The following is a 1153433-nucleotide window of genomic DNA, read 5'->3' on the forward strand; positions in this document are numbered from 1 at the left end:
ACAGCTTTCAGTCTTTGTTTTCAATGAACATATACGATTTATTGTTATAATAGCGTTTCTTGGTCATTAACAATGCATTTTTATTTGATTACGTATTTGTATAGGTATAAGTAGTTTGTATAGTAATTTTTTTCTATACTAAAAATTCGTTATATAATACTCACTTGTATGAATGCCGATGTGTAGTGCTTTTGTAGTAATATAACAGTACATTTATAATTAGACATCTGATATTGTTATTTTAATTGAGTTTATAAATAAAAAAGGTATAGAATAGCTATTTTTATAACGGATATACGTTTATTTTAATTGAATACCACAGTTGAGGAGCGATCACACAAAACCAGATAAATCCATTTTTGGACAAAAATGAGTTAGATATTGATTCCTATTTCCTCTAGTGAGATAAATCCAGTGGTGAAGTCAGATTTAAGCCAAACTCTATAAATCATATTTAAAATCGACCCCAAAGTCAGGCTAATCAAGCCAAACCAGATAAATCCACAAAATAAAATTGCATATGAATGATTCAGGATAAAGCAGATAAATCCGTTTACGAGTTTAGTAGGTATTTAAAAAACATGGTCAAAGTACAATGTCATCAGAATTTTAGAATGGCATTTTTAAATGAAACACCGCAACAGATTCTTAAAGCACGAAAGGAAGTTCCAGTGGTATCAGAGGAAATTCTTTAACGCGATCTCTTCCTGATCAAAAGAAAAAATCCCTAGCTCCTCTGATGGCTGAACAATTTGGTCCAAGCTGGAAAGATGATGAGAGCTTAGCGTGGTACAAAAATATGCAGGGAATAACCAAGATAGACCGTAAAATAATAGAGTGGATACGGTAAAAGATCCAGGTAATGGATGTCATCCACAGAGTTAAATCCTTCAAGTGGTAATAGGCATGCAGGACACCTGGCAAGAAGGACGGACAACAGATGGACCTTAAAAATTACAGCATGGTACCCACGACGAATTAAGAGACCTAGAGGAAGGCCAAACCTGAGATGGAAACGTGATATTAGAAAATTAGCAGGGTTAACTTGGGCCCGCATAGCCAACTATGGTCCAACTACAACATAGAGGTGGGCAAAGATTGAACGAGTCGTTCATTTGAACGAGTATTAAAAATGAATCGTGAGATTCGATTCATTGCTTGCAATCCGGTTCGTTCGATTGAATCGTGGCCAGCACGAATCCATAACATTTGAACGATGAGCCGTAAAAAAGAATTGTGAGAATTGAATCGGATCACAATGCGATCGTGCGTTCAAAGGGTCGTGATAATTGATTCATTGCTTACAATACGATTTGTTTAATTGAATCGCGGCCAGCGCGGATCTATAAGATTTTAACGATGAGCCGTAAAAAAGAATCGTGAGAATTGAATCGGATCACAATGCGATCGTGCTTTCAAAGAGTCGTGAGAATCGATTCATTGCTTGCAATCCGGTTCGTTCAACTGAATCGTGGCCAGCACGGATTCATAACATTTGAACGATGAGCCGTGAAAAGAATTGTGAGAATTGAATCGGATCACAATGCGATCGTGCGTTCAAAGAGCCGTGAGAATTGATTCATTTCTTACAATACGGTTCGTTCAGTTGAATCGTGGCCAGTACGGATTCATAAGACTTGAACGATGAGCCGTAAAAAGAATCATGAGAATCGAATCGGATCACAATGCTTACAATACGATTCGTTCAATTGAATCGCGGCCAGCGCGGATCTATAAGATTTTAACGATGAGCCGTAAAAAAGAATCGTGAGTATTGAATCGGATCACAATGCGATCGTGCGTTCAAAGGGTCGTGATAATTGATTCATTGCTTACAATACGATTTGTTTAATTGAATCGCGGCCAGCGCGGATCTATAAGATTTTAACGATGAGCCGTAAAAAAGAATCGTGAGAATTGAATCGGATCACAATGCGATCGTGCTTTCAAAGAGTCGTGAGAATCGATTCATTGCTTGCAATCCGGTTCGTTCAACTGAATCGTGGTCAGCACGGATTCATAACATTTGAACGATGAGCCGTAAAAAAGAATTGTAAAAATTGAATCGGATCACAATGCGATCGTGCGTTCAAAGAGCCGTGAGAATTGATTCATTTCTTACAATACGGTTCGTTCAGTTGAATCGTAGCCAGTACGGATTCATAAGACTTGAACGATGAGCCGTAAAAAGAATCATGAGAATCGAATCGGATCACAATGCTTACAATACGATTCGTTCAATTGAATCGCGGCCAGCGCGGATCTATAAGATTTTAACGATGAGCCGTAAAAAAGAATCGTGAGTATTGAATCGGAACACAATGCGATCGTGCGTTCAAAGGGTCGTGATAATTGATTCATTGCTTACAATACGATTTGTTTAATTGAATCGCGGCCAGCGCGGATCTATAAGATTTTAGCGATGAGCCGTAAAAAAGAATTGTGAGAATTGAATCGGATCACAATGCGATCGTGCTTTTAAAGAGTCGTGAGAATCGATTCATTGCTTGCAATCCGGTTCGTTCAACTGAATCGTGGTCAGCACGGATTCATAACATTTGAACGATGAGCCGTAAAAAAGAATTGTGAGAATTGAATCGGACCACAATGCGATCGTGCGTTCAAAGAGCCGTGAGAATTGATTCATTTCTTACAATACGGTTTGTTCAGTTGAATCGTGGCCAGTAGGGATTCATAAGATTTGAACGATGAGCCGTAAAAAGAATCATGAGAATCGAATCGGATCACAATGCAATCGCGCGTTCAGAGTCGTGAGAATTGATTCATTGCTTACAATACAATTCGTTCAATTGAACGCGGCCATCACAGATCTATAAGATTTTAACAATGAGCCGTAAAAAAGAATCGTGAGAATTGAATCGGATCACAATGCGATCGTGCGTTCAAAGAGTCATGAGAATTGATTCATTGCTTACGATACGATTCGTTCAATTGAATCGCGGCCAGCGCGGATCTATAAGATTTTAGCGATGAGCCGTAAAAAAGAATTGTGAGAATTGAATCGGATCACAATGCGATCGTGCTTTCAAAGAGTCGTGAGAATCGATTCATTGCTTGCAATCCGGTTCGTTCAACTGAATCGTGGTCAGCACGGATTCATAAGATTTGAACGATGAGCCGTAAAAAGAATCGTGAGAATTGAATCGGATCACAATGCGATCGTTCGTTTTTACGGCGCGGCGCGGCGGTGATATAGGCATAAATGCAGGCACCAATTTTCCGGCTTGAACAAAAGCCCTAAATAAACATCATGGGCATAAAATGCAAACGATTAGAAAGATATTTACAAGAAAAAAACTTATTTATACTGTGCTTAGTACGGGAGTATCTTTAAGGTATTTAATTTTCACGTTAATATTTTTCTTAAAATAATATAACCGACTATTAAATGTCGGACTAAAAGACGAAATCGTGTTTTTATGCAACTCTAAATAAATACTGTTGGCCTCTGCAACTCTATAGCCTCTGCTCAATGTGATAAAAAAACGACGTCAGCGATGGTTATAAAATGAAGATCCCTGTCATTTTATATCTAAAATTATATGGGGAATGTCATCGGTATTAATTTCCAAGCCAACTGGACGCCAATTTTTTTTTCGATAATGCGGTATTATATACCATTTATTGTGGGTGTTTGGGAAGGGCTCGAAAGGAAAAGTTTCTGTTCCTTCGTCTGTATGTGTCTTAGTGTTGGCGGTGGGAATCGCCATGAATGTTTGTAGGCATTTGGATTAATATACAGGGTGGCGCACCTCATTCGCCTCGGTTGATTATACAAAAACGGAAAGATGTAGAAACAAAATATTTATCGGTATATGTGGGAAGGCAATGTGCACAATTGAAAATTATTTTCAAATATACAGGGTGTCTCAGAACTAAGATCCATACCAAAGTTAAATTTTTTCTTATGGTACACCCGGTATTTTATTTCATTTTTGGATTCTTGGGCCCAAAAAAAGGCATTTATTATAAGGGTTAAATATGTTTAAAATCTTTGGTTTTTGAGATATTTAAAGATATTTAAATATGCATGCTACAAAAGAATTGATTATTAACACCCTGTACATTACTTTTTAGAATTAATTACTGTGCTGAGGTTAAAGGTAAAGAAATCAAATTTACTGAAAAATGTTACTGCTTCCTTAAATTTATACAGGGGTACCAAAAATTGGTGATCTATTTTAAGGATTTATTTTACATAAAAACTTTGTTATTTTAAATGCAACACCCTGTATTTTTTTAAACAAGTCGAAGCAGATGCTCTTTCCAAATATATTAAGGTTTCCTATACCTATCTATCTCAGATTTTGAATAAAAAGCGATTTTGTATAAAATGGCAATCAGGGTGGCTGGTATCACCATTGCAATTTTCTAGTGACAGTTAGTAACTATTTTCAAAATCGACATTAGTTTATGGACATTATTATTTAAACAGTTTACTAAAATTTATCCACAATAGTTTAATAAGTAAGTATTCTTTATTTTATGAAGAAAAATAAAACCGTATCTGCTGGCGGAACGAATGGATATGTTACTAGTGATTTTATTTTGTGAGGAAAATTATTTCTTAGGAGTACAAATAGGAATCTTCCTGATAAGTGTTCCTTTGAAAAACTACTTGTCCTATTTCCTATTTCGCAGAGCTGGTAGTGTGGTTTATAAAAAACCTATTAGCACCTATTAGGCAGAAACCTGTCGTTGGAAGTGAAGAAAATGAATTTGCCGTAATTGGCTCTTTTATAGAAAATCCATATATCTACAAGTTATCGTAAAATAAAACAAAGAACTACTTCTTCGTTTTTTTTATAGAATAATAAATACATATTAATACATATAATTTATTAAACTATTGCAGGTAAATTAAATAAAAGTAAATTGGTATAAATTTAAATCAAGTTTATATATTAACTAGTGTGTACCCGCGACTTCGTTCGCGTCGGATTAATCATTTGTAATGGTGATGATCAAGCAAAGCAAGAATTTCCATTAACATACAAACTAAGATAAAATTTTCTTACATTTATGTCAGCATGAGAAAAAACAATATGGCGATATTATTATATAACTTGGTATAATATTTGAGGGGTAGTTTCATCTCGTTGGAATTTGACTTTCGAAAAATCCGTTTGCCAAAAATAAGCTTTTTACGTCAAGCAGTTTAAGCAGAATCGTGATTAATCAATTACCCAACTTTTTGGAACACCCTGTATGATTTTTTAAAAAATTTCAAAATATGTAAAAAAAACAAAATCAATTATGCGTGTCCAGTGTTTTCCCGAAAGGCTCGCCGTATTTAAAAACAAATATTGTAATATTTGTGGGTCGTTTTCACCCGCTTGGAATTTGAAATTCAAAAACCCCTCTTTATCGAACCTCTACACCCCACAGTCAATCCGTTTGCCAAAAAATCAGCTTTAAACGTCAAGCAGTTTAAGTAGAATCGTAATTACTCAATGGTTATATTTTATGAAACACCCTATATAAATTTAAAAAACCTTAAAATATGTAAAACAACAAAATAAAATATACATGTTTAAGAGTTTTTCCGAAAAACTCACCGGTTTTTAAATAAAAAATATTCTAATATTTGAGGGGTGGTTTCACCACCTTAGAATTCGAGTTTCGAAAAATCCCTTCTTATCGAACCTCTACACCCTAAAGTCAATCCCTTTTCCAAAAATCAGCTTTTTACGTCAAGCGCTTTAAGCAGGATCGTGATTAATCAATGACCAATTAATCAATTTTTCGAAACACCCTGTATACATTTTAAAAAAATCTTAAAATATGTAAAAAAGAAAATAAAATATACGTGTTCAAGCGTTTTTTCGAAACTTGACCGTTTTTTAAATAAAAATATTCTAATATTTGAGGGCGGTTTCACCCCTTAGAATTCGAGTTTCGAAAAATCCCTTCTTATCGAACCTCTACACCCTAAAGTCAATCCGTTTTCCAAAAATCAGCTTTTTACGTCAAGCGCTTTAAGCAGGATCGTGATTAATCAATGACCAGATTTTTCGAAACACCCTGTATACATTTTTAAAAATCTTAAAATATGTAAAAAAGAAAATAAAATATACGTGTTTAAGCGTTTTTCGGAAACTTGATCGTTTTTAAATAAAAAATATTCTAATATTTGAGGGGCGGTTTCATCCCTTAGAATTCGAGTTTCGAAAAATCCCTTCTTATCGAACCTCTACACCCTAAAGTCAATCCGTTTTCCAAAAATCAGCTTTTTTTACGTCAAGCGCTTTAAGCAGGATCGTGATTAATCAATGACCAGATTTTTCGAAACACCCTGTATACATTTTCAAAAATCTGAAAATATGTAAAAAAAAGAAAATAAAATATACGTGTTTCAGCGTTTTTCGGAAACTTGACCGTTTTTTAAATAAAAAATATTGTAATATTCCACCCCCCTTTTTACCCCCTTAGGGGATGAATTTTTAAAAATCCTTTCTTATCTTACGTAAACATCATAAAAGGAACCCCTGTGCAAAATTTCAGCTTTCTAGGGTCAAGGGTTTGGTCTGGGCGTTGATGAGTCAGTATCAGTCAGGACAGTCAAATTTATATATATAGATTTCGATTTTGAAAATAGTTACTGTCACTAGAAAATTGCCATGGCGATACCAGCAGTGGGATTATGTAAGCTCCGTAGCAAGAAATTTCCTGTCTAGCCTATGCTATTTGTATACGATTGATGAGTCACTAGACAAGAGAAGTGTTTACAGAATCGGGCCTCAGCAATCTTGATTGCCATTTTATTTAAAAATCGCTTTTTATTAAAAATCTGAGATAGATAGGTATAGGAAACCCTAATATAGTTTGAAAGAGCATTTGAATCTGCTTCGATTTATTTAAAAAAATACAGGGTGTTGCATTTGAAATAACATAGTTTTTATGTAAAATATATCCTTAAAATAGATCACCAATTTTTGGTACCCTTGTATAAATTTAAGGAAGCAATAACGTTTTTCAGTAAAGTTTATTTCTTTACCTTTAAACTGAGCACAAGAATTAATTCTGAAAAGTAATGTACAGGGTGTTAATAATCAATTCTATTGTAGCATGCATATTTAAATATCTTTAAATATCTCATAAACCGAAGATTTTAAACATATTTAACCCTTATAATAAATGCCTTTTTTTGGACCCAAGAATCCAAAAATGAAATAAAATACTGGATGTTCCATAAGAAAAAATATAACTTTGGTATGGATCTTAGTTCTGAGACAACCTGTATATTTCAAAATAATTTCACATTGCCTCCCCACATATACCCATAAAATATTTTGTTTCTACATTTTTCCGTTTTCGTATAATCAACCGAGGCGAATGAGGTGCGCCACCCTGTATGTTTTGGTGCCTGGAGAAGCGACAATAAAGTCGCGAAACGTCGCAAAAACATTTTTCCTTTCGAGCCTTCCCAAACACCCACGATTTTTTTTTCTGCGTACTAACTACTGGGAACTAACAATAATCATACTACTATTTATTATGATTATTAAATCGGAATTAAAATATGGGTCTAAAAATTATTAAATTGGTATTAAGAAGTCTTTAATAAATAGTATACAGGGTGTCCCAGAAATAAGTGCAAATATTTTAAGGGGTGGTAGATCTCGATAAAAGAAACATATTTTCTCTTTATTGTTTTCCAAATAAGTCCAAAATAACGGAGTTATTTTACTTTGAAAATTTCCAAAATAAATGATTTTTTGCTAAAATTTTGAGAACCACTGGATCTTTTCTGGATTTTCTTTCTTGTAAATTTAATCTAATACCTATGTTGACATATTATCAACAAATTATGTTTTTTAACTAAAAACTAAAAAAAAAATCCAAAAAAAATTTCAAAAAATTTCGAATTTTCAAAATTTCTTTTCGCGAAAAAAAACTTCATAGGCGTGTTTCTGGGATTGAATTATACTACCAGTTAAAATATTTGCACTTATTTCTGGGACACCCTGTATATAAATTGGATTAATAATTTAATATTATTGTGTCATTGTGTGAGTGTGTGTGTGTGTGGTAAAATAATCAATCCAATTACGCCAGTGTCATAAAGTGTTGAAAAACAAATGAAAGAACTGTATATTTCTTTTTCTGGTCCCTTAAGTATAGTGTGACCAACGGATCTGTAGCTACGGGGTATCGGCAGGGGAACGCAGTTGTAAACAAAACACGCCCAATTTCATTCATAAAATAGGCATGGGCGTACGGTGTTTTATGAAAATAATGTGTATCATAAATATAATATTCATATTAATAATTTTTTCAAAAAACTTTATGCTGTCTGAATCGTTACTGTTGAGTTAGCAGATAAACACACTAAAAGCTTTTATTAAAGCTCCCTTAAATATTTTGAATCATTTTATTATTATGTGTTGTTAATATAATAGAAGAAATAATTACAGCTGGGGGTTGGAACCTTTGGTCTTACACAGCAAAATAAAACACTAAATCAGTACAATACACCAAAACACTTTTAATTTTACACTCAACGCACGTTTCGCTAACCATGTCTGCCATCAGCAGATGATCAAGACTGAGTCTTGAGGTATATTTATTTATATATCTGTACTAACTATATTTTTTTCTATAATACATAATTTTAGATATAACTATTTCCAGCAAAAAAAAATCTTGAAAATAGTTAACTTTGGAAGCGCAAACAAAACATAATTTTACTCACCAGTAGATCCAATATTGTCTATTACACCAGATATGGTATCGCTCCGCCAGCACTTTTTAAAGGTTAGGTCATTGTCGACCCATATATGTTTCATCCAAATAGATAATACTTGGCTATATTTTCGAATTTCGCGTATATATTTATATCTCTCTCTGCAATTTAATGGGCCGCTCCATTAATATTTATCTGTTATTTTGACATTTACGCCAAAAAAAATCATTTGATTTTAATAACCCCCTTAGCGTTTCCCTGCCAAAGGAAAATTCGATTCTTCCTGCAATTTTTGCAAAAGCTTTCTAATTGTGGGGACGAGTTTGAATTCGAGATAAAATCTATTTATCAAATTCCTGACCACTTGGAAAAAGTCGTCGAGCGTTTCAACAGCAGTCTCACGTGGTCGTTTCTTTCCAGGGCTGGATATCATTTTATCGGGGTTAGTTTCCAGCTTTTTGTTTATCTTTTGTGTGAATTTTTTTATAGTCTATACGCTAACTCCGGTATAAAGAAATATCCGCTCAAGTTTACGTTTGAGCGGCAACTTAAGCGAACTCTCTGTAGCTTCTTCGTCGCAAACCCTATTATGAACACAAGGAAATAAACCAAATGAGATTTCATCCACGTTTATTTATATTTAACTATCAAATATACGAAAAATATAGAAATAAAGTTTAGGATAACCGGTATAAAATAATGAAATAAAGTAATAATGATCAAAAGAATGACACCGCCACTGGGTATTTCAATAGTATTCAATATTCCTACTCTTTTCAGAAGAGACCGTGAAGTTGGGGATAAAGCAAGCGAATAGGAAAGGCGTAAAAGCCATGGCAACCGCGTGGTAACAAATCCTGTGACGTACTCTCGCCAATCATGTTCGATGAATAGGCGGCCATGCGCGGCGATGCCGGTTTGCCAATGATATCGTTGAAAAATCTTCAACTTTCATAATAAGCAGATTATACAGAATGAAAGAAATAAGTTATTAAATAAAACATATCGAACAATATGAACTACGTTAAAATTCCTTAGTAATATACGTCAGAATATATGCTAAACACATTACATATAATACAAATATATTAAATTTATAGTTCATGTCTGGCAATTTTGCAATTTTATAGATAAACGTGGCAATGTCGATTTTTTTTCTCGCATTCCTTCCGTAGCTTCAGATCCGCTGGTCAAACAGTAATTGCCCTACCAAATTATCGCCGGTAGTGCCAGTTACGATTCTTGTTTTTATGAAAAAGAGTCAATTGTGCATGTGGTTCGTTCAAATGAACGAATCGTAGGACTCGATTCAATATGAGAAATTGAATCTTGTGATTCGATTCACTAAAAAGAATCCTAATGCCCATCACTGCTACAAAGCGAGTATCTAAATATGTGAGGGAGGCTACACCATAATTGGAAATGGTTGAATAAGCTGAGAATGATGATGATGATGACGTATAAGAATTGTTTTTATTTGCTGCCTTTTAATTAATTATCCAACATTAATTTTAATTCTATAAGATAAAATTAACTTTTTATGATTATTAAGTAATTTCTATAATTCATATATAACAGTACTAATATTTATTTCTGTAATTTGTAAAAAATATATAATGAACCTACATAGTCAATTATCCACCTTTGGCATGTAGCCTTGACATTCTAAATAAAATTCCAAAGCGACGGCGACGGGTTAAATACTTATTATCTTATTAATTTTTACAATAAAACAAAGTGGATTTTAATTTGAATATAATACGTCTGAAGACACTGAAATTTATTACCCGTTAATTAATAAATTTTAAAATACGTCCAAGGTAACGGTCCAGTGAATCTCGTCCAACTGTGTAACGTTGTAACTAAAGAGCATCACATACGTTAAAATTTACATTATAAAACTTAAAAATACATTTTTTAAATGACAGTAGGTTTAAATAAATAAATAAATAAATAAATAAATGCCTTTATTGTCAAAAATTTTTACAATTTGTAGACAAAGGTAAAGTAAACAAACAAACAAAAGAGAATACAAAACAAGTATACAAATTACACTGTCAGTCTTATTGTTTAAAATAAACATTTATAAATGTTTACAATGTCAAAGAATAAAAAAATAAAAATAAGATTCAAAAATATTTAGTAAGTTTATAGTAAATATAGTAATAGCAAACATTAGACCAGTGTTTATAAGATCAAATTCGATTATCAAAATATAACATTTACGGCGTAGAAAGCCTTGTCTAGTAAATAAGATTTCAATGCTTTGCGAAATGAAGAAAATGATGTTATGGATTTAATTTCAAATGGCAGGTGACTGTGCATTTTTTTTTTCGAGTTTTATAATATTGAACTTTTAACTAGCTCTGAGCGTGGGGTAGGTAGATAAAGATCTTGCTCCGCGTTCCTGAGTGGATAAGTGTGAGATGGCCTTTCTTGAGAAGCTGATACATGCTTACGTATTAGGCAAACAGATTCAAATATAAATAAGGAAGGAAGAGTTAATATTTTCAATTTTTTAATAAAGTCCTGGCAATGAGTTTTGCTGTTTAGTCCCAGTGTTTATCGAACAGCTCTCTTCTGGGGCTTGAAAATACGGTCAAATTGAGTCGCACAAGAATAGAAGGGCATATCTGAGGTGCGACTCAAAAAGTGCATAATAAACAGTTCTAGCCACTGATAAGTTAAGCTCTTTAGAAACAGATCTTAATGCAAAACAGGCAGAGCTTAATTTTTTCGACAAAGCGTCGATATGCATGTCCCATTTAAGAGAATTGCAACAAGCCCTAAGAATTTTACAGATTTTACGACGTCAATGGTGGTGTTGTTAAGTACAAAAGGCTGCAGCGAGTTTTTATACGACAAAGCTTTAGTTTTAGAAATCTTGAGACTGAGGAGGTTCGAAACGCACCAAGATTTAATGGCGATTAAGTCATTTGATATAATCCTATGAAGTGCCGTGACGTCCTTGTTGCTCCAAGTGAAGCTAGTATCGTCCGCAAAAAAACATATTTTACCACTGATGTTTATGTTAGCAATGTCGTTGATAAAAAGAAGAAACAAAATAGGGCCTAGTACTGAGCCTTGAGGTACTCCACATTCTATTGGCTTGCTAGAAGACAACGTGGTATCTACCCTCACAAGTTGACTTCTGTTGCTCAGATACGACTTAAACCGAACTTAAACCATTGGAGATATGTTCCCCTGAACCCATAGTATGCATATAATATTAATTAGGATCTTATGATTTACACAGTCCAACGCCTTAGGAAATTGTTGCTGTAGAATGATAGTTATTTAGGCTGGAGTGAACTTTATTAAGGATAGAAAATATAGAGTAAATATGTGACTTCTTTTAACTAACCTTTCTGCTAACTGATCTTAGCTTAGATAGCGTTGGAAGGAGCGCAATTGGGCGATAGTTACCAGCTTGATCTTTTAGGATCCACAGACTTGAACTTCAGCGTTTAATAACATCATTGTTAATTCACAATCAATCAAGGTAGTTTAAAAAACTATCATTATTTTATTTAATTTAATTTAAGCATATACTGTTGCTGTTCATCGTGATATCTTAATAAGCTGCACGTAGTCAGTCAGAGTTATTGATATTTCTGATGCATTTGTACAATAATTTCATACACAGCAGCTAGCGTGGAATAACCTATAATCAAAATTTAACGTGGCATAATTTTTCAATTGTTTGATTACCTAATTTAAACCGGCCACCTATAATGAATGATTATGAAAATAAGTATAGAGTATATTGTTATTCTTAGAAAGCTCATAACAAGGCGAATAAAATAAAATCAATAGTATACAAAGTGTCCCAGTTAAAAAAACATAAGTTTGCATCATATTTCAAAATGATAGATCCCAGCAATAAAATAATTACGGTCACTGATTATTAAGTGAAAATATCTATTGGACTCAGTTTTCACCTTTTCCTGTTATAAGGTCTGTATATCAAGAACCCAGAGGGCTAGAACAATGTATGTTTGTAGCATCTTTTGTTTCATAAAAAGGTGCAGTTTTCGCAGTAATGTGAAAACTGTATCTTTGTAGGTCTGCTGATAAACGAAAAACCATGCAAAACACGAAATACAACACGAAAAAATAGGACATTCTGTACATGTGCTTGGGTTGACTCATAACATTCATCTCTAGGATTACCATAGGGGGCAATATTATTAGCCTATACAGGGTCCGACAATAGTGTGTCGGGCATCTGTAGCTCCTAGAATAAAAAACTTGGCAATTTTGTTTGGCAATATTTTAACTTCTATAAGGTGGCTCAATAAAGTGTGAGTGGATCGGGACGATTTTTTTTTTAATGACACACCCTGGATATTATTGCATTTTTGGCTTCCTTTCAGATCACTTTACACAATCCTAAGATATGAGTAAATCTATTTCGATGGTATCAGAGATATTAATAAACAAATAAAAAATATACCAGGTGCGTCTCAAAAGTGGCTCAACCCGAGAACTTTTTTATTTTTATAAAAAAAAAGAGATTTGGCATGTAAGTATATGACATAAATTAGGACTGATTGAAGTATTTAATTGTTTTTGGTCACTTCCTGTTTAACAGGAAATTACTATAACTTTCGATTTTTAAATGGCACCCCTGGTATATTTTTACTTTATTCAATAGGAAATGACACTCTGAATAGAATTACATATCATATATCAACTTTTGATATTTTGACTTAAAATATTGTATTTTAAATTTTAATCTAGAGATGGCTGTGTTAAAAACGATAATTTTTAATCAATGAGCCTTTCAAAAATATATTCCATCGTCTAATGTTTTTAGTGTCTTGTCCAGGCCGGCTAGAAGATGCCCAAATCGTATTCTTAATCATATACAGGGTGTTTCAAAACAAATGCGAAAAACTTCAGGGGGTAATTCTTTGTTCAAAATAAAGGGTAGTTTGCTTCATAAACGTTGGGTCAAAAGTCAACCATTAGGGAGATATCGCGGTACAAAGATGGCGGAAAAATAATGTTTTTATTTTTTATCTAGAAAACGAAAAGAGATAGACTAATAATATTTTATGGAAGCATTACTGTTATGAAAACACACTTTCTGGTAATTTTTTCACTTTTTTAAAATGAGTGGAAGGGGTTGAAATAAACTACCCCTATCATTCTTGTTAACGAAATTTAAAGAAAAATCTTATCAAACACATGCAAAAAAATTAATTTGGATAGTCTAGTTTGTTTAGAAACTTTTTTATCTCTTGTGTTTTTTTGATAAAACTCACCGATTTGAAATTAAAAAATAAAATGTAAAGCATTACATGTCAGGACAAAAAACATTTTCTGATAAAGAATCTAGTGGGCTGCTGTAATTTTTTTAGGGAAAAATCTAGTCGGCCGCTGTTACTTTTTAGGATGTTCCTAATATTATTTTATTTGACATTACTCTACTGCAATACGTTATTATCTAGATGATTATTATTATCGTTATTATCACTAGATTCTTAATCTAAAAATGTTTTTTGTCCTGACATGTAATGCTTAACATTTTATTTTTTAATTTCAAATCGGTGAGTTTTATCAAAAAAACACAAGAGATAAAAAAGTTTCTAAACAAACTAGACTATCCAAATTAATTTTTTTGCATGTGTTTGATAAGATTTTTCTTTAAATTTTTTAACAAGAATGATAGGGTAGTTTATTTCAACCCCTTCCACTCATTTTAAAAAGTGAAAAATTACCAGAAAGTATGTTTTCATAACAGTAATGTTTCCATAAAATTTCATTAGTCTATCTCTTTTCGTTTTCAAGATAAAAAATAAAAACATTATTTTTCCGCCATCTTTGTACCGCGATATCTCCCTAATGGTTGACTTTTGACCCAACGTTTATAAAGCAAACTACCCTTTATTTTGAACAAGGAATCACCCCCCAAAGTTTTTCGCATTTGTTTTGAAACATCCTGTATAATAATATATCATGTTTTTCCAATGGAACAAGGGTGGCCCATTAGCATATTTGGAAAAAGCATATTTTTACGAATAATTTATACCACAGACTTAGTATTTCGAGTCAAATTTTCGTTATGAACAGCATGACAATTTCAAATAAACAATATGCGAAATTGTCAGAAGTTGACGTATGTAATGTCATTCTATTCAAAGTGTCATTTTCTATCGAATAAAGTAAAAAATATACCGGGGGTGCCAATTAAAAGTCAAAAGTTGTAGTCATTTCCGGTGAAACAGGAGGTGACCAAAAACAATTCAATACGTCAATCAATTCTAATTTATGTCATATACTAACATACCAAATCTGTTTTTTTATCTGATAAAATTAAAACGTTATAGGTTTGAGCTGCTTTTGAGACGCACCCGGTATATTTTTCAGCTTTTTAAAAAAAAATATTAAAAATACAATAACTGCCCTAAAATCAAAACTATATTATGATTATGATTTACTTTAGATGGTCTGTAATTATTTTGCTATAAGTATCACAATCTTAAATCATACAGGGTGTTCAAAATTCTAAGCCAAACTTTGTCAAATATATAATAAAATAATTTATACAATAATATGGATTTTTTATTTAGATGGGGAATTAAAAAATGATTTTTTTGTATTTAGAGTACTTAAAATTTTTTAACGGTTTCGCAGATATTCGCGGTTTTATATGTCATATGCTATTCAGGCATCGTCAGACCTTATGATGATGGCTGTATAGCCGAAACCCGTTCACAAAAAAAATATTTTTGATAGTGGTTTGACACTGATTTGGTTTATCACGTTAAGAATTTAGTAAATAGTCGTTGGAACATTTTGATACCACCCTGTATAGTTGCTATTAATATTTAAATACCTTTCAGTTCTGCTGCGATTGTTTTATCTCTCATTTTCATATGGTTTTCGTCGTTCTTTTCCTTGAGCCATAAAAAATCACTATCAAGGTGTTTCGCAATTAAATATTATTAACGATCGCTTTTGGTTGTAATTAAATACAATCATCAACATTGCTAGCGAGAAAAAAATAAAAAGCATAATTTTTTAAGTATTTGTTACTCATAGTTTCTTTTTTTATTGTTTTATTTATATGTTCAAAAATTCTTGAGATTTCCCACAAGATAAAAATATTATTTTTATTTATTTAGAACGAATTAAATTAGCACGAAAAGTTAGCAAGCAGGCAAAAAAATTAGATAAAAATCCTTCAAATATAATTAAGCAAAAATTCTACATTTTTTCTGATTGTGTTTTTTTTAAGCATTTCCTGTTTCATTAATAATCTTTCCTGGTTATTTATTATTTTTTCTGTTTTTTCAGCCATCCAAAAAGTCCAGTTATTCCAAACCACAGACGAGTAAAAAGATGAATAATAGAAGTGAAGGGTACGTGAAAAACACCGTCAGTGCATAAAAGTTGAAAAATACAAATTAAAGTTTATCAATTAAAATCGGAAGTATAATGCCGGGTCTAGACCAAGGCGACAAAAAATAAACACGATTTTGAGACAAAAACAAGACAAACTTGTCACAAAAAATGGTGACTTTTGACTAGACAAACTTGAGACAAATTGTCCACACCGCAATGACAAAAGTACAACAAAGTCAAAAGTTTAGTTGTTGCGAATGAGTTTTATTAACCATGTGTGATTTCACTGGTCTCCAACTGTTGGTAGCACACGCCATCCACACTGCGCCGACAACTTGTCGCAAAATATACGAACAAAACATAGACACTTTGATCTTTACCGACTTGAGACGGGACATTGAAAAGTCTCCGAATTTTGAAACAACAAAAATGAGACAAAAATGTCGCAGAAATGTGTTGGATTTGTCACAACTTTGTCGTAAAACATGAATGTTTCTATCTTGTCACTGTTTTGTCTGCTTGGTCTGGACCCGGCACACAGTGGAACGAGATTATGGGAGTGGATGGACATGAGGTTTGCTTCTCAACACTTTTAATCCAAAAGACGAAAAAAATATTTTTATATACCGTAATAATGTATAGACAGAACAATTTTAAATTTTAATGAAAGAAAGTGGTTGACTCATTACAAACCATCTACAGGGTGACCTAAAAATATAGTATGTTTTGGAAAAATTTTTAAATGCTTATAAACTTTGCCAAACTGTCGTGGAATGTTTTAGTTTTGATCCTTTTAAAAATAAATATCTTTAGATTTTACCACTGAAATCTAGGACTACTGATACCGTGTTATAAAAATATGGTAATTAAGGGCTTATATTTTCCTATTTGATATAATTTTGTTCGGTTTGAAAGAAGATACCAAGATGCGGTTTTCACTGACTTTTTAAGCTTTCATTACTCTTTACTATCAGCTAAAATTGCATATATATACCATCGCGTTTATTTTTTTTGAAAAAACGCGCAATGTTTGTTAAATTGTAAGACAGCGCCTCCTAGCGTCTACGTTCAAAAGCTTACTATTATTGTTTATATGGTATAATATAGAGTAAGAAACGCTCTTTTAAACGAGCCTCCCTTAGTTGGATTCCGTCCATCCAGTCCGGAGTTATTAATATTTAAATAAAAACAGATCTAACCTTCCCCCACCACTTTATTTTGGCAGATAGGGGAAAATGGTTCTAATAAAAAATATTCAGAATTTACTGAAGATGATGAAGCTATTATTTATAGTACCCCTTATCTAGGCAAAATTGTGTAAAAACTCCATTTCTTATTTTTTTATAGCAGTTGCGCCCTCTAGCGGCCATTCTACAAACTTGAAAATAATTTCCAGCAATTTCTCATGGCCTCTTTAATTACGAATATTTTTTTCAGCAGGCCTCACGGCTAATACTTTCCGAGATATAGCCGAGAGCTATTCTTAGTTGGACACCTTGTACAATAACTTTATTATAAGCAAAGAATATAACAGTAAATCAACGCACAGAATATTTTTATTACAAACAAAAAAGCTCAACAATGCACTTTAACCCTCTTTCTTTTTCCAATAGTTTATAAGTTTTCCATATATTTGTAGCACCCTGTATCTGTTTTTGATTTAAGCGTCATTTTGTATTTATCCAATTAATAATTAAATATTAATAAATTTATGAAAAAATAAAGATAATTTAACTCTAAAAATTTTTTAAATTAATTTATTGGAATTGAAAAGGTTTGTGATTTTAGTATAGCATGTATTAGTAATATATTAAATGGAAATTTTTGGAGGGGGGCAAGCTGGGGCAAGATGTTAAATTAGTTTCGTTATTAGAAAGGTTTAATCTACCTTGTGACATATATAAAGTCTTGGCCTACTTTGGCCATTTTTTTATTTTTCTACATACACATTTTTTGCTACTATATATTATAATATATAGTAGCAAAAAAATGTTTATGTGTCTCTTATATACAATTGTTCTCCCAAACTTTTGTGACTATATATATCTTTTATTTTAAAGTGAAAACAATCGTTTGAACTAATATATATTTATGGTTAAAAAAATGATTAATGTCTTTGCCACTTTTTATAAAACTAGGTTGTTTCACAAGAAATGAATACCATATAATTAAGTCAGTGTAATATCTTCATTTGAAACTTTTCAAACAGACATATAATTAAAAATATTTTTTTGAGTTGGATAAAATATAACGGTCTGGACTTTAAGTAGATAATTAAAATCTTCTACCAAAATTATTTAATTTAAAATTTTATTTTTAAGTCAATATCCAACATTTCATATTGGGTCTTTCCACCGTACGGCATAAGAATTCTTACCGGTGCAGTTGACCAAACTTTAACCCATGGCCCGTGGTAGGACTCTTATGTAAAGGTAGAGTGGTCAACGACCAAATAACACAAAATTGCTTCTTGTCGACATTTCAGAGTCTCCACCTCAGAGCTGTTTTAGAAGATAAAAAAGATGGCTTGTTAGTCATAATAGCCAAAAATTATTTTAAAAAATTTTAGCGCATTTTTATGTAACGATAGAGCCTCGAAGATGGACTAAACATAGACCGAAGCTTTGCTAAGAAGTTTATATTTAAGAGTCTTTCATCCTTGACCACTACGTTATGTTCATCCCTCAGAAAATATAAACACATATAATGAAACAATGAAATCACTAATAAATATATTAAAAGTAATCCATGAATGTGCCAGCTAACTGTCTTCTACACCTCACTGGTATTGAACAATAAAAAGAATTGGAAGAAAGCAACGTATACTCAGCAGGTAAAAGACCGTATCATAACGTGATATACTGGATGCGAATAGGAGTATTTAGGCCGAAAACTAAATACTCCGAACCAATAGGCACCTACCCCAGCTTCAGGCAGAAATCTACACTATCGAAAGATGCGTACATCTTACCTTAGATAGGAATTATCGGAATCAAGAAATACCAATCTTATCCGATAGTCAAGCATCATTAAAAGCGATCAACTCAGTAACCTGAGGAGAGAGACTTCCGAAGGAATAGACTTCACCCACTCAAGCAGGAAGGGTTGGAACCTCCTTAGACGCCTTGGAGCTGCTGCCTCTCCACCCTTAAAAACACTAAGCATTCATCCAAACACAATTGCAGACCGGCTCGAGAAAGTATCCAAGATCAAGCAAGAAGATAAGGAATTTTCCAGAGAAATCAAAAAAGCTGTAACCACAACATCTCGCTCAATACCTTCCGTGTCTCAGTGGTCGCATGATTTCTCCATGGATGACCTAAATAGCGCCTTAAAGAAACTGAAACAGGGGAAGGCTCCTGGCCCGGATGGCGTGTTTCCGGAGTTCCTAAAAAATCTCGGAAATTTAGCTAAACAATGGCTCTTGGACTTCTTTAATGACCTCCTTCGGACCGGCGAGATCTCCAATGTTTTCAGACATTCGAAGATCCTTGCCATACTTAAACCAGGAAAACCGGCTGATGTCTCTTCAAGCTATAGACCCATTGCATTACTTAGCATGACCTATAAACTGCTGGAGAGACTACTTTATAACAGAATCTCGCCATCAGTCGAAGACGTTCTTATCCAACAACAGGCAGGTTTCAAAGCCAAGCGCAACTGCACTGATCAAGTTCTTGCTCTTTCCACTTTCATCGAAGCAGGTTTCCAGACGGGGATGAAAACTGCATGCGCATTCGTTGATTTATCATCAGCCTACGACACAGTGTGGAGAAAGGGTATGATGTACAAGCTCCAACAAATAATTCCCTGCAGAAAGATCACAAACCTCATACAGAACATGCTGAGCAACGAAGAATAACAGTATATTTGAACGATAAAACTAGCTCCCCTCGCACATTTAATAATGGTCTCCTACAGGGGTCAGTACTCGCTCCACTTCTTTTCAACGTATATACAAATGACGTCCCGCCAACTACGGCTCATAAATTTATATACGCAGATGACATGGCACTGGCTACACAACATCAGTCCTTGGAAACAGGTGGCAACCAGCTTACGCGAGATCTTGAAATACTGCATGCATATTCAAGAAATGGTGCCTTAAGCCCAACCCGCTAAAATCGGAAACTGGGGCATTTCACTTGTCGAATAGGTTAGCTAAAGAAGAACTGAATGTATATTTTGGGGGAGAAAGAATTAGACACAACCAATGCCCAACATATCTGGGTGTCACGTTGGACAGGACTTTATCCTATAATCAGCACATTACAAAAACCGCACAGAAAATTAAATCCAGAAATAATATCTTGAGTAAACTCGCAGGAACTTCATGGGGTGCGGATGGAAACACACTTAGAACTGCCGCGCCGGCTCTAACTTACTCGGCGGCACAGTACTGTGCCACCGGTATGGTACAAAAGTCACCACACGTATAAAATCGACGTGCAGCTCAATGAAGCTATGAGAGTTGTAAGTGGGACATTAAGATTAACCCCAATAGTATGGCTCCCGATCCTGGCGAATATTGCCCCCCCCCCGTCAAACTGTCTATCAATCCTCCTCCTTCTAAGCGCCTCAAATCTCGCAACCCAATCTGGATGGACAACGAACTTAGGAGCGAGTACAATATGCACTCCAAATGGAACGAGCTTGTGGCTAGCAGTCTGGGAACACGCCACTTGAACTTACCCATATAACACAACACAATCCTATAGATATCTTGAGGATATCCACCAAGGATATAGTAAATATCTTAGGGATATCCAAAAACCAGAGGAGGATATTTATGGGATATCCAAGTGGGACAAAAAAAGTCATCTTCAAGACATCCCTAGGCAAGCCTTTTACGATTATTTGGAATATTTCTAGGATAATACAAGGATGATGTTGGGAGCATTATAGAATATTTTTAGGACATTATATGAGGACTGTTATTTGACAATACTTACTTCATCCTTAGTTTATAGTAAAAACGTTCGCGATTTAGTTTTATTTAGCCACATTTTGACGATATTCATTGGATATTTTTATTAACAGCTCGAAAATACACCTGCATATTATGTCAATGAATTTTGCGTCAAAATTTATAAGTTTATTTGTATGAGTTAAGAGCTTTCAATTTATACTGTACCATCGAAAAAAAACGGCGTTCAATTGGCTTGAAAATTACGATCGATGCCATTCCCCATATAATTTTACGTACAAAATAACAGCAATTTTCATTTCCAAGCCACCTCTGACGCCGTTTTTTTCGATCGTATGGTATTATACCAGATTATACTACCCTTTATGGAGTCTAACAGTTTATGTCTAGCAGCAACAGTTTACATCAAAGTTAGCACACAGGATACAGGTATAATTTCAAACACCACACGTTCCAGAAATTCACAATTTAAACCCAAAAATAGGATTTCTGTTTGAATAGAGCAAACACGAAAATGGGTTTAGGGATAAAGAACAAGCGATTTTCAACAAATTTTCACCTATAATTTTGTCACAAATTCTTCATTGTGAGACCCTGAGTTCGTCCCATTGCTGCCAAAAGACACTAACTTACTTTTTATTACTTCCGAGAAAAATGCGTCTAAAGATGAATTGCATTGCATAAAGATGTTATAGTTAGTAACTATTCAGTATTAAAATAAAACATAAATAGCCAGAAATCGTAGTTAATGACTTTTGTAATCGATTCTCCGCTTCAAAACATAGTTAGTGATTGAATTTGGTTGTTCGGAAAAATGTTAGTTAGTGACTTTTGGCAGCAGTAGGACGAGTTGTTCGTCGTTTTTCGACATTAGTTGAGGTTAGGATAGAATTTCTGCTAGAACAAGGTTAGAACTATGAGTATAAGAAAAAACTAAGTCAAACTCAACCAGTTTTGTTAGTTTCAGTCATTTTTAAGCCCATCCAATATCGACAAACGACCGAATTCACCTCGAATTTCACTAACTCCAGAGCTAACTCAAAGAACTGAATAATACAGGATGCAAAAACAGAAGTGTCTAGCCCTAGCAGTCAACTTTTAAGCTTCTAAACGTGATTGGTCGGGCTTAATAGTTGCCTGCTAGGGCTAGACACAAGTTGCAAAAACCATAAAAAATAAACAACTGTCGAGATGGATTGTGGGAAATTTTTTGCGCGGGCGTTTTAAATTCTCTGTATTACTAAGAGTGGCCAAGTTCATAAATATCCAGATTATCCAAAATATACCAACAGGATATTTTGTTGCCTTGACGTAATATATATCTATCTGTATGGTTTATTGCATTTTATGTAATATAAAAAGTAGTACATTATTTATTTTTCCTAAATATCTAGACGATATTGTTAGGATATTTTATTATCATGAGCATGTTTGGATATCTCAGCTGGATGTACATTAGATATACGACAGAGATATCCATAGGATATTCTATTCTGAGACATCTACAGGATTTCAGGATGTCTGGAGGATATCCTATAGCTGTCTTTATAAGATGATTTTATAATGGGACATTCCGACATTCTATGAATATCCTGCGGATATTGTGTGTTATATGGGTAGTTGCCGATGTATCGGGTGCCCTCCCGGGCATGGACCTTCCTCGTCATACCTGGAGTCGTCTAAATCGTTTTAGGGTGGGTCATGGCAGATGCCGTGATATGCTTCATAAATGGGAAATTGAAGACTCACCAGCGTGCGACTGTGGCGCTCCACGACAAACGATGGAACACATTTTGACCGAATGTCCACCCAGAGCCTTTCACGGGGGCATCCAGAACTTATTTTGCGCTACTTCTTCGGCAATTGACTGGATAAATGACCTCAATATAAATGTTTAATGTAAATTTTGTCCCTGACTACATATATGTTTTATATATACTTGTAATATTATTAAGTCCTTATATTTCTCATGCATGTTTTCTTTTTTTCTTTTACAACTATTTGTTTGTTTATATATGCTTATCTCTGCGTATGTTTATAGAATGTATTCACATATCCTGTATTTGTGCTTCTCATACGAAATAAATAAACTCAGTAACCATCAATTCGACGTTGGTCAAAGAATGCCTAGAAAAGAAGATAGAAGTCATTGAAAAAATATTCAAACGATCTAGTTAAAAAAGGAACAAACACTCTATTAACTGGACCAGAACCGTTCTGCTTCCTGAGTGGAAACCAACTTAAAACGGAACTCAAGAACCTGGACTCAATCATCCAAGAGGGGCACAATAGATCTGTCATGGTGTTTAACCCCTCCCCCCCTCCCCCTCCGTACATTATTATCTACCTTTCCTCTTCTGAAACCTCTGTGTCAGTGGGCCGGTAGTCGATGTAGTTATCACCTCTATTCTCCTGAAGGTTATTAGAGGTTAGATTTTGGTAAGACAACTTTGCCTATGGGTTTTCCAGGAATTTTATGATACGAAGTAAGCCCCTGTATTTTATGGTGTTTAAAGGCAGTTTTCCATTGTAAGCATTCTGCTTTCCTGGTGGGAGTTGCTGTGTCTGGTTTCCTCGTTAGGTTTTCTTGGACCTTTTTGGTGGTTGTTTTGCAATTGGAGAAAAATAGTAGACCTCAAAGTATGATGGTTTGTGGTTAATTAATCGCTTGACGGTTTTTTACGGAGGCGATCGAACAATAAAATATGACCATTAAGTAATCACGATTTTGCCTAAACTGCTTGACGTTTAAAGCTGATTTTTGGCAAACGGATTGTCTGTGGGGTGTAGAGGTTCGATAAGGAGGGGTTTCTTAAATATCAAATTCTATGAGGGTGAAAATGCATCTCAAATATTACAATCTTTGTTATTTAAAAAACGATTAGTCTTTCGGGAAAACGCTTGGACACGCATAATTTATTTTGTTTTTTTTACATATTTTGAAATTTTTTAAAAAATCATACAGTGTGTTCCAAAAAGTTGGGTAATTTCTTAACCACGATTCTGTGTAAACTGCTTGGCGCAAAAAGCTTATTTTTGGCAAACCAAGTTATATAATAATATCGCCATATTGTTTTTCCTCATGCTGACATAAATGTGAGAAAATTTTATCCAGTTTCTATGTTAATGGAAATTCTTGCTTTGCTTTATCATCACCATTACAAATGATTAATTCGACGCGAACGAAGTCGCTGGTACACGCTAGTAATACAATAAAATACAATAAAAAATCTTTATTCACATTTTCTGCGATAACAATATCTTCTGGTTATAATGTATAATACCTATATTTAATTACAAAAATATAAAATACATTGAAATTCAACCACCAAGACTTAATAACAAAAATAAATCTATATAAATATGTCTATTCTTACGCAGTCTAAGTGAATAACAAGTCTATTACCAAAAAAAAAAACAACTAAAAAAAACGGTGTCGGATCTAGTAGGCCTTGGTATCAGGAAATTTACAAAATAATACTTAACAGTGATAAAAAAGATTGGTTAAAAATAAAGAACATTCAGTGTGATGGAATAAAAATGATGGAACAGAAAACGCGTAAAAAGTGATTTCTAGATCTACCATGTATATATTGTATACAGGGTTGTTCACCACATACGACGCGGAGTATTGTAGCTAAACGATTAGATTTTAACAAATTGTAATTTTTGGGTTCGTTGAAGGACTATTAGAGCTACAATTTAAAAATATTTTTACAAGATACAGAGTGTCCCAAATAAATAAAAAATATCAAAGTTGTATTTTTTTAAACCGAACACCCTGTATATTATACATTTTTAGTTTCTACGATTAAAATAAAGGTAAATTTGATAAAGATTTATTGCACTTAAACCTTACCGTTTTTGAAATATTTTCAATTTTGTGAAATTGCAGTCAAAATTTTAAGGCTTCATTTCTCCAAGGGTATCAAAGTTTTTAATACTAAAGATTTACTGAAGTTTATTTATTGATCAGTTATTGTGTTGCAGTAATAAAAATTATACTATCTTATACAGAGTGTCTAAAATTTTATTTTAAATAATTACTAGCTTCAAACGGCAATAACTTGTTTAATTTAAATGGAACACCCTGTATATTTTATGAGAATCAGATGCACAATTTAATTGTCTATCAAATTGTATTATACCATTTTTTACCTATAGCTTCAAGTTTCCGTAGAAAATGCATTTTCTTGTAATTTTAAATTCATTTATCAATATACCCATGGAATACTGACATTTTAGATTATTTTTAAAGATGTACCAAATTTTTAAAGAGTATAGATACTAATATTGTCGATATAGTTTGTTTACTTCATTAAAAATTAAAAAAACTGTTTAAATATTTGTTAAAGAGGACCAATTAATATGATTCCAGTATTCAAACTACATTAATTGACTGTTTGCGTTGATTAATCATAATTGCTCCAAAAACTAAAAAACTAAATTTTTTATGTGTATTAGACAGTGTGGTAAAAAGTAACACCTTAAAAATGATATTTCATTTTTTGACAAATGCTTATTTGTAACAACAGAGACATTCATTTTTATAACTTATTATTATATTGATTTCTCATTCAAATCCGCATTTATTTAGAATAATTTATTCACGAACATAATTAAGTATGTAATTAATTAGTATTTGGGCGGAAATAATGGTAGTATATTTAATTAATAGTATACACTTTTATGAAGATTTAAATAGTTTTCTTTTTGCATACAAATGGGCTAGTAATATTATCATTTTGTTAAAAACGATAATATTACTAGCCTGTACATTTTGTATATTTGTTGCTTTAAAAACAATCTAAAATGTCAATATTCCATGGGTATATTGATAAATGAGGTATAAATTATAAGAAAATGCATTTTCTACGAAAACTTGAAGGGATAGGTAAAAAGTGGTATAATACAATTTGATAGACAATTAAATTATGCATCTGATTCTCCTAAAATATACAGGGCGTTCCATTTAAATTAAAGAAGTTATTGCCGTTTAAAGCTAGTAATTATTTAAAATAAAATTTTAGACACTCTGTATAAGGTAGTATAATTTTTATTATTGCAACACAATAACTGATCAATAAATAAACTTCAGTAAATATTTAGTATTAAAAACTTTGATACCCTTGGAGAAATAAATCCTTAAAATTTTTACTGCAATTTCACAAAATTGAAAATATTTCAAAAACGGTAAGGTTTAAGTGTGATAAACCTTAATAAAATTTACCTTTATTTCAATCGTAGAATCTAAAAATAGAATAATATACAGGGTGTTCCATTTAAAAAATACAACCATAGCGTTTTTTACTTATTTGGGACACTCTGTATCTTGTAAAATTATTTCTAATTGTAGCTCTAATAGTCCTTCAACGAACCCAAAACTTAAAATTTATAAAAATCTAATCGTTTAGCTACAATACTCCGTGTCGTATGTGGTGAACAACCCTGTATATATACCGGGGGCGTCTCAAAAGTCACTCATCCCTATAACATTTTTATTTTTCTCAGATAAAAAAACAAGATTTGGTATGTTAGTATGTGACATAAATTAGGATTAATTGACGTATTCAATTGTTTTTGGTCACTTCCTGTTTCACCGGAAATGACTACAACTTTTGATTTTTAAATGATACCCTCGGTATATTTCTACTTTATTCGATAGAAAATGACGCTCTGAATAGAATGACATATCATATGTCATCTTTTGACATTTTCACATAATATGGTTTATTTGAAATTGTAACATGCGGTTCATAACGACAATTTGACTCGAAATACCAAGTGTGTAGTACCAAATTATTCGTAAAAAAATGCGTTTCCAAATATGCTAATGAGCTACCCTTGTTCCATTTGACAAAAATTGAGATATGATTAAAAATACTCGGGCATCTTTTAACCTGCCAGGACAAGACACGAAAAACATTTTTATTTTTTTTACAACAAATCTATTTTTCCAAGGCTCCTTGATTAAAAATTAGTGTTTTTAACACATTTAAATTTAAAATACGATTTTTTTTAAGCGAAAATGTCAAAAGTTGACATATGATATGTCATTCTACTGAAAGTGTCATTTTCTATTGAATAAAGTAGAAATATACCGAGAGTGCCATTTAAAAATCAAAAGTTATAGTCATTTCCGGTGAAATAGGAAGTAACAAAAAAGAATGGAATACGTCAATCAATCCCAATTTATGCCATATAGTAACATACCAAATCTCGTTTTTTGTCTGAACAAATAAGAAAGTTATAGGGGTGAGCCACTTTCGAGACGCACCCAGTATAACTTAAATTCCTTAAAAATATATACCAATAGTTTTCAAATAATAAACAAAACAAGTATTTAAGAAACATTGTTTATAGTTTAACAGAAATTTGACAGATATAGTAAAACTCAAACTGAAGTTTTATTTCTACGTATTCTGTTACGTCGTTTTTATCACAGGCGGTATTATACAATGTTGCGTTTTAATCATATACATATAACTTTATATACTCAGCCTAATCTCTAAAAAGTGAAGCCCAAACAGTGAAAGAGAAATATGGAATTCTGCATAAGTCAATTTCACCCGGATAGTCACTTAATTGCGCATGCCTTACCTGAAGAAGTTTTCATTGGTCCGTGTTTTTAAAGGGAAGTGGTTGACTGACATTTCACCTAACCTTCAATTTTATTTATATTTTTATTATTTATAACACATTATCATGGAGTTGGAAAAATATCAAAAAATAGTTGGAAACAATAAACTAAACAAAATCACTCTTTTACACGCACAAATAAAAAGTAATCCAAACAGAACTAAAACAACAATCAATCGGAGTTTGGCGCAATCGCAGTTCAATCGATATCCGGGTGAAATAGACTTATGCAGCATTAATATGGAGCTGAGTTATGTTGTCTTTTTCTTACTTCACGGAAACAGCACACGGGGTTAAATAGGGAACACTGAGTATATATAGTTATATGTATATGGTTTTAATATGTAACAATTCTGTAACATCACGAAAATAGACGGATTATATAATCCCTTTTTTTTCTAAAATATACGGGGTTAACATTTATATTTTGCATATAGAAACATAGTAGGTGCCTTTTAACATACAGCGTGGCCAACCTCATTCACCTCGGTTGATTATACGAAAACGGAAAAATGTAGAAACAAAATATTTTATGGGTATATGTGGACAGACAATGTGCACAATTTAAAATTATTTTGAAATATATAGAGTGTCTCAGAACTAAGATCCATACCAAAGTTATATTTTTTCTTATGGAACACCCAGTATTTTATTTCATTCTTGGATTCTTGGACCAAAAAAAAAAGCATTTATTATAAGGGTTAAATATGTCTAAAATCTTTTGTTTTTAAAATATTTAAAGATATTTAAATTTGCATGCTACAATACAATAGACTATTAACACCCTGTAGATTACTTTTCAGAATTAATTCTTATGCTGAGTTTAAAGGTAAAGAAATAAACTTTACTGAAAAATTGTCTGGGTTCCTTAAATTTATACAGGGCTATCAAAAATTGCTGAGCTATTTTAAGGATATATTTTATATAAAAACTTTGTTATTTCAAATATAACACTCTATATTTTTTTAAATAAATCGAAGCAGATTCAAATGCTCTTTCAAACTATATTAGGGTATCCTATACCTATCTAGCTCAGATTTTGAATAAAAATCGATTTTTAAATAAAATTGCAATCAAGATGGCTGGCGTCATGGCAATTTTCTAGTGACAGTTTTAAAAGTAACTATTTTCAAAATCGACATTAGCTTATGGACATTATTATTTATAATTAATTTATAACAGTTTACTCAAATTTACCTATAATAGTTCAATAAGTAAGTATTCGTTATTTTATCAAGAAAATTAAAGCAATATCTGCTGGCGGAACGAATAGATATGTTACTAGTGATATTATTTTGAGGAAAATTGCTTCTTCACCTCAAGGGCTTATGCTCAAAGATATCCAAATAGGAATCTTCCTGATAAGCGTTTGTTTGAAAAACTACCTACTTGTCCTATTTCGCAGAGCTGGTAGTGTGGTTTATAAAAAACCTATTAGGCAGAAACCTGTCGTTGGAAGTGAAGAAAATGAATTTGCCGTAATTGACTCTTTTATAGAAAATCCATATATCTACAAGTCATCGTAAAATAATTCAAAGAACTACTTCTTCCTTTTTCTTGATAGAATCATAAATACATATTTAATAAATATTATTTATTAAACTATTGTAGGTAAATTAAATAAAAGTAAACTGGTATAAAATTAAATAAGTCCATAAACTAATTTCGATTTTGAAAATAGCTACTAACTGTCACTAGAAACTTGCCATGACGACACTAGCCATCTGGATTACAATTTTATTGAAAAATCGCTTTTTATTCAAAATCTGAGTCAGATAGGTATAGAAAACCCTAATATAGTTTGAAAGAGCATTTAAATCTGCTTCGACTTATTTAAAAAAATACATGGTGTTGCATTTGAAATAACGAAGTTTTTATATAAAATAAATATTTAAAATAGACCAGCAATTTTTGATACTCCTGTATACATTTAAGGTAGCAATATCAATTTTCTCTAAAGTTTATTTCTCTGCCTTTAAACTCAGCACAAGAATTAATTTTGAAAAGTAAAGTACAGAGTGTTAATAATCTATTCTATTGTAGCTTGCAAATTTAAATATCTTTAAATATCTCAAAAACCAAAGATTTTAAACATATTCAACTCTTATAATAAATACTTCTTTTTGGGCCCAAGAATCCAAAAATGAAATAAAATACCGGGTGTGTGTTCCATAAGAAAAAATATAACTTTTTGGTATGGATCTTAATTCTGAAACACCCTGTATATTCCAAAATAATTTTAAATTGTGCACATTGCCCAAGGACTGTATATATTCTAAAGGACTTTTCGATCGCGTCAAATCGCCGCTGTCGTAGTCGCCGTGGAATGCTACGTCACGTGCTGACCAGCGCTCCACAATGCGGCGGATGGTTATTCTAGCGGGACAAAATCTCAAGAGCAATGTTTGGGACTTAAAATCTAAGAACGTAGCAAATGGTCTAATATATAGCAACTATATGGTTAAATTTATTTATTTATTAACAACTTATTTATTAACAATCATATTATTCGTACATGATACACAAAAACGGTGTTGTAAACTATTGCCAAATACATAAAATTATGATATCAAAAAACTCTTTAGCAGTTTTTTTTAATTAATTTGTAATCTTGTGACACCCTCTATAATTTATTTTAAAAAAATATATTTTATTTTGAAAATAATAAATAAGATAGATATTTTAATTTTAATTTTAACACTCGGTAATTGTAAATTCATATATAGTAAGTATCTAAGACAATTTTTTAAACTCAGTGCCTTTTGATGGAGTTGTTTTGTTTTTATACTATCCGATTGAAATGAATCTTTTTGGGCATTCACCTGTTAAGCTTGAACTCCCTTCCTGTGACTACCTGTGTTAGTAACTATTGGTAACTCAAAAGATCTACATCATTCAATATATTGATATTTGCAAAAAAAGTGAAAGTTTGATATCTGCAGAACAAAGGCACGAAGGATTTTAACAAATAATATACGTACAGTAGAAAAGTACATACCTTTGGCAATCTTCAACATAATTTGGCTTTCTAATAAAATGTATAAGCACTTGTAAATATTTTGTTTTCGTATGATCTCTGCCTTGCTGAGCAGAAAACGACCAAATTTGGTTGATAAAAATGTATCGAAATGCAAAGAATATTCATGCATTTTTGTATCAATTGGAATGTCTACTATTTATTCTTATCAGTACACATTTTTTGGCTTATTTCTAACCAAACGCTTTTGTCCCGCGTTCCGTGTTTAAATTTATCTTCCAACGCACTGTGCGCTCGTCCGTCAAATGCAAAAATAACTGTCACTGTCTAAAATCTTTAGCGCCAACTTCAACTCGGTCAGTAGATGACGTAAAAAAACTGACAGTACAGGAAGATAGGAATCGAACTATCCTTATCTCTATAGTATCCTTGCACATTGCCTCCCACATATACCCAAAAAATATTTTGTTTCTACATCTTTCCGTTTTCGTATAATCAACCGAGGCGAATGAGGTGCGCCACTGTATATCAAATGTAAAAAATAACTGTCATCTTTAGTTAACTTGACACGAAAGTGTGTTTTAGACAGCTCGTTTGGAGCTGTACCTAAACTGAGTTTTGAAGTTGACGAGCCAGTCGAAAAATGGAATTAAGCCGAGAAAATTTTCGCGCAATGATTTTTTACATTTTTGTCTCAACAAGAATGCCTCGCGGAGTTGGTTTCTGTTTTCGACAATGAAGCACCACATCAGTCAACAATTTTTCGTTGGTATGGAGAATTTTAACGTATAATTAAACGAAAAAATGTGTTTTTGTTTTTAAAGTTTCATGCCCTCTAGCGGACAAACGAAGCACTTTTGCATAGAGGTAAATAGTGTCCAATGAACATATTTCGATTCTAAAAATACGTAGTAGTTCTATTTCTACGAAATATTGGGACACCCTGTTGATAGCTCCCTTTGAAAACATCTTTAGTTTCCAGTTACCTCCGTAGTCTAGATTTTTTAATTACTGCAATTTTTCGAAAGTTATGGTGCGTTTAGATTTGAACACGCACGCACTGATCCTCCGCGAATGCTCAAGTGTAAACGGCTGTGCGCGCACGCTCACTCTGAATCTGTCTGTGCGCGAGCAGCCGCGAACGTGAGCCGTCTGGTGTCGGTTGTGATCCGCGCTCAAAGGGATTTTATGTGTGCGCGAACGCTCAGTTTGGACCGGCAATTTGTTTTGTCTGCGTTCGTGCGTGCGTGCGTGATTTTTTCCGTTTTCTTTATTAAAATTATGGAGTGGATCAATGAATCTTCGTTATTATTAATTGAAGAATATGAAAAGTTGCCTATATGATGGGATGTTAAACATTCTTTGTATTATTAAAAAATAAAAAAAACGCATGGCAAGATCTTGTAAATAAAATTAATATTGAATATGTCGATATTAATGAAATTGCTATTCTAAAATTTGTATCTTTTGTTCGTAATTTTTGGTGTTATTAAATTTCGTAAATATTCAAAGTCGAGTCTGGTCATTCTTGTAAAGTTTTTGAACTGATCATAGTCCTCCTCAGACACGAAGTTGTTGCAGTAAATTATATCGATTTCTAAAAATTTGGGTTTGCCACCAGCGACGATGTTTTCGATTTTTCTCCTTTTTAATAATTAAGCTGTGCATAACAATGACTGCAGCCTCGACTATTTCTTGGTCGTTCATTATTTTCGCCAACACAACTCTGCTGTGCGTGCACAAATGGATCACTTCATTCGTCGAAAAATAAGTTTTTAATTTGATTGAGCTGAGAGCGCAAACGAATGCCGTGCGCGCAAGCTCAGCTCGTGCGTGCTCAAGTCTAAACGCACGATTACAGAATTATTCACCGTCAAAACGCAACACTGCTTAAAACGCATCAACTGATTAGTTAAAACACTCAAAGAAGAAAAAACAAATTGTAAAATATATTTCATGATACCTAAATACAAAAGTCAGTGCAGTCCGTGGTAACCTAAAAGTGCAAATATCTTTCTAACAACTAGATTGCTTATTTTGGAATACTTTGAAAATCTCTAACTTCTTTAAAATGCAGGGTTGTTCACCACACCGAGTATTGTAGCTAAACGACACGGAGTATTGTAGCTAAACGATTAGATTTTTACAAATTATAAGTTTTGGGTTCATTGAAGGACTATTAGAGCTACAATTTAAAAATAATTTTACACGATACAGTGTCCCAAATAAGTAAAAAATATTATAGTATTTTTTTTAAATAGTATATTAACCCTGTATATTATTTTATTTTTAGATTCTACGACTGAAATAAAGGTAAAAATTTGATTAGGTTTATCACACTTAAAACCTTACCGTTTTTGAAATATTTTCAATTTTGTGAAATTGCAGTAAAAAATTTAAGGCTTCATTTCTCCAAGGGTACCAAAGTTTTTAATACTAAATATTTACTGAAGATTTTTTATTGATCACATATTGTGTTGCAATAATAAAAATTATACTACTTTATACAGAGCGTCCAAAAATTTATATTAAATAATTACTTCTAGCTTTAAACGGCAATAACTTGTTTAATTTAAATAGAACACCCTATATATTTTACGTGAATCAGATGCACAATTTAATTGTAACAAATTGTATTATACTATTTTTTACTCATCTCATCAGTTTTCGTAGAAAATGAATTTTCTTATAATTTAGACCTCATTTATCACTATACCCATGAAATATTGACATTTTAGTTTTTTTTTAAAGCAACATACAGTGTGTACATAAAGTATGGAATAAATTAATTTTCTCAAACTGGGATTTTAGTAAAAAAAATGCTCGAACGCGTCGGTGTATTTTTAAAAGGTGTACATTTTACGCATATTATCTTGACTCTAGCTTCACCCCCCGAGCGGGGGTGAGTGGCACCCCTAGTTTTTGTAATAGGAAGGGGGGTCGAGTGATACCTTATTTTAAAGGTCACTTTCTCCAGATTATAGCCCTAGAGTTTGAAGTTGCTAGTGTCATCTTTGTTAACATGACAGCTTGTCAAAATTCCTAATTTTATTAGTTTTGTCAAGCTGCCATATTAACAGAAATTACGGTAGCAACTTCAAATTTTGTTTATGATATAAATAGGCATATTACCATATTACCTTGCCTTTAGCTTCACCCACCGAGTGGGGGTGAGTGGCCCCTCTAGTTTTTGTAATGGAAAGGGGGGTCGAAAGATACCTTATTTTAAAGGTCTCTCGCTAGAGATTATAACCCTAGAGTTTGAAGTTACTACCATAATTTCTGTTAATATGGCAGCATGACAAAACTAAGAAAATTAGGAATTTTGACAAGCTGTCATGTTAACAAAGATGACACTAGCAACTTCAAACTCTAGGACTATAATCTGGAGCGAGAGACCTTTAAAATAAGGTATCACTCGACCCCCTTCCCATTACAAAAACTAGGGGTGCCACTCACCCCCCTCTCAGGGGGTGGAGCTGGAGGCAAGGTAATATGACTAAAGTGTGCCCCTTTTATAAAATAGATTGACGTGTTCGAGTATTTTTTTTAATAAAATCCCTGTTCAAGAAAATGAATTTATTCCATACTTTATGTACACACTGTATGTACAAAATGTACACATGGTAAAAATAATAATATTGCAAACCCATTTGTTTACAAAAAGAAAACAATTTAAATCTTTGTAAAAGACTATACCTGTTAAATATACCACCATTATGCAACGAAATGCAACCACACTGTGTAATACATATTCAAAATTCAGTCTTTTAGTATTTGGAGCAATTATTATTAATCAACGTAAACAATCAATTGATTTAGTTTGAATACTGGTATACTGGGATCATATTAATTGGTCTTCTTTACCAAAAAATATTTAAACAATTTTTTTTTATTTTTTAATGAAATAAACGAATTATATCGACAATATTAGAATCTGTACTCTTTGAAAATTTTTAAAAATAATCTAAAATGTCAATATTCCATGGGTATAGTGATAAATGAGGTCTAAATTATAAGAAAATGCATTTTCTACGAAAAGTTGAAGAGAAAGGTAAAACATCGTATAATACAATTTGATAGACAATTAAATTGTGCGCCTGATTCTCGTAAAATATATAGGGTGCTCCATTTAAAATTAAACAAGTTATAGCCGTTTAAAGCTAGTAATTATTTAATATAAATTTTTAGACACTCTGTATAAGGTAGTATTTTTTTTTATTATTGCAGCACAATATCTGATCTATAAATAAACTTCAGTAAATATTTAGTATTAAAAACTTTGATACCCTTGGAGAAATGGAGCCTTAACATTTTTACTGCAATTTCATAAAATTGAAAATATTTCAAAAACGGTAAGGTTTAAGTGTGGTAAATCTTAATCAAATTTACCTTTACTTCAATCGTAGAATCTAAAAATATAATAAAATACAGGGTGTTCCATAAAAAAACAACTATAATATTTTTAACTTATTTGGGACACACTGTATCTTGTAAAAATATTTTTAAATTGTAGCCCTAATAGTCCTTCGACAAATCCAAAACTTACAATTTATAAAAATCTAAACGTTTAGCTACAATACTCCGTGTCGTATGTGGTGAACAACCCTGTATAATTTTCCTTAGAAAATTTTTTTCTTAAAAAATTGAACAAAAATCACAGTTCCCTTTATGAATAACACAAAAAATATTTAAAATACTATTAGGTGAATGAATTTAACATTGAAATTGTCCTGTAATGAATAATTTTGTTCCATATTTCTTAATGTTAAGTTTGTGATGATAACGGTACAGAGAGCTTAAGATGTGACTATTGATGATTTGGAATTTATCATGTATCACAAGTACTTTTTCATTTAAAAAATCCCGCTTAAAATGATCTAATGAAATGTTATTATCGATGATTAAAAGTAAACTATAGGTACTGTTTTCGTTGATTTCAAAACCTTTGCTAGAGATTCTGTTGTGTTCAAACCGAACGCATCGAGCGGTTCACGTGCCATACAAGCTATCCTGAAAAAGAAAAATATTCAAAATTATACCAATCCAATACTTCAATCAAGCCATATATCACAGACAAATACACATCGATTTACAAAATATGATTGTATCATATGTACAGGGTGAGTCAACGATAAAGTCCATTATCTCATTTGTATCGGGATTGACAAAAAAAATTAAATATAAAAATTATAGGGAAGGTTAAGATACATATCTTAAAATTATTATAGAGTATACAAGGTGCTTCAAAAGAGTGTGGCGGATATAACATATGTTTTTTTTAAATGCAACACCCTAATTTTAGGGTTCCATACCCAAAGGGTAAAAACGGGAACCCTATTACGAAGACTTCGCTGTCCGTCCGTCCGTCCGTCCGTCCGTCTGGCACAAAGGTCTATCTCATCAACCGTTATAGCTAGACAGTTGAAATTTTTACAGATAATGTATCTATGTTGCCGCTATAAGAACAAATGCTAAAAACAGAATTAAATAAATGTTTATAAATAAAAAAGTACTTTCACTAAACATTATCTTTTAAGTAAGAATTTTACATAGAATCTTTCAAGTCCTCGGTGGCCGCGTGGTTAAAGCTAGCTATGGGAACTATCGAATGAATTAGACTATCGAATGGTTAATGAATGAATGATTTCAACTATCGAATGGTTTTATTCGAATAAAATCATTCATTCATTTGTATACTAAAGCATATGTGACAACCTCGCCGTGCGACTAAATGGTTATCGTTGAGCCACGACTATCGAATGCTTTTGATAAATGAAATTTAGTATTCGTTTGATTTTTGTATGCGTCAGTGCATTATTAGTTCTTCCAAATTTTTATAACTTCGCTGTATAAATACTGTGCTATTTTTGCGTTTATTAACATAGTTAAAATACTAAAATAGTAGATATTTTTTAATTTTATTTATTGACGATTGTGTGCATGTGCAGGTGGTCAAAATTTTTCCGAAAATTTGTGTGGTTTTCCGTAGTCCGATCTTTCAATTATTTAATTTTATATGGTATATGGTCTATTTTTTAATGGGAAATTTTGAGAAGTAGCAATTTTTAAGAGAGATGCGATGAACTTACAATTAATTTTAAAAATACATATTTGTATTTTAGATGTTTTAATAATATGAATTAGTTGAACTTAATAATCATATTTAAGTAATGTGGTTAAGTAAATGGTTATCGAACTCAAACTATGGGGTGAGAAAATTAAAATGAAAGTTTTATACGTGCCAATTTAAAAAAAAAAGTTAACGATGTTTGTATTTTGTTTATGCTAATTCTCTTATATGTAGTATTTTGCGACGAAATATTTCATTTATTTTTTAAAGTAAATACCAGTAAAAGTAAATATAATTTTTAAATAGTAATATAAAGCACCTAATATAAATAATTTTGATTTCTAATTTTTTATTTATATTTTCCTTCCATTACACTGCATGCTTAGAAAATTAATAAATGTTTATATTTCATGATTTTAAAATTTGTTGTTAATATAACAAATTAGTTCTGTAATTATTATTATTTAATAAACCAACGTTGCCACACACAAAAAATTTAGAGACTATATTATTTTTAAATAGGATCTAATATAAATAATTTTGACATCTAATTTGTTGTTTATATTTTGCTACTACTTAAAAAAAATATTTATATTAAATGATTTTAAATTTTGTTGTTAATAGGTATAACAAATTTATTAAACCAGTATTTGCTTAAAAACATTCAAAATCATTTTCCTACATCCAAAATAACAATTATTATGGCAGTGTAACAACAGAATATTAATAAAAAAAATGCAGACTATATAGACATACTATCCCTAACTAACTAAAGCCAAACAATAATATTCTTTGCTAATATCAACTAATACCACAATATGGCAACAGCGCCCTTCATAATGTATTTTCTGTGTAAATACTAGCACCTCAATAAAAAAAATAATGTGCCCTTATCTACATCTGACTCCGCAAAAAATCAAAGATGCCGGCTGCTATGAAAGAGCATTGGTCGCGTTCATCAGGACAAGTTGATCAGTGAGCGATGTACCGTCGATTGGTTGTCCTGCTGAACGTGCTTTTTAGATCAAAATCATAAGTAATGCATATTAAATTGTTTTCACCCATTTTTGGCACAAATCGAGAGGATTAGTCAACCGAGAACAATAAACAAAATGCTTTGTTTTCGTTTTCCAAAACATTTTGTGACATTTGGCGTATGTGACGTTTAATCCATCATGCATCGGTAGCGTAGCGTATTTTAAATCTGATGGAAAAAATGGCGACTGATCCCAGAGCGCTCACAACTAATCGGCGCGTTCAGCAGAAAATTAGTGATCGCTGCGGTAGCGCTACGTCCTGATGAACGCGACCATTGCCACCGACCGCTGTCGGGTTTCTCGGAAAAAAACCTACGTCGCCGGGCGACAACTAAAATTCAGTTAATATTTTATTATAATCGATCCTGACGAATAAATGAATTTCATAAATGAATGAATTTTATAAATGAATGGTTTTTGCTGCCGAATTACTAGAATACAATATTTCAAGGCAGATGACGGATCTATTCGATAATTTTTATTCGAATAGTTTTCCACGAATGTTTTCTTACTAACTATCGAATGTTTCGATAGTATTCATTCGATAGTTCCCACTACTAGTTAAAGCGTTAGGACTTTACGCTGCTATGACGTTGGAGCCGTAGTAAGGCAGGTTCGAATTCTAGTCAAGGCGACTTAATCGTTTTTTTTTTTAATTTTTACATATTTATTTTTACTTTTTACATATTTATTATTGATTAATACAATTTTTAGTAATGTGTTTCTTTATTTTTTTTTAAATTACTTATACGCGGATTCAAAATTTCAGCTAAATCGGAAAAAAAGTTTTTATAATAATATAGTGGTCTAATGTTGTATAGATAATGAATGGTACGGAACCCTTCGTGCGCGAGTCCGACTCGCACTTTTCCATAACTTTTCTATATATAATATTATATACCTAAAATTAATAGTTTTTGTAATATTTCAATCTGTTTAAACAAATGTTAAATTGCAGTGTGGTAAAAAATTGTCAGTTGTACCATTGTTTCTGAAGTTGGAGTACCAAAATTTGGTAGGCGAGTTTTATAGAGATCAAGAAAAGATATATGTAAAGATATTTTAGTTAAATGATACGGCGTGTTCAAAATGTATTTATGAATTTCAACTACTTAAAATTAAAAAATCTCAATTTTCACTACAGGATAGTCCGAACTGTATTCCGGAAACTTCAGCAGCATATTTTACTGATAAAAATAAGCAAAAGAGTTCATATAAATGTATGTCCTAAAATGCGTAGTTTCGGAGATACAGGGTGTAGAAGTTTCATCTTTATTTCGATTTTTTACAAATAATTTCTGAAGTAACGTCAATATTTGGATGAAAATTGGTGTCTGGTAGTTTTTTGAGATGAGAAATTTGATTTTGATGTCAATATGACTCCTATTTGTAGGGGGCGCCACCTACATGTGTTTTAACTGTTTTGAGGAGTAATAACTTTTTGTCCGTACCTGTACAAAATGACTGAGTGAAAAAATATATACATTTCCGTGATTTTCTACGTAAAAAAATGTTCTTGGTAGAAATCGCTACGAGCAACCGTTCACAAGATATTTACAATGAAAATAGTCAATACATGTCAGTACTGACTAAAAATAAACATGTTGAGTAGATAAAGTAAACGCCAGGAATGTTTGGGAGTGATTTATCGCTTGATGAAGTTAGAATCGACACGCGCGCTATCATTTTTACATTAAAAACGTAAATTTGACTGCAGACGTAGGTTTTTAAAGCCCCGGTCTAATCATCTGCCTGCGCTCCTCCTACTTATTCTAAAATGTTAACGTGATTGACAAAGACGATACTATATCGCGTTTCTTTGATTGATTCGTTTTTGTGCAGTCAGTCCATTGTGCTTGCAGTGCGACCAATGGGGCATTCCATTTTATATTTATAACCAAATATATGTTTTGACAAGACTTTGACAGTTAAAACAACAAATTACAACAATATATTGATTATTATATGACTTGAAACACCACGGCACTGGAATGAAGTTTTATGTGACCTTGAACAGATTAGTTCACATGGTAGCGACCGATGAATCACTCCCAAACATTCGTGGCCTTTACTATAGTTATTTGACTGAAATGAGAAATTTGGGAACTTTTTGTTTTTTTAAACTAATCATAAATTTTTCTTCTAAAAATGATGATAAAACAGTTTCTGTTGAACTTTTGCCATAAAAACATTTCAAATTTATGATTTTAGTCGCCTAACTAATTAGTCAACATGTTTAATTTATGTCAATGATGACAGGCATTGGTAATTTCGATTCCAAATATCTCGAGAACCATTAATCGTAGCGATTTTTACCAAGATACCTTTTTTACGTAAAAAACGTCGTAAATCTATATTTTTTAACTAGCTAGTTTTATACAGGTACGGACGAAAAGTTATTACTCTTCAAACCAGTTAAAAAATACGTAGGTGGCGCCCTCCACAAGTAGGAGCCATATTGACATCGAAATCAAATTTCTCATGTCAAAAACCTCCCAGACACCAATTTTCATCCAAATATTGACGTTACTTCAAAAATTATTTGGAAAAAATCGAAATAAAAATGAAACTTCTACACCCCGTATCTCCAAAACTAAGCATTTTAGGACATATATTTCTATGAACTTTTTTACTTATTTTTATCTGTAGAACATGTTGCCGAAGTTTCCGGAATACAGTTCGGACCACCCTGTATATTATCATTTTTTCTGATAGATTTTACAAAACTCTTCAGCTTTTAGTATGTACTGTGTCATATACCTATTTTTAATAGTTTACGATTTATTCCAATTTAACTATTTTTACCCATCTTTTTAATACGCAATTACGCTATAACAGTGAATTTTTGAAATTGTCTCCGCATATCAAAATAACTACTAAAATTAGACATACAATGTCTAATCTTAAATTTAATTAGATGAGTGTTATTTTAAACCGACTTTTTTATAAAATGGAAATATACATTAGGTGATTCCAGCTTCCCGACTCTCCCCTAATATATAGAGAAGCACAACTTTGATGTGTAGTTTTCTTGAAGTCACCCTGTAGAACTCTATTTATTTTTAAAAAATGCTCTAGCTAACATACATAGGCTCACATACGTAACATACATATGCATAATATAATTATTTCAATATAAACTGTCGTTTTCCTTGGAGCCTCGTATGAGAGGCTCCGCCTTGTATACTAGTATACTCTTAGTATACTGTAGAAAGGCACTATTTTAATTTTAATTTTAAATTTACTAAAATCTTCTATATGTATAGGTAAATATTCCTGTTGTTTTAAGAATTTTTAAAATGTACCAAGGTCGTAATCAAATAATGTTTAAACGTAATGAGACCACAAAAGTCTATTTACAATATCTAATTATGTTCCTGTGGTGACACATTACAACCTATTTCCTATTCCAAACAAATTTAATTTTGTAACCATAAAATATATAAATATTTACAATTAGATATTTAAACAAAACGGTAAATATTTCCAGTGATTTTTTTGCAAAATTATAATATAATCTTAATAATATAATTATTAAGATTATATTACTAAGATTATTTTATAATTAAGATTATATAATATAATATAATATATCTTATAATATAATCTAAACAGTTGCTCTTTTTGTAGAGTATACAAGGTGTTCCAATATTCCGTGGACATAGAACTACTACGAGTACGTATTTTACGAATCAAAATAAGTTCGTTGGATACAATTTACCTCTAGACAAAAGTGCTTCGTTTGTCCGTTAGAGTGCATCAAACTTTAAAAAGATAAACACATTTTTTCAGATATTTTAAGAACCATTATTCCGATTTAAATAAGATTTTGAGACATAGACACCAAAAATCTCACTCAAATCGGAATAACGGTTTTTAAAATATCTGAAAAAATGTGTTTATTTTGTTAAAGTTTGATGCCCTCTACCGGACAAGCGAAGCACTTTTGTATAAAGATAAATTGTGTTCAATAAACTTATTTTGATTCCCAAAATACCTAGTAGTTCCATGTCCACGGAATATTGGGACATTGGACAGTTATGTCTGCCATTTTAAGTCACAGGTAAATTGTATTTTCTGTCATTTTGTGGATATCATTATTTGTCTAAATCTTTTTTTTACTTTTCAGAAGTATCCGACATATAATATCTATATTGATAAAAATAAACCAAATTTATTATGTGTTTGTTATCTTTGACAATTCTAAATTACATAAACTTCTTCATATCAATTATATTAATTTATAAAACCAAGCTGCTATTTGATCGGATTAAAGAATCATTAATAAAAGTAATACCGGGTGCGTCTCAAAAGTGGCTCACCCCTATAACTTTTTTATTTTTTTCCGGTAAAAAAAACAGATTTGGTATGTTAGTATTTGACATAATTTAGATTGATTGGTGTATTCAATTGTTTTTGGTCACTTCCTGTTTCACCGGAAATGACTACAACTTTTGATTTTTAAATGGCACCCTCGGTATTTTTTTTACTTTATTCGATAGAAAATGACATTTTGAATAGAATGGCATATGATATGCCAACTTTTGACATTCTCGCTTAATAAAAAATTGTATTTTAAAATTCAATCTAGAGTTCCATGGATATGTTAAAAACACTAATTCTTCATCAAGGAGCCTTGGAAAAATAGATTTGATCGTCTAATGTTTTTAGTGTCATGTCCTGGCCAGTTAGAAAATGTTCAAATCATATTTTTAATCATATCTCAATTTTTTCAACTGGAACAAGGGTGGCTCGTTAGCACATTTGGAAAAAGCATTTTTTTACGAATAATTTGATCCCACACACTTAATATTTCCAGTCAAATTTTTGTTACGAACCGCAAGTTATAATTTCAAACAAACCATATGCGAAAATGTCAAAAGTTGACATATGATATGTCATTCTATTCAGAGTGACGTTTTCTACCGAATAAAGTAAAAAAATACCGGGGGTGTCATTTAAAAACCAAAAGTTGTATTCATTTCCGGTGAAACCGGAAGGGACCGAAAACAATTGAATATGTTAATCAATCCAAATTTATGTCATATACTAACATACCAAATCTCGTTTTTTTAACTAACAAAATAAAAAAGTGATAGGGGTGAGCCACTTTTGAGACGCACCCGGTATACCTCAATAGAAAAAAAGGTAGAAAAGCAAATACTTTTTAATACGTTTTGACAAGATATACAAAATTTGATAGACAGAATTTGATATATAAAAAACTATGAGATTAATATTTATAGGACTATATTTTACCCATAGACTTAAAATAAAATATAGACTGAGCATCTCATTCATAAATAGCTGGAACATGCGGTCAGACACTGTCTTGTTATTGTTGTGTTATTGTTTTAGGTTATAACGAGTGCGACACGAGCGATAGATAGGTTGTCTCTGTCGTAACGGTCGTTCCCTGACGACTCTGCCGAGAAACACAACACTGTCTTTCGTTTCTCAAGTACACCTGAGTATCATAGCCGGGTAATTTTTTTATTTTAATGAAGCTATAATTAAATTAAAAATATATCGTATTTAAACTTTTTTATATTTTATTAAGATTTTTTAAATAAAAGTTTAGAAAAAACAATTTAGAGTCCAAAAAGGATAAAAATAATAAAATACACGTTATAGAAGAAATTTTATCATCGAAATTAGGTAATTTTTGAAATTAATAATAAATTATTAATTTTAGTCAAACATTTACAACCCCTAATATTAATCAAAACAGGATCTATTCCACAGATATAATAGAATCGGCAACAGGGAGAGAAAAAAAATATGATTGTTGTAATTTTTTTTCTGGTTAAGTGATGTCTTATTATGTAAATTAGAGCAAACATAAATCTGTTCCATTAAAGCAAGGAAGGTGATAGGAAGTGGATAAAATAAAAACTACATTTATAACTCGGTACTGTCTTTATTATACCGGGTGCGTCTCAAAAGTGGCTCATCCCCATAATTTTTTTATATTTTCAAATAAAAAAAACAAGATTTAGTATGTTAGTATATGAAATAAATTAGGATTGATTGACGCATTCAATTGTTTTTGGTCACTTCCTGTTTCACCGGAAATGACTATAACTTTTAATTTTTAAACGGCACCCTCGGTATATTTCTACTTTATTCGATAGAAAATGACACTCTGAATAGAATGACATATCATATGTCAACTTTGACATTTTCGCATATGGTTTAATTGTAATTGTAACACGCGGTTCATAACGACAATTTGACTCGAAATACCAAGTGTGTGGTATCAATATATTCCTAAAAAATGCTTTTTCCAAATATGCTAATGAGTCACCCTTGTTCCATTTGAAAAAATTGACATATGTATGATTAAAAATACGATTTGTACATCTTTTAACCGGCCTAGACAAGACACGAAACCTATTAGACGATCAAAACTATTTTTCCAAGGCTCCTTGATTAAAACTTAGTGGATTGAAAAAACTGGATTGAAATTTAAAATAGGATATGTTTTTAAGCGACAATGTCAAAGTTGACATATGATATGTCATTCTATTCAGAGTGTCATTTTTTATCGAATAAAGTAGCAATATACTGAGGGTGCCTTTAAAAAATCAAAAGATGTAATCATTTCGGTGAAACAGGAAGAGACCAAAAACAATTGAATACGTCAATAAATCCTAATTTATGTCATATACCTACTAACATACAAATCTTTTTTTTTTTTTTTTATCTGAAAAATAAAAAAAGTTATAGGGTTGAGCCACTTTTTGAGACGACCCGTATATTAAAAAATATTGTTTCATAATGTAATATCATTTTAAAATTCTTGTATGTTATTTTAGATTCTGAAGATAATTTTAGAATAAACCGGAATATATTTTTAATAAAAACATTATTTATTATTAACAGGGTTATAATTATGATTTTGTTACAATGTAAGTAAGTAAATAATGTAATGTAAGAGAAAAAAATCAGATTTTACATTTTACTAAAATATTATCTAAATAAGCGCCTTTCTACAACAACGCCACTGACTCCCAATGGGTAAATTGAGAGTTGCCTACCGGTCAAAAGTCGTTTCAAGACTTAAATGGATTATTAAAGTCAAATTTCTTGCAAATTTGGCACTGGCGAACCATATTTTATAGTTTTTGAACAGAAAAAGTCAATAAAATAAACAATTAAGGACTACAAGCTAAGAAAATGCGTTAATACAGCCGCGGAGATAGCGGCAACAAAGCTTTACCGCACACGTGCGACACGTACTACAAGGTAATAAATGAATGAATAGGCTCCCTCGCCTCTAATCGGTGTTGTCATATTGTAAAGAACTTATCCTTATTAAACAGTATCCGACTTATAATTTAGTAGTATAAGGACTATTTAATACATCTATGGAATATTAAAACCTACTTTATTAAACTGTAGTATTAATATCTCAATATATGTGTATAACAAGAAAAAAAATATTGATAATATTAAAGACGTGACAACATAGGCTGGATGAGGAAGGCTCTGTCGACTGTACCCAGAAGTAAACATGTGTACAAAAAAGGTTGTTTGTCCGCGTTGAGATGTAAATAGTGTAGTCTATATTTTATTTTAAGTCTATGATTTTACCTATCAATGATAGAAAAATATGAACTAGTTTATTACGAAATTTTTTGGTAGTTTATTTTGAAACTCATATAAAAATATAACAAATAAGTGGGACTTTAATATTTTTAAAAACGCTTAAACTATAAAATTTAAGCACTCTAAATAGCGAAATTTCACTGGCTTGGCCGCAAGAATAATCACACTGAAAAAGCTATATCGGATATTCTTGTAGTAAACATTTTTTTACTAAAATTATTTAAAGAGATAAATGTTGACAGACTTTATACAATTTGTCATCCAACTCCGCTTATTTAGATAAAATTTGGTCGACAGTTGTCCATTATAAGTTCGTACTATCCATATACAGGGTGGTCCGAACTGTACATATACTGCAGATATAAATAATTTAAAAACTTTGTATAAATGGATGCCCTAAAATGGGCTTAGTTTCGGTGATACACCAATTTTCATCGAAATATTGACGTCAATTCAGAAATTATTTGAAAAAAATTGAAATAAAAATGAAACTTCTACATTCTGTATCTTCGAAAATAAGCATTTTAGGACATACATTTATACAAACTTTTTTACTTATTTTTAGGTGCAGAATACGCTGCTCTAGTTTCGGGAATACAATTCGGACCACCCTGTATAAAACAAATATAAATTAGGTACAAATAACTGAGTACTATTTACCTTCCTCCAGAAATGGAATGCAAGAATTTCCAATAGCTTGGCCTCAAATTGGTGGGTTCGACCAAAGCCGCATGGAACAGAATACCGGTACTCAGGCAATACAGGAATTCCGTGAAACCAGGCACTTTAGGTAAATATCCTTTTTGTATCCCCAAGTTGTACGTTATCTAGTAATAAAAATAAGTAATTAAAGAGTTTGATTAAAACTAATATGGATTAAGACAACCTGTGCAGCCTTCCACATGACGTAAAGCGCCACTGTTGTGTCTGGATATTTCTTAAAAGATATAGCAGCAAGAAGACTGGCTGGGAAAGCAAAAGCAGGGTCGTCTTTTCCGAATATCCGCCTCAGTACACACAAAGAACCCTAAAAATTAATATACAAAAAAAATATACAGGGTGTTTCAAAAGACATGTGCCATCTCTCGTGGGGAGATTCCTCACGTAAAAATAAGATTTATTTTTTATATCAACATAGGCCCGATTCTGCTTTTTTTCGTAACTACGGGGTGTTTAAGTTTTAATAATCTTTCGATTTAATATAATTTTCTTTCAATTACTTTTAGTGATTTGAATGGAATTTTGAGGGTAAAAGTTACTATAAGTGTTACATATTTTAATGATAAAAAATTGTCAATAAATGCACCAGGGGCGTGCATATGGGTTACCACTGCGATATTTTTCAAAGAAAAAATGCGCCACTGACTTTTTTCTTTTGATATCAAAATTATGTAGACCGTTTAATGTCAATTAAAAGCTATCTCTTGATATTTTGCCCAATTCGGCCTCCTTGATGAGATAAACGCAATTTTATTAATCACAATTAATATTAAATTAATCACAATTAATAAAATTAAAATAAAAATAAAATTACTAAATTATATATTTTACCTAATTTATTATTAAATACTATTACTGTTTGTTATTATTACTATTAGTCCAATATACAGCAATTTCAAATAAAAAAATAATGGTATTTAAGATAATTACAAAAAACCTAATTTTAAAAAGTTTTAACATCCTGTAACTCTAAAATTATGCATTTCCATACCCATGTTTATAAGAACTTTTTTCATATTTTTTGATGCGTAATCAATGAGTACTTATTTAAAACTTTTGCAAGTAAACGATATTAATTTTTTTAAAGGTTGCTATTAGACTTGAATCTAGGCTAATAATAAAATTGCGTTTACCTCATCAAGGAAGCCGAAATGGACAAAATATCAAGAGACAACTTTTAATCGGCATTAAATGGCTTAAACTATTTCGCTAACAAGAGAAAAAAGGTCTGTAAAAAAAGGCGTACATGTTTTTTTTAGAAAAATATTCCAGAGAAAACCCATACGCACGTCCCTGGTGAATATGTTGACACTTTTTTAGCGTTAAAATATGTCGCATTTATAGTAACATTTACCCTCAAAATTTCATTCGAGTCGCTAAAAGTACTTGGAAAAAAATTAAAATAAATCATGAAAATATTAAGACTTTAACACCCTGTAGCTACGAAACAAAGCAGAATCGGACCTACGTTGATTTGAAAAATAAATAACGTAAGGAATGTTACCACGAGAGATAGCACATATTTTTTGAAACACTCTGTATAGGAAAATTAAGGTATAGGCGTCGTCTAGGGGATCCATTCAAAAAAATTCAGAAATTATTAAGTCTCCTCGTGCATATAACGTAGACAAAAAGGAGTTGTCTAGCCCAGACAAACACATAATTTCTTTTTTATGTCGTTATATTATAGCTCATTACTAATCTAACAAAAATTCGCAATAAATTTGTAAAAAATAAAAATTGTAAAAAATAATAAAAAACCATTATTTAAACTTTTATTTAACTTTATAATCAATTATTCATCAGGAATTAATTACTATAAGTATTTATGTATGTAGGTGATAATGATCTTTTAAAAACAGAAAATTACTTTAAAATACAAATATCGATGTTTTACTTCTTACTGTGAAATACAAAGTATAGTATTTCTTTGAAATAGTGCCAAACAACCAATCTTTTTATAAAAAAACTATTTTTTTAAAATTATAGACAGAGCTACAAGCTCACAGAAACCTCAAGTCATTTTTTGATTTAAATCATTTTAATGACTGAAGTCATTTGATTTTAACTCATTTTTCGAAAGCTGAAAAAAAATTAAATCTTTTTATAAAGGACTTATTAAGTCGTCAAAAAGATTTAAGCCGTAAGGTTTTATAAAAGGCTTACGTCAGATTTTTATATTTAACAAACAGCAGTATTTCTTTTTCACACACCTAGTATAGTACACACCTAGTCTTCTTAGTTCATGAAATACTAGGCGAATTTTAAATTACATTTTTCGACCCCCTTCGTATCTTGGTTTTAGTTGCGCCACTGAATTTTACTTGGAAATCTCTATGGAACTCGATTTTCGATAAGTTATAATAGCCGAGATATGAAAGGAGTCGAAAAATGCAATTTTTACTCTCATCTGTATCTACAATAAATTAATAATATGATACTTAGTAAGAAAATCGCCTAATTGGTAGTACAAGAAAATTAATATTAAAATTTAAAAAAGGTACTTAAATTGAATTCTGGTTGTCTTAATTTGAGGGTAATTATATTGATTTGTCATTTTACTGACTTAACTTGCATATCATCATGATTTAAGTCAAAAATATAGACTTAAGTCACAAAAACGACTTAGATAACGTTATATTGATTTAAATCTTTACAAAAATGCCTTGACTTGAAATAAAATCATTTAAGTCAAAGACTTAAGACTCATCAAGAAATCATTTGAACTTTATGTTGAATTTAACTTGGAAGATTTAATTCATTTTGATATTAGAAATGATGATGCCTTCTCAAAATTGACTTGTGTCAGCTCTGATTTATAGGCCTATAATTTTATTAATTTTTCCCACATATTCTCTGTTATTGATTTAATAAGTAAATAATTATATGAAGAATTCAAGCTTACAGCTTACCCTAAATAATCCGGAGTATAATCCTAAGAACAGTCCTAAATTCACTATGTCCTTCCTCAAAAAGATCTGTTTCATATTTTTTGGTGATGCAAATATCCTCTTCATATTTAGCACCAGTTTCAATGTTATCTGTATTCCCAAGCCTATGCTAAACATTTTTGTGGTGCCCTGTATTAAAAAAAAAATATTACTTATGATTTAACATTTTATGTATTGTAATCGCAAAACATTTTCCGATGCACGTCATCAATCATATCGACATTGACACTAATGTTTATAAACCTGACTAAATGAATATTTGGCAAAAATGTTTAAATTTGTTGTATAATTTAAGATACCGAGCATCTCTTCATTTGACTTTATAGAGCAAATGATTGTAGCAGATATTTTATTTAGATTAAAGCTGCAAAAATTAGTTTAAACCGAATTTTATTATCGCTATGTTGGTCACATTGCGCCGTTTTCAGCAAGGTTGTCGTTTATTATTTACCAATTATCTTTAATGTCAGTCATTATTTTATTTACCAATTAGTCTAATGTCAGTCGCTTTTTTGCCTATTTTTATAGTGTTTTTAATTGTACTTTTAAGCACAAAGAGTTCTTTGAAGAACTAAATTTTCGAGATTTTGTATTGCATTTCTTGAAATTGTGTGTTGAAAATATGCCGAAGCATTTAAAAAGTCGACGCAAAGAGCTTGTAGCTTCCCTGTTTTTTGAAAACTATTTTGAACGAGAACGTGACAATAAAAGTCCTTTATTACCCTTGACTGCAGTCAGAGAAGTAAGTTTGATTGATAAGCACAGTACACCACTTTCAAAGTTATTTCTACGTTAGTTTTATTAAATTCTGATTATTAGTTTGTTCATTAATAGCACCCTCTCACTTTTTATTACCACTTATGGCGTTGTAAGATGTACATCAATAAATAAATAAATAACCCATAATAATGCTTAGAATAATCTTCATAATGGATTGGTTTTTGCCAATATATAATAAGTAAAATAAGCTATAAAACAAAAAAATCAATTAATTACTAAAATATTAGTTACTAGCGTGTAGCGACTTCGTTCGCGTCGAATTAATCATTTGTAATGGTGATGATAAAGCAAAGCAAGAATTTCCATAACATATAAACTGGATAAAATTTTCTCACATTTATGCCAGCATGAGAAAAAACAATATGGCGATATTATTATACAGGGTATCTCAGATTTTAATCGGGAAAATTTAATAGACGATAGAACTTGCAAAAATAAAACAAAAAGTTCATATCAACTTGTAAGATTTAAAGCTTCCTTTTTGAGATACAGGGTGTTAAAGTTACTTAAAAAAGAAAAAAAAATTGAGATATTTGAAAAACTATTTAATCGATTTTGATATAACTTGACCCGTTTATAATACTTACTATGGGACTTAATTTGATGTAATTAGATTTAGGTTTAATGGCCAGGGGCGGCAGTGGGGCATCACTGTTAAATTATTTTAAAGGAAAAAATAGGCACGCCACTGCTTTTTTAGAAGTTTAATATTATTTTTGGATTTAGTAATTAAAAATATTATTTTTTTGTCTCCTGACTTTTTTGTCTATCTTGCTTACTTCTTGCAAAAAAAAATTCTAATTGGTAATTAATATTATAATTGGTATTCTAATGGTACTCTGTATCTCGAAAAGGAAGCTTTAAATCTTACAAGTTGATATGAACTTTTTGTTTTATTTTTGCAAGTTCTATCGTCTATTAAATTTTCCCGATTAAAATCTGAGACACCCTGTATAACTTGGTAATATTTGAGAGGTAGTTTCATCTCATTGAAATTTGACTTTCGAAAAATCCGTTTGCCAAAAATATGCTTTTTACGTCAAGCAGTTTAAGCAGAATCGTGGTTAAGAAATTACCCAACTTTTTGGAACACCCTGTATGATTTTTTTAAAAAATTTCAAAATATGTAAAAAACCAAATAAAATATGCTTGTCCTAGCGTTTTCCCGAAAGACTAACCGTTTTTTAAATAACAAATATTGTAATATTTGAGGGGCGTTTTCACCCTCTTGGAATTTGAGATTCGAGAAACCCCTCCTTATCGAACCTCTACACCCCACATTCAATCCGTTTACCAAAAATCAGCTTTAAACTTCAAGCAGTTTAAGCAGAATCGTGATTACTCAATGGTCATATTTTATGAAACACCCTGTATAAATTTATAAAAAATCTTAAAATATGTAAAACAACAAAATAAAATATACGTGTTTAAGAGCTTTTCCGAAAAACTCACCGGTTTTTAAATAAAAAATATTTTAATATTTGAGGGATTAGTTTCACCCCCTTATAATTCGAGTTTCGAAAAATCTCTTCTTATCGAACCTTTACACCCTAAAGTCAATCTGTTTTCAAAAAATCAGCTTTTTACGTCAAGCGCTTTAAGCAGGATCATGATTAATCAATGACCAGATTTTTCGAAACACCCTGTAAACATTTGTAAAAAATCTTAAAATATGTAAAAAAACAAAATAAAATATACGTGTTTAAGCGTTTTTTCGGAAACTTGGCCGTTTTTTAAATAAAAAATATTGTAATATTTGAGGGGTGGTTTCACCCTCTTGGAACTGGAATTTCGAAAAATCCCTTCTTATCGAACCTCTACACCCTAGAATCAACCTGTATGCCAAAATTGAGCTTCTTACGTTGAGTGGTTTGAGCAGGATCGTGATTAATCAGTATGTCAGTCACTTAAGGATTTTATATATTAGTAGAGATTAAATTAGTAGAGTAATAAATTAAATAAAAAAAAAAAAATAAAAAATAAAACGTAAAAATCTTTAAAAAATGATAATAATATAATATGAATAATAAATATATTGCTTGTTACTTTTAAATTAAGATTCATCTCATAAATCCATCACAATCTGGCAGCGCTGTCGCCATCGCTTGTCACTCAAAGTTGATCACGTGCATCGGAAATAGTTTTGCGATTACCATATGTATATGTCACTCACGCCTGCGACGTAATAAAGACAGCTGAATGGATGAGGACAACTGGTATGTCTACCCTGACACTTTACCCTGTGTATGATTTTCTTGTAAATTCGCAGCATCTGAGTAATAAGGTGATATACAACGTTCTTGGGACGCCGAGTATGTTGTGACGGATCGTTGTTTATGTTTGCCACTCTTTGCCGGTAGAATGCGCTTGGTGGTTCAACGGGATGTCTGACGCCATAGTCCTTGTCTTCGTAGGGACCTACAACAAATCTGCCAAAAATTAAATTTTGTTATAACTTGTCTCGACAAATCAAGACAACTAAAGCTTTTTTTAATATACTGTATGTCCCAATATTCCATTAGGGTACACCAAAAAAATATTTTTAGGGTTCCGTACCTAAAGGGAAAAACCGGGAACCCTAAAAGCTCCGCGCGCACTGAAGGGGTATCGGCGCGAGCGAGCGGCGCGACCGACACGACCGGTCGGAAAGTCGATTGTAGCCGCGCATTGGAGTCGCACGATCGACGGTCGAGAGTACGTCACCAGCATAAATTTGAGCATAGACGAGGAGAAGTTTATTCAAATTTAGTCAAATTCATTGGCATTTCAAAAAATTATAAAGTATTATTACTGTAGCGTTTTTTTATAAACATTACCACTGCGAACGGCAGCTTTTCGTTGGTAGAGCAGTCGTGGATAAGGTATTTCACTGGAAAGAACTAATTAACAATAATAACTCAAAATTATAAATATTGGGCGCCAGGCATGAACAGAGAAAGAAAACACAGTTGTATACTTAAAACTAATGACTATATTTATTCAAGACGGACTTTGATGGTAAATAGCATTGTACAATTTTAATAATTATTATAGTGGTTATATGTCAAAGAAAGTGGTGTTAAGAGTTGTACTAAATATATATAAAAGTAATACCATTACAAGACATAACGTAATGAAACCTAAGATCTAAATCATATTTTAAATACTAAATCGACGTAAATGTTCTTAATAATCTAACCACTAAATATACTCTGTACGATATTACTTAAAATGTACGTTATTAAGTTAAGACTGAAAATCAACTGAAAACCAGAACCTAAATCTACACTTAGCTGTTCTTGAGGCAATCCTGTTTCAAAGAGTAGCAGCGTGAGGTGGGCTCATATCTCTGTACTGTTTCTCGGCTATCCTGTTGGCCAATACAACAAAAGGGGCCAGGATGAGGACACCCTGAATTGATACAGCCGTAACTACTAACTGGCTTATAGATGGGAACGAAGCAGCATGGGGCTCAAGCTACATCCACGCTGGGGCACTTTATATGTAAGATAAAGATCACTCCTACTGGGGACACTCGTCCAGGGGACATCCGTCCATAAGATAATGGTACAAGGGAACACTACCCGTACCTTGGAACACTACTAGGACCTTGGATAATGCCTGTACCTTGTAAATAGTCAGTACCTTGGACCCTAAAAATACGAAACTCTTGTTTAAAATCAAACAAGGTCTAATAAACAAAATGAACCTACCTCGAATTACTTCCGAGGGCTCACTAAATAATAAAGATGTCCTTTCTTCCATGTGACATTCTGGAGGACAAAAGAAAAGGGACGCCAACGTGCCAGCAAAATACAAATACAAGTTAGGTTGGGACATCCAAAACTCTACCCTAAAAATACGCAGTAATAATAACGAATCAAAAAAGATAATATCTCATTTTTACCTGTAACTTCGAAATAGCAGCTGATTCAAATTATACAGCAAGATTTTTATAATTGCAGTTTCTCGAAGCAAGGATTTTTTGACGGTGACAGTCGGACGCTCAAAGCCAAGTGAAGTTAAGCACGGAGAGAGTTGACAGAAGCGACGTTGACAGCGCCTCCACAGAACAGTGAAACGATAGCAGGGTTGCCGACTAGAGAACGTAAAAATTACGCGTCAAATAAACTATCCGGCCTGAACGAGAGGGAATCCGGTGATGATAGGCCCCAGACATCATATATTATATATAAAAAAGACATGTAACGAACTAAAAACGTTACATTACTATTTATATTTTTATGCAACTTTTTATATTTTATGCTTTGTGATGGAAATTAATATTATTTAGATCTTAACCAAACACACATTAATATATTTATATCTTAACAAACCACATAAAATTAGTGAAATAGAGTGGAAGATGGGGATAAAATATACTATATGACTCTTAGCTTAACCGATTTTAACAAATTTGGTATCATTCAAAAGGGTTTAATTTGTTCTTTAAAAACAAAGCTAGATATGAAAAATAGTCAAATAAAACTTCTATTTTTAGTTTTTTAATCTAAATAAGTGTCATTACAAACATTTATATGTAGCTTTTATTTTAAGTTTTTAAAATCTTTATTTTAAGTCAGTAGTAAATAAAACGAAACTTGTGTTTACATTTTGTTTGATTGACGTTTCGACCAATTTTAATTCCGTCTTCTTCAGAATCTATAATATACGTATAAATAATTTTCTACGTTTGTGGTAAGAAAAAATTACATATTAAACACATTTTTAGTGATAGAATTGTATTGTATATTATAGATTCTGGTCGAAACATCAATGATTAAACAAAATGTAAACACAAGTTTAGATTTATTCACTACTGACTTAAAGCCAAGATTTTAAAAACTTAAAATATAATAAAAAAGTCAAAGAAAATTGAAAAAAGAAAAAATATAAATAGTTTTTATAGTACCGTATTATCGAAAAGGAACGGCATCAGCGATGGGCATGAAATGAAGGTCGGTGCCATTTTATATGTAAATTTATATAGGAAATGTCATCAATCGTCATTTCCCATCCAACTGGACGCCGTTTTTTTCTATCATACGGTAGATATATGTACAACTATTTTATTCAAACATAAATATTATTTTCTCTATTTGTACCCTGTACGGAGCGATCAACATAGTAACATAGGATGACTATTTATCAGCTGTTATTACTAACGTCAAAACAAACCAAAAATTAAATAATATGATAAGTTTTTTGACGATATTTAAATTCGATTTCCATAATAATGTGAAATAATCAAAACGAGATGAGAAATAAATGGGTTTAATCGGAAGGTTTTCCAATTCAGTTATTGAATAAATGTAGTAAACAATATAGGTTACGTGCTTGTAAGAAATTTTTATAAAAAACCGCATATTAAGTATGATATGGTCTCGTACACTTTCGAATAATAATTCATCGGACATGTTTAATGTAAAACCGCTGCACTAAAAACAGTCGCTCGGCGTAGACTGTTAGTCCCCCTCCCATGCATTCTCTGATTTCGCCTGATGGCGCGAGTACCGCCGATAGCTCGAAGCGCACCGATCGCACCGATCTAATGCGGTGTGCGGGCTTACATTTATTTCAACGTAAACTGAAAATTACGTGCCGCTCGCTCGCGCCGATACCCCTGCAGTGCGCGCGGAGCTTAGACTTCGCTGTCCGTCCATCCGTCTGTCACAAAGGTCTATCTTATGAACCGTTATAGCTAGACAGTTGAAATTTTTACAGATAATGTATCTATAGGTCTGTTCTCAGAAGAATCCCTGACTAGTCAGCACGTTTCTCATTGGTTAAAATGCGTAGAAACCTAATTGTTAGTCTGGTTTCTACACATTTCAACCAATAAGAAACGCGCTGACTAGTCAGGGATTCTTCTGAGAACAGAGCCTATGTTGCCGCTATAAGAACAAATACTAAAAACAGAATTAAATAAATGTTTATAAATAAAAAAGTACTTTCACTAAACATTATCTTTTAAGTAAAAATTTTACATAGAATCTTTCAAGTCCTCGGTGGACGCGTGGTTAAAGCGTTAGGACTTTACGCTGCTATGACGTTCGAGCCGTGGTAAGGCAGGTTCGAATCCTAGTCAAGGCGACTTTTTTTTAATAGTTTTTTGTTATTTTTACATATTTTTATATATTTATTTTTACTTTTTACATATTTATTATTGATTAATACAATTTTTAGTAATGTGTTTCTTCATTTCTTTTAAATTACATAAGTAATTGACCGTATAAACGCGCATTCAAAATTTCAGCTAAATGGGAAAAAAAGTTTATAATAATACAGTATCTAATGTTGTATAGATAATGAATGGTACGGAACCCTTCGTGCGCGAGTCCGACTCGCACTTGACCATTTTTTTTTTCTTTTTAGTTAGTTTAGAAAATAGGGTTCAGAATGTTGAAAACAAAATTATTCTGGTAAAGTTTGAGCTTTTAATATTAATATTAAGAGGTGTCTCATCGTGATTTTCTATTTCCCATTTAAATAACACGGGAAAACATTTTTTTTATTTGGAATTGTATTGCGTTCTAACGAATCAGCGATTTGTAAAAATCAATACATATTCTTGTAGGAAATTGAACGGTCTTCAAAAAAGGTCTGATATAAATTTTCATTTAATCGACATATTTGAGAGTTACTGAAGGTTAAAGTTCAACTTCAAATCGTATATAGTGGCTCAAAAAATAAAATATGACATTTTATGTTTTTTTTTCTTTTGTCCTCCAGAAGGTGACATGGAAGAAAGGACAGGTTGTTTATTATTTATTGAGCCCTCGGAAGTATTTCGAGGTAGGTTTATTTTGTTTATTAGACCTTGTTTAGTTTTAAACAAGAGTTTCATATTTTTAGGGTCCAAGGTACGGGTAGTGTCTTATGTACGGACATTATCTTATGTACGGATGTCCTGTGGACGAGTGTCCCCAGTAAAAATGATTTTTTCTTACATATAAGTGCCACAGCGTGGATGTAGCTTGAGTCCCATGCTGCTTCGTTCCCAGCTATAAGCTAGTTAGTTACGGCTGTATCAATTCATGGTGTCCTCATTCTGGCCCCTTTGGTTGTGTTGGATGGCTGAGTACAGAGATGCGAGACCACCTCACGCTGTTACTGTTTAAAGCAAGATTACATAAAGAACAGCTAAGTGTAGATTTAAGTTCTAGTTTTACATTTAACATTTAAAACATTTACAGTCTTAAACAATAACGTACATCTTAAATAATATCGTACAGACTATGTTTAGTGGTTAGATTGTTAAGAACATTCATGTCGATTTAATATTTAATATAATAATTAATACTAAATATAATTTAGATCTTAGGTTTCATTGCATTACATCTTGTAATGGTATTACTTTTATAGATATTATTATCGCACTATTTTAACAGATGAATAACCAAACATAGATTCTAGAATCTACAGGTTGCAACATCTTCGATTTAGCATCATATGGAATATATCAAATTAATTAAAGTAATGCTACATTTCATATATTCTCTTAAACTTTACATGTCTTGTATTTTATCGTAGTTGTTTTCATTGATATTTAGTACGACTCTTACCACCACTTTCTTTGACATATAACCACTATATATTTATTAGAACTCTACAATGTCATGTACCATCTAAGAACATCATGAATAAATATAGTCATTAGTTTTAAGTAATATACAACTGTGTTTTCTTTCTCTGTACATGCCTGGCGCCCAATATTTATAATTTCGAGTTATTATTGTTAATTAGTTTCTTTCCAGTGAAATACCTTATCCACGACTGCTCTACCAACGAAAAGCTACCGTTCGCAGTGATGTTTTAAAAAAACGCTACAACTTTAACCTTCAATAACTTCCAAACGAGTTGATTAAATGAAAATTCATATCAGACCTTTTTTGAAGACCGTTCAATATGCTACAAGAATATGTACTGATTTTTACAAAACGCTAATTTGTTAGAAGGCAATAAAATTCCAAAAAAAAAAGAATTTGTTTCCCCGTGTTATTTAAATATCAAATAGAAAATAGCGATGAGGCACCTCTTAATATTAATATTAAAAGCTCAAACTTTACCAGAATTTTTTTATCATCCTGAACGATATTTTCACGGTAATTAAAAAAGAAAAATATATATTTTTTTGGTGCACCCTAATGGACATTTAATTAATTTATAATTAGAGTTAGTTTAATTCATTTTTCCATATAGTAGGCACCACAAATGTCTTTCAAATAGGAAGAACGGTTCTTAAAATATCTGTTTGTTTTTTTAAATTTTGACTCCATCTAACGGACAAACGAAGCACTTTTGTATAGAGGCAAATTGTGTCCGATAAACTTATTTCGATTGCAAAAATATGTAATAGTTCTATGTCCACGGAATATTGGGACACCCCTATGTTCTTAACCAGAGTTCTAAACATTTTGTTTAAAAACAAGTGTTTTTTAATATGATTAAAACATCATTACTTGTTTTGAATATTTGTGTAAAGCTGTTTAAAATATGTTTTAAACTCTGTTTTTACCATGTTTGGTGTGTGTGTTTTCAATGAAAAAATAGAAGAATCGAAATCTCGCTTGGTATTCGCTTAGGATGTCCCAGAAATAAGTGGAAGTATTTTAACTGGTATTATAGTTCAACCCCAGAAACACGCCTATAAGGTTTTTTTCGCGAAAATTTTCTAAAAAATTTTGTGGAAATTTTTTTAGTTTTTAGTTAAAAAACATAATTTCTGGATAATATGGCAACATAGGTGTTGGATTAAATTTACAAGAAAGAAAATCCAGAAAAGATCCAGTGGTTCTCAAAATTTTAGCAAAAAATATTTTTTTTTGGAAATTTTCAAAGTAAAATAACTCGGTTATTTTGGACTTATTTGAAAAACGATAAAGGGAAAATATGTTTCTTTTATCTACCAGCCCTTAAAATACTTGCCCCTATTTCTGGGACACCCTGTATACAAACAAGGGTATTACTCTAACAACTTCAATTAATTTAAGGAATTCAATCAGTGGCGCACAAAAATAAAATATGATCCAATAAAAACGGCGTCCAGTTGGCTTGGAAATGAACATCGATGAAATTCCCCATATAATTTTACGTATTATAAAATAAAAGCGATCGTCATTATACAGCGTGGTCCGAATTGTATTACGGAAAACTTCGGCAGCGTATTCTGCAGATAAAAATAAATAAAATAGTTCGTATAAATATATATCCTAAAATGCTTAGTTTCGGAGATACAGAGTGAAACAGTATCATTTTTATTTCGATTTTTTCTAAAATAATTTCTGAAGTAACGTCAATATTTGGATGAAAATTGGTGTCTGGGAGATTTTTTTTTTGACATGAGAAATTTGAGTTTGATGTCAATATGACTCCTATTTGTAGGGGGCGCCACCTACATGTGTTTTAACGGTTTTAAAGAGTAATAACTTTTCGTTCGTACCTGTATAAAACTACTGAGTGAAAAAATATACATTTTCGTGACTTCTTACGTAAAAAATGTCTCTAGGTAAAAATCGCTACGAGCAACCGTTCTCAAGATATTTAGAACGGAAAGAGTCAATACATGTCATTCTTGACAAAAAATAAACACGTTGAGTACTAGTCAGTGGCGGCTCGTCAGGGTAGGCAAGGTAGGCGGCGCCTACCCTAAGATTTTGGCAGAATTTAAGCGATTTACATTACTTACTATTAATATTGCCAATACATAAAAATACTGTTAATACACGTAAGTGTGTTTTAATAATCAATATTATTTTAATATTTGTGGTCTTGTATATTAACATATTGACTACCGCTGGCGTACGCTGACCGCTGACTGTTGACTGTGCCGCTGCCTTAGAAAACAAAATAATTTTGACCGTTCAAAATTATTTTTGAACGGTCAAAAACGCGAAGTTTTTCTACATCGCCTACTATCAGAGTCGATGCACGACGTATGGCAGTCTTCTGTCTCTGTCTAACTCATCGTGCGGTAGCGACGCGACGTAAGTCGGAGTTGTATCGTATTAAGGCGGGGCTTAGGCGAAATCTCCGGTCGCCTTCGCATGAAGTCGTGGAGGCTGGGTAGGCTGAGATGTTAAGGGGATATTCCCGCTATTTCATAATGAGATATTTTATCACATTTCGTTAAGAGGATATTTCATATGATTCATTATACGTAGCATCTAGAACTTTTATATGAAAATTCAAAAAACTTTTAAAGCAAATTGGAAACATTTTTCGGGCTTGTTCGAGATTATTAAAAATGATATAACCCGGTGTATTTCAGAACACGCTACAGAAATAAAAGAATCCGAAATAAAAAAAGCGCGTTATTTTATTCGGTGCAAGAAGACGATACAACAGATATTACAGAAAAGTCTCTGTGCTATTTCAATTCGATATGTTAATAAAAGCGGCTAAGTCAAATATCTTTGCACATTTTATTTTTATGAAATATTAGATAACATTTTTATACATTTAGAAATAAGGTTAGCAGATAAGTACTCGTATGTCTCAATTATTTTTATTTATCTCTTGCGGATTCGAAATTTAAAGAATCCTATAAAAAATTTCCAACGAATTTAACATCTGATTTAACAAACTCGTTATATTGATACATTTCCAACTTCCGACGCGTTTAATAGTGATTTAACAAACAAAAAATGTTATTGATCAACATAAATTAATGAATAAATTGCAGGTATTAATAATAGATGTAATAATTTCGATTATAAAATAATTTAAGGAGAATAATCCTGGAAATATATTTCCAGAGGCTTTCAAATTGTTTGTTTTGTTTGTTACTACACCATTTACAAGGACTTAGGTTGAGAGACATTTTTCATGTTTGAAATGCATTAAAATTTATAGTAGAGATTCCATAAAAAATAAACGTTTATCGCTACTTCCCTTACTTTCAATCTAAAAAGATCTGTTCACAGCTCTTCAACAGATGATTTTGCTGATATAATAATAAATAACTTTCCTTTATTAAGAGACCGACTCATCAATTTAATATATAAAACCCTTGTTTATATATTCTTAAAGTTGTTCAACCGACTAGACAAAATGTGCTGCCAACTGGAGGACAAATAAATGTGAACCTTTCGGGGCGGAGTCAAAAATATCGATTATTTTCGTTATTTTCCTCAGAGTAATGTAATAATATAGCCCCGGGTATCTGCGAACTTTAATAGTGATCAGCTGATTAAGAAATTTAAACAAAACTTTTATTTCATTGTAAATTGTGGATTATTTTTGCCTGTTATTTTAAGAATTCTAAACCGTATTAACAAAGAAATTATTGTTTCGATATGTTGGTACATTATTTATAATAATTAATGATAATGCTAATTACTATTAATTAATATTTAAAAAAAGTTACATACCTATTTTAATTTGATTTAATGCAGGTTTATAAAAGAATCATTTCATTCTTAGATTATTTTATTCTAAATTAAGTGCTTTACGAATTTTACGATATTTTTTTTGAAAACATAAAACTTTTTACATTCTTGATGCCAACTAATTGGCATGGTATATTATTGGTATGGAAATTAGCCAAAAAAGAAAAGAATTGGCTATAACTTGTAATTTTTAAATAATGTAAAATACCGTATGATCGAATAAAAACGGCGTCAGCGATGGCTATGAAATGACGATCGATGATATTTCCCATATAATTTTACATAAAAAATGACAGCGATCTTCATTTCATAGACATCGTTGACGCCGTTTTTATTCGATCATACGGTAGATTATAATGAAATTAGAGACAAAAGTTTTAAAAGAACCAAAATTTGTTTTTTTTTTCGAAATATCTAGTAAGCCTTGAACTTCTCCGAAAAATCCGAAAGGCGCATATTTATGACCCCACAAAACTGCAATTCTTTCCCCATTTAACCGACTCTCTATCTCCAGTCTCCAGTAGTTTCCGAGATACCCATAGAGAACATCGTAGGAAACTCACCCTGTGTAGTATTTAGAAACTAACTATTATTATTATTTGACTAAATTAATTTGATTAATAAGACTCGATTAATTTAATTTAAAATAAATTTGATCAGATTTTTTTTTCGTATATTCTACTACCAGAAAACCAAAATTATATGATAATGCACAACGAAGTTGAAGGAAGATATAGTGTATCTATCACAATACTTAATAGAATTACTACAATTAGAAGAAAAACAAAAAGAAAAAATACCCAAATACCTTCACCTACTACTCATCTACAAAATAAACTAATATAATCTCTTATAAAAACACTACACTGCTACTTCTTGTATTCTACACTGAAAAAATTATCAATTATCCCTTCACCTACTACTTAACTACAAAATAATAAACAATAAAAACACTACTAAACTATTTGTGGTATTCTACACTAAACATTATAATTAAATTTAATAAAATTAATCTAATTTTACACTACAACCACTACAAAGAAATAAGAACATTTTTTAAAACTAGAAGAAACAGAACTTCGATACGTGCGACCAGTATAATAGATCAAGCGGACAAAGAATATAAAATACTTTAAAAATGTGCATTCAGAAAGAAAAAATATCTCGAAAAATATCTAAACAAACATTTTTTTTCTTATCAGTGAAAAGCATCGGCCTCGTCGGCCTTGCGGAATTTGTCGGGTATTTACAATGGTCGAATTGTATAATTACCAGCTTTTATAGCATATCTAATAGATAAAAAGTATCTGGTCGATTGGCACAGTCCGAAAATTATCGATTTTTATTTTCTCTGTTTTTATTGGTCGCGTCAAAATTCAGAGTAACAAAAAATATTTTTCTGTAGTAAAAGACCGTGAAATACGCCCCGCCATCTGGTGCTTTACATCCATAAACGTCTTAGGTTGAGCTACTTTAAAAATCCATATACAAGGATAAAACATAATTATTCTTTCTCTCAATACTACCAATTTTTAAGTTTGCGTAAATAAATAAAAATAAAATAAAATTCTATGATGTACTCCATGGTAATAGATAAAAAATAATAGATAAAATAGATTAATAAAAACTATACTGGTACATTATGTCAATCATTATGTCATTACGTTGAATGCTGTTATTTTTGCTTTAGTTTTGTCCTAAATATTTTTGGGCTATGTTTTAACCCACCCAGAGATAACATATCTTTACAAACTGGGCTAGAGTATTATGTAAATTAGGGGGGGGGGGGCAAATAGACGCAACTAAAATTTTGTCGCCTACCCAGTCACACGGGTCACGAGCCGCCACTGGTAGTAGTTATTTGACTGACATAATAAATTTGGGAAATTTTAAATTTTTTATATAAATCATAAATTTTTCTGCGAAAAAATGATGATAAAACTTTTTGTTGCACTTTTGGTATAAAAACATTTCAAATTTATGATTTCACTCTAATAACTATTATTACTACTACTACTAACTTATGATTAGGTATGCTATGAACACTTACTACTAATTTATCTCAGTGATGACAGATACTGATAATTTTAATTCCAAATATCTCAAGAACCATTATTCGAAGCGATTTTTACCAAGAGACCTTTCTTAGGTAAAAACGTCGTAAATGTATATTTTTTTTACTCAGTAGTTTTATACAGGTACGGACGAAAAGTTATTACTCTTCAAACCAGTTAAAAAATATGTAGGTGGCGCCCGCTAGAAGTAGGAGTCATATTGACATCAAAATCAAATTTCTCGTGTCATAAAACTCCCAGACACCAATTTTCATCCAAATATTGACGTTACTTCATAAATTATATGGAAAAAATCGAAATAAAAATGAAACTTCTACACCCTGTATCTCCAAAACTAAGCATTTTAGGACATCGCTGACGACATTTTTTTCTTAATCAAATTGTATATATTTGAAGGGGACCAGAGCATACAGAAAAGTACTGCTACACCTATTTATTCCTAATAGATATTCAATCATTGGCAAATAAAAGTGAAATGTGTACACATTTCCGAACTCAATTGGACTTTATACAGACAAATTAGTCTCAAGCCAAGACCCAAACCGGTCCAATTGACTTTGAAAATACTATAATTATAAAGTTAAATAAATAAAACTAATGGTTTATCAATAACATTGCCTAAATACTTACCTTAAAACCTTAAACATGGAATCTGGCACTTCTTTTTGATTCCCCTTTTTGTAATAAGTAAGTAATAGAGCCATACTAATACCGAAGAGCGCTACATCACCGTGACGAATATTTCTGACCAAGTTTCTCGAGACCAACATGTTCCATACCTTGCAATTAATTGTAGATATTTTATATTATTCTAAATAATCAAAATTAAAAACTTACGGTTTCAGTAGCTACATTACTAACATATAAACAAAGCAAAACTCTTCGAGAAGGTCTTTCAATTAAAATGGAAAATACACTTGATAAGAATGCAGGTAAGAATGAAACAGTGAGTATATTAAAATTGCCTAATAGCCTCCTAAAAACAATTACCAATAATTTTTAAAATTGTTTTACTCATAATATATTCTTTGTTATATACAAATGTTCTTTGTTAGCATAAGTGTATTTTTATTACCAATATTAAGTGTAAAATAAATATAGAAATTTTACCTAAGACTGCATAAAAATAGACTGTATCCAAAACCAGTAAAACTAAGAAAAGCTGTCGATTGTACAATACCCTGGAGAGTCCTTTTGATGTCCTGTTTTGTGGGTATTCTTCCTTTCATTAAAAGGGTGCACTAAAAAAATAATATAAATCTACTCTATTCTACAATAAATATATTAATTAGCACCAAGTGAGTAATGGTATAGATTCTAAGACTGCCAATCATAACAGCAAAGGAAAGTGATAATAAGAAAAACTGGCACGAAGTCCAATGATGTATATTGGCACAATCAGTATTTATCGATAAAAATTTACTTTGTTCTGCCATTTTCAGTGTTTCTTTATGGGCTACTCAAACTGAACTGAGCTAAAAAGCCTAGGTTGGCACACTAGACACATACTTCAAATAAAAAAAACAAAAACACCTGTTTATGTCTAGCAAAAACATGTATTTATCAACAACAACACCTTTAATCTTAATATGTAAATATGTATTATGTATCTATTTTACAATGGACTTAAGTTAGGCTCAATTTCCTTTTATTCTGATAAGAATTTAATTAAATACTTAATAAATATATGCGTAATATACTTACAAGATAAACTGTGCCATAGATTCTTAAGGAATCAAATATGCAATATAAAAAACAACCTGCAATAGCTGTACTACACGATTCTTTCCATGGGTGGACATAGGTATAACAAGAAACATCTAAAGGAGGCCCCAACAATTTGCTTAGAACAACAGACATCTTGTTTGTAAATTGCTCAAGAGAAAAAGAGGACACTTGCACTACACTCACTAAAATGTATTGGCAACCACAATTACTTTAATTAAAAACAAATGTGGCGACTTATGTAACTTAAACATATACGAATTAAGAACATTAACTATCACAAATGTTTTCTTCGACTTTGATCTTATCACCAATTCATTTCGTTTTATTGCATTTATTTTTATTACTTGACATTAATAACTAACCTATTACAACATCGATCAGCTGATTGTCAAAGTGTTTGAGCCAGAGACTACGAGATGGCACCAGTGTGTATTATATTTTTTTAAACTGCAATTATTTTTAATTATATATTAGTTATTTGGACTTATATGACAAAAGCATGTTTAATCCTATCTTTTTTTATAAGTCCGTAGCGTTTTTAAACACAATATTTAGCAATCTCGCTAATGAAATGACGATTTTGACAATATAGGATTTCGGTCATCTTAAACGTTTACCGTGCATGGTTTCTGGTTTCTGGCTAACTTCGTGACCATTTCGCTGTCAATTTACGTTTTTGTCAAGTTTTTGTTTTGTCAGTGAATCGATAACAAAACTATACCGGATTTATTGAAGAAAATGAGTGATTTGTGTTAGATATTGGGAAAAATTCCCTTATCAATTCATACGAATAATGTCGGAGCACCTTTTAGACTCGCAAGGTTGGCAGGAAGAAGCCCAAGCCATAATAAACGACGTGAAAGACCATGTCAAGTTGATCGAAGTATCCAAACAACTTCAAAGTACCGATTCGACGATCTATCTGAATGTGGAAACCTTGGAACACGCAAAATACACCTTCGAATTAACTGTGCACGGATTCAGATTCTGCGGCAATAATTTTGACGAGAACACTTTACAAAACAACGAGTACTTCGAGACGCCGTACGCTTTATTGAATTCGGTCAGTCCCGGCTTCAAGAACTCATTTCTGGACGTACTTTTTCAAAAATTAAACTACTGCAAATAAACCCTTTGGAATACCAATTACGTTAAACTTTTTAACAGGTATATTTTTGGCAGAGGTTATTTCTTGTATAGCAAATTTTGTTATAGTCATGTTTTTTCGTCGAAAGTTCCAGTGCTGCTTATAAATAAGTTTTTACAGACTAAATTAGACGAAATCCGTTTGCCAGAAAATTATCTATTGGCACATCTACGATAACAACGAAAAAATAATAAAAAATGTATTAAAGTGACATTCGCGACTAACTTCGCGATAGTGTAGTCGCCTGTAACAAAAAAGATGTCAGGTTGTGTGTGCTTTTCTCAGTAAAACGGTGTGACAAATTTTTCGTAGTGTTTTCGATGAATTGGACACGTAAAAATAATCCACAGTAGCCTAGAATTGATTCCAGTATTAATCGTGAAAAATATACGGCCAGGGTGTGATATGACAGTGCTGACGAACAATTATAAACTTTAAAATGGGTTGGTTGTACATTGTAGGTACTCAGTGATCTAGAAAAGGTAAACTTAAACTAGTTTTATACAGTAGCTATATTATTTACCTATGCCTTAGATTTAAAAGTATATTTTTCGGTTTATGTGAACACATAGTTCCTGGTGTTAGCTAACATTTCCCACATTAAATTCCACAAAAAATGATACAAAGGTTAATGCTTTCATTCATTTTAATGATTGCTCAATACCTTTAAAAAATAAGAGTTCAAGGTACGCCTTGAATCGAATTAATATCGTTTTTTTGCGTACAGTAGATCGGTCTTTTTGTTAACAATAGTGTTATGAAAAATAATGTGAAATTCAATATTTTATTCCTTTGTCTAAAAGGAAGGAAATAAATGTAAGTAGATAGTTTTATTTTTTTTATATGAATTCAGCAATATTAATTTTTATACCTATTATTTTTATAAGTTACTGCATTTCTGAGAAGTCATTCTATTAAAGTTTCACTCTTTCGGTGTTTTAGAGTGTTCTTTTTAAATATTTCTTAGCCAAGTTTACCTAATATGGTATAGTAATAGGTACCTACATACTGTCCTAAGTAGCCATAAAATTAATACCTATAATTAATCTCTACAAGTTACCACTATTTGTTTCTTATTTAAATACTCCAATTACAACAGATTTTTATATTATATTCCATCTCATAGCAATCATTCACACCTGTATAAATAAGTAAGCAGATGAAAGATAAACATGATAAAATATTTGAAAGTTGCGATAAGTCAAAAGTTATACCTATGTATAGAAAGTGTATGTTGTTGGAGAGAATTAAATAATAAATATATCATTTTTTATCTAAAAATATTTATGTTTAATCCCGAATAAATAAAAAAAATTGTGCCAGAGGTGATAAAATTTTTTCGGTCTATTCTGAGGTCACTTTATATATATTTTTTTTTTATACATAATATAGAAAATTAAGCTTGGAATTAGATAGTGTCATTTTTTATATTATTAATGGTATATCTATTTAACTTAATGGATCGCATAATAAGCACACCCTTTAAGAATACAATGCCTAATAATAAACCTAGACATTTGAAATGGGTGTAGCCGTTCACGACTTTTATTTTGCATCATGGGCTTTGTTTAAGCCTGAAAAATTAATAATATTTGAAAGTAGACCTTCACGTATACCGTATACAGTGTGATCAAAGTTACAAAGAATTTGAAACGCGACAAAATTCTTGACAGTACCTAATAGACGTGTCTGTCATTGTAATTTCAAAGTAGTTTAATATTTTATTTTACAAAGAAATTGTTGATACAATTGGAACGCATAGCAGAAATGACAGATACCTAGCACAGGAGTGACATGTGATTACCTACTTCAAAATATTGTGAAAACTGTATAAAACTGAAAAAGTCTAATCTAGTTATTTTATTTCAAAAATATTACGGTATGTGCGAGGGTATGTGTTAATACAAAACAGACAAGGGGTGTATTTTAAACAAAACACCACATACCAAAAATAAATATAAAAAATTACTATTTCTTACTTTCAAATTTACAATGTGTGTACCGGGTGCGTCTCAAAAGTGGCTCACCCCTATAACTTTTTAATTTTTTTTTTCGGATAAAAAACGAGATTTGATATTTTAGTATTCCGGGTGCGTCTCAAAAGTGGCTCAACCTTATAACTTTTTTATTTTTTCAGATAAAACAACGATATTTGGTATGTTAGTATATGACATAAATTGGGATTGATTGACTTATTCAATTGTTATCGATCACTTCCGGTTTCACCGGAAATGACTACAACTTTTGATTTTTAAATGGCACCCTCGGTATTTTTTTACTTTATTCGATAGAAAATGACACTCTGAATCGAATGACATATCATATATCAACTTTTGACATTTTGGCATATGGTTTATTTGAAATTGTAACATGCGGTTCATAACGAGAATTTGACTCAAAATACCAAATGTGTGGTATCAAATTATTCGTAAAAAAATGCTTCTTCCAAATATGCTAATGAGCCACCCTCGTTCCATTTGAAAAAATTGAGATATGATTAAAAATACGATTCGAGCATCTTTTAACCGGTCAGGATAAGACACTAAAAATATTAGACGATCAAATCTATTTTTCCAAGGCTCCTTGATTAAAACTTAGTGTTTTTAACACAGCCATGGCACTCTAGATTGAAATTTAAAATAGAATTTGTTTTTGAGCGACTATGTCAAAAATTGACATATGATATGTCATTCGATTCAGAGTGTCATTTTCTAACGAATAAATTAAAAAATTACGGAGGGTGCCATTTAAAAATCAAAAGTTGTACTCATTTCCGGTGAAACCGGAAGTGACCGAAAACAATTGAATACGTCAATCAGTCCCAATTTATGTCATATACTCACGTACCAAATCTCGTTGTTTTATCTGAAAAAATAAACAAGTTATGGGGTGAGCCACTTTTGAGACGCACCCGGTATATAGTATGACATTAATTAGGATTGATTGACGTTTTCAATTCTTTTCAGTGACTTTTTGTTTCACGAAATAACTACAACTTTTGATTTTTGAATAGCACCATCGGTATTTTTTACTTAATCCGACAGAAAATGACACTCTGAATAAGAATGACATATCATAATAAATATGTCAACTTTTGATATATTGGCTTAAAAAAAATCGTATTTTAAATTTTAATCTAGAATGAATATCCACAGTTAATTTAAAAGTTATTAGAAATATTTTTTAGTAAAATAAATGGATTGGTATGGACGTCATCTGCCTTTTTTCTATCATCGTCTGTCGAAATCTTACCGTAAAAAAAAACAAGAGTATACTCCCGTATTGAGGGACTCCTGTATTAATTGATATTAATTATGCTACTTGGAATTTATAGTATTGTACTAGCTATTTTTTGATTCTAAAATAAATTAATATGTAGAATTCTTGCATATTAAGAATAAATAAACGAGGGTATAATTAAGTAGGACATGAACTCGCCTTTTTCTTTCGACATTAACCTATTTTATTTTTGTATTGTCTATTATTTCATTTAAATTAATAATTGAAAACAGTTAAGTTTTATAGTTAAAATAATCGATTAAATATATTTTTTTACTCTTTCCTTATTGACTTGGAAACGTACAAGTATTTTTGTCGGCTTGGTTATTTAATATCAAATTTTTAAATTCAATATTTGACAAGAAGGTCAAATAAATCACAATGAATAAATTACGATAGATTTAAACTCATCGTGTCATTAAATTTCAAAGACAACTATGAGTATTAAGTAATATTTTCAATCATATACGGTGTATATTTTAATTTGCCATCAATAAATTATTTCAATTTATTAATGGCATAGGCCTAATTTGCCTAATTTTACGAGGGATTTCTTCAATAACAACAAATATATGTTAATGACGACCTTTTTCGAAATATGGAATAAAATATTCGTATCCATAATAATTGCCGAGATAATTGCAAAATCTTTGTGTTTTGCTATTGAGACAGCAAAGTGTATAAACTTTCATTCAAAGGCAGTTGATAGTTCGCTACCTTCATTAAATGTGTAAACCTGTTGCGGTGCGATAAAAAATAAAAAAGACCAGAGATAAAGAATATTAGAGCTAGCCCTTAGAGCAGCCAATGGCCCAATGTTCCAATGTATTTCTCTACTGTTGGTGTGATAATTTTAGGCTCACTGTAATTCAGGTGCATAGTCAGTATATCCAATTAAATAAATAATAAAATGTGAATGAAAATCAGGGATAGCTATAATAATGAGGTAAGACCAAAAAGTTTTAAAGTGTCTACAGGGTTGTTCACCACTTACGACACGGAATATTGTAGTTAAACGATTGGATTTTTACAAATTGTAAGTTTTGGGTTCGTGGAGGGACTATTTCAATTTAAAAATATTTTTACAAGATACAGGGTATCCCAAACTCGATCCCAAATAAGTAAAAATTATTATAGTTGTATTTTTTAAATGGAACATCCTGTATATTATTCTATTTTTAGATTCTACTATTGAAATAAAGGTAAATTTCATTGTTTATCACACTAATATTTTCAATTTTATAAAATTGCAGTAAAAATTTTAAGGCTTCATTTCTCCAAGGGTATCGAAGTTTTTAATACTAAATATTTACTGAAGTTTATTTATTGATCAGATATTGTTTTGCAATAATAACCATACTATTACTTTATACAGAGAGTTTAAAAATTTATATTAAATAATTACTAGCTTTAAACGGCAATAAGTTGTTTAATTTAAATGGAACACCCTGTATATTTTAAGAGAATCAGATGCACAATTTAAATGTCTATCAAATTGTATTATTCCATTTATTACCTATCTCTTTAAGTTTTCGTAGAAAATGCATTTTCTTATAATTTAGACCTCCAGTTATCACTATATCCATGGAATATCGACATTTTAGATTATTAAAGATGTAACAAATTTTCAAAAAGTACAGATACTAATATTGTCGATATAGTTCGCTTATTTCATTAAAAGATAAAAAATTGTTTAAATATTTTTTGTTAAAGAGGACCAATTAATATGATCCCAGTATTCAAACTACATTAATTGACCGTTTACGTTGATTAATAATAATTACTCCAAATACTAAAAAACTGAATTTTGTATTTGCATTGTGTGGTAAAAAGTAACAGCAAGTAAAAGTAGTATAAATTTTATTTCATTTTTTGACAAATGCTTGTTTATACCACCTAATCTAACAATAGAGACGTTCATTTTCATAACTTATTATTGTATTGATTTCTGAGTGAAATCCACATTTATTTAGAATAATTTATTAATTTAAACAATTAAGTATGCAATTAACATTATTTTTGAGCGGAAATAATGGTGGTATATTAATAATTCTAATAAATTGTAAACTCTTTTACAAAGATTTGAATAATTTTCTTTTTGTTAACAAATGGGCTTGCAATATTATTATTTTTACCACCTGTAAGTTTTGTACATATGTTGCTTTAAAAAAATCTAAAATATCAATATTCCATGGGGATAGTGATAAATGAGGTCTAAATTATAAGAAAATACATTTTCTACGAAAACGTGAAGAGGTAGGTAAAAAATGGTATAAGACAATTTGATACACAATTAAATTGTGCATCTGATTCACGTAAAATATACAGGGTGTTCCATTTAAATTAAACAAGTTATTGCCGTTTAAAACTAGTAATTATTTAAAATAAAATTTTAGACACTCTGTATAAGGTAGTATTTTGTTTATTATTGCAACACAATATTATATTATGACATTCGAACAATCTAATTTTTGAAATAGATAGCCATATGTCTTATCTTTATGTGATACTGGCTGTGGTAATCACTATTTGATGTTTAAGCCCCATACTCACGGTAGCCCCACTCATAAGGTAGTATAATTTTTATTATTACAACACAATATATGATCAACATATATTTTTCAGTAAATATTTAATATTAAAACCTTTAATACCCTTGGAGAAATGAAGCCTTAAATATTTGACTGCAATTTCACAAAATTGAAAATATTTCAAAAACGGTAAGGTTTAAGTGCGATAAACCTTAATCAAATTTACCTTTATTTCAACCGCAGAATCTAAAAATAGAATAGAGTACAGGGTGTTCCATTTAAAAAAATACAACTATAATAATTTTTACTTATTTGGGACACTCTGTATCTTTTAAAATTATTTTTAAATTGTAGCTCTAATAGTTCTTCAACGAACCCCAAAACTTGTGAGGATACTTGTCAATGATTGTTGTGTCTGTCATTTTAATTCACAGGTAAATTGTATTTTCTGTCATTTTTGGAGGTCTTCTTCCGAAACTCGTTGGAACAAACTATTATTAAAGACTAAGGTACATACCCGAAGTTTTACTTGTGCTTTTAGATCAGTTTTTGGTAAGGGCCATGAAGGAAGCACTGTAATAAACGTCTTGTCTCGGGCTTTTTGCTGTTTCTAGGTGCTCCTTCAAAAATCCGTTTTTTCACTTCTATCTTCTTCAAAAAAAAATGACAGGTTCTCTGCTGCGTCCGGCGTTCCTTCGGGAAACCGTAGCAACAAATGCTATAAACTTTGGTAGTAGTATTCCACCGCTGACACCAATTTTAACGTGGTTCCCCAGTAGGCCTATTCCACATGTTTATTGTGATTCTGTTTAATTGAAAACTATTTCAGAATAAAAGATATTAGTAAGGATTGGAAATTATAAAAGCGATGGAAATAAAAAAAATCAGAAATTTACTAGTCTGATTCATAACCTCCTCATAATGCTTCTTCTTGTCGTTCTTCTTGATCTTCTTCTTCTTCTTGATGTTCGTCTTGTTCGTTTTCTTCATCCTGGATGTAAGTAAATTGCGTCAATAGTGATGTATCGCATGTTTCTTCGTTGGTATCAAACGAATCCTCTACTATTGGTGATTGCCAAAGAACAAAACAGTCCAACCAGTTTTGCAAAGAGTAAAAATCATATACTATTTTTACACGCAATAACTGGCTGTGACACGATGTCTGTATATTACAGGAGGGGTGAAACAACAGTCTTTAAAATTTTTAAAAACAAGAAAAAAAATAAAAAAAATTTTAAATTCAGACTTTACTTCCACCTGCGCCGGAAAAACTGCTAAACACAATTTTTTGCAACTGTAAAAAGGGATGCAGTGCTAAATGTAGTTGTAAAAAAGTTGTTGACTGTTTTGTTCTCTCTCCTGTCATGTACAAATTGTCAAGGCCGGTCATGTTCTAATGTTGAATCACCAACAGTAGAGGATTCGTTTGATACCAACGAAGAAACATGCGATACATCACTATTGATGCAATTTACTTACATCCAGGATGAAGAAAACGAACAAAACGAAGATCAAGAAGAAGAAAAAGATCAAGAAGAACAACAAGAAGAAGTATTTGAAGGTTATGAATCAGACTAGTAAATTTCTATTTTTTAAATTTCCATCGCTTTTATAATTTCCAATACTTACGAAGCGTGTACATATTAGGACGATTACAACTCTTTGACTCGTCATATCTCAGAAACAGTGGCTCGAAGGAAAAATAGTACTGATACATTATTTTTTATAGAGAATTTTATGATCTATAATTTTTGTCTGAGGTAAAAGTTTGCTGAAAATCACGAAAAAAACATTTTTTTTCAAAATTTTTGACCTTTGACCTCGCATAAATTTTTTTTCAGGCTCCGGAATGATTCGAAATTTTAAAATGTTATTTTTAATTATGTTTTAAATCATTACACGCATTTTCAGCTTGTTGTGAATTCATGTACCTTCGAATGTCTAAATTGACCGGACTATGAGGTCGCGGTGATTTACTTTCACCCTCCCATATAATCTACAATCTTTTACTTGAAAACGGTTTGACTGAACAGGTAAAACGTTCTGTCTAGGCGGGGCTTTACATATGCAAATATTATTTAAACGTGTGTTATTCTGCGATCTTTTTTTTCCAATACCTTCATTGTTTTGATTTATTCAGTCGTTAAAAACCTAATGAACGAGTTTATAACCCAATGACTCAACTTTAAACGTTTGTTTGTTTACATAATTTTATTGGTATTATTATTATTTATTTCCTACTACAAATATTTACGTGTGCGATAATAGCATAATTGTTTTATAAACGATAAAACTCTTATAGCGTTCGGGTACAGACGTACCGAAAATCAGCTGAACGGTATTTTTGGACCGGTGCCCAAAAATAAACTAGACGTAATTTTATTTATAGCTCCACTCTGGAAATTGTTCCTTCTAAAAGGAATGAATCGGGATTATTCTTAGGAAGTTATTTGTGTAATACCGAGATCGCGTACTCCAGTGAAGTTGGCACACTTTTTGGAGAAAGAAATTGGGAGTTGGGAGCTTAGAATAGATTTTTTTTAGTTTTAATTCTGTGATGCTGAATTTTTTAGTTGTGAGGGTTGCCAGTTGATAGTGGAAGGTTCGATAACAGATATGTCATGTCGTCTAGTAAAATTATTGTATTTTTGGTAGGAATGTTTTGGGGTAGTTTGAATTTATATTCATTCTTCGTGCTTTTGAGGCGCTGAATCTGAATCTGAAATTTGGCAACAAAAGTTAATGAAAAAAATTCACAGATTTTGCAACATGCGCAACCATCATAGGCGTATTGAAAATACCACACAAGTCGGCGGTTGTCGAAGAAAAAAAACTTTTTTTTACACACCCTTTAATTTTAAATGAACTTATTCGATACTTTACGGTTACCCTTATAATGTTTACTACTGAACTGTAATATTTATTTCTTGGTTACAGAAACCATGCAATGTAAGGTCGTGGCGGTAAGCAGCAAAATAAATTACATTAATAAAAATTAATGTAAAAAATAAAATTTGGTCACAAAAAGTTTTTATTATTTTTCTAAAGTAATAACCATAAATATAAAATCTTGACACTTAGTGATGGTGGTTTCATTATGTTGTTTCTTTCATTGGACTTTATTAATTAAATATAAATCTGAAACAAAATTTCTGATTTTAACGATAGGTACCTATAATTTTTTAATATTAATTCTAAAAAATAAGAAAGTAAACGTAATAATAATTAATATCGGTTTAAAGGTCGGAACTACCAGTTTGATTAGATTATCGATGTATACTCTGTTTTTTTTTCTCAGGTAAGATAGACGATGAAAAGAAAAGCAGATGTCATCCCATACCAATCTATTTATTTTACTAAAAAAAGTTTCCAATATTTTTTAAGTTAGCTATGGATGGGTTTAAATATAAATCCGTCATGCGTCGTCTCTTGTTGTTTTTAACCAGTTTTATTAGTTTATTTCAAAAATGACAGATAATATTTCAATTTTACTGGTTTGACGGAACGATGAACGACAAACGGACGCCGGATTAGGATTCTAAGCCCCTCAGTTTTAATATCTTTGACATGTGTGCCTGTCCAGAGGCCTGTCATAAAATATTTTTGAAATGCTGCGAATAAGAAACTTCTTATTTCTTATGAAAATCATTTTTTATTATCTTGGCTCTCCGAGACGTTTTCCATATCCGTATATACACCAGTGGTAAGTCACGGTAATATTTATTAACCATATTCATATTAGATATTATTACTTACCTTCCTGATTTATATTTCCTGTTGTCTCTGATGATCCTTCAAAATCTTCCAAGGTCGAAGAAGAAGTACCGTTTGTAGTTACTGATAAAACTTTAGCAATTTTCTTGCGATTTGTATAGGCTCGACAACGTTCGACGTTTAATTTAAGTTTTCTAGCCTTTTTTTCATCTTCTGTAGTATTTAAGATTTTTTTTAACGAAGATTCAGTTAATGAACGATGAACTGTTTCGCTTATCCGCCATTTTTTAAAAGGTACCACAGACCACTTGATTCGAGTCATCACGTAAACCATGGTACAAAGAATACAAGGTATGATCGATAGCGGCTCCAATTTCGTTCAGTTCGCGCATACCACCTGTGACGTCACTAGGAAAATGAGGAATAAATAAAAAATAAAGAAAGTTGACAGGAGATCTGCATTTTTTGGGGTTATGGTTAGGAATTGTTTATTTTTAAGACTTTTTAGTTCGTTTAATTTAATAATTACTAAAACCAGAAGTTCCAAAAAAATATATTTAAAAATAATAATTATCTATTAACATGGATTTGGACTTTGGACCAAAATAGGTAAGAATACTAAATTTATTTCTATATTTGGTACCTATAAAATTTTTTATTAGGTTTTTAGTTTGCGATGTTTATGGTAAATAATTTTCATGTTAATTGCCTCTGATTTCACATAAGGACAGAGATGAGGATATAATATATGGAAAAGTAACCACAAGAGGAATTGTTACATCATTTAAAAAATGTTGGGAATTTTATTGTTTCCCATCGAAAAGTAGAAAATGCCAATTCAGATAAATGTATTGTAATTGTGATAGAAGTAATTCCAAGGGTGAAGTTTATTATAATTAGTGGAAGTAATTCCAAGGGTGAAGTTTATTATAATTAGTGACCTCTGCTTCTTTTTATATGTAGATGTTTCAGGTTTTGAGAATAAATCGGTTGAACGAAACCCAAAATTTAGAGAAAGTATTTGCATACCCAGAATATGCCCATCAAGGATTATATAGCTCAAATTTCCTTTAATGGTAGGCAATTATTCAATGCAAATTAACTTTTTAAGTGACTGAAATATTAAATAGTTTACAATATGGTATATCATTAAAAATATATTACTTTTAGGTACAATTAGGGCCCGATAATTTCAAAAAGTAGAATATTGTTTTATATTAAATGAGGTATTGTACCAATAATCAATTTATATTAATACCGGAGATTAAAAAATAACAGAATAAATAGTTCTTCTTTTATACTACAAAAATAAACTATAGAATACAACAGTATTTAAAAAATAAATAAAAGTTATGTCCCGGCCGAGATTCGAACTCCGGTCTCTCGCTTCCTAGCCCGACTCCTTAAGGCGGGTTCTCACTTGTCAGTTTCGCTGACGCAGTCTGACTGATTCAGTGATACTGAACAAACAATGAACGTCAGAACACATTTTCATGTTAAATGATCAGTACATTCGTACTTTCAATTAAAGTGAAAACCAGTTCTACTTTTTTTCATTTTGACTGATCATTATCGAATAATGAATAGAAACTGAAGCGTGAGAACTACATTTTCGTGATTTGTGCAGTTTACAAGTTAAGTTAATTAATTCTTTTAATATAGTTTCACTAGCACCCAATTTATTTCTTCGCAATATCCAGGACCTGACCACCTACTACGTTTTTTTTTCTTTTCTGATTCACCAGAATATTCTGTAATTCATTTGCTAATTGTAAACAAACTTCGCGAACACCTGGTTTCAATTTTGTTTTAACCATTTTCATGTCTATACGAAATCACAACATTAGAATGTTTGGACCAACTGAATACTGAATGTAGCAAAACATGAAACGTGTGAATACAATCGTTGTTTTTTATTTTTCATTGATAATGAATCAGTCAGACTGCGTCAGCGAAACTGACAAGTGAGAACCCGCCTTTACGCACTGTTCCACAGTAACTTGCTTAGCGATAATTCAATGACGGTATATAAACAAAAAACAGGTTTATAACAATATCTTGACGATTTGAACTGGCGCGCGGAGCGTGCTGACCAATAGCGCCTGTTATCACCTATGACGTAGCGACCAACCTGCGCAATATCATACCTTGTATTCTTTGTACCATGACGTAAACTATTGGATTTTATATTTATATATTATATTTGCATTTTATATCCGATTCAACTTATGACTTCCGATCTGATTACTCCTACACTGATATAATCTGTATTACGACTTATGCTAGGTTAATTAATGAAATTTGCGACCAATTTTGAATTAAGTTATACTGCAAAGACTAGCATAGCCTATGATTTGTCGTTGTCAATTATAATTTAAAAGTAAAAATACGTAAAAATATTATTTTTATAAAGCCACAAAGGAGAACAACAAATTTATAATGATTAAATAGACCACCCAAGAGATAATGAAATTAAAAAAAAATAATTAAGTTTTAACTATCATAATTTACAAGGAAAAAGCAATTCTAGCATAATTCAATAGGTTCAAAATTTACACGACCATTAGTTTTTACCTTTTCGATAAGTTATGAGATCGGTGGGATACGAGAGGTGCTTAGACATTTTCATTTTCAAAAACGTCTTGTATTTCGAAAATGAATTTTACTTCGAAGTGCAAGTAAATTAGTGGATATACCTAAATAAGCCAAATAATATCTTTTTTTCAAGTAATGATGTTTATAAAATAGGCGAGTATTGTTTTAACAAATACTTATACGTATATTACGTCAAAGTGCAGAGACAACATTATTTTTGATGTCGACTGTAAAATAATGTGAAAATTTCGGGAGTTATAAAAAATGATATACAAATACATAAAACATGATAGAAAGTTTAGCAAATATTATATTACAATCAAAAATAACATACATGCATACATATAAATTTAAAATGTGGTATAATACAAATATGAGGTATGGGTGCAAAATATGACATGTGCATTGGTGGCTTACACACTGGATAAAATCAAAAAAATTGCTAATCAATTAAAAATGCAATAAAGAAGTTAGCGTCTTTTTAACTTATATTAATAACAACTAAAGTATACTAGAATCAATAAATTTTACAACTAGACAATTCCATAATTTCGGAGAAAAAAGAATATTATCATATGTATCCATTTAAAGTCTAAAGTACTTCGCTATTAAACTCTTAAGAAAATCAAGAAATTAAATTTAATTAACTAACCCAATCCCGTAAGGACGCAACTGAAATAAAAATTACAGAACTTTTTTTATATGAAAAAATACATCTTGATACATGGAAGACGTGTACTAAATTTTATAAAGATATTTAAAATAGTATCAGTGTTATTATAAAAAAAACTGATTTTCCTGAAAACTTTACCGCCCTGTATAAAAATACTTTTGATACTGTTAAATAATATGATAATTAAGAAATATATAAAAAAATTGTGCACAAATACATTAAACAGAGAATACAAAATTATATACAAACATATAAAATTAAGCGTAAGTACCATAATAAGGATAATACCTTATTGTTTACGAATACAGTGTGAGCTTACAAGACTTACAGTTACGAACAAAATAAAATGAAATATTCATGAAATATAACACACACCCTATTAGCTTCACGGCTTATACAATCGAATAAATCACATAATATTTCTCTCACCTACATACTTGACTTAACACTCAAAAAGTACTCACCAATATCCTAAACCTAACAGATTTTAATCAATTTTCAACACTTTTAACACTTCGAAGCGTATTTTGACATTATGGATCATTTTATTTACGACCTCTACCTCATTTCGGCCTTCGAACGACCTTGCCCTATTCCATATTCCTATAACGCCGGCTAAACTATCAACGTGTTGACAGGCAGGTTATCGAACCCATGCGGCTCTAGCATGTCGTTTTTTCAAAGATGGGTCCCATATAAACGCGGCCAGAAGTATTTTCAATACTAAAAATAGTACTAGAAACGTATAAAATTGTATTTTCTTTTGTTTAACTCCGAGACTATGAACTATTCGGAAATATCTACAGGGTTGTTCACCACATACGACACGGAGTATTGTAGCTAAACGATTAGATTTTTACAAATTTTAAGTTTTGGGTTCGTTGAAGGACTATTAGAGCTACAATTTAGAAATAATTTTAGAAGATACAGAGTGTCCCAAATAAGTAAAAAATGCTATAGTTGTATTTTTTTAAATGGAACACCCTGTATATTATTCTATTTTTAGATTCTACGACTGAAATAAAGGTAAATTTTATTAAGGTTTATCACACTTAAACCTTACCGTTTTTAAAATATTTTCAATTTTGTGAAATTGCAGTCAAAATTTTAAGGCTTCATTTCTCCAAGGGTATCAAAGTTTTTAATACTAAATATTTACCGAGGTTTATTTATTGATCAGTTATTGTGTTGCAATAATAAAAATTATACTACCTTATACAGAGTGTCGAAAATTTTATTTTAAATAATTACTAGCTTTAAACGGCAATAACTTGTTTAATTTAAATGGAACACCCTGTATATTTTCGGAGAGTTAACTGCATAATTTAATTGTCTATCAAATTGTATTATACCACTTTTTACCTATTCCTTCAAGTTTTCGTAGAAAATGCATTTTCTTATAATTTAGACCTCATTTATCACTATACCCATGGAATATTGACATTTTAGATTGTTTTTAAAGCAACAAATGTACAAAATGTACAGGCTAGTAATATTACCGTTTTTAACAAAATGATAATATTACTAGCCCATTTGTATGCAAAAAGAAAACTATTTAAATCTTCATAAAAGAGTATACCATTAAGTAAATATACCACCATTATTTCCGCCCAAATACTAATTAATTACATACTTAATTATGTTCGTGAATAAATTATTCTAAATAAATGTGGATTTGAATCAGAAATCAATATAATAATAAGTTATAAAAATAAATGTCTCTGTTGTTACAAATATGCATTTGTCAAAAAATGAAATATCATTTTTAAGGTGTTACTTTTTACCACACTGTCTAATACACATAAAAAATTCAGTTTTTTAGTTTTTGGAGCAATTATTATTAATCAACGCAAACAGTCAATTCATGTAGTTTGAATACTGGAATCATATTAATTGGTCCTCTTTAACAAATATTTAAACAGTTTTTTTTTTATTTTTCAATGAAATAAACAAACTATATCGACAATATTAGTATCTGTACTCTAAATTTGGTACATCTTTAAAAATAATCTAAAATGTCAGTATTCCATGGGTATATTGATAAATGAATTTAAAATTACAAGAAAATGCATTTTCTACGGAAACTTGAAGCTATAGGTAAAAAATGGTATAACACAATTTGATAGACAATTAAATTGTGCATCTGATTCTCATAAAATATACAGGGTGTTCCATTTAAATTAAACAAGTTATTGCCGTTTAAAGCTAGAAGTAATTATTTAATATAAATTTTTGGACGCTCTGTATAAAGTAGTATAATTTTTATTATTGCAACACAATATGTGATTCACAAAATTGAAAATATTTCAAAAACGGTAAGGTTTAAGTGTAATAAACCTTTATCAAATTTACCTTTATTTTAATCCTAGAAACTAAAAATGTAATAATGTACAGGGTGTTCCATTTAAAAAATACAAGTTTGATATTTTTTATTTATTTGGGACACTCTGTATCTTGTAAAAATATTTTTAAATTGTAGCTCTAATAGTCCTTCAACGAACCCAAAACTTACAATTTGTAAAAATTTAATCGTTTAGCTACAATACTCCGTGTCGTAGGTATGTGGTGAACAACCCTGTATATGCAAAAAAAATAACATCAAATTTGAGTTCTAGGTTACTAGGTTCTAACTCCTACTTCTCTTTAAAAAAAGAGACCTTTATTTTCTAAACGAATCATATAACAGAAAACCTTTATTTAATAGAAAAAATTATTTTACTTAATAATGATAAATACCTATCCTATAAGCAATACCAAATAAACTTTTAGTTACGTCATCGAAGGCTTGATTATTAAATTCAACCATGGACATATTCGGCGTCGGGCTAACTAATTGGAATTTAAATTTCCCGCTGGCCATTCAGGTGGTACTTGTGCTGTAAAATAGGTCAAGTTGACACGTTTATTTTTATTATTTCTTTACCTAAAATCCTCTACTGAGGGAAAAGGAGACTCAAACTCTCAGTCTTGTATAAAAAAAATGTTTTAATTTTTTACTATTTAAATAAGGAGGAACAATATGTTTCGGGAATCAAATCCCATCCTCAGGCTCAAAAGACAAAAAGTCACTCCGCCAGTTATACCAAAAAATCAGAAACGCTATCTCAACAAAAATGCATTTTAGGAAATTCCTCTGTTTTTAGTAATGATAGCCTCTATAATAGTTCCACCGCTTCTATCCTTAACTAAATGCTATTTTCAATTTATAGTAACAGAATGACACTGCTCTAGCGTAGGTCCTAGTGATGGGGAAACTCGTATTGTTTCAATAATCGAATTCTCAGGTTATGAGTGATTTTAATAATCGGATTATAATTCGAATTATAAATCACTCATATTATAATCAATTCTTATAAGTGCACTTGCAACGTCATCCATAGATCGCCATAGCCATAGATCGTTACCTATAATTTGTCACTCAGTCAACCTTATATGTAATCTTTGGCGTCGTCATAACCTCGTAGTTAAATTAAAAGAGGTTAAACCTTTGAATAAGAAGACTAAGGAAGGAGCATATCAAAAATCTTAGGTACACCGCGATGGGCCTCAAATATGGCCGACTTAAATTCCGGTTTAGCAGTGTCGTTCTAATTTTATTTAAAAAATGTAAAACTATGATGTAGGGTAGACGTGGGGTAGACACAATAATTTGTTGTTTTATTTTACGTTGTGAATGAATGTTGGTAGTTATTAAAATTGTTATAAAAATATATAATTCTAATAAAAATAGATAAGTTATAATAAGTATTTATTAACACAAACATCCGATACGCTACTGAAGCAGGTAAGTCAAATTAACGTATCTAAATTCTTTGACATCTAATCTTTGACAAGTAATAAATAAAAGCTAAAATGCAAGAAAAATAAATAATTTAGTTAATTTAAGTGAATTTCATAAATGATCGGTTTACTACACGTATGTATATTATATAGTCACTTACTAGCGAAAGTTGTTCCATTATTTCACTCGATTTTTGCCGAGATCTACCGCACGCTACACAACCAACTATTTTAGAGTCTTTTTCGATAAATCGCGATAGTGTCACTGTTAATTTAAGTTCTGCCACAATTTCCATCTAGATTTACTACCTTTACTACCTACTATCAGTAGTAGAATAAATAATAAATAACATAAAATAAGCTCCATAAAGACTGAGAAATCCACAAAATTTCAAATCAAATTCAAATGTGTCAAATGAATCGTCAAACAGAACTGTCAAGGATCCCCACCCTAGAGAGCTTTTATGGAACCTTTTCCGCCCACCATGCATGAATACATGGATAGCATTATGCTCCTTCCTTAGTCTTCTTATTCAAAGGGTTAAACAAACACTCAAATTATTCATAGCCAGGGGCGGGAAAGTGAAATAGCAAAAGCGGTTCCACCGTTTCCACGGAAATTTCAAATAAAATAGTTCCAGCCTCAGGCGCTAGGTGGTAGTGCAATTAATTTTTAGGTTAAGAAGTTGCTACTAGTTATTGCCAGATGGCGTTAAATCAGAATTTTTTTGTAGTTTCCATAGTTTCCAACGGCCATTGTCATACTATTGTCAAATTCTCAAAAATATTGTCGTTGTCATAGCGCCAATCATAATATTATCAAATGATTATCAAAACGTTTTTCAAACTATAATTTGTTATATGTGTTTTAATTAGACAATGCCTTTTGTTTGTGGCCCTAAAGATATAATGTAAGTCTTTTATTTTTGCCATCATTTAAGTACCTATTTATATTTGCTCCATTTAAAAAAACTTTGGGCGTATTACGTTGGTCTTGTTTTATTATAATAAACGATGTTTAAATATTTGACTTATAAATAAAAACTTTAAGTAAATAAATAATATTTACACATGTTGTAAATTGTGTGGCTTTAATTTTATTTAATAATTGTATAAATTATACTGTTAAAACCTTATTTTTTACACATCACAACGATACTTGTTATTAGTATTGTTGAATTTGTGTAAAAAACATAGATAAAAGAAAATAATCTTCTTGGTAAAAAATAAGATTTAATAATCAAATTTAATTATTTTAGAGAAAAATTTAATAAATACGCTCATTTAAAAAGCCCGCGCTTCGATCCATTTAAAACAAGCCCTACTCAATAGATGGCGCCACTTCTGTAGGACCATTTTTCAGTATGGCAGAGTCCATTCTTTTTCTAGCTAGATATATTCTTTGTTCATAGCGAATTGGGTTGTGTCTCTCTCTCAGTTTCAATTAGTTTCTCGACAACGATAAAGAAAGAGATTACGCCGAAACATCGACTACTCGTATTTGTGAGTCATTGTAAAAACGGTGCGATTATATTTTTTTTATCCTTCATTAAAATAATTTGAATTATTTTTCCATAATCGAATTATGAATGAATTTTAATTTGAATTATCCCATTTTTAACTCTATGATCCCATCACTATAGTAGATACCCACCGTAAATAAATCTAATATAAGATGTAAAATTAAAAATTAGAGACAAACTAAAGACAAAGGATTTGTTTAACATTTGGCACATTAAATTGCAGCAAATTCATTTTTTTGTTGAAATATCTTTTAATCCTTGATGACCTACTGGTTTCTGATTCCATTTGAAAAAATGAGATATGATTAAAAATACTATTTGGGCATTTTTTAACCCGCCAAGACAAGACACGAAAAACATTAGACGATGAAATCTATTTTTACAAGGCTCCTTGATTAAAAATTAGTGTTTTTAACATAGCCATGGCCACTCTGGATTGAAATTTAAAATACGATTACTTTTTCATTTTGTCGTTCTATTCAGAGTGTCATTTTCTATCGAATAAAGTGGAAATATACCGAGGATGTCATTTAAAAATCAAAATCGAAAGTAGTAGTCGTTTCCGGTGAAACAGGAAGTGATCAAAAACAATTGAATACGTCAATCTATCCTAATTTATGTGATATACTAACATACCAAATCTCGTTTTTTTATCTGAAAAAATAAAAAAGTTATAGGGGGTCTCCTGGACTAGAAGGAATTAATTTATCTAGGCGAAATTATATCAGATATAGCCTAAAATATGTTTCCAACGGCGATACACTCGGTATATATTTTTAAAATTTTTAACAACTTTAGCATTTAATGAATTACTCAAATAAACTAAATTGTTTTGGGCTGTGAATATCTTTCATTGACCCTAACCTTATAATCGTTTACATAAGCTTTTTATAGTGTAAATATATTGGTCGTTTACACTCCCAAACACAAACTAGAAATAGAACAAATGATTCCCCAAAGCATACAAAGCTTATTTGTACTGAGGTTTAATCTAAGTAGCGCAGCTTCATAAAAAATGCCACTTTACTTTGTTGATATTACAAAGTTTGTTTTTTATCTGTGAAATATTTTCAAACTAACCGAAAGAGAGTGCAATGGATAGAAACCGTTCTCAGTAAATAGACTATTATAATTTTCATACTCTTTATTAAACCCTGATTTTTAATGAAATTGTTAGAATATTTTAACTGGAATTCAGCGAGCTATAAAAAACTTGAAAATACTCTTATTTTTCGTTAAGCGGCTCTTTTAGCTCTTTTATTACAATTTTGTTATTATTAAAGTCTATTTTATATACCCGTTTTACTAACTTTCTGAAATAGAATTTTCCACGGAGACAATCAAAATTTCACGTTTTTTTTTAAATATTCCTACGAGTTCTCAAATCCAATATCGTCAGTGATAACCTGATAACTCCATTTTTTACGTTAATAAGTTTTTTTATACCATTAGAAAGAGAAAAAAATACTCTATAAGTAGGGAAAGCAAATACATTTTTTCCCATTAAAGAAAATTTGTTAAAAGTAATATATTTGTAATTTTTTTTTTGAAAATTTGGAATTTTTTAAAAAAAAATTTTGGATTTGTTTTATTTTTTAGTTTAAAAACATACTTTGTTTGTAATATGGCAACATAGGTAGTAGATTAAATTTACAAGAAAGAAAATCCAATGCTTCTCAAAATTATAGCAAAAAATTAATTGGAAATTTTAAAAGTGAAATAACTCGGTTGTTTTAGATTTATTTGAAAAAACGGTAAAGAGAAAATATTATGTTTCTTTTATCGAGATTTGCCAGCGCTGAAAATATTTGCACTTATTTAAGATTCACTCTGTATAGAAATCAGGGAACAACCCTAATGCAAGGTAAACCAATGCAATGCAAATGCCATAATGCAATGCTAAAGCAAATATTGTTAAGAATAAATAATGAACTATAAAGGGGGCCCGCGAAGGCTGGGCCCCCCTAATAGTTATACATATACAGTGGTGGCCAAAAGTATGGAAACTTTTTACTTTTTAAAATATCACAGAAAATATTGCTATGCTTAAACTCTCAGGAATATAAATGAACAGCTTATCAGCAAATAAAAGTATTCCAAAAATTACACAGCGAAAAAAATCTGTTTAGCAGTTTTTGTAGGAGAACAATAGATTTCTTGTGGCCAAAAGTATGGAAACCATAAATAAATACATTAAAATTATTTAGTTTAAGCTGATAAACGGTACGTTTTGCTTCAGGTAAATATAAACATCATGCCCAAGTCTAAATATTTCTCTACGGATTTAAAAAATAAAATAGTTGAATTATACAAGAGCGGTTATAAACAAATTCAAATAAGTAAAAATTTAAACATTTTATAAGGCACCGTTTCGAAAATAATTCGTAAATTTAATAAAACAGGGAACGTTTCAACAGCTTTTAAGTCAGGAAGACCAAGAAAGTTGTGCAACAGGACAATGAAAGTAATGAAGAGAATATCAATGGGAAATCCAAGAAAAACATCTACAGACATTTCTCGAGAAATGGGTGAAAGGGGAATATCGGTGTCTGCACGCACGGTGAGAAGAAGGTTGGATGACATGGGAGTCTTTGGAAGAGTTGCGGTGAAGAAACCACTAATATCAAAGAAAAATAGGATGGCCCGCTTTAAATTTGCTCAAGATCATCTCACCTGGTCTTATCAGAAATGGAATACTGTACTGTTTAGCGACGAAGGCAAGTTTCAACTGTTTGGTAGTGACAGGAGACGTTATGTCCGAAGACCAAAAGGTACACGGTACAGCCATAAGTACCAGATGCCCACAGTAAAACATGGGGGGTGGGAGTATAATGGTATGGGGGTGTTTTTCTCGCTCAGGTGTTGGTCCTCTTGTTAAAATTGATGGGATAATGGACCGTTTTTTGTACAAAGACATATTGGAGAATAATATGCTGCTTCATGCTGATGAAGAAATGCCACTCAGATGGTTGGTCCAGCAAGACAATGATCCCAAGCACAAATCTCGGTTTGTTCAAAATTGGTTAAATGAACATAATGTTCCACTAATGGATTGGCCCTCGCAGTCTCCGGATCTTAACCCCCTAGAAAATGTATGGGACCATTTGGATAGCAAAATTCGAAGCCATTCTATTTCAAATAAAAATGAATTATGGGAAGTGCTAAAAACTGAATGGGCGGCCATTTCCAGTAAAGATTGTACGAGATTGATCGATTTGATGCCACGAAGATGTAGAGAAGTAATTAATTCAAAGGGATATTCCACTAAATATTAGTAATTTTTATATTATCTTGAATTTTAATAAACATTCTTCTTAAGTTTCCATACTTTTGACCAAGAAAATATTCATAATTTTTTATATATTTTTTGATAGCTGGTAATTTTTTATTTAATTGTATTAGATTTTGTAGGAAATTATTTGTAGGTCACGATTATATTAATTCACGATTTAATTAAGTCGTTTTATTTCATATTTTAATTTCTCAGCATAAATGACAAATTAAAAAAGTTTCCTTACTTTTGACCACCACTGTATATAATATGGCCAGTCCGACCCTGCGTCGATTCGTTCTGTAAATACGGGGTATCCGTAAAGGGTAAGGGGAAAAACGAAATTCTCTATATTATACGAGCAATACATCGATCGGCGTTGTATAAAAATTAGGATACCATTGTATAAAAATTAGGATAAGCATGGAAGGATTCTACCATATCTTCTAAGAATTATAAGTTTAATTTTTAAATTATTTTCATATTCATGAAGTCAAAAATGCTGCTGCTTCAGTTCTTTAAAAATACATTAAAAATTTATTCGTTTTTGAACTTGTATGTTTTGCTTCTAGACCGACGATATTATAAATATATGGTTATTATCATATTTTTTAAATTTAATTGATTATTTCTAAATCTGTTTGGGTAATATTCAATTCCATTTTCAAAATTTCAAACAATAAAGGTTGCTACCTCCAGAAGTGTATTTTTATTTCTTATTTCCGCAAGACGAATATCTGCTAGCTCTCTATTGTGTCCGAAAAAAATGATGTAACACAAAATATTGAGTTTTATTATTCCCCAGCAAATAAAATTCTTATCTCTTTATCATATTAACGCATAAAAATACTTCCTACATGTGTACATATTTTTTTTGTACCGTTTTTTTGCTCTCCTGTAAAATTAGGAATAATGGAGTTAGCAGTTTATCATATTTCACCGACGATATACTGTCAACACAATACAAATATTATGTTTTTTAACTGAAAATTTAAACATTTTCCAAACAAATTTCCAAATATACCTACGTTTCAATTTTTTTCGCGAAATAAAACTTTTTTCAAAACAAAAACGCGTGTTCCTGGGATCGAAATATACCGTCCCTAGAAATATTCGCCCTATGGAGGGTAGATATCTCTATCCTCCATAATTTGCACTTATTTCAAATTCACCATGTATTCGAGATGAGAGAATACAAGAATGTCTGATGCCAACCGAAAATGTGTATTTCGTTGCGATAATGCAGGTAATGCTAGTTTGAATTTACTCACTTTGCTGAGAAATGCATATGCCATAACTATTTTTTTAAGAAATTATTCTTGTATTTTTATTCAGTCTAATAACTATTTAGTCAACGTGCTTAATTTATGTCAGTGATGACAGGTATTGATAATATCGATTCAAAATGCCTCGAGAACCATTACTCTTAGCCATTTTTACCAAGACACCTTTTTTATGGCGCGTTCTCACGACTCGTGTACTTGGCTAGTATTTTTAATAAAACTTCTACTCGTACACCCTGTATCTCCGAAACTAAGCATTTTAGGACATAGATACATTTATACCAACTTTTTTACTTATTTTTATAGCTGTAGAATATGCTGCCGAAGTTTCCGGATACAGTTCGGACCATCGGACCACCCTGTATATGGAATTGTTAATTATACAGAGTAGTCCGAACTATATTCCGGAAACTTCGGTAGCATATTCTGCAGATAAAAATAAGTGAAAGAGTTTGTATAAATGTATGTCCTAAAATGCTTAGTTTCGGAGATACAGGATGTAGAAGTTTCATATTTATTTCGATTTTTTTTTCAAATAATTTCGGAAGTAACGTCAATATTTGGATGAAAATTGGTGTCTGGGAGTTTTTTAACATGATAAATTTGATTTTGATGTCAATATGACTCCTACTTGTAGGGGGCTACATGTGTTTTAACTAGCGATGGGAACTATCGAATGAATTAGACTATCGAATGTTTAATGAATGAATAATTTCAACTATCGAATAGTTTTATTCGAATAAAATCATTCATTCATTTGTATACGAAAGCATATGTGACAACCTCGCCGTGCGACTAAATGGTTATCGTTGAGCCACGACTATCGAATGCTTTTGATAAATGAAATTTAGTATTCGTTTGATTTTTGTATGCGTCAGTGGCATTATTAGTTCTTCCAAATTTTTATAACTTAGCCGTATAAATACTGTACTATTTTTGCGTTTATTAAAATAGTTAAAATACTAAAATAGTAGTTATTTTTTAATTTTATTTATTGACGATTGTGTGCATGTGCAGGTGGTCAAAATTTTTCCGAAAATTTGTGTGGCTTTCCGTAGTCTGATCTTTCAATTATTTAATTTTATATGATATATGGTCTATTTGTTAATGGGAAATTTTGAGAAGTAGCAATTTTTAAGAGAGATGAGATGAACTTACAATTAATTTTAAAAATACGTATTTGTATTTTAGATGTTTTAATAATATGAATTAGTTGAACTTAATAATCATATTTAAGTAATGTGGTTAAGTAAATGGTTATCGAACTCAAACTATGGGGTGAGAAAATTAAAATAAAAGTTTTACACGTGCCAATTTAAAAAAAAAGTTAACGATGTTTGTATTTTTTTATGCTAATTCTCTTACATGTAGTTTTTTGCGAAGAAATATTTCATTTTTTTTTTAAAGTAAATGCCAGTAAAAGTAAATATAATTTTTAAACAGTAATATAAAGCACCTAATATAAATAATTTTGATTTCTAATTTTTATTTATATTTTTGTCCATTACACTGTATGCTTAGAAGATTAATAAATGTTTATATTTCATGATTTTAAAATTTGTTGTTAATATAACAAATTAGTTCTGTAATTATTATTATTATTTAATAAACCAACGTTGCCCCCCAAAAAATTTAGAGACTATATTATTTTTACTGTTATTATTATTTATTAAACCAGTCTTTGCTTAAAACATTAAAAATAATTTTCCTACATCCAAAATAACAAGTATTATTGCAGTGTAACAACAGAATATTAATAAAAAAAATGCAGAATATATAGACATACTATCCCTAACTAACTAAAGTCAAACAATAATATTCTTTGCTAATATCAACTAATACCAAAATCTGGCAACAGCGCCCTTCATAATGTATTTTCTGTGTAAATACTAGCACCTCAATAAAAAAAAATAATGTGTCCTAATCTATATCTGACTCCGCAAAAAATCAAAGATGCCGGCTTCTTTCATAGCATTGCCACCGACCGCTGTCGGGTTTCTCGGAAAGAAACCTACGTCGCCGGGCGACAACTAAAATTCAGTTAATATTTTATTATAATCGATCCTGACGAATAAATGAATTTCATAAATGAATGAATTTTATAAATGAATGGTTTTTGCTGCCGAATTACTAGAATACAATATTTCAAGGCAGATGACGGATCTATACTCTGTTTTTTTTCTCAGGTAAGATTTCGACAGACGATGACAGAAGAAAAGCAGATGACGTCCCATACCAATCTATTTATTTTACTAAAAAAAGTTTCTAATAATTTTTAAGTAATCTATGGATGGGTTTAAATATAAATCCGTCATGCGTCGTGTCTTGTTGTTTTTAACCAGTTTTATTGGTTTATTTAAAAATGACAGATCGTATTTCAATTTTATTGGTTTGACGGAATGATGAACGACAAACGGACGCCGATGCGTATAAACTCGCCTTTAGATTTTTGTCATTTTTGACGCTTGTCAAAGTCTTGCCAGATTATAGGTTATAATTTTGTGTCAACTTTTGTTTTTGTTAAATACCCTGCGTTTTGGAAGATGATGCATTTTGATTCGTATTATTACGTGTGTTTTGTGTCTTTTGAAGTCAAGTGGAGGAAAATCGAGTGAAAATTAACTGTAGACCCAGAGCACAGTTTATGGTTAATACTCGCTGCCCAGGCAGAAAGTCTTATACACCAATGAAGTTGCCATCGATAAAGTTTGTATACCATTTCGTCGTAGATAAGTGCATCTCGTATATGGTAGAAGGATCAAACTAAACACATACTAAAAACTGGAGTAGCTGTAAAATATCGACATCACACGATAGGTAAATAATGGATTTTAGTACTGCAGAAAATAATGTCAAAAGGTACTGGTTTAAAAAATTAAGATTAAAGTTAATTAATCAACCTTTAAGGTATAAAATTTGGTAGGTGTTATTATTAATAAAATAGTTTGTTTTATTTACCTATGTTGTTTTATTTATTCCTGTGGAATATTACAAAATGCAGGTAGTTTCATAAAGCTTGAAAGTAAATAATAGTTCTTTTTATATTTTTTGGTATGTAGTGTCTTGTTCTTGTTTGTTTTGTATTAACACATACCGTTTTTATTAAATAAAATAACTCGATTACATTTTTTCAGTTTCATACAGTTTTTTTCACAATATTTTGAAGTAATCACTTGTCATCTTGTCAATCAAATTTTAAATATTTCCTGCTATGCGTTCCAGTTGTACCAACTTATTTCTTTGTAAAATAAAATAAACTACTTTGAAATTAAAATGACAGACACATCTATCACTGTCAAGGATCTTCTCGTTGGACCGACTATATTCGATAATTTTTATTCGAATAGTTTTCAACGAATGTTTTCTTACTACGAACGTTTTCTTTTAACTATCGAATTATTCGAATGAATTGCAACTATCGAATGTTTCGATAGTATTCATTCGATAGTTCCCACTACTAGTTTTAACTGGTTTGAAGAGTAATAACTTTTCGTCCGTACCTGTATAAAACTACTGAGCGAAAAAATATACATTTCCCTTATTTTTTACGTAAAAAATGTCTCTTGATAAATATCTTACGAGCGTTCTCAAACTATTTAGAATGGAAATAGTCAATACATATCATTATTGACAAAAAAATAAACATTTTGTGTAGATAGTTACTTGACTGAATAGATTAATTTTGGAATTTTTAATTTTTTTAAATTAATCATAATTTTTTTTTTCGAAGAAATGATGATTTGAAATGTTTTTGTTAAACTTTTGACACAAAAACATTTCAAATTTATGATTTCAGTCTAATAACTACCGTATGATCGAATAAAAACGGCGTCAGCGATGGCTATGAAATGAAGATTGTTGTCATTTTATATGTAAAATTATATGGGAAATGTCATGGAATGGTCATTTCATAGCCATCGCTGACGCCGTTTTTATTCGGTCATATTTATATTTTTTTACTCAGTAGTTTTATACAGGTACGGACAAAAAGTTATTACTCTTCAAACCATTTAAAAAATGTATCGGTGGCGCCCTCTACAAGTAGGACTCATATTAACATCAAAATCAAATTTCTCACGTCGAAAACCCCCAGAAACCAATTCTCATCTAAATATTGACGTTACTACAGAAATTATTTGAAACAAATCGAAATAAAAATGAAACTTCTACACCCTGTATCTCCAAAACTAAGCATTTTAGGACATATATTTATACCAACTTTTTTACTTATTTTTATCTGCAGAATATGCTGCCGAAGTTTCCGGAATACAGTTCGGACCACCCTGTATATTGTGTTTAATTTCTTCATTAATTTTTTTCTTCATTAATTATTAATTATTATTGTCTGTGGTTTGTGTTTTCGATTTTCTTTCAAATTTTTTCAATAAATGCTTGGGTCAATATTTTTTTATAAATTATTTTTTGTATCTCGTTGTTTAGTTAATTATTATTAGTAATAAAATTATTAAAACCAACAATTAAAATCATAATGACCATAATGAAGGTGTGTCATATTCATAAAGAAATTATAAATTCATCTTTTCAAATTATAAGAAAGAGAAATTTTATGACGCACTACTTCTGATAATTTTAAGTCTACTAAAACGCGAGGTACGTGTTAAGTATTTTGGTTTTCATCAGTATAAATGATTCAGGCTCCGTTACAGTGATTCATTGCGAAACAAGTTATACCTTTTGAGATGATTTTATTTTCTTGATTTCCTCTTCCCGATGTTTGTTTTTGGCTTGGACTTGGAGATGAAAGTATTTTTAGAGCCTTGAACCTTTTGTGTAATTTAAGTTGTTCATTTAACTTGATAGTAAAATAGGCTAATAAAAAAGCGCGGCAACTAGAGTAATTACGTTTGTTATAATTCATACACGGAATTTTTCGTTTAATCTTTCGAATGAACAATGGATCTAATTGTTTTCAAAATAGAATACTTTGTTATTTAGGTATCTTTAAGAAACGAACATTCCGCTCTAGATTAATTGGAAAAAATAAGAATCATTTCCAGAGTGTGTAATTTTTTACATCCACGTAAACATCCGAATTCCTTAGCAAACTAATACTAAATTGTATTTTCTGTACATTTGTGGTGGGTTTGTGTTTGTAGTCTTTTGGGAATATACTCGTAAACATTTACAACATAACTTTTAATGAAATTAAATAACTTCCTTTTAATTTTGAAAATTTACACGTTTCAAGCAGATATAGATAGATAGATACATAATAGTTTATTAGTTCTAAGTATAATAACAGATGTTACATACAAATACCCCGAAGTGTGTAGAACATGTCAAAAATGTTCACTATTACATTACTATGAATAATAAAACATAAATGAATTAACAGAGAAGTAAGAAAAAATATATAATCATATACGTGATATACGATTAGTAGTTAACAAACAAAAAATACAAAAAAGGAGAAAAAATATATAGGTATATACAAAATTCTATATTTATACTAATAACAAATTAATCCTGTCATTGTCGTGGTAAAATTCGTCAACTGAATAAAACGCTTTACTTATCAAGTACTTTTTTTACAGCTGTTTTTGATAAGTTTATAGGAAGCAAGCGAACAGTTTCAAGAAGACTGTTATATAGAGATATTGAGGAGTTCTTAACATTTTTCTGAATATAAAGTTACACCTCTCATCCATTACTATTAGCTTGTTCCTTGTATCATAATCATGCTCTAGCTTATTATGATTGAAAAGGTCTTTATTTTCATGAACAAACAGTATTGCATTCAATATGTAAAGGCACACTACAGTTAAAATGTTGTTTTCAATAAATGTTTTCTTACAACTTTCTCGATATTGAAGCTTGAAAATATTTCTGATGCATCGCTTCTGTATCACCAAAACTCTCGAAATGTCAGTTGAATTTCTCCAAAAAAATGATCCCATATTTTAATGTAGACTATACATAGGCATGATATGCAGTTATAGCTGCTTCCGTTCCAACATTTTCCGCAATTATTTTGAGGGCATAACTACGAGCCCTAACAACTATATGTTGGGTTAAGGTCATATTTTGGAATTATTGCCCTGGTTTTTCAAAATGACTGAAAAATATATGTTTAATTTTTTAAATATAAACATAGCCATATATTCTAAACAACTTAACAATATTTTTATGAATTTGTAAATCAATCCATATTTACAGTAGCGGATTTTGTTCATGAAAGGACAAATTTGCTGACAACTAAATGTTGGGACAAGTACTTATTTTTAAATAATTAATATCATAGGCGGCATTGCTATAAACGTCACAAATGTCGCAAACTGTTTACTTCAGCATTGACAGCTTGTAAGTGACTCGATACTTTGAGTAGTGAGATTTACTGTAAGAAATTTTAATTTTTTTAATTTTCAATTTTGTTAATTTAATCCAAAGTAATGGTCCGTGGAAAAGCTACCAATCAAAAACTACGCGAAATTATCAATCGTCAATACAGTACGGGAAAAACAATTCGAAAAATTTCTGATGATTTAAGTATTCCAAAAACCACGGTCTTTAAATATAATAAAAAATACGGCGAATCTGCCAATGTAGACGTTAGAGGTAAAAGTTCGGGAAGGCCAAAAAGTTGTATCTCAGAGAGATTTACGAAATTTAGTTAAAATTTGCAAGTCTGTGAGAAGAAGTACTCTTCGCGAAGTAACAGTTAAATGGAATACTGTAACTGGTTTAAATATATCAAGAGAATGTTGCCGAAAATGTATCCGTAAATGCGGTCTGGGGTTTTACAAGGTAAACTTTATTTTGTGTCACACACAGACCACACAAAATAAGTGTGGATAATCAATTATCTGAAGATTATTGATACAAATTCTTATTTAGGCCAAAGAAAAACCGACAGAAAACAACAAACCGAAAAAAAACAGAAATTCAAAAGAAAAATCGGTACAATTAGGCAAAATCTAAATTATCGTGGACACAAAATGATTGGAATAAGGTCATATTTAGCGATGAGTCTAAATTTGATGTTTGCGTTGGAGATCATCGAAAACGAATAATACGAAATAAAGCAGAAGCCTTTCATAAAGATTGCTTAAAGAGGGTTGTTAAATTTCCTAAGGGGATTATGGTTTGGGATTGCATGTCAGCAAGAGGTTTGGGCAAAAAAAAATATAGATGGCACTGTTAACGCCCAAAAATATCAACATATACTTGAGACCTCAGTTTTGCCTAGTGCTCAAGAATTGCTTCCAAACGAAGACTATATTTTCCAACAAGATGGAGCATTGTGCCATTCAGCAAAATCAACTAAAAATTGGTTCGGTAATAATAATATATAAAAGTTCTACCCCATCCTGCAAGTAGTCCGGACCTCAATGTTAGAAACTGTGTGGCATAAAATTATCAATATTTAAGAAACCACACTCAACGAACAATTTTTGATTTGCGGACAAAACTGCAGGAAATTTGGGATAATTTTTCTCCTCAAATGTGCCAATCTTTGGTAAATACAGTGCCATTAAGAATTCAGGCAGTTGTTAAGGCGAAAGGTGATGTAACTCCGTATTAAACAAATTTCTTGTTATGCTGTCCCAATATATAGTTGTCAGCAAATTTGGCTTGATTTTGGCAAAATAAGCTATTATCAAAAGTGATTTGTTTGCAAAGTTATAAAAATATAGTAAAATTGTCTAGATAATATTGTAATGTTTGAATTTAGAATAATAAACAAAATAAATTGAGTCGTTTTAACAAATTACTATTTTTATTGCAAACAAGATCTTGTCCCAACATATAGTTGTTAGGGCTCGTATATCTGGCAATCCCCACAGAGACATTAGATACATGAGCCTTCCAATCCAATTTTTTGTCCACAAGCACACCCAAAAACTTTACCGTGTCTGTAGAAACAATTTTATGTCCATTGTACGTCATTTCAAATGAACTGCTACCTCGTTTTTCATAAAGCATTAACTGTGTTTTTGCAACATTTAATGATAAATAATTTGCTACAAAGTACTCTTGCAAGGCATGTAGCAAATCTGTAGCTTTACACAACAATAATTTATCATCGTCCTCACTAAAAACTATAGAGGTATCGGCATATAGGACGGTATACTCTTTTGTAACAAAAGGAATTTCATTGTTGTATAGTACGTATAACAATGGCCCCAGTATAGAGCCTTGTGGGACACCACGCTCAGTTACAACCCTGTTAGACTTCGAAACATTCCCAAAACTATCTTTCTCTACTACTTGTTGATTTCGACCCTCCAAGTAGGATTCTACTAAATTTAAAGCCATACCTCTCACACCATACGTTTCCGGCGAAGTATTTGATGGTTGACACTGTCAAATGCTTTGGACAAATCCAAATACATGGCCAGCGTCCTGTTTTTGTTGTTTAATGAGTAAATGACGATTTCAAGTGACTGATATATGTATAGCACGAATTGTGTATTTGTGTTTTCTAGTAGTAGTGATATATCACATCACTGACCGTTATCAGGTGTGAACCAATCAATTGTGAATCCAGTAATTCGGTGGTAGTATGACTTTGAACATCAGAAAACAAAATATAACACTAATTAACCACAATACACCAAAACACTTTACCTTTGCATTGGACGCGCATTTCGCTAACCATGTGAGCATCATCAGCGAATGATTAAAACTCTCATTCTGGGTTTTGGAATGGAAATATAGCCTAACCGTTGATTAAAGAAATAAGAATATGCGCAACCTTATGGGCGATTTTGTTCGAGATTTAGTTAAACTCGCGCTGCGCGCCGATCATTGAGTCGTTTACAGCGCAGCGGATAAAGAATACTGTATCGTAGTTCTGCTTTCAGTCGACAGAGTGAGTGGTTGTCGGAGAGATCAAGAGATTTTGGGTACAGTATATGATTAAACAAAGAACGGCGCCACAGTTGGAAATGATCGATCTGTTATTTCATATGTAAATATTATGGTAAATGTCAATAATCGTCATTTCCAAGCCAACTACTTTTTTCGATCATACGACATATTCAGTACCTATAAAAGAATTTTTATTTTTGTTGTTTATTCTATGTTTAACACGAATAAATTTTCAATACGTAAACGCGGATTTTTCATCCGAAGATATTTTCGTCAAACGTATTACATACCGATTTGGTCATTTTAGAAGTGTGATCTGGATTTTAACGTGCAAGACAGAGAATAATACAAATGACCGGTTGATAGGCAGAGAGACAAAATCAAAAGCGGCATACACTGTTGCCGGTTTTTGCGTTTGTAGGAAAATTTGTGTAGAAAATAATAAACTGTTTTAAAAACTTTCGTATATACTACTGAAATGAAGATAATATATCTAAGCTAAATATAATCTATTACATCTGTAGTAAAATGAGTAACTAATTGTGAAAAATAAGGTTCCAACCCTAGTTTTCAAAAATATAATAATATACAGGGTTGTTCACCACATACGACCCGGAGTTTTGTAGCTAAACGACTAGATTTAGCACTATTTGAGCTACAATTTAAAAATATTTTTACAAGAGACAGAGTGTCCCAAATAAATAAAAAAATATCATAGTTGTAATGTTTTAAATGGAACACCCTATATATTATTCCATTTTTAGTTTCTACGATTAAAAGAAAGGCAAATTTGATTAAGGTTTATCACCCTAAAACCTTTACGTTTTTGAAATATTTTCAATTTGGTGAAATTGCAGTAAAAATTTTAAGGTTTCATTCCTCCAAGGGTAACAAAGTTTTTAATACTAAATATTTACTGAAGTTTATTTATCGATCAGTTATTGTGTTGCGATAATAAAAATAATACTACCTCATACAGAGTGTCTAAAAATATATTTTAAATAATTTCTAGCTTTAAACGGCAATAACTTGTTTAATTTACATTATCTAATACACATACAAAATTCAGTTTTTTAGTATTTGGAGCAATTATTATTAATCAACGCAAACAGTCAATTAATGTAGTTTGAATACTGTAATCATACATATTAATTGGTCCTCTTTAACAAACATATATTTAAACGGTTTTTTTTTTTATTTTTTAATTAAATAAACAAACTATATCGACAATATTAGTATCTGTACTCTTTAAAAATTTGTTACATCTTTAAAAATATTCTAAAATCTCAATATTCCATGGGTATATTGATAAATGAGGTCTAAATTATAAGAAGAAGAAATCTACGAAAACTTGAAGAAACAGGTATAAAATGAAATAATACAATTTGATAGACAATTAAACTGTACATCTGATTCTCGTACAATATACAGGATGTTCCATTTAAATTAAACAAGTTATTGCCGTTTAAAACTAGTAATTATTGAAAATTAATTTTTAGACACTGTATAAGGTAGGATAATTTTTATTACTGTTGCAAACCAAACACAAAATTTAGTAAATAGAAATACTTCAGTACAATATTTGGTTTTAAAAACTTAAATACGCCTAGAAAAATGAAGCATTAAAATTATTACTGTATTTTGAACTCAAAACTTATTGCAAAAATCTAATCGTTTAGCTACAATAATCCGTGTCGTATGTGGTGAACAACCCTGTAGTGAGTGTTCCATTTAAAATAAGAAAGATGCTACAACTTTTAGAATGATGCGGCAACATTGTAATGCTGAAAATATTGTAGAAAGATGGAGCAGGTGCCGTTATGTAAAAATCAAAATTTTCAAAAAAGATCTATCACCGGTTCTTCATAAACGTGACACGTCTAACCTGATTTAAACTTCTTCATAAACGTCTAACCAACATTTTTGGCTACGAACCATCGCCGTGAATCACCCTATACGTATCTCAATAATGGGGCTCGTATTTGGGACACTCTGTACAGTGGTATCTAGGAAGGGTATATGATTTAGTGCTTTATGGGGGTTAAACGGCAGGGTGATTACTGGAATACAATAAATTTGGATATTAAATTGGCATTAGGAGTATTAGCACATTCTTCATTTCTTACATTCCTGTTATTTTTAGACTTTAATCCTATGACCCTAGTAGGTTCTAAGGCGCCACCGATCTCTTCATCCATTTAATTTTAGATTTCTGCGTCTAACATTACTCAAACGCCAGTCATTTTTAAATCGGGCAGTGTAGCTTCTCCCATTTATTACGATAGTACGTTTCTGTGTCTTTAAGCCGCGTTTATCTATCGAGTTCAGCGTGGTTTATCTTTAGTAGTGGCTTCCTTAAGTGTGCTAGTGCCAGTATTGTACTTTGCCTAGTTGTGGTGTTTGAGGTTTTTCAACCTTTCTATCAGTTACTTTGGTGGACGGAATTAATGGTTTTGTAAGAGACATGCAGCTGACTAGTTTCAACATTTTTGGGTATGTTCCTTGTGATTTTTAAACCTTTCTATAGGTATAGAACCATTATAGAAATATTATAAGAATTTGATTTTATACAACGCGTGATACTGCGAGTGAACTAGGTATGCTGTGGTCTCAGAAATAGTCTTTCAGTTCCAGCTTTAACTTCAGTAGTCTTTAGTAGTTGTCATTTTTATGTACTTTTTTTCTGTTCACTTTTAGTCTTCTTATTGGGTTAATCGTTAGGTATACAGGGTGTCCCAATATTCCGTGGACATAGAACTACTACGTATTTTTGCTATCAAAATTAGTTAATTGTATACAATTTACCTCTATACAAAAGTGTTTCGTTTATCCGCTAGAGGGCATTAAAATTTAAAAAGTAAACACATTTTTTCAGATATTTTAAGAACCGTTACTCCGATTTGAATGAGATTTTAGGTGTCTATGTTTTGCCAAGTGCTCTAACATTCAACTTTCCCAAAAATTCAATAAAAAGTACGGAAAGGGTGAAAACTACCCTCACCCCTACATAAATTTTAGCTGTAATACTTTAGTTGGCGAAAATATGGAATTTTATGTTAGTATTACAAATTATATTTGACAATAAGCTTCATAAAAAGCTTAAAAAATAATAATTTTTAGATTAATTAACGTTCGGGTTTATTTTTGATTGATGTCCTCTAACAAACATACGAAGCGCTTTTGTATAAAAGTAAATTATGTACAGGCTGGGTCAAATTCGACGCTTTTAAATGGAAACACCCTTTTCTATAAGAGATAGACGAAAACTAATATCGGTGTCTGGAGCTCAATTTTCATCAAAAACATGATGGTGAAAACCGCACATTAATATCTGTTACCGTTTCGGAGTTACGGGGTGTTTTTCAAAAATGTGCATTTTTAACAAATCGCTGTAACTTTTTTGCTATGGAAAATTTTGTATTTCTATGAAAACATTTCCAAAGCACCTTTTTACCTAGAATTTAATGGTTTAAGTATATTTTTTTTTTAAATTAATAATTTAAGAGTTATCAACAGAAAAATTGATTTTTTATTTGGGACACCCACTATATTTTTAATTAACTGAAAAGAATTTAAAATTACCATTCCAAAAATATAGCACATTTGATATTTTGTTATAATCCCCTTCGAAATACAGAATTTTTAAAAGTTCTCCACTTTTAACTAGTAGGCTTTGGACCTCTTATCGGATATGCCCTTAATGGAACTCGAAAACATATTTTTTTCAGCAAGACGACGCACCGCCTCTGAACGCTGAAGTTATCAGCAAATTTTTGCAGCCAATTTCAAAAATAATTGAATAGCTAACTAAGATCCCAGCCGTTGGCCGTCGAGGCCGCCTGACTTAGTGTCCATAGGTCTAATCCTATGGATATATTTGCGGAAGAATAAAGGTTCTTTATTCTTCCGTATAATCTAGACAAGAATTAGAAATAATTAGCAGTTATGAGAGGGTATGTTTCACTCCTACTGAGTTAATGAATTCCGCGAGAAATGTTCAAAACAGAAGACGGTCGATATGTCGAACACCTATGCAAAATCTCATGTCTTGGTTTGCTATTTATTTTTTTTGTTATTAGGTATAGTTTAAATATGTTGATGTAGGTTAAATATATTTTAAATTGTTATAAAACTCTGCATCTCTCAGCAAATATTATTTTCGTTTTAATTGATGCTCGCAGCTAGAATTTTTTTGCATTACAGCCGGTGCCGTTCGAAGCCTACTTATTTAAAGCGGGCAAATTTTTACATACTCTATATCTCGAAGAGGAATCGAGCAAAATATCAAGTGTGTTATATTTTTGGAAAGGTAATTTTAAATTATTTTCAATAAATTAAAAATATACAGGGTGTCCCATATAAAAAATCAAATTTTCTGTTGAGAATTCTTAAATTATTAATTTTAAAAAAATTATACTTAAACCATTAAATTCTACGTAAAAAGGTGCTTTGGAAATGTTTTCATAAAAATACAAAATTTTCCATAGCAAAAATGTTACAGCGATTTGTTAATAATGCATATTTTTGAAAAACACCCCGTAACTCTGAAACGGTAACAGATATCGATATGCGGTTTTCACTATCATGTTTTTGACAAAAATTGAGCTCCAGACACCGATATTAGTTTTTGTCTATCTCCTATAGAAAAGGGTGTTTCCATTTAAAAGCGTCGAATTTGACCCACCCTGTACAATTATCTTATATTGATCCAAAAAATACGTAGTCATTCTAGGTTCACGGAATATTGGAACTCCCTGTATAGTTTGTTTCTCCTTTGGAAAAATACATTTTCCAAAAAATATTTTTACAAAAGACAATAAGATAGAAACTAGTGAATTAAGATCTGAATCTTCTTAAAAATGCAAATGAATGCCAAGTTTTTGAAATTTTTGATCCTGACCTTTATGAAAAGTTTTTTTTGTCAAATATTTAACATGGTTATGTTGTAATGCTGTGATATTAATTTACGAATTTTATAACCTGTCGAAAAATTACACTTTTTTACTTTGCATATACATACAATATTTAATAATAACAAATTTTATGATATTTGCTAATAAAAATTAAGTATAGCTTTGGTATAGCTATAAGGAATGTCGCGCCGAATTAATATTTTTTCTTTTTTATATAAATAATATCTTTATACCAATCATTATATTAATCTGCAAATAAATTTTAAAATTTATTTGTCAGCATTAACCTTCAATGGATAGCTTACACACTTTTTCAAAAAAATGCCCATGTCAGATTTCCTATTTGATCTTTTAATTTTATTTATATACCAAGTGTGTCGGTGTCGGCAATGATTACGGACACTTAAAATATTTATAATTATAATATACAGAGTGATTCAAACTTATTTTCAAAAGTTGTAAGTTGTAATTTTTAAAAATAATTTATTACCACCTATTTTACACAAACTGTTCTGGACATTTAAGGATATAAGTACGAGTAGGTCATATACCGGGTGCGTCTCAAAGTGGCTCACCCCTATAGGTAGCTTTTTATTTTTTTCAGATAAAAAATCCAGATTTGGTATGTTAGTATGTATATGACATAAATTAGGATTGATTGACGCATTCAATTGTTTTTGATCGCTTCCTGTTTCACCGGAAATGACTACAACTTTTGATTTTTAATTGACACCCTCTGTATTTTTTTTTACTTGACAGATATCGCAAATTTGTACCGACGACTCTCGGTATCTCTACCGTGAGGTTGACAAGGGTACGGTAGAGATACCGATTTTTGTCGGTACAAAAATCGGTATCTCTACCGTGCCCTTGTTAACCTCACGGTAGAGATACCGAGAGTCGTCGGTACAAATTTGCGATATCTGCCATAGGGCCGATCGGTAACTATGACAACAACAATCAACACGACGCTCATTGGCCGTACGTACCGATAGCTGTCGGTAACTTACCGATACCGACGATTATACAGAATAGCGCCCCAGGACAAGACACGACAAACATTAGACGATCAAATATATTTTTCCAAGGCTCCTTGATTAAAAATTAGTGTTTTTAACACATCCATGTCACTCTAGATTAAAATTTAAAAAAAAAAATTTTTTCTTTTAAGCGAAAATCTCAAAAGTTGAAGTATGGATATATCATTCTATTCAGAGTGTAATTTTCTATTGAATAAAGTAAAATATACCAAGGGTGCTATTTAAAAATCAAAAGTTGTAGTTATTTCCGGTGAAACAGGAAGTGACCAAAAACAATCGAATACGTCAATCAATCCTAACTTATGTCATATACTAACATACCAAATCTCGTTTTTTTTTCTGAAAAAATAGAAAAGTTATAGGGGTGAGCCACTTTGGGACGCACTAGGTATAGGTACTGATGATGCTAACGTGATTAGTGAAAAGCTTGTCCAGTGTTGTTAAATAAAGTGTGTTGATGTATTGTGCCAGACGCCAGAGGTTCCAACCTCAACTAAATTCTACTAATAAAAAATAATCTTTTACTTGCTCTGTATATCAAAGCCATCATTCTATACTAATATATAAAATCCTTAAGCGACTGACATACTGATTAATCACGATCCTGCTCAAACCACTCAACGTAAGAAGCTCAATTTGGCATACAGGTTGATTCTAGGGTGTAGAGGTTCGATAAGAAGAGATTTTTCCAAATTCCAGTTCCAAGAGGGTGAAACCACCCCTCAAATATTACAATATTTTTTATTTAAAAAACGGTCAAGTTTCCGAAAAAACGCTTAAACACGTATATTTTATTTTGTTTTTTTACATATTTTAAGATTTTTTAAAAATGTATACAGGGTGTTTTGAAAAATCTGGTCATTGATTAATCACGATCCTGCTTAAAGAGCTTGACGTAAAAAGCTGATTTTTGGAAAACAGATTGACTTTAGGGTGTAGAGGTTCGATAAGAAGGGATTTTTCGAAACTCGAATTCTAAGGAGGTGAAACTATCCCTCAAATATTAGAAAAAAATTTATTTAAAAACCGGTGAGTTTTTCGGAAAAACTCTTAAACACGTATATTTTATTTTGTTGTTTTACATATTTTAAGATTTTTTATAAATTTATACAGGGTGTTTCATAAAATATGACCATTGAGTAATCACGATTCTGCTTAAACTGCTTGACATTTAAAGCTGATTTTTGGCAAACGGATTGACTGTGGGGTACAGAGGTTCGATAATGAGGGGTTTCTCGAATCTCAAATTCCAAGAGGGTGAAAACGCCCCTCAAATATTACAATATTTGTTATTTAAAAAACGGTTAGTCTTTCGGGAAAACGCTTGGACAAGCATAATTTATTTGTTTTTTTTACATATTTTGAATTTTTTTAAAAAATCATACAGGGTGTTCCAAAAAATTGGGCAATATCTTAACTACGATTCTGCTTAAACTGCTTGACGTAAAAAGCTTATTTTTGGCAAACGGATTTTTCGAAAGTCAAATTCCAATGAGATGAAACTACCCCTCAAATATTACCAGGTTATATAATAATGTCGCCATATTGTTTTTTCTCATGCTGACATAAATGTGAGAAAATTTTATCCAGTTTGTATGTTAATGGAAATTCTTGCTTTGCTTTATCATCACCATTACAAATGATTAATTCGACGCGAACGAAGTCGCTGGTACACGCTAGTAAAGATTATACAGCTGACAATTTTTATCCATAATTTAAATAATAGAACATAAATAAATTTTAATAACCTAGCGATAATCTAACATACTGACACTTGTTATTTGAATAGTCGATAACGAATTGAACCAACTCATCAATATGGGATTTATGTATACAGGGTGGTCCGAATTGTATTCCGGAAACTCCGGCAGCATATTCTGCAGATAAAAATAAGTAAAAAAGTTGGTATAAATGTATATCCAAAATTGCTTAGCTTCGGAGATACAGGGTGTAGAAGTTTCATTTTTATTTCGTTTTTTTCCAAAAAATTTCTGAAGTAACTTCAATATTTGGATGAAAATTGGTGTCTGGGAGTTTTTTGACATGAGAAATTTGGGGATTTTGATGTCCATATGACTACTATTTGTAGGGGGCGCCACCTACAGTGGTGGCCAAAAGTATGGAAACTTGTTTAATTTGTCATTTATGCTGAGAAATTAAAATATGAAATAAAACGACTTATATAATCGTGACCTACAAATAATTTCCTACAAAACCTAATACATTTAAATAAAAAATTACAGCTATCAAAAAATATAAAAAATTATAAATATTTTCTTGGTCAAAAGTATGGAAACTTAAGAAGAATGTTTATTAAAATTCAAGATAATATAAAAATTACTAATATTTAGTGGAATATCCCTTTGAATTAATTACTTCTCTACATCTTCGTGGTATCGAATCGATCTATATCGTACAATCTTTACTGGAAAATGGCCGCCCATTTAGTTTTTAGCACTTCCCATAATTCATTTTTATTTGAAATAGAATGGCTTCGAATTTTGCTATCCAAATGGTCCCATAAATTTTCTATGGGGTTAAGAACCGGAGACTGTGAGGGCCAATCCATTAGTAGAACATTATGTTCATTTAACCAATTTTGAACAAACCGAGATTTGTGCTTGGAATCATGGTCTTGCTGGAACAACCATCTGAATGGCATTTCTTCATCAGCATGAGGCAGCATATTATTCTCCAATTATGTCTTTGTACAAAAAACGGTCCATTATCCCATCAATTTTAACAAGAGGACCAACACCTGAGAGAGAAAAACACCCCCATACCATTATACTCCCACCCTCATGTTTTACTGTGGGCAACTGTGGGCATCTGGTACTTATGGCTGTACCGTGTACCTTTTGGTCTTCGGACATAACGTCTCCCGTCACTACCAAACAGTTGTAACTTGCTTTCGTCGCTAAACAGTACAGCATTCCATTTCTGATAAGACCAGGTGAGATGATCTTGAGCAAATTTAAATCGGGCCATCCCATTTTTCTTTGATATTAGTGGTTTCTTCACCGCAACTCTTCCAAAAAGTCCCATGTCATCCAACCTTCTTCTCACCGTGCGTGCAGACACCGATATTCCTCTTTCACCCATTTCTCGAGAAATGTCTGTGGATGTTTTTCTTGGATCTCCCATTGATATTCTCTTCATTACTTTCATTGTCCTGTTGCACAACTTTCTTCCTGACTTAAAAGCTGTTGAAACGTTCCCTGTTTTATTAAATTTACGAATTATTTTCGAAACGGTGCCTTTTAAAATGTTTAAATTTTTACTTATTTGAATTTGTTTATAACCGCTCTTGTATAATTCAACTATTATATTTTTTAAATCCGTAGAGAAATATTTAGACTTGGGCATGATGTTTATATTTATCTGAAGCAAATCGTACCGTTTATCAGCTTAAACTAAATAATTTTAATGTATTTATTTATGGTTTCCATACTTTTGGCCACAAGAAATCTATTGTTCTCCTACAAAAACTGCTAAAAAGATTTTTTTCGCTGTGTAATTTTTGGAATACTTTTATTTGCTGATAAGCTGTTCATTTATATTCCTGAGAGTTTAAGCATAGCAATATTTTCTGTGATATTTTAAAAAGTAAAAAGTTTCCATACTTTTGGCCATCACTGTACATGTGTTTTAACGGTTTTGAAGACTAATAACTTTTCGTCCGTACCTGAATCAAACTACTGAGTGAAAAAATATTCATTTCCGTGATTTTTTACATAAAAAATATCTCTTGGTAAAAATCGCTACGAGCAACTTTACTCAAGATATTTAGAATGGAAATAGTCAATACATATCCATTATTGGCAAAAAATAAACACGTTATGAGTAGATAGTTATTCGACTGAAATTATAAATTTGGGAAATTTTTATTTTTTTAAATTACCCATAAATTTTTCTGCAAAAAATGATGATAAAACAGTTTCTGTTGAACTTTTGGCACCAAAACATTTCAAATTTATGATTTCAGTCTAGTAACTATTTAGTCATCATGTTTAATTTATGTCAATGATGACAGGTTTTATAATTTCGATTCCAAATATCTCGAGAACTATTACTCGTAGCGATTTTTACCAAGAGACCTTTATTACGTAGAAAACGTCTTAAATGTATATTTTTTACTCAGTAATTTTATACAGGTACGGACAACCTTATTACTTTTCAAACCAGTTAAAAACTATGAAGGTGGCGCCCTGTACAAGTATGAGTCATATTGACATCAAAATCAAATTTCTCATGTCAAAAAACTCCCAGACACCAATTTTTATCCAAATATGGCGTTACTTCATAAATTATTTGGAAAAAATAGAAATAAAAATGAAACTTCTACACTCTGTATCTCCGAAACTAAGCATTTTAGGACATACATTTATAAGAACTTTTTTATTTATTTTTTTCTGCAAAATATACTGCTGAAGTTTCCGGAGTACAGTTCGGACTACCCTGTATATAAACCAGTAATTACATATTCAATCGTATTTTAAATGACATTCTGAACTTTTTGCCGATAAACATTGAATAGATTTCTAGTTCATGCTAACAAACCATTTATTTATCTGTTAAATCTTGTCTATTTTTCGCGTTAACAGTATTTAATAAATTGTCAAATTGAGTAACGTTGCAATACCGAGCTTGGTAATGAAAACAATGGATGTACAAGATTTTCTCTTATCTTATGTTTTTATCTAATGATAAATAAAAATAGGTCAGATATAATTAGCAATGCTTGGATTAAAATTAAGCATAATTTGCCTTATTATAAAATATTTTTGTTTATGTGTGTAACAAAACAAAGACGATCCTAATAAAAATAAGTATTATGATTTTTAATTTTTATTTTCTATTAGTTATACAGGGTGTCCCAGGCTGAGCGTGCATTAGAAGTTTCTAGAGAACTACAATATCTAGATCGGAGATTTGTGCACATCATTGTTTTACAATAAGATCTATCGATTACAAATATTTTCAATATGGCGACACTTCCGGAAGTACTTGAAGTTGACAGCAACTTTCTTATTTTAAATGGGTGCTCCCATTTTTTATTACATACTTTAATTCTCTGTAAAATTTTATGAATTTTGATATTAAATACTCTATACCTAACATTAACCGTTTTTCAGAAAAAACTATTTAAAATTTTTGGACGAAAAAAAGTACCTGTCAAAAAAATTTGTATAGCTTAAAAGTCAAATTTAGTAATTACCACAGCCACTGTGTCATAAAGAGAAGATATGTGGCTATCTATTTCAAAAATTAAATTGTTCAAATGTCATACAATAATGGCCGCAGCTGTCATGGAATTAAGATTATATATAAATTATCATAAATCATTTTTTTCAAATGGAAACCCACTTTTTTATTTCGCTAGTAAAAAGGTTCGTCGTTACTTTTTGACTATACATGTTCCTATACCTAAAATAAATCGTTTTTAAGTTATTTAAGATTTAGTTTTAAAGAGTATATTTTTCTTGGTTTAACAATTAGCCTATGATTAACGTCATTAAACGTCAAGACAAGTGATGTAAAACAATAGATCTGGTTATGTCATATTGTGACACTTTGTTCAAAAAGCAGTATGTTATCGATCATCATATATTATTAATAATTAATTAATAATATCAACTATTAGATATCACTAAAGAGCGAAAATACGAGGTATATTTTTATAAATACACTTCTTAAACTCTTAAGGGGCCGGCAGTATTTATAGTATAGGAAATTCAAATAATTTGTTTTCTGACAGATGGAAATAAATTATTGTCTGACTGTTTGACACTTACTGTCAAAGGAAACTAGATAAAATCAAGAAAAATATACGTTTTCAAACTAAATCTTAAATAACTTAAAAACGATTTATTTTAGGTATAGGAACATGTATAGTTAAAAAGTAAGGAAATTAAAAACTTTTTCACTAGTGAAATATAAAAAGTGGGTTTCCATTTGAAAAAAATGATTTATGATAATTTTTTAATCGCTTAATTCCATAGACTTAAAATAAAATATAGACTACACTATTTACATCTCAACGCGGTCAAACAATATTTTTTGTACACATGTTTACTTCTGGTTACAGTCGACCGAGCCTTCCTCATCCAGCCTATGTTGTCACCTCTTTAATATTATCAATATTTTTTTTCTTGTTATACACATATATTGAGATATTAATACTACAGTTTAATAAAGTAGGTTTTAATATTCCATAGATGTATTAAATAGTCCTTATACTACTAAATTATAATCGGATACTATTTAAAAAGGATAAGTTCTTTACAATATGACAACACCGATTAGAGGCGAGGGAGCCTATTCATTCATTCATTTATTACCTTGTAGTACGCGTCGCACGTGTGCGGTAAAGCTTTGTTGCCGCTATGTCCCCGGCTGTATTAACGCATTTTCTTAGCTTGTAGTCCTTAAGTGTTTATTTTATTGACTTTTTCTGTTCAAGAACTATAAAATATGGTTCGCCAGTGCCAAATTTGCAAGAAATTTGACTTAAATAATCTATTTAAGTCTTGAAACGACTTTCGACCGGTAGGCAACTCTCAATTTACCCATTGGGAGTCAGTGGCGTTGTTGTAGAAAGGCGCTTATTTGATAATATTTTAGCAAAATGTAAAATCTGAATTTTTTCTCTTACATTACATTATTTACTTACTTACATTGTAACAAAATCATAATTATAACCCTGTTAATAATTAATAATGTTTTTATTAAAAATATATTCCGGTTTATTCTAAAATTATCTTCAGAATCTAAAATAACATACAAAAATTTTAAAATCATATTACATTATGAAACAATATTTTTTAATATACCGGGTCGTCTCAAATTATGGGGATGAGCCACTTTTGGGACTCACCCGGTATAATAAAGACAGTACCGAGTTAAATAAATGTAGTTTTCATTTTATCCACTTCCTATCACCTTCCTTGCTTTAATGGAACAGATATATGTTTTCTCTAATTTACACAATAAGACATCACTTAACCAGAAAAAAAATTACAACAATCATATTTTTTTTCTCTCCCTGTCGCCGATTCTATTATATCTGTGGAATAGATCCTGTTTTGATTAATATTAGGGGTTGTAAATGTTTGACTAAAATTAATAATTTATTATTAATTTCAAAAATTACGTAATTTCGATTATAAAAATTCTTCTATAACGTGTATTTTATTATTTTTATCCATTTTGGACTCTAAGACGTTTTTTCTAAACTTTTATTTAAAAAACCTGTCCTAAATCTTAATAAAATATAAAAAAGTTTAAATACGATATATTTTTAATTTAATTATAGCTTCATTAAAATAAAAAAATTACCCGGCTATGATACGGAGAGTTCAGGTGTACTTGAGGAACGAAAGACAGTGTTGTGTTTCTCGGCAGAGTCGTCAGGGAACGACCGTTACGACAGAGACAACCTATCTATCGCTCGTGTCGCACTCGTTATAACCTAAAACAATAACAAGATATTGTCTGACCGCATGTTTCAGCTATTTATGAATGAGATGCTCAGTCTATATTTTATTTTAAGTCTATGCTTAATTCCATGACAGCCACCGCTATTATGATATGATATGACATTTGAACAATTTAATTTTTGAAATAGATATTTTCACGTCTTCTCTTTATGTAACAGTAGCTCTAGTAATCACTAAATTTGATTTTAGGCTATACAAATTTTTTCGATAGGTGGTTTTTTCGTCTAAAAATTTTAAATATTTTTTTTCTCGAAACCGGTTAATGTTAGGTATGGAGTGTTTAATATCAAAATTCATACTCATTCATAAATTTTACAAAGAATTTAAATATGTAATAAAAAATGGGGGCACCCATTTAAAATAAGAAAGTTGCTGTCAGTGGCGATATTTCTGGAAGTGCCGCCATATTGAAAATGTTTTAATCGATAGATCTCGTTGTGAAACTATAATGTGCAAAAAATCTCCGATCTAGATATTGTAGTTTTTTAGAAACTTCTGATGCACGCTCAGCCTGGGACACCCTGTATGTCGTGCTGATTTAGCTGCAGTCTGTTTATAAAGTCTATCCAACGTCAGAGAAAATTTCGACAAATGACACCCAAAAAAATGACAGAAAATACTATTTTCCTGCGAATCAAAATGATGGAGACAACTGTCACTGTCATGGATTTTCTCTTTCTCTTTTTAAAATTTTGACGAAGTATTTTTAGCTTATTATCAGTTCAAACATTCAAATTTGAAATGCGTATTTAGGAGTAAAAGTCAGACTTCTAGAAAAATATTTACTTAAATTCTAAGATGGTTTAGTTAGACACACATAAATTTAATTAAGTCTATTTCATCATGATGACATACATTTAATGCTAAAAAAAATTAACCAACTTGCATAAGTTGCAACCTGCATCGTATTATATTTTTAATTCAATAATAGACCAAGAAAACCTCACTTAATCAGAGAAATTATTCAAGGAATGTGTCTGACTCACGTTTAATAGACCTTTAAATTGCTATAAGCATTCTTCGAACATAGTACAATGTTACACGTTGTTTACTAAGTCATGCCTGTTTAGTTACCATAGTAGTAGCATATAGAAAATTGCAATAATTAGCATATTTATTATATATTAAATGATTCAAACTAACACCCGCTAGATTATTTATTTGTATGTTGGTGACACATAAAGTGATAACTTCGTAGTGACGTCACCAAACCAGTTTTTTTCACTAATTTTTAACGTATCGAACAGGTTAGTTTATATTTATCGAATCAGATTAGAATTTCAATTGGTTCCAATGTGGATAACGAACTTTTTTAGTTTACAGTGTTGTTAGAAACTTTAAACGTTGTTTAAATGTTTTAAATATGATTTATGTTATGTGCTTGATGTGATTGGCTTTGAAATAGATGAGGGTTAAATAATATGTAAGTGATTATAAATTAACTATTATTAATTAATGTCTATACCCCTTTAATAAAGCCCTAAATCGATAATAAAATAAAAAAGAATCTAAGAGGAAGCCAATTTGTCCGTGGCTTTTTAATAATAAATCAACTTTGGCTAACGTACACAAAATGCTTAAAGTTTTCATTAAATACTTAATCGTTTTTCTTTATTCTGTTTTTTTTGCTTCTAAAGACCGGGAGATAATTGCCCCTTCAACGGTTAAGCGTTTTTTTTTTGTTTAAAACAGACTTTTAAAGATGTCTTCACAACCTTCGCCTATATTTTCCACCCATTAACTTTTGTCCTTCTCAAGTTTTCTTCATCTTTTCCATCTTGTTCTGGGTCTGCCCCTTCTCTTTCCAGCTAGTTCATGTTTCATTATCATTTTATGATCTCTTGACTCTCTTATTTCAGCCATTCTTTCAATATGTCCTAGCCATCTCAGTCTTTATGCTCTTGATAGTCCCGTTATACTCGGTGCACGATATAGTTGCTTTATTTCTTCGTTTGTTCTTTTGGTCCAAAAATGTTGTCTATCTTCTTTCCTCCAAAAATTTTCATCAGTGATGTCCTTTTCCAAATCTCTAGCTTCGAATCATCCGTTGCATTGAACATCCACGTTTCACATGCATATAGTACTATTGGTCGTATCATTCTTTGGTACATTCTGGCTAACTAAAACTTCTAGAGATGTTCTTGCTCTTAATAATTCTTTTTAGTGCGTTTACACATTCATTTCCTGCCATTATTGTTGACGTAATTTCCTGGGTTACATTTGGTTTCTTTATAAATACGGTTCCTAGATATGTGAATGTGTGAATGTATCTATATACTTCCTCAAACTTGTATCGTTTGTCTCTCTCAGAATTTATTTGCAGACTTCTCTTCTCAAAATCCCTTTCTAACCACTCCATAAACTTAGTTTTCTTCTCATTAAACGCCAAGCCTACTTTTTCTTCAAGTTTTTTGGTCGCCGATATCAGGTCTATTCGATGTCTTGCTATAGGATAACTAAATCGTCTGCAAAGGTTAGACATTGGTGTCTTTTTGTTTACTAAAGGTCCCCTCTGTTAATTTTCGTATCTCTTATGTTTTTTCTAATACTACACTAAACAGTTCTCGAGATAGTGATTCCCCCTGTCTTAATCTGTCCCTGATTATAGTTTTTTCCGTTGTTTTCTTGTTTATTTTCACTTCGTTTACCTCATAGATAAAAGAAAATAATCTTCTATTAAGATAGATATGAAACTTAATAGTAAAATTTTGGGTCAAAGCGCCCCTCCGTGTTCTTAGTAGAGACTACGTTTAACCCAGCGCCTTCGCCTTTTCTGCTGTAAATATTTTTTATGTTTATATTTGATTTCAAAGGATTTAGTTTTAAAGTTACACAGCTATATTAGTATATCAGAGTAACTTTAATAAAGCATAAGATATATATATATATATATATATATATATATATATATATATATATATATATATATATATATATATATATATATATATATATATATATATATATATATATATATATATATATATATATATATTTTACAGTTTATTAAATATAAATTTTGACTACAAGGTAGAAAGTAAATCACAATATTTGATAAAACTTATAGGTATACCATTTTTACAGTTAATAAATAATAAAACTATTTCTGACTATGATATTTAATATTTAGATAGATAGAATATTAAAAAACATACCGGTATTTGCAGACGCAGGCCCAAATTCAATAAAAACCAAAATTTTTTCTGCGAAAATCGGGCTTTTTTCACAGAAAAGGTATTTTTTGATTTATCAACAATCATTGTCAAGTTGACAATATACAGGGTGTTTTCTAATTAGTCTAAAAAATTGTGGTGTGATTCCTCATGTGTTCTTAAAACAATTTTTATATAACCATTAGGTCTAAAGTACTTCCTTTCTGATCTACAGTTGCCGAGAAAAAAATAAATATACTTATTAAGACCCGCCTTAAGCCGTTTTCTAACGATGTTTTATTTTTTAGATTAATTAGGAAACACCCTGTATATGCATATCACAGGCAACCAAATAAACTATTAACCTCTAAAAATTTTTTTTTCCTACCACTAACGACATACCGTGTTTTTTGTGAGTACTAAATTATTTTATCAAAATTTCACCATATAAGTTTCCAGGCAATGGTTTACCTGCTGTCTCTTGAAATGTCAATTTGATCAAAGAATATACCTAGCAAGAAAAAGAATGGACTCTGCCATACTGAAAAATGGTCCTACAGAAGTGGTGCCATCTATTGAGTAGGGCTTGTTTTAAATGGATCAAAGCGCGGGCTTTTTAAATGAGAGAATTTATTGAATTTTACTCTAAAATAATTAAATTTGATTATTAAATCTTATTTTTTACACGAATTCAACAATACTAATAACAAGTATCTTTGTGATGTGTAAAAAATAAGATTTAACAGTATAATTTATACAATTATTAAATAAAATTAAAGCCAAACATGTGTAAATATTATTTATTATTTAAAGTTTTTATTTTTAAGTCAAATATTTAAACATCGTTTATTATAATAAAACAAGACCAACGTAATACGCCCAAAGTTTTGTAAATGGAGTAAATATAAATAGGTACTTAAATGATGGCAAAAATAAAAGACTTACATTATATTTTTAGGGCCACAAACAAAAGGAATGGTCTAATAAAAACACATATAACAAATTATAGTTTGAAAAACGTTTTGATAATAATTTTTGATAATATTATGATTGGCGCTATGACAACGACAATATTTTTTGAGAATTTGCCAATAGTATGACAATGGCCGTAGGAAACTATGGAAACTACAAAAAAAATCTGATTGAACGCCATCTGGCAATAACTAGTAGCAACTTCTTAACCTAAAAATTAATTGCACTACCACCTAGCGCCCGAGGCTGGAACTATTTTATTTGAAATTTCCGTGGAAACGGTGGAACCGCTTTTGCCTAGCTAGGTATATTCTTTGGCTTTTGCTATTTCACTTTCTGGCCCCTGAATTTGATCATCTTAAGTCAATTTCTTGCTAACCGCTAATTCTGTTCAAGCAGAAAACTTTTACTTTTATTGCATTTTCTTGAAATGAAGGAAAACGCATAGTCTCTAGTAATGAACTTTCAATGTCCATAGATTTTAATTTTTCTGAATTCTTTTAATAGTTTTTGATTTTTCTGAATACACCATAGAACTGAAGGATGATTGCAAAATTATTTCTATTTTACAGCCGCACTCAGAATCGGTCATCGACGCGCGACGATATTTTTTATTTTATATCGCGAACGAGATCTGTTATGTGTTCAATCTTTTTTGATCTTTTTAAACCGCATCTCTCTCTTTCAATCCACTAAAAAAGCGAACATGAGACGTCATCGCAGCCGGAAAGTTCGCTGACCTCGGCTCGCGTTCGGCGGCATTCAAGATGTAACGAGGACAGTCGCATCATCGCGCTGTCGATATATTTTTATTTTTAACGTTTAGCTTAGGTCTTTTTAGCGTTATCTATAAAGCTCGACCAATACAGACATTAAATAATTGAAATTGAATTTAATTATTTGAATAAATTTACTGAATTACAATATTGTGAAGGGATGGGACACATCACCCGCATCCATGGAAACTTTGCCGCTACTCTAAACACCTCATTCGACTTTGTCTAAGGATATATATTTGGTTAACGGTACTTCTTCCTTTCCTAAATCCACATTGGTACTCTCCAATTTTCTCATCAATATCCTCCACTAATTAAGTTACTTTTTTTAATAACTATTCTCGTCTGGCTCATAACATTTTATTCTCTGAAACAAAAGCAAAGGTATTATTAATAAGAATGTTGTATACAAAATGGTTTGCAATTGCAATGCTTTTATTATTTTCATATGCATACTATTCCTGATAAAACGCGCAACGTAGCAAGCCACTTAAAAATAATTTTCTTATAATGATTAACAAACATCTGATTTTATCTGAATACCTTGATGCACTTAAAAAACCGTATCAATTCAATAGAGTGCAATTTTTTTCGTAATGAAAAATCCATTTTTTGTGATATTACGAAACGATTAATATAATCGTATATGCTGTAGTGCTTCTATAAGCATAGATAATATATAGAGGTATATTTATATTAATCTGGTATTTTGCCAATTATGATTAATATGAAATAGTTTACTATATTAAATCATTCCAGATAAACTAAATCAACAAACACTTCAGTGGAGACATGTTTAATATACAGGGTGGTCCGAACTGTATTCCGGAAACTTCTGCAAGTAAAAATGAGTAAAAAAGTCCATATAAATGTATATCCTAAAAAGCTTAATTTCGGTGGTACAGGGTGTAAAAGTTTAATTTTTATTTCAATTTTTTCCAAATAATTTCTGCAGTAACGTCAATATTTGGACAAAAATTGGTGCCTGGGAGTTTTTTGGCATGAGAAGTTTGATTATGATTTGTCAATATGACTCCTCTTTGTAGGGGGCGCCACCTATATATGTGTTTTAACTATTTTGAAGCGTAATAATTTTTCGTCCGTACCCGTACAAAGCTACTGAGAAAAAAATGTCTCGAAAAATGTACATTTTCATGATTTTTTACATAAAAATTGTCTCTTGCTAAAACGTGCTCATTACGAGAAACCGTTTTCAAGATATTTAGGATGGAAATAGTGAATACATAGTAGAGTAGATAGTTATTTGACTGAAATGATAAATTTGGGAGCTTTTATTTTTTTTAATCATAATTTTTTTTCGAAAAAAAATTATAAAACAGTTTCTGTTGAACTTTTGACACAAAAACATTTCAAATTTATGATTTCAGTCTAATAACTATTCAGTCAACATGTTTATGTCAATGATGACAGGTATTGATAATTTTGATTCCAAATATCCCGAGAACCATTACTCGTAGCGATTTTTACCAATACACCTTTTTTACGTAAAAATATCTCAAATGTATATTTTTTTACTCAGTAGTTTTATACAGGTACGGACGAAAAGTTATTACTCTTCAAACCGGTCAAAAAATATGTAGGTGGGACCTTCTACAAGTAGGAGTCATATTGACATCAAAATCAAATTTCTCATGTCAAAAAAAACTCTCAGACACGAATTTTCATTCAAATATTAACGTTACTTCAGGAATTATTTGGAAAAAAATCCATATAAAAATGAAATTTCTACACCCTGTATTTCCGAAACTAAGCATTTCAGAACATACGTCTAACGATTTTTTTACTTATTTTTATCTGCAGGATATGCTGCCGAAGTTTTCGGAATACAGTTCAGACCACCCTGTATATTTAATATAATATTAATTTATTAATACATCACAGTTTTTTTTATTAACTAGACCATTTCAAAGTTAGTACGAAAATATTTTAATACATAATATCTTAAAAAATATGTTTTAAGGTTTTATATTAATACCTAATAATAAAAACTATTTTTATAAACAATTCTTTATTAAATTGTTTTTGTTTTTGAAATTGCAGCTTAGCAGCCATGGATAGCTTACAAGTTGCCGCTACTCAAGCGGCAGCTAGTAGCAAAACGTCCAGTCGCAGCACGTCTCCATGCCGTCATAAAGCTGACCACACCCCCAGCGCAGAAAGAGAAAAAGGCTACCATCCCCATCACGTCAAAACACTAAGTCATGGGTCAGCTGACAGTGCAAAGGTAAAATGATTCTACTTCTAAATACATCCTTTTAACTAAATACACGTAATTCAAATAGAGTCAGGAAGGCGGAGCCTCACACATACGCCCATCACGTCACAAAAGTCCTACCCAACTGACCCGAAACCACGCCCACGAGCACGGACACGCCCCCGAGGGCGTGGCTATGGACGATTCGATTGCGCATATAATGAACGCGTCGCTGCAGGATCTGGAGATGTCGCAAACTTATCCGTCGTCGTACATTTCGAACGGCAGTGGCGAAGCGAAGGATGATGAGGCCGATTGTATCCCCTTGGACTCCAAGACGAACACCATTTTGGAACATTTAGGCAACAAAATTGTCAGAGTGCGAGATTTAATTAGGACGGAACAAAAATTAAGAGACGGTAAATATTTATAAGTTAAAAAAAGTTAATAGTCTCTTAAATAGTGTTAAAATATCTTTTTGTGAAAGCGTTTCGAAATTGACAGTTTTTGATATTTATTTGAGATTCGAAATGACATTTTTTTAGACACTAGTATCTAAAAGTGACACTTGTTTAGACACTAGTGCCTAAAAGTAAAAAATGAAACGTTAGAAACAATGAAAATATTTATTTAATATAAATCTTTAAGGTACAATTATTTAAATTAAGGTAGTGGAAAACTTCAGGAAATAGGCTATATAGCAATACTTTTTCTGTGAAATCTCAACATGTTTTTCTTTGACCCAGGTTTCAAAGTTTTTGTAGGTGGTCTCGTATAAGTTTTTCGACTTCTCGGGCACTAACGTGGATAGCACAGTTTTAGCAGCTTGTGGAATATCGAAAGACTCGTCATTATCACTCATATTTTCACAAAACTTTGTAGGAAATACGGCGACGTTTGAACCTGACAGAACTTTGTTATTAAACAATGCATAAACAAAAACGATGCCTTAGAAACCTATTACCAGAACATTTTAAAAAATGTTTAAAAGTAAATAATAATAGTATGAAAATCTCAAATTATCCGCTTTCATAAAAAATCTTGTGTGAAATTCGTTGCGAAAAGAGGGTTTTAAGCATTCGACGCTTTGTCCAACTCGGCTTCATATACATTCATTTCGCAACTATTTTGGACAAATAGCTATTTTGGACGTCATTATCACTCATATTTTCACAAAACTTTGTAGGAAATACGGCGACGTTTGAACCTGACAGAACTTTGTTATTAAACAATGCATAAACAAAAACGATGCCTTAGAAACCTATTACCAGAACATTTTAAAAAATGTTAAAAAGTAAATAATAATAGTATGAAAATCTCAAATTATCCGCTTTCATAAAAAATCTTGTGTGAAATTCGTTGCGAAAAGAGGGTTTTAAGCATTCGACGCTTTGTCCAACTCGGCTTCATATACATTCATTTCGCAACTATTTTGGACAAATAGCTATTTTGGACTGACATTATCTAAACAAAGTTTTGACTTTTCTACATATCACTAGTCGTTATTAATGTTACTAAAGGCTGGCAAAGGTTAGTCTTGGGTCGAGATTTCCGTATGTAAGAAGAGTACAATGGCGTTTATAATGTACTGAACAAAGAGAGGACAGTAAACACGTTGCCAAACGTATGAAATAAACCGAGAAACTGTGCAGATCGCTAAGAGACGTGGAAGGGGATATAGCAGATTTGTCGCAGTTGACCGGTCGACCAAATCAATACCTCTGTCAGTACTTAAAGTTCTAGGGAAAGGTGTACGTCTTGCGTTCAGCTTCACGATTTAATTACGTCTCGTGATACTTAATTTGTTTATTTACTAACGAGTCGTAATTTTCCCTACAGCTTGAATTTTTTTAAGTGCAAGCTAGAAACACTTGCATTTTTGGTAAAAATAAGTGGAATTGAGTGGGTGTTCGATAGTGGTCGCGCTATTAGAACTCTGAATTCAAAAATCGATATCTCGAGATCTATTAGAAATAATAGATTGTAGTTTTTTCAAGAACTTTGTTAATATTCCTGGCTGTATTTTCTTTGTAGACAATATGTGAAAATCTTTATCAATAAAAAAATTACACGATTTCTGAAAATTGCTATGCTCTAAAAGTAAATGGATGGATTGTTTACAATTTTTGAATGGAAAAAACAAAAAAAAAAAAAAAAAAAAAAAAAAAAAAAAAAAAAAAAAAAAAAAAAAAAAAAAAAAAAAAAAAAAAAAAAAAAAAAAAAAAAAAAAAAAAAAAAAAAAAAAAAAAAAAAAAAAAAAAAAAAAAAAAAAAAAAAAAAAAAAAAAAAAAAAAAAAAAAAAAAAAAAAAAAAAAAAAAAAAAAAAAAAAAAAAAAAAAAAAAAAAAAAAAAAAAAAAAAAAAAAAAAAAAAAAAAAAAAAAAAAAAAAAAAAAAAAAAAAAAAAAAAAAAAAAAAAAAAAAAAAAAAAAAAAAAAAAAAAAAAAAAAAAAAAAAAAAAAAAAAAAAAAAAAAAAAAAAAAAAAAAAAAAAAAAAAAAAAAAAAAAAAAAAAAAAAAAAAAAAAAAAAAAAAAAAAAAAAAAAAAAAAAAAAAAAAAAAAAAAAAAAAAAAAAAAAAAAAAAAAAAAAAAAAAAAAAAAAAAAAAAAAAAAAAAAAAAAAAAAAAAAAAAAAAAAAAAAAAAAAAAAAAAAAAAAAAAAAAAAAAAAAAAAAAAAAAAAAAAAAAAAAAAAAAAAAAAAAAAAAAAAAAAAAAAAAAAAAAAAAAAAAAAAAAAAAAAAAAAAAAAAAAAAAAAAAAAAAAAAAAAAAAAAAAAAAAAAAAAAAAAAAAAAAAAAAAAAAAAAAAAAAAAAAAAAAAAAAAAAAAAAAAAAAAAAAAAAAAAAAAAAAAAAAAAAAAAAAAAAAAAAAAAAAAAAAAAAAAAAAAAAAAAAAAAAAATTCAAAATCGATATCTCGAGATCTATTAGAAATAATAGATTGTAGTTTTTTCAAGAACTTTGTTAATATTCCTGGCTGTATTTTCTTTGTAGACAATATGTGAAAATCTTTATCAATAAAAAAATTACACGATTTCTGAAAATTGCTATGCTCTAAAAGTAAATGGATGGATTGTTTACAATTTTTGAATGGAAAAAACAACCTTATCGAATTTTTCTTATGTAAACATACTGTAAAATATCCGATCTTGAAAGTAAAAAAAGTTTCAATATCTAAAGTGGTTCTTGAGTTATGGCTTGTTATGTGTTAAAAAGTTGAGTTTTTAAATTATCGCGATTACTGACGTTTTCTCGTTATAAAAAAATGACACCTTAACGATATCCTTATAATTCCATTTCAGATGCTCAGAAACATGTCTAATGATTTTATCTAGCTATCTCTTGAAAAAAAAGTATTTTAAAAATAAGCGGTTTGCGATCGTGATTTTACTTTACTTGGTAGGGAAAGGCGTATAGGCAACGCCGCAACAGCACACCGTCGCGCGTCGCGTCTGTCGGTCGCATTTCTCTCACTCCGACTTAATAAGATCCCTATGCAATTTACTTCCACACATGTAAATGCCCACCCAAAAGTAACAGTTGCCAGCACGGTATGTAAGTACCGTATGATCGAGAAAAAAAGGCGGTTAGAGAATGACAATCGATGATAATTTTGGCGAGGTCAATCTCTAGACGTCATTTATTAAAAATTGACATAAAACTTGTCAAAAATTATCACTAATTATACAGGCTCCGGCAATAATAGTGCGTCGGGCATCTGTAGCTCGTAGAATAAGAAACTTGAGAGTTTTGTTGAAGTGCAAACAAAAAGTATGTACGAGGGTGTATTTTCTCAAGAAATTATTTTAACTTCTATAGGAAAAATAGTTTGGGTACCTAGGTCGACTCAGCCTTGAATGAGTACTTGGGATTCACAATCCTGAGGTAATAATAGGTGGTTGAAGCGTAATGAAGCCCCGTTACCTTCCTTGTATACCGAACGGCTCTAGTATGGCAAGCTGTACCTTACTCTCAAGGCGTTAATCGCTATGTACGGGAGCTATTATTATTATTATAATCTAATATCAAAACACTGTTGTCTGGTCTCTGTACGCTTACATCCATGAAATTACATAAAAAATTTCACCAATAAAGGTAGCGTGAACTTAAGAGATTTTATTTAATAGTTTTGACACTTTAATACTTTAATATATCTTATATTTTTTAGATAACGTAAATGAGTATTTAAAGTTAGCCGCCAACGCTGACAAACAACAAGTGCAAAGAATCAAAGCTGTGTTCGAAAAGAAGAATCAAAAGAGTGCGCAGATTATCGCGCAGTTACAAAAGAAACTAGACTCCTACCAAAAAAGGGTTCACGAGTTGGAGAAACACGGTATTCAAAGTCACAGGCCGCCTAGAGAGGTACTGAGAGATATGGGACAAGGTTTAAAGTGAGTACTTTGAATGAAATTATATATTTTTTTATAACTTACTGTTTTTATTTTATTCTAGAAATGTTGGTGGTAATATTAGAGACGGCATCACTGGATTTAGTGGGTCAGTCATGTCCAAACCTAGAGAGTTCGCCCATTTGATCAAGAACAAATTTGGCAGTGCGGACAACATCAGTCAACTCTCAAGTAAGTTTTGTTTGTGTTTAATCGATCTAGTTTTCACGCAAAATTGCAACAAAAGTCCAACAAAGACATTTTTTAATGCAACATTTGTATTGTGGATTCTAACACATAGCAGACGAAGGTAATTTGTAAATATATTAATAAGATTAGGTGTTTAGTTAATGGCTGCTTCTTTTTTTTCTCCAATAATTGTTTATAAAGTGGACCAATATAACAATGTTACTGCCCAAGCAACACACAATGGTATATTATACGTTTAAACTGATCTAATACCGTCCGTCTTATCTAGGTATACGACAAAGAATGTGAAACGTATAATAAACTGCAAAATGTCCGCGACTTCAACGTATATATTTAAGGTTTTTATATTCCTTTTATAATCGTATATACATATACCAAAATTATACAAGTTGCTAAACGTATATTAGCAATTTATGATATACTAGGATTACACGTAGACTAAATACGTGTATTAAATGCTATTTGTCTTTATAAATTTATACTTGAAACAGAACCGTTTATTAAATGTTATTTTTACACACAAATTTATACGTATCCAGGAAATGAAATTTAGTTGAAATTACAATAACCACCTAGCATTATTGTTTTTCATTAATATGAAGGATTTTTGAACTAGTAAAACAAACCTTAGGTTACTTAAGAAATGCTACATAATGGTGACATAAATTATACCCTATAACCCCTTTATATAACATAATATTGCAACCTTTAAGTAACCTAAAATTAAAAAGTTTGTTTTTACTACTTCAAAAAAATTCTTCCTATAAATAAAAACAATAATGCTTGGTGGTTAAATTACTAAATTTAATTTCCTAATACATTTTTTGTTGTTAATGGTTTGGAATGAATAAGTATAAAAAACTTAATTGGAAATCTTCTAATAATATTTTAAAAATTGGAGACATATACCGTACATTACTGAAATAAAAATAAACAAAACATATCATAATTCTTAAAATAAGAAAACTGACAATGCATAAATATAACTAAACATAAAATATAAAGAATAATATATACATACGTTCACATTTTTTCTCTGTTATACGAGTAGTATATTATTTTACAAAATCGTTTAAATCAATCCAGTTGTCTACCAGAATAAGAAAGTTTGACAGCTTCTAAAAAATGGAGAAAGGGCAAGCAATATATTATACAATTACTGATAGGGTGTAATAAAGAACTTTCTAACAACAAGTTTTTATTTAATCCATGTACTAAAAGCTAAAAGTAATAAAAAAGCGTTTTCGCGAATTGTTTTTTTACTTTGCAACAGGGGTATGTAAGCGGTATACAGTATACGTTTACAAAACCTATGCTCAGCACTGCAAAAACTTGTAATTGAACACAAACATATTCATGCATATAAAAATTTACATAAATACATACATGCGAAGTTAAGTAAAAGCTTATATTTGATAAATTTAAAACTTACTCTCAATTCCGTTTCCAAAGGAAAAAATTACGAAAAAAAAATCCTCAAAACGCTACAACACGTAATACGTAAGTAACAAAGCCTAAGTGTACGTTCTCTTTCTTCTGCAATTGAACTATATATTGTGTAAAAGGAGTAGCTGGATATACCATATTTATGTCTTTAGGAAAAGTATTATATTAAATAACGCACCTTATATTGATATCAAACAAACAATGTGTGGACACAAAGGCGTCTTTACCCTTGATTACCCTTACTCTGAGCCTAGATGTTTCATAGAAGACGCAACGTGATTGGGTAGATTTGATCATGTGACAAGATTTTGTAGTGTCGAGTATGGGCTTCATATCCGTATACCATATTCCATTTAGATTCCATCTGCTGTAAAAAGTCTAACAATATGATTGGTAGATCTAATCACGTGACTAGATTTTATAGTGTCGAATAAACATTTCGTATATGTAGTCTATATACCATTTCTATACATTTTATTGATACTGGTTATATACGTTTTTGACATTCAGTTCTTTTCAATATTTTTATATTGGAGTTCAAATTTATCAAAAAATCACAAAAAACAGTTTGATAATGACTTACTATGCCCTTTGTGTCTGAACTTTTCAAAAATTACGAATATACAGTTTGACCAGCGGATCTGAAGCTACGGAAGGAATGCGACAAAAAAAATCGATATTGCCACGTTTATCTATAAAATTGCAAAATTGCCAGACGTGAACTATAAATTTAATATATTTTTATTATATTATATAATGTGTTTAGCATATATTCTTACGTATATTACTAAGGAATTTTAACGTAGTTCATATTGTTCGATATGTTTTATTTAATAACTTATTTCTCTTTCATTCTGTATAATCTGCTTATTATGAAAGTTGAAGATTTTTCAACGATATCATTGGCAAACCGGCATCGCCGCGCATGGCCGCCTATTCATCGAACATGATTGGCGAGAGTACGTCACAGGATTTGTTACCACGCGGTTGCCGTGGCTTTTACGCCTTTCCTATTCGCTTGCTTTATCCCCAACTTCACGGTCTCTTCTGAAAAGAGTAGGAATATTGAATACTATTGAAATATCCAGTGGCGGTGTCATTCTTTTGATCATTATTACTTTATATCATTATTTTATACCGGTTATCCTAAACTTTATTCCTATATTTTTCGTATATTTGATAGTTAAGTTGTGTTTTATTGTTTTGTTATCTTGTTATAATGTTTTTCGTTCGTAGTTTTTAATTATTAATATCAAGTTTGATCGTATATTTGTGTTTTAAAATGAATAAATTTGTTAAGGGTAAGACGCTACATAGCCAGAAAAGAGAAATAATAGCTAATTTATATAGGTAAGTAGAATTATAATAATATAATTAGAATATTAAAAATAAATATTGGCTAAAATGAAAAGCACACATTTTACCTAAATATTTTAGCTAAACTAAAATAAATATAAATAAACGTGGATGAAATCTCATTTGGTTTATTTCCTTGAGTTCATAATAGAGTTTGCGACGAAGAAGCTACAGAGAGTTCGCTTAAGTTGCCGTTTAAACGTAAACTTGAGCGGATATTTCTTTATACCGGAGTTAGCGTATCGGCTATAAAAAAAATCACACAGAAGATAAAAAAAGGCTGGAAACTAACCCCGATAAAATGATATCCAGCCCTGGAAAGAAACGACCACGTGAGACTGCTGTTGAAACGCTCGACGACTTTTTCCAAGTAGTCAGGAATTTGATAAATAGATTTTATATCGAATTCAAGCTTGTCCCCACAATTAGAAAGCTTTTGCAAAAATTGCAGGAAGAATCGAATTTTCCTTTGGCAGGGAAACGCTTAGGGGGTTATTAAAATCAAATGAATTTTTTTGGCGTAAATGTCAAAATAACAGATAAATATTAATGGAGCGGTCCATTAAATTGCAGAGAGAGATATAAATATATACGCGAAATTCGAAAATATAGCCAAGTATTATCTATTTGGATGAAACATATGGGTAGACAATGACCTAACCTTTAAAAAGTGCTGGCGGAGCGATACTATATCTGGTGTAATAGGCAATATTGGATCTACTGGTGAGTAAAATTATGTTTTGTTTGCGCTTCCAAAGTTAACTATTTTCAAGATTTTTTTTTGCTGGAAATAATTATATCTAAAATTATGTATTATAGAAAAAAATATAGTTAGTATAGATATATAAATAAATATACCTCAAGACTCAGTCTTGATCATCTGCTGATGGCAGACATGGTTAACGACACGTGCGTCCAGTGTAAAATTAAAAGTGTTTTGGTTTATTGTACTGATTTAGTGTTTTATTTTGCTGTGTAAGACCAAAGGTTCCAACCCCCAGCTGTAATTATTTCTTCTATTATATTAACAACACATAATAATAAAATGATTCAAAATATTTAAGGGAGCTTTAATAAAAGCTTTTAGTGTTTATCTGCTAACTCAACAGTAACGATTCAAACAGCATAAAGTTTTTTGAAAAAATTATTAATCTGAATATTATATTTATAATACACATTATTTTCATAAAACACCGTACGCCCATGCCTATTTTATGAATGAAATTGGGCGTGTTTTGTTTACAACTGCGTTCCCCTGCCGATACCCCGTAGCTACAGATCGGTTGGTCACACTATAACTGACTGGGTGCCAAAATCGAAATATTATACACGTAAAATATATGTTTCGAATATACGTTAAAAAGTAGTATAATAATGTTCAGTATAATAAACGTATATACTAAGATTAACGGAAAATAAAGCCCTTTAATATGCGTATATTATACGTTGCATATAAAAAAGTAGTATGAAATACGTATATTATTTATACCTTTAAAAAATATACGACATTTATACGGATAGTACGTTTATTAAACGTATATACTCTTGAACGGTGTTGCTTGGGTGCGTTTATATGTAACAAAGTATTTCTATAACTTGGGTCTATTTTTAATTGTGAATAGCTTTTGTTTAGTTGGTGATAATTTTTTTCTAGTTTATTTATTTTTCATATTCTTTTAATTATGTACTCACTAATTTAGCAAATTTTGCTTCGTTATTTCTAAGTCATATGTATGTAAATACTGTGCATGGAGAATATTTAGACGACCATTAATTTCATATTATTTTTGGAATATAATTGTTAAAGTAATTAACACCGTAAGTACATACTTAAAATCTAAAAAAAATGAAACATTTCCATCATTTACCACCAATATTTACAAGAATAGGCTTTATAGTGTTTACACAGGGTGTCTCATTTTTAAATAAATGCAAGTATTTTACTTACTCATTTTATTAGTACCGGTAGCCCGTAGCAGGAACAAGTCCATGATGCAAATTCTACATTTTTGACATTTTACTAGAAAAAAACTTTTTAGTGGCAGATGTTCATTTTTCTGAAATTTCTGGTCATTTACATTTTCTACACAATAACGAAAATTAATATAATTTATCGGTGGTATTATTAATCATTTTAGAAAAACGCACTGCGCATATTTTTTTACATACAGATATTTTCAAGCTGAAGGCCTACCTCTAAATATAAGCTTTATACTTTTAAATTGAGACTTAAATATCTGAATTTATTTTTAAAATGGTAAATGGAAAATATTTCTTTTGTCCAGGTCTTCCACCCCTTAAAATACATGCATTTATTTAAAAATCACTCTGTATAATAAATATATGTTTAAATTGAATAAGTTATACATTTATGCGGTTACAGTAATAGCGCAAAAGAGTAAAGACCAATAATTTTATTAAGCATAGTATATTGTAAATCATTTATGTTTTAAATTTTATGGAATGGAATAAATATGGACTTTTTGTACCAGTGTAGGTGGTTGATTGTATACACGCAACCAAACTTGTATGGAATCATCTATTATTTTTCATTATTTTTAAATCGTATGAACTTTTGTGTTTATGAAGTTTATGAATAAAACTCAGTCCTTACTAAAGACTTTTAATGAGAAATAATCCATCCAGCAATAAAGAAAAGCAAAAACAAAAAGAAAATTGATAATTTTAACAATCCGTGTTGCCATCTCTAGCCCTTATACTAGCTGCTATCCGCGCTGGCATGCTTCTTATTAAATTATCAACGTTGTCTTTTGGGGTATGTTTTCCCATTCCGCTAATGCTGCATCAATAAGCTATGCGAGATTTTCTGTATTATTTCGACGAGCTCTAATCCTTCTTTTGAGCTGGTCCCACAAGTGGTCGATAGGGTTTAGATCTGGTGAACGTACAGGCCAGTCCAAAACTATGACACCTTTAGGAACAGTCACTACTATTGAAAAATCCAGTGTCGGGGTTATTGTATTGTGTTTTATATCTTTAACTTGATTTGTGTTTATTGTAATTAGTACACGCGTTTTAACAAATATTACTATATTTGGCAAATGACTAAACAAAATGTAGGTACATTTAAAGTAAAATAATATTATAAACTTTACTGGAAAATATTATAAAAATTCCTGATATATTTTTATGAAACACCGCACGCGCGTGGATATTTTATGAATGAAATCGGTCATGATTTTAGAAAATTGCGATCCCCTCACCGTTGCCCCGTTGTTTCAGATCCGTTTGTCAGACTGTACAGTTCCTCCTTTATATCTTGGTACAGATTTGGAAGCCTGCAGTCTCGTTCGTCTTCCTAGAGCCCTGAGAACCCGAATTCGATGGTCATCTGATCTTAGGCCCATTCTGGTCTCATCCGGAAAAAGGAACAGTTCGCCAATTCTCAATTGTCCAGTTTTGATGTTGAAGGCACCAATTTAGCCGGTCAATTTTATTTTGCCGAGATAACTGTTGGACCCGTAACTCTCTCCTACTGTATACAACCCTCGAGCACGAAGCCTTTTTCTTATGGTTTCAACTGAAACGTTCACACCTGTAGATGTCAGAAGTTGTCCATCCGAATGTTTACTCTGGATGAGAAACATTGGAATTTCTTCTAGGAATTTGGCACACAAAGCGGTCTTGTTGTTCAGTCTTGTCGTCAACTCTTTGAAGACGTTGTTTGGGCCTATTCTTGAGAGTTCCTAGTTCCAAATATCTTGCATATGTTTTTGACATTTTTAATTTTTTTGGATTGAATGAAAATTACCGGACCAATCGTGATTTTACTACTGAACACAAAATTCACAAGAAAATAAATTGCAGCAATCGTTTATTTTTTTTTATATTATCATGTTTATTTACAACCAAAGTCTTGTCGTAAAGTTGTATACCAATTTTTTTCCTTGCAAAAAGTTTAGTCGCAAATAAAGAGGGATTCCATAGAAGTTTGGTTGTGTATATAAAGTGTTTTTGCAATTATTTTAATTACTTAGTGCACTAATTCATAGGTGATGGATTGTAACATATACATTTTTAAAATTTCCACAGATTTTAAACACTTTAAACGCAAAACTAGTGATGAGCAAGATCGGTCTTGGCCTTGGTCTGCAAAATTAAGGCTAGCGTTGGATTAGCAGGACCAAGACCAACCAGTGCAAGACTTCCACAAGACCACTCTTGCGGTCTTGCAATTTTTTTCCCGTTTCTGTTATATAAGAAATTATATATTTGTTCATAGTTATCGTTCAAATTTATTACAAATCGTGTTATCCCAACTATTGCATAAAATTTTAAAGAAAGAAATGCTGATTCCGTATAAAATATCAGACAATACGTCTAATAATTTCTTTCTTTAAAGTTTTATTTGCACTAAATTACTAAAAATACTATTTATTTAAAGATTTTTTTATTTTTTAGAAAGTGTATCTAGTGCGAATCTATTAAGAAAATGCACGAGTCTTGCAGCAAGACCAAGACCAATGCTGGAGCTACAGAACCAAGACTACTTATTAACTGCTTGGTCTTGCATTTGCTCATCACTACGCAAACCTATAAATTCCCTAATTATATTGTTATCGCTTATCACAATTTCTTATTTAATTTTGCATTTAAATTTTCAACATCTTACTTATAATAGTTTAATTTGTACGAAAAAGAACTTCTTCATTAATTACCTACTTCTAATTAGCAATGTCTATCAGCTATTAAAATTTTCTACCAAATAAAAGTATATAATAATTTAAAAACTATATATTTGTCCATTTTCGATTATAAAATCCATCCCTGACAGTATTAAACATAACAATCGCAAACATTTACGTTTTGAAACATTTTCTTTTAATTTGGTTGCCGTTAATACCAATACTTATGTAAATATACGCTTTTTTGCCTAAAAAAATTACAACTCACGCCCCCCATAACCTATTGTAACCAGTAAAATAACCCAGTTTAATATCGCACGCCTTAATCTAACCGCACGCCCTACCCTCTCTTCTCTCATTGGCAGCTTGGTACGTAGGGCCCGCCCAGTCGATTAACCAGACCACCGGTTCGGAAGGCAGTTGCGCAGGACCCGGTCACGAGGGAGGACCAGGCGAGGGAGGCGGGGCCAACCACAAGGGCGCGACCAAACACGGCAGCGCTACATTACCCATGACCGCGTCGCAGAGCAGCATGCAAGGCGGAGGGGCGGTACAGAAAAGGTTTCCTAGCGACGATGGTTCCGAGTGTGAAAGTAGTGTAACTAGTGATAGTATAGGAAGGTTAGTTGAGAGAAAAATGATGTGTTTGATTCGTATTCAAGTAAAATGTATTTTTATTAGGTATGAACATGCCCAAGAGTTAAGCCAACAGGATTATTTTATTGAGCTGAACAAGAAACTTAAGATTTTACAAGATCAAATCGATCCCTTGAAAGAGAATGCGGAGAGTGCGAAGTTGCTTCAGGCCGAAGTTCAGTATCTTCACAGTGCATTGCAAGTGAGTGGATTAAGGCTTCTATTCAATGTATAATCTGTACTAATATATAAAATCCTTAAATGACTGACATACTGATTAATCACGATCCTGCTCAAGCCACTCAACGTAAGAAGCTCAATTTTGGCATACAGGTTGGTTCTAGGGTGTAGAGGTTCGATAAGAAGGGATTTTTCGAAACTCGAATTCTAAGGGAGTGAAACTATCCCTCAAATATTAAAATATTTTTTATATAAAAACCAGCGAGTTTTTCGGAAAAACTGTTAAACACGTATATTTTATTTTGTTGTTTTACATATTTTAAGATTTTATACATACAGGGTGTTTCATAAAATATGACCATTGAGTAATCACGATTCTGCTTAAACTGCTTGACGTTTAAAGCTGATTTTTGGCAAACGGATTGACTGTGGGGTGTAGAGGTTCTATAAGGAGGGGTTTCTCGAATCTCAAATTCCAAGAGGGTGAAAACGCCCCTCAAATATTACAATATTTGATATTTAAAAAACGGTTAGTCTTTCGGGAAAAGGCTTGGACAAGCATAATTTATTTGGGTTTTTTACATATTTTGAAACTTTTTAAAAAATCATACAGGGTGTTCCAAAAAGTTGGGTAATTTCTTAACCTAAGCTTATTTTTGGCAAACGGATTTTTCGAAAGTCAAATTCCAACGAGATGAAACTACCCCTCAAATATTACCAAGTTATATATGTAATAATGTCACCATATTGTTTTTTCTCATGCTGACATAAATGTGAGAAAATTTTATCCTGTTTGTATGTTAACGGAAATTGTTGCTTTGCTTTATCATCACCATTACAAATGATTAATTCGACGCGAACGAAGTCGCTGGTACACGCTAGTAATTTATATTTATCTTTTATAATATAGGATGAGAGATTTAAGGCTGAAAGGCTTGAAGAACAGATCAATGACCTGACAGAATTACATCAAAACGAGGTAGAAAATTTAAAGCAGGCCATGGCGGATATGGAGGAAAAGGTTCAGTATCAAAGTGAAGAAAGGTTAAGGGATATTCACGAAATGCTTGAACAGTGCCAGACAAAGGTAAATTTTCAGATTTACTGCTGCTACTAACTATTTCTACTAGCAATTTCACTACTTCAATTGTACAAATTAGCACTTTTCTTCTTAAGTTTAAAAACAATTGGAACTGATCTACCCTAAAACAAATCAATTATAATACTTTTTAAAGGTATACATTAGGTTCATTTGTTGTTTATTTATAAATAAAGCTTTATCCACCTAGGTAGTTATAAGTTATTGATTTTCAGATTCAAAAAATGGAACACCAAGCCTTACAACAGCAACAGTACGTCATGTTGGAGGGTTTGGACAATTCAAATGCGCGCGCTTTAGTTGTGAAACTGATCAACGTCCTTTTGACAGTATTGCAAGTTGTTTTGTTGCTAGTGGCAACGTGTGCCGGTATTATTATGCCCTTTTTGCGTACCAGGTGAGTCTAGTTACTTGTTTTTTGATTTTATTTGGTCAGTCTACGTTTATGCGACAATTTTTAGGCCACAGCGTCAACTACACGTGGTTATACTATTACTTGTTTTCACTTTGAGTTTATGATTTATTATTTTTATTTAGCCATAGTCGCGGCACGGTTACGGTGACAGAAATAACGGAGGGAAAGCAGCAGTTTGGCAACCCTGTGAACTTAAAATGGCCTTCCATATTTAGCAGGGGGCTCTCGAAAAGTTAGCTAGTTCGAGTAGGTAAACAGATTTTTGATTTTATTTTGTATTTTGCGATACATAACTGCGTGGCATCTTGGGAGTTGTTGCATTTTGTTAGAGTTGTCTTTTTTTAATTGGGATGAAGTAAAATAAACTTAGACTGACGTCGATTTTTGTTATTTTATGTTTGGTTGCTTTGGTACTTTTAGATTAATTTAAATAATTTAAAGAAATTGAGAGAAAGACTTTTAACACCATATTGACTATATTCAAAACATTTTTCTTTAAATGTTTATGTCATTATATGGATATTAGAATTATTTTTTAAAGTAAGTGTAAGATAAATTGATAAAATCTTAGTTTCGCAAATAGATATTGTATATGTTACAGTGAATGTTAGAAACCCAGTAAATCTTAACAATCGCAAGGGAATGTTAATAATTACCAGTATCGGACCACTGAATTTCGTATTTTAAAGAGATTTTTCACTTTTTATAGTAACTATGAGTAGTTGATAGTGACAGTAACAATTTACTAAAAGTTGTCAGTAAAAGTAATTCTACAGGATGAGTCATAAATAAGTGCAAATATTTTCAGGGCTGGTAGATCTCGATAAAAGAAACATCTTTTCTCTTTACCGTTTTTCTAATAAGTCCAAAATAACTGAGTTGTTTTACTTTGAAAATCTGAAAAAAAATCGATAGCTACTACTGCTAGAATGTAGTCTATACATATATAATAGCTCTAAAAGCCTAAAAAGCCCATGGCGTGATTGGTCATCTTTCTCCATTTGTTTCTGTCTATCGCCTTTTAGAACCCACTCTTATCCTTCTCAAGTCCTCTTCAACATCCTTTTTCCATCTGGTTCTCTGTCTACCTCTCCTTCCCTTTTCACCTATTTCACGTTTCATTATCATACTGGGAACTCTTGCTTCAGCCATTCTTTCAATGTATCCCAGCCACCTCAGTCTTTGTGCTCTTGCTACTCCCGTTAAATTTGGTGCCCGATATAGTTGCTTTAATTCTTCGTTTGTTCTTCTGGTCCATATGTTGTGTATCTTCTATCAAAAATCTTTCGGAGTATTTTTGTTTCCCAAATCTCGAGCCTCGAACATTCCGTTGCATTGAACGTCCACGTTTCACATGCATACAGCACTATTGGTTCACTGTTTGGTACATTCTTATTTGTAAACTTAAAACCTTTTTAAACTAGAGGTTCTTACTCTTAATAATTTTCTTTAGTGCGCTAATACATCTATTTCCTGTCATTATCCTTGCCACAATTTCCTGTGTTTTTTGTAGAAATACGGTTCCTAGGTATATGAATGTATCTACTTCCTCAAACTTGTATCGTTTCCCTCTCTCAGAATCTATTTGTAGACATCTACCATTGTCAAAATCCTTATCTGACCACTCCATAAACTTAGTTCTTAGCTCTTGATCTTCTAGTCTTTTGGTCACCGATATCAGCTCTTTTCGATCTCTTGCTAAGATAACTAAATCATCTTCAAAGGCTAAGCATTGGTGTCTTTTTGTATACAGAAGGCCCTCTCTGTTGATTCCCGCATCTTTTTATAACTTTTTCTAATACTACACTAAACAGTACTGGAGATAGTGGATCCCCCATAGAATGTAGTCAAAAAGTCTAAAAGCAAGGCGAATTTGCTAGCGTTCACTAGCAAGTTGCAGTGTAGTAAGATCCAGTGAATGCTAACTTTCACTAGTAAAATTTTGTTTCAAAATTATTTGTTGAACTTTTACTGGCGTAGTGTTATCAAATCAGTAAATATAAGCGTCAATTACCAGTAAAATTGTTAACATTCACTATATAATTTCTCTGGCTTTTACTGTAACATAGCTTCTTCTTACAGTGCCATACTCTATACAGAGCGTCGGCTACCTTTCGCACACACACATCACAAGTACATACTTCATCAGTGTTTCACAAGTACACTTCAACATATACGTACTGTAACATATACACTTAAACTAAGTTAGTTTTTTTAAGAACAAAAATCTCTAATTTATTTTTTATCTCCTGACAAACCAGTCTTTAAAATATCTAATCCAGTGTTTTTTTGGACTTGAATACATTGACAGTAGTTTGTATTGAAGTTTCTTTGGTGTTTCTAAATATCTAAAATGTGTGAAATATATGAAATCAGTTAATACTATTCTAAATACATTACATTATACTTTTTTTTCAGAGTAAGAATAATTACCACCGTTGTTTTCGTCATAGCCATAGTGTTCACCCTAAAGCAGTGGCCGGAAGTGCGTGATATAGGCGGTCATATGATGAAACGACTCAAAGACACTCTAGCACCGGTCGAATAGCGTTGGCCCCGCCTTATTTTGCCAACCGGAGCTCTGGGAATAGCATACGCCCTTCCCGCCACGCCCTAGCGACAAGCCTCGCCCACCTGTACGCCTGTTTAATGGATAAGGGGCGTGGTTAAAGTTTCTGCCAGTGTAGGCGTGGCGTAGGATTATTTAGGAACATACTGAGTTATAATGTTAAGTCAGTGGCGGCTACTAGTAAATAATTTTTCGTTATTTGTTGGGTTAGTTTTAATTGATTCTTGTGCAAATGTGATGTAGAACGTAGATTCCCGATTATTTTACTGTGTAACATGATTTAAGTAGGTTTTACAGTCCGTGCTCAATTGTTTTCTAATATTTTTTTTTAAAGAAAGACCAAAAATATTTAATTATTTATATAGGGTGATTCACGGCGATGGCACGTTAGACGTGTATGGAGAACAGGTGATTTTTACATAAAGGCATCTAGTCCATCTTTCTAAAATATTTTCAGCATTACAGTGTTGCCGCTTCATACTAAAAGTAATAGCATCTTTCTTATTTTAAATGGAACACCAAGTATATTATTACATTTTTGGAAACTATTTTCATATCTCATAATCTATCATCTCTAATATATCTCATATATTATCTCTAATAGTTTTTTAGATAAAAAATAAAACATGTATAAAATTGACAAAAACATGATTGTCAATAAGCATTGGTAAAATCATGAATTAAACATTTTTAAAGTTGAAATTTGGGTTATAATTTAACGAAAGTCGATATATTATATCTGTCTAAATAAACCGATTGGATATTATACAGGGAGAGCAAAAATATTTATTTACGTTTGTTATAAAATTGCTCAAATCTTTGGTATTTTATATTCAACCCTATGTATATTATTTAAAAAATCAAGAGACTAATAAAATTGATTTTCAACTAGATATCATATTCCTACCTAAACATTCCTGTTTATTAAGTAGAGCTATTTAAAAATTTTTAGTTTCATTTCAAGAATTTCGTTACAATGACAATTTTAGAAATTTAGTAGGTAAACTCTAATTGATACTTATAAAGTTTGAATATTTATCATGGTAACGATTTTCTTTAAACAAAACAATTATACTAGAATTATTATCTTTTAAATGGCTTTACTGAAGAAACCAGAAGGTTTAGGTATAGGAACATGGTATATCGTTGAAAGCAATTTTATTTAGGTTTGGATTTTTTAAATAATATACATAGGATTGAATTTAGAATAACAATAATTTGAACGGTTTTATGACAAACGGAAATAATTATTTTTTCTGGCCGCCCTGTTTGATATCCAATCAGTTGATTTAGACTAATTGAATATGTCGACTTTCCTTAACCTATAAACCAAATTTTAGCTTTTAATATGCCGAATTTATGATTTAACCAATGCTTATTGAAGATCATGTTTTTGTCAATTTTACAGATGTTTTATTTGTTATCTCGAAAACTATTAGAGATTGGTATAGGTTAGTATAATAAAAAAATTATGAGACATGGGAGTAGTTTCGAAAAATATAATAATATACCGGGGGTTTTATTTAAAATAACAAAGAACACTTTTAGTATGAAGCACTGTAATGCTGAAAATAATTTAGACAGATGGAGCAGGTGCCTTTATGCAAAAACTCTAATTTTCAAAAAAATCTTATCACCGTTTCTCCATAAACGTCTAACGTGCCATGGCCGTGAATCACCCTGTATATTACACGTGTATTGAGGTTTGTAATCGAGTACTTGTTTTAAAGTATTTGGATAAATCTGCTCTGTTTTTTAGAGCAACCGTTTTGTTTGTCATTTTAGCTAAATTAAACCAAAATTAAATAAAATCATAAGGAATATGCAATTATTAATAAGTACTGTAAATGTAAGTTAAATGCTAAAAAATTGGCGCCCATTTTTAGCCCACGTGGGACATAACCTAAAAGAAATCGAATCAATTTTCTATTGGGTCTTTAGCCTAGAATTACCCCATTAATAGGCAAAGTAATATAAAAATGCTTGTTGACTGAAATCCATACTATATAGATTCAGTAAGTGATTATTTATAGATGTAGTATATATAGAGTTCATCATAAACAGAGCATTAAACAAAATATAATTAAAAATGAACTTGGAACAGGTTTCGTCCATTTTTCTAGTTTGCCGAACAAGAGTGAGAGAGTGAAAGTTATACAAGATGTCCAAAAAAGACAATTTTTCCACAAGTTAAAAAGAAAATTATTTATTCCTTTATCTTAACTTTTTATTTATTTATTGTAGATTTGTTTATTTATTAATAAATTTATTTCAAACATTGTCTGTTTTTGGGCATCATTATTCATTACATATGTAAGACAAATAATAAGAAAATTAATTCCTTGGCTAGTGAAGTCCGAACGCTATTTTAGAACAAAATGCCACCCTCATCTAAATATTTTTTGTATTATTTTAATTATTTATTTCTTTATAAAACACTATTGATTATTATATATACACAATCTATATATAGTTTTAGATCGTTATTTTGTATTTCATGATTCGTATTTTTGTCTATTTAAATAAAATTTTATTTTTACTTTAAGATTTACTTGTAGTTTTATTTGCCTTTTTTATTTTTTCCGCTCAACACTACAGTTTTAGCTCTTGTGTTTACAAGTACTTCAATAATGTACAACCAACGGATTAAATACTACCTACATTAAAATTCGTTCTGAGCCGATAAAATTACCTTCTCACGTGAGACTTTCTGTTATGACTCCCCATCAACTCTAATTCTGATCATTTCCAGTACAGTCTTATCGACATTGACCGACTCACTAGATTCCTTAGCATCGCTTACTAACAGAATTATACAGGGTGTACCAAAAAACAAATGAGAAAACTACTGAGATATTGCAAAATAAGATTAGGCGGAATTTCAGATGCCCAAATTTGGCACAAAGCCATGCAAGAAGTGGAGTTTGATATTTGAAATTATCACAAAATAACGCGTCGTCCAGTAGTGATGGGAATACCGGTTCCACATGAGTCGCGTTACAGTAGCGACCGTTCCAGAAAAATAACGCTATTTTGTAATCGAGGTTCCGACTTCCGCAGTGTCGCGGTCCTCGCTTATGCAGTATTTCTGGCATTAGTTATCTACTCCAAACCAGTGTTGTCAGGTTCTTACAATTGTACCAGCTGTTACAACCATTCGTGCCATGAACTTAGGTACAACTGATATTGGAGATGGAGAATAACCCTCTATAAAACCGTCCCAGATACTGGCTTTTGTCAAAGCCCTGGGACTGTATGATGAGTTGTAACTCAAGAAGGGGGAGACGATAGATCTGTAAAGTCCCAGTGATTAACCCTCGTCCCACTTATTTCTACATTCTACCATCTCAAAATACATTTTGCTGAGATTTATTGATTTTTCCACCACCTTTTTTCACAAACTGCAACTACTCCCAACCTTGCCATTATCTCTGTGCCCGTGTAAATTCATAAACAATTTCATAGACGAATTTGTAAACAATACAGGATGACTAGAAGAATTTATGACAGTGGCAATACGTTAGGTTTCAATTTCAAGACCTTAAAAATAGATATAAACAATAAAACTTATGTAAATATATAAAAGCAAATAATAACATTTTTATTTTATTTTATTCGCTTTTACGTTTCATCTTTCTAACGCAACGCTATTTTATACCATGCCTAGTACATACCAAAAATCGCTATTTCGAAAATAACGTAGCGACGGAAGCACCAACACCAATAGTAACCGACCAAATCGCGACAGGCGAAAACGAAACCCTAGAAGCGCTTCAGCGACTGCTGGAACGAAGTAAAGGTTGTCGCCCACTAGACCGCGGCGCGGCGCCATGTGGAAATTTCTTTTGTCTGCTTGCCATGTATTTAAATGGACCAACGCACATTAGAGCGCGCAGCGTAGAAGCGCGCCACGGAATTTCCGTCAAGAAGTCGGAAGACTTCTCTAGCAACTTTTTTCCGTCTCCCGCGTTTCGGCGCGTTGCAGTGTGCGTACTCACAAGGGAGATAATTTTGCATTCGAGTCTTTTCAGTTGGCTTTTTGACTAGGAACTAGTGATATGTGTCAATGGCAGAATTGTATTTTTAAAGGTAAATTAGGCAAATCGATTTTCATAAAGGAATATGATATTTTTTTAGTCTTCCCTCACTAGAGACAGATGGACGAAATGCCTTTCTATCAAAGATTTAATATAATTGAGGGGTGTAGAGGCAAAACTGGCAATCTCCACTTTTTAAGAAAAGTGACAATCTCCTGTTTTTAAATTCTAATTACCTAAATATATAAAAAAGATCAGGGTTTTTTTGACCACATAACTAATATACACATCAGAATAAATAAGAATTATCAAAAATATTAGTAATTTGTCTCTTCTGAAAAAATATGATAAGTAGATATACCCGGTGTTTTTTCTTCTAAAACCCTCAATTGAGGAGTGCGTAAAATGTTTCCTTTATATTTTGTAATACTGAAAAAAATGATTTTGTCTTTTATTAAATCTGGAAAAAGATGGTAAAATTCTCCAAACTTATTCTTTCTTTTTTTGTTAATCGTATGAGTCCAAACTTTTCCTCACCCCCTCTTCCTCTTCCTCTGTTAGAAAAGCACAAAAAATACGCTTTCGTCCGTACTTGAACTCATTGCTTTAAAAACTAAACTACAGTAAGTAAAAAACACTTCGACTATAACTAAATAGCGTTGCCGCGTTTCAAAAGCGCGCTATAGTGGGCGCAGTCCCTTAATTCTCTTCCCAGCGCCGGAAAAAATTCTCTTCCCAGCGCCGCGCCGCGCAGCGGTCTAGTGGGCGACAACCTCAAGTCGCCGACGCGCCGCGCCGCCGCACAGTGTAACGAAAATTAAAATAGTGGGACATTGGCATTTTTCTTCAGTTATCACTATTCTAGCTAACATTTTTTGACAGAAATTAAATAATACGACTAGGAATTTTTGCTACAGGGCGAAAAGAGTAAAAAAAGGCGTAATGGAAGGTCAAAAAAAATAGTTTTATAAAAGGACTTTACAGGTATATTTTTTATTTACGAAGAGTTTATAGTTCTTATGGACCAAAAACGTTATCAAATTACTGTCGAACAATCATTTATCTCCCGCTAATATGTCAAAACTCAATCGACATTCCTAAATATTCAAACAATCAGGGATAAATTAGATCCGTTTGGACAGTTTTTATATATCTTTTAGGACAAAACAGAAAATCGCTTACTCTTTTCACTTCCTCGGGATTTTCCAATAGATATTCAAAAATTTTGCTCAACTATTGTTTGCCTTCCAATCGTAACTTAATTTTCATGGAGAACTCAAGTTCTTCAGTTGGTTTAGATGTAAGACTTTGCGTTCTTCCCCTGTTCTGTTTTGAGCAGAGTTCTCCAAATGTTCTTTTCGGGTTTTCTCCACTATTGGTCGGTTGAGAACGTGACGGTCCTACTAAATCAAGAAATGATTGGGGCCAGCAAAAGGATCTGTCCAGCCAACCGGATTCACTCACAGAAAAATAATCCAATTTATAATTTCTCTTTGTCCATTTTGAATGCAAGGTGTTACAAAAATGTCTTAAACAGTCTTCCAAATCTCGAGAAAAATTTTCTGGAATCTGAACTGGATTTTGAGATAGTATAATATTGAGAAGTTTCTTATGATCCTTGAAATTTACATTTCTGTTTTTCAAAACCAAAAACAAACAACGGTTTCCAACTAACACTCCTCCAAACCTCACAGTTCACAATAAAAATATTAGTAACAAGTTATTCCAACGGTACCGGTTTTAAGATAGAGACAGAATAAAAGAATAAAAATATATCCGTGTAATTTTTTGTTTTCATTTCAAATATCTTTTCATAAAATCACAAAAACGTTATTGATAGATAAAAAAAAAAAGAAACACACAACAAAGGCTGGCGATAAAAATGTTATCAACATAAATTTTGAATGCTTTCCGATCCGTAGTTGAGGCGCTTTAGGTCGAAAATGTCGGTTGAATGATCTTCACCCGACTGACCGCACCAACAATGATGCATCATTGAGGGTGGAGTGTTAAAAACATCGAAGAAAATTTTGGCGGTTTGAAAAAATATTCTCTTGAGTAATTTTTCTCCATGTTGAGATTTTCTGAATTGATGTAAACTGTCCCCCACCCAAATGTGAGGATGGTTCCTCGCCCCTAAAATAGCATTCAGTATGTTCATAGCAAGCGTATAGCTTTTTCAATAAAGGAATTATAACACAAAAAATTACGGATAAAAACTACGGTCGAATCAATGGAAAACGTAATTATTGCCGAAGAAATTTATTTTTTTCTTCCAGGTTCAGATCTAGGTGGATGAAATTTATATGTAACAGTATACTAGAAGGTTCACTCTATGATATTTCGTATATATAACCTTGCGCGAATGTAAGCGTTTTTTTGAAAGTCATAATAAACATGTAGAAACTAGACTTGAAAAAAATTGGGACATTTTTTTCAGGTTTGTTGTTGGTAAAAGACCTCTCTTTAAGGAAAAAATTGTTGGAATTGAACAACACAAGGAAATTTCTGAAAATAATAAATTTCATTGTATGAAATATTTGTACAGATTTGGTAAATTAAGGAAACCATAACTTTAACCCGCCATAACTCCCCGACTAAGAGGTCAACTCAAGAAATATCTCACATGGTGGAGCTCTGGGATGTCTTTTATCCATCTATATAAAAAACTTGATGAATTAAATTTTTTGTTTTTTGGGCTAATGTCCCGCATTTCCCGATTTCGTTACACTGTGCGCCGAGGTCGAGCGTCGATAGCCAGTTATAGCAGGGACCAGTTACTTCTGTTCGCGACAGGGAACTAAAATTCTAGGAGCGCGACGGTTGGAACGAAGTAGGTCGCCGCCGAGGTCGAGCGTCGATGCCCAGTTACAGCTAGTCCAGTCATCTTAGGGGTTTCACCTCGGAATTCGAGATAACCGGCTGTAAACTCGTCTAAACCTTTATTTTAACATCCTAAAACATGTCTCAAAACCTACATATGATAGCGTGTGCGCGACTTGTAGATAACTGAGGTCAAAGGTCAAAAAATCGATTTTTTGCGCATTTTTTGCAAATATCTCGTTCCCTTTCACATTTACGCTGTTTGTATCTATTATAAATATTGTAGGGGATAAAATTCTCTACAACCTTTGTTTTGGAAAATTTTTTTTGTACCTCAAACCGTTTTTGAGATAGAGGGCGGTGAGCGCGCAGTCTTTCATTATGTACGGTATCATTCAAGTTCAACCTGTAGTCTCGGTCAAAAAAAAAAAGTCCTTTAATTATTGAAAAATATATAATTATAAATAATTTACATTTTTTCATAAAAGATCATATTGAATATAATAATTTTTTTCATAAATTAAGTATATCTTCATTTAATAACACTTGCCTCTTTGTACAATTGGACTTGGTTAGGGCATGATTTAGAACCCCAGGACTGGGGTTGGATAATGCGTAATGGATTCCTGGAACCTACCACTACTATTCTACTTCCAGCTTCAAAAAATTTGCCGAACACAATATTCTGCAACTGCAAGAATGGTTGTGAATCGCGATGTGGATACAGGAAATCAGGGTTGTCGTGCTCTTTAGCTTGTGGCCAGTGTAATGGGCAAGCTTGTCTCAATGCTTCACTCTATCAAAGTGGTGTCAATGAAGATGATACATTTGACCCCGAAATCTTAAAAGACTTGGAGACAAATGTCGTTGAAGATGAAAATGAAGAATTTGAAATTCCACAACGACCGGACGACGATGCTGATGAAGAAGAAAACTAAAAATAAGAACATGGAGTTCTTTTTATGTTTATTCAATTTTTTTAATTTCAACCATGAGAAATGTATGAAATCGTATTTTTTAATAGACATATAAATTAAAGATGTATTTATTGTCTTTTTATTTATTTATAATGTAATTAGTATAAATCTAACTATAATTAAAATATAATTAAAGTATTTCTGTTAATAATTTTCAAAATTCATTTTCCAAACCAAACAGTTAAACCAAAAAGTTATAGAGAATTTTATCTTCTACAATATTTATAATAAATGCAAATAGCGTAAATCTGAAAGGGAACGGGATATTTGCAAAAATGCGCAAAAAAATCGATTTGTTGACCTTTGACCTCAGTTATTTACAAGTCGCGCACACGCTATCATAATATGTAGGTTTTGAGACATGTTTTGGGATGCTAAAATAAAGGTTTATACGAGTTTACAGCCGGTTATCTTGAATTCCGAGATTCATACCCTATTTCGACTAAGATGACTGGACTAAGCAGTTACTTCTGTTCGCGACAGGAAACTACAACTCTAGGAGCGCGACGGCTGGAGCGAACACGTCCCGATCGAGATCGCGCGGCGCTACGGACATACCAGTTCCTGATACTACTGTTGGCGACCGACGAAATCGCGACGGCTGGAGCTAAACACGTCGCTATGCGGTTACTACGGTTCGAGCTTACTTCAAGAGCGATTATAAATAATTTATTTGCAAATTATAAATAATTTATAATTTTGTCGTCATTATAACCGTCGTTCTTCAGTAACAGGTTCATGATTCGTTGTGGAGCGCGACACGACGTTACAAAAAAATACCGCTCCAAAATCGCGTTACTCAAATACCGACACATCACAATCTTCACTTAATTTTTACTGCCCGAAACAGCGTTACATCACACAAACTTGGTACCTGTGAATTTTATAGTTTCAATAACTGCACTAGTAAAAACAAAAATACTTAAAAATTATGACAGTCACGATTTCAATATTGTTTCAATGCAATCATCGTAAACTGTAATCGGGACTGCTTGAAATACCATAAATAAAAGAAAATAACTATCTATTGTAAAATACAGAGCCAGATATAGTTCTGATTTCTGCCCTACTGAGCGCTGCTCTCGAAATGTTTAAAATCAACTGAACCACGCCTGTAGAAAATAGTGTAGAATTGTGGAAAAATATACAGATTATATATAAACAAATATTGGATGTATTGTAAACCTTTACTTTTATTCTGCGCATCTTTTTGTAATTCCAAAAATTTTGTGCTAGGGAGACGGTGCTGGTAAAAGGGTGTACTAGACGAAATGATTGAGAAATAGCTAGGTACTTGAACATTCAGACACCCCTTATAGTTAACAAATAAATTGAAATTAGGTACCTGCTAATCATTGTTTTTGTCAATATAGTAATTTCAATACAAATTAAAAAAAACATATTTAGATAATGCTATAAGTGCGTTTGATATGAATACAATATGCATTGCTGTATTTTTTATATTGTGGAGTGTTTACAAAAAATATGTACCTATATATCAAAAATAACAAAATAAAACACTAGTTCACCACAATACACCAAAACAATAATTTAATATTGCATTGTTGTGAACTAGCGTTCAAGCCTTTGAATAAGAAGACTAAGGAAGGAGCATAATGCTATCCATGTATTCAGGGTATTCATGCATGGTGGGCGGAAAAAGCACTCTAGGGTGGGGATCCTTGACAGTTCTGTTTGATGATTCATTTGACACATTTGAATTTGATTTGAAATTTTGTGGATTTGTCAGTCTTTACGGAGCTTATTTTATGTTATTTATTATTTATTCTATACTGATAGTTGTATAAAGGTAGTAAATCTAGATGGAAATTGTGGCAGAACTTAAATTAACAGTAACACTATCGCGATTTATCGAAAAAGACTCTAAAATAGTTGGTTGTGTAGCGTGCGGTAGATCTCGGCAAAAATTGAGTGAAATAATGGAACAACTTTTCGCTAGTAAGTGACTATATAATATACATACGTGTAGTAAACCGATCATTTATGAAATTCACTTAAATTAACTAAATTATATATTTTTCTTGCATTTTAGCTTTTATTTATTACTTATCAAAGATTAGATGTCAAAGAATTTAGATACGTTAATTTGACTTACCTGCTTCAGTAGCGTATCGGATGTTTGTGTTAATAAATACTTATTATAACTTATCTATTTTTATTAGAATTATATATTTTTATAACAATTTTAATAACTACCAACATTTATTCACAACGTAAAATAAAACAACATAAAACATCATAGTTTTACATTTTTTAAATAAAATTAGAACGACACTGATAAACCGGAATTTAAGTCGGCCATATTCGAGGCCTATCGCGGTGTACCTAAGATTTTTGATATGCTCCTTCCTTAGTCTTCTTATTCAAAGGTTCAAGCATTTAAAGATAAACCTACCACGTCTTTAATGACACGATCATATTCCGACTGCCCTGTGCTTGCTCTCAGAGCAGAGCACTAGGACCGAATTGGACTTTTCATTCATTGTTTTTAGATCATTACCTAAAACACCACTTACCCTAAATAGTCCTGTTTGATCAGTTGTAGAGAATGCAATCCCGCAAACCCGCGGGATTACAGCAATCGATCCGCAAAATTGCGGGACTATAAACAATAGTTGAATATCTCTTGAACTAAAAAAGATCTTGGGATGCGGTTTGGACCAGGTTTTAGACGCATCTAATGTGATTAAGATGCTATGTAGTTTTCGAAAATATATTTTGCGAATTCTCGTATACAGGGCGTTTTATAATAGTGTACACGGTTCTTACCGACAGAGTAGGGATTCTTTCAGACTAAAAAAAACTCACCTCCCCTCGTTTTGCCTTCAGTGCACCGGTAACCGCTCTCGCATTTCTTCAGTGCATTAGGCTGTCTAAAGAAGATGTTCTTTTTCTTTAGTCTCAATTATGTCTCTGACCGTCCTGTATGCACTTTCCCATGATTCTATGCCCTTAGTTAAACTTTCCATCATATTACAGCTATTAAATGTAAGTCCTGTAAGTATTTGGAATCGATATCTTTGTTGACTCCACCGGGAACAGTCGTACAGGGTATATTCAACGTCATCTACTGCGCCGCAGTATTTGCAAAGATCAGTATTGGACCTTTTTCGTTGAAAGAGATACTGTCTTAAACACCCGTGTCCTGAAAGTGCTTGAGTCAAAAAGTAGTCCACTTCACCCTTTGAGCTCATCCACGAAGCACCTCTAGAACAGCCAGGAAAACGAGAATGCTCATAATTTAGTCGCGTAAGGATATCGCCAGGATAACGGCGCTATATATGGAACACTGGTCAATTTGTAAACATGGCGCGATAATGGGCATTTCCTTAATATTAAAGGAAGACGCAGACGAGAAAAAATCACGCACTTTCATTTTTTAAATTCTGTGGTTAAATCTCATTGTCTCACTAGCATTGGTGATTGACTTCTAAATCCTCCTAGTGTTGGAAGAAAGATCAAAATGAAAATCTCCAATAGGAAGCTAGGAGACAACCTCACCAAAAACCTATGGATGGCGGGACCAGGTCAAAGAGATGCGTGGCTAGATAGAAAACTAGCCCCTAGATAGAAGACTAGTCGCAACCTGGGGTACCAGGGAGCAACCCAATATATTCTCGTCTCCCTTACTTCTACATGCTCTCTGTAGAAGCGGACTAACTAACCCTTGCGGTGTATTGTATATTTTAGCTTTGCCAGTGCTCCAATGTAAGGACATCGAGTTGACGAGTCATCAACTCGAGGGAGGAGGACCATGATCAGGTCCTCACAATAGGAAATAACCTCACATCCAAGGGGGCAACAGAGAAAAAGAGATATATTCTGTATTATAGATCCGGGACAAAACTTATATCGGGTCTAAGGAAAGACCAACTTAAAGAGATGGAGAAAATGGAGATTGATTTGGTTGTGGAGACCGGGCCGGAGACAAGCTCCTCGACTGTGAAAGACACGGAGGACTAAACCCCCACGGTGGAAGAGTCTATACTCTCGTAGGACGTAGATGTCAGATGTCCACTCGGCCCCAACTAGCAAATATAGTTCCCAGTCCTTTTTAAAATGTCACTGCCCCTAAAGTATAGTTCCTAGGTCCACTCTGCCACTTAAAATGTTACTCTATCCGGAATAGTCACTTTGTAGTATATTTTGAGAGTGACCGGTTAGTGCCTACCTACCATAAAAGTGGAAAATAAACATCCCGATTGCAAGTCCCAAACATGTAATTTAAAGAAGTGGCTGGATCTACCCGAATCTTTGAATATGACACCATAAAAGACCAAAAACTTTATAGTAACTTTTCAAAGTAGGGGTTACTAACAAGTGCTACCATAATGCCTCCATTAAGTTTTTGTTACTTTATAGTAACAATTTAAGTTACGAGGTAGTCGCGGCCACGCGATCTAGTTACTTCTAATTTATAGTAGCATTGAAAGTACTAAAATGGTTACTGCTACCTTCCTAGGTCACTATAAATTAGCCGTCGCTCATCCATTGCCGGTTCAGCAAAAACGGCTACTTTATAGTGACCGTAACTTAATATACCCTAATAAATGTAATTGCCTCAGATTGCATCTGTGTGCTGCTCTGTTTTAGTGTTTTCTTTTACTTGTTTTTAAGCTTTATTAAAATTTTGTAAAATGTCTAAGGTGAATAAAAGTTAATTTTGATATTCTAGTACTTTCTACCGAAGAATTAAACAAAAGGAATCACTGCGAGTCGATGCATCAACATCAGAAACAAAAACTACATCTTTCTATAATCCTACTGATGAACATCAGAAATCATGTAGTGACTGAGACATTTTTGAAGCTGTTTCTGTAGATGAGACTAGTGTTAGTTCTTCTGAAACAGAATCTCAGAGGAGAACTAATTTAAGAACCAACAACAATATAAAACAAGAGCTAAAAGAGTGGCGTTAAAATACTCTATATATACCTCATGTATAATATGAAAACACTAATAATATAAAAACATTAATAATAGACAATGCACAATAAGTAAAAAATAACTTAAAAGGACAAGGCGGAATGTTATAGTGGCACCCAGTGGCACCAATGGAGTGTATAGTAGCCACCGCCGCTATCGGTGTAGCATACTCTCCAATTAAGTGGCAATTTGGTGGAGCAGGGAACTTTCTTGGAAACAATCACTTTATGGTTCCAAAGAATCGTTGACCATGTAGTTCCAAAAAAGTTATTGTTTCTATAAAGTCGCCTTTGGGTAGCTACAATTGTCACTTTATCAATCCGAAAAGTTTAAATATCCAAACGGGTAGAGTGGGCCTAATATGTTATTGTTCCCGGTACTTTGTGGAAGCATATGGAACTATAAAGTATTTTTCGGATTAAACGGCCATATTTTTTTCATGGCTTTTTAGACGAACAGACAAATGGCTCAAACATTATGCGTTTTCAAGCTAAATATACCTAGATTAAAGCTTTTTTCCTTAGTTATTTTGTTATTTCTAACGGTGAAGTAATATTTTATAACTTTGTTATTTCTAACGGTGAAGTAATATTTTATAACTTTGACACCGGTTTCAAGCAAATTATTATTATTTTTTAATTACTACATGAGTTTCTATTGCAAATAATATAATAATTTGAGAGGCGCTCGAAAATTTTGTCATATAAACCCACTATTTTATTCAGTAAAGTTGATTGCGTTCTGGAATTTACCTAAAAAGGGCGTTAAAATCGCACGGTAAATAACTGAATAATAATAATAAAAATAATAATGGCTTCCATAATTATTTTCCATCATGACATATATTTTTATGAAATGTGAAATTGTATGAGGAGGTCGCTGTGAATAAAGTTTAACAGTTTAACGAAAGTTCCACATGTCGGTGGATAACACTTGGCTGCCACGAACCCGCGACTAGGCAGCTTGGTAACCATAGACTTGAAATAAAATATAGACTGAGCATCTCATTCATAAATAGCTGGAACATGCGGTCAGGCAATGTCTTGTTATTGTTGTGTTATTGTTTTAGGTTATAACGAGTGCGACACGAGTGATAGATAGGTTGTCTCTGTCGTAACGGTCGTTCCCTGACGACTCTGCCGAGAAACACAACACTGTCTTTCGTTTCTCAAGTACACCTGAACTCTCCGTATCATAGCCGGGTAATTTTTTTATTTTAATGAAGCTATAATTAAATTAAAAATATATCGTATTTAAACTTTTTTATATTTTATTAAGATTTAGGACAGGTTTTTTAAATAAAAGTTTAGAAAAAACGTCTTAGAGTCCAAAAAGGATAAAAATAATAAAATACACTTTATAGAAGAAATTTTATAATCGAAATTACGTAATTTTTGAAATTAATAATAAATTATTAATTTTAGTCAAACATTTACAACACCTAATATTAATCAAAACAGGATCTATTCCACAGATATAATACAATCGGCGACAGGGAGAGAAGAAAAATATTATTGTTGTAAATTTTTTTCTGGTTAAGTGATGTCTTATCTATATGTATATATGATGTCTTATCTATGATGTCTTATCTATATAATGATGTCTTATCTATATGTAAAACATAAATCTGTTCCATTAAAGCAAGGAAGGTGATAGGAAGTGGATAAAATGAAAACTACATTTATTTAACTCGGTACTGTCTTTATTATACCGGGTGCGTCCCAAAAGTGGCTTATCCCTATAATTTTTTTATATTTTCAAATAAAAAAACAAGATTTAGTATGTTAGTATATGACATAAATTAGGATTGATTGACGCATTCAATTGTTTTTTGTCACTTCCTGTTTCACCGGAAATGACTATAACTTTTAATTTTTAAACAGCACCCTCGGTATATTTCTACTTTATTCGATAGAAAATGACACTCTGAATAGAATGACATATCATATGTCAACTTTTGACATTTTCGCATATGGTTTAATTGTAATTGTAACACGCGGTTCATAACGATAATTTGACTCGAAATACCAAGTGTGGTATATTCATAAGAAAATGCTTTTTCTAAATATGCTAATGAGTTACCCTTGTTCCATTTCAAAAAATTAACATATGTATGATTAAAAATACGATTTGTACATCTTTTAACTGGCCTAGACAAGACTACAAAACCCATTAGACGATCAAAACAATTTTTCCAAGGCTCCTTGATTAAAACTTAGTGTTTTTAACAACACCATGGCACCCTGGATTGAAATTTAAAATAGGATTTGTTTTTAAGCGACAATGTCAAAAGTTGACATATGATATGTCATTCTATTCAGAGTGTCATTTTTTATCGAATAAAGTAGCAATATACCGAGGGTGCCTTTAAAAATCAAAAGATGTAATCATTTCGGTGAAACAGGAAGAGACCAAAAACAATTGAATACGTCAATAAATCCTAATTTATGTCATATACCTACTAACATACAAATCTGTTTTTTTTTTATCTGAAAAAATAAAAGAGTTATAGGGGTGAGCCACTTTTGAGACGACCCGGTATATTAAAAAATATTGTTTCACAATGTAATATAATTTTAAAATTCTTGTATGTTATTTAAGATTCTGAAGATAATTTTAGAATAAACCGGAATATATTTTTAATAAAAACATTATTAATTATTAACAGGGTTATAATTATGATTTTGTTACAGTGTAAGTAAGTAAATAATGTAATGTAAGAGAGAAAAAATTCAGATTTTACATTTTACTAAAATATTATCTAAATAAGCGCCTTTCTACAACAACGCCACTGACTCCTAATGGGTAAATTGAGAGTTGCCTACCGGTCAAAAGTCGTTTCAGGACATAAATGGATTATTTATGTCAAATTTCTTGCAAATTTGGCACTGGCGAACCATATTTTATAGTTCTTGAACAGAAAAAGTCAATAAAATAAACCCTTAAGGACCACAAGCTAAGAAAATGCGTAATACAGCCGGGGAGATAGCGGCAACAAAGCTTTGCCGCACACGTCCGACACGTACTACAAGGTAATAAATGAATGAATAGGCTCCCTCGCCTCTAATCGGTGTTGTCATATTGTAAAGAACTTATCCTTTTTAAACAGTATCCGACTTATAATTTAGTAGTATAAGGACTATTTAATACATCTATGGAATATTAAAACCTACTTTATTAAACTAGTATTAATATCTCAATATATGTGTATAACAAGAAAAAAAATATTGATAATATTAAAGACGTGACAACATAGGCTGGATGAGGAAGGCTCGGTCGACTGTACCCAGAAGTAAACATGTGTACAAAAAAGAATGTTTGTCCGCGTTGGGATGTAAATAGTGTAGTTTATATTTTATTTTAAGTCTATGTTCGTAACAGATAAGTCCCATTCACCATTAGGCTACTTTATAGTAACACATCATAGTAACTCTTTTAGTGGCAAAAACTACCCAAGACACTACCCGGCTACTCAAAATCTTTCCCCATTTTGGTCGCAGTTACTTAGCAGCTACGAATATACGACGTAGCCGCCGATGGTCACCGCCCACTTTGTAGTGGCTTTGATAGTAGCAGTTACGTATCTGCCACTATAAATGCTAGTTGGGGGAGGATGAACAGTTGTTGTCAGAGGAGGATGGGAAATACCTTGTCTCCCCTACAACAAGCTCCCCATATGTATGATGAGTTATAGACTGTGTGATGACTCATAACTCAAGAAAGGGGGACACAATAGATGTTTAAGGTTACGCCGGTGATTTCCACTGATTCTACATTCTACATTGGGTTACTAAAAGATAAATAATAAATTGTCATAAGGAATATTCGGATGTAAAAATACTTTAATGGATAGGAAATAAAACTGTTATGAAAACGATAACTAATATACTAATAATAACTCTTAATAGAAGATTATTTTCTTTTATCTATGTATATAACAGAATTCTTTTTTGACATTCATTGACGTAAACAAAATATGTTGACGTTTTTTTCAAACCAAAATTTCGAGTTCACAGAAAAGACCTCAAAGACAGTCCCGGATAAGCTTCCAACTAAATTCTTGTAGTTTGTACTCAATTATATAATGCTGATGTATTTACTACCGATAATTTTGGTAAATATTCAATAATAATTATCGCCAAAAGAGAAAAAACAATATAAAGATAAGAGATTGGAGTACAGAGGATCGATACGCAATATAAACCAATTAGTTCAGTCCAATCTAGTCACAAACAGAAGAAACAACATCGGGCACGATAAGGAATCGACTGTTTTTCGTATCAGTTTAACCTTTCGAAATTTTGATCTTTATGTTGTGCGCCGGCCAGTGCGAGAGTCCACTTCGTCCAGGTTTGTCTGAAATTTTGGAAACGATGTCGAGCAAATTGTTAAAAATTGGGTTCATCGGAGGCGGCAAGATGGCACAAGCCATGGCTAAAGGGTTTATATCTGCCGGTAAGTTAATTCTTTGAAATACAAAATACCGTGAGTACGCCTATGACTCTTAAGCTTAACCAATGTCGTAACTCGGGTTTCCAATTTTCGGGATCGGGATCCTGTTTTGAAATCCCGGGATTAGCACCTATCATCCCGGAGTACCGGGATTGACTATCAGAATGAGAAATTTAATCTAAAGAAGGACTTAATAAAAATGCAGCTATATATACCAAAAATAAAATAAAAAAAGAGCTTTATTAAGATAGACAAAACAAAGTAACATATTAAAGTAAGTAAAAAATGCAATTATTCGTGTTGCAAAACAAATAAACTACAGGATCATGGTACAAAGAATACAAGGTATGATCGATAGCGGCTCCAATTTCGTTCAGTTCGCGCATACCACCTGTGACGTCACTATGAAAATAATGAATAAATAAAAAATAAAGAAAGTTGACAGGGGATCTGCATTTTTTGGGGTTATGGTTAAGAATTGTTTATTTTTAAGACTTTTTAGTTCGTTTAATTTAATAATTACTAAAACCAGCAGTTCCAAAAATATATTTAAAAATAATAATTATCTATTAACATGGATTTGGACGATAGGTAAGAATACTAAATTTATTTCTATATTCGGTATAAAATTGTTTATTAGGTTTTTAGTTTGCGATGTTTATGGTAAATAATTTTCATTTTCATTGCCTCTGAATTCACATGAGGACAGAGTTGAGGATATCTATGGAAAAGTAACCACAAGAGGAATTGTTACATCATTTAAAAAATGTTGGGAAGTTTATTGTTTCCCATCGAAAAGTAGAAAATGCCAATGCAGATGAATGTATTGTAATTGTGATAGAAGTAATTCCAAGGGTGAAGTTTATTATAATTAGTGGAAGTAATTCCAAGGGTGAAGTTTATTATAATTAGTGACCTGTGCTTTTCTTTTTATATGTAGATGTTTCTGGTTTTGAGAATAAATCCGTTGAACGACACCCAAAATTTAGAGGAAGTATTTGCATACCCAGAATATGCCCATCAAAGATTATATAGCTCAAATTTCCTTTAATGGTAGGCAATTATTCAATGCAAATTAACTTTTTAAGTGACTGAAATATTAAATAGTTTACAATATGGTATATCATTAAAAATATATTACTTTTAGGTACAATTAGGGCCTGATACATTTCAAAAAGTAGAATATTATTTTATATTAAATGAGGTATTGTACCAACAGTCAATTTATATTAATACCGGAGATTAAAAAATAACAGAATAAATAGTTCTTTTTTTTATACTACAAAAGTAAACTATAGAATACAACAGTATTTAAAAAAATAAATAAAAAGTTATGTCCCGGCCGAGATTCGAAATCCGGTCTCTCGCTTCCTAGCCCGACTTCTTACGCACTGCTCCACAGTAACTTGCTTAGCGATAATTCAATGACGGTATATAAACAAAAAAACAGGTTTATAACAATATCTTGACGATTTGAACTGGCGCGCGGAGCGTGCTCACCAATAGCGCCTGTTATCACCTGTGACGCAGCGACCAACCTGCGCAATATCATACCTTGTATTCTTTGTACCATGCTACAGGATCGCTTTTATGTATGGAAACGGTCGATTATTAGGTAGAATATAGGAGGTACCGCAAAAAATTAAATTCAAAAGATATATGATTTTTAAATATCTATTAGCGAGTAATAAATTTAAGTATACAGGGTCGTTCATAAAGTCGTGGCAATTCAAAGTTTTATTTTTTTAAACAGAACCCCCCGTATATTATTACATATTTCAATTCTTCCTTAGATTCTAAACAAAAATCGAAATACACACAATGTACATCATACCAACCGTTTCCGAGTTATTGACTTTTGAAAATATCACTTAAACAATTCGATTTAATTAATTTCGATGTGTTTGGTTTGATTTAATGATGTCATTCTGCCGAAACTGCGATACTGTTTTAATGGATTTTTAAATTTCTATTAGCTACTAGTAAATTTAACTATACAGGGTCGGTCATAAAGTTGTGCCACATCAAACTTTATTTTTTTTAAATGTAACCCCCTGTATATTATTGTATATTTCAATTCTTCCTTCAATTTTAAGGAATAATCGTAATACACAATGTACTTGAAGAGTTTAAATGTTAAACGAACATTTTGTAATTTCCAGACTTGTATACTCTCATTTTATACATCTATAAATGCTAACTTGAGAACTAATGTCAAATAATATTAAGTATCACAGTTTCGGCAAAATGGCATCGTCAAATGAAACTGAACATATCGAGATTCATTGATCAAATTGTTTAAGTGATATTTTCAAAAGTCAAGAACTGAAGTGCTTAGAACTTTTGAAAATATCACTTGCTTAGAAGTGCTTAGAACTGAAGCACAAATTACCTATAACAGATGCGAAAGAAAGCGACTGCATCGGAAACCGCTCGGCAAACCCGACACGCCTATTGAGTGGTGTAAATACACCAGTCGTTTAGTCCGGAAACCTATGCTGTGTCGTATTCGCTTGCTGGAATGACATAGTGCGTGGTTATATGTTTCTTTTTAAAAACGCGTGTAGGATTTTTGTTGAACTTTTAAACTGTTATTTCTAAGTTTTGGTAATTTGTATATCTTTTTTAAAATGGGATGTGTTTATTTATAAGGAAAAAAAAGATATTTATAGTATAAAAAATTAATTTATTTAACAAAATTTAATTAAAAATGTGACAAAATAGTTACCTTTCTATTGGTTCTATCGGACTTTTTTCGACTATATAAATCTTTATTTGTAAACTTTAATACATCAAATATTTTTAATTTAATAAATCATTTAATGATGTAAATAAGAGGAAATTTCTCACATGGGTGGTCAAATTTTATAGTTTTCATTATATCAAACAGCCTCTGAGAAATGTTTTCAATTCAAAATGCCTTTAATTATGTTTGACTACATCATTAAAAAGGGTCTTCAAATACATCAATGTGATATTTGTCTAAAATTTGCAAAAGAATCCGAATCTCTGGATAACTCGAAATTATTTACCCATTTAAAAGCCTTTGATCATGAAAGTGGAAAAATTTGTTCATTTTATTTACAGGCTGGAAAAATTATTTATATTAAATTTTGATGAGTTTTGCACTGAAGAAAACATTCAGAGGCTGTTTGATATAATGAAAACTATAAAATTTGACGACCCATGTGAGAAATTTCCTCTTATTTACTTATCATTAAATTATTTAATTGAAAATATTTTATGCATTAAAGTTTACAAAAAATAAAGATTTATATAGTCGAAAAAAGTCCGATAGAACCAATAGAAATGTAACTATTTTGTCACATCTTTAATTACATTTTGTTAAATAAATTAATTTTTTATAGTATAAATATCTTTTTTTATTCCTAATCTCCTACGAGCTGATATAATATGACGAGCAATCTATTAAATTACTGTGAGATTATACAGAAAAGTCCACAGACTTCGAGACATAGGAAAATCAAGTCTGATTAAGTCGATTTAGTGTGTATCAAAATTTTGAGAAGTTTTCAAAAATGACAGTTTTGTTTAGACTGACGTTTAATTTCACCTGACTTCTCGGTGAATGATTTCTTTTTATGGGGGTACATAAAATCTTAAATTTACGGCCATGAAGAAATTCAAAACTTGGAGCAGTTAAAGCAGAAAATATTTAATGCCTTTGACACTGTCACCCCTGATATGTTATCCAATGTGAGGAGGGGATTTTATGATCGTTTGGGTTATTGTTTAATGCAAGAGGGAGGCACTTTTGAACAATTTTTGTAATTTTTTAAATTTCATTATCCTGTTTTTTTACCGTTTACCCATTACCTACCTTGACGAACATGGGAAAACGAAGGTCCTTTTCAGGACCACAAACATTTTGATTGAGAAAATTGGTAACTTTTTTTTGGATTAAAACACAAAAGTTGTTAATATAATACCAATTTAAAAGTGTTTTTGTAGTTTTAATACACACTATGATATAAAATTTATTATTATTATAATGCACATTATTAATACTATTGTTCATTCGAAATGGCATTAAGGCCCAATTGCAACAATGATTTAAATTTTTCTTAAAGATAAGTAGAGCCAAAGAATATTATAGTTTTGAGTAGAGTATTAAGATATTCTTTGGTAGAGCTTAGAATGAGCTGTATTTATATCTATTTTAATATTCACCTTAAATGAGGGAATTTGACTGATACAATTTTTGAATTTGAATTGTTCAATTTTTAATAAAATTTATTTAATATTAATAGAAATCCAAGAAATTTGAAACCTCTTTTAGCGATTTATACTTTGAATAAGAAGACTAAGGAAGGAGCATATCAAAAATTTTAGGTACACCGCGATGGGCCTCAAATATGGCCGACTTAAATTCCGGTTTATCAGTGTCGTTCTAATTTTATTTAAAAAATGTAAAACTATGATGTAGGGTAGACGTGGGGTAGACTCAATAATTTGTTGATTTATTTTACGTTGTGAATAAATGTTGGTAGTTATTAAAATTGTTATAAAAATATACAATTCTAATAAAAATAGATAAGTTATAATAAGTATTTATTAACACAAACATCCGATACGCTACTGAAGCAGGTAAGTCAAATTAACGTATCTAAATTCTTTGACATCTAATCTTTGACAAGTAATAAATAAAAGCTAAAATGCAAGAAAAATATATAATTTAGTTACTTTAAGTGAATTTCATAAATGATCGGTTTACTACACGTATGTATTTTATATAGTCACTTACTAGCGAAAAGTTGTTCCATTATTTCACTCAATTTTTGCCGAGATCTACCGCACGCTACACAACCAACTATTTTAGAGTCTTTTTCGATAAATCGCGATAGTGTCACTGTTAATTTAAGTTCTGCCACAATTTCCATCTAGATTTACTACCTTTATACAACTATCAGTAGTAGAATAAATAATAAATAACATAAAATAAGCTCCATAAAGACTGACAAATCCACAAAATTTCAAATCAAATTCAAATGTGTCAAATGAATCGTCAAACAGAACTGTCAAGGATCCCCACCCTAGAGAGCTTTTATGGTGCCTTTTCCGCCCACCATGCATGAATACATGGATAGCATTATGCTCCTTCCTTAGTCTTCTTATTCAAAAGATTTATAACATTCTCAAATGAATTACAGGTGCCCTTATTTTCTATGAAAATCACACAGCTTTTTTCATAGTCGCTGCAGTTGCTATAGCTATAAAAAATTATTTTTTTAAGGTGTGAAAATTGCGACACACGCTAAATGGACTTGATTTTTCGTATGTCTCGAAGTCTGTGGACCTTTTTGTATGCCTCGATAACATATTGGTGCAGATTATTTTCACCCAAACAAATAATAACCCAAACTATACATTGATGCGGATTGTCTATGAACTCTTTCTGAAGGTCACAGAAACCTGAACGCGTAATTCGGTGTTCTTTCGCATCTGTTATAGGTAATTTGTGACTGAAGCATGAACAGAAATATGTAATAATATACAGGGGGTTCCATTTAAAAAAAAATAAACTTTGATATGCCACGACTTTATGACCGACCCTGTATACTTAAATTTATTACTCGCTAATAGATATTTATAAACTCTATAACTTTTATATTTAACTTTTTGCGGTACCTCCTATATTTCACCTGATAATCGATCGTTTCCATACATAACAGCGACCCTGTATATATATAGTAAACACGGAAATATAACTTTTAGATATTGACGTTTTGCTTAGTATAAATAAAATATGATCTTTGAAAGGCTAAAGTATATAAAGTCAAACCATTTCAGATCAGGCATTTAAATTTTTCGATTTTTTCGTGATCCCGGGATTTAATATCGGGATTTCAGGGATGAATATAAACCGGGATCTCGGTTTGGAAACCTTAGTCGTAACTATACATATACATGATAAAATTGATAAAAAATGCTCATATCTTAAGTCAGCGTTTCTTAAACTATGCTCTGATGCGGATAGTCAATGCAGCGGTTTGGCAGAATGTCTGTTTTTGGACGAACCATCAAAAGAAATATCATGAACACAATGAACGAATTTCCAAACGAATATTGAAGCTGGGGCTTTATTTTATGTTTTGTTAGGATTTTCTATTATTAGTAATAACAAAGCAACATAACTAAGATAAAAGTCATACAATACATACAAGTGTTTTACTGGCCCATATCCAAATAAACTAGATATATCACACAACGAGATATATCACATGCATTTTGTTAGGGCAAGAATCTGAAGAACTCTATTCTAATGAGAGACTTATATTTTGGAGTAAAGATATTTCTTAGAGAATGAGTATCGATGATGCATTTTAACGATAGACGAATATATTTAGAGTTTGGTAGGTAAAAAAGAGGATTTTTTCAATACGCGGGAGTAAAGAGGACAGTGAGATCAGAAAGAGGACTGTCCTCTGGAATAGAGGACGGTTGGCAACCCTACTTTAACCCCCTCTAGCTATACGAAACAAAGCAGAATCGGACCTATGTTAACATGAAAAATAACTGTCATTTTTATTAGAGAAATCTCCCCACGAGGGATAGCACATGTTTTTTGAAACACCTTGTATAATTTAATCAATATTAAGGCATACTTCTTTTTAATCAACTAATGATTAATTTTTTAGGAACGTCTTCTATAAATTATGTATACCTTAAATTTTTTTTTTTATAGTCCAGATAGCCCCAGTTATATTCCATCTAGCAAAACCGGTGCGCTAAAACTATGCAAAAATATGCAGCGTATATATATATATATATATATATATATATATATATATATATATATATATATATATATATATATATATATATATATATATATATATATATATATATATATATATATATATATATATATATATATATATATATATATATATATATATATTTTATTTAATTTTTTCTTGGCTTTAGGTCAGGAAAAAATGAGAAAAACGGTTTTTTTATATTAAATATTTCATGACGTTTCGACCTGGTAGGGTCTTTATCAAAATTTATTACTTGAACGTAGATTGTTTACTTATTACAACTTTATCATTTTCATTCTGAAATCTTAGCGAAGAAAATATATCCAAATTGGTTTCCACACACATAACACAAACATATCAATAAAGTCGTCACAATTTTTGCAAAGAGACATACACATTTAATGGATTTTACAACACTGGGTGATATATATATATATATATATATATATGCACGTCCTTTACGTGTTAAATTTTTCGGAAATTTTATTAACATTTGAAATAGTCACAACAAAACGTAATGCCCATATGGGGTTCTTTTTCGCTTAATTTTTACGATTCCCAGTAGCGTTGCATTACAAAAATTTCAATAATTGCACTAGTAAAAACCAAAATACTTAAATATTGTGATATAGCCACGATTTCCGTATTATTTCAATGCGATCGAAATGAACGGCTACAGGGACGGCGTGAAATAAACTACTAAACGGACAGTTCTGATTTCTGCCGTACCGAGCGCTGCTGTCGGAATTTTAAAGCATCGGTTAAAATGTACCAAGATTATAGCATAGATAAAGGAAATAAATTTAGATTGGAAAGCCCGTCAAAATTTTAGGTCGCGAAATTGTTTTGGGTCGCGACCGTTGTATGCGATCTGGCGCTGCTATAGCGATTGCTAAGAACAACCGTAAACAAAAACAGAAATAATGTTCTCTTATCAAAGTCAGAATCTTCAAAAATTATAAAATCTTTCAAAATCTAAACCGCTTTCGTTGAAAAAAATCCGAAAAGTGTTTAAAGCGTCCATTTTCAAAGTAATTATTGCTGTCTTGTGAGTTTAATTTAAGTTTTATTTACTCAAACCCGTGATAATTGTGAAAACGTGGCATTACAAACTTAAAAAGTTATGCTGTGAACTGTGAACTGCAAAAACCAAAGATATTTAAACTCAAGAGATACAATTGTTTACCTTCTTCCTTCATCGGCCATTATTCTATCCTTATTTTCGCATCTCTCTTACACCGAAAACATTTGCCAGATTTACTTGTATATTGGTATTAGTATGTTGTAATGGAATAAAAATATCATGATCGTGTTTCTTTTAATAATAAAAAGCAGTTTGGCAACGTCAGTTTTAGAAATATGCCGGCGTAGTACAACGGATTTCGAGGATGAATGAAAATTCCTAGATGCTCCTGTTGCGATGTGGTTGCGATGTTGCTATGCCGCCGATCAAGCTCCGTATTCTTTATTTGCAGTATTATAGTATTTTTGCGTTATTTTGTGGACTTCTGCGGACATTAATTTGAAAATATGGTGCATTCATGTATTGTGTACAAGAGAGTGTATCATTTAAATCCAAATTTAACTTTTCACCGGTAAATAAAAATAAGTAGGGTTAGGTATATTATTATATCCTCTTCTCTGTAGAATAGAGGCGGACCTAGACATAAAAAATAGCAGATTTTTAAATTATATTTATTTTTAGGTTTATTTTTTAAATTGGATATTTATTAATTTATTATGCTTTTTAAATTATATATTTATTAATTAAATTATTTGTAGAAAAAAGGTACATGGTACGTACTAATTACTAATAACTTAATAACAATTTCTGTTTCCCTTTTAAGAAAGGGTATTGAATAAGTATAATCTAGGTACCCACTTGGGTTTGACAAATCATTACCTACCTTTTGTGAAAATTTTATTGGGGTGTACCAAAAATATGCACTTTTTATTATTTATAAACAATATGAATTTTCCTTCGCAAACCAGTATTAATTTTATTTTTTTTAATTCTGTTTATTTTTATAATTTAATTTATTTCTATCTTGTTTTTGGGGTCGCACCACTCTGGTACTTTGTATCATTGTATCGGTTTTTTTAATCGCATTGCGATCCCTTTAGACACACATTTTAGTAGTTGTAAAATTAATATAGGTATATAATAAATATACATATAATAATAAAGTTTTTATCAAAAATATGTGAAGTCTACAAATATTAGTTTTTGGTAAAATATTGTGTTACTAGGTTAAAATAACTATTTTATTTTGTTATTGCTAATAGAGGGAGTCTTATTCACCGGAGATGAACAAGGTTTGGAACAAGATATTGAAACTGCATTTACTAATACACCCAAAATTTGATATTTTATTTAATAAAATAAAGTAAAAAACGCTTATTGATTTTTTTAATCGTTATTCTTATGTGAAAAGCCATCTTATAATAAAAAATTATGCCGGTTTTTATTTATTTCGCTATCCTCCCTCAACTTATTTTTTTCCTATTAATATCCTCCCTTAACTTTTTACAGTGCGACAAATATGTAAGTGTTATTATTATTTTTTTAAATTTATTAAACAATTATTTTAATTTCCTTAAAGTACTGTCGGTCGATCGGCACGCCACTGGAAATTGACCCAAACCGTCTAATCTTTGTAAACAACTACATTGTTGCCGTTGCGCCGATACCCTATTGCCTTCTTTATCCATTCTCTCTCGCACTCGTTGATTTTCGCAAAGCAATGTGTGATGAAGGTTTAGAGCGTTTTATGAATGGATCGTTGTATCTCCCGAGTTTAAATATCTTGGGCAAAAACCATCGTGGATCGTGGCATAACGTCTGTTTCCAATGTTTCATAGGCATTTCGTACATGTCCTTATATAAAATAAAGTTTCTTATATGCAACACACTGCATTTTATTTATAAAATTAAAAGAAAATAATAATTAATTTGAATAAATAATATTTGGCGATATAATTCCGAAAATAGCCGAACCGCTCCGAAATTTTCAAAAGGTTTGGGTCGCGACCGTAGAATAGCGCCAAATAGTGTTTACATTGTCCTTACGGGCACTTTGCAATCTAAACTTGTTTCATTTATCTATGAATTATAGTGTTTTATTTAAATCTGTTTAGGCATTTCAATTTTTTCTCTCAAATTAACCAATTCACTTAAATATGTTTTATATTAGCTTATCTTGCGTGTGCTTGGAAAATTTTTCTACACATGTTTTAGTTTTATTTACTTAAACGTCTGAAATCTGAATCTCATCGTTTCTTCTTTCAGACGGAATTTTTGTACATAAATATTAAAATTATTGACTTTCTTTAAAACAATCAAATTATCTCTAGTGTTTCTGATTTCTCCTTAAAGATAATCAAACATAGGTGGACTTTCTGGTTGCAGCTAGATTATTTTTGGAGTACTTTACCTGGTATTTTGTACTTTTGTATATTTCCACTGGAGACTCGTGATCTAAAAACGTGTCACAATACATAAACTAAAGTATAAACCTTATTATTCGAACAATTTGAAAACAATCATATCGATTACGATTAATAAAATATGAGACATATTCAAATCACAAAGTTTTTGTAAACTTTGATTACAAAAATTTCCATAGATCTTTTTTATTATTAGACTAGTCACTACACTTGACCTTATCCATATCATTAGTATTTTATTTATAAGTAATCATACGTGAAAGAACATAATAACCACTAGTGCCTTAGTGCAGTGGTCTCCTGTAAAATTAGTAAAATGGCGCTTATCATATTGTTACGGAGTCCGTGGGTCCACTAATTTAAACTCACGATAAAATACTTAACGAATTTATTTTCTCACTTTATACACAATTACTAACTTATAACACACAACAAACTAACTATTTATAAGATTCCTTCACCAAATTGTCCGATTTTCAATTTTCACGCGGTATATTCAAATTTCAAAAACTGTCTCCGTTGTCGATGGCTCCGGCTTATATACTCTATTGACTGCTTCTCGAAATTTCTCCAATTCTCGGAAAGCGTACTTCTTCATACCAGACAATTCTATTGTCTGATTCCCTTACTTCTCGACTTGACTAAAAAGATGGCGCCTGAAAAAGTCTTTTTAATTTCTGGCGGATACGTTGCGGTTGTGCAGGCAACCAGTAATACATTTTTAATTTCTGGCGGATGCGCCATTTTCTTGACATTGCCCCCTTCTCAAATTTGATCGTCCCGATCAAGGTTCCTGTCTGGTATCTCTTCAATCGATCCAGATGAACTACTTTCATCTTACTTCTAGGGCTGCGTTGAATCCGGTACACAACATCATTTATCCTCTTGATGACTGTATAAGGACCTTCCCATGCTGGAGTTAACTTTGGGGACCTCCCTTTCTTGCGCTGTGGGTTATATAACCATACCATATCGTCCTGTTGAAATCCCGTAGAATTGGCTCTGAGGTCGTAACGAGCTTTCATCCGGTCACTGGCTAGCGTAATCTTACTTCTTACGGCCTTATGAATTTCCATTAACCTTTCCTTCAGTTCATCCGCGTAGTCCTCTACATTTGTGGTGCCGTCGTCTGGTGATCCGAACACCAAGTCACAAGGCAACCGTAATTCTCGACCAAATAAAATCTTCGATGGTGAAAGTCCGGTGGTGTTGTGAACTGCACTTCTATACGCCATTAGGAACAGCGGTATGTGTTGATCCCAATCTCTTTGATGTTCGGCCACCATTTTCGAGAGGTGTTCTTCAATGGTCTTATTGAATCTTTCGACCATCCCATCAGACTGCGGATGTAAAGCTGTTGTCCTAGTCTTGTGAATACCAAGCAGATCACACATCTTCTGGAACAGTCTTGACTCGAAGTTCCTTCCTTGGTCAGTGTGAAGCTCTAAGGGAATTCCAAATCTACTGAAGACATTATTGACCAATACTTCAGCTACAGTCGATGCTTCTTGGTTTGGAATGGCAAAAACTTCTGGCCATTTACTGAAATAATCCATCGCTACTAAAACGTACTTGTTGCCCTTGTGCGTTTCAGGGAATGGGCCTGCAATGTCAACAGCGATTCTTTCGAATGGCAGTCCAACGTTATATTGTTTCATTTTTCCCCTAGAGCGAGTGCTTGGTCCTTGGCTGGCTGCACAAGTTTTACATGTCGACACCATTTCTTGACATCTTCGCAATAATCCACCCAGTAAAAACGATCTCTCAGCTTGCTCAAGGTCTTGTTTACTCCAAGATGGGCTCCAGTTTTACCACCGTGAATTTCTTCCAATACCTGGGTAACTTTCTTCCTTGGTACCAGTAACTGAGTTGTTACTGTCCTGCCATCTGCACTTTCCCACGTGCGCTTTAACAATCCATTCTCAATCACCCGTGAATTCCACTGAGCCCAGAGAGCTTTGAAAACCAGCCCTCTGTCCGCAATATCCTGCCACGGTGGTCTCTCGCCGTTACCTTCCTTGAGCCGTAGTATTGCTCCGATGTCTGGATCTTCCATTTGATCTTTCCTCAATTGTGCCGTCGTCCACTGTTCATCGGTTCCAAGTTTAAAACTCCTTATCATGACAGTGTCTTCACGTTGTTCCCTTTTACAGCAGTGCTTACAATCGGTTTGACAGGGTCTTCTGGATAAACCGTCTGCGTTACCATGCATTTTTCCAGCACGATGTTGGATGGTAAAGTGATACTGTTGGAGCTTCTCGAGCCATCGTGCTATTTGACCTTCAGGTTGTTTCATCTCCATAAGCCACTTGAGAGCCGCATGATCTGTCCTAATTAAAAATTCTTGGCCGTACAGATATTTATGAAAATGATCAACTGCCTTCACAATTGCTAGCAGCTCCTTCCGGGTAACGCAGTAATTCCTTTCTGGTTTGGATAGAACTCGACTGTAATATTCTATCACTCGTTCTTCGCCATCTTGCACTTGTGATAGCACTGCACCTATGCCGATATTGCTGGCGTCGGTATCCAGGATATACCTCCCTTGTTGTTGCGGGTAGGCTAGAATAGGACTTGAACATAAAGCCGCCTTAAGTCTTCCAAAGGCTACATCACAATCGGTGTTCCATTCGTAGCCGACTTCATCACCTGTAAGTCTATGTAAGGGTGCAGCTATATTGGCAAATCCCTTGACAAATCTTCTGTAATAGGTGCATAAACCCAGAAAACTTCTAAGTTCATGTTTGTCGCGAGGTTTAGGCCAATCCTTGATCGCAGCGATTTTCTTCTGGTCGGTGTAAATTCCGTCTGCCGAAACTACATGACCCAAGAATTCCACTTGTCGCTGGAATAAGCTACACTTCTTCGGGTTCAAGTACAGGTGCGCATTCCTTATGCGGCCGAAGACTTCTTCTAAATTTCGCAAATGCTCCTCAAAAGTTCTTCCCATAACCAATACATCGTCGAGGTAAACCAAGCACGTTTTCCAAGTTAATCCTCTTAACACCACCTCCATGAGACGTTCGAAAGTGGCTGGAGCATTGCATAATCCAAACGGCATGACCTTGAATTGGTATAGTCCGTTTCCTGTAGAAAAAAAGCCGTCTTTTCTTTGTCTTCCTCGTCCAGACCAACTTGCCAGTATCCACTCTTTAAGTCGAGAGTGGAGAACCAGCACGAACCTGCGAGAGTTGTTAATGTGTCATCTATACGTGGCAGTGGGTAGCTATCTTTCTTAGTGACGTCATTGAGCTTCCTATAATCCACGCAGAATCGTGTACTACCATCTTTCTTCGTTACCAAAACAACAGGAGATGACCATGGACTCGATGATTCTTCGATAACTCCATCTTCTAGCATCTTATCTACCATTGTCTCCATTTCTTGTTGTTTGGAAAGGGGCACCCTTCTAGGACGTTGTCGAATCGGCTGAGCATGACCAGTATTAATCCGGTGCTTCACAAAATCCGTTCTTCCACTGTTGTTCTTCTCAAAAATACTGCCATGCTTTAGCAGGAACTGCTTGGCCTTCTGTTTCTCCTCAGGTGTTAGGTGATCCCATGGCTGTTCTAGATGTTTTAGTGTTTCTTGGGATGCCTTTTGTGTAACAGCTGACGACACTTCATCACATCGGGTGACACTTCTTACAGGTTCGCAGATGGCTATCTTGTCACCTTTTCGGATCTTGACACAATTCGGGAAAACATTCGCAATTCTGATCGGTATATTCTTGTCGGTGTTCACCAATGATTTTCCTACTAAGTACCTATCTTGTTTCTTGTCGCTACTTTGTACCATCCAACACAGCACCCAGCGATTTTCTCCACTTTACCGAATACGATCTTCTCGGTATTACCAGGTATCACCACAGTTTCCGCTGATCTTACATCCATTCTTCCTGGTCCTCGTCTGGAGATAACATGAACTCTTCATTTCCAATATTTAAGATATTTCTCTGGTGATCGAACGAAAATCCATGTTGACGAATCACATCCATGCCCAAGATGAAGTCATCTTCAATATCTGCCACTAAAACGCTATGCTGGAACTTCAAATTTCCTAACTTCAGTTCGACGATAGCCTCTCCGTACAACGGCCATTTCCCCCGTAACTGTACGTAAACACACTCTTCTTCTCAGAGGCACCAGCTTCAATCCTTGCACTGAGTTAGCCCGCACCAACGAAACCATAGCGCCAGTGTCCACTGTCATTCGGATTCCCTTTCCATTGACTTTCCCGTCGATCACCAAACTGTCAGCGGTTCTTCCTAGATTTCTAATGGAAAAAATCCTTGGGGCTCTGTTCTCCCCAGTCAATACTCGCCCCTTAGTATTGACTGATTTTAGTTTTCCTGGTGCCTACGTTCTCTGGATGGTGAACGGGATCGCATTTGAACGCGGCAATACCGTTTAATGTGGCCATTCCTGCCACCTCTAAAGCACCTTATGTCCTGGAATCTTCTCTGGTTTTCTGTCTGGGTGTTGCTGACTCCCTTGTTTATTAGTAGCTCACATAGTTTGTCGACTTTCTTACACATCTCCTCCAAACCTCTGTGAGTGTTTTCGGGCTGTTCCTCGACCGCTACCGATCTTATCTTCGGTCTAGGGATGGCGCTAAAAGCAGCTTCGATTTCCAGCGCCCTGACCAGTGCTTCGCTGCTGGTAGAAAATCGGGATATTTGCAGCGCCCTCTGTAATTCGTTGTCCCTCAGTCCGCTGATAAAGCACTGAGCAGCGAGTTCCTCCCTAAATCCTTCCGGTGCTTCTGGATATGCCAGGTGTACCAGCCGACGTAAGTCTGCTTCAAATTCCTGCAGACTCTCTCCGGACCTCTGCATGCGTGTCTTGATCTGGGCCTGGTAAAGTTGACGTCGATGTTGGTCGCCATATCTTCGGTCCAATGCAGTAACCAAGGTTTCGTACTCCTGCTGTTGGGCTGCAGGAATAGTTTGTAGCAATTCCAGGGCAGGGCCACGCAGCGCGATGACGAGTGCCGCTGCTTTCTCCTGGTCAGTCCATCCATTGGCAGCAGCCGCTGCTTCAAACTGGCGGTGGTACATCGTCCAGGTGGTTTGTCCATCGTAGGTCGGGGCCTTGAGGTTTGCAGTTCCATGAACGCCAGGTGTCTTTACTTGTACCTTGGTCTTCTGTAGGTCCATCTCTAATTTTTCCATTTTCTGCTGAAGGCGTTCCTCAAGATCTTCTACGGCTTCTTGAAGGTGGATGTCTTGCCTTTTTTCAGTTCTTCAAAGTTCTTCTTAAATCGGTTTTGATCTTCTAATTTTTCTTTCTGGCGACGCACTTCTAAATCTTCAACAATTTTTCTCCAACCGTTCTTGTCTAATTTCTTGATTTTCAAGAATTTTCTGAAGCCGGTCCTGTTCTTCTTGTTTGTCGTGCTCTCGTTGAACTTTGAAATCTTCCAGAATTTTCTCAAGCCGGTCCTGTTCTTCTTGTTTGTCTTGTTGTCGTTGAATTTTCAAATCTTCGAAAATTTTGTCTTGCCGGTCCTGTTCTTCTTGTTTGTCTTGTTGTCGTTGAACTTTCAAATCTTCGAAAATGTTCTCAAGCCGGTCTTGTTCTTGTTGACGTCGTAGTTTTTCCTCTTCCTTTTCTGTTTCTAATCGGGCTCGCTCTTCTTCTCGTTCTTTACGGAGTCTTTCTTGTTCTTCTGCTTTCTCCCTTCTCATATTCTCCATAAAATCGCCTAATAGTTTGCTTACTTCCTCCATTTTCTTCGCTTGTTCCCTTGTACCAACCATAAAAATACTCTAATCCGGTCTAAAAATCGTCCAATCCACTTAATTTCTTCTTAAAATCCTCTTGAATCGCACTTCCGACACCAATTGTTACGGATTCCGTGGGTCCACTAATTTAAACTCACGATAAAATACTTAACGAATTTATTTTCTCACTTTATACACAATTACTAACTTATAACACACAACAAACTAACTATTTATAAGATTCCTTCACCAAATTGTCCGATTTTCAATTTTCACGCGGTATATTCAAATTTCAAAAAACTGTCTCCGTTGTCGATGGCTCCGGCTTATATACTCTATTGACTGCTTCTCGAAATTTCTCCAATTCTCGGAAAGCGTACTTCTTCATACCAGACAATTCTATTGTCTGATTCCCTTACTTCTCGACTTGACTAAAAGATGGCGCCTGAAAAAGTCTTTTAATTTCTGGCGGATACGTTGCGGTTGTGCAGGCAACCAGTAATACATTTTTAATTTCTGGCGGATGCGCCATTTTTCTTGACAATATTTTTCCCCTGTACCCTTCAATTGCAAGATTTTTTCCTATTTTTTAATAATTATTTATAACAACTTATTTTTGTAAATCTCTTTATAGGCTTAGCAAAAGGAGAAACTATAATATCCAGTTGCCACCCCACCGATCTTGTTAGTCTGCAAGCTTTTAAGGTAAGAGAGGGAATTTTCTAGAGAGTACCAGAGTTATATGTCTTAAAATTAGAAAACCCAAACGATCGAAAAAAAGGGCGTCACAGACCAAGGATACTATATAGAGATAAGGATAGTTCGATTCCTATCTTCCTGCACTGTCAGTTTTTTTACGTCATCTAGGGACCGAGTTGAAGTTGGCGCTAAAGATTTTAGACAGTGACAGTTATTTTTGCGTTTGACGGACGAGCGCACAGTGCGGTAGAAGATAAATCTAGCGGGACAAAACCGTTTGGTTAGAAACGAGGGGTGTCTCACTAGGGAAAAAAATGTACATACAAATGTACTGCCAAAATATCCTTCCACTGCTAAGCGACTGCCAATGACTATGAAGAAGACTACCTATGACTGCCATGTAATTATTATAGGCGACTGCCAGAATAGAGACTGCCAATGACTGCCAGCGACTGCCAAGAAAATGCACATGTAATTCCAATAGTGAGACACCCCTCGGTTAGAAATAAGCAAAAAAATGTGTACTGATAAGAATAAATAGTAGACATTCCAATTGATATAAAAATGCATGAATATTTTTTGTATTTCGATACATTTTTATCAACCAAATTTGGTCGTTTTCTACTCAGCAAGGCAGAGATCATACGAAAACAAAATATTTACAAGTGCTTATACATTTTATTCCAAAGCCAAATTATGTTGAAGATTGACAAAGGGATGTATTTTTCTACTGTACGTATATTATTTGTTAAAATCCTTCGTGCCTTTGTTCTGCAGATATCAAACTTTCACTTTTTTTCAAATATCGATATATTATTGAATGATGTAGATCTTTTGAGTTACCAATAGTTACCAACACAGATAGTCACAGTCACAGGAAGTTCAAGCTTACCAGGTGAATGCCCAAAAGTTTTATTTCAACTGGATAGTATAAAAACGAAACAAAGACTCGTTAAATGGTTAATTGAAGAGCATTCAAAAGAAGAATTGGGTTTTGCAAGTACTATGAGCTTTAGGGCTAGTGGGAGTAAGGATATACTGCTGTAATTGTCGAAATCTTAACTTCATCGAAAGGCACTGAGTTTAAAAAATTAATAGCTACAAGACGCGGAAAGGCCCGGCCTTCGGACTTGGCCTTGAGGCCGGGGCTTTCCCCCAAATTACCATATCGGAAATATATTCGCAGACTTTGCCTTTCACGCAAACCTATGGTATATTAGTATAGTATTTGGGTTAAAGGCCCGGACCCAAGGCCAAGTCCGAAGGCCGGGCCTTTCGTGTTTGGGCAGCTAATGAATGACACCAATACTTAGTTCGGTAATTTTCCTTAAGACAAAATTATCCGAATGATGTTCTAGTTAAATAAAGCATGATGATATGCTAAAGCCTTTTTTCTCTGTCTGATAATTTATAATAAAACTAGATGATTATTACTAGTTTTAATAAAAGTTTAAAAAATTGTCTTAGATACTTACTATATATGAATTTACAATTACCGAGTGTTAAAATTAAAATATCTATCTTATTTATTATTTTCAAAATAAAATAGAATTTTTTAAAATAAAATATACAGGGTGTCACACGATTACAAAGTAATTAAAAAATAACTGCTAAAGAGTTTTTTATAAGTATTTCACCTGGTATCATAATTTTATGTATTTGGCAATAGTTTACAGTACGGTTTTTGTGTGTCGTGTACGAATAATATCATAGTTTTATTATCTAGTATTTATTTATTTATTAATAAATTAAATTGTTAATAAATAAATAAATTTAACCATATGGTTGCTATATATTAGAACATTTGCTACGTTCTTAGATTTTAAGTCCCAATCATCGCTCCTGCGATTTTGTCCCGCTAGAATAACCGTCCGCCGCACTGTGGAGCGCTAGTCCCTGCATGACGTAAGCATCCACGGCGACTACGACAGCGGCGATTTGACGCGATCGAACAGTCCTTTAGAATATATACCTGTGATATATACCTACAGTCCTTGGTCACAGACAGCTGGGGAATGATCATCGATTATAATGTTGGTGAGGTCAAGCTCTAGACGTCATTACTTGTCCCGTATTCTTCTTTATTTTTTATTAAGTTTTATGTCATTTTTTGATATAGATTGACCTCACCAAATTTATCATAGATTGTTATTTCTCAGCCGTCTTTGACGCCGTTTTTTGACCCCAACGTACTACGGCCCTTTTTACTGTTTTAGGATCTTGGAGCCGAATCAATAACCGAGAATCTCCCAGTGGTGCAAAAGTCTGAAGTTGTCATTGTTGCCGTGAAGCCGTATATAGTTCCTATAGCTTTAGCTGATGTGAAGAAGTCAGGAGTGGATGCTGATAAGTTGTTTCTGTCTGTTGCGATGGGTGTCACCACTAAGCAATTAGAACAGGTATGTACTATTAGGGATGCCACGATGGTCTCTCGCCGTTACCTTCCTTGAGCCGTAGTATATTGCTCCCAGGTCTGGAAAATCCATTTGTTCATTCTTCATTTGTGTCGTCGTCCAATGTTCAACAGCTCTAAGTTTAAAACTCCTTATCATGGCAGTGCCTCCGCGTTGTTCCATTTTACAGCAGTGCTTACAATCGGTTTGACAGGGTTTTCTGGATAAAGCGCCTGCGTTACACATTTTTCCAGCATGATATTGGATGGCAAAGTGATATTGCTGTAGCTTCTCTAGCCATCCTGCCTTTATTTGTCCTTCAGGATCTAAACATATTCATGGCAACACTCTCTATTATAGTGGACAGCAAACTGTAAGAAAGAGGAATGGATGTTAGATACCAGATACCAGGTATGACGGAAGTCTGTTCAACCTAAAAAGACTCAGGGCAAAAATACGTATAAAATTCATCACAGAACTCCAATACGTTGATGACTTCGCTCTAGTTGCAAGTACGCTACAGCAATTACAGGAAATACTGAACACATATACTTGGGCAAACGAGACTTGGGGCCTTAAGCTGAACATCGATAAAACTAAAATCATGTGCACTCCCCCGGAAAATTATAACAGCGCTATAAAAATCGGAGAAGAACTATTGGCATATGTATCGGAATTTAATTACCTCGGCAGTTTAGTTTCGGAAAAAGCAATTAGCAGCGCATTCTTCAAGAGCATTCTGGAAATTAAAAGACACGGTTTTCTACAATCATGACTTGAGCACAAAAACGAAACTTGCAGTGTATCGAGCAGTAATAATCCCCACTATACTATACCCCGCTTTGGGTCGGCGTTTACATGTATAGGAGTGAGTCGTTATGGCAATCTAGTAAGTTGGAGTGAGCAAAAATACGAGTGTTTATTACATAACTACTTAATCTGACGCTAGATTCAGATTCCATGCGCTTGGGAAAATACTCGCCTTCTGTCTTTATTCAGTACATCTTATTTTACTAAGCGTGCTGACCGTACTCTTCGTACACATGTAAACCGGCACCCAAGACCAGAAATGCCGACCCTTAGCCGTACCTCCGGCATACGAGCGGTTTAAACAAGTGGCAACAGAGACACCTTAGACAACTGTTAAGAATTAAATTGCACCACCATGTCTCAAACGTATCAGTCCTTGAAAAGGCAGGCTGGGAGAGCGCTGAAGTCATGATTACTAAATCTCGCTTAAGATGAGCTGGCCACGTATGCAGGATGCAAGAAAACTGCCTACCGAAATCGCTTCTTTACGGTGAACTTGTAGAGGGTAACAGGAAACCGGGTGGACAACTCAAAAGATACAAGGATGTTATCCATGAAAACTTAAAGGGGATAAGTATGCAGCATCAGTGGGAGGAAGCAGCGCACAATAGTACGTAATGGAGGAGAATTGTAAACTCAGTTAACAACGACAATCAAAAAGTAAAGAGGCAAGAATCTGATGAGATTTTTGAATGTCCGGAGTGCGGAAGAGAGATAACATCACGTATCGGGCTTTTCAGTCACAGAAAAGCGTGTCAAATACTCGTCAGCGAGTAATGGCAGTAAGTAAGAAAGTTCAGGTTCCTTCATTTCCATAAGCCACTTGAGAGCCGTATGATCTGTCCTAATTAAAAATTCTTGGCCGTACAAAGATTTATGGAAACGATCCACTGCCTCACAATTGGTAGCAGCTCCTTCCGGATAATGCAGTAAATTCCTTTCTGGTTTTGGATAGAATGAGACTGTAATATTCTCGTACATCACTCGTTCTTTGCCATCTTGTATTTGGGATATACCACCCTTGTTGTTGCGGGTAGGCTAAAATAGGACTTGAACATCGAGCCGCCTTAAGTCTTACAAAGGCTACATCACAATCACAAGTATTCCATTCATCACCTGTAGGCTTATGTAGGGCGCAGCTAGGTTGGCAAATTTCTTGACAAATCTTCTGTAATATTATTTTTACAGATTTACATTATGCATCTGATAACTCTTCGTGCCTGTATTACTCTGTTGTTTATTTCTCTATCGTCCGTTCCATCTCCTGTAAATATCGATCCCAGGTACCTGTAATCTTCACATGCCCTAATTTCCATATTATTGCCTAAAATAAGATTTTCTGTATTAGCTCCAATTGGAAGGTATTTTGTTTTTTCTGTATTTACTCTGAGACCCCATTTAGCATATTCTTCAATTATTTTCCGCACCATATATTCCATGTCATCTTTGTCGTTTGCAATTATGGCCTGGTCGTCTGCAAATTGATATTTATTTATACCATATCTATTTAATACGGTATTTATAGTGGTGCAATTACAAAAAATGCCATTTTAAATGTTATCTTTAAATAAGGAACAAAAATATCTAGAATTTTTGAAAATGTTTACTTAACATTGATTTCAAGGAAAGAATCGAAGCACCCAAACAATTCTAGTACTAGAAAAATTGAAGTACGTCTTTAAGTAGATAATATATAGAAGTACCGTAGTACTTTCAAGCGTTTCACAATGTAGTAATAACATTTTCATAAACAGCTGCTGCCAAAACAGGCCAGGGTGATCCGAGTGATGCCCAATACGCCGGCCTTGGTTCAAAGTGGTGCCTCGGTGTTCGTGAAGGGTGCTGCGGCAACCGACCGTGACGTTAACATCACCAAAAAGCTTCTTCAGAGTATCGGAATCTGCGAGGAGGTTTCGGAGGCTTGGATGGACGCCGTGACAGCATTGAGTGGATCTGGACCAGCATACGTAAGTGTTTTAAATGAAATATACCTAAATAACATCAGTTAATATATTATAATCAATTTTTCATTCCGTTCATTTGGAATTAACTCAAAATAAAACACTAAATCACCACAATACACCAAAACACTTTTTTCTTTTGTTCTGGACGCGCGCGGACGATGTTAGCATCATCGTTTATTGTGGTGATTTAGTGTTTTATTTTGCTAACACCAAAGGTTCTAACCCTAACTGTAATGGAGCTAACTCTAACTCTACTAGGATGTTCACCACATACGACACGGAATATTGTAGCTAAACGATTAGATTTTTACAAATTGTAAGTTTTGGGTTCGTTGAAGGACTATTAGAGCTACAATTTAAAAATATTTTTACAAGATACAGAGTGTCCCAAATAAGTAAAAAATAGTATATTTGTATTTTTTTAAATGGAAACACCCTGTATATTATTCTATTTTTAGATTCTACGATTGAAATAAAGGTAAATTTAAACCAAACCTTACCGTTTTTGAAGTATTTTCATTTTTATGAAATTTTAAGGTAAAATTAGTATTTTTTTTCCACAAGGGTATTACAATTTTTAATACTATATATTTATTGAAGTTTATTTATTGATCAGATATTGTGTTGCAATAATAAACAAAATACTACCTTATACAGAGTGTCTAAAATTTATATTAAATAATTACTAGCTTTAAACGGCAATAACTTGCTTAATTTAAATGGAGCACCCTGTATGTTTTATGAGAATCAGATGCACAATTTCATTATTTATCAAATTGTATTATACTATTTTTTTACCTATCTCTTCAAGTTTTCGTAAAAAAATAATTTTCTTATAATTTAGACCTCATTTATTACTATACCCATGGAATATTGACATTTTAGATTATTTTTGAAGATATAACAAATTTTCAAAGAGTACAGATACTATATTGTCGATATAGTTCGATTATATTCATTAAAAAAATAAAAAAAAACTGTTTAAATGTTTTATATTAAAGAGGATCAATAATTAATATGATCCCAGTATTTAAACACTACATTAATGTTAATTAATAATAATTACTCCAAATACTAAAAAACTGAATTTTGTATGTGTATATTTTTATTTATATTTTATTGAATTTTTTGACGAATGCTTATTTATGACAACAGAGACGTTCATTTTCATAACCTATTATTGTATTGAACTGTCAAATCCACATTTATTTAGAATAATTAAAACAATTAAGTATGTAATTAAATATTTTTGGGCGGAAATAATGGTGGCATATTTAATTGGTATACTATTTTACAAAGATTTAAATAGTTTTCTTTTTGTAAACAAATAAGCTTGCAATATTAATATTTTTACTACCTATACATTTTGTACATTTTTTTAAAGCAACAGCTTTAAAAAAATCTAATAAATGAGATCAAAATTATAAGAAAATGCATTTTCTACGAAAACTAGAAAAGATAAGTAAAAAATGGTATAATATAATTTGATAGACAATTAAATTGTGCATCTGATCCACTTAAAATATACAGGGTGTTCTATTTAAATTAAACAAGTTATTGCCGTTTAAAGCTAGTAATTATATAATATAATTTTTTGGACACTCTGTATAAGGTAGTATAATTTTTATTAATGCAACATAATATCTGATCAATAAATAATCTTCAGTAAATATTTAGTATTAAAAACTCCGATACCCTTGGAGAAATGAAGCCTTAAATGTTTTACTGCAATTTCACAAAATTGAAAATATTTCAAAAACGGTAAGGTTTAAGTGTGATAAACCGTAATCAATTTTGCCTTTATTTCAATCGAAGAATCTAAAAATAGAATAATATACAGGGTGTTTCATTAAAAAAAAATAATAGCTCCCGTATATATATAGCGTTTGACGCCTTGGGAGTAGCAAGGTACAGCTTGCCATACTAGAGCCGCTCGGTATACAAGGAAGGTAATGTGGCTAGCACCTAGCTTCAACCGCCTATTATTACTTCAGGATTGTGAATCCTAAGTACTCGTTTAAGACTGAGTCGACCTAGGTACCCAAACTATTTTTATTTTAATAAAAATTGTCGGCTGATGAAATGCTGGGTGTGGGATTCGAACCCACTACCTTGAGATTGGTAGACGAGAGCCTGTACCTCTACGCCGCGCCACCGGGCACCTTTAAACCACCGGCACCGGCTTCCATTTAAAAAAATACGACTATAATATTTTTTACTTATTTGCGACACTCTGTATCTTGTAAAATTATTTTTAACTTGTAGTCTAATAGTCCTTCAACAAACTCAATACTTACAATTTGTAAAAATCTAATCGTTTAGCTACAATACTCCGTGTCGTATGTGGTGAACAACCCTGTATATTACTAAATAAATAAAATAATATATTCGAAACTTTTTTCAGGTTTACATTTTTATTGAAGCCTTAGCCGATGGCGGTGTCAAAATGGGCCTACCCAGAGACCTAGCTTACAGACTAGCTTCTCAAACTGTCCTGGGTGCCGGTAAAATGGTACGGGACACCAGGCAACATCCCGGAGTACTTAAAGACGACGTTACGTCACCAGGAGGATCTACGGCCACTGGACTGCATTTCCTCGAGCAAAGCAGTAAGCTATTTGCTAAAATATTTAGCGTAAAGACTAAAGACTGTAAAGGCGCTAGATCATATATACTTACGTGGATAAATCAACGCCATAAGTTTAGCATTATAAAATATGTCTCCAACATCACGACATGCCAGTTTCAAACCTTCTTTATTGCACTTATGAAACGGTCAATGGGTTTGTCTTTTTCGAGGACCTTACTTTGCTCGTGCGCATTAAAAGTTGCACGTATTTCCAAAATAATCACAATTTTATACAGTTTAAAAAGTACAAATTATACATTGTTATAGAAACCAACTTTTCACTGTCATCATATTGTCATAATCTTAGTTCCATTGTGTAACGACGCTTGTTTTTTGTGTTTTTTATTTTAAAAATTGTATTAATTACTCTTTTATCGACCGGTTTTATATGTCAAGGATGCAAGTGTGTTCAGAGAGAAGTTAATTTTAAGTTTGTGCACATTTATTGCACAAATATTTCTATTTTTTATCGTTTGACTTTCTAAATGCTTTAAAAAATGACTAGATAGTGTTTGGTATGTGAAAGTTCTAATATAAAGGTCCCCGAATTATCTTTTTGTAGACAAGAAAAGTATTCAGTTGTTCTGTTATTTATATTAAGCCACATGCATACTTTCTGGTTAGATTTTCTATGAATATTGATATTCGTACGGAGTGGCTAAATGTATTTTTTATATAATTTAATTTTTGTGACAGTAAACATTCAAATTATTGTTCAAATATAAGCATTTTACAAATTCAATTTTCAAAATTAATGTTCAAATTTGGCGTGCGGACGATAGGTCCTCGACAAGGACAGATAGAGTAGAAGCACCGAGTGTGCAACAAAACAAGAAACTAAATGGAAGTCGTTGATATGTTTGCGACAGTTTCCATAGTGATTTATTTATCCACGTAAGTATATAAAGTTAAATTAAAACAACTTTCGTTGCACGTCATCAATGACACCATGCGTCGTCTTATGGAGTTTGCTGGTGGTCGTATTATGATGTGCAACCAAAGTTATTTTAATTTCCCTATATGATCTCCAGGTCTGTATATATTCTAAAGGACTGTTCGATCGCGTCAAATCGCCGCTGTCGTAATCGCCGTGGAATGCTACGTCACGCGCTGACCAGCGCTCCACAGTGCGGCGGATGGTTATTCTAGCGGGACAAAATCTCAAGAGCAATATTTGGGACTTAAAATCTAAGAACGTAGCAAATAGTTTAATATACAGCAACTATATGGTTAAATTTATTAACAACTTAAGTTATTAATAAATAAATACAAGATAATAAAACTATGATATTATTCGTACATGACACACAAAAACCGTATTGTAAACTATTGCCAAATACAAAAAAATATGATATCAAAAAACTCTTTAGCAGTTTTTTTTAATTAATTTGTAATCTTGTGACACCCTCTATAATTTATTTTAAAAAAATATATTTTATTTTGAAAATAATAAATAAGATAGTTATTTTCATTTTAATTTTAACACTCGGTAATTGTAAATTCATATATAGTAAGTATCTAAGACAATTTTTTAAACTCAGTGCCTTTTGATGGAGTGTTTTATTTTTATACTATCCGATTGAAATGAATCTTTTTGGGCATTCATCTGTTAAGCTTAAACTCCCTGTGACTGTGACTACCTGTGTTGGTATATAACTATTGGTAACTCAAAAGATCTACATCATTCAATATATCGATATTTGAAAAAAAAGTGAAAGTTTGATATCTGCAGAACAAAGGCACGAAGGATTTTAACAAATAATATACGTACAGTAGAAAAGTACATACCTTTGGCAATCTTCAACATAATTTGGCTTTCTAATAAAATGTATAAGCACTTGTAAATATTTTGTTTTCGTATGATCTCTGCCTTGCTGAGCAGAAAACGTCCAAATTTGCTTAATAAAAATGTATCGAAATACAAAGAATATTCATGCATTTTTGTATCAATTGGAATGTCTACTATTTATTTTTATCACTACACATTTTTTGGCTTATTTCTAACCAAACGCTTTTGTCCCGCTAAATTTATCTTCCAACGCACTGTGCGCTCGTCCGTCAAATGCAAAAATAACTGTCACTGTCTAAAATCTTTAGCGCCAACTTCAACTCGGTCAGTAGATGACGTAAAAAAACTGACAGTGCAGGAAGATAGGAATCGAACTATCCTTATCTCTATAGTATCCTTGATATGATCTAGGCTAAAGGCGATCATTTAACCTTACGTCATCATTGTCAAATATGCGTTTTGGGGTGTGTCTGAGGTTCATATTATTTAGAAAATTTTAAATATGTTCCTAAATTGTTAATTGAGCAATATACAGGGTCCGGCAATAGTGCGTCGGACATCTGTAGCTCCTAGAAAAAGAAACTTGAGAATTTTGTTTATGTGCAAACCTAAAGTATGTACTAGGATGCATTTCAGGAAAATATTTTAACTTCTGAAGGGTGGCTCAAAAAAGTGTGAGTGAATCGAGATGATTTTTTTTAAACGGAACACCCTGTATATTATGGCATTTTTTGCTTCCTTTTAGAACACTTTACATCATCCTAAGATATGAGTAAACATCTCTCGATAGTTTCAGAGATATAAATAAATAAAAAATATATATTTTTCAGCTTTTCTTAAAAAAATATTAAAAATACAAGAACTGTCCTAAAATTAAAACTATATTAGGTATTTACTTTAGATAGTCTGTAATTAACTTTGCTATAAATATGGTAATCGTAACTCATACAGAATGTTCAAAATCGAAATATAAAATAATTTTTGTTCGTTTTTTTCAATGGAACACCCTGTGTATTATTTTTTAATAGAAGAAGAATTAAAAAATGAACATTCTTTGTATTAAGAGCATTTCGAAATGTTTAACGGTTTCGCAGATATTCGCGGTTTTATATTTCATATGGCATTTTCCACAGTAAATTTTTATCAAAGCCAACCAATGATTTTTCTCTCGTATTTTACCGTTGAAAGAGCCATATGAAATAATACTGAGTGTATCTGCGAAACCATTAAAACTTTTGTAATACTTTAAATATAAAAAAATGTTCATTTTTTAAGTCTCCATCTAATAAAAAAATAATATACACAGTGTTCCATTAAAAAAAAACAATTATTTTATATTTTAGAAAATTTGGTGTACAATTTTGAGCACCATGTATTAAGATTACGACATTTCTAGCAAAGTAAGTTACAGACCATCTAAAGTAAATACCTAATATAGTTTTGATTCCAGGGCAGTTCTTGTATTTTAATATTTTTTTTAAGAAAAGCTGAAAAAGAAAAACATTTTTGAAAAAGTGTACATTTTTTATTTATTTGCTAATATCTCTTAAACTATCGAAAATCGAAATAGATTTTAGGAATATGTAAAGTGAATAGAAAAAGCCAAAAATGTAATAATATACAGGGTGTTTCATTAAAAAAAATCATCTCGATTCACTCACACTTTTTTTGAGCCACTCTATAGAAGTTAAAATATTTTTTCTGAAATACATCCTAGTACATAGTTTAGGTTTGCACTTAAACACAATTCTCAAGTTCTCTATATTCTAGGAGCTACAGATGCCCCACGCACTATTGCCGGACCTTGTATCATTTTGACATTGATCGATATCTGTTACTAAAATTATAACATCAAATTAAATGACAATTGCCAGAAACAATATGCAGTATTTCACGTAATGCGGTAATGTAATGACGTCAACCCTGTAATGTAATGACCACAACCCTGTCGTGCTGGACTTTAGGCTCAAGAGATTCTTGAGAGTTAAAAGAGAAAAAACGGCAAAGAAAATAGACATCGCACTATTGAACAACCTCGAGAAAAAGAAAGAGATCAGTTCTAAGATCGAAAAAGAACTAGAAATGGTAGAGGTACCTGTACGGGAAGAGGATGTCGAAAAGACATGGAATGATTTAAGAACTAGAATAACAAATATCCAGGAAAAATATATTGGATTCACGGCAATCAACAAAAAGCAGGAATGGATCACACAGGAAATACTAGACCTCATGGATGACAGACGGAAGCAGAAGGCAAACCCGATAAAATACAAACGTTTAAATTGGATCATTAGGAAAAAGTGCCGGGAAGAGAAAGAGATCTGGATGTCAAAAAAATGTCAAGAAATAGAGCAACTACAAGCAAAGTATGACACCTTCAATGTTCATAAAAAAGTGAAAGAATTTACAAACAGACACAGAAAACACCAAGAAACAATCCTAAGAAACGATAACAACGAGATAATTCTAGGAGTAAAGGCTAGGCTTGTGAGATGGAAAGAATATATCGAAACACTTTTTAATGATGACAGACCCTGTTCCCCACCACCGATAGATCACATACTGAATGAAAAGGCTCCAGCGATAACCAAAGATGAAGTTGTTCATGCAATAAAAGCGCAGAAAAGCGGAAAAGCTACCGGTCCCGATAAAATAAACGTTGAAATACTTAAACTCATTGCAGATAACGAAAGCAGAAGTCTAGATTTGGTAACAGCATTATTTAACAAATTATATAGCTCAAGCAAAATACCGTCAGATTGGCTTAAATCAACATTCGTAACCCTGCCAAAGAAACCCAACGAATCACAATGTGATGACTATCGGATGATAAGTCTTATGTCCCATGTCCTCAAAACCTTCTGCAAAGTGCAAGGGAAAAGATCAGTAGGAAGACGCCAGAACTCATGGCTAAAAGATTTGAGGAGATGGTTTGAACCCTCGTCTGCGGAAATCTTCCGGGCTGCAGTTTCCAGAGCCACAATTGCCATTTGGATCGCCAACCTTCGGCAGGAGAGGGCGTGATAAGAAGAAGAATGACGTCACTAATTTCTTTGATCTTGTTGTCAAATGAAATAGAGAGATTGACAATACTCTATCGGCAAGTGACGTCTTGGGTCAGTGTTTAATATGTCTAGGAGCGAATCACTATGGCAATCTAGTAAGTGGGAGAGACAAAAATACGAAGTATTTATTAACCACTTAATCCGACGCTAGATTTCATGCGTTGCCGTTGGGAAAATACTTGCTCTTCTATCTTTATTCAGTACATGTTATTGTACTGTACGTATTGACCGTACTATTCGTACACCCAAAAATCCCCACACAAGGCCAGAAATGCCGACCCGGTATATGACGTCACGTTGAATGATCGCTGAACAATTGTACAGGGTGTCCCACTAAGAATAGCTCTCGGCTGTATCTCGGAAAGTATTAGCCGTAGGGGCTGCGGAAAAAAATATTTATAACTAAAGAGGCTATGGGAAATTGATGGAAATTATTTTCAAGTTTGTAGAACGACCGCTAGGGGGCGCAACTGCAACAAAAAATAAGAAAGTGGAGTTTTTACACAATTTTGCCTAGATAAGGTGTACTATAAGTAACAGCTTCAGAATCTTCAGTAAATTTTGAATATTTTTTGTTAGAACCATTTTCCCCTATCTACCAAAATAAAATGGTGGGGGAATGTTAGATCTGTTTTTATATGAATATTAATAACTCTGGACTGGATGATCGCAATCCAACAAACGGGGGCTCGTTTAAAAGAGCGTTTGTTACTCTATACTGTACCATATAAAGAATAATAATAAGCTTTTGAACGTAGACGCTAGGGTGCGTTGTCTTACAAACATTGCGCGTTTTTTCAAAAAAATTAAAGGCAATAGTATATGTAATTTTAGCTGATAGTAAAGAGTAGTAAAAGCTTAAAAAGTCAGCGGAAACGGCATCTTGATATCTTCTTTCAAACCGAAGATATTACCAAGATTATAATAAATACCAAAAAATAAGCCCTTAATTACCTTATTTTTACAAGACAGTATCAGTAGCCCTTTTGATTATGCCCATTCTAACCTCAAAATAAGATAGAAACAGTTCGTTAAAAAAATCGATGATATACCAGAATATCATAATATATCACAGATGTATTAATATCTAATCATTAAGATATTAATAATAGTGAACAAGAAACGATGATTCAGTGAAGTCATGGTAGGCTTTGGAAAAAAGTTGCCTTTTGACGTAATAGTATAAACGTCAAATTGTTATTAGATCAACATTTTGATAGTCTTAGCAGCGTTTTTATCTTTTGATTACTTTTTTTTCACTTCAAATAATAAATCTCGTAAAGCGTCTACGTTCAAAACCTTATTATTATTATTATTTTTATGGCATAATATAGAGTAAGAAACGCTCTTTTAAACGAGCCCTTGTTTGTTGGATTCTGATCATTCAATCCGGAGTTATTAACATTTAAATAAAGATAGATCTAACCTTCCCCCACCACTTTATGTTAGCAGATAGGGGAAAATGGTTCTAACAAAAAAAATCCAAAATTTACTGAAGATTATGAAGCTATTATTTATAGTACCCATTATCTAGGCAAAATTCTGTAAAAAATCTATTTTCTTATTTTCCATTGCAGTTGCGCCACCTAGCGGCCCTTACAAACTTGAAAATAATTTCCAGCATTTTCTCATAGCCCCTTTAGTTATAAATATTTCTTTCCGCAGGTTTTACGGCTAATACTTTCCGAGATACAGATACAACCGAGAGCTATTCTTAGTGGGACACCCGGTATATCGCCCAACCGAACTATATTCCGGAAACCTCGGCAGTATATTCTGCAGATAAAAATAAGTAAAATAGTTCGTATAAATGTATGTCCTAAAATACTTAGTTTTGGAGATACAGGGTGTAGAAGTTTCATTTTTATTTCGATTTTTTCCATATAATTTCTGAAAAAAAGTCAATATTTGGATGAAAATTGGTGTCTGGGAGTTTTTTAACATGAGAAATTTGATTTTGATGTCAATATGACTCTTGCTTGTAGAAGGCGCCACCTACATATTTTTTAACTGGTTTGAAGAGTAATAACTTTTCGTACGTACCTGTATCAAACTACTGATCAAAAAAATATACATTTACGACGTTTTCTACGTAAAAAAGGTCTTTTGGTAAAAATCGCTACGAGTAATGGTTCTGCAGATATTTGGAATCGATATTATCAATACCTGTCATCATTGACATAAATTAAACATAAACATGTTAACTATAAATAGTTATTAGACTGAAATCATAAATATGAAATAATGTTGTGTTAAAAGTTCAACAAAAACTGGTTTATCATCATTTTTTTCGAAGAAAAATTGATGATTAATTTGAAAATATAAAAAGTTTTCAAATATATCATTTCAGTCAAATAACTATTTACTCAACATGTTTATTTTTTTGTCAATAATGACATGTATTGACTATAGTCTGTCCAACGAGAAGATCCTTGACTGTGATAGATGTGTCTGTCATTTTAATTTCAAAGTAGTTTATTTTATTTTGCAAAGAAATAAGTTGGTACAACTGGAACGCATAGCAGGAAATTAATATATTATGTATTTAAAATTTGACTTACAAGTAACTTCAAAATATTGTGAAAAAAACTGTTTAAAACTGAAGAAATGTAATCGAGTTATTTTATTTAATAAAAAACGGTATGTGTTAATACAAAACAAACAAAAACAAGACACCACGTACCAAAAAATATAAAAAAGAACTATTTCTTACTTTCAAGCTTTATGAAACTTCCCGCATTTATCATTATATTTATCAATATAACTTATGTACAAATACAGATTTGTAATATTCCGCAGGAATAAATAAAACAACATAAATAAAACAAACTATTTTATTAATAATAACACTTACCAAATTTTATACCTCACAGGTTGATTAATTAACTTTAATCTTAATTTTTTTAAACCAGTACCTTTTGACATTATTTTTCTGCAGTACTAAAATCCATTATTTACCTATTGTGTGGTGTCGATATTTTACAGCTACTCCAGTTTTTAGTATGTGTTTAGTATGGTCCTTCTACCATATTCGAGATGCACTTATCTACGACGAGATGGTATACGAACTTTATTGATAGTAACAAGATAGTAACTTTATTGGTGTATCTGTATAAGACTTTCTGCCTGGGCAGTGAGTATTAACCATAAACTGTGCTCTGGGTTCTACAGTTAATTTTCACTCGATTTTTCCTCCACTTGACTTCAAAAGACACAAAACACACGTAATAACACGAATCAAAATGCATCATCTTCTAAAACGCGGGTATTTGACAAAAGTTGTCACAAAATTATAACCTATAATTTGGCAAGACTTTGACAAACGTCAAAAATCTAAAGGCGAGTTCATACGCATCGGCGTCCGTTTGTCTTGCATCGTTCCGTCAAACCAATAAAATTGAAATACGATCTGTCATTTTTGAAATAAACCAATAAAACTGGTTAAAAACAACAAGTGACGACGCATGACGAATTTATATTTAAACCCATCCATAGTTAACTTAAAAATTATTAGAAACTTTTTTTAGTAAAATAAATAGATTGGTATGGGACGTCATCTGCTTTTCTTCTGTCATCGTCTGTCGAAATCTTACCTGAGAAAAAAAACAGAGTATACTTCCATTCTAAATGTCTTGAGAACGGTTGCTCGCAGCAATTTTTACCGGGAGACCTTTTTACGTAAAAAACATCGTAAATTTATGTTTTTTTTACGGTACAGACGAAACATTATTACTCTTCAATCCAGTTAAAAAATGTGGGTGGCGCCCTCTACAAGTAGAACTCATATTGACATCAAAATCAAATTTCTCATGTCAAAAAACTACCAGACACCGATTTTCATCCAAGTATTTACGTTACTTCATAAATTATTTGGAAAAAATAGAAACAAAATTGAAACTTCTACACCCTGTATCTCCGAAACTAAGCAATTTAGAACATACATTTCTACTAACTTTTTTACTTATTTTTATCTGCAGAATATGCTGCCGAAGTTTCCGGAATACAGTTCGGACCACCCTGTATAGGTATGTAGACTTTTAAAACGGTGAGTTTTTATATTTTTCCAGGTTTTAGAAGTGCTGTGATTGGTGCTGTAGAAGCAGCCGCGAAAAGGTGTAAGGAGGTAGCTCAAGGTGGTCACTAAAACACCCGAAAATCTCGTGTAAATAAGCAAATTTTTATACACTTGTCCAGTTGTCTGAAAAATTGTTGTTGACTGTTATTTATATACATTTTATGTTTTGTTTTGTGTAGGACATATACGTAGATATTTTTTAAATGGATTTATATAAATTTTGTATTATATTCAACATTTGTTTTATTTGATTTCGAGAAATTTCACTCGATTTGGCAACGTTCGTTTTTCTATTAAAGCAGCTAATGGAAAACCAGTTGGTATATTCAACCCAAAGATATAGCGTACGTTTATTTATATAGTTAATCAAACTTATATAAAATATACTTAATATATTTTATTATATAAAATGTTTAATATGCTTCTGTAGTTTCAAAAAAATTCCATACGATTGAAAAAAAAACAGCGTCAGACAATGAAGATCGCTGTCATTTTTGTATATAAAATTATATTTTGAATATAATCCATCGTCATTTCCAAGCCAACTGGACACCGTTTTTTTTTCGATCATATGGTATTTTTAGACTACTTGTGATATATGTTTTAATTTTTAAATCTTTACATTTGAAAATATAATAAACAAGAATAATATAAAAAATATGTATATTAAAAATTAATTTTAATATCTTTTTTTTTATAAAAAAAATTATGTTTGATATTAGAATTCATAAAATTTTACAGAGAATTTAAGTATGTAATAAAAAATGGGGATAGCCATTAAAAAAAAGAAAGTTGTTGTCAACGGTATTTCCGGAGGTGCCGTCATATTGAAGATATTTTTAATCGATTGATCTCTTTGAACAAGAAGACTAAGGAAGGAGCATAATGCTATCCATGTATTCATGCATGGTGGGCGGAAAAAGGACTCTAGGGTGGGGATCCTTGACAGTTCTGTTTGACGACACATTTGACACATTTGAATTTGATTTGAAATTTTGTAGATTTGTCAGTCTTTACGGAGCTTATTTTATGTTATTTATTATTTATTCTACTACTGATAGTTGTATAAAGGTAGTAAATCTAGATGGAAATTGTGGCAGAACTTAAATTAACAGTGACACCATAAAATAATAAATACAAGAAGAAGTGTCAAGTCAATGTTAAATTATGGAAACAGCGTGGCTGCCTGGGTAACTAATTTTCAGATATGGCGGCTGGGACATTTGACATGACATAGACATGACAATTTCAATTTTATGAAATTTATTCCCGTTTCCGGTTTTTAATGGCGGGCTGTTCAGGAGGTTTAAATGAGGGTTAATATACTTTTTACTCTTTCTAGTAGTTAATAATACAACAAAATTACTCAAAAATATTTATTTGGAATTTAGAACAATATAAATATGCAAATCAACACAATTAAAGAGCTATAAACACATAAACTACTGTATCAATATCAAAATATTTAAATAACATCAGAGATGTTGTGTTAAAGTGAATTAGTAAAGTAACAGTGCACTGACTTACAGAAACTTGAATATAAATAAATGTTTTCACAGCTTCACGGGCGTAAAACTAACTGGAAGCAGGAAAAAGACAACAGGAACCCACGCAAAACCTGGAATCAAAAAAAAAAATATGTAAAAAACATAAATATAGGTACATAAGGCTTTTGTGAATTAAATCAAACAGGACTTGAATGAAAATAAAATGAATAAAAAATATGATACATATACATCTAATACCTCATTTGTATGTTAAAAATAATCTACAAAAAAAATAATCTACATACATAGCATTATTGCTATGAAAATACATAATAGGTACCTATGTGATATGTAATTACGCATTTCTGTTCATCTTGTAGATAATTAATGTAGGCTAATAATAGTTCAATAATCATAATTTACCTTGTGTAACTTGCTTTCAATTGCTCAAAATCACCGATCAGTCTTTAAATAGAGATACGGAAAAATCCTTGGTAAAGAATATCCCAAGATCCTTGGATCTAAAGCTAAAAAAATATAAAAACAGTTAATATATTACCTATTTTTACATATAATATGGCCCATACCTACTACACGCAGAAACGTCGATTTCATCATTTTCTTCATGTAATTATTACCATATATACTTTATTAAAGTGTTAACAAGGAGCTTTATATCAAAAAACATCTTTGTACTTATAAATTTCAGCCGAAATATCATAAACAAACTTCCAATCAAATCTAAAACGGCAAAAATTAAAATGGCGCCCGACCTTGCCAGAGGCCTCGGGAGTTGACACATGGCTGACACACAGACAAAAGAAGAGGACGCCGACGTGCATAAAAATGTTCCGTAACAGAAATTGACAGAAATCATATAGAAATATTCAGATTTTTGTCTAGGACAGTCTTAGGGTTCCCAACCGTCCCGGTTTGGCCGGGATTAACCAGGAATCAGAAAGTTTGTCCCGGCGAAAGTTTTGCCTTGGCCGGGACCTGGAAACTAAAAAAATGTGTACTACACACATAATATATTTTATTTTCTAATATTTAATGTCTTGCTTCAATTATTTAAAAGCTTAAAAATAATTGTCCCGGAATCGCTGATGCTCAAGTTGGGAACCCTAGACAGTCTAGAAGGCCATGCTTTCTGCCTGGGTAGGACCGCGCCACAACTGTTTCCAATTTTCCGGTTTACTGTCACCCCCTGAGTGACACTATCGCGATTTATCGAAAAAGACTCTAAAATAGTTGGTTGTGTAGCGTGCGGTAGATCTCGGCAAAAATCGAGTGAGATAATGGAACAACTTTTCGCTAGTAAGTGACTATATAATATACATACGTGTAGTAAACCGATCATTTATGAAATTCACTTAAATTAACTAATTATATATTTTTTTTGCATTTTTGCTTTTATTTACTACTTGTCAAAGGTTAGATGTCAAAGAATTTAGATACGTCAATTTGACTTACCTTCAGTAGCGTATCGGATGTTTATGGTTATAAATAATTATTATAACTTATCTATTTTTATTAGAATTTTATATTTTTATAACAATTTTACTACAAAACATTTATTCACAATGTAAAATAAAAAAAATTATTGAGTCTACCCCACGTCTATCCTACATTATAGTTTTATATTTTTTAAATAAAATTAGAACGGCACTGATAAACCGGAATTTAAGTCGGCCCTATTTGAGGTCCATCGCGGTGGACCTAAGATTTTTGATATGCCCCTTCCTTAGTCTTCTTATTCAAAGATTGATCTCGTTGTGAAACAATGATGTGCAAAAAATCTTAGATCTAGATATTATAGCACAATTATAGTTCTCTAGAAACTTCTAATGCACGCTCAGCCTGGGACACCCTGTATAAAACTTTAAAATACATGAAAATTTTAAGGTGCCCGTTTTTCATGCCTGTGAGTGTATTTAAATCATTTAATAATTAATTATTATTAAAAAAATAGATTTATTTTGCCAACATTGTCGCTTATTTGTAAAACATTTAAAAAAAATTAATACAAAACTAAATATTATCTTTATTATTTAATTATTTATTACAAATGATAAAAATCAGCTGTTACTTTTAATTTTAATGGATAATTTTTAGTTAGTGGTTTCTGTAATAAAAATCCTATTATCCGATATGAATCGATCCTAAATTCTTAATCATAGGGTAAACATTATTTTTTTATTATATTTATATGCATAATATATTTATTTACAAACCTTGATATTCTCTCTCCTATTTATCTTTGGGTTTACTATACTATTCCCGATTTAGTCATCGCTCATGCTTGCGCAATGCTACACCGCCCAACGTTGCCAAATGCGGGAAAATCTTTTCTGGTTACCCAAAAAAGAAACTATAAAATATTGATTAAGCTTTCTAAGATTAAAAAATACTAATATTTGAGGATTAAAATATACAGGTTTAAGAAAAAAAAATGTTGGAAAGCTTATAATTAATAATAGAATTAATAAAATTCAGGTAATAATAGTCTTTCGGCTTTCACTGCTGCAGTATAGGAAGCAACGCACGACAACGTCGCGTTCTCCCAGTCAGCTGGGCTTTGGATCAAGTCAGCCGGTGTATTGACGTTAAAAAATAGTTGTATACCGGCAACTCTTTTGTTTCGTGGTCGATTTTCGTCGGTAAAAAGGTCCCTTTCCCCAGTTTTCCGGCGGTTTTCACTGGGAAATGCATTGTTACAGGCACACGTAGCCTCGCCAACGAAAATCCTGATCCCGGTCGCCGAATTCGCGAAGTTTTCTTTGTTCTTCGACGGTTTGTGATCGCGCTGCAACAGAATTATAACACGACCCCCGTATAACCGGTAAGTAGCATCAGCTGATGTCATAATGTAGCTTATTTTCGAAGCAAGTAAAGTCAGCTTTTCAGCGAATAAGTCTGTGTAAACTTTGCTGAGTTTTTCGTAAACAGATAGAACACAAAAAGAGTTTAAAAAACGGGCTTTCTCTAGCTTTAAAAACACATCTTGCATCTCTCTTGTTTTTCTTATTATGCAGGAATCGCTCTTGTATCCAAGGGAGTCACGTATCCAGCTAATATACAGGGGAGGGTGTAAATGTACAGTACAGATACAGTTTGAAACTAATTACTATTCACTAAATAATTATCTATGTTTTTTTTTCTACCGAAGTGGTATTTCAACTTGTTTCTAGTTCTTAAACTAGAAAATTAGGTATAAGTACTTACTTAATTATTGTGATCAATGACAATATAGTAAGCAGCCAAGAGAAAAGGCTAATAACTTTTTTGTTTTAGAGAAGAAGTTTATATAATATTTAAATATTGTACTAGGTATGTCTGTGCATGTATCTGTAGCTTAACAGTTAAAAAAAGTTAATAAAAATCTTTGTTGTTAAGTTTATTTGCAACACATAGTATAGGTATTAAAACTTTATGATATGCTGCAACTGCTGCAACTATACAATATCGGACAAAAGTAGAGAAACTTTTTAAAATTGTGTCTTTTTTGTTAACGCAGAGACTGAGACCATTTTATGCATTGTTAAAATTAAAGATACTTAAACTTAAATAGTTTTTATTTTTTTTTTTTAATTGTCTCATGTCTCACGAAAACTTAAGATTTTATTCAGTTAAATAAAAAAAACTATAGGGACAAAAATAGAGAAACTAAAAACTAAAAATTAATATTAAAATTACAAATATGTACATAGTGTAGCTAACCTAATAAAATTAATAATGGGTAAAGTAACCGTGATTAGCTAGTATAACTTCACTTGTGACTTCACGACATCGCTTTGGCATGGAGTCCAGTAGTTTTCTTATGGTATCTGGTTCAATGGAATTCCAGGCCTCTTTCAAAATTCTTATCAAATCTTTTTTATTGCTGTGACTTCGTCTTGTATTGTTTTGACTAAGAGGGGGGTCCCATGGGACCCTCCACTGCAGCTGCGAGGGCCTATTGTGGCTCAGTTTCTACAAGCTCTAATATGTAAAGAGCGTTAAAGTACACCCTCAAAACCCAGCCTTTTAACATATGCCATTATGTCCGAGGGTGATATGTCTTCTAGGTCTGATAGGTCTAGCATGGGTTTGCCAAACATCTCAAACCTGGTCCCGGGGAAGGTTCACATAACGTGCTTCATTGTTTCGTCATCTTCCATACAGAGTCGGCATTCGGCGTCTTCCACCAGTCCCATCCTCTGTAGGTGTGATCTTAGCCGGCAGTCGCCCGTGTACACTGCAGTGAGTGTACGCGCTCCATTCCTACCAGCCTTAAGGAGTTCTCCTGTTCTATGTTTGGATGGCCCTGCTAGGATTTTCTTGGCATGTTCCATTCCGGGATTGTTATTCCAGTCCCGGAACGTCGCACCCCTAACCCATTCACAGAGCCTGTCTCTTGCGAGATTTTTTGGAACGCTAAGTGTCGGTTCTGGGCCCAAGAATGGCGAGCCAGCACCAATTTTGGCGAGGGAATCAGCACGTTCATTTTCCTCTAGGCCGACATGTCCCGGTATCCATATTAGCGACACTTTGTTCTTATCTCCTAATATATTGAGTAGTTTCTTAAAATGAAGAATCGTCATAGACGTGCTTTTCGTTGCCTCAAGTGCTTTCAGCGCGGCTTGACTATCCGAAAATATGCATATTGTTTTCCCAGTGTATTGCTGTTCTACCAGCAGTTGCACACAGGTTTCAATAGCATATAGCTCAGCTTGGAAAGTTGTGATGTTTTTTCCAAGACTGTGGTAGATCTCAGTCTTTGGACTGCTGCAGTAAATTCCTGCGCCAGATCCTTTTTCGTTTTTGGATCCGTCCGTGTACGTTGGAGGTGCGTGTCAAGAGTTGGACTGGTGGTGTGAGATTCGAAACCATTCCCAGAATCTCATCCGACTGTAGTTCATCTACTAGCCGGTTTTGCTTTTCCATAGCTTTTGACGGCGTGGAATGGAAGGCACCAGTCACCGCTAAGCATGCTTGTCGTTGTAGTTTCGACAATTTATTCTTTGCCGTTGTTTGGTGGGCTTTCTGCCACCAGGCAACTGCACCATACGTGATAATAGGTCTGATGGCTGTCACGTATAGCCAGTACATATTTTTGGGGTTTAATCCCCAGTTTCTACCACAAATTCGGCGGCATGCCCATAGAGCATAGCAAGCCTTTTTTGATGTTTTTTTCCAGATGAGAGGTCCAGCTAAGTTTTTTGTCCAGGTTTAATCCTAGATATTTAACCTCCTCCGCAAACGGAATTGTCTCACCAAGACTTCGTCTTACACGATCTAGTTCCTCCCACAGGTTTTCAATGGGGTTACGGTCTGGACTCTGGGCAGGAAAGTCCATAACCCTAATTTGTTCAGACAAAAAGCATTCTTGTAAGACTTCCGATTTATGCTTTTGGATCATTATCGTGCAAATCATCAGCAAACGGATTCATCACTTTCTTTAAGATGTCCAAATACATAAATCGATCCATTGTTCCCCCACACCATGCAAGATCTATCACCATGCTTTACAGTGGCCTTTGTATACTTTGGATCAAATCTTTTCCCTTCTGGGCGATGTATCCACGATATGCCATCTGATCCAAGTATACTTTTTAGATACTTATACTTAGAATGATTCAAATTTGAAGGAGGTTTATCGAAAAATTGTAAGAGACCTTTCTTGAAGAGCGTGAACCACCCTAACGTACATACTTATCAATGTCACAAATCAATGTCAACAAATTTGACATATTCATGACATATTATATTATTGACTATAAAATAGCATTAAATTATTGTTACGGATTCCGTGGGTCCACTATTTAAACTCACGATAAAATACTTAACGAATTTATTTGTTTCACTCTGTACACACAACTTATACTATTTACAACACAACTTATGCAACTACTATTACTCTAACGGTATTTCGCGGTATTTTCAAACTTCAGACTTAGACTTCAAACTTCAAAACTTCCAACTGTCAAAGCGCGGGCCTTATATACCCCCTGGCGGTTGTTTCTAGATTTTTCTAAAGAATTCTATAATTTTCTTTACTTTCTGGCGAATGCGCCAGGTTCCTCAATGCACTTTGCGATTTTAGCAGTATGCAGTTATGCAACCAGTAATACACCTTGCCATTATATTAATTAGATAACCTTAAATGTTAAATTTAACATTTGGTAAACCCCAAGGGTTAACCATACAGGTCATAAAGAGTTAAAGCCTAGACTAGACTAATTATGAAAAAAACGAGGAAAAAAATAAGACCAAAAAATAAAATAAATGGTACATTATTTATGCATGGATGTAAACAAGTTAAAGCTGTTAAAACGAAGAACTAATAATGTAAAGTATAGAAAATAATGTAATAATAGGCTGGCGGCATAAAATTATAAAGTTTATAAACATTGTATGCAAATGAGCATAGAATGGACTAACTTCGATGAGGTGGAGACGAAATACAGCCGCCAAATCGAAGTTTTAAATTGTTAAAGTTTAGAGAGAGTTTTACTGGCTATGAAAAATTGATAAAGGCAGTGAGCTTGTAAGTTTCTTCGTTGGTGTAGTATATATTTTTTTATTATTTTTTTTGTTATTTTATAATATAGCATGAGCATGCTTATGAAATCAGGCAGAATGAATTATTTTTGAATTATCTGAACGCTATGCCCGAAATGTTTCACGAAATATTTCTAGAAATATTTGGTCAAACTTTGTGGTGGCTTCAGAAAAATAAGTAAACATGGAGTATGAATAAATATCATTAGTTTGTAATGGAGTTTAATGTAATACCACTATATTAAACTGATATGAATAATTAAAAATAGTGAATTTAGAAAACAGTTACCGATGGTAGATTAAATTTGCTATTTCTCTAAGGTTGCACAAGAATATTTAGTTTTAATGATTGTCTAATATTATTAATTACTATATAGAAGAAAATTATATTTCCAAAACTTTCCAAAACGTAAAACTGCAGGGCAACGCCTTTTATAGGTTACTAGTTGAAGCCTGGCGCATCCGCCACGACATCGACATCAAGAAAAAAAATACTTTTTATTTTTTTCGTTTAATTAAATGAAAAACAAAAAATCCGGCGACGACAGTTTTTAGAAGAGCCAATTAGCTATTTTTTAGTAAAATAAGCAACTTTCTAGAGCAAGTCGTTACTTCAGTAGAGACGACACAGATAAACATTAGCATTTTATATATGTAGATAATCCACGGTGTTGAACTATTTAAAAATCTTCTAATTATTTTTGAATGGATTTATATCAAACCATGTTGTGTGCTAACAAAAGTATCTTTTACAGTTTTCTCTTACAATAAGAGAACATTGTTTTTTAACATCGTCTGTAGACCATACTTTTGATATGATTTGAGATGTAATTAACGAAATATCATTGTAACGACAGATATTTTAGAAACGTCTAGGTTTACTTATTTCACTGAGATTTATGAAAAAAAAGTCTTTTTGCCTCGGTATACCGGGTGCGTCTCAAAAGTGGCTCACCCCTATATTTTTTTTATTTTTTTAGATAAAACGAAATTTGGTATGTTAGTATATGACCTAAATTAAGATTAATTGGCGCATTCAGTTGTTTTCGGCCACTTTTTGTTTCACAGGAAATGACTACCTACAACAATTGGCGTTTTGCAAACGGTTGTGTGCTAAGGATTTAGCGCACGACATGTGTCATTTTGCACATGACATGTGCCAATTTTAACATTTTTAACTTCCAATGTTTAGCTGAAACGCCGTCAGAAAAGTGTCATCATTACATCGCAAATTATTTCACAAAACTGGCAAAAACTGAGTGAGTCTGTTGCTAATTTGTAGTCGTAGAAAAAATGGCGTAAAAACTCGTTCGAAAACTTCTTGGTACACTCGTTCGACTTGTGGTTCTTGCCTCCGGCTCGAACCAACAAAGTGTCGAACTCGTGTGCAAAACGTCGTTTTCGAAACTCGTTGTTTAATATACTATTTTTACTTCATTCGATAGAAAATGACACTCTGAATAGAATGACATATCATATGTCAACTTTTGACATTTTTGGATATGGTTCGTTTGAAATTGTAACATGCGGTTCATAACTACAATTTGACTCGAAATATCAAGTGTGTGGTACCAAATTATTCGTAAAAAAAGATTTTTCTAAATATGCTAATGAGCCACTCTCATTCCATTTGAAAAAATTGAGATATGATTAAAAATACGATTTACGCATCTTTTCAACTGCCAGGACAAGGCACTAAAAACAATAGACGGTCAAATCTATTTTTCCAAGGCTCCTTGATTAAAAATTACTGTTTTCAACACAACCAATGGCACTCGAGATTGAAATTTAAAATTCGATTTTTTAAGCGAAAATGTCAAAAGTTGACATATGATATGACATTCTATTCAGAGCGTCATTCAGAGCATCCGAATAAAGTAAAAAAAATGCCGAGGGTACCATTTAAAATGCGTCCAAATCAATCCTAATTTATGTCATATACTAAAGTTCTTGGGGTGAGCCACTTTTGAGACGCACCTTGTATAAAATGATATTAACATGATATTGTAAATTTTATTTGACCCAATTCTGCAGATACTGTATATTCGTACTGTTTTTATTTCAGATTCAAACAACACTGAACTCAAGCATCAATTAACCAGTTAAAAACGAACATTCAGTATTAGATGAAAAAGTATTAACAATCACCAAAGACTTAGACTAACACCAAGTACAAAAAATAAACAAGTATATACGTAAAAAAGACCAAACCATGTTTGTCCAGACCAACGTCACCGCGTCTCAGAAAAGATCAGCCGCCAATCCTGACAGTACCTCCTCACTACCATTGGAGGACGATAACGAATCTGATCCCATAAAACTACCGGCGGTTTCCGACGAACTTATGCTCGACCTAGATCGAATTTACTCGACCCAAGACACCGAAATCCAAGAGCTAGCTCTCGATGTCGTGTCCAAACTTGTAGAGAGCTGGCTGGACCCAAATAATTTCGTTAGTGATCAGAAATGCGACTGTAAAGATGACATTTCGGACAGGTACGACACCTGTCATGTTACCGAAACGAAAAAGGATGAATCTGAGGTTGTTGAGAGTGAGACAAAGTCGCAGGTGAAGAAGTCGGATTGTAAAAGGTCAAATGGTGATGGGCATTCGATGTCTAGCTCTGTGACTTTCGAGAAGAGGCCTCGTTGTAACACTGGCGACGAGACTGTGTCCAAGAGCACTATCAAGGGTGGCAGAACTACCGTGCAATATTTTGATTTGGTGGCGTTGCAGTTGCCTATTATTCTGAGGTTGTGTTTCGCTTGTCCGTTCGGGCATGTTAGGAGAAAATGTCGAAGAATTTTGGATATGGTTCAGGTGAGTCGTTTTTATTCAATTATAATCTACAGGATAATTCCTAAAATTAATATTTGCTTGTTTTCAAGTCAATATTAGATATTGATCTAATCAGTACTCGAACTGAATATACTATAATTACTAATAATTTTGTAATTTAAAGATCAAAGAGCTGATGCCCCAGCATGGTTTGTATTTTTGTCTAAATTCGGTAAAACCCCACACTGGCTTAGAATTGATCTTCGTGGAACCGAAGGCGTTTAACGCTGCTTGGCTATCTGTGAAGATGGCAACTGAATGGTGTGTTCTTTCTTGCGAACTGCAGTAATGGATTGCCATTATTTCCACCTGGAAAATGATCCTTTTTGAAAACTATTTCTAGTATAGTAAAACTATTCCTTGTTTCAGCTCCTACACCTTCCGACATTCTAGGCCCATCTGCATTGGGAATACTGCTGAATGAAACAGCTACACGCTACAAGGTACAGCCGTAACAACAAATTTAATATAATTACACCAGGTAGGGAAAACTAGATAAATGGTGTACGCATTCAAGCTAACTTAATCTGGTATACATGTATACTACCGCTGTGCCTTGTAGCTGTTTCATTCAGCAGTATTACCAATAGTAATGTTAATATTTCAGAAATTTTTTATTGTTGCAGGAAGTTTCCGAAATTTTCGGAAGCTTTCGGAAATTTATGAAATTTTGGGAAATTTTACAATTTTACATATTTTTTGTTGATACTGATACCAACATGTTAGTGAAAAAAAAACAATAAACATAATATTAGATATTATTAGTTGTTATATTTTTAATAAACAATACATAACTCATAAAAGTCATAAACATAACACATAACAAAAATCATTCGGTAACATTTGTACTTTGTACAGGGTGGGTCAAATTCGACGCTTTTAAATGGAAACACCCTTTTCTATTGGAAATAGACGAAAACTAATATCGGTGTCTGGAGCTCAATTGTCAACAAAAACATGATGGTGAAAACCGCTTATCAATATCTGTTACCGTTTCGAAGTTACGGGGTGTTTTTCAAAAATGTGCATTTTTAACAAATCGCTGTAACTTTTTTACTATGGAAAATTTTGTATTTCTATGAAAACATTTCCAAAGCACCTTTTAACATAGAATTTAATGGTTTAAGTAGAATTTTTTTAAAATTAATAATTTAAGAGTTATCAACAGAAAAATTGATTTTTTATTTGGGACACCCTCTATATTTTTAATTAACTGAAAAGAATTTAAAATTACCTTTCCAAAAATATAGCACACTTGATATTTTGTTATAATCCCCTTCGAAATACAGAATTTTTAGAAGTTCGCCACTTTTAACTAGTAGGCTTTGGACCCCTAATTGATGATATGCCCTTAATGGAACTCTAAACATATTTTTCCAGCAAGACGATGCACGACCTCTGATCGCTGAAGTTATCAGCAAATTTTTGCAGCCAATTTCAAGAATAATTGAATAGCTAACCAAGATGGGGGTCGAGGCCGCCTGACTTAGTGCCCATGGATCTAATCCTATGGATATATTTGCGGAACAATAAAGGTTCCTTATTCTTCCGTATAGTCGAGAAAATAATTAGAAATACTTAGCAGTTATGAGAGGGTATTTTTCACCCCCACTGAGCTAATGAATCCCGCGAGAAATGTTCAAAAACTGCCCCGTCTGTCCATAACAGAAGACGGTTGATATGTCGAACACCTGTAGCAAAATCTCATGTCTTGGTTTGCTATTTATTTTTATTGTTATTAGATATAGTTTAAATGTGTTGATGTTGGTTAAATATATTTTAAATTGTTAATTTTTTAATTAATTAGTTTTTAATTGTATAAAATTCTGCATCTCTCATAGCAAAATATTATTTTCGTTTTAATTGATGCTCACAGCTAGAATTTTTTTGCATTACAGCCGATGCCGTTCAAAGCCTACTTATTTAAAGCGGGCGAATTTCTATATACTCTATATCTCGAAGAGGAATCGTGTAAAATATCAAGTGTGTTATATTTTTGGAAAGGTAATTTTAAATTCCCATATAAAAAATCAAATTTTCTGTTGATAATTCTTAAATTATTAATTTTAAAAAAAATATTCTTAAACCATTAAATTCTACGTAAAAAGGTGCTTTGGAAATGGTTTCATAAAAATATAAAATTTTCCATAGCAAAAGAGTTACAGCGATTTGTTAAAAATGCATATTTTTGAAAAATACCCTGTAACTCCGAAACGGTAACAGATATCGATATGCGGTTTTCACCATCATGTTTTTGACAAAAATTGAGCTCCAGACACCGATATTAAGTTTTGTGTCTATCTCCTATAGAAAAGAGTGTTTCCATTTAAAAGCGTCGAATTTGACCCACCCTGTACATAAACTATGAACTATGACTATGAACTTAAAAATAAACAAAAAAGCACGAAATATAAATTTAAAAAACGTAAAACACAAATAACTGAATTATTCTATTCCGGAATACTTTCAGGCCCCGAGCTGGTCCCATCTTCATAGGGTATTATAGTAGTAGTAGTACTGTCTTCGTCAGTTTCTATTTTTAAATCAGATATATTTGATATATTATCTGGTTCTGATTCTGAAGGATGGACCTCTAACTCTACGGGTTCTAGTGGTTCTGGAGGAGTTTCATGTTGTTGAATATCATGCTCCATAATCACTTTTTGTTTTTGTAGTAATAATTTATTGTTATGAGCTGCGAACATTATTTTGCCGACTCTTTGTGCAGTTAAGCGATTCCTTTTTTTAGTATGGATAAAACTGTAAGTACTGAAACTCCTCTCAGTGGCTGCAGATGACGTTGGTAAAGACAGCAGAGCAACAGCTAAATATTTCAACTGAGTATTTTTACACATTGCTTGCCACCAACTTAGACAGTCTACATTTTTAACTGACATCTAAACGTAGTCGAGAGCCCATAAACCCGATTTGGCGCAATAATTTGTTACATCTGTAAAAATGTTTCGTTAAATTTTTGCTCAATTTCGAAAAGAAATTTCTTGCAAAATTCGGATTTTTGCGAATATTCGCGATTTTGGGATCGAATATTTCGGAAATTTCTGAAATTTCCTGCAAACTTCGAATGGAAATATTCGCTACCAACATCACTAATTACCAATACCTTTTCTGTTTTTAGATATTTGATTAGTTTCTGGTATTCAGCACTATACGGGCTTAGGCGTCATTTGACCCTGGAATAACCTATGTACAACAAATCTGGCTTTGCCTTCTCTGAAGATGTGTATGAACTTTCTGCATTGTTGTTGCACTGATTACTGGTATCATAAGATTCAAACATACCAAAGATATTTCTCTCACGCAGAGAATGTCTCGGACGTCTGAGTTCAGAATTAAATTACTAATTATTTTATTAACTTAAGTAATAATATTATTATTAATAACCACCTCTAGTCGATATGAGAGAAACATTTTTGAATTATAAAAATGTTTATTTTTGAAGATGCGTGTCACCAAAAATGAGCTCGCGTGTCATAGGTTTGCCATCACTGCTCTAGATCATTTAAATTAAACCAGAAAGTTTAATTGAAAGCATCTATTGGTATTATGATTCAAATATTAATTGAACAAATCATATTTATTTTTATATCGTTTTTTAAGTACAGTTTTTTTTCACAGCGGTATTCAAATCTCGACCAGATAAATAAGCGGTTTGTTTATTGCAACTCGAATGATTTATCGACTGAAATCGTTTAAAGTTTTTTTCATCAAGGTTAGATCTTTTACCGTTTGCAACAAGGTGTGTTTATGCCAACTAGATTAATTGTAATTGCATTTTAATAACATGCCCAATTTTTCGAAGTATTTATCCTCGCAAAAAATCAATTCATTTTAGTTGTTTGCTTTTTATATTTAACAAATACTTATTAACGAATATGTTTTAATGTCGGTTGTTTTAATGTCATTATTAGTTTGTAGAATTATAGTTAAGAAAACATATTTGGAACATTTAGGGAAAAAGAAGATGGCAACATTGGTAATTTATAAAAAAAACAGCTTCTTAAATAATACTATTTTTTTTATATCAAAACTGTAATAACATTACAAAAAAATACAAGAACGTTTTTTAAACTAGTCATAGTCAGAGTGGCCTATGTACATAATGGTAAATCATCCTTAATCTTGTCATATTCTTATGCCATTTGTCTTTTGTTAACTGAGTCAAGTCTATTCTTGGAAATCGATATCTTCTTCTTCCATTTCTTTCTTAGCAGCCTCTACCATTCTTGGATATTCTTCCCTATTTAGTAAATTATAATTATGGGCAATATAAGTAAGTTTTCCGGCCCTTTCCTCGGTAAGTTTGTTTCTTCGTGGTCGATGGACAAATCAATCAAGTAATAAAGGTTCTTTCCTTTAATTTTGTATTGTGCCGGTCAGTGGGTATAGGTGTAGGGTATAGGTGAGTATAGATAGACAGAATGATGGAGCAAGTCTCAAACATTTACTTGTCCGTTTTTCCAGAATTGCACACATTTTCTTGTTTGCCGACCTAGCAACATACGAATCTGATATTTTGCTACATATACAGGATGTTTCAAAACACATGTGCCATCTCTCGTGGGGAAATTCCTCACGCAAAAATAAGATTTATTTTTCATATCAACATAGGTCCGATTGTTCCTTCTTTCGCAGCTACAGGGTGTTAAAATCTTAATAATCTTTCGATTTATTATAATTTTCTTCCAAGTAGTTTTAGTGATTCGAATGAAATTTTGAGGGTAAAAGTTACTATAAATAAATGGGACATATTTTAAGGCGAAAAAAGTGTCGCCATATACACCAGGGACGTGCATATATCACTGGAATATTTGTCTAAAAAAAGCATGTACGTCACTGACTTGTTTTTCTCTTGTTGGCGAAATAGTGTAAGCAGTTTAATGCCGATTAAAAGTTGTCTATTGATATTTTGTCGATTTCAGCCTCCTTGATGAGATAAATGCAATTTTATTAATTTGCCTTGATCCAAGTCTAATAGCAACCTTCAAAAAAAATTAATATCATTAACTTGCGAAAGTTTTAAATAAGTACCCACTGATTCCTCATCAAAAAATATGAAAAAAAGTTCCTATAAACACTGGTATGGAAATGCATAGTTTTAGAGTTACAGGATGTTCGAGAGGATGTTAAAACTTTTTAAATTTAGTTTTTTTGTAGTTATCTTAAATACCATATTTTTTTCATTTGAAATTGCTGTAAGTTAGACGAATAGTAATAATAACTAATAGTAATAATATTTAAGAATAAATTAGTTAAAATATATACAGGGTGGTCCGAACTTTATTCCGGAAACTACGGCAGCGTATTTTACTGATAAAAATAAGTAAAAAAGTTCATATAAATGTATGTCCTAAAATGATAAGTTTCGGAGATACAGGGTGTAGAAGTTTCATTTTTATTTCGATTTTTTCCAAATAATTTCTGAAGTAACGTTAATATTTGGATGAAAATTGGTGTTTGGGAGTTTTTTGATATGAGAAATTTGATTTTAACCCTTAACTGGTCCGGTAATAGATATGTATCATAAACGGTCCGGCGTAGTCTGTAGGACTACGCCTTCTAAAAAGTTTAAAAAACACACAAAAACTAAAAAATAACAAATTTTAATTTCATTATATATTATATTATGTATTATTGAACTAATCTAGACAAAAATGGGTTCAATTAATATTAACTTTAAAAAAATATAGTACAAAATAAAATAACATACATATAAATTTGAAAAAAAATCAATTAGGTTTTTATTAAGCTCTAAAAAATAAAACTAAATTACTAACAGTCATTACAATATAGAAATAAGTTTTTAATACTATATATATAAAAGAAATAAGTTATAAAACTAAAGTTAAGAAAATGTTTTTAGTTACAGCATGAGGCAAAGTTCATTGTTTTCCTAAACATGTTTTACACAATGGATTCGTACATTATAGGCATTAAAAATAATTATCTAGGACATAACATTGTATTTAACTAGGATAAAAACTCTATAGGATAAGAATATCTCCGTAGGCATGTTCTGGTTGTACAGGAATTGGAAGTGTTCTACCAACTGCAAAGTGGTATTTCTCGTGGAATATTTGACATTGTCAAACGCATTTGTCTGGCAGATTGTCATATTGTCACTGTCACAGTGCTCATCATGTCATTTTAATAGAGTTTCTTCATAATTAGAGTCTCCTAAACGCACTCTTTTCGAAGGCCCGGCCATATTTTACAAAAGTTTGTCACACACAAAATCTTACACAGATGGTCCGGCATCGTCTGAGAGACTACGGCTTAAGTAACTTCTGCCAGAACTTCTAAAAAACTAATCCAGTTTGGGCATAAATATCAGTTGTTGACCGTAAGGGGGAGGATTAGCTGGAACGCCAATCCTGTAGGCGGTCCCAGTAACTAATGAGAGTGAGTTAATTATTTGGCGTAGTCTGTCAGACGACGCCGGACCAGTTAAGGGTTAATGTCAAAATGACTCCTATTTGTAGGGAGCGCCACCTACATGTGTTTTAACTGTTTTGAAGAGTAAGAACTTTTTTTGTCCGTATCTGTATAAAACCACTGAGTAAAAGAATATACATTTCCGTGATTTTCTACGTAAAAAATGTCTCTTGGTAAAAACCGCTACGAGCAACCGTTCTCAAGATATTTACAATGGACATAGCCAATACATGTCATTATTGACTAAAAATAAACAATGTTGAGTAGCTAGTTATTTGACCGAAATGAGAAATTTGGGAACTTTTTATTTTTTTGAACTAATCATAATTTTTCTTCGAAAAAATGATGATAAAACAGTTTCTGTTGAACTTTTGGCACAAAAACGTCGCCAATTTATGATTTTAGTCTAATAACTAATTAGTCAACATGTTTAATTTATGTCAATGATGATAGGTATTGGTAAATTCGATTCCAAATATCTCGAGAACCATTACTCGCAGCGATTTTTACCAAGAGACCTTTTTTACGTAGAAAACATCGTAAATCGTCTTTTATACAGGTACGGACGAAAAGTTATTACTCTTCAAACCAGTTAAAAAATACATAGGTGGCGCCCCCTACAAGTAGGAGCCATATTGACATAGAAATCAAATTTTTCATGTCAAAAAACTCCCAGACACCAATTTTCATCCAAATATTTACGTTACTTCGGAAATTATTTGGAAAAAATCGAAATTAAAATGAAACTTCTACACCCTGTATCTCCGAAACTAAGCATTTTAGGACATACATTTATAAGAACTTTTTTACTTATTTTAATGTGCAGAATATGCTGCCGAAGTTTCCGGAATACAGTTTGGACCACCCTGTATATTAAATTTATTTTCATTTTAATTTTATTAATTATTGTGATTAATAACATTACGTTTATCCCATCAAGGAGGCCGAATTCGACAAAATATGAAGAGATAGCTTTTAATTGGCATTAAAGGGCCTACACAATTTTGCTATCAAAAGAAAAAGAGTCAGTTTTTTTTGGAAAATTAGTGATAATCTAGTGATAACCCATATGCACGTCCCTGATGAATTTACCGACACTTTTTAGCATTAAAAAAACTTTTACCTTCAAAATTTCATCCAAATCACTAAAAGCACTTGAAAGAAAATTACAATAAATCGAATAGGTAATTATTAACACTTTAACACCCTGTAGCTACGAAACAAAGCAGAATCGGACCTATGTTGATATGAAAAATAAGTCTTATTTTTACGTGAGGAATCTCCCCACGAGAGATGGCACATGTTTTTTGAAACGCTTTACATGGACCTTATTTCAAAAAAAGCAGATAAAAACTTTTGAGATTGTTGGTCCATTAGCTTCAAAAATCGTTATCCACTTCGAGATTGACTTAAACAAATCATATGCTTCATACATTTGTAGCCAAAATTCATTCCCAAGCAGAGGGCTTCCTATTTTTGGTGACAGAACATCAGTAATATCTGGACTATCATCAACTGCTAAGCTTTTTAATAAGTGTTAAGTGTCCAAAAAGGCTTTTTAGTCAAAGCAGCTTGTTTTCACAAAAAAAGGAAAAGAGTAGAGCGGGAAAAAAGCAATATTTCCAGTGTACCGAAATTGCGGTTTTATTACATAATATTACCAAAATTACCGGTAATATTACCACGGCAATATTACCCTTTACATCATACATCACTATGATTAACAAATGTCAACCGCAAAGTTATTACTGCTTTGAGTAGCACGTCAGAAGCGCCTAGCCGCTACCAGTAACTCTCTATCCAGTCGACACATAGTTGCACGAATGAGTTTTGATTAAAAAATGTCTATATCTATGTGGCGGATTCATCTTTCCAAAAAAATCCTTTATGGGTATTTCGCCACTGCACTGCAAGAAAATCTACAAAATAAAATAATTATTTTTTGTAAACACTTCTGCATTAAACCTAAACGGACGCTGCTTGTCAGAAGTTATGTTTATAGTAATACAAATTTTCTTAACAAAGAAAAAAAATGCTTAACGTTTCGGAAAGTTATCTCTTTCCGTCATCGGAAGCAAAAAAAAAACAGAGAATAAAGAAAAAAAACTATTTAAAATATTTAAATTCATCTATTCGAGAACACTTTACTTTTTTAAAATAGATACGTCTACAAGAAACCGTTGACTGACCGTTGACGTTCTGTTAAAATGACATTTTTTTAACTGGATATTTAAACTTCAAAATTAACAATTACTACCTGATAACAATTACTTAATAAGGTAAAACCAAAAAGCCCCAAACTTTCTGTATGATTATTTTTAAATTTTACGTATGTTATGTTTATTTATCTTTTTGTATCTATTGTTCTTTAAAATCAAAGAAGCGATTGCCATACATTACTAACATCTACAGATGCATGAGCAATACATTTATTTTTATTAGATTGAATTAAAAAAGCCTCTTTTATTTTTCTTTTAGAGGCTATCGCTTCTTTCATTATAATTTTGGAGTTATTAAAATTTATTCTGTGCCCTGTGTCCCAAGAATGCTGACAAATCTTAGATTTGTGAAAATCTCCCTTTCTTAAATAATCTTTATGTCCTTTAATTCTGACATTTAAGGGTCTAGATGTTTCACCAATGTAAAATTTATCCCATTCACAGGGTATTTGGTATGTTACATTTTTTGTTTGTTGGTCTGTATTCATTGGTTTAGTATGTGATAAACTGGATCTAAGTGTATTTTGTGTTTTGAAAGATGTTCGTATGTTATATTGTTTTCCTATCCTTATTTTTTCCGAAACGCCTCGTTTGAGTTTTGATTGCTTTGATTTCAGCCTTTTTTTGTGATCCTCGTTTTTTTTAAATTTTAATGCGGATTTTATTTTTGTTGCTTCGAATGCATTAATTTTAAAATTGAATGTCTTACATCAAATTTTCAGTCAGCTGCTGTAAAGATAATAGCTTTGATCGTAATTTCCGGACAGTAAGTTAGCGGCAACGGTTAGAAGTTAGTTGATTTCGACAGTATTTTATGTTTAAATTACTGTATGACGGCATTTAGGTATGATTCAGGTTGTGCATACCGCCGTCAACGACAAATTAATTCAATTTTCTACCGGCATTTACGGATATAGAAATAGCATGCCGCCGGATGACGGTATTTTCTTGTATACACTAACAATACCGCCGGCAGTTGTTTAGCCAGTATGAACAAAAAACAGAATATTAACACAATAACATTTTTATAAGGCTGTACTTAAACTGCCGTTAAACGGTAGCTTACTAAAATGCCGTTAATAGGTATGACGTCGTTGATGTGACGCACTTGACGGCTTTATGAAATATAGGAATTTTATAAGGACTAACCAACGCTATCCACCCCACCAAATAACCAACTTAACCAACGCAACTAACCTCGACACTGATAAAAAAATATAAAAAACAAATATAAATTAGTAAAAATCAACCAACCCCACCAAATAACCAACTAACCAATGAATTAACACCCTCCAAATAACCACGCTAACCAACCCGCCAAATAACTAAACCAATCCAACCAAAAAGAGTGAAACCAATGCAATAAGATCAAGCTATAAGCAAAAACAAATATAAAAAAGTCTTGGTCGGCGTGAGATTTGAACCACGGACCATTCGCTTACGAAGTGATAGCCTCAGCTAGGCATTACTTTCCGCCGACATGAACGACGTCACAATATCTATTAACGGCATTTTAGTAGGTTACCGTTTAACGGCTGTTTAAGTACATCGTTTTTATAATATAAGAATAATAAAAGAGCTTTTCTGTAATTGTCTCTCATAGATTTTATAAACTAGTTGTTTTTTGGACGTTCATGAATATGTATAATGAATATTTGACTTATCATTTTGGCATAATTGTTTTTTAATAATTTTTTTGTTGCTTTGTATTTTATTTACTTTAAACTAGTTATTATTTTAATATTATTTCCTAGGACGTCCTTATTAGTTTAAATAATTTGTGTTTGATATTTTGCTTTTTGTTACTTTTCGAAAATCCCAGTTGTTTTTCTTAAGTTTTCTTAATCTTCTTTATTTATTTCTTGCAGGATCGTGGACTACCAATTCCAGTACCATTGGTTTATGGACCTAGTAAGTTCATCCCATCAACAGAGGTGAGTTATTTTTATTTTTGACAATTATTTCTCTTTCGGTTTATATGAGAATATATTTTATTTTGTTCACAATATTTTGATTTGATCATTGTCATAATATAGTCATATAGATCATAGCCAGTAGCGTGTCGTGGATAAAAGGGCGGAGGGGGCGAAGACCTTAAGGGGCGCAATGATCAATAAAGTACAAATTTACAATCAAATAAATTACAAATTTTTTTTAAATAATAAGACTACATGGAAACTTTTTTTTTTTTTTAATTATAAATTTGTTTATTAAAAAAATTAGTATACAAAACAGTTATTTCAAAGATGCAAGCGTCTTATTTAACCGATTTAAAAAAATCAATTATTTCGTCTATATTTAGATCCTGGGCTGTGTCTACTTCAATACTGAGAAGTAATGCACATTAATGCACATAAAGATGGATATGAAGACTCTAGGTCATTGGAAATTAAAAATGATAAATATTCGTCAGGTGCAAATTTGTTGTCATTACATTAATTTCTTCTAATAAACTGCAAACATGTTTATATTCATCAACTAAAGAATAATCCATAACAATCCATAAGACATTTTAAATTGTCATCATTGACGTCCATATCCATCCATATTGGTCCATATTCAATAAACACTTTGGCATATATTAAGGAAGTCTTCAAAACGATTCTCTAGAGTACCAGTTAAAATGTCTAAAGTACCATAAAACACTGATATCTTGAAATTATCTTCAGAATTTTGATGTAGGTAATCATTCTGGATTTCATCATGAATTTTTTTTATTCTTTGTCTTTTTGTGGAAAATGATGTTGACGTATTGCATTTATTTGCCAAAATAGTAGCCTCTTTTTTAAAATTATCAAAATATTTTCACTTCTTAATGATTTGAGATCTATAGTTACCGCAGTAATCATATTAGCAGCTGTACATAAGTTGATATTAACTTTTTGCAAGTGATTGGACAATATATTAATTTTATTCAGCACTTCATTATAATCGATTATATTTCGGTCGGTGATTCCCCGAATTTATTTCCATCGCGACTGCTTTCCTCTTCTTTTTTGGCGGCCTTTTTTGGATCTTCTTCGTTATGTCTAGCCAATGGTCTAGCGGTAGCGTAGTTTCAAGTTTCAAACCCATATGAAAACTTTCGTACGTAGTATATACGCCTACTTCATTAGAGATTTAAATTAATAAATATAAGCCTTGTTTAATACAAGGATATAAGTAAACATTAAAAAACAAAAATAAAATGTGAGAAATATAATATACGACATTTTTTTATCTTGAAGAGCTAAGGGCACGGTAGGGCACCCTTTGTTTTTGCGTTAAATTTAGTTTTTCTATTTTTTTTTCAAAGGGCGCCAGGGGCGCTAAGCGCATAGGGGTGGAGGGGGCGTTCGCCCCCCCTGGCCCCCTATACGACACGCCACTGATGATAGCCTTATACAGGAGGGGTAATGGGGGTAATTACCCCTCCTGGGAAGTCAGTGGCGGAACTACTTATATAATAGTAAAAAGCTATTATACCTACTACCTATGTATAACAGTAAAAAATTAAAAGATCTACTTTGATGACGTCAACAAGTCTCCTCTCAGGCCTATATCACCGCCTCGGTAACGATCTAATAGAACAGCCACGTGACGTTCGCGTTTGCAAATTAGAATTAGCGTAAAAACATAGCGTATAGAAAAAAAAATAGAAATTGTACCAAACCAGGTGTGCTGCCGCTTAGAAACAAGCGAGCCGGCATTGGCTGGCGATGTTCAATTATTTTTGAGGGCACCGCGACCGGCAGACTGCCTGTCGCTAGGCAAAACTTGGCCGCGCCGTTGCCGGCTCGTTTCGCCCGTTTTCCTGCCCGGAAAATTCGTTGCTCTGTTCTGTTATATTTATTATTCTCCCGGTTGCGTTTTGTTTATCGTACCGATGAATGATAATTGAGTGTTAATTACATGCTATTATAGCGAGTTAGGTAATAGATATGGTAACTTTAATCGCTGGCGGTTTTAGAATGCTTTTGGTTTACGCGAAACTATTTTTTTTTTCGAGCGGCATATTTGCGGTGACTATTAGAGAATTGTTGTTACATTTTTAGTCGAAAAAGTAAAACATTCTTCATTCCTCTGAGTAGTTACTTCGAGTTTACTGAGTTTTTTAGTAACACCTGTCACCTGAATAAAGACGCGTATGTGGTCCATGGAAGCGGGGGAAGCGGCGCTTCCTTATACGTTGAGACAAAAAGAAATAAGTTTTTTAATTAATAATTCACAGCAATTAATATTAATTTAAGTAGTGGATTATACAGTATACAGTGTGTCCGAATAAATAAGTTCATTGGATACAATTCTAGGGTTACCATATTTCTCTAGACGAAAAAGAAGACAAAAACATAATTCATTTTCTTACGCATTTATCATAATACGGAATTTTTAGTTTTAATTAACATCTTAGGGTATTTTGCTAAAAAAATCTCTCTACAGAGTGAGTCTTAAGTACGTGCAAATATTTCAGGGATGGTAGATCTCGATAAAAAAAACATATTTTCTATATGTTTATATAGAAAATATGTTGTTATATATGTTATGTATGTTTTATAACCGAGTCATTTTTGAAAATTTCCAAAAAAAAAAATTTTACTTAAATTTTGAGTACCACTTTTTTCTGTGTTTTCTTTCTTGTAAATTTAATCTACTACCCACGTTGTCATATTATCAAGAAATTGTTTTTTTTTCTAACTAAAAATTGCAAAATAAAACACTAAATCACCACAATACACCAAAACACTTTTTACTTCGCGTTTCGCTAACCATGTTAGCATCATCAGCTGATGATTATAAACTGATAGTTTTTATAGATAGAGTTTATAATCATCTGCTGATGAAACATGGTTAGCGAAACGCGCGTCCAGTGTAAAAGTAAAAAGTGTTTTGGTGTATTGTGGTGATTTAGTGTTTTATTTGTGTAACACCAAAGGTTCCAACCCCCAACTGTAAACTAAAAATTTAAAAATTGCAAATTTTCAAATTTTTTTTCGCGAAAAAAACTTCATACATAATTGTGTTTCTGGGATCGAAATATACTACCCCTAAAAATATTTGCACTTATAAGACTCACCCTGTATAATATAGTAAGTATATAAAAGCATACCTAAGTTCTTCAACACAAATTAAATAAATAAATAAGTAAAAAATAACAAACTAAAACTAATGTTGTGTCATATGGCATTGTGCTATAAATCACAACACTAGATAATAAAGAAATCTAAAAAAACAAGTCTTACAAATGGATTTCTATTACAAAAAGTACTAACACTAACTCACAAAACTATTCTAAACCGATGATGTTCCGATTTCAATGAGATTTTGCGTGTCTATGTTTTGCTAAATGCTTTAATATTTGACTTTCTCCAAAATAACAAAGTACGGGAAGGTTGAAAACTAACCCTACCTCTTTATACATTTTAGTACAAGTATTTTCCAACTCCAATTTCTTGAATCCAATTTCCAGCCACTCTCTTCATCATCATCATCATTTTCAGCTTATTCAACCATTTCCAATTATGGTGTAGCCTCTCTCACATATTCTCTTTGTAGTTGGGTCCATTGTTGTCGTTATGCGGGCCCAAGTTATCCCTGCTAATTTCCTAACATTATGGTCCTATCTCAGGTTCGGTCTTCTTCTAGGTCTCTTAGTTCCTCGTGGATGCCATGCTGTAATTTTTCTGATCCATCTGTTATCCCTTCTTCTTGCCAGGTGTCCTGCCCAATGTCATTTGAGGGATTTGGCTCTGTGGATGACATCTATTACCTGGGCCTTTTGTCGTATCCACTCTACTCTTTTACGGTCTCTCTTGGTTGTTCCCAGCATATTTCGTTCCATTGAGCGTTGTGCTACTTGCAGTTTCCTTATGATGTCTGTTTTAAGTGTCCAGGTTTCGCACTCTCTTAATATCATCCTGGAAATTGGATTCAAGTGGCACAAAATAGAAAGAAATGGCTAGAATTGAAGGAGGCTTTTGTTCAACAGTGGACCGAATAAGCTAACTGATAAATTTAATTCTGATTTGTTGAAATTACTGTATCTATAGGGATAAAGAAGTACCACCACCAGTACTCTCTACCCTAATGGAAAGTACCCTTTCAGGACTATTACGAAATTTTATACTATCATCATTCGCTTTGGCATTAAAATGTGTGTGAAAGTATCAAATTTCAATAAAAACGGTTTACCAATGTTCTTAAAAATAAACAAAATATGTTATTTTTATTTGACCTTTCGAGTGCTGTAACTTCTTCAGGAAGTATTTTAGGGCATACCGGGTGTTGCATCGTCAGACGGGACATAGGAAATCCCATGTAAATTTTAATGGGGTCAATTATTGGCTTCCCTAATTATTTTAGAGAATAACTCTATTTAAGTTTATTGAAGAGCACTAAAACCCACATTCAACAGAATAACTTTTGATATTTTTGATTGGCTCGTTTACGAGTTATCGCCGATTTCTTTTTAAAAATTTCTCCTTTCTTATGGCCCTGTATTTACTTATGAGCACCAGTCATGGTAAAAGATAACTGTCAAATGAAGTTGTCATTTCAGAAATTTACCTATTTAGTGCTTTATTATTATTGAAAACTCATTCCTACATCGGAAATCGTAAAGATGTATTTATAAATACAAATTAATATGAATTAAAGTAAAATAAAGTAATCAATTACAAGGTTAATTATAGTATTATTACAATATTCAATAACTTATTAATTTAGATATGTACTATTAAATTGTTAGAACTTTAGGATTTAAGATGTTCAAATGTTCCTCCATCGACTGCTAGACAATAACACAGGCGATCATAAAATTCTCTTCTTACATTCGCTAATTAGTAAACTGAAATTCTATTGCATTGGGCAGAAATAGCATTTTTAACTCGTCTAGATTTGCGTATTTTTTGTCCTTGTATATCCTGTTTTTTGAATGGCCCCAGAGAAAGAAATCATTTGGCGAAATATCAGGAGACCTTGCTGGCCAATTTACTGTATGATTTAGGGCAATAACGTTTCCGTTAAAACTATTGTCTAAATATTCCCGAACAGCCAGGGTACTATGTGCCGGGCAGCCATCCATTTGGCACCAAACTTCCTGATTTTCCCTAGCGGTATCATGTAAAGCAGGTAAAATATGATTTTCGAGTAGTTCCAAATAATATTCTGCATTTAAATTTCGCGTAAGAAATAATGGCCCGATAATATTGTGTCCGAATATCCCTGCCCAAACATTTACTTTCTGTGGATATTGCGTCCTTGTTTCGACAAACCTGTGTTGGTTTTCTTTGTTCCAATATCGATAATTTTGAACATTTTGAACGTTGGGTTCGTCAGTGAAACATATGTTTTTTAAAAATTCCCTATCCGTGTTTGCTCTTTCCATCATATCAAAACAAAACGCCTGCCGCCGTATTTCGTCCCCATCTCGTAGCTCTTGGTGCTTTTCATATTTGAAGGAATAGTATTTATGTCGTTTCAAAATTCGAAACGCTGTAGTGTGATCTATTCCTATTTCATCCTCAAGTTTCCTTGTGCTGATCTTTCCATCGTTCTCTTCGACGCACAATAAAACTTCCAAGTCGGTATCATTTCTTGCATCTTCTCTTTGTTCCTGCCTTGTTTCACATCTGCAGGTATTTATTAGGGTACCTTTTTGGTCTCAAATCTCTGGATATTCCTTGCGATTGTAGATTTTCCAGGTATCGGTCTATTCGGATACAGAGCAGCAAACATGTCCGACACCTTTTGATAACTATTTTCTTGATAATACCAATTTAATCATCAACACTTTTTCTTCGGTAGTGTAATTCATGGCTAATATTTTCGATGTAGGTATGAGTTTTTAATAATAATAATAAAGCACTAAATAGATAGATGTAAAATTAGAGCTGAGTCGCTGAAATGACAACTTCATTTGACAGTTATCTTTTACCTTGACTGGTGCTCATAAGTATATTTTTTTTGTACAATTTATATTATTACAAGGCCTAGCTACGTTGAAACACCGGTTCCCATTAGAACACCGAAGTTAAGCGACGTCAGGCGATACTGGTGGATGGACTGGTGACCGGTTCGAAACTCTGTATCGTGCTGTTGTCCAAGGGAAAAGTGAAAAATCTATTGATACACAGTGCTCATTTGATGCCGGATGAGATCGGATATCTCGTGAGTAAGAGTTAATTTAGACACTTCCTAAGCCGGTAGGCCACTGACCATGATATGGCCGAGGACTGCGGTTCGGATTCCGCGTAAACAAAGTAGACCCCGACCAGATTAGCCCTGGCAGCAAAAAGGAGACGTTAACTGAAATCTTTACTTTATTTTTATATTATTACAAGAGTTTTATTTTAAAAATTTGTATCTTTTGAAAAGGGTAATAGATTTAATTAAGAGGTGAAAGAATAAATAAATATCAGCAAAATGTTAACAGAGCTGGTACAAATGTAAGAACTTGCCAACGCTGTTTCCGATACGCTTCAGTCCGTTGCGTCCCGTCCGCTAAAAAAATGTATGGAAGGAAAGGATATGGAACGGAAGGGAAACGGGACGGATAGTGTGCATTGTCCTATTACATGATATAATATTTTATGTAAACGGAAGGGAGCTGATATGGAAGGGATAGTGAGAATCAACCTTTAATCGCTTTCTGTGTGGCCGTGGACTAAGTTGTTGACTGTAGAGTAAGACTGTTAACTAAACCTTAACAATCGACAACGCCGACGATCCCAAATACAAAATGTCAAAGTCACGGCCATATTACACATCCTAACGCGATACCCACACCTGGATTCGACAATTCGCAAGGTGTGTCCCATTGTCCGTCAGGTGGACTAATTTCGGGCGAATCCGGTGGCATCCCGATATAAATGGACATCCGCGGTTGCGTAACCGGGTGGGATGTTGCCGACCTTGACTCGTACGACGTATTTTTGGCGGGTGCCAAAAACCGTCCGAGTAAACAAAAAATAGAGTGGTGTGTGTGTAAGTTCTTTTTCGATTAGTATTTTCTCGCTTATTTTCGGCCTAGATGTAAAATTAGAGCTGAGTCGCTTCACCTGAGAATTTGATCGGGTGACATATCGCACACCTGTTACATAGCTAAGTGTTTATAATTGTTATTTTTATATAATTTCGTCTATTTTTGGGCCGGCTGAGTGGCCAATTTGGTCGATGCGGTTTAAAATAGGTCCCGACTGTTCTTTTTATGTAGTTAGAGATGTTGTATGTATGAGCAATCTTCTTGGAATATCGCCACTATAAAGTAATGCACTTTATATTGTTTAAAGTTGAAATAAGTATTCTTTTTGTTTTCGATAGCTAGGGTAGAGATAGAATTTTGTTTTAATTGATGTTCAGATTAGTGCTCGAGTAAAGAGATAGTGATATTTAGTTTCGTGTATTCTCCATTCAGAAAGATTTTACATTTGTTTTAATGGCGAAGTTACTTGAAGATTCTTGTTCTGAACTTACAACAAAGGTAACGATATTAATACTATATACGGGGTGAGTCTTAAATAAGTGCAGATATTTTCAGGGCTGATATATCTCGATAAGAGAAACATATTTTCTCTTTCTCTTTACCGTTTTTCAAATCAATTTAAAATAACCGAGTTATTCAAGTTTGAAAATTTAACATAATTTGAGGGCCACCGGAATTTTTCTGTATTTGCATCACTTTTAGTGCTGTGATCAGAGATAGGTAAACACCCGGTATATAGAAATTTGGGTAAATACCCGATATTGCATCCGGTATATACCAACTGGGTAAATACAGGGCACATTGAATTTGGGTAAAAACTATATACCCGGTAAGTACACCGGGTGCGTTTGAAAAGTGGCTCACCCCTAAAACAACTTTTTTATTTTTTTAGCTAAAAAATTGAGATTTGGAATGTTAGTACATGGCATAAATTAGGATTCATTGACTTATTCAATTGTTTTCGGCCTCTTCCTGTTTCACCGGAAATGACTACAACTTTTGGTTTTTAAACGGCACACTCGGTATTTTGTTACTTTATTCGGTAGAAAATTACACTCTGAATAGAATGACCTATCATATATCAATTTTTGACATTTTTGCATATGGTTTATTTGAAATTGCAATCAGTATGAGCAAATTCAAGTGTCATCTTTCACAATATAGAAATACACCAAGAAATTCACGACTACGATTTTATTTTATTTGAGTGAGATAATTAACCCAAATTCAAATAAACCGAATTTCGGTTTATTTGAATTTGGGCATCTTTTAACCGCCTAGGACAAGACACTAAAACATTAGACGATCAAATCTATTTTACAAGGGTCCTTGATTAAAAATTAGTGTTTTTAACACAGCCATGGCACTCTAGATTGAAATTTAAAATACAATTTGTTTTTAAGCGAATATATCAAAAGTTGACATATGACATGTCATTCGATTCAGAGTGTCATTTTCTATCGAATAAAGTAAAAAAATACCGAGGGTGCCATTTAAAAATCAAAAGTTGTAGTCATTTACGGATATTTACCCACCGCCCGTGGAAAAATTTGTGCACGATTTTCAAAATTTTTTTTTTCGAAAAATACCTTCATGGACGTGTTTCTGAGCCGAATTCTGGAACTTTGACATAAAGGGCAAACCTGTGTGGTAGTATCAAAGGACAAACCTGTGTGGTAGTATTAGTCCCATCAAAAAGTAGCACAGTGATGTGAAAATCGTATCTTTGTATAGCTACTCATAAATGATAAACCCCATAAAACACAAAAATGGGACAACCTGTACAGTGCCGTAAAACGCTTAACAAACAAATTATGTTTTAAGGTGCATTTAATGCATCATTTGATAGATGCATTCGGAATTAAAAACGATTGGTCTAAAATCGTACACAAGGTCAATCGAATCACCACGGTAAATAGTAATAATTGGTTGTTCTGTTCTTTTTTTGTCACGGTTAGAAATTGATAATTTTACGTTGCCAGCACACTGACAGAATAGAAAAAAATCGCTGAATACAAATTTCATATCGGAAGTTAAATCTTAGTTGGCTTATAAAATACCGTACGATTGAGAAAAAACGGCGTTCAGTCGTTTGAAAATGACGATTTTTTTCAATATTAAGGGACCGTCCTGATGTGTCGGAAAAAAAGCTAAAGGGCGACCATCACGGTCTTTCTACCCAGGAGCAAAGGGATAGACGCCCACCTACCTGCTGAGCCTTATCCAGGTTCAAAATTCCAATGTAAGGACATCGAGTTGGCGAGTCATCAACTCGAGGGAGTCATCAACAATAGGAATTGAGCTCAAATCCAATAAGTCAATAGAGAAAGAGGGATCTATCTATGGATATATCCCTTATTATAGATTCGGGATCAGCCGAACAAAATAATACAAACTTCTACTAGCCAATAGCCTTTATAGACTTTCAAAAGGCTTATATTCCAAAAATGAAAAACAAGCCCTGTTCCATTTTTGCGAGTGCCTGGTGTACCTTAATTTTTCACAGAAAATTTCTTCGGTAGGGAAAATACCGTACAGCACTTTTTACAACGATAACAACACAATTATACATATACAACTGAATCTTTCAAACTCACTGCCATCGTCCAGGGAATGTTAGCATTCATTAGTAAAAGTTGGTTTCAAAAATAGATGTTGAACTTTTACTGGCGTAGTCTTAGCAAATCAGTGAATGTGAGCTTTTACTAGTCATTGTTAACAATCGCTGATTTCCAACTTTTACTGTAACATATACAAAGAAGCCAAAGTAAGAGTAAGGATGCTGTACGATGAAGGAGTACGACAGGGAGACGCGATATCCCCAAAGCTGTTTACAGCTGGAACCAACCAAACACTAGAAGAAATCTTCCGTCAACTCGAGTGGACCAACAAAGGATTAAGTATAGATGGAGAATATCTTAACTAGTAGTGGGAACTATCGAATGAATACTATCTTAACATTCGATAGTTGCAATTCATTCGAATAATTCGATAGTTAGTAAGAAAACATTCGTTGAAAACTATTCGAATAAAAATTATCGAATATATCCGTCATCTGCCTTGAAATATTGTATTCTAGTAATTCGGCAGCAAAAACCATTCATTTATAAAATTCATTCATTTATGAAATTCATTTATTCGTCAGGATCGATTATAATAAAATATTAACTGAATTTTAGTTGTCGCCCGGCGACGTAGGTTTCTTTCCGAGAAACCCGACAGCGCACAGTGCTTCGAACATATGGCTCTAGAGGACAAAAATGCAAAACTTCTCTTTTATTGTAGGCAATTTATTCAAACTAGGTTTATTTGACACAAATGATGAGTACTCTCATTGTACTAAATGATGATGTTCTTAGTCCCACGTTTATGAAAAAAAAATCTTATAAATAATAAAAATGTCCATCTAAGGAAATAATAATTTGTAGTATGAAAACGGTGTAAGTATTAAATAAATCCCTGTGATAAAAAAGAATTGGAATAACATTAGAACATGATTCCTACAATATAAGCCAATATAAGATAAAAATGTTTTTCTTTAATGAAAAAGAAACATTAATGCTATATTTAATTAAAAAAAACTTAAGATACTATAAATTTACTTTAGGACAATAAAATGCATAGATCGTAACTACTCTGATTCAGAAGAATCACTGCTGACAGAATCTTCCAAATTTATAGTATCCAAATCACAGGTAGATGAAATATCCTCACATATAATATACATCATGTTCTAATATGTTACTTTTTCGCCTTGTTACAGTTCTTTTTGTTGGTATGAGGGGTTCGGATGTTAATAGTTACCTCTTTAATAGACCATATCAATATATTATTTTTTCGTTTTCTTGAGTATGAGGTTTTATAATAAATTGAAAGATGGAAACTTTTTTATGCGACGTTTCGCTCCAAAATAGTGGGCTTTTTCAGGCACAAATGGTCTCATTTGACTGGAAGGGTCATCAATATCTAATAAAGAACACATTTTTTGAAATACAAATAATTTTGAGTTCTTGTCCTTATGATCAAGCCAAGTATTAACCAGATCGGCATTGCTTATCAATTTTACTCCATCTGAAAAGTATTATAAAATAAAGTTCGTCGCAAGCAGACGCAGGTGAACTATACAAAAATTAAAAGTGTATGAATATGACAACAAAAATATTCAATAAATACGATATGTTTTGATATGTTTTTTTAAATGTCCTTTTGAAGTTTGAAAACGTAAAATTTTTATACCCATTTAAGAATCATCTTAAAAAATAAATAAAAACTAAACAATCACGAACTTGTTTAGAAATAAATTTAAAGTACATACCTTGTTTAACAATATCCATAGTGGCTTTCAATTAAGTACGTACTAACTCGTTTACGTTTAACTCCATATACAGAACTACTATGAATGTTATTCTTTTCATTGATATAAGATAATGATCGCAAAATTTATTTTTAGTGAAAATATTTGCTAACAAAAAAAACGCTGTTTATGAAAAATAATATACAGGATGGTTGAACATTGCTATAAGTATAAAATTACATATTCAGATATTAGTAAATTTTAACTTTTTTTTCGATTTTTGTCCATGGGACGAAGCACTGTGCAGCGGTCGGTGGCATTGCTATGAAAGAAGCCGGCATGTTTGATTTTTTGCGGAGTCAGATATAGATAAGGGCACATTATTTTTTTTATTGAGGTGCTAGTATTTACACAGAAAATACATTATGAAGGCCGCTGTTGCCATATTTTGGTATTAGTTTATATTAGCAAAGAATATTATTGTTTGGCTTTAGTTAGTTAGGGATAGTATGTCTATATATTCTGCATTTTTTTTATTAATATTCTGTTGTTACACTGCAATAATACTTGTTATTTTGGATGTAGGAGAATGATTTTTAATGTTTTTAAGCAGAGACTGGTTTAATAAATAATAATAACAGTAATAATTTGTTATACCTATTAACAACAAAATTTAAAATCATTTAATATAAACATTTTTTTTTAAGTAGCAAAATATAAACAAGAAATTAGATGTCAAAATTATTTATATTAGATCCTATTTAAAAATAATATAGTCTCTAAATTTTTTGTGTGTGGCAACGTTGGTTTATTAAATAATAATAATTACAGAACTAATTTGTTATATTAACAACAAATTTTAAAATCATGAAATATAAACATTTATTAATTTTCTAAGCATGCAGTGTAATGGAAGGAAAATATAAATAAAAAATTAGAAATCAAAATTATTTATATTAGGTGCTTTATATTACTATTTAAAAATTATATTTACTTTTACTGGCATTTACTTTAAAAAATAAATGAAATATTTCTTCGCAAAAACTACATGTAAGAGAATTAGCATAAACAAAATACAAACATCGTTAACTTTTTTTTAAATTTGCACGTATAAAACTTTCAATTTAATTTTCTCACCCCATAGTTTGAGTTCGATAACCCCATTTACTTAACCACATTACTTAAATATGATTATTAAGTTCAACTAATTCATATTATTAAAACATCTAAAATACAAATATGTATTTTTAAAATTAATTGTAAGTTCATCTCATCTCTCTTAAAAATTGCTACTTCTCAAAATTTCCCATTAAAAAATAGACCATATAAAATTAAATAATTGAAAGATCGGACTACGGAAAATCACACAAATTTTCGGAAAAATTTTGACCCCATGCACATGCCACTCAATCGTCAATAAATAAAATTAAAAAATAACTACTATTTTAGTATTTTAACTATTTTAATAAACGCAAAAATAGCACAGTATTTATACGGCGAAGTTATAAGAATTTGGAAGAACTAATAATGCACTGACGCATACAAAAATCAAACGAATACTAAATTTCATTTATCAAAAGCATTCGATAGTCGTGGCTCAACGATAACCATTTAGTCGCACGGCGAGGTTGTCACATATGCTTTAGTATACAAATGAATGAATGATTTTATTCGAATAAAACCATTCGATAGTTGAAATCATTCATTCATTAACCATTCGATAGTCTAATTCATTCGATAGTTCCCATCGCTAATCTTAACCATCTAAAATTTGCTGATAACATAGTCCTAATTGCTAATAGCACAAATTAACCAACTAAATACAGCCAGCAATAAAGTGGGTATCAAAATGAATTTAGTAAAAACTAATTAAGTAATGTACAACGAACTACTGGACAGAAAAGACATTCTAATAAATAACACAACACTGGAAATAGTAGAAGAATATATATATTTGGGACAACTAATACACTGCTCGGGATCTCTATTACCAGCAATTGACAGAAGAATTAAGTTAGCATGGACTACTTATGGAACAAACTCAATCATATTCAAAGCTAGAGTGCCACTTTATCTAAAAAAGACAACATTCGATCAATGTGTACTACCAGTCATGACCTATGCATGCGAAACCTGGACACTTACAAGGGACATTATAAGGAAACTGCAGGTCGCACAATAAAAGACCTATGTAATAGATGTCATTCACAGAGTCGAATCCCTCAAGTGGCAATGGGTAGGACACCTGGTAAGAAGGACGGACAACAAATGGACCACAAAAATTACAGCATGGTGCCCACGAGGAATTAAGAGACTTAGAAGAAGACCGAACTAGCTGAGATAATGATATTAGGAAATTAGCAGGTATAACTTGGGCCCGGATAGCTAACGCTAGACAACCAATGGGTCCAACTACAAAGAGAGTATCAAAATATATGGGGGAGGCTACACCATAATTGCAAATGGTTGATTAAACTGAACATTATGGTGATGATGATAGATTCGGGACAACACCGGTATCAGGTCTAAGCAGAGACGAAGTTAAAGACGTGGACAAGCTCCTCGACTGTGAAGGGCACGGAGGGCCAAACCCCAACCGTGGAAGGGTGTATACTGTACTGTATACCTTGGGAGGAAGAATATCTGCTGCTGTCAGAGGAGGATGGGAAATACCCTGTCCTCCCTACAGGAAAATCACCATGTATGACGAGTTATAGACTCTATGATGAATATGAGTTATAGCTCAAGAACGGGGATACAGTATATCTTTAAGGTCGCGGTGATTAATCGCAATTCTGCTCATTCTACATTCTACCATGCTTTTAGAAAACTGCGGTCCTGGTAGCGTTACGCCGTTTTTTCATCCATTTGTCGGACTGTAATATGGCCATAATAGAAACTGCATTGTTCATATTATTTCAGTTAAGTTGAAAATAACTATATATATATATATATATATATATATATATATATATATATATATATTAGTCGGTTTAGAACGTTTTTCTACGTTGTCCGATACCCAATTTCCAGCCTGTTCTATTCGTACAATCCTCTGTTGACAGGTTTCTTTCACTCATCGCTTTGTGTACGCTTTTTTGCCATTCCAGTTTCGGTCTTCCCTGTTTTCTTCTGCCCTTTGGTTGCCAATTGATTATTTTCTTGGGCCATCTAGTGTCCTTCATTCGCTCTACATGTCCGTACCAGATCAGCTGCTTTTTCTCTATATCCTGTGATCAGCTGCTTTTTATCTAATCCTTCTCTATATCCTATCGTACCTTCTATACCCATTTGTTGTTTTATGGTATTATTTCTTATTCGTTGTTGTCTTGAAATTCCCATTGATCTTCGAATGACATCCATTTCTATGGCCTCTATCCTCTTCTTGTATCTCTCAGTTATTCTCCATGTTTCTGCTCCATACAGGAGGTTGCTCTTTATCATGGTTTCATATATATTGAAATTTCTTCGCTTTGTTATTGATTTGCTCCATAAGATTCCATTTAGACATCCGATTCTTTTTTTCGCGTTGATAATCCTTTTCCTATTTCTCTGCCGTCAGTTCCAGTGTTATCAAATGTAATTGAGCCTATACATAGATATTTTGTTTTGGCTATGTTAACTGTCAAGCTCCATTCTCCGTATTCTTCAATAAGTTTTCTTAGCATATATTGCATATCATCTTTGTCATTGGCAACTATTATTTGATCGTCTGCGAATTGGTGTGAACAAACATTCATTGTCAATCTCTTTGCCCATACCACGGATCTTTCTTTTTCAATTTTTTAAGGCGACTGCAACGTATATTTTAAAGAGAGTAGGGGAGACCAAACCTTGACGCAAGTCTTTGTCGGTTATAAATGTTTGTGTAAGCTCTTTTCCTACCTTTATTTTTGATTTTGCGTCCTTATATAGTTCCTTAAGAGCTGTTATATAAGTATGGTTGATCCTGGATTGTTCTAGTACCCTCCATAGTCTTGATATTGGGACAGTGTCGTACGCTTTCCGTAAGCCAACAAATGTTATATGTGTGTCCAAGTTTCTTGCCGATCTTTTTTCTATAACTTGTTTTAAACAGAACACGTTATCTGTACACGACCTTCCTGCTTTAAAACCATTCTGTTCTTCTTCCTCCTTTTCTCTATAATCTTCTTCTATGAGATCACGTAAAATTCTACCATATAACCTGTTCATTGTGCTCGTCACTGATATACCACGGTAGTTACTGCAGTCCAGCTTATTGCCTTTTTTATGGATCGAAGATATGTAAGCCAGCTTCCAGTCTTCTGGAACGGGATGTCCGTTTAAGCAAATATTGAAAATTAATGCCAAGCTTCTAAATAGTTTCTGTGTAGGTACCATTTTTCAACATTTCGGAATATATTCCTTCTGGGCCGCTTGCTTTGCCTGATTTTAAGTTCTTGGCAGCCATTCTTATTGTTTCTTCCAATATTTCAACTAATGCTATATGGAAATTTATTTCAAATGTTAAGAACCCAGGAAAAAACAAGGCTAATATACACTTAATTAAACCTGAACAATGGTTCGAATATTATAGGGGCCTCCTTCAGGAATCTAGACAAGAGTATTTAATTGATTCACCAAGAAACATCAACGTACAGGGAGAAGTAGTTGAAATATCGGAAAATAACTAGTGATGGGAAAAACCTCCGCCTGGATCACTATGCGAAGAGGCGGAAGGTCTATTAATGCAGTTGGCGTTACATTCACCATTTAATTTTACATATAGAATTATAGCTCTCTTGAAATATTCTTTATTAAATATATTCTCTGTCAAATAAAAAAAGTCTTATTAAAACCCAAAAAAAAATTTTGATCTTTTAAAAAATCTTAATTTTTTACACCCTTTTCATAAACATCGTTTTTGGATACAAAAATTATTTATCAAAACATAAAGCTGTTTAAAAACTACTTCATTTGTGTTATAAAATAGCGGTGTTCATTATGACGCAGTAGTTTTGACTCACCCTGTATACAATACACAGTTTAGTGTGCACTGACACTGTTATAAAATATTTTCTATTAAAAAAATTAAAAAATTCCGAATTTATAATTTTGGGAGAGTTTTAAGTGTCGTAGAGAATATGTGGTTTAAAAATGGTCATATTTCAAAAGCCACTCAGTGTAGATCGTGACATTATGTACCTTTTATTTTGGAATGAGGATGTTATGACAAATCCTTAGCGAAAAAAATATACAACATTTCATTAAACAATACAAGTTTAGGTTAAACATATTTTTGAATCACCTATCATCCTGTATATCTATGAAATTACTTTTAAAATTACTCGCAAGTGTTTTTAGTATTGCCCGCATAATTTATAAAAAGGTTTAGAGTAAAAATATAAAGTGGGAAACCTGTTGCTGACCTTTTCTAGAACTCTGGGTTACCCTGTATATTGCCGGATTTTGATTTTATACAGACAACATAGGAAAAAAGTCGGAAAATGAAAGCCTTATATATTTTCACGTATATTTTACCTTTTTGCTGATTTCGGTGTCAAGGATTTCAAATTGACTTTACATTTATAGAATGAGCGAGAGTTCAACGGTCTGGCGTGATGCCTGATAAATAGCGGGAAATCCTTAAATCTGAGTATATTTGGTTGCCTATACTCAATGAACATAAAATTGAATTTATGTTTTATTAGTTACGTATCGATTAAAGTAACGGTGCATGTGTATTAGTGGTTGCTGTTGAAGTATATTTAGTTGACTATAATTAATATTCGAAATTCATATTTTTAAAACCATTGGCGGCTTGATTGAAATTTTCAAATCGACGCACTTTTAATTCTCTCTAGATAATATTTCTTTATTAGTAATAATCTAAAATAGATTGTTTTCTTAATTGAGATTTCATGTTTTACTGAAAATGCATTTATTATTGTTTATTAAATGAAAGGTATTTTTTGTAGTGTTGTTTGAATACAACGGGATTAGATTAATAATATCAGAAATTTAATCACGATGTATGATTTTATTTTCAAAGTATTATAGTATATTGTACCCAGATATATAAAATTCTGTTTTTGGGAGGGTCTCTTATTATTTTTTTTTAATCTAATATATAAAATTCTCAATATTCTCTCTTGTATCACAGTTTTAGTTACCATACTGCTCCGAAACAGATTTTGATGAAATTTTATATATATATTCAGTAGGTCTAAGAATACGTTGATATTTTTTTATACCCCTAAGTGATAAGGGTCGTTCGCCCCAATTTGTTTTTATTTTTTGAGAAAATTTTTTTTTTATTTTTTATGGTGTGGCATTAAAAAATACATACAACCTTAAATTTTCACCCTTCTACCATCAACCCCTATTTTTTAATAGCGATATTAATAATTCAATAATTTTCAACCCTTTGAATGAAAATGACTGTTGTCCCATAAAAAATATTTATATGGCAAAACAACGTTTGTCGGGTGAGCTAGTATCTACTAATATAGGTATATTAAATAATACTTAAGTGACTGACTCACTGAATAATCACGATCCTGCTCAAACCACTCAACGTAAGAAGCTCAATTTTGGCATACAGGTTGATTCTAGGGTGTAGAGGTTCGATAAGAATAAGTAGGGATTTTTCGAAATTCCAGTTCCAAGGGGGTGAAACCACCCCTCAAATATTACAATATTTTTTATTTAAAAAAGGGTCAAGAGTCCGAAAAAACGCTTAAACACGTATATTTTATTTTGTTTTCGTACATATTTTAAGATTTTTTTAAAAATGTATACAGGGTGTTTCGAAAAATCTGGTCACGATCCTGCTTAAAGCGCTTGGCGTAAAAAGCTGATTTTTGGAAAACGGATTGATTTTAGGGTAGAGGTGATGTATCATTTTATTTTCATTATTTTTAAAGTATTGTAGTATATTGTACCCCGGTATAAAGTTCTAGGTATGCAAATCTAGCCTTTTAGAAGGTTTTTTTATTATTATCTTTTATTATCTTATAAAATTTTATCTTTGCTATAATATGTTGTATTGACTTTGGGAATTATTATTAATTTTTCAGATAATAAAACAATATTTGAGTTTTTAGTATACGACATAAATTAGGGTTTATTGACGTATTCAGTTAGTTTGTGTCACTTCCTGTTTCACCGGAAATTACTACAACTTTTGGTTTTTAAATGGTACCCTCGGCATTTCTTTACTTTATTTGATAGAAAATGACATTCTGAATAGAATGATACATATCATATGTCAATTTTTGCCATTTTCGCTTTAAAAATAGTATTTTAAATTTCAATCTAGGCCTTCATGGCTGTGTTAAAACTACTAATTTTTAATCAAGGAGCCTTGGGAAAATAGATTTGATCGTCATGTCTTCTTGGCCTGTTAAAAAATGTCCAAATGATATTTTTACTTATAACTCAATTTTTTCAAATGGATCGAGGGTGGTTCATTGGCATATTTTGGATTTTTTTATTGGAAAAAAATATAAAAGATATAAAGGTGAGGCACTTGAAAAACACCCGGTACTCTCTGCTAGACTGCATTATTATTAGTTTTATTTCTTTATGCGAAATTCAGATATCGTATGTTTCTATCGCTTATGTTAAAGTTTATAATTATACCCAAGTGGTCTTCTAAACTTTGATCCAATTCCATTGTCTTCACCTTTCTGATATATGATTTATCAAAATCAAAACAATATCCTTTATAAAAACGAATTTATTACAACAATTATAACATTACAAATAACAAAATAATATCTTTTGTTCAGCACATACACATTGGCATATGCGTCATCACATTTCGTATAATAAAATTAATAAATAAACATATTTATCTAATAAAATCTTGTTGTTGCTCGACAACCTAGCTAATTCTAATTATATACAATCATAACTACAATTAAATTAAGCCTACGTACTAACCATATAATCGTATCAAAGTGTTTTTCGTCTATTTTTTCTGTGTTTACGTTTACTACAAAAATATCACATGATTTCTCACTCTGTACCATACACAATCACAAGTTCATCTCTAAAAATATTCATTTACAAAACATACACAGCTGTCTTTCTGTACTAAATGCACTTCTATTATTCTAATTCTACAATTTTAATGAGTTTAGGTATTATATTTTTCAACAAATTAATTAACGTTTTTTGAATACAGGGTGAGTTTTAAATAAGTACAAATATTTTTAGTGGTGATATATTATTCCAACCACGGATCAAGTCTATGAGGTTTTTTCAATTTTCAAAGTAAAATAACTCAGCTATTTTGGATTTTTTTTTGAAACAAAAAGGTAAAGAAAAAATATGTTTTTTCTACAAACGTCAGTAAAAATGTAATTTTTAACGCATGCTGTCAGTGCCTAAAATGTGACATTATGTCACTGATGGTTAAAGTCATTTACTTTTAGCACTGGTGCTAAAAGTAAGTGTCACGTGATTGACTTTTAACACTGAACCGAGAATAATTGTTACTCTAGCAACCATAAACTTCATAATTAATTTGATTTCAGAACACAAAACATCCCCCTGTAGAACTTTTTCTTTAATAGCCATAATCGGGAGTAAAAGACCAACCGCCCGAACAAACACTACTTATAGAGGCGCCAACGGTCGTAAACGGCGCCAATGGTGTAAAAATTGCGAAAATTTAATCATCGAATTTTGACACAAGGGGTCGCGCTTTACATTTTTAATTTTAATTCAATATTCATTGTTTTCAAACTATATTATTAGACTTTGTTGTATTTTGTGAATGTATAAATGTTTTATTCGTATAAAGTTGCAATATATTAATTTATAAATTATATTGCATACATATTTAAAATTCAAATATTATGACATATATGTCAGTTGCCGTCTAAAATGTCATCTTGATAACAAAAAGTTAGTTATTGTCAGAAACAGTTAAAATCATGTTAAAATATTAAAATTTACAAGTTATAATTAGATATTTTATACTATTTCAAAAACAAAAACATAATGGTACCGCGTAATGTTGATATGCAGGTTCAAAACAAAAAGTGCCGTTATATTTTTCAGTTTTCGTTGTCAGTCGCGGAAGTTTCAGTGATTTTAGAGTTGTCGGATATTTAGTCAACATGTTTAATTAATGTCAATGATGACAGGTATTGATAATTTCGATTCCAAATATCTCGAAAACGATTACTCGTAGCGATTTTTACCAAGAGACCTTTTTTACGTAAAAAACGTCGTAAATGTATATTTTTTTACTCAGTAGTTATATACAGGTACGGACAAAAAGTTATTACTCTTCAAACCGGTTAAAAAATATGTAGGTGGCGCCCTCTACTAGTAGGAGCCATATTGACATCAAAATCAAATTTCTCATGTCAAAAAACTCCCAAACACCAATTTTCATTAAAATATTGACGTTACTTCAGAAATTATTTGGAAAAAATCGTAATAAAAATGAAACTTCTCTACCCTGTATCTCCGAAACTAAGAATTTGAGGACATACATTTATACGAACTTTTTTACTTATTTTTATCTGCAGAATATGCTGCCAAAAGTTTCCGGAATACAGTTCGGACCACCCTGTATACAGGGTGTCTCAGATTTTAATCGGGAAAATTTAATAGACGATAGAACTTGCAAAAATAAAACAAAAAGTTCATATCAACTTGTAAGATTTAAAGCTTCCTTTTCGAGATACAGGGTGTTAAAGTTACTTAAAAAAGAAAAAAAAATAAGATATTTGAAAAACTATTAAATCGATTTTGATATAACTTGACCCGTTTATAATACTTAATATGGAACTTAATTGGATGTAATTAGATTTAAGTTTAATGGCCAGGGGCGGCGGTGGGGCATCACTGTTAAATTATTTTAAAGGAAAAAATACGTACGCCACTGCTTTTTTAGAAGTTTAATATTATTTTTGGATTTAGTAATTAAAAATATTATTTTTTTGTCTCCTGACTTTTTTGTCTATCTTGCTTACTTCTTGCAAAAAAAAATTAAATTCATTTATTCACTCCACCCTGGACAAGAAATTAAATAATAATGGTTAGATACAACCCTGTATCTCGAAAAGGAAGCTTTAAATCTTACAAGTTGATTGATATGAACTTTTTGTTTTATTTTTGCAAGTTCTATCGTCTATTAAATTTTCCCGATTAAAATCTGAGACACCCTGTATATTTTTAATAATTTACCCAATTTATTATAATATTCCAAGTGTCTTGATAGAAGGATTTATTTTTCTACAAAGCTTGATTATTGTTACTGAAAAAAATCATTTTGAAATACAATAAATATTGTTACGAATTTCTAACTAAACGTTATATTTATTATTTTTTTAACAGTTAATTATAATATATATATGCAGTTATGTATTTCATCATCTAATACATACCTATATTGAAAGTGTTTAATAAAAAAATATTAAAATTGATATTTTCTGTGTTATGAGTTCAAATACTTTTTTTCATGTTTTTCTTGGCTATTTTTGGGAATGAAAAATCTTTTAAATAAAAATTTCTGTAATACCATGTAAACTATATGTCCTAATGCCCTAATACTATTTCAGGTTTCAAGTAATAAGGATATAAATCATTTGGTAGCAGCAATTTATCTTGTTCTTTAGCCATATTTTGCTGCACTCACATATCTTCGTCGCTACAAAAACTCCAAGACTCAAAATGTCAGTTAACAAGCATTGAAAGTGGTTTATTGTTTATAACAATTCTTTTGCAAATTTTGCAGTTAAAATATGATCTCATTATAGTTTTTTGCAATAGTAACACAATTGAAAGGTCCGGGGGAAAAACTTGATAAGCGCTAATTTCTTAATTTTAGGATTTTACAATATTATAGAAGATCTAACTGGTCCCTACAGAATGTATAAACTCTGCAGGACAATAAGTTGTTAAATCCTTTGATATAAGCCTTGTAAAAATATAGAATACATGGGAAGAACCTGATAACCGCCAGCCGTCCAGAAATTAGTAAAATGGCGCTTATTATAATTACTAATAAATTCTGTCAGATATGCTAATAAATACATATCATAAACTATAAATAAGACAATTTTTGCAACAAACCGAAGACATATGCTTATTGCATTAGACTGATATACTTAATAATAAATAAAATACAGGGTGGCCCATCGAAAACGTTCCGCAAGGCATAACGGCCAGAGTAATTTTTTTTTTCAGAAAATTCAAAAACACGTCAATTTTGTTTGTGAGGGGGACAACGTTTGCCCCAAAAATGATTGCAAAATCTTCAACCCTCTAAGCGGGGGTGTCATACCCCAATTTTTTTCAAATGGGAAGGGGGTTCAAGTGGCACCGCAATGAAAAGAGCTTTCTATTCTCTATAAATTCCGGATTCGTTTTTGTAAATCGGTCGAGTCATTGAGAATATATGAAGGATCGAAATTCGAAAAGTTTATTTAAACATTTATCAGAGTAAATGACAACGGTAAATTTCTTCGACCAATTTGCTGTTTTTTCTTATTATTTCTAGATGTCTACGCATTTTTTCACTTGCCACAAGGTTGAACGATCAAGTGTGGTAGTTGCTAGATAGCTGTTCAGTGACTTATGCGTTGAAGTTCTTCTCAATATCGTTAAACTTTTTAATAATTACGGTGTACTCACTTGCAGAAAAAGTGGAAATAATCGAACTTTATTTTAAAAATAATGAATGTGGCAATCGATTTGCGCAGATATTCAATGAACACCATCCTGACAAACACCTTTATGGCAAAATTGTTCGCGAGTTAGTAGCAAAATTTCGCGAAACTGGTTCCGTTATGAATAAAAAGAGGCAGAGGGAAAATCCTGTAGTAAATGAAGCTATGGAGGTATTCGTATTGGGCCAAGTTGCCATGGATAGTACGCTGAGTACAAGAAAATTAGCCAATGAGACCGGCGTGAATCGTACAAGTGTCCAAAGGATATTAAAAAAACACAAGTTCCACCCGTACAAAATTGAGTTGGTACAAGAACTCAACGAAGACGATTTTGATCGTCGCTTGTAATTTTGTGAAACTATGGGTAAACGAGTGGCGAATGATAATAATTTCCTATTTAATGTGTGTTTTTCGAAAAAAAACCTTATCCGTTATGCCTTGCGGAACGTTTTCGATAGACCACCCTGTGCAAATATAAGTATATACTAATAAATAAAATACCATATGATCGAAAAAAAAACGGCGTCTAGTTGGCTTGGACACGAACATCGATGATATTCCCGATGTAATTTTACATATAAACTGACAGCGATCTTCTTTTCATAGCCATCGCTAACGACGTTTTTTTTTCGATCATACGGCATAAATATAAAGTTATATTTGTACAAAATTAGTATACTTCAGGTTCAGGTTGAAGGCTTTAATTGACACCTACGCCTATACACGGTTTGATTACTCTAGATGCTCGTTTTGCTAACAATGTTAGCATGATCAGCAGATAATTAAATAAAATGATCTTCTAAATACTTCAATATTACATTCATAAGCAAATAGTATATTGTTTTATGAGGAGTAAAAATGATACTTGTTGTGGCGATGCTGTACGTTTGATCGACATACAGACGAGGGCATGAAAAGTCATTTTTACTCCGAATAGAACATGCTATTTTTTTTCAAGCGCCACAATGAGGAAGATGCATATATTTTATTGTTCGCCATAAACTGTTCAATTTATTAGAATAAATATGTGTAAATGCAAAAAAAAACTTTTTTCTTGAAAGCAGTACCACAATTTTATAAAACGGGCCATTAAAATACTATGGATAACGCAAACGACGCCTCGCGAATTGAAACGATATTCTATTGGTCTGACGTCACCCGCCGTTCTCGTCGACGCGCGATGGCCAGCAGCAGCCAGGCGTGTTCCGTTTATGTACGTATTTAGGTGGCGTGCTAAGACATTTTTGTTGCTTTTAGCGATGATTGAAGGAGCTTATTATGCTTTTTTGTGCAGTTATTATTTGTATGTGTTGTGTGTTCTGAGAATTTTTTAAGTAATGGCAGATTCCGGGTTTGTAAAAGCACAATCAGATAACTTGCCAAAAGTCGATGCTTTTATGTTGGCTGCTTTTATAAATACAAATTCCCAATTTATTGGTGCTGAATTACGAGGAAAAAAAACAGAGAGGTATGTAACATTTATTCTTTGTAGTACTGAGGCATATTTAAGTATAAGTAGGTACCTACTGTTACGAACTTTTATATAGTTATAAATATTAATGTTATAAACTTATTTTTCAGATCAGGTAGGAAGACGTATGGAGATAATGCTGTAGGTTATGTAGAAGTGAAAAGAGACAAAAATATTTGTTTAATACGTGGAAAAATAACTCCAGAGCATTGCGTGAAAAAGAAAGTTTTTTTTATATATTGACACCCCCTTACCCTTGTTATTTTTAAAGAGTGTTTTTTTACGAAATTATAGAAAATAAATTGTTTATCAGTAATGAAAATATTATACAAGGTGTGAGTTTAAAAAATAATAAGTTACTTTTTTAAGTGAAACACCCTATATATTTTTGGATTCTTCGGAAATTTCTAGATATTCTAGATATATTTCTTGTATAATATCCTATACCTATCTTCAAATGTTTACGAAATATTGACAGTTGAAAAGCGAAAAATACCTACAATTTTCTGGACCACCTTTTTTGAGACACCCTGTATAACTAGAATTCATTTTAAAAGAGAGTATATGAAAAACCATGCAACTTTTTTATTTAATGTTTTCTTCTAAAACTTGCAGTTAAGGCTGTATGTGGGTGTCAAAATATAATGAATAACCCTGTACATTCAAATTTCATATACCTATGTGAGACAATATACATAAATATATGAATTTACATTAAAATGATCTTCACAACAATAAATCGTAAAAATAGAGGATAATTTAACGTTTTTCTTTTTTCATCTCTTCTCATGGCCTTGGACCATTTTTTTCTGTTTTCGCTCATCCATTACTATTTATAAATATCACTAATTACTAATTATGTATTAATTAACACAAATAACTAAAATTTTGACTCGGATTCAACAGCGTTTAAAAGCAAACTGTGTAGAATAAACACGCGTCTGGCTCCTCTCAACCAGAAGAACGGCGGGTGACGTCACAGCGGCAAGGCGCGGTAGAGAGCGTTTGCCTGGCCATTTAAATTAACAATATTTAATTGTTTTATATTAGAGGCATTTCTTAACCGATATCAACCATTTTTTTTTGTTCAATTTGTAATTATATGAACTATTTTTTAAAACCATTATTTAAAAACATGCATTTTCCTCATTCATTTTTTAAACAATTTCAAATCTTCCAAATAATATAAAAAGATTTAAAAGTAATAGCTTATAAGTAATTATACAGGGTTGCTGATATGTATGGGAACTGGCGATTATTAGGTAAAATATACGAGGTGCCGCAAAAAGTTAAATATAAAAGTTATAAGGTTTTTAAATGTCTATTAGCGAGTAATAAATTTAAGTATATAGGGTCGTTCATAAAGTCGTGGCACATCAAAGTTTAATTTTTTTAAATGGAACCCCTTGTATATTATTACATATTTCAATTCTTCGTTCAATTCTAAGCAAAAATCGACAAACACACAATGTACCCCAAACCAATCCTTTACGAGTTATTGACTTTTGAAAATATGTATCACTTAAACAATTCGATTTAATGAATTTCGATGTGTTCGGTTTGATTTAACGATGCCATTCTATAGAAACTGTGATACCTACTTAATAATATTTGACATTAGTTTTTAAGTTAGCATTTATAGATGTATAAAATGAGATTATATCAAGTCTGGAAATGACAAAATTTTTGTTTAACATTTCATAATAAAACCTTCATAATTCAGAAATGGTTAAATTTAAGTACATTATGTGTATTACGATAATTGTTGAAAATTGGAGGAAGAATTGAAATATGCAATAATATACAGGGAGTTGCATTTAAAAAAAATTATGTGCCACAACTTTATGACCAATTAGACATTTAAAAACTCTATAACTTTTGTATTTAACTTTTTGCGGTACCTTGTGTATTTTACGTAATAATCAACCGTTCCCATACATATCAGCGACCCTAATAGGTAAATACGGCATGAGCGAAAAAAATCGGCGCTACAATCAGTTATGCTGACCGCGATGTTCATTTGAAAGCCATCTCTAACACTGCTTTTCTGATCGCATTTTATAAATTATAATATATTTTTAATAATTATTAGCTAAATAAACCTTGTATTTGCTGCCATTATTGCCATTTTTTTTCGTTGTTTATGGATTTCAATTTTTTCAAAATATATTGATGCTTAAGTGAGTCTAGATTCATAATGTGTGTTGGTGTGGGTTGTCAAATGAGTGATATTTCTAAATAACGGTGTAATAAATTAAATTTTATACTATTTCTACAGCATACTGTTTTTTTAGTTTATACAATATGTACAATCTTCTTCGTACTATCGTAAAATGTCCACTATCTACCACTCTGTATTATTTTTACGCAATCCGGCAGTTCACGAGCCCAGTATGTGTTGATGATTCCCATCGAAGTGGTGTGATCGAGCTCATACACCGAAAATACGAACATTTGTTCATAATTAGCACGATATAAAGTCAACGATTAAATTATCTAGAGGTCAGTAAAGCGTACCGCCTAGGATATACCAGGGTAGTACTAAAGATACTGTCAGGCACACAATACAAGCCATACTGGTGGTGAAGGCTGTGGGGGTTTGAATTTCCTGCGTCCAAAGTGGTTCCAGGAGTTCATGGGGATTCCTGTGGAACTCCTTTATTTCCACGTCGTGTTTAAATTTCACCCTGTAACGAGAAAAATGTGTTTGAGTAAATTTTATAAAGCCCTTTAAAAATTACCCTGCAAAAACTACTAGCTGGTCAGTAATAATCAATAAGCATGTCAAGAAGTTTATAATCAATAAGCAATGTAAAGGATATCCACTGATGTTGTTTTGTTAAGTATGTTTTAGTATACACTAAGATAAGAGCACATTGTTCGTGTGCACTATGTCAGCACTGTTAATGTTTTTTGTCAGATTCATTGAAACTCGCGTGAGGTTGGCACCATTTTTTCGAAAAATGAACTGGAAATTGGAAGTTCTGAATAAATTTGCAATATTTTTGTAGTTCTTGAAAAATAGTTCTGGTTAATTTCAGATGATATCACTACCAATTTCATGTAGCACCCTTTTTCAATTCTTCAAAAAGTTAATAAATCAGGGAGTGGGGGTGGGGGGGGCGGTGGTCGATTTTTCAACCAAAGACTGTTATGTATAAACTGATTGTATCGTCCAATCTAAGAAAAAAGAGTAAGTTCATTTTGATTATCTCTATTCGCTCTCTACTCTAAAATATGCCTATATCAAATAAATCAAATTTTGTTTTTCGAGAAACTCGCATCTAATGAGAAATGATCGAAAATATACAGGACATGTTAACAATTTTAGAAAATATCATCTGAGCCGTAAATGTGGTGCACTAAATAAAAATAAATAAACGTGACAGATACATTTGTTTCTATATTTTTAAATTTTTATCGCACCAAATTTGCATAGAAAATGCTTAGACGACAATTATTACCTATATGATACACAGCGAACTCAGTGTCACCAATGTGCTTACTGGTCGAATAATCAACCACTTACGTTATCTTTTCGCGCCAATTCGGCGAATGTGGTTATATGGTTGATTAAATGGCCGAGACACGCATAGAAATAAGCATAGGACACAAACTGGGCGATAATACATTTCCACGCGACTGATTAGTTGGTTAAATTAAAGTGGTCGATTTAGCGACCATCAACCTATGTAGGGTTAAGCCGTTGTTATATTTTGTGTAAAATTTCGATATTAAATGTAATTCCGAAATTGTGAGAATTTCCAACAATTTTATTAAAAATTAGAAATACTGACCTGTCAAAAATGAAATACAATGCATTTTTTTATGAAAATAATAAAATTACTTAACGAAATGTAATTAGTTAAAACATTAAATTAAATAATGTTCCTAAAATAAATGATTATCAAAGATATTTAATTATGTTCGTTTGCATAAGACCATGACCTTGATAATAGATAATTTTTTCGACAAAATGATCTTTAGTAAAAAGAAATAACAATATACAATATGTTTTTTATACGGAATTGAACTCTATATTCAAAAATTCATTAAAATTTTGCAAATTTCAAGGTCATTCTGATATTACGTCTGCTTTTTGACATAGATATCAGGACCATGGTACAAAGAATACAAGGTATGATCGATAGCGGCTCCAATTTCGTTCAGTTTGCGCATACCACCTGTGACGTCACTAGGAAAATTAATGAATAAATAAAAAATAAAGAAAGTTGACAGGAGATCTGCATTTTTTGAGGTTATGGTTAAGAATTGTTTATTTTTAAGACTTTTTAGTTCGTTTAATTTAATAATTACTAAAACCAGCAGTTTCAAAAATATATTTAAAAATAATAATTATCTATTAACATGGATTTGGACCATAATAGGTAAGAATACTAAATTTATTTCTATATTCGGTATAAAATTGTTTATTAGGTTTTTAGTTTGCGATGTTTATGGTAAATAATTTTTATGTTCATTGCCTCTGAATTCACATGAGGTCCATGAGGACAGAGATGAGGATATCTATGGAAAAGTAACTACAAGAGGAATTGTTACATCATTTAAAAAATGTTGGGAATTATATTGTTTCCCATCGAAAAGTAGAAAATGTCAATGCAGATGAATGTATTGTAATTGTGATAGAAGTAATTCCAAGGGTGAAGTTTATTATAATTAGTGACCTGTGCTTCTTTTTATATGTAGATGTTTCAGGTTTTGAGAATAAATCGGTTGAACGAAACCCAAAATTTCGAGGAAGTATTTGCATACCCAGAATATGCCCATCAAGGATTATATAGTTCAAATTTCCTTTGATCGTAGGCAATTATTCAATGCAAATTAACTTTTTAAGTGACTGAAATATTCAATAGTTTACAATATGGTATATCACTGTAAAAATATATTACTTTTAGGTACAATTAGGACCAGATACGTTTCAAAAAGTAGAATATTATTTTATATTAAATGAGGTATTGTACCAACAATCAATTTATATTAATACCGCAGATTAAAAAATAACAAAATAAATAGTTCTTTCTTTTATACTACAAAAATAAACTATAGAACACAACAGTATTTAAAAAAAAAGTTATGTCCCGCCGAGATTCGAACTCCGGTCTCTCGCTTCCTAGCCCAACTCCTTACGCACTGCTCCACAGTAACTTACTTAGCGATAATTCAATGACGGTATATAAACAAAAAAACAGGTTTATAACAATACCTTGACGATTTGAACTGGCGCGCGGAGCGTGCTGACCAATAGCGCCTGTTATCACCTGTGATACCTTGTATTCTTTGTACCATGTATCAGGACCAACTAAAGAATTTATTACTAATTTGTCAAACCTTGTCATATAGGATGACATAGGGAGGATAAAGGCGATCTTTTGTATTTGTTTGAGTATTTTCTAGTCTTAAGAATTCATTGTCAATTCAAGTTTTATGATCAAGCGGGCTTTGACTTTGAAATGTAAAAAAAAAATCTAAAGGACTCTCCCAACCATACAGAGAAATGTTTACCGGCTGTTTTTTACCATCATACGCTGTTATTGCACACGTGATCATAAAACTTTTTGATCACATTGTATTTATTCCTTTAGCAGTAAGTTTGGAGTACCTACTTTAAATATGGAATGTAAATTGCTCGGTAATAAATGCGCGAATATAACATTTAAATATTGTTTAATAATAATATTATTTAATACTAATTAGCAGCATAAATGCAATCATGTATATTGTTGTTTATTATGTATGTATATTTTGTTTCGCAGAAAAATAAATTATACTTGTATATCAATAATATATTATGTAAATTGACTGATTTATCCTACCAATGTCATTGAGGTAGGTGTACAATTATTAAAAATAAAAAAAAATATATAATTTTTTTTACTTTTAGACTCTTGATATTCCTAGTGAAAGAAATATTTTTATACATTTAAATAAAAAGAATAAATTGTTTTAATACTTAAAACATATTGAAACTATACATAATTAACATCTTAGTTTTTCATGGTGTATAGTTGTATGTAGAATGTAGAATGTTTAAGGGGGGAGTTAATCACCGCTTACAGATCTATTTTGTGTTCCCCTTTCTTGAGTTATAACGAGTGATAACTCATCATACAGTCTCAGGGCTTTAACAAAAGCCAGTATCTGAGACGGCTCCACAGAGGCCAGCTCTCCATCCTCGATATCAGCTGTACCACAGTTCATGGCACGAATGGTCGTCGTCTCGGCGCACTCAGTGTTAAGGTGTTCTGGTGTTTCCCCATTTTCCCCACAGAATCTGCGAATCTGCATTCGCCGTTATTTCTCAGTTTCAGCCTACTGAGGTGTTCGTTGAGAAGACAGTGTCCTGTTAGAAACCCCGTGACAATCCCAAGATTGTTTTTACTTAAATCAAGGAAAACCTTTGATTTTTCTCGGTTGTAAGTTCTGAGGAAGTTTTTCGAGTGTCTTAGACCGGGGGGTTGGAAGACACCCATTCCATGTTACGGATGGAGTCTTCCAGATTATTCAGTTCCGCTTTCAGTTGGTTCCCGTTTGGAAAACAGAACAGTTCTGGTCCAGTTAGTGAAGTGTTCGCTCCTTTCCTAGCTAGATTATTTGCTTTTTCATTGCCTTCTATCCCTTGGTGTAATCTAAGGTGTTTTCTTTACCTAATTTGTTCAGCTTCTCTAGGCATTCTTTGACCAACTTCGAATTGATGGTTACTGGAGTTGATCGCGTTTAATGCTGCTTGAATATCGGATAGGATGGCAATTTCCTGTTTTCGATAGTTCCTATCTAAGATAAATTGTACGCATCTTTCGATAGCGTAAATTTCTGCTTGAAGGATACTGGGGTAGGTGTCCATTGGTTCGGAGTATTTAGTTTTCGGTCCAAATCCCTGTCCCTGCTTTGGTTTTGGAAGCATCAGTATACCACGTTATGGTATTGTCTTTTATATGCTGAGTAAGCGTTTCTTCCTTCCAATCTCTTTTATTACTCAATACTACAGTGAGGTGTTTCTCAAAGTTGTAAATTCTTGGTATGTCATGGGAGTTGGAGAAGTGAAATTGTCCTTTTGGGGGTGTTCCAAGCCCCTGACCTGAAAATCCTCCCACTACTGTTTCCGTCAATGCCCATTCTAATCATTGCCGCATTGGCATAACTACCGACGACAATGTGCAGTGGTGTTAGGTACAGTTGTAATAAATAGGGTTTTGTTTTTATTAAATATCCTTTTTTAAGCATTCTCACCCCCTCTTTTTTGACGATATACCAAATTTCTCGATAAAATGTGAAAAAATTATAAAAAAAAACATTGGTGTGGGTTCTATGCCCAAAACCAGAGATTAAGTACATCGAAATCAGTGGCGTGTGAAAATGAGTTTATTAGATCCAAATGCTTGATTCTCTTACCTCGAACTTTGTTCCTCACTGATATCCCTCCGCCAGAACATGGGTCCATTTCCATTTTGATCCAGAATCCATTCTGGTTCAGGCACCTTGAAATTTTCAGACATTTTTTTATCGACTATGATGAACAGATCTGGAAAAGAAAATATATCCGTTTATTTTATTTGATAGAAAACTGTTTTAGTGAGTTTGTTCTTTGTTTATTAAGAATAGTAATAGTTGAACAAGTTTTGAAATAACCATAACGCAAATAGAAATGGAAAGATCAATGTTGGGGCTATCTCTGAGAGACAAAGTACCGTATATCGAAGTACGGGGGGGGGGCAGAACAAAAGTCATGGATGCCATAGAGAAAAAAAACTACTTTGAAATGGAATTGGGCTGGGCACATTGCAAGGCTAAACGATGACCGATGGACGAAGAAAATAATAGAATTGAGACCAAGACATGATGCATTCAGGAGCAGAGGCCGTCCTCCAACCAGATGGCATGACGACTTAAGGCGTATCCACCAGTAACTGGATGCAAATGGCTCAAGATAGGGAGTTATAGAGGTAAACGAGTGAGGCCTACGTCCGGTAGTGGACTTTAGTGGCTGCTTGATGATGCTGATGTTGAAACAATCAAAATTTAGCGTAACAGACGAAATATTACCCAACAAAATTATTTATTTATTTATTTTTCATTTCTGGATATTTTTTCAGGATGCATTTTTGAAAAGGTATTTTATGAAATATCTGCAATGATAATATTTTTTAATAAATTTCGTTGTACTGAATGAACCTTCTGTATGATTAGAAGTCCATAAAAAAGGTATTAGAACTATCTGAAATTCCAGTATTAAAAAATATTAGAAATTTTTGAGTTGTTATGATTTTTTTAATGGCTTTTGGCATACGTTTATAAAACATCGTTACATAATGAACACGAACTTTTAACGTCAATACTATGCATACCTATAATTAATTTGTTTTTTGAAAAATACATTACCTGTTGGTGTAAAAAATGTAATTCTGTTTAATTTTGTACATTGCTTGAATACAGGGTGGTTCGAACTGTATTCCGGAAACTTCGGCAGCATATTCTGCAGATGAAAATAAGCAAAAAAGTTCGTATAAATATATATGTCCTAAAATGCTTAGTTTCGGAGATGCAAGGTGCAGAAGATTCATTTTTATTTCGATTTTTTACAAATAATTTATGAAGTAACGCCAATATTTGGATGAGAATTGGTGTGTGGGAGTTTTTTGACATGGGAAAAAAACTACTGAGTAAAAAAATATACATTTACGACTTTTTTCACGTAAAAAAGGTCTCTTGGTAAAAATCGCTACGTGTAATGGTTCTCGAGATATTTGGAATCGAAATTATCAATACCTGTCATCATTGACATAAATTAAACATGTTGACTAAATAGTTGTTAGACTGAAATCATAAATTTGAAATGTTTTTGTGCAAAAAGTTCAATAGAAACTGTTTTATCATCATTTTTTCGCAGAAAAATTTATGATTGATTTAATTTTAAAACATAAAAATTTTCCAAATTTATTGTTTCAGTTAAATCTACAGTGTTTAATTTTTGTCAATAATGACATATATTGACTATTTCCATGCTAAATATCTTGAGAACGTTTGCTCGCAGAGTTTTTTACCAAGAGACATTTTTTACGTAAAACGTCACGGAAATCTATATTTTTCACTCAGTAGTTTTATACAGGTACGGACGAAAAGTTATTATACTTCAAACAGTTAAAGCACATGTAGATGGCGCCCCCTACAAATATGGTCATATTGACATGAAAATCAAATTTCTCATGTCAAAAAACTCCCAGATACCAATTTTCATCCAAATATGGACGTTACTTCAGAAATTATTTGGAAAAAATCGAAATAAAACTGAAATTTCTACACCCTGTATCTTCAAAACTAAGCATTTTCGGACATACATTTATACGAACTTTTTTACTTATTTTTATCTGCAGAATATGCTGCCGAAGTTTCCGGAACACAGTTTGAACCACCCTGTATATCCCGGATTTGTTTAAACCCTTGGGTTCTTTTCTTACTATTTACTTTGATGGCGCCCCCTACAAATATGGTCATATTGACATGAAAATCAAATTTCTCATGTCAAAAAACTCCCAGATACCAATTTTCATCCAAATATGGACGTTACTTTAGAAATTATTTGGAAAAAATCGAAATAAAACTGAAATTTCTACACCCTGTATCTTCAAAACTAAGCATTTTCGGATATACATTTATATGAACTTTTTTACTTATTTTTATCTGCAGAATATGCTGCCGAAGTTTCCGGAATACAGTTCGGACCACCCTGTATATCCCGGATTTGTTTAAACCCTTGGGTTCTTTTCTTACTATTTACTTTATATTTTAAAAGATCTTCTAAATATTTATAAATTTACTTTTTTTTCTAATTTTTAAGTGGAAATTCAACCTTTGTTATGACATGTGATTTTTAAGAAAGGAAAATTTGGAAGATTTTTTAATTAATGCCTTAGAAAATATTTGGATTTTTCTGATGGACCGTTGAAAGTTGAACGGCGAAGCCACATGTATTTTTTTAGGAATACTTTCTATAAATATCCTCAACGATGTGGATATTTCGAAAACTTCAAATAAAAACATAAAACTAATTTGTTCTTGTTATTTTTGCTCCGCCAATTATGTAGCGTAAACAAAACATGGCCCATATTTTAAATTCTTTCTTTGTTCTTTGGAAATATGGCATTTTGGCCATTATTTTTTCAGTCCTGGTACTTAATTTCCAGGCTACGAATATTGTTGAAGTTTTAATAGCTAGAAAGACCAACGAAAAACAAATATTTTAACTTAATATCTACCGGGTAGTACATCGTCGTTGGAAACAGAAAATCCCATGCAAATTTTGAACTGCCAACCTACAGCAATTTCAAATAAAAAGTCATGGTATTTAAGATAATTACAAAAAAAAACTAATTTAAAGTTTTACCATCCTGTAACACTAAAACTATGCATTTCCATATCGATGTTTATAAGAACTTTTTTTTCATATTTTTTGATGAGGATTGAATGAGTACTAATTTAAAACTTTTGCAAGTTAATGATATTAATTTTTTTAAGTTGCTGTTAGTCTTGGATTAAGGTAAATTAATAAAAAATGCGTTTATCTCATTAAGCAGACCGAAATCGACAAAATATCAAGAGCTAACTTTTAATCGGCCATTAAGTCTACACTATTTCTCTAACAAAAGAAAAAATAGTCAGTGGCGTACATTTCTTTTTTTACAAAAATACTCCAGTGATAACCCATATGCACGTCCCTGGTGAATATGTCGACACATTTTTAGCTTTAAAATATGTCCCACTTATAGTAACGTTTACCCTATGGAGGCTAGAAGGAGGAGGCGAATCGACAATGGGCATATTTGAAATTTCTGTCCCTACTTTAAAGCAAGTTTCTCGGTTTGACACCAGAGGCACTGTAAGCGGGTTAGATTGATCATTTGCATTGTTAGAATACGATTTAACTGTGTTTTCACTAGTTTTTTTTAAATTTATAGTTATTTTATTGAACTATTAGCAATGTAACAATGAGTGTGATTAAAAAAAACCCTATATAATAGATCTTGCTTCGTACCTGGCTGTATAAGTGTGACTTACAGTGGAAAAAAGGCAAATAAAGAACGGGGTGAAAGAAACCCAAGCCTTTTCAAAGGTCCTAATGTAAGTGGTATAACTATTTATTTTAAAAAATATGGATAGATGTTAAGAAAAACATTCAAATTATATACTGCCAGTGTACAGATTAATTTTAAATTCAAATTAATAGAGAATATAGCCTAAAATCAACATCTGCGTTACATCTGGTAACAACCTAGGAGGCTTTGTTATAAAATAAAAATAATTTACCTACTAGCTGGTGGCTAAAATTACCTGTTGATATGTATTAACCACCATTTGAACAGTGCTATTGAAAGTTAATTTACGCCAAAGCAATATAGTATTCTAATATAAAATAATTTACTTACCCGAGATGCTTCATTTAAATTGAAAAATAATGTACAGTGGTTGAAGGACTTTTGATTGTGTATATAAACCATTTAGAATAGTTTTTTATGAATAAGCTCTTTAAATTAATATGTAGGTATATTGTAGCAGGTATTTATTTAGAATGCATTTTTTTAAATTATAATTCTTTGTGTTCTTGATATAACTTGTTCCTGTTATATTTTTTTGGTATAGGTGCTAAATTGTATATTAAATTTATATACTGTATATTTTATTTATTAAATTTAGTGGAATTAGTCAGTTAAAAACAAAAGTTGTAATGTATTAATATTGCTAAATAAATAAATATATGATGAAATAAGACAGTGTATATACATATTTACAACTCTTTTAAAATAAATTGAGTTCTTTATTTATTCATTAATATTTTATTTACAAAAATTTACCTTTACAATATATATATATATATATATATATATATATATATATATATATATATATATATATATATATATATATATATATATATATATATATATATATATATATATATATATATATATATATATATATATATAGTCACCTAATATATAATACCGTATGATCGAGAAAAAACGGCGTCAACGATGGCTATGAAATGAAGATCGCTGTCATTTTATATGTAAATTTATATGGGAAATGTCATCGATCGTCATTTCCTAGCCAACTGGACGCCATTTTTTTTCGATCATACGGTATTAGGTGACATTGAATATAATACATCTTGAATTTAATTGTCTACGAAACAGTGACAATTTGCAAAACTTTGCTAATGACATTAAAACTTAAATTCAGAAAATCTAAAGAAAAAACACTATTGGACACGGGAAACATTTCAGCTTAATGTACCTATTTTCTGGTTTCAGCTATAAAAAGTTATGAGATAGATAACACTGATCAAAGGGTGCAACAGTAGTCTTCATCTTCACTTTCCATTGAAGTTATTCCTGATAAAATACTTTTAATTTTCGTGATTCAGTTTCTGTCAATTGCGGTAAAACCACTACTAGTTTGTTACGAAAGTTTTTAATGTTTATTAAAATGATATCACACTGAACTGCTTGTAAACATATCAATTTCAAATGTTTTTATGAAAAACTATTAATAAATCACTAACACAATCACACCATAAACTATTTAATTCGCATTTGTGATCAAGAAACAATTACTGTTTACATCTGGTTTACATCAAATCAAAGGTTGAACTGGTGATATTTGTTGCTGGAAATTCTATCTTTTTTGTACAACAGTTATAGGGAAGATTTATTTTAGCAGTTTATATTTTTCTTCGGTCGTGTATGCACTAAAAAGAACCATATAATGAAACAATTTTATAATAACAACTCAGAAAAAGAATATCTAAAACCGGCATCTGATATAACCTAACTTCTAACTTACTTTTCAAACTCAAATTTAAGGTTTTGTATTCATAATTTTAGCCACGCACATTGTTCAATTAGAAAAAACACGTTTCTAAAAGGTAAATCTGGTAACAATATACCCAAATATTAACTGAACTCTATAATTTGTAACAAAATAGTAATTCTTGCCATAAGAAGCTGTGTATTTCTCAATCTGTTGGATCACATGCGCCCCTAACGGCAATTTTCGAACTTCATTTAGATCTCAAAAACTGGGCCCATAATTTTTGCGTTCGATTCGCCTCCTCCTTCTAGCCTCCATAGTTTACCCCCAAAATTTTTAATTCGAAACGCTAAAAGTGCTTGGAAGAAAATTATAATAAATCGAAAAAATATTAAGACTTTAACACCCTGTAGCTATGAAACAAAGCAGAATCGGACCTATGTTGATATGAAAAATAAATCTTATTTTTACATGAAGAATCTCGCCACGAGAGATGGCACATGTTTTTTGAAAACCCTGTGTAATATTGAAATATTTAAAAAAAAACTAATTGAGGAAAAAAGATTGATGACATCTATTTATTTACATTCATACGATAACGTGGCAGTTAATATTTAATATAATAATCTCAGACAACATGTCTATCATGAAGTCTATCAAAAATCAGAAGAAATAAATTGCACAATTTACTGTCGGAGTATTTTCCGTAAGTGTTTTTTCGTGAATCTTATAGTATGAATGACGGACCATCGATTTGACAGTTGTTATATTTGTTTAAATTTCAATTTAAGTATTTTCTATATCTAATATATAAAATTCTCGTCACGGTTTTACCTCAAAAATATATACAACCCTAAATTTTCACCTCGACCATCAACCCCTATTTTTCAATAGGGGTTGTTTTTTTTTAATTTTTTGCTACCATACTCCTAAACGGCTTAACCGATTTTGATGACATTTTATGTATATTCAATAGGTCTGATAATAGGTTGTTATCTGTTTTTTATACCCCTAAGTGATAAGGGTGGCCCACCCCATATTATCTTTTAATTTTTTGGACAAAATCTTTTATTTTTATTTTTTTATGATTTGGCATTAAAAATACATACAACTGTAAATTGTTATCGTTCTACCATCAATCCCTTTTTTTAATAGCGATATTAGTAATTCAATAATTTTATATTGGTATTTACCCAAATTCAATATACCATTTATTGACCCTTTGGGTATACTATAATATATAAGTCCGGTTCTACAGCGTGATCCGCCTTCCGGTTCCTTGCCGCCATTGCCTTCTGTCCATCCAATCATCGTCTTGTAAATTGCCTTTGCTACCATTGCCTTTGCTACACCCTTTAACCATGTTTCTCGGGGTCTTCCTCGTTTTCGTTTTCCAGTTGGTTATTTCCATTTCATTATATTCTTTGGTAGCCTTTCTTCTCCCATTCTGTTTACATGTCCATACCAGATTAATTGTTTTTTTTTATTTCTTCTACCATGGTTATCTTGTTCTTGTTATTCTTCGTATTTTTTCATTTCGCACTTTTTCCAATTTTGATTTTCTTGCCGATCTTCTGAGAAAGTCCATTTCAATTGCTAAAAGCTTTCCTTCCATGGACTTGCTCATCTGCCATACTTCAGCGCCATAAGTAAGTGTGTTCTTAACTACAGTGTCATATATGCGGGTTTTTGTTAGGTTATATTTTTTTGCCAAAGAATAGAATTTAGTGCCCCTGTAATATTCCTGGCTTTGTTGATTTTGTTATTGATGGTATTGTCGCTTTTTCCATTATTATGTATGTTAGTACCTAGGTATGTGAATTCAGTACATGATTTTATTTTGTTTCCGTTTTCCATTTCTATGTCTTGTCCTTTGTTGCCCACGCATAGATATTCTGTCTTTTTAAAGTTTATTTGCAAACCCCATGCTCCTCATTTAATTTTCTAAACATATACTCAATGTCCTCTACATCTTGGGCCAGTATTACTTGATCGTCGGCATAGTGAATGGTATATTATATTGTTTTATTTTCGAGTGGTATGCCCATTCCACTACATTTTCGTCTCCATTGTTCCAATGCTGCATCTAGGTAAATGTTGAATAAAATTGGAGATATACCACATCCTTGTCGGAGGCCCTTACTTATATTAAATGATGTTGCGAGTTCGTCACCAGATAATAATAAAATTATTAAATTATTAAATATAAATATAATAAAATTATTAATTAAATCATGCACCAGATAAATTCAGTGATTTAGACTTATTATTATTTTTAATATTCATAAAAATATTTTCAATATTCAATTTTATTTTTAATGGACTTGCCGGTGTGCCCGGTTTTGCATTTAGACGCCTGTGACGTGAGCTGTCAATTGCGGAAGATGTTGGAGTTCCAACCCTAGTGTATTTAAAAGATACTTTTCTGTACAATTTATTTTTTTCTTGAATCTTTCCGATATTTTAATAGTTATTCTGCTATTCGACGCGGTGAAGAATCCAACAAATCAGAGACCATTAAAATCGGTCCAGCTGTTCTTGAGTTAACCCGACTTTGTGTTTTATTTAGATTTTTCTATTAAATTTACTACATCAACTTAATGCAAATAAAGGAGGATTCTACTCACATGATAATGATTTGTATATATGCGCACATTTATTATATACAGAAGTATTTATACTTTGGATTTAAGTCGATCGCACTGTCTTGCGATAAGTATTCTGAAGGTTAACTATCGAATGACGTACCTCTAATGCGAAGATTAGTTTATTTTGAAAAAATCACGATTGGTATGAATGTCCTGACAAGTTGCTAGAGATTACTTCGTAATTGTAATGCTCCGTAGATACCCTGCAATCTTTTTTTATATCATTTTATTATGATATGTCTATCTTTAAACGAATTGTTATTATGGTTATAGAGTAGGTATTTGGTTTTAAACTCGATTTTTGATCCCTAGTTATCTGATGTACTATAGGGTTAATAAGTTTGGTGTTTGTAAAATTTGTATTGTTTTGTAAGCTTTATTTTTTACAAGAATTACAGGGTGTTTCACGCAACTGGTCAATTAACAGTTTTTAGGATCTAATTTAGAATGTTTAAATTTTTGAATATTTCAAATTCAAGTTAATTCCAAGTGTTCTTTCTATTTTGTTTCATTTTCTGAAACTTCCGGTAAACCGGAAGTAGATGCCAGTTTGGTTATTTTAGATAGAAACCCTTTCAATTTCGCTTTTCCAACGATTTTTGGTTATACAGGGTGAACCGAAATCACAATTTTATCTGCACATTTTTGAAAAACGGTTCGCACTAAAAAGTATAAATTTGGAGGATGAATGTAACTAGTAATTATACAGGGTGGCGCGCCTATTCGCCTCGGTTGATTATACGAAAACGGAAAGATGTATAGAAACAAAAATTTTTATGTGTATATGTGGTGCGGCAATGTGCATAATTTAAAATTATTTTGAAATATACGGGGTGTTACAGAACTATGATCCATACCAAAGTTATATTTTTCTTATGGAACCCCCCGGTATTTTATTTCATTCTTGGATTCTTGGACCTAAAAAAGGCATTAATTATATGGGTTAAATATGTTTATAATATAATATGTTGAAGAGTATTGCTTTTGAATTAACGAAGTTTTTATGTAAAATAAATATTTAAAATAGACCAGTAATTTCTGATACCCCTGAATACATTAAACGAAGCAACCAACATTTTCAGTAAAGTTTATTTCTCTGGCTTAAAAGTCAGCACAAGAATTAATTCTGAAATGTAATGTACAGGGATTTGACAATCTTTTTTATTATAGCATGCATATTTAAATATCTTTAAATATCTGAAAAACCAAAGCTTGTAAACATATTTAACCCTTATAATAAATGCCTAATTTTGTATCCAAGGATACAAAAACGAAATAAAATACCTGGTGTTACATAAGAAAAAATATAACTTTGCTGTGCATATCTTACTTCTGACCTATCCTGTACATTTCAAAATAATTTTAAATTATGCATATTCTTCAGAATTTAAAATTATGTTACCTTAGTCTTCCGAGAACTAGTGTTCATCCACAAAGGGTATTTACAGTGGTTAGTAAGTTGAAGTTAGGTATGTACCAAAAAAGACATAATTATCTCTAATCTCTACCTTCTTTAAAATGTATGGTAATTACAAAATGCAGTATGACGGGGTCCAGCAAATTTTTTTGTTAAATATGCAAGAGATAACCTAGATTTAAAAAAGATTCATTCCTCCGAAAAAAAAATACTTTTAGTTTTGTTTTTGATTTTTTAACTAAAAAAGTTTGTTATGTTTTTTAAGTTTAGCCCAACTAAATGTTTTCTAAAATTCATTGAGACTTTTTATGCATAGTACTCGTACATCAGTACTATTCTTAAGAAATGTATCCGCTATTTTTTTGCCACCACGCCTGCGTCCTTCATTTGTTGATCAAAATCTGGTCACTTGAATTGTATACAGAGTATTCAAATAGCTACTTCACTTATAACATTTTACTATGTTTTTACCCTGCGTCAAATTTTGAAGGAAAAAAATCTAGTGTATAACAGTCACTTTTGTAACTTTTTTAGATATTTTTTCAACACAGTGCGAAAAAAAATAATGGGTGATTAGGGGTCTCATTAGAACTGCACACTAAATTTGTAAAAAATACTGTAGGCTCATGTCAACATTTACTATGTCTAGTGATGTTAATATTTCAGAAATTTTTGATTGTTGCAGGAAATTTCCGAAACTTTCGGAAACGTTCGGAAATTTATGAAATTTTAGGAATTTTTACAATTTTACATATTTTTTGTTTGATACAATAAAGGAATAAATTAAATAGACATTTGATACCAACATGTAAGTGGAAAAAAAAACAATAAACATAATATTAGTTGTTATATTTTTAATAAACAATACATAACTCATAAAAGTCATAAACATAACACATAACAAAAATCATTGGGTAACATTTGTACTTTGTACATGAACCATGAACTATGACTATGAACTTAAAAAAAAAACAAAAAAGCGCGAAATATAAATTGAAAAAACGTAAAACACAAATAACTGAATTTTTCTATTCCGGAATACTTTCAGGCGCCGAGCTGGTCCCATCTTCATAGGGTATTATAGTAGTAGTAGTACTGTCTTCGTCAGTTTCTATTTCCAAATCAGATATATTTGATGTATCATCTGCTTCTGATTCTGAAGGATGCACTTCTACCTCTACGGGTTCTAGTGGTTCTGGAGGAGTTTGATGTTGTTGAATATCATGCTCCATATCCACTTTTTGTTTTTGTAGTAATAATTTATTGTTATGAGCTACGAACATTATTTTGCCGGCTCTTTGTGCAGTTAAAGGCGGGTTCTCACCTGTCAGTTTCGCTGAGGCAGTCTGACTGATTCAGTGATACTGAACAAATAATGAACGTCAGAACACATTTTCATGTTAAATGATCAGTAAATTCGTACTTTCAGTTAAAGTGAAAACCAGTTCTACTTTTTTCATTTTTGACTGATCATTATCGAATAATGAATAGAAACTGAAGCGTGAGAACTACATTTTCGTGATTTGTTCAGTTTACAAGTTAAAGTTAATTAATTATTTTAATGTATATCTCCAAAAAAATCCTTTATGGGTATTTCGCCACTGCACTGCAAGAAAATCTACAAAATAAAATAGTTATTTTTTGTAAACACTTCTGGCGTTAAACCTAAACGGACACTGCTTATAAGAAGTTATGTTTACAGTTATACAAATTGGCTTAACAAAGAAAAAAATGCTTAACGTTTCGGAAAATCTATCGTCGGAAGCAAAAAAATTCAAAGAATAAAGAAAAAAGAACTATTTAAAATATTTAAATTCAAACTATTATGAGAACACGCGTTTTTTAAAGCAGATACGTCTACAAGAAACCGTTGACGTTCTGTTAAAATAGAACGTCAACGGTTTCTTGTAGACGTATCTGCTTTAAAAAAACGTTTTCTTCTTTTCTGATTCACCACTGTAATTCATTTGCTAATTGGAAACAAACTTCGCGAACACCTGGTTTCAATTTTGTTTTAACCATTTTCATGTCTGCGAAATCACCACGTTAAAATGTTTGGACCAACTGAATACTGAATGTAGCAAAACATGAAACGTGTGAACAAATCGTTGATTTTTATTTTTCATTGATAATGAATCAGTCAGACTGCGTCAGCGAAACTGACAAGTGAGAACCCGCCTTAAGCGATTCCTTTTTTTAGTATGGATAAAACTGTAAGTACTGAAACTTCTCTCAGTGGCTGCAGATGACGTTGGTAAAGACAGCAGAGCAACAGCTAAATATTTCAACTGAGTATTTTTACACATTGTTTGCCACCAACTTAGACAGTCTACATTTTTAACTGACATCTAAACATAGTCGAGAGCCCATAAACCCGATTTGGCGCAATAATTTGTTACATCTGTAAAAATGGCTTTCTTATTATTGGCAAACTGAGGACTGAGGATGTTTGTTGGTGATATTGTTGATAGCGGCTATTGATATTCCATAGCGGCTACGTGTTCTTCATTGTTAAGGTGCTCTCCCAGGAAACAGAGGGGTCCAAGAGATTCGCGGCAAAATGCATTGGTTTAAGAGCCATACGTTTTCTATTTTGTAAGGCGGAGAAGCATTCTTTTTCTTCTGATTTAAGAATAGGCATACTTGATACACTATCGTTAAATTTTTGCTCAATGTCTTGAATTTTGAAAAGACATTTCTTGCAAAATTCGGATTTTTGCGAATATTCGCGATTTTGGGACCGAATATTTCGGAAATTTCTGAAATTTCCTGCAAAATTCGAATGGAAATATTCGCTACCAACATCACTAACTATGTCCACTACATTTGACTGTCAAATAACATGGTACCTAACACAAGATATAGTCTTGACCTGGTTAACGTGCTCCCGAATATTTTCGCATTATTATTTTTCACCCTGTATATGATATTTTACGTTTAAAAAATAAAGAATAACAGCTCTACAAACAAAATTGTTTCTTGATACCTTTTACAATATTCATATATTTTAAACCTTCACATACATAAATAAATGATTATGAAATAATTATTTAAATCATTTTACCCTATTTATTTATTGTCTAACCGCACAATAAAATAAATAGTTTAAAATTTCAACTCTACGATTTATTAACAAAAGAAAAGTACTAAGTTAATTTTTAATGTTTTTTAATTAAATTTTAAATTTTCATTCATTTTAATTAATTCATTGTGTGTGAGAATAATAATTTTATTATTTAAGTAACACAATGGCCATATAAGGATACTTACAATAAATATTTCTTGTCCTGGATTATTATTTGTCTTAAAATTTCACTCACTCAATGACACTTCATTCAAAATTTTCGAAAACACTGAGGAAAACCGACAGAAAAATTCAATGACAACAACTGAACCTACTGACGGACTGATGATTATGTTTTTCTCGGCCAACTCGATTTACAAAACTAATTAATGTTTCCGTACACGTTTCAGTCGCTGCGTTGCCAAGTCGTGCCGAATTGTGTCGATTTTGGTACGCGACGCGCTCCTCTTACTTTAGCATATTGTTCGACTTAATACGAAAACGCTGTTGTCAAATTTTGTCGATAATGTTTCTAATAGACTTTTTAGTTAGGTAGGATGTTTTTTTTATGTTTTTTTACCGTAATAGAGGTATGACGTAAATGAGTATAATTAAAGGTGGTTTAGAAATGACAGTTAAATACGAGTATTAATTTGGTAAATTGCATTAGCAAAATTTGTAATTAGTTAAAGTGACAATCACAATGTTAATTTTTTCAGTGTTATTTTTTTTTCTGTGATATACTGTCTCTCGTTATCGTAAATCGAAACCGCGTATATCGATGCAAACTTTTTAGACACACACTATGCAGGGCGAGTCTTAAAATAAGTGTAAATATTATTAGGGATGGTTAGATGGTATATTTCTACCATAGTATAAGGAATTTTCCTTAAACTATGTTTCTACGCCAGAAACACATCTATGAGAGTTTTTTTTGCGCGAAAATAAAATTTCAAAATTTTGTATTTGTGGATATCTTGATAATATTTATGGTAGATTAAATTTAGGAAGGAAAAAACAATAAAAACAGGGATTTTCAAATTTTAAACAAAAAAAAATTTCCGACGTCACAAAAGTAATAATTTTTGCGACGTGATTGTCAATATTAAAAAGTCATTTTAACGCCTAGACATAAAAGTAAAGCACTTTTACGCCTAAGCATAAAAGTACGAATATATTATACAGGGTGGTTCCAAAATGTGTGCCATCTCTCGTGGGAGATTCCTCACGTAAAAATAAGATTTATTTTTCATATCAACATAAGGTCCGATTCTGTTTCATAGCTACAGGGTGTTAAAGTCTTAATAATCTTTTGATTTATTATAATTTTCTTCTAAATACTTTTAGTGATTCAAATGAAATTTTGAGGGTAACAGTTACTATAAGTGCTACATATTTTAATCAAGAATATATTAAAATTTTAACACCCTGTAGCTACTAAACAAAGCAGAATCGGACCTATGTTGATATTAATAATAAATCTTATTTTTACGTGAGAATGTCCCCACTAGAGATGGCACATGTTTTTTGAAACACCCTGTATTATTAAACTGACATAAATTATCAAATTCAACGAGCGTAACCATAATTTCTCGATATACATATAATTACATACAAGGTATGACTTAAGTACATATTTTTTATACAGGTTGCTACAAATTCGAGGTACGAGCAGTGGTATCTCGGAAACCGTAAGACAGTCTCGGAAACCGTAAGGCAGTTTATTTAATAATCATATAATAAACAGTATACAGGGTTGTTCACCACATACGACACGGAGTATTGTAGCTAAACGATTAGATTTTTACAAATTGTAAGTTTTGGGTTTGTTGAAGGACGATTACTCCTTTGATCTGATTGGACGTTTCAATGACGGTTGGTTGCGTATTTTAATGTATCCTGATTTTTACGAATGGTAAGTTTTCGGTTCGCTGAAGGACTATTAGAGCTACAATTTAAAAATATTTTTACAAGATACAGAGTGTCCCAAATAAATAAAAAATATCAAAGTTGTATTTTTTTAAATGGAACACCCTGTATATTATTGCATTTTTAGTTTCTACGATTAAAATAAAGGTAAATTTGATTAAGGTTTATTATACTTAAACCTTACCGTTTTTGAAATATTTTCAATTTTGCGAAATTGCAGTATAAATTTTAAGGCTTCATTTCTCCGAGGATATCAAAGTTTTTAATACTAAATATTTACTGAAGTTTATTTATCGATCAGTTATTGTGTTGCAATAATAAAATTATACTACCTTTTATACAGAGTGTCTAAAATTTTATTTTAAATAATTACTAGCTTTAAACGGCAATAACTTATTTACATTAAATAGAACACCCTGTATATTTTATGAGAATCAGATGCACAATTTAATTGTCTATCAAATTGTATTATACCACTTCTTACCTATTATTTCAAGTTTTCGTAGAAAATGCATTTTCTTATAATTTAGACCTCATTTATCAATATACCCATGGAATATTGAAATTTTAGATTGTTTTTAAAACAACAAATGTACAAAATGTACAGGCTAGTAATATTATCGTTTTTAGTAAAACGATAATATTACTAGCCCATTTGTATGCAAAAAGAAAACTATTTAAATCTTTATAAAAGAGTATACCATTAATTAAATATACCCCCAGTATTTCCGCCCAAATACTAATTAACTACATACTTAATTGTGTTCGTTAATAAATTATTCTAAATAAATGTGGATTTGAATCAGAAATCAATATAATAATAAGTTATGAAAATGAACGTCTCTGTTGTTATAAATAGGCATTTGTCGAAAAATTAAATATCATTTTTAAGGTGTTACTTTTTACCACACTGTCTAATACACATACATAATTCAGCATTTTAGTATTTGGAGCAATTATTATTAATCAACGCAAACAGTCAATTAATGTAGTTTGAATACTGGAATCATATTAATTGGTCCTTTTTAACAAATATTTAAACAGTTTTTTAATGAAATAAACGAACTATATCGACAATATTAGTATCTGTACTCTTTAAAAATTTGGTACATCTTTAAAAATAATCTAAAATGTCAGTATTCCATGGGTATATTGATAAATGAGTTCTAAATTACAAGAGAATGCATTTTCTACGGAAACTTGAAGAGATAGGTAAAAAATGGTATAATACAATTAAATTGTGCTTCTGATTCTCATAAAATATACAGGGTGTTCCATTTAAATTAAACAAATTATTGCCGTTTAAAGCTAGTAATTATTTAAAATTAATTTTTAGACACTCTGTATAAGGTAGTAAAGTTTTTATTATTGCAACACAAATAACTGATCAATAAATAAACTTCAGTAAATATTTAGTAATAAAAACTTTGATACCCTCGGAGAAATGAAGCCTTAAAATTTATACTGCAATTTCACAAAATTGAAAATATTTCAAAAACGGTAAGTAATAAGTAATAAACCTTAATCAAATTTACCTTTACTTTAAGCGTAGAAACTAAAAATGTAATAATATATAGGGTGTTCCATTTAAAAAAATACAACTTTGATATTTTTTATTTATTTGGGACACTCTGTATTTTGTAAAAATATTTTTAAATTGTAGCTCTAATAGTCCTTCAACGAATCCAAAACTTACAATTTGTAAAAATCTAGTCGTTTAGCTACAATACTTCGTGTCGTATGTGGTGAACAACCCTGTATAATACTGCATGATCGAAAAAAAATGGCGTCTAGTTGACTTGGAAATGATGACATCTCTCCTATAATTTTACATATAAAATGACAGCGATCTTTATTTCATAACCATGGCAGACACCGTCTTTTTATCATATTAAGCAGAGTTCAACAGTATTTATTTGGAGTTGCATAAAACACGTTGCATAAAACACGAACAGCGTAAAATAAGTCACTGGTGTCAAAAATGCAAACGCATTTAACCAAAACCTATCATCCTTCATTTTTATAAAAAATTTTGCAAAAACATAGATTACTGCGAATTTCTATCAAGTTCTTATGACATTCGTGCAAATCGTGATTTTTATGAACGTCATATACACCAAATATATATCTTAATTAATTATATCATGGGATAGTTAACCTTCAGACAATTTACTTGACTTAAAACAAAATATAAACATGCATTTATTTATTTTATATTATGAATAATTCCGCTTTTAACTTAAATAAATCAGGCAGTTCATTAAAATCAATATATGTTGACAATTAAAGACAGATATTGTATGTTAATTACTACAGAAGAACGATGTGTATTTTGTAATCTTGCTAATTTGTTCTTTATTGTATATTTGTCATAATAAAATGGCATAATTATGATATAAAATAACATTCGATCGATGCTATCAGCATCGTCTACGTTTGTATATTCTAGTAATTCTGTGGACAGTGTTATATCAGTATAGTAATAATTATATTCATAACATAACAACCGTATAAGGAATTTAAAATATTTCTAGTATAGGAATAAAAAATCCACGTATTTGAGGACATTAATTTTCACTTTTTTTTATTCAAGCAAAAAAGCAACAAATAACAAATAAATACTAATATAAACCTAAATGAAAATATAAATCATCATCATCATTTACAGCTTATTCAACCATTTCCAATTAAGGTGTAGCCTCCCTCACAGATCTAGATACTCTTTTTGTAGTTGGGTCCATTGTTGTCTATGGTTGGCTATGCTGGTCCAAGTTATCCCTGCTAATTTCCTAATATTATGGTCCCATCTCAGGTTCGGTCTTCTTCTAGGTCTCTTAATTCCTCGAGGGTACCATGCTGCAATTTTTGTGGTCCATCTGTTGTTCGTCCTTCTTACCAATTGTCCTACTCATTCCCAACTTGGATTTGACTCCGTGGATGGCGTCTATTACCTGGGTCTTTTGTCGTATCCACTCTATTCTTTTACGGTCTCTTGGTTATTCCCAGCATATTTCCTACCATTGAGCGTTGTGCGACCTGCAATTTCCTTATGATGTCCGTTTTAAATGTCCAGGTTTCACATGCCTCACTTCACTGCTTGAATATTTTCTTCTTTAGATAAAATGGCATTCTATATTTGAATTTGATTGAGTTTCTTCCATTTTGAGTACTCCATTGAGTACTCCATGCTAACTTAACGAAGAAAAATCAAATATAAATAACTACTAATATATTAGGCATGGAAGTGATGCTCAGACGCCTAAAAACAGAAGCAGACAAAGTAGGATTAAGCATAAACATTGACAAAACAAAATCAATGCGCATTAACACAAATATCAACACTCCATTCAATGTAGGAATCAAACATGTCGAGAATATAATAGAGTTTACTTACCTGGGAAGTATTGTAACAGCAAACGGTGGCTCAGATGCGGATATTGTCCAGCAGGATCGGGAAGGCGCAGCGAGCCTTTGGCCAACTAAAATCAGTTTGGACCTCCCTTCAACTCTCCATACAAACAATATTAAGAATATTCAATTCCAACGTCATACCAGGTTCATTATATGGCTGCGAGACATGGAGAGTGACAAAAATATCCATCAACCGCCCACAGGTGTTGATCAATCGCTGCTTGCGGAAAATACTCAAAACTTTTGGCCAGACACTGTACGTAACACCGATCTGCTTCATCTTACAAACCAACAAGAAGTAGGCATTGAAATCCACAAAAGAAAATGGGGTTGGATAGGTCACACCTTGCGGAAACCTGATAGTTATATAGCGAGGTCAGCGTTAGAGTGGAATCCCCAAGGAAAAAGAAAGAAAGGACGGCCTGCTCAAACATGGAGACGTTCCATACTGGGTGAGCTTCAACAAGTAGGGTCAACATGGAAGGAAGCAAAAATAACTGCCAAAAATTGAACCCGATGGAGAGCTTTCACTGAAGCCTTTCGCGTAGGAGATATAGGATTCTATACATATAAGTACTAATATAAAATATAAATAAGCACCTATAAGCAAATTTGGAACAGAAATATGGAGCTCCTGATAAAGTATTGATTATGGAATCCCATTGTCTTAAAATAAATAAAAGGTAGTTAATAAAAAAAGTTTCAAGGATCGATCTTTAAAAAAATATGTTTTAAAAAATCTTACACGTGATCTATTTTAGGTGCTGAATTTGATTGATTTTAGGTGCTGATTGATTTGATTTCATTGAACCGGGTTGGTAGATCTCGATAAAAGAAAAATATTATCGTTTTCAAATAATCGTCCAAAATCGAGTTATTCAAGTTTGAAAATTAAAAGAAAAAATTGAAAGTTACAGCTGGTTTCAAAAAAAAATGAATATGACTCTTTACACATTTTTTTCGAATATTTGAGCAGTGTATATTTATGTGTCAAATAATTTGACATGTTAAGGTTATTGTGACATTGAATAAAACAACTTTGCTTTTGACAAAGTGGCGAATAAATTTTTCAGAATGTCAGCTGGTATCATAGAATATACTGCTCGAAATAATAAAAATATGTTTTAAATCGTATTCAATTTTATTGGAACCAGCTGTACAAGATTTTTTCTGTATTTGCATCCTTTTTAGTGCCATAACCATACAGCCGTAACCATGGTAATATCATAGATTAAGAAATTATACCGTGGGCAAATTTGCGGTGTACAGGCAGTTCTAAAAAGTTTTCTAAAATATACAAGAAACTTTTAAGAGAAAATTCTCGATTTTCAACATCTTTTTTTTGCCAAAAGAAACTCTTAGACGTATTTCTGGAGTCAAAATATACCGCCCTAAAAATATTTGCACTTATTTAAGACTCACCTTGTATACATGGGGTTCAGGGGCGGATACAGGAATTTATTTTAGGGGGGCCCAAAATAAAAAGTAATGTAGAATATGCTTTTTAGGGCGCCATTTTTAACAAAAAGCCTAATATTTAACACAATTTACAAATTTTAGGGGGGGGCCCGGGCCCCATGGGCCCCCCCTAAATTATACCCGTTAGGAGGCAGAAATATTGCCTGCATTGTACATCGCACAAATTGGCTAGAATTTATTAATATCCATTGCAAACATTTCTCTTTCAAAGGGTCTAAATGTTTTGTCTTTTTACTGTGTCCCTGTAATATGTTATCAATTAACTACAGTTATCAAATATGACCTGGACAATAATAATTGTTTTACCTTTTTTTCAAACTAAACTCTTTAAACAAACTATATAAATAAAATTTATCTCATAACCTAACTTGCTGCTAGAATTTCTTTCTTGTTATTCTATGTTCCTGTATTGTTATTCTTCACATTATCAATTTCTATGAGCAATATCATTACTAAATCAAGGAAATCTATTCCTAATGCCAATTTAAATTCTGTGAAGGCACAACACTTTCTTCAATATTTGTTTACTTCCAAAAATGTGTCAGCATATAACTTGAAATAATATTTCAAGTATATATTTAAATTTTGACATGCACTCACATTTAGAACATCTGAAATAAGAAATTTTGTAATTCTACACGTCTAAAAGATATAATAACATTTTTCTCACTATGGAGCGAAATTTCTTTTGCGGCTTCAGATACAAAACTTGCGGATTTCATACATCGAAATACAAAATAAGATATTATTTATTAGTAGACAAATACCAGAATATAGAAGGCCAAACCAAACTCTATGAAATAACTTTAAAATACATTATTTTTTCAAAAAACGTTTGGATCTATAAATTACAATAATAATCTCATCACATCATAGGTTACCGTCAATTTATATGTTTTCAATTTCAAATACTCGACGCTCATTGGTCGTGACGAAATCGTCTTCCTCGACAAAATACGGCATATTTTCCAACATAGCCCGCTATAGGGAGTTGAATATCCTTCTTCTATATATCCTTGGAGCGAATTAATGATAGGCCACTGTTTCATGACAAAATAGAAGAAACTAAACTAAAACCAGTTTTAGTGAACCCTAATCGACATTTGATTTCGGAAAATCGACTATACATAATATATCATATTTTACGGAAAATTGTAAAATTTCCAGGGATTTTGTGCCTAAACGGTTGACTTTAGCGAAAATTTTCATAAAACCTTTTTTATAGGAAATTTTATTCTCTTTAATTTTGCTCTCCTCAAATTATCGCTCAAAACACATAGTTTTCGAGATATTCACAAAATACCGATTTTGGGCGCCATCTTGGCAAGTCTGGAAATGTGCATTTTATGGATTTTAGTTAGGGACCCCAAAACCTATAAACCTGCAAAGTTGCAAAACTTCCGGACTTTTTTCAAAGCAAAAATCCCCAGTGACTGAACTATTCTACATAGCATTCGACATACATTCCTTTCCCACATAACCAATTTTTAGTCTTCCATCCATGTTGCTTTTGACCTTTCCTTTTTTCTCCATTCTGATAGTGTCCCATACCATTAAAATAAATATAAAATAATAGATAACGCTTTATTGTACAAAAAGCCAAAGTAGTTTTATCGGCTAAGCATTTAAAGAACAAACAAAAGCACAAAAAATATACAAATATTGAAAGATCTAACCAAGCATCATACAATTCAAAACAAAAATTACGTCATTAAAATTACAAATGGAACATACATGGACATTGCAGAACACAAAAAAAACAAACGTAACAATAAAAATTTTACAATTGGAAAATTGTAAATGGTTACACTCATTTAAGAGTTATTATAAGATATTAAATACTAGACTTTTAACCAGTGTGTATTTTAAAAAAAGTTCTATTTAATATACAGGGTGTCCCAGAAATAAGTGCAAGTATTGTAAGGGGTGATAGATCTCGATAAAAGAAACATATTTTCTCTGTATCGTTTTTCAAATAAGTCCAAAATAACGGAGTTATTTTAAAAAATGTCTATACCTATGTGGCGGATTCATCTATCCAAAAAAATCCTTATCGGTTTTTCGCCACTGCACTGCAAGAAAAATCTACAAAATAAAATAGTTATTTTTTGTAAACACTTCTGGCGTTAAACCTAAACGGACGCTGCTTGTCAGAAGTTGTGTTTACAGTAATAAAAATTTGCCTAACAAAGAGAAAAAAATGCTTAACCTTTCGGAAAGTTTTCTCTTTCCGTCGTCGGAAGCAAAAAAATATAAAGAATCAAGAAAAAAACTATTTAAAATATTTAAATTGAACTATTCGAGAACACTTTACTTTTTAAAACAGATACGTCTACAAGAAATCATTGACGTTCTGTTAAAATGACATTATATTAAGTTAAACTTCAAAATTAACAATTACTACCTGATAATTACTTAATAAGGTAAAACCAAAAGCCCAAACTTTCTGTATGATTATTTTTAAATTTACGTATGTTATGTTTATTTATCTAATGTTCTTTAAAATCAAAAGAAGCGATTGCCATACATTACTAACATCTACAGATGCATGAGCAATACATTTATTTTTATTAGATTGAATTAAAAAAGCCTCTTTTATTTTTCTTTTAGAGGCTATCGCTTCTTTCATTATAATTTTGGCGTTATTAAAATTTATTCTGTGCCCTGTGTCCCATGAATGCTGACAAATCTTAGATTTGTGAAAATCTCCCTTTTTTAAATAATCTTTATGTTCTTTAATTCTAACATTTAAGGGTCTAGATGTTTCACCAATGTAAAATTTATCGCATTCACAGGGTATTTGGTATATTACATTTTTTGTTTGTTGTTCTGTATTCATTGGTTTAGTATGTGATAAAATTGATCTAAGTGTATTTTGTGTTTTGAATGATGTTTGTTTGTTATTTTTCTTGCAGTGCAGTGGCGAAAAACCCATAAGGATTTTTTTGGATGGAGTTATTTTACTTTGAAAATTTCCAAAAAATATGATTTTTTGCTCAAATTTTGAGAACTACTCGATCTTTTCTGGATTTTCTTTCTTGTAAATTTAATCTACTACCTATGTTGCCATATTATCACGAAATTATGTTTTTCAACCAAAAACTAAAAAAAATCCAAAAAAATTTTCAAAAAATTCCGAATTAGCGTGTTTCTGGGGTTGAACTATACTACCAGTTAAAACACTTGCACTTATTTCTGGGACACCTTGTATAATCCTTTGCTAGGCCCATGTATTGTTTCTTATGCTTATTAATCATTTAATTATTTATCATTTCTTAAGCACAAACCTAACAAAATTATAAAAATTATTGAATTTTATTTATTCAATATATTGATTACCAATAAATAATCTATTTTATAGGTTTTCTTTCCTGTCTCACAACTACATATAATATTATGTTTCAATATATTTTGTTCTATTATTCCCATTTAAATACTAATACAGTCTTCAAAACTAGGACAAGATAACTATTAAACATTTCTCGACTGTTAAACAAGAAAATGTTTTTTTCTTAATGACGTTGACCTCTTTGCTCATATTTATTATCATAATACGATCAAATATACATAATCAGATAATACATCCAAAAGTTTAACGAGATGTAACACATATTGGCAACATCGCACCAATTATCTCCTGACATAAATTGATCAAAAATTACGCTTGAAACAAACAAATCTCCCACATATTTATTATAGATTTTCCTTGTCTATAAACATGACTTTCACGCCTTTCGATGTGATTTTTATATCTACTGGATACCGAGCACACATCAGCATCTTCTTTAGAGTAATAAAAGAAATAGTACAATGTGTATTATTGTGTATCACCTTTCAGTTGTTGTTATTATAGTCACAAGCGGATATTCAGAAAGTGTAATAGTTTATCTTCGATGCTCGCGCACCTTAAGTCAAAGCAAAATCGTATTAAAACTAAAGAGAAACAAAGAATCACGAAAAAAAAAAGGTTCAAACCAAAGCAATCAAAACTCATTTGTGCAATATCTATTGTTCGGCTTCTTTTGTTTAATTTCAGCGCGTTCCAAGAAATTTTGTCGTTATTTTAGTTGCACGAATGAGTTTTGATTTTTTTTAGTTGCAGCTTTTAATCGCTTTTAAAATGTCCTTTGACGTTGTGCGATGCCTAGTCGCCATTGGTTTCGTTCTTCCCAGTCTCTGTCACGCAAATCCGTTGAGCTCATCTCCTTCTTAACACCAGGATTGTTAAGTAGTTTATGAAGCAAAAAACTACGCCAAAAACTACGCTTAGTTTCTTGTATTAACTACGTTTTAAAATTTTAAAAACTACCTTCAAAAACTACACAAAAACTACCTACGAAAATATAGTAAAACCTAAACAATTTAGACTTTAAACAAAAATCAAGCGAAATTCTTATCATGGAAGTATGAAGTTATATTATATTTGTATAGGTTAAAATAACATCAGAAAAAAAGACAATTTTTTTTTCAACAAAAGTGTATTTTCTATGAAATACAAAGTAACATTGGACACAAAATAAACTATAAATTCTTATGGAGAAATTCTCCATAGACATTCTCCAGGAGAATATATATGATTTTTACATCTAAAGGCATCTTCAAAGGCAACTTCATAATTCCCCTCTTCCCAGAAGGTATGGAGCAAGGTATGGAGAGATCGACGTCTTCCAACCATTTTTATCTACTAAGTATCAAAAATATCACATAATAAGGAACAAATTCAATATAGATTTTTTATGTCTTTAAATAAAGCTTTAAATTGATCAACAAACAAAGTTTTTAGGTTATGTTTTCACTGTTATTTAAAAAAACTACATTAGTTACATACACTACATATTTACTACTCGCCATTTAAAAAACTACTTGTGACATGTAGTAAATGTAGTTTACTAATTACTACGTGTAGTTTAACAACTCTGCTTAACATCCTCCATCTATATAGTTTGTCCTTGGTCTTCTACGTTTCTTTCTCTTTTGTGGAAGCCAGTTTAGTATCTTTTGAGGCAGTCGCGTGTTGTCTATCCTTTTCACATGTCCATACCACTTCAGTTTTCATTTGGGCACTCTCCATTGTTTTTACTATAGTCACAAATTAACTACAACAGATGCGAAAGAACACCGAATTACGCGTTCAGGTTTCTGTGACCTTCAGAAAGAGTTCATAGACAATCCGCATCAATGTATAGTTTGGGTTATTATTTGTTTGGGTGAGAATAATCTCCACCAATATGTTATCGAGGCATACAAAAAGGTCCACAGGCTTCGAGACATACGAAAAATCAAGTCCATTTAGCGTGTGTCGCAATTTTCACACCTTAAAAAAATAGTTTTTTATAGCTATAGCAACTGCAGCGACTATAAAAAAAGCTGTGTGATTTTCATAGAAAATAAGGGCACCTGTAATTCATTTGAGAATGTTATAAATCGCTAAAAGAGGTTTCAAATCTCTTGGATTTCTATTAATATTAAATAAATTTTATTAAAAATTGAACTAAAATTGTTAGTATCATTAAAAACAATTCAAATTCAAAAATTGTATCAGTCAAATTCCCTCATTTAAGGTGAATATTAAAGTAAATATAAATACAGCTCATTCTAAGCTCTACTTATCTTTAAGAAAAATTTAAATCATTGTTGCAATTGGGCCTTAATGCCATTTCGAATGAACAATAGTATTAATAATGTACATTATAATAATAATAAATTTTATATCATAGTGTGTATTAAAACTACTAAAACACTTTTAAATTGGTATTATATTAACAACTTTTGTTTTTTAATCCAAAAAAAAGTTACCAATTTTCTCAATCAAAATATTTGTGGTCCTGAAAAGGACCTTTGTTTTCCCATGTTCGTCAAGGTAGGTAATGGGTAAACGGTAAAAAAACAGGATAATGAAATTTAAAAAATTACAAAAATTATTCAAAAGTGCTTCCTCTTGCATTAAACAATAACCCAAACGATCATAAAATCCCCTCCTCACATTGGATAACATATCAGGGGTGACAGTGTCAAAGGCATTAAATATTTTCTGCCTTAACTGCTCCAAGTTTTGAATTTCTTCATGGCCGTAAATTTTAAATTTTATGTACCCCCATAAAAAGAAATCATTCACCGAGAAGTCAGGTGAAATTAAACGTCAGTCTAAACAGAACTGTCATTTTTGAAAACTTGTCAAAATTTGGACACACGCTAAATGGACTTGATTTTCCTATGTCTCGAAGTCTGTGGACTTTTCTGTAGAATCTCGCAGTAATTTAATAGATTGCTCGTCATATCATATCAGCTCGTAGGAGATTAAGGAAAAAAAGATATTTATAGTATAAAAAATTAATTTATTTAACAAAATTTAATTAAACATGTGACAAAATAGTTACATTTCTATTGGTTCTATCGGACTTTTTTCGACTATATAAATCTTTATTTTTTGTAAACCTTAATGCATAAAATATTTTCAATCTAATAAATAATTTAATGATGTAAATAAGAGGAAATTTCTCACATGGGTGGTCAAATTCTATAGTTTTCATTATATCAAACAGCCTCTGAATGTTTTCTTCAGTGCAAAACTCATCAAAATTTAATATAAATAATTTTTCCAGCCTGTAAATAAAATGAAAAAATTTTTCCACTTTCATGATCAAAGGCTTTTAAATGGGTAAATAATTTCGAGTTATCCAGAGATTCTTTTGCAAATTTTAGACAAATATCACATTGATGTATTTGAAGACCCTTTTTAATGATGTAGTCAAACATAATTAAAGGCATTTTGAGTTGAAAACATTTCTCAGAGGCTGTTTGATATAATGAAAACTATAAAATTTGAACACCCGTGTGAGAAATTTCCTCTTGTTTACATCATTAAATGATTTATTAGATTGAAAATATTTGATGTATTAAAGTTTACAAATAAAGATTTATATAGTCGAAAAAAGTCCGATAGAACCAATAGAAAGATAACTATTTTGTCACATTTTTAATTAAATTTTGTTAAATAAATTAATTTTTTATACTATAAATATCTTTTTTTTTTCCTTATAAATAAACACATTTGCATCCCATTTTAAATAAGATATACAAATTACCAAAACTTAGAAATATCAGTTCAAAAGTTCAACAAAAATCCTACACGCGTTTTTAAAAAGAAACATATAACCACGCACTATGTCATTCCAACAAGCGAATACGACACAGCATAGGTTTCGGGACTAAACGACTGGTGTATTTACACCACTCAATAGGCGTGTCGGGTTTGCCGAGCGGTTTCCGATGCAGTCGCTTTCTTTCGCATCTGTTATAGGTAATTTGTGCTATAGTTTTCTGTCTACCCATTTTGTCCTTGATTGTCTCGTTTCGTACTCTATCTAGTCTTCATGTTCGTGCTGATCTCCTTATCGCGTCCATTTCTACCGCCAGTAATTTTCTTTTGTTATTCTCCGTTAACCCCCATGTTTCCACCCCAAATAACAGATTGCTCTTGATTATCGCATCATAAATCCTTAGTTTTCTGTCTTTACCTATTTTGTTACTCCAGAGATATTATTCAGACATTGTATTGCATTCCTGGTCTTGAATATTCTTGAGCTTATTTCGTCGTTTTTCCCGGATTTATCGAAAGTAACGCCTAGGTATTTGTATTCGTTACATGTTTGTATATATTCGTTATCCAGTTTTTGATGTTTCATCCTATCCAACGCAGAGATATTTAGTTTTTGTGATATTCGTCTCTAATCCCCAAACTTGGTAATTCTTTTTTAAGTTTACTTGTCATATATTCCAAGTCATCTTTGTCTCCTGCACAAATAACGTGGTCGTCAGCGAATTGCAAAGTGTATAAGCAAGAATCTTCACTTATTGGTATGCCCATGCCTCTACACGCTTTTCCACTGCTTTAAAACTTGGTTGACGTATATTTTGAATAAAGTTGGTGACAGGCAACCCCCTTGTCTTAATTCGATTTCCACACCCGGCATTTCATCAGCCGACTATTTTTATTAAAATAAAAATAGTTTGGGTACCTAGGTCGACTCAGCCTTAAATGAGTACTTGGGATTCACAATCCTGAGGTAATAATAGGCGGTTGAAGCGTAGTGCTAGCCACATTACCTTCCTTGTATACCGAACGGCTCTAGTATAGCAAGCTGTACCTTGCTACTCCCAGGGCGTTAAACGCTATATACGGGAGCTATTATTATTATTGAGGAACAAGATTTTTTATATATCTTTTGTATTGCTGTTATAAGTGTGTGATTTTATCTGGTTAGTTTAAGAGATTCCCACAGTTTGGTAATAGTAACTTTTCTGGAGATCGACAAACATTAGGTGTGCATCTTCATTTATTGCTGTTTTCTTTTCTGTGGGAAGTTTCAAACAGAATACATTATCAGTGCAGGATTTCCCAGCTCTAAAACCCAATTGTTCTTCTTCTTCTTGATCTTTGTATTCGTCTTCAATTAGATCTCTTAATATTCTAACCATATATTCTGCTTATTGTGCTTGTTACCGATAATCCCCTATAATTCGAGCACTGTTTCCCTGTCGCCTTTTTATGGATGGCAGTGGTTTCAATGGTTCTTTTCCTTTTACGCATTTGTTGAAAATATTTGTAAGATATGTTATTAGTTCATGAAAAGCATATTTAATAAATTCAGCATTGATACCCGCTGGTCCTGATACTCTACCATTTTTTAGTTGTTTGATAGCTTTTTTCACCATATCCTTTGTTACTAATACCATATCCGTCGTTACTCCCCTTGTATATCTATTTCTATTCGATGTTTTTCTTCTATAAATTTTGGTCTCTGTTCTTCTAGGAGTTCGTGATAACATTCCACCCATTCTTTTGTTGATATCACAGAGATTGTAACTTTGTAGCTTGCATTTGTCCTATCATTATTTATAAAAGGTGCGCGAGCATCGAAAACGAATTATCACACTTCACATCAGACGAATAATTACATCAAAAGATGATATCGCGGAAGTTAGCAACTCATTGAAATCAGGAATTATAAAATACGATCCTGATTGGGCTGCTACAATCCTGTTTTATCCTGCTTCAAATCCCAACCCAGCCTCACCACACAAGTCCGGACAATATGGAAAGACTTATAATTCAAGGCAAGGTGGAGGGACGTAGACCACGTGGCCGCTCTCTAACTCGATGGATAGACCAGATCACGACTACCTGTAGCAAGCCAATGCACGATGTCATCGAGATGACAAAAGACAGAGGCGCATGGAGAAAAATCATCCATGATGTTACACTGACCACTACACTCCCTAATGGGGGTCAGGACTGAAGAGAGAGAGAAGCTGAAACTTATCAAGTAAAAAAAATCATTCCTAATCTTAGTGTGCGACTGATTACCAGGAATCGATTCGTTCTATTTTAAAAACGACAAGAGTGGCTGGTATGGGGTTTGAAGCAGGATAAGGCAGGACTATAGCAGCCAAATCAGGAACTTGTTTCAGCCATCCTGCTTTTATTGTGTTGCTATGTGTGACGTCACCAATCAGACTTAAACTTGCTATATCTTAAAAACAGCAAGTGTTGCTGGGATGAAATTTAGAGCAGGATGCAACAGGGGTATAGCAGCGCAAGCAGGAACCAGTTTTGGCGATCCTGTTTCTCATGTGTTGCCAACTGGGAAGTCAGCAACCAAAATAAAAGTAACTTATAGTTCAAAATTGGTAGGTGTGGCTGGGTTGGGATTTGAAGCAGGATAAAGCAGGATTGTAGCAGCCCAAGCACGATGGTATTTTATAATTCCTGCTTTCAATGAGTTGCTGACTTCCCCGATCTGAAAAGATGGATTGAATTATCAAAAAGATGGATTGACACCAAGAACAGTTAACCTAATAGGACTGCTCATTCAGCCAAAAGTGTCCGCCACGTGCATGCGAAAACTACTCGCTTTGTGTTATTGTAGCCCTTGTCATGGTTATTTTGTGGTTATTAGTCCTTATCCGGCAACCAATAATACACACACGTGCATTATTGGTTACCGAATGCAAAACGTTCATTATTTAGTTTATTTATTTAAACACTTATATGTATGCAGTATAGAAAATTAACTGTATAAATCGTATTAAATACTCGGATAATGCATTTTTAAGAACAGCAGTTCCCAGCATCACCTTTTGCAAGCATTCTTTTTAGAGTACTTCCATATTTTGCTTTAAAATAATTAATAAACAAAATCGTGGGCACTTAGTATGCACTTTGTCACAATCCACAACACAAAATGAACGTATTTATACACTCTATAGCTCTAAAAACTTTAAAGACATTTTTTCACATTTAAAATTGACAAAATAATTAACTCAAAATTTCTCAGCTGTTATTTTTATAAGTTTACCATAGGCAACTAATAATACACACTATCATGACAAGGCCACGAAGGCTTTGACAAGGACTACAATGACGTCACAACTGTCAGCTGAAGCGCGGGAAGAGGCGAACGTACGTCTTATGAGGATGAGCAATCCTATTAGTTTACCGTTCTTGGATTGACACCGTCTATCGAAATCCTCCCTGATTCGTTGTACAGACAGACTATACAGTATTCAGGGCTGTCCAAACCAAGTGTCTGTAATTATTTTTTGTCGATCTGAGTTTAGTCTGTTCCATACCAATTTCTTTTTTTCGAAATAAACAGATCAATAACACGGACCGTGCTAGAAAACAGGTCTGTATTTTTGCCAGAACCGTCGAGTATTTTCAGTTTAATTTGTTTTTCAATGTCCCGACCCCAAAAACATCTATTTACGAATTAAAAGCCATTTATCTCAACACACCTCTTTCTTCGACGAGAAAAAAAAACTGAATAGGATGTTTTCGAATGATTTTGGCACTTTTTAACAACTATTTTAAGATTTTCTCTATAAATGTTTTCATTTTAGGTTCTATGGTCTATTTTTAGTCATGAGAAGTGTATTCCTGGACTTTGAATGGATAACATGATCCAGAATGAATCTTTTTCTACCTTGTGTCCGTAATTCTTTCATTTACTGCTAGGGTAGGATCGGAAAAAACACGGCGTCAAAGAGGGGGAGGACAAACGATAATAATTTTAGCGAGGTCAATCTCTAGACGCCATTTACTAAAAATGTGGACATAAAACTTGACAAAAATTAACACTAATTATAGAAAGATTAAAAAAGGATAAAGCGTTTCAGACACACGAATCTTTTTTACTTAGTATAAAAATAAATGACAACTTTCTTAAGGCCAACTGGCAGTAAGCGCCATATAAAATTTGACTTTTTAAAAGAGTACGGTTGAGTACGGGTCAAGTAAATGACGTCTAGGGCTTGACCTCGCCAAAACTATTATCGAATGTCATTTCCCAACCGTCTTTGACGCCGTTTTTTTTTTCGATCGTACGGTAGTTGACCTGGCTAACTTCGTACACCCAACAATAAAACGAAGTGAACTAGATTTTTTTTTTGGTTAAACTTATACAGGGTTGTTCATCACATACGACACGGAGTATTGTAGCTAAACGATTAGATTTTTACGAATGGTAAGTTTTCGGTTCGCTGAAGAACTATTAGAGCTACAATTTAAAAATATTTTTACAAGATGCAGAGTGTCCCAAATAAATAAAAAATATCAAAGTTGTATTTTTTTAAATCGAACACCCTGTATATTATTACATTTTTAGTTTCTACGCTTAAAGTAAGGGTAAATTTGATTAAGGTTTATTACACTTAAACCTTACTGTTTTTGAAATATTTTCAGTTTTGTGAAATTGCAGTAAAAATTTTAAGGCTCCATTTCTCCAAGGGTATCAAAGTTTTTAATACTAAATATTTACTGTAGTTTATTTATGGATCAGTTATTGTGTTGCAATAATAAAAATTATACTACCCTATACAGAGTGTCTAAAAATTTATTTTAAATAATTACTAGCTTTAAACAGCAATAACTTGTTTAATTTAAATGAAACACCCTGTATATTTTATGAGAATCAGATGCACAATTTAATTGTCTATAAAATTGTATCATCCCATTTTTACCTATCTCTTCAAGTTTCCGTAGAAAATGTATTTTCTTGTAGTTTAGAACTCATTTATCAATATACCCATGGAATAATGACGTTTTAGAATATTTTTAAAGATGTACCAAATTTCTAAAGAGTACATATACTAATATTGTCGATGTAGTTCGTTTATTTCATTAAAAAATAAAAAAAAACTGTTTAAATATTTGTTAAAGAGGACCAATTAATATGATTCCAGTAGGAACTACATTAATTGACTGTTTGTGTTGATTAATAATAATTGCTCAAAATACTAAAAAACTGAATTTTGTATGTGTATTAGACAGTGTGGTAAAAAGTAACACCTTAAAAATGATATTTCATTTTTTGACAAATGCTTATTTATGACAACAGATACATTCATTTTCATAACTTATTATTATATTGATTTCTGATTCAAATCCACATTTATTTAGAATAATTTATTAACGAACACCGTTAAGTATGTAATTAATTAGTATTTGGGCGGAAATAATGGTGGTATATTTAATTAATGGTATACTCTTTTATAAAGATTTATATAGTTTTCTTTTTACATACAAATGGGCTAGTATTATTATTGTTTTGCTTAAAACGGTAATATTACTAGCCTGTACATTTGTTGATTTGTTGCTTTAAAAACAATCTAAAATGTCAATATTTCACGGGTATATTGATAAATGAGGTGTAAATTATAAGAAAATGCATTTTTTACGAAAACTTGAAGGGATAGGTAAAAAGTGGTATAATACAATTTGATACATCTGATTCTCCTAAAATATACAGGGCGTTCCATGTAAATTAAACAAGTTATTGCCGTTTAAAGCTAGAAATTATTTAAAATAAATTTTTAGACACTCTGTATGAGGTAGTATTATTTTTATTAGTGCAACACAATAACTGATCAATAAATAAACTTCAGTAAATATTTAGTATTAAAACTTTGATACCCTTGAAGAAATGAAGCCTTAAAATTTTTACTGCAATTTCACAAAATTGAAACTATTTCAAAAAAGGTTTAAGTGTAATGAACCTTAATTAATCAAATTTACCTTCATTTTAATCGAATAAACTAAAAATTTAATAATATACAGGGTGTTCTATTTAAAAAAATACAACTTTGATATTTTTTCTTTATTTGGGACACTCTGTATCTTGTGAAAATATTTTTAAATTGTAGCTCTAATAGTGCTTCAACGAACCCAAAACTTAGAATTTGTAAAAATCAAATCATTTAGCTACAGTACTCCGCGTCGTATGTGGTGAACAACCCTGTATAAAGATTTTTATTTTTGTTTGTTTATTGTTATATTATTTATTTGTATTTGTTTCTTCAAATCACCTACTTTTTTTGCATTTCTTCTTATTATAATTCCTTCAAACAAGAATTTTCCTTAAGTATTCTCTTATTTTGTAAACAAGAACATTTTGACGACACTAAATCATAATTTTATCACGCCATGGTATTTTTAAGTGTTTTTTAGTTATTTTTGGCACTTTTTTACGATTTAGTTTCAGACATACGCTATAAATATCAGAGTGTCGGTTTCTGTTATCTAGAGAATGATATATTTTCAAAATTTAGAATTTTTCAACTTGGACAGTACATAAATATAACTTTTTTATCGTTTCTCGTGATGCTTTTTAGTTCAGTGTAAAAGTTAAAAAAAGTTAAATATGTATAATAATAGCTGTGTAGTGTTTTAGTATTACATAAAATTTTGTTACTAAAAAATACACACATACCCGGCATACCCCATATAATTTTACATACAAAACGACAGCGATCTTCATTTTAAAGCTATCTCCCACACCGTTTTTTCGATAGTATGGTATAATTATTAAGCACATCCCCGAAAATTATACTTTCATTCCTAATTTATTTATTTTTGTTGCTTTTTATATTCATTTTGCTTAAACCTGTCAGCTGTCTATTAAAATGTAAAGTTTTTTTAAAAGTATTTAATTTGATACATAAACTCCTTAAGGTGCCATTACACGGCGTGTGGCTTGCCGATCCACGCGCCTGGCGCGCGAATCGCCGAGCCAGGACGCGCCAATGTGTATTTTCGCACTTGCGATCTCACGGCCGACCGAGAGACAGAGAACAAAAAATACATTATATAACTTTTTAACATAGACTATCGGTTTAAATTCATACAATCAAATAATTTATTCCGCAACTTTATTTTCAGTGCAGTTTATTAAGATAACAAGATGGAAAGCCAAAATCATCTGGTTAAATTAAATTAAATAAGATAATAATACTTTTTTTAACTAGGGTTATTTATGTTCAAAAGTTAAATAATATTTTTTTGCCTTATTTATGAAAATATAATTTTAGAGTATATCATATTTTCAGAAAGCCCATAACAAGGCAAATAATATAAAAAATATACTGGGTGTCTCATTTAAAAAATAGAAGTCAGATTTCGAAAATGAGAATCATCAGCGAAACTAGCTAACATCACTGGATTCTACGTAAAAAACTAAACGAGACTGAGTTTTCACCTTTTCGATAAGTTATAAGATAACCGATATACGATGGAATCGAAAAATGCAACATTTTAAAATTCGTCCTGTATTTTACGAACTAAAAAGACTAGAACAACTCTTCTTCTTTTTTAATTCTTTAATTAATTAATTTTTTAATTCGTTCATGGTGCAATTGATACTCAACTTTTGATGTATTCTCAGGCAGCCGTCCTGTATTTCATTTCTATTTTTATGTGCATTATTTCTGGGGTTCCAAGTTATTTGTTCTTTTTCATACAGGAGTAAAAACTCAGATATAGTCTCGCTCACCCCTATAATTTTTTATTTTTTTCAGAAAACAAAACGAGATTTGGTATGTTAGTATATGACATAAATTAGGATTGATTGACGTATTCAATTGTTTTTGGTCACTTCCTGTTTCACCGGAAATTACTATAACTTTTGATTTTTAAATGTCACCCTCGGTATATTTTTACTTTATTCGATAGAAAATGACACTCTGAATAGAATGACACATATGAGATGTCAACTTTTGACATTTTCGCTTAAAAACAAGTCGTATTTTAAACTTAAATCTAGAGTACCATGGCTATGTTAAAAACACTAATTTTTAATCAAGCAGCCTTGGAAAAAATCTGGAAAGGAGCTGGAAATAACAATGTAGAAATTAAATTTAAAAAAAATATTTTTTGTTTGTGTTTAAAAGAAAAGTAATATCGTTGGATATGTATTTTAATATTTTATAAAGGAAATGTCCTTGTATTCCAATGTCATACGATGCTAGTTTTTAAGGCCTTTTTGTGCAGAGGATGTTTTTTTGCTAATTGACTCAGTCAAACTGTCCTGATGATGGGAATAAAATTCTCGAAAGCTTGACAAATTTGAAAAAAGTAGTTTTATTAGCCTATGTGGTGATTATTGACTGCATCCTCACTTAAATTTTGAGTTTTTTCTTAACTTAGTCAGTCACAACTAACCTGCTATTTTTATATATGTTATTATATATTTTTATTTCTGACAATGAAAAGAGCAAATATACAAAACACTGAATACGCCACTAGGTCTAGGTTGTGCTTAAAAAAAGGGCTTTATGCTTAAAGCCTTTTTTTGCAGAATTATATTATTCTGTAAAAGTTATGGGCAATTTTCAAAATGTGACCCTGTATCTGGATTTGCAGTGAAAATATCGACAAGTGGTATATGCATATCTCAGAAATCGAGAACGTCTATGTCGGTTTTCATGATACAATGGTTTTGCTCTATCTAGACTAAAATGGGGATTATTCTATTAAAACAGATCAATTTCGTCCACTCTGTGCATAAAACTTTATAACTTTTTCACATATCTATCAGATAAATAATGACAAATTAATGATTTTATTATCCTTAGCACTTTTTTATGAATGAATTTGTTATCAAATTTAATTTAATTGATTTATTAATATTTAATTTTATTATATTTTTTATTAATTTTAATTTTAAATTTATTAATTTAATTTTCTTTTTTTTTAAGTTCTATTATAATACAAAAAAATATGTTACGGTGACGGGGACACCTTGTACAGAGTGGTCCGAACTGTATTCCGGAAACTTCAGCAGCATATTCTACAGATAAAGATAAAATGCTTAATTTCGGAGATACAGGGTGTTGAAGTTTCATTTTTATTTCGATTTTTTCCAAATAATATCTGAAGCAACGTGATATTTTGATGAAAATTGGTGCCTAGGAGTTTTTTGTTATGAGAAATTTGATTTTGATGTCCATATGACTCTTATTTGTAGAGGGCGCCACCTATATATTTTTAACTGGTTTGAAGAGTAATAACTTTACGTCCATACCTGTATAAAACCGCTGAGTAAAAAAATATACATTTACGACGTTTTTTTTACGTAAAAAAGGTCTCTTGGTGAAAATCGCTACGAGTAATGGTTCTCGAGATATTTGGAATCGAAATTATCCATACTTGTCATTATTGACATAAATTAAAAATGTTGACTAAATAGTTATTAGACTGAAATCATAAATTTGAAATGTTTTCTTGCCAAAAGTTCAACAGAAACAGTTTCATCATCATTTCTTCGAAAAAAAATTATGATTAATTTAGAAAAAATAAGAAGTTCCCAAATTTATCATTTTAGTCAAATAACTATCACAGACTATCTACTCAACATTGTTTATTTTTGGTCAATAATAACGTGTATTTACTATTTCCATTCTAAATATCTTGAGAACGGTTGTTCGTAGCGATTTTTACCAAGAGACATTTTTTACGTAAAAAATCACGGAAATGTATATTTTTTTACTGGTACGGACGAGAAAAGTTATTACTCTTCAAAACAGTTAAAACACATGTAGGTGGCGCCTCCTACAAATAGGAGTCATATTGATATTAAAATCAAATTTCTCATGTCAACAAACTCCTAAACATCAATTTTTATCCAATTATTGACGCTACTTCAGAAATTATTTGGAAAAAATCGAAATAAAAATAAAACTTCTACACCCTGTAACTCCGAAACTAAACATTTTCGGACATACATTTATACGAACTTTTTTACTTATTTTTATCTTCAGAATATGTTGCCGAAGTTTCCGGAATACAGTTCGGACTACTCTGTATATTTATTTTTAAATTGAAACTACAGCGACTCTTTCGCCATCTATCACTGAGCGACTGTACAAGCGATTTAATGATGTTATTTACGTGTAACGCAACCTACAATTCGATCGTCTAAGTTTCGCTGGCCGTCAATAGATGGCGGCAGCTGTTTTAAAAATATACCAGAAGCTTTTTATTAATAATTTTATTTTTTTCCTGTTTCAGCTACCGTTTTTGGGAACTTGCAACGACAAGGTCAGTATACAAGCCTGTTTTTTTCTATTCCCACGTGGCAATTAGAAGCAAATTCGCACATTAATGCGAAAATATTCCATTGAGTAGTTTATACCTCGTCTCGCCCGCCTCTCCCATCCAAAATTTTAACAAAAGTAAACAAAGATAAATCATACGCCTAGAGCGTGATTGGATTAGCGTATGTTCAAATATACCGGCCAAACAGAAAGTTAACTTTGTTTGAATTGGGTTTGATGGAGCGCATAAATAAATCTATTTCGGCTGGTCGAATATAGATTTTTTGAAAAAACGGTGCGGCTAATGTTTGTTTTTGCAGTAGGCATGGATAACTCGGAATATATTGGTACAGGCTTTTTAACGATAAGCTCTGCCGAAAGTGTGTTATGTTTGTTTAAGATGTTTTCAGAGAATTTTAATGAAGGTGGTGCGTGCAATAACAAACGTAGATTCATCTAGTCTAATGTATTGTATTTAGATCATTTGTTAACTTATTTTTCGTTATCTTTGAGAAACAATAACGAGATAATACGAGGGTTACCTTTTATATTTTGCATATACAGGGTGGCTCCTCTCTTACGACGCGGAGGCTCCAAGGAAAACGGCAGTTTATGCCGGATGCGTCTCAAAAGTGCCTCACCCCTATAACTTTTTTTATTTTTTCAGATAAAACAACGTGATTTGGTATGTTAGTATATTATACCGGGTGTTGCTTCGTCGGACGGGACATAGGAAATCCCATGTTAATTTTAATGGGGTCAATTATTGGCTTCCCTAATTATTTTAGACAATAATTCTATTTAGGTTTATTGAAGAGCACTAAAACCCACATTCAAAAGAATAACTTTAGATATTTTTGATTAGCTCGTTTACGAGTTATCGCCGATTTCTTTTTAAATATTTCTCCTTTCCTATGGCCCTGTATTTACTTATGAGCACCAGTCAAAGTAAAATATAACTGTCAAATGAAGTTGTCATTTCAGAAATTTACCTATTTAGTGCTTTATTATTATTGAAAACTCATTCCTACATCGGAAATCTTAAAGCTGTATTTATATAAATTAATACGAATTAAAGTAAAATAAAGTAATCAATTACAAGGTTAATTATAGTATTATTACAATATTCAATAACTTATTAATTTAGGTACAATTAAATTGTTAGAACTTTAGGATTTAAGAAGATGTTCAAATATTTCTCCATCGACTGCTAGACAATAACCCATATAAACCCATATATAATAACCCATATATATCCCATTTTTTAACTTGTCTAGATTTGGGTATTTTTTTATCCTTGTATATCCTGTTTTTTAAATGGCCCCAGAGAAAGAAATCATTTGGCGAAATATCAGGAGACCTTGCTGGTCAATTTACTGTATGATTTAGGCCAATAATGTAAACATAGTACTCTGGCTGTTCGGGAATATTTAGACAATAATTTTAACGGAAACGTTATTGGCCTAAATCATACAGTAAATTGACCAGCAAGGTCTCCTGATATTTCGTCAAATGATTTCTTTCTCTGGGGCCATTTAAAAAACAGGATATACAAGGATAAAAAAATACCCAAATCTAGACGAGTTAAAAAATGCTATTTCTGCCGAATGCAATATTATGGGTTATTGTCTAGCAGTCGATGGAGAAATATTTGAACATCTTAAATCCTAAAGTTCTAACAATTTAATTGTACCTAAATTAATAAGTTATTGAATATTGTAATAATACTATAATTAACCTTGTAATTGATTACTTTATTTTACTTTAATTCGTATTAATTTATATAAATACAGCTTTAAGATTTCCGATGTAGGAATGAGTTTTCAATAATAATAAAGCACTAAATAGGTAAATTTCTGAAATGACAACTTCATTTGACAGTTATCTTTTACCTTGACTGGTGCTGATAAGTAAATACAGGGCCATAAGAAAGGAGAAATATTTAAAAAGAAATCGGCGATAACTCGTAAACGGGCTAATCAAAAATATCTAAAGTTATTCTTTTGAATGTGGGTTTTAGTGCTCTTCAATAAACCTAAATAGAATTATTCTCTAAAATAATTAGCGAAGCCAATAATTGACCCCATTAAAATTTACGTGGGATTTCCTATGTCCCGCTCGACGATGCAACACCCGGTATAAATCTGGATTGATTGGCATAATCAATTGTTTTCGGTCACTTCCGGTTTCACCGAAAATGACTATAACTTTTGATTTTTAAATGGCACCCTCGGTATTTTTTTACCTTATTCGATAGAAAATGGCAATCTGAATAGAATGACATATCATATGTCAACTTTTCATATTTTCGCATTTGGTTTATTTAACATTGTAACCTGTGGTTCATAACGAAAATTTGACTCGAAATACCAAGTGTGTGGTATCAAATTATTCGTAAAAAAATGCTTTTTTCAAATATACTAATGAGCCACCCTCATTCCATTTGAAAAAATTGAGATATGATTAAAAATACGGTTTGGGCATCTTTTAACCGGCCAGGACAAAACACTAAAAAATATTAGACAATCAAATCTATTTTTCCAAGGCTCCTTGATTAAAAATTAAAACACAGCCATGGCACTCTAGATTGAAATCTAAAATGCAATTGGTTTTTGAGCGAATATGTTAAAAGTTGACATATGATATGTCAACTAAGAATAAAGTAAAAAAATACTGAGGGTGCTATTAATCAAAAGTTGTAGTCATTTCCGGTGAAACAGGAAGTGACCGAAAACAATTGAATACGTCAATCAATCCTAATTTATGTCTTATACTAACATACCAAATCTCGTTTTTTTATCTGAGAAAATAAAAAAGTTCTGGGGTGAGCTACTTTTGAAACGCACCCGGTATACATAGAAACGAAATTTTGGTAGTATATGTAGGTTAATTGAAAGCATTTTATAAAAATATATAGAGTTCTACACGGTGTACCCAAAAAAAGTTACGCATCAAACTTCGGTTTTTTGTAATGGAACACCCTATATATTAATTGATTTTCGGAGTTTTATTAAAGAAGCGTGTGCCTAAACTGTAAGGTTTTTGAAATATTTCACTTTTTGTGAAAATGAAGAATAAAATTTAAATTTCAATATCTACCAAGCTACCTAAATTGTAATTTATCCTGTATAGCCTCATATTTAGTTAAAATAATCATTGTATGTTAAACCTAATTAAAATTTTTGCCCCGAAAAGTTATACGGGGCGAGACAAAAGTAATATTGAACAATGGTCATTTTTAAAAGCAAGTTACTCCCTTATTTTAAATTGAACGCTCAGTATATTATTCCGATAGTTAATGGAGAATTCAAAATACTATTAAGGTTGCCTAACCCTCAGATAAAGATTAAGGTTGTAGTATTTAGGTTCATTTTTATTATTTGTTATAATCTAAGTGGCTGTGATATACCTTTTGTTAATTTAAGAAAAATTAAAGGATATAGAATAAAATATTCAACGGTAATAAAAAGATAACGTTTAAAACATATTTTAATTATTACAGAATTAAAACTAGATATAAACGTATAATTATGTGACAAAAATTAACTAGATGAAATAAAAAGCTCAAAATGCTTCTTTTCCTCTTCACTGCATGAAATTATTGAGACACAAATGTCACTGCCACGGATCCCCCCATTGGATATACAGGGTGGTCCGAATTGTATTCCGGAAACTTCGGCAGCATATTCTGCAGATAAAAATAAATAAAAAAGTTCGTATAAATGTAGGTCCTAAAATGCTTAGTTTCAGAGATACAGGGTGTAGAAGTTTCATTTTTATTTCGATTTTTTCTAAATAATTTCTGAAGTAACGTCAATATTTCGATGAAAGTTGGTGTCTGGGAGTTTTTTGACATGACAAATTTGATTTTGATGTCAATATGACTCCTACTAGTAGAGGGCGCCACCTACATGTGTTTAACTGTTTTGAAGCGTAATAACTTTTTGTGCGTACCTGTATAAAACTACCGAGCGAAAAAATATACATCTCTGTAACTTTTTACGTAAAAAATATCTTTTTGTAAAAATCGATACGAGCAACCGTTCTTAAGATATTTAGAATAGAAATACCGTATGATCGAAAAAAAATGGCGTCCAGTTGGCTGGGAAATGACGATCGATGACATTTCCCATATAAATTTACATATAAAATGACAGCGATCTTCATTTCATAGCCATCGTTGACGCCGTTTTTTCTCGATCATACGGTAGTCAATACATGTCATTATTGACGAAAAATAAACACACGTTGAGTAGATAGTTATTTCACTGAAATAATAAATTTGAACATTTTTATATTTTTTAATTAATCATAATTTTTTCTACAAAAAATGACGATAAAACAGTTTCTGTTTTGGTACAAAAACGTTTCAAATTTATGATTTCAGTTTAATAACTATTTAGTCAACATCTTTAATTATACAGGGTGGCGCACCTCATTCGCCTCGGTTGATTATACGAACTCGGAAAGATGTAGAAACACAATATTTTATGGGTATATGTGGGGAGGTAATGTGCACAATTTAAAATTATTTTGAAATGTACAGGGTGTACATACCAAAGTTATATGTACTTGTACAGGGACATCATTTTAAGTGTCTCACTCGGTTTACAATTTTCCTGTTTGGTATTTAAAGATAGTAGAAAGATTTTCTAATGTAATTTTTCGCGAGGATGCCGATTCTCTACACCAAAATTTTTTAAAACGTTAATTTTGACAGATACGACGCCATCTTGATTTTTTTTAAATGGAAACCCCCACATATTTTAGCATGGTCAGGTAGACATATTTTAGCTAATTTCAAAAATATATAGTTTAGTATACTTTCTCTTACCGTTTTCGATATGGCAGTGGATTTAAAATGAATTGTTCCAGAATCATTTTAAGTGTCTCACCCAATTTAAAATTTTCCTCTTTTCTATTTTAAGACAGTAAAAAGATATTTTAATGTAATTTTTTCGCGAGGATGCCGATTTTCTACATTAAAATTTTTTACAAGGTCAATTTTGACAGATACGACGCCATCTTGATTTTTTTTTAAATGGAAACCCCACATATTTTAGCATGGTCAGGTAGACATATTTTAGCTAATTTCAAGAAAAAATATATAGTTTAGTATACTTTTGCTCTTACCGTTTTCGATATACAGTGGATTTAAAATAAATTAGTTCCAGAATCATTTTAAGTGTCTCACCCAATTGAAAATTTCTTTTCTATTTTAAGACAGTAAAAAGATATTTTAATGTAATTTTTCGCGAGGCTGCCGATTTTCTACATTAAAATTTTTTATTAACGTCAATTTTGACAGATACGACGCCATCTTGATTTTTTTTTAAATGGAAACCCCACATATTTTAGCATGGTCTGGTAGACATATTTTAGCTAATTTCAAAATATAAGTTTAGTATACTTTTGCCGTTTTCGATATACAGTGGATTTAAAATGAATTGTTCCAGAATCATTTTAAGTGTCTCACCCAATTTAAAATTTTCCTCTTTTTTCTATTTTAAGATAGTAAAAGATATTTTAATGTAATTTTTGAGGATGCCGATTCTCTACACCAAAATTTTTTAAAACGTCAATTTTGACAGATACGACGCCATCTTGATTTTTTAAATGGAAACCCTCACATATTTTAGCGTGGTCCGGTAGACATATTTTAGCTAATTTCAAAAATATATAGTTTAGTATACTTTGCTTTACCGTTTTCGATATAGTGGATTTAAAAATGAATTGTTCCAGAATCATTTTAAGTGTCTCACCCAATTTAAAATTTTCCTCTTTTCAATTTTAAGATAGTAAAAAGATATTTTAATGTAATTTTTCGTGAGGATGCCGATTTTCTACATTAAAATTTTTTACAACATCAATTTTGACAGATACGACGCCATTCGGCATCCTCGCGAAAATTTACATTGAAATATCTTTTTACTATCTTAAAATAGAGAAGAGGAAAAGTTTAAATTGGGTGAGACACTTAAAATGATTCTGAAACAATTCATTTTTAAATACACTGTATATCGAAAACGGTAAGTGCAAAGTATACTAAACTATATATTTTTGAAATTAGCTAAAATATGTCTACCGGACCATGCTAAAATGTGATAGGGTTTCTATTTAAAAAAAATCAAGATGGCGTCGTATCTGTCAAAATTGACGTTGTAAAAAATTTTAATGTAGAAATTCGGCATCCTCGCGAAAATTTACATTGAAATATCTTTTTAATCTTAAAATAGAGAAGAGGAAAAGTTTAAATTGGGTGAGACACTTAAAATGATTCTGGAACAATTCATTTTTAAATACACTGTATATCGAAAACGGTAAGTGCAAAGTATACTAAACTATATATTTTTGAAATTAGCTAAAATATGTCTACCGGACCATTCTAAAATATGATGGGGTTTCCATTTAAAAAAAATCAAGATGGCGTCGTATCTGTCAAAATTGTCGTATGTAAAAAATTTTAATGTAGAAATTCGGCATCCTCGCGAAAATTTACATTGAAAATCTTTTTACTCTCTTAAAATAGAGAAGAGGAAAAGTTTAAATTGGGTGAGACACTTAAAATGATTCTGGAACAATTCATTTTTAAATACACTGGATATCGAAAACGGTAAGTGCAAAGTATACTAAACTATATATTTTTGAAATTAGCTAAAATATGTCTACCGGACCATGCTAAAATATGATAGGGTTTCTATTTAAAAAAAATCAAGATGGCGTCGTATCTGTCAAAATTGACGTTGTAAAAAATTTTAATGTAGAAATTCGACATCCTCGCGAAAAATTACATTGAAATATCCTATCTTAAAATAGAGAAGAGGAAAAGTTTAAATTGGGTGAGACACTTAAAAATGATTCTGGAACAATTCATTTTAAATACACTGTAGATCGAAAACGGTAAGTGCAAAAGTATACTAAACTATATATTTTTGAAATTAGCTAAAATATGTCTACCGGACCATGCTAAAATATGTGGGGTTTGCATTAAAAAAATCAAGATGGCGTCGTATCTGTCAAAATTGACGTTGTAAAAAATTTTAATGTAGAAAATCGGCATCCTCGCGAAAAATTACATTAGGAAATCTTTCTACTATCTTTAAATACCAAACAGGAAAATTATAAATCGAGTGAGACACTTAAAATGATGTCCCTGTACATACCAAAGTTATATTTTTTCTTATGGAACACCCGGTATTTTATTTCATTTTTGGATTCTTGGGCCCAAAAAAAGGTATTTGTTATAAGGGTTAAATATGTTTAAAATCTTTGGTTTTTGAGATATTTAAAGATATTTAAATTTGCATGTCACAATAGAATAGATTATTAACACCCTGTACATTACTTTTCAGAATTAGTTCTTGTGCTGAGTTTAAAGGTAAAGAAATAAATTTTACAGAAAAATGTTATTCCTTCCTTAAATGTATACAGGGGTACCAAAAATTGCTGGTCTATTTTAAATATTTATTTTACATAAAAACTTCGTTATTTCAAATACAACGCTATGTATTTTTTTAAAATAGTCGAAGCAGATTTAAATGCTCTTTCAAACTATATTAGGGTTTCCTATACCTATCTGGCTCAGATTTTGAATAAAAAGCAATTTTTCAATAAAATTGTAATCAAGATGGCTAGTGTTGTCATGGCAAGTTTCTAGTGACAGTTAGTAGCTATTTTCAAAATCGAAATTAGTTTATGGACTTATTTAAATTTATACCAGTTTACTTTTATTTAATTTACCTACAATAGTTTAATAAGTAATATTTATTAAATATGTGTATATTATTCTATCAAGAAAAACGAAGAAGTAGTTCTTTGAATTATTTTACGATGACTTGTAGATATATGGATTTTCTATAAAATAGCCAATTACGGCAAATTCATTTTATTCACTTCCAAAGACAGGTTTCTGCCTAATAGGTTTTTTATAAACCACACTACCAGCTCTGCAAAATAGGACAAGAAGTTTTTCAAAGAAACGCTTATCAGGAAGATTCCTATTTGGATATTTTTGAGCATAAGCCCTTGAGGCCAAGAAGCAATTTTCTTCACGAAATAATATCACTAGTAACGTATCTATTCGTTCCGCCAGCAAATACTGCTTTATTTTTCTTTATAAAATAATGAATACTTACTTATTAAACTATTGTAGGTAAATTTAAGGAAACTGTTATAAATTATAAATAATAATGTTCATAAACTAATGGCGAGTTTGAAAATAGTTACTGTCACTAGAAAATTCCCATGGCGACACCAGCCATCTTGATTGCAATTTTATTTATAAATCGCTTTTTATTCAAAATCTGAGGTAGATAGGTATAGGAAACCCTAATATAGTTTGAAAGAGCATTTGAATCTGCTTCGATTTATTAAAATACAGGGTGTTGCATTTGAAATAACGAAGTTTTTATATAAAATATATCCTTAAAATAGATCAGCAACTTTTGATAGCCCTGTATTAATTTAATAAACCAATACAATTTTTTAGTAAAGTTTATTTCTCTACCTTTAAACTCAGCACAAGAATTTATTCTGAAAAGTAATGTACAGGGTGTTAACAATCTATTCTATTGTGGCATGCAAATTTAAATATCTTTAAATACCTCAAAAACAAAGATTTTAAACATATTTAACCCTTATAATAAATACCTTTTTGTGGGCGCAAGAATCCAAAAATGAAATAATATACCGGGTCTTCCATAAGAAAAAATATAACTTTGGTATGGATCTTAGTTCTGAAATATCCTGTATATTTCAAAATAATTTTAAATTGTGCACATTGTCTCCCCACATATCCCCGTAAAATATTTTGTTTCTACATCTTTCCGTTTTCGTATAATCAACCAAGGCGAATGAGGTGCGCCACCCTGTATTATTTATGTCAATGATGACAGGTATTAATAATTTCGATTCCAAATATCTCGAAAACCATTACTCGTAGCGATTTTTACCAAGAGATCTTTTTTACGTAAAAAACGTCGTAAATGTATATTTTTTTACTCAGTAGTTTTATACAGGTACGGACGAAAAGTTATTATTCTTCAAACCGGTTAAAAAATATGTAGGTGGCGCCCTCTACTAGTAGGAGCCATATTGACGTCAAAATCAAATTTCTCATGTCAAAAAACTTCCAGACACCAATTTTCATTCAAATATTGACTTTACTTCAGAAATTATTTGGAAAAAATCGAAATAAAAATGAAACTTCTACACCCTGTATCTCCGAAACTAAGCATTTTAGTACATACATTTATACGAACTTTTTTACTTATTTTTATCTGCAAAATATGCTGCCGAAGTTTCCGGAATACAGTTCGGACCACCCTGTATAGTTCCCATATATACTATAGTTCAAGTTTACATTATTATTCTTCTCTTTCTCTAAATTGTTTTTATTTACCTTTAAAACAATACATCATCGATAATGGTATTCCTACCTGGCCTTTGAAATTATTTTGATACTAGCGTGTACCCGCGACTTCGTTCGCGTCGAATTAATCATTAATTTGTAATGGTGATGATAAAGCAAAGCAAGAATTTCCATTAAAATACAAACTGGATAAAAGTTTCTAACATTTATGTCAGCATGAGAAAAAACAATATGGCGATACTATTATATACTTGGTAATATTTGAGGGGTAGTTTCATCTCGTTGGAATTTCACTTTCGAAAAATTCGTTTGCCAAACATAAGCTTTTTACGTCAAGCCGTTTAAGCAGAATCGTGGTTAATCAATTACCCAACTTTTTGGAACACCCTGTATGCTTTTTTAAAAAATTTGAAAATATGTAAAAAAATAAAATAAATTATGCGTGTCCAAGCGTTTTCCCGAAAGACTAACCGTTTTTTAAATAACAAATATTGTAATATTTGAGGGGCGTTTTCACCCTCTTGGAATTTGAGATTCGAAAAACCCCTCCTTATCGAACTTTTTTCACCCCACAGTCAATCCGTTTACCAAAAATCAGCTTTAAACGTCAAGCAGTTTAAGAAGAATCGTGATTACTCAATGGTCATATTTTATGAAATACTCTGTATAAATTTTTAAAAAAATCTTAAAATACGTAAAACAACAAAATAAAATATATGTGTTTAAGAGTTTTTTCCGAAAAACTCACCGGTTTTTAAATAAAAAATATTCTAATATTTGAGGGGTGGTTTCACCCTCTTAGAGTTCGAGTTTCGAAAAATGCCTTATCGAACCTCTACACCCTAAAGTCAATCCGTTTTCCAAAAATCAGCTTTTTACGTCAAGCGCTTTAAGCAGGATCGTGATTAACCAATGACCAGATTTTTCGAAACAGTCTGTATGCATTTTTAAAAAATCTTAAAATATGTAAAAAACAGAATCAAATTACGTGTTTAAGCGTTTTTTCGGAAACTTGACCGTTTTTTAAATAAAAAATATTGTACTATTTGTGGGGTGGTTTCACCTCTTTGGAACTGGAATTCCGAAAAATCGCTTCTTATCGAACCTCGACATCCTAGAATCAACCTGTATGCCAAAATTGAGCTTCTTACGTTGAGTGGTTTGAGCAGGATCGTGATTAATCAGTGAGTCAGTCACTAAAGGATTTTATATATTAGTATAGATTAAAGTCCTTATTTTATCCATTTTGTTCATGTGAAATACTGCAGATTTTGAAACCATAATCTGTTCCGAAATTTGCCGAGTTTTTTTTCCAGAATCGAGTTTTTAGATTTTTCGGTTAATGTAAAGGTGCGTATTCATTATCCAAACGAACGAACGAGCGAGCGAGCGAACGAATGGAATTCGGTATATTTGGACGGTGGACCGAACGCATGCGGTCGTTCGTTTGTTCGTTCGCTTGGCCATCCGTTTCGAGTCGGTACATCAAAGGCGTTCGCAAACGAATGGGTTAAGGTGTTTTCGTTTGGTTCTAAAATCCGGTTCCGTCCATACTACTACCGAACGAACGAATGAACATTCGTTCGTTCGTTCGGATAGTGAATACGCACCTTAAGAATCTTATGTGCTCGTTTGTTTGGAACTATTACGTTTAACCCGCTCTAGAATCCAATGAAGAACTGTAGACTCAGTTCATAAACAAAATGTAAACGTTTCTGCTTGTCTGGATTGGAAAATTCTGAGATTTCGTGTATGCTTTTTTTGCGCCCGGATTTCAGTGGCAAATGTTTTAAAATGCCCAAATAATTGTCATGTCCGGATTACTTGAGTGCCCATTTTAGAGAGTGTCCCGACTATTGAAGTTTTCCGTATTTTCAATAATTAGGGATATTACTGGGTGCATTAATTTTCGTTGCCCTATTTAATTAACAGCTATCTACTCTAATTATAAAAATCTGTTTTTAATTCAATGTCCATTCCAAACCTAATCAATCATGTTTTATCGCTCTTAATGGGTCTTTGTACAAACTTTTATCGAAAAGAATTCTTTGTCTTGTGAAGGAAAAATAATTCAAAATTATTATTATCTTTTAATATGAAAAGAAATGAATCATTGTATTTTTTTCTTAGTCTCCGAGATGCTTATATAGGTATTATAAAACTAGACTAATTTGACAAAAAATTTATCAGAAATAACAAGTTCCAATCTAATATAGCGTTGACTCAAAGAATTGGGAAGATACCCAACCTAATTGATTTGGTTTCCCCTTACGTCCCAAGTGCTGTACGGTGGAGACACCAGTCGTTCTGTGGTCAACGCATAAAACACTTATCTTCTCTAATTCGGCCTGCGAAGGCATTTCGAAGACGGTGTGGATTTGAAAGCGAGAGTGTTGCTATATTAAAATGTGTTATATATGTAATACGTTTGACGAAAATATCTTTGGATGAAAAATTCGCGTTTATGTATCGAAAATTTATTCGTATTAAACATAGAATAAACAACAAAAATAAAAATTATTTTATAGGTACTGTAAACTGTTTGATCCATGGAACATGCGGTCAGACAATGTCTTGTTATTGTTTTAGGTTATAACGAGTGCGACACGAGCGATAGATAGGTTGTCTCTGTCGTAACGGTCGTTCCCTGACGACTCTGCCGAGAAACACAACACTGTCTTTCGTTTCTCAAGTACACCTGAACTCTCCGTATCATAGCCGGGTAATTTTTTTATTTTAATGAAGCTATAATTAAATTAAAAATATATCGTATTTAAACTTTTTTATATTTTATTAAGATTTATTAAAAGTTTTTTTAAATAAAAGTTTAGAAAAAACGTCTTAGAGTCCAAAAAGGATAAAAATAATAAAATACACGTTATAGAAGAAATTTTATAATCGAAATTACGTAATTTTTGAAATTAATAATAAATTATTAATTTTAGTCAAACATTTACAACCCCTAATATTAATCAAAACAGGATCTATTCCACAGATATAATAGAATCGGCGACAGGGAGAGAAAAAAAATATGATTGTTGTAATTTTTTTTCTGGTTAAGTGATGTCTTATTATGTAAATTAGAGAAAACATAAATCTGTTCCATTAAAGCAAGGAAGGTGATAGGAAGTGGATAAAATGAAAACTACATTTATTTAACTCGGTACTGTCTTTATTATACCAGGTGCGTCCCAAAAGTGGCTCATCCCCATAATTTTTTTATATTTTCAAATAAAAAAACAAGATTTAGTATGTTAGTATATGACATAAATTAGGATTGATTGACGCATTCAATTGTTTTTGGTCACTTCCTGTTTCATCGGAAATGACTATAACTTTTAATTTTTAAACGGCACCCTCGGTATATTTATACTTTATTCAATAGAAAATGACAACTCTGAATAGAATGACATATCATATGTCAACTTTTGACATTTTCGCATATGGTTTAATTGTAATTGTAACACGCGGTTCATAACTACAATTTGACTCGAAATACCAAGTGTGTGGTATCAATATATTCATAAAAAAATGCTTTTTCCAAATATGCTAATGAGTCACCCTTGTTCCATTTGAAAAAAATTGACATATGTATCATTAAAAATACGATTTGTACATCTTTTAACCGGCCTAGACAAGACACGAAACCTATTAGACGATCAAAACTATTTTTCCAAGGCTCCTTGATTAAAACTTAGTGTTTTTAACAACACCATGGCACCCTGGATTGAAATTTAAAATACGATTTGTTTTTAAGCGACAATGTCAAAAGTTGACATATGATATGTCATCTATTCAGAGTGTCATTTTTTATCGAATAAAGTAGCAATATACCGAGGGTGCCTTTAAAAATCAAAAGATGTAATCATTTCGGTGAAACAGGAAGAGACCAAAAACAATTGAATACGTCAATAAATCCTAATTTATGTCATATACCTACTAACATTCAAATATGTTTTTTTTATCTGAAAAAATAAAAAAGTTATAGGGGTGAGCCACTTTTGAGACGATCCGGTATATTAAAAAATATTGTTCATAATGTAATATCATTTTAAAATTCTTGTATGTTATTTTAGATTCTGAAGATAATTTTAGAATAAACCGGAATATAATTTTAATAAAAACATTATTAATTATTAACAGGGTTATAATTATGATTTTGTTACAATGTAAGTAAGTAAATAATGTAATGTTAGAGAAAAAATTCAGATTTTACATTTTACTAAAATATTATCTAAATAAGCGCCTTTCTGCAACAACGCCACTGACTCCTAATGGGTAAATTGAGAGTTGCCTACCGGTCGAAAGTCGTTTCAAGACATAAATGGATTATTTATGTCAAATTTCTTGCAAATTTGGCACTGGCGAACCATATTTTATAGTTCATGAACAGAAAAAGCCAATAAAATAAACACAAGGGACTACAAGCTAAGAAAATGCGTTAATACAGCCGGGGACATAGCGGCAACAAAGCTTTACCGCACACGTGCGACGCGTACTACAAGGTAATAAATGAATGAATAGGCTCCCTCGCCTCTAATCGGTGTTGTCATATTGTAAAGAACTTATCCTTTTTAAACAGTATCCGACTTATAATTTAGTAGTATAAGGACTATTTAATACATCTATGGAATATTAAAACGTACTTTATTAAACTGTAGTATTAATATCTCAATATATGTGTATAACAAGAAAAAAAATATTGATAATATTAAAGACGTGACAACATAGGCTGGATGAGGAAGGCTCGGTCGACTGTACCCAGAAGTGAACATGTGTACAAAAAAGATTGTTTGACCGCGTTGAGATGTAAATAGTGTAGTCTATATTTTATTTTAAGTCTATGGTTTGATCGAATGAACTGATGATCGAATTTAAAGTCGTTTAATTGGCTTGAAAATGACGATTATTGACATTTATCATTATATTTGACATATGAAATAACACCGATCTTAATTTCCAAGCCAACTCTAACGCCGTTCTTTGTTTAATTATATAATACTAGCGTGTACCCGCGACTTCGTTCGCGTCGAATTAATTATTTGTAATGGTGATGATAAAGCAAGAATTTCCATTAACATACAAATTGGATAAAATTTTCTCACATTTACGTCAGCATGAGAAAAAAACAATCGAGAAACCCCTCCTTATCAAACCGCTACACCCCACAGTCAATCCGTTTGCCAAAAATCAGCTTTAAACGTCAAGCAGTTTCGTGATTACTCAATGGTCAGAATCGTGATTACTTTTGGTCATATTTTATGAAACACCCTGAAACACCCCCAAAAAATCTTAAAATATGTAAAACAACAAAATAAAATATAGAGCTTCTTACGTTGAGTGGTTTGAGTAGAATCGTGATTAATCAGTATGTCAGTCACTTAAGGATTTTATATATTAGTACCTATAGATTATATTAAATTGTTTAATGATAGAAAATCCGTATTATTAACGGACTGTATCCAAAATCCGTAAACTACGGATTAATCAGTAGTTCTGGCAACACTATCTCCGGCAACCACTTACTCTGTCGACTGAAAGAAGAACTACGGTACAGTATTCTTTATCTGCTGCGCTGTAAATGACTATCAGCGCCCAGCTGCGCGGCGCAGAGCTAAATTCAATCTCGGAATTCTCGCACAAGCTGACGGAAACGCCAGCTACATCTCGCACAGGTTTTGTGCCACGAAATCGTCCATAAGGCCCGCATCCTCTTATTTCTTCAATTAGCTTTTATAGCTGCAGACCCTGTATACCAATTTTTGGAATATCTATTACATGCTTTATTTTTAAACAACAATTATTTGCGTTTTTTTTTAACTAAACTACATACTAATTATTATTTCACTTTAATGAAACTTAATTCGGAAATTTCCTGTTTTTTAAGTTAGCAAATATAAATAATTAGCAACGTTTTTAGGCATTAATTATTATATTTTTAAGTGTTAATTAACTCTATGAGATAATATTTTTTAAACGTTTAAAAAGTTCCAACTAGATCCATTAAAGCCACGTGAATACTTAGATATAAGTGTATAAATAACAAAAATAAACCCATTTAAGTAAAATATAATAATGAATAATTAGAGTTAAATTTAATATACTTCTTTAAGAACAGAAATGCTCTTATTTTACAAATTTTATGTGTTTTTGTTTTTCCAACGTAAGTTCCGCAATTAGATATCTATCTACTGTTGTCAAAATAAATCTACATTTTATTCTATACAAAAATAAACATTTTTGACATGTTAGCTGCAAAATAAGCGAGTTACGAAGATAACTTTTTTATCACCCCATCGAAATGAAAATAAAGGTTATGTTATCATATTTATAAATCAAACCAAGCCAAATTTTGTCGCCGTTGGTTTTAGAGATTTGTTACTTAGAGATGAAAATGTATAGAATTTAATTCTCTTCATTTTTTGTTCCATAACATTTTCTGTCGGATCTACGGTTCGGCAAGAAAATTGAATCCAAAATTTTTTTGAGTTTCTCAAAAACGGTGGGTTGGGGGGATACGAATTTTTGAATTTAAGCTTTTCTAGTGAACCACTTACGATTGGCAAAGTATCAGAGCGGGGGTAATTTGATGACAGTTAAAGGTGCCAAAAAACACGCGGACGGTCCGCTCCATCTGAAAGCGCTGTTAGAGTTATAATTTAAAAATAATTTTATAAGATACAGAGTGTCCCATATAAATAAAAAATATTATAGTTGAAATGATGATCATTTTTTTAAATGAAACACCCTGTATATTATTCTATTTTAAGATTCTACTATTGAAATAAAGGTAAATTTGTTTAAGGTTTATCACACTTAAACCTTGCCGTTTTTGAAATATTTCAATTTTGTGAAATTGCAGTAAAAAATTAAGGCTCATTTCTCCAAGGGTATCAAAGTTTTTAATACTAAATATTTACTGAAGATTATTTATTCATCAGATATTGTCAGTACAGGGCGTCCAAAAATTAATATTAAATAATTACACCCTGTATATTTTACGTGAATCAGATGCACAATTTACTTGTCATCAAATTGTAGTATATATATATATATATATATATATATATATATATATATATATATATATATATATATATATATATATATATATATATATATATATATATATATATAGGGTGTTCCATTTAAATTAAACAAGTTATTGCCGTTTAAAGCTAGTAATTATTTAATATAAATTTTTAGACACTCTGTATAAGGTAGTATTTTGGTTATTATTGCAACACAATATTATATTATGACATTCGAACAATCTAATTTTTGAAATAGATAGCCATATGTCTTATCTTGATGTCATACTGGCTGTGGTAATCACTATTTGATGTTTAAGCCCCATACTCACACTTCGCTACTTCACTTCGTTCCTTCCTCGCCTCCCTTCTTCCAAAAATCATATATGTATATAAATCTGTATTTACTATGGGAAAATGTCGATTTTATGCGACTGTGTGTTCCTTCCTCCTTCGTCAAAACGCTACTTCGTCCGTTTACTTCCTCGAAACGCTCCTTCCACGTATTGTCGGTTTTTGGAGGAAGTAGCAAAGGAATTATCACGAACACAACAAAATATTAAAATATATAAAATATATAAATCGATCTTGGATTTCATCTGTAGTTGATTTCTTGATTTGGCAGTACGTCTGTACAGGGTGTCCCATTTTCGTGTGTTTTGCAGGGTTTCTCGTTTATGAGTCGAGATACAAAGATGCGGATTTCACATTACGCTGTTACTTTTTTATGAAACTAAAGATGCTACATACAGATATGTCCAAGCTCTCTTACTTCCTAAAATACAGTGCGAATGTGAAATTATTGCATTTTTCGATCCCTTTTGTATCATAACTTATCGACAAGGTGAAAACGGTCTCTCGTACAGTTTTTCACGTAGAATGCAGTGACGTAACTATTTCTTCGTTGGAATCTGTCTTTTTTTAAATTGACTAAAACTTATATGTTTTTTTAAATACGATATTTTGTATATTATTTTATTTTCCTTGTTAACGAGCTTTCTAAAATACTTATTTTCATAAACGGGGTAAAAATGCATTATTTAACTTTATTACATAGTCGGCCGGTTTAAATTACGTAATCAAAACAATCAACTAATTTATTCGACGTAAAATGTTGGTTATTGGCATGTTATTTAAAAGCTGCACAAGTTCAGTTTCCGTGTAGTTTATCAAAATATCACGATGCAAAGCAAAATTATCTGGTAAAATTAAGTTAAATAAACGGCTCTTATTTTATAAGAGCCGTTTAGCAGTTTAGCAGTACCTAAATAAATAAATATAGAGTATATCATAATTTTCGAAAGCTCATAACAAGGCAAATAAAATATAAAATAATGTTTAAAAAAAAAACATAAGTTAAGTTAAGAGTCATTTTTCGAAATAGACAGCTCCCAACGAAGAACCACTTTCGTCACTGCCATTCTACCTGAAAAACGAGACACGGGCTGTGGGTAAGTACTCAATAGGTAGAACAAAACAAAATCAGAGTATCCGGTATATACCTGTACATTTAGATGAACAGTCTAATTTTATAAAAGGTATTTCCAACGACCGCATAGTAAATACCCGGTATAATACCAGTAATATCAGAAATACGAGTACAACTTAACAAGTATAGCTAGAGACGTGAGAAATATAAAATAAGAGACGCCCCTCGATGCGCAGTGGACAGCACACAAATTTGCTTCAATCAGATTTTTCGTAGCGTAACTGCATCTCTCTTCCGCCGAATGCGTTCTCTCTCTATCGTGTGCGCGACCGGTGCTATCCCCAAGTCTCTTCCTATATTTGTCAAACTGTATATCTACAATATTTCTTATATATATTGTAGATATTATATATTGGTATATTTCTATTCCCGGTATTATACCGGGTATTTACTATGCGGTCGTCGGAAACTCCTTTTATTAAAATTAGGATGTTCATCTAAATCTACAGGTATATACAAATATACCGAGATTTTATTTATCTACAAATTGGGTACTTACCCACCGCCCATCACTGACCCTTTTCAGCTTCTCGATAAGTTATAAGATAATCGAGATACAAAGGTTATCGAAAAATGCAAAAATTTCTACTAATTAAAAAAAAAAGTAAAAGAAAGAAATAAGAAATAACTTTGAACTAAGAAGGCTAGGATAAATATGTGTGTAGCATATTTAGAGTTTCATAATAAGTAGAACAATGATGTGAAAACAGCATCTTTATATCTCTACTCATAAACCAGAAACCCCATAAAACACACAAAAATGGGACATCCTGTACATCTAGCAATCGCCAGTTGATATAAAAATAATTCACACACAGTAGTCTAAAAAATGGAAGAAAAAAACAATATTGTCTTCATATTTGTGAAAAAATGCATGTCCATATTTATGTAATCGTAGCGACAAAAATAAAAAAATAGAAATAGTGTGCATGATGCCTTTACAAAAATATCTGAAGAAATGGGGATTGACATCATTAACGTTTAATTAGTATGTCATATTTCACGGTTTCGATATAAATTACATAATAAACTTTACTCTATTGTTGACTCGCCTTGTACATTCATACTGATATACTTTGTACATGATACTGAAATATTCGGATTTATTAAAAAAAATATATTATTAAAATTCAATTTTTATTTTTGACACGACAAAGAATTGCAGTTTTATAAAATAAAAATTATGCGCCTTTCGGATTTTTTAAAAATTTTAGAGGTTACTAGATATTTCGTATTAAACATGTAGCTGCTATATTAAAAATATTTTGTGGTGTGTTGTTGCATAATTGACTAATTTCCAAGCATCGAATAGGCGAAGGAAGGAAACGAAGGGACGAAGGAACGCGAGGAAGTAAGGAGAGGAAGGAGGCGAAGTCGTTTTTCCTTCGACAAAACGCCATATTATTAAGCACATTAATGCACAACTTTGCTCTAATTTAACCATCCTTATCCGTATGTCCTAAAGTTTTCGAGATCCCAGTGGTGGGTAGCGAATTTGAATCACCCTGTATATTAAACAATAATAATTTACAAGTCAACCATTAAAAAAGTACTAAAATTACACTTATTGCAACAATTGCAATAAATTTGAGCTAACCGCTTATTAAGATAGACATTAATTTAGAATTACTCGACTGAATTTTAAGTAGACAAATGAGCGACAAAACATTGCCACCCATTAAAATAACTCATTCTCAGACTTTTCAACATGATTCACACATATTTTTGTATATACCTGTTTTATTAATTTATCAACAGCTGTTTTAACACGTATTTTCTAAATTATCATCATCAGCATCTAAATTTGAGAATTGTTTCATAAGACAATGAAAGATTAATTTCTATTACTTACTTTGGTTTTGCTTGTCATATACAAAGTATACGAATTGTTAATAAAATATAGTTCAATTTCCTTCAATCAGCCCGCAAGTTTCACAATATTTATAGTCAACAAAGTTAAAACTATTGTTATCCGCACCACAAACAAATAAAATTTAATTAGTCATAACTTCCCAGATTATCTTTCTAAACATTTTCGTTTATTGCACTCCAGAAAACCACAATAGATTGTTGCCAAACAGTAACGATTGTTTACATTTGTTGCATTGCTATTTTTAGAATGCGCATGACAAAGATAAATCAACAAAAATCAGAACTATTTGCGAATAAAGTACTAATTATCTGTTAATAATACATTGTCCTCAATTTTAAAAGACAAAGAAACAACTATTTATATTTAAATTTGCATTATTCATCTTATATTAAGTTGAAATATATTGGGTATATGTCGGGTAAGACGGATTAAAAGCTAGCGTTTACACTGGAAGAAAGTAAAGATTTGAAGTTAACGTCTCCTTTTTGCTGTCAGGGCTAATCTGGGCTTCTACTTTGTTTACGCGGAATCCGAACCGCGGTCCTCGGCCATATCATGGTCAATGGCCTACCGAGTGTCTAAATCGACTCTTACTCACGAGATATCCAATCTCATCCGGCCTTGAACCGGCGTGAATGAGCAGTGTGTGTCAATAGATTTTACACTTTTGCCTTTATTGGGTAACAGCACGATACAGAATTTCGAACCGGTCACCCGTCCATCCACTAGTATCGCCTTACGTCGCTTAACTTCAGTGTTTTAATGGGACCGGTGTTTCGACGTGGCTGGGCCGTTGCCCCTACATTGGAAGATTTAGCTGCGATCATCAAATTTCTCATGTTAAAAAACTCCTAGTCACCAATTTTCATCCAAATATTTACGTTGCTTCAAAAATTATTTGGAAAAAATCCAAATAAAAATGAAACTTCTTCACCCTGTATCTCAGAAACTAAACCTTTTGTCTGCAGAATATGCTGCCGAAGTGTGCAGAATGCTTCCGGAATACAATTCGGATCACCCTGTATATATATATAACTCTAGAAACTTCTAAAAAAAGCTCTAAACTAACTGCAGATTATAAGGCCTATAATAAATAATAGTTGTTTATGAAGCCATCTCTTCCGCGAGAATAGCCGAGATCAATCAATTTATGCCAAGCTGCACGGCCTGTTGTCGCCCCTGGAGACATCCTTCGACCCCCTAAGTCCTCCCACCTCTCCCCTTGATCAACCCCTTTCTATGGAAACGACCTTGTTTACTTCTCTGCGCGATTTTCCACACAAAGAAATTAGGCGAAACAGGAACAGAGGGGCAACGACTTATGCAACCGACCGACGATTAGATGGAGATGAGTCAGATCCGGACTATTTTCTGTCAGAATATTTTTTTCATTCATTTGAAAGTCAGTTAACTATGCTATGCCGATGACGCCGTATTGGTAGCTGAAAATGAGAACGATCTACAGCGCTTATTACATCGATTTAATTGCACTGCCAAATCACTTAATATGATAATATCGACCCAGAAAACTAAATGCATGACGACATCAAAAGTACCACTAAGATGCAAACTGGAAGTCGAGGGCAATGTTATTCAGCAAGAGATGAAGTTTAAGTATCTAGGCATAGAAATCTCAGGATATGGTGATGTAGAAGCGGAGGTGCGAGAACGGACAACGAAGGCAACCAGAATAGCAGGATGCCTGAATGATACAATATGGCGAAATAAAAACATTGAGGTGGAGACTAAAGCGAGAATTTACAAGGCAACGGTACGACCAATAATGACATACACTGCAGAAACTCGACCTGATACAGCGAAAACTAAACAACTACTAGAAACAACCGAAATGAGAGTACTACGCAGAATACCTGGAAAGACGCCTCTGGACAGGGAGAGAAATGAAAGCATAAGAAGAGCGTGCAAGGTGGAAAATGTAAATGAGTGGGTACTCAGCAGAAAGGAACGAGCATATCAGCAGAATGGACAACAGAAGGATAGTGAGAGTAGCACGCGACAAATCACCGCTAGGTCGCAGAAGCTTAGGACGTCCACGAAAACGATGGAGCGACAACTTGTCAGTCTAACCGGTAGAGACGACGAAACCAAACAGGCGATTCGCCTAGTATGAAGAAGGAAGAAGAAGAAGAATTTAGTTAGTTGAGGCAATGATTTAAAATAAAACATGTTCTGGTGATTTAATGACAGGTTAATCACTAGTTCAAAGGGGTTGTAGATTTTGATATTTTCGTAATATTATAGGTTTTGGCCCTGAGTTTAGTTTAGATTGTGATGTTGAAAAAATAGTTGTCGTTTTAGGGTTACTGTTCTATAACTTTCAGGAATTATTGGTAACAGCTTTTTGGGCATAAATAATTCGCCGGTGTTTTTATTGCATGAGCAATATAACAGAACTAGTAAAATTGCCCGAAAACAATTCACCGAAGTAGAATTACCCGAAAACAATTGATCGAAAAGAGAATTAACCAAAAGGATAGTGACCTGAAAAGAAAAATCATCGAATTTCAATTGACAGAAATAAAAATTTCCCAAAATGTCGATGTTTGGTAAAACATTGTTCTAATACAGGGCATTTAAACACACGGTCCATTTAATAAAACCCAAACTAAACGAAAACAACACATGTTGTTTTCCCTATTCACTGATTAAAAATTCGACTTCCATTCTACAGGTTTATGCCGGATGATGAGAGGCACAATAAAAACAATTTTCCAGAAATTTCCAGGGATGACAATGACAATGGCCTGACAATGATAATGAGCTGGGGGGTGGAGTATTACAAAAATCAAATACTGGGTGATATTTGACGATTTTTAAATGGATGTAATTGCCATCTTAGAATTAATGATATACTACCATTTTACAGCCTAAATTTATTTTGGTACTTCCTCTCGTACTTGGCGCCAAATAACAAAACAAAGAAACAAAAATACTATTGCGCGAATACGAATATTTTTAAAATAACAATACTGCAGTTATTTTTAAGTTTGAAGTAATTAGAATAACTCAATGGAATTTATCTCGAACTAAATAGCATTTGGTGTGAGGAATTTATAGTTGGGAGTACACGCACTGGACGAGTGATTAGCTAATTATTCTGACGCCATTCCAGGTGTTACATTGTGCGTTCTAACTCTGGATACGGAACGCCTTAATAACTGAGATGAAAATATAGAGATTATCCGAATTCATATTTCGTTTACTTTGTATTGAAGTAATATGCAAGTCTATAACTTTATTGGATATTGTTTTCCACTCTTCTATTAATTACCAGGTTTTGGGAATTCCTGTTCCCGATTTTTTTCGTTCTTGTTTTTTCAAGATGTTTCGAATGTCATCATTATTTTTTATAACATTACTTTCTATCATTTTTCCACATTGTCTTGATTTTTGTTACTCTTATTATTATATTATTATTATTTACTGTTTTGCGTAACTGATTCAGTAACAACACATTCTTAAACCCCATGAATTAACTAATTTTGATTTTGTGGGTAGTTTTGTTTATTTGTATATTTAAAAAATAACAAGGAGTGGAAGTATTTAGCTCGAGGTCAGATGACGTGATGCAAAATAACTTTTGAAGGCAAATACCTAATGATATACAAATGTCATATCACACAATTGTCTTTAACATTGTTGCGGGCAGACTCGCCAAAGAGGGAGCCAGGCGAGAGGCCGTGGCAGATGATCCATCACTTTTGAGGATCAACACACTGACGGAAGCTATATGAACTACCGCCAAGGCTAAGCAGCAAGAGACGGGACAACACCGTGGGGACTGCGCTACAGCTCGAAGACTGTGGCCAGTGGTAATAGCAGAAAGACAAAACAACTACTAGAGCATAAAAAGAACCTAGTACACATAATTGTAGGCGTCGTCACTGGAAACTGTCCCACGGGGGTAAACCTCGAGAGATGAAAGAGTTCTCACGCCGATTATTGCAGAGAGTGCGAAGAGGAAGAAGAAATCATATGGCACCTCCTGTGCCACTGTCCGGCACTGGAAAATCGACGCTTTACGACTTTAGGGCACCGTTTTTTGGAGGGACTAGAAGAAGCAGCAGTAGCCAACATCAGCGACATCGGGAACTATGCAAAGAGCTGGAAGTGCTTTAACGCAAAGGAAGAATGAGAAGAAGGTTTGCAATGGTATATTCATAATAATACAGGGGTATTGCAATGGGCCCAAAGCTTCCAAGTGGGGGATCAAACAGGAACTAAAAACTTCAACCGACCTAATCTTGTTGGAATTACCTTAATAATTAGAGATGCCATGAATATTGATTTTAGACGAATATCGATACTAAATATTCGGCCACACACTCGGCCTAATCGTGGAACATTCGGAAGGAAGCGTTATATTCTTATGCTTGTCATATACACAGTATTTCCGAACACTAGTTGAATCCATGTAGTTCTGATTCTGATGATAATTTTTCTCCATCTTCTCAGAGATGAAATACGAATGTATATTCTTCTCCTTCTTGTTCGTCCATTAACTCTCGAAAGAGTATGGTGACGTCATGTCTCAATTGCGCGGGTCGTTCTCTTCTTCCCATCTTCCCTTCGATAATGATTTTTTCCAGCCCATCTGTGCTCGAAATGTGTCCAAAGTACCTAAGGCACGAGTTTATTGGAAGTCTAAGGAATGATAATAATATAGACAGTACATTCTAATGCTGTTGAGGAAATCACTACAGACAATTTGCAAAATAAGGTTAAGGTAGGTATAATTGCAAATGAAATTCAAATTATATTTCAACTTTGTTTGAGATATGCCTTTGTCAAACCTTTTTCAAACGCCTTGTGGGTATCGCGGAGAAAGTTGAGATGTCATGTAGAATGGACTGAAAGACTGACAGATGTGGTCATTCTCAATCAGATACAATTTCAGAAGTGACTCTTCCATTGGTTCTTCGTTCTATTACAGATTAGTTGAACTACCGGTTGCTGGGGTTTGGGATTATGTTTGATCCCTCACTCGGAGGCTTTGGATCTATTGCGATACCTGTATTACTGTACCAAACCTTCCTCTCATTCTTTCTTTGCATCAAAGCACTCCCAGCTCTTTGCAAAGTTCGCGATGTCGCTGATGCTGGCTTCTTCTCCTTCCTGTAGTCCCTCCAAAAAAACTTGCCCTAAAGTTTCAAAGCGTCGCCGTCGGTATTCCAACAGCTACTATGGTTTCTTCTTCATCTCCGCATTCTCTGCATTAGCCGTCGTTGGAAATCTTCCAACTCACGAGATTTACCCCCGTGGGGCAGTTTCCTGTGACGACGCCTACAATTATGCGTACTAGGTTCTTTTTGTGCTCTAGTAGTTATTTTGTCTTTTTGCTATCTACCACTGGCTAGTCGTGGGTCATCTGCCACGGCTTCTCTCCTAGCCCCCTCTCTGGCGAGTCTGTCTGCTTTTTGGTTGTCCACAACATTGCTGTGGCTTGGGACCCAGCACAGAGTAGCCCCGCCTTGACGCAGCCAGGACAGTGCTTCTCGACAGTCCTCACATCACAGTTGTCGTTTTCACTGATTGCATGGTGATGCTTCTTAAAGTGTCCAAACTGTCAGAGTATATCATGATATCTCCAGTTCCGCGATTTTCCGTCGTGTACAACTGGCTGCTTCTTCTATGGCGTAAAACTCTTGGGTTGTAGAACATTACAGCCGTCCGATAGCCTTAAAGATTGTCGGATGTCTAGTTCGTCTGAGAAGATGATTTATACCTGTCCCTCTTGAAGTTACGGAAGCATCTGTGTAGACTGCTATCTCTTGAGTGTTCATTGCTCGATTGCTTTCCCAGTCTTCTCTTGTCGGGATGCGAATCCTACCGGACAATGTAACTGTGGCAACGTTGTCTTTGCTGACGACTCTTAGGAGACCCGCGGAATTATATTTTCCTAACCCGTTTTTTTTCTAGGCTTCTCGGTTCTTAATATAGCTTTTATTATTAATTTTAGATTTCGGCTATCAATAATCGCGCTCGTATCTCGACAAACAAGTTCTTTTTTAATTGTTATCAAGCCACACGTGCTATACTTTGAACGGGAATAAAATTTGTTTAAACCTAGACGGTTCAGTTTGTTTTAAAATAATTACGGAATCCAATTCTTATCTTTTGAGGTTAATTTATATGTGAGTGACAAGCTGCTTTTCTTCCTGGATTGGTGGTATATCAGAAAATAAAAGATTGCATCATCAATTTCTTGGTTAAGTTGATTTGATTTTTAACATTTTTCAAGTTCTAACAGATATACCCTGTGTTTCTCAATATTGGCTCATCCCTATAACTGTTTTTGTCATATAAAAAACGAGATTTAGTACGTTAGTATATGACATAGATCAGAATCGATTTACGTATTCAATTGTTTTTGGTTACTTCCTGTTTCACCGGAAATGACTACAAGTTTTGAGTTTTAAATGACACCTGCGGTATTTTTTTAATTTATTCCATAGAAAATGTCACTCTGAATAGAATGACTTATCATATGTCAACTTTTGACATTCTCGCATATAGTTTATTTGAAATTGTAACTTGCGGTTCTTAACGCCAATTTGACTTGAAATACCAAGTGTGTAGTACCAAATTATTCTTAAAAAAATGTTTTTTTTCAAATATGCTAATGAGTGACCCTCGTTCTGTTTGAAAAGAATTAGATATGATTAAAAATACGATTTGGACATGTTTTAACCGGCCAGGACGAGACACGAACAACATTAGACGATCAAATCTATTTTTAAAGGCTCCTTGATTAAATATTAGTGTTTTTAACATAACCATCGCGCTCTAGATCGAAACTTAAAATACGATTTTTTTAAGCGAAAATGTGAAAAGTTGACATATGATATGCCAAGTATACATTCTATTCAAAGTGTCATTTTCTATCGAATAAAATAAAAAAATACCGGGGGTGCAATTTAAAATTCAAAAATTGTAGTCATTTCCGGTAAAATAGGAAGTGACCGAAAACAATTGAATACGCCAATCAATCTTAATTTTGTCATATTTAATAGATTGAGAAACGTTAAAGGATTTTTTAATAGATTTGTTTGACGTAAATAATTGTAAAATATAATATTCCTGGAGCTTGCTGATGCAGGTCTCAAAATGCAAATTCAGATCATTGGATAGAGGTACCTGAATGGAGTCCCTATATGGACAGACGGACAGACAGAGAGACGGAAGTAAGAAGTTTCACTTCAAATATGCGCACACTGTGCACATAAATTTTTTACCCAATGTAAAGTGAAAACTGCCGATACGTCTTCACCGTGTGAACCGGCCGGAGTCGATCAGTGTTCGTTCACCTTTCCTGGTGCCCCGACTGCAATCTGCAGTCATGATATAAACAAAATTTAATTATAATAATATTAATTATAAACACTTTTTATTATATCTGTAGTAAGTATTAGTGAATCTTACAGCAGTATTTGATGACAGGCGTAAAACTGAACAATGAAAGGATGTAATGAAGAAGATAAGTCCTTCATCTTTTCCTTTGAGCAGGTGTTTCCCCTGCAGGTGTCGTTCTTTATTCATCAACTGCAATTGGTACCATTTCCAATTGCGAGAACTTTGGCATTGCAAATCTTCGTGTGTCTATGGGGCTGTGTTTTCTAATATACTGGGAACTAATACGAACCCCGTTATCAACTCGGTGTTGCATATGCAGAAGGATCGGACGTGGCTCGATGTCTACTTCACGGAACGTGCCCGGCTCAGGCACGGTCCGGTGTACTGTGAATCATCCTTGTCGACACTCGCTAAATATGTAGGCCATTATATGGCTGAGGACCGCGGTTCGGATTCCGCGTAAACAAAATAGGCCTTACCCGTATTAACCCTAGAAGCAAGAACGAGTTTGCTTTGACGAAACTTTTAGGAGAGACCAATATCTTTCTATTATACAGGGTGAGTCTTAAATAAGCGCAAATATTTTAAGGGCTGGTCAATATCGATAAAAGAGACATATTTTCTCCTTACCTTGCCTTTCAAATAAGTTTAAAATAACCGAGTTATTTTATTTTGAAAATTAAAAAAAAATATTTTTTGCTTAAATTATGAGAACCGCTGGATCTTTTCTGTGTTTTCTTTCTTGTAAATTTTACCTATGTTGTCATATTAAAAATTATTTAAAAAAAATTCGTGATAAAAACCTCATATACGTTCTGAGATTGAAATATACTACCCCTAAAAATATTTGCACTTATTTAAGACTCACCCTGTATTTTGATTGTTAATAAAGATTAATTTTAAAGATAAATTGATTTAGTATATCCGCTAGCGAGTTTACTTTTAAAACCCGATAGAAGTGATTGACTAAAGGCCGGTTCTCATATACGCTTCATCGTGCTTTACTACGCTTGACTTCATCGAGCGTCAAAATGTCGCGTTAAAAAGTCTTTGTGTTTTCTTACGTAGCAGTTCTCATTTACGCTGCGCCTCGCTTGACTTCAACCGACTTGACGCTTCCAATTGTCGGTGGGCTTTCTTTCGCGCATTTGAAGTGCAGCGTTGCTCGATCAAGCGTGTTTAACGTTCTTGAGGTCCTATACTAGGTCGGAATCTGCTTTGTTTTGTGGATTTCTCTGCTGCTAATCCCAATAACAAATTAAATTTCCCTGGAGACATTCTAAAATATTTATAAAATTTGATTGCGTCTTCTATCGGTCGTTTAAAAAGCGTGTGAAATTCCACTTCTGACAGTCTAGCTTGCAAAATATCATGTACCCAATATTTACAGCGTTTTCTTTTTTTTCCGTTGTTCGTAATCACACACTGGTGCTAGAACAAATGCTCCATCTGATGAAGAACTGTCAGAACTGCTCATACTAAACATTTCAATTCAGGTCGTCTTCGTAGCCACACTGCTGGTTTCACGTGAACTGACGCTCCGTCGCTCCGGTTTTGAAGCTTATATGTAAATTCATTTCGGTAAATTGACGCTTTGTCGCGAAGCCAAGTCAAGTACAGTGAAGCGCGGCGAAGCGTATATGAGAACCGGCCTTAACACATATTGTAAATATTTTCTCAGACATAATTCTGTCTATTTTTTGGCAGTTTTTTACTATCACTACTATAACAACTATTTTAAAAGTTTCCACTGTTTATAATGTGTTTGCTAGAAAACAGAACTATTAAAAAAACTGTTTATATAATAGACAACGCGGTCTAGAAAAACTAGAGCCAAGGAAGTTGGCACTAGACAAGATTTTAAAAAAAATATTTTTTTTTATAAAACTGTTTATTGTAGGTTATTTTTACTATAAAATAAAGATAACTAATATTTGTGGAAATTGGCAAAGGCAGAAAAACTTACAATAGTAATTTCTATAGATTTTTGCGTATGTGAACAAGTTGGTAACTTAAAACCTTAATAGCGCTTGACAATTTTACCTAGTTCACGTCTTGTGCTTTCCTACCAAAAGTTATGTTTCAGTAATTTTGATGCGATGAATAACAAGATGGTTGACAATAAAAAATATTTCTATCGACGTGCCGAGTCTGGTTCCAATCGACTCATAATAAAGGAAAATCCTGATGATTTCGTCCATTCAGAGGCATTCGAAACGTCCCCAATTATGCCAAAATCGACCCAAATTTATGGTTGGCAATAAAAAATACTTTTATCCACGTGCCGAGTTTGGTTCCAGTCGACTCATAATTATGGAAAATCCTGATGATTTCGTCCATTTAGAGGCATTCGAAACGTCCCCAATTATGTCGAAATCCTCAAATTTTTCTTCAATATCAAATCCTTAGTCCCACAGACACTGATGAAGATGTAAAGGAAACGTTGTATCCCACTTTACAGGGTGGGGCCGTGTGCACCGTCGCACAGTGCTTCGAACATATGGCTCTAGAGGACAAAAATCGAAAACTTCTCTTTTATTTTAGGCAATTTATTCAAACTAGGTTTATTTGACACAAATGATGAGTACCTTCATTGTACTAAATGACGATGTTCTTAGTCCCACGTTTATGAAAAAAAATCTTATAGATAATAAAAATGTTGGAGCTGTGTTCCATCTAGGCAAATAATAATTTATAGTATGAAAACGGTGTAAGTATTAAATAAATCCCTGTGATAAAAAAGAATTGAAATAACATTAGAACATGATTCCTACAATATAAGCCTAATATAAGATAAAAATGTTTTTCTTTAATGAAAAAGAAACATTAATGTTATATTTAATTAAAAACAAACTTAAAATACTATAAATTTACTTTAGGACAACAAAATGCATAGATCGTAACTACTCTGATTCAGAAGAATCACTGCTGACAGAATCTTCCAAATTTATAGTATCCAAATCACAGGTAGATGAAGTATCCTCACATATAAGATATTTCTGTACATCATTTTCTAATATGTTACTTTTTCGCGTTGTTACTGTTCTTTTTGTTGGTATGAGGGGTTCGGATGTTGGTAGTTACCTCTTTAATAGACCATATCCATATATTATTTTTTCCTTTTCGTGGGTATGAGGTTTTATAATAAATTGAAAGATGGAAACTTTTTTTATGCGACGTTTCGCACCAACATAGTGGACTTTTTCAGGCAAAAGTGGTGCTAATTTGCCTGGAAGGTTCATGAATATTTAATAAAGAACACATTTTTTGAAATACAAATAACTTTGAGTTCTTGTCCTTATGATCAAGCCAAGTATTAACCAGATCGACATTGCTTATCAATTTTACTCCATCTGAAAAGTATTATAAAATAAAGTTCGTCGCAAGCAGACGCAGGTGAACTATACAAAAATTAAAAGTATATGAATATGACAACAAAAATATTCAATAAATACGATATGTTTTGATATGTTTTTTTTAAATGCCTTTTTGAAGTTTGAAAACGTAAAATTTTTATACCCATTTAAGAATCATCTTAAAAAATAAATAAAAACTAAACAATCACGAACTTGTTTAGAAATAAATTTAAAGTACATACCTTGTTTAACAATATCCATAGTGGCTTTCAATTAAGTACGTACCGTTTAACTCCATAATATACAGAACTAATATGAATGTTATTCTTTACGCTGTTAAGATAATGATCGAAAAATTTATTTTTAGTGAAAATATTTGCTAACAAAAAACGCTGTTTATGAAAAATAATATACAGGATGGTTGAACATTGCTATAAGTATAAAATTACATATTCAGATATTAGTAAATTTTAACTATTTTGTCGATTTTTGTCCATGGGACGAAGCACTGTGCGTCGCACGGTGGAGTATTAGCATGCAAAAAGTGATCGAAATTCGAAAAAGCAAATATGTTTAAGATTTCCCAAAAAAAGATAAATGATAAGTTAAATCATGTCTGCCATGAATGGCGTTGCAATGGGTGTGTTTAGTTGCATTCATTTGTTTCAACGAAACGTCAAAGTTGTTACTTCTCACAGAGAAGAGGTATATGGCTAAATTTTATGTTTAAAAGTATAAATTTTTGTTGTTCTTGTGCTCCTTTTACGTTTATATGATTGTTTTCATTGAAATGACTCAGCAAGCTGCAAATAAACATATTATTTATTTTGATATTCTCTATACTAACGATTTTTTTGCAACTAAAAGCGTTCAGAAAATTTGATTAAATTTGTGACATTTTTATTATACTTAGAGATTTAGTTGCGCATTTCGAAGAATTCAGCATATTGTCTATATACGTTTTACTTAGTAAACATTGGGCTTTCATACAGTTAAATAAAATACTGCGACTTTTTGCGACTTTGCTGACAAAATGAGAAAAACATTCTTGGTTTCCTCTAATTTGTAAATCACTGATATACTAATGCGAGGTGTAAACCGTGATGGCATTGTTGTGTACAAAGCGATCGCATTAGTGTCATTAGCAGTATAGCACAATTTGGCATTAGTAGCGGCTTTAGTGGTATGGGCATTGGTCGCGGATCAGTCGTAGCATTGCATTAGTAGTATTAGTTGCGATATTACTACTGGCATTAGTGGCATTGACCGTGGAAACACTGGAACAGTGATTTTTCTTTCTTTTTTTTTTAGAATCGACTTATTATCCTATATTTTGTTCATATTATTTCCTCTTTAATTGCAAATAGCAATAATTTATATAAGGTCTACATAAAAAAATTTCGATTAACTATCGGTGTCAAATTCCCCACTGTGCGTCGCTCACATAGTATACCCACCAAATTTGGTCGCGATCGGACAATATCACCTTTTGACGTTTCTTACGTCAAAACTAACTGATGTCGTACGCGGTCAAGTTTCAAGGTTAAAACATAACAAATTTCATTTAAACCGGACGATTTTTTGAACGTCATCAAAATATCATGTTTCCGAGTTTCAGCCCCTTACTTCAGATAGGGCCGAGTTACGACGCTCCAATGACCCATTAAATCGAACGATTTTCTCGCCATTGATGATGGCGTTTCATAGTGAAAGAAACGTCGTCAAAATATCATGAAAAGATGTTGATTGAGACAAACAATGTTGATCAAGACATTGAGCTGATTTTTCAGGATTTGTTAATTAAATTATTGAAAAGCCTTAAGTATCTTTGTCCATCTAATCAAAGTTATCGATTTCATGAATACAGATGAAAGAAAAAGGGGTCAAACCGTTTTAAAAAAAGAAAGACTTAGCAGAGGAAAAATGGTAGACTCGTCATAATTAAGTAACTCAGAATTCTTACCAGGACTATACAGTATTTTTATTATCCCAGGAAATATCTACAATATTCCTTAATGGTTATATACCCTACACTTTTTGGGTATATACTAAGTATACCGGGTGCGTTTCAAAAGTGGCTCACCCCTATAAATTTTCATTTTTTCAGATAAAAAAAACGAGTTTTGGTATGTTGACATAAATTAGGATGATAAATTAGGATGATAAAACATCATAATTTGTTAAATCCCAGATGTGAGTATGGGAAACACACTTTACAATACATTTATCACAGCATTATAGACAATGTAATTAATTTATAGTATACTTGCAATCAGTTAATAAAAATACAAATTAACAATCAATGTTGCCTGACAAACCCTGTATATTTAGAACAATAGACAAGCGATGTATTGTACTTTTACAGATAAAAGCCTTTGTTATAAATCTTGTCACACTAATAATAAACTTACACGAGCGATAACCAATATAGGCACGATAGAAAAAACTGTAATTGACCTCAATAACAAATATCTATTAAATATTTTTGATAGCGCTAATCACAGTGGGCATGATTGAAGTAAATTTAATTAAAGAAACCGATATTTTGATGTAATACAGCGAAAAAAAATTAAATAACAAATTGTTTTTCAAAAACTCTTCAGAGACATCTTCAGATTTTGTTAATCAGAAGAAGAAATTGAAGAACACATTATATGCCAATGTGAAAGGTAATAAGCTATTGACAAAAATAAAGAGTCCAGTTTCCGACTTATTAGATTTTTTGAAAATGACACGACTGGAGAATTTAACGTAGAAATCAGAAGAGGACCACAGTAAATCTGCAAAAGTTGCAGCATAGTCTAAAGCTCGTAATTAGCAGAATAAATTAGTGGTTCCAATAATACTTTATACTTTTTAGTTTACGATCATTCACAATGTTTAAAAAATACAATTAAAATTAATAGAATATCCTAGTAACAGTTAGTCAGTTGTATGTTGTATCCATAGAGAAAGCCTAATGTTTAGCTTATAAAACAATCAATTTTTGATTTCTAGTCACAATTTGCCAATGGCGAAAATGACAATTCTCGCAAAATTTGAAGTATAATTAGTGGAAAAGTTAAATGTTTGTTAACTTTTTCCACTAATTGAAAATGTCTACCACTAATTCTGACGTTTTGAATGCTTACAATGAAATTAAAGGAACAAACTTCTACGCTAATTGAAACATAATAATAATAATAAATAAAGCTTTATTGTACAAAAAGCCAAAATAGCTTCATCGACAAAGCATTTAGAAAACAAACAAAAGCACAAAAAATATACAAAAAATAAAAAATAATCATACAATACAAATCATACATTTAAAAAAAAATACGTCATTAAAATCACAAATAGAACATACATTGCAGAACACAAAAAAACGTATCAATAAAAATTTTACAATTTTAAAATTAAAATTGTAAATGGCTATAATCACTTAATAGTTATTATAAAATATTAAATACTAGACTTTTAACCAGTGTGTGAGATGATCAAAAATTTTAAAATTCACAATTGTTTAAGATTAAACATCAACAAAAAAGTCGTTTACCGCATATAGGGATCTCTCCAGTAAGTATGATTTCAGAGCTTTGCGAAATGCTGGAAAGGATGAAGCAGTATTGAGCCTTTAACTAGTTCTGAGCTCGGGGTTGGCAGATAAAGATCGTGCTCTGCATTCCTAAGTGGATAGTTGTGAGGTGGCCTTTCGGGAATAGCAGATATGTGCTTGCGGATTAAGCAAACGGATTCATAAACGAATAAAGAAGGTAGAGTCAGTATTTTGAAATTTTTAAGAAATTCTGGCAGTGAGCAGTGAGTTCTACTGTTCACTCCCGATAAATATCAAACTGCTCTCTTTTGATGTTTGAAAATACGATCAGATTTTGCCGCGCAGCAAGTACCCCAGAATGGAAGAGCATAACGAAGATGCGACTCAAAAATGGCATAATAGACTATTCTGGAGGTTGATAAGTTAAGTTATCAACCAAGTGCTACTCCATTAATTGCCAGGTTCTGAATGATATATTATTTATAGCCAAAAGTTTCATTCAGAACCTCGCAATTAGTGGAATAAATAATAAATTAGTAGTTTCAATTACAATTTATATCTTCCCCTAGGAGATCCAAGACCTTGTCGTTGGTGGGGAAGCTCCTGGTCAGGTGCTGGGGGGAATCCTCCCTAGCACTAGGCTTGGTCTAAGAAGCATCTCACTCATCGTCTTGTCCCTGACTGTAGTGTCGTGGCCAGGGAATTGCACCAAGACATATAACGATACCGGGCGGGGCTACGGACAGCCTCAACCTTGGGGCATCGGGGGGCACCCCATTGTATTTTACCCCTTACTTCTACATGCGGGGCTCTGTAGAAGTGGACCGACTGTCCCTAGCGACTCATGGGAACACTATGAGATCTGGTAATAATAGTAATAAAAACATCACCGGTGAAGCTGTGGGGAAACCCCCTAGCGACACTGGGAACAGTAACAATGACAGTTCCAAGGGGCCAAACCCAAAGAGAACTAGAGGAGAGGTGGCTGACACTTGCGTGAGACCATCCTCCGCAAGTGGCATACAAGCTACCACCTCCTCCAAGGGTCGGGAGCCTACCTCCTACCTCTAAACCCAACAGGCGACACAAGCTACCGTTTCGTCTACCCGGCCTGGGTCGTAGCTCCTCGACTGTGAAGGACACGGGTCTCCGTAGGAAGTCCTGGAACTGTATGATGAGTTATAACTCAAGAAAGGGGGACACAATAGATCTCTAAGGTCGCAGAGATTAACCCTTCTCCCACTTATTCTAAATTCTACAATTTATATTTTTTAGTTTACGATCATTCACAATGTTTAAAAAACACAATCAAAATTATTACAATATGCTCGCAACAGCTTGCGTTAGTCAGTTGTATCCATAGAGGATGCCTAATATTTAGCTGATAAAACAATCAACTTTTGATTTATAAGCACAATTTCTCTTGGTGGATGACAGGGGCGGGAAAGTGAAATAGCAAAAGCGGTTCCACCGTTTCCACGGAAATCTCAAATAAAATAGTTCCAGCCCTAGCCACTAGGTGGTAGTGCAATTAATTTTTAGGTTAAGAAGTTGCTACTAGTTATTGCCAGATGGCGTTAAATCAGAATTTTTTTGTAGTTTCCATAGTTTCCAACGGCCATTGTCATGTTATTGTCAAATTCTCAAAAAATATTGTCGTTGTCATAGCGCCAATCATAATATTATCAAATAAATGATTATCAAAATGTTTTTCGAACTATAATTTGTTATATGTGTTTTAATTAGACGATTCATTTTGTTTGTGGCCCTAAAAATATAATGTAAGTCTTTTATTTTTGCCATCATTTAAGTACCTATTTACTATATTTACTCCATTTACAAAACTTTGGGCGTATTACGAGTTGGTCTTGTTTTATTATAATAAACGATGTTTAAATATTTGACTTATAAATAAAAACTTTACATAATAAATAATATTTCACATGTTTGGCTTTAATTTTATTTAATAATTGTATAAATTATACTGTTAAATCTTATTTTTTTACACATCACAACGATACTTGTTATTAGTATTGTTCAATTTGTGTAAAAAATAAGATGTAATAATCAAATTTAATTATTTTAGAGTAAAATTCAATAAATACGCTCATTTAAAAAGCCCGCGCTTCGATCCATTTAAAACAAGCCCTACTCAATAGATGACGCCACTTCTGTAGGACCATTTTTCAGTATGGCAGAGTCCATTCTTTTTCTAGCTAGGTATATTCTTTGGTGGATGATAATCAAAGGCGAAAGTGACAATTCGCGCAAATTTTGAAGTATAATTAGTGAAAGAGTTAAAAGTTTGGTAACTTTTTCCACTAATTGAAAATTCCTACCATTAATTTTGACGTTCTGAATGCTTACATTCAAATTAGATGAACAAACTTTAATGCTTATTGAAACCACTAATTTATTCCACTAATTCCCAGGTTCTGAATGAAGCTTTATAGCCAAAGCCATAGAAACATACAGCAACTGAACTGATAAAAACTCTGAACAAGGAAAAACTCTTGAAATTTGTCGGATATCTTAGGAAACAGTTGTAATGTACGGCAACAGTGCTCAAAATCCGGAAAACAACAATAACAAAAAGATAAAAGAACAATCAAGTAGGCGTGGACTTAATGTGTTGACCATCTATCGAGGAAAAAACCGAGTGTAGCCGAGCGTTTGCGTCGGTCAAGTTGACACCTGGTCACCGCGACCCGGCACGTGTATAATAAATGGGCGCCACTCTCACCAAGGTCGTCACCGGCCGCGGGTGACGACATCCTGGTCCACTTGTTGCCAAAATTTTAGTTCTAATGATATAAAATGTAATGGATATAAATGCCGAAATTACGGTTTTAAATAAAGAAATCCTATATAGGTAGTTTCGTTCTCCATCTAGTATTTTTGTAAAAGCAAACATTTTAAACAAAGGCAACTACATTTTTAGAATTAAGTTTGTAGTAGATATTTGTTATAAAAGAAATGTATAGGCCAACGTTTGTTTGAAAGTAGAAGGTCAAGATGATTCAGTGGTAAATGATTAAAGATTGATATTGGATTTGGATGTTTCCAACATTTTGGTTGTTAGAAGATCTTCTTTCGTTTTCAAGTTAGTACAAGACTGAAAGATATAAAGGTATAAATATGAAGACATATACAGCGTAATCATTCAGCGATATTTCTGTTTCCCGTCGAGGGATCAAAGCTTATCAAACATCATAAATGTCAAACCACCAGACGAGTACCCAGGTCCCCCTACATCAAGATCTCCCAACAGGAATCCATTTGAAGTGGAAAACCTAAAGAGCACTTAATAGAATTAAAAACGCCATCACCCGAATAAAGGCAAACCTGGTGAAAGGGAGTTTAAATCGGAATGGGGATTATCAAATGCAGAATTGCCAGCCCACCAAGGGATCAAAAGGTAATGAAAACGCAAGCGATCTAGCTAGAAAAGGTACGAACACTCGACTAACTGTACTAGAACCGTTCTGTTCCCAAGTGGAAACCAACTTAAAGTAGAACTCAAGAACCTGGAAGACTCCATCCGTAACCTGGAATGGGAATCCTCCCACGCAATGGTCTAAGATACTCGAAGAAATTTCTCAGGACAAATGTTCCTTGTTTTAAGTAAGAACAATCTTCTGATTGTCACGGGTTTTTTTTTTAACAGGACACTGTCTCTTCAATAGACACTTCAGTAGATTGAAGCTAAGAAACAACGGCGAATGCAGATTCTGTGGGGAAAATGGGAAAACACCAGAACACCTCATCACTCATCACTGAGTACGCCGAGACGACAACCATTCCTGCAATAAACTTTGGTACAACTGATACCGGATATGGAGAACTAACATCTGTAAAACTGTCCCAGATACTGGCTTTTGTCAAAACCCTGAGACTGTATGATGAGTTATAACTCAAGAAAGGGGGACACAATAGATCTATAAGGTCTCCGTGGGTAACTCCCCTCCTATAATATCTATATTCAAATGCAGAAACAGTCTTTATACTTGAAGCTCCGAAGATGCTTCGAGACGAAGGCTGGCAAGAGAACATTCAATTAACGTAGCTCGGCACTATTATGGGCGGAAATAATTTGAACCTGAGACGAGAAAGTAAAGTAACTCTGTTTTCTTTTTTGTTTTGTTTCTTTTCCACTTGTTCCCAAGTTCCCAGAATCATTGAAGACACTGTCTCTCCATTGAAAAACACTGTCATGTGTGTGAGAAGGCTTACCCACTAAAAACCCATCTGTGCTCTAAGCTCGCCAATCTCCGCCGAAGGCATTTCGTTTTGATTTCGTCAAGATTAGAGACTTATCTATTCTTCTATGGTTGTTATGGTCTTGTCTATACCCAAATCATGTCTTTTTGGTACTCCTTTTTCTTCATAATGTTCCTTAACATCCCGCATCTCGCTTCGATAATGTACGAAGGTTTCCGACGTTTACTCTAGTGATCTTACTCTAGTACCAGGTCCTCACAATAGGAATTGACCTCAAATCCAAGGAGGCAATAGAGAAAGAGGGACATATCCTCTATTATAGATACGGGACAACATCGGTATCAGGTCTAAGGAGAGACCAAGTTAAAGAGGTGGAGAAAATGGAGACAGATCTTCCAGCCTCTACCTCACGGGTTCCTCAGCCGGAGGCAAGCACCTCGACTGTGAAGGGCGGCACCGAGAGCCAACTCCAACCGTGGAAGTGTGTGTACCCTCGGAGGAAGAACTGTTGTAAGAGGAGGATGGGAAATACCCTGTCCCCTGTAGGTATGATGGGTTATAGATTGTGTGATGACTCAAGGAAGGGGGCACAATAGATCTTTTAGGTCGCGGTGATTAACCCCCCCCTTCTTACTCATTCTACATTCTACTCTAGTACCACATACAGTTTCTGCGTTTTTCCGTATATCGTCGTGCGCGTGACACTCAAATAGTGTATGGTTGGCCGAGTCTGACGCCTCGCAATACCAGCGCTGCGTGTAGAAGAGTCCGCCTTGTGGATCCTATGCAGATACTCGCCAAAGACCCTATAGCTAGGTAGGGTCTTTGATGTAGTAGCTCGTATTTGCCTTGTCGCATTTTATCCAATCTTTTATTCCATTTCTTGACCATCTTGAGTATGGCCGACTGATTTCGGAAAAGGCTAATATCGACTCTGAAATTCAGCACAGAATTAGCAGCACCTCAAGAGCATTCTGGAAATTAAAAGACAGGGTTTTGTACAATCGTGACTTGAGCAGAAAAATGAAACTTGTAGTGTTCCGAGCAATAATAATCCCCACCATGTTTGGTTTGGTTTGGTTTGAATATATGTGCACGGAAAATACAACCGAGAATTAAATCTTGTTTTAGATTGTAAACCCCGTTGGAATAGCCTTGAGGGAATGCTAGAAAGGTTTGTTTTTCTAAAAGATTGCATACAAAAGGCCATGATTGATCTCTCCATATCAGTAAATTTCAGTGACTACGATTTTGAAATTCTGGACGGAATTGTTAAGTGCCTAGAACCTATAAGGCTAGCTGTGATGCCACTATGTAGGTATGAAGCAAATCTCTACACTGCTGATGCTAGCTTTAAGTTTATATTCAAAGAACTTTCAAAAATCAATGCGCCTTTAAGCCAAAACTTACAGGAAGCATTGAAGCAACGAATGAACTTGCCTCCAGAGTGCTTAGTTATCTCTTTAATCCACACACACACACACTAAAATAAATAGAAAGTTTAAGCAATCCTTTAGATTTTAATCAGTCAGATACCAAAGAAATCTTAAAGTTCATTGACAAATTGGTGCAAAGATTATCACAATCCAAAGTGCAAGAGCAAGAAGCTGTTTCAGATGAAGACGAAGTTTCGCTGGCGGAGATAAGAAACAGAAATAGTAATCAGGTTTAGAAAGTTCCATTGACAAAAAGGTTAGACGCATTTATTGAAAGTGCAATATCTGCTACAGCCTCAACAAGTACAAGAGCAATCATACAAACGTCATTAGCTGCAAAACCAGATCGATTATCAAAAGTTATAAAACGAGAAATGGTCTTTTTTGAGGATGGCGCTTGTCCATTCCACCCACCAGCGTCCAATCGGAGAGAGCTTTTTCAGTTGCCGGTGGATTTTGTAGTAAGCTCAAGATTATATGATAAATCCTTAAATGCTCTCGTGGCACTTAAGTCTTACTTTGGACAAAAGTGATGTGTCTCGTTATATATTTATATTTTTTTAGGTTATATAGTTTTTTATAGTTTTATATTTGCCATGTTCGCATGAGTTCATGTCAATTTATTTCTGTTTTTTTTTGTTTTGATTTTTGTTGGTTAACCATTTAGCAATATAAATAAACCTGAGTTCTCAGTTAAATTAATTTAATTTCTTATATTTTCTCCAGACAGATCTGATCGATATTAGATAAGTATACTGTGTATTTTAGTTTCGGGACCAGTTTCGGGACTCCCGGGACTTGTCCCGGGACCTCATATTTGGTCCCGAAGTCCCGAAAGCATTTTTGGTCCCGGGACTTGGATTCCCTAGCTGGCCACTTATGCAAGATGCAAGAAAACCGCCTACCAAAATATCTTCTTTACGGTGAGCTTGTAGACGGTAAGAGGAAACCTGGTGGGCAGCTCAAAAGATACAGGAATATTTTCCATGAAAATTTAAAGGGGATAAGCATGCAGAATTAGTGGAAGGAAGCAGCGCATAATAGATCACAATGGAGAAGAATTGTAAACTCAGTTAACAACGACAACCAAAAATTAAAGAAGCAACAAAATGAGATTATTAATGTCCGGAGTGCGGATGAGAGATAATATCGCGTATTGGGCTTTTCAGTCACGCAGAGAAGCTCATGAAAGAAAACGCCTTGCGTAATCGTCTTCTGATGCGTGTCAAATACTCGTCAGCGACTAATGGCAGTAAGTAAATATTTGACATTTTCTTAATTTTGCTATTAGTTGCACCTCTCTGTTAACAAAAAAATTAGTTTTAATTTTAAAATAATGACACATGAAGCTTTTTAGCTCTATTTGTATAGCATAACACATATTTGAAGAGAATATTTTTCCGTAATTTGTTTAATGAACGCGCTCATTTATTTAAACAAATTTGTTTAAATTCGCTTTTAAGAGGCTTAATGTTGCTGTTTGTTTGCAGGCCTTTCAAGGACATATAAATAATATTCTCGAATGTTTATAAATATTTTTAGAGGATCTGCGCGTTTAATAACTTTTACGAGGGCGTTTCAACAAATGAGATTTAATAGATTCACTAAACTCAATTTAGTTTTAGCCCATTTTAATAAAATATCATATAACATATTTTAGTAGTTTTCATTAAACACATCAACCAAAAAAAAAAAATAAAAAGATGAGTTTCGATCAAATAGTGGTTGGATATTTTATCATATAAGTACATCTTTTCTCGATAGTTTGTTTTTTGGTTCATCTCAATACCTTTATTTCTCATAAAGATATTCATTTTTGAAGTAGAGAGTAACGATTTACAGCATTTTTAGCATTAAAAACATGCCTTTGCTTTTGGTCCTCATCAACACACCTACGAAATAGAGTTTATTGTCATTAAAAAGTCATATTATCATTGTTTGTTGGGAGTTACTCAAACAGAGATAGTTTTAAGTCCAGAAGTTGTATCCACTATTATTGCATTAGTTGAACATGGTAGAGATCAATTTCTAGACTTAAATCCATCTCTGCTTGAGTAAATATCCATCAAATAATTTAATAATATGAGTTTTCAATAACGGTGCCATTACAAAAATCATAAACACTATTTCATAGGCCTGTTGACTAGGACCAAAAGCGATGGTTTTAATGTAAAAATTACGAAAACATTCAGTCTCTTTTTCTAAAGCGAATATTTACATACGTAACCAAATTGATCAAACCAAACCAAACCAAACGATACAGAAATGGAGTACTTAGTGCAAAGACTTACCCAGGAGCGGATGTTGGGTCAGATCATAATCGAATGTGTTGTGGCACGAATCCGAATGAGGATCAAAAAAATTGTTCGGAAGTTCACTAAAAAACCCAACATGAGTTTACTGAGAAGTGAGGTACAACGACAACACGTGTCCAACAAACTCAACGAGCAACTAGGAAAGATCCAACAGCCAAATGCCTCTCAAACCCCTGGACTGGAAGACCATAATAACATAGAGAACATCTGGAAGAAAATTAAAGAAGCGCTGCAGGAAACACAAGAACAACTAACAACAAATAATAATGAGAAGCACCATAAAGCGTGGATGACTCAAGAAATTTTAGACCTAATGGAAAATCGGCGAAGTTTTAAAGGCACAGACCCTCAGAGATATAGAGACACTCACAGGCTTATCAGAAATAAAATCAAAGAAGCCAAAGAACTGTGGATGACGGGGAGGTGCCGCGAAGTCGAGGAGCGCCACCAAAAACATGACTTGTTTAACCTACATAAAAAAGTCAAAGAAGTCACTGGGAAACACAAACCTCGAACATGTACCAGAAGTGGACGGTGAGAATAAACCAATCCTAACCGAACAAAAACCAGAGGAGGTATGGACCAATTACATAAGGGAACTGTTCGATGACGGTGGCCCCTCTTTTCACTCCCAAATAGAAACTGAAAATGGTCCAGATATAATGATCTCAGAAATCGAGAGAGTTTTAAAGAACACCAAAAACGGGAAAGCAGCTGGGCCGGACAACATCTACCCAGAATTGATAAAACTAATAAACGGAGACAATTTAAAGTTATTGGTAAACCTCTTCAATTCTGTATACAATACCGGAAACATACCGCAGGACTGGCTAAGGTCGACATTTATACCTATTCCTAAAAAAACTGCTGCAAAAAGATGTGATGAGTTTCGTTTAATAAGTCTGATGAGTCAAGTCCTAAAGCTGTTTTTAAAGGTTCTGCATAATCGAATCCGAAGAAAATGTGAGCTAGACATAAGTGAACAGCAAATGGGATTTCGCGAGGGACTGGGGACGAGAGAAGCCCTGTTTGCGCTATCGGTGCTTTTGCAGAAGTGCAAGATCAACGAAAGGAGGTACACCTATGCTTCATAGACTACACGAAGGCATTCGACTGCGTCAACCACAGGGAATTGCTGAGCATCCTTGAAAGAAGAGGCCTGGATACCCAAGACCTGAAAATTATCCAAAAGCTATACGAACAACAAGTAGCGACAGTAAAACTACAGGACACTGAAACAACAGCAATACCTATCAAGCGTGGAGTTAGGCAAGGATGCGTATTGAGCCCTATGCTCTTCAATATGTACTCCGAACTAATATTTCGAAATGCGCTTGAGGGATCAGAAGACGGCATAAAAGTGAATGGCAGGCTGATTAACAACATGAGATATGCTGATGATACCGTCGTTATTGCAGACACCACTGAGGGCCTGCAAAGACTTCTTGATAGACTGTCCTCGGTGGGCGACTCAATGGGTCTCAGGATAAATACAAACAAAACAAAAGTCATGGTGATAAATAGAGATGCAAGACAGGCAACGGAGGTAGTCGTAGGTGGGACACCAATAGCAAGAGTCTCAAAGTTTAGATATTTGGGCAGTTGGATTAGTGAAGACCTAAACCCAGACATTGAGATCAGAGCTTGAATTGAGATGGCTAGATCAAACTTCCTAAAATTGCGGAACCTACTGTGCGATAAACGTCTCAACATCCATATAAAAGACAACTTCGTCAAGTGCTACGTACTTTCCACACTTCTCTACGGGGCTGAGTCGTGGACACTTAAAGTAAGCGCAATGAATAAGTTGGAAGCTTTTGAGATGTGGGTATATCGCAGAATGCTGAGGATACCATGGACTGACCGTGTCTCGAATGAACGAGTTCTAAACCAAATGAACAAGGACCGAGAACTCCTCGACATAATAAAAAAGAGGAAAGCAGCCTATTTGGGCCATATCATGAGACATAGCAAGTATGAATTCCTTCAGCTCATCATCGAGGGTAAAATTGAGGGAAAGCGCGGACCCGGATGACGGCAATAATCCTGGCTGAAGAACATCAGAGATTGGACAGGCCTGGACTCACATACTTTGCAGAGAAGAGCGAAAAATAGAGAGGAATTTGCCATGGTTGTTGCCGATCTTCACTGAATGGAGAAGGCACTTTAAGAAGAAGAAGAAGAATATTTACATAAAAAATAAAGCTATTGAGATGAACCAAAAACAAACTATCGAGAAATGATGCACCTATATGATCAACTGAATTTCATACTTCTTGCTTGGTTAACATATTCCACAGGGTGATTCAAACTTTCACCAAAATATCAACATTTTGTTTTCCCTCGTAATATTGACAGATGGGATCTTTCATTTTTAATTAATTAAAATTTTAAATGTAGGATTCAGAAGGTTATACCCGAACCACTAGAAAGTGATATAAAAATAAACAAAAGACGATCAGTAAGTTGAGGAAAATGTTGAAATTTACTTTTTTTACTTACTTTAAAATGTATAAATACTGTGAAAAAACTCTGTACATGGTATATACAGTGAAAAAATATCTACAACTTTATTGAAATACATTTTTGTTGAAATGTATTTTTATTGAAATACATTTTTTCAGTTGAAAAAAATAATAATATAGCTTGAATAGGCTATCCTTCATATAACATGATTTTTACTTATTTTGGTGTCGAATCATAGAAAACTTCTATATTATACCTATCATAAATCATGCGTTTATTCTTTACTAATTAGAATCACCTCGTAGGACTACACCAAATTTATCTCTGTTTCGTTTTCGGCAGATCTATTTTTGACGAACGATGTTGTGGGCCGCGTGAATAAGAATTCAAATCCGAAACTCGTTTTTATTTTTTTTATCACGAAATTCAGGTTATTTCTTGGAAATAAGCTGGTATGTGTAGAAAATGACTATCGATTGATGATATTTTCGGGTATCGATGAATCAATACCTGAGAATATCTGATTGTTTTCCGGGAAGTCCTCTAAAATATTTTCTTGTTTGCATTTTATTTATACAACAAATTATAGACTTAATAGGTGGTAAGATAGGGTTGCCAACTTTCAAAATGAAAAATAGAGGACGAGAGGGTAAAAAAGAGGCACAGACAAAACATTTTTTTTGAAACCTCGTCCAAATGTGTAGAATTTACTAAAAAGTTATTTAAACGGTATGCAATTAATGGTCTTTCTTTTTTAAAAATGTTTATATTCAAAGCCGTTTTCAACAAAACTTTTTTTTCAAAACACAGGTAAGTAAACATAAACAGTAAGTAAACATAAAATAGTTAAAGAAGTTTATGGCTTCCACCCCAAATATTTCTTATACATAAACATTTCTTCATTTTCTTTTTTGTACAAACGAGTGGGAGTAGCGAAAGAGACAGATTAACAATTTTTTAAAACATTGTGGCGATAGACGAATATTTTTTAGATTTTGAGTTTGGTATGTAAAAAAGAGGACTTTTTCAATACGTGAGAGAAAAGAGGACGGTGAGATCAAAAAGAGGACAATTGGCAACTCTATGGTAAGAGTATGGTGTATTTATAAATTTATAATCATGAAGTAAAGTGTTCACAAAGTGTTTCTCGGTTTTCTTCGATTATGAATGTTGTTAGTTATGAACACTTAATATTTGATAATTTTGAAAGAAACAGTTTATCAAACAGCAAAAATAAGTTTTAATGTCAATAAAAATAGAATCCAATCTATTTCAAAGACGTGTGAAATACTCCCAATAGCAAAACAAATAGACGTTCATGTATTTATTGTTGTTATGCCGAACCACCTATTCATTACAATTCTATGAAATTTAGATTATCGAGAGCGAGAATCGTTTTATTGGAAAACGGCATTAAATTCTAGGAAATATTCAGATAGAAAAAGTTAGTTTTTATGTAATAGCCAGACGTGTTTGTTTCACTGTGTTAGTAATTGCTATTCATTACACCTTGTTAATACATATATCATTAGTACATTAGTTGCAACAATTATACTTGTTAAAAAGGTACTAGATAATGATAATACTAATAATAATAGTCTGTATTATGAACAATTTGTAATTATACAACAATTTTTATATAGAGTGCGTTTTTAGTGTTTTGGAAAAATTATACATTAGAGACGTTTTTTGGTCAAAAATAAGCGAAAATTTTCTGTAAACGTATTGTAACGTTTTTAGTTCGTTACATGTCTTTTTTATATATAATATATGATGTCTGGCCTATCATCACCGGATTCCCTCTCGTTCAGGCCGGATAGTTTATTTGACGCGTAATTTTTACGTTCCCTAGTCGCCAACCCTGTTATCGTTCGACACAACCCTATTACTATTCTGTGGAGGCGCGCGCTGTCAACATCGCTTCTGTCAACTCTCTGTGATTTAACCTTTGAATAAGAAGACTAAGGAAGGAGCATAATGCTATCCATGTATTCATGCATGGTGGGCGGAAAAAGCGCCATAAAAGCACTCTAGGGTGGGGATCCTTGACAGCTGTTGACAGTTCTGTTTGACGATTCATTTGACACATTTCAATTTGATTTGAAATTTTGTGGATTTGTTAGTCTTTACGGAGCTTATTTTATGTTATTTATTATTTATTCTACTACTGATAGTTGTATAAAGGTAGTAAATTTAGATGGAAATTGTGGCAGAACTTAAATTAACAGTGACACTATCGCGATTTATCGAAAAAGATTCTAAAATAGTTGGTTGTGTAGCGTGCGGTAGATCTCGGCAAAAATCGAGTGAAATAATGGAACAACTTTTCGCTAGTAAGTGACTATATAATATACATACGTGTAGTAAACCGATCATTTATGAAATTCACTTAAATTAACTAAATTATATATTTTTCTTGCATTTTAGCTTTTATTTATTACTTGTCAAAGATTAGATGTCAAAGAATTTAGATACGTTAATTTGACTTACCTGCTTCAGTAGCGTATCGGATGTTTGTGTTAATAAATACTTATTATAACTTATCTATTTTTATTAGAATTATATATTTTTATAACAATTTTAATAACTACCAACATTTATTCACAACGTAAAATAAAACAACAAATTATTGAGTCTACCCCACGTCTACCCTACATCATAGTTTTACAAACATTTTTACATTTCGAGGGTCCAAGGTACGGACTGTGTCCAAGGTACGGGTAGTGTCTTATGTACGGACATTATCTTATGTACGGATGTCCTGTGGACGAGTGTCCCCAGTAAGAATGATTTTTTCTTACATATAAGTGCCACAGCGTGGATGTAGCTTGAGTCCCATGCTGCTTCGTTCCCAGCTATAAGCTAGTTAGTTACGGCTGTATCAATTTATGGTGTCCTCATTCTGGCCCCTTTGGTTGTGTTGGATGGCTGAGTACAGAGATGCGAGACCACCTCACGCTGTTACTGTTTAAAGCAAGATTACATAAAGAACAGCTAAGTGTAGATTTAAGTCCTAGTTTTACATTTAACATGAACTGAAATACCTTATCCACGACTGCTCTACCAACGAAAAGCTGCCGTTCGCAGTGATAATGTTTTAAAAAAACGCTACAGTATATCCGGGAACGTTACCGACCTATACGATGTGCGTCAAAATATTGGCAACAAAATAGTAAACTTTTTCTGAGTTAATTGAAAAATGTTTGTGCGAAATCATTGCATTAATAACACAGAACGTACTACTACTACTGCCATTACTCGCTGACGAGTATTTGACACGCATCAGAACTCAGAAGATGGTTACGCAAGGCGTTTTCTTTTATGAGCTTTTCTATGATTGGAAAGCCAGATCCGTGATGTTATCCTCAGACCTGCCATCTTTCTGGAGAACATACTTAATAAGAACGCGAACTGCCATGTATTTTTTAGTTTCAAGTTTCTAATTTTAAGGGGCGCCCTCTAGTGTGACAGGAGTGAACTAATCTGGAGGAAATTTGAATATACCTTATTTTATTATTTTTTGTAAGTTGTTATTTTTTTGGTTTATTGTATTGTAAATAGATTGCAAAACTGACTTTGTTAAACACAGCCTCTACACTATCCCCGAAATGTTTTACGAAATATTTCGTGAAACATTTCGCAAAACGTTTGTGAAAATACTTTTAGAAGTATGCTCGAATATAAGCCCATGTTTAACCCAGATTAACAATAAAAAACAAACATCCAATCACGGCGCGTCTTGATCAATTTCAGGAAACGTGGGAACTAATTTTTATAACACGGGCTAATTTATATTTATTCTACTATTTTTTTTAAATAGCACGAAGCAATCAAGGTCAAACTTTGTGATGACTTCAGAAAAATAAGTAAACATGGAGCATGAATAAATATCATTAATTTGTAATGGAGTGTAATGTAATGCCACTATATTAAACTGATGAAAAATCAAAAAAGTGCATTTAGAAAACAGTTACCAATGGTAGATTATATTGGCTATTCCTCTAAAGTTACACAAGAATATTTAGTTTTAATCAATGTCTAACGTTATTAATTACAATATAGTAAAAAGAAATATATTTTCAAAACTTAAAATCGTAAAACTGCTAGGCAATACGCAGTGACTGTTCTGGCGGTCCGCCTTTTATCGGTTATCATCCACGGTGTTAAACTATCTAAAAAATCGTCTAATTATTTCTTATTTTTGAATGGATTTCTATCAAACCATGTTATTATTACCTATATACAAAAGTATCTTTTATTGACATCAGGTCAATCAATAATGTTCCCAATCAGCTCGATATATTGATGATGTTGCCAGTATTACTCATCAAGCAATACTACGTTATATTAATCAATTAAGGCCGCGTAAACAAACATAACATAAATATACAATTTTATATACTAATACATTATAATAAAATTAAATAATAAACATATTGTAATTATATTCCTGCAGATTGAGTGAAAAGTTTGGTTCTTAAATATGTCTCTCTCTACATATTATTAAACGCGTGTTCAAATATTAATTTTGTGGAATATATATATATATATATATATATATATATATATATATATATATATATATATATATATATATATATATATATATATATATATATATATATATAAACCAAACCAAACCAAACCACAACACGTAGAGAGTTAAGTGTCACAACACGTGTTGAATTTCTACTCGATTTTGGCGGTTTTTCTAGTAAAAAAATTAAATAAACGGGAATATAGTTGGTTTGCGGCGCAATTAACATCCATCTGTAAGAGTTTTAAGGAATTTTGCACTCTAAAAGGAAAATCCGGGATAACAATTAATCTAACCTATAAAGTTGGTGGGACGAAAAAAGGAAAAACCATGGGGACTTGTTTCAAATGCAAGAGAAGCTGTGTCTACGTGGATGTCACAAAGGATAAGAACATTAAGGACTTATTTGGAGGCCCCTGCGATCTATGCAGGAATACCCTATGTAGAGACTGCTCTAAGATGACATCAAGTGACATCAGGGCTTTAATGACCCAGTCTCGCACTGTTATGTTTTTTTGTGAGGATTGTATCTGCACCATAAAGCAGATAAGTACTTTGCAGAAGAGCTTCAGGGATCTCCAGGAAAACTGTAGTGTCTTAAACAAGGATCTCTGTGATGTAAAGCAGGAATCCCAGCAAATTAAATCGGTGGCTGAATCGGCTCCGAAGTCATATGCCCAGGCCCTAGCAAATAGTACTAATGCCCTAAATAAAGAAATTGCCAGCATTAGGGCTTCAGCGGAGTTTATCTCAAAGTGCCATGATGATCAAAAGAAGCAGCTCGAAGCCACCTCAGATTTGTTGAAAGCACACAACAAGGAAAAACATCAACTTAAAACAAGACTCAAATTACTTGAAAGCAAGGTAAACACATCCTTACTAAAGGAGAAGGAATGTAATGTAATTATCACGGGCCTTAAATATCGACAAAATGCTAATGTAACTGATATGGCTAGGACTATTTTTGATCACTTAAGTTTTGACAGTCTTCAAATAAAACAGTGCAATGCCCTTAATAAAAGGGAGAATTCCCCTATTATGGTCAAACTAAACAACAAGGCGGATAAAACTACTTTGTTTAAAAGACGCAAGGAGATTGGCAAGATCACGGCGGAGTCATGTGGACTACAGGGAAGTAACATCTACTTCAACGAGGACCTCACTGTTGAAAATCAAAAATTATTTAAGCTTGCTCGTGATGCCAGGAAGCAAAAATTAGTACAAAGTGCCTACACCTTTAATGGCTCTGTTTATGTGAAAAAAACACCCACATCAGAGTCCCTAAAAGTCCTAAATGCAGAGAGTCTGAGAATTTTGTAACTTCCAGCTGCACATAAGTTTTTCTTCATATCTGTGCTGTTTTTATACTTAAGGGATCCCCATCAGGATGGCTTTCTCACTTTTGTGTAATGTTCAAAATATACAAGGTTGTCGAACCAAGTTGAAGGAACTTAGACTCTCTTATGACGGCTGCCCTTATGATGTTACCTTTGTTACGGAATCCTGGTTGAACGATTCTGTGATGGACAATGAAATTATCAATACAGGGGTGTACTCTTTATTTCGACGGGATAGGATAACTACATGTTCCAAGAAAAGTGATGGTGGTGGTGTTTTCATAGTGATCAAAAACAAATTTAACCCCATTCTACTTGAGGAGTTTCACAGTGATGGAGAAGACATTTGGGTGCTTTTAACGGTTGGTAACTTTAAGATTTATCTGTGCTGTGTCTATTTGCCGCACCACGAAGATGTTAATTATACATGCTTTTTAACTAAATTAAAACTAAACCTAGATAAATTAAAAAACTGCCCTATCTTAATTTGTGGTGACTTCAATTATCTACAGTCAATTGGTTTGAAAACAATGGTCACTTGGAACCATTTAATGTACCCCCAAAATATTGCGACTTGCTGGAGACTCTTTCTCATTATAGTTTTATGCAGTTCAATAATGTCCAGAATACAAATAATAGACTTTTAGACCTAGTGTTTTCTAACAATTTTTATATAAGCAATTTAGTTCGGTCGGACCATCCTCTGTTGTCTGTGAATGTGGATCACCCCTCTTTAGAGTTCCTTTTTAACTGTCCTGATTGCAACTTAAAAGAAAAGGTTAACATGAAATATGTGAGAAACTTTAACTAGGCCAATTATATCAACATAAATGCTGAGCTGGATTCTCTCAGCTGGCGACACTTGCTCAACTCTAAAAATATTAATGAGAATGTCAAAGTATTTTATGAAACTTTGAACAAAACCATACAAAACAATGTCCCCCTAAAAAGAATAAATAATAAATTTCCACCTTATTTCTCTCAAAATACTATTAAACTTATTCTAAGAAAAAATAAAATACACAAAAATGGAAAATTAGCAAAGACGAAAGTCTTTACAATGCTTTTAGATTATTGCGCTCACAGAGTAGAAGATGCATTAATAGTGACTATCAATCTTATGTATCCATACCTAACAACAATAAAAAATTTTGGCAATTTGTGTCAAAAAAGAGGTCAAATACGGGGACTCCAGGGGAGATGAGGTTTGGGAATCGGGTAGCGAGGGATGGAGCCGAGATCTGTGAGTTGTTTTGCGATTTTTTTCAGAGTGTGTATGTACCAAGGTCGCTAGCAATAAAGAGGTCTCAAAGGTATTGTCAAACCAGTAATAAGTCATTGTCTAGTGTGTTGTTAACCGTAGATGAGGTCCAAAAAGTTCTCGAGGGGCTAGATGAAAAAAAAGGGGCGGGCCCTGATAACATCCCAGCCATATTCGCAAAAAAATGCTCGGCTTCGCTTTGCATACCACTAACACTTCTTTTTAACCAGTCTCTCTCTTCTGGAGTATTTCCAGACACATGGAAAGTTTCTGCCATCACGCCCATCTATAAGAACGGCAAGAAGTGTGACGTCAAGAATTATAGGCCCATCAGCAAATTATGTACCTTCTCCAAACTTTTTGAAAAGCTAGTCTACCCATATATTTTCAATTTTGTAATCGCTGATATTATACCAGAGCAGTATGGTTTTCTTAAAAAAAGGAATCTAGAACTAAATCTCATGGAATACTCAACATACATATATGAAGCATTTGACTCGTTTTGTCAAGTCGATGTCATATTTACAGATTTCAGCAAAGCATTTGATAAGATCAGCCATGAAATTATGATTCAGGTGCTGGGGGAGATGGGAGTCTGTGGAGATCTGCTGATATGGTTTGAGTCCTATTTGCTCAATAGATCTATGTTTGTGGCGCTTTTGGGCTTTTGCTCGGGTACATTCTCCCCGTCATCGGGGGTTCCACAGGGTTCTCACCTCGGCCCCCTTCTCTTTGTAATGTATATTAATTGTATAACGCTATGTTTTGATAACTGCCTGTTCCTTTGCTACGCTGATGATCTGAAGATCTTTCTCAGAGTTAATTCCATGTCAGATTGTGAAATTCTACAAGCTAGTCTTGAGAGGCTGATCGAGTTTTGCAATGAAAATCAGTTATTTTTGAATCCTGACAAATGTTCGGTGTTGTCGTTCTCTCGGGCATCTACAATCATTAACTATAATTATAAACTTGGGAGTTCTGTTTTAAACAGAGTTACCCATATAAAAGATCTAGGGATTCTGTTTGACTCTAAAATGACTTTTCAACTCCATATTGACAAACTGGTTAATGATTGTAATAGGACCCTTGGATACATTAAAAGACAATGTGTTGATTTCAATAACTCCAAAACGATTTTGACTCTGTATTACTCATATGTATTTAGTAAACTACAATTCGCATCTGTCATATGGAGCCCTGTATATAGAAATAACGTTGAGAGACTGGAAAAATACAAAGAAATTTTTGAGATTCCTTGGCTATAAATCGCACTTCCACGTAGCACATCATGATTACTCAGAGATACGGCGGCGCTTCAAAATTCTTGAATTGGAAAAGAGACGTACTCTATCTGACATTTTAACTTTGTTTAAGATCATTAATAATCTGTCTAGCTCTCCAAATATCCTATCGAGAGTTAAGATTAATGTGCCTGTCCGTGCGCTGAGAGGGGTCATGACCTCTTTTGGGTTCCATATTGTAGGACCAATTATTACCAGAATGCACCATTGGTGAGGATGGTTAGGGCTGCTAACTTGTATTGTTCTGATTCTGAACTAGATTTTTTCAATCAAAATCTACTAACCTTTAAGAATAGGCTTAAGTTGAAATTGTTAGAGTAGACCGATCTCCTGTCCTGTGATACTGTGTATATATAGACTACAGTGACCTGTAAAACGCACTACCTCTATGCTTTGTATTAATTAATTAAGAAATCTAAATATATTGTAGATGTTACTTGTTTTATAACTTATAATATTGTTAATGGAAAATTATTGTAAACTGTAATATCAGGATACTAGTTTTGGACTTTTGTTCCGTTTGTATCCTAAAGACTGAAATAAATAAATAAATAAATAAATAAATAAATATATATATATATATATATATATATATATATATATATATATATATATATATATATATATATATATATATATATATATATATATATATATATATATATATTGGAAAATTTATTATTCTTGAACCTTGTAATTAAGTTTTCATTTGGGTTTTCATATTTTTATTTCATTTTTAAAGGATTAACCATTTGTTTCATATTTTTTTACAGCCTTCATCAGTGTAGCTAGTGTCAAAATCAAAAAAAACAGTGCCGAACATAATCCAAAGAAAATTACATAGAACAAATTCACAAACACACAGCATAATGTTTACTATAATTAATAAAACTAATATCAACTTGTCAGAGGATGGCTACATATTTTTTTTTTAAATGATTATTCGTAAGACCAAAACGATCCACGTATGTATATTGACTACGGCTGAAATCGCACTCCATCCCATCAGTGCGATTTCAGCCGTAGTCAATATACATACGTGGATCGTTTTGGTCTTACGAATAATCATTTAAAAAAAAAATGTAGCCTATTAGTTTTATTAATTATAGTAAACATTATGCTGTGTGTGTTTGTGAATTTGTTCTATGTAATTTTTGGATTATGTTCGACACTGTTTTTTTTTATTTTGACACTAGCTACACTGATGAAGGCTGTAATGTTGGCCGAAACGTTTGGTTATTTCCTTTAAAAAATGAAATAAAAATATGAAACCCAAATGAAAACTTAATCAGAGTTTTCCCTGAACCTAAATCCCAAGAAAATTAAAAAAAAACAGAGTATATATATATATATATATATATATATATATATATATATATATATATATATATATATATATATATATATATATATATATATATATATATATATATATATATATATATATATATATATATATATATATATATATATATATATATATATATATATATATATATATATATAAACAAAAAAGGAGATGTAATTAACGAAATATCATCGTAACAACAGCTATTTTAGAAACATCTGGGTTTACTTATTTCACTGAGATTTATGAAAAAAAATTCTTTGCCTCGGGTACAGATACCGCCACGTTTTGGATATAGCTCAAAACGAAACAAGATTGAACGAAGCAACAGGAAACGCCAAAAAATCCTCCCATACCCCTTTCACGAGTAGTTTTCAGGCGCTTTTAAGAATCGAAAGTAGGTCGAGGCAAACCGAAGTGGGTCAAGATAACTGGAAATATCTCGAAATGCGACAAAGTTGGGTGACCGCATTTCGTCTTGACCTGTTTCAAAGAGTTTTCTGATCTGGTTGCCACGCTGGGAACAAAGCTGATAGTCATCATATAGTAATAATCAATAGGTATGTTATACAAAGGAGTAAAAATATTGGAAAGTGTGAAATGGCTCCATTAAATTTTACAATACAATTAAAAATAAATTCAAACTATAATATGTATTTAATAATGCAGCAAATATATAACCTACTTCGAAATATTTTCTCATAAGTACGTTATTTTTCAAAAAAATAAATAATCAAAGGGTAGAAAATGTACGTCTGCTGTCCAAATATCTGCCAATGACTGCGAAGAGAATTGCCTATGTCTGCCATATAATCATAGTCGACTAGTGCCAACGACTGCCAAGAAAATGTACATGTAATTCCAACCCCTGATCGGAAACCTGCTCCAACCCCTGATCGGAAACAAGCAGGTTTCCATCTTCTAACAGTCAAGGTCCTTATCGAGAAATGCATTGAGTATAATAGACCACTAATGCTTGTCTTCGTGGATTTCGAGAAGGCCTTCGATTCGGTAGACCAGCGGAAGCTTCTAGAGACACTAAGTGAGAGTCGCATCGATCATCGATACTCCTCAATCATAAGACATATACCTATATGATAATGCCACGGCAAACGTCAGAATATCGACAAATCAATGCACAGATAAATTCAATATCGATCGAGGGGTAAGACAAGGCGACTGTCTTACCGCGACCGTCCACTGTCCCCTAAACTATTCGTTGCTGTGCTAGAAAGTATGTTAAAAATGATAAACTGGGATTCAACAGGAATTAACATCGATGGCAAATTGATAAATCATCTCTGTTTTGCAGATGACATTATTTTAATAACAGACAACATACAGGAGGCACAGAATCTGCTGGATATGCTGAATGATGCTTCGGAAAAAGTCGGTTTGAAAATTAACTTGTCAAAGACACAATACATGACAAACCTAGGACTAAGTGGAAATTTAAACATTAATAACATACCTTTGGAACAAGTGCATATATATAAATACTTAGGGCATGAGATCGGTATTAGAAGGGATAATCAGACCCACGAAATTCTACGAAGAATAGGTTTGTCGTGGGCGGCATTTGGCAAACTAAGGCATATACTGAGATCTGATATTCCCATATGTTTAAGAAGAAAGATCTTTAACCAGTGTGTCTTACCTGTCCTCACGTATGGAGCTGAAACGCTTACTTTGACAAAAAAGAACATACATAGAATACAGGTCATGCAACGGAAAATGGAAAGGTCTATGTTGAGAGTTACAGTCAGAGATAAAATACCCAATCATACAATAGGAAATCGAACAGGAGTAAGAGATGCGGTGATATCTGTCTTACACCTTAAATGGAATTGGGCAGGACATGTGGCTAGGATGACAGATGGACGGTGGACAAAGAGACTTGTGGAATGGAGACCGAGACACGAGGCCTATAGAAGCAGAGGACGACCTCCTAGTCGATGGACAGATGACATTAAGAGGGTGGCTGGAAACTGGATTCAAGTGGCACAAAATAGAAGGAAATGGCTAGAGTTAAGGGAGGCTTTTGTTCAGCAGTGGTATAAGCTAAATGATGATGATGATGAGGAATTCCAACCCCTCGACTTAAAGTAACTTAAATTTTCATAAAAATGGGCAAAGCTGTGCAAACCTTGCATCCATAATAAAGCACGTGTGTACCTGAAACAATTTTATATAAACAATGTTTTCACAACTTACTAACTCGATTTATGAAAATTGTGTTTTATTCTCACCAACTACTTCCTCATCTCTTGCAATAAAGATTTAAAATCACAGACCTAGTGGTAGAAAATGCATTAATTACAATAATGAAGACGGAAAGTTTAGAAACAATACCTGTGAACAATATTAAACAGCTTGAGCCACCGATATCCCCCACCCCCTGTGGATCCTTAACTGATTGTCATTGTCATTTTTGCCTAACGGACAAAAAAATGCTAAAGTATATCTCTTTCCGTCTTCGGAAGCAAAAAAACACATAATGAACAATAAAACAAACAAAAAATATTTAAAATATCTAAATGCAACCCTTCAAATATTCGAAAACACTTTGTTTTTTTTTCTCTGCAAAAACCGTTGACGTTCTGTTAAAGTTTCTTCATTCCCGTGAATGAAATTTCTTTCTCGTTCTGTTTTTTTTTTGAGAGATGAATCCGCCATAGACGTATAGACATTTTTTACTGATTCATTGTCTACCACATTCAAAGTAATATTTTTACATGCTGTTAATTGTATTTCCTGTTTTTAAAAAGTAAACCTGAAAAATGATTACCAAAATAAATAATCGGATTAGGTACTTGAAAATTTTTGTTTGTAGTTTACACGTTAATTAGGTTATGTAAATTTTAATGCTGTTTTGCTTTCTGTTTATTTTTTTACACACGCGTCGAAGTTGGAAAAGTGTGACATGAAATTTAATTGATTGAGAGGTTTTTGTTTAAAAATAGGCCTCTGTTACGTACTACGGTTCAGATGAAACAATATTTTTCTCACCATAAGATTTTTGAGTATAAAAATAAATAATCGCTTTTGAAGGTGTTATAAAGTACAGTACTGTTTATTCTTAATTAAGGTTATAGACCTTTAATTATTTCTTTCACAATTAGCTCTAATCTTAATACCATAGCTACTCCTCAGAGGGTTGTCTTTTTATATTTTTACATAGTAGGCGCCTGTCAACATATATCAAATGTCAAAATTAACTGTCATCTTTAGTTAACTTAACGGCAAAGTTTTAGACCGCTTCATTTAAATCTGTACCTAAACTGAATTTTTGAAGTTGAGTCAGTCAAAAAATGGAATTAAGCCGAAAAACTTTTCGCGCAATATTTTTTCCTATTTTCGAAGACAGTTGTCTTAACAAGAAGGCCTTGCCGAGTTGGTTTCTGTTTTGGACAATTAAGCACCACTTCGGTCGACAATTTCTCGTTGGTATGGAGAATTTAAACGTGGACGGATTAGTTTTAGCGACGATCCAAGAACAAGTCACCAAAAGCGGCAGTCAGCCAGGAAAACGTCGATGCTGTACGTACGCTGATCCACGACGATCGGCATGTCACATATCCTGAAATTAAAGCATCATTAGGCATTTCAAAGACCTCATGTAACAAAAAAAAACGTGAAGAAACGCACGAAATTCAAAAAATATATAAAGTATTGCCAGTGGTGATGAATCCTGAATCCCTCTTATGAACCCGAAAAGAAACGTCAATCGTCTGTTTGGGTGTTCCCAGATAAACCAAAACCAACAAAAGTTCTCAAAAGCGGGTCATGTAGAATCAATTCCTCTGCAAGATCAAAGAAATGTTACTGGAAAGCAGAGAGCAGTTAGAGTTAATTGGTTTCAAAAAAACTCTACACCGGTTTACCGCAGGAAACTGGCAGTTTGGGTGTTCCAATATACACCAAAAGTGACGAAAGTTATCCATTCTCGAAGTGTTTCCAAAAAGATGGTGGCAACATTTGTCTCAAAAGCGGGTCATGTAGCAACAATTACTCTGCGAGATCAAGGAACTGTTACTGCTGATTCGTACATATTTATTTGTTTGCCGGAAGTAATTCCTGAGTTTTGAAAAACCCACCTTCAACGACAAATGATCCTCTATCAAGACAATGCAAGTTCCCACACAACTCGAACAACATTTGAGTTTTTAAAGGATGAAAACATTGAATTGTTGGGACATCCTCCATACAGTCCCGGTCCGAGTCCTAACGACTTAAGAATGAACTGCGTGGGCAAAGGTTCCAATCCAAAGAAGATTTTGAAGGTATCAACAAGCTAGTTGAATAACTCGATCAACTCAGTAACCATCAATTCGAAGTTGGTCAGAGAATGCCTAGAGAAGCTGAACAAATTAGGCACCGAAAATAAAGTCCTCCTACTCTGGGCGCCCGCTCACCAAGGGATAGAAGGCAATGAAAAAGTAAATGATCTAGCTAGAAAAGAAGTGAATAATCCACTAACTGGACCAGAACCGTTCTGTTTTCCAAGCGGAAACTAACTAAAAGCGGAACTGAATATCCTGGAAGACTCAATATATCATCCGTAACCTGGAATGGGAGTCCTCCAACCCCGGTCTAAGATACTCGAAAAACTTCCTCAGAACTTACGACCAAGAAAAATCAAAGATTTTTCTTTCATTTAAGTAAGAACATTCTTCGGATTGTCACAGGGTTTCTAACAGGACACTGTCTCCTCAACGAAAACCTCAGTAGGCTGAAACTGAATAACAACGGCGAATGTAGATTTCTGGGGAAAATGGGGAAACACCAAAACACTCTATCACTGAGTGCGCCGAGACGACGAGCGTTCGTGCCATGAACTTTGGTACGGCTGATGTCGAGGATGGAGAGCTGGCCTCTGTGGAGCTGTCTGAGATACTGGCTTTTGTTAAAGCCCTGAGACTGTCTGATGAGTTATTTATAACTCAAGAAAGGGGAAAACAATAGATCTGTAAGGTCGCAGTGATTAACTCCCCTTCCTAAACATACTACATTCTATCTGTGATTGGATCCAACGATGTGTCAGTATCTATTAACTCAAAATCATTAAACTCCGTGTGAATTGTCTGGTCCATCTTTTTACTGCAATCCGTTTCCAGATTAGAATCTTTAAATTTAATTAGCCAAGAATTCGTTAGTGAAATAAAATTTTTCAGCTTTTGGTCTCATCAATTAATCAACGTTCATATAAATTATAAAATTCCATTCATGAACGCAGCTTTCTTCTAACCCTGAGCAACGGATATTAATGCTTGTATTTTTTGTAAATGTATATATTAATTTGTTACATGACTTGATCTGAGAGATCTAAGTAGCCACGCGTTTGATACTAATCTTGATTTATCTAATAAATTATTATGCGAATACTGTTGTCGCCATACGTATTTTTTTCGACCACATGCCACTATTTGTATTTCTCTATCTGTGACATTTTTCAATATTTTTTTGGTTTAGTAATGTATCCGCGTATGTTCTAATTTTTATCTGTTAGAAAATTCCTAACATATTATAACATAAATAAAAGTGTCAAACTGATTCGATAAGAATGGTAGAATTTTTTCATAATATGTACTAATTAAATGTTTTTTACTTTAATTTTTCACTGTTTAGAATATTTTTTCCATTTCCCTTGTTTAAGGGAGTACAAGTGTGCTACCGTATGATCGAAAAACTTTATCAGGATGAGACTAAAGATTTCATATTGAAGAAAAATGTGGGTCGATTTCGACATAGTTGGGGACGGGCTACAGGATAACGCTCTCGACGTTTCGGACCGATGTCTCTAAATGGACGAAATCATCAGGATTTTTCTTAATTTTGTGTCGATTGGCACCAAACTCGGCACGTGGAAGAGATACCCGAATGGAATATTCAGGCGGATTTTGTTTATTGAAATTGTAATTATTTCAGGATTCAGTAACCGGGTGCCTCGCTATAACTTTTTTATTTTTTCAGATAAAAAAAACGTGATTTGGTATGTTAGTATATGACATAATTTAGGATTGATTGACGTATTCAATTGTTTTTGGTCATTTCCTGCTTCACCAGAATCGATTACAACTTTTGATTTTTAAATGGCACCCTCGGTATATTTCTACTTTATTCGATAGAAAATGACACATTTAATAGAATGACATATCATATGTCAACTTTTGACATTTTCGCTTGAAAAAAAAAACTTATTTTAAATTTCAATCTAGAGTGCCATGGATGTGTTAAAAATACTAATTTTTAATCAAGGAGCCTTGGAAAAATGGTTTTGATTGTCGTGTCTTGTCCTGACAGGGTAAAGGATGCCCAAATGGTATTTTTAATCATACCTCAATTTATTAAAATGGAACAAGGGTGGGTCATTAACATATTTGGAAAAAGCATTTTTACGAATAATTCGATACCCCACACTTGGTAAATTTCGAGTCAAATTGTCGTTATGAACCGCATGTTACAATTTCAAATAAACCATATATCAAAATGTCAAAAGTTGTCATTCTACTCAGAGTGTCATTTTCTTATTTATTCTATTATCAAATAAAGTCGAAATATACCGAGGGTGCCATTTAAAAATCAAAAGTTGTAGTCATTTCCGGTGAAACAGGAAGTGGCCGAAAGCAATTGAATACGTCGATCAATTTTAATTTATGTCATATACGAGTACTAACATACTAAATCTCGTGTGGTCCACTTCTGAGACGCACTCGGTATAGTATTTCGTAGGTAATTTACTAATAGTCACTCAAAAAATTCTATGCATTACAAAAAAAGACATATTTCTCTTTGTAAATCGTTGGAGAATACAAAATAATGGATTTAGGATCGTATCAATTTCACGGATGGTCTAAGAAGATATTTTGTGATAGGATCGACGCGGAAATTCTTCTTAATATCGGAATTGCTTTTATGTCGATGTGTAACACGAGTATTATATAAGGCATCCCCCATCTTCCGACCTAATCGATATCAAATTTTCGAGATATACAGGGTGGTCCAAATTGTAATCGGAAAACATTGGCAACATATTATGCAGATAAAAATAAGTAAAAAAGCTCGTATAACGTTATGTCTTAAAATACGTCGGTACGGAGAGACAGGGTGTAGAAGTCTCACTTTTATTTCGATTCGTTTTGCAAAATAATTTCTGAATTAACCTCGATACTTGGATGGTCAATATAACTTCTACTTGTAGGGGATGCCACCTACATGTTTTTAACTGACTTGAAGAGTAATAAATTTTCGTTCGTACCTGTATTAAACTACAGAGCAAAAAATATACATTTTCGCCGTTTTTTACGCAAAAAAGGTTTCTTGGTAAAAATCGCTACGACCAACGAAACAATCAATACACGTCATCATTGACAAGGCAAATTTAGGAACTTTTTATTTTTTTAAATTTGTCATAACTTTTCTAGAAAAAAGTATGATAAAACAATTTCTATTGAAATTTTGGCACAAAAACATTCCCAAATTTGTTATATCAGTATAATAACTATCCAGTTAACAGGTTTAATTTTTGTATTGATTATTTCGATTCTATCTATCTTGAAAAGGTCGTAGCGCTTTTTACCCAGAGACTTTTTTTACGTAGAAAATAACGGAAATTTATATTTTTTCACTCAGTAGCGTAATACAGGTACTGAGATGAACCGCCTATTTAAAAATGAATATATCTCTTTAAATTCAAAACATTTATTTGTAAGACACTCTGTATACATAAATAAAATTATTGATTTCTTAAAATTTTATTCGCAAGCTATACAGGGGGAGGGAAATCAAACAAATATCAGCGATAATAGATGTTAGGTAATAGCTTTTATACTACCATTCGAGACGCATTGATGTTATTTTGGTTTGTAAATTTCAGTTATTGTGACAAAGAAAGTTATTAAAGGTAAAGTAAATGTTTTCTCATTATTTAACTAGTGTTAATTAAGCATATTTATTATTGAATTTTTCTGTTGAAATATTCTGTGCTAAAGCTTTTCTTGATTTATTTCATTTGAGAATTATATTGTATGACATGTGTATGTATTTAATTGATTCGATTTATGCTGTGAATAATTTCCAGTTTAAAATTAAATCCAAAGACAATCGTTTACTGTCCATTCGTGCCGATGTTTGTGATTCAGTATGACTTAGTTTGGTAATTATGGCCTTGTTAAGTATACTAATATTTTCCAACCGTGCCTGTCTGAGCACACAAATGAGCAATCAAAACAAAATAATGGTATAACTCATAGTCTAAAGATATTGGCACCAACCCTATCAACTCTGAATCCAAGGACCTCAGTACCTGCAGGTGGGGACCTGCTAACTAACAAAATCTCGTCATGTGTGTTAAACTTCAAACCTTGATATGAAGACAGTATTTCGTTTATTATTATTATTCGTTTCTTAAAGTTCAGAACAGCATCGTTGGATTCTTTGGAATAGTGATCAAGGTTTTCTCTGTCGTGCTCTTTTACTTGTGAATTTCAGACAGAGTACGGCACTCCTTTCATTTCATTTAATAAAATAAGTAGGGTAAGTTATTTTTACAAATTTAGCGTTTGATTTACATAACCTATTCTCTTCAAATTTTCTTAATATTGCTTCTGTCGAGCGCATTCGAGGTAATCACAATAAAAAATATTTTTAACACAACGTAGGTTCCTCTATTTCATTTAAATAGTTTGTTATACAGTCGGGCAAAATATTACCTCTTCAGCTTTGTTGAACGAATTTGGGTTAATTGTTATACTACAGTTCGGACGAAAAGTTACCACTCTTTGAAACAGTTAAAAATATGTAAGTAGGTGGTGCTTCCTACAAATAGAAGTAATATTGGCATCGAAATCAAATTTCCCATGTCTAAAAATACCTATTTTATCCAAATGTGGAGAAATTAGAAAAAATCGAAATAAAATTGAAACTTTTACATTCTGCATCTCCGCAACGAAGCATTTTAGGATATACGAACTTTTTACTTATTTTTATCTGCAGAATATGCTGCCGGAGTTTCTCGTATACAATTCGGACCATCCTGTATATCCTTTTTTTTCTCTCTTTTGCTCCCGAGATTGCAATATCTCACTCATTGATGACCTTCAGGTATATTTTCTCTTTCCTTCTCACTGTCACGCATCTCCAACCCCAAAAATTGCGTAGCAAAATCGAACTTGAGTCAGGTTAACCCCCACGCTTCGAAGAATGTTTTGTTTGATGCTACGGAAACTTGACAGCAAAAGTCGTTCGAATAAGTGACTTGTATATTTTTAGGCGGTATTCGTACTTATGCCAGTATTTTTTATTACTAAAAACAAAATTTCATGTTGGAATTATTCATTGTTACGTTAGATATTTTTAGAAGCTGAAATAAAAAACGTTTGCATTAGTTTATTATCTTTAAGAATAAAGAAAAATGAAAAATTAGAAGCGTATTTTCTGAATTTTAACACACTTATTAGAGAACTAGAAAATGTTTCTATCGCAGTAATTACTGCCTCATAATCTTCGTTTAAGCACAGCTGAAGTATGGAGACAATATTGCGAAAAACTGTTCTACGAGGCAGATAAAGCTGAATGTCATAAACTTGAAGAGATTAACAGAAAACCTACCATTCTGAAAGATGAAATGGAAAAAACTAATAGATCTTTAAAAAACAATAAACCATCTGATAAAGATGGAATACCTGCTGAGATCATTAAAGGGCATCTCATATACCCTTACAAACAAACAGGGTGACTCGACAATAAAACTGATTTGAATATGGAAAGACTCTGCAATATTTCAGCACAACAAATTAAAATAACTAATTGATCTTGCCTATCGCTACACATTGATCTTCCCTATCGCTACTTATGCATCTGAGACTTGAAATAGACTTAATATGATTCTGAAAACTACAAACAGAAGAAACATAGAGGCTTTCGAAATGTAGGCCTACAGAAGAATGCTGCTAATTTCATACACAGAACTTCGGACCAACTAAAATCAATTCTAAGGCAGCTGAAAATTACCACAAGACTTTCAGCCAAAATAAACCAGCCATACCTTAGGTACTTCGGGCATATTTCGAGAAGAACAGATGGACTGGAAAAAATTCTAATTGAAGGGAAGATTAACGGCAAACGACCAAGAGGAAGGTCTTCGACGCACTGGGTGGACCAAACCAGACAAATTATTGGTCACGGTCTGCAAGAGGCTTCTCTGGCTTCTCAAGATAGAGAGGGATGGAGAACAATGATCCGTGCAATTGAGACATGATGTCACCATACTCTTCCGAGAGTTAACGGATGTGAAGAAGAAGAATCTTCGTTTAATGTTAACAATAAAAAACATACTTTATCTTCTTCATACAATTTTGATCCAATGTTTTCTAGTTCTCTAATAAGTGTAAATAAATTATATTATTAATTATTTTTTTTAATTTGATTAAAAATTGATTTATCATTTAAAGGTTAAGAAACAAGATTTTGAAGACGAGTGAGATGCTCCATTCTTTCCATTGTCCTGTCGATTCAAAACTTGGGAATTTGTTCATCCTGTACAACCCTAAAAATCCGAATTTTTGAGTGACTGGGAGGACGTTGGCACTCCGCTACAACATTCCTTCACATTGGCAACGAAACAGGCACAACGTACAATCATCTCGTCCAACGACTTATTTTTAGCGTTTCGATAAGCGAAAATAGTTTCATTATTGGGTCGACGACGCCATTGCTTCAATGCGTATCAGGACTAGCTAAATAAAACAAATAATCTAATAATATAGATCATTACTCAATCACGATGCGTTTTATTTATGAAGCAAGAGGCAGAGATTGACATAGGTCAATTATTTAGTAAATACAGGCTTGAAGAAGAATTTTTGTTTTAATGCGATGGCTAAAAATTGGTACTACTAATATAAAATTATAAATGAAACATTTTTTTCATATCAGGTTTTTGAAAAATCGAGCTATACACGTTTTAGTTATTAATTTAAATATCAAATTTGACAGATACCCGAAAGCAACAGATTAAATTTTCTTATGTCATTTTTAGTCCATGTTAATCGATCAAAAGTCGATGTCAAATTTCACCTAAAGTGATATACGATCTATATGTATAATAAAAAAGTCCTATATAGTGCGGATTGGGACATTCTGTATACATGATATCTCAATATTCCGTGGACATAGAAGTACTACGTATTTTTGGAAGGAAAATAAGTTCATTAGGCATAACTTACCTCTACCGGGTGCGTCTCAAAAGCGGCTCACCTCTATAACTTTTTTATTTTTTCAGTTATAAAAACGAGTCTTGGTATGTTGGTATATGACATAGATTAGGATTGATTGGCGTATTCAATTGTTTTCGGTGCACTTCCTGTTTCACCGGAAATGACCCCAACTCTTAATTTTTAAATGGCACCCTCGGTATTTTTTTACTTTATTCTATAGAAAATAACGCTCTGAAGAGAATGACATATGATATGTCAACTTTTGACATTTTTGCATATGGTTTATTTGAAATTATAACATGCGGTTCATAACGAAAATTTGACTCGAAATACCTCGAAAGTGTGTGGTATCAAATTATTAGTAAAAAAATGCTTTTTCCAAATATGCTAACGAGCCACCCTCGTTTCATTTGAAAAAATTGAGATATGATAAAAAATACGCTTTGAGAATTTTTTAACCCGCCAGGACAAGGCACTAAAAACATTAGATGATCAAATTTATTTTTCCAAGGCTTCTTGATTAAAAATTAGTGTTTTTAACATAGTCATGGCACTCTAGATTGAAATTTAAAATACGATTTTTTATTAAGCGAAATTGTCAAAAGTTGACATAATATGATATGTCATTTTATTCAGAATGTGATTTTCTATCGAATAAAGTAAAAAAATATCGAGGGTGCCATTTAAAAATCAAAAGTTGTAGCCATTTCCGGTGAAACAGGAAGTTACCGAAAACAATTGAATACGTCAATCAATCCTAATTTACGTCGTATAGTAACATACCCAATCTCGTTTATTCCAACTCCATCGATGACCAATTTTTTTCCGTAAAATGGTACATTTTTTGTCTCTTGTAAAAAAAACGCCATCGCGCATACTTTTTGAAGAGATTTTCAGTTACCATTTAGTCAATAGTTAGTTACATAGGGCTTCTATTTTGTTAAAAAAACTGTCTTGTTGTTTTCTATTACTATAACAAGAAAATAAAACGAAGATTTAGAGCGACTAAAAACTGGTTTAACAGATAGAAACGGTGTCCAATTGGCGGGGAAATGAACATCGATGACATTCCCCATTTTATTTTACATATAAAATGACAGCGTCGTATAATTTTGCTGAAAAAACTCAACTCTGAAGATTACCATAATTATTTGCGAATGATCAATGATAGTTTTAAGGAACTATTAAGTTTGGTTATGCCGAAATAAACATCGACATTATATTAACCACGAAACATGGAGACTAGAGCTATGGAGACAAGCCAATAAAATTAAATATAGTATTTCATTTATTGAAGAGACCTTCTACATATTCTTTTTTTACATTTAGATGTAATACAGGACCCCGGTATATTTGATTACCATTCGATTGCCTTGCAGTATTTTTACATTCATCCTTATCTGTCGTATTCTTTGTGATTTAGGATCTGGTATAATCTGTTATGACAGGTTCCCTAAATAACAGTTGCAATTTTTGGTTAGTTTTGCTTTTCCACCCACATTCCGTCTTTTTCTCGTCGGAAATAGATCTCAGCATTCTCCTGTGTCATCTCTCAAAATCCAGTTCCTGCTTTCTTTCAAAAACACCCCCCTATCACTTGTATACGTCACGGTAGGCCTAAACATTATTTTGTATATTGTTTTTGTCAGTTATATGGAATAATAGAAGGAATATACAGGGTGGCCCATCGAAAACGTTCCGCAAGGCATAACAGTCAGGGTTCTTTTTTGCAAAAAATCCAAAAACACGTCAATTTTGTTTGTGAGGGGGACAACTTTTGACCCAAAAATGATTGCAAAATCTTCAACCCTCTAAGCGGGGGTGTCATCCCCTAAGGTCAAGTGGCGTCGCAATGAAAAGGGCTTTCTATTCTCTATATTTCCCCGCTTCGTTTTTAAAAATCGGTCGAGTCATTTGATGTCATGAAGAAAATGCTGAAAATGTTGTCCGTCAACCTCCATACAGTAATACAAATTATTTTCAACCCGTTCTAGAACATTGTGAAGAACTTGCGGGGTCACTTCGCAACAAACATCAATAATTCGTCTTCGCAGGTCTTCTAATGAGGCGGGTGGAGTGCTATACACTTTACTTTTTATGTGTCTCCATAGAAAAAAGTTTAAAGGAGTCAAGTCGGGTGACCGGGGAGGCCACTCAATTGCACCCCTTCGTCCTATCCACCGAACGGGAAAGTTATTGTTTAAATAATTACGTACATTTTGAGAGTAATGTGGAGGTGCACCGTCTTGTTGAAATATTAGTCCCGCTTCAACGTATCCAGGATTGTTCTCTATGATGTCAGTTAGGGCTGGGTCGATGGTAATTTCCAGTAAATCCAAGTACATATCACCTGTTAGATTTCCAAGAAGAAAAAAAGGACTCACAATATAATTTCTAAAAATGCCAGCCCACACGTTCAATTTCTTAGGGTTTTGTGTGTGCACCTCGTGAAAAACCCTGGGGTTGTCCTCAGCCCAGTATCGACAGTTGTGCCGATTAACTACACCTTTCAAAAAGAAAGTACACTCTACCTAACCCGATCGTTCATCCTTGTGGCAAGTGAAAAAATGCGTAAACATCTAGAAATAATAAGAAAAAACATCAAATTGGTCGTAGGAATTTATCCTTATCATTTACTCTGATAAATGTTTCAATAAACTTTTCAAATTGCAATCCTTCATATTTTCTCAATGGCTCGACCGATTTTCAAAAACGAAGCGGGAAAGTATAGAGAATAGAAAGCCCTTTTCAATGCGGTACCACTTGACCCCCCTTCCCATTTGAAAAAAAATGGGGGATGACACCCCCGCTTAGAGGGTTGAAGATTTTGCAATCATTTTTGGAGCGAAAATTGTCCCCCTCACAAACAAAATTGACGTGTTTTTGAATTTTCTGAAAAAAAAATTACCCTGGCCGTTATGCCTTGCGGAACGTTTCCGATGGTCCACCCTGTAGAGTTGGCCCAGTACTCAATAAACTCAATGTAATACTTTAAGTTTCTAGACTAAGATATATGACATTTATGGATTTTTGTATAATTTTTCGGTTTGATTTGTCGCTAATTTTCGTCTAATAAATATTTTGATATAAATTCGGGAAACTGTGAAAAAGATAAACACTAAAAACTATATTTATCGGAAAATTAAAACTGAAACCAATATATTTCGCTCTCGTTTAATATAGGTTTTGTTATCTGTGGTAATTTCTCCTATACTAAATCACAAGCGCTAATAATAAAAACGTATATTATGTCGCATATTTATATAAAGGAGCTTTTTCCGTTTAATAAAGTGCTAATTAACGCTAATTTATATGCTTAATAACATTCAACAAAAAATATTGGTTAATAACAGAGACAGAATAATAAATAACAGTGTCGGCCAGCGAAGTTTTTAGTTTAAAATAACCGCTACATTTTAAGGTGCGTATTCATTATCCGAACGAACGAATGAAAGTGCGGTATATTTAGACGGGGACCGAACGCATGCGGCCGTTCGTTCGTTCGTTCGCTCGACCATCCGTTTCGACTCGGTACATCAAAGGCGTTCGCCAACAAATGCCTCCGGTCTTCTCGTGCGGTCCTATCGTGCGGTCCCCGTCCATACCACTAGCGAACATTCGTTCGTTCGTTCGTTCGTTCGTGCGGATAATGAATACGCACCTTTATATGACCATTGCGTGGACACATTAACATTGACTTTTTCGTAACTGTATTTTTTGACTATCTAGATTTTTTACTCATTGTTGTTTTAGTTGTTTCAAATTTTATAATTAAAATGACAATTAAAATTAGATTAAAATAACATTTTTGTGGTTGAATTAAATCCACAGTAAACAACAATGGGCCCAGCTACAAAGAGAGTATCTAAACATGCGAAGGAGGCTACACCATAATTGGAAATGGTTGAATAAGCTGAGAATGATGATGATGATGATGTTGATCTTGTGTCCTCATTTTGTTTCTGATATACTTCTATAAGCTTACGCGTCATATAATGCACCTGATCGTCCGCGAAGTACAGTGTTTAGAGAATCCTCTATGGGTATTCCCATATTTCTACATTTTTGCTTCCAACCTTTGAGCACTTGTCTGAGATACATCTTGAAGAGTGTTGATGAAATTCAGCGCCCTTGTTTCAGACCTTTGGTTCTATAAAATCCTGTTGTTACAACAAAAAGTAAAATAATACATTTCGCAGGTTAATATTTTGGACAACAGCAGCGATATACAGGGTGGGCCACTGAAAACTTACAATGGCTATAATTTTTAAACCAAAAAAGATATCAAAAAAATAAAAACTACCGTTTCTATGATATCGAAGGGGAATACATATGACGTATTTTTTGAACCACCGCGACCTACCCCTTAGGCGGCACCCCTACTCACTTGAAAATCTTAAATGGCAATACTTCACTTGTGGCGCCTTTTTGGAAAGCCCATGAAAAATGCTAAACGACGATCGTAACGTTTTTAGGGTGAAATTGAAAAACTGCCCCTTACAAGAAAAATTAGGTGGACATTAATGAAAAAAGTAATTTTTTCAGCATAAGTTACAATTTAGGACCCAGCTAAATGAGGCAAATGAGACATTTTTTAAACCACCCCGACCCACCCCTAGGTACCATCCCCTCACTTCTAATCTCACCAATGCCATTTTTAAATGTAGATAATAAAAAAGGCAACGCAAAGATTAAAATCTAATTTTGCGATAACTCAAATTCTTCCTTATCATCTATTTTTTACTTTCAACAAACAGGAATCTTAAACCGGCATATCTTTGCGTTTTTGCACTGTCTTCTAGCGATTTTCAATCGTTTGCAAATTTGGTGGTATTTTAAACGTTTATGTATGTATATTTAAACGTTTGATTCGCTTATTTGAAAGAAAAATGGTTTATACTGTGGAAGAAAGAATTCAAATAGTTTTTCTTTATGGTGCTGAAGGTATGTGTTATTTGAGAACGGCCCGTGCTTTCAATGAGAGAAATCTGGACAAAAACGTAAGTCACGTTTATGTTAGAGATTTGATTTTATAGTTTCAAGAAACTGGGTCGGTCAAAAATAAAACAAGGACAGGGCCCAGGGTACTGAATGAAGAAATGCAGATGGAAGTTATTGGTCAGGTATCGGTCAATCCAGAAGCATCAACACGCCAGTTGGCATCAATCACAGGTATACCTCGAACATCTGTCAGGAAAGTATTGAAAATGCACAAATTCCATTCCTACAAAATGAAGATTCTGCAGGAACTTGGCGACGACGATCCAGATGTGACGGAAGAAATTCGAAGGGAACTTTCACTTACTAAAAATAGTTGTTTTAGTGATGAGTGCTCATTTTTTTTAAACGGAATTGTGAATAAGCAGAACTGTAGATACTGGAGCGATGAGAATCCGCATTTTGTTGTTGAAGGACACACCCAACATCCCCAAAAGCTCAATGTTTGGTGCGGAATACTATTCCGCACCATTTTCCATCGACGGAAATTTGACTGGTGATGCTTATGTGGAAATGCTGAACAATTTGATAGAGCCAGCCATTGTAAATGAGGTTGAAAATCAAAGAGATTTGGAAGGAAATTTAACTCTTAATGAAGACACTTTCAGCAAGATGGAGCCCCTCCGCATTATTCTATTGTCACAAGGCGGTGGTTGGATAGATATTATCCTAGGCAATGGATTAGCAGAAAGGGTCCAATCGAGTGGCCGCCAAGGTCACCTGATCTCACTCCTTTAGACTTTTTCTTGTGGGGTTACACTAAATCCATAGTCTACAAGACAAAACCAGGTTCGTTGAAAAAATTGCGGCAGAGGATAACTGCAGCATGTCGAAATATTCCGAGAGAGACTTTCCAAAAAGTGAGAGAAGAATTTGAAAATCGTTTGTATTTTTGTATAGAACAAAACGGCTGTCATTCTGAGCAATTGTTAAAATAAATTATCATTTTAAATTTCTTTCAAATTGTCAAACCTACATTTCTTATCACTCCTTACCAGTAATTGTTGAAAGAAGACAGAAGTTGAAATCTGTATGACCATCGTTTAGCAATTTCAATTAGCTTTCCAAAGAAGTGTCACAAGTGGGGTATCGCTATCTTGAGCTTAGAAGTGAGTGGGTGGCACCTAGGGGTGGGTCGGAGTGGTTTGAAAAATACCTCATTTGCCTCATTAAGCTGGGTCTCAATTTGTAACTTATACTGAAAAAATCACTTTTTTCATTAATGTCCACCTAATTTTTCGTGTAAGGGGTAGTTTTTCAATTTCACCCTAAAAACTTTATGATCATCGTTTAGCATTTTTCTTGGGCTTTCCAAAAAGGCGCCACAAGTGGGGGGGGAGGGGTTGCCATTTAAGATTTTCAAGTGAGTAGGGGTGCCGCCTAAGGGGTAGGTCGGGGTGGTTCAAAAAATACGTCATATATATCCCCCCTCGATATTATAGAAACGGTATTTTTTATTTTTTTTTGTATCTTTTTTGGTTTAAGAATTATAGCCATTTAAGTTTTCAGTGGCCCACCCTGTATGATATCTGAGATACATTTGATAATAGATTAGATTTTTGAGGTGACTACATTTTGGTTCGACTATTGGTTCCGCTGCGACCTTTTCAGATCTATTGTATCCATTTCTGGTCCCTAGGTTACATTCCTTTTGAAAATGTTTAACAACTTGGAGACTGAACTATCCATATACCCCTTTGTCAGTGGCATATACCCATACGAAAAATCTACATTTGCCAGGCTGCATGAAAATATAACATTAAAAATACAGAAATGACCTGTAATTCAAATATTCAGAGGGTTACTGAACTTATGATATTTATGAATAGATAATATATTTTAAACTGAAATTTCACCACATAAATTATATAAATTTAAAGAAAATATATATACTTAAATCTTTTGTCTCAGTTTAATTTTATTGTCGTGGGTGTAGTATAAGTTTTTGGAAAACCGGGTTAACTTAGAACAATATTATTATTGCCAAGATTGTGTCTCTGATTTAATGTTTTTGTTGTACCATTAATGAAATTTATTTTTGCTTAATCGTAACAAATTGGCCATTCATTATTTCTTGTCCTTTTATCTAAAAATGTTTCTATTCTGACAACTGTTTAGCGTAGCCAAAGTTTTTTTTTTCTGGTCAGAGGTAAGTTATTGACTAGAAATAACTTGGACTTAAAAAAGTCTATATCTCTGTGGCGGATTCATCTCTTCAAAAAAGTCCTATGGGTATTTCGCCAAGAAAATCTACAAAATAAAATAGTTACTTTTTGAAAATACTGTTGCGTTAATCCAACGGAGACTAATTGTCAGCAATGGTTTACTCATAAACAAATTTGCCTAATGAACAAAAAAAATCATAACGTTTCGGAAACGTTCCGTCGTCGGAAGCAAAAAAAATACAAAAAATAAAGAAAAAAACCTATTTAAAATATTCAAGTTCAAGTACTCGAGAACACTTTAGTTTTTTAAAACAGATACGTCTACAAAAACCGTTGACGTTCTGCTAAAATGTCATTATATCAAGTTAAACTTCAAAATTAATTTTGGATAATGTTTTTTGTAATTCTGTTGAAAACTGTACAAGTTGTGTCTTGAATACTGCTCTGTCCGATCACCATGCGCAAATAATCGTTATTGGGGGTATTCAATGTACGGAAAATATAACAATATATTTATAAAAGAACCTTTCCTAACAAAAAGGTTGTCTCTTTCACTCAAGAAATTGAAATGATTGACTGGTCTGATGTCTATTCGAAGTACAATGTTAATGAAGCTTACAATGTATTCATAAATCTAATCTTAAATTACTTTAATACAATATTTACTATAAAAAAGTGTCGTTCTGATAAGAAACCTAATCACTGGATTACAAAAGGTATAAGAATATCGTGTAAGCACAAACGAACACTTAATTTTAAAAGAATTAAAAATAAAATATCCGCTAATTATTATAATACCTACTGTAAAATATTAAAGAATGTCATAAGGGAAGCTAAAATGATATCGAATAGAAATTATTTAAATTCGCCTGAAAATAAAATTAAGGCTACTTGGCAACTGGTTCGAAATATTACTGATACTAATAAGAATAAAACAAGAGAAACAGTCTTGAATAATTTTGCCAACAAGTATGATAGTCCTGTCAAAATGAGGAAGATGCATATATTTTATTTTTCGCCAGAAACTGTTCAATTTATTAGAATAAATATGTGTAAATGCAAAAAAAACTTTTTTCTTGAAAGCAGTACCACAATTTTATAAAACGGGCCATTAAAATACTATGGATAACGCAAACGACGACGCCTCGCGAATTGAAACGATATGCTATTGGTCTGACGTCACCCGCCGTTCTCGTCGACGCGCGATTGCCAGCAGCAGCCAGACGTGTTCCGTTTATGTACGTATTTAGGTGGCGTACTAAGACATTTTTGTTGCTTTTAGCGTTGATTGTAGGAGCTTTTTATGCTTTTTTGTGCAGTTATTATTTGTATGTGTTGTGTGTTCTGGGAATTTTTTAAGTAATGGCAGATTCCGGGTTTGTAAAAGCACAATCAGATAACTGGCCAAAAGTCGACGCTTTTATATTGGCTGCTTTTTTAAATACAAATTCCCAATTTATTGGTGCTGAATTACGAGGAAAAAAACAGAGAGGTATGTAACATTTATTCTTTGTAGTACTGAGGCATATTTAAGTATAAGTAGGTACCTACTGTTACGACCTTTTATATAGTTATAAATATTAATGTTATAAACTTATTTTTCAGATCAGGTAGGGACATGTATGGAGATAATGCTGTAGGTTATGTAGAAGTGAAAAGAGACAAAAATATTTGTTTAGTACGTGGAAAAATAACTCCAGAGCATAGCGTGAAAAAGAAAGTTTTTTTTATATATTGACACCCCCTTACTCTTGTTATTTTTAAAGATTGTTTTTTTACGAAATTATAGAAAATAAATTGTTTATCAGTAATGAAAATATTATACAAGGTGTGAGTTTAAAAAAAATTAAGTTACTTTTTTAAGTGAAACACCCTATATATTTTTGGATTCTTCGGAAATTTCTAGATATTCTAGATATATTTCATGTATAATATCCTATACATATCTTCAAATGTTTACGAAATATTGACAGTTGAAAAGCGAAAAATACCTACAATTTTCTGGACCACCTTTTTGAGACACCCTGTATAACTAGAATTAATTTTAAAAGAGAGTATATGAAAAACCATGCAACTTTTTTATTTAATGTTTTCTTCTAAAACTTGCAGTTAAGGCTGTATGTGGGTGTCAAAATATAATGAATAACCCTGCACATTCAAATTTCATATACCTATGTAAGACAATATACATAAATATATGAATTTACATCAAAATGATCTTCACAATAATAAATCGTAAAAATAGAGGATAATTTAACGTTTTTCTTTTCATCTCTTCTCATGGCCTTGGACCATTTTTTTCTGTTTTCGCTCATCCATTACTATTTATAAATATCACTAATTACTAATTATGTATTAATTAACACAAATAACTAAAATTTTGACTCGGATTCAACAGCGTTTAAAAGCAAACTGTGTAAAATAAACACGCGTCTGGCTCCACTCAACCAGAAGAACGGCGGGTGACGTCACAGCGGCAAGGCGCGGTAGAGAGCGTTTACCGGCCATTTAAATTAACAATATTTAATTGTTTTATATTAGAGGCATTTCTTAACCGATATCAAAAATTTTTTTTTGTTCAATTTGTAATTATATGAACTATTTTTTAAAACCATCATTTAAAAACATGCATTTTCCTCATTGTAAATAGTTTAAATGATTTTTTTATCAACGTATCTCCAAATATACAGAATATGACAAATCATGTTTTATTACCAGCTATGATAGTTGATTCGATTTTTCTAATGCCAACAAACTCCCCAGAAATCTTTAAGATAATTAATCAACTAAATAATACAAAATCTGTCGGTGATGACAACTTACCTGTGCATATCCTTAAGAGTATTGCTCATTGTATATCGGATTCTATAGCGTATATAAGAAACTTGTGTTTCTCTACGGGTATTTATCCTGATCAGTTAAATAATTCATTAATTATAGCTGTGTTCAAGAAAGGACAGATCGATGATGAACATAATTATCGACCTATATCTCTACTTCCAAACATCGGGAAGATTTTTGAAAGAATAATTTACAGTCGAATATCAGATTTCTTAGAAAGCCGCGTCATTATCTCGGATAGTCAAAACGGTTTTAGAAAAGGGAAATCGTCAGTAAGAGCGATTTATCAAGCACTAACAAAAGTACTAAATTCATTGAATGAAACAAAGCTAACTGTAGCAATGTGTATTGATCTATCAAAGGCGTTCGATTGTGTAAACCATAAAATACTATGCCGGGTTCTGGATAGATATGGCATCCGGGATATGGCGTTGGAGCTAATAAAATCTTATTTAGTTAATAGAACCCAGCAGGTTTTTCAATATGACAGTCAGGGTAGAGTTATAGTGTCGAATAAAACCAAAGTAATAAAAGGTGTCCCTCAAGGTTCAATCTTGGGGCCATTATTGTATATAATTTATACGAACGAGCTACCTAATATAACGAGAGAACATACAACTCTCTATGCCGATGACACTACGCTGATCTTTGATGCAGTGAATGCAGAATTAATGAGAGTTAAAATTAAAAGACCATGTGATATATTGGTAGAATATTTTTCGTCAATGGGTTTATCTATGAATACATCTAAAACGCAGTGTGTAGTTTTTGGTAACAGAGCAGATAATGCGTTTACACTTCAATATAAAAATGATGAAATTATTACAACTAAGAACGTTTCTCTGCTTGGTGTTGTCATTGACAGCAGATTGGATTGGAAAACGCACGTTGATGGTATTGCAAAGGGGGTATCAAGACACGGCTTTGCTTTGAGGATTGTCTCGGAGAATGTGGGCGAAGAAGCTGCATTGACAGCTTATTATGCTTTTGTGCAATCTAAAATGAGATATGGCTTGGTAATTTGGGGAAATTGTACTGATATAGGTAGAATCTTTCTGCTACAAAAAAGATGTATTCATAATATATTTAGGATGAGCCGTTTAGAAAGTTGCAAGAGTGTTTTTGTAGAGAAGGGTATATTGACGCTGACAGGCATGTATGTTTACGATGCCTATATGTTTGTGATCGGTAATAGAGATCTCTTTGCAGGCTTTGTTAGTGATCACAGGTATGATACCAGAAATAGATATAATCTTATACCTGGGAAATGCAATTTTACTTATACAGGGTTGTTCACCACATACGACACGAAGTATTGTAGCTAAACGACTAGATTTTTACAAATTGTAAGTTTTGGATTCGTTGAAGGACTATTAGAGCTACAATTTAAAAATATTTTTACAAAATACAAAGTGTCCCAAATAAATAAAAAATATCAAAGTTGTATTTTTTTAAATGGAACACCCTATATATTATTACATTTTTAGTTTCTACGCTTAAAATACAGGTAAATTTGATTAAGGTTTATTACACTTAAACCTTACCGTTTTTGAAATATTTTCAGTTTTGTGAAATTGCAGTAAAAATTTTAAGGCTCCATTTCTCCAAGGGTATCAAAGTTTTTATTACTAAATATTTACTGAAGTTTATTTATTGATCAGTTATTGTGTTGCAATAATAAAAACTTTACTACCTTATACAGAGTGTCTAAAAATTAATTTTAAATAATTACTAGCTTTAAACGGCAATAATTTGTTTAATTTAAATAGAACACCCTGTATATTTTACGAGAATCAGATGCACAATTTAATTGTCTATCAAATTATATTATACCATCTTTTACCTATCTCTTTAAGTTTCCGTAGAAAATGCATTTTCTTGTAATTTAGAACTTATTTATCAATATATCCATGGACTATTGACATTTTAGATTATTTTTAAAGATGTACCAAATTTTTAAAGAGTACAGATACTAATATTGTCGATATAATTCGTTTATTTCATTAAAAAATAAAAAAAACTGTTTAAATATTTGTTAAAGAGGATCAGTTAATATGATTCCAGTATTCAAACAACATTAACTGACTGTTTGCTTTGATTAATAATAATTGCTCCAAATACTAAAAAACTGAATTTTGTATGGGCATTAGACAGTGTGATAAAAAGTAACACCTTAAAAATGATATTTCATTTTTTAATAAATGCTTATTTATAACTACAGAGACTTTAATTTGATAACTTATTATTATATTGATTTCTGACTCAAATCCACATTTATTTATAATAATTTAATAACGAACACAATTAAGTATGTAATTAATTAGTATATGGGCGCAAATAATGGTGTTATATTTAATTAATGGTATACTCTTTTATAAAGATTTAAATAGTTTTCTTTTTGCATACAAATGGGCTAGTAATATTATCGTTTTGCTAAAAACGATAATATTACTAGTCTGTACATTTTGTACATTTGTTGCTTTAAAAACAATCTAAAATGTCAATATTCCATTGATATATTGATAAATGAGGTCTAAATTATAAGAAAATGCATTTTATACGAAAACTTGAAGGGATAGGTAAAAAATGGTATAATACAATTTGATAGACAATTTAATTGTGCATCTGATTCTCCTAAAATATACAGGGCATTCTATTTAAATTAAAGAAGTTATTGCCGTTTGAAGCTAATAATTATTTAAAATAAATTTTTAGACACTCTGTATAAGGTAGTATTATTTTTATTATTGCAACACAATAACTGATCAATAAATAAACTTCATTAAATATTTAGTATTAAAAACATTGATACCCTTGGAGAAATGAAGCTTTAAAATTTTTACTGCTGTATCTTGTAAAAATATTTTTAAATTGTAGCTCTAATAGTCCTTCAACGAACCCCAAACTTACAATTTGTTTAAATCTCATCTCATACTCCGTGTCGTATGTGGTGAACAACCCTGTATATTGTGTATTGTTATCATTGTATGTGTTCTCTCTATGATTTGGGGTTTGTATTTCGTTTAATGGTTTTGTCAATAAAAGATGGTGGATAGTCGTTTTTTATTAATGTATTTTTATGTGGTTTATATTTCTGTTTAGTGAATTATTGTCTGAACATATTATTTTTGCCCCTGTTTTTGCCTTATCATATAAACTTTTTATAAAGCCTTTTTTACACTAAAAAACTTTTTAATTTGGACTCTGTATATACTTCACAAAGTATGACAACACAATAATTAAAAATACAGTTACAGTGATTTGTTTTCAAAAAACTTTCCATTTTTTATACAGTTCCATATTTTTGTAAGTGCCTTTGTATTAGGGACACCCTATATTTCTGACCCTTGAATTAATTGACCTCAAAAACCAAAATAAAAGCGAAATATTCTCTTATTTATTATATTTATTTATAAATCGTCCTTAACAACTTATGTTTTCAATAACTTTTTAAATCAAAGGTTAAATATTAAAAGATTATTTTTATTGTTACAACATTGAGAGTTTATAAGATTTCACGAAATCTTGAAACTAATTGTTTTATTTTTTATTTTTGAGAAAAAACAGTTATTCCTGATGTGGTCCAATCCAATAAAAATGATATTAAAAAAACAGGACACATACAATTTAATAAATCAAAGTGTATCCAGAATTATCTTTGGGCTTTATCCAGACTAAAAAATGTATATGAATAACACTGATGACGCATTCAGTTGTTTTAGCATAATAAATTAAGTTTAGTGTAGGTTTTGATCTTTAAGAAACTGTTTTTATTAGGTGTCGAAATTTAAAAAAATACAAGGATTATTTTACAAAGCAATATATCAATACAACCTTTTGTTTTTATTTTCACATTCACACCTCATACAACAGATTATGTAGAATGAGTGGAAGGAGTGTTAAATATGGTGGTATAAAGGGTATTTAAATATGTCTAAATGATACTTTTAATCATATCTCAATGTTTTCAAATGGAATGGAGGGTGGCTCATTAGCATATTTAGAAAAAGCATATTTTTACGAATAATTTGGTACCACACATTCGGTATTTCGAGTCAAATTCTCGTTATGAACCGCATGTTACAATTTCCAGTTAAACCATATGAGAAAATGCCAAAAAATGATATATGATATGCCATGCTATTCTGAGTGTCTTTTTCTATCCAATAAAGTAATAAAAATATCGAGAGTGTCATTAAAAATTCAAAAGGTGTGATGTAGGTGTGATGTAGCTATTTACGGTGAAACAGGATTGATGAATACAAATAAATTGAATACGTCGATCAATCCTGATTTAATTCATATTACTAACGTACCAAATCTCGTTTCTTTATCTAAAAAAAATAAAAAAGTTATAGTGGTGAGCCACCTTAAAAAATAGTTCTTCAAGATCTTTTAAGGATTCGGTATAGAATTATACAGGGTGTCCCAGAAATGAGTGCAGATATTTTAACTGGTAGTATAGTTCAACCCCAGAAACACGCCTATGAGGTTTTTTTTGCGAAAAAAAAATGTTGAAAATTTTATATTTTTCTTGACATTTTCCGGAAAATGTTGAAAAACTTTTGAGTGCCACTGTTCACTCCCCGGGAAATTCGTTTACCGGGCATAGAGAGTGTCGGAGAGAATGCAACGTTGCCACCTCCTACCATAGCCACATTCTGCATGTTTATCTATAAATTCAATTATTTTAAGTTGCTACAGAAAAAAATACGTAAATTAATTTTATTCATATTAGTGTAGATTGCTCTACTAATTGTAGAGAAACGCGCAATATTTTAAGTACTTTTACAGTGGAGTAAACTGAAAAATAAATCTTAATAATTATAGCTTCTTTTTTCGCCATATTAGGAAATATTTTCAATCGTTTCAATAAACAATTATAACCTTTAATGTTTAGTTAGAGCTTACCCTTTTAATGAAAGTGTTTTTATCCAGCACATACAGGGTGTCCCAGAAATAAGTGCAAATATTTTAACTGGTAGTATAGTTCAACCCCAGAAACACGCCTATAAGGTTTTTTTTGCGAAAAAAAATGTTGAAAATTTAAAATTTTTCTTGACATTTTCCGGGAAATTTGAAAAAACTTTTTAGTGCTTTGCAGTGTTGTAACCTCCTATGTTATCCACATTCTACATAGTTCTACATTTATAAATTCATAGAAAAATTTCTACTCAAAAATTAAGAATGTTAAATTTTTATCAGTGCCTCATTATTAATAATTATTATAGAAAAAAAACACATTAATTATTTTTAGTACTTACCCTTTCAATGAAAACTTAACAAAAACCACCGAAAATTAACTAAAACATTACGTTTATGACGTTTACGAAAATGATTCATCATATTATTCACAACCAGGTCACAAAAAAGAAATTCCTAAAATGTTTATCGTAATTTAGAATTCAATATTTGTTTTCTTTCATGTTTCTCTGTTTTATTTGAACCCCTGATTTACAAAACACCTTGAAAAGCGCAAATTACTTTGAATACCGTCTCTTATCGCCACTTTACGAACTACTTTCAATTTAAGACATGTTTCACTCAACAATTTTAAATACGTATTTTGTTTTTTCGCTATTTTTTCGATGTATTTTGACAGCCCGACCGTCGCGTGTCGGCCAAGAGTGCCACGTGTGAACTGGTCCTTTGAGCCGCGCCGTCGTGGCAGGCTTGCGTCAGACGACGATGTTAAGCAACGTTGCCGTAGTTACAACAATTTCAAATTCAAGAGATTCGAAGCAATACAATTTGTATTAAATTTTAAAAATAAAACAGAGAAACATGAAAGGAAACAAACAAAACGAAAATGAATTGATTATTCGTCGGGCTGTTTTCGATATATTCTGAATTACGATAAACAATTTAGAAATTTCTTTTTTGTGACCTTATCAATAATCAATTCATTTGTGTTTTGTTTGTTTCCTGTCATGTTTTTCTGTTTTATTTTTAAAATTTAATAAGAATTTGATTGCTTCGAGTGTCTTGAATTTGAAATTGTTGAAACTACGGCAACCTCGCATGACGCAAGCTCGACACGCCGGCGCGACAAAGAAGCACTGGGCAGTTACCAACCAGTGATGCGTGGCTGTCTTGGCCGACGGATGGTTGGGATTTTGACGGAATTGTCGAAATACATCGAAAAAATAGCGAAAAAGCAAAATACGTATTTAAAATTGTTGAGTGAAACACGTATTTTCTTAGATTGGCGGTAAGAGACAATAATTCTCAACATTTATTCATTCAGAAAGATATTCAAAGTAATGTGTAATGTGTGCTTTTCAAGGTGTTTTGTAAATCAGTGGTTCAAATTGTGATGAAGCCTATACGAAAATAATGTGTTAAGTTAAAAATGGGGACTGTTATTTTAGCAGTTTTTATAATAGCACGTACAAGTAAAGCAGCACAATGAAGTGTATTTTAGTTAAGTGTGTATCGAAAAAAAGAGAACTGTCGCAGTTACATCGATCTGTCATAAGTATCTTTTTAATGTTGGGTAAGTTTTTTTAATTTAACTTTTAAACATTTAACTTTTAATTTATTTTATGTAATAATATCACAATCTTAAAAATGTAATGCATCTCTGCAAACTCCTCAGGTGTTGTGATTTTATGACTTACTTGTAAACATATACTTTCTTGTCCATATGGCAACACAGTGCGTCGAATTAACTGAAATCCGGGCTTGATCCGGGTAATTGGATGTAGTTGGCAATATCTGCCGGCGGTTCTCAAAATGTTGCGAATATTTTTTTAAATTTTCAAAGTTAAATAACTCAGTTATTTTCAATTTATTTTAAAAATGGTAAAGAGAAAATATGTTTATTTTGACCAGATCTACCACCTCTTAAAATATCTGCACTCATTTCTGGGACACCCTGTATAACTGAGAACCGTAGAAAGAGTAGGTGTATGTAGTATATAGTTGCAGCAGTTGTAGAATGTATATAGAATGTTTAGGAGGGGTGTTAATCACTGCGACCTTACAGATCTATTTTGTGTTCCCCTTTCTTGAGTTATAACGAGTTATAACCATAGACTTAAAATAAAATATAGACTACACTATTTACATCTCAACACGGACAAACAATCTTTTTTGTACACATGTTTACTTCTGGCTACAGTCGACCGAGCCTTCCTCATCCAGCCTATGTTGTCGCGTCTTTAATATTATCAATATTTTTTTTCTTGTTATACACATATATTGAGATATTAATACTACAGTTTAATAAAGTAGGTTTTAATATTCCATAGATGTATTAAATAGTTCTTATACTACTAAATTATAAGTCGGATACTGTTTAAAAAGGATAAGTTCTTTACAATATGACAACACCGATTAGAGGCGAGGGAGCCTATTCATTCATTTATTACCTTGTAGTACGTGTTGCACGTGTGCGGTAAAGCTTAGTTGCCGCTATCTCCCCGGCTGTATTAACGCATTTTCTTAGCTTGTAGTCCTTAAGTGTTTATTTTATTGACTTTTTCTGTTCAAGAACTATAAAATATGGTTCGCCAGTGCCAAATTTGCAAGATAATCCTTAATCCTTAATAAAATAATAAAAATTTGACTTAAATAATCCATTTAAGTCTTGAAACGACTTTTGACCGGTAGGCAACTCTCAATTTACCCACTGGGAGTCAGTGGCGTTGTTGTAGAAAAGCGCTTATTTATATAATATTTTAGTAAAATGTAAAATCTGAATTTTTTCTCTTACATTACATTATTTACTTACTTACATTGTAACAAAATCATAATTATAACCCTGTTAATAATTAATAATGTTTTTATTAAAAATATATTCCGGTTTATTCTAAAATTATCTTCAGAATCTAAAATAACATACAAGAATTTTAAAATGATATTACATTATGAAACAATATTTTTTAATATACCGGGTCGTCTCAAACGTGGCTCACCCCTATAACTTTTTTATTTTTTCAGATAAAATATCTTTTTACTATATAAATGAGATACTATATAATTTCAGATAACAGATTTGTATGTTAGTAGGTATATGACATAAATTAGGATTTATTGACGTATTCAATTGTTTTTGCTCTCTTCCTGTTTCACCGAAATGATTACATCTTTTGATTTTTAAAGGCACCCTCGGTATATTGCTACTTTATTCGATAAAAAATGACACTCTGAATAGAATGACATATCATATGTCAACTTTTGACATTGGCGCTTAAAAACAAATCCTATTTTAAATTTCAATCCAGGGTGCCATGGTGTTGTTAAAAACACTAAGTTTTAATCAAGGAGCCTTGGAAAAATAGTTTTGATCGTCTAATAGGTTTCGTGTCTTGTCTAGACCGGTTAAAAGATGTACAGATCGTATTTTAATCATACATATTATGTCAATTTTTTCAAATGGAACAAGGGTGACTCATTAGCATATTTGGAAAAAGCTGCTATTGTTTTCTCTAATTTACATAAGACATCACTTAACCAGAAAAAAAATTACAACAATCATATTTTTTTTTCTCTCCCTGTCGCCGATTCTATTATATCTGTGGAATAGATCCTGTTTTGATTAATATTAGGAGCTGTAAATGTTTGACTAAAATTAATAATTTATCATTAATTTACGTAATTTCGATTATAAAATTTCTTCTATAACGTGTATTTTATTATTTTTATCCTTTTTGGACTCTAAGGCGTTTTTTCTAAACTTTTATTTAAAAAACCTGTCCTAAATCTTAATAAAATATAAAAAAGTTTAAATACGATATATTTTTAATTTAAATATAGCTTCATTAAAATAAAAAAATTACCCGGCTATGATACGGAGAGTTCAGGTGTACTTGAGAAACGACAGACAGTGTTGTGTTTCTCGGCAGAGTCGTCAGGGAACGACCGTTACGACAGAGACAACCTATCTATCGCTCGTGTCGCACTCGTTATAACCTAAAACAATAACACAACAATAACAAGACATTGTCTGACCGCATGTTCCAGCTATTTATGAATGAGATGCTCAGTCTATATTTTATTTTAAGTCTATGGTTATAACTCATCATACAGTCTCAGGGCTTTTACAAAAGCCAGTATCTGAGACGGCTCCACAGAAGCCAGCTCTCCATCCTTGACATCAGCCGTAGTAAAGTTTATGGCACGAATAGTCGTCGTCTCGGCGCACTCAGTGATAAGGTGTTCTGGTGTTTCCCCATTTTTCCCACAGAATCTGCATTCACCGTTGTTTCTCAGCTTCAGCCTACTGAGGTGTTCGTTGAGGAGACAGTGTCCTGTTAGAATCCCCGTGACAATCCGAAGATTGTTTTTACTTAAATCAAGGAAAACCTTTGATTTTTCTCGGTTTGGTTCTGAGGAACTTTTTCGAGTGTCTTAGACCGTTGCGCGTTGGAGGATACCCATTCCAAGTTACGGATGGAGTCTTCCAGATTCTTCAGTTCCGCTTTCAGTGGTTCCCGTTTGGAAAACAGAACGGTTCTGGTCCAGTTAGTGGAGTGTTCGCTCCTTTTCTAGCCAGATCATTTGCCTTCTATCCCTTGGTGAGCAGGCACCCAGAGTAGGAGGACTTTATTTTCTTTGCTTAATTTGTTGAGCTTCTCTAGGCATTCTTTGACCAACTTCGAATTGATGGTTACTGAGTTGATCGCGTTTAGTGCTGCTTGACTATCGGATAGGATGGCAATTTCCTGTTTTCGATAGTTCTAAGATTTTCGATAGTTCTAGAGATAGGTCGATCTATCTAATATAAATTGTATACATCTTCTTTCGATAGCGTAAATTTCTGCCTGAAGGATACTGGGGTAGGTGCCCATTGGTTCCGAGTATTTAGTTTTCGGCCCAAATACTCATATTCCTGTCCCTGCTTTGGTTTTGGAAGCATTCGTATACCACGTTATGGTATGGTTAGATTACATGCTGAGTAAGCGTTTCTTCCTTCCAATCCTTTTTATTACTCAATACTACAGTGAGGTGTTTCTCAAAGTTGTAAATTCTTGGTATGTCATCCACTGGGAGTTGGAGAAATGGAATTTTCTTTTTGATGGTGTTCCAAACCCCTGACCTGAAAATTCTCCCACTACTGTTTCCGTCAATGATCATTCTAATCATTGTCGCATTGGCATAACTACCGACGACAATGAGCAGTGGTGTTAGGTCTAGAATGACCTCCATTGCTGCTGTTGGACATGTTCTCGTTGCACCTGTGATGCAGATACATGCCAGTCTCTGTACTTTGCACAGATTTTGCCTTGCTGTACGTTGCTCTAGTTTTGTGTACCAAGCAACTGCTCCATAGTTGCAGCATATTATAAAGTAATATACTATGTGTTGCAGATGTTAAAGAAACTTAAAAAATTTTACAACTGATTTTTATTTTTTTTAACTGTTAAGCTGTAATTACATACCTAGTACAATATTAAAATCGCAATCGCAGGTTACAGTCGCAGCGATTTAAAAAATTGCATTCGCAGTTTCAATTTCGATTGGAGAATCGCAGTTTTGCCCATCTCTAATTTTAACACCAAAACACAAAATGAGTGCTACTAATGCTCTTGTATTTTATAAAAAGAATTGAAGCTAAAATCCCAAATATTACATCTTATTAATCAGTATCTTTTTAGAGCTTTACGTCACCCTGTATTTGAAAATCTTAATTGTCACCATCGAAATAAAAGAGTTAAATCATACATTAATTATTAGTCCGATTGTTATTTTGCATCAAGTTTGCAGACAAAAATAATAAAAAAATATATCTAAAAATAACGTTATTCCACATGACTCACTTTATATTTGTGCATAATACATTGTTTCCTAAGCAACAAAAAGAGTGTTTGAAATTCTCCTATTTGTAATTGTAATGCGGCGTATGCAATAACAATGCATATTCATTAGATAGTTGGTCGTGTGTTGTTATTATGTAGTTAAATAAATTTTGTTGAAGGTGTCGGAGTAATAAAAATAGATACCGTTCTTATAATGTCTTCCATACTGTCTAGATAATACCGTATGATCGAAAAAAAAAAACGACGTCTAGTTGGGTGGGAAACGACGATCGATAACATTCCTCATATAATTTTACATTAAAAATTACATTTTCAAGCCATATCTGACGCTGTTTTTGTTTGTTTCGATCGTATAATGTTATGTTTATATACCAAGAGGAGGACATTAAAAATGAAACATCTATGTAGAGTTACTTTGAATATGGTAGACAATGTTTCAGTATTGAAATTAAACTACAGTACGTCTGTCCGTTCTGTAGCTACGGGGTATCCGTGAGAGGGGAAACGATATTTTCTCGATGTTTTTCGTAAAAATTTAGACGACGCGTTCCATCAATAAAAATTCGACAATTTTGCAAGTAACCAATAAAATGAGTGGGCGGAGCGATTTCGGTGACGTACTCGTCAAGTCGACGTATAAAATATATTGCTGTTTATTTAAATGTTTTTTGTCCGCATTCCTTTCGTAGACACAGATCCAGCAGACGTACTTTACTACTGGCTATCGGAGGAAAAATTCTCGCAAAAATTATGTCAAACCGCCTGCTCAACACATAGAAAAAATCCTCCCAGAAACCCAAACGGAGTTTTGCACCAACCGCGCGCGGCACCGTCGATTCCATATTCTCCATCCGCGAACTACAGGAAAAAGTAAAACAGCAGCAGTGTAAACTTTATGTTGCATTCATCGACCTAACAAAAGCCTTCGACTCTGCGTGAACATGCATTTTGGGCAATTGTGAAAAAGTTCGGAGCACCCAACAAATTTCTTACAGTGTGTAAAAGCGACAACAACAAATTAAAAGTGTCACATCATGGATCACTGAGCGATATCCCTTCCTAAAAATACAGGAGTTAGGCAGGGATGTGTCTTAGCGCTTCTCCTATTCAACATATTCAAGGCAGCGCTCTCCATTATAGTGGAGACGACACTAAAACTCACGATACTCTAGACAAGGAAAGAGTCTCTCTTTCCTTCTCACGGACAAAATACTCGAAAGCTGAACCGCGCAACCGCGGTCTACGTCAAACTCAGCTGAACTTTACCGTTGATCGCTGATGGACTTTGTAAACAACGGCACTTTTATAAATATCAGAGTAAATATGGCCCTATTTAAAAACAAAGTTAAAAACTCATCAGCATTTCTCTATTTTTAAATAATACAAAAAATACAAAGCACTTTAAAGAAGATTTACGATTTGTGTTGTTTCACTTAATTTTGTGAAAAACACTATAATAAGAAGAAACGTATTATTTGCCCACTGTGTACTCTAAACTCTAAATATGGTAGTCTGTATAGTTTGTGGAAGTTGCAGTATATTGCAACAACCATGAAGTAAAATTGGAAATGGAAACGCATATCTTTGTCTATGACTTTGCTACAAATGAAAGTTAGAAACTGTGGTACGAAAAACAGAAGATCAAGATAAATTATGCATTCGCCAAGTCAAGAAAATATAATGACTATGTGAAAAAAAAACTTACAAATATTATTGTAATCATAGTAAATCAGCCAGGTAGGTAAAATAGAAATGAAAAAAAAAACACTATGACTATGCCAAATAGTCTTTATATTTTTAGGACACATCAGCAATTGTTCTAAATGAACAGAGAAGGCCAGTAGTTCAATAAAAAGACCATATAAATGAGCCATAAAATAAAAGGAAAATAGATAAGCAAGAATTATTCCCAACAAAGTGAAAGAGGTTATTGGATTGGTTTAAGGGTTTAAGGCTTTATTTATTTTGTTTTTGGTCTTACTTAAGTAAATATGTATTGACTGTTGGTTAAGGGTTTTATATTTATTTTGTACTACTTACTACCTGTACCATGTGGTATTGTTTATTGTTAAAATTATTGTATTGTATTGTTGTAATTATTGTATTTTCTTGACATAGAGCACCCATAAATATCTTGCAGTTTCTTCTTATAGGCCGTAATCAAAACTGCAACATTCTGATAAAATTAGAACTATAAATTTGTTTTTTTTTTTATTTCTAATATGTTACAGTAATTAAGCTAACAAATTTTCCCAAATCGTTTATATCCCCATGAAAATGTGATTCAATTTAAGAATTGATATTTTAATAAAAGATTTCAACTTGGTTCGGAACATAATATTTCTCTGCCCTGTTCTGTATTACAAATTTTTCTATCCGATCTTCATTCATATGTAGTACATAATGATAATAACTAGAGTAGAATTCGAGAATAATGAACTCCCTCCAAGTAAAGCTATGGTTCTCACTTATGCATCAAATTAGATAGTGATCATGCAATCTGTAAATGAAACAATTTTAAATTTACACCAATAATCAATGCAACTGACTAAAATCACTTGATGTAGGCAATATAGGTATATTACCTCTGATATTACCAAATATCAGCCAAATACATTAACCACCTTCCTTCCAAATAATGACAAATTACATTTCGTAACTTTAATGATATTTGTATGTTTTAAAAATAAATATTTGAATGCAGATCAGTTTTTAAATATAGCCACATAATGTTCAAAATTCCCGCAAAGCGCTTCTCGCCGAACAAAACCGAACTCTCCGTGTAGGATCCGAATGCTTCCGAGGTTTTCGTGAGTTTTAGTGTCGTCTATTATAGTGGACAGCAAACTGCAGGAAAGAGGATTTATAGATACGACGGCGGCGGTCTGTTCAACATAAAAAGATCTAGGGCAAAAACATGTACAAGGTTCATCACAGAACTTCAATACGCTGATGACTGCGCTTTAGTTGCAAAAACGTTACAGCAATAACAATAAATGTTCAACACATAACCTGGGCATACAAGGCTTTGGGCCTTAAGCTGGACATCGATAAAACTAAAATCATGTGCACTCCCCCGGAAAATCATAACCAAGAACTATTGGAATATGTAGCGGAATTCAATTAGATCGGCAGTTTAATTTCGGAAAAGGCCAATATCGACTCTGAAATCAGCACAAGATTAGCAGCGCCATAAGAGCATTCTGGAAATTAAAAGACGGGTTTTCTAAAATCATGACTTGAGCAGAAAAACGAAACTTGCAGTATACCGAGCAATAATAATTTCCACCATGTTATCTGGAAACAAAACCTGGGTGCCGTACCGCCGACACATGAACGCATATTAAACAAGTTGCAACGGAGACAGTTTAGACAACTGTTAAGAATCAAATGGTTCCACCATGTCTCAAACGTATCGGTCCTTGAAAGAGCTAGCTTAAAGTCATGAATCCCACTTAAGATGGGCTGGTCACGTATGCAGAATGCAAGAAAATCGCCTACCAAAATCTCTGCTTTTCGGTGAGCTTATAGACAATATGTGGTAAGAGGAAACCGGGTAGACAACTCAAAAGGTACAAGGATATTCTCCACGAAAACTTAAAGGGGATAAACATACAGAATGAGTGGGAAGAAGCAGCGCACAATCGAACGCAATGGAGAAGAATTATAAACTCAGTTAACAGCGACAACCAAAAAATAAAGAGGCAACAAAGCAATGAAATTTTTAAATGTCCGGAGTGCGGAAGAGAGATAACGTCACGTATCGGGCTTTTCAGTTACAGAAAAGCTCATGAAAGAAAACGCCTTACGTAACATCTTCTGATGCGTGTCAAATACTCGTCGGCGAGTAATGGCAGTATAAATATGTATGAAATTAAAAGAATTTCGGTCTTCCATTGTTTCTATTTGTTTTTTTTATTAACACAACGTTTCGATCAGAAGGATCACTGACCGATCAGTCATGCTGGCCTATCACTAAGTAGTTAGTGATTAGAATTTAAATCCGAACCGTCACGTAAAACTTAGATACGTTTTGGAGAATGTCTAGAATTAAAGTTGTTGACAAATCAGGATAGAATAAACTCAATTAGGTTCCGAAACAGCGTTGAATTAAGGACAATAGCGAAGAATGGCGAATTAAGAGGTAGCCCAAGAACTGGCTACTTATTACTAATTTACACCATGTATGCTTTCATTCAGAAAAACGCTTATTGATAAGCTCGAATTGCAATTCATTCTTTCCTTTTGCCATATCGACGACCTTGATGAAACCTATCGTGTTTTTGCGAATACAATATGTACATACATATACATAAACCCAAACAACACCCACAAAACAGCGCGAATCTGGGTCACGCCAGATAAAAAATAAGGACTATTTAAACTGGAATTAAAATTAATCCGTTTTTATTGCTTTTAGACTGTCAAAATATTTATATATTTTATAAGGAAACAACTCGAGAAAGCAAGACTTTATGTTTTTTTGTCTTTACTGTGCATGATGATGCATCTTAAAACTTCTAAAAATTAGTAGTAGCAGAGGGAATAAGAGAAGTGGTGGTGATATTGAGATTTGCCTGTTTTTAATGTTTTTAGATATCGTTTACATCCAAAATGTTCTTTGAATGTTTGAACGAAATTTAGACAAGTTCTAATCTAAGTAGTTTTACATAAAAATTCTTTATCTGTCATCATTCAGAGTCTGCTTGATCATAAAACTTTTTGATCACGCTGATTTTTAAAGCTCGTAAAAGACTGGGACGATTGGATATATCAGTTTCCACACCGTTTAAGCAAATTATTTCTTTATAGTTTTTTATATCATTTTACATGTTTTATTCTTGTGCTGCTTGTGCTGCTGCTGCTTTGTCTAGCATCTTCTTCTCCCATTTTTCTAAAAGTTCACGTTTTTCCTTCTTTAATAACTCATATCTATGTCTTGCATAGGTTGTCTCTATACAGGGTGTCCCAGAAATAAGTGCATGTATTTTAAGGGGTGGTAGATCTCGATAAAAGAAACATATTTTCTCTTTATCGTTTTTCAAATAAGTCCAAAATAACGGAGTTACTTTGAAAATTTCCAAAAAAAATGATTTTTTGCTTAAATTTTGAGAACCACTTGATCTTTTCTGGATTTTCTTTCTTGAAAATTTAATCTACTACCTATGTTGCCATATTATCAAGAAATTATGTTTTTTAAATAAAAACTAAAAAAAATTCTAAAAAAATTTTCTAATTTTTTTTTTCGCGAAAAAAAAACACATAGGTGTAATCGGGAGATTAATATATTTAACAGAAATTGATATTTAAAATGTAATTCTAACTAGCTTGACAAACAATGTCTCCTCCCCGGCCGAAATCCACAAACTCTGACATTCAACTGTTTCCAAAGCCTACTACTCCGCTACTCGCCAACATCAGCGGACACGAGGTGCAGGCACGGCGTGAAAATGACTGCCTATCATAAGGATCATAGGCGTCGATAACATTCGGCCATTCCTGACTTATGAGTGTCCTCACTCCTCTGAATCACACTAAAAGGACATAAATAATCAGAACCTTTTAAAATGGCATTTTTAAATGCTGAAATAAAAATATTTATTAGCTTGTTTGCTGCTGAGCCATATCTTTATCACCTAATTGCTACCATTGTTACATCACACTAAAAGGACAAAAATAATCAGAATCGTTTTTAAAGGCAAACATTTTTAAATGCTGAAATAAAAATATATGTTAGATTGATTGCTGCTGATACTAGACAATTGATACAAAACCAATTGACAAAACCTTATCAGCCAACTGTTACCATTATTACATCACACTAAAAGAAGAAACATAATCAGAATGGTCTAAAGGACATTTTTAAAAGCTGAAATAAAAAATATATGTTAGATTGTTTACTGCTCATACTAGAGCTACGTCTTATTTGCTACTTAAATAAATAAAAATAAAATATCGTAACTCACTCAGAAACAATACTCAAAAACTCATGATGGACAAATAGATTATTCAGGGACAAAATTTCATAAGGTAAAATAAACAAATTACTTATTATAAACTGGTGTTACACGCAATCTGCAGCTTGCGCGCAACAAAATAAAGTTAAATTTCAACTCTAAAATCTTAAACCTAAATTCTAAAATATAAATCTAAATTGTAAATTCTAAATCTAAATTCAAAAATCTAAATCTAACTATGGGCCCACGCCTATTCCAGCCACTGGAAAAGAGAGCAATCCGGGTCGAACTAACCAGACCGAATACCGGGACTCATCCCTATTCGCAAGTCTTGTCCGCCCTACTCACAAAGCGCCCAGGTGGTAAACTCATACCTTAGCAACCACCACACGCCTTTTCCAGCTATCATACTAACGTATACCTTGAAAAGAGAGTACCGGGTAGAACTAACCCTACTCCTTTTTCCTATCCTAATACACGTTTGAATCTACCATAACCAAATCCATAGCTTGCCAAACCTAGCTATTCCACGGTACTTTGTTCTTTGACCGTGCATACCATCCTAGGATGTTTCTAACTTCATATCAACCAATCCTCAGCTGCTTAGAAGTTTAAATGAACCTGTCTACCATGGAGTTGATTGGGATCCTATTAGCTGTGTCGAAGTGATCCTTAGTAGATCTAACGCTGAATATAGTTCGCTACGCATACAATTTTTCTTTTATTCCGCTTGATATTTCGCATAATTCGCTACTAATTTACGCCGAAACTCGCTAACGTCGATCATTTACGCCCGGAGGGATAAACACAACTTATCCAGATATGCTCATTTTGCTCCTAGTGCTTAGTTCCCACGCAATCCAAACTGAATGTTTGAAAATGGTTTGAAACATTTTCAACCTAGATATCGTATGCAACTTGTTACACATACTAGAGATTATGCCTCTCTACTTGTCCCATTCCACGTGGATGTCCAACAGTATTCAGGTAGTGAGATATGGCTAGTTTATATTGAAAGTATTCGTTTTCTTTTAGGTAAAAGGGTATCCATAAATAATTACTTTATTCGGGGTTGTAAAACTCATATATTAACGCCGCATAAAGATTTAAGTACATACCTAGGTAGCTTAGTTTATGTATTTTAAATTAAAATAATATAGTACCGCTTTATTTATTTTTGTTTACGCATAATCTGAAAAGTGTATGCATTTTATATAAGATTACGATAATCGGATTTGCTAGTTGTATATTAACTATTACACATTTTTGTTAAAAACATTTAAACATGTTTTTACCTACTTTTAATGCTGAAAAATACGTAAATTTACGTTTTGGTAATTAATGTTTTTTTTTGGTATTATATTTAGACTTACTGTTTGAACAGTCCTAATATAATGTTGCTAATATTTCTATTGCCGAAAGAATATAGTATTTCCGGCAATATTTATTTTATGTCGTGCTTTAGTAGTTTGTTTTCAAGATATCTACAGCGTGTTGTGAAATCTACTATATAATAGTACTCTGGCGCCTAGAATCTTACCCATCTGGACATGTACATGTATTTCTAATTAAAAGAAATTACGCTTTTATTAAAAAGTAGCCCTGTGTACTTAATAAACGCTTCGTTCTCATCTTCTACAAAATTTTACACATCTTTTTTAACACTCACTATGTGTTAATTTATTACAACACTACTCGAAGGGTTATTTGCTATTAAATTATGGCGTATACGAAGAATAAAGTTCTTGAAATACTAGTGAAATACCTGAATTAAACTGAAAAACTCTGAAATATAATGAGGTGGTTAAAATTATATTATAATAATTGAAAAACTAATGTAATACTTATAAATTATGTGAATTTTTGATATAATTCTCAAGTGAATTTGCAAAACCTGAATTTCGGAACCTACTTAACTTTTCTACAACCATGTATTTATTCAACTATATAAATAGGTACAAAACAAAATAACTTTCTTAAAGACTACATTAAAAACAGCATCTTAAAATGAATTTTCAAATATTAGATCAAAAATTTGTAAACCTACTAGAAGCATTATGAGGTGTCTATAATAAATTAATATTCCTTAATAAACGTTTGATTTCATAAATGTTCAACTTTAAATTTTACATATCTACTATTTCTCTCTTGTATTTCTAATCACTAAAGATAATTACCAAGTACATTCATGTAACACCTAGTATATTTCTGATATAGACTACCTAAAGTTGAAAGTTTCAGTAAATTAAAAATATAGCTGAAATATTAATAACATCTATAACTAAACTTAAGGTAATAAAATAAGTAATAAGTAAAATGGGGTATAATTAAAAATATATATAAAAAAAAAGTATATTTATGAAACAATCGATAGTAGGTACTTCTGAAAAACTGAAAAACTTTTGAAGACTTTTTTACCTTTCTACATAAAGTCTTGAATATACCTGTATACCTATTATACTTGATATATTTTTTATTTACCTAATAAACAATGAAATTATTAAATTACTGTTCGACTTTTGGTTTAATATTTTTAATTAAAAAGCTCAACAAAATATTTCAACGCACAAAAAATAAAAATCATGTTTGAAAACCACTGTTCCACGTTTCGGCTTGATCAAGAAGTTTAATGAGAATAAAATAACATATACTCAATATAACTAATATACTAAATAACACATAATTCTAGAAATTTTATTCCTCAGGAGGACCATAGATAGATATTTATTTAACTTTTAATTTTAACAATAAAATTTTACTTTTTACGTGAAAAACTGTCTGTTTATGCCGAGGTTCGCAGCCATCTTCTTTCGCAAGCGAAATCGACCCTTATCAACCGACTACGGTAGCGCCCTCTCTTCGAGACCTCTTGAACCACGAAGCGATTCATATCACCGAAATCGAAAAATCCGAAAATCCGAACAATTACTTTAAAAAAAACTGAAATCTGTCTCCATGACAACAATTTTTACTGTATAAAAATACTACCTTAGAATTTATCTTGTAATTACCTTAGTATTTATCTCGATTTTTTTTCTAGCCATTTTTAAAATACCTTTCAGAAGAGATTTGTTCAGATAATGTGTTGGCTCACTACCTTTTCCTGTTATCTTCCGGAGTCTGTAACTTGTAGGGGTGATATGACGCTTCTTTTCAGCACTGTTTTTTTTTGTTATTACCTTCGAGCACTAGAGCTAGCAGAATGATCCCTCCGGTTTTCTTTTCGCGCTTCGCCGATCCGACGACGATATCCGAAATCCGACGCAACGGGTACCCGTATCTGAGACGACCGAATAGATCCTTGAAACCGACGCATTTACGAAACGATATGGTCAAAGGTCAAAGTCAAGTCAATAGTCGTCAGTAAGTCAGAAATACGCCTGTACGGCCTAAGAACGCTGGATTAAACTCATCGCCACTTCTGATGTAATCGGGAGATTAATATATTTAACAGAAATTGATATTTAAAATGTAATTCTAACTAGCTTGACAAACAATGTCTCCTCCCCGGCCGAAATCCACAAACTCTGACATTCAACTGTTTCCAAAGCCTACTACTCCGCTACTCGCCAACATCAGCGGACACGAGGTGCAGGCACGGCGTGAAAATGACTGCCTATCATAAGGATCATAGGCGTCGATAACATAGGCATGTTTCTGGGGTTAAACTATACTCCCAGTTAAAATATTTGCACTTATTTCTGGGACACCTTGTATAATACATTTGTTTTAACGCTGTTTTTTATCAATGTTTACAAAACAGTGTCTTTCTGATTTCTGTTTATGGCATCATGTCTGCGTGACAATTTGTGACTATTTTCTTTTGTTACTGGCAAATAAGTATACAGATTGTTAACTGGACAGTTACTTATAGGGGAACAGAATGGCAACACTGTCTATTGAGAATGCATGCACTTATAGGGTTTGGTTTGGTTTGGTTTGGGGTTGGGGGCCGAGGTTGCCATATTTCAACCATAAAGCTCTTGCCGCGAGTAATAAACAAATTAACAACCTGTATATATATATATATAATAGCCCTAAAAACCTAAAAGGCTCATGGCTTGATTGGTTATCTTTCTCCATTTGCTTCTGTCTTTCGTCTTCATTCTCCACCCATCGACTCTTATCCTTCTCAAGCCCTCTTCTAGATCCTTTTTCCATCTGATTCTCGGTCTACCCCTCCTTCTCTTTCCACCTATTTCACGTTTCATTATCATACTAGGAATTCTTGCTTCAGCCATTCTTTCAATGTGTCCCAGCCATTTCATTCTTTGTGCTCTTGCTACGCCCGTTATACTCGGTGCCCGATATAGTTGCTTTAATTCTTCATTTGTTCTTCTGGTCCATATGTTGTCTAACTTCTTTCCTCCAAAAATCATCCTCAGTATTTTTCTTTCCCAAATCTCTAGCCTTGAACTTTCCGTTGCGTTAAACGTCCACGTTTCACATGCATACAACACTATTGGTCTTATCATTGGTTGGTACATTCTTATTTTTAAACTTCTATAAATGTTCTTACTCTTAATAATTTTCTGTAATGCGCTGACACATCTATTTCCTTCCATTATTCTTACCATAATTTCTTGAGTTACATTTGGATACCTTAGAAATACGTCTCCTAGATATGTGAATGTATTCTATCCTCACACTTGTGTCGTTTACCTCTCTCAGAATTCGATTGTAGAAATCTTCCCTTTTCAAAATCCCTATCTGACCACTCCATAAATTTCGTTTTTTTTCTCACTAACCCTACTTTTTGCGCTTCATTTTCTAGTCTTTTGGTCACCGATATCAGCTCTTTCCGATCTCTTGCTAGTATAACTAAATCATCGGCAAAGGCTAAGCATTGGTGTCTTTTTGTATACAGAAGGCCCTCTCTGTTGATTCCAGCATCTTTTATAACTTTTTACTACACTAAACAGTACTGGAGATAGTGGATCTCCCAGATGCAGATTCAGACCACTTCATAGTGGGTATCCACGTGAAGCAGATCATACCAGAGATGAGGAACCAGATAAACAAAAAGCAAAGAGAGGATTTTATTCCGTGATTAAACCAAAAGAGGAAAAAAGCAAGTATGAAAATATGATTAATCAAGAATTCGGTAAAAACTTAGATGAAGAGACAATAGAAGGAAAGTGGGCAGTTATGAAGACAAAGATAAAAAAATAGTGCGAAGATATGTGGAAAAAGAAGTGGACACAGAGAGACAAAACAATGGTTTGATGAAGAATGTAAAATGGTTTTTAGAAGTTATTTTAAGAAGTTAGAAATAAACTAAGATTACAGATGTTAGAAAAAGAAACACAACAGACTAGAATAGAATACGCGAAACAAAGAAGAAGAACTAAAAACATATTAAGCAATAAAAGAGTAAGTTTTATGAGGAAAACTTAATGAAAATAGAAAAGATCGCAAGAATCTTACATGCTGGGTCTTGTCCTTGGTCTTGCAGATTTAATACTAGTCTTGTTCTTGGTCTTCCTTTTTGTTCCATATCAAGACCAACACCGCAAGACAGTTTGGTTCAACACTAAATTCCACTGCCGAATCCTCTCAATCTTCATTTTTCTTGCTTGCTGTCAATAGTATACAATACATTAAGTGATTTCTGTTTATATTATACTTCTCAGCTCTTTAATCATCATCATCATCATCATCATCATCATCGTCATCGTCATTTTCAGCTTATTCAATCATTTCCAATTACGGTGTAGCCTCCCTCACATATTTATAGATACTCTCTTTGTAGTTGAGCTCATTGTTGTATATTGTTTGATATTCAGGCCCAAGCTATCCCTGCTAAATTCCTAATATCATGGTCCCATCTCAGGCTCGGTCTTCTTCTAGGTCTCTTAATTCCTCGTGGGTACCATGCTATAATTTCTGTGGTCTATCTGTTGTCTTTTGTCGTCCACTCTATTCTTTTACGGTCTCTCCTGGTTATTTCCAACATATTTCGTTCCACTGAACCTTGTACGACCTGCAGTTTTTTTTTGATGTCCGTTTTAAGTGTCCAGGTTTCGCATGCATAGTACTCAGCCTTTATATCCAAGGTTATATAAAATTGTAAAATACGTATTTGAAAACAAATTTAATATATGCGTCAAAAAAAAATTAAATTGGTAAGTTTTAAACTGTACTATCCTTGTATCTACTTCAGGGTTGCCCTGGATAATGCGTTTTCAGTAGATTTCCATGGTTTCTATTATTACTGTTTACAATGTCACACGTACTGCAGTAAAAGTCGCATATTACAATATAAAATTCACTACAAATTACATTACTGCAGCAAAATCCGTCTTATCCACTTATATTTGTTTTTTATTGTAACTATTGTTACAAATCCCGCAAGTTTTTTACACAAGTACAATATTACTACTGACGTCTTTTCAAATCCTTACTTAATTTATGTATATAAAAAAATAGTATATTTTATATTTTATAAATCAAGTTAGGATGCAAATACCGTATTATCGAAAAAAAAAAACGCGTCCAATTGGCTAGGAAATGACAATTGATGAGCGAAATAATAAAAATTTACATATAATATGACAGCGTTCTTCATTTCATAGCCAATATGCATCATACTGCAACAAAACCTGCTTTATCCGAATTTATTTTGTGTTTTTTCTGTTTATTTATTAAATATTAATTTTTATTTCTAGAAAAACGAGATACAAAACAATGATTCCACTCAATGGACACGTTTTTTTGTAAATTAACGGTTCACACATTTGTTAAAACAGTATTTGCTTATTATCTCGAAACAACAATTGTAGGATTAGATGGGTTTTGCAACTTGACGCCTCATTTGTATGCTTATTATAAAACAATATAAATATTTTCTCTTGCGAAAATAGTTTTGTTTCTATTTATTTTATCGCATTCTTAATACTAATCTATTTTTACGATGAAAATTATGTACGATAAAATGCGCTTAACTATTTCGAGACTCTCGTTTTTGAAAATAAACATCGTCAATCGCAATTAAAGTAGAAACATGTTAGCTCGGCCAACAACATAGAAAATCGCATGCGTTACTGCACAAAGTAAACAGCTATTAAGACACGTGGCAGACATGGAGATGACAAATTTATTGAAAAACGTAGACAAACATTGACTTACATAACTTTGCCGGTTTTATAATAATTAAATGAAATAAATTAAGAGACGTAAAACTGCCGCTAATTCGAACAACTATTATATCCAATGATCAATAAAATTAATAATTAATTGTCTTAGACTGCTGATGGGTTCATTATTCAAATCAAATCATTTATTGCATGTTAAATAGATACACATATCATTACACAAGTTCAAAATCTTGCAAAATGCAATTTTTAAAAAAAACAACAACAATAAATATTATCAGATATAAGTACTAGAAAAAAAAAAACAAAAATCGCAAAAATGCATTGTGTGTTTCAAAAAACTGTGCCATCTCTCGTGGAGAGATTCCTCATGTAAAAATAAGATTTATTTTTCATGTCAACATAGGTCCTATTTTGCTTTATTTCGTAGCTACAGGGTGTTAAAATCTTAATAATCTTTCGATTTGTTATAATTTTCTTCCAAGTACTTTTAGTGATTCGAATGAAATTTTGAGGGTGAAAGTTACTATATTTGCTACATATTTTAATGCTAAAAAAGTGTCGATAAATTTATCAGGGACGTGCATATGGGTTATCACTGGAATATTTAAAAAAAAAACATGTGCGCCACTGACGTTTTTCTTTTGATATCAAAATTGTGTAGGCCGTTTAATGGAAATTAAAAGTTATCTTTTGATATTTTGTTGAATTCGGCCTCCTTGATGAGATAAACGCAATTAATAAAATTAAATTAATAAATTATATATTTTACCTAATTTTTTATTAAATATTATTAATAACAACAATGCGCCATACCCATAGAGCAACGTTCTATTCTTTTATATTTTTTTCCTAACGAGAGTTCCAGCTTAGTTTTTTATCCATACCTACTCAACTAGATATTTAACTATCTTCAAAAACGAAATAGTTTCACCTGGAAGTGGTACAGCACGCTTCTGGAGGGTTAAATGTGTGAAAAATGTGTAATGTTAAATGGTTAAATATTTCTAAGCTGCTTTTTAATAGGAAATAAGTGTAATAAGAAATAAGAAATAAGTAATACAGAGCATACATTTCCGATTTATACATTTTAAAAGAAATACTTTACCTATTTTGATTTTTATGATAGGATTTTATTATTAATTAAACGGTTCTACTATATTTTTTTTGTTTCAGGTCAGTATAGTTGATTATGTTTGTAACGACATACCAGGGTGCTGGTAAGATATCTGTTATTTTTTAAAGATATTTATATTAAAAAGATACAATTATTAATTATTATTAATTATTGCTAGACAGTTATCATAAATATCTAGGTATATATTTTTCTAAAAGTCATCATCATCATCTTATTCAACCATTTCCAATTATGCTGTAGCCTCCCTCACATACTCTCTTTGTAGTTGCACCCATTGTTGGCTATGCGGGCCCAAGTTATCTCTGCTATATACATATATATATATATTAATCGGTTTAAAACTTTCTACGTCTTCCGATGCCATCTCTCCATGCCTGTCTGTCTCCGAAAGATCTTTCGTCCATAAACTTGTCAATGCCTTCCTGCCAACTTCTTCTCGGTCTACCCGGTTTTCTTCTTCCTGCAGGTTTCCAGTTTATAATTTGCTTTGGGATTCTTATTTCTGCCATTCTTTGGACATGCCCGTACCATATGAGTTGACTGTTCTTTATCTCGTTCACTGTCGTAAGTAGGAGATATTAGCCGATTGGGCTCCTCCACATGCGCAGTTCGCTTGACCTTGACATATGTGGCTTTCAAACCTCCTTGAGTGATTCCAGAAAGAACCTTGTTGTGAGACCTTAAACGACCTTTAAGGTTGACTTTCAGATGTATTTGAAATGCGTTTGTGTACCCTTCACAAGGAGCTTGATTATATAATAGAGTTTTGTTCTTGTTGTTTATGCTTCTCTCCCACAGTATCCCATTCAATACCGTGATAGCATTCCTTCCAAGTTGGTTTCGTTCTTTAATTGCTGTATCCAACAGTCCATCATTTGTGATTTGCATACCCAAATATTTGTATTTTGTGCAGCACTTAATTTTCTTCCCTTCTTCTAGTATTAGATCTTGTTGTTCTCCTCCGATACACATATATTCTGTTTTATTAGTATTGATCTCGAGTCCCCATTTCTGATATTCTTCTATAAGCTTACGTGTCATATAATTTATGTCATCGTAATCTTGTGCTATGATCACCTGATCGTCCGCGAAGCAAAGTGGGTAGAGCATGTTATCCCCTATGGGTACTCCCATATTTCTACATTTTTGCTTCCAACCTTTGAGAACTTGTTCGAGATAGATCTTGAACAGTGTTGGTGAAATACAGCACCCTTGTTTCAGACCTTTGGTTCCATTAAATCCTGTTGTTAACTTTTTGCCGACTTTTATTCTAGTTTTTGTTTGTTTATATAATGATTTTACTGCTTTTATTAGCTCTACATTTATATTGGTTTTTTTCCATAGCTTCCCAAAGTCTCACAAGGCGAACGCTGTCGTATGCCTTCGGCAGGTCCAGGAACACAAGATGTGAGTGACTGTAAATAAGTGGTCCACCGTCGATCTTCCGGCTCTAAATCCTGCTTGTTCTTCGACTTCTGTTTCTTGGTATTCGTTTTCGATTCTGTTTCTCAAAATTTTTCCATATATTCTACTCACGATGGCTGTTACTGATATTCACCTGTAGTTTTCGCACTTAGTTGTCTCTATCTCTGCTAATTTCCTATTATCATGGTCCCATCTCAGTTCGGTCTTCTTCTAGGTCTCTTAATTCCTCATGGGTACCATACTGTAATTTTTGTGGTCCATCTGTGGTTTGTTCTTCTTGCCAGGTGTTCGTATCCACTCTATTCTTTTACGGTCTCTCTTGGTGATTCCCAGCATAGCTCATTCCATTGAGCGTTGTGCGACCTGCAGTTTCCTTATGATGTCCGTTTTAAGCGTCCAGGTTTCGCATATATATAGGTCATGACTGGTAGTATACATTGGTCGAATGTTTTCTTCTTTAGATAAAGTGGCATTCTAGATTTGAATATGATTGAGTTTCTTCCATACGTACTCCATGCTAACTTAATTCTTCTGTTGATTTTTGAAAGTAGAGATCCCGAGCTATGTATGAGTCCCAAATATGTTTCTGATGCCTTCTTTGCTGTTTTTTATGAATTAGAATTATGTTTAAAAAAAGTAGTAATTGTTATTGTTCATTTTCTAGATATTTGTATTCGTACACTTTCTATTTTCCGATTCACTAACATCTTATCAGCTTGTAAATAAAAAAATTCGTACTACCCCTAAAACAGTATTGTTTTAACATGGTATATTAAAAATGAACACTCTATATAGTTTGCTCGTCCCTGTTAAAAGATTAAAATCGGATCCGATGTGTGATTCGCCGGACAAATATAATCAGTCTAAAGGGCTGCGAAGCGTGCAGCATAAGTTGTTTACGTTCAAATATCGACTAGGAGCTATTGGTAAACAAGATCGACACACTATCAGCCAATACTCTAATTGCCTAGCAGGGGCGGACTCTATAGACATGGATCGATTTTTAAATTCTGTACTGGATTTGTTGAAATGACAATATATACTATACTTTAAATAACAATATACTAAATTAAAAAAAAGAAAATTAAACTTTAATTGAATTTTGTAAACTAGTACTGTATTTACTAATGTTATGTAGCCTTTAAGGGGTGCTGTTATATACGGTGTCAGTTAGGAAAGAATTTAGTGTTTAATACTTGCTTAGTCAAAATATAGGGATTAGATTCTACAGGGTGGTCCGAACTGTATTCCGGAAACTTCGGCAGCATATTTTCAGATAAAAATAAGTAAAAAGTTCGTATAAATGTATGTCCTAAAATGCTTAGATTCGGAGATTCAGGGTGTAGAAGTTTCATGTTTATTTCGATTTTTTCCAAATAATTTCTGAAGTAAGGTCAATATTTGGATGAAAATTGGTGTTTGGGAGTTTTTAGACCTGGGAAATTTGATTTTGATGTCAATGTGACTCCTACATGTAGAGGGCGCCACCCACATATTTTTTAACTGGTTTGAAGAGTAGTAAGTGCATTTTCTACGAAAACCTGAAAAGATAGGTAAAAAGTCGTATAATACAATTTGATAAACTATTGAATTCTGCATCTAATTCACGTAAAATTTATAGGGTGTTCCATTCAAATTAAAGAAGTTATTACCGTTTAAAGCTAGTAATTATTTAATATAAATTTTTGGACACTCTTTATAAGGTAGTATAATTTTTATTATTGCAGCACAATATATGAACAATAAATAATCTTCCATAAATATTTAGTATTAAAAATAAATAAAATAAATAAATAAATGCCTTTATTGTCAAAAAATTTTTCAATTTGTAGACAAAGGTAAATTAACAAACAAAGTAAAAAAAAACAAGGTACACAAACAAACAAACAAAAGATAATACAAAACATTATACAAATAATAAAATAATAAAAACTTTGATAGCCTTGGAGAAATAATGCCTTAAATTTTTTACTGCAATTTCACAAAACTGAAAATATTTCAAAAACGGTAAAGTTTAAGTGTGATAAACCTTAATCAAATTTACCTTTATTTTAATCGTAGAACATAAAAATAAAATAATATACAGGGTGTTCCATTTAAAAAAAATTCAACTATAATATTTTTTACTTATTTAGGACACACTGTTTCTTGTAAAATTATTTTTAAATTGTAGCTCTAATAGTCCTTCAACGAACCCAAAACTTACAGTTTGTAAAAATCTAATCGTTTAGTTACAATACTCCGTGTCGTTTGTGGTGAACAACCCTATATATCTTTTGAAAAATTCATTCAAATTTTATGAAGAAGTCGGGAAAAACAACTAAATTATTTTTATTGCATATTTATTTATCTTAATGGTTCTGTTCTTCAACAACAACTTCAACAAGTGTGATACATTATTGCATTTAATAAGTCATAGACATTTCAAAAAAGAACTAAAAAATCAAGGTCCGCATTTAGGAAAATTGAGTTGATGGTGGTACCTCGGAAAAGAAAAATCAGATTTAAAATTTAATTGCACCATCTTAATAAAGAGAAAATAGTGACAATGGTGAAGTGGTATTTATTGTAAAATATCTCTTCAAACAAAACCCACGAGAAATTAAAATCAAATTTCCAATATTTTTTTCCGAATGTCTTCGGAAAGTATTCTGATGTTTTTAGTTTATAAAACGACATTTTCTTGATCAAAAAACTTGCTATAATTTGACACCTTTCGTGTCTCTTATGGCTTTCGAGATTCCATTAGTTAACCTCGAATTGAGGACATCCTGTACATATCAGATATTTTTTTCTTTCACTCTTTTTATTTCACTCTGAACTTGTATACTTAACATTTAACAACCTCTTCCCAACATTCCTCTCTTTATAATAACAATACGATCAATTACATAAAACAGTCGACTCTAAAAAATTTATCGTAATTTTTTATCGTGAATAGTCCAGGAAGTGCGTTCGGCCGGCGTGTATTTTATCCGTATGGTCGACGGCCTTGATGGTCCCCCCAAAAAATAAACAAGTTTTATTGCCCCAACGGCCCTGAAATGATACGTGCATTAGCGGCCGATAGGCTAATAATACGAATTGTGTCACTGGACCAGAGCGGCAGCAAAAAACAACGAAAATTCTAGCAACGAAAAAATCTAGGATTGTTGTATTGTACAGGGTGTCCCATTTTCGTGTGTTTTATGGATGATTTAGACGAAGCTAATTCTGAAGACATTCCACCAAAGTTTACAGAAACAGAATGTCTCCAGCTATTGTCTTAAGAGTCCATTTCACTAGTCCGAAAAAGTAGCAAAATAAGCGTTCTACATTTAACGTTTTATGTAAAACTGGCTAGGTATCTTTACACAAATGAAGAAGGAAATTAATAATTAAAAAAATTATTATTAAATTAATTAATTAACTAATTAATTAATTAATTAATCCGTATTGTAGCACATTTTTAGACAACTAAACGAAGACAACGAACGAACACTTTTTTAGATTTTGATGGTGAAACATCAACAAAATATTCCTTATGTTTGGACTAAATTTTCTCGAAAATAAAGACATTTAAAATTCCGTTACAATACGGAAATAGATTGAAGTTTTGTGATTACAGTGATATATAATTTATATTTTTTTGTAACAAATTGCTCGCTATTTTATGGCAAATGCTGAAGCTCTGCAAACCTTAATCAAGCCTTAATGAAAGCAAGTGTGTTTGGAATTTTGGGTATGGCTTAACACGGCAGGATTGGGCTAAGCCTTAACCGGATTTCTGAAATATAATATATGTTTTCTTCGGCCACGCACCCGCTTTACCCGACCCCTGAGGGCGACCCGAAAGTACAGCGTAATAGACTCTTAACAAATTTATTTTCCAACTATACACACAATTTGCGCTAATGAAATATAACCACTACTAACTATTCGAAAAACCTTCGCCAATTTGTCACATTTCGCTATTTTCTATTCAAAACTAAACTAACTGCCGAGCGCAGGGAGCGCTGTATACAGGGTGATCCGAACTGTATTCCGGAAACTTCGCCAGCATATCCTGCAGATAAAAAGAAGTAAAAAAGCTCCTATAAATGCATGTCCAAAAAGCTTAGTTTCGGAGATACTGGGTGTTGAAGTATATTGGTCCAAAGCTGGATAATTCAGGCTTGGCCAACTATGTTCACCCTATCTTGGGCCGCGGCTGGGAAATCAAGTCTTAGCCATCTCTTAATTCACCCAACTTTGGTCCAACACTGGGAATCTCAGCTCCGGCCATGGTACGGCGACCCAGCTTTGAACCAGAATTGGTTAACCAAGCCTGGGCCATTTTTTGGTGATTACGGAATATTGTTACAAGATTTCTCGTTTGTATCAATCATGACGCATAGTAGAAATTTGGGTGAAATTAATACGGAAGTGTATTGCAAATTGCCTATACATTGTGCCTGTAGACACAAATAAGGCACACTTAGGAAACATCTTGATTTATTATGCCGATCAATGCTGCTTTTATCAAAACGAAAGCAAAACACTAAAAATATTGTATTAATCCATGTTAGACAATAATTTTTACATCTTTTATTAACTATACGAGCCATAACAACTATAAAAATAGTAATTTGTTAAAACGACTCAATTTATTTTGTTTATTATTCTAAATTCAAACATTACAATATGATCTAGACAATTTTACTATATTTTTATAACTTTGCAAACAAATCACTTTTGATAATAGCTTATTTTGCCAAAATCGAGCCCAATTTGCTGACAACTATATATTGGGACAGCACATCAAGAAATTTGTTTAATACGGAGTTACATTACCTTTCGCCTTAACAACTGCCTGAACTCTTAATGACACTGTATTTACCAAAGATTGGCACATTTGAGGAGAAATATTATTCCCAATTTCCTGCAGTTTTGTCCGCAAATCAAAAATTGTTCGTTGAGGGTGGTTTCTTAAATATTGCTTCATTTTATGCCACACAGTTTCTATAACATTGAGGTCCGGACTACTTGCAGGATAAGATATAACTTTTATATTATTATTACCGAGATTATTACCGAATCAATTTTTAGTTGATTTTGCTGAATGGCACGATGTTCCATCTTGTTGAAAAATATAGTCTTCGTTTGGAAACAATTCTTGAGCACTAGGCAAAAGTGAGGTCTCAAGTATATGTTGATATTTTTGGGCGTTAACAGTGCCAATTAAATAAAAATAAAAAACATTTTATACGTAGCCATTTAATAAGAAATAAAGTGCCATGATGTGTATCCTTTGCGACAACGATGTGTGAGAGAATAATTTTCTTGGTAAATTTAAAAAAAATAAATAGTATTAAAAATAGTGATAAGTGTTTTATTTGTGTATTAGTTCACACATGCATTGACAGAATTCCGAATTTTTGCCTAAAATGCGTTGTGTCACCGTGCTTCACTTCCCACGTATACTGAGCACATAAAAGTAACAGTTTCGAAACGTGTGTGCAATTGGTCACATGAATAAAACGCAGATACGTAACTGTTCCTTAAATGTGACAAAATATTACTCATTGGGAGTCCATTACAATGGAATGTCTCCAGTTATTGTCTTAAGCCATTTCACTATTTAGAACGGTTTCTTATTTTACCAATGGACTGTTTTCACAATTGGCCTGGTGTAAATCGTCCATTAATATAATACATAATCGTCCGGGGGTTTTCGTTTATGAGTAGAGATACAAAGATGGCGGTTTTCACATCACTATACTACTTTTTTGTGAAACTAAATATGCTATACACAGATTTGTCCTAGCTCCCTTGGTTTCTGAAATACGGGGGGAATTTGAAAAAGATGCATTTTTCGATTCCCCTCGTATCTCGGTTATCCTATAACTTATTAAAAAGTATTGAAAACTATGAGTTCCCTAGAGTTTTTCACGTAGAATCCAGTGGCGAGTTTTTCGCTGAGAGCTGTTATTTTTGAAATATGACCCAAACTTGTGTGTTTTTTTTAAATGGGACACCCTGTATATTATTATTCTATTTTGGTCTTACTATGAGCTTTTCAAACATGAATGAAAAATGCATTCTTCATAAAAAAATTTAATTATAAGATATGATTAATTATATGGTTAATCCCTTGTTAATCCCGTTTATACTTTTCCAAATTTCCATACCGTTTTACACAAAATAAAAAAAAAACATGAAAATGTAGTTGAATTTTTAGTTCTAAAAATCAAAACCCGTTTCTATGGTAATATAATTTCGTTTTCATCCTTTGATAGATTATTATTGACAGAATTTAAATTTAATAGTTTTGTATTACGAGTTTTGGTTTAAATAAATAGTGTTATGATACTTTAAGCTTAAACATGTTTACTAGCAGACCTTGCAGTCGAACATTGTTCTTTTTGGAACCTCTTTTAGTGCTAAAGTGCGTACAATATTGCTTAATAGCCGTAAAAAACTCATCGCAACTTTATTAGAATATTTTGAGCGGGAAAGCGGTAGTAATGGCCTTTATGTCCCTTAAGTGCTGTTAAGATGGTGAGTTTTGTTGATGTAAATAATAACTGTTTATATAAATATTTATAATTAATTTATTTTTGTTTCTCCTAAAATATTTTGATTAAAAGAAAATATGTAAAAGTGGGCAACGCTGTACCGGTCAAGCTTAATCACTGTAACAACTGCAAAACCCCATCCAAGTCCTAGTTTCAAATTTATTTAACACTTTGCAGAAAAAAAGGTATGAAACATTTCTTTCATTTTTCATTTTAACAAATCGTCTAAAATTAAAAACAGTTCCATGCCACTCTGTGGTCAACGATTGGAAAACATCTAAAAAGTACATCATCATTCATCTCATTCTCCCAAGCCAAAAAACTATTTACAATTTTTCCACTGACATTAACGAAAACCAAACCGCACAGAAAAAAGGCGGGCTGCTAAATTAAATTGGCGCCTAACAATATTATTATTGGATTCGGTATAGAAAAATCTGGATTTTTCTTGTAACTCAAACATTTTTCCCTGTCTAAATGTGATCGATCAGTTCGACTGTTTGACTTGGACACTAATGGAGACGTTCCCTGGTTTTCTTCAAATATAAAAAAAATTCTTTGGTGCTGCTATTTAATTTCAAGGTGATATAAATTTTATTCTGAACAGTTCAAAGTTATAGCTTCTTTATTTCTCGAAAGTCTGGGTTTTTCCTAGTGAAATAGAAATTTACAAAATAAAAAGTTATTTTTATTTGTAAACACCACTGCATTGAATTCAAACGGAAACCAGTATGACAGTGTTTTTTATCAGAAAAAAAATTGCCTAATGGACAAAAATGCTAAACCTTTCAGGATGTATATCTCCTCGCGTAAAAGGACGGAGGTATTTAGAGCATTAACAGAATTAGTGGTTAGCAAGAAACTGACCAAGATGATAAAACTGACACTTCAAGAGACAGTAAATGAAGTCAAAGTAATCAAGAAAACAACGGAAACATTTATAATCAGGGACGGATTAAGACAGGAAACACTATCTCCAGTACTGTTTAGTGTAGTATTAGAAGAAGTTATAAAAGATGCGGGTATCAGATGCTTAATATAATTATAATAAGATAATTAAATCATCATGCTTTGTTGATGATTTAGTTATCTTAGCGATCGGAAAGAGCTGATATCGGTGACCAAAAGACTAGAAGATCAAGCGCAAAAAGTAGGCTTAGTGTTTAATGAGAAGAAAACGAAATTTATGGAGTGGTTAGATAGGTATTTTGAGAAAGGAAGATGTCTACAAATAGATTCTGAGAGAGGGAAACGATACAAGCTTGAGGAAGTGAATACATTCACATATCTAGGAGCCGTATTTCTAAGGAAACCAAATGTAACTCAAAAAAGTATGGCAAGAATAATTGCAGGAAATAGATGTGTTAGCGCACTACAGAAAATTATTAAGAGTAAGAACATCTCTAGAAGTTTAAAAATCAGAATTTACCAAACAACGATACGACCAATAGTGCTGCATGCATGTGAAACGTGGACGTTCAATGCAACGGAGGTTAGGAGGAAGTTCTAGGTTAGAGATTTGGGAAAGAAAAATACTGAGGAAGATTTTTGGAGGAAAGAAGATAGACAACATATGAACCAGAAGAACAAATGAAGAATTAAAGCAACTATGTCGGGCACCGAGTATAACGGGAATAGCAAAAGCACAAAGACTGAGATGGCTGGGACACATTGAAAGAATGGCTGAAGCAAGAATTTGTAGTATGACAATGAAACGTGGAATAGGTGGTAAAAGAAGGAGGGGTAGACCGAGAACCAGATGGAAAAAGGATGTTGAAGGGGACTTGAGAAGGATAAGAGTGGATGGGTGGAGAATAAAGGCTAAAGACAGAAACAAATGGAGAAAGGTAACCAATCAAGCCATGAGTTTTTTTAGGTTTTTAGAGCTATCATATATATCTCCTGACGCTAAGCAGCGTCAATGTTTCACGTTTGCGGCGTGGAACGTCCGCTCTCTCCTGGACAGGACAAACTCTAATCGACCAGAAAGAAGAACTGCTCTGGTCTCAGAGGAACTCCACCGGTTAAGTATAGATGTTGCCGCTCTTAGCGAAACCCGCTTTGCAGATGAAGGTAGTCTCTCTGAGGAGCATTACACCTTCTTTTGGAAGGGCCACCCTGCCACACACAGTAGAATTCATGGCGTAGGCATTGCTGTCAAAAACGAAATCGCCACCAGTTTAACAGAAGTGCCCATTGGAGTCTCCGAACGTCTCATGACCCTAAGGTACCCCATATCAGATAAAACTTACGTCAATATCATTAGTGCCTACGCTCCCACCCTAGCCGCCAAGGTTGAGGAAAAGGATAAATTTTACCAAGATCTACAAAATGCTCTCCAACGAATTCCAAAGCAGGAGCGAATCATCTTGCTAGGTGACTTTAATGCACGTGTCGGCAATCAGCAAGAAATATGGCCAGACGTATTGGGAAAACATGGAATAGGAAACGTAAATAGCAATGATGAACGCTTGCTAACAACATGCACAGAGTACAACCTTTGCATCACCAATACATGGTTCAAGCTGAAAGACAAGTTTAAAGGTACCTGGAAACATCTCAGATCAGGCCACTGGCATCGATTGGACCACGTCATCGTTCGAAGGAAGCATCTGAAAGATGTCAGACTTACAAAAGCCAGAATAGATGCCGAATGTGGTACTGACCACCGACTTGTAGTTTCGAAAATGAAAATTCAATTAAAACCCAAACATCCACACTGCAAAAAGCAAAACATGACCAGATTAAACGTACGGATTCAGAGAAGCACTTCCACCGATAACCTCAATCTCCGAAGCTGAACAAGGCTGGACACAATTGAGGGATGCGATTTATAATACCAGCGAAGAAATACTGGGAAAATCCAACAAAAAGAAACAACCAGATTGGTTTAACGAAAATCAACCACATATACAGGCTTTGTTGGAAGAAAAGCATAGAGCACATCAAGCAGTCACTGCAAATCCACACAATCCAAGGCTGGTGGACAACTTTAAAGCAGCCAACAACACGCTTCGAAGAAACCTGCGCCAACTAAAGGATAACTTGTGGTCACAAAAAGCAAATCAGATTCAAGAGTACGCCGCACATCACGACTATCGTAAATTCTTCGAGGCTGTAAAAGAAGTATACGGCCCAACTAAGAACGTAAGCTGCTCAATCAAGGCACAAAACGGTGAACTTCTAAAAGAGGAAGAGCAAATCAGAAATCGCTGGAAAGAGCATTACAGCCATATCCTTAACCAAGACAATATCCCCAATATGCAAGCACTAAACACAATACCTCAGTATAACAGCATTGATGTATTAGATATCCCAATTACGGAACAGGAAATAAAGGCCTCCATAAAACAATTTAAAAACAACAAATCGGCTGGCAGTGACGCGATTTCAGCGGAAATCTATAAGTGTGCAAGCAAAGAACTTATTGGTCATCTTAAGGCTCTCTTCGATGTCATATGGGAAAGCGGAGAGGTACCTCAGGACCTTCGCAACGCGAATATAGTAAATATATTTAAGAACAAAGGAAGTGCATCAGATTGCGGAAATTACCGAGGAATTTCACTACTGGTTATCGGAGGTAAAGTTCTCGCAAAAATTATGTCAAACCGCCTGCACCCACATATAGAAAAAATCCTCCCAGAATCGCAAACGGGCTTTCGCACCAACCGTTGATTCCATATTTGGTACCGTTGATTCCATATTTGGTACCGTTGATTCCATATTTTCCGTCCGCCAACTACAGGAAAAAGTAAAGGAACAGCAGAGTAAACTTTATGTTGCATTCATCGACCTAACGAAAGCCTTCGACTCTGTAAACAGAGATGCACTTTGGACAATTATGCAAAAGTTCGGAGTGCCCAACAAATTTCTTAGTTTGTGTAAAAGCCTCCATAACAACAAGTCGAGAGTGTCACATCATGGATCAGTGAGCGATCCCTTCCTGACAAATACAGGAGTTAGGCAGGGATGTGTTCTAGCTCCTCTCCTATTCAACATATTCATGGCAGCGCTCTCTATTATAGTGGACAGCAAACCGCAGGAGAGAGGAATGGGTGTTAGATACAGGTATGACGGCGGTCTGTTCAACATAAAAAGACTCAGGGCAAAAACACGTATAAAATTCATCACGGAACTCCAATACGTTGATGACTGCGCTCTAGTTACAAATATGTTACAGCAATTACAGGAAATGCTGAACACATATACCTGGGCATACGAGACTTTGGGCATTAAACTGAACATCGATAAAACAAAAATCATGTGCACTCCCTCGGAAAACCATAACAGCGCTATAAAAATCGGAGAAGAACTATTGGTATATGTATCGGAATTTAATTACCTCGGCAGTTTGATTTCGGAAAAGGCAAGCATCGACTATGGAATTCAGCACAGAATCAGCAGCGCCTCAAGAGCATTCTGGAAATTAAAAGACAGGATTTCCTACAATCATAACTTGGGCACAAAAACGAAACTTGCAGTGTATCGAGCAGTAATAATCCCCACCATGTTATATGGAAGCGAGCCCGGGTTCCGTACCGCCGGCACACGAGCGCATTAAACAAGTTGCAACAGAAACACCTTAGACAACTTTTAAGAATAAAATGGTACCACCATGTCTCAAACGTATCAGTCCTTAAAAAAGCAAGCTGCGAGAGCGCTGAAGTCATGATTACTAAATATCGCTTAAGATGGGCTGGCCACGTATGCAGGATACAAGAAAACCGCCTACCGAAATCTCTTCTTTACGGTGAACTTGTAGAGGGTAAGAGGAAACCGGGTGGACAACTCAAAAGATACAAGGATGTTGTTCATGAAAACTTAAAGGGGATAAGTATGCAGCATCAGTGGGAGGAAGCAGCGCACAATAGAACGCAATGGAGGAGAATTGTAAATTCAGTTAATAATGACAACCAGAAAGTGGAGAGGCAGCAAAGTAATGAGATTTTTGAATGTCCGGAGTGCGGAAGAGAGATAACATCACGTATCGGGCTTTTCAGTCACAGAAAAGCCCATGACAGGAAACGTCTTGCGTAACCATCTTTTGATGCGTGCCAAATACTCGTCAGCGAGTAATGGCAGTAGTAGTAGTAGTATATCTCCTCCTGTCGCCAGAAGCAAAAGTAAAAAAGGAAAAACTATTTAAAATGTCTAAATACAATTATTTAAGAACACTTTAAGTCTCCCATACACTACGGTTATTTTGCCCGGATTCAGTCAAGTCAAATGTCACTGTATTTATTTATTTATTGATGTACATCTTTCAACACCACAAGTGGTAAAAACAAGTAAGAGGGTGTCGTTAATGAACAAATTCTTTCCAAGCTCCTAGTCAGGTGCTAGGGGGTATCCCAGGGGGGCAGCGGGTTTGATGGGTTTAGCTTAACCGCCCTGACCAAAAGGAGACAACCTCCCCAAAAACCTAAATCCTTATATGATGACGAGACCAGGTCAAAGAGATGCGTGGCTAGATAGAAGATTAGCCTCTACTGGTCTCAACTCTGCGGCTCCCAGTTGTTGTCAGAGGAGGATAGGAAATACCCTGTTCCTTCTAAACAGGAAGATCCCCATGTATGATGAGTTAGTTATGTATATTATGCTAGGACTGTATGATGAGTTATAACTCAAGAAAGGGGGACACAATAGATTTTTAAGGTGGCGGTGATTAACCCCCCTTCCACTCATTCTACATTCTAATTTCTAATGCACAAACTAATAATCACATAGTTTACTAAAAACTAACCTAACCTAATAAAACATTTCTTGATATCTCCCAAACCGCAGTTCACATATATCGATATTTTTATTTACTAAAATAGTATCACAAATACTGCATATGGTTTATGGGAGAAACATTAAAACGACTAGAATAAACAGGTTACAGTTGTTACAATCTAAAATTGACCTTTTGCACAAGAAATTTTACAAAGTTAATTAAATTAGATTTTTTATTGTAAAATCGTAATTTTTGGGGCTTACTCAACCGGGTCTCACAATGCAAATTCACCTCAAATATCCATTTAGTTGGTCATTGGCAAGCACTCTCTCATTGTACATGAAAATAACAAAACAAACATTTACTGATCTGGATAAAATTGATAGTTAAATAGTAAGACTCACCCGGGGGTACTCCGCCCCCTAGCCACTGATATATTCTATTCAATATATCCCATTCCATATTTTCCATCTAATTCAAATATCATTCGGTTATTTATTGGTTAATCATCTTCAACAACTAGCTAGTGTCACCTGAAATAGTATAGGGGCTTCCCCCGGACGCAATTCTGCCGCTAAACAGACTCGCATCCCAATCGAATAAGCTAATTGGGGTACCTCACTAGTCTCCCTACCCCAACGCCGCATCGTGTCAATCGAGAAGACAAGGGAGACCTCAAACTCTCAAGACCAACCTCGAAGGCAAGACCTCACAAGAGGTTTTCTTCTGGTCAAACGGCCCGTTGCCTTACAGTACTTGCAACGTTTATAGTCAAAAGACTCTCAACCCCCAAATATCAGCTCTATGACAAAACACAACACAACAGCCGGCTGGCCAGTCTACTACTGACTGACCTGCCGCGTGCCGACAAGCTAAGCCTCCTCTTACATCACAATTTTACCTGATCACAAATATTTACATCGCTTGCCAATGAATCATACCGTTTTCTCTAATTGACTTTAAAATAGAGTGGTTTAGCATTACTAGATAAATAAATAGAGAGTTTCCGAAGGAATGCATATTGTTTATTAGAATAGTGAATAAATAAAAGCATTATTATGACGAACTTATTTTCCAAGTTTTACATTATATTTAAAATTGTTTATAATATCTTACAAAAAAAATACATTGCAAAGTTTTCCTTTCTTTTTAAGACTGCATATATACGATTAGCGAAACGCGCGTTCAGTGCAAAAGTAAAGTGTTTGGTGTGTGGAAGTTGCTTGCTTGTGCTTTATACCCCTATCACCTGCGCTTTAATTACACGGTTAAAACCGAGCGAAATAACCGAAGTGCATGGGGGCCTTTAGATCCATTTTGACACACATGCCAATGAATATTGAACAACAGACATAAAATATGATATAGAAAATACCATGTGGATGTGAGAAACTGTATATTGGTGAAACATTTAGACCATTAATTGTTGGAATTAAAGAACAAAAATTATTTAAAAAAGAGCGAAACATTTGTCAGTATTCGTGGGACACAGGGCACATAGTAGATTTTAACAATGCAAAAATTATAATAAAAACGTCTAAACAAAAAATAAAAGTGTAACGTTTTTTAATCCAATATAATATTTAAAACATGTATTGCTCAGGCATCTGTAGAGTAGGGCATCTATTAATGTATGGCTATCGTTTATTTAATTATTTATTTTATCATAACACATAACATAAATAAACATAACATAACTAAAAATTAAAAACTAACAAAAAGTCATATACAGAAAGTTTAAGCCTTTTGGTTTTACCTCATTAATGAACTGTAATCAGGTAGTAACTGTAGTAATTTGAAGTTTGACTTTAATTTACATCAATTATTCAATTAGATGTATGTTCTACTACAATCTAATTACATTGAGGATGCTTGTTCGATTAGTATTATCCATCACATTACAGTCTTTTAAACGCAGATATAAATAGATTTATTTAAATGCTCTCATAAACGAGTAATTGCCTATTGTTTATTACTTATGTTATTAGACTCCAATTGCTACTGCCATGCATTTTATCGAAAAGATATTGAGAAATACAAGATTTTTCGACCCTCTTTATCTTAATTGAGACCTATGGTCTTTGAACCTAATTCCGATGAATCTTCTTATCTGCACTAAATATTTCTGATCACAATCTTACGCACATTTTGTATATACCTGATTCATTTATTGTATATTTAGATTTTATTTTTAATGTTACCTACATATAATAGTTATATTCTCACATAAATAATGTAAATATTATTAAAACACTTATTTATTAAAAAAAACGTGTAGTAACGAAGATCGTATATGATTAATATGATTATAGCTAAGTTACGAGCATATTTTTTTTTAATTTTGTAAACTTTGATTATAGTAGGTATTTTATTAAATTATAATGATTTTACCGCCATCACATTTATTTTATTTACGGTATATTATGTTTATAGTGGTATATCATGGTAGACCTGATAAGCAAAGACTAAAAGACAGTCAGAGCTGTAGTGGGTTTAATAACAGGGCATTGTAAGCTGAATAGGCATCTAAAGCTATTGGGATTGAGAGACGAAGCCATGTACAGGTTCTGTCAATCTGAAAAAGAAACGACAGCACACATTTATGTCGCTGCGACAGCCTGGCAAATGTGTTAGTGCCAGTAATAGGCAATGATAGGCCATTGCCAGAGAACTACATGGAGGGTTCAGTCTCCAAGTTGCTAGACTTTTTGAACAGGATAGGACTGGAGAATTTAACCTAAGGATTTGAAGAGGACCACAATAAATCTGGAAAGGTCGCAGTGGATCAGGCCGATAGCCACTTCGAAAATTTAATCGATCTATTGATATATGATGTTTATTTGACTCTGTAATAATTATTCATAATAACATAACTCCGAATTGAAAAATCATATAGGTAAGTTTTTAGTTTTCAAATACTGTCACTAATGTTATATCCCACCGCTGCCACCAATGTGATGAATTACTGTCACCGGTGTTGTAATTCATTAGTGTCTCCAATATTATGGTTCAAATATGATGCACCAACGCTGATACCACTATTGTTGAATTGGTGATATTTTATATTTGTAGTACCTTAAGCCATTTTTTACAAAATAATTATTTTATTTTAATTTTATATAACGAACACAAGTATAAACAAAAATTTGGCAGTTTTAGCAATGAACAAAAAAATAGGAATGACTGCTGCTCTCTTTGTGATCGTGCTTTTTAACTAAATGCCCTCTTCGAAAATTTATGGCGTGGAAATTATAGTGGAATTTGCGTCTACGCGTAACATAGTTGAAGACTTCAAGAAGTGCCAAAATCACTATTTCGAGATAAACAATACTTTTTGTATATAATGCCTTATTTTCGTACATAATTCCTAAACACAAGTAAGTGTCTTATTTAGAATCAGATTGCTGTAGAAACCTTAGATATAGATAAGAGATAGATATAGATAGATAAGCTTCGTGGATAAAGCTATGCCATATGTACATTACACACGACTAGAGGTGTGTAGTTCGTGAACGAACTAGTTCCAATGAACTATTCCTACCCCGGAATGAAAGGAACTAGTTCCTGGTTTCTCAAAGAACTATAGTTCCTCAGGACCTGTTCCGGGATCGAGACTGTGACCGATATAGAATAATATGCGATAGCGACGTATCGGCTTGTTCGCGTAGCCCGATGGTAGGCAGGAGTGGGGAGTGCCAGCCGTACGTTATCGGATCCGGACCTAGAGGAACTAAACTAAATAAAAGAGTAGTTTACGTATGAACGGATCGGGCCAGCGCGATCGATGCTAGGCAGGAGTGGGGCCACAATAGGCCCTCGCGGCTTCAGTGGAGGGTCCCACCTGGGACTCACTCTTAGTAAAAATACAAAAAAAAAGGAGTGGGGAGTGCCAGCCGTATGTTATCGGATCCGGACCTAAAGGAACTAGAGGAACTAAATAAAAGACTAGGTAGTTTACGTATGGATCAGCCAGCGCGATTGATGCTAGGCAGGCGTGGGGAGTGCCAGCCGTACCGCGAAGTGGGGTGACTTTGCCCAATTCTGAATTTTAAATCGTGTTTATTTCAAAATTTGTTGTAACAAAAAAAACTTACTTTCAAAAACACGTGACGTAAAACTGTGGCCAAAGTTGAAAAGAAAAATAAACAAATTAAAAGTAGCTTCGTTCAGAGATAATGAGCGTAAACAGTAAATGGCCTGTACGCCCGATTCATTAGTCTTAACAGAATTCCTTAATTTGTTTAAAGTGGTTTTTGAGGAAAAATAAACGATAAACGCTCGAGAATAACAGCGAAATGATTTTTAAAATAATTATTGAAAGGATCTTTTAAGTACAACATTGGAATAACATTTTTAAATTAATCTATACTTATAATAAATAAAGAATTAAATGTTGTAAAGTATTTAGGAAAAGAAAAATTGAATTCGTTTTTTTACATATTTTTTTCAATGAATGTGGAATTTATTTATATGTTAAATTTGGGTTTTAAGACTTTTCTTTACTTGAAGACTATACAAATATAATCCTCAGATCACAAATATATATCAACTTAGATCAACAATTGACTATGTTATTCACTTGGTGTGGAGTTACATTATGTTTAAAATTCAAATTATGTTTCTAAATGTTACTTAAATGTTGTAAACAAATTTGCGTACTTTTTAATTTTATTTACTTGTACCTCATTATGCAAATTCCTTAGTTAGTTTACAGTAATGGAATTTGCACAAATATAGTGGTCATAAGGTTGTTTTGATTCTAGGCTTTATTTTTCAAAATTTCGATGCTTCTATTTATACAGGGTGCTCCAAATTGTTTTCGGGAAACTTCGGCAACATATTCTGCAGATAAAATAAGTAAAAATGTTCTTATAAATATACTATGTCCTAAAATGCTTTGTTTCGGAGATACAGGGTTTAGAATTGTCATTTTTGTTTAAATTCTTTCCAAATAATTTCTGAACCAACATCAACATTTGGATGAAAATTGGTGTCTGGTAATTTTTTGACATGTGAAATTTGGTTTTCCTTCCCCCCTTTCTATATGACTCCTACTTGTAGGCCACCTACATATTTTACTTTGAAGAGTAACCTGTATCTACTACTGAGCAAAAATAATATTTCCATCCTTTCAACGTAAAAGAGGTCTCTTGGTAAAATTGGCTACGAGTAATGGTTCTCGAAATATGTGAAATCGAAATAATCAATATAATATGTCATCATTGACAAAAAATTGAACATGTTGACAAGAGAGTTATTAGACTGAAATTATAAATTTGAAATGTTTTTTTTTGTGCCAAAGTTTCAAAAGAAACTGTTTCATCATAATTTGTATACTTAAAGAGCCATGTTTTACGTAAAAAAATGGAGAAAATACATTTTTTTCTTTCAGTAGTTTTATACAGGTATGGACAAAAAGTTATTACTCTTCAAACCAGTTAAAAATATTTAGGTAGTGCCCCAGAAGGAGTCATATTGAACATCAAAATCAAATTACTCATCTCAAAAAACATCCAGACACCAATTTTTATCACAATATCGACATTAGTCACCACCACCTCCACATAAGGCCATTCAACCTTTTCCAATATGGCGGAGATAGAAGTGCTTTTGGCGCGTATTTTAAACCCTGTTTTATTTCCAAATAGACATTTTTTATACAATTGTCGGGTTAGAGAGTTACGTAATATTTCACTAATTTTTTTATATACAGGGAGTCTAAAGTTCTCCACATAAGTATGGAATTTTTTGTATTATTACTTTTATGAAAGCATTAGTTAATTACTTTTTATAAAAAGGTCTGCTTTTTCAGAAAATACGTAGTGTTAAAATATTCAAACTTGAGGTAGCATATATAGGGTGTTCAAAATCATCGGAAAAAGAAATAACCAGAAATATATGACAGAAAATAGCAATATATATAAACTAAATATTCAATTGCAAACACTTACCTACCATAGAATTTACTGAACGTTTAATAAATATATACTATTATGGACAGTATAGGTAGTTACTTGTCTTAGAGTAAAAGCCTTGGTAAATGCTCTTGGAATTATAAACTACACTGGCATGGATAAAACATATTGAATATGTTTTCTATGTTTTCCAGCATTACACAAATGGAAATAAATTTAAACTATACCTAATCGGTGAGGATAACTAAAAAATATAATATGTGTTTCAAGATTTTATATCGAAAAAAAACTAAATACCTTTTTGGGGGTTCGTAAGTAAAACTTACGCTTAGCTTAGTTTTCTTTGCTCTTTCTCTATACATAGGGCATTGTCTTTGTGGTAAAGACGTCATTCCTTGTTTTGCGTAGTTCTTCAATAAAATATTGGATATTCTGAACAAGATGGATTTAATAATAAATTCTGACGTATGTGAGGGGCAATTGTGACCTAAAAAAACTTACATCCAGGCCTTTTATATTTTCAAATGTCAATATTGTCAATATCTTTCTGTGATCTTTTTGATCTAAAAAGCTTGATTCTTCTTCCAATATTTTACTTATAGTGAGGTAAGTGTAAGCAGTATCCATAACTACCGTATGATCGAGAAAAAACGGCGTCAGCGATGGCTATGGAATGAAGATCGCTGTCATTTTATATGTAAATTTATATGGGAAATGTCATTGATGTTCATTTCCCAGCCAACTGGACGCCGTTTTTTTTTCGATCATACGGTACATCCTCACTTAGGTAACAGAGGCCTTTGGCCTTTTTGAGGCATATTTAATGCACTTCTTACCCGAGAACTACTAGTAGGAGTGAAATAATTATCTTTTTTAATAGCTGTCAACCATTTTTTACGAAGCTCGTCATTTTTGGGGAATATAAAAGCAGAATCCTTGGGACCCCCTCTATAATTCCCGTGACAATTTGGAACAGAGCATGTAAAATGCATGCTACAAGAAAATGTTAACCCTTTAATACCTATCTTTTGATTATTGTAAGTAACCATTATAAAGTACTATGCAGACTGGCGGTTTATACTCATTTAGGTGTAATATCTTGATAAATACTTCTAGTTCTTACCTTAAAATAATTAATAATACAGGAGTACGACAAGCACAAAAGTTTGAAGTTCCTTATGTGGAATGTCTGGTTTGGATTTTTATTACACTCTTATTTTATCACAATTTTCACACCATGCACTGAACACTAAGAACTAAACAAACGTGTTGCAGAAGCACAACAAACTAGAATAAATTAATTATTTCTGGTATGCAATCAGAACGAGAAAAACCACTACCTGCTTTTCCGGTTAAAGGTAAACAATTTAATAATGCGCTGCCTTCGCCGCCATATTTGCCTTGCCCATATCATGTTGATTGGCCTTTAGTTGAGGTGGTGCTGCATTAGTTGAGAAATTATTTCGAAATAAACCTAAATAAAAATGAAACTTCTACACCCTGTATCTCCGAAACAGATCATTTTAGGACATAAACTTATACGAACTTTTTTACATGTTTTTATCTGCGGAATAACCTTCCGAAATTTCCCAAATACAATTCGGACTACCCTGTATATTAGAAGTTATTACGACGTTATTCATGATTTAATTTCCCCACGTGTTACAATAACTAATAGCTGTTTATATTGTTAATGCGAGTTAGGAATTGATAAATTGCGCTACACTGGTACACTATACATACCAGTGTACTTATCCTCCTCTACTGAAATTGTTCTTCTTTCTAGACATTGATGAGGAATAATTTTAACACTCCTGATAGGTACATGCTTTTTTATTCTTTATTGTTTATAATTTGATAATTTTGTTCCATTACCTTAACCAGGATCAAGGTATCAAGGATCAAAGATTAATTTTTCCTGGCACAAACATGACTGCTATTTCAACGGCGACGAGTTTGAATTTGGAGAGGGAACAATTTTTCTTAATTTAATATCGCATTAAAAAAAATCACATTTCAATTTTGAAAAACGTGTTTCATCAATTGTATCGGACAGTAGCAAGTTTTAAATAAATTGGATCGAGGAAATAATGATTCCTATTTAAATTTTGCCACTCCTTTATTTTTTACCCCCAATGAATTTAGCAACTACTTTATTTTTTACCCCCAATCAATTATAGTCTATCTGCTGACCACCAAATTTAGCTTTTAAATCGTGAAAACTACATCAAAATAAAAAAAAATCCGTTTTTCTTTAAAATGGACATAATGTATTTATTCATCCACTTTATCACGGTGTTGCGTTGACACAGTTTTCTAAATTTCTTCCTAAACGTTTTATAATGTCTTTTTTATGTTTCGACGATTTTTTCTTGTAAGTTAAATTTTGATAACAGCTATCTTTTGGGAACAGCGGCACTAAAACAAACATATAAAGAATAAAATATCTGTTTTATGTAAAAACTGTCGCTGCGCTGAAAGCCAAAAAGATGAAGACACAAGTTACAATATAAAAATAACCAGAAGAATTTAAATCGCTTATATCATAGTCGTAAAACAGTGTTGAAAAGGTAAATGTTTGGCCAACTGTATAACAAACAGTTTAAATAAAATGATAGGAACTTACGTTCTATTAATTTTTTTTATCTTACGTCGAATACTTTATTCTCTTTCCTTATTTACTTACTCTTTGATCTTTTTTCCGAAGACGAATCATGCTGAATCAATCATATTGAGCTTATCTTTGTGATTTCCAAAAATAAGGTGGAAAAACTGAAATTTTCAGTTTTTGTTTTCATTCTTGTGCAAGTTTATTTTGGTAGTTAGAAAAAAAACTATACAAATAAATTCTCAAAGAAACTATTTTAGTTTTACCCATTGGTTACTTCCCAAAACTTTTACCCAAAACTTACTTAAGATGTTTTGTCTTTCTGGGACCATCGTCAACTTTGTGTTGTTAAATAGAGACCTGGATTTTTTATTTAATTTTTTAGAAGCTTATGATTAGTGATGGGAAAAACCGATTAATTTCAATAATCGAGTACTCGAGTTTCATGCGATTGCAATAACCGAGTTATAGCGTTTTTTATAAACATTACCACTGGGCGATTCCACAAACAATACATTTTTTTGTTAATTTTAAAATGAGACATTTTTTAATATATTTGTACTTTTATTTGTAGTATACTGCCTATAGTACATAACAAAACTAGAATAACTTAACTTTCTAATCTAGTGCTCCTTGAAAATAGTCAGAACAAAATAGTTTTGGTTTTCACAGTGAAATTCCAAAAAATCGCTTTGTTTTATCAAGGTGGCTATGGATAAAAAAGCTGAGCAATGCGCTAACGCTGTCAGTTTTGTTTGCGCTTCTGTTTGAGTGATATAATTATTGTGTTGTTACTCTTTCCAAGTAAGTATATTTTGTGATAAAATATTATAACTATATCTAAATTTTAAATCCCGTTAGTAAACAAAATATACAATAAATTGATATATAGCGATACATCAAGCCAAGAGATTTTTACATAAGATAAAAAATATATAAGTTTTGTGTGAACAAATTCTAATGTTTTAACTGTTTCTTTTTTAAAGGTTCTAGCTTTGTAGTTTTTTAAAATTAATTTTTGTCCCGTTAGTAAACAAAAATTATATTTTAGGACGGGAAAAATAGTTTCGAACGCAAACAAAAAATCAAAGCCTGTGTTTCGAATTACAGAAAAAAGATTTATGAAAATGAAAATTTAAAACAAAATTATTTGAAAAATTATGCTAAAAATCAGATAAAATATAGGAAAAAACTAAAAGATTTGGCCAAAAATAATATCGCATTGAAAGTGGAACTGAACATTAATGAAAAGCATATTGCCCTATAAAACGGCTCAACGAAAAGCTGTAAGAGCGGCAAATAAATCACTTCCTTTAGATAAAAATAAGAAAGTGGCCGTTTTAAGAAAAATTCTGGAAAAAATTGAGGCAAGTTTAAAAATACAAAATATTAGCAAGTTTACCAGTCCGTCAATTGATAACAAACGCAAATTATCACAGGAGACAATTGAAAAAATTCGAAATTTTTATTTACGAGAGGATATCAGCAGGGTGTCTCCTAGAATGAAAGACCGGGTGAAAATAAAAAGAGGCGATCATGTCGAATACGTTACAAAAAGATACATACATGTATCTTACTATAAAAGAAGCCTTCCAGATTTTTACAGAAGAGAATCCAAATACTAAAATAAAACTAAGTTAATTTTATGAGCCCAGACCATCATGCATCCTGCTTAGCAGCGCAATGCCACATAATGTGTGTGTGTGCAAATATCATGCAAACGTTTTTTACATTTTGGAAGTTCTTCAGAAAAACATCACAACTTTTCCTAAAGACCACAAAAGTTTGATTTCTGAAATATCCTGCAATTGTACACAGGGATTTTGCATGCTGAACGAATGCAGTAAATGTAAGGAAATTGATTTAACCTTTTCCTGTTAGCTGATAGCAAGCTCACATTATTTCAGATCCGTTGATTAGCACCATATATTGATTAAAAAATAGTGAGATTAGAAAAAAATACAATTTTCAAGTGCTTTTAGGTTAAGGATTAGGCTTTGACAGTTTTTCCTATATGTTGATATTATTTGGTTGCATTAAATTAGGTAATTTTTGAATTTATTGTTTTAAAAATAATAATATATCCTGTTGGAAAAAACTGTCCCGTTAGTAATGTCCCGTTAGTAAACATAAATTACCACCAAGAACCTATACACCTGATAAGTAAATGAGAGTAATATGCTTAAATATTTTTTAGATGGGACCTTTACCATCCTATATTTTTACATTTTGTGTAAGGCGTTCAAATTCACAGGTCTGTCTCTCTGAATTATTTGAAAAAAGGTCTGAAGTTTTTTTTGTCCCGTTAGTAAACACATTTTTTTGTAATATTTCCGCCAAGCTAATAAATATTCAAGTAATATTTTTTTGGCAAATTATTACTTAAAATCATTGCTAACAAATATTACAAGGTCATTGTTATATGAACGATATAAGATATAAATATTTTTCGAAAACATTCTATTTTTCGTTCAGTTTGTCCCGTTAGTAATCATGGAATCGCCCCACTGCGAACGGCAGCTTTTCATCGGAGAGCAGTCGTGGCTAAGGTGTTTCACTAGAGAGAAAACTAATCAATAACAATAAACAAAAAAATATAGATATTGGGCGCCAGGCATGTACAGAGAAAGAAAACACAGTTGTATATTACTTAAAACTAATGACTATATTTATTCATGATGTTCTTTGCTGGTACATGACATTGTAGAGTTCTAGTAAATATTTAGTGGTTATATGTCAAAGAAAGTGGTGTTAAGAGTTGTACTAAATATCTATGAAAACAACTATGATAAAATACAAGACATGTAAAGTTTAAGAGAATATATGAAATGTAGCATTACTTTAATTAATTTGATACATTTTATATGATGTTAAATCGAAGATGTTGCAACCCGTAGATTCTAGAATCTATGTTTGGTTATTCATCTGTTAAAATAGTGCAATAATGATATCTATGAAAGTAATACCATTACAAGACGTAATGTAATGAAACCTAAGATCTAAATTATATTTTAAATATTAAATCGACATGAATGTTCTTAACAATCTAACCACTAAACATGTCTGTACGATATTACTTAAGAGATGTACGTTATTGTTTAAGACTGAAAATGTTTTAGATGTTAAATGTAAAACTAGAACTTAAATCTACACTTAGCTGTTCTTTATGTAATCTTGCTTCAAACAGTAACAGCGTGAGGTGGTCTCGCATCTCTGTACTCGGCCATCCAATACAACAAAAGGGGTTAGAATGAGGAATCATGAATTGGAACAGCCGTAACTACTAACTAGCTTATGGATGGGAACGAAGCAGCATGGGGCTCAAGCTACATCCACGCTGGGGCACTTTATATGCAAGAAAAATCATTCCTACTGGGGACACTCGTCCACAGGACATCCGTACATAGGATAATGGTACAAGGGAACACTACCCGTACCTTGGACCATAACCTAGGAAATAGGCCGTACCTTGGACACAGTCCGTCCATAAGACCCTAAAAATACGAAACTCTTGTTTAAAACCAAACAAGATCTAATAAACAAAATAAACCTACCTCGAAACACTTCCGAGGGCTCAATAATAAAAAAAAGAACTGTCCTTTCTTCCATTTAACATTCTGGAGGACAACAGCAAAAGTACACCAACGTGTCAGCAAAATACAAATACGACTTAAGGTGGGTCAATCCAAAACTCTACCCTAAACATATTCAATAATAATATCGAATCTATAAAAGATAATAACTCATCTTTACCTGTAGCTATGGCAGCTGACTCAGATTTTGCAGCAAGATTTATTAAATTGCCATTTCTAAAAGCAGGATTTGCAACCGTGCCGCAAACCGGCCAAAAACAAAGTGAGGTTAAAACGCAGAGAGGATCTTGACAGCGCGCGCCTCCACAGAACAGTGAAACGATAGCAGGGTTGCTGACTAGAGAACGTAAAAATTACGCCAAGCGCGTCAAATAAACTATCCGACCTGAACGAGAGGGAATCCGGTGATGATAGGCCAGACATCATATATCATATACAAAGACATGTAACGAACTAAAAACGTTACAGAGTGATCGCTCGAACGAAATATCACTCGTATTTAAAAATACGGTTTTTCGCCCCTCGCTTGTTATAAGTACTCGTTAAAGGTGGCTACACACACTACTGCAAGCTTGACAAGCATGCATGAACAATCTTTTTGTACAAGCAAACTGTAGCGTCTGTAGGGAAAATTTGCGCAAGCCTTTTAGTTGTGCAAGCCGCTTGATGATTGATTGAATTTGAATCATGCAAGCTTGGACAAGCCATGCTTGCGCAAGCGAAACGGTACGTGTGTACCACATGTATTCAGTTTGTACAAACAATTAGTTCAGTCCGTGATCGTAAATGACCTATACGTCGCGTCGCCATCATGTCGAGCCATCTACAAAGGAGCAATGGAGGGTTATTGGAAGATTTTCTTCGCGCATACGAAAATCAGCCGTGTCTTTGGCGAATTAAATCCCCAGAATATCATGATAGGGTGAAGAAGGATGCAGCATACGAAATTTTACTTAATAAGTATAGATTAATTGACAGCCAAGCCGATAAGGATGCCGTTATTAAAAAGATAAATGCCTTCAGGATTCCTTCTTCTTTTCGCGGACTTCCTTCTTCTTTCTATTCGGACTTCCTTCTTCTTTTTCGCGGCATAAACTGAAGCTTGTTCAAGCATGCATGTACCGTGTGGCGGCGAAGGTAAATTATACATGGCTTGTACAAAAAGATTGTTCATGCATGCTTGTCAAGCTTGCAGTAGTGTGTGTAGCCACCTTAACGCCAAGCGCCAAGCAGTAAGTTGCGTGCGCAGGGCACATATTTTTTCAGTGATGAATGGCAAGTAGTAAGCGACGAGCGATTCGCTTGATCGCTTGATTTAGTTTATTTCAAAGCATTGTCAATGTAGGTCGTAAAATTTTGTCCCTCAGATACGCAACGGATAAATATATATACGGTGTCGTATAAATTTGCTACCTGCAATGTATGTAGAAAATTCGCTTGGCTTTTTATAGAGCCATATTGACAAAAATAAAATATACAAAAAATTTAACAGGTTAATAAAATAATCAAACCAATTTAAAAAAAGAATATGCGAGAATTATAAGATTAAAAAAAATCTACACAAAAAATGTAATATACAAAATACAATGTGAATGCGATAAATTTTACATTGGTGAAACATCTAGACACTTAAATGTTCGAGTTAAAGAACATAAAGATTATTTAAGAAAGAGAGATTTTCACATCACACAGAAAGTTTGGGGCTTTTTGGTTTTACCTTATTAAGTAATTGTTATCAGGTAGTAATTGTTAATTTTGAAGTTTAACTTGATATAATGTCACTTTAACAGAACGTCAACGGTTTTTGTGCACGTATCTGTTTAAAAAAAAACTAAAGTGTTCTCGAAGAGTTGAATTTAAATATTTTAAATAGTTCTTTCCTTAAGCCCCATACTCACACTTCGCTACTTCACTTCGTTCCTTCCTCGTGTCCCTGCGTCCAAAAATCATATATTTACTATGGGAAATTGTCGATTCATGCGACTGTGTTTTCTTCGTTCCTTCGTCAAAACGCTCCTTCGTCCGTTTACTTCCTCGAAACGCTCCTTCCCCGTACTGTCGGTTTTTGGAGGAAGTAGCAAAGGAATTATCACGAACACAAAAAATATTAAAATATATAAAATATATAAATCGATCTTGGATTTCATTCGTAGTTGATTTCTTAATTTGGCAGTACGTCTGTACGGGGTGTCCCATTTTCGTGTGTTTTGCAGGGTTTCTCGTTTATAAGTCGAGCTACAAAGATGCGGTTTTCACATTACGATGTTACTTTTTTATGAAACTAAAGATGCTACATACAGATATGTCCTAGCTCTCTTACTTTCTAATATACAGGGCGAATCTGAAATTATTGCATTTTTCGATTCCCTTTGTTTCTCGATTATCTTATAACTTATCGATAAGGTGAAAACGGTCTCCCGTACAGTTTTTCACGTAGAATGCAGTGACGTAACTAGTTCTTCGTTAGAATCTGTCGATATTTTGCGATATTTTGTATTTTATTTTATTTTCCTTGTTACGGGCTTTCTAAAATACTTACATATTTTCATAAACGGGGTAAAAATGCATTATTTAACTTTATTACATAGTCGGCCGGTTTAAATTAGGTAATCAAAACAATCAACTAATTTATTCGACGTAAAATGTGGGTTATTAGTCTATTCCACGCTAATTTTTATGTATAGTTATAATATAACTCTAAAATAAGAGCCGTTTAGCAGTTTAGCAGTACCTAAATAAATAAATATACCTAGAGTATACATATTATAATTTTAGAAAGCTCATAACAAGGCAAATAAAATAAAAAATTATATAGAGTGTCCTGTTTAAAAAAAGAACATAAGTTTGAGTCATTTTTCGAAATAGACAGCTCCCAATGAAGAACTAGTTTTGTAACTGCATTCTACCCGAAAAACGAGACACTGGCGGTGGGTAAGTACTCAATAGGTAGAAAAAAACAAAATTAGGGTATCCGGTATATACCTGTATATTTAGATGAACAATCTAATTTTATAAAAGGTATTTCCAATGACCGCATTGTAAATACCCGGTATAATACCAGAAATATACAAGTAATATCAGGAATATATCTACAATATTCCTAATATATATTGGTATATTCCTGCTCCCGGTATTATACCGGGTATTTACTATGCGGTCGTCGGAAATACCTTTTATAAAATTAGGATGTTCATCTAAATGTACAGGTATATACATATATACTCGGATTTTATTTACCTACAAATTGGGTACTTACCCACCGCCCATCACTGACCCTTTTCACCTTTTTGATAAGTTATAAAATTATATAGATACAAAGGTTATCGAACAATGCAAAAATTTCTACTAATTAAAAAATAAAAAGTATAAAAGAAAGAAATAAGAAATAAATTTGAACTAAGGAGGCTACGATAAATCTGCGTGTAGCATATTTAGTTTCATAATAAGTAAAACAATGATGTGAACACGGCATCTTTATATCTCTACTCATAAACCAGAAACCCCATAAAACACACAAAAATGGGACACCCTGTACATCTAGCAATCGCCAGTCGATATAAAAATAGATATCACCAAAGATATCACACACAATAGTCTTAAAAATGGAAGGAAAAGACAATATTGTCTTCATATTTGTGAACCATATTTATGTAATCGTAGCGACAAAAATAAAAAAAATAGAAATAGTGTGTATGATGCCTTTACAAAAATATCTGAAGAAATGGGGATTGACATCAACGTTTAATTAGTATGTCATATTTCATAGTTTCGATATAAATGACATAATAAACTTTATTGTTGACTGGCCTTGTACATTCATACTGATATACCTTGTACATGATACTGAAATATTCGATTTTATTAAAAAAAATTATATTATTAAAATTCAATTTTTATTTTTGACACGACAAAGAATTGCCTTTTTATAATAAAAATTTTAGAGGTTACTAGATATTTCGTAATAAACATGTAGCTCTGCTATATTAAACATATTTTGTGGTGTGTTGTTGCATAATCGACTAATTTTCAAGCATCGAATGGACGAAGGAAGGAAGCGAAGGGACGAAGTAACGCGAGGAAGAGACGAAGGAGCGAAGTGTGAGTATGGGGCTTTATTCTTTGTATATTTTTTGCTTCCGACGACGGAAAGAGATAATCTTTCCGAAACGTTAAGCATTTTTTTGTTCGTTAAGTAAATTTGTATATGTGTAAACCTAATTTCTGACAAGTAGTTTCCGTTTGGGTTAACGCAGAAGTGTTTAGAAAAAATAGCTTTTTTATTTTGTAGGTTTTCTTGCAGTGGCGAAATACCCATATAGGATTTTTTGGAGAAATGATCATTAAAATGTACAAGAAGATATATTATCCCAAATTATATATGTAGCTCTTTGGAGCGGCTTCCACAAACATAAAAACATAATTCAACATCATTTCTATTTTGAATTTACGTTCGTTAACCTTAAATAACGTCCAAAGGTCATTAAAAACAATCGGTCCATATTAAAACGGCCTTTAAAATTATTACATCTTCGAAATTAAATTAAGATTAACTACAATGAGGAAAAGCATGTTAATGTCTGTGTTTGCCAGCATTACGGAAGGCGAAGCTTATCGAAGCCAAATTGGGTTCAATAAAAAACAAACCGTTTTGAATGATGAGACCCTGCATTTATTTGCTCTCCGTCTGTTGGATGTTAATTTTACGATAAACTTTTGTTTATTGTGTCGATAATGATTGTCGCTATGTTAGAAATCAATTGTTTGCTTTATGCAATCAGTAAAACGTCCTTAATATCTATTTTTTGTTTTGTCTTTCCGTGTTTATTTTTTTCGTCAATAACAGTTTGGTTGGTTTTCTGTATGCCAGAGATTGGAAATAAAGGCTGGTGCACACAACAAACATTTCCTTGAATATACAGGGTGTCCCAATATTCCGAGGACATAGAACAACTACGTGTTTTTGGAATCAAAATAAGTTCATTTGACACAATTTACCTCTATATAAAAGTGCCTCGTTTGTCCGCTAGAGGGCATCAAACTTTAAAAAAATAAACAAAATTTTTTTTAAATATTTTAAAAACTGTTATTTCGATTTGAATGGGATATTGGCTGTCTATGTTTTGCTAAGTGCTGTAACATTTGACATTCACAAGAGTCAAGAAAAAGTACAGAAATGGTGAAAAATACCCCCACCCCTACATAAATTTTAGTCTAAATATCTTCCAACTCCAGCGACGATCGATTTTCTTTTCGTAAAATGTTCTTTCTGGTATTTACTACATTTTTTATCTCTTGTAAAAAAAAGCCACATCTCATAGTTTTTGAGAAAAAAAATTGGATTTATTAAAAAAGGATTTATTTTTCCAAAGCAGACCTACAAAATATACAGGGACTTCCAATATTCCGTAGACGTAGAACAACTACGTATTCTTTGAATCAAAATAAATTAATTGCACATACATACATACCGCCATTACTCGCTGACGAGTATTTGACACGCATCAGAAGATGGTCACGCAAGGCGTTGTCTTTCATGAGCTTTTCTGTGACTGAAAAGCCCGATACGTGATGTTATCTGTCTACCGCACTCCAGACATTCAAAAATCTTATCGCTTTGTTGCCTCTTTACTTTTTGGTTGTCGCTCTTAACTGACTTTACAATTTTTCTCCATTCCGTTCTATTGTGAGCTGCCTCTTCCCACTCATTCTGCTTGTTAATTCCCTTTAAGTTTTCGTGGAAAATATCCTTGAACCTTTTGAGTTGTCCACCCGGCCTCCTCTTACCGTCTACAAGCTCACCGTAAAGCAGAGATTTTGGTATGCGGTTTTCTTGCATTCTGCATACGTGACCAGCCCATCTTAAGCGGGACTTTGTAATCATGACTTCAATACTCTCGCAGTTAGCTTTTTCCAGGATCGATACGTTTGAGACGTGATGGAACCATTTTATTCTGTTGCAACTTGTTTAATGCGTTCATGTGTCGGCGGTACGGCACCCAAGTTTCGCTTCCATATAACATGGTGGGAATTATTATCGCTCGGTACACCGCAAGTTTCGTTTTTGTGCTCAAGTCATGATTGTAGAAAACCCTGTCTTTTAATTTCCAGAATGCTCTTGAGGCGCTACTAATCCTGTGCTGAATTTCAGAGTCGATATTGGCCCTTTCCGAAATCAAACTGCCGAAGTAATTGAATTCCGCTACATATTCCAACAGTTCATCTCCGATTTTTATAGCAATGCTGTGATCTTCCGGGGGAGTGTACATGATTTTAGTTTTATCGATATTCAGCTTAAGTCCCAAGGCCTCGTATGTCCATGTATATGTGTTCAACATTTCTTGCAATTGCTGTAACGTATTAGCAACTAGAGCACAGTCATCAGCGTATTGAAGTTCTGTGATGAATTTTGTACGTGTTTTTGCCCTGAGTCTTTTTATGTTGAACAGACCGCCGTCGTATCTGTATCTAATACCGAAACCTCTCTCCTGCAGTTTGCTGTCAACTATAATGGAGAGCGCTGCCATGAATATATTGAATAGGAGAGGCGCTAAGACACATCCCTGCCTAACGCCTGTGTTTGTTAGGAAGGGATCGCTCAGTGATCCATGATATGACACTCTTGATTTGTTGCTGTTATGGAGGCTTTTACACACTGTAAGAAATTTGATGGGTACTCCGAACTTTTTCATAATTGCCCAAAGTGCATCTCTGTTCACAAAGTCGAAGGCTTTTGTTAGATCGATGAATGCAACGTAAAGTTTAGACTGCTGCTCTTTTACTTTTTCCTGTAGTTGCCGGATGGAGAATATGGAATCGACGGTACCGCGGTTAGTGCGAAAACCCGTTTGCGATTCTGGGAGGATTTTTTTTGAATTGCACATAATTTACCAAACAAACCCGAACCCCAAAACAAACCCGAACGTTAATTAATTTAAAAGTTATTAATTTTTTCAATCTTTTATAAAGCTTATTATCAAATATAATTTGTAATACTAACGTAGGAACTATCGGAAACAAGAAATAGCCATCTTATCTGATAGTCAAGCAGCGTTAAAAGCGATCAACTCAGTATTAATCAATTCGAAATTGACCAAAGAATGCATAGAGAAGCTGAATAAATTAGGCAAAGAAAACAAAGTCCTCCTACTCTGGGTGCCTGCTCACCAAGGGATAGAAGGCAATGAAAAAGCAAACGATCTAGCTATATAAAAGGAGCGAACACTCCACTAACTGAACCAGAACCGTTATGCTTCCCAAGTGGTAACCAACTAAAGGCGGAACTCAAGAACTTGGAAGACTCCATCCGCAACCTGGAATGGGAATCAACGGTCTAAGACACTCGAAGAAGTTTCTGAGGGCTTACGACCAAGAAAAATCAAAGATCTTCGTGGAGTTAAGTACGAACAACCTTTGGATTGTCACGGGGTTTTTAACAGAACACTGTCTCCTCAATAAACACCTCAGTAGATTGAAACTAAGAAGAAACGGCTAATGCAGATTCTGTGGGGAAAATGGGGAAACACCAGAACACCTCATCACTGAGTGCGCCGAGACGACAACCATTCGTGCCATGAACTCTGGTATGACTGATATTGGAGATGGAGAACTACCCTCTGTAAAACCGTCCCAGATACTGGCTTTTGTCAAAACCTTGGGACTGTATGATGAGTTATAACTCAAGAAAGGGGGACACAATAGATCTCGCAACAAACATTTGAAGTTAAAATTACGTTAAATTAACCACCTAGACTATTATTAACCAACTGGAAATTGGTCGAAATTTCCAAGAATTGATGTTAAAATTCCCAAAGTGGGGAATAAATCTAAAGTAATTTGGAAGTTAAAAACAGGTTAACAGGTTATGATGTCTTGTAAGAAATATGGGCTATGAAGTCAAAAATAACCGACCTGAGGTCATAACATGGTAAAATAGAGGTGAATTTTACTAAAAATAGTCCTAATTTATACTATCTACATTTTACATGGGAAAGAAAGAGAAAGAATAAGGTAAAGTATTTTTCTTTTTAATATGTGTATGTAAATGAATTTCCCAATAATGAGCCAGGAAGACAAAAAAGTGTAATAACTAGCATGGTCGTTTGAACATTAATCCAATATGGATGGAATACCTACTTAATATAGGCACTTCCTAGTAAATGTAAATAAGTTATTGGTAAGAAGTGGATTGCCAAGATAATTATGTCTGCGGAGAAAATTTTTCTGTGAGATGTAAATATGATAAAAAAATTATGCGCCATTAAAATTTTATGTATTTTCAAGAATTCATTTTAGAATAAATCGTCATTTTCAAGGTTCTAAGTTCTTACCTAACTTTTTTTCAGCTAACTTCCTTGGTACACTTTTAAAGTTCTTAATTAGTTAATTTAACTTTTGGTAGGTTAGTATTATTCATAAACGTCTGTTTATTTTTCTCAATAGTTTAGAACAATATCACAAAAAAATATTTTTTGAATCAAATTGTATAAGAAAATGGCCGCTAATGGTGTTTTTAACTATTCGTCTATGAAGTTAGGTTTTCCATAATTTTAAAACCTTAAAGACCGCTTTCTTTGTATGAGGTTAAGATTTCTTTAAATTAATAACTTCAAAGGTCAAAATTTCTTGCTTAAAGTATTTTTCCTTCGAGGTGCAAGTTAAAAAATGGGCTATATTAGGTCGAGTAACGCCGGTAAAACAGAAATCTTTTATTTCTAAGTTCAGTAATTACATATTACATCTTCGAGCAATCCGATTAACTTTTCACATTAATCACAGAGAAGAACAATGTAATCATGTGTCCTAAAATGAGAATCCTTATTGAGAGTCACGTGACATGTCAAATTTTTATCCTTTTGCTGGCCGATGCAGTTACCGAACTGGCCTAAACTAGAAAACTAGATTAGTATTCTTTGTTTATTATTTTTAAAAGTTTTGTGTTTTGGGATTGTGAGTGTTATTACAGAGGACTTTTGTTTTTATTGCACATAATGGACACCTTTAAGATTGTGGCGGTAATAAAAAAGAAACGCATTGAATATTCTTTCGTTTCCAACCAGTGGGAACAAGGTAGTGTGCTATGACGTAATAATCCCTCAAAAACTTTTTTAAACGGAAATCACCCCGAGGAAATTAAAAAGGTAATTTTTAACCTGCCGTAATTCTGACTTTCTTCGAAGTCAAAAAACTAAGTTACTTTTACCTTTGAAGCATAATAGCGACTTATGAGGTCGAAATAAATTAAATTTTCAACCTAATTTGAACTCCTCCCAATAAAGTCTAATTTAAAGTTATTAACAACTAAATTTTATCCGAACTTGAAAACCAAACAATGCCTTCGACCCCCGAGACAAATTTGAGTTTATAAAGTAATATTTGACCTACTTTAAGTCCCTGTAGTCTTAATGCCCTCAATAGGTTATCAGTAACTAGATTTTAACAATGCCTGCTAACTCCAACGTTGCTACTTTTCAAAGGCATAATTTTAGGTTGTTATTAATTAGTTTACGACCTCATTTTTAGATTTCTCGCACTTTATTCCCTACAAGAAATTTATTAAGTTAAGTATAAGTAAAATTCAACCAAATAGTGGTTAATTTTCCGTGGTTAATGGCTTTTCTCCTTCCTATACTACTTGGGCTGTAAGGTCGCAGTGATTGACCCCCTCCCACTCATTCTAAATTCTAATTCTACTAACGTAAAATTCCATATTTTCGCCAACTAGATTATTAAGACATAGTAAATTTTATGCGCCTGATGCGTCCATAGCTTGATGTGACAAAAAATATTTTTTGGGAGTCAGCTTCGGAACAATATTTTTTTTCCTCAAAAAGTATGTGTGATGGCGTTTTTTACAAGAAACAAAAAATGTAGTAGGTACAAGAAGGACCATTTTACAAAAAAAAATATCTAAAATATCTGAAAAAATGTGTTTATTTTTTTAAAGTTTAATGCCTTCTAACGGACAAACGAAGCACTTTTGTATAGAGGTAAATTATGTCCAATGAACTTATTTTGATTCAAAAAATACGTAGTAGTTCTATGTCAACGGAATATTGGGACTCCTTGCATACGGGATTTACCCCTCTTACTGGGTCGTTACTTTGGTTAGACTCACAATATCACTTTACAATGGCTTTTGAACCACCAAAATACCGTTGCATGTGGCAGGTTTATAATTTCTTTGAACTAAAGGCATTACGATTCTTTTTAGTGAATCGAATCACACGATTCGATTTCTCAGAAAGAATCGACTCTAACGATTCGTTCATTTGACCAAACTACAAACACATTTTGCGTATAACAGTATTTTTTTTGTAAATAATTTGTAGCGTTTTTTAAAACATTACCACTGCGAACGGCAGCTTTTCATCGGAGAGCAGTCGTGGGTAAGGTATTTCACTAGAGAGAAAACTAATCAATAACAATAAACAAAAAAATACAGATATTGGGCGCCAGGCATGTACAGAGAAAGAAAACACAGTTGTATATTACTTAAAACTAATGACTATATTTATTCATGATGTTCTTTGCTGGTACATGACATTGTAGAGTTCTAATAAATATATAGCGGTTATATGTAAAAAAAATGGTGTTAAGAGTTGTATAAATATCTATGAAAGTAATACCATTACAAGACGTGATGTAATGAAACCTAAGATCTAAATCATATTTTAAATATTAAATCGACATGAATGTTCTTAGCAATCTAACCACTAAACATGTAAGATGTACGTTATTGTTTAAGACTGAAAATGTTTTAGATGTTAAATGTAAAACTAGAACTTAAATCTACACTTAGCTGTTCTTTATGTAACCTTGCTTCAAACAGTAGCAGCGTGAGGTGGGCTCATATCTCTGTACTGTCTGTCGGCGATCCTGTTGGCCAAAACAACAAAAGGGGCCAGAATGAGGACACCATAAATCAATACAGTCGTAGCTACTGACTAGGCTTAGAAATGGGAGCGAAGCAGCATGGGGCTTACGCTGTATCCATACTGTGGCAATATGGGGACACTACCCGTACCTTGGAACACTACTAGGACCTTGGATAATGCCCGAACCTTGGAATCAATACATAGATATGGGACACCTGCCCATACCGTGGACACAGTCCGTCCATAAGATAATGTACGTCCATAAGAAAACGGTACAGGGGAACACTACCCGTATCTTGGATACTACTAGGACCTTGGATAATGCCCGTACCTTGTAAATAGTCCGTACCTTGGACCCTAAAAATATGAAACTCTTGTTTAAAACCAAACAAGGTCTAATAAACAAAATAAACCTACCTCGAATTACTTCCGAGGGCTCAATAATAAACAAAGAAACTGTCCTTTCTTCCATGTAACATTCTGGAGGACAAAAAGAAAAGGGACGCCAACGTGCCAGCAAAATACAAATACAAGTTAAATTGGGACATCCAAAACTCTACCCTAAAAATATGCAGTAATAATATCGAATCTAAAAGGATAATATCTCATCTTTACCTGTTGGTTTGAAATAGCAGCTGATTCAAATTATACAGCAAGATTTAAATAATCACCATTTCTAAAAGCCGGGATTTGCAAAAGTGAGGTTAAGCGCGGAGAGTTGACAGAAGCGATGTTGACAGCGCGCGCCTCCACAGAACAGTGAAACGATAGCAGGGTTGGCGACTAGGGAACGTAAAAATTATGCCAGGCGTGCCAAATAAATTATCTGGCCTGAACGATACGGAATCCGATGACGATACGCCAGACATCATATAAATCATATATAAAAAATACATGTAACGAACTAAAAACGTTACAAATTTTCACATCGCTTGCATTTAATAACCACTTTGATATAAAGTTATTATTAACAAAATTTTGAGTCCAGAAAACAAACAAACAGAATCATAAATAATATCTAATTCTGCCAACTGACTTTAACAAACTGCATTTACTGTAAAAAACTTAAAATATTTCGAGCCATCTTCTGATTTTTCATAATAAATTTAAAAATAAAAATTCCCAGAAACTGGCGGTTTTTCATAAACAAGGAGAAAGGAAAAAATGATGCTACTGAATATTCTAGAAAGTAACGTTTCCTGTATAAAGTGTTAGAAATATATTTTCAGTCATCTCCTCATATTTCTTACAAGATTTAAGAATAAAAATTCGGAGAAAATATCATTTTTGGCATAAAACAGTTATAAAGATTGTATCCAGTGCTAGAAAACTGATTTTGAAAAATGATTGTTACTATAACAATATTCTTTTTATACAGTTAATGAATATTTCCAAAGATATTATTAAACTTTGACATTCTAAAATCCGTACGTACTAATATCCGTCATTTAATATCAGGACTACAAATTAAATTTATTGGAAAGTTTGGGAATAAACACAGATATTTTGAAAATTGCTAAGACATTTAAATGCTGTTGTTTATAAATTATTATTTCAATAGTATTTGAAAGGAATAATTTAAATAAATATCCACAAAAATTAGTTGTTTATTGATTTATTTAAAGTAGAATGGTTCTGATTATAATATAATCTTATGTGTTAATTATTATTAGTTAGGCAATATAGTAACTAAGACACAATAAAAACAAAAAAAATCATATCTGTTAATATAAAATAAATAACAATCTCACTTACTTTCTCTTGGAGCATCAATACCATAAATATGATTAAAAATAAGTGGAGAATTTTAAAATTAGGAGAGTTTTGGACTCTTTTAATTATAACGCCCTTGATAAAATTAATAGTAATTATGCCTTTTACGATGGAATTGTAAATTTGTTTTTGTTTTCTATCGTTGTATTCTTATCCCATAGTATTCCATTTGGCATTGAAACTGCTTTTCTGCCCTGTATGTTTCTTTCCAATATATTCCTGATCAAGTGTTCCTTCTTTAAATATCTTCATTCCGAGATATTTATAGCTGTTGCAATGTCTGATGACTTGTCCTGTTGTTAATAGTAGTAGGTCTTGTTATTGTCCACCTCTACACATGTATTCCGTCATCATCAACAAGCCTTCCTGAAGCACTGCTGGACGTAGGCCTCCCTCAAATCTTTTCATTCTTCTCGGACTTGTGCCACTGGGATCTAGCTTCCTCTAAGTCCCTTGTCGGAGGTCTGCCTCTGCTTCTAAGAGCATCCTGTCTTTTATGTCGCCATTCTAGTATTAGCTTGGTCCATCTATCATCCGTTCTTCTGGCAATATGCCCAGCCCAGTTTCATTTGAGTTTTTAAGCAGATATTTAGCATCTGTTATTCGTGTACGCTGTTTTATAACAACTGTGTTGGGTATCTTGTCTCTTAGATATACAGGGCTGTTCACCCACCACATACGACACTGAGTATTGTAGCTAAACGACTAGATTTTTACAAATTGTAAGTTTTGGGTTCGTTGAAGGACTATTAGAGCTACAATTTAAAAATATTTTTACAAGATACAGAGTGTCCCAAATAAATAAAAAATATCAAAGTTGTATTTTTTTAAATAGAACACCCTGTATATTATTGCATTTTTAGTTTCTACGATTAAAATAAAGGTAAATTTGATTAAGGTTTACCGCACTTTAATCTTACCGTTTTTGAAATATTTTCAATTTTGTGAAATTGCAGTCAAAATTTTAAGGCTTCATTTCTCCAAGGGTATCAAAGTTTTTAATACTAAATATTTACTGAAGTTTATTTATTGATCAGTTAGTGTGTTGCAATAATAAAAATTATACTACCTTATACAGAGTGTCTAAAATTTTATTTTAAATAATTACTAGCTTTAAACGGCAATAACTTGCTTAATTTAAATGGAACACCATGTATATTTTATGAGAATCAGATGCACAATTTAATTGTCTATCAAATTGTATTAAGCCATTTTTTACCTATCTCTTCAAGTTTCCGTAGAAAATGCATTTTCTTGTTATTTAAAACTCATTTATCAATATACCCATGGAATACTGACATTTTAGATTATTTTAAAGATGTACCAAATTATTAAAGAGTACAGATACTAATATTGTCGATATAGTTTGTTTATTTCATTAAGAAATCAAAAAACCTGTTTAAATATTTGTTAAAGAGGACCAATTAATATGATTCCAGTATTCAAACTACATTAATTGACTGTTTGCGTTGATTGATAATAATTGCTCCAAATACTAAAAATCTGAATTTTGTATGGGTATTAGACAGTGTGGTAAAAGGTAACACCTTAAAAATGATATTTCATTTTTTGACAAATGCTTATTTATAACAACAGAGACATTCATTTTCATAACTTGTTAGTATATTGATTACTGATTCAAATCCACATTTATTTAGAATAATTTATTAACGAACATAATTAAGTATGTAATTAATTAGTATTTGAGCGGAAATAATAGTGGTATATTTACCTAATTAATGGTATACTCTTTTATTAAGATTTAAATAGTTTCCTTTTTGCATACAAATGTGCTAGTAATATTATCATTTTGCTAAAAACGAATATTACTAGCCTGTACATTTTGTACATTTGTTGCTTTAAAAACAATCTAAAATGTCAATTTTCCATTGGTTTATTGATAAATGAGGTCTAAATTATAAGTAAATGCATTTTCTAGGAAAACTTGAAGGGATAGATAAAAAGTGGTATAATACAATTTGATAGACAATTAAATTGTTCATCTGAAAATATACAAAGCGTTCCATTTAAATTAAACCAGTTATTGCCGTTTAAAGCTAGCAATAATTTAAAATAAATTTTTAGACACATTGTATGAGGTAGTATTATTTTTATTATTGCAACACAATAACTGAACAATAAATAGACTTCAGTAAATATTTAGTATTAAAAACTTTGATACCCTTGGAGAAATGAATGAAGCCTTAAAATTTTTACTGCAATTTCACAAAATTGAAAATATTTCAAAAACGGTAAGGATTAAGTGTAATAAAACTTAACCAAATTTACCTTTATTTTAATCGTAGAAACTAAAAATGTAATAATATACAGGGTGTTCCATGTAAAAAAAAATACAACTTTGATATTTTTTATTTATTTGGGACACTCAGTGAACCCAAAACTTACAATTTATAAAAATTTAATCATTTAGCTACAATATTCCGTGTCGTATGTGGTGAACAACCCTGTATAACAAGGATTGCCCTTTCCATTTTCCACATGGATTTTTTTCCTGGACTTTTTCGTCAAGTGTCTCTGCACCCTAAGTAAGTACTGGCATAACGCACTTATTTGCCGCATTATATATTTATCGCATACATATTTTAAATAAAGATTTATATATTTTTGTACTAAATATGAAAATGGCAGTGATATTTAGTCTGATATTGTCACTGAAGATGATTTAGAACTTTTGCGAAATGACACAAAGGTAATTTCGTTATGGCGTCATCATCATTTTCAGCTTATTCAACCATTTCCAATACTGGTGTACCCTTACATACTCTCTTTGTAGTTGGGCTCATTGTTGTCTATTGTTGGCTATGCGGGACCAAGTTATCCCTGCTAATTTCCTAATATCATGGTTCGGTCTTCCTCTAGGTCTCTTAATTCCCCGTGGGTACCATGCAGTAATGTTTGTGATCCATCTGTTGTCTGCTCTTCTTGTCAGGTGTCCTGCTCATTGCCATTTGGGGGACTCTGGATGACATCTATTACCTGTGTCTTTTGTCGTATCCACTCTATTCTTTTATGGTGTCTCTTGGTTATTCCCAGCATATTTAGTTCCATTGAGTGCGATCTGCACTTTTCTTATGATGTCCGTTTTAAGTGTCAAGGTTTCGCATGCATAGGTCATGACTGATAGTACATATTGGTCGAATGTTTTCTTCTTTAGATAGGGTGGCATTCTAGATTTGAATATGATTTCAGTTTCTTCCATAAGGACTCGATGCTAATTTAATTCTTCTGTTGATTTCTGGTAGCAGAGATCCCGAGCTGTGTATTATTTTGTTATTTACGTCCAATAAAATCCGAAATTCGTAATTTATGTGGAAAATATTTCGAACCTATATTATTAATTAAAAATTAGGTTATGAATTTCGTTCTAAAATCAGTTCACGAACCATTCTAACCTGCATTTAATTTTGGTATCTTAACAGAGCTGTCCAAGTGGACACATGCGTACAAACCCGATCTCGGTGATGCCAGTTGCCGTTATAGGACGATACAAATTTGTGTCTTGGAACAAAGCTATAATTTTAGGGTAGTTAATTGTTATTGTTCCTATGTAATTTTTATTTGTGTTTCATCATCTTAGAAGATAATTTTCAATGAACGGTGTCAAATTATCACCGATTATTACGCGTAATTAGGGTAAAGACCAAGCCAAATATTTGTTTGTTCTTCTGATAATATTTCGTTTTGGGGTCTGGGACATTTGTCTAATGTCTGTGTTTGTCTTTGTATTTATCATTTTCTATCACTTCTTGATAATGCCTTTTAGTCCGATAGAACTAAAGAGGAAGTGATAAGAAGCAAACTCTCCTTGAAAATATTCTTTTTATTGTTCTGTTTATTGAGAGGCCACAATTTTTTTTATATTTTTGTTTTAATTATTGTAGAACTCTCTGAATTATTCGTATTTGTGAAATGAATGAAAAATAAAAATTAAGAGCAATGAATCAAGGGGTAGGTATTAGGTATATCTCCACTCATAGAAGTTGCTCGGTACAGAAAACTAGACGTACAGCAAGGCAAAACCTGTGCAGAATGCAGAGACTGGAGAAGGGTAGAAGGAGGTCATTCTAGACCTAACACCACTACATATTGTCATCGGTAGATAGGCCAATGCGACAATGATTAGAATGGTTATTAACGGAAACAGTACTGGGAGATCAGCTCAAGAGCTTGCAACACCCTCAAAAGAAAAATTCCACTCCTCCAACTTCCAGTGGATGATATACCAAGTATGTACTCACTGTGGTATTGAGCAATAAAAAAGATTGGAAGAGAGAAATGTTTGCTCAGCAGGTAAAAGACCATACCACAACGTGGTATACTGATGCTTTTAAAATCAAAGCAGGAACAGGCATATGAGTATTTGGATCGAAAGCTAAATACTCCGAACTAATAGGCACCTAGTCCAGCATTCTCTCGGCAGAAATCTACTTTATCGAAAGATGCGTACAACTTCAACTAGAAACTATTGGAAACAAGAAATTCGGAATCGGAAAAATTTCCGATAGTCAAGCAGCATTAAAAGCTATCAAGTCAGTAACCATCAATTCGAAGTTGCTCAAAGAATGCCCAGAGAGCCGAACAAATTAGGCATAGATAATAAAGTTCTCCTACTCTGCCTATTCGCACCAAGAGATAGAAGGCAATGAAAAAGCAAACGATCTAGCTAGAAAAGGAGCGACTGAACCAGAACCGTTATGCTTCCTAAGTGGAAACCAACTTGAAGTGGAACTCAAGAACCTGGAAGACTCCATCTATAACCAGGAATGGGAATCCTCCAACGGTCTAAGACACTCGAAGAAAATTTTCACAATTGAGACCGAGAAAAATCCAAGATTTTCCTTGATTTACGTAAGAACAGTCTTCTTATCGTCATATGGTTTTTAACAGGACTCTGTCCCCTCAGTAAATTGAAGCTAAGAAACAACGGCTTTTTTTGGATGTGGATCAACCAACAAGATCTACTCTTAAAGTAAATTATTTTGAAACATTACATGTGCAAAAAATGCCCAAAACTGACAAAGGAAGATATTATTTTTGTTCCCGAAATCAAGAATCATGAAATCATGGAATGCCCCAAACCCAAATGCACTGAATGATGTAAAATCCATCAACAATGGCTTAGTAAATAAGGCCAAAGCAGTTTCTGAATCCGAAAATTCAGGCAATTAATATTTAGTTACAATTTACAAGGATGTCTACAATAGTTAAAATTTAAATAGATGGTATGTGTTTTACATTACTAAAGTATACGATAATTTTAGGAGATAATAATAAAATTATTAATAAAAAGCTCCACACTGGCTAGAAATATTTGACGTACGAATCGACTGCAAAAACGTATTATCGTACTATATTGTATAAGATTATATATTTAACCCGAAAGAGTCAAAACAATGTATTAGGTCATATTATTATCAGGGAAAAAATCAACATTTCATTGGACGAGAAACATAAAAAATAGGATTAATAAATCTGTATCATTGACGTCGGCTACAGCGAAAACAGCACAAAGATCATACACATAAAAAGGAACAGATATTACATTTTAATAACAATATGAAAAAAACAACGCTTATCTCTGTTAGATCTGTAATCGTTTGACCTAGAAAACTTCATATTAATCGAGAGAGAGAGATTTTATTTATGTACTTACATAAAGAGAATTATCTCATAAATTATTTCTTTAGTTCTTTTAATTTTTTATTAGGTGCCTTTTTTCTGTCTATAATTTATCATATCGTATGTAGAGAAAATGCTAAACAAAGTTGCTCTTACGTGACCAGCGATTATAATTGCAGTGTTGTCAGTAGCAAGAAGAGTATTTCTTCGAGTACCAGAAGAAATATTCTTGTATTTCTTTATTAGTCATATGTCCAAATTTTGCTAGATCTTTAATTTTTACTTCTTCCTACAGATTACAGATATCTACTGTCAGGTTCGGATTTACCCATACGCTACGTACGCTGCAGCGTAGGGCCCCGCAATTCCTGAGGGCCCCACAGGGGCCCTACTTTTCATGAATTTATTTTATATATTATATTTATATAAAAAAAACTTTTTTACACTTTTTTTAGAAAAAAAAAATAAAAAATACCTAGTTTGGTTGTGAGATATGAGCAGTTAAGGGTTAAACTAAAAACCTCACCAAGTAATCCAATTAAAAAATAAAATCAAAATCAACAGGTCGGCTTTTTTGATACAAAGAGACCGCCTATAAATAAATATTTTCAATAAAAATTACTTAAATCTAAATTCTAAGAATATAGTAGCGAAAATAGAAAATAGCCATAATATAATTAAGTCGGCAAATAATTTTCAGAGGGCCTATTGTCAACGCTACTTCGGACGGCCGCAATAAAAAAACAATTATTAGTGCAATATTATAGTAGCGTACCTTAAAATAAGTAAAATATAAATATTAAAGGACAGGCATACGACAATGCAGCCAACATGAGTGGTAGTTATAATGGAGTTCAGGCTCGTTTTAAAAAGGTAATAAATAAATTTGCAGATTTTATACCTTGTTCGGCACATTCACTAAATCTGGTGGGGGTTGAAGCTGTAAAATTAATTCCAGGAGTCGTTGACTATTTTGGTATTATCCAATCCCTTTATATATTTTTCTCTGCGTCACCCCATAGATGGAATATTGTATCAACTATAGCTAAGCTGAAATACAGTCTTAAATCTTTAAGTGTAACAAGATGGTGTGCTCATTATGAGGCTGTTAGAGCACTTAAACTTGAATATGAAGATATTTAAAAAACATTAGAGCATATTTACATGGATGAAACAGAAAAAACTGATTGCAGAAATGAAGCCAAAAACTTATACAAAAAAATGATTAAATGAGAATTTCCCATGTTAACTTGGGAACCGGTTCTAGAGCGCTTTAATAAGGTATCTACTAAATTGCAATCGCTTGGTTTGGATATACAAGAAAGATACCATTTATTAAATTCTTTAGAGCAGTTTTTACAAAATATTAGAAATAAATCTGAGCTAGAAACTAGTAACTGATAAATTAGAAGCAAATGCAAAAGAATTAAGCGAAGATGTTGAAAAAGAATTTGCTGAATCTAACAAACGAAAAAGAAAAATATTGCTAGCCAATAAGGAAACTCAGACCCCTATCTTTATTGGAAAAGCAAAATTTGGAGTTGAAATTATCAACAGGCTCTTAGATTTTTTAATAACCGACTTACACCGTCGAAGTTCTCCCTATGCAGAAATGACAATTAAGTTTAAATTTTTATTCGATATAGGAGATATTTCAAAAGACGATACTGATGATAAAAAAACTTTTAAAAAAACATAGAATATTACCATGATGATCTTGAAGACGAACTCGTTAGTGAAACCATTCAGTTTAAACAATATTTAAAAATATCGAAACCTAAAGCCACTTCAAATTGTTTAACAATGTTAAACATCATTTATAGTAAGGAAATGATTCCCGGAATTAACAATAATAAAAAATAAATATAGGACTACAATGACAGAAAAAATATTACAATAGTTGGGTATACTTTCAATAGAAAGTGATTTGACAGAAAAAATAGATTACGATGATGTGATACGGCAATTTGCCGGTATAAAAATTAGAAACAAGAGTTTGTTTTAGGGATTTTTTTTTCTAATTTCATCTTTATACGTTCGGTATGTTATTTGTTATATTTGTTGGTATGTTACACACATTATTAGTAACTTATATTTTTGTAGTTTTAAAACTCAATCATTTGTTAGAAAAAATGTTTTGTTTGTCCAATATATTTATATTTTATTTTCTTTATTTGTTATAATACTTCTTTTTACTGTATGTATTTTATTTTGCTTTTCAAAATAAAATTAGCAGTTACAAAGGGTGTTAAAGTTTAATATTATTAGATATGTTTTTTAATAAATCGACATAAGGCATAGGGGCCCCAAAAATTATGTAGCTTAGGGCCCCATAAATTGTAAATCCGCCACTGTCTACTGTAATATCTGCTTTAGGACAAAGACTGATTTTCGATAAAGAAGCCAAGGCAAGAGTAATGATATATAAAACAATCCAAAGCAGTACGAAGTAAGACGCGATATCCCCAAAGCTGTTTACAGCAACATTAGAAGAAATCTACCGTCAACTGGACTGGACCAACAACCAACAAAGGATTAAAAATAGATGGAGAATATCTTAACCATCTAAGATTCGCTGATGACTTAGTCCTAATTGCCAATAGCCTTGCAGAACTACTAGCAAAAATGAAAGAACTAAATACAGCCAGCAATAAAGTAGGTCTTAATGAATTTAGCGAAAACTAAAGCAATGTACAGGGTGTCCGACTAAGAATAGCTCTCGGCTGTATCTTGGAAAGTATTAGCCGTAGGGCCTAAATTATTTTCAAGTTTGTAAAACGGCCGCTAGAGGGCGCAACTGCTATGGAAAATAAGAAAATAGAATTTTTACAGAACTTTGCCTAGATAAGGGGTACTATAAATAATAGCTTCATAATCTTCAGTAAATTTTGGATTTTTTTTGTTGGGGCCATTTTCCCCTATCTGCTAAAATAAAGTGATGGGGGAAGGTTAGATCTCTCTTTATTAGAATGTTAATAACTCCGGAGTGGATGATCAGAATCCAACAAACGAGGTTTCGTTTAAAAGAGCGCTTCTTACTCTATATTATACCATAATAATAATAATAATAACAAGGTTTTGAACGTAGACGCTAGGGGGCGCTTTCTTACAATTTAACATAGCGCGTTTCTTCAAAAAAATTAAATACTATAGTATATGTAATTTTAGCTGGTAGTAAAGAGTAGAAACAGCTTTTGGTAGAAAAGTCAGTGAAAACCGCATCTTGATATCTTTTTTCAAACCGAAGATATTAGCAAAATTATAATAAATACCAAAAAATAAGCCCTTAATTACCTTATTTTTACAACACGGTATCAGTAGCCCTCTTGATTATGCCCATTCTAACAAAAAATAAGATAGAAACAGTTAGTTTATTTTAAAATCGACGAAATACCAGAATACCATAATACCAGATGTATTAATATCTAATAATTAAGATATTAATAACAGTGAACAAGAAACGATGATTCAGTGAAGTCATGGTAGGATTTGACGTAATAGTATAAACGTCAAATTGATATTAGATCAACATTTTGATAGTCTTAGTAGCTTTTTTTATCTTTTGATTGCTTTTTCAAAATGCCAACAACTTTAGCTACCTACTTCAAATAATAAAGGCATTTTAAAAAAGCAATTAAAAGATAAAAAACGCTGCTAAGACTATCAAAATCTTGATCTAATAACAATTTGACGTTTATACTATTACGTCAAAAGCAACTCTTTTCCAAAGCCTACCATGACTTCACTGAATAATCGTTTCTTGTTCACTGTTATTCATATCTTAATTATTAGATATTAATACATCTGGTATTATGGTATTCTGGTATCTCGTCAATTTTAAAATAAACTAAATGTTTCTATCTTATTTTTTTGTTAGAATGGGCATAATCAAGAGGGCTACTGATACCGTGTTGTAAAAATAAGGTAATTAAGGGCTTAATTACCTTAATTAATTAAGGTTATTTTATGAAATTAATTAACAATTAAATTAATTTAATTATTAATTAATAATTAAATTAATTTAATTATTATTGAAAAACGAGCTATGTGTGTTAAATTGTAAGAAAGCGCCCCCTAACGTCTACGTTCAAAACCTTATTATTATTATTTTTATGGTATAATATAGAGTAAGAAACGCTCTTTTAAACGAGCCCTCGTTTGTTGGATTCTGATCATCCAGAGAGAGAGTCCGGAGTTATTAACATTTAAATAAAGACAGATCTTACCTTCCCCCACCACTTTGTTTTAGCAGATAGGGGAAAATGGTTCCAACAAAAAAAATCCAAAATTTACTGAAGATTATGAAACTATTATTTATAGTACCCATTATCTAGGCAAAATTCTGTAAAAATTCTATTTTCTTATTTTCCATAGCAGTTGTGCCCTCTAGCGGCCGTTTTACAAACTTGAAAATAATTTCCAGCAATGTCTTATAGCCCCTTTAGTTATAAATATTTTTTTTCGTAGGCCCTACGGCTAATACTTTCCGAGATACAGCCGAGAGCTATTCTTAGTGGGACACCCTGTACCACGAACTAGCAGACAGAAAAGACATTCTAATAAATAAACAACACTGGAAATAGCAGAAGAATATATGTATATACAAATTTGGGACAAATAATACACAGCTCGAGATCTACTACCAGAAATCAACAGAAGAGTTAAGTTCTCATGGAGTACTTATAGAAGAAACTCCGCCCTATTCACTTACATGATATAATATTTTATGTAAACTGAAGGGAAACGGAAGGGAGCTGACATGGAAGGTACAGTGAAAATCAACCTTTAGGAGATCTAGAAGAATACAGAATCTGAGGATATTAGGAAATTAGAAGGGATAACTTGGGCCTGCATTGCCAACAATAGACATCAATGGGCCCAACTACAAAGAGATTATCTAAATACGTGAGGGAGGTTACACCATAATTGGAAATGGTTGAATAAGCTGAAAATGATTATGATCTGCTTTAGGAGCTGGAATAGTAGGGATGAAACAAGGAATAGCCTTCCCAGTAGGCCTATGAATGTCACAGTATATCCATGAATGTCACATTTTTTCAGGAAATAACGGTATAAAAATAATAAGGCAGGAAAGAAGTTCAATTGCCATTTTCACAGTAAGTCCAAAATTATTTTAGTATCAACTTCTAATACTGCATTTATATAGGAACTCCTACGCCGAGCAAAGGGCTTCAGTGAAATCTCTCCATCGCATCGGGTTCTATTTTTGGCAGTTGTTTTTGCTTCCTTCCATGTTGACCCTACTTGTTGAAGCTCATCAAGTATGGAACGTTCCCATGTTTGAGCGGGCCGTCCTTGCTTTCTTTTGCCTTGGGGATTCCACTCTAACGCTGATTTCGCTATGTGTGACCTATCCATCCCCATTTTCTTTTGCGAATTTCAAGGCTTACTTCTTGTTGGTTTGTAAGATGAAGCAGGTCGGTATTGCGTATAGTGTATGGCCAAAAGATTTTAAGTATTTTTCTCAAGCAGCGATTGATAAACACCTGTGGGCGGTTGATAGATATTTTTGTCACTCTCCATATCTCGCAGCCATTACAGCATTTAGGTCCGAATAAAGTCCAAATCCTGAGTTTCTGTAGACTAATCGGTGTCTAAGTCCTAATATATTTAGATTAATTATTTGTTTTCTTTTTAATCAAATACAATACAGTACGTCTGCTGGATCTGTGTCTATGAAAGGAATGCGGACAAAAAACATTTAAATAAACAGCAATATATTTTATATGTCGACTTGACGAGTACGTCACCGCAAATCGCTCCGCCCACTCATTTTATTGGCTACTTGCAAATTTGTCGAATTTTTATTGATGGGACGCGTCGTCTAATTTTTTACGAAAATCATCGAGAGAATATCGTTTCCCCTCTCACGGATATCCCGTAGCTACAGAACGGACAGACGTACTGTATACATATGTGATTCTATAACTTATTCTTTGTAGATCCTAATTACAATTACATTTACAGGTTATAATGTCGAATAAGATTATTATTATCATCCATACACATACCAAAGTCAGTGATTACGTAAGTCTTATTACTATTTTCATTTTAATTATCGAAAATAAATGACCTAATGCTCTGAATGGGTGCGTGCGGAGATCCAAGATCCAACGCACACACACAATGAAAAGTATTATTGAACCGTTTTTAGGCGCGTTTCACACAGATCGAGATTTCCAAACGCGAACTGAAATTTTCCATCGACCTCAAGCAAGTTCAGAATGAGATTACTAGAGACGTCAAACACCTATCGAATTATAGCTATGTCGATATTTTGCATTATACAGGGTATTCCGGAGACTTCGGTAGCATATTCCGCAGATCAAAGCAAGTAAAAAACTTATAAATGTATGTCCTAAAATGCTTAGTTTCGGAGATACAGGCTGTAGAAGTTTCATTTTTATTTCGATTTTTTCCAAATAATTTCTGAACTAACGTCAATATTTGGATGAAAATTGGTGTCTAGGAGTTTTTTGACATGATAAATTTCATTTTGATGTCAATATGACTCTTATTTGTAGGGGGCGCCACCTGCAAATTTTTTAATTGGTTTGAAGAGTAATAACTTTTCGTCCGTACCTGTATAAAACTACTGAGTGAAAAAATTTTCTTTTACGTAAAAAAATGTATCTCGGTAAAAATCTCTATGAGCCACCGTCCTCAGGATATTTAGAATGGAAATAGTCAATACATGTCATTATTGACAAAAAAATAACATGTTGAGTAGATAGTTATTTGAGTGAAATGATTAATTTGGGAGCTTTTTATTTTCTTTTAAATTAATCATAAATTTTTCTTCGAAAAAATCATGAAAAAACAGTTTTTTGAACTTTCGGCACAAAATTATTTCAAATTTATTAGCCAACATGTTTAATTTATGTCAATGATGAGAGGTATTGATAATTTCGATTCCAAATATTTCGAGAACCATTACTCATAGCAATTTTTACTAAGAGACGTTTTTTACGTTTTAAAAAATGTCGTGAATGTATATTTTCTTACTCAGTAGTTTTATACAGGTACGGACAAAAAGTTATTACTTTTAAAACCAGTTAAAATATGTAGGTGGCGCCCTCTAAAAGTAGGAATCATATTCAAAATAAAATTTCTCATTTCTAAAAACTTCCAGACACCAATTTTCATCTACATATTGACATTACTTCAGAGATTATTAGGGAAAAAATGAAATAAAAATGAAACTTCTATACCCTGTATCTCTGAAACTAAGCTTTTTAAGACATATATTAATACGAACTTTTTTACTTATTTTTATCTGCAGAATATGCTCCGGAATAAGTTTCCGGAATACAGTTCGGACCACCCTGAATATGAGGCGTCAAGTTGCAAAACCCGCCTTATCCATTTTTTAAAAATAATGGCCTAATGACATACATATATTAATAGTGGGACACTGAAATCTACATAAACATAGTCCCAAAGTGCAGCAAAAGTCATTCATTTCTATATAAAAATATACTTCAAAATTATATTTCTTTGGCATCAGATCCGATTTATTTCTCGTTTCATAATTATGATCTCTAATAAAACTTACAAATATATTGCTGTTATTAATAATTATGAATATGCAAGCATCTAAAACATACATAGAATACAAAGTTAAAATGTTTTCGGTAATAAATACATTTCTACAACTCTCACACACATGATCTCACCGTTTTACACTCATTGGCACGAAAAACGGGCACCTTAAAATATTGATGCATTTTAAAGTTGGATTAACAGATGTATAGAGAGGAAGAATTATTGCTCTCGCCGAACAAGAAATGCTCCAAAGAGACGTAGCAGAGATAATAGGCGTTACTCGTTACCCAGGGTGTTGTATCGAAAACATATGCAAGGTACTTGGAATTAGGAACATACAAGGATAGGCCCAGACAAAGTCGTCAAAGAGTCACAACCGAACAACAAGACCGCCTTGTGTGCCAAATTGCTAGAATAAATCCCAATGTTTCTCATCCAGAGCTACAAAGACAACTTCTGGCAGCTACAGGTGTGTACGTTTCAGTTGAAACCATAAGAAAAAGGCTTCGTGCTGGAGGGTTTTACAGTAGGAGAGAGTTACGGATCCCACAGTTAAGGCGGGCGGCCACTGCGAGCGAAACTAAACTAAGCGAAGATAAGATTTGTAAAAATCAGCTTCCATACTTTTTAATCCGTCAGCGGCTACTTGAGCGAAACAAAACGAAAATATATGAACGAAGATTCGAATCGTAGTTTAGTTTCGCTCGTTTTAGTTCGTGACAGCTTCCAGCGAATTTTTCGCAGCGATTAGTTCTATGATAGCGGAGATACAATACGAAAACTTAGCTGACTGCTGAGCGAAAATCGTTCTCAGTGGAGTTCCCATTTAATTACCGTTTATTTTCGTATAGCTTAGTTTAGTTACGCTCGCACTGGCCGCCTGCCTTTATCTCGGCAAAATAAAATTGATGCCTTCAACATCAAAACTGGACAACTGAGAATTGACAAAATGTTCTTTTTTCGGATGAGACCAGAATTGGCCTAAGATCAGATAACCATCGAATTCGGGTTCTCAGAGATCCAGGAAGACGAGCGAGACTTCAGCCTTCCAAATCTGTACCAAGATATAAAGGAGGAACTGTAATGTTCTGGGGAGGTATTATACTTAGAGCAAAAACTCTATTGTTAGCACTTCAACAAACTTTTAACGGGTCGGAGATATATTGATTTGGTGCTAGAACCAATCGTTAGTCTTTGGAGAGCTGCAATTGGGTATAATTTTAACTTCTTGTACGATAGTGCACCTGCCCATACCAGCAGAGTGACTGGAGAATGTCTTAAAACGGAAGGTGTCATAGTTTTGGACTGGCCTGCATGTTCACCAGATCTAAATCCTATCGAACACTTGTGGGACTAACTCAAAAGAAGGGTTAGAGCTCGTCGAAACAATCCAGGGAATCTTGCACAGCTTATTGATGCAGCATTAACAGAATGGGAAAACATACCCCAAGACAACATTGATAATTTAATAAGAAGCATGCCAGCCCGGATAGAAGCTTGCATAAGGGCTAGAGGTGGCAACAAGGAATATTAAAATTATCAATTTTCATTTTGTTTTTGCTTTTTGGTCATTAAAAATTTTAATCTTATTTTGGGAACTGATTATTTTTTTTATTGCTATATGGAATATTTTTCATTAAAAGTCATTGGTAAGGACTGAGTTTTATTAATAAACTCAAAATTTTCATACGTCTCAAAAATTATGAAAAATAATAGATGATTTTCCATATAAGTTTGGTTGTGTGTATTTTGTTTTAATGGGCCGATTTTGATGATTCTTTAAGCAATTTGTAGCTAAACTATTTTACTTTATAGAGTCTCTTTCTAAATTGACAAAAGAAATTTTCCATCTGTCAATTATAGGAAGGAAAACAATAGTTCAGTAATATTATGGCTCAAATTGCGATATATCCGACAAAATTCATTCAAGTTTTCAAAATTGGTGGAAATAATCAGGACATCATATGTATTAATAAACTGAAAAGTTCCCACCCCCAAATTGTGTGCGTCATCCCCCAGGACATCGTTTCTACCCCCATTTTGAGTTTTTTTAGATAAGCCCGGCAACGGTGCAATTCTCGACAAAAATAGAAAATTGTTCTTCATAAAATTCTATATCAAAAAGATAATTACACTTTTTTTCTAAAGTTAATAATAAAGTGGCAAATAGGGCGCAAATATAAGGGTTGGTTATGACTAGCACTATCTGCAGTTCAATCTAATTTAAAGTTTAATGTTTAAAGCTAACAAAAAGCAGTAACCACTAAATTATACTTAGAATTTTAATATACGTTCATCTCTCACACTCCTCCACCCCTATAAAAAGGGTGGTTTGTACTTATTTCCACATCACCCTAGAGGTAAAGTATTTGATGCGTTTTTTTTAAGTGGTATCCCCTGTAGGCCTAATCCACTAATTATCAAATGTTAAAGATGGGATTTTATTTAAAAGTTTAAAAGTGCGTCGTGCAAATCGTGTAAAGCCGATATCTAATTTGAGCAATACAATGAAAATTAATGGCAATGATGTTCAAGTTGACTCAACACTATTTCAAAAAATTATTTGCACCGTTCATTCTAGCCTGGAGTTAAAAAAGTGCTTTAGTTTCGAGTTAGTTTCAGTACCTGACGAAGATTACTAGTTAACATTTGATAATTAGTGGATTAGGCCTACAGGAGATACCACTGTAAAAAAACGCATCAAATAGTACTTTACCTCTAGGGTGATGTGGAAATAAGTACAAATCGCCCTTTTTATAGGGATAGAGGAGTGTGAGAGAAGAACGTATATTAAAATTCTAAGTATAATTTAGTGGTTACTGCTTTTTGTTAGCGTTAAACATTAAACTTTAAATTAGATTGAACTGCAGATAGTGCTAGTCATAACCAACCCTTATATTTGCGCCCTATTTGCCACTTTATTATTAACTTTAGAAAAAAGTGTAATTATCTTTTTGATAGAGAATTTTATGAAGAACAATTTTCTATATAGGTATTTTTGTCGAGAATTGCACCGTTGCCGAGATTATCTAAAAAAAACTCAAAATGGGGATAGAAACGATGTCCTGGGGGATGACGCACTCTATTTAGGGGTGGGAACTTTTCGGTTTAGTAATCCTCATGCTATCCCCAACATACCTACCAATTTTCAAAACTTTTTGAATTTTGTCGGGTTTAAATCGTAATATTACTGGATTACAAAATGTTAGTATTTTGATGAAAGTTTGAACCACACTGTGGAATATGCTAATAAAGCAAGGAATTTAAAAATTATTTTATCGTCTAGGTACGTCTTTTCCCGATAGGTTGTTTTTTGATTCATCTGAATTGCTTTATATTTTTATTGGAGATATTCACTTTTGAATAAGACAGCCTTTAACATGCCTTTATTTTTGGGTCCTCATCAACACACTTATAAAATATTGTTTATTGTTTTTGTATTCTGTTTGTTGCCATTGTGTGTGTCATTGAAAAGTCATATTATTATTGTTTATTGACATTTACTCTAGTAGCTACTTTAATTGATCATGGTAGATATCAACAAAAACCATATCTGCTAGAGTAACTGCCTAACAGACAATACTAATATGATTTTTCAAAGACACAACCTATTTATTTTAAGTTTAGAAACTCTAGACGCATGCGATGAAGTTGATTAATTGTATATATTTTTTATCTACCGGTCATTATGTTCTTATACCACCATCATTTCTATCTTTTGTCCGTTTTTCGAAGAATATGACCAGTCCCTGTAAATTATGTTTTACGGTCCGTCCAATATATTTAATATTTCTTGATCTGGCACAACAACTGTTTTGGCTAATATTTTTACTACTACTACGCAGTTTTTTTATGCAAAGTTATTACTGTCTAACAGTGTTACAAAGTATAGCAGCTTTACACTACATTTTAAAAATAAGAATTACAAGCTAACTAAAAATAAAGATTAAGAAAGAAATATTAACTAAAAATACAAAGAATTAGGATATAGCAGAGGAAAAATAGAAATTACTCTAAAATTTAATTTCTGTACAAAGTAAAACTATTTTTAGCAAAATTGGAGTAATAATGAGATATCAAATCTTTAAAATTTAATTAACCTGGGAAAAGAATATCGAAGAACTAGAAATCGAGGATAACGCAGGTTGGCATGACAACGATTTTACGTAAAAAAAGAAACATAAATATCCTTCAATACATTTTCTACTGCTGTTTTTGAAAATCGCGCATAACAAAGGAATACTTGGATATCGATATTTTCTATAAAGACATCCCTAGACTTTACCGATTGATGAACGCACGTTGTAGCGATGTTGCCGTGTTGTTTCCCTCTCACGTCTTGAAACCTTTTGTTTAAAATGTGATCTAACATAAAGATTACTTTTTTTTCTTAAAAATGTTTAGAGTATACCGAAGAAATTAAAAACTGAACTTTCAAATTTAATCCTATTAATGTATAAACATTTTAATCATATAATATGCTGTAATTAAACCTAGTGTGACATGTGAGTCCCTCTTACATAAATTTACTACTTAGGGATTAAAACCCATTAAATTCTCACAGGCCGTATAAAGAGTTCTTTGTTATAATAATAATAGCTCCCGTATATAGCGTTTAACGCCTTGGGAGTAACAACGTACAGGTATATTGGAAGGTAATGTGGCTAGCACTACGCTTCAACCGCCTATTATTACCTCAGGATTGTGAGCTGAGTCGACCTAGGTACCCAAAATATTTTTATTTTTATAAAAATAGTCGGCTAATGAACTGCCAGCTGTAGGATTCGAACCCACAACCTTTAGATTGGTAGAGGAGAGTTGTACCTCTACATCACCGGGCACCCTTAGAGAGTTCTTTGTTAAAAATGTAAATTATGTGTTTTCATAACTACTAGTTGAATGAAACTAACTTAAGATATAACTTACAATTAAATGCAGTAAATAGTATGTAAGTAGTAGAAAGTAGTACTAAATAAATCACTAAAAGTTCAGCCTATAATACAATGTGTTAAACTTAACCAGACTTTTTTTTATTGCAATGTTAATCATATTAAATTAGTGGATCGATAAGTGAAAAAAAGTGGATAGTTAAATGTTGTTTTCATAATCCACCTTATTATGATTTACATTACTCCACTAAATTGATATATTTTCGCCACCCTAGAACCAAACTATTAGAACCACTTTTTACAATTTTTTTTATTATTTTTTGTCATTTTTTCTATTTGTCATTTATTTTATTCTTTTTTACTTTAGATTCTATATTTTATTTGTATTTTAGTCTTCTAATTATATCGTCACTTGTATTCCTACATGTATAAAATATATGAATAGATTATAAATAGAATTCAAAGCCTGCTTTTAGCAGGAGTATAGCAGGAAATCATACAAGTTGCAGGATTCGACAACATCGCCGCTCGCAGACCATGAACCGGTCGCTTCATTTTCGTTTTGTTGCTAGGCGATCAGCTGATCGCAGCCCGGTTAGCGACCAATCAGCTGTAGTAGGGATTTCGATGTTGCCATGTCAACTTGTTTCTCCCTATTTCCTGGTTTTGATTTGCCTTAAAAAAAGTTGCAGGTCTTGAATGTCTTTGTACTAGTAAAATCGTTGCTATAGCAATCTTCCTTTTTCTGATTTCTAGTTCTTCGATTATTCTTATTCCAGATTAAACAAATGTTGAAAATTTAACACCCACTAACCACTAGTCTATTAAAATTTTCTTAAAAATTAATAAAAATATCATACTTTACACAGAAATTATTTTTAATAGTAATTTTTATTTTTCTTCTTCTTTATCATAGATTTCTGTCTATTTTTCTCTTTCACTTTTAATGTCTAGTTTACTTACCTATGTTTTTTTTCTTAATTCTTATTTTTAGTTTTAGTCTACAAATTATTTTTAAAATGTTTTGTAAAACTGTTAGAAATTAATAAACTTTGGATCAGAGTGCATATTTGTGAATAAAAACGTTGCGTTTTGTAGCTAAATTGTTTGTTGTAGGCGGAATATGTGCGCAAACAATTATTGTGAATGTGTCGGATTAAAGAATATTAAATATTTTTGCATCGATACGTAAAAGTTATATACAGGGACAGGTTAAAATATTCTTTGTTCTTATTCTTTCTACAATCATGTCTATACATTATTGTAGAATAACAAATGGTTGGTAGATGAAAAATTTGCAAATAAACAGGTGAGATAAGAATTAAATGAGATAAGAGTTAAATGAGTGCAAATATTTTTGTACATTTTTGGTTATATATTTCGATCCCAGCATCACAACTAATGACCTTTTTTCGCCAAAAAAATTAAAAATTAATTTCTTGAAAAAAAAAATCGATTTTTCTTTTAATTTTTGGTATAAAAACATAATAGCTTGATAATATGGCAACCTAGGTAGTACGTTAAATTAAACAGTGCGTCAGTCATCTATAATCAGTGGCAGTTCGTCAATTTTTTCCTTCTCGATGTTAATGCCTCGTTTCGAGGCGAAAAATGATTATTTAATTAATTATTTTTATTTTAAAAAATATTCACCGTTGTTACTATTCATCGTATCGATAGCCCAAAAAGTGTTTTTGCCTGGTCGCGTGACACAATGTTTTTTTCTGAATTTGTGTACCCTCAAAGTATTTAACCACGCGTGTGTACCCTCAAAGTATTTAACCTAAAAATGCAATAATATACAGAAGGTAGAGGTTTAAAAAATCCACCCTAACCCTTTTTTGAGAAACTTTTACAAGCGGACACATTTTCCTGAAATACGTCCTAGTACACAGTCTAGGTCTACACTTAAAACGAAATACCTAAATTCTTTGTTATAGGAAAAATGGAGTGTCGGCCATTTTTCCTATAACAAAGAATTTAGGTATTTCGTTTTAAGTGTAGACCTAGACTGTGTACTAGGACGTATTTCAGGAAAATGTGTCCGCTTGTAAAAGTTTCTCAAAAAAGGGTTAGGGTGGATTTTTTAAACCTCTACCTTCTGTATATTATTGCATTTTTAGGTTACCGACTTTATATAATCCAGGTTATTATTAAATTTGTTTTGATAGTTAAAAATACCTGTAAAATACATTTATAAGTAAAGAAAACATATTTTGCAACGTTAAAAAAAACTAATCAAAAATAGAAATTGACGTCCTGAAATCAAAACAACGCTCGGTGTTTACTACAGTCGGACTGTATTTATTTTTATTTAATGTCAAAAATGTTAAAGTATAAATATTTGTATTTTTTTATCGAACGCCCTGAATATTTTTTCCAAATTTAGAATTTAAAAACTAAACCTTTTAGTATCTAAAAAGTTTTGATATTTTTAGCGGATTACTCGCTGACGAGTATTCGACACACATCAGAAGATGGTCACGCAAGGAGTTTTCTTTCATGAGCTTTTCTGTGACTGAAAAGCCCGATACGTGATGTTATCTGCCTACAGCACTCCGGACATTCACAAATCTCATTGCTTTGTTGCCTCTTTACTTTTTGGTTGTCGCTGTTAACTGAGTTTACAACTCTTCTCCATTGAGTTCTATTGTGAGCTGCTTCTTCCCACTCATTCTGCATGTTAATCCCCTTTAAGTTTTCGTGGAAAATGTCCTTGTACCTTTTCAGTTGTCCACCCGGCCTCCTCTTACAGTCTACAAGCTCACCGTAAAGCAGAGATTTTGGTATGCGGTTTTCTTGCATTCTCCATACGTGACCAGCCCATCTTAAGCGGGATTTTGTAACCATGACTCCAATACTCTCGCAGTTAGCTTTTTCAAGGACCGATACGTTTGAGACATGATTTTGATGACTGTTACTGTTTAATGCGTTCATGTGTCAGCGGTACGGCACCCAGGTTTCACTCCCATATAACATGGTGGGGATTATAATTGCTCGGTACACTGCAAGATAATAAATGGTAATCAGGCGGCTATGATAAAAATTTACTTTAAGTCTGCCCTACAAGACAGGAAAGATTCTGACAGACAATATCCAAAAAATGAAAGATAATACAATTTACCTGTGAATTCAAATGACATACAACACTTGTCACTGACTTGTATGAACCTCCCATTTTACAGCCCTCAACTACAAAGTATGTATATGTCTTTCCAAGTCAATAATTAGTCAGGGAAGATTTTGATAAATGTCATCTCAAAATGTTTTTATTATTTTAACAATTTACCTCTGTATTGACATGACAGGCCACAACAGATACTGTCATGGGTGTCATGTATAAGTCATCTCAACTATCAGAAATCAACAGAAGAATTAAGTTAGCATGGAGTAGTTATGGAAGAAACTTAATCATATTCAAATCTAAAATGCCACTTTATATAAAGAAGAAAACATTTGGCCAATGTGTACTACAAGTCATGATCTATGCATGCGAAACCTGGATACTTAAAACGGACTTTATAAGGAGACTGCAGCTCTCACAACGCTCAATGGAACGAAATATAGTGGAAGATCGTAAAAGAATAGAGTGGATACGACAAAAGACCCAGGTAATAGATGTTGTCCATAGAATTAAATCCCTCAAGTGACAATAATGGGCAGACACCCAGGTGTCTGCCCATTAATGATAGAACCTACAATTTACCTCTGGATTAATATCACAAACAACAGTCACACTGTCATGTATAAGGATAACATAAGGATGGACATGCCAAAAGATCTGTCCAAAGAAGGTCTTTGGACTTTTTTTTTAATTTCGAGTAAGGCAACGACCGAATTACCGAAGTTAAGCGACGTAAGAGGATGCGAGTAGATGGACGGGACCGTCTGTGTAACTGTCAGTGTAAAATCTATTGACACACACTGCTCATTCACGCCGTTTCGAGGATCTGTGAGATCGGATATCTCGTAAGAGTCGATTTATACACTGGCCAAGTCATTAGTACATTGACAATGATACGGTTGAGGACCACAGTTTGGATTCCGTGTAAACAAAGTAAGCCCCGTCCAGAACCTTAGCAGGAAAAAGAAGACGTTAACTTAAAATACTTTATTTCATTTCGATTAGTCTTTTTGTGCGTTCCTTTTTTCGCTTTCTTGTCAAGCTCCTGAGTTAATAACAGCTCGAAAAGCTATCCCATCTCGCGCTTTGTTGATAAACTCGCGTCCTTGTTACGGATAGCCGGCAACACTGCCCGGACCCCTTCTAGATACATGGCAACGGACCCGATTTCACTTTTCCTAAGTTCAGTTATCGGCAGCAGGCGCTCAGTAGGTTTGTAGTGTGCAGCGAGGCTCGATCGACTGATATCGCTACGCATCACCTCGATGTTTTCCTTATTCTAAGATGCCATCATATGCCGCATACATTTTTAGAGACTCAAACTCAACTAAGGACTATTAACAAATAACTTAGGATTTCAATGAGTAGTTGAGACAGTAGTTTTTAACCCCAATTTTTGTGTTCTACAGTGCCATACGTATCTCTAGATTTATTACCATTAATATTAGTGTATATATACAAAAAGAACTACAATAAATTCATCGAGTTTAAGAGGCCTAAAATAGAATTTCGTGCTTTCTGAAATAATCTCGGGACTCAGGGACTCTACCAAGTGTTTCCAAAATTAGTGCCAACGGTATATTCGTGTTCGAGGAGGCGGCGTTGCTGATCGTTCCTGCAGCCTCAGCTGGAGGTGTTGACTTCGGGGAGAAAAAGAACTCGGTCAAGATTCCCGTAGCAAGGCAAGAGGGGGAAGATCCCCAGGAAGGGGACGTTATGGGTCACGTACCTCCCCAAAGCGATCTGGTAAGTCGTTGGGTTGATTTAGGGTCTTTTATGATGGAAATTTGATGTTTATTCTGTGACCTTTTGAAAATAATGTTTGTATCTTTGTTGCGGGTTGATTTCTTGAAAAAAGTTTGGGGTTTTCGCTACTGGAAGAGAATTCTACAAAATATTTTTTGTAGGTTAGGAAAATTTGTTTTACTAAGTAAAAAGCCAGTAGCAAACTGGTTTCTTTTTGGATTCAACACCCAGTGGTGTTTACAAAAAATAACTTATTTGTAGATTTCTCTTCCAGTGGCATAAATCAATAACTATTTCAAGAAATGTGACGTCTTTTGGTTTTCAAATTAGCCATGATTTTTATTCTAATTTTGTATTCTAAATTATAAATACTAGAGTACGAGATTTTCCGCGATTTCAAGACTGTACTCGTAGTTCATATTATGTACCCAGGAAAATGTTCTATGGTTCGATTGTCGAGGTCGAGCTCTTGTTTCTTGTATTATTACTAGGCATTTTCTTATTTCTTTGATCAATTTGTGTATTGTTAACAAAATTTTTACTGATGTGACATTTCCTTCTTGCTGTGAGTACATCTGTTCTGAAGAAAAAAAATTAGTTGTTGGGGGCAGCATTTTTTTAAATTATTTTTGACACTTTTTATCAACAGGTTACTGTAATAAATGACTGACTTTCTAGTAATATAATAAATATGAAAGGAATAATACATAAACATAAAATAACATTATTGATAAAGTACAAAAAATAAGGAGAGGAAATAATTAGAAAACAAAATTAATAAATCAAAACAAGGAATAATAATTGGTTACGACCGTAGAGGGTTACGACATTCATACAATTATTTACTTTTATCCATAAATATCTCTTAAAATATTTTGTAATTCGGTTTATCTTGTTGTTTCTATGAGTAATGAATTTTCGATGTGTGTTAAATTCATTTTACACCAAAATAACATTACATAAATATATTATGTAGCATGAAATTGATTTCTTTGAACTTGACGAACGAACTTGTACTGATGATTTTTGTAGATGGATTATAATAAACTCATCATCTTTGCTTAAGGAAACTTTTTTTCTGTTAATTTTTGGTATATTTTTATTTTTTGTATTTTTTACTTTATTTGCTACTTAATTTTTGTTTTTCTTTGTTCCTCTTCTCTAATCGTTTATTTTTCATATCCTTGTTTATTTCCTTTCCTTGCTCTTATACATATAATAACATTATTTCGGGCTTAAAGGAAGTTAAAAAGGAAACCATAATAAGTTCAAGATAATCTTAAATGTAATTAACAGATTAAATTAAGTTTTATTTTCTCAAATATTTAATTGTATCATATTCCACATGAACGAATCGAATCAAATTCTTCAAAGCTAAATACTTGAATATTACATGTTTATTATTTTTGTTTTGGATGCACTTTCAAGATGGTATTATAAAGCATATATAAAATATATAACTTAATAATTTTTTCCAAATTTTTCCGAACCGTTTTACATTATTCTTGACAAATAACAAAGATTCAACATCGGATTCTACAAACTAATTTATCAAATAATTTATCTGTTGTTAAAAAACAGATAAATTATTTGACAAATTGCTATCAGAAATATTTTGTTTAGAATATTGTTTATTTTTATTTATTCTGTTTATTTTTTGTTTTTTATTTTTTTAACAATAATAAATTTATTTTTTTACACTTTTATAGTTTCTGTTTTATCATTTTTATATTTCCTCTTTTCGTAGTTTTTAGTTTCTTTAATCTGCTGTATTCCTTGTTATTATTTTCTTGTTTTGTTTTTAAGATTTTGTTTCTTATCAAAATTGAGTTTTGGATATTTTTATTCTAGGGTCCATGGAACATCATATCAAAGTATATATTTTAAAAATACTTATATAGTTAATTGTACATCATCAAGACCTAAAAAGTATTTTAAATGTTTTGTTTGTATGTTATTCTGAGCTAATCCTAAATCTGCACAACGAATATTCAAAATTTGTGAACTCGTTTTGACAATGTATGTAATTGTCTTTATTTTCCACAAAAATAAATACAAGAAAAGTAATAAATACACAATGATATATTAACTTAACTTAAAACTAATCACAAAAATTTATAATATTAGCAAAACATAACAGAATAAAACAAATTTATTGGAAAGTTCAGTGAAATTCAGAACATAAAAATTAAGACAATACCTTTATAAACAAATGATAATAGTTATTTTTTATACAAGACGATAAAATTGTATTTTATCGTCGAAAAGAATTTCGGGAGACGCTAATGCGATTTTATCGTCGTGTATAAAACAATATTTTTTTCCATAGCGAGTTACTTTTTAAAAAATATTCAGAAATTATTATTTCAAGTAATTTATTACGAATACAAAAAATATTGTGCTGGGTTGGCGTTGGTTTCTATGTAATTTGACAAATAAATAAAGCTATCTCTTTAGTTGTCAGTTTTGAGTCAATATTGTTTAATTCTCTTTCGTTTCGATTGCTGATTGAATTAGAGCCAGAAATAGCTCAAAACGAAATAAGTAAATTAACAACAGATATTCAACTTATGAAAAGGAATATAAAAATTTTCAAAAATGGAAGCAATTAAAAAACGTGCGAGAAGAAATAAAGTTTTTAACCTATCCTCGCTGTTAAAGTATAATTTAATCTACCCTACTATTTTTGATAGATATAAGGCAATTTTAACAGTTGCTATGGAAAAAAACGATATTTTAGAGATTTTTTAAATATGTGTATAAACGAAGTCTCGGAAAAAAAATTACAAAAAAAAATGATGACCGATTAATTAATTTAACGCTTAAACAATGAATTGGGAATCTTAAAAACAGATTAAATATTCTCAAACCACAAATTAAATACTGTGCGTTAACTGAATCAAAAAAGATATGTTATTATTGTGTAACACAGGCTTTTGTAAATAATACCGATGTATCAATATGATTTCTTTAATTTTTAAAGGCCAAATGCAGGGCCACATCTGACAGGAAGTTACAGTGGTTAATGACCCTCCAGAGATGTTTGGACAATGTGTTACCACACCAAATATCTACCTGAAGTTAGAGGTCCCTTTAAAATTTAAAACCCTCACCGAGACGTAGAGTCGAGATACCGTCCTTGTTTGTATATTATATACAGAACTATACAGTGTGATTAAAAACTTTTGAGTTTGGTTTTCACTGGAGATGAATATATAAATTTAAAGGATAATACATTAAGTTAAGAAAAACTAGCAAAATAAGCGTTCGGCATTTAACGTTTTATGTAAAACTGGATAGGTATTTTTACACAAATTAAGAAGGAAATTAAAGATGAAGGATTATACTATGTCGGTACTACATTTTTAGATATATCTTTTTTATTTTTAAGATTTGGATGGTCAGTCAAACATCAACAAAATATACCTTATGTTTGGACTAATTTTTCTGGAATATAAAGAAATAATTTAAAATTCCGTTACAATACCGACAAAGATTGAAGTTTTGTGATTACAGTGATATATAATTTATATGGTTTTGTAACAAATTGCTCGCTATTTTACGGCAAATGATGAAGCTCTGCAAGCCTTAATCAAGCGTTAATCAAAGCAGGTGTGTTTGAAATTTTGGGTGTGGCTCAACACGACAGGATCAGGCTAAGCTTTAGGCAGATTTCTGAAATATAATATAGATTTCCTTCGGCCCACACCCGCTTTATCCGACCCCTGAGAGCGACCCGAACAGTACAGCATAAAGCCGGGTCCACATATGTAGCACTCTGTTGTATCAGGATCATGTATCACGTATCAAGAGCTTGTATCGAAAGTGTGGACGTTTATTTGGGCTCTGTCGACTGAATATGCATATCGTGCCAAAGTAAGCGTCCATACTTATAAAATTCATACGTATCAGCGTACAAGCGTGCGTATCAGTGTATGTGGACGGTACAACACATCACCTTGTATCGTCGTATCATGCTCATCAATTCTCATTTATATTATCAGGACGGTCAGTACAGTGTCAGCTGTGATTGAATCATGTCATCGTCCGTGACTGCATACGAGAGTTTGTCGTTGTTCATCCCAAGCATCTTTTTTTAATAATCTGTTGTAGTAATTCCTGTTAGTGGGATTCCACAAAACTTCTTTCTCTTTGTACGCATCAATCAGTTTTAATACACTTTCGTTATCCCAACTCATAGTAAAAGCGTGTACACTCAGTGCATGGTAGTTACCAAATGGCAATCGACATCAATCGCGTCCGAACTTGTCAGCGAACCCTCGATGCCCCTTTGATGATCGGAGAAAAACCGCCTCAAGACGGGTCACGGCGTATCAAGTCAATTGTATCGTTATACTGTATCAAAACACGTCCAAATGACAGATCGTGATACGTATATCCGATACGCAGTGTTAAGATACGCTCCAAAATTCGGATTGGCATGTATCAGATACGGTATCACAAAGGTGTACCATATGATCGCGTTAATTCGGCGTCCAAACTAGCGATCATGATACACGTTGGTGCAATGCGACGGAGATATAATACACCAAGCTGCTACATATGTGGACCCGGCCTAATAGACTCTTAATACATTTCATATTGCATCGCACATAATTTTTGTTTTACTTTGATACAAAAATAGTCTTCCAACATCCAGCTACAGATTTTTCACAACAAATGGCAATAATAAGATGAAACCTCGGATTAAATTTAAAAATGTAAATGAAGAAAAATCTCCAAGGTTTTATGTTATAAATAAATGAATGCGATGTTGTCAAATTGAGTTTTAAAAGCCGAAAACTGAGGTATATGATCTTCAAATTTGGATTATGTTATTACGAATTATTGATACAATATAGTAAAAAACGCGTAATTTAACTTTTTAACATAAATCAACCTAGTTTGAAAGAGTATTAAGTATTTTATTTTATTTAATTTAACTAGAGAGATAATTTGGGTTTTCTAAACAATCATTACAATATTACACATCAATAGACAAGAATTTATAAATCTTTTAAAATATATATACCGGGTGCGTCTCAAAAGTGGCTCACCACTATAACTTTTCTATTTTTTCAGATAAAAAAACAAGATTTGGTATGTAAGTCTAAGTTAAATGGCACCCTCGGAATTTTTTTACTTTATTCGATAGAAAATGACATTCTAAATAGAATGACATATCATATGTCAACTTTTGACATTCTCGGTAAATAAAAAATTGCATTTTAAATTTCAATCTAGAGTGCCTTGACTATGTTAAAAACTCTAATTTTTAGTCAAGGAGCCTTGGAAATATAGGTATATATATATATATATATATATATATATATATATATATATATATATATATATATATATATATATATATATATATATATATATATATATATATATATATATATATATATATATATATATATATATATATATATATATATATATATATATATATATATATATATATATATATAGATTTGCATTTTGACTTATACGCCTCCAAAATATAAACCTTGTAAACTCATAGGCCTCCAAAACCGGAGGCGAATTCGAAAAATCGGAGTCCAATACGTATCGCCATGTATAACAGTCGCAAGTTGTTTCAATGGTCCTAAGGTGTATTGTCACCAATTTTACCCTGGAGGCGTTTTGGTAGTCTACACACGCACAGTTACACAACGTAGTTCCGCATAATTCCACCACGTGGCGCTACAATCTTATACACATATACGCTAGGACAGTGTGTTGTACGGACTGGTCTCCATACAAAAATTGCAATATTATGCCTCCGGAAAACTGGCAACATAGCTGGGAGGCAAATACGTATGTATATAATACCAATTTTAGATATACCTACTCAATTCGATATTTACCTATGTGCTTATTTGTGTAATACTGCATTTTCAAATTTTATATAAAGAAACTTTAGTATAATAATTTGAAAAAAAAATAATACACTCATATGCAGAGAAGATTATACTATGTAATAATGGAACTTAAATGTTTAAAGACTTAAGGGTCTATCAACATTAATCATAATTATTATACTTAACTTGCTACTCAGAGGCGACATATTTTTGTGTCCAACAATTTACAGATGCATATTAATAGAATGTGGTAGGCAATTATTCAGTATTGAAAACTTAAAAAAAACTTGTTTTTTATTTATTTTAACCTACAGTTATTAAGTATAAACTTTCTATTCTCTGACCAATTTTGAATTATATAGTAAAATAATGTACAGCGTGATTCAAAATTGGTGCCTTGATCCAATATCAGAAATATGGTAAATGAATATGCAACATTGGTTGGCCTAAATATACCTTAACCAGTTTCCTTAGGATCTCAGGGACCTATTATATTTTTATTTTTTTTTTCCTGATATTATTCTAAGTATAAGTTAAGTAAATCTAATTCTAGTCACTCTGTACATATTATTTAATACAAATGATACATTTATCTTTCTTTTAATTAAATTATCTCTAACTAATAATAACATTAGCAGTAGTATAATTCTATTACCATTATAAATCTACTCCGGAACATTCTAAAATAGATTACATCATGATATTAAGTTTTGGTTTTTGTAAGAACCAAAGCGAGAAAAAATATATAAAACCGATAATATTATTAAAAACAATAAGCACTATATTTTCTTAAAAGTTTGTTTTTGATAGAACGTAGAGGATTTACATAAATTTTAACAGTGACGTAACTACCGGTGTTCAATGGTAGAGAATTGCATACCTAAAAATTCAGATTGACCGATTTGTGTACTGTAAAATACAAACTATAACCAAAAAGTAGAGATTTGCTACAACTACATATAGTACAGATATATTTATTTTCTCGTTATTCTACTCTTCAACATTACCAATTGGATTATGACACTTTATTATTGTTCATTTCCTTACTTCTTACCACATAAAATATTTGTGCTGCTCAGAAGCTCAATTTAGTAGCATAGCGTCTCTGAAATCAGCAACTTTTTTGATTTTGTGGAACAAATTAATGTAAATTTTGTTCAGAGCACAAGTACAAGGGGGATAATTGCAAAGAGATGTTCAAAACTTAGATCAAGAACATTATAAGGTTTAAACCCTACGCGTTCGTCATCCAGACACGTTGTTATGTTAGCTTTAAGATCTAGCTAGGTACGTACGCGTTGACAAATATCATATTAACATCCAATGAAAACAAAATACTGAAGTCGATGAAAATATATTTATTAAAACAACGTTAAAATACGTACGAGAAGTAATGATTTTTAATATTTTTTGGAAGTGCTATTTTAAATCTCTCAGAAGTAGTTTCAAACGTCTGAGAAACTATTTGAAACCGTCTTGAACTCCAACCCTAGAAATTCGATCAACTGAAAAATGAAACTTATAATCTTGCACCTGAATGAAACAATACAGCACGATTTAGTAGTAAAATAATAGAACGATCAACTATATTTTAATGAAAAAAATAATCTAAATGTCCTCGAATCAAACAAAGAGTTTTTCGAATTAATGAATTTTAAACATTTTTTGTTATAATAAGTCAAATTAACAGATTTTCCGGTTTGTAGAAAATGAAAACTTTAAAATTTTAAAGAAATCTGTACTTTGCAACTATTGCGATGCAGCATTGTGACAGGAAGCAATAATGGTTCAGAACAAATATCTAGAAGACATAATATCAAAAATATTTCCAAAATATGTTTGTTTTTAATGTGTATGTAATTTTTTGCCTTTTGCTTTTTGCTTTTCTTTCAGAAAAATTATATATCAGGTATAATATAAAGAAGTGAAGACTTGAAGTAAGTAGTGTCCTAAGTGCCAAAATAATTATTTAATTTAATTAATCTATCATAGCAATAATTGCTTTTCTTTCAGAAAAATTATATACTAGGTATAATAATATAAAGTGAAGACTTGAAGAAAATAGGTTAAAAAAATTGAAGAAATTTGGTTAATTGATATAAAATATGCATCAAAAAAAAAGTTTTTAAAATTATAATGCAATAGTATTGCTATAAAAAGACCAAAAGGGCAATGAAACGTGTAAGAAAAATTGCTGCAAATTTTTATCATCCTCTTTCGTTCTAACAATCTAAACTAATCATAAGCATAATAGCCACAGGTACCACCCTTCAGACATTTTATAAAGGTACTTCCTGAGGACCGATTCTGTATACATATTTCCTGTCTAGTGACTCATCAATCGTATAGGGAAATTGGAACAACTTTCGTTGTACGTAATCAATGACACCATTCGTCGTCTTATGGAGTTTGCTGGTGGTCGTATTATGATGTGCAACGAAAGTTATTTTAATTTCCCTATATACAAATAGCATAGGCTAGACAGAAAATTTCTTGCTACGAAGCTTACAGAATCCCACTGCTGTTTTTTTTTATAATATCTGTGTTATAGTAAACAATCAAGAAGTAAAGTATTCAAAATATTTTTCTTCACAAATGCATTTACCGACGCATTTACAATGCTTTTTCAATACATTTTTATCAAAGCCACATAATGATTTATTGTCTTGTATTTGACTGTTGGAAGAAACATAAGTAATATAATATCCAGAATATTTGCGAAGAATTGTAATTAGTGTAAGAAAACGCAAACGATGCAGCGCTCCGCTTACGTCAACGCCAACGTGCATGGGGCCTTGTCGTAGACCCATTAAGATTATTTTGTTTATGTTAGGATTTCGGAGAGAGACTGGCTGAGGAATAGGGAGGGCAGTCTATAGACCGACATTGATTGTACCATACGAATATTTCTGTATTCTGTTACGTTCAATTATTATATTAAAATACTGTTATTTAAAAGGTATTTCAATAATAAATAACCCATAAGTCTTGCATTAGAAAAGACGTTTATTATTATTAGGATCCTTAACTAACTAATCATCTCAGTCACTTTTTATTGAATCCAGATCTGTATCCGGAAAAGAACCATGCGCGACACTACTTGTTTCACTTGTGTAGCTAGAGTCTACAAGGAAATTAAATAATTATATAACTTGATTATTTTTTATGAATCTTATGTAAAAGGAATTAATGTAAAATTTCATACCTATTCATGATCAATTTAACAAAACAAACTCTAATACAAAATATTTAATCATGTAAATAATCAGAGCCCAGAGCATCACATCAAAAATATATAAAAATGTCTTGAAAAGACGGGTGGAGTTGATTTCGAGGAATCGCCTAGTAAAGATTTAAAAATAGCTGAAGGTCGCCAAATCGGTCTTTTTGCATTGCATCTGCGAGCGTTAGAAGCGGCAACACTGTCGGAGGCAAATACGAGCGAAGCCCTTATAATCTTATACAAGTAGGTGGCTAGTTAGACACTTTATATTCGGAGACGTATTGCATTTAAAAGTTTAGCGAAAAACTGTATATATAATTTCTATAAATTTGTTACCCCTCATGGGGAATTTAGAAAGCTTATCAATTATCGTCCCTATATATACCAAATATGAATAAAAAAACGTAATGGATATGGTGGAGGCTTGGGTGCCTGTATTTATAGGGAGGCCAATAAGATACGTATATGCACGTATATATATATATATATATATATATATATATATATATATATATATATATATATATATATATATATATATATATATATATATATATATATATATTGTTTGATCGTCTAATGTTTTTTGTGTCTTGTCCTGGCCAGTTAGTAAATGCTCAAATCGTATTTTTAATCATATCTCAATTTTTTCCAATGGAACGAGAGTGGCTCATTAGCATATTTGGAATAAGCATTTTTTTACGAATAATTTGATACCCCACACTTGGTATTTCGAGTCAAATTTTCGTTCCGAACCGCAAGTTATAATTTCAAATAAACCGTATGCGAAAATGTCAAAAGTTGACATGTGATATGTCATTCTATTCAGAGTGTTATTTTCTATCGAATAAAGTAAAAAAATACCGAGGGTGCCATTTAAAAATCAAAAGTTGTAGTCATTTCCGGTGAAACAGGAAGTGACCGAAAACAATTGAATACGTCAATCAATCCTAATTTATGTCATATACTAACATACCAAATCTCATTTTTTTATCTGAAAAAATAAAGTTAGGGGTGAACCACTTTTGAGACGCACCCGGTACTATGTGGCTAAAAATCTTTATAATGTGATTAAATACATACATTAATTAATTATATAATAATCATATACTATCTTCTTTAATAAGCTTGTTTAATAAATAATTGGCAACTAACATTTTTCTTTTTTCATCTGGTTTTTATATTTTGGATAGCTTCATTTTGTTTCGTAAAGTTTTTGTTTTTATATTATTTGCGTGAATTGTTTACCACATTAAAAAATATTTTAAAAGAGTAAACTGTTTTACTTAATTTTTTATTAGAATATATTAGATATAACCAGTAGCGGATACAGAGGGGGGGGGGGGGCTATGGGACCCGGGCACCCCCCTAAAATCTATAAATTGGGTTAAATATTAAGCTTTTGTGTTAAAAATGGCACCATAAAAAGCATATTCTACATTTGTTTTTATTTCGGCCCCCCCCTAAAATAAAAAAAAAATCCTGTATCCGCCTCTGGATATAACCGAGGGTATAACAAAATCCGCAACAATGGAACCCATTTTGGGAAGATTCTAGACTATTTTCCTAATTATTTCTCTACTCTTTTAGACGGTTTTTAAATACTTAATTTAATTAAAACTGGCATCAAATCTTAATAATAGCCTCAAAATAAAACTTAAAAACTGCGTAAATTAGTACACATTGTACGGTTTGCCAGATGAAATTTTACAAATTCTCTAACTTTTAACAATCGCAAAGTATCTAATGCAATATTGTAATGAATAGTTAAACCAATAGTACGCGTTTGCTAGTTAGAACTTTTGTTTATATCTCTTTGTTGACATCCAATCATGATAACATCCAAAAAAGACACAAAATTCAATTTACGTATGTTTTAAAATAACTGACACAACTATAAGTAAAAGACACCTTTTAAAATATTATTATTATTAAAAGGTTTTTTTTTCTGACGTTATTATGTCAAAGAGTATGGTTAAAAGATTCCAAAGTTGGTAAATTTGAACTGCAATTATCACTATTTTTTTTAAATATAATCTTTTCTAAAATTTATTTATCTCTTCGACTCACCCTCTACATATTTTTTCTTCCTTTTACAACATTGACTGTGTTGTAAAAGGAAGTGTGGTTACGGTTTATTTAATTAATGACGTATGCACTGTTTTATCTGTAATAAAATTTTAGGGGTTTGTGTGCTTGACGCCTACTGATATTTCCACTTTATTTACGATGCTCTAAAAGCTTTCTACCTGCGTTAAAAGTCCCTTTAAAATTTAAAACCCACACCCAGGGTTTTAGAAACTCGTTTTTCGGGTGTCGATACGGTGTAGGAATGTCTAAAAAAGTATCGATATTTTTAACAAAAATATATCGATATATTCCGTTTGATCATATTGCAAAAAAATATTAGAATATTTATTTTTAATCACATTATTCTGGATTTTTTATGTGATTCACTTTAGCTGCCAAAATTTTGGCAACCATTTTGGACAATATAATAAATAGTTTAGCATTACTGAGACAAGAATACTAAATAAAGTTGAAACTAATCTTGTTAATTTTAAAACTTTTATTTTTTTGATCATATAATTATTATACTATAAGTTTTAGTAATGATTAATCTCGTGATTCCCTAAAGAAATTTTAATTATATGGTAGTGAATTATACAGGGTGAGTCTTAAATATGTGCAAATATTTTTAGAGGTAGTATATTTCCACCCTAGAAACACGTCTATGAGGTTTTTCTTCGGGAGAATTTTTATATTTTTTTTAACTTTTAGATGCCCCATTTATTTATTTATTTCCTGACATTGTCATTCGTTATGACACTTTAGTTTTGTTTTACGAGTTTTTGGTTTAAAAAATAGTGTTGTGATACTTTACGCTAAAAATGTTTACTAGCTAGTCGAACATTGTTCTTTTTAGAACCTCTTTTAATGCAAAGTGGTTCAAGATAGCTTAATAGCCGTAAAAAACTCATCACAACTTAATAAGAATACTAGCGTGTACCCGCGACTTCGTTCACGTCGAATTGATCATTTGTAATGGTGATAATGAATTTCTATTAACATACAAACTGGATAAAATTTTCTCACATTTATGTCAGCATGAGAAAAAACAATATGGCGATATTATTATATAACTTGGTAATATTTGAGGGGTAGTTTCATCCCGTTGGAGTGTGACTTTCGAAGAATCCGTTTTCCAAAAATAAGTTTTTTACTTCAAGCAGTTTAAGTAGAATCGTGGTTAATCAATTACCCCTGTATACATTTAAAAAAAAAACACCCTGTATACATTTTTAAAAAATCTTAAAATATGTAAAAAACAAAATAAAATATACGTGTTTAAGCGTTTTTTCGGAAACTTGACCGTTTTTTAAATAAAAAATATTGTAATATTTGAGGGGTGGTTTCATCTCCTTGGAACTGGAATTTCGAAAAATCCCTTCTTATCGAATCTCTACACCCTATGCCAAATACTCTACAACCTGTATGCCAAAATTGAGCTTCTTACGTTGAGTGATTTGAGCAGGATCGTGATTAATCAGTGAGTCAGTCACTTATATTAGTATAGATTTTGAACGGGAAAGCGGTAATGATGACCTTCTTTATGTCCCTCAAATGCTGTTAAGAAGGTGATTTTTGTTTATGTAAATAATAACTGTTTATAGGTATATTTATAATTAATTTATTTTTGTCTCCTAAAATATTTTGATTAAACGAAAATATGTACAAGTGGGCAACGCTGTGACAGTCAAGCTTAATCACGTGACTAAAAGTTTATTTGGTATGAACTATATATTTTTTTAATTTTCAAAGTAAAATAACTCGGTATTTTGGACTTATTTGAAAAACGGCAAAGAGAAAATATGTTTCTTTTATCGAGATAGATAGCAGCCCTGAAAATATTTGCACTTATTTAGGACTCACCCTGTATTAGCTAGGTTTTATCTATGGTATGAATCATGCAAGAAATCCTGGATACATGATTTTAGTAAAATTTTTCTGCTTAAAACATATTATCTTCATTACACTTTCATTATCTGTGGTTGTTTGATAAATTAAAGGTTTATTAATGAAAAACACATAGAAATTATCAGGGATTGTCATTTCAAAGGTCACTGCCAGGTCGTTTTTTTATCATACTATATATGCATTAAAGCATATTTTATTATCCCTCCAAAAACATTTTATTTAATAACATGTTTTTCGAGAATGACGAGTTATGTATAATTGTTTTTTTCCTAATTTACCTTTCAGTTAATTGTTAGTTTAATTGAAATTATATTTTTCGAGGCTTTGTTTAAGGGAAAATAAAGAAAATGTTGGAGAAATTTAATTAAATCGAACAATGGATAATGTAGGTTTGATGTAGAAACTTTTTTAATTAATATTAGCCATAGTTAGACTGTTAGTTTTTTTGTATTATCATTATGTTGCGAAATAAAACACTAAGTGTTTTGTGTATTGTGGTGATTAAGTGTTTTATTTTGCTGTGTAACACCAAAGGTTCCAACCCTCAACTGTAATCATTATGTTGGTGAATACTCCATAATATTATACATTTTATATATTTTTTCTATTGTAGCTTTGAAAGGTGATGAGTTACAATAAATAGAAAATGAGACGATTACTTTGTAGAAATTCTATATGTTGCGTTGATCAGGTGGTTGGCTGCATAATGATGACAGGTTTATATTTAGTTTTGCATATGCTAACAAAACAATTGTTATTACTTTTAAATGTTGTTTTTATACAAATATTATGAATTTTATTACAGTATATCTTCGGAAGTAAATAGTAAAATTTAATAATTTTTTTAAAAAATAATAAACTTAAAAAAAATACTCTTAAAATATTGGATTTAATCAGTTAAACAAGTTTGTTCTGACGGAAATTTGAATATCACAGAAATAAAAATAGACAATATAAATCTTCTAATAAACAACAATATTATTCTCATTTTGGGAAAAATAGAAGTGTAAATAATGTTTGAAAACCATTATTTGGATTTGCAGTTCTATTTTTACCATTCTTAATTGGTTAACACTTTTCCCACTTTATTTATTTCATTTCTTTTTTTTTTTCGTTTCTTCGACATGCAAACTCATTAAATAAACAAGAATAAATACAAATAAGCCGTTTACTTAAGAACTAATAGAAGTAAAGAATCGTTTGAAAAGTAAATTATTATTTTTCATATTTCATTAAAAAAAGAAATAAACTCTAAAAATAATTATAAACGAGAATGAATTTTGCCAAGGAAATCAACTAACTTTTTATCATCAACATTTTCAGCTTATTCAACCATTTCTAATTATTGCGTAGCCTCCCTCACATTTAGATACTATTTTTGTAGTTGGGCCCATTGCTGTCGATTGTTGGCTATGCGGGCCCAAGTAATCCCTGCTAATTTTCTCATATAATGGTCTCAGGCTCGGTCTTCTTCTAGGTCTCTTAGTTCCTTGTTGGTACCATGCTGTAATTTTTATGGTGTCCTGCTCATTGCCACTTGAGGGATTTGACTCTGTGGATGACATCTATTACCTGACTTTTGTAATATCCATTCTATTGTTTTACGGTCTCTCTTGGTTATTCCCAGCATATTTCCTTCCATTGAACGTTGTGCGATCTGCAGTTTCCTTATGGTGTCCGTTTTAAGTGTCCAGGTTTCGCATGCATAGGTCACGACTGGTAGGTAGTACACATTGGTAGAATGTTTTGTTCTTTAGATGGAGTGGTATTCTAGATTTTAATATGATTGAGTTTCTTCCATAAGTACTCCATGCTAACTTAATTCTTCTGTTGATTTCTGGTAGTAGAGATCCCGAGCTGTGTATAAGTTGCCCCAAATATATATATTCTTCTACTATTTCCAGTGTTGTGATATTTATTAGAGTGTCTATTCTTTCCACTAGTTCGTTGTATATTAGTTTAGTTTTTGCTAAATTTATTATGAGACCCACTTTATTGCTGGCTGTATTTAGTTCATTAATTTGTGCTTGTTGTTCTTCAGGACTATTGAAATTAGGATTATGTCATAGATGGTTAAGATATTCTCCATCTATTTTTAATCCTTTGTTGGTCCAGTGAAGTTGAAGGAAGACTGTCAATATCTTGTTTCGCTAGGGTTAATTTTTTATATTATGGTATAAGTAAAGATATTTTACTAAGAATTATACAATTGATACTGATTTTTGGTAATGTCACAGTAAAATTAGATCTTGAACATTATATGCGAAATATATGTAAAACTTAAAAAATATAGATTTTAAACTCTAATAAATTAATGTGTTAGGACATAATGTTGCACTTTTATAGAACACTATTAGGAAATAACATTAAGAAGGACAGTAAACACGAATTTTTAATTATTTTAAAATCGAAGATGTTTGTTCTACGCTGAGACCAAACAACAGGTCAAAACCTATCACTATCAAGTTGTGATAAGACGACAATTTTGTGTCAACTAACAATACAGTAAAAACAATTTAGGAGCATAGTCTGTAATCTTTGGCATTAGACAGAAGCAACAATAACAACAACGATAATAATTGAATCAGCAGACTTTTCTTGCAAACTTCTGAGTATAATTCACTATCTACCTCTCACCACGTTTCACGTTGCTGAAGCAGAAAGGAGGAGAATATCACGTGGAGAGACTGTGGAGATGACCACACTATTCTGAATTTTGATAACCCAGCTCAGGAAGAAGTTATTGACATCTGGGCTCAGCGTTCTAATCAAAATCACACTCTGAGGAAAATCTGAATGAATGGTGATGGTCGGTCATTTTGACGGTCAGTAGAGGTGATAACATCAACATATTAGAAATAAGAAAGATGGGAGTTTGAACCTTATAATTCTTCTACCTCGTAGAACATGAGATGGAATGGGAATGAAAGATAAAAATGCCATGTAGTTTGGTACCTTTTTAGCTACTATAAGCTAAGCTCAATGATTTCCACTCTACAAATATCACCAGGTTTGGCATATTCTTTCTAACACCATCTCCACTACTGAAGCTGATTTACGGTTGGTGGCTTTAAAGCAGGACTCTGACGATTCGTGTACTTGACAAACATTTGTTACTGGCATACAGGGTAGGGTTGTCAACTTTCAAAATAAAAAATAGAGGACGAGAGGGTAAAAAAGAGACACAGACGGAACATTTTTTTGAAACCTCGTCCAAATGTCTAGAATATACCAAAAAGTTATGTAAACGGTATGCGATTGATGGTCTTTCTTATTTTTTTAAAAATGTTTATACTCAAAACCATTCTCAACAAGACTTTTTTTTCAAAACATAAAAATAAAAAAAGTAAAGATTTCAGTTAACGTCTCCTTTTTGCTGCCAGGGCTAATCTGGACGGGGCCTACTTTGTTTACGCGTAATCCGAACCGCGGTTCTCGGCCATATCATGATCGTTGGCCTACCGACTTCGGAAGTGTCTAAATTAACTCTTACTCACAAGATATCCGATCTCATCCGGCCTCGAACCGGCGTGAATGAGCAGTGTGTATCAATAGATTTTACACTTTTCCCTTGGACAACAGCACGATACAGAGTTTCGAACTGGTCACCCGTCCATCCACCAGTATCGCTTTACGTCGCTTAACTTCGGTGTTCTAATGGGAACCGGCGTTTCAACGTAGCTAAGCCTTTGCTTCGAAACATAAGCTAACAGTAAATAAACATCAAATAGTTAAACATATTTATCGCTTCCACAAATATTTCTTCTACATAAACATATCATCATATCATTTTTTTTTCTGTACAAACGAGTGGGAGTAGCGAAAAAGACAGATTAACAATTTTTTAAAGCATTGTAGCGACAGACGAATATTTTTTAGATTTTGAGTTTGGTATGTAAAAAAGAGGACTTTTTCAATACATGAGAGAAAAGAGGATAGTGAGATCAAAGAGAGGACTGTCCCTCTGGAGGACGGTTGGTGACCCTAGTACAGGGTCCGGCGATAGTGCGTCAGGCATTTGTAGCTTCTATATAATAATAATAATAATATTATTATTATATAATAATAGCTCCCGTATATAGCGTTTAACGCCTTGGGAGTAGCAAGGTACAGCTTGCCATACTAGAGCCGTTCGGTATACAAGCAAGGTAATGTGGCTAGCACTCCGCTTCAACCGCCTATTATTACCTTAGGATTGTGAATCCCAAGTACTCATTTGAGGCTGAGACGACCTAGGTACCCAAACTATTTTTATTTTAATAAAAATAGTCGGCTGATTAAATGCCGGGTGTGGGAATCGAACCCACACCTTGAGATTGGTAGACGAGAGCCTGTACCTCTACGCCACCGGGCACCTTTTTGTAGCTCCTATAATAAACAATTTATAAATTTTGTATAAAACAGAAAAGACATTTTAATCAATGGCCACACAACACTGGAAATAATAGAAGAATATATATATTTCGGTCAACTAATACACAGCTCGGGATATCTACTACCAGAGATCCACAGAATAATTAAGTTAGCATGGAGTACTTATGAAAGAAACTCAATCGTCTTCAAATCTAGAATGCCACTTTATCTGAAGAAGAAAACATTCAACCAATATGTATTACCAGCCATGACCTATGCACGCGAAACCTGGACGTTAAAACGGACATTATATAAGGAAACTGCAGGTCGCACAACGCTTAATGGAACGAAATATGCTGGGAATAACCAAGAAAGACCGCAAAAGAATAGAGTGGATACGACAAAAGACCCAGGTAATAAATGTCATCCACAGAATCAAATCCCTCAAGTGGCAATGGTCAGGACAGTTGGCAAGAAGGGGGGACAACATATGGGCTACAAAAATGACAGCATACGGGATCATGATATTAGGAGATTCACAGGGATAACTTGGGCCCTCATAATCAACAATGGGCCCAACTACAAAGAGAGTAGCTAAATATGTGAGAGAGGCTACACCATAATTGGAAATGTCTCAAATAATTTTGCATCTATATCAGTGAGTCATAAAATTTTGACTTGTAGATGTTAGTATCTCCAATTAGAGATTGAATAACATTCTCAACTCTTTGAAGTATATTTTATTAAGTAAGTAATTAAACTTTTTTGGAACCAAACGATTTTTCGTTACTATAGCTTAAATGCGCTATGAATTATATCAAATATGATTAAACTACATAAAATTTACCAAGCTATAAAGCTTTATTCAGAACCTCGCAATTAGTGGAACAAATTAGTGGTTTCAATTTTTCAATTACACTTTATACTTTTTAGTTTACGATCATTCACAATGTCTCAAAATACAATTAAAATTAATAGAATTTCCTAGCAACAGCTTGCGGTAATCAGTTGTATCCATAGAGAAAGTCTAATATTTAGCTTGTAAAACAATATAAACTTTTGATTTCTAACTGCATTTTCTCTTGACTATAATCCGTCAAAGGCCAAAATGACAGTAGTATAATTAGTGGAAAAGTTAAAAGTTGTTGGTAATTTTTTCCACTAATTGAGAATTCCTACCACTAATTTTAACGTTTTGAATGCTTGCATTGGAATTAAAGGAACAAACTTCTGCGCTAATTGAAACCACTAATTTGTTCCACTAATTGCGAGGTTCTGAATGAAGCTTAAATCCAAAACTTTACCGTCTAAATCTGTGTCGGTTATATATCTATCCATTTATATGTAATATACAAAAGTTACATTATTACCAATGTAGTTTTTTGCTGTTTTAGTGATTGCTGTCATGAGTTACTGGGACATATGCCACTTCTAGCCAATCCGAGCTTTGCTCAATTCTCACAAGAGCTGGGGTTGGCCAGTTTGGGAGCTTGTGACGAGGACGTGAATAAATTAGCGACGGTAAAGCTTCATTCAGACCCTCCCAAGTAGTGGAATAAATTAGTGGTTTCAATTACAGTTTATATCTTTTGGTTTACTATCATTCACAATGTCTAAAAAACACAATTAAAATCAATAGAATTTCCTAGCAACAGCTTGCGGTAATCAGTTGTATCCATAGAGAAAATCTAATATTTAGCTTGTAAAACAATATAAACTTTTGATTTCTAACTGCATTTTCTCTTGACTATAATCCTTCAAAGGCCAAAATGACATTTATCGCAAATTTTGAAGTATAATTAGTGGAAAAGTTAAAAGTTGTTGGTAACTTTTTCCACTAATTGAGAATTCCTACCACTAATTTCGACGTTTTGAATGCTTACATTGGAATTAAAGGAACAAACTTCTACGCTAATTGAAACCACTAATTTATTCCACTAATTGCGAGGTTCTGAATGAAGCTTAAATCCAAAACTTTACCGTCTAAATCTGTGTCGGTTATATATCTATCCATTTATATGTAATATACAAAAGTTATAAGTACGACTAAAGCAAATAACAAAGTTATTAATAATGCCACTCAACTAATAATTGTTGTATGTGTAGGATTATTTGTTTAAAAGATAAGGCGACAATCGATGTTGTTATTGTCTGCCGCAGCTTCTCTCTCTATCTCCTATCTCTTTCGCCGCCGCTACTTGTTTTCCTAATTCGGTATCTGCATGCGTGTAATTAATAGGACTGGCTATCATATTAATTCGCGATTATTCTATTAGCTTATATATATTTTTTATGCATATCGGACCGGTCTAACCTGTTGTTTGTGATGCCGATTTTTTTTAGTTCTGCTATTTCCTTTTAGAAGGCTAGACAACATTTTTTTTAAACATAAATTCTTAATGTAGATAACCGATAGTCTAGTTCTAAGTTCTAACCTAGCAGTCAAGCGTTTGGTGATATTTATTTATTATTAAAGTTTTAATACAGGGTGTCCAAATTTATGTGTATTGGAGTAGAGGTGGGAATTCTAGTTCCTCCAGAGGGATAGTTCCTTGAACTAGGTCTTGCTTGCTAACGGTTGCTTGCTAATGGGTTTCGTTGCCAGTCAGAACTATTCACAGTATGATCTGTATAGTTTTTATAATGTACGAAATATAACGAGACGTCTAATTGCGTATGTTAAAAACATATGTTATAAACATATACGTAAGTTTTATTGCAGGTAAAAAAAAATCAAATTAAAAAAAAAAAGAAACTCAAATCTGAGTTTAAAAAACGATATCACAGATCAATTGGAGCAAATAATACGAAAAATTCAAAATATCTACCTCTATTTATAAGATATTTCTTAATTTTAGGGACCAAAAGTGAAACATTTCCATAAAATATTCAAAGAACAAACTAAAAATCAAAAACAGTATCCACGATAATGTTCTGTGGTAATTACGCCGGCTGTGGCAATAGACAAGGCCGAATCCATCGTCGTCGCCTTGTATTATATCTCGGATCTGCCGACTGAATAGATTCCCGTGAACTAGTCTTTTAATTAGTTCCTCTCAGTCCTTTCGGTCCGGGACAGGTAACATACGGCTGGCAGTCTCCAGTCCCGCCTAGCATCGGGCTACGATTGCGTTAGCCGATCCTTACGTAAACTAGTCTTTTATTTAGTTCCTCTAGGCCCGGATCCGATAACATCCGGCTGGCACTCCCCACTCCTACCTAGCATCGGGCTACAATCGCGCTGGCCGATCCGTCGTCGTCGCATATTATTATATTGGTTTGGTCTCGATCCCGGGATAGGTCCTGAAATTATGACCTGAGGTCCTATTTATTATTTTGAAAGTTGACAACTTTACTCTAGAGTCTAGATTGAAATACATTTTTTTAAGCGTAAATGTCAAAAGTTGACATATGATACGCCATTCTATTCAGTGACATTTTCTATGGAATAAAATAAAAAAAAATCCGAGGATGCCATTTAAAAATCAAAAGTTAGTAATCTGTAGTCATTTCCGGTTTCCGTTCAAACTAATCCTGTAATACTTTTCAGGTGTATTTGAATCTAAATTTGGATTAGCTTTATGTATTTGACGCTTTGTGATTCGAGGAATCGAATGTAGAATTAGTGGGAGGGGGGTTATTTACTGCGACCTTAAAGATTTATTGTGTCCCCCTTCCTTGAGTTATAACTCATTATACAGTCTATAACACATCATACATATTGTAGGGAGACAGGGTATTTCCCATCCTCCTCTGACAACAGATATTCCTCCTCCGAGGGTATACACCCTTTCACGGTTGGGGTTTGGTCCACCGCGCTCTTCACAGTCGAAGAGCTTGTCTCCGGCTGAGGTACCTGTAAGGTGGAGGCTGAAGAATCTGTCTCCATTTTCTCCATCTCTTTAACTTGGTCTCTCATTAGACCTGATACCGTTGTTGTCCCGGTATCAGGTCTAAGGAGATAGATACCTGATTCAAGAAGACTTTAGTTTTTTAGCTGTTATCATATCATGGAACTTTGAAGATGTCCCATGTTACCGTTTTTTTTTCTTGAATAGTCTTCATTCTTCATAGATTTATGTAAACTCAGTTAACAGCGACAACCAAAAAGTAAAGAGGCAACAAAGCAATGAGATTTTTGAATGTCCGGAGTGCGGTAGACAGATAACATCAAGTATCGGGCTTTTCAGTCACAGAAGAGCTCATGAAAGAAAACGCCTTGCGTGACCATCTTTTGATGCGTGTCAAATACTCGTCAGCGAGTAATGGCAGTATGTATGTAGTATGAAAGATGATGACAAAATACTGTTTTTAAAAGATAATTGTTACCGCAATAGTTATTTTTTCCTTACTCTTAGGTAAAATACTAAATTACATATCATAGTTTTCAAGATAAAACATGTGAGATGGGTGTATTATACATCTACGTTTTTTTTTGTTCTCGACAACAGGGAAATAAAGTGAGATGGAACACAAACGAGGAAGATATCGAACGATAAGAACGGTTGATGATAACACGGTAATAAAGATGTTCACTTCAAGGACGCCTTGCTTGATAAACAGCCGGATTTTTTTTTTGTTGTTACTAAGAGACATTTTGGAAGCAGAACAATTACATAAGGCAGCCCGTTTTAAAGATTTTTTTTAAATAATTTTCTCACACGCGTCTGGCGATTATTAAAACACTCCATAGTATATGTAAATAAAGGGAACGACTTTAGATTTCTTTTTTTTAGAATATAATATTTATGATAAGATATTATGTAATATAAAAATAAGTATATTCGATACCAATTAAACTTTCAGTTACGTAATCGAGGGCGCCATTTTTACCATGGAAATATTGGGTGCCACGCTGACTAATTGGAATTTAAATTTCCCGCTGAGGATTCAGGTGGTAGCTCTGCTGGAAAAATATGTCTAGATGCCTCATTTACTTATTTATTTCCTGAAATTGTCATTCGTTTTTACACTTTAGTTTTGTATTAGGAGTTTTTGGTTTAAATGAATTGTGTTGTGATACTTTAACCACAAATTACCTATAACAGATGCGAAAGAAAGCGACTGCCTCGGAAACCGCTCGGCAAACCCCACACGCCTATTGAGTGGTGTAGATACACCAGTCGTTTAGTCCGGAAACCTATGCTGTGTCGTATTCGCTTGCTGGAATGACATAGTGCGTGGTTATATGTTTCTTTTTAAAAACGGGTGTAGGATTTTTGTTGAACTTTTGAACTGTTATTTCTAAGTTTTGGTAATTTGTATATCTTATTTAAAATGGGATACAAATGTGTTTATTTATAAGGAAAAAAAAGATATTTATAGTATAAAAATTAATTTATTTAACAAAATTTAATTAAAAATGTGACAAAATAGTACCTTTCTATTGGTTCTATCGGACTTTTTCAACTATATAAATCTTTATTTGTAAACTTTAATACATCAAATATTTTCAATCTAATAAATCATTTAATGATGTAAATAAGAGGAAATTTCTCACATGGGTGGTCAAATTCTATAGTTTTCATTATATCAAACAGCCTCTGAGAAATGTTTTCAACTCAAAATGCCTTTAATTATGTTTGACTACATCAATTAAAAGGGTCTTCAGATACATCAATGTGATATTTGTCTAAAATTTGCAAAAGAATCCGAATCTCTGGATAACTCGAAATTATTTACCCATTTGAAAGCCTTTGATCATGAAAGTGGAAAACTTTGTTCATTTTATTTACTGGAAATGGAAAAATTATTTATATTAAATTTTGATGAGTTTTGCACTGAAGAAAACATTCAGAGGCTGTTTGATATAATGAAAACTATAGAATTTGACCACCCATGTGAGAAATTTCCTCTTTACATCATTAAATTATTTATTAGATTGAAAATATTTTATGCATTAAAGTTTATAAAAAATAAAGATTTATATAATCGAAAAAAAGTCCGATAGAACCAATAGAAAAGTAACTATTTTGTCACATCTTTAATTAAATTTTGTTAAATAAATTAATTTTTTATACTATAAATATCTTTTTTTCCTAATCTCCTACGAACTGATATAATATGACGAGCAATCTATTAAATTACTGTGAGATTATATGCCTCGATAACATATTGGTGCAGATTATTTTCACCCAAACAAATAATAACCCAAACTATACATTGATGCGGATTGTCTATGAACTCTTTCTGAAGGTCACAGAAACCTGAACGCGTAATTCGGTGTTCTTTCGCATCTGTTGTAGTTAATTTGTGCTTAAGCTCAAACATGTTTACAAGCGGACATTGCACTCGAACATTGTTCTTTTTAGAACCTCTTTTAGAGCAAAGAATACAAGAGCTTAATAGCCGTAAAAAGCTCATCGCAACTTTATTAGAACATTTTGTATTGTGTTCTCTCAACAATCTTCCGTCTTAAAGTAAACCACACAAGGTTTTCCTTTATACTTTTTGACTGAACCGGTCTGACGGCAAAACGTTATGTGTAGACGAGCCTTTTAAATCAGAGAAAATTTTGTTTGTGGTTATTTTTTAAAGATGATTTATTTTACAATCATAATATAATAATATATTTTTTCACCAGACAAGTTTTTATTACTTTTGCTAAATATAGTTTTATATGTTTTAGGTTTAAAAATACAAAGTATTGAGAAATAACTGAAATATTTCAGATTTTATTGTTGCTATTTCTGATTACGCTGATGTTAAAAAGTGCAGCAATATCGATAACCGACTGGAAATAATATTTTGAAATTTAATACTTTCCATTATTTTTGTGAGATACGTCTAATGTTTTTTTTAAACTAATAAAACTATATTAATCCCGATTGTTTTAACGTAAGCATCATAGTAATATAATAATCAAATAAATTGGAAATAAACATTCCTAATATTTATAATCTATAATAATAAAAATACAGGGTCGCTGATTTGTATGGGTCGATTATTAGGTAAAATATACAAGGTACCGCTAAAAGCTAAATACAGAAGTTATAAGGTTTTTAAATGGTAGTAAATTTCAGGGTTAGTCATAAAGTTGTAGGACATCAAAATTTATTTTTTTAAATGCAACCCCCTGTATATTATTGCATATTTCAATTCTTCCTTCAGACTACAGTTGGGGGGTTGGAACCTTTGGTGTTACACAGATTTAAGCAATAATTGTAATGTACCTACATAATATATTCAACCATTTCCGAATTATGAAGCTTTGATTTTGAAATGTTAAACGAGAGTTTTGTAATTTTCATACTTGATAATCTCATTTTATACATCTATAAAAGCTAACTTGAAAACTAATGTCAAATATTATTAAGTATCATAGTTTCCGCAGAATGGCATCGTTAAATGAAACCGAACACATCGATATTAATTAAATCGAATTGTTAAAGTGATGTTTTCAAAAGTCAATAACTCGGAAACGGTTGGTTTGAGGTACATTGTATGTATCTCGATTTTTGCTTAGAATTAAAGGAAGAACCGAAATATGCAATAATATACAGGGGGTTCTATTTAAAAAAAATAAACTTTGATGTGCCACTACTTTATGACTGACCCTGTGTACTTAAATTTAGTACTAGCTAATAGGCATTTAAAAACCCTATAACTTTTATATTTAACTTTTTGCGGTACCTCGTATATTTTACTTAATAATCGACCGTTCCCATACAATTCCCATACGAGGCCCATGCAATTGGTCCACCTCTTCCTATCCCTGAGTTTACATAATTATGATTTAAATAATGTTTAACATTTCTTTCATTATGAGGGGAGGGGGGGTAGTGTCATAATGAAAGTCATGTTGGAACCACTATGTTGATGCACGAGTCTCTAAATTTAACTTTTCTAACATGTCTTGAAAACCGTTCTCTAAAAAGTGTAAGTAACGTTCACCGGTTAACGTATCCTCGTAAATGTATAGCCAAGAAAAGTTGAACCAATAATCCTACGCGATTTTCTTCATTTTGAAAAATTCATATTTACACTTTTTGTTTGTTTTAATTTACAAAGTTTGGATGTGACAGTTTGACATCTCTGAGAGCAACGACGATTGTACTTGTTTCCATGGCTAAATGACTTTGTTTAAAAATGATATGAATTGGCTATAACTCAGTAATTTTTCGAAGAAAATATAATATAGCATAGCTTATATCGCTGAAAGGCTTAAAAAATGGTGCTTTTTATGCAGCCATGGCCAACTATGGTTTCCATTTAAAAAACATGTTTGTATCCTATGTCAAAAATGATAGGCTTTAGAAAAAAAACGGAGAACATAGTCTCATTAAGGATATTATTATCCACAACTTTTATCTGAAAACTTTTTGTTGAAAATAGATTATAATGGAATTAGGGACCATTTTTAAAATAGCCGAAATTTGTTTTTTTCGAAATATTGGCTAACCTAACCTAGAAATGGACTTTTTCAAAAAACTGAAAGGCGCATATTTATGACCCTACAAAACTGCAATTCTTTCCCCATTTAACCGACTCTCCATCTCCAGTAGTTTCCGAGATACCCATAGAGAACATCGTAGAAAACTCACCCTGTATGTATAGTATATTGGACTTAATAAAATGACGTATAAGTGAACCGCGTAAAATAAGTCACTGTCAAAAGGGTAAACACGTATCAGCGAAACTACGTGTGGTATTAATTATGGTGAATTAATAACGAGATATTTATTTTAATTACCATTAAATTGTCAGTGCATAAAAAAATGTCTTGATTTTACTCACAATAGACATTTTTTTGTCATATGATCATGAATCTTATAAGTTCAGTTATAGGTACAGATTAATAGCCGATTAATGATTAATTTCTAGACAGATCAGATTGGTTGCTTTAGATAACATGAATGAATGTATTTTCCGTATTAACAATGGAAAATAAAAACATTATTGTTTTTCGACGGTATCATAAATGTATTATACAGACGTTTTGTCTGTAAGTTTGTCTATATTGTTCGTGTCTTTGTCACGGGTTCATTGTATTTTGTTTTTCCAGGAATATTAATTCTAAAACAAACACTTAATCGATAATAGATATATGGATAAAAAATATATAAAAATTATTTATAATTTTTATTTCATTGTTTTTCCTCTAAAATTTTTAATTTTTTTTCCTATATTAAAATTATATTTTTTTCTTATTTCTTAATAAAATTTAATTTTAAAATTAAATTAATTTTATAGCACATATTGTAACTATATTAATACCGGATGATAACTTTGGCGAGGTCAGTATCTAGATGTAATTATCTAAAAAAACTTGTCAAAAATTACCACTAATTATAGAAAAATACCAAAAAAAATATTAGAAAGAATTATTTTTTACTTTCAAACTTCAAGAAACCTATAATTATTATTATATTCATATTGAGATTGAACTTTAATTTAACCTTAAAAGTTGATTAATTTTTATTAAACGAGTACCTTTTGGCATTCAGTACTAAAATGTATTATTTATCTATCGTACTGTGATGTTATTAACTTACAACTACTCCACTTTTTCCTACCATATACGAAATGGGCCCTGAATTTTTACTATAAACTGTGGTCTACAGTTAATTTCTTCAAAAAACACTGAATAGACGTAACAACACGACCCAAAATGCAAAAGCAATTCGCAAATAAATTTGACACAGACTATAACCTATAATTTGGCAAAAGTGTGACAAGCCTCAGAAATCTTAAGTCGAGTTCATACATAGAATGACATATCATATTGTCAACATTTGACGTTTTCGCAGATGGTTTATTTGAAATTGTAGGTAAACGACAATTTGACTCGAAATACCAAGTGTGTGGCATCAAATTATTCGTAAAAAAATGATTTTTGCGCATATCCTAATGAGTCACTCTTGTTCCATATGAAAAAATTGAGATATGATTAAAAATACGATTTGGGCCAGGACAAGACATGAAAAACATTAGACGGTCAAATCTATTTTTTCCAGGGTCCTTGATTAAAAATTAGTGTTTTTTACAGCCATGGCACTCTAGATTAAAATTTAAAATATATTTTTTTAAGGGAAACACAAGTCAAAAGTTGACATATGATATGTCATTATATTCAGAGTGTCATTTTCTATCGAATAAAGTAAAAATATACCGAGGGTGCTATTTAAAAATCAAAAGTTGTAGTTATTTCCGGTGAAACAGGAAGTGACCAAAAACAATTGAATACGTCTATCAATCCTAATTTATGTCGTATACTAATATACTAAATCTCGTTTTTTATCTGAAAAAATAAAAAATTTATATGGGTGAGCCACTTTTGAGATGCATCCGTTATAAACCCATAGTTAACTTAAAAAATATTAAAAAATGTCTATATCTATGTGGCGGATTCATCTATCCCAAAAAATCCTTTATGGGTATTTCGCCACTGCACTGCAAGAAAAATCTACAAAATAAAATAGTTATTTTTTGTAAACACTTCTGGCGTTAAACCTAAACGGACGCTGCTTGTCAGAAGTTGTGTTTACAGTAATAAAAATTTGCCTAACAAAGAAAAAAATGCTTAACGTTTCGGAAAGTTTTCTCTTTCCGTCATCGGAAGCAAAAAAAATATAAAGAATCAAGAAAAAAACTATTTAAAAAATTTAAATTCAACTATTCGAGAACACTTTACCTTTTAAAACAGATATGCCTACAAGAAATCGTTGACGTTCTGTTAAAATGACATTATATTAAGTTAAACTTCAAAATTAACAATTACTACCGGATAACAATTACTTAATAAGGTAAAACCAAAAAGCCCAAACTTTCTGTATGATTACAGGGCACAGAATAAATTTTAATAACGCCAAAATTATAATGAAAGAAGCGATAGCCTCTAAAAGAAAAATAAAAGAAGCTTTTTTAATTCAATCTAATAAAAATAAATGTATTGCTCATGCATCTGTAGATGTTAATAATGTATGGCAATCGCTTCTTTGATTTTAAAGAACATAACATAAATAAACATAACATACGTAAAATTTTAAAATAATCAATTCTCGAATAGTTCAGTTTAAATATTTTAAATAGTTTTTTTCTTGATTCTTTATAATTTTTTTTTGCTTCCGACGACGGAAAGTGAAAATTTTCCGAAACGTTAAGCATTTTTTTCTTTGTTAGGCAAATTTTTATTACTGTAAACACAACTTCTGACAAGCAGCGTCCGTTTAGGTTTAACGCCAGAAGTGTTTACAAAAAATAACTATTTTATTTTGTAGATTTTTCTTGCAGTACAGTGGCGAAACACCCATAAAGGATTTTTTTGGTTAAAAAATATTAGATTTTTTTAGCGAAATTAATGGATTGGTATGGACGTCATCTGCATTTTTCTGTCATCATCTGTCGAAATCCTGTGTAATAAAACAGTACAGTTAATTTACATATATTTCATAAAAATAGTATAAAATGTTACTTTTATTTCTTTTTCAAGAACTTTCCAATTCCTTGTTTCTACATCATTTATTTTTTATTAATACGGACGCTGAAAATATTAAAAAAAAATCTTTAATATATTTCGAATTTTCTTAATCATGCATCATATGCAATTACTGTTTTTAGATTTCTTTAATAAACAAAATTTATCTTAAAGTCAACTACCTATGCCTATGCCCCACATATATATTATATGTGTTTAAAGATAGTTTACACTGTTTGATAACGTGACATGTTGATATTTGTTTATCTGGAAAATATTTAGTGTGCAATCATAGACTCCACGTGTAGATATATTTATCTAATAAATGTTATATAGAAAAAATATATTTTATATAGAATGTCTCTCAATCTGTCTGAAATGCAATTGAAATAATAAAATTTATTTTGTTATCACCGTACGGATACAAGATTAATGAAATTATTGTTCTAAAATTAGTATTTAAGTAGGTCATGAAATCGGATGATAATTTTGCTCTGACATTTTGAGTGGACGTTTAATATCCATAGTAATATGTGCTTGAAAATAGGAGCATAATTTATTTTTGGTGTCCCATTTTGGTTGAAATCATACGATATCTCCGTTATTAGTGAAGACATAGGAGGATACGGTTTGCGTAAACCTGTTCAGGTTTTTTTTCAACCGGAAGATGCTGTAAATAAAATGTTCATATATTCCGTGTTTTATGGATCATAATGTTCATGAGTGGTTATAGGTTTGTCTATTAGATATCCTGAACTATAGGAAACAAGAAATAGTTATCATATCCAATAGTCAAGCAGTCTTAAGAGCGATCAACTCAGTAACCATCAATTCGAAGTTTGTTAAAGAATGCCTAGAGAAGCTAAACAAATTAGGCAAAGAATATTCCTCCTACTCTGGGTGCCAGCCGACAATCTAGCTAGAAAAGGAGCGAACACTTCACTAACTGGACCAGAGTTCTTCTGCTTCCAAAATGGAAACCATCTTAAATCAGAACTCAAAAACCTGGGAGACTACATCCGTAACCTGGCGAAATTTCTCAGGACTTACGACCGAGAAAAATCAAAGATTTTTCTAGATTTAAGTAGGAATAATCTTCGGATTTCACTAGGTTTTTAACTTGACGCTGTCTCTTCAATGAATACCTTAGTAGATTGAATCTAAGAAACAACGGCGAATGCAGGTTCTGTGGGGAAAATTAGGAAACACCCGTACAGGAATCCCATTTTCGTGTGTTTTACAGGGTATCTTGCTTATGGGTAGAGATACAAAGATGCGGTTTTCCCATTACTCTGCTACTTTTTTATGAAACTAAAGATGCCACACCTACCCCAGTATCCTTCAGGCAGAAATTTGCGCTATCGAAAGATGCGTACAATTTATCTTAGATAGGAACTATCGAAAACAGGAAATTGCCATCCTATCCGATAGTCAAGCAGCACTTAACGCGATCAACTCAGTAACCATCAATTCGAAGTTGGTCAAAGAATGCCTGGAGAAGCTCAACAAATTAGGCAAAGCAAATAAAGTCCTCCTACTCTGGGTGCCTGCTCACCAAGGGATAGAAGGCAATGAAAAAGCAAATGATCTAGCTAGAAAAGGCGCGAACACTCCACTAACTGGACCAGAACCGTTTTGTTTTCCAAACGGGAACCAACTGAAAGCGGAACTGAAGAATCTGGAAGACTCCATCCGTAACTTGGAATGGGTGTCCTCCAACGGTCTAAGACACTCGAAAAAGTTCCTTAGAACTTATGACCGAGAAAAATCAAAGGTTTTCCTTGATTTAAGTAAAAACAATCTTCAGATTGTCACGGAGTTTCTAACAGGACACTGTCTCCTCAACGAACATCTCAGTAGGCTGAAACTGAGAAACAACGGCGAATGCAGATTTTGTGGGGAAAATGGGGAAACACCAGAATACCTTATCACTGAGTGCGCCGAGACGACGACCATTCGTGCCATGAACCTTGGTACGTCTGATGTCGAGGATAGAGAGCTGGCCTCTGTGGAGCCGTCTCAGATACTGGCTGTTCTTAAAGCCCTGAGACTGTATGATGAGTTATAACTCGTTATAACTCAAGAAAGGGGAACACACAATAGATCTATAAGGTCGCGGTGTTTGACTCCCCTTCTAAACATTCTACATCCTACAAAGATGCCACACACAGATTTGTCCTCGCCCTCTTAGTTCCTGAAATACAGGACGAAATTGAAAATGTTGCATTTTTCGACCCCTTCATATCTCGGTTATCTTATAACTTATCGAAAAGGTGAAAACTAGTGATTCCCACGAGACCAACGAGACGAGACTTTCATAAAGTCTTGTCTCGTCTCGCCGATAAAATAAGAAGTCTCGTATCGAGTCTCGTCTCGGAGCCTCCAGTCTCGTCTCGTCTCGCGTCTCGTACGAGAGTCTCGTGGAAGTATCGAAATTTTGTCATGTATAATCCTTGTTCCAGTCCAGTACGGGATATGTATTTATAGTTTGTACATAACAATCTTGGGATCACGTGACATTTGTAAAGGAACCGGAACATTTTTGAAATTCATCTAATTTTTCTTCTTTATTTTTTATTGACTAATCGATATTTATTAGGCTACAACTAGCATTTAAACATTCAGGGTGTAAAAAAAGATTGATCTCAAGTCACGTGTTCCCAAAGTTGTTTTGTATAAGCTATAGTTGCTATAATGTAAAAGTAGCATGATAAAATTACAAATGTTGAAAAATCAATCATATATTTCATAGTAATACGTAAACACAAAAGAAAAACCAAAAAATTAACATTAATTTTGAATTGAAAATAATTGGAATTAACAAGTAAAAACAATAATATAGGTACTAACAGCCTTCTCGGTCGCAAATGTTTTTGTTTTTCACCCAGTCATTTAGGCATAACAAACATCGTGCAGATTCATTATTAAGGCGATTTCTGTGTTTTCTAATAGTTAACGCAGCATGAGAGAATAACCTTTCCGCCGGGACTGAGGTAGCTGGTATTCTCAAGAGATTTCGTGCCATCAAACTTAAAATGGGAAGTTCAGAACTATGAGTTCTGCACCATTGTAATATATCTGTGTCTTTATTACACCGGGGAATTGAATAGTATTTTTGAAGCTCCTGCATCCATTCTCCTTTGGCAGGGGTAGGATTTACTGCGTACAAGGCATCAAAATCAATTACAAAGTCCGACTTTTCAGGTCCAGGATTTTCTCGTCCTTGTTGCGCCACCGCTGTTTCTGTCGAACGTTGTCCCTCTAACTGATGAAAATAGACTTTACAAATATTCTGAATCGAATTATCTTCTAATTCTTGGACCCATTTTGTCATATCAAACGTTTTTAACTTATGACGTGGATCGAGAATTAAAACTGCAGCCTAAATCCAGTTCATTTTGCGATAATGCTTTAGTATTTTGTCTCTCGCAGCCTGAAAACCAACAATAAGCTGCTCTTCGACAGGGGTTCGATTTGTTTTTCTGTCCCATTCAAATATTTTGCTCTCAAGATTATCTATTAGTATATATAATATATATATATATATATATATATATATATATATATATATATATATATTGATACATACAACCACCATATGTAAGGTGACGTACTTCTCTCCTCCGAGTTTTTTGGAAAGTATTTGAAAGTTGATTAATAATTTGTGCACTTCTTCTAGCAGTATCCATTCTTCATCTCTAAGAGCATATGGTTTTAAATCAACAACATTTTGACATAATACACCGAGTCCATGTTTGCCTTTAAGATCTACTTGCAACATATCATCACTGGAATTCCAGCGTCTAGGTACATCCAACACAGGTGTCAGTTGCCGAGAATTGTCAGTTGCTTCACACGCACTTCGGAACTTAAGTAAAAGTTGGTTTTTAAGTAAAGGTTTTTCAAGTGTTCACCTGCGAAACTCTCGTACGAGACACGAGAAGTCTCGCACGAGACCCCAGACGAGACCAATAAATGTCTCGTCTCGTATTGTCCGAGTATCGTCTCGAGTCTCGTCTCGAAAACGAGACGAGACCATACGAGACTCTCGAAAACGAGACTCTCGTGGGAATCACTAGTGAAAACTGAGCTCAGTAGACATTTTCACCTAGAATCCAGTGGCGTAACTAGTTTTTCATTGGTGGCTGTCATTCTCGAAATATAACCTAAACTTATTTTTTTTTTAATGGGACACTGTATATTATTTTTTAATTAAATTTGCTTTTTCATGAGCTTTCTAAATATAATATAACAACCTAGTTTAAAAGATTATTATTTAATTTTATTTAATTTAACCAGGTAATTTTGCTTTCCATAATCTTTTTTCATAAACTGCACTGAAAATGAGCTTATGCAACTTTTAGATTTGATTGCCAACTTTCAAAATAAAAATAGAGAATAATTAAAAATCTTGAATTCTGCCTATTTTGGATACCCGTACTAGAAAAACACGCTTCGTCCACCCAAATGATCTTGTAAAAATTATTCACTCTTCCACACATGTCGATGTACCAGTTGCAAAACTCGACTCTACGCACAGGATCTCCAGGGTAAAGATGATGCACAAGTTTATAAGGTTTGAATATAAATTGTTTAAAAATTTAAAAGATGTCAAAATTCAAGATGTCTCAGGCAAACATTTACCTCGGATGCTTCATTTTCTTTGTTACATCTTCTTGGTCTGGGTTTGTTAAAACATCCATATTGAATTAGGTTGCTCTGTATTTTCTGAAATATGCGCTTATTTGGCTGTTTTCTCTTCTCTTTGGCTGTTATATCTGGAATACGATAAATTACAATGTTTTAATTACAAGGATACCTATACCTATTAACCTAACTGTTCAAATAGAGCTCTGCCGCTGCATCAGAATCTTCGTTGACTAATATAAAATATTTATTCATGTCATATTTTTCAAAATAATCAAAATTTTGTTGTTCTGTCATGTGTAGTGTTGTGGTCCTGTTCAGTAGGGCCAACTTGTTGAGGGTCTTTTCGGGTGTGGAATTAATGTACACTGTTGTTTTTAATATAACTTAACTTTAATTATGATGAACTAATTACAATAGTTACCTTGAGGGAAACTGTGAAAAATAATAACGTGTTGAAGAGTGAAAAGAGAGTTGTGTCTAAAAGAGAGTTCTGATCAACAGAGACTTGAAGAGCAAAAGAGGCTTGGACAGCAAAAGAGATTGAAGAGCAATAGCAAAAGAGAGTTGAGCAAAAGAGACGTGGAACAGCAAAATATTTTTTTTTTGTTCAGGGGGCGGTTTAAAAATCTTTTATAGACGAATAGTGATCATTTCCATGACCATCTCGAGAGAAATAGTCATAGAAATAACCCCTAGACAGTGTGGGATTCGAAATACCCACTAAAAACGATCCACCTCCGAGGAATCAGCGGCCGAGGAAAGGCTGCTCTTATTCCTGCTTATGTGTTGGGGAAGGGAAGGGGCGAAGCCCTAGGTGCCTGAAGGCTAGTATTGGAATGCGAGATTTAGGAGCGATTGGAAGTTTTGTGATTGTCCGGAAGACAGTTTTGGGAGGGGGGATGGAACAGCAAAATAGACTGAGGGCAGTTGCTTAAATAGTATTTAAGCTACGAAAATGTCAGAGGCGTACAGTACAATTTATATATCCTTAAATCTAATATTCAGAGCAGTGGACGACACTGCCCTAAACTTACATTGTTTAGATAGACAGACGTCTGCGACAGCTATATAAATTTATGATCAAAATTCCCAATGGTAATAGTTAAACTTATCAATTAGAATGATATTGCAGGGTCGTTTATGACCTCAAAGGTATGAAGGTTTTTACGATAGGACATTCCTAAAATAATATTGCAAATTTAATTAATATGAGGACTGGATTATAACAGTAGTACCTACAGTGAATAAAAAAGCATCACACGGAAATTATCATGGAAAAGATCAGAGCCAAATTTTTTTTGACGTTGAATAAATTATTATTGTCATGACTATTATAAACCGGCTGCCTATGTTAAAAAGTTCTAGCCTATGTTAAAATAAGTCTAGGGTGTATGATATTTTTAGAAAACTTATGACGAGGCAAAATTAATAAAAAAAATAATATACAGGGTGTCCCATTTGAAATAAACATAAATGTAGGTTATAGTTCGAGAGTGACAGCTCCCAACGAAAAACTAGTTACGCCACTGGATTCGTGAAAATGTCTACTGAGCTCAGTTTTCACCTTTTCGATAAGTTATAAGATAACCGAGATATGGAAGGAGTCGAAAAATGCAACATTTTCAATTTCGCCCTGTATTTCAGGAACTAAGGGGACTAGGACAAATCTGTGTGTAGCATCTTTAGTTTCATAAAAAAGTAGCACAGTGATACGAAAACCGCATCTTTGTATCTCTACACATAAGCGATATACCTCGTAAAACACACGAAAATGGGACACCCTGTACACCTCATGACTGAGTGCGCCGAGACGACAACCATTCGTACCCTAAACTTTGGTAAAACTGATATCGGAGATGAAGAACTAACCTTTGTAAAACCGACTCCGATACTAGCTTGTGTCAAATCAATCAACACGAAATTATTAATTATTTTTACATGTTTTAATACCAATAAATGAGGCAAACAAATAAATTAATAGCTAAGAATACTGGTTATAATAATTACCAATTAATAATTTAACAATATCAACCGCCAACTCGGCGAATTCTTATGTGTTTTTTTTGCTACATCTGGGTAGATTACGATTGCTAGATTAATTAGCACTCCCGCTGCTTTATTTTTCGGACATTTTACAGATTTTCACGTACAGATATACGAAAAAAAAGGCCGTCAAGGCCGCGCTCGATTAATATTCAATCCGAATGAGGACAAAATCGTAAAATTCGTTCGCAGGAGTCTTGTAATTGTCTCTTATTAATATTTTATTGGCGCCTCGAAGGTCCTGCTTCTACGGTCTGACGTCCGTTAATCGTTGATTTATGCGACGAAAACACCTTGTATATAAAGTGAGATGAATGATTTTCAGAATAAATTTTCGGTAACTTAGTACCACACTATACGGTGGACTAAAACAAAATATGTTAATTATGGTAAATGAAGTCCTCATGAAATATTATGATAAATAAAAACATAATGAATAATTTTTGTAGTCTTCGTAGATAGTAATAGTTCCTTAATTTTAAAAAGGTTTTAAAAGTTTTACGCAAAGTTTCGGGAAATATATCACTGACCGTTATCAAGTGCGGACTAATCCATATCTTAAAATTACCAAGCCCATATAAAATTAATTCTACGCATGTAGAATGTTTAGGAGGAGGGTTAATCACCGCGATCTTGAAAGACATTCTAATAAATAATACTACACTGGAAATAGTAGAAGAATGTATATATTTGGGACAACTAATACACATCTCGGGAACTCTACTCCCAGAAATCGATAGAAGAATTAAATTAGCATGGAATACTTATGGAAGAAACTCAATCATATTTAAATATAAAATGCCACTTTATCTAAAGAAGAAAACATTCGGTCAATGTGTACTACCGGTCACGACATATGCATGCAAAACCTGAACACTTAAAGTGGACATTATAAAAAAAACTGCTGGCCGTAAAAGAATAGAGTGGATACGACAAAAGATCCAGGTAATAGATGTCATCAGCAGAATCAAATCCCTCAAGTGGCAATGGGCAGGACACCTGGCAAGAAGGAGGAACAACAGATGGTATGACGACGTTTCTGTCATTACCTAAACAGAAAGAAAAAAGTATCCGTTGCTCAGGGTTAGAGGAGAGCTGGGTTCGTAGGTAAGGCTTCTGGCTTGTGGTAACTTTCTAAGGTTATTAAATATAAAAATAAAAAATGATAATATTTAGGCTGCAAAGATTTTAATATGGATGTTAAGTATTTATATAGATATGGCCAAAGACAGTAAAAAGGGCTCACTTTGTTTATGAAAGAGGTAAAGTGAGACACCAAAATGAAGAATATTTTATCACAAAATACCTAGACTAAAGTAATCAACGGCAATAAGGGTCTATTATGTTCATCTAGAATAAAAGTCAGAGATAACTATACTACATTAATCATTTATTTAAAAACGAACACAAGTACCAGTTAGTTTCAATGATCCCGATAAAACTGTAAGTTATTTTAAATAAATTCGAATTTAGTAACTGTATTCTTCAAACTATGCTACTTAATATAAAAACAGGTGAAACTTATGTATGTATCAATACGATGATGTTACTTTCGAAACATGTCGTGTACAAAAATCTTCAAGAATGAATACGTGTTAATAATTTTCATATAAAATATCATAACAAAGTAAAAGTATACTGTTTGAATCAAATTTTAACTTATAACGTTAACTGAAAGGTAATTTTGACTATAATATATGGGATAAATAGTAATAATTTACAGAGATATTAAACTGTTGTCTCAAAAATTGTAAAATAAAAGAGTACCTTGTGTATCGAACTTAGGACTTTATCTGTATAGTTCCTTATTATATTGTAAATAGGTAGATAGGTAGTCTCTAGACTAACAGAAGTGGAAGCAGATGACTATGGCAGCAGAGAACAAACGTAAGGTCATGAATGCTGTCTTAAGGTCTACGTAGGTCCATACAAAATGAAAGTGGGTGAAATTTAAGCGGCATACAATTACTGTATCCATAGGATTAGTGTGGTCATGTAATTACTTATATCCATACAATTACTAAGGTTCTAATAATTACTTATGTCCGTATAATTACTTAAGTCCATATAATAATTACTTATGTCCGTATAATTACTTGTCTGAAATACAGCTTTACATAAACCAAAATATATTCAAACCATATGCTGATCCAAACCAGTAATTAAATATTAATCAAAACCTTCAAAACAAATCAAAAAACGGGAATAACTGAAATAAAATTTAGTTAGTTATGGTGATGCAAGATGGCGGATACACTTACGGTGATATATTCCAAGAAAAACCCAACAAAATACGAACTATACTCTGAACTGCATACTTTAAAAAGGTCTTCAAATCTCCAGATCGGATACCCATGCAATTACTGTTAAAAAGCGGATTCAGAGTGCTTTTTACTGAGAGAATCGTATGGATGCTGAACAACGCGTCTCTAGCAGATCCGATCTCCCAGAAAAAAGAAAGAAAAGCCTACTTCTTATTTTTAACCTCCCTTCTCGTATTTATGAAACGAAAATGGAAGGGATTAAGATTAGCTGATGCCATTGTCCTAATTAACTTTAATATTTCTGAAGATCTACAAGCATGAATCAACGAACAAATACAATCAGTCATAATATAGGCCTCAAAATGAATTTAGTAAAAACTAAAGTAATGTATAATGAACTGGTAGACAGAAAAGACATTCTAATAACACAAAACTGAAAATAGTATAGAATATATATTATTTATGACAATTAATACACAATTTCGGATCCCTACTAACAGTAATCAAAAGAAGAATTAAGTTATCATGAAGTATATGTGGAAGAAATTCAATCATATTGAAATATATCCGCTTTATCTAAAAGAGAAACCATTGGATCAGTGTCTACTACCAGACAATTTATGCATGCGAAACCTGGACATTTTAAACTGGCATTATAAGAAAACTGCAAGTCGCACAACGCTCAATGGGATGAAATATACAGGTAATAACAAAGAAACCGCAAAAAAAATAGTGTGGATAAATATGTCATCCGCATCCCTCAAGTCGCAATGGACAGGACATTTTACAAATAGTAGAGCGGACAACAGATGGACCACAAAAATTACAGCATGGTTCAATACAATTGGCAAATAATTATGAGGCCTAGAAGAAGACCCAACCTGAAATGGGACTCTGATATTAGGAAATTAGCAGGAATAACTTGGACCCGCATAGAATGGGCCAACAATGGGCCCAATTACAAAGAGCTTATTTAAATGTCTGGGAGGGTACACCATCATGCAGGGTACAATTCATTAAGCTGAAAATGATGATGATGATGAAAAAATGAAATAAATATTTACTTCTTCATTTAATATTATTAAATAATTTCAATCAAAAACTTGACAATATTAATTTTGTACATAATCTTAAAACATGGCCTAGAAAATGTCTTATCAAGAAATCTCTAGATATGTAGATAAGAATAATATAAAAAATATTACAACTCTTCAGAGTTAACATAATTATTACTTTTATTACAGTATGTAGTATCGGTTACAGTAAATTATGTTCATTATAGAACTAATAAAGTAAATTCAAATTCACAGGTTATTTTCACAGCCAATACAAAATGACGTTCATAGGTCTTATTATCATCATCATCATTTTCAGCTTATTCAACCATGTCCAATAATGGGGAAGCATCCCTCACATATTTAGATATTCTCTTTGTAGTTGGGCTATTATGTTGAGCTCCTGCTATGCGGGCCCAAGTTATCCCTGCTAAATTCCCAATATCCCATCTCAGGTTTGGTCTTCTTCTAGGTCTTTTAATTCCTTGTGGGTACCATGCTGTAATTTTTTGGTCCATCTGTTGTACGTCCTTCATTGCCACTTGAGGGATTTGATTCTGCTGATGACATCAATTACCTGGATCTTTTGTCGTATCCACTCTATTCTCTTACGGTTTTTTTAGTTACTCCCAGCATATTTCGCTCCATTGAGCGTTGTACGATCTGCAGTTTCCTTATAATGGCCACTTTAAGTGTCCAGGTTTCGCATGCATATTTCGTGACTGGTAGTACTTATTGATCGAATATTTTCTTCTTTATATAAAGTGGCATTTTAGATTTTAATATGATTGAGTTTCTTCCAAAAGTACTCCATGCTAACTTAATACTTCTGTTGATTTCTGGGAGTAGAGTTCCCGAGGTGTGTATTAGTTGTCCCAAATATATATATTCTTCTACTCTTTCCAGTGTTGTCTTATTTATTAGAATGTCTTTTCTGTTTACCAATTACTTTATTACTTTATTGCTGGCTGTTTTTAGTTGTTAATTTATACTTGTAGTTCTTCAGGGCTATGTCATCAGAGTATTTTAGATGGTTAATAGTCATTGACATACCTACCTGTAAATGTGAATTCACATTTAGCTCAGTTTTAAGTTTAAGTATAGAAAAAGTGGCGATTTTCACATTTCTACTCAAGATTTAGTGTGCCATTCGAATTGATGTCATAAATTTCGATCGTTTGGTAGAAAAAATATGTTCAAACATAAAAAATGATTACATCAAAACGTGCGTGGCAGAGCTGCGAGAAAAATAAGCCAATAAATCTGCTAAAATGAAGCGATAATCGCGACCGCGGAGAAGATAAATATCTATTTATAATTTCCGGCTATGTATATTTAAAAACAGAGGAGTAACACACTCTTAATAAAAACTAGAGATCGAACACATTCGAGTTATATAACGTTGATGGTTTGTTAACACAACCGGTTCAAGGATATGTGGGGTCAAAATGATAGAGAATATTATTAGCCTTAGATATTTTTTGTTAGAATAAAAAAATGGATAAATCTATCTAAATACTATTATCGACTTAGAGAGGATCAATATTGACAATTAAATTAGGTGTTTAAATCCATGGCGAAATAATTCGTCAGTGTTGTGAAAGTCGGAGAACAGTAAATATTATTGTAAAATTTATATATCGAAATTGTTAATTAAAACATTATATAATTCAGTAAAAAAGCGACAAAGTGCATGATTTAATTAAAAATTGTCCTAAATATTAAAGATGAGCAAAACTGCGATTCTCCAATCGCCCCCCCAATTTAAATAGTTCTTACTCATCTCTACTAAATATAATATACAATTTGACCGTGGCTACTTATGTCATTATTATTTTATTATTTTGGCAGTTTTTGTCTACCTTGATTTGATTAGTTATTTCTCAATTTTTTCAATCACATTTTTATGCATATTGTTTACATATATTTTGTTATTTTATGAAAAATACTAATTTTCTGTTTTTCTTTTTCAGGTAAGTGCTGCCATTGTTATTTAAAAGTAACTTGGTGAGTGAATTATAAATAATATATATTTACCCCCCCAAATTATTATTCTCAATGCGTAAAGTAAATATAAATAACTATAATAATTTTATCTGTATCAATTAGTAAATTATTTTGTAGGTAATAAAATAATTACATACATTTCCATATTTAATATTTTAATGGATTAATTAATTACATTTAATGAATACAATATGTATGTTACGATTATAACGGGGATAGTAATAAAATTTAATATCTGCATTAATGTAGTAAATTAGTAATTTTTAAGCATTTTGGGTCTTACTATGTTACGTAATAAAACCACAATTTGCTACAGACCTTGATTTTTCTTCATATTTTACCACTTCTAAAAGAAAATATTAATTTGAAATGCAAGAGACTTTGAATTCCCTGACTTGTTATAAATAGTTTTTGACCTGTAATTTTTAATTGGTCGACTATTTAGTTGCAAAAGTGAGAACAATACTTACTTATGGAACCGATCGGCCGACTAGTTGATTGCATGTGATGTTATAATCCCGACCTCATTTTAATTAAATTTGTAATATTAGTTTAGGAATGTCCTATCTCTAATAAAAACCTTCATGCATACCTTTGAGGTCATAAACGACCCTACAAGTTGCAGTTTCTCTATATTGTCCGTTTTAAGTGTCCAGGTTTCGCATGCATAGGTCATCCACTGGTAGTATCAAAGACATTATAAAGATAGACCGAACATCTCATTCATAAATACTCGTTGGTAGTGTATCAAACATTCCAATGTGTCAAACAAGGACAGAAGAGACAGAGAAGTCTAAAATTTCCGACCCCGGTAACTAGGCGCATTTGGGATTGTTCTAATGGCCAGTGGCGTATCGTTTTTTGGAACGAATTTAATTAGTAAAATAAAAGTAAAGTAATTAGTAAAATTTTTAGTCCATATTAATATACTACATTAACACTTTTTCGTCAGATGAGTTTTGTTATAAGGTCTAATATAATAATACAATTAATATCCCACATATACTTATGTTGAAACGTTAGTAGTTTTCGAAAATCACTCCAACGTCGATTTTCAATTTAAACTTTCAGTTACTTCTATATAAACTTTCAGTTACTTTTGAATATTTACAGGGTGACTCATGCTTCCGAAACAGTTCTATATTAGGTTTGTGGTTGGTGACTTTTCTTTCAATTTTTTTTTCAGAATATGGAGGCATTTAGGCACATTTTAGACATTTTTGTAAACATAGGTGGCCGGAACATATTTTCAAACCGAAGTTGTAGATTTGCCATTAAATTTCCATTCCAGAAATACCTAGGGTTGCTACTTGTCCTTTTTTGAAAAGGACAGTCCTTTTTTGGAATAACTTGTCCTTTTGACTTAAAAAGTCATTTTTATTTACGTATTTTCCCTGAGAAAATTACCTACATCAAACAGAAATATTCTTTTCGCCCAAATTTAATTAGGAATGTTATAAAACTTAACTTATAAATAAATTTTTCTTGTTTAGAATAGGCAACATTATTTAGAACTTCCCATTTAATCTTAAATGATAGTTTAGGTTTTAGTTTTATCTTTTTTTATCTTAAAAAGAACTTTTCAAAATTAGTACCTAATTAGTAACGATTTAGTTAGTTCGCAATCGATAGCTTCCTGTGAAGTACTGTGTAATAGTTGTTTAATCTTGCATTATTAATAACTTACTATACCTAAAATGAATATTTAATGAGAAAATTGTGTTTTTTTTGAAAATATAAGACAAGGTTTGACTTTCGGTCTTCTTCTTTTATTATGATGGCTCTGATACGAGGCAATTGCCTTTTAGTCTCGCAATAGAAGGCATTTATCATTAAAAGTATAAAATCTGTTTGCTACAGTATGGGATTTCTGTCGCATAATAATGAATACCTATTACGTTTATTTACAAATCCATTACTTTTAAAGGTAGCTTCATCAGATAATCAAATTTTAGTTAAATGTCCTAATCTTCATGAACTGTATTAAGCATATGTATTGCGGTTTGAATCACCCTGTATGTTGGCAAAAAATATTTTGAAAATGTGCGTTACAATGGCCCCCATCTTATGTAAAAAATTGAAATAAAAATCACAAACCAAAAACGTAATAGGTAAAAAGCTTTTTTGGAGGCCTGCTCGCTCTCTATATAGGTATGTATAAAACTAGTAGCCTAAGAATTATTTACAGTTCGTCCCATTCTAAAAAAAGTTAAACACACCATACAAATAACTCTTGGAAGATGTATTTGTACGGTGGTAAAAAATTGTCTAAACAAGGCCGAAGGGGCAGATATAATAAAGCAATAAAATGTAAAATAGGTCGGGTAAACACCTTTGTTTATTTGTTGAGCAAAATCCTTTAGAATATCGTATATAATGACCAAAATAGGACGCAATTTTAAGAAAAAAATGTCACTTTCTGGCTTATAATAAAGTTTCAAATGTAACGTTTATATTCAAATTTGTTATGATCTACAATAGTTAGGTAGTAATTGAGACGAATTATAATTCAATTACCGGCTTCTACGTTCTTGTTTTAATAGATCAAAATTCAAAAAATATAATTAGAAGTTATTTTAATTGTGAGAGGCTCCCTTGTGGGACGCCTATGTACGATTACGGCGCGGCGGAAACAATACCTACCTGTGAAAAGATAAATTCGGGTGATTTGAGCTTATTTGTCCACACATTTGACACTGTCGTACCATATTGAAAATTCGCAGATTCAAAAGTACATTAAACAAAAACAAAAACTACTGAAAAACATTGAAAAGTTCACTTCGGACTTGATTCCGACTTCAAACACACCGTAAGCTAAACGTAGTACGCTATAACGGATCATGGGCCGTCGCGAGGGGTGGTGGGACGGACGGCTCATTTCATTCTGGAAGACTAGCAGCGACGTTGCCAGTAGTTCTAGACGTTTCAGCACATTAAACAGTAAACATAACTCTGGTTAATAACCATATTATTACGCATGCTTCTTTAAAAATAAACTATTAATTTAATTAAGAAATTGAGATTTTTGATATCCGGTGAAGGTTTTAAAGTCACCTTTTCTGCAAATCAAACTAAGTAGATAGGCGCAAATTTGATATGTGGCAATGTCGCCTTCTCTATCTCAGTTGATTTTTACAGTACGTAGTCAACCTCCGAATGTTTGATCGGGTTAAAATGCATAATGTGATATCTGTTCTTCCTAAATCTATGGGTAGTATACATTGGTCGAATGTTTTCTTCTTTAAATAAAGTGGCATTCTAGTTTTGAATATGATTGAGTTTCTTCCATGAGTACTCCATGCCAACTTAATTCTTCTTTTGATTTCTGGTAGTAGAGATCCCGAGTTGTGTATTAGTTGTCCCAAATATATATATCCTTCTACTATTTCCAGTGCTGTGTTATTTATTGTTGACCTTGGAAATACGCAATGAAACATTCTAATAGTCTAGGTACGCAACCAAATATTCGGCTATAATCTGGCTGAATCACCGAATAAATCGTAAACAGAGGTAGAGTTTATCGTAAAGCTAATTTTTTTGTCGATTTCGTAGGCGTCGACTTGCATTTCTGAAAATTAGTTGCGGAGAATCGTAGTTTTGTTTCTTGTTATATTTCTTCCCCGTCTCCTGAGTGATGAAATGTCAATGAGAATAATATGATAACGAGACATGCTGCAAACAAATATTCGCTAGAAAGAGCAATTATAGATGAAATTGAAATCAGTGGCCCAGCTATTACTTTGAAAAGCCTGTTCCCGATAGATCACCGAAGTTAAGTGACGTTTGGGATGCGAGTAGATGGACGGGTGATCGTCTGGAAACTTTGTCGTGCTCTTGTTCCATAGGAAGATTGTAAAATCTATTATATTATACTATATGAACTGCCCATTCACGCCAGTTTGAACTCGGATGTCTTGTGAGTTAAAATCGATTTAGAAACTCACAAAGTCGGTAGGCCATTGACAATAAAATGGCCGAGGACTCCGGTTTGGATTCCGTGTAAACAATGTACGCCCTGCTTAGATTAGTCTTAGCAGCAAAAAGAAGACATTAAATAAGTCTACTTTGAACTTTGAAAATTAAATTCTATTTGAAAGCTTACAAGTGGATGTTAGCGAAGGCTGGACAATATTTGAACTTTATGAAGACTTATATCTAGCAAGTCCTAGCAATAATGAACTTAGTGAGACGCTGTTGTCGAAAGCTGGCGGTGTTTATGAGGAAATACGCAATCGCTTGATTCCTAAAAATGCAGAAAAATTTGTTCTTGTACACCATAACCATAACTTACCGTTAATAGCTTAAAATCTAGAATTATGAGTAACAGACTCATTGATTCGCCAACCTGAGGAAGATGCTTTCTTTCTCTTGACCATTCCATATATAAAAATAACTTCAGAAAAGATCAGAAGAGTAGCCAAATAGTATCAAGAAAAACCGTTTTTAAGTCTGGAACTACACTAAGAAGCGTTTTAACAAAAACAAAACCTGAAACATCGGTACAAGAGAAAGAGTAGTGTGTCTACCAGATACCCTTAGTCGTATTTTAGAGAGCCCAAACGTCCTCTAAATGTACTTGTCCAATGCTGTAACAAAAGTGGGGTAGTTGACATGAGGTGCAACCTGATTGGGGCGGGGACAGATACGAAGGGGGTGGGGTTGACAAAAGGTGGATGTCAAGTGTAGGTCACGATACCCCTTTGCAGGAACACTCTGCGCCCCTCAGGCCAGCAGGACCGTCACTATAGTACGATATACAAACATAAGCAAAGAGGTCAAGCAATGAAGTCTGGCATTGCAGACCATGTGTGGTCCAAACCTTATAACATAAAATAGTCAGAACCCGCCTTTATTTAACGGAAGCCCGGGAAATATTTGACATTATTTTTAATAGAAAATCTTCTTTTAGTTCCATGAACAACTGGGAAAAAGAAACTATTAATAGGTTTGTTAGTGCTTTATTGAATGGAACGAAATCTGCTGGGAATATCCAAGAAAGACCGTAACAGAATAGAGTGGATACGACAAAAGACCCAGGTAGTAGATGTCATCCACAAAATCAAATCCCTCAAGTGACACTGAGCGGGACACCTGGCAAGAAGGACGGACAACAGATGAACCACAGAAATTACAGGTATCCACGAGGAATTAAAAGACCTAACTTCAAACCTGAGATGAGACCACGATATTAGGAAATTAGCAGGGATAACTTGGGCCCGCATAGCCAACAATAGACAACAATGGGCCCAATTACAAAGAAAGTATCTAAGTTATATGTGAGGGAGGTCACGTTATAATTGGAAATGGTTGAATAAGCTGAAAATGATGATGCTGAATACTGACTGCAAACCCACAATCCTCTACAGTATGCAGTGCTGAAATATATGGGTTAAGAGTTATTCCAAATATTTTTTTTAATTACAGACAACCCAATTACAATCGGGGTAATAAAGATTTGTATTTTTAGAATGTATTTACGTTCGATCGATTGAATTCTTTTCGAGAGCTTCAGCGTGATAAACGCCATGATCCTGCCAAAGTGGAATTTTGTTTACATGACCTATAGACTGGCAGATTATTTTTTTAATAATTTATTTCTCTTTGTTAGAGATTATTTACCAAGAGTACATACTAACAACTACTTCTAAATAGTTCGTATTTTTGTTTAAATAAACTTGATAATCAGAATTGAAAGGTAATATACTAGAAACTAGCGATGGGAACTATCGAATGAATTAGACTATCGAATGTTTAATGAATGAATGATTTCAACTATCGAGTGGTTTTATTCGAATAAAATCATTCATTCATTTGTATACTAAAACATATGTGACAACCTCGCCGTGCGACTAAATGGTTATCGTTGAGCCACGACTATCGAATGCTTTTGATAAATGAAATTTAGAATTTAGTATTCCTTTGATTTTTGTATGCGTCAGTGCATTATTAGTTCTTCCAAATTTTTATAACTTCGCCGTATAAATACTGTGCTATTTTTGCGTTTATTAAAATAGTTAAAATACTAAAATAGTAGTTATTTTTTAATTTTATTTATTGACGATTGTGTGCATGTGCAGGTGGTCAAAATTTTTCCGAAAATTTGTGTGGTTTTCCGTAGTCCGATCTTTCAATTATTTAATTTTATATGATATATGGTCTATTTTTTAATGAGAAATTTTGAGAAGTAACAATTTTTAAGAGAGATGAGATGAACTTAAAATTAATTTTAAAAATACATATTTGTATTTTAGATGTTTTAATAATATGAATTAGTTGAACTTAATAATTATATTTAAGTAATGTGGTTAACTAAATGGTTATCGAACTCAAACTATGGGGTGAGAAAATTAAAATGAAAGTTTTGCAAGTGCCAATTTAAAAAAAAAAAGTTAACGATGTTTGTATTTTGTTTATGCTAATTCTCTTACATGTAGTTTTTTGCGAAGAAATATTTCATTTACTTTTTAAAGTAAATGCCAGTAAAAGTAAATATAATTTTTAAACAGTAATATAAAGCACCTAATATAAATAATTTTGATTTCTAATTTTTTATTTATATTTTTCTTCCATTACATTGTATGCTTAGAAAATTAATAAATGTTTATATTTGATGATTTTAAAATTTGTTGTTAATATAACAAATTAGTTCTGTAATTATTATTATTATTTAATAAACCAACGTTGCCCCCCAAAAAATTTAGAGACTATATTATTTTTAAATAGGATCTAATATAAATAATTTTGACATCTAATTTGTTGTTTATATTTTGCTACTACTTAAAAAAAATATTTATATTAAATGATTTTAAATTTTGTTGTTAATAGGTATAACAAATTATTACTGTTATTATTATTTATTAAACCAGTCTTTGCTTAAAAACATTAAAAATCATTTTTCTACATCCAAAATAACAAATATTATTGCAGTGTAACAACAGAATATTAATAAAATGCAGAATATATAGACATACTATCCCTAACTAACTAAAGTCAAACAATAATATTCTTTGCTAATATCAACTAATACCAAAATATGGCAACAGCGCCCTTCATAATGTATCTCCTGTATAAATACTAGCACCTCAATAAAAAAAAATTAAATCAAAGATGCCGGCTTCTTTCATAGCATTGCCACCGACCGCTGTCGAGTTTCTCGGAAAGAAACCTACGTCGCCGTGCGACAACTAAAATTCAGTTTATTAATATTTTATTACAATCGATCCTGACGAATAAATGAATTTCATAAATCAATGAATTTTATAAATGAATGGTTTTTGCTGCCGAATTACTAGAATACAATATTTCAAGGCAGATGACGGATCTATTCGATAATTTTTATTCGAATAGTTTTCAACGAATGTTTTCTTACTAACTATCGAATTATTCGAATGAATTACAAATATCGAATGTTTCGATAGTATTCATTCGATAGTTCCCACTACTACTAGAAACTATAGATGATATACCCATTCGGTTTGAACTATTTGTTCCTGCAATGTCCTCGTTTGGCTTTCTCCAGAGTATTTTTTTCTTAATTTCTACATGCATCTTTGGTTGGTTAGTGATGATTAGTTAGTTGGTTGGTTAGTCAATTATTATTCCATATTAGATAGGAAAACTTTATACAGGATGTCCCAGTTCAAACGAAAAAAGCAATTTAAAGGCATTTCTGGTGTGAAAAGGACAAAACGGATCAAGATATATATCATCATATTAAGATATATATCATCAAGATACTGCCGCACACGTACAGCACAGTGTGTAGGAGCTCCATCTTGTTGAAACACAAGTTGATTTTTGTCATAGTGATCTTCATGCTCAATTATTTGTGTAATGCTGGGATTTATGGTATTTTCCAAAAGATCTAGATACATATTCCCATTTAGATTTCCATCCAGAAAGAACGGGCCAACAAGACAGTCGCCAAAGATTCCAGCCCACACATTAATTTTTTCAGGGTACTGGGTATGAGCCTCACGGAATTCTCTAGTATTGGTATCAGACCAGTAGCGACTTGTGGTGATTTACTGTTCCATTGAGGAAAAATGTACATTCATCCGAAAAGCACATGTTAAAAAGAACGTGGAGTAGCAATGATCATTTCACTTAGTTCTTCACAGAATTGTAATCGTCTGTTCTAATCATCTTCGTTCAATTCTTGGACCAGATGAAGTTTGTAAGTATGGAATTTGTGGAACTTTAGTATCCTGTGAACACTACTCTTACTTATTGCTTTGGCTGTTGCCAATTGTCTAACACTCATTCTTGGTTCGGCATGGATTTGTCCCAGAACTACTATTTGCATCGCCTCATTGTTAACTACACCAGATGGAAACTCTCGCTTCTTTATAAGAATATTTCCAGTTTCTCTTATATTTAGTAACTAATTTCAGCACGTACTTTTTATTAACATGTTTATCTGGATGTCGGTCATTAAATAACTGTGCCGTTCTAGTGCCACATCCGTCATGACTAAAGAAAGTTTCAATTATCTCAACTTTATTTGCATTAGAATAAACCATCACGTCAATTCACAATAATACTAAATTCTCTTACGATAATACTAAGAACAGTAAGCCGTACAAAATATTAAGAATACTTCCAAACTGAATGACAAGATGAAAAAGATTTAGCAGTAATTTAGCAGCCTCAAAAGAAGATAAGATATTAATAAAGACAATTTCTCACCTACCAAAAACATGTTTACATTTTTGTTTCTTATCGGCTAGTACACGTCTTCTTTTCAACATGAGCTTTTCGGATGAATGTAGATTTTTCATCTACGGAACAGTAAATCGTCACAATTGTTTCAAAGCAGATGGTATTTTTGTGAATTATTGATTAAGCAAAATCTTGTTGATTGATGTAATCTGAATTTATTATTTTAGACCTCATTTCGATTCCTGTACAGGGTGGGTCAAATTCGACGCTTTTAAATGGAAACAACCTTTTCTATAGGAGATAGACAAAAACTAATATCGGTGTCTGGAGCTCAATTTTTGTCAAAAACATGTTGGTGAAAACCGCATATCGATATCTGTTACCGTTTCAGAGTTACGGGGTGTTTTTCAAAAATATGCATTTTTAACAAATCGCTGTAACTTTTTTGCTATGGAAAATTTTGTATTTTTATGCAAACATTTCCAAAGCACCTTTTTACGTAGAATTTAATGGTTTAAGTATAATTTTTTTAAAATTAATAATTTAAGAATTATCAACAGAAAATTTGATTTTTTATATGAGACACCCTGTATATTTTTAATTAGCTGAAAAGAATTTAAAATTACCTTTCCAAAAATATAGCACACTTGATATTTTGTTATAATCCCCTTCGAAATACAGATTTTTTAAAAGTTCGCCGCTTTTAACTAGTAGGCTTTGGACCCCTCATTGATGATATGCCCTTAATGGAACTCGAAAACATATTTTTCCAGCAAGACGACGCACCGCCTCTGAACGCTGAAGTTATCAGCAAATTTCTGCAGCCAATTTCAAGAATAATTGAATAGCTGACCAAGAACCCAGCCGTTGGCCGTCGAGGCCGCCTGACTTAGTGCCCATGGATCTAATCCTATGGATATATTTGCGGAAGAATAAAGGTTCCTTATTCTTCTGTATAATCTAGATAAGAATTAGAAAGGTATCTTTCACCCCCACTGAGTTAATGAATTCCGCAAGAAATGTTCAAAAACTGCCCCGTCTGTCCATAACAGAAGACGGTCGATATGTCGAACACCTGTAGCAAAATCTCATGTCCTGGTTTGCTATTTATTTTTATTGTTATGAGATATAGTTTAAATGTGTTGATGTTGGTTAAATATATTTTAAATTGTTATAAAATTCTGCATCTCTCATAGCAAATATTATTTTCGTTTTAATTGATGCTCACAGCTAGAATTTTTTGCATTACAGCCGGTGCCGTTCAAAGCCTACTTATTTAAAGCGGGCGAATTTTTATATACTCTATATCTCGATAGAGGAATCGAGCAAAATATCAAGTGTGTTATATTTTTGAAAAGTAATTTTAAATTCTTTCAATAAATTAAAATATACAGGGTGTCCCATATAAAAAAATCAATTTTCTGTTGATAACTCTTAAATTATTAATTTTAAAAAAATTATACTTAAACAATTAAATTCTACGTAAAAAGATGCTTTGGAAACGTTTTCATAGAAATACAAAATTTTCCATAACAAAAAAGTTACAGCGATTTGTTAAAAATGCACATTTTTGAAAAACACCCCAAAACACCCCATTGAAAAACACCCCGTAACTCCGAAACGGTAACAGATATTGATGTGCGGTTTTCACCATCATGTTTTTGATGAAAATTGAGCTCCAGACACCGATAATAGTTTTCGTCTATCTCCTATAGAAAAGGGTGTTTCCCTTTAAAAGCGTCGAATTTGACCCACCCTGTACAATTAATCAAATATCAAAGCATCATCACTTTATGAAAAGTTTATTTTTCAACCCGATTCCACCAAATGAGATGGCGCTGAAAAAATTAATATTAAAGCCGAGATGGCGCTGAAAAAATAAAGCCTCGATAACCTTTCAAATGATGTGCTACTCGACCCCACATTACATGTCACCCCCGTGTGGGGTTTGATTTAGAGGCTTCAAAAATAGTCACATCTTATTTCCTCTTCGAAAATAAAGATGACGTGTTTCACCGTTGTGTCCTTTTCACACCAGAGATGCCTTTAAATTGCCTTGTTTCGTTTGAACTGGGACACCCTGTATGTATGACCCAGAGTTCCCAACTGGCAAAAGAGTGGGACAGGGAGACGCGATATCCCCAAAGCTGTTTACAGCAACGGGTGCAAAATTGGGTGCAACCAAAGAGGTTCGAAGAGAAAGAGGTAACAAATGCTCTATTTTATAATGCGCGAAGGCTGCCTGTTTTTCCGATCTGGGTTCCTTTGGTGGGGGTCACGCCAGGAGCGGATTTAGAAATTTTTAAGTGAATAATGATATACATCTAATATATAAAATTCTCGTGTCACAGTTTTTATTACCTTAATCCTTCAAAACGGCTTGACCGATTTTGATGAAATTTTATATGTATAATCAGTGGATATGAGACTAGGTTGTTATCGATTTTTTATACCCCTAAGTGATAAGGGTGACCCAAGAAAAAAAAAAATTTTTTTACTTTTTTGAAAAAAAAATTATTTTAATTTTTTTATGATTTGGCATTATAAAATACATACAACCCTAAATTTTCACCCTTCTACCACCAACACCTATTTTGTAATAGGGGTTGTTTTTTTTAATTTTTTTTATTACCTTACTCCTCCGAAACGGCTTGACCGGTTTTGATGAAATTTTATATGTATAATCAGTGGGTCTGAGACTAGGTTATCGATTTGGTGGCCCAAAAAAAAATATTTTTTTTTAATTTTTTGGAATTTTTTTTATTTCTATTTTTTTATGATTTGGCAATTAATACATTTGGCAATTAATACATTAATACAATTTGGCAAAAATACATACAACCCTAAATTTTCTTTTTCTACCATCAACCGCTCTTTTTTAATAGGGGATGTTTTTTTTAATTTTTTGTTACCTTACTCCTCCGAAACGGCCTGACTGGGCCTGACCGAGTTTGATGAAATTTTATATATATATATATATATATATATTCAGTAGGTCTGAGGGTAGGTTATTATCTATTTTTTATACCCCTAAGGCGCGGTATTTTCAGGTATAAATAAATAACTTTTATCTAACAAATAACAATCTTAAAGATAAAACAATTGGTAGAAGATACACGTTTTTACACGCTATCCGTCAAATAAAATATATAACACGCTATCTGTACCTGAAAATACCGGGGGTAAGTGATAAGGGTGATCCAAGTCCACCGGCCAAATCTTCTGGTGTATGGGTGGCTACTCGTTTTTTAGACCAATCTAATCTGACAGATCAAGTCTGCTCTGATTTGGCCTGTGACAGGCTTGGTCCGCCAATGGCTTGGCCTGCTACAGACTTGGTCCGGCACACAAACACAAAGTTCTTATCCGCAGACCAAGTCTGCAGGCCAAATCTTCTGGTGTAGGACGCTAATAAGCAAATTTAATTGTAGAATAGGACTGCAGAAAAACCACCTTATGATATTAAAAATTCTTTATTTAAAACTATTTAAATAAAAATAATTCTACAATGGGCTATAAAATATAAAATAACACAATATTAATCACAAAAATAGTATATTGTTTTATTAGGAATAAAAATGACACTTTTCGTGGCGAGGCTGTACGTTTACATACAGGCGAGGCACAAAAAGTAATTTTTACTCCGAATAGAACATGCTATTTTTTTCCAAACGCCACAAATAATTTTTTAAACAATTTCAAACGTTCCAAATGATATAAAAAGATTTAAAAGTAATACCTTGTATATAATTATATATCGAGAAACTATGGTTACCCTCCTTGAATTTGACACTTTATGTCAGTTTAATAATATATTTTCGCACTTGTATGCTTGGGCGTAAAAGTGTTTTACTTTTATATCTAGGCAGTAAAATTACTTTTTTACATTGTCAATCACGTCGCAAAAACTAATACTTTTGTGACGTGTGAAAAAAATAGTATATTGTTTTATTAGGAATAAAAATGACACTTTTTGTGGCGAGGCTGAACGTTTACATACAGGCGAGGCACAAAAAGTCATTTTTACTCTGAATAGAACATGCTATTTTAGAAACGCTACAGATAATTTTTAAACAATTTCAAACGTTCCAAATAATATAAAAAGATTTGATGTGTATAATTATATTGTAATACCTTGTATATAATTATATATCGAGAAACTATGGTTACGCTCGTTGAATTTGACACTTTATGTCAGTTTAATAATATATTTTCGCACTGCTTGGGCATAAAAGTGCTTTAATTTTATGCCTAGGCAGTAAAATTACTTTTTTATATTGTCAGTCACGTTGTAAAAACTAATACTTTTTTGACGTTTGAAAAAAAAAATATATTTTTACAGAATTACAAAATATTATTGTCCCTTAAATAATACTAACTTATTATAACTAGACCGTATACTTCTACTTTTGTCAAACAGACTTTTGTTATAATGATGAATTCGCACAGTTGCATATATAGAAGAAATTAATTCTATTAGGTTGTTAAAGTGGCTAGTAAAAATATTTTGTTCTCTAAAGTGGTTATTAAGTGATTCAAATAAGTTTTTTTTACCAATTATTATTTTTAAAACTCTAATATTTATTTTTTTAATATCGATAACAGTTTCTGAACCGTTAAAAAATATCTGAAGAATTTTTTCTGTTGTTAAACAAATATACATAACATCTTCAGATGGATAAAAGAGGTACTGTCCTTTGTCTTTTTGATTAATAAAGGACGTTATTAAATTATACCTGTCACCTGAAAGTGAATAGACACATTCCTCGCATTTTAAAATTTTACCTATTTTTTTAACCACAAAGCCAGCAATGTATGTTATGGCCTCTTTTTTAAATTCTGATATATTTATATTTATGTTTAAAGCATTGTGAAATATTTCATCGTCCTCAACTTCAATTACTTCTTCGGTTACTTCTGAAATGCGTTCTTTACCACATGTTTTATTAATTACCTCAGAAGGAGTTAAAATTGGAATTGCTTCCAACGGAATGCAATTCCCTTTAAATGAATCTCTCAATTCAAGATGGACCATCATTTTTTTATACGCCGATTTAAATTGTTTTGCTGATGGATTGTTGTTGTAACCACCCAGAGATCTAATCTGCCCAAAAAATAATTCAATGTGATCTTGACTTATTTTGTAGGTAGGGAAATACAACAGTAAATTATTCTCATAAATTAGATTTTTATAAAGAAATTGAAGGCTTTCTATATTAAATAAGAACCCTACAAATCCCATTTTTCTGCCGCTTTCGCACAATAGTTTGCCATCCATTAATCTTAATGATTTTAAATAATCTAATAATTCACACAAAAAAGAATTTATTTTTTCAAAGTTTTGCATACTGATTGGTTTTTTGAAATCAAGTTGGTGCAAATTTCTACTGTTTAATATATCAAATAAGTTGTTTATATAGCGTATGAATTTTACTGTGGGTTCAGAATCTTTAAACTGTTCAAGTTTTAAAATTTCATTGCAATATTCCAAAGAATGTGCTACTGATTGGCTAAATAGTTGGGTGGCTAATTTAACCTTCATTTTTTGGTTGCTATAAAATATATGTGATTTTCGCATTTTATTAGCCAAGTGCAAACCCTCTTCATCCTGAAGTTTACACAACTCTGTTAAAAAATCCCATTTTATTGTTCCACCGTTGTCATCTATAATAACTTTTTTTTCACCCAATGTATTCCTAATTAACTTTACCATATGACATGGATCAAAAAAAACTGCAATTCTTCTCCCAGAGTTAGGGTCAACAAATGTTGAATTAATATTTTTATAATCAAAATTACAACCCAGTTGTTTAGCCAAAGTAATATTGTTACTAGCCCCATCAAAAGTGATAGACACCAAGTGGATACCCGATTCATTTAGTAATTTTAGGCACTGTATTAGTAAATTATGTTTCTGTAAACCATTTAATGAGTCAATTAAGAAGTATCCCAGAGGAAGCTTCCAAGATTCGTTGACACCAACTAGCATAAATACCAGTGCTTCTTTTGCTACTGGATTAGAGTCAGTTTCTAGCTGAATACCATAATCTACAAATCCGTAGTATCGAACTCCATCAAATTCTACATGTTGGCGAATTGCCATTTCATCTATTACTAAACTACATATAATTGTGCGATTGGCATGTTCTACCTTTTTTTTTAATAATTGAAACACCTCTAATGTAAAACCAGCTTCCCCATTTACATTTTTATACCATCTCGATATTGTTTTAGGATGGGGAAGAGCTGAATTAAAAGTGTTCCTGACAAAATTATAAGCTTTTACAGAATAAAAATGTAACGTAAGGGAAAAAGCTTTTAAATTATTTCCATATTTGTGCTTCTTAGTTATTTGCCTCTGTAAAAATTCTTCGTTAGGACCTATTTGTGCTAAAGTTTCCAAAGTTTCGGGAGTTACCTTACCACATAATGATTTGATGACATCAGAAAGAGTGGCTGACTTCTTTTTGTAATGCTGGAGACTGGCTCTAAGACGTTTAATTTTTCTTCGAGCTGTGACTAGCTTCTTTGTCAATTTCATTTCTCGTGGCGTAGTATCCTGAAAAAGTATATTGATGTTTAGTAAACAATATTACTAGCAAAGCGTAAGAAAATAATATTTATGAACTAATAATTATTGCCGTAGTTTAAAACATGGTAAGCATTATGTCAAATATTCATATGGATTGCCTTTATGCAACCGACAAAATATAAAATAAATTCTGTTAATATGTTAAATCAACAAAAAAATGCTTACAGACATTCAGGTAGGGATGTAAAAATGGTAATTTATTTTTTGTGACATGACATTGTCATTTATGTGTCATTTACGGTCATTTATGGTCATTTACCTTAAATGTAAAAAAATCGCTAGGGAAGTAAAGATAAAGATATATTAACAAATACAAACAAACTTAAACAAAAATCAGTCTTAGTGGTTCTACGTTCACTAAATAAGCTTAAAGGCATAGCTTAGGTATACTTTTAAAATAAAATAATAATATTTAAAAAAAAAATGAAACAAAACACAGCTATATCACACTGAGTAACTAAGGTCCATTTGTTTTCAAAGAAAAAATGGAATAAAGAGATATATATCATAAATTTAAGTCATAAATTTAGGTGAACAAAAAAATAAATGACAAGAGTGTCATAAAAATAAATGACAAGAGTGTCATAAAAATAAATGACAAGAGTGTCATAAAAATAAATGACGTGACCGTCATTTTCATTATGACCGTTACATGACAATGTCAGAAAAATTTGGGGGTTTTCAAAGAAAAAATGAAATAAAGAGATATATATCATAAATTTACGTCATAAATTTAGGTGAACAAAGAAATAAATGACAAGAGTGTCATAAAAATAAATGACGTGACCGTCATTTTCATTTTGACCGTAACATGACAATGTCAGAAAAATTTGGGGGTATTTAGTTTTTTATAATTTGCTCACATCCCTACATACAGGCAAAGTTTTTCTTATAGCAATTGTACTTGTTATTAAAATATACAGTTAAAACTTTTTTTAGTGTAATACACTCGTATGTGTCAAAAACAGTTCTTTATCAACAATGTTTTCTTATTTAGTTCATCCAGGTATTCTGCATATTAGAAGCAAAGCTTTTTATTACATATCTTTATTTATACTTGAATAGCATATGTGCTAAAGTATATTTTAATTCTCTGTAAACTTACACTGACATTTTTTCTAAAACATCATATGCCTAAAATAATCAGCTTCTGAGATATAATTATACAATACAATTGAAAAAATGGTGTCAAAGTTAGCTTGGATATGAAGACCACTGTTATTTTATATAAAAAATTATACGAAGAATGTCATCGATCATCATTTCCAAGTTCACTTTCGCCATTTCCTTTTCTTGATTATACAGTAGTACTGTATTACAGTTGAGGGTTTGGTTGATTATTTTGCAGTACTGTATGTTCAAACGGTTTTCGATCCAGCATACTTTGATATTGATAGTTCAAAATGGTTTTCATGATATAGACCAATTCCCAATATATTCCCCTTAAGATCTCTAATTCAAATTACATTTGTAACCAGACTTACCGCAATATCCTTGGCAATGGATGAAAGTGGTGAAGTCATATTTTCTAAAGGTTCAGTGCTACTCGATGGTCTATATGGTAGTTCTAGATTGTCCTTAAAAACACCTGTGCTAGTAGACGGCAGAGAACTACAATCCATTACAGAGACACTCTGTATTGTATTTGCATGTTCAGAACAAAAGGAATCAGTGGTCTTTCTAGATAGGTCACATTCACTTGCAGCACGACATGAAGTGTTACTTGTAATCTATAAAAAAAGTAATAAATATTCTTAAAATGTATAAAAATTGATCAAAAAATAAAATGTAGTGGTCACGTAACCACTACTTTCAAAAAATTTTCATTTCGCTTATTTAAATCTTAAAATATAATATAGTAAAATATAATAATAAAGTATTGTGACAAAGGCTAAATTATAAAAAATATATATTTTATAATGAACTAGCAGTTTTTTTTAAATTCCCTGTTTATTAATATTTCATATTACTTTGAAACATAAAATATTCTAAATTAGCACTTACCAATATAGGTATAGCAGTTTTCTTTAAATGTAATGAAAAGGGTGATTTTTCATTATCAAATGAATCTTCTTTAAAATGCAAATGACACACGTGAGAATATTTAAAAATATCATCTTTGTTTAAATCCAAAGCTGCTCTCCAAGACTCCCACATCTCATTATTTTTAGGAAATCTAAAATAAATCAGGTATAGGTTAGATATGCAGTAAAAGCTAAAGTAAAAGGCTAGATAAGATAGTAAGTAAAATCTAGATTAGATATACAGACATTAATAACTAAAATAATTTCTAATTTATTATACTGTTTCGTGTCAATAACATCTGAAATAAAAGTGAGAATGAACTCCATATATTTATAAGGAAATTATTCTCTTAATCTAGAAAACTGTAACTGATTTTCCTGCAATTATCAATTTGGATTCCATTAATTTAATAAAAAATTGAAAACGTACTAAATGCTGTCCTGTACAAAGTTAAAACAGAAAACAACATGGCTACTTTAAATTATCAAATTTCATATTACTTACCGAAATAAATGCACATCAGTCTTATCCCGATAGTAATTGGCACTTTTATTATAAATACAGTTTTTTACAACACACCTAGGCATTTTTAAACAATAGTAAGTCCAAATTAAACACAAACAAAGCCACTAGAACGACTGTAAACACACAGCTGACACAACGAAAATGGCAGAAAATAGAGTCGGTTGACAGCTCATCGGCCCCAGTCGGCGCGTTATTCAAATAAATGTTATTCATTGGTCCGAGCGCTTGGAATCCTGGAGTGGGAAACTGGCAGGATGCGCAGTGGTCTTTGCTACATCTTTAACTTCATAAATCTATGGGTGCAACGAGTAAAACGAGGACTCCTATACTTTATATTACGCTTAAAAATAGTATCTTAAATCGGCCCAACCCGCTGTTCAAAACTGAAAATATCAACCTAAACTACTAAATTTATTAGTTTATTCAAACCAAATTAACGATTCTTGTTGTGCTTGTTGAAATATTACACCTAAACGGTCTTGACATTTAAATTATAATTATTGTAGTAGGATTAGTACGAGTTTCGAAAGAAAAAATCAAAAATTATTTTTTTACTCGCTTAAAGGTCGATGACCTCGCATTATAAAAATAGGAAATGATCTCAACGCAATTACTGTTATTTACTATTACAGTAATCTGCGATATACAAATTGTCTGAGAACATTATTATTTATTTTATGAACATTATATAAATAACTTGTTAAGTGTCATTTTTGTGTGTTTAAATTTATGATTTAAGTTAATTTATGGCTTCTGTTAATATACAGGGAGTATAATATTATATCTTTTATTTATTGTAGTTTGCGACATTTTGATACTTTTTCTATATCGATGGCTTCTGGCCAATGAGCATAACAACTCTTACTTCTGGGTCGGTATTTACATCTGTGGAAGTAAATCGCGTAGGGGTCTTATTAAGTCGGAGTGAGAGAAATGCGACGGTGTGCTGTTGCGGCGTTGCCACATTTCTCCGGTACGCCTTTCCTTATCAAGTGAAGTAAAATCACGATCTCAAACCGCTTATTTTTAAAATACTTTTTTTCGTAAAGATAACGAGATAAAATCATTAGATATGTTTCTGAGCATCTGAAATGGAATTATAAGGATATCGTTAGGATGTCCATTTTTTTATAACGGAGAAAACGCCAGTAATCGAGATAATTTAAAAACTGAGTTTTTTAACCCATAACGCGCGATTACTCAAGAACCACTTTAGCTATTGAAACTTTTTTTTATTTTGAAGTTCGGATCTTTTACAAGATATTTAAATAAGAATAGTTCGATACGCTTGTTTTTTTTTCCAATCAAAAATAAGTTTTTGACGCGTAAAAAATAGCTTTTTACGTGTAACAAATAGTTTTTTACGCGTAACTCTCTTTTTGAGTAAAAAAAGTAAAAAAAGTTTTTTTATCAGAAACAATAAATTTTTTACGCGTAAAAAATGTTTTTTTGCGTAAAAAATTGTTTTCTACCTGTAACTAATAGTTTTATACGCGTAAAAAATAGTTTTTTACGTGTAACAGTTTTATTCGCGTAAAATAAAAAAATAATAAAAATAGTTTTTTACGTGTAATATATAGTTCTTTACGTGTAACAAATGATTTTTTACACGTAATAATTTGATTCACTTTTACAAAATTTGTATTAAAATATCAATATTTTTGATAAACACGTGGACTGCTCACAAATACACGTCGCGTCACTACGTATTTCTAAGCCGTTAACACATTTCGTTACAACGAGTTTGTGTGTCAGGGCCGTTTCACTAGCTCGTATGTCACGGCCTTGAATTTTTACTCTCAGCGCGCGTAAAGAAGTTTCACTCCAAAATGTTTCATAAATCATGTCCTAAAATTGCATTAGCAACTAGAAATATTTACTATTCTATTATATAATTATAATTATTTATTATATTATATTATAATTATAACAAGTACTAACTACAACACTACAGCATAAAAAAACTATACACATATAAACTAAAATTTGTAAAATAAGTGGCAAATAATAATTATTATTTTTACGCACACCACTGGCACTCGCAGTAGATTGTGTTTGTCGCCGAATATATGTCCCAGCCTGTCCACGATTCAATCCCAGCATATCTTTTATCTTCGTCTCTTCAACGCTAACCGCGCCGATCTTGCCTATCTCTTTCTCGCAGGATTGATTGTAGAACGGGCCGGGAATCCAGGAACTTGAGACGTTACTAATTGACATCTTGATAGAAACTGCAGACCTGCCGCTTTTTTTGCGTGTTTTTAATAGACACAAATCGAAAAAAAACGCTTGAAACGGTAAAATCGCAAAAACGCTTTCTGCGTGGCCGTGGGCTTAGTATGAGACATCATCTATACAGCAATAATTACTTTCGTCACTTGTGTGTAGGCGGAAAAACAGGCCGTTTTACTTCAACTACATTAAGACAGAAGACTATCTAGAGAACTGACGGAATCGTTGTGTTTTGCAACAAATATATTGTGTCTAGACTGAAAAGTCTGTTTCGTCTATACTGGAAAAGCAGCACCGCAGAAGGGTTCTTATGAATTACATCGATGAGCTTTGTTTGGTGGTTTCATTTGCCTTTGCCATACTCTTGTGACCCTCTTGCATTAAGCGGGGCCTTATTGTATACTAATTGCTCTGATATTCAAGCTAACATAACGAGAGGTACCATTACAAGGTAAACCAGGCTTTATGGCATTTTTACAGTATATTCGAACTAAACAAACATCGCTAATCTAAATCACTTCTGAATTGCTTTCCTAACGTGACTAATTAAACATACACTTACAAATCCATTACACCAATAAGATAGCGTTAATGAATTCACTTGTTTGTCTTGTTTTGCTTGTGTTTTTTCGTCAGCCTTGAATGAAAAAAAAACATATGTATAACAATAAATAATAATAACAGGGTTGGTCGGATATTACGACAATTTTCCGATATGGAAACCGGTTAAATCTGGTTCGAAAAGTATTTTTTGCGAAAAAAATTTCCTCTATACCGGTATCGGTACGGCGCTTATTCTATTTATATATTCAACATGTGAAGCTTATCTGGATTTACGTATGTATTAACGTTTCGAATTATTTCTCATATGAAAATATTGTATAACTTTTTTTAGTATTTTTCCACAATTTCGGAAAATTGTGTTTATCTGACAACGTCGCACTTTTTTCGAAATTCAAATCGATGAACGTATAAATTTAAAACGTGATACTTATTTGAATGCAATGACATATATTAATCGGTTTAAAACGTTCTACGTCTTCCGATGCCATCTCTCCATGCCTGTCTGTCTCTCCATGCACCGTCTCCGAGAGATCTTTCCTCCATAAATGTGTCAATCCCTTCCTGCCAACTTCTTCTCGGTCTACCCGGTTTTCTTCTTCCTGCAGGTTTCCAGTTTATAATTTGCTTTGGGATTCTTATTTCTGCCATTCGTTAGTTATTAATGCGTTCGTTAGTTATTCGCTCGAGTCTTGATTTGCCTGCTGATCTTCTCCAAAAATCCATCTCTGTAGCTTCCAGCATTCGTTTTGTTGTTTCCTTAATTGGCCACACTGCACAGCTCTACGTGGTTATACTCTTTATGATGGTATTATACACTTGCGTGCATAGAAATCGGCCCAAGGCAAAATTTTACAGTTAACTATATATTTTTTAGAATCTATTTGTCAGATTAAGAAAAAATACATGCTGTTTGAAAGACAATTTCATATTCTTTGAAAAGAGTTTAGAGATATTAATTTGTATTTTGGTTTCTTTGAATTAAAATTATGCATGAAACAAATTATCGTTTTTTATTACTAAGAGGTATGTTATTATTTATTTATTTATTTATGGACAATTAACTAAACTAAATTTTCAATAATGGGTATGACCCACTCTTGCTCTAACAACATCTCTCATACGATTTGGCATAGATTCGATCAAATTTGATATTGTTTCTTGCGGGATGTTAAGCCACTCTTCCTCTACTGTAACAATGAGCTCTGGGATAGAAGTTGGGGCTCTTCGTCTAGTACGAATTCTTCGTTTTAGCTCATCCCATAAATGTTCTATCCCATCATAACCGTTCATAACCCGAAATCCGACTTCTGAAATGTAATCGTATACGATTCTTGATGTGTGTCCCCTCGCATTGTCATGCATAAAAGTGAATTCGTTTCCAATGTAGTCGACGTAAGGAACAACATGAACTGCTAAAATCTCCTCAATATACCTAGCACCAGTTAAACCTCCTCTCCCGTGTCGACGGTCGCCCCAACGGGTGAAAACTGGGTCGGTTCGCGCAGTCATAGAAATTGCATCCCAGATCATGCAGGAACCACATCCATAAGCAATCCGCTCCTCAATGCAGCATTCTGCGAATCGCTCACCTGGCCTCCGGTACACTTTTCTTCTTTGGTCGCTACCATAGAGGCATATCCTGGTCTCATCTTAGAATAAAACAGATTCCCATTTTTCTAGTATCCAATTCAGATGTTCCAGTGCAAAACGCAGGCGTGCTTGACGATGAGCTGGGGTAAGTTTTAGACCAATTGCGGGTGTTTTGGGGGTCATGTTACTGTCCTTCAATCTTCGTCTTACTGTCCACTGACTAATAGTCACTCCTCTGTTGTTGCACCTGAATAGCATTAAGACGCCGATTTCTTAACATTGTTGACACAAAAAAGCGGTCATCACGATCCGTTGTATATCTCTTTCTACCAGTTCCAGGTCGACTACGAAAGGATCGAGTCTCCTCATATCGTTCACACACTCTTCGAACCGCTCCGCGCGTCATATGTAGTTGCCGAGCTACAGCTCTCTGTTTAAGTCCATTTTCGATTAAAGCGATTACTTAGGCGGCTTTTTTCGGTGATGTATGCATTAAATTGAAACACTAATCAGACAATGAAACACAACTAATCAAAGAATAAAAGAACAATGTGAAAATTTCGATTACAAAGGTAGTAATTGCAATATTTGACAAGTTTGTTATTCTTATTATCACCACAACACAAATACCTTTTATTTGTTTTACGCATATAAACGATAAGTACCCTGAATAAATTTATGCTCATATTAAAGCATGTTAAATTGTCTTTGAAACATCTCATATTTTTTACTTGCCATGATAAATAGATTCTAAAAGACACAGTTAAAACCAAAAGTTCACAGTTGGCCGATTTCTATGCACGTAAGTTTACATTAGTGTTTTGTTCTTGTTGTTTATGCTTCTGTCCCATAGTATCCCATTTAATACCGTGATAGCATTCCTTCCAAGTTGGTTTCGTTCTTTAATTGTTGTATCCAACAGTCCATCATTTGTGATTTGCATACCCAAATATTTGTATTTTTTACAGCATATTTTCTTCCCTTCTTCTGGTATTAGATCTTGTTGTTCTCCTCCGATACACATATATTCTGTTTTGTTAGTATTGATCTCGAGTCCCCATTTCTGATCTTCTATAAGCTTACGTGTCATATAATTTATGTCATCGTAATCTTGTGCTATGATCACCTGATCGTCCGCGAAGCAAAGTGTGTAGAGCATGTTATCTCCTATGGGTACTCCCATATTTCTACATTTTTGCTTCCAACCTTTGAGAACTTGTTCGAGATACATCTTGAACAGTGTTGGTGAAATACAGCACCCTTGTTTCAAACCTTTGGTTCCATTAAATCCTGTTGTTAACTTTTTGCCGACTTTTATTCTAGTTTTTGTTTGTTTATATAATGATTTTACTGCTTTTTATTAGCTCTAGGTTTATATTGGTTTTTTCCATAGCTTCCCAAAGTCTCACAAGGGGAACGCTGTCGTATGCCTTCTGCAGGTCCACGAACACAAGATGTAGCTCTTGGTTTAGATTGCTCTTTTTACTTATTACTTGAGTGACTGTAAATAAGTGGTCCACCGTCGATCTTCCGACTCTAAATCCCGCTTGTTCTTCGGATTCTATTTCTTGGTATTCGTTTTCGATTCTATTTTTCACAATTTTTCCATATATTCAATGCAATGATACAGTCAGTTAAGTGGCAAGGTTAGGTTTCTGGGGCTCGGGATCTTCTTTGATCCCTTACTCTGATCCCCCTCTAAGTCGCTGATGTTGGCTTCTGCTGCCTCCTCTAGTCCCTCCAAAAACCGTGCCTTAAAGTTTTAAATCGTCGTGCGTCGGTTTTCCAGTGCTGGACTGTGACACAGAAGGTGCTATATGGTTTCTGCTTCCTCTCCGCATTCTCTGCAGTAATCGTCGTTGGAAATCTTCCATCTCACGAGGCTGTGACGACACCTACAATTATGTACTAGGTTCTTTTTGAGTTCTAGTAGTTGTTTGTTCTTTTTGCTACTACTGTCTACTACCATTGGCTTGGCCTTGTTGGTAGTTCCTATAGCTTCATTCAGTGTGTTGATCGTTACAAGTGGGTCATCTGCCACGGCCTCTCCCCTGGTCCCCTCTTTGGCGAGTCTGTCCGCTTGCTGTTTGCCCAGCATATTGCTGTGACCTGGCTCCCAGCACAGAGTGGCCCCGCCTTGAAATAGCCAGCACAGTGCTTCTCGGCAGTCCATCTTAAAGCGCCCAAGCTGTCAGAGTATATCACGATATCTCCTATCTCCTGTATAGCCTAAACGTCTGCTTGTAGAACATTACAGCCATCCGATAGTTTTAAAGAATCGTCGGATGTGTGGTTCCTCTGAGAAGAGGCCTATATTTGTCCATCCTGAAGTCACGGAGGCATCTGTGTAAACTGTTATCTCTTGAGTGTTTATTACTAGGTTGCTTATCCATTCTTCTCTGGTCTTGGTCTTTGTCTTGCACAAAAAACAAGACCAAGACAGCGTTTGTTCCGCAAGATCAAAACCAAGCTCTTAAAGCATTAACAAAAATATGTTGAACTACTTTTCATTTCTATGCTACGATTAGATGTATTATTAATAATATATTTCTTTTGTTTCAGGTGAGTTTATAGACGATCATATTTATCTCGATGTACTGGTAGGTGGTAAGTTTTAAGTTAACACGTCTCGATATACAGGGTATTTTAAAAAACATGAGCCATATTTTGTGGGGTTATTTTCCACGTAAAAAAATATTCATTTTTCATATCAACATAGGTCCGATTCTGCTTTCTTTCGTAGCTACAAGGGGTTAAAGTCTTATTTTTTTTTTTATTTATTGTAACTTTCGTAAAGTGCTTCTAGTGATTCGAATGAAATTTTGAGGGTAAAAGTTACTATGTGCTACATATTTTAATACTAAAAAAGTGTGGATAGATTCTTCAGGGACGTGGGTTGTCACTGGAATATTTTTCGAAGTTACCTTTGTTCACTGACTTTTGTTCTTTCTAGCTAGTAACTTCTAGCAAAATTACTACTTACATTATTTCTCTAACAACAGAAAGATAAATCAATGGCGTACATGCTTTTTTTTAGAAAAATATTCCAGTGATAGTCCGTATGCATGCCCATGGTGAATATAATATGTTGCATTTATAGGTACTTTTACCTTGAAGATTTCATTGTAAGCGCTAAAAGTACTTGAAGAAAATTATAATAAACCGAAAAAAAAATTAAACCAAACCAAACGCCCTGTAGCCACGAAACAAAGCAGCTGCAGCATGCTGATATGAAAAGTAAATCTTATTTTTAAAGCAAAGAATAATTTTTACTCCTAATAAAACAATATACTATTTTTATGTTCTCCCAGATTATTCTAGAATTTGGGGAAATAATTGGCAACCTGACAACGTCGCTTTTTCGAAAATTATATCAAAGTCGTTGTTCGCCGCGGGCAATGATTTATACAATTGTATTAAAATAAGCCTTACGAAATATTTCGAGGAAATGTAAACATCCCAGTTTAAATAGTTACATTGCAGCTATCAGCTACCTGAAATACTTAATGATAAATGACTTACGAAAATAATAATGAGAGAGTACACTGAATCTACTACGACTCCTGGCACCTAAAGTCGTTGTTTGGAACCGAAACACATAATAGCGTCACCGCGTTTTAGAAAAGTCAATATCCTAGCCAAACTGCGTCAAAAATTTGAAAACACAAACAAAACGACGTTTTGATGGCATTTGGTAACAATTTATATTAGGGAAAATTTCTTATATTTATACGGGAGAATATTACTTGATAGATTCTTAAAATTTTTCCATGCATATGATCATATAAGTCGACAGTCTGGTTATGAAGGGTTGTGATATTTACTATTTCAATAAAGAAATTCAAAATAATTTACGAAAAAATTACTTACATACTTACTGCCATTGCTCGCTGACGAGTATTTGACACGCATCAGAAGATGGTTACGCAAGGCGTTTCCTGTCATGAGCTTTTACCCGATACGTGATGTTATCTCTCTTCCACACTCCGGAGATTCAAAAATTTTATTACTTTTTTGCCTCTTTACTTTTTGGTTGTCGTTATTAACTGAATTTACAATTCTCCTCCATTGCGTTCTATTGTGCGCTGCTTCCTCCCACTGATCCCCTTTAAGTTTTCATGAAAAACATCCTTGTATCTTTTGAGTTGTCCATCCGGTTTCCTCTTACCCTCTACAAGTTCACCGTAAAGAAGAGATTTCGGTAGGCGGTTTCTTGCATCCTGCATACGTGGCCAGCCTATATTAAGCGAGATTTAGTAATCATGACTTCAGCGCTCTCGTAGCTTGCTTTTTCAAGGACTGATACGTTTGAGACATGGTGGTACCATTTGATTCTTAACAGTTGTTTAAGGTGTCTCTGTTGCAACTTTTTTAATGCGCTCTTGTGTCGGCGCCGGCCGGCGGTACGGCAGCCAGGTTTCGCTTACGTATAACATGGTGGGGATTATTACTGCTCGATACACTGCAAGTTTCGTTTTTGTGCTCGTCATGATTGTAGAAAACCCTGTCTTTTAATTTCCAGAATGCTCTTGAGGCGCTGCTGATTCTGTGCTGGATTTCAGAGTCGATATTTGCCTTTTCCGAAATCAAACTGCCGAGGTAATTAAATTCCGGTATACATATTCCAATAGTTCTTCTCCGATTTTTATAGCGCTGTTATGATTTTCCGAGGGAGTGCACATGATTTTAGTTTTATCGATGTTCATGCAATTGAAGGCCCAAAGTCTCGTATGCCCAGGTATATGTGTTCAGCATTTCCTGTAATTGCTGTAAAGGATTTGCAACTAGAGCGCAGTCATCAGCGTATTGGAGTTCTGTGATGAATTTATACGTATTTTTTCCCTGAGTCTTTTTATGTTGAACAGACCGCCGTCATACCTGTATCTAACACCCATTCGTCTTTCCTGCAGTTTGCTGTCCACTATAATAGATAGCGCTGCCATAAATATGTTGAATAGGAGAGGAGCTAGGACACATCCCTGCCTAACTCCTTTATTTGTCAGGAAGGGATCGCTCAGTGATCCATGATGTGACACTCCCGACTTGTTGTTGTTATGGAGGCTTTTACACACAGTAAGAAATTTGTTGGGCAATCCGAACTGTTGCAAATTGCCCAAAGTGCATCTCTGTTTACAGAGTCGAAGACTTTCGTTAGGTCGATGAATGCAACATAAAGTTTACTCTGCTGTTCCTTTACTTTTTCCTGTAGTTGGCAGATGGAGAATATGGAATCAACGGTACCGCGGTTGGTGCGAAAGCCCGTTTGCGATTCTGGGAGGATTTTTTCTATATGTGGGTGAAGGTGGTTTGACATAATTTTTCCTCCGATAACCAGTAGTGAAATTCCTCGGTAGTTTTCGCAATCTGCTGCACTTCCTTTGTTCTTAAATATATTCACTATATTCGCGTTGGGAAAGTCCTGAGGTGCCTCTTCGCTTTCCCATATGACATCGAAGAGAGCCTTAAGATGACCAATAAATTCTTTCCAATAAGTTCTACGAAAAAATACTAACATTCCTATAACTACTGATTCGAAGTTTGTCAAAGAATGCCTATAGTAGCGGAAAAAATTAGGCAAAGAAAATAAAGCTCTCATACTCTGGGTACCAGATCACTAAGAATTAGAAAGTAATAAAAAAGCAAACGATCTAGCTAGAAAAGGAGCGAACACTCTACTAATTGAACCAAAACCGTTCTGCTTCCTAGAAACAAGTGGAAACAAACTTAAAGCAGAACTCAAGATCCTGGAAGATTACATCCGTAACCTGGAAGGGGAATCCTCCAACCGTCTAACACACTCGAAGAAATTCTTCGGATTGTCACGGGGTAAACAGGACACTTACCCTAAACACCTCAGTAGATTGAAACTAAAGACACAACGGTGAATGCAGATTCTGTGGGGAAAATGGGGAAACACCACAACACCTCATCGCTGAGTGCGTCGAGCCGACAACCATTCGTGCCATGAACTTTGGTACGACTGATATCGGAGATGGAGAACTAACCTGTGTAAAACCGTCTCAGATACTGGCTTTTGTCAAAGCCCTGAGATTGTATGATGAGTTATGACTCAATAACGGGGGGCACAATAGATATATAAGGTCCCGGTGATAATATAATAACTTACCCCTGCCATGCGATCTACAATAATTATAGTCTATAAAATGAATATGAATTTGAATTTTAACCGTTATTTTTTACCAAAATGGCAAATATAAAATCCCTCTGTCAAAAAAGTTACTAATATTCTTTAAATTGAGTGCCTGAACGAATCAGATAGGTAACTCTTTTTACTTTCGTGAAATAGAAGAGGAAAATAATAAAACAACTGACAGTTCTTCCTCTTCTTGCAAAAATCAACTCGAAATGTCATAATTGTCAAAAGTAAAATGTCATCAGCTTTTGACATTTCTAAATATCAGACCAATGCCGTCTCTAATAGAACAACTTAATAAATATGTTCTAGAATACATGGAAAAAATCATTATTCCTCGTATTTTTGGTTTGTATTTTAAAAATGATATAGTTTACATGAAATATACATAATATACAGTTAATAAATACTTTGGCAAATAAACTATGAACCATACAAATGCAGCAAATGTTTTACAATATACAAATAATGAATAGGTACAGTATTTGCCATAAGTGGATGAACTTTGTTAAAATAATGGGTTTTTCCTAATATGTTTAAAATTAAAATTTGAGCTATATTTACTTCAAGTCTAGTGTCAGTGCTATAAAAATAAATAGCATTGTTTTTTTAAAATGTGCTTTAATAAGGTAGCAAAAAATTTAAATTGAAAAAACTATTGGACAAAAGTAGATGAACAAAATATATATTTAATAAAAAAAAATCTTATGTTAACAAAAACTGAAAAATTAACTTATAATTTACTATTACTTAGTGTAATAACCCTTATTCGTAATTACTTTCAGACATCGCTTAGGCATGGTGTCGTGATCCTGGATTGGACCACCGTCGTCACCAATCTTGTAGTCGCTGCCACCAAATGTTGTAGTTCTCTATTTGACTCGTATCACCACTTGTTGGGAATGTTATTCTTTATTTTTTTTATAATTAAATTCTTACTAAGTTGTTATTACTTTTTATTTTTAAACTTTTAATACAAAATATAAATTTAGCAGTATTACGTCTATGAAAAATTTTTTATGAATGTCCCCGGTCCCTTCTGTGACCGTGCTTTTATGAGAATGCCCTCTCCGAAAATCCACGGGCGTACCTACTATTTCTTAATAATATTTTCAGGTAGGTTTGCAAGGGACAAACATGACCATTTCTTAAGTAAATAGAAACCAGACATCGCGTCTGAAAGTAAACGAATTACAAAGGAAAACTAAAAATGATGCAACTATTTATGACTATTTCTTCCAAATTTCATCTTAAGGTAATGGTTCTGTTTATTTGCATCACCCATCTTTCTGAGAAGAATAATAATGTTGATGGTATTTTTCGTACCTTAAATTCTTTAGGCATAGCCGTAGAATAAGGAGTAAAAATAATATTTTATACAATTTGTCGAATATACATATACATATAACCATATTAAATGTATGTTCACAACACCTCCCCCTTAATGAGAGATTTCATGAGGTGAAAGTGATATGAAATCTCAAAACAAATGTTTATATAATTAATTAGTATAACTCAGATGGAAATGAATAAAAGTACATATATAAAAGTATTATACAAGTCTTAACTACTAATTATAACTAACTTACATTCTAACTTAACTAACATTTTTTTTTATAACTATTGCAGATTTAAAAATGTATCAAATGCGGAAATTATTTTTCTTTTAATGGTCGCCTTGATGGTACATACCCAATGGGTCTGCGCGAGGGCGCCTGTAAATTAACATTCTCTTCTTCGGAGTTTTCATAGTTACCTACATTTTCAGAGTTTTGGCTAATATTACGATTATAATGAGCAACATATCTATCACTATTTCTAGAAGATGGTTCCACAGACTGATTAACTCTAATGCATAAGTTTGGAATAATTCCGCAACAGGCTGTCTTGTTAGTACATTTTGTATACAATTTATAAATAATAAAAATAATAGCAAGAAGAGCTAAGATATAGGCAATTACAGATGCTGGAAATGTATAATTGTTTACAAGTTTCCTTTTTTAGAATTTCATCACCTAACTTTTCAATATCTTCTAGCTTATGGCTCGCTACATTAAGTTCGGGGATGTGCTTTGTTAATTTCCTATAATGTTCGTTGAGAAATATTTCACTAATGTTTATTTTTCTTCCTTTATCCTTTCGCAACAATTATCACTAATGTCGAATGGTGGAATAAAATCACTTGAAATATTGGACTGGACTGTATTTCCATGAGGGATTAGCATTGATGATGCGCTATAAGCTTTACATTGTTTACCTATAGTGACACTACCGCAATTTTTTAGTATTACATCTACGTGATTTTTTTTTATTATTACATGATATCGTAAGAGTTTCTGGATGAGGAACTGCAAATAACCAAGTGTTACTGGTTTGTAGTTGAATAAAAATTGCTCTATCTGACTGAATTATACGTTTGTCACAGATATCAGGTATGATATTTGTGAATTGCAATAATTTAACTTCGCAATTATCTGCCAAATGAGCAAGAGAAACTGGTTTTTGTTGCTTGCAAATAAATTTATTTTCTATAATTTTTAAACAAGTATTAAATTCTATTTCCGACAGTGTAATAAACTGCTGTTTGCTTTCGTCAATTGCTATATATTTAGATGAGGGTTGAATTAATATAAACTGGTTATTTGACATTAATTTTGGAAGGGTGATATTTTATAAATATAGAATAAATTTGTTTCAATTAAAGGGATGTTTATAATATATATTAATCGTTTGTTTTCGAAATAAACTTGCAACTCGATAACATTTAGAATGAGATTTGCATTGAGCGGATCTAATGGTACAGGAAATTCTAATCCATGAGGTAGAGATTCGGACACATCTTTTAATTCGTTAATTAACCTTAATGGCGTTAATATTGAGGGGTGTAAACTCCCTTTCTTGCTACTAAAATAGCATTCGTAATCGTCATGATTTCTAATTGTAATTGATTTAGCATCATATTTAAAATAGTGACGTGTTCTTCTATGCCGGTTTTTTATATATAGAAAATGAAAATTTTCTTTGACTTTGCTTAATTCATCGCTAATCTTTTTTATTATTTTTTAATAAATTTTCGTTAAAATCTAAAGTTCCAATAGTATTATTGAAATTAATTATTGTTGATTGAACAATTTTTGTTTGTTCTTTTAAAAGTTGAAGGACTGAAGTTTCGTCTTTATTCATTTGTGAAATTTTATCATTATAGTATTTAGCATCTTCTTCATCTAAAACGCCGAATAAAACTTTAGTTGCTTTTCCTACAATATTGAACCAACCTCGTTTTTGTCTACTTTCTGATAAATGACTATGACCGATCAATTCGTGTAAGACTTCTAGTTCTTTTTTTTCAATTTTTTTCGAAAGTGTATTTAGAACTTTTCAAAAATAACTGACAAATATAATAGTGATATTGAGCATTCTCATTATTGCATAAATCTGTAGTATACTTACGGTAATTCTTTAATGATAATAACTTATTACTAATATTTTCTAATTCTACAAAAGTTACTAGTTTCCATTTGTTATTAAAAACCTTAGTTCGCCCAGGTGCTCAAAGTGTATTCAGGGTTCAAGTCATAAGTGGTTATATTGTATTCTGGGTGGACTACTGCTAGGATACTGGTAATTATTATAAATAAATTAACCCTAAAACAAAATATATATACTAATAATAAGCTAATTAAATTTATTTTCTAGTTTTTATAATCTATATATACTGATTATGTTTAGTTTTAATAATAAAAATATTTTAATCTATTTGCATGAATAGTTTGTTTATTTTTTCCTTTTTGAATTGTATAATTTACATCTGATATTTTTTTTTATAATGGTATATGGACCAATCCATAAGGCGGAAAGTTTTTTACTTCTGCCACGTCGAACTGATTCGTCGTAAAGTAACACTTTGTCACCAATTTCGAATATTCTGGTATAACTGTTTTTATCGTAATTATTTTTTGATATGTTTTTACATTTTAATAAGTTTTCTTTAGCTAATTGATTAGAATGTTGCATTTTTTGTTTAAGATTGTTTATGAAATCATCATAAGTATAATTGACTTTAGGTGGTTGTTTAACTGATGTTGGTAATGTAGGAATATGTCCGAATAAAAGTTCAAATGGAGAAAATTGTGTAGCAGTGTGAGGTGTAGTATTATATGTAAATGTTGCATAGGGAATCCAATTATCCCAGTCTGTTTGAGATGTCTTAATGAAGTGTCTTAAATATTCTTCTAGAACTTTATGAGAGCGTTCTAGTGCTCCGTTTGACTCTGGGTGATAACTTGTTGTTTGGATCTTTTTTATCTTTAAAAACTTGCAAGTACTTTTAAAAATATCACTTAAAAAATTTGACCCCTGATCTGTGACTAGCATGTCAGGTATTCCGTAAATGCATATAATATTCGTTACAAAATGATGCGCTACAGTTACAGCTTCTTGATTTCTCATAGGTATATTAATTATATATTTTGTTAAATCATCCTGAAAGGTTAATATGTATTTGTGACCATTTTCGGTTTCTGGTAGTGGTCCAACTATATCTAAAAAACATTTTTCGAACGGTTTTGATGCCGTGGTCGTAATTACCATAGGCATTTTTGTTTTTCGAGACTGTTTATTTTTTTGACAAAGTTCACATTTTTTTATAAACTCTTTTATGTCTTTTTTCATACCTTTCCATGTATATAATTGAGATAATTTTTTATATGTGCGGGATGACCCTTGATGACCTCCTAATGGACAATTGTGATTTTCATTTAATAATACAACTTTTTCAGCATCTGAGGGGTTGATAAGACTGTTGTTAAATATTGTAATTTCTGAATAGAGGTCTTTAAAAATATATCTTATCATAGGAAGAACGATTTCCCATTTGACTAATGAGTTGTAATGATATTTTATAAATGATAGTTCGGTTTTTTCGTTGGATATAATATTTCGTAAAGTTAGTAAGCAAGACCAAATATTTTCATAATTAATATCACTGAATGTATTTTCGTTGTCTGTTAATAGAAATATATTACAATTATTTTGTTGATACTGAAAAACTGACGGCATGTCTAAAGGATTTGTGTTATCGTAATGTTCTAAAAATGTATTAATTTGTTTATTTTTTTCTAGAATTTTAAAGTCGTTTTTGTTGAATAATTTTGGCAAAAATAAAACTATAGGTATAAGTTGTGGTGTTTCAAACAGATTTGTGTTTTTTTCTTTGACTTTGGAATTAATAATTATATGGCTTTCGAGATGTGTTTTAAAATTATCATAATTGGTAATAATAGAATTGACATTTGTTGTGCTAACTATTCTACTCAATGCATCAGCATTTGTATTAATCTTTCCAGCTTTATAAATTATTTCATAGTCATATTCTTCAAGTTTTATTCTAAAACGCGTCAAACGAGAACCAGGGTCTTTGATATTAAATATATAGAGTAGGGGTTTGTGATCTGTAACAATTTTAAATCTTGTGCCAAAAATATATGGACGGAAATGTTTTACTGCCCAGACGATTGCAGTTAGCTCTTTTTCTGAAGTTGAATAATTTTGTTCTGCTTTATTTAGAGTTCTACTAGCAAACGCTATTGGACGATCATGATTAACCTTACCCTGCGATAAAATTGCTCCTACTGCGAAATTACTCGCATCTGTTGTTATAATAAATTCTTTGGTAAAATCTGGGTATTGGAGAACAGGTGGAAAAGTTATACTATCTTTAAGAATTTGGAAAGAATTTTCGCATTTTATACCCCAATTAAAAACAGAATCTTTTTTTAATAATTCGGTTAAAGGTTTAGCAATTTTAGCGAAATTTTTGATAAATTTCCTATAATATCCTACAAGCCCTAAAAAAGATTTTATATCTTTAGGATTTTTAGGTTGCGGAAAGTTTGTTACACATTGAATTTTTGATGGATCTGGTTTAATGCCGTTTTCTGTAATAATGTGACCTAAGTATAAACATTCTTTTCGTAAAAACTGACACTTCGAAGGTTGAAGTTTTAAATTATGTTGTCTAAATCTTTGAAAAACTTCAATTAATCTATCGTTATGTTCATTTAAGTTGTTTGCATAAATTACTATATCATCTAAATAAATAAAGCATTTCATACCATTAAGACCGCTTAAAACTGTGTTCATGAGTCTTTGAAATGTGGCGGGAGCTCCTTTTAAACCGAAAGGCATTCTGTTATAAACGTAATGTCCTGTATTAGTGCTAAAAGCGGTTTTATTTTTATCTTTTTCGTCCATTTCTACCTGATGAAATCCACTAGTAAGATCTAAGGTAGTAAAATAATGAGATTTTCCTAACTGGTCTAAAATTTCTGCTATATTAGGTAGAGGATATGCGTTTCCAATGGTAATTTCATTTAACTTTCGAAAATCAACGCATACTCTAAATTTAGGTGATAATGGGTCGCTTTTCTTAGGAACAACTAGTAAAGGACTATTCCAAGGACTGTCCGAAGCGGAAATTACCCCGTCTTTTAACATTTGCTCAGTTTGTTCATTAATTATTTCTTTATGTTTGAAAGGCAATCTATAAGGTTTTACGTTAATAGGACCTTTATTACTTTCTGTCGGTATAGTGTGTTTTATTGTGTTGGTGCTTGTTAGTTTATCGCCTTCTAAGTAAAAAATATCGTTAAAATCTCTACAAATATCTAATACTGAATTAGTTTCTTCTTCATTTAATTGGTCTAGATTAATTTCTTTTCTTATTTTAGCAAAACGATCGATAATGTCATAATTATATGTTTCTATAAATTCGTACTCATTAAAAGAAATAGGTTCGACATTCACTCTAGGTGTATGGATAGTTTGAGCTTCATTAGAAATATTTAATATGCTAACTAAACATTTATAGTTCTGGACTTTTGTTAGGCTTGACCCTAGATATAAATGTTCGGATAATTGTTTTGAAACTACTATGCCTTCGGACGAAGATAAATTAGCTAGAGCAGGTACAATAATTTGACATCTCGCGGGAATTATTGTAGTTGCTTCTGACGGCAAAATTTTAAAAAAATTGTCTTCAAAATTAATGACTCCGTCTTCGTAATTTATTTTGGCTTTATACTTTTGCAAAAAATCGCGTCCTAATAGTCCATCACTTTTAATCGGTATACTATCTGGCACAATGTGAAAAGGATGAGTTATTGCTTTGTTATTGTTTAATTTAATTGGGATGTTACAAACACCTTTAGTAAATACAGGTTCTTTACTTATACCTTTTAATTCTATAATGCAAGTTTTATTTAATTTTAGATTATTTTGTAATAAGATACATTCTTTCAATAAAGATATATCTGCCCCTGTATCTAATAAAAGATGTAATTCTTTATCTTTTATATCTAAAGAAGGGATTTTAATTATCTCTAATTGTTGGTAACTATCGGAAAATAATACTGATTTATGCGGTATGTCAATTAAGTTTTGCTCAATTTTAATTTTATTTTTATGCTCAGGTAGTGTGTAATTCATAGAACAGCTATTATCTAATTTTAAGAAGCGCTTAATCGGCTGCTCGCGACCAAGGCTTCGCTCTCGTTTCCCGAAAAATTTTGAGATGTGCTCGGTTCTGAAAAATAATTATCTGCTGAATTGATTAACGACTGAGAATTTATAGTTTGAATTTGTTGTGGTGATCTATTATTTGAACTATTAAAATTGGTAGTACTGGATTCATTATTGTAATTAGAAAAATTTTGAGATTGTTGAGGTATCGAAACATTTTGCTGCCGTTGAGGAACTTGTGAGTTATTAAAATTTCTTGGATTCTGAGAATATCTATTATTGTAATTTGAACGAGGATTATTACTGTTATAATTGTTACCATAATTACGATTATAATTACGCACGTCGTTGTTCTGATTAAAATTTTGATTGTTGTAGTTTCGATTAGTGAAACGTCCTTGATTATATTGTACTGTATTTACGTCTTGTCTATTTGAAAAATTATTATTGCTATTAAAATTTTGCGGTGGGCGTGTCTGATTATTGCTAGGTACATTTCTATTATATGAGTTACTATTTTGTTCGTATTGCCTAAGCTGTCTACACTGTGATGTTAAATGATTATTTTTAAAACAAAATAAACAGGAATTATTAGAAGAATGATTATTTAATTGTCTATTTCCACGCTCTACAAAACCTATATTTTTAAAATGCGAGTTTTTAAACCTGTCATTATTCTCAAGTTCCATTTCAATTGCTAATGATAAAGCTTTATCTAAATATGTAGTATTTTCGGCAATAATACGCATTTGAATTTTTTCATCGTTGAGTCCTTTTCTAAAAGTATTGACTAAAATGGAGTTTAAATTTTCTATTAAAACAGTAGCTTCGTTATTTGCATAATTTAAGTGACACGTTTCTTTATATTTATTAAAGAGAATTTGTAATCTATCGCCATATTCTTTTACAGTTTCCCTAAAATGTTGCTTTATATTCATTATTTGTGTTAGAAAATGCGATGGTGGTGTTTTATCAGTAAAGTGCTCTAATAAGAAATCTTTTAGTTCTTCCCAATTTTGAAACTGTTTATATTGTGTTACCTCTTGTGCCTTCCCTTTTAATTTAGTACCAAAAATAAATCTACTAGTAATTCTTTTTGATCCACTTTGACAATTTTTAATATTGAATCACAATTTTTAAGAAAATTGGAGTGAATTTGCGTCACCCTGACCATCAAATGAATTTATTAAATTCAGAACATCAGTTGCGTCTTTACCTCCTGCCATTATTATATTTTATTAATGATTTATTACTTTAGTTTAAAATTATTATTTATTTTTATAGATGTATTTTTAGTTTGAAGAGAAAAAAAAATATTTACGAATTTTAAGCAATATTTTTTTTTTTTGTTATTTGCAGCCCAGAATTATTATTGTCTTAACTTAAATCTAACTAACTAAAATCAGAAGAAAAACAGTAGCGTCACAATACAGTAAACAAATGAAAGACTTACCCCGTCATCATCTGGTGAAAACAAAAGCTTCCCTGGAGACTTGCTGCTGCGTCTGGCGCTCCTTCAGTGTCCCCAATGTCTACGTCTCGTGTCGGGCTTCTTGCTGCTTCTTGGTGCACCTTCAAGAACTGCCCGTTGCCTCTATCTTCTTCAAAAACTGGTAGGTTTTCTGCTGCGTCTGGCGCACCTTCAGGAAACCTTGGTGGTAGTTTTTTACCGCTGCCACCAATGTCGTGATCCTGGATTGGACCACCGTCGTCACCAATCTTGTAGTCGCTGCCACCAAATGTTGTAGTTCTCTATTTGACTCGTATCACCACTTGTTGGGAATGTTATTCTTTATTTTTTTTTATAATTAAATTCTTACTAAGTTGTTATTACTTTTTATTTTAAACTTTTAATACAAAATATAAATTTAGCAGTATTACGTCTATGAAAAATTTTTATGAATGTCCCCGGTCCCTTCTGTGACCGTGCTTTTATGAGAATGCCCTCTCCGAAAATCCACGGGCGTACCTACTATTTCTTAATAATATTTTCAGGTAGGTTTGCAAAGGGACAAACATGACCATTTCTTAAGTAAATAGAAACCAGACATCGCGTCTGAAAGTAAACGAATTACAAAGGAAAACTAAAAATGATGCAACTATTTATGACTATTTCTTCCAAATTTCATCTTAAGGTAATGGTTCTGTTTATTTGCATCACCCATCTTTCTGAGAAGAATAATAATGTTGATGGTATTTTTCGTACCTTAAATTCTTTAGGCATAGCCGTAGAATAAGGGTAAAAATAATATTTTATACAATTTGTCGAATATACATATACATATAACCATATTAAATGTATGTTCACAACAATGGATCCCAGAAGATTTTCAGTTATAGAAAAATCGATATTTTTCCAAGACTCTTCCAAAGCTGCAAATAATTCTTGCTTATTTTTGTAGAATTTGGTCCTAATGTGTTGATCCAAAATTTCCCATAAATTTTCTATTGGATTCAGGTCTGGGGATTGCGATGGCCATTTGAGAACAGTCACCATTTCATCTTCCAAAAACCTTTTAACCAATTGTGAGGCATGTTTCGGGTCCTTATCATGTTGGAAGTAGTGTACAACTGGCATTTTTTCCTCCAAATAAGGAACTAAAAGGTTTTGTAAAATGTCTCTGTAGCCAAACCGATCCATTATGCCTCAATTTTATGGAGGCCCCATCCCATACTCAGAAAAACACCCCCATACCATGATTGAGCCCCCACCATGTTTTACAGTGGGTCGCGTGTACTTTGGTAGCAATCGTGTGTTGGGAGGTCTTCTTACATGTTGAATTCCATCTGATGACACCAAATTAAACTTTGATTCATCACTAAAACAAACTTTTTTCCATTGTGCCACAGTCCAGTTTTGATATTCCTTGGCAAATGCTAATCGGGCCTTCAAATTTTTTTTTTGATAGCAGTGGTTTCTTGGCGGGTCTTCGGGAAAACAACTTCTGGTCAACTAATTTACGTCGGATCGTCCTTGTACTCACTGGTGGATAGCCCATTTCTTCAAGTTTTGCTTTTATCTTTGTTGACGGCAAAAATGGATCTTGTGAAGAAATTCGTTTTATGGTTTTTATCATATTGGGACCAACTTTTTTAGGTCGTCCTGGTTTTCTTTTTATAGAGATATCTCCTCTCTCATTATATCTCTTTAAAATATAATGTACCGCTGATTTTCCAAGGCGTAATTGCTTAGCGATTTCCGATTGCTTCAAACCATCCTTAAAAGCATTCACTACTCGCAACTTAAGATCTGCAAACAAGTTAATTCCACGTGGCATGATATATCACAAGAGCTCAAATGTTTTTAAATCGCAATTGTTCATAAAAGCAGAACAAATGAAACTAACGATTTTTTAAAATATTTGGTTCATCTACTTTTGTCCAAGACAAAAAAGCAATATTTGCCAATTCTTATCTATAAATGATAAGACTAACAGAAGAATTTATATTTGTTTGTAGTATTTTGGTGAGAATGTATTAAACTTTTAACATACAAAGGTACATAAAATAATTTTGATATTTAACACCTCAAATCTGATTTTCTTCGCAATTATTGGTATTGGTTCATCCACTTTTGGCCAATACTGTACATAAGATAATGGGTAAAACGTAAAATATATTTTAAATTTTGGGGTTTAAAAATCGATTTAATTTAACAAAAAACATTCAATATCTACTAATAGTGATGTATTATTATTTGCATTCACAAAATTTATATGTATATTTCGCAAGTATCAATTTTCGAAAAATTATACTCGTACTTGCAAATAATACAATATCATAGAAAAAAAGGCGTCAGCGATGGCTATGAAATAAAGATCGCTGTCATTTTATATTGGCTGTTCTATTAGAGACGGCATTGCGTCAAGTTGCTAACCTAATAAAATTAACACTAGAAAAGCCCGCGGGAACTGTTAAATTCAAAATTATTCGTTTCACAGACTATATAACACCGTATGACAGCGACCTTCATTTCATAGCCATCGCTGACGCCGTTTTTATTCGATCATACGGCACTTACTCGGTATAATCCTACTGTTCTTCTTTATAGATATTTTAATGCTGTGTTTTTCTGTGGAAAATAATAAGAGTGTCTGTCCATAATAATTGTGTAATATTTAGCAACATTTACAGCTTAATTTTTTTCATCTTTAAAAAAAAGTCAGATATTTATAATCTTTCTGCTGTAGTGTAGTAAAGTTAATATTAATACTTATGATACACTGATGGGGGTAAGATTTAAGTAAAAACATGAATATTTTGCTTGTCATTGTGCCACTTTTGCACGCAAAGATCAATCAAGAATTTACATTTTTATTATTTTTCCAATATTTCTGAAGTACGATAATCAACATTAATTTTATCAATAAATATAAATAAATCTGAAGTATCTGTCTGAGATTTCGAAATTTAGCCTGGTCTTTAAACTCTTAAGTCCCGTCTACACTTAACATTTTACCTGTCAGTTAAGATGGATAAAACTATCGTATTCACTGGAAGTTTTACCTCAGGTTTCATCAATTATCGCATTGTGTTTAGTGAAGAAGAAAATATGAAGCAAGGAATTTTACTACAAAATTGTATTTATGGTTTAAATTTCATTTGTAACGTGCAAAGCTAATTGTAAAAATTGTATCGTTTCGTAATATGTCATCATTAAATATCTCTAAACAACTTAAATTATGCAAAAAGTAGTTTTTTAAATGTCGCTTTTTAAAGATGATGTAATGTGTTCTTTACTTATATTTTTTTCAGTGTAGGGCAAAACGACAGTTTTTTTTTGTACAACTCAATGATCCCGTCAGTACTCTAGACGGTCCTCTGTCATAATTCAGTTCGAATAAAATGGGCCGTTTTTTATCTACTCCCAAAGTTTTACTTGATACGTTTTGACTGAACGGCTAAGACTGACAGGTAAAACGTTATGTGTAGACGGGGCTTTATACTGCACTTTCTAAAACTCACATACACGTTTAAAAATAATTGTTTGTCTGTATTTTTGTTTATCCAGACTACTCGTCGAAATAGTTGATCAAACATCTGATTTGAGATAGAAATTTTATTCAGAAACGAAAGAATTTTCCAAGAAAAACTTACTTAGTTACTTTTTTATTTATTTTTTTTTGTTTTATTCTTTATATTTCTGTAGAGAGCATGTTTTTTAAGGTTTCTAGTTTCTTGGAACTTGTGAGTAATTAGTGTTAATTTTTGACAAATTTTATGTCGATTTTGATGTAAATTTTTAGTAAATGGCCTCTGGAGATTGATTTCGCCAAAATTAGCGTCGATTGTCATTTTCCAGCCGTCCTTAACGCGGTTTTTTTTTCGATCTTACGGTACTAACGATTATTATACAGGGTTGTTCACCACATTTCTATGATTGAAATAAAGGTAAATTTGATTAAGGTTTATCATACTTAAACCTTACCGTTTTTGAAATATTTTGAATTTTGTGAAATTGCAGTAAAAAAATTAAGGCTTCATTTCTCCAAGGATATCAAAGTTTATAATACTAAATATTTACTAAAGATTATTAATTTATTGATCAAATATTGTGTTGCAATAATAAAAATACTACCTTATACAGAGCGTCCAACAATTTATATTAAATAATTACTAGCTTTAAGCGGCAATAACTTGTTTAATTGAAATAGAACACCCTGTTGTGAACACCCGTCGATTGTGTATCAAATTGTATCATACCATTTTTTACCTATCTCTTCAAGTTTTCGTAGACGAAATGCATTTTCTTATAATTTAGACCTTATTTATCACTATACCCATGGAATATTGACATTTTAGATTTTTTTTAAATAAATAATAATATTGTAAACTCATTTGTTTACAAAAAAAAGTATTTAAATCTTTGTAAAAGAGGTTATAATAAAATATACTATATAATTAAATATACCATTATTATTTCCGCCCAAAAATTAGTTAATTACATACTTAATTGGTTTAATTAATAAATTATTATTCATAAATTATCTAAATAAATGTGTATTTGACTCAGAAATCAATATAATAATAAGTTATCAAAATAAACGTCCTGTTATGTAAATAATCATTCGTCAAAAAATTAAATAAATTTTATAGGGTGTTACTTTTTACCACACTGTCTAATACACATACAAAATATAGTTTTTAGTATTTGGAGCAATTATTATTAATCAACATAAACAATCATTAATGTAGTTTGAATACTTGGATCATATTAATTGGTCCTCTTTAACAAAAAATATTAAAACAGTTTTTTTTATTTTTTAATGAAATACGCAAACTAATATGGACAATATTAATATCTGTACTCTTTGAAAATTTGTTACGTCTTTATATAAAAATAATCTAAAATGTCAATATTCCATAGGTATAGTGATAAATGAGGTCTAAATTATAAGAAATTGCATTTTCTACGAAAACTTGAAGAGATAGATAAGGAATAGAATGGTATAACACATTTTTATAGACAATTAGATTGTGCATCGGATTCTCGTAAAATATACAGGGTGTTCCATTTAAATTAAACAAGTTATTGTCGTTTAAAGCAGGTAATTATTTAATATAAATTTTTAGACACTCTGTATAATGTAGTATTTTGTTTATTATTGCAACACAATATCTCATCAATAAATAATCTTCAGTAAATATTTAGTATTAAAAACTTTGATACCCTTGGAGAAACGAAGCCTTAAAATTTTTACTACACTTTGACAAAATTGAAAATATTTCAAAAACGGTAAGGTTTAAGTATGTAATTTAATATGTAAATTTCTTCGAGTATCTTAGACCGGATGGAGTACTTCCAGGTTTTTGAGTTCCGCTTTAAGTTGGTTTCCACTTGGGAAGCAGAACTTCTGGTCCAGTTAGTGGGAGTATTCGCTCCTTTTCTAGCTAGATCGTTTGCTTGTTCATTACCTTCTGTCCCTTCGTGGACTTACACCCAAAGTGAGAGGACTTTATTTTCTTTGCCTAGTTATCTTACTCATGGGATTGATTTCTCGAGTTCTCAAAGTGTTGAGGTTTCTCCCGTCTCGACTAAAGACACATTTCTGGAGAATTCTCGATCAGATACCCTAATTGAGCTATACCAAGGTTTTCTTTCAAGGAATGTACCCTACTAAAACATAAAGGTATCTAACCTGACCGATTTAATCCCGATTGAACTGCATTTCGTACGGTATGCCCGTTTTTTCGATTGCATGGTGCCAAATCCGGTCAGTGCGGAGGACGGATGCTTGGTCCCCAGCCAAGATTTGGTGCACTAAAAACAAATAATGCGTCGTACAACGTACCGATGCCTCGGGTCAATACTACTTGGTCCCGAACTATTCCTAGTAACGATTGACGAATTCGAAGAATTTCGATGGTATATTTATTTACTCTCGATCCGGTCGGTTGAGATGCAATAAAAGTTTTCGGAGACCTTCGAATTGTATTTTAAATGGTGCATTCTAGTACACATATTTTTATTGAATAAGTCGTATGTGCGTACAGAAGGACTTTAGTAATACAAATACTTAGAAGATGGTTACGCAGGGAATTTTCTGTCGTGACTGAAAAGCTCGATACGTGATGTTATCTGTCCTCCGCACTCCGGACATTCAAAAATCTCATTACTTTGTTACCTCTTTACTTTTTGGTTGTCGTTGTTAACTGAGTTTACAATTCTTCTCCATTGAGTTCTATTGTGCGCTGCTTCCTCCCCTGATTCTGCATGCTGATCCCTTTTAAGTTTTTGTGAAAAATATCCTTGTACCTTTTGAATTGTCCACCCAGTTTCCTCTTACCCTCTACAAGCTCACCGTAAAGAAGATATTTTAGTAGGCGGTTTTCTTGAATTCTGCATACTTCACCAGCCCATCTTAAGCGATATTTAGTAATCATGACTTCAGCACTGTCGTAGCTAACTTTATCAAGGACCGATACGTTTGAGATATGGTGGTACCATCTGATTCTTAACAGTTGTCTAAGGTGTCTCTGTTGCAACTTGTTTAATGCGTTCATATACGGTGGTATAGGCTCTCAGGTGTCGTTCCCATATAACATGGTGGGGATTATTATTGCTCAGTACATTGCAAGTTTCGTTTTTGTACTCAAGGCATGATTGTAGAAAACCCTGTCTTTTAATTTCCAGAATGCTCTTGAGGCGCTGCTAATTCTGTGCTGAATTTCAGAGTCAAATAAACTGTTACTAAACTCTTACCGAAATTCCAAAAATTACTAAATTAAAAACTCTTACTGAAATTCCCAGTTCCTTAAATAGGTAGTTAATTAACTTAAATCTTAAACCAGTATCTTTTTTTACCTTTTCTCTCTACAGTACTAAAATCTATTATTATTTATCTATCGTATGCTATTTTACAGCTACTCCAGTTTTTAGTACCATATAACATACGAGATGGTATACAAACTTTATTCGTGACTAATACAACTCTCTGGGCAGCGAAACTGTGCTCTGGGTCTTCACTTAATTTTCCCTCGATCTTTCTTCCATAACTTTAGAATTGTTTAACCTGTACTCGGAGACTATATTTAGAGAAGTACTGGATCGAATCCAGGGCAGAATCCAGTTCAATGGAATCCCAATATACAGTATCAGATATGCCGATGATACGGTTATAATAGCCAACGATATACAAGAACTGCATCATAGATTCCGTAGCCACTATAGTGAGATGTTTGGACTGCATCTCAATGGCTCCAAGACCAAACTATTGGTCTTTTCAGAGACTGCAATAAATGCACACCGGTGTCTCAAGGGACAAACAATCGGACAAGTGACCTCAATAAAGTATTTGGGAGCTAACATCAATAGTCAGTGAGACCCGAAAAGAGAAATATTTTCAAGAATTGAGCAAGCGAGAAAAATCTTCGTGAGTATGAAATCATTGTTTACAAGACGAGACCTCAGTGCGGAACTCAGAACTCGAATGGCTAGATGCTACGTCTTCTTTGTGTTACTCTATGGATGTGAGAGCTGGACACTGGATTCACAGAAAGAAAAGAGAATAGAAACCTTCGAAATGTATGTGTACATATGGATGCAGCGAATCTCATGGGTACAAAAGATCACCAACGACGAAGTACACCAGCGCATGCAGAAACAAAAAGAGATACTGAACACCATCAAGGAAAGAGAAATGCAATACCTGGGTCATGTGATGAGAGGTCATAGATACGAAATACTGCGCCTCATAATAGAGGGCAAAGTGCAAGGGAATCAGTAGGAATACGCCAGAACTCTTGGCTAAAAGATTTAAGGAGGTAGCTTGAACGATCGTCTGCGGAAATCTTCCGGGCTACAGTTTCCAGAGCCACAATTGCTATTTGGATCGCCAACCTTCGCCAGGAGAGGGCGTGATAAGAAGTAACTTTAAAAGCACAAAACACACAATAAACGGCCCACAATAGAACCCAAAGGCAATTCGAAAATGTTTATGAATTTTCAGAACTCAGATTTGACATAATGTGACACAAATTGGCAAGAGTTTGACAGGTCTCAAAAATCTTAAGTCGAATTCATCGTCCGTCACTCCAATCATGTTGAAATATGATCTGTCATTTTTGAAATAAACCGGATTGGTATGTATCAAAGACATAAAAAAAACCATCCATAGTTAACTTAAATAATAGAACATTTTTTTATTGAAATAAATGGATTGGTATGTATAATCTTACCTGAGTCGTAAAACAGAGTATACCATATTCCTACTGCATTTCTACGACCTACACTTGGGTTCAAACAATGATAATTTGACAACTGAAATAAAGCTACATTTTACCATAACGCGGAACATATTCTACCTACAAGGAATTCGCCTTGTGAAACAGCCGGAAATTTCGACAAAAGCCGGTCCGACAATAATTCATTCCGATCCGAACGAAATTCGGACCAAGGTCGTTGAAAAAAGCACACGCGCCTTTAATTCGACTTATCTTCGTTAAGAGCAGATAAACAAATGGCGCAAAGTGAACTAGCAATAAGAAATTAAATAGTTGTTCTTTGTATACATTTAACGATAGTATCGTTAGACCAATAACGTATATAGAGATATTATTCTTAACTGCGCTTTGTTTTGACTTCTTGATTCTTTTTCTACGAAAATGGTAGAAAAAAAGACAGATGGCTCGCCAATCTCCAAGTGGTCATTGACCTCTCCTATTTACCAGAAATCAGTGTTCTAATTCTAAACACTTTTGCACTAAAAACAGTAAGTCGCCATATTTTCTGCTCTATAAAATGTTAGATAAGTAATGATTTATCACATACAATGTAAAAAAATCTCAAAGTCCAGCCAGAGACGCTTAAAAAAGTAAATGATTAATTTTCAAAAACAAGAAACTGTTAAAACTTTGATATAAACTTATGATACCGGCGATGGTGCACGTTGATTTTTTTTCTGATACAGCAAAAATAGAGTGTGATATATTTCAGAATCAGATGCAAATTTGGAATGAAATGAAATGGTTCTGGAGATTCAGAAGAAATTGAATCTCTGACTAAAATCCCGAAGCGTTCCCACTAGAGGTGGGCAAAGATTGAAGAACTTGAGTCTTTCATTTGAACGAGTATTAAAAATGAATCGTGAGATTCGATTCACTGATTAGAATGCGGTTCATTCAAGTGAATCGTAGCCAGCACGAATCCATAACTTTTGAACGATGATCCGTAAAAAAGAGTCGTGGGAATTGATTCATTGCTTGCAATACGGTTCGTTCAACTCAATCGTGGTCAACACGGATCCTAACATTTGAACGATGAGCCGTAAAAAAGAACCGTGAGAATTGAATCAGATCACAATGCGATCGTTCGTTCAAAGAGTCGTGAGAATTGATTCATTGCTTACAATACGGTTCGTTCAATTGAATCGTGGCCAGCGCGGATCCAAAAGATTTGAACGATGAGCCGTAAAAAAGAGTCGTGAGAATTGAATCGGATCACAAATCACAATGCGATCGTTCGTTTATACGGCGCGGCGCGGAGGTGATATAGGCATAGAGTTAGGCACCAATTAGACTTGAACAAAAGCCGTAACGCATAAAATTGAAACGATAAGAAAGTAATTTACAAGAAAAAAAATTATTTATACTGTGTTTAGTACGGGAGTATCTGTAAGGTATTTAATTTTCATATAAAATAAAGTCAATATTTTTATTATCTGGTTATATTACATGCGAAAACTGTTGTATAAAGGATTGTTATGAGGAATTATTATTCCAGTTATGAGAACAAACTATTGTTTAGTAGATTTAAAAGGGGTTGGTAATATATAATATATTCAAAAGGGGTTGATATGGCTTTAGGTGGATTAAATACAAACCTAAAACGGGATTAAACTAAAAACCCAAAGAGTATTATAACTTAAGGGTTATTTTTTCTAATTTTAGAAAAAAATTGGTAATAGGTTTTCATCCGTTGATTCCCACGTGTTATTAATTTAGACGAGGGAACGTTCCCTTATTTAGGTATGAGCACAAAGGAGCATATTATAAGCACCAAGAGAACCTTCTCTTTAAACATTTCTTATATTTTTGAAGGCGATTGGTTATTTCTGATTCTAAATGTCTTAAGATTTTTTCAAAAGTAGTATTTTCTCTACAGCATGTGTAAGGCATTTCAGACTTTTAAAAATGCAACTAAGTACCTAGGAAATGTTTGATCTAACACTCTCTGAATCAAAGAAAATATCTACCATTCTATTATTGATTTTAATCTTTTTAATTTTTCCTGAATGATTAACTGTAATATTATTAAAGTTGACATTCGACATTAGCAACCTTCAATAATATTTTTTGAATAATAAAGCTGCGAAAAATGTTTGAACTTGTCCGCATCATTCGATAATATACCTAATTTGAATAACTAAAAATGGATTTGTTGTTTGATGAGTCTATAGCATGAATATTTATTAATCTGTAGCGAAATTATTGTGTGTTATGAAAGCTCTGCTGCCATCTGCCTTACCATTTCCAAATTTTGTTCTGACGTCAAAGATATCGGACGATTCAAGATAGATGAATATAAAATACTAAATAATCAAACTAAGAGTTATTATTAAAACTGATTCAAAAAGTAAGACAATTTAGAATATGTATCGATGTTGTAAAATGTTAAATTATTTTGGACTCTGCAAATTATATTTTTGACAAAATTGTTTTCAAGTTCAGAAAAGTTTACAGTTTGTTTTTAATGTTTTCTGTTTTGATGTTTCTAATAATATAATAATAAACATTTATATAATTTTTAATAAATAACCTTTGTGGCGGGTGCATTTCTTCAAAAACCCGTGATTTTTTGTCGCTTCAAAATAACAAAGTTATATTTGGTAAACAACACTGGCGTTGAATGCAAACGTAAACCAGCTTGTCATTGTTTTTTTACTAGTAAAACAAATTATTCACTGAGAAAAACTCTTAAACACGTATATTTTATTTTGTTGTTTTACATATTTTAAGATTTTTTAAAAATATATACAGGGCGTTTCATAAAATATGAGAGTAATCACGATTCGGCTTAAACTGCTTAACGTTTAAAGCTGATTTTTGGCAAACGGATTGACTGTGGGGTGTAGAGGTTCGATAAGGAGGGGTTTCCCCAATCTCAAATTCCAGGAGGGTGAAAACGCCCCTGAAATATTTCAATATTTGTTATTTAAAAAACGGTTAGTCTTTCGGGAAAACGCTTGGACACACATAATTTATTTTGTTTTCTTACATATTTTGAAATTTTTTAAAAAATCATACAGGGTGTTCCAAAAAGTTGGGTAATTGATTAACCACGATTCTACTTAAACTGCTTGACGTAAAAAGCTTATTTTTGGCAAACGGATTTTTCGAAAGTCAAATTCCAACGAGATGAAACTACCCCTCAAATATTACCAAGTTATATAATAATATCGCCATATTGTTTTTCTCATGCTGACATAAATGTGAGAAAATTTTATCCAGTTTGTATGTTAATGGAAATTCTTGCTTTGCTTTATCATCACCATTACAAATGATTAATTCGACACGAACGAAGCCGCGGGTACACGATAGTGTATCAATATTTTTTTATAAAATTAATTATGTTTTTTCAGTGTATTTAAAATTTCTAAATACAACTATTCAAGAAGAGTAGTTCTATGTTCACGGAATATTTGGACACTCTGTATAATGCCATACTCAGGGCCGGCGGAAGGGAAATATTGAGACCGGGCGAATTTTCGTGTCTTGTCCTGGTGGGTTAAAAAAAAGCCCAAATCGTATTTTTAATCATATGCCAATTTTTTCAAATGGAACAAGTGGCTCATTTGCATATTTGGAAAAAGAATTTTTTACGAATAATTTTGTACCAAACACTTGATATTTCGAGTCATATTGTCGTTATGAACCGTATGTTACAATTTCAAATAAACCATATTATGCGAAAATGTCAAGTCAGACATATGATACGTCATTCTATTCAGATTGTCATTTTCTATCGCATAAAGTAGAAATATACGGAGGTTGACATTTAAAAATCAAAAGTTTTATTAATTTCCGGTGAAAGAGGAAGTGATCAAAAACAATTGAATACGTCAATTAATCCTAATTTATGTCGTGTACTAACATACGTTTTTTCATCTGAAAAAATAAACAAGTTTTAAGAGTGAGCCAGTTTTGAAACGCACCCGGTATATAAACGATTAGTATAAGTGATCTTTGAAAACATTACTATTTAGTTGCTAATTAAGAAATTGCATTATTTTTCTATAAGAATTTAAGAAAAACTTCTTTTCCTTTTCATAATCAATTATTTCGTGCAGAATCAGTATAGGTATGATCAGATACAGTTTTGTCGGCTTCAAAATGAATGAATCAGCCAGTGTTTGAGATTTGAGATGTATTCATTTGTCTTGCTTTAATGAGAAATTTCTACGATTCTGCTACCATTTACAATGTAATACTACATATTCAATCCAGAACAATCAAAATCACCAAAAGATTGATATTTTTCCCACTACCGTATTACTAAACGTACCACTACCTATTCTCTAAAGTAATTTTTTAAAGCCTATGAAAAGATAGTTAATGCTTTGGGCAAAGAAACGTCGTTCTTGGCCCTCAAAGTCATATTCATTTCGACTGAGAGATCCTTTTTTTCAGTGCGTGACGTTATTTTAGTGGATATTGGATATGAACAGCAAAATACAGAAGATTGGGCCAATTTCAAGATATCTAGCAACTTCCAGCAAAAAACTACTTATGCCACTGAATTCTAAATGAAAAACTCTATAGGGCTCAGTTTTTACCTTTTTGAAAAAATAACCGACATACGAGGGGAGTCATAAAATGTATCAGTCGAAAAATGCATTTTGCCTTGTATAGTCTGTCCAACGACAAGATCATTGACAGTGATAGATGTGTCTGTCATTTTAATTTCAAAGTAGTTTATTTTATTTTACAAAGAAATAAGTTGGTACAATTGGAACGCATAAAATTAATATATTTTAAATTTGTGATTACTGCAAAATATTGTGAAAAAAGCTGTATAAAACTGAAAAAATGTAACCGACCTATTTTATTTAAAAAATGGTATGTGTTGATACCAAACAAACAAGAACAAAACACCACATACCAAAAAAATATAAAAAAGAACTATTTCTTACTTTCAAACTTCCCGCATTTATTATTATATTTATCAATATAACTTATGTACAAATACAAATTTGTAATATTCCACAGGAATAAATAAAACAACATAAACAAAATAAACTATTTTATTAATAATAACACTTACCAAATTTTATACGTTAAAGGTTGATCAATTAAATTTAATCTTAATTTTTTTAAACCTACCTAATAAATTAATGAGGCAAACTTACAAGCTTTTTTTGATAATGATATCGGGATCCTATTTATAGCTTCTTGCGAATTCAATATTTGTTTCATATGATTTTAGGGCAGATCAGCCATTAACAAATAAAGGGTGTGGGTAGTAGACAAAGTGCAATTTTGAGCGGTCAGTCTAAAACTGTCAATTTTGCTGGCTCTTGACCCAAAACAGTTTATTGTTTAGAGAGAAAATTTATAAAAACAAGAATTATAGAAAGGGGGGGGGGAGGGTTATTTACAAAAAGTTGATAGCTTTTCAGTTATAAGTAAAATACCACGAACAATTTTTTTTAAATATTATTTACATACTAGGGGTTTCTGCTTTCAGTTTAGAACCAGAACATTACAAAACAAAATTTTGCTATTTAAACTTTAACTAAAATAAAAATAAAACCTCAATAAAAACTTTGTAGGTTGTAGGGGTCGTAATATGCTTATTAAGAACAATAATCAATCAATCATCTATTATTGCCGTAGTTACTTTGAATATTGGCACATACGGTCACAGATACGGTCATCTTCGCGTGTAGAGGCCAAGGTTGAGTCCTATACTAACGCTTTCGTCCTTGCGTATTCGCTGTTTCTGTGCGTGTGCTAATCAAACCAGAAAAATTAAATAAATTCGCCAATAATTTACACCAACCGACCAAAAAAACGAATCATAATAGATACGCGTTCATATACCCACAAATGTAAATAAGTTTATTTATTCGACAGCCCAAGGTCTCCAAATATACATAAAAACCATTTTTGTATTCCGTCAATGTCCTGTTTTGTTTCCTTTTTTATGGTTTTTATCATAGAATAAAAGCTCTATGTTGTACGCTTTTTTTAAACACACAACGTGTAGTTTTAATAAGATAAGTATTAGGGGAGTGGGGGGGGGGGGGACAGTTTAGTAAATTTGACCTCGAGCTTGAAATTTATAAAGATGGTGTTGGATATTTAAGCTTTTATTAGCTGTAATTGGTTATAAAATTGATGCTCGATAAAAATCTTGGTTCAAATTTTATTTTTACAAACTCAGCTTCACTTAAAGCACAGAAATGTACTCCAGCTATATATTCTGTGCTTAAAACTTCTCTTAGCTTCACTTCAGGCATTCACGATAAGGCATAATTGTTCTGTATGATCTTCTTCAAAATTCAAATGTATAGTTTGGAGAATGGAATAGACCTACAGTATTGGCCATAAGTGGATGAACTTTCTTAAAATAATGGGGTTTTCCTAATATGTTTAAAATTTAAATTTGAGCTATATTTACTTGAAGTCTAATGTCAGTGCTATAAAAATAAATAGCATTGTTTTTTTTTTAAATTTGCTTTAATAAGGTAGCAAAAAAATTAAATTGAAAAAGCCATTGGACAAAAGTAGATGAACAAAATATATTTTTAATAAAAAAAATCTTATGTTAACAAAAACTGAAAAATTAACTTATAATTCAGTAGTACTTAGTGTAATAACCCTTATTCGTAATTACTTTCAGACATCGCTTAGGCATGGATCCCAGAAGATTTTCAGTTATAGAAAAATCGATATTTTTCCAAGACTCTTCCAAAGCTGCAAATAATTCTTGCTTATTTTTGTAGAATTTGGTCCTAATGTGTTGATCCAAAATTTCCCATAAATTTTCTATTGGATTCAGGTCTGGGGATTGCGATGGCCATTTGAGAACAGTCACCATTTCATCTTCCAAAAACCTTTTAACCAATTGTGAGGCATGTTTCGGGTCCTTATCATGTTGGAAGTAGTGTACAACTGGCATTTTTTCCTCTAAATAAGGCACTAAAAGGTTTTGTAAAATGTCTCTGTAGCCAAACCGATCCATTATGCCCTCAATTTTATGGAGAGGCCCCATCCCATACTCAGAAAAACAGCCCCATACCATGATTGAGCCACCACCATGTTTTAAGGTGGATCGCGTGTACTTTGGTAGCAATCGTAGCAATCGTGTGTTGGGAGGTCTTCTTACATGTTGAATTCCATCTGATGACACCAAATTAAACTTTGATTTAACACTAAAACAAACTTTTTTCCATTGTGCCACAGTCCAGTTTTGATGTTCCTTGGCAAATGCTAATCGGGCCTTCAATTTTTTTTTTTGATAGAAGTCGTTTCTTGGCGGGTCTTCGGGAAAACAACTTCTGATCAACTAATTTACGTCGAATCGTCCTTGTACTCACTGGTGGATAGCCCATTTCTTCAAGTTTTGCTTTTATCTTCGTTGACGGCAAAATGGATCTGTGAAGAAATTCGTTTTATGGTTTTTATCACATTGGGACCAACTTTTTTAGGTCGTCCTGATTTTCTTTTTATAGAGGTTTATCTCCTCTCTCATTATATCTCTTTAAAATATAATGTACCGCTGATTTTCCAAGGCGTAATTGCTTAGCGATTTCCGATTGCTTCAAACCATCCTTAAAAGCATTCACTACTCGCAACTTAAGATCTGCAGACAAGTTAATTCCACGTGGCATGATATATCGCAAGAGCTCAAATGTTTTTAAATCGCAATTGTTCATAAAAGCAGAACAAATGAAACTAACGATTTTTTAAAATATTTGGTTCATCTACTTTTGTCCAAGACAAAATAGCAACATTTGCCAATTCTTATCTATAACTGATAAGACTAACAGAAGAATTTATATTTGTTTGTAGTATTTTGGTGAGAATGTATTAACCTTTTAACATACAAAGGTACATAAAATAATTTTGATATTTAGCACCTCAAATCTGATTTTCTTCACAATTACTGATATTGGTTCATCCACTTTTGGCCAATACTGTATGGCTGTGATATATTTTTAAAACATTTGCAAAAAAAAACAATTAGATGGATTTCGCAAAGCAAGTTAGCAAGCAGTTAACTGTTTAAATTTAAGCTCTATATAATAGCGAAGTCAAATTAGAGAAATCGGTGGAAAAAAATACCTCAGTTTTGAAAATGGTTTTAAATGATTTCTCTAGACTTGGGCTGATATGTGTCAACAGTCCCCGAAGATAGACGATGAGCTCCAGGAGAGGGGAGGGGCTAAATGCCAGTTTTATGACTTTTTAGCTTATATCTCGGAACATATGACACCTATGAAAAAATACCCTATAAAGAAAATTGAAGCTCAGAAAATTCTCTACAATATTGGTTGGATGCATTTTTTTCATAGGTCTACCTGTTAAGAGTTAAACATACCGCGTGCTTGCAGTCCTTTTAATTGCTTTTTCTTCACAGATCAAGAACGAACAAAACTATTAACCGTTACAAATTTTAACTGTAACACTAACTTTTTTTACAGATACTTCTATTCTACTGACATTAGACCATATATACCTAATAATAATATTAAATCGTGTTTATTGTACTAAAAATGTGGGCAAGGTTTTCTAATAGCTCTTCTATCACATTCTACCACAGCGTTTACTAGAACTCTATATACTCGTATGTATATGTATTAAGAACATTCTCTAAGACATAAAACGTTAGCTAAGTTAGCATCAGATCAGCCATCAGCTGATACCGAAAATTATTTTTTATCAGTTTATATCAACATTCAGGAGAGTTCTAATTTCTAATGTATCAAGATTTAAACGATAAAAAAGGGTTTTAATTATGTCAATTTTAAATTTGGGAAGCTGTATCAGTGCTGGTTTTAACTTTAGCAACTATTGGAGAATCTTAATGAAAAGAGTACTTAACGTATCTTGCTAACATAATTCTTGGTTGTCTCTGTAAAGACCTCATCAAATACTCTAATCTCCCTTTACATTAACTAATCTAAAGAAAACAGTTTATTGTCTTTGGCGATTAGGATCCCTGGTTTTGGGATGACGGCGTCAACAAAACGCACCACAATATTTTGACCTTTAGTCGGTGCAAATAAATAACCCTTTGTCCCTGTTGGGGTGGGCCCTTTAGATCATTCGAGATCTATTTCAGTGTAATATAAATTCCGAAACAATGATAAACAAGAAATAGGACACTGTTGTTCTCGGGTTTATCCTGTTATCCCTAGGGATGCAGAGTTAATTGTAAATATTAGTTTTTGTATAGTATAGAGATGATGATAATGAATGGCTATAGACATGGTGTTTCGTGTAACGTATGTTTGAAAAGGTTTCCAGGCAAGAAATTAATAGAAAAAATACTTGAATTAGAAAAATAATAAAAACGAGGAAACGAGGATTGCTCAACAACTATGAATTTTTGAATATTAGATTTTGTTAAAATCTGGAGTTATTTGATATAGGCAAAGGATAATATATAATTAATATATACAGGGTGGCCCATCGAAAACGTTCCGCAAGGCATAACGGCTAGGGTATTCTTTTTTTCAAAAAATCCAAAAACACGTCAATTTTGTTTGTGAGGGGGACAACTTTTGTCCCAAAAATTATTGCGAAATCTTCAACCCTCTAAGCGGGGGTGTCATCCCCCAACTTTTTTCAAATGGGAAGGGGGGTCAAGTGGCGCCGCAATGAAAAGACCTTTCTATTCTTTATATTTCCCCGCCTCGTTTTTGAAAATCCGTCGAGTCATTGAGAAAATATGAAGGATTGAAATTTGAAAAGTTTATTGAAACATTTATCAAAGTAAAGGATAAGGATAAATTCTTTCGACCAATTTGAGGTTTTTTCTTATTATTTCTAGACGTTTACGCATTTTTCACTTGCCTCAAGGTTGGACGATCAGGTGCGGTAATTGCTAGATAGCTGTTCTGTGACTTGTGCGTTGAAGTTCTTCTCAATATCGTTAAACTGACTCACAATAGAATTTCCAAAAATACCAGCCCAACCGTTCAATTTATGAGGGTTTTGTGTGTGCACCTCGTAAAAAACCCTGGGGTTGTCTTCAGCCCAGTACCGACCAGTTGTGCCGATTAACTACAACGTTCAAAAAGAAAGTACACTCATCCAAAAAACACACATTAAATAGAAAATTATTATCATTCGCCACTCGTTCACTCATAGTTTCACAAAATTGCAAGCGACGATCAAAATCGTCTTCGTTGAGTTCTTGTACCAACTGACTTTGCTACTAACTCGCGAACAATGTTGCCATAAAGGTGGTTGTCAGGATGGCGTTCATTGAATATCTGCGCAACCCGATTGCCACATTCATTATTTTTAAAATAAAGTTCGATTATTTCCACTTTTTCTGCAAGTGAGTACACCATAATAATTGTTAAAAAATTTAACGATATTGAGAAGAACTTCAACGCATAAGTCACAGAACAACTATCTAGCAACTACCGCACCTGATCGTTCAACCTTGTGACAAGTGAAAAAATGCGTAGACATCTAGAAATAATCAGCAAATTGGTGGAAGAATTTATCCTTTTCATTTACTCTGATAAATGTTTAAATAAACTTTTCAAATTTCAATCCTTCATATTTTCTCAATAAGTCGACCGATTTTCAAAAACGAAGCCGAAAAGTATAGAGAATAGAAAGCCCTTTTCATTGCGGTACCACTTGACTCCCCTTCCCATTTGAAAAAAATTGGGGGATGACGCCCCCGCTTAAAGGGTTGAAGATTTTGCAATCATTTTTGGGGCAAAAGTTGTTCTCCTCACAAACAAAATTGACGTGTTTTTGAATTTTCTGAAAAAAAAAATACCCTGGTCGTTATGCCTTGCGGAACGTTTTCGATGGGCCACCCTGTATAATGATTAGTAATAATAATGAATAGTAAAACAAACGGTTTGAGAAGGCAGCAAAGTTGTAAAAAAAAGCAAGAGGAGCTTTATATTTAATACCTCGGGTTTTCGTTACAGTTTGGCAAACAATATAAAACAGCAAATTCCTCATTAACAGTTCATTATCTTATTTCAATTTATAATGATAATGATTCACACAAATAGGGAGAAAGTCCACCATAGGTCGAGGCCATGTTCAAATAGATTATCTTTTCGAATTCAATTAGATACACTGCTATTTTTATTGTTTTAATTCACATGGTTATGTAATATAATTTTATGACAATAACGTCACTAAAACAAACACTTGTAAATCAACATCTGGTTTTGTTTAATAACAAAAATACCATAAGGTTTAAGGGGTAGTTTTTAGTGTTGGGAAAAATCGAATGATTTTAATCCTCGAGGATTCCAATAATCGGATGATCATCCGAGGAATCCTCGGTCATAAAATTTTCTCTGTATAACATCTCGATCGAAATTTGAATATACTCGGCGCTGGGTGTGAGTGATTTTGCTTGCTGTTTCTTTTCAAAAGGATCTTTTCATTTTAAAAGGCATATGTGGAGTTCTACCTCGAAAAGCAGCTACAATAATTTCTCTCATGTTGTCAACAATAGTTGGTCGAGTTTTGTAAACACTGTCTAACATATCCCCATAAAAAAAGCAGACTAGATAAAATCAGGAACATTTAAGTATCCTATTAATTGGTGAATGCACACTGCATTTACCAACTAATAGAATATATCAATTTTCTCTAGTAGGGTAAGTTTGCATTTTCGGCAAATTTCTGAGAATTTTTTAGTATGTTAAAGTAACGTCAGACATATATTATCACAGCCACCTAGATTTTATCAAATAATCTACTCAGATCAATCATCAAAGATCTACTTAGATCAATCATGTAAATGAAAATATCTAGGAAAATCTTTGTTTGAGGGGTAGGCAACCTTAATAGTATTTTGAAGAGACATAATTCTCTATCGAATATCGGAATAATATACTGGGTGTTCCATTTAAAATAAAAGAGTAACATTCTTTTAAAGGTGACAAAATGTACAATATTAATTTTGTCTCACCCTGTATAACTTTTTGGACCAAGTTTTAATTTGATTTAAAGTACAATAGTTAATTTAACAACATATTAGGCTATACCGGGTAAATTCCTTTAAAAAATTTAGGTAGCTTTTATTGTAATTTAAAAATTGGCCTTTATTTCTAGAAAATGTCAAATATGTCAAAAACCTTACATTTTAGTCATATACTTCTCCTATCAAACTCACCTTTATTTTTCTCCCAGAACCCGAAAATCAATTAATATATAGGGTGTTCTATTACAAAAAACACAACTTTGATTATATGTAAGTTTTTTTGGAGACACCCTGTAGAACTCTCTATATTTTTAAAAAGTGCTCTGAATTAACCTACATATGCTCACAAAATTTCATTTCAATACAAACTGTCGTTCTCCTTAGAGCCTCCGCGGCGTATGTGAGGCGCCACCCTGTACATACTTGTGAGTTTAATAAAGAAGAGGAAATCGGCATACTTTGGACAAATTCTCAGGAATGACAAATACCATCTACTATGCCTTATAATCAAAGGTAAAATTGAAGGGATGCTAGGTCCAGACAGAAGACAGATGTCGTGGATGAGGAACATAAAGGATTCGACAGGAATGATGTTCAAACACTCGTCAGAATAAGTTCGTTGAGAAGGGGCACCTGAAGAAGAAGAAGAAGTAACATTAATTTTCTATATATCCATAAATTCCTATTAATGAACACTATTCTTTTGATAATACACGTGACATTGACTTCTTTATGAAAAGTTATATGAGAAATTTTTAAAAACTATTTCAGTTTCTTTCATTTCTACAAAAATATAATACGAAAAACAACTAAAAATATAATTCCTAAGGTCGAGGATTGAAATATTTTCGAGAAAAAAAACTAGAAGTGAAAACACTCTCCGATGACCTTCGTTGGACGATATTCATATATTTTTTTAATTCAATCTTTCTGTCCCGCGATAAAACATTTCTATTTTTAATTCGATCCAAGGTCGATAAACAACATCAAGACGAGTACTCTATAGATGTTGAAAGCGTATCGATACTTTTCTGTTTCTAATGCTTTCCGGGCTCCCTTTACGGCTGTTCGACTTGACACTTATAGAAACCGACCCCTAGTAATAAGTGAGTATAGAGGCATCATGATATATAATGATAATGATATATAAAACAGCCCCAGAGTTTCGAACTGACAAAGGAGTAGGACATGGAGTCGCGATATCCCCCAAGCTGTTTAGAGCAACACCAGAAGAAATCTACAGTCAATTGGACTGGACTAACAAAGGTTTAAAAATAGATGGGGAATATCTTAATCATCTAAGATTCGCTAATGACATAGTCCTAATTGCTAATAGTCCTGAAGAACTACAAGCATACATTAACGAACTAAATACAGCCAGCAATATAGTGGGTCTCAAAATGAATTTAGCGAAAACTAAAGTACAACGAACTAATGGAAAGAAAAGGCATTCTAATAAATAATACAATGCTTGAAATAATAGAAGAATATATTATTTGGGACAACTAATACACATCTCGGTATCTCTACTACCAGAAATCAACAGAAGTATTAATTTAGCATGGAGACTTATAGAAAAAACTCAATCATATTTAAATCTAGAATGCCACTTTATCTAAAGAAGAAAACATTCGACCAATGTGTACTACCAGTCATGACCTATGCATGCGAAACCTGGACACTTAAAACGGATATCATAAGGAGACTTCACGTTTCACAACGATCAGTGGAACGAAATAAGCTAGGAATAACCAAGCAAGACCATAAAAGAATAAAGTGGATACGACAAAAGACCCAGGTCAACTCCCCCAGACCAGAATCAAATCCCTCAAGTGGCAATGAGCAGGAGATGCCCTGGCAAGAAGGGCGGATAACAGATGTACCACAAAAATTACAGCATGGTACCTACGAGGAATTAAGAGACCTAGAAGAAGACTATACATTGATAAAAATATCATAGCAACGGTGGGCGATTGATAGTCTTTTTTACTTTCTTAAAAAGTTTATACTCAAAACTTGTTAAAATAAAATAAACAATTTTCATCAAAACTTTTTTTCGAAACATTAGCTAACAGTAAATAAACATACAATAGGTAAACATGTTTATCGCTTCCACAAATTTCTTGCACATAAAGATTTCTTCATTTCTTTTTTTCTGTACAAACGAATGACAGAAGACACAGATTAACATTTTTTTAAAGCATTGTGGCGATAGACGTATATTTTTTAGATTTTGAGTTTGCTATGTAAAAAAGAGGACTTTTTCAATGCGTGGAGAAAAGAGGACAGTGATATGAAAAAGAGGACTGTCCGGTTCTCTGGAATAGAGGACAGTTGGCAACTCTGGTCTAGAATTGACCTCCCTCCAACCAAGTACCTGCTTGAACTTCTCCAAGTCTACTTATTTCTTTGAGGCCGCCCACTACAGAAATATAAAGAAAATATTATGCTTGAATTAACAGGAATTCTTTCAAATTTATGCGAATAATAAAGATATAAATAATGATAATAATTACTCCGAGCGCTAGAAGAACCTGTTTTAATAAAACGAACGTATGGTAATAAATTAAGTTCTGTTTTTGTTAGACAAACAACATTTAAATGTGTGACGTGTTTAGAAAAATAAATGTTACAATTTCAAGCAATAAAATAAATTTTGCGTGTGTGCAGTAGTTCAACTGAGTTGGACACCAAAGCTTAATTCAGACCATCGAAATTAGTGGTTTCAATTAGCGTAGAAGTTTGTTCTTCTAACGTCAACGTAAGCATTCAAAACGTCAAAATTAGTGGTAGTAATTTTCAATTAGTAGAAAAAGTTAACAAAATCTTAACTTTTTCCACTAACTATACTTCAAAACTTGCAAGTAATGTAATTTTGGCTTTTGATTGTCATCCGTGAAGAGAAATTGTGGTTTACTAATCAAAAGTTTATTGTTTTATAAACTAATTATTAGGCTTTCTCTATGGATACAACTGACTACCGCAAGTTGTTGCTAGGATATTCGATCAATTTTAATTGTGTTTTTTAAACATTGTGAATGATCGTAAACTAAAAAGTATAAAGTGTAATTGAAACCACTAATTTATTTCACTAATTACGGGGTTTTTAATGAGGCTTAGGTTTTCATTCTGAAATGGCGTCCCAAAATAGTGAGTGCCACAGTCTCCAAACTGCAGGTTCCAAGCTATAACTAAGTTAATTTAATACAAGTATTAAAAAATTAATAAGCTTTTAAGAGTCAATATTTTTAAGGTATCAGAAACTTTGTTTCCATTAGTGAAGGTTTACTTTGTTCACGGTAGTTCGATTCCATCTTTACTACTCTAATGGGTACGATAAAAATGTGAATAGAACCGAATATTGTTATGTATAATCAAAGACATCAAAACACACATTTTATCTTTGCGTATAATGCTTCCCTGTTTTCTACCAGATAAGTTATCATTAACAGAAGCGACCTAAAAAATGACTATACATATATGCCGATAGCAATTATATAGGCGCATAATAATTGATTGTTCAATATGTCATTAAGAATATTGTTGGATAATGTAGGATAGTTAAGAGTGCAGCAGAGGACACGACGCGACATATCTTGTTAGAGAAAAAATGTCATCAATTAATAGCTTGTGTTTGGGTTCATTATTAATTAAGTTTTCTTTTGATCACGATTATAGAGCTAATAATAAATTTTTTGAAGTCATTAATTCACAGGAAACGATTCTATATTATGTAAAATACGTCTTTACTATTAGCATTATCCTTGACACACGGCCTAGCATGACGGCCGTGACACAGGAGCTAGCGAGAGGAAAAATGGTAACGGCAGTGTTGCCACAGCCATTTCATTTGGTACCCCTTTATAAAACACATAGTGCAAATGGCAATGTTGCCATAGCCACCCCCTACCCCTTTATAAAACAATTTAACCCCGCCATCTCGTGATAATCTACCCCGATGAAAAATAAGCTTGTGGCAACACTGGGTAACAATCTGTGCCCATACGCGGCTAAGAAAATCACTATAGTACTATAGTTAATATAATATTTCATAAACTTGATACTGTTCCAACCTTGATGTGTACCAATATCCTCTAGTTGTGTGCTAGAAAGTAAATTTTCATGCATATCTTCATCGATAGGTTTCTAGCTTCTGAATAACGGTCTAGGTAAAGCTTCTAGCTCATTTGCCAACTCAGAATTAGAATTTAGAGTTAGTAATTCGTATTTTCATTGCAGGACACTGTCATATTTATTTCAAACCAAAAATCAACGAGAATATTCATATGAATTAATAACATTACTGTAAAAATCACTATGAATAATAAATAATGAACAAAACATTTAAACAAAAACAGACCACAGACCACACAAAACAAATTGTTGGTTAGTAGTAGCAAAGAATATTATAGTTTTAAGAACTCTCGTGTGGAAGCTTTAGTGATTTGTCATACGGTGGCGCTTTTGAACATAATCGAAGCCTGAAAATGCTAATATTTTAAATTTTGAGGACTACGCGCGGCGATATTTCGTACGGTGTTGCCAAACATATTTTATTTCTCGATATTTAAAGAAATATGTATTGATTATATATTTCGTATATTCGATAGTACATGAGGCATCCTAAGGCTATGAAAAAAAAACGTTGCTATGAAAATAAAATTTTAGATTTTTAATTTTTTTGTACCTTCTAATAAAAATTACTTCTATTCCAATAAAAAATTAACTAGTATGATTATGTGTTATCTGTGCTAGTATTAGGAAACTGGAGTAAATACGGAGAATATTAATTCGTTCTCTAAGATGAGCACTACTAAGTAATTTTTTAAAATTCGACCCATAAGGAGGTGTAATTGGATAAAGGGATGTAATTATACAAAAAAAAAATCTGTACCTACTAGGAGTATGAACTTTTGCACAGATGTGGCGCATTTGAACATTGATAAGCGATTTTTGGAAATGTATAGCCTAAGGGTAGTGAAACTGGGGGGTGAAATTTTGTACAAAAAGTGTTAGTTCTAGGAGTATGAAATTTTGTACAGAGTTTCCTTAAGTGACGAAAGTGAGTACCTAGAAGCTAATTTTTGACATTCATCCCTTAGAAATAAGGGATGAAAATTTGTACAAAAGGTTAAAATCGGTTTTAGAAGTATGAATTTTGCAGACGTTCCTTATGTAACGTAATTTAGCATTAAGAAGCAATTTTTGGAAATTCGCCCTTTAAGGGTGTGAAATGAGGGGTTGAACGTTCTGGAACAATAAATTCTGTTCAAGGAATATGAGAATTTGCACAGAGGTTCCTTATGTAGCGTAATTGAATAATTAGACTGATTTTTGGAATTCATTCCTTAAGGGGGTAAAACTAGGGGTGAAAATTTGTATAATTTTTTATGTAAAATCCGTTCTAGGACTAGGAGTATGAAATTCTGTTCAGAGGTCCCTTAAATGATGAAAGTGAGTACCTAGAAGCGAATTTTTGGGCATGCATCCCCTGAAAAATAAGGGATGAAAATTTGTACAAAAATTTGTTAAAATCGGTTGTAGAAGTATGAATTTTGCAGACGTTCCTTATGTAACGTAATTTAGCACTAAGAAGCAATTTTTGGAAATTCGCCCTCTAAGGGTGTGAAATGAGGGGTTGAACGTTCTGGAACAATAAATTCTGTTCAAGGAATATGAGAATTTGCACAGAGGTTCCTTATGTAGCGTAATTGAATAATTAGAGTGATTTTTGGAATTCATTCCTTAAGGGGGTAAAACTAGGGGTGAAAATTTGTATAATTTTTTATGTAAAATCCGTTCTAGGACTAGGAGTATGAAATTGTGTTCAGAGGTCCCTTAAATGATGAAAGTGAGTACCTAGAAGCGAATTTTAGGCATGCATCCCCTAAAAAATAAGGGATGAAAATTTGTACAAAAATTTGTTAAAATCGGTTTTAGAAGTATGAATTTTGCAGACGTTCCTTATGTAACGTAATTTAGCACTAAGAAGCAATTTTTGGAAATTCGCCCTCTAAGGGTGTGAAATGAGGGGTTGAACGTTCTGGAACAATAAATTCTGTTCAAGGAATATGAGAATTTGCACAGGGGTTCCTTATGTAGCGTAATTGAATAATTAGAGTGATTTTGGAATTCATTCCTTAAGGGGGTAAAACTAGGGGTGAAAAATTTGTATAATTTTTTATGTAAAATCCGTTCTAGGACTAGGAGTATGAAATTCTGTTCAGAGGTCCCTTAAATGATGAAAGTGAGTACCTAGAAGCGAATTTTAGGCATGCATCCCCTAAAAAAATAAGGGATGAAAATTTGTACAAAAATTTGTTAAAATCGGTTTTAGAAGTATGAATTTTGCAGACGTTCCTTATGTAACGTAATTTAGCACTAAGAAGCAATTTTTGGAAATTCGCCCTCTAAGGGTGTGAAATGAGGGTTGAACGTTCTGGAACAATAAATTCTGTTCAAGGAATATGAGAATTTGCACAGAGGTTCCTTATGTAGCGTAATTGAATAATTAGAGTGATTTTGGAATTCATTCCTTAAGGGGGTAAAACTAGGGGTGAAAATTTGTATAATTTTTATGTAAAATCCGTTCTAGGACTAGGAGTATGAAATTCTGTTCAGAGGTCCCTTAAATGATGAAAGTGAGTACCTAGAAGCGAATTTTAGGCATGCATCCCCTAAAAAATAAGGGATGAAAATTTGTACAAAAATTTGTTAAAATCGGTTGTAGAAGTATGAATTTTACAGACGTTCCTTATGTAACGTAATTTAGCACTAAGAAGCAATTTTTGGAAATTCGCCCTCTAAGGGTGTGAAATGAAGGGTTGAACGTTCTGGAACAATAAATTCTGTTCAAGGAATATGATGATGATTATATATGATGATTTGCACAGAGGTTTATTATGTAGCGTAATTGAATAATTAGAGCGATTTTTGGAATTCATTCCTTAAGGGGGTAAAATTAAGGGTAAAAATTTGTATAATTTTTATGTAAAATCCGTTCTAGGACTAGGAGTATGCAATTTTGTACAGAGGTCCCTTAAGTGATGAAAGTGTGTACCCAGAAGAAAATTTTGGACATGCGCCCCCTAGAAAATAAGCACTCCCTATAAAACAATTAAAATAAAAAATTTGTCTAAAAAATAAAAAAAAAGTTGGGGTGGGCCACTCTTATCACTTAGGGGTATAAAAAATAGATAACAACCTAGGAATAGGTTGTGACCAAACCAAACCAAACCAGACCTACTGAATATACATATAAAATTTTATCAAAATCGGTCTAGCCGTTTCGGAGATGGTAACAAAAAATTAAAAAAAAACAACCCCTATTAAAATATAGGGGATGATGGTGGAATGGTGAAAATTTAGGGTTATTTGTATTTATTAATGCCAACTAAAAAAATAAAAACATTTTTTCTTTTCAAAAAATAAAAAATGAGGGTGGGCTACCCTTACCACATAAGGGTATAAAAAATAGATAACAACCTATTCTTAGACGTACTGAATATACATATAAAATTTTATCAAAATCGGTCAAAGCCGTTTCACGGATGGTAACAAAAAATTAAAAAAACAACCCCTATTAAAAAATAGGGGATGAAAGTAGAACGGTGAAAATTTAGTGTTGTTTGTATTTTTTAATGCCAAATAAAAAAAAATTAAAATATTGTTTTTTCACAAAATAAAAAAATGGGGGTGGACTACCCTTATCATTTAAGGGTATAAAAAATAGATAACTACCTATTCTCAGACCTACTGAATATACATAGGTACATATAAAATTTCATCAAAATCGGTTAAGCCGTTTCGGAGGAGTACGGTAACCAAAACTGTAACACGGGAATTATATAAGATAATATTATACCATGTAAACTGCGGAGTGCGGAGAACGGAAAGACTGATTATAGCAATAGATAAAATTTAAAACTATAATTTAAAACTATTCAAGAAAGTACACACAAAACAAGGCAACGCCGCGCGTCTATTCGTTCAATTCCGAGCAAAATAGCGAGGCTCCACGAAGTTGGGGCCTCGCTCGCCAAAGCGAGGCCCCATCGACAGGTCAGATTTTGATGCCAGACGAGACTTCTAGAGTATTAAGATATTCTTTGGTAGTAGTCAGTAGTCAGAGATATAGATGTAGTAATATTTTGGTTTAATGGGTCACAAGTGCCACAACTGTTCAAAGGCCACAACTGCCAGGGCTATCCGGCCGGGTGATTGTCGTTTTTTAATAAAAAATTTAAAAAAAAAACATTATAAAATTATAATTATATTTATTATTTCAAAGTTATCAAAGTTGTACATTCTTGGTGTGTCATCACCCTGTATAAAATTAATAAAAGTTAAGCCGGTTTATTATTAATTATACAAATCCTACTTCAGTAATAATTAAAAAATCTATACTAATATATAAAATCCTTAAGTGACTGACTCACTGATTAGTCACGACCCTGCTCAAACCACTCAACGTAAGAAGCTCAATTTTCACATATAGGTTGATTCTAGGGTGTAGAGATTCGATAAGAAGGGATTTTTCGAAATTCCAGTTCGAAGGGGGTGAAACCACCCCTCAAATATTACAATATTTTTTATTTAAAAAACGGCCCTTAAACACGTATATTTTATTTTGTTTTTTACATATTTTAAGGTTTTTTAAAAACGTATACAGGGTGTTCTGAAAAATCTGGTCATTGATTAATCCTTAGGATTAATCACGATCCTGCTTAAAGCGCTTGACGTAAAAAGCTGATTTTTGGAAAACGGATTGACTTTAGGGTGTAGAGGTTCGATACGAAGGGATTTTTCGAAACTCGAATTCTAAGGGGATGAAACCACCCCTCAAATATTAGAATATTTTTTATTTAAAAACCGGTGAGTTTTTCGGAAAACTCTTAAGCACGTATATTTTATTTTGTTGTTTTACATATTTTAAGATTTTTTAAAAATTTATACAGGGTGTTTCATAAAATATGACCATTGAGTAATCACGATTCTGCTTAAACTTCTTGACGTTTAAAGCTGATTTTTGGCAAACGGATTGACTGTGGGGTGTAAAGGTTCGATAAGAAGGGGTTTCTCGTATCTCAAATTCCAAAGGGTGAAAACGCCCCTCAAATATTACAATATTTGTTATTTAAAAACGGTTAGTCTTTCGGGAAAACGCTTGGACACACATAATTTATTTTGTTTTTTTACATATTTTGAAATTTTTTAAAAAATCATACAAGGTGTTCCAAAAAGTTGGGTAATTGATTTACCACGAATCTGCTTAAACTGCTTGACGTAAAAAGCTTATTTTTGGCAAACGGATTTTTCGAAAGTCAAATTCCAACGAGATGAAACTACCCCTCAAATATTACCAAGTTATATAATTATATCGCCATATTGCTTTTTCTCATGCTGACAAATGTGAGAAAATTTTATCCAGTTTGTATGTTAATGGAAATTCTTGCTTTGCTTTATCATCACCATTACAAATGATTAATTCGCCGCGAACGAAGTCGCGGGTACACGCTAGTAATATATAAAGTAGTAGAATAGTAATACACTCGTTAGTGGTAATACAAAATCTTACTTAAATATTTGTAATAAGCTGTATTAAACTTTTTCGAAAACATTTTTTGATAAGCCCAATAAATTAAACAATTTTAATCTTTGTTTAATTACAGTCAATAATATAATAGATAACCGGCGATTAACTCTAGTTGGAAAGAGCTTTTTAACGACATTCTTTATAAGCGCTGATAATAATAAAAGTCTGAATATATTAGTTATGTAATCATGTTTAAATAACCACACGTTTGAGAATGGAAAAGTCCTATTGAATTATTTAATACGCCAACCTAAAAATAGCAAGAGAAAAAATAAATTTTTGTCGGCCCCATAGTGATACAGTGATAGCAACAAACATTAAACAAATTAATGATAGCTGAGTTTTTTCTATATTTGTATGTGTATTATGTATATTTTGTATATCCAATTTTGGATATAGAACATTAGAGGATATTATGTTTTCTTTCTTATAATGGTTTATTAATTACAACTAAGTAGCGTTAGAAGAATACTGGGTGCGTCTCAAAAGTGACTCACCCCTATTACTTTTTAGTTTTTCCATTAAAAAAGGAGATTTGGTATGTTTTAAATGGTATGACCTCAATAAAGTATTTAGGATCTAACATCAATAGTCAGTGCGATCCGAAAAGAGAAATATTTTCAAGAATTGGGCAAGCCAGAAAAATCTTCGTGAGTATGAAATCATTTTTTACAAGACGGGACCTCAGTGCGGAATTCAGAACTCAAATGGCCACATACTACGTCTTCTCTGTGTTACTCTATGGATGTGAGAGCCGTACACTAAATTTACAGACTGAAAAGAGAATAGAAGCCTTCGAAATGTATGTGTACATACGGATGCTGCGAATCTCATGGGTACAAAGGATCACCAACAACGAAGGACTCCAGCGCATGCAGAAACAAAAAGAGATATTTAACACCATCAAGGAAAGTAAAATGCAATACCTGGGTCATGTGATGAGAGGTGGTAGATACGAAATACTGCGTCTCATAATAGAGGGCAAAGTGCAAGAGAAAAGATCAGTAGGAAGACGCCAGAACTCATGGCTAAAATATTTAAGGAGATGGTTTGAACGCTCGTCTGCGGGAATCTTCCGGGCTGCAGTTTCCGGAGCCACAATTGCCATTTGGATCGGCAACCTTCGGCAGGAGAGGGCGTGATAAGAAGAAGAAGAAATGGTATGGTATAAGTTAGGATTGATTAACTTATTCAATTGTTTTTTGGTTACTTCCTGTTTCATCGGAAACGACTAGAATTTTTGATTTTTAAATGACACCCTCTGTATTTTTTACTTTATTCGATGATATAGATTACTTTCTGAATATAATGATATATCATAATATTATGTCCACTTTTGACATTTTCGCATATGGTTTATTTGAAAATGTAACATGCGGTTGATATCGACAATTTGACTTGAAATACCAAGTGTGTGGTACCAAATTATTCGTAAAAAAATTCTTTTTTCCAAATATGCTAATGAACCACCCTTGTACCATTTGAAAACATTGATATATGACTAAAAATACGATTTGGAAATCTTTTAACTGGCCGGGACAAGACACAAAAAACTTTAGACGATCAAATCTATTTTTTCAAGGCTCCTTCATTAAAAATTAGTGTTTTTAACACAGTCATGGTACTCTAAATTGAAATTTAAAATACGATTTTTTAAGCGAAAATGTCAAAAGTTGGCATATGATACGTCATTCTATTCAGAGTGTTATTTTCTATCGAATAAAGTGAAAACTTCAAGAAAATATATATCTTTTGTCTAACGAATACCATTACCCAAAAAGAAATATAAAGTAAAAATATACCGGGGGTGTCATTTAAAAATCAAAAGTTGTAGTCATTTCCGGTGAAATAGTGATCAAAAATAATTGAATCTGTCAATACTAATGTATATACTAGTGTGTATGTCATATACTAACATACCAATTTTTTTTATCTGAAAAAATAAAAACGTTATAGGGGTGAGCCACGCTTGAGACGCACCCGGTATATGTAATAAAAAAATAGACTTTTACAGTCCCATTTTCGTGATTTTTACGGGGTCTCTCGTTAATGAGTAGATATACATTACTGTTCAACATTTTTATGAAACTGAAGAGATTGTACGCAGATTTATACTAGCCATCTTCATTCTTGATCTACCGAACTAATCTGAAATTGTTATAATTTTCGACCACCTTGGTATCTTGGTTATCTTATAACCCGTAGAGTCTCATAGAGTTTTTCGCGTAGAATCTAGTGGCGTAACTAGATTTTTGCTGGAAGCTGTCATTTAACAAATATCACTGAAATGTATGCTTTTTTAAACTCTATAATATTATTGCATTATTTTATTTGCCTTTTTATGAGTTTCTATAATTATTTATATACAGGGTGTGCCAATATTCCATGGACTTACATGGAACATGGAATTACTGCGTATTGTTGGAATCAAAATAAATTCTTTGGATACAATTTACCTCTGTACAAAAGTGCTTCGTTTGTCCGCTACTTTTCCTTTGTTTCTACTTGTCTATCAAACTTTAAAGAATTAACAAAATAAACACTTTTTTTAAGATATTTTAACAACCGTTATTCGGATTTGAATGAGATTTGGGGTACCTATGTTTTGCTAAGCGCTTGAACATTTGACTTTCAAAAACATTAAGAAAAAGTAAGGATAGGGTGAAAACCACCCTCACCCCTACAGAAATTGTAGTTGAAATATTTTCCAACTCCACCGACCACTGTTTTTTTTTTTCGTAAAATGGTCCCTTCTTAGTATTTACTACATTTTTTCTCTTGTAAAAAAACGCCTCATAGAGAATAGCTACACAGATTTTTTTTTCCAAAGCAGATCTATGACAGACGAGGGAGAGTTCATTGCGTTTTAAAAAATAAGGGAAATTTTTCATAAAAAAATATACATATTTTGCGTTTTTATTATTGTTTTTTGCATTATATGACATTTCTAAACAGACTGCCTAAAGATAATTTTAAAAAATATATATTCTCTATTACCAACTCTTTCTAGGCTTGTTCCAAATGTCACCAGTTCATAATTGCCATTCAACGCCTATACACAGTTCTATTTAAATAATGCCGTGTTGCCGACCTCTCCCGTTAATTCCTAGATAATAGGAACATTTTTTTAATTTAAAACGTTCCTAATTGTGAACGAAGGCCAAAAATAAATTGTTTAAATTGAAGATTATTTAATTAATTATGTCACTAACTTTTATGCCTTTTTTATTGTTTTTTTTACTCAATTTTGATTAAATTAGCTAAAATTCGGTTGACATTTTAATAAAAAAAAATGTTATATTGTTTTCCTGAAATTAATCAAAATCGGGGCTTTAATAGGATCCAATAATGTACATATTCATTATCTTGTGTATCCTAATTCGGATCGGTTTCATTCGAAATGAATATAATATTAATGATACAACGATTGTTAATATAACAAGATAGCGGTATAAAAAATAATAAATAGAAAGGGAGAGTATTGTTCAGAGATTCAGAGTGATAAAATAACGGTATGTCTTCTGATAAATCTGTTCAAAAGCTGTGCAAAACTCACTATGCTAAAGAGACCTGAAACATTTTATAGTGGGGATAATAAATTAAATGAATTTATATTTGATTTATTATTTTGTTTAAAGATAAAAAAAATAATAAACCAAATTTATTACTTCTTAGTGCACAAGGTAATCATAAAAAAATACATAACACTATTATGTATTATAACATCAATAATGAAAGTAATAAATCAATCAATCAATCTCTCTCTCTCTCTCTCTTTCTCTCTCTCTCCTGGATATATAGTTAATTATTAGTTACCTGGATTTAACTACTTGTACCATTGCGGTTTACTTTTATGTTCATTGGCTTCTATGTTCGTTAGTTCATATTTTTATGTTCTTTTCTACAAATGATAATAACTTTACTTCTGCGAACATTAATGTTCAGTCCGTATTCTTTTCCTGCTCTTGTAACTCTGCTGAACAATTCTCGAAGGGAAGCTTCAATGTCAGTTAATATAACCGTATCATCAACGGTTCTTATGTTGTTAAAGACTTCCCAAAAATAAACAGTTATATCAAGTACATATCGAGGTACATATCGTTTTTTAAAAATATATTATTTGAGCAACATTTACGAAATGTTAGGGTCCGACTATAATTTCAAATTTAATATTTTGAATTATTATCCACCTTCAACTTACTATCTATTCAACAAAATGAATAATCATCTTCGAACATCTTCTTATGTCTCTTGTCGCTCTGAGCAAAACATTTATAATGATGGACGGATATAACAAAGGCTTTTATTTTTTTGAAGTCTACTTTATCCTCCGAGAAAAAAGGAGTGTAATATTGAAGTGAGGGCGCAAAAAATTAATTGGAAAATATGAAAAGATCCCTCTTAAAAGTTCAGTACCAATTTGAGTAAGAAATTTAATCCAAGATAATTAAAACTTTTTAATAACTCGGAAGGTATTCTATTTCTTTTTGGTTTGGGGATTTGTGTAAGGAAGTTTTTTTTTAATTTAATGAGGTATAATTTTACAACTTTTTTTCTTTTATTAAATATACAGCTACGATAAAAAACCGTGTTTTACTCTTTTTTAAACTTGTTTTAGCATACTTTGAAACATTTTTTAAAAAATGTTTAAATTGTTTTCTTTTCTAAATTACGCCTTGTATTCTGGACTAAATCTAGAGACTATACAGGAGTCAGTCACAGTGATTTATTTTACTTGGTTCTTGGAAAATTGAAGAAAGAAATTTCAAAATTACATAAAAGGTCTTTGTGGCATTAGCGTCATACATTGATTATTATTATTAAAACATTGGAAATAATTGAGAGATGTTCGAGTAAAAATTCAATTGGGTCTCAATCTAAGGCGTGAAGGCGCAAAGCAACCGACAAACGACTACTATGACATCCATCTATCTTTTTAACTTTTCAATGTATCTCTTTTTCTTATTGAGAATTCAGTGCATCTTAAAGTTTTATAGAATTGTATAGCGATTTTTGAATTGCGCCCAATGTTTTTCTGGTTGCAGACATTTACTAACATCTTTTTAATTGTAAATGTAATTGTTGTATAATGACCACCGCTTTTTTCTCGTTGCACGAGTAAGGGTGTTTTTCAGATGTTTTTATAAGTGTGCGTCCCTTGATCACTCCACTTTTCTACATGGCCATCCACATACTTAGTTTTTTACAGGAATATAATAATAATATTAAATTGACATGTGACAGCCCTGTTCTTCATCCATAGATCATTTTTATAACTTTCTTTCTAATATATACCTGCGAGTCAAAGAGAGTGCGTCTCAAAAATGGCTCACCCCTATAACTTTTTTACTTTTTCAGTTAAAAAACGAGATTTGGTATATTAGTATATGACATTAATTGGGATTGATTGACGTATTCAATTATTTTCGGTCACTTCCTGTTTCACCGGAAATTACTACAACTTTTGATTTTTAAATGGCACCCTCGGTATTTTTTTTGCTTTATTCGATTGAAAATAACACTCGGAATAGAATGACATATGTCTTTTGCCTGATGACATATCTAAACTTTTGACATTTGCGGATATGGTTTATTTGAAATTATAACATGCGGTTCATAACGAAAAGTTAACTCAAATACCAAGTGTGTGGTATCGAATTATTCGTAAAAAAATGCTTTTTCCAAATATGCTAATGAGTCACCCTCGTTCAGTTTGAAAAAATTGAGATATGATTAAAAATACAATTTGGGCATCTTTTAACCAGTCAGGAGAAGACACTAATAAAAACATTAGACATTCAAATCTATTATTCCAAGGTTCCTTGATTAAAAATTAATGTTTTTTTATATAGCAATTGCACTCTAGATTGAAATTTAACATACGATTTTTTATTATGCGAAAATGTCAAAAGTTGACATATGATATGTCTTTCTTTTCAGAATGTCATTGTCTATCGAATAAAGTAAAAAAAAATACCGAGGGTGCCATTTGAAAATCAAAAGTTGTAGTCATTATTCCGGTGAAACAGGAAGTGACCAAAAACAAGTGAATACGTCAATCAATCCTAATTTATGTCATAACCTAACATACCAAATCTCGTTTTTTTATCTGAAAAAGCCACTTTTAAGACGCATCCGGTATAAAAATACAAAATTTTCATTTTTTAAGAGAAAACCCTAATAGATGTATTTTTGGGGTCGAAGTATACCATCCTGTGCCATCACAGGAAGTCAGATATCTGGGAATAACCCTGGACAGGGATACCAACAAAGATTCTCATGATATGCAGAAAACTGGCGATAAATATATACCTAAGGCCTACTCCAGCATTCTTCAAGCAGAAATCTACGCTATCGAAAAATGCAAACAACTTATCTTCTACTTTATTATACTATAGGAACTATCGGAAACAGGAAATTACCATTTTATCGTATTGTGGGTTTAATTTTTCATCAGCCTTATTTCCTAATTTTTCTAATAACAGACTATCTTAATTTCTTAATTCTAATACTATTGCATTTTAATTTCAATCTTCGCGGGCAGAGCGCAACGTACTTGAGATGTCCGGTCGAATGTCTTAGGAGGGGATTGACGCGGCGGCGATATAAGATACTGATCCGATACCGTTACGGGACAGTTGGCATAATAATTAAAAGAAGACGGACAGCCGGCTTTTAAGGTTTAGGCGCCAAAAAGACGTATTTGTGAAATTAAGACGTAGTAAGACGTGTTTTATCATTTTTAAGAAGTAAAGACGTAAAGACGTACATGCCAAACTGTGTAACTAACGATAGTAGACCTAGTAACAACAATATAAGTGCCGTTGTATCTCATCTAAGTGTGCCTAAGAATAAACTTCGCTTGCTAAATCTATATAACGAACCTGTGTTTCTTCTTTTTTTTAAACAATACCCCTAGACAACTGATAAAAACCCTACATTTTTGGGGCCTCAGCCGAGATAGTGCAGCAAGCTGAAGTGTTATAGTGCAAGTAGAGAAGAAAATTGGTGTAAAATTAACGGCGCAAGAACTGAAGTGGAAATACCAGGTTTTACCAGGGCAATAGGTAAAATAATGGTTTATGTTGGATGAGGATATTTTCCAGTGGTAACACGATAACGCAGTAATTTAAAAAGTTGAAGTTAAAGACTGATGGACAGGTATGATGCATATTTGTTATTATTCTCCATTGACATTTTCTACAAAGTATAAATACTCATTTTAAGCAGTGAAATATTGAAAGACGATAATAGACAGGTTGTTTTGTTATTATTCTCCATTGACATTTTCTACAAAGTTTAAATACTCATTTTAAGCAGTGAAATATTGAAAAACGATAACAGACAGGTTGTTTTCTTTGCTGTTTATATTTTGTTGTAGATATAGTGACAGATCCGTAATGTTTGATTTTCATTTAGTTATTTTATGTTTTAGTATAAGTTATTTTAAAATTTAGTATCTACTGACTGCTAAAATTTTAGAAATTTGATTGCTACATTGCTAATCAAAATTGTGTTTATTTAATTTCTAAACCTATAGAATGGTTTTCTCAATGTTATTCTCTTTTTTCTAAGCCATAAATTAAAATATGTAATATTTTTAGCGTGTAAACATTAATCTGTAAGATGTTTAGATAAGTTATGTGAGGTGCACATTTTATCTAATTTGTTCATTTTAATTTTAGAGTTTTGAACCAAATGCTCCAATATACAGTCTATATGGTATAATATATATGGGGTACAACCTACCTAATTTTTTGTTGTTTTAAAATATATTTTTTGTTCTCTCATATATTATGTAGATAATAAGCAGATTATTTTTAGGTATTGAGTTTATTTAGGTATTATTATTATTTTTAGGTAAATGTAAAGTAGGTATTCATAAGTTTTTTTTTTCGCACTTTAGTATGTACCTCTTTAAAAGTATTTAAGAGTAGAGTCTGTGAGGATGACATACGTCTTATGGCTGTTGGCTCCTATTCTTTAAATTTTGGTTGATCAAGTAAAACAAAATGGCGACATTAGGGGATTTAGAAAGAATCGAGCATAATATCACCAATAGTAAACTAAAAGCTGTCAAAGCCTTACATTTTATCGCATATGGTAATGAGGGTCAGCCGCGGCTCATTAGAAAAAATTTGCGAAAATTTAACGGTTTTCGATTAGATGTAGATTCGGACGAGTATGCGCGAAAGATAGACGATATTAAGAAACAAGTTCCTTTAAATGATTTAACGGCAGTATGTCATATTTTAAATTTGGACTATGACGGAGATATTGATCAAATTTTAGATCGCGTTTGTTTATTTTTGAATGATTTAACAGTAAATGTGGAAGATGATGAGAGTGAAAGTGAAATAGAGGAAGAGGAAGAAGATGAAGACGAAACAGAGGAGGAAGTCGAAGAAGAAGTAAATAATCAAGCTGGAAGAAATATTCGTAGCCAAGCAAAAGCAATAAGAAACGAAGCGTTTGCTCTTACTTTTAGAGATGTCGAAGATAGCATCCGACCGTTCGATGGAAAGGATAGTTATCCAATAAACAAATGGATTTTGGATTTCGAAGAGATTGCAGACATAACCGGTTGGAACGAACTGCAAAAATTGATATTTGCAAAAGTCTTTGAGAGGATTAGCAAAATTATTTGTTCAATCAGAAAAAGGAATTAAATCGTGGAAGGTACTGAAGAGAAAATTGTTAGAAGAATTTGAAGTAAAAGTAAGCAGTGCGCAAGTGCACAAGTTATTAATGGCGAGGAAGAAGGAACACAAAGAAACGGTTCAGGAATATGTTCTAGTAATGAGGGAGATAGGAAGTAGAGCTCTGATAGAACCAGAAGTCATCATACAGTACATAATAGATGGAATTAACGACGATTCATCCAGCAAAATTGTCCTTTATGGAGCTAAGAATTTTTCGGAATTAAAGGAAAAAGTTAAACTTTATGAACAAATAAAAACGAAGAAAAACCCAAATAGTTTCAGTTCCCATACAGGAAAACCAAATTTTACACAATACTCAAGTATGAAATCAGGACTTGGAAAGAACGAAGTAAAGAAAGAATTTGGTAAAGAAGTGAAAAAAGAAAATGACGGAACAAAACCAAAGAATTGTTTTAACTGTGGAGAGCGAGGACATAAATCTCAAGAATGCCCTAATAAGGATAAGGGTGTAAAGTGCTTTAAGTGTAACACCTATGGGCATATCTCAACTAAGTGTACGAAAAATGGTTCCACAAACCAAAGTTCTTCAGGTCAGACAAGTACCTCAGTACACACTATACAAGCTGTTCCAAAACATTCAGTGAAAATAACTATAGATGATATACAACTGATTGCATTATTAGATACCGGAAGCGACATTTGTGCAATAAGAGATGATATTTACGAAAAGCACTTAAGACATATTCCACTAATTAAAGACAATATTGTTGTGACAGGAATAGGATGTAATAAAATAAAAACGTTGGGATTATTCAAGAAAAGGGTTGCAATAAATGAAGAGGAAATGGAGTTAACATTTCATATTATTCCTAGAGAAACTTCCAGTTTTGCAGCTATAGTAGGAAACGAATGTTTGAGTATTGTAGATATCAGTATCAGAAATAATGTAGTAGAAATATACAAAAAAGAGCAGACTAACTTTTTAATGGAAATACGAATGGATAAAGAGACAGATGCCAACAACTTAGACCTAGAACACATAAGTGAAGATAGATATCGAAATGAATTACGAGAAATAGTAAATAATTACAAGCCTGCGAAAACGAAAGAAGTAGACATAAAAATGAAGATTATATTAAAAGATGAAGAACCAGTTTATGAACGTCCAAGAAGATTAGCTGTTGAGGAAAAAACTATAGTAGAAGAGCAGATAAAGGCTTGGTTGGAAGAGGGAATCATTAAACCAAGTTGTTCGGAATTTGCAAGTCCGATAGTTTTGGTGAAGAAAAAATGCGGTGCCACCAGAATTTGTTGCGACTATAGGAAAATAAACAAGAAAATAATAAGGGATAGATTTCCTTTGCCCCTTATAGAGGATGTACTGGATACACTTCAAAATGCCAAATATTATAGCACTATTGACCTAAGAAATGGGTTCTTTCATGTGTCCGTTGAAGAAGAGAGTACAAAGTATACGTCGTTTGTGACACCTAACGGTCAATATGAATTTTTAAAGTGTCCATTTGGTCTCTGCAATAGTCCGGCAGTATTCCAAAGATACGTAAGTCATATATTTTTACCATTAACGGTAAAAAATATAGCTGTGTACTACATGGACGACATTATCATTATGAGTTCAACTGTCGAGGAAGGATTAGAGAGACTAAAGTTAGTTTTGGATTTAGCTAGTAGCTATGGATTACAAATCAAGAAAAATAAATGTCAATTTTTAAGAGAGAAGGTAATTTTTCTTGGTTACATAATAGAGGACGGACATGTACAACCATCAGATGAAAAAAGTTTAGCGATCAAAAGATTTCCAGAGCCCAGAACATTTAAGCAGCTTCAGTCATTCTTAGGATTGACGGGATATTTCCGAAAATTCATTGCTTCTTATGCATCGATTGCAAAGCCGTTAAGCGATTTGTTAAAGAAAGATCAAGTATTTACATTTGGAGATATTCAGAAGGCAGCGTTTGAGAAATTAAAAACCCTATTATCTAGTAAGCCAGTACTATACTTATACAGGCAAGACTGTGAAACACAGTTACACACGGATGCAAGTAAGCATGGTTACGGCGCATGTTTAATGCAGAAATTTCCTGAAGATGACAAGTTTCACCCCGTGTATTTCATGAGTCGGAAAACTACGCCAGCTGAAGAACACTACCACAGCTATGAGTTAGAAGTTCTAGCCATAATCCAAGCGGTAAAAAAGTTCAGAATTTATCTTTTAGGAATACCCTTCAAAATCATTACCGATTGCGCAGCATTTGAAAAGACAATGAGTAAGAGAGACCTGACTACTCGAGTAGCTCGATGGGCGTTACTACTCGAGGAATATGAATATAAAATTGAACATAGAAGTGGCAGCCGTATGGCCCATGTCGATGCTTTAAGCAGGTGTCCAGAAGTTCGGGTATATCAGATAAGTAAGCAAGAAGATGGACTTTTACAAAGATTGAAATTAGCGCAGAAAGAAGACGATTATATACAAGCGATTAGGAAAATTTGCCAAAAGGAAGACTACCAAGATTTTGTCGTTAAAAATAACATATTATACAAATATGATAGTGGATTAGATTTAATAGTGGTACCGAAACGAATGCAATATGAAATAATAAGAAGAGCGCATGAAGTTGGACATTTCGGAGCAGTAAAAACAGAAGAAATAGTAAAGAGAGAATTTTTTATCAACAAGCTGAAAGATAAAGTTCAGAATTGCATAAGGAATTGCATAAAATGCATCTTGGGAAATAAGAAGGAAGGAAAGAAAGAGGGACTATTACATTCAATTGCGAAGCCTGACGAACCACTAATGACGTACCATGTTGATCATTTAGGACCCTACCTTCGACGAATAAACAATACAGACATATTTTCGCAGTAATAGATGATTTCACAAAATTTGTCTGGTTATATCCAGTTAAGTCAACTACGTCTCGTGAGACCATTGATAAGTTAAAGATACAACAGAAAACTTTCGGCAATCCTTTCAGAATAATTAGTGATCGAGGCACTGCCTTTACTAGTAATGAATTCAGGGAGTATTGTGATGAAGAAAACATACAGCATGTGACGATTACCACCGGAGTACCCAGAGGAAATGGTCAAATCGAACGAATCAACCGTACCATTATCCCAGTATTTACAAAATTGAGTCTAGACGACCCCAGTAAATGGTACAAACACGTAGATCAAGTGCAAAGAGCGCTTAATTCTACTATTCAGAGAAGTATTGATGCGTCACCTTTCGAAGTTATGATGGGAGTTAAGATGAAATGCAAGGAAGATGTTTTAATAAGAGAAATGTTAGAAAAGGAAGCAGTAGACATTTTTCAAGAGAAAAGGCAAGAAATAAGAGAAGAGGGTAAGAAACAAATTCTAAAAGTTCAGGAAGAAAATAAAAGCATTACAATTTAAGAAGAAGACAGCCAAAAAATATCATGTTGGAGATATGGTGGCTATTAAAAGGACGCAGTTTGGGCCAGGATTGAAATTTCATCGTCAATATTTGGGTCCATACGAGGTGTCAAAGTGTAATCTAAATGAAAGATATGAAGTTGTAAAAGTTGGACATTCAGAAGGACCAAGTCTCACCACGACTTGTGCTGAGTACATGAAACCTGGGTAGAAACTGGTAGCGAATCCGAGTCAGATTCCTAGTCAGTATGGCCGAGTGTGGGTTTAATTTTTCATCAGCCTTATTTCCTAATTTTTCTAATAACAGACTATCTTAATTTCTTAATTCTAATACTATTGCATTTTAATTTCAATCTTCGCGGGCAGAGCGCAACGTACTTGAGATGTCCGGTCGAATGTCTTAGGAGGGATTGACGCGGCGGCGATATAAGATACTGATCCGATACCGTTACGGGACAGTTGGCATAATAATTAAAAGAAGACGGGCAGCCGGCTTTTTAGGTTTAGGCGCCAAAAGACGTATTTGTGAAATTAAGACGTAGTAAGACGTGTTTTATCATTTTTAGAAGTAAAGACGTAAAGACGTACATGCCAAACTGTGTAACTAACGATAGTAGACCTAGTAACAACAATATAAGTGCCGTTGTATCTCATCTAAGTGTGCCTAAGAATAAACTTCGCTTGCTAAATCTATATAACGAACCTGTGTTTCTTCTTTTTTTTAAACAATACCCCTAGACAACTGATAAAAACCCTACAGTATAAAACAGCGTTAAAAGCGATTAACTCAGTATCCATCAATAATAATTGCCTAGAGAAGCTGAACAAATCAGGTAAAGAAAATACAATCCTCCTACTCTGAGTGCCATGCAGCCCACCAAGAGATAGAAGGTAATGAAAATGCAAACGATCCTGCTAGCGATCCAGGAGCCAACACCCCACTAACTGGACCAGGACTATTCTGTTTTCCAAGTGGAAACCAACTCAGAGCGGAACTCAAGAACCTGGAAGACTCCACCCGTAACCTGCAACGGTCTAAGACACTCGAAGAAGTTTCTCAGGACTTACGACCGAGAGAAAATGTTCCTTGGTTAAAGTAACCAAGGTAGAATTTGGTTAAAGTAACACCTTAGTAGAATGAAGCTAAGAAACAACGGCGAATGCAGATTCTGTGGGGAAAATGGGTAAACACCCGAACACATCATCACTGAGTGCCATGAACTTTGGTACGACTGATATCGGAGATGGAGAACTACTCTCTGTAAAATCGTCTCAGATACTGGCTTTTGTCAAAGCCCTGAGACTGTATGATGAGTATGATGCGTATGATGATTCCCATACCAAAAAATTGACTCCCATACCAATCTACATCTACAGGGTGTCCCACTTAAGATGGATACAAGCCAATATCTTGGTTGTTTGTTGAGCGATCTTTTTCATTTTTGAGGCTGTATGGCTATAAGACGTACATTTTGCCTAGGGTAAGAAATGCGATACTTCATAGACGTACGTTTTAATGGTGTTTGATATTTTTAATCAAAATTAGAACTTAACTATCTTAGGTAAGGAGGATTCAATATAATTTATCACATTTGAAATAAATACTGTCCTAAGGGTAGTTTACTCTTGACTTTTGACTCGAAAAATATCAAACCCCATTAAAACGTACGTCGATGAGGTATCGCATTTCTTACCCTGGGCAAAATGTACGTCTTATAGCCATACAGCCTCCTGCAAAAAATGAAAAAGATCGCTCAACAAACAACCAAGATATTGGCTTGTATCTATCCACTTATTAAGACTCACCTTGTATAGTTTATGTAATAAAAAGTTTCTTTCAATAAACGAGGTGGTTTCAAGAAACTCGCGTTAAAATAATTCGTTCAATTAAGGGAAACAATGTTAAAAAAAGTAACATTTCTGTATTTCTCTCTTCGCAGTATGTGGATGCGATGACAATAAAAATCATTTTTTTACTGTATATTTAACAAGCAGCTTTTTCCAGGAAGCTCGGGTTTATAAGAAAACGACAATGGAACAGTCTAAATAAAACGTTAAGATCTCCCAAGTATATATTTTCGTTGTGTAAAGCTTTAGACCTCGTTTAATACACGTGTATAAATTAATTGGGTTTATGTTGTTTGGCTGCAGATCAAATACAAAGTGCCACGTGTCACATTTTCTTTTATATAAAATGAACTATCAACATATTTAAGAGTTTTGTTTTGAATACTTTGCTCCTTGGATATTTCGGTGAGCTTTAAATTATGAATAATACTTGGATTGAAAATATAAAATATAGTTTATGAAAACACACATTTTGCTTTAATATTTTTTACATTTTTATCTATTCTGCTACTACCAGAAATCAATAGAAGATTAAGTAAACATGGAATACATATGGAAGAAACTCAATCATATTCAAATATAGAATGCCACTTTACCTTAAGAAGAAAACATTCGATCAATGTGTACTACCAGTCATGGTCATGACCTATGCATGGACACTTAAAACGAACATCGTAAGGAAACTCCATGCCGCACAACGCTCATAGTAACGAAATATGCTGGGAATAACCAAGAGAGACCGTAAAAGAATAGAGTGGATACGACAAAAGATTCAGGTAATAGATGCTATTCATAGAATCAAATCCTTCATGTGGCAATGAGCGGGACAGGCAAGAAGGAAAGACAACAAATGGACCACAAAAATTAAGCATGTTACCCACGAGGAATTAAGGGACTTAGAAGAAGACCAAATCTAAGAGGGGACATAATGATCGAAAAAAAGGCGTCACCGATATCTATGTAATGAAGATCGCTGTCATTTTATATGTAAAATTTAGGAAAGGAAAGTTTAGTATTAGGAAATTATCAGGAATAAGTCGAAATCGCATAGCAAACAATAGACCACGATGGGCCCAATTACAAAGAGATTATCTAAATATGTAAGGGTTACACCATAATTGGAGATGGTTGAATACTGGAAATGATAATATTTTCTTATCATCAACTTTTTTCTCAATATTAAGAGACGGTCCCAAGCCGGAAACACTGCAACCCCTTAAGGCCTTGTATGTTCTCTTTCTATATCTGCACCTAGTTTCACATCCCTGTACCCTTTATCATCTTGTGCAGGTCCTTGATAGAACGGGAGCATAATTTCGCCGGTTCTAGCCTTTGTTTTTTCAAATAGAAACTGTCGCTTGCGATCCAGAGCCTTGATTTTGACATATTATGGCTCTACTGTTTCAGGATCTTTATCGCATAGTCTGCAGCAAAGACTTCCTTGATACTGGTTGAGCTTGTTCAGGTAGCACTTGACAGTCATTTGTCCTGTCAACTTTTTACTTGCTAAGCATTAGCAGTTCCTTAGAATTAAGTTCTTGGATGAAGGCCTTGCCTCTGCCTGTTTCTCCAACAGACGGTCTGCTTTTTCTTTGAGTTTTACTGCACTACTGGAATATATATTTGGGTATTTCCAGTACTGGCTCTGGACCAATCCTATGATCCTTGCTTTTCTAGTAATCATAGCTTATTATTTAGTACTGGCTGGTTATTATCTTCGTTTGTTTTTGAGTATTTGTCACTTTCAGCGTCTATTCTCACACATGCCAGCAGTCAACGAAAACACGTAGATTTTCATGCATATAATAACCGTAGGTCGGCAGGCTGGTTCTGAATGAGGTGTGATCAAATTTATTATTTTTTCTTCTTTATTAGTTACACTCAATTCTGGAAAGATCTAGATTCTTAAACAGCCAGTACACTACTCGCGAAATAAGCCGAAGTAGGTCAAAGTCGAATGGTGAACAGGGTTATTTCGTGTTTTCTCGTCTAATGAAAATAAACCGAGACAAGGCAAAGATAGGCGAGGAAATAAGAAATATCCCTCTTCGCTATTCAACCTTGACCTACTTCGGGTTATTTCGCGAATAGTGTAGAGACAGTTTTAAATATTAGAATACATTTACAAGTATGAATCAACAGACGATTGTATTTCTTTACTATGCACTTATATGTAGAAAAGTACTACTCGTGAAACCAAAATTCAATCTTTTATCAGCCTTTTGTAATTAAAGATGCCGTTTTATCAAATTTTGAAAATAACATTTTTGCAAACAAAGCTTGTCGTTTGCAATATAAGTGGTGCAGTCGGTAGGATTGTACTTTACCTTTTTAGGTGGCTTTTTTTGAACAAATTGTTGATGTTTTAACCCTCAAAACGCAACCAATTAACCAGAACGATAACAGAACAATCAATGACAATGGACAAGAAAGAATCAGGAAAGATCTAGAGATTAATATGAGCAACTCCTTTTGCTGCCTCTGATCCTCTGTTTCAAAGATCATCAAAACCATACCATACGATCCAAAAAAAAACAGTATAAATGATAGCTTGTTAATGTGAAATTATGTAATAAATGTCATCGATCGTCATTTCTTAACCAAATTGACGACGTTTTTTTCGATCATACAGTAATTGTTGGTGATATTTAAGACATATCAAACAGAGAAATATATAAAAACTAAATATATTATTAAATATATGAATATAGGAACCAACATATTACGTTATTAAATTTTATATCAGGTATTATTTCCCTCTGTAAATCTCCAGATCAAAATAAAAATAATAAGAAGCTTAGGGGATATATGTTGCAACGTCGCCCAATCTAAATGTAGTATGGTTTAATAGGCAATAAAAAAATATAGCTACCGTAAAGCGTAGGCTGTCTTATTATTGAGATTTAAATTTGAATAAAGAAATTTCCTGCACATGTTTTACGATACTCTTCGTTATTTTTTATGTTACTTATTCTAAACCAAGAAAAATGCCTTGTATATTTGTACGGGTATGAATCCCATCAAAATATTTTTAATAAAGACTATTTCAAATTTTTGCTTTATTACATTTTTTTTAATATACGTTTACATAATATTACCCTTGTCTGTTTTATTTTTTCTTGAGTAAGTTTTATTATATTTTTTGTTGTTAGGTTAGGTAGGTATTTTTAAATTGCATATATTAACTAGAAAAAAAAATGCTTCCAATATTATTTGTAAAGTTAAGGATTGTTTTCGCATTTTAAGTTTTTATTTTTATTCCTTTATTTTCGTTCTTGTTTTGTTTTAGTTTGTTTACTTGTTTGTTATATACATATTTAAACTAGAGTTTTCTGTTGAACTGCCGGAGAAGTTTTAATATATATTAGAAAGTAATGTATGGCATACTTATAGCAAATATTACAAATATATTTCTGAAATGTACAGGGCGTTTAAAAAATATAATTAAAAGAATGTGTTTACTTAACTTTTTTTTTTAATACTATAATATATTAAATAATTATTAATGCTATAAAATAATATTAATAGAGTGTTTTAATATGACCATTTAACACTACATTAAAATTCATTATACTTGGTATTTTAAGCTCACTCACAATTTTAAAACACTACATTTTTGATGTTATTTTAACTAAAAATTCTGTATAAAAATATAGTGTTTGATATTCAGAATGAATTAAAATTAGATATATTGTTCTCAATTATTTGAACACTATTTTATTGATTTATTCGTTATTTATAACGGTTTTTGTATCTAAAGTGAGATGAAATTATCTCATCTAAAACTATTGTGTAGTTAAAATGAATTCAGATGTGTATTGAGAGAATGCATTTTGAGAAAAAAGAAAATTAGTCAATAAATGTCAATTTTCTGTACAGATTATCCTCATGGTCACCCTGTATATATTTATTTTTATTAGCGACATGTTTTCGGCCAGTTCCTTATTAAAGGTTACGTCATCCGCGTAAATTCGTACACTCTAAAAACAGCAGAGGTTAAAGAGGTATCCTGCCATACATCTAGGCATCAATTTAAATTATTCTAAGCCATTATTTTTACGACCTCGACCCATATACTTAATCCGAACATTTTATTAGAATAGTCGTATTAAACATGTTTTATATGAATTCATAACTTGAAGTATGTTTTTGTTAGAAAAAAAAATTGTCAGGCATATACTGAACTTTTAACAGTCTAACGCTGTACTTTCGGGTTGCTCTCAGGGGGTCGGGTAAAGCGTGTGTGTGGCCGAAGGAAACATATATTATATTTCAGAAATCTGCCTAAGACTTAGCCCGGTCCTGTGATGTTAAACCACACCTAAAATTCCAAACACACGTGCTTTAATTAAGGCTTGATTAAGGTTTGCAGAGCTTCAGCATTTCCCATAAAATAGCGAGATATTTGTTACAAATATATAAGTGACAGTGATATAAATTATATATTACAGTGATATAAATTATTTATCACTGTAATCACAAAACTTCAATCTATTTCCGTATTGTAACGGAATTTTAAAGTATGTCTTTATTTTCGAGAAAATTTAGTCCAAACATAAGGAATATTTTGTTGACGTTTGACCATCAAAATCTTAAAAATAATATTGTCTAAAAATGTGCGGATATAGTATAATCCTTTATTTTTAATTTTCTTCTTCATTTCTTTAAAAATACCTAGCCAATTTTACATGAAACGTTAAACGCCGAACGCTTATTTTGTTACTTTTTATTATGAACGGCCTTTTCATGATAATCAACCTTAATAGCCATTATTACTTGATGACATATTTGATTTTAGTTTAATCGATATGTATTGTATTACTTTCCTTGATTAAGAATGCGTACAAAAACAATATTAAGTTATGAAACGCTCGAGTATTTTAATTTATTGCTGGAGGAAAGGACAAGTTAATCACAATTTAATTATCATATAATGGTTTGTTGGGTGACTAAACAAGAAGAAATTCAATTAGGAAGTTGGAGCTCGGGCAAATCATGGACTCATAAAAATTCATAAATACTTTCTTCGAAAGGGTTTAGTAGAATTGAGAATATTTTAATTTTTCTCTAGTGACTTAATAATTATTAGTTTATTTGAAAAAAAAAGTTTAATTTTTTATTTAAATGTAAATGCCTATAAGATCATTACATAAAATTAACTAATACATTGAACATTATACTAAATAAGAAATAAAATATTTAAACTTCAATAATTGGTAATAAACATTATAAAAACTTAAAAGAAGTTAGCACAATAAGAAATATAATTGCAACATATTTAGAAGAGATTTTTCCTGTCTGTAGCAAAATCTCAGATGTAAAAGTCGGCTATTGTCACTCAAACGAGACCTAATCTTATTGAAAAGTAAACTAACCAAAGAAAAAAAACTCTTTCAAGCTTGATGCTAGTTGACGGAATTGTTAAAAGATGGTATTAAAACAAAAAATGCCATTCTTTCTGAAAAAGGTTATTTTTAATTATTTGTTAGTACCAATAATAGTAGTAGTATAATAAAGTAGTAGTTTTTTAAAATATGTAGTAGTTTTTAATTATTTGACGTACCAAAAGAACCGGGAATTAATTTCGAGTCCCGGTTCTTTGATGGCTCAAAGAACTACGAACTGGCTTCTTGGTTCTGAAATCTGGTGGCAAGGGTAAATGCTTTGTGAAAAGGGTACCACTGGATAAGTAATCTAAAGATCAAAGTGCTACAGTGGGTTTAAAAAGGCCGCAGGGAATTGACCAATACCGCTTTATAACACGTAATCTAATCCCTTTTTGAGGTAAACACTACTTTTTTTTAAGAATTTTATCCAATTTATTTTAAAGTTATAACAAACTAGTGTGTTATAACTTCAAAACCAGACCATTTTATAGAAATTATTAAGCTTTATTTATAAATTACTAATTCAATTATTCATTTAAATTAACATTAACATTAAATGAAAATGAAATTTCTTTTGTAGATTCAGAAATTGTAAAACCTTGTATGCCTCCAAATGCTGTCCCTCCACTGCTTGAAATATTCTCTGTCATTACAACGGACAACGGCTGGTTCTGGAATACTTACAGAACCTTGAATCTTTTTCGCAATCTCTATTTTATTGTTGATGGACTCTTCGATATATCCTTCCGCAACCGTTACAGATCGCCATCCTCGGTGTCTTTTTAACGTTGTCATGTTAACTCCTGCATTTGCCAGTAATGTAGCGGATGATCTCATACAATGGCCAATGTATTGCTCAGGATGCTGTAGGCCCAAGTTCTTGCGGAAGATCTTCCTGAATCATTTTTCTTTAAAATCTGACTTGCTGGTTGATAATTCACTATTTTATCGTTAAAAAATCGCGATTTATCTAAATGACGTCTTAATGTCAGTGCTATTTATTATTTACAAAAAAACAAAAAACGCACATCTATATTGCATAGTAACATAAAGGCACCCTGGTAATTTATTAATTCGCAGCAATGAAAATAGAACTGGTAGATCCTTTTAAATCAATTATTCTTTAGAGAGATTGGACATGAAACAGTTCTACTTAGAGATTGGACATGAAACGACTTATATAACATATAAGTCACTTGAGAACATTATCCTATTAACTAGAACTACCTATTAAATACTAAATTAGCAATTGATCATCACCATAAAAATGGTACGTTGTTATTTTGTACGTCGACAGATCGTTGGATTTACCGACTCGGATCCAACGACGTCGCTTTTAATAGGAAAGCGACGTCACCGGTCGTATCACCAGCACCCGACCTAAATTTGCACAAAGTCTAACGTCGCTTCAGGTCAGATTTAGTTCGAAGTCAGATAGATGCTACTTGGGTATTTTTCTCCATTTGTTTCTGTCTTTCGCCTTTATTCTCCACCCATCCACTCTTATCCTTCTCAAGTCCTCTTCTACATCCTTTTTCCATCGGATTCTCGGTCTACCCCTCCTTCTCTTTCCACCTATTTCACGTTTCATTATCGTATTAGGAATTCTTGCTTCGGCCATTCGTTCAATGTGTCCCAGCCATCTCAGTCTTTGTGCTCTTGCTACTCCCTCTATACTTGGTGCCCGATATAGTTGCTTTACTTCTTCATTTGTTCTTCTGATCCATATGTTGTCTATCTTCTTTCCTCCAAAAATCTTCCTCAGTATTTTTCTTTCCCAAATCTCTAGCCTCGAACTTTCTGTTGCATTGAACGTCCACGTTTCACATGCATACAGCACTATTGGTCTTATCATTGTTTGGTACATTCTGATTTTTAAACTTCTCGAAATGTTCTTACTCTTAATAATTTTCTGTAGTGCGCTGACACATCTATTTTCATGACACATCTATTTTCATCTGTCAAATGTTACTTTTTTTCTGTTACTTTTAGAAAAATAAGAATTGTACAGAAAACTGTGATATTTATGTTTGTTTTTCTTCTTTTCAGACTCATCCACTGTTCGTGGATGCCTTTCTCCAAAATAACCGCTTGGACCATGTCTCCCAAGTTATGGGGTACCATCCGGTCTATCTGGAGCAGTTCCTCAAAGCCCAGAACTATATCTTACGTGGAGACGGTCCGTTGCCATTTGTTTATAGACATTACATAGCCATTATGGTAAGTAAAAGAAATAACGAGATTTTCTTCTTCCATTGTTTTAATTGCTTCTTTTCGTTATTGTTAAGAACAATATCATTTAATATTAATGTTATGGTTTTGTTTGTAGGCGGCTGGAAGACATCAATGCAGCTACCTCATCGCCCTTCAGAAGCATGAATTTATGCTACAGGGTGGCGACGAAAACTGGCTTAGGGGTCTCAAATACATACCTCAGAAACTTAGGAATTTGTATGATATCAACAAGATCTTAGCTCATCGTCCTTGGTTGCTCAAAAAATCTCATATTGAGGTATGTTTAAATCACATTTTTCTTCCCAAAAAGTTCCAAATGAAACTCAAGATGTATGTCAATACAGTTTAGTTTTAACTGAGTAGCTAATCATTTGCTGATGATCACTTGTAGTGAAAATTGACATATATCATATTGCAACCGTCATGGCGGTAAATTTTGAAAATTCTATTTAAACATACAGAAAGTTAGAAGAAAAAATATCATCGAAAAGTAACAGAAAATATCATTCGAAAAATCAAACATTTTTAAAATTCTTTGTATCTATTGCAAAATAGACATATTATACATAAACTTCCATTTTATATTTAGGGTTTTGAATACCTAGTAATCTGACAGCACTTTTTACATAACAGGTAAAGAGAATTTTTAAATTTGCCAAGACAATTGCCAGATAATATATACAGAGTTGTTCACCACATACGACACGGAGTATTGTCGCTAAACGATTAGATTTTTACAAATTGTAAGTTTTTTTTGGGTTAGTTGAAGGACTATTAGAGCTACAATTTAAAAATAATTTTACAAGATACTGTGTCCCAAATAAGTAAAAATATTATAGTTGTATTTTTTTCTGCGATTGAAATAAAGGTAAATTTGATTAAGGTTTTTATCTCACTTAAACATTGCCGGTTTTGAAATATATTCAATTTTGTGAAATTGCAGTAAAAATTGTAAGGCTTCATTTCTCCAAGGGTATCAAAGTTTTTAATACTAAATATTTACTGAAGATTATTTATTGATCAGATATTGTGTTGCAATAATAAAAATTATACTACCATATACAGAGTGTCCAAAAATTTCTATTAAATAATTACTAGCTTTAAATGGCAATAACTTGTTTAATTTAAATGGAACACCCTGTATATTTTTTACCTATCTCTTCAAGTTTTCATAGAAAATGCATTTTCTTTTAATTTAGGTCTCATTTATCACTATACCCATGGAATATTGACATTTTAGATTTTTTTTAAAGCAACTTATGTATGTACAAAATGTACAGGTGGTAAAAATAATAATATTGCATGTCTATTTGTTTACAAAAAGAAAACTATTTAAATCTTATTCGAAAATTATGGAATCTTATTAAAAAAAAGTTATTTTAAATAAATATGGATTTGATTCAGAAATCAATATAAGAATAAGTTATGAAAATTAAGGTTTCTGTTGTTATAAATAAAAATGAAATAAAATTTATAAGATGTTACTTTTTACCACACTATCTAATACACATACAAAATTTAGTTTTTTAGTATTTGGAGCAATTATTATTAATCAATATAAACAGTCAATTAATGTAGTTTGAATACTGGGATTATATTAATTCCCTTAAATCCTCTTTAACAAAAAATCTTTAAACGGTTTTTTTATTTTTTTTTGAATGAAATAAGCGAACTATATCGACAATATTAGTATCTGGTATCTTTAAAAATAATGAGGTAATATACTCTGTATAGGTAGTATAATTTTTATTATTGCAACACCAATATATGGTAAATAAATAATCTTAAGTAAATATTTAGTATTAAATACTTTGATACCCTTGGAGAAATTTTTTACTGCAATTTCACAAAATTGAATATATTTCAAAAACGGTAATGTTTAAGTATGATAAACCTTACTCAAATTTACCTTTATTTCAATCCTAGAATTTAAAAATAGAATAATATACAGGGTGTTCCATTTAAAAAAATACAACCGTAATATTTTTTTACTTATTTGTTCCACTTTAATTGTATCTTGTAAAAATATCTTTAAATTTTAGCTCTAATAGTCTTTCAACGAACCCAAAACTTACAATTTTTAAAAATCTAATCATTTAGCTACAATACTCTGTGTCGTATGTGGTGAACAACCCAGTATACCAAAATTATTTTTTTCTGTTTTTGGACGTGGTGAATTCATAGGCAACTGAATTATAAAGATATCCTATAGTTTCTTCTTTTTGCCTGATATTTCGATAGTCTATTTTATTTACATACAAGTACTTCATTGTATGCCTATTCTTCCAGAAACTGACCAAATGCGGCAAGGACTCCTGGTCGCTGGCCGAAGTGGTTCACGCCATCGTCATCCTGGCCCACTTCCACAGCCTCTGTTGCTTCGCGTTCTCCAGCGGAGCCAACGAGGAACTGGACCAGGCCGGCGGCTACCAATACCCCGCAGTACAAACCGACACGTCTGTGACCAGGACTGCACAGACACCGTCACCTAGTAGTAATAGAGGAACTAATACCGTTGGAAACCGTCGCGGTAAGTAGTTAGATTATATTTTATGAGGTGGCTTTTGGACTAGAGGTGTGTAGTTCGTGAACGCACTAGTTCAAATGAACTATTCCGACCCCGGAATGAAAGGAACTAGTTCCCGGTTTCTCAAAGAACTAGTTCCTCAGGATTCCGGGATCGAGACTGTGACCGATATATAATAATATGCGATGACGACGGATCGGCCAGCGCGATCGTAGCCCGATGCTAGGCAGGAGTGGGGAGTGCCAGCCGTATATTATCGGATCCGGACCTAAAGGAACTAAATAAAACACTGGTTTACGTACGGATCGGCCAGCGCGATCATAGCACGATGCTAGGCAGGAGTGGGGAGTGCCAGCCATAATTAGGATATTATTTATTATATACCTATACTGCAAGAAATTTGTTTTCTATTTTATAATTTGGCTTGCCTGAAAAAAAGCCTTTTGCCATCCTTTTACTATTGATAGTTGCGCCTCGGTGGTACGAAACTACTACCATTGCACACAGGCCGTTATCTCCCGTTCGGGACTTAATATCTAACCTATACTTTCCGACAAGTCGGGATTAACTATCTCTGCGCTGTGGTTGTCATTTTGTGGATCTGCCCAAGCTCACCTGATGATGGAGTAGGGCTCCGAAACCGGTAGTGAGAGCAGGTTGATCCACATTATGACAAACACAGCGTAGAATTAAAATTATATATCAGCAGTTAAGTGGCAAGAATATTTTAAATCGATATTATGATATTTTTGTACGTCTCTACATTCATCCTTGTTTATTTCAGAAGGCTGTGAACCTGTGGGACCATGCCCCCCATCACCAACGGAACCGGAAGTAGGAATAACGACCCTTATGCAACGTATGAAAACTTTATCAGAACAAACGGAAGAATGCACCCCTGGTGAACTGGCCAAAAGATTCGAAAATATTGAGGTGAGTATCTTTATATCTTATTTTTTCCTATTTTAATAAGTAAATATCAATAACAGATCTAAGACTAATAATACAGAATAGACTTAAACAAAATTAGATTTTTGAAGGAGAACATAAAAGTAAAAATTTAAGCCATTTTTCTTGTATATATTGATTCCATACTTTTAGATTATTATTTAATCTAGAGGAGACGTTATATACTTATCAAATAGTTCTAATTTATTAAAAACGTTAAAATATATTAATCTCCCGATTACATCAGAAGTGGGATCAGTTTTAACACAGCGTTCTTGACTGTTATTTCGGACTTACTTACTATTGATTTGACTTTGTGATCTTTGACACTATCGTTTAGTATATACATCGGTTTCGCAGATAGGTAGACCACCGAAGAGGTGATTCTGACGCATCAAATAAGGGCTAATCTGCACGTTAAAGAAATAAAAACCAAATGTTTTGGATAAACTCTGTACAAAAAATGACAATAACCGTCACTTTACAGTGACAGTTGTTGTCTGTCATAATTCAGAGGTATATTGAATTTTGTGCCAATTTTTATCTGTCGAAATCTCCTCTGGTTCGTAGGCCAGACTTTAATCGTTTGCTCATTCTGAGAATTGTTATAATTATCTTAAGTTTATGATTATTTTTCATATATTTTATTTCTTCTGTTAGGTACAATCGGCAGAACTGAACGTTGTAGGTGCAGCACCTGCAGAAACGCCGGCAGACATCAGTTACTTCATTGACGACCCCACCTTTCAGTACCAGGACTTCGCAAAACGGGGAGAATCGGATATTCACACGTTTAGAGTGCAGGATTATTCTTGGGACGATCATGGTTATTCGACTGTTAACAGGTACTTAGAGTTTTTCTTATGTTACTTTAAAAAAATCTAAAATGGATAGGTCAGGTGATCGAGGAAGCCCATGCAATTGGTCCACCTCTTTCTATCCATGGGTTTGCATAATTATGATAATGGGTTTGATAATAATTTTTAACATTTCTTTCGTTATGGAAGGGGGGTGTCATAATGAAAGTCATGTTGGAATCTCTCTATTGATGCGCGAGTATCTAAATTTAAATTTTCTAACATGTCTTGAAACCCGTTCTCTAAAAAACGTAAGTAACGTTCACCTGTCAACGTATCCTCGAAACTGTATGGCCATGAAAAGTTGAACCAACAATCCTACACGCTTTTCTTCATTTGAAAAATTCATATTTACAATTTTTGTTTATTTTAATTTACAAAGTTTCGATGTAACAGTTTCACATTTCTGAGAACAACGACAGTTGAATTTGTTTCCATGGCTAAGTGAAATTGTTTAAAAATGGTAAGAATTGGCTATAATTCAGTAATTTTTCGAAAAAAAAACATATTATAGCTTATATAGCTGAAAAGCTTAAAAATGGCGCCTACTATGGTTTCTATTTAAAAATTGTATGTTTGTGTCATATGTCAAAAATGACAGGCTTTAGAAAAAAACGGAGGACACAGTCTTATTAAGGATGTGATTATCTTCAACTTTTATCTGAAAACTTTTTGTCTGAAATAGATTATAATGGAATTGGGGATAATTTTTAAAACAGCTGAAATTTGTTTTTTTTTCGAAATTAAGTCATGAACTTTTTGATTTGATTGAAAAATGACGCATAATTATGGGCTCACAAAACTACAATTCTTTTCCCATTTAACCGACCCTCTATCTCCAGTACTTATACCCAGATACCCATAGAGAACATCGTATAAAACTCGCCCTGCATAATGTCAATCATCTAAACGAGAAAAACATAAAAATGAAAACTGTGATTTTTCTATATTTATCTACAATTTATGTTTTAAACTTTAAAGCAGAAGAAAGATTATTTACAATTTCAAGCCTTATGACCCACTCACTGTTGTTTATTACATATTTTTTATATACTTTATAAGTCAGATTTTATGATTATTTATTGAGAGGCAAATAGACTTGACTTAAAATAACGCATTATTGTTTAAGTGCTACTACTTTGAAATCAGTACATTCAAAAATAAGATGTTAAGATAAAGGATCTCTTAGAAACTCGCAATTTTCCAAATGTACTAGTTATAATATACAATGTGTTTGACAATTCAAACAGTATGCAATGTGTAACACCTATACCGGGTGTTGCATCGTCGAGCGGGACATAGGAAATCCCATGTAAATTTTAATGGGGTCAATTATTGACTTCCCTAATTATTTTAGAGAATAATTCTATTTAGGTTTATTGAAGAGCACTAAAACCCACATTCAAAAGAATAACTTTAGATATTTTTGATTAGCCCGTTTACGAGTTATCGCAGATTTCTTTTTAAATATTTCTCCTTTCTTATGGCCCTGTATTTACTTATGAGCACCAGTCAAGGTAAAAGATAACTTTCAAATGAAGTTGTCGTTTCAGAAATTTATCTATTTAGTGCTTTATTATTATTATTAAAAACTCATATCTACATCGAAAATATTAGCCATGAATTACACTACCGAAGAAAAAAACCAAAGGTACCCTAATAAATAACTGCAGATGTGAAGCAAGGCAGGAACAAAGAGAAGATGCAAGAAATGATACCGACTTGGAAGTTTTATTGTGCGTGGAAGAGAACGATGGAAAGAGCAGCACAAGGAAACTTGAGGATGAAATAGGAACAGATCACACTACAGCGTTTCGAATTTTGAAACGACATAAATACTATTCCTTCAAATATGAAAAGCACCAGAGCTACGAGATGGGGACGAAATACGGCGGCAGGCGTTTTGTTTTGATATGATGGAAAGAGCAAACACGGATAGGGAATTTTTAAAAAACATATGTTTCACTGACGAATGCACGTTTACCTTAAATAATGAACCCAATATTCAAAATTATCGATATTGGAACAAAGAAAACCAACACAGGCTTGTCGAAACAAGGACACAATATCCACAGAAAGTAAATGTTTGGGCAGGAATATTCGGACACAATATTATCGGGCCATTATTTCTTACGCGAAATTTAAATGCAGAATATTATTTGGAACTACTCGAAAATCATATTTTACCTGCTTTACATGATGCCTCTAGGGAAAATCAGGAAGTTTGGTACCAAATGGATGGCTGCCCGGCACATAGTACCCTGGCTGTTCAGGAATATTTAGACAATAGTTTTAACGGAAACATTATTGGCCTAAATCATACAGTAAATTGGCCAGCAAGGTCTCCTGATATTTCGCCAAATGATTTCTTTCTCTGGGGCCATTTAAAAAACAGGATATACAAGGATAAAAAATACCCAAATCTAGACGAGTTAAAAAACGCTATTTCTGCCGAATGCAATAGAATTTCAGTTTACCAACTAGCGTATGTAAGAATGTAAGAAGAGAATTTTATGATCGCCTGGGTTATTGTCTAGCAGTCGATGGAGGAATATTTGAACATCTTCTTAAATCCTAAAGTTCTAACAATTTAATAGTATCTAAATTAATAAGGTATTGAATATTCTAATAATACTATAATTAACCTTGTAATTGATTACTTTATTTTACTTTAATTCATATTAATTTGTTTTTATAAATACATCTTTAATATTTCCGATGTAGGAATGAGTTTTCAATACTAATAAAGCACTAAATAGGTAAATTTCTGAAATGACAACTTCATTTGACAGTTATCTCTTACCTTGACTGGTGCTCATAAGTAAATACAGGGCCATAAGAAAGGAGAAATATTTAAAAAGAAATCGGCGATAACTCGTAAACGAGCAAATCAAAAATATCAAAAGTTATTCTTTTGAATGTGAGTCTTAGTGCTCTTCAATAAATCTAAATAGAATTATTCTCTAAAATAATTAGGGAAGCCAATAATTGACCCCATTAAAATTTATATGGGATTTCCTATGTCCCGTCCGACGATGCAACACCCGGTATATAAAATGAGTATGATACAAAAAAAAATAAATAAAAACTTAACAAATGCATAAGAATAAGAAACATAGAACAATGACTCTCTATATTAAGCTAGTATTCACTTTTGTTGAACGCAAGCTCCGTATACAATAGGGTGGAGCGACCATATAGGTGAGAATTTTTTTGTTTTCGAAAATTAAGTTTCCTGACCGGACAATAGCTATGATATGAAAAAATAAGGCGTCACGTATTTTTGTTTTTTTTTTTAGTTTCCCCCTCCACCGCCACAGTCAACTTAAAAATTTCAGATTTTTTTTTGTTGAAAATGATCTCTCCTGAGTATGAGAAAGCTTTATTATGGAAAAAGTAGTATTTTTTGTATATAAACTTTTTTCTACGACTCCCCCCTCCACCAACACAGCCAATTTTAAAAAAATCGGATTGTTTTAAAATGATAATGCTTGAGTGTCCAATAACTTTCTACTCAAAAAGGTATGTATTTTGAATGCACTATTTTTTTGTGATTATCTCCATGAGGCAAAGTAATAAAAGATGAATTTTTAAGAAAATATTTGTATTAAAGAAAAACTAATTGAAAAATAAGACAAAACAAAATAAAATAATAACATAAGCTTAAAGAACAATTATTTGGTTTTAAAATTCTTTTTTGATTCAAATTTAGGCATCAATGTTCTTGAATTTAGTTTGCTTCTTATGACTCCATCCCTCCTTTCGTAGCCGCAAACCGTAACGGATGCTTCAGTTACCACCTTTACTGCCCGTTCTACTGCTTGGGTATGATAAGAGTAATTTCTGATGTGCTAAAGATGAATCTTCTGGGTTTTCTATCACTTCTTTTATTAGTTCTACGGTCAGCTTTCTAGTTACAGAGGGTTCATTATAACGCAAACTTTGTCATTCAATTAAATCATAGTAGTCGTCAGCGTCAAATTTTAAACCGGATTATTAAAAAATCGAGAATTCTTCTCAGAATCTTCTGAGAATTCTTCTCAGAATGGTACCAAATTCTGATCAGGATTTGACGTAGCTACGTATAGGCGCAAAATTCTGTTTACTGTAGTCAACCAGCGAGAGTGCACTAATTTTCCAGAACCACGTTTTGACAGCCCTTCAGAGCAATTTCCACTTCTTATTGAAACACACATGTCATATAAATATCTTTGTTCTGTGCTTAATTCCATATTCGGTAACACAAAGTCTGTTTTGGAAAATTTTACAATGGCCAGTTTTTTACAGCTACTTAAAAGTAGGACCTCTAAATGCCCTGGGACCAGATGTTTCACCGTCAAGATGTAATAAAAGATGTCGCAACGGAAGCTCGTTAGCATGCAACATGCAAACAAACCATTGAAGAGGACGATCCAGTTTTCTTTCTAATCTGGTTATTATTCCGTTCTCATTTCCGACTTTCGTATTAGTTCCATCACAACCGATGACCTACAGATCGTCCAGTGCAATAGAATGTCTTCAAAAATTGAATCATAGCTTCTAATATACTTGAAAAAGATCCAGAAGTATATGTGACCAATATATTTTGATTTGGTTCTTCTACCAACACAACACGTTCTTCTGCTATTCCCCTTTTTCTGTTATCTGTAAAAGTGGGCGTCTTGTCTTTTCGCCCATAAAAGTCGGTCCTAAAGGTCATTATATTTTATAGGTAATGGCACAAACTATTTTGAAATAAAAAGTATACTATTTTACGGGCAAAAACGCAATAAGTTTTAAAGTGAAAGAAAAAAGTATTATTTATTTATTTATTTTTACACTACCTGAGCTTGCAAAATACTGGTCTTACTAAAACAAACATTTTTTGTAAATTATTTTTCTTCGTTAATATTTATTTTTCACCACCACAGCGCGAAAATGTGAAAAATAAAAGTGAAGGGGTTGGGGCGGTGGAAGGGGGTGTCGAAAAATTTCCGTTTTAATTTTTAAATGATTATTTTAAAGTTCTCCGTACTTTACAGAGTCAGGCGTACTGAATATATAAAATTCATTTTTTCGCTCCACCCTAGTATACAATGAATAAATAACCAAGAAGTGATCGCGCCACTAACTAGGAATAAAACTGATTCGGTTAAAATCGGGCAAAATAACCGAAATTATATATGCTTAACGTTCGAAAATAACGTCAATAACATTGACGCTTTAAAAGCAGAAAATCCCATTTGTGATGCTAAAACTTACTTATATGTGTAATATCTTCCGTTTTCAATTTATTTTTGAATAAAATTAAAAAAATATATATAATTATGTTTGTTACAATAAGTGTTTGTTTTTTTGTAGCAACACTACTTGGAAATATACATTGTTTTAAGATAGTTTGTTTTATCTTAATACTATTTTTGGATTTATTGCTCTTAAACTACTAGTACTTTACAAAAGATAATCATGCCATTTTAAGTTATCAACAATATGAGGGGGCCCACACACAGTAGTTATAAAACGCTACTAAAATAAGTGCATTTTATCATGAGATAAGAAAGTGTATTTATTTCTAATTTTATGTGATCTTTCAGATTTTAAAAACTAAATCACCAATATATTTTAGGAGTAGCAGCTTTAATATTATAATTAAAATTAATCTGCAAGAGTTTTGAACAGTTGTGCTGTAAAGAGCTCTTTTCTATGAAATTAATAGCATTTCTAATCAGATATAATAATTAATTATTTTGAAATTTTGTAACGCGGTTTTTGGCTATCTTTTGCCGATATAAAGTTAACAACTAGATAATTATTTAAAAAAAAACAATATCATAGGTAATTTACTTTTTTTAAACAATGTGAAATTCGGCAGTTTAAGAAAAGAACTTTGTTTTTTTTTTCAGTGTAAGTCTCACAATTTTAATGATTATATTGTTGATGATGAAAATAATCTCACTAAAATATCTTCATGATTTTTAACTTTCAGAATTCGGAATTTACAGTATGCTATACAGGGTGGTCCGAACTGTATTCCGGAAACTTCGGCAGCATATTCTGCAGATAAAAATAAGTAAAAAAGTTCGTATAAATGTATGTCGTAAAATACTTAGTTTCGGAGATACAGGGTATAGAAGTTTCATTTTTATTTCAATTTTTTCTAAATAATTTCTGAAGTAACGTCAATATCTGGATGAAAATTGATGTCTGGGGGTCTTGTGATACGAGAAATTTGATTTTGATGTCAAAATAACTCCTATTTGTAGGGGGCGCCACCTACACGCGTTTTGACTGTTTTGAAGAGTAATAACTTTTCGTCCGTACCTGTATAAAACTACTGACTAAAAAAATATTCATTTCCAGGTCTTTTTATATAAAAAATGTCTCTTGGTAAAAATCGCTCCGCGCAACCATTCTCAAGATATTTAAAATGGGAATAGTTAATACCATGTTATTATTGACAAAAAATAAACACACGTTGAATAAAGTTATTTGACTGGAATAATAATTTTTTATTTTTTTAAATTAATCATAAATTTTTCTGCTAAAAAATTATGATTATACAGTTTCTGTTGAACTTTTGGCACAAAAAGATTTCAAATTTAAGATTTCAGTCTAATAACTATTTAGCCAACATGTTTAATTTGTTAATGATGACATGTATGGATTATTTCAATTTCAAATATCTGGAGAACCATTACTCGTAGCCAAGCCAAACCATTTACTTGTAGCCTTTTTACCAAGAGACCTTTATTATGTAGAAAAAGTTGTAAATGTATATTTTTTTACTCAATAGTTTTATACAGGTGTGGACGAAAAGTTATTACTCTTCAAACCAGTTAAAGCATATGTAGGTACTGCCCTCTACAAGTAGGAGTCATATTGATCTGAAAATCAAATTTCTCATGTCAAAAAACTCCCAGACACCAATTTTCATCCAAATATTGACGTTACTTCTTAAATTATTTGGAAATAATCGAAATAAAAATGAAACTTCTACACCCTGTATCTCCGAAACTAAGCATTTTAGGACATACATTTACACGAACTTTTTTACTTATTGTGCAGAATATGCTGCCGAAGTTTCCGTAATGCAGTTGGACCACCCTGTATATTTCAAGAATCTATTTCCGGTTATTCCAGAAGTAGACATTAAATGGAACTCAATTTATGTAAAATATTCTATATCCAAGCTTAACCGTTTTTGGAAGTTTTCAATTTTATATCAAAAATAATATGCACATGCAAATAGTATATTTTTAGTTAGTTGAAAATTTTTAAATTTTTTTAAAAAAGGCTAATTTCACTTAAGAAAGTGCAATAAAATATTTTCATAATCTATTTTGAAATGTTAGACAATGTTTTGGTCGGGTACTTTCTTAATTGTTTTCCATAATTTGTCTGGATATGAAATACGTTGGTTTAACTACTGTTACATTAGCACTAACTACACACTTTGTTTGACAACAAATTACGTATAAAAATAGTTTTAGTCAGTTTAACAAATTTTTGATAAGGCTAGTTTCACTTAAGAAAGCGAAATAAAATATTTTCTTAATCTATTTCGAAATTTTACACAATGTTTTGGTCAGGTACTTTTTTAATTGTTTTTCATAATTTGTCTAGTTATTAAACACGTTTACTTGACTACTGCTACATATTACCACTAACTACACACTTTGACACAAAAAAATTAGTATAAAAATAATTTTAGCCAATTTTACAAATTTTTGATAAGGCTAGTTTCACTTAAGAAAGTGAAATAAAACATTTTCTTAATTTCTTTCGAAATTTCACACAATGTTTTAGTCAGGTACTTTCCAGATTGTTTTTCATAATTTGTCTGAATCTGAAGCACGTTTGCTTAACTACAACTACATTGTCACTAACACACACCCTGACAACAAATTCCTGATAAAATAAGATTTAGTCAGTTTAACAGCTTTTTAGTGTTGTTACTCTGACTTAAGAAGTGAAATAAAAATATTTTCTAAATCCATTTCGAAATTTCACACATTGTTTTGGTCAGGCACTTTCCTAATTGTTTTTCATAATTTGTCTGGAACTGAAACACATTTGTTCAACTACAATTAGACTGTCACTAGCACACACCCTGACAACAAATTCCTGATAAAATAAGATTTAGTCAGTTTAACAGCTTTTTAATGTTGTCACTCTGGCTCAAGAAGAGAAATAAAAATATTTTCTAAATCCATTTCGAAATTTCACACAATGTTTTGGTCAGGTACTTTCATAATTGTTTTTCATAATTTGTCTGGATCTGAATCACGTTTAGTTAACTACAACTACACTATTACCAACACACACCCTGACAACAAATTCCAGATAAAAGATTTAGTCAGTTTAACAGCTTTTTAATATCGTCAGTCTGACTCAAGAAGTGAAATAAAATATTTTCTAAATCAATTTCGAAATGCCACACAATGTTTTGGTCAGGTACTTTCCTAATTGTCTGGATATGAATCACGGTTGGTTCACTACAACTACACTGTCACTAACACACACACACCCTGACAACAAATTCCAGATAAAATAAGATTTAGTCAGTTTAACAGCTTTTTAATGTTGTCACTCTGGCTCAAGAAGTGAAATAAAAATATTTTCTAAATCCATTTCGAAATTTCACACAATGTTTTTGGTCGGGTACTTTCCTAATTGTTTTTCATAATTTATCTGGATCTGAATCACGTTTAGTTAACTACAACTACACTGTTACCAACACACACCCTGACAACAAATTCCAGATAAAAGATTTAGTGAGTTTAACAGCTTTTTAATATCGTCAGTCTGACTCAAGAAGTGAAATAAAATATTTTCTAAATTTCGAAATGTCACACAATGTTTTGGTCAGGTACTTTCCTAATTGTTTTTCATAATTGTCTGGATATGAATCACGGTTGGTTCACTACAACTACACTGTCACTAACACACCCTGACAACAAATTCCAGATAAAATAAGATTTAGTCAGTTTAACAGCTTTTTAATATTGTCAGTCAGTGAAATAAAATATTTTCTTAATTCAATTAGAAATTTCACACAATGTTTTGGTCAGGCACTTTCCTAATTGTTTTTCATAATTTGTCTGGATCTAAAATACGTTTATTCAACTACAACTAGACTGTCACTAGTACACACCCTGACAACGAATTCCAGATAAAATAAGATTTAGTCAGTTTAACAGCTTTTTAATATCGTCAGTCTAACTCAAGAAGTGAAATAAAATATTTTCTAAATACATTTCGAAATTTCACACAATGTTTTGGTCAGGTGCTTTCCTAATTGTTTTTCATAATTTGTCTGCAACACGTTTGTTCAACTACAACTAGACTGTCACTAGCACACACCCTGACAACAAGTTCCAGATAAAATAAGATTCAGTCAGTTTAACCGTTATTTAGTGAGTCAAGAAGTTAATGTTCACACAATGTCAGGTACTTTCCTAATTGTTTTTCATAATTTGTCTGTATACGAAACACGTTTGCTAAACTACAATTACACTGTCGCTAATACACAATCTGACAACAAATTCCAGATAATATAATTTTAGTTATTTTAAAAATAAAACATTTTCAATTTTCTTTCTTCTAGACTGTACAATGACGTAGGAACCTTACTCGACGGCAAATTCAGGACCGCTTACCATCTCACTTACTACACCATGGGCGGCAGGACCGACGTGGACACGTCCAGGTTCCGACGGGCCATCTGGAACTATATTCAGGCGCTGCTGGGCATACGTCACGACGACTACGACTACGGAGAGATCAACGCCCTGGTGGAAAGATCGCTGAAGACGTTCATCAAGAGCGCCTGTTGTTATCCGGAACGGGTGACCAAGAAGGAATACGATCGCGTTATGAGGGAGTTCGAGCATAGTGAAAAGGTAGGTTATTGTCATTTTTATGTTACAAACGAAATTTAGAACTTAGAGTCTTAGAGTTAGAGTCTTATTGCTTTGGCTTTTGTATCTTACAAATGGATCTGAAGCAGCGAAAGGACTGTTGGCAAAGAAAACATCGTTGTTGTCAGGTTTAACCATACAGAAGCAAAACTACTCGATATTACCTATAAATTTAATATACAGGATTGTTCACCACATACGACACGGAATATTGTAGCTAAACAATTAGCTTTTTGCAAATTGTAAGTTTCGGGTTCGTTGAAGGTCTATTAGAGTATTTCAAATAAATAAAAAATATCACAGTTGTATTTTTTTAAATGGAACACCCTGTATATTATTACATTTTTAGTTTCTACGATTAAAATAAATGTAAATTTGATTAATGTTTACTGCATTTTAATCTTACCGTTTTTGAAATATTTAGGTTTTTGTCAAAATACAATAATATTTTTAATGCTTCACTTCTCTAGACGTATTCAAGTTTTTAAAACCAAATATCGTACTGAGTATTTCTATTTACTAAATTTTGTGTTGCAATAATAAAAATTATACTACCTTATACAGAGTGTCTAAAAATTTATTTTAAATAATTACTTAGCTTTAAACGGCAATAACTTCATCTCATTTATCAATATACCCATATTACCCATGGAGTATTGACATTTTAGATTATTTTTAAAGATGTAACAAATTTTTAAAGAGTAATGATACTAATATTGTCGATATAGTTCGTTTATTTCATTAAAAAATAAAAAAAGGACCAATTAATATGATTCCAGTATTCAAACTACATTAATTGACCGTTTACGTTGATTAATAATAATTGTTCTATAAACTAAAAAACTGAATTTTACAATAATTTGTTAACTAACACAATTAAGTATGTAATTAATTAATATTTGGGCGGAAATAATGGTGGTATATTTAATTAATGGTATACTCTTTTATAAAGATTTAAATAGTTTTCTTTTTGTATACAAATGGGGTAGTAATGTTATCGTTTTTAGCACCTGTAACTACATTTTGTACATTTGTTGCTTTAAAAACAATGGGTATATTGATAAATGAGGTCTAAATTATAAGAAAATGCATTTTCCACGAAAACTTGAAGGGATAAAAAGTGGTATAACGCAATAGATAATTAAATTGTGCATCTGATTTGATTCTCCTAAAATATACAGGGTGTTCCGTTTAAATTCAACAAATTATTGCCGTTTAAAGCTCGAAATTATTTAAAATAAATTTTTAAACATTCTCTATGAATAAACTTCAGTAACTATTTAGTATTAAAAAAAATATACCCTTGGAGAAATGAAGCCTTAAATATTTACTGCTATTTCACAAAATTGAAAATATTTCAAAAACGGTAAGGTTTAGGTGTGATAAACCTTAATCAAATTTACCTTTATTTTAATCATAGGAACTAAAAATGTTGTAATATACAGGGTGTTTAATCTAAAAAATACAACTTTGAAATTTTTTATTTATTTGGGACACTCTGTATCTTGTAAAAATATTTTTAAATTGTAGCTCTAATAGTCCTTCAACGAACCCAAAACTTACAATTTGTAAAAATCTAATCGTTTAGCTACAATACTCCGTGTCGTATGTGGTGAACAACCTTGTATATTGTGATATTACCATAGACTTAAAATAAAATATAGACTACACTATTTACATCTCAACGCGGACAAACAACCTTTTTTGTACACATGTTTACTTCTGGGTACAGTCGACCGAGCCTTCCTCATCCAGCCTATGTTGTCACGTCTTTAATATTATCAATATTTTTTTTCTTGTTATACACATATATATTGAGATATTAATACTACAGTTTAATAAAGTAGGTTTAATATTCCAGAGATGTATTAAATAGTCCTTATACTACTAAATTATAAGTCGGATACTGTTTAAAAAGGATAAGTTCTTTACAATATGACAACACCGATTAGAGGCGAGGGAGCCTATTCATTCATTTATTACCTTGTAGTACGTGTCGCACGTGTGCGGTAAAGCTTTGTTGCCGCTATCTCCCCGGCTGTATTAACGCATTTTCTTAGCTTGTAGTGCTTAAGTGTTTATTTTATTGACTTTTTCTGTTCAAGAACTATAAAATATGGTTCGCCAGTGCCAAATTTGCAAGAAATTTGACTTAAATAATCCATTTAAGTCTTGAAACGACTTTTGACCGGTAGGCAACTCTCAATTTACCCATTGGGAGTCAGTGGCGTTGTTGTAGAAAGGCGCTTATTTAGATAATATTTTAGTAAAATGTAAAATCTGAATTTTTTCTCTTACATTACATTATTTACTTACTTACATTGTAACAAAATCATAATTATAACCCTGTTAATAATTAATAATGTTTTTATTAAAAATATATTCCGGTTTATTCTAAAATTATCTTCAGAATCTAAAATAACATACAAGAATTTTAAAATGATATTACATTATGAAACAATATTTTTTAATATACCGGGTCGTCTCAAAAGTGGCTCACCCCTATAACTTTTTTTATTTTTCAGATAAAAAAACAGATTTGTATGTTAGTAGGTATATGACATAAATTAGGATTTATTGACGTATTCAATTGTTTTGGTCTCTTCCTGTTTCACCGAAATGGTTACATCTTTTGATTTTTAAAGGCACCCTCGGTATATTGCTACTTTATTCGATAAAAAATGACACTCTGAATAGAATGACATATCATATGTCAACTTTGACATTGTCGCTTAAAAACATATCCTATTTTAAATTTCAATCCAGTTTTTTTCAATCCATTAAGTTTTAATCAAGGAGCCTTGGAAAAATAGTTTTGATCGTCTAATAAGTTTCGTGTCTTGTCTAGGCCGGTTAAAAGATGTACATATCGTATTTTTAATCATACATATGTCAATTTTTTCAAATGGAACAAGGGTGACTCATTAGCATATTTGGAAAAAGCATTTTTTTATGAATATATTGATACCACACACTTGGTATTTCGAGTCAAATTGTCGTTATGAACCGCGTGTTACAATTACAATTAAACCGTATGCGAAAATGTCAAAAGTTGACATATGGTATGTCATTCTATTCAGAGTGTCATTTTCTATCGAATAAAGTAGAAATATACCGAGGGTGCCGTTTAAAAATTAAAAGTTATAGTCATTTCCGGTGAAACGGGAAGTGACCAAAAACAATTGAATGCGTCAATCAATCCTAATTTATTTCATATACTAACATACTAAATCTTGTTTTTTTATTTGAAAATATAAAAAAATTATGGGGATGAGCCACTTTTGAGACGCACCCGGTATAATAAAGACAGTACCGAGTTAAATAAATGTAGTTTTTATTTTATCCACTTCCTATCACCTTCCTTGCTTTAATGGAACAGATATTATGTTTTCTCTAATTTACATAATAAGACATCACTTAACCAGAAAAAAAATTACAACAATCATATTTTTTTTTTCTCTCCCTGTCGCCGATTCTATTATATCTGTGGAATAGATCCTGTTTTGATTAATATTAGGGGTTGTAAATGTTTGACTAAAATTAATAATTTATTATTAATTTCAAAAATTACCTAATTTCGATTATAACATTTTTTCTATAACGTGTATTTTATTTGGACTCTAAATCGTTTTTCTAAACTTTTATTTAAAAACCTGTCCTAAATCTTAATAAAATATAAAAAGTTTAAATACGATATATTTTTAATTTAATTATAGCTTCATTAAAATAAAAAATTACCCGGCTATGATACGGAGAGTTCAGGTGTACTTGAGAAACGAAAGACAGTGTTGTGTTTCTCGGCAGAGTCGTCAGGGAACGACCGTTACGACAGAGACAACCTATCTATCGCTCGTGTCGCACTCGTTATAACCTAAAACAATAACACAACAATAACAAGACAGTGTCTGACCGCATGTTCCAGCTATTTATGAATGAGATGCTCAGTCTATATTTTATTTTAAGTCTATGGATATTACCAAGAAATTATGTTATTAATTATTGTATCTTCATTTCAGGTTCACGTCAACCTGATGGTTCTGGAATCCAGGATGCAGGCAGAACTGTTATACGCCCTGCGCACCGTCAATCGTTATATGACATAAGTTCTTTTTTTATACCGTTTTTTATTATGATTATTATTATTATTTTAAATAATGTTTTCGTACTTTGTTGTTAGGCCTCACAATCATAAACTTTAAGTCGTCTAAAAATCAAACCATATACAGTGTGCTGTTGTTACCAAGACTTGTGTGCGATCTACATATTCTATATTTGTTCTCTTCCCATTACGTATAAATTTGTATTTAGCCATTTCGTTATGACCACACTGTATATATCTATAACAATACCAAGTCGATATAGACAAAAGAGATTGTAAGAATTTGAAAAAAGTTATATATTGTAACGTGAAAAAAATACAAAAAAAAGTGTAAATATTTTTATAGGTTCCGCCACTGACGCCGAATATTTATTGGAAACAAGGGCAGTGGCGCGCGACCGGTAACCTCACAAAAATGAGAGGCACTTGAAAAGAATTTGAGAATATTGTACATACATACTATTCTATTAACCGTTTAAACATATTTTTATCATAATCGAGCATGCCTGAGGATGTGATCTGTAATAATAATGGCGGAACAATTTTTTGTTGTTGGCGTATCAGAATGCAAAAAGTAACGGGAAAAAAATTGAGCCTTTGAAGGAATATCGACAGAATTTGCCATTTTTTTTAAATCTATATATTTGTTTGTTTTCTTTTATTAATATTATGATGTAAAATAAGTTTACGAAAGGAAAAAAGTACAAAATTCTCCACGGGAATTAAATCCGTTTAGTTTTTGACGTATTCCTCTGACATAAATAATACCTAAGCCTAAATCGAAAACAAAGTCCTAAAAGTGTTGAATGAAATGTTTTTTGAAAGATATCACCTTATATAATTTAAAATTTTTTCAAAGTACTGCAAAGACTAAATACAGAAAGCTAAAATCCCTGATAAAATGTACTAAAATTATTAGGAAAGTACTGTTCGTATGGGCTGGAGCAAAATTTGTGATTTTAAATGCCATTTTTTGGTGCCAAACAAAGAAAGTGACACCAGGGACAATTTTAGCAATTTTTATTAGTTATTGTGTGCAGTGAACCTTGTATAAACTTTATTACAATGGTGATTTGTTCAGATTTTAGGTGTAGAACAAATCAAGAACTTTCTTACTTATTTGACTAGTATTTGACAGGCGTCAGAAGATGGTTAGGTTAGGTTAGGTTTCTTCCGCACTCTGGACATTCAAAAATATCAATACTTTGTTGCCTCTTTACTTTTTGGTTGTCGTTGTTAACTAAGTTTGCAATTATTCTCCATTGCATTCTGTTGTGCGCTGCTTCTTCCCACTGATTCTGAATGCTTTCCCCTTTAAGTTTTCATGGAAAATATCCTTGTACCTTCTGAGTTGTCCACCCGGTTTTCACTTACCGTCTAAAGCTCACCGCTAAGAAGAGATTTCGGTAGGCGGTTTTCTTGCATCCTGCATACGTGACCAGCCCGTCTTAAGCGGGATTTAGTAATCATGACATCAGCGTTCTCGCAGCTAACTTTTTCAAGGACCGATGCATTTGAGACATGGTGGGACCATTTTGATTCTTAACAGTTGCCTAAGGTGTCTCTGTTGCAACTTGTTTAATGCGTTCAGGTGCCGGATGTACGGCACCCAGGTTTCAGTTCCATATAACATGGTGGGAATTATCATTGCTCAGTACACTGCAAGTTTCGGTTCTGTGCTCAATTCATGATTGTAGAAAACCCTGTCTTTTGCAGAATGCTCTTGAGGCGCTGCTAATTCTGTGCTGAATTTCAGAGTCGACTGACCTTTTCCGAAATCAAACTGCTGATAAAGAAAACAATTAATTTTTTGCACTCGGCTTTGTAGCTTTTTTTATTGAATTAGATAATTATTTTTCAGATACACTATGATATGTGCTTGTGTTACATATGTTGGCATATTATTCCATAATAGTTTTGTACCTTTTGTGAACATTTTAATAGTTTTTTCTTTAAATAATTGACCTAAAAAAGTAGCATCCACTATATGCGTAGCCGAAACTTTTAACAAAAATATAAATTAATAGAGATTTTTCATAACTAAATATATCTAATAATTCGTAATTAAATTTTGTAAACTCTCCTATTTAGTCAATACCTGGCCACATTTATAAATTAATTTTGTGAGATAAAAAATTGAATAATTAATTTTATTTTAAAATTAATTAATCAATTTTATTTAAATCTTTATTTTTTATATTAACCTTCTGACACGGCACTGCACTGGCAAAATAGCTTTGGTGTCAACTGGTAACTATTTTGTTCCCGGTGTTGTTGCTTTTGGTATTCTTTAGTCATTGGGACAAAGCATAATAATTTTAGTACACCATACAGTCGAAAAAAAACGGCGTCAGATATGCCTCGAAGATAAAGATCTCCGTTATTTTATATGTAAAATTATATAGAGAATGGCATGTATTCAAAGCCAACTTGGCGCCGTTTTTCCAGTCGTACGGTATTCTAGTTTAAGGGATTTTGATAAATTTTCTTTATATTTTTCAAAAAGACAGGCACATTAAAAAAATACTTGAAATTAAAATGACAGAAAACTATCGATTCTGTCATTATTATCTATACACCGTATCGATGGCTATAAAATGATGATCAATGAGAATGTCATCGATGGTCATTTCCAAGCCAACTGGACGCCGTTTTTTTTTCGATCATACAGTACTATAATTATATATACATAATACATAGAAGGTAATCTTTAAATAGAATTGTCATGGGATAAAGGGAATTATTTATTAGTGGATAGTCATAGTGATCAATAAAGAAAAATACAATATGATCTAGAAAATTTATGGGCAAGTGTGATTTTTAACTGTCAAAATCACAGCCCTCTTTCATTATAAATCTTTTTGATTTAATGATATTTAAAAACAGTTTTCGAATTTGATTTAATTATGGGAAATGGTAAAAAGTTTGCAGATATTTCTTAGTGCTTTGTAAAAAGTTTTTGAAAATTATTTTAATTATTATATAAGGTCAGATAGAAGGATACTTATAATACAATAAATAAAAAAAATGTAAGAAACATGGTTGCCCAAAAATACTTTGGATGTTAAAAGACCAAATTATCGAGGTGTAAAATAAGTGAAAAATCTAATAATACAAAAAAATTTAAGAATAACTAAATTTTAAAATTATTAAAAAAAAATTATATGAAAACCATTTTAGCTGCATTTACTTCTGGTTTTTAATCAGTTAAAATTATTTAAAAAATATTAAATAAAATTAATTTTTATACCTATGTAATAATTTTTGTAATGATTTAGATATTGTCACAATCAAATGGTTCATATATATTTGATTTTTATCTTAAACTCGTGTTGATTTCAAGGCATCCATGTTTGTTGCTGACTTTTTTTTATTAATTTTATAATATTTTGTCTTAAAGGTTTGAATGTTGCAAGTTTTGATCTCATTTTATTATCCGTGATTTTTAAAGGTAGGAGAATAGTCAACTAATCCTCATCTGAATTACTCATCAGGGATAAAGTAAACTATAATATCTTTATTTTAATTGTTCTTGTATATATTATTTTAGTTGATTATTATTTTAGGACTTTATAATTCGATTTAGGTGATTAATAAAAACATTGTATACAGGCTGTCCATTCTTCTGAACTTGCGTTCATGTTTTTATTAAAGTTCGTTTAGTAACTGGTCCAGCCTGTATACAAAGTTACGTCGAAGAGGAATACGCGAGTTTTTAGTTAAACAATCGGTTCGCTTATACAGGGCGATGGAAAGTTATTTTTAAGAGAAAAAAATAAAATTGAGTGAAAAGAGTAACAAAAATTTCTATACGCATCTTCCTGTATGTTTTGTTTGTCCTGTGGACGTCCAAATTCATTAACGACACTCTGACTGTGATCATGTGGCAATCGCGGGTTATATCGGTCTGTTTTTGAGTGATTTTCGATGGCTCGAACTAAAGAAATACATTCTTACAAATTAATCTAGTAATTTTAACATTTTTTAGCATATAAAGCTGTAGGTATATAAAAAAATACTGTCTACTTTTAATATATTTTTTTAATAATATAAAATTGAATACAAATCATTAACCAATTCATTTCAGAAGGTGTTGTGGTCAATTATGTTTTTTGTATGTTGACAGATAAACAATTCTTATGGTATATTACATTAGAATTTTTTAAACTGTCAAAGTGAAAACCTACTTTACCATAAAACTTTTTGAAATCACGGTATAATAAACTAAGTACTGAAAATAATACTCTTTTTTAGTTAACAAATTTAATAATATTTAAAGATGTATAAGTTTATTAAAAATTGAAATCAAATTAACTAAAACAATATCACAATATAACATACTTAATTATTTAAATTTAGTTCTTTTTAAACAAGTTTTATGGTAAAATGTTAAAAAATCTAATAAAATTTGCATAAATTTGATATTAGCATTATAATCAATACATTTTATATAGTTCTTTATTTGCACCTTGTGTTCAAAGTTTGAATACAAATCTTTTATTTATTTCTGTTTGAGAGAGATAAGTAAATAATCTTACATCGGTGCTGTCAAAAAATGTGATTGGATTTCGCAAATATTAAATAATAATTGCATATATTTTAATATTTTTTTATCAATATTATCTAATTGTTATTATTGCGTAAATTTATCAAATCACTTTATTGTTCGTGTAAAAACTTCGTATGATTTTAAAAATACTGAAAATTCACTAAAATATTAAGATTTAAAGACATTATTTGTAGTTATCAACTAATGCATCAATATAAAAATAGTATTATACTCAGTGATGGGAAAACACTCGGTATATTGAGATTTGGGCGAATACCCGAGGTGTTGCACCCCTTATACCATCCTGGACACTTCATCTGCGTGGTCTGTTTTTAATGCACGCGACAGAGATAAATATAAATGACCGGTTGACAGACAGAGGGACAAAATAAAAAGCGGCATACAGTGTTGCCGGTTTTTACTAGTCTAGGAAAATGTGTGTAGAAAAAAATAAACTATTTTAGAAACTTTCATGTGTACTACCTACTGAAATGAAGATAATATCTAAGCTAAATATAATCTATTACAGCTTACAGCTGTAGTAAAATGGATAATCAATTGTGAAAAATAAAGTTCCAACTCTAGATGCAAAATCCGGCAATACTGGAAAGAATAAATCTCAATACCTCACCAACTTTTATCTCTTTTCGCAATACCTCACCAACTTTTATCTCTTTTCAATACATTTCAGTTTTATCTACATCACTGTCTTACACGTGAAAATCCAGACCAAGCTGTTACGATGACCAGATTGGCATAACCATCAGTTTATAAATATAGGGTATATTGAATTTGGGTAAATACCCGGTATATACCCAAGTATAGGTACTTACTTTGTTAATTTAACAAGGTACTCTAACAAATTTTAACAACGATTTGTTGTTAAATTCAACATTAAAGAAACATCTAAGAATATAAGATATAAATAGTGAGAAAACCACCAGTTAGTCAAGGTGTTTAAAGAAGAGTGCACAATTCTATCAAAAAGACGTCAGCACAACACTGATGGTGCATCATGATGGTTAGATGAATACTCAATTTTATAAGGGGATTCCCAGACGATCGCATAATAAATTTTCAGGAATATACCAGCATTATACTAAGAATATATCTACAATATTCCTCAATAGGTATATACCCTACTCCATCTGGGTATATCCCAGATTTTATTTATCTATCTATTGGGTATTTATCCACCGCCCATCACTGATTATACTCCTTTTTTAGTTTTTATTCAAAGGCTTAAACACTGCATTGCGCCAGTGGCGCATGGCTGATGTTTCTGTTTAGTATTTTAGTGAGGTAAATGATGAATAATATGAAATAACGTGTAGCAAATGTTCATTTTATGATATTAGAAATGGGCAACGGTCCAACTACGTCAAAATACCGGTTTCTGGTCGATCATTGAAGTTAAACGACGTTAACAGAAGTCTGCGTTTGGACGGGCGATCCTCAGAAAACTCTGTCGTACTGTTGTTGGGTTATTATTCTTAAAAGCACCCTGAACGTACCTCTGATCTATTTTATTTAAATGATTTGAACTGATTTTTGAAGTGAAACTTTTTTACGCGCGCTGGGTGTAAAAATTCAGAACCGTGACACACAAAGTAGTGAGACGGCTGTGACACACGAGCTAGCGCTAACGAAAAACTGAATGAAAATCAAATTATTACGTGTAAAAAAGTATTTGTTACACGTAAAAAACTATTTGTTATACTTAAAAAACTATTTTTTACGCATATAAAACTATTTGTTTATAATATTTTGCATATAAAACAATTTGTTGCACAATTTGTTGCACGCAAACAACTATTTTTTACCTGTAAAAACTATTTGTTACACGTCAAAATCTATTTTACGCGTAAAAAACTATTTTCTACATATATAAAACTATTTGTTCGGCGTATAAAACTATTTGTTGCAGGCAAAAAACTATTCGTTACACGTACAAAACGATTTTTTACGTATATAAAACTATTTGTTCCGCGTATAAAACTATTTGTTGAACGTAAAAAACTATTTTTATACGTTAAAAAAAATTTTATGCGTAAAAACTATTTTTTACGAGTAAAAAACTATTTGTTACACGTAATAAACCATTTTTTACGCGTAAAATCTATTTTTTATACGAAAAAAACTATTTTTTACGCGTTTAAAACTAGTTGTTCCGCGTATAAAACAATTTGTTGCACGCAAAAAAACTATTCTTTATGTGTAAAATACTATTCGTTACAGGTACAAAACGATTTTTTACGTGTATAAAACTATTTGTTCCGCGTATAAAACTATTTGTTGTACGTAAAAAACTACTTGTTACACCTAAAAACCTATTTTTAAAAAATACATTTTTAATTTATTACTTTTTCAACATTTCAAACTACACTTTTTCAAACATATCTTTCAAATCTTTCAATTTAATAGCTATGATTAAGAAGTTTCACTTCAAATATGAGTACCTAGTGCACAGACATTTTTTATTGTAAAACTAAAAAAGAAAGTTTTTTAGTTAAAAATGAAACTAAAAAAAATTTTAGTATGCACATTTTAAATTTTAACGCTTAGTTCGGCACTCTTTAATAAAAATCAAAATTACGTATAAAAAGTTTTATAAATGACATTGTAAATATAATAAAAATTAATTTTCACTAAGTTTTATATTCTTTAGTTGGGCCACTCGAAACTCGGAACAGACCTTAGATTGCGCAGGCGGTTTGTGAAAAAGTTAAATAAACTGAAATAAAAAGAGAGACAACAATATATATGTTATAGATGGGGGGCTGAATGGGGGTCCGGTGATAAGAGCTCGCCCTCTTTTTGTGATATTTATATTAATTAATAAATGTGATGTGTATAGTTTTTTAGAATTTGTTTTGACTTATCGGTGGCAACGTGTATATTTCTCCCTACCATCAAGAGTCTGTCCAGCGATGTCAGGGAAGATTTCGACAGACCACATCCAAAAAATGACAGAAGTACAATTTGCCTGTGAATTAATTACACAAATATAATATTACTACTGACGTTTTATCCTATAATGTTAGTAAAATAGCATATCTAATAAATCAAGTTAGGATGCAAATATCTTGCCGTAGCAAAACCTGCAATATGCATCATACTGCAACAAAACCTTATCCGAAGTACTTTTGTGTTTTTTCTCTTTAAAAATTAAATATTAATTTTATTTCTAGAAAAACGGGATACAAAAGAATAATTCCATTCAATGAACACGTTTTTTGTAAAATATCGCTTCAAACATTTTGTTAATACAGTTTTTGCATCTTATCTCGAAACAAGGTTTTTGGGATAACACGGTTTTTTAACTTTGCATCTCGTATAAACATTTCGTTTACGTTAACTCCGTGGTTTTATGACAAAAGGTACTATATCGGTTATTGCGATATTGTATTACGAAAAAGCGTGTTTTGGCCAAAATTTCGAACTATATAAAAGTCATACCATTTGTCTTAAAAAGGTTTCATTTATCTTTTTAGGGCAACTGGAACCATATGATGTTTATAGATCATAGAACTTATTGCCATATTATACCCTGCTGGCAAGCAAAACCTTGGGGTCGGCGTTTACTTGTATAGGAGTGAATCGCTATGGCAATCTAGTAAGTCGGAGAGAGCAAAAATACGAAGTATTTATTACATAACCGCTTAATCTGACGCTAGATTCCATGCGCTTGGGAAAATACCTTCTGTCTTTATTCAGTACATCTTATTTTGCTAAGCGTGTTGACCGTACTCTTCACACGAAAATCGGCACCAAAGACAAGAAATGCCAGCCCTAGTATGCAACAAGAAAAACGCCAAAATTTCTACATAGTAGCTTTTACATAAAACCACCGAACTTTAAGAAGTATAATTTTTAAAGTTATACTCAGGAAAATATAGAACAAAGAATTGTTAAAAATTACTATAACTTGGGCCAATGATCTGAATTTAGAACACTGATAGCTGTTGTCTGCCATTCTAATTCAAAATCAATTTAATTTTCTGTCAATTTTTGAATGTCGTCTGTCAAATTAAAAAAAAATCGTCAATTAAAATCAGTAATATCGATAAAACAACTATGTAATACAAAATTATTACATAGAGATGTAACACAATCTTAAGGTTATTTTTTTTTTTTAATTAATTAAGTTCTAACATAGAGCATTAACAACAATATACCATCAGAATTCTTTCTGTATGACCAAACTGTCAATTTGAAAATCTGAATTAGTTAAAAAGGGAGAGATTGCAGTTCCACTCGATACCATTTGATTATAATAAATCATAATAATAATACTTATGGATAGATCGAAAACAGCATAATTTTTTGATGTTTTTAATTATATTATTAGACTGCTAGTGAAAACAGGAGAACGTTAAGTTAATCCAGACACACGCTGAATTTACGAGGAGAAGTAATAAATCTAGTTTTTGAAAATCAACTAAGAGTTTTATTTACTTCCACTTGATCCCTGTTAATATTAAGTCCTTACTATTTGAAGGGTCCAGAGGAAAAATATGATAAGCGCCATTTTATTAATTTTACTAGGCATATTGAAACAAAATATATTAGGTTATTGATTATTTGTTGTTAAATTACTGGACTACATGGGAATATTTTAGTGTAAATGTAGTAAACCTTATTAACATTCAATGCGTTCAAACACCCGTCTTGTAGATGTCGCCGCTTATACCCATTTTATTAAATAAATCTGGTATACGGATAAAAAATATCTTCGATTTAAGTAAATTTATTTCTACATTTATTCTTAACTTTTGCAAATAACGGCGGCAGCCTGTGGTTTAAAATTTCACCATACATCTTATTAGTTATTATATTTTGTATGAATTAACTTGGTGCTAGCCATTATAGCAAAGAGTTACAAAAGAGAGAGAGAAATACACGAGGAACTTAAACTATCGCCTTTTACTTCATCAAACCGACCCTCAAAATTTCCCCCTGTTACATCTTGGCGCCCAACTAGAGGCTGGTGAAGTATTATATAGACAATAGAAGAACTACTGACTACGTGTATTTATCTGAGATGAATAACGGTGCCACCCCAAGGACTCACAGCTATGACCTTCGTGGTAAGGGCCAGAGTCGACTTTTGGATCTACGAGGTCGACAATCTCTTTCGGATCCAATAACAACATCGCCCACAACGCCTCAGGGGCCCGTACCAACTACGACAGCCACGACGGTACCGAACACAAGTCCAACGATACAAGGTAGGATCTTTCCAAATTCTGTATTATCTGGACAGTTTATAAGAGGCAATAATAACGAAGGGAATCAGGGAGGCAACTTTATGTTTGTGCCGCCACCGCCGGCAGTTCATATGCCAACGGCAAATTTCATGCCACCGCCATTTTGTAATCCGACTACCTGTTCCATGCAGCAAGAAGATTTAAAAACGATAATTTCTAGTGTTATTAATGAAGTACATAAGTTAAATATAAATAATAATAATATCAATTCTAATCAGGGCCATTTTCAAAATATTTGTACTTTTAAACCAAACGCTGACGTTCCTATTTTTGATGATAAAGGGGATATACACCCTGTAGATTTTTTAAATCAAATAGAAACCATGTATAAGTCACAAAATGTTTCTGTAGATCAGTTTTTAGTAGATAGTATAACTAATTTATTCTTTAGAGGAAACGCAAAAATATGGATGAACGCTTTCTTATCAACTTTCACTAATTTTCAAGATTTTAAAAATCAATTCTTAGCTCAATATTGGAGTCAATCTCAGCAACTTAAGATTAGACTGAAATTAGATTCGGATATTTACCCTATAAATGGCAGCGCTACATTTACAGAATATTTTAATTCTATGTAGTTTTGGCTAAACATTTAGAACCTGCCTATCCGCCCCCGCAATTAATTCAAATTATTGCGCGACATTTTCCACCAAGTATTTCTTGTACTTTAATCGGCGCAGTTACATTTCAAGATGCCCTTCAGCGTCTTAGACAGGCCGAATATTATTTTAGTGCTAGTACGACGGATTCTTTTTCACATTCAACAAGACCGGGAAAAAATTATTTTTATAAACAAAATAATTCTAGACATGGATCACAATCACAACAGATGTCGGGACAAAATCAGACAAAAAACTTATCTAGTATGCAAACTCAGGATAATGTTGAATGTTAGGAAAATTCGGAAAACTAGATTGTTTTCCACAGACGAGCCCGGCTGTGGAAAACGTTTTAAAAGGGGTTTTTAGTTTTAATAATAACGTTAGAGATGAATTACTTAAAGATGAGTGTAGCTTTAAGCACGAAATTGTTAATTATAGATCGCCGATTATCGAAACGCAATTGTATGGGTTTTCTTTCTCCGCTTTAATTGACACTGGAAGTGAAATCTCCGTAGTCTCTGAAGACGTTTGGAACTCTTTTTCTGATAAAATTAAAAGTGACATTCCATCTTTTCCGTATTCTGGCATAAGAGTTATAGGGGCGTTTAAATCAAAACAAAGAAAAATACAATTACAAACTTTAATTTGTTTTTCGTGTGAAAATAATATTTTTTACCAGGAATTTTTTGTCATACCTGATCTTGTTTATTCAATTATTTTAGGAATTGATTTTTTACGAAAATAGAAAGTACGTATCGATTTAAATATAAATAAAATGTACTGAAGCTGTGGTTGGTTCCTTGTGAAACATCGTTGAAATATTAGTATTTTAATAAAGCACGCTTTTAGATGTTTCAAAAAACTTTTAATAAGAGTAACTTTAACTCAACATATATGTTTCGGCTTGTTAGGCCTTTTTCAAGAAGTTCAGTTTCAGTTCTTAAAAAACTCTTGAAAAAGGCCTAACAAGCCGAAACATATATGTTGAGTTAAAGTTACTCTTATTAAAAGTTTTTTGAAACATCTAAAAGCGTGCTTTATTAAAATACTAATAAATAAAATATTTTGTTCGGTAGGCGATGAAGAAATTGCTTTATCAGAAAAAAATTATTCTCACGAATATGATGGTAGAGAATCGTTAAATTTGCGCAGTTTATCAAAATACGAGAGTTTTGTTACAGCAAATGCAGTTGTGCAGTCAACTGATATACAGAGTGTCACAAAAAATACAAATTCAAGTTTTAATGAGAAACATATGTCTAAAGAATTGATTAGCGAATATGAATCGATTTTTTCAAATATACCGGGTCGTGTAAAAAATTATAATCATCAAATTAAACTTCATAATACCGATCTTTTTTATTAAGTCATATCCGATAAGTCATATCCATATTAAGCTTATCGAGAAGCCGTCAACAAAACTGACACGTAAATGGAAAATCTGGGTATAATTGAACGTGCTGCAACTCCATACATATCACCCACCATAAATTGTGTGAGCTATATAGTTATAGCACATATATTGATACTATTTATTAAATTTATAAATTATGTGAACCTCGTGTGTTCTTCGATCTCTCAGTTCACAGGGAGGCAGATGAAACAAAATATATTAGGTTATTGATTATTTGTTGTTAAATTACTGGACTACATGGGAATATTTTAGTGTAAATGTAGTAAACCTTATTAACATTCAATGCGTTCAAACACCCGTCTTGTAGATGTCGCCGCTTATACCCATTTTATTAAATAAATCTGGTATACGGATAAAAAATATCTTCGATTTAAGTAAATTTATTTCTACATTTATTCTTAACTTTTGCAAATAACGGCGGCAGCCTGTGGTTTAAAATTTCACCATACATCTTATTAGTTATTATATTTTGTATGAATTAACTTGGTGCTAGCCATTATAGCAAAGAGTTACAAAAGAGAGAGAGAAATACACGAGGAACTTAAACTATCGCCTTTTACTTCATCAAACCGACCCTCAAAATTTCCCCCTTGTTACAATATATCGTCAGTGAAACGTGATAACCTGCTAACTCCATTTTTTATGTGAATAAGTTTTTTTATACCAGTAGAAAGAGAAAAAAATACTCTATAAGTAGGGAAAGCCAATACAAGGTTAAGAGGTTTTTTGCGCGAAATTATTTTTTTTTAATTTTGAGTTTAAAAACATAGGTACATTGTGGCAACATAGGTAGTAGATTAAATTTACAAGAAAGAAAATCTAATGATTGTTAAAATTATAGCAAAAAATTAGAATTTTAAAAGTGAAATAACTCGGTTGTTTTGGATTTATTTGAAAAAACGGCAAAGAGAAAATATTATGTTTCTTTTATCGAGATTTACCAGCCCTGAAAATATTTGCACTTATTTAAGACTCACCCTGTATAGAAATCAGGGAACTACTCTAATGCAAGGTAAACCAATCCAATGCAAATGCCATAATGCAATGCAAAAGCAAATATTGTTAACAATAAATAATGACCTATAAAGGGGGCCCGCGAAGACTGGGCCCCCCTAATAGTTATATATATAATATGGCCAGTCCGACCCTGCGTCGATCCGTTCTGTAAATACGGCCTATCCGGTAAAGGGTAAAGGGAAAAACGAAATTCTCTATATACGAGCAATTCATCGGCGTGCAATAAATAATTTAAATAACCATTACTTACTTGTACAAGAATTTCCATAATACCTAATCAGTTTTTTTTTCAATGTTTTTCCACGTCAATGATACATAATTTTTATAAAAATTAAAAAAATATATAGAAAAGTAATCAAAATTTAATAAATACATAGTCTACTACCGTTGTATAAAAATTAGGATAAGCATGGAAGGATTCTACCATATCTTCTGAGAATTATAAGTTTAAATTTTAAATTATTTTCATATTCATTAAGTCCAAAATGCTGCTACTTCAGTTCTTTAACAATGCGTTAAAAATTTATTCTTTTTTGGACTTGTATGTTTTGTTCTCTTTCTAGACCGACGATATTATAAATATACGGTTATGAATATCATATTTTTTAAATTTAATTGGTTATTTCTAAATCTGTTTGGGTAATATTCAATTCCATTTTCAAAATTTCAAACAATAAAGGTTGCTATCTCCAGAAGTATATTTTTATTTCTTATTTCTGCAAGACGAATATCTGCTATCTCCCTATTGTGTCTGAAAAAAATTACGTAACACGAAATATTGAGTTTTATTGTTCCTCAGCAAATAACATTCTTATCTCTTTATCATATTAACGCATGAAAATACTTCCTACATGTGCACATATTTTTTTATACCGTTTTTTTGCTCTCCTGTAAAATTAGGAATAATGGAGTTAGTAGTTTATCACATTTCACCGACGATATCATAGGATTTAAAAACTTATTGCCCTGCAGAGTATACATTTTGTAGGGACCAGCTAGACCTACTAAAATACTGTAAAATCCTAAAATTAAGAAATTGGCGCTTATCAAATTTTTCCCCTGGACCCTTCAATTACAATCCCACTTCTCCTAGGTGATGCAAGACGTTGTTGGTGGGGAAGCTCTAAGTCAGGTGCTAGGGGGAATCCCCTCCGGCACTTTGGCTGGGTCTACGGAACATCTCATTGTCATGCTCCTGGCTGTAATGTCGTGGCCAGGGAATTGCACTAAGACATATTATAACGATGCCGGATGGGACTACCCTGTCCGTCATACCAGGCACCCTCTACTGTTTGTGGCCATGTATAATGGGAAGAGTGTGTGTGTGGGGAGGGGATCTTGGCTTAACTGCCCTGACCAAGAGGAGACAATCTCAACAGAAATCTAAAGCCTACGATGGCGGTACCATATCAAAGGGATGTCTGGCTAGATAGAAGACTTACTAGCGATCTCCTTTACTAGCCTTAACCTTTGGGGCACCCCATTGTATTCTTGTCACCTTTACTTCTACATGCGGTGCTTTGTAGAAGTCGATTTTGAAGTGGGTGAAAAACAAACAAAACTAATAAATAATGTATTCCTTAGTCACTGGTTTTCTTCATAAGCCATGTATGGCCTTGTTTTTAACATGTTTGTATTACTGGTTGCATACTACAATTAACAAATTTAATTAAAATTTTGGGCGCATTCACCATTTTGTCAAGAATAATTCGGGCGTCAAGTTCAATGCATAAAGAATAAAATCTTTATTTATTGGTCAAGTTGCAAAAACCCATCTTATCCCGCAAATCTTGTTTCGAGATAATAAGTAAAAACTATTTTAGCAAATGTTTGAAGCGTTAATTTACAAAAAAACGTGTCCATTGAGTGGAATCATTTTGTATCTCGTTTTTCTAGAAATAAAAAGTAATATTTAATTTTTAAACAGAAAAAACACAAAAATTATTCGGCTAAGGGGGGTTTTGTTGCAGTATAATGCATATTGGCTATGAAATGAAGAACGCTGTCATTTTATATGTTAATTTTTTATGGGAAATGTCATCGATCGTCATTTCCTAGCCAAATGGACGCCGTTTTTTTCCGATCATACGATATTTGCATCCTAACTTAATTTATTAAATATACTATTTTACTAAAATTAAGTAAGGATTTGAAAAGACGTCAGTAGTAATATTACACTAGTGTAAAAAGCTTATCAGAAGCTGAGAATTTTCAAAATGATATACTATTTTTTATATTAATTCAAGATAATTTTAAAAAATATAGAAACGTAAATAAATTATTTGTATTTTAAATTACTTGTTTATTATGGATAACATTATATAGAGTTAGAGCATACTTAAATCGAGAGTGAAATATTAAATTTTAGTATGGAGGATATGGATAAATTAAGCAAATAAAAACAAAACATATTTAATTAAATACATATTAATTACTTAATAAATATACAAGTAAAACAAATGCAATAAGCAGCATATTGAATCTCGGGTATTTTTTATACAAGATCAATTATCATGAATTATTCAATGTTATAGGTCATGTATCCAAAGTTTACTGCTCACACTGATGTAATGTCAACAAGTTCTTGATAACTTTATGTTAAAAGTATCTAAGGAGAAATTTTATCAAGGCACTCACAATCACCAAAATAATTGGTACCCAAATCTGAAAAGAAAACAGAGATTTCACAAACATTTCTGAAGCAGTTTTGAATTCCAAAAAAAGATACATAAAGTGATAAGAAACATGAAAAAGAATTGTGTGTGCGAAACATGAAAAAGAATTGTGTGTGCACTACACGCGCATAAAAATAAAAAATTTTATAATAGAGGTATTGAAATTTAGAAAACGTCAACATTTGATGTTTCCAGTATTTTACCAAACGGTATCAAACCCATGTTTTTCAGGAACCGCTCTTTACCATAGTATACCGGTCTGGTTCGCCTGGTTTTGCAACGGAATACAGCCTAAATGAAAAATATTTACCTTATTATTAGGTTTATTAATGGTAACCCCAGATACAACGCCTTTGTCCAATGGATGTGCCAGCCCTGGCATTACCAAGTCACTTTGTGGTTGTCCCATCATGGAAAACTTAGAGGCGCTTAATATTTTCACCTTCACGAGTTTTCCCATAAATTTCCCATTCATTGGAATCAAAACTTGCTCATAGAATTTATTGTGACCAACATAATGTTTCTTATCATGTGATATCTTCAAAAATAATTCAAATAATATCAAATCACATAAAATTCAATAAAATAAGTGACATACCTCTGTAACTAAAATTTCTTGTAGTTCGCCCACTTTATGATCATAAGGTGTGTAGGCATAAAACAGTTCTGTAAGCCTAAAAATTAATATATAAAAAAATACACTCAGATGCAAAAAAACGTAAAGCCGGGTCCAGACCAAGCAGGCAAAACAGTAAAAAGATAGAAACATTCATATTTTAAGACAAAGTTGCGACAAATCCAATATTTCTGCGACATTTCTCTCTCATTTTTGTTTTGTTTCCAAACTCGGAGACTTTTGAATATCCCGTCTCGAGTCGGTAAAGTTCAAAGAGTCTCTGTTTTGTCGTGTGTTTTACAACAAGTTGTCGGTGCAGTGTGGATATCGTGCGTTACTAAATGTAGGAAACTAATGGAATCTCACAAATTTAGTACTGTGGAGTGCTGGTACTGCTAATATATGACAATAGTATATGGTGGAGTGTTCCATCTTTATAAAAAAATGTCTGCAAACTAACAGAGCTTTATAGAGCGCATTTATTATTATGGGAGGGTAAAAACAAGGACTACAAAAATTGTTACAATAGAGCTGGTGCATTAGAGGAGATTTGTTTAGCATTAATATATATAAACTTGTTTGATGATGTTACGAAGAAAATAAAAAATATTGATAGCTATATATTATACAAGAAGGAATAAAAACAAAAATATTATTTGGGGTTTCTTTTTGCAACATGGGATGGCGAGTCAAAGACAACACTACTGGCTGTTATACTCTGTTTTTTTTTCTCAGGTAAGATTTCGACAGACGATGACAGAAGCAGATGACGTCCCATACCAATCTATTTATTTTACTAAAAAAGTTTCTAATATTTTTTAAGTTAACTATGGATGGGGTTAAATATAAATCCGCCATTCGTCGTCTTTTGTTGTTTTTAATCAGTTTTATTGGTTTGTTCCAAAAATGACAGATCATATTTCAATTTTATTGGTTTGACGGAACGATGAACGATGAACGAACGCCGATGCGTATGAACTCGCCTTTAGATTTTTGAGGCTTGTCAAAGACTTGCCAAATTATAGGTTATAATTTTGTGTCAACTTATGTCAAATATCTTCGTTTTGGAAGATGATGCATTTTGATTCGTGTTATTACGTGTGTTTTGTGTCTTTTGAAGCCGAGTGGAGGAAAAATCGAGGGAAAATTAACTGTAGACCCAGAGCACAGTTTATAGTTAATACTCGCTGCCCAGGCAGAAAGTCTAATACACCAATAAAGTTACCATCAATAAAGTTTGTATACCATCTCGTATATGCTACAAGGATCGTACTAAACATATAGTACTGGAGTAGAGCTGTAAAATATATATATATATATATATATATATATATATATATATATATATATATATATATATATATATATATATATATATATATATATATATATATATATATATATATATATATATATATATATATATATATATATATATATATATATATATATATATTTAAATCGACGGAGTCAGACCCGGTACGTTTAAGATAGGCCGTCAGACCCGGGGTATATCGGACGAAAAATGTTCGAGCGATGCCGTCAGGCCCTGATGCTGGACCGTTTAATTTGTCCCATTTATATAAAAAATAGAGGTTTATTCGTTTTCGCCAGACCCACGACGTTGCCGCTTTTAATTCTCAAATATTTATATTAGAATTAGACGAACGGACCTTTTGACGCGGTAATTGATCACAGTGCAGAAGTAAAAACGGTGCATTTCTGCTCTAGTGAATATTATTGTACTTATTGTTAGTATTAGATATATTCTGCCTTATAAATGCATCTGTACGAAAGCTTTTTTATCTGAAATTTCTTTAAAAATTAAATTTCTTTGTAATAAGCATAATCAAGTTACAATGCATTATCAATTTCGTTTAGTAAATTTTGTAAGTGTTTACTAAGTGATGATGGAACCCCGTATATTATCTTTATACTTTAAAAGAAAAAAAGTTAAAAGTAAACTGAATATACGTATTACTGTAGTGTGCAGCCACAGTTTAAAGAATACGTGTAGCCGTCAAAATTTTTGTTTCACTGAAATTACTATTTTAGATCTCACTGAACGAAATAATGCAATAAAATTAATTATTGTGAAATAACTGAATTCTATCATATTTATGATCGAAAAAAAACGGCGTCAGCGATGGCTATGAAATGAAAATTGCATTTTATATGTAAAATTATATGGTGAATGTCATCGATCGTCATTTCCAAGCCAACTGAACGCCGCTTTTTTTCGATCATACGGTACCTTTTTGTGTAAACTTTTTCCTGTGGAGAGAAATATCATACAAAACGGCCTTATCGTACAGTCACTCATATATACGATGATCGTAATTACTTTGATGTAATTACTTCGACAATGAAATCATACCACCGAAATAAATCTTTAGGTACTCGTTCAATTCTTTGACCCGTCGATCGATTTAGATGAAAAAAATCTTTAGGCACTTCTATAACGTAATCATAGCACGAAATACATTTTTAGGTACTCGTACAATTCTTTGAAACGACGATAGATTTAGACGAAAAAAAAATTTAGGTACTACTACAATGAAATCATAGTACCGAAATAAATTTTTAGATACTCGTACAATTTTTCGACACGATGATCGATTTAGATGAAAAAAACTTTAGGTACTTCTCTATATGTATAACCATATGCGAAAATGTCAAAAAATTGACATATTATATGTCATTCTATTGAGGGTGCATCCACACTATCCTAAAAATGGCGTATCGGCGTAACAGCGTAACGACCTTGAATAGATTTCCAGTAATTCTATTGGCTGAAAAATTCATCTGTCAGAAATTTTATCTATCAAATTGATCTGTCAAAAATTTCAGTTTTTGATAGAAAATGACACTCTGAATCGAATGACATATCATATGTCAACTTTTGACATTCTCGCTTTAAACAAATTGTTTTTTAAATTTCAATTTGGAGTGCCATGGCTGTATTAAAAACACTAATTTTTAATCAAGGAGCCTTGGAAAAATAGATTTGATAATCTAATGATTTTCGTGTCTTGTCCGGGCCCGTTGTTATAAGATGCCCAAATCGTATTTTTAATCATATCTCAATTTTTCCAAACGGAACAAGGGAGGCTCGTTAGCATATTTAGAAAAAGCAGTTTTTACGAATAATTTGGTACCACACACATGGTATTTCGAGTCAAATTGTCATTATGAACCGCAAGTTACAATTTCAAATAAACCATATGAGAAAATGTCAAAAAATTGACATATTAGGTATGATGTCATTCTATTGAGGGTGCATCCACACTATCCTAAAAACGGCGTATCGGCGTAACGGCGTAACGACCTTGAATAGATTTCCAGTAATTCTATTGGCTGAAAAATTCATCTGTCAGAAATTTTATCTATCAAATTGATCTGTCAAAATTTTCAGCCAATCGAATTACTGGAAATCGATTCAAGGTCGTTACACCGTTACGCCGATACGCCGTTTTTAGGATAGTGTGGATGCACCCTCAATAGAATGACATATAATATGTTAATTTTTTGACATTTTTGCATATGGTTATACATATAGAGAAGTACCTAAAGTTTTTTACTCGTACAATTTTTGACCCTTCGCGTCGGGTCGCGTCGCCTCGATAGATTTAGGTATCCACACTATCCTAAAAACGGCGTAACGGCGTAACGGCGTAACGACCTTGAATAGATTTCCAGTAATTCTATTGGATGAAAAATTCATCTATCAGAAATTTTATCTGTCAAAAATTTCAGCCCATAGAATTACTGGAAATCGATTCAAGGTCGTTACGCCGTTACGCAGATACGCTGTCTTTAGAATAGTGTGGATGCACCCTCAGGGTGTAATTTTGTATCGAATAATGTTAAAACACAAATACGACGAGCGATTTAAACGAAAAATTTTTTAGGTACTACAATAACGAAATCATAGTACTGAAATAAATTTCTAGGTATTTCTACGTACAATTAGGTACTTCTATAACGAAATAATAGCACGAAATAAATTTTTAGATACTTTTACAATGAAATCATAGCATCAAAATAAATTTTTAGATACTCGTACAATTTTTTGACACGGTGATCGATTTAGATGAAAAAAACTTTAGATACTCGTACAATTTTTTGACACGACGATCGATTCTGACGATTGTTTTCAAAGGTAAATTGACGCCGTTTTTTGGAATCATACATATGCCATGTGTATACTTATCTAATAAGTAAAGTGTATTCATTTAGAATATTAAGAGATTCAGACGAAAAAAAATCAAAATAGGTAGTAAGTATTCTTATTAAGATTGTTTCTACAAATTTTATTTAAAAATTGGAACAGAGAACTACCGTAAGATCGAATAAAAACGGCGTCAAAGATGGCTATAAAATGAAGATCGCTGTCATTTTATATGAAAAATTATATGGGAAATGTCATCGTTCGTCATTTCCAAGCCAACTGGACGCCGTTTTTTTTCGATCATACGGTATTATTATTATAGGGCTCTTGGCTTCGGACCGCTTGGACGAGTCCATTATAAAAAAGAGCGAGGGACAGTAGGTAGAAAAAACATATGATTTGATTTGTCACGGAAACGTACAGTTTGTTAATAAAAGTGATTTGTTGAAATTCTTCGAGTTTTATCATAAAGTTTATTTTTCGACACCCGACAAAATAATTGTAACGAATTCCCGTCACAAAATATAAATAATTTAAAGTCTAACCTGGCGAGTTGAGTTTGGATGAAACTGTAAACAAAATGTTTAAAAGTGTAATGTAATCATTTAAATTTAAATAAAATTCCTATAGCAGTAAAGTAGTAAAAAAAGTGTAGGTTTAAAAGCATGAACTTCTGGGAATTCCCTATTTGTATAGAATGGGAACCACCTACTTTTCTGGGAAACCCATACTTTCAAGTTCAATTTATTAGAATTATGATTAAAACAAAGCACTATTCTCATTCATATTGCAATCAATGAATATTAATATTATATTACCATATATTACTCTAACTAAGTTTTCGACTACGAAGTAAATATAGATAGAATGTAGAACATATTATAGAGATGCAACCATAGAACGTGTTTGTTATATTTATATGGTGTTGGTAGATAGCATCCAGCTGTAAACTGAATATACAACGTTATTACTTGTAGCAATCAACATTTTTGTTACACTAAAATTACTATTTTAGATCTTAGTGAACGTAGTAATCAAATAAAATTAATTATTGTACTGATTAGCTACCGTATAATCGAAAAAAAAATCAGCGTCAGCGATGGCTATGAAATGAAGGTTGCTGTCATTTTATACTGGGTGCGTCTCAAAAGTGGTCCACCGCTATAACTTTTTTATTTATTTTTTTTTTGGATAAAAAAACGAGATTTGGTATGTTAGTATATGACATAAATTGGAATTGATTGACGTATTAAATTGTTTTTGGTCACTTCCAGTTTCGCCGGAAACAACTACAACTTTTGATTATTAAATGACACCCCCGGTATGTTTTTACATTATTCAATAGAAAATGACACTCTGAATAGAATAATATATCATAATATGTCAACTTTTGACATTTTTGCTTAAAAAATTTTATTTTAAATTTCTATGTATTATAGAGAGTAGTATCTCAATTTTTTCAAACGGAACAAAGGTGGCTCGATAGCATATTTGGAAAAAGCATTTTTCTACGAATAATTTGGTACCACAATTTGGTACTCGAGTCAAATTGTCATTATGAACCGCATGTTACAAATAAATCATATGTGAAAATGTCAAAAATTGACATATTATGATATGCTATTCTATTCAGAGTGTGATTTTCTATCGAATAATGTAAAAACATACCGGGGGTGTCATTTAAAAATCAAAAGTTGCAGTTATTTCCGGTGAAACAGGAAGTGACCAAAAACAATTGAATACGTCAATCAATCCTAATTTATGTTATCGTTTTAATAACAAAAACATACCAAAACTCGTTTTTTTATCTGACAAAATAAAAAAAGTTGTAGGGGTAAGCAACTTTTGAGACGCACCCGGTATACGACGATCGATTTAAATGAAAATAATTTTTAAATACTTCTACAACGAAGTCATAGTATCGAAATAAATTTCTAGGTAATCGTACAATTTTTTGAATCGATCGATTTAGACGAAAAAATTTTAGGTACTTCTACAGCGAAATCACAGCATCGAAATAAATTTGTAGTTACTCCTACAATTCTTCGACACGACGCGCTGATCGATTTAGATGAAAAAAAATTTAGTTACTTCTACAACGAAATCATAGCATCGAAATAAATTTTTAGGTACTCCTACAATTTTTGACCCGCCGATCGAAATAATTTTGTTTCTATATAATATAATACATATACAAACATATAATATTTATTAGCCGAACGACCGGATTTTTTTTTGTCTGAATTTCTTAATATTCTAATTAAAGTATGAGCATTTTGTTTTCTACCAAATATAACACGGCTATATCTTCGTTTCCCTTTAATAGTTTGCTTTACCGTGTTGCCGGTTCTTGGGTCTGAATACATCGATTCAACGTAAATTGTCTTATACACTTATACTAATGTCGAAGGTGGCGCCGCCCGTGTCAGTACCGGTGTACCCCCAATCGTATATAAAAAACATAAAACCATTTTTTCAGGCCCAGCTGAAATTTGGCGAGGGGAAGTGGGGAAACCGTTCTAGACGATAACCACTGAAATCGTACTCAGACCCGACCGCGGGCCTGAAATGTCGAAATCGGGTCTGAGCCCAATGAAGCAACGTAGTTTTTGGGCTCGTATAAGCGGTTTAATAAATCTATATATATATATATATATATATATATATATATATATATATATATATATATATATATATATATATATATATATATATATATATATATATATATATATATATATATATATATATATATATATATATATATATATATATATATATATATAATATATATATATTGACATCACACGATAGGTAAATAATGGATTTTAGTACTGCAGAAAATAATGTCAAAAGGTACTGGTTTAAAATTAATCAACCTTTAAGATATAAAATTTGGTAAGTGTTATTATTAATAAAATAGTTTGTTTTATTTATTCCTGTGGAATATTACAAATTTTTATTTGTACATAAGTTATATATTGATAAATATAATAATAAATGCAGGAAGTTTCTTGAAGCTTGAAAGTAAAAAATAGTTCATTTTTATATTTTTTTTGCATGTGGTGTTTTGTTTTTGTTTGTTTTGTATTAACACATACCGTTTTTTTTAAATAAAACAACTCGATTACATTTTTTTAGTTTTATAGTTTTTTTTCACAATATTTTGAAGTCACTTATCAGTCAAATTTTAAATATATTAATTTCCTGCTATGCATTCCAGTTGTACCAACTTATTTCTTTGTAAAATAAAATAAACTACTTTGAAATTAAAATGACAGACACATCTATCACTGTCAAGGATCTTGTCGTTGGACAAACTATAGTAATACCGTATGATCGAGAAAAAACGGCGTCCAGTTGGCTGGGAAAGGACGATCGATGACATCTCCTATATAAATTTACATATAAAATGACAGCGATCTTCATTTCATAGCCATCGCTGACGCCGTTTTTATTCGATCATACGGTATATCTTTATATTCTTTCTAGTAGAAAGGCCACATTATTAATAAAATTGATTCGCATATACTGAACTTTAACCAGTTGGACCAGTTGGTTAGTGTCGTAGGGTTTTTTTGCATCTGAGTATGTATAATGTTTTACCTTTTTGTTCGAGCCTTTACTTCTTGAGGGTCCACCCTGGGTAACAAAGCAGCTGGTGTGCCGGGTCTTGGGAAGAACTGATTAATGAATAAACTAGGAAATTTATATTTTTTACACAGAGACATGGTATCTTCAAAGTTTTCTTCAGTCTCTGTAGGAAAACCACATATAATATCTGTAGCTATTGTCATTCCTGGAACCCTAAAGTAAAATAGCACATTTTTTTAAAGAGATAATAATGTAATGTCTTTTTAACTACTAACTTTTCTCTTAGAAAATTTACAACATGTTCGAAATCTTCTCTAGAATATTCCCGCTTCATGTCGGCCAGTACCTGATCACTTCCACTCTGAACTGGAACATGCAAAAAACTATAAACTCTGTTATTCTGCATTATTTTGGCTATTTCTTCTAAATGTTCCAAGATATACGGAGGATTGGTCATTCCTAATCGTAACCTGCACCCCTCTGGAATTACTTCAACTAATTTCCATAACAACTCAGGAAGGGATGTACCTATATCTCTACCATAAGTTCCTAGAGAAAAATATTGTCTAATTATTTTTAAACTAAAAAAAAATTTGGTATACCTACCTGTATCTTCTGAAGTTAACCATATTTCCACTACCCCCTCTTCAAAAGCTTGTTTAGCCCTGGCTACTATTTCTTCTGGTGGATAACTACCTAGTTCACCCCTAGCGTGTTTGGTTTTGCAGTAGGTACATTGATTAAGACAGCCTGTATTGATAGCTATAATTTCTGAAAAATTACAAAACTTGTATAAAGCAAGGAAATAAAATTTAATGATAGTATAGTACCTATTAGAGGATTCCTTCTTACTTTTGGTAAGAGCAAAGATGCTCCACCAATTTTTTTACCATTTTCCTTTTTGGGTCCTAATAATTTAACTGTGTTCCCTTTAAGCGTTTCTTCAACAACTAAAATAGAATTCTAGATAAACAAAACGTAGGTATATAATATTAATAGTCCCCTATATAGTTTACATGCTTAGAGATACAAAAAAATGCTCCTATGTAAAAAAAATAAAAAAATAATACTGAATATTCACCTCATTCGACACGGAGTATTGTAACCTTTGACTGTAGCCAAATGATTAGATATTTTGAAATTGTTAGTAACGGGATCGTTGGCAGACTACAAGCTACAATTTAAAATTACTCTCAAAAGGTACAGAGTCTCCCAAATAAATAAGAAAATATCAAAGTTGTATTTTTTTGAATGAAACGCCCTGTATATTATATTTTTAATTTCTGCGATTAAAATAAAGGCAAATTTGATTAAGGTTTACCACACCTTGATCTTACCGCTTTATATTCACAATTTTGTGAAAATGCAGTAACAATAATAATTTTAATGCTTCATTTCTCTAGGAGTATTTAAGTTTTTAAAACCAAACATTATACAAAAGTTTTCCTATTTACTAAATTTTCTGGTGCAATAATAAAAATTATACACCTTTATACACAGTGTCTAAAAATTTATATTAAACTAGTTGAAGCCTGGCGCATCCGCCACGACATCGGGAAAAAAAACCTTTTTATTTTTTGTTTAATTAAATGAAAAATAAAAAATCCGGCGACGACAGTTTTTAGTAGAGCCAATTAGCTATCTTTTAGTAAAAAAAGCAACTTTCTAGAGCAAGTCGTGACTTCAGTAGAGACGACACAGATAAACATTAGTATTTTATATACATATATAGATAATTACTAGCAATTTAAAGAGCAATAACTTGTTCAATTTAAATAGAACACCCTGTATATTTTACGTGAATCAGATGCATAATTTAATTGTCTATCAAACTGTATTATACTATTTCTTACCAACTTATTTTTATTCAACTTTTCGTAGAAAATGCATTTTCTTATAATTTAGACCTTTCATCAATATACCCATGGAATATTGGAATATTGACATTTTAGATTTTTTTTAAAGCTACAAATTTACAAAATGTACAGGTGCTAAAAACGATAATATTGCTATCCTATTTGTTTACAAAAAGAAAACTATTTAAATCATTGTAAAAGAGTATACCAATAAAATATACTACCATAATTTCTGCCTAAATATTAATTAATTACATACTTAATTATTTAAGTTAATAAATTATTCTAATTAAATGTGAAAAATAAAAGAAATGTGAAAAATAAGCGAAATGTATGGACAGTATTATAAGCATCTGTATGTTTTGAAAATTTGTTACATCTTTAAAAATAATCTAAAATGTCAATATTCCATGGATATAAATTATAAGAAAATGCATTTTTTACAAAAAATTGAAGAGATAGGTAAAAAATGGTATAATATAATTTGATAAACAATTAAATTGTGCATCTGATTCTCTTAAAATTACAGGGTGTTCCATTTAAATTAATCAAGTTATTGCTATTTAAAACTAGTAATTATATAATATATATTTTAGACACTCTGTATAAGGTAGTATTATTTTTATTATTGCAGCACATAATTTAGTAAACAGAAAAACTTCAGTACAATATTTAGTTTTAAAAACTTAAATACGCTTAGAGAAATGAAGCATTAAAATTGTTACATAAGTATTTCAAAAACGTTAAGATTGAAGTATGGCAAACCTGTTCCAACTGTGTGTAGCAAAGTGTTAGCAAACTGTGTTCCATTTAAAAAAATACAACTTTAATATTTTTTATTTATTTGGGACACTCCTTATCTTTTGACAGTAATTTTAAATTGTAGCTTTAGTAGTCCATCAACAATCCCATCACTCATAAATAAAATCAAAATCAAACCAAATCAAATCATTTGGCTACAGTATTCAGTGTTAAATGAGGTGAATAACCCTGTATATTTTCATGTTTCAAATATTTTGTTTATGTACCTTCAACAACCCTGTCAATTTGCTGAACTCCAATTATACTATATCCTTGAACAAAAGACGACTTGGGAGCACCCTGTGGAACACAACCAGCTAAAACTACATGTTTACCAAGCTTTTTAGCCGATTCAATTTCATTCCTATGTAGAAAACAAAATAATAAACAATTTTGAAGTGTTTCAGTTTAAAAACAATTTACCTAAAATGATCTTCAGCTGGGTTTTTAACAGTACAACTGTTTAATAACCATAAGTCAGCATCAGTTTTATTATCGGTAAGTTTATACCCGTAAGCACTCAACTGACCAGCCATATACTCTGAATCTGAGCTGTTATGGGCACAGCCCCAGGTTTTTACATAAATGTTTTGGACTCCTGGAATATTGTCACCTAATGGAACAGGTATGTTTTCTTCATTCTAAAGGAAATGTGAAAATGAATTGTATAATAGAATATAAAGAAATATTTAAGTACGTTTTTCTTTCTGGCTTTTACTTTCACATGCTTCTTTGAATTATATCTCTCCTTAGGAGTTATATCCTGCGAGGAAATCAAATCTTCAATATCTTCGATAATTTCTTTGCAAGGAGGTTCCAAACTGGATCTAGAAAAAGTGATGTATTATATTAAATTCACAAACTAAAAGTATAGCAATTACCCTGAATTTTGTACAAATTCCATAATTATAAATTATTTCTATGTATGTCTAGAAACGTATTTGAAAAATCCTTTTTATACTGCAAAAGCAAACATTTTTATTTTTTTCTACTTTCTAACCACACTTTCAAAGAAATTTAAAATGTGATTTACTAAACGCCTTAAATATAGGCAACATAAAATACACATATATCGAATAAAAATAATTTGAAAATTTTTATCTACTTATTTTAAAAATTCTAATCAATAAGAATTAAAGAAAAATACAAAACAGGGTAAAGGCAAAGAGGAGATTATTTTATGTCATTATTTTGTGTCGTCCAGGTGTCGTCCATTATCAACTCTATATCCATAGATAAAAGAAAATAATCTACCAGAATCTACTATTATCTGTATCCAGAGTCTTTATCTTTGATTTTTCCCTGTTTTAATGCACATTTCCAAAAAAAAATGATCTAAAATGTAAAGAAAAATATCAATAAATAATATATCAGAGAAACCAAGGAGTTTAAGAGATACAAGATAAGTTAACGAAATGCTTACCTCTTTTTTGTAAGTCCATCGCTTCACAACTGCCTCCCATCTTCAAATTCTTGCAAGAAGGAACATCCAACATAGTTTTAACCTGAAATATTAAATAAACATTAAATTTTAGAAGAGTTTAAAAATATACTCATATAAAATATTACGAAAAGGTAACAATAAGAGGTTAAAAAATAATATAAAGTAACAATTGTTGTTCTCACCGTAGCGCGAGTAGCTATTTCAAAAACAAAAATAATTTGGCAGCTGCTACTAATATCTTAAAATTTTATCATCTACTCCTATCTCATGCCCATATATTTACTTCCTTTTTCCATTTTTCAAGTTTTTTTTGACTTTATGGTGAAGGATGATATAATTGGATTCAGATTTCCGATAAATATCCCCTAAAAGTTTGATACAAAAAAGAAAAAAGTAAGTATTGATATAATGACTATAAAAATACAAATATAATTATAAACTAGAATTTTGTTTTATAATAATAAATATTATGGTTTACCAAAATAACTCACAAATTTGCCACATATCTACCACCATGTTGCCACATATGTTTTTTTTTTCATAAAATTTCTTACGTAGACATCCAATATATTTTATTTGTACAGGGTGGTCGAAATTGGTCTGTTTTAACAGAGAAACCCTATTTCCTGACTAGATAGAGCAAAACCGACATAGATGTCGTGAGCTCGATTTCTGAGACACGTTCAATGGCGTAAACCGCCTGTTGATATTTTCACGGCCAACTGAGATACAGGGTATTTTTGAATTTTATACCATTTTGAATATTGCTCATAACTTTTTTATTTTGCGGTATAATAAAATTCTGTAAAAACGTTCTTAAGGCACAATCCAGTGGCGTAGTCAGTTTTTTTCGATGCTTGCTCTTTTTGTCACAAATAATGAAAAATATAACTTTTTAAATGGAAATCATAGTTGGCTATGAACTTTAAAAAATGCTGGCGTTTAACCCTTTCCAACGATATAAAGTTATGTGTATTTATTTCTAAAAATGAGAGAATATTAGGTTTTTCATCTTTGGGTCGAAGCGGGCCTTGAGTTTGTGTTGACCTATAGTTGCCTTATTATTTTTTATCACAATTTAATATTCTATATTAGCTATTATTTATCTGCATAATTAAAGACTTTTGGAAAGGTAAATTAACATTCTATATTAGTATTAGCCTATATAAACAAGGGTATTAGTAATTACATTTGAGATCGATACAATAAACAAAGAACAAGACTAAAAAAACGTATTTTTTGTGTGGTGAATATAGTTTTTGCGCACAGAGTTACAACGATTTATTAGGCGATCTGTGTAATAAGTCCAAAAGCTTGCTTAGTAATCTTCTGTAATTCTTCTCTCGTCCCAATGGTTCTTCCCTTATACAGGGTTGTTCACCACATACGACACGGAGTATTGTAGCTAAACGACTAGATTTTTACAAATTGTAAGTTTTGGGTTCGTTGAAGGACTATTAGAGCTACAATTTAAAAATATTTTTACAAGATACAGAGTGTCCCAAATAAATAAAAAATATCAAAGTTGTATATTTTTAAATGGAGCACCCTATATATTATTACATTTTTAGTTTCTACGATTAAAATAAAGGTAAATTTGATTAAGGTGTATTACTCTTAAACCTTACCGTTTTTGAAATATTTTCAATTTTGTGAAATTGCAGTATAAATTTTAAGGCTTCATTTCTCCGAGGGTATCAAAGTTTTTAATACTAAATATTTACTGAAGTTTATTTATTGATCAGTTATTGTATTGCAATAATAAAAATTTTACTACCTTATACAGAGTGTCTAAAAATTTATTTTAAATAATTACTAGCTTTAAACGGCAATAACTTGTTTAATTTAAATGGAACACCCTGTATATTTTATGAGAATCAGATGCACCATTTAATTGTCTATCAAATTGTATTATACCATTTTTGACCTATCTCTTCAAGTTTCCGTCCACTCATTTATCAATATACCCATGGAATACTGACATTTTTGATTATTTTTAAAGATGTACCAAATTTTTAAAGAGTACAGATACTAATATTGTCGATATAGTTCGTTTATTTCATTAAAAAATAAATAAAAAAACTGTTTAAATATTTGTTAAAGAGGACCAGTTAATATGATTCCAGTATTCAAACTACATTAATTGACTGTTTGCGTTGATAAATAATAATTGCTCCAAATACTAAAAAACTGAATTATGTATGTGTATTAGACAGTGTGATAAAAAGTAACACCTTAAAAATGATATTTAATTTTTTGACAAATGCTTATTTATAACAACAGATACGTTCATTTTCATAACTTATTATAATATTGATTTCTAATTCAAATCCACATTTATTTAGAATAATTTATTAACGAACACAATTAAGTATGTAGTTAATTAGTATTTGGGCGGAAATACTGGTGGTATATTTAATTAATGGTATACTCTTTTATAAAGATTTAAATAGTTTTCTTTTTGCATACAAATGGGCTAGTAATATTATCGTTTTACTAAAAACGATATTATTTTTAGTAATAATAATATTATCGTTTTACTAAAAACGATAATATTACTAGCCCGTACATTTTGTACATTTGTTTTAAAAACAATCTAAAATGTCAATATTCCATGGGTATATTGATAAATGAGGTCTAAATTATAAGAAAATGCATTTTCTACGAAAACTTGAAGGAATAGGTAAGAAGTGGTACGATACAATTTGATAGACAATTAAATCGTGCATCTGCTTCTCATAAAATATACAGGGTGTTCTATTTAAATTAAATAAGTTATTGCCGTTTAAAGCTAGTAATTATTTAAAATAAATTTTTAGACACTCTGTATAAGGTACTATAATTTTTATTATTGCAACACAATAACTGATCAATAAATAAACTTCAGTAAATATTTAGTATTAAAAACCTTGATATCCTCGGAGAAATGAAGCCTTAAAATTTATACTGCAATTTCGCAAAATTGAAAATATTTCAAAAACGGTAAGGTTTAAGTGTAATAAACCTTAATCAAATTTACCTTTATTTTAATCGTAGAAACTAAAAATGCAATAATATACAGGGTGTTCCATTTATAAAAATACAACTTTGATATTTTTTTATTTATTTGGGACACTCTGTATCTTGTAAAAATAAATTTAAATTGTAGCTCTAACAGTTCTTCAACGAACCCAAATCTTACAATTTGTAAAAATCTAATCGTTTAGCTACAATACTCCGTGTCGTATGTGGTGAACAACCCTGTATATGGATATAATTCTAAAGGTTTAAGAAAAATAAAAAAAAATAAACTCTTAAGGTCTTATAATTTCACCCATAAAAAAGTTGAAAGGAGTTAAATTACAGAACCTAGCAGGCCTAGATATGGGGGCCAAGATAGGGGCCCTTTGTTCCAATCCAATTCTTTCTAAATTCTCCATTTAATAGTGCAGTTGTAACCCTGGCGTTTTAATTGTAAATGTTAATACTAAGATAGAATGTTGATTTACCTTTTCAAAAGTCTTTAATTATGCAGATAAATAATAATATAGAATATTAAATTGTGACAAAAAATAATAAGGCAACTATAATAGGTCAACACAAAATCAAGGCCCGCTTCGACACAAAGATAAAAAACCTAATATTTCTCTCATTTTTAGAAATAAATACACATAACTTTATATCATTGGAAAGGGTTAAACGCCGGCATTTTTTTAAGTTCATAGCCAACTATGATTTCCATTTAAAAAAATATATTTTTCATTATTTCTGACAAAAAAAGCAAGTATAGAAAAAAACTGACTACGCCACTGGATTGCGCTTAAAAAAGTGCCTTAAAAACGTTTTTACAGAATCTTATTATTCCGCGAAATACAAAAGTTATGGACAAGTTTCCAAATGGTAAAGAATTAAAAAAGACCCCGTATCTCAGTCAGCAGTGAAAATATCAACAGGCGATTTACGCCATTAGACGTATCCCAGAAACGAGCCCATGACATCTATGTCGGTTTTGCTCTATCTAGTCAGGAAATAGGTTTTCTCTGTTAAAACAGACCAATTTCGACCACCCTGTACACTTCGGTTTTGATGCAGATTATTTTATCTAAAAAATAAAAAAAAATATTTAAAAATCTAGAAAATGATGAAGCTGTAAGAGGATACTTTCTTACCTGTAGTAATCATCAACAGATTGTTCAACAAACACTATGGTGTAGCCTCCCCCACATATTTACATAATCTCTTTGTAGTTGGGCCCATTGTTGTCGTTGGCTATGCGAGCTCAAGTTATCCCTGCTAATTTCCTAATGTAATGGTCTTCTAGGTCTCTTAATTCCTTGTGGGTACCATGCTGTAATTTTTCTCGCCCATCTGTTGTCTGTCCTTCTTGCCAGGTATCCTACCTATTGCCACTGAAGAGATTTTACTTTTGAGGGTCTTTTGTCGTATCCACTCTGTATGATTTCTGGTGGTAGAGATCCCAAGCTCTGTATTAGTTGTCCCAAATATATTTAATCTTCTACTATTTCTAGTGTTGTGCTATTTATTAGAATGTCTTTTCTGCCTACTAGTTCGTTGTACATTACTTTAGTTTTTGCTTGTAGAAGATAATGCGTAATTTTGAGACCTACTTTACTGCTGGCTGTATTTAGTTCGTTAATTTGGGCTTGTAGTTCTTCAGGACTATTGGCAATTAGGACTATGTCATCAGCGAATCTTAGATTGTTAAGAAATTCCCCATCTATCTTTAATTCTTCCGGTCCAGTCCAGTTGACGGAAGATTTCTTCTAGTGTTGCTGTAAACAGCTTTGGTGATATTGCGTCTCCCTGTCTTACCTGTAGTATATATCACTATATATTTTTTTTCACACTCAAAATCTGTCTGATATTTTCACAGCACTCAACACTACCCACCCAAAAATTCCACATATAGCGCCCTGAAAAAAAGGATATGCAACAACCAATCCACAATACCTACAGTGCAGCTCATACAGAGAACGTTAGTCCCTGAAGAGCTTGGAAATTGAAACACTGAACATGAGTTAATGTGAACCTAGTAAGACATTCAGATAACCTTAAAGATATCTACTCAAAATTACCCTGTTGTGGTTCCTTGGAGACTCATACAAAGACTGATAGTACTAGAGTATCTTGAACTACTGCTGTAAAAAAGTCTAGGAGCAACAAAAGAGTATCATATACATAGAAATTGTGTAGACTTAAATTTGGCTTCGACATGACTCTCTAACCTGTTGCATACAGCTTCAAACAAAGTATATGTTCAATCAACGTAAATCTATAAGATACAAGAAGAACCATACAATAATCTTCGATTCCTTTTCTATATTTCTATTCTATGATTCTAGGCCCTAGAATCATACCTTAACTTGAATTGAAAATACAAAAATACGTTTAAAACATTTAGACTATTTGTATTAAAAATTTAGTTATTGAAATGCTTAGATATTGGCATACGTTTACTCTAAAGTAGTAATAAGTAAAAGAAAGTGAGTTAAAAAATTAGGAAGTTATAAAGAGTTACCTACACCTACACGTTTAATTTAACAAAATAAAAATATCTGTTAGACATTCTCTAGATTTCAATTTGACTAAGATAATATGAAGAATGATATTAATTATTATAGTTAATAATTTTTTTTTGAAATAGTTTAAATCAGAGAGAATCTAATCCCAAATAACGTTAAAAAGAAAACACTAAAACAATAAAGACTTGGAATTCTCATTATCTTAGCACCCTCGATTCAACATTACAGTGACTAGAATTGGATGATTATTTTATTAAATTTAGTTTAAAATTTCAGAAAATACTAATACATAAACAAGGCTAATACTAATAGTGACCTAGAAAGTCATAAAAATCTCTTCTACACAGCTTAAAAAACTTGATTCTTCTTTTCTGGGGCCTAGAATTATATTTGAACTTGAACTGAAAATATAAAAATAAATTTAGAAAATTTAAACTATTTGTATTAAACATTTAGTTATCGAAATGCTAGTTATTGACATGCGTTTACTCTAAAATAGTAATAATTAAATAAAAGTGAGTTAAAAAAATTAAGAAGTTAAAGAAAATTACCTACACCTACAGGTTTAATTTAAAAAATAAAAATAACTGTTAAGAGATTTTCTAGATTTTAATTTGACTTAGATAATATGAACAGAGCTATAAGAACATCAAATACATTCTTAAAAAAACAGATAGACATAACAACCCAATAAAAAGACTGAAGACATAACAACCCAATGGACCTCTGCTGCTTTCGACAGGAAAGCATGTTCTTTGCTTCTGTGAGGAGCCTCCACAGAGGACGTTAGCCCCTGCGGATCTCAACCCAACGTGCTTCTGTGAGGACGCTCATACAGGGGACTTTAGCCCCGGTAGAGGTCAACTCGACACTCTGCTTCGTTTCTGTGAGGGACCCCACAGGTGAATTTAGCTCCTGCAGGACCGCCCTCACGCCATCTCCGGGAAAACAAACGAACAATCAAATAAACCAGGAAAAATTAAAAAAAAACTTACGTTTTTTGCAGAGCACTCTCCACGATATGCATCCCTTGCACAAAAAATATACGCTCACTAACCTGAAACAACAGAAAAAATACGTTAGTTGAAAATAATAAAAAAAGAAATAAATCTTATAACATACCTGATTTCATCTCGTTCCATGCTCTCCATCCTACTGTCCTTTTCCAGAATATCTTCGTTCCAGACCTGCACCAATCGTCGTGCCTCCTCAGAAACAGCCTTAAGGACAAGAGTACCTTAAGGCAACAGTTAGTGAAGAAGGTACTACGACTGAGACCTTGCACATCGGACATCTCAAGGTCACAAAATTTAAATTTACTACTATAGGTAACAAGAAAGATTTAAGGCGTCTTTAACGAGATAAATCTGTATAAAGAACTCTAAAGATTGAATGGAAATATTGAGGAAAATATGAGAGAGAAAATGTTATTTTCAACGAGAATTTACTTTACTAGAAAATACAATTAATGATGTGCAAAATGCATTATTTTAAAATTATCAAATTTAAGTTTTATTATATTAAACATGAACAAAATTAAAGATATTTTGAATGGTTTTAGTATAAACGTACAAGTTTATTAAGAAACATACCTCAGACCTTTTTTTAAATGTAAATGCAATTAGAGAATAATTAAAAAAATAGTAAAATGAGAATAGAAAAAATTAGATTTAATCCTATGACATTGCCCTACAGAAAACTATTACAGAGACTGGTTATTGTTTGAAATTTAGTTTAAAATTACAGAAAATAAAAATTATGTCCTCTAGAATTTTTTGAACAGAACCTAATCCCAAATAACGCTAAAAAGAGAACACTAAAACGATGGAAGACTTGAAATCTCCACTGCCTTAGCACTCTCGACTCAACATTACAGAGACTAGAATAGAGTGATTAAATTCAGTTTAAAATTACTGAAAATAAAAATGATATCCTTTAGGAATTTTAGAACGAATCTAATCCCAAATAACACTAAACAGAAAACACCAAAATAAGAAAGGCTGTGAACCTCAATTACCTTAGCACTCCCCATTCAACACTACCGAGACTAGATAAAAATATAAAAAATAATAATTTTTGTTATAAAAATACTTGAAAAAAAGAAAATGGTGAATTGAAGATCCGATTTTCTGGCACACATTTCATTAAACTTTGACCAAAAAAAAATGTTTTTTAATAATAAATTAAACATAACAGAGTAAAAGTCTAATTGGTTTTAAATTATTTTGGGAAACAGACACCTCGAAAAAAATTAAAGATATTATTTCTTGTGATTTTTACAAACGACAAGAAATACAAAGTATTATATATAATTCGAAGAAAGTATGAACGCAAATAAAAAGTGTGACCTTAAAATGCTGTGAAAAGCCTTAGAGCTCCAGAACCACGAACCGACGCGATCGTTATGATTATGCTTTAGAAATGGTTCTTCTACATTTCCTCTTCATCTGCATACTGAAACAATGATAAAAAGAAGATCAGTAAAGATGGCCGCGTCCATAAAGTCCAAATAAATTCAACTCACCTCCATTCCACATTCTTTCACTGGCGATTCCTACTACACGGCGTAAAAAGCAGTGTCGTCACATCGCGGGAGCAGAAGGACGCCCCTGGTCCCTCAGGAACTACGGACGGTCCCTGGGGAATCCCATTTAACGCGTCATCAGGATCGACAAAACCTGGAAGTACTTTTTAGTAGCAGGACATCTAACACAGACCGACTAAATTCACAAATAACACGCGCTGCGTACACGATCATAGTTCTGAAAAGATAGAAAATTTCTGAATTAGATTTATGGAAAAGAACTGGACAGGTGTGTGTTCGGACTTACCTCAATAACACTGACACTAGGCTGAATATGCTGGACTACGGCCCATCCCACCATTCCGATTAGACGTCAAGAAGTATGTCCCTCCCCCTCAATGCTGGCTGTCCATCGCAGGGTAAATTTTATATTTTGAAAGAGCTCTATCGTTTTGACATGAGATTATTAGGAAAATTATATTTTACATAAGATAGAGAGTTATGCAAACTAGTTTAGATACAGCGATAAAGCAGAGAAAAATTTGATGGGGCAGAGCAAAATTTAAAAAAGAAATGATCCCTTATTCCAATCTCTTACAACAGTGAAAAGAAAACCCTAAAATAAAGCCAGACTGGAACCAGCACTACTTTAGCATTATCAATTCATTCATCTCAAAGACCAGTAAATTTAATAAAAAATATTATAAGTTTGATTTGAAATTATATAAAAATATAGAGAATAAAACAGTTTAAATCAGAGTGAATTTACTTGATTTATACGTGAACGGGAATACTAAAACAAGAAGGCTGTTACTCTTCGATCGTAATAGTATCATCCATTCACAAGAGACCATGTAAAAAAGATTATTTTAAACAAAAATTATGTTTTTTTAGTATAGTTTTTAAGAGAGAAAATCTATTATAATCCCTTTAACGCCAGAAAGAAGACCTAAAACAAGAAAGGCTGTAAACCCCTATTATCGTAGCACCCTCGATCCAACATTACAGAGACTAGAATAGCATCATTTTAAATTTTTAGAAAAAATATTGTCTCAAATAACACTAAACAGGAAACGCTAAAATATGAAAGGCTGTGAACGCAATTTTTATGAGAGAGAATCTAATCCCAAATAACGCTAAAAAGAAAACACTAGAACAGTAAAAGACTTGGAATCTCCACTGCCTTAGCACTCTCGATTCAACATTACAGAGACTAGAATAGAGTGATAAAATTTAGTTTAAAATTACAGAAAATAAAAATGATATCTTTCAAAATTTTTAGTGCGAACCTAGTCCCAAACAACGCTAAAAAGAAAACACTAGAACAATGAAAGACTTGGAATCTCCATTGCCTTAGCACTCTCGATTCAACGTTAGAGACCAGACTAGCATTAAACAGTAAATAAGAAAAGATGTGTACCTCCATTACCTTAGCACTCTCCAGTCAGCACTACCAAAACTTGATAAAAATAAAAAACATGATTTTTTGTTATAATAATACTTAGCAAAATGAGTGGTTTATTGAAGATCCGATTTCCTGGCACATATGCCGTTACAGTTTTAGAAAAAATAGGTTTTAACGGTCATAACTCCAAGAAATCGAACCTTCATAAACCGTTTAAATGGACAGGCCAAAACACCGAAGAGACGCAAAGGCACGGCGGGTGTTGTTCCAGTCAATTCGAACCTTTACGGAATCTTGGCCAAGCCTCGACCCTCCGATACCAGCTTGGTCCTCCATTCCTGAGGACATTTGTTCCTTGGAACCCTGGCCAGACCAAAAATCACCGGGCTACAGGGCGACCCAGCTCAAAAAGAATCAGATTAAGAATTTGACGGTGTCGTCGAGAAAAACCATTCGACAACGGTTTGATATTTTTCGAGTAACGAGGCAACCCGGAAAACAAGTTTATATGCCTGCGTTTTTCAGTTTCGAGAGGAGAAGTAAAAATATAAAGACTTTTACTAGTAAAAAAGCTTTATATTATGGTGGTTAACTAGCAAGGCGCTAGTACGACATCGGAGGCTGAGAATAACCACATAGCTTTATGACGTTCCGATCGGACAATTTAACGTAACGTCTTCTGCCACATTCCCCACACTCAAGGACCAGCGTTTACCTGCCCTTTCCGGTCCAAGAGTGCCAGATGATCCCAACCCACTGCACCCCTTTACAAGCCTCCTAGTCCTCTAATTGAGCTGAGCCCCACTCCCCAAACCCCTTTACGTTTAGGACAACAACCCGGCCCCATGGGATAGCCTGCATAGCATGATATAAGCTTACGCCCGGTAATGGAGCGGTCGAATAACATACCCACTGGCAAACTACAACGCAACGAGCACCTGGGAACCCCGGCCTGTTACCGGGGCTGTAATAATATGAGAACGAATCCAGGGCGAAACAGTCCCAGGCCTCCGAGACTGGCCCCTCGCGACAGTCCCCACAGCCTACAGATTGCATCGCAACCACCCCGCAACGCTGCTTTTTTGTGTCTATCGATTTTAGAAAAATACGAGCACTAAAAAGTACTCGTGTTTTTTATATTAAAATACTAGCACTAAAAAGTACTGGTATTTATTACATACTTCATTCTGTTAAAGTGACATTTATTTAATTTAATAATTATTTTACTTTCAAATGTAGAGATGAAAATCTCTGTTTTCATTTATAAAAGTCTATAAACATTTCTTATAGAGTTTTATTTGCGTTTGAGAAAAAGAGTGACACTTGTGATATTGAACCCAGACTAAGTAAAACGACGGATTAATATAACACGAACTCAGCGGTCATGTCTTTAGAGCCTGATAGTAGAGACATTAAACCGCACGCCTACTAGCTGGGAGCGTTGATGGATTTTCACGTGATAGCATTCCATGAGCCGTCTGCATGGGTAAAGTAAGTGTAGTTTGGTAATTACAATTGTGTGTCCCCATTCGATTGCGATCTGAAAAAAGAAAAAGAAAAAACTTACAATAAGACCCCAAACAACCCTCTGGTTTTTAATAATATATAATCTTGAATAATAATCAACGACTGGAGTTATTGAAAGTTAAAATAAAAAATATATATAAAACTAAAAATGTTATCAGTATCTCAGTATTCGCGCTTCAATAAAACACCTCAGTTATACAGGGCGTTAAGTGTATGTAAGTCTTATTACATAACTTTTAACTACTCTATGTGACAGAGAAAAAATGTTTATAGAGAAAAAAGTTTCCAAATTGACTGATATATACATCAGAAAAATATTTATTTACAAATTGTTTGTAGAAAAAAAAATATAGTAAAACATCATAAATTAAGTAGCTGCGTGGACCCCCTGTATACTGTATACTACCAAATAATTATTCTCAATTTAGACAAATGTGATTTAACTATAAAAAATTTAAATTTTCATAGTGTGAGCTGTTTTTAAAAAAGTGGGTGAACCATATTGTAATTTTGGTTGAGACCCTATACACCTATGAGTTCCAAAAAACATTTAACCAAGAAACTAAATAAATTATTTAATTAAAAATAATTTCAAAAATAAATATAGATATAAGTAGGTAAGCCAAAAAGAACAAAGTATAAAAAATTTAAAACTACAATAAAGTAGCATTATTTCAAAAAAAAATCCTACGAAATTATATCATTGAAATCAGCTAATATTTTTTCCTAAAAATGTATATACAAATATTATAAAAAAACAATAAATATACACATACATATTTTTGTAGAGATTAGTAGTGAATACGAAAAATTAATAAAACACCAGTAAAATATTTCAAAATCTTCGTGTGATCTGTTTTTGAAAAAGGGAGTGAATAATACATATCTATTGTGATTTTGGTTTATCCTATATACCTATAATCTTATGAATGCTAATAAAAATTATGACCAAGAAATTTAAATAACTACTTAATAAAAAATTATTTAAAAAATGTATTATGTAGATGTCATTAAGAAATACTATAATAAAAATAAAATTACAATAAAGTAGCCTGGAAAGTAGCATTATTTTAGGAAAATCTAATTAAATTTTATCATTGAAAACAGCTAATAGGTTTTTCTTCAAAAATTTCTGTACCAAATGTCCAAAAAAGAAAACAAAAATATATAAAATATATTTCTGTGAAATTAGTAATGGACGAAGAAGTAGTATCATTAAATATTTGAAAATCTTAGTGTGTCTGTTTTAGAAAGAGTGGGTGAATAATATTGTAATTTTGGTTCACCCTATATATCTAGAGGTACTAAAAAATTGTTACCAAGAAATTTCAATAGCTATTTAATAAAGAAATATTTTTTAAAAAATAAATATAGATAGATAAAAGAGATAAAAGTCATAGAGACAGAGTGTAACAGAGTATAAATAAAATCTACATAATAGGTATATAAAATGCTAATGTTTATCTGTGTCTACTGAAGTAACGACTTGCTCTAGAAAGTTGCTTTTTTACTAAAAGATAGCTAATTGGCTCTTCTAAAAACTGTCGCCGCCGGATTTTTTGTTTAATTAAAAAATAAAAAGTATTTTTTTGCTGCGGATGCGCCAGGCTTCAACTAGTATTACAATAAAGTACCATATTAAAAAAAAACTGCTGATAATATCCCTTAAAAATTTCTTCGCAGATATTAAAAAAAGAAAATAAAAATATATACATATTTCTGTAGAGATTAGTAGTGGGTGAAAAGTTAATAAAATATCAGTAAATTATTTGAAAATCTTGCCAGAAGCAACAAAAAGATATTATAGTTTATCAACCCCAAGCACATAGTCTCTAAGAAATAAATAAAATCAATGAATTAGCAAGCAAAATTTACTAGCTTCAAAAAAACTACCAATAACAATAAACTACCTATATTAATTTTCTAAATTATATTTTGTTTAAATGCATCTTTTGCAAAAAAAACATGTAACAAGTGCTTTTATAAAATGAATGCAAATATATTTAGAAAAAAAAAATCAATGCACATTAATATACATAGACTATACAATATTTCACAAACTTAAAAAACAAGAAACTAGTATTTTAATTTTTAGGGTTTAGATTCTATGGTTTAGATCAGTTTTAAGAAAAAATCAGCTGATTATCAATATAAATTTCACTAGTTATTCCTCATTAAATATTTCACTAATTACAGCAGCTAGAAGCAGATGCAATTCTGTGTTTTATAGCTTTCTAAACTTTATTTAGATTATTTTATAAAAGATGTAGGTATAAGATAAGTATTCCCCTCTTATATAATATCTTTAAGAAAAACCATATCAAATGCACTACTATTAGAAATATTCTTCAGAAAATTGAGAGAGTCATTATTATATGTATATTCACTTATATAAGACTTTTATTTCTAAAATACTAGGTATTTCAGGTTTATTCCAGTATCTAAGTCTAAAAATTATTTATTTTAATACATAGATATCCTGTACAACCATAAAAAGATCAAATTTAGAAAACTGTCAATACACAACAAATTACATCTTTTTATAGCAAGCAGAAATTATAAAAAAGGCAAAACTTTTATATACTGCCTGATAAAATTTCGACCAATCTGAAAAGAAATGACGTTACATTCAGCCAATAGAATTGCTTTCAAGCCAGCCGCTTTAAGAAGGTCCGATTTGTCGAAAAAAATCAGGAAATTCGTAGGAAAATGGTCGTACTTACCGTCTCTCGAGTCCAGCTGGGCCCTACCCGCGATTGTACCGAGACCGAGCAAAATGTGTAAAGGCGCACATTCACTCCCGGAGTGCAGCACGTCTGGATACAGCGCCCGAGCTCAGGTACGACCTGAGCTATATGACGTGTCCAGACCCATACCGATCCTTGTTCCATTCCATCCAAATGCAGCCTGGTTTCTTTGCGACTTGAAGATCTGTTGCTGTGTTGATATTCGTCACCTCCTTCTTCACTGGCAGCGTGGTCCTTGTATATCTGTAGCCCTGGATAATTTCCGGCATAATCTGAAACAAGACAAAATATATCTTTTAGTTACATAGTCTAGAAACATAAAAACCTAAGCAAACAGTCTCTAAAAAATAAATAAAATTAATGAATTAGCAAAGAAAATTTACTAGCTTCAGAAAAACTATCAATAACTAACAATTATACTTACAATATTAAGTACTAATTATTACCTTATATTAAGTTTCTAAATATTATTTAATATTAAAGAGGCAGATGTAATTTTTTAGTTTTTTACAGGTTCCTAAACTATATTTAGGGCGGATTTACCCAATTCCTTAATTGCTATTCCTTAATTCTTATTTCTTATTCGCTAAATTATAAAAAGATAAAATACGTGTTATGCAGTTAGTTTGCTTATACAATGTCTTAATCCTTAATTCTTAACCACGGTTCGTAATTCTTTATTTTGAAAGTTCCCAACTTTTAACTTTTTAGCGATTACGAATTAGCGATTAAGGAAAACGTGTAGATGCGCATGCGTGAAATTTTGAAATGTTAATTTTGTCTGTATTTTGTGAACTGTTGTTCGTCCCATTCAAAGGAAGGCATGTCTTGTATTAGAGTTCCAAAATTGCCTTCCATGTCCTTTCTTCTATTCATGGGGCAAACCCCAAATCGCCTACAACCTCGGTGGCGATTCACGAGAGTAGCGACACAACAAGCCATGGTTATAAACAAACCCGAAAGTGCTACAATTTTTTGTATGGACTTCATTGCACACAATAACACAACGAAATAAAAACGATTTGATTTGATCTACTAGTGTCAGTTTTAAGAATTAAGAAATATGGATTAAGACATTGGATAACTGTCTCTAAAAAAATAAGGGATAAAGAATTGTGTATTAAGAATTACAAATTAGAGACTAAGAAATAAGAATTAAGGAATAGCAATTAAGGAATTGGGTAAATCCGCCCTTAGATTATTTTATAAATTGTTTATTACATAAATATTCTTCTATTACATAATATCTTTAAGAAAAATCATATCAAGTGCACTACTATTAGAAATATTCTTCAGAAAATGATTGACTATGATTTATTCACTTACATAAGGTGTTTATTTCTAAAATACTATATTCATCAAACTATTTAAGTCTGAAAATGATTTATTTTAATATAGTTCAACCTGAATTCAACCATAAAAAAGAACTATTTATAGCAACAGAAAATATAAAAAAGCAAACAGAAAGAAACGGAAAGTTTAACAAAATAAAGATGGCTTTGACTTTTTTTGTTGATCTTGCGCTTCTACCGGCCGCCTTTAGATAGTCGGATTTTTCGAAAAATATCGGGAAATTCGTAGGAAAATAGTCGAACTTACCTTCTCTAAGAGTCCAGCTATGCACTACACATGATTTCCGAGCACAATATACAAGGAAAAGGCAGTTTTCCTTAAAAATTCTGGAGAGGCAACCGACAAGTACGTTACATCTCAACGGTCTTAGAAAATGACGTAAATCGGCCGAAATGACCAATAAAATTAAGTTTTGGCGCTCGGTTCCTGATTTTTGGCGCTAGAGGGAGCGCCAACACGCGTTTTTCTTCTGTTTTACCGGTAGAAAATTATGTAATTTTATGACTTAAATTTCAAGTTTAAATGAAAATTTAGCAATATAACGCTACATTGGAGACAAAACTACTACCAGGGAAATGTAGCTACGTGTTTTCCGAGTAAAATGACACCAAACAATAAACGATTAAAGCAAAATTCACATAGATATCGCATTTTAATTACCCTAATGTCCCTATTTGTTAATATCATAAAAAATAGATTTTTGCCTTACAAAAGATTTTGAAGCTTTAAAATAGTTAAGGAATTATAGATTATCATTAAATATAGTTAATTAAGCAGTTTCAGACCTTTAAACCCATATAAATTAAAATAAAATACCAAAATATGGTGTGGCAGTTTGGTAGCCTTCACAATCTTCAATTAATATAAATTTGGGTATTACCTAAATTTGTCGTTCGATATTTTCCGAAATAATGTAATATTTAGTTAAATAGAGGCTTATTACATCTATAAGTTATAAAATAAGGCACTAACACACCTATTTATAACTTCTACAAGACATTTTCTTAGTCAATGTAATAACGACAGTAATAGCCAAGATTTTTTGCTTTTATTTCACCAGTTTTGCTATGAAATCAATAAAAAAACCTCATTTAACATGATTCTGTGCTGTACAAATTATGTATTTGTAGATTTTTATCAATTTCCAAGCCCCAAAACAAGAATATATAACTTCTACAAGACATATTACTTTTATTTCACTAATTTTGCCTTGAAATCAATAAAAAAAACACATTTGACAAGATTCTGTGCCCTACTAATTATGTTTTTATCGATTTTTAACAATTTCCAACCCCCAAAACAACACAAGAGTAAACAAGAATTTGTTGGCTTTTCAATACACAATTTGTTCGATGAAAGTTTCGAGCACTATGTGTAAACAGGATGTTTTCTACATATAGTCTAAAAAAATACAGGGATTGCTCATGTATTTAAAAAAAAGCACATATAAACATAGGGTCTAAAGTGCTCCGTGTCTAATCTTCAGGGTGTTAAAAATCTAAAAAAAATATCTTTATTCTTTATGTTTTATCTTTTACTCTTTAGAAGGGAGATGGTAGTTTATGTCGCAGAATACATTACAGTATTTAATATCCTGTACTTGGTATATTGATTGCAGTATATAATATCTTGGTATATTCATGATTATTCCAGGGCCATGTAAGTGAAATATTAAAAATGGTTCCAGCAAAAGTTTCCCAATTATGACGGATGATGGCGCTGATCGTCAAAATTTTTGGACAGGGATTTTGCTTACCGACAATACGACGTGAGCTACGACCGGACCAGGACCAATCAGAATGATCAGTCTTTCTTGGGCATTTGCCGCGAAAGTGTGTGTTAATTTCTGTTGTGATAAGTGTGGTTGTGTTTGCAGTTTGATTTTTCGGTTTTGATATTATGTTAAAATTAATTTTGAAGTATTGTATCACCTGTTTTTATGTAATAGTACTTTTTTTAGTTCTATGATCTGATATGTTATGATTTGTTAATGTTTGTTTAACAATGTTATACCAAAGAGGTTATACTTAATATACTTATCAATTTGCATAGCCTAACTTTTTTATCAATAAACTTTGTAGATTTTCAGATTATTTAATTCCTTTTGTTTCCGTTTGTAATTTTATTTTTTAAGACATATTATGTGATTGTTTCACATAATATGTTTTAAAAATAAAATTGCAAATAGCGAATAAAAATAATTAAAATAAAAAAGTGTATTTTACAATTCCCCCCGGCCCCGCACCCCTTTGGCTAACCTATAATGTCAGCTATGTCGAGAGATGGCGTTACGAAAATGGAACCGATTTATTACAAGGAACTTGGGCTTCTTTTTCGTTAGTATATTCTGTGGATTATTCTTTTAATTTACTGTAATTTTTTGTTTCCTCTAAGTAATGCCACAGACTAACCTAAATTTAGTTTGTGCCTTTACCTAAAACAGTAATAAATCGCTATTGCAAAGTAATTTTTTATTTCTATATATTACATTTTTAAAATAAGGCAATTCCTTATGTCTCCAAATATTTTACTTTAATGCCTTTTTTTAACCCATAATTTTGGAAGTGGATTACCATTTATTTTCATAGGATCTATTGGAACGTAAGCTTTAGGAATACCTATTTAAAATAGATTAGTGCGGGTGTGGCTTGCAAATAACATCTCCAAACAAAACTTACCTGAGTTTTGAAAGTCTAAAGACTCTATAGATTTAACAAAACTGAAAAATAGCAAGACCAAAACACAGTATAAAATACAGATCTTCATCTTGTAAAGGTCATTTATTTTATCACAGAGTTCTATACGAATCATAACATATAAATAAACAAATAAGTGGGAATTACAGTTTATATTACAAAGGGGGGAATTACATGTCTATTTTATGTCCTCTTTACCAATATATCTTTGCTTTCTGAGTCACTAAATTTCCTTCTTCAAAATATGCCCCATTCTCTAAATATGTTGGTGTAAATTCTCTATAAGCTAAACATACCCTTCTGTCTGTTATATCTTCTCTAAATATTCTATGCTCGTAATTGTACCTCGCATTACCATACATAACCAGTAAAGAATACTTTGGCATGGGTACTCTTACAACAGGATATATAATTTCACTATTTAAAGGTTCTATATTAAAAGAAATATTATTTTTAGAGTTTAACAAATCTCCATCGTAATCTAAAACTTGAGGGTATGAAGAGACCAAGTCCAAATTATACTTTTCAGGTCTCTTGTTATAAGTTAGAGTTAACACAGAGTCACTTAATAGATTCACTGTAACAATTCGTTCGCCCCATATCCAGCAGTCGTCTACATGCGGATCAATAGAAGCTCCCTTCTCTGGATCATACTCTAAAGAACACTGTTCTATAGTTTGGAAGTTTTTTAACATTGGAACAGTTTTAAACTTATCCTGAACAAATTTACTAAACGCTGGAAAACCTCCGAAATCTCCAAGACGTATTTTTCGTTTTTTAAAATTGCATTTTGGGCCAAAATTCTGTTTCCTACGACCACTTTGAGATAAGTCCCATGGCATGTCGTCTATACCTTTGATCAACCGTTCATGTTCCTCAGAAGACAGAAAATCCATCTTAATGAATATACCTGAATAATTCAATGCTTCTCCTTCGTGATATGGGTGCTTTTTGTATAAATTCATATCCCATCCAGGATAGCACTTATTGCAATATGGGCAATATACGTAGGTTGGGGACTGCGGATCCAAAGTATACGAGTCTTGAGTCAGTTTAAAAACGTCTTCACAAATAATGCAAGTTCTACGCCCCTTGCAACCACATGGACGTGGTTTATCCATTTTTAATTGTTAATTTTCAATTCTGGATTAAAATTTTTTACATTTAAAAATAAATATGAAGTTAGCAAATTAAGAAACTGTCAATTTTGACAGTGACATAAGATGTATGTCTTCTCAATGCCCTCTATAAAAGATCAGCCTCGGGCGGACTTTTGTTTACTTCATCAGCTGTACATACTTAGATATTGGGTTAGATTCTGTATTCATATTTTGTCGGTTGATTTTTGGTATTATTTGTTATTGTAGTGCAAAAAACTAATTATTTTGGTGTTTAAGTGACATAAAGTACTACCAGATATATGGTCACTATGATGGGTCACTCTGTTTCTCATAAAAAAACACGAAATATTACACGTTTTGTTACGTGCTTTAACCTAAAAGTGCCCATAAATTTTTTATTTATCGTGATTTTTGTGTGTTTTTTTAAGACTCTAACAATTCATCAATAAAGCTTAAGTGGAGTGTGTTTTGGTGCTATGCCTATCTTTGTTGTGTTCCTGGTGGAAAGGATAGTTATACTAGCCAGCTTAAAGTATCCGGAAGAACAAGAAAAGTGGGTACGAGTTATAAATCAAGACAATTCTATTGAAAATATCTTTAATAAATTTAAAAATAATATTCTCCCAGGATGGTATTAAAGAAAACTGGACAATTATGTTTATTTTATTCATATTGTGGAATCTCCACTCCAAGTGTTGTTGGTTCAGCTTCGATAGATTCAAGCACGTAAGATTCAAGCTTAAGTGGAGTGTGTTATTGGTGCTATGCCTCATCTTTGTTGTGTTCCTGGTGGAAAGGATAGTTACTAAGGATAGTTATTATACTAGGCAGCCTAAAGTGTCCGGAAGAGCAAGAAAAGTGGGTACGAGTTATAAATCAAGAGAATTTTATTGAAAATATCTTTAATAAATTTAAGAATAATATTCTCCCATGATGGTATTAATGAAAACTGGACAATTATGTTTATTTTATTCATATTGTGGAATCTCCACTCCAAGTGTTGCTGGTTCAGCTTCGATAGATTCAAACACGTAAGTAGGTATTATGATCTAGGGAAAAATAAAGAATATGTGTATTAAAGATCATGAAAAAGATTATTATTTTGAGTTCAAAATTAAAAAAGATTTTTGTAAAGACAAGAATGATAAAGTTTAAAAGAAGAATGTGTTTTTGTTTGATATAATGTATGTAAAGCATAACATATATTTGTTCAGTAATTTTTACTGAAGAGTGTTGATTATTTATAATATCAAATTAATATCAAATATTTAAGTGATGGCTGAATACAATATGAATAAAATAACAATAAAATTGGTATATTTGCAATACAAAATTAAGTTTTAAGAATAAAGGTGTTACTAAAAATACTAAGAAATTCATATTTCTTTGTTTTAATTGGTCTAATGTTATTTACATTTTATGTAAGAATTATACCGTATAATCGAAAAAAATCGGCGTCTAGTTGGCTTGGAAATGAACATCGATGACATTCCTTAAATAATTGTAGACATAAAATAATTAACTAGAATTTTACAATCTTGGAAAATTTGATATTCTTGAACCTTGTTTCTAAATATTCTAAATTTTTTGATTTTCTTGGGAATTAGGTTCGGGAAAAACGCTCATTAGGGTTTCATTTGGTTTTTCATTATTTTTATTTGGTTTAAAAAAACGTTTTGGCTAACATTATAGCCTTCATCAGTGTTGTGTCATATGAAAAAAATATATATTATATGAAAAAAATAGTGTCGAATATAATCCAAAAAATTACATATAAAATATTCACACGCACCACATAATGTTTACTGCGTACTCCATAGATGTAGATAGTTTTAGTGTTAAGAATAATAATTTTAAAAAATATGTGGTCATCTTTTGATAAGTTTATATTAGTTTGTTAATTGCAGTAAACATTATGTGGTGTGAATATTTTATATGTAATTTTTTGGATTATATTCGACACTTTTTTTCATATGACACAACACTGATGAAGGCTATAGTTAGCCGAAACGTTTTTTTTTAAACCAAATAAAAATAATGAAAAGCCAAATGAAAACTTAAATCAGCGTTTTTCCCGAACATAAAAATCCCAAGAAAATCAAAAATTTTAGAATAATTTTACATATAAAATGCCAGCGATCTTCATTTCATAGCCATCGCTGACGCCTTTTTAGATGATATTGTATTATTTGTAAATATAATTTTTCGAACATTGATACTTGCAAAATATACATATAAATTTTGTGAATGCAAATAATAATACATCACTATTAGTAGATATTGAATGTTTTTGTTAAATTAGATCGATTTTCAAACCCCAAAATTTAAAATATATTTACATTTTACCCAATATCTTATGTACCTATACATTATTTGTATATTGTAAAACATTTGCTGCATTTGTATGGTTCATAGTTTATTTGCCAAAGTATTTATTACTATAAATAGGTATATATGTTGTAGTTATTAACTGTATATTATGTATATTTCATTTAAACTATATCATTTCTAAAATACAAACCAAAAATTTGAGGAATAATTATGTTTTCCATGTATTCTACAACATATTTATTAATTTGTAGTATCTAACTAGCGTGGCGTCATAAATCCCGCCCCAAGGCTGTTCTATTAGAGACGGCATTGGTCTTCTTATGGAAATTTGGAACATATGAACTACTCCGTTCAGGGTGATAGAATTTACATAATCTGTGGTCGGCCTGGATGAATTTTCTTTGAAAGATTTCAAAACAAAAAGTTTCATTATAGTATATAGATCATCGTATATAATATATAGAAATTAAATATATAAATACACTAAAATATTTTGTATGATTTATTTCGCATTAACATAAGGAATATAAATTAAAATTATGTCAGTACAAAAAAGGATGAACAGTAAAAACATTCATTGTTTTAAAAAAGGCGTAGAAAAACTACTATACTAAATAAAAAAGTAACATAAATTTAACATTTTCAAGTAAATAAATTTAAATTTGCTTGATAGCGATATCAAAAATATACAAACTTTCTTCTAAGAGTTTTTCTGTAATCATATCTCAGCCCTTTAAATATTGCACTAGCTCTATCTCATTTATTATAGAGATATATTTATTTTTTATATTGTTATTTTTCTCTAGGAAGTCATCATTATAAGAAAAAAAGAAACATTACATTTACACGCTCAATATTATCAATTTTTCGTCTAATTTTGGCTTCAAAATTAAAAGTTAATAAACACAAAATCGCCTTCGCCAGTTTGTCAAGTTATAAAAATAATTTCTTGACCGGTTTTGAAATATGACAACTAAAATAATTATTTAAATTATACCAGGATTAGATCTGTCCTTTTAAATGATTTACATAAAAAACTTTGCGTTTGGGGAAAATTGTATATCAATTATTTGAACACGAATACATGAATTTGTTGAAAAATAATTTTTCCGGTAAAACCGGAAGTGACTAAAAACAATTGAATACGTCAATCAATCCTAATTTATGTTATATACTAACATACCAAATCTCGTTTTTTATCTGAAAAAATAAAAAAGTTATAGGGGGTGAGCCACTTTTGAGACGCACCCGCTACGTCACACATTAGCAATACAAAGTTTGTGAAACGAGAAAATATATGAGAGTGACAGTTGAATGTTGAACAGTAAATTGTCTTTTCTGTCATTACTGTCATTTTTTAAATATCATCTGCTGAAATCGTTTAATTTTATTGTTCTCTTGCATGTTAGACTTTATTTATAAAATGAGCGTGTAAATGATCTGCTCAATTTATAGATCTAATATTAAATAAAAGAAACAAAACATAAATTATCTATCATACATAAAACACTTAACAGTAAATACTTATAAACACATAGCTATTCGAAGCTAAAATGATATGATGAACCATGATGAATATGATGACATGTACAAAATCGACGAAATTATACTATGAGATGATCGAAATTACCGAAATTACAGAGTACTAAACCGCCTAGACACCATTATTTACAAAATACATTTCTTTTAGTATTATCTTATTAAAAGAAGTGTGGATTGAAAATCCAATTATAGTCTGTCCTGCAAAAGAATATAACAGTTACAGTTAGGGATCAGTAATTTTCTGTCAGATTAATTCAAAAACGGATTATTATCTTAGTCTAAGAGATAGCAACGTTTTCGAGAAAGTATTTTAAGACGTCTGGCTCTTTGATATATCTTTTCCTATGCTCTCTGGAACAGCATGCGGCCCGTCTGGCTGCCGATACCCGTTGCGTTCACTACTGCGCATCAGAAGAAGATGCTATATTTTTTATTAATTTAGTCCTATAAATTCTAGTACTGAATCTAAATCGAACATGTCTCCATAGCGCAGTGCGTAGAGTTACCGACCACGAACCGATGATTCAGAGTTCAAATCCGGGTCAGGTCAAAAACTTTTTTATTTTTTTTTTCGTTTATATTCTTATAGTAAAGTATTAAATAATTCTGGTAATTAAAAAAAAACAAATATTTAATACTTTGCTATTAGAATATAAACGAAAATAAAATAAAAAAGTCTTTGCCCTGACCTGGATTCGAACTCTGAATCATCGGTTCGTGGTCAGAAACTCTACGCACTGTGCTATCGAGACATGTTCGATTTATATTCAATACTAGTATTTAAAGGACTACTAAAAATATAGGATCTTCTTTCAATGCGCAGTTGGGAACGCAACGTTTACAAGTAGCCAGACGGGCCGCATGCTGTTCTAGAGAGCATAGTAAAAGATATATCAAAGAGCCAGACGTCTTAAAATACTTGTTTTTCCGACGTTGCTAGCTCTCGTAAGATCTGTATAATATTTTGGATTCCGTTTGTCGAAAAGATAATTATTCTCTCGCTAGACAAACTATAGATCAACGTCTTATATCTTCTTCTTATTACTTAAGGCCTTATTTATCATTGAGAGAAAATAGCCAAATATATGTGTACCCAAAAATAAAAACTGTATCAAAATATTCTGACTATATTTTTCTTTTTTTCTTTAAAGAAATCCGATCAAAAGAGAATATTTATTATAAATTAGATTTTTCCATGCATTTGGCTGCTTTCTCTTACATCTTCTTATCTTATTCATACTATTCTATCTTAGAGATATTTATTCTATGTAGATATCTTCTACGGGGTAAGCAGTCTCTATGAATTTCTGGTAAAATCTTTGAAAAGCTCTTCTGTAAAACAGAAATAAAATCAGTAAATATTGTTCGCTTCTTTAGAATTTGAATATCAAACACATAGAGTATATCTTTCATATAAGTTTGGAAACACATTTCTCGTTGGAGGTTTTTACTGCACTTTTTTTTTTAAATTCACTTGCAATAGTAGCGCAAAACTAAATAAACATATTTTCGTAGATATACAGGGTGTCCAAAAAATAGGGTATCTAACTTCGAAGGGTGATACTGTAGAACGATTTTCAAGATATTTGCATTTAAAGGTTCCGATGTATCAATTTTAGCATTAACGAAACTAGGAGATTCATTTATTTAAAATTTCTATGCATTTTATCATTTCATTAGTACTAAAATAGATGCATCGTAAAACCGTTCACCTTTTCGAAGTAAACGAAGAGCGCTTGTTTTACGTAAAAAAGTTCTAGCTTTTTATATCATTTGTTGAAATTACTGTATCTATAAGGATAAAAGAAGTACCACCAGTAATACTCTCTACCCTAATGGAAAGTACTTTTTCAGGGCTGTTACAGAATTTTTCACAATGCCGTTCGCTTTAGCATTAAAATGTCTGTTATAGTACCAAATTTAAAAAAAAACGGTTTACCAATGTTCTTAAAAATAAACAAATTATATTATTTTTATTTAACCTTTCGAAGGCTGTAACTTCTTCGGGAAGCATTTTAGTGCATATATGTTCATAGGGACTTTTTATTTTATTTTTATCTCTAGTATCACCCACCAAAGTTAGATACACTATTTCTTTGACACCCTGTATAATTAAGTTGACCCAGGTACATATATTTTTACACTAAGGTTGTGGTTTTTAAGGAAATTATTGTCTACTACATTTTAAATACCGTATGATAAAAAAAACAACGTACAGTTGGTTTAAAAATGACTATTGATGATATTTCACATATAATTTTACATATAAAATGACAGGAATCTTAATTTTAAGGACTGTCCTGAAGTCAAAACTATATTAGGTAGTTACTATAGATGGTCTGTATTTATTTTGCTATAAATATCGTAATCTTAAATCATACAGGGTGGTCGAAATTCTACCTAAACCTAACCAAACTTTCTAAAATATAAAATAATTTTTCTTCGTTATTTTAAATAGAAAGATTATTTTTATATTGAATTCTAAGAGAATTCAAAAATTAACATATTTTGTATTTAGAGTATTACAAAATTTTTAACCGTTTCTCAGATACTCGCGATATTATTTCATATGGCTTTCAATGGTAAAATACGAGAGAAAAATCACTGGGTCGGGCTTTGATAAAAATTTACTGTGGAATATGCATATGAAATATAAAACCGTGAATATCTGCGAAACCATTAAAAATTTTGAAATACTTTAAATACAAAAAATGTTCATCTCTCCAAAAAAATCCTTTATGGGTATTTCGCCACTGCACTGCAAGAAAAACTATTTTATTTTGTAGATTTTCTTGCAGTGCAGTGGCGAAATACCCATAAAGGATTTTTTTGGAGAGATGAATCCGCCACATAGGTATAGACATTTTTAAAAAATATACAGGGTCTTCCATTTAAAAAAATGAAGTTTATTTTATATTTTTGAAAGTTTGGCATATAATTTTGAACACCCTGTATGTTTTAAGATTCCGATATCTAAAGTAATTACCTAATATAGTTTTGATTTCCGGACAGTTCTTGTATTTTTAATATTTTTTTAAGAAAGGCTGAAAAATATACAGGGTGATTATTATAAGTCGGTCATGCTTTCGATAGGGAACGTTGATATGCTAGTATCGATCATGCTATGATAGGGAACGTCAAAATATTAATTTTGATATAGCACACTACGGGTCGGAAATGCCTCTTACGCAAAATACAGGGTGTTAAAGTTTTGAAAAATTAAAGATATTCTTTAATAGTTTTTAACAGTTGAAGGTATCGTTATAAAATTTTATTATAGGAGTCTGCCTAACAGAGACACTTTAAATGTAAAAAGAAGAGGTTTTAGTTTCAACCAGTGGCGTAGTAGCTGTGATACGCATCGGGTAATATTAAAAAAAAAATAGTACGTCATTGTAGAGTTTTTTTATTTACTCCGTTTATTTCCAAGAAAAAATGTCTCTTGCAACTTTCTTCTATCTAACACCATTTTGTCACAATTTAAAAATAAATATTTTTTTAACTACCTTAAAACTACGAATTTCATTATTAACAGTAAAAAAATTCTAGTTTAAATTTATAATTTTTAAAAAATTTATTAAGTTACCGAAGATGAAGGGAGCTAACGATGCACATGTGTTTCTGCCCTCTAGTTATAATAATTCGCTGTATTTAAGATTCTCATTAAAAAAATATATTTTTAAATTGTGACAAAATGGTATTAGATAGGAGAAAGTTACAAGCGACATTTTTTCTCGGAAATAAACCGAGTAAATAAAAAAACTCCGAAATTTTTATTTTTATCAGCGGCGTACTATTTTTTTTGAAAAAATGACCCGATGCGTATCACATCTACGCCACTGGTTGAAACTAAAACCTCTTCTTTTTACCAGAGTACGTAGATCGCCGAGTAGCGACAGAAACCGTAGGCTCTTTTGATGTGGTGGGACCAACTTTTCTTTCTCTCTCTTTTGACGTGTTTGACAGATAGACTACGTATTTAACTGCTCAACATATGAAGTGGTCCTATAAACATGGTATACACTGCTCACAATTTGAAGTGGAATTAATTATAAAGTTTTATACAAATCTTTTTTGTTTTGTTTTATCCTTATTTCCAAATTTGAATGTATAAAATATCTTACTGCTAATAAATAATTAAAAAAAACGATTCGTTGCCTGAGGTATACTTGAAATAAAGTATATAGAGATATTTGATAAATTGCAACAGTGGCAACTTCGCTTCTTCGTATGACAGATAACCTACTTATTTCGCGCAGCCGCAAAGAAAATTGAAAACGGGACTGTCGCTACTCGTCGGTTTAGGTACTCTGTTTTTACATTTAAAGTGTCTCTGTTAGCTAGATTCCTATAATGAAATATTATAACGATATCTTCAACTGTAAAAAACTATTAAAGAATATCTTTAACTTTTCAAAAACTTTAACACCCTGTATCTTGCGTAAGAGGCATTTCCGACCGTGTTCTATATCAAAATTAATATTTCGACATCCTCTATCATTCCTCGAAAGCATGACCGACTTACAGGAATCATCCTGTATACGTATATATTTATTTTTTTATTTATTTATCAATATCTCTGAAACTACTAAAATATATTTACTCATATCCTAGGATTATGTAAAGTGATCAGAAAGGAAGCCAAACATGAAATAATATACAGAGTGTTACGTGTACTTTAAAAAAATCATCTCGATTCACTCACACTTTTTAAAGCCATCCTATAGAAGTTAAAATATTTTCCTGAACGTTTTACCTTTTTTCCTTTACTTTAGGTATTATTATTAAACAAAATTCCCAATTTTTTTATTCTAGGAGCTACAGATGCCCGACGCACTATTGTCGGACCCTGTATATTGATATTTACCCAACAGCTTCCGCCACTGGTCTTGTAGAATCCTGGCCCTTAAATACGTGACAGGCGAACCTTTGAAGTGTCGGATGCTTGGTGATAAAGCCCAAATATCGGTGGTCTCTAGGGTGGAAAGCACAAAAACTGACATTTTTCAAGGAATAGAAGTAATCTATGCAGGGTTCGCTTTGCTGTAACACGAAATATTTGATATGAATTAGGAAGAATCTAATTAAAGCACATTTACGTTTCGTTTTCTCCTATCTACCATCCTCAGGCCCTGATCGGAAACCTCTAAAGTACAGGGTTGGACTTCTGGTTCCGCCCCTGTATTACCGATGACTCGTCTGACTGCTTGGCACACTACGGAAGTGCCCTTATGGGCTAGGGTCTCTACTGAGCCTATATAACCTAAAATTTTTAAATAAAGACACATAATTTTAGTTATTTTTAAAAGGGTAATGTAAATATTTATTTACCTAAGATATATCTTTCTCTTCTACCATGTTCAGTGGAAGAATCCCATTCGCTATAGTCGCAATCGACCGTATATGCCGAAGGAAAGATGCCCATTCTGCCGGTTCTCAAATTGACACCTTCATAGGAAAAGATATATATTTTACTATTATAAGAAGCAAATAATTATAGACTTCTACCTTCTACTCAACTTATACCAAAGTTATAAACCTTTTATTAGACTAAATCGTAAACTCAACCTTTCGAATGGAAGAAGATATACGTCAAACTATATTCCAATATCTACCTTTTGAGAGCCATCAGTTAACCCGTTAAGAAGTAAGTAGTCAGCGATGGCTATGAACTGAAGATCTCTGTCATTTTATATGGGAAATGTCATTGATCGTCATTTCCCAACCAACTGGGCACCATTCGGTTTTCTTCGATCATACGGTATATTATTTAGGGCGAGTCTTAAATAAATAAATGCAAATGTTTTTAGGGGTAGTATATTTTGACCCCAGAAACATGTTTTTTTTTTCGCAATTTTTTTTTTTGAAAATTTGGAATTTTTTAGAATTTTTTTTTGGTTTTTAGTTAAAAAAATATAAATTCTTGATAATATGGCAACATAGCTAGTACTTAGATTAAATATACAAGAAAGAAAATCCAGAAAAGATCCATTGGTTCTCAAAATTTAAGCAAAAAATATTTTTTTTGGAAATTTTCAAAGTAAAATAACTCGGTTATTTTGAACTTATTTAAAAAGAAGTATAAAAAGACTCAAAGTCTCGGTCTCAACTTATATATTAAATTAATCAGTGACACGTGTTTCGTTTTTTGAACTTATTTCTTTTATCGAGATCTACCAGCTTTCCAAACATGCACTTATTTAATACTCACCCTGTATAACAAATATTAACAAAATAATATTGTAACTATATTATTTACCTTCACACCACAAATCATCTGCTTCTTTCTGAACATATACAGGATCGCCTATTTCAAGTTCTATTTCGTCTTCGTGTCGTGGTAAAAATTTATGTAAAGCCCTAAAATAAAATATGATAAAATTATCAAAAAAGCACATAATCTAATAATTATAACTTAAAAAATAGGCATACTACGTACAGTACTGCGTATTTGTATTGTGCTTCAAAATTTGAACAAAAAAAATATATATATTTTTTAATTTTCAAAGTAGAATAACTCAGTTATTTTGGACTTATTTGAAAAAATCTAGCTAAGTTCATAAATTTCTTTCTTTTATATTTGAAATTTATTTTATTTCCCCCCTAAAAAATTAATCGCAAAAGCTAACTTTAAAATAGATCGAATGAGATTCTTGATTAAAATGTACAGTTAGTTTTGGTTCAAAGTTAATTTACATATACAGGGTGTCCCAGGCTGAGCGTGCATTAGAAGTTTCTAGAGAACTATTAAGCTCTGGATCCGAGATTTTTTGCACATCATTGTTTCACAATGAGATCTAACAATTAAAAATATTTTCAATATGGCGGCACTTCCGGGAATGCCGGAAGTTAATAGCAACTTTCTTATTTTAAATGGGTACCTTCATTTTTTATTACATACTTAAATTATCTGTAAAATTTTATGAATTTTGATACCAAACACTCTACATCTAACATTAACGGTTAAAAAAAAATTTTGGAGGAAATAAACTGCCTGTCAAAAAAATGTGTATAGCCTAAACGTCAAATTTTGTGATTACTACAGTCACTATCACATCAAGAGAAGACATGTGGATATCTATTTCAAAAATTAAATAGTTTGAATCAGGGGCGGGAAAGTGAAATAGCAAAAGCGGTTCCACCGTTTCCACGGAAATCTCAAATAAAATAGTTCCAGCCCTAGCCACTAGGTGGTAGTGCAATTAATTTTTAGGTTAAGAAGTTGCTACTAGTTATTGCCAGATGGCGTTAAATCAGAATTTTTTTTTGTAGTTTCCATAGTTTCCAACGGCCATTGTCATATTATTGTCAAATTCTCAAAAAATATTGTCGTTGTCATAGCGCCAATCATAATATTATCAGAGTACCTAAACCGACGAGTAGCGACAGTCCCGTTTTCAGTTTTCTTTGCGGCTGCGCGAAATAAGTAGGTTATCTGTCATACGAAGAAGCGAAGTTGCCACTGTTGCCATTTATCAAATATCTCTATATACTTTATTTCAAGTATACCTCAGGCAACGAATCGTTTTTATAATTATTTATTAGCAGTAAGATATTTTATACATTCAAATTTAGAAATAAGGATAAAACAAAACAAAAAAGATATGTATAAAACTTTATAATTAATTCCACTTCAAACTGTGAGAAGTGTATACCATGTTTATAGGACCACTTCATAAGTTGAGCAGTTAAATACATAGTCTATCTGTCAAACACGTCAAAAGAGAGAGAAAGAAAATTTGGTCCCACCACATCAAAAGAGCCGACGGTTTCTGTCGCTACTCGGCGATCTACGTACTCTGATATTATCAAATAAATGATTATCAAAACGTTTTTCAAACTATAATTTGTTATATGTGTTTTAATTAGACAATTCCTTTTGTTTGTGACCCTAAAAATATAATGTAAGTCTTTTATATTTGCCATCATTTAAGTACCTATTTATATTTACTCCATTTACAAAACTTTGGGCGTATTACGTTGGTCTTGTTTTATTATAATAAAGGATGCTTAAATATTTGACTTATAAATAAGAACTTTAAATAATAAATGATATTTCACATGTTTGGCTTTAATTTTATTTAATAATTGTAGGGGAAAGTGGGGTAAGTTGGCGATGTTAAGCAAAATATAGATTTTTTTATTTAAATTTTCAAGTTACGAGAGTGTTGTATTCTATTTTGATTAACACACACATTTTACTATAAAAAACACATATATTTAAAAATAAACAAATTATTTTAAACTGAACAAAACATGTTTTTTAATATACTGCAAATCTGTCATCTTACCCCCACTAAAGGGTAAGATGACTAACATAATGGGGTAAGTTGACTAACATAATGGATTTAGCAGTAATCACAAACGAACTCACTTACACCATTGTAGTTGCTGCAAGCTTCGTGCCACCAATACTGGCAATTGCTGCAACTAATCCAGTCCTCCACTGGGGGATCCTGGTATAATTCATCACAACCAGGGCAGAAAATAGATTCTTTAGTTTTCTTGGGAGGGGTCAGTGGCATTACTTTCTCTTTTTTGGAAGCAATTGTTGATTCTTTTAGCTTCTTAGGGATTTTTTGACTTTTTTTTTCTATAATTTTTCGTTTCTTTTCTTCTCTTTGTCTTATCTGATATTCCTTATCCTCCAACTGTTCTTTAATGGGTGTACTGGTTATTACACTAGCTGTCAACTTCTTCCTTTTACAATTTCCCCCCCTTTCGGCTTTTGGAAAAGGTCGAATTTTTTGAAGTGTCACTTCATTCAGTTTATTATCGGTTTGACTCGTTCCAGGAATTGGCTCATTTTCTTTATTTTCCGCCCTAAACAGATTTCTTTTTACTTGCGTTACTTTTTCGAAATGACGAGGTGTGCTTGAAACTATTTCACTTGTTGGGGAATTTGAAGTCATATTTATTGTTGATTTTTTCTCAATATCCTTTTGGGGTTTCACAAAATTTATTAGAGGAATATCATCATCAGATTCATTATCGGAATTTTGATAAACGGGTGGTTGATGCGGTGCCCTTTCAGTTGTTTCAGCCATTACAAAATCGTCGTCGCCAAATACAAAAGGGTCAAAAGGTTGAAGACCGCATTTTTTAAAGCCGTTCACAGCATTTGATACCGTTGCGGCCCTATTATATGCTTTTCCAAATAGCTGACAAATATGTTTGTCCCCAATTAGCTGCCCAGGGTGATTTACGAGATGATTGTCGCATTCTCGGCTAAAAAACGACTTCAGCGGGCCAAAAAATGATACATCAAGCGGTTGTAACCTGTGTGTTGTATGTGGTGGGAATCCAATCATGATTATCCCCTTTTGCCTACAATAGTTGATTGCAGGTAAAGATATGTGAGAAGAGTGATTGTCTACCATAAGAAGAACAGGGGTTTCCGGCGATGAATGAGCATATTTGGAAAAATGGTGTAAGTATTTAACAAAAATTTCAGTGCACATCCATCCATTTTTTTGTGCAGTGCCATCCGAACCTATTGGAGCACCATAGAGTAATTCTTCCTTCATACGAATGCGACCAAATATAAAATAAGGAGGGACATAGTTGCCAACTGCATTAACTGCGCACACAACAGTAGTATTTTTGCCTCGTTCGGCCGAAACAGCTTTAGCTACTCTTCTAGTCCCGACTGGACTTAAAACTTTTGGTAGTTTGCACGGAACAGACGACAGGCCACTTTCGTCGGCGTTGTAGATTCTGTCGGGACTAAATTTGTATTTTTCCAGAACTTCGCGTAGAATGTCAAAGAACTTTTGGACAGCGGGCTTGTTAAAAGACATTAAACGCGCAACTGAAGTGGCCTCAGCAGTTCTTAGACTTATTTTATTATCTTTAATGAAATTAGATAACCAATCCTTTCCTGCTAGTTTCCGTTCCTTGTTAAAACGATGTGTTATTCCTTGTTCTTCAGCAAAGTCATAGGCTAACTTCCTTAGTTGTATGGCTGTCAATCCAAAACCTCTTTTGTCGATCAAGGTAATATAATTTACTAGTGCCTGGCTCTGGTTTAAATTAAACGTAGTAGAATATCTCCCTCCATGCATCGGTAGTTGCAGATCATTTTTCATTTTTTTCACATACCTGCGCAGAGTCGGTTCTGGGATGTCGTATAGAGAAGCCACACCATTGCAAGATTTTCCATCTAATACTTCATGCACAGCCGCAATCATAGCATTTTCATCCCACGCACGTCTGTTTGTCTTTCTTTGGTATATTCGAGGCATCTAAAAAGAGCACAACATTTTACGAAATACTTATTTCTCCATTCGGAGCTGTAATAAATTAAATAATGGGGTAAAATGACGATCAGTAGGGTAAGATGACGAACTCGTCAACTTACCCGGGCCATCTTGCCCCTAGAGGTTATGTTTAATGTTCCATGAGAAAATATTTAATAAATAGCTTTGTTTATGCAAACTTTTTTAGCATAACATGCATATATACCTAGTTTTTTATATGTAATATTTTATTTCGGTCTTACCTTAATTTGGAACACTGTAAACCTTAAAAACACTGTACGAAAATGTTTACCGACACACGTGAAATCCACAAATCAGTTCTAACAGAAAAGCACGCCGTCCAAGCCTTTCCAAACTATTTGAGTTACTTCAGGGTACACTAACGAGATGGCGCTTCCTATGCGAATGGAAATATATTACGTTATAATGATTTTATCGACATTCGTCATTTTACCCGCTTCGTCAACTTACCCCACTTTCCCCTATAAATTATACTGTTAAATCTTATTTTTTACACATCACAACAATACTTTTTATTAGTATTGTTGAATTTGTGTAAAAAATAAGATTTAATAATCAAATTTAATTATTTTAGAGTAAAATTCAACAAAAACGCTCATTTAAAAAGCCCGCGCTTCGATCCATTTAAGACAAGCCCTACTCAATAGATGGCGCCACTTCTGTAGGACCATTTTTCAGTATGGCAGAGTCCATTCTTTTTCTAGCTAGGTATATTCTTTGGTTTGAATGTCATATAATATTGGCCGTAGCTGTCATTTTTCAAATGGAAACCCACTTTTTTATTTCACTAGTGAAAATATTTTTCAATTCATTTTTAATGTTTAAGTTATTTAAGATTTAGTTTTAAACCGTATATTTTTCTAGTTTTTAACCAGTAGCCTATGACTGTAAAAGTCAAGCGATGTAAAACTATATCTGGCCATGTCATATTCAATGAAACACGAGATATATTTTTATAAATATACTTTATAAAGTTTCAGCAGCAGTATATTATAAATTTCAGTGGCGGATCTAGGGAAAAATACGTCGTGGGCAAAGACAAAATTTGGCGCCCCCACAATTCAAAAAATGTGTTAACCCCCCTCTAACCTAACCTTACCCCCCGCCCCTTTTTTCGGCTATTTCATACTCTATGCTTAATCACAATGCTTAATATTCCCAAGTCAGTCAGTCTCTCCTATGTCATAGTTGAAGGCCTAAAATCTTTAATTAATTTAAGTTTACTAAACGATCGCTCACATGACATAGAAGTGATTGGCATGGTCACAAATATTCGCAGTTCGGTCTGCAAGTTCGGATAATTCGGAATTAAGCAATATTTTTCTAGCATTTTAAGAATATCTAAACAGGTAGCTGCCTCCAAGTTTGGAAGCAACAAGCTTGCGTGATTCTTGAAATTTTCCAGTTCAAGATATAGCTCTGTTGCATCCAAGTCGTTAGCATATTTAATTGCTAGATCTGCAGCATGTTTTTTTTTATTTCTTCTAGTGGTAATGATGTCGGTGACTTTCCAGAAAGGAAATAAAAATCTTCGACAACACGTTCCATAGCATTAAACCTCCAGGAAAATTGCTCATTTATTTTATCCAATGATTTGAAAATGTGAATCTTGAGTTGTTGTTCTTGGGTTAATGTACCAATTTGCTCATCAGCGTTTTCATCGAAAAATCTTTTTACTTTTCTTGTCCGTTTTTCTGGGAGAACAGGCTGAATATTGCTTGCCTCTGCAAGGATCTTTGCTTCTTTAAAGCAATCGTCGACTTTGTCTCTAAACTCAGCTAAGAAACTCTGTAATGAATTCAGCAATTTAGATGCCTCCGCGATCGAAAGCATTGGCATCTGCTAAGCAGTGTTTACATTTTCGATGTTCCTTTAAAAAAAATTCCCAAAATACTAAGAGGAGAATGTGTGCATGCGGTGCGTGATTAGAGTTTTTACCTATTGATTTCGGACACATTTTGGCGCCTCTGCGGCGCTCCTCGTGCCCTGCGTCGTGGGCAGGTGTCGACCTTGCCCACGCCTAGATCCGCCACTGTGAATTTAATAATTAACATTGCGCCAATAATTTAAAATATTCGTTACAGGAAATATATCTTATTATTTAAAAAATACCTGTGGCTTGCTTCTAACATCTCTACATCGTTATACATCATCCCTCCGACCATGGAAGGGCTGCTTCCCATCAAAGGAGACATAGATTTAGGTCCATCGGTACCAGTTGGGGAATGGGCAGTCGAGTGACCGCTATCTGCATCAGTAAGTAACCTGCAATTTTTTTACTGTTTAAAAAAATGTCTGCTTCGGTAGTAGATTTTTTAATGGGTTATTATGTTATTAATTGTCTAATATTAATAATACTTTTTAACAGCATGCCCAACAATTTTAAACAAATATTATAAACCTCCTTTTTTCCATTTTTCCTTTCAAGTTTCTCAGAAATTTTAATTCATGAAAAAAATAGACGAATTAGACTGATCATTGGGCGAAACAAAATTTTAAAGATACTCTCTGTAGATAAAATATACCATAATAAAATTATAAGTACTAAAATCTATATACATACAGAGTGTTTCAAAAAAACATGTGCCATCTCTCGTGGGGAGATTTCTCACGTAAAAATAAGATTTATTTTTCATATCAACATAGGTCCGATTCTGCTTTGTTTCGTATCTACAGGGTGTTAAAGTCTTAATAATCTTTCGATTTATTATAATTTTCTTCCAAGTACTTTTAGTGATTCGAATGAAATTTTGAGGGTTAAAGTTACTATAACTAAGTTCTACATATTTTAATGCTAAAAAAGTGTCGATAAATTTACCAGAGACGTGCATATGGGTTAACACTGAACTATTTTTCAAAAAAAAGATATGTGCGCTATTGACTTCTTACTTTTGAGATCAAAATTGTGTAGGCCGTTTAACGCCAATTAAAAGTTATTTCTTGATATTTTGTCGAATTCGGCCTCCTTGATGAGATAAACGCAATTTTATTAATTAAAATTAATAAAATTAAGATAAAATTACTAAATTATATATTTTACATAATTTATTATTAAATATTATTACTATTAGCCCAACCTACAGCAATTTCAAATAAAAAAATGGTTTTTAAGATAATTACAAAAAATCTAATTTTAAAAAGTCTAAAACTATGCATTTCCTGTAAGTCTAAAACTATGCATTTCCATAACCATATTTATAGGAACTTTTTTCATATTTTTTGATGAGAAATCAGTGAGTACTTATTTAAAACATTAGCAAGTTAACCCATAATTTTTATAAATAAATTATTAAAAAAAAGGTTGCTATTAGACTTATTGGATCAAAGCAAATTAATAAAATTGCGTTTATTTCATCAAGGAGGCCGAAATATCAAGAGACAATTTTTAATCGGCATTAAACTGCTTACACTATTTCGCCAGAGTACGTAGATCGCCGAGTAGCGACAGAAACCGTCGGCTCTTTTGATGTGGCGGGACCAAATTTTCTTTCTCTCTCTTTTGACGTGTTTGAGAGATAGACTACGTATTTAACTGCTCAACTTATGAAGTGGTCCTATAAACATGGTATACACTGCTCACAATTTGCATTGTGGAATTAATTATAAAGTTTTATACATATCTTTTTTGTTTTGTTTTATCCTTATTTCTAAATTTGAATGTATAAAATATCTTACTGCTAATAAATAATTAAAAAAACGATTCGTTGCCTAAGGTATACTTGAAATAAAGTATATAGAGATATTTGATAAATTGCAACAGTGGCAACTTCGCTTCTTCGTATGACAGATAACCTACTTATTTCGCGCAGCCGCAAAGAAAATTGAAAACGGGACTGTCGCTACTCGTCGGTTTAGGTACTCTGATTTCGCTAACAAGAGAAAAGGAAGTCAGTGGCGTACATGTTTTTTTAAATATTCCAGTGAGAATCAATATGCACGTCCCTGGTGAATATGTCGCATTTATAGTAACTTTTACCCACAAAATTTCATTCGAAACGGCTAAAAGTACTTAAACTCATTCGAAAAATTATTAAGGCTTTAATAACACACTATATCTACGATCAAAGCAGAATCGAACCTATGTTGATATGAAAAATTAATTTTATATTTACGTCAGGAATCTCGAGAGATGGCACATGTTTTTTGAAACACGACCCTGTATATTACAATAAGCATTTGTAAGTCATATTTATATCCTTTATATTAAGCATGCATAAGTCAATTTGTATTTTTCCCGCCAATGAAGAAATTTATTACAATTCAATTTTTTTTCCACGTTACGGTAAATAAATTTGTTATCGGCCCCAAGGGGCAAAACAAGAGTTTTTTTAGCTATCTTCTCAAGTTTAATATTTTTATCACTATGTTGCATGTTGCGAGGATAACTGACTTCTGGAGAATTCAATTATTATTATAATAATTATTAATGCTTATTTACCTACCTATCCACTCCCAATTCAAGTAGGTAAGTGAGTTAAATTTTCAAGATTTAAGTCGACACAGCATTTAATTAAATAAAATAGTTCAGCAAATTTAAAAACAGGAAACTGTATTAATACGCCATTCAAATAAGTCCCTACTATAAAATTTATTAAAGGCTTTGAATAAAAAGATAAGGGGTCATCATTTGGAAAAAAGGGTTGGAAAGCTGATTATTGATTTTATCTAATATAGATTATTCTAGATTATTTTCTAATACATTACGCATTATTTTGATTAGCTAAAATTAGTGCTAGATAAATCTGAGAAATAAATTTTAAAAAATTACACAATAACAAAAATTGTGTATTTTTAATATTACCATTACTTCTGAGCTAGCACTTTAGGAATTGTACAACATATAAGAAAATTCTTTCATTCAGCAGTTGTGGCCGAGCGGTTAAGGCGTCTGACTAGAAATCAGATTCCCTCTGGGAGCGTAGGTTCGAATCCTACCAACTGCGGTGAACTTTTTACATTTTTAACTTTTTTTATAACAAAAAAATATATATTAAATATTGGATTATATTAAAAAAATTAAAACATTTTCTAAAAAACCTATCATTCCAATCTTTAGCATTACAAATTAACTTTTTTTATTTACTTTTTCATAACAAAAAAATTATATTAAATATTGGATTTTTAAAAAGAAAAAAAATATATTTTCTAATAAGAGTAATAACCTCAAATTTTCCAATCTTTAAAATTACAACAAAAAACAAAAATAGTTTACTACTTCAATTAGCATAGGCATTAGGATTTCCGGAACCGGGGCTGTTTTTCGGAACGGGGAATTTCGGCGCCGTGTCTCTTAAGCCGCGTATAAATATGCCGAGGCAAGTACGAGACAAACCCGAAACGAGTATGAAACGAGGCTATAGCAAATTCTTTCCAAAAGGCGTACTAATATGCCGAGACGAGGACGAGACGAGTCAACCTCAAGCGGAATTCGTCATATTATAGCCTCGAGCCGAGCGATTTAGCCTCGAGCAGAGTCCCTGCCCAGTCGACCGGCGCGGCGGCGGAGCCTTCTGCAAGTGCCGTTTTTTTGAGTCTTTAATTATTTTATTCAATAATATATTTTGTATGTGGTTTGTATATCTATAAAATTTTTAAATAGAGTAACAGCGCTTTCAGATGGAGCGGACCGTACGCGCAGAGCGTCCGCACGGATGTTTTTTCAAGATAGCTCATCCGGACGGAGCATACGCGACCCAGGTGAAATTGTTCATATAAGCTCATGGTACTTGCTCGAAGTCGCGGACGCTCCGTTTCATTTGAAAGCGCTGTAAGATAAGGCCTAATTCGACTTTATTTATTTAAAAAATTAGAAATTTAAGTAATTAAGATTTAAATTATTAATTTAAATCTACATTTAAATGCCAATAACTAACATATATTGTAAATAATATATCTGCATTTCTTCATTTCTAAAGTTGTATATTTTTTCAAGGTATTCAATTCGCTACATTATTATTCTATGGCTTTCCATCATTGCAACACGCTTATTAATAATTTTTAAAATATTATTATGTAGGTATATAATTTTAAATCTAATTCCCAGTTTTTTAAACCTTCGCCGTAATGTGCTTTCTGAACAGGGTTTTTTTAAAGCTCGGAGAGTTTTTTTTTAATTATTTCTATGGCGGGAACTTTATTATTTTCATATTTGCCATAAATTAAGTTTCTTAGTAGTCTGGATATTTCAAATTTCTGGATTTTTCTATATCGAATCGTTCCTTTCTTTGTCGATTCCCTTTATTTATGAGAGTACCGTAAGGAACTTCTGAGAGCATGGCCACCTTTTTTTCAACACACTCGATTTGCCTCTCTTATCTTCTATGTATCCTATATGTAAAGAAGCTTGTTTTACATCTTTAATTCCGTTCAGCAGAAATAGCGCATAATTTACGTTTGAGCCGTTAATAACTCGACGAAAAGTTCATTACGTTTATTCATTTTTCATAAAATTTTCATGTTTTTATAAAAGAAATCACTAATAAATCTTTGTATATGAGATTTACCTACTTTAGCTAACTTACCTATACTATTTTAGAGAAGACAAAATTGCATCTTTCTAGTTAGGATGCATTATTAACATTATTACAAATAAAGGAAAGAATATTTATTTTTATATAAAAATGGGCTCGAAGCTCAGACCCCGTCCCAATATGACGAGTCAACCTCAAATCCGCTTGAGGTTGACTCTTCTCGGGTGTCTCTCGCACTCGTCTCGACATATTTATACACAGCTTTAGGAACCGGGATTTCCCGTTTTTTCGGTACTGACTAATTTTTATTCAATGGTGGTGCAGTTCATCAATCAGAAAGCAAGGGATTGTTTTTCAAAGTAAAAAGGATAAAAAATTGAGATTTTTAATGAAAATAATATCAAATTCTTAAGTAATCAGTCATGAAAAATTAACATGAACACAAACATGAACTCAAGTAAAGAAAAAAGGAAAGGTAACTTAAATTTCACATCAAACAATATAAACCAACTTAACTGAATTTGAGACAAAAGTCCTAAAATATTGAATTAAAAATGCAAATATCTATCAAAACATAACATAATAAATATTATAGGAACTTCAAAAGAGAAAAGAAGCAAGAACAATAAGAAATAGCATCATTATTACTTATTTAGAAGAGTTTGATTTCGACCGCTAAAAAGTATCAAAGGACTTTCTTTTTTTTCTGTGATGCCCAAAAAGATCTAAACCCTAATTGGTGGTATTAATTCGAGTTTCCAGAACCCTACTAAAATATTTTCGTTCAATGATTGTGGAGTTCGTCAATTAACAAGTAAGGGATGGTTCTCAAAAGTAAAACCGATAAAAAATTGAGTTTTAAATAAAAATAATATAAAATTATTTAAGTCATGAGAAAGTAAACATGAACACAAGCGAAAAAAAAAAAAGAAAACACACAGGTTGCTTAAAAATTACATCAAACATCAACCAACTTCGCGAAACCAACTTAACTAAATTAGAAAAAAAAACTTAACATTTTCAATTAAAGATGCAAATACCTGTAAAAACATAACACAAAAAAATATAACTAATACATTCAGCAATGTTATACTGAATAATAAGATAACATATTTAAACTTCAATAATTGCTAATATAAACATTATAGAAACTTCAAAATAACTTCAGAAGTAAGAACAGTAACACTGGTATTCATAAACGATCGCTGGCGCGCCGCCAGCGGTTCGCCAATCTCCCACGCATATTTGTCATGCAGAGTCGTTCGCCAACAATGACACACATGCGCATTCACTGAAATTTTGGCGCGGCGTTAGCGATTCGTTGGAGATGGTCAGTACTATCTCCGAGCGACCGCCAGATTAGTAAATAATTTAAATTTTGTTTTATTTTTCATAATAATTCGATTTAACAATGGAACGTGATTTAGATCTATTATATAATGCCCACAGGGATATTTTGGACATAGATTTTCATATACATCGGAGGTAAATTGGTTGCAGAAAACCTTTGAATTTGATATTATTTATTTCGTTGATTATTTTAGGTATATTCGAGATATGGAAAACCCTTTTGAATTTTACAGTGAAATCCAATTTAAAAAACGATTTAGATTTAGGAAAGAGGTGGTGCGTGATATTCTATTACCAATGGTACATGTCCGTGAACCCATGACTAACAGAGGATTGCCGGTACCCACATTGATAGGATTACTTTTAACGTTGCGTTTTTACGCTAGCGGAAGTTTTCAGGTGAAAATTAACAAAATAAAAAAGCCACACTTTTATAATAATATAATTATATGTTTGTAGATTGTCTGTGGAGACTTGAAAGGACTCAGCCAAAGTACTGTAAGCCGAGTTGTGACAAGAATCACCAGAAGACTTGCAGCACACTCTAGAACATATATCACATTTCCACTTAATGAGGATATTCCGGAAATGCAACGGCAATTTAGTACAATTGCTAACTTTCCAAATGTCACAGGGTGTGTCGATTGCACACATATCACTATCAAGAGTCCAGGAGGAGATGTTGCCGAACTGTTCCGAAATAGAAAACGATACTTTTCTATTAACGTACAAGCAACTTCAGGTCCTAATTTACAAATATTAGATATTGTTTCACGATATCCAGGAAGTTACCATGACAGTTACATTTTTCAAAGGAGTTCCTTAAAGGGAAAGTTTCAACGAAGAGAACTTCCTGGATATTTGCTTGGTGATGCGGGATATCCATGTTTACCTTACTTGCTGACTCCATTTAGACAAGTACGTACTCCAGGAGAAAGGCGATACAACCAAGCACATATTCAGACAAGAAATACCGTAGAACGATTATTTGGTGTTTTAAAGCGCCGATTTCCTTGTTTGAGTCGGGGACTTGCTACCAAGATCTCCACTTCCTGTTATATTATCGTAGCTTGTGCTATTCTTCATAATATTTCCATTACTTACCGTGACATCATAGACGAACCTCTACAGATCGACGATGATGTTCCAGAAATTATTTTTCGTGAAGGAAATTTAGGTTTAGGTAATGTGATGAGAAACCATATAGTTCATAATTATTTTGATTAAAAATCTATATCTACTATTAGGTACATACTATTGAAAATAAAACTATTACTTGTTAATCATTTATTAATTATTAAATTAATCGTTTATTTATTCATCTCTACTTTTCTTCCATTTTGCCTCTTCTTGTAACATTACGAACTTGGCAGCCGCCGCCTTATATTTCGCCTCCTCCATACGGATATCATGAAGTTCTTTCATATATGATTCTTCCTTTTCAACTAGGCCTAACCTTGCCTTGGTCAACTGATCAAGATGATCTTCCTTTTTTTTAGGGGGGCGCGAGACTGTGACAATAATTAATTTAAAAATATTTGCTAGGTCCTATAATCGTAGAATATTACCTTTAACAGCACTTGGGTTTAATGGAGTGGATAATGTTGGGGTTTCTGGCACTAAGACGTAAGAGGTGACTGATACCGTTGAAGCAGTTGCCTCTTCTGATGACCGTACAACTGAAACAAATAAAAATAGCAATTGTTTTGATGATTAACAAAGTATAGAAAGTTTACCTTCTGTATTTTTTAAATTTATGCCATCAGAATCATCTTCAATATTAACTTCATAATCGAGATGAGGTATCAGGGCATCTACTTCGGGTTGTGAATAAGGTGGTAGTGGTTTAGACGGCCCGCCTCCTGTGGCCATCACTTCACGCCTCTCTTCAGCTAACGCACTTTTCCTGCTTCTTTTTATTTTATCCCATAATCTTTTTAACTGGATTACTGTTCTCTAAAATAAACAGAATTTTTTAAATGTAGCTACTAAAAATATTTCTTTCTATTTCCTGTTTAAAAGATATATAATCTACTTTAATGCATAATTATCTCAAACCATAATAATAAATCCTATATCAAAGAATATTATAGCTACACAACATAAATTTTATATTTACCTTTTCTGTAGCTACCTCATTATACTCTAACGTAATTTTATCCCATGCTTTTTTCTTCTTCTCAATATTATAGGAATCAGTCCTTTTATCTTCTATAATAGGATAGTTTATCAACATTTTAATAAATTGTTCCTTATCACTTGCCGAATATTTTACCGCCATTGCAAAAAGACAACAAACAATAATAACAAGAAAAACGTTTTGGGATCAGTACCGCGCTCTGGTTTAAAAATCGTCGCGTGCCGTGGACGGAAAAACACATAAACAAATTAAATGCGCTTGCTCAAATCGCCACACGAGTCATAGCGAGTTGCCAGCGCGGCGACGGCGAGGATATCGTCTATGCATTCAAAATTGATATCGTTCGCTTCGCCGAAAGTTCGCTGGCGGTGCGACTGGGAGATTTTTCAACGCCTCGCCGGCGAATGACTATGAATACGGGTGTAAGAGTAGCATCATTCAGTGGCGCATCTAGAGATTGAGTCTAGGAGGGGTAGTGTGAATATTCAAAAAAATACTAAATTTGAATTAAATGTTTGCTGGAAGGTATTGTAACTGTGGAAAAAAAAATAAATCTACTTGGATTGGTTTGGATATTCTGTTAATGTGTAAAAATTTTATTTTATACCAAATTCTATCTTATTAATTAATTTCTTTTTGGGAGGAGTAATAACCCCCATTACCCCTACTATCCCTCCCGTATCTGCGCCCCTGTATAGGGCTTGTTTGTCTCTAAAATTTCCTGTTTCACAAGGTACCGTTTGTGTCGGGGAAGGGATCATAGTTTCATAGTTGTCGATTTTCGAAAGAAATCAGTACATCTATATTATTTCGTATATTTTTCATTTTATTGATTTTATGGAAAGCACTGTTCATTAAAATGTTGTATCCTATGTTATAGTGCTTGTTTCTCTCTATAATTTTCTGTCTCACAATGTACCGTTTGTGTCCGGGAAGGGTTCATAGTTGTCGATTTTCGAAAGAAATCAGTACATGTATATTATTTCGTTTATTTTTAATTTTATTGATTTTATGGAAAGCACTATTCATTAAAATGTTGTATCCTATGTTATAGGGCTTGTTTCTCTCTACAATTTCCTGTTTCACAATGTATCGTTTGTGTCGGGGACGGGATCATAGTTTCATAGTTGTCGATTTTCGAAAGAAATCAGTACATGTATATTATTTCGTATATTTTTCATTTTATTGATTTTATGGAAAGCACTGTTGATTAAAATGTTGTATCCTATGTTATAGGGCTTGTTTCTCTCTATAATTTTCTGTCTCACAATGTACCGTTTGTGTCCGGGAAGGGTTCATAGTTGTCGATTTTCGAAAGAAATCAGTACATGTATATTATTTCGTTTATTTTACATTTTATTGATTTTATGGAAAGAACTGTTCATTAAAATGTTGTATCCTATGTATAGGCCTTGTTTCTTTCTACAATTTCCTGTTTCACGATGTACCGTTTGTGTCGGGGAAGGGATCATAGTTTCATAGTTGTCGATTTTCGAAAGAAATCAGTACATATGTATATTATTTCGTATATTTTGCATTTTATTGATTTTATGGGAAGAACTGTTCATTGAAATGTTGTATTCTATGTTATAGGGCCAGTGGTGCATCTAGAGATTGAGTCTGGGAGGGGTAGTGTGAATATTCAAAAAAGTACAAAATTTGAATTAAATTTTTGCTGGAAGGTATTGTAATTGTGGAAAAAAATCTACTTGGATTGGTTTGGATATTCTGTTTTAATTTGTGTTATTAACTTTTTTGTAACAATTTTATTTTATACCAAATTTTATCTTTTTAATTAATTTCTTTCTGGGAGGGGTAATTACCCCCATTACCCCTCCCGGATATGCGCCCCTGGCATCATTACTTATTTAGAAGAATTTGATTTCGACCGCTAGAAAGTATGAAAAGTCTTTCGCACGTAATAAAAAATATATTTTTAATTATTATTACCGAATCCCGAAAGTACCCCCGGTTCTTTGATGTCTCAAAATAACCGGGAACTCCCGGTACTTTCGGTAACCTTATATGGTTTGAAAAAAAAAATATCAATAAATTGTTTGTAGCCGCCATATCAAAAACTGAAATTGCCATAATAATATTCAAACTTCTGAAAAGGGACGAAAGGCACATAAAGAAGAGAGAAAAAAATATATCTAGAATATTTCTCTAAAGTAAATTTGCTAATATCAAAGGTGTAAAGTGTAAATACAAAATATGTACCTACCTGTCTGATTCTGGTGAGTCGTCCCATAAATATCCACATTTTAGCACTAGCAGAGAGCTGGGTCCGCTGCTGGCCCCACCCATTTCTTCTGCCAGTGACATTTCTCGTGACAGTTGCTGTTGAGCGTTGTACATTGTGACTAGGGCAGCTGTAGATTAAAAATATAATTTTAAACATCACAGTTCAAAAATAATGAGGCAGGTTCTTATTACACTTTTTGTTTTTTGGTATTTCTGGTAATTTTCGTCGACGTCTTTCACCAGTCCATGGTGGGGTGGGTGCTCCTCTGCCGAAACTGTCAGCCGATTTGCTTCGGTCTTCTTTTACTAAAAAGAAGTGTCAAATATAAATTGAAAATTTATCACAAAATAAATATAATAATGTTTCAATATGTCGTATTCAAAATTCAGCCACACATGATCTTACTACTGCCATCACTCGCTGACGAGTATTTGACACGCATCAGAAAATGGTCACGCAAGGCGTTTTCTTTCATGAGCTTTTTTGCGAATGAAAACGAAAGCCTACCGCACTCCGGACATTCAAAAATCTCATTACTTTGTTGCCACTTTACTTTTTGGTTGGGTCGGTTGTGAGGGTTGATCCTATTGAGTTCTATTGTGAGCTCTTTCTTCCGACTCATTCTGCATATTAATCCCATTTCAGTTTTCGTAAAAACTGTCCTTGTACCTTTTGAGTTGTCCACCCGGCCTCTTCTTACCTTCTACAAGCTCACCGTAAAGCAGACATTTTGGTATGCGGTTTTCTTGCATTCGGCATACGTGACCAGTAGTAGTGGGAACTATGGAATGAATACTATCGAAACATTCGATAGTTGCAATTCATTCGAATAATTCGATAGCTAGTAAGAAAACATTCGTTGAAAACTATTCGAATAAAAATGATCGAATAGATGCGTCATCTGCCTTGAACTATTGTATTAAAGTAACTCGGCAGCAAAAACCATTCATTTATAAAATTCATTTATTCGCCAGGATCGATTATAATAAAATATTAACTGGATTTTAGTTGTCGCCCGGCGACGTAGGTTTCTTTCCGAGAAACCCGACAGCGGTCGGTGGCAATGCTATGAAAGAAGCCGGCATCTTTGATTTTTTCCTGAGTCAGATAAAGATAAGGACACATTATTTTTTTTATTGAGGTGCTAGTATTTACACAGAAAATACATTATGAAGGGCGCTGTTGCCATATATTGGTATTAATTGATATCAGCAAAGAATATTATTGTTTGGCTTTAGTTAGTTAGGGATAGTATGTCTATATATTTTGCATTTTTTTATTAATATTCTGTTCTTACACTGCAATAATACTTGTTATTTTGGATGTAGGTTAGAAAAATGATTTTTAATGTTTTTAAGCAAAGACTGGTTTAATAAATAATAATAACAGTAATAATTTGTTATACCTATTAACAACAAAATTTAAAATCATTTAATATAAACATTTTTTTTTAAGTAGTAGCAAAATATAAACAACAAATTAGATATCAAAATTATTTATATTAGATCCTATTTAAAAATAATATAGTCTCTAAATTTTTTGGCAATGTTGGTTTATTAAATAATAATAATTACAGAACTAATTTGTTATATTAACAACAAATTTTAAAATCATGAAATATAAACATTTATTAATTTTCTAAGCATGCAGTGTAATGGAAGGAAAATATAAATAAACAATTAGAAATCCAAATTATTTATATTAGTTTAGTGTTACTATTTAAAAATAATATTTACTTTTACTGGCATTTACTTTAAAAAATAAATGAAATATTTCTTCGCAAAAAACTACATGTAAGAGAATTAGCATAAACAAAATACAAACATCGTTAACTTTTTTTTAAATTGGCACGTGTAAAACTTTCAATTTAATTTTCTCACCCCATAGTTTGAGTTCGATAACCATTTACTTAACCACATTACTTAAATATGATTATTAAATTCAACTAATCATCTCATCTCTCTTAAAAATTGCTACTTCTCAAAATTTCCCATTAAAAAATAGACCATATACCATATAAAATTAAATAATTGAAAGATCGGGCTACGGAAAATCACACAAATTAACACACACAATCGTCAGTTAAAAAAAGCTACTATTTTAGTATTTTAAATATTTTAATAAACCTAAAAATAGCACAGTATTTATAAGGCGAAGTTATAAAAATTTGGAAGAACTAATAATGAATGCACTGACGCACACAAAAATCAAATGAATACTAAATTTCATTTATCAAAAGCATTCGATAGTCGTGGCTCAACGATTAACCATTTAGTCGCACGGCGAGGTTGTCACATATACTTTAGTATACAAATGAATGAATGATTTTATTCCAATAAAACCATTCGATAGTTGAAATCATTCATTCAGTAACCATTCAATAGTCTAATTCATTCGATAGTTCCCATCGCTAGTGACCAGCCCATTTTAAGCGGGATTTGGTAATCATGACTTCAATACTCTCGCAGTTAGCTTTTTCAACGACCGATTCATTTGAGACATGATGGTCGGCGGTACAGCACCCAGGTTTCGCTACCATATAACATGGTGGGGATTTTAATTGCTCGGTACACTGCAAGTTTCGTTTTTGTACTCAAGTCATGATTGTAGAAAACCCTGACTTTTAATTTGCAGAATGCTGTTGAGGCGCTTTTCCGAAATGAAACTGCCGAGGTAATTGAATTCCGCTACATATTCCAATAGTTCTTCTTCGATTTTTATAGCATTGTTGTGATTGTCCGGGGGAGTGCACTGTTTTTGGTTTTGTCGATGTTTAGCTTAAGGTCCAAAGCCTCGTATGCCCAGGTATATGTGTTCAACATTTCTAGTAATTGTTGAAACATTTTTGCAACTAGAGCGCAGTCATCAGCGTATTGAAGTTCTGTGATGAATTTTGTACATGTTTTTGCCCTGAGCCTTTTTATGTTGAACAGACAACAGACCGCCGTCCTATCTATATCTAATGGACAAAATCCTCACTCTTGCAGTTTGCTGTCCACTATAATGGAGAGCGCTGCCATGAATATGTTGATTAGGAGAGGCGCTAAGACACATCCCTGACCATAGAGAAATATAAAATAAAAGAGTAGTCATTTCCATAGTCAAAAGTAGGCAACACGTTTAACGAGGATCGATTGTAGCGCACCCTTGAGCCCTAACTGAACTAATCGAAATATGACAGACCTTATCGGTAAAATAGGTATCTGCATTGCCTACCACAAAAAAGGCGGGCTGTTTCAATGTGAATATAAAATTTTATGTATTTTTAAAAATATTACGAAATTAAAACTGTAAAAATATAATGAAAGTTTATTTTTAAAAACGGAATATTTGAAAAGTATAAACTATTGTACACTTTTCAAATGCTTACAGTTAAATGCTAAATTAAATTTGATAATATAAAACATATATGCTGAATTAACCTCGAGGGGTAAACTCCTGATGAATTTCTGTACACTAATGCCAAAGTAATGCCAAATAATTTAGTACTAATACCAATAATGCCACGAAAATGCCAACATCTTGTACACCACCAAAATACACCAGCGGTTTACCCTTCGATTTACCTATAGTATTATAAAACGTATTTAACAACGCCACTAACAAAGCATATAAGATCGCAGGGTTTGCAATCTATGCTATTATAACAGATAAAGATTTAAATAAGACATCATCAAAAATTAATTCATCTTTAAGTTGGATTTATAAACTCAGCAGTCAGCAGTTGAAATTCAGTTGAGGTAGCAAATGGTCAACACTATTAAATGAAGGGGCAAATTTATAGTCAGTTCGTTTTACGTTCACAGAGTTCAGAGATGGGCAATGTCTTTACATATCGAACTTGCTTTGCATGATACCCTTTCCTGGATCGTGTTCAAATCACATCATCGGCTGAACAAAATATTACATGATGATGGCAAAACACAGCACAAAAATATAAAGTTCAAATCATAGAGAAATATAAGGTCTCTGGTTCCTCGGGAAATAAAACTTCGTCCATAATTTCTGTACGCACAAACACAACACAAACAAACAAAGTTTATGCTACACAAAATAATAACAAAATTCCAAAATACAAAACAAAATTGTAAACAATTGCAAAATATAAATAATTTGCTGTCATGTCACTTGTCATTCTTGTAATGACACGTGACAGGTAGCAGGTGGCGACGCTTTGGAGCCCTAACTGAACTATGCAACATTATGGCCAAGTTAGACAACCTTTCAAACACTCTTTTATTTTAGTTACTTTATGTCCCTGACTAACTCCTGTTTTCGTAAGGAAGGGATCGCTCAGTGATCCATGATGTGACACTCTTGACTTGTTGTTATGAGGGTTTTTACGCACTGTAAGAAATTTGTTGAGTACTCCGAACTTTTTCATAATTGCCCAAAGTGCATCTCTGTTCACAGAGTCGAAGGCGAGAGTGTTAGGTCGATAAATGCAACATAAAGTTTAGACTGCTGCTCTTTTACTTTTTCGTGTAGTTGGCGGATGGAAAATATGGAATCGACGGTGGTGCGAAACCCCGTTTGCGATTCTGGAAGGATTTTTTCTATATGTGGGTGCAGGCGGTTTGTGGTACAGTGTGCGTCAAAATGTTTATAACATGTGGGTCAAAATGTTTATAACATAAATTACAAAGAAATTATATCGACATGTGTCATGTGATATCTATCATGACCACATATTACAAAATTGTCATATAACAAATATTATTATTTCAACTTCAATATTAAAATCTTGAAAAAATCATTCCTTATCATTTCTTTCCAATAATTTTTTTCCATTGTCTCCATTTTTTGTCATTTAATTTAGATTTTAAACATTTTTTTTAGATTTACCTGCTTACTCCCATAAATGTATTTGTTAACACTTACTTTTCAAAGGTAGTACTATTTTAATACGCCATTAGTAAGTCATTTCCTATTCAAACGTAATAATTACAATTAATTTATTCAAGTTTAAAAGAAGCTTTTAAAAATAAACCTTTATTCTTTTTTCTCATTTAAAATAGGTTCCAAAAGTTTTCAGCAGTATTAATTAAAATTTTATTATGTATTTACGACATTAACATAATAATAATTTGAGAAATAGAATATATTATTAGAGATTTTTCTTACACGATTGAGGTCCATGTTTCTCCGGTAAGCTAGAATGCGCCTCTGGAATGGATATATCACAGTCATTGAGCTCGTGTTCTGGAGAAGGGGTTGTGCCAGGAGAGTCGTCATCCAAGTGAACTAATCTATTAAAAAAAAGAACAAACCTTTAGTTCATTTAGGTGCCTAAGTATCATAAGATTAAGTTAGTTTTAATTATTTTTGATTTTGAGACTGCTCGTTATTACTACATATTGTAAAAATAGTATTTTAGTAAAACGTTATTTTGAATTTCATAGCTGAGAAAATTAGAAGCGACGACATTTTAACAGTATTTAAATATTCAATTTAACCATTATAGTACCTACATATATAGAGACATTATCAAAAGAACTAAAAAGTTAATTTCTTATAATTAATTTTAACTAAATCCGGCTCTGTTTTTATTAGTAGTATAGAATATACAGGGTGTTTCAAAAAACATGATGTGCCATCTCTCGTGGGAAGATTCCTCACGTAAAAATAAGATTTATTTCTCATATCAATTTAGATCCGATTCTGCTTTGTTTCGTAGCTACAGGGTGTTAAAATCTTAATAATCTTTCAATTTATTATAATTTACTTCCAAGCACTTTTAGTGATTCGAATGAAATTTTGAGGGTAAAAGCTACTATAAGTGCTACATATTTTAGTGCTAAAAAAGTGTCGATAAATTCATCAGGGACGTGCATATGGGTTAACACTAAAATATTAAAAAAAAACATGTGCGCCAATGACTTTTTTCTTTTGATATCCAAAATTGTGTATAGGGCGTTTAATGCCAAATAAATGTTATCACTTGATATTTTGTCGAATTCGGCCTGATTGATGAGATAAACGCAATTTTCTTCTTCTTCCTTCTTCCTTCTTCATACTAGGCGAATCGCCTGTTTGGTTTCGTCGTCTCTACCGGTCAGACTGACAAGTTGTCGGTCCATCGTTTTCGTGGACGTCCTAAGCTTCTGCGATCAAGCGGTGATTTGTCGCGTGCAACTCTCACTATCCTTCTGTTGTCCATTCTGCTGATATGGTCGTTCCATTCTTCCTTTCTGCTGAGTACCCCTCATTTACATTTTCCACCTTGCACGCTCTTCTTATGCTTTCATTTCTCTCCCTGTCCAGAAGCGTCTTTCCAGCTATTCTGCGTAGTACTCTCATTTCGGTTGCTTCTAGTAGTTGTTTAGTTTTCGCTGTATCAGGTCGAGTTTCTGCAGTGTATGTCATTATTGGTTGTACCGTTGCCTTGTAAATTCTCGCTTTAGTCTCCACCTCAATGTTTTTATTTCGCCATATTGTATCATTCAGGCATCCTGCTACTCTGGTTGCCTTCGTTGTCCGTTCTCGCACCTCCGCTTCTACATCACCATATCCTGAGATTTCTATGCCTAGATACTTAAACTTCATCTCTTGCTGAATAACATTGCCCTCGACTTCCAGTTTGCATCTTAGTGGTACTTTTGATGTCGTCATGCAATTAGTTTTCTGGGTCGATATTATCATATTAAGTGATTTGGCAGTGCAATTAAATCGATGTAATAAGCGCTGTAGATCGTTCTCATTTTCAGCTACCAATACGGCGTCATCGGCATAGCATAGAATAGTAATTTCCTGATCGCCCATACTGTATCCCTTCAGTAAACGTACATTTCCTATTATTTCGTCCATAATGATGTTTAAAAGAAGAGGGCTCAGGGAGTCACCTTGTGACTCCCTTGATACCACAGCCTACATTTATTGGTTCAGTCAGGACCCCGTTAATTTTAGCTCGAATTTGGTTCGCTTCATATATGTTTTGTATGGTTTTAACGAGGTTATGTGGGATTTGCCTATTGTAAAGAAGGTGTACAACGTCTCTTAGCTGCACACGGTCGAACGCTTTTTCTAAATCAATAAAACACATATACGCTGGTTTGTTTATATTTGATTGATTTTTCTGTTATCTGTCTTATGACAGAAACCGCGTCTGTGCATGATCTACCCGATCTGAAACCTTGCTGTTCATCTACTAAGCATGTTAAGTCGTTAATTTTGGTTGTTATCACTTTTGTCATAAGTTTTAGTGTGGTGCTTAGAAGATTTATGCCTAAGCTTGAGGGCAGCTTCTTATCTCCTCTCTTAAACATCAAGATAGTGGTGCTGGTTCGCCATTCATCGGGTATCCTGTGTTGGTAAAGAATTTTTTGAATCAGGGATGTTAGCTGCTGTATGAGACTTTGATGTCGGAAATTACTTAAATATGGCGGCCAAAGTCTCATAAAGCAATTTTATTAATCACAATTAATAAAATTAAAATAAAAATAAAATTAATAAATTATATATTTTACCTAATTTATTGCTAAATATTATTACTATTAGTTATTATTACGATTAGTCCAACCTACAGCAATTTCAAATAAAAAAATAATTATTTTTTCATATCTTTTTAATGATGAATCAATAAGTACTTATTTAAAACATTCACAAGTTAATGATATTCACATTTTTAAGAGGTTGATTAGACTTGGATCTAGGCAAATTAATAAAATTGCGTTTATCTCATCAAGTAGGCGGAAATCGACAAAATATCAAGAGACAACTTTTAATCAGCATTAAACTGATACTATGATACAATTCCGCTAACAAGAGAAAAAAAAGTCAGTGGCGTACATGCTTTTTTTAAAAAAATATTCTAATGATAACCCATATGCACGTCACTGGTGAATATATCGACATATTTTTAGCTTTAAAATATGTCGTACTTATAGTAACTTTTACCCTCAAAATTTCATTCAAAACGCTAAAAGTACTTGGAAGAAAATTATAATAAATCGAAAAAATATTAAAACTTTAACACCCTGTAGCTACGAAACAAAGCAGAATCGGGCCTATATGTTGATATGAAAAATAAATCTTATTTTTACGTCAGGAATCTCCCCACGAGAGATGGCACATGTTTTTTGAAACATCCTGTATACCTACAGCGCCTTTCATTTTTAAATTGATTTCTTTGACAGATCATGCTAAGTCAGTCATGATGGAAAAGACGGAGAGAAGAAACTAATAAAAAAACTAATCAACACAATTGATATACCGTATGATCGAAAAAATACGGCGTCCAGTTGGCTTGAAAAAGACGATCGATGACATTCCCTATATAATTTTACATACAAAATGAGAGCGATCTTCATTTCATAGCCATCGCTGACGCCGTTTCTTTTTCGATCATACAGCGTCGCTGCGATATACATATATGGAAACGGTCGATTATTGGGCAAAGTATACGAGGTTCCACAAAAAGTTAAATACAAAAGTTATAGGGTTTTTAAATGCCTAACATCATGTAATAAATTTAAGTATATAGGGTCGATCATAAAGTCGTGGCACCTCAAAGATTCATTTTTTTAAAGTACCTTTTTTTACCCTGTATATTGTTGGGTGTTTCAATTCTTCTGTCAATTTTAAGCAAAAATTGTAATACAAATAATGTACCTAAATCCAACCGTTTCCGAGATATCGAGTTTTGGTTTTGACATGTTAATCGAAAATTATGTAATTTCCAGACTTGATATAAGGTAATCTCATTTTATACATATATAAAATGCTAACTTGAAAATTAATGTCAAATATTATAAAGTATCACAGTTTCCGCAGAATATGGCATCGTTAAATGAAACGGAACAAACTAAAATTAATTAAATCGGATTATTTAAGTGATATTTTCAAAAGTCAATAACTCGGAAACGGTTCGTATAAGGTACATTGTGTGTATTTCTGTTTTTGCTTACAATTGAAGGAACAATTGAAATATGCAATAATATACAGAGGGTTCCATTTAAAAAAAAATGAAACATTGATGTGTCACGAGTTTATGACCGACCCTGTATACTTAAATTTATTACTCGCCAATAGACATTTAAAACCCCTATAACTTTTATGTTTACCTTTTTGCGGTACCTCGTATATTTTACTCAATAATCGACCGTTTCCATACATATCAGCGATCCTGTATAAATAGACACACATACCGAGTATTTTAAATTCGATTAGCACCCTCTGGAGCAAATTTGGCTGTCGAAGATTGATTTTGTATTACTCAAATATTTTTGCTTCTACCATGAGAATCGGCTGGTTATAAAAATTTCAGGAAAAAATCATGATTTTTTTTAAAAAATCAGATTTATTTGATTTAAATCAAATTTTTTTGATTTTAATTTAAAACAATATTTAAATCGGATTTCCAAACGTCTAGGACTTATTTCAAGTTAAAGTCCTATCCTAAATGGCTAAATTTTTATAACTCTGCCCGTTATGGATAAAATTAATAATTCTAGGGTGCGTTTGTCATTTTTCCACATCGGTCACCAATTTCGCAAAAAAATCGCTCGCTTCAGATCAAAAGAATTGTTTTTCAAACGTCTCAAAAGTATTAATTTTAGTCATTTTAACGCCTAGGTATAAAAGTAAAGCACTGTTACGCCTATAAGCACAAAAGTACAAAAATATATTATTAAACTGATATTAAGTGTCAAATTCAACGAGTGTACAAATTGTTGCTCGATTCCTGTTTATATTATTTGCAATGTTCGAAATTGATTAAAAATGTTTTAAATTTAAATATTTTAAAAAAATAGTATGTATGTTCTATTAGGAGTAAAAATGTACTTTTTGTCCTTCCTTGTAACGTCGGAATAGCTTTACGATGGTCCTTCAAAGGTACAGCATCATCAAAAAAGTATAATTTTTACTTCTAATAAAACAATACATTATTGTTCGGAAATACTCTTACGTCGAGACTGAAATTAGTATTAGTCAAAGTGTAAAATACTTACTGCAGGACAAAATGTCGGTAAGAATTTGGAAAAATACAACCATTTCAAAAAAAATATAAAACAACATATTTCCTGTGTGTGTGTGTGACAACAATTATTATTATACAGGGTTGTTCACCACATACGATACGGAGTATTGTAGCTAAACGATGAGATTTTTACAAATTGTAAGTTTGGGGTTCGTTGAAGGACTATTAGAGCTACAATTTAAAAATATTTTTACAAGATACAGAGTGTCCCAAATAAATAAAAAATATCAAAGTTGTATTTTTTTTAAATGGAACACCCTGTATATTATTACATTTTTAGTTTCTACGATTAAAATAAAGGTAAATTTGATTAAGGTTTATTATACTTAAACCTTACCGTTTTTGAAATATTTTCAATTTTGTGAAATTGCAGTAAAAATTTTAAAGCTTCATTTCTCCAAGTGTATCAATGTTTTTAATACTAAATATTTAATGAAGTTTATTTATTGATCAGTTATTGTGTTGCAATAATAAAAATAATACTGCCTTATACAGAGTGTCTAAAATTTTATTTTAAATAATTATTAGGTTCAAACGGCAATAACTTCTTTAATTTAAATGGAATGCCCTGTATATTTTAGGAGAATCAGATGCACAATTAAATTGTCTATCAAATTGTATTATACCATTTTTTACCTATCCCTTCAAGTTTCGTAGAAAATGCATTTTCTTATAATTTAGACCTCATTTATCAATATATCCATGGAATACTGACATTTTAGATTGTTTTAAAGCAACAAATGTACAAAATGTACAGACTAGTAATATTATCGTTTTAGCAAAACGATAATATTACTAGCCCATTTGTATGCAAAAAGAAAACTATTTAAATCTTTATAAAAGAGTATACCATTAATTAAATATAACACCATTATTTCCGCCCATATACTAATTAATGACATACTTAATTGTGTTCGTTAATAAATTATTATAAATAAATGTGGATTTTTGAGTCAGAAATCAATATAATAATAAGTTATCAAATTAAAGTCTTTGTTGTTATAAATAAGCATTTATTAAAAAATGAAATATCATTTTTTTTATTACACTATTTAATGCCCATACAAAATTCAGTATATTAGTATTTGAAGCAATTATTATTAATCAGCGCAAACAGTCAGTTAATGTAGTTTGAATACTGGAATCATATTAATTGGTCCTCTTTAACAAATATTTAAACAGTTTTTTTTTAATTTTATAATGAAATAAACGAATTATATCGACAATATTAGTATCTGTACTCTTTAAAAATTTGGTACATCTTTAAAAATAATCTAAAATGTCAATAGTCCATGGGTATATTGATAAATAAGTTCTAAATTACAAGAAAATGCATTTTCTACGGAAACTTAGATAATGGTATAATATAATTTGATAGACAATTAAATTGTGCATCTGATTCTCGTAAAATATACAGGGTGTTCCATTTAAATTAAACAAGTTATTGCCGTTTGAAGCTAATCATTATTTAAAATAAATTTTTATACACTCTGTATAAGGCAGTATTATTTTTATTATTGCAACACAATAACTGATCAATAAATAAACTTCATTAAATATTAAGTATTAAAAACATTGATACACTTGGAGAAATGAAGCTTTAAAATTTTTACTGCAATTTCACAAAATTGAAAATATTTCAAAAACGGTAAGGTTTAAGTATAATAAACCTTAATCAAATTTACCTTTATTTTAATCGTAGAAACTAAAAATGTAATAATATACAGGGTGTTCCATTTAAAAAAAATACAACTTTGATATTTTTTACTTATTTGGGACACTCTGTATCTTGTAAAATTATTTTTAAATTGTACCTCTAATAGTCCTTCATCGAACCCAAAACTTACAATTTGTAAAAATCTCATCGTTTAGCTACAATACTCCGTGTCGTATGTGGTGAACAACCCTGTAGATTCTGGGGAATGAAGATAGTCTCTATATCAGAAGAACCTAGTTCTGCACTAGACTGCGAATGATGTATTCGAACAGCGAATTTTTGTCACTTATACATAAATTTTAAAATAAATCCCTGCGTTTAGCGGTCTAATGAATTCACACGAAATTACTTCAAAAATCGGTCCAACATTTAAACTGATGAATAGATACTTTTTTTTATATAGTTTTATAATATTTACGATTACTTTTTGATTTATTATCTGTTATATCTTTTATAGAAATATTTTTTATATTTTTCTAGGACACATTTTTATAACTTTTACAGTTATTTTTTGATTTATAATAAAGTTTTAATAATTTTTTTTCTGATTTAAATCGATGATTAAAATTAAAAGAATCACTTGATTTAAATCATGCCAACCCTGATATTTACGGAAGTATGGAGATTTATAAGAACAACAACAACTGAAAAACAGGAGTCGGCCCCTATAGAAATAATAACTAACAAAGAATGGGTGAAATATTATTCCAACTTGTTGTCAGAGAACCGACCTGAGTATCAAGAACCGCCACAGCCTTAAATAAACATTGAAGGAGAGAAAATCTACGTGGATACCAACAAAATAAAAACCGCTATAATGTCTTTAAAGAATGGAAGAGTATGTGGCTCAGAGGGAGTATATGCGGAACTCATTAAATCTGGAAGTGAAAAATTGTTTAGAATGTTAACAAACATAGTTAACCAATGCTTAAATGATCATCCAGTATCTGAACAGTGGAAAAAAGCATATATCTCCTCTATATATAAAAAGGGTTCAAGGAAGGATCCCAACAACTACCGGGGAATTTCGGTCACCAGCACTATGAGTCGGCTCTATGGAAAGATACTGAGGAACTTAATTGAAGAGGAATACTCCAGCTAAGGAGAAGAAGAGCAGAATGGTTTCCGAGGCGGAAGATCATGTACAGATAATATCTTTGCATTGAAACAGATCATCGAGAAGAAATCTGCAATGAACCAGGAAGTTCATATAACCTGGAACAGATGGGAATAGAGAGAACAATAGTAAATGATATAGAACAAAAACAATTAATATGGTACGGCCACGTTCAGAGAATGCACAATGAAAGAATTCCAAAACAAGTCATTCATTGGCTCCACCTGGTAAAAACGAAAGAGAGGACGTCCCAAGAAAACATGGATGGAAGGAATAAGAAGGTCGATGAGTGAGAAACTTCTTCTTCACTCTGTATCTTGTAAAAATATTTTTAAATTGTAGCTCTAATAGTCCTTCAACGAACCCAAAACTTACAATTTGTAAAAATCTAATCGTTTAGCTATAATACTCCGTGTCGTATGTGGTGAACAACCCTGTATATAAATTTCAAAATTTCATTTCTCACCTAATGGCTGCAAATTGGTATAAAGGAAACAAAACATGTTTTTCAAATAAAGTTTTTCAAAATTCAGCCAATAAACCCATTTTTAGACAATATATTTTTTATGTCAAATATGACAGACAGTCGATAGTAACAGCGTAAATTTTATTATGTCATTTTTAATCTATTTTAATGCAAAACTAACGCCAAAAGGAAATTTCATTTATATCAACAAATAAAAAAATTTCATATATGGTGCGGACTTTATCTGTTACACGGTATATATTATTGAGCATATTAAATAACTTTTTTATGTATAATATTTGTTCCGCCTTGAAAAATAAATCATATCTAAAGATCGATTATTTTAAAATTAAAATTAAAAATAAAACCTAATTTTGATAATGCAATAATAAATGTCCATAATGAATTATTATTAATATATTCTGAGATACAACGTATCAAAACAAAATATACCAAAAGTATTAGTTAAAATTTATTTTACCACATAACAAATAAAAGTGTTATAACATTTATTCATTGTTTAATGTTGATGTTTTATATAGGTGAACTATATATTATAAATTAAACCTCTCTCTGAGATAACATCTTTAATTAGGGCAAATATATCTAATACTTTTAAAGGGATTATTTTATAATTAAAGAACATATACCATCTAATCCTAGTCAATAATATATATTAGAAAGAAGTCCTGTTTTACGAATATTTTGAGTTAAGATTAACTAAAAACCCAAAATCCTGTTACTTTGTGATGCATACGGATGATGTTGCAGGCCTACTCTATATCAACCAGTTCACATTAATACAGTTTAGAAACAAACAATACTACTGTAAAAAACTGAAGCCAAAAAAATTAAAGTTAATCAAATTACTTAGATATAACTTACGAATAAAATGGTGAACTAGTGGTGGAACATTTCTGATAGCTTTTCTCGAATTTCTGGCCGAACTGCTCGAACTCCAGGTCAGCCATTTTTCTTCCGTCCTACCCCCTCCACACCACTGACGGATTGATTTTCCTGCCCTTCGGTTTTCCCTGTTGAGACCGCCGTTCGTAGCGATCGATATTTCGGGGGTGGTTCGTGTATTGTGACAGGAAAGCGGGAAATTTAAAACTGCCCGATATAGCCTTCCAGGTTTTTTTTCTTGTAGTATACAGGGTGAGTGACCGATAGAGTAAAGTTCATTATTTCATTTGTTTTGGGATTTATTAAAAAATGTTAAATAGAAAAGTTATAGGGAAGGTTAAGATGCACATTTTAAAATTATTATAGAATATACAGGGTGTTTTAAAAAAGTGTGGCGAATATAACGTATGCTTTTTTAAATGCAAACCCCAATTTTTTATTTTATTTTTAGATTTTGCGTAAAATTCCATAACTTTTTTATTCACAGGGTGGCCCGACTTGTATTCCGGAAAGTTCGGCAGCATATTCTGCAGGTAAAAATGAATAAAAAAGTTCGTTTAAATGTATGTCCTAAAATGCTTAGATTCGGAAATACAAGGTGTAGAAGTTTCTTTTTTATTTTGATTTTTTCCAAATAATTTCTGAAGTAACGTCAATATTTGGATGAAAATTGGTGTCTGGGAGTTTTTTGACATGAGAAATTTGATTTCAATATGACTCCTACTTGTAGAGGGCGCCTCCTACGTATGTTTTAACTGGTTTGAAGAATAATAACTTTTCGTCGGTACCTGTATAAAACAACTGAGCAAAAAATATACATTTAAGACGTTTTTTACGTAAAAAAAGTCTCTTGGTAAAGATCGCTACGAGTAATGGTTCTTGAGATATTTAGAATCGAAATTACCAATACCTGTCATCATTGACATAAATTAAACATGTTGATTAAATAGTTATTAGAATTCATAAATTTGAAATGTTTTTTGCCAAAAGTTCAACAGAAACTGTTTTATCATCATTTTTTCAAAGAAAAATTTATTTAAAAATATAAAAAAATTCCCAAATTTATCATTTCGATCAAATAACTATCTACTCGACATGTTAATTTTTTCACAGATCATACAGATTATAAACTTATCGCCAAAAGCATTGTTTTTCGTGGTTCCAATTTTCGGAGTCGCGCACTAGTTAGGTTACTAGTTTGCGCACATAGCACGCCCACTTATGGCCTCTAAAATTGTGCACAGCGCCTGACCGGCCCAGTTATTACGCTGTTTAAACGCGAGTTGATTTTTGCGCACAGGAAATTTTACTCGTTTGCTCATCGTCATAAAAAACAATTTTCGTACCACGAATTAGGGACAAGATTTTTATCTGTATACATACATATAGTATAGTATTATACCTAATCTGTGACTTTTTTGTCAATAATAACATGTATTGACTATTTCCATTCTAAATATTTTGAGAACAGTTGCTCGTAGCGATTTTTACCAAGAGACATTTTTTACGTAAGAAATCACGAAAATGTATATTTTTTCACTCAGTAGATTTATACAGGTACGGACGAAAAGTTATTTCTCTTCATAAGAGATAAAACACATGTAGGTGGCGCCCCCTACAAATAGGAGTCATATTGACATCATAATCAAATTTTCCTTGTCAAAAAACTCCCAGATACCAATTTTCATCCAAATATTGACGTTATTTCAGAAATTATTTGGAAAAAATCGAAATAAAACTGAAACTTCTACACCCTGTATCTCCGAAACTAAGCATTTTAGGATATGAATTTATACGATTTTTTTTACTTATTTTTATCTGCAGAGTATGCTACCGAAGTTTCGGGAATACAGTTCGGACCCCCCTTTACATTATATTATATTATTATTATATTAAGAAATTTCAAATTTTTCAAATGGTACACCCTATATATTATCATTACCATGATGTACAAAAAATCTCCGATCTAGATATTGTAGTTCTCTAGAAACTTCTAATTCAAGCTCAGCCTGGGACACCCTGTATTCTCCTTCCTTAACCTTTTTATGCAAAGTTTCTACTGCATATGTATTTTACAAAAATTATTTTAGTGAAGTCGTCAAATAATAAATTTAATGCAGTGGTCTTTGGCAACACTATAAGTCACCCTGTATAGCTTTACTTCTCCCTTGAGTTCTGTTCAGAAAAGGTGACTTTAGCGGCTGAAAAGCTACCATTCTTGCCAAAAGGTCAACAAAAAAGGTTGAAATAAAAGATAATTTTTCTTCTTCTAACATCTTTATTATTTCGTTGTTATTTATATAGTTCTTCTTTTTATATAGATACATATTTAATATTATTATCATCGCACTATTCGACTTCTATTTTATACATATATAATGATAAATATATTCTTATAATTATTGTTATTATTATACATTTTTGTTATTAGTTTGGTTTGGTTTGGTTTGGTTTGCTCTAAAAAATAAAATTAGCCTAGTTCAAACAATTTTTTTTTCATCATTAAATCCAGCATGTTTTATTTAATCAATTATTATCAGAAGTTATATTCTTAATTTTTTTTATTCCTTTTTACCCACACCATGTTCGTCAATACTCTGTCCGTTCTCCAAGGATAGATCTTCAGTGATTAACCCAGTCTGTAGCAGATTTGCTATTCTGTTCACGTCCAAAGTTGAATCTCTTGCTCCGATCTTCTTCAGAGCGCTGTTCACGATACACAGGTCTCCTCTGAGCTCAGAAACGACCGCAGTGATTTTCTGAGCGTTGCTCAGAACCTCCACGCTCTGAGTGTAAGGGTTGTATCGTAAGCCGAAGGGTTTTTGAATCCTTTCAGCAAAAGTTCTTGAACAAAATAAAATATTAATAATATGATAATGTTATTAAAAATAATAATAATTAATGTTTATTGCTATAATTTGCTGTTACTGTGTTTGAAGATGAAAAACATTTTTGTTTTTTGATTTTTTTTTAGTTTTACGCTCCTGAGGAAGACAAACCATGTCGAAATATAGAGCTATAGAATAAATTGAGTTTGATTTAGAAGCTTTTTCAGACCGCTTCCTTTTTTCAGACCGCTTCCCGATAATATATCACTGTTAAAATATTATAGTTATAATAAATAACATTCCTTGATTTATAAGATAATAGTGTCAAGAAACATCGTTTCATTAGAAGTCTCGATACAACTTAAATTAATATTCGTTTGTTAGTACTCAATTTTGCCATTAAGAGGACCTCTGTGCGTATTATAAATTTCATACTTCTACAGAGTGTCCCAGAAATAAGTGCAAGTATTTTAAGGGGTGGTAGATCTCGATAAAAGAAACATATTTTCTCTTTATGGTTTTTCAAAATAACGGAGTCCAAAATAACGGAGTCCAAAATAACGGAGTTCTTTTACTTTGAAAATTTCCAAAAAAATGATTTTTTCCTAAAATTTTGGATCTTTTCTGGATTCTTTCTTGTAAATTTAATCTAATACCTATGTTGCCATATTATCAAGAAATTATGTTTTTTAACTAAAAACTAAAAAAAATTCCAAAAAATGTTTCAGAAAATTTCCAATTTTCAGAATTATTTTTTCGCGAAAAAACCCTCATAGGTGTGTTTCTGAAGTTGAACTATACTTCCAGTTAAAATACTTGCACTTATATCTGGGACACCCTGTATAACCGCTCTAACTATTTTTTCCAGACTTTCAGCCTTAATTTCACCCTTCTTCTTCTTCTTACAGTGCTATACTCTATATAGAGCGTCGGCTCCTCTCGCATGTACTTGTGATGTGTGTCATCAGTGTTTCACAAGTACACGGGACCTACAGTTTATTGTCGAATCCGAACGGCATATTTGAGAGGCTGTACAAGGCAAATATACTCAAGGTGGTTTGCCACTGCTTTCCTTGAGGTGACGCACGGTGGAGTATTAGGGTGGTATTAGCATGAAAAAGGTGATCGAAATTCGAAAAAGCAAATGTGTTTAAGATTTCCCAAAAAAAGATAAATAATAAGTTAAATCATGTCTGTCATGAATGGCGTTGCTATGGGTGTGTTTAGTAGCATTCATTTGCTTCAACGAAACGTCAAAGTTGTTACTTCTCAGAGATAAGAGGTAAATGGCTAAATTTTATGTTTAAAATTATAAATTATTGTTGTTCTTGTGCTCCTTTAACGTTTATATTATTGTTTTCATTGAAAATGGCTCAGCAAGCTGCAGGTATGTATTCTACAAAAACATATTATTTATTTTGATATTCTCTATACTAACGATTTTTTTTGCAACTAAAAGTTAGGCGTTCAGAAAATTTGATAAAATTTGTGACATTTTTATTATACTTAGAGATTTAGTTGCGCATTTCGAAGAATTCAGCATATTGTCTATATACGTTTTACTTAGTAAACATTGGGCTTTCATACAGTAAAATAAAATACTGCGACTTTTTGCGACTTTGCTGATAAAATGAGAAAAACATTCTTGGTTTCCTCTAATTTGCAAACCAGTGATATACTAATGCGAGGTGTAAACCGCGATGGCATTGATGCAGTATAGCACAATTTGGCATTAGTAGCGGCATTAGTGATATGAAAATTGGTCGCGGATCAGTCGTAGCATTAGTAGTATTAGTTGCGATATTACTACTGGCATTAGTGGCATTGACCGTGGAAACACTGGAACAGTGATTTTTCTTTTTTTTTAGAATAGACGAATTATCCTTTATTTAGTTCATATTATTTCCTCTTTAATTGAAAATAGCAATAATTTATATAAGGTCTACATAAAAAAATTTCGATCAACTATCGGTGTCAAATACCCCACTGTGCGCCCTAAACAGATTTTATCAATTTTTTTATTATTCTCGAGAAAAATGAGAATTTTGAGAATATTGAGTGTGCAAAACATACCATCGTCACGAATGGGAACGCTTTCTCTATTACAACACTAATATTAAACCAATGACTAAAGAATACAAGGATATGTAACGCCCATATACGGGCTGCAGCAGAATTTGTTACGTTAGACGCCAACATTTTGGAGCCTACAGATGATGACCACCTCGTCAACAGCGACAATTTTAGCGATTTTTAATAATTTGTTGTGTGTAGTGAATTTTGTATAAACTTTATTACAATGGTAAAGTGTTCAGCTTTCAAATGTAAAAGCCGCAACGATAAGAAGGAGCCAGGAGTTGCGTTTCATAACTAAATAAACAGTCCACTCCAACTTTTTAGCGTTTTCTTATTGAATTTGGTAACTATTTTTATGATACTATATGTACCGGGTGTCCCATTAAGAATAGCTCTCGGCTGTATCTCGGAAAGTATTAGCTGTAGGGGCTGCGGAAAAAAATATTTGTAACTAAAGAGGCTATGAGAAATTGCTGGAAATTATTTTTAAGTTTGTAGAACCACCGCTAGGGGGTGCAACTGCAACAAAAAATAAGAAAATTGAGTTTTAACACAATTTTGCCTAGATAAGGTGTACTATAAGTAATAGCTTTTTAATCTTCAGTAAATTTTGAATATTTTTTGTTCCAGCCATTTTCCTCTATCTACCAAAATAAAGCGGTGGGGGAAGGTTAGATCCGTTTTTATTTAAATATTAATAACTCAATAGATACTGTTAATTTATTTTAAATAGACTCTAATAGAAACAGTTAGTTTATTTTAAAATCGACGAAATACCAGAATACCATAATACCAGATCACATCAGATCATCACAACCAGATGTATTAATATCTAATAATTAAAATATTAATAACAGTGAACAAGAAACGATGATTCAGTGAAGTCATGGTAGGCTTTGGAAAAAAGTTGCTTTTGACGTAATAGTATAAACGTCTAATTGTTATTAGATCAACATTTTGATAGCCTTAGCAGCGTTTTTTATTGCTTTTATTATTTGAAGTAGTTGAAGTTGTCGGCATTTTGAAAAAGCAATCAAAAGATAAAAAACGCTGCTAAGACTATCAAAATGTTGATCTAATAACAATTTGACGTTTATACTATTACGTCAAAAGCAACTTTTTTCCAAAGCCTACCATGACATCACTGAATCATCGTTTCTTGTTCACTATTATTAATATCCTAATTAATAGATATTAATACCTCTGGTATTATGGTATTCTGGTATTACGTCGATTTTAAAATAAACTAATTGTTTCTATCTTATTTTTTGTTAGAATAGGCATAATCAAGAGGGCTACTGATACCGTGTTGTAAAAATAAGGTAATGAAAGGCTTATTTTTTCGTATTTATTATAATTTTGCTAATATCTTCGGTTTGAAAGAAGATATCAAGATGCGGTTTTCGCTGACTTTTTAAGCTTTTACTACTCTTTGCAACGTATACTTAAATGTTTCGGTCACGTTATGAGGAGGGATACTGACTGTATGGAAAAACTTATTATACAGGTCAAGGTTCCGGGAAGAAGACCAAGAGGCTGCTCGCCCTCCCGATGGATAGACCAGCTATCACAGATCACCCACAAGCCACTGCACACGCTTGTACATGAAACACAAGACAGGGAATTATGGAGACAAACCTCACACATCACCTGACCACTACATTCCTCTTGTAGGAATTAAGACAGAGAGAGAGAGACTCTTTACAATCAGCCAAAAAACGCGCAATGTTTGTTAATTTGTAAGACAACGCCCCCTAGCGTCTACGTTCGAAAGTTTATTATTATTGTTTATATGGTATAATATAGAGCAAGAAACGCTCTTTTAAACGAGCCCTCGCTTGTTGGATTCAGATCATCCAGTCCAGAGTTATTAATATTTAAATACAAACAGATCTAACCTTCCCCCACCACTTTATTTTGGTAGATAGGGGAAAATGGCTCTAACAAAAAATATTCAAAATTTACTGAAGATTAAGAAGCTATTACTTATAGTACACCTTATCTAGGCAAAATTGTGTAAAAACACCATTTTCTTATTTTTTGTTGCAGTTGCGCCCCCTAGCGATCGTTCTACAAACTTGAAAATAATTTCCAGCAATTTCTCATAGCCTCTTTAGTTATAAATATTTTTTTCCGCAGCCCCTACGGCTAATACTTTCCGAGATACAGCCGAGAGCTATTCTTAGTGGGACACCCTGTACTTGATATGTGCTATACGTCGATACTAGTTTTATACCTTTTGTTAACATTTAAATGCGTTTTTTTTCGTAATTAATTAGTAGGATACCACCGCTCACACCATAGGCGTAGTCAAAACATTTATCAAAAATATGAATATCCCTTCAAGCAGCTAAGTTAAGAAAAATATATATGGCCACGGCACTGTTTGGAGCCATGGTAACAATTTGGTCTCGGGTGTTGTATGTCTTTATATTCTTTAGTCATTGTATTAAACCCAGGTTCTTAACCTCAATTTATGTTTACCTCATTTTTTCCTTTGCTTCTTCGAATGTATCCGTGTACCAGTACCCAAGTTGATAGTCGGTTATAATGCATTCCTGAAGACAGGTGAGATCGGGATCGAAACGTTTTACCTTCGCATCGGCGTTTTCGATGGCGTGTTTCAGCTCAGCTACACTGCTGAGGAGTCCGGCACCGTAAACTTTCAGTTCCCCATCTTGTTTACACAATCCAAATTCAACAGTGAAGAAGTACAGCTAAGAAGAGAGAGTGATATTTATAAATGTAAAACTATCATGGTAACCAGTGGTGGACCTAGAGGGGAGGCTAAGCCCTCCCCCCTAAAATCTATAATTTGGGTTAAATATTAACCTTTTGGGTTAAAAATAGCGCTCTAAAAAGTATATTCTACATTACCTTTTATATGCCACCCCCTTAAATACATTCCGCCCTCCCCCTAAACTAAATTTCTGTATCCGCTCCTGATGGTAACGAAAAAAAAATTACAGCACTATCACCACTAAAACATATTTTTTCTACAAACGTCAGTAAAAATGTAATGTTTAACGCATGCTGTCAGTGCCTAAAATGTGACATTATGTCACTGATGGTAAAAGTCATTTACTTTTAGCACTAGTGCTAAAAGTAAGTCACGTGATTTACTTTTAACACTGAAGCGATAATTGTTACCCTAGCACCCATAAACTTCATAATTAGTTTGATTTCAGAATGACATATTATGAATTAAGCTACACGCACACTGGAGCGATCACGGTCACGATCACGATTACGATCAGGGCAGCGATAACATGAGTGATCATTCTAGCACACACCAACGCGTTCACGTTCACCGCCGTACCTATATGTAGTGCGCGATTCTGTAGGTATACATAGGTACAAATTAAAAATGTGAATTATGTATACCGAAAAAAAACATTCTTAAATATTTACCTACAATATTTAAACTTAAACAATAAAAATCTATGTACTATCCAACCCAATTGCAACTCCAATTTTGTTTCAAACTTTTTATTTTTAATTCTATTATTTTTGTCACTTGGATCGAATAAATCATATAGAATTTTGTGTATTTTTACAGCCTTAATTAGCTGCTCTGTTAACTCCATTCCTAAATTGCAACAAGAAAAAACACACGAAATAACGGGAAAAAATCAGTTGGGTCGCAATCACGCGATCAAACTCGACAAGTTGAATTTGATTGCCATCGCAGAATAGAACGCCGCACAATGGATCGAAGCATAGGAAAATATGGACATTGACTTATTTCGAAATTAATACTTTTATTTTACTGTTTTTTATGTACGACTTCAATAAATACAACAAAAATCTAAATTAATATGGCATTTTGTACCATATAGTTTACAAAATATACAGGGTGTCTCAAAAAAGAACTAATATCTAAACAAAAAAGAAAACAAAAATATTATAACAAAAAAGAAATTGCTTTCTCTGTTAAATCTAAATTAATATGGCCTTTTGTACCAGATATTTTAAAAAATATACAGGGTGTCTTACAAAAAGAGCTCCTCTATAAACAAAAAAGAAAACAAAACATTATAACATATGAGAAATTACTTTCTCTGTTATATCTAAATTAATATGGCCTTCTGTACCAAATAGTTAACAAAATATACAGGGTGACTCACAAAAGAACTAATCTCTAAATAAAAAAGAAAACAAAAATATTATAACAAAAGAGATATTGCTTTCTCTGTTAAATCGCTATGAATTTTATCACAGCTACGCATATCAGTTATATATGGATCGGAAGACAACAAAAGATTATGTAAAATGTCTTCATTTGCAAAAGTTCTGTTAGACCTTCTTGCACGGCATTCTCTATATTTCCGAAAGTATTTATTCCTAGACTCTGAGGCCTCTTCAGACAGATGCCCTATTGGAAACCAAAAATTGCTGATGATTTTTGCTCCGTGTATCAAAACTTTGTGTAGAGAAGATGGCATGTAATACCATCCATAAAGGTTAACTCTTCTGCAGTCTCTTTTGCAAATTTATTAAACTTTTCGGCATTTATTTTTTTTTTCCTGAAACCAAAACTTGGAGTAATGTATATAGTCTTTCCAGCAATCAATTCATCGATTCCTGTAATTTGTTATGACTTTTCGAAGTTTTGGAAAAATCTTCTCGCAGTGTTTCCATCGTTAGTTGTGCCCCATCCCTGTTTAACGACATCGACTATCAAACCCATTTCCTCCCCCTTCCAAATAAAATTGCAAATATATTCTGCAAAGCAACGCGTGATGCGCGTCCACGGCAAACTCGACAAATTGCCGAATATCAATTCAATTGCCGAATACCGAATACCAAAACGAAAACATTTCTGGGCCTATATGCAACCTATATGCCTTATGTATTGTAGTGTAATTCAGTCCCACTCCAATGTTCTTCGACGAATATACTTACCTATATCGGCAAATTACAAATTGTTTGATGGTGCATTGTGCGTGCATTGCATAAATTCAAGGATTTTGACATTAAAAACATTATATTTTTTGCAGTGGCACTTTGGGGCAGCCAATTTTTTTATGATATGTGCGAGTAAAGGTGGCTCTTTACATTGCACGTAATATCTCCACTTACATCCGCTTACATTTTTTTGTAATTCAAGAAAACTTTATATTTTTAAGTCTTAATGACATAAATAAGAAACAAATGAGTTTTTCACTTCTGGTGTGACTTTTTTTTAAATTTAACAATCCAATACGCTTCTAATAGTGTAATAATATAATGCCCAAGAACGCTTCTAATAAGTCGTTATATGTAACAAACGAATATCTTTTACATCCATTTTAAAATTAGAATCAAATGTAAGACTCTTTATCTACCAATTTGAATGATTTTTCAATTTACTTCAAATAACGTAAATTCTTTCAATTTATTTCAATTTACGTAAATAACAAACAGACATACTGTATATGTTTTACAAGACTAGAATATCTCTTTAACACAAATATGTAAAAAAATATTTAAATTTGGAAATCTTCAAAAACAGCCAATGTCCCTATCTTCTTATGCTTCGATCCATTGTGCGCCGGCGCCGCCAGACCGCTTCGTCTCCAAAATTCGATCGCGCCAATGTGAAACGGCTCATATGTATTCTACAGCAACTTTTGTGTGGAGATCGTGATCGCGGCCGTGATCGCACCAGTGTGCGTACGGCTTTATTCATTAACGTAAAAAGTAATAAAACCCAGATATATACAAGCATAAACCTGTTTGTAGAAAAAATAGTTTATGATATGTGTGCTAAAAGTGATTTTATTTTGTTCGAAGGGATGGGATACTCCGCCTTCGGCGTCCTGCCCCAAGCTTCCCTTCTCACAAAATAAAATACCACTTTTAGCACTTATATCATAAATAATTATTTATTATTCTATATAAAATATATCGAAAGGACAGATTAAGGTATCTATGTAATGATGTGACGTCATCGAAACTATTGTCAAGAAACAAAATTAAGGCCGACTTGTGTTTATACCAAATTGGGAAAAAATCACGTAAAATATAATTTTAGACAGACGTGTTGATGTAAACTCAAGGGTCAACAGTTGCTTGCACGACGTCGAACCATATATGTGTTATAACATACACATAATTAATTAAAACAATTAAAATAACGATCGTGATCAGATGCGAGTAACTGAAGCTCAAGTTCGATGATACAGTTCATCACTATACAGGGTGGTCCGAACTGTATTCCGGAAACTTCGGCAGCATATTCTGCAGATAAAAATAAGTAAAAAAGTTCCTAGAAATGTATGTCCTAAAATGCCTAGTTTCGGAGATACAGGGTGTAGAAGTTTCATTTTTATTTTGACTTTTTCCAAATAATTTCTGAAGTAACGTAAATATTTGGATGAAAATTGGTATATGGGAGTTTTTTGACATGAGAAATTTGATTTTGATGTCAAAATGACTCCTATTTGTAGTGGGCACCATCTACATGTATTTTAACTGTTTTGAAGAGCAATAACTTTTCGTTCGTACCTGTCTAAAACTACTGAGTCAAAAAATATACATTTCCGTGATTTTTTACATAAAAAATGTCTCTTGTAAAAAATCGAGCAACCGTTCTCAAGATATTTAGTATGAAAACAGTCAATACATGTCATTGACAAAAAATAAACATGTTGAGTTGATAGTTATTAGTCTAAAATGATAAATTTGGTAACTTTTATTTATTTAAATTAATCATAAATTTTTCTTCAAAGAAATGATGATAAAACAATTTCTGTTGAACTTTTGATTGATTTTTACCAAGAGACATTTTTTACGTAAAAAATCTCGGAAATGTATATTTTTTTTACTCAGTAGTTTTATACAAGTAAGAACGAAAAGTTATTACTTTTCATAATAGTTAAAATACATGTAGGTGGTGCCCCTTACAAATAGGAGTCATTTTGACATCAAATTTCAAATCAAATTTCTCATGTCAAAAAATAATAAATAAATAAATGCCTTTATTGTCAAAAAATTTTTCAATTTGTAGACAAAGGTAAACTCAACAAACAAATTAAACAAACAAGGTACACAAACAAACAAACAAAAGATAATACAAAACATTATACAAATAATATTGTCAGTCAAGAAATCCAAATTGATATTCAGTAAGTATTTTGTACTTAAACAGAAAAGATACCAGCCTTCTTTTAACCAACCTTTCTATGATCTTAGATAGCGTTGGAAGGAGTGCAATTGGACGATAGTTAGAAGCTTCATCTTTGTCTCCTCCTTTATGCAGAGGAATGATTATTGCCGTCTTAAGACATTTTGGAAAAATACCATTTTGGAATGACATGTTTATTAAAGTAGTTAGGTGATTCAGAGTGCTTTCTGGCAGATTCGAAAACATTTTTAAAGTTAACCCATCGGTCCCAGATGAGGATTTATTTTTGATGGTATTAATTGTACTGCGAAGCTCTTCTAAAACTACGGGCGGAAAAAAGAAACTGTGTAAGTTTACATTATCATTAGAGAGATATGAAAGTGGATCATGAGAAGGACATATGGTATTAGTTAAGTTTTTCGCTACATTTACAAAGTAATCGTTAAGGTTCTCGGTTGAGGTAGAGATATTGCTAGACAAAGAAGCTTTGTTTCTCAAATCATTCACAATAGATCATGTTTCTTTAGCAATATTACCAGAATTAACTATTCTCCTATTACAATAAAGGCTCTTAGCGGCTCTTATAGTCTTATGTAAAATTTTTCTGTATAGTTTTACGTAATTGTGGAAGAAGACACTGTCTGAGAATTTTTTTAAGTGAGATAATGAACGCATGTTTTTAAAAGATATGCGTAGACCTTTAGTGGTCCAAGGTTTATTACGCTTATTTTTGATAGGCCTAAGAGGAAAGGATTTGAACGCTAGACTGGTTAATGTTTTTACGAAAATAGAAAATTCGGTGTCGACATCATAAGACCGAGTATCCCAGTTGGTTGTTTTACATAAGTGGCTGAAATTTTGAGCATTCTTCTCTGAAAAAATACGGCATAATTTACGAGGGGCACTTTTGATTTTGGACTTTATCGAAAATTCCGTTAAAACTGCTTCATGATCAGAGAGACCCGAGCTAAAGACGTTGCAGGCGATGGAGTTAGGATCAAAAGATAAAACTTATTATAATAAAACTCCCAGACACCAATTTTCATCCAAATATTGAAGTTATTTCAGAAATTATTTGGAAAAATACAAATCACAAAGAAACTTCAACACCCTGTATCTCAGAAACTAACTTATTTTTAACTGCAGAATATGCTGCCAAAGTTTCCGGAATACAGTTCGGACCACCCTGTATTTAGGTTAGTGGAATTATATTGTAAACTATAAGTTACTAACTAAAGGTTAAAGGGTGGATTATTTCGTTTCTTTATTCGTGATTTTAGGACGTACAAAACATGTTCTTAATATAAATAGATATTTCTTATCTTCTTTTATTTTTTGTTAGAGTTTGCCCAAAAAATGTAACATAGTGAATAATTAATTCTAAAAATATAAAAATGCTCTATTTTGGATATGTGTAACTTACCGTCGCTAATTTATTCACGTCCTCGTCACAAGCTCCCAAACTGGCCAACCCCAGCTCTTGTGAGAATTGAGCAAAGCTCGGATTGGCTAGAAGTGGCATATGTCCCAGTAACTCATGACAGCAATCACTAAAACAGCAAAAAACTACATTGGTAATAATATATAGGTAGTTGTAATAGAAATACTTTGACAAAATTAGCACCAAAATGTTATACCGTATGATCGAATAAAAACGGCGTCAACGATGGCTATGAAACCACGATCGATGACATTTCCCATATAATTTTACATATAAAATGACAGCGATCTTCATTTCATAGCCATCGCTGACGCCGTTTTTATTCGATCATACGGTACTAAAATACATTATAAGGTCTTACGGTTCTGGCGTGTAAAACGGGTCACTGGAATGCCTGATATACTGAGTACAGTGAAAAACTCTGAAGGCAAGACCGCTCAGAAAATCCCTCGGACTCAGATAACCAGCTACAGGACGTAACTGAAATCCAGTTTTCCGCTTCAAGAAAACGCTCACGTCTTGGAGCTGTGGCACGTTGTCTTCCCTGTATCCGCAGTATTTGACCAGTTGTGGCCAGTTCTCAAGGTACTCCTTGCAAGCGTGCTTCTGGTAGAGTTTCTGCAGTTCACGAAATACAACTCCCCTTAAAGAGACAAATTGTGTTAAAGGGGTCCTACACGTAACGATTTCTGAGAGATTTGAACTGTACGGTCCTTGGATTTAGTCCAAAACTCAACGTGTAGTGGCGGCTTTATAAATATTATTTCTAATGTTTATACTTCAAAAAATTATAAAATGTTTTCTAAATGTAAGAAAGAATATTTATCTAAGTCTGAGTGAACAAAATTAATATCTAATAATTAACAAGCAATTAATACCTACCATGTTTTTATTTCTTCAGGTGTGTATTTGACCTTTGGTATAGGATGACCACTGTAAAGAAAATAGTAATTTTGAATGAATGAAAAACTATTTGAAAGACTTGAAAATATCTTACTGTTTATAATTCATAGCAATCCTAAAGAACTGCTCTCTTCTGGTCCTGTATACAGGGTCTTTAAATCCGGGATGGTCAGCATCTAATTCACTTCCATACATCAGAACATTCTGGGCGTTGTCCAGTTCGGAGATTTTTTTAGGAAACCAGGGCATGTCATCGAAATCTATAAATAATTTTTAAAAAATGACACTAAAATAGTTCTAATAGATAATCAAATGTTTGAATAGATAAAGTGTGACCAATACCAGTAGATATTAAGAAAATGAATAACATCTCTAAAGAGTTAGTAAAAAGGAAGGATTTCATTTTGTGAAAATAATGTCGAAAAAAAAATCAAAATCAAAGTAAGTTATCTTCATAAAGATTATCGTTCCTATGTGAAAAAAAAATACTTAATATGTATATAGGAGTTTTTGCTTTGTTTATATTTATAAGTTGGATCTTAAGTGTTTTTATTTGCGAAAAATCTTTGCTCTGACTTCGTGAAACTATCGTTTTATCAAAGTAAGATTAAAATTCTATTTATGTTTTTCCAAAATGCTTTTGGCTTTAATTAAAGATACTTATTTATTAAGCACCCTTTTATCTGTGAAACTATGCCAATGACGTTATCAAATCTTGAAAAAGAATTATATTAAGTCTGTGGTCATATCAAACTGTAGAGAATGTAGGTGTAGAATAAAGATGTAGAATAAACGACTTCTTTATTATTTGTTTGTATATGTGAGAGTAAAACAAATCAATGTTTATGTTTAGTCTATTTTTTATACCGTATGATAAAAAAATCGACGTCAGCGATGGCTATGAAATGAACATCGATGGCACTTATACCCATATAAATTTACATATAAAATTACAGCGATCTTCATTTCATAGCCGTCGCTGACGCCGTTTTTTTTTCGATCATACGGTACATGGCTATACAGAGTGCGTCTCAAAAGTGGCTCACCCCTATAACTTTTTTATTTTTTCATATAAAAAAACGAGATTTGGTATGTTAGTATATGATATAAATTAGAATTCATTGGACGTATTAAATTCTTTTCGGTCACTTCCTCTTTTACCGGGAATGATTACAACTTTTGATTTTCAAATGGCACCTTCGGTATTTTTTTACTTTATTCGATAGAAAATCGATAGACTCTGATTAGAATATGTTAACTTATGACATTTTCGCTTAAAACAAAATTGTATTTTAAATTTCAATCTAGAGTGTCATGGCTGTGTTAAAAACACTAATTTTTAATCCAGGAGCCTTGGAAAAATAGATTTCATCGTCTAATGTTTATAGTGTCTTGTCCTGGCCGGCTAAAAGATGCCCAAATCGTATTTTTAATCATATCTCAATTTTTTTAAACGTAACGAGGGTGACTCATTAGCATATTTGGAAAAAGCATTTTTTTACGAATAATTTGATACCACACACTTGGTATTTCGAGTCAAATTGTCGTTATAAACTGCATGTTGCAATTTCAAATAAACCATGTCTAAATAAAAAAGAAAAAGAAAATGTCAAAAGTTGATTTTGTTAGCAACAAAAGCCACTCAGTTTTTTATTACTCATGCGGGGAAAGTAGTATCTTTTTGCTTTCTTTTGGAGTCGAAAAGACGCTAATTGCCCACTTCACAATTACCACACGAGTTTTGAGCATATTTAATGTCAATTTGAGTGCGACAAGTAAACTTCTAGCACCCAAATTTTCATTGGCACATGCAAATTGACAAGCAAAAAAGACAGTCTCGAAGTGTCAATATTAAAGAAGTGAGCCGCAAATTGATCTTGCTAATGAGTCAGCAGGAAAAGTACCGATTTATATTGGAGTAAAGAACAACAGAGATTTAAATTTTGAAATTTTAGATACGGCCCCATCAAAAAGATCAAAAAATTTTAATATCACGTTCTCAAATTGTTCAAACTTAACAATTTATTCAAATGGCAGTAGAACTATTTAAATTGATTACCTTGTGTTTAATCGTTCACAATTTTTATTAATTTGCTGTGTTTCATTGTTAAAAATAAATTTGTTTAATATCTTTTAACTTTTTCATTATTTTTTTTTTGACTAAAATTACTACTCTATTCCCGCATACCTACGTAATAAAAAATAGTATCTATGTGCAACTCGTGCGAAGTTGTCGATTGTTGTCGTCTCACTTCGCTCGTGCGCTCAACTTCGCTCTCGTGGACAATCGACAATTTTTCGCACGAGTTGCGCAATATACTATTTTCCACTAGTTTTATAGATGTCATTCTATTCAGAGTGTCATTTTACTAGCAAATAAAGTAACAAAATACCGAGAGTGCCATTCAAAAATCAAAAGTTGAAGTCATTTCCGGTGAAACAGGAAGTCACTGAAAACATTTGAATACGTCAATCAATCCAAATTTATGTCATATCCTAACATACCAAATCTAGTTCTGTAATTTGAAAAAATAAAAAAGTAATAGGGGTGAGCCACTTTTGAGACGCACCCGGTATACGAATGGTATTGTATTTGTATTTTACTAAGAGTGAGTCCCAGGTGGGACCATCCACTGAGGCCGCGAGGGCCTATTGTGGCTCAGTTTCTACAAGCTCTTTAATAGAAAAAGAGCATTAAAGTTCACCCTCAAGACCCAGCCTATAGGCCGTTATGTCCGAGGGTGATATGTCTTCTAGGTCTGATAGGTCTAGCGTGGGTTTGCCAAACACCTCAAACCTGGTCCTGCCCCCAGCGGGGCAGGTACACATAACGTGCCTTCATTGTTTCGTCATCTTCCATACAGAGTCGGCATTCGGCGTCTTCCACCAGTCCCATCCTCTGTAGGTATGATCTCAGCCGGCAGTGGCCCGTGTACTGCAGTAAGCGTACGCGCTCCGTTCCTACCAGCCTTTAGGAGTTCATCTGTTCTACGTTTGGATGTCTCTGCTAGGATTGTCTTGGCATGTTTCATTCCGGGACTGTCATACCAGTCCCGAAACGTCACACCCCTAACCCATTCACAGAGCCTGTCTCTTGCGAGATTTTTTGGTACGCCGTAAGTGTCGGTTCTGGGACCACGAATGATGAGCCTGCACCAGTTTTGGCGAGGGAATCAGCACGTTCATTTCCCTCTAGGCCGACATGTCCCGGTATCCATATTAGCGACACTTTGTTTCCATCTCCTAATATATTGAGTAGTTTCTTACAATGAAGAATCGTCCTGGACGTACTTTTCGTTGCCTCAAGTGCTTTCAACGCGGCTTGGCTATCCGAAAATATGCTTATTGTTTTCCCGGTGTATTCTGTTCTACCAGCAGTTGCACACAGGTTTCAATCGCATATAGCTCAGCTTGGAAAATAGTGGTGTGTTTTCCAAGACTGTGGTAGATCTCAGTCTTTGGATTGCTGCAGTAAATTCCTGCGCCAGATCCTTTATCGTTTTTGGATCCGTCCGTGTACCAACACATTTCCGCAAGTAATAAGCCGTTTCTCGGCTTATCCCATTCTCGGGTTATCCCCGTTGTAGGTGCGCGTCAAAAGTTGGATTGGTGGTGTGAGATCCGAGACCATTCCCAGAATCTCATCCGATTGTAGTTCGTCTACTAGTCGGTTTTGTATGAACATGATTGTTCCTTGGCTCTCTCGTGCCATATTTAGAAACCTATATGTAGCCCATCTCGCCTCCCTCTCCAAAATAATTTGAAGAGGAGGTAAGTCGAGTAGGGTTTCCATAGCTTTTGACGGCGTAGAATGAAAGGCACCGCTAAGCATGCTTGTCGTTGTAATTTTGACAGTTTATTTTTTGCCGTTGTTTGGTTGGCTTTCTGCCACCAGGCAACTGCGCCATACGTGATAATAGGTCTGATGGCTGTCACGTATAGCCAGTACATATTTTTGGGGTTTAATCCCCAGTTTCTACCACAAATTCGGCGGCATGCCCATAGAGCATAGCAGCCTTTTTTGATATTTTTTCCAGATGGGAGTTCCAGCTAAGTTTTTTGTCCATGTTTAATCCTAGATACTTAACTTCCTCCGCAAACGGAATTGTCTTACCAAGAAGAGTGGGCGGTTTTAGTTTGTCTGTTTTCCTTCTTCTGGTGAATGGTATGATCACGGTTTTCTGTGGGTTTACACTTAATTGTTCCAGTGTGCACCAGCCGTGAATTGTATCTAAGACTACTTGTATTTTTGAGGAGATGTCCTCCTCTTTGTGTCCTTTTACTAGGATACTTATTACCAGGTCGTCTGCGTATGCCTGTGCTTCAACCTCGTATGCATCGATGATTGCCATCAGGTCATCCGCTAACAGGGTCCACAGAAGAGGAGAGAGAACTCCTCCTTGCGGGCATCCCCTGCCCGGAACAAACCTGATGGACTCACCGCTGAGCGAGGTCGTTGCTATTCGATTTTTGAGCGGCGAACGAATGGTATGGCATACGAATGGTATGATCAAATTAACAAATATGATGAAATGCGTTTCATCGACTTTGACAATTAAAAAATACAGTATAAACGACCATATGAATTGTTAAATAAAAGCCCGACAAAGCACACTTTATCATAAATCATTTTGATCACATTTTTGTCACTACATAATTGACATACATATTATGGTATAGGGATTTTATATTTAGAATGTAAGGAAAATATTAAGTATCCACCCTGTATAAAGGTTTAGTAGCCACTCAAGATAAATAGAAATCCTATTCCGCCTCTAAAACTGTTTGCTTGGTATTCATTAAATCTAGGAAAGGTCCTTTAAGAGCATCCAGCATCTTTCGAGTGGAGTAACATGGAAGGAGTTTTCCTTTAAAAGATTCTTCCATCAACTTACACTATTTTAAGCCTTGTGTTGTATTAAAAGCTTTGTATAATGCAGTTTCGTTTTGTATAAGTTACTAAAGCTTTTATGTGTAATTAATAGTCAGAGAAAGTTAGAAAGTTAAAGAGAAAAAAATAACATATTTATGGCAATAATTTTATTAATATATTAAAATGTTTTTAAAGCTTATATAAAAGATTTATTAAAATATGAAATGTAATATACAGGATGAACACTCAGATGCAAAAAAACGCAACGCAAAAATTTTTGGTCAAGTTAAAAATGTTATATTTTTATTTTTAATCTCATTTCCTTGATTGTCTTGATTCCTTTTTTTAGCAAACTGTATATAAATATATCAACTTTAATTCGTAAACTTAATTTATTATAAACTTTAGTATTTGTCTAATTATACAAGGTTAGTCGAAGAGTTGTTTTTTACCCAATCTTTAAAACACCCTCTGCAATAATTTCGTGAGCAAATTTTTCTAAAACATTATTTTTCGGTCAGAGCCATATCTCATGAATATTTTGTTTTTTGACTCCTGTCAACAGATGCCTTGGTTAAGTTTTAAGAGCAAAATGAACTTGCCACAAACACTTGGCAATTTTTTCAATTATCGTTACTTTTTCTTGTTATTCTTCATAACGACGAGGTGGCTTTGGTGATTATTATTGTGTAAGATTGAATATGGTTCTTAGTGTCGTAGATTGTGTAAAAGTCACCGATCTTGTTGAAGATGGCCGAAATTATGAATATTCGCTTGGTCCTTGAAGAAGAATAATAGAAGATAAGAACACAATAATTTGCAGCCTCATCAACAGTATGAATCGCTGTCTACAGCCAGTCTCAAGTAATACAAAGTATTAGAGTATTTTTTACCAGTTTTTTGTTTGTTTGTACACTTAGTTATTACAGTTATTTTTTTAAATATTTTTAGTGCTGTTAGTGTTACTAATATTTATTAAAACCAAGCCTGTATCGTTACTTTTTAACATTTTTAAATTTTAATATAGAGTTCTAATCGGTCGATATGACATTACCATAATAGTCACCAAGGCCACCTCGTGATTTTAAAAAATAACATCATGAAGTAAAGGTCGTCGCCTACTAGACCGCGGCGCGACGCGGCGCGGCGCCATGTGGGAAATTCTTTTGTCTGCTTGCCATGTATTTAAATGGAGCAACGCACATTAGAGCGCGCAGCGTCGAAGCGCGCCGCGGAATTTCCGTCAAGAAGTCGGAAGACTTCTCTAGCAACTTTTTTCCGTCTCCCGCGTTTCGGCGCGGTGCAGTGTGCGTACTCACAACGGAAATAATTTTGCATCTCGAGTCTCTTCACTGGCTTTTTGACTAGGAACTAGTGGTACGTATCAATGGTAGAATTGCATTTTGAAAGGTAAATTAGGCAAACAGATTTTTAAAAAGGAATATGATATTTTTTTTTTAGTTTTCCCTCACTAGAGACAGATGGACGAAATGTTTTTCTATCAAAGATTTAATATAATTGAGGGGTGTAGAAGCAAAACCGGCAATCTCCACTTTTGGAGAAAAGTGACAATCTCCAATTTTTAAATTCTAATTACCTAAATATATAAAAAAGATTAGGGTTTTTTCATCACATAACTAATATAAGAATATATAAACAAGGCTAATATACACATCAGAATAAATAAGAATTATCAAAAGTCGTCAGCTATAAGCGATTCATTATTGCATCATTAGTAATTTGTCTCTTCTGAAAAAATATGATGAGTAGAGATACCCGGTGTTATGCTTCTAAAACCCTTAATTGAGGAGTTCGTAAAATGTTTCCTTTACATTATGTAATACTGAAAAAAATGCTCTTGTCTTTTATTAAATCAGGAAAAAGATGGTAAAATTCTCCAAACTTCTTTCTTTTTTTGTTAATCTTATGAGTCCAAACTTGCTCTTCCTCTTCCTCTGTTAGAAGAGCACAAAAAATACGCTTTCGTTCGTATTTGAACTCATTGCTTTAAAAACTAAACTACAGTAAGTAAAAAACACTTCGACTAACGAAATAGCGTTTCCGCGTTTCAAAAGCGCGCTATAGTGGGCGCAGTCCCTTCGCAGCCGGAAAAAATCTCTTCCCAGCGCCGCGCCGCGCCGCGTTCTAGTGGGCGACAACCTTAATAATAGTTGAAAAAATTGCAAATTGTTGGTGGCAAGTTCATTTCGCTCTTAAAAATTAACCAACGCATGTGTTGACATGAGTCAAAAAACAAAATGCTCAGGAGACATGGTTCTGATCGAAAAGTAATGTTTTAGGAAAAGTTACTCACGAAATTCATTGCACAGGGTGTTTTAAAGTTACGGTGAAAAACAACCCTTCAATTAAGTCTGTATGATAAGCCAAATACTAAAGTTTATAAAAAACTGAGTTTATGAATTAAAGTTGACATATTTATAATACAGTATGCTAAAAAATTTACGAAAATAGGACTAAAAGTAAGAAAAATATAAAACTTTAAACTTGACAAAAAAATTGTTGCGTTTTTTTCTGCATCTGAGTGTAATTAAATAAAAAAATCAAATTTGGGAGATTATTCCTTTTTGAAAAAGATTGAGATTTTTTCTTATATTATTTTTGATTTGATGATATATCTGTATATTATACAGGGTTGTTCACCATATACGACACGGAGTATTGTAGCTAAATGATTAGATTTTTACGAATTGTAAATTTTGGGTTTGTTGAAGGACTATTAGAGCTACAATTTAAAAATATTTTTACAAGATACAGAGTTTCCCAAAACCCAAATAAATAAAAAATATCAAAGTTGTATTTTTTTAAATAGAACACCCTGTATATTATTACATTTTTAGTTTCTACGATTAAAATAAATGTATATTTGATTAAGGTTTATTACACTTAAACCTTACCGTTTTTAAAATATTTTTAATTTTGTGAAACTGCAGCAAAAATTTTAAGGCTTGATTTCTCCAAGGGTATCAAAGTTTTTAATACTAAATATTTACTGAAGTTTATTTATTGCTCAGTTATTGTGTTGCAATAATAAAAATAATACTACCTCATACAGAGTGTCTAAAAATTTATTTTAAATAGTTTCTAGCTTTAAACGGCTTGTGTGTTTAATTTAAATGGAACGCCTTGTATATTTTAGGAGACTGAGATGCACAATTTAATTGTCTATCAAATTGTATTATACCATTTTTACGTATCCCTTGCAAAAAAAATGCATTTTCTTATAATTTAGACCTCATTTATCAATATACCCATGAAATATTGACATTTTAGATTGTTTTTAAAGCAACAAATGTACAAAATGTACAGACTAGTAATATTATCGTTTTTAGCAATACTAGCCCATTTGTATGCAAAAAGAAAACTATTTAAATCTTTATAAAAGAGTATACCATTAATTAACTATACCACCTATTATTTCCGCTCAAATACTAATTAATTACATACTTAATTGTGTTCGTTAATAAATTATTCTAAATAAATGAGGATTTGATTCAGAAATCAACATAATAATAAGTTATGAAAATGAACGTCTCTGTTGTTATAAATAAGCATTTATCAAAAAACAAAATATAATTTTTAAAGTGTTACTTTTTACCACAATGTCTAATACACATACAAAATTCAGTTTTTTAGTATTTCGAGCAATTATTATTAATCAACGCAAACAGTCAATTAATCTAGTTTGAATACTGGAATCATATTAATTGGTCCTCTAACAAATATTTAAACAGTTTTTTTTAGTTTTTTTAATAAAATAAACGAACTATATCGACAATATTAGTATCTGTACTCTTTAACAATTTGGTACATCTTTAAAAATAATCTAAAATGTCAGTATTCCATGGGTATATTAATAAATGAGTTCTAAATTACAAGAAAATGTATTTTCTACGGAAATTTGAAGAGATAGGAAAAATGGCATAATACAATTTGATAAACAATTTGTTTATACAAGTTGTGCATCTGATTCTCGTAAAGTATACAGGGTGTTCTATTTAAATTAAACAAGTTATTACCGTTTACAGCTAGTAATTATTTAAAATAAATTTCTAGACACTCTGTATAAGGTAGTATAATTTTTATTATTGCAACACAAAATTCAGTAAATAGAAATACTTCAGTACAATATTGGTTTTAAAAACTTAAATAGGCTTAGACAAATGAAGCATTAAAATTATTACTGTATTTTGACAAAAACCTAAATATTTCAAAAACGGTAAGGTTTAAGTGTGGTGATAAACCTTAATCAAATTTACCTTTATTTCAAATGTAGAATCTAAAAATAGAATAATATATAGGGTGTTCCATTTAAAAAAAATACAACTATAATATTTTTTTACTTATTTGGGACTCTCTGTATCTTGTAAAAATATTTTTAAATTGTAGCTCTAATAGTCCTTCAACGAACCCAAAACTTACAATTTGTAAAAATCTAATCGTTTAGCTACAATACTCCGTGTTGTATGTGGTGAACAACCCTGTATATGCCTGGATAAAGATATAAAGCTACCATTCAATAATTACATAAAATACATATAAAGTTTTTATTAGTAATTATGAATGATTACCACTCTAGTAGCTTAATGATTCATAAAAAATATTTAATTTATTTTTGAGCCTGAGTATGATTTTGCTGGATATACGATGCTAATAAACAGCGAACAAATAGATTTTTATTGATGTTTGGGCGTTATATTGAAGCCATATCTGAAATTTCTATTGAAACCTTCAAAAAATATTACCTATAATGATAATAAATAATGAATTAATAACACAAATAAAACAAGAAATAAATGTTAAAATACAGTAATTGTTAAAAAATGTCTATACCTCTGCTGTGGCAGATTCATCTCTTAAACAAGTCCTATGGGGATTTCGCCACTGAATAGTTGGATTCAGATATTTTAAATAGTTTTTTTTTATTTGTTATTTGTGTTTTTTGGCTTCCGACGACGGAAAGAGATATACTTTCCGAAACGTTAAGCATCTTATTGTCCGTTAGGCAAATTTGTTTATTAGTAAACCACTACTATAGTCTGTGAAACGAATAACTTTGAATTTGACAGTTCCCGCGGGCTTTCTAGTGTTAATTTTATTAGGTTAGCAACTTGCAGCCATGCTGACGCAATGCCGTCTCTAATAGAACAGCCTCGGAGCGAGATTTATGACGTCGCGCTAGTTAGATACTACAGATTAATAAATATGTTGTAGAATACATGGAAAACATAATTACTCCTCGTATTTTTGGTTTCTATTTTAAAAATGATATACATAGTTTACATGAAATATACATAATATACAGTTAATAAATACAATATATATATACCTATTTATAGTAATAAATAACTTTGGCAAATAAACTATGAACCATACAAATGCAGCAAATGTTTTACAATATACAAATAATGAATAGGTACATAAGATAATGGGTAAAATGTAAAATATATTTTAAATTTTGGGGTTTGAAAATCGATCTAATTTAACAGAAAACATTCAATATCACTATTAGTAAGTAGTAACATCACTATTAGTAATAGTGATGTATTATTATTTGCATTCATAAAATTTATATGTATATTTTGCAAGTATCAATGTTCGGAAAATTATATTTGCAAATAATACAATATCATAGAAAAAAGGCGCCAGCGATGGCTATGAAATAAACATCGCTGTCATTTTATATGTAAAATGATTCTAAAATTTTTGATTTTCTTGGAATTTAGGTTCGGGAAAAACGCTGATTATTATTATAAAAACGCTGTTTTCATTTGGTTTTTTATTATTTTTTTTGGTTTAAAAAAACGTTTTAGTATAACTAAAAATACGAGGTATAATTATGTTTTGCATGTATTCTACAACATATTTATTAATCCGTAGTATCTAACTAGCGTGACGTTATAAATCTGGCTCCGAGGCTGTTCGATTTAAGACGGCATTGATCTGATAATTAGAAATGTCAAAAGCTGATGACAGTTTACTTTTGACAATTATGACATTTCGTGTTGATTTTTGCAAGAGTAAGAACTGCTACTTGTTTTATTATTTTCCTTTTCTATTTCACGAAAGTAAAAAGAGTTACCTATCTGATTCGTTCAGGCACTCGATTTAAAGAATATCAGTAACTTTTTTGACAGAGGGATTTTATATTTGCCATGTTGGTAAAAAATAACGGTCAAAATTCAAAGTTATTCATTTTATAGACTATACCTACTTAATCCCCGTTGAATAAAAGCAGCGGTGTTTACAAGAAATAACTATTTTATTTTGTAGATTTTCTTACAGTGGCGAAATACCTATAGGACTTTTTTGGAGAATAGTAATTGTTAATGATAATAGGTAGATATATTAATAAAAATAAATTTAAGTAATTTATGCTGCCCCCACCATCTACAGTAGTGTCTGTATTTATTTCATCAGATAATTTCTCGATGTGATTTTTTATTTATTTTTAAGATGAAATTTTACTTTGAAGTTAATTTTATTGATTTAAATTGAATTAAAAGTGACATACAAAAGTTTGTGAAGAAGATTCTTTTTAAATGTCACATAAGGGAGTCTCTACAGTCTCTACAGCAATGAAAATACTGCCATTTTATGTCGACTGTCAAAATCTGCTCTCTCTCTCATTGGACAAAGTTCTATGTTCTAAAGACTACTAATTATGTTTCAATACAAATTTTGGTTTCAAAAAACTTACCAAAACTGGTTGTAGCACTCAGTGGCGTAGGAGGTGGGAATTCTTCAATTCCATTTCCATAAGATCCAATAACCATTGTCAGAACTTCCCTCTACGTACATTTTTAATTGTCAATCCAAATTTAAATAAACTATTTATTATGAAATAAACAATATTGATGTTAATAAAAAGCTAAACACATTTTAATATACACACACCGGAAAAGTCTAGGAATATTACAATTTTATCCAGCCATCGTCAGTAATTTTATTATTTGCTTTTCTGATATAATAAAATTAAAATAAACAAATAGTTTACAGGACGTATTGGAAATAAAAATGCGAAATTTACCGAATTTTTCAAATTTACCTATATTTTTATTGAACTCAAAAAAATACACACATTTTTTTTAATTCTAAACTGTGGATTAAAAAAAAAAGATAAAACCATTTTTACTTAATAAAGGGTATGGCCTCCTCTACTGTTCATTACAGCCCTACATCGTCTCTCCATGCTCCTGATCAGATTGTCGATCTCTTCTTGAGGTACAGCCTGCCACGCTGCATTCACGGCCCGAACCAGATCCCTACGAGTTTCACGAGACATACCCATTCTCAAAATTCTTCTTTGGACCGCGTCCCATACGTGCTCGATGGGGTTGAGGTCAGGAGATTGTGCCGGCCAGGGTAAGATGTTTAATTGATGAGCATTGATAAACTCACTTACCACGCTGGCTGTATGAGGCCGTGCATTGTCATGCATGAGAATGAAGTTTCTCCCGAAATCATTGGGATATGGTAACACGACAGGCTCAAGAATTAAATCACGATATGTGATTCCTGTTAGAAACCTTTCAAGAAAAACGAGATCGGTTTTTCGGCCTAACTGGACTCCTCCCCAGACCATAACTGTTCCAGCTTGATAAGGGTGCACTTCCTGAACATGATCCAACCGAATAAGATTTCCCGGTACTCTCCATATTCTAAGCCTTCTCGAATCCGGATGAATTCCAAAGCGTGACTCATCCGTGAAGAGAACATTTGCCCATTGTTCATTCGACCACTGAACATGATCTTGAGCCCACAAATATCGTACCTCTCGATTTCCTCTCGTTAAGGGTTGAGCTTTCCAGGGGCGTCTGCTTCTTAAGTTGACCTCTCTTAATCAATTGCGAACAGTGTCAGGACTAACGGTTACATTATGTGTTTCCTGGAGAATTAAACTAAGCTCTGGTGCTGTAAGAGTCGGTCGGCGTCGAGCATTTAATTGTAAAAAATTATCTTGCTGAGGGGTAGTAATGCGATGTCGCCCTGTGTGCCTTTCAGCAACATCACCACTTTCACGGTAGCGTACACTTAATCGCGATATTACACTTTGCGTTGTATTTAATACTCTAGCTACGTCGATTTGGCGCATTCCAGCTTCGAGCATAACCATGGCCCTTAGCATTTCGTCTCTGTTAAGATGTCTACGCTCCATAATGTCGTTTAATACTAAACAGAGTTATTTGAATGAATTCTGGCCAGTTATCATAAAAACATAGCCAGTACAGGTTAAATTCGAACAATTGATGCTAGGTGCTTTTTATAAATTTGACAAAAAATGCACAAACACTTCTGCAAATATCCCAAATTTAGAAATAACTAGTGTGACTACTTCGTTTCAATCGAAGTAGAAAGAATCGGCCTACAAATATGTGGTTCTTTATTCAAAACATTTATTTTTAACTTAAATAAACTGATATCCCTAGATTTTTCCGGTGTGTGTATTTAAAAATTATTTTAGAAATTATTAGGCGTTCAAAGTATTGACAATCTTGAGAACTCCTTATAGCAAAAAATGTTATCTTTATTATTATAATTAAGGGAATATTTTTATTAGAATTTTAAAAAATATATTTAATTTCTAACTGTACTATTATATCTACCTTTAGCATCCGTCCCAATTGTTCCAGCTTCTTGGTATCCGTTTCAATGTCCACCAAAAAATCCACCTGGCTGTCTCCGGCCTGACCAGGTCTGGATTCGATGTGCAGCACGCTGATTCCGAGATCCTGGAAAGCTTGAAGCGCTCTAACCAATCCTCCTACTTGGTTTTTCAAAGTGAAAATTATGGAAATCTTTTCCATCTCGGTTGATGATTCTTTGGAATCAGATTTTGGCTAGTTGATAATATAATATAGTTTTCTCATTCAGAATATGAAGTTAAATATAAATTGATGCCTATACTTTTTAACTTTTAAAAAATAATTTGCGAAATTTTAGAGAAAATAAATATAAAATTATTAAGAAAGTATATAAGGGGAATATTTTTTTATAAACTAAGTCAAAAATATAGGGCTGAAAACTAAATACATCGGAGTCAATGAGTCCTACCCCGGCATCTTTCTGGAAAAATCTACGCTATGAAAAGATGCGACAATTCATCTTAGATAGGTTGTAGTAGGTTGTACTCTCGGAAACAAGAAATAGCAATCTTACCCTATTCTTATAGTCAAGCAGTATTAAGAGCGATCAACTCAGTAACTATCAATTCGAAGTTAGCCAAAGAATACTTAGAGAAGTTGAACAACGAATTAGGCAAAGAAAATAAAGTTCTTCTACTCTGGGTGCCAGCACACCAAGAGATTAATTAAAATATATAATAATTAAAAAAACGATCTATCTAGGAAAGGAGCGAACACTCACTTAAATGAATCTTTTTGGAAATAGTTCTGCTTCCAAAGCAGCAACCAAATTAAAGCAGAACTCAAGAACTTGGAATACTCCATCCGTAGAATGTAGAATGTAGAATGTTTAGGAGGGGAGTTAATCACCGCGACCTTATAGATCTATTGTGTGTTCCCCTTTCTTGAGTTATAACGAGTTATAACTCATCATACAGTCTCAGGGCTTTAAGAAAAGCCAGTATCTGAGACGACTCCACGAGAGCCAGCTCTCCATCCTCGACATCACACGTACCAAGATTCATGGCACGAATGGTCGTCGTCTCGGCGCACTCAGTGATAAGGTGTTCTGGTGTTTCCCCATTTTCCCCACAAAATCTGCATTCGCCGTTGTTTCTCATTTTCAGCCTACTGAGGTGTTCGTTGAGGAGACAGTGTCCTGTTAGAAACCCCGTGACAATCCGAAGATTGTTTTTACTTAAATCAAGGAAAACCTTTGATTTTTCTCGGTCATAAGTTCTAAGGAACTTTTTCGAGTGTCTTAGACCGTTGGAGGACACCCATTCCAAGTTACGGATGGAGTCTTCAAGATTCTTCAGTTCCGCTTTCAGTTGGTTCCCGTTTGGAAAATAGAACGGTTCTGGTCCAGTTAGTGGAGTGTTCGCTCCTTTTCTAGCTAGATCATTTGCTTTTTCATTGCCTTCTATCCCTTGGTGAGCAGGCACCGAGAGTAGGAGGACTTTATTTTCTTTGCCTAATTTGTTGAGCTTCTCTAGGCATTCTTTGACCAACTTCGAATTAAGTGCTGCTTGACTATCGGATAGGATGGCAATTTCCTGTTTTCGATAGCTCCTATCTAAGATAAATTGTACGCATCTTTCGATAGCGCAAATTTCTGCCTGAAGGATACTGGGGTAGGTGCCCATTGGTTCGGAGTATTCAGTTTTCGGCCCAAATACTCCTATCCCTGTCCCTGCTTTGGTTTTGGAAGCATCAGTATACCACGTGATAGTATGGTCTTTTATATACTGAGTAAGCGTTTCTTTCTTCCAATCCTTTTTACTCCATCCGTAACCTGGAATGGGAATCCTCCAACGGTCTAAGACATTCGAAGACTGCAACTTACAACCCAGAAAAAACAAACTTTAGATTTAAGTAAAAACAATCTTCGGATTGTGACGGCTTTTTTAACAGGACACTGTCTCCTCAATGACCACCTTAGTAGACTAAAGTTAAGAAACAAAGGTACTGCAGATTTTGTGAGGAAAATGGGAAAGTACCAGAACTGAGTGCGCCGAGACAACAACCATTCGTGCAATAAACTTTGGTACGATTGATATCGAAGATGGAGAACTAACCTATGTAAAACCGTCTCAGACACTGGCTTTTGTCAAAGCCCTGAGACTGTATGATGAGTTATAATGAGTCATCTCCCATATAATCTGTAAGTCAAAAATAAAAAAAGCCGCTCAAAATACACTCACCGGCACGAAAAACGGGCACAATTTTGATGTATTGTAAAATTTAATATATTTCGTTTTAATGGACCGATTTTGATGATTTTTTAAGCAATTTGTAGCTAAATTATTTGAATTTTTAGTATTTTTTCCTAAATTAAAAATGAAGGTTTCCATCTGTCAATTATACGAGGAAAAATAAAATGTTGATATTTTAATGAAAGTGTGAAACACCCTGTGGAGTACGTTAACAAAATAAGGAATCTAAAAATAATGTTATCATAGGTCCGCTTTTCCGATAGTTGTAGCATTTTCATTTTCCAAATGCTACTTTGTTTTATTATAGACGGTATTTTATTATTGTATCGATACAACACTTAAATTTCGGAACGCTCTCTATCGAAAATATTGGATCGTACCCTGGCTAGCGATTCTTTAAACATATTTCCTGTCTAGTGACTCATCAATCGTATACAAATAGCATAGGCTAGACAGGAAATTTCTTGCTACGGAGCTTACAGAATCCCACCGCTGGTGTATCGACAAGACGGGAAACGTCAAAATCGCCACCTCGGATTTGGCCGCTACCGAGGTCACTGTGCCATTTTGAGAATTAAATTTATTTGGCTAGTAGTTTTCACAATATGGGAAAAATATTGTGATTTTGTTGTCCCATAGATGGATGGAGATCCCATATAGCTTTTGATTATTGAGATTTTAGTGGATCTATAGTTTTGGTAAGATTTTCCTTGATATTCCATTCGGTAGAAAAAACCTTCACATGCCTTTCTTTTAGATTCCAGTTTTTTTGATGAGAAGTGTCCAGCCCTTATTTGAGAAGAAATGTTAAATAATTATTGATCGTGTGCCTTCACAATGAGGTAAATTAATACCTTCGTAAATTTTTCGAGTTTTTTAAAATGTAAGGTTAACTAATACTGTGCATTTCTTTTTAGGTTTTTCTACAGATTTTTCTACGTATTTTTCTCAGCATTTTTCCACGTATTTTTCTTCAAGTATTTCTAGATGTTTTTCTGCATATTTTGCTAGAAGTTTGTGCCAAGTTTTTCCATAAGTTTTTCTTACGTGCTCAGTCACCGAAGTAATCAGTAGCAGCCTGTTCAGTTAGATTTCAGCCCTGCACCCCTCTGAGGAGAAGGTGGATGCTGTGATGTTTTTTTTATCATTAAGATGATCCTTTTTTAGTCTAATTTGGTATACAAGGCCAGTATATTTAGTAAACTAAACTTTTATTAATTTGATTTTAAATAATCATTAGTGTGTTAAGAAATTAACTATTCTTAACATTGTAGCGTTTTTTAAAACAACTACCACTGCGAACGGCAGCTTTTCATCGGAGAGCAGTCGTGGATAAGGTATTTCACTAGAGAGAAAATTAATCAATAATAATAAACAAAAGATATCTAGATATTGGGCGCCAGGCATGTACAGAGAAAGAAAACACAATTGTATAATACTTAAAACTAATGACTATATTTATTCGTGACGAATTCTGATGGTGAATAGCATTGTACAATTTTAATAATTATTATAGTGGTTACCTGTTGAATAAAACTATATATGTAAATAATATTAAAACGTTCTATGTAAAGACTATAAGGAAAATACAATGCGTGTAACATTAGAGAAAATATAAGAAAAGTAGCATTACTTTATTTAAATTGTTAAATTTATACGGTGTTCAATCAGATGTGTTGCAACCTGTAGATTCTAGAATCTATCTCGTCATTCATCTATTAGTATAGCGTAATAATGATGTCTATAGAAAGTAATACCATTACAATGCGTGATATTATGAAATCTAAAATCTAAATCACACTTTTACTACTGCATTGACATAAATATTCTTAATAATCTAACCACTAAATATAGTCTGTACGCTATAGTTTAAATGTACGTTACTGTTTAAGACTAAAACATTTTAGGTGTTAAATGCGATACTAGAACTTAAAATTACACTTAGCTGTTCTTTAATGCAACCCTGCTTCAACCAGTAGCAGCGCGAGGAGGTCTTGCATCTCTGCACTGTCTGTCGGCGATCCAGGCTTAGAAATGGGGGTGAAGCAGCACGGGACTCAAGCCACACCCACGCTGGGGCACTCTATGTGAAGACAAATCAATCCTACATGGGACACTTGTCCATGGGACATCCGTCCATAAGACAGTGGCACAAGGGAATACTAGGACCTTGGATAATGCCTGTACCTTGTAAATAGTCCGTCCGTAAGACCCTCAAAATACTCCCGAGGGCTCAATAAATAATAAACAATCTGTCCTTTCTTCCAAATGACATTCTGGAGGACAAAAGCAAAGGGGCGCCAACGTGCCAGCCAAATACAAATACAAGTTGGGACATCCGTAACTCTACCCTGTAGCTTCGAAATGGCAGCTGATTCAGATAATACAGCCAGATTTAAATGACCACCATTTCTCAACACTGGGACTAATGGCGTCTAAGAGGCCGAACGGTCCAACCAAAAGTGAAGTTAGATCACAGAGAATTGACAGAAGCGATGTTGACAGCGCGCGCTCCCACAGAGCGATACCATAAATCCTTACAGCCGTAGCTACTGACTAGGCTTATAGCTGGGAACGTAAAAATTGCGCGTCAAATAAACTATCCGGCTTGAACGAGAGGGAATCCGGTGATGATAGGCCAGACATCATATATCATATGTAAAAAGACATGTAACGAACTAAAAACGTTACAACATTTTGTATTTAACTGGTTAAGTACTTGCCTGCAGCATTACTTTATCGTTTAATTTATAAAATTTAACGTTCTGTTATATTTTATATTTTTTTTAACACTTTAAGTATTTGCCTTCAGCATTGCTTAAATTTTATTTGTATTTGATTATTAAAATAATCATGTTATATTGATTGATTATTCAGATTTAACATCTATTTATGTTAACCTTTTATATCATTACGATCTTTGACCTGTAAGGGCAATCTTGGGTACAGATTTTAATCTTTTTCCCTTTAACTATATATAAACAAAAAGGTTCATGAATCTTCGTAATAAGTCAAGTCAAATTTAAATATTTATTATTCGAATATAACCAAGACCGTCTCTAAAAAGTATTTTTTTTATATTATAATTGTTTGATTAATATTTGAAAAGATATAATTTGATTTTAAACAAGTTTTAAAATAGAGTTTCTTAAATATAATTCTTGTATATTAATGTACATAACTGCTGTGCCGAATAGGTACCAAATATTTCTAACAAGTAATAAATCTTATTTTTTTGGGTATTTGAATTGTTTCATTGGTTGATCCGGTCTCTCAAAATATTTAATAGCTATACTAATCTTAGTTTCTATTCAATTAATACACTTGTACAATTTTCTTATTTCAGTTTGTACTATCCTTTGTAAGTATTAGCATCTTTTTGAAATAAGTGGCGCCCTTTGGTATGCAGTGTAAGGTATAGGTGGGTATCATTTTTTTAGTCAAGTGCAGAAGCAAAAGCTTGTTACCACCGCCTCCGATATAAGAGTATACTTTCGCAATATTTTGACTTAAATTTTCAATAAAAGGAAAGTTTGTGTCACATAGTTTGTTCTTTGATTTTTAAAAATTGGCTTAAAAATTATTAAAATCGGTCCACTAGAACACAATCTACAGGGTGTTTCAAAAAACATGTGCCATCCCTCATGGGGAGATTCCTCACGTAAAAATAAGATTTATTTCTCATATCAACATAGGTCCGATTCTGCTTTGTTTTGTAGCTACGGAGTGTTAGTCTTAATATTTTTCGATTTATTATAATTTTCTTCCAAGTACTTTTAGTGTTTCGAATGAAATATTGAGAGTAAAAGTTACTATAAATGCGACATGTTTTAAAACTAAAATAGTGTCGACATATTCATCCAGAGACGTGCATATGGGTTATCACTGGAATATTTTTCTAAAAAAAACATGTACTCCACTGACTTTTTTCTCTTGTTAGCGAAATAGTGTAAGCAGTTTAATGCCGATTAAAAGTTATCTCTTGATATTTTGTCGATTTCGACCTCCTTGATGAGATAAATGCAATTTTATTAATTTGCTTTGATAGCAACCTTTAACATTTTTCAATATCATTAATAACTTGCGAAAGTTTTAAATAAGTACTTATTGGTTCCTCTTCAAAAAAAATTCACAGTCCTTTACAAAGATGCAACCGGGGGGGCATTGAAAATGATGAATAAAAACGTAAAAATATGATTAGTGTTAATATGAGTGTATTACATACATATTTTTAAATAACAAACTTAACAAAAAACAACAGATTTAAAGATTCACTGAAAAAGTAGTAATGTTAAAATTAAGTAAAACATTATCAATAATAATTATGCGATCGCACCTATCCGTAAAACAAGCAAGCAAAAAAAAGAATTCTTACGGAAAGTTACACTTTACGAATAATTTTAACTGTTAAAGGCAAACCCCATTTAAACACAAAACTTTTTAATACCTACTACTGTATTTAAAAGACTTTTTTTAAATTACTAAATTCTTAGCCACGCTTCTGTTTTTTCTTGGCTGTTGTGCGTTACGTCACAGATTAACAGGCCCACGTTTGCACCACAAGGCGATGCTGCAGACCACTAGGTAGACCGGTCGTAGAAATTTATGTTATACAACTTGTAGTCAATCTACACAAATATTATCAAAATTTTTTTTCTTTTTTTAAATGTGTTCAGATTTTGTAAAAAGTATAAGTCAAAATCGCAAAACTTAAATTTGATATGAGTTTCTTAGTTTTTAACTAATATAGTGGCGAATTACAAAAATTCCTTTTCAATGAAAATTAATGAGTTAAATAAAATAATTTAATAAATTACTAGCTTTTTCTCGCAACTACGTTCGCGTTACACCTCGAATCGTTCATGCATTGATTTACATGATTTTTTACTTCTTTATAGAGAGCTAGTGAGCATAGATGTTTTTTATTTTTCATTTTTTTTATTTATTAAGAGCACTAATACTCTCTTTATAGGTTATTTTTTATTCTTTGAAGGATAATTGAGGAAGATATATTTCGTTATGATGTCACTAAATAAACCCTTGTATAACATTTTATACTGTCTGGTTTATAATGTTATAGTATTGCATTTTCGTAGAGCAAACTTTCATTCTCTATTCTACTCCCTAAGGGTATAAATTTCATAAATTCGCTTTACCTTTGTGCCAATTTTTATGTGTATAATCCAGAGGTCACCAAGTTTTATATAAATTTTTACTAACTTTACCCATTTGGTTGATGAATTTCAGAAATTTCTTCTAATTCTTTTTGTAGGATTTCATTCTTCTAGACCAAATAGTAAGGAATTTTCATACAATAAACTGTTCCGAGATAATTTTACTCTCTAAGAGGATGAATTTCCTAAAATCGCTTTGTGTAGCTAATTCACTAATGTCGTTTAAACGAACCTTTGTGCTAATATTTATGTATGTAAAGCTGGCGGCATGAACTCACTCTAAAATATCTAAAAACGTTATATATAATCTAACTGACACACCACTGACAATGACAAATAATTTATTTCTGGAGGTATTGTGTGTAGGTGTTTTTCAGGTATGTTTTAGTATTTAGTCGTTTTATACAAAGAAATAGCCATTAAGCACTATAAAAATACTTCATAACAAATCTACACATATATACTTTTCATTTAAAAAAAGAATCATCAAGATTGGTAAAGCGGTTTCGGCGGGATGGATGCAACAAAAAAACCCTTTGAGCTTTTATATATGTATGGATTAATTATTTTTCCAACATATTTTACTTTGCAAATTTTTATAAATAGTCAGACTCGCCAATATCGTACTCCGTGTCCAGCCTGTTTAGCCAAACGTAGGCCGATTCCTCTTCGACGGCGTCGTGACCCTGGCCGAAGGAAGAGTCTTGAAGACGCTCATCCGCGCATAGGAATAAGTTGACTGCGTAGCGTATTGCGTATTAATCGATTCTGAAATTTTCTATCTCGTGTATAACATGTTACGCAAGTTTATTATTTTAATCTCGATTTTAATAGATAAATGTGTGAAATGCCACCTGAATATCTTCCGCCATGACATGTTTTTACTTTTTTGTTATGGTAAAGTGATTTGTATAAACTTTATTCAATAACGTATATTTTCCTCCGTTTGTGATTTTTTAATTTAAAGCGAAAATTAAGTATAACATTTTAGGAAAAAGAAACACTGTAATATTTAAAAGAATAAGAAGAAATTAGTCTTATTTTGAAAGGAAAATATAGAAAAAACTCTTTCTATAGAAAAAGTCTTTATACTAACCAGAATCCGGTGACATATACGCGGTCTCACCGGAAACATTACTTATTACTTCTTAATTACTACTGTCAGCTAGTTCAGCTACTGTCTAGGTAGAATATACCTAGAGTACCTACACTTACCTATGATGTAGGTAGATTAAAGCGTATTTTGACGTTACCTCTCACTTCGGTGTCACAAGCTGAATTTTTCAGGGATGGAAGTACAGTACATGATATGGGGACCCTTATTCCGAAAGTAGTACAAAATTAGACCGGATAAAAGGGCACTATCATCAAAAATCGATATATTAATACCACCGTATAGAGAAAACAAATACTTATTTTTTCATCCAGTACACAATAAAGTCTTCGTAGGGAGTAATTTTTTATAATTATTTACGAAAAAACATTTCCATTAGCGCTTATGACCAAAAAAAACTTTAAACATGAATAATCATTTCAATCATGCGAAGATTTGGTTTAATAATAGATTTTTTTTAATATAACTTTCATTTAACGAAAAACGAAGGCCTAAATGAAAAAAAGAAACAATTTAAAAGTTTCGCTAATGTCTTGACAAGGTATCAAAGCAAACCCCATATTTTTTGCTTTTAAACTAATAAAGATATATCAATAAACAATTAGCGATGTAATGGTTTTTGCGCGCGCTGGCCGACTGCCGCCGCTGCGCCGAGATTTCCTATACCCTTGTATATATGACGTCATGGTGTGGCAAATGTAGCATTTTAATTCGATTTGGGCTCCCTTATATAGGATAACAGAAACATTTTCAATGTTAATATGAAAAAAAGTTCTTATAAACATGGGTATGGAAATGCATAGTTTTAGAGTTACAGGATGTTAAAACTTTTTAAAATTATAAGCTTGTAATTATCTTAAATACCATTATTTTTTATTTGAAATTGTTGTAGGTTGGACTAATAGTAAAAATAACTAACATTAATAATATTTAATAATAAATTAGGTAAAATATATAATTTATTAATTTTACCACAATTTTGACCTCAAAAGAAAAAAGTCAGCGGCGTACATGTTTTTTTTGAAAAATATTCCAGTGATAACCCATATGCACGTCCCTGATGAATTTATCGACACTTTCTTAGCATTAAAGTATGTAGCACTTATAATAACTTTTACCCTCAAAGTTTCATTCGAATCACTTAAAGTTCTTAGAAGATAATTATAATAAATCGAAAGATTATCAACACTTTAACACCCTGTAGCTACGAAATAAAGCAGAATCGGACCTAGGTCGATATGAAAAATAAATTTTATTTTTACGTGAGGAATCTCCCCACGAGAGATGGCACATTTTGTGTGAAACATCTGTATATGTGTAAAAACCTGTATAAAACTTTAAAATACATGAAAATTTTAAGGTGCCCATTTTTCGTGCCGGCGAGTGTATTTAAACAAAGTGCGTGGTATTTCAAATAAAGTTTATCAACATCTACCATCTGAAGTTCTAGAGAAGACATAATAGATATATCTTAAATAATAACATGAATAATATACCAATAATAAAGAAAAATAAAAAAATTATTTTTCTTATAGTACGCAAAAAACAATAAAAATATATTTTTTTTCAATACAATTTAATTGAATTACCTGACTCTTCAAAGCAATGGGACTCTCTTCTTTGTAATTCCATTCTTCACCACTCCTGTATAGCCACAAACCCAACAAAGGTTTACCAGATCCACTCATAATACCTTTTTACTTTTATTATTACCAATTTTACTACCCCCAAACAAATAATATGTTATAAACAACTTTTCAATTAATTATTTAGGCAAAAATTAAACTTGAATATATAAAACACCGTCATCAACAACAATTAATAAACTCAAAGTGTATCAGATACACTCGGTCAGAGGTATGACAGAATTAAAGCAGATTTGATACAAACTACATAGAATGGATTTGTGCACCTCCTTTATATAAACTTCCATAGTGGAGTTTACCCCTTCCCCTCTTTACCTTGTGGAGATTTTCAGGGGGGGTGGGGACGATGAAGCGGGAGGGGAAGTTGACGGAGAAAGAGATGACGGGTGGAAGTGGGGTGGTTTGGGCAGTGAATCCCGTTGATTGGTTAAATTAGACGAGTGAAACGTTTTCGTTTAAACTTTTCGATTTTATTTTACGTTTTTCTTATTCGGAAAAACAGTCTTCGATAGCAGTTTGCTTTTTTCTTTCATTAAAAAGAGGGATTATTGACAAATAATAACTTCTCCTAGTGTTATATTTTTATTTATAGCACAATCCCTAAAATATTCTATTTGCTAAACATATTTTTTCGTTAAAATAATAATTTCTCCTACTGTTATATGTTTATTTATGGTACAATCCCTAAAATAGCCCATTTATTAAAAAACACAGTTAGGGCTGAAATCTTTGATGTTACAAAAGGAAAATTTAAAGTGTATCATATACGTAAAGTTAAAGCGTTTTGGTGTACTGTGGTAAATTAGTGTTTTATTTTGCTGTTGTAACACCAAACTACTGTTGCCACATAATTTGTGCTGATATAACAAATAATGTTATTCATAATTTGAAAAATTATGAGACACTTGTATTTATTTTTTTTGTAAAAATAAAATATTCATCTGCTAACTGCCGTCGTTTAATAAAAGGAAATAGCTCAGATCTTGAATCCTCACTAACCATGTTTTAACGAACAATTTATACCTAATAATATTTGTACAGGATTACTATTTGCAATTATGTTTTTCACAATTTGAAAAATTATGAGACACTTTTATTACATTTGTTTACAGCACTTTTTAAAGGTTAGGTCATTGTCTACCCATATGTTTCATCCAAATAGATAATATTTGGCTATATCTTCGAATTTTGCGTATATATTTATATCTCTCTAATGGGCCGCTCCACTAATATTTATCTGATATTTTGACATTTACGCCAAAAAAATTCATTTGATTTTAATAACCCCCTAAGCGATTCCCTGCCAAAGGAAAATTCGATTCTTCCTGCAATTTTTGCAAAAACTTTCTAATTGTGGGGACGAGTTTGAATTCGAGATAAAATCTATTTATCAAATTCCTGACCATTTGGAAAAAGTCGTCGAGCTTTTCAACAGCAGTCTCACGTGGTCGTTTCTTTCCAGAGCTGGATATCATTTTATCGGGGTTAGTTTCCAGCCTTTTTTTATCTTCTGTGTGAATTTTTTTATAGCCGATACGCTAACTCCGGTATAAAGAGATATCCGCTCAAGTTTACGTTTAAGCGGCAACTTAAGCGAACTCTCTGTAGCTTCTTCGTCGCAAACCCTATTATGAACTCAAGGAAATAAACCAAATGAGATTTCATCCACGTTTATTTATATTTATTTTAGTTTAGCTAAAATATTTAGGTAAAATGTGTGTTTTTCATTTTAGCCAATATTTAATTTTAATATTCTAATAATTATATTATTATTATTCTACTTACCTATATAAATTAGCTATATAAATTAAATTTGTGGAAATAAAATAGTCGTCTAAAATAGTCGCCAGATCATGAATCATTACTATACCCATTAATATTTGTCGAAAATTACTCTATGCAATTTCGTTTTTTATAATTTGAGACAATTAAATTATGAGACAATTTATACTTTTAATTATTCTTTGCAACTGTGTTTTTCATAATTTGAAAATTATGATACACTTATCTAATTTTTGAATGAAAATAAAATTCGCACGATTAATGGAAGGAGATAGCTGTACTTCAAACCTTATATCTTAACCAAAATTCTATAATTTATTCCTTCGAATTATATTCTCAAATATAATTCGAAAGAATAAGTATATTTCAATGTTCATTTGAAAATATATCAAGCGGTATCGCGGTGTCCCATATAGGCTTGGTGCATTCTCTGCCAGTGCTGCCACCATCGGAGAATATCGTCAACAATCGATATATACAAATACACGGGTTTAAATAAAGACTATACGAAAAAAAGTTTATATAATTATTTTAGTTTAAAGTGTTAGGAAGAATAATTTGTGAAAATTCTAAAAAAAGTAATATTATATTAATAAAAAAGTAAATATTTTGATATCTTCAGAAGGTCTAACTTGTATTATAATTTATGATTGAAACTAATAAAACTTTTTAGTTGAGTTCAACTACGGTAGCGAGCATAGTTTTACGCACCGGTTTTGCTAGTTCGGACATAACTTCCCATACAGCACATCAAATAACATTTACGATGTGTATGCATTATTAGATGCAGACACAGGGTGACACAATTCCCCCGATGTAAATATGCTACGTTTACACATTGTAGTTCAACACGTATGCACAAAGGTTAAACGTCCGCCTCACAATGTAGCCACAGTATAGCATTTACGTATATACAAAGTAAAGGATACACAGTGTGCCGTAGGATACACAGTGCTTGTGTATTACGTTTAAACTCTGTTTACACATTGCAGTTGTGACTACCTCGTGTATACGTATGTATTTTGCTTCGATCTTGTGCTAGATAAAACTACTTCTTATGAACGAATTTAGGAAATAATACAAGTTTTGATGCCTAACTTTTCGTTCTTTTTAAGAAATATTTATTCAGTGATAGCAATTATATCTTCTTAGAACGAAAATTAGGAATGCAAAACTTTGTATTTTCCAAAAGTATCTCGATCGTAAGTTCAAGGGAAGTAGCCTTAAAATTGTTCCATTTTTGTTTTGTATTAAATGTACCATTTTTCTTCCATAAAATGGATTAAGTGGTTAAAAAATAAAATTCTTATATTTCCTTATATCATGGAACGCAATAGCGCAAATAACACAATAATAATAATTATTTACACTGCAGAAACCAGAAGTAAGAAAACACTGTAAAAGGACAGAATTTGTATCAAAATATATTAAAAATATAAGTACCTAGTATAACAACATACTAAAATGTAAACACTGGTATATCGCCACGATTTGGTGGACCTCGTTTAGTCATTTTTTTCTCCTCTTTTCCCTCCAAGCAGTTGGTTATTATCATACTCATTCATCGAGCACTCTGTTGGACTTTGTTGTATTTTATTTCCAGATTAACAATCTCACCCTTAAATTTTATATGATTATTGAATATTAAACATATCTGTATATTGATCCATCAATAACTTACCGAATATCAGTGTAAGAAGTTCTTTGAAGTGTTTAAATCTTTCTTTCTCTGGTCCATTTAGATTTTTATTATTTCCAGATTAAAAAAAAAATATATTGCAGAGCTAACTCAGCTAACCTCTTTATCATTATATGAGAATATTTGGAGTTTTCATTCATTGGAGTCAAAATTTGGTAAATTGGGCATCGAGTAAGGGAAAAGTCGCTGCTATAATATTAATAATACTCTTAGGAAGGTGTAACAAGGTAATTAAAAACTTGTACTTACCTTAAAATCTCTCTCACAAAGTGTCTACATAGATATTTATATTATGTGTGTACGTCACATTTTTACAAGGTGTGTACTATAGGCACAACTATGACACGAAGTATCACACATACATATGACTTATACATTGTATGTTTCATATACCGACGTCAGATTTCATCATTTTAATAATTATTTGTTACGTTACAAAAAGCTCTTTAGAATCTTGAGTTCATACGGTATAAAACCAGTCAACACTGTATCACACAATTCTATCAATATACACCTGCGTGTATCTCATATGTATTTGTTAGAACTAGATGAACACTTAGGTTCACTTTAACATATGTTTTTTCTCATGTGTCTCCCTTGTAGAAACGTAATTTCATTTGGACGTGCTATATGGGTTGGGCTATTTCGGCTATAACAAAATTTTTTGAAGATACATAATTATAATTTTAGAAGATATTTCTAAAAAAATTAAGCACTAGTTGATTAAAACAAGAGTATACCATATTATAATATGCAAATATAATAATATTGCAAATTATATTTTATGCTCTCATAGTATATGTCTATTTCATTTTTTGATTATGTAATGAGCACTTTGTTTACTCACTTGTTTCGTCGAACTGCTTGAATTCATTTTTGCTTTTGATCAAATCGGTTCGCGAAATTGTGAAACTATAAAAAGTTGATTCGGGATAGTTGAATATTCGGCAAACTTGAGTTATTGAAAGTTATTGCACCCAGCAACCACGTAATTACGCCCTTCTTTACGTGTTAGTATTTTTTTGGCAATTTCATTATCATTTAAAATTGTCAGTAGTAGTAATTTATACTGTCATATCTAATAATATTTGCACTGTTATAAGTCTTACTACTCGTAAATACGGGTTTTTTCACAATTTGCAAAATTATGATTTACTTTTACTAAATATTCAATAATCAAATATTCAAAAACTGTATTCTAATGTCATGGCGTTTTTGTACTAAGACAGTACTGTTTGTAGCTGGGTACCCTTTATGTTACTTGCACATGGTAAAGAACTATTTGTAAAAAATACGTAGACAAAAATGTAATAAAATATAGCTTTGATATAACGTAAATGTTCTTCTTTTCTACTAATTAAATCACCCTGTATTTTTACAAAACCCTTTCTATTAAATATACCTCAATATTTATCAAACCCCCTGTATATCTTTCTAATCTGGAAATAACCCCCATTCAGTCGATATATTCGACGCCATCTTGACGTTCTATCTCGCTTTTCCTTTATGGTTAATTCATAGGGGCATAAATGAAAGACTTTCCTGATTATCTGAGAGTGGGCTTCTGTTTGTTTCTCTAACTAACGGAGACCCTTGCAAAAATACAGATAGTGCTTTCTTTAATTTTTTAAACTCTATTACTCCAGTGACATATTAACCCACTGGGCACATTAGGCTACAACTTAGAACTCTATACAGGATGTTCCTTAATGACATGCTAATATTTAAGGAGGTGATTCTCGGACCTATTCTAAGAAAAAAAAAACTTCACATGAATATATGTCCTAGACATCTTAACTTTTCAGATACAGGGTGGTAAAATTTTCTATTTTTTTTTCAAAATGTCTGTTTCTGATGTTACATTTGGTACACGTCTTCCAAAAAAATTGTTTTATTTCTTAATTTTCTTCCAGCCGATGCGATGCAGAAATGATTTCCACACAACAGTTACCGCATCAGATTTTCAGCGATTTGACCGGGATTGATTGAAGTAAACTGACTTTAATTTTTTTAAGCAAAAAATATGTCTCGGACGAAAAAAATCAGGAGATAAAAAATGTTTAGAACGAATGAATATTTTGAAAATAATTTTTGTTTTAAAAGAAGTCAGTGGTGTACCACTTTTTTCTCCCAAAATATTCAATGTAAAACCCGTATGGACGGCGCTGGTTGAATTAAATAAAATTCTTTGTACACCAAAAAAGGTATTTTGATACATAAAAGAAATGTAAGTTTCATAAAAATATACAGGGTCCGGCAATAGTGCGTCAGGCATCTGTAGCTCCTAGAATAAAAAACTTGAGAATTTTGTTTAAGTGCAAACCTAAAGTATGTACCAGGATGTATTTCAGGAAAATATTTTAACTTCTATAGGGTGGCTCAAAAAAGTGTGAGTGGACCTGGATGATTTTTTTTTAAATAGAACACCCTGTATATAATTGCATTTTTGGTTTCCTTTCAGATCACTTTACATAACCCTAAGATATGAATAAATATATTTCGATAGTTTCAGAGATATTAAAAAATATGTATTTTTCAGCCCTTCTTAAAAAAATTATTAAAAATACAAGAACTGTTCTGAAATCAAAACTATATTAGGTATTTACTTTAGATATTCTGTTCTTAGTTTGTTATAAATATGGTAATCGTATATCATACAGGATGTTCAATATTCTACGCCAAACTTTCTAAAATATAAAATAATTTTTCTTTGTTATTTTAAATGGAACACCCTGTATTATTTTTTTAGATGGAGAGTTAAAAAATGAACATTTTTTGTATTTAGAGTATTTCAAAATTTTGAACGGTTTCGCAGATACGCGCAGTATTATTTCATATGGCGCTTTCAATGGTAAAATATGAGAGAAAAATCATTGGGTGGCTTTGATAAAAATTTACTGTGGAAAATTCCATATGAAATATAAAACCGCAAATATCTGCGAAACCGTTAAAAATTTTGAAATACTCTAAATACAAAAAATGTTCATTTTTAAAAAAATAATATACAGGGTGTTCCATTTAAAAAAACGAGGAAAAATTATTTTATATTTTAGAAAGTTTGGCGCAGAATTTTGAACATTCTGTATAATTTACGATTTTCATATTTATAGCAAAGTAAGTACAGACCATCTAAAGTAAATACCTAATATAGTTTTGATTTCAGGACAGTTCTTGTATTTTTAATATTTTTTTTAAGAAGGGCTGAAAAATATATATTTTTGATTTATTTTTTAATATCTCTGAAACTAATCAAAATATATTTATTCATATCTTAAGGTTATCTAAAGTGATCTGAAAGGAAGCCAAAAATGCAATAATATACAGGGTGTTCCATTTAAAAAAAATCATCAAGCTCCACTCACACTTTTTTGAGCCACCCTATAGAAGTTAAAATATTTTCTTGAAATACATCCTGGCACATACTTTAGGATCGCTCTTAAACAAAATTCTCAAGTTTTTTATTCTAGGAGCTACAGATGCCCGACGCACTATTGCCGGACCCTGTATATAATAAAATCAGAGTTATTATGAAAAAGAATTTCTTTTTAGAAAACTTTACCACCCTGTATCTCAGAAATTAAGATGCTTAGGACATACGTGTATATAAAGTTTTTCTCTTAGAATAGGTTCAAAAATCACCCCCTTAAATATTAGTCATTAAGAAACACCCTGTATAAAAGTATTCTTAACACGAACACTTATTTTGTGTTGTTAATAATTGGTTAAGTAGATATTGTGTACTAAGTTTCCGGTAGAGTATTTGTACTAAATTGGAAATTAGACTAAACTAAACATTGACAAAAAATAAACTCCTGATTATCAAGCACAGGGATCGTTGATTTTATTTTCACTGGTGGCAGAATATAGATCGTTTTATAAAGTTGGGGTGTCTAGATCGACATAGGGATGTTCGGTCCTAAGATTTCAGTACGGTATCCGGTATCACAAAGTACCGGTTCTACAACTGGTATACCGGTTCCAAAAATTAGATCGGTGGGACCGATACTGGATCGGAAGACCGGTTGGACTGGAAGACCGGTTGGACCGAAGACCGGATGAATTGGAATATCGGAAAGACCTAAATAACAGTTTTGGTTGTTGTGCTAGTGAGTATATACGTCACGATACCGTATTAAAAAATGAAAAATAAAAAGTTCTCGCGCCTGTAACGTTAACAATTACGGTAACGTAATAAATACGGTATTTTGAGGGATAAATTAGATTTCTCGGACTATATCATAAATCTGTCCGTTACCGTTATAACTTTATTGATCTAACTTAAGATTCTCATTGTTTATCTTCACTTTTCCGGCATATTCTTGTTCTTGTCCAACATTCTCTTTATTTATGAAAAATGGAAAAAGTACCGGAAGCTGCTATTCTTGGAGATATAAATGTAGCGGAAATAAGATGCTATTTTACATATTTTAAATAATAGAGAAGACGCTATTGAATATCGGCGTGAGTTTTACGGACATTTATACAGGGTGTCCCAGAAATAAGTGCAAATATTTTAACTGGTAGTATAGTTCAACCCCAGAAAAACGCCTATGAGGTTTTTTTCGCGAAAAAAAAATTTTGAAAATTCGAAATTTTTTGAAAAATTTTTTGGAAATTTTTTTAGTTTTTAGTTAAAAATCATAATTTCTTGATAATATGGCAACATAGGTATTAGATTAAATTTACAAGAAAGAAAATCCAGAAAAGATTCAGTGGTTCTCAAAATTTTAGCAAAAAATCATTTTTTTTTTGGAAATTTTCAAAGTAAAATAACTCCGTTATTTTGGACTTATTTGAAAAACGATAAAAAGAAAATATGTTTCTTTTATCGAGATCTACCACCCCTTAAAATATTTGCACTTATTTCTGGGACACCCTGTATAATATACATGAGTGATCCATAAGTAAGATGCTTTACTTGAATTTTAGATGTACTAAAAAAAGAAGACTAGATTATCAAACTAGACTAGCAATGCCTTAAACATTCATCAAAATAAATTATATGCGTGTTCCTGACCGTATTATACCGAATGATCGAAAAAAACGGCGCCCAGTTGAAAATGAATATCTTTTACATTCCCTATATAATTTTACATATAAAATGACAGCGATCTTTATTTCATAGTCATCGCTGACGCAGATTTTTTTCCATCATAGGGTACCTGTAGTAGAAGAACACAATCAGCTTTGCACAAAAACCAGTACCGAAATCGTTTTATACAGGTTGTTTGATTTTCATATTATCTTGTATCTATCTTTCCGTACCGATGATGATTTCGAAACCGGTATATCGGTCTTGTAAAAAATGATACCGATACCGGAATATTTCAAAAGTACCGGTCCTGGTACTGGTATACCGCAAGACCGAACATGCCTAGATCGGCATCCTTAAATGAGCGTTTGTGATTCACAATCACAAGTTAATACCGTTTAAAGCATAATTCAGGACACTCCATTTTTCCATGTAGAAACTGCTATACAAAAGGATTGCATGTATTGCATGTTATAATTTGAAATAAACCATATGCGAAAATGTCAAAAGTTGACATATGAGATGTCATTCTATCTAGAGTGTCATTTTCTATCAAATAAAATAGATATTAATATTAATAAATAATATTTTCTTGCCTTTAGTTGTGTATTTTTTCTAGTTTCGAAAAATCGAAAGTAGAGAAAAAAAATAAAAAATATAAAAAGTAAAAAGAAAATTGTTTTGCTTGTCGTAAAGGGGGGAACCAAGCTCCACTCCCACAACCGGTTTCTGGGCCTACCCTTCATCAGGTGGGCTGCCCAGGGGCTGGTTCTCACCGACACGGCAAGCAAAACTTCTTCTATATCAACAGACGATGTCGTAAAATGTCGGTGAGATATTAGTGCATCTCCCGTCAAAAGATGGTAAAGAGCGTTTTTCGGCCCGCTCAAATATATATGAAATGAACGAAATTCTTACAGCTTTAGTGTATATTAAAAAATAATATTTTCTTGCCTTTAGCTGTGTATTTTTTCTAATTTCGAAAAATCGAAAGTAGAGAAAAAAAAATAAAAAGTCAAAAGAAAATTGTTTTGCTTGTCGTAAAGGGGGGAATCAAGCTCCACTCCAAAACGCTCTTTACCGTCTTTTGACGGGAGATGCACTAAGATGGCCTTGCCACTATGATGCTGTCAAAGCCTTAAAAAATAATTATGATGACATTATGAAAATTTTCAAAAGTTTCAGCGAAACTGAGGTTGAGAAAGTTGATTTCCGGAAAGAGGCACGAAATTTATTCAATAAAATGGCGAAACTCGAGACTGCAATTTTGATTATCTTTTGGGAAGAAGTTTTGGAGAGATTTCATTTAGTTAATAAAAAAAAATACAGAGCCCTGGTTTAGACATTTGTGAAGGCAACAAGTTAATTGTTTCTTTAAAAGACTTTGTGAGCAACATACGACATCAATCAGATCAAATGTTACAGGAATACGACGAAAAAGCTAAAAAATTAAGTACTAGTGTAATAATAGACTACAATTACATAAACAAGAGACGCATTATCCAAAAATTTTCAGATAAGTCTACAGGTGAATTATCAGTATACGGCGCAGAAAGTTTTAAAGAAACACGTTAAAAGTTACGTTGGATAAGCTGATTATGGATTTAAATAAAAGGAGACAAGTCTATGAGACATATAGCAAAAAATTCAAATTTTTAATGGATTTGCAAGACAAAAATATCGAAAACATAGATTTGGAAATTGCAATATCCCGATGACGTAGACGAGCATTTATTGAATGAGTGCATTCAATTAAAATCGTACTTACTCCAATCTATGTCTGAGTCTTACACCTCTTGCAGTGACATTTTTATGCTCATGTATGAAAATAAACTTATTAACGTGTTCCCTAACTGCTATACCATTTTAAAGATTTTTTTAACATTGCCAATCACTAGCTGTGAAGCAGAACGCTCCTTCTCCAAGATGTCCTATGTAGAAAATAAATATAGGACAACAATGTCGAACCATCGACTAAATAATTTATCACTTCTTTCCATAAATTGTGATCTAACAAAAGACTTAGAATGTGATGACCAAATAACTGTTAATTTCTGTTACTACAACCTATCAATTTCTTTTACTAATTCATAATAAGTAAATAAATAAAATTGTTTTATTGTTTTCTTATATTCTTATAAAATATCACTATTTCGGTTTCTCTCTCACCCAAAGTTTGCCTGGAAGAGATTGCTACCACAGCAATAAGGTCGCCTTTTGTACAACTAATACTTGCGTAGATTTAAGTAACATTTATGTTACTTAAATCCACATATCACAAATACCGTAGTCTACAGCATAATAGGCAGAGAAAGAGAATTGCTCAATATAATAAAAATAAAAATAAACATCATACTTAGGGCATATACCGTATGATCGAAAAAAAACGGCGTCCAGTTGGCTGGGAAATGACGATCGATGCCATTTCCCATATAAATTTACATATAAAATGACAGCGATCTTCATTTCATAGCCAACGCTGACGCCGTTTTTTCTCGATCATACGGTATTAAGAAATGAAAAATACCACGTCTTACAACTGACAGTTAAGGGTAAGATTGAAGGAAAGAGAGGTCTCGGCAGGAAGAAACTATCTTGGTTGAGAAACATCAGAAACTGGACTCACCTAACTTTTGAAGAACTCATAAGGAAAGCCGAGAATCGTGAAGATTTTGCCAATGTGATCGCCAACCTCCACGAAAGAGACGGCACGTAAAGAAGAAGAATAATAATATATCATTATAGAAACAGTTTTTTGATATGGCTATTAGTTGAGTACTTATGTAGGCATCTAAGTAGTTTCAGCCCAGGGCCCCACAAATTCACGATCCGCCCCTGCATTTAAAAATCAAAAGTTGTAGTCATTTCCGGTGAAACAGGAAGTGACAGAAAACGATTGAATAATCGATTCGATCAATATAAGATATTACGCATGAAGTGGGCGGAGCTTAACAGAACATTACTATCCGGGTGACGTCATGCGCGCGGAAAACCGATTTGCCACCCCCAGGGATCTTCTGAGAGAAGATATTGCGCATGTAGTTGGCGGAGTTTAACAGAAAATTACTACCCGAGTGACGTCATGCGCGCGGAGAACAGATTTGCGACCGCCAAGGATCTTATCTGTCGATCAATTCTAATTTATGTCATATACTAACATACCAAATCTCGTTTTTTATCTGAAAAAATAAAAAAGTTATAGGAGTGAGCTACTTTTGAGACGTACCCGGTATTGAAAAACAGAATAACAAAAAAAAACAATAATTTTAAAGATTGCATATCTCTACCCTATAAAACGTTCATTAACTGTTTAACAATTATTAAAAAAAATCTTAGTTGATAAACTCTGTTCCTTTCCTAATCTAATATTTCGTGGATTTTGTATCAGTTTGCCCCATCTCGCAAAATTAATATTCAGTTCCAGTTGCCGTCTAAAATGAAATTTAAACACAATAACGCTCATCAAAACATATCTGTTGCTCGGGCTAAAGATAACTCGATATTATAGCTTCGTTTTGTCATACACAAAACGAGCAAGACGAGCCTTTTGTGACGATTTCACGGCTCGTTACGTATCTACAAGGCCTTTGATATGCTTTTGTCACGCTTCCCTAATTATTGATTACATAATTTATGCCCCTTCAGTGCATTACTTCGGATTTATTATTTTAAATAATTTGGTAGCAAAAACAAGTTAGATATACTACGTAATTTTATATTTAGTTAAAATTTAATTTTAATACAATTTTTTGAAAGAGTTTAATATATCAATCATAGGCAACCAGTTATACATACTGTAGTTCCATAAAGTTTAATGATTTCTCGTTATGTGGCGCTGTAAACTAAAAATAGTTGAAGGGTAACTCTCAAGATGGCAATTACTTCGCGCAAAAATGAAATTACTTAAATCATTTTTAGTTATAAAAATCTGTATAGAAATTTAATTTAAGAGCATTGCTTAAAACAGCTGAGTTAAGCCGATTTTGTAAATACAGTCCCATAAAAAACATAGAATGTAAAAAATGTAAAGTCTGGCAATACAATTCTTCCTCTTAGTTTCTCTTTAAGCACCTATTCAACAATTTTGTTACAAATTGTTAGTATCAATATTAGACATCTTTATTTCTGAAATAATTATATTGACTTGGCAAATGCACGATATGATATTCTCTGCCATTTAAAAAACTTTATTCTTAAGGGCACTGTTTATATTTACTTAGTAATAGAGATGGTAGATTATTTTTTTAATTAGCGTGTACCCGCAATTTCGTTCGCGTCGAATTAATCATTTGTAATGGTGATGATAAAGCAGAGCAAGAATTTCCATTAACATACAAACTGGATAAAATTTTCTCACATTTATGTCAGCATGAGAAAAAAACAACATGGCGATATTATTATATAACTTGGTAATATTTGAGGAGTAGTTTCATCTCGTTGGAATATGACTTTCGAAAAATTCGTTTTCCAAAAATAAGCTTTTTACGTCAAGCAGTTTAAGCAGAATCGCGGTTAATCAATTACCCAACTTTTTTGGAACACTCTGTATGATTTTTTAAAAAAATTCAAAATATGTAAAAAAACAAAATAAATTATGCGTATCCAAGCGTTTTCCCGAAAGATTAACCGTTTTTTAAATAACAAATATTGTAATATTTGAGGGGCGTTTTCACCCCCTTGGAGTTTGAGATTTGAGAAACCTCTCCTTATCGAACCTCTACACCCCACAGTCAATCCGTTTGCCAAAAATCAGCTTTAAACGTCAAGCAGTTTAAGTAGAATCGTGATTACTCAATGGTCATGTTTCATGAAATACCTTTACAACTTCAGATTAAAAAATAAAAATATTATCTTATTACATAAATTTATTAACTTATTATATTTATAATTTAATAATATCACACAATATGACAGAATAATATTAAAAATTCGATGTTATTTTCCACAACACTAATTCTTTAACTTTATCATAAACAAAATACTGTGGAAAATCTGTAGTCTGTTCTTCTATCGTCAAGTTTTTTAAAGTACTTAGTTTTTCAACAAAGTAGTCATAACAGGGGGCACTTGTATCACAATCTCTTATAGTAAATACGTAGCGTTTTTCTAGTGCGACGTACAATGCTCTTTTGGGTGGAATGTCTAGAAGTTTTTGTACAGTTTTGATGAAAGCGTCTGTAAGGTGATCGTCGTATACAACTAAAAGAAAATAATTCTCTATATACATATACTCCCTTAATAAACTAACTATAATACAAAAAATGTCCATACCTATGTGGCGGATTCATCTCTCCAAAAAATGCGATATGTGTATAGTTAAAATATATGTGAATGCGATAAATTTTACATTGGTGAAACATCTAGACCCTTAAATGTTCGAATTAAAGAACATAAAGATTATTTAAGAGAGGGAGATTTTCAGAAATCTAATGGAGCGTTTACACTTGAGCACGCACGAGCTGAGCGTACGCGCACGGCATTCGTTCGCGCTCTCGGCTCCATTCAAATTAAAAACTTATTTTTCAACGAATCAAGTGATCCACTTGTGCGTGCACAGTACAGTTGTGTTGGCGAAAATAATGGACGACCAAGAAATAGTCGGGGCTGCAGTCATTGTTATGCACAGCTTAATTATTAAAAAGGAGAAAAATCGAAAATATCGTCGCTGGTGGTAAACCCAAATTTTTAGAAATCGATATAATTTACTACAACAACTTAGTGTCTGAGGAGGGCTATGATCAGTTCAAAAACTTACCAAGAATAACCAGGCCCGACTTTGAATACACAAAACTTACGAACAAAAGATACAAATTCTAGAATAGCAATTTAATTAATATTGACATATTCAATATTAATTTTATTTACAAGATCTTACCATGCGTTATTTTTTTTTTTTGGTTTTTTAATATATACGAAGAAAGTTTAACATCCCATAATATAGGCAACTTTTCATATTCTTCAATTAATAATAACGAAAATTCATTGATCCACTGCATAATTTTAATAAAGAAATCGAAGAAAAATCACACACGCACGCACGAACGCAGACAAAACAAATTGCCGGTGCAAGTTGAGCGTTCGCGCACACATAAAATCCCTTTGAGCAGGACCAAAAACCGATACCAGACGGCTCACGTTCGCGGCTGCTCGCGCACAGGTAGATTCAGAGTGAGCGTGAGATCGAAGGATCAGTGTGTGCGTACTCAAGTCTAAACGCACCATTAGGTTTACAGATATACAAATTTGCCTACCGAACAAAAAATGCTTAACGTTTCGGAAAATTTATCCGTCGTCGGAAGCAAAAAAATACAAAGAATAAAGAAAAAAACTATTTAAATTCAACTATTCGAGAACACTTTAGTTTTTTAAAACAGATAGGTACGTCTACAAAAACCGTTGACGTTCTGTTAAAATGACATTATATCAAGTTAAACTTCAAAATTAACAATTACTACAATTACTTAATAAGGTAAAACCCAAAAGCCCCAAATTTTCTGTATGATTATTTTTAATTTTTACGTATGTTATGTTTATTTACGTTATGTTCTTTTAAATCAAAGAAGCAATTGCCATACATTACTAACATCTACAGATGCATGAGCAATACATTTACTTTTATTAGATGGTATTAAAAAAGCCTCTTTTATTTTTCTTTTAGAGGCTATCGCTTCTTTCATTATAATTTTGGCGTTATTAAAATTTATTCTGTGCCCTGTGTCCCATGAATGCTGACAAATCTTATGGTGCGTTTAGACTTGAGCACGCACGCTCACTCTGAATCTGCCTGTGCGCGAGCAGCCGCGAACGTGAGCCGTCTGGTATCAGTTTTTGGTCCTGCTCAAAGGGATTTTATGTGTGCGCGAATGCTCGTGCAAGCTGAGCAATTTCGTTTTGTCTGCGTTCGTGCGTGCGTGTGTGATTTTTCTTCGATTTCTTTATTAAAATTATGCAGTGGATCAATGAATTTTCGTTATTATTAATTGAAGAATATGAAAAGTTGCCTATATTATGGGATGTTACACATTCTTCGTATTACTAAAAAACCAAAAAAAAATAACGCATGGTAAGATCTTTTAAATAAAATTAATATTGAATATGTCGATATTAATTAAATTGAGATTCTAAAAATTCTATCTTTTGTTCGTAAGTTTTGTGTATTCAAAGTCGGGCCAGGTTATTCTTGGTAAGTTTTTGAACTGATCATAGCCCTCCTCAGACACTAACGGCCGTATTCACAGTCAATCGCCAGCCTCCCGCTGGCGGAAGCTTTCCCGAAATTCTTCGTTATTATTTCAGAGTCGAGCGCTCTCCGAGTAAAGCTTGTCGCCCACTTGGCCGTCACGTCCCGTCCCGTTCCGGCCCGTCAAAATACGGATAGGATTAAAACCATGCAAATGAATAGACTACCGCACATTAGCCCGTCACGGCACGGAACGGCGAGTCCGTCGACGGAACAGATTCCAGCTCTCCGACTCTCCCCGTCAAACGACGGGACGGGCCGGTCAAGTGTACGCGGAGCCGGCCGGCCGGCGCTGGCCTGCATTAACTTGTGAAAGCCTGTCGATCGCATATATGTTTTGCAATTATTTTGGCAGTTGTTATTGTTAAGTCCGAGAAAGCAGTCCTAAGAAAAAAATTAGGGAAATTAAATCGTTAAATAAATGATGGGACTCTCCGCGTTCAGTCCGCTTTTGATTAATGGGGTGGACCCACATTTTTTCTTTATCTTCTATTTATTTTCTTCTTCTTCTGCCAAAAATGCGGCCGCTACAATAACTTCTTCATCAGAACTGCTGCTTTCACACATAGTGACTCTGTCACTGCTACATGTAAACTAAAACAAAAAGATCTTCGCAACATACGACCGCGACGTGACGGCTTGCCGGTTTCCTGCGGCAAAGTGGGCGACCAAGCTCTCCGTCGCCTGCAGGCGACGAGCAGCTACGGTCCGTGCTGTGCCGGACAAGTGGGCGACAAGCTTAACGCGTGCGCACATCCGTCATATAGAGTAACCGCTCTCTCGCCGGCGGGCGGTTGGATAAGCATTTTTTTCCCGTTTTATAGTCGATCTCCAGGCGAAGAACACTTGCGCAGTTTAAACCCCATCCGGTGATTTTCGGGCGGCGACTGGAGCATGTCCTTACCATTTCCGGGCGGTCCGCCAGTTTAGTCTGGTTTATTTCTCTAGTTGAAAGAAGCACCAAGCAAACTGAATTAATTATGGATATTTATAATATTGTGACGATTAACGAGAATGATGACATTCGTATTTTTGAGGCCATTATTCATTACATTTGAGCCATATGAATTCCGTCCGTCTATTTGACCATTTAAATGTTTTATCGTTTTGTTTTTGTTATGTTTATGATTTTTTATTTTTCCTATTGTTTTTACGTTTATTACATTAATTCTCTTTGTAATTTACACAAACTGGAAAAAATATACCAAATTCACCAAACATCAGTCATCTACACAAAACAAAAATAGGGCCAATTTAAAAATATAAATTACTTCTACTCTGGTCATATTTTCCCTTAAAATAATTTTAAAATCCTTAACACAGCACCAATAGGTTAAGGTTAAGGCACAGTTAAGGTCTATAAAAATTTATAAACGTAATAAAAACGAATCCATAAAACTTTCAAATAAAACCGAACAGACCTATGGAATTCCCCATTATGTAAATTATTAACTTAATATCTTTTTTATTATGACCCGAAAATATACCTAGCCAAAAAAATATGTATATAAAAAATTGTAAATCTTTTTACTATAAGTGAAGGATTACGAAGATATTATTCATTACTTTAAAACAAATTATAACAAAATAATGGACACATCAATAAAATATTTAAATTACCCCATATCAATAAAATATTTAAATTATTAATATTTAAATATTTAGAGAATGTTAAAGTTCGTATAACCGATTTTGTGTAGAAAAAGGAAGAAAATATGTTCCCTGTTGTTAAAACCCTCCACCCGAAGTGAAATTTTGTCGGCGACGCGCCGTCATTTTCGCCAGCCAGCGGTGCGCTGGCGGCCGACTATGAAAGAACTTTTTTTCTCTCCCGATATCGAAGCGCTCGCCGGAGAAATCTTCGGAGCGCTCGCCGGAGAATTCTTTTCGGCGGGCGGCTGGCGCTCGACTATGAATACGGCCGTAAGTTGTTGTAGTAAATTATATCGATTTCTAAAAATTTGGGTTTACCACCAGCGACAATGTTTTCGATTTTTCTTCTTTTTAATAATTAAGCTGTGCATAACAATGACTGCAGCCCCGACTATTTCTTGGTCGTCCATTATTTTCGCCAACACAACTGTACTGTGCGCGCACAAGTGGATCAGTTCATTCGTCGAAAAACAAGTTTTTAATTTGAACGGAGCCGAGAGCGCGAACGAATGCCGTGCGCGTACGCTCAGCTCGTGCGTGCTCAAGTCTAAACGCACCATAACTGCTGACAAGTAGTTTTCGTTTGGATTAACGCAGCAGTGTTTACAAAGAATAACTATTTTATTTTGTAGATTTTCTTGCATTGGCGAAATACCCATATAGAATTTTTTGGAGTAATACTATTTAGTTACTTAAAGTATTATACGGTACAGGTTAAATTTAAATTGAACAACATACCATCTGCTGCTATGATAATAGACACTTTCGGCAACAAACCAATAATCCTTTCTGATAAGTTATCAACCTTAAAATCTAGTTCCTCAATTTCCACAGGGTATTTCGTTATATGCCTGTTTCTAACGACGTTTGCTTTAATTATATCAAATATCTGACCTCTGTTAACATCTAGAACAATTAAAAAAATGATAGCGTATAAAACATCAATTCTATGCTATTAATTGTGTTTATTTACCTGTGCATATAACTGGACAAAACAGGGAGGCTATAACAGAAGTCAAACCGACTCCACTGCCTAATTCCAGAATATACTCGTCTTTAGAAATAGATTTTCCATTGTGAAGTAACCAGTCGGATAGTAGTAATGAACCTCTCCATATTTGGTGACCAACAAGATCCAAACTAGTGCTGCAGCTGTGTTCTTTAACAAAAATATATTAATAAAACCCGCTTTTAAATGTATCAAATTTAATTAATGTCATCGATCGTCATTTCCCAACCAACTGGACGCCGTTTTTTTCCGGAAACTATCGAAATATATTTACTCATATCTTAGGATTATGTAAAGTGATCTGAAAGGCAGCCAAAAGTGCAATAATATACAAGTCTATTTTTTTTTCTTTTTCTTAAACCTTTAGAATTATATCCATATATATTTTTGTTTTTCCTTTCTTGGGTATGAGGGTTTTTTTTAATTAATTGAAAATGGAAACTTTTTTTTTATTATGCGACGTTTCGCCTCATCATGGTGGGCTTTCTCAGGCACTTTATTCTTGAAGCCGCAGCCGCCTTGCTACCACCAGTCTATATAGAAGAATAACAGTAACATCTTTAATTAATAAAAAAAACCTCATACCCAAGAAAGGAAAAAAAATATATATATGGATATAATATACAAGGTGTTACATTTAAAAAATATACCGATCCACTCACAGTTTTTTGAGTCACCCTATAGAAGTTAAAATATATTCCTGAAATACATCCTAGTACATACTTAAACTTTTTTTTTGCTCGCTCTTAAATAAAATCAGGGGCGGCTCGTAGCACTGGAAGATGGTGAGGCACATTAGAAGAGAATTTTTATTAGTATGTATATGGGTGGCCATTAGTACGAGGAAGTTCTATATAAAAAAGTACATATCCTAAAAAAATATTTTCTTTAAAATTGCAATCGCATTACCATTTTTCTGTACAGAATTGGGTTCAGCATAAAATTCAGAACACATCACACTATTGATTTATTTGAAGCACTATATATGCGGGATTTCCATGATAATTCATATCTGAACAATTTCAGCTTTTAAAAAGTGGTAAAAACCTGGAGTGAATTTAACTTATTGATATATTATTGCTTAAGTACGTATAATATAGCGAGGTATGTAGGATAAAAGAAGAAATCGGAGAAAAATTCACATTCACAGGGATTTTTTTATGGCGCGGCCAACATTGCAATATTATAATGATATATCTCAGTTTTTTTTTAAATGCAATACACACTGTATATTATTTTTAGTATTTTAGATACCTACAGACTTAAAAAGCGCACATTTTTATATTTAAAATATTTCTAAATTTTTAGCAGTTGCGGAAATAGCCTTATGCAATATAATTCGCAGTATTATACCGTACTGTTACGTTTTTCGTCGGTTCCGTGTGGATAGAAAGTCACAATTTATTTAAACACTATTTATTTAACACTAATTAACAAAAACAATAACGATAAAAGACTTATAGAACTATTTACAAACGATTTATAACTAAGAATTTATTTTGAATTTTAGCGCGTCAACTGCACTGGTATATTTATAACTGCCCTCTCTAGGCCACTGCCGCCGGCTTTTATACCGACAGGTAAAAGAAATCTAGAATAGTCCAAAGATCGTTAGGCGCATAGAGAAGGTTTTCGAATGTTCTCGTATGTACGCGTCCATTCTAGTGGGTCTCGATTCTTCTCGAACGAATGAATCATTGCGGTGTCTATGCGATGTTAAGGTCATCCGAGGGCGGGCCATATTGTGAGGTTAGGTCGAGTCCACACCGGCTCGCAACACTGCCCCCTTCTTAGGCACATGCTCGTCCCGAGATGTATACGGTGAATGAAGGTATTTGCAAAGCTGGCCCCTGGTACATTGCGAAGTCTGGTAAAAATAGCAGTCTACAGTTTTCTCTCCCGATCTCAGCTTTGGGTTGTAGCAGCAAACGAGGATCTCGATTCCCGTAAATCTGAACAAGACTTCAATCATGTTCCGGATTGTACGCCAACTCAAACCATCTAGTCCACACGCCAGCTTCGGAATGGCTAATCGTGCAATGTTGTTGTTTAGCAGGGCTTCTCTCAGTTCAATCAGGGTCTTCCATAGATTGAGATAAGTCGGCTTACTCGGGGACCATTCCTTGGTAACTAGGTAGAAGATGTGCCTTGCTTGACCATGTGCATTGTCGGTTAGCCTCAAGACGCTTCCAACCTCTGGATCCTGTCGGCGTAGTTCTCCGACACGCCCAAACTTCTCATTGAACGTCGCAGCGATTCCTCTGGACATCCGCAAATCTCGAGCCACACAATGAGCGAGCGAATAATCAGGAGGCACGGAAAAGAGGTCTCGTTGATCTTCTTTGGTTACACCATAGCGAGCCTTCTCACTGCTGTTGTATCGGGCCATGAAATCGTCAAAGGACATCTCCGAATCAGGGGATCAAAGCTGCAGGTTCTCACGGTCCCAGCACGATCTTCTATTTCGCCTTGGTAGGGGCTCAAACGGTTGAAATGGACTACCCTCGGTTTTCCTTTTGGCAATTTTCTGATACGGTATACGACGTCATTAATCCTATCCATGACTTCGTATGGGCCTTCCCACGAGGATTGTAGCTTCGGTGTGGCTTTGGTGTGGCTGTTGTACAGCCACACCAAATTCCCTGGTTGGTATCCCCCATGCTCAGCTTGAATGTCGTAGTGCTCCTTCATCCGGTCACTAGCGCTTTGAATATTTAAGCGGACTCGCTGATGGATGTCGTCCATCCTTTGACGTAGTCTGTGGACATAATCTTCTCCAGCGACATCTTCTCCCGGTCGGCAACCAAACTTCAGATCACAAGGTAGACGCACTTCCCGTCCCATAACGATGCTGGCTGGAGTTTGCCCTGTGGATTCTTGGACGGATGAGCGGTAGGCCAACAGGAACAGGTGAAGGAATTTGTCCCAGTCTCTTTGATGGTCAGAGACTACTTTGGCCAAATAACGGTTGATGGTTCTGTTCATGCGTTCAACCATCCCATCGGATTGTGGATGTAGAGCCGTCGTCCTGGTCTTGCGGATGTTAAGGACTTCACAGACGCCTTGGAACAGATTGGACTCGAAGTTTCTTCCCTGATCTGAATGCAGCTCCATGGGAACACCAAACCTGCAGATCCATTCCTTAACAAGAGCATCAGCAATCGTGGACGCTTCTTGATTTGGCAACGCGTAGGCCTCGACCCATTTGCTGAAGTAATCCATTACTACCACAATGTATTTGTTGCCATCGTTCGTCTCCGGGAAAGGACCAGCCACGTCGATCGCTATTCGTTCGAAGGGACTACCAACATTGTACTGGCGCATAGGGGCTTTACCACGCTTTTGTGGCCCATTAATGGCTGCGCAAATGTCACATTTCTTACACCAGGCCCTCACATCTTCTTTCCACTTCACCCAGTAGAACCGTTCACGCAGCTTGCCAAGTGTCTTGGTAACACCAAGATGTCCACCGCTGGTTCCATTGTGAACTTCCGCCAAGACTTCCGGGACCCTCTTCTTTGGAATGACGATCTGCCTTCTCTCTTCTTGTCCCTCTGGTCTCACAATCACACGGCGAAGTAATCCGTTATCTATTACCAATGAATTCCACTGGACCAGTACGACTTCACGTTCGGCGAATATCTGCAAACTTCCTCCCACGTTGGTCTCTGGTCCGCGTTTTTCCAGTTAATCACCAAGCCCAACTCTGGATCACTGATTTGGTCATTTGCAAGATCTTCGGTTTGCCAACTATCACCAACCACAGTCGTCCTTAAGACTTTCACTTCTTTCTCTTCTTTGCAACGATTTCCCATCTGTCCGCAATTCCAACAGCGAATCGGTCCCCCCTTCTTACTCATATACTGATCCAGTACTTTCCGCACAATCCTTTCCACTTTGGAATCGTCGGAACTCTCCTCAACAGCCCGTACAAATCCTAGAGACCTAGAGCATTCTTTCGCGGCCTCAAATTCCAGGGCACGTGCTAGGGCATCTCCCAAATGCGTTGGATGAGCTAAAAGAAGTGTTTGCCTTGTCTCGTTGTCACATAAACCATCAATAAAAGCCTGTACTTTTAAGCGCTCCATAACATTTTCGGGCATAGCAGGGTACGCAAGGCGAACGAGGCGGGCTACGTCGGCTTCAAACTCCTGCAGAGACTCATTTGACTTTTGAATGCGATTTTTTAGCTGGGAATGATAGACATGTTCCAAATGAGCTTGGCCGTACCTCATTTCTAAATGTCGTACCAATTGCTGATAATCTCCCTGTTCCGATGGTGACAATGTCTGCAGGGTATCAGTCGCATCTCCTCGCAGTGCGACAGTCAAAGCGGTAGCCTTTTCAGCGATTGTCCATCCGTTCGCTCTCGCAGCGGCCTCAAACTGGCAAAAATAATTGGCCCAAGCGGTTTTTCCGTCAAACTGTGGAGGCTTAATAACTGACTTTGAGATATACTTATTTTCGACTAGTTTCGGTGCCTCCGATGTTTCTTGACATTTTGGTGAATTGGCCTTTTCTATTTCTTGTTTTAAAATTTCGATTTTTTTATTTACATCGTCCTCAATTTGTGTTATTTTGTCTTGTAGTTCTGTAGAATTATCTATAATCTTTTCTTCTAATTCCCTGGAAGATTCCTGGATTTCTGTTATCTTTTCTTCTAAATTAAGTATTTTATTATTAAAGCTGGCCTGTATATCTTTAGAATTTTCGATGATCTTATCTTCTAATGTATTGATTAAATCCTGGGAATTTTCCATAATTTTATCACTGATTTTCTCTTCTAAATTAACTTCCAAGTCAATTATTTTACTATTCAAATTGTTCAAGTTGTCGTCTAATTTTTGAGAATCTCTGTCATTTTATCATTCAAATTCTCTTCCAAGTTAATCATTTTACTATTCAAATTGTTCAAGTTGTCGTCTAATTTGTGTAGGCACGAGTCAAGGTCACCTTCCAACTCAAAGCAAAATGTGTCAGGATCCTCACCTTCCTCCACCAAAACGTCTCTCAGTCTAGCTTGCAAAATGCTTTTTCTTTCCATCTGTTTCGCACTCTCTCTCTTCCAATATGCATTTCAGTTCGGACACTTTCAAATCTTTCAACAATTTTTTTCAGAGCCATGGTCAGTCTTTTTTATTCTTCTAGTCTATCACACACGCACACTTGACACCAATTGTTACGTTTTTCGTCGGTTCCGTGTGGATAGAAAGTCACAATTTATTTAAACACTATTTATTTAACACTAATTTACAAAAACAATAACGATAAAAGACTTATAGAACTATTTACAAACGATTTATAACTAAGAATTTATTTTGAATTTTTGCGCGTCAACTGCACTGGTATATTTATAACTGCCCTCTCTAGGCCACTGCCGCCGGCTTTTATACCTACAGCAAAAGAAATCTAGAATAGTCCATAGATCGTTAGGCGCATAGAGAAGGTTTTCGAATGTTCTCGTATGTACGCGTCCATTCTAGTGGGTCTCGATTCTTCTCGAACGAATGAATCATTGCGGTGTCTATGCGATGTTAAGGTCATCCGAGGGCGGGCCATATTGTGAGGTTAGGTCGAGTCCACACCGGCTCGCAACAGTACGATCGAAAAAAAACGGCGTCCAGTTGGCTGGGAAATGACGATCGATGACATTTCCCATATAAATTTCCATATAAAATGACAGCGATCTTCATTTCATAGCCAACGCTGACGCCGTTTTTTCTCGATCATACGGTATCTATTACATAGGGCTATTGCAACAGTAAATTTTTATCAAAGCGACCTCAGGATATTTTCTCTTATATTTTACTCTGTATGGTAAAATTTTGTTTTTCTACCCATCCTATAAAAATAAAACAAAACGAAATCTGTAACAGGTCGCTTTACTTTTTGACTATACACAATTTATCTAGAAATGATTCGAAAAACTTTACCTGGGGAAGTCCTCTGATGATGCATGGTCCCTCTAAATCATCATATCAATCAACAATAGTCACTGCCCACTTTTTAGGTATTTACTTAATATGTACAATAATTAGTAAAAAGAGTAAAAACGTGCAATTCACATTAAAAAACGTAGATATTAATCAATTAGAGACAAAACAGTGTCATAACCGGCAGAATTAATTCAAACTCTGATTCAAACTAAGCCAAATTCCCAAATAATGCAATTCTGCATTTTCAGCCTGTCGCCTAAAATATCTCGGGCTGATCGGGAACTGATCTAGAAGTGATACATATTTTTAACGAACGGCTTTTAAGGTTCAAATTTACATTTGAGGCTCGCCTCAATACGGTCTTTTTACGCGCTACTACTCCATACATTTTATCTCTCTTCAACTAAAGGTTTTGCCTATGCTTTTTCTTTTCATTCTATAGAGGTAAGATTCCAGTGAACGCTGTCGCTCCGTCAGTGCGGTATACCACAATACGCTAGACAAGGAAAGCCGAGAGGCAAACCTCTGCACATATACTTCTTAAAGAACAAATGAGATGGATATACATCGTCGACTTTGTCGCATATAGAAAAGGAAGCGCGTTTAAAGGAATACCATCGACGTAATTTATTGTAGAATGACGGTTAAAAAATACAATTATTATTGATGCAAATAGGGAAAAAATATAAAATTGTGATTAAAGATGTATTGATTAATACGTGTAATTTTTCAAATGTATTGGTGAGGCACTGCCTCATCTGCCTCATAGGACAAGCCGCCCCTGAATAAAATTCCCTAGTTTTTTATTCTAGAAGCTACAGATGCCCGACGCGCCATTGCCGTACCCTATATTAGCAGGTCCTTTAGGAATATCCTGTATATTTGCTACAATATAATAATACTACTAAAACAAAAGTAGTAACAGTAGCTTTTTGAAGGAGAGATTTTTGAAGGTATGACATAATTATAAGTATGACTTATAATTATTTTCTGTAATATATTTTAGTTAAATTACTACGTTTTCCAAAAATCAAAATAACAATACAAAATATAATATCGTTTAGGTATTGAAATACCTGAACTCACCTATTTCAATTGATTCCTTTTCTGATTCGAGATCAGAATTTCTTCGGGGCACTATTAAATCTCCTTCTGAATCTTCTATGGAATATGTTGGTAATTTGAACGAAAATTTGCTAACTACATCTACAAAATATCTACTGATTAAAATGGAATAACTATTAAGACATAAACATACTTTTTGGATTTACTGAAGGCTTAGATCTTGATTTGTAATCATTCTCCTCATATAATTCTGATGATATTTCGAAATCTTCCATCTCCTGAAAAAGTATTACATATAAATAAAGGAAAACTTTACAAATTACATATTAAATAATAACAATTTTTATGCCCCAGTATAAGGTTTATTTACTATTAAATCTTCCAAAGTGATATAAACAAATAAAAGTATTTGGATATTCACAGATGTTATGATGTAATGAGTAATATTGTTTTATAATAACATCTTAAATAACAAAAGAATAAGTAAATTTAAATTAATATTTATTTAAATAACTATTATTTCTTATAATTTTTAAAATTTCGCCTTCGCCATTTCGTCAATAAAAATTTAATGGCAAAAATGCTTTTGCTCTACATTTTTGCGGTGACAATATTCGATAGATAATAAATAGATAGTCAGTAAATATGAAGTCAAAGAATTTACCTTTTTGTTATCTAAAGGAACTTAATAATTTTACAATAACTGCAACTCCACTTTTTCTTTTATCAACGGATATGTTTTTTATGCTTTTTGGTAAAGAGTTGTAACATTTTTTATTTGTGTAATAAAACTCAATACCGGCTTTCAAAATTTTCATTTCAAATTTTTTAAACCACATGATATATTATTTAGAAACAAGTGGAACTTTCCTTCCATTCTGAGAAGTTTTTATATTCAACAAAAAAAAACATTTCAAAATCAACTCATTGATTTATTGCTTACTAAATAACTAAGTAGAGTATTTTCCATAGTTTTTAAATTGTCAAAAATTAATGACTACTGATAAATGTCAAAAAATAACACACATCATATTAATTATTATAATGACACCCGTATATCATAATATATCGGTAAACATGAGTTATATTTTTAGATATGTACAAAATATATCCAGATTCCAAAAAATAAATTACCATCTGAAAATTTACTCCAGATGTTTTATTTGGTGAAAAGACGAAAATATCCATTGCGGAGCGACCAGTTCTTTAAATATTTTTTCAGCGCATTGCATTTTCTTCTATTACTTTTCTGGATTTTTTCCGCCATTACCGCCACTGTACAGGGTGTCCCACTAAGAATAGCTCTCGGCTGTATCTCGGAAAGTATTAGCCGTAGGGGCTGCGGAAAAAAATATTTATAACTAAAGAGGCTATGAGAAATTGCTGGAAATTATCTCCAAGTTTGTAGAATGACCGCTAGGGGGCGCAACTGCAACAAAAAATAAGAAAATGGAGTTTTTACACAATTTTGCCTAGATAAGGTGTACTATGAGTAATAGCTTCTTAATCTTCAGTAAATTTTGAATAATTTTTGTTAGAGCCATTTTCCCCTATCTACCAAAATAAAGTGGTGGGAGAAGGTTAGATCTGTTTTTATTTAAATATTAATAACTCTGGACTGGATGATCGGAATCCAACAAGCGAGGGCTCGTTTAAAAGAGCGTTTCTTACTCTATATTATACCATATAAAAAATAATAATAAGATTTTGCACGTAGACGCTAGGGGGCGTTGTCTTACAATTTAACAAACATTGCGCGTTTTTTCAAAAAAATTAAATGCTGTAGTATATGTAATTTTAGCTGATCGGAAAGAGTAGTAAAAGCTTAAAAAGTGAGCGAAAACCGCATCTTGATATCTTCTTTCAAACCGAAGATATTAGCAAAATTATAATAAATACCAAAAAATAATCCTTTAATTACCTAATTTTTAGAACACGGTATCAGTAGCCCTCTTGTTTAGGTCCATTCTAACAAAAAATAAGATAGAAACAGTTAGTTTATTTTAAAATCGACGAAATATCAGAATACTATAATACCAGAGGTATTAATATCTAATAATTAAGATATTAATAACAGTGGACAAGAAACGATGATTCAGTGAAGTCATGGTAGGCTTTGGAAAAAAGTTGCTTTTGACATAATAGTATAAATGTCAAATTGTTATTAGATCAACATTTTGATAGTCTTAGCAGCATTTCTATCTTTTGATTGCTTTTTCAAAATGCCAACAACTTCAACTACTTCAAATAATAAAAGCAATAAAAAACGCTGCTAAGGCTATCAAAATGTTTATAATTACACACACAAATATGCGCACATAGGGCACGCATAATTTTTTTTTAATTAAAAATTTCAAAAGCTGATATGTGTTATGTTATTCTTGTACAGAATGCGATTTTCTATATCAAATAAAGTAAAAAAATACCGAGAGTACGAGTTTAAATATCTTTGGAGGGTACCATTTAAAAATAAAATTTGTAGTCATTTCCGGTGAAACAAGAAGCGAAAGAAAATAATTGAATACGTCAATCAATTCAGATTTATGGCATATACTAAGATATCAAATCTCGATTTTTCTATCTGAAAAAATAAAGAAGTTATAGGGGTGAGCCACTTTTGAAAAACACCCGGTATAAATCGTATAAATATTACTGAATTTTGTTTATTAAAGAAAACATTATATTTAGTTTAAAATAAAACTAAGTGTAACAAAACGAGTACTGGTAAATAAAATTTGAATAAAAGTATAAAAACATCTTAAAAAATTACTTTTTGTTTTATTTTCTAAAATTTCAATTATTCGAAGAATATTTACGTATTATTTCATAAATACGTAAATATTCCCCTGGGATTATCACTACATTGCCAAAAAAACAAATCGTTAAAAATGTTATTTACAACAAAAACACGTAGTAAACATATGATATATTTAGACAATCCATATTATATTAAGCCAAGGAACCTTAATTACCACTGACCTTATTTTAATTTTGGTCCTGCGACCTTAGTTTTTGAACTTTCTTCAGAACCGGGCCCGGACGACTTCGACAGTCGCTGCTACGGCGCGGCGTTGCATAATTTAAGTTTTCGTTTTGACAGGGAGTAGTCCCCCTTGCACCTGCACCTGTTTGACGTATTAATTTTAATTGGCTACGATTCCGAACTATTTTCGTAACCCGTTGGCTCGTAACTTTTTATTGGCAGGTCGCCGTAATTCGGCGTCTTACCGGGGACGATTGAAAAGTACCTATTTATTATTAAGTGAGTTAATTAATATCAGAGATTAGTATAGAATGAGTGGGAGGAAGCAGCTCACAATAGAACGCAAAGGAGCAAAATTGGAAACTCAGTTAACAGCGACAACCAAAAAGTAAAGAAACAACAAAACAATGAGATTTTTGAATGTCCGGAGTGCGGTAGGCAGATAACATCACGTATCGGGCTTTTCAGTCACAGAAAATCTCATGAAAGAAAACGCCTTGTGTGACCATCTTCTGATGCGTGTCAAATACTCGCCAGCGAGTATTGGCAGTATGAGAAGTGTCAAGCCCTAGCAGTCAACTTTTAAGCTTGACCAATCAGGTTGGTTAGCGTGGTTATTGGAAGTGTGTTAATTCATTTGTGTTTGTCAAAAACTGTAACGTGATTGGTCGGGCTTAATAGTTGCCTGCTAGAGCTAGACACAAGTGGCAGTATGTAGTATATGTTGTAATATCAGAGATATAGAGGTCTGGAGAATGAGTTTCGACGAGTCCGCGTCTAAAAATTTTCTTTTGCAACGGTGGCCGCCATGTTCGCGGTCAGGTCTACAGGGGAAATCGATAAGTAGTTTATAGTAACAAAAGATAACTTCTACTTTGAGTCTAATTTCGCCTTTGGAATGCGATTTATTTTTATTTGTGTTTCTTGAACTTATACCGGGTGCGTCTCAAAAGTGGCTCACCCTTTCACTTAACTTTTTTATTTTTTCAGATAAAAAAACGAGATTTGGTATGTTAGTATATGACATAAATTAGGATTGATTAACGTATTCAATTGTTCTGGTCACTTCCTGTTTCACCGGAAATAACCACAACTTTTGATTTTTAAAGGGCACCCTCGATATTTTTTACTTTATGCGATAGAAAATGCCATTCTGAATAAAATGACATATCATATGTAAACTTTTGACATTCTCGCTTAATAAAAAATCGTAAAATTTAAAATTCAATCTAGAGTGCCATGGATATGGAAAAACACTAATTCTTAATCAAGGAGCCATGGAATACTAGATTTGATCGTCTGTTTTTAGTGTCTTGTCCTGGCCAGTTAGAAAATGCTCAAATCGTATTTTTAATCATATCTCAATTTTTTCAAACGGAACAAGGGTGGCTTATTAGCATATTTAAAAAAAAAGCATTTTTTACGAATAATTTGATACCACACACTTGGTATTTCGAGTCAAATTTTCGTTACGAACCGCAAGTTATAATCTCCCACATGCAAAAATGTCAAAAGTTGACATATGATATGTCATTCTATTCAGAATGTTATTTTCTATCGAATAAAGTAAAAAAAACGAGGGTGCCATTTAAAAATCAAAAATTGTAGTCTTTTCCGGTGAAACCGGAAGTGACCGAAAATAATTGAATACCTCAATTAATCTTAATTTATGTCATATACTAACATACTAAATCTCGCTTTTTTAGTTGAAAAAATAAAAAAATTATAGGGGTGAGCCACTTTTGAGACGCACCCGGTAGACTGGTATAAACGTTCCTTGTATTTTTCTGAACTATTTTTACCATTTTATGTGTAATAATTTAACAATTATTAATAAGTAGTTTAGTTTAGTCAATTTTATTCTACTTGTACTTTAATCATGGCTGGTTAAAATTTTAAGAATAATGGTGGGTCCAAGAAAAATAAAATAAAATAAAATAAAATAAAATAAAATAAAATAAAATAAAATAAAATAAAATAAAATAAAATAAAATAAAATAAAATAAAATAAAATAAAATAAAATAAAATAAACCGGGTGATTTACAAAAGTGACTCACCCCTATAACTTTTTTAAATTATTCAAATAAAATATCATTATCAATTAGTTTCGATCAGTAACTGTTTCACCGGGAATGACTACAAGCAATTTATTTTTCTCTAATTGATAGAAAAGGACATTCTGAATAGAATGACATATCATATGTCAACTTTTGACTAATTCTTAATCAAGGAGCCTTGGAAAAATACATTTGATACTTTAATGTTTTTCGTGATGTTTCAAATCATAACTAAATTTTACAAATAGAACGAGGGTGGCTCATTAGCGTATTTGGAAAAATTTATTGGCAATATAGCTAGTTATAGATGTTATGATTATATCATGTACTCTTGATCCCTAAAAATTAAGTTCTTATAAATATCAGTATACTCTGTTTTTTTTCTCAGGTAAGATTTCGACAGACGATGACAGAAGAAAAGCAGATGACGTCCCATACCAATCTATTTATTTTACTAAAAAATGTTTCTAATAATTTTTAAGTTAACTATGGATGGGTTTAAATATAAATCCGTCATGCGTCGTCTCTTGTTGTTTTTAACCAGTTTTATTGGTTTATTTCAAAAATGACAGATCGTATTTCAATTTTATTGGTTTGACGAAACGATGAACGACAAACGGACGCCGATGCGTATGAACTCGCCTTTAGATTTTTGACGCTTGTCAAAGTCTTGCCAAATTATAGGGTTATAATTTTGTGTCAACTTTTGTCAAATAACCTGCGTTTTGGAAGATGATGCATTTTGATTCGTGTTATTACGTGTGTTTTGTGTCTTTTGAAGTCAAGTGGAGGAAAAATCGAGTGAAAATTAACTGTAGACCCAGAGCACAGTTTATGGTTAATACTCGCTGCCCAGGCCAACACCAACACCAATCGCTGCCCAAGCCAACACCAATAAATTTACTATTTAAAGTTCGTATACCATCTCGTCGTAGATAAGTGCATCTCGAATATGGTAGAAGGACCATACTAAACACATACTAAAAACTGGAGTAGCTGTAAAATATTGACATCATACGATAGGCAAATAATGGATTTTAGTACTGCAGAAAGATAATGTCAAAAGGTACTTAAAAGGTTTAAAAAAATTAAGATTAAAGTTAATTAATCAACTTTTAAGGTCTAAAATTTTATAAGTGTTATTATTAATAAAATAGTTTGTTTTATTTATGTTGTTTTATTTATTATTGTGGAATATTACAAATTTGTATTTGTACATAAGATATATTGATAAATGTAATCATAAATACGGGAAGTTTCATAAAGCTTGAAAGTAAGAAATAGTTCTTTCTTATATTTTTTTGGTAGGTGGTGTCTTGTTCTTGTTTATTTTGTATTAACATAAACCGTTTTTATTAAATAAAATAACTCGATTACATTTTTTTAGTTTTATACAGTTTTTTTCACAATATTTTGAAGTAATCACTTGTCAAAGTCAAATTTTAAATATATTAATTTCCTTCTATGCGTTCCAGTTATACCAACTTATTTCTTTGTAAAAGAAAATAAACTACTTTGAAATTAAAATGACAGACACATCTGTCACTGTCAAGGATCTTCTCGTTGGACAGACTATAAACATATACAAAGGTAGGTAAATAGAGGTAGGTATATACATACCTACCTTTATGTTGATGTATTATAGATATTAGGTTGGCTTGGTGAGCCAACGTCATATCGATAAATACGTATCAATAGTTGAAAACAGAAAAAAGGAATAAAATGATGAAAAAAAATGACTATCAAAATCGTTTATTATTATTTCAGAAGTCACTATTTTCCAAAGCCTACCATGACTTCACTGAAGCGTCGTTTCTTGTTCATTGGCATCTTAATTATTAAATACACTTCCCCAATAAATTAAAGTACCACAAAAAAATAACCAAAAGATTAAGTTAAGTTTTTGTTAAAACCACTTATCCGATTTGGACGATTTTTTTTGACTGATAGGTTATTCTTTCCACAATGTTGCTATACTAACTGAATTTTGATAGGAACCCTTTTTATACTAATACCGGGTGTAGCAATTATAACGTGTTTTTTTAATAAAATTTGTGACACCCTGTAGAGTTGATCAGTTACAGTATTAAGTTAAAATTGAAATGAAATTTTAGCCTTATATTTTTTACATTTTGTTTTTGTTATTTACTCCATTATCTTCCTTATTACACGAGAAACAACATTTTATAGGATGACATGATTTAATATTGGTTTTAATTAACATTTTTCCATTTTCCTCACTAAAGCAAGTAGCAGGCTATGGAAAAACACGGACTACCAGTAAATGTCAAATAGAGATGCTAGTTTCTGTGCAAACTTGTAGACCATTAGTACCTCTGAGCTGAGTTTGAAGGGTCCGAGCTGTTACGAAACGTTGTCTTAATGTTGAGAGTTTTAAAAAACGTTCCCGAATCGGATTGGTTCTTCGATTCCTGCCTTGTCCCGGCCTGCGACAATTACTCCCAGTATCTCTATACCGTTGTATAACTCGTGAAATGGTTGAGTGAGTTACATTAAATCGTTCACCAATTCTTCGGTAGCTCCAACCTTCCTCAGACAATATTAATTAGTAGTGGGAACTATCGAATGAATACTATCGAAACATTCGATAGTTGCAATTCATTCGAATAATTCGATAGTTAGTAAGAAAACATTCCTTGAAAACTATTCGAATAAAAATTATCGAATAGATCCGTCATCAGCCTTGAAATATTGTATTCTAGTAATTCGGCAGCAAAAACCAATCATTTATTAAATTCATTCGTTTATGAAATTCATTTATTCGTCAGGATCGATTATAATAAAATATTAACTGAATTTTAGTTGTCGCCCGGCGACGTAGGTTTCTTTCCGAGAAACCCGACAGCTATGAAAGAAGCCGGCATCTTTGATTTTTTGCGGAGTCAGATAAAGATAAGGACACATTATTTTTTTTATTGAGGTGCTAGTATTTACACAGAAAATACATTATGAAGGGCGCTGTTGCCATATTTTGGTATTAGTTGATATTAGCAAAGAATATTATTGTTTGGCTTTAGTTAGTTAGGGATAGTATGTCTATATATTCTGCTTTTTTTTATTAATATTCTGTCGTTACACTGCAATAATACTTGTTATTTTGGATGTAGGAAAATGATTTTTAATGTTTTTAAGCAAAGACTGGTTTAATAAATAATAATAATTACAGAACTAATTTGTTATATTAACAACAAATTTTAAAATCATGAAATATAAACATTTATTAATTTTCTAAGCATGCAGTGTAATGGAAGGAAAATATAAATAAAAAATTAGAAATCAACATTATTTATATTAGGTGCTTTATATTACTATTTAAAAATTATATTTACTTTTACTGGCATTTACTTTAAAAAATAAATGAAATATTTCTTCGCAAAAAACTACATGTAAGAGAATTAGCATAAACAAAATACAAACATCGTTAACATTTTTTTTAAATTGGGACGTGTAAAACTTTCATTTTAATTTTCTCACCCCATAGTTTGAGTTCGATAACCATTTACTTAACTACATTACTTAAATATGATTATTAAGTTCAACTAATTAATATTATTAAAACATCTAAAATACAAATATGTATTTTTAAAATTAATTGTAAGTTCATCTCATCTCTCTTAAAAATTGCTACCTCTCAAAATTTCCCATTAAAAAATAGCCATATACCATATAAAATTAAATAATTGAAAGATCGGACTACGGAAAACCACACAAATTTTCGGAAAACTTTTGACCACCTGCACATGCACACAATCGTCAATAAATAAAATTAAAAAATAACTACTATTTTAGTATTTTAACTATTTTAATAAACGCAAAAATAGCACAGTATTTATACGGCAAAGTTATAAAAATTTGGAAGAACTAATAATGCACTGACGCATACAAAAATCAAACGAATACTAAATTTCATTTATCAAAAGCATTCGATAGGTAGTCGTGGCTCAACGATAACCATTTAGTCGCACGGCGAGGTTGTCACATATGCTTTAGTATACAAATGAATGAATGATTTTATTCGAATAAAACCATTCGATAGTTGAAATCATTCATTCATTAACCATTCGATAGTTCCCATCGCTAATATTAATGCTTGAGCACATTCTTCGCCAGTAAGATTTCTTGTTTCACGTGCACGTTGCATATTTTTGATATAATAAAAGGACGAAAACGACTGACAGTGACAACAAGCATCTCTATTTGACATTTACTGGAAATCCGTGTTTTTCCATAGCCTGCTACTTACTTTAGTGAGTAAAATGGAAAAATGTTAATTAAAACCAATATTAAATCATGTCATCCTATAAAATGTTGTTTCTCGTGTAATAAGGAAGATAATGGAGTAAATAAAAAAATAAAATGTAAAAAAAAAGATAAGGCTAAAATGTGATTACAATTTTAACTTAATACTGTAACTGATCAACTCTACAGGGTGTCACAAATTTTATTAAAAAAACACGTTATAATTGTTATAATTGTTATATACTACACCCGGTATTAGTATAAAAAGGGTTCCTATCAAAATACAGTTAGTATAGCAACATTGTGGAAAGAATAACCTATCATTAAAAAAAAAATCGTCCAAATCGGATAAGTGGTTTTGACAAAAACTTTTGGTTATTTTTTTTGTGGTGCGTTAATTTATTGGGGAAGTGTATTATTACATCTGGTAGTATGGTATTCTAGTATACTTATGACTTTATGACTGATATAAGAATAAATTAATCGTTTCTATTATATGTTTTATTAGAATGGTCATCCCCTCATTATATGGTTGTAACCCTTAACTTGCTTTTGGTACAGAGTGTCAATAGATGAAAAATATTTAAGTTGAATATTTTGGTTTGATGAATAACATCCTGTATATTATTAAACAGGACGGGAGTTATACCTTCTGAGTGATATTATTCATTTTATTCATATTGGATTCAACGAAGTGGTGTTTATAAAAAATAGAAATGAACCCGTGCACATTTTGATAATTTGCTACTTATTGTTTAAAAAATATTTAAATTAGAATTTTTTATTTCGGAATGTCAATATTTCAATTAATTTCTTTACAAATTGACAATTATAACGTTTTCAACACATAATATAAATACTGAATCATAAAACTTTTAGATCATACGGTATATTTTCTAGCAAAAATAGATGTCTTCAGGGGATTTCGGTAATCTTGATTATAAGCCAACTTAAATTAAATGAGACTTGTAGCTGTGACAAATAATGCCAGTTTTTATTGACGTTGTGATAAAAAGATCTTTAGACAAGGTGGGCAAATCGTCAGGTATAGCCCATGGTTGTGTTATTAAATGCAGGCAGATGCAACAAAAGCAAATTTTTGTTTTTCGATCGTTTCTGAAACGAATGAGGGCTGTTAGCCAGTGGCGTAACATAAGTTTAATAATATGAAAATTTAAATTGAAAATTATAATGCATTTATGTATTTCTAATAATTTTACGTTGTGCAAACTATTAAATTCAGAGGAATCATTTAGGTATAATGGTTATTAAAAGAACCACTTAAAAACTTGTATATTTTTCTTTTTATGTAAAAATTACATAGATTAAAAAATACACCTAATAATCAGTGACTGATAAAGTACTTAAACGAGTATTCACCCCAGTAAGATTTTTTGTGTAGATGATTTTTTGCTTTTGTTTGTTGGAAATTATGTTCGATGACCTTTAGTATACAGGGTGTCCCAGGCTGAGCGTGCATTAGAAGTTTCTGGAGAACTACATTATCTAGATCGGATATTTTTTGCACATCATTGTTTTACAACTGTAATCTATCGATTAAAAATATTTTCAATATGGCGGCACTTCCGGAAATACCGGAAGTTGACAGCAACTTTCTTATTTTCATTTCATACTTAAATTCTCTGTAAAATTCTACGAATATTGATGTTAAACACTTTATATCTAACATTAACCGCTTTTGAGAAAAAAATATTTAAAATTTTTGAACAAAACAAACTGCCTGTCAAAAAAAATGTATAGCCTAAAAGTCAAATTTGGTGAGTACCACAGCCACTGTGATATAAAGAGAAGACATGTGGCTATCTATTTCAAAAATTAAATTGTTCGAATATCCGTTCCGGATCTCCATATAATAATGGAGGTAGCTGTCATGGAATTGTGCGATTAAAAAATTATCATAAATCATTTTTTTCAAATGGAAACCCACTTTTTTATTACATCAGTGAAAAGGTGTTCCAATTCGTTACTTTTTGAAGTATACATGTTCCTATACCTAAAATAAATAGTTTTCAAGTTATTTAAGATTTAGTTTGATAACGTATAATTTTCTTGATTTTATCTAGCTTCCTTTGACATTAAGTGTCAAACAGTCAGACAATTTATTTCCATCTGTCAGAAACCGAATTATTTGAATTTCCTATATTATAAATACTGCCTGCTTAAGAGTTTAAAAAGTGTATTTATAAAAATATATCTCGTATTTTCGCTCTTTAGTGATATCTAATAGTTGATATTATCTATACAATATATAAAATCCTTAAGTGACTGACATACTGATTAATCACGATCCTGCTCAAACCTTAGGCTCAAACCACTCAACGTAAGAAGCTCAATTTTGGCATACGGGTTGATTCTAGGGTGTAGAGGTTCGATAAGAAGGGATTTTTCGAAATTCTAGTTCAAAGAGGGTGAAACCACCCCTCAAATATTACAATATTTTTTATTTAAAAAACGGTCAAGTTTCCGAAAAACCGCTTAAACACGTATATTTTATTTTGTTTTTTTTACATATTATAAGATTTTTTAAAAATGTATACAGGGTGTTTCGAAAAATCTGGTCATTGATTAATCACGATCCTGCTTAAAGCGCTTGACGTAAAAAGCTGATTTTTGGAAAACAGATTGACTTTAGGGTGTAGAGGTTCGATAAGAAGGGATTTTTCGAAATTCCAGTTCAAAGAGGGTGAAACTATCCCTCAAATATTAAAATATTTTTTATTTAAAAACCGGTGAGTTTTTCGGAAAAACTCTTAAATACGTATATTTTATTTTGTTGTTTTACATATTTTAAGATTTTTCATAAATTTATACAGGGTGTTTCATAAAATATTACTATTGATTAAGTAATCACGATTCTGCTTAAACTGCTTGACGTTTAAAGCTGATTTTTGGCAAACGGATTGACTGTGGGGTGTAGAGGTTCGATAAGGAGGGGTTTCTCGAATCTCAAATTCCAAGAGGGTGAAAACGCCCCTCAAATATTACAATATTCATTATTTAAAAAACGGTTAGTCTTTCGGGAAAACGCTTGGACAAGCATGATTTATTTGTTTTTTTTTATATATTTTAAAATTTTTTAAAAAATCATACAGGGTGTTCCAAAAAGTTGGGTAATTTCTTAACCACGATTCTGCTTAAACTGCTTGACGTAAAAAGCTTATTTTTGGCAAACGGATTTTTCGAAAGTCAAATTCCAACGAGATGAAACTCCTCAAATATTACCAAGTTATATAATACGATATTATTATCAACCTAACCAAACCAAACCAAACCATATTGTTTTTTCTCATGCTGACATAAATGTGAGAAAATTTTATCCAGTTTGTATGTTAATGGAAATTCTTGCTTTGCTTTATCATCACCATTACAAATGATTAATTCGACGCGAAGTCGCTGGTACAAGCTAGTTAATAATATACCGTATGATTGAAAAAAAACAGGGCAGGATTGGCTTGGAAATGATGATTGATTGCTTTACTTACTGCTGATACTGCTTTTTGAACAAAGAAATTAATGATGTAATAAAAAATGGAGGTACCTATTTAAAATGAGAAAGTTGCTGTCAACTTCCGGTATTTCCGGAAGTGCCACCATATTGAAACTATTTATAATCGATAGATCTCGTTGACAAACAATGCTGTGTAAAAAATCCTCGATCTAGATATTGTAGTTCTCTAGACACTTCTAATGCACGCTCAGCCTGGGCCATCCTGTATATATTACTAGCTTGTACCAGCGACTTCGTTCGCGTCGAATTAATCATTTGTAATGGTGATGATAAAGCAAAGCAAGAATTTCCATTAATATACAAACTGGATAAAATTTTCTCACATTTATGTCAGCATGAGAAAAAACAATATGGTTTGGTTTGGTTTGGTTAGGTTGATAATAATATCGTATTATATAACTTATATTAAGGGGTAAGCGGTAATATTTGAGGGGTAGTTTCATCTCGTTGGAATTTGACTTTCGAAAAATCCATTTGCCAAAAATAAGCTTTTTACGTCAAGCAGTTTAAGCAGAATCGTGGTTAAGAAATTACCCAACTTTTTGGAACACCCTGTATGATTCTTTAAAAAAATTTTAAAATATATAAAAAAAAACAAATAAATTATGCTTGTCCAAGCGTTTTCCCGAAAGACTAACCGTTTTTTAAATAATAAATATTGTAATATTTGAGGAGCGTTTTCACCCTCTTGGAATTTGAGATTCGAGAAACCCCTGCTTATCGAACCTCTACACCCCACAGTCAATCCGTTTGCCAAAAATCAGCTTTAAACGTCAAGCAGTTTAAGCAGAATCGTGATTACTCAATCAATAGTCATATTTTATGAAACATCCTGTATAAATTTATAATGTTAAAATATGTAAAACAACAAAATAAAATATACGTATATAAGAGTTTTTCCGAAAAACTCACCGTTTTTAAATAAAAAATATTTTAATATTTGAGGGATAGTTTCACCCTCTTTGAACTGGAATTTCGAAAAATCCCTTCTTATCGAACCTCTACACCCTAAAGTCAATCTGTTTTCCAAAAATCAGCTTTTTACGTCAAGCGCTTTAAGCAGGATCGTGATTAATCAATGACCAGATTTTTCGAAACACCCTGTATACATTTTTAAAAAATCTTAAAATATGTAAAAAAACAAAATAAAATATACGTGCTTAAGCGTTTCGGAAACTTGACCGTTTTTTAAATAAAAAATATTGTAATATTTGAGGGGTGGTTTCACCCTCTTTGAACTAGAATTTCGAAAAATCCCTTCTTATCGAACCTCTACACCCTAGAATCAACCTGTATGCCAAAATTGAGCTTCTTACGTTGAGTGGTTTGAGCAGCATCGTGATTAATCAGTATGTCAGTCACTTAAGGATTTTATATATTAGTATAGATTATGCTGAGTTTAAAGATAGATAGGATAGTTTAAAGATACAGGGGTACCAAAAATTGCTGATCTATTTTAAATAATTATTTTACATAAAAACTTCGTTATTTCAACTGCAGCCACCCTATCTTGATAAAATAATAAATATTTATTTATTAAACTATTGTAAGTAAATAAAATAAAAGTAAACTGCTATAAATTTAAATAATGTCCGTAAACTAATTTCGATTTTGAAAATAGCTACTAATTGTCACTAGAATATTGATATAAGGACATCAGCACACACTCTTGGTTGCCATTTTAATGAAAAATCGTTCTTTTATTCAAAATCTGAGCCAGATAGGTATAGGAAACCCTGATATAGTTTGAAAACTATTTAAATCTGTTTCGACTCATTTTAAAAAATACCAGAGTATTGCATTTGAAATAACGAAGTTTAATTAAGATTAACCTAACCAAAAAAAGGCTGAAATTTTTCTTTTTCATTTATATTATTATCTCTGAAACTATTAAAACATATTTAAAAATATTTTAGGATTATGTAAAGTGATCTGAAAGGAAGCCAAAAATGCAATAATATACAGGATGTTCCATTTAAAAAAAATCAGCCCGATCCACTCACACTTTTTTGAGCCACCCTGTAGATGTTAAAATATTTTCCTGAAACACATCTTAGCCGATCTTATTGCCAAACCCTTATAAATGTATGCCGACATTTAATATTTGAATTGATATTATGTTTATATTGGCTTAATAAATGTATTATTATTATTACTTATAATAATATTATCCCTCGGCTCTCATCGTGTATAGTACCATCTCCGCCTATGCTAGTACCGGGGCACGTGTCCGACAGACGAGATGCGTGCTGCTCGCGAACCGTTGCCGACGACGTGGTACCTTCCAGCTGTCGCAGCTGCCGTTTTTATCTTTCTTCCTTCCATCCACTCTGCTCGCCATGTGCCTCCACCATAATACATCCTTATAAACGGGCCGAGCCGAAAGGGCCATCTCTCCTAGCAATATTTAACCCTTGAAAGTGCAGGTTGGTGCGACCGAAAGGTGGTCACACCATGTCGTCTGCTGGTGATGCTACGGGTAAGGTACCGCTTTAGGCAAAACACCATATGTATGCGAAATAGATATACATATGTTTTTACGAATTGAAAAGTAAACTATAGCTGGAAAGCTATTTTATTTTAGATTTATCCATAAAAATTGCAATTTACAAAAACTAAAAAAGATAAAAAAAGAAATACTAAAACAGTCCTTTCAAATAAAACACTGTGTATCACCATTGAACAAGTGCTATTCCCTGTTGATTATTGTCACAACTTATTGTCCAGGGTGGCGCCTCTCATACGACGCGGAGGCTCCAAGGAGAACGACAGTTTGTATTGAAATGAAATGTGAGCATATGTATAGGTTATTTCAAAGTACTTTTTAAAAATATAGAGAGTTCTGGAGGGTATCCTAAAAAAGTTACATATCAAAGTTGTGTTTTTTGTAATGGAACACCCTATATATTAATTGCTTTTTGGATTCTTGGTGAAAAATAAAGGTGAGTTTGATTAGAAAAGTATATGACTAAAATGTAAGGTTTTTGATATACTTAACATTTTCTAAAAATAAAGAACAATTTTTAAATTACTATTAAAAGCTACCTAAATTCCAATTTACCTGGTATAGCCTAACACGTGGTTAAAATAACTATTGTACTTTAAATCAAACTAAAACTTGACCCAAAAAGTTATACAGAGTGAGACAAAATTAATATTGAACATAGGTAACCTCGAAAAGCAAGTTACTCTTTTATTTTAAATGGAACATCAGTATACTCGTATTATTCCGGTATTCAATGGGGAATTCATGTATCTTCAAAATTAAGGTTGCTTACCCCTCAAAAAAAGATTTTCCTAGATATTTTCATTTTAATGATTTAATGTCAATGGATCTTTAGTATTTGGTAAAATCTAGGTGGCTGTGATATATGTGACGTTACTTCACACACACAACACAGCTGTCTAATTAGTCCAATTTTAACAATTAGTTATCATTTAGTGTCTGTTAATCTCAGAAATATGCCGAAAATGCAAACTTATTCTACATCAGAGAGAATTCATATGATTCTATTAGTTGGTGAATGTAGTGTGCATTCACAGTTGATGATTTCCTGATTTTATCTAGTCGGTTTTTTTATGGGGATATGTTAAAGACAGTGTTTACAAAACTTGTCCAACTGTTGTCGACAACATGAAAGAAATAATTGTAATTGCTTTTCGAAGAAGAACTCCACACATGCCTTTTAAAATGAAAAGATCTTTTGAAAAGAAAATCATTTTATGCGGTTAACAGGAAATGAAGCATTTTGAGTATTTGATTTCATTAGCTAATTTTGTGTCATATAATTATAGGTTTATATTTAGTTTTAATTCTGTAATAATTAAAATATGTTTTAAATGTATATCTTTTTATCTGTTACCTTAGACATGTATCGTTTTATACTAAGCTATTTACTACAATAATTACTTTTCTTAGCTCAATTATATTGGCTCAGTTATACAATAGTTAAATTTCACCCCAATTCAAGACCCAATCGTTTAATTTGGGTGGTTATATCCTAGGGTGATTTGTCTTTGAGGTGGTTATCTTTGTTTAACAAAATCATGTAAATTTTGCAGATCGACAAAATTCGCACGTGGCTTCGTTTGTCAAGCCCATCAGCTTTAGATGCCTATTACATTTACAATGCCCTGTTAGTAGCGACTACAGCTTAGGCCGCCTACATGTTTCTGCTTATCAGATCTGCCGTAAGTTTTGGCGAAACTTCTACTATGAACTTTTTTGCCTGTCTCTGTCCTGGTGAATTTCTCCACAATTCTAGATATGTTTTGGTCACCAACTGTTATGTGGCCATTTTTATCAACTTTAGCCTTATTTGGAAGGAATCTCCCCACTAGCACCTCAGGCCGGGCGAAGGTTTAAGTAAGACAAACGAAATGAATGAATTTATCATACTAGCACTACTTCTTAATAACAAAGTGTGAGCGAATGAAAGTGGCATACAGGAATAAATTGCATGAAGCTTTCTAAACAGAATACCCCTTAACTAGACGATTTGACTGAACAAAATATTGCAGACAGAAGATCAGCGATCATCAGGAGGAGCCTCTTAGAAGCGGAACAGTGAACAATAGCCGTCAGAGGACAGAAAGGAGACTTCGTCAAAGTGAAGAAAGTCAGTAGGCACATGATATACAGAGATTAGACACTAACGAATTGAAGACACGCGGACTATGTTTAATAGGGAGAATGGTGAAAACAACCAAGAAAGAAATCATTCAGAAGAAAAAGAACAGGGACAAAACACAATTCAAATGAATGGAACTGAACTGCAATCAAATAAAGAATTTCCGCTAGCCGGAGTTCTAACACAAGAATTTGGAGAAACCAAAACGAGATGGGAAGGAATACCATTAGAAAATAAAATTGACACTCTTTGACAAACCAGCCCAAAGAACCTAGCAGAACTAATTGAAACCTTCAATTCCATCATTCTACCCGATTAGTTGGAAAATCTCACAAAGCTTGAGGAAATACAGAATATCCTGTATCTAGGGGCCTTGTAAATTTATAAGTGCAATGGAGCTAAAATATTAAAGGAATATATAAACAACCACAAGAAAACAACACCTAGGTGACGAGAAAGATTAAAACGACATATATCAGACCTACAGAGGCTATTGGAATACTACTGAGTCAAAATCCATATCGTCAATAGAAATACCGTATGATCGAGAAAAAACGGCGTCAGCGATGGCTATGGAATGAAGATCGCTGTCATTTTATATGTAAATTTATATGGGAAATGTCATTGATGTTCATTTCCCAGCCAACTGGACGCCGTTTTTTTTTCGATCATACGGTATTTAATTTGTTTGCAAAAAGATCCTTGATTTTATTTGAGATATTTTCGTTCTCCGTTTCTTTAACGTCCATTAAACGAATGCTATTATATTTTGCGACCTGCTGTAGATTATCTATATTTTGTTCGATTTTTTCTGGTCCTCATCAGATGTATTATTTTTAGTTTTATTTGTCGTTTTCAATAACTGGATTTCGGCCTCCAAAGAAGCGATTTTCGCATCATTATATTTAAATTTTTCAGCCAGTAAGTAATTATTAGCCATTATTAACATTATTAGATCGAAGAGCCACAAGAAGAGATCTTTCAAATTCAGTCTGACTTCTGGTGGGCATTCTTCCGTTTGATAAGAATTTCAATATCTATTAATTTAATGTCAAGTCAGTGTATTATAGATTGAAACACTCTTAGCGCAAATATTAGCACTAACTTACAATTTCTAGTCGAATTGCAGAGAACACTCACAAACACGACATATTCGTTTCGCTGTCGGTCTACTATTATGACAATATTTTTCTATTGACTTTGTAGTTGCTAAAACATTTTCAGAATTTATTCATTTTCTTGGTATTAGTGCAAGCGGTCCATTTGCATCACCCTGTGTATATATTTAATTACAAGTTGTGAAATTAAAAGTCGTTAACTTTCAGTTATAATTCCTCCGTTATAAACTGTTAAATCGAAAATAGTTATACACGAATTATTACGTATCGCCATTACAGACATCCGCAAAAGAACAATCGAACCATGGCACCGTGTAAAGGGGAAAGAAAAAAGAGCACTTCCGCCATCACGCCGATGATAATAATAAAAAAAAACGGACAGCAACGACTACCTCAGCCCTCCGTATACGTTATAGAAAGTCCTGGCCGACCAAAACAACCACCTGCTCGATACGATGGAATTAATAGTATAGAGAGGAGGCATCGGCATAGAACGTCGTTAAGGGGGTGAAGGGTTGGTGTAATGAAAGTGTATTACGAGGTGGAATATAGAAAGAATATCCGCGTTTGCCTTTTTTTTTGAGTGCTAAACACGGATCAAGTTTGAATAAAATATCTTCATGTCTTTTTGTCTTAGCATCCTTTAATGATGAAATGAAAACATAGATGAAATAATTAAACCAAAAAAAAAACAAAAGCATGAAAGAAGTGGATGACGCAAGAAATATTAGGCCTTCATGTCCAGTACATACGAACGCATCGGACAATTCGCAAAAGGATTAAAGAAGCAAAAAAAACATGGCTTCAGGAATCCTGTAAAGAAATCGAACACCTTCAAAGCTTAGACGATGCTTTCAACTTACATAAAAAGCTGAAAGAAATCTCTGGTGTACAGAAGAAAAAAATTGTATCAGTACCGTACAACGCTAATGGAGAAGTGTTATTAACAAATGAAGACCGATGTGATGAGAGTTAAAGACTCGGGAAACTCCAGAGATACTATTGGCAGATTATGAAGCAGAATGTGGCCCAAATATACTCAAATCGGAAGTGGAAAAAGCCATACAGTAGGCAAAAACAAACAAGACTCCCGGACCAGAAGAAATACCGGCGGTACTAATAAAACTTCTCGACAACGAGAGTATATCTGTCTTGACAGTATTCTTTAACCAGGTTTACCAAAGTGAAAAATTATCTGGCGATTAGCAGAGATCAATATTTATTGCCTTACCCAAGAATACCACAGCCCGAAGTCATCACATCTACGATGACTTCGGGCATATTAGTCTGATGTTAAAACTGATGGTAAAAATACTTTTAAAAAATATACTCAACTGAATATATGTACGCTAAATGTGAACAGAATATCGGAAAAGAGCAGTTTGGATTTCGTAGCGGACTAGGCACACATGAAGTCCAGTTTTGCATGAGGCTATTGTCACAAAAGTGCTGCGAATTTCACAAGAACATCTATATGTGCTTCATCGACTTTGAAAAAGCATTTGATCGAGTCAAACATACAGAGCTCTTTCGGCGTCGGAAATCGTATAACGTAGACACCTATGACATGCCCGCCTTTTAGTAAACTTATACTACATTCAAACTTCTGCTGTTTGGGTCGACGAAGGAACTACAAATGACATCCCAATAAAACGAGGAGTAAGACAGGGGTGTGTTTTGTCACCGATATTATTCAACTTGTATTCAGAGAACATTTTTAACGAGGCTTTATCCGGCAGAATAGAAGGCGTTAAAATTGGAGGCGAGATCATAAATAACGTAAGGTACGCAGACGACACCGCCATTGTCGCAGAAAGCATGGAAGACTTGCAAACGCTGCTAGACATGGTACATGAAGCTAGTTGCAAATGGGGTATTAATATAAATTCAAGAAGACGAAATGGATGTTTGTGGGTAAAATACAAATTAATCCAATCCCGATAAAAATCAGCGGACACAATATTGAAGTACCACATTTTAGATATTTAGGAAGCTGGCTAAATAGTGAAAACACATGTGACGAAGAAGTAAAGGCAAGAATTGAAATGACACGTAGAAGATTCAAAAAATGGAATACCACGCTCACTAATAGAAACCTGTCACTGCAAACCCGATTACGAACACTACGTTGTTACATATAGTCTCCTCTTCTTTACGGATGTGAGACATGGACGTTAAAAGTCGAGAATATAAATAAAATAGAAGCCTTTGAAATGTGGTGTTACCGGAGAATCTCTAAGATTTCTTGGACCGAATATACAAGCAACGAAGAAGTTCTTGGACAGCTAAATAAAGATCGGGAACTCTTAACCACCATCAAGGCCAGAAAGGTTAGCTACTTCGGACACATAATGCGTGGCACTAAATATTATACTCCTCGTTTGATCATTCAAGGAAAAGTCGAAGGTAGAAGATGGGTAGGTCGAAAGAAACTGTCATGGCTGAGAAATATATGGAACTGGACTGGTCTGGGGGTGGAGAGGCTGTTTAATGCAGCAGAAGATAGAGAACTCTTCAACGAAATAGTCATGGAGATCGCCAACGCCTGAAGACAGGCACGGCACCGCAAGAAGAATGTTGAAATTTTACGAGACTTGGAAATTCTACTAACTAACCGCTTAGATATCTGAAAAATGGAGCTAAGTAAAGATTTACGATTATGCGGTGGAAAAATAGAGCACCTTCTGTGTAAGTGTGTGGCACAATTAGACATTAACCTCCGGCATTCTGAAAAACTAAATTTAGTGAATTGTGGTTGATGCGGTAGCCCCCCAAAAACTCATAGCCTTTATAAGAAGTTTAGAGTTACTGGATAATTTATAAATTAAAATTTTTCACAAAAGAACTAAATAATGGCATTTTTTGTACTTATTTTTCCAATAGGTGAATATATAGTATAGTAAATGTTTGGGAGTGATTCATCGGTCGCTACCATGTGAACTAATCTGTTCAAGGTCACATAAAACTTAATTCCAGTGCCGTGGTGTTTCAAGTCATATAATAATTAATATATAATCTGTTGTAATTTGTTGGTTTAACTGTCAAAGTCTTGTCAAAACATATATTTGGTTATAAATATAAACTGGAATGCCCCATTGGTCGCACTGCAAGCACACCAATGGACTGACGCACAAAAACGAATCAATATAAGAAATATAGCGATATAGTATCGTCTTTGTCAATCACGCTAACATTTTAGAATAAGTAGGAGGAGCGCAGGCAGATGATTAGACCGGGCCTTTAAAAACCTACGTCTGCGGTAAAAATTTACGTTTTTAATGTAAAAATGATAGCGAGCGTGTCGTTTCTAACTTCATCAAGTAATGAATCACTCCCAAACATTCGTGGCGTTTACTATAGTTTGTTCGGATGGTGACATTAAACTAAAATTTTCGGATGGGTTTTCTAAATAAAATAAAAAAAAGTTCACTTATTTTTCCAGTCATAAATATTTGACATTTATTAAAGTGAATCATTTTATTAATGGAAATAATAGTCTGGCACATTCCAAGTGGTGGATAGTCAGTCTGGCTGCAAATTCGCGGATGCAGAAATTTGACAGATTTTTGATATCCATAACCCTTATTTACCGATGCTTGAATTTTAACGAATCGTTTGATACAATCATAAACTATACTTAAAAGCAAGTCTGGCTGATTTATGAAATTGGCAAATGAGTCTGGCGGCATCTTAAAAATTGCAAAAATTACAGAATTTTTGCATTTATTTCCCCGGATTTGAAAATTTGTCACATAATAAATAATACTATAATTTCATAGAAAATACACGTCTGGCTGTCATTTACAACCACGAAAGCCCCGCCAAGTCACGTCGTACATTTCTTATTTTTAGATGCGAAAATTTTTGACATTCTGCAATTTTGTGATTTTCAATATAGCAAAATCGAGAAACATTATTCCTAATTTTAAAAATCGCTTTAGATCCAAACACATTCATATGATGAGGAGTTTAGGACAAGTCACCTTGGCCAGATTTTTTTATTGCTATAATTAAAAAACTAAGGGAGATACAAAAGAAAGTCAAGAGATCGCTTTTGTAGAGAATTAAATTTTGATATTAATACAACTGTCTTATATTTCTGATAATTACAAAGTTATTGGTGAATGAAGTTTTTTGATGATGGACGTACAGATTAAAACCTTGTTTTTTAGATTCCTGGGGTCAAAACTTTGAGAACAGTGTTTTTGGCTATAGTCAAAAATTTTGCCCTAAACCAATACTTTTCTTACCATAAATTATGATAAGATGTCTGTCAAGACTTTCGGGATGTTCCACATGAGCCAGACTATATTTGCAGCTGTAGTTATAATATAAACTATGATCTGATAAATTTTTAGGACTGCGAAAATAAAAGCAATAGTTTCAATAATTTTTATCCAGTTTTTCACCTGCCAGACATATTACCCACTCTCACAGGCTAATCTGTGAGAGAATAATCTGTGTCAGACTATTTTTTTTTAACTGTACAACATCTCTCATTATAAGAATTATTTTTGTCGCTGGAAAAAAAGTGAAGTATATTTGTACTTTATATTCATTTTCCACCCCAACCCATTGCACCCCCCTCCTTATATATCGAATAATTCTATCGATGTTTGCTGACTGGGAAAATAAGTACCGAAAATCTTTACTGCCTCCTGAACTAAAAGGATACTCGCTCAGAACGACTGAATTTAATTAAATTATTAATTACAGATAATTAAACATATTTTTATATAATACATGGATAAAATTTATTAAAAGCTGCGAACTGAGCATGCTTTTAAAGTTGTTAAAGCATAGAACATGTTAAAGCATATAACGTATAGACAGTAATAGAATTAAATTTCATAGCAGGCCTTCAATGTGGATAAATTAATATTTGAAAATAGCAGAACTGTACGTAGTTTGTAACTTCTAAAGGTGGTTCAATCAAAACCGGAGTAAACAGAGAGCATTTAGTATACCTAATCCAGCTTGAACACAAAGGCCTAAATACCTAATACGCTACAGTGTCTATTAACGCTTCAACTGATGCGGATGCTAAAAGGTATTTGTGTAGTACAAATGAGACGTCGTTATCGATTTTCAATACCTATAACTTCATAAAATTTACGACTCTTGGCTCAATCGTGTCAATTCTAAAACATTATTACAAGAAAATAAATATATAACAGCAATAAAAATAGTTACTTAAATATATATCTTAGTTATAAAGATTTTTATCAAGAACTAGTTTTATTTATTTGTTAAAATTTAAAAAAAAATTAAATATTGGGGACACTGAAAACGATCAATTAAAACTAAAAGAGTTTCGGACTTCCATTGTTTTTATATAACTTCAGTGCGGAACTCAGAACTCGAATGGCCAGATGCTACGACTTCTCTGTGTTACTGTATGGATGTGAGAGCTGAACACTGGATAAACAGACCGAAAAGAGAATAGAAGCCTTCGAAATGTATGTATACAGTCGGATGCTGCGAATCTCATGGGTACAAAGGATCATCAACGATGAAGTACTCCAGTGCACGAAGAAACAAAAAGAGATACTGAACACCATCAAGGAAAGAAAAATGCAATACCTGGGTCAAGTGATGAGAGGTGGTAGATACGAAATACTGCGCCTCATAATAGAGGGCAAAGTGCAAGGGAAAAGATCAGTAGGAAGACTCCAGAACTCATGGCTAAAAGATTTGAGGAGATGGTTTGAACGCTCGTCAGCGGAAATCTTCCGGGCTGCAGTTTCCAGAGCCACAATTGCCATTTGGATCGCCAACCTTCGGCAGGAGAGGGCGTGATAAGAAGAAGAAGATTGTTTTTATTTATTTTGCTTACACAAAGTTGTGGTCAGAAGTATCACTGACCGTTATCAAGTGTGAACTAAACTAAATCCTAAAACTACTAAGCTTATATACCTACTAGAGCCGAGCATCCACCCGTGAATTTGTCGGGTGCAGTCATGAGGTTTTCCACTAAGAACATCTGTATTGGAGCGTTTTATGAGTGGTTGCCAAATTGTTGAAATTTTCATACTTGGATTGCTAAAGATTTTATTATTGTTCGAAATAAAAACGGCCTCTTTAAATTTGCGCCTTTTCCAATGGGGTTCTTTGTGGACAATCCGGGCTTCCGACCATTTTATGTTGTGGTTCTTGGACCACACATGATCTGCAATGCCCGACTTCATTGTTTCACCTCTTTGCGTATGTTTTTTATGTTCGCCAAGTCGTATAGAGGATACTCGCAAGGTATCTGGTTGATGCACTCTTTCTCTTGGATTGATGATCAAGTTTGGTTTTTGTTAGGACACTTCTTAGAGCAGTAATTATTTAGAAGTTTTTTTAGAATTAAGACACCCTTGGTTGTGACCTGGCAAGGTCCAGCCTTGGGTCACTTTTTTAATAGCTTTTTACTAGTGGCAATTAGAAAAAAATAATATTTTTTATAATAAAATAGAAAATAAACAGTTTTTCAAGTAACTTAAAACGAATGAAACTTTGAAAAAAAAGAAACAATATTTGTATAATAAATTTCTTTGTTTCTCAATATTTAGTAATACTTTAAATTTTACACTCCCCTCGTATTTTTATTATTACTGTTCACTTCACAGGTCTGGACGGGCGACCTCCTTTTTCATCTTTTGTCTCATTAATAACAGAGAGGAGATAGAGCAAATGGTACGCTCCATTTACTAGTAGCAAACAAAGGGTTGGCAGAGTAAAAGGGATAAAAAACGTGTTTAGGTAAACATTATAACTTCCGATTTATTAAAGAGACCAGAAATAGACCCAGGGGAAATATTTAGGTGGCTAGCTATGTATAGAAATGTCTAAAATAATTTTGTTTTAAATTTCTATGCCTGTCGCTAAAATATAAATTCTTGAAGTGTGAAAATTATCGAGTTTTGAATAAGTTCGTAATTCAAAAACTTCACTATTTTGTGTATTATAATAAAAAAATACATAACTGGAAAACCTGGATATAATGCTAAATGGTACTAAAATATACAGGGTGGCGCCTCTCTTACGCCGCGGAGGCTCCAAGGAGAACGGTAGTTTATATCGAAACGAAAATTTGACAGCATAAATATGTAGGTTAATTGAGAGCATTTTATAAAAATATATAGTTATATATGGTGTCCCCAAAAAAAGTTACACATCAAAGACGGTCCGCGCGGACGCTCCGCTCCATCTGAAAACGCTGTTAATATATCTTTGGGAAAACCTATTGATGATAATCTTTACAAGTATGCTCTGCATTTCGCCAATATCTTAGATGGTAATGGCTCAAGAAGAAGACCTAGAATATAATATGACTACATTAAATTTACCAATATTAACTTTTAGTGCTGCTTCACTATCGGATAAGATGGCCATTTCCTGATTTCCATAGTTCCTATCTTTTTTTTTACTTAAAATTTACGAATATTCAAAACGTAAAATTTAGTTCAAATCACCTGGTACTCCTAAAATAATTTTAATAACAACCTGTAAAACTCATTTACAGTTGCTTCAATTCTTTCTTTTTTCACTATACCCGTTTCGTAATACCGTACTTTCGATTATAATACCGCACACTTACAGGAGGAAAAGATAAAAGAAAAAAAAATGAAAACCGATCTGAATTTCTACCTGAAGGGAAGAGAAACATCTGCCAATCGACAAAGAAAGGTTCAAGATGGCGGCGGGCGTGTGTAATGCTTGTGACCCATCATAGGGCCTTTTTGAGAGGGTTTTATTGTAGATTTTAAATTGAACGTGTTTCGGATGAGTCGTAGAGCTATAAAATATTTATCAGTTAGTATTTACCCTATTGGCTACATCGCATTTAGCAAGAGAAAGAACAGATGATTTTAATTTTTTATTTTTCTGTAATTGAGGCGGCAAGTTGCAATACAAGTCTTATCCCAAAAACGTTGTTTCGAGATAATATGCAAAAACTTGTTTTAGCAAATGTTTGAAGCGATATTTTACAAAAAAAGCATGTCCATTGAGTGGAATCATTGAGAAATAAAAATTAATATTCAATTTTTAAAGAGAAAAAACACAAAAATAATTCGGATAAGGCGTTTTTTTTACAGTATGATGCATATTGAGAGTTTTGCTATAGCAAGGTATTTGCATCCTAACTTGATTTATTAGATATGCAAATATTATAATTAATAAAGCAATAATTCCTTAAAATAATCATTTTTTTCAAATGGAAACCAAATTTTTTTATTTCACTGATGCAACGGTTTTTCAATTCGTTACTTTTTAACTATACATGTTCCTATACCTAAAATAAATCGTTTTTAAGTTATTTAAGATTTAGTTTGAAAACGTATATTTTTCTTGATTTTATCTAGCTTCCTTTGACATTAAGTGTGAAACGGTCAGACAATTTATTTCCATCTGTCAGAAAACAAATTATTTGAATTTCCTATAGTATAAATACTGCCTGCCTTAAGAATTTAAAAAGTGTATTTATAAAAATATATCTCGTATTTTCGCTCATTAGCGATATCTAATAGTTGATATTATTAATAATATTCCGTATGAAAGAAAAAACAGCGCAAAGTTGGCTCGAAAATGATGCTGCTTTTTGAACAAAGCGTCACAATATGACATGGCCAGATCTATTGTTTTATCTATTCTGAAAGTCGTAGGCTATTGGTTAAAATCAAGAAAAATATACCCTTTAAAACTAAATCTTAAATAACTTTAAAACTATTTATTTTAGGTATAGGATTATGTATAGTTAAAAAGTAACGAATTGAAAAGCCTTTTCACTAGCGAAATAAAAAAGTGGGTTTCCATTAAAAAAAAATGATTTATGATATTTTTTAAATCGCTCAATTCTATGACAGCTGCGGCCATTATTATATGACATTCGAACAATTTAATTTTTGAAATAGATAGCCACATGCTTTCTCTTTATGGCACAGTGGCTGTGGTAATCACTAAATTTGACGTTTAGGTTATATACATATTTTTGACAGGCAAAATTTTAAATATTTTTTTTCTCAAAAGCGGTCAATGTTATATATAGAGTGTTTAATATCAAAATTCATAAAATTTTACAGAGAATTTAAGTATATAATAAAAAATGGGGGCACCCATTTAAAATAAGAAAGTTGCTGCCAACTTCCGGTATTTCCGGAAGTGCCGCCATATTGAATCGTTGTGAAACTATGATGTGCAAAAAATCTCCGAGCTAGATGTTGTAGTTCTCTAGAAACTTCTAATGCACGCTGAGCCTGGGGCACCCTGTATACCTCCATAATGTTCATCGAAACTCAAATTTTCGAAAAACATTTATCAACCTTATTCGTTATTATTACCAAGACAATGCAAATTTCCACACAGCTCGAAAAACAATTGAGTTTTTAAAGCAAGAAAACATCGACTTGTTGGACCATCCGCCATACAGTCCTAACGACTTTTTTACTTTTACAAAAATTAATGGAATGAACTGCGTGGTCAAAAGTTCCAGTCCCCAGAAGATGCAGACAGCGCTTTCAAAAACGTAATTTTGAAGCTACCAAGAAACCACTTATAACATCTTTAAAAAAAATTATAAAAGGATTGAATGAAAAATACATAAAGACTTCATTAACTTTCTAGCCTTATACTTCCTCTTATTATTTTACAAATCTCCCTGTTCGGAATATTATTTCGAAACATTATTTCTTTTCTACTCCTTTCATTCAAGTTTCTTTTTAATCGTGAAAATTGTGTTACGCAACGCTCCATATATGTTTAACTGCAAAATAATACTTAACTTTCTCAATGATTATACGTGTTGTTACAAACTGAAGACCAGAAGCCATTCAGAAGACTAATTTTCCGATTGTTGTTAAATTAATTTTTAATAATAACAGACATACAGGGTGTCCCAATACTCCGCGGACATAGAACTACTACGTATTTTTGGAATCAAAATAAGTTCATTGGACACAATTTACTACCAACACGCGACTTATAACTTCTCTAAATCTATACTAATATACAACCTAACTACTAATATATACTAATATAACAACCTCTATACTAATATAACAACCTAATCTAGCTCAATGTGTTTGTTTATTTTTTTTCGGGTCTGAAAATCTGTGTTTTTTCTAAAATTTCGCTGATAAAATTTTCTTTGTGTATTGTGAATAGTCTATTAATCAGCAATCTTGTAAACAATCAACAAAATTTCCATATTGTTTAATTTTCCAAGGAAATATTGCGAAAAATCAAATCTTAACCTCAAAATGCCTGCCACATGTTTCAAGTGTTCTACAAAATGTATTTTTAAAGAGCCAAAAAGTGCTGGAGAGGTGTTTGGCTTTCCATGCGATTTTTGCAAGAAGGTGTTATGCAGGGGTTGTACCGGGATAAGTACTACGGAGGTTAGAAGTCTAGTGTTGACTACACGAAACATGACTTATTTGTGTAATGACTGTATTCCAGAGATTAAAAACGCACTTACGTTGAACAATCGCGTCAGCGCTCTGGAAAACTCATTAAGTGAAGTAAAAATTGCCAACACCCACAAGATTGTCATGGGGGGAATTGTCAATTTGCTTGCTGACTACTTCTCAACACCAAATAAAACACTAAATCATCACAATACACCAAAATACTTTTAAATTTGAAACAGTTAGAAATATTTACCTGAAATTCTGAGGGTAAAAATTACTATAAGTGCTACACATTTTAATGCTAAAAAAGAGTCTATAAATTTATCAGGGACGTGCATATGGGTTACTGGAATATTTAAAAAAAAACATGTGCACCACTGACTTTTTTACTTTTGGTATCAAAATTGTGTAGGTCGTTTAATGCCAATTAAAAGTTATCTCTTGATGTTTTGTCGATCCTTGATGAGCCAAACGCAATTAATAAAATTATTAATAAAATATTAATAATATTAATCACAATTAATGAAATTAAAATAAGAATAAAATTAATAAATTATATATTTTACCTAAATTGTTATTAAATATTATTACTGTTAGTTATTATTACTATTAGTCCAACATACAGCAATTTCAAATAATAAAATTATGGTATTTAAGATAATTACAAAAAAACATAATTTTAAAAAGTTTTAACATCCTCTTAACTAAACTCTAACTATGCATTTCCATACCCATGTTTATAGGAACTTTTTTTCATATTTCTTGATGAGGAATCAATGAGTACTTATTTAAAACTTTCTCAAGTTAATGATATTATTTTTTTTAAAAATTGGTATTAGACTTGGATCAAGGTAAATTAATAAAATTGCGTTTATCTCATCAAGGAGGCCGAAATAGACAAAATGCCAAGAGACAACTTTTAATCGGCATTAAACAACTTACACTATTTCGCTAACAAAAGAAAAAGTCAGTGGCGTACATGTTTTTTTAGAAAAATATTCCAGTGATAACTTATATGCACGTCCCCGGTGAATATGGCGACACTTTTTTAGCCTTAAATTATGTCGTATTTATAGTAACTTTTACCCTGAAAATTTCATTCGAAACGCTAAAAGTACTTGGAAGAAAAGTATAATAAATCGAAAAAATATTAAGATTTTAACACCCTGTAGCTAGGAAACAAAGCAGAATCGGACCTATGTTGATATGAAAAATAAATCTTATTTTTACGTGAGGAATCTCCCCACGAGAGATGGCACATGTTTTTTGAAACACCCTGTATTTTAGGTGTTTGTCAAAATTCTAATAATGCAACTCGTTCCATTTAACTGAATTCCTATATCTTGTAATTGACACCACCCATTTAAGTGTACTATTATATGTATATGTTTATATAGGTGTAATATTACAAGAGTTCTTTGTGATATTTTCACTTCAACCATTTTTCAAAATATACAAGTAATGGTAGCAAATTTTAAGATATTTTCATAGATATACAGGGTGCTTCAAATGTATTTTTTTAGTCTTCGGTTGTATTTTTAAATGGAATGCTATGGAGCTTTTTCGGGACACTGGGTAATTCTATATGTATCCAATATAAATTACTTATAATATGTGCTTAATTTACTTTCTAATATACTATAATTTATATACCTCCGTGATAAACAAAAAATAATACGTATACAACAAAACAACCTTCTATTACTCTATCCGAGTGATTTTTTCATCCACCACCCCACAATACAAAAATAGACATTTCTTATTTCCTGTAATTACCTGTAAACCGCATAACAGACTGGCCCTCGTTATTATAGGCCCTTCATTATAGCCCTAGGGTTCCAACCGCGTTGAAAAACTTCTACCCCCACCTCGCCCCCCGTCAACAAAGTGATTACTTCGTGCCCAAACTAATAATTTAGGGTGGAATAGGGACAGTCCCTCCCCTGCCACCCCCTTCTTTGTCCGCACACACGCATTCCTGAGGAGGGACAAAGGTAACGTAGGGCCCTTTAGAGGTGCTTTGGAAAATACGAGACAATTTTTCGATAGAACTGGAATCGGCGGTGTACTTTTCTACACTCAAAGAAATAATTATAGTGTCTCACATACATACCGCACCATATGTATTTTTTCAATAACTGATTTAAGAGTCTACTATTACGCTGTACTTTCGAGTCGTTCTCAGGGTTCTCAGGGGATCTCAGAAATTAGAAGGCTTAGCCCGATCCTGTCGTGTTAAGTCACACTAAACCAAACACACGTGCTTTGATTAAGGCTTAATTAAGGTTTGCAAAGCTTCAGCATTTGTCATAAAATAGCAGGGTTGGCAAATATCATGGTATTTATATAAATATCAAATATCGGATATATATCCGATATACAGGGTGTTTCAAAACAAATGCGAAAAACTTTAGGGGGTGATTCCTTGTTCAAAATACAGAGTAGTTTGCTTTATAAACGTTGGGTCAAAAGTCAACCATTAGGGAGATATCGCGGTACAAAGATTTTATCTTGAAAACGAAAAGAGATAGATTAATGAAATTTTATGGAAGCATTACTGTTATGAAAACACACTTTCAGGTAATTTTTTTACTTTTTTAAAATGAGTGGAAGGGGTTGAAATAAACTACCCCTATTATTCTTGTTAACGAAATTTAAAGAAAAATCTTATCAAACACATGCAAATGCTTTAATTTGGATAGTTTAGTTTGTTTAGAAACTTTTTTACCTCTTGTGTTTTTTTGATAAAACTCACCGATTGGAAATTAAAAAATAAAATGTAAAGCATTACATGTCAGGACAAAAAACATTTTTAGATTAAGAATCTAGTGATAATAACGATAATAATAATCATCCAGATAATAACGTATTGCAGAGAGTAATGTCAAATAAAATAATATTAGGAACATCCTAAAAAGTAACAGCGGCCGACTAGATTTTTTCCTAAAAAAATTACAGCAGCCCACTAGATTCTTTATCAGAAAATGTTTTTTGTCCTGACATGTAATGTTTTACATTTTATTTTTTAATTTCAGATCGGTGAGTTTTATCAAAAAAATACAAGAGATAAAAAAGTTTCTAAACAAACTAAACTATCCAAATTAATTTTTTTGCATGTGTTTGATAAGATTTTTCTTTAAATTTCGTTAACAAGAATGATAGGGGTAGTTTATTTGAACCCCTTCCACTCATTTTAAAAAAGTGAAAAAATTACCAGAAAGTGTGTTTTCATAACAGTAATGCTTCCATAAAATTTTATTAGTCTATCTCTTTTCGTTTTCAAGATAAAAAATAAAAACATTATTTTTCCGCCATCTTTGTACCGCAATATCTCCCTAATGGTTGACTTTTGACCCAACGTTTATGAAGCAAACTACCCTTTATTTTGAACAAGGAATCACCTCCTGAAGTTTTTCGCATTTGTTTTGAAACACCCTGTATATCAAGTTTTGATATTTATTTTTGTTTCTATTTTTTATGTAAAACTGCGCTTAGTATCAAGTAAAACCAAGAGCTCAAGCAAATATTTTTATTTCAACTTAATTATTGTTGCTTTGCACATAATAGGAACAATATCAAAACATAAATATATAAAAAAATATACATACATACATACCGCCATTACTCGCTGACGAGTATTTGACACGCATCAGAAGGTGGTCACGCAATGCGTTTTCTTTCATGAGCTTTTCTGTGACTGAAAAGCCCGATACATGATGTTATCTGTCTACCGCACTCCAGACATTCAAAAATCTCATTGCTTTGTTGCCTCTTTACTTTTTGGTTGTCGGTCTTAACTGACTTTACAATTCTTCTCCATTCCGTTCTATTGTGAGCTGCCTCTTCCCACTCATTCTGCTTGTTAATTCCCTTTAAGTTTTCGTGGAAAATATCCTTGAACCTTTTGAGTTGTCCACCCGGCCTCCTCTTACCGTCTACAAGCTCACCGTAAAGCAGAGATTTTGGTATGCGGTTTTCTTGCATTCTGCATACGTGACCAGCCCATCTTAAGCGGGACTTTGTAATCATGACTTCAATACTCTCGCAGTTAGCCTTTTCGAGGACCGATACGTTTGAGACGTGATGGAACCATTTTATTCTTAAGAGCTGTCTAAGATGTCTCTGCTACAACTTGTTTAACCCGTTCATGTGTCGGCGGTACGGCACACAGGTTTCGCTTCCATATGTGCTCAAGTCATGATTGTAGAAAACCCTGTCTTTTAATTTCGAGAATGATCTTGAGGCGCTGCTAATCCTGTGCTGAATTTCAGAGTCGATATTGGCCTTTTCCGAAATCAAACTGCCGAGGTAATTAAATTCCGCTGCATATTCCAACAGTTCATCTCCGATTTTTATAGCATTGTTGTGATCTTCCGGGGGTGTGCACAGGATTTTAGTTTTATCGATGTTCAGCTCAAGTCCCAAGGCCTCGTATGCCCATGTATATGTGTACAACAGTTCTTGCAATTGCTGTAACGTATTTGCAACTAGAGCACAGTCATCAGCGTATTGAAGTTCTGTGATGAATTTTGTACGTGTTTTTGCCCTGCGTCTTTTTATGTTGAACAGACCGTCGTCGTATCTGTATCTAATGCCCAAACCTCTCTCCTGCAGTTTGCTGTCCACTATAATGGAGAGCGCTGCCGTGAATATATTGAATAGGAGAGGCGCTAAGACACATCTCTGCCTAACGCCTGTGTTTGTTAGGAAGGGATCGCTCAGTGATCCATGATATGACACTCTTGATTTGTTGTTGTTATGGAGGCTTTTACACACTGTAAGAAATTTGATGGGTACTCCGAACTTTTTCATAATTGCCCAAAGTGCATCTCTGTTCACAGAGTCGAAGGCTTTTGTTAGATCGATGAATGCAACGTAAAGTTTAGACTGCTGCTCTTTTACTTTTTCCTGTAGTTGCCGGTTGGAGAATATGGAATCGACGGTACCGCGGTTGGTGCGAAAACCCGTTTGCGATTCTGGGAGCATTTTTTCTATATGTGGGTGCAGGCGGTTTGACATAATTTTTTTAATTAAAGTAAATCACGTGACTTACTTTTAGCGCCAGTGCTAAAAGTAAATGACTTTTACCAACAGTGACATAATGTCACATTTTAGGCACTGACAGCATGCGTTAAAAATTACATTTTTACTGACGTTTGTAGAAAAAGCATATTTGTTGCACTCAGCATGATTGCAGGTCTCGACTTTTCGAGCTGCAAATCTCATGCGTCGCGGTCGTCCAGCAAATATGTCCGTTTTGCACTAGTCACACAAATAACTATTGTCTGTTATTATACCTAGTAAATGCTAGGGTTTTTACATCTGTTTAACAGAACATTTTCTCTCAGTGTATAAAAAGTATTCCTTTACCTTTTGTCGCTATTTTTGGTACGCCAATCGAACAGGTAGAATCTTTTATATGTTATTTTACAAAAATGTCCTATACTGGACGCCGTAAAAGACGCTATATTGAACTAATTGGCCCAGTTTACACCACTGCATCCACATATATACAACTGACTGGTGGTCATTTTAAAGCCATTTTATAACAAGCCTACAAAGTTTTAGTATTTAATAGGGCTATAACCGTAAAAATATATATTTATTTTAAATCTCTATAAAAATAACTACTGCTTGTAGCTTTATATTAATAAAGAAAAAAATCTATTAAGATCAATTCCTGGATATTTCTTTAATTAAATACGAAGACCACTTAATGAGAAAAGAATGTATTACAATGTTTCAAGATGTAGCAATAATATGAAAATTCTATTCAAGCGGATCTTCTCGATATACAGGGTGGTCAGAACTGTATTCCGGAAACTTCGGCAGCATATTTTGCAGATAAAAATAAGTAAAAAAGTTCGTATAAATGTATGTAATAAAATGCTAAGTTTCGGAGATACAGGGTGTAGAAGTTTCATTTTTATTTCGATTTTTTTTTCAAATAATTTTTGAAGTAACGTCAATATTTCGATGAAAATTGGTGTTTTTTGACATGAGAAATTTGAATTTCATGTCAATATGACTCCTACTTGTAGACGGCACCACCTACATGTATTTTAATTGTTTTGAAGAGTAATAACTTTTTGTCCGTACCTGTATAAAACTACTGAGTGAAAAAATATACATTTCCGTGATTTTTTACGTAAAAAATGTCTCTTGGTAAAAATCGTTACCAGTAATCGTTCTCAAGATATTTATTATGGAAATAGTCAATACATGTCATTATTGACAAAAAAAATAAACATTTTAAAGAGATAGTTATTTGACTGAAATGATAAATTTGGGAACTTTTAATTTTTTTAAATTAATCATAAATTTTTCTTCGAAAAACTGATGATAAAACAGTTTCTGTTGAACTTTTGGGACAAAAACATTTCAAATTTATGATTTCAGTATAACTAAGTATTTAGTCAATTTACATATGTCAGTGATGACAGGTATTGATAATTTCGATCCCAAATATCTTGAGAAACTCGTAACAATTTTAACTAAGAGACCTTTTTTACGTAAAAAATCATGGAAATGTATATTTTTTTACTTAATAGTTTTATACAGGTACGGACGATAAGTTATTACTCTTCAAACCAGTTAAAAATAAGTAGGTAGCGCCCTCTACAAGCAGGAGTCAGATTAAAAAAAAATCGAAATAAAAATGAAACTTTGACACCCTGTATCTCAGAAACTGAGCATTTTAGGACATTTACGAACTTTTTTACTTATTTTTATCTGCAAAATATGCTGCCGAACTTTCCAGAATACAGTTCGGACCACCCTGTATAAAAAAATAAATACAAAATAACTATATTTTTCTTCCGTTTTTAATGACATTATACTAGTTTTCAGAGCGATTAATTGATATAGCTTTTTATTTTTAACAAGTAACACTGTAGGTAAATTAACAACTAAACAACACCCTGTAGGAAAATTGAGACGGATAGTTTTCTGTAATTATAGATTTACTAGAAACATTTGGAGTTTTGAATATTACTATTATTTAATTTCTTGTACGAGCTATACGTTTTTAAATGCGTGCCATTTGTTTCCTTCATTGGGAATCAATTTACATTAATGCACGATTATTTTAGATTTCACGTTGTTCGGGTAATGAGCGAATATCTCAATAATGTTGGAATTTCAAGGTTGGAATGGTTCACTTGTAGCCCTATGGAATGAACTTAAAAGAATGGTTCGTCGTCGCACTGTGCAACTACAAACTTTGCACACAGAAAAAGCAATAAGGTATTTTCAACAATAATCTTATCATTGAGAGCTAACTCAATCATACAAACATAGTGCAGTTAGCAGAACAACTATAATCATTTTAGTTTAAATCAGGGGCGCATATACGGGAGGGGTAATAGGGGTACTTACCCCTCCCAGGATCCCAGAAAGTAATTTATAAATATGATAAAATATGCCACATAAAATAAAATTGTCAAAAAATAAATCAATAATACAAATCAAACTAGAAAAAAGAGGCCAACCCAAGTTTATTTTCTTCCAGAGTCACAATACCTTTCAACGAAAATTTAATTTAAATTTAGTACTTAATACTAAATAAATATTGCCACTACCCCTCCCAGAGTCAATCTCTAGATGCGCCACTGGTTTAAATATAGATATATTGTTAAAACTGACATTTTATTATTAATTTGATTTAGAACAAAACATAGTTCACCGAATAAAAACATTCATTTATAGTAAACTGATCCCTCTAATTAAATGTAATGTAATTAATAATTATTGACGCTTAATATTCTGTATTGACGCTAATATTACATATGTCGCAGGGATATTTTACAGAGAAACTGAACAAATTAAATAAAGATAATAAAGTCCCCCTACTCTGAGTGCTAGCCCACCAAGAGATAGAAGGCAATGAAAAAGCAAACGATCTAGCTAGAAAAAAAGCGAACATTCCACTAACTGGACTAGAACCGGTCTGCTTCCCAAGTGGAAACCAAGAAAAGTAAAATGGAACTCAAGAACCTAGAAGACTCCATCCGTAATCTGGAATAGTAACCTTCCAACGGTCTAAGACACTTGGAGACACACACATTTCTCAGAGGTTCTTTCTGTGAGGAAAATGGGGAAACATCAGAACACCTCATCACTGCGTGCGCCGAGACGACAACCATTCGTGTCATGAACTTTGGTACGATTGATATCGGAGATGGAGAACTAACCTCTGCAAAACTGTCTCAAATACTGACTTCAGTAAAAAGGGGGAAACAACAGATCTGTAAGGTCGCGGTGATTAATTCCTCTCCGATACATTCTCCTTCTCCTCCTTCCTATTACTCTTTAAGAGTATGGTGGCATTATGATATCGTTTGTATTGTGTCTCTCCATGTTGCTCTGTTTTGCGCAGCAGTGCTGGCCTCGTGCCAACGGTTTGGAGATCTCTCCCTAGGACGTTTCCCGTTCACTTTTCCCTCCACAATTAGATTTTCTAGTCCTGGATATGTGGCCTTGTCCTGGATAAGTATCTTAAATATGATTGATTTATTGATATCGACAGTCTAGATTCGAAATTCAGTTGTTCGAGAATTGAAATGTTTGTACGGTGAGCTGTGTACGATATTCGCAGCATCCGTCTATAACACCACATTTCAAAATCATCGATTTTACGTCTCATTGCCAACTTCAATGTCCAGGTCTCTGAGGCATAAGTGACAATGGGGAAAATTAGGGCTCCTAGTAGTCTGAGTTTGTTGCTAATTGAAATGGCTGTCATTATTATTTTATTGAGTTTGGTCATGAAATTACGTGCTATACACAGTCTTCTCTTGATTTCTGCATCACATTCTCCTTTCTTTGATGTCAAGGAGCCGAGGTATACAGGGTTGTTCACCACGTACGACACGGAGTATTGTAGCTAAACGATTAGATTTTTACAAATTGTAAGTTTTGGGTTCGTTGAAGCACTATTAGAACTACAATTTAAAAATATTTTTACAAGATACAGAGTGTCCCAAATAAGCAAAAAATATTATAGTTGTATTTTTTTAAATGGAACACCCTGTATATTGTTCTATTTTTGGATTCTACGATTGAAATAGGCAATTTCTATTATAGCCATCACACTTAAATCTGTTGTTTTTGAATATTTTCACTTTATGAATGCAGTATGCTTTATGCCTCCAAGGGTATGTGTTTAATACTGTCATTTACTGGAAGATTACATTCACATTGTGTTAAAATGTGTTTTGACATCTTTTATACAGAATGTCCAAAATTTATATTAGTCAATTACTAAAGTAGTCCTATAACTTGTTTAATTTTAAATAGAACGCCCTATATTTTACGGAACAGATGATTACCGAGTTGTTCATCACCATTATACCATTTACTACGTTTCAAGTTTCAGAAAATGCATTTTCTTTATAATTTAGAACTTATTTATCACTATACCCATGGAATATTGACATTTTAGCTTATTTTTAATGTAACAAATTTCTAAAGGGTACAGATACCAATATTGTCGCTTATTCAATTAAAATAAAATAAACTGTTTAAATATTTTTGTTAAAGATGACCAATAATTAATATGATCTCAGTATTCAAACTACATTAATTGACTGTTTACGTTGACTATTAATAATTGCTCCAAATACTAAAAACTTTGAATTTTGTGGGTGTATTAGACGGTATGGTAAAAGTCCCACTTTTATTTCATTTTTGACGAATGCTTATTTATAAAACAGAGACGTTCATTTTCATAACTTATTATTATATTGATTTCTGAGCCAAATCCAAATTTATGTAGACATTTTATTAATAAAAACACCGCGTAATTAACTAATTTTTTGGTTGGAAATAATGGTGGTATATCTAATTGATATACTCTCTTTTACAAAGATTAAATGTTTTTTTTTTGTATACCAATGGGCTTGCAACATTTACCACCTGTACATTTCACATATATAGTGCAATAAAAAAAAAAAAATCTTGAAATGTCAATATTCCATGGGTATAGTGATAAATGGGGAATAAATTGGTAAGAAAAATGCATTTCTACGAAAACTTGAAGAGATGGGTAAAAAATGGTATACTACAATTTGGCTAGACAATTACATTGTGCATCTGATTTACGTAAAATATATAGGGTGTTCCATTTTAAATTAAATGTTATTGCTGTCTAAAGTTAGTAATTATTTAATATAAATTTGTCGACACTCTGTATATGTAGTAAAATTTTTATTATTGCAACACAATATCTGATCAATAAATAATCTTCAGTAAATATTTAGCATTTTAAAACTTTGATACCCTTGGAGAAATAAAGCCTTAAAATTTTTACTTTAATTTCATAAACAGAAATACTAAAACGGTATGGTTTAAGTGTGATAAACCTTAATCAAACTTTTACCTTTATTTCAATCGTAGAATCCAAAAAATAGAATAATATACAGGGTGTTCCATTTAAAAAGTACAACTATAATATTTTTTACTTATTTGGGACACTCTGTATCTTGTAAAAATATTTTTAAATTGTAGCTCTAATAGTCCTCCAACGAACCCAAAACTTACAAATTGTAAAAATCTAATCGTTTAGCTAATATACTCCGTGTCGTATGTGGTGAACAACCCTGTATAAATATACAGGGTGTTTCAAAACAAATGCGAAAAACTTCAGGGGGTGATTCCTTATTCAAAATTAAGGGTAGTTTGCTTAATAAACGTTGGGTCAAAAGTCAACCATTAGGGAGATATCGCGGTACATAGATGGCGGAAAAATAATGTTTTTATTTTTTATCTTGAAAACGAAAAGCGATAGACTAATGAAATTTTATGGAAGCATTACTATTATGAAAACACACTTTTGGTAATTTTTTCACTTTTTAAAAATGAGTGGAAGGGGTTGAAATAAACTACCCTATCATTCTTGTTAACGGAAATTTAAAGAAAAATCTTATCAAACACATGCAAAAAAAAAATTAATTTGGATAGCTTAGTTTACTTAGAAACTTTTTTATCTCTTTGTGTTTTTTGATAAAACTCGCCGATTTGCAATTAAAAAAATAAAATGTAAAGCATTACATGTCAGAAAAAAAAACTTTTTAGATGAAGAACCTAGGGGTTGCCGTAATTTTTTAGAAAAATATCTAGTCGGCCGCTGTCACTTTTTAGGAGGTTTCAATATTATTTTATTTGACATTACTCTAACGCAATACGTTATTATCTTACGATCAGTTAATTATTCCGAAGCCTTTTTATGATCAATTTATCTTCGCGTAAAAAGGAGTTTTAATTACGTATTACATAATCAGTAAAACAATAATGGTTAATTTCACTAATGCTGAAATGGCAGATATGCATTTTATGTATGGGCGTGCAAATGGAAATTCCTTGGAAGCTTGTCGTCTTTATACAGAAATGTATCCGAATCGTAGACCTCCCCACCACAGCATGTTCACTACGCTTCATCAAAGGCTGCATGAATCTGGAACTTTCGAAAAAAGAAGTTTGGATACCGGCCGACACCGCCAAATTCGAACACCCGAATTGGAAGTTGCTGTCTTAAATATTATTGAAGCGCAACCTGAGACAAGTACCAGGAAAATTGCAGCGGAATTAAATACTTGTGCATCAACTGTATGGAGGATATTAAAAGAACAGCAGTTATATCCTTACCATATACAGAGAGTTCAAGCTCTTTTACCAAGAGATTTCGAGCCGAGAATGACATTTTCCCAATGGTTTCATCAAATGAATATGGAAAACCCTTTTTTTGTTCAAAAATTTTTTCGACGAAGCTAGTTTCTCAAGAGATGCAATTCAAAACTTCCATAATAGGCATGTATGGGCTGAAGAAAATCCTCATTCAGTTATAGAATCTAGACATCAATATCAGTTTACCGTTAACGTTTGGATAGGAATTGTCGATGAACATTTAATTGGGCCCCATTTTCTACCTTTAAATTAACTTGTGAGTCGTATTTTTATTTCCAAAAAATTCGCCTCTACTGGAACATTTACCCCTGCAGATTAGACGAGAGATGTATTACATGCATGATGGTGCTCCAGCACATTTCAGCATAGATGTGCGAAGGTATTTAAATCTTAATTATGAAAACCGCTGGATAGGAAGAGGTGGGCCTCATTTCTGGCCGCCTCGATCCGCAGATTTGAATCCTTTGGATTTTTGTATTTGGGGATATTTAAAAGAATTAGTAATGTAAAAACTAAAAAGAAGTTGTGTTCTTATTTGAGTTCCAATGTTTCAACATTATTTTTTAACGATATTATTTTGTACTTTCATGAATTAAAAAAAAAAAAAATAAAAAATTGTCTTGGTAAACAATTTTAAGAGGTTATCGTTCAGAAGAAAATGTAACGATATTATTACAAAATAAAACTCTGTTTGACAGCAGCCCAGTAGATTCTTTATCTAAAAATGCTTTTTGTCCTGACATAAAATGCTCTACGTTTTATTTTTTAATTTCAAATCATAAGTTTTATCAAAAAAAAACACAAGAGATAAAAAGTTTCTAAACAAACGAAACTATTCAAATTACATTTTTGCATGTGTTTGATAAGATTTTTCTTTTAAATTTCGTTAACAAGAATGATAGGGGTAGTTTATTTCCCCAACCCCTTCCACTGTTTTAAAAGTGAAAAATTACAAAAAGTGTGTTTTCATAATAGTAATGCTTCCATAAATTTCATTAGTCTATCGCTTTTCGTTTTCAAGATAAAAAATAAAAACATTATTTTTCCGCCATCTTTGTACCGCGATATCTCCCTAATGGTTGACTTTTGACCCAACGTTTATGAAGCAAACTACCCTTTATTTTGAACAAGGAATCACCCCCTGAAGTTTATCGTATTTGTTTTGAAACACCCTGTATAATGATCTACATCTTCGAAACCTGCTATTTCTGTTGTATCCGTGGGTTTTCGATCGATAATTCTTAATTTTGTTTTTCTTTTATTTAATTTTAACCCATATCTCTCGCGAACCACTTCTAATTTGAGCATAATGGATTTTAATTCATTAGCGGAGGATGCGAGTATAAGTGTATCATCTGAGTACCTTAAATTCGTTATTTGTTTACCGCCTATAGTGATACCACCGTTGTAGTCTTCCATAACTTTCCTCATTATAGATTCGCCATATATATTGAAAAGTAAGGGAGATAAAATGCATCCCTGGCGGAGTTACACCTCCAAGTCAAATGCATCTGAAATAGCGTTGTTTACTTTTACTTTTCCTCTGTTGTTCTCGTACAGGCCTAGATCAGCTGGATAAGGTGTTGAGGGACTCCCGTGTTTTCTAACACAGACCAAAGTTCGCTCAACTTAATACAATCAAATGCTTTGTTGTAGTCCACGGAACACAGATGAGTCGGGATGTTAAACTCATATGCTTTCTCGATAATTTGTCGGACGTTTAATATTTGCCCTTTAGTACCTTTGCCGAGCATGAAACTTGTTTGATCTTCAGATATTTCTTTTAGAATGAAGTATTTTACATGGCTATTGATAATGTGTAGCAGTACTTTACTATTTTGATTAATAAGCGCTATCGTTCTATAATTAGCGCAATCAGTGGGGCAGCCGTTCCTGAAAAGTGGTATAAACAATGATTCTAAAGGAGGGTCCACATTTAGTAACATGTTATATAACATTGCTATTTAACAAGCTACATGTAACATGTTAAAAAACCGGGAGCCGTCCACATTATAGTTTTCGTAGTCATGAATCGTTTTGGCGAGAAAGAGGTTCAGCTCGCAGCAGCGGCGTGCGTAATTATTTTGAACTAAGGGAAAGAAAGTCGAGAAAAAAGCGGTTTTGAGTCCGCCATAGCCTACCAGCAAGATCTAGATATACAGTTGAACTCAATTAGCATATCTTTTCAATACTTGCCTCGGCTGTTTCTCGTAGTCGTCTGTCTTTAAAAACATTAATAATTTCATAGCATGTCTCGTCTCCTGGATCTGTGTCTATAGCGAATGGCAATATATTATATACGCCGATTTGACGAGTGCGTCACCGCAAATCGCTCCGCCCACTCATTTTATTGGCTACTTGCAAATTTGTCGAATTTTTATTGATGGGATGCGTCGTCTATTTTTTTGCAAAAAGAGAGAGAATATCGTTTCCCCTCTCACGGATACCCTGTAGCTACAGAACGGACAGACGCACAGTGTTTCGTCCCATGACAAAATCAAAAAAATAAGTTAAATTTCACTAATATCTGAATATATAATTTTATACTTATAGCAATGTTCAACCATCCTGTATATTATTTTCATAAACAGCGTTTTTTGTTAGCAAATATTTTCACTAAAAAATAAATTTTATGATCATTATCTCATCAGTGAAAAGAATAGCATTCATAGTAGTTCTGTATATTATGGAGTTAAACGGGTATGTACTTAATTGAAAGCCACTATGGATATTGTTAAACAAGGTATGTACTTTAAATTTATTTCTAAACAAGTTCGTGATTCTTTAGTTTTTATCTATTTTTAAGATGATTCTAAATGGGTATAAAATGATGTTTTCCAACTTCAAAAAGGCATTTAAAAAACATATCAAAACATATCGTATTTATTGAATATTTTTGCTGTCATATTCATATTCATACTCTTTTAATTTTTGTATAGTTCATCTGCGTCTGCTTGCGGATTTTAACTTTACTTTATAATACTTTTCAGAAGGAGTAAAATTGATAAGCAATGCCGATCTGGCTAATACTTGGCTTGATCATAAGGACAAGAACTCAAAATTATTTGTATTTCAAAATATGTTCTTATCAGATGAACCTTCCAGTCAAAAGAGACACCACTTGTGCCTGAAAGAGTCCACTATGTTGAGCGAAACGTCGCATAAAAAAAGTGTCCATCTTTCAATTTATAAAATCTCATGCCCAAGAAAAGGAAAAAATAATATATGAATATGGTCTACTAAAGAGGTAACTATTAACATCCGAACCCCTCATACCGACAAAATGAACAGTAACAACGCGAAAAAAGTAACATATTAGAAAAAATGATGTACAGAAATATCTTATATGTGAGGATAGTTCATCTACCTGTGATTTGGATACTATACATTTGGAAGATTCTGTCAGCAGTAATTCTCCTGAATCAGAGTAGTTACGATCTATGCATTTTGTTGTCCTAAAGTAAATTTATAGTATCTTTTAAGTTTTTTTAAAATTAAATAACATTAATGTTTCTTTTTCATTAAAGAAAACATTTTTATCTTATATTAGGCGTATATTATAGGAACTGCTGTTCTAATGTTGTTTCAATTTTTTTTTATCACAGGAATTATTTAATACTATAACTTATCTATATCTATATATATATTATATATACACCGTTTTCATACTATAACTTATTATTTGCTTAGATGGAACACAGCTCCGATTATTATTATTTATAAGATTTTTTTCATAAACGTGGACTAAGAACATCATCATTTAGTACAATGAGAGCACTCATCATTTGTGTCAAATAAACCTAGTTTGAATAAATTGCTTACAATAAAAGAGAAGTTTTGGATTTTAGTCCTCTAGAGCCATATGTTCGAAGCACTGTGAGACGTACTGTAAAAGCAAAAGCAAACCATTTTGAATTATCCACTTCATCTAAACCATGCAGTTCCTGATTTGCATTTCTTTTGTTCCCGCTGGAACTGGCCTATTAGATTACGCATTATTTCTCAACTTTTCTAATAACACACACTATGAAATGAAAATCGCTGTCATTTTATATGGAAAATTATAAGTGGGGAAATGTCATTTGATCGTCATTTCCAAAGCCAACTGGACGGGAGGCTGACGGACGCAGTTTTTTTTCGATCATATGGTATTATTGACCAATAAATAACAAACCAATATCAGGGCCTACCACACTAAGACTCTGTCGCGCACGTCCCTGAAAATATGAGCGGCTAAAATAGAAATTTAGCAAGTGTGGACGCGTTGTTTCATGTTACAATAGCAATGTTGCACAACATCTTTTGATCTTTACCGACTACAAATGGATAACATCTAGCAAGTTATATAGCATCGAAATTTGCTAAATATAACTAAAAAATATGTAACATGTTATATAACTTTGCTATATAGCAGTGTTATATAGCAAGTGTGGACCGTCCTTAACGACCATCTACCAGATTCCCATATAATAGAGTATAATTTTTGGATGATCTCTGTACCTAGCTCTCCCATCGCCTGTAGTATTATCCACACCACGTGCCTTTGAGCTATTTAATAACTTGATAGCCTTTTCTATTTCAGTCTTCATTATGACTTGTTCTTTTTCTATTTTAAGTGCGAGTGTATGCGAATTAGCTGGTTCAGGGTTTTTATATAGCTTCTCACAATCTTGTTTCCATACTTCAGCTATACCTTCTGGACACCGTCTGGTTTTTATTATTTATTATTATTTGTGTCCGTGGTTTGAATTCCCGAGCGAGGTATCTAACCTTGTCATATAATTCACGCGGTTTATCATTTGCATGGTCTTCCAACTCTTTACATATTCTTCCAATGTGATCATTTTTCAGACAATCTACATGCCTTCTTTATATCCTTATTTAGTTTAATTTTAACGGTCTTTTTTATATGATTTAATATACATTCTACATTCTACAAAATTGAAAACAATCTACAAAATTGTTGAAAAAGAAGGAAGTTAGAAGTGCCACGCCCTTTCTAATTTGAAGTTCAATAAGTTTACTTAATCGGCAATGAGTTACATAGAGGCTTTTTAATTTTAGCTTAGCCACTAGCTTTTTAATTTTAACAGCCGGGTGGTCGGGGTTCAAAGATATTAATAAAAGGGCGCCACGAGATTATACTCTATGAACTCGGCAATAAAGATGTAACTAATAAGTAGACTTCAACACTAACCTCGAACTGTTGAGTGCAACTATCATGAACTTCAAATATTACTATAATTCGTTAAACATAAGTGACTCTAACTTAACTATGAGACTAGACTGTAAATAATACTACTAAAAATATTTAAGCAATTTATTAAAATATTAAAAGTTAATATTTAAAAAAATGGAAATGAATAAACGTTGAAAAGTAGAATAAAATTTAAATCAAGAAAACTAACTAAAAGTATGATGTCATAATCCCCCTTACTTAAACTAAGTAATAATATCCTGGTGGATTACAAATATCAAACTAAATCTAAACTAAAATTGTACAGTCTTACTCTACTCGATGTGATATTGAAAACTTCCTCCGGCTGAGCTACGGCTTATAGCTACAGGGTTGCTACGGCGGTGTACAGCAGCTCGGGGTACTGTCACTAGAGCCCTTCAGCAAATGTACAGGCAGGTGTAGGACTTCAAAAGGTGAACATAAAAAACCCTAAATAATATTGGTTATCTTAGAAAAGAGCCTCAATTTTAGAACAAGGACTATCACAACGTGTAGGAGTTAATAAAGGTAATAAAGAGGGACTAATTAGATCTGAACTTTACCTCAACGAGGGTTTACGATGTCCAACGGTCTACACACGGGCATACAGGAACGGATGAATTCTGGACTGTTCTGTGCTGTACAGTCTGGATCGGTCTTCTTGCTCTACAATTACGAACAACCAAATAGGACTTAAGAAAGATAACACTCAACTAATCTTTACACCACGTGGGCGTGGAAAGTCGAAAACCAGACAACAATATGAACAAAAATCAGTTGAGCATTGACTTAGATAGGCAGGAAGATATATAGCATACCTTGGAACTGCTCGGGGACTTCTTGGGCAATCGGAATATCGGTCAGAAAAATTTGGCTATTTAATCCCTTACGGAAATTGGTCGATGGTCCATGTAAATTCAACAAAATCCAACCACGTCTCTGACCAAATGTGTTTCGCAAGCTTAATCCTTCTTTACGAAAACCTGCTATTCACCAACATGGAATGCTTCACGAAACGGCAGCCAGTTCTTCACGACGATATTCTGACGGTGGATACACAAGAAGCGATGCAAGGATTCGATTTCCTTCACAAAATCAGATTTCAACCCGAAATCTCCCTTCAGGATATAGATAGAGAACTATATCTTGACTAGTCCAACTCACAAAAAGGCATAAATAAAAACCGATGTTCTAGAATATTTTATCCTCAGCCATATTCCATATGCGGTCAATGAACGAACTAAACTCAGAAATTCCACAATTAAAAGAACGAATTGCACACTGTGATCCACATCAAAAATAACCAATTTAACCACGAATTTTATCTGATTAATTATAAAATTTCAATAACCAAAACCAAGGATAAATAAATCCAAAAACATCTGATTTTGATCTGACAGTGACAAGTGACGGAGGTGATGATCAAAGGTATAGAGAGATGGACAAAAAAGCCTACTACTGCTAGTGTGCCTGGTCCAGTGACAATATTGTGTATCTATAACTGTATATCGCGGTGTATATCGGGTTGCATAATTGTAAAATTTAAATAAAATAATATTTAACAATAAAATTATAGTAAACATGATGCAAAAATAATAGTTATTTGCGATAATTTATGAGCTAGCACACAGAGGTCGTTGCGAGGAAATTTGACTGTTACAGAAGACATAAAAATCTGACAAAAATTTTAAGGTGGCGGACTTTTTTGCCGCCCCGTGTATCTTCTCAGAACTAAGTCAACGTCACTAGATATAAGTATTCAGAAATATTGGTTGTTTTATTACACTATTATACGAAGACCCCACAGTGGAAGCTAAAACACACACATTAAAAGTAGCTTATAATACTTAACATTCTCAAAAAAAATCATCTACCTGACAATGGTCTCGTCAAAATTTAGATTTTAGATTAGCCCGAAGAAATTAACAGTCCGACATCTGTTTACATTTTATTTTGGTAACTTTATGAGCTTAAGAATTAATTTTAATCGTTATCTTGTAATTATAATTTTAAAGATGGATCAGTTTAAATATGGAGGTGAATGTTCTTAAGAGTTTTATTTGTTTCAATTTACACCAACGCGCTTCCTATAATATTATTCTTACGATAGATTCAATTTTACTGTCAACTTGTAGTAAATGTTACTCTCACTAGCGACTGCTAACAATTAGTAGTAAAAGTCAGACAAATTTCTTTAAAATACGACATTCGCAGGTCCAATGCTTAGTTTTTTTCTTCTTCTACATGTACCATCTCCATTTCGGAGGTGGGCTATCATCATAGCTATTCTAACTTTGGAAGCTGCGTCCCTAAATAAGTCAGATGATGTAACGTTAAACCATTTTCGCTAGTGATGGGATAACGCAAGCGAAAATCCGCTCGAATACTCGATTATTGAAATAACCGACATTGCTCGATTATGAACGCGCGACGAAAGCAAGCGATGCTATCGAGCGAATTTGCTATATACATTGCAGATTGACAATATTTTATCAGTATTTTTGGTAAAATATCTTCAAACAACAGATTATTCTTTTGATTGGGACCACATTGTTAATAATTATAGGACTATACGACGTTATCTGTTACACGTAACTGTGTGACAAAACTTTACCACCTACATCGACAAAGCTTCGATTTATGATCAAGCGAAACTACTCGTCGCTCTTCGCTTGTCGCTTGCCATTATCATCGAAAGAATATGCGCTCTGCGCGCGCAGCTTACTTCTTGGCGTTACGGATACAAGTACAAGCGACGGCGAAAAACCGTATATTTAAATACAAGCGAAATTTTACTCGAGAGATCGATTATTGAAATCGCTTGAAACTCGAGTACTCGATTATTAAAGTTCATCGGATTTTCCTATCACTAATTTTCGCAGGTTCCTAAGCCAAGATACTCTTCTCTTTCAAATAGATCTTTTACCTATAATTTTTCCCTGAATTATGAGTTGGAGGATCTCATACTTTGAACCTCTCATGATGTGGAGATATTGATTGTTTTCTTCTTTTTACTCCATTCTTCTCGGGACCTCTACATTGGTCACATGCGTTATTTCAAAGGCTTCGAGTCTTCGCTCTATGCGTTGACGGTCCAAGCTTCTACAACACCGTACAAGAGGACTGGGAATACATAGCACTTTAAGCATCAGTATTCTCAGCTCCAAGCTCAGGTCGCGGCTACAGAGAAGCTTCTTGATCTTCACAAAGGATTGCACGGGCCTTCTCGATTCGAATCCTTATTTCTGAACAATAATCTACGTAGCAGTCAACTTGAATGAGAGGTACATTTTTCTATTTGTAGACAAAGGTAAACTAACAAACAAAGTAAAAAAACAAGGTACACAAACAAACAAACAAAAGATAATACAAAACATTATACAAATAATATAGTCAGTCGTATTGTTAAAATAAACATTTATAAATGTTTACAATGTCAAAGAACAAAAAAATAAAAATAATATTCAAAAATATTTAGCTAGTTTATAGTAAAATATCAATGACCTCTAAATAAATTCATTTCGATGTCATTAGTAAATATAGCAATAGCAAACACTAGACCAGTGTTTACAAGATCAAATTCGATTTTCAAAATATAACTCATTTACGGCGTAGAAAGCCTTGACTAGTAAATAAGAGTTCAATGCTTTGCGAAATGAAAAAAATGATGTTATGGATTTGATTTCAAATGGCATGGTGATTGTGAATTTTTTCGAGTTGTATAATATTGAACTTTTAACTAACTCTGAGCGTAGGTAGATAAAGATCTTGCTTCGCGTTCCTGAGTGGATAAGTGTGAGATGGCCTTTCTTGAGAAGCTGATACATGTTTACGTATTACGCAAACGGATTCAAATATAGGAAGAGTCAATATTTTTAATTCTTTAAAAAAGTCCCGGCAATGAGTTCTGCTGTTTAGTCCCAGTGAATATCGAACAGCTCTCTTCTGGAGCTTGAAAATGCGGTCAAATTGAGTCGCACAACACGTACCCCAGTGAGTAAGTGTCAAAACGAATGACAATGTCAGGAAATAAATAAATAAGTGCGGCAATTTGACATTTTTTACAGCAGAGCTACCGCCTGAATACCTACAGAGCGAAATTTAAATTCCAGTTAGTCAGCACGGCGCCGAATATGTCCATGGTTGGCAACAATGAATTTAAAAATCGCAAGGTTAATCACGTGACTAAAAGTTTATTCGGTCTGAACTGTATGTATTGTTTTCACTTTTAGCGCGTAGGCTATATATTGTATCGAATTTCCCTTCAGAGCTTTCATACTATTTAAAATCGTAAGTCAGGGAATTCAAAGTGTCTTGTTTTTCAAATTAATATTTTTTTATTATTAGTATTGAGTATTTTATATTCCCATATTTATTTTAAATTTATCTCCATCCAAAAAAAAAGGAATATATCAGTCCCTGTGTCTGGATATCATTTTTCATTATAATCAGCGATCAAGGGTTAGACTGTTAGACAATTAAAAAATAAGAAATACATTAACTACTGATTCTATTTTGCATAAACCAAATTAAAAACTTTATCCCGATCGAAGATCGACTCGAAAACTGCTCGAAACCAACCGAAAATACCCCAATAAAAATACCACTAAACGAACACACGCATCGCGTCTTTTTCACCAAAACACCTGCCCCATCGCACAACACCTTTTCATCTCTACCTCTCTCCCTCTGGCCCTCGTCCACCCTCGTATCTCCATCTCGCTCCCCAACATCATAAAACCAAACGGCTCCCCGAAGAAGCGACTCAGTCTGTCGTTAAGCTCGGCGTTCGAAAGGTCGGAAAAAATACCAAGTCCGGCAACAACACGATGCTGCCCATTGTACGGTACGCGGCGGCGTACTGCGTTGTTGCCGTTTTATGTCGCGCGGCTGTAGTGGCAGGTGAGGAAGATGCGGTATACGAGGACCGGTCTGAAAGTAGCGATGCGTACGAGGTTACCGATGAGTCGGAGAGGCGGTTTTCTCGGAAATTCGTGGTGAACGATTACGATCTGAGCGTGCTGAGTAAACAAGTGAAGGCGCTGGTGGAGAGGAGGACGGAGGATTTGAGGAGTATCGAGGAGAACGTGAGGAAGACGGTGTTTAATGGGCCGGAGGTGGAGGAGTTGAGGGACCAAGTTCGAAGTTTGAGGTGAGATATTTCTTTAAAAAAAAGCAACGTTTTAATAATACCTTACTGTTTTACACAAGTCATTTAATTCAAATCGATAATTTTGGTCAATAATTCTATTAGTTCTTTTTTCGGGTTATTTCTTTTATACCGGGCGCGTCTCAAAAGTAGCTCACCCCTATAACTTTCTTATTTTTTCAGATAAAAAACCGATATTTGGTATGTTAGTATATGAGATAAATTAGGATTGATTGACGTATTCAATTGTTTCGGTCACTTTCCGTTTCACCGGAAATGACTAGAACTTTTGATTTTTAAATGGTACCTTCGGTATTTTTTTACTTTATTCGATGTAAAATGATACTCTGAATAGAATGACATATCATATGTCAACTTTTGATATATTCGCTGAAAAACAAATTGTATTTTATATTTCAATCTAGAGTTCCATAGTACTAAAACACTAATTTTTAATCAAGGAGCCTTGGAAAAATACATTTGATTGTCTAAATGTTTTCAGTGCCTTGTCTTGGCCGGTTAAAAATGCCTAAATCGTATTTTTAATCATATCTCAATTTTTTTTAAAGGGAACGAGGGGGGCTCATTAACATATTTGGAAAAAGCATTTTTTACGAATAATTTGATACCACACACTTGGTATTTCGAGTCAAATTGTCGTTATGAACCGCATGTTACAATTTCAAATAAACCATATACGAAAATGTCAAAAGTTGATTTATGATATGTCATTCTATTCACAGTGTCATTTTCTATTTAATAAAGTAAAAAATACCGAGGGTGTCATTTAAAAATCAAAAGTTGTAGTCATTTCCGGTGAAACCGGAAGCGACCGAAAATAATTGAATATGTCAATCAATCCTAATTTATGTCATATATTAACATACCACAAATCTCGTTGTTTAAAACAACGACAATCATAACAACTTGTTTTATCTAGAAATAATAAAAAAGTTATAGTGGTGAGCCACTTTTGAGACGCACCCTTAATTGTGTAAATGAATTGTGATACATTACTTTTTCGAAAAACTACATACCGGGTGTTTTTCAAAAGTGGTTCACACTAATTTTTTACTTTTTCAGACAGAACAAATCGAAATTTTGCAAGCTAATATACGACATAAATCAGAATTGATTGACGTATTATATTATTTTCGGTCATTTCCTGTTTCGCCAGGAATGACTACATCTTTTGATTTTTAAACCGTACTCTCAATACTTTCTTCGATAGAACATTCTCACATTCTGAATAAAATGACATCGCAAATGTCAACTTTTGACATTTTTATGCCATGGCAGTGTCAGACAACAATTTGACTCCATAGATAAAGGAAATAAATTTAGATTGGAAAGCCCGTCAAAATATATAATTGTTTTGGGTCGCGACCGTTGTACGCGATCTGGCGCTGCTATAGCGGTTGCCAAGAACAACCGCAAACAATAACAGAAATAATTTTCTCTTGTCAAAGTCAGAATCTTCAAAAATTATAAAATCTTTTAAAATTTAAACCGCCCTAATTGAAAAAATGCTGAAAAGTGTTTAAAGTGTCCATTCTCAAAGTAATTATTGCTATATTGTTAGTTTAATTTAAATTTTTTTTAATTTAAATTTTACTTAGTGTGTTGTGAACTCTGAACTGCAAAAACCATCGTGGATCGTGGCATAACGTCCAATGTTTCATAGGTATTTCACATACATGTTCTTATATAAAATAAAGTTTCTTCTATTCAACACACTGTATTTTATTTATAAAATTAAAAGAAAATAATAATAAATTTGAATAAATAGTATTTGGCGACATAATTCCGGAACAAAACCGAACCGATCCGAAATTATCACAAACTTTGGATCGCGACCGTTGCAAGAATAGCGCCAAATAGTGTTTACATTCTCCTTATGGGCACTTTCCAATCTAAACTTGTTTTATTTATCTATGTTTGATTCGAAATACAAGTGTGTGGTACCAGATTATTTGTAAAAAATGCCTTTTCCAATGTGATTTATAATTAAGAAAAATCGTATTCTTAATAATTAATCGTATTCGGGCCTCTTTCAAACGGCCAGGAAAAGTCACAAAAACATTAGACGAACAAATCTATTTTTCCAAGGCTCCTTGATTAAAAAGCAATAGTTTTAGCACTGCCATGGCACTACTAGATTGACATTTAAAATACTATTTTTTTAAGTGAATATGTCAAAAGTTGAACTACGATATATCATTCTATTCAGAATGCCATTTTCTATCAAATAAAGTAAAAAAATATCCAGTCTTTTTTTTATCTAAATCCAATCCAAATTATTTTTTTATCTGAAAAAATAAAAAAGTTATAGGGGGAACCACTTTTGAAAAACACCCGGTATAAGGATAACCTAAAAATTCCAAGACAAGATGGGGTGGACATTTGCATCTAAAAAATTACGAACTTTAATAAACTGTGCACTTCCGTACTATAGTTACCATTTTGTAAAAAATGGGGTAGTTAAAAGTTTTTGAGACAGGAAACTTGACTGATATTGAGCTAACATGAGTCGTCCTCACTATATTCAAGGTTTTAAATTCATAAGTTTACTACATTTTTCTGAAAATACTAAAACGGTTTAAAACTTGTTTTCCAATTTAGGTTGATCAAGTTCCTAAAATTTGGCACACAGACAGGTTATGTAATAAATTATTATCCATTATTTATACGTTACATACGTTATCTTTAAAAAATCTCGCGATTTTCTCCATCAATCATCTCGGTACTTATTTTGCAGTTATGAAATATCTGAAATACTTACGGAGAATTTTTATATACCTACTGTTCCTGTTTATTACCAGATTATAACAGATTTTCAAATTACATAAAATATTATCTGTAAAAGATAAAGAATAATATCAAATAGATGTTTAAATAATAGGTGATTAGTTACTAATGAAATAGGTGAAATAAAAAGTAAAACGTGTTCTTATTATTAACTTGAGTGAATATAAAAGAAAAAATTATTGAAATAATAATGGTTAATTCTTTTCTGATACCTGCAATGAGTTAATGTTTTCATTTGCCATGGTATCAGTGCAAATTATATCATGTCATCTGTCGTAGTCTCATAGTGTATTCGGTCTTTTTATGAAGATCCTAGTCACTTCACTAAACTTCACTAAACTAACTACCCTATCCGACGCACACTGGGGTATTTGACATAGATAGTTGATCGAAATTTTTTTATGTAGACCTTATATAAATTATTGCTATTTTCAATTAAAGAAGAAATAATATGAACAAAACAAAGGATAATTCGTCGATTCTAAAAAAAGAAAGAAAAATCACTGTTCCAGTGTTTCCACGGTCAATGCCACTAATGCCAGTAGTAATATCGCAACTAATACTACTAATGCTACGATCCGCGAGCAATGCCCATACCACTAAAGTCGCTACTAATGCCAAATTGTGCTATACTGCTAATGGCACTAATACGATCGCTTTGTACACAACAATGCCATCGCGGTTTACACCTCGCATGAGTATATCACTGATTGGCAAATTGAGGAAACCAAGAATGTTTTTCTCATTTTATCAGCAAAGTCGCAAAAAGTCGCAGTATTTTATTTTACTGTATGAAAGCCCAATGTTTACTAAGTAAAACGTATATAGACAATATGCTGAATTCTACGAAATGCGCAACTAAATCTCTAAGTATAATAAAAATGTCACAAATTTAATCAAATTTTCTGAACGCCTAACTTTTAGTTGCAAAAAAAATCGTTAGTATAGAGAATATCAAAATAAATAATACGTTTTTGTAGAATACATACCTGCAGCTTGCTGAGCCATTTTCAATCAAAACAATAATATAAATGTAAAAAGAGCACAAGAACAACAACAATTTATAATTTTAAACATAAAATTTAGCCATTTACCTCTTTTCTTCATAAAAAGACGAAATACACTGGGAAATTGGAACAACTTTCGTTGCACGTCATCAATGACACCATGCGTCGGTTTATGGACTTTGCTGGTGGTCGTATTATGATGTGCAATGAAAGTTATTTTAATTTCCCTATTTAAAATCAATATAATAACAGTAAATTAATAAAATCATTACCTATATTATACGAGTAGCATTTTAGAAATCAAATTATAAATACGAACTCAAGATAACCTATATCACAAGTACTTCCGTAAACATTGCTGTTTCTATAAATTTGTAATTTTTTGTTATCTTAAATGCTGTTTTTTAAATTTATTTGTTCTATACTACGTGTTTTATTAAATAGAGGGTGTAAATGGATAAACGCAACAAAAATTAAGGGAATATTGATTTATTAAAATTAAGAGAAGTTTTTCACATATTTTTTTTGGATTGGCGTTATTTATTTCTTTATTTATTTTTACCTGACAGACACGAAGTACAATGAAAACTTATTTACAATCAATAACATAAATTTAATTAAAATAAATAAAACTAAGAATCAAACCAAACCTAAATACTCTAAGGTATTATAAAAAAAAGTAATAAATAAAAATACTAAAAGTACTCATTCCAACGGGACCTAACTGTTAAACATCAACAAGGAAAGCAAAACAAAGGTTGTCCAAAACAATGTCCAAGGTTTTCAAGGCAAAAAAGCTCTAAAGGTTTCCTGTAAATATACTACTTGGTTATTATAGAGTGAAACAAAATCACAGCATTACACAAGTTTTTCAAAAACGATTCACGCTAAAAAGTTAATTAAAGAATGATCAATGGATTATACGGTATACAGGGTGGACAAACAACTTCTTCACTTTTAATAATGAGACGACCAATCAAAAGTCTAAGGTACTTCTAGAAGTCTCACAAACGTCAATTTTTCAATTATAGTTAGCGTTTAAAATCCCAATTATTGCATTAATCATTAAATGAAAAATTATTATTAAGTCACCCGTCTAGCCGATACCGGTAACTAGATATTCAATTATTTTGATAGAGTTATTGAAATTATAGATATTATTTTGAAAGATATACTGGGTGGTCCGAACTGTATTCCGGAAACTTCGGCAGCATATTCTGCAGATAAAAATAAGTAAAAAAGTTCGTATAAATAAATGTATGTCCTAAAATACTTAGTTTCGGAGATACAGGGTGTAGAAGTTTCATTTTTATTTAGATTTTTTTCAAATAATTTATGAAGTAACGTAAATATTTGGATGAAAATTGGTGTCTGGAAGTTTTTTTGACATAAGAAATTTGATTTTGATGTCAATATGACTGCTACTTGTAGAAGGCGCCACCTACATATTTTTAACTGGTTTAAAGGGTAATAACTTTTAGTCCGTACTTTTATAAAACTACTGAGTAAAGAAATTACTTTAAAAGGTCTTTGTGGAAAAATCGCTACTGGTTCTCGAGATATTTGGAATCGACATTATCAATACCTGTCATCAGTGACATAAACGAAACATGTTAAATAAATAGTTATTAGACTGAAATCATAAATTTGAAATGTTTTTGTGCCAAAAGTTCAACAGAAACTGTTTTATCATCATTTATTAGGAGACAAATTTATGATTAATTTAAAAAAATAAAAATTTCTCGAATTTATTATTTCAGTCAAATAACTATACTCAACGCGACTCAACGTGTTTATTTTTGGTCGATAATGATATGTATGGACTATTTGCCTTCTAAATATCTTAAGCACGGTTACTCGTAGCGATTTTTACCAATATACATTTTTTACGTAAAAACAGGTATATTTTTTCACTCAGGGCTTTTATACAGGTACGGAAGAAAAGTTATTATTTTTCAAAACAGTTAAAACACACGTAGGATGCGCCCTCTACAAATAGAAGTCATATTGACATCCAAATCAAATTTCTCATGTTAAAAACTCCCAGACACTAATTTTCATTCAAATATTGACGTTACTTCTGAAGTTATTTGGAAAAAAATCGAAATAATAACGAAACTTTAACACCCTGTATATCCGAAACTAAGCATTTAGGACATACATAGGATATACGAACTTTTTTTACATATTTTTATTTGCAGAATATGCTGCCGAAGCTTCCGGAATACAGTTCTGACCACCCTGTATATTTTCCTAAAAAGAAAATGAGAATATGACCTTGCAACGCAGTTCTTCGTGAGATCTCATGTAAAACAAAGTCAGTTATTTTAATATGTCTCTTGAAGCACATATTTAACAACTTTGTTAGAAATGGTTATCTAATCAATTACTTATCAACATTTGTAATGACCGTATCAATATTAGATACCTTTATTTCCTGAATAATTATAATGAATTAGAATAATCCATCACTTCGATTATTAAGTTAATCTAAACAGTGCACTTAAGAATAAAGTTATTTTAATTAAGTAGAATATGTTGGCGTAAAATTAGATTATCCTATATTTTATTTACAGTATTATCCTAATTAATTTTAAAACTTTCAGCCATAATTGTTACCCCATTATTAGAAATATGAGACATTTTCATTTGGAATAGCATTTTTTTGCCATGTTGGCGAAACTCGATATGAAAAAGAGGGTTGGGGCACACCAATGTTGGCGATTAGGTCAACTAAGCGACAAATTGCTTATTTTGTAGGGTTTCTCAATTTGTCTGGTCCCCCTCTAAGAAATAACTCGAAGATTTTTCTCATATATAAAATACCGCGCACATTTTCAGAAAAAAAGATATTGAAAAATTCAAAATTTTTCTGTATATAATATACATTTAGATGTATAAAAAGTATTTGAAGTATTCTCGCTATGGCTGATTTAACTATCCGGGTATTTTTCAAATAATGTAACTAACCCCTATAACATTTTTTTATTTTAACAGATAAAAAAATGAGATTTGGTGTGTTAGTATAAAACATAAACCAGGATTGATTGACCGCGTACAATTAGTCACTTCCTGTTTCACCCGAAATGATTACAATTTTTGAGTTTTAGCTGGGACTCTCGGTATTTTTTTGTTTTACATGAACAGGGGCGGATGCAGGCATTTACTTTAGGGGGCGCCCAAATAAAAATTAATGTAGAATATGATTTTTAGGGCGCTATTTTTAATCGAAAAGCCTAATATTCAACCCAATTCATAGATTTTAGGGGAGGCCTGGGCCGCATGGGCCCCCCTCTGTATCCGACACTGTATATGAACACAAAAAATGAGGAATGACATACATCAACTTTTGACATTCTCAATTTTAAAAAAATAGCTTTTTAAATTTCAACCTAGAGTCTACGGCTGTGTTAAAACCATTTATTTTTAATCAAGGAGGTTTGGAAAAATAGATTTGATCCTCTAATGTTTTTCGTGTCTTCTCCTGGCTGGTTAAAATATGACGAAATCGTATTTTTAATCATAGCTAATTTTTTTCAAATGGAACGAGGGTGGCTCATTAGCATATTTGAAAAAAGCATTTTTTACTAATAATTTTGTACCACATACTAGCTATTTCGAGTCAAATTGTCATTAGAAACACATCAATTACACTCTAGATTGAAATTTAAAATATTTTTTTAAGAGAAAATGTTAAAAGTTGACATAATATGACAATACATTATATTCAGAATGTCATTATCCAAAGAATATACCTAGCTAGAAAAAGAATACATACATACATACTGCCATTACTCGCTGACGAGTATTTGACACGCATCAGAAGATGGTCACGCAAGGCGTTTTCTTTCATGAGCCTTTCTGTGACTGAAAAGCCCAATACGTGATGTTATTTGTCTACCGCACTCCGGACATTCAAAAATCTCATTGTTTTGTTGCCTCTTAACTTTTTGGTTCTCGCTGTTAACTGAGTTTACAATTCTTCTCCATTGAGTTCTATTGTGAGCTGCTACTTCCCACTCATTCTGCACATTAATCCCCTTTAAGTTTTCGTGGAAAATGTCCTTGTACCTTTTGAGTTGTCCACCTGGCCTCCTCTTACCGTCTACAAGCTCACCGTAAAGCAGTGATTTTGGTATGCGGTTTTCTTGCATTCTGCATACGTGACCAGCCCATCTTAGTCGGGATTTTGTAACCATGACTTCAATACTCTCGCAGTTAGCTTTTTCAAGAACCGATACGTTTGAGACGTGATGGAACCATTTGATTCTTAAGAGTTGTCTAAGGTGTCTCTGTTGCAGCTTTTTTAATGCGTTCATGTGTCGGCGGTACGGCACCCAGGTTTCGCTCCCATATAACATAGTGGGGATTATTATTGCTCGGTACACTGCAAGTTTCGTTTTTGTGCTCAGGTCATGGTTGTAAAAAACCCTGTCTTTTAATTTCCAGAATGCTCTTGAAGCGCTGCTAATCCTGTGCTGAATTTCAGAGTCGATATTGGCCTTTTCCGAAATCAAACTGCCGAGATAATTGAATTCCGCTACATATTCCAGTAGTTCTTCTCCGATTTTTATAGCATTGTTGTGATCTTCCGGGGGAGTGCACATGATTTTAGTTTTGTCGATGTTTAGCTTAAGGCCCAAAGCCTCGTATGCCCAGGTATATGTGTTCAACATTTCTTGTAATTGCTGTACAGTTTTTGCAACTAGAGCGCAATCGTCAGCGTATTGAAGTTCTGTGATGAATTTTGTACGTGTTTTTGCCCTGAGTCTTTTTATGTTGAACAGACCGCCATCATATCTGTTCTAATGCCCAATCCTCTCTCCTGCAGTTTGCTGTCCACTATAATGGAGAGCGCTGCCATGAATATGTTGAATAGGAGAGGCGCGAAGACACATCCCTGCCTAACTCCTGTATTTGTTAAGAAGGGATCGCTCAGCGATCCATGATGTGACACTCTTGACTTGTTGTTGTTATGGAGGCTTTTACACACTGTAAGGAATTTGATGGGTACTCCGAACTTTGTCATAATTGCCCAAAGTGCATCTCTGTTCACAGAGTCGAAGGCTTTTGTTAGGTCGATGAATGCAACATAAAGTTTAGACTGCTGTTTTTTTACTTTTTCCAGTAGTTGGCGGATGGAAAATATGGAATCGGCGCGGCAGTGCCGCGGTTAGTGCGAAAACCCGTTTGCGATTCTGGAAGGATTTTTTCTATATGTGAGTGCAGGCGGTTTGACATAATTTTTGCAAGAATTTTTCCTCCGATAGCCAAGAGTGAAATTCCCCAGTAGTTTCCGCAGTCTGATGCACTTCCTTTGTTCTTATATATTCACTATATTTGCATTGCAAAAGTCCTGAGGCACCTCTCCGCTTTCCCATATGACATCGAAGAGAGCCTTAAGATGTCCAATAAGTTCTTTACTTGCACACTTATAGATTTCCGCCGGAATCGCGTCACAGCCAGCTGATTTGTTGTTTTTAAGCTGTTTTATGGAGACCTTTATTTCCTGTTCTGTTATTGGGATATCTAATACATCGAGGCTGTTATACTGAGGTATTGTGTTTAGTGCTTCTATATAGGGGTTATTTTCTTGGCTGTAATGCTCTTTCCAGCGGTTTCTGATTTGCTCTTCCTCTTTTAGGAGTTCGCCATTTTGTGCCATGATTGGGCAGCTTGTCTTCTTGGTTGGGCCGTATACTTCTTTTACAGCCTCGAAGAATTTACGGTAATCGTGATGCGTGGCGTACTCTTGAATCTGATTAGCTTTTTGTGACCACCAGTTATCCTTTAGTTGGCGTAGTTTTCTCCGAAGCGTGTTGTTGGCTGCTTTAAAGTTGTCTACCAGCCTTGGGTTGTGTGGATTTGCAGTGACTGCTTGATGTGCTCTATGCTTTTGTTCCAACAAAGCCTGTATATGAGGTTGATTTTCGTTAACCAGTCTGGTTGTTTCTTTTGTTGGACTTTCCCAGAACAGCTTCGCTGGTTTTATGAATCGCATCCCTTAATTGTGTCCAGCCTTGTTCAGCTTCCAATATTGAGATTGAAGTTATCGGTGGAAGTGATTCTTTGAGGGCTTTCCGGAGGCGTCGGCGGTATTGTTGTTCTCTAGACCCCTATGTTCAATCTGGTCATGTTGTTTTGCTTTTTACAGTGTGGATGTTTGGGTTTTAACTGGATTTTCATTTTGAAATTAAAAGCCGGTGGTCAGTGCCGCATTCGGCATCTATTCTGGCTTTTGTGAGTCTAACATCTTTTAGATGCGTCCTTCGAACGATTACGTAGTCCAATTGATGCCAGTGGCCTGATCTGGGATGTTTCCAGGTACCTTTAAACTTGTCCTTCAACATGAACCACGTATTGGTGATGCAAAGATTATACTCTGTGCATGTTGTTAATAAGCGTTCACCATTGCTATTTACGTTTCCCATACCATGTTTTCCCAATACGTCAGGCCATATTTCCTGTTGTTTACCGACACGGGCGTTAAAGTCACCTAGCAAGATAATTCGTTCGTTCTTCGGAATTCGTTGGAGAGCATTTTGTAGAGTTTGGTAAAATTTATCCTTATCCTCAATTTTAGCGTCTAGGGTGGGAGCGTAGGCACTAATGATGTTGACGTAAGTTTTGTCTGATATGGGATACCTTAGGGTCATAAGGCGTTCGGAGACACCAATAGGTACTTCTGTTAATTTGGTTGCAATTTCGTTCTTGATTGCAATGCCTACGCCATGAATTCTCCTGTGTGTTGCGGGGTGACCCTTCCAAAAGAAGGTGTAATGCTCCTCAGTGAGACTACCCTCATCCGGAAAGCGGGTTTCGTTAAGAGCGGCAACATCTATATTTAGCCGGTGGAGTCCCTGTGATACCTGAGCTGTTCTTCTCTCTGGTCGATTTGAATTTTTCTTGTCCAATAGAGTGCGGACGTTCCACGCCGCAAACGTGAAACATTGATGTTTTTTTTTCTCCGATGATACGCTCGTGTAGGCACCCCCTCGCGGAGATCAGATTGAGGGGGTATTTTACCTCCGGATGATGATTTTGTCCCACTCGAATGTTCCATCATTGATGTGTGTAAGCTGCGTGAAAAGGTTTAACTGTGACGGTTACGCTGCCGCACAGTTTTGGCTGCAACTGTAGCACGGGATGGCTGTCACAGTGAGGACCGCGACGATAGTTCCCTTGTGCTACGTTCTCGGCCGGCTAGGAGCAGTTCACTACTCCTCTTCCCCAGAAAGATGGTGGGTCCGAGGGATATATATAGGTTATACCGCCTATACTCGGACGTCAGAGCCTCGTTTGTGTAAACAGGGTGCACCACGTGAAGGTGAGGTTGACTTTTGGGTAAATGGTTTATGGCAAAAATAAAGGATTTACATTATATTTTTAGGGCCGCAAACAAAAGGAATTGTCTAATTAAAACACATATAACAAATTATAGATAGTTTGAAAAACGTTTTGATAATCATTTGATAATATTATGATTGGCGCTATGACAAAGACTATATTTTTTGAGAATTTGACAATAGTATGACAAAATGGCCGTTGGAAACTATAGAAACCAGAGAATAGGTGCATTAAAGAAATGCTAACATCATGTTAAAAAATGGAAACAGACGCCACCTGGTGTCGCCTGGCAGTACTAGCTAAATTGAGGGGAATTGGAGGGGCGGGGCTTAAAAGAGGGGAAATTTTAAAAAAAATATTTTTATAAGAATCACTGACTTACTGTTTAAAGTTAATAAACATATTTTTTATTACTTTAATATAATTTAATGTATTAAAAAATATGTCTATTAACTTTACACAGCAAATCAATGATATTATTAAAGGCTTATTATTTTCAGAGAAAATTCCATAGTAAATAAATTACACATTAGTAAACAATATCATTTATTTTTTAGAGCTGCGATTTATATTACAATAATATTGAAATATATATATATTTTTTTAACAATGAAAAAGAATATCCCGGAACCTGAAAAAGAAAGATGATCAATTAATAATATATGATAATCAATGACTTAAATTAGTTCAAAATACATTTTGCAAATAACTAGTGAATTGGAAAGATAAACATACTATTAAAAAGACATTTTAGTAGTATATTATCATCTATTTACTGATAATACATAAGTATATAATAGGTAAATAACATGCATAAGGCACTATGATACAACTAACTGTATCATGATAACACACTAATATCACAAAACATATATGCTAATTTAAATTCCTTTAATGATCTAATGAAACACTATCAATGCATGCCATTCCAAAGGCAAAAAAAACTGTTATACCAAATAAATATAAGCTGAATAAAACATAAACCAAGCCAACGTGCATAAACAACCAAAAAATGCATCAAAAATACTTTTATCAGATCATACCCTTGGATATATTATGTATTTTATATATCGCAACATCCCGTTCAAAAGTTTACTAACTCAAAATAGAGAATATAGAGAACATTGTCAGGAGAAGTAAAAGAAAATTTAAGTTAAGGCAATATGCTCCTTTTTGCATATTAATGGCCAAATAATATAATGTTGATTTAATAAAATTTTACTGGCATCCTTCTGAGGTATAAATCAGATTAAAAGGATATTGTTTTTGTAATAATTGTTTGTTTTGTAAACATTTTTTGAAGACAATACAGTTTTGAACGGGCTGTGCGATATAAACAAGGATCTTACTATTATTTGAGGTTAGAAAGTATTTAAATAATATAAAACATAATCAAAATAATTTTTCGTCATAAATTATAGAGGTACTTACGTGTTTTGATATTATTATCAGGAAATAATACGTTTAGTTAAACAGGTACGCTGCCAGGCAAGTTCTATCGGCGGGCAAAAGTTGAAATCTAAAAATACAAAAATACGTTTACATCTTAGTTGTATTTACGAATAAAGTATTTGTATGTAATTTCTGACTTACCAGTTAACATTAAATACATCCAAATGGTAATTTAATATTGTAAAATAGCAAAATTTTTTAAATCACTTGCCAGGACAGCCCGGCCAGCTTGTTGACAAAATGGCCGCAGTATCATGATTTAAGCAATATGAGTGACAAAGAAAGCCAATGCCTGGCAGATGTTGCTTTCTTTGTCGTTGGTCCTGGCACGTTTAAATTTGACTGTTGCCTGTTTTCCCATACAAGTGACACCCCCGTGATAGAAACTACAAAAAAATTCTGATTTAACGCCATCTGGCAATAACTAATAGCAACTTCTTAACCTAAAAATTAATTGCACTACCACCTAGCGCCTGAGGCTGGAACTATTTTATTTGAAATTTCCATGGAAACGGTGGAACCGCTTTTGCTATTTCACTTTCCCGTCCCTGTCATTATCTATCAAATAAAGTAGTAAAAACAAATGCCCAGGGTACCATTTAAGAATGAAAAATGGTAGTTATTTTATTCGATATCAAATTTTGGTTATTGGCTATTCCAAGCTAGTTTCTTGTGTGGAATTATTACACAAGTGCATCAAAAATACCGATCACTCTGATTGACAGCGTGTTATCTAAAAACTGCACAAGTTCTTTTTCAGTGCAGTTTATTGAGATAACATGATGGAAAGCAAAATTGTCTGGTTAAATTAAATAAAATAAAATAATAATACTCTTTTAAATTAGGTTGTTTTATGTTAAAAAGTTAAATAATATATATTTTACCTTGTTTATGAAAGTATGTAGAGTATATGAACTGATAATGAGCCAAATAAATAAAATAATATACAGGTTATCTCATTTAAAAAACATAAAACTCATATTTCGAAAATGACAGCTTCTACCGAAAAACTAGTCACGCCAGTGGATCGTTAAGTTAAAAGATAACCCAGATATATACAAAGGGGTCGAAAAATAAAACATTTTAAAAGTCGCCCTGTATTTTAGGAAGTAAGAAGGATATGACAAATCTTTGTGTAGCATTCTTTAGTTTCATAAAAAAAAAGTAGAACAGCGATGAGTGATGTGAAACCCACATCTTTGTATCTCTACTCATCAATGAGAAACAAAAATGGGACACCCTGTACTTTTAACTCAACATATCATATCCCCGCATATTTTTAAAAATCACAGATCACATAATTAGAATCAAAAAACAACCATAAAGAAACAAATACTAAAAAAGACCAAACTAGATATTCAATGTAATTTTTTATGGTTTACTTTTCAATAACCCTGTATACGTATTTGTCGGGCGGCCGTTTCTGATTGCTGCACCCTTGTAACTAACAGCAAAAGGTAAAAATGAAATAGTGGCGCAAAAAGGGCTACAACGTATATCGAGTAGTCCATTTGCAGTAATGAAAGTTTTTCATTGCTTTTCTGCATTTTCCGCAGTTAATCCAAATGGCCTCATCGCGTGACACTACTTTTTGTAAAAAATTGTCGTGTTTTTCATATAGAAATCGGCTTAATAAACAAATTGAATCGTTTAAACTCGGCAGTGAGGCTTATTGTTTAATGAGGTTTGCATGATACATAAATATTATCGGTATAATTTATATAGATTTTATTAATATACACAAGGGATAAACGCCAGTAGTTAGTATAATAGATCTTATATTTCGAAATATATTGCTGTAATAAAGAAAAAATATATAATGTAGAAGCTTAAAAAAATAAAAATTATACAGGGTTGTTCAGCACATACGACACGGAGTATTGTATAGTTAAATGATTAGATTTTTATAAATTGTAAGTTTTGGGTTTGTTGAAGGACTATTAGGGCTACAATTTAAAAATATTTTACAAGATACATGTCCCAAATAAAAAAAATATCAAAGTTGTATTTCTTTTAAATGGAACACCTTGTATATTATTACACTTTTAGTTTCTACGATTAAAATAAAAGTAAATTTGATTAAGGTTTACCGCATTTTAATCTTACCGTTTTTGAAATATTTACGTTTTTGTGAAAATACTGTAACAATTTTAATGCTTCATTTTCTCTAGGCGCATTTAAGTTTTTAAAACCAAAATTATACTAATATATATATATATATATACTTATATAGAGTGTCTAAAAATTAATTTTAAATAATTATTGGTTCTTTTATAGAAAATCCAATATTTCTACAAGTCGTAATCGTAATATAAATCAAAAAGAACTACTTTATTTTTCTTGATAAAGTAATGAATACTTCCTTATTAAACTATTGTAGAAAAATTAAATAAAAGTAAACTGTTATAAATTTAAATAAAGTCCATAAACTAATGTCAATTTTGAAAATAGCTAGTAAGTGCCACTAGAAAGTTGCCATGGCTACACCAAATCTTGATTACAATCTTGATTAAAATTTTATTGAAAAATCGCTTTTTATTCAAAATCTGAGCCACATAGGTATAGGAAACCCTAATACAGTTTGAAAAAGCATTTAAATCTGCTTTGACTTATTTAAAAAAATACAGGATGTTGTATTTGAAATAACGAAGTTTTTATGTAAAATAAATATTTAAAATAGACCAGCAATTTTTCATAACCCTGTATACATTTAAGGAAGCAATCAAGTTTTTTAGTAAACTTTATTTCCTTGGCTTCAAGTCAGCACTAGAATTAACTCTGAAAAGTAATGTACAGGGTGTTTACAAACTTTTTTATTATAGCATGCATATTTAAATATCTTTAAATATCTCATCTCTTAGTTATTTGGAGGGTTGGTTAGCGTGGTTATTTGGAGGGTGTTAATTCATTGGTTAGTTGGTTATATGGTGGGGTTGGTTGGTTTTTACTAATTTATATTTGTTTTTTAAATTTTTTTATCAGTGTCGAGGTTAGTTGCGTTGGTTAAGTTGGTTATTTGGTGGGCTGGATAGCGTTGGTTAGTCCTTATAAAATTCCTATATTTCATAAAGCCGTCAAGTCGTCAAGTGCGTCACATCAACGACGTCATACCTATTAACGGTATTTTAGTAAGCTACCGTTTAACGGCAGTTTAAGTACAGCCTTAAAAAAACTATTTAGCCATTTCACGATTATCACAATTTTTTAATATATCTATTTTTACTTATCATATTAATTTTAGAAAATGATGTGTAAGTTAGTGAAACATTTAATTTTTGTGTTCAGTGAATAACATTTTTATCTGTTCTACTATCAATTAAGAAAAAATAAATAATATAATATACAGGTTAATGTAAAATGAACTACCTAGAAATATAGGAATTATAATGATGTTTTTTTTATCTCAAAAACCAAAGCATTTAAACATATTAAACTGAACAAGGACCGAGAACTCCTCGACATAATAAAAAAGAGGAAAGCAGCCTATTTGGGCCATATCATGAGACATAGCAAGTATGAATTCCTTCAGCTCATCATCGAGGGTAAAATTGAGGGAAAGCGCGGATCCGGACGACGGCAATGCTCCTGGCTGAAGAACATCAGAGATTGGACAGGCCTGGACTCACATACTTTGCTGAGAAGAGCGAAAAATAGAGAGGAATTTGCCATGGTTGTTGCCGATCTTCACTGAATGGAGAAGGCACTTTAAGAAGAAGAACCTTAATAAGTGATGGGAAAACGGCCCTAAGTACCATGTTTTTATAAGTTCTGTTATCAGATTTAGGTATATTTTTTTCTATTATAACGAGTTGAACTTACAACAATACTAGGTTAATATGATAACTTCGTGTTTAATTCTTTTTATATCAGAGATTTTTAACAGTTTATTACAAAGACAGTTTTAAACAAATATTTAACGTAAGTTTAAAACAAGTAGTGCTATTTTAAAGAGGTTTAACACAATTTTTTTTAATAAAATGGTGCCACACATAAAGTTACAAAAATAGCATGGGCTAAAAAATACCCTTTAAAAATGTGTATAATCGTCAGAAACAAAGACTTGAAAAATATCAGTTTTACGAATTTTCATAAAATATATGGAGAATAATGTTGACATTATTTTCGTTCAATTTAATTGCATGATACAAAGTAAATCTATCAGAATTAATTTCAAGTGTAGTATTTTATTCAGAACGCAGAAATTACTAAAACAAATTAAAAAAAAATAAAAGAAATATAATAACCAATAACAAAAAGCAAAAATAAACATATATACATTTTCAGAATACTGACTTGAGATAGACAAGATATATAAAATTAATAACCGGTAAACAAATTCTGAGTACCGGGCCACAGCGGCATCCAAGGCAACGAAAAATCCGATGAGCTAGCCAAGATCGGCATCCTATCTTGGTCCAGAGTCAGTACTGGGAATACCCAAATGTATGGCCGTAGTGCACTAAAACTCTGGATCAGGGAAAAGCAGAATGTCCACTGGAGAAATAAGCAGGGGCACAGGCACAGCAAGGCCTTTATCCAAAGACCTAGCTATAAAACCACAAAAAAAACTGCTAATGCTTAGCAGGAATAAAGTGCGGATTACAACAGGCCTCTCGACAGGACACATAGCTGTCAAATGTTACCTGAACAAGCTCAACCTGTATCAAGGAAGTCTTTGCTGTAGACTCTGCGATAAAGATCCTGAAAAAGCGGAGCACATAATATGTCATTGCGAGGCTCTGGATCGCAAGCGACACTTTTTATTTGGGAAAGCTAGGCTAGAACCGGAGGAACTATGCTCCCATCCTATCAAGGACCTGAATAAGTTAGTACAGGGCACAGCGGTAGGAGAATGGGTGCAGATTTGCATATATAGAAAGGGGACAAACACAATAGGCCTCACAGGTCGCAGTGTTTCCGGCAGAGGACGGCCCCTTGTTATTGAAAAAAAAAACAAATATAGAGAAGCAAAAATTGACATTAATTAAACATATAAGAAAATGGCCTAAAGTAAGTTGGATTAATAAAGGACGATACTGAGGGGAAGGACGAGGAAATAAAAATGGAATGCAAGCGACATCGTCCTACTTTAGATATAATTTCGTTTGGCCAGGAATCGATATAGGGCACAGATTAATAGCTTCCGGATTGAAAAGCCATTTCCAATAGGTAGGACAGTCTATCTTGATAGATTTCGGATTCTAATTACTTTGATGGCGAAATTCGATATTTCTGATTCGGGTATCTTTTTTTTTCGGTATTATCTTTCTTTCTGACACAAATGTCAGACGTTTTTATCTTTGTTTAATATATAACATTGAATAAAAAGATCAAGAACTGAGTATAAAGAAATGCATTATTTTACGAGGGGCTTATGTTATTTAGATATTTTAAAAATCAGCGAGATTTTAAATTTGTTAATAGTACCATTTTCGTCAAACACAAAATTTGGCTTCGATCTGTTGAAAACATTAGTCTATAATCTTAAATGTAACCGATAGACAGTTGGATTCCTTTCTCAATCATTTCAAGGAAGAGAAAAACTTTTGTCTACCAGTTCTGGATGTTCTTCCAAGAAGAAACGATGGATTTTTGGAACATTTTCAATTGTTAGCTAAACTAGAGACGTTTATTTTTACGGTTTATTTCAAAGTTTCATAGTTATTTGGTTTATTTTGTTAGAACGTTCTTAATAGCAATCAGAATACTAGATAAAGTAAGAATAAGTGAAATGAATACCACGTTTTGTGCGTTTTAGTGTAGGTTGTTTATATATATATATATATAATATAATATTAATATTTAAAAAATTATATATAATATAATATTTAAAACTAAAAGAGTTTCGGACTTCCACTGTCTTTATTCATTTTGCTTACACAACGTTTCGGTCAGAGGTATCACTGACCGTTATCAAGTGTGAACTAAACTGTAATGTGACTGTAATTTGAAAGTTTAGCTCACACTTGATAACGGTCAGTGATACTTCTGACCGAAACGTTGTGTAAGCAAAATAAATAAAGACAATGGAAGTCCGAAACCCTTTTAGTTTTAATACTCCATCTTTGTCTACCACATTCAAGTCTAATATTTACTAGATATTTAAAATTTGTTTAAAAACTAAGTTCAAATATTGCTATTTATGAAAAGATATGAAACTTTAATAAAAAAAACATATTATGTTATAAGCTACTAGATCTTAATTTTCACTGCATTTAATTCAAAGTGAACGTTAGTCAAACCATCTAGAAAGATTTTTATCTACATTTTTTAATTCAATAATATTTGAACCGAGTGCGCCTCAAAAGTGGCTCTCCCTTATAGCTTTATTATTTATTCAAATAAAAAAAACAGACTTGGTATGTTAGTACATGACATAAATTAGGATTGATAGACGTATTCAATTGTTTGTGGTCACCTCCTGTTTCACCGGAAATGACAAGTTTTGATTTTTAAATGACACCCAGGTATTTTTTTACTTTATTCGATAGAAAATGACACTCTGAATAGAATGACATATCATATGTCAACTTTTGACATTTTCGCACACGGTTTATTTGAAATTGTAACATGCGGTTCATAACGACAATTTGACTCTAAACATAAGTGTGGTATCAAATTTTTATAAAAAAAATGCTTTTCCAAATATGCTAATGAGCCACCCTTGATCCATTTGAAAAAATTGAGATATGATTAAAAAAACGATTTGGGCATTTTTTAACCGGCCAGGACAAGACACGAAAAACATTAGACGATCAAATCTATTTTTCCAAGGCTCCTTGATTATAAATTAGTGTTTTTAACACAGCCATGACACTCTAGATTGAAATTTAAAATGCGATTTATTTTTAAGCAAAAATGTCAAAAGTTGACATATGATATGTCATTCCATTCAGAATGTCATTTTCTATCCAATAAAGTAAAAATATACTGGGGGTGCCATTTAAAAATCAAAAGTTGTAGTTATTTCCGGTGAAACAGGAAGTGACCGAAAACAATTATTGATAACGTCAATCCATCCTAATTTATGTCATATATTAACAAACCAAATCTCATTTATACAGGGTGTTTCAAAATAAATGCGAAAAACTTCAGGGGGTGATTCCTTGTTCAAAATAAAGGGTAGTTTGCTTCATAAACGTTGGGTCAAAAGTCAACCATTAGGGAGATATCGCGGTACAAAGATGGCGGAAAAATAATGTTCTTATTTTTTATCTTGAAAACGAAAAGAGATAGAATAAACTACCCCTAGCATTCATGTTAACGAAATTTAAAGAAAATCTCATCAACATGCAAAAAAAATAATTTGGATAGTTTAGTTTGTTTAGAAACTTCTTATCTCTTTGTATTTTTTTTATAAACTCACCGATTTGAAATTAAAAAAATAAAATGTAAAGCATTACATGTCAGGACTAAAATATTTTTAGATAAGAATCTAGTGATAATAATGATAATAATAATAATCTAGATAATAACGTATTGCAGTAGGGTAATGTCAAATAAAACAATATTAGAAACATCCTAAAAAGTAATAGCGGCCGACTAGTTTTTCCTAAAAACATTACAGCTGCCCACTAGATTCTTTATCTAAAAATGTTTTTTTGTCCTGACATGTAATGCTTTACATTTTATTTTTTAATTTCAAATCGGTGAGTTTTATCAAAAAAATACAAGAGATAAAAAAGTTTCTAAATAAACTAAGCTATCAAAATTATTTTATTAATTTTTGCATGTGTTTGATAAGATTTTTCTTTAAATTTCATTAACAACAATGATAGGGGTAGTTTATTTCAACCCCTTCCACTCATTTTAAAAAGTGAAAAAATTACCAGAAAGTGTGTTTTCATAACAGTAATGCTTCCGTAAAATTTCATTAGTCTATCTCTTTTCGTTTTCAAGATAAAAAATAAGAACATTATTTTTCCGCCATCTTTGTACCGCGATATCTCCCTAATGGTTGACTTTTGACCCAACGTTTATGAAGCAAACTACCTTTTATTTTGAACAAGGAATCACCCCCTAAAGTTTTTCGCATTTGTTTTGAAACACCCTGTATATCTGAAAAAATAAAAAAGTTATAGGGGTGAGCAACTTTTGAAACGCACCCGGTATTTTGTTTATAAAAATATATAATATACTAGTTGAAGTCTGGCACATCCGCCACGACATCAGGAAAAAAAACCTTTTTATTTTTTTTAATTAAATGAAAAACAAAAAATCCGGCGACTACAGTTTTTAGAAGAGCCAATTAGTAATCTTTTAGTAAAAAAAGCAACTTTCTAGAGCAAGTCGTTACTTCAGTAGAGACGACACAGATAAACATTAGCATTTTATATATATTATGTAGATATTAACAAAAACTAATTTTGATAAAGTATTATTTGATTTACATTTTCACATTTAGATTACTTCACACTTGATAACGATCAGTGATACTTTCTTTTCTCTTTTTACACTTTCCAAAACTTTGTATAAGTAAAAGTAAATAAAGGTAATGAAAGTCCAAAATCCTTATAGTTTCAATATCGTTCTTAATCTTTTTTTATATGGTGCCAATACCGCAAAAAATACCTCTGTCTTACATGAGCAAAATATTTTGAATATTTGTCTGAATCTGAAATACCGACAGCATCAAATTGAATAGTAACATAAATTGGATTTTGATTATTACTGACAAAAAAAAGTTTAATAAACTAAATGATGAAAAACTGTATTTTTTATATTTTGTTAAAAAAGCAAATATTTTTAAAAATATCAATAGGCAATTTCAGCATACAAACAACGTAAAATTCAATTATAAATTCAAATATTGCGCGTCGATACCATTAATTACGGTGTAGTAAGCAGAAAACACAATTTAAAGCAGGGAGCTGTAAATTTGTGTATTTAAAATACATCTACTGTTATAATTTATACACGGCATTTTTTGTAATTTATGCATTTCGAAAAAATAGCCAGTTCGCGTTTGACCCAATTTTATATTTTGGACTTCATCCACATACGAAAAAAATATTTAAATATTAATCATTTTGCTTTTTGTGGAAAAAATTGTATTGAAAATGTTGCAACAATATATACGATATGGTCAATTAAATACTTCAAATATGCTGCTATAGAACGATCCAAAAAAATAAACATAATACACTAAGAGCCTAATAAACTATCAGCCGAACAAAAGAATACGAACTTCCACTAGCCCTAGACTTTATAGACTTTGAGAAGTCTTTCGATTCGATGTATCCTAAAGCAATAATAGAAGCCCTAGCAAAACAAGGTATTGACAAGCCTTATACAGGGTGTCCCAAAAATAAGTGCAAATATTTTAACTGGTAGTATATTTCGGCCTCAGAAACACGCCCATGAGGTATTTTTTGCAAAAAAAATAATTTGAAAATTTGGAATTTTTTGAAAAAAAAAATTTGGAATATTTTTTAATTTTAAGTTAACAAACATAATTTCTTGATAATATGGCAACATAGGTAGTAGCTTAAATTTACATGAAAGAAAATCCAGAAAAGATCCAGTGGTTCTCAAAATTTTAGCAAAAAATGATTTTTATTGGAAATTTTCAAAGTAAAATAACTCGGTTATTTTGGACTTATTTGAAAAACGGTAAAGAGAAAAAAATGTTTCTTTTGGCCAGATCTACCACCCCTTAAAATATTTGCACTTATTTCTGGTACACCCTGTATAGAAACTCTCGCCACCAAGAAGCCAAAGCACGAGTAATGATACCATAAAACAACCCTAGATTTCCCCACTGGCAAAGGAGTACGACAGGGAGACGCGATATCCCCAAAGCTGTTCACAACATTATAAGAAATCTTCCTTTAACTGGACTGGAGCAACAAAGGATTACAAATAGATGGAAAATATATTAACTATCTAAAATTCGTTGGTAACATAGTCCTAATTGTCAATAGTCCTGAAGAACTACAAGCACAAATTTACGAACTAAATACTAGGCCTGTTCCAAACACCGTTTCAACACCGGTGTTGGGCTGACATCCGTGGTGAAATATGGACTATCCGGTGTACCGGTGTTCCGGTGTCTACACCGACACCGGTGTTGGCTCCGACACCGGTGTTGATACCGACACCGGTGTTCATATCAACAGTGGTGTTGGTCTAGACACCGGTGTTCATCTCGATACCGGTTTTGACTACGACACCAGTGTTTGGTAAACGGGTTAAACAAGAAATAATGTTAATTAATAAGTTGAAAATAAACCCTGATAATAATAGTGTCGTATCGGTGCTTATTTTTATCGTTTATTAAAGCGCACAGACTTTAACTTAAAGCTTTCAAATTTAAATATACTTTTTGCCAGACCAATCACTAAAATAAAGTGGAAGCATGAGATAAACAACTATAAAGTAAAAATTGTTTAATCACAAACACAACAGAAAACAAAACAAAACATAAAGAAACAAAAACTCTGTAGCTGTAAAATAAAGTAAAAAATATTACATTAAAAAAAACTAAAAAAAAGACAAACAAATGGCACCATCGACATCGACACCGAGACCGGTGTTGATCTAGACACCGGTGTTCATCGCGATACCGGTGCTGAGGTAAACATCGGTGTTCAGATAAACACCGATGTCGAGATAAACACCGGTGTCGAGATAAACACCGATGAAACACTGAAACACCGGTGGTCATCAACACCTAACACCGGTGTTCAAATCTCAACACCACCAACAATAAAGTGGATCTCAAAATGAACTTAGCAAAAACTAAAGTAATGTGGAACGTACTACATAGTGGACAGAAAAGACATTCTAATAAATAAAACAATACTGGAAATAATAGAAGAATACATACATATATTTGGGACAACTAATACACAGCTCGGCATCTCTACTACCAGAAATCAACAGAAGAATTAAGTTAGCATAGAGTACTTATGGAAGAAACTCAATAATATTCAAAGCTAGGATGCCACTCTATGTAAAGAAGAAAACATTCGACCAATGTGTACTACCAGTGATGACCTATGCATGCGAAACCGGGACACTTAAAACGAACAACATAAGGAAACTGCAGGTCGCACAACGCCCAATGGAATGAAATATGCTGGAAATAACCAAGAGAGACCGTAAAAGAATAGAGTGGACACGACAAAAGACCCAGGTAATAGATGTCATCCACCCTATAGAATCCCTCAAGTGGCAATGGGCAAAACACCTGGCAAGAAGGACGGACAACAGATTACAGCATGGTACCCACGAGTAATTAAGAGACCGAGAAGAAGACCGAACCTGAGATGGGCCATGATATTAGGAAATTAACTTGGGCCCAAACAGCCAACAATAGACTAATCTCTAACAATAGACTAGTATCTAAATATGTGAGGGAGGCTACACCATAATTGGAAATGGTTGAATAAGCTGAAAATGATGTTGATACAAACTTCATTGGTGGCTAATACAACTTTCTGGGTCTACACTTACTTTTCACTCGATTTTTCCTCCACTTAACTCTAAAAGACACAAAACACACGAACAACATTAACCAAAATGCAAAATCAATATCGCAAATATTTATCATTTTCCAGAACGCGAGTTATTTGACATAGACGTCTTCTGGCTTTTGTTCTTTTTGAAAGAGTTTGACAAGTTTTAATAATTTTAAGTAGAGTTTGTACGCATCTGCATCCATGTGTCGTTCATCGTTCCGTCACTCCAATCATATTGAAATATGATCTGTCACTTTTGAAGTAAACCAATCAGACTGGTAAAAGTCCCTAGCTACTCATGGGAACATTATGAGATCTGCTAATAATAGTAATAAAAACATCACCGGGTGAAGCTGTGGGGAAACCCCCTAGCGACACTGGGAACAGTAACAATGAAAGTTTCAAGGGGCCAAACCCAAAGAGAACTACAGGAGAGGTGGCTGACACTTGCGTGAGACCATCCTCCGCAAGTGGCGTACAAGTTACCACCTCCTCCAAGGGTCGGGAGCCTCCTACCTCTACCGTTTCGTCTACCCGGCCTGGGTCGTAGCTCCTCGACTGTGAAGGACACGGGTCTCCGTAGGAAGTCCTGGGACTGTATGATGAGTTATAACTCAAGAAAGGGGGACACAATAGATCTCTAAGGTCGCAGAGATTAACCCCCCTCCCACTTATTCTAAATTCTAAAGACTGGTTAAAAACGACAAGAGACGATGCCATGACGGAATTATACAGGGTGGTCCGAATTGTATACCGGAAACTTCAGAAGCATATTCTGCAGATAAAAATAAGTACAAAAGTTCGTATAAATGAGTGTCCTAAAATGCTTTCATTCGGAGATACAGGGTGTAGAAGTTTCATTTTTATTTCGATTTTATCCAAATAATTTCTGAAGTGATGTCAATATTTAGATAAAAATTGGTGTCTGGGTGTTTTTCGACATAAGGAATTTAATTTTGACGTCCATATGACTCCGACTTGTAGAGGGCGCCACCTACATGTGTTTTAACTGTTTTGAAGCGTAATACTTTTCTTCCGTACCTGTATAAAACGACTGAGTGTAAAAATATACATTCCTGTGATTTTTTACGTAAAAAATGTCTCTTAGTAAAAATCGTTACAAGCAACCGTTCTCTAGATATTTAGAATGGGAATAGTCAATACTTACCATTATTGACTAAAAATAAACACGTTGAGTAGATAGTTATTTGACCTGAAATAATAAATTTGAGAATTTTTTTTTTAAATTAATCATAAATTTTTCTGCGAAAAAATGATGATAAAACAGTTTCTGTTGAACATTTGGCACCTACATATTTTAAATTTATTATTTCAGTCTAATAACTATCTAGTCAACATGTTCGGTTCTTCATATCGTTCAATATTGACATGTATTGATAATTTAGATTCCAAATATTTCGAGAACCATTAGCGATTTTTATCAAGAGACCTTTTTTACGTAAAAACGTAATAAATGTATATTTTTTTAATCAGTAGTTTTATACAGGTACGGACGAAAAGTTATTATCATTGAAACCAGTTAAAAAATATGTAGGTGGCGCCCTCTACAAGCAGGAGTTATATTGACATCAAAATCAAATTTATCATCTCAAAAAACTCCCAGACGCCAATTTTCATCCAAATATTCATGTTACTTCATAAATTATTTGGAAAAAATTGAAATAAAACTGAAACTTCTACACCCTGTATTTCCGAAACTAAGCATTTTAGGGCATACTTTTATACGAACTTTTTTACTTATTTTTATCTGCAGAATATGCTGCCGAAGTTTCCGGAATACAGTTCGGACCAACGTGTATATAAACCCATCCATGGTTAATTTAAAAATATTAGAAACTTTTTTTAGTGAAATAAATGGATTTGTATGGAGGACATGACTTTTTTCTCTCATCGTCTGTCGAAATCTTCAGAGTCATAAAACGGAATGTAGTCGAAGTTAAACTGTTATAATTAATAATCGACTGCCTTATTTCATTTTCAGATTAGAAATCGAACAACTTCGTTCCGGAGTACCACCCACACCCCCTCCCCAAACCAAAAACGACAAACTCACCCTCAAATGGCTGTCCAACGCCCTCTACGAGGTGAAGTCGGAAATATCCGAGCTCCAAACCACCCTCAACGGCTCGGTACTGCTCAGCGACAGGGAGCGGCACGAGAGCAAGATGAAGCTGTTCAAGAGCGACATCTCGAATTTGAACGAGGAACTGGAGAGGATGCGCGTGAGGAACGCGCAGCAGGAAGCCGATCTCAGTATCCTGAAGATGGAAGTGGAAACGTTGAAGGGAGACTTGCGGAGTGCGGCTGCTGATAATGGACAATTGAAGAACGAGGTAAGATTATTGAAAACACTATATATAGGTGAAAACACTATATATAACAAACATTATATATAGGTTTTGAATCTGAAACACATTAGTAGCACAAGAAAATTTCTAACAAATTTGACACTTGAAATTGAATAAAATGTGAAATATGCTACCTTGTAGTTGTTGGTACGTTATGTGGATGGTGCCACCTTTCGGTAGCATCATATCTCCTCCTCCTCTGGATACCTATATCAGGTATCCATAGGCAGTAGTAGTAGCACTGGAGAATGTAAATTACATATAAAAAAACATACCGCCATTACTCGCTGACGAGTATTTGACACGCATCAGAAGATGGTCACGCAAGGCGTTTTCTTTCATGAGCCTTCCTGTGACTTAAAAGCCCGATACGTGATGTTATCTGTCTACCGCACTCCAGACATTCAAAAATCTCATTGTTTTGTTGCCTCTTTACTTTTTGGTTGTAACTGAATTTACAATTCTTCTCCATTCTGTTATATTGTGAGCTGCCTCTTTCCACTCATTCTGCTTGTTAATTCCCTTTAAGTTTTCGTGGAAAATATCCATGAACCTTTTGAGTTGTCCACCCGGCCTCCTCTTACCGTCTACAAGCTCACCGTAAAGCAGAGATTTTGGTATGCGGTTTTCTTGCATTCTGCATACGTGACCAGCCCATCTTAAGCGGGACTTTGTAATCATGACTTTAATACTCTCGCAGTTAGCTTTTTCAAGGACCGATATGTTTGAGACATGATGGAACCATTTTATTCTTAAGAATTGTCTAAGATGTCTCTGTTGCAACTTGTTTAATGCGTTCATGTGTCGACGGTACGGCAACCAGGTTTCGCTTCCATATAACATGGTGGGAATTATTATCGCTCGGTACACCGCAAGTTTCGTTTTTGTGCTCAAGTCATGATTGTAGAAAACCCTGTCTTTTAATAAAGTTGTTTCCAAAATGCTCTTGAGGCGCTTCTAATCCTGTGCTGAATTTCAGAGTCGATATTGGCCTTTTCCGAAATTAAACTGCCGAGGTAATTGAATTCCGCTAGATATTCCAACAGCTCATCTCCGATTTTTATAGTATTGTTGTGATCTTCCGGGGGAATGCACATGATTTTTGTTTTATCGATGTTCAGCTTAAGTCCCAAGGCCTCGTATGCCCATGTATATGTGTTCAACATTTCTTGCAATTGCTGTAACGTATTTGCAACTAGAGCACAGTCATCAGCGTATTGAAGTTCTGTGATGAATTTTGTACGTGTTTTTGCCCTGAGTCTTTTTATGTTGAACAGACCGCCGTCGTATCTGTATCTAATGCCCAAACCTCTCTCCTGCAGTTTGCTGTCCACTATAATGGAGAACGCTGCCATGAATATATTGAATAGGAGAGGTGCTAAGACACATCCCTGCCTAACACCTGTGTTTGTTAGGAAGGGATCGCCCAGTGATCCATGATATGACACTCTTGATTTGTTGTTGTTATGGAGGCTTTTACACACTGTAAGAAATTTGATGGGTACTCCGAACTTTTTCATAATTGCCCAAAGTGCATCTCTGTTCACAGGCTTTTGTTAGATCGATGAATGCAACGTAAAGTTTAGACTGCTGCTCTTTTACTTTTTCCTGTAGTTGCCGGATGGAGAATATGGAATCGATGGTACCGCGGTTGGTGCGAAAACCCGTTTGCGATTCTGGGAGGATTTTTTCTATATGTGGGTGCAGGCGGTTTCACATAATTTTTGCAAGAATTTTTCCTCCGATAGCCAGTAGTGAAATTCCTCGGTAGTTTCCGCAGTCTGATGCACTTCCTTTGTTCTTAAATATATTCACTATATTCGCATTGCAAAAGTCCTGAGGTACCTCTCCGCTTTCCCATATGACATCAAGGAGAGCCTTAAGATGACCAATAAGCTCTTTACTTGTCAAACTTATTCCGCCGGAATCGCGTCACAGACAGCTGATTTGTTGTTTTTAAGCTGTTTTATGGAGTCCTTTATTTCCTGTTCTGTTACTGGAATGTCTAATACATCGAGGCTGTTATACTGAGGTATTATGTTGAGTGCTTCCATATTGGGGTAGAGCACATATATGTTGAGTGCTTCCATATGGGGGTTGGAGATTCTTGGTTAAGGATATGGCTGTAATGCTCTAGAGATCAAAAGAGGATCACAAGATATTTAAAAAGCAAGCAGCAGAAATTTGACATTTCAGAACTGTAAAACTGATATACATTTACGTTGGAAATTAACTCTTTTAATTATTAATTCCAACCTTCCTCCCCATTAATAATCAACTCCCTTTAATTGATTTGGCAAATCAGCTCCGGTTACTACGTCATTATGTTTGTTATTGTCGCTAGAGGTCGCCGATACTATTAGCTCCCTCTGTTGATACAACGTCGCCATTAATAACTCAGGATAATTACGTGGCGTAGGTGGCGCTGTGGGCCTCTTCCTCAGGCTTGTTCCTTCAATGTTTGATGACGATTAATATTAAATGCGTCGCGTCCGTCGTCTGCAGACGTCTTGGTGACGTGGAAAGGCTCTTCCGGCGGCCATAGTTCTAATTAAATCGTTTTCGGGGGGAGACAGGGTGCTTATATATAATGTTCTAATTTAGCATGTTATACGTTTCGAAAATAGGGATCAAAATTCTATACCGTGTGGTGGGCATCGGGACACGGGAGATAAGAAATCTCATGAAAATTTTGAGAAGGTGAAATATTATCTCTCCAGCTAATTTTATGCAAAAGTTGTATTAGACATTTTGGAAGAGGCGTTAAGGTTGTACTTTTGTCTTGAATTTCGTTTCATTTTGAATAGCCATTTAAAAGTTATTTGCAAAAATCCACCTTCAAATTAGTAAAATTTTATAATACGGCCCAGAGAAAGCTACAATTAAAATACCATCATAAATGTGATTTTGTCATAGAGAAAATCATACACCGTGAATACTATTCTCAACTAATTCTTTTGTAGATGATTATTCGAATTTAGAAAAAAAATAACCAGCCTCAAAACCAGCCTTTTCAAACCACACAAATTCTTGTAAACAAAATGTAACATCGAATTTGACTATGACAATTTTTGCATTTAAAATTTAAAAAATTAAAAAAGAAATCCACATGTTATTTAAATGAGAAATAGAAAATCACGATGAGACACCCGTTAATATTAATATTAAGATCTCAAACTTTACCAGAATTTTTTTTCATCATCGTGAACGATATTTTCACGGTAATTAAAAGGAAAAAATTTTTTTTTTGGTGCAACCTAATATGTATACATAATTAATATAACTTCATTAAAAAATTATATTTACCTTTTAATTAATTTGAATTAAGTTCGTTTCTGCTGCGAGCTCATCAATTTGTTTACAACAGTAATTAAACAATTCAACTTTCTGATATAAAATTCCTTTGAAATTGAATAATTATCATAATGGTTAAGATAAAAATCAATATAGGTTGTGATGTGTCAGTTCAGTATATACAGTGTGTTTAAGAATTTTGTACGTAGAAGAATGAGTTTTTCTGTATATTTAATTATTGTTGAAAGTATCTGCAAATCAGCAAACTAACTACCCCTAAATTTGACAGTTGACGATATGGTTATAATCATAGTAAACATATACATTGATTCAGTTTGACCCAACATATACAAGCCAAATGTAAATAAAACGTTGGATTGTTTACAGTTCTATTTGACAGAGCTTTAATAAAATTGTTTGAATTTGTCAAAAAGGTTTCAGAATCTTTGTAAAACTGTTTCTTCACTTTTATCAATGTAAATAAACCTATAATTTCTAAGAAACTAAATATAATATAGCACTAAAATAATGCATGATTGCTTTGATACAGTACTATAATAGAAGTTTTAAGAGATTTTATGATAGTCTGATTAAGTATTAAGTAATAGTTAATATACATATGTAAATAAAGATCACAATATAACATTTGTTCAGACAGTGTTTAGTATATTTGTGTTTAGTAGTAGCCGGAAAAAAGTAAGCTATAGAAAAATAAGTTGAAAAATATATCATTCCTAAGAAATTCAAATAAAACAAAGAGATATTTAAATATTTTCATATTGTTTTTCTCTAATTTGATACTATGTAGAATTAACTAATTATTGCTGATACAGACGATAGTCATTATCATGTTTCTTTTGGAAGTATTATACTAAGTATAGATTATTTTTTGAGTATCCATTTTTCTATTATAAAATGCAAAGAATTGTCGGTAAAAAATAGAGTACGATGTTTTTGGTTTTGTCATTAATCCATTAATGGAATAACAAATAGCAATGTTCATACGAAGGCTGATATTTTAAAACAAAATTTAAGACAACTACATTAATTCTTTGACTATCTGTCTAAATAGTTTTTTTTTACTTAGCTATAAATATCGTAATCTTAAATCATACAGAGTGTTCAGAATTCTACGCCAAACTTTCTAAAATATAATATAAATTTTCTTTGTTTTTCTGGAACCATGTGTATTATTTTTTTTAATAGATGGAGAATTTAAAAATGAACATTTTTTGTATTTAGAGTATTTCAAAATTTTTAACTATTTTTCTATTTTTGAATTTTTTCTATCTAAATTGAACTAACTATCTAAAAAAACCACTTCCATTAGCAACAATTAAATAGAAAATTGTTATTCGTTCAAAAAGAAACGACCGAAATGACAGAGCGAAGAAAAAAAAATATCGTAGTGGGCAGGTGTCGCATGATATTTCGTTTGTGGCTAGCGGCCGACATTCGGTTGTTTTGCACCTGGCTTTGTCCTAACCAATGGCGTTTAGGGTCCTGCTACCCGCATAACGTTTTCTCGGGTTTCTAGATGTTCGACCGTTTCAACCGCAATTTCAGAACTATTTGAAATTATCTACAGTTAAGTGCCTATTCATTTTCTTCCAAGTAAACATGAAATAAACTTATTATCGTTTGTCTAACCACCAACATCATGGCTCTACATATAAGGAGAACGAGGAGAACCAATAAAATAACAATGTAACAAATACCTTACAATTGTTTCTTGCTCAATTTCTTACATACATTACTCAGTTTTCAGCTGAACAGTAAATATGAAACAGAAAATGCTACATTAAAGATGTAGCTAAAGTTTGTCCAACGAGAGAACAAATCTGACAGTGACAGTTTTGTCTGTCATTATTATAATTCACAGATTAATTCAATTATCATTTTTTGGCTGGCGTCTGCCACTTAACCTGGAGTATTAAATGGTTTAATAATGTCAGTTCTAATAAAAGTAAAATTAATATAAATTGACAAACAATGCAGTAGAAAAAGATAGTACAAAAGATATATTCTCAAATATGAAATCTATACTAATATATAAAATCCTTAAGTGACTGACTCACTGATTAATAACGATCCTGCTCAAACCACTCAACGTAAGAAGTTCAATTTTGGCATACGTAGAGTATAATAAGAAGGGATTTTTCGAAATTCCAGTTCCAAGGGGGTGAAACCACCGCTCAAATATTACAATATCTTTTATTTAAAAAACGGTCAAGTTTCCGAAAAAACGCTTAAACACGTGTATTTTATTTTGTTTTTTTACATATTTTAAGATTTTTAAAAACGTATACAGGGTGTTTCGAAAAATCTGGTCATTGATTAATCACGATTCTGCTTAAAGCGCTTGACGTAAAAAGCTGATTTTTGGAAAACGGATTGACTTTAGGGTGTAGAGGTTCGATAAGAAGGGATTTTTAGAAACACGAATTCTAAGAGGGTGAAACCACCCCTCAAATATTAGAGTATTTTATATTTAAATTCGACGCCGTTTAAAGAGCCGTCAGATTTTTCGCTACATCAATGTTTGGTCTTTAGTTTTTAAACTGTGAAAAACCTAGCTTTGAATTTTGAACCGCTTTATTGCAAGAGTTACTTGACACACACTTTCCATTAAAAATTACAAGTCAGAGGATGCCATGGCTAAATGATGATCTAAAAAAATCTACTTATATATGTTACTGTAAATGTCCGAAATGCGGTAAAACCTAGGATTTACCACATGCATTGGTTAGCCTAGTTATTTGGGGGGTGTTAATGCAATGGTTAGGTGGTTATTTGGTGGGGTTGGTTGGTTTTTACTACCACTTGCTTTTGGTAAATCCTAGGTTTTACCGCATTTCGGACATTTACAGTAACATATACAGGGTGGTCCGAACTGTATTCCGGAAACTTCGGCAGCATATTCTGCAGATAAAAATATGTAAAAAAGTTCGTATAAATGTATGTTCTAAAATGCTTAGTTCCGGAGATACAGGGTGTAGAAGTTTCATTTTTATTTCGATTTTTTCCAAATAACTTCTGAAGTAACGTCAATATTTGGATGAAAATTGATGTCTGAGAGTTTTTTGACATGAGGAATTTGATTTTGGTGTCAATATGACACCTATTTGTAGGGGGCGCCACCTACATGTATTTTATCTGTTTTGAAGAGTAATAACTTTTCGTCCGTACCTGTATAAAACAACTGAGTGAAAAAATATACATTTCCGTGATTTTTTACGTAAAAAATGTTTCTTGGTAAAAATCGCTACGAGCAACCCTTCTCAAGATATTTAGAATGGGAACAGCCAATACAGGTCATTATTGACAAAAATTAACATGTTGAGTAGATAGTTTTCTTTGGCTAAAATAATACATTTGGGATCTTTTTATTTTTTTAAATTAATCATAAATTTTTTTTCGAAAAAATGATAAAATAGTTTCTGTTGAACTTTTGGCAGCAAAACATTTCAAATTTACGATTTCAGTCTAATAACTATTTAATCAACATGTTAAATTTATTCAATAAATTCAAAAAATGATGACAGGTATTGATAATTTCGATTCCAAATATCTCGAGAACGTTACTCGTAGTGATTTTTACTAAGTGACCTTTTTTACGTAAAAAATATCGTAAATGTATATTTTTTTACTCAGTAGATTTATACAGGTATGGAAGAAAAGTTATTACTCTTCAAACCAGTTAAAACATATGTAGATGGCGCCCTCTACAAGTAGGAGTCATATTGACATCAAAATCAAGTTTTGTTATGTCAAAAACTACCAGACACCAATTTTCATCCAAATATTGACGTTACTTCAGAAATTATTTTGAAAAAATCGAAATAAAAATGAAACTTGTACATCCTGTATCTCCAAAAATAAGCATTTTAGGACATACATTTATACGAATTTTATTACTTATTTTTATTTGCAGAATATACCGCCGAAGTTTACGGAATACAGTTCGGACCACCCTGTATATTCTTAAAAATATTAATTCTTATATAGTAAGTAATTATGGATTTGTTTTATGTCAACTATAAAAAAAATGACAGCCACACTATAAATGAAACAATATCACAATAATATTCGCATACATAAAAAAACGTACCTACTTAAAAAAATACCAAACATTAAATATTTCAGCATGAACAATGAACACCGTATAACCTGATTTATAAACTGTTTTATTGCGTGGCTTTAAAAAATAATTAAATAAAATTCTTGGAATTGTGGAAGGAATCGAAAATATTCGGCCACGAGTGAATTTGCATAACGAAGCCGGGCCAAAAAATCGTCTTTTTTCCGCCGTCTTGGGAAAGTGAACCTTGTTTCTGCATAAGTGCATTCTTTTATGCAGTCGTTTAGTCTGCAATGTCTCGAAGATCTTGTGCCCTACTTTGCCAAATGTACCGGAGCGATGCGAAAACGGTTAAACGCGAAGAAAGAAGTAGCGTAGGTGAAGTTAAGAACTTCGATTTAAAAATGATTATTAAGGGCTTTTTGTAGTCATTTTTTTAAATATATTTGGTATAATTAGATATATCATCAAAAATTTATAATATTATTTGAAAAGTAAGAGCAGCTTTAGAAAATTCTAAAACAAAAATTAAAAATGTAAATATTTTGCCCAAACCAAACCAAAACCTAACCAAATTATCAAGAGTTAGACGTAATGGAACAATGCAAGTTGTTAATATACATGTATCATCAAAAACTTCAAACTCAAAATGTTGTTTTTACCCCCACTACCACTAATTTTTATCCCCACTACCATTAACATAAACTATTTTAACATACAGGTTAAGTTTGATAGGAGAATCATCGCCATTTGATGCAAAAGAAGACAGTACCTCTATATGAGACTCTATCAATCTTCTTGAGGTATGGCTTGTACTGATTGAAGATTAATCGCTGAAACCTCCTCCGAAATTGTCATGCCATTTGGATAATAATTTGTCTTAGCTGCCAAAATATGCTTGTAACTTGGAAACACATCTTTAAGACGCCACAGTGGGGTATTTGACACAGATAGTTGATCGAAATTTTTTTATGTAGACCTTATATAAATTATTGCTATTTTCAATTAAAGAGAAAATAATATGAACAAAATAAAGGATAATTCGTCGATTCTAACAAAAGAAAGAAAAATCACTGTTCCAGTGTTTCCACGGTCAGTGCCAGTAGTAATATCGCAACTACTACTACTAATGCTACGACTGATCCGCGAGCAATGCCCATACCACTAAAGTCGCTACTAATGCCAAATTGTGCTATACTGCTAATGGCACTAATGCGATCGCTTTGTACACAACAATGCCAACGCGGTTTACACCTCGCATTAGTATATCACTTTGAATAAGAAGACTAAGGAAGGAGCATAATGCTATCCATGTACTCATGCATGGTGGGCGGAAAAAGCACCATAAAAGCACTCTAGGGTGGGGATCCTTGACAGTTCTGTTTGACGATTCATTTGACACATTTGAATTTGATTTGAAATTTTTTGGATTTGTCAGTCTTTACGGAGCTTATTTTATGTTATTTATTATTTATTCTACTACTGATAGTTGTATAAAGGTAGAAGATCTAGATGAAAATTGTGGCAGAACTTAAATTAACAGTGACACTATCGCGATTTATTGAAAAAGACTCTAAAATAGTTGGTTGTGTAGCGTGCGGTAGATCTCGGCAAAAATTGAGTGAAATAATTGAACAACTTTTCGCTAGTAAGTGACTATATAATATACATACGTGTAGTAAACCGATCATTTATGAAATTCACTTAAATTAACTAAATTATATATTTTTCTTGCATTTTAGCTTTTATTTATTACTTGTCAAAGATTAGATGTCAAAGAATTTAGATACGTTAATTTGACTTACCTGCTTCAGTAGCGGATGTTTGTGTTAATAAATACTTATTATAACATCTATTTTTATTAGAACGAAATTTTTATTTATTTTAACATATGTTTATAACAATTTTAATAACTACCAACATTTATTCACAACGTAAAATAAAACAACAAATTATTGAGTCTACCCCACGTCTACCCTACATCATAGTTTTACATTTTTTAAATAAAATTAGAACGACACTGATAAACCGGAATTTAAGTCGGCCATATTTGAGGCCCATCGCGGTGTACCTAAGATTTTTGATATGCTCCTTCCTTAGTCTTCTTATTCAAAGGTATATCACTGATTCGCAAATTAGAGGAAACCAAGAATGTTTTTCTCATTTTATCAGCAAAGTCGCAAAAAGTCGCAGTATTTTATTTTACTGTATGAAAGCCCAATGTTTACTAAGTAAAACAATATGCTGAATTCTTCGAAATGCGCAACTAAATCTCTAAGTATAATAAAAATGTCACAAATTTAATCAAATTTTCTGAACGCCTAACTTTTAGTTGCAAAAAAAATCGTTAGTATAGAGAATATCAAAATAAATAATACGTTTTTGTAGAATACATACCTGCAGCTTGCTGAGCCATTTTCAATCAAAACAATAATATAAACGTAAAAAGAGCACAAGAACAACAACAATTTATAATTTTAAACATAAAATTTAGCCATTTACCTCTTATCTGTGAGAAGTAACAACTTTGACGTTTCGTTGAAACAAATGAATGCAACTAAACACACCCATAGCAACGCCATTCATGGCAGAGATGATTTAACTTATTATTTATCTTATTTTGGGAAATCTTAAACACATTTGCTTTTTCGAATTTCGATCACCTTTTTCATGCTAATACCCCACCGTGAGACGTTTTAATTTTAACGCATTCCTAAGAACATGGTATTGAGCTTGTGTTAATTTCAAATCCGTAAATACAGGCAGACCTTCATCAAGAGAAAAATTGCCGAATTGAATATTGGTGTTATTCATTGCATTTTTGAACGCAGTGCCTTTCTCTCTCTCGATAGAGTATCAGTTAAGATTTCAACGATTACAAGAGCATCCTTACTCCCAATAGCCCTAAAGCTCATAGTAGTTGCAAACCCAATTCTTTTTTTTTTAATTCTTTTCTATTAACGCTCTTTTATTTAACGCTAACGAGTCTTTGTTTAGTTTTTATACTAGCCGATTGAAATGAAACTTTTGAGGGTTTAAAAAACTTTAACTCCCTGTGACTAATAAAATAGCTTCTAGCTACGATTTATTATATTTGCGAAACTTGTTTAAGGAACAGCAACTTTTTTCCACTTTCGATATTAAACAATGAAAAATAATCGCAGCTGGGTCTTAACACCTTTCCTTTCATCGACACTAAGGGAGTTGAGATCCAATAATTGCATCACGACATCCGACAAAACGGCCAGACTAGCCTTTTATGTTGGTTTTAAAACATCTTTTTTCTTGATCTACTTCTAATACACATTTTGTAAAAATTGAATGACGTATGACGGGTGTCCCAGGCTGAGCCTGCGTTAGAAGTTTCTAGAGAACTACAATATCTAAATACGAGATTTTGTGCATATCATTGTTTCACAATGAGATCTATCGATTAAAAATATTTTCAATATGGCGGCACTTTCGGAAGTACCAGAAGTTGACAGAAACTTTCTTATTTTAAATGGGTGACCCCATTTTTTATTACATGCTTAAGTTTTCTGTAAAATTTTATGAATGTTGATATTAAACACTCTATACCTAACGTTAACCGTTTTGAGAAAAAAAACAGATTTATAATTTTTGGAAAAAAAAAACTGCCTGCCAAAAATATGTATATAGCCTAAACGTCCAATTTAGTGATATCTATGTCAAAAATTAAATTGTCCGAATGTCATATAATAATGGCCGCAGCTGTCATGGAATTGGGCGATTAAAAAAATATCATAAATCATTTTTTTTTCAAATGGAAACCCACTTTTTTTATTTCACTCGTGAAAAGGCTTTTGTTACTTTCTTTTTTAAAATTTGTTACTTTTTGACTATACATGTTCCTGTACCTAAAATAAATCGTTTTTAAGTTATTTAAGATTTAGCTTTAAAGCGTATATTTTTCTTGATTTTAATCAGTAGCCTATGACAGTATATTATCGATCATCATTTCCAAGCTAATTTTGCGCTGTTTTTTTTTCGATCATACGCTATATTATTAAAATATCAACTATTAGATATCACTAAAGAACGAAAATACGAGATATATTTATATAAATACACTTTTAAAACTTTTAAGCAGCAGTAGTTTGTCTGACTGTTTGACACTTAATGTGAAAGGAAGCTTGATAAAATCAAGAAAAATATACGTTTTCAAACTAAATCTTAAATAACCTAAAAACGATTTATTTTAGGTATAGGAATATGTCTAGTTAAAACGTAACGAATTGGAAAACCTTTTCACTAGTGAAATAAAAAAAGTGGGTTTCCATTTGAAAAAATATATATATGATAATTTTTTAATTGCTCAATTCCATGACAGCTACCGCCATTATTAGATATATGATATTTGAACAATTTAATTTTTGAAATAGATGTCTGTTATAAAATCAAGAAATTTGACTTTTAGGCTGTACAAATTTTTTTGACAGGTAGTTTTTTTTTGTCAAAAAATTTTAAATATTTTTTTCTTAAAAATGCTTCCAGGGAAATACCGCGACAAAACATCGCGATTTTGTAAGTCCTCCAAGATCCGAGGGGCCCCTTCGCTGTCTCAGGCCCGTGGCCCCCGTTATTCTAAAGACTTGACTGCTCATCATAAGCTAGAATACAAGTTATGCTGTGCATTGGTTGTAATTTAAAATGTTTATTCAGTAAAAATAAATTAATGAAACCATTGAAAAATAACTTAAAAAGCTAAAATAAATAAATTCAGTCTCAAAATATATAAAAAATAATAATTATTCGATATTTTAAACAAAGAAAATTACCTCTTGATTTCATTTCCTAAATAGAAAATGTCATTGACAATTACTGGGGCCTGATAATTGATAATTAAGCAAATATCTGCTTCCATTTATACTGTTTATAGTTGGCGTATACGCATGGTTTGCATACTCCACCTACAAACTGCTTTATAACTACTGAACACATATTGGCCTTGTTTGCCAGTTGAATAAAAAATTACTTATTAAGATTCGGAGGCCCCCTAAAAGACGGGGCCCGGGGCGGACCGCCCTTTCCGCCCCCCCCCTTAATCCGCCATTGCCTGAATTTATATATTAAAAATTGAAGTAAAACTTTTACAAACAACTGTGGCCAGTAATAAACATTTTTTATATTCTCTATGCTAAACAGAACCTTTTTTTTTGTTTCAGATGCAAAGCCTTCAGGCGGAATGGAACAACAACTGGAAAGCCATCCAAGACATAGAACTTCAATTACCTGTTTCCAACGATACACATTCCCGTCATCAGAGAATTCTACGTAAACACTTACTCCGTTTGGAAAGAGTCACGAGACTTCTACACAAAGAAAACATCTCACTGAAGAACAGACTGATCAAGGTTGAGAAAGGAATGAGCCTAAAAGAAAACACTGACAGTTTTGACAGAATCAACGGAAACGATATCCAAAACTACATAGAAACCAATCAGATTCAACCTCTGTATGACGATAGGAAAGAGATTCTTTGCAAACGATTTACCAACTTAAGCGAACAACAGATCATCAATACCAAGTCAATAGCAAATTTAACTAAACAAATGATCAACTTCGACAAGCTACACATGTCAATGCTGGAGCTGTTGGAGAACGTGGAAACTTTGGAGAACAAAGTGGACAAGGCTTTCCCAGAATTCCGTATCGAGATTTCGAAGGTTGAAAATCAGGCGATCCAAGTCTCTTCTGACATATCTTTGTTGAAAGAAGATAGGAACAACATTAGAGATTCTATGAAAGCTATTAGTTTTTCTGTGTCGAAATTGCAAGAAGGCGAGGCTGAGAAAAACGAAAGAATTGGAAAGATGGAAGAACATTTGAAAGTTATGGAAAAGAGCGCAGTGGTGCAGAATTCCAGACTGCATGACCATATTCTAAAGGTAATTTTATATCTCCACTTTTTTTATATGATATACCGGGTATTTAATACACATTTATTTTAATTTTGTTTTTTACATACGACATGGACTATTGTAGCTAAACGATTAGATTTTTTAGGTTAGTTGGAGGACTATTAGAACTACAATTTAAAAATAATTTTGCAAGATTTTTTAAACGGAACACCCTGTATATTATTCTATGTTTAGATTCTACGATTGAAATAAACTTAAATTTGATTAGGGCTTATCACACTTAAACGTTACCGTTTTTAAATTATTTTCAAGTTTGTGAAATTGCAATAAAAAAATTAAGGCTTCTCTCAACAGATGATTAAGACTCAAAACAGTTTTAATCATCTGCTGATGATGCTAATATGGTTAGCGAAAAGCGCATCCAGTGTAAACGTAGTGTTTTGGTGTATTGTGGTGAATTAGTGTTTTATTTTGCCCAAATATTAAAAAACTTAATTTTGTATGTGTATTAGTGTAAATTTTATTTATTTTTTTACTGCTTAATTATGAATGCTTCATTATAGCAACAGAGACGTTCATTTTTATAACTTAGTATTATATTGATTTCTGAGTTAAATCCACATTTATTCAGAATAATTTATTAATTAAAACAATTAAGTAGGTATGTGGCTAACTAATTTTTGGGCGGAAATAATGGTGGTATATTTAATCGGTATACTCTTTTACAAATATTTAAATACTTTTCTTTTTGTAAACAAATGGGCTTGCAATATTATTATTTTTACTTCCTGTACATTTTGTACATATGTAAAGTGTAAAAAAATCTAAAATGTCAATATTCCATGGGTACAGTGATAAATAAGGTCTAAATTATAAGAAAATGCATTTTCTACGAAAACTTGAAGAGATAAAATAGTATATCCAATTTGATAGACAATTAAATTGTGCATCTGATTCATTTAAAACATACAGGGTGTTCTATTTAAATTAAACAATTTATTGCCGTTTAAAGCTAGTAATTATTTAATATACATTTTTGGAAACTCTATATAACGTAGTATAATTTTTATTATTGTAAAATCTAATAATCTTCAGTATAAATATTTAGTATTAAAACCTTTAATACCCTTGGAGAAATGAAGCCTTAATTTTTTTTCTGCAATTTCACAAAATTGAAAATATTTAAAAAAACGGTAAGGTTTAAGCGTGATAAACCTTAATCGAATTTACCTTTATTTCAATCGTAGAGTCTAAAAATAGAATAATATACAGGGTGTTCCATTTAAAAAAATACAACTAGGTACAATATTTTTTACTTATTTGGAACACTCTGTATTTTGTAAAATTATTTTTAAATTGCAGCTCTAATAGTCCTTCGAACCCATAACTTACAATTTGTAAAAATCTAATCGTTTAGTTACAATACTCTGTGTCGTATGTTGTGAACAACCCTGTATATGGCGTCAAGAAATTTAATACCATATTTTTTGTTTTACTTTTTATACTAGCCCTGATCACATTGATCAATGCATGCGACAGAGAAAAATATAAATGACCGGTTGACAGACAGAGAGACAAAATAAAAAGTGGCATACAGTATTGCCAGTTTTTACGTTTGTAGGCAAATAAGATTAAAAGAAAAAAATAAACTATTTTAAAAACTTTCATGTATACTATTGAAATGACGATGGTATATCTAAGCTAAATATAATCTATTAAAGCTGTAGTAAAATGAAGTAACCTAATTCAATACAATACAATATCCGGCAATACCGCATAGACGAAATGTATCAACCCAACTTTTATCTCTTTTTAATATATTTGATTTTAAATTGAACTGTCGACATCACTGTCTTACACCTTAAAATCCAGATCACGCAGTTTCGATGACCAGATCGCTACAAGACTCTATTTCTAGTACTTTACTTACTTTTAAACTAGTTCCACTTTTTGTAGGACTGTTACGGTTAAAGGCCGCTGTCCGGTTAATGTCAACATTAACAGGTTAATGTTAATGTCGACATTAGTTAATGCTAATGTTAATGTTTGGTTTTGTTTTTGGTTGTTTTGTTGTGTGTTATTTCGAGATTAACTGGGTAATGTCGATATTAGCCGAATATCGGACCTTAACCGTAACAGAACTAAGGAAATCAAATTTAAAATAAGCATTAAAATAACATTAAAACAAATATCCAGTGCCTGGTTAAAACATAGTCCAGTAGATAGATATAGCATAATCTTTTGAAACATATCACCACCAGAACATTCACTGATCTAAAATTAGGTTACAATTATACAATATCTATTTTTCAAATCTTATCTTTTACAGATAAACCACGTCTCATTTTAACTCGTAACAATTATCAAAGACTCGACGTTTTCTTCTCATATCCGACATATTTTACGTTATAATTACTTAATATGCATTAAAAGATATTTATAAAATGTTGTTTAAACTGTATTGCGCCCATTTTTGGTGATATTATCTACCTGCATATTTCTAAAGCATGTTTAAAATAAAACAAGAAATATTAATTATTAAATAATTCATCAAAATACTAAAGCTAAAAATACCCAATTTTGATCTATAAGAGATTATAGAACTATAGTTCATATCAAATAAACTTTTAGTCACGTGATTAAGCTTGACCGACACAGCGTTGCCTACATTTACATATTTTCTTTTAATTAAAATATTTTAGGAAACAAAAATTAATTAATTATAAATATAGGGTGTCCGGAAATTAATGCAACAAAATTTGGTCATAGATTCTTGAAAGAAAAATAGGCGACCCGTATTTTTTATTTTTGGCCAGTGGTCCCCCTTTTCGGATTTACAGCCCAAAGTCTAAAGTTGTTTGTAACCTAAATGTAGTAGAATAAAATTTCATATGAATCTCGATCTGCATTCAATCACATTTTGTCATTTTTCTCGAAAACTGTGCGTTTTACGAAAAAATTCCAAGCGACAAAAACATTTCTAAATTCAATGGGCTTTCTAACGAGCTAATAATTTTTAAAAAATTTAAACACGTGACCGAAGTTTTGGGGCTCCAAAGCCAAGGGGGCCCACGAAAAAGTATCTCAAGAGGCTCCTTCGGCAAAAAGCATATCACTATCTGATTCCGCATGCCAGATGCCTCATGCCAGATTCCGCATGCCCTGTGTACCAAATTTAGTGATTTTCGTCTAACAGGGCCCTGAGATATTAAAAAAAAATATATTTTTAGGGGCGAAATTCAGGTGGCTGTAAATCCGAAAAGGGGGGGCCACTGGCAAAAAATAAAAAATACGGGTCACCTATTTTTTTTTTCAAGAATCTATGACCAAATTTTGTTGCATTAATTTCCGGACACCCTGTATAAACAGTTATTATTTACATCAAAAAAGCTCACCTTCTTAAGAGCGCTTAAAGGACATAAAGGGCCATTACTACCGCTTTCACAATCAATTGTTTATATTCTAATAAAGTTGCGATGAGTTTTTTACGGCTATTAAGCTATCTTTTACACTTCGCATTAAAAGAGGTTCTAAAAAGAACAATGTTCGACTGCAAGGTCTGCTAGTAAACATTATTAAGCTTAAAGTAGCCCAGCACAATTCATTTAAACCAAAAACTGGTAATACAAAACTAAAGTGTCAAAACGAATGACAATTTCAGGAAATAAATAAATAAATGTGGCAACTTGATATTTTTTACAGCAGGGCTATCACCTGAATCCCCAGCGGAACATTTAAATTCCAGTGAGACAGCCCGGCGCCGAATATGTCCATGGTTGCCAACAATGAATTTAAAAATCGCGCCTTCGTAGACAAATAGAGAAAATAGATAATATAATAATAATAATAATAAATAGAGAAGTGATTATATTATATATTTATATATTATATATATTATATTATCAATATTTGGATTTTGGTGTCATTAATCAAGGTTTTAGGTAGAATTATTATTAGCGTGTGTCATAAATATGTTCAAACTACTCAACTTTTTTTCAAAACATTCTATAGTAAATCATTCAATTTAGAAAACGCTTTTGCCTTTACATATTTTTTTCTACATAAAGTACTTGACAAAAAATAATAATAAAAATTTATTCGAAATAAAATTAAATTCTAGACAAAAGTAACTTTTCAAAAAAACCTAATACAACCTTTGCATAACATTATCTGGGGAGATAATATTTGACATTTTCAAAATTTACCGCCGAGGGACATTCCTATATTAGCTCAAAAAATCGATTACTTGTATTTGTGAGTCATCACAAACGAGGCAATTATAGGTATTTTTCATCATTCATTAAAAAAATTCTAATTATTTTTCGATAATCGGATGATGACTTTGACGATTATTTTTTTAATCGAATTATGAACGATTTTTAACTGAATTAATTAATCCATCACTAATTACAATAGTATAACATTCCCTTACAATAAACAATCAACTAATGTTTCTTCCTCTATTTCAGGATGAATCGTCCTCAATCAACCTCAACGCCACCAAATCCACCATCCACCTCGTCGAGGAACTCAAGAGCTTCGAGAGCGAGTACAAGAGCATCGTGAACAAGCTCCCCAGGCACTGCGGCTCGGTTGACGGTCCCAAAGGCATCTACCTCATCTCCCCAGGCGACGGTGAACCCATCCTGGCCCACTGCGAGGACGGCTGGACCACCATCCAGAAACGCTACGATGGCAGCGTCAATTTCAACAGAAACTGGAACGAATACAGTAACGGTTTTGGTAGCTCAACCGGTGAACACTGGCTGGGAAACAGAAACCTACATCAGCTCACCAAAGACAACTGTACATCGCTGCAGATCAACATGAAGGACATCTATGGAAAATACTGGCAAGCCTCGTACGACCATTTCACCGTCGCGGACTTCAGAGAAGGTTTCAGGTTGGTCGTTTCCCATTACCATGGTAACGCTAGCGATGCCATGGACTACCAGAACAAGATGGAGTTTTCCACTGTAGATAATGATAGAGATATCTCCAACACGCATTGTGCCAGTAATTACGAAGGTGGCTGGTGGTTTTCGCATTGCCAACATGCTAATTTGAACGGAAGGTATAATTTAGGATTAACGTGGTTCGACAGTTCAAGGAACGAATGGATTGCTGTGGCACAAAGCGAGATGAAAGTTAAAAGGAGAAACGTTTGTTAAGATTTGTTTTGAGTGGGAAAATGAATAACAGTTATGAGGAGTTACCTAAAAGTTCATTCGAAGAATGGCAGTTATATTAAGAAGAATGGATGGTTATTGAAAAACTTCATATAGATCAAATGATCTAGATTGATGAAAATTTTCAAATAAGTGTAAGATTATCGTTACTTGGAAATTGAATATCATTTTGAGTTCATTGTTACTCTAATAGGTATTTTATATTATATCTCTGATGTTTTGTTTCTATACGATTTTAGTCATAGATAAGAATGACTTGTTTCAATTCGAGAAGGAACTCTAGATAGATCAAGCGATGGCTTACAAAGCACTACAGGGTGACCCAGTGTTTTTTGCTTATGACTGACCCATTTTTTATAAAAAACTGCTGGTAATAGTATCACACATTTAAAAAACATACAGGGTGATTCAAACATATTTTTCACTGAAATTGCATGTTTTAAATAACATTTTAAAAACAGAAAATTAGCAGACTAGCGTCGATTTTTGATATACTAAATGAAATTTACGTTCTTTATTCGTATAATACAGGATGTTCCATTTAAATTAGTGGATTAAAATATATCCAGTATTGACTCACCCTGTATAAATCATAGAACCTAGTATATTTTTACACAGTTTAATACCGGGTGCGTCTCAAAAGTGGCTCACCCATATAACTTTTTTATTTTTTCAGATATAACGAGATTTGGTATGTTAGTATATGACATAAATTAGGATTGATTGACGTATTCAATTGTTTTTGGTCACTTCTTTTTTTCACCGGAAATTACTACAACCTTTGATTTTTAAATGGCACCCTCGGTATATTTTTACTTTATTCGACAGAAAATTAAGTCAACTTTTTACATTTTTGCTCAAAAATAAATTGTATTTTAAATTTCAATCCTGAGTGCCATGGCTGTGTTAAAAACACTAATTTTTAATCAAGGAGCCTTGGAAAAACAGATTTGATCGTCTAAAGTTTTTCGCGTCTTGTTCTGGCCGGTTAAAAGATGCCCAAATCGTATTTTTAATCATATCTCAATTTTTTCAAATGGAATAAGGGTGGCTCATTAGCTTATTTGGAAAAAGATTTTTTTACGAATAATTTGGTACCACAGACTTGGTATTTCGAGTCAAATTGTTGTTATGAACCGCGCGTTACAATTTCAAATAAACCATATGCGAAAATGTCGCAAAAGTTGACATATGATATGTCATTTTACTCAGAGTGTCATTTTCTATCGAATAAAGTAAAAACATACCGAGGGTGTCATTTAAAAGTAAAAGTTGTAGTCATTTCCGGTGAAACAGGACGTGATCAAAAACAATTGAATACCTCAATCAATCCTAATTTATGTCATATACTAACATACCAAATCTCGTTTTTTTATCTGAGAAAATAAAAAAGTTATAGGTTTGAGCCACTTTTGAGACGCACCTGGTATATCTCAATTAAACTAAACAGAAAACAGGGTTTAACGACTTTTTCACATATACTTTCATTTCAACTAAATATTGTTGATAATCTGTATAAGAGTAAAACTTTTTAGTACATACAAGCTGATTTGAACTAATATTATTTTAATATCAGCTGGTGCTGAACAGTTGTACGGATAACTTAAAACAACTATGTATTGCCTTGGGCTAGAAAAAGACTGTAAGCCATTATTCAAAACAAAATAATTTATATTAACATAATTTTTTGTTTAGAAACAGCAATCTCATATGTAAAGTCTATCCAGCGAAAGAAACAACTATTTTGACAGAAAAAATTATCTACTATTGAATTAAAATGACAGACCACAACTGTCACCATCATACATTATCTCGCTAGACAGACTATAGTTAATTTAAACACGTGCTATTAATAATAGCAACATTTAGAAATATAAGATAGTCATTAGGTATAGTCTCGCTAACAAAGTCATGTTTGTGTTAAGACATTACAAATGTCTGTTACCTAGTATGCTTTTATTCTTAATTTTAAGTCGTTTTGTGTACTTTTTTAGAGAACTTCATAGAACTATATCAAGTAAGAAATTCATTTCATATTTCCTTCATTTTGGAGTTTAAAATGTTTCTTTGTTCGCTAATCTCCAGTTATATTGCTATATCTTTTGAATGGACTTTAGTTACTTTGATATTGTTCTCATTTTTATCACAGAAGTCCAAAGAATAGCTTTTAGAAGCCCACGTTCATTATAGTATAGCTATAATATAATAAAAATAGCTTAAAAGTGAGTTTGTGCACCGTAAACTTACAACTAAATAATGGTTTCCTGTATCTAAATCTAAGTTGTTGCCATTATGCTATTTCTAGATTTTATTAAGCTTATTGTTTCAATTCGTCAGAGACTTATCTCTCCATTTGAGATTGTCTACTATATCTGTCCTTATTTTATCGCCAGTATATACCAAAGATATGCTAGTTCACGTTATTTAATTGTTAAGGAGCACCTAATATTTTACTCGTATAAGTTAAGCCTTTTAAGTTAATCAAAATATATTTAAGTAATTTATTCGTATGTATAGTGGTTATTGTATTATAGATTGAATAAGTAATCGATGTTGCCAGAATTGCCATATCCTCCTGTATATAGACTAATCGTCGTTTTGTGTAAATAGGTCGATTTTTTGTACCAGCGATATATATTTTTTTTATAATAAAAATTATATAGAAAAATTATGTGTTATATTTTCCCAAACAATGAAAAAAAAACAATTCTTTTCGAAGGCTTCTTGATTAAAAATTAATGAATTAACACAGCCATGGCACTCTAGATTGAAATTTAAAATACGATGTTTTTTTTAAGCGAATATGTGATAAGTTGATATATGATATGTCATTCTATTCAGAGTGTCAATATTCTATCGAGTAATGTAAAAAAAATAACGAGGGTACCATTTAAAAATCAAAAGTTGTAGTCGTTTCAGTTGAAATAGGAAGTGACCGAAAAGAATTGAATAGGTACGTCAATCAATCCTAATTTCAAATTCAAATTCCATTCAATTTTTTTATTAGACCCCATTAAGTTTTACAGATTAATAATTGTGCTAGAGTGGTGCGACCCCAAAAACAAAATAAAAATAAATTAAATTATTAAAATAAACAGAAATTAGATTAAAAAAAGGGAAAATATAACTTTATCAGGGATGAGCGGAGATAAGCTGAGAGGCATAACGAAACAGTGTAAAATTCGGAACAGCAACCAATGACGGGCATATCAGAAGATCAAGAACCTCGGAAATCAGTCAAAGAAACTATAATTTTTACGAATTAAGTAAATGATTATTAATTTGTTTTTTATAATCTGTAAAGGATTGAAATTTAAAGTTATTAGAAATATTATTCCACAAATGTGGCACTATGAAACTGAAAGATTTTTGGAAGTTAGCTGTTCGGTGTTGAGGAATTTTAAAATAATGCCTAGTCGAAGGAGCATGGTCAACGTAGTGAAATAATGAGAACAGATAGGGAGGCTGCTCTGTACTTAAAATTCGATAAGTGAATGTCATTAAATTAAATTGTCGTCTGTTAGTCGTGGATAAAATAGATAATTTTTTAAGATGTGGTGTTATATGATCTCTAAAAGGAATGTTAAAAGAAAACCGTAAACACGAGTTTTGAAGTATTTGGATTTTTCTAGAGAATCTAACCACGTTTATAGATGTACCATAAACAACATCGCCGTAAACAAATAAAGATAAAATAAGTGCCTCACATAATATTGATACTTAGTGTTTGATGGTATATATTTCTTAAGAGACGAAACATTCTTCAAACGTATATAAGCAGCCTTTAATTTAGTAGTTATATATGCCTGAAAAGAAAGCTTCCCGTCAAAATAGACTCCAAGATTTTTAGTCTCTGTAACAGTGGGTATCACAACATTATCTATATGGATATTCATGTTACTAGTCGAATTTGTAATTTTGTTTATATCACTATCAAATACTATAACACAAGATTTACCGGCATTTAATTTCAAATTATGATCCAGTGCATATTTATTAATTTTATTCAGATCGTCGTTAAAATTTAACTGAAATTGTGCCAAATTATTAATATACATTTTGCAATAAATTTGAGAATCTGCTGCAATTTAGAAAACTGTACTTCCTTATCCATGTCAGCTACATATAACGAAAATAAAAATGGCCCTAGAATAGATCCCCGAGGAACCCCAGAAATCATAGGAATATAACTAGATTGTTTTAAACTTCCCCGTTTCATGACAACTGACAACACAATGTGATCTATATTTTAAAACGTTTTTTTAACAATTCTAAAGAACCGTCTGAAAATCCAAAATACTGAAATTTTGCTAGGAGCAATGAATTGTCTAGAGTATCAAATGCTTTACTAAAGTCTATCAGCTAAGACAAGTGGTAGTGCTGTAGTTCTTACAAAAAGTAGATTGGCATTCAGGTATTAGTTTATTTGAATCTACAAATGAAACAATTTGATTATGTAGATGTTTTTCTATAATTTTAGAAATTGCTGGCAAAATACTCACGGGTCTTAGATCGTTATTATTTAAAGGTTTGGACATTTTACAGAGAGGTGATATAATAGCTTTTTTAGGGATTTCGGGATAGACACTGTTTAAAATAGAAGTATTAATTATATTTTTTATTACCGCTTTACCACAGTAAGGCATGCACAGCTTTAGTGCTTTAATTGATAAATTATCTTCACCGACAGCATTACACCGAAAAAATTTAATGAATTTAATATTTGATGTAACGATACCTCATCAATAGTTTGAAATTTAGAACATTATTCCCTATTATTCTAATTTATCTCATGTACCAACATACCAAATCTCGTGTTTTATCTGCAAATATAAAAAAGTTGTAGAGGGTGAGCCACTTTTGAGACGCACCCGGTATAGGGTGACCCAAAATCACCTCGATTTATTTCAAAAACCGCTCTATATCTGCCAATAATGTACCTACTATACTATAACTCTTTAAAATAAAACACAAACACTTTCAAAACATTTTTATTGTAATTATTTATTTTCATATTAACTACGCTTCTTTTTTGGTACGCTATTCAAATTTTAGGAACACCATATTTACACAACAATATTATAAATAACTGTCTTAAATATAATTATATATAATCTTTATATAAATTAGTTCTTAAAAACATAATTAAAATAAAAGCTAAGTCTAGATACAGACAAATATTTACAGATCGATATTTTAAAAATTAAATGGCCCATTATCAAAATTAGTTATCTATGTCATTAGGCACAGAACATATAGAAAAATGCTTACTTATTTATATAATTTATAATTATACAGAAATAACGGACATATCAACAATATAAAATGGCTGCACGTACACTCATATGCACGAAAAATGGGCACCTTAAAATTTTGATGATTTTTTAAGCAATTTGTAGCTAAATTATTTGACCTTTTAGTATCTCTTTCTAAATCAAAAATGAAAGTTTCCATCTGTCAATTATACGAGGGAAAACAAAATGTTGATATTTTGGTGAAAGTTTGAAACACCCTGTGGAATATGCTAACAAAGCAAGGAATTTAAAAACCATTTTATCATCTAGGTACGTCTTTTCTCGACAGATTCTTTTTTGATTCATCTCGATAGCTTTATTTTTGTTGGAGATATTCGTTTTTGAATAAGACAATAACGATTTACAGCAATTTTAGCATTGATTTTGGGTCCTCAAAACCTCTTGGACTTAAAACCATATCTGCTAGATAATTCCATAACAGACAATAATATAATTTTTCATGATAGTGACATTACATAAATCATGAACACTATTCTATAGGTCTGTTGACTAGGAGCAAAAGCAAAGGCATGGTTTTAATTTAAAAAAATACGAAAAAATGCTAGTGTCTCAATCAAAAGCGAAAATCTCAAAAAAAATAAAGCTATTAAGATGAATCAAAAAACAAACTATCGAGAAAAGATATACCTAAATAATAAAATAATTTTTAAATTCGTTGCTTTGTTAACGTACTCGACAGGATCTATCAAACTTTCACCAAAATATCAACACTTTGTTTTCCCTCGTATAATTGACAGATGGCAACTTTCATTTTTAATTTAGAAAGACACATTAAAAAGGCAAATAATTTAGCTACAAATTACTTAAAAAATCATCAAAACCGGTCCACTAGAACACAATACAGGGTGCTACAAATTCGAGGTACGAGCATTAGTATCTAGGTAACCGTAATAGATACGAACATAGTTAAATTGGGACAAAGTTGCGCTTTTGGATGTTCACCAAGACGTCATCAAAAAAGTTTTAAAAATTTCAAAGAAAATTTCAAAGTTTCTTGTAAAAAAATGATTTTTTTTAAAATGCAGTATATTTTTTGCTGTCGTTACTTTTTAGAAAATCAAAAAAATAATTGCACATTCTCATAGCCACTTTATTAGGGCTATCTGATAGTATTTTTAGATTTTCATATTAGCTGATAATTTGTGAGATACAGAGGTCAACTTAATTTTTTAAAATACAGACCTGCATTTTTTATTTCCGATTTTGAAAGAACTCGGTCTCCTGAGTACAATGATATGCTACACTTATTTTTTTTTGTTTTGACATTTGGACACGATTTATTTAAACTAATTTCAAGTCCGGCTCTGTTTTTTTTAATATTTAATCTATTGATCGTTACAATATTGATTATCATTCAAAATTAACAATGACGTGGGGTAAAAGATTAATATACCAAAATAATTAATATAAATATAATATAATAAGTATAAACAATCAAATCATTTTCCCGGAAGATGGACTGGAACAATGGTAGAGCAGTATAATGTCCAGCGAGGTTCCTGGACCTTTCGCCAAAGGATTACATTACTTGACGTCATTTGTAAAAGTAAAAGCAATTCATCTCAAAATTTACAATAAAGAGTACAAAATGCGTTCGGAAGTATAAGAAGAAAATTTAAAGAGCTATAAATAAAATTAAAAGAAGAATAAATTTGTGCAATAGGGAGGGTGGTAACCCTTTCGAACATGTAGAACATTAGAAACGATTAATATTATGCATATTATCAGATCGCACACAGATTTCAAATTCACAATAAAAAAAGTTAAAAATAATATCTTTAAATTGCTGACGAGGATATTATTTATTTCAATTCAATTGGCTCGATTTTCCATATATTCAATGATAATTAGCGCTGATTAATATTGTTGCGAAGAATATAATCAGATTAAATGATTTAAAAACCAGAGTCGGACTTGTAATTATTTTAAATGATAATTAAATAGTTTTGTTGTGTTGTTAAGGTACCCAAAACAAAAAATTATAAAGTGTGGCATATCATTGTACTCAGGAAACCGAGTTCTTTCAAACTCTGAAATAAAAAATGCAGGTCCGTATATAAAAAAATTAAGTTGGCCTCTGTATCTCACAAATTATCAGCTAATTTGAAAATCTAAAAATACTATCAGATAACCCTAATAAAGTGGCTATGAGAACCTGCAATTAGTTTTTTGATTTTCTAAAAAGTAACGACAGGAAAAAATAAAATTTATATTCAAAAAAATCCGTTTTTTCCAAAAAACTCAGCAATCCTTGAAATTTTTAAACCTTTTTTGATGGCATCTTGGTGAACATCACAAAGCGCAACTTTGCTCCAATTTAACCATCTTCGTATCTCTTACGGTTACCGAGATACCAATGCTCGTACCTCGAATTAGTAGCACCCTGTATATAAATGTTTAAAATACATGACAATTTTAAGGTGCCCGTTTTTCGTGCCGGTGATTGTATATAGGAGATTGGCTTATGTATTTTGTAAATTTATTTTATAAACCAAAAAATACAAAGAATAATAAATTTTCGAGCTTCAAAGTAACTTATGAAAATTCGTAGACAAATGGGGGTAATACAAAGTTTTTCAAGAAACCAGTATCAGGTTTTTATACTGATATTTCATCATCTAAACACACAGTAAAATATTTTGAAACACTCCATATAATAACAGTAATAAATTCCTAGTACATGAACACTAGGAACAGAGTACGATAATGGAAATAATTCTGAGAATCTCAACAATGTTTTCAAAATAGAAACATATCAACAAAATGTCCTGTATTGCAATTATTGCTATAGATAAAAAACATATTATCAATACATACCTATGCATGAATATACCTATTAAATATTAGCTACTACTTCGTTTCTTTATTTAACATAAGTAAACAACTCTGACATTGCACTTATAGATTTTGTTGATACATTTTTATAAATAATCACGCATGAAATTAAGTTTTAGCCACATTCAATGTGTCTAATTAAGTAATAAAAATTCTTAAAATAAAATAATAGTTAATTTTACAATTTGTATAATCAATATTTATTCACTTTTATATTTAGAGGATGATCTTCAAGGTTTTTCTATTATTTAATATTAAATATATTCTAGGATAACAAAACGACTTATTAAGGTCGTAGAAATAAAGAATTTAATTTAAAAAGCATTCAATTAATTTAAAGCTAATCACGTTTCATTTCTACAGGGTGATCACAAGTTAAATATCTTGGCACAAAAAAGTTTTACTGTTAAGGATATTTAATACACGTTTGATAAACTCTCCTTGAATAGATTGAATTATTAGGTATTAATAAAAAAAATTAAGAAAAAAGGTAAAAACCCTCGGTGAAACTTTTTAATTACAATAATTTGTAAACTTTTAAAAGAGTTTTAAAATTAGTCTTTAAAAAAATCTAAATAAAAATGAAACTTCTACACCCTGTATCTCCGAAACGAAGCGTTTTAGGACATAAGGTTATACAAACTTTTTTATTTATTTTTATGTGCAGAATATGCTGCCAAAGTTTCCGGAATACATTTCGGACCACCCTGTATATCTTTTAATATTTCTTAATATTAAACCCTTAGTTTCCCAAAATACAATTTAAAAATTATTTCATTCTATGTTGCTAAATACTCTACCTAGAAATTTGTAAACTAAAATGTGAATACACTGTCTGGTAAATTTTAACACCATGTAGAGCAAAATTTAGAACTACTTAGTATTCATATTTGATTTATTTTTTAGTGTTGAATCTTATTTTCAACTACTAAGAGTTGAACTCCCTACTATACATTGAATTTATATACATATTATCAAACATCTTTATTTCCTATAAATTATAGCACCACAATTGAACAAAACAGTATTGCACACATATTTGTCACTTTTGACAAAAAATATTACCTCCTTTTTTATACTTTTAACTAATTTTAACTATAATATACTGTCTTAAAGCACATTTACACATTTCATATACAATCTCTTTGCTTACCCTGTATCTCAACTAAACAATATCAGTTAATAATCCAGTCACTGTAACATTAACTCAAATTTCTAAAAAACTAAAACAAATATCACCCATTGTCTTGTATGTTTAAAAAACCTTATACTATACTATCCCACTGGATTTTTCATTTGTCAGTGGAGCATAATTACCCCCTTTTGGTGGTTCCTTCTTCTTAAATGTCACGTAGGTATACAACAAACTTCCCACTACACTAATATTTAATCCTATAAAATTGAGCCACGAAAATATATAGTCTCCTCCAATGAACATACCTAAATAGGTAACACAAATGTTCTTTAGACAACCTATAATGGTTGTAGTCAATGCTGAATTATATAAAGTACACAGAATCACACTATACATTAATACGAAACCCATTACGCATGAGAGGAAAAACTGAAATAAGAAAAGAGGGTCTTCCCATCGATTGTAGTTGTATGCTAGCTCTAAACCACCAGTATAAAACGATAAAAATATTGCCGGAACGATCATGAACAAAGAATTGTAGAACATCAGTCCGTATTTGCCTAAATCCTTAGAATCCAGCTTCTTTTTAGTATACACGCCGTTTATAGCCGTAAAAAAGTCATTAATCAAGACAAAAATATATCCTTGAAGGTTAAAAGCTAAGTCATTACTTGCTGCTAAGACGGCTCCGATGACCATCATGTAAACACAAAACTGTACACTAAAACTCGGCCTTACTCCTAATACATACAGCTCCAGGATCATTGTCATAAGTATTGAAAACCTCCTTAATGCTGTGAACATCGGTAGTGACAATTCTTTGGTTCCTCCCAGTCCAAAAATCATATTTCCAATGTAAATGAGGGGTAGAGGAAATATTTTTTTAGCTGTGTTAAGGTCGAAGCTTGGAAACGATACTATTCTTAGTTTTTTTCCAATAAACAAAACTAGTATAGTTGCCACCATTTGTCCGATGCCCAAAACTTCAAACGATGGAAATCCATAACTGGTAAGGACAGTCTTATTCACGACGGTTATCATGAAAGAAGCTACTGCGTAAAACAGGGCAGAACCGATCTTCTTCCAAAACAGCGAGTTTTCATTTGGATCTTCTTGATTAGCTTCAACAGTCATGTTTATTTTTTTATTTTTAGTTGATGATGACTAATTATCACTTAGATACACTATAATGAACGTTTAACATGATGTTATTCGCCAACAACCCGGTACGTACTGAATGATAAGGTTAAATACCTCGATAAAATTAATAATAGGCTTAAAAAAGATTATTATTATTTAAACATTAGACAAAACGTCAACAGTTCAATTTGTGAAGGTTATGACAGAAAATATTGGTTATATAACTAGGGACATCTGTACATTGTAGGTTGAACTGATTTGAAAACAAAATGATATCTTTAAAAAGGAAACAAAAATACTATTTTTAAACTATGTATATTTTAAGCCCTAAGATAAAACGTTTTCAAGTCCTACTCGCAAGGAAAAAACAACATATTTTGTCGCTAACCATAATACAATAAAAGAGCAGTACTCACTGTTTCTGATATTTCATTGTCCGACATCTCTGAATAAATTGCCGTAGACGCCTTCACTTTGCCACTATTTTTCACTCAAACTAGGTAAATGCATTACGAACAAAATATTTAACAAAGTGAGCTATTTTGTAATTGTAAAATGTATTTTGTAAATTGTAAATAAACAATAAACAAAACTCAAATTTTGACAATGACAGATGACTGAACAACAGCTGACAGCTGATTGCAGAAATCTGTTATATCAATATAGAATTTTAAATACTTTTTAGATATTTTGTATTATAATTTAAATATTATGCCCATTTCGCTTTAATTATATGTTTGATAGTATTTATATCGTTAATTGATTTCTAGAATCAAATTCAGTAATATTTTGTAACGATAACCTGAGTATACTTTTCGTGTCCTTTTCCTATTGCGTAATAGATGGCGCCACATGTATTTTAAATTAATTAAAATTCTGTTATAAAGTATGTCCTGTAATTTTCAATATAATTACAATTAATAAATTACAATTATTAATTGTAATTATATTGAAACTGAACTAACTGTTAACTAAGATAAAAGTCTCTTCCACAATATATTGTATAGAAATAGAAGGAAATTATATTTATATAATATTTATATAACATTTTATATAATATTTATATAATATTTATATAATATTTATATAATATTTATATAACATTTATATAATATTTATATAATATTTATAATTTAATGTTATATTGTACAAAAAATACACGTGGATGCGATATTTTGAGATAAAATTTGATGGTTTCCTTCTGATATACAATGATTAATGATGGAATCATATATTATTAAAAAAAAATAGTTGGGTCTTTATTCAAACCACACAATATTTTTTTGAAATAAAATCCGAAAATTATGGTGGTATAATTTTATTAGTCATAATTATTTATTATATTATTTTAGAATTTTTTAGTCTTTCATTCTAAAAAAAAAAAAAAAATTCTATTATATTATAGCCCAAGAGCCGCAGCCGGCATTTTTTTAAACGTCGCAAATAATATACTAAGTAATACCTTGTAAGTTACAGGGTGTTTCAAAAAACATGTGTCATCTCTCGTGGGGAGAGTCCTGACGTAAAAATTTATTTTTCATATCAACATAGATCCAATTTTGCTTTGTTTTGAAGTTACAGGGTGTTAAAGTTTTAATATTTTTGCGATTTATCATAATTTTCTTCCCAGTAACTTTTAGCGTTTCGAATACAATTTTGATGGTAAAAGTTACTATAAATGCGACATATTTTAAAGCTTAAAAAGAGTTGACATATTCACCAGGGACGTGCATAATATGGGTTATTACTGGAATATTTTTCTAAAAAAGCATGTACGCCACTGACTTTTTTTTCTCTTGTTAGTGAAATTGTGCAAGTAGTTTAATGCCGATTAAAAGTTGACTCTAGATATTTTGCCGATTTCGACCTCCTTGATGAGATAAACGTAATTTTATTAATTTGCCTTGATCCGAAAGTCTAATAGCAACCTTTAAAAAAATTAATGTAATTAACTTGCGAAAGTACTCATTGATTCCTCGTCAAAAAATATGAAAAAAAGTTCCTATAAACATGGGTATGGAAATGCATAGTTTTAGAGCTACAGGATGTTAAAACTTTCTAAAATTAAGTATTTTGTAATTATTCTAATTACCATTGTTTTTTTATTTGAAATTGCTGTAGGTTGGACTATATAATAGTAATAATAACTAATAGTACCTAATAATATTTAATAATAAAAAAGTGATTTATAAAATTGCGTTTATCTCATCAAAGGGACCGAATTCGACAAAATATCAAGAGAAAACGTTTTTAATTGAAAAGTTAAAAGAAAATTATAATAAATCGAAAGATTATTAAGACTTTAACACTCTGTAGCTACGAAACAATGCAGAATTGAGCCTATGTTGATATGAAAAATAAATCTTATTTTTACGTGAGGAATCTCCTCACGAGGGATGGGACATGTTTTTTGAAACACCCTGTATATCAGTTGTTGTATTCTCCGATAGTGGCAGCACCGGCGTAGAATGTACCAAGCCTATTGATATTTAAATCCATTGCTTTACTCTGTTCTCCTACCTTGTTGATCAGTTATTGTTGGTCGGCTATTAAACCGTATATCGTTTTTTACACTTTCTTCAAATTTTAACTAAAGTTATTGGGGTCAAGTCGCTCAAGCAGACAAAGCATAAAATGCAAAATTTTACCATTCCTGCGAATTACCATCCTGTACGTCCCTATACTGGAGACATATACCTAACTCCATTTCATACTTTAATTCTCCGAATAGGTAAAATACCCAGCCCCACTCCCCCCACGACCCGTCTTGATTTATCCGGGCTCTTAGACCATCTCTGGGAGCACCTTTACGATGCGCTGGAACGCGAACCGACAAAGCGGCAGCGGCCCCATCTCGAAAAACAATTACACATCAATTCGAGAAGCGGCCGGCGCCCCCCTGCATCCCCGTTCTCACTGTGTGGGCCCCCCAGGACCGATAAAAGAATGGCTGCGCGCGTTCCTTTTGTCTGTCGGCCGCCGCAAGGAACGATAAAAAACGGCGAATATATTTTGTGTAATTGCGCCGCATAAGTCCGGGGTTTATTATATCTGTTTCCGTGTGCGAATATGCGACCGAGTTGTCGGGCTAGGGGCCCCTTGGGGACACGTGGAGCACGTCATGTTGGTGCGACGCTGTTTCTGGTATAGAGTTGGAGATGGGATGTGATGTTGGAGAAGAGTCTATTTAAAACAGTGGTGGGTAGCGAAAAAGGATATTTTTGTGTCTTTTCATCAGGGTTCTCATCATCATCTCGACCTAACGACTTTCTAAATAGAGATGCACTTTGGGCGATTATGCAAAAATACGGAGTACCCAACAAATTTCTTACAGTGTGTAAAAGCCTCTATAACAAAAAGTCGAGAGTGTCACATCATGGATCACCGAGCGATCCCTTCCTGACAAATATAGGAGTTAGGCAGGGATGTATCCTAGCTCCTCTCCTATTCAACATATTCATGGCAGCGCTCTCTATTATAATGGACAGTAAACTGCAGGAAAGAGGAATGGGTGTTAAGTACAGGTATGATGGCGGTCTGTTCAATATAAACAGACTCAGGGCAAAAACACGTAAAAAAATCATCACAGAACTCCAAGACGCTGATGAGTGCGCTCTAGTTGCAAATACGTTACAGCAATTACAGGAAATGCTGAACACATACACATGGGCACACGAGACTTTGGGCCTTAAGGCTGAACATCGATAAAACTAAAATCATGTGCACTCCCCCGGAAAATCATAACAGCGCTATGAAAATCGGAGAACTATTGGAATATGTATCGGAATTTAATTCTACAATCATGACTAGAGCACAAAAACGAAACTTGCAGTGTATCGAGCAGTAATAATCCCCACTATGTTATATTGAAGCGAAATCTTGCTGTCGCATGCCGTACCGTTGGCACACGAGCGCATTAAACAAGTTGCAACAGAGACACCTTAGACAACTGTTAAGAATTAAATGGTACCACTATGTCTCAAACGTACCAGTCCTTGAAAAAGCAAGCTGCGATAGCGCTGAAGTCATGATTACTAAATCTGGCTTAAAATGGGCTGGCCACCTATGCAGGATGCAAGAAAACCGCCTACCAAAATCTCTTCTTTACGGTGAACTTGTTGAGGGTAAGGGGAAACCGGGTGGACAACTCAAAAAATACAAGTATGTTTTCCATGAAAACTTAAGGTCCGGAGTGCGGAAGAGAGATAACATCACGTATCGGGCTTTTCAGTCACAGAAAAGCTCATGAAAGAAAACGCCTTGCATAACCATCTTCTAATGCGTGTCAAATACTCGTCAGCGAGTAATGGCAGTAAGTAAGTAAGTAAGTCATCATCATCATCATTCTCAGCTTATTCAACCATTTCCAATAATTATGGTGTAGCCTCCCTCGCATGTTTAGATACTCTCTTTGTAGTTGAGCCCATTGTTGTATATTGTTGACTATGCGAGCCCAAGTTATCCCTGCTAATTTCCTGATTTCATGGTCCCATCTCAGGTTTGGTCTTCTTCTAGGTCTCTTAATTCTTCGTGGACACCGTACTGTAATTTTTGCGGTCCATCTGTTGTCCGTTCTTCTTCCTAGGTATCCTGCCCATTGTCACTGAGAGATTTTATTCTGTGGATGGGGGGGGGGGCATCTATTACCTGGGTCTTTTATCGTATCCACTTTATTCTTTTATGGTCTTTTTTGGTTATTCCCAGCATTAACCATTTTATGAATCTCATTGGAAAAAGCGCAAATTTAAAGAGGCCGTATTCACATCTATCAATAATAAAATCTTTAGTAATCTATGTATGGAAGTTTCAACAATATGGTAACCATAAAATAATAAATACAAGAAGAAGTGTCAAGTCAATGTTAAATTATGGAAACAGCGTGGCTGCCTGGGTAACTAATTTTCAGATATGGCGGCTGGGACATTTGACATGACTATGACATGACATAGACATGACAATTTCAATTTTATGAAATTTATTTCCGTTTCCGGTTTTTAATGGCGGGCTGTTCGGGAGGTTTAAATGAGGGTTAATATGCTTTTTACTCTTTCTAGTAGTAAATAATACAACAAAATTACTCAAAAATATTTATTTGGAAACAATGTAAATATGCAAATCAACACAATTAAAGAGCTATAAACCAATAAACTACTGTATCAATATTAAATATTTAAATAATAGCACAGATGCTGTGTTAAAGTGAATTAGTAAAGTAACAGTGCATTGACTTACAGAAACTTGAAGATAGATAAATGTTTTCACAGCTTCACGGGCATAAAACTAAATAACTGGAAGCAGGAAAAAGGCAACCGGAACCCACACAAAACCTGGAATCAAAAAAAAATATGTAAAAAATATAAATATAGGTACCTACATAAGACTTTTGTGAATTAAATCAAACAGGACTTGAATGAAAATAAAATGAATAAAAAATATGATACATATACATCTAATCCCTCATTTGTATTTTAAAAATAATCTACATACATAGATTTATAGCATTATTGCTATGAAAATACATAATAGGTACCTATGTGATATGTAATTACGCATTTCTGTTCATCTTGTAGAAATTTAACGTATTCTAAAAATAGTTCAATAATCATAATTTACCTTGTATAACTTGCTCAAAATCACCGATCAGTCTTTAAAGTAGAGATACGGAAAAATCCTTGGCAAAGAATATCCCAAGATCCTTGGGTTTAAAGCTAAAAAAATATAAAAACAGTTAATATATTACCTATTTTTACCTATAATATGGCCCATACCTGCTACACGCAGAAACGTCGATTTCATCATTTTCTTCATGTAATTAATATCATATATACTTTATTAAAGTGTTAACAAGGAACTTTATATCAAAAAACATCTTTGTACTTATAAATTTCAGCCGAAATATCAGAAACAAACTTCCAATCAAATCTAAACGGCAAAAATTAAAATGGCGCCCGACCTTGCCAGAGGCCTCGGGGGCTCACGCTGACACACAGACAAAAGACAAAAGAACAGGACGCCGACGTGCATAAAAATGTTCCGTAGCAGAAATTGACAGAAATCATATAGAAATATTCAGATTTTTGTCTAAGACAGTCTAGAAGGCCATGCTTTCTGCCTGGGTAGAACCGCGCCACAACTGTTTCCAATTTTCCGGTTTACTGTCACGCCCCTGATGGTAACCACCAGTTGACAACTTCATAATTGACTGCGCCAAACCATATATCTATATAAATCGGTAATTTTAGGATTTAGATTAGTTCACACTTGATATCGGACTTCTAAATATATATTTGGCAAATTTTATTTTGCTAATCTCACCAATTTATTGAATGTAGTTATTTTTTGAGAAACAATGTATAAGTTAATTATAAAAGTCATTCTTAATATGAAATAAATCTGAACTAAATTTTATCCTGAAAACCTTTATTCTGATTTTGTTTTTCGAAATCTTTTGTAGCTGAACCTGAAATTTTCTTTTACTATAACCAAACTTGACTATAACCAAATAATGTCCTACGATGTTGATTAACTAACAAAAACTATTATCTATTCTCCACTTTTCCACATTTAGGAGTTTGAATAAACTTGTTGTAGTTAAGTTAGTTCTTAGTTTTATAATGTTCAGTTTCTGTTACCTAGAAAACACATGTAAAATTCATATTAAAAGTTTTTAATACTAAGTTTTTCCCGTCGAATGTGCCCTATGGCATCTTTACGAGTTTCTTGTCAAATAAATATCCAGTATTCGGACAGTTTGGAGATTATTAAAATATTTATTCGGATATACCCAATAAATTCTAAAGTCATAATGTTGAACCTTTGTACTGATGACCTAGAGAAATTTAAGTTAGTATTAGATACAAAAATTTAGATTTCGTCGATAAAGAAAGAAGTTATACAGACCTGATAATGTCATTTAACACCTGCATACAAGAAAGTGTTGAAAATAATATAAAAACATTAGCTACTTTTTTAGATCTGGTTGACATTTATACCGGGTGCGTCTCAAAAGTGGCTCACCCCCTATAACTTTTTTATTCTTTCAGATAAAAAACGATCGAAAACGAGATTTGGTGTGATGGTGTGTTAGTATATGACATAAATTGGGATTGATTGACGCACTCAATTGTTTTTAGTCACTTCCTGTGACTGTTCACCGGAAATGACTACAACTTTTTATTTTTAAATAGTACTCTCGGTGTATGTTTACTTTATTTGATAGAAAATGATATTCTGAATAGAATGATGTATCATATGTCAACTTTTGACATTCTCGCTTAACCAAAAATTGTATTTTAAATTTTAGTCTAGATGGCTATGTTAAAAACACTAATTCTTAATCAAGGTGCTATGGAAAAATGGATTTCATAGTCTAATGTTTTTAGTGTCTTTTCCTGGCCGGTTAAAAAATGCCCAAATCCAAATTTTTTAACATATCTCAATTTTTTCAAATGGGACGAGGGTGACTCATTAGTATATTAGGAAAAAGCATTTTTTTACGAATAATTTGATACCACACACTTGGTATTTCGAGTCAAATTTTCGTTACGAACCGCAAGTTATAATTTCAAATAAACCATATGCGAAAATGTCAAAAGTTGACATATGACATATCATTCTATTCAGAGGGTTATTTTATTCTTTTGATATTTTCTATCTAATAAAGTAAAAAAATACCGAGGGTGCCGTATAAAAATCAAAAGTTTTAGTTATTTCCGGTGAAACAGGAAGTGATCGAAAACAATTGAATAGATCAATCAATCCTAATTTATGTCATATACTAACACACCAAATCTCGTTTTTTTTAACTGAAAAAATAAAAAAGTTATATGGGTGACCCACTTTTGAGACGCACCCAATATAGCTGCTTGACGCGGTCTGGAGACATGATTTTTTTCTATATTTAAATATTTAGTGCATATGGTTCAGAGCAGGGTTCGGAAGTAGTTAATTAAGACGTAATTTACCTGACTAACTACGTGTAGTTTTTCTTCAAAAACTAGGTCTTTTCCCGTTCATTAACTACATGAAAACTACGTTAATAAACTATGTATTGATATTATGAATAATTTTCCTTTGTATCAGGTGTAATAGAGATAATATGATGTAAATATTATATTTAAAGCCATATTTCTTCTGTTTTCTTAAATACATTATGTGTTTTTAAAGCTTCAACTTATTATAACCTCACCTCAAACCTTTGATATTTGAAAGTTACATACATAGATTACATAAACTACAACCTCTACATAAACTACATTAACTACATGTAATGTAGTTTATGTAGTTTTTAAAAGTAACATGTAGTTTTCCGAACCCTGGTTCAGAGTGAGTTGTCTCAAAAGTTTTCTCTTAATATTTTGTCGATTTCGGCCTCCTTGATGAGATAAACGCAATTTTATTAATTTGCCTTCATCCAAGTCTATTAGCAACTTTTAGAAAAAAATAATATCATTACCTTGCAACTCATTGATCCCCATCAAAAATATGAAAAAAGTTCCTATAAACATTGGCATGGAACTGCATAGTTTTAGAGTTACAGGATGTTAAAACTTTTTAAACTTAGGTTTTTTGTAATAATTATTAAATACCATTATTTTTATATTTGAACTGTAGGTTTGACTAATAGCAATAATAACTAATAGTAATAATATTTAATGATAAATTAGGTAAAATATATAATATACTTATTTTATTTTTATTAACTGTGATTAATAAAATTGCGTTTATCTGATCAAGGTGGCCGAATTCGATAAAATATCAAGAGATGACTTTTAATTGGCATTAAACGGCTTACAAAATTTTAGTATCAAAAGAAAAACAGCCAGTGGCTCACATGTTTTTTTTTAATATTCCAGTGATAACCCATATGTACAGGGTGAGTCAACGATAGAGTAAAGTCCATTATCACATTTGTTTCGAGGTTTACAAAAAAATATTAAATGTAAAAGATATAGAGATGGTTAAGATACACATTTTAAAATTATTATACAGTATACAGGGTGCTTCAAAAAAGTGTGGCGGATATAACATGTTTTTTTAAATGCAACACCCTATTTTTTATTTTATTTTTAGATTCTGCATAAAATTCCATAACTTTTTTATATATAATGTTATATACCTAAAATTAATAGTTTTTGTTATATTTAAATTTGTTTAAACAAATGTTAGATTGCAGTGTGATAAAAAATTGGCAATGATGGCATTGAATCTGAAGTTGGACAACTAAAATTTGGTAGAAGAATTTTATAGAGATATAGAAAAAGACCTATGTAAAGATATTTTAGTTAGATGTTACCGAGGGGTAAACACATAGGGCAAAAAGTGTACACCTACATCCTCTATCCTTAGTACATCCCCTACATCCTCCAGTACATCCTCGGTACATCCCCTACATCTTCGTACATCCCCTAGTACATCCCCTACATCCTCGGTACATCCACTACATCCCCGGTACATCCTCGGTACATCCCCTACATCCTCTGTACATCCACTACATCCTCGGTACATCCCCGGTACATCCTTTTAGTTCTTATTCATATTATTATCAATCATATAGGTATAGATATCAATCAGAATACCAGGTATTGCAACGGCAGACCGTCTATAGGAAATCCCCTGTAAATTTGAAAGTCCCAGAATATTATCTCCCCCGTTTATTTTAGTGCAAAATTGTATTGCAATACTTTTATGAAGGTCCATATATGATAGACGTACATAAAAAATATGTACCTGTAGTTTACATCGAGGTTTACATTTAGCAAATTAAGATATATTTGGAAACGAAGTTCCCTCAAATTTGTGAAATTTGTAAAATTAAATGTCAATAACGATGTTGTAAAATCATATTGACATATTATTTGTATTCAAATTTCACAAATTTTAGAGGACTTTTTTCCAAAAATATCTTAAACTGCTCATGCTAATGGAAACTATCCATATTTTGTAATTTAATCTGCTGATCTATTATATTTTTTTTAAAGTAATATAATAAAATCATTGCTAAAAAGTTAGGTGGCACAATTATTGTATTTTTTTCATAGTGATGACGATATCCATTTCTCGATATCCTTCAGGAGATTAATTTTAAACTACTAGTTTTTATCCTAGCTTTTTTATAGCAAAGGTACCTATTATCAATGAGTTAACACGCATTGATATTAATATTCTGTATAGGACCAGTGATGATGTTATATGAACGCGTATTCATATGGGATTTACTCAAGGATTTACTGGTGACAATGTTGTGGAGTAACATCATCTTGCTCAAAGCTCATAAATAAGGTAGATTAGTTTCAAATATGATTGCTTTATTAGATATAAAAAAAATCGACACATTGATGTGTTTTTAAATATTTTAAAATATTTTCTTACACAATGTACCTACACCTACAAAACTGAAAAACAAGCAAACCTAGATATAAATAAAATTTACAAAATATGCAAGTTAAACATTTGGAGTTACATATTTCTTTGTATATATAATAATATTTTACACTATTATGATATTACGCAAAACTAGGTACAGTGAGATGCATTACAATTTGGACACGTGTTTTTGAATACCCGTCGTGAAATAATGTCAAACAATAAATTTTTGAAACATGAATTGTGTCGAAATTCTGACATAAATGAAATCAGTGGTAAGAGCATTAACTTTCTATTTTGTTTATAGTTTATATAATTCTGTTTTGTTATTCTGTTAATCATATTATTCTGTTCAGTTCTAATTCATATTTTAAAGTTCTGGGATTGCTGTGGTATTATGATTATGTAGTAGAGATACGCGGCACCTCGCGCGGCATTGCATTTGACTGAATTGTTTATTGATTAGGATTTGTACTTAATACCGATTGTTATTAAAAACATGTGTCCGAATTGTAATGCTTTTCACTGTATACACTCATTATGTAAATTAACAAAAGTAAATCATATTACCTAATAGGAACAATAACGTAACAAACTCAGTCTTATACTCGTACAATGAATAAAAAAGAAAAACATTTAAAAATCCTTGAAAGGAATATAAAAACCTCGATTAAAAAAACAAAAAGTTAACATTGTTCTCTTTTCAAAAAAAAATTATCCTAGGAGAGCTACTTCTTTTGAGAATAGGCAAAAGATATATTTTGATAATCATCATTTTTTAACTGCAAATACCCGTCCAAATCAGGCGACAAACAAACAGGGCCGAAAAAAATGAACTCTTTTTCGACCTCCGCTGTGTCTGCTTTTTTGGGCCAATAAAAGAAACCCCCATTTTTTTTTCTTTGAGAAATTTCATTCTGAAAGTTTTTCCCATTTTTGCTTCGATCTCGCCGATGAACCACCCTGAATCGTAGTAAACCGCATAAAATTTATTCAATTCAACTTCTGGCTCAAGTCTGGAGTCTTGATCTCGATCTTGATCTTGATTTTTTGAGTCTTGGTCCGATCCATGACTGCTGTTACATCATCCTCCGAAGATGTTTCAGATGAAGAAATTCTTCTACCTCCCTTTTTTTTGTTTTGCCAGACAATTTCTCTTTTTTTTATTATTTTTCGACTGCACTCTGATGATTTTTTTTGTTTTTTGACACGAGTGTTGTCCGCTTTAGGATTATTTAAAATAAATCGTCTTAGGCGATCCACACTGATTTTTTTTTTCGTCGAGGAGCCAACACAATGAGGATTTTTTTATAACTGCAATTTTATTTCCTATGGTTACCCGAACCATGGGTGCCTGCTCATTTATACCCGCATTATTTCCCTCGACGAACTTCGCTGAAAAATCTTTCATCACAAGTTCTTCTCCTATTCCTGCCGATGAAATGTTGCATAAATCTATAAATAAGCTACTTTCTTGATTATCCAGGTTATCTGAGTTTCCTGACTCAACTGGTAGGGTACTAAGAATGTTTGGTACAGTTTCTTCGTCTACGAAATATCTACTTACCGGGTCCCCAACAACTTCTTCTGTTTGATTGTCACTTTCATTTTCATCGGTAGGGTTTTTTAATACAGGTATAGATATGATATTCCAACTGTTATCAACAACTTCAATTCCCAAGTCGCACGTAGTTTGTATTGCATCATTTAGAGCATTTAAACTACATTTTCTAAACAAGATCTTGAAATTGTGAGTGTGATTCAGTAGATATTTTTGCCCTTTCTCGAAGAAAAATCACATCTTTAAGATCATTTAAGATATTGTTTACTGCCATGATCCTGTCTATACGTAGCATGATGTCTTTAATGCTGTAGTTGACTACTGTCGAAAATGTTGAAGTGATTGATCTTGTAGCCCGAAACATCTTCTCGCAGGTTTGACTAGAAAATAAAGAAGGAAGAAACATGTCTTGCGTAAGAATGGGATTTTCACGGAAATTGCAAACTAGGTTAATTAATGCATGAGCATTAAGCTCTAAGCAATTATAACAATTGGCTGTTATGAAATTAGCTCCAATTTTATAGTTTGGATGATTTTCAAGCCAGTTTCGCCAAATCCTGAGAAAAAAAAACAACATACCAGATATTATATATTCTTGTCTTTATGTCAGAGCCCGTATCTAGATAAGACGATATGGCTAGATGCATTATATTCAAGTAGGCTCGGGTACCTTCACTACCAGCAACATTTTCAAGCAATTTGATTACTTGTAGAGAAAATATTTTTTCGGCAGAGCTTTTAGGTCTGACATTGACAATAAATGTTTGTCTTTTGAAAAATCTTCAATTAAACGTTTAAGATGATCCGGGGATGCAACAAAATTACCTATGGGTAAAATAATTTTATGCTTTTAGAACCTCGTTCTTAAAATTCTGAATATTTTCCATGTAAGTGCTGTACCCAAATCCAAGCTTTTTGGATTTATTCTTATTTAAAAATTAAAAGTGAAAAAACATCAAAAAAACACTTTTTTAAGAGGATACCGAGGAGGATACCTTATGGAAAAAGTATTCAAAAGCCAACCCACAAATTTGGATGACTTGAAACATCGCATTCGGCGAACTACGCCCCAAATAATTCGAAATACATCCCCGGTAAATCCTCGGTACATCCTCTACATCCTCTAGTACATCCTCAGTACATCCCCTACATTCTCTGTACATCCCCTACATCCTCTAGTACATCCTCGGTACATCCCCTACATCCTCGGTACATCCCCTACATCCTCTAGTACATCCTCTAGTACATCCTTGGTACATCCACTACATCCTCGGTACATCCCCTGGAAATCCTCTCATGTGTACACCATAAATCCCTAAGTGTTCACCCCTCGGATGTTACAGGGTGTTCAAAATATATTTATGAATTTCAACTACTTAAAATCAAGAAATTTCAATTTTTTTAAATTGTACACCCTATATATTATCTTTTTTTTTATAGATTTTACAAAACTCTTCAACTTTTATTAAGTATATCATATACTTATTTTTATTAGTTTGCGATTTATTTCAATTTTTCTATTTTTACCCATATTTTTAATACAATTGCGCTATAACATCATAGTTACCATGACAAAAAGTAATAATTATCACAATTTCATATATGTTAAGCAAGTTAAGAACAAAATTTGAATTTTAGTTTAATTTGTTGTAATAAGTATAAATGGTAGAGATAATAGTTACAGATTTTCTTGAAATGAATTAGTCAATGTGACTGATATACACGGACAAGCCTAGAAAACCACATTTTTTGGTTCAGTACTATATATTATATAGTACTTTGCTAACTACTATAAGAATAGATGTATATTATCTAGAAAACATCTTCAGTGTGTAATAGGACGGTTTCACGGCAGTAGTAATATTGGCTTTACCAAATGAATTATTATAAACCAGAATTACTACGAGAAAAAACTTTACTGTATTTTGAAGAAAATTCCTATATCAGTAGTCTTTAGCAATTAGGTAATTTAGTATATTACCCTAATCTGTAGCTATTCACCCCGACGAAAAATCCCAAGTGTCATCTTTCATAATATAGAAATACACCAAGAAATTCACTACTGCGATTTAGTTTTATTTGAGTAACGTTAATTAACTTTAACTAATACCAGCAATTGTAACTAATAATGAAGCTACTAGTTAAAGGTAAGTAATAAATAGTTTTTTTTTGTCATGGCAACTATGATTTTATAGGGTAATTGTATTAATCACTGATAATTTTTTACCACACTGCAATTTAACATTTGTTTAAATAAATTAAAATATTACAAAAACTATTAATTTTAGGTATATAATATTATGTATAGAAAAGTTATGGAATTTTACGCAGAATCTAAAAATAAAATAAAAAATAGGGTGTTGCATTAAAAAAAACATATGTTATAGCCGTCACACTTTTTTGAAGCACCTTGTATACTCCATAATAATTTTAAAATGTGTATCTTAACCTTCCTTATAACTTGTATATTTAACATTTTTTTGTAAACCTCGAAACAAATGAGAAAATTAACTTTACCCTATCGTTGACTCACCCTGTACAGGGTGGGTCAAATTCGACGCTTTTAAATGGAAACACCCTTTTCTATAGGAGATAGACAAAAACTAATATCGGTGTCTGGAGTTCAATTTTTGTCAAAAACATGATGGTGAAAACCGCATATCTATATCTGTTTTCGGAGTTACGGGGTGTTTTTCAAAAATATGCATTTTTAACAAATCGCTGTAACTTTTTTGCTATGGAAAATTTTGTATTTTTATGAAAACATTTCCAAAGCACCTTTTTACGTGGAATTTAATGATTTAAGTATAATTTTTTTAAATTTAATAATTTAAGAATTATAAACAGAAAATTTGATTTTTATATGGGACAACCTGTATATTTTTAATTTATTGAAAAGAATATAAAATTACCTTTCCAAAAATATAACACACTTGATATTTTGCACGATTCCTCTTCCAGATATAGAGTATATAAAAATTCGCCCACTTTAAATAAGTAGGCTAATGCAAAAAAAATCTAGCTGTGAGCATCAATTAAAACGAAAATAATATTTGCTGAGAGATGCAGAATTTTATAACAATTTAAAATATATTTAACCAGCATCAACACATTTAAACTATATCTAATAACAATAAAAATAAGTAGTAAACCAAGACATGAGATTTTGCCTACAGGTGTTCGACATATCGACCGTCTTCTGTTATGGACAGACGGGGCAGTTTTTGAACATTTCTCGCGGAATTCATTAACTCATTGGGGGTGAAAGATAGCCTCTCATAACTGCTAAGTATTTCTAATCCTTGTCTAGATTATACGGAAGAATAAGGAACCTTTATTCTTCCGCAAATATATTCATAGGATTAGATCCATGAACACTAAGTCAGGCGGCCTCGGCGGCCAACGGCTGGGATATTGGTTAGCTATTCAATTATTTTTGAAATTGGCTGCAAAAATTGGCTGATAACTTCAGCGTTCGGACGCGGTGCGTCGTCTTGCTGGAAAAATATGTTTTCGAGTTCCATTAAGGGCATATCATCAATAAGGGGTCCAAAGCCTACTAGTTAAAAGAGGCGAACCTTCAAAAATTCTGTATGTCGAAGGGGATTATAACAAAATATCAAGTGTGCTATATTTTTGGAAAGGTAATTTTAAATTCTTTTCAGTTAATTAAAAATATAGAGGGTGTCCCAAATAAAAAATCAATTTTTCTGTTGATAACTCTTAAATTATTAATTTTAAAAAAATTATACTTAAACCATTAAATTCTACGTAAAAAGGTGAAATGTTTTCATAGAAATACAAAATTGTCCATAGCAAAAAAGTTACAGCGATTTGTTAAAAATGCACATTTTTGAAAAACACCCCGTAACTCCGAAACGGTAACAGATAATGACGTGCGGTCTTCACCATCATGTTTATGATAAAAATTGAGCTCCAGACAACGATATTAGTTTTCGTCTATCTCCTATAGAGGGTGTTTCTATTTAAAAGCGTCGAATTTGACCCATCCTGTACATCCCTGATAAATTTATCGACACTTTCTTAGCATTAAAATATGTAGCGCTTCTAGTAATTTTACCCTTAAAAATTTCATTCAAATCACTAAAAGTACTTGGAAGAAAATTATAATAAATAGAAAGATTATTAAGACTTTAACACCCTGTAGATTTGAAACAAAGCAGAATCGGACCTATGTTGATACCAAAAATAAATCTTATTTTTACGCGAAGAATCTCCGCACGAGAAATGGTACATGTTTTTGAAACACCCTGTATTAACATTTCTGCTCAAATATTATTTAGGTAGCTCGGTTTTCCATTATCTAGCAACACACTGTACAATATTATAATTACCAATAAATAAACAAGGTTTTAAGGTCATTAGGGAACCTAAACAACCCCCCTTTGTTCTAATTATGGGTTACACGCAGCAAATGACAAAAAAATAATAGGTATTAGGCCGTATAATTGAGGGCCCTCCAGTTCGTGCCCCAGCCTCTAATGAGCTAAATTCGTCTTGCTAATAAGATCGGCGCTAAGACTAATCGCAGAGAACATCGGAAGTGTGAGCGGAACGATTGTTGTTAAGCTTATAGAGGCCAATTTGTTAGATGTCAGCGGTTGTATTGAGATAAATGCCTCATTTCGTTAGCTGGCAAACTTGTTTTGGGGGGACGATTTTGTTATAGGCTGGAGGTTAGGATTTTGGGACAGAAACAAACTTGGTAATTTTCTCTAATATAAGCAATTATATCTACGCAATTTGTTAATAATAAAAAAATAAAACTATTGATTAATCTCTAATACTAATAATCACGATTTGTTATAAACCAAATGTAGCATTTTCGTATATCGGAAACCATTTTGGTATCCTATAGAGGAGCAACTACCTTTAGTAATAGATACCAAAATGTACAGGGTGGGTCAAATTCGAAGCTTTTAAATGGAAACACCCTATTCTATAGGAGATAGACGAAAACTAATATCGGTGTCTGGAGCTCAATTTTCATCAAAAACATGATGGTGAAAACCGCACATCAATATCTGTTACCGTTTTGGAGTTACGGGGTGTTTTTCAAAAATGTGCATTTTTAACAAATCGCTGTAACTGTTTTACTGTGGAAAATTTTGTATTTCTATGAAAGCATTTCCAAAGCACCTTTTTACGTAGAATTTAATGGTTTAAGTATAATTTTTTTAAAATTAATAATTTAAGAGTTATCAATACAAAAATTGATTTTTTATTTGGGACACCCCCTATATTTTTAATTGACTAAAAAGAATTTAAAATTACCTTTCCAAAAATATAGCACACTTGATATTTTGTTATAATCCCCTTCGAAATACAGAAATTTTAAAAGTTCGCCACTTTTAACTAGTAGGCTTTGGACCCCTTTTTGATGATATAATGATGCACTTAATGGAACTCGAAAACATATTTTTCCAGCAAGACGACGCACCGCCTCTGAACGCTGAAGTTATCAGCAAAGTTTTGCAGCCAATTTCAATAATAATTGAATAGCTAACCAAGATCCGAGCCGTTGGCCGTCGAGGCCGCCTGACTAGTGCCCATGGATCTAATCCTATGGATATATTTGCGGAAGAATAAAGGTTCCTTAAAATTCTTCCGTATAATCTAAACAAGAATTAGAAATACTTAGCAGTTATAAGAGGGTACCTTTCACCCCCACTGAGCTAATGAATTCCGCGAGAAATGTTCAAAAACTGCCCCGTCTGTCCATAACAGAAGACGGTCGGTATGTAGAACACCTGTAGCAAAATCTCCTGTCTTGGTTTGTTATTAATTTTTATAGTTATTAGATATAGTTTAAATGTCTGTTGGTTAAATATATTTTAAATTGTTATAAAATTTTGCATCTCTCATAGCAAATATTATTTTCGTTTTAATTGATGCTCACAGCTAGAATTTTTTTGCATTACAGCCGGTGCCGTTCAAAACCTACTTAATTAAAGCGGGCGAATTTTTAAATACTCTATATCTCAAAGGGGAATCGAGAAAAATGTAAAGTGTGTTATATTTTTGGAAAGGTAATTTTAAATTCTTTTCAATAAATTAAAAATATACAGGGTGTCCCATATAAAAAATCAAATTTTCTGTTGATAATTCTTAAATTATTAATTTTTGAAAAATTATACTTAAACCATTAAATTCTACGTAAAAAGGTGCTTTGCAAATGTTTTCATTAAAATACAAAATTTTCCATAGCAAAAAAGTTACAGCGATTTGTTAAAAATGCATATTTTTGAAAAACACCCCGTAACTCCGAAACGGTAACAGATATCGATATACGGTTTTCACCATCATGCTTTTGACAAAAATTGAGCTACAGACACCGATATTAGTTTTTGTCTATCTCCTATAGAAAAGGGTGTTTCCATTTAAAAGCGTCGAATTTGACCCAACCTGTACAGTGTGAGTCAACGATAGAGTAAAGTTCTTTTATCTCATTTATTTCGAGGTTGACAAAAAATATTAAATATAAAAGTTATAGGGAAAGTTAAGATACACATTTTAAAATCATTATAGAGTATACGGGGTGCTTCAAAAAATTAAAAAAATTAAGAAATTTGAAAATTTTTAAATGATACACCCTATCTATTATTATTTTTTCTGATAGATTTTATAAAACTTTTCAACTTTTATTAAGTATATCATATACCTATTTTTAATGGTTTGCGATTTATTCCATTTTTTATCTATTTTTATTCATATTTTTAATATGATTACGCCATAACATCATAGTTGCTATGACACAAATTAATAATTTTCAAAATGTTATGCCTGTTAAGCAAGTTAAGAACAAAACTTGAATTTTCGTTTAATTTGTTGTAATAAGTATAAATGGTAGAAATAATAGTTACAGAGTGTCCTGAAAATGAATTAGTCAATGTGACTGATATAACAAGAAAAACATATTTTTTTTGTTCAATTTCATTATATAGTACCTACTTTGTTAAGTACTGTAAGATAGATGTAGATTATCTAGAAAACATTTTCAGTGTGTACTGGGACGGTTTCGCGGCAGTAGTAATATTGGCTTTACGAAATGAATAAATATAATTTAATCTAGAATTACTACGAAAAAAAAACCTTACTTTATATCGAAGAGAATTCCTATATCAGTAGCCATCAACAATTTGGTAATCTAGTCTACCCTAATCTGTAGCTATTCGCCTCAACGGAAAATACATCTTTCATAAATAAAAAAAGTGTCATCTTTCATAAATAGAAATACACCAAGAAATTTACGACTGCGATTTTAGTTTATTTGAGTAAAGTTAACTGATTTTAACTAATAATAGCAATAATTGTAGCTAATTATTAAACTACTTGTTAAAGATAAGTAATAAAATTTTTTGTTTTTTTATGGTAACTATGATGTTGTAGCGTAATTGTATTAAAAATATGGGTAAAAATAGAAAAAAATGGAATAAATCGCAAACTATTAAAAATATGTATATGACATACAATAAAAGTTTGACATTTTTTAATTTAAAATAGTTAAAATTCATAAATATATTTTGGACCCTTAACTAAAATATCTTTACATATATCTTATTTTCATCTTTAATAAAAATTGTACTAAATGCTCTCCAACTTCAGAAAGAATGGCACCACTGACAATTTTTTACCACACTGCAATTTAACATTTGCTTAAACAAATTTAAATATTACAAAAAATATTCATTTTAGGTATATAACACTATATATAAAAAAAGTTTTAAAATTTTACGCAGAATCTAAAAATATAATAAAAAATACAGTGTTGCATTTAACGCCACACTTTTTTGAAGCACTCTGTATACTCTAGAATAATTTGTTATAAAACGTGTTGTCATTAAACGTGTATCTTAACCTTCCCTTTAACTTTTGGATTTAACATTTTTTTGTAAAACTCGAAACAAATGAGAAAATTTTACTTTACACAATCTTTGACTCACCCTGTACACTTCTAAATCAGACATATTTACTATAAAAAAAATCACTCCAGAGGTACAAGGTTCAATCCTCACACCCTTTGATTTTTATTTTATACACACACCGGAAAAGTCTAGGGATATTACAATTTTATCCAGCCATCGTCAGTAATTGTATTATTTGCATTTCTGATATAATAAAATTAAAATAAACAAATAGTTTACAGGACGTATTGGAAATAAAAATGCGAAATTTATCGAATTTTTCAAATTTACCTTGATTTTTATTGAACTCAAAAAAATACACACATTTTTTTTATTCTAAACTGTGAATTAAAAAAAAAGATAAAACCATTTTTACTTAATAAAGGGTATGGCCTCCTCTACTGTTCATTACAGCCCTACATCTTTACAAGTATTGCGTATTTCCACCCACAACAAAATCAAAATAAGAATCTTTTAAAACCTAATCAAACTGCCAACCCTACATTTGGCCGTCTTATTAAAAAAAAACGAGCAAAACTAGTATTGGCCATTTTGAAATGCACCAAACTAGTTTTGCACAATTCAAAATGCACAATACTAGTTTTTGCTATTTTGTAATGTGCAATACCCGTTTAAATGTACAATTTCGGGTTTGGGAAATATTTTTTGCTCAAAACTAGTTCTGTGCATTTTTTTCGGGCATTAAGGCTGATTCATGGTACACCGTGACGGGCCGGGGCCGTGCAACGGTGAAGACACGGCCAAACATTGTCAAATGGTATTTATACCTATGCATTCATGCTAAGCCGAGCACGGGCCGAGCTTCGCCGGAACCCGTCCGTGCCCCGTCCGAGAAATGTCGGTGTACATTTTTCCTCGGATCCGCTACGGTCCGGCCCCGTTGCGGCAAACATAAATGAGTCGCCCGGGCTAAATACTTCGTTCGCCTACGGGCCTATAGCGACTGTTTTCTAGCAGTGTTGCCGCACCCAACTTTTAGCGCGTACCACATTATAAACTAAAAATGTACCACTTTGGTACAATTTTTAAAGCACAACAAAATACATCTGCAAATGACTTTAACCGGTTTGGTCGCTGTGAATTTCTTCATAAATTTCTACATAAAAAACTTCCTGGAGAAAGACACAAATCGAGACGAAAAACATGAAATAGAAATTCAGAAAACCCAATTATAAGTATGTATAGGTTGAAGAAATCTAAGTAATTCTAATACTACACACAATACTTGGAAAACTTAAATTTTATTAAAAAACGCAAATATAGAAGCATGTTAGAAACAGTAAATTTTCAAGTTTTTTCTTCGGGTTATTTAATATAGGCAACGCTATAGACATTACAACGTTTATAATACGTGGTTAATTAATGCGGATTGTCTCCGAATGGTATCGGTAAGCGCGTTTAATGCAATATCAACGACAATAATTATTAAATATCTATTCATTTTCGGTGCGCGTGGGAAATAATTATTGTACCAAATTATCCTGGATTTGAAAATGTAGTACCACTGTACCAAATAGAATTAAAAGTATCAAATTTGGTACAAATGTACCACTGCGGCAACACTGTTTTCTAGAATATAATCGGCACGTGCCCGTATTACGGTACGTGCCCGGCTCGGGTACGGCCCGGTGTACCATCAATCAGCCTTTACCCGAATTCGAGTATTGTGCGTAACAATAAAATAAATAATAGAGTCGATAAAAACACAAGCCAAGATAACAAAACGACAAATACCAAATATATACAAGGTGTCCCAGAAATAAGTGTAAGTATTTTAACTGCCAGTATAGTCCAACCGCCTATGATTTTTTTTTTCGCGAAATTTTTTTTTTGAAAATTCAGAATTTTTTGAAAAATTTTTTGGATTTTTTTAGGTTTTAGTTAAAAAACAGAGTTTCTTGATAATACGGCAACATAGGTAGTAGATTAAATTTACAAGAAAGAAAATCCAGGAAAGATCCAGTGGTTCTCAAAATTTGAGCAAAAAATAATTTTTTTGGAAGTTTTCTAAGTAAAATAACTCCTTTATTTTGGACTTATTTAAAAAACGATAAAGAGAAAATATGTTTCTTTTATCGAGATCTACCACCCCTTAAAATATTTGCACTTATTTCTGGGACTTCTTGGTAATTTTTAGAGACAATATAAAATTACTTAAATAGGAACAGATTATTAATTTCATAAAATAAATAATAAAGCTAGGTCGCGGCAGTATTACTCAATTTATAGTATTTAATGTGCGTAGACGTAAATCTTCTGAATGTTATACAGGGTTATACAAACTTCGGCAGCATATTCTGCAGATAGAAATAAGTAATAAAGTTCGTATAAATGTATGTCCTAAATTGCTTAGTTTCGGAGATACAGGGTGTAGAAGTTTCATTTTTATTTCGATTTTTTCCAAATAATTTATGAAGTAACGTCAATATTTGGATGAAAATTGGTGTCTGGGAGTTTTTTGATATGAGAAATTTGATTTTGAGGTCAATATGACTCCTATTTGTAGGGAGCGTAACCTACATATGTTTAAACTGTGTTGAATAGTAATAACTCTTTGTCCATACCTGTATAAAACTACTGAGTGAAAATATATTTTTTCGTGATTTTTTACGTAAAAAATGTCTCTTGGCAAAAATCGCTACGAGCAACCGTTCTCAAGATATTTAGAATGGAAATAGTCAACACATGTCATTAATGACAAAAAATAAATATGTTGAGTAGATAGTTATTTGACTGAAATGGTAAATATGGTAACCTTTTACTTTTTTAAATTAATCATAAATTTTTCTTCGAAAAAATAATAATAAAACAATTTCTGTTAAACTTTTAACACAAAATCATTTCAAATTTATGATTTCATTCTAATAACTATTTAGTCAACATGTTTGATTTAGGTCAATGATGACAGGTATTGATAATTTCAATTCGAAATATCTCGAGAACCATTATTCGTAGCGATTTTTACCGAGAGTAAAAGGGAGTATCAAAACATTTATATGGAGTTTTTACGTAAAAAACGTCGTAAATGTATATTTTTTTACTCATTAGTTTTATACAGGTACGGACGAAAAGTTATTACTCTTTAAACCAGTTAAAAAATATGTAGGTGGCGCCTTCACAAGTAGGAATAATATTGATATTAAAATCAAATTTCTCATGCCAAAAAACTTCCAGATACCAATTTTCATCCAAATATCGACGTTAGTTCAGAAATTATTTGGAAAAAATCGAAATGAAAATGAAATTTTTACACCCTGTATCTCCGAAACTAAGCATTTTAGGACATACATTTATAAGAACTTTTTTGCTTATTTTTATTTACAGAATATGCTGCCGAAGTTTCCGGAATATAATTCGGACCACCCGGTATATAACATGAACTGAAAATAGAACACTGCACCTAATTTTATCATAGTGATACTTTAAAAAAGATATTTTATAGTATATTTTGACTGGTTTGTTGTTATATTAGTTTGTTTCTTCTACAACTTTTTAAAGTATAGTTTTTCGTTAATTTTCTAATACTACGTCTTTGACCAACAATTCATTCCTTATGGTCCTTTTTTTTGCTGCATTCGCCTGCAACGAAAGACCTACCTAATTTTTCATGTTTGCTACGTATATAACTGTTTGTTCTTTTATAAGGCGGAGAAGGAGTGCATACAGCTATGAATTTCGGTTATCTTCCAGGTCTGCCCGTGGCCGTAACTCAGTTTAAGTAGCTGCGGTGCGGACGAATAACCATATTTCATTGTATGTTGGTCGGTCCTTGAGCGATGGTCTCGGCTAAAATGGGAGACAAAGCCGGCAGGAAATAAAATAAATGGAACTGGAAATATATCTTTATTTGTGTATTAATCTTAAAAGAAAACGGCAATGCAATAATTTATTATTGTCTTTTAGTTAATTTCTATTAATAGCTTTTTTGTAGAAATGATCCCCAAGTTTGAACATATTCAGATATTTTTGGAAAGTTCTTTAGAAATATTTTCGTGAGAAGAAAGAGAGATTTGGAAGCTTTATTCATTTTTTCTTTATTATTAGTTGATGGTTAAATAATCTTATGATTATAGTGAAATTAAAATAACTTTCGTTGCATATCATAATACGGCCACCAGCAAACTCCATAAGACTACGCATGGTGTCACTGATGACATGCATCCAAAGTTGTTTTAATTTCCCTTTGGGTACTGCAATGAAAAGGGCTTTTTATTCTCTATACTTTCCCGCTTCCTTTTTGAAAATCGGTCGAGTCATTGAGAAAATATGAAGGATTGAAATTTGAAAAGTTTATTTAAACATTTATCAGAGTAAATGATAAGGATAAATTCCTTCGACCAATTTGCTGTTTTTTCTTATTATTTCTAGATGTTTACGCTGTTCTGTGACTTGGGCGTTGAAGTTCTTCTCACTATCGTTAAACTGACTTAAAATAGAATTTCCAAAAATACCAGCCCACACGTTCAATTTCTGAGGGGGTTTTGTGTGTGCACCTCGTGAAAAAACCCTCAGCCCAGTACCGACAGTAATGCCGATTAACTACACCGTTCAAAAAGAAAGTACACTCATCCGAAAAACACACATTAAATAGGAAATTATTATTATTCGCCACTCGTTCACTCACAGTTTCACAAAATTGCAAGCGACGATCAAAATCGTCTTCGTTGAGTTCTTGTACCAACTGAATTTTGTACGGGTGGAACTTGTGTTTTTTAATATCCTTTGGACACTGGTACGATTCACGCCGGCTAATTTTGCATTGGCTAATTTTCTTGTACTCAGCGTACTATCCATGGCAACTTGGCCAAATACGAATACCTCTATAGCTTCATTTACTACAGGGTTTTCCCTCTGCCTCTTTTTATTCATAACGGAACCAGTTTCGCGAAATTTTGCTACTAACTCGCGAACAATTTTGCCATAAAGGTGTTTTTCAGGATGGCATTCATTGAATATCTGCGGAACCCGATTGCTACATTCATTATTTTTAAAATAAAGTTAAAATAGAGTTCGATTATTTCCACTTTTTCTGCAAGTGAGTACACCATAATTGTTAAAAAGTTTAACGATATTGAGAAGAACTTCAACGCACCAGTCACAGAACAGCTATCTAGCAACTGCCGCACGTGATCGTTCAAATTTCAATCCTTCATATTTTCTCAATGACTCGACCGATTTTCAAAAACGAAGCGGGAAAGTATAGAGAATAAAAAGCCCTTTTCATTGCGGTACCACTTGACTCCCCTTCCCATTTGAAAAAAGTTGGGGGATGACACCCCCGCTTAGAGGATTGAAGAACAGAACCTCACAAACAAAATTGACGTATTTTTGAATTTTCTGAAAAAAATTACCCTTGCCGTTATGTCTTGCGGAACGTTTTCGATGGGCCACCCTGTATAATGTGTTTCTATAAAAATTTATTATTAATTTAAAAAATAAAATGTTTCCAGATTTATCATTTCAGTTAAATAGTGAATATGCTTAGTTTCTTTCACTAATCACATGTATTGATTATTTGTTTTGCACATATCTTGAGAACGGTTGCACCCAGCGTTTTTTTTCCAAGATATATTTTTTACATAAAAAATGGTGGAAGTACATATCTTTTTTCTCAGTATTGTAATACAGGTACATAAAAAGTTATTACTCTTCAATTCATTTAAAAATTATGCAACCAATTGCTAACCAAACCAACCGCGACCTTACAAATCTATTATATCCCCCTTTCTTGAGTTTTAATTCATCATACAGTTCCAGGGCTTTGACAAAAACCAGTATCTGAGAGGGTTTTACAGAGGTTAGTTTTTTATCTTCATTATCAGTCGTACCAAAATTCATGGTATGAATGGTTGTCGTCTCGGCGCACTCAGTGGTAAGGTGTTCTAGTATTTCTCCATTTTCCCCACAGAATATGCATTCGCCGTTGTTTCTTAGCTTCAATCTACTGAGGTGTTCGTTCTGGAGACTTCCTCAGTCTCCTGTTAAAAACCCCGTGAATCCGAACACCATTCTTACTTAAATCAAGAAAAATCTTTGATTTTTCTCAGCGGTAAATCCTAAGCAATTTCTTTGAGACTCTTAGACCGTTGGGGGATCCTTATTCCAGGTTACGGATGGAGTCTTCCAAATTCTTGAGTTTTGCTTTAAGTTGACGTGCTTAACGAGTTAAATTGTGCAAGACAGTCAACCGAATCTGATCAATTTAATGGATGGAAGTTAAGTTATTCAATGTTTTTAATTACTTAAAAGTTATCACAATTCCTATGCACACCGCCACACAGCGTAACCATTTTAAACAAAACCACCCCTAAAAAACAGAATAAGACCCCGTAAAACAACGTCCTCCCCGCCTCGCGGTGTCCCTCGTATATCTTTCGCACGTCCAACGGAGGACATAAAGTCTGACCGAGGAAAATTGAAGAAAAGATCGCCGACCGTAGAGCCGTCCCACGATCCTATAAACACGGACTCGTAAATTTGATGCCTTCCTTCCCTGCCAGGCACATCCACTCGAATATTGATGTAACTACTGTGCTACATCACCCGGAGACTTTACAGTTACGGTATTATAAACTACGAAGCCCGTACGGCTGTCGTTGTTTAACCGGCACGGTAAATGCCCCCTTTTTTACGAAGGAAATTTAATCTTTCGTAGAACATTTCGGGTTTTAATAACTTACTAAAGATTCATGAATGTTAGTCAGAAAAACAGCATTTAACAATAATAAATAAAATAAACTTATGTAAAAAGCCTCTACACTATGCGAGAACTCTTCGAAGCAGGTCAAGGTCGCATTTTGTCGCCCAACTTTGTCGCATTTCGGTTTATTCCCAGTTGTCTTAACTCATTTCAGTTTGTCTCGACCTACATTTGATTCTTAAAAGCGCCTGAAAACTACTAGTAAGGAGGGCGTGGGGGATTTTTTTTGGCGTTTTTTGTTGCCTTGTTCAATTTTGTTGCGTTTTGAGTTATTTTCAAAATGTCGCGGTACCTGTACCCGAGGCAAAGGACTTTTTTTTGTAAATCTCAGTGAAATAAGTAAACCTAAACGTTTCTAAAATAGCTGTTGTTACGATGATATTTCGTTAATTACATCTCGTTTTATGTTGATATATATTCCACAAGATCAATATTAGAACACGCGTTTATGATATGTAGAGTATATATTTAAGAACAGAACCTTTCACTCAATATGCAGGAATATAATTACAATATGTTTATTATTTAATATTATTATAATGAATTAGTAATTATATAAAATTGTATATATGTTATGTTTTAATTTAAATTTCTCGGGCGTTGGAGTTCTGCGGAACGCAGATTTATCGAGTCAGTGAAATTCTTTTTGTAAATTTTGACTGTGGTACTGGACTAAAATAAAATTAAAATAAGTAATGATTCTGTGTTGAAAACCTTGAGTTAGGTACAGCGATTTTTATGAAATTGTTTTATTTGAACTTTCTTATGATCCAATTTACATTTCAATTTGAATATTTCGCAACCAAACCAAACCAAATTAAGGTCTAAAAATATTTTTTTTCTTAAAATATTTACAGCTTTCTAGCACTTGCGGTTTAACTACCAATTTGCATATTTTATACAAAAATCACTTATATACATACATTTTTAAATTCTACATAAAACTCTAAAACACCTTTTCTGTATAACACATCTAGCACAAGATAATATTAAATAAACTTAATAAGATATTGATATAGACAATAATCATTTTTTTCCGTTTGCCTTCGTGTCCACCCCGTGTCACCCCATATACAGGGTTGTTCAACACATACGACACGGTGTATTGTAGCTAAACGATTAGATTTTTACAAATTGTAAGTTTTGTGTTCGTTAAAGGACTACTAGAGCTACAATTTATAAATATTTTTACAAGATACAGAGTGTCTTGAACACCCTGAATATTTTACAAGAATCAGATGCACAATTTAATTGTCCATCAAATTGTATTTTACCATTCTTTACCTATCTCTTCAAGTTTTCGTAGAAAATGCATTTTCTTATAATTTAGACCTCATTTATCAATATACCCATGAAATATTGAGATTTTAGATTGTTTTTAAAGCAACAGATGTACAAAATGTAAAGGTGCTAAAAGCGATAATATTACCAGCCTATTTGTATACAAAAATAAAACTATTTAAATCTTTATAAAAGAGTATACCATTAATTCAATATGCTACCATTATTTCCACCCAAATATTAATTAATTACATATTTAATTGTGTTACTTACTAAATTATTCTAAATAAATGTGGATTTGGAATCAGAAATCAATATAATAATAAGATATGAAAATAAACGTCGTTGTTGTTAAAAATAAGCATTCGTCAAAAAATGAAATAAAATGTTTAAGGTGTTACTTTTTACCACACTGTCTAATATTCATCCAAATTCAGTTTTTCAGTATTTGGAGCAATTATTATTAATCCACGCAAACAGTCAATTAATGTAGTTTGAATACTGGAATCATATTAATTGGTCCTCATTTAGAAAAATTCACAGTCCTTTACAAAGATGCAACCGGGGGGCATTGAAAATGATGAATAAAAACGTAAAAATATGATTAGTGTTAATATGAGTGTATTACATACATATGTTTAAATAACGAACTTAACAAAAAACAACAGATTTAAAGATTCACTGAAAAAGTAGTAATGTTAGAATTAAAGCTTAATTCTTAGCCACGCTTCTGTTTTTCTTGGCTGTTGTGCGTCACGTCACAGATTAACAGGTCCACGTTTGCACCACAAGGCGATGCTGCAGACCACTAGGTAGACCGGTCGTAGAAATTTATGTTATACAACTTGTAGTCAATCTACACAAATATTATCAAAAACTTTTTTCTTTTTTAAAATGTGTTCAGATTTTGTAAAAGTATAAGTCAAAATCGCAAAACTTAAATTTGATATGAGTTTCTTAGTTTTTAACTAATATAGTGGCGAATTACAAAAATTCCTTTTCAATGAAAATTAATGAGTGAAATAAAATAATTTAATAAATTACTAGCTTTTTTCTCGCGACAACGTTCGCGTTACACCTCGAATCGTTCATGCATTGATTTAAATGATTTTTTACTTCTTTATAGAGAGCTTGTGAGCAATATAAATATATTAAGAGCGCTAATACTCTCTTTATAGGTTATTTTTTATTCTTTGAAGGATAATTGAGGAAGATATATTTCGTTATGATGTCACTAAATAAACCCTTGTATAAAATTTTATACTGTCTGGTTTATAATGTTATAATATTGCATTTTCGTACAGCAAACTTTCATTCCCTATTCTACTCCCTAAGGGTATAAATTTCATAAATTTGCTTTACCTTTGTGCCCATTTTTATATGTATAATCCAGAGGTCACCAAGTTTTATATAAATTTTTACTAACTTTACCCATTTGGTTGATGAATTTCAACAATTTCTTCTAATTCTTTTTGTAGGTTTTCATTCTTCTAGACCAAATAGTAAGGAATTTTCATACAACAAACTGTTCCGAGATAATTTTACTCTCTAAGAGGATGAATTTCCTAAAATCGCTTTGTGTAGCTAATTCACTAATGTCGTTTAAACGAACCTTTGTGCTAATATTTATGTATGTAAAGCTAGCGGCATGAACTCACTCTAAAATATCTAAAAACGTAATATATGTATAATCTAACTGACACACCACTGACAATGACAAATAATTTATTTCTGGAGGTATTGTGTGTAGGTGTTTTTCAGGTATGTTTTAGTATTTAGTCGTTTTACACAAAGAAATAGCCATTAAGCACTATAAAAATACTTCATAACAAATTTACACATATATACCTTTCATTTCAAAAAAGAATCATCAAGATTGGTAAAGCGGTTTCGGCGGGATGGATGCAACAAAAAAACCCTTTGAGCTTTTATATATGTATGGATTAATTATTTTTCGTAGGCAAAAATTAAGGTTAATTAATTTTTCGTATTTTAAACGTAGGCCGATTCCTCTTCGGCGGCGTCGTGACCCTGGCCGAAGGAAGAGTCTTGAAGACGCTCATCCGCGCATAGGAATAAGTTGACTGCGTAGCGTATTGCGTATTAATCGATTCTGAAACTTTCTATCTCGTGTATAACATGTTACGCAAGTTTATTATTTTAATCTCGATTTTAATAGATAAATGTGTGAAATGCCACCTGACTGTTTTTACTTTTTTGTTATGGTAAAGTGATTTGTATAAACTTTATTCAATAACGTATATTTTCCTCCATTTGGTGATTTTTTAATTTTAAGCGAAAATTAAGTATAACATTTTAGGAAAAAGAAACACTGTAATATTTAAAAGAATAAGAAGAAATTAGTCTTATTTTGAAAGGAAAATATAGAAAAAACTCTTTTTATAGAAAAAGTCTTTATACTAACCAGAATCCGGTGACATATACGCGGTCTCACCGGAAACATTACTTATTACTTCGCATAACTTGAAGAATATCTACTTTTAATAATGAACATTTCAGAAATACACCAGTAAAAACATTTATTATTTGAGATTAAAACTCGAATTAAATTATAAATATTAGTTACCTATGTTGTTATAGCTTTTATAGGCCTGTTTAACGACTTAATAAGTTACCTAGCGAAAAAATCTGTGCGCGTACCTACCACTATTGTTACAGGTTAATTCGTTAAAGAAATATGTTACACAAGTTAAAAACTCTAAAATTTTAATGGTATTACTTGTGCATTATTGGCCTTATAATATAATTTGTTGGAATTATATCTTCTTTAAATATAATAAGACTTTTTAACGACTTTTAAGTTACCTAGGAAAAAATCTGTGCACGTACCTACCAGTATTGTTAAAGGGTTAATGCGTGAAACAAATGTGTTACATATTATTCGTAGTATTAGTGGTATTATATTGGAATCAGCTTGGCATTAGTGGGGCATTATATGAGAAATTTTGGTATTTTATTTGTAATTTTGGCATTACTTTGGCATTAGTATACAGACATTTGTCAGCGGTTTACTCCTTGTAGATAATCAAAAAGTTTTTTGATAAAATTTGCATTTTATGTCAGATCATTTCTATGAAAAATTACATTAGATTTTTATTAAAGACGCTGGGTAATTAAAACATTGACTAATAAAGCTTGTCCACTTTAAATAAGGGGTCACGAAGTATCCTCCTTGGAGTGTTTGGGTTAAGAGGTGTATAATAAATTAATCGTTGTTTTATAATAAAAACCATAAAACATTTATTTGTGAGTAAAATAATGCAATGGTTGGATATCTCTTCTTTATAATTAGGTGACTAAAAATACACTAAAATAATTAGAAAAAAAATCTTGTACTTATTTAGTAATTTCGTCAATATTAATTAATTGACTTTCTAGTCTATTTTATTTTATGTACAAATATATTATTAAATTTTAAGCATTAAGTAATAAAACACTTTGTGGGCCCTCTTATATCGTGAGAGGTTACGAAATATACTCCTGGTTACACCCCTTACAGAAAACAGTGTAAGGGGTGTAAATAAATTGTATAATCGCTGTTTTTTATAATAAAAACTATAAAACATTTCTTATTTGTGAGATTAAAAAAACAAAACAATGCATTGGTTAAAACAAGTACATTCAATACATATGTATGTGTTATAACATAATATAGCCATTTAGTAATTACGTCAATATTAATTAATTGACTTTCTAGTCTATTTTATTTTATGTACAAATATATTATTAAATTTTAAGCATTAAGTAATAAAACACTTTGTGGGCCCTCTTATATCGTGAGAGGTTACGAAATATACTCCTGGTTACACCCCTTACAGAAAACAGTGTAAGGGGTGTAAATAAATTGTATAATCGCTGTTTTTTATAATAAAAACTATAAAACATTTCTTATTTGTGAGATTAAAAAAACAAAACAATGCATTGGTTAAAACAAGTACATTCAATACATATGTATGTGTTATAACATAATATAGCCATTACTATTATACTATTATTATTAAAATAATATGTGTGTAACATATTTCTAACGAATTAACCTGTAACAGACATTTATATGCCCAGTATATTTTTGTTTAACAAACCAATCAGGAAAAATCCAAAACCTACCGTTATAGGAGGTATAAGATGATTAAACTTATATAATGACAACTACTTATCGGATAACAAATTAATTACTACTGTCAGCTAGTTCAGCTACTGTCTATATAGAATATACCTAGAGTACCTACACCTACCTATGATGTAGGTAGATTAAAGCTTATTTTGACGTTACCTCTCACTTCGGTGTCACAAGCTGAATTTTTCAGGGATGGAAGTACAGTACATGATATGGGGACCCTTATGCCGAAAGTAGTACACAATTAGACCGGGTAAAAGGGCACTATCATCAAAAATCGATATATTAATACCACCGTATAGAGAAAACAAATACTTATTTTTTGATCCAGTACACAATAAAGTCTTCGTAGGGAGTAATTTTTTATAATTATTTACAAAAAAACATTTCCATTGGCGCTTATGACCAAAAAAAACTTTAAATATGAATAACTCATTTCAATCATGCGAAAATTTGGTTTAAAAATAGATTTTTTTTAATATAACTTTCATTTAACGAAAAACGAAGGCCTAAATGAAAAAAAGAAACAATTTAAAAGTTTCGCTTATGTCTTGACAAAGTATCAAAGCAAACCCCATATTTTTTGCTTTTAAACTAATAAAGATATAACAATAAACAATTAGCGATGTAATGGTTTTTGCGCGCGCTGGCCGACTGCCGCCGCTGCGCCGAGATTTCCTATACCCTTGTATATATGACGTCATGGTGTGGCAAATGTAGCATTTTAATTCGATTTGGGCTCCCTTATATAGGATAACAGAAACATTTTCAATGTTAATATTTAAATATTTTTTTAATTTTTTAATGACATAAACGAACTATATCGACAATATTAGTATATGTACCCTTTAAAAATTTGTCACATCTTTAAAAATAATCTAAAATGTCAATATTCCATGGCTACATTGATAATTGAAGTCTAAATTATAAGAAAATGCATTTTCTACGAAAACCTGAAGACATAGGTAAAAAATAATATAATAATATTTAATAGACAATTAAATTGTGCATCTGATTCTCATTAAATCTATAGGGTGTTCCATTTAAATTAAAGAAGTTATTGCCGTTTACTTGTACTGTACTTGTGAAACACTGATGACACACATCACAAGTACATGCGAGAGGTAGCCGACGCTCTATATAGAGTATGGCACTGTAGAAAAGATTATAGATAAGCCGTTTAAAGCTAGTTATTATTTAAATAAATTTTTAGACACTCTGTATAAGGTAATATAATTTTTGTTATTGCAACACAAAATTTAGTAAACAGAAATACTTCAGTACAATATTTGGTTTTAAAAACTTAAATACGCCTAGAGAAATAAAGCATTAAAATTATTACTGTATTTTGACAAAAACCTAAATATTTCAAAAACGGTAAGATTAAAATGCGGTAAACCTTAATCAAATTTACCTTTATTTTAATCGTAGAAACTAAAAATGTAATAATATACAAGGTGTTCCAGTTAAAAAAATACAACTTCGATAGTTTTTATTTATTTGGGACAATCTGTATCTTGTAAAATATTTTTAAATTGTAACTCTAATAGTCCTTCAACGAACCCAAACTTACGATGTGCAAGAATCTAATAGTTTAGCTACAATACTCCGCGTCGTTTGTGGTGAACAACCCTTTACTGATAATTATTCTTAATTTATTTACATATGATTTGCATTTCTTTATTATACAAACATTCGCCTGTTAATTGTAGTTTGAATTTGACACACAATTATTAGGCGCATTACAGGGATGATATGTTTTAGGAATAAATGTAGTAACAGCCACTACCCATACCCAACAGGAGACCAAAGGCAAATGTTACTAGCAAACGTTTTTTTTTCTTGTTGCTTACATGTTTCTTTAATGTTTTAATGGTGTTATAATAAGCAAATAAAAAATGCTTTAATTATTTTGACCGGAAGTTTTGATTGACGTTGTTGACAGGTGACTAGTTCGAAATTTCTACACAGATAGCGATCTTTGCTTTCGCTTTTTGTTGAGCGAAACTAAATCGAAACGTTTTGGTGACATATTTAAAGTTTCCATTTATTATTATAGATTCATTTTCGAAACACGGGTTTCTCTCATTTTAGACACAAATATGATATAATGCAGATGATTTGTTAATTGTTGTAAATGTTAATTTTATAAAATATTAAATTAAAATTTTGCCATGTTGGTTAGTGATAATGTTTGAACTAACAATATGTGTTTAACTGGTTATTGATCTTTTAAACTCACAAGAATGCACACTACTTACATTAAAGCTGTAAATAATTAAGAAAAAACATATTTCTAGACTTTAATTTGAAATATTCAAATTGATATGTAAGTTAGATTATAAGAAACTTTCCATCTCTCGTGGGGAAATTCCTCACGTAAAAATAAGATTTGTTTTTCATATCAACATAGGTCCGATTCTGCTTTGTTTCATAACTACAGAGTGATAAAGTATTAATATTTTTTCGATTTATTATAATTTTCTTCCAAGTACTTTTAGCATTTCGAATGAAATTTTGAGGGTAAAAGTTACTAAATGCGACATATTTTAAATTTTTATTAAAATGTTTAAAAGGTAAGAAATCTCCGAAACTAAAGTTTCAAATAAAGTCATACTCTATCTAAAAATTCATTTACCCACCATTAGATATAAAAAACATTTTTGGTATACTCTGTCTCAAATAGTTCCTGAAAAATAAAAATAATTTTTTTAAAAGGTCCGATTAAATTTATATCTCCGAAACTAAAGTTTCAAAAAAAGTCATACTATATCTACAAATTCACTTACCCACTAGTAGATATAAAAAACATTTTTGGTAAACTCTGTCTCAAATAGTTTCTGAAAAATTAAATTAATTTTCTTAAAAGGTTCGATTAAATTCATATCTCCGAAACTAAAGTTTCAAATAAAGTCATACTATATCTACAAATTCATTTACCCACTAGTAGATAAAAAAACATTTTTGGTAAACTCTGTCTCAAATAGTTACTGAAAAATTTAATTAACTTTTTTAAAAGGTCCGATTAAATTTATATCTCCGAAACTAAAGTTTCAAAAAAAGTCATACTATATCTACAAATTCATTTCCTCTATTAAAATATTTTAAAGCTAAAAAAGTGTCGACATATTCACCAGTGACGTGCATATGGGTTATCACTGGACTTTTTTCTCTCGTTAGCGAAATAGTGTAAGCATTTTAATGCCGATTAAAAGTAGTCTCTTGATATTTTGTCGATTTTGGCCTTCTTGATGAGATAAACGAAATGTTATTAATTTGCCTTGATTTATGTCTAATAGCAACCTTTAAAAAAAATTAATATCAATAACTTGTGAAAGTTTTAAATAAGTAATCATTGGTTCCTCATCAAAAAATATGAAAAAAAGGTCTTATAAACATGGGTATGGAAATGCATAGTTTTAGAGATAGAGGATGCGAAAACTTTTTAAAATCAGGGTTTTTGTATTTACCTTTTGAACAAATTTATTTAAAATTGTTGTAGGTTGGACTAATAGTAATAATAACTAATTATAATATTTAATAATAAATTAGGTAAAATTTATAACTTATTAATTTTATTTTAATTTTATTAATTTTGATTAATAAAATTCCGTTTATCTCATCAAGGAGGCGGAATTCGACAAAATATCAAGAGATAACTTTTAATTGGCATTAAGAAGCCTACACAATTTTGATATCAAAAGAAAAAAAGGCTGTGGCGCACATGTTTTTTTTCTGAATATTCCAGTGATAACCTAGTATATGCACGCCTCTGCCGCCTTTATCGACACTTTTTTAGCATTAAAATATGCATCATTTATAGTAACTTTTACCCTAAAAATTTCATTCAAATCACTAAAAGCACTTGGAAGAAAATTAAAATAAATCAAAAATTTTTTAGGATTTTAACACTCTGTAGCTACGAAAGAAAACAATCGGACCTATGTTGACATGAAAAATAAATTTTATTTTTACGCGAGGAATCTCCCCACGAAAGATGACAAATGTTTTTTGAAACACCCTGTATAACTCAATATTTTTAACACAGAATCATTACTTATTTTAATTTTATTTTAGACCAGTACCACAGTCAGACAGAATCCACAAAAAGATTTTCACTGTCTCGATAAATCTGCCCTTTTCACAGCTCGGACACCCGAGAAATTTAAATTTAAGGCCCTTCAAGTGCGAAAGGGTTATTTTGCCGGTTAATTTCACCTCCTATTTATTCATGCCTGTTTTAATAATAATAAGGCGGAGAGGAAACCGGCATCGGGGGAAAAGCAACGGCAGCGCTATTCACCATTGCGCCCCTATTACTCCCCACTAGCAGGAATCCGTTAGTGGTGCCACAAATCATGGAGGTTTCGGCCATCTGTACACATCTTACGGGCCGGCCGCGGTCGTACATCTGCATTTCAAATCAGCCAGTTAAGGTCCGGCGAGATCTGAAGGCCGGCCGCATATATCTCGCCCTCTGCGGCGGCCAGGGAATGACCAGTCGTCCGAAGGAGAGCGGGTGTGTGCATTTGCGGGATTAAAGCCTGGAAAAATTCGGGAGATTTCGCTGAATTGTCGGTATATAACATCGAAAGTGCCGGACTGACGCTTCGGAGGGACTATATATGTAGGTTATTTGTTTTCTTAAATATGCACTAAGAGAAAAAACGGTCCGTCAAGTGAGATTCTCCTGAAAATGTTCGCTACACTTTAAAATATTGCTGCATAGCAATCACAAAAATTTAGTTAGAAAACGTTTTCAAAAGAAAATGTTTATGCAATCTTTCTCGTTTAATATAGGATATCCATCAGATCAATTTAATTTGTTTTAGTGCTAGTATTAAATTAACAAAGTAGTATTTTTATCACTAACAGGAATATATTAAAAATCATTTTGGCTATTCTTTAAAATTCATGTGGATATATTGTTAACGAAAATATTTTTAATGATTTGTCTCTGGGAGCCCATTTTAATTTCTGTTGGTGTAATTTTAAATATCGTATATTTTATAGATACACCCTGCAAACGGTGTTTTTCGTCAGTAAAAAGTGGACGTGGATTCGTCAATATTTTCAAAATATAGAATTAAATATACTTCTAAACTTTATATGAAATTCAAAGTTTTTAGCGCCTAGGCATCATGCACAAGAAAAAAAACACTGTTATATTTGGTATAAATGGTTGTATTTTGCTAGGAATTAAATCTTAAATAATATTCCGGTTAAGCCGCAAGATAAGTGGTAATTAAATTTTAAACAGAAAATATTCTTTATAACTTAAAATATTCTGAATACTGAATATTTCATGAAATATTATTACAATTAAAAGACGAAAGTTTGTAGAATAGAGAAAAGGTGAATCGTATACAAATAAATTGAGAATATTAAAGTAAATTTTAGAATCTGAAATTAAATTTGTTTAGAGAGCAAAGAAAATTAATGAGTGAAATTATATGTGATCATGATTGTAGTGGTATCAGTTCCAAGATTATTAGTTCATTTATGATTAAAGATTGTAACAGAAACATGCTATTTTAAGTTTTCGTCCAGTATCACAGTCAAAATTCACAAAAAGATTTCCAATGACTCGATAAATCTGCGCTCCTCACAGCTCGGACACACGAGAAATTTAAATTTAAGGCCCTTCAAATGCGAAAGGGTTGTTTTGCCGGTTAATTTCACCTTCTATTTATTCATGTCCATTTTAATAATAATAAGGCGGAGAAAACCGGCAGGGGTAAAAGCAACCGTAGCGCTATTCACCATTGCGCCCTTATTATCCCCAACTAGCAAGAATCCGGGAGTTAGTGGTGCCACAAATCATGGAGGTTTCGGCCATCTGTACACATCTTACGGGCCGGCCGCGGTCGTACATCTGCATTTCAAATCAGCCAGTTAAGGTCCGGCGAGATCTGAAGGCCTGCCGCATATATCTCGCTCTCTGCGGCGGCCAGGGAATGACCGGTCGTCCGAAGGAGAGCGGGTGTGTGCATTTGCGGGATTAAAGCCTGGAAAAATTCGGGAGATTTCGCTGAATTGTCGGTATATAACATCGAAAGTGCCGGACTGACGCTTCGGAGGGACTATATATGTAGGTTATTTGTTTTCTTAAATATGCACTAAGAGAAAAAACGGTCCGTCAAGTGAGATTCTCCTGAAAATGTTCGCTACACTTTAAAATATTGCTTCATAGCAACCACAAAAATTTAGTTAGAAAACGTTTTCAAAAGAAAATGTTTATGTAATTTTTCTCGTTTAATATAGGATATCCATCAGATCAATTTAATTTGTTTTAGTGCTAATATTAAATTAACAAAGTAGTATTTTTATCACTAACAGGAATATAATAAAAATCAATTTGGCTATTCTTTAAAATTCGTGTGGATATATTGGTAACGAAAATATTTTTAAAGATTTGTCTCTGGGAGCCCATTTTAATTTCTGTTGGTGTAATTTTAAATATCGTATATTTTATAGATACACCCTGCAAAGGGTGTTTTTCGTCAGTAAAAAGTGGACGTGGATTCGTCAATATTTTCAAAATATAGAATTAAATATACTTCTAAACCTTACATGAAATTCAAAGTTTTTAGCGTCTAGGCATCATGCACAAGAAAAAAAACACTGTTATATTTGGTATAAATGGTTGTATTTTGCTAGGAATTAAATCTTAAATAATATTCCGGTTAAGCCGCAAGATAAGTGGTAATTAAATTTTAAATAGAAAATATTCTTTATAACTTAAAATATTCTGAATACTGAATATTTCATAAAATATTATTACAATTAAAAGACGAAAGTTTGTATAACAGAGAAAAGGTGAATCGTATACAAATAAATTGAGAATATTAAAGTAAATTTTAGAATCTGAAATTAAATTTGCTTTAGAGAGCAAAGAAAATTAATGAGTGAAATTATATGTGATCATGATTGTAGTGGTATCAGTTCCAAAATAGTTAGTTCATTTATGATTAAAGATTGTAGCAGAAACACGCTATTTTAAGTTTTCGTCTAGTATCACAGTCAAAATTCACAAAAAGATTTCCACTGACTCGATAAATCTGCGCTCCTCACAGCTCGGACACACGAGAAATTTAAATTTAAGGCCCTTCAAATGCGAAAGGGTTGTTTTGCCGGTTAATTTCACCTCCTATTTATTCATGCCCATTTTAATAATAATAAGGCGGAGAAAACCGGCAGGGGTAAAAGCAACCGTCGCGCTATTCACCATTGCGCCCTTATTATCCCCAACTAGCAAGAATCCGGGAGTTAGTGGTGCCACAAATCATGGAGGTTTCGGCCATCTGTACACATCTTACCGGGCCGGTCGCGGTCGTACATCTGCATTTCAAATCAGCCAGTTAAGGTCCGGCGAGATCTGAAGGCCGGCCGCATATATCTCGCCCTCTGCGGCGGTCAGGGAATGACCGGTCGTCCGAATGAGAGCGTGTGTGTGTGCATTTGCGGGATTAAAGACTGGAAAAATTCGGGATATTTCGGTGAATTGTCGGTATATAACATCGAAAGTGCCGGTCGGACTCTTCGGAGAGACTATATATGTAGGTTATTTGTTTTCTAAATATACACAAAGAGGAAAAACGGTCCTTCAAGTCAGATTCTTCTGAAAATGCTCGCTACACTCTAAAATATTTTTTCATAGTAATCACAAAAATTTAGTTAGAACAACTTAAGAATTGTTTTAATAGTCTAAGGTTTTCGAAAGAAAATATTTATGCAATTTTTCTCGCTTAATATAGGGTATACCTCAGATCAATTTAATTTGTTTTAGTGCTAATATTAAATCAACAAAGTAGAATTTTTATCACTAATAGGAATATAATAAAAATCATTTGCTGTAGTTTAAAATTCACGTGGATATATTGGTAACGAAAACATTCTTAAAGATTTGTCTCTGGAAGCCCATTTTAATTTCTGTTGGTGGAATTCTAAACATCGTATATTCTATAGATACACCCTGCAAACCTTGTTTTTCCTCACTAAAAAGTGGACGTGGATTCGTCAATATTTTCAAAATATAGAATTAAATGTACTTCTAAACCTTATATAAAATTCAAAGTTTTTAGCGCCGGGCATCATGCAAAAGAATTGACGCACAAGAAAAAACACGGTTGTATTTGATATAAATGGCTGTATTTAGCTAGGAGTTAAATTTTAAATAATATTTCGGTTAAGCGGCAAGAGCTAGAAAGTGGTAATTATATTTTAAATAGAAAATATTCTCTATAACTTGAAATATTCTGAATACTGAATATTTCATGAAATATTATTACAATTAAAAGACGAAAGTTTGTAGACTAGAGAAAAGGTGAATCATATACAAATAAATTGAAAATATTAAAGCAAATTCTAGAATTTAAATTTGCTTTAAAGAACGGAGAAAATTAATGAGTGAGATTATATTATGTGGTCATGATTGTAGTGGTATAATTTCCAAGATAGTACATTTATGATCAAAGATTGTAACAGAAACACGCTATTTTTAAGTTTTAGTCCAGTATTTAGTCCAGTCAAAATTCACAAAAAGATTTCCACTGACTCGATAAATCTGTGCTTCTCATAGCTCGGACACCCGAGAAATTTAAATTTAAGGCCCTTCAAGTGCGAAAGGGTTATTTTGCCGGTTAATTTCGCCTCCTATTTATTCATGCCCGTTTTAATAATAATAAGGCGGATGAAACCGGCAGGGGCAAAAGCAACCGTAGCGCTATTCACCATGGCACCCTTATTATCCCCCACTAGCAAGAATCCGGGAGTTAGTGGTGCCACAAATCATGGAGGTTTCGGCCATCTGTACACATCTTACAGGCCGGTCGCGGTCGTACATCTGCATTTCAAATCAGCCAGTTAAGGTCCGGCGAGATCTGAAGGCCGGCCGCATATATCTCGCCCTCTGCGGCGGTCAGGGAATGACCGGTCGTCCGAATGAGAGCGTGTGTGTGTGCATTTGCGGGATTAAAGCCTGGAAAAATTCGGGATATTTCGGTGAATTGTCGGTATATAACATCTAAAGTGCCAGTCGGACTCTTCGGAGAGACTATATATGTAGGTTATTTGTTTTCTAAATATACACAAAGAGGAAAAACGGTCCTTCAAGTCAGATTCTCCTGAAAATGCTCGCTATACTCTAAAATATTGCTTCATAGCAATCACAAAAATTAATTTAGTTAGAACAACTTCAGAATTGTTTTAATAGTCTAAGGATTTCTAAAGAAAATATTTATGGAATTTCTCTCGCTTAATATAGGGTATACCACAGATCAATTTAATTTGTTTTAGTGCTAATATTAAATCAACAAAGTAGTATTTTTATCAGTAACAGGAATATAATAAAAATCATTTGCTGTAGTTTAAAATTCACGTGGATATATTGGTGACGAAAATATTCTTAAATATTTGTCTCTGGAAGCCCATTTTAATTTCTGTTGGTGGAATTTTAAACCTCGTATATTCTATAGATACACCCTGCAAACCTTGTTTTTCGTCACTAAAAAGTGGACGTGGATTCGTCAATATTTTCAAAATATAGAATTAAATGTACTTCTACACCTTATATAAAATTAAAAGTTTTTAGCGCCTGGCATCATGCACAAGTATTGACGCACAAGAAAAAACACGGTTGATATAAATGGCTATATTTAGCTAGGAGTTAAATCTTAAATAATATTCCGGTTAAGCGGCAAGAGCCAGAAAGTGGTAATTATATTTTAAATAGAAAATATTCTCTATAACTTGAAATATTCTGAATACTGAATATTTCATGAAATATTATTACAATTAAAAGTCGAAAGTTTGTAGAATAGAGAAAAGGTGAATCCTATACAAATAAATTGAAAATATTAAAGTAAATTCTAGAATTTAAATTTGCTTTAGAGAACGGAGAAAATTAATGAGTGAGATTATATTATGTGATCATGATTGTAGTGGTATAATTTCCAAGATAATACATTTATGATCAAAGATTGTAACAGAAACACGCTATTTTTAAGTTTTAGTCCAGTATTTAGTCCAGTCAAAATTCACAAAAAGATTTCCACTGACTCGATAAACCTGCGCTGCTCACAGCTCGGACTCCCGTGAAATTTAAATTTAAGGCCCTTCAAGTGCGAAAGGGTTATTTTGTCGGTTAATTTTGCCTGCTATTTATTCATGCCCGTTTTAATAATAATAAGGCGGAGAAAACCGGCAGGGGCAAAAGCTACGGCAGCGTTATTCACCGTTGCGCCGCTATTACTCCTTGCTAGCAGGAATCCGGGAGTTAGTGGTGCCACAAATCATGGAGGTTTCGGCCATCTGTACACATCTTACGGGCCGGCTGTGGTCGTACATCTGCATTTCAAATCAGCCAGTTAAGGTCCGGCGAGATCTGAAGCCCGGCCGCATATATCTGGCCCTCTGCGGCGGCCAGGGAATGACCGGTCGTCCGAAGGAAAGCGTGTGTGTATGCATTTGCGGGATTAAAGCCTGGAAAAATTCGGGATATTTCGCTGAATTGTCGGTATATAACATCGAAAGTGCCGGTCGGACTCTTCGAAGAGACTATATATGTAGGTTATTTGTTTTCTAAATATGTACAAAGAGGAAAAACGGTCCTTCAAGTCAGATTCTCCTGAAAATGCTCGCTATACTCTAAAATATTGCTTTATAGCAATCACAAAAATTTAGTTAGAACAACTTCAGAATTGTTTTAATAGTCTAAGGATTTCGAAAGAAAATATTTATGCAATTTTTCTCGCTTAATATAGGGTATGCCACAGATCAATTTAATTTGTTTTAGTGCTAATATTAAATCAACGAAGTAGTATTTTTAGCACTAATAGGAATAAAATAAAAATCATTTGCTGTAGTTTAAAATTCACGTGGATATATTGGTAACGAAAACATTCTTAAAGATTTGTCTCTGGAAGCCCATTTTAATTTCTGTTGGTGGAATTTTAAACATCGTATATTTTATAGATACACCCTGCAAACTTTGTTTTTCGTCACTAAAAAGTGGACGTGGATTCGTCAATATTTTCAAAATATAGAATTAAATGTACTTCTAAACCTTATATAAAACTCAAATTTTTTAGCGCCTGGCATCATGCACAAGAATTGACGCACAAGAAAATACACGGTTGTATTTGATATAAATGGCTGTATTTAGCTAGGAGTTAAATCTTAAATAATATTCCGGTTAAGCGGCAAGAACCAGAAAGTGGTAATTATATTTTAAATAGAAAATATTCTCTATAACTTGAAATATTCTGAATACTGAATATTTCATGAAATATTATTACAATTAAAAGACGAAAGTTTGTAGAATAGAGAAAATGTGAATCATATACAAATAAATTGAAAATATAAAGCAAATTCTAGAATTTAAATTTGCTGTAAAGAACGGAGAAAATTAATGAGTGAGATTATATTATGTGGTCATGATTGTAGTGGTATAATTTCCAAGATAGTACATTTATGATCAAAGATTGTAACAGAAACACGCTATTTTTAAGTTTTAGTCCAGTATTTAGTCCAGTCAAAATTCACAAAAAGATTTCCACTGACTCGATAAATCTGCGCTCCTCACAACTCGGACACCCGAGAAATTTAAATTTAAGGCCCTTCAAGTGCGAAAGGGTTATTTTGCCGGCTAATTTCGCCTCCTATTTATTCATGCCCGTTTTAATAATAATAAGGCGGATGAAACCGGCAGGGGCAAAAGCAACCGTAGCGCTATTCACCATTGCACCCTTATTATCCCCCACTAGCAAGAATCCGGGAGTTAGTGGTGCCACAAATCATGGAGGTTTCGGCCATCTGTACACATCTTACGGGCCGGCCGCGGTCGTACATCTGCATTTCAAATCAGCCAGTTAAGGTCCGGCGAGATCTGAAGCCCGGCCGCATATATCTCGCCCTCTGCGGCGGCCAGGGAATGACCGGTCGTCCAAAGGAGAGCGTGTGTGTGCATTTGCGGGATTAAAGCCTGGAAAAATTCGGGATATTTCGGGGAATTGTTGGTATATAACATCGAAAGTGCCGGCCGGACGCTTTGGAGAGTCTATATACGAAGGTTATTTGTTTTCTAAACATGCACTAAGAGAAAAAAACGGTCCGTCAAGTCAGAAATTCTAAATCCCTTCTGAAAAGATTCTCTATCCTCTAAAAAAATTCTTACTAGCAGACACAAAAAATTATGACAGACACTTCGCAGTAATAGTTTCCGGATCATTTTTGCATTTGTATCCGTGACCTAAAATATTTATTTGTATAGATTTTCGGGCAATTCGTATTCAAAAAGGAAAAAAAAAGTGCGTTATGAGTCCAAATGTAAAAATGATCCCAAAATTATTACTGCGAAGAGTCGCTCGACAAAAATTTAGTTAGCATAACTTGTAATGGCATAATAAGGGATATCAAGTCTACAAAGGCTAGCAATTTCAAGCAAATTTATTTAGATTTATAACAGTTTACTTAAATTTACCTACAATAGAATATAACATAAGTAGGTATTCATTATTTCATCAAGAAAAATAAGGCAGTATTTGCTGGCGGAACGAATGGATATGTTACTAGTGATATGTTCCCACCAGTGATTCTAAAGGGTTTATGCTTAAAGATATCGAAATAAGAATCTCCCTGATAAGCGTTCCTTTAAAAAACTACTTGGCCTATTTCGCAGAGCTGGTAGTGTGGTTTCTAAAAACCTTATTAGGCAGAAATCTGTCGTTTGAAGTGAAGAAAATTAATTTTCCGTAATTGGCTTTTTTATAGAAATCGTAAAATAAATCAAAGAACTACTACTTCGTTTTTCTTAATAATAAATACATATTTAATAAATATTATTTATTATACTATTGTAGGGGGGTAAACTAAATATAAGCAAACTGCTATAAATTCAAATAAAATCCATAAACTAATTTTGATTTTGGAAATGGCTACTAACTGTCACTAGAAGCCTGTCATGACATCAGCACTCTTGGTTGACATTTTATTAAAAAATTGCTCTTTATTCAAAATCTGAGCTAGATAGGTATGGGAAACCCTAATATAGTTTGAAAAGGCATTTGAATCTGCTTCGATTTATTTAAAAAAATACAGGGTGTTGTATTTGAAATAACGAAGTTTTTATGTAAAATAAATACTTAAAAAGACCAGCAATTTTTGATACTCCTCTATACATTAAACGAAGCAATCAGAATTTTTAGTAAAGTTTATTTTTAAACGTACATATAAGTGATGTGGCAGTGGCGTAAACATGTCGTCCTCAGAGGAAGATTTGTTAGCAATTGTAAAACCTAATTAATATGAACCAAAACTATCCAAAGCGTCGCTAATGGATACACCCCTTTTGCAAAAAGAGACAAAGGAACAGTGGATTTAGTGTTTTTAAGGAATCATCTATCTTGAAAAATTTCAAGCATTTTATTGAATGAAAAAAGAAACCTTTGATGTGCTAGTTAGAAAAGTTGTTACCATGCCAAGTCTTGTTTATTCCTGTTGGAATAATCGGCACGAGTGTGGCCATAAATGCATGATGATTTAGTCTCAATCAGTGATATAAAACTTATAAGTCCGGACCGTTCTTCATTTTTGCCAAATTCGAGTAACGTGTTAATAGCAAGTGGCGAAAAGTAGAACCAGTTCTAGTTGTGAAGCAGTGGCATGGCATGCTACAACGACAAATGACACGTTTCGGACAGCGCTACTTCAGTGTGCGCTGACACACTTATTGTGGTTTGTTCAATTCGACGTAACTTGCTAGATGCATGTTACTTGCCAGATCACGTGCCACGTCAAATACTACTTCACTTTGGTGGGTGCTCTCACTTAGATGAATATTCATATTAATCAAAATAACTAGTTATAGACAAAAGATAATATTAAGTAACTAGATTTTTATAAAAAAAAATTAAGATCAAAAATATTTTTACAAAACTACTACTAGAAAACAGCTAGAAACATACTTTATTATTCAAGGTTATACAGGTAAAGAAGCGAATCAATCAAACTAATACCCTATATGCAACATATAATTTCCTCAATAGCCTATAATTGAGCTAAGAACTACGAAATCAAAACGATTCAATGCAATTTCCAATCCTATCTTGGAGAAAAAATGTGTTTGAAAAGGGAAAATAAAAGAGAACAACTAACATAAATGAGCGTCTATTACACGTCTACCTTCTTTAAAACGAATACGTATGTTATCCTGTCGCACAACATGCAACCATATCAAAACAATTTAAATAGGAATTAGAATTCACAATTGTGAATAATAGAGCAGGTTTCCGGTTTTTTCAACTGACAGTGCTTGGTTTAAAAACGGACAAATAGAAAGGGCGAAGGTTTTGGATTTTGTGGTTTATATTGTTGTCTTTGTTTCGTTTTCGTTTAATATAGTATTACATTTAAACCTTTACTTACGGCTGTCAATCTATTTTTAGATAACTAAATAAAATATATGCTGCTTTGATTTTTTTTAGTGTAAATAAAAACCTCGACTTGGTTATGTCATTATAATTTTTTTATTACTCATAATTTTCGTAGCTACGATTTACAGTTCTTCCCGCTTGATAAGTTTCTGACGTTTAAGTAAAATATGGTATTGTCAAGAGCAAGAATTTAAGATTTATTATTAAAATAAATCACCCAATATATTAAATAAAATATATTCCTAAAAACATGTTGTTTGCACAATGAAAATTAAACTGGAACAAGTTGACGTCAGACTAAGATCTGAAGGTGAGCTTTGTTTAATTCTCATTGTTGTAAATATCAATATGTAGAAGGATTCTAAAGTAAAACATAAGAGAGCTTCGACTCTCCAGGGGAGAATGAATTAAGAAGTGATGCCGTTCAGTTTAGTGGAGTTCTCCAACTATCATGACAGTAAAGTAAGTTTATAATTTTTTATATATTTTTTGTAAGTATATTTTATTGGCTAAAAGACATTTTACTTGACATTTCTCTCAAATAAACTCATGCATTTTCTATAATAAATTAATATTTTGTATATGAAGTTTTAATGATCTTCGATATCTAAAACGTCCCTAGCCGCAACCCTATAAACCAGGGTTGCGACAATATCAACTGGACAATTTTGTATTCTCTGTGTACGATCTTGGAAATTAAATTATTACTGCACTATTTTCTAGAAAGCAGAAGACTCCAGAAGATTTTTTTAGCCAGATGTTTTAAAAAGGCCCTGAAATTATCTTATATTAAAAGTTTCTCTTGATTTTCTTGATTTTTAATATCTTTCTTTCTTTCTTTCTCAGCCTGGTTCCATCCAGTGTTGGATATAGGCCTCTTCTAGGTTTTTCCATGCTTCGCGATCTCTAGCCAATCTTATCCATTGTCTTCCCGCCACTGCCCTGACGTCATCGACCCATCTCTTTTTTGGTCGGCCCACACTTCTTGTTGTTCCCCTAGGTCTCCATAGGATTATTTTTTGGGGCCATCGGTCTGGATCCTGTCTTGCCACATGTCCTATCCATTGCCACTTCAGACTTGCCACTCTTTTAACGACATCTATTAATTTTGTTTTTGACGTATGTGGGTAATCCGTATTTTTCCCTAATGGTGACTCCCAACATGATTCTTTCCATGGCTCTTTGTGCTACTCGTAGTTGTTCTGCTGTTTTTCGAGTAATTGCCATAGTCTCTAAGCCATACGTAAGCACTGGTAGAATGCAGCTGTCGTAAGCCTTTTTTCTTTAGGTTCATGGGCACCTTTTATCCTTAAAAATATCGCTCATATTTCCAAATGCTACCCATGCCAAATGGATCCTGCGTTTGATCTCCGTATTTTGGTTTTCCTTGCCCAGCTTGATTTTATGACCTAAATATATATAATGGTCTACGTTTTCAATAATAACGTTGTCCACGGTAATGTTATGGATATTGTTGCTCATTATCTTGGTCTTCTTCAAGTTCATTTTAAGGCCAATTTTCTGGGATTGCTCATTTAGCTCATTTAGCATGGTGTTTAGTTCTTGAATGTCGGTGCTCAGCAAGACAATATCGTCTGCGAACCTCAGATGGCTAAGGTGTACCCCATCGATGTTTAGACCTCTATTTTCCCATTCTAATTTCTTGAAGACATTTTTCAGTGCCAGTGTAAATAACTTGGGAGAGATGGTATCTCCTTGTCTCACGCCCTTGCCGAGTAGTATTTTTTCTGTTTTGAGGTCATCATCTAATTTAACTTGGAAGGTTGCACTATTTTTCAATTGATTTTTAATATAGCAAAAGACATTTTGTGGTTTACATTGTTGTCTTTATTTCATTTAAGTGTAATATGTATTTTATATCAATTAAACTTTTAGAAGTTGTCGCATTTATTTATTTATTTCCTGATATTGTTATTCGTTTTGACACTTTGGTTTGGTATTATGAGCTTTTGGTTTAAATAAATAGTGTTGTAGTACTTTAAGCTTGAACATGTTTACTAGCAGACCTTGCAGTCGAACATTGTTCTTTTTAGAACCTCTTTTATTGCTAAGTGTGATAGCTTAATAGCCGTTAAAAACTCATCACAACTTTATTAGTTTATTAGGATATTTTGAACGGAAAAGCGCTGGTAATGACCCTTTATGTCTTTTAAGTGCTGTTAAGAAGGCGAATTTGTTGAAACAATAACTGTTTATATATTTATAATTAATTTATTTTTGTTTTCTAAAATATTTTGATTAAAAGAAAATATGTAAAGTGGCAACGCTGTACCGGTGATGCTTAATGACGTGACTAAAAATTTATTTGGCATGCACTTTAGTAGTATATTTAAATTTGTATTTTAAAGTTAAGATAAAATAGAAAAATAAGAGGGAATAATTATATGTAATTAGATTGTTTAATTTAGACTTCGAAATTATTTTCTAATATTTTTGTCTTGATTTCTAATTATCAATACCTGTCATCATTGACATAAATTAAACAAGTTGACAAAGACTGTATTCCGTTGCAAAACCAGGCGAACCAGACCGGTAAACTACAGTAAAGAGCGGTTTCTGAAAAACATCGGTTTGATACGGAACGGTTTGGTAAAATACTGGAAACGTCAAATGTTGACGTTTTCTAAATTTCAATACCTCTATTATAAAATTTATCCTTTATGCACTTTTAATGTACCTGTTCTCTGCTTTTACGTTTGCTTCTTGTTTTCAATGGAGTTTAATACTGAAAAGTACTTTATTGATAAACTGTTAAGCTCGTTAGACAGTGTAGCATTTTATTTAAAATTCACATGATTAATATAAATGTACAGAATTATTTTATTTAAATAATTCAGGTTTAAGTCCTCGCATCGAGATGGCATTCTAAGTATTGTTATTATCTTTTATTTTTTCTTCAAGTTTATTTCTGGCGAGATAGAGTCCGGTCGAATTTCGTTCGTCATTTTATATCTGACGGTGTATAGTCATACATCGTACCTACCTTCCCTCGCCATATTGGTGGCTAAAGCTGAACCCGGTAGAACTATCGGCGTTTATTGACATTTTGCCAATTTGTTTGGGAAAACTCTCTGAGCAGAGGTAAGACTCTTATTTTAAACCTAACGTTTCCTAATACCTTTTTTTCTTTCTATGGGGTTTTAGTTTGTGGCAGCATTTTAGTTTATAGCCGCATTTTATTTTATGGTGGCTTTATTTTCTGGTGCCATTTTGTTATTTTTTGTACCTGACATTTGGTCCACGTTTTGTCCCTACATTTCACACCGGGAATAACGGAAGTATCTCCTGAATCCACACAAATTTTCGATCCTGTCTGTCCAGAAACGTTTTATTCCTCAATCCAGTTCCTCGGCTGCTTTAAACGGCAATTTTGGCTTTTAACGGCTGTTCCTTCTAGCTTTAAACGGCAATAACTTGTTTAATTTAAATGGAAAACCCGGTATATTTTAGGATAGCCAGATGCACAATTTAATTGTCTATCAAATTGTGTTATACCATTTTTTACCTATCCCTTTAACTTTTCGTAGAAAATGCATTTTCGCATAATTTAGACCTCATTTATCAATATACCCAAGGAATATTGACATGTTAGATTGATTTTAATGCAACAAATATACAAAATGTACAGGTGCTAAAAACGATAATATTACTAGCATTTTTATACAAAAAGAAAACTATTTAAATATTTATAAAAAAGTATACCATTAATTAAATATACCACCATTATTTCCGCCCAAATATTAATTAATTACATACCTTAATGTGTTAGTTAATAAATTATCCTAAATAAATGTGGATTTGAATCAGAAATCAATATAATAATAAGTTATGAAAATAAACGTCTCTGTTGTTATAAAAAAGCATTCGTTAAAAAACGAAATAAAATTTTTATGGTGTTACTTTTTACTACACTGTCTAATACACATACAAAATTCAGTTTTTTAGTATTTGGAGTAATTATTTTTAATCAACGCAAACAGTTAATTAATGTACTTTGAATACTAAAATCATATTAATTGGTCCTCTTTAACAAATATTTAAACAGTTTTTTTTTTATTTTTTTAATGCAATAAAAAAACTATATCGACAATATTAGTGTCTGTACTCTTTAAAAATTCGTTATATCTTTAAAAATAATCTAAAATGTCAATATTCCATGGGTATATTGATAAATGAGGTCTAAATTATAAGAAAATGCATTTTTACGAAATGTTGAAGAGATGCGTAAAAATGGTATAATACAATTTAAGGTAGTATAAGGTAGTATTATTTTTATTATTGCAATACAATAATTGATCAATAAATAAACTTCAGTAAATATTTAGTATAAAAAACTTTGATACCCTCGGAGAAATGAAGCCTTAAAATTTTTACTGTAATTTCACAAAATTGAAAATATTTCAAAAACGGTAAGGGTTACCTTTATTTTAATCGTAGAAACTAAAAATGTAATAATATACAGGGTGTTCCATTTAAAAAAATACAACTTTGATATTTTTTACTTATTTGGGACACTCTGTATCTTGTAAAAATATTTTTCTCTAATAGTCCCTCAACGAACCCAAAACTTATAATTTGTAAAAATCTAATCGTTTAGCTACAATACTCCGTGTCGTATGTGGTGAACAACCTTGTATATTTTATTGCTTTAGAATAATTTTGTTAAATTTTATTCATGTTATGCATATTTCTGATATTCATATAGTACGTTTTTTTTAATATAAAGAGTCCCTACATTTTGGTACCAAGATCGCCAGACTTTATGCGGAATAAGTTTTTTAAAAAATAATATTCAGAAGCGTTCAGATTTAACTTACCCTTAAGAGTGAACCAACAGATATTTTCAAACATCAAATTTTTCATATTCTTATTTTATTCTATTTAATACTTAATTATTAATTATACTTAGTTATTAGTTAATCTTAGCGTTTCATTTGTGTAATTCCTAAAATAAGTAATTCCTATATTCTGAGTTGATTTCTCAATTTTCAACTTAGAAGTTTTTGAAAGTAAAAATGAAAAACTGAGTGCCGCCCAGTATCTTATAAAGGCATTACTACTTACGTATCACAATTTAATTTTCACTAGCTTACGATCCTTTGCTTACTGGCGAACAGCTCCGTCGCATAGTGTTAGTTGTTTTAATACTTTTCCAAAAGAAAATTCTTATAAAAAAACAGTCCATCCTTTTTTTATAACTACTAATGCTACAACAGCTCAAGTGAAGATTTGCAGGTCCGATATTAAAACAGATCAATAATAAATAAACAAATCTAATCAGTATTTATATTTTTATCGCTTACAAAACATTCATGTTTTCTTTAAATATTTCTGACTGGAACGATGGCTGCATGATAAGTTTAAATGGTCCTAAAAAGTGATTCTATTTAGTTAAAGACCTCCATTGCTTTTGGATGTAAATACAAAATATTATTACAAATTTTAGAAATTAAATGAGAATTTCACTCGAACTTCCAATATTTGCTTGATTTCTGTCACATAAATAACATCGATTGACAAATAAAACCAGAAAAACCAGCCTTCACGCGTTGCGCGCTGGTTAGTTCGGTGACAGTTATAACCGAATTTTTCAAGAACTGTGTTCCGTAATAAGAAAACTTTCAGGAAACCCATAGAAACGGAACATAAAACCATAACCAAGGTAAGCAAGGGACTACACTCTAAGTAATTATTAGACTGAAATCGTATATTTGAAAGATTTTTTTGCCAAAAGTTCAATAAAAACTATTTTATTATAATTTTTTCAATGAAAAATTGATGGTTTAATTAAAAAAAAATAAAAAGTTCCCAAATTTATTTACTCATCCAAACCAAACCAGATTTATTTACTCAACGTATTTATTTTTTGTCAATAATGACATGTATTGACTATTGTCATTGGGCCTTCAGGCTCGGGCGACAGTCTAGCAGGCTCTTCTCATTTACGTTAAGTGAACCAATCAAAACAATAATTAGCTTTCCAACACTTTTTTCTATGCTGGAAGTTACACTTAGGGATTAAATACCAAATCATACTATAAGGAATCGAACAGGAGTAAGGAAGCCAACTGGGCAGAACATGTGACTAGGATGACAGATGGACGGTGGCAAAGTGACTTGTGAAATGGAGGCCAAAACACGAACCCTATAGAAGCAGAGGACGACCTCCTAGTAGATGGACAAACGATATAAAAAAGAGTGGCTGGAAATTGATTTCAAGTGGCATGAAAGAGAAAGTAATAGCTTTGGTGGCCGGCCGTAGCTCCAGCGTGTCTTCTTCTCGTCCGTTAACTCTCGAAAGAGTACGGTGACATCATGTCTCAATTGCTCGGATCGTTATTTTCCATCCCTCTCTATCTTGAGCAGCTATAGAAGCTTCTTGCATGCCGTGACCAATAATTTCTTTGGTTTGGTCCACCCAGCGCGTCGGAGATCTTCCTCCTGGTCGTTTGCCATTAATCTTCCCTTCGATTATGATTTTTTCCAGTCCATCTGTTCTTTCCAGTCCATCATTTTCCAGTCCATCTCGAAATGTGCCCGAAGTACCTAAGGTATGACCGGTTTATTTTGGTTGAAAGTCTTGTGTTAACTTTCAACTGCCTTAGAATTGATACGTTGGTCCGATGTTCTGTGTATAAAATTCGCAGCATTCTTCTGTAGGCCCACATTTCGAAAGCATCTATTTTTCGCCTATTTGTAGTTTTCAGAGTCCAGGTCTCTGATGCATAAGCAGCGATAGAAAAGATCAATGTGTTTACTAATTTTAATTTGTTGTGATGGGATATTGCAGAGTCTTTCCATATTCGTGTTAGTTTCATAGTCGAGTTACGAGCTATTGCTAGTTTGCGTTTGATTTCCTCGTCACAGCCTCCCTTGTTTGTTATGAGCGATCCGAGGTAATTGAACTTTTCAACCACCTCAAAACCATCAATCTCGCTGATGTTAGTAGGATTTCGGTCTATTATTATGACTTGCGTTTTCCTTTTGTTTAGCATAAGGCCATGTTCCGCACTGATCTTACTCAACCTTCTCATTATTTGAACAAGTTCTTCCTCAGAGCACGCAAGAATTAAGGTGTCATCGGCATACCTAAGGTTTGTGATCTTTTTTCCACCTATCGTTAGTCCGCCTCGCCAGCCCTGTAAGACTTTTTTCATTATGTACTCTCCATAGATGTTGAAGAGTATGGGTGATACTATACAGCCTTGTATCACACCACGTTTCGGACTAAAAGACTTAGAGAGAGCGTTGTTAGCTCCAGCGTGTACAGCCTCTCAAATAGTGCCGTTCGGGTTCGGCAATAAACTGTAGATCCCATGTACTTGTGAAACACTGATGACACACATCACAAGTACATGCGAGAGATAGCCGACGCTCTAATATAGAGTATGGTACTGTAGGAAGTAAGAATGGCTTCAGTTAAAAGGGAATTTTGTTCAGCGGTGTGGACGGAATAAGCTAAGTGGTGATGATCATGATGATAATGGTGGCATTTTTCCAAATGACCCCTCCAATTTAATTGACCAATAATCATATTTTTGCATTTTAATTAATAATTTTTAACGTACTCGGTTGTATATGTTAAAAACTCCATTTTTTTAGCTCACAATCTAACTTTATTCCCGAATTATACGATACCCACGCTTAAAGGAAATCCAAAAAGGGAAACACCGGAAGCAAAAATAAAACAGGCGCCTTCTTTTTTACGGCTGCTCCCACACTCGACTACAGCAGCCCCGTCCCCCTCATTTTCCGCCGGGCTTTTCTTTAATTTTTCGGCGAGATTTCCACTGCCGGCAGAAGGACGGCCGGGCCGCTTCCCCGCCATCTTGATTTCCCCAGAGTTCAGCCGCTTTTCCACAATGGCCGACTGCCGTGCCGCCGCACTACCTCCATAGCCGAAGCTCGAACTATTTGCAGTTTCCCTTGAATGGCTATTTATTTTATTGCGCGCCGTTTGCGTGATCAAGTTTTTCTCTCGTTCGGGGCTTTTTCTTTTCTATTCGCGAAAAAAAAAACGGTATAGGAAGAAGAAAAAAACCATTTAGCGATATAGCTTTTTACGTTCTAAGTATTTTCTGAATTATAAATTTTACTCGGTTTTAAGGAGCTATGCGTACAAAAATCAATTTACTCAAGCTAGGTATACCGGGTGCCTCTCTAAAATGACTCAAAACTTAAAACCTTTTTATTTTTTTTAGATAAAAAATCGAGATTTCGTATGTTAGTACATATATGACATAAATTAGAATTGATTGACCTATTCAATTGTTTTCGGTCACTTTCTGTTTAACCGGAAATGACTACAACTTTTTATTTTTAAATAACACGAATTTTGTTATGTTGTATGTCATTCTGTGTGGGGTTGCTAGTCCCCCATCGTGGCGCCTCCCCAGGTGGCGGATACCTCCCAGATATGGGTCGTACCGGGGAAATGAAATACCCGGGGCGGACCAAAACTAGCACTGTGCAGCGGCAGCTGGCTGACATCAAACGGCAGAGTGGTAACCACAGAAAGGCGTTTGAACAGCGATGAGGAAGGCAAGGGGAAACCACCTCATTATATTTCCCTAGTATAATCATCATGACAGATACACTTAAAACAATGGCCCTTAGTCCCCGGCAGTCCTTCAATGGACAAAGGGTGCGAAGAATCCCCCGGAGGAAATTGAAAATTGGAACGTGGAATGTTAAAAGCCTTTTCCAGGCTGGCAAACTGTACAACTTAACATTAGAAATGAAGAGACTGAAAGTTAATATCTTTGGAATTAGTGAAGTCCGATGGCTCGGTAGTGGCAAATGCATAACTGATGGAGGAACATTTTACTACTCTGGTAGTGACGATCAACAAAACCATCCAAACGGTGTTGGAATTTTTGTAGACAAAAAAACAAATAAATCCGTTACAGGTTTTGTACCCCTCTCAGAGAGAGTAATGATGATTGCAAACATCACACAGTAGAGATAAGGGAGACATAAACATCGAATGGGAGAAAATTAAAGACACAGTTCTTGAAATAGGAAACAAAGAGTTGGGCTGTAAGAATGAGAAAGAGAAAAACGAATGGATGACCGATGAAATTATCGAAATAATGAGATTAAGAAGAGAGGCTAAAACCACTGAAAACAACAGATACAAAAGTATACATCGGGAAATACAAAAGAAAGTAAAAGAGACGAAAGAACACTGGTTGAATGAAAAATGTGCCGAAATTGAACAACTGCAAAAAGTACATGATTCCTTTAATATACATAAAAAGGTTAAGGAGATCACTGGAGATTATAAAAAGAGGAACGCAAATATACTGGTGGATGATGATGGGAATATAGTAATGGAGCTGACATCAAAGCTTAAGACATGGAAAACATATATAGAAACGCTGTTCAAAGATGACAGAAATAGACCTTTACCCCCAGAAAATGATATAGAAACCGGACCAGAAATAACAACAGATGAAATAGAATATGCGCTGAAGAACATGAAGAACGGGAAAGCACCTGGCCCAGACGAACTACCCATTGAAATAAAACTGCTTAAGGAACATAGCTTGGATGCACTTGCTGAGCTCTTCAATGCGATCTACAGATCAGGAACGATACCAAAAGACTGGTTGGTGTCGACCTTCATTGTGATTCCTAAGAAAGCCAACGCAAGATTATGTAAAGATCATAGGACCATAAGCCTAATGAGCCATACACTCAAATTATTTTTAAAAATAATTCACAACCGTGTGTATAAAAAACTGGATAACGACATCAGCGATACACAGGTCGGGTTCCGCAATGGAGTTGGCACGAGAGAAGCATTATTTAGTATAAACGTGTTGACTCAGCGCTGTTTGGATGTTAACAAGGATGTGTACGCCTGCTTTATGGACTATGAGAAAGCATTTGACAGAGTCCGTCATGAACAACTTATCAACATTCTGAGAGAAAAGCAAATAGATACAAGAGATGTCAGAATCAGTGAAAACCTATATTACGACCAAACAGCAAACATCAAGATAGACAATAAATACACGGAAAACAGCAACATCAAACGTGGTGTACGACAGGGATGTATACTTTCCCCGCTATTGTTTAATATGTACTCCGAAGTCATCATGAGGGAGGCATTACACAATGAAGCAGCTGGAGTAGTAGTAAACGGAGTTCCTATAAACAATATACGATACGCAGATGATACCGTACTGCTAGCAGAAAGTATACAGGACCTGCAACGAATAGTCCAAAAAGTGTATGAAACAAGTATCCATTATGGCTTGAATATGACCTTAATAAAACAAAATTCATGATATTTACCAAAACGCCAAATTAAAATACTCAACTGATCGTAAACCATCAGATAATAGAGCGAGTCTATAAATATAAATATCTAGGAACCCTGATCAACGACGACATTGAGTACTCATCAGAATTAAAAACGAGAATTGAAATAGCACGTAACACCTTTATTAAAATGAAGCAATTCTTTTGTTGCAAAACTTTAAGTAACCACCTTAAAATACGAATGCTAAGATGCTACATATTTACAATAATGCTCTATGGTATCGAAGCTGCCACTCTAACAAAACAAATGCTTGAAGAGGGGTACTCCGGATATCATACGTTGACAGACTTACCAATGAAGAAGTCTTACGAAGAGTCTCAAAAGATCTAGAATTGTCCCAAGAGGTGAAAATCAGAAAACTCCAATATATGGGCTACGTAATGAGAGGTACAAGATACAAGCTTCTACAACTAATTATCCAGGGTAAAATAATAGGGAAGAGAAGCATAGGAAGAAGACGGATGTCGTGGCTTCGAAATCTCAGAGAATGGTTCAACTGTACATCAAACGACCTGTTCAGGGCAGCAGTCAACAAAGTAAAATTAGACATGATGGTCGCCAACCTTCGCAAGAAGTCGGCACCTTAAGAAGAACATGTCATTCTGTTCAGAGTGTCATTTTCTATGGCACTCTGAATAGAATGACATACCATATGTCAACTTTTAACATTTTCGAATATGGTTTGAATTGCAACGTAACGACAATTCGTAACGACAATTTGACTCGAAATATCAAGTTTGTAGTACCAAATTATTCACAAAAAAATGCTTTTTCCAAATATGCTAATGAGCCATCCTCGTTTCATTTGAAAACATTAAGATATGATTAAAAATACGATTTGTGCATCTTTTAACCGGTCAGGACAAGACACTAAAAACATTAGAGGATCAAATATATTTCTCTAAAACTCCTTGATTAAAAATTAGTGTTTTTAACACAGCCAGATTGAATTTTAAAATACAATTTTGTTTTAAGCGAGAATGTCAAAAGTTAACATATTATATGTTATTGGATGAAAGTTGATTTTGATGTCAATATGACTCCTATTTGTAGGGGGCGCCACCTACATGTGTTTAACTGTTTTGAAGAGTAATAAGTTTTCGTGTGTACCCGTATAAAACTGCCAAGTAAAAAAATATACATTTTCGCCATTTTTTACGTAAAAAATGTTTCTTGGTAAAAATCGCTACGAGCAACCATTCTCAAGATATTTAGAATGGAAATAGTCAATACATGTCATTATTGACAAAAAATTAACACGTTGAGTAGATAGTCATTTGACTGAAATATTAAAATTGTGAAATTTTCATTTTTTTCAAATTGATCATGAATTTTTCTGCGAAAAAATAATAATAAAACAGTTTCTGTTGAACTTTTGGAAAAAAAAGGTTCCAACCCCCAACAGTAATAGCAAAAGACCCATTCTCCATATTCTTCAATAAGTTTTCCTCGTCAAGGTTGTTGCATCTCCACTACTCTCTTTAAAATATACCTTGCGGTCGCTTTAAAAAATTGGAAAAGAAAGATCCGTGGCGTGAGTATAGAGATTGACAATGAATGTTTGTTCACACTGTAATTCGCAGACGATCAAATTTTATACCTAAACTCCCAAAAACACGACGACTAAAATCCTACTACAATCTAAAATTTTACATAACTGTTTCACCTGTTCTATGCGAATTATCCCAATTATCCGTTTTGTCTCCCCACCGACCGTTGTCATCTAATTTTCTCTAAATACATCCATTTTTCCTGACAAAAATTGCAGGCAAATTGCGTGTGCATTCGCCCTCTCTTTTCTCCATCCCCGCGTGTGTGTAGGTGCTTCCCCGGCCGCGTAAAGGTAATTTTCACGTTTTATTTTGCCGATGAAAAATTGATGAGCTCTTTAAATGTACGGCCGCAGTTACAGACGGCAGGGGGCGCCCCGAAAGTGAGATGGAAGGGACCGGACGTGGGGACGGGGGCGAGAGGCAGGGAAGAGTAACGTCTAGCAGTAACACTTAGAGTGTAAATTGGAACCTATTGAAAAATCTCATTTGCGAATGCCGCTTGGCTATACAGAATGACGAAATAAGTAAAATAAAAAAGAAGGTTACTTATATACAAATGGGCTTGCAATATTATAATTTTTACCACCTGTACATTTTGTACATATGTTGCTTTAAAAAAATCTAAAATGTCAATATTCCATGGGTATAGTAATAAATGTGGTCTAAATTATAAGGAAATTCAGTTTCTACGAAAACTTGAAGAGATAGGTAAAAAATGATATAATACAATTTGATAGACAATTAAATTGTGCATCTGACTCACGTAAAATATACAGTTCTATTTAAATTAAACAAGTTATTGCCGTTTAAAGCTAGTAATTATTTAATATAATTTTTTGAAGACTGTGTATAAGCTGGTATAATTTTTATTATTGCAACACAATATCTGATCAATAAATAAATAATCTTCAGTAAACCTTTAATACCCTTGGGGAAATGAAGCCTTAAATTTTTTACTCGAATTTCACAAAAAAAAATATTTCAAAAACGGTAAGATTTAAGTATGATAAACCTTAATGAAATTTACCTTTATTTCAAAAATTACTCCTTTAAATTTACCTCCATTTAAAAAAATGCAACTATAATATTTTTTACTTATTTGGGACACTCTGTATCTTGTAAAATAATTTTTAAATTGTACCTCTAATAGTCCTCCAACAAACCCAAAGTTTACAATTTGTAAAAGATCGTTTAGCTACAATACTCCGTGTCGTATGTGGTGAACCCCTGTATATCTAAAAAGCTTTGCTATATGGTCTTTTTATATGAGTATTTTGTCTTAACAAGCATCAGTACTGCAATCAGTGATTACTGTTACCTACTACGTCCTCAGTCTTCGCCACATTTACGTTTTACTAGTGATGGCGATTGAATACTAGAACTGATCCCAGGATCTAATCCCTCACGCTCGGATCAGGTACCTACTCCCAAACTTAAAAATAAAAGTGTCAAAAACTAGTACGCAAATGTAAAGAAAAGAATCAATCGGTTGACATGTGTGTATCCTGACGGAACCCTATGACAGCACAGATCTCAGCTGAAGCACGATTGTATGAAGTCGGATACGATTATACAGGGTGAGTTTCCTACGATGTTCTCTATGGGTATCTCGGAAACTACTAGAGATAGAAAGTCAGTTAAATGGGGAAAGAATTGCAGTTTTGTGGGGTCATAAATATGCGCCTTTCAGATTTTTGAAACAGTTCATGGCTTACTAGATATTTGGAAAAAAAACAAATTTCGGCTATTTTAAAAATCGCCCCTAATTCCATTATAAGCTATTTTAGACAAAAAGTTTTCAGATAAAAGTTGTAGATAATCACATCCTTAATGAGACTGTGTCCTCCGTTTTTTTCTAAAGCCTGTCATTTTTGACATATGACACAAACATATGTTTTTTTAAATGGAAACCATAGTTGACCATGACTTCATAAAAAAAATATGTTTTCTTCGAAAAATTATTGAGTTATAGCCAATTCTTATCATTTTTAAACAATTTCAACACAATATTTTTTTTAAATGGAAACCATAGTTGGCCATGACTTCATAAAAAAAATAATATGTTTTCTTCGAAAAATTATTGAGTTATAGCCAATTCTTATCATTTTTAAACAATTTCACTTAGTTAGCCATGGAAACAAGTTTAATCGCCTTTGCTCTCAGAAATGTGAAGCTGTCACATCCAAACCTTGTAAATTAAAATAAGCAAAAATTGTAAATATGAATTTTTCAAATGAAGAAAAGCGTGTAGGATTATTGGTTCAACTTTATTTGACCATACATTTTTGAGGATACGTTGACCGGTGAATGTTACTTTTCTTAGAGAACGGTTTTAAAGACATGTTAGAAAAGTTAAATTTAGTTATTGCCAATCCTTATCTTTCTTGACTAATTTCAATTAGATTGCATGGTATTCTTATTCTGTTATGATTTATAACTTAAAAAAAGTCAGATTACTAAACGGTTCCTTACAATATACATTACACAAACTAAAACTTAAAAAAATAATATCACTGCATACACTTTAAGTTAGTTTAGAAAGTGTTCATAAAATCCGCCATTGTTTTGAGTTGCATCTTTTTAAAACTGAATTACTACCCATTCTCACAGAAGGACCGGTCGACTTAATTAAACTTCTCTCGTACCGCCAATTCGAGTGCCTCTCTTAATTCATAAGTTCTTTTGTAAACTTTATTGTTAACCATACCGCATAAAAAAATCTAAAATGGATAGGTCAGATGATCAAGGAGGCCCATGCAATTGGTCCACCTCTTCCTATAACTGAGTTTGCATAATTATGATATAAATAATTTTTAACATTTCTTTCATTATGGGGGGAGTCATAATGAAAGTCATGCAAGAACCACTCTATTGATGCGCGAGTATCTACACGCTTTTCTTCATTTGAAAAATTCATATTTACAATTTTTGTTTATTTTAATTTACAAAGTTTGGATGTGACAGCTTCACATTTCTGAGAGCAACGGCGATTGAAGTTGTTTCCATGGCTAAGTAAAATTATTTAAAAATAATAAGAATTGGCTATAACTCAGTAATTTTTCGAAGAAAACATATTATAGCTTATATCGCTGAAAAGCTTTTTATGAAGTCATGGCCAACTATGCTTTTCATTTAAAAAAACATATGTTTGTGTCATATGTCAAAAATGACAGGCTTTAGAAGAAAACGGAGGACACAGTCTCATTAAGGATGTGATTATAGACAACTTTTATCTGAAAACTTTTTGTCGAAAATAGCTTATAATGGAATTAGGGACAATTTTTAAAATAGCCGAAATTGTTTTTTTTCGAAATATCTAGTAAGCCATGAACTTTTTCAAAAATGTGAAAGGAGCATATTTATGACCCCACAAAACTGCAATTCTTTCCCCATTTAACCGACTCTCTATCTCTAGTAGTTTCCGAGATATCCATAGAGAACATCGTAGGAAACTCACCCTGTATGTAGACGGTAGTATCTGCGTGCGCTATCAACATGAATACAGTAATAGCTGATCAAGGATTAGGATCGGTTGGACCAAATATTTTGACTGTTTTTATTACATTCTTCTAAAATCGGAATATTTTAAATTCTAAGTGGATTTAATTTTTTTTTCATATTTACTAGTACATATGGTTTTTAAAAATACGTTTTTCTACGACTAGCCTAGAAAATGCAGTTTGACACACGGAAAACTCGATCTGAAATTGGTGTTATGCAAACTGTTGTGTGCTAAGGATTTAGCGCACGACATGTCATTTTGCACATGACATGTGCCAATTTTAACATTTTTAACATCCAATGTTTAGGTGAAACGCCAAACGCAACGCAGCCGTCAGAAAAGTGTCATCATTACATCGCAAATTATTTCACAAAACTGGCAAAAACTCAGTGAGTCTGCTGCTAAAATTAGCATAGACTATAAATGTAGTCGTAGAAAAAATAGCGTAAAAAACTCGTTCGAAAATTTCTTTGTACACTCGTTCGACTTGTGCCTCTTGTGCGTAAATCGTGTGCAAAACGTCGTTTTCGAAACTCATTGTTTAATATACTATTTTTGAATTTTGGAAAGAAACTTTTTTTTTTCAAAAAAAAACGATTGACAGAGAAATTAAAATTTTTATTTTTACTTATTATTTTTTTTAAAATAGTTAAATAATAAGTGTGTAATTATAATTTTTTAAAACTGATTCCTCTAATCTTCTAATACATCTGACAGAGAGAGAGAGTCAAAGTTTTGATAACTGTGCGAACTATAATGAATTAGTGTATGCGATCTCATTGGGTTTGGTCTCAGGAACTGATCCTGGTATCAAGTATTTGAGCATATGGGATCGTTTCCAAAAAAATGCTTTCGATGGTTTTGTAATTTCCATTTCATTCTTTGATAAATGGTTGTTATTAATGTTGATTAGCGTCATATATTTTTCTGTTGTTAAAGTATCACATTTTCAGATAACTATTATTTATTGGCCTTTCCGTAGCATTGAACTAAAAATATTTTGTGCTTCTTTAACATTTTAGAACAGCAAAAAATATGACGTTAATTAAAATTCTATCAATAACTAGGTATCTATCAAAGAATGAAAACGAAATTACATTACCATAGAAAGGCGTTTAGATTTTTAGGACTTAAAACGGTATGGAAATTTGGAAAATTATAAACGGTATTAACCGTTTTAGAACAAGCAATAATTGTTATAAAGAATGCATTTTTCTCAAAATGTAAATAATAAAAAAGATATTCCTCTTGTAAAGACAATCCGGGGGCATATTGTATATTCTCAGATTTACACGATTCTTTTTCTTTACTAGTAATGTAATAAGTTATAGTTACTTGTCTTAGTAATGTAATAAGTTAAATAAACCTTAAAAATAAAAAATAAAATCTTTCAAAATGTATCTTATATTAAATATTGTATATCTCTGTGAATAAGTATATTCTTAACAAATTGGTATATTATTTCACGGGTTAAGCTTCATTCAGAACCTCGAAATTAGTGGAATAAATTAGTGGTTTTAAAACTTTATTCAAAACCTCGCAATTAGTGGAATAAATTAATCGTTTCAATTACACTTTATACTTTTTAGTTTATAATCATTCACAATGTTTAAAAAAGACAATTAAAATTAATAGAATATCCTAGCAACAGCTTGCTTTAGTCAGTTGCATCCATAAATCAACTTTTGATTTCTAACCACAATTTCTCTTGACGAAAGATAATCAAAGGCCAAAATGTAATTTCTCGCAAATTTTGAAGTATAATTAGTGGAAAAGTTTAGTTTGAAAACTTTTTCTATTAATTGAAAATGTCTGCCACTACTTTTGACGTTCTGAATGCTTACATTGAAATTAAAGGAACAAACTTCTACGCTAATTAAAACTACTAATTTATTCCACTAATTGCGAGGTTCTGAATGAAGCTTAATTAGCGTGGAAGTTTGTTTCTTTAATCTGCATGGAAGCATTCAGAACGTCTAAATTAGTGGTAAGTCATTTTCAATTAGTAGAAAAAGTCAACAAACTTTTGACTTTTTCACTAATTGTACTTAAAAATGGACGATACCGTCCTTATAGCAGACAACGTGGAGGGTCTGCAAACACTTCTACAAAGACTAAACAACACATGTAGAGTCTATGGCCTGAAAATGAACCCTAAGGAAACTAAATTTATGATAATCACTAAGAGAGAAGATGTCCAAGCCAATGTTCTAATAGATGATACACCTATGGAGAGAGTACAAAAATATAAATATCTAGGCAGTTGGTTAAACGAAAACTTGGATCAATCAGCAGAAATAAAAGCTCGAATAGAAATAGCCAGAGCAGCCTTTGTAAAACTCAAAAAATGTCTCTGCAGTGGAGACATCAACTTAAAGCTTAGATTAAGAATGCTAAGGGGTTACATATTTGCAACTCTACTCTATGGTTCAGAGGCTTGGTCACTTAAATAGGCCGAAATGGAGAAGCTTGGGGCATTCGAAAGATGGTGTTATCGGCGTATGCTGAAGATTGCATGGACTGACAAGGTTACAAATATTGAACTGCGACGCAGAATTCAGAAGGACGAAGAGGTGATTAACACCCTTAAAAAGAGAAAACTTGAGTACTTTGGACACATAATGAGAGGACCTAAATATGCCCTGCTGCAGAACATAATAGAAGGCAAGATAAAGGGCAGAAGGAGCCAAGGAAGAAGAAGAACATCATGGCTCAAGAATTTGAGAGAATGGTTTTGAATGACTTCAAACCAGTTATTCAGAGCAGCCTTTAACAAAGTTAGAATTGCCATGATGATTTCCAACCTCCATTAGGAGATGGAACCCGAAGAAGAAGACTTAAAAATTTGCGGGGAATGTCATTTTGACCTTTGATTATCATCTGTCAAGAGAAATTGTTGTTAGAAATCAACTGTTTTTATAAGGTATATATTTGGCTTTCTCTATGGATACAACTGACCACTGCAAGCTGTTGCTAGAATATTCTATTAATTTTAATTGTGTTTTTTTAGACATTGTGAATGATCGTAAACTAAAAAAGTATAAAGCATAATTAAAACCACAAATTTATTCCACTAATTGCGAGGTTCTGAATGAGGCTTTAGCACATTGACATTAAAACTAAGACCTTTTATTCCCGCTTCTCCTTACCAATACAGTTTACGTTCTCGAACACATCGAACAAGACGTTTCGTGGTTAAAAGCTCGATTTTGGGCGAATGGCCACCGCAAGTGGCCCCCCGCCAGCGATCGGCGGCGGCGACGTTACCAGGGGGCCATTAACACGAATATCTAAACATAAGGCCGCTATTTCACTTAAAACCAATTAGGGATGGGACGGAGGGGGAGGGTTGGAGATGGGCGTTCGGAGATAAAAGCGGGGTCGTTATTATTTTGCAGTTGCCGCCGCTGCTGGTAACATAACGGAACGGGATGGGTATCAGTTTTATTGATAGTAGGGGTGCAAATGGGCTTGTTTAGGTATGTTTTGCTGATTAATAATAATAATGGAGGGTTTTGAGAAGGAAACTGATGGGCAATTGGCATATTTGGAATTTCTGTCCTTACTTTTACGCGGGTTTCTCGGTTTGACGGTTGTGACGCTGCAATTCCATCCGAGGCTTTAAGTCAATGACTAAAGAATAATAGTAAGTGAGATAAACCGAAAATTTCTTTAAATTCAAAACATTCATTTTTAAGACACTCTGTTTAGTGATGGGATCACTCGAGTGAAAAATACTCGGTCACCCGGGTATTGGAATCCTCGTTATGTCTCGAGGATTTTTGTCGATCCTCGAGGATTACTAGGCACGGAACTAACATCGGGTGTAGCGTACTGTCCTTGCTGCTCGCGAAGATACAAGGCGATTTACGATTTATGCTGAAATCTTTTGTATGGAGGATAGAGGATAACCATTTAATTCACTTGCTCACATATCGGTAATAATCGGTTTTCAAAGTAGTAACCTGCATTTTTGAACAGAAATACATTGCTTGTTTTTATTTTGTTTAGTTTGGATGCTTAGATGGGATATATTAATTATAATTTAATTTCTATAAATTATAAAGATTTTTTATCCATACTTTTTTGTCTCAAAGTCGGAGTTAAAGAAGCAAAATCAGCACAATTTAAAGCAAAAAACATGACAATTTTATTTCCCATATGAAACTATACACGAAAATATTAAAAAATATTAAAAAAGTGTTTAAAATAATCATTTATTTTTATTACAATATTATTCGAGTACATGGTAACAGTGTGTTAAAACCAGCAAGCAAAATCACTCACACCCTGCGCCGAGTATTATTCAGGTTTCGATCGAGATATTATACAGGGAAAATTTTATGACCGAGGATTAATCGGATGATCATCCGTTTATTGGAATCTTCGAGGATAAATACTCGAGGATTAAAATCATCCGATTTTTCCCAACACTACTCTGTAATAAAACATACATAAATAAAATTATTGATTTTTAAAATATTACTTGTAAACTAGGGAGAGGGAAATCAGAAAACAAATAGAGATGATAGGTGTTAAATAATAGCTTTTAAACTACCATTCGAGACACATTGATGTTATTTTTGGTTTGTAAATTTCGGTTATTGTGACAAAGAAGGTTATTAAAGGTAGAGTAAATATGTCCTCATTATTTAACTAATGTTAACTAAGGTATACATTTTTTTTCTATTGTAATAATCTATGATCAAGCTTTTCCTTATTTATTTGATCTGACAAAGGTATTATATAGCATGTGTATGTATTTAATAGATTCCATTTATGCTGTGAATAATATCTAGTTTAAAATTAAATCTAAATACAATCGTTTACTGTACATTGGTGCCGATGTTTTTGGTTCAGTCTAACTTTTTGAGACTTTTTGACAAGTATAATAGTGTGACAATAAGGGCCTTGTTGCGTATACTAATAATTTCCAACCGTGCCTGGGCAACGTCACAGTCTCATAGTCTAAAGATATTGGCATCAACCATATTATATCTAGCTGAGTAGCCTCCCGAATCCCAGGGATCTCAGTATACCTCCAACCTCAAACCTTGGTATTAAGAGTATTTGTATTATTATGATTTCTCTTAAAGTTCAGAATAGCATAGTTGGATTCTCTGGAGTAGTGATCAGGGTTTTCTCTGCCGTGCTCTTTTACTTGTGAATTCCAGGCATTTTACGGCTCTCCTTTCATTTTATTTAATAGGGCTATTTACAAATTTAGCGTTTGATTAACATAACGTATCCTCCTCAAATTTGCCAAAATATTGCTTCTGTCGAACGCATCCGAGGTAATCACAATAAAAAATATTTTTTCATTTAAATTGTTTTTTTACAGTTGGCCAAAATATTACCTCTTCAACTTTGTTGAACGAACATGGGTTGTTATACTAATCTAATCCAATCTATCCAAAAATCAAATATTTATCCAAAAAGCTTCCATATTATCGGACCCCGTACTACAGACCCATCGAACGTCGCGGCAAAGCTTAATGGGCCCTTCATAATGCCTACAAAAGGAATGCTGAGTGCTTCATCCAGCTTAGCACCATTGTGCGCACATTAAACACACTCGAAATTTGCGTGTCGTTCCGCATCTTAAACCTGGGGATTATCCGGCCAGAGAGAGAGGCGGAGGACTTATTTATTTCGCTCGCTCTTTGCATCGGTAGTTTGTTTTTTCGGGAGCTGTCAGCTAGACCGTCCGTCAAAAAACGAACCCTTTTCAAATGTGGCAAGAGCCGGAAAGGGTAGGTGAAGGATATGGATTTTAAAATTACGTTAGGGTATTAATAGTATTTATAAGTCCATTCTGTTTGCAATCAGACTGAAGTAGAGTAAGTTAGGAAAAATTCACAGATTTTGCAACATGCGCAACCATCATAGGCGTATTGAAAATACCAGACACAAGTCGGCGGTTGTCGACGATCACCTGTTTTTTACATTTTATATTAATTTGTGGCGTCATTTGGAAGAGCTCAATAGAAATATAAAAGAACTAAACCTTGTTCGTTGGAAAGCAATTTGACATTCGTGACGTCAGCACTCCGGCAGTCTAATGTAAACGTATCATTGATCGCTATTCACAAATATATTCCAGATACGTACAGTGAACAAGTTTAACGTTCGCAACGTTAAATAATTTTGATATTTGATTTTTATCGTGATGGTTTTTTGTAAAAGTGAAGAATTTAGTGAGGAAAATATTAATGATGGATATGAACGTGTGCGGATTCGTGATTGGTCACGATCACTTAGGTGCCCATAATATGAGTAGCGGTATTTTTTTTTTTCGTTTCATCATAACGGATTTTGTTGTGCTGAAAATAAGCAGTAAAATATATTATCGATTGCAACAAATATACCTAGTTTACATTCAATATGTCCAATTAATATAGAACATTATAACTATGCATATTTTTGCTAAAAATTTTTGCTACCAATTATTTTGATAGTTGAGTTTTTGAAATTATTTGTTAGCTTCTTAAACAAAACAGACCCATAATAATTCAAATCTTTATCATTCAATACTTCCAAAAATTATGAAGTAATCTCACGTCAAAATTTTTTAAAATTATTGCATGCCTTATGTATTTGCAAAGTTAACAAAAATATTTCTTTGCATACCTTGCAATTAATATATTTAATCCAATTTATCAGTTCTGCATCATATCCGAAATTTAGATTGTGTGAGACACAACGAAGAGTTACAGTGCAACGTGAACGACCAGAAAAATATCAAGTAATAAAAAATTGTTAAGTTTTAATTACTAGTTACGCAGTCCTTCCCCCCATATTGGCTTCCCTCTTGCCTAAAATCTATATTGTCTTTCCTAACATTTTAAATATAAATGATTGAAACTCATACAAGTGTACCAAAATTTAAACTTAAGATATAGTCCCTAATTATATTAAAATATAACACTTACGAAGTTAATAAATATTAACTATTTCTACTTATTTTTAATCGTTTAATAATTCTGATAAAAACACGCCTTGATTTTTTTATTTTAGAAATCATACGGGCTATAATAATTAATATGACTATATTAACAATACTTAAATTAAAATTTATTTGAAGGAATGCTACTGTATTACAATAATTGTAAAACACGTATTTAATAATAACTCGGAATAATATAATAATTATTTAAAATTGCTCATCGCGTTATCGATGTCGGCGTCTTGTCACTTTTATTTAGTCTTGTCAGTATTATTTTATTAGCTGTTTAGGTATAGTTTGAGTTCAGATAATGCAGATTTTAATGTGCCATTTGTGGTTTTTTTATTAGATTTTTTTTGCATATTTGGTATATTCTATGAAGTGATTTTAAGTGCTCCTGACCATTTTTCAATTATTAAAGTGCCTATTTAGATACAAAATGAATTAATTAGTGTATAGTATTTGTATTATGAGTTTGTTTATTTTTTATGAGATGTATTTTTCCCATTAAAATAAATATAGCTTGCTAGATCACTAGCTAGCCATTTTTAAATACAGGGTGTTAATTAAGTATCTGGCCAAACTTCAGGAGGTAATTCTTTGAGTGTTTTAAGGTAAAAAGTTCATATAAACATGTGTCCGGAAATGTATAATTTTAAAGATACAGGGTGTCAAGTTGTTTTCTAATAGACCTTTTTTATTAATATCCCAAAGATCCGTTGGCCGATTTTGTTGAAATTTCGCCATGTTGTGAACTTTGATAAGTTAGCACTAATAAATGATAATTATTATTTACAACAATATTCAAAGGATAAAATCTAATCGCAATAAATATTTGGTAACGCCTTGGATTCATGTGTTTTTACGCCTATTGGCGGTGGAAACCATGCAAGCTTTTTCTTTGGCCTAAGTTGTTAATTAAAAAAATAATAATCATAAAAAATATAGGTCCTAATCGCCTAAATTTTAGCAAAATGCATCAGCAGATCCGATAAGATCCGAGTTATTATGTTTTGGAACTTAATGATTTAATTAATTATTCCCTTTAATGCATTTACCTATCCTACGCGCCAAGAAAAAATATTGCGTTAGTCTAAATTTATTATTTATGTGATTCCACTCTTTCACGTATAACTTGCCCCTTGCTTCTCATACGGAAAGAGTTAGATTAAAATAGCCAAACTGTACCTAACAACCCATATGCCTTGACGCATATTCTTGTTTATAATAATATGGGCTTTCTTTATCCGCCGGCCCAGACAAACATCCATATCCATAAAATAGTTGGCCCACACACACACCCACACACACACACACACACACACACACACACACTGATAAATTAATAAGACCTCATTTCGGCTCTCAAACGTCCTTTGATGATCAACGCCGGCTAAACTATCGACTTACGTGTTGACAAGTTGATTAGGCAGGTTATTGAACTCGTGTGGCATCGAGCATGTCGTTTTTTCAATGATCGGTCCCATATAAACGCGGCCAGAAGTATTTTCAATACTAAAATGAGAAGTTTGAATAATATAGAAACATTAAATTCTGGAAATAATTATTGGATATGAAACAGTGTGTTGGGAATACAACAATTATTGGATGTGAAACAGTTGTTCTGAAGAATAATAACCAAAGATACAATTGTTTACCTTTTTCGGCCATAATTCTATCCTTATTTTCCAATCTCTCTTACACATAAAACATTTGCCAGATTTACCTGTATATTGGTATTAATATTCGATTAAATACCACGACCAATTATGAAGTAATACATAATTTCGTTATATTTCTATAATATATCAAGTACATTAATTTGCTACCGTCATTTTTTTTTCATTTATTGCTTAATTGCTTAAGTCTTTTAAATTTTGTAATGGAATAAAAATATCATGGTCGTGTTTCTTTTAATAATAAAAAGCAGTTTGGCAACGTTAGTTTAAGGAATATGCCGGCGTAGTACAACGAATTTCGAGGATGAATGAAAATTACTAGATTCTACTGTTGCGAGGTTGCTATTCCGCCGTTGAAGTTCCGTATTCTTTATTTGTAGTATTATAGTATTTTTGCGTTATTTTGTCAACTTCTGTGGACATTAATTTGAAAATATGGTGCATTCATGTATTGTGTACAGGGTGCTGCCTCTCATACGCCGCGAAGGCTCCAAGGAGAACGACACTTTGTATTGAAATAAAATTTTGTGAGCATATGTAGGTTAATTAAGAGCACTTTTTAAAAATATAGAGAGTTTTACAGGGTGTCCCCAAAAAAAGTTACATATCAAAGTTATGTTTTTTGTAATGGAACACCCTATATATTAATTGATTTTCGGATTCTGGGAGAAAAAAAAAGGTGAGTTTTATAAAAGAAGTATATGAGTAAAATGTAAGGTTTTTGACATATTTAACATTTTCTAGAAATAAAGAGCAATTTTTAAATTACAATAAAAGTTACCTAAATTGGAATTTACCCGGTATAGCCTAATATGTAGTTAAATTAATTATTGTACTTTAAATCAAATTAAAACTTGATCCAAAAAGTTATACAGGGTGAGACAAAATTAATATTGAACATTGATCACCTTTAAGAGCATGTTACTCTCTTATTTTAAATGGAACACCCAGTATATTATTCCGATATTCAATGGAGAATTCATGCCTCAAAATACTGCAAAAGGCTACCAACCCCTCAAACATAGATTTTCCTAGATAGTTTCATTTACATGATTTGATCATCTGAGCAGATCTTTATAATTTGATAATATCTAGATGGCTGTGATAGTGATGGGTTGTTATTTAACTATCTGTTATTTTATAACAATTATTTAGAAATAACATAACGCAACCGTTACTGCTTTTAAAAAATAACAGATATAAAATAACAACACGCAGAGATCGAGTGTTCGTGAAACGAAGTCGGCGCTCTGCACCGCCACGCAATTCGATGCTGCTCGAAGCAATTCTAAAAAACAACTAGTATGGATGGAAAACCTATTATTTCGACAACCATCGATACAGGCGGCGAGATACAACGGACAACGGAGTGGGGTATGCGCTACGGCGCGGCGCGTCGTGTTGGGCTGACAACAGCTTAAAAATAATAGGATATAAAAGAAGCAGCTTTTTTGAAACAGTTGCGGGCATAACGCCTGGCTGTCGAGATAACAGGAGTGGGAAAGGAGCGCTGCTGCATCGGTCGATTGTCGATGGAGGCTCGCAACGGGTTGGAGAATAACGCATCAGTTGTTTTAGCTATGTTGTTTTTTTACCTGTTACGAGCATAACAGAACGGCGTTCGAGATAATCGGAGGTTTGAAACAGGTTGGAGAATAACGCATCAGTTGTTTTAGATACATATTGTTTTTCAACCTGTTACGAGCATAACGGGCGGAGGTCGAGATATTATGGCGCTGTATGTTTCAATACTTTGTTATTAAGTTTCAATATTTAAGTATTTATTTATTCTGAAAAATTTTCAGAATAATATTTTAAGATTTTTTAAAAATGTATACAGGGTGTTTTGAAAAATCTGGTCATTGATTAATCACGATCCTGCTTAAAGCCCTTGACGTAAAAAGCTGATTTTTGGAAAACGGATTGACTTTAGGGTGTAGAGGTGCGATAAGAAGGGATTTTTCGAAACTCAAATTCTAAGGGGGTGAAACCACCCTCAAATATTAGAATATTTTTTATTTAAAAACTGGTGAGTTTTTCGAAAAAACTCTTAAACACGTATATTTTATTTTGTTGTTTTACATATTTTGAGATTTTTACAAAATATATACAGGGTGTTTCATAAAATATGACCACTGAGTAATCACTATTCTGCTTAAACTGCTTGACGTTTAAAGCTGATTTTTGGTAAACGGATTGACTGTGGGGTGTAGAGGTGCGATAAGGAGGGGTTTCTCGAATCTCAAATTCCAAGAGGGTGAAAACGCCCCTCAAATATTACAATATTTATTATTTAAAAAACGGTTAGTCTTTCGGGAAAACGATTGGACACGCATAATTTATTTTGTTTTTTTACATATTTTGAAATTTTTTAAAAAATAATACAGGGTGTTCCAAAAAGTTGAGTAATTGATTAACCACGATTCTGCTTAAACTGCTCGACGTTTAAAGCATATTTTTGGCAAATGTGAGAAAATTTTATCCAGTTTGTATGTTAATGGAAATTCTTGCTTTGCTTTATCATCACCATTACAAATTAATAATTCGATGCGAACGAAGTCGCGGGTACAACTTAACAAGTATAGCTAGAGACGTGAGAAATATAAAATAAGAGACGCCCCCCGATGCGCAGTGGACATCCCACAAATTTGCTTCAATCAGATTTTTCGTAGCGTAACTGCATCTCTCTTCCGCCGAATGCGTTCTCTCTCTATCGTGTGCGCGACCGGTGCTATCCCCAAGTCTCTTCCTATATTTGTCAAACTGTACATGCTAGTTTAAGTGTAAAATTAATTCGAACTCTAGTGTGTAGTTGGTTTACTTATGAAGAATATACTACACATTTTCTTATATTGCTATTTTTTGACCGCAAATGGTAAAATCATAACGAAGAGCTTCTCGCCCGTCGAGTGAGATGCACCCTGTACACTGCTACGCAATTCAGAATCTACGCGGATCGAGGGGTAGGGCGTAGGTAGATCGGAATTTATAGATATAGACGAGTGGCGGCATTTTGGCTTTTTTATATCGCAATTTGTAAACAGCGCTTATTTGTAAACAACCCCCGTTTTTAGAGAGGTATTTTAGATAACAATCGATATTTAGAAATGTTATGACACCCTGGAAATACTACACCGAGCACGTCATTGTTGCAACTGCGTTAATACGCCTGGCGGTGACCGCCTCATATTCTTTCAGATATTTAGCAATAAAATAAAGAAACCTGTTATTTTTAAGCTGTTATTTTAAGCTGTTTTTTATAAATAACTATAACAGTTTCAACTGTTATCTAAAAATAACAGTTTTGCCCATCACTAGGCTGTGATATGTCTGACGTTACTTCAACATAGCTGTCTAATTAACTTAACTTTAACAACTAGTTATCATTTTGTGTTAGTTAAAACAAAAAAAAAATTCAGAAATTTGCCGAAAATGCAAACTTATCCTACATCAGAAAGAATTGATATGGTTCTATTAATTGGTGAATGCAGTGTGCATCATTCACCAATTAAGAAAATTCTTAAATGCTCCTGATGGGGATATGTTAAAGACAGTGTTTATAAAACTCTACCAACTAGTGTCGACAACGTGAGAGAAATTATTGTAGCTTCGAGAAAGAACTCCACATATACCTTTTAAAATGAAAATATTCTTTTGAAAAGACAATCATTTTATGCAGTTAACAGGAAAGGAAGCATTTTGAGTATTTCATTTCATCTAACTAATTTTTGTCGCATAATTATAGGTTTATATCTAGTTTTAATTCTGTAATAATTAAAATATGTTTTAAACGTGTATCTTTTTATTACCCTTGAGTATTTTACTCTACAATCTTTAATTTTTGTTAAATTAACAAAAGGTATATCACACAGCCACCTAGATTTTTTCAAATAAAGATTTACTGTCGCAAAATCATAAAAATTAAAATATCTGAGAAAATCTTTATCTGAGGGGTAAGCAACCTTAATAATATTTTGAAGATATATAAATTCCCTATTGAACATTTGAAAAATACACTGGGTGTTCCATTTGAAATAAAGGAGTAACTTGCTTTTAAAAGTAACTAATGTTCCATATTAATTTTGTCTCACCCTGTATAACTTTTCGTGTCAGATTTCAATTTGGTTTAACATACAATGGTTACTGTAATTAAATATCAGGTTATACAAGTTCAATTAAAATTTAGGTAGCTGTTATCGAAATTTAAAATTTACTCTTCATTTTGACAAAATGTGAAATATGACAAAATCCTTAGATTTTAGGTATATACTTCTTTAATAAAACTCACCTTTATTTTTTCCTAGAATCCGAAAATCAATTATTAATATATAGGGTGTTCCATTAGAAAAAACACAACTTTGATGTGTAACTTTTTTTGGGGACACCCTGTATAATTCTGTATATTTTTATAAAATGCTTTCAGTTAACATACATATGCTGCCAAAATTTCATTTCTATATAAACTACCTTTGTCCTTAGAGCTTCCGCGGCGTATGGGAGGCGCCACCCTGTATAGGAGAGTGTCTCATTTAAATCCAAATTTAACTTTGAACCGGTAAATAAAAATAAGTAGGGTTAGGTATATTAATATATCCTTTTGTCTGAAGATCAGAGGCGTACTTAGACATAAAAATAGCAGATTTCTAGATTATATTTATTTTTAAGTTTGTTTTTTAAATTATATATTTATTAATTAAATTACTTGTAGGAAAAAGGTACATGTGATACGTACTAATTACCAATAAGTTAATAACAATTTCTGTTTCGCTTTTAAGAAAGGGTATTGAATGTTAAAAATTAAATTTAAGTTGCCGCTTGTAATTAACCGCTTGTAGTTTATAAAATTACGAACATCTATTTTCGAAAAACCGTATTTTCTTATGAGAATAAATCTAATCTAGGCGCCACTCTGTACAACAAATCTATAAAAATAATTATTTCTTAATATCAAACTTCAATAAACTTTTTGCATATATTATTATATTTATCAATATAACTTGAATATTGTTTGGGAATAAATAAAACAACATATTTTATTAATAAATATTTGAATAATTTACATACACTGTATTTTACGCTTTAAAAGTTGGTTAATTAGTTTTAATCTTAAATTTTTTAAAGCAATATCTTTTGACCTTATCATTACTAAAGCTGTTATTATTTACCTATCGTGTGATGTTTTTATTTTATAGCTGCTCCAGTTTTTAGTACCATGTAGGAGATTATATACAAACTTTATTGGTATACACTTACTTTACCCCTGATTTTTCCTCCACTTAACTTTAAAAAACAGAAAACACACGTAATAACATAAACCAAAATACAAAATCAATTCGCAAATATTTATTAAATAATATAATAATTAATAATTAAATTTATATTATATTTTATCATTTTCCAGACAGGTTTCAAAAATCTTAAGTTGATAATACGCATCTGCGTCCGTGCGACGTTCATCGTTCCGTCACTCCAATGATATTGATACTTGATCCGTCATTTTTGAAATAAACCAATAAGAGAGACGACTCATGACGAATTTATTATATACTAGCGGGTACCAGCGACTTTGTTCGCGTCGAATTAATCATTTGTAATAGTGATGATAAAGCAAAGCAAGAATTTCCATTAACATACAAACTGGATAAAGTTTTCTCACATTTGCATGCATGAGAAAAAACAATATGGCGATATTATTATATAACTTGGTAATATTTGAGGGGTAGTTTCATCTCGTTGGAATTTGACTTTTGAAAAATCCGTTTGCCAAAAATAAGCTTTTTACGTCAAGCAGTTTAAGCAGAATCGTGGTTAAGAAATTAGTCAACTTTATGGAACACCCTGTATGATTTTTTAAAAAATTTCAAAATATGTAAAAAAACCAAATAAATTATGCTTGTCCAAGCGTTTTCCCGAAAGACTAACCGTTTTTTTTAATAACAAATATTGTAATACTTGAGGGGCGTTTTCACCCTCCTGGAATTTGAGACTCGAGAACCCCCCCCCCTTATCGAACCTCTACACCCCACAGTTAATCCGTTTGCCAAAAATCAGCTTTAAACGTCAAACAGTTTAAGTAGAATCGTGATTACTCAATGGTCATATTTTATGAAACACCCTGTATAAATTTATAAAAAATATTAAAATATGTAAAACAACAAAATAAAATATACATGTTTAAGAGTTTTTCCGAAAAACTCACCGGTTTTTAAATAAAAAAATATTTTAATATTTGAGGGATAGTTTCACCCCCTTAGAATTCGAGTTTCGAAAAATCCCTTCTTATCGAACCTCTACACCCTAAAGTCAATCCGTTTTCCAAAAATCAGCTTTTTACGTCAAGCGCACTATGGGGTATTTTATCTCAAAACCTGGCCAATAATAATAATTTTTTTTTGCATTCTTCCGCCTTTTAAAACGTGAGAAAATAAAGAAATTGCTTCAAATTTTAATACATACCTAGCGTTTTTTTTTATTGACAAGATTAAGATTAAATTATATAATGTAAATACATAAGTTTATTCAGGGTGTCCCTCAATAACATGTCAATATTCGAGAGAGTGATTCCTCAGGTCATTTTATGGAGAAAAGTTTCCATAAACATAGGTCCAGAAATGCATTGTTTCTAAGATACAGGGTGTTGAAAGTGAAAAACACTACATTTTTATTCGATAAAAAAAATTGTAACTGCCAAACTCGCAAAAATTAGCAAAATTTCTTATCAAGGCCTTCTAAAAGAATACTTAAGCTACAAAACCACCCAGGTTGATATACTTGATAAGTTTCGATTACATACTGAAAGTTTACATAAACATTCTGTTATAAATGAAATAATATGTCTATAATTAATATTGTTCTAACTACAAAATAACAGTTATATAGTCTATAAAATAAATAACTTTGAATTTTGACCGTTATTTTTTACCAACAGGGCAAATGTAAAATCCCTCTATCAAAAAAGTTACCGATATTCTTTAAATTGAGTGCCTGAACAAATCAGAGAGGTAACTCTTTTTACTTTTGTGAAATAGAAAAGGAAAATAATAAAACAAGCGACAGTTCTTCCTCTTCTTGCAAAAATCAACACAATTGTCAAAAGTAAAATGTCATCAGCTTTTGACATTTCTAAATATCAGACCAATGCCGTCTCTAATAGAAAAGCCTCGGAACGAGATTTATGACGTCACACTAGTGAGATACTAAAGATTAATAAATATGTTGTAGAATACATGGAAAACATAATAATTCCTCGTATTTTTGGTTTGTATTTTAAAAATGATACAATTTACATGAAATATACATAATATACAGTTAATTAATACAATATATATACCTATTTATAGTAATAAATTCTTTGGCAAATTAACTACGAACCATACAAATGCAGCAAATGTTTTACAATAAACAAATAATAAATAGGTACATAAGATAATGGGTAAAATGTAAAATATATTTTAAATTTTGGGGTTTGAAAATCGATCTAATTTAACAAAAAAACATTCAATATCTACTAATAGTGATGTATTATTATTTGCATTCACAAAATGTATATGTATATTTTGCCAGTATCAATGTTCGACATATTATATTTGCAAATAATACAATATCATAGAAAAAAAGGCGTCAGCGATGGCTATGAAATAAAGATCGCTGTCATTTTATATGTAAAATTATTCTAAAATTTCTGATTTTCTTGGGATTTAGGTTCGGGAAAAACGCTGATTAAGTTTTCATTTTTTTTTTCATTATATTAGTTGAAAAGAAAGTGGTTTAAAAAAACATCATAGCCTTTATCAGTGTTGTCATATGAAAAAAATAATGTCGAATATAATCCAAAAAAATTACATATAAAATCACCACACACCACATAATGTTTACTGCAATTAATAAACAAATATAAACTTGTCAAAAGATGACCAAGTATTTTTTTAAATTATTATTCTTAACACTAAAACTATCTACATTGACTATGGAGTAGGATTTCAGTCATAGTAAGTAGTAGACACTGAATGTTGTTTGTTAAATTAGATCGATTTTCAAACACCAAAATTTAAAATATATTTTATATTTTACCCATTATCTTTTGTACCTATTCATTATTTGTATATTGTAAAACATTTGCTGCATTTGTACGGTTCATAGATTATTTGCGAAAGTATTTATTACTATAAATAGGTTAATATATTGTATTTATTAACTGTATATTATGTATATTTCATGTAAACTATATCAATTTTAAAATACAAACCAAAAATACGAGAAATTATTATGTTTTCCATGTATTCTACAACATATTTATTGATCCGTAGTATCTAACTAGCGTGACGTCATAAATCTCGCTCCGAGGCTGTTCTATTAGAGACGACAAAGCGTCAGCATGGCTGCAAGTTGCTAACCTAATAAAATTAACACTAGAAAAGCCCGCGGGAACTGTCAAATTCAAAGTTATTCGTTTCACAGACTATACTATAAAGAGTAATACTAAATAAGTTTTTCTTACCTGTAGGTAACCCCTCCATACTAATATAAGATCAATAAAAGATCGCGATTAGTAAGAAAAACTAAGATAATTATTATTAAGTAAATTTTCTAAAAGCACAGCGATACACAACCCGTCTATTCGAAGAACAATTTATGATTGGCGCGGAGTGGTCATTGACCCCTACCACCCACCCTCGAATACATTCATGTTTATACAAATAATTCCTGGTATCGGTTGGTTGATATCTTGAATTTAGATTTTTGAATATTGGCCAACTTTTTGGGTTAAATATAGCGATGGGAACTATCGAATGAATTAGACTATCGAATAGTTACTGAATGAATGATTTCAACTATCGAATGGTTTTATTCGAATAAAAGCATTCATTCATTTGTATACTAAAGCATATGTAACAACCTCGCCGTGCGACTAAATGGTTATCGTTGAGCCACGACTATCGAATGCTTTTGATAAATGAAATTTAGTATTCGTTTGATTTATGTGTGCGTCAGTGCATTATTAGTTCTTCCAAATTTTTATAACTTCACCTTATAAATACTGTGCTAGTTTTGCGTTTATTAAAATATTTAAAATACTAAAATAGTAGTTTTTTTTAATTGACGATTGTGTGCGTGTGCAGGTGTCAAAATTTTTCCGAAAGTTTGTGTGATTTTCCGTAGCCCGATCTTTCAATTATTTTATTTTATATGGTATATATGGTCTATTTTTTAATGGGAAATTTTGAGAAGTAGCAATTTTTAAGAGAGATGAGATGAACTTAGAATTTAATTTTAAAAATACATATTTGTATTTTAGATGTTTTAATAATACGAATTAGTTGATGAAAGTAAATGGTTCTCGAACTCAAACTATGGGGTGAGAAAATTAAATTGAAAGTTTTACACGTGCCAATTTAAAAAAAGTTAACAATGTTTGCTTTTGTTTATGCTAATTCTCTTACATGTAGTTTTTTGCGAAGAAATATTTCATTTATTTTTTAAAGTAAATGCCAGTAAAAGTAAATATTATTTTTAAATAGTAATATAAAGTACCTAATATAAATAATTTTGATTTCTAATTTTTTATTTATATTTTCCTTCCATTACACTGCATGCTTAGAAAATTAATAAATGTTTATATTTGTTAAGATCTAATTAAGAACTAAGTTAAGAACTAATTTGTTGTTTATATTTTGCTACTACGTAAAAAAATGTTTAGATTAAATTATTTTAAATTTTGTTGTTAGCACCGTAGGTATAACAAATTATTACTGTTATTATTATTTTTATTAAACCAGTCTTTGCTTAAAAACATTAAAAATCATTTTCCTACATCCAAAATATTTTATTATCTAACCTAACCTAACCTAACAACAGAATATTAATAAAAAAAATGCAAAATATTTATACATACTATCGCTAACTAACTAAAGCCAAACAAAAATATTCTTTGCTAATATCAACTAATACCAATATATGGCAACAGCGCCCTTCATAATGTATTTTCTGTGTAAATACTAGCACCTCAATAAAAAAAATAATGTGTCCTTATCTTTATATGACTCCGCAAAAAATCAAAGATGCCGGCTTCTTTCATAGCATTGCCACCGACTGCTGTCGGGTTTCTCGAAAAGAAACCTACGTCGCCGGGCGACAACTAAAATCCAGTTAATATTTTATTATAATCGATCCTGACGAATAAATGAATTTTATAAATGAATGGATTTTGCTGCCGAATTACTAGAATACAATATTTCAAGGCAGATGACGTATCTATTCGATAATTTTTATTCGAATAGTTTTCAACGAATGTTTTTTTACTAGCTATCGAATTATTCGAATGAATTGCAACTATCGAATGTTTCGATAGTATTCATTCGATAGTTCCCACTACTAGTTAAATACCCTTTAGTGAAGCGCTTTAAGAAGGATCGCGATTAATCAATGACCAGATTTTTTCGAACACCCTGTATGCATTTTTAAAAAATCTTAAAAGATGTAAAAAAACAAAATAAAATATACGTGTTTAAGCGTTTTTTCGGAAACTTGACCGTTTTTTAAGTAAAAAATATTGTAATATTTGAGGGGTGGTTTCACTCTTGGAATTGGAATTTCGAAAAATCCCTCCTTATCGAACCTCTACACCCTAGAATCAACCTGTATGCCAAAATTGAGCTTCTTACGCAGAGTGGTTTGAGCAGGATCGTGATTAATCAGTGAATCAGTCACTTAAGGATTTTATATATTAGTATCGATAAATCCACCAATAGTAAACTTAAAAAATATTAGAATTTTTTTTTAGTGGAATCAGTGGCGGACTAGGCCTGTCGGGGGCCCGGGGCGGCGAAGCTAAATGTGGCCCCCGGTCTGTTCAGATAATGATATACTTCTAATGCACATTTTGTAAAGATGGAATGACGTATGTATAATGGTTGACAAAATTCAAGTATTTATACAGGGTGTCCCAGGCTGAACGTGCTTTAGAAGTTTTTAGATTCTAGAGAACTATACAATATCTAGATCGGAGATTTTTTGCACATCATTGTTTCACAACGAGATCTATCGCTTAAAAACATTTTCAATATGGCGGCACTTTCGGAAGTACCGGAAGTTGACAGCAACTTTCTTATTTTAAACGGGTGCCCCCATTTTTTATATTCTTAAATTCTCTGTAAAATTTTATGAATTTTGATATTAAACACTCTATGTGTACCTAACGTTAACTGTTTTTGAGGAAAAAAAAATATTTATAATTTTTGGACAAAAAAACTTCTTGTCAAAAATATGTGCATAGCCTAAATGTCAAATTTAGTGATTACCACAGCCACTGTACCATAAAGAGAAGACATGTGGCTATCTATTTCAAAAATTAAATTGTGTCTGAATAAAGCATTGTGGCCGAATGTCATATAATAATGGCCGCAGCTGTCATGGAATTGAGCGATTAAAAATTTATTATAAATCATTTTTTTCAAATGGAAATCCACTTTTTTTTTATTTCACTAGTGAAAAGACTTCAATTAGTTAGGTACTTTTTGACTATACATATGTTCCTATACCGAAAATAAATCGTTCTTAAGTTATTTAAGTTTTAGTTAAAAGCGTATAAGTTAAAGCTGGTAAAAAAATATAGTCAAAATAATTTTAACCAGTAGGCCTATGACTTTAAACGCCAAGTGATATAAAACAATAGACCTGGCCATGTCATATTGTGAAACTGTGAAACTTTGTTCAAAAATCAGTATATTCTCGATCATCATTTCCAAGCCAACTTTGTGCTGTTTTTTTTTCGATCATACGGTATATTATTAATAATATCAACCATATATCAACTATGAGATATCACTAAAGATCGAAAATACGAGATATATTTTTATAAATACACTTTTTAAACTTTTAAGGTAGCAGTATTTATTTTTTTGGCAGGTAGTTTTTTTCGTCCAAAATTTTTAAATATTTTTTTTCTCAAAAATGGGTAATGTTAGGTATAGAGTGTAACATCAATATCCATAGAATTTTACAGATTACTTATATAAGTATGTAATAAAAATGGGGACACCCATTTAAAATAAGAAAGTTGCTATCAACTTCCGGTACTTCCGGATGTGACAAATCTTTTCGGATTAATCACTTGTCTATGGGTAGCGTGACTATTTTATAATTATGAAAAAACAACTAAGTTGAGCGGAAGGCAAACTTGGATAAAAAGCACATCGACTCTTTGGGGCGTATGTTTAATGCTTTGTCTTGATGATGTTAGTTACACAAATCTACTATAACTTACCTTAATTGCGGCCCGACCTCTGTCTGTAATTCTGTAGCTCATTTCTGGAGCCTTTTCTGGACTGCTCTGGAGATATTGTGCCCGTTCATAAGGATCTTATTTATATACTCTTAAAACACTCTTATTTTTTACTATAGAAATAAAACGGCCGAGTTTTTAGAAAACATTTAAATTTAATATTAAAAAGAAAATAAAGAACAAATAAAAAAATATATATATGATCGAAATTACTTGTTATTACTAAAAATGGAAAATAGATGGAAAAATACAAGAAAATTGTCTGGTGTCTGCTTTGTTGAAAAATCTGATAATTACATAATCAATTGAACCTTCATTACTAAATCTTACTACCACACATTAAAATAATTTTAGAGAAGAAAATTAAAAATAGAAATTAAAAACATCTGACAAAAGGACATAAAAAATACTATTAGCAGACACCAGACTTAAAAACTACAGGGGGTCACATCGTGAACCTTACCGAGTTTCGCGAACCCGATGGAGAACTGTGTCTTTTAAAAACTTAAACCGAACTAACTTTTCTGCCTAAAAACAGCCCCGAGGTTCCAACATTACAGGGTTGAAGGGTGGTGCATTCGGTACTTCGCCAATAGGATCATCCCTAAAGGTACTGTTTTTTGCTTGATTGGTCAGCTTGACACCGCCCTTCAAACCAAATTGGTTCGACCTCCCGTTGTTAGATGGCAGTACTATGACCATTTTACGTATTTAATTCTCGTTTATATCTAGATACGTGCTTTCCTAAAGTTCCCAGATCCTTTACAAACATCCGGCGATAGTTACATGTTATCAAGGGTGGTTATTGGTTTTACAATGTCCCAGCGTTTTTATCTAAGGTCTATCTTTACAATTTTCTGTTTACTTCTAAGTTCTACAGTTTATTTGCTTTGCCCTTCTATTAGTTTGGGAATTTAAAAATAGTCACGTTTGAAAGATGTTTGTTTTATTACTTCCTGTTAAAAGACCCTCTCCCGAAACTTATAACCGAAAACATCAACTTGAACGTAAAGGACATAGGAAATAATCTGTTACAATTTGCCCTCCCCTTAAGAGGGAAGCTATTGTTTCCAAAAAATAAAAAAAATAAAAAAAATAAACTAAATCTGAAAAGAAACAATATAAGAAATATGACGCAAATAAAATTAAATAAGATAATATGGATAGGAAATAATCTGTTACACGGAATTACCTCTTGATTTAATTTCCTAAATAGAAAATGCCATTGAGAATTACTGGGGCCTGATAATTGATAATAAAAAAAATATCTGCTTCTGTTTATACTGTTTATAGTTTGCGTATACGTATGGTTTGCATACTCCACCTACAAATTGCTTCATAACGACTGAACACATATTGGTCTTATTTGCCAGCTAAATAAAAAATTACTTATTGAGATTTGGAGGCCCCCTAAAAGACGGGTCCCGGGGCGGACCGCCCCTTCCGCCCCCCCTTAGTCCACCATTGAGTGGAATAAATGGATTGGTATGGACGTCATCTACATTTGTTCTGACATCGTCTGTCGAAATCTTCCCTGGGTTGCAAAATCAGAGTATACTCTATTATGTTCTATTCATAACATAAATAACGCAACTAAATTAACATCATCATTACAAATTAAAACGTAAGTGTCACAATCGTTTCATGCCTGTTAAAGACAACCCGCCACATCTGAAAACAACTCGAACGTCGACTTTAATAAATTACAAGTGTCCGAACCCCGTAGATTATAAATTTCCAATCGGCTGATTATCAAAAATGGATGTCGATCAACACCGATTCCATTTTGTCGATGTGTTTCTCCTGTTAACCTAAATGGTTAATGTTGATGAAAAGTCATTTTGGATTAAACATTAACAATTTAGTACGAACAAATCGTAGTCTGGTGGCTTGCACACTGAATTATTCCGAACTAAACTAATAACAAATAATAAATAATTTGGATATTAAATATATAGGTTATAATGGTTTCTGTGTCTCTGGAGTGTTGTAAAGTTATGTTGGTTTCGTGTGAGGAAAGTGTCTTTATGTAAATGTCTTGTCAACAAGTCGGAAACAAGAATCTTCTGGGAATAAAGCTGATAAATCATTTAAATACTAAAATATTGTATTTGCTGTTGTGTAAAAATCCATTTCAGCTGAGAATTGAAGGAGGAAAATCTCTCATTAGTTCCTTGAATACAAATTTATGTAACCATCAAAATCACTTAAGGTGTTAAGGGATACAGGATGATTCAGGCTTCAGATGAAGCTCGATATTAGGTTTTTGGTTTGTGAATTTTATTTCAATTTTTTTACATAATATGTGGTGCAATGGTAACGCACATTTTAACAATATTTATGTCAGCATACAGTGTGATTTAAACATATTTCCAAACCAAAGTTGTATATTTTTAAACGGAATACTATATATTTTTAGCTCAGTGGATTTGCCACTAAATTTCCGTTTCAAAAATACCATAATGTCATATTGGTACTATATCGAATTGTTTTTGAAATATAACCGTCTTAAAGTAATTTTACTGCTTATTTAAAGCCCTCTTAAAATTCCAAATTCGAAGAATTTTAATTTTTTCTAAAGGATGTACTGTATAAAAGCGTCTTCTTCAAAATTCGGTCTACCAAATTTTTTTCACCGATAATATTTCAATCGTCCTGTACGCTGACAAAAAATTTTCAAAATGTGCGTTCCCACTGTCCCATATTATGTAAAAAATTGAAACAAAATTCTCACACCAAAAACCGAATATAGAGCCTTTTCGAAAGTCTGAATCACCCTGTATATCGACTTGGAGCCTGCAATTTATCCTAAGTGTTAAGAAGCCTACTTCCCAGGGAAAAATTTTTTTTTTTAATTTTTCGTGTTATATTTGCATTTTTATGGATACGTACCGATTTTGCTAGCGGAGATATAACTGCCAACGCTTCCTGGAATATCGATTATCGAATATAAATTAAACAGAAAACAAATTTAAATTAAACAAATAGGATACCATTAATATCGCAAATTTTAATTTATCCTCTCGTAGTATATGCCTATTTATTTTTTTGGTTATGCAATGGGCACTTTGTTAGCTCATACTGTATCGAGTGCTGCGGTCGGAATTTTTAAAATTAACTGAAATGCATCAAACCTATAGGAAATGTTTTCGAATGTATGTATTTCGTATTCATTTTTTATTTTTTATTTATTGGAGAAATAATAATAAAGTAAATAAATTTGTCTAACATTGATGAAGTTTCCCTTGTAACACCAAATGTTACAAGTTAAATTGTATTACTGGAAGCTTGTCTTACAGTGTTGTAGATTATATTAACTCCACTTAAAGAAAAATTATAAATGTTTGATACAAGGTTTGTAGAATACAAAAATCAACACACAAAAATACAAAGATAAAAATGATTGCTCATCTTACACTGATAATATAATATACTAACATAAATTTTCAACTAAAACAACAAATCAAGTTAAATATCGCACCCATCCATACCCTAACTCGATTACCAAATTTTATACCGACTTAAAACATATTCTCTCACCCCAAACTCATCCGCAAATCCAATACAATCGCAGTAAATTCGCCCGAAACGACAAGCCAGCCGTTCCCAAAACTCCTTCTTATTATTTTTATAGGAAACATATATACACACAGGCAACTTCCACCCCCTATGCATTTCCTTCCGCCATAAAGCGATGCTCAACAATCTTAATACAAGTGTATTTGGTAAGAGAATGAAATAAATAGACGGGGGGGATCTTGTCGGGGAGCTTTCTTTTGATGTTCCTCGGGTTATGGAGGGTAAAAGGGAGTAGTCGGAGCCCTATTGGGAGTCACTCCACTTTTAAGGAGCTCCCCGAAGACGTCGCTACACGCGATATGTGCGAGAAGGAACGGTTTTTTCTTTATTTCTCGTTCTTGGTTGGTTTGGGCTAGAGGTAGTTTCAGTTTATTATTCGTGTAAATATATTGCTGAAGGTACAGAATGTAGATAAAAAACGGTGTTAAGAAGTAATCTATTTAATCGAGATAATCTAAATTAATATATTTAAAAATATTTGATAATTTGAATGACCAAGATTTATATAGAGATGTAATTTAAGTGACCTGTAATGCATTTATCTATTTATACACTCACCGGTGACGAAAAACGGGCACTTTAAAACTTTGATGCATTTTAAAGTTTAATATATTTTGTTCTAGTGGGCAGATTTTGACGATTTTTTAAGAAATTTGTAGCTAAATTATTTGGATTTTTAGTCTCTCTTTCTTAATTAAAAATTAAAGTTTCCTTCTGTCAATTATACGAGGGAAAACAAAATGTTGATATTTTGGTGGTGCCTCCAAGGGTCGGGAGCCTACCTCCTACCTCTAAACCCAACAAGCGACACAAGCTACCATTTCGTCTACCCGGCCTGGGTCGTAGCTCCTCGACTGTGAGGGACACGGGTCTCCGTAGGAAGTCCTGGGACTGTATGATGAGTTATAACTCAAGAAAGGGGGACACAATAGATCTCTAAGGTCGCAGAGATTAACCCCCCATCCCACTTATTCTAATTCTAATACGTCTGTTCATTCTGTCATTGAGGCTGCATATATCATATTGCGTTGTGCTTTCCCATTCTTCTTTAGGAACCAAGCGAAGTTTATTTAATGAAGCTGGTACCGCTTCGCGACCTCTGAACCTCCTGCCAAGCGTTTCCCAAACGTCAAACATGATGGGCAGTTCATAGTAATATATAGCTCACAATAATCATCAAAACCACTTCGCCATATTGAAAAATAACATCAAAAAGTGAATTATTGAATAAATTCCAAATTGTTGCTGGCAAGTTCATTTCGCTCTTAAAAATTAACCAAGGCATTTATTGACATGATCCAAAAAGCAAAATGTTCAGGAGACATGATTCTGACTGTAAAATTATATTTTAGGAAAATTTACACACGAAATTATTGCACAGTGTGTTTTAAAGTTAAGGTAAAAAAACAACCCCTCGTTTAACCCTGTGCCAAATACTAAAGTTTATGAATTAAAGTTGATATAAATATAAGTAATAATAGGTAATAATAACAGTAGTGATAAGTAATAATTATAAGTAGTAACCACTGGAAGAGAAATCTAGAAAATAAAAAGCTACTTTATGTAAACACAACTGCATTGACAGAAACCAGCTAGTCAGTGGTTTTTTACTAGCGAATCAAAGCTGAACCCTATAACTTTTTTATTTTATTAAATAAAAAAGGGACTTGATATTTTAATATAGGATATAAATCGGGATTGATTGACGACTTCAATTATTTTCGGTCGCTTCCTGTTTCACCGGAAATAACTACAACTTTCGAATATCAATTGGTTTTTAAACTTTGTTTGCTAGAAAATAACATTCTCAATATAATGATACATCATATGTTAACTTTTTACATTTTCAATTAAAAAAAAATATTTTTAATTTAAATCTAGAGTGCTGTAGCTGTGTTAAACCCACTAATTTTTAATCCAGGAGTCTTGAAAAAACGGATTTGATTTTCTAATATTTTCTGTGTCAAGGTCGCGGTGATTACCCCCCCCTCTTACTCATTCTGCATTCGACACACCACCTCATTAACCTTTATAGCTGGTAAATGCAAAAATAGAAAAAAAAAGTTTTTTTTAATTACAGGGGCAATGTTACCAGAACTATACGGAAATAGTTGGAGATTACATCAATATATCTACATTTCTGTTACTCTGAGTCTCTTCCTGTCCTTTCCATCCCTACTTCCCTGCAACAAACACGACAGCCGTCGACATGCACGCCCCCTGGGACATCCAGACCGAACAATAGTTAGACGGAAATAATTAGCGGCAACGGTGGCGCTGATTTAAAATCGCCGACGCGACAGAGGTCGCTGGTATCGTTGTGTTCCGTTGTCACTTAGTCGGATTTCCCTTTGGGGTTCCCCCAATACCGCCGCCCGTGCTCTTCTGGCTCCATCGTTTTGGGGGGAATCTGGAGGAAAGGTGGTAGTACGGTATTTTGGATGTAAATTATGCAACATCGGAAAGACGGCGCCAGAGAGTTAAAATGTGGAATGGCAGAGTGATAGAGAAAGAAGACACAAAAGGGAGAAAAGGGTAGAAAGAGTGGGTGAAAATGATTAAATAGTTGTATTAAAATTTCAATATCATTTTGTACGAACGAAAAGATTCAATCATTTCATCGCAAGATGACACATAATAGATATTACGAAAATAAATAGATTATACGAAAACGGAAAGATGTAGAAACAAAATATTTTATGGGTATATGTGGGGAGGTCATTTTTAAAATTAAAAATGACCTCCAATGACCAAATTTTAAATTATTTTGAAATGTACAGGGTATTTCAGAACTAAGATCCATACCAAAGTTATATTTTTTCTTATGGAACACCCGGTATTTTACTTTATTTTTGGATTCTTGGGCCCAAAAAAAGGTATTTATTATAAGGGTTAAATACGTTTAAAATCTTTGGATTTTGAGATATTGAAAGATATTTAAATTTGCATGCTACAATAGAATAGATTATTAACACCCTCTACATTACTTTTCAGAACTAGTTCTTGCTTTGTTTGCTGGGTTTAAAGGTAGAGAAATAAACTTTACAGAAAAATGTTATTCCTTCCGTAAATGTATACAGGGGTATCACAAATTGCTGGTCTATTTTAAATATTTATTTTACATAAAAACTTCGTTATTTTAAATGCAACATAAAAAATATGTATTTTTTTAAATAAGTCGAAGCAAACTATATTAGGGTTTCCTATACCTGGCTCAGATTTTGAATAAAAAGCGATTTTTCAATAAAATTGTAATCAAGATGGCTAGTGTTGTCATGGCAAGTTTCTAGTGACAGTTAGTAGCTATTTTCAAAATCGAAATTAGTTTATCGACTTATTTAAATTTATACCAGTTTACTTTTATTTAATTTATCTACAATAGTTTAATAAATAATATTTATTAAATATGTGTTTATTATTCTATCAAGAAAAACGAAGAAGTAGTCTTTGAATTATTTTACGATGACTTGTAGATACATGGATTTTCTATAAAAGAGCCAATTACGGCAAATTCATTTTCTTCACTTCCAACGACAGATTTCTGCATAATAGGTTTTTTATAAACCACCCTACCAGGTGAAATAGGACAAGAAATTTTTCACAGAAACTCTTATCAGGAAAATTCCTATTTGGATATCTTTGAGCATAAGCCCTTGAGGCCAAGAAGCAATTTTCCTCACAAAATAATATCACTAGTAACATATCTATTCGTTCCGCCAGCAGATATTGCTTTATTTTTCTTGATATAATTATGAACACTTACTTATTAAACTATTGTAGGTAAATTTAAGTAAACTGTTTATTAATTATTAATAATTATTATATATTAATATTATTAATAATATTATTAATTAATTAATATAATTATAAATAATAATGTCCATAAACTAATGCCCACTTTGAAAATAGTTACTAACTGTCACTAGAAAATTGCCATGGCGACACCAGCCATCTTAATTACTATTTTATTTAAAAATCGATTTTTATTCAAAAACTGAGCTAGATAGGTATAGAAAACCCTAATATAGTTTAAAAGAGCATTTGAATCTTCATAGATTTATTTAAAAAAATATTGTGTTACATTTGAAATAACAAAGTTTTTACATAAAATATATATTAAAATAGATCAGCAACTTTTGATAGCCCTGTATAAATTTAAGGAATCAATACCATTTTTCAGTAAAGTTTATTTCTCTACCTCTAAACTCAGCATAAGAATTAATTCTGAAAAGTAATGTAAAGGGTGTTAATAGTCTATTCTATTGTAGCATGCAAATTTAAATATCTTTAAATATCTCAAAAACTAAAGATTTTAAACATTTAACCCTTATAATAGATGCCTTTTTTTGGGCCCAAGAATCCAAAAATGAAATAAAATACTGGGTGTTTTATAAGAAAAAATACAACTTTGGTATAGATCTTATTTCTGAAACAACCTGTATATTTCAAAATTATTTTAAATTGTGTAATTGTCTCCCCACATATACCCCAAAAATATTTTGTTTCTACATCTTTCCGTTTTCCTATAATCAACAGAGACGAATGAGATGCGCCACCCTGTATTCAAGGTGAGTCAGAAATGAGTACAAATATTTCAGGATTGGTAGATCTCGATAAAAAACATGTTTTCTCTTTACCGTTTTTCAAATAAGTTCAAAATAACCGAGTTATTTTACTCTAAAAATTAAAAAAATCGATTTTTTGCTAAAATTTTGAGAGCCACTGTATCTTTTCTGGGTTTTCTTTCTTGTAAGTTTAATCTATAAACTATGTTGCCATATTTTCAAGATATCATAATTTTTAACTAAAAGTTAAAAATATTTTCATAATTTTCAATTTTTTTTTCACGAAAAAAATGTCAAAGACGTGTTTCTGGGGTCGAAATATACTACCCTAAAAATATTTGCACTTACCCTGTATAGGCGTAGAACACATTCCAGTCTTCAATCATCAGCAAAATTACTATCTTCTAATTCAGAATAAAAAAGAACAACTGTGCACAGTTCAACACACCCAGCCAGCAAATTTTTCTCACATTTAAGGAACATTAGGGAACAGTTACGTATCTGCGTTTTATTGCTTCATATTAGGTAAAAGGTGGAGAAAGAATACATTCTTCACAAGATTTTTTTCTGAAAATGTGAATAATAAAAAAGTTTTTCCTGTTGTAAAGCCAATCCGGGGAGATACTGCATATTTCGTAAATAAACGCGTTCAGTGTTACAACACTGGTTATAAGAATTTTTAAAAACCGATTTGTACCGAGTTGACACGAACAAACTTAAGTAAGAAGAGGCATCCGATGTGATCGCCACCTACTATGAATAATTTATATTACTTTACCTAAGACTACATACCTCATTATATTATCAAATCAAATCAAAATCAATCATATATATATATAAACGGGATTTGGTTTAAGTATTTAATACTCATTTCCAACTACAGCCTATTGCTGCCTTCCCATTACCCTACGCCACACATCTCGATTTAGAGCGTCATCAGCTTCTAGGTTACGAGCTTCCATTGCTTCCGTAACAGTTCCGTTCCAGGATTTTCTAGGTCTACCTCTCTTTCTTCTGCCCTGGGGAGCCCACTGAAAAACTCCTTTTGGCCACCTGTTCTCCGGCATACGCAGAACATGTCCAAACCATTTTAAGCTGGATTTTTCGATTCGATCCAGTACTGTCTCCTCCGATGCATTCATGATACGCCTGACCTCGATGTTTGTCTTTTTTTCCATCCTAGATATACCTGCACTTCTTCTAAGGTAGTCCATTTCAACAACTTGGATTTTGCGCTTCACGTCTGCACTCAGAGTCCACAGCTCTGAACCATAGCAAAGAACTGACTCCACCAATGTTCTTCCAAGTCTCTTTTTAGTTGTTGCAAACAAGTTTCGGTCCCATCAGAGGCTGTTAAGACATCCAATAACTTGTTTGCTCTTCTGAATTCGGGTTTGTATTTCTACTTTGCCCAAACCCTCGTTGTTGATAGTAGCACCCAGGTATTTAAATTTGTCTACTTGTTGAGTCTGGACGTTATCATTAATGAAGACTTCAAAACAAGCATTGGAATTGACAGCTAAGTATTCGGTCTTCTTTAGACTAACCTGAAGTCCCCATTTGTTGTATTCTTGATAAAGCCTCTTAGTCATGAACTCTAGATCGTATGAGTACTGCGCAATCACGACCTGATCGTCTGCAAAGCTCAGGGTAAATAGTGTGTTGTCCTCAATGGGTATTCCCATACCTTGACATTTCGTCTTCCATTCCCTAAGGACTACTTCGACGTAAGCGTTGAAGACAGAGGAGATAAGCTGCATCCTTGTCGCAACCCTTTTGTGGTGTTAATTGGATTAGATAGCCTGTGTCCTATTTTAACGTACGATTCATTTTCTTTATATAGCTCTTTTATTATCTTAAGCAAAGGTCCATCTACTTCTAAGATATTCAAGACTTCCCATATCTTGCTGCGGGGAATAGAGTCGTACGCTTTCTCCAAATCAACAAATGCTAGACGGACTTCTTGATCTACTGCTATCTTTTTTTCCATCACCTGCTGCAGGACAAAAAGGTTATCTGTGCAAGATTTCCCCGGTGTGAATCCGCTTTGGTCTTCCGAGATTTTGTCACCCATACTGTCCCTGACCCTACCCTGTAGCACCTTTCCAAAAAGTCTGCTGACCGAACTGTTAATGCTTAGGCCTCTATAACAAGTGGGGTCGTTACGATTTCCCTTTTTAAAGATGGACACTATGTGAGCCACTCGCCATTCTCGGGGTAGTTTACTTTGCAGGCAGCACTGGTTAAATAGCTCTGCCAGACGCCAGCGCAGTCTTTGGGCTCCACACTTTAACAATTCGGCTACAATATTACCAGGACCTGGTGACCGTCCATTTTTCATTCTTTGGAGACTTTGATGTACTTCTCTCTCGCTTATCATTAAAGTGCCTGCAAGGTTGTTCTCATCTTCTACTGCTTGGAATTCTGGTCGGTTTTCTGTCAGTAATTCTGCATAGTAGTTGCGCCATTTTCCTATATCCATTCTATTCAAGAGCTTGTCCGTTTGATTGGTTTTCATTTGTCGGATTGTTCTCCATACCTCAGTACTCCGTGCGCCCCCTATTAGGCTTTCCACTTGCTGGCACCGCTTTCCACTTGCTGGCATAGTTTTTACAAATTATGTACCACTGTAGTAATAAAGATTTTTAATTGATTTTGATTTGATTTGATAATATAATCATTATATATTATATCTTCAAGAAAAGTTGTTGGTATCTCCCTACCTAAATATTTTTAGAACAGACTGAAAACAAAATTTGAATGCATTTTTAAAAGAACTTGAATTTTCTGATTTGACCATAAAAAACGAAGGGCTGAGAGGGCTTAGGAGATGCAAACACTCGTGGTTGATAAACATAAGAGATTGGATTGGTCTAGACACATATGCATGTTTATACTAAACTCACATGCATGTTTTGAGCTGTGTAAGACGCTGTTTGCCTGATATTGTTGCCAACCTTCATTGCAGATGGGTATACTATAAGTAGAAGTCTATTTGTCGATGTATAAAATATATCAGCTGAAATCAGTACAAATAATACACATTACAATTTAATATTCAAAAATCGATCTGTTAAAAGCAAAAGAAGTGTTTTTGTACTGAAGTAGTTCTTAATGTACTAGATTTTGTACTTTTTTAAGCCTAACAATTTTAGTACCACGTAATATATTCTATCTTTTTTACTGTTGATATTATTCATGTAACAAGTTCAATGTAATCATTTCAGTTTAATGTAAACCAATTTTGATAGATTAATATTGCTGAAGTATTTTTGAGCATAATTTGTCATTGTATGAGAGTCCAATAGTGAAATATTTTTTCGTAATTATTATTTTCATCAAATACAACTTAGTTATATTTATATTAAAAAATAGAGTTTTTGTACTAAATTACTTCTTATAGTAGCAAGCAAAGCCTTCGGGTCGCTGTGCGGTGGTAGAACGGTGGTGTACCGATAGGTCTTGTTTTTTCTTTAATATTAAAAAGCAGCCTGTTAAAAGCAAACAAAGTGTTCTTGTATTGAATTACTTTTTAATGTACTAGATACTACTTTTCATACGGCTAACAATCCAAACCAAACCACTTTAACAATATATTCTATTGATTTTACTGTTGATATTATCTATGAGTAAAGTTAAATGTAATAATTCAAGAATTTCGAAATGGTAATCATCCAAGAATTTAGACGGATTTTGTTAGATCAACATTGCTGAAGAATTTTTGAGCATAATTGGTCATTGTTCGTTTTGTACCTGTTTGAAATAGACCGCTTTTGAACCGATGTTCGATAACGGTTCATAGCAGTTCCTTATCATGTTTAGCGTTAAACAAATATGTAGAATATAGAACGTATGGAAGGGAGGGGGGAGTCACCACCGCGACCTTACAAATCTGTTGTATATCCCCGTTTTTGAGTTATAATGAGTTGTAACTCATCATACAGTTTTAGGACTTTGACAAAAGCCAATATCTGAGACGGTTTCACAGAGATTAGTTCCTCTCCATCTTTTATATTTGTTTGTACCAAAGTTTATGTCACGAATGGTTGTTTATGGCACGTCTCGGCGCACTCAGTGATAAGATGTTTTGGTGTTTTTCCATTTTCCCCATAGAATCTGAATTCGCCGTTGTTTCTTAGTTTCAATCTACTGAGGTGTTCGTTGAGGTGACAGATAAAAACAGTTAAAAATACAGTTAAAGAGACAGTTAAAAGTCCCGTCGCAATCCGAAGATTTGAGTTTCCGAATTCGAGAATCCGAAGAATCATAAGTTCTGAGAAATTTCTTCGGGTGTCTTAGACCGTTTAAAAAATAAATATACAAAAATATTAAATATAATGTTACATAGGGTAATGTGAAACTTTTGTTTTTGTTTGAATGTTGATATAATTGACAGTTCTGTTGTTGAGCGAGCATGGTCTGTCAATTTGTGTGTTCCGTGAATTTGTTCTACAGAGGGCAATAAGCTATTTACCGCTCATGTAGGCTGTGCCATAGATATGGCCAATTTTAGATAGTAGGTTTTGGATAGTAGGTTTAAGGCTTTTTAGAGAAATATGACATGGCTTGACATCTTATACTAACGATAAATAAGCTGTATGAAAAGTACTAAATTTAGTACAATAAAAAGTAACTTAGTACAAAAATACCATTTTTATGAAAATCTTAAATCGTGTTTGTGGAAAACAATTATGAGTAATTTACTATTGGACTCTCATACAGTGACAAATTATGCTCAAAAGTACTTCAGCAAAGTTGATCTAATAAATTTGGTCTAAATTCATGAAATAGCTACAAACTACTAACTTTTCTTATGATTAATTTTAACAGTAAAAGAAAATAGAATATATTTTTAAAATTGTGGTGGATTTTAATGAGTTGAAAATTACTAAAAAGTACATTAAGAAGCAAATCAGTACAAAACCACTTTGTTTGCTTTTAACAGGTCGCTTTTTTTAATATTCAAGAAAAAACAAGACCGCTATCGGTGCACCGCCGTTGTACCGACGCTCGCCTTGATTAACGGGCGACCCCTCGCGGCGCTGTTTGTCATTAAAGCCGGTTAGCGCGCCGTTTCTGTTTGCTAATCGCAGATGGCTGGTGGCCGCCCGCCTCCCCTAGCGCGCCCCGGGCCGTACCCACCCGCATCTCCCCTACCTGCCTGCCGCTCGCTTAGTGTAGATTTAATGCGCGATGGCGATTTTAGGGGAAGCCGGATTTGATTAGTTCGGGTTTAGCGGTCGCCGGACTAATTATACTGTACTTAATATTGTAAATAGAGCGTATATGCTAACCGGTTAAAAGAAGCGGCGGACGCACAATGGGCCGAATAATATGCGCTTGGTCGAGGAAGCATTTACATACTTCAGTAGTTCATAGAAATACTTCATCTATGAACCGCATAACATTTAACTAATCACAAACTATGTTTCAATACCGTTTGCTAGAGAGTTTTCTCGTGGATTAAGAATTTGAAGTTTTAAACTTTTGTATACCGTTAATAATAAATTACCACAACTATTTTTTATTTAAGTTCTTTTTAATACAGGGTGTCCCAGAAATAAGTGCAGGTATTTTAAGGGGTGGTAGATCTCGATAAAAGAAACATATTTTCTCTTTACCGTTTTTCAAATAAGTCTAAAATAACGGAGTTATTTTTCTTTGAAAATTTCAAAAAAATGATTTTTTGCTAAAATTTTGAGAATCACTGGATATTTTCTGGATTTTCTTTCTTGTAAATTTAATCTAATACCTAAGTCGCCATATTATCAAGAAATTATGAAATTATTATTATTATTAAATTATTATAATTACGAATTTTCAAAACTTCTTTTCGCGAAAAAAAAAAACTCATAGGCGTGTGTGTGTTTCTGGCGTTGAATATACTACCAGTAAAAATACTTGCACTTATTTCTGGGATACCCTGTATAATTTTGCAGCTTTAATCAACTCATGCTTTTTATTGAGTTGCAGTGTTCATGTACAGGGTGAGTCAACGATAGAGTAAAGTCCATTATCTCATTTGTCTCAAGGTTTACAAAAAAATGTTAAATATAAAAGTTATAGGGAAGGTTAAGATACATATTTTAAAATTATTACGGAGTACAGAGAGTGCTTCAAAACTTGGTGGCAGATAAAACATGTTTTCTTAAATGCAACATTTTTTTTAATTTTATATTTAGATTCTGCGTAAAATTCTATAACTGTTTTGTATATAATCTTATACATATACCTAAAATTAATAGTTTTTGTAATACTTGAATTTATTTAAACAAATGTTAGAAATCAGTTTCGTAAAAAAATGTTAGTAATGCCATTGTTTATGAAGTTAGACTACTAAAATTTGGTAGGAGAGTTTTATAGAGATAAAGAAAAAGATATATTTTATGGAAAGATATGTTATAGTTAGATGCTGCGGGGTTTCAAAATATATTTATGAATTCCAACTACATACTTAAAATTAAAAAATCTCAAAAATTTTAAATGGCACACTCTATATATTATCATTTTTAATGATAGATTTTACAAAACTCTTCAAATTTTATCAAGTACGTAGTTTGTTTTTCAATTTTTTCTATTTTTACCCATATTTTTAATACAATTACGCTATAACATCATAGTTACCATGACAAAAGTAATAATTATCAAAATTTAATGTCTCTTGAGTAAGTTAAGAACAAAACTTCTATTTTAGTTTAATTTGTTTTAGTAAGTATAAATGGTAGAGATAATAGAAAATATTTGCAACTATGATGTTTTTGCATACATGAATTAAAAAAAAGAGTAAAATTTGAAAAATTTAGAATAAGTCGCAAATTACTAAAAATAGGTATATGATATACCCTATAAGAGTTAAAGAATTTTATAAAATCTATCAGAAAAAATGATAATATATAAGGTAAAAAATTTGAGGTTTTTTAATTTTAAGTAGTTGAAATTCATAAATATATTTTGAGCACCCTGTAGCGTCTAATTAAAATATCTTTACATATACATCTTTTGTTTTTTGTCGTATCCACTCTATTTTTTTACGGTCTCTTAGTTATTCCCAGCACATATAGCTCCATTGAGCGTTGTGCGACCTGCAGTTTCCTTAAGGTGCCATTACACGGCGTGTGGCTTGCCGATCCACGCGAATCGCCGAGCCAGGACGCGCCGCCTATACGCGCCAATGTGTATTTTCACATTTGCAATCTCACGGCCGACCGAGAGTCAAGGACAAAAAATACATTATATAACTTTTTAGCTTTTCTATAGATATGATTTCTAGGTTACATAATCAAATGTATCACATACCTACTGTGTTCAAAGTAAACAATTTTTTGTCATATCGGCTAATCTCTGGCCGGCTATAACAGCGGTTTCAGATGGAGCGGAGAGTGGAGCCGTCATCCGGACGGAGCATACGTGATCTATGTGAAATTGTTTATATGAACTCATGGTACTTGTTCGAAGTCGCGGACGGCCCGTAGCGGATGCTCCGCTCTCCGCTCCATCTGAAAGCGCTGTAAATCAGTTCATTTGTGATTGAACTAATCGCTGAGGGGTAACTAACTGAGGGGTAAATTGGTATAATATATTGTTATAATTATCGGCAACCATCTCTCAAATTGCCGCCAATAAGTTAGTATAGCTATACAAATTTTAAACAGCATTATTGCACATAAAACTTTATGATTTAATATTTCTATAGCTCGATTCTATTTATAACAAATAACTTCATACATTTTATTCATGATGTTAAGTTTTAAAGAACATGCATTTTTGGTTTGGTTTGGTTTGGTTTGGTTACTATGGAGTATCATACAATGACAAATTATGTTAGCATTTTATATCCCTTTGTTATGCTTATTACTATTTGTTTTAATACAACTGTTTGATCAACTTTCTTACCATATAATTTTATTTTTATAACTAAAAGGTTCGTTTGTAATAGATCGGCAACTCTCGATGTTGTACAAAATTTAGTACCAAAGAAAAGTAAAGACGACCCTAGATATTATATTATGAAGGGAATTTTGTGTTCTCTTCGTGAAAAAAGGTCTTTTTTAATTTGATACATAAAAAATTCAGACGCAGTTATCAGCGTATAATTAGGTACTTTTTGTATGTTGGACCGTATTAAAAAAGTTTGAACGCATATTGACGTTTAATTTATTTTTGGTTTGCTTGCAATATAATACTTTTTTACTTTTTTAATTAATTTGAATGAAAACAGTAGAATATGGTATTTTTTTCATAAACAATAGTATTTCCATCATCAATAATCTCTCCAGATTTGGTTTTAAAATTCTTACGATTTAAAGAATTTTTGATATTTCTGTTAAAATTTATATCATATGATGTCAGCCAAACATTTTTTTTTAAATGCAGGGACATAGATCAGAACAGTTATCTTTGGTGATAAAACACTTCTAAACCTAAAATATGTATTTCTAAAACAAATAATATAATATAAAATAGTGGAATATAGCAATTTTATATCTTGTAATTTGTACTCTACAAACAATTTTCACTTATAATATCACAAGAGCTTAAATTATTTTCGGAATTTTTTTTTCCTAAAATATTCGTGCCCGAAAGAAAATTTCCAGGAATAATTTAAGCTTGCGTGGTATTCGGTAAGAAAATTTCACACCTAAATTTGAAAAAAAAATATTAATCCAACATGACATTTTAAAATAATTTCAATTTGTTAAGTTGGCCAAGGTATTGATGTTTTTGACATATTATGTGTTTTGTCATTTTTGTTTGCGATTCTGTCATTAAACTATTACTAGTTTTAAAACGTCTGTACGTAGAGTAAGAAGTGTATAGCGAAATGTCGCGATTTGGAAAAGTAAACCAACAAGTCATTAAAGAAGAAATTGAAAATATAAAAAATGGGTAATATTTCAATATATAGACATTGTAGTTCATTCACATTATGATTGTAGATCTTATGTTTACCTTTTCAACTGTCAAAAAATTTCCACTAAAGTTTCGTGGCGCCTCGAAAAAATTTCCGGAAATTTTTTCAGTTGCCATGGTAACTAGTCAACATTAAAGCATGTTATTGGTTGAAAAGTAGAGGTGTGAAATTTTCACTAAAAAAATATCCAAAATCATTAATTATCCTTTAAAACGAATAACTAAAAATCGAATCATCTATTTTGTAAAGAAATGTTCGGTTTTATGGTTCTTTGTTTGAATACAAATAATTTACTCAAGAGACAGACAGAATTTGAAAATGGTTTAACGGGTTTATGAAAAGAAAAACAAATAAAATAAAAACAAATAGTTTAAAAATACTCTAAATACTTTTTAACATGTGCTTATCTATATTTAGTAGTAAGGTGTGTTTTATATTATTTATATAACCTAATTACGTAAAGTGACGCTTAAAATTATATTGTTTATTTATGATCGAGAAAAAACGGCGTCAGCGATGGCTATGGAATGAAGATCGCTGTCATTTTATATGTAAATTTATAGGGGAAATGTCATCGATCTTCATTTCCCAGCCAACTGGACGCCATTTTTTTTTTGGATCATACGGTACTATCTGTATCTATGTGGCGGGGTTAATTTCTTGAAAAGAATTCGGGGTATTTTGCTTCTAGAAAAAAATCTATATAATAAAAAAGTAATTTATTTTAAACACCACTGCGTTGATCCAACGGATATGACACATATATTTAACATTACAAATATATTAAAGAAACGATATTAATAATTAATATTGTTAATCGGTTAATATATTGCTAATTTATAGATAAATGAGTACAAAAATATTTACTAAGATTTGATTGAATTTATAAACTCTACTTATTAAGCAGCTATTGTATGCCTTATTTTATTATTTTTAGTTATAGTTTCAGTGTTATTCTATTGTATTTTGTTTTCTACGTTAGTTTTTGACAACGATTCACTAATAAAAAATTGATTTCAAAATCCAATAATTTTATTTTTAATAATGTGGCAGGAGTTATGTTGTAGTATCTGTTTACTAAACAACTATAGTACTCATACTTCAAGATTGAATATTTATAATGTCATTAATACGTTATACCATTAAAAATATGAAGTGTTAACTTGTTAAGTCTAAAATCAATTGTTTATTTATTACGTGTCTAATGAGAAATGGAAAATTAAAAACAAATAAATATTAAAACAAAAACACTTCCATTGTCTTAATTTATTTTGATTAACACAACGTTTCGGTCAGAAATATCACTGATCGTTATCAAGTGTGAACTATCAAGGAACATGTATAATCAAAAGGTAACGAATTAAAAAACCTTTTCTCTATTGAAATAAAAAAGTGTGTTTCCATTTGAAAAAAAATTATTCACTTATGATAATTTTTTAATCGCTTAATTACATGACAGCTACGGTCAATATTATATGACATTCGAACAATTTAATTTTTGAAATATATAGCCATATGTCTTCTCTTTATGCCACAGTGGCTGTGGTAATCACTAAATTTGTTGTTTAGGCTGTACAGCTTTTTTTGACAGGCAGTTTATTTCCTCCAAAAATTTTAAATACTTTTTTCTCAAAAGTTACTGTTAATATCTGTCGCCATATTGAAAATATTTTTAATCGATTGTGATGATGTCATTGTGAAACAGTAATGTGCAAAAAATCTCCAAAAAAATATCTAGATATTGTAGTTCTCTAAAAACTTGTAATGCACGCTCAGCCTCGGATTCCCTCTATATCAAATACTCTAGGCACCTGAATATTTTGATCACTTGTGGTAAGTCATTTTGTATGGCTTGAAAGGAATGTAATAGATGTATATTTTTTTTCTTAAGTAAGAGAATACATATATCCTTACATTCCAGATGATTAAACAGTGACTGACTTCTGAATAGACTGCTAAATAATTTATTTTGTTATTTTCAATGATATTATCTAAACAGTACCTATATATGATTGCTGAATTTGTACACCTTTCAAGACTTGGATTTGGTTTTAGTCTTGCATTCCATCAGACAAATCTTGTTTCATTAAAGTTTCATTTGCATTAAATTACTAAAAATACTCTTTATTTAAAGAAAAAAAGAAATTTAAGAAAATTAAAGAAAAAAAGAAACTTTATTTAAACATAAAAAAAATTTAAAGATTTTTTTTATGTAGAAAGGGCAAGACTGGCAAGAGTCTTGTAGCAAGACCAACACTGGACCCTGCAGAGTCAAGACCAAGACTACCTATTAGATTGCAAGACTAAGACAATGGAAGTCTTGGTCTTGCATTTGCTTATCACTGATCTTGTGTATATAATAATTTTTATCTTTCTAATCATTTTCAAGATACTTCAAATGTATGAATTAGTCAGTTATTTGTGTTAAAAGAGTTTAAAAAGATTTGATTCTGTAAATACAATAACTAAGATCCAGAAGTTTCATGATCATCAGTGATTTATTTGGTAACATATTTATTGATTCATATAAGAAATTAGATTTAATTTTTTAACTTTGTTATTTAATTGTTAATCTTTATAGTACGGTATAGACTGAAGCGCGTGATCCTCACAGACCCCCGAAACTCTTCAAGAACTTCCTCTACCTTCTTCACCCAGAAACTAAATCAGAAACAGATTGGACTCTCGCCATTCATCCCTCTCTCCTTTTATTTACCCCTTTTGATAACTATTCAAAAATCTATACGTACACACACACGCAGACAAACAGAGCCAGCGTGCCCGAAACGGCACTAATTTGTCAGAAGCGAATACGACCAGGAGAGGGCAGGGCCAAACGCTGCAGGAACATGCGCACACCGGCCCCGCTTTTGCAACAACCCTTAACAGGAATGGCAGCGGCAGGATCAGTCGACGCAGAGTCAAGCCCGCGTTAAAAACAACCCCAAAGTAATTTGGCGACCCTCAGCTCGATCTCTGGAATAAATATCTATCATAAATTTATGATATTTCTCGTTATGAACATCGTCACCATGATAAACCATCGTAAACACGGGGATATACCTACAAGTCGATATACGAGTGGCGCAAATATCGTTATTTAAAAAAGGATTTTTTCACAAATGATTAGCAAGTGTTTGTGAGTTTGATTTTGACTTGGTTTAAAGACAAAACAGTTCGTGATAAACTTAGGAGTAAACACTGTAAAATAAAAACAGGACAGGGATGTATTCGCCCGATAAAATGATGGGGGCCAAGGGCCCCACTGGACTGCACGGGCCTATAACGTCTTCGGGAGCGTGTTTTGCAGGGAGGTACTCGCCAACGTATCGGAGTCCGGAGCCTATGCCGAGGAGGTGCATGCCGAATCCGTCGGTAAGTGTCCATGTTCTTAGTTTCAAAGTATCTTCAAAAAAGAAGGTTTTTATTCCAAAATATAATTCTGGTTTTGATTAACGAATAAGCGATGGTATTTCTTGATTTATTCAAGTATTAAAAGAACAATTTGTTCGACAAATTACGAACAATAATATCAATATAACTTAGCAAATGAAAATAGCATATTTCTGGAAAATACGAGTGATATTTTTTTAATTATATTTTATATGTGACAATTCATTTCAGACTTCTGACTCTTATGAGTTTAATAGAAAGTCTACAAGCTTTAATGTAAACGAAAATTTTTGTTCCAAAATTTAATCCTGCTTTTGATAAATGAATAAACAACATCTTTTATTGACTTATTCAAGTATTTAAATAAACTAGTTTGGTTAAAAAATCAATTAATTTAAAAGAGAAAAAATAGTGACAATGATATCAAATAAATTTCTAAATAAAATAACTAATTCTTTTAGTATAAATAGTAAACAAAAAAATAATATTTCTGCAATATTATTCACACACAAACGATATATTTTTTGGCGATTCATTTCAGACTTGTCTGATTTTTATAAGTTAAACAGAAAATTGACAAGCTTTCTAAGAAATACATAAAGCAATTTTTTATCTCTCCAAAAAAATCTTATATGTGTATTTCGCCACTGCACTGCAAGAAAATCTACAAAATAAAATAGTTATTTTTTGTAAACACTTCTGCGTTAAACCTAAATGGACACTACTTGTCAGAAGTTATGTTTACAGTTATACAAATTTGCCTAACAAAGCATAAGCATAAGCATGTATAAGCATTTTTTCTTTGTTAGGCAAATTTGTATAACTGTAAACATAACTTCTGACAAGTAGTGTCCGTTTAGGTTTAACGCAGAAGTGTTTACAAAAAATAACTATTTTATTTTGTAGATTTTCTTGCAGTGCAGTGGCGAAATACCCATATAGGATTTTTTTGGAGAGATGAATCCGCCACATAGGTATAGACATTTTTTGCAATTTTATAGTGATAAGATCCCCGAAATATGTCAATAACAGAACGAAATAAGAATAACCCATAATATTTTTTAGTGGTTTTATAGAAATAAATACATTAAAACAAAAAAAAAACACAAGCTTTTATGTAAAAATATCTATCTTGTATTTCTGAAAATCTAGAGAGAATAATTTTTGAGTAGATAAAAAATGTCTATACCTCTGTAGCGGATTCATCCCTTCAAAAAAATCCAAGGGTTATTTCGCCCTGTAAGAAAATCTACAAAATAAAACAGTTATTTTTTGTAAACATTGCTGCGTTAATCCAACGGAGACTAATTGTCAGCAGTCGTTTACTAATAAACAAATTTGCCTAATGGAAAAAACATGCTTAACGTTTCGGGAAGTATATCTCTTCCAGAACAAAGAAAAAAACTATTTAAAATATATAAATGCAACTATTCGAGAACACTTTAGTATTTTTCAAACAGATACGCCTATAAAAACTGTTGAGGTTCGTTAAAATGACATTATATCAAGTTAAACTTCAAAATTAACAATTACTACTTGATAACAGTTACTTGTAAGGTAAAATCAAAAAGCTTCAAACTTTCTCTATGATTATTTTTTAATTTGTTTTTAATTTTTACATATGTTATGTTCTTTAAAATCAAAGAGCGATTGCCATACATTACGAACTTCTACAGATGCATGAGCAATACATTTATTTTTATTAGATTTTATTAAAAAACCTACTTTATTTTTCTTTTAGAGACAATCGCTTCTTTCATTATAATATTTGCGTCGTTAAAATCTACTCCGTGCCCTGTGTCCTATGAATGCTGACAAATCTAAGATTTGTAAAAATCGCCCTTTCTTAAATAATCTTTATGTTCTTTAATTCGTACATTTAATTATGGCTATTATATTATGGTTATTTTTTGGGTATATGATTAATGGTTTACCTTTTTTACCACAAAGTTGACTAGCCAACACACATCATTATTCCTATATGCAATGAGAAAATTGCGTACGTATTTTGAAAACCCTGATTTTTTAACAGATATACTAATTTAATAGTTGAGATACCTTATACCTGTCGGGAACTTGACAAAGGTTGTACTTTAAGACCTACTAAACTTTTGCAAGGAAATGCAATGGAAGTCAAAACTTATTTTTTTATTTTTTTACTTCTCTTATTTGAATTGTTAATTAAATGTTTTATTAAAGTTATTTTAGTAAGTTTTTAAAATTATACCTATAAATTATTGTATTATGTATATACCGCATTTGTGCTTTAAGGAAAAGTTTAATAAAACTGGATACTAGTTTTAATTTTGCATTGTTATTATTTAAATATATTTATATATATGGTAAAACTTAGTTTAAGACTATAGCTTGTGTTAAATTTAAATGTTTTCTTTTGTCTTCTTCAATTTGAAATAATTGATCAAATGATCTGACTTGGTATAGCAGTAAAACATCTATCACTAATAAACAGATTAAAGTTTATTAGCGATTGATTAGCGAATTATTGATTTTTAATGTCATAGAACTGATTGAAACTGTAAAAATATTCACTGATTCATGAATTTGTTGTTAAACATAAATTGAAATTAAAAATTTAAATACCTTTCTTTATTCTTCTATACTGAATATTAGTAAATTAATACTTTTTAATTAGTAAATAAACTTTTAACTTGAAAAATTAGTTTTACTTTGGCATATTAGTTTAAGATATAATATCAGGTATATCAATAAGATATAATATCATAATCAGGTGTATCATAAACACCTCTTTTATTTTTTTATATTTTTGTAACAATATCACTTTTAATATAGTTCAAAATATCTTTAGACTATATTAATATGGCTTACATGTTTAATGGCCTAAATTCCGTCTCAGATTCCGTCACAGACATCCAGTTCTCGTTATCCATTTTTAATTGATAATTTAAGGTAGAATTAATGATAAAAGTGGGTGACGAAAATTGGGCACATCAAACAGCCCATCTTCATACTGCCATTTATGGAAAAAAATTATTGAATTACAGAAAAATGAATTTTATACTGAATAAAATAACTCTGTCTATAATGACCCAATCTTCGTCAATAGTGACGATAATACGGCACGTTCCGTTGCGACGTGTCCCAAAAAAATATTATAGAAAAAACATATTTTTTTTATGTAAATACCTATAGCTAATAGAAAACCTTTCACACTGGTAATTAATTATATTTGGACCTTAGTATACTAAATTACATTATTGTGAAAGAAAATCAAGAAGACTGTTGCTCTGCTTAGCTTATAAGAAATATGTGGTTTCTCATCAATGTCTAACTTCCAACTAAACTTTATTTAATTAAGGGCGCCATTTAAAAAAAAGGTATTGTAGCGTTTCCAGATATATAAAACAACTATTTAAAATTCTTTATTATGGAATTTTTTCTCTGAGTTTCTTAATTTTTTAAAAAATATCGGAATATGACGGTAATTTAGGACAGTGACGGTAACTGGGCATATCTCAATTCTAATATTTTATTAAAACTTGCTCTGATTAGCTCTATATTTGAATATCTCGAAGATGTTAGTAATTCCGTATACAGGGTGAGTTTTCTACGATGTTCTCTATGGGTATCTCGGGAACTACTGGAGATAGAGACTCGGTTAAACGGGGAAAGAATTGCAGTTTTGTGGGGTCATAAATATGCGCTTTTCAGATTTTTGAAAAAGTTCATGGCTTACTAGATATTTCGAAAAAAACAAATTTCGGCTATTTGCTAGAGACCATTTATAAGTTTTCAGATAAAATTTGTAGATAATCACATCCTTAATGAGACTGTGTTCCCCGTTTCCCTCTAAAACCTGTCATTTTTGACATATGACACAAACTTGTGTTTTTTTAAATGAAAACCATAGTTGGCCATGACTTCATAAAAAGCGCCATTTTTTAAGCTTTTCACCGATATAAGCTATATGTTTTTTTTGGAAAAATTACTGAGTTATAGCCAGTTCTTATCTTTCTTGGTTAATTTCACTTAGTTGGTACGGTATTCTATTATGTTATTTATTTAATTATTATAAATTTATGACTTATAAAAACACAGAATATTTTATTAAACAGTTCTTTACAATTTACATTACACAAACTTAAACTTAAAAAGTAATATTACTACATACAGTTTAAGTTATTTTAGAAAATATTAAAAAAATATACTGCATAAAAAAATCTAAAATAGATAGGTTAGGTCCATGCAATTGAGTCCGAGTCCAATTGAGAGGAGGCTCATGCAATTGGTCTACCTCTTCCTATCTTTGAGTTTAAATAAGTATGATATAATAGCTATTTATGTAACTAGTACCTAAAATGATGTTTTTTAGGACGAATCATTACTGTTTGCGGACGAGGCGTTAGCCGAGTCCGAAATAGTAGATGAGTCCTAAAAAACATAATTTAGGTACGTGTTACATACACTATTTTTTGTCATACGCTTTTTACAGTTTTTTAGAACGCATATTTGCAAATTTTCCATATTTGAAATTATAATGTTTGAAAAAAGTTGGCTTATAAATTCATATCTTAGTAACGAGTTTGTTTATTTCATCGCATTTTGACATGTCATTCGAAATTTGTCACAAAATCACACAAATTCATCAACAATTTTAAAATGTTCCAAAATCCCGAACATATTGCTAATAAGGCCAAAGAAATCGTGTTGGATTTACTTCCTGTGAAGTCTCGTGCCATTTACCAGAAAGAATATGATGTTTTTAATGAATGGAAAGACAAAAATGGCGTATTCGTTGTAAATGAAGATGTATTGCTAAATTATTTCCACGAAAAAAAGTAAGTACCTAGGTACCTATTTAAAAGAGGCTTTTAAATTAAAATATTCTTAAATTACAGTCACAAACATTCAAACCATCGTCAATTTGGTCGAAATATTCCATGCTGAGAGCAGTGTTAAGTGTTAAAGAAGATATTTATATTGACAAATTTCCAAAACTTATTGCTTTTTGAAGAGGAATTCGGTTGGTTACGAGCCTAAAAAGTCTAAGGTTTTGTCCATAAAAGAGATCGGTGATTTTTGGCCACGGCTAGTGATGAAACTTATTTACTTACTAAGGTAAGTTTGCGATAATGATTTTTTAAAATATATAGATGGTTTCTTATTCCATTGTATTTGATTTTTAGGTAGCTCTTGTCATTGGCCTTTGTGGAGCATGTAGAAGAGAAGAATTGTACTCTCTACGAGTGCAAGACATCATAGAAAAAGACAACAGCTGCCTTTTAGTTACCCTTGCGGATACAAAAACTAATATCAAAAGAGTGTTTCCGGTGGTGAACGAAGGGAACGTTGTCAATCCAGTTGAGTTGTATAGAAAATATGCTTGTCTTAGGCCAAAAAAATGTACCACATGATTATGTCTTGTTTGTGACTGTAATTTAAGAATATTTTAATTTAAAAGCCTCTTTTAAATAGGTACCTAGGTACTTACTTTAAACAAATAACTTAGCTTTTGATATTGTTAGTATTTAATAATTTAATTATAAATATATGTATAAATTTTATGTGATTTTGTGACAAATTTCGAATGACAAAATAAAACAACCAAATAACGAATTTAGACATTTTAGTCCATAAAGGTTGCCATGACGACCTTTACGGCCTAGGCCGAAAAAGAAACATTTTACGGACTGAAATGAGTCCGTAAAATAGCTGTTTTTGGGAGCGTATGACAAAAATAAATTTTTAACATTTTTTTCATTATGGGGGGGCCGTGTCATAATGAAAGTTATGTTGGAACCACTCTATAGAAGCGCGAGTCTCTAAATTTTACTTTTCTAACATGTCTTGAAAACCGTTCTCTAAAAAGCGTATGTAACGTATCCTCGAAAATGTATGACCAAGAAAAGTTGAACTAATAATTCTACACGCTTTTCTTCATTTGAAAAATTCATATTTACAATTTTTGGTTATTTTAATTTACAAAGTTTGTATGTGACAGTTTGGCATTTCTGATAGCAACGACGATTGAACTTGTTTCCATGGCTAACTAAGTGAAATTGTTTAAAAATTAAAAGAATTGGCTCTAACTCAGTATTGCTTCGAAAAGAACATATTGTAGCTTATATCGCTGAAAAGCTTAAAAAATGGCGCTTCTTATTAAGCCATAGCCAACTATGGCTTCCATTTAAAAAAAACATATGTTTGTGTTATATGTCAAAAATGACAGACTTTAGAAAAAATCGGAGAACACAAACTCATTAGGGATATCATTATCTACAACTTTTATCTGAAAACATTTTGTCTAAAATAGATTATAATAAAATTAGGGACAATTTTTAAAATAGCCAAAATTTGTTTTTTTCGAAATATCTAGTAAGCCATGAACTTTTTCAAAAATCTGAAAGGCGCATACTTATGACCCCACAAAACTGCAATTCTTTCCCCATTTAACCGACTCTCTATCTCCAGTAGTTTCCAAGATACCCATAGAGAACATCGTAGGAAACTCACCCTGTACAATCACAAGCACTATATTATTCCTAGCAATACATATTATAAAAGCCAACATGGTATATATTTATGTTTATTTCCAGTCCAGTCATTCATATTTAAATAAATCAAACCGGCTTATTACCTAAATTATGTGATTATGTCCGAATTTTGAATAATTTAAATTATTTGAAAAACAACATTAATAATAAATGCAACAATAATACTCTTACAATATCGAAAGTAACGCAAATATTACTAAATTATTTGATATAAGAGGTTGAAATGAAATCCTAAACAATATTTTATATCCAGTATTGTAAATCTAGATCCCTATTGAATATAGAAAAAGGACAACGAAAAAGAATGAATATAAAAACATAAAAGGTTCTTTGATGAATTATTAAAGCGATGTTGATCGATCTAAATAGAAGATGTTTCCTTTTTTTACATTTTTATGGATATTGCTATTTGTTTTTTTTAATCTTTAGTAATCATAACAACTATTGGCTTTTGTGGAAGATTTGTGAAATAATATACAGGGTGAGTCTTAAATAAGTGCAAATATTTTTAGGGGTAGTATATTTCGAATCCAGAAACAAGATTATAAGGTTTTTTTCACCAAAAAAAAATTGGAATTTTTGGAAAAAAAATTTGGATTTTTTTAGTTTTTAGTTAAAAAACATAATTTATTGATAATACGACAACATAAGTAATAGATTAAATTTACAAGAAAGAAAACCTAGAAGAGATTCAGTGGTTCTTAAAATTTAAGCAAAAAAAATTTTTTTTAAAATTTTTAAAGTAAAATAACTCGGTTGTTTTGGATTTATTTCAAAAACGGTAAAGAGAAAATATGTTTCTTTTATCGATATCTACCAGCCCTGAAAATATTTGTACTTTTTTAAGCTCACCCTGTATAATGTGCAACAGTGTTGGCAACTTTTTAAAGCAAAATTACCCACGGCCCACGGAGACGGTCAAAATTTCCGGTTTTCTTCTAATAAAAAACAGTGTGTGCACTATGTGCGCATATATTTGAAGTGAAACTTCTTAATAACAACTATTAAATTGAAGGTTTTGAAGGATATATATTTTTTTATTAATGCTTTTTTTAAACTTTTAAAAAAAATTAGAATTAACATAAAACCGTATACTATTCTAGATTTATAATTTTATGTCTTCTTAATTTTTGTTAAACACATTTCATAGAAATTAAGATAGCGACACAAGGCAAATGTTAGCGTTATTCGAGGCACTATCAAAGAAAGCGATATACGCTTAGTTCCAGATATGTTACAGCTTAGTTATTTTGACTTACAAGGGAAAAACGAGAGCAGCCCACGCGTAACTGCATTTTTCTCTGTTAGAAAAATATGTTATCGATATATTAAAAGAAAGCCCTTTTCTAGTTCGGTGACAGAATGGCCTGTGACTAACGTTATGTTGGTAATGAATGACCTCTAACCTCAAATCAAGAATCCTGTTTTTTTTAATCCTGACCAGATTTATTGAAATCCTTGGAAACTGCCCATACAGCACATCAAATCACATTTACGATGTGTTTACATTATTAAATGTAGACACAGGGTGACAAAATTCCCCCGATGTAAATATGCTACGTTTACACATTGTAGTTCAACACGTATGCACAAAGGTTAAACGTCCGCCTCACAATGTAGCCACAGTAAAGCATTTACGTATATACAAAGTAAGGGATACACAGTGCTTGTGTATTACGTTTAAACTCTGTTTACACATTGCAGTTGTAACTACCGCGTGTATACGTATGTATTTTGCTTCGTATATACATCTTGTGCTAGATAAAACTACTTCTTATGAACGAATTTAGGAAATAATACAAGTTTTGATGACTAACTTTTCGTTCATTTTAAGAAATATTTATTCAATGATACCAATTATATCTTTTTAGGACGAAAATTAGGAAGGCAAAACTTTGTATTTTCCAAAGTATCTCGATCGTAAGTTCAAGAGAAGTAGCCTTAAAATTGTTCCATTTTTGTTTTGTATTAAATGTACCATTTTTCTTCCATAAAATGGATTAAGTGGGTAAAAAATAAAATTCTTATATTTCTTTATATCATGGAACGCAATAGCGCAAATAACACAATAATAATAATTATTATTTACACTGCAGAAACCAGAAGTAAGAAAACACTGTAAAAGAATAGAATTTGTATCAAAATGTATTAAAAATTTAAGTACCTAGTATAACAACATACTAAAATGGTAAACACTGGTATATCGCCATGATTTGGTGGACCTCGTTTAGTAATTTTTTTCTCCTCTTTTCCCTCCAAGCATTTGGTTTGTTAGCATACTCATTCATCGAGCACTCTGTTGGACTTTGTTGTATTTTATCTCAGATTAACAATCTCACCCTTAAATTTTATATGAAACTGATTATTGAATATTAAACATATCTGTATATTGATCCATCAATAACTTACCTAAAGGTGTAAGAAGTTCTTTGAAGTGTTTAAATCTTTCTTTCTCTGGTCCATTTAGATTTTTATTATTTCCAAATTAAAAAAAAATATATTGCAGAGCTAACTCAGCTAACCTCTTTATCATTATACGAGAATATTTGGAGTTTTCATTCATTGGAGTCAAAATTTGGTAAATTGGGTATCGAGTAAGGGAAGAGTCGTTGCTATAATATTAATAATACTCTTGGGAAGGTGTAACAAGTTAATTAAAAACTTGTGCTTACCTTAAAATCTCTTTTAAACTACACACAAACAGAACATTTATATAGAGCTTCCGAATGATAAAATAATAATGGCTGCTAACACATACCACTCCTAGAAAGGAGAAAGGAGAGAGGACACATAAGATACACTTGGTCGGAGTATCTACGCTGAGGCTATCCGCGCGTGCGCACACCTTCATTTCATGCTAGAATGTAGACATAACAGTACACTATTACAAAGTGTCTATATAGATATTTATATTATGTGTATACGTCACATTTTTACAAGGTGTATACTATAGGCACAACTATGATACGAAGCATCACACATACATATGACTTATACATTGTATATCTCATACACTGTACCGACATCAGATTTCATCATTTTAATAATTATTTGTTATGTTACAAAAAACTCTTTAGAATCTTGACTGTATACTGTGTACAACTAGTTAACACTGTATCACACAATTCTATCAATATAAACCTGCGTGTATCTCATATGTATATGTTAGAACTAGATGAACACTTAGGTTCACTTTAACATATTTTGTTTCTCATGTGTCTCCCTTGTAGAAACGTAATTTCATTTGGACGTGCTGTATGGGTGGGTATACCCATTACTATTTTTTTTATAAAAAGTGCATTTTTGATTACTTACTTGATCTAGGATATTAAAATATTGGTTAAAATATGGTTGGATTGTAGGATATAAATATTAAATAGACGTTAGTATGGTTATTTGTAGATATATTTATAAAGCTTACTATCTGTTTTGCATTTTCAGTTTTTGGTGAGACAATATTGATTTTATTTGTGAAATGCCTACAAAAGACCTACCAATGATTCAACAATAGTGTCTTTACTGCATAATGGGTCATTCCTCCTGATTTTTAGACCATTTAATGACTACATGGGAAAAACCAGATGTCACATTTTCATATAAATTAAGATAGCGACACTACTTTATAGGCATATGTTAGCGTTATTCGAATAAATTTAGTGTTCTTACCTATTATCGTTCAAATCAATGTTAATCGATAATAAATATATTTTGGAATTTTATCTTTTATTTCTAAATATATTTTTGGAACTGCTGGTTTTAGTAATTATTAAATTAAACGAACTAAAAAACAATTCTCAACCATAATCTGTGCCATAACTCTATAAAATAATCAAAATAAGGCTTATGTCAACGAATACTTCTTTGATTTGATATTTGATGCTTTGCATGACCTTCACGTCATATGACAAGGTCATCCCGTCCCGCAGCTGGCAATCAAGGCCGACTCGCGGCTTTGAATTTTTACTCCCATTGCGCGTAAAGAAGTTTCACTTCAAAAAATTTTACGAGTTCTCAAATCCAAAATAGTGTACAGATATTATGTTTTTTAACTGAAAATTTAAACATTTTCTAAACAAATTTCGAAATATACTTTTCATTTTTTTTTCGCGCAAAAAAAAACTAATATCTACTACGCGTGTTCCTGGGATCGAAATATACCATCCCTAGAGATATTTACACTTACCTTTAAAATTCACCATGTATTCAAGAGGTACAAGAATAATATCTGAGGCCGACCGAAAATGGTTTATTTAGTTGCGATAATACCAATTTGAATTTACGCATTTTGCTGAGAAATGCCTATACGATAACTATTTTAACGAATTTAGAATTTCCTACGAATATGGTGTTTTTGGTTAAAATTTTCCTTTCTCTCTGGATCTCGAAATTTCCCACGAATCGGGAAATTTTTCACAAATTGGCATCACTGATGTGCAGTGATTTCCAAGAACACTTAATACCTACAGTTTTTTCACACAGTATTTTTTATCAAAATAAGAAAAACTCTAAATACGTGCTAATTCTTGTACACCTAAGAACCAGAATAAAATAATGAACATATTGTCTTTATTTTTTTTAACAAATTTTAAAATATATTATAAATAAGGCTGTTCCACAGGGCAGTATTCTGGGACCACTATTATTAACAGTTTACACCAGGGGGGTGACAGTAAACCGGAAAATTGGAAACAGTTGTGGCGCGGTCCTACCCAGGCAGAAAGCATGGCCTTCTAGACTGTCCTAGACAAAAATCTGAATATTTCTATATGATTTCTGTCAGTTTCTGTTACGGAACATTTTTATGCACGTCGGCGTCCTCTTCTTTTGTCTGTGTGTCAGCTATGTGTCAACTCCAGAGGCCTCTGGCAAGGTCGGGCGCCATTTTAATTTTTGCCGTTTTAGATTTGATTCTATTGTTAATCTAAGATTTGATTGGAAGTTTGTTTATGATATTTCGGCTGAAATTTATAAGTACAAAGATGTTTTTTGATATACAGTTCCTTGTTAACACTTTAATAAAGTATATATGGTATTAATTACATGAAGAAAATGATGAAATCGACGTTTCTGCGTGTAGTAGGTATGGGCCATATTATATGTAAAAATAGGTAATATATTAACTGTTTTTATATTTTTTTAGCTTTAGATCCAAGGATCTTGGGATATTCTTTACCAAGGATTTTTCTGTATCTCTACTTTAAAGACTGATCGGTGATTTTGAGCAATTGAAAGCAAGTTACACAAGGTAAATTATGATTATTGAACTATTATTAGCCTACATTAATTATCTACAAGATGAACAGAAATGCGTAATTACATATCACATAGGTACCTATTATGTATTTTCATAGCAATAATGCTATGTATGTAGATTATTTTTTTTGTAGATTATTTTTAAAATACAAATGAGGTATTAGATGTATATGTATCATATTTTTTATTCATTTTATTTTCATTCAAGTCCTGTTTGATTTAATTCACAAAAGCCTTATGTACCTATATTTATGTTTTTTACATATTTTTTTTTGATTCCAGGTTTTGCGTGGGTTCCTGTTGTCTTTTTCCTGCTTCCAGTTAGTTTTACGCCCGTGAAGCTGTGAAAACATTTATTTATCTTCAAGTTTCTGTAAGTCAGTGCACTCTTACTTTACTAATTCACTTTAACACAGCATCTCTGATGTTATTTAAATATTTTGATATTGATACAGTAGTTTATGTGTTTATAGCTCTTTAATTGTGTTGATTTGCATATTTACATTGTTCTAAATTCCAAATAAATATTTTTGAGTAATTTTGTTGTATTATTAACTACTAGAAAGAGTAAAAAGTATATTAACCCTCATTTAAACCTCCTGAACAGCCCGCCATCAAAAACCGGAAACGGAAATAAATTTCATAAAATTGAAATTGTCATGTCTATGTCATGTCAAATATCCCAGCCGCCATATCTGAAAATTAGTTACCCAGGCAGCCACGCTGTTTCCATAATTTAACATTGACTTGACACTTCTTCTTGTATTTATTATTTTATGGTTTACACTGCAGACTTTTGTAAATGCCTTGAATTCCTCTCATCGATACGTACAATCTATTATTTTCAGTTGTATTCTTTAGTGATGGGATAGCTCGAGCGAAAATTTGCTCGAGTACTCGATTATTGAAATAACCGACATCGCTCGGTTATGAACGAGCGATGCAAGTGACGAGTTACAAGCGGCGAACGCAAGCGATCCTAGAATGAAATAAATTGAAATCCGATTTTAATGTGACATACTCGATAAGAAGGCGAGCGAATTTTCTACATACATTGCAGCTAGCAAATTTATACGACGCCGCGTCGTATATATATATTTATCCGTTACGTATCTCAGGGACAACATTTTACGACCTACATCGATAATGCTTTGAAATAAACTAAATCAAGCGATCAAGCGAATCGCTCGTCGCTTGCTATTTGTCATTCATTACCGATAGAATATGTGCCCTGCGCACGCAACTTACTGCTTGGCACTTGGCGTTAACGAGCACTTACAACAAGCGACGGGCGAAAAACCGTATTTTTAAATACGAGTGATATTTCGCTCGAGCGATCACTCGGTTATTGTACCCGCTTGAAACTCGAGTACTCGATTTTTGAAATTAATCGGTTTTTTCCATCACTAGTATTTTTCTTCTGAGGAGTCTCGATCTAACAGATTGTACTGCTCGGGACGACTAGAAAAGTATTATTGCTAATAGTAATTTTATAATTAAAATTAATAATGAAATTATAAGTAGTACTGAGTGCTGTCGTAATCTCGGACTATCTTTAGATATAGGATTTAGATTTGAAACTCATATTTCTAGATTGCTTTAGTCAAGTTATGGTAAACTCAAACAACTGCATTTGCATAAAGATTATTTAAATAAGTACAGATATAAAACTTAAATTGTCAATTGTCAAATCCTGGCGAGCGAAACCTTGGGTCGGCGTTTACATGTGAAGGAGTGAATCGGTATAGCGATCTAATAAGTTGGCTTCATATTCAAAAATATGAAGTATTTATTACATAACCACTTAATCCGACGCTAGATTACATGCGCTTGGGAAAATACTTGCTCTTCTTTCTTTATTCAGTACATCTTATTTTACTGAACGTATTGACCGTACTCTTCGCACACATAGAAATTCAATGGAAAATTGTGAGAAAAAGTGTATTCAAATTTAGAAAGATATTAAAATATATAGAAAATACTTATAGGGAACAAATGATAACAACTGTCTAATCGATTGCTTTCAATCATTCCAGATCATTCGGACAACCTGTTATTCATATCATATGGTTGAAAAAAATCTCTTACTTTACTACTAGGGGGCGAACGCTACCCAAGTAGCATCTATCTGACTTCGAACTAAATCTGACCTGAAGCGACGTCAGACTTTGTGCAAATTTAGGTCGGGTGCTCGTGATACGACCTGTGACGTCGCTTTCCTATTAAAAGCGACGTCGTTGGATCCGAGTCGGTAAATCCAACGATATGTCGACGTACAAAATAACAACGTACCATTTTTATTAATTTCCCAACGTCGTTCCCACGTTCGCTTGCACGACGTACATATACTTGAACTAGCCCGACGTCTACCCGTTGTCCGAATAGGATACGTATCACTGATAATCCCTAAAGTAACGTCCAATTATATTTTGCTGTATTTTATGTTCATATTTATAACCTAATTTACGTATCTCTATTTATGCCCGTAAATAAAACCCATTAAGTAGCATTTGCGACCTAATGAACATCATGAACATAACCTAATAAAAAGTTTTTGTGAACAAACTTAAATTTTTTATTATGCCTAAAAAAACACTAAAAAGGCATTTAGACATTCATCTACATTTTACAGAAAGAGGTCGAGGCTTTTGCAAAATAATAATAATAATAGTGGTAGTGATGTCTTAATAGTAGTAGTGATGTCTTGCCTCCACCCGTAAATGCTTTTTATCCGGAAGAGATGCTGCATTACACTGGTGCATCTTAATTTCATTTTTTAGCTTAGGATACCAGCAGACCCCATCCTCCTCCGACATGTGAGGTTAGGCTTAAAAAAGTGGCTGCCCATTTTTTTTAACGAGAAAACAAAAACTAAAATATAGTTGCACAAATCCACAAATCACTGATACACAAAATGCAAAGTGAGGTTACGTGGCATACGTTGGAATTATATACGTCATAATACGATTGCCGGTCGTCCGGTTTGATGACTTCGGTCGTGTGAGATGACTAATGTTGGAGACCCGGTCGGAATTGCTATATTGGTAGTTCATATTAAGTCGGACACAGAAATCCGCCATTCTTAACAAGTATCCGATTGTTAGCCATTTTAAAATCGTTTTTTGTTTGTAAAATTTATATTCACATTTCGATTTCTAGTAGAATAATATTGATAAGGTTGAGTTTGGGGGGAACCACAGTACAGTTTTATGATTAAACCAGCTAGAAAATTAAAAAAAATATTTTGCGTGTTACTTTTTTATAGATATTTTTATTTCATAAATCTACCTAATTTTGAAGGCGCTCGTTGTTTTCCGGAGTATTTTAATCAGATATATCAAGAAAGTGACTTCCGTTGACAAAACTGATGTCTGGATTAATGATTCAGAATTATTATAATATGAAATTAGATAGGCACTTATAGTTATATTCGACTAGTGATTATGAATCCATTTGTAATTAGGTAGTTTGGTTAGGTTTTTATGTATTCTTGGTAGCGAATATGAAACCAAACGTAACGTAAGTGCTTAACGACGAATTTTAAGTTACTAAAATCCAACGTAATATGACGTTGGTAATTTGTAGAATTACATTCCCTATTAGGTCAGATACCGACGTCGAGGCGACCCGAATCTGTATTCCCTTAGGTGCAAATCAGGGTCGTCAGGCGGTCGAACCGACGTTGGTACCCGACGTCGGGTTTATTGAACGCGACGTATACCCGACGTTAGATAACGTCCAAATGCTACTTGGGTAGTTAGTTATAATAATAATACTAACAAAATAAAAAAAGACACACGGTATAGTATAAAGTACACAAAATATCCCTCCTTTGGAAACATACAGCGGAATCGATTATCCATTACTCATTTTTCAAGTGGAAATTGTCGTTTCCGAAACTTACCGTCGTCGCAGCCACGTACTTTCCCATTGAAAACCCCTTCTGCTTAGCTATCGATATTATTTACTATATTCGTCCCCTAAAAGAAAATATTATCGCAATGTTAGTGCAGTGGTCAGAAACAGTGGTGTGTTTAATAAAACTACATTAGGAAACATTTTAATTATACATTTTTTTATGAATTATATTTTTCAATTTTCCAATTTTTTTTTATTATTTATTCAATATATTTTTCTTTTTCTTTTTTTAAACAGCTTATTTTTATAAGCATTCCAAATATCTAATCTACTTAATAATAAATAAGTTAGGAAATGTTCTAAAAAACCTCCATTTTTGAGTACACAAAAAGCATATTTTTAAAGCTGAATCACAATCTTTTTTTACAAAACGGCCGATCGACTTTATTAAACTTCTCCCGTACCGCCTCTTCGAGTGCCTTTCTTAATCCACAAGTTCTTTTGTAAATCTTGTTGTTGATTATACCGTATAAAAATAATCTAAAATAGATAGGTCAAGTGATCGAAGAGGCGCATGCAATTGGTCCAGCTCTTCCTATACTTGAGTTTGCATAATTATGATATAAATAATTTGTAACATTTTTTTTATTATGAGGGGGAGTGTCATAATGATAGTCATTTAAAAAAGGCGCCCATTGAACTCAAAGAGACCTGGTTTGTAATAATATAAAAGCCAAAGCAACAAGTCTCGGTCTCAACATTTAATATGACAAAATTAAATTGTTACACGTGTTTCGCCCATACGAGCATCATCAGACAAATTTACGGATAAAGTCACACCACACACGTTTACATCTTAAATATTAAAACAATACTGAATAGAGTGTTGTGCACCGTCGCGTCGCTGACATAGCCTACCCACAAAATTTGGTCGCGATCGGACCACATAAACTTTTGACGTATCTTACGTCAAAACTAACTGTCACAGTGACACGTGGCGTACACTGTCAAGTTGGCCTTGGTCCAATCCATCGACATACCAAATTTCATTTAAATCGGACAATTTTTTCGCCATTGATGATGGGGTTTCATAGCGCACGAAACGGCGCACGGCGTTAAAATATCATGAAAAGATGGGGCTCTTCAAACCCCATCTACATTCCGAGTTTCATCCCCCTAGATCACATAGGACCGAGCAATTACAAGACAACAGCAATTACAAGAAATGCTGAACACATATACCTGGGCATACGAGGCTTTCGGCGTTGAGCTTGATTTTAATGCATCCGTTGTCCGACGATACGATGATACGATATTAATTTTATTGGTTGAATGTAAAGACTTCGATTGGTTAACCGTTTCTAACCAATTGAAGTCTTTAAAGTCAACCAATAAAATGAATATCGGACCATCGTATCAACGGATAACGGACGCATGAAAATCAAGCTTTAAGCTGAACATCAATGAAACTAAAATAATGTGCACTCTACCGGAAGATCACAACCATTGCCTGGAAACTTATATGGTGAAATTTTGATAAAATAATTTAGTACTCACTAAAAACACGGTATGTCGCTAGTGGTAGGAAAACTAATTTTTAGAGGTTACTAGTTTATTTGGTTGCCGGTGATATGCATATACAGGGTGTTTCCTAATTAATCTAAAAAATAAAAAATCGTTAGAAAACGGCTTAAGGCGGGCTCTTAATAAGTATATTTATTTTTTTCTCGGCAACCGTTTGATGAACAAGAAAAACTCAAAAGATCAATTTTGTTGAAAAAGGATGGCCAGTCAAGAAAAATAGTTTTTTCTTTAAAAAAGCAGTAGTGTACCATTTATGTTAAGCAAAATATCGATTTTTTTTTAACTTTTAACACCCTGTAGATCAGAAAGGAAGTACTTTAGACTCAATGGTTATATAAAAATTGTTTTAAGAACACATGAGGAATCACACCACAATTTTTTAGACTAATTAGAAAACACCCTGTATATTGTCAACTTGACAATGATTGTTGATAAATCAAAAAATACCTTTTCTGTGAAAAAAGCCCGATTTTCGCTGGAAAAATTTTGGTTTTTATTGAATTTGGGTCTGCGTCTGCCAATACCGGTATGTTTTTTAATATTCTATCTATCTAAATTTTAAATATCATAGTCAGAAATAGTTTTATTATTTATTAACTGTAAAAATGGTATACTTATAAGTTTTATCAAATATTGTGATTTACTTTCTACCTTGTAGTCAAAATTTATATCTAATAAACTGTAAAATATATATATTCTTATGTTTTATTAAAGTTACTCTGATATATTAATATATCGGTGTAACTTTAAAACTAAATCCTTTAAAATCTAATATAAACATAAAAAATATTTACAGCAGAAAAGGCGAAGGCGTTGGGTTAAACGTAGTCTCTACTAAGAACACGGAGGGGCGCTTTGACCCAAAATTTTACTATTAAGTTTCATATCTATCTTAATAGAAGATTATTTTCTTTTATCTATGATCACAACAATGCTATAAAAATCGGAGAAGAACTATTGGAATATGTAGCAGAATTTAATTACCTCGGCAATTTGATTTCGGAAAAGGTCAATATTGACTCTGAAATTCAGCACAGGATTCGCAGCGCCTCAAGAGAATTCGGGAAATTAAAAGACAGGGGTTTCTATAATTATGACTTGAGCACAAAAACTTGCAGTGTACCGAGCAATAGTAATCCCCATCATGTTATATGAAAGCGAAACCTGGGTGCCGTAGCGCCGACACATGAACGCATTAAACAAGCTGCAACAGAGACAACTTGCAACAAAGATGCAACAAAGCAATTATATTTTTGAATGTCCGGAGTGCGAAAGAGAGATAACATCACGTATCGCGCTTTTCAGTCACAGAAAATCTTTGAAAAAAACCGCCTTGCGTAACCATCGCGTGTCAAATACTCGTCAGCGAGTAATGGCAGTAGTAGTAGTAGTAATAGGACCAAGTTTCAGCCTCCTACCTCACATAATGCCCGAATTACGGCGTTCCAAAGGACCATGTCAACTTCCTTATTTGCTTACCACTTTTTCGATCCTTACCACTAGTTCGTGTGATGCGTGTGGTGACGCTAGCTCGTGTGTCGCGGCCTTGAGTTTCTACTCCCAGCGCGTGTAAAGAAGTTTCACTTCAAAAAGTGTTAAGTAGGATATTATAAGCGTTTAAAATGTGTTCTGAATTTTTTCAACTCAATTCTCTGATGAAGATTTGTGTTGTGCCATAAATCTCATAACATCGCATTACATATTAATCGAAAATCGCCGACATCGATCCATAAATAAATCAAACTCAATCAGATACGTTGTTTTTGCCCACGCCGTCGAACTTTGTCCCATCATGCATTGTTTAGAGGTGGCGTTGCGAAACGCCACGCAAAAATACCGGACGAATTCGACCGGCAGGCGCATACACGAAAGGGTCGAAATAATCATCCCTTAACGTCGTATTAATAATAGGTTGGCTGCCGTGGAGCACCGTGAGACCGCGGACAAGTGTTGCCAACTGATTATACCTCCTTCGCTAAGCGTGCTGCTTACTGGACTGTTATTAGAGAGGAGTAGCGAGTGCTACGGTCTAATACAGTTGGGACATTTCGAGTTTTTACTGTTCGAAATGTTGTGGAGGATGTATACGTGTTGTCCTGTGGAGAGAGGGGTCACAGAAGAATATAAAAATATAGGTTTACATCAATTTAGCTCGATTATCAGGTACATGGGCCTATTGTAGCCCTAGAAAATATTAAAAGTAAACTTACAAATCCCATAGGAACATGAATAACAACTTAAAACATTTTACTTATTTTACTTTATCTTGTATATAGTAGTGGCGTATGTTCTCTTCTCTTTAATATTATAAATATTATTTCTACTACGACTATTTAATACTTACACTTCTATACCAAAACGAATAACAACAATGCAGTGGGGCTTGGAAATAAACACACTAAAATCTAAGTACCTATTCGTGCAGAATTATTTAACGTACATATAGAAAATTAATAAATAGAAGCTTGTAATGACTATGTCCACATAGGAGTGATATTTGATACAACAGATAAAGATGAAAATGAGATTAAAAAACGACTACAACAAATAGAAGACCAATTGGTTCTCCGAATGGGATATTTTGGAGTAATAAAATAGAGAAAAAATGGAAGATTAATATATACAAGACACTTGTAAAGAGTGGTCGGAAGCCAACCAAAGAAATCTGGAAGAAGTAGAAATGGATGCCTACAGAAGAACTTTAGGAATTTCTGATAGAGATAGAGTTATAATAGGTATAGATGGATCTTTGGCAACTGACATTGAACGAAAACAACTTGTGCAGTCCGGACATGTGCAGAGAATGGATAATACCAGACTTTCAAAACAAGTTATACAATGTATATCTCAAAACCGGAGAAATCGTGTAAGACCCAAAAAGACTTGGAAGGAAAGACAGTCCGGAGATGTGCAGAGAATGGATGATTCCAGACTTCCAAAACAAGTTATACAATGTATATCTCAAAACCGGAGAAATCGTGTAAGACCCAAAAAGACTTGGAAGGAAAGAAATGAGGGCCAGAAATCTAAATGAGGAACAATGGAATGACCAAATGATGTAAAAGTTAGGCATCGGACAGACGTTCAAACCGATATATTATTATACTTCTGTACGCTCTATCTGCGTTTTTTATAGGTTACCTGTCTAAAATAGGAAATCTAGATTTCCAGATGGACAAGTGTTGCCAAGTGGTTATATCGTTGATTCGCTAAGCGTGCTGCTAAGCATGCTGCTTACTGGACTGATACTGAGAAGAGTAGCAGCTGTACAGTTTTTACTATAATATCAGACTGATTGTCTGATTGCTTTTAGACTTATAATTCAACATTTTGAGAACATAAAGAAAAAGTTTATTATCTCTTTTTTTCTCTTAAAATTTTACTCCTCAGTTGATCATAAAATGAGTCGAACGGATATGTATGTTGGAAAGTCTACCTAGTGAGCATTTTATTCCTTTAAGGGAAATGTATTCTAGGTGGCGTTGTTGTTACGTTATCAGGCCCTTCTTTTACTTGATAAAAATGAATAAAACGCGAATACGTAACTATTCCCTAATGTTCCCTAAATGTGACAAAACTTTGTTCACTGGGTAGTATAGCAGTCACCCATTTAGAGATGTATACGTCCTATTTGGATCTAATATAGCTGATTTTCTCTAAATACATTGCTTTGAGTTCGGTTATCTTCTTCTCAGAATGTCGTTTTTCATATTTTTCATCAGGTGGTGGCTTTAACGATGTGCGTTTTCCGGGTGAGTATGTTCAATAAAGCTTGTGTGATGTAGTTGTTTCTTTATTCTCTCCTAATGATCAGATCAAAACGGAGAAAAATATTTCAATATTAAGCACATTTATAAATTATCGTAAATTAATGTGACTTTCTGTTCTACTTAAAATTATTCATATATTAAAAATAGTCTAGTACGAATATTACATTGGGAAGTGTACATATTCTAGAAGTTCTGTTTGAAGCAATGCATATTTTCTTACTAACCCTTTAGCACTAATAAGAAACTTGCTAAAATAAAATAATCTGGACCGACATTGTTTCTAAGAAGTTGTAACGTTTTTAGTTCGTTACATGTCTTTTTTATATATAATATATGATGTCTGGGCCTATCATCACCGGATTCCCTCTCGTTCAGGCCGGATAGTTTATTTGACGCGTAATTTTTACGTTCCCTGGTCGCCAACCCTGTTATCGTTCGACACAACCCTGTTACTATTCTGTGGAGGCGCGCGCTGTCAACATCGCTTCTGTCAACTGTCTCCGTGCTTAACCTCACTTTGTTTTGACGCTCTGTTGTATCCCAGCTTTTAGAAATGGTGATTATTTAAATCTTGCTGTATAATCTGAATCAGCTGCTATTTCAAAGCAACAGGGTAGAGTTACGGATGTCCCAACTTGTATTTGTGTTTTGCTGGCACGTTGGCGTCCCTTTTCTTTTGTCCTCCAGAATGTCACATGGAAGAAAGGACATGTTGTTTATTATTTATTGAGCCCTCGGAAGTATTTCGAGGGTCCAAGGTACGGACTGTGTCCAAGGTACGGACTATTTCCAAGGTACGGACTATTTCCAAGGTACGGACTGTGTCCAAGGTATGGACTGTGTCCAGGGTACGGGTAGTGCCTTATGTACAGACATTCTCTTATGTACAGATGTCCTGTGGACGAGTGTCCCCAGTAAGAACGATTTTTTTTTACATCTAAGTGCCACAGCGTGGATGTAGCTTGAGTCCCATGCTGCTTCACTCCAATTTCTAAGCCTAGTCAGTAGCTACGGCTGTAAGGATTCATGGTGTCCTCAATCTGGCCCCTTTTGTTGTTTTGACCAACAGGATCGCCGACAGACAGTACAGAGATGCTAGACCACCTCACGCTGCTACTGTTTGAAGCAAGGTTACATAAAAGAACAGCTAAGTGTATATTTAAGTTCTAGTTTTTCATTTAACATCTAAAATATTTTCAGTCTTAAACAGTAACGTACATTTTAAATAATAACGTACAGACTATATTTAGTGGTTAGATTATTAAGAACATTTATGTCGATGCAGTAGTTACAATGTGATTTAGATTTTAGGTTTCATTATATTACGCCTTGTAATAGTATTACTTTCTATAGATATTATTATTGCGCTATATTAACAGATGAATAACGAGACATAGATTCTAGAATCTACAGGTTGCAATACATCAGATTTAACACAGCATAAAATTTAACAATTTAAATAAAGTAATGCTACTTTTCTTATATTTTCTATAACGTTACACGCATTGTATTTTTTCATAGTCTTTTCATAGAACATATTTAATATTATTTACATACATAGTTTTACTCAATAAATAACCACTATAATAATTATTAAAATTGTACAATGCTATTTACCATCAGAATTCATCATTAATAAATATAGTCATTAGTTTTAAGTATTATACAACTGTGTTTTCTTTCTCTGTACATGCCTGGCGCCCAATATCTATATATCTTTTGTTAATTATTACTGATTAATTTTCTCTCTAGTGAAATACCTTATCCACGACTGCTCTCCGATGAAAAGCTGCCGTTCGCAATGGTAGTGGTTTAAAAAAAACGCTACAAAGTATTATTCTAGAGCAAGACATTCTCTTTTGGCGATATTGCAAGCACTAACGCAAATTGGCCGCTGTGGTTATCAGAATTGGTTACTTACTTTATAAGTGGTTGCTATATTGTTGAAATTTTGAAAATTTGTAAAGAAACGAATAGAAGCAAACAACAAATAAAACTTTTATAATTTTTTACTTGATTCTCTCAGTTATTTACCAATACATCTAGATATGATAGGCAATTTCTATTTTTTTTCTAGAGTGAATAATTACGATAGCATTTTTTGTCTTTTCTATATCTAAAGAAACGAAAAGAAGCATTACTACTTCCAAGATATAGGAAAGACAAAAATATTCCTAAGTAAGCATTATATTAAACGCAAAACGTCGTCGTGTATAAACAAAAATAAAATATTTTTGTTTTAATTGATCCTAGCCACAACACCCAAGAAACAACAAATAAAACGTATTATATAAAGGCTAAAGAATTTTTATTTATTTTATACAATCTAATAATAATATTTTATTTATCAATCAATCTAAATAATATTTTATACAATCTAAGGCAGTGTCAAAATATCTCAACACAGTATCTATACCTATAAGAAAATATGTTTCGTACTGCTTCAATAACACTGTTCATTTTAAACACAAAAAATATCAGGTATCATATAATCACATATTATGTGTTATACGGATGTGGTACTTATTTCATCTTGCTGATAAATGCCCTGACCTCGGCCCTTTAATAGGGCTATAGCGTTGTCAGATGTCATTTTTTCTGGAATGCTTTGTTGCCTTTTGTAAAAAATGTATTCCCAACTGAAACAATATTTAATCTGTAGCACAGCTTTTTTATAGCGACTCATCATAGACATGCGTTTTGCATTCGACTGGACCGAATGCATCCTTATTTTTATTATGTTTCTCCGTCTTACTGATAAATTTGTGTTAATCTGTGTGGTAATCATGGAAAACCTTTCACTGAGTTTAAAGAAAATATCATATATTAGGTTTAATTCTATCCATTCAATAAATTATTAAAACTATAATATTATCTATTTTATTCAAATCGTTAAAAATATGTTTAAGCTCTGATGAAAATTGAAAATTGTTTACAGATTGTACTGACACTTGTTGTGATACTTTTAGTTGTTATTTTATTCTGAAGAAGATGACAACAAATTTAATTTCTCCGAACAAAATAGTGCCCCATTTGGCTAACATTTATTAAAACTAAGCTCGCAAAGCAGCGGATCGTGTCCTTTTGAATTCAAAACAACAAAATATTCTTTTGTTGGAGTGTAACTATGAAAACATTAAAATTTTAATTAAGTATAATACTTGGATTTTTAAAGATGTTATTGTTGCTCAACTCTCCGTATAAGACGATGAACGTCCTTTTTTGGCAGGATACACAAAAGGTTCAACTCGGCCAAATTGTTGCAATTCTCTGGATTGTATTTCTTCGATTGAATAGAAGAGAACAGTGCCTATTTTATACTTAATAGGTCTTTGAAAACTAATATTTCACGTGACTTCAATCTTTTTAACAAACAATCAATAAAGGAGATTGATATTTTCTCGTAATATATATAAAACGCAAGAAAAATCTGACGAAAAATCAAAACATGGCTTGCCGAAAAAAAAGGCAAGTAATATAAATCGCTTCTGAAATGACGACGCGGTGGTGCGGTGTCTGGAGGGATGAAGGCTGACGGGCGAGGGGGCGGGTGAATCGGACCGCTAACTGAATGCCCTAAGTAATGCATGAGGCCTCGCTGAGCGGCCCGCGCTCAGGTGGTCCATCAATGATGCAGAATCCGCTTTCTCAACACACCGTTGACACACTTTTATTATAATCGTTTCGGTTAGGCACAGTTTACCGCTGCACGAGGCGAGACGCTTTACGTTGATTTCGTCGTACGCTGATATTTATTGCGCTAACGTATTTTTGTTTGGCGTTATTTTTGCACGTTTAAGTTAGATTTGCGATAGAATAATTAAAATGCAGAGAGTTAACGTCACTCAAGCCTTTGGAGATTTACGGTTAGGGCCGCTATAGGTAGCGTTGCAACCTACAATTTTGTGGTCATTTAGAGATAGGTACTATAAGCTTTTGATTAAAATAGCTTGATGCTACATAAATTTATTCGTTAGATACTATTAAACAATAAAAATGTATAGAATTATACAGGGTGTCTTCAAAAAGAGTTACACATCAAAGTTGTGTTTTTTCTAATGGAACACCCTATATATTAATTGATTTTCGGATTCTAGGAAAAAAATAAAGGTGACTTTTATTAAAGAAGCATATACCTAAAATCTAAGGATTATGACATATTTCACATTTTGTGAGAATGAAGAGTAAATTTTAAATTTTGATAATACCTACCTCAATTTTAGTTGACCTTGTATCACAAATTAACTATACAGATGCGAAAGAACACCGAATTCCGCGTTCAGGTTTCTGTGACCTTCAGAAAGTGTTCATAGACAATCCGCATCAATGTATAGTTTGGGTTATTATTTGCTTGGGTGAAAATAATCTGCACCAATATGTTATCGAGACATATAATCTCAGTAATTTAATAGATTACTCGTCATATTATATCAGTTCGTAGGAGATTAGGAAAAAAAAGATATTTATAGTATAAAAAATTAATTTATTTAACAAAATTTAATTAAAGATGTGACAAAATAGTTACTTTTCTATTGGTTCTATCGGACTTTTTTCGACTATATAAATCTTTATTTGTAAAGTTTAATGCATAAAATATTTTCAATCTAATAAATAATTTAATGATGTAAATAGGAGGAAATTTCTCACATGGTTGGTCAAATTCTATAGTTTTCATTATATCAAACAGCCTCTGAATGTTTTCTTCAGTGCAAAACTCATCAAAATTTTTTGCTAAATTTAATATAAATAATTTTTCCAGCCTGTAAATAAAATGAACAAATTTTTCCACTTTCATGATGAAAGGCTTTTAAATGGGTAAATAATTTCGAGTTATCCAGAGATTCGGATTCTTTTGCAAATTTTAGACAAATATCACACTGATGTTTTTGAAGACCCTTTTTAATGATGTAGTCAAACATAATTAAAGGCATTTTGAGTTGAAAACATTTCTCAGAGGCTGTTTGATATAATGAAAACTATAGATTTTGATCACCCATGTGAGAAATTTCCTTTTATTTACATCATTAAATGATTTATTAGATTGAAAATATTTGATGTATTAAAGTTTACAAATAAAGATTTATATAGTCGAAAAAAGTCCGATAGAACCAATAGAAAGGTAACTATTTTGTCACATTGTTAATTAAATTTTGTTAAATAAATTAATTTTTTATACTATAAATATCTTATTTTTTATTATAAATAAACACATTTGTATCCCATTTTAAATAAGATATACAAATTACCAAAACTTGGAAATAACAGTTCAAAAGTTCAACAAAAATCCTACACGCGTTTTTAAAAAGAAACATATAACCACGCACTATGTCACTCCAGCAAGCGAATACGACACAGCATGGGTTTCCGGACTAAACGACTGGTGTATTTACACCACTCAATAGGCGTGTCGGGTTTGCCGAACGGTTTCCGATGCAGTCGCTTTCTTTCGCATCTGTTACAGGTAATTTGTGCTTGTATAGTCTGATATTTAATTACAGTAACTATTGTATGTTAAACCAAATTAAAATTTGACCAGAAAAGTTATACAGGGTGAGACAAAATCAATATGGAACATTAGTCACTTTGAAAAGCAAGTCACTCCTTTATTTTAAATGGAACATCCAGTATATTTTTCCGGTATTCAATGGAGAATTTATATATCTTCAAAATATTATTAAGGTTGCCTACCCCCCAGATCAAAGACTTTCCTAGATATTTTAATTTTTATGATTTTGCGTCAGTAGATCTTTATTATTTGAAAAAATCTACGGTGACTGTGGTATACTTTTTGTTAATTTAACAAAAATTAAAGATTGTAGAGTGAAATACAAGAAATACAATGCAAAATTAAAGATTGTAGAGTGAAATACATAATAATATAATAAAAAGATACACGTATAAAACATATTTTAATTACTATAGAATTAAAACTACATATAAACCTATAATTATGTGACAAAAATTAGCTAGATAAAATCAAATGTTCAAAATGCTTCCTTTCCTATTAACTGCATAAAATAATTGTCTTTTCAAAAGAATATTTTCATTTTAAAAGGCATTATGTGGAGTTCTACCTCGAAAAGCAGCTACAATAATTACTCTCATGTTGTCGAAAATAGTTGGTCGAGTTTTGTAAATACTCTCTTAACATAACCCCATAAAAAACAGACTAGGTTTTCAGGAGCATTTAAGTATTCAATTAATTGGTGAATGCACACTGCATTTACCAACTAATAGAATCATCAATTCTCTCTGATATAGGATAAGTTTGCATTTTCGGCAAATTTCTACTCAGATCAAATCATGTAAATGAAAATATCTAGACAAATCTTTGTTTGAGGGGTAGGCAACCTAAATAGTATTTTGAAGAGATATGAATTCTCTATTGTATATCGAAATAATATACTGGGTGTTCCATTTAAAATAAAAGAGTAGCATGCTTTTAAAGGTGACCAATGTTTAATATTAATTTTGTCTCACCCTGTATAACTTTTTTGATCAAGGTTTAATTTGATTTAAAGTACAATAGTTAATTTAACTACATATTAGGCTATACCGGGTAAATTCCAATGTAGGTAGCTTTTACTGTAATTTAAAAATTGTTCTTTATTTCTAGAAAATGTTAAATATAGTATTACAAACCTTACATTTTTGTCATATACTTCTCTTATAAAATTCACTTTTATTTTTCTCCCAGAATCCGAAAATCAATTAATATATAGGGTGTTCCATTACAAAAATCACAACTTTGATATGTAACTTTTTTAGGGACACCCTGTAGAACTCCTTACATTTTTAAAAAGTGCTCTGAATTATTCTACATATACTCATAAAAAATTATTTCAATACAAACTATTCGTTCTCCCTGGAAACTCCGCGGCGTACAAGAGCCGCCACCCTGTATATGTTTTTGATTGCACCAATGGATCTAGTAAAATTGTTCGAAAACAAATCGAAAGAAAATTACCTGAAAACAATTGATCGAAAATAAAATTAACCAACAAGATAGTTACCCGAAAAGAAAAATCATCGAATTACAGAAATAAAAATTCCCCAAAATGTCCATTTTTGGTAAAAGATTGATCTAATACAGGGCATTTAAACACCAAACTAAACAACCTAAAACAAATAAAAACCAAACTAAAGAAAAACAAAACATGTTTCAACCTTCACCACTGCCTTTTTGATACAAATAACTGTGGAGCAACAGTTCCTGTTTTCCCTGTTCACTGATTAGAAATTCAACTTCCATTCCAAGTAGGTATTAATGCCGGATGATGATACACAATAAGTACAATTTTCCAGAAACTGGCAGAGATGAAGATGACAATGGCCTGACAATGATAATTAGCTAACAATTATTGTATTTTTCGGGCAACTTTCTGGTTCGCTAAAATGTTCTTAGGAAAATTATAATTTTGGGCAATTTTCCATTAGGGCAATCTTTGTTTTGGTAATTTTCTTTCGGCCAATTTTCCCTTGGTCATTTGTTCTCGAACAATTTTCTGCATACGCACCACAGCTGTCTACAGACTGTAACTCATTCTAACCATGGTTTGTGACAAAGAAATCAGAAACTTATTTTTTTCAATTGTCTTGAATTAGCCACACTGTAAAAGAGGGCAGCTGCCATGATAGAACTCTAATTTTGTCCCAGATACATACTACTAAATTGTTATACTAATTGTTATACAACAATTAGTATAACAATTTATACATCAAAGAGCCCTATCTCAATATACGTCTCTTCGTCATAACGAAGAATTCAAGCATTTGAGATGGGGCAAATTTTTAAATGAATATAAAATGACAAAGGTATAATATTGAGATGCGTAAAGTCGCGTATTTTATTATGCGTAAATGTTAGAAAATGACTCAGTGGGTATGTTATGACCATTGCCTGGAAACTTATATGGTGAAATTTTGATAAAATAATTTAGTACACACTAAAAACACGGTATGTCGCTAGTGGTAGGAAAAATAATTTTTAGAGGTTACTAGTTTATTTGGTTGCCTGTGATATGCATATACAGGGTGTTTCCTAATTAATCTAAAACATAAAAAATCGTTAGAAAACGAATTAAGGCGGGCTCTTAATAAGTATATTTATTTTTTTCTCAACAACCGTTTGATGAACAAGAAAAACTCAAAAGATCAATTTTGTTGAAAAAGGATGGCCAGTCAAGAAAAAAAATGTTTTTTCTTTAAAAAAGCAGTGGTGTACCTTTTCAGTGAAAAAAGCCTAATTTTCGCAGGAAAAATGTTGATTTTTATTGAACTTGGGCCTGCGTTTGCAAATAATCGTTTGTTTTTTAATTTTCTATCTATCTAAATTTTAAATATCATAGTCAGAAATAGTTTTATTATTTATTAACTGTAAAAATGGTGTTTTCTTGTTGTGTTGCATCTTGCAAAGAAACTAACAAAACTGCAAAAATGTACGTGTTTCCAAAAGACGATAAGGTATGTATCTTAGATAAAAGAAAAATATATGGTATGTATTCGTTGTTTGATTCTTTTTCGTTCGCTTTAAAATCTATAAATCTCGGTCTATTCATTAGACAGCCAGTCGACTTACGATCATTTGCATGAAACTCTGTAAAATAAATAAAAAAATAAATTGTAAAATATATATATTCTTATGTTTTATTAAAGTTACTCTGATATACTAATATATCAGTGTAACTTTAAAAATAAATCCTTTGAATTCAAATATAAACATAAAAAACATTTACAGGAGAAAAGGCGAAGGCGCTGGGTTAAACGTAGTCTCCACTAAAAACACGGAGGGGCGCTTTGACCCAAAATTTTACTATTAAGTTTCATATCTATCTTAATAGTAGATTATTTTCTTTTATCTATGGTTATGACGTTGATATCTCAAAATCGCCAAAAATCGAGATACGCCTTTTCGTCATAAAGCCATATGTATTAATTATGATTGCTAAAGATTTTTGAATTATATAAAAAAGACATAAAGACTGATCTGGTAATACTATTATAATAACATTTAATTTTGTAAGTTTTCTGGTTTACCATTTTCCCCATTATTTAACTTTCTGTCATTAAAGAACTGTCATAATGCATTCTTAACGACATTGTAATTTTACCAAAACAGAACATATTTAGTAAGGCCAATTAATGACTATTTATATTTCATAGGTAAATAAAAACTTTAATTTTGGTAGTTTACGTAAGTTTTGATTATCTTAAAATAATAAGGGTAAAACAAAAACTAATTCACCGAGAATTTTCGACCAAATCATTTTAGAAGATTTGGAAAAGAAAGAGGAATACTTCTTACTAATGAGATGTGAATTTAAAAAATCATTATGATTTAATATAATAATAAAAAAAACATTTAAAAACCGTAACGTTAAAAAATACCACCAATCAATCTATAGATATCATTTAAACTTACTGAGAAACTCATGTGAACATTGCCATAGGTCAGACATTACTTGAATTTCATTAGCTGCAAAATAAAACAATAATTCGCCACAATACACCAAAGCACATTTTTTTAACACTGGACGCGTGTTTTCGCATTAGCATCATCGGCAGATGATTAAGAGTCAAAAGAGTTTTAATCATCAGATATGCTGTTGATGCTAATATAGTTAGCAAAATGCGCGTTCATTGTTAACAGTAAAGCGTTTTGGTGTATTGTGGTAAATTACTGTTTTGCTGTTCTAACATAAAGGTTCCAACCTCCAACTGTATTATTTGATAAGCTGACTAAAATTAAAATAAAACCACGCACAGATCATTGTGAGCGTCTAAAAACTAAGCATTTTCTGTACAAACCGCCGAAATCTATGCCCAGGAGTTCAAACTTTTAACTTATTTTTCTGAGTTTGTGCAGTTCTAAAAATTTTTCAAACTTGCTGTCCGCATGCTACGATTTATCTGCAAGAAATCGTAAGACAAGTCGTTGCGTGTGGACCGTCCTTTAGAATGCCTACAAGCAAGTCTTTCTTATTCTTTATTTTATGTTACTTCATTATACAGGGTCGCTGATCGCTGATATGTATGGGAACGGTCGATTATCAGGTAAAATATAAGAGGTGCCGCAAAAAGTTAAATATTAAAGTTATAAGGTTTTTAAATATCTCTTAGCGGGTAATAAATTTAAGTATACAAGAACGGTCATAAAGTCGTGGCATATCAAAGTTTCATATTTTTAAATGTAACCCCCTGTATATTATTGCATATTTCGGTTCTTCCTTCTATTTTAAGCAACTATTCGAGATACACACAATGTACCTCAAACCAACCGTTTCCGAATTATTGACTTTTGAAAATATCACTTAAACAATGATACGTCTATGTCTTCTTGTAAGCCTATAGAATGTGGTGTCCCTCAGGGTTCAGTACTTGGCCCTATTTTGTTTCTCGTGTTTATCAACGACATTGCCAATTCTAGACATTAGCGGTAAAATCTGCCTCTTTGCGGACGATACTAGTTTCACTTGGAGCGGCCCAGATGTTACGACACTGTATATAATACTATATCCAATGACTTACGCACCATTAAATCTTGGTGCGATTTTAATCTCCTATGCCTCAACCTTTCAAAAACTAAAGTTTTGTCATATAAAAGTACTATACCTTTCAATCTGGGGTACCTGCTGCGCGACAAAATTTGATCGTATTTTCAAACTTCAAAAGAGAGCAGTTCGATATTTATTGGGACTGAACAGTAGAGCTCACTGCCAGAATTTCTTTAAAAATTTCAAAATACTGACTCTTCCTTCCTTATTCATTTTTGAATCCGTTTGTTTAATCCGCAAGCACATATCTGCTATTCCGGAAAGGCCATCTCACAACTATCCACTTAGGAATGCGGAACACGATTTTTATCTGCCAACCCCGAGCTCAGAACTAGTTAAAAGCTCAATACTGTACAATGCCAAAAAAATGTACAATCATCTGCCTTTGAATATCAAGTCACTTTCATTCTTTCCCGCATTTTGCAAAGCTCTGGAATCATACTTACTGGAGAGACCTTTATATGCGGTAAACGACTTTTAGTATTGAAAATACTTCTGGCCGCGTTTATATGGGACCCATCTTTGAAAAAACGACATGCTAGAAGCAACATGGGTTCAATAATCTGCCTGTCAACACGTACTTAAGTCGATAGAGGGAAGGCCGTTCAAATCTGGACCGGCGGATAAAGAAAGCGATATTATTTTAAAAGAAAATATTATGTCAAGGTATGGGTTGTTAGGTACAGTTTGGCTATTTTAATCTAATTATTTCCGTAAGGGGCAAATTATACGAGAAAGAGCAGAATCACATAAATAATAAATTTGGACTAATTACCATATTTTTTTATATGATTATTATTTTTTTAATTAACAATTTAGGACAAAGAAAAAGCTTGCATGGTTTCCACCGCCAACAGGCGTTAAAACAAATGAATCCAAGGCGTTGTCAAATATTTATTGGGATAAATTGATAAGTTTTTACCGTTTGAATATTGTTGTAAATAATAATTATTATCATTTAATTAGTGCTAACTTATCAAAGTTCACAACACGTCGAAATTTCAATAAAATCGGCCAACGGATCTTTGAGATATTAATAAAAAAATGTCTATTAGGAAACATCTTGACACCCTGTTAAACACCTGCTCTTGTTTCGCTCTTGTTTTGCTCTCGTCTCGCGCTCGGCTCGTCAGGTCTGGACGCACCATAGACTGCCGGGTGCTGACATCACGAATGTCAAATTGCTTTTCAAACAAGGTTTAGTCCTTTTATATTTCTATTGAGCTCTTCCAAATGACGTCACAAATTAATATAAAATGTAAAAAAAACAGGTGATTGCCGACAACCGCCGACTTGTGTCTGGTATTTTCAATACGCCTATGATGGTTGCGCATGTTGCAAAATCTGTGAATTTTTTGTTGATGTTTGATCATGAACAATTTTTGAATTTTAAATTTTGATCATCTCACACACTGGTTAAAGGTCTAGTATTTAATATTTTACTAACTCTTACATCATTTTATCCATTTACAATTTTCCTTTTCTAAAATTTTATTAAAACGCCTGTGTTCCATGTAATATCTGACAAACGAATCTAAAACAGCGGAAGGAATGCGGGCAAAAAAAGTCGATGTTGTCACGTTTAATTATAGAAAAGCAAAGTTGCTCGATATTACCTATAAATTGAATATATTTTAGTTCATTTCAGCATACATAATTATATATATGCTAATATGTTGACGTAGTTCTTATTGTAATAATGTATCTTTATCTAATTAACCGATTTCGTTCATTCTGCCTATTATAAAAGGTAAAGTATTTCCTTAAGATAAGGTCCGCTTAGGGTAAGCTGGCAACGCTGACAAAATTCATCATGGCATCCCGGATTCAACCAGTCTGATTGGTCGAGATTCTCGCACGTCTTGTCGCCATTACCCCCAACTTTATGCCCCTCTCTAGGAATAGTAGAAACAGTCACTACTATTGAAAAATCCAGTGGCGCTGTTATTGTATTGTGTTTTATATCTTTAACTTGATTTGTGTTTATTGTAATTAGTACAGGCGTTTTAACAAATATTACTATATTTGGCAAATGACTAAACAAAATGTAGGTACATTTAAAGTAAAATAATATTATAAACCTTACTGGAAAATATTATAAAAATTCCTGATATATTTTTATGAAACCCCGCACGCTCGTGGATATTTTATGAATGAAATCGGTCATGATTTTAGAAAATTGGGATCCCCTTGCCGTTGCCCCGTTGTTTCAGATCCGTTTGTCAGACTGTATGTATTATTTGTAATTTTAATGACGTAAATTTTTTTGAATTGATTTGTATTTATGATATTTTTTATTATTTGTATATTTTTTTGTGCTTTTTTGTTTTGTAAATGCTTTGTCGATGAAGCTATTTTGGCTTTTTGTACAATAAAGCGTTGTTTATTTATAGTTATATTTACAATTCGATTTAATTAATTTCGATATGTTCGGTTTTATTTAACTGTACCATTCTGCGGAAACTGTGATAGGTACTTCATAATATTTGACATTAGTTTTCAAGTTAGCATTTATAGATTTATAAAATGAGATTATAACAATTCTAGAAATTACAAAATTTTCGTTTAACGTTTTAAAATCTTCATAATTCGGAAATTCTTGAATTTAGGTACATTATGTGTATTACGATTATGTACCTAAATTCAACAATTTCCGAATTATGAAGTTTTTTTTTGAAATGTTAAATGAAAATTTTGTAATTTCTAGACATAATATAATCTCACTTTATACATCTATAAATTGAAAACTAATGTCAAATATTAAGTATCACAGTTTCCGCAGAATGGCATCGGTAAATGAAACCGAACACATCGAAATTAATTAAGTCGAATTGTTTAAGTGATATTTTCAAAAGTCAATAACTCGGAAATGGTTGGTTTGAGGTACATTGTGTGTATATCGAATATTTGCTTATAATTGAAGAAAGAAACGAAATATACAATAATATACAGGGGGTTCTATTTAAAAAAAATGAAACTTTGATGTGCCACGACTTTATGACCGACCCCGTATAGTTAAATATATTACCCGCTAATAGATATTTAAAAACCTTATAACTTTTATATTTAACTTTTTGCTGTACCTCTTATGGTGCAAGTACACACTCGGCGAGGTTAGGTTAGGTTAGGTGACGACCCGTGGCGCCACAAAAAATTAATGATTTGTACATTGTTATTGGTTAGGACTTTTTATTCTTAATCTAAGGTTAGGACCGTCCTTTTTTGTCACGTCCCGGGTCGCCTCGGCGAGTGTGTACTTCCAGCATTATATTTTACCTAATAATCGACCGTTCCCATACATATCACAGACCCTGTATATTTCGTTCATATTAATCTTGTTACTCTGAGTGCGAAACGATAAACATTGTCATCGATCACAGCCTATTATCAACGACAGGCCGTAGAACGAGAACAAATAGCTGGAAAGCAAGTCTAAAATTATATCTAACATGTAATCTTTGTTTTTTTTTGACGTTTATTACAAGACACGACGCTCGTAATATTGCTCCGTGTGATTATGACAATAAAAGAAATACGAAGAACCGTGATGGGTTATTAAAATAAACGTTCTATTTTCTTATTATATTGTTTCTAATCGATACTTCCTCTAAACTATTGTGGGTTAGTGTTCAATAAGAACATTTTTTTCGAATATCTTTATGCCATATTGAAATGAATTTTTAGGTAATTTAAAATTTATTAGTTTCATCACCGTGGGGAGATTAATTAAATCAGTAGTGAAAACTTTTGTACGAAAGGGTAGAGCTGCCATCGCAACATCGAAAAATATTTTTAGCAAAATTTACACGTTTTCTGTAAATTTACAGATTTTCTGTAAATTTACACTTTTTCGGTAAATTTACACTCTTTCTGTAAATATACACTTTTCTGTAAATTTACAGATTTTCTGTAAATTTACACTTTTTCTGTAAATTTACACTTTTTCTGTAAATATACACTTTTCTGTAAATTTACAGATTTTCTGTAAATTTACACGTTTGCTGTCAATTTCTGCGTTAGTGGCAACAGTGGTGCGTTATTCTACGAGTAGTTCCCATCGAACTTCGTTCTACGCCAGTTTATTCACAATAATCTTCACTAGTAAAGACAGAATTAGGGAACCTCTGCGGCAATTAATTGAAGGATTAAAGACATGCGGACTATATGAAAAGATTTAGCTATATCCCAGTATATTCAAAGATATATTTTGTTCTGAAATCACACTCTCTTTAAAAATACTTGAAGAATTATTCCTTATCGTCTATACCTTTGAATAAGAAGACTAAGAAAGGAGCATATCAAAAATCTTAGGTCCACCGCGATGGGCCTCAAATATGGCCGACATAAATTCCGGTTTATCAGTGCCGTTCTAATTTTATTTAAAAAATGTAAAACTATGATTTAGGGTAGACGTGGGGTAGACTCAATAATTTTTTTTTATTTTACGTTGTGAATAAATGTTGGTAGTTACTAAAATTGTTATAAAAATATAAAATTCTAATAAAAATAGTTAAGTTATAATAATTATTTATAACCATAAACATCCGCTACTGAAGCAGGTAAGTCAAATTGACGTATCTAAATTCTTTGACATCTAATCTTTGACAAGTAGTAAATAAAAGCAAAAATGCAAGAAAAAATATATAATTAGTTAATTTAAGTGAACTTCATAAATGATCGGTTTACTACACGTATGCATATTATATGTATAGTCACTTACTAGCGAAAAGTTGTTCCATTATTTCACACATTTTTGCCGAGATCAACCGCACGCTACACAATTATGTATACAAGTATTACTATCAGGGATCTATTACTAGAGTATTTTTCGATAAATCGCGATAGTATCAATGTTAATTTAAGTTCTGCCACAATTTCCATCTAGATTTACTACCTTTATACAACTATCAGTAGTAGAATAAATAATAAATAACATAAAATAAGCTCCGTAAAGACTGACAAATCCACAAAATTTCAAATCAAATTCAAATGTGTCAAATGAATCGTCAAACAGAACTGTCAAGGATCCCCACCCTAGAGTCCTTTTTCCGCCCACCATGCATGAATACATGGAACCTGGGTCTAACCGTAATCACCGTAATAACAAGGCCTGACAGCTTATTCGTGACGTCATCAACTGGAGGCCTAAACTTTGATTGCATTTGATACACTTTATACGTATATAATGGATATAAACTTTAATTGCACCGAATTTTTAATAAATAACAATTAAACATAAAATTTGAAAAGCATCAGATTGATATTCCATCTCACATTATCCATCGTCATTGTATTTGTTTATGCTGTAAGTGTGTCTAAGTTTCTTTTATTTCCTTTTCCAAGTCTATCATTATTTTTTAACAACAGTATTTTTTCAGACGTGTATTTCTAATAGAATTTATGACAATTTTTACAATAACTTAGCATTATAAATAGAACATTGTGGACATTTTAATAATGGTGTTATTACTTTTAATGTAATCCAAAGATATTTTTGGTAAAAATAGTTTTTTATTGTGAATTTTGAGAAACTCCTCATAGCTTTGCAAGACTTTGTTAAAAATTATATATTCAAATAAAACTATATTAGTAATTTCATCTTTTGGAAACCCAAGACTGCCTTTAGTAAGGTTTTTTATAAGTGAATTTTGTTCAATATCAGAGTTGTCTGAAAATGTTAAATTATTTTTAGGGACATTAATGACTGAATCTTAAGTTTCTTTTCGCCTTCATATAAATGTCGAACACAAATACTGTACTGACTCCCGGCTAACTGATGATTTCTATATTTTCCAAACCTACTTTCAAGAGGATCAGTTTGCAAGTTCTCTAGTAAAACATACCTCATATTTTACTCATTAAAACAATATTTTATTACTTCTACTCAACCTGTCACTCAACTCAAGTTAATAACTTTAACATTGAACACAGATAAACGTTAGAATTTTTTTATAATTTTCATCACATTTTAAAGAATTTAGTAAATAACAAGCATGACTAATAATTTGATTAGTATTACTATCAGGGTTCGGAAAACTACATGTTACTCTTAAAGACTACATAAACTACATTACATGTAGTTAATCGATGTAGAGGGTGTAATTTATGTAACTTTCAAATATGAAAGGTTTGAGGTGAGGTAAAAGATAAGTAAAAGCTTTAGAAAATACATATAAATATATTTGAGAAAACAGAAGAAATATAGCTTTGAATATAATATTCCCATCTTATTATTTAGACATTATACCTTTTAAATTGTATAATTGCACACACTTATAATCACTTTATACACCTCTTTTTACAGATTTATAACTTTTTTCACCCTTCTATTATCGATTATAATTACCACGTCCGCACACCTACCGATAAATCGATGACTGTCAACTGCGGCAATACCACTCCGCTACGCGCTACGACAGGCGCAGCCACGCGACGCCGCACAATGGTTTATTTTTGAAATTTACGGGGACATCTGGCCATACAGTGGTATTTTGAAAACTTCAAAATACCCTGTATATATATATATATATATAAACTAGACTAGTTGCTCACCTTAAAACAAACAAAAAATGTTTGTTGGACCAAAAATTTCTGATAAAATAATTGGCGAAATTCGCAATTGAAAAGGTAAGCATTTAATAGAGATTCTGTAATGTTATTTAATTTAAATTTTGTCGTGGTTCGAAATTGTTTTTGCGATAGGTGAATTTTTTTATATTAATCTAACATGGATTTAGGTTCTTCGTCCAAGTTTTAAGCTGTTTTGGTCTTTTACCCGATTATTATTTTAAATATTTTATATAGCACTACAATTTGACCTTTTTATTTAGTCTAAGGGATGCGAAAAATAAGATGCGCTTTCGATCTGACCAAAGTAAATTTTATTTTAAAGTCTGAACATTTCCCTTCAAAATCAATGTAGTCGCAATGTGCGACGAGGTGCGTAACATTATTTTTTTTTGGTTTTTCATTTTAGGTGGCACTCCAGAAATCACTAGAATACACTTATTTCAATTTTTGTGCGATAACTTCTTGATTTCGCGTGCTAATTCTACTGATGTAAAAAACAAATTGTTAAAGTACATTAGTATAATATCATCTGTTGGTAAAGACAGGGCCAGAAGCAAAATTTCGGTGTTTTCTGGTAAATTATTTAATCGCTGGAAAAACTGCTGTAGAAAGAAGACACAGTTTCTTAAAAAACATGTTATTTGACTAAGTGAAGTAGTTTACAGTTCCAAACCTTCTAGTACTTATCTATATAAAGTTCTTCAAGACAAAAAGGACTGCTATCCTTCCAATATCACAATAACTGAGTCCAGTGCGGCAATAAATCTACAAAATCTCTTAGATCATATGTGCTTATGTACAGTACAAAATGAGGTTTTGGAGCGAGGTTTGAAGGATGGGACTTTTAATTTTCAAACAATATATAAATGGGGATTTGACTGCAGCTCCAACCACTCAACTTATAAGCAAGTTTTTCAAAATAATCCACATTGGACTGATTCCGACCTACTATTAACATCTATTGTACCATTAAAAATGACGTGTCAGACAAATTAGGGGGTAAAAGTTATTTGGCAAAATCCTCGAACTTCGTCCACACGTTTCTGTATTCCAATTAAAATTGAATTTATTAGAGAAACACTTGACGTTATTAGGAAAGAAAACGAAATCATAGAAAACTTAAACTCTCTTAAAATGGGAAAATTTTGACAGTTTTAGAGTTGTTATTAAAAAATTTTAGTTTTTAATGACTTTTATTTATTTTTTAAGAAACGCACCGTTTTTGAGATATTATGCTAACTCAAGTTAAATTACAACCTATATATTTTTCTAGTAGTTAAAGATAGTTGTGGAAGTCTTTAGAATTCTATGCAACAATAGGATACCGTCTTAGTTTACACAGGTAGGGAGGCGGAGGCATTGAATAATACTGTAAATAATGATCTGAGCATGTATTTGAATTGGCTATATTTCAATAGATTGAAAATAAACATTGACAAAACGAATTTTATAGTTTTCAAGCAAAAAATAAACACATACAAAATTTAAATATTCATATTAATAACGTAAGGATAAATGAAGTGCAAGACATAAAATATTTGGGCCTTCACATTGATAGTAAACTTAATTGGACTAAACATATCTTCAAAAATAAGTCCTATGTTTCCAATTATATATAGGTGCAGAGATTATCTGAGTCATAAAACAAAACACAGTATCTACAATGCCTTGTTCCTCTCACAATTCAGGTATTTATTGCCAATATGGGGATCATGCTGTAAGAAAAATTTTGACGCAGCTGAAATCCTTCAAAAAAAGGTTTTAAAAATGTTATTCTGTTATGACAGGTTAACTAACTCAGAAAAATTATATAACGAGCTTTGTATCCCCAGACTTGGTACTGTATTAGAATTAGAACAAATTAAACTAATGTATAACATGTTAAGTAAACCACAATGTGGTTTACCAATGTGGTTGTCCAACAATGTACATATGTATGATACCAGATCGCATGAGAATATTTACCAATTATATACTAGGACTGATTTAGGATTAAGAAACCCTTATGTACTTGCTTGTAAGGTTTTTAACAAGGTACCGGGGCACATAAGAGGTATACAGAATTATAGGATATTTGTTAAACAAATTAGAGCATATTTAGGTTTAAGTAATCTCTTGATTCAACACGTCATGTATTCTCGAGACCAGAGCTCTTAAGCACTGTTTAGAGAAATTATTGTTAATTGTATGTAAATGAAAAGAATATGTGTTAATAAAGAATTGTTTCAAAAAAAGGTATCTGTGGTATAAATTTTACGTACAGTATTTTTTGAGAAACTTACCGTTTTTTAGATCTTAAGCTAAATGACACATCCTGTATATATTTTTAGTATTTAAAAATAGTTGTAGTCTCTTTATACTACAATACAAAAAACATATCTGGTATAAATTTTATAAATAGTTTCAATCCATTTACAGTTTTTAATTAAATCTCTGATGTCCCCGTAAATCAGTTAAATAAACCATTGTGCGCGGCGCCGTCGCGCGTCGCCCCGGAGCAGGGGGCCGTGAAATATCGATAAAATACATAATATATTCTATAAAAAATATCTATTTTTTTTATTGTTTTTATTTCTCATATTATACACTATTGTGAACTTAAAATATTCCTTTATTAAATTTGATTGATAAAAAGTGAGGGATAAACATTTATTGACTGGTATGATTTTTTCTGTATTCTATTAAAACTATTTTTATATACTATAATATTTTTAAAAACTCGGAAAATACATTTTAAAACTTCGAAATATATCTGGCGAGTGAAAAAAAGATCCACAATTTGAACTTTCATCGAGTAATTATCAACGCTGCTAAATGAAGAAAAGCGTGTAGGATTATTGGTTCAAGTTTTCTTGGCCATACATTTACGAGGATACGTTGACCGGTGAATGTTACGTTTTTTAGAGAACAGTTTTCAAGACATGTTAGAAAAGTTAAATTTAGTTATAGCCAATTCTTACCTTTCTTGACTAATTTCACTTAGATTGTACACTTAGATAGTATTCTTATTCTGTTGTGATTCCTAACTTATAAAAAGTCAGAATATATTATTAAATGGTTCTTTACAAATTACATTACACAAATTAAAATTTAAAAAAATAATATCACTACGTAAACTTAAGTTTTATAATTTATTTAATTAAAATTGTTTAAAAATGATAAGAATTGGCTGTAACTCGAAAAAAAAACATATTATAGCTTATATAATGGCGCTTTTTATGAAGTCATGGCCAACTATAGTTTCCATTTAAAAAAAACATATGTTTGTATCATATGTCAAAAATGCAGGCTTTAGAAAAAAGCGGAGGGCACAATCTCATTAAGGATGTGATTATCTACAACTATTGCCTGAAAACTTTTTGTCTAAAATAGGTAGATTATAATGGAATTAGGGACAACTTTTAAAATAGCCGAAATTTGTTTTTTTTTTCGAAATATCTAGTATGAACGTTATCAAAAATGTGAAAGGCGCATATTTATGACTACTCAAAACTGCAATTCTTTCCCCGTTTAACTGACTCTCTATCTCCAGTAGTTTCCGAGATATACCCATAGAGAACATCGTAGGAAACTCACCCTATATATAAGTGGAAGAGGCATGGACCGCTCTTATCGTGATAATTGATTAGTTATCGACCGTGGTTGAAAATTATTGAATTACTAGTATCGATATTAAAAGATAAGAGTTGATGGTACTATTATACCGGGTGCGTCTCAAAAGTGGCTCACACCTATAACTTTTTTATTTTTTTAGTTGAAAAAACGAGATTTGGTATGTTAGTATATGACATAAATTAGGATTGATTGACGTATTCAATTGTTTTCGGTTACTTCCGGTTTCAACGGAAATGACTACAATTTTTAATTTTTAAATGGCACTCCCGGTATTTTTTTACTTTATTCGATAGAAAATGTCACTCTGAATAGAATGACACATCATATGTCAACTTTTGACATTTTCGCATATGGTTTATTTGAAATTATAACATGCGGTTCGTAACGAAAATTTGACTTGAAATACCAAGTGTGTGGTATCAAATTATTCGTAAAAAAATGCTTTTTCCAAATATGCTAATGAGCCACCCACGTTCCATTTGAAAAAATTGAGTTATGATTAAAAATACGATTTGAGAATTTTTTAACTGGTCAGGACAAGACGCTAAAAACATTAGACGATCAAATCTATTTTTCCAAGGCTCCATGATGAAGAATTAGTGTTTTTAACATGGCACTCTAGATTGAATTTTAAAATACAATTTTTTATTTAGCGAGAATGTCAAAAGTTGACATATGATATGTCATTCTATTGAAAATGTCATTTTCTATCGAATAAAGTAAAAAAATACCGAGGGTGCCATTTAAAAATCAAAAGTTGTAGTCATTTCCGTTGACACAGGAAGTGACCAAAAACAATTGAATACACCAATCAATCCTAATTTATGCCATATACTCACATACCAAATCTCGTTTTTTTATCTGAAAAAATAAAAAAGTTATAGGAGTGAGCCACTTTTGAGACGCACCCGGTATACAGGGTGTCCCAGGCTGAGCACGCATTAGAAGTTTCTAGAAAACTACAATATCTAGATCGGAGATTTTTTGCACATTATTGTTTCACAACGAGATCTATCGGTTAAATAAATATTTTCAATATTGCGGCACTTCCGGAAATACCGGAAGTTGACTACAACTTTCTTTTATGAATTTTGATACTAAACACTCTATACCTAACTTTAACCGTTTTTGAGAAAAAATATTTTTAAAATTCTTGAACAAAAAAAACTGCTTGTCAAAAATATGTGTACCTATAGCCTAAATGTCAAATTTAGTGGTTACCACAGCCACTGTGTCATAAAGAGAAGACATCCCAAGTAGCATCTATCTGACTTCGAACTAAATCTGACCTGAAGCGACGTCAGACTTTGTGCAAATTTAGGTCAGGTGCTGGTGATACGACCGGTGACATCGCTTTCCTATTAAAAGCGACGTCGTTGGATCCGAGTCGGTAAATCCTGTCGACGTACAAAATAACAACGTACCATTTTTATTAATTTCCCAACGTCGTTCCCACGTTGGCTTGCACGACGTACATATACTTGAACTAGCCCGACGTCTACCCGTTGTCCGAATAGGATACGTCTCACTGATAATCCCTAAAGTAACGTCCAATTATATTTGTTGTATTTTATGTTCATATTTATAACCTAGTTTACGTATCTCTATTTACGTCCGTAAATACAACCCATTGAGTAGCATTTGCGTAACTTAATTTTTTTATTATGCCTAAAAAACACTAAAAAGGCATTTAGACATTCATCTACATTTTACAGAAAGAGGTCGAGGCTTTTGCAAAATAATAATATTAGTAGTGATGTCTTGTCTCCACCCATAAATGCTTTTTATCAGGAAGAGATGCTGCATTACACTGGTGCATCTTAATTTCATTTTTTAGCTTAGGAAACCAGCAGACCCCATCCTCCTTCCACATGTGAGGTTAGGCTTAAAAAAGTGGCTGTCCATTTTTTTAAAGGAGAAAACAAAAATTAAAATATAGTTGCACAAATCCACAAATCACTGATACGCAAAGTAAGGTTACGTGGCGTACGTTGGAATTATATACGTCATAATACGATTGCCAGTCGTCCGGTTTGATGACTTCGGTCGTGTGAGACAACTAATGTTGGAGACCCGGTCGGAATTGGTATATTGGTAGTTCATATTAAGTCGGACACAGAAATCCGCCATTCTTAACAAGTATCCGATTGTCAGCCATTTTAAAATCGTTTTTTGTTTTTAAAATTTATATTCACATTTCCATTTCTAGTAGAATAATATTGATAAGGTTGAGTTTGGGGGGAACCACAGTACAGTTTTATGATTAAACCAGCTAGAAAATTAAAAAAATATTTTGCGAGTTACTTTTTTATAGATATTTTTATTTCATAAATCTACCTAATTTTGAAGGCGCTCCTTGTTTTCCGGAGTATTTTAATCAGATATATCAAACAAGTGACTTCCGTTGACAAAACTGATGTCTGGATTAATGATTCAGAATTATTATAATATGAAATTAGATAGGCACTTATAGTTATATTCGAGGAGTGATTATGAATCCATTTGTAATTAGGTAGTTTGGTTAGGTTTTTATGTATTCTTTGTAGCGAATATGAAACTAAACGTAACGTAAGTGCTTAGCGACGAATTTTAAGTAACTAAAATCCAACGTAATATGACGTTGGTAATTGGTAGAATTACATTCCTTATTAGGTCAGATACCGACGTCGAGGCGACCCGAATCTGTATTCCCCATTTAGGTGCAAATAAGGGTCGTCAGGCGGTCAAACCGACGTTGGTACCCGACGTCGGGTTTATTGAACGCGACGTATATCCAACGTTAGATAACGTCCAAATGCTACTTGGCATGTGGCTATATATTTCAGGTATAGGATCATGTATACTCAAAAAGCAATGAACTGGAAAACTCTTTCACTAGTGAAATAAAAAAGTGGTTTTCCATTTGAAAAAAATGATTTGTGATCATTTTTAAATCGCTCAATTCCATGACAGCTACCGCCTTTATTATATAACATTTGAAGAATTTAACTTTTAAAATAGATAGCCACATGTCTTCTCTTTATGTCACAATGTCTGTGGTAATCACTGAATTTTAATTTTAGGCTATACAAATTTTTTTGACAGGTACTTTTTTTCGTCAAAAAATTTTCAATTTTTTTTTTCTCATAAGCGCTTAATGTTAAGTGTAGAGTTTTTAACATCGACATTTAATAACGATAATAATACTTTTATTCAGCGTTAAAATTGAAAATATACCTTTGAAGATTTATTTATTGAAACTTATACTAGGATATGCTTTTCTTTCTATTAAATACTGCTAATTAGTGGTCTTATTATATACCGTACTGTCTAATTACACGCCTTACCAACTATGAGAAATAAGAGCTGAGAGAAAAAATCAAACTGAAATAACTGAAATACTTTGTAGAGAGAACCAACCGACTGTTTTCCGAACTTTCATCTTAAATAATTAACAAGCCAGTTTTAGTCTATTAATTAAATTTCGCCCCTCCACTTCTCCACTCTTTTGACCAGAAAACTTTTATGAAACACTTCTTTTTCTCTGTCAGCCTTCAAATTATAACACAATATTTTATGAAAAAAATCTTTCAAATTATTAAATGTCTTTTAATTTTTTCTTTTTACACATATTTAGTTAGACTTTCAATAAGGGTCATTAAGAATCCGTCACAAATTTTCTTCTATAATTTTCTTTTGTAATATTATTTTTTACAAATTATTTTTATTGTTTTTTAAACGTGTTAAGACAGCTTACCTATTTGTTTTAATATTTAAAGTTTTTTGCAATTTTCATTAGCTACTTATTTCGAGAAATTTTATTATTGATTTCCATTAAGTAGTGATGAGTAAATGCAAAATCCAGTTATACACCGGCCCGAAAAATTTAATTTTTTTTATACTCATTTAGTTAAACTTTCAACAATTCTTCTATAATTTTCTTGTGTAATAGTATTTTTTATAAATTCTCTTTATTGTTTTTTAATCGTATTAAGACAGCTTACATATTTGTTTTTATATTTACAATTTTTTTGCAACTTTCATTAGCTACTTATTTCGAGAAATGATATTATTGATTTCCACTAAGTAGTGACCTTGTTTATATATTCTTAAAGTTGGTCAACCTCTCGACAAAATGTGCTGCCTCTGGTGAACAAATCGTAAAGCTTTATAGGAATGAAGCATGTGATTAGGGGCGGAGTCAAAAATATCGATTATTTGCGGTATTTCCCTCAGAGTAATGTAATAATATAGCTCGGATTTTTGCGAACTATAATAGGGCTCAGCTGATTAAGAAATTTAAACAAAACTATTATTTCATTGTTGATTTTCGATTATTTTTGCTGTTATTTTAAGGATTCTAAACCGTATTTAACAAAGAAATAACAATTTTCAATATGTTGGTACATTAATGCTAATTACTGGTAATTATTAATATTTAAAAAAAGTTACATACACTTACTTTATTTCGATTTGACCCAGGGCTATAAAATTTTATTTCATTCTTCGATCATTTTATTCTAAATTGAGATTTTACGAATTTAAGATAAATGTTTTTTTCAAAACAAAACGTTTATACAATCTTGATTAATTTTTTTCTCAATTAAAAATAAAACTTGGCACTTGTTTCAATAATATTATTTGACATTTAAATAAATATTATGTACTTAATACACCATTTAAATCTTTATTACACGAAATAAATCTTTCTTAGCGTAAAACATGGTCAGAGTCAAGTTTGCTTTAACTTTGTACCATATGAAAAAAAAACGGCGTCCAGTTGGCAGGGAAATGACGATCGACGACATTTCCCACATAAATGTACATATAAAATGACAGCGATCTTCATTTCATAGCCATCGCTGACGCCGTTTATTTTCGATCAAGAATTATAAAAACTAAAAATATCATTATGTTTTAACTCACAAAGCCCGTTAAACCATAAAACTTTCTAGTATATTGTTTTATTAGGAGTAAAAATGACACTTTTCGTGGCGAGACTGTAGGTTTGACATACAGCCGAAGCACAAAAGTCATTTTACTCCGAATAGAACATGCTATTTTTTTCAAACGCCACAAATAATGTTTTAAACAATTTCAAACGTTCCAAATAATATAAAAATATTTAAAACTCATACCTTGTAAGTAATTATCATAATACAAAAAAAACAAGGTATGATATTGCGCAGGTTGGTCACCACGTCACAGGTGATAAACGGCAATGTTGGTTGGCAAGCTCCACGCGCCAATTTCAAATTTTCAAACAGATGACACATAATAAATGTGTATAATGTGTCATAACTTTTCAAATGTCCAGCTCGATGATTTTACATAACTTTAGGGGTTATTAAATTCTTCCCTATTTTAGGTCTTTTTTTATTAGTGGCAATTGAACAATACGGATATTTTGTTGTATGGCATATGACGTTACAGGCGATATGCGCAAACTGAACGAAATTGGAGACGCTATCGACCATACCTTGTTTTCAAGTTTTTTTTTTGTACCATGAGTAATTATATATCGAGAAACTATGGTTACGGCTCGTTGAATTTGAGACTTATGTCATTTTAATAATATATTTTCATACTTTTATGCTTAGGCGTAAAGTGCTTTACTTTTATGCCTAGGCGTTAAAATGACTTTTTTATATTGTCAATCACGTCGCAAAAATTAATACTTTTGTGACGTTTGAAAAAAAAAATAATATTTTGAAACGTAACTAAGTAACTGGTATATTTTTCTGCCACAACAAAGTTATTATACAGTGATAACGTACGACGTTTTGTTTACATCTTCAACAAGGTGGTACTAAGGGTTTGATATTTAAGAAAAATGTGGGTCGATTTCGGCATAATTGGGGACGGGCTACAGAATAACGTCCTCGACGTTTCGACCCGATTTCTCTAAATGGACAAAATCATCAGGATTTTTCTTTATTATGGGTTGATTGGAACCAAACTAGGCACGTGGATAGAGGTATCCGAATGGAGTCCCCAGACGGACAGACGAACAGACGGTCATTGTAATACCAATTTTGTGAAAGAGAATCATGTTATTTATTCCTTTTTAATTTGTTACTTTTTCAAGAATGTCCTTCCGTTTCACTTCAAAAAAATTGTGCACACGCAATTTTTTTCTTTATTACTTACAAATAAATTTAGTTGACAACGATAAGGAAAGGTAATGCCATAAAGCCAACCTGGCAATTGAACGGAAGTTTATATCTATAATAACTTTTATCGAGTCGCAGGAAATAAAAAAAATAAGATGGACAGAAGAGTAAAGGCCGCTGTTGCCGACTGACTTTTTCCCGATAAAAGTACGAAAGTATGGCCCTATAAATTACGAAATGACCAATGTCCGACATATAGTGGCCATAAATTCATTTAAACAACTTTAGTGGTTCTTGCGGCCGAAAATTTATCGTACCTTGGGGATGCGGATGGCGATGGAGATACAGCAAATGGGTTGCGGGAGGGAGACGGGAGAGAATTTACTGTCAGTGTGGTAAATTCGTTTTAAGTAGTTACTTTAACTATTGCTCGAATGCGCCTGGCCATCGCATAGACCGTCTGGTCAGTATGAAATACGTTTTTCGAGATGCGGGTATAGTATATTTCAAATTTCTAATGTAATAGCTATGATATACCATGTGTATCAATAATTATTCAACAACAACAATAATAGTGAGCATATAGTGAAAAACATGAAATATACATACAGGGTAGCCCATCGAAAATGTTCCGCAAGCCATAACGGCCAGGGTAATTTTTTTTTTCAGGAAATTCAAAAACACGTCAATTTTGTTTGTGAGGGGGACAACTTTTGCCCCAAAAATGATTGCAAAATCTTCAACCCTCTAAGCGGGGGTGTCACCCCCCAACTTTTTTCAAATGGGAAGGGGTGTCAAGTATCGCCTCAATGAAAAGAGCTTTCTATTCTTTATAATTCCCTGCTTCGTTTTTGAAAATCGGTTGAGTCATTCAGAAAATATGAAGGATTGAAATTTGAAAAGTTTATGTAAACATTTATCAGAGTAAATGATAAGGATACATTCCTTCGACTAATTTGCTATTTTTTCTTACTATTTCTAGATGTTTACGCTATTTTTTCACTTGCCACAAGGTTGAACGATCAGGTGTGATAGTTGCTAGATAGCTGTTCTGCGACTTGTGTGTTGAAGTTCTTCTCAATATCGTTAAACTTTTTAACAATTATGGTATACTCACTCTGCAGAAGAAGTGGAACTAATCGAACTTTATTTTAAAAATAGTGAATGTGGCAATCGGGTTGCGCAGATATTCAATGAACTCCATCCTGACACCTTTATGGCAAAATTGTTCGCGAGTTAGTAGCATAATTTCGCGAAACTGGTTCCGTTATGAATAAAAAGAGGCAGAGGGAAAATCCTGTAGTAAATGAAGCTATGGAGGTATTCGTATTGGACCAAGTTGCCATGGATAGTACGTTGAGTACAAGAAAATTAGCCAATGAGACCGGCGTGAATCGTACAAGTGTCCAAAGAATATTAAAAAACACAAGTTCCACCCGTACAAAATTCAGTTGGTACAAAAAAGAACTCAACGAAGACGATTTTGATCGTCGCTTGCAATTTTGTGAAACTATGAGTGAACGAGTGGCGAATGATAATAATTTCCTATGTAATGTGTGTTTTTCGGATGAGTGTATTTTCTTTTTGAACGGTGTAGTTAATCGGCACAACTCTTGGTACTGGGCTGAGGACAATCCCAGGGTTTTTCACGAGGTGCACACACAAAACCCTCAGAAATTGAACGTGTGGGCTGGTATTTTGAAATTCTATTGTAGGTCAGTTTAACGATATTGAGAATAACTTCAACGCACAAGTCACAGAACAGCTATCTAGCAACTACTGCACCTGATCGTTCAACCTTGTGGCAAGTGAAAAAATGAGTAAACATCTAGAAATAATAAGAAAAAACAGCAAATTGGTCGAACGAATTTATTCTTATAAGTGTTTAAATAAACTTTTCAAATTTCAATTCTTCATATTGTTTCAATGACTCGACCGATTTTCAAAAACGAAGCGGGGAAATATAGAGAATAGAAAGCTCTTTTCATTGCGGCGCCACTTGACCACCCTTCCCATTTGAAAAAAGTTGGGGGACGACACCCCCGCTTAGAGGGTTGAAGATTTTGCAATAATTTTTGGGGCGAAAGTTGTCCCCTTCACAAACAAAATTGACGTGTTTTAGGATTTTATGAAAAAAAATATCCTGGCCGTTATACCTTGCGGAACGTTTTCGATGGGCCACCCTGTATATTATACTACGAAAAACGGACACCTTGAAATTTTGATGTATTTTAAGTTTAATATATTTTGTTCTAATGGGCCGATTTTGATGATTTTTAAGCAATTGTGACGACTTTTCTGTCGTTACCCAAATAGAATGAAAAAAGAATCCGTTGCTCAGGGTTAGAGGAAAGCTGGGTTCGTAGGTAAGGCTTCTGACTCACAGTGACTTTCCAACGTTGTCAAAAAATAAAAAAAATTATAACATATATAGGCTGCAGAGATTTTAATATTGATGTTAAGAATTCAAATAGGTATGGTCAAAGACAGTGAAAAGGGCGCCACTTACTTTGTTTATGAGAGTGGTAAAGTAAGAAACAAAAAAGAAAAATACGATATCACAACATAGCTAAAATAAAGTAATCAACAGCATTAAGGGTCTATTATGTTTATCAGGAATAAAAGTCAGAAATAACTATCCTACATTAAACATTTATTGAAAACGAACACAAGTATCATCAATTAGTCACAGTGATGCCAATTTTTAAATAGATTTGAATTTAGTAACTGTATTCTTTGAACTAAGTAAGCTACTTAATAAAAACAGGTGAAATTTATGTATGTCTCAATACGATGATGTTTCGAAACATGTAGTGTACAAAAACCTTTAAAATGAATACGTGTTAATAATTTTCATATAAAATATCATAGCTAAGTATGAGTGTACTGTACGAATCAAATTATAACTTATAACGTTAAATTAAAAATAATTTTGACTACAATATGTGGGATAAATAGTGATAATTTACCAGGTTATTAAATCTGTTGCCTCAAAAATTATAAAATAAAAGCGTACCTTGTGTATCAAACTTAAGACTTATCTGTACATAGTTTCTTATGATGTAAACAGGTAGTTAGGTATTCTCCAGACTAACAGAAGTGGATGCAGATGACTATGGCAGGAGAAGTCTTCGATATCAGCCAAAAGAAACGATTGTAATGTCAGGAACACTGTCTTAAGGTCTGCATAGGTCCATACAAAATGAAAGTGGGTGAAACATACAATAATTACTGCATTATTACTGCATACCATGTGGTAATTACTGAGTACCATGTGGTAGTTACTGAGTACCATGTGGTAGTTACTAAGTACCATGTGGTAGTTCTGAGTACCATGTGGTAGTTTTTTTTTAGAATGAGTGGGAGGGGGGTTAATCACTTCGACCTTACAGATCCATTGTGTCCCCCTTTCTTGAATCATAACTCATCATACAGTCCCAGGGCTTTGACAAAAGCCAGTATCTGGGACGGTTTTATAGAGGGTAGTTCTCCATCTCCAATATTAGTCGTACCAAAATTCATGGCATGAATGGTTGTCGTCTCGGCGCACTCAGTGATGAGGTGTACTGGTGTTTCACCATCTTCCCCACAGAATCTGCATTCGCCGTTTCTTCTTAGTTTCAATCTACTGAGGTGTTCATTGAGGAGACAGTGTCCTGTTAAAAACCCCGTGACAATCCGAAGATTGTTCTTACTCAGACCCAACAATCTTGAAGTTCTCAATATAGGGAACACCCCCACGTTTGTGACAAAAACGCGGGCGGAAGTATTAGATTTAACAATCGGGAGTGCTAGTGTAACTAGTTACGTGAAAGATTGGAGGGTCTCAACGGAACCTTCCCTATCAGATCACAGAATCATCGAGTTCAAATTAGGAGGAATCATACTCCAAACTGAAATTCGAAGGAATCCAAGAAAAACCGATTGGGAACTATACCACACCAAGCTCGTAGACAACCTGGACCAAATAGATGCAGGTAGGGCTAGGAACCACCTGTATCTAGAATGGTACGCAAAGGAAGTCAGTGGTGCAATATTGGATGCATATGAATCTAGTTGCCCCACAAGTAAGGGCATACAAAAAAGTAACAACAATCCCTGGTGGAACAAAAAGCTAGACAATCTTAGATCGGAGGTTCGACGACTCTTCAACAGAGCCAAACCCAGCGGCGAATGGCAGCTCTACGCCGAGAAATTAACTGAGTATAATAAGAAGATTAGAAGGGCAAAGCGGTCTGACTTCAGATGCTTTTGCGAAAACATCACTTCAACTACTTATGCAGCTAGGCTACACAAAGCTATGGCCAAGAGTGGGCCCATCCCCAACATGGCACTTAAGAAACCTGACGGAAGCTACACGGAAGGAGGTGAAGAGAGAGCTAACCTCCTACTTTATACACACTTTCCAGGTAGCATATCTATTGATACGCAAGTAGCTCCGACTGAACCCCACAATCCTTGCAGGGAAGATTGGGAAGTGGCCAAGCTAGTAATAACAGAACAAAAACTGAAATGGGCTATTGACACCTTTCAGCCTTATAAAACAGCAGGAATAGATGGGATTTTTCCTGCCCTTCTAAAGAAGGGTCAGGAAATAGCTACACTCCATCTATTAAACATTACAAGAAGAGCGAAAGTCATCTTCATACCCAAAATAGGCAAAACTGACTGGGCTAGCCCCAAATCAGTTAGGCCTATTAGTCTCACATCGTTCATATTAAAAACGATGGAGAAAGTAGTAGACAACCATATTAGAGTAAATCATCTACAGGTTAAACCACTGCACGATAGTCAGCATGCATATAGAGCGGGCAGATCCACAGAAACTGCTCTGTACCAGTTAACTGAGCTAATACAGGCTAGCCTGGATAGCAAAGAAACAGCACTTTGTGTCTTGTTGGACATTGCAGGGGCGTTTGACAATATACCTCACAAGGTGGTCAAACGATCTCTTGAAACAAGAGGGGTGAACAGTACGATATTTCGCTGGTTTTGGGAAATGCTCTCAACACGAACAGCAGAGGCTGAGATAGGTACCAAAACTATAGTTGTTAAAACAACGCAAGGAACTCCACAAGGTGGAGTGACTTCCCCCCTACTGTGGAGCTTGGTAGTGGATGAACTACTGGAAGAATTAACTCTAGCGGGAATACACTGCATAGGGTACGCAGATGACATAGTCATCATTGCACGGGGAAACATGAAGGCACCCTGTATGATATTATCCAAAGAGGACTCCGCATCGCAGAGAGATGGTGCAAGACTGTCGGGCTGAGTATTAACTCAGATAAAACCGCAGTAGTGCCATTCACCAGAAAGCGAAGTTTGAAAAACTTGAAAAGAATACATCTAGATGGAAAGGAAATACTGCCATTTCAGGAAGTGAAATATTTGGGAATAACCATGGATAGTAAACTTCTCTGGAACAGGCATATTAAGAACATTACCAGCAAAGCCACAAAGGCTCTCATGATATGCAGAAGAATGGCGGGAAATAGGTGGGGCTGCGCCCCTAACATTTTACGCTGGATGTATACCATGATAGTAAGACCCATAATTACTTATGGAGCAGTTGCTTGGTATACAAAACTAGAGCAACGTACAGCAAGGCAAAACCTGTGCAAAGCACAGAGACTTCATGTATCTGCATCACAGGTGCCATGAGAACATGTCCAACAGCAGCAATGGAGGTCATTCTAGACCTAACACCACTGTACATTATCGTCGGTAGTTATGCCAATGCGACAATGATTAGAATGGTCATTGACGGAAACAATACTGGGAGAATTTTTAGGTCAGAGGCTTGGAACACCCTCAAAAAGAAAATTCCACTTCTCCAACTCCCAGTGGATGACATACCAAGAATTTACAATTTTGAGAAATACCTCACTGTAGTATTGAGTAATAAAAAGGATTGGAATAAAGAAACGCTTACTCAGCATATAAAAGACCATACCATCACGTGGTATACTGATGCTTCCAAAACCAAAGCAGGGACTATTTGGGGCGAAAACTGAATACTCCGAACCAATGGGCATCTACCCCAGTGTCCTTCAGGCAGAAATTTGCGCTATCGAAAGATGCGTACAATTTATCTTAGATAGGAACTATCGAAAACAAGAAATTGCCATCCTATCCGATAGTCAAGCAGCACTTAACGCGATCAACTCAGTAACCATCAATTCGAAGTTGGTCAAAGAATGCCTAGAGAAGCTTAACAAATTAGGCAAAGAAAATAAAGTCTTCCTACTCTGGGTGCCTGCTTACCAAGGGATAGAAGGCAATGAAAAAGCAAATGATCTAGCTAGAAAAGGAACGAACACTCCACTAACTGGACCAGAACCGTTCTGTTTTCCAAACGGGAACCAACTGAAAGAGGAACTGAAGAATCTGGAAGACTCCATCCGTAACTTGGAATGGGTATCCTCCAACGGTCTAAGACACTCGAAAAAGTTCCTTAGAACTTATGACCGAGAAAAATCAAAGGTTTTCCTTGAGTAAAAACAATCTTCGGATTGTCACGGGGTTTCTAACAGGACACTGTCTCCTCAACGAACACCTCAGTAGGCTGAAATTGAGAAACAACGGCGAATGCAGATTTTGTGGGGAAAATGGGGAAACACCAGAACACCTTATCACTGAGTGCGCCGAGACGACGACCATTCGTGCCATGAACCTTGGCACGTCTGATGTCGAGGATGGAGAGCTGGCCTCTGTGGAGCCGTCTCAGATACTGGCTTTTCTTAAAGCCCTGAGACTGTATGATGAGTTATAACTCGTTATAACTCAAGAAAGGGGAACACACAATAGATCTATAAGGTCGCGGTGATTAACTCCCCTCTTAAACATTCTACATTCTACTCAGACCCAGGAAGATCTGTGATTTTTCTTGATCATAAGCCCTCAGAAACTTCTTCGAGTGTCCTAGACCATTGCAAGATTTCCATTCCAGGTTGCGGATGGAATCTTCCAAGTTCTTGAGTTCCGCCTTGAGTTGGTTACCACTTGGAAAGCAGAACGGTTCTGGTCCAGTTAGTGGAGTGTTCGCTCCTTTCCTAGCTAGATTATTTGCTTTTTCATTGCCTTCTATCCCTTGGTGAGCAGGCACCCAGTGTAGGAGGACTTTGTTTTCTTTTGCCTAATTTATTCAGCTTCTCTATGCATTCTTTGACCAATTTCGAATTGATTGATACTGAGTTGATCGCCTTTAACGCTGCTTGCGACTATCAGATAAGATGGCTCTTTCTGTTCGATAGTTCCTATCTAAGATAAGTTGTACGCATCTCTCGATAGCGTAGATTTCTGCCTGTAGGATACTAGGGTAAGTGCCCATTGGTTCGGAGTAATTAGCTCTCGGCCCAATCACTCCGATCCCTGTTCCCGTATTGGTTTTGGAAGCATCAGTATACCAAGTTATGGTATGATCTTTTAACTGCTGGGCAAGCGTTTCGCTCTTCCAATCCTTCTTATTGCTCAATACTACATTGACATGTTTGTCAAAGTTGTACGTTCTTGGCATATCGTCCACTGGGAGTTGCAGAAGTGGTATTTCCTTTTTGAGGGTGTTCCAAGCCCCTGATCTGACAATTCTCCCAGTACTAATTCCGTTAGTGACCATTCTAATCATTGTCGCATTGGCATATCTACCAATGACAATGTGCAGTGGTAGTTACTGAGTACCATGTGGTAGTTACTCAATAAATAAAAAATAGTTCTCAGGACAGATACTCAATAAAAAAAACAACTTACGGTCTGAAAATCAGCTTTACATAAATATATTCAAACCATATGCCGATCCAAACCAGTAATTAAATACTTAAATAAACGAAATAAAAAACGGAAATAACTGAAATAGAATTTAGTTAGATAGGGTTATATAAAATGGCGGATAAACTTACGGTGATCATTCCAAGAAGAAACCAAACAAATACGATCTATACTCTGGATTGCATACTTTACAAGGTTTTCAAATTTCCAAATCGGATACCCATGCAATCGAAATCGAAAAGTGGATTCAGAGTGCTTTTCACTGGAAAATTTGTCGGACGCCGAAACACGCGTCTTCTTCAGATCCAAATTCCCAGAAAAAAGACCTTCTTCTCAGTTCTCAGTTTCAGAACCCAACTGTCATAAATGAAGTTTGACATCTAGCGAATAGATGCGCTAATAAAAATTAAATATCAAGACAAGTGAAATGCAATTAAGAAAGTTTGGCATATAGCGAATAGATGGCGCTAATAAACAAGACAAGTGAACTGTAATAAATGAAGTTTGATATCTTTGGCATCTAGCAAATAGATGGCGCCAATACTAAGAAATTTAAATAAAAATAGATTTTTAAATTCAATTTTATTAAAGGAAATAAAAAATGCTACACAATTTGTAGCTAAATTAGTTGACTTTTTATTGTCTTTTTTTAAATTGAAAATGAAAGTTTCCATCTGTCAATTATACGAGGGAAAACAAAGTGTTGATATTTTGGTGAAAGTTTTAGTAGGTTTATTTTTATTGGAGCTTTTGAATAACACAGTAAAGATTTTAACGCAATTTTAACATAGATATATTGGTCCTCATCAACACACTTATAAAATAGAGTTTATTGTTTTTGTAATATCACTGTGATTGAAATGTCATATTATTATTGTTTATTGGTGTTTACTTTGGTAGAGATGGTTTTTAGTTCTGAAGTACCTGCTATTGTTGCTTTAATTAATCATGGTAGAGATCAACTTTTGGACTTAAAACCATATCTGTTAGAGTAACTGCACAACAGACAATAATTATATGATTTTTCAGTGACAATGACATTACATAAATCATAAACACTATTTTATAAGTCTGTTGACTAGGACCAAAAGTAAAGGGATGGTTTTAATGTAAAAAAATACGAAAAAAATGTTAGTATCTTCTGCTAAAAGCAAATATCTCCGAAAGAAATAAAGTTATTGAGATGAATCAAAAAACAAACTATTGAGTAAAGATACACCTAGATGATAAATAATATATAAATATAATTTTTAAATTACTTACTGTGGTAATGTACTCCACAGGGTGTTTCAAACTTTCACCAAAATATCAATATTTTGTTTTCCCTCGTATAATTGACAGATGATAACTTTCATTTTTAATTTAGAAAAAGACACTGACTTTTAAGCCAGATAAATAAACTTTACTGAAAAATTTGATTGCTTCTTTTAATGTATACAGGAGTATCAGAAATTGCTGGTCTATTTTAAATATTTATTTTACATAAAAACACAAACACTCTGTATTTTTCAAAATAAATTGAAGCAGATTCAAATTCTCTTTCAAATTATATTAGGGTTTCCTAATCAGAACTCAGATTTTAAATAAATAGCAATTTTTCAATAAAATGGCAACCAAGAGGGCTGATGTCGTCATGGCAAGTTTCTAGTGACAGTTAATAGCTATTTTCAAAATCGAAATTAGTATATAGGCTTTTGTTGTATTTTGTTTAATATACTTTTATTTAATTTACCTACAATAGTTAATAAAAATAATATTTATTAAATATGTACATATTTATTATTCTATCAAGAAAAACGAAGAAGTAGTTCTTTGATTTATTTTACGATGACTTGAAGATTTTATATAAAAGAGAAAATAGTTACTAAACTAAACTATCACTAGAAAATTGCCATGGCGAGACCAGCCCTCTTGATTGCCATTTTATTGAAAAGTTGCTTTTTATTCAAAATCTGAGCCAGATAGGTATAGAAAACCCTAATATAGTTTGAAAGAGCATTTAAATCTGCTTCGACTTATTTTAAAAAATACAGGGTGTTGCATTTGAAATAACAAAGTTTTTAAGTAAAATAATAATTTAAAATAGATCAGCAATTTTGAGTACACCTGTAATAAATTTAAGGGAGCAATACAATTTTTCAGTATAGTTTATTTCTCTACCTTCAAACTCAGCACAAGAATTAGTTCTGAAAAGTAATGTACAGGGTGGTTATGATCTATTCTATTGTACCATGCATATTATTTAAATATCTTTAAATATTTCTAAAACCTAAGATTTTAAACACATTTAACCCTTATAATAAATATCTTTTTTGGGCCCAAGAATCCAAAAATAAAATATAATACCGGGTGTTCCATAAGAAAAAATATAACTTTGGTATGGATCTCTATTCTGAAACAACCTGTATATTTCAAACCAAACTAATTAATGTGGTGCCTATCTCTTTACATTGTTTTTTTAACTTTTCAACAAAACAATTACCCAAAAAACATTTAATGCCAAAATAAAGTCAGTTACAGTAAGATAGAAACAAAAGTTAGTAGATCTTTTCGATTGTACTACATTATTCTATCCAACAATACAACACACTAATGTTTAAACCCCGTCCATCCAAAACACACATCTATCCATCCGAACTTTTAATTCCACCGACCATATGACAATGTATGAAAATAGACCACAAATGGCCGACTAATTATTAATAGGAAACCAAGAGACCGGAACTAACAACAAATATTGTTCCGGAAAACAGTTACGTGGGACAAGGGAGAGGAGGGAGGGGTGGCAGGAAGCGGACCCAAAGGGGCAGAAAAAGAGCCAGCCCAAACCGCCGGCACACATCGCATAGAGGATAGATTTAAAATATATAGAGTGGCGACCCCCGTACTTTGGAAATAATTAATGAGCCTAGTCAAGTGAACAGGTTTTTTATTTCAGTTAAATTTGTGGGGGTGATGGTTGAAATTATTCGCAAATGTTTGGAGTATTTAACCTGATAAGCAATTAAATATATGAACGTAGACATTTTAAAAAGTATTTATAACAATTTCAGAATTAGAAATAGAAATATATTTTCAGATTCTGAATGTTCTTTTTGAGATATTCTTAAAGGTCAGAGAAATAAACCAATATACCTAGAGGTAAATACTGTCATCTTTGTAGGGGTGCTGATGATGCTAATGTGGTTAGCGAAACGCGTGTCCCGTGGAAGGCACGCAAATTGAGTCGCGTCTATCGCGTGTGAGATGACCTGGCACGCCGCGAAAATTTCTGGTTTGGAAAATTTCTGGTGTTTACAAAAACTCGTAAAAGTGTTTTGGTGTATTGTGGTGATTTAGTGTTTTAGTTTATATTGCTGTTGTCACAGTAAAGGTTCCAACCTCTAATTGTAATAAATAAATTAGTTTTTTGTCCATCCATTGGTAGTGTATAGGTACTACTTGGAGACTGGTTTTGTTAAAAATTATCTCTACCCATATATTATCTTCCTAGATCATATATACTTACGTGGATAAATCAACGGCATAAGTTTAGCATTAAAAAATATGTCTCCAACATCACGACATGCCATTTTCAAAGCTTTTTTATTGAACTTATGAAACGTTCAATAGGTTTGTGTTTCTCGAGGACCTGACTTTACGCATGCGCATTAAAAGTGGCACGTATTTCCAAAATAATTACAATTTTATCCGGTTTAGAAAGTACAAATTATACATTGTTATGGAAACCAACTTTTCATTGTCATCATATTGTCACAATCTTGTCATAATCATATGTCATAATTTTATTTCCATTGTGTAACGACGCTTGTTTTTTGCGTTTTTTATTTTAAACATTGTATTAGTTACTCTTTTATCGACCGCTTTTATGTAGCCAAGGATGCAAGTGTCTTCAGTGAGAAGTTAATTTTAAGTTTGTGCAATTATATTTCTATTTTTTATTCGTTGGGTTTTAATTTCTGTGTAAATATTCGTAAAAATGACAAGAAACTGTTTGATGTGTGGAAATTATAATATAAATGTCCCCGAATTATCTTTTCACAGGCAAGTAAAGTATTCAGTTGTTCTTTTATGTATATTAAACCACATGCATACTTTCTGCTTAGATTTCCTAAGAATATAACAAATGGGGACTTCAGGTTAGTCTAAAAAAGACAGAATACTTAGCTGTCAATTCCAACGCTTGTTTTGAAGTCTTCATAGATGATAACGTCCAGATTCAACAAGTAGACAAATTTAAATACCTGGGTGCTACTATCAACAACGAGGGTTTGGGCAAAGAAGAAATACAAACCCCAATTTAGAAGAGCAAACAAGTTATTGGTTGTCTTAATAGTCTCTGGTGGGACCGAATCTTGTCTGCAACAACTAAAAAGAGACTTGGACCAACATTGTTGGAGTCAGTTCTTTGCTATGGTTCAGAGCTATGGACTTTGAGTGCAGATACGAAGCGCAAAATCCAAGTTGTTGAAATGGACTATCTTAGAAGGAGCGCAGGTATATCTAGGATGGAAAAAAAGACAAACATCGAGGTCAGGCGTATCATGAATGCATCGGAGGAGACAGTGCTAGATCGAATTGAAAAATCCAGCTTAAAGTGGTTTGGAAATGTTCTACGTATGCCGGAGAACAGGTGGCCAAGAAAAGTTTTTCAATGGACTCCCCAGGGTAGAAGAGAGGCAGACCTAGAAAATCCTGGAACGGAACGGTTAAGGAAGCAATGGAAGCTCGTAACCTAGAAGCTGATGACGCACTAAATCGAGACGTGTGGCGTAGGGTAACGGGAAGGCAGCAATAGGCTGTAGTTGGAAAAAAGTATCAAATACTTATACCAAATCCCGTTTATATATATATTTCCTAAGAATATTGATATTCGTACGGAGTGGCTAATTTATTTTTTATTTAATTTAATTTTTGTGACAGTAACATTCAATTATTGTTCAAATATATGCATTTTACAAATTAATATTTTTAAAATTAATGTTCAAATTTGGCGCGTGGGCGATAGGTCCTCGACAAGGATAGATAGAGTAGAAGCACCGCGTGTGCAACAAAAAAAGAAGATAAATGGAAGTCGTTGATATGTTTGGGAGAGTTTCCATAGTGATTTACTTATCCACGTAAGTATATATGATCTAGGATTATCTTACCCACTAGCTTTAGACCTACATTATAAAAAGTGTAGAATATTATGCCAGAAAATGCAATGCTGCAGTAGAGATAGAAAACCAACGGTCACACGATATAGCGCAATAAAACGCAATTGTGCCATCAAATAGATATCACAAAATCAACATTTGCCTGGCATGTCGGTTCCTCTATCCGCTCACGCACGTTAGAACAATCGTTTGATTGTTCTAATTCTATAATTACCATATGGTCGTAATATTATCGTGAAATCGAAGTGGACACGACAGTTCTGTCATAAAAAGTAAACTGGAGGCATGATTTTGTTTGTGGCATAGCAATAAAATATTCAGCCATGCAAAATTTAAGAAAAATGTGCAATTAAGAACAATATAAATATTAGTCGGTTTTAAACTTCTTTCTTCGTTGTCCGATACCCAATTTCCAGCCTGTTCTATTCGTACAATCCTCTGTTGACTTATTTCACTCATCGATTTTTGAACGACTTTTTGCCATTCCAGTTTTGGTCTTCCCTGTTTTCTTCTGTCCTTTGGTTGCCAATTCAATATTTTCTTGAGCCATCTTGTATTCTTCATTCGCTCATGTCCGTACCAGAGCAGCTGTTTTCTCTCTATATCCTGTGTTAATGTGCCATCTGTATTTAACATACAACATACCATAAACAACAAATGGCTATCCATTTTTTGGGTTATTTTTTTCGCGTTGATAATCCCTTTCTCTATTTCTCTGCCATCAGTTCCAGTGTTATCAAATGTAATTCCTAGGGATTCATACTCTTGACATTGAATAATTTCTTGACCGTTGTCCAAGTTCAAATTTCCTTCTTGTGTGCCTATATATAAATATTTTGTTTTGTCTATGTTAACTGTCAGAAGCCCCATTCTCCATATTTTTCATTTATTTTTTTAGTATATATTGTACATCATCTTTGTCATTGGCAACTATTATTTCACCATCTACGAATTGAGGTGTGAACAAATATTCATTGTCAATCTCTATGCCCATACCATGGATCTTTGTTTTCCAATTTTTTAAAGCGACTGCAACGTATATAGGGAAATTAAAATAACTTTCGTTGCACATCATAATACGACCACCAGCAAACTCCATAAGACGACGCATGGTGTCATTGATGACGTGCAACGAAAGTTGTTTTGCTTTCCCTATATTTTATAGAGAGTACGGAAGATGCAACAACCTTGACGTAGGCCTTTGTTGGTTATATAAGTTTCTTTTAAAAAGTTTTTTCTCTAAAAGCTTTTTTCGAACCTTTATTTTTGATTTTGCGTCCTTATTCAAGGTGTTTCAAAAACATGTGCCATCTCTCGTGGGGAGATTCCTCACGTAAAAATAAGATTTATTTTTCATATCAACATAGGTCCTATTCTGATTTGTTTCGTAGCTACAGGGTGTTTAAAGTCTTAATATATTTTACATTTATTATAATTTTCTACCAAGTACTTTTAGCGTTTCGAATGAAATTTGAAGGATAAAAGTTACTACAAATGCGATATATTTCAAAGCTAAAAATGTGTCGACATATTCACCAGGGACGTGCATATAGGTTAACACTGGTATATTTTTCTAAAAAAAGACATGTACGCCACTGACTTTTTTTTCTCTTGTTAGCGAAATAGTGTAAGCAGTTCAATGCCGATTAAAAGTAGTCTCTTGATATTTTGTCGATTTCGGCCTCCTTGACGAGATAAACGCAATTTTATTAATTTGCCTTGATCATGTGTCATCGCAACCTTTAAAAAAATTATTATCATTAACTTGCGAAAGTTTTAAATAAGTACTCATTGATTCCTCATCAAAAATATGAAAAAAAGTTTCTATAAACATGGGTATGGAAATGCATAGTTTTAGAGTTACAGGATGTTAAATCTATTTAAAATTAGTTTTTTTTGTAACTATCTTAAATAGGTACCATTATTTTTTTATTTGAAATTGCTGTAGGTTGGACTAATAGTAATAATATTTAAAATAAATTGGGTAAAATATATAATTTATTATTTTTATTTTTATTTTTATTTTAATTTTATTAATTTTGATTAAAAAAATTGCGTTTATCTCACCAAGGAGTTTATCTCATCGAATTCGACAAAATATTGAGAGATAACTTTTAATTTGCATTAAACGGCCTATACAATTGTAATATTAAAAGAAAAAAAAGTCAGTGGCGAACATGTATTTTTTTGAAAAATATTCCAGTGATAACCCATATGCCCTGATGAATTTATCTATTTATCTTTTTTAGCATTAAAATATGTAGCACTTAGCCCACAGCCACACAGAAAGCGTTTTTAACGTTTTGCGTTTTTTGCATCTCAAGCGCTTTTTGCGATTTTACAGTTTTAAGTTTTTTTTTCGATTTATGTCCATTAAAAACACGCCAAAAACGCGGCAGGTCTGCAGTTTCTATCAATATGTCAATTAGTAACGTCGCAAGCTCGTGGATTCCCGGCCCGTCCAACAATCAATTCTGTGAGAAAGAGATAGGCGAGATCGGCGCCGTTAGCGTTGAAGAGACGAAGATAAAAGATGCTGGAATTGAATTGTGGACGGGCCGGAGCATATATTCGGAGACAAACACAATCTACTGCTAGTGCCAGTGGTGCGTGTAAAAATCATAATTATTATTTGCCATTTATTTTACGAATTTTAATTTATATGTGTATAGTTTTTTTATGTTGTAGTGTTGTGGTTAGTACTTGTTATAATTATAATATAATATAATAAATAATTATAACTATATAATAGAATAGTAAATATCTCTAGTTGCTGATGCAATTTTAGCACATGATTTATGAAACATTTTGGAGTGAAACTTTTTTACGCGTGCAGGGAGTAAAAATTCAAGGCCGTGACATACGAGCTAGTGAGACGGCCTGCAAACCAAACACACGAGGTCGTTGTAACGAAACGTGTTAACGGCTTAGAAATACGTAGTGACGCGACGTGTATTTGTGAGCAGTCCACGTGTTTATCAAAAATATTGATAATTTAATACAAAGTTTGTAAAAAATTATTACGCGTAAAAAAGCATTTGTTACACATAATAAACTATTTTTATTATTTTGCGCGAATATAATTGTGACACGTAAAAAACTATTTTTTACGCGTACAAAACTATTTGTTACTGGTAGAAAACTATTTTTTACACGTATAAAACTATTTGTTACTGATAGAAAACTATTTTTTACGCGTATAAAACTATTTGTTACGTGTAAAAATATATTTGTTACACGTAAAAAACTCTACTTTTACGCGTCAAAAACTTATTGTTTCTGGTAGAAAACTTTTCTTACGCAAAAAAAACTATTTTTTACGTGTAAAAAAATATTTGTTACACGTAAAAAACTATTATTTACGCGTAAGAAAATATTCCTTTAATTTATTACTTTTTCAACATTTCAAACTACACTTTTTCAAACATTTCCTTCAAATTTTTGAATTTAATAGAATCTTTCTAAACAGTAGATGTTCTTTATAAAAATATTTTTAGATAATACGCTAAAATGAAAAAAATGCATACTATTTAATTTATTTTTATTGTATTATTAAATATAATGTCCGCCTATGTCTCATCTTAGAAAACGCTAAAGACGCTACAGAAAACAAACTTATTTGTTTTCATTTGCGTTTCTTGCGATACACGCCGAACGCTACACGCTTTTGGTGGGGCCACTCCTATATATAATCCTGTTATTTTGTTTTAGTCGCTAAAGACGCTTCACGCTAAAAACGCAAAAAACGCTTTCTGTGTGGCCGTGGGCTTATAGTAACTTTTACCCTCAAAATTTCATTCGAATCATTAAAAGTACTTGGAAAAAAATTATAATAAATCGAAAAAATATTAAGACTTTAAAACCCTGTAGCTACGAAACAAAACAGAATCCGACCTATGTTGATATGAAAAATAAATCTTATTTTTACGTGAGGAATCTCCTCACAAGAGATGGCACATGTTTTTTGAAGCATCCTGTACAGGGTTTTCCATCTAAAAAATGACATAGTTTATACCAAGAACTTGACTGAAAACTCCATATTTATATCTCTTAGGAATATTCCAGCTCAAAAAATAAAAATGTGAGACACAATAAAATTTGGTTAGGGTAACACTGTACTTAGTAGAATCGTCTTTTAGTATGCAATAGTAAATCCATTGCAAACTAACACAAGCAGAAAATCCCATCATTTTCCATACCATTTCCCTAATATTCATAACACAGCTTTCAGGCCTATCACACCCACCCTTAATACGTTTAAAATATACCGAATCCCTCGCCACCCCATCGATGAATAAAAACGAGGATAAAAGAGAGATACCCTCGAACAGACAAGGGCCCATCCAAGCGGAACTACCAGGACATATGGGCATATCACGATGCTCGTACAGATTTGGTGCTTGAGGGTTTTAGGAGGGTTGCGCACCCTTAGTAGCGCACCTGTTTGACGTGCACTTGACTGCCGCAGGTACATTTTGATTTTTTACCCTAGAAATTATGATTTCTTTCGTTTGGTTGGGGTGGAACATATGTTTGAAATTGATTTTCTGTGGTTTTCAATACAATTATTCTTATATTATAAATGTTGTTGAAATTATATAATTATCCTATTTCTATGAAAGCGAATACTTGGGATGTTTTGTTTTCAATAATTTATTTACATTGTTGTTTATAAATGAAGGGCACAGGGAAAAAACTTTATAAGCGCCAATTTCTTAATTTTAGGAATTTACAATTTTATAGTAGGTCTAACTGGTCCCTATAAAATGTATAAACTCAGCAGGGAAATAAGTTGTTAAATCCTTTGATATATGCCTAATAAAAATATAGAATAAACGGAAAGAACTTGATAACCACCAGCCGTCAACAACAACAACAATATAAGTAACAGGGTCTACTGATGTATCACCATATGATATAAGACGAGATATTTTTTCCCGACACCAGCCGTCAACAACAACAACATTATAAGTAACATAACTATGATATAAGACGAGATATTTTTTCCAAATAGTAAATACCGAGATATGGATTTTTCTTCCTAATAATAAGGAGAAAATAGAAAACTGTAGTCTATAAAATGAATAACTTTGAATTTTGACCGTTATTTTTTACCAACATGGCAAATATAAAATCCCTCTGTCAAAAAAGTTACTGATAATCTTTAAGTATTCTTTAAATTGAGTGCCTGAACGAATCAGATAGGTAACTCTTTTTACTTTCGTGAAATAGAAAAGGAAACTAATAAAACAAGTGACAGTTCTTCCTCTTCTTGCAAAAATCAACACGAAATGGCATAATTGTCAAAAGTAAAATGTCATCAGCTTTTGACATTTCTAAATATCAGACCAATGCCGTCTCTAATAGAACAGCCTCGGAGCGAGATTTATGACGTCACGCTAATTAGTTACGGATTAATAAATATGTTGTAGAATACATGGAAAACATACTTATGCCTTGTATTTTTGGTTTGTATTTTAAAAATGATATAGTTTACATGAAATATACATAATATACAGTTAATAAATATAATATATACCTATTTATAGTAATAAATACTTTGGCAAATAAACTATGAACAATACAAATGCAGCAAATGTTTTACAATATACAAATAATGAATAGGTACATAAGATAATGGGTAAAATGTAAAATATATTTTAAATGTTGGGGTTTGAAAATCGATCTAATTTAAAAAAAACATTCAATATATACTAATAGTGATGTATTATTATTTGCATTCACAAAATTTATATGTACATATATTTTGCAAGTATCAATATTCGAAAAATTATATTTGCAAATAATACAATATCATAGAAAAAAATGCGATGAAATAAAGATCGCTGTCATTTTATAATGTAACATTATTCTAAAATTTTTGATTTTCTTGGGATTTAGGTTCGGGAAAAACGCTGATTTAAGTTTTCATTTGGGTTTTCATTCATTTTTGCGGTACCTCCTATATTTTACCTAATAATCGACCGTTTCCATACATAAAAGCGACCCTGTATAATTAGGAATAATTAAACAACTATATGGCCGAACAAAAACATTTGCAATTTTGAAGAACCTTCTCCAAGAAAACATGGATATAAAAAATTATTTATAATAGCTTATTTGCTACAAATTAAGCAACTATTAAGAAAATTCAGCTATGAAGAAACTTCAAAACTTCTTACTATGACTTATTACTATGAACTTATTACTACGTGACAAAATAAATTAAATTTGACTTGGAAATAGAAATTATTTTTTTCTTTTTATTAGTGTGTATTCTCATTGAGAATTCTCTCATTTAAAAACTTATTTAGCAAAACATGAAATTAAACCTTTTGAAAGAAAGGAGAATAGGGAGAGTGGGGTTAAGTGTAAAATTTTACCTTTTAAAAAGGGTTGCTTTCGCCCTTGACGATGGGGTGTCCCTCGCTACAATTTCAAGAATATAGAGTCAAAAACAACGTGAGAATCTGTTTTAAAGATTCATGATCTCAATTAAAATCCGAAGGGGTTGAAGTAACGGTAGGAATTGTAAAGCAGGAACGTACTTGACTATTTTCTAAAAAAATATTAAGTGCTATTGGAAGAACTAACACATCTCATACTTTCTTAAAAAAAATACTACTGATTGGTTTACTTGTATTTCTACTGGTCTATTTTATATTAATTAATTAATATTTATTAATAATGAAGCATCTATTAATACAATAATTTGTTTAGTTTTCTGTAATTTTTTATAGAAAATTAGTTAAATACATATTTCATTTATTTACACAATTATCATTTCTTAAAATATTATATTAATATTGTTAACTACTCTACTAGTGAATAAAGGATACTATAAGGTATGTGCTATAAAAAATAAAGTATCGTTCAGGATTAATTATGCCGTCTAGAAATACTTGCAAGTCCGTACGCCCGCCCGCCCATTTAAAGTTATACCTCCTTATACCATCGTACATAAAACTCATGTATGTACAGTGCTTATACCATGACGGTACCTCTACCAAAATGAATCGTTTCTCGTTGTGCCAGATACCGTTTATTGGGTCTTCTGTAAACTCTCCGCCGGCAATTGTTATGTCAAAAACAGGACTCTACTAACATTAAAATTCGCTATATTTAACACCAATTTTGACGATCAATTAGGCAAAATAACACTAAATAAGAAATTGATTATAGAATTTATGCGTTTTCGAGTTCATCTTTAGTGACAGGAAATAATTTCGTTTTTGTATCAATTCATGCATGCAAATAAACGAAATTGTTCTAATGATACGCTGCTATAAATATACGGAGATCGGTCTATAAATATAATACAATTAGATACACAATAGAGATACACATATATATGTGATCCCTAATTCGTTTTGATTAGTTTAGTATGCAAGTAAAATCTACTAAATACGACTCTGTGCGACAAAGTTCTCTTCTTTGGAGATTCTGCAGCCTTATTCCGTCGCTTAGCGATTCCCTTTATTGCGCAGTTGAAGGAGCAAATTTTGATTGTTATTATGGAAATTATATCTTAAATTAAAATGCTTTAATCAATGTTGCCTTTGCTTCATCTTTACGACGTTTCGAGCAAGATAAATCGTCAGTCTCGCCGGCAGACGAGTTCAGGGAATATTTCAGAGGAGTTATTAGGAGTTGTTGCCTTGTTTAAAGAGCACAGTTTGGAATTAAGATCTCAATCTTTTTGTCTTCTTCATTGCTACAAATTTCTTGGAATATAACTTATAAAAAAATCGATTATTTATTTCATATGTCAAAATACCAAACATCAAACTCAACAGATACAATTGTTTACTTTTTTCCTTTATCGGCCATTATTCTTTCCTTATTTTCCCATCTCTCTACACCGAAAACATTTGCCAGATTTACCTGTATATTGGTATTAGTATTCGATTAAATACCACAACCAATTATGAAGTAATAAATAATTTCGTTATATTTCTATAATATATCAAGTACATTAATTTGCTAACGTCAATTTTTTAATTTAATTTTTTTTAATTTAATTTTTGCTTAACTGCTAACTATTTTAAATTTTATAATGGAATACAAATATCATAGTCGTGTTTCTTTCAATAATAAAAAGCAGTTTGGCAACATCAGTTTTAGAAATATGCCGGCGTAGTACAACGGATTTCGAGGACGAATGAAAATTCCTAGATTCTACTGTTGCGAGGTTGCTATTCCGCCGTTGAAGCTCCGTATTCTTTATTTGCAGTATTAGTATTTTTGCGTTATTTTGTGGACTGTGGACATTAATTTGAAAATATGGTGCGGTCATGTATTGTGGACAAGAGAGTGTATCATTTAAATCCAAATTTGCAGAACTACGATATAAATAATTTTTAACATTTCTTTCATTATGAAGATGAAGGGGAGCGTCATAATTAAAGTCATGTTGGAACCCCTCTATTGATGCGCGTCTCTAAATTTACCTTTTCTAACATGTATTGAAACGTTCACCGGTCAGCGTATCTTCTAAAATGTAGGACCAAGAAAAGTTAAACCAATAATCCCACACGCTTTTCTTTATTTAAAAAATTCATACTTACAATTTAGATGCCTTTCGATAGGATATTTTTGTTTGGATGTGATAGTACGGTATGATCGAAAAAAAAAACAGCGTCCAGTTGGCGGGGAAATGACGATCGATGACATTTCCTATGTAAATTTACATATAAAATGACTGATCTTTATTTGACAGCCATCGCATACGGTACTTGTTCCCACGGTAATTTTTCAAAAAAAATATATAGCTTATATCGCTGAAAAGTTTAAAAATGGTTTGCATTTAAAAAAAACATATGTTTATGTCATATGTCAAAAATGACAGGCTTTAGAAAAACAAATGAGAACACAGTTAAAGAAATGAGAACACAACATTAAGGAAGTGATTATCTACAACTTTTATCTGAAAGCTTTTTGTCTAAAACAGATTATAATGGAATTAGGGAGCATTTTTAAAATAGCCGAAATTCGTTATTTTCCAAATATTTAGTAAGCTTTTTCAAAAATCCTAAATGCGCATATTTATGACCCCACAAAACTGCAATTCATTTCCCATTTAACCGACTCTCTAGATCCAATAGTTTCCGACCCACAGAGAAAATCGTAGAAAACTCACCCTGTATAAAGACTGACGAATAAAGGATATTAGAGTAACTCAAAAGAGGTGCTGGTCAGTTTAGTATTAATAAAATTATTACATAGTACTTACTTGTTAATTATAAATATTATTTGTGGGAAAAGGATAAGAGATAAAAAAACAAGAAAGAAAACTTTCAACTAAAGGCAAAAAAATCAAAATTAAAAAATTGTGACAATTATTAAAACAAAACCTAAAATTGTATGAATTTATTCTATGTTATTTTGTTTTTTGTTTAATTTGTGCTGCATTTGTGCATTGCCAGTTCAGCCTCTGCCTCGGCCTTCTTTTGTGCTGCAATAACTGTCAGTCGTTGCTCCTCTGCTATTCGCATTCTTAAAATGTGCACTTCTCTTTCTTGCTCTAGACGTTTTTCCATCGTCTGCACACGTAGGTTAATTTCTTTTGTCACCAACCCTAACATTTCTTTTGCCCCGTAAAAAGTTATTGTTAATTAATACAGATAGGAATATATTGTATATTATACAACAGGGTTGTCCGAAATGTATTCCGGAAACTTCTGCAGCATATTATGCAGATAAAAATAAATATAATGTATGTCCTAAAATGCTTAGTTTCGGAGATACAGGGTGTAGAAGTTTCATTTGTATTTCGGGGTTTTCCAAATAATTTATGAAATAACGTCAATATTTGGATGAAAATTGATGTCTGGGAGTTTTTTGACATGAGAAATTTGATTTTGTTGTCAATATGACTCCTATTTGTAGGGGGCGCCACCTATGTGTGTTTTAACTGTTTCGAAGAGTGATAACTTTTCGACCGTACCTGTATAAAAATACTAAGTGAAAAAAATTGTGTCCGTGATTTTTACGTAAAAAATGTCTCCTGGTAGAAATCGCTACGAGCAACCGTTTCTCAAGGTATTTATAATGGAAATAGTCAATCCATGTCATTATTGACAAAAAATAAACATGCGTTGAGTAGATAGTTATTTGACTGAAATGACAAATTTTTATTTGGGAACTTCTTATTTTTACAGTTTCTGTTGAACTTTTGACCCAAAGACATTTCAAATTTATGATTTCAGTTTAATAACGGACTTTTTTTTTGAAAAATTGATTAAAAAAAGGCTTCTATCTTTTCTCCTTAAATATAAAGTACCTACTTTCTACCCATCAATTTGGATTTCTAAGTAACAGTTGCACAAATGATACTATGTATACTCTCACCTGAATAACCATCACTATACAGCTACAATTTTCTGTGATTTCTCTAAGGTTTTCGACTGTGTAAATCATAATATCTTAATTAACAAATTGCAATACTATGGATTCAGGGATATGCCGCTCGAATGGCTTAAATCGTATCTTGGCAACAGAAGGCAGCTTGTCAGGATTGATACGTCTATGTCTTCTTGTAAGCCTATAGAATGTGGTGTCCCTCAGGGTTCAGTACTTGGCCCTATTTTGTTTCTGGTGTTTATCAACGACATTGCAAATCTAGACATTAGCGGTAAAATCTGCCTCTTTGCGGACGATACTAGTTTCACTTGGAACAGCCCAGATGTTACGGCACTATATAATACCATTAAATCTTGGTGCGATTCTAATCTCCTATGACTCAACCTTTCAAAAACTAAAGTTTTGTCATATAAAACTACTGTACAACCTTTTGTACTTAATAACACCACTATTGACGTCGTGGACTCTGTGAGATTCTTAGGACTTAACTCGTTAAAATTGGACTTGCACATCGAAGCTTTATCAAAGAAACTAAGCGCTACCTGTTTTGCGCTAAAATCAGTTTCTAAGGAACTTAACTCATCAACCTCTAGAATGGTCTAGTATGCTCTTTTTGAGTCGCATCTTCGTTATGCCCTTCCATTCTGGGGTTTGGTTTTGCTGCGCCACAAAATTTGATCGTATTTTCAAACTTCAACAGAGAGCAGTTCGATACTTATTGGGACTAAACAGTAGAACTCAGTGCCAGAATTTCTTTAAAAATTTCAAAATACTGACTCTTCCTTCCTTATTTATTTTTGAATCGGTTTGCTTAATCCACAAGCACATATCTGCTATTCCGGAAAGGCCTTCTCACAACTATCCACTTAGGAATGGTCGTTAAGGGCTCAATACTGTACAATGCCAAGAAAATGTACAATCATTTGCCTTCGAATATCAAGTCACTTTCATTATTTCCCGCATTTTGCAAAGCTCTGAAATCATACTTACTGGAGAGAGCCCTATATGCGGTAAACGACTTTTTTGTTGATGTTTAATCATCAACAATTTTGATTATCTCACACACTGGTTAAAGGTCTAGTATTTAATATTTTATAACTCTTGATTTTATGATATATAACATGATTTTATCCATTTACAGTTTTCCTTGTGTAAAATTTTCTAGATACGCCTGTGTTCTGTAATGTCCATGTATGTTTTATTTGTAATTTTAATGACGTAAATTTTTTTGAATTGATTTGTATTGTATGCCTTTTTTTATTATTTGTATATTTGTTTTTAATATTTGTATATTTGTTTTTGTGCTTTTTTGTTTTGTGAATGCTTTGTCGATGAAGCTGTTTTGGCTTTTTGTACAATAAAGCGTTGTTTTTGTAACTACCTATTTAGTCAACATGTTGTTTATTTTCGGTTCCAAATATCTCGAGAACCATTACTCGTAGCGATTTTTACCAAGAGACCGTTTTTACGTAAAAAACATAAAAGTAAGTAAATTAATATTTTCTTACTCAGTAGTTTTATACAAATATGGACGAAAACATATTACTCTCTAAACCAGTTAAAATTATGTAGCTGGCGCCCTCTATTAGTAGGAGTCATAGTTTTTGAAGACAGTGAAACAACAATTTTCATCCAAATATTGACGTTACTTCAGAAATTATTTAGAAACAATCGAAATAAAAATGAAACTTCTGCACCCTGTATCTCCGAACCTAAGCATATTAGGACATACATTTATACGGACTTTTTTACTTATTTTATCTGCAGAATATGCTGCCAAAGTTCCCGAAATACAGTTCTGACCACTCTGTATATTTACCAGTTACTCTAGAGCAGTGTTTGGAGGTAATTCCACTTTCAGTTTTAACTACCGCTGTAGGGTTTGTCATGGTGGTGGTAGTCTTTGGTGCATCGTCTGTATATTTTGCTGTGTTGCCTATGCCTAATAAAAATATATTAAATCAAAATTGAGCCACGTACAGTTTATTTTTCTATTACCAGAAGTGGATGGATGACATTCTTTTGGTTCATTGTCTACAACTACATGATGGTCTACAATGAAAATAAATCTAAACAGATAAATACATTACAAGCAAAGCTGCAAGCTCACAGAAAACTTAATAATTCTTTTTTTGATTTATATCATTTGATTTTAAGTCATTTTTCGAAAGCTGGCTTAAGACTTAAAGTTTAAGTAATTTTGAAAATGGTTTGTGCTTTAAATTTTTATTCCGAAATAAAAAAAGAATAATGTTTAAAAAAATCAAACTCTTGTGCCAATCAAACAATAAAATGTGTTTGTAGTTATTCTGAAAATTAATAATAATTGCTCCCGTATATAGCGTTTAACGCCTTGGGAGTAGCAAGGTACAACTTGCTATACTAGAGCCGTTCGGTATACAAGGAAGGTAATGTGGCTAGCACTACGCTTCAACCGCCTATTATTACCTCAGGATTGTGAATCCCAAGTACTCATTTAAGACTGAGTCGACCTAGGTACCCAAACTATTTTTATTTTAATAAAAATAGTCGGCTGATCAAATGCCGGGTGTGGGAATCGAACCCACACCTTGAGATTGGTAGACGAGAGCCTGTGCCTCTACGCCACCAGGCACCTTATTCTGAAAATTAACTTTTTATTTTATGTGGTTTTAGTCCCGTTTGTACCTAAAATTAATAATATATCGGCAATCAGCATATACGCAACGGGAACTCGAGATGGATCTCATAAAAATGGAGTGGCTATAATAATAAGCAAATCTTTAGGTAACTCTGTACGAAATTTTGTGCCGTTTTCGGACAGAGTAATGCTACTACAGCTAGCGATGAAACCTGTAAATATTAACATTGTACAGGTTTATGCCCCCACCACTGATCATGACGATGGAGAAGTTGAAATGTTTTATCAGCACATCAAAGAGGTATTAAAAGCGACAAAAAAGGACGAAATCACTTTAATCATGGGAGATTGGAATGCAAAGGTAGGCAGGGAAACAACAGAAGACGTCAGCGGACAATACGGCTTAGGCGTACGCAATGCCAGAGGAAATCGACTTGTACAGTTTTGTCAGGAAGAAGAATATATCATTACGAATACATGGTATAAATTACCATACCGAAGATTGTATACATGGACATCACCCCAACACACGCAGGAAAACGTTGTAAGAAATCAGATCGATTATATATTAATCAACCGGCGCTTCTGCAACTGTATTAAATCAACAAAAACTTATCCTGGAGTAGATGTGCACTCAGACCATAACTTACTTTGCTCAAAACCAAACATAAGGCTTAAAAAGAATAGCATACCGATTAAAAGATCACGAATGCAACAGGAGATATTAAAGGAACCTGAATTTCTAAAGAACCTATCACAGGAAGTGAATGGCAACATGCACACAATTGTAACACCACTTGAAAACAAAAGCGTTGAAGACAATTGGCAGGATATCAAAGTTTCACTAAGAACTCAAAATATAGATGAAATGATTAAACCCAAAAAAACAAAAGCACGAAAGAAGTGGATGACGCAAGAAATATTAGGCCCCATGGAAGAAAGAAGAAAATATAAAAACAACGATCATGTCCAGTACTTACGAACGCATCGGGTAATTCGCAAAAAGATTAAAGAAGCAAAAGAAACATGGCTTCAGGAATCCTGTAAAGAAATAGAACGCCTTCAAAGCTTACACGATGATTTTAACTTACATAAAAAGCTGAAAGAAATCTCTGGTGTACAGAAGAGAAAATTGGTATCAGTACTGCACAACGCTAGTGGACAAGTATTAATGACAAATGAAGACCGGCAACGACACATACAACAACTATTTGATGACGATACTCGGGAAGCTCCAGAGATACTATTGGCAGATTATGAAGCAGAATGTGGTCCAAGTATACTCAAATCGGAAGTGGAAAAAGCCATACAACAGGCAAAAACAAACAAGACTCCCGGACCAGACGAAATACCCGCGGAACTAATAAAACTTCTCGACAATGACAGTATATCTGTCTTGACAGCATTCTTTAACCAGGTTTACCAAAGTGGAAAATTACCTGGCGACTGGCAGAGATCGAAATTTATTGCTTTACCCAAGAATACCAAAGCGAGTAAATGTGATGGCTTCACATTCAGGCTTATTAGTCTGATGAGCCACATGTTAAAAATACTTTTAAAAATAATCCTCAACCGAATATATGCTAAATGTGAACAGAGCATCGGAAAAGAGCAGTTTGGATTTCGTAGCGGACTAGGCACACGTGAAGCCCTGTTTTGCATGAGGCTATTGTTGCAAAAGTGCAGCGAATCTCGCAAGAACATCTATGTGTGCTTCATCGACTTTGAAAAAGCATTTGATCGAGTCAGACATACAGAGCTCTTTCGGCATCTGAAATTGTATAACGTAGACAACTATGACATGGGCCTTTTAGTAAACTTGTACTACGATCAAACTGCTGCTGTTAGGGTCGATGAAGAAACTACAAATGACATCCCAATAAAACGAGGAGTAAGACAGGGGTGTGTTTTGTCACCGTTATTATTCAATTTGTATTCGGAGAACATCTTTAACGAGGCTTTATCCGGCAGAATAGAAGGCGTTAAAATTGGAGGCGAGATCATAAATAACGTAAGGTACGCAGAACGCCATTGTCGCAGAAAGCATGGAAGACTTGCAAACGTTGCTAGATAGGGTTCATGAAGCTAGTTGCAAATGGGGTATTAATATAAATATCAAGAAGACGAAATGGATGTTTGTGGGTAAAATACAAATTAATCCAATCCTGATAAAAATCAACGGACACAATATTGAACAAGTACCACATTTTAGATATTTAGGAAGCTGGCTAAATAGTGAAAATACATGTGACGAAGAAGTAAAGGCAAGAATTGAAATGGCACGTAGAACATTCAAAAAATGGAATACCACGCTCACTAATAGAAATCTGTCACTGCAAACCCGATTGCGAACACTACGTTGGTACATATGGTCCACTCTTCTTTACGGATGTGAGACATGGACGCTAAAAGTCGAGAATATAAATAAAATAGAAGCCTTTGAAATGTGGTGCTACCGGAGAATTCTTAAAATTTCTTGGACCGAACATATAAGCAACGAGGAAGTTCTTGGACAGCTGAACAAAGATCGGAACTGTTAACCACCATCAAGGCCAGAAAGGTGAGCTACTTCGGACACATAATGCGTGGCACCAAATATTATATTCCTCGTTTGATTATTCAAGGAAAAGTCGAAGGTAGAAGATGGGTAGGTCGAAAGAAACTGTCATGGCTCAGAAATATACGGAACTGGACCGGTCTGGGGGTGGAGAGGCTATTTCATGCAGCAGAAGATAGAGAACTCTTCCACGAAATAGTCATGGAGATCGCCAACGCCTGAAGACAGGCACGGCACCGCAAGAAGAAGAATCAGCATTGCAAAAAAATTATATTAAAATTATAACTACATACTTAAGTTACATTTTGGTTGTCTTGACTTGACGGTAATTATTTTAAATTAAAGTCATTTTGACTTAAATCGCAGATAATCATGATTTGATTTATTTAAATCATGATAAAATATAGATTTAAATGATAAAAACGATTTAAATTACATTATAATGATTTAGGTTTTTACGACAATTACTTGACTTGTATGAAAATGATTTAAGTCAAAGACTTAAAATTTAAGTCTTTTTGAAACTGACTTGTTGCAGCTCCGATTATAAATAATAAGTGTAAGTAGTTTACAGAATACTATTAGTACTTAAGGAAATTGTGTAACAAACATACATTGTATTTCACTATCTGAGACTAATGGAGGCACTTCACCATAGGTTGATTCATAGACTCCTGTCGAATCCCATGGACAAGGCAATATCAGGTGTGCATGTGGTGCTGCGATGCTCACAGCCTCCATTACAGGATCCCCTTGGTCTGAAGGTTCAGGACCTCCACCAGTTAGGAGTCGCTGATGCCGTAGTTCAGTTGTAGCTTTCCTTTTCAAACGACATAAATTTTGTGTTTATAATTATTGTGTTAATAGTATTGTAAATTACAACTTTTTACAAAAAGAAAACGATTTTTTTGAACAATTTTAACATGACAAAATATACAACGTCTAATAAATAATTTACAGGGTGTTTCAAAAAACATGTGCCATCTCTCATAACGAGATTTCTCACGTAAAAATAAGATTTATTTTTTATATCAACATAGGTCCGATTCTGCTTTGTTTCGCAGCTACACGGGGTTCAAGTCTTAATTTTTTTAGATTTATTATAATTTTCATCCAAGTCCTTTTCGTGATTCGAATGAAATTTTGAGGATAAAAGTTACTATAGGTGCTACATATTTTAATGCTAAAAAATTGTCCACAAATTAACCAGCGACGGGCATATAGGTAATCACTAGAATATTAAAAAAAACCGTTTAATGCTGAATATATAAAATAAAAAGTAGTATCTTAATATTTTATCGATTTCGATCTTCTTGATGAGATTAACGCAATTTTACTAATTGCAATTATCAAAATGAAAATAAAATTAGTAAATGATTTATTTAACTTCATTTATAATTCTTTAAATCAAAATTTATAATCCTGATGTTAGGTGTACATACCTAACATCAAGATATTTAGATCATTATAATATATTTTAATTAATAAAAACAGCAGGTTTAGTCGTGACTGACTAAGTTAAGAAAAAACTCAAATTTTAGGAGGATGCAGTCAATAATCACCACGTAGGCTAAAAAACTACCTTTTCAATTTGTCAAGTTTTCGAGAATTTTATTCCCATCATCAGGACAGTTTCTAAAATGCATAAACAAAAGGCATTAACATTTTGTAATTGTATAACAAAGAAATTAGCGCCGGGAGGCACGTATAGCCGCCCATACTAAAATATGTTAATAAAAAGTTGGTAGGCAGTTCTTTTAGTTTCAATTATCTCTTTTGGAGTTACGATTTTTTAAAAATTTTAACCCCCTCCCATACACCCTTACCAACCCCCCACCCCCACCAAAAACTAATAGTCACAGTATTTTTGTGCCAAATTTGGTTAAAATCGGTTTAGCGGTTTTTGAGTTATCGTTTTACAGACGGATATTTAGGTCATTTATGAACCAAATAACACATTTTGAGTGAAATTAAAAAAACTTTTTTTTGCCGATCTTAATAGCCTACCATAGCTGTTGGTATGGTCGGCTAAAACGTCCTTTATAAAATATTGAAATGTCCTTTATAAAATATTAAAAAAAATACATATACATCTAGCGACGTTCTTCTTTAAAAAATTAATTAAAAATAAATTTCCTTTCTACCTACAGAAAATTCCAAAAAAATAATAGACTTATTTTTTAAAAGTTTTAACATCAAAACTGTTACTTCAAAACTGTGTCCATGTTTATACGAACATTTTTTCATATTTTTTGTTGACGATTCAATGAGTATTTAACAGTTTTGCCAGTTAATGACATCCAAATTTTTATATATTAAAAATATCAAGAGACAACTTTTAATAACTATTAGATGGTCTAATTTTTCTGACTTTTTTTTTAGAAAAATATTCCAGTGATAACCCATATGCACGTCCCTGATTTTTTAGCATTCATCATGGTTTTTTAGCATTAAAATAGGTTGCACTTATAGTTACTTTTACCCTTAAAATTTTATTCCTAAACGACACTTGAAAGAAAATTAATAATAAATCGAAAAAAATAAGAAAAAAAGATTTTAACCCCCTGTAGCTACGAAACAAAACAGAATTCCACCCCCCCCATGTTGATATAAAAAATAAATTCTATTTTATGTGAGGAATCACTCCGCGGGAGATAGCACATGTTTTTTTGAAACACCCTGTATATTTATATCGAGGGGTGTCTCCAAAGACATTATACTGTTGAAGTATCTCACTGAAAGATCGCATCAGTCTTACGGCAGTCGACTATAATTATACAGGGTGAGTCTTAAATAAGTGCAACTATTTTCAGGGCTGGTAGATCTCGATAAAAGAAACATATTTTCTCTTGGCCGTTTTTCAAATAAGCCCAAAATAAATGAGATATTTTACTTTGAAAATTAAAAAAAATGTCGCTTAAATTTTGAGAACCACTTTTCTTTCTTGTAAATTTAATTTACTACCTATGTTGGCAAGTAAAATTATATTTTGGCAGTACCTACATGTTTTTTTTATCCAAGTGAGACACCCCTCGGTTTAAATCCAACATTTTTAATTTTAGATTAATATAGAAAATAGAATAAAAATAAGAATTTAAATATTTTAAGGTGACAAATTAATCAAACCAAGAATTCAATCGAATTTATCGGGCATGGGTGAAATCAAATTTTTAATCGAAATACTATGTTATCCAATTAATTAAAATCATGTACTTAGTAATGAATATTTTAAAAAGGTACCTGTATTTTAAATTATTCCATAATTTTTTTAATTGTGCAGCAGTTCGCCTCACATTTATCATGGTTGCCTGTGCATTATATTCAACAGCAATTCTTTCCCACTCCTGCTGTTTTTGCTGGACTGTGTCAGCGTCATTTTTCTTATCTTCTAATAGGTTTTTGTGTTTGTCGACTAGAGTAGCCAACAACAGCTTCTCATTGTGGGTGTAGGCTGTCCTTTTACTCCCTACAATATAAAATTTGTAGAACATTTTTGAGAAAATTCTTTATAAAAACTTACCTGACTTCATATTGACAAAAGTATAAATTAAATAAAATAAAGTTTATGATCAATAAAGAAGTAAAAATACACACCACGATAGATTTCCGCAAAACAGAAAAGACATAAGCACACACACAACCAAACACAAAACTAACCACCAAAACGGACTGAAGCGAAATGACGCCGATCGATGACGACTCAAGGTACCTGAGTACGCCTCAAGATACGCATGCGCAGTTTGCCGCTTTCTTAACCAAGACCCATGTATAGTACGCATTTTGATCTTAAACCGTGCTCAAGCCTAAGATCGACTCAAGTACCGACTATAGGTACAGGCACAAACTAACTTAAACAGATGCGACACCTTATGGGAAATTTTGTGTTCAAAAAGACCTATGTTCGGAAGTGCGACGACAGGGCGGCGATACCGTCGATGAAGGCAAAATATTCGGCCAAACAAACAGCCGTGGTGACTTCAAATCGTTCCCGCACTCCCCCCTTCCCAAAGCTTCCATTTCTTTCGTTCTTTCTGGCATTTAACCTTGCCTTTGATACACCGCGCCGTCTCGTCTTGCCGTCGCAGCCGCCGCACGATTATAAAGTCAAAGCGAGATTGCCAGCTTGAACTTTTTTTATGTGAGAATTAAATGTTATATGTACTTGTATTAGCGCTTTCTCCTGGATAATAATAAATAACTATTACATGATGTTAGGAAATATCAGCTAATATTTATTTGTAAAGTATGAGAAATTTACAAATTTTAACAATCGGTTAAGATCAATACATATGTATAAAGAAAATGACGATTTCTTTAAAATTAAAAATTATATAAAATATCAGAAATATACAATTCTTAAAGAATAGGATCTTTGTTGTCAGCTTGCCGTTTGTATTTAGCTGTACTTCCAGCTGTTAATTTCAAATATTAATCTAAAGTCTATCTACTATTAGCCAGCTTAAATTATCTTTAATTATTTTTATATCCTGCTTGTTAATAGTTTTATGCACTACTATAATTTTATTTGATATTTTAAATTGATTTAAAATTTAGCAGCTGATCTTTTATATAGCAAATAGGTACTTTTATGATACAGACACGGCATATTGTTTGCATGTGCCGTGATACCGATATAGTTTATACAAATTGGTAAGTAGAATTGGCAACAGTGTCCTAGAAAAAGGATATGGGAATCTAAGATGGGAATATTGAAGGTTTTCAGAGGATTTTTAAGTCAGTTTCTTCAGTTGTTTCACATGGATATTACATACATCATTATTATTAGCTGTTTCCGATTTTAATTTTCTGTTGGGTTTTGTTGGTTTACATTTAGTTAGTTCACGGTGTTCTTAGTATTGTTTTAGTTAATTCAGCTATTCAGTTTAAGTTTCTTGTTTTGATTTTATTTAAAATGCTTTTAAAAAAGTGTGCTTTCAATGGATGAGAAAACATTTCACTATAAACTGAAGAAGATACATTTTTTAGATTTTCTAGGACTAAATTATATCAAAAACTGTGGGTGTTTTTTCCGAAAATACCTAGATTTTCTAATACGAAAAAAGTGAATTTAAATACACATACAGTTCGATCAAATAATCGACTTATTAACTACATATACTTTGTAAAAATATTATACTTCTATGCCAGGTAGTAATAAATTTTCATGCCAACTTTCACCCCTATCATCCCCGAGATGATGAATTTTCAAAAATCGTTTCTTCTACTCTATACTATTGCTTCCCAATTATACTTAAGCATATTTGGCCAAATTTTAATTCATAAATATTATGTACTTTTAAACCACATAGTAGTAACGAATTTTCATAAAATTTTGCCCTTAATTTTACCCCTTTAGGAAATGAGTTTCTAGAAAACGCTTCGTAAGTATGCCACACCGAAATATCATACTTCTATACCAAATATTAACGAATATTTACAATCATTTTTTCCCTTATTTTAAGGGACGGATTTTTTTATTGAATCCCTAGAGAAACCTTTATTGTGTAATGTTTTGAATGAACAGGTTTTTATTTTATGTTTTGCTTTATAATTGTTCAGCCCTAATTTTACCCTCCTCGGGGATGAATTTTCATAGTCGCCTCTCATATAGTCATTGCGTTACTTAAGAAACCTTTTGAAATTATTAATAACAAAATTATTGTATATTCTTCGGACGAGATTTTTACAAATTTTTATATAAATTTCCACCACTAATTTCACCTCTTTAGGGGATGAATTTACCTTTGTCAAAATATTAAACTCCCACAAACAATTTTTACGGAATGTTTGTACCGACTTTTTCCCTTTTTGGGAGATGAAATTTAGGGATAATTATAATAATTATAGTTCGTTCCAATGGAGCTGAGAGCACAGAGCGCCTATAATAAACGGAAAACGGAGGTCGGGTGTGTCAACAAATTTTTATCTCTTATATTGCAAATGTATTTATATTGCAAATGTATTTAGACTAAGAAGAAAGAAAATGTGACCCAGACCACCCTGTAATCGGAAGTATATGTATAGGAAGTGACTCCGCGGCCGGCGCCGGCTTCCACAATTCGGGAGCATAGATGCCGGCTCCGAAAATAAAAATGTTAACGTCAGAGACTAACCAACGCTAAACAAATGTAAATTAATAAAAACCAATCCAACCCCACCAAATAGCTAACCTATCCAATGCAATCAACACCCAATAACCAACTTAACCAACGCAACTAACTCCACCAAATAATCAATCTAACCTCACCAAAAAGAGTGAAAGCAACGCAATCCGTATTTTGATTGCTATTAAATATTTACAGCTTTTTTTAAAAATAAAAACAGCAGTAAAAAAATAAAAGAATTCTAGTTTGGCGTGAGATTTGAACCACGGACCTCTCGTTCACGAAGTGATGGCCTCAGTCTCAGTAATGGAGCCACAGCTGCTCTTGCAAAATTAACTATAGCTAGGCGTTACTTTCCGCCGTTCTTTCAGCCGTCAATGGAACCGGAGCCGGCAACCATTAAGGGAACCGGCGCCGGCAGCGAAGTCACTTTCTAATAATTATATAATTAGAAATTATATAATATAAAATAAGAAATACATAAAAATACCTAATAGTAAAAAACCTTTTTTAAAATGTATTAATATCTTTTAGTTATTATTAATTACTAGCGTGTACCCGCGACTAATTGTCAGCAGTGGTTTAAATAAACAAATTTGCCTAACGTTATATTAGATGACTAGCGTGTACCAGCGACTTCGTTCGCGTCGAATTAATCATTTGTAATGGTGATGATAAAGCAAAGCAAGAATTTCCATTTTCATACAAACTGGATAAAATGTTCTCACATTTATGTCCTGAGCCTCAGAAAAAAACAATATGGCGATATTATTATATAACTTGGTAATATTTGACAGGTAGTTTCATCTCGTTGGAATTTGACTTTCGAAAAATCTGTTTGCCAAAAATAATTTTTTTACGTCAAGCAGTTTAAGCAGAATCGTAGTTAATCAATTACCCAACTTTTTGGAACACCCTGTATGATTTTTTTAAAAAAATCAAAATATGTAAAAAACAAAATAAATTATGCGTGTCCAAGCGTTTTCTCGAAAGACTAACCGTTTTTTAAATATCAAATATTGTAATATTTGAGGGGCATTTTCACCCTCTTGGAATCGAGAAACCCCTCCTTATCGAATCTCTGTACCCTACAGTAAATCCGTTTACCAAAAATCAGCTTTAAACGTCAAGCAGTTTAAACAGAATCGTGATTACTCAATGGTCATATCTTATGAAACACCCTGTATAAATTTTTAAAAAATCTTAAAATATGTAAAATAACAAAACAAAATATACGTTTTTAAGAGTTTTTCCGAAAAACTCATCGGTTTTTAAATAAAAAATATTCTAATATTTGAGGGGTGGTTTCACCCCCTTAGAATTCGAGTTTCGAAAAATCCCTTCTTATCGAACCTCTACACCCTAAAGTCAATCCGTTTTCCAAAAATCAGCTTTTTACGTCAAGCGCTTTAAGCAGGATCGTGATTAATCAATGACCAGATTTTTCGAATCACTCTGTATACATTTTTAAAAAATCTTAAATTATGTAAAAAAAACAAAATAAAATATACGTGTTTAAGCGTTTTTTCGGAAACTTGACCGTTTTTTAAATAAAAAATATTTGAAGGATGGTTTCACCCCCTTGGAACTGGAATTTCGAAAAATGTCTTCTTATCGAACCTCTACACCCTAGAATCAACCTGTATGCCAAAATTGAGCTTCTTACGTTGAGTGGTTAAGAATTTTATATATGTTAGTAGGTATAGATTGTGAATGTATCAAAAATTGAAAAAAAACTAATGAAATTAAAATCATCTCTATTTGATTCCGAACTACAAAATCCTCTCTATTTTCTACACAAAGGAGGCGTGGCTTCTTAGTAAACGAATGGAGGTTACTTTGCTGGTCCGCTGTAAAATTCGCCTATATGACAAATCTAACGGAAAAATTTGCCTGGCGCATTCGCCAAAATGTAATTTTCACATTTGCATTGTTTGTCGCATCTGTTTAGGTTAGTCTGTGGTACAGGTATTAGTGTCGCAAAGCCTGTGTTGAACTATATTTATTATAATTTCTCTATCAATAAATCTCATAGAATTGGTTATCAAACCGTGTTCCCGTATATTACTTAAATACCTACAAATTTTTAAAAAAAATAAAAATGGTTTTACAGAAACTGGGGGGGGGGGGCCTAACCTCCGTGCACCCCTGCAGTTACGCCAATGCTTAAATGAAAAATCAAATGTATTAAAAAGATATAAAAGTTCGGTTGATACATTTCTTCTATGCGGTATTGCCAAATTTTGAATTAAAATTTCAAACCGCGCAAGTAGGCGTTTACGAAAAAAATGGGAATAAAAACGGCGTCAGCGATGGCTATGAAATAAAAATCGCTGTTATTTTATATGTAAATTTATATGGGAAATGTCATCGATCGTCATTTCCTAGCCAACTGGACGTCGTTTTTTCGATTATACGGTACTAAAGTTGTAATAGATTATATTTAGTTTAGACATATTATCAGTGGGATATCTGAAAGTTTTGAAAACAATTTTTTTTCCCGTACATGTAAAAACCGGCAACATTGTATGCCGCTTTTTATTTTGTCTCTCTGTCTGTCAACCGGTCTTTTATATTTATCTCTGTCGCATGCATTAAAATACAGAACACGTAGATGGAGTGTCCAGGATGGCTTGATTATTATAAGATACAATAGATAAAAATAATATAAAATATAATATATTTTATACGGGACACCCTGTATATTATATTATAATATACAGGGTGTCCCAATATTCCGTGGACATAGAACTACTACGTATTTTTGGAATCAAAATAAGTTCATTCGACAGAATTTAACTCTATGCAGAAGTGCTTCGTTTGTACGCTAGAGGGTACAAAACTTAAAAAAAAACATATTTTCATACAATATTATTATTATTATTATTTTTTTTTGTTCTTTGACATTATAAATGTTTATTTTAACAATAAGACTGACAATATTATTTGTATAATGTTTTGTATTATCTTTTGTTTGTTTGTTTGTGTACCTTGTTTTTTTACTTTGTTTGTTAGTTTACCTTTGTCTACAAATTGAAAAATTTTTTGACAATAAAGGCATTTATTTATTTATTTATTTATTTATTCATATTTTTTCAGATATTTTAAGAACCGTTATTCCGATTTGAATGAGATTTTGGGTGTCTATGTTTTGCTAAGTGCTTTAACATTTGACTTTCACAAAAATCAAGAAAAAGTAAGGGAAGGGTGAAAAGTACCCCCACCCCTACATAAATTTTACTTTGTTTAAAATTACATAGTTTTTGTATGTCCATGGAATATTTTGTAAGTCTGCTTTGGAAAAATAAACTTTCCAAAAATAATTTTCTCTAAAATTATGATATGTGGCGTTTTTTTTACAAGAGACAAAAATGTAGTAAATACTATAGGGATTATACCGTGCTGGCAACTGTTACTCTTGGGCCGGTATTTACATGTGTGGAAGTAAATCGCATAGGGATCTTATTAAGTCGGAGTGAGAGAAATGCGAAACGGAGTGCTGTTGCGGCGTTGCCGGTACGCCTTTCTCTGTCAAGTAAAGTAAAATCACGATCGCAAACCACTTATTTTTAAAATACTTTTTTTCGAAAAGATAACTAGATAAAATCATTAGAAATATTCCTGCGCATCTGAAATGGAATTATAAGGATATCTTTAAGGTGTAATTGTTTTATAACGAGGAAACGTCAGTAATCGCGATAATGTAAAAACTCAACTTTTTAACACAACACGCCATAACTCAAGAAACACTTTAGATATTGAAACTTTTTTTTATTTTGAAGATAGGATCTTTTACAATATGTTTACATAAGAAAAATTCGGTAAGGTTGTTTTTTTCCAAAAATAAACTTTCCAAAAATAATTTTCTCCAAAATTATGATATTATGTGGCGTTTTTTACAAGAGACAAAAATGTAGTAAATACTATAGGGATTATACCGTGCTGGCAACTGTTACTCTTGGGCCGGTATTTACATGTGTGGAAGTAAATCGCATAGGGATCTTATTAAGTCGGAGTGAGAGAAATGCGACGGAATGCTGTTGCGGCGTTGCCGGTACGCCTTTCTCTATCAAGTAAAGTAAAATCACGATCGCAAACCACTTATTTTTAAAATACTTTTTTTCGAAAAGATAACTAGATAAAATCATTAGAAATATTTCTGCGCATCTGAAATGGAATTATAAGGATATCTTTAAGGTGTAATTGTTTTATAACGAGGAAACGTCAGTAATCGCGATAATGTAAAAACTCAACTTTTTAACACAACAGGCCATAACTCAAGAAACACTTTAGATATTGAAACTTTTTTTTATTTTGAAGAAAGGATTTTTTACAATATGTTTACATAAGAAAAATTCGGTAAGGTTGTTTTTTTTTATTCAAAAACTGTAAACAACTCATCTATTTACTTTTAGAGCATAGCAATTTTAAGCAGTCGTGTAATTTTTTTATTGATAAAGATTTCCACTTACTGTCTACGAAGAAAATACAGCAGAAATATTAAGAAAGTTTTTGAAACAACTACAATCAATTATTTCTAATAGATTTCGAGATATCCATTTTTGAATTCAGAGTTCTAATACCCCGACCACTATCGAAAACCAACTCAATTCCACTTATTTTTACCAAAAGTGTTTCTAGCTTGCACAATTTTCAAGCTATAGGAAAAATTACAACGACTCGTTAATAAATAAACAAATACATTATCACGAGACGTAATTAAATCGTGAAGCTGAACGCATGATGTACACCTCTCCCTAAAACTTTAAGTACTGACAGAGGTACTGATTGGGTCGACCGGTCAACTGCGACAAATCTATATCCCCTTCTACGTCTCTTAGCAATGTCAGATGTGCACAGTTTCTCGATTCATTTCATACGTTTGGCAACGTGTTTACTGTTCCCTCTTTGTTCAGTACATTATAAACGCATTGTACTCTTCTTACATACGGAAATCTCGACCCAAGACAAACCTTTGCCAGCCCTTAGTCAGGGGTTGGTTTCTCACCCTTCCCGTACTTTTTCTTAATTTTTGAGAAAGTCAAATATTAAAACACTTAGCATAGACACCTTAAATCTCATTCAAATCGGAATAACAATATTCCTACAAAATATCTGAGAAATGTGTTTATTTTTTAAAAGTTTGATGTCCTCTAGCAGAGAAACAAAGCACTTTTGTCGCATTAAATTCTATCATTTTTTTACACTTGCTGTAGATAGCACTGAACATCAGTGTTATAAGTTATAATATAATTTAATTTTGATAATTTAATTTATTATTTAGCATAATCAAGAGACAAACTTTTAATCGATATTAAACGGTCTACATAATACTACTATGAAGAGAAAAAAGCCGGCATATAAGCGTAATAATTACGCTAAATAGCATCGTTAACAACCTGTTTTGTTATCGTTTTTTAAGGACAACATTCCCCTGTATATTCTCTTCGCCCTCCAAGAAGGAACAACCACACGGAAATGTCAATTTCCGTTAACTAGAATTTTACAAATTACGATTCGTGGCACTTGTGGCCACGTGGCGCGTTAGTGGCTCCCCCTAGACGGGCGTCGGCGTACAGGAAAATGGGAAATGAGCTGCACGTGCCAGAAACCACTCGTCTAATAACTCGTTGCCGAATTATTAAATTACATAAGGCACGGAATTTTTATTTTCGTTAGGGGGTGATGCGTAGAGGAAAGGGCGAATATCGATTTTGTATCTTTATTAAATAGATGAATTAACTTAGTAACTGTGTTTGTGAGTGTTAGAGAAATTAATCAGTATAGAGTTGCCTCTGTTATTATGACTACATTTTTCGAAGACATACTGGTTATGACTGTAGGCATTTATACATTCTGTACCTACATGTATACGGCACCTAGCACAATCCCATTAGTCAGATTTGAATTTTAAATCAATTAAAGTCCGAGTGCCATACGCAAGTATGGAATTTAAGGCAGTGCCATGCGAACTTACGGAATGTACCTGGGAATTATGCTTGCAGCAGAAAGTAACGCTTGGCTATAGCTAATCTTGCAAGAGTAGCTGTGGCTCCGTGACTGAGGCCATCGCTTCGTGAACGAGAGGTCCCAGGTTCAAATCTCATGCCGGACCATAACTTTTTTATTTTTTTTTCCAAATGTTTTTATTTAAAAGAAAAGCTGTAAATATTTAATAGCAATCAAAATACGGATTGCGTTGGTTTCACTCTTTTTGGTGAGGTTAGATTGATTATTTGGTGGAGTTAGTTGCGTTGGTTAAGATGGTTATTAAGTGGGGTTGATTGCGTTGGTTAGGTTAGCTATTTGGTGGGGTTGGTTTGGTTTTGGTTGGAATGCTCTATAACAAAGCGTTAATAGTAATGTCTAAGGTACATTCCGTAAGTGCATATGGCACTGTGTTACATTCCATACACGCGTATTGCACTCGGAGTTTAATTGGTTTAAAATTCAAATCTGACCAATGGGATTGTGCTGGTGCTGACCGTAGCTGTTGGACAGTTCAATATCTTGAAATATAAACAATGCCAAGATGTTTATGGTTGGTTTATTTTTTGAAAAGAGAGCCTGGGTATTTCGCCACTGAAACAGAAATCTAAAAATTAAAAATGTAATTTTTTGTAAAATGCCACTGAGTTCATGTCAGTGGCTTTTAACTGGTAAAGCAAATTTGCCAAATCGACGAAAAATGTTTAACGTCTTATAGGATATTTCTTCCCCCGCCGCCAGAAGATAATAACAAAAAGAATAAAATTTTAAAAAAGTATCTTTTTTATTGTTTTTGATTTTTGCTTCTGTTGGGACAAAATTACAATCTAAAATTTAAAACAACAGGGTTTTAAGCCTATTATAATTCGGTAAAGATTGATTCATTAAAATGCATTAACTTCAATTTATGACTGAGTGATAAAACAATAACATAACATACAGGGCTGTTCACCGCATACGACACGAAGTATTGTAGCGAAACGATTAGAATTTTGCAAATTGTAAGTTTTGGGTTCGTTGAAGGACTATTAGAGCCACAATTTAAAAATATTTTTACAAAATACAGAAGAAAGAAGAAGGAAGAAGAAGGATTTTATAAAAGCCGCATCAGCTGCTGGGCCATTTAGCGGACAAAATACAGAGTGTCCCAAATAAATAAAAAATGATAAAGTTGTATTTTTTTAAACGAAACACCCTGTATATTATTATATTTTTAGTTTCTACGATTAAATCAAAAGTAAATTTGATTAAGGTTTACTTCATTTTAATCTTACCGTTTTTGAAATATTTAGGTTTTTATCAAAATACAGTAATTTTAATGCTTCATTTCTCTAGGCGTATTTAAGTTTTTAAAACCAAATATTGAACTGAAGTATTTCTGTTTACTAAATTTTGTGTTGCAATAATAAAAATTATATTATCTTATACAGAGTATCTACAAAATTTGTTTTAAATAATTACTAGCTTTAAACGGCAATAACTTTTTTAATTTAAATGGAACACCCTGTCTATGTTATGAGAATCAGATGCATAATTTAATTGTCTATCAAATAGTATTATAACATTTTTTATCTATCTCTTCAAGTTTTCGTAGAAAATGCATTTTCTTATAATCTTATTTATTAATATACCCATGGAATATTGACATTTTAGATTATTTTTAAAGATGTAACAAATTTTTAAAGAGTACAGATACTATATATTGTCGTACTAAATATTGTCGATTTAGTTCGTTTGTTTCATTAAAACATAAAAAAAACTGTTTAAATATTTGTTAAAGAGGACCAATTAATATGATTCCAGTTCAAACTACATTAATTGACTGTTTGCGCTGATCAATAATAATTGCTTGAAATACTAAAAAATTCAATTTTGTATCTCTATTAGACAGTGTGGAAAAAAGTATCACCTTAAAAATTTTATTTCATTTTTTGACGAATGCTTATTTATAATAACAGAGACGTTTATTTTCATAACTTATTATTATATTGATTTCTGATTTAAATCCACATTTATTTAGAATAATTTATTAACTAACACAATAAAGTAGGTAATTAATTAATATTTGGGTGGAAATAATGGTGGTATATATAATTAATGGTATACTTTTTTATAAAGACTTAAATAGTTTTCTTTTTGTATACAAAGGGGCCAGTAATATTATCGTTTTTAGTACCTGTACATTTGTTGCTTTAAAAACAATATAAAATGTTCCATGGGTATATTGATAAATGAAGTCTAAATTATACGAAAATGCATTTTCTAGGAAAACTTGAAGGGATAGGTGGTAATTTGATAGACAATTAAATTGTGCATCTGATTCTCCTAAAATATAGAGGGTATTATATTTAAATTAAACAAGTTATTGCCGTTTAAAACTAGAAATTATTTAAAATAAATTTTTAGTCTGTAGAGACTTTATTTAAAATAAATTTTTAGACTCTGTATGAGGTAGTATTATTTTTATTATTGCAACACAATAACTGATTAATAAATAAATTTCAGTAAATATTTAGTATTAAAGACTTAGATACCCTTGGAGAAATGAATAGGCCTTAAAATTTTTACTGCAATTTCACAAAATTGAAAATATTTCAAAAACTATAAGGTTTAAGTGTAATAAACCTTATCAAATTTACCTTTATTTTAATCGTAGAAACTAAAAATGTAACAATATACAGGGTGTTCCATTTAAAAAAATATAACTTTGATATTTTTTATTTATTTTGGACACTCTGTATCTTGTAAAAATATTTTTAAATTGTAGCTCTAATAGTCCTTCAACGAACCCAAAACTTACAATTTGTAAAAATCTAATCGTTTAGCTACAATACTCCTTCTCGTATGCCTTGAACAATATATGTATAGCAGTCTAAGTATAAATAATTATTTAAAAAAGAAGCCAGAATGTTGTTAAAGCACAATCTTCTCAATTGGCTAAGCTTAAGATATTTCCAATTAAATTCTATTCATAATTAATTGCAAGAAATACAGAGATACCTCGCTGTCACACCTATATCACAAGGACAGCCAGAACAACAGCCGTCATTTTCACAATGTGACATCTGAAGAGATGGTCTCCAATAAGGAAGTTATTATCAGATTCTGTAATTATATAACAATTTTAAGAAATTTGTAATTTGAACGAACTGAAAATATAACAATAAATTTTTAAAAATTATTTTCCATTTAGTAATTCATACATGTTCTTTAGCATAATTTCAAATAATCTGATAAATAATTTTAGAAAAGTCTTGTTACAATAAGATTTGATAATTTAATGCTATAAGTTCTTAGTAATCATCAATGCTAAAGTTGGTAGCAATAATTAATACAATGGCAATTATCCTTAAAAGAGACAAATAAAAATTAAAGTAGCTATAGAAAAACGTTTTTAATAATTCTAAATTTATACTAATGCAGCATACCAGCAACTGCAACAACACCAACTTAATTTACTACATGATTAATAATATTAAAAAATAAGTTTTAATTTTTCCTTAAGTATATAAAACTGCATCAAATATATTCACATTTCCTTGCTTTAGCAATAAGAAAGAAATATTTGAATAATAGATACCTACTCGAGTGGTTAAAAATATAGTAAGATATTGCAAGCTGTATATTTGTTTAAGCACCCGGTATATTATCGTACTTAAATAATTAATATAATTAATTGTACTACTTAAAATTTTTATTTTGTTAGCGATCATCTACATCCTAAATAATAATTTCAACTTTTTAGTGTAAACCGTATATAAAAAAGTCAATAAAATTTTGTTATTTTTGTTCACCCAATAAAACAAAATAATTGTGTAGAAAAACATAATAAAATATAAAAAATAATACCAAAATCCCTATATTATTAATAAAAGCAATTACCTTTATAGATAGTTTAGTTAAATAATAACAATTAATATAATAAATAAATAATAAAATAAACAAAAAGCATACCTACAGTACGTCGATCCGTTCTGTAGCTACGAGGCGTCGGTAAGGGGAGAAACAAAAATCTCTGTTAACCGGCAATTCATGGGCGTGCCATAAATATTTTGGATTTTTACAATATTTTTCCACAAAGACATAATCTTTATAAAAATTAAAAAAATTAGAAGAAAAATAAAAAATCAATAAAATCACGCAACTATTTTACCGATAACGACTGCTACCGTTTTAATCGATTTTTCTCTAAAAATTAGATGACGCATCCCGTCAATGAAAATCCTACAAATTTGCAAGTAGTCAACGTATGAGTGGACGGAATGTGCTTTGCGGTGGCGGTGACATACTCGTTAAGTCCACGTGGACTATCTCTGCCGCTTGCATATAAGTAGCAATCTATAAAATATATTGCTGTTTATTTAAACGTGTTTTGTAGTAAATTGATCATACTCCAATACGGTGTCCGCATTCTTGAAATTCCTTTCATAGATGGAACTCGAAAATATATATTTCCAGCAAGACGACGCACCGCCTCGGAACGCTGAAGTTATCAGCAAATTTTTACAGCCAATTTCAAGAATAATTGAATAGCTAAGCAAGATCCCAGCCGTTGGCCGTCGAGGCCGCCTGACTTGGTGCCCATGGATCTAATCCTATGGATATATTTGCGGAAGAATATAAAGGTTCCTTATTCTTCCGTATAATCTAGACAAGAATTAGAAATCCTTGCTGGAAAATATATTTTTCCAGCAAGACGACGCACCGCCTCGGAACGCTGAAGTTATTAGCAAATTTTTACAGCCAATTTCAAGAATAATTGAATAGCTAACCAAGATTCTAGCCGTTGGCCGTCGAGGCCGCCTGATTTACTGCCCATGGATCTAATCCTATGGATATATTTGCGGAAGAATATAAAGGTTCCTTATTCTTCCGTATAATCTAGACAAGAATTAGAAATACTTAGCAGTTATGAGTGGGTATCTTTCACCCCCCCACTGAGTTAATGAATTCCGCGAAAAATGTTCAAAAACGGCCCCGTCTGTCCATAACAGAAGACAGTCGATATGTGGAACACCTGTAGCAAAATCTCATGTCTTGATTTGCTGTTTATTTTTATAGTTATTAGATATAGTTTAAATGTGTTGATGTTGGTTAAATATATTTTAAATTGTTATAAAATTCTGCATCTCTCATAGCAAATAATATTTTCGTTTTAATTGATGCTCACAGCTAGAATTTTTTTGCATTACAGCCGGTGCCGTTCAAAGCCTACTTATTTAAAGCCGGGCGAATTTTTATATACTCTCTATATTTCGAAAATGAATCGAGCAAAATATCAAGTGTGCTATATTTTTGGAAAGGTACTTTTAAATTCTTTTCAATAAATTAAAAATATACAGGGTGTCCCATATAAAAAATCAAAGTTTCTGTTGATAATTCTTAAATTATTAATTTTAAAAAAATTATACTTAAACCATTAAATTCTACGTAAAAAGGTGCTTTAGAAATGTTTTCATAAAAATACAAATTTTTCCATAGCAAAAAAGTTACAGCGATTTGTTAAAATTGCATATTTTTAAAAAACACCCCGTAACTCCGAAACGGCAACAGATATCGATATGCGGTTTTCACCATCATGTTTTTGACAAAAATTGAGCTCCAGACACCGATATTAGTTTTTGTCTATCTCCTATGGAAAAGGGTATTTCCATTTAAAAGCGTCGAATTTGACCCACCCTGTACTTTATATTGAATGTTTTTTTTAATAGTTTAATCTAGCCATTATAAACATTTATTTTCCTTTATTCTTTTGGCTACTGATGAGGGGTGAGGGAGATATACTAACTGTCAAAACGTTGAAAAGTTTTATGGTCGTTAGACAAATTTGTTTACTTAAAGAGCTACTGAGAATCTGGTTTTTCGAAATATCTACTTTTTATAGAAACAATAAGTGTCAAATAATCTGTATTTTATTCGAATATACTAGAGATGAGCAACAAATCGCAAATTGCGATTCAATTGCAGCGATTTTAAAATCGTAATCGCAATTGGCTCTCATAGGAAACTGCGACTGCGATTTCTTCTACTTGCGAGTTTCAATTTAGGCAACCAATATTACTATAGTTGTGATTTCTTTTATTTGCGAGTTTCAATTTTAGCAACCAATATTACTACCTATAGTTGCGATTGTGATTTTATAAACTAGGACCGTAATATCCTTCTATATGCGAGTTTGAATTTTTATTTGTTGGTCCATTGAAGCTTTTTATAGTAAACTGCGATTGAATTACTTCACGATTTTATTTATTTATTGAGAAGGTATTATTTTGTAGGGTCAAGATGATAATACACCGGATTATTCTCAAGAGTGGTTTGCCTCTATAACTTTTTATTTTTTTCTGATAAAAAAACGAGATTTGGTATGTAAACATAAATTAGGACTGATTGACATATTCAATTCATTTCGATCACTTCCTGTTTCACCGGAAATAAGTTTTGGTTTTTAAATGGCATCCCCGGTATTTCTTTACTTTAGAATATGACACTCTGAACAGAATGCCTAGTACGATATTTAAATATTAAAATCACAGTTTCAATAATTGCGATTGGATAATCGCAGTTTTGCTCATCCTAAGTATATTCCATAGTTTCTGTACGTTTTATAGACATTTATTTCAAAAAACATAATGTTCAGTTCAAACCACGTGCGCTATTCGTCATAAATCATCAAACCAGACAATTTATCGGACTTTCTATAACACCGATCAAAAATATGACTACAATCCAAACACACTCCCAAACAACGGAACCTCTTCTCTATCGCCGACAACAACGACCCAAAACGAACAAAGCGAAACGATAATGCAGTCTGAATCGGGCAGAGCGGCCCGACAAAGAGCCGAAATCACGGAATCGAGCGCTATTAAAGCCCGTAGAGCCGGCTCCGCCCCCTTCCCCTACGCCGGCCAATCGCCGGGCGCGCTCTATCGATCGCCCACGTCACTTCCTTCACGGCCGGCCGCCATTTTACCCCCACCGCGGCGTCACGCGTGCCGTCGCGAGCGGTCGGCGGCGATCGGAGACGGTCGGGTCGGAGAATGAACGATCTATTTTTGGTGTAGAAAAACGTGTGCGGCAAACAACGGGTCGTTTCGAAGGGAATGTTGGTGTTTTAAAGCGATAGTATAGGATTGTGTTGGAGCAATTGAGGATTCTTTATTTCGATCAAATTGCTATAAGTTGCTAAATTATGTTTTTTTATCGTCATGAAAAATCGTCTATGCATTTGCATTTGCAATGCGTTTGATTTATTAAAAAGTATGTGCACTAAATTGAGGGATTTGAAGGACATGTTTGAAAATTTTGTTGTTATTTTTGTACATTTTCTGTTTCCTCAATAGCCTGCAAATTTTGTGGAATGCCTAATAATGTTAACGTTTAGATTTATTTAAGAAGAGAAAAAAAACCAAACCAAACCAAACCTCACTTCGTCGGCCAGATAGCCCTGGCAGCTGATGCCATTAAACCAATTTTTCTACTTTTTTATTATAATTACTACTTCTAACGTTTAAACTGAAACTTTATAGTAATTTTATTAAATGATACGAATATTCTCGTTGATTATTGGTTTGAAATAATTATGACAGTATCCTTCAATAAAAATGCGAATTACTAACTCTAATAATTCTAGATGTTTTACATAGGCTGTTATTTAGAAGCTACCAACCTATCGATAAAAATAAGCAAGAAAAATTTTCCTAGCACACAACTAGAGGACACTTTTTACTACCATCGCGTAGAACTTTCACTTCATCACTTCAAAAACAAAATTTGCTTTATTATTTTTATTAATATTAGTAAAGACTAGTATTTGAGATTGTTTAAATCGTAATCTAAAATCACAGTGATAACATCAAATACTGCTAAATGGGAACTACTCTCTAATTATAAAGATGATAAGGGAGCTTATCCTTATACCGCTAACAAAAATAATTAATTTGTGCTTTAGGGAATGCATTTTTCCATGTTGTTTCAAGGAGGCTGTTGTCGTACCGGTATTCAAAAAGGGGGACAAGAATGATATATCTAATTATCGTCCGATTTCACTGCTTCCTGTTTTTTAAAAAATCATTGAGAAATGTATGGCCTCAAGAATGGCGTTATTCCTTGAAGAGAATTTATTGCTGAACGACCAACAGTTCGGCTTCAGGTCCGGACGCGGCACTGTGCTGGCTATTCTGGACCTCGTGTCATTCATCTTGGATGGCTTTGAGGGTAGGGAACATGTTGGCGCGCTTTTTTGCGATTTAAGTAAAGCCTTCGATTGTGTGTCTCACGAGTTGCTCATTAAAAAACTCGATTATTATAAATTTAGTGAGGGTAGGGTTGCCCTTTTGAAATCCTACATGGAGGACAGAATACAGAGGGTGGTCGTTGATGGTGTGTGGTCGAACCCAAGACCTCTTAAAAATGGTGTCCCACAACTGGCAAACTCAGTACTGGGCCCTTTACTTTTTTTGATTTATATAAACAATTTACCACATATCCGACGTGACGACCACTACGTTTTGTTCGCAGATGATACAGCGGTCTCGGTCAGAGGAAAAGAGCTAAAAGACCTAGAGGGAGGCGCAGATGACGCTCAAGCGAGGGCGGCTGACTGGTTCCGGAAAAATAACTTAGTTTTAAATGAGGCCAAAACAAATCGTGTAATTTTTTCTTTGAGGAGTGTGCCTGAGGACTGTCGCTTCTCCAGAGAATCTGTTCCATTTTTAGGGGTTCAGTTGGACAGTGAAATGCGATGGAATGCTCATATTGAGCAACTATGCAAGAAGCTAAGAAGCGCGCTCTTCGTTCTGCGTAATTTGTCAGGTACTGTTTCCTGTTGCGTATTGCGGACGGCTTACTACGCTCTTTTTCATTCTGTGATGTACTAAGCTGTTTTGGCTTGGGGTCACACACCTCAGTGGCGCAGGGTTTTCGCGTTTCAGAGGAGGGCTGTGAGAGTTGTCGGAGGATGGGCTACAGGGATGATTGCAGGGAAACCTTTAAAATGTTAAATATACTTACTCTCCCAAATCTTTATATATTGGAAAATCTATTATATGTTAAAGCCAATACGGAAAAATATCCCACAAATGCTCAGCACGGCTCTCATAACACTCGTAGGGCGGAGCACCTCAGTATCCCTATATGTAGGTTAGAAAGGTCTCGAGAGGGACCTAGTTACTGGCGTGTGTAGTTTTACAATAAACTCCCGGATGGGTATAAACTATTGTCCGATAAGGTGTTTAAGGGCAGGGTTCGTGGCTGGTTACTTGAAAATCCACTGTATGACTCGAGGGAGTGTCTTTCAAGTGATATACATATTAATCTCACTTGATGGAAATTACTTCTACAACAGAATGTGGGAACTGGAAACTCCCACCCTATGTTTATATTACAATGTATTAACTTATATATATATATATATATATATATATATATATATATATATATATATATATATATATATATATATATATATATATATATATATATATATATATATATATAGTAATTGTCATTGTGTACCCATCTAATATGATGGTCTTAACTTTATGTCTCTTGTGTTAATTTTTAAGTTAATTGTGTGTGTGTTTTATACATGTATTTTATTTTATATTTTGACTTATGTACGCCATTATTTGTATGGTATTGATATTAATAAATTATTCTATTCTATTCTATTCTATTCAAATTTAGACACTCTAAAGTGCTGTTGCTTGCGTACAGTAGTTTAGTAGCTTGACTTGTGAAAACTGGTCTAGCTTGGGTTAAACGAAACGCCGAGTGCTAGCTGCTGTACAAGCATCTACAATTTTGTATGGATCCGAAATTTGGGGAGAAACCTGCAAAGTTCGGAGTCATAGAGAGAAACTTCTTGCAGTGCAACGAAGATTGGCCATAAGAGTATGTCGTGGATACAGGACAATATCTGCGAAGGCTGCACAAGTTCTGAGCTCAATGGCCCCGATAGACATAGTAATTGAAGAAAGAATGGAAAGGCAAGAACATTCAGGAAGAACAGCGGAAGAAACTCGAAACACAGTTCTGGAAATATGGTGTAAAAGATGGAGTCAAAACAGAAATGGGAAAGGTAAATGGACTAGAACACTTATAAAGAACCTAGAGTGTTGGATAAATAGAGAATATGGAGAAATGAACTATGCCATGAGTCAATTCCTTTCTGGCCACGGATGTTTCAGGTATTACCTACATAAAATAAAGTTAGCTGATAGACCGAGATGTCTCTATGGCTATTATACTCGGTGCCCGTTATAGTTGCTTTAATTCTTCATTTGTTCTTCTGGTCCATATGTTGTCATCTTCTTTCCTCCAAAAATCTTCCTCAGTATTTTTCTTTCCCAAAACTCTAGCCTCGAACTTTCCGTTGCATTGGACGTCCTCGTTTCACATGCATTGGTCGTATTGTTGTTTGGTACATTCTGATTTTTAAACTTCTAGAGATGTTCTTACTCTTCGTAAAAAAAGAAAGGAAATAATTTTATGAACCCCAAAAAAATCTCAAATATATCAGAAATGAATAATAATAATAAATACATCTTTCTAATATAAACTCTAAATCAATGGCGGCTCGTGAGTCCTGAAGGAGTGTGAGCGCACCCTCCAAAAGAAAAAAAAACTTATCTGCTATTTTTCGTATTTACCGGGTGCGTTTCTGCCTTTGAGAGGCACCAGGTAAATACAAAAAATACCCCTATTACTTTTTTAGATAAAAAAACAAGATTAAGTATTGTAGCATTTTCATTTTCCAAATGCTACTTTGTTTTATTATAGACGGTATTTTATTATTGTATCGATATTCTTTTTACATTTCTACAACACATAAATTTCGGAACGCTCTCTATATCGAAAATATTGGATCGTACCCTGGTGTATCGACAAGACGGGAAACGTCAAAATCGTCACCTCGGATTTGGCCGTTGCTGAGGTCACCATTTTGAGAATTAAATTTATTTGGCTGGTATTTTTCACAATATGGGAAAAATATTGTGATTTTGTTATCCTATAGATGGTTAAAGGTCCCATATAGTTTTTGATTGTTGAGATGTTAATGGATCTATAGTTTTGATAAGATTTTCTTTGACATTCCATTCGGTAGAAAAAAACTTCACATGCCTTTCTTTTAGACCGTCTCTAAAAGTATTCTTTTTATATTATAATTGTTTGAAAAATATCTGAAAAGACATAATTTGATTTTAAACTAGTTTTAAGATAAAGTTTCTTAAATATAATTCTTGTATATTCATGTATATAATTGCTGTGCCGAATAGGTACCGAATATTTCTAGCAAGTAATAAATCTTATTTTTTTGGGTATTTGAATTGTTTCATTGGTTGATCCAGTTTCTCAAAATATTTAATAGCTATACTAATTTTAGTTTTCATTCAATTAATACACTTGTACAAATTTTCTTATTTCAGTTTGTACTATCCTTTGTAAAGTATCAGCATCCCTTTGAAATAAGTGGCGCCCTTTGGTATGTAGTGTAACATATAGGTGGGTATCATATTTTTAGTCAAGTGCAGAAGCAAAAGCTTGTTCCCACCGCCTCCGATATAAGAGTAGGTCACTTTCTGTTTCACCGGAAATGACTAAAACTTTTGAGTTTAAAATGACATCCTAGGTATATTTCTACTTTATTCGATAGAAAATGACACTCTCAAGATGAATAGAATGACATACATATGTCAACTTTTGACATTTTTGCATGTGGTTTATTTGAAATTGAAACATGCGGTTCATAACGACAAATTGACTCGATAAACCAAGTGTGTTGTACCAAATTATTCGTAAAAATGCTTTTTCCAAATGTCCTAATGATAATGCCACCCTTGTTCCATTTGAAAAAATTGATATATGATTAACAATACGATATGGTCATCTTTTAACCGGCCAGGACAAGACACGAAAAACATTACACAATCAAATATATTTTTCCAAGGCTCCTTGATTAAAAATTAATGTTTTTAACGAAGCCATGGCACTCTCAATAATTAATCAAGAAAATAACTAGAAACTATTGCAAAGTAAATTAAAAGAAAATTGTTTATTTTTGCACATAATTTAAAAAAAGCTCAAGCCCATTTAAAATCTAAAAACTAGAGATTCGTGAACAATTTATCTTCTGTTACAAGTTATAAATTTTTTTGACGCCTCTTTTTTTCCTTCAGAACACACGCCACTGCCTAACTGCGTAATTAGACATGGCTGAAGTTGTATTCCTTCGCCCTTCTGCCGCGGCACGTGGCCCTATCTTTACGCTACGCACGGCGCACGTGCCAAAAATTACACGGGATTACTTCGGTGTGTCTTTTATTGGATACACTTGATATTTAAATGGGTTCGAGTTTATTGTGTTACCGGATTATCGTACTTGCTCTGACAGGTTAAATGTCTTATCGAGATAGAGAGTCAAGTGACGACGTTTTTGAGTTAGTTAAAGCCATGACTTAACACTTTTATTTTTAAATATTTTTGTATATACCGTACGAACCAAGTGTTTTAAAATTAAAGTAGCTTGTTATGTATAGGGTTTTCAGATATATTTGGTGCGATGCCGCGGAAGGGTTATCTATATTGGAGGTAGTAAATAACTTTAAATGTAAGAGTTGTAACGTTTTCTCTGATTATTTTTATTTCTTCAGATTTCAAATTTGTATAGTGTGTCTATATTTGCGTTTTTGAATTATTTTTAATCAATGCAACTGCTAGAATGGCCTCAAAGGTAGACTATGTATTTAGTAAAGTTATACATTTTTATTTACTTTCTGATCGTCTATTGTGTATTTTTATTTCACTTTCTAACGGTTCAGGTAAAATATTACAACTTCTACATTTAATTTTTTTTACTATAGTCTCGATAGTTAAACCTCTCTATAAGTAAACCTTAATTGTCACGCCTTTCTTACATGGTAATTTTGAAAAGATGCAATTTAAGACACTCCTCTTCGCATTTCATTGGTCAGAGAACTTACTTCCCAAGTAGCAAATTTTATTTTATAAAGGCTGTATAAACAGCTATGTGATAATTTTTATAGGATACCTCAATTCATATAACGTGCTATATGACCGTAATATGATAGCTTTACAACCAAAAAAGGCCCATTTTTATACAACCGTTTAGTAGTATAGAAGTTCTATAAAAAGGGTATACAACTCTTATGCAACTATTTTACACAGCGTTATTTGAATATTATAAAACTAGTTTTATTGTGTATTACGTGGTCACATCTAAGAAACAGAACAATAAAAACATTTAATCATTTAGCGAGGTACAAGAGTATTTTATTTTTTACCGAAGAATATTAGGAGCAAATTATATTTTAAGCGTGTCGTAAAATGAACCTAGAGGATGTGGATTGTTAAAAAGGAGACTTTACTCGACAATGAAAATGGCGGGTAGAGCCAGAAGGTACAACAAATATGTAATATAAAAAATCATTAATAGGGTTTGAAAAGTAGGGACAATTTTTGTTGCGCCGAAAATTTTACTGGTAGATTATAGGTATGTATTTGGCAAAAAATAAAAGCGCTTTAATTTCGATTAAGGTTTACATATAAATTTAAACAATAAAATAAAATAAAATTTTCAAAAATTTTTGTTTTTAATTTAAGTAAACACTTTATTACTGTTATGTGGGAATCTTATCATAAAATAGTTCTCAAAAATAACATTTTACAATTTATTTTGATGTTTTTAATTTTGCTTCATATAATGGTGGCCATAGGCCATACAAAAATTCTGCCTTAAACATAACGAATTATAATGCAACCATTTTATCATAAATGAATCCCTTTAATAAGTCTTTGTTGCAAAATAAAACGGTATAGGATAAATATCTATCATTACGCAGAATTTCCAGGCACTATAGAACTATTTTGGACATATTGAGATTTGTGACAAATAGATGTTGCAAAATCTCATTTGATTAGTATTTAAACTAACAAACATGATCAGATTTTCATGGATTCATGCACGCAATGTATTTCATGCGTGCCCAACGAGTGAGCGGCAACCTAAGGACTTGGAAAGACAACAATAAAACAATACAAACATTTACTACAGTAAAACTTATACATCAACGTGGCAACAATGCTTTGAAGAAGCCAGACAACCCGAGAGATTTTGGCTTTTGAGAACCCAGGGAATTCTGGGGATTATTTGCCGTAATTTCGAGGAGTTTTTTCTTACATGTTCTTTATAACTACCACTGCGTTTGTTAACTTTTTTCCAACTTTGTCCAGAATTCATAATAGCTGTGATTGATTATACTCGTACGTAGATATTACTTTTGCAACAACAACAATAACAAACTAAATAACTAGGTATACCATTTAAATTAAAATGAGGTTATATTATACATTACCAGTTTTATAATGTAGATATTACAGCGAATTTATTTTGTTAATCATAATTTATTATATAACAACAACACCAGTTATATAGCCTTATATTATCATATAAGGCTATATAACTGGTGTTGTATACAGCACCGTAGTTTAACGCAATAAAACATTCTATCATACAACGTAATACAACTTTAATAAGACAAGTTTAAGTAACTAATATATGATCTTGTGACTACTAGTTATATGAATATTATAGAACTCTTACATCGTGGGTATAAGAGTCTAATAAAATAATATGTTTGTTATCATATAGCATTGTCTTATTAAGTGTTATATCATACTAAAAGAAATTATAGTTTAATGCGTTATAGGATACGTTGTAAAAACCACTAGAAAATACTTTAATATGACAACTTTTATTAAAAAACAGAATGGTCGAAACCAACGCTTAATAAAATCAAGCAGTCCTTAAGACAACGCTATTCCACTGTTATAAAATAATTCAATCCTTTTAGAATTTCGTTTTGCTACTTGGGTTATCTAAGTAAAATAAATAAATAAACGCCTTTATTGTCAAAAAATTTTGCAATTTGTAGACAAATGTAAAATAAACAAACAAAGTAAACTAACAAACAAACAAACAAAAGAGAATACAAAACATTATACAAATAACAAATAACATTGTCAGTCTTATTGTTTAAAATAAACATTTTTAAATGTTTACAGTGTCAAAGCATAAAAAAATTAAAATAATATTCAAAAATATGTAGTAAGTTTATAGTAAATATCAATGACCCCTAGATAAATTTATTTCGATGTCATTGGTAAATATAGTAAGAGCAAACATTAGACCAGTGTTTACAAGATCAAATTCGATTATCAAAATATAAGTCATTTACGGCGTAGAAAGCCTTGTCTAGTAAATAAGATTTCAATGCTTTGCGAAATGAAGAAAATGATGTTATGGATATGATTTCAAATGGGAGGTAATTGTGCATTTTTTTCGAGTTGTATGTTGAATAATATTGAACTTTTAACTAACTCTGAGCATGGGGTAGGTAAATAAAGATCTTGCTCCGCGTTCCTGAGTGGATAAGTGTGAGATGGCCTTTCATGAGAAGCTGATACATGCTTATGTATTAGGCAAACGGATTCAAATATAAATAAGGAAAGAAGAGTTAATATTTTTAATTTTTAAAAAAAGTCCTGGCAATGAGTTCTGCTGTTTAGTCTCAGTGAATATCGAACGGCTCTCTTCTGTAGCTTGAAAATGCGGTCAAATTGAGTCGTACAACACGTACCCCAGAATGCAAGGGCATATCTGAGGTGCGACTCAAAAAGTGCATAATAAACAGTTCTAGCCACTGACAAGTTAAGTTCCTTAGAAACAGATCTTAATGCAAAACAGGCAGAGCTTAATTTTTTCGACAAAGCTTCGATATGCATGTCCCATTTCAGAGAATTGTCTACAACAAGCCCTAAGAATTTTACAGATTTTACGACGTCAATGGTGGTGTTGTTAAGTACAAAAGGCTGCAGCGAGTTTTTATACGACAAAGCTTTAGTTTTAGAAATGTTGAGACTCAGGAGGTTCAAATCGCACCAAGATTTAATGGTGATTAAGTCATTTGATATAATCCTATGAAGTGCCGTGACGTCCTTGTTGCTCCAAGTGAAGCTAGTGTCGTCCGCAAAAATACATATTTTATCACTGATGTTTATGTTAGCAATGTCGTTAATAAAAAGAAGAAATAAAATAGGGCCTAATACTGAGCCTTGTAGTACTCCACATTCTATTGGCTTGCTAGAAGATAACGTGGTATCCACCCTCACAAGTTGACTTCTGTTGCTCAGATACGACTTAAACCATTCGAGAGATGTTCCACTGAACCCATACTGCTGCAGTTTATTAATTAGGATCTTATGATTTACACAGTCGAACGCCTTAGAAAAATCACAGAAAATTGTTGCTGTAGAATGATGGTTATTTAGGCTGAAGTAAACTATATTAAGGAGGGAAAACATAGCGTCATTTGCGGACTTGTTGCTTAGAAATTCAAATTGATAATTCATCTATATTATAGAAGTTAAAAATGGATTATTAGTGAACATTTTACGTGGAATTCATTGGCGTAAGTTCATTGGGTTTTCTCGTAATATTTATATTTTTGAACAATGTTAAGTTTTCACCAAACCATTACAAACCTAAACACCTTGTCCATTACTAACATCAAAGCCTGACTGATATATTTTTATAACTAACCTAAACTGAAATATACCATATGATCGAAAAAACCATCGCCAAAAACGGTTGAGGAATGACAATCGATAATAATTTTGACAAGGTCAATATCTAGACATTATTTACTCATAACTGACATACACCTTCTCAAAAATTAGCACTAATTATAGAAAGATTAAAAAATTATAGAACTTTTTCAGAGACAAATCTCTTTCAAAACTTTTTTTTATAGATTTTTAAACTACACCATTCACAAATAATTCTTACTCAATATAAAAATACATTACAACTCACTGAAGGTCAACTGGCAGTAAGCGCCATTAAAATATCAAAATGTACGAGCCAACAAAGTGACGTCTAGGGACTGACCTCGCCAAAATTAGTATTATCATTCCCCAGCCGTCTTTGAAGCAGTTTTTTTCGATCGTATTAGTTTCATTGAGATACTACGTTACAAAATATCTTTTAGGTGTAATATTTAACAACTGATTTTTCAAACAAAATGATTATATACTGTACATTGTTCTTATTTTTTTCAGAGTCGAATACTAGAAGATGCCTCGATAATGTGCAATTCGTGGTCACCCAGACATAATGTGAGTTTAAATTAATTACTTTCTTATATTTGTTTTGTGTCATGAGGCATATTTTGCAAAGTTGTTATTTAATTTTGAACTTTCCATTTATTAGTAAGGTTTTTTTTATTTTTAGATTTATATGAATAATCTTGGTCCCCCCCCCTTGAAAATATCTTCATAATTAATACATAATATAAGCAAATAATAAGGAACAAACTACCTGTTATTTTTCATATAAAAAGACACTGGGTTGATTGTTCGTGCTTTCAGTAGAATGAAAATAGAAAAAAAGTTCTATATTATATTTCTATATCTATTCTCTGAATTACCAAGAGCTAAATCTGACATACATACATGTACATATACAAAGTGGTCCGAACTGTATTCCGGAAACTGCGACAGCACATTTTGCAGATAAAAATAAGTAAAAAAGTTCGTATTGTATGTCCAAAAAGGCTTAGTTTCGGAGATACAGGGTGTAGAAATTTCATTTTTATTTCGATTTTTTCCAAATAATTTCTGAAGTAACCTCCATATTTGGATGAAAATTGGTGTCTGGGAGTTTATTGACATGAGAAATTTGATTTTCATGTCAATATGACTCCTATTTGTAGAGGTTGCCACCTACATGTGTTTTAACTGTTTTGAAGTGTAATAACTTTTTGTCCGTACCTGCATAAAACTACTGAGTGAAAAAATTTCCGTGATTTTTTATGTAAAGAAAATGCCTCTTGGTAAAAATCTCTAGGAGCAACCATTCTCAAAATATTTAGAATGGAAATAGTCAATACATGTCATTATTGAGAAAAAAATAAACACTTTGAGTAGATAGTTATTTTGACAGAAACAATAAGTTCAGGAAATTTTTATTTTTTTAAATTAATCATAAATTTTTCTGCAAAAAAATGATGATAAAACAGTTCCTGTTGAATTTTTGGTATAAAAACATTTCAAATTTATGATTTCAGTCTAATAACTATTTAGTCAACATGTTTAATTTACGTCAATGATGACAGGTATTAATAAGTTCAATTCCATATATCTCGAGAGCCACTACTTGTAGTGATTTTTACCAAGAGACCTTTTTTACGTATAAAAAGTCGTAAATCTATATTTATTTACTCAATAGATTTATACAGGTACGGACGAAAAGTTACTACTCTTCAAAACAGTTAAAAATGTGGGGTCATGTGATCTTACCCTCCCTATTTACCAAGTCTGTGGTACGTCTAGAGATAGATTTTAGGTATGATCTGTGGTTAGGATTAACTAGGGTTATGTTTAGGTTAGAGAGAGAGAGAGAGATATTTTTGAGTGGTTCGATTGCTCCATGTCGCTCGGCGATCTCTCATGGCATTGTTCGATGTATAATAACTGAAGTAAGAATAAAGTTGTTAAATTGAGAAGTGTTTAGTTGAAGGTGTTGAATGGCCCCAGCGTTGAACACCCATAATGGTGACCCAGTACCCATAAAAAATATGTAGGTGGCGCCCTCTATAAGTAGGAGTCATATTGACATAAAAATGAAATTCCTCATGTCAAAAAACTTCCAGACACCAATTTTCATCCAAATATTGACGTTACTTAAGAAATTATTTAGAAAAAATCGAACTAAAAATGAAGTTTCTACACCCTGTATCTCCGACACTAAGCATTTTTTGACATACATTTAAACAAACTTTTTTACTTATTTTTATCTGCAGAATATGCTGCCGACGTTTCCGGAATACAGTTCGGACTACCCTGTATATTTCTTGCCATAATTTTTGCCTAATAGTCGTTTTGTGGTTAACTTTATTATAAGAATTTTTGATAAATATTCTGGACTAGTTATAGGTATTTTTTTGTAAATACTGTATTTCTCGAAGAAGTTTTTGGATTTTTTTAAATATTCAATCAAAAAACAACATCTTGATAATATGGCAACATAAGTAGTAGATTTCATTTAGAGGAACAAAAATTAATTTTCTAAATAAACTAACTCAGCTATTTTGATATTATGGTAAACCTTGTATACTTCAAACACTAGACAATTTACCATATGCCTAATAAAAAATAATTCTAGAAACAATAACCACTCCATTGATCGAATAACTTATTAATTTATGTACTTCACAGGTAGTACAAGCTCTCTCATATTCAACACAATTATAATGTTAAGATTTTTTTCTAAATCTGTTATTTTGTTTTGTATTATGTCAAACTACAATCTACATAAACTAACTTATAAGAACATGCATTACATAGAACTCATAAATAATTTATATGTTTGTACGTTGTAAATAAATCAGCCGCCTATAAGTAAAATCTTCATATAAGTAAAACCATTTTAAAAGAATATCAATAATCGATATATTACTGTATGGTGGATAAAAAAATATATAAAAAACTCGACATTTTAAGATATATTCTTCAGATTTCCGGAAATTTCCTTGACAGGCCAGTTTACTGAAGTTATCGCTCCTGAAACGTTAAAAGTTTTGACGCCCTTGACTTATGACGAGGCGTCAGTCTTACAGGCTGAAACCTACTTGTTCTTTCTGGAAAATGATAGCTGTTCAAATCGTAGAAAGGAAATGTTTCCTTATGTTGAAAATGCTACAGTTTTGTGTTAAAGTAGAGGATATTTTTGTTGAATTACACTGAATGTTAAAAGAAGGATTTTGAGTAAAAAAAGGTTTATTAATGTACTGATAGATATTTTTTAAATGTTAATTTACGTTTGGTAGTAAGCGATTTGTTTGCATAGTACAGCCTCTCAAATAGTACCGTTCAGATTCGGCGATAAACTGTAGATTCCCGTGTACTTATGAAACACTGATGACACACATCATAAGTACATGCGAGAGGTCGCCAACGCCCTCTATACAGGGTGGTCCGAACTGTATTCAGGAAACTTCGGCAGCATATTCTGCACATAAAAATAAGTAAAAAAGTTCGTATAAATGTATGTCCTAAAATGCTTATTTTCGGAGATACAGGGTGTAGAAGTTTCTTTATTATTTTGATTTTTTTCAAATAATTTCTGAAGTAACGTCAATATTTGGATAAAAATTGGTGCCTGGGAGTTTTTTGACATGAGAACTTTGATTTTAATGTCAATTATATATGATATAAGTTTGATATCCTACTACGGCCCTAACAACTATATGTGGGAACAAGGTCATATTTTGGAATTATTGCCCTGGCTTTTCAAATTGACTGAAAAATATATGTTTAATTTTTTAAATATAAACATAGCCATATATCCTAAACAACTTGACAATATTTTTATGAATTTGTAAATCAATCCATATTTACAGTAGCGGATTTTGTTCATAAAAGGACAAATTTGCTGACAACTAAATGTTGGGACAAGTATTTTTAAATAATAAATATCATCATAGGCGACTTTGCTATAAACGTCACAAATGTCGCAAACTGTTTACGCTTATGGTTTACATCAGCATTGACAGCTTGTGAGTGACGCGATACTTTGAGTAGTGAGATTTACTGTAAGTAATTTTAATTTTTTTTAATTTTCAATTTTGTAAATTTAATTCAAAGTAATGGTCCGTGGAATAGCTACAAATTAAAAACTACGCGAAATTATAATTCGTCAATACAGTAAAAAACATTTCCAAAAATTTCTGATGATTTAAGTATTCCAAAAACCACGGTCTTTAATATAATAAAAAGAATACGGCGAATCTGCCAATGTAGACGTTAGAGGTAAAAGTTTGGGAAGGCCAAAAGTTGTATCTCAGAGAGATTTACGAAATTTAGTAAAAATTTGCAAGTCTGCGAGACGAGAAGAAGTACTCTTCGCGAAGTAACAGTTAAATGGAATACTGTAACTGGTTTAAATATATCAAGAGAATGTTGCCGAAAATATATCGATAAATGCGGTCTGGGGTTTTACAAGGTAAACTTTATTGTGTGTGGATAATCAATTACCTGAAGATTATTGATACAAATTCTTATTTAGGCCAAAGAAAAACCGCTACTGACAGAAATTCAAAAGAAAAATCGCTACAATTGGGCAAAATCTAAATTATCGTGGACACAAAATGATTGGAATAAGGGCATATTTAGCGTTGAGTCTAAATTTGATGTTAGCGTTGGAGATCATCGAAAACGAATAATACAAAATAAAGCAGAAGCCTTTTATAAAGATTGCTTAAAGACGGTTGTTAAATTTCCTAAGGGGATTATGGTTTGGGGTTGCATGTCAGCAAGAGGTTTTGGCAAATTAAATTTTATAGATGACACTGTTAACGCCCAAAAATATCAACATATACTTGAGACCTCACTTTTGCCTAGTGCTCAAGAATTGTTTCCAAACGAAGACTATATTTTCCAACAAGGTGGAGCATCGTGCCATTCAGCAAAATCTGTTCTGTCCCACCCTGCAAGTAGTCCAGACTTCAATGTTATAGAAACTGTGTGGCATAAAATGAAGCAATATTTAAGAAACCACCCTCAACGAACAATTTTTGATTTGCGGACAAAACTGGAGGAAATTTGGGATAATTTTTCTTCTCAAATGTGCCAATCTTTGGTAAATACAGTGCCATTAAGAGTTCAGGCAGTTATTAAGACGAAAGCTGATGTAATTCCGTATTAAACAAATTTCTTGTTGTGCTGTCCCAATATATAGTTTGGCAAATTTGGCTTGATTTTGGCAAAATAAGCTATTATCAAAAGTGATTTGTTTGCAAAGTTATAAAAATATAGTAAAATTTTCTAGATCATATTGTAATGTTTGAATTTAGGATAATAAACAAAATAAATTGAGTCGTTTTAACAAATTACTAGTTTTATTGCCAAAAAGATCCTTGTCCCAACATATAGTTGTTAGGGCTCGTAATAGAGGGCGCCACCTACATATTTTTTAACTGGTTTGAAGAGTAATAACTTTTCGTCCGTACTTGTATTAAAGTACTTAGTAAAAAAATATACATTTACTACGTTTTTTACGTAAAAAAGGTGTCTTGGTAAAAATCGCTACGACTAATGGTTTTCGAGATATTTGGAATCGAAATTATCAATACCTGTTATTGACATAAATTAAACATGTTGACTAACTAGTTATTAGACTGAAATCATAAATTTGAAATGTTTTTGTGCCAAAAGTTCAACAGAAACTGTTTTATCATCATTTATTGCAGAAAAAATTATGATGAATTTAAAAAAATAAAATTTTTCCAAATTTATTATTTCAGTGAAATAAGTATCTACTCAACACATGTTTATTCTTCGTCAATAATGACATGTAATATCTATTTCCATCCTAAATATCTTAAGAACGGTTGATATTTTTTACGTAAAAAGTCACAGAGATGTATATTTTTTTGCTCGGTAGTTTTATACAGGTACGGACAAAAAGTTATTATGCTTTAAAACAGTTAAAACACATGTAGGTGGCGCCCTCTACTAGTAGGAGTTATATTGACATCAATATCAAATTTCTCATATCAATAAAATACCAGACACCAATTTTCATCCAAATATTGACGTTACTTCAGAAATTAATTAGAAAAAATCGAAATAAAAATGAAACTTCTACACCCTGTATCTCTGAAAGTAAGCATTTTAGGACATACATTTATAGGCCAGTCGCCAAGTATTAAAAAATAACTTATGGCGGGAGCAAATCCGGACAAGCTAGAATAAATTTTATTTTGTTTAGTTTAGTGTAAGGAACCACGTGTTAAATTTGCACAACCCTCAAAGCCCGGATTTGGCAGCCATCTTGGAAAAAGTGGCTAAAATTCGGTTTATTTTTCATTATTTGTCAATAACTCGATTTCTATCAACTTTAGTGCAAAAAATGTACAGACTAAAATTAAAGAAGAGGAGAAACTCTATAAAAAACGTTCTATGTACTTTTTCCGTGTAACGACCCGTTTCCAAGTTATCTCTGTTTAAACACGCTAAATATATTCAAAGCAGTTATTATTTAGTCTATTCTAGGCAGTTTTTGTCTTTCCGAGAACCTTACTCTTTTTATTTCTCCACGCATTTAGTGGCTGCGACACCATATCCGCATTATACAGGCAAAAAAAAATGAAATTCGTTAAAGTTTTACAGAAAGAAAAAGAATTATTACAGACAGCTGCACAAACTTTCAAAGACCCAAACGCATTCCCGCAGAAGGTATAGAAAAAGCTGGAGAACGATTTCTTCTACATCTATATGGATCCAAAAAATGCGACTCATTAGATAAGTACAGATATCAGTGTTTCGTAAAACCTATTACCAAAAGCTTACCAAACCTAGCATCATTACCACCGACCAAAGACGCAGCTCGCTTGCACTCCTTCCGTACGTACAGCAATGGTATGGGAATGAAAAATCACCTCTGGATTGGGGATGGAAAAATTCAAAGAATGGGTTGATGCCCATTGCTACTTCCCAAGATGCAGCTCCCCAAGAATTATTAAATCTGAGTTCATGTAAATGTGCCAAAGGTTGTAATACATCTTGTAGTTTCCGCAAAGCAGGTTTGCGTTGCTCGGTAATGTGTGCACTTTGTCAGGGCAAATCCTGTTCGATTAGTTTGGAGGTGGCAAAATTAGACGAAGATGAGTACGAGGACAATTTTCCTCTCGATAAAGATCAACGAAAAGAATATTCTGCACCTTATGAACCAGATCCGGAATATGATACAGATGTGGAAGACATTCAGAAAGATTATATTGAATAGCCAGTAGCATAATAAAAAACGAAAGAACTTTAATGAACCTTCCACCTCAAAAGAAACCTAAGTTGACGACATGTGGATTAGGCCTATTTTACTTTACCTCAAGGCAGCTCCTTGAGAGGTAAGGCGGTTAAACTTGATTTTCCACCAGTCGCGCAACAATAAAAATTTAGTCCGTTACTGCGGTCATAATGCAAATTGCGTTCTTCCATTATGACCGCGACAGCAGGCTACTGCCAACCAGTAGCAAACAAGTTTTTAGGCTTTATGTATCAGGGGGTGCCGCTGAAGGTGGTGTGGAAACAAATACAGTTAACCCCGGATATATTGAACACGTACATAAAATTAAACTTTAATTTTGTTTTCGTAAAATTCGATACTTTTGGTAGTCGCACGAAAAAAAACCATACAACGTTTATTATAGAGTTTTTCCTCTTCTTTAGTTTTGGCCTCCACATATTTTGCACTAAAGTTGATAGAAATTGAGTTATTGACAAATAATGAAAAATAAACCGAATTTTAGCCAATTTTTCCAAGATGGCGGCCAAAACCGGGCTTTACGGGGAATGCAAATTTAATACGTGCTTCTCGACACCAAAATAAACAAAATAAAACTTATTCCAGCTTGTCCGGATTGCACTTATGCACGCATGCACTTGCCGACTGGCCTATGATACGAACTTTTCTACTTATTTTTATCTGCAAAATATGCTGTTGAAGTTTCCGGAATACAGTTCGGACCACCCTGTCGAGCAAGATACTGAAAGAAGTAAACGACTAAGTAAAGTTAAATATGATATTCTGTTACACAGAGTCCGACAATAGTGCGTCGGGCATCTCTAGCTCCTAGAATAAAGAACTTGGGAATTTTGTTTAAGAATAATAAATAATATTAAACCTAAAATATGTACAAAGATGTATTTCAGGAAAATATTTTAACTTCTTTAGGGTGGCTCAAAAAAGTGTGAGTGGATCGGGATGATTTTTTTTAAATATAATACCCTGTATATTACTGCATTTTTGGCCTCCTATCGGATCACTTTACATAATCCTAAGATATGAATAAATATATTTCGCTAGTTTTAGAGATATTAATAAATAAATAAAAAAATTATATTTTTCAACCTTCATTAAAAAAAATATTGCAAATACAAGAACTGTCCTGAAATCAAAACTATGTTAGGTATTAACTTTAGATGGTATATACTTAACTTTGCTATAAATACCGTAATCTTAAATCATAGAGGATGTTCAAAATTCTACGCCAAACTTTCTAAAATATTAAATAATTTTTCTTTGCTTTTTTTAAATGGAACACCTTGTATATTATTTTTTTATTAGATGGAGAATGAAAAAATGAACATTTTTTGTATTTAAAGTATTTCAAAATTTTTAATGGTTTTGTAGATACACGCAGTATTATTTCATTTGCCTCTCTCAACGGTAAAATACGAGAGAAAAATCATTGGGTGGCTTTGATAAAAATTTACTACGGAAAATGCCATGTGAAATATAAAACTGCGAAACTGTTAAAAATTTTGAAATACTCTAAATACAAAAAATGTTCATTTTTTAATTCTCCATCTATTGAAAAAATAATATACAGGGTGTCCCATTTAAAAAAAACGAAGAAAAATGATTTTATATTTTAGAAAGTTTGGCGTAAAATTTTTGAACATCCTGTATGATATAAGATTACCATATTTATAGCAAAGGAAGTATAGACCATCTAAAGTAAATATCTAATATAGTTTTGATTTCAGGACAGTTCTTGTATTTTTAATATTTTTTTAAGAAAGGCGTGCATATCACTGGAATATTTTTCAAAAAAAAAATGTGAACCATTGACTCTTTTTCCTTTGGTTGCAAAATTGTGTAGGCCGTTTAATGCCAATTAAAAGTTGTGTCTTAGTATAATGTCGATTTCGATCCCCTTGATGAGATAAACGCAATTTTATTAATCACAATTTATAAAACTAAAATAAATAAATAATTTATTTTATCTAATTAATTATTAAATATTATTATAATAATACCTCCCGTAATGTTTTAAAATAAATGAAAATTTTGCTTCTTAATATGAATAAAAAACCAATCAAGATACCAGAATGTAATAGTGTATTATTTTTAATATAAAACAAGCGATTTGATTTTTATTTATTTGATATATGGATACTGTTTACAATTATTATATTGTTCTCTTTTTCGTATTTGTGTATAATTTATATCATTTCATATTTACTTGTTCCGTATTATGTCATATTAAGCTAAAATTTCTGTTTTTGTACTAAATTATCTACAATCTGGCTTATTTCAAAAATCCGATAATTCGTAATTAATCAGAAATCCCTTGGAACTAGGTATTTTCGAAATTATACAAAGTTTTTTGATTATGCATTTGTGTATTAGTCTAAAAAATCAAGCGTTCTACGTGTAAAACAATAATAAACATAAAATAAATTAATTAATAGCGGTATAATGAACCTTTAAAACCCAAAAATCTCTTTTAATAATAAATAAACTTGTGAAAAATTAATTTATAGTAACAGCACGACCAATTAGTTGTCTCATTAATCAAAATTTTAGATCGTAACGGTATTTACAGGCGACAGTTTAATAATATATTATCTCCAAAAAAAATGTCATTTATATTTGATCGTTTTATACCGATAAACGGCACTTGTTTAAAAATGGGTCTTTGATGTTTAAAAATAGTGGTTTTTATTTAGTATTGATGTAAAATTCTGTGTAAAATGTACATCATGTTCACTGTTTATCATAAGTAAATAGCTTCAAGTAGTTGATCCAAAAAAAACACAAAGGAATATTATTAAAAGTAATTATTCTGTGTGAATTAAATCAAGACAAATATAACATGTATTTTTAAAAAAAGTATACTTTATGAATGATCTATCTAGAAGTCAATATACTAGGAACAACGGTTAAGCCACGTCAAAACATCGGCAACCGATAGATCACCGAAGTTAAGCGACGTGAGACGATGCGAGTGGATAAACGGGTGACCGTCTAGAAACTCTGTCGTGCTGTTCTTCCATGGCAAGAGTATAAAATCTATTGATACACAAACTCTCATGCTACCAAATATACCATCACTCACATATGCCACCAAAAGATATGCCACTCAGAAGAAGGCTTAACACTTACCAGAGAAGCAAATAACGTGAAAGGAATTAGACATGAACGGAACACAATATATTGTAAAAATACTTTACTGCAAAAATATGAAGAATATATTTAATAATTAATTTTAGGTTGTCATAACTTATAAATATATGATTCGCCGTTTATTCTTTATTCGAGAAAGTCGATAATAAAAACAACTATGTTAATCATATATTCAGAGTCCATCCTGCGTAAACTGTGTTTTTTTAAACTGGTTTTTATTACTTATATTGGTTTCTTCCATAGCAGGAATCTCAAAGATAAATACGATTGGCCTTCATATATCCAGCAGAACAATATGTCGTTTTTTAACCTTGAATATATTATTGTATAAGCTAAATGTTAATAGATTTTGCAGTACAGTAGTATATTTCGACACCAGAAACACGTCTAAGATTTTTTTCTCGAAAAAATAATTTTAAAAATTTGGAATTTAAAATAAAAATTGAATTTGTTTTAAACTTTCGTTATGTCTCTTGGTAAAAATTGCTGCGAGCAACCGTTCTCACGATATTTAGAATGGAAATAGTTAATACATTTCATTATTGACAAAAATAAACATGTTGAGTAGATAGTTATTGGACCGAAATTACAGTATTAGGACCTTTTTATTTTTTCAAATCAATCATAAATTTTTCTTCGAAACTTCAATTTCAAATATCTCGAGAACCATTACCAGTAGATTTTTACCAAGAGATCTTTTATACGTAGAAATCGTCGCAAATGTATATTTTTTACTGATTAGTTTTATACAGGTACGGAAAAAAAGTTATTACTCTTCAAACTAGTTAAAAAATATGCAGGTGGCGTCCTCTACAAGAAGGAGTCATATTAACATCAAAATCAAATTTCTCATATCAAGAAACTATACCAGACACCAATTTTCACCCAAATATTGACGTTACTTCAGAAATTATTTGGAAAAAATCGAAATAAAAATGAAACTTCTAAACCCTGTATCTCAGAAACTAAGCATTTTATAGGATATACATTTATACAAATTTTTTTATTTATTTTTATATGCATAACATGCTGCTGAAGTTTCCGGAATACAGTTCGGACCATCCTGTATATTTTTAATTAAGAAGTTATTAAGGCAAAATTATATACAATATATTTCCCAATTAGCATAGGAATGAGAAAAAACCACTGACCACGAAAAATTAACCACTATTTGGTTGAGTTTTACTTATACTTAACTTAATAAATTTCTTGTAGGGAATAAAGTGCGAGAAATCTAAAAATGAGGTCGTAAACTAATTAATAATAACCTAAAATTATGCCTTTGAAAAGTAGCAACGTTGGAGTTAGCTGGCATGGTTAAAATCTAGTTACTGATAACCTATTGAGGTCATTAAGATACAGGGACTTAAAGTAGGTCAAATATTACTTTATTAAAACCTCAAATTTGTCTCGGGTGTCTAAGGCATTGTTTGGTTTTCAAGTTAGGTTAAAATTTAGTTGTTAATAACTTTAAATTAGACTTTATTTGGAGGAGTTCAAATTAGGCTGAAAATTTAATTTATTTCGACCTCATAAGTCGCTATTATGCTTCAAAGGTAAACGTAACTTAGTTTTTTGACTTGGAAGAAAGTCAGACATACGGCAGGTTAAAAATTACATTTTTTAATTTCCTCGGGGTGATTTCCATTTAAAAAAGTTTTTGAGGGATTATTACGTCACAGCACATTACCTTGTTCCCACTGGTTGGGAACGAAAGAATATTTAATGCGTTTCTTTTTTATTACCGCCACAATCTTAAACGTGTCCATTATGTGCAATAAAATCAAAACAATCCTCTGTAATAACACTCACAATCCCAAAACACAAGACTTTTAAAAATAATAAGCAAAGAAAACTAATTTAGTTTTCTAGTTTAGGCCAGTTTGGTAAATGCATTGGCCAGCAAAAGTATAAAAATTTGACATGTCACGTGACTCTCAATAAAGATTCTCATTTTAGGACACATGATTACATTGTTCTTCTCTGTGATTACTGTGAAAATCGGATTGCTCGAAGATGTAATTACCGAACTTAGCAAAAAATATCATTGTCAACTGTCACTGTCACTCAAAGGAAATAAAAGATTTCTGTTTTACCGGCGATACTCCAATAATGTAGTCAAGACTTCGACCTAATAGCCCATTTTTTAACTTGCACCTCAAAGGATAAATACCTTAAGCAAGAAATTTTAACCTTTGAGGTTATTAATTTAAAAAAATCTTAACCTCATACAAAGAAAGCGGACTTTAAGGTTTAAAATTATAGAAAACCTAACTTCATAGACGAATAGTTAAAAACACCATTAGCGGCCATTTTCTTTTCCAATTTATTTTCAAAAAATATTTTTTTTGTGATATTGTTCTAAAGTATTGAGAAAAATAAACAGACGTGTTTATGAATAATACTATCTACAACAAGTTAAATTAACTAATTAAGAACTTTAAAAGTGTACCAAGGAAGTTAGCTGAAAAAATAGGTTAGAATCTTGAAAATAACGATTTATTCTAAAATTAATTGTTGAAAATACATAAAATTTTAATGGCGCATAATTTTTTAGGGCCTATCACATTTACATCTCACAGAAAATTTTTCTCCGCAGACATAATTATCTTGCGAATCCAGTAATCCACTTCTTACCAATAACTTATTTACATTTACTAGGAAGTGCATATATGTAGGTATTTCATCCATATTGGATTAATGTTCAAACGGCCATGCCAATTATTACATTTTTTTGTCTTCCTGGTTCATTATTGGGAAATTCATTTACGTACACATATTAAAAAGAAAAATACTTAACCTTATTCTTTCTCTTTCCTCTTTCTTTCCCATGTAAAATGTAGGTAGTATAAATTAGGACTATTTTTAGTAAAACTCACCTCTATTTACCATGTTATGACCTCATGTCGGTTATTTTTGACTTCATAGCCCATATTTCATACAAGACATCATAACCTGTTAACCTGTTTTTAACTTCCAAATTACTTTAGTTTTATTCCCCACTATGGGAATTTTAACGTCAATTCTTATAATTTCGATCAATTTCCAGTTGGTCATTAATAGTCCAGGTGGTTAATTTAACGTAATTTTAACTTCCAATGTTCGTTGAGTTGCCTTTAAATTTCGCAAAAAAGTTCAATTTTATTGGCATCACAATAAAAACGAAGAACTGTGTCTATGCGTTTCACGGTCTACGTAAAAGACAAATGAGGGTTGTACTCGTAACCTATAACTAAGTCCGCCGCCTGTAATAAATCTACCCGAGCGGCGCAGTACCGAACAGCGAAAGCGGCGACTAACGAGTTGGCAATGGAATTACCGCGATTATCACGTGTCACGACTGCCATAACTCTTCATCTGTTTCCAGGCCGACTAGATGCAAGTAATAAGACCGATTGTGGGACGTTTGTCTTAAGGGACAGGTTTGAGGAAGTTGTTCTATTGCGAAGTAATTTGTCAGTGCATGATGACCGTGTCTTTTATTTTCGGATATTAATCGTTTTGTTTTTACTAAGGGCATCATATAAATTCAATTTAAAATAAATTGGATCAATAAATAAGAAGAAATAAAGGTGTTAAAGGCACTTATTGGAGTTTATTTCTCTTTAATAAGTTTTCTGTTTTTATAGCATAATATATATTTAGACGTAGTTTAGGTTAAATCTAAAACCAACTAAATTAAACAACAATGTTTGTTTTTCTTTAAAGTTATCGTAATAGACAATCAATACTGACCACAAATAAAATGATGAAAAGTGTAATTGTTTATTCTGTATTGGAAGAACATTGTTTTTTTGTCGTTTTTTAATTTATCCTAAATGCATTTTTTAGGTTTTTTTTAATAAAGCTTCTTTCAGAACCTCGCAATTAGCGGAATAAATATGTGGTTACAATTAGTGTAGAAGATTGTTCCTTTAATTTCAATGTAAGCATTCAGAACGATAAAATTAGTGGTAGGTATTTTCAATTGGTAAAAAAAGTTCAAAAGTAACTTTTAACTTTTTCACTAATTATACTTCAAAATTTGCGAGAAATGTCATTTTGGGTTTTGATTATCTTATGTCAAGAGAAATTGTGGTTAGAAATCAAAAATTGATTGTTTTATAAGCTAAATATTAGGCTTTCTCTATGGTTACAACTGACTAATGCACGCTGTTGCTGTAGGATATTCTATTAATTTTAATTGTGTTTTTAAAATATTGTAAATGATGGTAAACAAAAAAGTATAAAGTGTAATTGAAATAATTTGTTCCACTAATTGCAAAGTTCTGCATGATGCTTTAGAGTAATATTTGAGACAAATATTAAAAAATTGTAATAATTAATTTCAGTAAAATAAAACACTAATTCACAATACACCAAAACACTTTACATTTTACACTGAGAGATTGCAGGTGAAAGAGATATGAGAGTGCTATGATAGATGCATATGAGACTGTTAAAATAAATAAATATAAAGATAATATAAACAGAGATAATGGTCTTTCCAGTTCTCTGTTCCCTATTACTTTTGGCTCGGTAATTAATTGTTACGCACAATTGGTTTTCACTCGCTTGGCTAATCTTGTCACGCTTAGTCGGTACTAACCAAGTACCTATATAAACGCTCATTTAGTGGATATTAGTTTAACTCTAATCATGTGCTGATGATGCTAATATGATTAGCAAAACTCGCACCAAAAAAAAACAATATTAAAAGTAAAATGCTGTTGTAATACCAAAGGTTCCAACCACCAACCGTAATTAATTTTAGGTTTTCATAACTTAACAATATACGATTCACCATTTACCTCTTTCTGAAAGCCGGCAATAAGAGCAACCATATTAAATTATATATTTAGACCAACCTGTATAACTGGTCAAACAGCTTGATGTAATTGTTTATTCTGTTTTTGAAGTGAAACTTCTTTACGCGCGATGGGAATAATAATTGAAGGCTGTGACACGGCCGGAACAGCCATGACACACGACATGGACGCGAAAAGAAAATTGGTAACGATTTTGAAGGGTCGTAACTCGGGTCCTCTGTGAGCTAGGGGGCTGAAACACGGAATGTAGATGGGGCTCGAAAAAAACCCATCTTTTCATGATATTTTGAAGACGTTTCGTGACGAAACCCGATCATTAATGAATCAAAGAAAAAAATATTCTTCTTCCTACTCTATATTAGGCAGATTGCCTGTTCATTCTTCACATCATGCCTACCATTTCAATCGATGCAGCAATGGTAAGGTTATCACACCATCTTTTTCTTAGCCTTCCTGTACTTCTTCCCAGTGGTGATTTGTCTCGAGCTGACCTTACTATTCTTCCTTCGTCCATTCGGCTTATATGCTCATTCCATTCGCGTCTTCTGCTCAATACCCATTTATTAGTGATATCCACCTTGCATGTCTGCCTTATGTTGTCGCTTCGTTCTCTGTCTAGCAGCGTTTTACCTGTGATTTTGCGGAGGATTTTCATTTCGCCTGTTTTCAACAATCTTTTTGTTTTTACCGTATCCGGTCTGGTTTCTGCTGTGTAGGTCATTATGGGTCTGACGACAGCCTTGTATATTCTTGACTTGACCTCGACACCTATGTATTTATTTTTCCATATGGTGTCGTTCAGACATTCAGCTACTCTCATTGCCTTTGTTGTTTATTGTCTTACTTCTGTTTCGATATGGCCATAACCGGATAACTCTATACCGAGATATTTAAACTTCATTTTCATCAAAGTCATCAAATAAAAATATCGTCCGATTTAAATGAAATTTGGTATGTCGATAGATTGGACCAAGGCCAACTTGACCGTGTCACTGTGACAGTTAGTTTTGACGTAAGATACGTCAAAAGTTGATGCTGTCCGATCGCGACCAAATTTGGTGCGTAGGCTATGTGAGCGACGCACAGAGGAATATTTGTAAAAATTAGGCGGTCAAATGTATTTTATTGAGTTTAATTTGGAATAATAGCAAGCTAATGTGAAATTTTGTAATTTACACGATTTGTATGGGTAAAAAATACAATATAAGAATAACAGAAAGAGGAAAATATGGAAATTTAATTATTAACTCTAAAAAAATACAAAATAATTATGAATTCCTAAAAACCTTGTCCATTTATAGTTAGATGATGATTCCCCGTCAGAAGAAAACGTATTAGATGGATCGTCATCGTCAGAGGGATCTTCTGTTGTTATCAAAGAACTGCATCAAAGTTACTAACTTTGATGCAGTTCGATGTCCTTTTGCATGCAATTGCATTTGAGTCGCGTGCAGTGGCGCATCTAGAGATTCAGTCCGGGAGGGGTAGTGGGTAATAGAAGTAAGCGAAGTACTATATAGGTTTAAATTAAATTTGCGCTTAAAGGCATTGTGACTGCAAACAAACAAACTAGGATTGTTCTTGATTGAAACTATATAATTGATATTATTAATATCTTTTGTGGCAAATTTAGTTTGTTCCACAAATAGCTTATTTATTCTCTCTGGGAGGGGTAATTACCCCCATTACCCCTCCCGTATATGCGCCCCTGGTCGCGTAGGTAAGTAACTTGGCATCTGTTTTAGTAAGAGCTTCCTTGGCCTTTCTTCTTTTACTTCTCTCACTCAATTCAAAAAACGACTTTTTAGGTGTTCCCATGTTTGGCACTGCTTTTGGCAAACAAAAAGACGTTTCAAGCCACGTAGCATTTTTTTGAGAAAATACTTTTTCTGAAAACTTGCTTTTGTTCATTTTTTTAAACTCAGCCCTAAATCTTGAAAATTTATGTTTTATTTCTTTTTTACTGTCATCCGAGAAATCATCGTAAGAAAGTAATAAGTTTTTGAAAAAACATAGTTTTTCTGTTAAATTTGGCAATTCTTTTTCGTTCATTATATATCAAATAATTGCTTTTTGGTGAATATCTTCACGCCAGATGGTCCTAAAATTAAATAACGAAATAAAAATTAACAAGTTTTATAATTGTGTGAATTTACATGATTAAAAAAAAAAATCTTGGAAAATCGGATATTATCGGGTCTAAACTTTTTAAATTCCTGTACTAGACACTACCATCTAGACAATTTAAAAAAAAATTAGGCGGGAAATACACGGAACTATAACAAAAACCTAGCTTTACTTAAAATTTAAAACGTCAAATCTTGTAAATTTACTTTTAGGAACAGTTACATCGAATATATTGGACAACATATTAATTATTTGTAGTATTTACCTGCTTCATCAATATCCATATTAACGTTTTCAAGAAAAGTAGCTACTACAAAAGGTATCGAACTTCAAACGTTGTCTTAATAACTCAAATAAATATGCTTGTTTTGTATTGTGGCATGGAAACAAAAATAAAAATTCCTTAAGGTGGAAAAAAAATATAATATATAGTGTATTCATATGTTCATATCTTCATATCTTAACAATAATATTGCTGTTCCTTAAAAAAGGTCACATTTGTCAAATCAAATTTTGGCCACCTAATTTTTTCAGATACCCTTCTGTGCGACGGTGCACAAGATCCCACCCTGCAAAGTTAGATACGACGTTTCGTTTACATCTTCATCAGGGTGAGACTAAGAATTTTGTATTAAAGAAAAATGTGGGTCGATTTTAGCATTATTGGGGACGGGCTACAGAATGACGCCGTCGACGTTTCGAACCGATGTCTCTAAAAGGAAGATATCATTAGGATTTTTCTTTATTATAGCTCGATTTGATATGTCGTGAATGCTGTCCTCAGACGGACAGACGGACAGACAGACAGACGGTAGAAAGAAGAATTTTCACTTCAAATAATATGCGCATATAGTGCACACACTCTTTTTTTTGTATTCACATATCACTTACACTGGTTTTATCTACACGGAGACAAATTATTCGGCTCGCGAGCTTCAAAATTCCTTTTAAATATTCATTCGACGTTTCTATGAAAAATTACCGGTATTACACATCAAGCTCGTGTCAAAATAATCAACAGGTGTTAACGTATCTTTAATAAATCAACTTCATTAATACTTACCGATTCATAATACACTTAATATGGATTTGTCTATGAATAAAATATCGCAGAAATATAGCATTATCATTCGGTGAAAGTGTTACTACTAATGGTCGTGTACATATTTAAAATGTACGGTCTAAAAAGGCAAATAAAAACGAATTTATGGAATTGCTCGGCTTTTATCTGTAAAATGGTTTATTTATACGATACTAGTGTTACAGAATAAATATTGTGTTTGATGTTGTGTATCGAGAAAAGTTTGTTTAAGGTAAATCTTTAGAAATAATGTTGGATAAAAAGATATTCTAACAGCATAGTGGTTATACAGGGTAGTACGAATTGTATTAGAGAAACTTCGGCAGCATATTCTACTGATAAAAATATGTAAAAAATTCCTATAAATGTCTGTCTTAATATTTTGGAGATACGGGGTACAGATGTTTAATTTTTATTTTAATTTTTTTTTCAAATAATTTCTGCAAATGTCAATATTCGTATGAAAATTGGTGTCTGGGTAATGTTTTACATAATTATAGAATTATAAATTTATATATTAGAATTATTATAAATTGGCAGAAATAAGAATTTCCCGAAATCTCATTCCGTAAAAGATTACTCTAATACAGTGCAGTTAAACATACCCCATTTAATAAAAACCAAACCAAACCAATTCATATACTCATATAGCTGTAGAGTAACACTATCTGTTTCCCTTTTCCACCAACCACAAATTTGACTGCCATTCTACGTGTTTATACTCGGATGGTGATAAGCACAATCAATTCAATTTTACAGAAATTAGTAGGGACGACAATGACAATTATCTCACAATTATTACTTATTTCTTTATTTCTTATTACGATATATCTTTGAAAAGCAATTTTGTTAGTCTTTTGATTTATTTATTTTTTTTTTATTTTCTAAATATTATATATAGGGTTGAATTTAAAATAACAAAGATTTGAGCAATTTTATAACAAACGGAATTAAATAATATTTCTGCTCTCTCTGTGTAATATCTAATCGGTTTATTGAGTCAGATCGAATATATCGACTTTCGTTAACTTATAATAAAAATTTCAACTTTGTTGTTTGCTTAATTCATCATTTTACCAATGCTTATTCACGATCATGCTTTTGTCAATTTTACACATGTTTTATGTTTTATCTCAAAAACTATTGGAGATAGGTTAGTATAATAGAAAAATTATGAGGTATAAAAGTCGAGTCAAGTCTCTGGAAGGGCTATGTATTGAGGAATTAGATTGTAATAAATTATCAGGTAAAAAACCATGTAATAATGATGCACTAAATGAATTAAGTAGAATGAGGAATATTCGGTAGGCATTTCCGTTAAATACTAAAAACTAGAAAATAAAAAATCGGTAAAATTTTTTTTAAGTTAAACGGTTTTATCTTATGTGCACTGAAAACTAGAAAATAATAATAACAATTAGGTATTTTGAACTTCTATGGCAAAGCATATCTTTATACTTTGGTAGATCATGAGCTCGGCGTTCGCTGGTGAAGCAGCCACGGCTGGTTATTGATTGTCAAAATCTCCAGTTACGATTATAGTAAGTCGATGCAATCCACACTTAGTATAGAAGAAAGTATTAGAGCAATAGTTAATGGGCCCCACGTTTTTATTTTAGTCTAATATGCCTAAAAGCTATTCTGCCTAGTACTAAAATATTTCTGAACTAGAAGTTCAAAATACCTAATTGTTATTATTATTTTCTAGTTTTCAGTGCACATAAGATAAAACCGTTTAACTTAAAAGTTTTTTTACCGATTTTTTTTTCAATGCCCACATATCCTAGTGCTCAACTCCAGAGTATTGTCAGTTCGACGCTCTGATTATAACGCTTAAAATAAAATGTTCCCAAAATTCTGAAACGGATTATATCATTACAGAAATGCATTTTTTATTAAAATTCTTCTAAAACAAAAAGTTTTACGTCTTTCTCCAACAATCGGAAAACTTAAATTGCAGTAATCACTTTTCCATAAAGACGGAGAGAGGTGTAAAGACCTACTCGGAAAAACTTACTAAAAGCAAAAATATGTTAATCCCCATTAAGAGTCGGTTAAAATATCGTATCGGCGAGGGGTGGATGCAAAAGATGGAGGAGACTATGGAGAGAGGGCGGAGTGATGGGGGTGAGGAATTAGGTCTTTTTAAACATAAAGCTTAAAATTTCGAATATCTCCGCCGTCTCTTTTTGTTCGGCGCTACGTAGGGATGTTCGTCTTGAGAAAATATATCGATAGATACTGTTTTAATATTTTTCAATTGTTTTGGTATATCCGAAAAAGTTGGTCGACAATTTTTGATTTTTATTTCAAAATGGCTTACTTTAACTATAGAAACTTGTAGTACCGTATGATTGAAAGAAAGAGCGTCCAGTTAGCTTGGAAATGACGATCGTTGATATTCTCCATATAACTTTACATATAAAACGACAGCGATCAAGTATATTTGTTGACGCCGTTTTTTTCGATCATACGTATTAAAATATAGCGAGTTAAAGGAACCTTCTCATTAATTAATAAAAATATAGTTTTTATTTGAAAATAAATAGACTATAGACGACTTTCTGGAAGAGATCATAAACGGTGAATCATAGATTGTTAAGTTAGGGAAACCTGGAAGTAACTAAATTATTAGGTAATTTTTGATAAACAAAGTTTTCTGTTCGAAAAGTTATACTGAACATGTATTAAAAAAATTGATGGTATTCATTTAAAATAAAATTGTTGCGTGAATTTCCGGTATTTTGGAAAGTGCTGCAATAATAAAAATATTTTTTAGTAAGGCATTGTAATATAACAATAAAATAGCCCTACTTATTTTATTAAATGAAATGAAAGGAGTGCCGTACTCTGCCTGGAATTCACAAGTAAAAGAGCACAGCAGAAAAAACGGTGATCACTATTCCAACGAATCCAACTATGCTGTTCTAAACTTTAATAAAAGAGAAATAATAATAATACAAAAACTGTACCAAGGTTGGTAGTTTCATACATTCAAAACATACTACAATTGTTTCATTCAAAACGGAAGAGGTTGTGTTAGTTTAACGGGTTCCCACTCGTAGGTACTAATGCCCTGTTTGCGGAACTAAAAGCTAAAGTTGAAGGTTTGTTACAAATATTTTTCGATGATAGGTTATTCTATGAGTTATTATATTTTTTTGTTTGCCCTTTTGCGAGCTAAGATATTCGCCCATGCACGGTCGAAAAATATTAGTAAACTCAACAAGGCCCATATTCTCACACTGACCCGACAAACATCGGCACGACTGGACAGTAAAAGATTTTATTTAGATTACTTTTAAATTGAAATTGTTCACAGCTTAAATAGATTTCATTAAATACATACACATCTTATATCATATAATAAATAAAGGAAAATCTTTAGCACAGAGTATCACAAGCTATATGCTTTAGTTAACACTAGTTAAATAATAAAAAAAAACATTTACTTTACCTTTAATAACATTCTTTCTCACAAAACTTACAAATCAAAAATAACATGTGTCTCAAATGGTAGTCTAAAAGCAATTACCTAACACCTATTATCTATGGTCGTCGTCTGATTTCCCTCAACATGAAAAAAATCATGAAAATGTAAGTATTATTGGTAGAACTTATGGAAATAATAATTGTCCATAAAAAACGAATCCGCAAAAATGACTATTAGCAACTGAATTAGTAAATTCTTCTTCTTCGTACGTTAGGAACAAGTCCTGTGTTTTATTCCATGGTTCCCTAAGAACAGTTGGGATGATGAAGACCATTTTTCATACCATCTTATAGGTGGTCGTCCAGGTGGTCGGGTGAACAACGAGTTAGGTTTTTTCTCTTTAGCAATTTTTGCTAACCGGTCGTTTGGCATCCTGTCCACATGGTTTCTCCACTCTCTTCTCTTGTTTCTTGACGGCCTTACTACACCAAGCCGGTCTCAAGCTCGGAGAAAAGAGGAGGTTTCCAAGGGTAACCTGCGACCTGCTTGGGTAAAAAATTAAAGTGTTAGATAGAACATAGAACCCAAGTGCAGCCTTGGAACTGACTGGATTAACTGATGACGACCTGGCGAGAACAAGGATAAAACAAATATGAAAATGAAAAGCACTAAAGTGCTATAATTCAGTGCACTGAAAAATAAGAAGTTTACATATTACCGGTTAAAGTAATGCTAATAAAAGTTACTAATAAATTAAATAAGTCTGCAAAAATGGATCAAAAATAGAAGATTCTAGTCAGCGGGCACATCCTTTATTAACAATTATTTAATTTTAAAATTGATTATGAATAGTATACGAGGCTTCTGCATCAGTTGGGGAGGACTTGCTCAATGTTCATTTTTAAAGCGGAATATGTTCATTTTTAAAGCGGAACCGTGAATGCATTGGATTTGAGTGAATAGAATGCAACCAATACTCACACAAGAAATAATATTTTTTGTTTTAAAACAGTTTTTTGTTTAGCTAAAAATAGTTCTAGCTCGAAGTTTCGATGAAAAACAAATATTTTGAATTCTATTTCATGTCTATTAATTTTTCGGCGAAAAAACAGTATTGCCTGTCGTTATTTCATCAATGGATGATAAAAGGTTGGTTATGGACTGACAACAGGGGAGTGATTACAATGATTGACGCCTATGTTCACACTTAAAATAAAAGCACTTATCTGCAACTTTTTTAAAGGTCAAATGCTTTTTGTAGTAGGTAATATCTTTAACTGATAAATACAGCACTTTTAAAATTAATATTATCAATGCATATTCGATATTTTTGGACGTCCCTAATGCTACAACGGTACGATACGAAACAGGGGAAGGGGGTAAAGTGTAGGATAAAAGGAGAGAAAGCAGGTGAGGTGAAGTGAGAGGGGGCCACGACTGGGTTTGAAATGGGGTGCGTCGGGAAAGTACAAAAACATCGCATCGAGGGGTTGCCCGAGTTAGTTCTTACGGCTCATTTATAATGTATGGTGCCCCCACTTGTTAGACGGCGGAGCGCGCTTGCTACGGCACTGGACCAGTGGCGTATAATACTGATAAAAATAACTGTATCTTTTTCATAGTGTTTTTAGAGTATAAACATAGAGGGTGATTCCTGTAAGTCGGTCATGCTTTCGAGGAATGATAGGGGACGTCGAAATATTAATTTTGATATAGCACACTATGTGTCGGAAATGCCTCTTACGCAAGATACAGGGTGTTAAAGTTTTTGAAAATTTAAAAATATTCTTTAATAGTTTTTTAACCGTTGAAGCTATCATTATAAAATTTCATTATAGGAATCTACCTAACAGAGACACTTTAAATGTAAAAAGAAGAGGTTTTAGTTTCAACCAGTGGCGTAGATGTGATACGCATCGGGTAATTTTTTCAAAAAAAATAGTACGCCACTGATAAAAATAAAAATATCGGAGTTTTTTATTTACTCGGTTTATTTCCAAGAAAAAATGTCTCTTGCAACTTTCTCCTATCTAACACCATTTTGTCACAATTTAAAAATAAATAAATTTTTTAATAAGAATCTTAAATACAGCGAATTATTATAACTAGAGGGCAGAAACACATGTGCCTCGTTAGCTCCCTCCATCTTGGGTAACTTTAGTACATTTTTCTATTAGCTCTAAATACATTTTTAAAAAATTATAAATTTAAACTAGAATTTTTTTTATTGTTAATAATAAAATTCGTAGTTTTAAGGTAGTTATAATAATTCGCATTTTAAAGGTTCTCATTAAAAAATATTTATTTTTAAATTGTGACAAAATGGTGTTAGATAGGAGAAAGTTGCAAGAGATATTTTTTTCTTGGGAATAAACCGGGTAAATAAAAAAAACTCCGAGGTTTTTATTTTTATTAGTGGTGTACTATTTTTTTTTTGAAATTATTACCCGATGCGTATCACAGCTACGCCACTGGTTGAAACTAAAACCTCTTCTTTTTACATTTAAAGTGTCTCTGTTAGGCAGACTCCTATAATAAAATTTTATAACGATACCTTCAACTGTTAAAAAACTATTAAAGAATATCTTTAATTTTTCAAAAACTTTAACACCCTGTATCTCGCGTAAGAGGCATTTCCGACTCATAGTGTGCTATATCAAAATTAATATTTCGACGTCCCCTATCATTCCTCGAAAGCATGACCGACTTACAGGAATCACCCTGTATATTTTTTGCAGAGAAAAAATATTTGTAATGTTATCTTCTCATGAATCATCTTCTCATCGCCTCTTGTCATTATGATGAATGCTTTTTGTTACTTCCTGTTATGTTTGTTTTTGTGTTCGATAGCTTTAGCTAAGTTTTATGTACAAGTAGAATTCACTAAGCGTTTATGCCTGTGGATTAACCTATTTTGGGTTGAAACTTTTAGTGTTACAACAACAAAACATAACACTAATTTTTGACAATAAGTAAATGATTTTAAAACTAAACTAATATTTACAAGCTGAGCGTTTATATAGGCACTCGGTTGTTATTGAATCAAGCGTAACAAAATTAGTAAAGCGAGACAAAACGAATCGAGTGTAACAATAAATTACAGAGACTAGAGCAACATGAATAGAATGTCAATGTAGTATTGAGCAATAAGAAGGATTGGAAGAGCGAAACGCTTGCCCAGCAGTTAAAAGACCATACCATAACTTGGTATACTGATGCATCCAAAACCAATACGGGAACAGGGATCGGAGTGTTTGGGCCGAGAGCTAATTACTCCGAACCAATGGGCACTTACCCTAGTATCCTACAGGCAGAAATCTACGCTATCGAGAGATGCGTACAACTTCTCTTAGATAGGAACTATCGGAAACAAGAAATAGCCATCTTATCTGATAGTCAAGCAGCGTTAAAGGCGATCAACTCAGTATCAATCAATTCGAAATTGGTCAAAGAATGCATAGAGAAGCTGAATAAATTAGGCAAAGAAAACAAAGTCCTCCTACACTGGGTACCTGCTCACCAAGGGATAGAAGGCAATGAAAAAGCAAATAATCTAGCTAGGAAAGGAGCGAAAACTCCACTAACTGGACCAGAACCGTTCTGCTTTCCAAGTGGTAACCAACTCAAGGCGGAACTCAAGAACTTGGAAGATTCCATCCGCAACCTGGAATGGAAATCTTGCAATGGTCTAAGACACTCGAAGAAGTTTCTGAGGGCTTATGATCAAGAAAAATTACAGATCTTCCTGGGTCTGAGTAAGAACAATCTTCGGATTGTCACGGGGTTTTTAACAGGACACTGTCTCTTCAATGAACACCTCAGTAGATTGAAACTAAGAAGAAACGGCGAATGCAGATTCTGTGGGGAAGATGGGGAAACACCAGTACACCTCATCACTGAGTGCGCCGAGACGACAACCATTCGTGCCATGAATTTTCGTAGGACTGATATTGGAGATGGAGAACTACCCTCTATAAAACCGTCCCAGATACTGGCTTTTGTCAAAGCCCTAGGACTGTATGATGAGTTATGATTCAAGAAAGGGGGACACAATGGATCTGTAAGGTCGAAGTGATTAACCCCCCTCCCACTCATTCTAAATTCTAAATTCTAAAAAAAACATGAATAGAAAAGTGGAGAGACTGGACGTTATATTCTTTTTATTTCTGTTTATATTGTCTTTAGATTTAATTCTCCTCACGCACTCATATGCATCTAATGACCAATAATTTGGGACAGGTTTGATTAATTTAAAATTATTAACATCTACACAATAATCAATATCAAAAATATGTTGAGCAACTTTATTCACTTGAAAAATCGAGTTTTCAGACATTTTAAACTTATACCTTGATGTTTAATTATTTTATTAACTAATAAAGGAGGATAACTATTACTCTCAGGAACATTCCTAATGTATTTTTTTAAATTTTATATCATTTGTTGTTAAATGGAAAATAAACAATACTATGAAATAAGAAATTTAAACTAGTCATCAAAGCAATGTTAAGACTCACTAAGAAGATATCTCTGTGTTCTGGTGTTTTTCTTATAGATATGAGATTTCAGCTTATTATTAGTATTTATAATAACTAATACATCTAGAAATAGTAATATGTAGATATTTGACATATTATTTCAATATACTTTTTATATAAATTTTAAACAAAAATTAATTCATACAACGATAAATTCTTTTCTACAGGGTGTTTCAAAAAACGTGTGCCATCTCTCGTGGGGAGGTTCCTCATTTAAATCGATTAAGATTAATTTTTTATATCAATATATGTTCGACTCTGCATTGTTTCGTAGCTACTGGGTGTTAAATTCTTAATAATCTTTCGATTTATTATAATTTTCTTCCAAGTTTTTTTAGCGATTCGAATGAAATTTTGAGGGTAAAAGTTACTATAAGTGCTACATATTTTAATGTTAAAAAAAGTGTCGATAAATTCATCAAAGACAAATGTGTTATCACTAGAATATTTTTCAAAAAAAATGTGCGCCACTGTGTTGTTGAGGTAAACCCAATTTTATTAATCACAATTTATAAAACTAAAATAAAAATAAAATTAATAAATTATATATTTTACCTAATTTATTATTAAATATTATTAGTATTAGTTATTATTACTATTAGTCCAACCTACTGCAATTTCACATAAAAAAATAATGGTATTTAAGATAACTACAATAAACCTAATTTTAAAAAGTATTAACATCCAGCAACTTTAAAACTATGCATTTCCATACCTATGTTTATAGGAACTTTTTTTCATATTTTTTTTTGATGAGGAATCAATGAGTACTTATTTAAAACTTTTGCAAGTTAATGATATTAAAGTTTTTTTGGACTTGGATGAAGGCAAATTAATAAAATTGTGTTTATCTCATCAAGGAGACCGAAATCGATAAGATATCAAGAGACAACTTTTAATCGGCATTGAACTGCTTACACTATTTCGCTAACAAGAAAAAAAAAAGTGAGTGGTATACATGCTTTTTTTAGAAAAATATTATAGTGATAACCCATAATCACGTCCCTGGTAAATATGTCAATATTTTTTAGCTTTAAAATATGTCGCATTTATAGTAACTTTTACCCTCAAAATTTCATTCGATACGCTAAAAGTACTTGAAAGAAAATTATAATAAATCGAAAAATATTCAGACTTCACCCTGTAGCTACGTAACAAAGCAAAATCGGACCTATGTTGATATGGAAAATAAACCTTATTTTTAAGTGATGAATCTCCCCACGAGAGATGGCACATGTTTTTTGAAACACCTTGTATGTAGTATATGCGGTTCCAATTAGAAAAATGTACAATCTTTATTAATTAAAACAATTACGATTCTAGTATAGAATTTTGGCCTATTTCAATTTTCTAAAACTAGAGCGCATAGGAAGCAGCATCCTGCTCTTGTTAGTCAGCCACCTTTCGTTCAACAGCCTCTTAATTTACTGTAAACCTGTATGTTTGATGTATCTTCGTTGTTCCCAAGTGTTCCAATTCCAAATACTTTAGGCTACTTAAAGGAATTACTGAACGCAAATGGTCTCGACAACAAAACTGTGAGTGAATATATTGAGCTTACATCGTTATGTATGAAACAAAATTGTTTTCAATTTAATAACAACTTTTTTGAACAGCGGGAAGGTACAGCAATGGGTAATCCATTGTCTCCATTTTTGGCTAATTTATTCATGAGCAGGTTTGAAGTGGAGGCTAAGAATCACTTTGGGTATTTTCCAAGAGTATGGTTTAGGTATGTGGATGATATTTTTGCTGTTTTTGACACACATTCAGACACCATAGATAATTTTATTTCTAAGTTAAATAATCGTTTTCCTTCCATTAAATTTACGCATGAAATTGAGAACAACGACAGATTACCATTTCTAGATGTATTAGTTATTAGAAATACTAATAATTGCCTGGCATTTGATATCTATAGGAAAAATACGACCACACGCAGATATATTCCTAATGAATCACATCATAGTGTTGAACATAAAATGGCTAGTTTAAATTTCTTAGTTCATAGGTTACTTAGTTTCCCACTTTCCAACGAAAGATATGAAATAGAAAGAGATTACATTAGGAATGTAGCTGAGTGTAATGGATATTCTCCTTTACTAGTTGATAAATTAATTAGAAAACGTAGGTATAGGTTAATGATTTCTGAAAATTCGACTTTTCAAGTGGAGAAAGATACGTCTAAATATTTTTCGATACCGTTTGATAGAGAGTTATCCCGTGGTCTAAAAGGAATTTTTAAGAATGTCAATTATAAACTTGTGTATAGTGCTAATAATAAATTACAACAATTATTAGGTAATCCAAAAGATAAAACACCTCCACTGGAAAGGTCGGGTATTTATGAAATTTCTTGTAAAGATTGTAATCAGAAATATGTTGGGCAAACTAGGAGATCAATATTAACTAGATTTAAAGAACATTTAGCTCAGATAAGATATGGTAGACCGGATAAATCTTGCGTTGCCGAACATATTGTTGATAATGAACATTGTATAGATCTTAATAATTTAAAATTAATTAAACAAGTCTCAGATTACAGGCAATTAGATGCATATGAAATCATCAGAATTAATAAATGTAAAGATAGTATGAACAGAGTCAACGGTCCAATTCCTTCAAGTTCTTTGTTCCTATTACTCTCTGACTCGGTTGGCTAGATTTTGCCACGCCCACTCGGTGCCCACTGAGCGAGTATATAAACGCTCAACTTGTAGATTGTACTTTAGTTTATAATCATCTGCTGATGATGCTAACATGGTTAGCGAAACGCGCGTCCAGTGTAAAAGTAAAAGTGTTTTGGTGTATTGTGGTGATTTAGTGTTTTTATTTTGCTGTAAACCTGAATACCGCTTTTCATAAGGTTTTAGCAAAGGCAGCACACTCTCACATTTATTGATCGAATATGAAACAAAATTTTAAAAATCTTTCTTGATAAGTTTTCATAAGGTCGATAACTATGATGCACAGTTCTTATAAATTATATACTAGACTATATCAAAACGGTTATTCAAAGTATAACTTAATGTATTTACTTTTCGATTTAAAAAAAAAATAGAATTTTAAATTAGACGTATTTATTAAGATATCTCTCTTTAAATACCTAATAAAAGTAGATCTCTGTAGAATTTTAAGTTAATTTCATGTAAATTAAGAATAAGTAAACTGATTTTTAATGTTTGTTTTAATGGTGATAACACCAGTTCAAATAAAACTTTACGTTGGAATAGTCTAACATACCTACAAAACACTTTAAAATCGAACATCCCTTGCGTGTTCCCGAGCGCTATTAATGTAAACATTATAGGTTCATTACGGTAATTTTTCATTTTCCACCGGAAAAAAATAGTCGACTTTTCACCGCTAATAAGCCGTGGGAAATGGAAACGTGCGCGACGGCTTCGGGATTTTTATATAAAAATATTAAACTTGACAAAATAAAGAGGAAAAAATGGGAATAGAATGGCGTCTGACACGAAACGAAAAAGATTTTAAAAACAAAATGTTTTAATAATTAATGTGGCTAGGAAAGTTGTGTAGCTGGGGACGTTTATTAATTTCTAATGAGTTTATGAAATGACACAAATCACTTTTGCAATGAAGCTTCGTAAATTTTCTTTCTTGTGGGTACAGAAAATAGGAAAAACGAAGCAAGACACAGAATTGAAGTTGGATGTCCCGTAGTTTTCTGTGTATATCACAGAATTGTCGTAGAAACTGGCGATTAAAGCCATTGAGAACCTCGAAATTAGTGGAATAAATTAGTGGTGACGCTTTCTACTCAAAAATTTACGATCATTTACAGTGTCTAAATATACAATTAAAATTAATAGAATATCTCAGCAACAGCTTGCGGCAGTCAGATATATCCATAGTGAAAGGCTAATATTTAGCTTATAAAACAATAAATTTTTGTTTCTAACCACAATTTCTCTTGACGGATAATAATTAAATGCCAAAATGATTTTACTCGCAAATTTTGAAATATAATTAGTGGCAAAAGTTAAGAGTTTGTTAACTTTTTCTACTAACCGAAAATTACTACCACTAATTTTGACGTTCTGAATCGAGGGGTGTCTCACTGTTGGAATTACTTGTACATTTTCTTGGCAGTCGCTGGCAGTCTTTGGCAAAAAAATCCAGAAAAGATCCAGCGATTCTCAAAATTTTAGCAAAAAATCATGTTTTTTCGAAATTTTCAAAGTAAAATAACTCCGTTATTTTGGACTTATTTGAAAAACCATAAAGAGAAAATATGTTTCTTTTATCGAGACTTACCACCCCTTAAAATACTTGCACTTATTTCTGGGACACCCTGTATATTCGAAAAAATCGAAAACGAAAACATATTTTTCCAGCAAGACAAGGCACCGCCTCAGAATGGTGAAGTTATCAGCAAATTTTCGGAATAGCCAATTTCGAGAATAATTAAATAGCTAACCAAGATCCCAGGAGTTGGTCATCGAGGCCAGCGCGGCGCGGCGGACTTATTTCCTATGGATTTTTATTTTTGCGGAAGAATAAAGGTTCTTATTTTTAAATTGCCCATATATAATCTAGGCAAGAATTAGAACTACTTATGCGAGGGTATCTTTCATCCCCACTGAGTTAATTAATTCCGCGAGAAATGTTCAAAAATGGCCCCGTCTGTCCATAACAGAAGACGGTTGACATATCGAACAACCAAAATCTCAAATCTTGGTTTGATATTAATTTTTATTGTTATTAGATATAGTTTAAATGTGTTGATGTTGTTAAATGTATTTTAAATTGTTATAAATTCTGCATCTCTCATTGCAAATATTATTCCGCCGTTCAAAGCCTACTTATTCAAAGTGGGCAAATTTTTACAAACTGTATATCTCGAGAGAAGAGGAATCGAACAAAATATCAAGTTAAATTATTTTTAATGAATTAAAAATATACAGGGTGTCCCATATAAAAAATCAAATTTTCTATTCATAATTCCTAAATTGTTAATTTTAAAAAAAATATTCTTAAACCATTAAATTCTACATAAAAAGGTGCTTTGAAAATGTTTTCATAAAAATACAAAATTTTTTGTAGCAAAAAAGTTACAGTGATTTGTTAAAAATGCACTTTTTTGAAAAACATCCCGTAATTCTGAAACGGTAACAGATATCTATGTCTGGTTTTCACCATTTCATCATGTTTTTGATAAAATTAAGCTCCAGACACCTATATTAGTCTTCGTCCATCTCCTACAGAAAAGGGTGTTTCCCTTTAAGAGCATCCAATTTGGCCCACCCTGTACATGTGTTGATAAATAATATATGTCAAGGGTCGACAAAGGCCCGGAACTTAAGATACCGCTGAGCCGGCAGTCGTTGGCAGTCGCTGGCAGTCGTTGGCAGTCGCTGGCAGTCTTTGGCAGTCACTGGCAGTCGTCGGCAGTCACTGGCGGTCGTCGGCAGTCACTGGCAGTCGTCGGCAGTCACTGGCAGTCTTGTATAAAATGACATTTTGGCAATACGTGTACATTTTTTACCCTAGAGAGACACCCCTCGTTCTGAATGCTTAAATTGAAATTAAATGAATAAACTTCTACGCTAATTGAAACCACTAACTTCTTCCATTAATTTCGAGGTTCTAAATGAAGCTTAAGCCCTAAAGCTATTATGAATTAATAGGAATTTGTTCATCTAATTTCAATTTAAGGCATTCAAAACGTCAAAATTAGTGGTAGAAAGTTTCAATTAGCAGAAGAAGTTTTTTGCCATTAATTATATTTCAAAATTATCGAATAATGTTATTTCGGCCTTTACTAATACCCGTCAAGAAAAATTGTAGTTAGAAATAAAAAGTTTATTTTTTATGAGCTAATTATTATGTGGATGGACTCTATAGATACAATTAGTACAGCAAGCTGTTATTAGATATTCTATTAATTTTTATTGTATTTTTTTACCTATTGTTAATGATTGTAAACTCTTAACTATAATGTATAATTGAAACCACTAACTTATTCCACTAACTTCGTGGTTCTGAATTAATTAACTAAGGAATATAATGTTCTTGGTGGTAGAAATCCATGATACCATGAAAACAAGGTATGATCGATAGCGGCTCTAATTTCGCTCAGTTCGCGCATATCCCTGTGACGTCACTACGCCATACAAAGATATCTATATTGTTCAATTTGCACTAATAAAAGAAGACATATAATAGGTAAGAATTAAGACATAACCTCAAAAGTTCTGCAAATCTCGTGGAAATAACATTTGAAAAGTAATTTTCACATTTATTATGTTACCAGTTTGACAATTTTAAATGGGTGCGCGGAGCGTGCCGACCAATGATGCCGATATCACCTGTGACGTAGACACCAACCTGTGCAATATCCTACGTTCTTTACTTTGTAACATGGCAGAAATCTAACCAATCTAACCAAGTATCGAAAAGAAGTTATCAAATCTTTATTGACAAGCGTGTTTGGCAGTTACTTGGAGATTTACTTAGAGAAACAAGGTGTTGGAGAAAAAAGAGAGTTACAACAACTTGTCTAACGTTAAAATTATTTTAAAAGATCCAGTGTACATCCAAAAAACTGTAGTGATTACAGACTTATAAGTCTAATGAGTCATGCTCTGAAACTTTTTCTTCGAGTCATGCATGCTCGTATATACTCGAAATGTGGGAAAAAAAGCGGAGAGTCTCTGTTCGGCTTCATCAAGGGGCTGGGTACGAGAGAGGCTTTGCTTTCAATCAAGCTACTGTAATGAAGTCCGTATATTTTTTTATTTAATCTGTTAAATGCTAGGCATGAACATAAATCCAACACGGCACAATAGCTCGGAGCGAAAGTACTTCGCTGGTACACCGAAGAGCCAGGGTTCGATCCTGCCTTAAGACATAACTTTATTTTTATTTTTTTTATCATTAATATTCTCATGGTAAATTTTTAAATATTTGTTTTTTTGATCACCAGGACGGATAGCGTTTGTGGATTTATGAACCATACTGTATATAAGTAGAATTTGATATGTTCATTTGTTTTGAAGGATTATGGTAACAAATAATTCTTAGACAAGCTTATTATGGTTTATTTTTATTTTTAGAACTGTTATGATAGTCTAAAACTGAAAAATATTTTTAATACTAAAATTATTTGTTGATAAAATTGTGTTAAATATTTCGTCGATTTGCATGGAGACGTTGAAGTTTTTTTTTGGTACAAACAGCAAATGGTTTTTTGAGGATCGACGGGTAAAAACCGTTTTTTTTTACTGTAAGGAATCTTGATGGGAGGTAGGACGATGGTAACAGAACGTGGTTCGTGGTTCCCGACGGAAAAGATTATTTAAGCGACGGGAGCGCGAAAACGGGGGTTCTTCCTGTTGAGACTAAGTACCGGTGATCTTTACTGAGTAAACCTCGTGAGTTTAAGTCGATTCTGATCCGTTTTTTTATCAGCGCTGCTGTAAAAAACCGAATTCTTGAGTTTTAAAGTAAAAGTATCTCCGATTTTGATTTTAAATAAGTATAAATCGTGGTCCCAGAGATTTGATTTAAAATAAGTGTAAACCGTATATCTGATTTATGAGTATAGATAGTTAAAAAAACCGAGCATTTAAGTTTTTTTATACCTGACCGTGAATAGACAACCAGACCGTTTCGTTTTGATCCGACGCCGATTTTCTTAAGTTTTCTTTATACCTGACCGTGAATAATTAGTGTGACCGGATTCCGGGCTGCTGTAGGCGATTCAGAAAACCAGACCGTTTCGTTTGATCCGACGCCGATTTACTTAAAAAAAAAGGTAATCACATTCTCATTTTTTTTTAACCGCCAGATACCCCATCAGAGTTCTAGTAATCACAAATTTTAGTTTCAGTACAGTAGAGTTTTTTTATTTTATTTTTATGGTATAAAATTCCTTTACGGAGGAGGAGTTAATTAAGGTTCCTCTTTTATTTTACCATAATAATAATATTTCTTATATATCTGATTTATTTAAAGATGCATGTGAATATGTATTGCTAGTATTTCTCTATTATAATATATCTTTACAGGTTTGAATTTAAATCATATGAACTTAATTATTTGCTATTGTAATTAACTGATTTAATTTCTCTGTGTTAGATTTTGCGATATTTCATGTTTTAGTATTTTCTTCATATTTTCTTTATTTGAAGATATTGGATTCATAATTAATTTAATTTATTAATTCATTACTTAATTATTTGCTATTGTAATTAACTGATTTAATTTCTCTGTTAGATTTTGCGATATTTCATGTTTTAGTATTTTCTTCATATTTTATTTATTTGAAGATATTGGATTCATAATTAATTTATTTAAATAAACCTCGTTATGGAATATATTCGACTTTAACTGGCTTTTACCCCATTTCCCTGGATTCTCCACTGTAGAAAAGCTAACCGTATTGGCCGAGGTGGTCTCTCAAACACTTTAAACTTTGGGGGTGGCGCCCGAGAACAAAAAGACCGACTGTTAGGCGTTAGTAATAGCTCTCTAAGAAAAAAGACTGTTACACTACTGATCCAGAAATGTTATAATCAACGCCAAGATGTCTTTGTGTGCTTCATAGATTATCAGAACGCTATCGACAACGTTAAACACGATATTTTCCTAAACAGACTGCTCGAGATAGGAATAGACGCCCCAAAGACATTAGAATCATACAGGAACTATATTGGAACCAAACCGCGGAGATAAGAGTTAACAAAAATTTATCTACAGTCACCTTCAATGTGTGCAAATACACCAATACACCAAGGAGAAAGTGGATGAATTAAGATTAATAATATAAGAGTTCCAATTAACAATATAAGATATGCGGATGATACGGCAATCCTAGCACCAACTTTAGAGGATCTCCAGCAAATAATAAATAAGATAGAGGACATGGGAAATCGTTTCGGTCTTAAAATCAACGCTACTAAGACCAAACTTATGGTAATAGGACGCCAGCCTATAATCAACACCGCATTGACGGTGGATGGAAATATTATAGAACGAGTACCACGATTTAAATATCTAGGTGCTATGATCAATGAACGATGGGACTGCGATGAGGAAGTTAAACTTAGAACGAATTATGCAAAATCAATATTTTTTATACTTAAAAACTTCCTATTAGTACGCAGTCTCCCGCTAGCACTTAGACTACGGGTAGTAAAATGCTACATATGGCCCATCTTACTATACGGCGCAGAAACGTGGTCTCTCAAGGCTAGAACGCAACAGAAAAATACTCGAAATGAAAGAGCTAAAATTGCACAAATAGAATACTAGATGGCGCGACAATATCATAATCAGAATATAATTAGAAATTTTGAACTTTCGGTTTTGGATCGACGGCTCGTCGACGGCCTTATAGCTCGGCTAAATATGCACAGTTGCCAGATCCAAAAAGACTTGAATTGGCATCCCATTCTTTTTATTGTGTATAATGCAGTATGTGTTTCTTTCTATTCTTCTTTTCTTGTCAGATACACTTATATTAATTATTCCTTTGGCTATTAAAACAGTTTTAAGTATATTATTACAAAACATATACATTTTTAATATACACTATACCTTATAATGTTAACTAAGAAAATGCCTTTAATTACCTTTAAAATTAATAATATACAGGGCAATTGATAGTGATATTTATTAATGCTGGAACGTTAGTAATGAAATATAAGTTTAATAATAATGGAAATAATTTATTAAAATGCAGTACAAAAAATGTTAACTGACTAAAAAATACTATAACAAATTACTTCCGTTTGCCACGTTATTTATATAGACCTAGGTAGATTTTAAAAAGTGACACAGATACAATTAATAATATATTAGTTCGGCATAAAAGTTGCTGTCACGACATCGAACAATAAATTAAAATTCGTAAAATAAATTAAAATTATAAAGATTTGTTTCTTTATAAAGAAACGCAAGTATACCAAATTCGGGCCCAATCGAACTCCAGGAAATGATATCATAATAGTGTACTATATTATGGTACCACTCGATATACTTTAAGGTACCATAATATTGCAATGTCACCGAAGATCGGTAGTATACCAAATTTAAGAACAATCGAACGCCATGAAATGGTATCGTAATATGGTACTATATTAAAGTACCACTTTATATGCATCATAGTACCATCATATTACAATGTCACCGAAAATACGTAGTATCCCAAGTTTAAGCCCAATCGAACGCCATGTACATAATATAGTACTATATTATGGTACCAGTTGATATGCTTCATGGTACCATAATAATGCAATGTCATCAAAAATACGCAAGTATATATCAAATATGAGCTCAATCGAACGCCAGGAAATGGTATTGAAATATGGTACTATATTCAGGTACCACTTTATATGCATCATAGTACCATCATATTACAATGTAACCGAAGATACGTAGTATAACAAGTTTAAGTCCAATCGAAAGCCAGGAAATGGTATCGTAATATGGTACTATATTATGGTACCTCTTATTATGCTCCATGATACCATAATATTACAACATCACCGAAGATACGTAGTATCCCAAATTTAAGCCCAATCGAACGCCATGTACATAATATGGTACTATATTATGGTACCAGATGATATGCATCATATTACCATCATATTACAATGTCACCGAAAATACGTAGTATACCAAGTTTAAGCCCTATTGCCGCCATGTACCTAATGTTGCTATGTCATCAAATATGGTACTATAGAAGGTACCACTTTATATGCTCCATGGTACCATGCTATTACAATGTCACTGAAGATATAGTATACCAAGTTTAAGCCCAATCGAACGCCATGTATCGTAATATAGTACAATATTAAGGTATCACTTGATATGCTTCTGAAAAAAACGGCGTCCAGTTGGCTGGAAAAGGACGATCGATGACATTTCCCATATAAATTTACATATAAAATGACAGTGATATTCATTTCATAGCTATCGCTAACGCCGTTTTTTCCCGATTATACAATATGAACTTGGTATGAACACAATCGAACGTCAGGAAGTGGTATCATAATAGTAGAACAATACTTATTATATTGTCGCCGAATTACAATGAAAATTCAGGATTCAATTATACAATCAAATATTAGGAAGTGATTGTAATTTAGCTCATAAGATTTAATTCCATCTAACATGGCAAACTGAAAAAAACAGCTCTGATCTATTTTAATATGTTTTTTAATCAGGAAGTATTACGATATGAATTACACAATGGCAACACTGCACAAAATTCTTTTAAATTTTTAGTTTGTAGAAAACTGTTTTCTTTTAAATTTATTGCCCTCTATTATGTAGTAGCGAAACTACGACATCAAAATATCTGATTTGGAAACAGACTTTTAAAGCCTGTCTCCTTTTGCTACCTAAAATTTTATACATGTAACGAGGCTTCTGTTGCGTAGCTAGATATTCTGTGCTAGAACCCTGAACCGCATCGAGGCTTTCGAGATGTGGACACTCCGGAGACTCTTACGTGTACCATGGACCTCACATGCCACTAACAAAGAAGTTTTAAGAACTGCAGGTTATGAACGAGAAATGCTTAATATAGTTAAAGAAAGAAAAGTTTCATACCTCGGCCATATCCTTAGAGAAGACAAATATTACATTCCTAAGCTCATTCTACAAGGAAAAATAAAGGGACGGCGAGGCCCATGAAGAAAACAACATTCCTGGCTAAGAAACATACGGGATTGGTGTAACATCAACGACGCAGCCACCATATTTCGAAGAGCCGAAAACGGCATTCTACACATTGTATGAAGAGTACAGACAATCGCCAACGTGCGGCTAAGCACAAGGCACAGGAAGAAGAAGAAGTGTACATCGTTTCTGCAGGGATTGGAAATTGTGATTGCATATTTCTGTTTTGTACTAAAGGTAAAAGTCAAAACGCTGGATCAGGGAAAAGCAGCATGTCCACTAAAAAACAGACAGGGGCGCACACATAGCAAGGCTATTATCCAAGGGGCTAGCACTAAAACAACAAACGAACTGCTAATGCTTAGCAGGAATAAAGTGCGGATTACTAAGTACAAGTCTCTTGACAGAACATATGGCTGTATAAGGATAAAAGAACCACCACCAGTAGTACCCTCTACCCTAATGGAAAGTATGGTTTAGGGTTGTTACGGAATTTTTCACAATCGCCATTCGCTTTAGCATTAAAATGTGTGTAAGAATACCAAATTTCAGTAAAAACAGTTTACCAATAATATAATATAATATAATATATAATTTAAACAAAATATATTATTTTTAATTAAACTTACGAAGGGCTTAATTAAATTTAAAAGGGCTGTAAATTCTTCGGGAAGCATTTTAGGACATATGTTCATAGGAACTTTTTGTTTTATTTTTATCTGTAAAATCACTTACCAAAGTTAGATACACTATTTTTTTGACACCCTGTATTTACTAATTAGACTTATTGATTAATATGTCATGAATCCTTTTCGCAAATTTAAACGTTGCTCAGAACATTAAAACATTATCTTCTTTTGTTTCAGGGTGACATATTTTCCGGTTTAAATGACGGACTAATCAGTAGGGCGGAAGCTTTGGCAGCCGTCGACATCAAGCACCAAAGTTCGGGAGGACCTGGCGGTTTGCCACAGCTCAAGCACGACATGATGTACCATCACAGTATGACAGCACCACCCCCGGTTAGTAGACAACATCAAGTAAGTTAAGGGTAGGATGTTGTAGCACTAAATGCATTAGAAAATTGTTAACATAATATACGACTTACCAAATACCGAGAGTCTCATTTTAGCGTGGTTTAAAGGGTTTCTCCTTTATGAGTAGAGGTACAGACATGCGGTTTTCATATCACTTTGCTACTTTTTTACGAAACTAAAAATTCACAGTCCTTTACAAAGATGCAACCGGGGGGGCATTGAAAATGATGAATAAAAACGTAAAAATATGATTAGTGTTAATATGAGTGTATTACATACATATGTTTAAATAACGAACTTAACAAAAAACAACAGATTTAAAGATTCACTGAAAAAGTAGTAGTGTTAACATTAAATAAAACATTATCAATAATAATTATGCGATCGCACTTATCCGTAAAACAAGCAAGCAAAAAACCTCGAAAAAACAAATAACATACAAAACATCAGGTTAACATGATGACAGATCATGATCAATGACAGATAAAGAATTCTTACGGAAAGTTACACTTTACGATATAATTTTTAACTGTTAAAGGCAAACCCATTTAAACACAAAAACTTTTTAATACCTACTACTGTATCTGAAAGACTTTTTTTAAATTACTAATTTTTTTAGCCACGCTTCTGTTTTTCTTGGCTGTTGTGCGTCACGTCACAGATTAACAGGCCCACGTTTGCACCACAAGGCGATGCTGCAGCCCACTAGGTAGACCGGTCGTAGAAATTTATGTTATACAACTTGTAGTCAATCTACACAAATATTATCAAAAAAAAATTTTCTTTTAAAATGTGTTCAGATTTTGTAAAAAGTATAAGTCAAAATCACAAAACTTAAATTTGATATGAGTTTCTTAGTTTTTAACTAATATAGTGGCGAATTACAAAAATTCCTTTTCAATGAAAATTAATGAGTTAAATAAAATAATTTAATAAATTACTAGCTTTTTCTCGCGACGACGTTCGCGTTACACCTCGAATCGTTCATGAATTGATTTAAATGATTTTTTACTTCTTTATAGAGAGCTAGTGAGCATAGATGTTTTTTATTTTTCATCTTTTTTTTATTTATTAAGAGCACGAATACTCTCTTTATAGGTTATTTTTTATTCTTTGAAGGATAATTGAGGAAGATATATTTCGTTATGATGTCACTAAATAAACCCTTGTATAAAATTTTATACTGTCTGGTTTATAACGTTATAGTATTGCATTTTCGTACAGCAAACTTTCATTCCCTATTCTACTCCTTAAAAGTATAAATTTTATAAATTCGCTTTACCTTTGTGCCAATTTTTATGTGTATAATCCAGAGGTCACCAAGTTTTATATAAATTTTTACTAACTTTACCCATTTGGTTGATGAATTTCAAAAATTTCTTCTAATTCTTTTTGTAGGATTTTATTCTTCTAGACCAAATAGTAAGGAATTTTCATACAACAAACTGTTCCGAGATAATTTTGCTCTCTAAGAGGATGAATTTCCTAAAATCGCTTTGTGTAGCAATTCACTAATGTCGTTTAAACGAACCTTTGTGCTAATATTTATGTATCTAAAGCTGGCGGCATGAACTCACTCTAAAATATGTAAAAACGTGATATATAATCTAACTGACACACCACTGACAATGACAAATAATTTATTTCTGGAGGTATTTTGTGTAGGTGTTTTTCAGGTATGTTTTAGTATTTAGTCCTTTTACACAAAGAAATAGCCATTAAGCACTATAAAAATACTTCATAACAAATCTACACATATATATCTTTCATTTAAAAAAAAATCATCAAGATTGGTTAAGCGGTTTTGGCGGGATGGATGCAACAAAAAAACCCTTTGAGCTTTTATATATGATTAATTATTTTTCCAACATATTTTACTTTGCAAATTTTTATAAATATTCAGACTCGCCAATATCGTACTCCACCGTGTCCAGCCTGTTTAGCCAAACGTAGGCCGATTCCTCTTCGGCCGCGTCGTGACCCTGGCCGAAGGAAGAGTCTTGAAGACGCTCATCCACGCATAGGAATAAGTTGACTGTGTAGCGTATTGCGTATTAATCGATTCTGACACTTTCTATCTCGTGTATAATGTTACGCAAGTTTATTATTTTAATCTCGATTTTAATGGATAAATCTGTGAAATGGCACCTGAATATCTTCCGCCATGACATGTTTTTACTTTTTTGTTATGGTAAAGTGATTTGTATAAACTTTATTCAATAACGTATATTTTCCTCCATTTGGTGATTTTTTAATTTTAAGCGAAAATTAAGTATAACATTTTAGGAAAAAGAAACATGTAATATTTAAAAGAAGAAGAAATTAGTCTTATTTTGAAAGGAAAATATAGAAAAAACTCTTTCTATAGAAAAAGTCTTTATACTAACCAAAATCCGGTGACATATACGCGGTCTCACCGGAAACATTACTTATTACTTCGCATAACTTGAAGCATATCTACTTTTAATAATGAACACTTCAGAAATACACCAGTAAAGACATTTATTATTTGAGATTAAAACTCGAATTAAATTATAAATATTAGTTACCTATGTTGTTATAGCTTTTATAGGCCTGTTTAACGACTTAATAAGTTACCTAGCGAAAAAATCTGTGCGCGTACCTACCACTATTGTTACAGGTTAATTCGTTAAAGAAATATGTTACACAAGTTAAAAACGCTAAAATTTTAATGGTATTACTTGTGCATTATTGGCCTTATAATGTAATTTGTTGGAATTATATCTTCTTTAAATATAATTAGACTTTTTAACGACTTTTAAGTTACCTAGGAAAAATATATGCACGTACCTACCAGTATTGTTACAGGTTAGTTCGTGAAACAAATGTGTTACATTTTATTCGTGGTATTAGTGGTATTATATTGGAATCAGCTTGGCATTAGTGGGGCATTATATGAGAAATTTTGGTATTTAATTTGTATTTTTGGCATTACTTTGGCATTAGTATACAGACATTTGTCAGCGGTTTACTCCTTGTAGATAATCAAAAGTTTTTGATAAAATTTGCTTTTTATGTCAGATCATTTCTATGAAAAATTACATTAGATTTTTATTAAAGACGCTGGGTAATTAAAACATTGAGTAATAAAGCTTGTCCACTTTAAATAAGGGGTCACGAAATATCCTCCTTGGAGTGTTTGGGTTAAGGGGTGTATAATAAATTAATCTCGTTGTTTTATAATAAAAACCATAAAACATTTATTTGTGAGTAAAATAATGCAATGGTTGGACTCTCCTTTATAATTAGGTGACTAAAAATACACTAAAATAATTAGAAAAAAAATCTTGTACTTATTTAGTAATTACGTCAATATTAATTAATTGACTTTCTAATCTATTCTATTTTATGTACAAATATATTATTAAATTTTAAGCATTAAGTAATTAAACACTTTGTGCCCTCTTATGTCGTAAGAGGTTACGAAATATACTCCTGGTTACACCCCTTACAGAAAACAGTGTAAGGGGTGTAAATAAATTGTATAATCACTGTTTTTTAAAATAAAAACTATAAAACATTTCTTATTTGTGAGATTAAAAAAACAAAACAATGCATTGGTTAAAATAAGTACATTCAATACATATGTATGTGTTATAACATAATATAGCCATTACTATTATACTATTATTATTAAAATAATATGTGTGTAACATATTTCTTTAACGAATTAACCTGTAACAGACATTTATATGCCCAGTATATTTTTGCTTAACAAACCAAAAATCCAAAACCTACCGTTATAGGAGGTATAAGATGATTAAACTTATATAATGACAACTACTTATCGGATAACAAATAAATTACTACTGTCAGCTAGTTCAGCTACTGTCTAGGTAGAATATACCTAGAGTACCTACACCTACCTATGATGTAGGTAGATTAAAGCTTATTTTGACGTTACCTCTCACTTCGGTGTCACAAGCTGAATTTTTCAGGGATGGAAGTACAGTACATGATATGGGGACCCTTATTCCGAAAGTAGTACAAAATTAGACCGGGTAAAAGGGTACTATCATCAAAAATCGATATATTGATACCACCGTATAGAGAAAACAAATACTTATTTTTTGATCCAGTACACAATAAAGTCTTCGTAGGGAGTATTTTTTATAATTATTTACAAAAAAACATTTCCATTAGCGCTTATGACCAAAAAAAACTTTAAACATGAATAATCATTTCAATCATGCGAAAATTTGGTTTAAAAATAGATTTTTTTTAATATAACTTTCATTTAACGAACATAACGAACGAAGGCCTAAATGAAAAAAAGAAACAATTTAAAAGTTTCGCTTATGTCTTGACAAGGTATCAAAGCAAACCCCATATTTTTTGCTTTTAAACTAATAAAGATATATCAATAAACAATTAGCGATGTAATGGTTTTTGCGCGCGCTGGCCGACTGCCGCCGCTGCGCCGAGATTTCCTATACCCTTGTATATAAGACGTCATGGTGTGGCAAATGTAGCATTTTAATTCGATTTGGGCTCCCTTATATAGGATAACAGAAACATTTTCAATGTTAATATGCTACACACAGATTTGTCCTAGCCCTATTAGTTCCTAAAATACAGGGCAAATTTGAAATTGTTGCATTTTTCGACTACCCTCGTATCTCGTATCATATAACTTATCAAAAAGGTAAAAACTGAGTTTTATTAAGTTTTTCAGATATAATGAAGTAACGTAACTAGTTTTATGCTAGGAGCTAAATGGGATATCCTGTATATTTTTTTTATTTTATTTGCCTTGTCGTGAGTTTTCTAAAATATAATATATTCTAGACTTATTTTCATAAAGAAGGTAAAAAAAACTTTGTAATTTTTAACTATAGTAATACCAGTCGATTCTCGTGGTAGAAGCAACAATAACTAATAGTACTTCATTTGATAATCAAATATTTAACTAAGCGGTCGTATATTCAGTTAAAGTTATTGAATGTGTTAACAGTTTTTAAAGAGAAATAAATTTAGTTGTAAAAATTAAACAAAAAGTGATGCAAAAAATGAACAACTTTGGCATTTTTGGAGATAGCATCATAAATTTGCTATTTATACATGTTGGGAATTTATTTGCACACTAAATATCAAAATGTATTTTTCATAGTCTAGATATAGAATTGTTTGTTAGATATTGTACCTATTTGGTCTCTGATCAAATTACAATGAAAGTATTATAAAAAATTGTTTAATTATTATTTATATTACTACTATAGCAGGCCTGATTTTTTAAAAAAATTGCATAATTAGAGATAAAATTTAAATTGGATAATTAGAGATAAAAAATGTATACAGATAACCCATATGCACGTTCCTGGTAAATTTATCGACGCTTTTTTAGCATTAAAATATGTCGTACTTATATACTTTAACCTGCTGTAGCTGCGAAACAAAGCTGAATCGGACCTATGTTGATATAAAAAATAAATCTTATTTTTACAGATGGTATATGTTTTTTGGAACATCCTGTATAAATTAGACAGTGCTATGTAGTTACCTTCTTTACCAGGAACTACATAACTGATATATGAATTTCATATACTACTATACGATAAAAAAAAAATGTTAAATTTGGTTTGGTTATTAACGTGGCTGTCATTTACGATAAACATAATCGATCAACAGCCTCAAATAAAATTAATGCCTTCTTTTCGGTCATACAGTATTTGCAACCATTGTTCTAAATAATTAAGCCATCTAAAGACCGATTCAAAATATAAAACGCCCCAATCAGCAACAATCGCTTGAAAAACGCTCGAAACAAGGCCTCTATCAAGCACTCCCCAAAGACCCTCACAATTTAACATGCAAACGACCTATCTCATCGAACAATCACGAAAACAGAAACATACAGAACAATATTCCTTCGAAGAGTAAACAGAAAGGCGAATTAGCCGGGACAAGAACAAAAGAAAAAATCGTTTTACTGTGTAACATTTGACAAACGGGCCGAACCGGCCCGGCCTAAGACAAACACGGGGGGCGCTGACATTTCCCCTGAGGGGTCCGGGGGCACGTCCACGGGGACCCCTGTATACACGACAAACGGCCACTTTACACCATCGCAGCGCGGTAATGGTGAAATAGTGCTCATTGGGGATCATATGAATCATGGGACCAAGTGTGCTCGCGTATGTGGCTTGCCAAAGTCAGTCTCGATTTCGAAACGGAGCATTAAAGAATATTTCTTAATATAGTATAACATGCTATTAGTGTATTTAACACAATACAGGTTGTCCCAATACAGGATGAATGTTAAATAAGTGCAAATATTTTTAGTCGTCTATGAGATTTTTTCGCAAAAAAAAGATGTTAAAAATCGTGCATTTTCTTTTGAATTTTCCTGTATATTTTAGAAAACCTTTTTAAAACTGATTTTTTAATAGACTCCTTAGGTGAAACAAGTGATTTTTAGACGCCAATAAAGCATTCCCCAGAGAAATTTCCATGACCTCTAAAAATTACCACCCAGAGTAGGAGGATTACTATACAGGGTGGTCCGAACTGTATTCCGGAAACTTGTGCAGCATATTCTGCGGATAAAAATAACGTCGATATTTGGATGAAAATTGGTGTCTGGGAGTTTTTTGACTTGAGAAATTCCATTTTGATTTCAATATGACTCCTACTTGCAAAGGGCGCCACCTACATATTTTTTAACTGGTTCGGAGAGTAATAACTTTTCGTCCGTACTGTATAAAACTACTGAGTAAAAAAATATACATTTACGACGTTTTTTACGTAAAAAAGGTCTCTTGGTAAAAATCGCTACGGGTAATGCTTCTCGAGATATTTGGAATCAAAATTATCAATACCTGTCATATTGACATAAAAATTAACATGTTGACTAAACAGTTATTAGGCTGAAATCATAAATTTGAAATATTTTTGTGCTAAAAGTTTAACAATTGTTTTATCATCACTTTTTCAGAGAAAAAAATTAAGATTAATTTAAAAAAATAAAAAGTTTAAAAAAAGTAAAAGTTCCCAAATTTATCCTTTCAGTCAAATAACTATCTACTTTTTTTGTCAATAATGACATGTATTGATCATTTCCATTCTAAATATCTTAGGAACGGTTGCTCGTAGCGTTTTGCCAAGAGACATTTTTTTACTTAGAAAATCACGGAAATGGACATTCTTTCACTCAGTAGTTTTATATAGGTAGGGACGAAAAGTTATTACTCTTCAAAACTGTTAAAACATATGTAGTCCCCCTACAAATAGGAGTCATATCGACATCAAAATCACATTTATCATGTCAAAAAATTCAGTCACTTTAGAAATAACTGAAATTAAAATAAAAATGAAACTGCTACACCCTGTAACTTCGAAACTAAGCATTTTAGGACATACATTTATACGAACTTTTTTACTTATTTTTATCTGCAGAATATGCTGCCGAAGTTGAAACCACCCTGTATTTCAAGAGCAACATATCATTTAAAACGCTATAATACAGGGTGGTCCGAACTGTATTCCGGAAACTTCGGCAGCATATTCTGCAGATCAAAATATGTAAAAAAAGTTCGTATAAATGTATGTCCTAAAATGCTTAGTATCGGATATACAGGGTGTAGAAGTTTCATTTTTATTTCGATTTTTTTTCAAAGAATTTCTGCAGTAAAGTCAATACTTGAATGAAAATTGGTGTCTGGTAGTTTTTTGACATGAGAAATTTGATTTTGATGTCAATATGACTCCTACTAGTAGAGGGCGCCACCTACATATTTTTTTAACTGGTTTGAAGTGTAATAACTTTTCGTCCGTACCACTATAGAACTACCGAGTAAAAAAATATACATTTGCGACGTTTTTTACGTAAAAAATGTCTCTTGGTAAAAATCGCTATTGAGTATTGGTTTTCGAGATATTTGGAATCAATTCAAATTATCAATACCTGTCATCATTGACATAAATTAAACATGTTGACTAAATAGTTATTAGACTGAGATCATAAATTTGAAAGTTTTTGTGCCAAAAGCTCAACAGAAACTGTTTTATCATCATTTTTTTGCAGAAAAATTTATGATTAATTTAAAAAAATAAAAATTTTCCAAATTTATTATTTCAGTGAAATATCACCTAACTCAACCTATTTATTTTTCTTCAATAATGAAATGTATTGACTATTTCTATTCTAAATATCTTGAGAATGGTTGCTCGTAGCGATTTTTACAAAGAGATATATTTTACGTAAGAAGTCACAGAGATATATATTTTCTCGCTCTGTAGATACAGGTACGGACAAAAAGTTATCACGCTTCAAAACAGTTAAAACATACGTAGGTGGCGCCCTCTACCAGTAGGAGTCATATTAACATCAAAATCAAATTTCTCATGTCAAAAAACACCTAGACACCAATTTTCATCCAAATATTGACATCACTTCAGAAATTATTTGGAAAATATCGAAATAAAAATGAAATTTCTACACCCACTAGTTTCATAGTGGGCACTTTAGGACATACACTTATACGAACTTTTTTACTTATTTTTATCTGTAGAATATGCTTCCGAAGTTTCCGGAATACAGTTCGGACCACCCTGTATATATTATCATTTAAAACGATATTTTTTCCATTATCATTATAACGAGTTTATCGCGAAAATATGTTATAGTTAATAAACCCGATGAATTGTTAATGAAATCGAGATTTGCCCGTAAATTATTCACGGAGTTTTGGTATTTTTAAAATTAAAACTTAATCATATTTTACCTCCGCTGTCATTATTCGGCTGCGAATTATTCAGAAGGGCTTTATATGATTTCGCTGCCTACTATTTAGTATTATTACGTATTTAGTTTGTTTGCAGGGCATAAAGCCGGCTTTTAATCTCTTCACTCCTCTGCCCACCGACCACCAGCGTCGATTTAGCTTAAAACGCGGTAATTTTTAAACGAAAAATCGTATTATCTCTATATGGAGCTTAATTCTATTTCAAAACTGTATTTTTGTGTTTATATGTAGGTGGTATTTCTGGTTATAATGAAAGATAAGTAGAGATGTCAACTTGATTTTTCACTAAAATAAAAAGGGTTTGTGAGAATCTACCCTTCTACCTAAATAAAATCTACCTTTTTAAAACTGTTGCAATTTTTATTTAGTGCAACTGTTGCAATTTTTATTTAGTTAGCAACAACCGCTATTTAAATTCAAGTTCAAATTTTATTCAAATTCAAATAGTTTATTTACCCTTGTCTGCAAATACCAATATACAAACCAAACAAAGTAAAAAATTAGGTAAAAGGGACTGTTTCGCGACTATAAAAAAAAACGATACACAAAAACATTAAATGTTTTTGTGTCGCACAGCCCCGCAGACATTCAAAAACATAGAAATACATATATTATATAATTATATAAAACAAAATACAAAAAATGCAGTAAAACACAAGGAAAAAAAAGAGAAGAAAGAAGAAAGAGGGTGCAATCAACGGGTATGACAAGGGGGAAGGCTAGGGCACCAGGGAAAGCTAAATCAAATCAAAAACAAGACCATCACTAGTATAAAATTAAAATTAAAATTAATTACTATTTACTTTATCGTTAATGTACAGGGTGGGTCAAATTCGACGCTTTTAAATGGAAACACCCTTTTCTATAGGAGATAGACAAAAACTAATATCGGTGTCAAAAACATGATGGTGAAAACCGCATATCTATATCTGTTACAGTTTCGGAGTTACGGGGTGTTTTTCAAAAATATGTATTTTTAACAAATCGCTGTAACTTTTTTGCTATGGAAAATTTTGTATTTTTATGAAAATATTTCCAAAGCACTTTTTTACGCAGAATTTAATGGTTTAAGTATAATTTTTTTAAAATTAATAATTTAAGAATTATCAACAGAAAATTTGATTTTTTATATGGGACACCCTGTATATTTTTAATTTATTGAAAAGAATTTAAAATTACCTTTCCGTAAATATACACACTTGATATTTTGCTCGATTCCTTTTCGAGATATAGAGTAATATAAAAATTCGCCCGCTTTAAATAAGTAGGCTTTGAACGGCACCGGCTGTAATGCAAAAAAATTCTAGCTGTGAGCATCAATTAAAAAGAAAATAATATTTGCTATGAGAGATACAGAGTTTTATAACAATTTAAAATATATTTAACCAACATCAACACATTTAAACTATATCTAATAACAATAAAAATAAATAGGTAAATTAACCCGGTAAATTCCAATTTAGGTAGCTTTTATTGAAATCTAAAATTTGTTCTTCATTTTTAGAAAATATTAAATATGTCAAAAACGTTACTTTTTAGTCATATACTTCTTTAATGAAACTCACCTTTATTTTTTTTCTAGAATCCAAAGTCCAAACTGTATTCCGGAAACTTTGGCAGCATATTATGCTGATAAAATAAGCAGAAAAAATTGTAAAAATGTCCTAAAATGCTTAGTTTCGGAGATAGATGTAGTTTCAATTTTATTTCGATTTTTTCCAAATAATTTATGAAGTAACGTGAATATTTGGATAAAAATTGATACCCCCAAATATCTGGGGGTATCAATATTTTTTTTTTCTGGGGGCTTCTTTTTTTTGACATGAAAAATTTGATTTTGATGTCAATATTGACTCCTAATTGTAGGGGCGTCACCTACATGTGTTTTAACTGTTTTGAAGAGTAATCACTTTTCGTCCGTATCTGTATAAAACTACTGAGTACCTGCATAAAAAATATACATTTCCGTGACTTTATACCTAAACAATGTCTCTTAGTAAAAATCACTACGAGCAACCGTTCTCAAGATATATGACGAAAATGGAAATAGTCAATACATGTCATTTCAACATGTTTCATTTATGTCAATGATGATAGTTATTGATAATTTCGATATCAAATCTCTCGAGAACCATTACTCGTAGCGATTTTTACCAAGAGATCTTTTTTTATGTAAAAATATCGTAAAGGTATATTTTTTTACTCGGTAGTTTTATGCAGATACGGACAAAAAGTGATTACTCTTCAAACCAGTTAAAAATATGTAGGTGGTGCCCTCTACAAGTAAGAGTCATATTGACATCAAAATCAAATTTCTCATGTCAAATTTTCAGTCAAACACTAATTTTCATCCAAATATTAAGGTTGCTTCAGAAATTATTTGGGAAAAAATCAAAATAAATATGATTTTTTTTATGAAAAGCCTTTGCAAAAGCATCTCCGAAACTGTTATTTTTATCTGCAGAATATGCTCTGACGAAGTTTCCGAAACACAGTTCGGACCACCCTGTATATGGTGTTCCATTACAAAAAACACACTTTGATGTGTAACTTTTTTTAGGGACACCAGAATGCCAAATTTGAATGAAAATGGTTTACTACTGTCCTTAAAAACAAATAAATTATATTAATTTATTTACTTCCCCCTCCAAAGCTGTAACTTTTTCAAAAAACATCTTACCGCACCTCTCCATCACGAACTGGTTCTTTTATTTTTGTTCGTAGTATTGGAACACGGTAGGCTATTTTCTTGAACTCCCAGAATCGCTCTCAAATAAAAAAATCAAAATCAAAATCAAAATCATTTATTTAGACTGCACTTATAACAGAAAAATATTCCCATGACAACAGTACAGTAAATACAAATTAAAAAATACAAAAATAAATATACAATAAAAAAGAAGAACTCTCAATAACATTAACAACGAGACTTAATAAAATAGTTGAAGATTATCTTTTTATTTTTATCACAGATAAAGTCAAAATCAGAGTGATCTAGGGCAAACTTATTCACCGCCTCTAGGCACCTGTTTAATAGTGAACTAACCAACGAGATCTTAAAAATTACATGCCTTTTTCTTAGTCTACAATCAGGTACTACATAATAAATCATTCCAAGTAGGTCCGGCACAGGAACATATTGGTGAATAATACTAAATATAATATATATAATATAAATAAGTAAGTATTTAAATAAAGTAAAATATAAATAAAGCAAGTTGAACAAACACAAAACTAGAACAAGTTAAAGAATTTTACCCAGAACAAATAGACACCTAATATAAGCAAAACATAAATTTATAGTATCTAAAATTATCTTTTTTTAAATTTATAAATAAATTAGACCATCAAAAAACTTTTACCTTTTACATACTTTTTTCTAGCTTCTGAAAATAAGTATTATTATACAAATTTATCGGAAAAATATCATAATTGAGACTTTCAAGAACTTTTTTTGATGTCTTTGTATATTTCTATAGCATTCTTATAAAAAAAGTTTCCTCAACACGTATTTTGAACCTTATTAGTATAAGTGTGACATATAATTTAGGTACAACGTTTTTATATTATGATACTTTTATTAACAGTATAGGTATATAATTCTAAGAAATTTTGTTATAAATACTTAATAGCATTTTTAGGTGATATAGGAAGTAAGGAGTATAGTAACAAAGTAATTTTTCTGGTTAAGTTTTTATTTCAAAAAGAAATGCAAGAGCAGCAAAAATGTCATATTTTTTCCAAATATTCACATAATAACTTTGAGAAACATCTCAATGTAGTATTGAGCAATAAAAAGGATTGGAAGAGAGAAACGTCTGCTCAGTAGTTAAAAGACCATACCATAACTTGGTATACTCATGCTTCCAAAACCAATGTGGGAACAGGGATCGGAGTATTTGGGTCAAGAACTAAATACTCCAAACCAATGGGTACCTACCCTAGCATCCTACAGGCAGAAATCTACGCTATCGAAAGATGCGTACAACTTATCTTAGATAGGAACTATCGGAAACAAGAAATAGCCATCTTATATGATAGTCAAGCAGCGTTAAAAGCGATCAACTTAGTATCAATCAATTCGAAATTGGTCAAAGAATGCATAAAGAAGCTGAATAAATTAGGCAAAGAAAACAAAGTCCTCCTACTCTGGGTGCCTGCTCACCAAGGGATAGAAGGCAATGAAAAAGCAAATGATCTAGTTAGAAAAGGAGCGAATACTCCACTTAGTGGACCAGAACCGTTCTGCTTCCCAAGTGGTAACCAACTAAAGGCGGAACTCAAGAACTTGGAAGACTCCATACGCAACCTGGAATGGAAATCTTGTAACGGTCTAAAACACTCGAAGAAGTTTCTGAGGGCTTACAGGGTGTCCCATATAAAAAATCAAATTTTCTGTTGATAATTCTTAAATTATTAATTTTAAAAAAGTTATACTTAAACCATTAAATTCTACGTAAAAAGGTGCTTTGGAAATGTTTTCATAAAAATACAAAATTTTCTATAGCAAAAAAGTTACAGCGATTTGTATAAAATGCATATTTTTGAAAAACACCCCGTAACTCCGAAACGGTAACAGATATCGAGATGCGGTTTTCAGCATCATGTTTTTGATAAAAATTGAGCTCCAGACACCGATATTAGTTTTTGTCTATCTCCTATAAAAAAAGGTGTTTCCATTTAAAAGCGTCGAATTTGACCCACCCTGTACAACATTTGTAGATTACGGGAAGGCTTTTAACAAATTGGAAACCTAGGCTATAACTACTACCATATATTATCTATATGAAAAAAATGTCTATATCTCTCTGGCGGATTCATGTCTCCAAAAAGTCCTATGCGTTACAAATGTATATTATGTATTATGGGTAGAAAATCTACAAAATAAAATAGTTATTTTTTGTAAACACTGCTGCGTTAATCCAACGAAGACTAATTGTCAGCAGTGGTTTACTAATAAACAAATTTGCCAAACGGACAAAAAAATTCTAAACTTTTCGGGAAGTATATCTCTTCCCGTCGTCGGAAGCAAAAAAAAACACGAAGCAAAGAAACACAAGAACAAAGAAAAAACTATTTAAAATATTTAAATCCAACTATTCCAGAACACTTTAGTTTTTTTTAAACAGATACGTCTACAAAAACCGTTAACGTTCTTTTAACAGTTGATCTATTTATTAGTAAACACAATTTTATTATATATCTCACATTATATTTGTTTTTTTTTCTAACATTTGTTCATAATATAAATACGGCTTTTTCCGAAACAAACGCTTTTTTATTATCCATATACCCCGAACTGAATAAAGATTGAAAATTTATAGACACTTTTACCGAAATGTGAAGGATATTACTGTTTCGAACCGAAACAGTTGGTCGTATTGTCATAAAAATCGTGTTACAACCGAAATGTAGAGTTAAACCCACACCCCCAGTATTAAATAGTGTCCATAGGGAACACTAAATTATCTGCGAAATTTTCTCTACCCGTATATAATGTGGTTATTTACAGTTTTTGTCTTTTTATCGAAGGGGATTGATTTTACGTTATATTCCTGGAAAATTATATACGTATAAGTTTTTATATTTTTATTATTATTTAAGATTTATTATATCTATATAACTGAATTATTATTATCTAGTTTACAACTAAATGAAAAAAAAATAATTTTCATATTACAATATTATATTTTTTTGTGTTTGATTACCGGACAGTTCCTATTTAAATTAATGTATGTGACATACAATACGGAAATAATGAGAATTAATTAAATTAGTGCGGATCTTTTACCGGATTTCCACAAAACGGACTCAATTAGAAGTAGTTTATTGTACATGGTGTGTCAAATTGGACGCTTTTAAAGGGAAACACCCTTTTCTATAGGAGATAGACGAAAGCTAATATCGGTGTCTGGAGCTCAATGTTTATTAAAAACATGATGGTGAAAACCGCACATCGATATCTATTACCGTTTCGGAGTTTTTCAAAAATGTGCATTTTTAAAAGATCGCTGTAACTTTTTTGCTATGAAAAATTTTGTATTTTGGTGAAAACATTTCCAAAGCATCTTTTAAGTAGAATTTAATGGTTTAAGTATAATTTTTTTAAAAGTAATAATTTAAGAATTATCAACAGAAAATTTGATTTTTTATATGGGACAACTTGTATATTTTTAATTCATTGAAAAAAAATTAATTTTACCTTTCCAAAAATGTAGCATATTAAATAGTTAAATTCTAATATATTCTAATATAGATAGGAAAGTTTGTTCTATGTGACGTCGTTGTTACGTTACCAGGCCCTTCTTTTGCGTCAAATGGCACACAAAAATAAAAGTGACATTAGGAATGGGTGCCTAAGTTGGCTTAAAAAGGGAATAATGTGTACTATTACACAAAATAGGAATTGTGCTGACACAAAAGAAACTGTTAGTCGAATGCAAATAATAACTGACATTTAGTATGAATGGTAAAATAAAGCACCAAATCACCACAATTTATACACCAAAACACTTTTAATTTTACACTGGACACACGTTTCGCTAACGATGTTAGCATTATCAGCAAAACTTTCAAACAGTTACGGAATACTGTTACAAGATTCCTCGTTTGTGTCAATAATGGCGCATATAGTAGAAATTGGGTGAAACTAATAGGGAAATGTATTGCACATTGCTTATATTGTGCCTGTAGATACAAATAAGGCATAATTAGGGAACCCTGCGTTAACGGCCATATTGTCAACAATTTGCTATCATGATTTATCATTCCGATCAATGTTGCTTTTATCAAATCGAAAGCAAAACACTAAAAGTATTGTATCAATCAATGTTAGACAATATTTTTTACAACTTTTATTAAGCATAAATCGGAATATTGCAATTTTGTTAAGCAAAATTAATTTATTAAAAAATATTTTTGTTAAATAGTATTTGTTTTGGGGCCAACGTTGGTATCTTTTATATATAAAAAAACTACACGAAAAGTTTTCCTGCGCATGTAACTATTGGACTACTGCAGGAGGAACACTTCAAAGTTAATACGCCTAGTTTACTGTTAAAATATAGAAGTTGATATTTTTAAGATAATACTTAAGAAATGTGAGATATTACTTAAAAAATAAGTAGTATAAAAAGAGTGATAGTGTCTTATTTGTGTATTAGTTTATACATGCATTGACAGAATTCCGAATTTTTGCCTAAAATGCGTTGTGTTACCGTACTTCACTTCTCACGTATACTAAGCACATAAAAGTAACAGTTTCGAAACCTGTGTGTGCAATTGGGCGCACGAATAAGACGTAGATACGTAACTGTTCCTTAAATGTGACTTATGACGACGAAACTTAGAAATATAAAAACTATAAGAATGGAATTTAACTCTTTCTATTGTAAGACAATACAGATATTGGCTTGGACATTATTATTCAAATAGATCAACTGATTTACACTATGCAAAATTATTTATATGCAATAATTCATGAAAGTATTACAAAAATTATTTGGATCCGAGTTCATATTAAACTAGCTATATTTGATATTTGGGGGTTGTCAGACCTCCTTCACACACGTCCCTGAATGGCGGATAGGGAACGCTTCCCAAATGTAGATGGTACCGGTGAAATGAAATAGCCGGCGTGGACCAAAACTGGCAGTTGATGTCTGACCTGGAGCAGGCGGTCAACAATGGGCGGACCAGGCTTAATAGCAGTAGAGAATGCAGCTGGTCTAGGGTAGGATCCCAAACAATCCCTAAACCCAACCCAAGATGTTAGGCGACCCGTGCCGATGGGTGCATGGCGGTGGGGGAGCACCGTCATTAACGGAGCCTCTGAAAAACTGGGCGACCTTTCAGAGTATTTAGTCTTACTCCTGTGCAAGGGGCACCGCAGGAGTGGACACATTGAATCCCCTATACTCGTGGGAACGATATGGATGAAATAAATATTAATCAAACGAAAGAAGATAGTAGAGAGGAAGTGAATTGTCAGGCTGAGGAAAGCTTCTTAGGGGAAAGCAAGGGTGATGATCCTTTTGCTCGTAGAGACTCGATCCAAAGGACCCCTCCTAGAATGAGAACCTTTTCTCTTCCATGTGAGGAAGTGTTGCACGATTTTTATAGAGAGACCAATAGTGAGCAACCTAACAAAAAGAAGAGAGTTGATAAAGTTTTTGAACAGCAGATAACAAGCTGCGATGGCAAAACCTACGGAGATATAGTATTTAAAATGCTTAGAGAAATAGCACGTCTAGAAAAAACAGTCAAGGATATGTATAAGCCAAAACAGGAGATTAAAGAATCGACTTCTCGTTTAGTTTTTCATGCTGAAAAATTAAAGAGTAATAACCTCTCTAGGTGGTTCGAACAAGCTGTTTCTTCAGAAGAAGTAAATAAACTGCAAAAATTACAGGAAGAGAACTATATTCTAACCCAGACTATTAATTCCCAGCAATCTCAATTAGCTCTGTTGAAGAGCAAAAGTAATATTAGTTGTGACGCTTGTGTTTTGACCCAAAATAAAGCACTACGAATGAAAGCTCTTCACAAAGAAGACTCATACGAATGCTTCAAGCAAATATCGGAGGAAGATTGGGAAGACGAAATTTTTCCCAAAATAGACGTAATACCAAAACATATATGGGAGGCTTCTGATAGTAATATTATATTGCCATGTAATGCTAACTTTCAATCCGAAAATGAACATATATGTGATGCTATAAACAAATTTGGAAGTATAGAAGGTCTCAAAAAACAATTAAAAAATAATGGTGAAGTGGCTATAATGTCTCAGACCCTGGGATTTCCAGATAAAAATGGTATAATGAATTACACGTCTAGAACCATATATTACCCATTAATAAACAGCATTGGTCCTCAGAAGAATACCAGTGATGTTGTAGTTTTCCAATGTATAAAATTAATTATAGAACATGCAATTAAGAATGAAATAACGAAGCTTGCTTTGCCATATTTCGAAGGAATTGACGGAGTGATGCTTAATAGAATGGTTGAGTCCCTATTTTGTGAGACTGCCATACAAATATATTTGTATAGACCAGACATGCCGAACAAGAAAAAATTAAGAAATCTTGAAATGGACTCTAAAACGGACAGACTTGGCTCTAAAGTGAATTCTGGTGAAAATAATAAACCAAGATATATTAAACCTAAACATGACGTAATAATTGTCAAAAGGAACGATTGCACTTATGCCGATCTTCTGAAACTTGTCAGAGGAACCATTAATTCCAGTGAGTTAGGTGTTGATGTAAAGGACGTTAGAAGAACCAAAAATGATGACCTGCTCCTTACTGTACAGAACGGAGCAGATAAGGCTGAGATGAAGTAACTACACTGGATGAAATAAAAGCAGTTATTAACAACACTGCAAAAATTAGTGTAGATAACTTTGAAGTAAAATCGCTACGCCCTACTTATGGTAACAAACAGAATGCAACACTGATTCTGACTGAGGTGGATGCTAAAAATTTGTTGGATATGGGAAAAATCAAAATTGGATGGTCAACATGCAAGATAATAGAGAGAAAGCAGATTATAAAGTGCTTCCGCTGCTGGGAATATGGGCACGTTAAAACAAATTGTAATAGCCCGGATCGGGAGAACTTATGCCTGAGATGTGGTAATGACAGTCATAAAATTAAGGACTGCAAAAATACACCCTATTGTGTCCTCTGCAATACAGAGGGACACCAAACTGGCCATGTAAACTGCCCAAAGGGTAAGAAAAAGGAAGTAGAGTTGTCGAAATCCGCTGAAGATACGATTTCTACAAATAAATGTAAATAGAAGCCGACAAGCACATGACATTGCTCTTGCTACAGCGATTGAACTAAAAGTAGACATACTACTTATTAGTGAACCTAATTGTAGCATTCTTAAAGGCAGGCTGGACTGGATTTACGACAGAAATATGGATGCAGCAATTAAAGTATTGAATAACACCTTAGGAATCGACAGACAAGGACAAGGTCCAGGATACTGCTTCATAGCAACAAGTTATTTTACCATATTTAGCTGCTATTTCTCTGGCAATAAAACAACGGAAAGTTTAGAAGAGTCACTACTAAGCTTACAAGAAAATATAGGTAGTTATGAACAGGTAATTATAGCAGGTGACTTCAATGCTAAATCCCCCCAATGGGGTATGGGATATACAGACAAGCGCGGAGATATTCATACTGAGTGGATAGCCACATTGCAGTTAGTAATTGCTAACGTTGGAAATAAGCCAACATTCGAAAGCGGAAGCTATACATCAATTCTAGATCTTACGTTGGTCACTGATAAGGTGTGTGTAGAAAATTGGGAATTGCATGAGAAGGAGTCACTCAGTTATCATAATTATATCTTTTTCGAAGTGGGTGTAGAAAAATCTTATACAACACTAAAAAAATACTCTAAAGGTTGGTAGGTAAATAAATTGCAGCCCGAGAAATTAATTAAAGCCATTGAACAAGAGGAGTGTAATAAAAACAGTAGTACCGCCGCTAATTTCTCTAAAATATTGAGTAATATATGCAACAAAGTAATGCCAAAAAAGCGGGCCCCTAAGGGACATCCGCCAGTATACTGGTGGAACGATAATATTGCAAAATTGCGGAAAGAATGCTTTAAAAATAGGAGGGCATATACTGGGCACGTAGGTAAAGGGTATACTTCAGTGGACGCTCTATTAAATGTTTATAAAGAAAGTAAAAAAAGACTGCGTGATGAAATAAAGACTGCCAAAAGAAAATGCTGGAAAAAGCTTTGTGATGAAGTTGACTGTGATATATTTGGGAATGGATGTAAAATTGTTATGAAAGGGATGATCGGTTTTCCCCTCAACCAAATCTCTCCATGATAGCAATGGAGAAAGTGGTAAAATATCTGTTCCCTAACCACAAATCTGTGATATTTAAGTGCTGTGATATAGATAAGTTTGAATGTTTTACAAAGGATGAACTACTAATGGCTTGTGATAGGTTAAAGAATAATTAAGCACTAGGGCCTGCTGGTATTCCTCCAGAAGTTATTAAACAGATGGCCAAGGTGAAGCCAGACTATGTGTTGTCAGTGTATAATCAACTTGCCCGGTCAAACTGCTTTCCGACTCCCGACCGTAAAAAGTTGCAAAGTTATTATTAATCCTAAAACAAAATAAAAATATAGGCGAACCAACTGCATACAGGCCCCTCAGCCTCCTGGACGTTGAAGGGAAGATATTTGAACACCTAATACTGGGAAGATTAAACAGCGAAGTAGAGACAACTGGTGGACTGTGCGCCAGACAATTCGGATTTAGAAAAGGATGCCAAACGGTAGATGCAGTGATCCAGGCTATTAATATTACTAAAAAAGCAGCAGCATTTAGTCATCGAAACCGCAGGTTGTGTGCACTGATAACACTGGATGTTAGGAATGCTTTTAATAGCGCGTCATGGCAGCTAATCTTGGAAGCATTGATGGAGAGTGGCATTAAAAATAGCCTAATAAATATAATAAGTTCTTATCTGTCCGAGAGAAAAATCTTGGTGGAAACTGAAGAGAGAACGAAATTGGTAAGAATAAATTCCGGAGTTCCGCAGGGATCTATTCTTGGTTCCACATTGTGGAACATTTTGTACAATCCCATATTAAAGTTGGATATGCCAGAGGGTATTACTCTTATTGGATTCGCGGATGATGTAGCAATGGTAGTGATTGCTGATAATGAAGAAATACTTATGAATAAAGCTAACACCGGCCTCTTAAGAATTTCTAAATGGATGGCACAAAAGGATTTACAGCTAGCACCACAAAAGACTGAGGCGGTAATTCTATCCACCAAACGAAAACTGGCACCAATTCTTTTCGATGTTGAGGGAACTTTGATCGTACCTAAGAATGCTGTAAAATACCTCGGAGTCTGGTTAGATAATTAAACAACATTCTGTGAACATGTTACCCAAACAATTACTAAAGCGGAAAAAACTCTTGCTGCATTATCAAAATTAATGTTGAACATAGGGGGCCCTAGGTCATCAAAGCGTAGAATTCTTGTAAGCGTAATACATTCACAATTGTTATACGCAGCTCTGGTATGGTGTAAGGCAATGGACAAAATAAAAACAAAGCGAAAGATAACAGCTCTGCAGCGCAAATTATGTATTAGAGTTTGTAGCGCTTACAGAACTGTATCTACTGAAGGCAGTTGGTGTCATTGCGGGCATTCCTCTTATCCACATATTAGCTCATGAACGAGTGGATAGATACAAGGGAGAGCTCAAACAAATAGCCAGGAAAACTATGATGGAGAAGTGGCAGGATCAGTGGGATAAAGGAAAGTACGGAAGATGGACCTGGAGACTTATACCCAACATCGAAAAATAGATTGACAGACCATATGGTGAAGTGGGATACCACCTGACACAAATGCTGTCTGGACACGGGTGCTTCCGAAAATACCTCTATAAGATGCGGCGGGCAAGCTCTGAATCATGTTTATTTTGTGGTCAAATAGACGACGTTGAACATGTGTTCTCCTGTCCAAGATGGAAGGATGAGAGAGATCATTTTAAGAAGGAGAGTGGACTGGATTTCACTGAAACGAATTTAATGAGAAGCCTTGAGGGAGGTGAATTATTATGGGAAACAGTAAATAAATGTATAAATAATATACTAAGTAAAAAAGAAGAGGAACAACGCCGCATGGCGTAGGCAGCCCCCACGTCGAAGTAATGCGTAAGCGGTTCCGGCGTGGTGTGCTTACTTGAACGAGGAGGGTTTTTTAGCCGGTAGGAATCCGGCACTACCCAGTTATAGGTGTCTTATGGAAGATTTTTTCCCTCCTCATCGCAAAAAAAAAAAAATATTGTATATACCAATTAAACTTTTAGTTACGTAATCAAGGGCAGGATTTTTAAATTCATTGTTGCCAACCATGAACATATTCGGCGCCGCGCCGGGCTGCCTAACTGGAATTTAAATTTCCCGCTGAGGATTCAGATGGTAGCTCTGCTGTCAAAAATGTCAATTTGCCATATTTATTCATTTATTACTTTTTGACACTTTGCGATACTTTCAGCTTAAAAAATTTTACTAGCAGACCTTGCAGTCGAACATTGTTCTTTTTAGAAGCTCTTTTAGTGGGAAGTGTAAAAGATAGCTTAATAGCCTTAAAAAACTCATCGCAACTTTATTAGAATATCTTGAGCGGTAAAGCGGTAGTAATGGTCCTTTAAGTCCCTTAAGTGCTGTTAAGAAGATGAGTATTGTTAATACAAATAATAACTGTTTATATATTTATATTTAATTTATTTTTGATTCCTAAAATATTTGGATTATAAGAAAATATGTAAAAGTGGGCAACGCGGTGTCGGTCAACTTTTAATTTATTTGATGTAAACTATATATTTTTTGCACCTTATTTTTTCTGTGTCACCGAGTTCATTAATGAGACACAATATTATAGAATTATAACTTATAAGATAAATAGTAGATTATTATTTTCTTCGATGGTGAACTTAACTTTATCAAAGAGAATTTGTCTTCTACACAAAATCGATATATAGATCGTCGGTAAAAACCTTTAATTAACCAACTGGGAATATTGGCATAAAAACCTAGTATTATATTTCTTATACCGTTTAATACATCATTACAAAGACTATTTTGAATTTACCTACTAGTTTCATGCTATATTTATCGTTAAATATAATTCAATGATTTTTAGCTTCATAGACCACGTCATTTTAAATAAAATATTATATTGTGGAATACCTGTCTTAAAGTTATTTTTAATTTACGATGTTGATTATGATGTTGTTAGTTATTGATATTTACATTATAGTCAGTTAAATTAACTTTTACAGTATTAGTGAGATGTTTATTTTTATATCTAGTACTCTTATTATGAGTGATAATTTCGAGACGAATTCTAAAAGTTAATTGCGGTTAACTAATTAATTAACCCCAAAGTTCCCAATCGGCAAAAGAGTGCGACAGGGAGACAAAAATCTTCCGTCAACTGGATTGGACCAACAAAGGATTGAAAATAGATGGAGAATGTCTTAACCGTCTAAGATTGGCTGATGACATTTTAATTCATTGATGACAAATTAACGAACTAAATACAGTCAGCAATAAAGTAGGTCTCAAAATGAATTTAACAAAAACTAAGGTAATATACAACGAATTAGTAGATAGAAAATACATTATAATAAATAACGCAACGTTGGAAATAGTAGAAGAATATGTATATTTGGAATAACTAATACACAGCTCGGGATCTGTACTACTAAAAATCAACAGAAAAATTAAGTTAGCATGGGGTACTTATAGAAAAAACTCAGTCATATTCAAATCTAGAATGCCACTTTATCTAGAGAAGAAAACATTCGACTAATGTGTATTACCAGCCATGACGTTTCCAGGCGAAACCTAGACACATACAACTGACATTATAAGGAAACGGCAGGACGCACAATGCTCAATGGACCGAAATATGCTGGGAATAACCAGAGTGGATACGACAGAAGACCCAGGTAATAGATGTCATCCACAGGATGAAATCCCCCAATTGGCAATGGGCAGGACACCTGGCATTAAGGACGGACAACAGATGGAAATTACAGCATGGTATCCACGAGGAATTGAGAGACCTAGAAGAAGCCCAAACCTGAGATGGGACCATTATATTAGAAAATTAACAGGGATAACTGGGGCGCGCATAGCCAATATGTTTCTGATCTTGTTTCAGCAACATAAGACAGTATGGGCCATATACAGGTCTTATAAATTCGCGTTTTAGTTTCTGTAGTTATGTATTATGTATTCATTTTTCTGTATTATATCCTGTAAATACCCTGATAATTCTTGAGGCTTTTTTAATCTGATTGTCCATTTCAGTCCGTTATACTACTGCTGCTCGATGTTTCTATCTCTAAATAATTGAAACTCATTGCCTGATTTATGATGCGCTCATTTACTTCTAGTTTGCACCGTATTTGATCTTTGGATATTACCATAGACTGTGTTTTTATGCACGAAATTTGCATGTTAAGAGTCTGTGCTACTTAGTTTATAGAGGAGGAGCTGTATAGGTCATCCTTATTTTCAGCAGTCAGGATAGCATCATCTGCGTAACAGAGTATTCTCAGGTAACAGTTGTTTATCTTAAATCCTGCATTAACCCCGTTTAAATTTTCAATTATTGGGTCCATTATTATGTTAAAGAGACATGAGCAACGGTTATCTCCATGTCTGATGTCAGATAAGACCAATCATTTATCCGTACCTTAAAATTAACAAAATAAAATCTCAATTCACCTAACTATTAGGTGTGGTTCCAGAGCAGCTCAGCTTGGACGCGTAAATAGATTTCTTGCTACGGCACAGCGGAGCCTTCTGCTGCATCACAGTAAAGTATGTAGTTTTATAGTGCGTATTCTAATACTTCATTTCTTACTGCGGTACAGCAAAGCGTCTTTGTGCAATTCAACAAAAATTGGAAATTGCCTTGAAGACAGCTCCTACTCTTAACTTGGAAGATAAAAAAGGATTTGCTAAAATAGCCCTCGGCGATGATGTTTCCGCGAACTTCTTTAATATTATTGAACTAGATGAGATTGAAGAGTTGCAGAATAAACAAGAGAAATTGCAACCTGAGGAAAATGGAATTTAAAAAAATCACATATTCTCCAAACTTAGAAGACATATCCAATTCCAATAATAATCTAAATGATGAGAGTACGAGTGCAGTAGCTGGATTGTCACAGAAATTCCAGCGAATATCTAATATCGCTACTAATTTTAATTCAGCTGATATGACAAATACTGTTATAAAATTAACAAGATCATTGAACTGTATAGAAACACCTGCTAATTTATTGTGTTTCTTTCATTGGATTTCCACGTCTAGAAAAAGGCAAATAGGTGTTCAAACTACTTCAATTTCTAGAAGAAAAATCGGCCTGGACTTACGTTAGAAACAAAAAGTGTTCAAGCAGGCAGGCTTTCGAAGCACAAGTCAATTTCGCAGAAAAAAAATGAAGATGTCTGCAAGAAAATGTAAATAAGAATAAACCAAACGCCAATTCATATTAACACCAAAATATGAACTTAGTTGTTTCCTAAATGATTTTGCTTTCTCTCTTGTTTTTGTTCTTTACTAGGTATAGTTTATGAGAACTGAATTTGTAAAAATAATAAGCGAATTAAAAATTTGATCTTTGTTTGATAAATTCATAGAAAACGCAAAATCTGGATATTGTCTTTTCAATTTTATTTCTTAGTGTTCTTTTAATATTTAATACTATAAGTATCAACTACCTTACGTACTAGTACCGTATTAAGGCTGATTCATGGTACACCGTGACGGGCCGGGGCCGTGCGACGGTGAAGGCACGGCCAAAAATTGTCAAATGTTATTTATACTTATGCATTCATGCTAAGCCGAGCACGGGCCAAGCTTCGCCGGAACGCGTCCGTGCCCCGTCCGAGAAATGTCGGTGTACATTTTTCCTCGGATCCGCTACGGTCCGGCCCCGTTGCGGCAAACATAAATGAGTGCCCGGGCTAAATACTTCGTTCATCTACGGGCCTATAGCGGCTGTTTTCTAGCAGTGTTGCCGCACCCAACTTTTAGCGCGTACCACATTATAAACTAAAAATGTACCACTTTGGTACAATTTTTTAAAGCACAACAAAATACATCTGCATATGACTTTAACCGGTTTGGTCGCTGTGAATTTCTTCATAAATTTCTACATAAAAAAACTTCCTGGAGAAAGACACAAATCGAGACGAAAAACATGAAATAGAAATTCAGAAAACCCAATTATAAGTATGTATAGGTTGAAGAATTCTAAGTAATTCTAATACTACACACAATACTTGGAAAACTTAAATTTTATTTAAAAAAAACGCAAATATAGAAGCATGTTAGAAACAGTAAATTTTCAAGTTTTTTCTTCGGGTTATTTAATATAGGCAACGCTATAGACATTACAACGTTTATAATACGTCGTTAATTAATGCGGATTTTCTCCGAATGGTATCGGTAAGCGCGTTTAATGCAATATCAACGACAATAATTATTAAATATCTATTCAATTTCGGTGCGCGTGGGAAATAATTATTGTACCAAATCATCCTGGATTTGAAAATGTAGTACTACTGTACCAAATAGAATTAAAAGTATCAAATTTGGTACAAATGTACCACTGCGGCAACACTGTTTTCTAGAATATAATCGGCACGGACATGATCCCCGTTGTCCACTCGGTGTAGCATATATTGAAGGCCCGGACGTGGCTCGGTGTCTACTTTACGGAACGTGCCCGGCTCGGATACGGCCCGGTGTACCATGAATCATTAATATACCAGTATTTCTTTACGGCTCGGCTGTTTCATTTGCATTGCTTACTATGTATAAAAAGCAACCTCTACTGTAGCGCAGTAAAGAATCTGTTCATATAAAGAGCGTTAACATAGTTGGTTGCAAACTCCGCTATACCGTAGTAAGGAATCTATTTACGCAGCCAGCTCAGTTTTTTAATAAAGATTCTTTAGTTTGGAGCCTTTGATTGAAAAAAGAGTAATATTGAAGCATGGTTATGTGACAATATGCTTTTCTAAGACTGTGCATCCCAAAGAATTCAAGCACATGCCACCGCTGATATTAACTAATAAAAATTAGTATTCTATCCATCCTCAATTTAAACAAAAATGGACAACCTAAAAAATATTATTCTTTTGTAATTATTAACAATATTGATGGATTTTTTATTTCGACACAACACATGCCGGCTTCCAAAGAGATCTAAAAAAATACCCGCACACGTACGTACACGAAACAAAAATAAAATTCCCGATAAATTTAATAAATAAACAATACGCCCGGGGCAATAATTTTTATGCAACGCACAACCCATTTAAATTTTCGAAAAAGCAAACAAAGAGAGAAAAAAATGACTGCCGGAAAAATTCCGAATATAAACAACGCCCAAAGCCATTTATTTCAAACGAACCAAAAAAAAACGTGTACCTACGCCTCCAAAAAAAATGCGCGCTGAAAAAATATTACTGGACACACACGCGACTTTTTTTAACAGAGTAATCATAGTTTTCCCGGTGAAATTCTTTTTTTTTGGAAAAATTACAGTCCAATCGTAACACAGAGCACGCAGTGCCAGAAACGGCCTAAGCCATAGGCGTATATGGGGGCTATAAAATGGCTGTAAAACTGAATTTTGTTTTATGAACATATTTCAGTGGGATATTTCGTCCTTATGTTACATTTGCATCACGTTTATAGGACCGAAGTGGGCTTTTTTCCGTCATAAAAACGGATTGGGGTGATTTTATGTGGAAGTAGTTTTTTCTATTCATCAAAGAAGAATATCCTGTTTTTTTAAATATAATATCAAGTACCGAAAAAGGTCCGATTAAATTTATATGTCCGAAACTAAAGTTCCAAAAAAATTCGTAATATATCTAGAAATTCACTTAACCACTAGTAGTTATAAAAAGCATTTTTGGTAAACTCTGTCTCTAATAGTTTCTGAAAAATAAAATAAATTTTTCTAAAAATGTCCGATTAAATGTATATCTGCGAAACTAAAGTTCCAAGAAAATTCGTACTATATCTACAAACTCATGTACCCGCTAGTAGTTTTAAAAAGCATTTTTGGTAAACTCTATTTCTAATAGTTTCTGAAAAATAAAATTAATTTTTTTAAAAAGGTCCGATAAATCATAAATTGTCTTGAAATGTTATTCTCGTGCAACTTGTTTCTTTTTTTATTAAATCTCGTATTATAGCCCGATCGAGTTACCAAAATCCGTGTGTTTTTAGAAGGGGGTCTATTTTTCATTATTCTAAATAATTTTTAAGGTGTTAACGTTGAAATTAAGCGTGGAAGTCACTTTGAAACTTTTGGCGTTTTTTATTAAATTGTACCAGCAGGAAAAAAATATTTTTTTTTATTAATTGTATTTTTATTTACACTAAAAACGGTAAGTAGCCAAACGGCCAATGAGACCTCTACAGATAGAGCTAGTTGAGCTCTATATTCGCCCCGTTTTAACTGTGTTTCGAAAATGCATAGTTTCCGAAATATTTAATTTCAAAGATTTCGATTGTCGATGTTCTTGGATATACCCCTTTGAAAAAAAATTGTATTTTTATTTATTAACTTTTCGACTTTTCTCATCTGGTACTGTTAGAAGGCGTTAATGTAAGAACTATAAATGCAATTTGACCCGCTTTTTAATTTATGTTGTATTTAAAAAAAATGCCGAAAATGAAAAATTGGATTTTTTTCTTACCTTGTAAGTACTTTTTTGACAAACTGTGGATACTAAAAAATTTAACTAATCGATCTGCATCGATATACGTCCAAAAATCTTTCAAATCGAAATAAGTGAAAAAGCTCGATTTAAATCGAATACTTTAATGTAGCGACCAAACGCCGAAATTTTCGAAATGACCAAACCAAAATACCTTAAAAATTATTCAGAATCATAAAAAAGGTCCCCTAAAAAATCACTGGATTTAATATCTCGACCGGACTGTTACTGTTGAAGAGAAAATATTGAATAGGTATACCGGGTGTTTCTTCAGAGTGGCTCATCTCTATAATTTTTTTATTTTTTCAGATAATAAAACGAAATTTATTATGCTAGTATATGACATAAATCGGAATTGATGAGGTACTATTCAAATAGTTTCCCTCGCTTCCTGTTTCACTGGAAACTTCTACAACTTTTGATTTATAAATGGTACCCTTAGTATTAATTTACTTTTTAAATTTGATAATGACATTCTGAATAGAATGACATATCATACGTCAATTTTTGACATTTTAAATTAAAAAAAGCCGATAAATCTATGCGTCCAATAGTTTCCGTTGTAGGTTCTCCGACTTATATTCTGGCAAAATGGTTATCTACAGAGTTCGAAAGTTTACCTACCCATAAACCCTCTTTCTCAGTTAAAGACAATATACATTTCATTAACAAAATTAAAAATATAACATTAGATGAGAGTGAAATTTTAGTGTCCCCCTTAGATGTATCTCCGTTGTTTCCAAGTGTTCCAATTCCACATATTTTAAGCTACTTGCAAGTATTACTGAACGCAAATGGTTTCGACAACAAAACTGCGATTGAATATATTGAACATAGTATGTCACTATTAGTGTGTGAGTATTGAATATATTGAACAAAGCGACATCTGTCTAAAAAAGTCAGCGATTTACAGTGATAATTTGGTTATGTAAAATTTAGAGTGACATGTGTATGATTTTGATTATGCAAAAGAAATACATATACTATGAGTTTACTGGTTGCTTAACGACTAACATTAATTAAAAAATAAATCTCCAAAATGAATAATCAACAAAATATTTAAACAAAAACAGACCACAGACTACACAAAACAAATTGTTCTTTAGTAGCAGTTAGTAGTAGTAAGAGATATAGGCTATCCGGCCGGGTAATAAAGTTATCGTTTTTTAATAAAAATTAAAAAAAAAACATAAAATTATAAAGCTAGAATAGTATACGGTTTTGTATCAACTCTAATTTTTGGAGTTTATATAAAGCATTCATAAAAAAATATATATCCTTTAAATCCTTCATTTTAATAGCTGTTAGTTAGAAGTTTCACTTCAAATATTAGCACATAGTGCAACCAGTTTTTGGTTTTACTGATGTTCCTTTTTCAAAATCCAATTTTCAATTTAGCTGCAACCCAAAAATTTGTTAATTTTTTATTATATTCCTAATTTACGATTATTGATATATATTACCAAAACCAAGAGAGAGAGAAAAAAATAATTTCGGTTATTCTTGGCTACATCCGCAGCTGTCCTGGACAACGTCTACAATCATGGGCGACTCTGTGTCTATACAGCAAAGGCTCTCGTTTGTTTCTTGTATTTTTCGTTTTTTTCTCTATCTCGTTGTCATGTTATGACTTGGAAGCACCGTATAGAAACACGATTTTTAAATATAAAACCCTGTATATTATTGCCATATTTTAATTTTTCCTTTAATTCTAAGCAAAAATCGAAATATACACAATGTTCCCCAAACCAACCGTTTTCGAGTTACTATTGACTTTTGTGACGTGTTCGGTTCCATTTAACGATGCTATTCCTCGGAAACTGTGATACTTAACAATATTTGACATTAGTTTTCAAGTTAGCTTTTATAGATGTATAAAATGAGATTATATCAAATCTGGAAATTACAAAATTTTTGCTTAAAATTTCAAAATCAGCCCTTCATAATTCGGAAATGGTTGAGTTCAGGTACATTATGTGTACTACGATTATTGTTTAAAATTGAAGAAAGAATTGAAATATGCCATAATATACAGGGGGTTCCATTTAAAACAAGTAGATTTTCATGTGCCACAACTTTATAAGCGCCCCTGTATATTAAAATTTACAACTGGCTAATAGAGAGTTATAAACCCTAAACTTTTGTATTTAATTTTTTGTAGCACCTTGTATATTTTACCTAACAATCGCCCGTTCCCATACATATCAGCTCCCTTTATATTACTTCTCAAATATAAGTATATTAGACTATATTATAATATTAGAACAGAAAATAAACTAGTTTCTCTTGAAAAAGAAAAACATTAAATATTAACCTCCTCCAATCCATTGCACCATTTAATCAATCAGTACTGTTTTACTCTGCATGTCGTTTTTGTATTCGTTTGTTTGTTAGTTAAGTCCATAAATAATTAATAAAAGTAGCTTTTGATCTGCCTAATTCGCTTGTCTGATTAACGTGTATACGAATGAATACCACAGGGGCACAGAAACGGACTTGATAGATTTTGGAATAAAAGGTTAAATGTCTTTACTTTTGACTTTACGTGCCTAGGGAAGCATTCGAAGTTATCTAGATAAATTAGTTTAAAATAATAGTAGCATATGCAGGTTAAAGGCCAAGATACAAAAAAAATAATTATTATAAGAGTTCATTTATACAATGTTTTCTTAAGATATTTTAGGTATGGTTTTAAACTGTATCAAGAGCTACTAGTAAGAAACAATCTACAATTGTACTTTACCGATAGAGGTACCGATGCTTACACAAATTACCGATTCAAAAATGTTGGCAAACTTATTCAATATTCAATTTCAAATATCGACGTAAATTTTTTGTTTTCATTTGAATTAAAAGTTTTGACTTTGTTATTTGCAAAATCGACACATTTTTCTGTGTAAAACATTACTATTTTTCAGAACTGCATTTTTAGTACAGTTTCATTTTTCAATAAATATCGAAAACATAAATTTTTAAAATACTGTTAACGAGGAAGTAGCAAAAGAAGATGGAACGATATGATAAGCTCATTGAAAGGTGCACTTTGTCCTTTAAATTTTTAAAAATATGTATTATTTAGCCGACCATACCAATAGGTATGTGTAATTATTTATAGACTATTAAGATCGGCAAAAAAAAAGTTTTTTAATTTCACATAAAATGAGTTATTTGGGTCATAAATGACCTAAATACAAAATATTTTCATGGTGTCTGTCTGTCTGTCTGTTTGTCAAGCAGCCCATACATTATCAAACAAATTGCGCAACGTTGCGTTGCACAGCTGATTCAGCGGTCCATACACTATCAAAGAAGTTGCACAACAAAGCGATGCGCAACGCTCCCTTGCACAACTGTATCACCTATGCATTTAGTAAAATTTTGATCAAACTTTTTATTAAAAGTTGTGCATTGTTTGAGAAACAATCATGTCCTCAATTGCAATTGTGTCTATTAATATCGTATATACCCTAGATGATGTCAATGATACCAAAAAACGAAAAAGAAAACAAAGAATTTGGATGAAAGAACTAAAAGATTGCACAACGAAGCGCAACACACACACTACACTGCACAAAATAATTCAAGCATTCTTGAAACTTATCAAACAATTGCGCAACACATCAAACGTTACCATACATTGGCAACTCGTTGCGCAACAGCCTGCAATTTGCTGTTGCGCAATTTGTTTGATAATGTATGGGCCGCTTAACACGATAACTCAAAAACCGCTTAACCGATTTTAACCAAATTTGGCACAAAAATACTGTGGCACCCGGGAATCTGGCTATCAGGTTTTGGTGGGGGTGGGGGTTGGTAAGGAGGTACGGGAGGGGGTTAAAAATTTTAAAAAATCGTAACTCTAAAATTAGAGTAGCTAGCAAAACGCGGTTTTCAATTTAAGATTAGGAATAATATTTGCAACAAAATTTGTAATAACATCAAAATCAGTCAAAGTCGCAGTTTTTGAGATAAAAAAAAATTGGAAAAATTCCTTTACTTTGAAACTAAAAGAACTGCCTACCAACTTTTTATTAACATATTTTAGTATGGGCAGTACGTGCCTCCCGGCGCCAATTTTTTAATACTCTAATTTAAAATGTATCATATTATTTTATATTGGATACCGTCTATATCACCTTTTTTGGAATAAAACTAGTTAATGTAACTCTAATATGCAGTTTATTATCACAATGTATAACGACTAATTAAACTAACCTAAATATTCTTATCTAATTTCAGATTCTTATTCAATAATTAAATTACAAAAATCTCTTATTATCCACTTAGTTTTCATTTCCTTCTGATTAGTCCTACTATTATGGAAAACTAATTTAAATATCATTTAGAAAGAGCATATTATTTATTCTTGGTTTGTTTTGATACTAGTGAAGAGCTGATAAATATTGGATATATAAACATAATGAGCAAATTTATTATAACCAACTATTTCATTTTTCATTGCTTTTTATAATGTGTAATAATAATGTTACAAATGAAAAGAAAAATAAAGCTAAATTGTATTGATTTGGCGTATTACGTCACGTTGGAGACGTAATACGTTGTGGTTATCTTGATGGAAATATATCAATGTTGGTTATACATGCATGTAAACACTGTAGGCATACATATATTTAGCCTATTTGATGTTATAAACTGCGTTGGAATTTACTGCTATCTTGAACCCTAATAAAATTGCTATTCTAAAATGATCGGTTTAAATTGGTTGCCTTTTTTTACTGCCGGTTCATCAGATTTACAATTCTCTCTGTAGCATGTTATATAAAGTAGTTCATTGTTTCAGATGAGCCACATGGACGGCTTAGAGATGTTGGACCCCATTTCATCGTCTTCGATGACCACATTAACGCCTATGTCGGAAACGCCGTCTCACATGCATTCCGCTTATGGTACCAATCATTTTATGAACCACCATCACCACGGGGGACCATTATCAGGACACGGAGCACCAGGTAGATACTGAGTAAATTCTACTTCAAAATATATTATCTGACAAAAATCAATAAATGTGCAAATCCTGAATATTTTTGACTCGTATTTCTTAACTTAGTTTTCGGTACCAATTGATTTTAATTTATGTTTTAAACATTTTTAATATGCAATAAGAAAATAAAAATAAAAACTTATATGAAAGTCAAAAAGTTTAGTATTATACGAAAGAAAAATAGAATAATTAACCGCAATTAGTTATGTTTTCAGGTCACCATCCTGGACATGGGGGCCATCCTGGTGCGCATCACCCGTCAGCAATGGCAGCAGCAGCGGCTGCTGCAGCTGTGGCTGGACTGCATCCCGATGCTGACACGGATCCAAGAGAATTAGAAGCTTTCGCTGAAAGGTACGATTTTTTATTGCCCCCAATTAAAGTGGTGTGGTAAAAATACATAATGTAACACCACACTAAAAAGTTGCCAGAAGAAAAAAATACATACTTTGACATGAATGTTGTTATATTGTTTACGATTATAACTGAAATATTTCAAAAATATATAATTTAGAAATCTGCTATCTTTTATGTCTAGATACGCCTCTGATCTACAGACAACGATATAATAATATACCTAACCCTACTTATTTTTATTTACCGACAAAAAGTTAAATTTGGATTTAAATGATACACTCTCTTGTACACAATACATGAATGCACCATATTTTCAAAGTAATGTCCACACAAGTCCACAAAATAACGCAAAAATACTATAATACTGCAAATAATAAAGAATACGGAGCTTCAACGGCGGAATAGCAACCTCGCAACCGTAGAATCTGGGAATTTTCATTCATCCTCGAAATCCGTTGTACTACGCTGGCATATTTCTAAAACTGACGTTGCCAAACTGCTTTTTATTATTAAAAGAAACACGACCATGATATTTTTATTCCATTATAAAATTTAAAATAGTTGAGCAGTTAAGCATTAAATGAAAAAAATTATCTTAGCAAATTAATGTACTTGATACATTATAGAAATAAAACGAAATTATTACTATGAAGTAATAATTTCGTTATATTTCTATAATGCATCAAGTACATTAATTTGCTAACGTATTTTTTTTCAATCATTCATATCAATTCAACCAATTATGAAATTGGTTGTGGTATTTAATCGAATACTAATACCAATATACAAGTAAATCTGGCAAATGTTTTCGGTGTAACAAAGATGGGAAAATAAGGATAGAATAATGGCCGATGGAAGAAAACGGTAAACAATTCTATCTCTTGTGTTTAAATATCTTTGTATATACAGAAGCTGTTGCTCATTTCGATTTCCTTCTTTCCAGATTCAAGCAACGACGCATCAAACTCGGCGTCACCCAGGCCGACGTCGGCAAGGCCCTCGCCAACCTCAAACTCCCCGGCGTCGGAGCCCTCTCCCAATCAACAATCTGCCGCTTCGAGTCGCTCACCCTCTCCCACAACAACATGATCGCCCTCAAACCCATCCTCCAAGCCTGGCTGGAGGAAGCCGAGGCCCAGGCCAAGAACAAACGCCGGGACCCGGACGCCCCCAGCGTCCTGCCCGCTGGGGAGAAAAAGCGGAAACGCACCTCCATAGCGGCGCCGGAGAAGCGCAGCCTGGAGGCGTACTTCGCGGTGCAGCCGAGGCCCAGCGGGGAGAAGATAGCGGCCATCGCCGAGAAGTTGGACCTGAAGAAGAACGTAGTGAGGGTGTGGTTCTGTAACCAGCGGCAGAAGCAGAAGAGGATGAAGTTCGCTGCGCAGCACTGACCGGAAGTTAACTTCGGGTTTTAAGTGGTGGACGGGTGGTTTTGCTTCGTGTAAGTTTTTGTTTGTGGTTATGTTTGGCGGGTATAGTAAAAAAGGTACGTCAAAGATGTATTACATGCGTTATAGACGATTTATTTAATTATACAAAGGTATTTATTACAGTTTTAAACTTTGTTTCTCCGAATCTAGTCACTAATTCTGTAGTAACAGAATCATAATCAGTTTTTCAAGCGTCTGTAACACAAAACATTTTTTTTTCATTTGACAGTTTCAGTTGACGGTGACAGATTTTGCCTTGTATCATATATAAAGGAAACAAGCTTAGATATGAATGCTCGGCTTGCTGCCAAAACTTATAATTATTGTTTTGGGATGAATACGTTGTACGGGATCTGGCGCTGCTATAGCGGTTGCTAAGAACAACTGTAGACAAGAAGAGTAATAATTATCTCTGGTCAAAGTGAGAATCTTCAAAAATTATAAAATATTTCAAAATTTAAACTGCTCTCATTGAAAAAGCTTGTGTCACGGCCTTGAATTCTTACTCTCAGCTCGCGCAAAAAAGTTTCACTTCAAAATGACAGTTCCCAGCGAAAAACTAGTTACGCCACTGGAGTCTACTCTTCTCTCTACTCATAAACAAGAGACCCCATAAAACACACAAAAATGGGACAACCTGTACAGGGTGTATTTTTGAAATATCGTATTACAATTTCCTTATTAAAATTAACTCACTATATTTTTCTTTATACATTATAAAAAAAAACTAGAACATCATTTTCAAAAATAAGAGCATGTTATACATCTTTGACTGATATCACTTTATAGCGAAAGAAAAATGTAAGAGTTAAGAAAAATATTTCAACATTCTAGTCAATTTATAATTTATGAGACAAATCGCAGCTCTAGAGAAGATAACATAAAGTAAGTATTTATATACTGGGCGTTCCTTTTACGTTAACATGTATTTAAGCTCAATATTTCTTTGTTTCTGAAATAATCCGCTTTTCAAAAAAAATACTTTAATGTCTGTGATTAAAGGAAATAAAATTGCGTTGGGATGCATTTTATTCAATGGTTTACTATTTTCTTTTTGTTACAATGGAATTATATTTTTGTGTTTGTAGTTTATTAACTACATATTTTGCTTTTAATATTATGGTATTCCACACTTATCAGCAATCAAGATAACAACTTTATAGCAATCAATATAATTACTACATTTTATAAAAGAATTTAAAAGTTACTGATATTTCTTAAAAAAAGCATAATTTCTTATTATTTAATTATCTTCTACCTATTTTTTCGACATAAAATGGGGTAATAATCAATTTTAGATAATAATTTAAAGATCAGTAAATATATTTTCAGTAATTACAGATATTTAAAATATTTTGTGTCGTTTCTTCGGAGAATAATTGTAATGTCAAAAATTGTAAATTACTCAGTGTATAAAGGGCAAACTGTGCGAATTGACGTACTTATCATAATTATATGCTGTGATAATCGGCCAAAGCTATACATATAGCTCCAAATTTCTTCATAAAATCGTCGTTTCTCGAATTAGCTCTATCTTTGACATCTTCTCTAGCATCTCATTCTCTATTCTCTTAACTGAAATTACATAAATAATTTATTATATATTGTTTAAGTCTACTGTAAAATATATTCTATCTTAGCTTCATAAATTACTCATATACGGAGTGATTTACTTGAATAAATACCGTGGAATATTTTCCGCTTAGGTATGTAAAAATATAATACTTCATTATTTAACTGTGTCATAAATAAATGTGAATAAAAATGAAAAGTGAATAAAACAGGCCATGAGTCAATATCCTCTTACTACAATTTATTTGTCTACGGTAACTACACTCAGATACAAAGTAAAAGCAACGGAAACATTTTTCTTCAAATTTTAAGTGTTATATTTTTTTTATTTTTAGCCAAATTTTAAAATTATAGCCAAACTGTAAATCAAGTTTTTTATAATCTTTTTTTAATCCCAGTTTTTTATAATCTTTAGTATTTGGCTTATTACAAAGGGTTAATAAAAGGGTCCTAAAACATTACTTGAGGTGGCTTTTGTGACTATTGTTGTAGTATCATATTGACGCCGCCATTAGGTACCCTATACTATACTAAATTAAAAACAAAACATTAAAGTTATTAAATTATAACGATACAGTCAAAGTTTTAATAAACATTAATAACAAGAAAACTAAGATATTAAAGAAATCAACTGTAATAATTGACCAATAACAATTAATCAACCACAAACAGAGAAAAACACTTGTAAAGAATAACCCAATACTTTTTATTGCCTCCTTTGGCTACTATAACTGCCAGTAGACAGGTCCATACTGCAAAGTGCTGCAAATATCATATTGGGCCTGATGAATAAAGAGAAGCAATTGCTTTTTCTATAGAACTATATTTGTTGGTTGTTCCCGCTTCGTTTTTGAAAATCGGTCGAGTCATTGAGAAAATATGAAGGATTGAAATTTGAAAAGTTTATTTAAACATTTATCAGAGTAAATGATAAGGATAAATTCCTTCGGCCAATTTGCTGTTTTTTCTTATTATTTCTAGATGTTTACGCATTTTTTCACTTGCCACAAGGTTGAACGATCAGGTGCGGCAGTTGCTAGATAGCTGTTCTGTGACTTGTGCGTTGAAGTTCTTCTCAATATCGTTAAACTGACCTACAACAGAATTTCCAAAAATACCAGCCCACACGTTCAATTTCTGAGGGTTTTGTGTGTGCACCTCGTGAAAAACCCTGGGGTTGTCCTCAGCCCAGTACCGACAGTTATGCCGATTAACTACACCGTTCAAAAAGAAAGTACACTTATCCGAAAAACACACATTAAATAGGAAATTATTATCATTCGCAACTCGTTCACTCATAGTTTCACAATATTGCAAGCGACGATCAAAATCGTCTTCGGTGAATTCTTGTACCAACTGAATTTTGTACGGGTCGAACTTGTGTTTTTTTAATATCCTTTGGACACTTATTGTACGATTCACGCCGGCTAATTTTGCATGGGCTAATTTTCTTGTACTCAGCGTACTATCCATGGCAACTTGGCCCAATACGAATACCTCCATAGCTTCATTTACTACAGGGTTTTCCCTCTGCCTCTTTTTATTCATAACGGAACCAGTTTCGCGAAATTTTGCTTCTAACTCGCGAACAATTTTACTCTGATAAATGTTTAAATAAACTTTTCAAATTTCAATCCTTCATATTTTCTCAATGACTCGACCGATTTTCAAAAACGAAGCGGGAAAGTATAGAGAATAAAAAGCCCTTTTCATTGCGGTACCTCCTGACCCCCCTTCCCATTTGAAAAAAGTTAGGGGATGACACCCCCGCCTTGAGGGTTGAAGATTTTGCAATCATTTTTGGGGTAAAAGTTGTCCCCCTCACAAAAAAAATTGACGTGTTTTTGAATTTTCTGAAAAAAAAATACCCTGGCCGTTATGCCTTGCGGAACATTTTCGATGGGCCACCCTGTATATGTCTAACATGCTAGCTAGTTAATAGTAGCTAGCATGTTAATAGTTCACAATAAATAATTATTATTATTATTAATTAATGCTAGCTAGTTAATAGTTTACAATACTCACCTAAGCCACCTCCTCATATCGAAAAATATCATCAAAAAGTATTGATAATTGAAAACATTTCAAATTGTAGGTGGCGAGTTTATTTTGCTTTTAAAAATTAACCAAGCCAATTGTTGACATGAACCAAAAAATCAAATGTTCAGGAGACATGACTCTAACTGAAAAATAATGTTTTCAGAAAATTTGCTCAGAATATTACTGCACAGGGTATTTTAAAGTTAGAATAAGAAACGACACTTCGAATAACCCTGTATAATTAGCCAAATACTAAAATTTATAAAAACTGAGGTTACGAATTAAAGTTGATATACTTATATACAGTTTGCTAAAAAAAATATAAAAAGAGGACTAAAAATTAAAAAAAATTGAAGAAAAATTTTTCCGTTGCGTTTTTTTTTGTATCTGAGTGCATGATAAAACATACATTGATTTATGCTCATAGTCTGTGTTAAAGTATATCACTCCGTAGAAAATTCTCAAATAAAAATATTGAGATAAAATTTCATTCTGTAGTTATTGTAAATTTCTTATAATATAGTACAATTTTTATACAAAAAATGGTCTCATTGATATCGAATTTGCTACAAGTTGTATATATAGAATTTCTAGTCAGTAAGATTAAAAATCTTAGTTTATATAACCTTCGGAGGGATCATCAAATAGTCTCCTCTTTAAAAATCAGCAATTTGTTTTTCTAAACAATATCTAAAGCGAACCCTACACGTCTAAGTTTCCACTGTACATATTTAGTCTTTGCTGATGTAGAATTTCACGTTTAGGGTGACCTTTACTTTAAATGAAGCACAGTATTATTAGAAAAGTATCAGTATTGTCGTCTCAAGTGATATTAGTTTTTATTTCAAAGAAGTAAAAAACGCATATTTATTTTAATGAAATGAGTGCAATATTATAGTATAATAGAAAGTTCTTCTTTTTTATTTGAGGTATATCGAAAAAAAGTGCATAATATATTAAAAAATATATTTAAGTCTTTCTAAAGTAAAAAAAAACGGTGTTAGACTTGGGAATGAAGATAGCTGTCATTTTATATGTAAAAATATTTGAGGAATATAATTGATGTTGATTTCGAAGCCAACTTGATGCTGGTTTTCTCGTTTATACTACTCGTTTTGGTATATTTTGGATAATATTAAAAAATATAAAATTTGATTATAATCTAGATTACAGGGTAGTTCACCTCATACGATACGGAGTATTGTAGCTAAACGATTAGGTTTTTACAAATTGTAAGTTCTGGGTTCGTTCAAGGACTATTAGAGCTACAATTTAAAAATAATTTTACAAGATCCAGAGTGTCCCAAATAAGTAAAAAATATTATAGTGGTATTTTTTTAAATGGAACAACTATATATTATTCTATTTTAGAACCCTGTATATTATTCTTTTTTAAGATTCTACGATTGAAATAAAGGTAAATTTGATTAAGGTTTATCACACTTAAACCTTACCGTTTTTGATTATTTATTGATCAGATACTCAACATCTTTTTTTTGCAAAAAAACTCATAGACGTGTTCCTGGGGTCGAAATGTACAACCCCTAAAAATATTTTAAGGTCCATTCATTTGTCCAAGGGTATCAAAGTTTTTAATACTAAATATTTACCTGCTGAAGTTGTGTGCAATAATAAAAATTATACTACCTTATACAGTGTCCAAAAATTTTTATTAAATAATTACTAGATTTAAACGGCAATAACTTGTTTAATTTAAATAGAACACCCGGTATATTTTCCGTGAATCAGATGCACAATTTAATTGTCTATCAAATGAGCGAACTATATCGACAATATTAGTATCTAGTACTCTTTGAAAATTGGTTATATCTTTAAAAATAATCTAAAATGTCAATATTCCATGGGTATAAGGTCTAAATTATAAAAAATGCATTTTCTACGAAAACTTGAAGAGATAGGTAGAAAATGGCATAATCCAATTTGATAGACAATTAAATTGTGCATCTAATTCTCGTAAAATATACAGGGTATTTCATTTAAATTAAATAAGTTATTGCCGTTTAAATCTAGTAATTATTTAATATAAATTTTTAGACACTCTGTATGAGGTAGTATTTTGTTTATTATTGCAACACAATTATCTGATCAATAAATAAATTTCAGTAAATATTTAGTATTAAAAACTTTGATGCGCTTGGAGAAATGAAGCTTTTTTACTGCAATTTCATAAAATTGAAAATATTTCAAAAACGGTAAGGTTTAAGTGTGATAAACCTTAATCAAATTTACCTTTACTTTAATCTTAGAATCTAAAAATAGAATAATACATACACACATACTATTTAAAAAATATAACTATAATATTTTTTACTTATTTGGGACAGTATGTATCTTGTAAAATTATTATTAAATTGTAGCACTAATATTCCTTCAATGAAACCAAAACTTACAATTTGTAAAAATCTAATCATTTAGCTACAATACTCGGTGTCGTATGTGGTGAACAACCCTGTATAATATCAAAAGTTTCAGGTATTAGAAAATTTAATTTTGATTCTGTTATTTATTTTTTTAATCAGTTTTTGCTAATCTTAGAAATATTATATTTAATATTTTTGTATTTAGAAAGGCACATTTTTTTGAATTACCTCAACATAATAAGAAGTCATTAAATATTTAGTACCTTTCTAATCTTGTATATTTATAAAATAATGTACATAGTTCCTTTGTTATGTAGTTTCGATTTTGTGTAGAAGCAATAATAAGATAAATTTTAACAATTAAAATATTGTAAGAGTCCCTACTATTCCCTTCAAAATACTAAAGAAAGCATAATGTCCTTCTACAGGGTAATTGAAACATATCACATTATTGCCAAAAAGATAACATATCATTTTTATTTGGATTTATTAATTTATTTTATCATTATTTTTAGACATTTAGAAATTTAGAATTAAACAATTTTTTTAAACATTTGGTATACAGGGTAACCCTTAAAGGCGTAAACAAAATTTGATCCAAAATGTGATATCTATATACCGGGTGTTTCTCAAAACTGGCTCACCCCTATAACATTTCATTTTTTCAGATAAAAAAAAACGAAATTTGGTATGTTAGTATAGATATAAATTAGGATTGATTGGACGTATTAAATTGTTTTCAGTCACCTCCTGTTTCACCGGAAATGACTACAACTTTTGATTTTAAATGACACCCTCGGTATTTTTTTTACTCAATTTGATAAAAAATGACATTCTGGGTAGAATGACATATCATATGTCAACTTTTGACATTTCAAATTGAGATTTACTTGGCCATAAATATAACGACAATAATTGAACTCGAACAACTGATTTGAAATACCAAGTGTCTGGTACCAAATTATTAGTAAAAAATGCTTTTTGCAAATAAACTAATAAGGTGTCCTCGTTCCAATTGAAAACATTGAGTTATAATTAAAAATATGATGATTCGAGCATCTTTTAACCGGCCAGGACAAGACACGACACGAAAAACATTAGACGATCAAATATATTTTTCCTTGATTAAACATTAGAGTCTTGAACACAGCCTCTGTTTTTAACATGGTACTCTAGATTTAAAATACGATTTTTTTAATGTCATTTCGTTCATAATGTTGTTCTATTTAGAATGTCATTTTCTATCGAATAAAGTCAAAAAATACCGAGCACTAAAATTAAAAGTTCGAGTCATTTCCGGTGAAACAGGAAGTGACCGAAAACAATAATTGAATATGTCAGTCAATCCAAATTTATGTCATAGGTATACCTACTAACATATCAAATCTCGTCTATTTACCTGAAAAAATGAAACTGAATAAGCCACTTTTGAGAAACACCCGGTAGGTAATTTACAAAATCATGATTTTCTTAAAACCCCTTTAATTTTTTTTACAATTCATAAATTGGTGTATAATTAATGGTAACGATTTCAGTTGATCAACTCAAAGAACTTACCAAGATTATATTAAGAGACTGCTAGATCATTTATTATCAAGAAACATATTTAGTAAAAATAAAAAAAGTATATATTTTATACTATATTTATAATAATAATAATTATTTATACTATAAACCAAACTGCTTAAAAAATTTAAAATAAGTTTGATGTGGTTAAAGAATCATAATTTAATTCTGATAGAATTTTGTAAAATTTTAGGGTAACTCTGTATATATGACTGTCAACGACAAATGCAGGTTTTCATATAGTGGGATCAATATTTAATTATAATAAAAAAAATAGATTTAGACATTTAAAAGTATAATAAAAAAAGTTTTTATTATACTTTTTTTATTATACTTTTAAATTTCTAAATCTAAAAATTCTTAAAAATGTCTAAAAATAATGATACTATAGTCAAGATTCAGGAAAGATGAGGATTGCATTATACTGTATATTACAATAAACTATAAGAAATGAACGGTGATAAATTAATTTAATCTGTTTTGATGGCTGTTCAGTGTCAATAAAATCTGACAAGAAAAAATCGTCTATCTTTGTTTAATCAACGGATTCTGGACAGTTTTCTCATTTTAACACACTTAAAAGTCGGATCTCTATGTCTTTCTAGTAAAAATATTCTGAGACGCAATTGTCATCTTTCGTGAATCGGACTATACGCATTTCTCTATGTTACACCTTAATATACTTAAGTGAAAAAATATATTATATGGCTAAAAACTGATCCGTGTACATATATCCTATAAAATAAAGATATTTTTTATCAAATCTTAGCTTGGCAATGCTGTACCTTAATTAATTTTACCGTAAATCAAGTAGTATTATACAGAGTAATATCTAAATACCGAGCAATATGCGTAATAGTATACAGTTGTATGTGATTTATGTATAATTTTATGTTATATTATTTGTTTATGTGTCGTTTAAGTTTGATTTCCGATATCTGATGTAATATATTTCATTAAAATGCAGTATAATAAAGTAATATTAAAAAGGTAATAATGTTTATATTCTTCCCTTCACCCCAACAGCTCTTAAAAACATATATCTACGAAAAAAAAGAAACAAAATAAGATTGAAAAATGAACAGCAAAAGTAAATAAAATGATAATTAAATAAAATGAAACTGAATGAAATAAAAAAAAAATATATATATATATATATGTTATATAAGTTGGCCACTGAACCCCGCGTGACGCCAGCCATCGACGCCAAGTCCGAGCGGTCAGTCAACCAGCAACATCAGCATTTCCAACGGAATAGTACTGAAGCAACCTCAGCGACTATTTCTTTATTTAATAGAAAATCAATTATTGTCAAGAGAGACTCCGGGTGCGTCTCAAAAGTGGCTCACCCCTATAATTTTTTTCAGATAAAAACGAGATTTGGTTTGTAAATATATTATGACACAAATTTAGGATTGATTGCTAATGCCACCCTCGTTCCATTTGAAAAATTGAGATATGATTAAAAATACGATTTGGACATCTTTTAACCGGCCATGAAAAACATTAAACGATCAAATCTATTTTTTCAAGGCCACTTGATTAAAAACTAGTGTTTCTAATACAGCCATAGCACTCATTGAAATTTTAAACGATTTTTTAAAGCGAAAATGTCAAAAGTTGATTTATGATATGTCATTCTATTCAGAATGCCATTTTCTATCGAATAAAGGAAAAAAAAAATCCGGTGGTTCCATTTTTTCATATACTAACATACCAAATCTTTTTTTTATCTGAAAAAAATAAAAAAGTTATAGTGGAAGTATCTGTGTTTTAACGCATGTTGTGGAAATAAATATAAATTACCGATTGACAGACAGAGGGACAAAATAAAAAGCGACACACAGTGTTGCCGGTTTTTATCTGTGTAGGAAAACGTGTGTAGAAAAATATAAACTGTTTTAAAAACTTCAATGTACGAGTATATTATTGAAATGAAGATAATATATCCAAGCTAAATATAATCTATTACAGCTGTAGATAGTAAAATTATTAACTAATTGTGAAAAATTGAATAAGTGAATCAATCGTAATTTATGTCATATACCTACTAACATACCTACCAAATCTCGTTTTTTTTATCTGAAGTTGTGTGAAAAAAACTGTAAAAAGTTCCAGTTCTGGATGCAACATTTTTCATAAACGCCCACTTGTGCGGTTTGAAATATTGATGCAAAATCCGGCAATACCGCATAGAAGAAATTTATCAACCCAACTTTTATCTCTTTTTAATACATTTGATTCTCTATTAAGCTATTTAGATCACTATCATACACGTTAAACTCCAGAATACGCTTGTACGATAAGTAAAATGAATCAAACAGTGCTCACAATTAGTGATGGGAATACCAGTTCCACAGTAGCCGCGTTACAATAGCGACCGTTCCAGAGAAATACCGCTACAAAATACTCCGATTTTGTAACGAAATAATAATAATTTTCTATAAAATCAGTCTTACTTTATTCCCATATGTTAGTAAAATGTAATTCTCTTTCTTTCCAGACTATATAACTCTAACTGGGATTATATTTTTAATCAATTTAAAGTAGGTCTAAAAATTTCCTTTTTTTGGTCATATTTCTTCTTTGTTTTTTCTTATTTTTGTAAAAGTGTTTATTTGTAACTATCTAACGTACCTAACATGTATTTATTATATTATCAACCAAAAATGCTTAGTACCTAGACCTACCGAAAATCGCGATCTCGAAAGTATCGTAACAACTGTCGAGCATCAACACCAACAGCGACCGATCAAAACGCGACGCTACGTACTTACCAGTTCCAGGTTCGCGACCGACGAAAACTAGACCCTAGTGATGGGTTGTTATTTAACTATCTGTTATTTTATAACAATTATTTATAAATAACATAACGCAACCGTTACTACTTCTAAAAAATAACAGATATAAAATAACGACACGTAGAGATCGGCCGCTCGTGAAACGAAAAACGAAGTCGCTGCTCTGCACCACCACGAAATTCTATGTTGCTCGAAGCAATTCCAAAAAACAACTAGTATGGATGGAAAACATGTTATTTCGTTAACCATCGATACAGGCGGCGAGACAACGGACAACGGAGTGGGGAAAGCGCTACGGCGAACGTAGCTGCTTTGGTCGAAACCGTCGATAGTCGTATTGGGTTTGCAACAGCTTAAAAATAATAGGATATAAAAGAAGCAGGTTTTTTGAAACAGTTGCGGGCATAACGCCTGGCGGTCGAGATAACAGGAGTGGGAAAGAAACGCTGCTGCATCGGTCGATTGTCGATGGAGGCTCGCAACGGGTTGGAGAAGCAGTAATTTTAGATATGTTGTTTTTCTACCTGTTACGAGCATAACAGGGCGGCGGTCGAGATAATCGGAGTGGGAAAGGAACGCTGCTGCATCGGTCGATTGTCGATGGAGGTTTGAAACAGGTTGGGGAATAACGCATCAGTTGTTTTAGATACATTCTGTTTCAACCTGTTACGAGCATAACGGACGGAGGTCGAGATATTATGGCGCTGTATGTTTCAGTACTTACTTATTAAGTTTCAATATTTAGGTATTTATTTATTCTGAAAAATTCTCAGAATAATATTTTAAGATTTTTTAAAAATGTATACAGGGTGTTTTGAAAAATCTGGTCATTGATTAATCACGATCCTGCTTAAAGCCCTTGACGTAAAAGCTGATTTTTTGGAAAACGGATTGACTTTAGTGTGTAGAGGTTCGATAAGAAGGGATTTTTCGAAACTCGAATTCTAAGGGGGTGAAACTACTCTCAAATATTAGAATATTTTTTATTTAAAAACTGGTGAGTTTTTCGGAAAAACTCTTAAAACACGTATATTTTATTATGTTGTTTTACATATTTTAAGATTTTTTAAAAATATATACAGGGGTTTCATAAAATAAGACCATTGAGTAATCACTATTCTGCTTAAACTGCTTGACGTTTAAAGCTGATTTTTGGCAAACGGATTGACTGTGGGGTTTAGGTTCGATAAGGAGGGGTACTCAATCGAATCTCAAATTCCAACAGGGTGAAAACGCCCCTCAAATATTACAATATTTCTTATTTAAAAAAAGGTTAGTCTTTCGGGAAAACGCCTGGACACGCATAATTTATTTTGTCTTTTTTTACATATTTTGAAATTTTTTAAAAAATCATACAGGGTGTTCCAAAAAGTTGAGTAATTGATTAACCACGATTCTGCTTAAACTGCTCGACGTTAGAAGGCTTATTTTTGGGAAATGTGAGAAAATTTTATCCAGTTTGTATGTTAATGGAAATTCTTGTTTTGCTTTATCATCGGGTACATGCGGGTACACGCTAGTTTAAGTGTAAAATTAATTCGAACTCTAGTGTGTAGTTGGTTTACTTATGAAGAATATACTACACCTTTTCTTATATTGCTATTTTTTTGGCCGCAAATGGTAAAATCATAACTAAGAGCTTATCGCCCGTCGCGTCGAGTGAGATGCACCCTGTACATTGCTACGCAATTCAGGATCTACCCAGATCGAGGGCCAGGGCGTAGGTAGATCGGAATGTATAGATATAGACGAGTGGCGGAAGTTTGGCTTTTTTTATATCGCAATTTGTAAACAGCGCTTATTTGTAAACAACCACCGTTTTAGAGAGGTATTTTAGATAACAATCGATATTTAGAAATGTTTTGACACCCTGGAAATACTACCACCGAGCACGTCATTGTTGCAACTTGCAACTGCGTTAATACGCCTGGCGGTGACCGCCTCATACTCTTTCAGATATTTAGCAGTAAAATAAAGAAACCTGTTATTTTTAAGCTGTTATTTTAAGCTGTTTTTTTATAAATAACTATAACAGTTTCAACTGTTATCTAAAAATAACAGTTTTGCCTATCCCTACTAGACCCTACGCTCGAGCAGTCGTGATACAGTCGTGCGACCACTGGCACTGGAGCGAAGTACGTCGCTGTATAGGTCGTTATCAGTTATATCTCTTCGCGACAGACGAAGCGGTCGAGACCGCGCGACGCCACGCACCAGTTCCAGTTACCTGTTCGCGATCGACGAAATCGCGACCCTAAGAGAGCGACGGCAGGAGCGAAACACGTCGCTATGCGGTTACTGCGGTTCGAGCTAAAACCATGAGCGATAATGATGATGTTTATTTATATACTCAATAATAATAATAATAATAATAATAATAATAATAATAACAAATCACAAACAATAACAAATCACAAATAATCACAAATCAATTTAAAACAAAAATTCTTTAACTATTCTTACACCTGCATAATAATAAGTCAAGTTTATACTAAAAAAATAATATAATAAACCTAAATATAGGAAAAACTTCGAATGTTTCTTTGAATGTGAAAATTTTTATAATAACTTATTTCTGGTAATTTTCGGACACCGATGTATCAAAAATGCTGTGATAGATACTTTTACACCCTGAAAAATTCCTCTATTAATTTGAATTGGTTCTGTGTGGATGAGTTGTTTTTTCATTTTGATGTTTAGGGTAGTTTTCCATGTTGCCATGATTCTCTGCAGAAGTTGTATGATTTGAGGGTGGATTTTGTATATTTGTAGAACTTGTATGAGCCAGGAGTGTGGGACGGTGTCGAAAGCTTTTCTGATAATCTATGTATGCAAAATGTAGAGACTTACGTTTTAATTTGGCTTGAGTGTGTATTTCTGCATCTATCACCAGTTGCTCCTTGCAGCCCCTAGATCCCTGACAGCATCCTTTCTGCTCTTCTGATATGATGTTATTATTCTGCAGGTGAGTGTTGATCTTTGTTGTTATTATTGCCGTTAGTAATTTATAGGTTGTTGATAAACATGTTATAGGGCGGTACTTAGATGGGTTTGCAGTGTCCGTGCCTTTGGGTTTAAGGTAGGTAACTCCCTGAGTAAAAAGAGGGGATGGCTTCCGTTCCTTGTACAAAATTTTGAAATATATTCGTTAGTGGTTTGTGGATGCTTGTGAATGATTTTAGCCAGTAGTTCTGTATTTTGTCATCTCCAGGTGCTTTCCAGTTGTGTGTCTTGGATATGGCAGCTTTGATGTCTTCTAAGGTGATTGTTACATTTGGCATGGCTGTTGTATTTATCTGCTTGTTTTCTTCTTCTGTTATCCATTGAGCTTCTCTGTTGTGTTCTGCTGCTTGTGACCAGATATTTTCCCAGAAGTTTTTTACTTCTGTAATTGATGGTGGATTGTTTATTTGCTGCAAGAACATAATAATAATAATAATAACAAATCACAAACAATAACAAATCACAAATAATCACAAATCAATTTAAAACAAAAATTCTTTAACTATTCTTACACCTGCATAATAATAAGTCAAGTTTATACTAAAAAAATAATATAATAAACCTAAATATAGGAAAAACTTCGAATGTTTCTTTGAATGTGAAAATTTTTATAATAACTTATTTCTGGTAATTTTCGGACACCGATGTATCAAAAATGCTGTGATAGATACTTTTACTTTTTTTTCATAGCACCTAGCAAATTCAATTGCTGTGTGTGCTAGACACTCTAACAAATAAGTAATAACTATTAAATAAATGAATCATAGGTGCAATAGAAAGAAAAAAACAATAAATACGCAAACTGAAACTATGTACAACAATCGAAACAAAAAAAAAACTCAAAAACCCAGTGTGCATAAATTTCCTGCACTAAAACAAACATAAAACAAGCACAAGTGTCCCAAATAATGAGCGGCAATTGGCGGGGATGAGAGAGGCCAGCGGGATGTACATTTTATATGTTTTATTTTATTTTATTTTTTATTTTATATAATTATATTATATGTTACATGAATTTTAAAACTTATTTTTAGTTCAATGCAAGTATTTTGTGTACCGCGCTTTTATTATCAGTTATGTATTTTTTTGAAAGAATCTTAGATTTAATAAATAATTTACTTGCAAATTATAAATAATTTATAGTTTTGTCGTTATTATGATCGTCGTACTTCAGTAACAGGTTCCTGATTCGTTGTGGAGCGCGACACGTCGTAGCAAAAAATACCAAGCTCCAAAATCGCGTTACTCAAATACCGACACATCACTACTCACAATGCAATCTCGTTATGAGAATTTGAACATGAATTTATATGAGTTGATTAAAATATAATTTCTGTAGACTTTAAAATAAAATGCTACATGATAAAAACTAGAGTGAATATTAACCCCTGCCAAAAAAATTCCGACCCCTTAGCATATCAACAACAGAGTATCAATATGCTCCCCTCCGGATCAAAGTGCATCGAAAACAGATTAGCAAAAAATCGAGTAGGCGGGCTGAAAACCACCCTTGAATGAGGGGCGGGCAGGGTGGTAATTTGATAATGCACGTCGATCGACACTACGGAGCCCCTGCCGCTGCCGCCCCCCTGGGAGCCCCCGAGCTGCCGCAAGGGATGGGGGCAGCACGCCCTTTGATTTACACTAATTTTAAACATAACATCTGATCTAACCTTATTAAAAATTAATCGGGAAATAGTGATAACAGTAGTCCGGCGCGCGAGGGTCTCGCGAGGGTTGACCCCTTTGCCGGCGAAATAATAGAAAAAAAGGACACTGACGTGGATAAAAAGAAATTGATGAGGGGTTGATGATGGGCGATTGTTCAGTTTCTATTTGGCTGTTAAGTGGTGCTTGGTTTCGTTTGTGAAATGTAAAATTAAAGTAAATATTATTAAACTATTTTATATTTTTAAATTATTTTATAAAACAGATTAGTTATATCTTTAAACAAAAATGTATAACCATATTTAGAACTCGTTTGAGTTCATTAACTATTGAATGTCATTCAACTAATTTAAACTAATACGGAACGATAATTATCTGAAATTATAATCTCGTCAAAAACGTATGTGTAAAAAAAGAGTGTAAAAAAAGTCTCGCAACACAATTTTTCCACTACAATTTTTCCGAAAGTTGTGAGATCTCATGTCAAATAAAGTCAGTTTATTTTATTTAGTCTTTCTTTAAGCATCTATTCAACAATTTTGTTATAATAGTTAGTATCAATATAACTTATCTTTATTTCTGTAATAATAATAATGACTTGGCAATTGCACAATATGATATTCTATTCTAATTAATAAACTTCATTTTTAAGGGCACTGTTTAGAATTTTTAAAATTACATATAGAATTTTAAAAATAAACACAGAGTAATCGAAATGGTAGATTTTATTTATGGTGCTCTGCAATTGCCATGTTATTATAATTATTACAGAAATAAAGATGTCTAATATTGATACTAACAATTTATAACTATAATTATATAATAATTGTCGTGGAAGAATAATTGTAGTGGAAGAATTGTGTTGCGAGACTTGGATTTTTTTACATTCTATGCTTTTAACATTGAAAATATTTCTGTTACCCTATATATGGGAGCCCAAATCGAATTAAAATGCTACATTTGCCACACCATGACGTCATTCCTATACCCTTGTATATACAAGGGTATAGGAAATCTCGGCGCAGCGGCGGCAGTCGGCCAGCGCGCGCAAAAACCATTACATCGCTAATTGTTTATTGATATATCTTTATTAGTTTAAAAGCAAAAAATATGGGGTTTGCTTTGTTACCTTGTCAAGACATAAGCGAAACTTATAAATTGTTTCTTTTTTTCATTTAGGCCTTCGTTTTTCGTTAAATGAAAGTTACATTTAAAAAGTCCATTTTAAACCAAATTTTTGCATGATTGAAATGAGTTATTCATGTTTAAAGTTTTTTCGGTCATAAGCGCTAATGGAAATGTTTTTTTGTAAATAATTATAAAAAATTACTCCCTACGAGGACTTTATTTTGTACTGGATCAAAAAATAAGTATTTGTTTTCTCTATACGGTGGTATTAATATATCGATTTTTGATGACAGTGTCCTTTTTCCCGGTCAAATTTTATACTTCTTTTAGAATAAGGGTCCCCATATCACGTACTTGTACTTCCTTCCCTGAAAAATTCAGCTTGTGAGACCGAAGTGGGATACATATATAAAATCTCAAAGGGTTTTTTTGTTACATCCATCCCGCCGAAACAGCCTCACCAATCTTGATGATTCTTTTTTTAAATGAACGGTATATATGTCTAGATTTGTTATGAAGTATTATTATATCGTTTAATGGGTATTCCTTTATGTAAAACGAATAAATATTAAAACATACCTGAAAAACACCTACACAAAATACCTCCAGAAATCAATTATTTGTCATTGTCAGTGGTGTGTCAGTTAGATTATAGAGATTATATATCAAGTTTTTAGATATTTTAGGGGTCAGTTCATACCACCAGCTTTAGATACATCAATATTAGCACAAAGATTCGTTTAAAGGACATTAGTGATTAGTGAATTAGTTATGCAAAGCGATTTTAGAAAATTCATCCTCTTAGAGTGTAAAATTATGTCGAACGATTTGTTGGATGAAAATCATTTACTATCTGGTCTAGAAGAATGAAATTCTACAGAAAGAAGAATAAGAAGAGATTTTTGAAATTCATCAACCAAATAGGTTTGCCTTTAACAGTTAAAAAATTATATCGTAAAGTGTAATTTTCCGTAAGAATTCTTTATCTATCATCGATCATGATCTGTCATCATGTTAACCTGATGTTTTGTATCTTAATTTCTTTTTTTGCTTGTTTGTTTTACGGATAGGTGCGATCGCATAATTATTATTGATTATTGATAATGTTTTTTTACTGTTAACATTACTACTTTTTCAATGAATGTTTAAATCTGTTGTTTTTTGTTAAGTTCGTTATTTAAACATAGGTATGTAATACACTCATATTAACACTAATCATATTTTTACGTTTTTATTCATCATTTTCAATGCCCCCCCGGTTGCATCTTTGTAAAGGACTGTGAATTTTTTGATGGGAGATCTCATTTCTTTTTGTAGGTTATCCTTCTATTATCTGTAAAGCTTGTTCGAATATGGCAAAAACCTAACAGTGCCTAACATTTAGAAAATACAACTTGGTGGTGACAAAATTTGACAAAATTCAGATTAGTTCGATTAGTTCAAATCGGCTTTTCCAAAATTGTTCAAGTTTGGTATATGTATTTAGCATAATGCTGACCTTTAAAAAACCTGTTGTACGACTTTGCTGTAAAATAAATAGGGTAGCCATTATTTGCATATGTAGTTCAAAATTTGCACGGGATTTCCTATGTTTCCGGCGCTGATGCATCACCTGGTATAACAAGTGCTAAACATTTTTTAAATTATTTGATTTTAAAATATCCTTTCTGGGATTAAATTAGAATTATCCATATAACATATTTAATGAGAGTACTTATACAATATATTATACTAAAAGGTAGCTGGTACTATTTTTTGTCATCTTAAGCCAAAGTTCCCTTTAAATTTTACTTGCAGATGCACCTTCTGACTAGGCAGAATAAAAAATTAAACCCTCGTAAAGCTCTTTCTTGTATTAAGACCGAGAATTTACGAGCTACTTAACTACGAATTAAAAAAAACTTATCACCGAGCTATCTACACTGAGAGACAGTCCTTTTTAAACAATAGTATTAAAGTGGCAGACAATCATGAAAAAATATGGTAATTGTAAAATTTTAATTTTAATTTTCTTCCACAACGTTTCTGAATTCTAAAACTATCGACCTTATAATATTAAAGTAGGGTTGCCAACTACTACAGAATAGTTCCCATTTTGATCGTACTGTATTGAATGAATTCTCTCACGTATTGAAAAAGTTATTTTTTACACACCAAACTCAAAACCTAAAAAATAATCGTCTATCGCACAATGTATGATATGTTTAATAAAATTGTTAATCTGTGAACAATGTGTCATGTCTACTTGTTCTCACAGAAAAGAAATATTTATGGATGCGATAAACATGTTTGGCTGATTTATATTTACTTATACGAGGGTGGTCTGAAAAGTTTCCGACCTAACAAAGATAGAAAACATTTTTTCTGAATTTTTTTTCTTATTTTTCAATATAGCCCCCTTGTAACTCTACACACTTTTCCCAGCGATGCTCCCATCTCTGTAACCCGTCCAAATAGTACTCGGCGTTTTTCTCTGCAAAATAGTGGTTCACGAAGGTGATTGCCTCTTCATTTGACGAAAATCTCTGTCCTCCGAGTGTAATTTTCAAATGAGAGACAAAAAGAAGTCGCTAGGGGCTAGATCTGTTAAGTAAGGCGGATGGTCAAGCAGTTCAAACCGTAATTCGTGGATTTTCGCCATGGCAAACGCTGATGTGAGACGGTGCGTTATCTTGGTGAAACAGTATTTTCTTTTTCTGTAAATGTGGCCGTTTTTACGCAAGTTCTGCTTTTACCTTGTCAAGTAATGATGCGTAGTATGCTCCTGTGATGGTTTTTCCTTTTTGAAGATAATCAATTAAAATAACTTCATCACTATCCCAAAAAACAGTAGCCATCACTTTCTCAGCCGAAATAACAGTTTTTGCTTTTTTCTGGAGCCGGTTCTCCCTTTGCCGTCCACTGTTTGGACTGTATTTTTGTTTCTGGTGAATAGTGGTGTATCCAATTTTCATCTACAGTAATTAATCGACGCCAAAACTCGGATTTATTGCACCTAAACTGCACCAACATAGCGTTGGAAATGTTCATTCGAACACGTGAGCAAACGCGGCACCCAGGGTGCGGACAGCTTTCTCATGCCTAAATCTTGATTTAATATGTAACAAACACGTTCTTTTGATATGTTCATAACCTCTGCTATTTCTCTCACTTTAATTCGGCGGTCGTCTAGCACCATTTGGTGAACTTTGGCGATGTTATCGTCGGTAGTTGCAGTTTTTGGACGTTGCGAACGTTCATCGTCTCCCAAGCTCTTACGGCCACGTTTAAATTCAGCTGCCCAAAATTTCACTGTGGTAAATGATGGTGCTGAGTTCCCATACACAGAATCCAATTCATGTTTAATTTTTGTGGGCGTATTGCCTTTCAAAAGCAGATATTTAATGACAGCTCGATACTCGATTTTGTCCATTTTCACATAAACACTCAGATCAACTCACTCAAACGACTGTTACATAACAACTGCGCATCCAAAATGGTTGAAACTTTGGTGAATAACTGTCAACAGATGAACAATGAAAATTCACTAGCTTTTATCTACGAGTGCTACCTTCTTCACGTTGAGGTTGGAAACTTTTCAGACCATCCTCATAATAATAGTTTTGAGCATCTTGGCATCTGTAGCTCCTAGCTCTTAGCTTCAGATGCCCGATTAACTATTGCTGAACCCTGGATAAGTTAGCTTGTTTTAAAATATATTTTCGTAGGAAATCGTTGGTGAGAAAGACCATCATCCCCATAACAACTGCATAACTTTTTGGTCAATTCTTGACAACATTTGAGAGAACTTTCAAAAAATGTTTCGCTCATGGCGCTATTTTACCCTCCCGTGCTCTATTTTTTATTTTGAAATTTTGCAACCCTGTTAGAGCCAGGCATTTATCAATAAGTAACAGACTTGGAAGGTTGTCCACTTTACGTACCAGGCACTAATACTTTTTGTGGTTGCTATATTGTAAAAATGTCCATACTTGGATTGCTAAAGGTGTTATTATTGTTTGCAATAAAGACTGCTTATTTAGTATAACAAATTCCAATAATATTAAATAATGTCATTTCAGCAAATTGGCAATACCTCTCTTAGAAATTGGGATAGTTCTTAGTTCGTTCGATTCAGTTGACTAAAGAAGAAAAGTTCAATAATTTGCTTGCTCAAACATGTACCAACCTATAGTCATGGTGCTGGACGTAATTGCTACAGTAGTTGCTATATGAAACACCTTCGTTGCTATATGAAAATTGACCCAAACAATATAAACTAAATACAAACAACAAGAAAAGGCAAACAACGCAAAACAAGATAAAATATGAAAACAAGCGTAATCAAGTACGAATTAAAAGAAATGGCAACTAAATGACATTAAGGTGAAACCAACGCCTAATTTTAGTGCATAAAAAAGTTAAAAAAAAAACTTTAATGATTATCCGTAGTTCGGACATTTTATAATAATAATAAAGGACTTTAGTTGTACAACTGTGCAATATATAATTATAGAAGAAAGAATAAAAAGTAATATAAGTGTACAAAAGAACGAGGTTCAGTTGAGCAGATTAGATATCTGCCCTCTGTTCAACTAACCCAAAGAGAAGAAAATATTTGTTAACAATAATACAAATTAATGAAACTAAATCTTAAGTAAATCTAGAAATATGTAAACTTAAAATTGCATAAACAGTATAAAAATATCTACATTTATTTACGGCATGAAATACAATAAAATTTTTGTAAAAGAGAAATATAGTAACAAAAATACAAAATAATACAAGCAAATTTAACATTGAACATGGTCATTACAATTATAATCCATTTATTTATGCTATCTTACCATGTGCCGAAGAACAATTCTCTTAAATGTAGCACTAGACATCCCGTTAATATTTTCGGAGAAGTCGTTTAAGTATTTTGCGATTAAATAAGAAAAGGGTCGTTTATACAAAGTAGTATTGTGACTCGGAATTGTTAGCTTTCCCTTAAATCTAATGTTAATATTATGGATGTCTGTGCGAAACCGAATTTACTCGTAAAGATATGGGGTGATGACTTGTTCATTAAAATTTTGTGGAACAGACAAAGCAGATATTATCTGATAACTAAATACCTACATAAAATTTACCGAATTTTTCAAAAAAATACAATATGATTGAAAAAAAAAACGGCGTCAGCGATAGCTATGAAATGAAGATCGCTGTCATTTTATATGTAAAATTATATGGGGAATGTCATCGATCGACATTTACAAGCCAACTGGACGCTTTTTTTCGATCATACGGTATTTGGATACATGAAAATGTTAAATAAAAATGTTTTATAATTTTTCACGTCATTTTGTCTCTTAAAACGTCCAAAATTCGGATGCATGAGCCAAGTTTAAACATTTTAATATTTTGAAGTTTACCTTTTTTTGGTTCCTAGCTTAGTCAGTAAGACTAAAAGTAAATAGTTTCTTATACTACTAGGCTGAACAATGAACAACCCATTTACAGTGACAAATGTCGAAACGAAAAATTATCTCTTTCTTCTGTAGATTAAATTTATTTTTCTATTCTCTGAATAAATTGAATAAATTATGAAGTATGTACTCTTGTAGAAAGTATCTGATTTCAGTACGCTAACATTTTTTTTTCTGTGTAGCGCAACGAAGAAGGTATATTAACAGCCCGACTTGAAAAAATTAATTCAAAAAGCGAGCTCTTAAATTCCGGCATTAGGGGCAGTTAAACGCGTACAAAGTGTCTTAGCGGCATTAAGATCCCTCTTGCGGATAAATAAGGTAATTTTTCGAGAGGGCGTGTAATTAAAAAAAAAGTTGCTTATTTGTGACACATTTGGGACGCATAAAACAGGGACAATTCGCTTGCTTGAGGGGTAAAAAAGTTGTAAACGATTGCTTTATTGTCTCCTTGTTTGGTAATTAAGGTGAAAGATAAAACAGTTTGAATGCGTAAGAGAATAAAATTAAATTTATTCTCTTTCGCAGCTTGCTTTTTGAAGGACTGATACATTTGAGACATGGTGGTACCATTTAATTCTTAACAGTTATCTAAGATGTCTCTGTTGCAACTTGTTTAATGCGCTCGTGTGCTGGCGGTACGGCACCCAGGTTTCGTTTCCATATAATATGGTGTCGATTATTATTGCTCGGTATATTGCAAGTTTCGTTTTTGTGCTCAAGTCATGATTATAGAAAACCCTGAAGAAAATGAAAAACCTTAAGGCACAAAGCTTCGTATCTTATCTTATTTTTATGTTGAACAGGCCGCCGCGCCGCACGGTGGAAAGACCCAATATAAAATGTTGGACATTGACTTAAAAATAAAATTTTAAATTAAATAATTTTGGTAGAAGATTTGAATTACTTAAAGTCCAGACCGTTATATTTTATCCAACTCAAAAAAATATTTTTAATTATATGTCTGTTTGAAAAGTTTCAAATGAAGATATTACATTGACTTAATTATGGTATTCATTTCTTGTGAAACAACCTAGTTTTATAAAAACTGGCAAAGACATTAATAATTTTTTTTAACTATACATATTAGTGCAAACGATTGTTTTCACTTTAAAATAAAAGATATATATAGTCACAAAAGTTTGGGAGAACAATTGTATATAAGAGACACATAAACATTTTTTTGCTGCTAAATACTATATTTAGTAGCAAAAAAATGTGTATGTAGAAAAATAAAAAAATGGCCAAAGTTGGCCAAGACTTTATATATATCACAAGGTAGATTAAGCCTTTCTAATAACGAAACTAATTTAACATCTTGCCCCAGCTTGCCCCCCTCTAAAAATTTCCATTTAATATATTACTAATACATGCTATACTAAAATCAAAAACCTTTTCAATTCCAATAAATTAATTTAACATTTTTAGAGTCAAATTATCTTTATTTTTTATAAATTTATTAATATTTAATTATTAATTGAATAAATACAAAATGACGCTAAAATCAAAAACAGATACAGGGTGCTACAAATATATGGAAAACTTATAAACTATTGGAAAAAGAAAGAGGGTTAAGGTGCAGTGTTGAGGTTTTTTGTTTGTAATAAAAATATTCTAGTGCGTTGATTTACTGTTATATTCTTTGCTTATAATAAAGTTATTGTACAGGGTGTCCCACTAAGAATAGCTCTCGGCTATATCTCGGAAAGTATTAGCCGTGAGGCTTGCGGAAAAAAAATATTCATAACTAAAGAGACCATGAGAAAATGCTGGAAATTATTTTCAAATTTGTAGAATGGCCGCTAGAGGGCGCCACTGCTATAAAAAAATAAGAAAATGGAGTTTTTACACAACTTTGCCTAGATAAGGGGTACTATAAATAATAGCTTCATAATCTTCAGTAAATTCTGAATATTTTTTGTTAGAACCATTTTCCCCTATCTGCCAAAATAAAGTGGTGGGGGAAGGTTAGATCTATCTTTATTTAAATATTAATAATTCCGGACTGGATCGACGGAATTCAACTAACGGGGGCTCGTTTAAAATACCGTTTCCTACTCTATATTATACCATATAAACAATAATAGTAAGCTTTTGAACGTAGATGCTAGGGGGCGCTGTCTTACAAATTAACAAACATTGCGCGTTTTTTCAAAAAAAAAAAAATAAATGCGATGGTATATGTCATTTTAGCTGATAGTAAAGAGTAATGAAAGCTTAAAAAGTCAGTGAAAACCGCATCTTGATATCTTCTTTCAAATCGAAGATATTAGCAAAGTTATATTAAATAGGAAAATATATGTAAGCCCTTAATTACCATATTTTTATAACACGGTATCAGTAGTCTTAGATTTCAGTGGTAAAATCTAAAGCTATTTCTTTTTAAAAAGATCAAAACTAAAACATTCCACGACAGTTTGGCAAAGTTTATAAGCATTTAAAACTTGTAAGATTTTTCCAAAACATACTATATTTTTAGGTCACCCTGTAGATTGTTTGTAATGAGCCAACCACTTTCTTTCATTAAAATTTAAAATTGTTCTGTTTATACATTATTACGGTATATAAAAATCATTTTTTCGTCTTTTGGATTAAAAGTGTTGAGAAGAAAACCTCATGTCCAACAGCTCCCATAAGCTCGTTCCACTGTGCGCCGCGCCGTCAGACCTGTATCTAACACCCACTCCTCTTTCCTGCAGTCTGCTGTCTACTATAATAGAGAGTGCAGCCATAAATATGTTGAATAGGAGAGGAGCTAAGATATCCCTGCTTAACTCCTGTATTTGTAAGGAAGGGTTCGTCCAGGCATGATGTGACATTCTCGACTTGTTGTTATGGAGGCTTTTACACACTGTAAGAAATTTGTTGGGTACTCCGACGTTTTGCATAATTGCCGAAAGTGCATCCCTGTTTACAGAGTCGAAGTTTTTTGTTAGGTCGATGCGAATGCAACATAAATTTTGCTCTGCTGCTCCTTTACTTTCTCCTGTACTGACAAAAAAGAATCAACGGTACTGCGGTTGGTGCGAAAGCCCGTTTACGATTCTGGGATGATTTTTTCTATATGTGGGTGCAGGCGGTTTACAATATTTTTGCAAGAATTTTTGCTCCTATAGCCAGTAGTGCAATTCCCCGGTAGTTTCCGCAATCTAATGCACTTCCTTGTTTTTATATATATTAACTATATTCGCGTTACAAAAGTCCTGAAGTACCTCGCCGCTTTTCCATGTGACATCGAAAAGGGCTTTAAGATGACGAATAAGTTCTTTACTTGTACACTTATAGATTTCCGCTGGAGTCGTGTCCCAGCCAGCCGATTTGTTGTTTTTAAGTTTCTTTATGGAGGCCTTTATTTCCTCTTCCGTTATTGGGATATCTAATACATCGATGCTGTTATACTGAGATATTGCGTTCAATATTGGGGATGTTGTCTTGGTATGGCTGTAAGGCTCTTCCAGCGATTTCTGATTTGTTCTTCCTTTTTTAGAAGTTCACCGTTTTGTGCCTTGATTGGGCAGATTTTGTTCTTAGTTGGGCCGTATACTTCTTTTACAGTCTCAAAGAATTTACAATAGTCGTGATGCGCGGTGTACTCTTGAATCTTGAACTCTGAATCGCTTTTTGCGACCACAGTTATCCTTTAGATGTCACAGGTTTCTTCGAAGCGTGTTGTTGCCTGCTTTAAAGTTGCCCATCAGCCTTGGATTGTGTGGATTTGTAGTAACTGCTTGATGTGCTCTATGGTTTTGTTTCAATAAAGCCTGTATATGTGGTTGATTTTTGTTAAACCAGTCTGGTAATGTGCATATGGACTGGAATAATTTTCTAATAAAAAATATGTGCGTCACTGACCTTCACTTTCTTGTTAGTAAAACTGTGTATTAAAAGTTGTCTCTTTATATTCTGTAGATTTTTATCTCCTTGATGAGATAAACGCAATTTTATTTATCTGATTTCATTGCTCTTTTGAAGTTTCTACTTGAATTACTTTATTTTCTTTTAAGTATTTGATAAGTTTTTACTATTTTGTTTGTTTGCTTAGTTTTAAAAGTGTTTTTTTCATAAATAAAAAAAAAATTATGGCCAATACTGATAAAAAATATTTTTTTACGTTGTAATGTCAACAAGATTTTCATCCAACAATTTCAGCACAACTCGATTAAGGCGTGGTGTTTCGCTACAATATTCAAATGCATATAAAATACATTTCAGTGCATGACAATGACGCGAATAAAATAATAATAAATAATGTGAATGCGATAAATTTTACATTGGTGAAACATCTAGACCCTTAAATGCTCGAATTAAAGAACATAAAGATTATTTAAGAAAGGGAGATTTCTACAAATCTAAGATTTGTCAGCATTCATGGGACACAGGGCACAGAATAAATTTTAATAACGCCAAAATTATAATGAAAGAAGCGATAGCTTCTAAAAGAAAAATAAAAGAGGCTTTTTTAATTCAATCTAATAAAAACAAATGTATTGCTCATGCATGTCTAGATGTTAGTAATGTATGGCAATCGCTTCTTTGATTTTAAAGAACATAACATAAATAAACATAACATACGTAAAAATTAAAAATAATCATACAGGAAGTTTGGGGCTTTTTGGTTTACCTTATTAAGTAATTGTTATCAAGTAGTAATTGTTAATTTTGAAGTTTAACTTGATATACTGTCATTTTAACAGAACGTCAACGGTTTTTGTATAGTGTGACCAATGGATCTGTAGCTACGGGGTATCGGCAGGGGAACGCAGTTGTAAACAAGACACGCCCAATTTCATTCATAAAATAGGCATGGGCGTACGGTGTTTTATGAAAATAATGTGTATCATAAATATAATATTCAGATTAATAATTTTTTTTCAAAAAACTTTATCCTGTTTGAATCGTTACTGTTGAGTTAGCAGATAAACACACTAAAAGCTTTTATTAAAACTCCCTTAAATATTTTGAATAATTTTATTATTATGTGTTGTTAATATAATATAAGAAATAATTACAGCTGGAGGTTGGAACCTTTGGTGTTACACAGCAAAATAAAACACTAAATCAGCACAATACACCAAAACACATTTACTTTTACACTGGGCGCACGTTTCGCTAATCATGTTAACATCATCAGCAGATGAGGTATATTTATTTATGAGGTATATTATTTATTATTTATTTATGAGGTATATCTTGAGGTATATTTATTTATATATCTGTACTAACTATATTTTTTTCTACAATACATAATTTTAGATATAACTATTTCCAGCAAAAAAAAATCTTGAAAATAGTTAACTTTGGAAGCGCAAACAAAACTTAATTTTACTCACCAGTAGATCCAATATTGCCTATTACACCAGATATGGTATCGCTCCGCCAGCACTTTTTAAAGGTTAGGTCATTGTCTACCCATGTTTCATCCAAATAGATAATACTTGGCGATATTTTCGAATTTCGCGTATATATTTATATATCTCTCTCTGCAATATAATGGGCCGCTCCATTAATATTTATCTGTTATTTTGACATTTACGCCAAAAAAATACATTTGATTTTAATAACCCCCTAAGCGTGTTCCTGCCAAAGGAAAATTCGATTCTTCCTGCAATTTTTGCAAAAGCTTTCTAATTGTGGGGACGACTTTGAATTCGAGATAAAATCTATTTATCAAATTCCTGACCACTTGGAAATCAAAGTCGTCGAGCTCACGTAGCCGTGTCTTTCTAGTGCTGGATATCATTTTATCGGGGTTAGTTTCCAGTCTTTTTTTATCTTCTGTGTGAATTTTTTTATATCCGATACGCTAACTCCGGTATAAAGAGATATCCGCTCAAGTTTACGTTTAAGCGGCAACTTAAGCGAACTCTCTCTAGCTTCTTCGTCGCAAACCCTGTTATGAACACAAGGAAATAAACCAAATGAAATTTCATCCACGTTTATTTACATTTATTTTAGTTTAGTTAAAATATCTAGGTAAAATGTGGTGCTTTTCATTTTAGCCAATATTTAATTTTATTATTCTAATAATTATATTATTATTATTCTACTTACCTATAAATTAGCTATTATTTCTCTTGTCCTGGCTATGTAGCGTCTTACCCTTAACAAATTTATTCATTTTAAAACAAAAATATACGATCAAACTTAATATTAATAATTAAAAACTACGAACGAAAAACATTATAACAAGATAACAAAACAATAAAACACATTTTAACTATTAAATATACGAAAAATATAGGAATAAAGTTTAGGATAACCGGTATAAAATAATGAAAGAAATTAATAATGATCAAAAGAATGACACCACCACTGGATATTTCAATAGTATTCAATATTTCTACTCTTTTCAGAAGTAACCGTGAAGTTGGGGATAAGGCTAGCGAATAGGAAAGGCGTAAAAGCCATGGCAACCGCGTGGTAACAAATCCTGTGACGTACTCTCGCCAATCATATTCGATGAATAGGCAGCCATGCGCGGCGATGCCGGTTTGCCAATGATATCGTTGAAATATCTTCACCTTTCGTAATAAGCAGATTATACAGAATGAAAGAAATAAGTTATTAAATAAAACATATCCAACAATATGAACTACGTTAAAATTCCTTAGTAATACACGTCAGAATATATGCTAAACACATTATATATAATAAAAATATATTAAACTTATAGTTCATGTCTGGCAATTTTGCAATTTTATAGATAAACGTGGCAATATCGATTTTTTTTTCTCGCATTCCTTCCGTAGCTTCAGATCCGCTGGTCAAACGGAAGACGTTTCTGTTTTAAAAAACTAAAGTGTTCTCGAATAGTTGAATTTAAATATTTTAAATAGTTTTTTTTTCTTTATTCTTTATATTTTTTTGCTTCCGACGACGGAAAGAGATAAACTTTCCGAAACGTTAAGCATTTTTTTGTTCGTTTTTGTTCGCAAATTTGTATAACTGTAAACCTAACTTCTGACAAGTAGTTTCCGTTTGGGATTAACGCAGAAGTGTTTACA

At 32.4% G+C, this 1153433-nt stretch overlaps 20 protein-coding genes, 2 long non-coding RNA genes and 1 other non-coding gene across 35 annotated transcripts; 9 read left to right on the forward strand and 14 right to left on the reverse strand.

Moving 5' to 3' along the window:
- Nucleotides 1-35201: 35201 nt before the first annotated feature.
- LOC115885985 (transmembrane protein 135-like) lies at nucleotides 35202-65296 on the reverse strand. 2 transcript variants are annotated; one of them, XM_030905020.1, is made up of 9 exons: nucleotides 64515-64661; nucleotides 64330-64460; nucleotides 64057-64195; nucleotides 63850-63998; nucleotides 51949-52204; nucleotides 48957-49124; nucleotides 46211-46351; nucleotides 45985-46151; nucleotides 35202-35616 (listed from the first exon to the last, which is right to left on the reverse strand). In XM_030905020.1, exons 1-9 carry the CDS (start codon nucleotides 64653-64655, stop codon nucleotides 35508-35510), a joined length of 1401 nt encoding a protein of 466 aa, XP_030760880.1. In that variant the 5' UTR covers nucleotides 64656-64661; the 3' UTR covers nucleotides 35202-35507. The 2 variants fall into 2 exon arrangements, with proteins under 2 accessions (XP_030760880.1, XP_030760879.1); XM_030905019.1 differs by lacking the exon at nucleotides 64515-64661 and adding an exon at nucleotides 64924-65296 and having other exon boundaries at nucleotides 35203-35616.
- A 319-nt stretch (nucleotides 65297-65615) lies between these two features.
- Nucleotides 65616-66093, forward strand: LOC115885867 (GSK3B-interacting protein). The gene has a single exon (XM_030904897.1). The coding sequence runs from the start codon at nucleotides 65741-65743 to the stop codon at nucleotides 66074-66076; it is 336 nt and encodes a 111-aa protein (XP_030760757.1). The 5' UTR covers nucleotides 65616-65740; the 3' UTR covers nucleotides 66077-66093.
- A 30-nt stretch (nucleotides 66094-66123) lies between these two features.
- LOC115885865 (transmembrane and coiled-coil domains protein 2) lies at nucleotides 66124-135508 on the forward strand. 6 transcript variants are annotated; one of them, XM_030904894.1, is made up of 11 exons: nucleotides 99931-100068; nucleotides 117989-118172; nucleotides 118231-118561; nucleotides 122306-122531; nucleotides 122593-122720; nucleotides 130552-130807; nucleotides 130868-131024; nucleotides 131913-132089; nucleotides 132317-132498; nucleotides 132639-132762; nucleotides 134935-135072. In XM_030904894.1, exons 1-10 carry the CDS (start codon nucleotides 100040-100042, stop codon nucleotides 132751-132753), a joined length of 1785 nt encoding a protein of 594 aa, XP_030760754.1. In that variant the 5' UTR covers nucleotides 99931-100039; the 3' UTR covers nucleotides 132754-132762; nucleotides 134935-135072. The 6 variants fall into 6 exon arrangements, with proteins under 6 accessions (XP_030760755.1, XP_030760754.1, XP_030760753.1 ...); XM_030904893.1 differs by having other exon boundaries at nucleotides 132639-132766; nucleotides 134935-135071; XM_030904895.1 differs by lacking the exons at nucleotides 99931-100068; nucleotides 132639-132762 and adding an exon at nucleotides 66124-66576 and having other exon boundaries at nucleotides 134935-135507.
- Nucleotides 135509-151861: 16353 nt separating this feature from the next.
- On the forward strand, nucleotides 151862-185934 carry LOC115885951 (pyrroline-5-carboxylate reductase). The gene is made up of 6 exons (XM_030904988.1): nucleotides 151862-152324; nucleotides 168910-168980; nucleotides 171191-171373; nucleotides 173932-174144; nucleotides 176546-176750; nucleotides 185692-185934. The coding sequence occupies exons 1-6, from the start codon at nucleotides 152180-152182 to the stop codon at nucleotides 185766-185768; spliced, it is 894 nt and encodes a 297-aa protein (XP_030760848.1). The 5' UTR covers nucleotides 151862-152179; the 3' UTR covers nucleotides 185769-185934.
- Nucleotides 185935-189772: 3838 nt separating this feature from the next.
- Nucleotides 189773-585818, forward strand: LOC115885877 (sestrin homolog). Of its 2 annotated transcripts, none has more exons than XM_030904911.1 (11): nucleotides 189773-190028; nucleotides 195795-196550; nucleotides 207109-207174; nucleotides 275733-275762; nucleotides 566905-567075; nucleotides 567185-567367; nucleotides 569380-569620; nucleotides 570402-570550; nucleotides 571226-571410; nucleotides 581009-581303; nucleotides 585338-585818. In XM_030904911.1, the coding sequence occupies exons 2-11, from the start codon at nucleotides 195942-195944 to the stop codon at nucleotides 585422-585424; spliced, it is 2016 nt and encodes a 671-aa protein (XP_030760771.1). In that variant the 5' UTR covers nucleotides 189773-190028; nucleotides 195795-195941; the 3' UTR covers nucleotides 585425-585818. The 2 variants fall into 2 exon arrangements, with proteins under 2 accessions (XP_030760771.1, XP_030760773.1); XM_030904913.1 differs by having other exon boundaries at nucleotides 570405-570550.
- LOC115885885 lies at nucleotides 233239-252024 on the reverse strand. The gene is made up of 3 exons (XM_030904924.1): nucleotides 251776-252024; nucleotides 239029-239158; nucleotides 233239-234305 (listed from the first exon to the last, which is right to left on the reverse strand). Exons 2-3 carry the CDS (start codon nucleotides 239130-239132, stop codon nucleotides 234122-234124), a joined length of 288 nt encoding a protein of 95 aa, XP_030760784.1. The 5' UTR covers nucleotides 239133-239158; nucleotides 251776-252024; the 3' UTR covers nucleotides 233239-234121.
- Nucleotides 585819-600670: 14852 nt separating the features above from the next.
- On the reverse strand, nucleotides 600671-613109 carry LOC115885879 (threonylcarbamoyladenosine tRNA methylthiotransferase). Its single transcript, XM_030904915.1, has 11 exons — nucleotides 612867-613109; nucleotides 612683-612812; nucleotides 612409-612626; nucleotides 612213-612349; nucleotides 610159-610278; nucleotides 609935-610099; nucleotides 609604-609877; nucleotides 609341-609541; nucleotides 601546-601621; nucleotides 601258-601485; nucleotides 600671-600936 (listed from the first exon to the last, which is right to left on the reverse strand). Exons 1-11 carry the CDS (start codon nucleotides 612887-612889, stop codon nucleotides 600871-600873), a joined length of 1638 nt encoding a protein of 545 aa, XP_030760775.1. The 5' UTR covers nucleotides 612890-613109; the 3' UTR covers nucleotides 600671-600870.
- An 8231-nt stretch (nucleotides 613110-621340) lies between these two features.
- On the reverse strand, nucleotides 621341-621912 carry LOC115885887. The gene is made up of 3 exons (XR_004050808.1): nucleotides 621783-621912; nucleotides 621476-621713; nucleotides 621341-621405 (listed from the first exon to the last, which is right to left on the reverse strand). It is a non-coding gene; the product is annotated as an uncharacterized LOC115885887 (long non-coding RNA).
- Nucleotides 621913-624186: 2274 nt separating this feature from the next.
- Nucleotides 624187-631273, reverse strand: LOC115885904. The gene is made up of 3 exons (XM_030904932.1): nucleotides 631186-631273; nucleotides 627131-627426; nucleotides 624187-624420 (listed from the first exon to the last, which is right to left on the reverse strand). The coding sequence occupies exons 1-3, from the start codon at nucleotides 631271-631273 to the stop codon at nucleotides 624271-624273; spliced, it is 534 nt and encodes a 177-aa protein (XP_030760792.1). The 3' UTR covers nucleotides 624187-624270.
- A 67-nt stretch (nucleotides 631274-631340) lies between these two features.
- LOC115885883 (alpha-ketoglutarate-dependent dioxygenase alkB homolog 4) lies at nucleotides 631341-632393 on the reverse strand. Its single transcript, XM_030904922.1, has one exon. The coding sequence runs from the start codon at nucleotides 632322-632324 to the stop codon at nucleotides 631398-631400; it is 927 nt and encodes a 308-aa protein (XP_030760782.1). The 5' UTR covers nucleotides 632325-632393; the 3' UTR covers nucleotides 631341-631397.
- A 4653-nt stretch (nucleotides 632394-637046) lies between these two features.
- LOC115885881 (JNK-interacting protein 1) lies at nucleotides 637047-672957 on the reverse strand. The gene is made up of 10 exons (XM_030904918.1): nucleotides 672847-672957; nucleotides 663807-663931; nucleotides 658874-658987; nucleotides 658662-658809; nucleotides 648590-648742; nucleotides 642457-642557; nucleotides 641529-641645; nucleotides 641297-641460; nucleotides 641065-641240; nucleotides 637047-637529 (listed from the first exon to the last, which is right to left on the reverse strand). Exons 1-10 carry the CDS (start codon nucleotides 672930-672932, stop codon nucleotides 637457-637459), a joined length of 1257 nt encoding a protein of 418 aa, XP_030760778.1. The 5' UTR covers nucleotides 672933-672957; the 3' UTR covers nucleotides 637047-637456.
- On the reverse strand, nucleotides 644295-646934 carry LOC115885878. Its single transcript, XM_030904914.1, has 2 exons — nucleotides 646699-646934; nucleotides 644295-646441 (listed from the first exon to the last, which is right to left on the reverse strand). The coding sequence occupies exon 2, from the start codon at nucleotides 646439-646441 to the stop codon at nucleotides 644546-644548; it is 1896 nt and encodes a 631-aa protein (XP_030760774.1). The 5' UTR covers nucleotides 646699-646934; the 3' UTR covers nucleotides 644295-644545.
- On the forward strand, nucleotides 651339-651420 carry Trnas-aga. Its single transcript has one exon. It is a non-coding gene; the product is annotated as a tRNA-Ser (tRNA).
- Nucleotides 654137-655533, forward strand: LOC115885882 (putative nuclease HARBI1). Of its 2 annotated transcripts, XM_030904920.1 has the most exons (4): nucleotides 654137-654277; nucleotides 654375-654432; nucleotides 654492-654696; nucleotides 654757-655533. In XM_030904920.1, the coding sequence occupies exons 3-4, from the start codon at nucleotides 654505-654507 to the stop codon at nucleotides 655522-655524; spliced, it is 960 nt and encodes a 319-aa protein (XP_030760780.1). In that variant the 5' UTR covers nucleotides 654137-654277; nucleotides 654375-654432; nucleotides 654492-654504; the 3' UTR covers nucleotides 655525-655533. The 2 variants fall into 2 exon arrangements, with proteins under 2 accessions (XP_030760780.1, XP_030760779.1); XM_030904919.1 differs by having other exon boundaries at nucleotides 654137-654432.
- LOC115885884 (myb/SANT-like DNA-binding domain-containing protein 3) lies at nucleotides 655577-656855 on the reverse strand. The gene is made up of 4 exons (XM_030904923.1): nucleotides 656417-656855; nucleotides 656034-656253; nucleotides 655866-655976; nucleotides 655577-655808 (listed from the first exon to the last, which is right to left on the reverse strand). Exons 1-4 carry the CDS (start codon nucleotides 656576-656578, stop codon nucleotides 655612-655614), a joined length of 690 nt encoding a protein of 229 aa, XP_030760783.1. The 5' UTR covers nucleotides 656579-656855; the 3' UTR covers nucleotides 655577-655611.
- A 2414-nt stretch (nucleotides 672958-675371) lies between the features above and the next one.
- On the reverse strand, nucleotides 675372-711143 carry LOC115885880 (tryptophan 5-hydroxylase 1). 2 transcript variants are annotated; one of them, XM_030904917.1, is made up of 9 exons: nucleotides 710832-711143; nucleotides 700721-700935; nucleotides 698815-698905; nucleotides 687318-687483; nucleotides 687203-687253; nucleotides 686682-686963; nucleotides 686303-686429; nucleotides 680256-680488; nucleotides 675372-675711 (listed from the first exon to the last, which is right to left on the reverse strand). In XM_030904917.1, the coding sequence occupies exons 1-9, from the start codon at nucleotides 710872-710874 to the stop codon at nucleotides 675429-675431; spliced, it is 1491 nt and encodes a 496-aa protein (XP_030760777.1). In that variant the 5' UTR covers nucleotides 710875-711143; the 3' UTR covers nucleotides 675372-675428. The 2 variants fall into 2 exon arrangements, with proteins under 2 accessions (XP_030760777.1, XP_030760776.1); XM_030904916.1 differs by having other exon boundaries at nucleotides 700721-700954.
- On the forward strand, nucleotides 703131-703931 carry LOC115885886. Its single transcript, XR_004050807.1, has 3 exons — nucleotides 703131-703652; nucleotides 703712-703796; nucleotides 703872-703931. It is a non-coding gene; the product is annotated as an uncharacterized LOC115885886 (long non-coding RNA).
- Nucleotides 711144-724280: 13137 nt separating the features above from the next.
- On the reverse strand, nucleotides 724281-843245 carry LOC115885864 (methyltransferase-like protein 22). Of its 4 annotated transcripts, XM_030904890.1 has the most exons (7): nucleotides 739284-739393; nucleotides 738226-738272; nucleotides 736498-736582; nucleotides 736326-736445; nucleotides 729268-729453; nucleotides 729033-729200; nucleotides 724282-724600 (listed from the first exon to the last, which is right to left on the reverse strand). In XM_030904890.1, exons 3-7 carry the CDS (start codon nucleotides 736577-736579, stop codon nucleotides 724323-724325), a joined length of 834 nt encoding a protein of 277 aa, XP_030760750.1. In that variant the 5' UTR covers nucleotides 736580-736582; nucleotides 738226-738272; nucleotides 739284-739393; the 3' UTR covers nucleotides 724282-724322. The 4 variants fall into 4 exon arrangements, with proteins under 4 accessions (XP_030760747.1, XP_030760750.1, XP_030760748.1 ...); XM_030904887.1 differs by lacking the exons at nucleotides 738226-738272; nucleotides 739284-739393 and adding an exon at nucleotides 737439-737567 and having other exon boundaries at nucleotides 724281-724600; XM_030904888.1 differs by lacking the exons at nucleotides 738226-738272; nucleotides 739284-739393 and adding an exon at nucleotides 843056-843245.
- Nucleotides 786944-832907, forward strand: LOC115885862 (protein scabrous). The gene is made up of 4 exons (XM_030904884.1): nucleotides 786944-787326; nucleotides 813402-813753; nucleotides 826330-827052; nucleotides 831495-832907. The coding sequence occupies exons 1-4, from the start codon at nucleotides 787004-787006 to the stop codon at nucleotides 832194-832196; spliced, it is 2100 nt and encodes a 699-aa protein (XP_030760744.1). The 5' UTR covers nucleotides 786944-787003; the 3' UTR covers nucleotides 832197-832907.
- LOC115885863 (UDP-sugar transporter UST74c) lies at nucleotides 841330-842826 on the reverse strand. Its single transcript, XM_030904886.1, has one exon. The coding sequence runs from the start codon at nucleotides 842631-842633 to the stop codon at nucleotides 841635-841637; it is 999 nt and encodes a 332-aa protein (XP_030760746.1). The 5' UTR covers nucleotides 842634-842826; the 3' UTR covers nucleotides 841330-841634.
- A 172725-nt stretch (nucleotides 843246-1015970) lies between the features above and the next one.
- On the reverse strand, nucleotides 1015971-1025722 carry LOC115885905 (myb/SANT-like DNA-binding domain-containing protein 3). The gene is made up of 6 exons (XM_030904933.1): nucleotides 1025635-1025722; nucleotides 1025355-1025580; nucleotides 1022729-1022934; nucleotides 1018936-1018989; nucleotides 1018757-1018879; nucleotides 1015971-1016161 (listed from the first exon to the last, which is right to left on the reverse strand). Exons 1-6 carry the CDS (start codon nucleotides 1025642-1025644, stop codon nucleotides 1015971-1015973), a joined length of 810 nt encoding a protein of 269 aa, XP_030760793.1. The 5' UTR covers nucleotides 1025645-1025722.
- Nucleotides 1025723-1051372: 25650 nt separating this feature from the next.
- LOC115885961 (inhibitory POU protein) lies at nucleotides 1051373-1124916 on the forward strand. The gene is made up of 5 exons (XM_030904995.1): nucleotides 1051373-1051402; nucleotides 1089764-1089937; nucleotides 1122833-1123001; nucleotides 1123309-1123387; nucleotides 1124334-1124916. Exons 1-5 carry the CDS (start codon nucleotides 1051373-1051375, stop codon nucleotides 1124779-1124781), a joined length of 900 nt encoding a protein of 299 aa, XP_030760855.1. The 3' UTR covers nucleotides 1124782-1124916.
- A 19058-nt stretch (nucleotides 1124917-1143974) lies between these two features.
- LOC115885907 (protein GVQW3-like) lies at nucleotides 1143975-1144391 on the reverse strand. The gene has a single exon (XM_030904934.1). It carries the CDS (start codon nucleotides 1144389-1144391, stop codon nucleotides 1143975-1143977), a length of 417 nt encoding a protein of 138 aa, XP_030760794.1.
- Nucleotides 1144392-1153433: the final 9042 nt, after the last annotated feature.

The sequence above is a fragment of the Sitophilus oryzae genome, unplaced genomic scaffold, assembly GCF_002938485.1.
Source record: "Sitophilus oryzae breed Bouriz unplaced genomic scaffold, Soryzae_2.0 scaffold_465_pilon_pilon, whole genome shotgun sequence".
Taxonomy (NCBI): domain Eukaryota; kingdom Metazoa; phylum Arthropoda; class Insecta; order Coleoptera; family Curculionidae; genus Sitophilus; species Sitophilus oryzae.

Bases quoted from the DNA above. Each gene is read 5' to 3' on its own strand.
- LOC115885985 (XM_030905019.1), bottom strand. From the start codon at position 65,079: ATGTCTGTTGTTCTAAGCAAATTGTTGGGGCCTCCTTTAGATGTTTCT. The intron at 52,205-63,849 runs GTAAGTATTTAG...AATTTTTGGCAG, and splicing joins TCCATGTTTAAGGTTTTAAG to ATTTGTTGTAGGTCCCTACG. The intron at 46,152-46,210 runs GTTGTCTTAATC...TTTTATTACTAG, and splicing joins TCATGTGGAAGGCTGCACAG to ATAACGTACAACTTGGGGAT.
- LOC115885867 (XM_030904897.1), top strand. From the start codon at position 65,741: ATGTCGGAGCACCTTTTAGACTCGCAAGGTTGGCAGGAAGAAGCCCAA.
- LOC115885865 (XM_030904891.1), top strand. From the start codon at position 100,040: ATGCAGCTGACTAGTTTCAACATTTTTGG. The intron at 132,090-132,316 runs GTAAATTTTCAG...ATTGATTTTCAG, and splicing joins TTGAACAGTGCCAGACAAAG to ATTCAAAAAATGGAACACCA. The intron at 132,499-134,934 runs GTGAGTCTAGTT...CTTTTTTTTCAG, and splicing joins ATGCCCTTTTTGCGTACCAG to AGTAAGAATAATTACCACCG.
- LOC115885951 (XM_030904988.1), top strand. From the start codon at position 152,180: ATGTTGTGCGCCGGCCAGTGCGAGAGTCCACTTCGTCCAGGTTTGTCT. The intron at 171,374-173,931 runs GTATGTACTATT...TTTCATAAACAG, and splicing joins CCACTAAGCAATTAGAACAG to CTGCTGCCAAAACAGGCCAG. The intron at 174,145-176,545 runs GTAAGTGTTTTA...AACTTTTTTCAG, and splicing joins GTGGATCTGGACCAGCATAC to GTTTACATTTTTATTGAAGC.
- LOC115885877 (XM_030904911.1), top strand. From the start codon at position 195,942: ATGTTTGTCCAGACCAACGTCACCGCGTCTCAGAAAAGATCAGCCGCC. The intron at 196,551-207,108 runs GTGAGTCGTTTT...TATTTCTTGCAG, and splicing joins GAATTTTGGATATGGTTCAG to GATCGTGGACTACCAATTCC. The intron at 567,076-567,184 runs GTAAGTAAAAGA...TTTTGTTTGTAG, and splicing joins GACATTACATAGCCATTATG to GCGGCTGGAAGACATCAATG.
- LOC115885885 (XM_030904924.1), bottom strand. From the start codon at position 239,132: ATGTCTGAAAATTTCAAGGTGCCTGAACCAGAATGGATTCTGGATCAA. The intron at 234,306-239,028 runs GTAAGAGAATCA...TTCTCGTTACAG, and splicing joins AGTGAGGAACAAAGTTCGAG to GGTGAAATTTAAACACGACG.
- LOC115885879 (XM_030904915.1), bottom strand. From the start codon at position 612,889: ATGGAATTTGTACAAAATTCAGG. The intron at 612,813-612,866 runs GTAATTGCTATA...CACTTTTTCTAG, and splicing joins GAATTTGTACAAAATTCAGG to ATCCAGTTTGGAACCTCCTT. The intron at 609,878-609,934 runs GTAGGTATACCA...ATTTTTCTCTAG, and splicing joins GTTAACTTCAGAAGATACAG to GAACTTATGGTAGAGATATA.
- LOC115885904 (XM_030904932.1), bottom strand. From the start codon at position 631,273: ATGAAGATCTGTATTTTATACTGTGTTTTGGTCTTGCTATTTTTCAGT. The intron at 627,427-631,185 runs GTAAGTTTTGTT...GTCTTGTTTCAG, and splicing joins TTTAGACTTTCAAAACTCAG to ATTATGCCGGAAATTATCCA. The intron at 624,421-627,130 runs GTAAGTACGACC...TTCTTTTTTCAG, and splicing joins CCAGCTGGACTCGAGAGACG to ATCGCAATCGAATGGGGACA.
- LOC115885883 (XM_030904922.1), bottom strand. From the start codon at position 632,324: ATGGATAAACCACGTCCATGTGGTTGCAAGGGGCGTAGAACTTGCATT.
- LOC115885878 (XM_030904914.1), bottom strand. From the start codon at position 646,441: ATGCCTCGAATATACCAAAGAAAGACAAACAGACGTGCGTGGGATGAA.
- LOC115885882 (XM_030904919.1), top strand. From the start codon at position 654,359: ATGGAACGTGATTTAGATCTATTATATAATGCCCACAGGGATATTTTG. The intron at 654,433-654,491 runs GTAAATTGGTTG...TGATTATTTTAG, and splicing joins GATTTTCATATACATCGGAG to GTATATTCGAGATATGGAAA. The intron at 654,697-654,756 runs GTGAAAATTAAC...ATATGTTTGTAG, and splicing joins ACGCTAGCGGAAGTTTTCAG to ATTGTCTGTGGAGACTTGAA.
- LOC115885884 (XM_030904923.1), bottom strand. From the start codon at position 656,578: ATGGCGGTAAAATATTCGGCAAGTGATAAGGAACAATTTATTAAAATG. The intron at 655,977-656,033 runs GTAAACTTTCTA...TATTTGTTTCAG, and splicing joins AAATTTAAAAAATACAGAAG to TTGTACGGTCATCAGAAGAG. The intron at 655,809-655,865 runs GTAATATTCTAC...TTATTGTCACAG, and splicing joins AAACCCAAGTGCTGTTAAAG to TCTCGCGCCCCCCTAAAAAA.
- LOC115885881 (XM_030904918.1), bottom strand. From the start codon at position 672,932: ATGGCTGACCTGGAGTTCGAGCAGTTCGGCCAGAAATTCGAGAAAAGC. The intron at 658,810-658,873 runs GTAATAAGAACC...TTTAATCTACAG, and splicing joins AATACCAAAAAACAAAAAGT to CTGCCCTAGTCACAATGTAC. The intron at 648,743-658,661 runs GTAGGTACATAT...AAAAAATTGCAG, and splicing joins GACTCACCAGAATCAGACAG to GTTACTTACTGATGCAGATA.
- LOC115885880 (XM_030904916.1), bottom strand. From the start codon at position 710,930: ATGAGTGGATCTGGTAAACCTTTGTTGGGTTTGTGGCTATACAGGAGT. The intron at 700,955-710,831 runs GTAATTCAATTA...ATTATCAACTAG, and splicing joins CCATTGCTTTGAAGAGTCAG to CCAAAATCTGATTCCAAAGA. The intron at 698,906-700,720 runs GTAGATATAATA...AAATGTACGTAG, and splicing joins AATTGGGACGGATGCTAAAG to AGGGAAGTTCTGACAATGGT.
- LOC115885864 (XM_030904887.1), bottom strand. From the start codon at position 737,492: ATGGATATTTTCGTCTTTTCACCAAATAAAACATCTGGAGTAAATTTT. The intron at 736,446-736,497 runs GTATGTTTATGT...GATATTTTGTAG, and splicing joins GCCTTCAGTAAATCCAAAAA to ATGTAGTTAGCAAATTTTCG. The intron at 729,454-736,325 runs GTGAGTTCAGGT...TTTTTGTTAAAG, and splicing joins AAAGGAATCAATTGAAATAG to AACACAGCTGCAGCACTAGT.
- LOC115885862 (XM_030904884.1), top strand. From the start codon at position 787,004: ATGCTGCCCATTGTACGGTACGCGGCGGCGTACTGCGTTGTTGCCGTT. The intron at 813,754-826,329 runs GTAAGATTATTG...TTTTTGTTTCAG, and splicing joins ATGGACAATTGAAGAACGAG to ATGCAAAGCCTTCAGGCGGA. The intron at 827,053-831,494 runs GTAATTTTATAT...CCTCTATTTCAG, and splicing joins TGCATGACCATATTCTAAAG to GATGAATCGTCCTCAATCAA.
- LOC115885863 (XM_030904886.1), bottom strand. From the start codon at position 842,633: ATGACTGTTGAAGCTAATCAAGAAGATCCAAATGAAAACTCGCTGTTT.
- LOC115885905 (XM_030904933.1), bottom strand. The intron at 1,018,990-1,022,728 runs GTATGTTTGTTA...TTTTCATTGTAG, and splicing joins CTCAGATAGTGAAATACAAT to ACCATCATGTAGTTGTAGAC. The intron at 1,018,880-1,018,935 runs GTAATAGAAAAA...TATTTTTATTAG, and splicing joins ATGTCATCCATCCACTTCTG to GCATAGGCAACACAGCAAAA.
- LOC115885961 (XM_030904995.1), top strand. From the start codon at position 1,051,373: ATGTGCAATTCGTGGTCACCCAGACATAAT. The intron at 1,051,403-1,089,763 runs GTGAGTTTAAAT...CTTTTGTTTCAG, and splicing joins CGTGGTCACCCAGACATAAT to GGTGACATATTTTCCGGTTT. The intron at 1,089,938-1,122,832 runs GTAAGTTAAGGG...TCATTGTTTCAG, and splicing joins CGGTTAGTAGACAACATCAA to ATGAGCCACATGGACGGCTT.
- LOC115885907 (XM_030904934.1), bottom strand. From the start codon at position 1,144,391: ATGGACAAAATCGAGTATCGAGCTGTCATTAAATATCTGCTTTTGAAA.